Below are 1,017,621 nucleotides of genomic sequence, written 5' to 3' on the forward strand. Positions count from 1 at the left end.
GAGTGAGATCCTGTTTCAAAAGAAAGAAAGAAAAAAAAAATGAGTTCTGTGAAAGTTTTGATAGATCAAATAAAAGCATTTGTATCAATCTGCATCCTATTTTAAAGTTTGTATTCAGGAACCACAAACAAAAATTTCAGAAAGAACCTCCCCAGGAACACAGCTGAAACCTGTATTTTGTTTGTAGGACAAACACTGTACACATGGAGGATGACTTAATAATGTAATTTATTTGAAATACTTCCAGAAAAGTTTAAGGCCATTATACAAAAACATTCATTTCATCAAAACATTCATTGACCGCCTTCCCATAGGCCAACACTTGACAAACCTCTTTTCCCAACACACTGGCTGATGGCTTCTAAAAGTGGCTGATGGCTCCTACAAAGAATCATTCATTCTTTTCTTCACCAATAAAGGCTGTTCTTGGCTTTCCTCTGCTTCTGTCTGCAGCAGGTTCACTTGCTGTATCAATAACGACTTGAGAAAGCAGTTTTAAATAAACTTGTAATAGAAAAAATTCATCATGTTTAAGACCTATAAATACAGAAATATGTTTTACAGGGTAAAATTGATCACAATATCCTTGTTTTCAAAAAATAATAAAGTATATACCTTGTTTGTATATTGATATATCTTGTCACACAGCTTGAATGCACATGATATATGTACATAATAAAATGACATCAATGCATTTACTGCTTTCTTTTCTGTAAACTTGAAAGACAGATTAAAAAAAAACTTTTTGGCAATAATTTAGAATAATTACCACTAGTGCTGGTGTGGGTATAATTTTGCACAGGTCATCCTTAATATTTACACTTGCAGGGAGCTCTTCTAGGTACTTAGCTGTTTTTAAGGTCTGCACTTTACCCTGCACTGTAAATCAAGGCTGGACAAAGAGGTTACTAATCTGGCTAGCTGATCCTAATTAATCAGAGTTAATGAAATTGGCCTCTGGAGAACATAATTACAATTCTGATTATAGCACAGAACCAGAGATGGCAAACTGACGACCCAAAAGCAGAGCAGGAAAGCCCAAAGCTCTGGCCTTTCTCAGAAGGCACTGGACCATGCTTTTCTCTCAATGGCTCCCACAGAAGGTTCTGACGAAGTGCTTTTCATTCCAAATTCTTCCTCTCCTGTGTTTCTATAAACAGTGTCATCGATAGAGTCATGGTCTCTCTTCCTTGTTGCTTCATTCATTCTCTAAAATAATGAGTAGGCCTAGGCAGATGAAACACAATGAATACAGGGCCTTCTTGTTATCCTGGCAGGCTTTCCTAAGCCCTTTGGGTTCTATTTTGATGTTTTAGGCTAGCAACCAACTATGAGAGACACCTCCTGGTGCCATGTGCATTTCAGTTAAAGATTCAGAGCTGGCAGCCGCTTCTGTCCTGGCCCTTTTAAGGTCAGCCTCTATTTTATGTCCTAATACATTCTTGCATCAAACTTGCACTGGATGAAGTTGCAAAGTTCAGACAATGCATCCTCCTTTGCAAAATTAAGCCTTCAGAATCCCCAGGGATGTTTTCAAGCTTTCTAGTTGAGTAAGATCAAACCAAGTTCACTTCATGAGTTGGTCTTTCCTGATTCTCTCTCTAATACCATCCCAATACACAGATGAGTTCCTCATGCCCTATTTACAAGGCCGTCTAAATTCCGTGCCTTTAGCTACCACATCTAAGAGCTGGGAAAGTGGTACAGAAGCACAAGAGGAAGGACTCTTCAAGCAATCTATGTAAAACAGTAGTTTTGAGATTCTTTTTCTATTTTTTTAAAATCCAGCAGGACAACTGAAAGTAACTTGTTTGAGTACCTCTCCATCCATCCAGACACTTGGGAAATACAACACAGGGTAATAGTTGCCACAGATTCCAGCTTACACAGACAGATTGGCAGTTACAGTACTAGGGACAAAGGTACAGATACGAGAGACTGGGCCAACATGTATACTTTCACAAAAGTATGAAAAAGTGCTTCTCCAAACCGTTCCATCTGTGGAATGCAAATACTGTACAGGTAAGATGCAGGCCTGCTTCCCGAAGTGCACATGCTTCTGTCAGACGTTACTTTCACCATGCCTGCTGTTCCCACAGGAAGAGTCTGTCTGTTCCATGCGCTCACAGTCGAGGCTGACCTCACTCGTGTCCATACTACAGTCTGACTCACTGTCCGATTGGTCCATCTGCTCAAGTTTTGTTTCTCCCTGTAGCTCTCTGCTCCCGGTGGTGGGATTTAGGAATGATCCCTCGGAGTCAAGCACCCCAGCTTGCCCGGCAGCACATAAAACTGTTTCTTTGGCTTGACGAATACAGTTAAGCCACTGCTGTTTGTTGAAAGTGTCATTGGCTTGTAGCGAGTGGGTCTGACTTTGGGATCCGTTTTTGAAACTGACTCTGAAGAAGTTTTTAACTAGAAAGGAAAAACACATGAAAAACAAAGTCAATGGACAGATCCTTCCTCAGGCCAAAGAGAACACACGTAGTGACACTAAACCCCAGAATCCATGGCAGGTATTGCTGATAACAAAACGTTTCCCACTGATCTGGGGCATGGCTCAGCTCCACCCTGCAGCCACCATCAGGGAGATGGGATTGACACAGGTCTAGCGTTCAGTTGCCCTCGTCGCTCTCAGAAACCCGCAGGTGGAGATCATCTTGGAACCACAAAGTCAAGTGATTTAGGGGAGCCCAGAGTACTGGTGACCCAATCTGGCTGCATAACAAAATCCCTTGTGGTGAGAGCTTGTTAAAAAGACAGATGCGCTCAGAGGCTGAAGTGGGAGCGCTGCTTGAGTCTAGGATTTTGAGATCAGCCTGAGCAATATAGTGACGCCTTTTCTCAAAAAATAAAAATAAATCAATAAAAATAAATCCCCAGGCCCTTTTTTAGAGATTCTGATTCAGAAGATCTAAAAGTGGTTTCATAATCTGTAATTTCAACAAGTACACCAAGCTGGAGCTTTTTTCAGTTTAAGAGGCTCTTTTTAACATTAAAACATGCCCATGTTTCTCCATATGAGAGTATCTATACACTTAGTATCCAATGATGGAGAAGATATATGTAGACAAATTTGGTTTCATTGTCAAATGAAATTACATTTTAATTACCTCAACAGGAGCCATCTGCATTTTAAAAAAAATGGTAGTCCACAATATGGAAGACATTTTATTTAATCTTTTTTTTTTTTTTTTTTTTTTTTTTGAGACGGAGTCTTGCTCTGGAGTGCAGTGACACAATCTCCGCTCACTGCAACCTCTGCCTCCTGTGTTCAAGCAATTCTCCTGTCTCAGCCTCCTGAGTAGCTGGGATTATAGGCATGCACCACCACGCCTGGCTGATTTTTGTATTTTTTTTAGTAGAGACAGGGTTTTGCCATGTTGGCTAGGCTGATCTCGAACTCCTGACCTCAGGTGATCCACCCACCTCAGCCTCCCAAAAAGATGGGACTCTAGGCGTGAGCCACCGTGCCTGGCCTATTTAATCTAATAACAACAATATAATGGACATTTAAAGGGCCCTGCGTGCCACATGCAATGCTTGGTTCACAGAAGCATCTGCAGTCAGTCCCTTTGCACTAACCCTGCAGCCAGTAGACTGGGAACCACCACCACTTCCAATGGCTTAGAGGCTAAGCAACAGAGGGAAAGGAGGCCAAAATGTTTTACTGCTAGCCATCTTTGGCTAGAAGCTATTCTCTGTCCTTCAAATTTAGGCTCCACCCTTTGATCTTGGGCAAGTACCTTAAATCCTCTGTATCTTAGTTTCTAACTTGTAAAATGGAGAAAACAAGAACCTACTTTATATGGTTGTTATGAGGAATAAATGTAATACATGTAAATGCTTATACAATGCCTGGCACATAGTCAGTACTCAAGAAACATAAGCTCTTATTTCTATTACTCCTACTCCTAGGGTAGAGGGATTGATCAGTAGGGAGAAGGCAGTACATATTAATTACTTTGACAGTATGATGCCTATGTTAACCCAGGAAGCTCAAACGTTACTTTCTCAGAGAAGTGTTCCCTATCTCATTTAAAACAGACCTCCAGGCCGGGCCCGGGGGCCTGTAATCCCAGCACTTTGGGAGGCTGAGGTGGGTGGATTACTTGGGGTCAGGAGTTCCAGACCAGCCTGGCCAACATGGCAAAACCTTGTCTCTACTGAAAATACAAAAATTAGCCAGGTGTGGTGGCCCGCCCCTGTATTCCCAGTTACTTGGAAGGTTGAGGCACGAGAATTGCTTGAACCCAGGAGAAAGAGAGTGCAGTGAGCCGAGATCACGCCACCACACACCAGCCTGGGTAACAGAGTAAGACTCTGTCTCAAAAAAATAAATAAATAAAAATAAAACAGACCTCCTATTGCTATCCCTTCCCATTCCCTTACCGGGTTTTAAGTTTTCTTAACAACACCTAGAGTATTCATTTGTTTATCATCTTTCTCCTCCATCACAATGCAAGCTCCATAGGGGAAGGAAGTTACCTGCTTGTTTCACCGAGTATCATGTTAGATACTCGATAGATATTGCTATCTTGGCTTCTTTTAGTTAATTTGTTTATTAAGTCTTAAATTAGGCCCACTGAGTAATGTTACAGATGAATCCACATTCCAGTTGACCATTCTTATGTCTCTTTAGGGACAAGTTTACCAGTTCAGCTGCAAAACCCACCATAACGCAACTGGTATCCATGTAGGGACTATCTGGTATTAAGCATGTTTTTATCCAATGGAAAAAGACAGAGAAAAGGAACTTAAGGAGCACTAACTATGTGCAGACAGGTTCACTAAGATTATCTTACTAAATCCTTATAACAATCTTATGAAGGAGGTACCTATGCATTTCCATTTTGGAGATGAGAAACTGAGAATCACAGGGACTAAACAAAGTACATAATCAGGAAGTGATGAAATAGCATACAAATGCAGTTTGACTTCAAGACTGTGGCTTTTCTCTTTCCACCAGCTGCCCACTCCCTCCAAACTACCACGGCCAAAAACATTCAACAGGTCAACCCCGACTGCTATCCATACTTCTCTCATTGTTGCTGAATGCCCCTCGCAGGGAGCCACCCAGCCTCACTTCTCCATCCTGGAGGTCTTCCAGCAGGAGGTCTTTCACGGGGATTGGCTGACGGTACAGCTGGTAGCAAAGCTGCTCATTGTGGGTGACGGCTCGAGTGATCACAAGCACTTCTTGGAACAGGAAAACATGCAGTTTCTAGAAGAAAAAAATCCACAAGCTTTCATTAAGCAATAATGTAACGAGTGGTTGATATGTGGACCTCTGTGGATAAAGAGGTCCCCAGGTACCAGGTTCACACTGGATTATGAACTCCTAGGTTCAAATCTACCTCCAGGAGAACCAAAGTTGGGCATGTTGGAGGCACTTCCAGATATGTCCACTGCCCTTCCTGTAGAAGCACCTCCCTAGGGACTCAATGGAGAAAGCCGTTCTGCCTACAGACACCTACAGCCAGGGTTGCCAACTTTGGGGGCCCTATTCACATTGCAATTCACAACTTGTACAGACATACCTGCCCCAGCTCCTATAAGAAAAAAACGAGAAAGGGAAATAGAATCAAGAAGGTGATGAAGGGAAAAAAAAGTTAGCACTCTCTTGACTTTAGTTTATATTACTCAATATAATTCTAAGTAATCAGGCCGGATGTGGTGGCTCACACCTGTAATTCTAGCACTTTGGGAGGCTGAAGTGGGTGGATCACTTGAGGTTAGGAGTTCAAGACCAGGCTGGCCAACATGGTGAAACCCCGTCTCTATTAAAAATACAAAAACTAGGCCGGATGCAGTGACTCACGCCTGTAATCCCAGCACTTTGGGAGGCTGAGGCGGGTGGATCACCAGGTCAGGAGATACAGACCATCCTGGCTAACACAGTGAAACCCTGTCTCTACTAAAAATACAAAAAATTAGCCGGGTGTGGTGGCGGGCACCTGTAGTCCCAGCTACTTGGGAGCCTGAGGCAGGAGAATGACATGAACCCAGGAGGTGGAGCTTGCAGTGAGCTGAGGTCGTGCCACTGCACTCCAGTCTGGGCGACAGTGTGAGACTCCATCTAAAAAAAAAAAAAAAATACAAAAACTAGCCAGGCGAGGTGGGCGGGGCAGGGGGGCACCTGTAATCCCAGCTACTCAGGAGGCTGAGGCAGGAGAATCATTCGAACCCAGGAGGCAGAGGTTGCAGTGAGCCAAGATCACACCACTGCACTTCAGCCTGGGTGACAGAGCGAGACTGTTTAAAAAAAAAAAGAAAAAAATTCTAAAAGATCAAAATTAACAATAGTCTATAAAAAATGAGACTGGTATATCAAAGCTAATATTAATCTTTGCTTCCCAAACCCAAGAAAAACACTTGTTCCTTCAACCACAAAGTCATTATCAGCTTTATTCAGGAACTCCAAGTCAGAACACTGCTCATTCCTGAGGGGACCAGAGTATGCTGCCACAGCCACAAAGAAAGATGATCAGGCTGGGCACAGTGGCTCACGCCTGGAATCCCAGCACTTTGGGAGGCCGAGGTGGGCGGATCACCTGAGGTCAGGAGTTCAAGACCAGCCTGGCCAACATGGTGAAACCCCATCTCTACTAAAAATACAAAAATTAGCGAGGCGCGGTGGCAGGCGCCTATAATCCCAGCTACTCAGGAGGCTGAGGCAGAAGAACTGCTTGAACCCAGGAGGTGGAGGTTGCAGTGAGCTGAGATCGGGCCATTGCACTCCAGTCTGGGCGACAAAAGCAAAATTCTGTCTCAAAAAAAAAAAAAAGATGATCAATATTTTCCTTCTAAGTTAATCAGAACCTTGGTTCTCTGAAGAGGGTTAAAAAGTTGACGACTGATGTGTGTGATGTTGGCAAAAAGAAAATTGCAAAAATGAAGGCTTGTTTCAGGTCCCATTATGAAAGCAGGTGTGCTTGGTGGAGCTGGGGTATATTTGCTCCATTCAGTGCTAAGTGCCAGACTCTTCTCACACTTTGGAAATGCTTAGGAACTGAAGTGAAAATATCCACAACTTTGCAACTAGGTTCTAGCTTTCTGGTGGAAATATTTGGGAATGTCAATCCAGCAGTCTTAAAGGGGAGAGACCAGAAGAGGAGAGGTTTTCACTTGTAAGTGGGAGCTAAATCTTGGGTTCACATGGGCATAAAGATAGGAACAACAGACACTGGGGACTCTAAAAGGCAAGAGGGAGTGAGAGGGGCAAGGGCTGAAAAACTTCTTATCGAGTACTATGTTACTATGTTCACTATCTGGGTGATGAGATCAATAGAAGCCTATTCTCAGCACCATGCAGTATATCCTTGTAACAAACCTGCACATATACCCCCTGAATCTAAAACAAAAATGGGAACTGAATTAAAAACTTCAGATTAGAATTTTGACTTGGGATAGTGGGAGCACATTCAATATTATTAGATCATTTTAAATTTAGGAGAAAAGAAACCCATAGGTCTCCCACCCCTATCCCTACTACCTCCCAAACACACACAAACAGAAACGAAACCCAACCAAATCTTGGCTAGAGGGAATAAAATGTATATTTAAGAAGACTGAAAAACAGGATAAAGCACAAAATAACCAAGTTAAAGGCTTTTTGGTGTGGTAGTTGTGGAAATAACGTGTTAAGAATTTTCTTTTGGGGGCTGTTTTAATGTACAGTATTTGGAATAATCAGATTTTTACACTGTTTCTACTTCAGTCAATCTTCTAGCCAAGGTGGGCTGAGATTGTCTGGGCAACCTTTTAAAAATACAACTCAGCCAGGCACGGTGGCTCACTCCTGTAATCCCAGCACTTTGGGAGGCCGAGGTGGACGGATCACTTGAGGTCAGGAATTCAAGAACAGCCTGGCCAACATGGTGAAACCCCATCTCTACTAAAAATGCAAAAATTAGCCAAGCGTGGTGTTGGGTGCCTGTAATCCCAGCTACTCGGGAGGCTGAGGCAGGAGAATTGCTTGAACCCTGGAGGTGGAGGTTGCAGTGAGCCAAGATCGTGGAGGTTGCAGTGAGCCAAGATCGTGCCACTGCACTCCAGCCTGGGCAACTGAGTGAGACTGTCTCAAAAAACAAACAAACAAACAAACAAAAAACTCATTTATGAATGTTCACTGATAATTTCTCTTATTGGTCTCAGCTCCTTCCTGCCTTCAAACTACTGTGCTTTTTTTCTGACCCAAGACTTTATTCACAATGACTTTTACAACTCTACCGGGGAAAAAAAAACCCCACAAGCCTCCCACCCCAACTATCTTTGTTCTCAAAAATCTATCTGCCTGCAATAAAAACTAGAGTTTATCTTTATGCCTTAGGCACATCTAACCAGAAAGTTCTCAGTCCTTCACTGATGTACAGAAAGATAATAGGCTTACACCCTGTGGAGCACTGCATTTTCCTATTTCTCATTGGGCTTCCTAGAAAGAACGTTCAAGGAGCTTGGTGTAAGATACTAGAAGTCCACAGGTGCTTTCTGAAAATAAGCAAGAAACAGAATGCAGCTTTCTAGCAATCAGTAACTCTCTAGTCCCACAGACACACGTCTTCAAGCAACAGACTTGACAGGTCTCATTACCCCCACTGTACCATCCACTGGATGGATCCACAGCATCCCTGATAATGGGTTATAACATGTACTCACTAATTTCAAGTAATATTTCCATGGCTGCTCAGTCTAGACTAAACGGATGTCCCTTGAATTGTCAAAACTTTATTAAGAACCCTTCAATCTAGTTCTAGCTTTCATTCTAAGGGTTGGCTAGATACTGAAGATGAAATACAATCAAAATGCAGAGTCTCTCTCCCAATGGCTATCTCAACACAGAAATTTAAACACATACACACACACACACACACACACACACACACACATTTCTACTGGCTATACATACAAATAGCTTGGTGAGCTGAATGAATTTTGAACTCTCATATAATTCAAATTCATCTTTCCTTTTAAACAAGCATTCATTCATTGAGTACCCAGTATGTGCCAGGTCCCCATAATAGGTTCTAAGGTTGACAAACCACCAAAACAACATGGTATAATGGAATATACTGACAGACAAATGGAGAATTGCAAATCACTATATTAAGTGCTCCAAGGGAGATATACACAGTTGCTATGATAGCAGAAGAGGAACCATTTCAGTATCTACATGGGAATAAAAGCCAGGAAATGGGTATCTATAGGTCAAAGCTAAATATGCAACCAATAGAAGATAGGTTGTTATTTTTAAAAAATTGGTTTCAAAATGCCAGTCTGTGGATGGGTCCCAATGCACAAGAAAGAAGTTAAATGCATTCAACTGAAGAGCTGTTTCTCTGAGATTAAATCCTTCTAATACCTTATTAAGATCATCCTTTATTTTCTGAAATCAAAGTTACAGATGTTAACTGTTCTGCATTTGTTTCTCAAAGCCAAGATCAGACAAAATAAATAGCTGGCAACCCTATGTTGGTTTCCGAAATTCTTTCTGAATAGGTACTGATCCTTAACATTACAAAATATGAATGAATATATATATACATATACACATATGATCCTGTGATATAAATGACACTGGAAAAGCAATTTTTGTTTGAAAGAACGAAGGACAGGCACGGTGGCTCAAGCCTGTAATTCCAGCACTTTGAGAGGATAAGGCAGGCGGATCACTTGAGCTCAGGAGTTTGAGACCACCCTGGCCAACATGGTGAAACCCTGTCTCTACTAAAAAAAATACAAAAATTAGCTGGGCATGGTGGTGCGTGCCTGCAGTTCCAGCTACTTGGGAGACCGAGGCACAAGAATTGCTTGAACCGGGAAGGCAGAGGTTGCAGTGAGCCAGCCTGGGTGACAAAGCGAGACTCCATCTCAAAAAAGAACATGACCCTAGATAGGGAAGAAATTCTAAGAGGAGGCTCCACACCAAATGAATTAGGGATACGGGAGGCGGATAAGACTGCTTAAAGGGAGTAACTACTTACCACGCCCCGATTGTTCTTCAGTTCACCATGACAACACAAGACTCGAGAGCTGTCGATCAGGGAGTCTTTCTGGCCTTCTTCCAAGTAAAGAAGCCGCTCTTTATAATAGCGGCATTCAGATTCACCAGTCTTGGTGTTGATTTCTGCCACAATTCCCTGAATGATATTTATCTATGAAAACAAAGAGGAAAATTAAGTATGGAGGAAAGCAGCAAACCATTCACACCAAGTCTTAGGGGCTCAGCCTAGAAGGACACCAGGACACACCTGGATCTAACTCTGTTATCTAAGTTGCTACTTTGGGAAAAGAGAGAAAAAAAAAAACATACATACTTTTAGCATACTGCATCTATCTATCCATCTGTACACATACACACACATTTATTTGTATACTTATAAAGATATTTGTATTATATATAAAACTAATATTGATGAATAATTTTATCCGGGAGGAAGAATACCTATTGAACTCCAGGCTGCATATTTCTTAAAACGTGCTCACAATGTTGAAAATGTAGCCATATAAAAAAATTGGCTAAGGACAGAAAACAAAGCCGAATGTAAGAGTCCAAAAGAGGGACTGTCTTTGAGGATGTGACACAATTAATAGCTTCAACGTCTCTCTATATGTACTCAATCTAATGTATGAACAATATTTGCAAATTGGGTTTGAACAAACGGTTTGAATATCTTTTTTTTTTTGATATGGAGTTTCCCTCTTGTTGCCCAGGCTGGAGTGAGATGGCACAATCTCGGCTCACTGCAACCACTGCCTCCCAGGTTCAAGCGATTCTTCTGCCTCAGCCTCCCAAGTAGCTGGGATTACAGGTGTCTGCCATAATGCCCAGCTAATTTTTGTATTTTTTGTTTGTTTGTTTTGAGACGGAGTCTCACTCTGTCACTAGGCTGGAGTGCAGTGGCGCGATCTCAGCTCACTGCAACCTCCACCTCCTGGGTTCAAGTGATTCTACTGCCTCAGCCTCCTGAGTAGCTGGGACTACAGGCACCACCACGCCCAGCTAATTTTTTGTATTTTTAGTAGAACAGGGTTTCACCATGTTGGCCAGGGTGGTCTCGATCTCTTGACCTTGTGATCCCCCTGCCTCAGCCTCCCAAAGTGCTGGGATTACAAGTGTGAGCCACTGTGCCTGGCCAATTTTTGTATTTTTGGTAGAGACGGGTTTCACCATGTTGCCCAGGCTGGTCTTGAACTCCTCAGCTCAAGTGATCCACCCACCTCTGCCTTCCAAAGTGCTGGGATTACAAGCGTGAGCCACCACGCCTGGCCTGGATATCTTTTTCAGTGATATAATATAAATGTTTATAAAGAACAGAGAAAAAATAATGGGAAAAAAGACACCAGTATAATGCTGGGGATGGTCTGTATAAATACACTCACACCCAGGATCTAGAGCACATGTGAGTGACTAAGTTTGGGCAGAAGATTCCGAAGTGATGGTGGATGCAGTGTTGTCAATATAAAAACAAGAGTACTGCCTGAGATGTAGTCAGTGGATATTTATTCTGATGTGTTGGTCATTCTGTCATATGAATATATTTAAATGTTACAAAATGCTAGCAAACAAAGGGATGAGAAATTAGTTGAGGAAAACTCAATGACACCAGGCCAGGCACGGTGGCTCATGCCTGTGATCCCAGCACTTTGGGAAGCCAAGGAAGGCATATCACTTGAGGTCAGGAGTTCCAGACCAGCCTGGCCAACATGGTGAACGCTGTCTCTACTAAAAATATAAAAAAAAAATTAGCCAGGCGAGGTGGTGCCCACCTATCATTCCAGCTGCTTGGGAGGCTGAGGTGGGAAAATCGCTTGAACCTGGGAGGCAGAGGTTGCAGTGAGCCGAGATCACGCCACCGCACTTCAGCCTGGGCGACAGAGCAAGACTCCGTCTCAAAAAATTAAAAAACTCCATGACACCAATCAGAGGCAAAATAATGATTTCCTTAGCAGGATTCTCTGTCCCCTAAAAGTGAAAAGACCAACAGTCCCATTGTTCTTGTGGTGGTAACTGAAAAGTACTTAACAGATGGCAAATGTTGATAAGGCCTCTTCTTCGTCACATTTACTTAAAAGAAAAGCCAATCTCTGAAAAGCAAGGTTCCAAAAGAGTCTTTGCGCAGTCAGAAGTTATCATGTCTTAAAATAATAATAATAATAATAAATTGTATCTAGGATTGTTAAGTAATTATTTTTCTTTTTTTTTTTTTTTTCAGTTGAGACAGGGTCTCATTCTGTTGCCCAGGCTGGAGTGCAGTGGCGCCATCTTGGCTCACTGCAACCCCTGCCTCTTGGGCTCAAGTGATCCTCCCACCTCAGCCTCCTGATAGCTGGGACCACAGGCGTGCGCCACCACACCTGGCTAATTTTTGTATTTTTCATGGAGATGGGTTTTTGCTCTGTTGCCTAGGCTGGTCTCTGACTCCTAGACTCAAGCGATCTGCCTGCCTCGGCCTCCCAACATGCTAGGATTACAGGTGTGAGCCACTGTGTCTGGCCAAGTGATTATTTTTTCATATGCCACTAAAATGATATTGTCTGCCAAAAGCAACTGGGTAAAAACTGTTACTCAGTTATAACTTTTGTACTTCCACACAAGTTTGACAGAAGATGTTACAGCTTTGAGCTGAAGTTTGGTGAATGTATCCTACGGAGAGATGCACAATCTGTACATTTTTGTAGCTATTAAGAGTTTCAAAGATTTTTTTTTTTTTTTTTTGAGACGGAGTCTTGTTCTTGTCACCCAGGCTGGAGTGCAATGGCACTATCTTGGCTCACTGCAACCTCCGCCTCCTGGATTCAAGCGATTCTCCTGCCTCAGCCTCCTGAGTAGCTGGGATTACAGGCACCTGCCACCATGCCCAGCTAATTTTTGTATTTTTAGTAGAGACAGGCTTTCTCCATGTTGGCCAGGCTGGTCTCAAACTCCTGACCGCATGATCTGCCTGCCTTGGCCTCCCTAAGTGCTGGGATTACAGGCATGAGCCACCATGCCTGGCCAAAAGTTTCAGATATTTCTTTATTCTTTTCTCTATTTCTCAAATGATGGTGGTAGCACTCACTACTTTGATTAAAAAAAAACAACCCTTATTTTAAAAAATATAGGCTCTTTAGTGTTATAGAAGAAGCTTTTTGGCCTTTGATGTCAACCTAATATTAAATGTAAATCCTGTAAAAGTAATTTGAGTTTTATTAACATAAAACAATAAATAGCAGAACACTTTGGTATACTTTCTTAGTTTCTTTTTTCCTTTCTTGGTTTTCAAAAATGAATGATTATTCACTGTTACTTTCAAGACAAAATAATTTCACAAAATATACTAAAGCCATGACTCATCCTTCAAATTACTTTAACTGTTTATTGAGAACCTGTTCCATGTTAGACGAAGTGGTAGCATTCAAAGAAATGAGAGGATTCCTGCCTTCAAGAAGCTTAAAACAAATGGGAGGTATCTGAGCAACTGTGTTATGTCTACTTTATCCTTTTACCTTTCCATATTTTTAATATATAGTGAAATCCATGCTTTTTCCTTACTCTTAAAGACCTCAGCATTAGTGGCTGTGACTTCTCAGTTAACTGTTACCAGGTGTACCTGGACAGCCGGAATTAATCAGCGCTTGAGTCAATTTTCTGAGTTGCCTGCAAATATCCAGGAAACCAGAAAGAAGATGCGCTATAGTCATAAATATGTGTTCATTTCCTAATTTAACTCAGGAACTGAACAACTGGCATATCACATGAAGATTAATAAACTCAAATGCCATGGCAGTTCCTTATGCAGCTAAGATTAGTTTCAAATACTGCTTCTTTTGCTGGTGTTTGAAAGACAGAGACAAAACAATGGAAACAATCAGTGTTCTCATTCCATGTTCTATGTATATACATTTATAATAGTAACTCTGGGTCTGCTTTCATTTATTAAGAATAATGTTTTGTCTTTCTATCTACCTGAATATCATGAGAGTCTTATCTCTCTGCTTTGGTTCTTTTTTTTTTTTTTGGAGACTGAGTTTCGCTCTTGTTGCCCAGGCTGGAGTGCAATGGCGCAATCTCGGCTCACTGCAACCTCCGCCTCCCGGGTTCAAGTGATTCGCTTGCCTCAGCCTCCCGTGTAGCTGGGATTACAGGCATGCACCACCATGCCCGGCTAATTTTGTATTTTTAGTAGAGATGGGATTTTCCATGTTGGTCAGGCTGGTCTCGAACTCCTGACCTCAGGTGATCCGCCTGCCTTGGCCTCCCAAAGTGCTGGGATTACAGGCATGAGCCACTGCTCCTGGCCTCTGCATTGGTTCTTTTTTTTTTTTTTTGAGATGGAGTCTTGCCCTGTCGCCCAGGCTGGAGAGCAGTGGCAATCTCGGCTCACTGCAAGCTCCACCTCCCAGGTTCACACCATTCTCCTGCCTCAGCCTCCCAAGTAGCTGGGACTACAGGCGCCTGCCACCACGCCCAGCTAATTTTTTGTATTTTTAGTAGAGACGGGGTTTCACTGTGTTAGCCAAGATGGTCTCGATCTCCTGACCTCTTGATCTGCCCGCCTTGGCCTCCCAAGGTGCTGGGATTACAGGCGTGAGCCACCGCGCCCAGCTTTGCATTGGTTCTTGAGAGAGATTTATTTTGCAGAATTTCAGGGAGGCATAAAGTTACATACAGTAGGCTGCCAATAGCCAGTCAACAGTCACAGTAGTTGCGCATTTAAATTAAATTTATTGTTGCATCTCTCACTGGGTTCAAACTGAAGGAAGGGACTGGTAAAGGGAGATGATGAGAGATACCTGGTAACAGTACAGAGATTAAGCTCACATGTGCTGGACTCATGATCCTCAAAGTGGACTCTGAAAGCCCTGACTGTCTGGTCCCTTGTGCCATGATACTCACTGGCTCCTGCCATGAACCAAGAATAGCAGTCTTCACGGCTGTTGCATCAAAAGCAGGACTGTTTTTCCCACTGATTTCAGTGATTTTTTTTTTTTTTTTTTAGGAGTTGAGAAATAGTGGTGAGGTGGGGGGAAGGGATGCTCTGCAGGATCATTTTCTGGCCGAAAAATTCTTAGAATTTAAAACACTAAACAACCAAGTTCTCTGGAATATCTGAATATCCAAACTCCTATTTTAAGAAGTTCTCTTTTGGGAAAAATTTTTATCAACCCTCAAAGCATTATTATGAAATTCTAATAAAGATGTGGTAATTTAGGCACTGCATTAAAGGCAAGACCTCTTTTTAGATCTAATCATAGGTATGAATGCAATCAACTCTCTTGGAACGGAAGCAATTTACTTAGCGCTCTCTGATTTTTCCCTTTTCATTGATGGGAAATTTATTCATGGGATATTTGTCAAGCTATATTGGTGCTATGGGTTTTATGTTTATCAAACATTCATAATGCACCCAAGAGTACAGGGCTAAATAATTCTGTTCATGTGGGGTAATGAATGCTATGAGGATTCTGTAAAGGGAAAAAAAAATCCTGCGCGTATACTGTGTAAGTAGGCATTTGGAAGACTTGCTTTGCAGACATTTTCAAATGCAGGTATACCATGTTTCATGCACAGATCTGCCTGAATAACTAGATGCAGAGTGAACTTTTGAAAACAGCTTCATACTTTATGCACTAGGAAAACTGGTTACTGGCACATGATCATTTTGAATTACACACAATCATATTATCTGTTTTTAAATTCAAACTTTAGCTCACTGGGTATTTTTTAAAAGAACAGTATTCTTTCATGCTCCATATTAAAAAGAAATCTTTACAGTAACTCAGAACAGGCTCCCATGCTTCAAAAAAGTCATGACTTTGAGTAGCTCATGCTCCCTGTTGTTTTTATTCCTGCAGACCACACACTTGCTGGGATGAAATATGGAGAGGAGGCAACTCTATCGCACTCTTCCCAGTAATAAAAACAGACATGATGAAGTGAGACGGGCCTCAACCCCAGCGACTGCGTCCCCCATCTGTGCTGGACTGGGGGCCTGATCTCTGTGTTGGGCCTGCCAGATACATTGAATACCTCATGAATCAGAAGAGGGTCCTTTATTCTTCTTTTCTATCCTACTTGGAGGCACCCAGCCCAGTTCTGCACCAGTGAGGCTAGTGACCAGATAGCTCTCCACAATTACAAAGGCAACAGAAACTCAAAGTAGTGGGCAGGCTTTCTGCATCAAGGTATAGAATCATAAAGAAGTTGAAGGGCACAGGATTTGGAGTCTACACTGACAGGGTTTGAACATTAACTGCATCACTTGCTGGCTGTGGACCTGGGCAAGCTATTTAACCCCTCTAAGCCTCATCTGGAAAATGGTCCTAATAAGAACAGCTATCTCCTAGGCTGTTGTGATGGTTAAATGAGATACATAACCTATGAGGCAAATTACATAAAGTTGATTTACTAGATACTCAATGCCAGCAATTATTACCATGATTGTTGTTACTACTACTTATTATTAAACCCCTATCTGGGAGGAAATAGGCAGTTTGCTCAGCAGGTTCAAGGTTTCTGATTTTCAAATTACCTATGCATATCCTCCTTCTATTATTGTCCCAGATTAAATCAGAAAATGAGCCCTTTGAATGGTCTGCTAGCCTCTATCCCCACTGCCACCTCCTTGATCAGGTTTTCACACCTGGACAGCATCCTCCCAACTTGCATCCCTATCACCAGTCTCTTCCTCCTCAGTCCCTTGTTCTACCAAGAGTATGTGTCCAAGGTTACAGAGCTTGTAAATGATGGAGCTGGGATTTGAATCCTGAATCCCAGCTACTTAGAAACCAACCAACAAACAAAAAAAAACTTCAATTAATTGCACGACAAAGGAAAAAATCTCTTAAATTGATATTTAAAAACCTCTATAACCAGATCTGAACCCACATCCTCTGTCTTCTCTCCTGCTGCTTTCTCAGAGGACCCCTAACCCCAGGCCAACTGATCCATGATATTCCCCAGGCACGACCTGTCCTGTTATTTCCTTATACCTTTGCTCAGGCCACCCGCTCCCCGTGGCCTGCCATCTGCCATCTCTACTATGCAGAGTACCTCAACCAGAACGGTGCTCTCTGGGTGGAATGCTCACAGTTTACAATATTCTCATGATGTGCACCCCATTTTTCCTCGTCTTCTATTGCTGCTAGGGAAAAATATATATTTCCCAGATTACCCAGCCCACACTCAATAAACCTTTTTTTTTTTTTTTTTTTTGAGACAGAGTCTCACTCTGTTGCCCAGGCTGGAGTTGCAGTGGCATGATCTCAGCTCACTGCAACCTCCACTTCCCGGGCTCAAGCGATTCTTGTGCCTCACCCTCCTGAGTAGCTGGGATTATAGGCATATGCCACCTCGCCCAGCTAATTTTTTTTTTTGTATTTTTAGTAGAGATAGGGTTTTGCTTTTTTGGCCAGGCTGGTCTTGAACTCCTGGCTTCAAGTGATCTGCCCACCTCGGCCTCCCAAAGTACTGGGATTACAGGCATGAGCCATCGTGCCCGGCCCACACTCAACAAACATTTGCTGAGTGAGGATCCCACTAGTGAGCAGGAGGTTTGACAAGGCAAGCCACTGTAATCGGGGGCTAAATGGAGCTAGATTTTAAATGGATGTCCACTTCACAAATGAGTTTTGGGGCTAGGCTAAAAGGCAACTTATTATTTTCTAACTAAACAAAATTTAAAATACACACAAAGATTTTGTCCCTCACAGACAGCAACTGTAACACCAGATTAGAGTCACCTGTATAAAATTAAGAATTTTACTGTCTAAGGGACCTTACAGCGTGTTTCATGTAAGCACTGCATTTTACAGTTTAGGAAACTGAGGCAGAAAGATGAGAAGTGACTTGCAAAATCAAAACATGGTTGATGGCAGTGCCAGGCCTGGAACCCAAGATTCCTGAGGACTAAGTACCCAGGGACTCTTCCATTCACCCACTGACCCAATCCACCAGCCATTATGGTGGAAATAACAAGAAGAGAGAGAAGGAAACAGACAAACTTACAGCTTCTTCCAAGTGCTGCTGATCTGGATTATCATTTGGTGTGTGCCTCAAGATTTCTCGGAGAAGCAGAGGGTATTTTACCAGGCGGCTTCTTGGAATATCGAGGAAATTCCAGAGATCTAGTTTGCGGCTAAAGGGGGATTCTAAACATCGCTGTAGGAAATCCTGGACTCGGTGATCTTGCTTTTTGTGGTCCAGCAGAGCTTTGGCGGCTACTTGATTGCTGCAGTAGCTGTCATAGGAGCTGAGGCAAGGGAGCTAAGAAGGAAACAGAAAGAGAAGGTTGGAATGTCAAAATAATTGAGCTCTGAGGCTACGGTGGCGTCATTTATTGGGACTGAACAAACACCTAACTTGTCTCTGGGTCTGGCTGACATTCCTTTATCTGCATGGCTGGAGGAAACTAGTGGAATCTTCAACATGGCAGGCAGTGGACAATTTTCTTAGGCTCTGGCTTGCTTTCACAAAGTAATTTTTTTTTTTTTCTTGAGACGGAGTCTCGCTCTGTCACCCAGGCTGGTGTGCAATGGCACTATCTCGGCTCACTGCAAGCTCCACCTCCCGGGTTCACGCCATTCTCCTGCCTCAGCCTCCTGAGTAGCTGGGACTACAGGCGCCCGCCACCATGCCCGGATAATTTTTTGTATTTTTAGTAGAGATGGGGTTTCAACGTGTTAGCCAGCATAGTCTCCATCTCCTGACCTCGTGATCCGCCCGCCTCGGCCTCCCAAAGTGCTGAGATTACAGGCGTGAGCCTGTACAATACTATGTAACGAACAATTTAAGCTTAAAGACTTTGGAACATTTAACCTTCACTGCCTTCATTCTAGCAAAATGCTAATTTCTCTGACACATCCCATCAGTCACACTGTGCAAACACCATGTCAGAGATTCAACGGAAAAGGTTCTCATCCACTTTTTCTGCCTTGGTGTTCTAATCTAAGAGCTATCAGCCTCCAGAAAGTTACCAGAAGCAATCAAATGCAGCCAATGGCCTAACTGCTTTTGTTTCTTTCTCTTGTACTAGGAAGCCCTAGTCCCTTGTAACACCTGCTCTTCAGAGGGATTCAGTGCAAGACACTGGCAAAGGAGTGTCTTTCATTTCTGTATCCTCACTACTTTGCATTGGGCCTACTATATGGCAGACACTCTGTGTTCTGAATGAACAAATAAATGCATGTTTAATGGATTACAAGATTAGGTAATATTTGATGGTTTGTGAACCTTGCTTAAAAATAAAGTATGGCGGCCAGGCGCAGTGGCTTGTGCCTGTAATCCCAGCACACTGGGAAGCCGGGGCAGGCGGATCACAGGTCAGGAGTTTAAGACCAGCCTGGCCAGCATGGTGAAACCCCGTCTCTACTAAAAATACAAAAATTAGCCAGGCATGGTGGCACACACCTGTAATCCCAGCTACTCAGGAGGCTGAGGCAGGAGACTCTCTTGAACCCGGGAGGCAGAGGTTGCAGTGAGCCGAGATCATGCCACTGCTCTCCGGCCTTGGCGACAGAGTGAGACTCTGTCTCAAAAAAAATAAATAAATACATAAAAATAAATAAAGTATGGCAGCATCTGAAACTTTAAATACTCTGCTGCTGCTTTTACACCTCTTATTGAAATTATTTCCTCAGTGAATGAAACCATAAAAAGGATACCAGGAAAGTAATATTTTACAAGCTTACTATTGAGCTTAACATTCCTTTGAAATGTCTACCTTCCTTACATGTTATTAAAAATCTCTACTTGTGTTAAAGAGTTGCAGATATTTTTTCCCTCAACCTTACATTTGTGTAAGTACTAGCTATTATTATTTGAAAGTAATGATAATTGGTACTTATACATGCGCGCGCACACACACACACACACACACAGAGAGAGAGAGAGAGAGAACCCAAACGTGGTACTGTGGCTTGTAATTTAGACTTTCAGAGTTAATTAAAAAGGGCCTCAGGCCCTCTTCATTTAATTTCCACTTCCTCACCTTTTAAAAAGATCTGGAAATGCCCAATGTTTTCATTAGGAAGAAACAAATCAGCAGTAACCATTGGATGTAAACTAGCGAGGAACCTCGACCACACTGCTGCTCACTGTCCAATGGGCCACTGCTCCCTGTGATCCTGCTGCCCTGCTACCATGGCAACCAAATGGGGCTCTGGTCCTGTGCTCTCACCTGACAGGGTGCTCATTTCCTGGGCATGACCTGAAAGGCTATCTGGTTCAGTCACCGGCTAGGAGAGGCCCCAAGTGATCTTTAACTACACAGGGTGAATAATGTACAAGATCTGGTTCTCAAATACAGACACTCCCTTATTCAGAATGAGAGGTGAAAATGCAGTTAAAGAGACTAGGCCGGGTGCAGTGGTTCACGCCTGTAATCATATTACTTTGGGAGGCACTTGAGGTCAGGAGTTTGAGACCAGCCTGGGCAACGTGGCAAAATCCCGTCTTTACTAAAATATATAAAAATTAGCCAGGCATAGTGGTGCACGCCTGTAATCCCAGCTTCTTGGGAGGCTGAGTCACAAGAATCGCTTGAACCCAGAAGCCAAAGGTTGCAATGAACTGAGATCACATCACTGCACTCCAGCCTTGGCGACAGAGTGAGACTGCCTCGGAAAAAAGGACAGACTCAGAAATAGGGAGAATCAGGTTCAAAGCCTAACTCACACAGCTGTCAGTGACTCTTCCAAGCCTCAGTGTCTCCACCTACAAAATGTATATACTAATGTCCCCCTCTCCCTTAATGAGGTAAAGCATACAAAATGTGTAGCATGGAGCTTGGCTTCTGATTAAGAGTCAGTAAGTACTAGCTATTATTACTTGTCCCAAGAAGTTCTTTGTTTTCGAGATAGGGTCTCCCTTTGTTGCTCAGGTGGAGAGCAGTGGCATGATCATGGCTCACTGCAGCCTCTTCTTCCCAGGCTCAAACAATTCTCCCTCCTCAGCCTCTCAAATAGCTAGGGCTACAGGCATGCACCACCATGCCAGCTAATATTTTCTTTGTAGAGACAGGGTTTCGCCATGTTGCCCAGGCTGGTCTCCAACTCCTGGGCTCAAGAGATCCACCCGCCTCAGGCTCCCAAAGTGCTGGGATTACAGACGTGAGCCACTGTGCTTGGGCCCTAGAATATTTTTATTGAAGAAACTGTTGTTTAGAGAACCAAAGCTACTTGCTCAGCTGGAGACAAAACGAGAGTCTGAAGCTTGTTCTTGCTTCCCCTTTACCCTCAGAGTTCTGAACTATTCACCATCTCTTTATTAAATAGACTATCAAGAATTTATAAGGGAAACTCACTTTTTAAAGAAGTTCTTTTATCCCCCTAATATTGTGAAAAAATCTATTTTTTTTTTTTTTTTTTTTGCTTCCATGTACTCTGGCTCTTTCTTGGGAATTAAAATTTAGTGAGACAACAAATTAACATGAGAACTTTCTGCCTTGGAGAGCTTATAAAGTATTTCATCATTGAAAAAACATTGGCACAGAGATAAGTCACTTGGGAAGTTGTTTCTTTATGCTAGGGAAGGCTTACTCAAACAGGCTGACCCATTAGGGAGCGGGGACACTGATTCTCAGTAACCGGGGTAGTTCCCTGAAAAAAAGCAACCACTCTGTTTAAGGTCTTCAAAGTAAAAGTAATTGATTCATTCTAAGGTCAAAAGGACTGGCCAGGGCTGTCCCACTTGGAAGGCTCACTTGTTTAAAAGTGTTCTCCCCCCACCCCCCTTTTTTCCTTTGCGGAGAAAATAAATCAATTTTTCATGGGTCGAATGGGACTCTTCTCATCCAAAGTCCACTAAGATGTTTATTTTGTTCTGTTAAAAATACAAGAACTCAAACATATGTACCCCTAGGTTTACTGTTCCCACTCAGACGGACACATCTGCAGTTAAAAGAGGAAAAACATTTAACAGCTCGTCAGGCCTGATAAATAAGGGCCATTTCTCACGAAGTCTGGCAACAACGGACCAGTTGTTTAATTTTAGGCTGCTCTTCAAGATCCAAGTCCTCATTTGATGTCTGAAGCATCCAGATAGCAATGGGCCAGCATGGTCACACTTCCTTTGGGTATGTACAGAAAATGACTGCAAAGCTGCTCCCAGATCAAACCAATTTTCTAATAAACGTGACAAATGTTTATTTCAGCAAAAAGTTACTAACAAGGCAAATTCCTACAATTTTGCTTCTGGCATAAACTGACAATTTGCATATGATGCTTAAGGAAACCAGGTAGTCCTGTACTGCTGTCTCATCAAAAGCAGAGGAGTTATCCTACAAATTCTGGAGTGTGGCCTAACTGCTCCATTTACCCCCATATCAAAGCAGTCCACAGACTCAGGAAGTTTAAGAGACATTGAGGCACTCTCTACTCATTATACCTTCTTTGTCTCTGTCTGTCTCCGGTTGGCTGGCTCTCTTTGGAGAAATTTCTTTGTGGGCTAAAGAAGTTAAAACATCTACGATGGCTCATAATAAAATGAAAGTCAAAAATATAAGATGAATGATCTCTCTTGAAATATTAAGGCATATTTTCTAAATTATTCATCTTAGAACATTACTTGCCTTTTGGATACCCTTGGGATATTTCAGCCTTGGTGCTAAAATTGACTCCTGAACTAAAGCTATTTACGTCATGAAACTCTCATCAAGTATCTTGATCAAGGCAGTCATTGAGAAACATAAGTTAAAAGATCAATGTTAAAACTTTCTGCACATCTATGTGTTATCAAGGCATGTTAACTGAAAGGTTTTAGGAAGATTAAAATGCAGATGTAACGGAATAAAGAGAACTCACATAGCAACAGTAGGATTTATAACCTTCACAACACTCTCCAAACAGTGAAATAATCTCTAATATTAGCTGTTGTGGTACTTCCTGCCTATTTTTCTGGAATACTGTGTGCAACAGAGTGATGAGAGACCTAATCTTGCCTGGAATAAGTCAGCAAAGTAATCTCCTCTCATTATCTGCTTTATAACAAATGAAAAACACCTGGAACTGGGGTGGACCATTCAAGCACTCACAGAAGGAAACATAAATGTGTAGAATAGGGAGCGGTGGGGACTGAGGCAAAATAAGAGCACACGCCTTGTCTAGCGTAAGTGAAACAAACAAACAACTTTAAGTACACAATAAAACTCAAATCCAGCCCCAGGATCATAAATTTAGGACTCCTAATCTAAGATCACAGCTTATTTCTTTTTATTTAATTAGGAAAAGGAATGGATTATATTAGGATGAAGGTCACCATATACCCAGCTCTCCTATAAATTACTTAGCATGGTATATATGCTAAACATTAGCAACCTTTACTTATTATCTTGTTTATAAAACTACATTTTGACCATGAGATTTTTTTTATGGCCTATACAGTTTTTTTTTAATATGCTAAACATTAGCAACCTTTACTTATGATCTTGTTTATAAAACTACATTTTGACCAAGAGAATTTTTTTTTAATAGCATGACAAGTTTTTTTTTTTTTTTTTGGTAGTGGATATATGTCAATAAATTTTTATTGGAGTATATTATATTAGCGATTGGCCTGATGGAATATTAACTAGTTTTATTTTGATATGAAACTAGTAATAGTTTCATGTGTACCTTTACTTATTTTGTTGCAAAAGGCCCTGTTACTTTTAAATGCAATAAATTTGTAATAAGAAAAAAACTATTTTCATGCTTTAAAGATACAAAACTTAAATTTAATTAAAATTTTACTAGGATTTTTTTTTTCTGATGTGAAACCAATATTTGTAAAAAAATAAAAATAAAAATAAAAAAAGTCTAGCTAAAATGAAACTCCCATCTATATTACTGAAATTTATCTTCAATAAAGACCAGAGAACTTTCTTACCCAGCCCACGAGGATGGGACCAACATGTTCAGTCGAGCCATCAGGCTTCCTAACATCTCGAAGCTGACTAAGGAGCTCTGGCAAAAAACAAACAGATGCTTATTTGTTAGGCATTCAAATATGAACAGGGCTGGAAGTAGGTTCTGGGTTATTCACATTGCAGGCAATTAATAATCACTCACTCATTATAAGACAACTCAGTTAACGCTACAAGTCACGACTCATCCTGGGAACAAAATTATACCTTCATGTAGAGGAATTAGAGAGTCCAGTGTTCCAAAAATTTGATTCAACTCTTGTTCTGTCATTATGGAGAGTTTCAGCATGGGGTCATGATAGGCCTGCACAAAAACGGCAAGAGATGGAAGCACATGTTTAAAATCAGAGGAAGTACATTGTTCATGTAAGTGGCTCCTGAGAGGTCCTATCCAATAACAAAACTTCTGGCTCTCTAACAACTTCTCCCATAAAGCTGCAGAAACAGCAGAGAGGTGTGGCTGGAGGAGAGGAGAAACCAGCACTGCCTTAAGCCTTTGTGGTTGATAAACCAAAGCAGATTTTTCAAAAGCTTTTTTATTCTAGTATGTCATATATCTAGGAAAGAGCACAAATCCTAGGTATAGAACAGATTTGACTGTTAAAATGTTTTCAAAATCAAGATCCTGCCTCTTAAAAAAAATCCCACTTTATTCAAAACTAGCTACCAGCAGATTCTTTTTTCAATTAGTACGTATTTAAAATAAAGAAAAAGAGGAAAGAAACAGTGATTGGTATCCTTTACTACTGATTTGAACAGAGAGCAAAGGTGATAATCCTATCACCTCTTACTAGAGAAAATTAAACAACAAGAATACACAGTTATACCCAGGGCACTAAAATAGAACACAAAGACTTAAAAGTCTCCTACCTTCAAGGAATTTTATAAAGCTAATGGGGAAGATAAGAAAAACTAAAATATTTTCTAGTTTATATTTTAGTTTCTGATCTCATGGAAAACTAAATCTATGTTTAAAAAATATTTTTTTCTTTTTTTTTTTGTACTTTTTAGTAGAGACAGGGTTTCACCATGTTGGCCAGGATGGTCTTGATCTCTTGACCTCGTGATCTGCCCGCCCCGGCCTCCCAAAGTGCTGGGATTACAGGTGTGAGCCACAGCACCCAGCCTAAGTTTTGTATTTTTTAGTAGAGACAGGGTTTCACCATGTTGGCCAGGCTGGTCTTGAACTCCTGACCTCAAGTGATCCTCCTGCCTCAGCTTCCCAAAGTGTTGGGATTACAGGTGTGAGCCACCGGACCCGGCTTATGTTTAAAAATTAAAGATTAAAAACCAGACTGATGTCACATGACAGCAAAAAGCCATCAAATCAAAACTGCTCTAGAAGGTCAGAGAATTAAAGCTGGAGTGGCCAAGGGAAGTTTTGAAGATAAGCTGCTTGGTACAGAGAAGGAGGCAATAAATGTTATGTAAGAATAAACTGAGATTTGAGCTGGTTCCTGAAGGATGGGTGGATATGAATGGTTGAAACGAAAGAGAAAAGTTTCTAGGAAGGTAGGGCCACCATGAGCAAAAGGATGGCTGGGAAACACCTGAAGGTGCTTGAGTTTGGCAAATCTTGATGCAGGAAAGGGGAGTTAGACACCAGCATGATAACTCTCAGAGTGAAATAACTTCTTTGTCCTCTCTGATCTCCTCCTCCTCCAGCTCTGCCTAAAACTCAGTTTCTTGGCTGTGTCCAAGCAAAGCTTGGGTGGCCATCTCTCAGGAATGCTAGAGGTGGAATTTCATCTTAGCAGAAAGACTAAAAACCCTTAAAAGAAGGGATGTAGCCTTCCAACCCTGTGATTCTTCGAGGAGGCTGTGAATATCAGATGAAGGAGTCTGGATTTTAGCCTCCAAGCCATGGAGTTGGGGGGCTGTGCCACTGGAACGAAAATGTTTTTGAGGAAGGTTTGTTGTCCTCCTCCTCCCCACACAAAATGTTGATTAGAAAACAAATTCCTATATAAAAGACCCCAACTTATATGATAGTATGCAATTGCCTCATTTCACTTTATTCACTTTTGAGATTCAAATGGCTTTATTTCTAAGACTCAGTTCAAGTTTCAGACATGCACACATTCTCTCCTATGGGCAAAGAGTCCTACATATGAGACTTCTAGGACAATGAAATATACATAAGGCGAGGCCTCCATGGACACTTTCTGATTTAAGCTGAAGTATTCTTTGACATGCATTAGAGACATACAGAGGTAAACCCCTAAAGGTGCCAGGTCTGGAGAGCTATTCTGCCCTCTTGTTTTGAAACACTTTCCCCACTGCTTGGTGTGTGGTAGCAGACCAGTCTTAGTCATAAAGACAGTTCTCATGAAGCACCACTTTAGGGTTGTGAAATTACTCAAGAAAAAAAATGTGACTTGACTCAAATGACTGCTAGATTTAAATTTACCTTTTTTGCTAATTTCAAGTCTTCTATCAAGTCTTCTTCTCCTTGGGAAAGCTCAAAGATCGCCTGCAAGGAAAGATAAACATATTCACTGAATTCTCCCTTCATTTACAAGACCATATTCAAATAGTGCTGGCTCCACCACTCAAAACCCCAAATTTACATATTTAAGTATTTTAAGTTACGTTAACCTGAAGCAAATGCATCTATGCTTAAACCTGCAATGAAAAGATATTGCAAAACTGCTGCATATTGTGCTTCTCTGTTTGTGGGAGAAAGTTTCTACACATTTCTAGTCCAAAAAGTCATGTTTCATGTTACAGAACTTTGATGCAGCTGAACAAGTGGGAACTATTTTAGGTAAAATAATTACAGTGTGAGCCATGGATTTGGTACCCTTGTTGTGAGAGGCCATCATAAGAAGTGATTCAGAGGCTCTTCTAGATAATGGATGTGGCAGTATTATTAACTGGGCCATCCCCACTTTTTCTTTTACTCGACAGAAGGCGAATCTCAGCAGAAAGTTTTATTTGTATTATCCACTGCCTTGAGGCTGAGATTGTAGGAAGAATCCAACATTTTATCACTCCAAATACAACCTGGTGAAGTTAATTCATTCTAAACCACTTCTCAGCCCCACAGGTACAACAAATAAAATTATAGGAGCTGGCTGTGTGGAAGAGTACGTAAATGGACCGTTTCTAATTTGGCTCTATTAAGCCATCATGCTAAAGAGCTATGATGCACAGAACACTCTTTCACTTCCATCTGGGAAGTCAAACTGTCAGCAAACATTACATTATTAAAGGAGTACAAGTTTGTAACGATATTTCAGGGTCTACTGTGTTTCAGGATATAGGGAAACAGCGGTCAGGCTTTGAAAGCTCCCTCCACCTGGGACTGCTTGGTAAACTGAGGACAAAGCAGGTGGAGGCACAACCCTGAGCTGGATACTCCAAGGATCTCATCAGATGATGCACACATGAAGTGCTCAGCACAGCCTGGCACAAGCACTTAAACAAGCTCTTCTATACAGGGTAATATTATCAGAGTCATTTAGGGCAATTGATACAGAAAACTCACCGGGAATGAAATTAACTGGATTCTATAGAAAGGAAGTTTTCCACGAAGCTGAATCAAAGTTATGTAAAATGAATATTTTAAAATAGTCTATAAGTTGCTAACAAAATATAACTAAAATGATTATTTTTGTGAACTTCAGAATCCTAAATAGACACTTGGTTTCATCTTCTTGTAAATTCATATTTTCACATCAGTTTCTTTTTAAAGTGGGGGCCACACCCTCCCAGCTGGTTTCTGGTTTCTCAGTTCCTTCCCCAAGGTCAGACACTCTTGTTTGTCCTTCTGCAAACGCAATGAAGAATTCATTTGGAGACTAAGGCACAAACTCCAGCATGGCTGACGCTGCAATGCACCTTTGTTCCAGACACACAGCCAGCTCCATGGGCCCCGAGCCTACCTCCTGACGTTTGATTTCCTTGGATGTAAGCATCTGATTGACGCACACATCGAAGGTCTCACTCCACAGCTTGCTATCTCTCCGTTTCGTGCTCGAGGGGGCGGCATTTCTGGACCAGGGTCGGGGGGCGAGGATGTCAGGGCGGCTCTCACTGCGGAAGCTAATGGAGCGCTAAACAATGAGAAAAACAAACCATCACGGGGGCAGCGGCAGGACTGGGTGGATCTTTGAGCAGTTTCCTGTCGTTGACGGAACATAAATCATATATGTGAAAGAAAAAGAGGACATTGCCACAAGGCCTTTGGGAAGTGGGGCATTGTCTTGAGCCTACGTGCTAAGGAAAATTGGACAGGGGGCTGCTTTGGAACATGTGCTGGGAGTATCCGTTCTGTGTGACCTGGATACCAAGTGGACTATAGTGCAAGCACATATCAGGCCAAACTCACGCATGAAGGCAGTTCTTGGATACGTGATGAGCTCTACTTTTTTCCAGTGGACAGACATCTCCCCACTTTAAAAGAACAAGAGATAACAATAGTGGATGGCCTTTATTTATTTAAACATTTGGCCAGTACTCCTACTCTCCTCCTTCTATAAATAGAATCCCACTAACTTTGGGTATCCTATTACATACAGTTTTGGTGGGCACCCCCAGACCTGACCAATAGAGTATTCCACCATCCTAGTTCAGGGATGAGCATGTGATTCCCTGAAATTTGTCACATGAGTTACGGGAGAAAGGAAGAAAGAGTATTCCTTTGGGATTGTGAGTTCAAGAGAGAACACAAGCAGGGCCTTCCAGCAGCAACTCTCCCTAGTTACACAGAAGCATCTGTCTGCTACAGGAGAGAATAAAGAGACCCAGAATGAAGGATGGAGTGACCAATGGAGGCAGGAAGGGAGCAAGCTTTACCAATACTGCTTGAGCCTCTGGATCCTACTGTGCCTGAAACCAGAAAGAACCACCCTTAGACATTTTCATTACATATAGAAAGACATTTCCCTTTCTATTATCTCAGTTGGGGTTCTGTCAACTTGAAAAGTCCTGACTAATACACATACTAAATACCATCTTTGCAGCACATGATTCCTGTCCCTGAGGTATTTTCCTATTTCCCAAAGAGGCCGCAGTAGACTCTGGGGCAGTCTAACCATCCGAAGTCCACCTGTGTGACTTAAACATGCTACCAAAATGCTTTTCATGACAAATACAAATGATCCAGAAGAAACCTGAGTGCATCATTTTCAGTCTTCATCCTAGAAGATTTCATCACACTTATTGGAGACTTTGCCAAAGCAATGAGGTTGCTGTGCTCCAAAACCACATTGTTATTTAGGAAGTGTTCCCTGCCATGGCTCTCTGTGGCCTTCAGCAGGAAGTTTCAACTCCTCAGCTTGGCACAGGAAGTCTCTTGTAATCTGACCACAGTCTCCATATTTAGGATCCCATCCTGCCACTCATCCATGAGCCTCCATTTCTCCAACCATACTAGGCTATCTGTCATTCCCTAAATATGTCATGCTTTGCCATCCCTCTGTACTCCCTTCAAACAATCTTCTCTTCCTGGAATGTTTCCATCACTTCATAGCTGGCTTTTTTTTTTTTTTTTTGAGACAGAGTCTCGCTCTCTCGCCCAGGCTGGAGTACAGTGGTGCGATCTCGGCTCACTGCAAGCTCCGCCTCCTGGGTTCACGCCACTCTCTTGCTTCAGCCTCCTGAGTAGCTGGGCCTACAGGCGCCCGCCACCACGCCCGGCTAATTTTTTGTATTTTCAGTAGAGACAGGGTTTCACCATGTTAGCCAGGATGGTCTTGATTTCCTGACCTCGTGATCCGCCCGCCTCGGCCTCCCAAAGTGCTGGGATTACAGGCATGAGCCACTGTGTCCGGCCATAGCTGGCTAACTCTTAACTGCCCTCGGGATGTAACTCAAACAGCACCTCCTCTAAGAAGTCTTCACCAACATTCTCCCATCCTCCTCCCCCAGAGCAATTCAGACATACTTCTGATATAGCAATGATCATACTTGATTATAATTATTGGTCACCTGCTCTTAACTAGAAACTTCCTGAGGTCAGGAATTGAATTTGCTTATGACATATGAGCCTTCATCACAAAGGCATTCTAAGGTAGTTCCCAGTTATTCTGAGATTCAACAATAAAATTCCAGAAAGTAAAGAAAAATTAAAAAAAAAACTATTCAACATAAGGGCATTGTTAAATAAGTTATAAGTGGCTGGGCACAGTGGCTCACGCCTGTAATCCCAGCACTTTGGGAAGCCGAGGTGGGTGGGTCACCTGAGGTCAGCAGTTTGACACCAGCCTGGCCAACATGGTGAAACCCTGTATCTACTAAAAGTACAAAAATTAGCCGGGGCGTGGTGGCATGTGCCTGTAATCCCAGCTACTCAGGAGGCTGAGGCAGGAGAATCGCTTGAACCCGGGAGGCGGAGATTGCAGTGAGCCAAGATCGTGCCACTGCACTCCAGTCTGGGTGACAAGAGTGAGACTCCGTCTCAGAAAAAAAAAAAGTTATAATTACCTGCTGGATGGAATATTATCTAGACAATTCAGAGATAATTTAAAATGTAAACACCCCTTCTATGTAGCCTAAAATAAAATCAGGATTAAAAATCTATATGTGAACATTTTATAGTTATGCAAAAAATGCACATGAGCAAAGATATAAAGGGAACATCACAAAATTCTAGTGTTGTTTCATGTTGACATTATGAGTGATTTCTGTCCTCCTTTATACATTTTTAGCTTTTTTTTTTTTGTTTTGAGATGGAGTCTTGCTCTGTCGCCCAGGCTGGAGTGCAGTGGCGCGATCTCAGCTCACTGCAAGCTCCGCCTCCCGGGTTCACACCATTCTCCTGCCTCAGCCTCCCAAGTAGCTGGGACTACAGGCACCTGCCACCACGCCCGGCTAATTTTTTGTATTTTTAGTAGAGACGGGGTTTCACTGTGTTAGCCAGGGTGGTCTCCATCTCCTGACCTCGTGATCCGCCCGCCTCGGCCTCCCAAAGTGTCTAAAATGGCCGGGCGTGGTGGCTCACGCCTGTAATCCCAGCACTTTGGGAGGCTGAGGCAGGAGGATCACCTGAGGTCAGGAGTTCAAGACCAGCCTGAACAACATGGTGAAACCCTGTCTTTATTAAAAATACAAAAAAATATTAGCTGGACGTGATGGTAGGTGCCTGTAATCCCAGCTACTTGGGAAGCTGAGGCAGAAGAATTGCTTGAACCCGTGAGGTGGAGATTGTAGTAAGCTGAGATTGCGCCACTGTACTCCAGCCTGGGCGACAGAGCAAGACTCCCTCTAAAGGAAAAAAAAAAAAAGAAAATGAGGCGGGGCTTGGTGGCTCATGTCTGTAATCCCAGTTCTTCGGGAAGCCAAGGCAGGCGGATGGCTTGAGCTGAGGAGTTCGAGACCACTCTGGGCAACATAGCAAGACCTCATTTCAGTTCTAAATTAAAAATATATATATATAGATATATATGTAAGAATAAATGAAAAATGTAAAAAGAAACTTCCAAAGAGCTTCAGGGTATTACCACAACCTTCTGGAAGCAGGACACTCACTCTGCAAGTAGCAACACAAGCCCCTTAGGCTGGCACAAGTAGTGGGGGTGCTCCTGGGCTCACTAATGAGCTCATGATGGCTGGACCAGCCCTATGCAGGTCAAGAAAGTACTTGCACCAAATACACAGTTCACTAATGGTATCTTACAAATCCTTGTGATCTCTTAAAAACAGTCCCTTGTAAACAGTAACCAGGAACTAAATGCACACAGATCCCCAGCACTCGGAATCAATTAGCCACAAGCATTAAAAGGTCAAAACAAGTGCAGTGAGTCATTAAGTAACTTGCTCAACCCAGTTTGCAGTTCTGATGGCAGCTGAGTTAAGAATTAAAGAGCAGAAAGAAAGGAAACACACACAGAAACTTCAAAATGAAAGTTTCCACTTTCACTTGAGAGAATCAGCCTCCTATCCTGTTATATTTTCAGTCCTTGGCTAACTTTAAACTCCCCCTACCAGTTTGAAAATAATGTATGCTAACTTTAAATTCTCATACATTACAAAAGTATATAAAATTAAGTACAAATGCCCTCATTTCCCCAAGTCTATCTCCTAGAAGGAACAACTGTTAAGTTTGTTCTAGCTCTTTTCAAACTTTTTCCATGCATTTGTTAACATTCATAGAAAACTGAATTTTTTTTTTTTTTTTTTTTTTTTTTTTGAGATGGAGTCTCGGTCTGTCGCTCAGGCTGGAGTGAAGTGGCACGATCTCGGCTCACTGCAAGCTCTGCCTCCTGGGTTCACGCCATTCTCCTGCCTCAGCCTCCCAAGTAGCTGGGACTACAGGTGCCCGCCACCAGGCCCAGCTAATTTTTTTGTATTTTTAGTAGAGATGGGGTTTCACCATGTTGGTCTCGATCTCCTGACCTCGTGATCCGCCTGCCTTGGCCTCCCGAAGTGCTGGGATTACAGGCGTGAGCCTCCGCGCCTGGCCGAGAATGTTTTCTCTTTCTACTTGACAGTATCTTGAGGTGAAATTTACATAACTCAATTACTTTTTTGTTGTTGTTTTTTTGGAGATGGGTCTTGCTCTGTTGCCCATACTGGAGTGCAGTGGTGCAACCATATCTCACTGTAACCTCAAACTCATGGGCTCAAGTGATGCTTCCACCTCAATCTCTTGAGCAGCTGAGATTATAGATGAGTGCCACCGCTAAGCGAGTGCCTGGCTAACTTTTGTATTTTTGATTTAGTAGACATGGGGTCTTGCTGTGTTGCCCACGTTGGTCTTGAACTTCTGGCCTCAAGATATCCTCCTGCCTCAGCCTCCCAAACTGCTGGGATTACAGGCATGAGCCACTGTGCCCAGCCTACAATTAACCATTTTTTAGTGAACAATTCAGTGCTATTTAGTATATTCACAAGGTTGTACAACTACCATCTCTATTTAGTTCCAAAACATTTCCATTACCTCAAATTCACGTATTCTTTTTAATGGCTGCAGAATTAGTATCCCTCCCATAGTCTGGACAGATCTATTGATTTAATCAATCCACAACTGATGGACATTAAAATTGTTTCCAGTGTCTGGCTATTACAAAAAGTGCCTCAGTGAACATGCGTTGTGTATTTCTGCTGATACTTCTAAAAGGCAGGAATTCCTTAAGTGGAATTCCTTGGTCTAAGAAGTATGAACATTTTAATGTTTGAGATGTACCACTAAGTTGACCTCCAAATAGGCTATTCAACTTTATATTCCTCAGATAGGTACATAATAGTACACTTTGCTCACACTCTCATCAACAAGGTATTATTATCAATCTGATAGGTTAAACAACTATACCTTAATTTCAGTTTTGTGTTTTGAAGGTAAGATTGAGCATATTTTAATTAATTTATTTAAAAATTTCCCAGAGAGTTGGAGATTGTCTTCTGCTGCGGCATGGGAAAAAAGAGAGCAGTAAGCTGTACTAGGTGAGCTCTACCACTATGAATTTCTTGCTTTGCGTTTCCCTAGTGATTGCTGGGCTCAGGGTACTATGGGGGATATCACAGAGGGTCTTTTATGTGCTTTGCCTACACTTAGCACTTCTGATATATTCTCTCTGATTCTCACAACCACCCTGCAAGTTGGGGGTTTATTCCCATTCTACTGAGGAGGAAACTGAGGTTGAGGGAGGCTAAGATTCAAAACCAGATCTGGTTCCAACAGAGCCTGAGCTCTTTCTACTATGGGGACTGCATCTACTGTTTACATGCAAGACATGCATTTTGGGGAGGTTTCAATGAGATGGGATCCAGCTCCTGCCTTCTAGGAATATAAATCTAGTTAAGGAAAGAGAGAGAATGCATTTGCTCAGTTTTAGGAATAATGGCTGATATCTGACCAATCAAATTTCAAATTTACACCTTTAATTAGGCTGGATTAAAAGAATCATTTTTTCTTACTCCACTCAGAAGGGACTGGATATTGAAAGAATCCCAAGGGAGGAATAAAGAATGCCAACCATTTGTCCAGGTGAGGTTACTGACACCTGTAAGTCTAGCAATTTGACAGGCCGAGATGGGAGGATTACCTGAGGCCAGGAGTTTGATACCAGCCTGGGCAATGTAGCAAGACCCTGTCTCTATAAAAAAGAATAATAATAAAAGAATACCAAACCAGTGAGTGGTCAGCAGCCGGCTGGCCCCGGGGAAAAGGGGCAGCAGCTGGTCTGGTCTGGGGACAGCACATGGGTGATGGGCAGGTGTTCATAACAGCACTGACCACATACCATGAGCTACCCCTGAACCCATCATCAGTACCACTGGGAAAAACTACATGAGAGAACTAGAGTTGAGGGAGGAACAGGCAACTACTACTAGAAGAAAAAAACTCCAAGAGGATGCCTCTTTAGAGAGAAGAACAGCCACATCCCTATCAGCATCCCTGCCACTGTCCATCTACACACCCTCTGCCCTTCTCTTTTTTTTTTATATTCAACATGTGCTGTATTTATAGGTTTGTTTGTTTCTTTCATGTCTATTTCCTTCCAATAGAAGGTAAACTCCTTGAAGGCAGGCATATCTACCTCCTCTATTCACTGATGGATTCATCAGCAACTGATATAGTAAGACCTCAACAACTTTTGCTTAATGATTAAATGTTATGCTTGCTATGTGCTGGGCACTGTGAGGGCAGCTTTAGAGCCCTGCTTATCTGAGAGGTAATGATTCTGTCCTCTTTACAGACAAGGAAACTTGAGGCTCAGAGAAGGTGACACTTTGCTGAAGGTCACACAGCTAATGAATGGTGCTTTATTATTTAAAACCTGTCAGAATGACAATCCAAGTCTGGTCTATTTCAGGCCAACCTCCCTGCCCCAATATTTAACCAATATCCTACCCTAATTGCCCTAGGATAAGATTCATAGTGTAGCGGGGTACATGTGCCCAAATAAATGAACTGTAGTTTACTTCTTGGCCTGTAGAAAGTTTCTCAACTTGGCCACCACAACATTTTGGACTAGAGATTCTTTATTGTGGGAGGCTCTCCTGTGCATTGTAGGGTATTTTGCATCATCTTTGGCCTCTAACCACCAGATGCCAGCAGCACAGCCAGCCCAGTTATGACAACCAAAACACCTCCAGACATTGCCAAATGTTCCTGGGGTGAGAAACGCCAGTCCACGGTAACTAGGAGAGGCCCACCTCAAAGTGAGGGACCTGGCCTTGGGCAGGACCACATAAAAACAGAAGCACATACATAGATCTCCCTGGGTGTGGGGATGCTGGGACTGGAGTGAAAAATATTCCAGGACAAGCAAGAGTTTCCATGAGGGAATCTGGCTTAGCAAATGAGTCAAAAACTGCAATCTCATAATTGCTGGCAGCTAAAACAACAATGACCATAAAACAGAGATAATGCAGATTGAGGAAATGGTGCTCAAGTTTATGCCCAAGCTGGATGTGTGGAAAAGATGCTGCAGATGCAAAACAGACTGTCTGCCGGGGGTTGGGGGAGGGGGGTGGCATGTGCGCTTTACACGTGTCAGAGGAAATGTAAACCCAGCAGGTAGACATGATGGGACAGATCTGATTTGTTAATGCTGCCTGTTCAGTGGAGTCCTCCCTTGCCCTTTTCCAAAAACCGTTTTCCACAGCCACAGATAACATGCTCCAATAAAGTATTCAAGCCAAGGAAATTCTCCACACTTACCATCCTAACCATATTGCTATTTTGTAGCAGATGGTTTATTATCAGGGATTGGAGGTTGGGGTGGGACTGTAAGAGGAAAACACTTTCCTATGTTGCCACTGAGGTGGGTTAAACCAAAATGTACAGCAATAATGGCCAGGACAGGAAAATGTTAACCAACAGCATCCTGGAGGAATCTCCTATGAGGCTCCATTACAGAAATTAATGTTAAGTGAGAAGTAACACTTCCCAGCTGTGTGGTCTCTGTCACATTTGACCCTCATGCTAATCCTAGGAGAGGCATTGGGCAGGTTCTTGTATTTTCCCCCTTTTAATAGGTGAGAAATTTGAGTAGCAGAGTGGTAAGTGAGTGGCACAAGTTAAGTGTTGGAATAGGAACTGAGTGCAATTGTTTGACTCCAAAACATGGATTTGGGTGAAGAACATAGGCTTTGGAGTAAAACAGGCATGGCTTCAAGTTGATTCAATGGCTGAGAGACCTTTCATCTCTCTGGGTCTCAGTTTCCTCATCTCTAAAAGGTGCATAATAATAAGTACCTCACAAAGTTGTAGTGAGGATTGGATAAGATAAAGTACACAAGAGGCTTGGCCAAGTCCCTGGCACTTGGTCAGCAGGAATGGTAGTTACCTATCATTGTCATACCACAGACCACACTGCCACTATTGTGCTTGTTTATATGTGCTTTCATTCATTAGCAAACAGCAGACACATCTTTCTGAACTACCTGGGCCAAATGGCTCCTAGAGGGACTTCCATTAGGATAACTCCTAGGGAAAGAAAAGCCCTCAGCAGGACACTGTTGTTTATAAAAGATCTGGAAACAGCCTAAAATGTTCTACAATAGGGATTAAACAAATTACTCTGCAACAATAAAAGGGAACCTTAAACAGTTGTTAAGAAACATTCTTTTTGAGAAAAGCTTAATGATAAGGAGAGAGCCTCACATGCAGAGTTAAGTGAGAGAAGAAAGATCCCAATTTGAAATACAACAAAATGTTAACAGGGGTTACACCCCTGGATGGTGGGACTACGGATAATTTTTGTTTTCTTTTTAAATTTTTATTTATTTTTAATTTTTTGATTTTATTTTGTTTTTTTTTTGTAGAGACAGGGCCTTACTATATTGCCCAGGCTAGTCTTGAACTCCTGGCCTCAAGCAATCCTCTTGTTTCAGCCTCACAAAGTGATGGAATTACAGGTGTGAGCCATTGCACCTGGCTGATTTTTATTTTCATCTTTTAATTCTCTACATTTATTTTCCAGACTTTCTTTAATGAAGAAATATTAACTAAGAAGAAACACAGTCAGTTGACGAACATGAAAGACAATGAACACTGAGTTAGAAATGGTGCAATAAACATAAAACCACATATTTACAATCTGATTCAGATTGATGCACATTAAAACCATGGTAAAAGGGCACCCAATTAATTCATAATCAATAAATGTCAAACCTCAAAGACCCAGTACAACAAGAAACCCTTCTGTAGCTTGGAGATATTCTGAGTAGAATGAATGAAAAGCTGAAGAAAATATTTGGCTTAGGTGTGGAGAAAATATTATACAATTTGCATAGTGCAAGTCCAAAATTAGGAAGGCTTCCAGAGGCTTGGGGCAGTAGCTCAACCATCTTCATTGGGCACCATAAAATGGCTTTTGCATGAGAATGTTAATGACAAGATATTCCACAAGCTGAAATGGAAATGATGACTCTCCCTGCCACAGAAGGTGAACAGCAGTGAGGTGGGATGCTCCAACTCAAAAGTCTGGTGACTATTTTTAAATCCTGACAAACTTCAGGCTTTATTATGACCAAACTTTGACTTTTTGTGATAAGCCTAGGCAGGAGAGGCACTCTGAACACCCTACGGAATCCCAGCTCTGGCACTTACCAGCTGTGTGACCTTGGGTACAATTTTAAACCTTCAGATCTCTCCCTATAAGTGGTGATGAATCCTGTCTTGCAGAGTTTTGGAGAAGATGATATGAGGCCATGAACATAAGGTACTTTGTGCAGAACCTGGTTCATCATAGATACTACACTAATGAGTGTTATTACTAAATAAAAAATGACAAGCTTTAAATTACAACAGTCAACAAATTTTTTTTTTTTTTTTTTTTTTTTTTTTGAGACAGAGTTTCGCTTTGTTGCCCAGGCTGGAATGAAGTGGCATGATCTCAGCTCACTGCAGCCTCCGCCTCCCGGGTTCGAGCAATTCTCATGCCTCAGCCTCCTTAGTAGCTGGGATTATAGGCGCCTGCCACCAAGCCTAGCTGATATTTTGTATTTTAGTAGAGACAGGGTTTCACCATCTTGCCCAGACTGGTCTTGAACTCCTGAGCTCAGGCAATCTGCCTGTCTCGGCCTCCCAAAGTGCTAGGATTACAGGCATGAGCCACCGCACCCGGCCCAATATCAACTATTTACAGTGGCTTCCAGGAACAGTAAACAGTAATATTCTACTACTCCAGGAATAGTAAAGAACAGCAGAGAATCAGGAGTTCCTCTTGAGATGGACTACAGATAACTTGTCAGCTATACTCTCCAAGCTTGTCCAACTTGCCTTATTTTGTTGTTGTTCTGTTTGTTTTGTTTTAAGCTTTTAGCAGCCTGAAGCCATGGTTTTTAGTTTCTGTTTCCAGTGATAAGCGGAAAAGAGGGATAAGGAAGGGGCTTTACTGGCCCAACCAGAAAGAGAAACTAAGAACCCATGATTGTATCCTCTCCCTTGGATACCCATTACAAGACAGTCTGGTTTCTGGTTGCTTTCCCTAACACACATGTGCCTTCCACCCCCAAGCTCATCTCCATGTCAGCCAAATAAGTTAGTTATAGAAAATTTATGACCTTGGACCAAGGGACAAAGTTTGAGGTCCTTGGAGACGGAAATCATGGTTGCCAGACATGGAAATCAGCACATATGCTTGGGTAATTTCTTACTTATTATTTCTTACATCTAGATGGCATCAGCCATCCCATATTCCCTTCTGAAGCCTGAAACGCTTCCTCCCTTTCATCCTTATCATCTGTGAGCCATTCCAGGCCCAACCCAAATCCCTCCACCCTTGCTAAGCAGCCTTCCTTGACGACCCCTCAGGTCATTGCTAAACTCTCTCTGTAGTGTATTTTATCATAGAAGATTTTCTAATCTTATTCATTTTTATTTGGTTGCAAAGGTAATACATATTAAAAAATTCAAGTATAACAGAAATATATAATGAAAAACATCAATAGTTCCATCTCATTTATTTTCTATTCATTTGTAATTCTTACATACTGGGGAAACAAGGAGGAGAACACAAAATAAACAAAAGAACTGCAAAAGTATAATTGTATTCCCAAGAGACAACAGAAAAAAAAAAAAAGAATTTGACGTTCCTGGGTTTTTTTTCCTATCCATATACTAATATGGGTGTATATTATCAATTGGGACAGTGGTTTTGAACTTTCCCCCAATTTTCTTCCTCTACTTGCTAATATACCTTAGACAACTTTTATCAAGTAGAACTTTTACAATCTCTAGAGCAGGACTACCTACCTTTCTGTATTGACTCTCTCCCCATTAAGTCTAGGCAGAATAAATAACACAGTAGATCCAAATAACATTAATGGAGACCACTAATTTATCATATGTTCATGCTGCATCTGGGTTGAATAAAATAACTCCCTGATCTAAGGGCCAGAGGATGGAGCAATGAGAGGCAGTGGTTGCTAGAAACCCTTCTTTGCCATAGCAATACTTCCTGGAGGGGCTACAACTCGGGGAGGGGACACATATTCTCCTTCAGCCCAGTTGAAGAAGATGGGCAGGGCCCCATCACTAGGCTGGCAGCCACTGCCAGGCTCTGGAGAGAGCTTAGGAGCAGCAATGGCTGCCTTTTCTAGTCATAACAGTGATAATAATAGCAAGTACTAATTTTTGAGCACATCCTAAGTAATGTGTAGTATTAGGCACTGTGGATACAGAGATAAGTAAGACACCACCTTGGCTTGCATGGAAAACCCAAGGGACCCCTGGGAAGAGCTATCTTGAAGGATATCACAGCAAAGAGAAAAACTGTAGCAAAAGAGAAGGAGAAATGTAAGAAGTCTAGATTTAGATGTGAAAACAGAGAAGCAATTCTATCCAAAACTGACACACATCAAGAACAGAAGCCTTGCTGTATCAATGGCCTTTAGTATTCACACCCTTTGACCAGAATTCCATTTCTAGGAGTATAATCAAAGGAAAGAAAGAAATACAGACATACACATGATCAGGATGTTGAAAGCACTGTTATCTATAATGATGAAAAAACAGAAACAAATGTTCAACAACAGGAGAGTGATTAACTAAACTGTACATTCTTTTGATGAAATGCTTTATGAGTCCATTAAGAATCAGGTCTGTGGCGAGGTGTGGTAGCTCATGCCTATAATCCCAGCACTTTGGGAGGCCAGGGTGGTAGGACTGCTTGAGGCCAGGAGTTTGAGACCAGTCTGGGCAACATAGTGAGATTTTTGTCTCTATTAAAAAAAAAAAAAAATCAAGTCTTTGAAAACTACTTAACAACATGAAAAATACTCTTCTATTGTAGAGTTATTTTATACCGTTAAGACCAAAGGGAGTAAAAAAATAGCGTATACAGTGTGATAGTCATTTTGTTTTAAAAAATGCACATGCGGCCGGGCGCGGTGGCTCACGCCTGTAATCCCAGCACTTTGGGAGGCTGAGGCGGGCGGATCATGAGGTCAGGAGATTGAGGCCATCCTGGCTAACATGGTGAAACCCCGTCTCTACTAAAAAATATTAAAAAATTAGCCGGGCGTGGTGGCAGGCACCTATAGTCCCAGCTACTGGGGAGGCCGAGACAGGAGAATGGCGTGAACCCGGGAGGCAGAGCTTGCGGTGAGCTGAGATTGCGCCACTGCACTCCAGCCTGGGCGACAAAGCGAGACTCCGTCTCCAAAAAAAAAAAAAAAAAAAAAAAAATGCACATGGCAAGTATAGTAAAAGGTAAGATTGCCTGAGTATGTACCAAAATATTAATGGAAGTTTTTTGGTGATGGGAAGTAGGATTACAAGTGACTTTTATTCTCTTTTATGTGCTTCACTATATTTTTCAATATTTATTTATTTATTTTGAGACAGTCTCACTCTGTTGCCTAGGCTGGAGTGCAGTGGCATGATCTCAGCTCACTGCAACCTCCACCTCCTGGGTTCAAGTGATCCTCCCACCTCAGCCTCCCAAGTAGCTGGGACAACAGGTATGCACCACTACGCCCAGCTAATTTTCGTGTTTTTTGGTAGAGACGGGGTTTCACCATGTTGGCCAGGCTGGTCTCAAACTCCTGACCTCAAGCGATCCACCTGTCTCGGCTTCCCAAAGTGCTGGGATTACATGCGTGAGCCACCACGCCCAGCCCCAGCCTCAATATATATATATTTTTTGAGACATAGTCTCACTCTGTCACCCAGGCTGGAGTACAGTGGCGCAATCTCTGCTCGCTGTGACCTCTGCCTTCTGGGTTCAAGCAATTCTACCTGCCTGCCTCAGCCTCCAGAGTAGCTAGGATTACAGGCGTGTGCCACCATGCCTGGCTAATTTTTTGTATTTTTAGTAGAGACAGGGTTTCGCCATGTTGGCCAGGTTGGTCTCGAACTCCTGACCTCTGGTGATCCACCCGCTTCAGCCTCTCAAAGTGCTGAGATTACAGGTGTGAGCCACTACACCCGGCCTCAATATTTAAATGATGTTATATTATCAGAAAACAAAGCACAATAGAAGGTAATTTTAAAAAAAAGGACAAATGCATTAAAAAAATTCAACAGAGTTATTTAATATAAAAATATTCACAGCCTAAATATGTGTTAATAGTAGACTGGTTATGTAGAATAATATATACTCAGCCCATAAAGATAATATTTTCCAAGAATAACTGTGACATAATACTCCCCCCTAAGCTAGATAAAAACTCCTTGCCCAGCCAAATAACAAAGGGAGGAGGAAAACAGAGATGGAATAAAACACACTAAGCAAAATGCAAAAAAAAAAAAAAAAAAAAAAGAAGATGACGACAAAATCCAAGGCAAAAAGCGTTAAAGGAAATAAACAAGAATATTTAATCCTAATAAAAGGTGCAACTCCCCCAGGAGGCTGTAATGGTGACAAATATGAACATTTGTGCACCTAACTGCATAGCTTGGAAATGTGTGAGGCTGAGACTGACAGAGATGCAACAGAAACTGATCATCCACAGTCACTGCGGGAGGCTTTAACCTAAAAGTGAGCAGATCACCCAGACAGAGATAAGGCTGAATAGACTGTGAGGAACCCAAAACTAGGCTCAGAGTACGTGAGCTCTGCACCTATGCCTAGAATAGTGCTAGAGGGAAACTGGTAAACTATTAATGGATTGTTTTGGAGTTGGAAGACTATACGTGTTCTTTTTCTCTTTCTCCTTTTCTGCATTTTTCCATAACGAACATTCACTTTTATAATGGAAAAGGAAAAAGTGCAAGTCCAAAGAGAATGAGGGGCTACATCACAACATCATGAACACAACATTCCATAGCATGTGCTGAACTCAGCTCAAATGAGGTCAGCAGCCGTGCACAGCTGTGGACAGGGAGAGGCAGGGCTCAGGGAGCGACTGGCCAAAGGCGAGCTCGCCTTCCTCACTCCACACCAGAGGAGCGCATGAGGTCCCCTTTCAGAGCTGGGCCAGATTTTCCTCTCAGGCAGGCCAGGGAGGGGATTTATAGGCTCAGAGGGATCCAGACATCTGTGCTTGAGTCTACCGGCAGTGCTAACCTTCCTGGTGAGAAGCAGATAGAGAGCCATGCAGTCAGGCTGTCCCTCCCCAGCGTCCACAAATGCTGCCTTTGTGTTGAGGTGCAAGCCCCCAGCCCATATGGGCACAGGAAGCAAGAGAGAACAAATCCTGCAGTGTCTTGCTGAACTGTGGCTGCAAGGACCACTCACATGTGTGACTGGGCTTTTAACATTTTTGGAAGTGGCTGCCAGCCCAGAGCTCTCCTGATATCCTCCTGGGCTAACTTGTGGTCTCCTGAGGAACCAGAGGAAGGTCTGCTAAGTGTTCCAGCACTGATTAGAGCACCTTATTTGGGCTTAAGTCATCTCTTCTATAATTAAAAGAATCCAACCTGAGAGACATAATTGAATATCCAAAGGGATATATATGTCTCTAAGGTGTCAGAAGCCAGGGAAAAGGAATACTGCAACAGAGAACCAAGCTGCTCAATTACAGCCTTGAGTCATTTTTGGAATAGAAAAGGCATAAATAATACACACATATGGGTAATGGATGGCTGCTGAGAGGTTTGGGGCAGCTGATACACTCTTTGTTCTCTGTTTCTCCCTTATTGGAAAGGGAACCAAGACTTAGACAAAATCGGAGAGGATGTGAAGTGAGCCCACTGAGCACCCCTATGGGGCCAGCTCTTCCCCCTCATCCTTACTGCTCCCAGGCCACATTAAATTAGCATCCAGCCAGGCGCAGTGGCTCATGTCTGTAATCCCAGCACTTTGGGAGGCTGAGCTGGCGGATTACCTAAGGTCAGGAGTCTGAGACCAGCCTGGCCAACATGGCGAAACCGTCTCTACTAAAAACACAAAAATTAGCCAGGTGTGATGGTGGGCACCTGTAATCCCAGCTACTCGGGAGGCTGAGGCAGGAGAATCACTTGAACCCAGGAAGCGCAGGTGGAGGTGAGCCACGATCACGCCACTGCACTCCAGCCTGGGTGACAGAGCAAGACTCTGTCTCGAAAATAAAATAAAATAAAATAAAATTAAAATAAAATGAAATAATAAAATAAAATATAAATTGGCACCTTCTCTCAGTCTAGCTGGTGAGGGAAACTATTATTGAGATGCTAGGGCTGGAAATAATGCCATAGAAGTTGCACCGTGTGCACCAAGGTGAGTTACAAGAAGACATGTGGGGACAAGCTGGTATTCTCCATGCTTTGCAGATCATTCTGCAAACATGGCTGCTAACTCTGCATACAACTTGAGGGGTGTATTTCCATTCACTGTCCCCCCAAGGACACACTCAAACATAAGCACATCGCTCAATTCTCTCCCTATCTATGTACATTACCATTGTGAATAACTCTTCTGTTTCTGCTGGCTTGTTTCTGGCCAATATATAAAGCTTAGAGTAAGCTATTTATCACGATATTTGAAAAAATTAAATTAAAAACTTATTTTGCACTTTGGGAGGCTGAGGCAGGTGGATCACTTTAGGTCAGGAGTTTGAGACCAGTCTGACCAACATGGAGAAACACCATCTCTACTAAAAATGCAAAAAATTAGCCAGGCGTGGTGGCAGGTGACTGTAATCCCAGCTATTTGAGAGGCTGAGGCAGGAGAATCGCTTGAACCCGAGAGGTGGAGGTTGCGGTGAGCTGAGATCGCGCCACTGGACTCCAGCCCAGGCAACAAGGGTGAAACTCCATCTCAAAAAAAAAAAAAAAAAAAAAAAAATATTATTTTGCCAAAAAAATCTTTGAGGTTTTAAAAACCAATTTCCACATGTCAGATCCTCCTTTGGGTCTGGCTTTCTCATCCTTGCTTGGCCTCAGTCTGCTAGATTTCAGACATGGCTTGATTTCTTTCTGTTCCAGTTCTCTAGGTCAATGCAAATTTCTGAGGTGAGCAAATGTTTCCTGCACTGTTACCTGTGAAGGAACCCCAGAAACAGAAGAAAGAAATTTTGCCTGAGAAGCCAAAAGAAAGATTTTGAAGGTATGGTAACAGATCTTAAAGCAGCCAGGGCTGGGCTGAAGTGGGAGGCACAGATTGTGCTCTTCCTAGGCCCAGGAGCACAAACACAAAAAGCCTACCAACTAGGCAAGGCAATGACAGAGAGTAAAGGGCCAGGTGTTAGAAGGGCAATTGGGAGAGATGGGGGCAATTGGGAGAGATGGGGACATTTGTAGGTGATGGTTGGCTGGCTGCCTAGGTCTAGCTCATTACTGCCATGTGGGAACACAGCACTGCAGCAAACCTACCAAAAGGCAATTCTGTTATATCTGGAACATAGCAATATGAGGGCAAGAAGAGCCTAATGCCTGATGAGGGTTCACTCAACACTGATTGAATGAATGAGGGCCTTCCTGGGCAGAGGGTGGACTGTCCTGGGAGCAATAATGGGAAGAGATGGCTGGTAATTTGGAGGTCTGACAATCAAGGAAGGAAATAATTGCAGAGTGAACTTGAGCCACAGCCACTGGGATGGAGAGGAAAGGGTGAAATGCAGTAGACATTCTGAAGAATTTTCAAAAAGCAGTAACTCAGTGAAAGACCAGATGTGCAGGACTAGGGCGGTGATGAATCTTCCAGGGGATGCCTGCGATGAACTTGTCGAGAGGGCTGAAGAACTGGTCACAAGGGAGAAAAGGTAAATACATTCTTCTTCACTAGTTTCAAAGCCCTTCATCTTGCTCTCCCAAATGACCTTATTTTCTCTTTCCTCCATTCTCCCACAAAAGGGATCAGGGGATTAACCAGGGATCCAGAGGCCCAAGTGCTGAGAGAAACAGACCCAAACCTATAGCTAATTACGTGAGGTATTCATTCAGGAGAAACTGCAACAGAGTTAACAGAGGAACGGGCAGGGCAGGGGAAAAGCAATGGAGAGGAAGGGCATCTATGGGAAAGTAGCAAGAACCACTTGGGCTATGTGGAGTCATGACATATTGGCTGTATGGTAGGCAGGCAAGGACAGAAAGGGCTGAGGGAGAACCTCAAACAGTTCCCAAGTCATGGATTTTCACAGCATGAGGCATGCCTTGGGTTCTGGTCCCCAGTTTTCTTAAAGACTCAGAAAGCAGAGATACAAAATATTGCCAAGCAAAAGCATTCAGGACAAATACATGGCAGACTCAAGACTGCTGCTCAGCTAAACCAGGTGAGCCTTTTCATGGCATATTTTTTGTGGGCTTCAATCTAAAAGAAAATTTGTATAATTATCAAATTGGGTCCAAGGGCTTGGATAAATCTCAACGTTCACTTTAAAAGATACAATTCATCAACAGTTTAAGAACAACTATTACTACTTGTTAACTAAAAAACTATCATAGTAGCTAATATTTACTACTTAGTTAACGAATTTGAAGATTAATGATCGCTAACTAAGGGCCAAGGTGTTATGCTATGCCCTTTAAATGCACTGTCTTGTAAATCTTTACAATGATTCCATGAACGTTTGGTGGCATCATGGCAAATTTACTCATATGGAATAGAAGCAAGACCTATCTGTAGGATGAAGTATGGAAAAAACTTTTTTTAATAAAAAATAAAAGCAAGACCTAGAGATGTTAAGTCACCTGCCCAAGGTGAGCCGAGGTTAGAACCCAAGGTACTTCCACTCCGAGGTCCTTAGGTCCTCATTCTAAGCCAAGGGTCAGCAAACATTTTATGTAAAGGGCCAGATGGTAAATATTTTTGGCTTTGTGGGCAATATGGTCTCTGTCACAACTACTCAATTATGCCATAGTACAAAGCAGCCATGGACAATAAACAGATGGGCATGGCTATGTTCCAACAAAACTTTATTTATGGATACTGAAATTTGAATTTCATGTCGTTTTCATGTGTCACGAAACAGCACCATTCTTTTGACTTTCCCCCAAGAATTTTAAAAAGTAAAAATCAGGCTTAGCTTGTGAGCCATAAAAAAACAGGTGGTGAACTGGATTTTCTCCACCCAATGCAGTTTGCCGACCCCGGTTGAAGCTACTAGGCTCTGTTGCCCTCCAGCTAACATCATGTGCTGGTTTCCTCAGGAGGCCCATAGATATTTTAGGAAAAAAATCGCGTGAGAGTATGTCTGGATGGGGCACATAACTCTGAAATACAATTGTGGGGAAAGGCCCAACTACAACAGCTCTGGCTCTGCATGACCTTTGACTGCAACTTGAAAAACATCTTTCTTCCTCCAAGTCCCCTCACTTGCACTCTTCTATTGAAATAAGCATTGATTCAGGTCACTTTGAAACCAGGGGAAATTCTAGGTAGGATGGGGATGTTCCTTCCCGTACACCATGATTTTCTGCAACCACAGGCCCTGTGTGCCCTTCTTACCTGCAGGGTTTGACTGAAGCGCTTTAATGGCGTGGCCTTCACGGGCGGGATGAGGTTTGCTAGCGACGTGACTCGGGAAAGGGGTTTGACCCGTTTATTACTAGGCTCCTATAGAGTTAAAAAAAAAAAAAAGTAAAATGTCAAGGTCAATTGCAAAGACAACATAACTCCATCATACAACTGTGTTCCACTCCACGAGGTACTGGTTGTACACTGATCTATGGAATATAAAGTGTCACGTCTCACTCTGGCTGTATGGAGATGACCTGGCTTAGGAGGCAGGGAAGGAGAAATGGCAGGCAGGGGATGTCAACAGAGGCAGTATCTGGGAAGACAGAAAAGGGGCAGGGATCTGCTCCTTATCCCTCACCCCCAGCATCTGCCACCTTTTAATTCAGAAGCTTCCACTTAGTAGAACCAGTCTCCCCACCCCTTCTGTAGAGAAAAGCAGCGTCTGATTTCTCACCCAATGACCTTGTCTTTTGTTGCTTCTGGTTTCATCTTTTTAAAAACCTTTTCCCCATCTTGCCTAAAGCCACTCTTATGCAATGGCTTTCCTAAAGCACCAAGATTGTTTTCTTACTTCATTAAATTAAAAAAAATTTTTTTTAAAAAGAAGTTCTATTACTGGGCTCTTAAGAAAGCATCTTTGTATCTACGGCATATTTGAAATGCACATATTAATATTTATAAATTATAACCAGATAGCAAAAGAAAATGTATAGAGAAAAAGCCCTACCACGGACATTGGTTTCTATACTATATATAGCCATAAGTTTTGAAAATCACCTCCACATAAAACATTATTTGCAAATCTGCAAGTTACTTCAAACCAGGCTGATAGGTGGGAGGGAGCCTACCCATTCCAAAGACTTTGCAGACAAGAATTACATAAATAAAAACAACAGCCTGGCCAGGCGCAGTGGCTCATGCCTGTAATCAAAGCACTTTGGGAGGGCGAAGCGGGTGGATCACGAGGTCAGGAGTTCAAGACCAGCCTGGCCAAGATGGTGAAACTCCGTCTCTACTAAAAATACAAAAATTAGCCTGGCGTGGTGGCAGGTGCCTGTAATCCCAGCTACTCGGGAGGTGTGGGATTGCTTGAACCCGGGAGGTGGAGGTTCCAGTGAGCCGAGATTGCGCCACTGCACTCCAGCCTGGTTGACAGAGACTCTGTGTCAAAAAAACAAAAAACAAACAAACAAACAACAACAACAACAACAACAACAAAAACAGGCTATGGGGAAGAGAATGATGATAGACAAAACATTTTACAAAGACAAAGAGAAGAGTTACCCTTGTCCTCCTAAGCTCCATCTGACCTGTAGTAGACAGCACATGAAGATACCAAATTTTGATGGGCAAAGCCAAAGTAGCCAATTGTGGTGGCAAACCTCAATCATTTCCAGAGGGAGCCTCTAGGTATTCATCTTTCCTTTTCAGCCATTGCTTTCAAAGTTTCGAGGGTTAAGGCAGAACTTCAGATTCTCCAGGACATTTCTGCATCCCCGTTCTGAACATAGTAGGTGCCTGGAAAAATCTTTCGTGAATTTGGAATCCTGCTGAGACACTCTCCTGTCATTTTATGCCCCTGCCAGTCTCAGAAATCAACAGCCTTCTTTGAAATAGACTGTCTCCAAGCTTTCCAGCATTTGCATATAAAAATTTAAAAACTTAAAAAGAAAATTCAATACAATCTCACAATGTGGCCAGAAACGATTCCATGATTTCTCAAAGCAGTTAAATACTTTTCCAAGACGGAGAATGCAACCAGGCTGCTGGGTACCTCTCCAGCTTCTTAGCGTGCTAAGCTGAACAGACAGCAGAAAACTCTCAGAACACTAGGAAGGCTCAGTTCCAAAATGCAGAGGATGAATCTCCCAAGATGAGAGCCATTGCGTGACAATGATTTAAGTGCTGAAGGGAAAGATCTGACAGCTCTTCTGCTTCAGGTGACAATGCCCTTCAGGATGCTCCCTGTCCAGTGCCAGGCTCTTGAGCATTTGTGCTCAGAGGAGGGTTTAAAACATTTTTTTACGTCAGAGCTGCACCACTAGCGTACTGAATACACACACACACACACGCGCAAGCACACACACACACACACACACACTGCCTCTTAAGCAACCCCTGAATTTGTCTAAATGGCTCCTGCTTTGGGCTGAAAATGCCAGGTTGGTGGCACAAACTGCATTACAGCAAGTGAGGTGACAAAGATTCCCTGAGGGAGCAGGACCTGGTCTCAGAGAATCCTGCCCGCTGACTCTGAGTCTTTCTCTTTCTCTCTCTCTTTTTTATGGTTAAAGCTGCTGGGTCACAGATTTTTATATCAGAATGGGGAAGCTGAAAGGCAAATGCCAACTGGGTTCCCTTGTTTTAAAAAGGGGCCAGAGAGCACTGCACGCTTGACAGGACGGGGGATGATCCAGCTGTGTTCCACTTGCTGTGTCATCTTTTCTAAGGTTCTGCTGACTTTGCTGTCCATTTTGCATGACCCAGTCGGACAGGCATTTTCTGCACAGCTATAAGATGTAGGTTCAACACAAATCCCAGCCTCTCTGAAGGTTGAGTGCAGTGCTGCTACGTGAGATTGTAATTAAAACTGATTTCCTAAGGCATTGCCGATTTGGATGTAAACATCAGGCTGCTCTCTGGCAATCTGACATTCCCAAGTAATGAACAATTGAACCAGAAGCCGTTGCTGTGTGATTTAGTGCTATGATCCAGCAATGTAAGCAGGTGCAATTTCAAAACCAGAACACTTACAGGTTATTGGATCTATGGGGGAGGCTTTATGCCTAACCCACAAGAGTAAAATATGAATTATGGTGTTCTCCTTGAGGGCTTCTGTGAGAATAGAAGATTAAAAAAATTCCTGGCCTCATTAGATTTTTCTTTTCCATTTACTCAGTATGTCTCCAGCTACATTTTACTGCTGTCTAAAGAGAGCCCTCAGGGAAAATGTTTCCAGATTCTTGTTAAATAGCTCTACTGAGAACTAGCAAATGCAATCGCAGGGATGCTTTCAGGCTTTACAGAGAGGTAACAGAACACAACCTGCAGGGACGCTTCCTAGTCCAACAACTCAGCTGCCAGACCAAGCTGGGCAAGGTCAATGCTAAACCCAGGAACCAAGTGTCCTGTTTCAAGTGCAGACACCACCCCCCACCACGTGATTTTAAGATAGGGCAGAAGGGTATCTCACTAAAGTTTAAAAAAAAGAAAAGAAAAAAAGACACTGAGCATTCTGTATAGACAGTATTTTGTGAATAACAGTTTGTTTCATCTTTTCCAGGCCTTATAACATTTTTGTTTCTCTTGTCTTATTGCACTGGCTAGAACCACCTGTATATTGTTGATTACAAGCCAAGACAGTGGGTATACTAGTTTAATTCTTGGTTCTACAGTGATTATTAATAAGATTTCACCATTAAATATTCGCTGAGAGCATGGGAGAGGCACCCTTTAACACGTAGAGAAAGTTCTTTTCTGTACCAACTTTGCTGTGAATTTTTATCATGAATTGGCAGTGGCTTTTATCAAATGTTTGTTCTTCATTTAGTCAGAGGACAAGGAAAGAAAAAAAGGAAGAGAAGAAAAGAAGCGAGGGGTGGGAAGAAGGAAAGGAGAGAATAAAGAAAGGCATACGGGTCATATTTTTTCATAAAGAAACTGATTTGACAATTTAAAATATCTTGTGTTTAATTATGAACAAAGGAGAATAAAACACTCTATGCAATTTTATTCTTAGTATGAGTTTTTTTATTAAATGGATTTTGATATTCCTTCTCTAGGGGATACAATGATTTTTATCCTCTCCTCATTCTTCCCCTCAACAGGTAAAAGCCAAAGCAGACTATATGCAATGTAAGAAAATGCCTATCGTACCAATATAATCTAGCATACTTTTTTATTCCTCCAAAAATAGTTCCATTGAAACAGACTGGCATACAGGAACTCCCCACTCATTTTCCCTGCACTTCCTTTTTGCAGCCAGAGTGGGGTGAGGAATAGTAGGAATATCATCTATGTCATGTCTGCAGCTGCCCTAAGACTCTACCCCTATTGAGCCTCAAACACCATCCAGGAGAGGCTGGAAATGTAGCCACTGGCATAAGGACTCAGGCTGCTGCATTGCAGGGCAGTGTGGCTCTCAGCTGCTTTACATCTGGCCAGGAGCAAGAAGAGGTGAGAATTGATTGTGCTAGCAGATACTCTTGCCCATGAGTTGATGGAGCCAAATAAAAAAAGTCTTTCAAATGTTTGGAAATTCCAGGAAAGCCTTTTCAGGGTTCTATCTGTGTGCCAGGTGGTGTGTGGAAACTGTACTCCCAAGGGTCATGTTTAATCCACCCAGGAACCTTCTAGGTGGCTTTCATTGTCCTCATGTTAAATAGGAAATTACAATCTTACAGTGACTGAGAAACTCTAGCATAAACAAATAATAATAATGAGCTAATACTGGTAGCAGGAACTCAGCTCAGTGCTTTACATATAGTTGCATATTTATTCCTACTAACAACCTCACAAGGTAACTACTATCACAATCCCTATTTTAAAGATGGAGAAACTAAGGCATGTAGTGAGCAATTTGCTTAAAGCCATTCAGCTAAAACAAGGTGACCAGGATGTAAACCCAGTCAGGCTGACTCCAGAGCCCATGCCCTACCCCAGGGCCTGGCTAACTTTTTCTGTAAGGGGCTACCCAGCCTCTGTCATGACTACTCATCTCTGCTTTCGGACACAAACAATCTGTAAATAAATAAGTGTGGCTATATCATATTAAACATTTATTTATGAACACTAAAATTCAAATTTCATAGTTTTCATGTCACAAAATATTCTTTGAGACAGGGTCTTGCTCTGTCACTCAGGCTGCTGTGCAGTGGCACGATCACGACTCACGGCAGCCTCAACCTCCCGGGCTCAAGCAGATCTTCCCACCTCAGCCTCTCAAGAAACTGGGACTACAGGTGCTCACCACCATGCCTGGCTAAATTTTAAAAAATTTTTTAGAGAAGGGGTCTTGCCATGTTTCCCAGACTGGTCTCAAATTCCTGGGGTCAAGCAATTCTCCCGCCTCGGCTTCCCAAAGTGCTGGGGATTACAGGGTTGAGCCACTATGCCCCGCTTACAAAATATTATTCTTCTGAAATTTTTCAATCATTATAACATCTAGACATTATTCTTAGCTTGAGGCCCATAGGAAGTCAGCTGTATTCGGTCTTCAGGCCATAGTTTGCTGACTGTTGTTTGCTGACCAGTCATGTCCTGGTCAGTGGTCCTCAGCCTCAGCTTTTTTACTGTAACATACCCAAGGACAACACTCCCAGGCACTGCACTCTCCCACAGGCACACCTAGTCATCGTCAGGCTCCAGTAGATGGCATAAGCTTGATTTGCATATTCTCCCTGCAGCTGGACATGCAGGGTCCTCCCCTGATAAACAGGGGAAACATTTGACTTACTTTTTATGTGAGTAAACCCTATTTTATTGCATTTTATTCTCTTAACTTTCTAAACACAATGTCAACTTTCCTTGACCATTTTAATATATATATGAACAAAGGACATAAAAAGTGATATAATGCCTGGGATCTACTTCAAAATAATGACAGTGGAGAAAGCGGATGGAAAAAGAGGAAAACAGGACTGGTCACAGGTTGGTAGTTGTCAAAGCTAGGTGCAGGGCACAGGTACGTGACAAAATACATGTCAAATGGTACATGTATTTGGTACATGCCTGCCTATGGTACATGTCAAAATAAAAAGGGTTTTTTTGTTTTTTTTGTTTGTTTGTTTTTTTGAGACAGAGTCTCGCTCTGTCGCCCAGGTTGGAGTGCAGTGGCGCCATCTTGGCTCACTGCAAGCTCCGCCTCCCGGGTTCACGCCATGGACAATTCTTTAATTCCTGCTTCTGCCTCTTCCCAGCTATAAGCTTTACTTCAAATGGCCCCACTCCACCCAGCATGGGGGCACTTGACAGCTTGCTTTGTACCTTTTCTTTCAACGAATTCCTACAGATTTTCCCTCTTGTGTTAATGTTTTTCTAACAAAATGGTTGAGAATGAGCCATATTTTTATAGATTTATCTATTTTAGTCTGGCTCTCATATTCACTAATCTTGTCTTAAGCAAGTTACTTACTCAGTTTCTTCAACTGAAAAATGGGGAAATAACCTCGTAATACAGCAGTGAGAATTCTGTGGGTAGGAGCTATGCTTTACAGGGAACTTACAATCTGTGCAGGTGCTGGGCGAAGAGCTTTATAAGGATTTGCTCTTGGCATCTTCAGAACATCTTATGAGAAAGCTAGTATCATTATCCCCATTTTATAAGTGAGCAAGCCAAGGTTTAAGGAGCACAAATACACAAGATCACGTATTTCAGGTAGAGGCAAAATGTGGACCATGTACTGGACTATACGCCTCTGCTTCATTATTCTGCCCAAAAACAGACAGATAATGACGATGAGCACATAGCACAGTACTTTGTGAATAGCAAGATAATTATCAGAGCCTAGAATAGGGCTCACAAATTGGTATGTTTTTGCTAAAGATTATTCCCCCTGCCATCTTTGCCTCTAAGAACAGGTGAGCTTATCTTTTCCCTTAATATGAGCATACTCTTTTTCAAAAAATTGATTTTGAAATAATCTTAGATTTACAGAAGAGTTGCAAAATTAGTAGAGTGTTCCCATACATCCTTTACACCACTACCTCTATGTTAACATTTTACATAACCACAGTACATTTATCAAAACTAAGAAATTAACATTGGGGCAATACTATTAACTAAACTATTAACAGAGTTATTGGGATTCCACCAGTTTCTGTTTTCCCACTAGTGTCCTTTTTCTGTTCCAGGATCTAATCTAGAATCCAAAGTTATATTTCTGTCCCATCTGTGATATAGTTCCTCTGTCTTGTTGTCTTTCATGATCTTATAGCAAAATACTAGAGCTCTCTAATTGACACTTGTGAAGAGTACTGGTTGGTTGTTTTATAGAATGTCTCTCACTTTAGATTAATCTTATATTCTCTCACGATTAAGTTCAGGTTATGCATTTTTGGCAAGAAAAACACAAAGATGTACCCTTCCTGGTATATCATATAGGTGGTACACCATGTTGCTAAGTCTTATTACTGGTGATGTTAACTTGGACTACGTAGTTAAGATGGTCTTATGGATTGAATTATGCCCCCACTGAAAGATAAGTGTAAGTTCTTACTCCAGATACCTGTGAATGTGACCTTATTTGGAAATAGGATCTTTGTAGATAAAATCAAGTTAAGAAGAGTCACACTAGTTTAGAGTAGGCCCTAAATCTAATCACTGGTGTCCTTATAAGAAGAGGGAAATTTAGAGACACACATGGAGAAGATGGCCATGTGACAACAGAGAGGTGGAGACTGGAGTGATGTATCTACAAGCCAAAGAACATGAAGGATTGCCAGCAAACACCAGGAACTCGGAAGAAGAAAGGATTCCTCTGCAGGTTTCAGAGGGAGCATGGCTCTGCTGACATTCTCTTTTCTCTTTTTTTTTTCTTTTTTTGAGACAGTCTCGTTCTGTCACTGGGACTAGAGTGCAGTGGCACAATCTCAGCTCACCGCAACCTCCACCTCTGGGTTCAAGCGATTCTCCTGCCTCAGCCTCCCGAGTAGCTGGGACTACAGGAGTACACCACCATACCCGGCTAATTTTTGTATTTTTAGTAAAGACAGGGTTTCACCATGTTGGCCAGGCTGGTCTCAACTCCTGACCTCAGGTGATCCACCTGCCTTGGCCTGCCAAAGTGCTGGGATTACAGGTGTGAGCCACCACACCCGGCCTCTGCTGACATTTTCATTTCAGACTTAGCCTCCAGAATAAGACAAAAATTTTTTGTTGTTTTAAGCCACCTAGCTTATGGTACTTTGTTATAGCAGTCATAAGAAACTAACACAGGTGGTGTCTGCTGGATTTCTCCACTGTAAAGTTAATATTACTCTCTTTGTAACTAATACATAGTTTGGAGGACTTTGTGACTTTGTGCATTCTTCTTAGCCCAATTTAGGGAGTGTTTACTCAGTATGTGCAAAGTGGCCTTAATTGAAGTATACAGGTGTCACTGTTGTGGGGAATGTCTCCCAGCTGAATAGGGAGAATCAGAAGGTTGAGCCACAAAGAGTCAAGAGAGTCAGTGTCAGGTGGAGCTGGCAAGGAAGGAGCAGGTGGGGTGGCTGGAAGGCAGGGCATGGTGCAGTGGACAATACAGGAACGTAGGGCACATATGCAGCACTGAGGAGGCCTTCATAGAGCTGCCTGAGCAAAGGAGGAGTAAGACTGTGGGTACAGAAAGGGGAGCTGCCTTGGAGCTTGCAAATGACTCTTCATCTTATTTTTTTGGAAATAGAAAAAGATAATAATAATGAAATAATTGTTCCTAATTCTAAAATTTCCATTGAAATATTTTTTCTGTTCTTTTTTTCCCCTGGCACAGAGCTAACTGACCTGGTGTCATCTGTTCCCAGAAGATGAAAGACAAATAATGAGGCCCAAATCCCAACGGAAACCTGACTTCATTGATTAGGCCAAATGTGTTTCAGAATTATTGGTTTTTAACCCCCAAGGTGAGAAAAGGTCTTCAAACTCAGAACTATAATTTTCCTCTTGTATGCTTATCAGTGATTTCAACAAAGGGACTGCAAGCTTTGTGGACTTTGACAAACCACCAGGAACTGTTCCGGGAGGCATCCCTGCTATCTTTGTCTTGGCTAATCTCAAAACATGGAAGCCACATTCTTGTGTTTGTTTTCTCCGGCCGTGAGTTTGGTTGCCAGTTGCCTCACATTAGGCATCCAAGGGGGATTTGATTTCCTTTTTGATAAAATGGCTCAACTCTTTCCTCCATATTAAGATAAGGTGCTATGAGGAAAAGATCCCAATTTCCTTTTTTTAAAAAAAAAAAAGCTGGGTTTTGTTTTGTTTTGTTTTTGTTAATGAGGGAACAGGGACAGCCTGGATAACTAAAATCCACAAAACACCCTGAGTTAGTTCAGTCTCAAACCCAAGCTGCAGACAGGCTTTCGGGCTGCTGGATTGAGACTCCAACAATCTCTTGCCCCGTCTCATGGAAGTGCTAAAGAGCAGATGATGAGAGAAGTCGCAAGAGAGTCTGGGCAAACCCACAAATTAAACCATCAACTCTCAGGTGCATAAAACTGAACATATTAATGTTAGAGGGATGACGTTTATTCTCTGTATATCAAGCTCTGTCTGCCTGAGCCAGTCAGCACCAAAAGCAGATTCAGCACCTATGGCTTCTTGGCCAAAGTCTCCCTGTGAGGTGGTTGCTTTCGGGGGAGCCTTGAATAAGGGAGAGATATAAGGAGGACAGTTGGCAGTTGGCTGAGCTCACACAATGCTGGCAGGAGCCTCTGAAACCATGCTCAGAGGCCCTGCCCAAACCAGCTTCCTATAAAACGCAAATTAAAAAAACAGGGGTAGAAAGAAATCACACTTTATGACAATTTCTGTAGTCCTCCTAGCTTCATTTCCTCCTGGCCTCCCCTGTTTCCTTCAAGTCCAAAACACATGGTAGCAAAATACTATATAGCTCTCTAGTGTTTGTAATAAACTGAATGGCAAAATGAAGGAAAGGTGGGGGTAGGCGGCAAGCGAGATGGATTTCTTCCGGTACACCCGGGAGAAGCAATTAATTTTACTACAGATTTGGAGAGGGCGAATGTTCACGGCATACCATTTTGTTTCTGAGAGAAGGCTCAAGCAAGTCATTACCTTTATTCTTCTTGGTACCACTGAGTTTTTGCCCCCACATTGGAAAAGTAACCTCTCCTACTTGCCTGCCATGGGGAAATTCATTTTTGCTGAGTGAAGGTTTATGGGCTGAAAAAAAGAACCTTGGGAAATAATTCAGTAAAATACAGGACTCTGAGAGGTGAAGCAGGCAGCAGCCTAGGTTACAAACATAATCTCTAAGCAGAGCCAGTAAAATAAAACAAAACCACTGTTTCAGACACTGTATTTCTGGCTAAGGTTTCACTCTGCAATAACTTTCAAAGTTACTCGTTTTAGTCAACATTATAAGGGTAAGTCAACATTTGTCCTGGCAGCAAGCCCAAATCTGTTATTTTATTAGTCTGCTACTGGTTAAATTGGCCCAAGATTAAACACATCTAATAAACAGCCCTAAAATATTGAAGTTTAGCAGAAAACCACATTCAATTCTCTTTACACAGGATGTTACTATTACTTAACCTTGGGCAGAGGGAGAACTGCACACCCACACCCCTGTTAAGTTCCTTTTAGCAAACACCAGCCCCCACTGCCTGAAACTCATCTTGGTCATGCCCAGACATGATGCTACAGACCTTCAGAGAAAGAGGAAGCCAAATATTTAGCTCTCTCTGCGGTCCCTGGCTCCACATCTGCCTTCTGAGGCAGAAAGGGCCAGATGCTCAGAGCTGGAGAACTTTAAAGAGTTCAACCTCCTTAAAAATTAGGAGAGTTGCCAGCAGCATCAAGTCTCTGTGGCCCTTATGGGAAGGCCAGCCATGGGCCCAGAGGATGTTTTCTCACATCAGGTTATGCATTTTTGGCAAGAATGCCACAGAAATAACGTGCCTATAATGCCACACCCATCCCCTGGTCTGGAAAATGGGGCTGGACATCCCTGGTTAGATGATGCCAACAAGGCACCCAGAGGTAGAAAAGGTCTCCTGGTCACAGCCACGGGGTCCAGAGGATAGTCTCTGTGACTTTGGGGTTCTGGAGTCAGTCATTTCCTACTGACTTCTTGGAAACCTTTGGGTGGAATATATGTTCTGCATTTGTTTATCGCTGTAAAAGGGATTCCCTGGCTTCCCCTTGGGTGGGGTTGGAGAAGGGGGAAAAGGATGCCACTGGGAGTTCCATTCCTGCTTCTTTAAGGACATTTTCTGGGCTCTCTCAGAGCTTAGGAATAATCTGAATGCCTCTGCAGCAAGTGACAAAGTTCTTATCACTCTGGCCCAAAGAGTGCATTGATTCTTTGCAAAGGATCTAAGGATAAAATATGAGCCAACCTGTCTGGTCAGAGTGCAATACCCTACGACCTTGGGCCCAAAATATAACCTCTATAAGCTAGTTTCCTCTACTGTGAAGTGAAGATGCCTCTCCTACCTCCTCACAGAGTTGTTGGGAAGATCACAGGAGACTAGGTGTATAATACGCTTGGCAGACACCCGCCTGTTAGTCCTCAGTAAATATCAGAGTATTGTCCTTATTTCTGTTGTCCTGGGAAAGGCATGGTCTCTCTGCCAGCCTGCGCCCCTGCCCTCTTCTATTCCCTGCAGCACTGGATTTTGCCTTGATCCTTCCAGGGACAAAGCTGGAGTTCCATGTCACCTGCCAGAATCATACCAATAACTGCTCTGGCCACTGAGGCTGCTACGAGACCATGTATTTTGATGCCATATTCCTGCCTTCCTTTTCTTCCTGTGGTTTTATCATCTGTTTAGTCAAGCTCTGGCTGGATACAGCAAAACTAGCGGTGGTCTGGCAGGATTCAAGGCTATATTGGAAGAAAGGAAAGCAGTAAAATCTCAAGATAAGGACCCAAGTCCTAATCTTGGGTCCTTATAGATGGGTCTTGAGGTTTGCATTATCCTCCCACCCGCCCACTGCCACCAACACTGCTGAATTATGGGCTAGAAGAGCTGGTCTCCAGTCTTGCCAGATCCCAATACTGTCTGGAATCAGGCAATGAGAGGAATTCTGGTCATTCAACCCATGTCGGATGTGCAAGGTGAAACTTCACAAAAATAATGTGTAACCAAGAAAGGACCACACAGAACCACAGAAAAGTCCTCTCTCTTTCTCATCCATCTGTTGTTCTTTGAAGCTCAGCATTATCTTGCTTCCCAGAAGAGGAAAAAGAAGTAGGGAGATGAAAAAGGGTGCGCAGATCTTAATCTCAGTGTCCCAAAGGAAGGACAGACTGTTCCAACTGAATCTGGGATGATCAAACACATCTCAGGCAAGCAAAGCTGACAGTCAGGTCTGTCATCTGACTGAAAACTAGACAGGGACCAGGGATCCTAACTGGTTGCTGGGTAAAAACTACAGGGACGTCTGACCAAGGGCACTGGGTCTGCAGAAGAAAATGGATCCTGATGTCTAGTTGGTTTCTGTTTTTGACAAGAACAACGGTTTTGAGCAGACAGGCCTTGCAGAGATGTGACCTCCAGAAAGAAACACAAAATATGTTCAAGGTGCTCTCTGGTTAACTCCCAGCTGTCCCTTCCAGCACAAATTATCCCTTCAAATGTTTGGTCCATGTGTGTCCTCAGGAGAACATGTCCACACTTAGAACCAGGGGACACAGCACCCGGGTGTTTTAGAGCACTCTGCTCCCAGCTGAGAACAGAATACATTGAAATCTGATTATTCAGAATGGAAAAAGCTACTAGTCAAACAACTACATGGGATTGATTAAATTGGAAATAAATTTTTCAAAATCTTAAACTTTCCTGTTTTTGGCTTTCAGCTGACATCTTCCCACCCACTGAGCAATGGTATGCAGATAAATAAGATACAAAGCATGCTGTTCAGGAAACTGTGAGGTAAGTAATCTATAATGGATTCATCTGGCATTTCTGTTGCCCCCACACACTCCAAATGAGCAGATGAATAGCTTCAAAATGTTATTCTTTGGGAGGGGTGTATGTGCATGTGTGCACAACACAAAACTGATTTCATTTGTTGAGACACTTTCCATCCTGTAGTGCATTTTTAATGACAAGAATTTAAAAATACCCAGTAACAACGGATTTTTCCAAAGGTTCATAACAAACACTGGCTCTCAGTGCTGTACATTTGCAACCTTGAAACATAGTGATTACGTGTTATTTTGAACTCTCAGCAATTAATATGCAACCAGATGTATCATTATCTACAGTTTATTAAAATGCAGAAGCCTGTGAATATAAAAAAATGATGCAGCACACAACAAAGAAGGCAAGGAGCTCAGAGACTCAGCTCTGCTCCCAGCATCACTCTCAGCTAGTTTCAATTCCAAAGAGATAATGGGGAAAATGGGTAGACAGTGGCAACTGACTTAAAATGAAAGAATAAATACAAACCTGTGATTTGGTTGTTGGGTTAAAAAAAAAAAAAAAGTTGGCTAGCCATTGTAGAGTCAGTGGTAAGGGATGTCAATAAAAGTTTCCAGAAAAGACAAGGACATTCTGGTGGTAAAATAAAAATGGTATTTATTCCTGAGGCAAAGGATGCCTGCAGCAGAGAGCAGCAAGGTTCTCAAGTGTTTTCCAATATGGGCCATCTACAGAGGGGAGGATTCCTTTGAAGACTGCTGGGAGTCTAAACTGGCAAAATAATTTCCTTGGTAAAGGTTTCCCAAGCACTGCCAGGTTGGGAAGGGCACAAGGATGGAGTGGAAGGTTCTTCTTTTACATGCCAGGCCCTCCTTCCCTCTGCCCCAACATTTGAGAGTCAAGCGAGGGGCGCCCCTGAGTTTGCAAAGCAGGACTGTGCAGAGGGCCACTTGACCCTGCAAAGCTTCGATCAATTGCGATTAAATAAATTATACCCTGCCAAGGCACTTGCCTACTCATAGACTCTAGCAATTTTCTAGAAACAGAGCAGTCATCCTACTACACCTGACGCAGGTGTGACTCTTGTGACTCTGAAGCACTATATAAACAATGAGGGAAGCCTAGGAAAGGAAAGGAGGAGGCACCAAGAGCCATGGAGTCACACACGCTCTCATCTATGCCATACAGCAACCCCGTTATCCTGTTTCATAGAGGAGGAAGCAGGTGTTCAGAGAAGTGAGATGACTTCCTGCAAGTCATACCCAGTAATTAACTGGCAGTGGTGAAATCTGAATTCAAATCTACCTGCCTTGAAAACTTTCCCCGCCACCCCCACACTGGCTTCCCAGGATATACAACTTCCTCTGATAATAATAATAATAATATAATAGCAATATACAGGAGGACTTTGTGCTAGGCTGTGCCAAAGTGCTTTCTGTGCATTATTTCCTTGACTTCTCTTAAGTTAGTGCTATTAATATACCCATTTCACAGTGTAGGCAACTGAGACTCAGAGGGGTTAAGGGCCTCGCCTGAAGTCACACAGTCCAAATTGAGCCCAAGGCTATTAACTCAGCAAGGCCTGGGTTCTTAATTAACCACAGCATTGTTAGTTTCCTAAACCAGGGAGGAACCCTGAAACGAATAGGCTGTAGAGGCAGAAAGGAAGTAGACACTGACGCAGGGTGTGGAGGAGGACAGAATGTTCATTTGGCATTCAAGCCCTATCACTCTGGAATCAGCAGCTCCTCTTGACTCCTCCCTCAGAATCTTAGTGAGCCCAGGTTCAAAGGTGTCCCGCTCATGTGCCCCCAGAAGATGCTGCCCTCTGCTAAGGGCACACCTGAGGACTGGGGGGTGGCAGGCATCCAGCATCAGGGAGCCTATTGGATGACCACTTCTCAGTATTCCCCCTCCACAGTCTGCCAAGCTCCCCAATGAAACTGCCTGCTTCTCCCCCTCCTCGTGGTTGACAGTCACTACCCGTATTGTTGTGTTGTTAATGACTTGGTCAAACTGAAGTAGAAGTTCCTTGAGGACAGAAAGCATGGCTTTTCTAAACCAGGGGGAACATGATACACAGAGCCAGGTCTCAATAAATATTTATGGACAATTAAAGAGCATTAGGGGTCATTTTTTAGTTGTCTAGCTCTTTACCAGCTCGTATCCATCACACTATGGAGTTTCCCTACATTTCCAACAAAGGATCTATTTATAATTAAAGCACCCTGCAAATGAATAGGGCATGAAGAGCTCAAAGCAACCTAATCCACCCTCATCTGCTTGCCTTGGGTCTGTGTCCGTGGTTGGCATTTGGCTAGGATTCTCAGATGATGCATGTCAGGTGGGAGCCGGCCTCAGGACAACTTGCTCCCTACTCCTCTGGCCAGGGTGCCTCTCTACCCAGAGCTCACACACCAATCCCTGTCTGAAAGTCATTCTGGGAACAACCAAAAAGCCACACTAGATTTTTTTGTTATTCTACCTGGCAGAAATGAATGTGAAGCTTGCCAGTATGCTTGGAACATCTTTTGTTTTAAAAATAATAATGCCCAATGCTAACTCTGATCTCTTTATTTCCTACAAAGGAAGGAGCTACCTCCTAGCAGATGTCTTGCTAAGTATAACCACCTATAGCTTCTACTCAACTGATCTACGTTCAAGATAGATGCTGCTGCTGCTGCTGCTGCTGCTGCTGCTGCTGCTGCTGCTGCTGCTGCTGCTAATGACCTATTAAGTACTTGTTTGGTGGAAGCCCTTTATATGCCTATTTCATCTTCACAATTCCCTTGCAAATTCCCAATTTTCAGATGAGGAAACTAGGGCTTAGAAGATGAGACACAAGTCCAAGATCTCTCAGCTCACAGGTGGCCAAGTGCGGATTCAAACTCAGTTCAGGCTGACTTCCAAATCCAAATTCTTAACCAGTACATTCTAGGGCTGACTCCAATTAAAGTGTAATCTCACCCAATCCTTCCCACCAGAGTGAAGGGAAAAAGGAACAGGATGGTTTGAATCATTTTAGCTGGAACTTTGGCATGTTCTTTGAAGCTTTGAAAGGAAAAAGATTTATGTTCTGAGAACAGAAATCTACTTTTATTTTTTAAGTTGGCTAACATGTAGCACAGATTCATTTCCTATAACACATTAAAGCCAATTTTTATCTACTTAGTATCTGAAATTTGGGTCCTATGCTAAATGTCCAAATTTCAAGTTTAGTTTGCAAGTGACTGTGTCAAACTTGGGAACTTATTGTAGAATTCTAATCCTAGAAAGCCCCTCAGAACATGCCTTGTTCACTGTTTCCAAACTCTCTGTATTGCCATGATAATTTTTTGCCATATGTACATATCACCTGAGCTATTATGTACTATTTCCTTAATTAGTCATTTTTTACTTAAAAACTTATTGTAAAAATAAACTCTATCACTGCCTTAAATGGAAAATCACTATCACCTGCCATAAACAGAAACTAACTTTAAAAAATGAACCCTGAGGCCTACACTTAGTTACACAGGGAAATTATCAAGTGATGGGGAGGTGTTAAAGACACACTAATTCCAAGTGGAAACTTGAAATAATCAGAAGGATCAGATAATTTAAAAGGGAAAGTGATTAAATTATTTTGTGATTTGTCTTTATAAGATTTGAGCTGCCCAAGTGGTATGAAACCCACCTTCTGGGAAACAATGAACTAATCCAGTCCTCTCATTCCAGAAACAGACTCTGAAATACCAAGAAGCTAAGCCTACCTTTGCCCTGTCCCCAGCTACTTGGGAAGCTCTTATAAGAACCAGCTTAGAAATAAATGCTGCATTTAAGAGACTTCCAAAGCAAGCTCCTGTTCCTTGATGTTGGTGCCAGAATCAAGCTCACTCTTCTAGGCCCTTGGAACCTGGGCATAAAGCATTCAGAGACTAATAAGAGAATGCAACATGTCTTTTCTGATGCTCTCTCCTTCAAAGCTCTCAGATAAGTCACCACCAAACATCTGAGGAGGAAGGAGGTGGAGGTGACAGTTCATCATGCATCTGTGGCTTACACACAAGAAACCATCAGTTTTCCCTCTTCTAACAGCTTATTTCCTTCTTTACAGTGGTTTCTGACTCCTTCTGCAAGATCACACCCAGACATCCCCAACACAATTACCAGGATGGCTGAGAAAATGAACCAAGACTGCCAAAACCTAACATGATATTGATGAGCCACTTCCACCCCTCCCCAACCTGTGTGAAGTCAAAAATTAAAAATAGTCTTCCCCAGTGACCTTTAGTTATCTTCTCTGTATTTGCCTGGGGTCGTTCTTGAAATGCCTGCGTCACTTGCGATTATGAAATGTTAGTATGCCAACATAAGATAGCACACTTGAAATGGGAGCTTGCCCTGGCCTTGGGTTCAGAAAGCACCCACAGGGAAGACTTACCATTTTGCCCCCCTCGGCCATCTGGCCCAACTCCATCTCTTTCTGCCACTAGCTTGTTTCCTTTTTCTTTCTGTAGCGTCTTCCTCTAGGAAGACTCCACATTTCCAAATCTGACAGCCCATGGCAAGTCCAAAACATTTACCTTTCTTTTTTCCTTTTCACATTTTTTTTTCAAGGTTCCGACATAGGCTATCAGCTTTATTTAATTCAATCAGGTTGCCAACTTCTAATGCTAATGGTATCTACAGAAAGAGTGCCCTCAGGAAATGCTGTATTTCTTCTTACTATTTATCACCTCTGCTGCAAACATTAGGTCTGCAGAGTTCAGAAAGACATCATTTTAAGATATGTCGTGGCCAGAAGTGGTGGCTTATGCCTGTAATCCCAGCACCTTGGGAGGCTGAGGTGGGAGGATTACTTGAACCCAGGAGTTCGAGACCAGTCTGGGCAACATAATGAGACCCTGACTCTAGAAAAATAAAACAATTGAAAGAAAATTAGCCAGGTATGGTGGCACACGCCTGTAGTCCTAGCTGTAGTCCTAGGACTACAGCTGTAGCTACTCTGGAGGCTGAGGTGGGTGGGAGGATCGCTTGAACCTGAGAGGTTAAGGCTGCAGTGAGCCATGATTGTGCCACTGCACTCCAGCCTAGGCAACAGAACAAGACCCTATTTCTAACACAAACCAACAAACAAAATACATCACCTATGTTTACAGAAGTTTGTATCTATCCATTCCTTGTGGCCTTTTCGTTTTAACAGTGATCTCACATCAAATTTAAAGTAGGGCCTTGCAGTTGGAGATTACTCTGCACAGTGTTCTGGCTAACTTTAACGGGGTTCACTTAGAACACCCCCAGAGAGACAGTGCTGCTTATCACCTACCCAGAACCATGACTGGCTTAAGCCAACATTGTGGCATGCCAAGAGGTCAAGGCTGGGCAAGGAGGGACCAACATTTGGGCCCTGCCTCCTAATTTCTCTGAATCTCTTTTTCCTCAGTTGACAAACAAAAAGGACAGCTCCAGAAAAAAAGAAAAATGAAGAAAAAATGAAAAACTAAAAAAAGAAAACCTAAAAACAAACAAAATAGCAAAATTAAAAAAAAAAAAGGACAATCCTTGCCTTGTCCAGCTCCCTCAGCTAATGCAAGGCTCAAAGGAGATAATGCATGGAAAATAAGTGACTGCTGGCTGGGTGCGGTGGCTCACGCCTGTAATCCCAGCTACTTGGGAGGCTGAGGCAGGAGAATCGCTTGAACCCAGGAGGCAGAGGTTGCAGTGAGCCAAGATCTTGCTGCTACACTCCAGACTGGACAAGAGTGAGACTCTGTCTCAAAAAAAAAAAAAAAAAAAAAAAAAAAGAAAAGAAAAGAACTGATTACTATCTGAACAAAGGGTGGCATTGCTCTAGATTTATTGAGCACAATGAAAAAGGAGGAAGGTGTCTTGATTGCAACATGCCTGTCTCTTCTCTACATCCCATATGCACACATATAGGTTTAAATTGGTTATAATGAGTATATAATCATGCTCAACTTTTTTTCCTCTTTATTTGTTCCAGGAACACTAGGGTATTTCTGTTTGCTAGTGAGTAATGGCTGCAAATGATGTCACTGACCCCTGTGCCAGAGGCCATAGTCATGGAGCTATTGCTCTATTGTAGGACAGAGAGGTTGTTGGCTTTTCTGGCCAGTTAAATAGGAAAGGATGCTAGACTGGAACCAAACCATCAGACTTCAAGCTCCAGCTAGGCCATTCCCAGCTGTGTGATCTTGGGCAAATCATTGGACCTCTCTGACCCTTGGTATCTCGTCTTTAAAATGAGGACAATTATATACTCAGGTAAGTCAAAGAATATGAAAGTGCTTGAAACTGTAAAATGCACGAATACAAAGCATGGCTATTATTGCAAATAATGTCATTATGAACAACTTTGGAAACACAGCCTTTTCTCCACAAGAGCTAGAATACTACGTCCAAAGATCTGAACAATTTTTGTCTTTTAGTATGCACAGAAAGTGTGTTATTTTCTTTTTCTTAATTTTTTTTTTTAAATAGAGACAAGGTCTTGCTATGTTGCGCAGGCTGGTCCCAAACTCCTGGGCTCAAGCAATCTGCCTGCCTCAGCCTCCCAAAGTGCTATGATTACAGGCATGAGACACTGTGCCCCACCAATAAGTGTATTATTTTCCTGCAACATTCACGACATTGGGTTTTTGTTTTTTTTTTATTTTTATTTTTTTGAGACAGAGTTGCACTCTGTTGCCCAGGCGGCAGTGCGGTAGTGCGATCTCAGCTCACTGCTACCTCCGCCTCCCGAGTTCAAGCAATTCTCCTGCCTCAGTCTCCCAAGTAGCTGGGATTACAGGCTCCCGCCACCAGGCCCAGATAATTTTTGTTTTGTTTTGTTTTGTTTTGTTTTGTTTTGTTTTTGAGAATGGAGTCTTGCTCTGTCGCCCAGGCTGGAGTGCAGTGGCGCAATCTCGGCTCACTGCAAGCTCCGCCTCCCGGGTTCACGCCATTCTCCTGCCTCAGCCTCCCGAGTAGCTGGGGCTACAGCTGCCCGCCACCGCGCCCGGCTAATTTTTTGTATTTTTAGTAGAAACGGGGTTTCACCGCGTTAGCCAGGATGGTCTCGATCTCCTGACCTCATGATCCGCTCGCCTCGGCCTCCCAAAGTGCTGGGATTACAGGCGTGAGCCACCGTGCCCGGCAATTTTTGTATTTTTAGTAGAGACTGGGTTTTACCATGTTGGCCAGGCTGGTCTTGAACTCCTAAGCTCAGGTGATCCGCCCGCCTCGGCTTCCCAAAGTGCTGGGATTACAGATGTGAGTCACCACGCCCAGCTTGGTTTTATTATGTCTTAAAAATAGTTGCAATATCAGTTAGGTATAAAATAGCACCTTATTATTGCCTTTTTCATTTCTATAATTCCTACTAGAGTGAACATTTTAAATCTTTACTGTTCCTTGTGTATGAACTACCTTCTAGTATCTTTGGCTTATTTGTCAATGAATATCTTAAGGTATTTTTTAAATATCTGTATAAATTATTTATATGACAAAGATGTTAATCTTTAGTCTGTCATTTTTATTTCAAAAATCTTTTTCAATATATTAGTGTACTTCTCTTGTCTAAAGAAGCATATTAAGCCTAAAAGAAATCCTGTTTGTTGACATAGTATCATACAGTATCTTTGCACTTATTAATACTCAAGTTTTTCAGGCACACTAAAGATGTCCAGAAGAAATAAGCAAGGACAGGAAAGAGATAGGACAGTATGTCACATTTGGAAAAGTTAAGGGAACCAGGAGTACCAGGCCAGGAGAAAGAAAACATCTGAGGGGAGAGAGGGAGAGGAGAGAATGCACATGTGTGTGGAGTGGGAGAGGTGCACAGAGAGAGTGGTTTTCAAATACTTACAGGGATAACACATAAGAAAGTATTACTGGGCCAGGCATGGTGGCTCACGCCTGTAATCCTATCACTTTGGGAGGCCGAGGGGGGTGGATTATCTCAGGTCAGGAGTTTGAGACCAGCCTGGCCAACATGGTGAAACCCTGTTTCTACCAAAAATACAAAAATTAGCAGGGCTTGGTGGCATGTGCCTGTAATCCCAGCTACTTGGGAGGCTGAGACAGGAGAATAGCTTGAACCCGGGAGGCAGAGGTTGCACTAAGCTGAGATTGCACCACTGCACTGTAGCCTGGGCAACGAGAGCGAGACTCTATCTCAAAAAAAAAAAAAAAAAAAAAAAAAAGAAAGTATTACTGAACATTGCTGCAGGAAGCAATGTTACAACTAAGAAAGGATTTTCTCATCATCTATACTGAACACAGACGGAGTACAGTCATCCTTCAGTATCCAAGGGTGATTGGTTCCAGAACCCTCTCAGATACCAAAATCTAAGGATGCTCAAGTCCATGATATAAAATGGCATACTGTTTGCCTGTATCCTACACACATCCTCTTACACTTTAAATCATTTGTAGATTACTTAGAATATCCAATACAATGTAAGTGATAATCGTTGTTATCCTGTATTGTTTTTTATTTGTATTATTTAAATTGTTGTATTGTTATTTTTTATTGTTTTATTCCCTAATATTTTCTTTTTTTTTTTCTGAGACAGGGTCTCCCTATTTCACCCAGGCTAGGGTTGCAGTGGCACAATCTCAGCTCATTGCAGCCTCAAACTCCCTGGCTCCAGCAATTCTCCCACCTCAGCCTCCCAAGTAACTGGGACTACAGGTGTGTGTTACCACGCTTGGTGAATTCTTTGATTTTTTTTTTTTTTAGAGATGGGGTCTCGCTGTGTTGCCCAGAATGGTCTCAAACTCTTGGGCTCAAGCAATCCTGCTGCCTCTGCTTCCCAAAGTCCTGGGATCCAAATATTTTTGACCAATGGTTGGTTGAATCCGTGGATGTGGAACGAGTGGATACAGAGGGCCAACTGTATACAACCTGAAATGTTGTCCCTGGAGGTGTTAAGCAGAGATTGAATGGATCTGGCAGCAGATAAGAACTGGGCTACATGTTCTCAACAGGACTTTCCCACTCTGAAGTTCTCTGATGCAATGACCCTGGGTCATTTCCTGGAGGCTGGATTTGTTTGCTTCATAAATCCTCAGAAAAAAAGAGCCTGTTTTGCTACTCCTTTCCTCCTCATCTTAAGAGCCAGAAAGAAGAAAAAAGTCTAGTGAACTTACCGTTAAGGTTTCTCATTCAGCTTCAATTAACTGAAATTTACTAACAATCGGGCTACCTTCTCTCAAAAGGACACAATGGTCCAAACAGAAAGTCCGGGCACAAGTGTTTCTAGACTTAAAAAGAACCACTCCTTTCCCAGCCAGTAGAAGGTTTGGAAACCTTTCCTGATTAACTTGTGACACAGTCTCTCTCTCTTTTTTTTTTTTTTTTTTTTTTTTGAAGATGGACTCTTGCTCTGTTGCTCAGACTGGAGTGGCGCTCGGCTCACTGCAATCTCTGCCTGCCAGGTTCAAGCGATTCTCCTGCCTCACCCTCCTGAGTAGCTGGGATTACAGGTGTGTGCCACCATGCCTGGCTAATTTTTGAATTTTTAGTAGAGACGGGGTTTCACCGTTGGTCAGGCTGGTCTTGAACTCCTGACCTTGTCATCTGCCCACCTCAGCCTCCAAGTGCTAGGACTACAGGCGTGAGCCACCACACTGGGCATGACACAGCCTCTTCTAAACTAGTTATTGGTGTCAACTAATTAAAAAAAAAAAAAAAGGAAGGCAATAGAAACCACTGGCTTTCACTCCTGACAGTCCATGAGCCAACATAAGAATAAATGGCAATGCAGTCACGGCAATTTCCTCATTTTGTGTGACTTCTACCCATTATCAAGGCTGACAAATTATGGAAGGCAACTGCACACATACATCACAAAGTAGCCCTTCCAGATACACACATCATCAATAACAATTACATTTACACAGGGCTTTGCAAAATTAGGTTGTGATCAGTAATTTATTTTCTTTCAGTAGTTATGAAAACAGTGGCATCTGTCCAGGATTTTTACGGGCAATCACAGGGTGTCTCGAGAAAATGACACAATTTGCAAATATCCAGATGGTATTTGGGCCTTCCAGTGATTGGTTTACACAGAAGGCTTGTGGTTAATATAGATAAGCAAAATGACTAACAGAACTAACGGTGGCACCTCCACACAGCTAAGCATGCAGAATTCTGCCAAAGACCAGCTCCTTGGTCTTGAGAAACACAAAATGAAAATTACTAAAACCCTCCCAAATGGGGGCTTGCAAACCCCACTCCCGTGGGTTGCAGCCGTTCTATGAAGTGGGCTGCCAGAAGTATTGACTAATGGTGGGGTTTCCTACCCAGACACTCAGGAAAAAAATGGGCCTTTGAGCATCAGGCAATTTTTTGGGCAGGTGGGTTCATCCTTCACGTGTTATGAGGTGAGAAGACCAATGATTTAGTCACTTAGAGGCAATGTGATGTGGTTGGAAAAGTACAGACTTCAAGGTCAACTGGGATTTTAGTCTCATCTCCTTGACCCAGCATTAAAGCCATCCTGGGAAAGCCACTACCCTGTTCTGAGCCTCTCTCTTCTTCTACAAAAGAGGGCATTAATACCAACCTCATAGGATTACTGTGATGATGAAAGGACTTATGGTAAAGCCCCTAATGCACTGCTGTGTGTAAAACAACATTCAGGAAATTAGGCTGGTGAACATCATGTTTCTTAAAACCATTTTAAGAATCTTTTTTTTTGAAATGTAAAGGTCTTAATAATAATGACATTTTTTGAGCACTTACGACATGCTAGGCACTATGGTTAGCGCTGTATATGAAACATCTCGTTTGACCCTCACTATGGTCCTAGGAGTTAGAGCTCTCATCATCTCCATTTTACCATTGAGGAAACAGGTTTGGAGAGGCACAGTAGCTTGTCCAAGGTCACATCAACTAGCAGGTGGTGGAGACAGCATTGAGACTCAGGCAGTCTTATTCTAATCAATGCCCTTGAACAGCATTAAATGTACACATGTAAAGTCAACATATTTTCCTCTTCTGTTGCTAGTTCATGTGCATTCTTAAGGACCAAGATTCCCAAAATAATTTTCCAACTGAACAGCCTCGGAACGATGGCTCAATGACCATAACCAGATCCTATAGCAAGTGATGGCCTTTTTCTGGGTAGCTCCGTGTGGCTTCCCATCCAGCAAGATCTCTGAGGTCATATGATTCCTGGAGTCTATTTAATCATCTGAAGAAATTACAGGATTCTAACTGCAATAACTCCTTATGACTAGTTTCATGTGTGTTCAGGTATACTATCAGTTCAATACAATAAGATACAGATTCCAAGAAATGTATAGATTACTAGAAACCAGTAACCCTCTGGCTTTTCAGCTGGCATTCAAGAAGTACAGCCCGAGGTGCATACAATTTTAAAATGCACATGTTGACTGATAGAGGCATAAATCGTGGCAGGAGCATAGGGTTCACCTTGCCCTTTAGAAGTGGGCCTTAAAGGATACCTTCTCAGTTATGTAAGGTGCTCAAGGTTATACTTAAAAGATAATATTTTAAAGTATTTTGCATGTCTGTTAAGTTTTGTACTACCACCCCACCTTTTATCCCACAGAGGTAAACACCCTTAGGTGCTACAAGGGATGCTGATATTAAATTCTGGACGGAATCCATCAGGAAATTTGACATTGGATCTTGGCTTAGCTGCTGATTTTCTTTGCAGCTTTCTGCAAATCGCTTTCCCTCAGTGTCCTTATTCATAAAGTGGAGAGAACAGTACAAGCTTTATGTTAACCTTATTACAAGTGTGGGGTCTCAAGTGAGACACTAGACATAGTAGACATAGAAAAGGAGCAGAGCTCTGTCATTTCTAGGTGCATGTCATTATTCTCAGGGTCATGCAAGGCTACTGGCTAAGTCAAAATAAGAACCTATACTTTGGAGACCCAGGGCAGTATTCAGCTATTCATGAGATAGGCCTATGGTCTATGGCACTACAAATTTTTAAAACTGCTGAGAGTCAAAAGCAATGGCTACAAATACCATTAACTAAATCAGGCCTAATCTGACCAATATCTAAGATGATAAATTTTAAAACTGAAAGTAAGTTGTCCACCAAGTTGTCAGATATATTCTTACAAAATAACAGAAACACCTCTTTGTATTTTGATTAAAAATGAACTGGACCTAAAACTCTTAAAAGCTTCTCACAAGGCTCTAGCTTCCTTAGCCAGTGTGTCCACTCTACCTGAGCTTGCTTCCTTTTACTTCGTTTTTTTTTTTTAAGCCTTCTTTTTAAAAAGCAAACCTCACTACGGGGAAATATTGATTTTTAACTTACAATCAGGATAATTCATTAGAGGTAACACATTTTCTTTTAGTGATTTGATCAGGTGTTTAGGGCAGCTATGTAGACCAGTCCCTTTTGGCATGGGAAGTAGATGACCAATAAATACAAAAACAGATAAACTGAACAAAGCTGCATCAAAGATCAGAAGAAATAAACGTAATGCTTGTATCATATCACATTTTTCTGTGAAATTCTGGAGCCATGAACTAAGCTCCTTAGATTTCACAATTAATGATTACAGCCAGCAGGATCTCATTGATTATGGATATTAAAATTAAACATTTGCCACCCAACTCAAACCCCCATGTCATAAGAAATAGCAGATTAAGAGGCAGTATTATACTAACAGACATGCAATATTATAATCCCTGTAGAATATTTTCAAAAGCTTAAAATAGATCTTTTAAAGAAAATAAAAATACATTTTAAAAATATCATTTTTTGCTTTCACTGGAAACTACCACAAATAAAAAATTACAAATCACTTAAATCTTGAGTAGAAATTTTATTTGCTTTTAAAAGAATGCTTATTTTTGCATATTTTTTTACTCAGTGTACGGTATCAAATGCACATCAATGCCACTTGCCTGTTCCCCAGGAGCCTTTTCCTAAGTGATTTTCCCCAGTACACTTGCTGCAAGGATAGGAGTGAATGCTAGAAGGCACTTCCCAGTGCCATGCTGTGTGCACTGTCCTACCCAAGGCAAATTCGGAAGAAACAGCCATTACACACGGCCATTAAATGTTTAAAGGGCACAGGTGCTCTGTTGCAACGGCCTTTGAAGGTCAACAAGTCCTGTTTTCCTAGAAAGGCCTCTGGATAGATCTATTTTTCTTTTTATTATAACCACATTCTTTCTACAAAGAAAACAATCACTCTTAAAAAAATACTTTCAGAGGAATTAACAGTCAATGCCTAGTTTATAAACAATTATATAATCATGTTTTTCAAAAGGCTGACAAGCGAATGCTATTTTTTAATTTATGAATACTGACGACACCTACTGGTGGAAAATATATTTTAGTTAACTGCTTATGGAGAAGCTAGGCCTACAAGGGTTGGCTGCCTTTTGCACTGATAAGGAAACCAGAAAACTACCCACTAAACTCACTTAGGTTTCTTTTTCCAATTTTGCCAATTTCCATTATCAGGAAGTGATATGCTCATCGATGAAGCTAAAAGATATCTCTGCCTCAAAGTGTATAAAGCATACTTGATTTAGTGTTTAAATCAAACACTAAAAAACAAACAAAAACCCCAATAGTGATATCTGAAAAATATTTACCAACTATTTCCAAAACTATTCCAACCCCTTCCTTATTTCTCACACCAGGATATCCCCATACGAGGAAAATAAGTCATATTTTATAGTCTAGATCCAGCTACCAATGAAGAAAATTAATATTTGACATGTGATAAGTTTCATATTTGTGATATATAGACATATCTATATTCTACGTACAAGAATAAAATGAAATTAAGCAGGCAAGTTTTACCTAAGCCTTTAGCTAAACTACTCAAAAACACAGGACTAAGTGATAGTAGGAAGGGACTGGTTAGAGTCCTCAGCTATCCTCACTATTCTTTTCTTTGGCCCACTTCAATTTATTAATTTATTGGTTATGCCTTTCTTCCTTACAAGTGGAGTTTGAGCGGGCACCAATTGCGCTGCTCCTATGTTGATTAAATTAGGAAGTTCCCACTGAAAAAATATTACATCCATTCCAGGCCTGACCAACCTGAATTCTATGCAAATGCCACTAGGGCCATCACACTTTCACAGCTGCTGGCAACAAAAACTCTTTGTGATAATATTCGACTGAGCTGGAGTGTAGGGTTGGGTTTGAGTGAGGGAGAAGTTAGTTTGTGCTCAGCGTATAGAAAGCTGAATACAACCAGAGACTGCTTGGAGTCCTGTCAGCTTGAAGCAGCTCTTGCTAGAGGAAATGAATCTTTGATGGTGTGCTCCCGAATATACATGATTCAGTGAGCCAAGTGCATACAGCTGAGCAGACCCAAGGAAGGCGAGTGGGTGGAACCTCAAGAATGCTGTGACAAGGCCGGATGCACACCTGCCTTCAGCCTTTCCCCAGTGGTGGTGGTGATGTTTGATGTTCGCAGAGTGAGGTGTGGGAGAGTGGAAAGCTCCCAGATACACGCATGAGCGGCAATGACTAGCTGGGTCCTGTGGGTTCCACCGCAGCTTGACCACAGCAAAGCTGTAATCTAGCGAAAGCGACTGTATTCCCTAAGACCCTCAAAGAGAGGGATGCTTTCTCCTCTAGCTGAACCCAACCTTTAAGGCCAGTGAGCTATGTGCCAGAGAAATAACACGCAAGAGGAAAAGGCACACTAAACATAACCTGGGAGCACTCCTTCACATCGCCCGCAAGGCACAGGAAAGTTCCCAGAAAGAGAAATGTTTCCAATGTTCCAAGGCAGCTTTCCATTGACCCTAAGGACTTTAATTCATTTTCAAGATCCATGTGGGAGACACTCCAATTTACTCATTTAGCCCCAGCCCCCCAGCTGAATGACCCTCACTGGCCACAGGTGATAGGCCGAGGTGCTGTGTCCTGTTTTTGCTGCCAAAGGGCTGCAAGGCCAAGTCTGACAGGTGAGAGGGCTGGTACGTCCCTCTGCTCTCACAACCCAGGCAAAAAAAACTCGCTTAAAGGGTAGCGACACTGGGGCTTGCTGACACTTCCCTGACACTGGGGCTTGCTGACAGTAGGAGAAAGTCCCTCTGAGAGTCCAGACAGAAGATGGACAGTCTGAGAGCCCTGCAAAGGCAAGGAGGCGGTTGCTCCCAGACCGGCAGGTAGAGGGACAGGGAGAGAGGAGGCAGCTAGTGCTTGGTCCACAGAGAAAAAGCGAGAGAAAAGGAGACAGGGTGAGAGATGGCGACGGGGAGACACAAAGACGACTGTGGGAGAGATGTAGAGAGAGAAAGTGGCACACACGGAGAGTGAGAGATGGAAACAGAGACAGTGACACTGGACGGGCGCCGAGAATGGGAGATGGAGGCAGACGAGACAGGCAGATGACCCATAGAGGTCCAGGTGCAGGGCGCGGCCCTACCTCAGCGTCCTTGGCCGGACCGCTGGCCGGGGGTAGCTCCAGGCTGCAGTTCGCTCTCTTGACCGTGAGGTAGAAGGGGTAATCCTTGGCCACCATGGCGGCTGCCGGGCCTGCCCTTTGGGATGTCACCGCTGACCCTAGGCGACTACAAAACTCCCAGGCAAAAGGGGGCCCCAGCTCCACGATGCCGGGCGGCGGCGGCGACACGGAGACCGACAGCCGGCTTCTAGCCGGGCGGGACTCGACTGGGCTCCGGAGCCGAGTGGGCGGGACCGTGCCAGCCACGCCTTGATGGGTGGGGAGGGGGCGGGCCGCCGGCTCGGCACCGCCCCACGCTGCCGGGAGGGCCCACGTGCCGCCGCGCGGACACCTCCTGGGGCTGCGAGGGGCGTGGGGCGGTCCCGCGGGTGGAGAGGGACCTCTCTTTCCCCGCTGGTATTCGACTCCGGGCGCCCCCGCGGAGCGTGGGCCGCGATTGCGGGGCAGGCAGACCCCATGATAGCTCCTTTCGGGCTCTTTGGCACTCTCCGGGTGAAAGAGGCTGCTGGTAGAAAGGAGGCTGGGGCGAAACCGGGCGACGGGGAGAAAGGAGGCTGTAGTGACACCTGGAGGCAGGAAGGAGCCTGGGGGGAAAAGCGAGCGTTTTAAAAGCCCACATTAGAAAGGGGTGGTGTTCTCTCTTACCCTGTTCCCAGGCCACTGCACGTTTTTTTTTTTGTTTTGTTTTGTTTTGTTTTTGTTTGTTTTTTTTAATGAATGTCAGTGGAATATAATCTACAAATGGCAAAATGCACCCATTTTAAGAGTACCGTTTGTTGAGTTCTGACAAATGTAAACACCCGTATAACCACCTCCACAGTCGGTATACGAAACATTTCCACCACCCCTGGAAAATTCCCTCGAGACCTTTCCCCTTTGCACCCACTTTTAAATTTGACTAGCATATTCAGAGGCTGCCTGACACTCGAGGGCAATCTGACAGAGTGTCCTTCAAGTATAAAGCTGTGCATGGATGACCCGGCACTACCACACCTTTCTGGATCCTTTTTGGAGAAACAATGACATTATAAATGCCCAAGAAGGCGATTGATCATAAGGTTGTTTGCAGCAGCCCTGTCTGGGGCAGTAAAAAATAAAAAATAACTGGAAACAATGGTAATATATCCATCAATAGGGAGTGCTTAAATAAACTTTCTTCACTGTGTAATACCGCTTAGCAGCAGTGAAAAAGGAGATGGGTCTATGGGTGTGGCATGGAAAGATCTCCAATGTATTAGACTCAATTTAAAAATAATTGCAGACTAAGCATAATACAATACCATTTGTGTTAAAAAAAAATACAAGTTTACCAAAGAATATCATATATTTTCTATAAAGACATATTTGTGGGTAAATAGCATTGAACACTGTCTACAAGAATCCACAGCAAGCTTTTACCAGTTCCCCTGTGGCTGAAGGGAGGCACCTGGGTTTAAAGAATTAAAGATAGTGAACAAAAGGGACTTAAGCTTATAGCTCATGTTTTAAAATTTTTATAAGAAAAATACAGCCTGGGCAGCAGTGAAACCCTGTGTCCACAAAAAAATACAAAAAATTAGCCAGGGATGGTGGTGCACACCTGTAATCCCAACTACTCCAGAGGCTGAGGTGGGAGGATCACTTGATCCTGGGAGGCAGAAGTTGCAGTGAGCCAAGATCATACCACTGCACTCCAGCCTGGGTGACAGAGACCCTGAAAAAAAATAAAAAAGAGAAGAAAAAAAGAAAGAAATAGAGGAAGGAAGGAAGGAAAAAGAAAAGAAAAAAGAAAAGATGGCTAGGTAGAGTGGCTCACACCTGTAATCCCAACACTTTGGAAGGCCAAAGCAGCAGTGTGGCTTGAGGCCAACAGTTCAAGACCAGCCTAAGCAACATAGCAAGACCCTGCCTCTACAAAAAAATTTAAAAATTAGCCAGGTATGGTAGTGCATGCCTGTAGTCTCAGCTAATCCCGAGGTTGAGGTGGGAGGATTCCTGAGCCCAAGAGTTCAAGGCTGTGGTGAGCTATGATTGCACCACTGCACTCTAGCCTGGTGGCAGAGTGAGACCCTGTCTCAAGAGAAAAAAAGAAAAATACCTTCATTCACGGCACTTCTTGGGAAATTATAGTTTTTTAAAATATTATAATTATCATATTTTTTCTTTTTCTTTTTTTTTTTTTTTTTTTTGAGATAGGGTCTTGCTTTGTTGCCCAGGCTGGAGTGTAGTGGCATGATCTTGGCTCACTGCAACCTCCTCCTCCTGGGCTCAAGTGATCTTTCCACCTCAGCCTCCCAAGTAGCTGGGACTAAAGGCCTGGACCAGTGTGCCCGGCTAATTTTTGTATTTTTGTAGAGACAGGGTTTTGCCATGTTTGCCCAGGCTGGTCTCCAACCCCTGAGCTCAAGCAATCCACCTGCCTCAACCACCCAAAGTGCTGGGATTACAGGTGTGAGCCACCATGCCCAGCCCTAAAATGATCATCTCTCAAAAGTTATTTTGTAGACTGTACTGTTGAATCTTTTTCCTCCTCATGTGGAAAGTCATGACTACATCAGGTGGTGATCTACGGAGACACTGTCTTTTGTTTTTACTTCCTGGGGATGCAGGGGATAGTGGGAATGGTGATATCCAGTCCCTGTTTGCGTGCTCTTTGCTTCTAGCTGAGGTCAGAACCCAGCAGTTCCTACTTCTCGGGCAGGACACCTCATAATACATAGCTCTTCATCCCAGGTATCAAATCCACACCCTCACACTAAATCCACTTACTTTCCTACCCAGCTAGTGCAGACAAACTGCCTTTGGAGGCAGAAAGAATTGGGCCCTGTGTAACCAGCCTGTTATTACCACACATGTAAATGAAGCTCCTGAATGGGTGGAGGTTCCAACTGAAATTAAAGAGAGCACCTGAGTTTTTTTCCCTTGATAGACAACCTGAAGCAATAGGAAGAAAACTGTCTCAGAAGAGGTATGGGGCAGGAAAGAGCACCTCAGAACCACTGATTTTTCCTATTTGTATTCCTGAACACAACTTTATCCTTTTAGCCTGAGCTGTGCTGATGGGGAGCTCACACAAGTGCTCCAAAAGCTTAGCCAAGCTTGGTGGGGGTGTGAGAGTAACCTCATCTCCAAGTAGCCCCTGATTAACTATGCAGCCAAAGGCAGGGCCAGAGGCAGTGACATGCCTCACTCAGGGCTTGTCTGGCCACCAAGAACCTGTGCCCAAGTACCCGAGCCACTTCTTATTCCTCTTTCTCTGCCTGCTCTTCTGGCCCTCACAGTCCACTATCTCAACTAGAAGACACTTGCCATCAAAGCCACTGGCTTTGACTCCCAGAAGAGCTTGCTGGGCCGTGTTCTCAAGTTGGAAAATATACTTACAGCACTTGGTGAAGAAAATAGTCACCCTGGCGACGTCTGATAGCCCTGGGACTGGGTTGCTCATTGCAGTATCCTTAGGGCCGAGCAGGGAGTCTGACATACCATAAATCCAGTGTAACAGTAAAAAAACCCTGAGAAATATGTTTATTGTATTTTTTTGAGACAGGGTCTCACTTTGTTGCCCAGGCTGGAGTGCAGTGGCACAATCTTGGCTCACTGCAGCCTCAACCTCCTGGTCTCAAGCAATTCTCCCACCTCAGCCCCTCAAGTAGCTGGGACTACAGGCACACACCACCACGCCCAGCTAATTTTTATATTTTTTGTAGTGATGGGGTTTCACCATGTTGCTCAGGCTGGTCTTGAATTCCTGAGCTCAAGTGATCCACCCACCTCGGCCTCCCAAAGCGCTAGGATTACAAGCATAAGCCACTGTGCCTGGCCTCCGAAGAAATGTTAAAGTGCAACTTAGGTTGAAGCACAACTATTGCAGAGCAATGAACAGTCATATTGATTGATGAGAAGGCTGCTGTATCCATCTTCTCTTAAAACATTTCTTTGCTTTCCTTAAAATATACTGGAGCCATAAAAATCAATAAATACACAGGGCTACACAACATATATATGGCAAACATACCTCTTTTCCACTATACATGCTAGGCAAAGAGAGACAGACAGAGGCAGAGAGATTGCTAATGGCCTGTAACAATTTAAATAGTGCTGTAAAAAAGCATAAGCTACAAAAGGAAAGATGAGAATCTGGAATTCTCTTGGGTGGTCTGATTCTTCCAAGCTTCTTATAGCATGAATGTCTCACCATCCAGAATCGGATTCTGGTGTTTAAATACAGATATTTTTGGTACAACAAAGCCTATAAACTCAAGCCAGCAATTTGGGATGCATACAAGCCATGTATATGGTCCTTGAGGCATTTAACGAATTTTTCAGGAGTATTTTTTTTTTAACTTCCATCAGTATATAGGTTAAGGTCAGGATTAGCTATTTCAGGAGTATTTCTGACCTCATGCAATTTCCACCGTGGTCCCTGACTTCAGCACCTTCCCCACATGTAATGCACTGCTCCACCATTGACAGATTTGGGTTTTATGCAATCTGCCTGAGACTCTATCTGGGGGTGTCCGTGAACAAAGACTGTCAGAAAACAGGCAGCCCTGCAGGAGGGCCTCCAAGCATATCCCTAAGGTTAGTGTCACAGTTGAGGGAAGCTGGTCTAGTCCTGCAATGCCGCCAAGCTAAGTGGCCCCAGGAGCCCAGAGCTCCCCATTCTGCCTGTGTGTGTGTTTATGGGCTTAGGAACAACACTGCTCTAACAGGCAGCTTCACTCAAAGAAACGGCACAAAGTGTCTTTCAGAACTTGCCTTCGGCACAGCCCATTATAATCCTATAAAATGCTTCACAGCCGGGCAGTGTTCCTTGCCAGCCAGAAGCCCGGAGACTGAAATAAAGAGGGCTGTTCTGCATTTGCAGGAACTGTGCCAAGCACAGGGCCTGTGGTCTTGCCTGTGTTGAGCGGGGGTCATTTGGGCTGCTGGTGGAATGGTAGGCCTGAATACAGAAGCCCACCACTGGTTATTAGCTCCTTTTAGACTTGCAGACAACCAGGCATGGCTTGGAGACCATCTGTCAACTCCTTAAATCCCAGTCCCATGATTGGGAGCAGAGCAGGCCTAGCCTGAGGATAAAACCAGAAGCTAACATGGCTGTGACAACCTTCTCAGCCAACAGGACAATGCTTTGTCCTTTTAGCGTTATATTTTAACATGAGGAATAGCGAGTTCCTTTTTTCTTTTTTGAGACACAGTCTTGCTCTGTTGCCTAGGATGGAGTACAGTGGTGTGATCTTGCTCACTGCAACCTCCGCCTCCTGGCCTCAAGCAATTTTCCCACCTCAGAATCCTGAGTAGCTGGGATTACAGGTACACACCACCACGCCCGGCTAATTTTTTGTATTTTTAGTAGAGACGGGGTTTCACCATGTTGGCCAGGCTGGTCTCGAACTCCTGACCTCAAGTGATCTGCCCGCCTTGCCCTCCCAAAGTGCTGGGATTACAGGTGTGAGCCACTGTGCCCAGCCCAGAGATACATTTTTGTAAATCTAGACTGATTTACAAAAGCCTTTTTCTTTAAAGGCTTGTTCATCCATCCATTCATTCATTTATCAAATAATTAATGAATGCTTATTACAGTCAGGTGTTCAATTAGATACATTTCTCCCCTCCTCTTCTCCACCCATTCCTGAACTTCTATGCCAGGCAGATGTTTAATACATACTTGCTCAAAGAATAAGGCCAATTTTAAAATGTGGCCTTTCAATTGTAACCTATGTGTTTACATTTGAATAAGGAGCTCAAGGAACAGTAGCTGATCCCCGAAAGCCTGGGCCTCCAATATGTGTACCTCTATTTGCTTTCCCTGGTATCTGAAGTCATCTCTTCTACCTGCTAAAGTGGCATGGATGTGTAGGTATATGTTGGGCACATGAGTGTTGCAACACCTTTCCCCTCCTCTTCCACTTGGGTGACATTTCCAGTTAATGACCAAGCCCCCCTCTCCTCTCTCTAATTTCAGTTTTGATGGGGAGGGAACCTAAAGAAGTTCTGGCAGTGAATTCTGACAGATCAGGACTGTGATTTACTGCTAGACAGGTAAAAATGGCACAAATGAAGCAACCATCATCTCTAAACTCATACCAGTATTACCATTCTCCCTTTGCCTGAGGAGCTGTCCACTGACTCCAGTCTAGATTTACAAAAATGTATCTCTGGGCTGGGCACAGTGGCTCATGCCTGTAATCCCAGCACTTTGGGAGGCCAAGGCGGGTGGATCACCTGAGGTCAGGAGTTCAAGACCAGCCTGACCAACATGGTGAAACCCCGTCTCTACTAAAAATACGAAAATTAGCCAGGCATGGTGGCGGGTGCCTGTAGTCCTAGATACTCAGGAGGCTGAGGCAGGAGAATCACTTGAACCTGGGAGGCAGAGGTTGCAGTGAGCCGAGATCGTGCCACTGCACTCTAGCCTGGGTGACAAAGTTAGACTCTGTCTCAAAAAAAAAAAAAAAAAAGTATCCCCGGATAGTCTAAAGCTGGAAGGCTTAATTCTTGCATTTTCTTTAAGGTCTCATTTTCTGAAAAACTGGTTAAAGGAGAGTATCTCTCTCTCCCAGCTGAGCTAATCCTGTGGATTATCAGCTATAAAGCAAAAAAAATAGTAATAATAAATTAGCCAGTCACAGTGGCTCGCGCCTGTAATCCCAGCACTTTGGGATGACGAAGCAGGGGGGTTGCTTGAGCGCAGGAGTTCGAGACCAGCCTGAACAACATAATGAGATCCCCATCTCTACAAAAAAAGAAATATCCAAAAAGTAGCTGGGCGTAGTAGCATGTGCCTATGGTCCCAGCTACTTAGGAGGCTGAGGTGGGAGGATCCCTTGAGCTCAGGAGGTCGAGGTTGCAGTGAGCCATAATCATGCCAGTGCACTCCAGCCTAGGCAACAGAGTGAGAACCTGTCTCAAAATAATTAATTAATTAAAATAAAAATAAAAAATTAGCTATGAAATTAGCAAAATTTTTTTTTTCAAAAAAATAATAATATTGAAGTGTTTTACCCTGAAACATCATAAACATTTGCTAGCCTCTGGTTCATAAGAGCAATACTTCTCAACCAATGGTGATTTTACCTCCCAGCAGATATTTGGCACTCTCTGGATGTATTTTTGATTGATTGTCAGTGGACAAGGCCAGGGTGCCATTGGCATCTAATAGGTAAAGGCCAGGGATGCTGTTAACACTTATGATACACAGAACAGCTTCCCATAACAAAGAATTAGCAGGTCCAAAATGCCAATAGTGCCACTATTGAGAAACGCTGTGGTAAAGAGAGAGTGGTACTGAAATATGGTATTGGAGCCAAGGGAATCTGTGGGTATTGACCTCAAGGTATTTTCACTTCAGACTTTGATCATTGATTAGTATCAAATATCAGCTTAGGCTTGGTGGGGCAAAGAAGAAATGCTTGAGTGCCAAGAAACCCCAGAACAGGGCAATGAATCAAGTCTTCCCTGATGCCCAAACCTGACCGTTGGCTGAATAACAAATTCCATAAAACACAAGACAGACAAAAGAATAAAGAGGAATATAGGAGTAAGGGAGTGAGGGGACAGAAAACTGTCTTAAACTGCTTCAGGTACACAAATATACTTTAAAACACCAGTGAAAATTAAAATTTCAATGAAATATAATAAAGAAGAAACCAGGGAAGAGGGAATTTTTTTCAAGTCTTATTCTTCCCCAGGACAACCTTTGCCACTATATTTGTTTTGGGGGGCAGAAATGCAAACTCAGTGATTAAATGAAAACCCTAAGGGGTTTAATTTACTGTTTTCTTGATATATGGTGTTTCTGGATGCACGGTTTGTATAAACAAAAACCTGTCTCACTCAAGATTTTGCAGTAAGAAACCTGACCTTCTCCAATTTGAACTTATAACTATCAGCAGGCTTGTTCTGCCCACAGAAGTAATAAAACATTTTCTGTGTACTACTAGAGTGTCTTTGAATTTTCTGGAGAGTCTGCCTTTGAGAGTATTTCATATTTGGGGGTTAAGGATTCAATAAATATGTTATATTTAATTTTTAAAATATTTTTTACTTTACTTTTTTTTTTTCCTTTGTGACAGAGTCTCACTTTGTCACCCAGGCTGGAGTGCAGTGGTGCAATCTCGGTTCAATGCAACCTCCACCTCCCAGGTTCAAGCGATTCTCCTGCCTCAGACTCCTGAGTAGCTGGGATTACAGATGTGCACCACCATGCCTGGCTAATTTTTGTATTTTTAGGAAAGACTGGGTTTCACCATGTGGGTCAGGCTGGTCTCGAACTCCTGGCCTCATGTCATCCACCTGCCTCGACCTCCCAAAGGGATTACAGACGTCAGCCACCGTGCCTGGCCATATATTTATTTAGTTATTTATTCCCCTCAGACTACAACTAAGGTATTCCTTTATGTGGGTTTCGTATAGTAACCATTATTCAGAGAAATTAGAACCTAAAATGTATACATTCCAGCTTTGGATGTTAGAGGTGTTTTCTCCTCCATCAACTACAAACTCAGTAATCAAAGTACCGTATTTTGTCGAACCTAAGACTGCAATATGTGCTATTATTTTATGTACTCTCTAAAATAGGCTGGGTGTGGTGGCTTACCCCTGTCATCTCAGCACTTTGGGAAGCTGAGGCGGGCAGATCATTTGAGCCCAGGAGTTAGAGACCAGCCTGGGCAACATGCTGAAACCCTGTCGCTACAAGAAATAGACAAAGTAACTGGCATGGTGGCACACATCTGTAGTCCCAGCTACTCGGGAGGCTTGAACCCAGGAAGCAGAGGTTGCAGTGAGCTTGAGACTATACCACTGCACTTCGGCCTGGGTGACAGAGAGACACTCAGTCTCAAAAACAAAAAGAAAAGAAAAGAAAAGAAAAGAAAAGAAAAGAAAAATATTGTCAATTAAATTATATGATCAATTGTAAGACCCTTGGCAATTCAAGAGAAGTTAACATGTGGAGGAAAATGTGTAAAATAGCAAAATACGGCAGTATTCATATCATCTGGCCTGAATTTGAAAACCCATACATTTATAGAGAAATGACTTCTGAGGAGTCAGGGACACTCCCAGAGACCACCTGCTGTGAAATTGACTAAGAAGCTTATCAAATCCATATATATCCCTAAGGCCCACTTTGGGTCCAATGAATTGGAATCTTTGGCAGCAGACCCAGAAATCTGTAAAATACCCTCAAAAAGCACTGTTTGAGTAACATACATAGTGTTATGAATCAGAATGATCAGCAAGCCCAATAATGATCCCCCAGCCACAGGCTAGAAATGCTCTGACCACAAATCTTCAGTCCTGAGGTGCACAGGGCGTAATTAGCCCAATGGCTGTAGCATCAAAACCCAGAATGGGAATAAGCAGCCTCTTAATTTGTTCATCCAAACAAACGTGCACTGAGGAACTATTGTGTGCCACACCATGCTATATACAGATGGGTGCCTCAAGGATACGATGAAAAATTGACAAATCTATACTCCGAGTAAACTACCAAGTAAGCCACCCACTAGGAGATGTGTTCTGGCTCTTGGGACTTGATTTACAATCTGGTATCCAAGGTTCCAATTTAAAACATGCTTATCTTCATAGCCAGAGGGCATGACAGCATTTACGTTTTTTAAAAATTAGCTGTAGAGCAGAGAATGGGAGGAGGGCACTTGGCTTGAGATGTTTACTTGAAAAAAGACCTAGGGCTGGGGCTGGGGCAGATGGTGGGGGTGGGGGCGTGGGCAGAAGACTTTAATTACAGAACAAGTTCAACTAGTAGAAACAGGTTCGGGGACTCCTGGCAAATATGTGTCTCATCTGGTGGGAGTGGAAACTGGCTGGCGTATGCTAGAAGCAGCATATTAGCTGAAAGTGTTCTGCGTGCTGTGGGTATTAGACACGCTTCACAAAGGGGCTAGTTGGTGTGGGTTAACTGAATGCTTTGGTTAAGTGGGAGCTGAATTAAGACAGTTTCTGCTTTACTTGAATTTTTTTCCATCTCAGAGCCAAAACCAAGCTCAGCAAACATAGTTCGCATGTGCCCACAATTCTGATTAAACCAAAAGCCTTGGCAATAGAGGACTGAACAGAAGCACTTAGTCACTAGTTCCCCAGATTTTATCATTGCACTATCATTTGATTCTTCAACTCTAGCATTAATAAGTACAACCAACTGATAGCTGTGCCTAGCTAATTCCTCTCATTCAAGGTTGTCTGTGACCCCCAGGCAAGGGTAATCCTTGTTTTGTGCCCTCAAGGTGCCAAGTACCTCTTCTTCCCCAGTAGTCAGCCTGCTCATATTGACTGATTTTATGTCTGTCTCCGCTGCCCGGCTGCAAGCTACAAGGGGACAGGGACCATATCTATCTTGCTCATCACAGTAGCCCCAGCTCCTCCTATTACGCTGGCACATAGCAGACTCTCAGCTCATATTTGTTGAAATGAAAATTAAATTGAAATGGGGCTAATCAAAGAACACGTCACAGAGGAAGCAAATCCAGAGAAGATTTTTGCAAGGAGGAATACACCATATTTAAAACTTCTGAGATGGGACCAAAAAATAATATGCAGAATACTATAGTGGGCTGTTTGAAATTTTGAAAGGTAATTCAAATAGGCCCCTAATTTTAATGTTTAGCTTCTTGAAGAGTCCAAACCACTTTGAGAAACGGCTCCTACAGTGTTAGACTGTGGGGGCCTCTCAGATATGATAGAGCTTTCAGTTCCTTCCAGCTGTTTACACACTAATTCCTGAACAAGGTGGACTTGCCAGGAGGGCTGAAACTAGTGACGAAGGGACATCAAATAGCTTATTTTCAAAGACACTGTGCAACATGCTCATCTGCCCTTTTCCTTCCCTTTAAAGGTTATTTCTTTCATTCCCTTCCCTAGGTTTTTGATTCCAGGTTAAACTCTACAAAAATGTTTTTTTCCTCTTAACTTGCCATGCTCACACCTAATGCCATTTGTATCAAAACTCTGTTTTCTTGAGGTGGGCCCCAAGGGGCTGACTTTTAAGGGAGGGGGCAGATTTTGCCTGATGTTTCTGCAAGATTAAACATGGTGCTTATCTGAAGTTCAAGGCTGATGATAAATTATAGACTCAAGAACTTTTTATTCAAAGAAGCCAAAGGAAGAAGGAAACTTCTCTGCTAGCTGCTCCACCAAAGGGGAGTCATGTTCTCCCCTCCTAGAGCCTTACAAGAGATAATTTTGAGAGCTCATTCTGGTTTAGAGACAATACATGGTGAACAAAGCTCATCTGTCACTGAGTGGGAGGTAGGGAGGAAAGAAGGTAAGAGAGAATTAAAATTGTAAAGCCAACATCATGTGGATTCCTCCTTGAACTTTAATAACCCAGTGCTGCCTGCAGGCTCAGAAAAACCAAATGCAATGGGTAGGTACAAGGATTGCTCTGGTGCCAGGAAAATGCAATAAGACATAACTTTTATAAGGTAGGCAATGAAAGAGTGCCCTGCAGGAACAAAACAGGCTTTTAACATCTCCAAAGTTGGCAGCCAGATGCCTGAAATGTTGGTTTAGTGCATCCAAAACACACAGCAGATAGAACCACTTTCTTTAAGATGAAGTCATCTTCCAGGAGAAACAATAGCTGGGAAGGCTGGGTTTTTATGATTCATGGGAGGAGGAGAATTTGATCTGTATTTTCTTTGCCACAGCCTATCCCATTTTAATGCATGTTAGAGGTTTTCCACATGTTAGGCAAATTTTCTAGAATGTTTTGAAAGGGAAAAAATTCTGCAGACTGCCTCAGTTACTGAAAGAGTTCTCTTTCTCCCCTGGCTGGGGAGGGATCCAGTTCTGTCTCACTGTGTTATCGAAAAGATCTGAAACTACAACTCTTCATTTGGATTCTGCTGTTATGAAATGCAGTTTGGAGTATCTTGTTACACTTTACTCCCAGAAGTGTTAAAGGAAGTGCCTGTCATCAAAATTCAAAAATAAATATAAAAATGATGCTGGCAGAGCTCAAAAACTAAAAGGATCAGCATTTTGCTTCAGTTTCCTGTTCATAAAACTTTATAAAAACAACCCACCCATTTTAAAAAAACCTGTAACAATAGTTCACTATTCTTTTCCTAAATGCTTGCCTCATGCCACTCTGAAATTAGGTGCCATCACATTTCCTGAGTTATGGGCCCCAAACACCACATCCTTTTCCTCCCTCCCACACCCCCACCCCACCTGGCATCATTCCTGAATTTAGATGCTTCTCCAGTTTATGAGCTCAGTAGAGAGATGCCAACATTCTCCCTCCTACCTGTCCTGAAGTGGCCAAGCATCTGTACCAGCTGGAAGCAGGAATAATTGAGGCTTCCTTCCCCCAAATTAATTCTCACTTCCTAGAGAAGCTTTTAATATGGAAGGTTAAATTATAAAGTGAAGAGCTAGTAAACTGAAAAAGAATAAGATATTTCCCTCCCACTCTGCCTTTACAGCAAAATTTTCTTTGTGGAATACTCAACACTCTGTCCTTCTTTCTGGAAGAACATAGAATACAAGCTCTAGAACAAGCTTTTCCAACCCATGGCCCACAGGCTGCATGCATCCCAGGATGGCTTTGAATGTGGCCCAACATAAATTTGTAAACTTTCTTAAAACGTTATGAGACTTTTTTTTGCGATTTTTTTTTAAGCTCATCAGCTATTGTTAGTGTTAGTGTATTTTATGTGTGGCCCAAGACAATTCTTCTTCCACTGTGGCCCACGGAAGCCAAAAGATTGGACACCTCTGCTTTAGAATGAGAAGCCTGGGTTCAAATACCAAGTTTTCTCTTGCCAACTATATGACTTTGGACAGTTTACTTAATGATGACAAACATCAGTTTAAGCATCTATAAAATGGGGATATGAGAGTTTCAAGGTTTTAATGAGTTAAAAACACATGAATAATCCAATAAGATAATATGTATGTCAGATTTCTAAGCATACAGTTAGCACGTCATGCTATTATTAACCCTTCCGGTAAATAAATCATCCTTCTCCCCTTTTTTTTAAATGAATTAAGGAAAAAAGATGGAATTTGGAGAACTTTTCCAACACTCCTTGCTTCCAAAGAGATTAATTCTTTGATTTAATCTTATAATTTCAAAAAAGGATATGACTGTTGCACATATATAAAAGAAGCAGCACAGTGAAGAGTGAACTGACCTAAATTAGAAGACATGGGCCAGGTGCAGTGGCTTACACCTATAATCCCAACACTTTGGGAGGCCAAGGTGGGAGGATCACTAGAGCCCAGGAGTTTGAGACTAGCCTGGGCCACAAAGTAAGACCTCATCTCTACAATAATAATAACAATTATTATTATAACAATTAGCCAGGCACAGTGGCATATGCCTATGGTGCCAGCTACTCAGGAGGCTGAGGCAGGGTGATTGCTTGAGCCTAAGAGTTTGAGGCTGCAGTGAGCTATGATCATGCCACTGCATTCCAGCCTGGGCAACAGAGCGAGACCCCACCTCTAAAAAAATTAAAAAAAAAAAAAAAAAAAAAGAAGACATGGTATACAATCTGGCCCTACCATTAAGTCTGTGGTCTTGGGCAAGTCAAGTGATCTCTCTGAGACATAGATTCTTGAACCATATAACAAGGTGATTTAAACATAAATGTGTATGCTTCTGTGATTCTATTAAACAGCAAAGACTGAAGTGTATACGGAGTATTATCTTGATTTTATGCTATTTAATTTCAGGAAAGCTTTCAAATAAAAATTCATATCTTATGTACTGATGAAAGCACCCTGTCTAAAATTAGCATGTTTGGTATAGGCAGCCCACATTTTGGGTTGGTTCAGCGTGGTAATATTTTATGAAGGCTCGTCAGAAAATTAAGCTCAATGTACTCATTTGTCAAGAAATGCATATGCATATAGATTCTTTTAATATCAAATGGCAAAGCAAACCAGAGGTTGAAACAGAGGAAAGATCAACTAAGAGAAAAGAATTACTGAGGGAAAATGGAGATGGACTACAAATGGGATAGAACTGGCCTAAAATATACCACTGTCACTTAAAAATAGGTACTCGGTTACATAGTGCCTGTGTTATCTTTACAACAGCATTTGGTTCCTACACTGTCTTCTTCCTACAGGCCTGTTATGACTATGAGAGCTATCTGTTCCTTCAGTGGACCAAGTCTTGCTGCCTTGTGGATTCTGCCCAGTCACAGCTTCCCTTCTGCCCTTCAAGGGTGGGCTGCTTGCATCTAAGTAGTAGGGCCATACCTAATTCTGTTCTGGATATAACACAGATGACTGACTGGGCTTGGTGGCTGATGTCTATAATCCCAGTACTTTGAGAAGCTGAGGCAAGAGGATCACTTGAGGCCAGAAACTCAAGACCAGGCTGACCAACATAGTGAGATCCTGTCTGTAAACAAAATGTAAAAATTTAGGAGGGCATGATGGTGCATTCCTATAGTCCTAACTACTTTAGAAGCTGAGGCAAGAGGATGGCTTGAGCCCAGGAGTTGGAGGTTACAGTGAGCTATGATTGTACCACTACACTCCAGCCTGAGTGACAGAGCAAGACTCTGTCTCTAAAAAACAAAACAAAAATACACACCTAGATGGTTGCTGGCATGAGATGCTAAACCACAGGCTTCTCAAAGCTGAGGGTTCTGTGCAACCCTGGCCAAACTTCTTACCCAAAATACTTACATTAATGTTGTCCATTTATAAGAATTAGAACTAAAAACAAAGATACCTTGCAGCAACTTCTAAATTGTGCCCCATAAATAACAAATAGCACTAGAATTACTTAATAAATCATAATCTTCATTATTCTCTAGCATCTGTTTCCCCTACTAGATTGTACGCTCCACAAGAATCATGAATCTCTTGTACAAGGCTACATCCCCATTGCCAAGAGATGCCTGGCAAGTGATGAGAGCTCAGTAAATGATGCTGAGAGCCGAAGAGGTGTTTGCTCTCTGCCAGGCACTGTGCTTTGACTTTAATGAAGTATCTCAAGTAATCCTTACAACAATCCTATGAAATGAGTACTTCTACAGTAGGAGAAACTGAGGCACAGAGAGTTCAAGCAACTTGCCCAAAGTCACACAGCTAGTAAGCAGCAGAGCTGGAGTTCAAATGCAAGCACTTTGCTTCTAGAACCTCAAGTTCCAATTCTGAAGCGGAACGTTAATTCACAGGCCAGTCACAAACCAGGGAGTCCTGAGGCCAGAGCCTACGATGCAAGGGTCAAGGATTTGAGCCTATATGATATGACTGAAAGAACACTGAATGAGAAGCAGCGCTGACTTGGGTCCAGTCCTGTGACCTCTTTGCTCACCAGCTTCCCCTACTGATCAATCAGGGGGTTGGATGCTCACTCAAGTCCTTGTCAGGTGTCAACCCCAAGTGCTAGAGTCACCCTAGACATAATCTCACATCCAAAAAACTACAGAGCACAGTATGCTCTTCCACCTTCCACGAGGGACAACCACCAAAATATCTTCAACCATCAAGCAAGTTACTCAGTCTCTCAGAACCTCAGTTTCCTCATCTGCAATCAGGACCAAATAGCACCTACTTCAAAGGGTGGAGGTGAAGATTAGAGAGAAACCTGGTTAAGGGGCTACCACATAGTAATAATTTCATAAACAGTAGCTAGGTTTATTATGGTCCCAAACAGAGCGAGGAGATAAGTCTGGAGGAGGAACGAATCTCTTCAAAACCCAGGAACCAACCAACCAGTTGGAAAGACAGCTCTGAAACTCAGATTTTTAAACAATTTCTAACAGTAGACTACATGTGTGGCACATCATCCAAGCAAAAAGTTCCATATCAGATTCTCTTTCAACAAATGGAGTAATAAAGACAGGTTTGAGTTAACTTCAGATGGAACAGAAAGAACCATTATGACTTGGGAAGTTCACACCTGAGTGCTGAAAAGCTAGAAAATAATGTTAGGTGCCATTTGCCTTATGCCAGACCTGTGACAAGCATGTGACATATATTACCTTACTGAATCCTCACAACTTGCTGAAGAGGGTACTGCCCTGTTGTATAAATGAGGGCATGGAGGCTCAGAGAAGATAAGTAACTTGCTCAAGATCACACAGCTACTAAATAGCCATGCCAGAACTTACTTAGTCTGCCAGAACATTGGTGGTCTTAACCACAAAGCTACACCCTTCCCCAAAGATAGCGTGTCATTGGCCCCAGCGTGCCCCGTACCCACAGGGCAATCATGTCCACACCATGGGCAAGTGGCTTTATAGGAAGGCCACGCATGGGGGATCAAGTGGCCTTGGGTTTTGGTCCCTGTTTACCCACAGACTGTGGCAGCTATGGACAAGTCATTTAACTTTCCTGGACCCTGTTTTGATCAAACAGAATGTACTGGATTAAAGTTTTTCAATCCAAGTCTTGTGGAACATTAATCACTTACATTTTATACCCGAGAGGTTAGGGATAAAAGAGGAGCCAAAGACATTATGAGCTAACCCTCTGTCCTGGGACTCTGGCTAGGGGAAGAAGTGGAACACATTTGTTACCAAACAGAACTGGGTGACCCTCAGTTCCCTTCTATCTTGAAAATTCTGAAACTCTACTGAAAATTCTGAAATTCTCCTGAAAATTCTGAATTTTATGTGACAGGAGAGGACAAAGAAGAAAGGGACTTCAGGGGGTCATGTGGGAGGTGGCAGGGTGGCCATCTCAAAGCTATGTTTGCACAGCAACTACAGTGCACATGCTTAGCTGGTAAGCTTATTTGAGGTGCTTCTGGAGTGAGGGGGCTGGTGGAGATAATGGGAAAGGAAGCTAAATTCCTCCTCTTGAAATGACTAGTATTGCATACAGCAAGCACTCAATAGATGCTGATAGAACGGAATTCAAAGGAAAAAAGACCTGGATCAAACTGATAGAAGTTGAGCTGCTGCTCAAGATGTATGAATACGTCAAAAATGCTAACAATTGCTTTTGTTCTCAGCCACCCACCCTGCCATAAGCCATTTTCAGTCTCAAGATCAATTCTTTTTCGTGAGAATGAGCATACCTCTTTCAGCAGGATAACCACAGGTAAACCTCCCCCTGCACCCCCTGCTGCCATCCTACGCGCTTGGAATATGAACAAAGGTGAACTGTCTGGCTGCTAAAGAATTCTGCTTGTTTTCATTTGTATCTTTGCCCAGGGTCGTGGCAAATATTGTTTCATGGCTTTCCAGCTTTGTTTTTGGAGCTCAAAGGATAAAGTGCTCCCACAAGAAAGAATAAAGAGAGAGGAAAGAAGGTAACGAAAAGAACTATTTCATTCAAACAGCAGAAGTCCTTTCTTCCCAGGAAAGATGACATTATGCTACATCCTCTGTCTGAGCTGCCAAAGTCTCCATCTAGAGATACTGACAGCAACAATAACCTTAAAGAATTTTTTTATACTTGTATTCTAAAAACAGGACTTAAGAGAAGACTAAAGTCTTCTGATTCCCAGCTGATGTTTTTACCATAAAACTAGGCTGCCTCATGAACATATTCCCCGGGCCACAAAAAGGTTGACTCATAATAGGCACTCAATAAATATTTGTTGAATGAATTAAAGAACAAAAGAAAGGAAAAGGCACAGAAGGTATGTATCAAGGGCTGTCAACATAAGAGGACCAATTGGTTGACATTTAAAAAGCTTTGTGTATCTTTGAACTCAGGTCCAGAATAGTCCCTCCCTCATCCTTCTCCATGTTTTAAAATACCATTCATTATTCAAGTCTCAGACCAAGTTTTTCTTCTGAGAAGCTTTCCCAGGTCAACCCAGCCCTGTGGAGCTAGTTTATTCTTTTGAGTTCTAACAATTCTTATTACTACCACTTAATTAACCATGTTCTACCAGGTGGCAGTTTTTTTTTTTTTTTTTTTTTTTTTTAAAGACAGAGTCTAGCTCTGTCTCCCAAGCTGGAGTGCAGTGGTGCAATCGTGGCTCACTGCAGCCTTGATCTCCTGGGCTCAAGTGATCCTCCCATCTCAGCCTCCTGAGTAGCTGGGACTACAGGTGCACCACCATGCCTGTCTAATTTTTATTTATTTATTTATTTATTTGTAGAAATGGGGGTCTTACTACGTTGCCTAGGCTGGTCTTGAACTCCTGGGCTCAAACAATCCTCCTGCCTTAGCCTCCCAGAGTGCTGGGATTATAGGCATGAGCCACTGCACCTGGTGCAACTTTTTTTTTTTTTTCTCATTTTGTCATCCAGGCTGGAGGTCAGTGGCACAATTGTGGCTCACTACAGCCTTGACCTCCTGGGCTCAAGCATTCCTTCCACCTCAGCTTCCCAAGTAGCTGGGACTACAGGCGTGCACCACCATACCCAGCTAATTTTTTTTGTTTTTGTAGAGATGGGGTTTCACTATGTTGCCCAGGTTGGTCTCAAACTCCTGGGTTCAAGTGATCCTCTCCCCTTGACCTCCCAAAATGTTGGGATTACAGGGGTGAGCCACTGCACTCAGCCTAAGCTAATGTCATCATTTATTCCTACATTCAACTTTTATTGACCTACCAGTTTAATGGTCAATTGAATTTTTGTGCTGTTATACTACTGCCAGGGGAGGCCAGTAACAACTGGTATCTGCTCAGCTGTATAAGACTCTACCCAGGGAGGTACTGTGAGGATGTGCTGTGCCCTCAAAACAACTTCATGCTAAAATTAAGGAAGATGCTTATCAAACCTCCAGATCTACTCACCAGTTTACAGAAAAGGGGGATAGAGGAAAACGTTAAAACACATGATGAGAAAGCACACCTGAATCCTGGCTAGAAAATATTCTGCCAGAAAAATGACCTGGTTTCCTCAGCAAGAGGGTAAAAAAAAGGGGGGGACAGTGAGATTTTTCACAATAACAATGATAAGAAATGGGTGGACCAGTCAGGCACAGTGGTATATGCCTGTAGTCCCAGCTACTTGGAAAGCTGAGGCAAGAGATCACTTGAGCATAGGAGTTTGAGACCAGCCTGGGCAACATAGTAAAGACCTTATCTCTTAAAAAAGAAGGAAACAAAGGAATGAGTGGACCATGTTGGGATACTGATTCAAACAAATTAACTGTACAAGGACGTCTTTGAGACAAATTAACAAGAATTCTTCAGTATCACCAAATGTGCAGTCCGAAGTAAAATTTGAATATGAGGACATGCAACTTTGGACTGAATATTAGATAACATTGAGGAATTATTGTTAATCTTGTCAGATGGGATAAGGGATGGTGACTTATGAAAAAAAAGTGGTGGTTCATGCCTGTAATCCCAGCACTTTGGGAGGCCAAGGTGGGTGAATCACTTGAGCCCCAGGAGTTTGAGACTAGCCTGGGCAGCATGGTGAAACTCCACCTCTACAAAAAAAAAAAAACAAAAAAAAAACAAAACATTAGCCAGGTTTAGTAGGTGCATGCCTGTAATCCCAGCTACCTGGGAGGCACCTGAGCGTAGGAGACAGAGGCTGCAGTGAATGCAGTGAGCAGTGATCGGGCCACTGCACTCCAGCCTGGGCAACAGAGTGAGAAACCCTGTCTCAAAAAATAAATAAATAAATAAATAAAATAGGGTCCTTATCAGGTAGAGAGGTATAGCAGAGTACTGATGAGTAAAGTGATATATGGCCAAGGTTTGCTTAAAATACTCCTAAAAACACAGTGTAGTGAGACTGGGAAGAAGTTAGTAATTGTTGAAGCTGGATGATGGTGACCAGGTGCTAATTATATTATCCTCTCTACTTTTCCAATATAAGCAGATCACAAGGTATCATGATTAACAAACTAAGTTATTCAACTTAGAAAGTTATAATTTCTTGTTATATGCTGGTGAGGGTACAGTTTCTCCAGATATCATATTTAACACTAAATTATCCAACTTAAAAATTATCATTTTTGGTTGGTCAATGCCATTGAGGTTATAAGTGAAAATGGCATGTGTAGAACCATTGATGACAGTAAAAACTACTGTGATATCTAGAGATGTCAATACCTACCAAGAGCAATACAAATATGCAAATATCTTAGCCCAATATCCCTACATGTGTGACTTTACCAAAATAAAATAATCCAATGGCTGGGCTCACACCTGTAATCCCAGCACTTTGGGAGGCCGAGGTGGGTGGATCACCTGAGGTCAGAAGTTTGAGACCAGCCTGGCCAACATTGTGAAACCTTGTCTGTACTGAAAATACAAAAATTAGCCGGGCATGGTGGGGCAAGCCTGTAGTACTAGGTACTCGGGAGGCTGAGGCAGGAGAATCGCTGGAACCGGGGAGGTGGAGGTTGCAGTAAGCCAAGTCGCACCACTGCACTCCAGCCTGGACGACAGAGAAAGACTCTGTCTCGAGAAGACAAGAGAAGACAAGAGAAGACAAGAGAAGAGAAGAGAAGAGAGGAAAAGAAAAGAATCTAAAAGAAGAAAAGATTTTCAGTGTAGTGTCATCTAAATAGTGATAATTAGAAATAATAATAGACTAGCTACTAAGTATGAAGAATACACTATGTACCAGGAACTATGTTAAATGCTTTATATACGTTATTCTCCTCTGAACAACCCTTTCAGGAAAGTATTATCATTCCCATGGCACAGATGAAGAAAGCAAGCCCTCAAGATCGCACAGCTAGGAAGTGGCACAGCAGGAAATCTGGGTCAGGCTGGCTCCAGGGCCCACACTTTCCAGTCCTGCACTAATTGCCCTGAAATCCAAATGTCAGGCAATAGGGAATGTTTAATTAGATTATAGGACATCCACTGCATGAACACTGCATAAACAAGTATACTGATGAAGCCAAGCAAAATGGGAACATGCTAAGTTAATGAAAAGCAGGATGAAAACTGTTTATGAGGGCACCTATATGTATATATATATGTGAAATATATATGTGGAAAAGCTTGGCAGGGAAAATACACAAAATAAAAATCACGGTTGTGGCCGGGTGCAGTGATTCACACCTATAATCCTAGCACTTTGGGAGGCCAAGGCAGGTTGATTGCCTGAGCTCAAGACCAGCCTGGGCAACATGGTGAAACCCCATCTGTACTAAAAGTACAAAAATTAGCTGGGTGTGGTGGCAGGCACCTGTAATCCCAGCTACTCCGGAGGCTGAGTCAACGAGAATCACTTGAACCTGGAAGGTGGCGGTTGCAGTGAGCCAAGGTCATGCCACTGCACTCCAGCCAGGGTGACAGAGTAAGACTCTGAAAAAAAAAAAAAAAAATCACGATGTATCAGAAGGAAGGTCTCCCAATGATGGGCCATGTGGTTATGTTATTTTTATTAAAAAGGGGAGAGGTAATGGAACTGAGGTGCACACAGCTGCTGATAGAACCAAGGCATTTTGGTAGTGGTGTTTCCGTAAATATTGTAAACCATCAGTCTCTTCAAATTTGTTTCTTCTTCTTTGGAACACTACCAAAACTAAAAGAAGAAATATTCCACTTTTCCTCCCCATGTATCTTTCCAATGACCTCTGCTAGGAATTCACCTACTTTTGATCAGGAAGCAATCATTATTATCCTATAGTTTCCTCTTGCAGCAGATGCAGAGTAAAATGTTACAATATAAATGGATGTCTTAAATATAAGAGGGAAAAAAAGACAACAGCTCAAATGAATCTATAAAGGCTTGTTTAATGATTGAAGTTCTCTCTGAGTCTTGTGAAATCCTCTCACAGGTCATTTGTTATTAGCATGACTAAAAAAGTCACCAGAAAGCAGGAGTCCCAATTCTCCATCTTGTCATGGTCCAGCCAGGCATATCCTAACTGCATCTACCAGACTGCTAATCACCTCAAAATCCAACCCCACAGCCCAGCCTCCTGTTCTCACTTTTCTCCTCCTGCCCTTCACCTTGCTTGGAAAGACACATCTGACTGGCTCCCAGAATCAAGTTCACTGGGAGATTGTGGACTTGGAAGTGCTTTGGAATCTATGAAATGCTCTACAGATGGGAGGTTATCTTGATTAAAAAGCTGATATGTGCCCTTGTGTGTTTCTTTTGCCATAAATGAATTCCAGAGATGTTCCTTGGGGAGAGAAAGAAAACCCCAAATAACTAGACCCCAGGTTATTTTAACTGCCAGAACCAGGGTTGCAATAAATAATCAACTTTTTATGACAAAGCTTTTGTAACTGCCCAGGGGATAATTATCACCTGAAAAAGGCACTAATCTGTGAGCCAAACCACATGACCATTTGTGAGTCTATGTGGTATTTGTCAGTACCTGTCACCAAGATAACAGCTTAATCTTGAAAAGAGGAGTAAGAATATGTTAGAGGAGACTTTCAAGAGATTCCCCTTTAAAAAACTAAACAAAGAGAAAAGATCTTGAGGAAAGGAAAAAAAAAAAAAAAAAAAAAAAAAAAAAGAACGAGCCAGAGAGCCAGATGGACAAGAAGGCTGTACTAAAACCAATCCTTCAGGGAGTTAGTGCAAACTTTTGTCAAAGATTATGGAAAAGCTACTGTTTCAAAGCCTGTGGACATCAGAGGAAAAAACACAAGAGATAGTGTGCTTAACAGACAGCTTTAAGCAATTCAAGTTCAAACAGAATTCCAGGAATTAAGAAGAGAGGAAATTGCAAGGTGCTTTGCAAACCACTGCAAAGAAAAAGATGTTTACAAAATGTCAGTGATAAAAATGGAGATTTTGTTGTGGTGGTATTTATTTTGGAGGGGGAAGGAGTAAGAATGGGACATAATAATAGTAATAGTAATCATAAATGGTTGCTTTACTAGCAGCCAGGCTTTTTTGATCACAATTAGGGGCAGCATTGTGCTGAGCACTTTGTAAGTATCATCTCCTTTAATCCCCAGGACAACCTTTAGAGCTCAATCCTTCTAATGATTCCCATTATAGATGAGGAAACTGAGATTCGGTCAGGCTCTACTACTTCTTTGAGGTCAGAGTGACAGGATTATGATTCAAACCCAAATTTGCTTAAAAGCCTAGCCTTTGAACCATTTACACACTAGTATATAATTACCAGGACTTACAGCTCAATACTGTTTTTGAAGATTATTGGCAATTATTAAGTTCAGAGCTGATGACCGGCTTGGTCAGCTTTCCACCTGCTTGCCTTCTTTCCTAAAGATAAAATGAGAGGAATGAACTACTATCCAGTCCACTTTAGCAATTGTTTAGGGTGTTTTCTGGAAACTGTGGGAAGGAATGGATTAGAAAAATCTAGGAGTTCATTTATAGCCCATCATTAAGAGCTAATGATATAACAGGATTCTCAGAGTAAAACACTTCAGTGGCATCACTGTTTAAAGATTTTGTTAAACAATGTATACCTGTAAAAAAGAGTGAAGAAACTCTGTGAGGTGACAAGGTCAGGGTGACACAAGCCAGTTAATTATGCAGCACTGCTAGGAACCCATATACTGGAGTGTAGCAGCCCCAGTCTGGATTCTGATTCCACCAGTAATTTGCTCTGAGACCCTGGGTGAGTGAGTAATCTTTCTGAGCCTCAGTTTCCTCGCCTATAAAATGGGGATGAAAGAGTACCTCCCTCATAGGGCTATTTTGAAAACTGCATGAGGTGATGCAGTGAAGGCACAGGGCACAGTGCCAGGCATGGTAAATGTCAGCTAATATTCCTGGCACAGCCAACAAAGTAGCCACGCCCCTCCATTTACAGAGACCCCTGCACTCCACACCACATTCTTCACAAGCTATAGAATATTCAGGTGTGGAATGAGTTCTAAAATGACGTTCACAAAAGCACCAATTTAAGAATCCAGCCCAATTTGAGACCTCATTCTTTTTCCAAACTATAGTCAGCAGTTGGGAAGAGGGAAACAATCCCTCTCTATGTTATTTTCTGCTGGGATTTGGTATTTGACAAATGCCAATTACATGATGATAGCTTTTCTGACAAATTCCATTTAGGATCTCAGAAACCCATCATCAGTAATAGGCAGCAACATTTTCTGTTTGTTTAATTTTATTTTGTAATGCAGTTGAGAATCAACTAAAGTTATTGCTCTTATCACATGACAGCAACTCGGTGAGGCTTCATTTTTATAGGCTTAACAGAGTCCATCTACTCTATTCAAGACTTTCATTGTTTGTGATGCTGGCCACCTGGAGCCAATTATTTAAGAGCTTCGAGAACAAGCAGCTCATACTGCGGTGCATTCTGGGGCTTTGGCTCACTCAGCTTTGGTTCCTCCCTTTTCTGATCATGGCTCTACAACTTTCTTTAGGGAAACTGCCTCTCCCCAATTCTCGGAGCTTATGGTTAAAATGGGACTGAGCCTGCTATCAGTTTCTTTGGGAGTACATGTGACTCAGGACTGACCAATCAGCAACCCTTCCTTCTAGTAACTGGTTCTTCCTTCTAGTAACTGGTTCAGGAAGAGGCATGAGAACCAGGCTTGGGATTTTTGCAAGAGAAACTAGACAAGAAAGGACCCCTAAGTTAGAAGGGGGTAAGCTTGGCACTCATTGTTTGTGGTCATCTTTCTACCAGAAGGGGAGAGCATATCTGAGAATGAAAGCAACAAGGAAAAATGAAAGCTGAGAAGTGAGGAGAAAAAGAGATTCCTAAGCAAAAATAAGCACCTGGATCCAGCCATGCCTGAAGGTTGGACTGTTACATAAGCATGACACCTGGTCTTTTCTGTTACCTAAACATAAATTCTCTATTTGCTTAAAGAAATTTGAGCTATGTTTCTGTCACTTACAACTGGAAGCATTTTGATTCAAATATATACAAAAGAGACTCTACCACATAAATGAGTAGCTGCCTTCTTACTTTTTTGCACTATTCAGGATTTATATTATATATCTAAGTCTTGCTTCCCTCAACAAGATCATAAGCTCTTTGAGACTAGGAGACAAGCATAATAACCTATTGATACAGCCATACACTTTGGCCAAAAACAAACCCATGAGGGCTAAGGAATTATTTCATAATGATATCAAAGAGAAGAAAGTAGGAAAATGTCAAGGATGTTTCACAGGTTAGGTTTTGAAGGCTGATGGCATGGGGAGTCAGGGATCTCATAAGTATCCAAAGCTACCTCCAAAAGCTTCATTTGTTTAGTTGCCCACTCCTGAACCTCACATTTTACACTTTACCAGCTCAGCAGATGGAAAACCCCTACCAAAGTTTCAGACTAAAGGTCTTCTAACTAGAACTGTGAAGAACTCACTGCTTGTCACCCAATGGTACCAATAAATCTGCTTTTTTGCTTAAATGAAAATTCACTACCCCAAATATTCTTCATATGCCAACTCTGACCACATTTGGATAGGATAATTTTATTTGAGTGCTTTAAAAAGTGCTTTTTTATTTTTTAATTTTTTTTCACATTGTATACCAGGATAAGCATCAAATACATCAAAGATGTAAATGTAAATATGAAAACATAAAAGAGAAGAAGATGGGCCTTTCCCTAGTGTAGAAAGACCTTGCTAACTATGACTCAAAGTCCGGAAGCCAGAAAAGATTGATAAAATTTGTATCCTAAAATATAAAAAGATAAAATCACTTTAAACACTTTTACATGGCAAACAAGAACAACAATGAAAATATAAGCAAAGACAAATGACAAACTGGGAAAATATATTTACAACTCGTATCCATTTCAGCACCAATCTCTGTAATATATAAAGACTTCCTAGAAATCAAGAAGCAAAGGACAACCACTGTCTCTGTATGACTCATTCGTGTTACAACATCACAAGGAGCAATGTCAATTATTGGGCATGAACATTTTAAGAGATAGCAGGGTGTTTATGAGTTAAGGGCATGAACTGAGTGGTCCAGGTTTAAATCTCAGCTCTGCCACTTTCCTGCTTGTGACCTGGGCAAGCTGCCTCACCTGCTTAAACCTCATGTGTAATGGGGGATTATAATCTTCACCTTGCATGGCTGTTGTGAGGATTAAATGCACACGAATGCACTCAGTGACAGCCTCACTTAGCAAGTGCTCAGTAAATGTCTGTTGTTGCTAGTAAAGCAGACATTTGAAAATTAAGAGCGTACCCTGGCCAGGTATGGTGACTCACACCCATAATCCTAGCACTTTGGGAGGCCAAGGTGGGCAAATTACTTGAGCCCAAGAGTTCAGAGACCAGCCTGGGCAACGTGGCAAAACCCTGTCTCTACAAAAAAAAAAAAAAAAACAGAAAAGAAAAAAAAAAAAAAAAAAGCCAGGCATGGTGGCACACTCCTGTAGTCCCAGCAACTTTGGAAGCTGAGGCTGAGATAGGAATATCACCTGAGCCTGGGGAGGTCAAGGCTGCACTGAGCCATGATCATGCCACTGCACTCCAGCCTGGGTGACAACATGAGATTCTGTCTCAAAAAAAAAAAAAAAAAAAAAAAAAAAGGCATACCCTAACCTCAAGATCTTGCAGGTACTACTCACAAGCCAAGATATACGTGAAGTACACCAGGAAAAAAAAAAATTCAACATTGCTATAACAGTAAGATTTTTCATTTTACATACATTGTTATATTTACAACCATGAATATAAGTATTGCTATTCCTGTTTTACAGATGAGGAAACTGAGACTCAGAAGGGTTAAGTGACTTGCTTATCGTGGCAGCTACTAAATGGTAAAATTTAGATTTTACTCCATCTATGACTGGCTTTAAAAGTTGGGTGTTCATGGCTGGGCACGGTGGCTCATGCCTGTAATCCCAGTACTTTGGGAGGCCAAGGTGGGTGGATCATGAGGTCAGGAATTCGAGACCAGCCTGGCCAACATGGTGAAACCCCGTCTTTACTAAAAATACAAAAATTGGCCAGGCGCAGTGGCAGGAGCCTGTAATCCCAGCTACTCAGGAGGCTGAGACAGGTGAATCGTTTGAACCTGGGAGGCAGAGTTTGCAGCGGGCCAAGACTGCGCCACTGGACTTTACCCTGGGTGACAGAGTGAGACTCCATCTCAAAAAAACAAAACTAAACTAAACCAAAAAAACCAAGTTGGGTGTTCATTATACTATATCAACCTGTCTCTCCCTCATTTAAAAGCTAGGAAACAATTTGTCCAGCTAAGTAGTAAGAAAAGATACCCAGAGTTGCCATAGTTCTAAAAGTCCCAGCCCTCAGGCATAAGAACTGACTCTGGTCCAGCAGTAAAACCTGCCATCTGTGGGAGCCTGTTTCTCAGTGGAAGGAGAAGATCCATCCTGGGTTACGGCACATCTTTAACCACGTGTTGCTACTGGTCTTCCTTTTTGTTACATAGAAAAGTTAAAGAGATCCCTTGTATGGTTGTGGGTGGAGTGGTACACACACCACTGTTTCTCTGGGACATTTATTTATTAATGTATTCATTTTTATTATTATTATTTTTTTGAGACGGAGTCTCACTCTGTCGCCTAGGCTGGAGGGCAGTGGCGCAATCTTGGCTCACTGCGATCTCTGTCTCCCGGGTTCAAGCGATTCTCCTGCTTAGCCTCCTGAGTAGCTGGGATTACAGGTGCATGCCACCATGCCTGGCTAAGTTTTGTATTTTTAGTAAAGACGGGGTTCCATCATGTTGGCCAGGCTGGTCTCAAACTCCTGACCTCAAGTGATCTTCCCACCTCGGCCTCCCAAAGTGCTGGGATTACAGGCATGAGCCACCACACCCAGCCTGGGACAGACTTTTATATTGTACAATTGCCCTCCATCCAGGGCCTGTGGAAGACATGTCTTTGGCAGTGAACGTGGGCTCTCATGCAAGCTATCTGAGCTCCCGGTGAGTGTACAATTGGAGGGCTTTTCTCACCTCCTGGAAGCTAGTCCCCTGGCTCCAGCAGCCTACCTGTAGAAGGCATGACAGAGACAGCAATGCCCCCACATTTGGCCCAGGTTGTTCAAAGCCCATAGTTGGAATACTCAGGAAGCTCTAGCTACCCCTGCAGCCCTACAGCTGAAACGAGAATCTGCCTACAGTGGAGAAATAAAATGCCCTTGCCAAGCCTCCCTTTAAGAGGTAATAATGCCTCCCGAAGAACATCTGCCAACCCCCACAGACAGAGCTATCTGAAGCAAGCACAGAACCTTGACACTCTTTTCTGTGGAAATTCCAACACATACTTTCTTTGCCTTTAAATCTTTGGAATGCTGATTTAAAATCCTGAAGCTAAAATGTTCTGACAAACAGCAGGCTGTCTTGTCTCTCTGAAACAGTGGTATTTCAGGGGTCAGGGAGAGAGCCCTCACCATCAGCCTCATCAGTCAATGGGTTACATAAGCAGGGATTTGTTTCCAGTCTCTAAGGAGGATATCCACAGAATGTCAGGACTTTAGCAAAGTTCACCAACTCTCTACCAAGCATGGTACCTTATACCAGTCCCCAAATAATAGCAACAGACAGTTTAGGATTTACTATCCGATGATCGTGTTATGGCACTTCACAATGTCCTATAAGGAAAATACTACGATCACCCCATTTTACAGCAGAGGTAACTGAGATACAGAGAGGAGGTGTAATTTGCTCAGGGTCATAGAATTTGTAAGTAGCAGAGCTGGGGTTTCAATACAAGTAGTATAGCTTGAGTATATACTCTTATCCATAATGCTACACTGTCTCTCCCAAGATGATAATGATGGGATGGTGGTAATGACAGTGGTGATGGTGGTGATAACAGTGACGATGATGGCTGGAGTGATGGTGGAGGTGGTGCTGGTGGGGATGGTTGGTGCTAGTGCTGATGATGATAGGGAGGCTGATGATACTATAACCCTGGCCCGTATGCTAAGTATTTCCCACATATTACCACATTTCATGCAATCTTCCAACAGTGTTACCTTATCCATCTACTTCTCTTCACCTTGCCTATCTGCCACTATCCCAGACTAAACTGTCATCATCTCTCACCTGGAGTAGTACAATAAACCTGCTAACTGGTCTCCCTGCTGCAACCAGTGCCTACAGAATGCAATCTCACTGCATTACAGCAGCCAGAAGGATATTCTGAATGGTTAACCTAGATCTTAGCACTGACTCTCTTGCCTGAAACCTCCACTGGCTTCCACTGCACAAATCCCAATTCCTCACCACAACTGGATGAGGCCCTGCGGGATCTGGTGCTGTTCGCCTCTCAGCCCCCCTTTCCTGCTTCTCTCCTCGTCACCCATGATGCTCCAGCACAGTGTCCTTTCCCTCCTGACCATGGCACCTTGTTGCCAGGCCAGGACATTTGTGCCGGCTGTTTCCTCTGCCACCAAATCTCTGCAGGATTGGCTCCTTTTTGTCATGGAGGCATCAGCTCAAATAACCCCTCCTCAGAGTCTTTCCTGACCTCCCAGCTATAGGAGATTCTCAACTTCCATCTTTCTTCTGGTCTCATCTCCCCTGCCACCACCTCCTATTCCCAGCCCCAGTCACAGCCACCTCAAGACTGGACTGTGTCCTTGGTTGATTTGCTGTTATTTACCATCTCCCCACCTAGGCTACAAGCTCTGTGAAGACAGAGATCTTGTCCCTCATGTTTGCTGTTTCATCACCAACACCTCAAACAGTGCCCAGCCCAGAATGGAGTCCAATAAATATTTACTGATGAAGTAACTGGGTTATCTCATTTACTCTTCTCAAGAACACTTTTAGAATTGAGGCAACAGCTATGTTTTAATAACAGACCCAAGGCCGTATGGCGAGTAAATGGCATTTAACTCCAGAGTCTACACCCTTAACCTCCATTCTGTAACTGGCTTTGTCATCTTGACTTTCCATTTCATTTCTCTGCTTCTCAGTTTCATTTTTACTCTAAAATAAGAAGATCTTCCATGCTTATTTACCTTCCAAGGGTATTTGGAGTTAAGAGCCCTTGTTCTTAACCACTATCAGGGTTGGAAAACTTTTCCTGTAAAGGGAAAAATTCTAATTGTTTTAGGTTTTGTGGACTATTCAGTCTCTGTTGCAACTATTCACCTCTGCCAATGCAATATAAAAGCAGCCACTGACAATAAATAAATAACAGTGTGGTTGTGTTACAATAAAACCTTATTTACAAAAGCAGACAGTGGGCCATTCTTGGCTACAGTTTGCTGGCATCTACACTAGACCACTGGAGAAGCAATCTTTGGTTTCCATCTGTCATTCAGTTATTATGAGGCCTGGTAATCAGAGATGATCTCTTCCCAGCACACTGGTGTGTATGTTCAGAAAACATAATCAACATTTTAAGAAAGGTCAAGGTCTTCTGTCCAGTTCCACATCAACCAGTTACCATGTTGACAGAAACAGAAATGGCTCTCTTCCATTTTTTTCTGGACCTAAATATGAGCAATCTTTGGGTGAACTTGGTGGCAGAAGGTTCTCTAACAACAGGCAAGAGGATTTGTGTCTAGACTCAAGGAAGAGTCAGAAGGGCAAAGGTATGATCATGAGTTACTGTGGACTTGAGAACTTTGACGTTCTTCCTAAATCAGGAGTATAATGATGACTTTGGTCGAGAGGGGCCAGTGGAGGCTATACAGAAAGACTGCACAAACTAGAGGGTCCAGGATCCAGTGGGATCTTAGCAGGCAAAGCAGGGGTCTGAGCTGGACAAGAAGGCAGCTCTTTTCAACCTGACCCCATGCCCCTTGGGCCCATTTCAGATGTACCCAGGCCTTTTGTATTTGCTGTGATTTATTTTTCAAAAAAGGTGAAAAATCATAGCAAATGCAATGGGTAATATAATAAATACTGATATTCTTACCATTCAGATTTAACAACTCAACATTTTGTTAAATTTGCTTCCAGGGCTTTAAAAAATATATGTAAGTAGAGGGTTTACTTAGGCCAAGTGTGAGGATTGTAACCAGGAAACACAGATTCAAGTTGCCCTGAATATACACTCTCCCAGGGCTTTTTTAATGGATAAAAGAAATAAAACATTACCAGCATAGCTAACATCTCCTCTTCCCACCACCTCAGTCCCACATTCCACCTTTGGCCACCCCCAGTGACAACTATTATCATGGAATAGATATATATCCTACCAGTCCATTTCATTACAGAAAATTATCATTAGAGAAAATTTTCTATTGAGATAAAATTTATATAACATAAAATTTACCATTTTAACTATTTTAAAGCACACAATTCACTGGTGATTATTATATTCACAATGCTGTACAGCCATCTCTACTATCTAGTTCCAGAACATCTCAGTTATCCAAAAAGAAACCCTGTATCTCCCAAATCTCCCCTCCCCTCAGTCCCTGACAACCACGAATCTACTTTCTGTCTCTATGCACTTGCCTTTGCATTTGCATATGAAATGCCTGGACATTTCATACAAATGGAATCAAATAACATATGACCTTTTGTTTCTCACTTATTTTGCTTGGCATAGCGTGTCTAAGGTTCATCCATGTTGTAGCATGCATCAGTATTCATTCCTTTTTATGGTTGAAGAATATTCCCTTGTTTGGATATACTATTTTGTTTATCCATTCCTCAATTGATGGAATAGTGCTGCTATGAACATCCATGTGCAAATACCTGTTTGAGTACCTGTTTTCAGTTCTTTTGGGTATATACCTATGAGTGGAATAGTTGTGTCATATGGTAACACTATATTTAACTTTTTGAGGTACTGCCAAACTCTTCTCCACAACAGCTGCACCATTTAAATTCCCACCAGCAATGTATAAGGGTTTCAATTTCTCCACATCCTCACCAACACTTCTTCTTTTTTATTTCCCTCCTCTTTTTAAAAATAGCCATCCTAGTGGGTATGAGGGATAATTGTGGTTTTGATTTGTATTTCCCTAAAGCCAACTGCAACTGAGCATCTTTTCATGTTTTTATTGGCCATTTGTATATATTCTTTGGAGACTATCACTTTTTAACTCTATATTTATTCCAGGCATCTACAAATAGTGTGCAGTATTGTTTTCTAAGTGTAAATATAAATATTTTCTCCACTTAGCATTGTTTTTGAGCTCCCTCCATGTTGTTGTATATAGGTCTAATTCAAAGCTGAACTGTATCCAGCCTTCCCTACACCACATTTTATTTATCTGTTCTCTTATTTATGGATATTTACAGATTTTCCTTTCTTCACTGTTACAAAATGTGTCGCACTTCCCTATACACGCCTCCTTCTGCATTCCTGAGATTGGTTCTCTAAGGCTCAAACTTGGATTTATAAGGCAGGATCACAGAATATGCACATTTACAATCTCACCACATGTTCACTTTCTTTTTTAACATATGTTTGGAAAAGCAAATGCAAATTTGGATCACACTTCAGGAGACTCAGCCCCCAGTGCATATCACACTCACACATTCACCAAGCTGGATAACTGTTCAATTTTTCTGGATTTTCAATATTCCAATATTCTTTTTTTTTTCCCCCCAATTTTTACTCTTGTCACCCAGGTTGGAGTGCAATGGTGTGATCTCGGCTCACTGCAGCCTCCACCTCCCAGGTTTAAGTGATTCTCCTGCCTCAGTCTCCTGAGTAGCTGAGACTACAGGTGTGCGCCACCACACCCAGCTAATTTTTGTATTTTTTAGTAGAGACGGGGTTTCACCATATTGGCCAGGCTGGTTCCGAACTCCTGACCTTGTGGTCTGCCCGCCTCACCCTCCCAAAATTCTCGGATTACAAGCGTAAGCCACCACGCCTGGCCTGTGAATGTATTAAATGCCCCAGAGCTATACACATTGAAATAGTTAAAGTTACGTGAATTTTACCTTAATTAAATAAAAAGAGAGCTATTACATGGAAAATGCTTCACATTGGCACTAGGTATGAAGTAGAAAGCAGGTATCATTATTGTAAAAGATGAGGTTCATAGTAAGAAAAACTAGAAGCATACTATATATCTAATAACGGTGGGTTAATTTAATAAAGCTATATCCCAGTTAAACAATCTGATACTATGTATGTATTCAGAATAATAAGGTCGTGGTCGGGCCTGATGGCTCACACCTATAATCCCAGCACTCTGGGAGGCCGAGGTGGGTGGATCACCTGAGATCGGGAGTTTGAGACCATCAAACTTTGTGAAACCCTGTCTCTACTAAAAATATGAAAATTAGCCAGGTGTGGTGGCACATGCCTGTAATCCCAGCTTCTCCTGCGGCAGGAGAGCTGCTTGAACCCGGGAAGCTGTGAGCTGAGATTGTGCCATTGCACTCCAGCCTGGGTGACAGAGTGAGACTCTGACTTACAAAAAAAAAAAAAAAAGAATAACAATATCCAGGTATAAATATGAACAGGAACAATGCTGATGTGTACCAAAATAAGACACGCAAGACACAAAGCAGTATCTGTGCATCATGTGATTCTATTTGTGTGTCCATGTAAACATACATTTGGCAGGGCTATACTCCAAAATATAAAGAGTAGCAAAATGATGATTTAATAGTCTTTCTTTAATTTACCTTTATTTTATAATTTTCTACAACATCCACATACTGCTAGTATAATAAAGAAGTAAAAGTTTGAAACATGTCAAAATAAATGCATTCTGGTACTTTTTACTTAAAGATGAATTGTGATGAATTATTACCTAAAAGTATTCTAAATATAAATTCTCTAAATTATCTTGTTTTGTGTGTTCATAATTTTAACATTAGGCTTTTTTTGTTTTGTTTTGTTTTGTTTGTTTTTTGAGATGAAGTCTTGCTCTTGTCCCCCAGGCTGGAGTGCAATGGTGTGATCTCGGCTCACTGCAACCTCTGTCTCCTGGGTTCAAGCAATTTTCCTGCCTCAGCCTCCTGAGTAGCTGGGATTACAGGCACGTACCACCATGCCTGGCTAATTTTTGTATTTTTAATAGAGATGGGGTTTCACCATGTTGGCCAAGCTGGTCTCGAACTCCTGACTTCAGGTGATCCACCCGCCTCGGCCTCCCAAAGTGCTGGGATTACAGGTGTGAGCCACCATGCCCAGCCTAACATTAGGCTTTTTAAAAGCACGTGTACACCCCTATTTCACGCATTAAAATTAAATAATTATAAGACATGCTAAATAATATGCTGAATTAATGCTAAATAACAGCATTAATTCAGAGTATGATTTAATTGTTTAATTAATTGCTATTTCCACTTCCAAAGGTCTAAGCCACGTGGAAGGACTGAATGGCCTCCTCAGAGTAACTATTTAGCTTTAGCAGAAAGACTTAAAATGCACCACCTCACTCCCCCTTTTCATACGACACAGAACATGACCCATAAAGTCCAACACACCCCAGGCCGGATAGCTAAAATGGGCCTGATAAATAAAGGGCCCTGTGGCTGAGTCACCCATGGTTCACCCCTGACCTCTGGGGAAAAAAGAATACAAAAATTGAATCATGCACCTCCACACAGACTTCCCGTGGAAAAAGGATTTCTCAGAGAGTCAAGAAATGACTTAAGTCTTTGTTTCCTCAGTTTCCCAAAAGGGAGAAAAATCATGTCTCTTAGAAAAACTGTTGGTGTTTAGTATGAGTATTTCTGTGGTAAAAATCACCTTCGTGACACAATTCAGCAGGCCAAGGTATCCCGTTCACATCTGATTAATGCAAGCTGCCTTATCACTCCTGGTCTTTCCTTATCCTTCAGAGATAGCTCCAAATGAGGCTGAGTTACCAATTTTTGGAAAAAACAGACTGAAAAACAGATGTGTATTTTCGATCAATAGTTCATGAAAAACTCCTAATGAATAAAGTTCATCTCTTTCCTTTAGGGAAGAAAGCCAGCATTAGTATAAGTGTTTCAGGATTTCTTCATACTTTCTTTGTGCACAGAAATGCTCTACTAACTTCAATCTATTATTATTCTTTGGGAAATGGGATATAGTTGGGGAAACAATTTAAATTAAAAATTAGTTCTGAAACATTATAAATCTCACCATGAGATTAATTAGTTGCCTCATTCACTCATTCAGAATGTATTTTTTCAGTGACTCATTCACTCATACACCCACAGAGTCCCTACAATCGTATTTGGGATGCCAAAGTGTTTTCAACCCATTCCCTGCCCACCTGGATTTTTTTCTCGTTTTGCCTTATTCTGAATGATACAAACCAGTTCTAAAGATTTTATACAACAATCAGACAAGATAGAAAAAGTCACTGTGGGCCAGGCGCAGTAGCTTACGCCTGTAGTCCCAGCACTTTGGGAGGCTGAGGTAGGAGGATCGTTTGAGCCCAGGAATTTGACACTAGCTTAGGCAATATGGCAAAACCCCATCTCTACAAAAAAATACAAAAATTAGCTGGGTATGGTGGTGCATGCCTGTAGTCTCAGCTACCTAGGAGGCTGAGGTGGGAGTATCACCTGAGCCTGAGAGGTCGAGGCTGCAGTGAGCCGTGATTGTGCCACTGCACTCCAGCCTGGGTAACAGAGTGAGATCCTGTCTCAAAACAAAACAAAAAGTCACTGTGTAAAGGCCAAGGATGATGTGAAAGAATCAGTCTGCATTACGTAATCTTTATTTCACCCTCTTCCAGAAGACCCATTCTCCAAACATGCGGCATGAATTCATGCTTTCAAGGATGCAGAACCTGCAGAAAGCACACTTTATTTGATAATCAAATGGTTTCCTAAAGAAAGTGAAGAGTCAGGATCAGAGTCAGGAGGTTCAGAAAATGTATTTTTAGCTTTTGCAAAGATTGGTGCTGATTAAAAAAATGGTGACTCCTATAACCCAGAAAAGAGTCTAAATAAAAGAGCCTTTACTTAAAAGGACGGGGAGGGAGCAAGCAAAGAGTCCAGACGTTTTTCTACTCTGCTACCATACTCTGAAAAGAGCACGGTTGACCGAGTTCATGTAGGATCAAACCCTTGTCTTGTGGTCCTGCATTAACGCCACAATCCCACCAGCTGAGCTAACTGGAATTGACTGCTCAATGGAATTAGTCTTCCATCTTTAATTGGCTAGAAAACTTGCCAAGAAGCTCTGCCTGACAGTCCATCAGGCAGAAAACATGAGGATAAAAGATGGTCCAATAATTACCAATGGGAATTGAAGAGGACGATTATTCAAGAAATAGACCATTTCATGAAGCTACTAAAAGCTGGAGGGCAAACAATGTTGTATGGAGCAGGGCCTGTGGAAGCTTGCCTCCTTGTAAACCCTCCACTCCAAGGCCATGCCTTCAGCAGATGAGGTCACAATAAACTGCGGCAGGTCCTGACAAACAGTTTCCTCCCAGGAGTCAATAAGTTACCTGAAAATGCTTAGTTCTGACTGTTTGAGTTCACCCTACCATGAATACATGACCAGCGATTCTGGTCAGGTCAGGGCTGTTTCCTTTGCCATCATGCGCACACAGCCACCTGAACAACATGCTAGAACGGCAGGATTACAAGCTTCCTCCAGCAGCCAGAAACTTACATATTTCTAACACACTGCTAAATGTGGAAGTAGCCATGAAGAACCATCAAAGTGATAATTTTTGACTCAATAATTCCACTGCTGGGAATACAGCCCCTTGGATGTGTGCAGAAGAAAACTGTGTGCAAAAGTAAGAATGTTTATCACAGGAAAATACCTATTTTTTAAAAATAAAAACAATGTAAATATCATACTCCATGGGCTAAATACAGCCATAACATATAACATTATGTAGCCTTTAACAATAATGGTATAAAAAACAACTTACCTATATTTCCCAACTTTTCTACAATAAACAGTTTTGTAAAGTATGTAAAAAATACTGTGGGGGGGGAATAATTAAAAATTTTACATAGATCAATGTTTACCAAATTAAATGATAATTTAAATGCATGGAAGAACATAATACTGGGGTGAATGTTTTTTGTACAAATCTCTACATAAGACAGAGATACACTCCCATATTTTTAGCTGTTAAAATATGATTCTATCACTTAAATTATTATTTCACTTTTCATTGGTTTTACCTCAAAATCTGATCCAAAACTGGGAAATAAGATAATAAAAAGGCTTTTTAAAAAGTCATAAAATCCACACAGTAATGGTCTCCATGTGCCTCATTTACAGGTACTTTTCTTTCCATAATTCTAAGAAGCCCCAGTGCATAGTTATATCATCTTAACAGTTAGCAGCTGCAGTTTAGATGTGGGAAGGAGGTCTGCACAGACAAAAACGCTGATAGCAGAGAGAAGCAACAGCTGACAGCTTAGTAATGGGAGGGGAGCTAGAAATACTATGACGAGCTGACCTGAGAACTCAAAAAGCACAAATTCCCGGGACCAAACAGCCCTAAAATACCAAGAGATCAACACACTGTAGCAAAGTACAATGACAGATGGTCATTGTGTGTCATTTAAAAAAGGCAAACGATAATTTGTATAACCTGGCCGGGTGCAGTGGCTCATGCCTCTAATCCCAGCACTTTGGGAGAACAAGGTGGGAGGATCATTTGAGCCCAGGAGTTCGAGACCAGCCTAGGCAACATAGTGAGACCCCTATCTCTACAAAAATAAAAAAAATAAAAATTTACTGGGCGTGGTGGTACACACCTGTAGTCCCAGCTACTCAGGAGGCTGAGGTGGGAAGATCACTTGAGCCTGGGAGTTCAAGGCAGCAGTGAGCTGTGACTGTGCCACTGCATTCCATCCAGGGTGATGGAGTGAGACCTTGTCTCAAAAAAAAAATTTTTTTTTTGTATAACCTGTCTCAAAAGGCAAGAGAACATAATATCCATTTACATAACTAGATACATTTGTGCATTTGCATACACACATTTTAAAGGCTGGATTATATATATATATTCTTGTGTATTAGTATATGAGTATTTGTGATGTGTGTGTGACATTAGTTTTTTTAACATTTTGGGTTTTTTTGAATTTTTTTATTTTCATTTTATTTTATTTTACACTCCAGGTAACTCACAGAACAACATTTTGGTTTTTAAAGAAGACTGTGTGGTGAAGTCCAAATAAAGTCTGTCATTTCCTTAGCAGTACTAAACCAATGTTACTTTCCTGATTTTGACAGATACACTGTGTTATGTAAGATGTTAACATCAGGGGAAGCTGGGAAAGGTACATAAGAACTCTCTGTGTTATCTTTGCAACTTTTCTGTAAATCTAAAATTATTCCAAAATGAAAGCTTATTAAAAATATAAAACAACGAAACGAAGAAGAATGAGGTCTTGGTTGTCTAATCAAATTGTCTACACTCTGCGCCCTATCCCCAAATCTCAAGGGGTCTGGCAGCTGAGCTTTCACTGATTTGGTCTGGTTGCATCAAATCATCATTGCAAGGATGCTTTGACCCTAGAAAGCTACCCTCCTTTAGAACCTGACAGCTCACAACACAGGATCACGTTACCACCTTTTACCCACCTGAGGAAGGGAGGGTCTGGTCCCTAGGTCTGCAAAATCTGGGAAAGAAAGTGGTACAATCCCGAAGGCTCCTGGTGCTCTCGAGCCCGGACACGTTTCATCTGACAGGAATCCTCCTGGGAATGACTTCAACCCCCAGATCCCAGGCATTATCTCATCTTGGCCATGTGTCATCCTCTGCATTTTCCTTCAAGTTACTAAGAGGAAATGGTGGATCAGACGGAGCTCTGGCAGCCCACCTTCTTCTTAGGTGGATATTTTTAGCACTTTGAGACAAATAACTTGCTTTTTAAGACCATCCCAGACATTCTTCAAATGAGAGGTACAAGCTTTCTCTGCTAGACTCAGTGAAAAAGGCATGCAGTGCCTAGGAGAGCCAGCCAACAACAGTCAACAACAGGAAAAAACACCCCCATTTAGGGGACCATAAATATTTACAGCATCCAATGGTGTATTTACTATTCAATGATCATGCAAAACAAATGTTCTAGGACAAGAAGTGGTCTGTATTTCTGCAGGATCCCAGAGTTTCAAAGCTGGAAAGGGAACAGAGATGTGTCCAGTTTCCACACTCTACAGGTAAGAAGGTTGAGGCTCCAAGTATGCTCCCATAAAATGTCTGCTTTTAAAAATATCTCTATTACAACACGCATTCCCTGAGCCACAGTTCATTGTTTACAGACCGTCTCTCACAGAAGTGGGTGTTTGCTGAGGGACTCAGCGCAGTGCCGTGAGTAAGCACCATAAACAATCAATAAAACCTTGTTTGAGACACCAAGATGGAAGCTCATCTCTGCCCTGACTCATGTTTCTGGGGACCTCTTCTCTGAACCTAATTTTAAAACTGAGAAGACAAATCTTATTCCTGAATGGCTGAAAGAGCAACCAGGAGTGCATTTGGAAATTCACCTGCTAACATATTATAACATTAATACTATTTGTTCAAAAATTAAAAAAACAATTTCATTTCCTTCATGAGATGAAGACTAACATTTTTCATTTTCTTTGGTAAGAATTTCTAGAATGCTGCTTTATTAAATTTCATGGTTAGAAAGATTTACTGAGATAGAAAAGGTTTTTTTAAAAACTGTAAGATTAAAACAGCAAAGTTATTAACATACACACAGTTAAGCAGTACCAAAGAAAGCTGTTTGCACCAGAATATGTCACCTGATCCTAAGAATATTTAAATTAGCATTTTGGGATGCAAAAACACGGAAAACCCCTTCTCTTTGCCCCCAGTAGATAAATACTCCTGGCTCCTCATCTATACTGATCAAGTTCAGGTCAAAACGGAATGACGAATTATTGAGACCCCTAGATTTGCCCACTGTGACATCTCAATGCAAGAGTGAGATGAAAAATTAACCTTGGCTGGGATCTTTCCCTAAAGTAGCAATGGCAGGAAAAGCTTGAGTCAACCACCAGCTAGTCAGGCAGAAATTTCAAAGAGGTGGTGAGAAGAACTTGCTGGCTTCTTATTGGGTGGGCTTCCTCAACCAAATCCCCCTTTCAGCTATAGCATGCTCCTGGTTGTTAGTCTTACATGAGATCTTCCATGTCCTCCATTTAGACATAACTTACCCAGTTAGTTGCCATCAGCTCTGCACAGCTCACACTCCCACTTTCTCCATCATGGCAGTCACTTACAAGCTGAGTAGCTGAATAAACTTCACTTTTCTATGCACACAGTTAACCAGAAATTTAAAAATTTTAAGTTTAAACATAAGCACCCACAGTCTGATGTTTCTAAGTCTTTAGTTACATAGTTTCATACTCAGAGACCTCACCCCCACAAAGAGCATTTAATTAGAAAAATTCTTGGGTGTGATTCTATGCATTTCAGAGTAGCTATGTAATCACTGTGATTCCATGCTTTACCTTTTTCAGCCATCAGATTGATTTGAAATAGGTAATTCCATGAATTACAGTCAAAGTATTAATAAAAAGAGGACCAAAAAGTGTGTGTGTGGAGCGCCAAAACCCACATACACATACAAATTCCCGAAACAAGAAGTTGAGCACTGAACCATCCTCAAAAGATGGCATCTTTTGCAGAAGTTATATTTAATCAAGGTCTTGGCATTTGTTTTATTATTTGCAAAAGATCTTTTTTTCTTTTACTAACATTTTGTAGGTACTACACATTATCCTTTATAGACACTAGCTTAAATAATTCTGAAAAATGCCATATGAAGTAGGAACTACTAATAAGTCCACCCTGAGATGAGGAAATGAAGGCTAAGAAGGTTAAGTTCTCAGGTTACCAAGTTAGTTATGGAGGCAAAATTTGAACTCAGTTCCTCCCCAAAGCCCAAGCTAATCACATCTCTTGCAGTGTTTCCCCAAGCATGGCCCATGCATCACCGGTCAAATGTGGGATTGTAAGATGCATGTGTATAAATACATTTTTATTTTAACAGTTATATATGTCTTTATTTTAATGTGGATTAGAAAAAATTGTCCAGCTAGCAGATCTTTCTTGGATCTTATTGCTTGGGACCTAGCTAATTTTGCATCAATTACATGCTTTGCAAGAGCTAGAAAAACAGTTAAGCTCTAATGCCATTTCTTCTAAGAAATAAGTGATTTGACTCACCAAGGAATGGAATCCACACTAGCTTCTATAGACTGCTTCCCAGCTGAATTAATCAGCCTGGATATTAAATGATCCCTAGCAGATGTCTAGAAACCAATGCTTTTAACTTCAAAGAAGAGTTTCTTCTGGTACCCTTCTCTTCTCCATCATTTAACTCCCTCATCTTTTCCCCTGCCCCCTACAATCATGTAGCCCTGGAAGATTACCTAAGCTAAGACAAAATGGTGAAGAGCAGAGATGTCTGGAAGGAAGCAGAGCTGCTCACTCATCCTTCTGTCCCCAAGATGGCTCATCACGGAACTCTCCCTAGGGTGGTCATAGCTGATCCCTGAGCAGGCGCCCCATTCAGATAATGGCCAGACATCAAAGCCCCAGCTGACATAGAAATCTCTGGAGGAAAAAGCTATCTTGGTGACATAGTATTTTTAGTTCATCCTTTTCTTTATTGTCAAAATGACTTACAAATAGCTCCAACTTTTGACCGTGGCTAGTCATGCCACCAGTTGGCTGACTTTGTGTTCAATATTTTACTTAAAAAAACCCTCAAACTTCTAGTTATACAAGTAACACATGAATTATTTCTCCTTGTAAAAACTTTAAATATGAAATGTTAGACTGCCACTGGAGCCACCAGGCCCCCTCCTCAGAGAGAACCAATTTAGGGTTTTAACTCAGAATCAATTTAATGAATTTAGGGTGTTATCCTTTCAGACTGCTTTCTATGCATGGATGTATCTTTGAAAAATAAGCAGAATTGTTCTGTGGTGGCTTAGCTTAGCACACAAATGATATCATACTTAAATTTCTGTAACTCCATTTTTATTTTTTATTTTTCTAAGACAGGGTCTCACTCTGTCTCCCAGGCTAGAGTACAAGGGCATGATCTTGGCTCACTGCAACCTCTGCATCCTGGGCTCAAATGATCCCCCTGCCTCAGCTCCCAAGTAGCTGGGACTACAGGTATGTGCCACCATGCCTGGATGACTTTTGTAATTTTTTTTTTATAGAGAAAGGGTTTCACCATGTGGCCCAGGCTGGTCTCAAACTCCTGGACTCAAGTGATCTACCTGCCTTGGCCTCCCAAAGTGCTAGGATCACAGGTGTGAGCCACCATGCCCAGCCCAAATTTCTGTAACTTGAAAAAAGAAATCTAACAGTATGCCTTGGCAATCTTTTCATCTTTCACCATCTTTCTTTCCTTTTCTTTTTCTTAATGCTGCGTTGTATTCCATGTATTCCATACTGTAGATGTTTTTTATATTGTAAAGTGAAAATATCATGCAATTTGACCTTTGGCTTTTCTATAATACTTTTTCTCAGAGAGCAATGATATATAAGAAGAAGATTCCCTTTACTTTCTGCCCCTTCTGATTTCTAGAAAACTGCCACTAATTTCAGGAAAAGTAATACATGAATGGCAATTTGAGGGAGGGATTGGCATTAGTTCTGTAATTCCCAGTGCAACGGCAGGTTAACAGGACATAAAATCAGGCAGAATTGTGACTCACAACTGTATGGCCTTGGACTCATTAAACATCCATGAATCTCAGACTCATCAATTGCGAAATGAAGAGAATAATATCTACCTTTCCAGGTCACTGGCAAGATTCTGTAAGAAAAGGAAATTAAGAACAAGCAGAGTACCTGGCACTTTAGTGCATGACAAATTATTTAAAGCTGCGTGGCAAAGTTCTGCTTGACAGTGCAGAATAGAAATATGTTTCTATTATGTAGGATTTTCAGTTTATGCTCAAAAATTATTATTTCCCTTTGGAATATCTTGTTAGTATGGATACTGCACCCTGTGGATTTATAGGTAGGGAAATTGAGACAGAAAGATATGCTCAAGGTAAATCCATCATGGTGCCAGGATTAGCTTTTCTAAGAACTGTTAAGCTTCTTTTCTTATGACTTATCGTTAAACTAATAAACAGAATGCTTGAAATTGCTACCTGAAAACTAAGCATATTGTCTGGAATCTTGTCTGCCTCTGTTAATTTTCCTCAAATGACTATTTAGAAACAAATAAAAGATACAAAATCTTTCAGGTAAAGAAGATAATATTTAATAAAATAAAACAAAATTAAAAGGAAAAGGAAAATAACACCAATACCAACTACTGCTGCCACCAGGATTCCAGCCAACAGGTAATTAAACAGGTTTTGCTTCAACCTTATAGCAGGGCTAAAAACAATCAGCCTGAAGGATTAGCGGGGTGGGAAGACTCTGGATCAATTTCCCAGGATTTTGTGGAACAAGGATTACATGTGTGTACAAAAACACAGGGTGGTTTTGTGACAATCCCAATGTTTTCTGGGAGCCTTCACCAAGTCACTAAACATTACACATAGCAGATGGCCTCTTAAGATGTCCCCCATGATCCCTGCCTCCTGGTGTTCACATCCCTGTAGGGCCAGAATAGGCTGGCATACTGATTTTCTTCTAGCCATATAGAACATGGCAAGATGACAGGATGCACATGATTATGTATTATGATTACATTACATAAGATTGGGTTATGTACTCATATTTTGAGGCAACTCTTTCCATTGCTGGAATCAAAGAAGCAAGAGGCCATGTTGAAAGGCCCATGTGGCAAAGGGCTGAAAGTGGCCTCCTGGAGCTGAAGGTGGCCTCCAGCCAACAATAACAAGAAACTGAAGCCCTCAGTCCTTCAACCACAAGAAGCTGAATGCTGCCAACAGTCATGTAAGTTTGGAAACAGACCCTTCCCCAGTCAAACCTCAGATGAGACCATAACCCTGGCCAATGCCTTGATTGCAGCCTTGTCAGACCCTGAAGTAGTAGAAGGCCTAGCTAAGCAATGTTGAACTCCTGACCCACAAAAATTGCACCATAATAAATGTGTGTTGTTTTAAGACTAAATTTGTAGTAATATTGTTATAGATAACTAATACATCACATTTTCCTCCATGTCTCCATCTGAACACAGGGGAGAAATCATATACAGCCTGGTCTCACCAGCAATGAGGGACTGAAAATCTATATTAGAATTGAGCCACACGGTCTATTTGGTGATACCTGAATTGAAATGAGTCCTACAGCATTATTCTAAAAACCAGTGCTATATTTTGTGTTTCTTTGTTGATTTTCCCTTTCCTTTCACAGTGAGAGAGAACAGTATACGTTTTAATATATGATGTTCCTTCATGAGCAAATTATCTCCCTGGGAGATTTCCCTGACTTCCTAATTGATTTACTAGTCAGCAGGCCCTAACTTCACTAAGCCATTCCTTCAGTCCTTGACTTTATTAAAATACCATTCCAATCAGATCATATCCTTCTTCCAAAACCTTCACTGCCTGGAGACTCAAAGCCAAACCCTGTAGGAAGGTCCCAGAGCCAGGTTTGTTGAATGAATAAAGAAATGAATAAAGGTGTCTGGTAGAACACAAACAGACCACACCGAAGTTGTGCTTGCATGTGGCAAAGACTGCATCTCATTCATTTTAATTTCCCCAGTGCCCAGCATAGTGTTTACTCTGTAGCAGCTGTCCCTAGACTTCCACTGTGATAATGAAACAAAAATGCAGCATCACTTGCTCTCTCACTGCTTTAAGGATCTCTGTGTTACCCTTGTGTCCCTGAGTCTGGTAACCCATACTATTGAAAATGAACCCAGACTTTCCAAGGTCATTAATCTGTTTGTTATAGAGTAATGTTTAACATGTAATCTCCTTAACAGTTCTAAAATTCCCATTTGGGTCCATAACAATTCCTTCTTCACTCCAACCTAAGGGAGCTTTATATATGTCTTTAATATTTTTTACTCTACTTCATGCCTCAAAGGAGCACAAGAACACAAACATGGTTGGCCAGAAATGTAGAAATTAGAAAATGGGGCAGGAGGAAATAGGTGTTGAATTGGAACTCCAGATCATGGTCTTATAGCTCAGGGAGAGGTGTAGATCCTGAAAGTGGGCTTCAAGTGCAACGACAAGTAACAGGAATTAATCATTAGAGACGGTGAAAATGACTAGAGAACTTCCAGGACTGGGTGATAAAAAAACTTTTTTTAATAGATGTAGTGGGTACAAGTGCTGTTTTGTCACATGAATATATTGCATAGTGAAGTCTGGGCAAAAGGGGCACATTTGTATAAATTGCTGGGAATGGGCTCAAAGTATGTGTAAGCTGTTTGATTCACTGTATTTGCTGCTTTGAATGGGTTCCTGCACACCCAAAATCATATGGTAGTATTTTAGAACAGGACTTGTATGGACTAACTTCACAACTTTTTTCCCATATAATTACCCCTTCTCAGACCCAGCCATGGACCAAATTTGTCTCTAGTGATCCCAGGGTCTTGTGTCCTCTTCCTTTCCCTGTCAAAGCTCTAAAATGTTAAGAATCACTCACAAGGATAGACTGCTATTCAAAGTGCTCTCCTCCAAAGGTTGCATTTTAACCAGGAAAACATTAATAATTGCATTTTAACAAGGAAAACATCAATAGTTCTTACAGGATTTATTTACAAATTACTTTGACACAAACAATCTTACTTGATGCCCAGTGCCCAGCACTTAGTAGGCACTTAGTAGTATTTACTGAATGGATGGATGAAGAAACAGAGGCTCAGAGAGGTTTAAGTGACCTGCCTAAGGTCACAGTGAATTAGAGTCAGAATAGGGGGTGGAGGGGTTAGAACATAGGTTTTCTGACTCTACCTCCCAAGCTCCCTACATTTTCACCAAATCATAAACTACAGATAGAAAGATTCACAAGAAGAATTGTAACTCAGGGGTAATGTGATCTTCCCAGCTCCTCATAATTCACTCCATGAAAGCAGTTTCTTCTGTCTTGGAGCCAATTCAACCAAATTGAGGCATAATTCTAAGACTCAAATTTGCAAATTCATACCAAATTCAGCCTCATCTTATACCTTCAATTTGGTTTCCCAAGCATGTTTTTGGCCAACTGTGCTGTACGTTTAGTAAGATGCTTTCAAGGTGGAAGCAGCAAGCTGGAGGTGAGGAGGGAGCATTTTATCACCTCTTTCATCAAAGATTCTCTTGTTTTTCTGGCATTATTCGAAAATAGTGAACCCCCAACTTGTAAAAGTTGAGAAGTCTTTAAGAGCATTTATCCTTGATTTTATTTTTTATCTTATTTTAGTTTTGAGACAGAGTCTCAATCTTGTAGCCCAGGCTAGAGTGCAGTGGCATGGTCTCGGCTCACTGCAACCTCCGTCTCCCAGGTTCAAGAGATTCTCCTGCCTCGGCCTCCCGAGTAACTAGGAACACAGGCATCCACCACCATGCCCAGCTAATTTTTGTATTTTTAGTAGAGACAGGGTTTTACCATGCTGGCCAGGCTGTTCTTGAACTCCTGACCTCAGGCAGTCCTCCTGCCTTGGCCTCCCAAAGTGCTGGGATTACAGGTGTGAGCCACCATGCCTGGCCTACCCTTGATTTTGTGAACAGTAGTCAGGCGCTGCTTACTCAGTGTAGAGTGCAGTGCTATGCACTGTGGTTAGGATGTGGGGGAAGGAAGGCACAGCTCCTGCCCTTGAGAAGCCAACACACAGAGATGGAGACATCACGACTACAATAAGCACCATGGACTCGGGAAATGTGCACTGGGGAGCAAAGAAAGGGTTGGGCTGAGTAGAAATAGCTTTAAGAGAGAAATGTTAATGTGACATTTAAGCTACCTTAGGGTTTTATCTGTGGATTAAATGATAGGGTGTCTGGAATTTGCTTTAAAAAAAAGTATGTGGATGAGGGCATAGGTAAAAGAATAATGGTAAACTATGATAACTGTTAGGACTGGGTGAGTGATAAAGGGACTTCACTATACTCATCTCTCGAATTTTGTGCTTGCTTGAAAATGTCTATAATAAACAAAAATAAAATATTTGGGGAATCAACTCTAGGCTATGCCACATGCTAGCTCTGTAGCTTTGGGCAATTCACTTAACTCCTCAGACCCTCAGTCTCCCCAGCTGTACAATGGCTATAATACCCTCTCCCTTAGAGGGCTTTTTGGGACATGTAAATGGTAAAATAATAAAAATATAAGCAAAGGATCTGGTACTATTCCTGAAAAATGTAGGAGCTCAACAAAAGGTAATTTATTGTTGTTATCACATAATAAAAGTCATTTGGTGGGGGGTAGGGCTGCAGAGAACACAGTCTTACATATACACCGTTGAACAACGGCCACGCAACTCTCTCCCACTAAGACTTTATTTGTTTATTTATTTTGAGATGGAGTCTTGCTCTTGTTGCCCAGGCTAGAGCGCAATGGTGTGATCTCGGCTCACTGCAGCCTCTGCTTCCTGAGTTCCAAGCAATTCTCCTGCCTCAGCTTCCCGAGTAGCTGGGATTACAGGTGCCCACCACCACAGCTGGCTAATTTTTTGTATTTTTAGTAGAGACGGAGTATCACCATGTTGGCCAGGCTCGTCTCCAACTCCTGGCCTCAGGTGAGCCACCCCTCTTGGCCTCCCAAACTGCTGAGATTATAGGCGTGAGCCACCGCACCTGGCCCCACTGAGGCATGTTAATACACTTGATGTACCAGCGGCTTTTTAAAGAGGCTGAACTGAACACTAATTATTATCAGCAGGTATCCGCTCTTTATTTAGTAAAACCACTAAAAGAGCTTTATTTTTATCTTAATTTCAGTGAATCAAGCCTCACTCAGCTCCTGCTGACGTGAGAGCAGCCTTTTGTGAGGCTTCTTCATTCTGTATGTTCCTGGGGATTACAAAATAGCACCTAAGTGTCCTGTACCTACAGAATTAGAAGGTCTTTTACCAGGAACTTACATAATTCTTCTTTACAAGTGTGCATGAGAAGCTAAAATTCTGATTTATTTAAAATAAAAATTACACATGTTTGATGAGGTTTTTTCCAGGTAAATATATATACAATCTGTACGTATATTGACACACAGCTTAGTGATAGTCTCTGGATTCATTTTAGCAATGTAAAGATACAGCTTTGATCCACTTTCTTCACCTCTTCCAGCTTCATATTTTTCATCAGTAAAAATGGCAACAGTGATAGTAGCAACTTCCCAGGGTTGTGGAAAGGATTAAAGGAGAAAATACACGCTAAGTCCACAGAGTAAAAGCTAAATGTTAGCTGCTTCCCTCCCACAATGCCCATGTCCTGTTGCCTTAAAGGTGCTGTTATACCAACCCTAGTAGCCCAAAATAGATGGTCCCTCCTCATCTCTGAGTAAAAAAAACCAAGAAATTTAATCACCAGACAAAGAAAACACAGTTTTCTATTTCTAGATATCAATCTTAAAGTAGCACAAAGAGTGGAAAAGTGTCTCTGAAAACACATTTTCATCTAGGTTGGCTGTTTCTAGAATTTAGAGAACAATGCATTCTAAAAATACTATGCCTGCATTCATCCTCCCTTGTTTTCCCGCTCGGAGGGCCACTTTATACTCCTGCCGGGATATGACAGCTGAAAGGGCCTTTTGGAAAACACGCCTTACCAAATGGAGTCCTCGGGCCTTAGATCTTATCAATTTTTGTTCAAGATCCAAAACTAAGTTGTTTTATGCATTTTCTGGGTTTTAAGTATTACCCTTCCCCCGCATCCACCACCCCCTCACCAGTAACACACAGCCCGAGCCTTATCAACACTGTTCCTAAGCCCTATTTGTTTCTTAATTGATGCTTTCCCACATCATCCATCACATGTAGGTACAAGGCACTGCAGTTCCTGGAATTTTTGAAAATATCAGCAGTCCCCATCTGATGAAATAGTTACATACCAGAATTTCTTTATAAACTTGGTTATTTGGGTCTGGACACGGTGGCTCATACCTGTAATCCCAGCACTTTGGGAGGCCAAGGCAGGGGGATCACTTGAGGTCAGGGTTTCGAGACCAGCCTGGCCAACATGGTGAAACCTTGTCTCTACTAAAAATACAAAAATTAGTTGGGCGTGGTGGCACATGCCTGTAGTCCCAGCTACTAGGGAGGCTGAGGCAGGAGAGTCACTTGAACCTGGGGTGCAGAGGTTGCAGTGAGCTGAGATAGCACCACTGTACTGCAGCCTGGGTGACAGAGTAAAACTCTTGTCTAAACAAAACAAAACAAAACAAAACTTGGTTATTTGGAACCTGAAATGAAGTGGGGTCATTTTCCATGAGTAGGAAACAAAGCCCTCTAAGTTCTGTTTAACTCATGGTATAGTCAAAAAATAATTTACAAAATTGAATTGTGTATTCGTTTGACAACTATTTATATGCCTGCCTGGCACTATGTGAGGCTCTTGGAGAGAGGCCAATTAAACATCCATTCCAGGCCTTCAAGGGGCTCACACTCTAGTTTCAATTTTTATCATCAGTCATTTTATGGAGCTTACTACATGCCAGGAGCCATGCTAAATACTTTAAAAATATTAACTAATCTAATCCTATCCTCATAACAACATTATGAGGTAGGCACTATTATTATCTCCAATATATGGATGAGGAAACTGAGGCACAGAAGAGGTCAAGTCACTTGATGAAGTCGTGTAGCTAGTAAGTGGTAGAGTGAAGACTGAATCCCAGATGGTCAGGCTCCTAGCTTTATCTCTTCACCGGTTTACCACCTTGCTTTTTGGTGGAGAATTCCCTCAGATTCCACCTGAGGGCCCTGGTTGTGTACTAAGGGTGGGTACATGTGTCCCCCATATCCTCACTTCCTCTGTGCCTGCAGGGACACCCTCCCTTCTCCCTACCCCATTTCTCCTCCATCCGTCTCAGCTCTAGTTAAGGACAAAAGGCTATTGAGTCCTCATGATCACCTTCCCACCTCCCTCCTAGCACTGTGGATTCAGCTTGAACCTCACCTCTCTCCTGCCCTCCTTCAATACCCGAATCATCCTCACCTGGACTATCTCTATCACCTCCTAATGGGCTTTCGTCTCTCCAGTCTTTCCTTCAATACTATTGTCTTAGTCTATTTTGTGTTGCTGTAACAGAATACCACAGGCTGGGTGGTTTGTAAAGAAAAGAAATTTATTTCTTACAGTTCCGTAGGCTGAAAGAGTTCAAGCAATTCACCCACCTCAGCCTCCCAAGTAGCTGGGACTACAGGTGCACACCACCATGCCCAGCTAATTTTTGTATTTTATGTAGAGAAGGGGTTTTACCATGTCGCCCAAGTTGGTCTTAATCTCCTGGGCTCAAGTGATCCACCCACCTCAGCCTCCCAAAGTGCTAATATTACAGGCATGAGCCACCATGCCTGGCCCTCTTTTCTTTAAAAACAATTTGTTTTTAAACTTGTAAGTAATATATAATCTCTGAAGAAAAATTAGAAGATACAGACAAAGCAAAAAGAAGAAAAAATTAAGTTACTCAGGGCTTTCACAATGTTGCCCAGGCTGGTCTTGAACTCCCAGGCTCAAGTGATCCACCCACCTCAGCCTCCCAAAGGGCTGCAATTACAGGTGCGAGTTACCATGCCTGGTCTTACGAACTTTACTTTTAACAAAGATTCAGTATTAATGTTATGCTAATGGGTCATATCATGTCTGGGTAAGAAAATGTCAGTGGTTACAGGTGGCATCCAGCCTTGTGGATTTGGCCCTTGGAGCCTCTGTTATCTGACCCTTACCCTGGAAGGGGTGGTCACCCCTGAGGACCTGTGAGTCTTCCTCATACATGACTCACTGTGCTTCCACCTTAGTATTTCCCAAACCTGGACCTTCCCTTGGGCAGGGAAAGCCTACTAGACAGCAGAGCTATGGGTCATTCCGGAAAAAATTCCCTAGTGTAGAAGCGAGAATCTTCCTCCTGAGCACCCTCTGTGATGAAGTCTCCAGGGCCCCATGGTGCCCTGCATGTTCGAACGTATTTTCATTTTCCTTCGTTTTCTTGATTTCTTAGGTGATTTCATCTCACAGGAGGCAGAATCTGAGTAAGTGTTCTTTTGTAGTTTCTTTGAATTGAATCAGAGCCCAGAGATGTCAGAGACCAGATAAAAGGGGACTGCTGGACCTACCACACTGACCCTATTGCAGTACCAGTCCCCAGAAGGTACAGCCTGACACACTTACACACACATGCGTGTACACGTGCACACACACATCCAAAGACCAAAACTGCTGTTTTTTCAAATTCTGTAATGCATCAGCAGAAAGCTACAGAGCTATGATCCTTTCTCCTTATCTCTACAGACCAAAATCATAGCTAGTTCTCTTTTGTTTCACGGGATTAAAGAAAAAAAAAACCTACCGAATTGTCACAAGTTGATTCACATGCTGTAAAAAACCCAATTGTATAATATGCCATTCTTAATGGTCAACTTGGAGAAGAAAATGTGAAATATGCAGCTGATAATCTTTTCAGTTTCGGGCTGGGCTGGCTGATTCATCAAACCCTGATCTGACATGTCCCCTCTATCCTCTCAACCATTTCCTTGACTCACTAGAATTATTACTTCCAAAAAGGAACCTTGTCTGCTCAATGGATGTATAGATCATGCATTGCATTTTAGAAACAGTAAAAGTAAGGGCTAAAAATAGCCAGAAAGTGCTTTAGTCAAGAATCTCTAGTTGAAATTCAGGGGCATTTGTGTTCAAGAAAACAAGACCTCCCAAGAACAGCAGATTTTTAAACTTTGAATTTGATCCAAAAATGGAAATCTATATATATGATGAACTGTGTTTCTTATTTCTTTCAATTCAGCACTCTCCTGTAGTACCTGAGCATGGGGTACAGAGGTAACAGAACAGAGGACATGCATTGTTAAAGAAAAATCTGGGGTGGTGACAAGCCAAAAGTCTACCAGCCAAAAGGTCGAGAGATTGTGTAGAAGGAAGCTCACATCTTCCACACTCAAAAATATAACTGAGCTACTTTGCTGCTCAACACTTATTGCTCAATTTTTATTTATTATTATTATTATTATTTTGAGATGGAGTTTAGCTCTTGTCCCCCAGCCTGGAGTGCGATGGCACCATCTCGGCTCACTGCAACCTCTGTCTCCTGGGTTCAAGCGATTCTCCTGCCTCAGCCTCCCAAGTAGCTGGGATTACAGGCATGTGCCACCACGCCTGGCTAATTTTTGTATTTTTAGTAGAGACGGGGTTTCACTGTATTGGCCAGGCTGGTCTCAAACTCCTGACCTGATGATCTGACTGCCTTAGTCTCCCAAAGTGCTGGGATTACAAGTGTGAGTCACCATGCCCGGCTCAATTTTTATTGTAGACTATGTTGCTCAATGTTAAGAACCAAAATTAATGAATGCTTTAAAATTTATCACACCTCTTCCACAAGCCATGGATGCTCATTCCTTCCCTTCCTTTGTTGAGTATTTGTGACGCACATACTACATGCCAAGAGTTATGCCAGGCTTTGCAGGCACTTACACGGCAAGTAAGAACATGGGTTCCTATGGAAGCCTTCGGAGGGGTCACCTCTGTTTGAGGGTCAGGGGAGGGCTCTCAGTAGAAGTTACATAGAAAGACAATTGGCGGGGCGTAGTGGCTCACGCCTGTAATCCCAGCATTTTGGGAGGCCGAGGAGGGTGGATCACGAGGTCAGGAGATTGAGACTCTCCTGGCTAACACGGTGAAACCCCGTCTCTACTAAAAATAGAAAAATCTAGCCGGGTGTGGTGGCAGGCGCCTGCAGTCCCAGCTACTGGGGAGGCTGAGGCAGGAGAATGGCGTGAACCTGAGAGGCAGAGCTTACAGTGAGCCGAGATGGCGCCACTGCACTCCAGCCTGGGTGACAGAGCGAGACTCCATCTAAAAAAACAAAACAAAAAAACAATTAGGCACAAAAAGGGTGAGGACAAAGGAAAGAAAAGAAAGATTCCAGGCAGAAAGACCAGAGGGTAGAAAGGACTATGTCAAGGAAGCCCAGATCTGTTTAGCTGGCATATGGAGAGGGAGCAGTGCAATGGAGAAAGACACAAGCATGAAGGGGCTGGGTCTCAAAGCCACGTTAAGGAGGAGTATTTATCCTCAGGCTTTCTCTGAAGGAAACAGGGAGAAGCAGCAAAGGATGTAAAGTGGTGAAGCGGGAATCCAACTTGTGTTTTAGGAAGATGCCTCGGGTTCAGTGTGGGGAATGGATTTGAGAGACAGAAAGGAGGCAGGCAGATCTCCAAGTTAGCAGCAGGAATGCAGGCCAAAGACTAAGCAGCCTCTGAAAGGGAGAGTCACTGGGCTGAAGAAAACTGGAGGACTCTGGAGATATTTAGAAGGCAGGCAGGTTGAGATTTGGTGGGAAACAAGGTAAAGGAAAGAGGCCATGATGCCACCCCAGCTTCTGGCTTTGGCAACAGATAGGTACTATTTGGGGGGATGCAAATACCTAGAGGGGTGGGGGGGTTGGGGGGCAGGTAGGAAAGGTAAGAAGTTTAGGGGAGAACTTCAAAAGCAGCTATCCCAAAGGCCTCTGTCAGGACCCTGAGGGACACCCCCAATTAAGGGATGGACACAAGAAGGGGTACCTGCAAAGGAATCCAAGATGGAGTGGTCAGAAATGTGAGCAGTAAACAGGAGAGTGTGCAGTCACAGAGAGAAAGTCAACCTTATGTAGCACATGGCAGAGGTCAGAGTGGAAAAAGTCTAGATATGGCCATGGCAAGACCTGGTGGCCAAGGCAGTTGAGTCACTTATTCAACACAATAGTATGGAGTACAATAACAAGGTCAGAGGAGGGGAAAAGGAGGAATCCAGGCTGAGGTGGGTGGAGAGGAGGGAGAGAGGTGAGGGGCAGGAGGGAGGGGTGCCTGCAGTCACCAAAGGGTTTTTATTGAGATAGGAAAGACTGAAGGTTGTCAAGCACTATTTATTGTTGTTCCCATTTTTATCTGGAGGTCTCTTCTCAAGACCACATATCTAAAAAGTGGAAGAGCAGGAATTCAAATACACGTTTGCTAACTCTTTTCAAAACACTCATTTGGCAGCAATAAATGGCCTTTACTGATGCAAAAACAAGTACTCTGGGCTGGGCGTGGTGGTTCCTGCCTGTAATCCTAGCACTTTGGAAGGTTGAGGCAGGCAGATCACTTGAGGTCAGGAGTTCAAGACCAGCCTGGCCAACATGGTAAAACCCCTCTCTACTAAAAATACAAAAATTAGCTGGGCGTGGTGGCATGTGCCTGTAATCCCAGCTATTCGGGAGGCTGAGGCAGGAGAATCGCTTGAACCTGGGGGGCAGAGGTTGCAATGAGCCGAGATTACGCCACTGCACTCCAGCCTGGGCAAGAGTGAGACTGTCTCAAAAAAAAAAAAAAGTACTCTGGGCTGCCTGTCTTCCCTCTTTCTCCACTCTCCTACCCCCTGTAAATGACTGCTACATACAACTACGACACTAAAGTGGAAGGAAAAACTGTCATGCTGAACCACAGCTCTCCCAAATTTGTGACATAGATGTACAGATGATGATGACACAGTTACCGTCAGAAAAGGCATTCCAAATACTTACGCTTAACCCTAAAATGAAAGGAAATTTAACTTCTAAAACAATATCCCAGAAAAGACAAGTGTCATTTTTCAATTCCACTACTTGGCTCAAAGGGCTTCTTTTCTTTTCCTGGTTGTGACATTTCATTGTTTTACTCTCAAAGGAGCAGAGAGCCTGCAGACCAGCAGGGGGCCCTGCTGCAGAGGAGGAAGATGTGGGGCCAGGGGCCTGGCCAGTGGTGGACGAGATGTCTGGTAGGGGTCTGGACAATCTGAGTCCATAACCAGTCAGTCCTGGGGGGGTGTCGCCATCAGAAGATACCAAGCCACATAAAATACACGTAACTCGGGGATAAAAAGGAAGCGGAGGGATAATAAGAGGAACAGGATAAAGAGAAAGAAAATAAGAAAATGATCTATGTCTAGTATCTGTCTGGAAGGACAGTGAGTCAACATTTTTGGAAATCCAGGCTCTTTCTCTAGCATTTTACTCCAGAGCTTTCAAGGGCTGACATGGGATGGAAGGATTCTTATGTCATCAAGTCTAATACTGCAATTTTACTTGTCTATTTATTGCTAATAAATTGACACTGTCTTTCATTTATGTTTTATTACACCGGTAATTCATGAATACAGATCCTCTTTACAGATATGGCTTGATTCTCCTTGGGTCCCCCTCCCCCTTCCCCATCACCCACCATGTCCCAACCCCTCTCCCTGACCTCTGTCTCTGGGGCCCTCCCTCCTCTGCTACAGCCCTTCTATAGCCCTTCATTTGCTTATACCTCTTGTTTTATAATTTTCCTAAAGTGAGCCAAATTCTTTTCCATCTTGAGAGGTTTTTTTTTTTTTTTTTTTTTTTTTTAACTTCATAGCATCCATCAAGATAGTGGCTGACACTTCTGCTGTAATAAAACTGGAATTAAAAAAAAAAATCTAGAGGCTTTCCAGAGCTTGCTTAGAGGCTTTGCTCTGCCTCCCAAGATCAACCAACTTACTCTTCATAATCTAAGTAAGGTCTAAGCAATGTTATTTCTTTGAAAATTTACATTAGAGCTTTTCCAAATCCCTGGCACACACTCTCCATTTAAAACTAACTATGGAGACCAAGGCCTGTTATATAAGCATCCAAGTCTGCAGCCATGGGCCATATTTCTTCAGCTGCCAGATCACATGACTGATAACAAAGCCAAGATAAAGGCAATAATTTTTAAAAATTTTTTTTCTAGAAGAAAAAAAGCCCTACATATTTGAAAAAATAAAAAGATTAGTATCATTCCCATCAGAAGCTATTCTAAGTGGTTATTCCTCAAAATTAAAACAAAAATAAATCTGATTTTAAAACAAGCCACATCTACAGTGGCCACGGTGGGTTGCCTTCCTAACATTGATTTCCCTTTCTCCCTCTTTAAGGAACTCCTATTTTCCGCAACTATTCACCCCGTTCATCCCCAAGGCAGAGTCTGAGTCAATCTTCATGGCATTCCTCCTGGGACTATTATTGACCCAGGGACGAGCATGTGACCTAATGTACCCAATCACACTAAAGGGAAGAACTTATTTGCTGGAAAAGGGAAACATATCACCCCAGTGGCTACTGGCAGCCATCTTGCAACCATGAGGGACACCAGCCTGAAGAGCACAAAGAGTTTAAGGAGATGGAAAGGACTTGTGTGTTTGGTGATAGTTTAGTAAGTGAGTCAGTCAATCAGGGATTGACCTAACTCTGTACTTTTTATTCTGTGACATACAAAGCATCTCTATCTAAGGCTCTGTGAGTCAGGATTCCTGTTGCTTTCTCCAAACGGCTATAACACCAAAGAAGCGGGGAGATGGGGGAATCTGGTGCCATTTCCTTTTCCTTTTCTCTAAAAAGTTTCTTTGCTCTTTGGTTCTTTTTTAGGAAACAGCCTCTTACTATGTTGCCCAGGCTGGAGTGCAGTGGCTATTCACAGGCACAATCGTAGCACACTACAGCCTCAAACTCCTGGGTTCAAGCTATGCCCAGTTATGCCTTAGCCTTTGCATAGCTGGGGCTATAGATGCAAGCCACTGCATCCAGTTCTGGCACCATTTTTCTGACCTACAAATTACATTTTGAAAGGTTTCTTGGTTTAGCAGCTCATGCCTGTAATCGTAGCACTTTGGGAGGCTGAGGTGGCAGACTGCTTGAGCTCAGGAGTTTAAGACTAGCCTAGGCAACATGGTGGAACCCCATCTCTATAAAAAAATACAAAAATTAGCCAGGCATGGTGGTGCATGTCTGTAGTCCCGGCTACTCAGGAGGCTGAGGCAGGAGGATCGCTTGAGCCTGGGAGGTGGAGGCTGCAGTGAGCCATGTTTGCACCACTGCACTCCAGCCTGGGAAACAGAGCAAGACCCTGTCTCAAAAAAAAAAAAAAAAAGGCTTCTTCTTTCCTTCACTGTAATGGTTGCACTATCCATTCACTGTATCTACATGCATATTTATAGCTGAGTACATTTTTCCAGGTTTTGTAGGAATTTTAATGGGTTTAAGCCTAGTAATTAAATATATATTAACTGGCTGCTACCACAGAAAGTTCAAGAGAAGCAAACTCAGCTCTGAGGATACTGAGCCCCTGCCGGTGCCTGCCAAGATGCTAGAGATTATAACAATTGACAATGGTAGTCCCTGTCTGTGCTTGTGGGTTTACCTTCTGGTGAGGGGAGGAAGACAGTCAACAAGAACAACAGATGGTTTAGATAGTAACAACTGCACAGAAAGCACTTGCGGGGAGGGCAAGGCCTGCTTTAAATTGAGTTACCAGGAATGGCCTTTGCAAGGAGGTGACATTGAAAGCTGAGATCAGAACAAGGTGGGAGTCATATCTGGGGGAATAAGAAAGGAAAGAATAAACCTTGAATGTTTCAGTAGCATCAATAAATTCTGGTTTATTAGAAGGTGCCAAGAGATGGAGAGGGTGGAGGGAAATGAGGTTGGCAGGTGGGCAGGAGCCTAGACATTTGGGCCCTATAGGCCAAGGAAAGTGGATCTACATTTTATTTTAAGTCAGGGATTCTTACTTGTTTCTGTGTTATATACTTCCTGGGCAGCCTGCTGAACCCTATGGACCTCTGCTTGCAAAATGTTTTTTAAATGGCGAAGACAAAAACAAAAAAATGTAGGATTACGAAAGACCAAGGATGGGACTGTGGGGGCAGGGAGATTATGGGAGTGATTTATCCTGCCAGGGAAGAGTATTTTTATCATGGACATTGCTTAGAGTTACCAGCTTATAGTGATCATAGAAGAATAGACTTTAAGTTGACTGTATTATTGTTTTGTTTTGTTTTTGAGACGGCTGGAGTGCAGCGGTGTGATCTCGGCTCACTGCAAGCTCTGCCTCCCGGGTTCACGCCAATCTCCTGCCTCAGCCTCCCGAGTAGCTGGGACTACAGGAGCCCACCACCAGGCTCGGCTAATTTTTTGTATTTTTTTAGTAGAGACAGGGTTTCACCGTGTTAGCCAGGATGGTCTCGATCTCCTGACCTCGTGATCCGCCTACCTCGGCCTCCCAAAGTGCTGGGATCACAGGCAGGAGCCACCGTGCTCAGCCTGTATTATTGTTTTTAAATAATAAAAGCACACCACCTTGTTGCCTAAATCCAGGGCAGACTGAGCCCACATCCCTCTTGCCACCCCCTTGGTACACTTTTTTTTTTTTTGAGACAGGGTCTCACTCTGTCACCCAGGCTGGAGTGCAGTGGAGCAGAGATCTTGGCTCCCTGCAACTTTAACCTCCCAGGCTGAAGCGATTCTCCCATCTCAGCCTCCCGAGTAGCTGGGACTACAGGCACAAACCACCATACCAGGCTAATTTTTTTTTTTTTTTAAATTAGAGACAGGTTTTGCCATGTTGGCCAGGCTGGTCTCGAACTCCTGACCTCAAGGGATCTGCCCACCTCGGTCTCCCAAAGTGCTGGGGTTACAGGCATGAGCCACCACACCCAGCCCCCTTGGTACACTTCTGATTAAGAAAACTCATTACATTGAGCTGGGCATGATGGTTCACACACCTGTAATCCCAGCATTTTGGGAGGCTGAGGTGGGTGGATTGCCTGAGCTCAGGAGTTCCAGACCAGCCTGGGTAACATGGCGAAACCCTGTCTCTATTAAAAATACAAAAATTAGCCAGTCTCATAACCTGGTCTCAAGAGAGAGAGAGAGAGAGAGAGAGATAGATAGATAGATAGATAGATAGATAGATCGATAGATAGATAAAAATTAATATAAACAAACAATTTAATTAAAAATAAAATATAATTTGCAACATAAAAATCTAATTTATTAAATAACTTCTTTGTTCATATTTATTTTTTATTTTTATTTTTTAGAGACAGAGTCTCACTCTGTCACCCAGGATGGAGTGTAGTGGTACGATCATGGCTCACTGCAGCCTCAAATTCCTGGGCTCACGTGATCCTCCTGCCTTAGCTTCCTGAGTAGTGTGCTGAGACTACAGGTGTGTGCAACCATACCCAGCTGATTTTATAATTTTTTTGTAGAGATGGGGTCTTACTATGTTGCCCAGGCTGGTCTCTAGCTCCTGGCCTCAAGCAGTCCTTCCACCTCAGCCTCCCAAAGTGTGAGCCACTGTGTCTAGCCTGTTTAAATAACAGATATGGTGGCAGATCTAACCACTACTGTCATTTTACAATCAAATGGGCATACAAAATATTCTGAGATATATGCAACCAGTATAATGTGAAGAGAAAATCACAGTGGGTTCTTTTGGTGACAAAGTCACAAGTAACTGCTGATATTGCTGTGGTTTTTTGTCCTCATTTATAGAAAGGAAATGTAAATTTCAGTTGGAGGTTAGTGAAAATACAGATGTAATTTTTTTTCCAATCCAAGTTTAGAGACCCCATGGAAGCCCCTGGAAGTTACTGGAGAGTTTGACTAAGGAGTGTAATCTGATTTATGTTTCTAAAAAGATCTGCCTAATGGTTGGTGGGGGATGACGTGATTAATACGTGCCAAGTTCATTTCGTGCTCAGAAGCTGGCAATGGTCAGCTGTAAGGAAGAGCGATACCAGGGCTTCTCTTGAATCATGGCTACTAAAGAGCAGAGAAGATCTGCCTTTATGAGTGGTCTCTAGGCCCACAATGAAAAGGCAATGCGGCAGAAATAAAGCACCTCCAGCCCCCTGCTGCAGGGAAAGGAGAGGAGATTCATGGCTAGGAGAGGCCCCTGTGCAAATCTGCAAAGTCTTGGAGAAAAGAAACCATGTCGGCTTTAGCTTCCTGTAAGACAAGTGTGATGATAAGCACCTCTCAGGCTTGTTATGCAGTCAGAGGGGCTGCTGCAGTATGAAGCGCCTGTCACCAGTGAGTGGTGGTCAGTGCCAGGGTGGTATCTTCCCTTTTGGTGCCTTCTGCCTGGGACTTTGGCCATCAACTTCAGAGTGGGGTGGGACATGGAGGAGTCTTAGGGGCCATCTAACTTTGAAGAAGTCAAAGTATGGCCTTAGATTGTCTAGAAAGCTTGGGGCTGGAAGGAACTGGAACCTAATCTGTCATCTAGGTTTGGTAGAAAACCAACACAAGCTCCTCAAATGCTCAAAATTTAAAACCTAGATTGCCCAGGTGAAAGCATGCAAAAGAAACAGTCTTCCTAGCAGGAAAAGCAAGGAAATTTGAGCCCAATGGAGGCTTGGGGGCAGTGGCTAAAGCAGAGGCTTCAAAGTTCCCTGAGCCCGGGATTTTCTCTCTTGATACATTTACAGAAGGGGCTATGGATCTCCCACTTCTTAAATGGAACCTGAGTATAAAATGTACAAGGGCCTGGGGACTGAGGGCTGGGGTCGGAAAGGCCTGGATCTGCTGGGCCCTCAGGAGGCTGTTCAGGGCCTTGCAGGGAGCAAAGAGTAGAGTCTGCCACTGCCAAATCCCAAAGATCCTGCCGGAAGCATCCCCTCTCCCCACAAAGCTATATAGAATGTACCTCAGACTCTTCCTCCTTTCTCTCTTCTAAAAGTGAATGAAGCCTTCTAACCTGTTGGTTTTTTTTTTTTTAACTCTCTCTCTACCAAATGTCTTCAATCTAATAAGCAGCAGCTCTGCTTCCACTGGTCTATAACCTATAATAGTTCCCAAATGATCCCTAAAACCTATACACAGCAACAGGATGCACTAAAATAATGGGGTTATCTCTGGCCAATCTGCTACAAAGGCAAAAACACAGATGCTAATCCACAGCTTAAAATGAAGGAGCAAATGAAAGAGTAAGCCCCTGACCCTCCCCACCCACCCACCTTTTGGGACTTTAAAAGGAATGGTATGGAGGTAAAGGCATGGTGAGGGGAGTGGGAGGGGGAGCAGGGTCAGACTGCCCTTCTGTAAGTGTGAGAGATGCAACAAAAACCTTGCAGATGACCTCAGAACCAGCCAAGAACCTCCCTACTCCACAAATCCCCCTACTCCAATGCCTACTGGTTCAGCAGAACCCAGGTCTGTTGAACAGCCAACACCAAAACACTTTTTAAAAGGGTGGGGAAATACTCTTTCCCTGAATCCCTGCTCTTGTTCCAATGGCTAAACAAAAAGCTTTTATCAGGATTATTTCACTGGGCGACATGGCACAAAGAAAGCAGTCCATTTGCAGTCTGAAGGTCAATAGGGCTGCTCTTGTTTCAATTTGTTGCTCCTCTATGAGGCCAAGGCTGAATCTGGGCCCCCCTCCGCCTGGGAACCCCCATGCCAACGTGCATTCCCTTAAAGTCTCACACAGGACGAGGCTGCTGCAGGCGGCTGACTGAGACTGACCAGCAAATTACACCTCTTGCCTTCCCCTTGACCCTGCCATTAGATTTTTTATTTTTTTAAGGTCAATGAAAATGCTATCAACACTCCTCCATTGGAAAATGTTTGTGGTTGCAGCTGAGCATGCCTGTTACAACTGCTGACAATGGATTCCCAACTTATAGGACGCAAGAGTCAAATGCACCCCCTTAGCAAACCTCCCCTAGCTTTTTCCACTTCATTTAGGCTGTGTACCCTGGGCTGATTCATTAGAATTCTTACATTCACTCCTACTCATTTGAAGAGTTTGGTTTTGTTTTTCTAGTGACTCACATCTGGTGTGCTTTAAAAAGGCAACCTAATTAAAGAACGGTCTTGTTTGCCATAAATGAAATGTAAGTGTATACAGTGGTGCCCCCTAACCATGTCTTCTAACATCCAAGGAGTTAGAAAGAAGGACTTGAAGAAAGATGGTTGTGTAAGCAAACTCAGATACTGATCTCCTATTATTAAACCAACACATTTACCTTTTTCTTTTTTTTTTTGAGACAGAGTCTCACTCTGTTGCCCAGGCTGGAGTGCAGTGGCGTGATCTCGGCACACTATAACCTCCGCCTCCCATGTTGAAGCAGTTCTCATGCCTCAGCCTTCCGAGTAGCTGGGATTCAGGTGTGTGCCACCACACCCAGCTAATTTTTTTTTTTTTTTTGAGACATTGTCTCACTGTGTCGCCCAGGCTGGAGTGCAGTGGTGCAATCTTGGCTCACTGCAACCTCTGCATCCCAGGTTCAAGCGATCCTCTCACCTCAGCCTCCGGAGGAGCTGGGATTACAGGTGTGTGCCACCATGCCCGGCTAATTTTCATATTTTTACTAGAGATGGGGTTTTGCCATGTTGGCCAGGCTGGTCTTGAACTCATGACCTCAAGCAATCCACCCGCCTTGGCCTCCCAAAGCACTGGGATTATAGGTGTGAGCCACCACACCTGGCCATTTTTGTATTTTTTAGTAGAGACAGGGTTTCACCATGTTGGCCAGGCTGGTCTTGAACTCCTGGCCTCAAGTGACCCACCTGCCTCAGCCTCCCAAAGTGCTGGGATTACAGGTGTGAGCCACCACACCCGGCCCACATTTACCTTTTAATCCTCTGCCTGAAAAACCGATAGCACTCAAAACATCATGAACCTAGGGAATTTGGCACTGGAAAGGACACAATTCATCTATATTATTTTATATTTGTGGAAACTGAGACCCAGAGAGGTGAAGCAATACATACAAGGTCTGATAGCTATACAATGACAAAAGGTAAAATAAAACCCACATCTTCTAACGCATGCCAAGAAGGGAAACATTTACTAAGTGCCCACTCAAGACCAGGCAGTAAAGATACAAAGCCATATATGTCTCTCAAACTTGTCTGCCCTACAGACAGCTAAGCCAGGACACCACCATCTCTCATTAGAAAACTAAGGCAGCTTTCTACTCATCATCCACATCTACCCTTGGTTTCATAATCAACCAGAGGAATGAAAGCACAAATGACACCCCTGCCTAACACATCCCCTCCCTAGTGACTCCATACTGTTCTTAGTATAAAGATGCAAATCTTGGGCATAGCCTTTGAAGCTATGTGTGGTCTGGTTCCTGTCAACTACTCCAGTCTCACCATCTACCACCTACCAGCTGCATTTGCCTTCAAAGCAGCATATTCCATCCTGCCACAGGGCCCTTGCACATGCTGTTCCCAAGGTCACAGCTCTTTCACTCTCCTCTTTAACCTAGTTAACACCTTTCCTTCTTTCAGCTTTCACTTCCCCAGAAAAGGCTTCCTTGGCCTTTCATGACTAGGTCAAGCTCCCTGGTTAAATGCCCTAACAGCAACATGTCTCTCTTGCCTTCAAAGCTTTTGTTTTCATTTGTTATTATATTCTTGTTATGGTGATTATTAACATCTGCCTCCATAATTGGACTGTAAGTCACCAGCACCTTGCCTGGTTTGCTCACCATGTTATTCTCTTACCACCAACCAACACAGCGTGACTATAGGAGATGCTCAGTCAATGTGAATATCAATGAAAGAATGAGGAAAGAATAAAAGAATACATGTAAGGTCCTCAAGGACCTTACAGTTTAGAATGATCTTCCAAGTCACCTGTAAATCAGGAAGCTATGCAATGATCAATGCCACTTAACATAGACCTTCCTCAGAGAGTGTCTTGATAGCCCCCTCTTCAGTTATTATATTACGTATAATAAAATTTCAAAGGTTACTCAGCAAATGTCACCCTTTTGTCAAGAACATGAGACCTTCAGTCAAACATAAGCCCCCAAACTAAACAAAGCCTCCAAGGTCCCAAAGGCAATTTTGTTCTTTACTGTGGTTTACTGGGAGCCCATTAATCATTCCCTTTATTATATAAAACACAGCGATAACCCTCCCTTCATACCATCCCTATTTTCAGACACATTCTTCATGAGTTGCCAGAAGCTGGTTCATTTCTCATTTCAGACACTCCTCCACTTCCCTGTGGGGACAGCGAGCACATGGCAGGCCTATTTCCACAACCTGACAATAATTTAAATGAAATCGCAGCCTCAATTTCTGGTTGTATTACAGAGAGGGAACATCATCAAGGCACATAACAAAACTTAAACAGCAACCTAGAAGAGAACATGCTACCACAGTGCACAGATTGGTTAGAAAGGAGAATGATTCCGCTACGGCAAACAGAGCAGAGCAAAACACAGCAAGTTGTCAACAGCTATGAGAAATGCACATCAGAAACGTGCTTATGATGAAACCTTCTTTTCTATGTGAAGGGAAAACCACATGAAATATCAAATGTAAAGGAAGATAATTTTTAATTTTTTAAAGCCAATGTTTTTCAGTTACACATAATATTCAAATTTGTGAAAACTCACTGTATCCAAACCATGTTAAAAAATATGTTTTTAAAAGGTTTTTCTCTCCTCTATGGAAGTTAGTAAATTACTGTGCCTTTAATGACATTTAGGCACGTGGCTAGCGAGGTGTGATCTGTGAGCTTGGACATTGTTATGAACAGAATATTTGTGTCCCCCTGAAATTCATATGTTGAAATTCTACCCTTAATGTAATGGTATTGGGAGGTGGGGCTCTTGGGAAGTGTGTAGGTAATGAGAGCAGCACACTCACTACCCAGAAGAGGGCCCTCACCAGAGCTGGAACCCTAATCTCACACTTCCAGCCTTCAAAACTGTGAGAAATCAATTTCTGTTGTTTATAAGCCACCCAGGCTATGGTATTTTGTTATAGCAGCCCAAAGTAAGACAGACATCCTATTCAAAATGCAATCACCTCTGTTAGCTGTAGGTGAATCATTTGCCTTTTGGGTTATCTGCAAATGAAAAAAAAAAATGAAATAAATTAGCCAAGTGTGGTGGCCTGCACCTGTGGTCCCAGCTACTCAGAAGGCTGAGGCAGGAGGATTGCTTGAGCCCAGAAGGTCAAGGCTGAGGTCAGCTGTGATCATGCCATTGTACTCCAGCCTGTGTGGCAGAGTGAGATCCTGTCTCAAAACACAAAACAAAACAAAACAAACCCCACCTTTCTTTATTAGCATGATTAAGCTGCGTAGATCATCAGGTCCATTTTCAGGTCCATTCAGCACCTCCTGTTTAGTTTTTCCCTGTCTTGGAAGCTTATAATCAATAAAAGGTATTTTCAACCAAAACCTTATTTACCTTTTCCGAGTAAAACAAGCTAAACACACAGGGTAAAAGGGAGACTAAAGATGGTGGGTTAGTATGACCGGTGCCCTGCGTCATGTTCCTAGGGGAGGCTGCTCCACTCACCCCGGACAGAAAGCAGGGAAGCATTCCACCTTGTCCAGCAGGGAGAACCTGGCACATTCCTACCTCCAACAGTGCTGGGTCTCCTCAAAGTGGCTCCTGTATTTTTTTCACAATATTGAGAATGCTCAAGTGGCAAGGCTTACTCATATTTCAATGTAACAGCCAGAACATATTCTGAGTGAGATATAAAAGATGTACTGGTACTCTGCCATTTCTATATCATCTAGAATATACTCCTTTCCACAAGTTTGGATAAACAAGCAATGTATGTTGATTGATAACTCCTTACAAGCATCTTTCATTCTGTAACCACATGGTGGGCACCAGGCATAGTGTTGTGCACTCAATAAACACCCGTTAAGTGGAAAGGAATTGAGACTGCAACAGTGGGATGTTTTTCATTTTAATAGAAAATTTCCATTCCTACCACTATCCTGAGAGATCTTTCCATACCAACTGAGTTAAGTGTAGCACTGGTGTTAACAATTCCACATTCATATGAGATCATGTGTATATTTCACATTCCTTCTATCCTCTTGTCTTTAGCCTGACTTATTTATTAGCTCATAAAAGCCTGGCATTATTTTTACCTATCTTGCTTTGTATATCACAAGGTCTCTTCAGGTAGACCTTGATTTTCCTTTTGTTGTACTGGTTTTCTTTAAAAATGAGGGAAGGCAAATATGTATATAGAGGAAGACATGTTCTTAAAATGTTGCCAAGATAAATCCAGTTCATGTTTACAGTAACCTTCCAAAGACAGCATGTAACATATGAACAACCAAGTAGCCACTCAATCATTTATCCAACAAATGTTTATTGGACACACAATGCCAGACACTGCCCCAGATGTTGATAATATGGCAAAAACAACAAAATAAAAATTACATTCTACTGTGAAGAGACAAATATAATAAATTTAAAAAATACATAATGTGGCAGGTGATGATAAAGGCTATGAAGAAAAAATAAAGTCAGATAAGAAGAGAGGGGAGTGCTGAGGAGTTAAAATGCTATTTTTTTTTTTTTTTTGAGACAAGGTCTTGCTCTGTCACCCAAGCTGGAGTACAGTGGAGAAATCATGGCTCACTGCAGCCTTAACCTCCTGGGCTCAAGCAGTCCTCCTGCTTCAGCCTCCCAAGTAGCCAGGACCACAGGCACACCACCATGCCTGGATAATTTTTATATTTTTCATAGAGACAGGGTTTCGTCGTGTTGCCCAGGTTGGTCTCGAGCTCCTGAGCTCAAGCAATCCTCCCGCCTCAGCCTCCCAAAGTGCTGGAATTACAAGTGTAAGCTACCGCGCCTGGCCTGGAAATGCTATTTCACATAGTGGGACAGAGGAAGTCTAAGAATATTTGAGCAGAGAACTGAAGGAAAATGAGGAAGACCAGGTTGGAGGCCCTAGACATCCAGCCACTCTGGAAATGAAGAGGGCATGACCATCTGGAGGAAGTGATAATGGTGTGATTCTGGCTCTATTTATCAAACCATCACCCTCTTGATCACATCTGCTTGGATATGAATCAAACTTTACAGAATAAAATCAATAGCAAAGGCATTTTGTTAAATACTTCTACTAATAACAATGTACAGAAGTGGCTCATTTAAAACAACCTCGTTCTCCCCAAAATGGAACAGTACCCCACAACCACTCTACATTAACAAAATGAAAGGTCCTCTCTAGATGTAAAAAAACCCTAGTGATGTTTCTTTGAAACTCAATGCTTCTAGATCCTAATGCCTAACTGTAAGGAGAGCACAGATGCAAAGCCCACCATAGAGTATAATTTCTCAAGGTTGGCTTTTACATAAAATAAAGTGAAGCACCTTCCCGACTGAACCTTTGAGTTAACCAGCTAAAAGCAAATAAGTTAATTTCAAGGATATTCTTTTTTTGTTTTTGTTTTTGTTTTTCGAGACAGAGTCTCGCTCTGTCACCCAGGCTGGAGTGCAGTGTGGTGCGATCTTGGCTCACTGCAGCCTCCACCCACCCTGGGTTCAAGCAAGTCTCCTGCCTCATCCTCCCAAGTAGCTGGGAGTACAGGCGTGTGCCACCACATCCGGCTAATTTTTATATTTTTAGTACAGACGGGGTTTCACCATGGTGGCCAGGCTGGTCTCGAACTCCTGGCCTCAGGTGATCTGCCTGCCTCAGCCTCCAAAAGTGCTGGGATTACAGGCATGAGCCACTGCGCCCAGCCAGTTTCAAGGATATTCTAAGAGAGAAAAATATTACCAGAAAAGAATCCATAGTAAAATTTCTTTCAAAACCAACCAAGAGTCAGAATTGATCCTTTGGAAAAAGGAGAAAAACAACCATGGGTACAGCTTAGATGCGCCTTCTCTGTGCTTGGATAACTTGTTTCAGAAGCAAGAGTGCAACCCCCACTTGTCTGCAGATGAATGAGTCTTAAGTTTAGCTTCTTTCAGTGGCCCGGGTATGACGTATGGCAGAGCTCAGTAAATGCCAGTTGATTGAATTAGTGGATGCGCTGAGTGAATGCACTAAAGAATGAACAAATTAACTCATTAATTCTAAAACAATATTTTCTTCAATGGAATTTATATAGAGCTGACCAGCAAAATCGTCCCTTTCCTCTGCCAAATAAAGACAAAGAAGCTCTTTAGATTTATTGATTTTAGTGCTGAGTAGAGGATTCCAGTTTTGGAAATTGATATTTTGAGGTACGTGAGGAGTTAAAAAAAAAAAAGTTCCATTTACAGTATTATAAGGGGAAAAGGTCAGTCTGTTGGGAATAAACCCATTCAGGTTTCCCTGCAGGATTGCTAAGGAGTTAATCCAAACCTGGCATTGTGACCACTGAAGATAAGCCCGTGATTTCGTTTCAAATGTTTCACCTTCAATATCAGTCATGAATGTTATGCTTATAGAGAAACCACCTGCTCATACTGAGTCAGCTCTCTCCGTAAAATGATCAGCACATCGCAGGGTAAGTTAAACAGCAGGGTAGAGGAAGACACACAAACCACGAGAATTCTCCTGGTCACTTCATTCTTTTAACATTTCTCTGAAGTTACCCAAGAATTTCAGTGTCCGTCAAGTAATGTAAAATTCTATGCATGGTAAGATCAAGGGCAAAAGTCAACATATCTCCTTCTCTTCACAGAGAACAGGTATCAGACACAATTGAGAAAAGTAAGAAAAACAGACAAACAGCTTCTGCAATTGAAACCAGGAATATATAACCAGATCAAAGATGAGGCTTGATATAATTACATAAATCATTTAGGGGTAAACTCAATTAGCTGGGCATGGAAGCCCAGATGAAACTTCCTAACCAGTATTATTTACATAATTTTCAGGTGGACAGACCCAGGCTCCAGCCTGGAAAAAAAATCAGAAACAAAAGTATTACTTTCTAGTGACTTCTTACAGCAAAAATCTCAGTCAAAATAGTATTAATGATAAACTGAATACATTTTAAGGCAGTTGAAAGGTAAAACTTGTCAATATAACATTCTTTAAATTCACAACTACAATTTATATATATATATTTTTTAAATTATGCATGACATAGAAGGAATATACTTCTGGATATATAAGTTTAAGAGTTACAAACACTGTTATTTAAATGAAGTGTACCTTACTACTTGCTCTGGGGTGTAGAGATAGTCATTGTTTGTTATTGGGAAGTATTGGACACAACAAAAATGTTTCTCAGTGGAGAACTGCATTAAAAATAAACTATACCCATCTGTTTTATGCAATAATAAGCAGCAGTTTAAAAGAATAAGATACAGCTTACACTAAATTAATGGATAAACAAACTGTGGTACATCTATACAATAAAATATTTTTCAGTGATAAAAAAGTAGTGAATTACCAAGTCATGAAAAGACATGGAAAAACCATAAATGCATATTACTAAGTGAAAGAAGTCAATCTGAAAAGGCTATATACTGTATCCTTCCAACTATATGGCATTCTGAAAAAGGCAAAAGTATGGAGAGAGTAAAGAGATCAGTGATTGCCAGAGGTTAGTGAAGAAGGGGAGATGAATAGGTGGAACAGAGGATTTTCAGGGCAGTGAAAGCATTCTGTATGAAACCATAATGGTGGATATGTGTGATTACACTTTTGTACAAACCCATGGAATGTACAAAACCACAAGTGAACTCTAATGTAAACTATAAACTTTGGTTGAAAGATGATGTGTCAATGGAGGTTCATCAATTGTGAAAAATGTGCCACTCTGATGGAAACTGTTGATAATGGGGGAGACTATGTATACATCGACTTGGGGGCATATGGGAATGCTCTGTACTTTCTGCCTAATTTTGCTGTGAATCTAAAACTGCTCTAAAAAAAAAAGTAAAGTCTACCCTATATAGAAGAAAAACTTAAAGACAAGGCATTCCTCCTTTTGCTTTCGGAGGATGCCCTATTCTGTAACTGAATAGCTTTCAACATACTATCTCTTCTCACAGCAATAAAGAAAGAAAGAAAATCTATTTAAAAGGGAAAAAAGCAAGTTGAAAATTAAAATAAAAACAATGACAACATGTCCTTAAAAAGCCATCACAAACTAATTTTTACATATCTATTTATCTATCTATCTAACTCTATCTAAATATCTGGAAGGAGACAGTACACTGATTATTACACCTAAGGAGGTAAGTGGGACTGGGGCATGGTGGAGCCACTGTTGGCTCTATCTCTGCTGTTTGATTTTTAAATGATGAGAATGTATACAGTGTTACTTGTATAATTAAAAATAAAATTGTTTTTCTCTTTAAAATACTCACTTTATATTTTATGCTAAAGAATTTGACAGTAAATGAAAGATATGACATTTTACCCCTAAACACTTCCATATTCATCTCTAAAAAATAAAATATTTTTCTATCCCCAAATTATTTTTTCAACAGTAGAAGCAGAAAAGACTTTCTACTAAAATACTGAGGTGGCTCAAGTTATCTGTTTCAAAAAGCAATGTGTAGATGGGCAGATGAAGCATTAAAAAACTAAAAACTAAAAACTAAAACAAAAAACAAAGGTTAAAAAAAGCAATGTGAAGGACCAGTAAGCTAAGCTGTTCTCAAGGAAAAATCTAAACACCAAGTGCTGAGAACTGACTTCATGACTATTACATGGTCTTCCTAAAAACAACTTTTATATAATGTTTTACATTCTTACCTTCACTAACACTAATAATCTCATATACCAACAGGTCAAAATCTATTATTCTTACATTTTTTGCAGTCATTTGTATTACAAATGTAATATAATAGAAAAGCTTATCATAACAGATTGAGTGTCTTAAGCAGGGATTCATAATCTAGAATTCTCAGACCCTCAAGAGTTCACTGAATAAAATTCAGGGCATCTTCAAGCTTAGATGGAAAAATGAGATACATCTTTATTTTCACCAATGATTGAAATTTAGTATTTCTTTCCAGTATGAATGGAGGCTACAAATCACAGAAGCGTTCTCAGACCTGTGACTGTCAACACAGAAATCACTATATTTTCAAATGACAGTGTAGTTGGTGTAGGTATTTCAAAATATCATTTATTCTTATTCTTATCATATCACTGAAGGTGTATTAGTTATTAGACTTGTTGCCAGATGTTACTTAATGCATTAAGAAGCACATGCTCTAACCACAAATTTGTTTTTAAATATTTTTATAACTATATTTCAACATAACTGGTTTGCTGTAACCTTGTGAATTTTGCTTTGGGCACATATGAACAGTCTTTGTGGGGAAAGGGGTGTTCATAGGTTTTGCAAAATACCAAAGCTCAGGAATCCTTACAACTTAATCTCCTCATCCCCACAATTCCATTCTCCCAATCTAAGGACTATCCACAATACAGTGTATGCTCTTCCATACTTCTTCCTTTATATAGATAAATGTATATAAACATATAGGAGCATAACGTATATAGCATGTGTTCTGTAACTGCATTTTACACTTATATTCTGAATGCATTTACAAGTCTATATAATTTGGATATTCATGCTGTTTCCAGTTTTAGCTATCATAAACAATGCTGTAATAAAAATCCTTATATACCTCTTTTCATATATATATATATTTTTTTTTTTTGAGATGGAGTCTTGCTGTGTTGCCAGGCTGGAGTGCAGTGGCACGATCTTGGCTCACTGTGACCTCCCACTCCCTGGTTTAAGCGACTCTCCTGCCTCAGCCTCCTGAGTATCTGGGACTGCAGGCATGCACCCCCAAGCCCAGCTAATTTTTGTATTTTTAGTAAAGACAGAGTTTCACCATGTTGGCCAGGCTGGTCTTGAACTCCTGACCTTGTAGTCCACCCGCCTCAGCCTCCTAACGTGTTGGGATTATAGGCATAAGCCACTGTGCCTGGCCTCATATACTGCTTTTTAAAATTTCATGATCAATTCTATTTATGGAATACTTGTATTAATAACAAAGACCCTTGAACTTAACAATAAAGTTGATTTTGTATAATAAAATCAATAGCAACAATAGTTATTTTTTTGTGCTCACGATAGGCCGGGTACTAAGTACTTTACATAAATTAACTTTTTATTTTATTATTTGTTTGTTTTTAAATGAAGACAGGATGTTGCTCTGACACCTAGGCTGGAGTGCAGTGGCATGATCTTAGCTCACTGCAATTTCTGCCTCCTGGGCTCAGGTGATCCTCCCACCTCAGCCTCCCAAGTAACTAGGACTACAGGTGCATGCCACCACACTCAGCTAAGTTTTAAATTTATTATTATTTTTAAAACCTCAAACAAGTTTTACTTTTGTGCTATGTGTTTATTTTTTTTAACTTTTAAGTTCAGGCTTATATGTCAGGTTTGTTGCATAGGTAAACATGTGTCATGGGGGTTTGTTGTAGAGATTATTTCATCACCCAAATATTAAGCCTAGTACCCATTAGTTGTTTTTCCTGATCCTCTCCCTCCTCCCTTCTCCTCAGCTCCACTCTCTGATAGGGCCCAAGTGTGTGTTGTTCCCCTCTATGTGTCCATGTGTTCTCATCATTTGGCTCCCACTTATAAGGGAGAACATATGGTATTTGGTTTTCTGTTCGTGCGTTAGTTTGCTAAAGATAATGGCCCCATCCATGTCCCTGCAAAGGACATGATCTCATTCTTTTTTAATGGCTACATAAATTATTTTGTAGAGACGAGGTCTCACTATATTGCCCAGGCTGTTCTGGAACTCCTGGGCTCAAGCAATCCTCCAGCCTGAGCCTCCCAAAGTTTTCGGATTATAGGTGTCAGCCACCTCACCTGGCATGAATTGACTCATTTTTATCCTTACAACTTTAAGGCAGGGCATTGTTACGATTTCTGTTTTACAGGTGAGGAAACTGAGGTACAGAATGATGTTCACTCTCTAACCTCCTGAAGTTTGTAATTCTGGTGATAAATCCCAACAAACAGGTGTTCTGGGGCACAAGCACCTTCATTTAACAAGGGCCCCATCAAGGTCACTTTGAGGGGGAATGGGAAAAGGTGAATATGCTAACTTACACTTTGTTATATCATTCACATCCGAGAGTGTGTCCTGAAACTCCTTGGAATTTCTTTGTCACTGTGCTTTTCAAGAAGTGTGTCAAAGATAAAAGATCACAGCAACTATTATCTACCACCTAATCTATTAGGCCAAAGGCAAGATGCAATATGTCTATGTGAATGCTCAAAGCACAAGTAAATTTGCCATCAGAGGCGGCAGCGTCAGAACAACCATTGGACCAAACATAGGGTATCTGCTACCTTAGGCCCAAACAATTTCACAGACAGCAAAAATAGACCATAAACCCAAAACAAACAAACAAAAAATGCCAACAGGTTAAATATAAGCATGTGTTAATGAAGACCCAATCTCAGCTAGAGGCCTGGTCTCCTCGGTGATAAGAGCATTATTAACCTCTCCCACATAATTCATCAAGGCCCCATGCTGGCCAGGGCGAGGCTAATCTCCCCAGTTAGCAAGTTCCAGAACAGACCAAGAGAAACAAAACCACAGAAATGGTATCTTTTTTAATTATCTGGACTCTGCTGAGCAGAGATAAAATAAATCTCGCTGCTATTCCGTGCCTGGTTTAACATATCCTGGCAATGAAACACCATTTAGCTTAACTGAGACAGGAAAGCTTTTTTCCCCCTCTTCTATATCAATGCTTGTGCTTTGGGCATGCACATGACAGGATAAATAACTGGAGTGCACAGTTAATGGAAATTTGGGGATGCCTGTCATAAACCTCAGAGCAACTTTGCCAATAAGACCAGCTAAAAGCACTAATCATCCAGCACTGAAAGCCAGGGAGCCAAAAGCTTTCTTCTCCTCTCCTGTCCTGGAGGTGGTGTGGGGAGGCTGTGGAATCGAACCATCCTGGGCTTAAATTTACATACTGTGACTTTGAACTAATTGTTTATCTCTCTGGCTCTCAGTTACCTCATCTGCAAAAAGGGTATGATACATTCCATTGTCACAGGACAGTACCACTGTGAGAATTTAATGAGGTATTTGGAAAGCACAGAGCATATGAATGCTTAATTCATATTAGCCTGCTATAGTATGCTATTTACTAATATAATAACTATAATTAGCACTGTGATTGGGAGGACAGGCCTGCGACTCAGATCCAAAAGCTATGGTATTTGCTAGCTGTAAGGCCTCAGGCAAGTTTATAACTCCTATCCACTCCGTTTGCCTCATCTCTAAAGGGGTAATATGAGGATTAAATAATAAAATGTATAGTAGCACAGTGCCCATCACATAGTAGCACTAAATCAACAGTAGCTGCTCTTGTTGCTATGTATCTAATGAGTCTCTCACAGCCATGCTGCATAAGGAAGGACTCTATAGCAATTTGGTCCCTTCCTCCCTGAAATTCTGATTAATATTAATCCCAGGAAAACCATGCTAGTAAGAATAATACTGAGCATCTCAGAAACACCCATGTAAGTAACTCAATCTGAGACTCATTCATTCATTCATTCACCCATCCTAGACATATTTATGGAGCAACTATGATGGACACTATGTATTTGCTTTGAGGGAATTCACAGGCTATTGGTGAATTTGCAAACAGATCACATCTATACCATATACTATAACAAAAATCAGGAACAGCCTTCTGTACCCGAGTGATTGAAGTCCAAAAGCCTTCCTGGCATCACACATCTGAGATAAATATGTTCATATCATCTTCTGCCTTAAATTTTAAAAATTCTATCCCAAGCCCCCTTTTTTTTGAAATGCTACTGACTTTTTTAACATTTATCTGTCCCTTTCTTTCAATTATTCATACAATAGAAGAAACTTCAAGCATACCTTCGTTCAATATTTATTCAGCACCTGCTACGGACAAGGCCTTGTGCCAGGTGCTAGGGATGTAAAAAGAGTGGAACACAGCCCTCCCTGTGAAGGGCTCACAGCCTGCCTCTGAAGGTGAAATGGAAGCAGGCATCACAATGCTGGGTGATAAAGGCTAGGATGGGGACACAAGCTTGTGAGAGTGGGGTGGTGGTGGTGGTAGGGAATGGCTGGAGGGAGAGGTATAAAGGAATCCTGGGAAGTCTGGGAGCTTCTTAGAGGAGAGCTAGATATGAAGGGTAAGGGGGCATGAGCCAGGTGAAATGCGGGGAGAAGAAACAGCATGCATTCCACAAACGGGAGAATAGCATGTGCAGAGGCCCAGGGACAAGATGGAGCATGAGGAGTTTGAGAAACTGAAAGAAAACCAGCATGGTTGGCCTGCATGTGTAAAAGGTGGAAGGGAGTGGTTCAGGAGGTGGGCAGGGGCCAGACGGTGCAAGGCTTTGGAAGCACAGTCTGGGAACCTGGAGGCAGGCATGACAAGATAAAATTTACACTTGGAAAGATGTCCCTGGCTGATACATGGAGGGCAGACTACAAAGAGGTAGGGAGGCCAGTGAGGAGGCCACAGAGATGCTGAATACTGCTCGGCCTCAATGAGGGTCTTGCAGTCATGTTAGTGAGCTCCAGAAGAGCCTCCTCCACTGTTGGCAGACCATAGCTCAGCTCTTCCTCAACTTAGGAAGAGAGGGAAGGGGTGAGATTCAAACATTTGCCACCTGGATTTCTGTGTAGATTTCTCAAAGGGGACAGAAGAGTGGTTGTAACAACAACAATACATGGATCTCAAAAGCACTGAGAGCTGTGAGCACATTCTTCCCAAGTATTCCTTGCCAGGAGATTAAACGGCTCATCGTGATGGTTGCAAATCAGCAAAAAAAAAAAAAAAAAAAAAAAAAAAAATGCAGGAAGAATGTGAACCCCAATCCTATCCCACCCCAAGTGATGGTCCAGCCATGTGCTCCCATGGGAAAGCCCCACCAGCATAGAAAAGATGCCCCACCACCAGCTCCATCGCCACCAGCTCCATCCCCACCAGTCAAGAGAGGCGTGTGGGCCCTGTCAGGGGCTTTCCTAAAGGGTGGCAGGATGGGCGGAGGGGGGAAGTAAATGTCCCATCTCAAGTCATAGTCTTAGCAAGGGACTGGTCATGCAGTGGGAAGAGAGAAGGGCCAGGGAAAGCTGAAAACAATCTCCCATGCCTGTGAGATTCCACACAAGATACTCAACAGCTCTAAACTTCATTTCCACTTCCCTGCCAGAAGCAGAGGATAAACCTATTCACAGATTGTAAAAATATTCACACTCTTTTAGCCAGGAATTTCATATCTCAAACTTTATCCAACTGATAAAAGAGATTACACAAACATGTTCCTGGATGCCCATCAGCATTACTTATAATAGCGAAATGTTGGAACTTACCTAAATACCCAGTAAAGGGTTGGTGGAATAGATTTAAATGAACACATTTGATAAAGTACTCTATCGTTATTAAAAATAATATTCTTACAGAATATTTCATAATATGATGACACGTTCATAATATAGTAAGTGAAAAATTCATGAATAAATTAATTTGTACTATAATCCTTTTTTTGTTTTTTTTTTTGAGATAGGGTCTTACTCTGTCACCCAGCCTGGAGTGCAGCAGCACAATCACAGCTCACTGCAGCAACCTCCCAGGCTCAATCGATCCTCCCACTTCAGCTTCCCAAGTAGCGGCGACTACAGCCATGCATCACCATACCTGGCTAATTTTTTATTTTTTTTGTAGAAACAGGATCTCCCTGTGTTGCCCAGACTGGTCTCGAACTTCTGGGCTCAAGTGATCCTCTCGCCTCGGCCTCCCAAAGTGCTGGGATTATAGGCCCACTATGCCTGCCCGGTCTCAATTTTTAAAAACTGTGTATGCTTATATAAATGTTAAAAGCTGGTTAAAAATATATATGCTCTTTAGGGATACATGTCCATAGCAAATTTATGGACATGCAAAGCAGAAATAAACATCAAACTCCGCAAAGCAAAGGTTTTTGCAAGGGTCTTTGGCATCACTGTTTAGGGCGTATTTCTTCAGTTGCATTGGTAGCTACGTGGGGTTTTCTATTATCTTTATACCATTTGTATGTCTGAAATATTTCATAATGAAAAAAAATTAAAGGTTTGTATATAATGACAGGAAGGAAATACATCAAAATGTAGCTATGGCTTTGAGGTGGGATTGTCAAACTATTGTTCACATTTTCCAATTTTTCTAGAGAACGTATATTCCTTTTTATTTTTACATTACTTTATCATTGGAGGCTATTTTTATTTCCACCCAGAGCTCATTTGTTTTATGAGAAAGAATGTCTGGTGCTGAGCTTTGCTCTGCAGCAGGAGCTCTGGCACCAAGGGCCTTTCCTGTGGTGACATGAGCTACAGCGTCTCTCGCCCATTAGAATTTAAACTAGAAAAGTGCTGTGGGGGAGGCAAGCTCCCTGAAACCATCCTACTCATATCCTCTGACGTGAGGGGAGATTTGTAGGTGGCTGCTGGGAGCCTTCTCCACTCGGCAGATTGCTCTCAAAAGTGTACGTTGCTTTTTATTTTCCCTCAGAAATAGTTTGTGTTCTAACCCACCAGGAAGTTGGGGGCCCAGTCAGGGGATTGGGTGAGGCGGTGGGAAAAAATAGTGACCGATTATATCATCAACTAGCATTGACTCTCCAGTCAGAATTCATTTTCCACCAAGTGCTGGGAGTGGAGGGTCAGAAAACAATTATTTGGAGATACGTCACCCATCACCGAGCTTTAAGACCCTTCCAGTTTCCTCTGTAAGAGAAACTCTTAACAGGGGTCTTGGCTGGGATCCATAAATCCCCTGAAATCACACATCAATTTTGTAAAATTTCCTGTGCTATCAACAGATTCCGGAAAGAGTTAAGTGATGCATCCCCCCAAACAATCGAGGATCCCTGTTCTGTAAGAATAACGTCAGTCATCCTGAAGGGTGTCTGAGTGATGATAACAAATAAACATTCTATAGGGCCACGGAATCAGGCTGCACAGTAACAGGTGAGTGGCCGGCAGGCAAGCAAAGTTTCATCTGTATTTATAGCCACTCTCCATCTTTCTCATTACCGCCTGAGTTCCACCTCCTGTCAGATCAGCGGTGGAGACTTTAGATTCTCATAGGAGCACACACCCTATTGTGAACTGCGCATGCAAGGGATCTAGGTTTTGGCTCCTTGTGAGATTCTAATGCCTGATGATCTGTCACTATCGTTACCCCCAGATGGGACTGTGTAGTTGCAGGAAGGCAAGCTCAGGACTCCCACTGATTCTACATTATCATGAGTTGTATAATTATTTCATTATGTATTACAATGTAATAATAATAGAAATAAAGTACACAATAAATGTAAAGTGCTTGAATCATCCTGAAACCATCGCCTACCCCACCCGGTCAGTGGAAAACTGTCTTCCACGAAACCGGCCCCTGGTGTCAAAAAGGTTGGGGACCACTGCTATAGGGCACTTACTTTTTAATCAAAGGGGGATATAGTCTGTGTTAATATTTCTCAACTTTAAGTCCCAGATACATTTCTTTAAAAGAGGTATACATTAGGCAAGTTCACTGTTTTGTTTTGTTTTTTAACCCATCAACAATATTTATCAAGAATCTACTGTGTATCTAGCATTGGGCTGGGACTCAATGAAAACTTGAATATGATCCCCAAAGACCTGTCCCCTCATCTAGCAATTTCTTGTTCAAAGCACACATCTGGCGAATGTCTTACAACTTATTAAATGGAATAAAAATTGAGAGTTACTCATATTACTTTCCCAAACCCTCGCATCCTCTGGTATGAGTCATTCATTGGGACCCGCCTTTTTTTTTTTTTTTTTTTAAAGATACTTTCCACTACACATAGAAACAGTCCAAAAACAACTCTTCAGTAATACTGCCAGTTAGCTCAGGGACAGTGACTCTATTAGATATCATCATTTAAATGCACAAAGATAAAGTTCCTTTGAGTAGCCCACAGAGGCCATACACTTATTAGAGCAATTGATTTATTGGATTCGGATATTCATTTCACCATTGTTGCCTTTATGGCAAAACATCTTCTCCTGTGTGGCTCTATCTACCATTTAGTTCCATTCAACTCATCTCTCCTGAGCGCCTACTGGGAGAAAGTTACTTAAATTTAGTCACACTCCCTCCATGGCCACATCTAGATCTGTCACACCCTCTGTCATCTCCATATAACTCTAATGGTCAGTGGAATCTGCAAAACAGCAGTTTTCATGTTCCTCCAACAGCTTCTAGAATTCTTCCAACTTCTGCAATTACTATAATACTATGTGGCAATAAATGGTGGAAACTCAGCCCTGTTTGCCAAGATTCAGGAAAAATGCCAGGTAAATCAGAAATGAGTCTGTCCAAAGCTGAGTCCCTAAGCATAGGGATCGGCCATGTTGGTGGTAATGGGGTAGATTTATCTTCTATACAAGTCTCTTTAATGTGACAAAACATAACATATGAGATGGTTAAGAAAAAAGGAAATATCATCCGTAGCTGCACAAGGAGAAAAGAAGCCAAGTTATCCACAGTCTTGTGACCTTGATGGGAAGTCAAGGCCATTGATGACAATCAAGACAAAAATCAAATCACAATTCATAATTGTAAATAGTCCTTTAATACAATGTTAGTGGTTCTTCGATAGAAAGCATCTAGAGACATGCTTTCCTGAAAAATGGATATCAATATATACTTGGGGAAAAACGTAAGACAAGGCATAATCTTAGAAGTGACCTGGATTGAAGTCTTGCCTGAGTCATTACACCTCCAGGGCTTCCACTTCTTTATTTGCAAAGTGAGGGGACTGGAATACATACATGGTGGCTAAGGGCTCTGTAAATTCTGACAGTCTTTAAATTCTGAAAATCTTTAAATTCTAAAAGTAAACTTCCGTAAAATTAAAAAGATTCAAACACACAAAAAAATCTTGCTGCTGATAAGAGAAATTCCATAGACTTCACTTGTCAATAACAAAATATTCAATGAGTAAAGTAAAACCCAAAGGAACATCATCTTTTTGTCCTGTTCACCATGGCAACTTAGTAAACTGGCCCAACTCCATCAATCTGAGGGTCTAAAGATTGGAACAAACAAACACCACATGGTAAAACAGACACTCAAGTACATTAATTAGAGCCAGTTCAAGCTCGCTCCATCATGGCTGTTTGCATCCCAGAAAACTCTGCAGTAATTAAAAATAGCTAAAAAAAATTGTTCACATTGGTAAATAATGTTATCAGTTGAGTACCTAACAATCTATATCTAATGAGTTTCCTTTTCACAATGGTTTTAGAAGGGCTGATCCCAAACACTTTTTTTTCTTTTTTAACAAAAGAAGAAACAGAGGTTCAGAGAAAGGAAGTGACTCGTCCAAGGTACACTGTTAATTATAGGTAGAGCAAGAACTATGACTCAGTTCTTTATTCCTAGCATGGAAGGCTTCTCATCTCATAAGAGTAGCTTTCATGGTCTCCACAGAGGAGAGCGAGCACGGCCTAATGTTAGACGGATCCACAGAACATAGTGGTTAAACCCCAGGGATGTGCAGATGATGAACTGACAAGGGGAGCCCAGGGAGGGCCTGAATTCCTACTCCACCCCCCAGTCCCAGGATAATGAGGGCATCAGAGGCCAAGGTAGCCTTCCCAATTGCATCAGTGGGGAGACACAGTGGCCACACAAAGAAAGCTATGAAATTAAGTATCCAAGGACATGTTCTGAAACAAAGCCAAGGAAGCTTTTCCACCTTGATCATCACCAATAGTCGACTACCAAGACACTTGAGCATCTTCTACAAACTTCTGATTTAAAAAGAAAAAAAAAAAAATGAGGCAAATATTTGGTGGGTGCCCAGTATGTACAGGCAATGTGTTTAATATTCTCACTTTTATTGTTTTATTTGACCCCCTCCCAAATTTTGTCAGGTTAAGTCTTTTCATTCCTATTTTCCAGATGAGGAAACAGGTAAGGAAAGGTGTCACACAGATGGTAAGTACAGAATCTTGATTCAAACTAAGATCTGCTGATCCAAAGCCACTCACTCCACTATGCTTCTAGAGTCTTATTCTGGCCTTTGGGCCATCCGGCTGCCTGAGCTGGGCCAAGCCACTAACTTTCCCCCAAAGGGGGACAAACATCTGTTCCATCTTCTGGAACCAGCCTCTAAAAGAGCACACTAGTATTTATCCAGATTCTACCCAGATGCACTGAGTTCATAATTCATTTTATGAGAGAAAAGACACAGGCAATAAACAACTTAGCTTGGAAGTTTAAGTTGGCCACACAGTTTTCTCCAGTGAAATAAAATGTTTTTCAGTTAAAAAAAATTTCCCCCAGGTCACAACTTCCATAGTCAGATCCTGGAAGCCCACTTCAAGCACACAGCATATTATTAACAAATAACCTTCGGAGAAGAGAGATGCTCTCGGCGCCAGTGGGGGAAGAAAGGACTATACTTACACTTATGTCGAGACTGCAAAGGCTAACAGCATCTTCATCTTGGGTGCTCTGTTTCCGTTTTCGCTGCAAAACAAACGAAAAAATAAAGTTCAAAGGTAAGTAGGGGTTATGGCTTTGATTAAGGCAAGAAAAAAAGCAATCAAATAGCACATGCAATCCTTATCATTTCTACCATGTTACCCAAAACCTTTAACCAAGCTATGTAAATGAGTAAATGAATACTTCTTTTTTTATTTTTTATTTTTATTTTTTTTGAGACAGAGTCTCACTCTGTCGCCCAGGCTGGGGTGCGGTGCGGTGGTCTGATCTTGGCTCACTGCAACCTCTGCCTCCTGGGTTCAAGCAATTCTCCTGCCTCAGCCTCCTGAGTAGCTGGGATTATAGGCACACGCCACCACGCCTGGCTAATTTTTGTATTTTTAATAGAGACGGGGTTTCACCATGTTGGTCAGGCTGGTCTCAAACTCCTGACCTCGTGATCCGCCCTCCTCAGCCTCCCAAAGTGCTGGGATTACAGGCATGAGCCACTGCGCCCAGCCTATAAATGAACACTTCTAAGAAAGCCTAAGAAGTTATGAGAAACTATTAAGCTCTAGGATAATTGGTTTGTGTTACTATTCTTATGCTTGCTGTCACAGTTTGTTTCTCTTTGAGTTTCATTTTTTTCTAAATGTCTCCATATATCAAGGCCTAGAAATTTAGATACAAAGTTCAGATTCTGACTAACTTGGAAGAGGAGATTAGATTGGAAAGAAAATCTAATTCACTTGAAGATATTCCATTTTTAGAGGTGCTTTGTACTTAAGTAATTTAAACTTGCTCTAAACCTTATCCAGGGTCCTAACGTAATCACAGAACCCTAATGTTGGAAAGAAACTTAGACATCTTCTCCAACTTTCCTGCTTTATAGCCATATGATTTTTAAAAAGTTATTACTTGGACTGAAGATAACTGTATTTGAAATAAATTTGTACATTTATGACCAGGGCAGTCTGCCAAGTTAGATGTGAAAAAGTATGTTTTTCTTTTTTTTTTTTTTTGAGACAGGGTCTCCCTCTGTTGCCTAGGCTGGAGTGCAGTGGTGTGAACACAGCTCACTGCAGCCTTGACCTCTCAGACTCAAGGAATTCTCTTGCCTCAGCCTCCCAAGTAGCTGGGACCACAGGAGCACACCACCACACTGGGCTAATTTTAGTTTTTGTAGAGAGGGGGTCTTGCCATGTTGCCCAGGCTGGTCTCAAACTCCTGGGCTCAAGTGATCCTCCTGCCTTGGCCTCCCAAAATGCTGGGATTACAGGAGAGAACCATTGAGCCTGGCCTTTTTCTTTTCATTAGAAGAAAATAAATGTAATCTATAAGCCACAATAAAGCTCATCAAAGATACATTCACCTCTCTTCTGCACCCCCAGCTCAACCAATCAGTCAAGTGTTTCTTCAGTCCCTAACCTGTGACTTGCTAGGTCTTCTGATGTTACTTGGAAGAAAGCTACCAGAAGACCAGAATCACCAGCATGGGGTTACAGGAGAGTCTGGAGACATCTGTAGTCTTCAGTCCCAAAAGAAGTCAGCCTCCTCCTCTAGTGGAACCCTGAGCTTGAACAAAGGCAGAGACTGGAAAGCAAACAGAACTACTCTTTTTTATATTACTATAATTGTTCTATTATTTTTTTCACTTCAATTTAACAAAGGTTTGTTGAGCATTTACTATGTGCTGGGCCCTGTGTTCACTCCCAGAAATGCAAAGGTCAGCAATTCTCATGGTTAAGGACCTCACACTCATGTAGGACAGACAGGCCTATTATGATGAACTATAATGCAATAAGAGCCAAACATCCTAGAGAAAGTCACTTTGCTTCTCTGAGCCACCTTTTCTCAACTCTAAGGTGTGAGCAGAGGTGGTGGTGATGGCATTAGCTTCTATTCTCAAAGGAAGAGGAGTAAATATAGTAATGCATTTTAGAGCTTAGTAGAGTGCCTAGTACACAGTAGGTGCTCAAAACATGGGTTGGAGGGCTCTGGGAGGACCGTGAGGGAGGTCTTCCCAGAGGAGGAGGCATTTGAATAGGCCTAAAAGATGAATAAGAGTTTGTCAGACAAAGATGGGGAAGATATTGGGGCTCTTTTTGCTAAGCAGCTACCTAGATATTTAAAATCCCAAAGGTCAATATGGTCCTATCCAGAGCAGTGGCGTTCTACATATATACATTTTTCCACTGAAACAGTGGTGCAGCGTGCAGCAGAATCACCTGAGGAATGATTCAGAGATGCTGATGCCAGGAGCCATCCCCAGGAATGCTTAATCAGCCATTTGGGAGGGTGCCCAGGAATCTGGATTAACAAGCTCACTCAGTGACTTTTAGGAAGTCAAATACTCCACTCAGCGTCCTTGAGGGAAGCCTCGAGAAGATGCTGATCACAACTCCGGGCACAGCTGCCGTTTTTGAGGATGCTTCATGTTTGTACAGGGGCCTGATCCTTACTGATTCACCATCCAGGTACAATTAAAAACAGCACTTCAGTGCCAGTGAAACCAATTCACCAGCTTATATTTATATGGTGACTTTTTGAGCCAGATATGGTATGGGATAATTTCCATCCTACAGGTTAATAAACTGAGGTCAGGAGAGAGAAGCAATTTGCTCAAAGTTACATGGTTACAACGTAACACTCTGAATCCAGGATTCTAATTCCTAGGGCAAAGCCTTTTACATACACTGTTCAAAGGTTGGTGGCAAATAGGTTACATCTCACTTGCCATCCAGAATGTCTGGTAGTGTCTGCTTGGAGCACTGTACTGAGAAGGACTGCACAGCATAGCAAGCCAGAGAATGCTGTGATCACAATCAGCAACACGTGCTGGGCAATGAATTGGGGCATGGCAGCATGGGCGTCCTGCTGCCTAGAGTAACCCCATGCCCTTCTTGAGTTCTGCTTCTCCTGCCTTGGGAGGCTACAGTATTATACCTGAGATCTTGGGAGGTATCAGGAGGAGGTTGAGACTCTGGGATGTTATCTGTAGAGTAGAAATAATGCCTTCCAGGTTAGGGTGTTGTGAGGATCATAGATGTTGGGCGACAAGACCTGGCACATAGTAGGTGCACAGTAAGTGGCAGCTCCTGTTATGAATTGCCCAGACCATAGGCTACACCGATACATGCTGCAACCTGGTATTACCAGATTATTGAGTTTTATGGTGCTACAGTTCCATTCCTTGAGCTCAATGATTTTGTCAACCTGACATGTTGACAGTAGCCTAGATGCACATTGATGCAGGAAAGTGAATAATAAGAGAAGCTCCTCTCCTCACAGGCATGCAGCCCTCTCCAGACCAATTCAACACACTACCCAGCTTTGGAGCCAAGCCTCATGAGTTCCCCCAACCCAGTTCCTGCCAGATACTGCCACCTGCTCCAAGTGTCAAATCCAGAAGACAAATGGCCTCCAATGGTCTTTTTAATTCAGCCATAGACAGTCAATCTGGGATAGAATGATCTCCTTAAGGAACCCACATGTTTTATAAAATAAAAACTGCATGAATTATGAAAATGAATTTTCTTTTCAATTTTCTTACATAGGGAGGTGACTGACCACTGCCAGCAACAAAAAAGTAGCCTGAAGTTTAAACTCTGGGCTCAGAACGAAAATTTCACAAACCATCAATTAGTCACTTGTTCATTTGCTCTGTGTTCACTGAGCACTTTTGACACGCAAAACCCCATTCTGGGTCCTTGGATATAGCAGTGAATGAGCCAGGCATGTTCCCTGCCCACTAGTTTGGAGTAAAAATAAAACAAAGTAATTACAGATTGTGATCTCTGTTATGAATGCGTCAGATAAGGTGCTAAGACAGAGGCTAGCAGGGCAGACCCATTTTAGAAAGATAATTTTATTTAATTGTTTTCTGGGTTTTGGTTGACCTTTTCATGAGACATAAGCCCATGAAGGCAGGACTTGGTCAGTCATGCTCACAGTCCCAGAGCCTGGGACAATCCCTGGTACACAGCCAGCTTCCCTTAAAATAGCATTTCTGGATTTTGTTGATCCTCTTGGTCCTCCTCCCTTTGCTTGTCCCCTTCACTAATTGCCCAACTCGAGAGGGCCACAGGAAGAGAGAACAGAAAGGACCTGGTGAAGAAGGGCGTACAGATGGAAACACCACATAAAGACATTTCACGCTCTACCCAGGAACTGGGATTTCTAGAATGTTGGGATGTTGACCTCATGCCAGTGATCTACAGAGTAGCTCATGGAAGAAATCACCAGTTGGAAATAAGCCACGGAAACATAAACAAATGAGCATCTCAGAAAGCAGAGAGTGCAACAGGACACGGCACTCACTTTGAACTTCACTGGAGCTACTACTACTAATAATTCACACTGACAACAATGAAAGCTTTAGCCTATTGAACGGTCACTACATGTCAGGCACAGAGCTAAATCCTTATATGCACGATCTCATTTGATCCTCATAACTACCCCATGAGGTAGGTGGATAATGGTTATCATCTCCATTCTACAGAGTAGGAGATGAAGGCTCAAAAAGGGGCAGGAATTTGTCCAGGGTTTCATGATTAGCAAGTGGCAGAGCCTGGATTCAAATCCAGGTCTTTCCTACTTCAAACTATGTGCTTCCCCACCATGCTGTCCCGTCCCAGAGTCTGGGATGGCACATCAGACCTGCACAGAAGGTCTAGGAAGGTGTTGAGCATGAGGAATATGGCAAGAAAATAACCTTTATTCTACTACAGAGACTGGTCTTCAAGACCACAGCACACACTGTCTAGACCAAATCAATTTTGTGGTCCTTTCTAGTTTTAAGAGCTATCAGTGTCTGCTATCAGGTAGCAGGCATTGGTGGCAAGCACTGGTGGCAAATAGGTTACGTCTCACTTGCCATCCAGAGTGTCTGGTAGTGTTTGTTTGGAGCACTGTATTGAGAAGGACTGCACAGCATAGCAAGCCAGAGAATGCTGTGATCACAATTAGCAACATGTGCTGGGGAACGAATTGGGGCACAGCAGCAAGGGCGTCCCGCTGCCTAGAATAACCCCATTTCCTTCTTGAGTTCTGCTTCTCCTGCCTTGGGAGGCTACAGTATTATACCTGGGATCTTGGGAGGTATCAGGAGGAGGTTGAGACTCTGGGATGTTATCTGTAGAGTAGAAATAATGCCTTCCAGGTTAGGGTGTTGTGAGGATCATAGATGTTGGGTGACAAGACCTGGCACATAGTAAGTGCACAGTAAGTGGCAGCTCCTGTTATGAATTGCCCACAGGAAGTAAAAAATGCCATTTTACTTCCTCTGCATCAAAAACCACTGATCAGTTACCTGGGGGCATTCCCAGGCAGGAAGGGCACTGTGTGTGAACTGTGCATTTGCACACTTGGTCTGACAGGTTCCCAGCCAATTTGAGGAGCCAAGGACCCACCCTGTTATTCTTGTCAAATTTACTGAAGCAAATGCACAGTCCACTTCCCTTTCAACCATGAAAACAAAGCACCTTGGGTGAGCCCAATAATTGTGCTGTAGTCTCTGCACTCTGATTTCAGCACATAACTTTAACCCCTCAGTGCCCTGTGCTGAGCAGTAGGTCAGTGAATAATTTCTAAATGGGTGACTAAAAGAAAGAATGAATAAAGGAGGCCAGTGTTTTTGAGGTGACAGCTTTCCCTTTCATTAACCACCTGGTGGCAAAAGGGCAGCCAAAATTAAATCAAAAACCTCAAAAGTGAAGGTCATTGAAGGCTTAAATTCTTCAACCTCAAATCTCCTTGGAGAAAAAACCTGCCCATTCAAGCTAAGATTCTTGTTTTCAAATAAGAGCTTTTTTTTTTTTTTTTCTTACCAGCAGGGGTATTTATTTTCCTTAAAATGCACAGACATGTTAAAAGAAATTACAGTTGTTTAGACATTGGTCCAAGTGGGACATTGGCCATTTCCACTCCTACGAAAAGGAATGTCAGATCTGTTCAAGGGTGAGGCACATCCCTGACCAACGAATCTATCTATGTACTGCCCTGGGCGACAGTCTGGGGACTCAGTCTCTGTGCTTTAAGAGCAAATAATCCAAGATTGATAACACCTCAGATGAAAAGGAAACATCCAGCTGAACCAAACCCTAAATGAACTTAATGGGCACCTGACCCCTTCGTCTCAATGCCACGTGCCTATATGGGGGTGGGGAGAAAGGCAGTTACAGAGGAGAATTTGTGGGCACAATAGACCTGCATGTAGTCTCTAAGTCCTTAGCCCTGCAGGTTATATATTTGCTATAGACCACTTTCTAGAAGTGCTCAAGTGCTGAAAAAACCCTACCATTGCTTCTTAAAAAAGCAACCAGGGGGCCAGGCATGGTGGCTCACGCCTGTAATTCCAGCACATTGGGAGGCCGAGGCAGTTGGATCACCTGCGGTCAGGAGTTCCAGACCAGCCTGGCCAATATGGTGAAACCCCATCTCTACTAAAAATATAAAAATTAGCCGGGCATGATTGTGTGCGCCTGTAATCTCAGCTACTTGGGAGGCTGAGGCAGGAGAATCGCTTGAACCTGGGAGACGGAGGTTGCGGTGAGCCGAGATCGCACCATTGCACTCCAGCCTGGGCAATAAGAACGAAACTCCATCTCAAAAAAAACAAAAACAAAAACAAAAAACAAAAATGACCAGGGGGTCCCTTTGCTAATTTGCAATAGAGCAAAGTCCTGTGCATATTCCAATGTGAGGTCTCATGGAGATATGGGTATTCCTGGAAGGATCAAGTGAACATTGCCAGAGACTTGTTACTGCCTCTGCTTGAGAGATCCTGCTAGCTTGACCTTCACCTGAACCTTTCGACCCACTTTCACAAACATTATTGTTTCCAGGACACTCTGTGGCTATCTCTTTTTAGGGTTGGCTACCTTCTGATATCACAAGGCAGACATCTGAATCTCATTGGTAAATAACCCATGAACAAACTGGCTTTTCGGTTGTCCTGGGGAAGATTCTCTGTGAAAAGCACTGATTCTATCCTTACCCGACAACAGATTCTCAGAAGAGCTGGCCGTGGTCCAAGCCTGAATAGCGTGTCCTTACCTGGCTTAACTTCCATCCTCTCCAGACCTCCTTTGAGGTTTTGAGAAAATCACCAGGTGCCTTCCAATACAAAAGTGGAGGGAAACAGACGCTGGAATTGGGCACCTACTATGAGCCAAGGACTATGCTCTCAGTTTAATGGATTGTGCCATTTAAGCTTCTCCTCAGCCCGGTTTAAGTAAGCCTTGTGGTGTTCATTTTAACAGAGAGGAACGCTGAAGCTCAGGAAGGCTTTAGTAACTTGCTCAAGGTCACAAAGTGAGTGAGGGCTGGAGAGAGGATTTTCTGGAGGCCACCCTGACTGCCAAACCACTGACCTCTCTGCACATGATGCTATTTCTCTTTGTACATTGTTTAAAAACAATCTGCGTTTCCTTTAAATTAATACATACAAATAAAGTAAAATACATTTAAATATTTGTTTCATGGCTGGGCGCAGTGGCTCATGCTTGTAATCCCAGCACTTTGGGAGGCCGAGATGGGCGGATCACCTGAGGTCAGGAGTTTGAGACCAGCCTGGCCAACATGGTGAAACCTCATCTCTACTAAAAATACAAAAATTAGCTGAGTGTGGTGGCATGCGCCTGTAATCACAGCTATCCAGAAGGCTGAGGCAGGAGAATCGCTGGAACCCAGGAGGCAGAGGCTGCAGTGAGCCAAGATCGCACCACTGCACTCCAGCCTGGGTGACAGAGCAAGACTCCTTCTCAATAAATAAATAAATACATAAATAATTGTTTAAAATCATATGTGTTTTAAAACAATATAAAAATACCCACAAGGCATTTACCTACATACCTCAAAGAAACTAAGAGCATAAATGAGACAGTTCAAAATGCAGCTCCACCTTTGCTACTTGGTGTGACCTTGGGCAAATTACTTCTCTATTCCTTCATTCACTCAACAAATATTTACTGAGCATTTACTATGTGCCAGGCAGGTTCTAGGTGTATGGGATACGTCAGTGTCTATAAAGCAGTTCTATAAGCTTTGGTTTTCTCCATCATGGGGTTATTTCAAGTATTAAAAGAAAATATTTCGAACAGAGCCAGACATATGGCAAGAGATTTGAAAAATGTAATTATTATTGCTACTGCGGTTATTACCGTAATTACTATTACTACTGCTGTCACTGCTGGCATAATTATTTTGTTGTTATTTGATGTTGAAAGTCAGGCAGGGAGGGTATTAGAGATGGCAGGATCCTGCAGAATGATGGGCAGGAGACCTGGTACGCTGCCTGACTCTTTCCAACTACCCAGGTCCCAGAGGACTATCCACAAACACTCTCAGGATACCTTCAGTCACATTTGCACTGTGTCGTTCCCACTTCTTTCACAGAGACAAGGGCTACTGCAAGCCTGACTTAATTTTAAATGGCCAAGATTGAATTGATTAGTGTCAGAACAACCCTGTTATTTAATCACTGGGCTTTTCTATTTAATAACCAGGTGACCAGAGCAGCAAAAACGTACTGATTGAGAGAGTGCAGCTCCTGACTTGGCAGCAAATAGTCCCTGATTAGTCATTTGTAATTATTAAATTCAAACCAGATCTCGAACCTTTTTGATTTATCTCTTTGCTGGCAAACAACTTTGGTGGTTTCAGAGGCTTTGATGCCTTGCCTTTCATCTGCTCTTTCTTTGCGGAAAGATTAGCAGAAGGATTTTGTGTTCTTGTACTTGCCCTTAGCTGGAACTTGACTCGCTAAATTCACGTTTTAGCAGGGAGAGGATCCACATTTTGTTTTTCTCCAGTCTGAAGCTCCAGAAGTGAATGAGAGAATTGAAAGAAGGAGCATCAACTCCATTTTTAAAAAGTAAAAAAAAAAAAAAAATAGAGATGAGATCTCCCTATGTCTTGCAGGCTGGTCTCAAACTTCTGAGCTCAAGCAATCCTCTCGCCTCCACCTCCCAACGTGCTGGGATTACAGGTGTGAGCCACCGTGCCTGGCTCCTACTCCATTTTTAGTACACTGCTTTTTTTTTTTTTTCCTTTTCCTTATTTTTAAAACATCCTCCTTTTTCTAGGATCCAGGAACCCCAGTCCTTTTTTCTAGGCTGTCTTCAATGGGCTGACAGGGTGGAGAAATGGGAAATCATGATGTTTTCAGAGCTATGGGGAACTAAATTTTAACAAATATAACATGCAATTATGTGCTCAGATACCACTAACTATAGGTTGAAGATGTTAGGTAGACTCTAAAGTCAGTGTTTGTGAGTTTACATCTTAGTTAAGCCATTTATTTGTTGTGGAACCTTAAGCACATCATTTTACCTCTCTGCACCTTAGTTTTCTCACCTATATAATGGGGACACGAATAGTACCTCCCTCCTAAGGTTGCTGTGAAAGTTAAATAGATCAGTGTGGGTAAAGAGCTTAGCACAATGCGTGGCCTTCAGCAACTACTCAAATATTAACTATTAATGGTAATAGTAGCAACAGCAGCAGTAACAGCAAGTAAGTACAGGCACCGGGGGGAAAATCATGGGGAAAATACTTAAAATGTCTAAAAGTCTACTCATTAATTTGATGTTGGCAAACTAGGAAAAGCCCCTATTATATGATCTTAGCCATGGAACACCTGGCCCTTAACTTGTTTGGAGGTACAGATGAGACAGTCTTAGCCAAGGAAAGATCCTCTTCTCCCACGGGAGGGAAGACATGTCCAACCAAACAAGTGGGAGGAGGGAGGAGACCTAGCCAGCCTGACAGTGCCACCACCAACCCTGATGGCTAACAAGCAGCAGGATTCACTCTGTCATTCAACAAACATTTACAAACTGCTTTTCCCTCCAAAACACTCAAGGCCAGGGGAGCAGGAGAAAAGACAGAAAACTCATCTATCCAGGACAGAGGGCTGCCAAATATATTTTCCAGAAAAATTGTCCCAGAAAAAAAAAATACGGGCATCGATCTAAGGTGGGAGAAGGAGTCCATATTCACAAGGATTTTCAACAGTGGATGTGATGCAAAGCACAAAATTGCATTAACCAGAGCACTTTTACTAGGCCTTCTAAATTACTGTAATTATTATTTTCTACTGGTTCTCAGGTACACCAAATTGGATTCACTGCAATCCTTGGTTCATAATATGCTATGGTGCTTCCTTGGCCCTCCTTTATATGTTTATTCACTTATTTTTTAAACACTATAACAAAATCCTACTTATTAAAATTCTTCACTGATGCAATGATTTGAAGCCATTATCAACAAAAAATATTATCTATATATATGCAGTTTAGGGAATGTCCAAATCATTGTTTAATTTCTAGAAAACTACTCCATGTAAACAATCAGCTTAGATTGTCCAACTGCATAATTCAAATTCAAAGTGCTCATCATCCACAATAATACTGGGAACCTGAATTTACAAAGACAGTTGTCAGTTTTTCGTTCACTTGGCTCGTGTTCCCGCTTTCTCCTACCTAGAAATGCTCCTGGTTCTGGTAATGTCTTATCAGCCACAACACCCAATGGGTTCATGTACAGTTCCCCAAATGCCAACGGGCAGGCCTTTAACCCTAGGAAGAGCAGGGTGCAAAGCTCCCTTTCAATCATTGGTGTCTGGAACACCTACTCCTTGGGGCAATTTGCCGCACAAAGCAGAGATGAAAAATGGTAGAGAAATGGGCTGCTCTTGTCAAGCTGTCCGCTAAAGGACATTCCTTTAAATAAACAAAAGGTTCCCTTGTACAACCATTTGGTGTTGTCTACCATATAAGAACTCACAACTTCAGTTGCCAAAATTCCATTTCTTTATTGTATATTCTGGCTGCTTAAGGTAGTCCCTTCCCTTTGCTGGGATTTTTTATTTTATTTTATTTTTTTAGAGATAGGGTCTCACTCTGCCACCCAGGCTGAAGTGCAATGACATGATCACAGCTCACTGCAGCCTCGAACTCCTGAGCTCAAGGGATCCTCCCACCTTAGCCTCCCAAGTAGCCAGGATTACAGGCATGTGCCACTGTGTCCAGCTAATTATTTTACTGTTATGTAGAGATAGGATCTGTTTTTGTTGCCTAGGCTAGTCTTGAACTCTTGGGCTCAAGTGATCCTCCTGCCTTGGCCTGCCCAGGTGCTGGGATTACAGGCACGAGCCACCATGCCCAGCCCCTTTGCTGGGATTTATAACAACTGTCTATTAAGAATCCACTGCCAGCATGGCACAGTGGCTCATGCCTGTAATCTCAGCACATTGGGAGTCTGAGACGGGCGGATCACCTGAGGTCAGGAGTTCAAGACCAGCCTGACCAACATGGTGAAACCCTGTCTCTACTAAAAATACAAAAATTAGCCAGGCATGGTGGTGTGCCTGTGTAGACCCAGCTACTCTGGAGGCTGAGGCAGGAGAATCACTTGAGCCTGGGAAGCAGGGGTTGCAGTGAGCCGAGATCGCACCACTGCACTCCAGCCTGGGTGACAGAGCAAGAGCAAGACTCTGTCTCAAAAAAAAAAAAAAAAAAAAAAAATCCACTGCCTTGCTGGGTGCTTTACATGTATTATAACCAATCCTTACAGCTGTACAAAGAAGTTATTACATATAAGGAAACTGAGACTTAAAGAGTTTAAATGACTTGACTAAGGCTGCTCTAGGAGTATCAGAACCGGTCACTCATGTAGCAGATACAGCCGGCTGACAACCCCTGGGCAATCACCATTTCCCTGCACACCGTGTGGAAAGCACACAAACCAGCTTTCCACAGGCCAGAAATGCCGGAGAATTAATGCCACTGGGATCAGCTTTCAATCTATGAGGGACTGGGGCTGGCAGATAAATAATCCAGCTTCTGACAGTTTGGTGGGACAACTCTGAGGTATGAGCTCAGTCTTGTACATTGGAATCACCTGGGTCCGCTCAACTGTGTTCTTTCTGAGAACAGACACTGCATCTCTTTTGTTAACCAATGTATCTACAGCATTTGCACAGTGTCTGACACATGGTAGATGCTTAATAAAATATTGTTGAATGAATGAAACTAAATAGTGAAATTAATTTATCTGAGTATCCTACTGTTCCTGTGTTTCTATTGTCAAAATTCAGAAATATTGTGGGCCCCAGAATAAAAAATGATATTTTATGTACAGTATTTCTTGGCATTTTAGTTCTCCTGAAAAGAAAGTTTAGGCCAGGTTTTGTGGCTCAAGCCTGTAATCTCAGCACTTTGGGAGGCCAAGCAGGGAGGACTGCTTGAACCCAGGATTTTGAGACCAGCCTGGGTGACGTGGCAAGACCCTATCTCTTTCTCTTTTTTTTAATTATAAAAAATTAAAAAAAAAAGAAATTCTATGGATTTGCCATTTTATGGGCAAATGGGTTCATTTGTTCACATACAGCAGTAGTTGAACATTCTCTGTATGCTGGGTTAGGCCTTAGAAATGTCCACGAAAGTCCTAAAAAAGAATTCCACTCTTGGTAAAACACTGATTCCCTGGGAAATGGATTAAATGCTGGATAAACATGCTTTGATTCTGCAAAAGCCAGGTCTCCGTTTCAGACTTCAGGATAAAAGTGATTGGGATGAACTTTGAAGCAAAGACTCCGGATTAGAAAATTTAGCCCAAAGTACTTTCCCCCATCCCTGCAGCCCATTTGTGGCTCACCACAACTTTTGCTTTTTACTCAGAACTTGACAGAACATGACAGTGTCACTAAAGAAGGCGTACCCTGAATACCTGCATGTCCCTGGTGTTTAGGGGCCCTCTACCTCCCTCCCTCCCTCCCTGTAATTTGGGGTTGTGGTGAACCCCTCCTCCACTTTCAAAGACAGCTGCAGGAAGAAAATGTCCCTCTAATCGCAGTTGACTTCTTTCCAGGCGCTGCATCAGAAATGGGAACTGGCTTTCACATTATTGTTCTGACAGATTCTCTACGGACTATCGCCAAGAGCATTATTCCCGAGTTAGTCATGACTACTCTGAAAGACTGGTGGCCTCCCCTGTGCTGAATGAGCTCTAGCTGGGCAGAGAGAGGGGCCTTTGTCATAGAAATGGTCCATGGCTGCTCCTGAGGCTCCAGTTGCCTCCAGTGCGGACATACAGAAAGAGGCTGTGTTGGCATATTCAGGTCCATTGTTCTTATTTTTTTTTTTTTTTTTTGAGATGGAGTCTTGTTCTGCCGCCCAGGTTGGAGTGCAGTGGCGCTATCTTGGCTCACTGCAAGCTCCGCCTCCTGGGTTCACGCCATTCTCCTGGCTCAGCCTCCTGAGCAGGTGGGACTACAGGAGCCCGCCATCACGCCGGGCTAATTTTTTGTATTTTTAGTAGAGATGGGGTTTCACTGTGTTAGCCAGGATGGTCTTGATCTCCTGACCTTGTGATCCACCTGCTTCGGCCTCCCAAAGTGCTGGGATTACAGGCATGAGCCACCGCACCCGGCCATTCAGGTCCATCGTTCTGAGGGAAAGAGTATTCATTATTATGCAGTTATTTTCCTTACAGTTGTTTCTTTCCTACTGAGAGACAGGGGCATCTTTAAGGATAAACACCCAGCCTCTTGGAAGAGTTTCCAGTTTTATTTGGAAGACAGCTATTTTTGATTAAATAATTCTGAAATTATCTTCTTAGGCCTTAGGAATTGTGCCTCAGCATGAGGGCCTGCAGGCAAAGGGGGCTGGCAGATCCTGCAGAGCTGGCGGCAGCACGAATGGCCTGATGCCCTCTGGAGTTGTGTGGTGAGAGTATATTAGATTCCCTGAAGAGGAACAAAGGAACACAGGCCTTTTTCTTGGGGAGGGCAGAGTGTGCAGTTTATTTGAGAATTTATTTTATTTTTGGCAAGTTTATTTTAATATAGTTTCAAACTTATAGAAGGTTTGCAAGTCCAGAATAAGATACTCCTGAAAATCCTTTACTCAGTGTCATGGCTGCCTACAGCTGACCTCATTTGCTCCCTCTCTCTCTCTTTCTATATGTATGAATATAAAATATTTTTCTTCCTAATTATTTGAGAATGAGTTGCAGACATTATGTCCCTTTAGACCCTAAATACTTCAGTGTGTATGTCCTAAGAACAAGGGCATCCTCTTACACAGGATAATTATTATCAAAAGCAGGAAACTTAACATTGACAAAATGTATCAACTCGTTCACCACTTTTTTTAAAAAGGTGCCAACTATCCCAATAAAATATTTCATAGCTATTGGTTTTCCTGGTCCAGAATCCAACTGAAGGCCCTGCATTGATTGCATTTACTGTCACGTGTTCTTGAGTCTCCTTGAATCTGGAACAGTTCCCCAGGCTTTCTTTGTGTTTCTTGATTTTAATGATTTTGAAGAGGACAGGCCAGTTATGTTGTATAATTTCCCTACCTGAGGGTTTACTAGATGTTTTTTCATGATTAGATTCGGGTTGCACATTCTAAAAATGTCTAGAGTAATAAGAGAATATTTTTTTTATGTGGTGTATTTTTCACAGGAATATGACAGAAGTGACAATGTAGAGTCTTTCTTAGCACATCACCTCAGAAGACATGTGGCATTGGTTTGGCCCAATACTGGTGACATTGGCTTAGACTATTTAGTTGAGGTGGCATCTTCTAAATTTCTCTACTGGAAAGTTACTATTTTTCTGTTTTTAAGTAACCAGCAAATTGAAAATATGGAAGTGTCTTCTTCCTCATGAAATGTTAACACACTAGTTTTAGTGTCCACTGACGATTTTTCAACTCTATCATCCCTTCAATGTTTATAAGTTATTCTTCTACTGGAGGGAAGAGCTTTCCATTCCCCACCATTTATTTATTATTTACATCCATGTTGGCTCATGGATTCCAATTTTATTTAGTGAGTTATGATCCGTTACTATCATTTTTCATTTTGATGCTCAGATTGTCCCAGACTTGGCTAGGGAGAGCCCTACAACCTGGTGCCTGTGTCCAGCTTGTTCACATGCCCATCATTCTTAGGGCACTTCATTACTTTTTGATACAAAAAGATGTTCCAAGATCTTCCTATATTCTCCCTGCCCCAGTCCTGGAATCAGCCTTTTCTCCAAGGAACTCTGGTTCCCTTTAGTGGAGGAGTATTTAGAAGCCAAGATCTGGGCACTAGTTATGTTTTTGCTACGGGGGTGCCACTGCTTCTAGGCCCTCTCAGTAGATACAGGGAAAAAACATGCAAGTATATATGTATAACCATGAACTCATTCTGATGCTTTCATTTCCAGTCTATCTATATGTATCTTTTTTTTTTTTTTTTTTTTGAGATGGAGTCTCCCTCTGTCACCAGGCTGGAGTGCAGTGGTGCGATCTCGGCTCACTGCAACCTTCACCTCCTGGGTTCAAGCCATTCTCCTGCCTCAGCCTCAGCCTCCCAAGTAGCTGGGACTACAGGCATGCACCACCATGCCCAGCTAATTTTTGTATTTTTAGTAGAGATGGGTTTTCACCGTGTTAGCCAGGATGGTCTCGATCTCTTGACCTCGTGATCTGCCCACCTCGACCTCCCAAAGTGTTGGGATTACAGGCGTGAGCCACCGCGCCCGGCCCTATTTTTATTTATTTATGTATTTTTTATTTTTGAGACAGGGTCGCAGTTCTGTTGCTCATGCTGGAGTGCAGTGGTGGCATCATAGCTCACTGAAGCCTTGACTTCTGGGTCCAACTGATTCTCCCACCTTGGCCTCCCAAGTAGCTGGGACTACAGGTGCACACCACCATGCCCTGCTAATTTTTGTATTTTTTGTAGAGACGGGGTCTCATTTTGTTGCCCAGGCTCGTCTTGAACTCCTGGGCTCAAGCAATCCTCCTGCCTCAGCCTCAAAGTGTTGGGATTATAGGCATGAGCCACTGCACCTGGCCTGTATCTATTTTAAAAAACATTTTTAGGTATGTCTTATTTATTTATTTATGAGATGGAGTCCCGCTGTGTTGCCCAGACTGGAGTGCAGCGGCATAATCTCAGCTCACTGAAACCTCCACCGCCCAGGTTCAAGCAATTAGCCTGCCTCGGCCTCCTGAGTAGCTGGGATTACAGGCATGTGCCACCACACTGGCTGATTTTTGTATTTTTAGTGGAGAGGGGGTTTCACCATGTTGGCCAGGCTGGTCTCGAACTCCTGACCTCAGGTGATCCACTCGCCTTGGCCTCCTAAAGTGCTGAGATTACAGACATGAGCCACAGCGCCTGGCCAGTCTTCTTTCTTTAATAAGTCTTCTTTCTTTTATGTTTACCTGCTGTTAGTTTGGAGTTCCCCTAAAGCAGATCCTGGAGCAAAGATGTAAGTATCAGCTGTTTTCTTCTGGGGTGATCCCTGGAAGAACTGGTGGGGAGTGGGAAAATGAGACAAAGAAAAGGAGGGAAGCCAATAAAGAGTATGGAGCCATCAGGTTACAGCCGTGGGCAGCCGGCATTCAACCCGCTGGGGACCCCCTGAGAGCATATAAAACACACTTCATGGCCAGGCGCGGTGGCTTACGCCTGTAATCCCAGCACTTTGGAGGCCAAGGCAGGCAGATCACGAGGTCAAGAGATCAAGACCATCCTGGCTAACATGGTGAAACCCCGTCTCTACTAAAAATACAAAAATAGCTGGGTGTGGTGGCGCACGCCTGTAGTCCCAGCTACTCGGGAGGCTGAGGCAGGAGAATGGCATGAACCCAGGAGGTGGAGGTTGCAGTGATCCGAGATTGCACCACTGTACTCCAGCCTGGCGACAGAACGAGACTCCGTCTCAAAAACAAAAAACAACAACAAAAAAACACACTGCATAATTCTCCACTGAGGGGTGAGGAGGTGGGAGTTTCAATCCACCAACTCCTCCCCTCATTGATGGAAAGGGGCTCCTCAGGATGTTAGCTTCCCTGGCTAGAAACCCTGCCAGGTAGAAGGACATAGAAAGTCAAAGATGTGGACAGGAGGCCCTGCAGATGGCATCTGAAGTGGCCTCGGCCATATGGGTGGGGCAGCAGGAGAGTCAGCTTATGTTCTTTACCCAGCAACAGATCACATAACAAGAAAGTTATTACTTTGTCAATTCATTGTCCATCCTAAATCCCTCAAAGAGAAATGCTCAAATTGAGGATACTTCACCTTGAATACTCCCCTAACGTTTACCATGCCCAATCTTTCTCTTCTACGTACAAAGAGGCTCAGACAATAGCACCTAGCTAGAATTTATTTACATTAGTTTGTGCATATTTTATTTTGATACTTATCTATTTATGGCAAGCATACTGGTTTTCTGTTTACCATAGTAATATAAACTTTCCATTAAATATAAATATGAAAGAAAAAATACATTGTTTTACAGAAAATTATGAAGCCTTTTTCAGGTCAAAGGTGATTCACAAATGAGTGGGACTTAGGAAACACTTTGTGGAAGCTCCCTCTCTTAATTGTCACACAAAGTAACTGTCCCATGCATTTTGCTGCTGTGACAAGTACAGAGAAAGCAACTCTCTGTTCCCCTATGCCCTGAGATGACTGAAAAGGGACGCCTCCTTTTCCCCATCCTTTTTGGAGAAGATGTGAACCACTCCTGGCACTGTAACCCTCTGTCTGCCCAGTCATGGATTAAAAATGAAATTCATATCTAATAGGTCTAACTTTAGCCACAGGAAATGGGAGTGCTTGGGCGACCCAAAAGGGTTCGCCATCCTTTGTTTGAAGATGGGCACGTTATCTTTACCTAACCTTCTTCCTTCCCCTTTTTGGGAGGGGAGAGAGTGGAGGCTAGGTTTGGGGAGTGAACGGGAAGTGAAGGCTGATGGATCTGTTTCCTGGCTGGCTTTGTAGCAGAGGCCCCACCTCCCAACTCCCTTTGTTGTCACAGTCCTGGCTTGCAAATGTATATTACATATTGTTAGGACCAAGTGATGCCCACTTTTGGATGTGTTATAACAACAGGTATTTGGATCACGAAAATCACCCAAGTGAGAAATCTAAACACCCTCTATACTGGAACCATCTAGATACCTTGATTGCAGATAAGAAATATTTTTGTAAAAACAAAACAAAACAAAAAAATACAGTTGGCTGGGTGTGGTGGCTCACACCCGTAATCCCAGCACTTTGGGAGGCCAAGGCGGGAGGATTCCTTGAAACCAGCCAGAGTTTAAGACCAGCCTGGGCAACATGGCAGAACCCAATCTCTATATATAAATTAGCCAGGCATGGTGGCGCGCACTGTAGTCCCAGCTACTCTGGAGGCTGAGGCAGGAGGATTGACTGAGCCAAGGAAGTCAAAGCTGCAGTGAGCCATGATCACACCACTGCACTCCAGCCTGGGCGACAGAGCAAGATCCTGTCTCAAAACAACACCACCACCAACAGTTAAACCTAGATATTTTTCTACTTCCATTTATACATTTTCTCCAGCTTTATTACAATGTAGACAATTTATAGAAATCTGTTTTATGCTTTTAATCGGAAGTTACCAGATCACAATTGATGTTATCTTTTTCTTACCTGATACATAAGTAATAAAATAGAGCAACTGGGAACTATTATTACCTGGGTTGTCACCTGCTTTTTTAAGGCCATTGAACTAGCTTTGTGACTCCAGGCATTTCACTTTCCCAGTCTGGATCTCAGTTTCATTATCTGTAAACTGAGGGAGTTGGCCCAGGTGACCTCTAAAGTTTCCTTCTAACATTTTATGCATTTATGACATTATGTGGCCAAAGAAGTTTTTGGGTGGGGGTGGAAAGTGGGTAATGAGAATGGCAGAGATTGGGAAACACTTTCCAGAAATAAGTATGAGACTCTCACTTTGTCTCAAAATCACCAATTATAACAACCCTATGCATAAGCAATGTTTTTGAAACATAAGGTCTGTGTTCAGGTTCCAGCATAGACCAGTGCATGGCAAAAGAAGGTGATCCACAAATGTGTATTAAATACATGGATAAATGAATAAAGGCCCTTTCATTGGTGCCCTTGAGGGTCCAGGGCTAATGTCAGAAGGACCACTGACAAATGAGAGTGAACCAAAAATGCAAGAGATTAGAAGAAAGGGCAAAATGGAGAGTAAACAAGAGAGTGGCAAAGTATGTATATGTATATGTATATGAGTATGTATACGCATATGTACATATACATACATACTGTATATATATATATACAGTTGACTCTCATTATTCATAGTAGTACGTTCTATTAAGTCATTGTGAACACTGAGTTAATGAATACTAAACCATTGCTCCTGGGGGGAATACAGAGCTAAGTTTCTGTGAGCCTCTGGTTGTAATTTTTTTTTTTTTTTGAGACAGGGTCTTACTCTGTTGTCCAAGCTAGAGTGCAGTGGCACAGTCACTGCTCACTGTAGCCTTAATCTCCTGGGCTCATGTGATCCTTCCTCCTCAGCCTCCCGAGTAGCTGGGACTATAGGCACACATCACCATACCCCACTAATTTTTTTATTTTTATTTCTAGTAGAGATGAGGTCTGGCTATGTTGCCCAGGCATGGCTGCAATATTTTTATCAATACATAACCTTGTTTTATGTGTATTTCTGCTTAACGACACCTTATTTAATACATATTGTTGATTCAGTAGCATTGAACTCATGGCCAATGACACCATAACTCAAGCCTGAAAGAAGCTTATCTAACGTGTATTTTCTCCAAAAGGCACATCATAGCCCTCTTGTGCTTAGAAATACTAGACAGCATTTCAGCATTATACTTGAGAACCTTCTTACACACTGAAATTGCCAACAAAAAATACAATGTGAACAACATGGCACTAAACAGACCACAAAAAGGATACTTGCTTAAAGTATGGGAGCTAGAACAAGAAGGCAGTGTATCACCTTGTTCATCTTCTGCTGGCAACGTGCTAAGGGGACTCAAATATTTTGCTGCTCTGCATGTGTCTGTGAATGACTGCACAAGTGCCATGAGTATTAATTCTGGCGTTAGAAATAGATTTTAGAGAGTAAGCAAACTTACAAATATGAAATCATAAGTAATGAGGATCTTGTGTGTGTGCACGTGTGTGTGGATAGATGGATGGAGATAGATAGATTTTTAAAAAAGAAAAGAAATGCATGAAATGAGAAAATGAGTGTTTCATTCAAAAGAGCTTTGCAGCTCACAGTGGGAGGCAGGCCCTGCACAGAGCAGAGAGAACAGGGCCACCCACAGAACTGTACCCCTCTCCCTACATCCTTTTTAGTCTGAGACACAAAGATACTTCAGGCAGGACTAGCTATATAATTTGCAGGACCTGACACAAAATAAAAATGTGGGGCCCTTTGTCCAAAAAGTACTGAGTTTCGAGATGACTATAGTAGAGCACTGAAGCGGGCACATGGCCCTTCTGAATGAGGACCCTGTGTGCCTGCCCAGGTTGCAGGCCGGTGAAGCTGGCCCTGGTTTCAGGCCTGCAAGAAGGCCTGACCCAGGTGAGGACATGTGAGCAGACCAGAGAAGGAGACTTATACTCTCACACTACACTTGTGTGCCCAAAGCCTTAGGTCTCAGCTTAATGCCTCAGACTGGGCCTTACCCCAAACACCAACCCAAGTCAGGCAACAGACAGAGGCCTGCTTTCTCTTCCTTCACTGAGGACCCAAGTAGCCCCAAATGACAGCAAATGCCACAAGAACAGTAACAGCTGACTGGGCAATTTCTGTCTAAAATAAAGAACAGTGTCCCAGTTTTTTCCTCCTTCCTCACCCAGGGAAGCAGAAAACAGAATTTGCTTCTGTGTGTCCCCTCTCTAAACATACATACACACACAGAGAGAGAGAGAGAGAGAGAGAACGAACCCCAAGTTTCCTGGTGACAAAGACTTCTGCTGAATTGCCTACAATTCAGAGTTATGCTCCAAGGTACAGAATGGAGGTAGGGGTCATCGCGGGAGAGGGATTAAAGCAAGATACCATTTCACATTCTGGGATTGGCAAAATTGAAAAGTCTGATAATATGAAGGTTTGGAGACATCAGGGCTCTCATACAAGGCTGGAGGGAGAGTCACAGATTGGATAGCAACTTGACAGCTTCCAGGCATGCTGAAAATGTGAATGTCTTACTGCTCAGTGTTCCACTTTTAGGGAGATACTCTAGAGTATGTCTTGCCCAAGGGCACTTGCAGACATGTCCAGGATGTTTATAACAGCAAAGGACTGGAAATAACAGAAGCATCCACTAGTGGGAAAATGAAATATAGGACATGCACCAACATTCTCATCAGTCAAAACCAATCCATCAACTAAGCTCCTTCTTTAACAGACACCACCCATACCCTACTATGCACTTGGATATGTAAAGTGTACATCAGCTGCAGCCCTGCTAGCTCACCTCCTGCCTGACCCTTGTTTGGATAGCTGCATTTGTTTCCCGGTAGTTTATTTCAATCCAACCAGAATTAAAAACACACAGGGCCTGCCTGCTTCTAGGCCAGTGGTTCCTGAATTTTTTTTTTAATCTCAAGATGCTTTTATACTTTCAAAAATTAGTGAGGGTCCCAATGAGCTTTTGCTTATGTTGGTTGTATCTATCAATATACACAGTATTAGAAAATAAAACTGAGAATTTTTTTGAGACAAGGTCTCACTCACCCAGGCTGGAGTGCAGAGGCATGATCACGGCTCACTGCAGCCTCAACCTCCTTGGCTCAGGCAATCCTCCTGCCTCAGCCTCCCAAGTAGCTGGAAGCAGGTACATGCTACCATGCCTAAATATATATACATATGTATTTTTTGAGACAGGGTCTAGCTCTATTACCCAGGCCTGGGTGCAGTGTTGCAATCTCAGCTCACTGCAACCTCTGCTTCCCCAGCTTAAGCTATCCTCCCACCTCAGCCTCCCAAGTAGCTGGGACTACAGGCACGTGCCACCATGCCCAGCTAACTTTTGTATTTTCTTTGGTAGAGATGAGATTTGCCAGGTGGCCCAGGTTGGTCTCAAACTCCTGGGCTCAGGCAATCCTCCCACTTTGGCCCCCAAAGTGTTGGGATTACAGGCATAAGCCACTGCACCCAGCCTTTTAAAAAATTATTTGTAGAGATGGAGTCTCGCTATGTTGACAGGATGGTCTCAAACTTCTGGGCTCAAGCGATCTTCCCACGTTGGCCTCCCAAAGTGCTGAGATTACAGGCGTAAGCCACCAGGCCCAGCCAAAACTGAGACATTTTTAAAATATTTATTCTTTTAAAAATAAACATATTACTTGTTAATCTAATTACCATATTTTAATAAAAATTAACTATATTTTCAAAAAAACATGAGAGGAGTAACATCGTTCTCTGTTTTGACTACTCTAATGTTTGGCTGCACAGAAGACAGCTGGATTCATACGTCTGCTCCTGCAATCAAGCTGCTATGATTTGTTATTTTGGTCGACACATACAAAGAACATCTGTTTTGTATTTATGTCGTCAGTACCCTCTAGGCCTTGGGGACTCCTAGGGCTCCTCAGATCACACTTTGAGAACCACTCTTTCAGGCCACTCACCACTCCACCAAAGCTGTCATTCATACCAATACAAGCATGTTACTTCCCATTTCCTTCGAACCATTTCTGGCTCCTCTGGTTCAGAGTTAAGTCCAAACTCTACTCATAAAACCTCTCCCATCTAGCTAGTCATGCATGTCAAAACTCCATTACTCTGCTCTTTAATACACCGAATACTCTGCCACTGCTGGGTACATATGGATGACTGAACCCATCCCACTCATTCACGCCTTTGAGCCTCAGCCTTCCTCCTGCCTGAAGGACTCCTATGCATCTTTTACAATCCAGTCCAAAGGTCATTTTCTCTAGGAAGCCTTCTCTGATTCACCTTTCCCTTAGAGTTTTCTCTTTTTATTTTTTAGGTATTCATTTTTTGAATAGGTAATATACAAATGCACAGGATTAAATTCCAAAAGGGTATAGGCACCATATGATGATGTCGACCTCTCTCACATCCCAGCCATCGCTTCCTTCTGCATTCTTCCAGACCAGCCCTAGACATAAATAAGCAAATCATCTATTTTACCCAATGCTAACACACTATAGGTACTGCTCTACACTTGCTTAACACTATATTTGGGAAAGCCTTCCATGCTATGAAATAATCAATTTTTTTCAGTAGTTGCAAATTACATTTTTAAAATGTGCAATAATGTATTTATTTAAGTCCCCATTGACTGAGTATGTATGTAGTTTCCAATCTTCTGCTGCAGCAAATATCCTTCTACATAAACCAGCCTACACGCATAAGAGACTCTGTAGCATTAATATCCAGAAACAGAACTGTTGGGGTCAAGGGAATGTGTATTTGTAAGTTTGCTAAACATTGCCAATTGGCCTCCATAAAGCCTGCTCTAATTTATACTCCTACTGGCCATGTATAAAAGGTTGTTCCCCTCCTCGAACAGCATTATCCAACTTTCTAATTTCTGCCAACATGGTAGGTGATAAATGATACCCTGGTCAAGTTTAAACTGATATTTTTCTAATAACATCAAATCTCTAGAGTTGTGCTGTCCAATACGGGAGCCACTAGGTACATGTGACTGTTTAAATTCACTTCTTTTTTTTGGAGACGGAGTCTCGCTCTGTTGCCAGGCTAGAATGAAGTGGCACGATCTCGGCTCACTGCAACCTCAGCCTCCTGGGTTCAAGCATTTCTTCTGCCTCAGCCTCCCGAGTAGCTGGGATTACAGGCGCCTGCCACCATGCCTGGCTAATTTTTGCATTTTTAGTAGAGATCGGGTTTCATCATGTTGGGCAGGCTGGTCTCAAACTCCTGATCTCGTGCTCTGCCCACCTGGGCCTCCCAAAGTGCTGGGATTACAGGTGTGAGCAACCGCGCCCAGTCCAATATGGGAGCCACCAGGTACATGTGACTGTTTAAATTCACATTTTATCAAAATTAAATAAAATTAAAAATGCAGCTCCTCAGCTGTACTAGTCACATTTCAAGTGCTCAATAGCTACCTGAGGCTAGTGGCCTCCATATGAGACGGAGCAGATAGAAAACATTTCTGTCGTCACAAGAAGCACTTACTGGTGCTCTGTGGATCCGCAGTGTCCGATGGCTACCGTGAGCCACATGTGGTCACTGACATTGAAATGTGGCTAGTCTGAATTGAGATGTGCTCTAAGTATACAATACTCACTGGATACTGAAGACTTGGTACGAAAAAGAGAATGTAAAACATCTTCTTAACAATTTTTATAGCTATTGCAGGTTGAAATGCTAGTATTTGGGCCAGGTGTGGTGGTTCACGCCTATAATCCTAGCACTTCGGGAGGCCGAGGCAAGTGGATCACCTGAGGTCAGGAGTTCGAGACCAGCCTGGCAAACATGGTGAAACCTCGTTCCTACTAAAAATACAAAAATTAGCTGGGCATGGTGGCAGGCCCCTGTAATCCCAGCTACTTGGGAGGCTGAGGTAGGAGAATCACTTGAACCTGCGAGGCAGAGGTTGCAGTGAGCCAAAATCACACTACTGTACTCGAGCCTGGGCGACAGAGCGAGACTCTGTCTCAAAAAAAAAAAAAAAAAGAAAGAAAGAAAGAAAGAAATATACTGAGTTAAAATGTATTGTTAAAATTAATGTTGTCTGCTTCTTTTTACTTATTTTAATGTGGCTACTAAGAAACTTAAAATCGCGATTGTGGCTCACATTCTACTTTTTTTTTTTTTTTTTTTTTTTCCCGAGATGGAGTTTCACTTTTGTTGCCCAGGCTGGAGTGCAATGGCACGATCCCAGCTCACTGCAACCTCTGCCTCCTGGGTTCAAGCGATTCTCCTGCCTCAGCCTCCCAAATAGCTGGGATTACAGGCCTGCATCACCACGCCCAGCTAATTTTGTATTTTCAGTAGAGACAGGGTTTCACCATGTTAGCTAGGCTGGTCTCAATCTCCTGACCTCAGGTGATCCACCCGCCTCAGTCTCTTAAAGTGCTGAGATTACAGGCATGAGCCACGGCGCCTGGCCAACATTCTACTTCTATTGGACAACACGGCTCCAGAGGGCACAACGCTGTGGAGGCCCGATTTTAGCATCTTTCTTTTTACATAGAAATAAATGCAGTTATTTGCTTATACACTGTTGGTGGGAGGGTAAACTAGTTCAACCATTATGGAAATCAGTGTGGCTATTCCTGAAAGACCTAAATAATAATAAAGACCTAAAAACAGAAATATCATTAGACCCAGCAATCCCATTACTGGGTATATACCCAAAGGGATATAAATCATTCTATCATAATGACACATGCACATGTATGTTCGTTGTAGCACTATTCACAATAGCAAAGACATGGAATCAACCTAGATGCCCATCAACGGTAGACTAAATAAAGAAAAAGTTGTACATATACACCATGGAATACTATGCAGCCATAAAAAGAATGAGATCATGTGTTTTGCAGGAACATGGATGAAGCTGGAGGCCATTATCCTTAGCAAACTAATGCAGGAACAGAAAACCAAATACTGTATGTTCTCACCTATAAGTGGGAGCTAAATGATGAGAACACATGGACACACAGAGGGGAACAACACACACTGGGGCCTATCAGAGGGTGGAGGGTGGGAGGACAGGGAGGATCGGGAAAAATAACTAATGGGTACTGGGCTTAATCCTTAGTGATGAAATAATCGATACAACAAACCCCCATGACAGAAGTTTACCTATAAAACAAACCTGCACATGTACCCCTGAACTTAAAAGAACAAAAGAAGTACAGTTATCATTGCTACAAAGAAAAAGAGCCTCCTTACCCTTCCCTGCCCCATGCAGACAGGCTGGGCAACAAAAGGAGAAAGGGCTACAATGATCCTGATGACAAAGGATCAACCCTGCAACAAACCAGTACACTTCCCACCTGGGCGGCCACAGGCAGACACCAGTGACCCCGAGCGGGGACTGATTTCCTGATGGCTGTTAAAACAATGCACCAGAGAACAAAGTGCCTTCAAAACTAAGAATAGAAGAACAGCTCCAAATAAGATTTCCAGGACTCTGCAGGAACAAATTCCTCCCTTGCTCTGTCTGTAATCCACCTTCCACCCACAGCTTGACCAGCCTCAGCACAAATGTCCCCATCTCCGCGTCCGTATACACAGCTCTGGGCAAGAACTGAAGGACAGAGTGGAAAGGGGAGATCCAGAGAAAGAGGTGAGGTGACAAGCACTTTGCCCTAAGGGGCTCACCCAATAATGGTTCTGCAGTTGAGATGTGGAATATGTTTCTCTCATCCATGTCTTTGGCTTCAGATACGAGGGACAAGACAACTCAGTTTTGCAACATGATCCATAAAACTGATACATCAGAATGGACCCTGTATTCTGAAAAGGTACTGAGGGAATGAGATCTAATTGTATCTGCTTGGGGGGAAATGTTAATTATAATCATAATATTATTATTACTAGCTGTATGCCTTTGGGTAAGGTTTATAATCCAGTCTCAGTTTTATAATCCAGAAAATAAAGGGGTTGGATGCTATGTGTGGTGATTTCTGAAAGACCTTAAAACAGAAATATCATTTGACCCAGCAATCCCATTACTGGGTATATACCCAAAGGAATAGAAATCATTCTATCATAATGACACATGCACATGTATGTTCTATCTCATTCAGTTCAAAAATTCCCTGATGCTATGTACATGCAAACAAGGTATCATCAACACTATCATCTTTATTCTCTCACTCAGTTAGAAAACACTCATTGGGCAGCTAATACGAGTCAGACCCTGGACCTGACACTGGCAGACAAATACAGAAAAACACCGCTTCGCTTCTGGAGTAATTTCTTAAGAGAGAGAAAGAAGGAGAAGGGAGAATGGATGGAGTGAAAAATTAGAGCAGAGTTCTTCACCAGGAGCCAGGGGGCCGTACAGACATTTTCACAACTATGTGCAGTTTTCTAAAGAGAATACTCAAAGATACACATGAACTCAGGAAGGCAGAGGGCTAGTGATGTAGTGAAACTATGAGAGGCCAAGTACCATGTTAAATTCTTAGTATGTGTGGGTGCTTGAAGAGTTTGTGCCCAAAACAGTCCACAAAGTGTGCACGGAAATATACACATAAGGGATTTGAACCTGTGCTTGGCTGGTGCAGAGCCTGCCTCTCTCCCCAGCATCAGGGATGGTCTCATGGCATGTGGCCTCTCCCTGCTGCCATACCTCCATCAACTCTCCCTTTCTCATATCAGAAGATCACAAGCATTTAACAGCCTTGCACTTGTCTGACCCGAGCTTGCTGTATCTGCCCAAGAGGGCTGGGAAGATAAGACGAAATAATCCCTGTGAAATACTGATCACTAGTCAGCACTCAAGAGGTACCAGTAGATCATCATTCATCACATATTCATTTAGGACCTAATACATGCTGGGCCTTGGGATAGGCGTTCTCATCACCTTCATCACTTACTGTTACTACGTTTAACACCCCCCACTCCCAGCAACATGCAGAGTGCTTCATACAATACACACTCAGTAAATGTGGGTTCAGTAAGTAAATGGTGATGATCTTGGTGGTAGATCAATTTATTCTTCAGCAAATATTTATGCCTTTCCCTGACATCCATGGCTTGATCCTGTGAGGTGAAAGAGACAGTGTACCAACTCTGAGCCTACATCTTACGAGACATCATGTGTTTCTGCTTGCTCCACAAGAGAAGAATATATACGTGAGTAGCACTGTCCAGAATGAACCCATGTAGGACAGACCACCCCAGCCAACTTGCGCACTTATAAGCATAAAAATAAATGTTTGTTATTGTTTGCCACTGAGTTTCGGGGTAGCTGTTACTCAGCAAAAGCTGACTGAGACGATCTCCTTTACCCAACTCCAGAGGTTTCAGGCAGGGAGAGTGGCCCTGGCTTTTCTTACTTTAAAGATGGAGTTTCAGAAATTAGGTCACTTTGTGTGTGTCCCTCTCTCCCCCATTTTCTCTGGGCTGGTAATGTTCCATTCAAAGAAGATAGTGGGGACTCCAAAGACCCATATTTTGGCCACCTTGGCACCTGGCGCAGAATCCAGCACAAAGATGGTTCTCAGGCAGTGCCTGATTGATGGAAAGATGGGATGAGTACAGTCAAAATCACTAGAGGCAGCAAACTGGACCTCAGATGCTCAGAGCCACTGGTTCTGCAGTCCCCAAAGCATGGAAAGTGGACCCCACTGGTGATATAATATCATCTCAGACCATATGCAATAGACCTGTATATATTTATTATAATATGTTTTAGGAAACACATTTCCAACCTGTGATTTCAGGGCTATTACTGCTTAGGATGTGTCTAAGTCTAAAAAATAAACAAAAACAAACCAAAAAACCCAAACCTAAAAAGCCAAAAACAGAAACGAAAAAGAGATAATTTAAAGAAATACAGTAACTGAAAAATAATAGTACCGGTGGTATGTGGATATGAAAAATGTGAGTGAAATTTGGGAAACACTGATCTATTTCAAGTCTCTTTTTCCTAAAAATCACAATCATAATCATAGTGAGCATTTCTGAGCACTAACAAGATAAGCTGTTTGAAGCGCTTCACAGATATTATCTTATAAATTCCTGATATATGAGGCAGGTACTATCAGCATCTTCATCCTGCAGGTGAAGAAACTGAGGCCCAGAGAGGTAAGGAACTTGAACAAGGTCACAGAGTAAGTGACAGTGAGGATTTGACTTCAGGCTGCAACCTCCAGGATCTCAGTCCTTGATGGCTACGTCTCCACTGGTTCCGCTTGGAGAACCTCGTACTGGGGAAGTTTAGCATTGCCCAGGGTTAACTGCAAAATCCAGAACTTGATCCTCAGATTCCTGACTCCTAGCCCAGTGCTCTCGTCCCTCCACAAGGAATATGGTGGAGAGGACACCTGGGGTTTATGGCAGGGGCTGGGTGGGGTCTGTGAGAGGAAAGGGAGAGAGGTGGTAAGCACTGCAAGGAAGACTTGGAAGGGAGAGATGGGGAAATAAGGAACTGTCATGGGTTATTTCAAAGCTGTCAAGCTGAGGCAGGTGCCCAAAGAATGCAGGGAAGCTAGAATATGGACTGAGATATTCAGAAAAAGAGGGCTGGCAGAGCAAGGGTTGGCACACAGGAGCTGCTTCCCAAGAGAACTGCCCACCCTGGCCAGTATCAGGAATGAGTTTCCCTAAGTGACATCCACTTTGTCTATATTTAGGTCCTAAAGCCAACCATTGTTTCTGTCCCGGTGAACAGCTGGGGTCACCACTCTGACCTTGCCCGCTCCGAGTCACACGTCTGAGTGTTCCATCAAGAGAGGCCTTTTTAGGATCTGGTTTGAATCAACTTCCCCTTCCATGGCTCCTACTTGGCGTCCTGGGCAAGCTGTGAAAACATGGCTAGAATAGTGGCTTTAAAATGCAGTCTCCACCTTGCATCGAATATGCTGCTTCCTTCCCTCCACAAAATCAAACTACGTCCATGTTTACCTCAGGACATAGGTGCTTCAGAGTCCTGTTGTTGCTAAGCCCTTACACACTAAGGTCTGAGCTACTCCAGAGGCCGATGGGGGAGGATCACTTGAGCCCAAAAAGTGAAAGCTGCAGTGAGCTATGATCATGCCACTGCACTCCAGCCTGGGCGACAGAGCAAGACTGTCTCTAAAAGAAAAAAAAAAATTATATATATATATACATATATATGTTCATAAGCAGAATAAAGTAGCTAGTCAGCCAATTACATTTTGAGTTCTAGTTGATATCCTTGGGAAATGTGTACTTAAACACATTCATTAAATCATTCATTAAATCATTTGACTTTGAAGTAGGGCAGATGTGAAAACTATTTTTGACTTTTTGTGCAAGATATTTGCATACTTTAGATTCATATCTGAGCTAAAATGAGTTTAGAGACATCTCTGATTTGACAAGTGGGGAAACTGAGTCCAGAGAAAGTAGTGACTTGTCATAGGTGCCTCTTACTTAGGCACTAACTGGACCACAGCAAACATTCACCAAAATGGGATAACTTACCAAATCACTGGAAAGCAAAGTGTTACTGCAGATGTTGCACATATAGGAGATCTGGGAAGGACCCCACATTAAAGTTATCACATAGCACCTAATGGCTAAAAACATCATTTCTGAATCCATTCTTCCTGGGTTTGAAACCTGATCCACTACTTAACCATGTAGGTGACCTAGACAAATTATTTATCTTCTGTAAATCTCAGTTTTGCCATCTGCAAAACAAGAATAATGATAATAGCCAATCCCTACAGTGTTGTAAGACTTTCATGAGCAAATCTGAGTAAACTGTTTAGATAAGCATCTAATAAATGTAAGTTATTATCGTATTATATTGTTATTAACATTGCATTAACTATCACTGACATGTAATCAATCATTTGAACATTGTCAACTTTCATACTTGAAAGACTCAAAAATTATTCTTTGTCAAGAGAACGAATAGTGAGGTGAGTGAGATGGGGAAAGGCTGAAATTACCCCAGTCACATCAAAGTATTAAAAATATACATCTGGGGGGCATGCAGTGGCCTGCGTCTATAATCCTAGCACTTTGGAAGGCCAAGGTGGGACGATCACTTAAGGCCAGGAGTTCAAGACGAGCCTGGGCAACATTGCAATACCTGGTCTTGACAAAAAAGTTAAAAAATTAGCTGGGTATGGTGGTGCATACCTGTAGTCCCAGCTACTCAGGAGGCTGAGGTGGGAAGACTGCTTGAGCCCAGGAGTTCAAGGCTGCAGTGAGCTATGATTGTGCCACTGCACTCAAGCCTGGGCTCAAGCAAGGCAGAGCAAGACCTTGTCTCCTTAAAAAAAAAAAAAAAAAAAAAAAGTATGTCTAAACAATGTCAACAAAACAAAAAGACAACACAAAGAATGGGATAATATATTTGCATATAATATATCTGAAAAGAGATTAATATTCAGAATATATAGAGAACTCCTAAAACTCAATAACAAAAAAAATAAGCAACCCAATTCGAAAGCGAGCAAAGGACTTGAACAGACATTTCTGCAAAGAAGACATACAAATGGCCAATAATGCACACGAAGAGATGCTCAACATCACTAATAATCAGAGAAATTCAAATCAAAACTACAAGGTGATACCACTTCACACCTATTAGAATGGCTACTATTGAAAAAAAATCAAAATTAGAAGTGTTGGTGAGGATGTGGAGAAACTGGAACCCTTGTGCACTGTAGGTGGGAATATAAAATGGAATAGCCATTGTGGAAAACAGTATGGCGGTTGCTCAAAACATTCAAAATAGAATTACTGTATGTTCTAGCAATTCTACTTCTGGGTATATACTCAAAAAAACTGAAAGCAGGTGGTAGGAATGTAAACTAGTACAATTGCTATGGAAAACAGTGTGGAGATTCCTTAAAGAACTAAAAGTAGATCTACCATTTGATTCAGCAATCCCACTACTGGCTATCTACCCAGAGGAAAAGAAGTCATTATACGAAAAAGATACTTGCACATGCATGTTTATAGCAACACAATTCGCAACTGCAAAATCATGGAACACCCATCAATCAAGGAGTAGATAAATAAACTGTGGTATATTTATACAATGGAATATTACTCAGCCATAAAAAGGAATGAATTAACGGCATTGCAGCAACCTGGATGAGACTGGAGACTATTATTCTAAGTGAAGTAACTCAGGAATGGAAAACCAAACAACGTATGATCTCACTGATATGTGGGAGTTAAGCTATGAGGACGCAAAGGCATAAGAATGATATAATGGACTTTGGGGACTTGAGGGGAAGGGTGAGAGAGGAGTGAGGGATAAAAGACTACAAATAGGTTGCAGTGTATACTGCTTGGATGATGGGTGCAACAAAATTTCACAAATCACTACTAAAGAACTTACTCATGTAACCAAATACTAGCTGTACCCCAATGACTTACGGGAAAAAAATTGAAAGCAGGGTCTTAAGAGATATTTGTACATTCATGTTCATAGCAGCATTATTCACAACGGCTAAAACATGAAAGCAACCCAAGGCCCATCCAAGGATGAATGGATAAGCAAAATGTGGTATGTCACCGTTTAACAATATTAATTGACAAGAAAAACTGTTTAATGTGGGGCATGCAGTAAACAGCTCTCAAATCTTTCAGCCTTGTAATACAGAGGGTAGTTTTCAATCACTATTAGAGGTAATAATGAAATGCAAAATATGTACTACATATAATTATGCAATAGTGTCATATATTCACAGAGAAATTGAGTATTTGTTTCTCTGTTAACCTTCAGAGCTCCATGCAATATTACCACCATGTACAATAATGGAATATTCTTAAAGGAAGGGAATTCTGACACACCTTACAACTTGAATGAACCCAGAGGACATTATGCTAAGTGAAATAAGCCAGTCAAAAAAAGACAAATACTGTTTGACTCTACTTATATGAGATACTTAGAGTAATCAAAATCACAGAGACAGAAAGTAGAATGGTGGTTGCCAGGGGATGGGGGAGGGAAGAATGGAGAGTTATTGTTTAACAAGTACAGAGTTTCAGTTTGCAAGGTTAAAAGAGTTCTGGAGATGGATGGTGGTGATGGTTGCACAACATTATGAATGTATTTAATATCACAAAACTATATACTTAAAATAGTCAAGATGGTAAATTATGTGTTATATGTATTTTACCACAATAAAAAAAATTGAAAAAAATTAGTATGTCTAGAATGGTCATACACAAGAGCTGGAATTAGGGTTACAGAAATCAGTCCCAGGAACATAGTTCTGATGAGAAGAATAGAAAAAGCAATGGGCATTGCCTTTAAAAAACAGTTTTGGCAGGCCAGGTGCAGTGGCTCATGCCTCTAACCCCAGCACTTTGGGAGGCTGAAGCTTGAGCTCAAGGAGGATTGCTTGAGCTCAGAGTTTAAGATGAGCCTGAGCAACATAGTAAGACCCACGTCTCCACAAAAAAAATGAAATAATTAGCAGGGCATGGTGGTGTATGCCTGTAGTCCCAGCTACTCGGGAGGCTGAGGCAAGAGGACTGCTTGAGCCCGGGCGGTCAAGGTTGCAGTGAGCCGTGATTGCGCCACTATATTCCAGCGTGGATGACAGAGCAAGATTCTGTCTCAAAAAACAAAAACAAACAAACAAATAAAGAACAGTTTTGGCTCATCCAAAACTTTAACAACTACCTCCACAAAAAACAAATAAATAAAAGGGATAGGGAATGTAACCTTCAGAGCTCCTAACCATTCTTCAACCTATGGAAACATAACATTTCCAGACACTCTTTCCAAAATAACCCAAACCAAAAAACGATGTTCTTAATGAGAATGGTATCAAGTCTGAGTCTCCACTGATAACATCTGACTTCATTCTCCCAATAATAAACAGACTCAAAACACCAGGATCACTTTAGGGAAATCTACAAAACAGTTGCTCCAACCAGCATGAACTTCTAAAACTGAGTTTAGCCATCTTCCAATCCAAAGAAAAAGAGAAGATCTTGGAAATCCACTTTGTGATTAAATAGCAACAACAAAACAGAAGGCGGATGCATCCTTCTTTTCCCTCTTTTCCTTCCCATTAATTAAAACCATTCTCTTACAAAAATTAAAACAGTAGCATTGCACAGCAGAGCGTGAAAAGCCCTTCCCTTTGTTCCCCTCCAATCACTTATGCTAAAGGAGGCCCTGACAGCTATGCACGCCACTCAGCTCACCCTCGCAACCAAGCAAAGCCATCTGCGGTCTTAAACACAGCCACACAGTGCTCTTCTGATTCATACGAAAGTGAGGCGGGAATCTGGCTCCATCATCCCAGGTGCTTTTAACAGCAGCTCCCTGATCAGTTTCTTGGAAGGTAAAGAGAACACTGCATCCTCCCACACCTCAGATCCTGGCACCACCCCACCCGGCTCGGGTGGGAGTTGAGAGCCGGCCCATCCCAGGCTCAGCAGCAGGGGGCTTACCTGCGAACGGACAAAGAGGCAGCACCACACCATGGGGCGCTCTGACCTCATCCACCCGGACTCACCGGCTCCTAACTGCAGTGGAGCCCTGTGCACAGGATTCTCTGAACAGGGCTGAGCATAGTTTCCCTGAAGGAACTCCTCCCCGCCACTTGGGCTGCATGACAGGAAGTGACAGGGGCCATCAGTTACAAGTGTCAGAGGCTGAGAGCCGCACCAGTCAAGAGCTCCCCACCTCTCCTGCTACTGCTGCTTTTGCAGAGCACTCTTTGGGCATTCAAAGGTACACCAGAAGTTCAGTTTCTGACTGACAATCCCCAGCCTGTAAGAGACAAACAGTGCTCACTGGGTCCCCACCAAAAGCAATGTGAAGCATCCCATCGGCTGCAGCGGCTGTGCTGCCTGGAGCTTTGCAGACCCAAACACCGGGGTGAAATAGAAAATAAAGCATCACTAGGAGAAGGGACACTGGGAGGAGAGCTTTGGGTCTTCAAAGAGGAATCAATGATCTACTTGAACTTTACCCAAGAATCAGTAGCCCTGCCCGGGATACAGAGCCCACACTGAGTCGCGGTTCAAAAGCAACTACACACCCATCCGTTTCTTTTTGTCTTATGCAAACCTGGCATCTTCTCTTCAGAGCCCTTTCAAAATAGCTGCTTCTGGAAATCTCCCTTTCAACTTTTGTCATGGATAACAAGAGGTCTTCCTGCTCAGAGCTATTATGGAAATAATTCATGGCTGACATTTCTTGTTTTATGAAGTGGGGATCTCACCAGAATGAACATCTTGCTCCAGTTCCTTGCCTTACAAAAAACCCAGACCTCTTGGGTGAGGTAGACTGTCTCATAGGAAACTACAAGGTTTCAGATTGAAAACTATGCCTGGCTCACTCCTTCCCCACAAACAAAACAGCACTCTCACCCTCCTTGCACATTGGCAGAGGGTCTCAAACTCAAGGAGACGTAACTCCAGTGTAGTTCTCAATTATTTATTTATTTATTTTAGTTATCTAATGGGGTAGTATTTGACTTGCAAAAATCTTCCTAATTACAAATTTTAGCTGTTAAGATTTAGCCCAGGGTTTCCTGGGGCCTTCTTACAAATGCACGGATTTTTAAGAGTCTTCCTCTGTCTCAAGCCTGAGTAAAGTCTGGGGACCCAGCAAAGACAGCAGGTTCATTTGAACAACAAGCTTCTGGTCTAACAGAAGGAGATTAAATCCAAGACTTTTATGAGAAAGCAGGCTCTTTCCATTCACGTTGCCAGAAATTTGCAAAAAGTGCTGAGGGGTCCAGGAAATAAGTGAGCTTGGCAAATGCATTTTTCATGGGGACAAAGTCTGAGAAGGGTTCTCAGAGCCAGAGACACATGGGCAGCGTTCTGACGGGTGTTCTAGGCAGAAGAACTGGCAAACTCAACAGCAAGGCAGTGCAGAACTACAAGGTATTTTGGAAGACACCAAGTACTTTAATAGGTCTGGAAGCTGAACTGACAGGCTTGGATCTTGCTTCAAAAAGTGTGAGGGAATCACACCTGCTTAGAGAAAGGAGGAAGTGAAATCACTGTAAAAAGCCTTACGCCTTTCAGGCAAGCATCTGGGTCACCATGGAGCTAGCACCTGGAAGCACTCGGTAATGAGTGTCAGATCAAATGACAGTGTCCACTGAGAGGTGGGTTTCAGATTGTCCTTGGGATTCCCTATTTCCTAAAGCCTGACTCCCCACAAAGCAAGCTGGTTAAGTGGTGGCTGGTGGAGGGGTAAGGGCAGGTATTCCTAAGGCGTCTTGTTCCAGCCTCCTACACGGGAAGGGTCCTAAATTTGAACAAGCCTGTAAACAACTTGAGATTAGCTAGCTTTGGGGACAATTCAGCCGATGAAGAAAGACAGTGCCCTGGGAAATGAGGGAGGCTCAATCACCCAGCCATTCCTCTCTTGGAGTATTTTCTGACAAGCCATTTCAAGGAGTCCCAGCAGCCAAGGCCAGCCTCACCCCAGTAAGGATTCACTGGAAATGTGAGATGACCAGGGCATTGTACGTTTTATTTCTCTGGGGAGGAGGAAGGAAACATTCACATGAACAAATCCTAGAATGATTCAACCTAACTTCCGGCTGCTGACTGAATGGGAAAGAAGAACTGAAACCCGTGGGCTGCAGCACTTCGTGCAAGAGGTGAAACTTGAGGGGCTCCAGGGCAGGTAGCAGTGGAGCAGGGAGGGGCAGAGAGAGGGCCAACAGATGCCCTGGCAGGAGAAAGGGATGCAGCCTGCAAAAAGGAAGCAAGAACAGGGCACGGCCGTCTCCTCTGATGCCCTTGCTCTGACCAGAAGCAAGAACTCCCGGATTGAAATGGGTCCATGAAGAAGGCACTTCAAGAGGAGAATTTCAATAGTAAGAGGCTCTGATCCGCAAGGTCCACGTTCATTTTGAGCTTTATAATGGGATATCAAAAGGAACAGGAGTTTTCTCTATGGCATCTAGGATACTACTAAGTATTCAAACGTGTTTATATATTGGTTTTTACATTTTAATAATAACATAGCATCACTGTCACACATTCAAACCACACAGAAGTATACACATTCAAACCACACAGAGGTATATAAAGTAAAAAGTGAGTCTTCCCAAAGGCCCTACTGTTTTTTCTATCCCGATCCCATTTGCTGGATGCACTGGTGTTAAAAAGCCAGACGTAGACAGAGGTTCATAAACCCAGAAGGATTTAGGACCAGGGGTCAGGTACCTGAAAGAAAAGGCCAGGTGGGCACTGGGGCACCACTGAGAGTTTTTGTCTTAGGTCAGTTCCAGCTTTTTCGGGTTCCTAAGGGGTTAATCGTCCAGGGTGAGCAGACATTCTAATTTTTTCAATAGAAGCCTGAAATTCAGGGTTTTATGTAAAATCTCTCAATTTGTAAATGCTGGCAACTATTCATCACCATAAGAAGTACTGTATGGGCCACATAACACAGTTGCTGGCTACATTTGGCCCAGGGGCCACCAGTTTGCACCCTCTGGTGGTAATCCTTCCAGACATTTCCTTCTGTCTAAAAACACGAGTTGCTGGGTGTAACATCTTATTTTTTTCAAAAATAGAATGATAACATTGTTCTACCAATTGCTTCTTTTTTCATTTAACATCCAGGGCATCTTTCCCTGTCACGCACATTTTTGACCTCTTACTGCAGAGCATGCTATGGTATGGAAGGAAATTAACTCATTTAGCCACCTGCCCTATGGACATTTAGCAAATACGAAAGGTACACTTGAAATGTCACTTCTCATTGTCCATTCTTCTTACCTCTGCCAATGTTGATAACTCATGATGAAAGTGCACCTGTGTGTGGATATTAACATATCATACAGCCACAATTACTGAAACCACAGCGACTAAGGATTTTTTATGTTTTAATATGAGCACTTACCATGTATTTTCCCATGTGATCCTCACAACAGTCCCAAAGTAGGCCTTCTTATTATCTTTCTTTTTGCAGATTTAAAAAAACTGAGACTCAAAAAGGTGGTTACGCCTACCCATGGCACGTGGCCTAGAGGTGGTGAGGTTGGTCAGGAGTGGGGCCTAGCAAGCTTGCTTCAGAGCTCCTGCTACAAGCATACAGCCCTCAGAAGAGACAGTGAGAAACCTGCTCTGGGATATTCAAGAATCTGACATATTAGAGCACAAACCACTAGAGAAGGATCGCTAACAATGGGACAATTCACTTGCCTCTTGGAATGAAAAGCCTCATTTTAAAGCCCTTCTTCATACTCATCCAACATAAATTCTACATAGATTGGAGAGAAATGTTAAAAGGGGGGGGAAAACCTACAAAATTCTGGGGGTGTAGGTTCTCAGGGTATGGTATTTTTCTTTCAGTATATAGAGTTGAATCATATATTTATACACAGGAAACTACCTACAGGGTGCCTACGATGTAAAGATGAACCCTGTTTTCCCACAGCTGGTTAAATAACCAAACTGGTAACAACCCCTCTTGTTGGGCTCTAAAGAGATTAGCACCAAAACTGGGACCTAACCAAGATGTCACCAAAAGTGTCATGGTATCACTAGAACCAGAACCATGTTTCCTGTGTTCTTGTTCGATATATCTGAGGGTATTTTCTGTTGAGAAGTTCCAAGCAATTTCCTTACCAAAGGTATTATAAGGAACATACTCATCAGGGTTGTGAGAATTTCATTTACATAAAATAAAATATTTAGATTTTAGCAGAATTACTTCTTCATTAAAAGTTGGCAAGCAACGATGATTCTTTCCATTTGAACTTTATCCTGGTTCCTTAATGTCTTTCTTATTTGTACTTAACAAGCCAGAAATGTCACAAAATCTTACAGTTGGAAAGGGAATTTCAAGGTCTTTAAACATATCCCATTTGATACTTCAAATTTTAAAATTCCACAAACTGAATTTAAAAATAGGTAGTAAAAAAATCTCATGGCCAAGGCCGGGCACAGTGGCTCATGCCTGTAATCCGAGCACTTTGGGAGGCCGAGGCGGGCAGATCACGAGGTCAGGACATCAAGACCATCCTGGCTAACATGGTGAAACCCTGTCTCTACTAAAAATACAAAAAAAAAAATTAGCCAGGTGTGGTGGCAGGCACCTGTAGTCCCAGCTACTCAGGAGGCTGAGGCAGGAGAATGATGTGAACCCAGGAGGTGGAGCTTGCAGTGAGCCGAGATTGCACCACTGCACGCCAGCCTGGGTGACAGAGCGAGACTCCATCTCAAAAAAAAAAAAAAAAAAAAAAAAATCTCATGGGCCAGTGCGGTGGCTCACACCTGTAATCCCAGTGGTTAGGGAGGCAGAGACATGAGGATGGCTTGAGCCCAGGAGTTCAAGACCTGCCTGGACAACATGGTGAGACCCTATTCTCCATAAAAAGAAAAAAAAAAAAGACCAAAAAAAAAAAGGTTGGAAAAAATCTCAAATGGGATGGTAGCCGTGACCAAATTAAAATAATATATTGCACACTGGCTTACCCAAGGTTCCAACATCATAAGATTATTAGTTCTCAGATCTTAGGTTTCTAAGACTGTTGTCAAATTTAGGTAAGACTAAGGAAAAACAAAAATTCAAAAACAAATTCAGGTAACACTAAGGAAAAACAAAATTTGGGTGTTACTAGGTTATCAGGGAGACATAAAGCACAGCAAGCCAGTGAGAAATAAAAAGAACATCAAATTAGAGCCTGAGAGTTGCTCACAGTCATGCACTTTTATTGAATGTCTTTATCTACTCCTCAAAGCTGGAAGGGTGGTTAATCCAAGTAAAACCTGAACAACTCCTCTGCTTGCTTCACCATGAACTCTAGACAAATGGAGCAGCGGTGTCCAGACACTTTCCCAGGCCAAGGCCTATTGGACTCAAGGTGGTTCAACTCAAGAGACTGTGAACATTTGAAAATGTTGATGCTCTTGGAGAGCCCTGCTTAGTATCCCAGCTCAACAAGATTATAAAATGATGAGAAGAATGTGGGAGCAGACCTGGCTGCTCAAGGTCAAGAATGAATAAATAGAAAAGTCTTCATCTATGGTTTCAACACAGGAACTAAAAATAAATGATGCTGGAACATGGAAGTCTCAACGATTGCTAGTCGTGGCTAATCTTGAGTGCTTATCTTACTGGTTTTGTTACGAGCAATCGCCTGAGCTCTGTCTTTATTCTCTCTAAACAAATCTGAACTTTTATAACCAGATTCCTCACATTATTTTGGCAACTGATACATGGGCAGCTATTTTTAAAAGTGAATGCAAAAAAAAAAAAAGGAAAGCTGATGTATGCTGTGAAGCAGCCACCGGCCTGGCCGCTGCGGTTCTGCCTCCCTGACTAACACAAGAAGCAAGGGCCACCTGAAGAATTTCTGCATGAAGCACACAGGTGCCGCTTGCAAATAAGCTCATCCAGTTTATTTCTTAGAAACATGAACACCCTGGGTGCAGCTTTTTCAAGAAACTGTCAAGTCTCCTTCCTTACACTGTCAGTTAAAAGTGAAACTCCTGTCTGTGGGTTACTGACCTCTGCACAATTTTTAGGAAGAAAAAAAAGTTTAAAAACTGATTAGCTGATATCTATCAGCCAAAGGGCTTCCTTACTTGGAAATGAGACTTACTATTTGGCATTGCACTGTCAAAGTTGGTTAGAAGTGGAAAATCTGAATATGGGGGTGGGGGGGCGGGTATTTCTGACACTTACATGAATACTCAGGAGGATTTTTAAAAGTAATCTGCCTAGATCAAAAAACAATGCTTGACACACCGAATTTCCAAGTTAAAAATATATAACAAAAGCAAGAATCATTCTTATTAAAAAGTTTCTCACCATTATTTTGACTTCAGATAACTCTTTAGGGATAATTTCTGGGAACAACCATCTGGCTGGAATAGTTAACAGTAGATTAATATTTGGGCTCTGTGATTTTTGGCTCTGCCATTTACTAGTTGAATGACCTGGTAAGTCACTCTTAATTTCCTTGATCTTTAGTTTCCTTATCTGTAAAACAGGAATGACTCCTTTATCCCTAGCAGGTTGCAGGGAGGATGGTAGGATACTAACTGACATATGTATTTAAAAGCAGAACAGCCTGGGTGCAGTGGCTCACGCCTGTAATCCCAACACTTTGGGAAGCCTAGGTGGAAGGATCAGCTGAGGTCAGGAGTTCAAGACCAGCTTGGCCAAAATGGCAAAACCCCATCTCTACTAAATATATATATATATATATATATATATATTAGTTGGGCATGGTGGCGTGTGCCTATAATACCAGCTACTCGGGAGGCTGGGACAGGAGAATCACTTGAATCCAGGAGGCAGAGGTTGCAGTGAGCCAAGATCGTGCCACTCCAGCCTGGGCAACAGAGCAAGACTCCGTTTCAAAAAAAGAAGCAGAACAATGGATCATGGGGACTTTGGGCCATTATACCATTGTTTCTATTTTTGTATAGGTTTTAATTTTTCCATAATAAAATATTTTTTAAAAGACAAAGGCACAGTAATAATTTATTTTTTTTCAAACAGAAGAGGAAATTTTTTGGTGTAACGATGGAAACTGGTTCAAATTTTCCTCCTAGCAAATTGAAAAGCAGTACCAAATCTGAAATCCAGAGTTTCATTTTTCTATCCTGATTTGACTGTCAACTGGGCATCTAAGAAAAAGGTAATAGAAACTTGCAGTTTCCCATTTCCCTTCTTCCTTCCAATAGAGAAAAAAAATGAGAGCATAGTTAAAACTTAAGTCATATTTATTTTTTTAATCTTACAATGCTGACTTCCCTGAAATCCCTGTATCCATCTAGAAAGTTCAAGACTTTTATGAAAATACCCCCAAGAAACCAAGAGATTTAAAAGCATGTGTGTCCCATGACTCAGAGTGTTCATTCTGCCTAAACACCAGTGAAAGTGGTTTTTTGTTTTGTTATGTTTTGGGTGTGTTCATGTGTACATGAAGAATCAGTATTGCCACTTTTTCTCCCTTAATTCAGAATCAGAAAGGAATCACCAAAACACTGGAAAATAGCAAACCAAATGAGACAGGTGGAAAGGGCTTCCAACTCTCACCCAAGGTAACTGGTCCTGGTTGGAAGCTCAGCACCTCCTCCCAGTTAGGGCTCTGCCCTGGAGGCTGTCCCTTTAAGTCAGACTTCCTGGTAAGGCTGAGAGATTTCCGCATGCAGCTTCCTGGAGACCGTATAAGATAAACAATAAACTTTGCAACAAAATCATGGACAATAAGCCCCACGTGGCTGTAACAAGAAGCAATTATAAGCATTGACAATGGCTAGGGCATTTCCAACAGGAATGCAAGTCTGTGATAAACAGGGGAGAAACATGCTACCCCACACCTGCACAAACTAAATGATGTGTAAAAAATAGTTCCTAGCCTCTCATCACATTGAGAACTAGTTGCTTCCAAATTCAGCACTCTTTTTAAAAAAATCATTGTCTAAGAGGAAAGCAGTCAGGCCTTTCTTAAAGCACCACTACCTATTAGATGAAAGCTGCTGAGGCCCAGCGACACTACGTGTTCCCTACTCCATGAGTCTCTGTGTTACAGGAAAGGGGTCCTGATCCAGACCCCAAGATAGGGTTCTGGGATCTCATGCAAGAAAGAATTCAGGGCAAGTCCAGAGAGTAAAGTGAAAGCAAGTTTATTAGGAAAGTAAAGGAATAAAAGAATGGCTACTCCATAGACGGTTGCCCATTTTTACGGTTATTTCTTGATTATATGTTAAACAAGGGGTGGATGATTCATGCCTCCCCTTTTTAGAACATATAGGGTAACTTCCTGACGTTGCCAAGGCATTTGTAAACTGTCATGGCACTGGTGGGAGTGTAGCAGTGAGAATGACCAGAGGTCACTCTCGTTGCCATCTTGGTTTTGGTGGGATTTAGCCAGATTCTTTACTGCAACCTGTTTTATCAGCAAGGTCTTTATGACCTGTATCTTGTGCTGACCTCCTAGCTCATCTTGTGACTTAGAATGCCTTAACTGTCTGGAAATGCAGCCCAGTAGGTCTCAGCCTCATGCTACCCAGCTCCTATTCAAGATGGAGTTGCTCTTGTTCACATGCCTCTGACATAAGGGTCACCCTTTGAGTCTCCTGCAGCTGAACCCCCTACCTGGCTAGCTTTGGGGAATTCCCCAACTCAGGAACCAGAGCCCACATTCTACCAGAGGAGATGAGAGTGCCATACACTTGCTTCCCAGCCTCCCTTGCAGCCACAGCATGAGAACATGAGCAGACTCAGCCAATCATGTGCTGGGATGCAAAGCGGTAGGGCCGCTGCAGACCCCATTCTGCGAGGGTGGTGGCAGCTTGCAGAGGCAGAGTAAGGGTAGACTGGGTAGCCACAGCCTATAACCAGCATTGGTGGTGCAAGCCATGGCATCTACACCTACCTAGCAGTGGTAGCAATAGTGTCTTTACAATAACTGTTTGGTGGTATAATTTGGAGTTGTCCCTGTTTCCCTGATCCTTCCAAAATTCTCTGAGCTACTCTAGACACTGTAATAAATTCATTTTCTGCTTAACTCAGCTGTGTCATCACTCAAGTTCAGCTCACAGGAGGCTTCCCTGACCAGGCTGTCTATAGGACCATGCCCTATACCCCACCATCGTTATTCTCTATCATGATACCCTATTGATTTCCTTCCCACTACTTATCACATCCTGTAACCAATCCACTTCATTATTAACAACAATACGAACCACCATTGACTGGGGGCTTGCTATGTGTCAGATGGTAGGCTAAGCTAATTTAATTCTATGACCACCCTATGAGATAAGTACTTTTATTATCCCTAGTTTATAGATGAGGAAAGAGGCTCAGAAGGGATAAAAAAAAGTTGTCCAATGTGCCAAGCTTAGCAGTAATGGAATAAGGACCGGAGTCTAGGCCTGCAGCACAGGTTCTTACCACAATACTCATTCAGGCAGTGACTGAATACACACTGGCCACAGTGCAGGCACCAAAGCCACAGGACAGCCTGGCTCTCATGGAGCCTGGAGGCTGGTGGTCCAATCTCCCACCTGGTATTCTACCCATCACCCAAAAACCCTTCTTGGGGAAGAAATGCAGACTGACATGTGTAAAGATGAGACCAGCTTCCTTTGTTCAACAGAAATGTGCCCAGCTCTGTGTTCAAAGCATCAGGCATGCAAAAATACCTCAGAAGCTCACAGGCCAGAGGAGACGCAGACCTGTACACAATGCTCACCGCTCAACCTGCTGGTTCCCACAGCCTCGAAGCACTAGGCTGCAGAGGAAGAAGCCAGGGACCATTCTCAGGGTCTCCCCAATGACAGTGCCATTCCAGCTGGTTGTCAGTGATGTATAGGAGTTGCCAGGCTGAGGAGAGGGGGGTCAGCCCAAAGGTGAGAAGTGGGAACAGCAAAGTTCATTCGGGAGGCGAGGAGACAGTCAAGGGGTCTATGGAAGGGACAGGATGCGAAGGCCAGGGATGAGATGCTTGGAGCCAAGGAAGGAGTTCCAACTCTACCCTGCAGGAAATGGGGAACCAGGGCAAGTCTCTCAGCCAGAACAGCTGCATGACCAGATAGAAATTCTTTTTGTCAAGAACAGTGGCCATGGCCATAGAATACAGTACTAGTCAGATGTTTTTCCTATGTATTTTTAAAGTACACATACATAAATATATTTGCTGAAAGCCAGGAATTGTAATAACAAGAAGTTCCATTTCTATGCTTTCCAACTCCCTCTCCTGGCTGAGTAAGAAGTGAAATAAGTCTGCCCTTCCAACAGAAGGAGTTAAACACAGCCATTCCCTCCTGTAATGTGAAATTACACAGAGCTCTCACATGGATAATTTATGGAGAAAACAAGGAATTCCCCAGCTACTTGATTTTACAACTCCAATCACCCAGATTCCCTCAGTGTGATAACAAGAACCTCACCTCTGGGTTGTGTCATCATTAAAATGAAAAGCTGATTTTTATTTTTTAAAAGAATGTGTGTGGTTGAGCCATAAAGAGCCTCCTGGGTTGGATGAATACCCCGGGAGGGGTGGGAGGAGTCCCCAGAATGACCCTTTGAGGCTGAGAGGTACTCATACTTAGTAACAGGCCCCAGGGAATGCTGTGTTAAGTGTGCAGCCCCAGAGGTCTGGAAATGCCAAGCCAGCCGGGGTGGTGAGGGCATAGCAACCAGAACACAGACCAGAAATAAAGGAAGGCAGTTTAGCACAGAAGTGAGGAATAGGAGTTCTAAGCCAGATAACCTGGGTTCAAATCCCAGTGCTGTCACTTAATGCGTGACCCCTGATCATTTACTTAACTTCCCTGTGCCTCTGTTTCCTCCTCTGGTAAATGGGAACAATAAGAGGACCCACTGCAAAAAGTTCTTGTGAGAATCAAATAAGTCAAATATGTATCATTGAGCATAGTGCCTGGCACATAGTAAGTAACAATTGCAGTTTCCTAGAGACTATAAGATAAACAAGTAATTTTGCAGCAACATGACGGATAATAAGCCCCCATGTGGCACAACAAAAAGCAATTGTAAGTGCTGACAATGGCTAGGGCATTTCCAATAGCAATGCAAATCTGTGTAAATAGCTGTTGCTGATACTACATATAATAATCTTATATAAAAGTATAATATATAACATAAACTTATATTTTAAATATATGATATGTAACATTATATAATATGGTAATAGTGATTTTATTATGATCTGCTTTAACCCAATTTAACAAAGAATTTTTCAACAAAAATGAGGGGTCTGAGGAGGGGAGCCCCAGGATCAGGCACCTAAAGTGTGTTTGTGCAGTATTTCCAACCACCTGGAGGTTCAATGTCAGGGATACCTACCATGGACCACAGAGCCAATCTGCTAGGCCAGAGTCCAGGTGGTACCGCATATGAGCTGCAGAGTTGGGAAAGTCATTTGACCCATAAAAAACAAACAAACAAACAAACAAAAACCTTGATTTTCTCATCGCTGCAAAGGGGATAACAATAGTACTGCCTTCACAGTTTGTGTCAAGCACTGGTGCTCAATTTTACATGTGTTTTTACATAAATATTTCTAACAACCTGTGAATCAAAAATGATTATGATGTCTATTTTATAAATGAGAAAACCTGAGGTTCAGAGACGTTAAGCAATTGCCAGAGAGCACACAGCTAGATTGACATGCAAGAAATCTACCCCAAGCCAGCACTCTAAGCCAGCCCTCAATTCTGCAGACACATGCAGCATGAGAAGGATGCACCAAAGCTCTTCAGAGCAGGAGAGTATTAACGAACATGTGTGCTGGAATCACCCTTTAAGAAGGGCACGTGTTTCCCCACTGCAGACCCCAAAGCTTATGGCACCTGTAGGCAGTGAAAAGAAACTCCCCCTTGTTGAGCACCTACTATATACCAGGCACCATGTTGAGTGTCCTGCCACATCATTGCCACCTTATCACCATAGCAACCCTCTGAAGCAAGGACTAGAAGACATTGAGGCTCAGTGAGGTTGGCTTCCTGGCCCATGGTCACAGAGCTTTTCAGTGGCAGCATCCCTACACACATCTGGGTCCATTCTGCTCCCACTCAGGCTTGCAGACAGGCTCTGAAAACACTCCTTAATGTCCCTTAGGTGCTCCTCTCCCCCTCATTACCTCCCACTTTGAAAGCACAAAGCTGCTTATTTTGCAGCAGGAAAATGACCATGGGGGCTGAGTAGGGCCATGGTGCAAACTATAATTACTGCAGACAACAATTTGCATTCCAGATCTGAAATGTGCTCAGGGCTCCACTTGAGCCCTGTAATCAGCTTAGCCTTTGCCCAAATCTCTCTCGAAATGAAGACATATTAGATGAACTGAGACACAGCAGGGTTTGGAAAATGTGCCTCTGCCCCCCAGTGAACTGCCACCTAAGGAAAAACTGTGCCAAGAAACAGCCAGGGTTGAGTGGGATTTAAGCCCCAGAGAGGTTGAATTCCTCTGCTGCAGAACAAAGAAAACAGCAGCCAGGACAGTGGACAGGCAGGGCCACGTGGGTAAAAAATCAAAGGCAGGAAATGCATTACATAACACACGGGCCTCAGTGAGGAGGTGGAATGGCCACCCTTCCCTCCTTTATCAGAAATTGCTGTCTTGCCTATGAATCACATGTCAGGATATAGCGACCTTGCTGCACAGGACAATAAAGGACACCCACAAGGTCAGCAAAAGGCCTACTATGTGCACACTGTGAGAAAAGGGGCATCCTCTGCATTAAAGAAAGACCTCCAGGAGGGCCTATCTAGGACAAAAAGGCTGCAATTTGGGTCCTCTGGATTGGGGAAGAAGGGTCTAGAAAGGAGAGTGAGAGTGGGGGATACCAGAGTTTTTAACCCTGACTGTGGCCTCTTCTACTCATTCTGAACTACAGAAGGATTTGCACTAATTATTTCAGTCCCAAGTGGCTAGAGTCATGGCTCCTGGTTAACTGAAATTTATCACAGCCCAACTTTCTTTTGCTACAGAAAGAAGGGACGGTTTACATGCCAATTTCCATCACCCCAAATCCTGACTAAAGAGCTTCACATGAAATCTCTACTGAGTCGACAGGATCTGCAACCTGAATCTAGACCACCCTAAAAATCGGAATGTTTCTCAAACTTTAATGTGCCCACACATCACCTGGAGATCTCAATGAAATGCAGCTACTGCTTCAGGTCTTGGGTGGAGCCTGAAATTCTGCATATCTAATAAGCTTCCGGGTTCTGTTGCCACTAATGTCCCATGGACCACACTTTGAGAACCTTACTAGGGGACATGGAGTGACTTAAGCAGAACTCCCCAAAATGTATTTCCTATGTTTCCATAGTCACGGTGACAAGTGGTGACTTCATTCTAAGAGCAAATAAGTAAACTCAAACACTATGTATCTTTAAAATTATTGTTTCCAGGCTCAAAACTTCAGCACTTCTATGTTATTTTATTAGTAGCTAACAGGATGACTGTTCTTGAAGGAAAGCCTTGTGTAGATGCTATTAACTGAGGAAAATCCAGTAGAGCTTCCCTTGGCTGATGTTTCCGGAATAGCCCTAGATCCTCTGAGGTGTAAAAAACCTGAAGCCCGAAAGGACAATGCAACTGACAATGCTTTTGCCAGTGCTCTCCCTCACCGATGACCCTCTCCCACTCTTGGGTGGCCAGCCCATTGCAGTGCAGCCACATTCCTGAGGCTGGGTCAACTACCAGCCCCTCCTCCCACCAGCTGTGGCTGGGATCCTCTTCAGGAGGTCCTCATCAGTCACAGTTGCACCTTCCCAATCTGACAGGTACCTTAATAAAACCATTCATCTAATCCAAAGCATTTTTTTTAATGGCTGGAGTTGGCTGTCCTGTCCCGTTATGCAAACAGTACACAATGAGATGCCGATAGCATCTCTCTACCATTGCCAACACAAACCCTGCCAGGCCAGCAGAAACGAACCCGGTGGCTGTAAGCAACAATAGTTACATGAGTTTGTTTAAACAAACACAACTAACAACAGGTGAAAATGTTTTGAACTCCTCCTATTGCTAAACCAGAGACTTTTAAGGTTGGTTTCTTCTAGAAATAAAACCAGCGTCAAGCGTAAGGAATGAAAGGCAGCTGAAGGGAAACCACCCAGAAAGCAAACTTTGTGTTTCTTCCAGCAACACACACAGAGGCACAGATTTTGGGATAGATTTTTGACGAGAACTACTGACGCTGAATTAATTGAGATACTTGCATTGTCTTTCCCTCAAAGCAAGGATTCTTTCCTAATCTTGTTCACTGCATTTTTTTGACTTTTGCTCTTTGAGTTTGGTAGCGGAAATATTTCTTAATATATTAAAGAAGTTCAGTGCCACTAAATAACATAAAATTACACATAAGAGATAGCAAAAGGAACTTTAGTCTTTAAACCAAAACCCTAAAATATATTTTTTTAAATGCATGTAGTAAGTGAAGGGAAATGGGCATTTATTGAGGTAGGGAGATGATGTTCAATACCACGCTCCATGGAGGGCATTTGACAAAGCACATCAGAATGACTAATGAAACCAGATGGGTAAGTCATTTCCTGAGCAACAGGTATCAGGAGAAAAGAAAGAGCGAATCGAGGACAAGTATTTTAGTGGCACATATGCTGCGCCTCTTAGTCACTCTGGATAATGAGATGAGTATATTTTTAAAAGAAGAAAAAAATGACATGACATCAAGACTGGAAGAATAAGGCAGCGGGAGGCTTTATTATGTTTCAAGAACAGCAAATCCGATCCATTTGTACCAATTCTGTAGGCTTGAAAAACCTATTCCAGTCTAAACCTCAAGGCTTTTCCCTCCTTGAGAAGTTCGAGAAATTGCTGATGAACTTCCTAATGCCTGGCAGAGGTTCTTCTTAAGAAAAAACACATTAGATTATAATTACACAAGTTCCGTGATGGGAAACATACTGTTGGGTGGAAGTTATTTTTTAAAAGCCACATATCTTTTTGGCCAGGTGCAGTGGCTCACGCTTGTAATCCTAGCACTTTGGGAGGCCGAGACAGGCAGATCACTTAAGCCCAAGAGTTCAAGACTGTCTTGGGCAACATGGCAAAACCCTGTCTCTACAGAAAATACAAAGATTAGCCAGGCATGGTGGCATGTGCCTGCAGTCCCAGCTACTCGGGAGGCTGAGGTGGGAGGATCACCTGAGCCCAGGAGGTCAAGGCTGCAGTGAGCCATGATCGTGCTACTGCACTCCAGCCTGGGTGACAGAGTGAGATCCTGTCTCCAAAAAAAAAAAAAAAAAAAAAAAAGCCACATATCTTTTTCCTAAAAAAACCAAATTTGCAATCTGTAGTTATCTGAGTTTCATAATTAAATTAAGGGGAATACACAGGCTGCCATATTAGGTATTTTTCTCTGATTTTTCCAAAGTGATATTCCAAAGTACTGTCCCAAGCAAGCACTCAGAACTCATAAAAATAATGTGCCCAACACAGAGAGGCACCACCATTCAGCTACCTATTAATTCCTTGGAATATGAATCTTTTGGTCCAGGATGATTGCTTTAGAGCCATGATTTTTCTCTTGGCTGAGTACACAGTATCCATTCTTATCAAGGTGCTTTCCTCCCCTCTCAAATATCCAAGTAAGATTTATGAGGTTTTTTTGTTGTTGTTGTTGCTGTTAGAAAAAGAAGACAAAATTCCTCCAAGTTCACTTTTACCAAGTTCTCACATTTGAAACTCCTCCACAAACATATGTGATGCCATATTTTAAAATTCCATCTTAAGTAAGCATGGGATTTAGTCCAATTCATTGCATTTCTGACTTAGATTCATTTCTGTTGCCTGTTGGGGAGGATTTTTATTCTTAAACCTTAAAACCTAAGACTCCACTCAAAATTGCCATTCAAATATCTGTCTTATTACTTCAGCTTTTTGTTCCCTCAAATATAAAAATTAATAATGCACCCCATAGAAACGTACGAAAGTCAAAACAAAACAAAAAAAAGTCATGTATAACCTCACTTCCCAAAAGGAAACCATTATTAATATTTCAGCGTATTTTCTTTTAATCCTCTCAAGTGCTTTTTTGCATAGCCCAAATTGTACTGTATATACAATTTTGTTTCCTGCTTCTTAAAACATACCAATAAACATTTTCCCTGAATTAAAACTCTTCCTCAACCTCCCCTTGTCACTTACAACTCATATGAACAAAACCACACTTTACACCAACTGCCTCACATTAGTGGGCATTCACACTTTTTCCACTTTTTTCTGTCATTATAACTGCTGCAGCACTAAACATTTTCGTGCATAAGTCACATCTCTGGTGACTTCTGTGGGATAGATTCCTAGTCGTGGAATTATTGGGCCAATAAACTTACGTATGTTTATGGTTCGTGACATAAATAAACAAACTGCTTTCCAGAAAGATGACCAAGTAACACTACCACTGAACACCTGTGACAGAGTCCATCCTACAGTACCCTCACCAGCATTTTGAGTTATCACTTAAAATGCTAATTCTGAAGCTTTAAAAAATTTCCAATCCTCAGACTGACCTGCTGAGGTCAATGATTTCAACTGTTACCTCATTATCAAAATAATCTTCTTTTATCCTTCCAAACAAGACGTTAATTTGTACCACATCAAAACTGCAAACATGAGAGGAATGTAGTCATTTGTTGCATATTCTCATTGGGCAACTAAGGTGCCATGATTAAGAAGCCAAGAACAGTTAGTTCAGTACCAGTCTGCAGCAGTACACAGAGATGCATGCAAAATAAAGTCAGAACCGAATCTACTGCCAAGCGTCACAAGATACACAAGATCTGAATTACCATCAGTCAACACCTATCAGAAGGAATACATAGAATGTTCAAGAATATATTCAGACTACATTTAAAATTCATTCAATAGCTTTTTGCACAACAAATTTTCTTTCTTCCCTCTAAATTGGTACATCTCTCCATATGCAGCAGGAATGTCTTTTTTATTTAAGGGCACATTTACACAAAGAGCAAATGGTCCAGACTCAGTCTTCCATAACCTAGAGTCTGAATTGATCACTCTATAAAATGGAAAAATGTTTCTTTTTTTTTTTTTTTTTTTTTTTTTTTACTTTTTTTTAGTTTTTAAACTTTTTTTGAGACAGTGTCTCACTTTGTCAGCCAGGCTAGAGTGCAGTGACACAATCACAGATCACCGCAGCCTTGACCTCCTGGGCTCAGGTGATCTTCCCATTTCAGCCTGCTGAGTAGCTGGGACCACAGGCGTGTGCCATCACACCTGGCTCATTTTTGTGTTTTTTGTAGAGACAGGATTTCACGATGTTACCCAGGCTGGTCTTGAACTCCTGGGCTCAAAAGGGTTCACCCGCCTTGGCCTCCTAAATTGCTAGATTACAGGCTTGAGCCTCCGTGTCCCAATGGAAAAATTATTTTTAAAAAGGAAAGTTTTTCTAGTATGCTAGAAATGTTTGGGGATTGATATGGTCTGACTCTGTGTCCCCACCCAAATCTACTCTCAAATTGTAATCCCCATAATCCCCACATGTACAGAAAGGGTCTGGTGGGAGGTGATTGGATCATGGGGGCAGTTTCCCCAATGCTATTCTCATGACAGTGAGTGAGTTCTCACAAGATCTGATGGTTTTATTAGTGTTTAACAGTTCTTCCTTCACACACTTGCTCTCTTGCCTGCCACCATGTAAGATGTGCCTGCTTTCCCTTCCACTATGATTGTAAGTTTCCTGAGGCCTCCCCAGCAATGCAAAACTGTGAGTCAATTAAATCTCTTTTCTTTATAAACTACCCAGTTTCGGGTATTTCTTTACAGCAGTGTGAAAATGGACTAATACATGGATATAGTCCTCACATTCCCTTCCCAGGATATTTGCCCCACTTCACCAACGTTGTCCACAGCTCCTGCTGAGTGAATATAGCATAATAGTAGTAGTAGCAGGGATGGAGAGAATATTTACTGAGCAGTTACTGAGAGGTGACAGCGTGCTGCCAGTCCTCAGAGCCCTCGCTTGCTCTCGGCACCTCCTCTGCCTGGGCTCCCACTTTGGCAGCATTTGAGGAGCCCTTCAGCCCACCACTGCACTGTGGGAGCCCCTTTCTGGGCTGGCCAAGGCTGAAGCCCACTCCCTCAGCTTGCAGGGAGGTGTGGAGGGAGAGGCGCGAGTGGGAACTGGGGCTGCGTGCGGGGCTGGCGGGCCAGCTGGAGTTCCGGGTGGGTGTGGGCTTGGCGGACCCCGCACTCGGAGCAGCTGCCGGCTCTGCCGGCCCAGGGCAATGAGGGACTTAGCACCCGGGCCAGCGGCTGCGGAGGGTGTACTGGGTCCCCCAGCAGTGCCAGCCCACCAGCGCTGCGCTCGATTTCTCACCGGGCCTTAGTTGCCCTCCCACGGGGCAGGGCTTGGGACCTGCAGCCCGCCATGTCTGAGCCTCCCACCCACTCCATGGGCTCCTGTGCGGCCCCAGCCTCCCCGACGAGCACCACCCCCTGCTCCACTGCACCCAGTCCCATCGACCACCCAAGGGCTGAGGAGCGCGAGCACACGGAGCGAGACTGGCAGGCAGCTCCACCTGCAGCCCCGCTGTGGGATCCACTAGGTGAAGCCAGCTGGGCTCCTGAGTCTGGTGGGGAGGTGGAGAGTCTTTATGTCTAGCTCAGGGGTTGTAAACGCACCAATTAGCACCCTGTGTCTAGCTCAGGGTTTGTGAATGCACCAATCGACACTCTGTATCTAGCTGCTCTGGTGGAGCCTTGGAGAACCTTTATGTCTAGCTCAGGGATTGTAAATACACCAATCGGCACCCTGTATCTAGCTCAAGGTTTGTAAACACACCAGTCAGCACCCTGTGTCTAGCTCAGGGTTTGTGAATGCACCAATCGACACTCTGTATCTAGCTACTCTGGTGGGGCCTTGGAGAACCTTTGTGTCCACACTCTGTATCTAACTAATCTGATGGGGACGTGGAGAACCTTTGTGTCTAGCTCAGGGATTGTAAACGCACCAGTCAGCGCCCTGTCAAAACAGACCACTCGGCTCTACCAATCAGCAGGATGTGGGTGGGGCCAGATAAGAGAATAAAAGCAGGCTGCCCTAGCCAGCAGTGGCAACCCGCTGGGGTCCCCTTCCACAGTGTGGAAGCTTTGTTCTTTCGCTCTTTGCAATAAATCTTGCTACTGCTCACTCTTTGGGTTCACACTGCTTTTATGAGCTGTAACACTCACTGTGAAGATCTGCAGCGTCACTCCTGAGCCCAGCGAGACCACAAGCCCACCAGGAGGAACGAACAACTCCAGACGCTCTGCCTTAAGAGCTGTAACATTCACCACGAAGGTCTGCAGCTTCACTCCTGAGCCAGCGAGACCACGAACCCACCAGAAGGAAGAAACTCCGAACACATCTGAACATCAGAAGGAACAAACTCCAGACGCGCCACCTTAAGAGCTGTAACACTCACCACGAGGGTCTGCGGCTTCATTCTTGAAGTCAGTGAGACCAAGAACCCACCAATTCCAGACACATTACTATGTCACAGACCCAGTGCTAAATACTTGATATGATTATTTAAGTCAATCTTCATAATAACCCTATGAGTTACATATGATTTCAGATGGGGAATCTGAATCTCAGTGAGGCTGATTACTTGCCCAAGCTGGTGAGTGACAGATCCATTTGACCTTGACTCTCTGGCCACAGATGACTGAACCAAGAGGTAGAGAAGCCCTTTTAAGAGCTAGCCAGCTGACTGCCCACCACTTGTGAAGCCCAGTGCAAGAAAGAAAAACTGATCCAATTGAAGTTTTCTTAGGGATTTGGGGATGGGGAACCTGAGACTATGCCATAAGCTGTAGGAGAGCGAGCTGCTGAAAGATCACACTGAGTTGGTCCAGAGCTGGCATCATGACAAGCCCAACAGTGCCACATACAAGGAGGAGACACCGGGAGCAGAACCTATAGGTCAGTAACAAGTGAAGGCAGAGAGAGAAGGGGAGTGAAACTGACCCACAAAGAGAAGTCCTAGGTTCCTGCAACTATATATTCTCTTATTAAAAAGCCATTTTCTTGAGGTAATGGAGCAAGTGCCTATTCTTTGCCAAAAACTCTGTCTAAAATATCCACCAAAATATGACAGCAGAGACACTCCCCACTCAGGGTCTGAGCTCTCATCAGCGTCTACCCTGCATAGCAAATTAGCATCACTAGTAACAACCCAACTGTGTGCCTCTTAATGAGATGCAAGTAACCGGCATCCCTTAGGATGTTTTCCTGCCCAAAAGTGTTTAACCTAAAACAAATTAAGTCTTTAGATCCAAATTACCAGATTACAAGAAATATATAGAGCTGAAGAACAAGTTAAATGACATCATAGGGAAGCAGTCAGATAAACCCAACTGTGAGACACATTCCAAAGTTCCATGGGTTTTTTTGAGACAGGGTCTCACTCCATTGCCCAGGCTGGACTGCAGTCGCACAATCACAGCTCACTGCAGCCTCCAACTCCAGAGCTCAAGTGATCCTCCCACCTCAGCTGCCCAAGTAGCTGAGACTACAGGCATGCACCACCAAGCCTGGCTAATTTTTGTATTTTTTGTACAGATAGGTTTCGCCATGTTGCCCAGGCTGGTCTTGAACTCCTAAGCTCAAGCAATCCACCCGCCTTGACCTCCCAAAGTGCTGGGATTACAGGCATGAGCCACTGTGCCCAGCCTCCAAAGTTTCAAAAGACAAATTGGTCTTTTCAAAAACTGGAGGGATGAGGGGAGTATCTGAGAATCAAAAAGGCTTAAGAAACATAACAAAATGAAATCATGGTCCTTGATTGGATAAAAACAAACAAAAAATAAATCCAGCTAGATGCAGTGCATGATCCTTGAATGATTTGGGGGAAACCAGTTATAAAAGACAACTGAGAAAATATGAATATAGATGGAATATTAGAATGTTGGAGAATTATTGATAACTTAGGTTTGATGATGATACTATGATAATGTAGGAAAATGTCCTTATAATTAGGACATATATACTGAAATATTTAGATGTGAAGAATCATAGTATCTGTAATTGTGTTACTTTGGAATGGTTTAGTAAAATAAAGCCAAACTGTATCAACAACTAGAGACAAATACATAAAGCAAATGTTAGGAACTGTTAATTCTAGATGGTGAGTGTTTGACGCACTTATCTTTTAACTTTTCCATATGTTTGAAATTTTTCATAATAAAAAGTTGAAAAATAGCACACAATAAATAAGAATCATGGAAACCACGTAGGAGACACCACATGAAGGCAGACATCCCTTCTCCCAATAGACCACACTCAATAATGCCTCCTCCCTGCTAGAACAAGTATTGTATATACATCTTCAGTTGAGCCCCAGAGGAAGCTGTTGTTTGTTTTTAGGGGGTAGGCTGCACAAAAAGCCCATGTTAACATCTAGAATCACCATCACTCCAATAGGATAGACAGAGGAAATGACAGAGTCACTCATCTAACTTGTGCTGAGTCATAAGTTTTCTCCCCATCCTCTTTTTAATGAAGTGGTTTAGTTCAACCTTCATAAATTAAATGGACTTCCCTGAAGTCAGAGCTTTACACTTAACACAAATTTTCATCTGTCCATAAAAAAGTAATCAGTCTCATTCCCCCTTTTCTCTAAATGAAATGTTAGGTCGAATCAGCCCTGAGGTACAAAAACACATCATGTAGCAGAATGTCTCCTCTTCCCTGAATGTGTATTAACCAAGGGGTCAGGTGCTGGTGGTCCTTGCTGCTGCTACAGCATCTAATACTGCTGGTTTTATTTCCAGCACCACGTGGGAGTTGGCAGTAACAGTCATGCACAAAAAAGCTTGTCCTGGAGTTGTGTTCATTGAGATTTCCAGGGTTAGATGGCAGAGAGAGCCTGAGTGGAGAATGACAAATGCAGGAGGCCCAAAAATCAAGGAAGAAAAGAATTTTAATCTTCACACTTATATAGGGCAGCCCATTTTAAAATGGGCCCCATGCAATCAAGATTAATGATTATTAGTTTTTAGAGACTACTAATTTCAATTACGGAGGAAGAATAAGTTTGTAAGACTTATTCATCTTCGATAATAGAATATATTTTAAGTGATGTTACTTATAATTAAGTGGTTAGTAAGTCAAATGTGTGCACCTAACATAGACAAGAAGGGATGGAAGGAGCAAAAGATACCTAATATTCATGAGGCATCTGGTTACACTAAATATGCATGAGACTTACAAGGCACTAAATATACAGAGGCACTAAGAACACATGAGCACGTAACATACATGAGGCCTTAGCTCGGCTCCCCGTTGAAGTTAACCTATTCTAGCCTCATGTGTCTTCTGCCCAAGAGATAAAACAGAAATTAGCCAGCTGTTCATCCAGCTAATTGGCAAACTGCAGTACAGACCAGGCGTACTTGTCCCTGAGTTTCTTTGATAAAGCTAGTGTGTGCCATTGGCCCAGGGCGCCTTTGTCTGTGAGTCTCTTGCTTGAAGTTCAACTCCAGTCCTTGTAGATGCATCATCGGTCATGAAAGCTGACACTGTACAGAGAGATAGGACATATGGACATTTGCGAAGCCCAGGACTCAGGTAGTGTGGTCCTTCCATCCTGCCTGCACTCTCTGTGAAATGTGTTAATGGATCCCATCTTTTTCCCCTTGCTTCTAGCTGTGTCTTTCAATTGATTTAATGGGCAGTATGATTTGGGCATTTAAAGGGGGGTGGTATTCGAGCCACAATCCAATCTCGTCCAGTCTATTCAGTGGGCCACACTCACTGTGAAGAGGAAGAAGTTGATGACAGAGAAGAAAATCCAATAACAGGACTTTTACCAACCTCCACGCAAGAGGCTTCAATTCCCATTCCCAGATTCAGACACAGGCAGAAAGAGAAATAAACCTAACACGGAGGAAAGAAAGGGAAGTTTCGGCTTCAGAAAAGGAGGATTTTCTAAATAGGTATGTTCCCTCAGTTCTCGACATCACCATCTCCTCTCACGCTTTCAAATACATAAGGCTCTTTTGGAGGTAGCAAGATCACTAACATGACATTTTTGTGTGTGTAATAAAGGCTACATTTGATTACAATTAAAAATAAAAATTTCAATGAACAGTCATCAATACGACTAACCACAAAACAATACTGAGACTGATTCTTGGACCACCTTCTGTTTAAAACCCCTGACTGAACCCCAATACTTCCCAACAGTCTAGAAATGGCTTAAGAACACAATTTTCTAGGACCTGCTATTATTTTGATTCATCCCGAGGACTATTATGTTTTATGCCTTGCTGAATAGCTTGCCAAACAGGCTGTTCTTGCTCCCAGAAGAGATTGTCCAGGTTGAAAAAAAATCAATAACTAAATGGACTGCTTCTAACCAAAGATGAAAGAAGAGGAGTTAGGAGTTTTGCCCACATGGAGTCAGACAGGAAAAAATGGAATCAGGATGATTACCTTTTATGATAGGAGGAAAGACAGGGAAGAATTTTGTAGGCAGGAATTATTTGTATCTGCTCCAGTGCCTCCTTCTCCTTCTAGAAACTGCCCCTTCTCCCCCATTGTTACTATGGTTACCATAGGAGTCACCATGGTGGTACAGCATAATCCCACTCCCTGGCCACTGCTGATTGGTCCAAGAGTATCCACTTGATCCAAGTCGGACCAATCAGAATCCCTCCCTAGTAATTCTGGCTCTGAGAGAGAGAGAAGGCTGTCTCTCTGTAGATGGCTGCGTTTCAACTGTATTGAGAAATGGAAAAAGTCAGTTGGCCAAGCAAAAGTGCTAACAGCAGAGAGGAGTCAAGAATCCTCATGGGCTTCCAGTGCCTGGTTCAAGGTACTTCTGAGCCTCCACTGCATTCCACGAAATACTTCCCATACCCCTGTATCTTTAAAAACTCTCCTTGCTTAAGCTAATTTGAGTTGAATTCCTGTCACTTGCAACTAGGATTTTGTAATTAACCCAGAAGGCCAAAGTAAAAGCATATTTTACCCTGCATAACTCTGGAACTAAAAAGGGACTAAGCAAGGACTAATCAAAACGATAACTATATAAAATAAACAGGCATCTAGAAACTCAAAAATGCAAATCTGCTCAACTGGCACACAAGCCTACTGTTAACTCCCACAGACCTCACATATGGCCAGAAAAAGAAACGGCTTTGAATCTAAGAATGAGCTCCAATGTTCCTGGCATATTTTTGGTGTCAGCAGGTTGAAGATGACGTGAGCTTTCCCTCACGGGTGTCAGGATCTATACAGCCTGGCTTCTCTACTGCCTGAAGGGAAATGAGACAAGCAGGACTAAGTGGAAACCCAGGTATGGTCGGTTTTGCCTTTATGAGGGGGCAGCTCACATTTTAAAAAAAAAGCATCTGTTAAATACTTATCTTTAGAAAACAGTCATCTCAGGAATAAAGGAACCCTAGTTATATGGAGCTAATATTTTCTGTGCTTACCTACATGAGAGACATTCTTCGGGTCACTTTACACACATAATTACTAAGTCTCTGGTTTTCAGAAAATGGCATTATTTTCCATACCTATTTTGCAGACAAGAGACCTGATGCTCTGAAATGTGTCTGAAGCCCCCAATCTGGCATTCTGACCCCAAAGCATATACCTTTTCACCATCTAAGCATTTGTTATGGCTGCCAAGCACTGTCCACCAAACTCAGACTCTGGGCTGACCAATAAAACTGCTAACCCCAAGGGCGCATGGAAGAAGCCTCTAGACTGACTCTCAGAGAGGTGGGGAGAACTGGGAGAGGAGGTGGGGGCAAACATCTTGAAGCACTGCAGAGCACACCACAGCATGTGCCAGCCCCTTCTGTGTACCCAGATTTCATCAGTCCCCAGAGGCTTAGCCACAGCACATGTTCTGTTTTTGAGGCAGAGTCTCGCTCTATCGCATAGGCTGGAGTGCAGTGGCATGATCTTGGCTCACTGCAACCTCCGCCTCCTGGGTTCAAGCAATTCTCCTGCCTCAGGCTCCCAAGCAGCTGGGGTCCCAGGAGTGTGCCAACACATCTGGCTAATTTTTGTATTTTTAGTAGAGACAGGGTTTTGCCATGTTGGCCAGACTGGTCTCAAATTCCTGATCTCAAGTGATCCACCTGCCTTGGCCTCCCAAAGTGCTGGGATTACAGGCATGAGCCATGATGCCCGGCCCACAGAACATGTTCAATGAAACACCCCGATGTGTTCTAAGACCTGAAACTTTTAATATAAGCCTCCTGTTGCTTGTGGAAGATTGTGATTGTGGAAGGAGTTCTTTTTTAATTATTCTAAGTGTACTATTTTGCTAATTATAAAGGCAATACACACTCTCTTTAAAAAATTCAGACTTTATAAAAAATATGTAACTAACACAACAACAGTTCTCTGGGACTTCATCTACTCCATATTGTTGTTCATCAGTGACGAGACTTCTTTCTATGTATATATTAATATATTTTTTCCCCGTAAGAAGGGATCACTTTAGTTTTTATGGTTTTAATGTGCTTTTCTTTAGTTATGGTTTAAATCCTATAAATATATGCTTTACATTATATGCCTCTGCATCAATTGCACTTGTTACAATCATCACATTGTTGAGAACACAGGCTCTGAAACCAGACTGACTGGGTTCAAAAGCTACATCCACTACTTAATTGCTGTGGGTCTTTGGGGATGATTCTGTTAGAAGTTTTCCCATTTGAAAACTGGGGATAATAATAATATTGACTAAATAGTGCTGTAGGGGAATGTGATTACTTGCAAAGTACTAGGAGCAGTAGCTAGCACATTCCAAAGGCTAACAAATGAAATACATTATTATTGCTATTGTTTTTATTACAAGGATCTCTCATTTTACTGCACTTTGCTTTATTGCACTTTGCAGGTGCCACAAACTGAAGGTTTGTGGTAAACCTGCATTGAGCAAGTCTATCAGTGCCATTTTTTCCAACAGTATGTGCTCAATTTGCATCTCTGCATCACATTTTTGTTCACTCAAAATTCAATAGTTCAAACTTTTTCATTATTACATATCTGTTACGGTGATCTCTGACCAGTCATCTTTGATGTTACTATTGTAATTGTTTTGGGGTGCCACGAACCATCCTCATATAAGATGGTGAGCTTAATCAATAAATGTGTGTGTTCTGACTGCTCTATCAACCAACCATCCCATCTCTCTCCCTCTCCTCAGGCTTCCCTATTCCCTGAGACACACTAATATTGAAATTAGGCCATTCAATAACCCTAGAACGGTCTCTAAGTGTTAAAGTGAAAGGAAGAGTTGCCTATCTCTCACTTTAAGTCAAAAGCTAGAAATGATTAAGCTTAGTGAGGAAGGCATGTCCAAAGTTGAGGCAGGCTGAAAGTTAGGCCTATTGTACCCAACAGCCAAGTTGTAAATGCAAAGGAAAAGTTCTTGAAGGAAATTGAAAGTGCTACTCCAGTGAACACATAAAAAGATAAGAAAGCAAAACAGCCTTATCACTAAAAGGGAGAAAGTTTGAGTGGTGTGGATAAAAGATCAAACCAGCCACAACATTCCTCTAAGCCAAAGCCTAATCCAGAGCAAGGCCCTAACTCTCTTCAATTCTATGAAGGTGAGAGGAAGATGCAGAAGAAAAGTTTGAAGCTAACAGAGGTTGGTTAGTTCATGAGGTTTAAGGAAAGAAGCTGTCTTCATAACATAAAAGTGCAAGATGAAGCAGCAAGTCCTGATGTAGAAGCTGCAGCAAGCTATCCAGAAGATCTGGCTATGATAATCGACAAAGGTGGTGACACTAAACAACAGATTTTCAATGTAGATGAAAAAGCCTTATCTTGGAAGAAGATGCCAGCTAGAGCTTTCCTAGCTAGAGAGAAGTCAATGCTTGGCTTCAAAGCTTCAAAGGACAGAATGACTTTCTTATTAGGAGCTAAGGCAGTTGGTGACTTTAAGTTGAAGCCAATGCTCATTGACCATTCTGAAAATCCCAGGGCTCTTAAGGATGATGCTAAATCTACTTTGCCTGTGCTCTATAAAGGGAACAACAAAGCCTGGATGGCAGCACATCTGTTTGCAGGATGACTTACTGAATATTTTAAGCCCACTCTTGAGACTTACCGCTCAGAAAAAAAGATTCCTTTTAAAATATTACTGCTCACTGACAATGCATCTGGTCACCCAAGAGCTTCGATAGAGCTCTACAAGGAGATTAATGCTGTTTTCATGCCTGCTAACTCAACATCAATTCTGCAGCCCATGGATAGAGGAGTCATTTTGACTTTCAAGTTTGTTATTTAAAAAACACATCTCTTTAGGTCAGGCACGGTGGTTCACGACTGTAATCCCAGCACTTTGGGAGTACAAGGCAGGCGAATCACTTGAGGTCAGGAGTTCAAGACTAGCCTGACCAACATGATAAAACCCCATCTCTACTAAAAATACAAACATTAGCCAGGTGTGTTGGTGGGTGCCTGTAATCCCAGCTACTCGGGAGGCTGAGGCAGGAGAATCACTTGAACCGGGGAGGCGGAGGTGCAGTGAGCCAGGATCGCGCTACTGCACTCCAGCCTGGGCGACAGAGAGAGACTCCGACTCAAAAAAAAAAAAATCTCTTTGGAAGGCTGAGGCAGGTGGATCACTTGAGGTCAGACGTTTGAGACCAGCCTGGCCACATGGTGAAACCCCATCTCTAATAAAAATACTAAAATTAGCCAGGCATGATGGCAGGCGCCTATAATCCCAGCTACTCGGGCGGCTGAGGCAGAATTGCTTGAACCCGAAAGGTGGAGGTTGCAGGGAGCCGAAATCACTCCACTGCACTCCAGCATGGATGACAGAGCGAGATTCCGTCTCAAAACAAAAAACAAAAACAAAAACAAAACAAAACAAAAACATCTCTTAAGGCCATAGCTGCCATAGACAGTGTTTCCTCTGGTGGCTGTGGGCAAAGTAAATTGAAAATCTTCTGTAAAGGATTCACCATTCTAGATGCCATTAAGAACACTCACGATTCATGGACAGAGGTCAAAATTCCAACATTAACAGGACTTTGGAAGAAGCTGATTCCAACCCTCATGGATGACATTGAGGGGTTTAAGACTTCCATGTTGGAAGTCACTGCAGATGTGGTGAAAATAGCAAGAGAACTAGAATTAGAAGTAGAGACTGAAAATGTGACTGAATTGCTGCAGTCTCATGATAAAGCTTGAACAGATGAGGAGTTGCTTCTTACGGATGAGCAAAGAAAGTGGTTTCTTTTCTTTTTTTTTTTTTTTTTGTGAGACAAAGTCTTACTTTTTTGCTCAGGCTGGAATGCAGTGGTGCTATCTCAGGGCACTGCAACCTCTGCCTCCCGGGTACAAGCAATTCTCCTGCCTCAGCCTCCCAAGTAGCTGGGACGACAGGCGCCTGTGCAACCATGTCCAGCTAATTTTCGTATTTTTAATAGAGACGGGGTTTCACCATGCTGGCCAGGTTGGCCTTGAACTCCTGACCTCAAGTGATCCACCCACCTCAGCCTCCCAAAGTGCTGGAATTACAGATGTGAGCCACCGCACTCAGCCAAAAAGTAGTTTCTTGAGATAGAATCTACTTGTGGCAAAGATGCTGTGAACATTCTTGAAATGATAACAAAGGATTTAGGATATTCCATAAACTGAATTGATAAAGCGAGCTGCAGGATCTGAGAGCAATGACTGCAATTTTGGAAGTTCTCCTATGGGTTAAATGCATCATATTCTACAGGAAATCTTTCATGAAAGGAAAGAGTCAATCAATGCAGCAAATGTCATTGTTATCTTATTTTAAGAAATTGCCAGGGGTGGAGCCAAGATGGCTGAATAGGAACAGCTCCAGTCTACAGCTCCCAGCATGAGTGATGCAGAAGACGGGTGATTTCTGCATTTCCAACTGAGGTACTGGGTTCATCTCACTGGGGAGTGTTGGAAAGTGGGTGCAGGACAGTGGATGCAGTTCACCGAGCATGAGCCGAAGCAGGGTGAGGCATTGCCTCACCCGGGAAGTGCAAGGGGTCAGGGAATTCCCTTTCCTAGTAAAAGAAAGGGGTGACAGATGGCACCTGGAAAATTGGGTCACTCCCACCCTAATACTGAGCTTTTCCAACGGTCTTAGCAAATGGCACACCAGGAGATTATATCCCGTGCATGGCTTGGAGGGTCCTACGCCCACAGAGACTCGCTCATTGCTAGCACAGCAGTCTGAGATCAAACTGCAAGGCAGCTGCAAGGCAGCAGCAAGGCTGGAGGAGGGGCACCTGCCATTGCTGATGCTTGAGTAGGTAAACAAAACAGCCAGGAAGCTCGAACTGGGTGGAGCCCACCACAGCTCAAGGACACCTGCCTGCCTCTGTAGACTCCACCTCTAGGGGCAGGGCATAGCCAAATAAAAGGCAGCAGAATCCTCTGCAGACTTAAATGTCCCTGTCTGACAGCTTTGAAGAGAGTAGTGGTTCTCCCAGCACGCAGCTGGAGATCTGAGAATGGACAGACTGCCTCCTCAAGTGGGTCCCTGACCCCCGAGTAGCCTAACTGGGAGGCACCCCCCAGTACGGGCAGACTGACACCTCACACGGCCGGGTACTCCTCTCAGACAAAACTTCCAGAGGAACGATCAGGCAGCAACATTTGCTGTTCACCAATATCTGCTGTTCTGCAGCCTCCACTGCTGATACCCAGGCAAACAGGATCTGGAGTGTACCTACAGCAAACTCCAACAGACCCGCAGCTGAGGGTCCTGACTGTTAGAAGCAAAACTAACGAACAGAAAGGACATCCACACCAAAACCCCATCTGTACGTCACCATCATCAAAGACCAAAGGTAGATAAAACCACAAAGATGGGGAAAAAACAGAGCAGAAAATCTGGAAACTCTAAAAATCAGAGTGCCTCTCCTCCTCCAAAGGAATGCAGCTCCTCACCAGCAATGGAACAAAGCTGGATGGAGAATGACTTTGACGAGTTGAGAGAAGAAGGCTTCAGAAGATCAAACTACTCCAAGCTAAAGGAGGAAGTTCAAACCCATGGCAAAGAAGTTAAAAACCTTGAAAAAAAATTAGACAAATGGCTAACTAGAATAACCAATGTAGAGAAGTCCTTAAAGGACCTGATGGAGCTGAAAACAAAGGCATGAGAACTACGTGATGAATGCACTAGCCTCAGCAGCCAATTCGATAAACTGGAAGAAAGGGTATCAGTGACGGAATATCAAATGAATGAAATGAAGCGAGAAGAAAAGTTTAGAGAAAAAAGAATAAAAAGAAACGAACAAAGCCTCCAAGAAATATGGGACTATGTGAAAAGACCAATTCTACGTCTGGTTGGTGTACCTGAAAATGATGGGGAGAATGGAACCAAGTTGGAAAACACTCTGCAGGATATTATCCAGGAGAACTTCCCCAATCTAGCAAGGCAGGCCAACATTCAAATTCAGGAAACACAGAGAATGTCACAAAGATACTCCTCGAGAAGAGCAACTCCAAGACACATAATTGTCAGATTCACCAAAGTTGAAATGAAGGAAAAAATGTTAAGGGCAGCCAGAGAGAAAGGTCAGGTTACCCACAAAGGGAAGCCCATCAGACTAACAGCTGAGCTCTCCTCAGAAACTCTACAAGCCAGAAGAGAGTGGGGGCCAATATTCGACATTCTTAAAGAAAAGAATTTTCAACCCAGAATTTCATATCCAGCCAAACTAAGCTTCAGAAGTGAAGGAGAAATAAAATCCTTAACAGACAAGCAAATGCTGAGAGATTGTGTCACCACCAGGCCTGCCCTAAAAGAGCTCCTGAAGGAAGCACTAAATATGGAAAGGAATAACCCGTACCAGCCACTGCAAAAACATGCCAAATTGTAAAGACCATCAAGGCTAGGAAGAAACTGCATCAACTAACAAGCAAAATAATCAGCTAACATCATGATGACAGGATCAAATTCACACATAACAATATTAACCTTAAATGTAAATGGGCTAAATGCTCCAATTAAAAGACACAGACTGGCAAATTGGATAAAGAGTCAAGACCCATCAGTGTGCTGTATTCAGGAAACCCATCTCACGTGCAGAGACACATATAGGCTCAAAATAAAGGGATGGAGGAAGATCTACCAAGCAAATGGAAAACAAAAAAAGGCAGGGGTTGCAATCCTAGTCTCTGATAAAAAACACTTTAAATCAACAAAGATCGAAAGAGACAAAGAAGGCCATTACATAATGGTAAAGGGATCAATTCAACAAGAAGAGCTAACTATCCTAAATATATATGCACCCAATACAGGGGCATCCAGATTCATAAAGCAAGTCCTTAGAGACCTAGAAAGAGACTTAGACTCCCACACAATAATAATGGGAGACTTTAACACCCCACTGTCAACATTAGACAGATCAACGAGACAGAAAGTTAACAAGGATACCCAGGAATTGAACTCAGCTCTGCACCAAGCAGACCTAATAGACATCTACAGAACTCTCCACCCCAAATCAACAGAATATACATTATTCTCAGCACCACACCGCACTTATTCCAAAATTGACCACATAGTTGGAAGTAAAGCACTCCTCAGCAAATGTAAAAGAACAGAAGTTATAACAAACTGTCTCTCAGACCACAGTGCAATCAAACTAGAACTCAGGATTAAGAAACTCACTCAAAACTGCTCAACTACATGGAAACTGAACAACCTGCTCCTGAATGACTACTGGGTACATAACGAAATGAAGGCAGAAATTAAGATGTTCTTTGAAACCAACGAGAACAAAGACACAACATACCAGAATCTCTGGGACACATTTAAAGCAGTGTGTAGAGGGAAATTTATAGCACTAAATGCCCACAAGAGAAAGCAGGAAAGATCTAAAATTGACACCCTAACATCACAATTAAAAGAACTAGAGAAGCAAGAGCAAACACATTTAAAAGCTAGCAGAAAGCAAGAAATAACTAAGATCAGAGCAGAACTGAAGGAGATACAGACATAAAAAACCCTTCAAAAAATCAATGAATCCAGGAGCTGGTTTTTTGAAAAGATCAACAAAATTGACAGACCGCTAGCAAGACTAATAAAGAAGAAAAGAGAGAAGAATCAAATAGATGCAATAAAAAATGATAAAGGGGATATCACCACCGATCCCACAGAAATACAAACTACCATCAGAGAATACTATAAACACCTTTACGCAAATAAACTAGAAAATCTAGAAGAAATGGATAAATTCCTCGACACATACACCCTCCCAAGACTAAACCAGGAAGAAGTTGAATCTCTGAATAGACCAATAACAGGCTCTGAAATTGAGGCAATAATTAATAGCTTACCAACCAAAAAAAGTCCAGGACCAGATGGATTCACAGCCGAATTCTACCAGAGGTACAAGGAGGAGCTGGTACCATTCCTTCTGAAACTATTTCAATCAATAGAAAAAGAAGGAATCCTCCCTAACTCATTTTATGAGGCCAGCATCATCCTGATACCAAAGCCTGGCAGAGACACAACAAAAAAAGAGAATTTTAGACCAATATCCCTGATGAACATCGATGCAAAAATCCTCAATAAAATACTGGCAAACTGAATCCAGCAGCACATCAAAAAGCTTATCCACCATGATCAAGTGGGCTTCATCCCTGGGATGCAAGGCTGGTTCAACATATGCAAATCAATAAATGTAATCCAGCATATAAACAGAACCAACAACAAAAACCATATGATTATCTCAATAGATGCAGAAAAGGCCTTTGACAAAATTCAACAGCCCTTCATGCTAAAAACTCTCAGTAAACTAGGTATTGATGGGATGTATCTCAAAATAATAAGAGCTATCTATGACAAACCCACAGCCAATATCATACTGAATGGGCAAAAACTGGAAGCATTCCCTTTGAAAACTGGCACAAGACAGGGATGCCCTCTCTCACCACTCCTATTCAACATAGTGTTAGAAGTTCTGGCCAGGGCAATCAGGCAGGAGAAGGAAATAAAGAGTATTCAATTAGGAAAAGAGGAAGTCAAATTGCCCCTGTTTGCAGATGACATGATTGTATATCTAGAGAACCCCATCATCTCAGCCCAAAATCTCCTTAAGCTGATAGGCAACTTCAGCAAAGTCTCAGGATACAAAATCAATGTGCAAAAATCACAAGCATTCTTATACACCAATAATAGACAAACAGAGAGCCAAATCATGAGTGAACTCCCATTCATAATTGCTTCAAAGAGAATAAAATACCTAGGAATCCAACTTACAAGGGACGTGAAGGACCTCTTCAAGGAGAACTACAAACCACTGCTCAATGAAATAAAAGAGGATACAAACAAATGGAAGAACATTCCATGCTCATGAGTAGGAAGAATCAATATCGTGAAAATGGCCATACTGCCCAAGGTAATTTATAGATTCAATGCCATCCCCATCAAGCTACCAATGATTTTCTTCACAGAATTGGAAAAAACTACTTTAAAGTTCATATGAAACCAAAAAAGAGCCTGCATTGCCAAGTCAATCCTAAGCCAAAAGAACAAAGCTGGAGGCATCACACTACCTGACTTCAAACTATACTACAAGGCTACAGTAACCAAAACAGCATGGTACTGGTACCAAAACAGAGATATAGACCAATGGAACAGAACAGAGCCCTCAGAAATAATGCCGCATATCTACAACCATCTGATCTTTGACAAACCTGACAAAAACAAGAAATGGGGAAACAATTCCCTATTTAATAAATGGTGCTGGGAAAACTGGCTAGCAATATGTAGAAAGCTGAAACTGGATCCCTTCCTTACACTTTATACAAAAATTAATTCAAGATGGATTAAAGACTTAAATGTTAGACCTAAAACTATAAAAACCCTAGAAGAAAACCTAGGCAATACCATTCAGGACATAGGCATCAGCAAGGACTTCATGTCTAAAACACCAAAAGCAATGGCAACAAAAACCAAAACTGACAAATGGGATCTAATTAAACTAAAGAGCTTCTGCACAGCAAAAGAAACTACCATCAGAGTGAATAGGCAACCTACAGAATGGCAGAAAATTTTTGCAATCTACTTATCTGACAAAAGGCTAATATCCAGAATCTACAATGAACTCAAACAAATTTACAAGAAAAAAACAAACAACCCCATCAAAAAGTGGGAAAAGATATGAACAGACACTTCTCAAAAGAAGACATTTATGCAGCCAAAAGACACATGAAAAAATGCTCATCATCACTGGCCATCAGAGAAATGCAAATCAAAACCACAATGAGATACCATCTCACACCAGTTAGAATGGCGATCATTAAAAAGTCACGAAACAGGTGCTGGAGAGGATGTGGAGAAATAGGAACACTTTTACACTGTTGGTGGGACTGTAAACTAGTGCAACCGTTGTGGAAGTCAGTGTGGCGATTCCTCAGGGATCTAGAACTAGAAATACCATTTGACCCAGCCATCCCATTACTGGGTATACACCCAAAGGATTATAAATCATGCTGCTATAAAGACACATGCACACGTATGTTTATTGCGGCACTATTCACAATAGCAAAGACTTGGAACCAACCCAAATGTTCAACAATGATCGACTGGATTAAGAAAATGTGGCACATACACACCATGGAATACTATGCAGCCATAAAAAGTTATGAGTTCACGTCCTTTGTAGGCACATGGATGAAGCTGGAAACCATCATTCTCAGCAAACTGTCGCAAGGACAAAAAACCAAACACCACATGTTCTCACTCATAGGTGGGAATTGAACAATGAGAACACATGGACACAGGAAGGGGAACATCACACACCGGGGCCTGTTGTGCGGTGGGGGGAGGGGGGAGGGATAGCATTAGGAGATATACCTATGTTAAATGACAAGTTAATGGGTGCAGCACACCAACATGACACATGTATACATATGTAACTAACCTGCACGTTGTGCACATGTACCCTAAAACTTGAAGTATAAAAAAAAAAGAAAGGAAAGAAGAAAAAGAAATTGCCACAGCCACCCCAGCCTTCAGTAACCACCACCCTGATCCATCAGCAGCCATCATCATTGAGGCAAGACTCTTCTCTAGCAAAATGATTACAACTCGCTGAAGTCTCAGATGATCATTAGCATTTTTTGCATTGAAGTATTTTTAAATTAAGGTATATATATATATTTTAGACATAACGCTATTACACACTTAATAGACTACAGTATAGTGTAAACATAACTTTTATATGCACTGGGAAACCAAAACATCCATGTAACTCACTTTATTGCACTATTGACTTCATTGTGGTGGTCTGGAACTGAACCAGCAATGTCTCTGAGGTGTGCCTGCACTTTCATAATTTAAAAATATTTGTATATTATTAGTTAGAATGCACAATTTGACTCGGATTACTGGTCATATGTATTTTCTCTTCTATGCTGCCTATTCTGATCCATTAACTGTTTTCCTATTAGATTTTCAAATTTGTGTTACTGTTTTCCAAGAGTCCTCTGTATGTTAGAGAGGTTAGTATGAGGTGAATATTGCAAATATTCTCCCCACTTGCAAATAATTTCATACTAAAGAAAAGTTCCACACAGATGCTGGCCAAGAACATGTGCTTTGGAATGAGGTGAGGTCAGGTTCGAATCCTAGCTTCACCACTTACCTGTTGTGTGACTCTGGGCAAGTTATTCCCTTCTCTAAACCTCTGTGTGGTAGGCAAAATTCTAAGATGGTCCCCAAGATTCCCATCCTCTAGTGTATACACCTTGTATAATCCTCTCCCCTTGGGTGCAATGAGAACCTAGTAATGTCATGGGATATCACCCCCATGATTGGGTAACTAATCATTGGCTTTTAGATCATCAAGAGAGAGATTATCTGAGTGGGCCTAATTTAGTCTGATGAGCCCTTAAAAGGAATTTGGCTCTTCCTCAAGTCAGAGACATCTGAAGCATGAATGGATGTGGTGTGAGGGAGATTCTCCATTGCTGACTTTGAAGATGACATGGCAAGCTCTCTGACAGCGACCCCAAGCTGACAGCCAGCAAGGAAATGAGAACCTCCTGACAACCACAAGGAACTGAATTCTTCCAACAGCCCAAATGAACTTCGAAGAAGACCCCAGGCCTCAGATGAAACTCTAGCCCTGACTGACAGCTTGATTTCAGTCTCACGAGATCTTGGGCAGAGAACTCACTTACACCATGCCCTAACTTCTAATCCACAGAACTCCAAGCTAATGAACGACTGCTGTTTAAGCTGCTAAATTTATAATAATTTGTTACTCAGCAATAGAATATTAAGGTACTGTATTTTCTCATTTATAAAATGAAGATGAGGCTGAAACTATACCCACCTCTTAAGATTTTTCTAGAAGTAATATATGCATAAAGTGCTCAACACAGTGCCAGGTAAAATGTAAGTGAATGCCAGGGGTTAGATACCTGGGATAAATGAAGTTATTGCTATTGTTTTAGTAATTACCATTACAAAATTGGGGTAACAAATCATTTTTTCATACATCTAGTAGGGAAGATTAAAAGGTTTAAAATAAAGTCGAAGAGAGTAGAAGGAAATCAAAAGGGATTCTAGGTGATGAAAAGTTTAAAAAGATCTTTTAAAAAGTTCTTCACATCTAACCTCCTTTGGGGACAAGGTATGTGTCATCAGCCTTGTTTTAAAGAGGTAATATACTCTAACGGCCTGGGAACAGAAAGTCCTGCATTCAAATGCTGACTCTGCCAATTACTACACCTGTACTTTAGGCAAATAGCAGGGGTGGGCCTCAGTTTCCCCATCTTTGGACTGGGGATACATACTATCTACCATGCAGGACTGCCACAGCCTGGCCTGGGGCTGACGTTCAGTCAACAAAAGTAAATGGACAAACTGAGGCTGCAAGAGAAGTGAAAGGCTTGCTGGCTTCTTTTGCAGTGTAGAGATGGTAAAGCCACAATACATACTGACCTGGCCTGGTGTGTTGTGAGCATTAGAGACTCTGTCACTTTACTGAGTTGTGAATTTCAGAGCAACTCTCCATCTGACCTTCAAGAAACATTTGGCTACAATGAGGTTTTGGCAACTTCCTTCTATACACGGAGAATGGAATGGGTCAAGGCAGTGTGGAGAAGGTTCAGGACCTCTTGTCAAAAGACAAGGTTCTAGTCCTGATCTCTTCACTGTGAGTGACCCTCAGGAGTGGGCTCCATTATTTTCTGGCTGTCCAGGAACCAGACTCCCTTTTGGTAACAATACCAAACTTTTACTTTGAGCAGCTGCCCCTTCCCCACCTCAAGTGGCTCCAGTGGAGCTACCAGTTACAGAGCCCTGTCCACCTGGCTGCCTGACTATGGAGGAAGGCACATGACCAAGGCCTAATCATAGTACCCCATCTTCTTGACCATAGCGATTGGCCGAGGCATAGCTATGTGACCCAAGCCCAGATAATCAGAGTCCTACACTGGGATTTCATATGTGGATCCTGGAAGCAAATCTCTCTTGCCTCTGGAAATGTGTGGCCATTTATGGTCACCCTGTTCCTTCAAAAACATCCATCTGCAGTAGGAGAAGACAAACCAAGAGAGTGGCAAAGCTGAGAAAAGGAATACACCTGGAAACAGCTGTGCCTGAAGCTTACCCACCTCAGTTTCCCTCAGTCACATGAGCAACCAATTCCCTTTATACTTGAGCTAGTTTTAACTGAGTTTCTATCACTTATAACCCGGAGTCCTGACTAATATACAAGGTCTCGTTTTCTTTGTCTAAATATTAAAAGGTTGGGGCTACAATGTCCAAAGTTACTTCTAAGCCCCAGAGTCTAGAAAATCTTCTCAAATGGACTAGACAAAAGTAAAGACCAGGCACTGGAGAAGGAGACAAGACAAAAAGGGCTCTGAAATTTGGTCCGTATTTAATTAAAACCTCAGTTCTGGCACCTAAAACAATGCCTTGCTCACAGCAGGTCCTGGTTAAGCATTTCCTAGTTAACTTACAGGCAATGGCAGGAGCTGTGTTCCAGAGACTTTCACAGCTCTAGAGTGTGTGTCTTCCTTGAGCCTCAGTGCCTCCACCCCACCCCAACAGGAGGAGCTGCAGCAAATATTTTCACAAGGAAGGGTGGAAATTCTGGACTCTGAGATCAGCACTGCCCCAACCAGATGGGAGCAGATGTGCAGTGAGTACGTGATGGAGAAGCTGCCTCACAGCAAGACACCCCCCAGGGTTCCTCCTCTCTCAGCCTTCTCATTCCTCCCATTCTGTGATGGTTTTCTCCTACTGTTCCTTCCATGTCCACTCCACCCTAAACCATCCTCTCTGCTTCTCTTGGTGAATGCATCTGCAGCACCTATGGGTCTGGTAAGTGGTGGGCACAGTGCCACACCTTGCTCAGGAGAGTGGGGAAGTCCTGGAGGGTTGGTAACACCCAGGGCCTCTGTCTCCTTAGACAAGCATGGGAACTGAAGGGCAGAATGCACCCTGCAATTAATGAAGATGAAAATCCGGGAAAGGGCTAAACCACTTGGTAAGGAGAGGGGATGTGTAATATGAGTGTCAATAGCCTTTTCTGAGCCTCTCTACAGCCAAACACTCCAGCATAAAAAAGGAAAAACACAAATGCAACTCCTAATGTCTGAGGACTAATGGAGGTCTGCAGGGAATGTTTCCAGGGAAGACAAAGACGGGGGTGCAATACAACTCACTCAGCAAGACTTTCTTTAAAGTTATTTTGAAATCTCTCTTCTCCCAAAAAGTCTGCTCCTCAGCCACCCAGATCTTGCCTACCAGCTTCTCCCACTGTACCTCTCCTCGAGAGCAATGTGGTTCCTTCTTCTCTTGCCTTTTCCAAACCATTTCTCACCATCACCTCGTCCCCCACCCCATCCCCTTAAATTCACAAGTGCCTAGGACATTGGTGAACAAACACTGATCCTTTTTCTTTTTTTTTTTCTTTTCTTTTTTTTTCTTGAGACAAGGTCTCTCTTTGTTGCCCAAGCTGGAGTGCAGAGGTGCAACCATCGCTCCCTGCAGGCTTAAACTCCTGGGCTCAAGTGATCCTCCCACCTCAGCTTCCCTGATAGCTTGGACTACAGGAACAGGTCATCACGCCCAGCTAATTTTGGGGTTTGCTTCTGTTTTCAGAGACAGGGTCGTGCTTTGTTGCCCAGGCTGGTCTTGAACTCCTGGGCTCAAGTAAGTCTCCTGCCTCAGCCTCCCAAAGTGCTGGGATTACAGGCATGAGCCACTGTGCCCGGCCTGGATCCCTTTTCTTTGCAAGCTAAAGAGGAATGAAATTGCAAATGCTTATAATACAACGGCTTTCTCCGACACATATATAAATATGGAAAATTTGCTAGCATAGAGATTCTGAAACCTTCCTTTCTAGATAAAGAAGAAAGCAGAGTGTTCACATAAAGCATACCCTGCCCTAGAACAGCATGCACATTCTGGCCTAACAGACCTGGGAGTCAGATTTCATTACAGAAGATGTGTCAGCTAGATGATGCCTCACATGTCTTCATCCTGACATTCTGCATCCTTCTCGTTCTTCAATTTTAATTACCATAATGACAATTACAAAGTGTGTCCTGGCTGGGAGTGAGGGTGTTTCCACTTGGTTGGGTTCCCTTCCCCAGTCCCCGACCATGTCACTGGATTACACTCTGAGGCAAAGAGAGATCAGTTTTGGCCAAGGAGGAATCTGGCCTTTGGCCAGGCCCTGAACTGTCTCCCTCTGGTATATCTTGATGTCAGTTTGTCTAATTTTACCAATAAGCCTCTGGGCCCAGAAGAAATCAAGGCAAGGACAGGAGATCAAGATAAACATCACAAATGGCCTAATCACCTAACTGACAACTTTTGCTGTTTGGGAAAATCTTGTGAGCTAGCTAAGAACTTGAGGGCTGAACCTGAAGTCAACATTGCATTGAATTCTGAAACCCACTTGGTTGCAATTAGCCAGGGGCAGGGTTGGTGTTTTTTGTTTGTTTGTTTGTTTGTTTTCCTGCAGTGAATTATTACTTTTATTTTATTTTATTTATTTATTGAGACAGAGTCTTGCTGTGTTGCTCAGATTAGACTCAGACTCCTGGGCTCAAGCAATCCTCCTGCCTAATCTTCCTGAGTCCCTAAGATTACAGGTGTGTGCCACAGTGCCCAGCAAATTAATGTGACTGTTTTGTTAGAGAGATTTGGCAAGGATGGGGCAAAGAGAGGGTCACTTAAACCAAGTATGTATCTAACAGGTTCCTTTGAGTAACAAGTTCTATAAACCAGAGTTGTGCTAAAAAATTCACAGAACATTTTTCAAGGGAAAACAGTTGAAGAGGTCTCGTGGCCATAGGTGGGATAATCAATTGTCCCAGTTAGCCTGGTTCCAGGGAATTTCATGATGTGCAGGACTTTCAGTGCTCAACCCAGGACAGTCCCCGGGCAAACCTGGATGGTTGGTCACTCCACGTGTACCCACAAGCCTTGGCTAATGACCACTGTTGGAGCAGAAGGGGAGCAATTCTGAAGGGAGGATGGATAGGGCAAGCACTGAAAACAAAGGCCTTCAAAAAGGCTAACTTGCTCACAAGAGATCTAATTTCTCTATAGTTCAAAATTGACTGTTAATGTCAGCTATTCCAAAGTGCATACAATCTACTTGGTCAACAAGGGATTTCATGATCAATGACTTCGGGAAATGCTATAAACTCCACCAATTCTCCTTATGGAGTCTCCACGTACATCAACACATCAAAGGCTCTGAGAAGCCCTGCAGTAGCGAGCATATTTAGTTTAATACACTCAGTATGTCCCAAATAGATCTGACCACACCAGCCTTTTGTACTTAATGGTTATGATCACACAACTGGATACACTTTGAGAAATGGAGATCCTACCCACAAAACCATAAATGACTTAGGAAGTGCATGACTTGCATTCAGTAAGACATGCACATCTATTTCAGAAGTCAACACATTTCTCTTTGTACTCAATAAAAAGCATATTGTAACCTGAGCTAAAATAGTTCCATGATCTATATTTATTTTTAATAAGACACTTGGAGAAAATGACTGAGATCTATACAAGATTTTAAAGTGTGAATAGAACCAGTCAGAACAGTATTAAAAAGACTAAAGGCCTGAACTTGAAACGCAATCTAAAGGTAACATGTGGATGGATGCAAGAAAAGTATTTGGTATCAGATGGATGTGAGAAAAGTATTCATTCATTCCATTCATTCATCTGACAAATTAATTAAGCATACATGTGCTAGGTACTGTACTAGGCCCAGAGATACAGTAGTGAACAAGAGAGAAAGACAAGGTTGCTACACTCTTCATGCCTGAGTCTTCCAATCTTAAATTTCAGTAAGGACTAAGCACAATAGTAAGAAACTGCAGGGGTACATAGGGGATTCAGGAACTCAGATTCAGGGGGTGGTCATGAGGGCTTCTTCCAAGAGGAGGTGATGTCAAGGCTGAGACCCAGTGGGTGAAGTGGGTAGGCCAGGAGCAGTGTGTGTAGGAGTGTGGTGCTGGGCAAAGAGAGTGCTCTAGGCAGAAGGAACATGTGCAAAGGCCTGGAAGTGAAAAAGAGCTCAGAGCATTCTCTACAGATGCAAGTTTTGCTCCTGAGGTTAGCGCTAGAATTCACTTTAGCACACAGCAGGACCTCCATACACTGTGGCTATTATTATTATTATTATTATCATCACTATTATGCTGAGGAAGACAACCTTGCATCAAGAAGTTCAATCTGACCCTTCCTATACCTCTATATCTCCCAAGCAAGGTTGATTGCTTTGTGCTTGGTCAAATTTTATGATTCCTAAAATCTGTTTAAAGCTTACAGACTTCTCCTTCTGGAAAACAAAGCTCCCTGTGAAGGCATAAATCTACAGATAAATAAACTCTACATTTCTGATTTCTTTTTTCCTTCATTGTACACTGGTTCCCTCCAGGTTCCAAAGAAAACAGCCCCAATGCCTGCCTCAGCAACCCTGACACTTCTTAGCTTCTTCACAAAATGCTTCCTGCAGCCCAAGACCCTCAGGGCAGGTGAATGTCAGCAGAAGCTTACTGGGCCCTTGAATTTTTTTTTTTTTTTTTTAATTTTAGACAGAGTCTCGCTCTGTTGCACAGGCTGGAGTGCAGTGGCATGATCTCAGCTCACCACAACCTCCATCTCCTGGGCTCAAGTGATCCTCCCACCTCAGCCTCCTGAGCAGCTAGAACTACAGGCACATGCCACCGTGCCCAGCTAATTTTCATATTTTTTTTTTGTAGAGTAGCGGCTTCGCCATGTTGCCTAGGCTGGTCTCAAACTCCTAGGCTCAAGCGATCCTCCCACATTGGCCTCCCAAAGTGCTGGGATTACAGACATGAGCCACCACGCCTGGCCACCACTTGGAGTTTTTACTTAACCCACAACCACTGATTCAAGTGTGACTTCCCCAAGTGGTAAAGCACAGATGCGCTCTTGATGGAGACTTTGATTAGTAAAACCAACCCTGACAGTGTCCGTTCTGGAGGCCAAGCATGTATTCATAATAGGACATTTAACAGCCGGGGCTACCCAGGGCAACACTTACCCCTCTGAAATTCCAGGCTTTAGGAGAGGGAAACATGGGAAAGTTGTTTTGCCGCTGCCGTTTAGGCCTAGAAGAGAAAAGACAATGTATTCATTATTCAGTGGTTGGATATTCAGAGGAAGTCACTGCTTTCAAATGCAGGTTTATCAAAAAGAGAGATGCCTCAAGAAATGGCCCAAACAAGGTGGATGGAGTTTTCAACAGCTCTGCAATCTTCAGCAGCCAAATTCACCCCAAACTCCTTCTCAGTTCCCCAGCAGGAAAGTCCCAGAGTCCCTTAAAATAGCCCTTCATCTGTACAAAGTAAAATAAAATCTAACACGCAACCTGGATGCAATAAAAAAGTCAGACCAGACTCACAATCTTTGTCTTGAATTTTCACATGGACGCAATTCCCACATGGACACTATCAGGAGATGTATAGCTTCAGCTCAGCCTGGAGCTCTCCCTTGTCACACAGACATGTTGGGGAGTTCCAGCAAGGGGTACATTTGAGCTCCAGGTTTTTAAAGCAACCATCAACGGGACATTTAGCCCCCGCCTAACAAGCTGAAACTGGTTTCCTCACCTGTTAACCTCTCAACATGAATCAATTTCCTTAGAGGCAGTGGAGGGAGCTTCAAGACAGACCAGCACAAAGAGACTCCAGGCACACCAGAAGCACCTTATTTCTGTCTCCTAATCAAATTTTGTAGCTGCCAATATAACTACAGGAATACCTTTTTCAATATTTTTATGGATAAATTACTCCTCTAAAACATGTGATGTCTGTCAATATGGATATTCAGATTTCATGTTTGCTGAAAAGCATCTCTGAAAAGCATCCACCTTGGACTTTTCCTGGGGCTTTAGTCACTGATGTACCAAAAGGCTGGCCAGGCGCAGTGGCTCACGTCTGTAAACCCAGCACTTTGGGAGGCCGAAAAAGGCAGATCACTTGAGGTCAGGAGTTCAAGACCAGCTTGGCAAACGTGGTGAAACCCCATCTCGACTAAAAATACAGAAATTAGCCAGGCATGCTGGCGGGCACCTGTAATCACAGCTACTCGGGAGGCTGAGGCAGGAGAATCGCTTGAACCCGGGAGGCAGAGGTTGCAGTGAGCCGAGATTGCACCACTGCACTCAGCCTGGGTGACAGAGCGAGACTCCATCTCAGAAACAAACAAACAAACCCCAAAAGGATGGTTACACAATAGTCACTTTTACCTTGACCTCTCTGCTGTAATCAGCAATAATGCAAGGCAGAAAGCATGTAGTGACCAGTGTACAGGCTTTGTGGTATGTTAGAGCTGAGTAAAAATCTTGATTGGCTCTACCATACAAAAGAGATAAAATACAAGGTAATTACAATAATAGCAGCAACTAACCAATAGAGCACTTTAAAAAGCATATGCTAATATTTTACATAGTTAATCCCATGACTCTCACCCTGTGAGTTAGGATGCATTATTGTACCCATTTTATAGATAAGAGCACTGACGCCTAGGGATATTAAGTGCTTTGATTCTGATCACACAGATGAAATCAGGATTCTTTTCTTAGTTGTCTGACCTCAAATACCATGGTGTTTATTAGCGCTGTGACTCTGAACACAAGGCTTAATTTCTTGAGCTTTGGTTTTCTTACATGCAAAACAGGGGAAATAATACCCTCTGTGTTGAGTCAAGATGAGATGAGGACTCTAACTCTGGTTCTGTCATTGCTAAGTTTTTACCAGCTGTCAGTGTGGTGCCCCTGTCCCCCTTTCTCTCTCAACACCTAGCTCCAAGAACAGCATTCAACCCAGGATGCAGGGCTGACACAGAAGAGCCAGGTCAACTCACCAAAACTATGGGAACTCCCACCTGATGTGCCTTTAAACCAGGCCCCCTCCTGCCTCAACCTCCTCTTCACCCACACCTAAGCAATAAAAACCCAGGCTAATAAGATTGCAAGACAGAGAACATGTGGGTGGTTATTTATGTTTCATACCCTTCTCCATTAAGTTACATGTTGGCCTAAGTCCTTCTGAAAATAAATGTCTGTTTTAAAACAAAATTTTTGGATTTCAACAATACTTCTCCCTGGATACCACTCCCTTCCCTCTCAGTCATAACTGGGCTTTGCTTTCCTAACTATTTGATGGAATTCATTGCTTCTAAAGTAACAATATATACCAGAACATTCTGAGTAAATGTGTCTTTGTCTTATATGTTGCAATCCACAGAAGATCACACATAATGTTAATTATCACAATAATTAACACAGATTCAATTACAGATGTGCCCAGGACTAAGCACTTTAGGTACTCTTAAGTCTCACAATAATCTTATAAGGTAGCTTATTATGTTATAATGTAAATACATGACATACAGACAGCATTATAATGGTGTTATATAACATTTTATACACAATATATTATAATGGCATTACATACATTTAAATAAATAATCTTACATCATAATTTTATATAACATTATGTAATATGATATAATGGGAACATTGTCACTACTGCATTTTATAGATGAGATAAACTGAGGCTCAGAGAGGTTAAACCACATGCCAGAAGTCACACAGCTATTTGGTGGCCAATTTGGGATTCAAACCCAGATGTGTCTGACTCCAGATCCAGAGGATGCAGTCCCTCTCACATGAAGAGAAGCCCCCCCAAACAGGGCAAAGCATACCCCTGAAAGAAAGCTGCCTGGGGGTTCCTTGTGGGAGGGCAGCAACTTAGCAGGGCTTCCCACCATCAGGCCTCATAGCCAAAGAAAAAGCATCAGAGCATATCTGTCCATTCGGGACACTGTTGGGCAACTTAAGTGTCCCTGTGTCAGCTGGAGAAGCTGCCAGGAGACCTTCCGAGAGAAGGGCTGTCCCTAATTGTTAGCTCCCACCTTCCTCTCATCCCACCACCATTCAGGCTTCCGGTCATTCACATTAGCTACAGTCTCTCTTAACAATTCTAGGCCAGGCACAAGACTCATGCCTGTAATCCCAGCATTTTGGGAGGCCAAGGTGGGAGGATTGCTTGAAGGCAAGAGTTCAAGACCAGCCTGGGCAACATAGGGAAACACCATCTCTACTAAAAATAAAAAAAAATTAGCTAGACATTGTGGTGCCTGCCTGTAGTCCCAACCACTTGGGAGGCTGAGGTAGGAAGATTGCTTAAGCCCAGAAGTTTGAGGTTGCAATAAGCTATGATCATATTACTGCCCTCCAGCCTGGGTGACAGAGTGAGACCCTGTCTCTAAAAATAATAATAAATGTTTGAAAATTATATCCTGATACCATAATAGCCTCCTGATAGTTTCCTCCTTCTCCCCAGCCAAACACTACCACCCAGGTGGCTTTAATGCACAGATTCAGGGAAGGAGAACCATACTGATGAGAAGGCTTCTTGATGAAGCTGGTGAAGGATCCTAGCAGCATAAAGTGCACCATCACGGAAGCACCAACACCAGGTCCTCACCAAAGGAGGGGCCTCTCAGTCCTGGGTATATTTCTTCTATTGTAGAAGCAGTATTTTGCACAATCAGCAAAAGTCCAAGTGAGAAAATAGCACTTGATGCTGCAGGTTTCCCAGACACAAAGACACTCAGCTGAGCTTCTGAACAAGGCTTGGAGGGCTTGTCTATCGTCTGTGTCCAGCCCTCAGGCTCCTCATGTGAGCAGGCTGTGCATGGTGTACACACATGGTTACAAAGCACAGCCTTCTGTCTAGGCAGCATTTCCCAGTGTCTCACAGATGTCACAAGGATAAGTATGACCACTTCCATAGAGGGATTCACAGGAAAGCCAGGGATGGGTGAGCAGCAAGAGAGAAACTTCCAAGATTGTTGGAGGGGTTGGAGTTGGGGGGCTGCTATCGTGGAGGGAGGTTACAACCCTACAAAAGGTGGGAAAGAAAAGCCACAAGCTCCCCACCCTTGGGAAAGCTCATAATAGAAATTGAGAAATGCCCACAGTAGCAGAGAAAAATCAGCATTCAAGGTTCAGTTAGGGAATGATCTCAAATTCAAGTGTATGTGTCTGGAATCAAACAGAATAAGGTCAGCAGCAATAGGCCTTAGGGTTAGTGCAGAATTTATTTTCCCACCATGTGAAAACAAATGTGACTGTTTCTCGTCACCTTGAGAAGAGGTTTAGCGACCACTTATACAACAGCTTCTTAGTATGGGTTCAGAATTGAACATGTATTTAGACTGCTCCTGCTGTCTGCACACTGTGTGGGGCTCAGAACATGGTGTTTAGGGAAGAGCCAGCTTGGGTTTCTAATAGTGGCTCCCTCCCTTTCTTGGTGGGGGACTTCAAGCAAGTTCCCTACTCTCTACTCCCTCTGAGCCTCCATTTTCTCATCTGTAAAGTGGGGCTAATAATCCCTTTTCACAAAATTGAAGGAATAAATTCATGTACTAAAAAAAATGGCTAGCAGGGAGTCTGGCACTTAGTAGGTACTCAAATTAGCTATTATCATTATGAGAAGACTCCTTCTTTAACCCAGTAAGGGTAAATGTTAGTTACCATTATCATTGGTGAGGCTCATATTGGAGGGCCAATGAAATTTACATCTCACTCTTAAGGACTGGGTAAAATATACACAAAAGAAAACAAAGGCTTCAATGTGTTATGAATATTTGTTTTAGATAACAACATGGCCACAAATCTGGACCTGAGGTAACCATGAAAAGAGACTTCTCTTTAATTTCCTAACTCCACTTTCCCTTCTCAAAGACTACCACCTTTGTCAGCAAGTTGTATATGTTTTAAATATTTTACTGTCTGAATTCTTAATCCAGAACATCTTGCTAACAAAACTTTTTCGTCTTTTCTCATTTTACCTCTCTTTATCCATCAGAACAATTGTAGCATTACTAGAAAAATCAAACAGCTATACTTTTTAAGAGAAATCTGTGCTGAATGTGGTACCACCTGTGCCAGGTATTTTTATTCTGATTGAACCACTTAAGAAGATAATGGCTTCTTTCACTTAAATATCTTTTTAGTTTCTGTTTTTAGGACATAGTTGATGAAAGAATGGCAGGTGTTTAGCCAGGTGAAGACCCAATTCTTTGTGGAGAAGCTCACTGTGAAGAGGTAGTTTGCAGAACAGAAAGCTCATCACTTTGGCCTGTCTCTCTCTTGAACAAAGGGACATCCCAATAACGTTTCTATGGCTCAATGAGTCACACTCAGCTTCATTCTACTCATGCCATGGCTGCAACTCCAACTCTTTATTTCCTCATAAATTACGGGAAAAAAGAATCACAGAGGCTGCATGCGGTGGCTCATGCCTGTAATCCCAGCACTTTGGGAGGCCGAGGCAGGCAGATCACCTGAGGTCAGGAGTTTGAGACCAGTCTGGAAAATATGGTGAAACCCCGTCTCTACTAAAAAAATGCAGAAATTACTGTACATGGTGGTGCATGCCTGTAGTCCCAGCTACTCGGGAGGCTGAGGCATGAGAATCACTTGAACCCGGGAGGCAGAGGTTGCAAGGAGCCGAGATCGTGCCACTGCACTCCAGCCTGGGTGAAAGAGCAAGACTGTCTCAAAAAAAAAAAAAAAAAAAAAAATCACAGAACCTCAGAAATGGTCAGCTGGTACAATTTCTCAGTCACTAGCTGAATCCTCTTTGCAGCAGTCCAGCTGAGAATGGCCCCTTAAAGACAGCCCTCACCTTTGGAGAATGGGTCTGTACTCTACTCGTGGGAGCTCACCCACTAATTTATTCACCAATATTATTGAGCAGCTACTACATGTCAGGCATGGTGCCAGACATTAGAGATCAGCAGTGGACAAGAAATTCAGTTCCTGCTTTCATGTCCTCACAGGGCATTCAGATCCACCCTCTTCCCCTCCAAAAAATTACAACATGGCAAATTGCTTTTTTTTAAGTGGTAGTGAGGAGTGCCGCAGGGTCTTGACCAAAGTTTGAGGAGCCAGAAAGACCTCCCAGAGAAAATGAGGCCTCTCTGAGACCTAACAGAGAAGAAGGACTCAACAGGTGATGAGAAAAGGGAAAAGTAGGCCAAGCCAAAGGAAAACCATGCTAAAAAGGCAGAAGGGAAAAGACAAACAAAATAGACATTAAATAGATAAAACTGGCCAAATTCAAAAAGAGGTGGAAAGGACACTAATAAATACTGTTATGAATAGGGTCACATAACTACAGATTAAATAGCAATTAAAATTTAAAGCTTCTCAGTGCTTTGGGTGGCCAAGGAAGGAAGATCTCTTGAGGCCAGGAGTTCCAGACCAGCTTGGGCAACATAGCAAAACCAACTCTACAAAAAAAAATTTTTTAATTAACCAGGCATGGTAGCATGAGCCTATAATCCCAGCTACTCAGCAGGCTGAGGTGGGAGGACTGCTTGAGCCTAGGAGTTCAAGGCTGCAGTCAGGGATGATAATGTCACTGCACTCTAGTCTGGGCAACCATAAGAAGGCCCCATTTTAACAAATAAATAACGACTACAATAAGAATGTTATCAATAGTTTTATGGCATTAAATTTGAAAACTTAAAGAAAATGCAGAAATCCCTAGGAAAATATAACTTATTAAAACTGTCCCAAGAAGAAATAGAAAGCCTGAATAGCCTTATAATTAATAAAGAAATGAGAGAAAATGTCAGGCCCAGACAGTTTAACTAATGGATTCTATCGAACTTTCCAAAGAAAAAACAAAAACCAGATCATTTCAATCTTATACAAACTTCTATAGAAGATAAAAAGCATCAAGAGTTAAGAGGTAAATAAAGGAGAATATAGCACATGTGAAGAACTGGAAGAAGTATGACAACTTTAATGTTTATTGATAAGGAAGTAGATTAAATGAAACTACAATCTTTTTTTTTTTTTTTTTTGAAACGGAGTCTCGCTCTGTCGCCCAGGCTGGAGTTCAGTGGCACAATCTCGGCTCACTGCAACCTCTGCCTACCGGGTTCACACCATTCTCTTGCCTCAGCCTCCTGAGTAGCTGGGACTATAGGCACCCGCCACCACGCCCAGCTAATTTTTTGTATTTTTATTAGAGATGGGGTTTCACCATGTTAGCCAGGATGGTCTCAATCTCCTGACCTCATGATCCACCTGGCTCGGCCTCCCAAAGTGCTGGGATTACAGGTGCGAGCCACTGTGCCTGGCCACTACATTCATTTTTATAGTGGAAGATCATATAGAACTATATGGTAATAAAAAAGCTCAAAAAAAGAAAAAAATGAAAATCCAAGTTATAGGAGATATACATGATATGATATGATATGATATTATTTAGAAACACACAAAATACTACTCTATTATTTATAGTCATATATATGTAATAAAAATGTAAAAACTCCAGATGTTAAGACTATTTCAACCAGAGAGGAGTGATTACCTCCAGGGAGAGAGGGAAGGTATAGGGCCTGGGATGGAGCACACAAAATTTGAAGCAAATATGGCTAAATGTTGGATGTATAGTGGGTACAGAGATGAATGCTATACAAAGATACAGAATTAGGTCCGCATATGTAGGATGAGGGCCCTGGAAGGGCACAGCCCAACTGTTGACAGTGATTGATTACATAGCTGGGGTGGTATATAGACAGCATAAATGTGGACATTATCCTTTATATTATGTATTTCTTAGTCTTTTACTATGAAAATATATTGTGGATTTATTGCATATAATGAACATAATGCAGATTATAATAACATACATTAGCTGGTGGGGAAGGAGGCAGAAAGGCATGAGATGAGGCTGGACAGGTGGGCAAGCCTGGACAGGGAAGCAGAGTCAGGGATTTGGCCATAGGGTGATGGGGCTCCACTGAAGCATGGAGTGACATGATGAGATTTGCCTTTTAGAAAGATCTCTCTGGCAAGGGAGGGGAAAAGAGAGTCAGGGGTCCAGAGTGAAAGCAGAGATAAGCTGGAGGCTACTGCAGACAATATATATATAAACATTATATTATATATAATATATATACTGGTACTATAATTATATATTATATATACAATTATATATAATATATAATATATTATATTATATATAATATATATTATATATTATATAATATATAATATATTATATATAATATAATATATAATATATTATATATAATATAATATATAATATATTATATAATATACGTTATATATAATATAATATATATTATATTATATTATATTATATATATTATATATAATATATATTATATATTATATAATATATATTATATTATATAATATATAATATATATTATATATAATATATATTATATATAATATAATATATTATATATTATATATTATATATAATATATTATATAATATATAATATATTATATATTATATAATATATTATATATAATATATAATATATTATATATAATATATAATATATTATATATAATATATAATATATTATATATAATATATAATATATTATTTATTATATTATATATAAAATATATTATTTATTATATTATATATAAAATATATTATATATTATATTATATTTATTATTTATTATTATTAATAATATTTATTATATATAAAATATATATTATATATTATATATAAAAATATATATTTTATATATATATATATTTTTTTTGAGACATGGTCTTACTCCATTGCCCAGGCTGGAAATGTAGTGGCGTGATGATGGCTCACTGCAGCCTTGAACTCCCCAGCTCAAGTGATACTCCTGCCTCAGCCTCCTAAGACTACAGGCACACACCAGCACAACTAGCTTTTTTTTTTTTCTGTAGAGATGGGGTCTCCCTATGTTGCCCAGGATGGTCTTGAACTCTTGGTCTCAAGCAATCCTCCTGCCTCAGCCTCCCAAAGTGCTAAGATTACAGGTGTGAGCCACCATACCCAGCCTATTAGTCACATTTTAAAAGTAAAAAGGAATAGATAAGTTTAGTTTTAATAGTATAGTTTATTTAACCCAGTATATCCAGATATTATTGAACACATAATCAATAGGAAAAAAATTGTTAGAGATACTTTATTTTTTTTCACACCAAGCCTTCAAAATCCAATGTGTATTTTACACTTATGACACATCTTCATTGGCACCAGCCATGTTTTAAGTGCTCAGTTGTCACATGTGGCATGTGGCCATCATATTGAACAGCACAGTTATAGAAAAATAAGGCATTCCGTTTCCAATAACCTCTGACTGTGAAAATCCACTGCTCCATGTCTTAGCAGTTGGTGACAACCAAAATACATAAATTGAGAACCCCTGCTAAAAACGATGCATTCTCCAAAAGGATCTTAGTGTCCATCTGAATTCAGAAACGTTAAAAGGACAAAATATTTTACAAAGGCTTTAGAAAGGTAGTACTATATCTGTAAATACCAAATCATCTTTAGGTCACAAATGTATAAAGATCTACTTGAACAAAGCAACAAATGAAATTCTTCCCCTAAATAGGTAATATCCCAAACACATACATGTGCATAGTTTGCAAATAATATAGGACTACCCTATTCAAAACAATTCCAGAATTAACTAGAGATGAGATCGAAATGATTTTTTAAATCCATGAAATTATATTTGTAGTTCCTCTTCTGTAAAACGCTTGTTCAGTTCATTTGCTCATTTATATAAAGAAGTGTTCTTTTTTTCTTATTGATTGATCAATAAGAATTTTTCATATATTCAGGACATAGCATGTAGCAATGTGTCTGGCACATGGCTGGTATTCTAATAACCCTATTGAAAAGGTACATATAAGGGCCGGGCGCGGTGGCTCACGCCTGTAATCCCAGCACCTTGGGAGGTCGAAGTGGGCAGATCACAAGGTCAGAAGATCAAGACCATCCTGGCCAACATGGTGAAATCCCATATCTACTAAAAATACAAAAATTAGCTGAGCATGGTGGCTCATGCCTGTAATTCCAGCTACTTGGGAGGCTGAGGCAGGAGAATTGCTTGAACCAGGGACCGAGATCGCACCACTGCACTCCAGCCTGGGTGACAGAGTGGGACTCCGTATCAAAAAAAAAAGAAAGAAAAAGAAAAGGTACATATGAAACGTTCATCAACTAATGGATAAACAAAATGTGATATATCCATACAACAGAATATTATTCAACCATTAAAAAAAGAATGAAGTACTGATACATGCCATACCATGGAAGAATCTTGAAAACATGCAAAGTGAAAGAAGCCAGACACAAGGGGTACATATTATATGATTCCATTTATGTGAAATGTCCAGAATAGACAAATCCATAGAGTCAGAAAGTAGATTAGCTCCAGAAGCTGGGGGAAGAGGAGGAATGAGGAGTGACTGCTTAATGAGTACACAGATTCCTTTTGGGGTGATGAAAAGGTTCTGGAATTCGATAGTGGTGATGGGTGCACAACCTTGTGAATGTACTTAATGCCATTGAATTATTATACATTTTTAAATAGTTGAAATGGTAAATATGGTAATGGTTTAAATGGTTACAATGGTAATATTTTATGTGTATTCTACTACAATTTTTGAAAAGTGAGGGTGAAATAAAAATATTTTCGGGCAAAATAAAAGAAACATATTTAATGGAAAAAATCCACATGGAATAATGATGTGAAATAAAATCCTATTAACTACTCCAGAAGAGAAAATTCGGTAAATAAGCTGAGAAAGCAAGCATTTTAATGTGGCCTGGGATTTGATGGAAGCGGCTTAGTGGTGGAGTTTTATCAGTACTTGTGAGAAATCAGTCCTACAAGTCCATTTCTGAGACATATATTTACTTGAGTCACTCAACGATGATAAGAACTCCCACACCTTCTGGCTTTCTGCATGTCCTCCCACTCCCACTTCCCCCTCCCACCCCTGCACTGTCTCTGTGCTCAGAGATTCAGCAGCAACAGCTGGTCTGTCTTCTGCTCCCACTTAAGAGCCATTTTGCTGTGTTCCCCTTCTGTATTTTAGCTTCCTGCGAAGCTTGTATCTTTAGAACAACTTTTCATGCGTGCAATCTCCCAGAAGGAGAACTGCAATAGTCACTGTCAGTGCTTCCTGAGTGCTGCCATACAGGGGCGGCTTCGCCCAGTAGTTAAAAGCACAGAAGCTGGAGCCGGCTCTGCAACTCACCACCTGTGTAGCGCTGGACAAGTGACTTAATATCTCTGATCCCTAGTTCCTCCATCTGTAAAATGAAGGTACTAACAAGACCCCCCTCTCACAGGGCTGTTGTGAGGAGCAGAGGAGTTAATATACGTAAAGCTCTTAGTGACTGGAGCACAGAAGGGACCCTGTAAGAGAGCCCTCTTCCAGGGAACCAGCTCTGGAAAGCCAGGGACTATCTGGTTTAGACTCGCTGCTGTCACTGCACTCCTTGCAGCTAATAGGAGCTTAATAAATAATGAGAATGAATTCATGGTGCGGCCCTCAGTAAGTCTGTGGTCACCAATACACAGGGTAGGCTTCCATACACGATGAAAGAACATGAATACAACATACGCACTTCAGAGAGAAACAGAGAAGAACATCCATAGTGGAAGCCATCTCATGGGGTCTTCTAAGCACCCGGCAGGGACCCCGAAGCAAGCCTGACATGGGGCTGTGGATCTGTATTCACCCCAGTCATCTCCTTTTCCCCAGGCCTCTCTCAGGCCGTGCTGGATCCTTTATAAATAAGCACTTTTGGAACAAAAAGGCCCTCAAATGCCAACCAACTTCTCAGTCTGGTCTGGAGCTGTCCAAATGAACAGCATTGAAGAGGATACCGGCCATGAGGGATTTAATGAGAGATGGACAGTCAGGCCCCAACATGACCCTTTCCCAGGGCTTTTAAGAGCACTTTGGGTTAAGGCCGGGCGCGGTGGCTCACGCCTGAAATTCCAGCACTTTGGGAGGCCGAGGTGGGTGGATCATGAGGTCAGGAGATCGAGACCATCCTGACTAACACAGTAAAACCTCATCTCTACTAAAAATACAAAAAAAAAAAATTAGTGGGCATGGTGGCGGGCAACTGTAGTCCCAGCTACTCGGGAGGCTGAGGCAGGAGAATGGCGTGAACCCAGGAGGTGGAGCTTGCAGTGAGCTGAGATCGTGCCACTGAACTCCAGCCTGGGCGACAGAGCGAGACTCCATCTCAAAAAATAAAAAAAAATTTTAAAAAGCACTTTGGGTTATACATGATTTTCATCTTAATAACCCCCCCTGGTGTGGTTCCCTTGTCTCCTCATCCAGGAGAGAGTATCTGCCCCACAGCACATTCATATCCCAGACACTCCTGAGAGACCTTATCTCATCGTAACAAACGCACCAGGACTCCTATCTATTTCCTTATTTCAAGTCCATGGATGGGCCTTGGGTTGCTCATTCACATTTCTGTGTGTTGGTCAGCTATGATAAACACTTCTAGAACCAATTCAGGCCACCACAGGGAGAGAACGGTAACCCAAGGTGGTCAGAAGCATGGGCTCTGCAGTCTCCAAGACCTGGGTTCAAGCCCAAGTCCATCAAATTACTTTGGACAACTTATACAACTTTCCCAGTCTTCAGCTTCCAATTTGAAAATGGATATGATAAGACTTAGACCTCCTAGGGTTGCTTTGAGAAGTAAATAAATAATTCCTATAAAGCACTGCGCCAACTACCTGGTTCACACCAAGTACATAATAAATGTTGGCTTTAAACATTTGCTGAGTGTCTACCATGTGCTAGGCATTATTTTAGGCATAGGGATACAGCAGAGGAAAAAATATAGTTCCTCTTCTCTCAGAGCTTACATTAGAAGGTGATAAATTCTATGGAGAAGGACAAAGCAGGGTAGGGGATCAGGGGTGGTGGGAGTAGCTGATATTTAGTATGGAGTGCCCAGGGCAGGCTTCTCCCTGCAAGAGCTGGAAGCCTGTCTTAGGTGGACAGGATAGCTCATGCAAAGTTCCTGGGGCATGGCTGAGGGGCAGCAAGACCAATATGGCTGGAGTGGGGTAAGCAGTGAGCAAGAGCGGAGAGTCACAGAAGGAGCTGAAACCAGATGGCAAGGGTCTCACAGATTACTGCAAGGTCTCTGGATTTTAGTCCAGGGGAGAGGGGAGGCCACTGGAGGATTCCGAGCAGAAAACAAACCTGACCTAAGTTTTAAAAGGATTGCTGTCAATGTTGTATGGAGACAGAAGCTCCAGGTGGCGAGATGGGGGCAGGGAGGAGGTGAGGAAGTTCCTACAGCAGCCCAGATGAGGGATGGCAGGGACTTGGAACAAGATGGTGGCAGTGGGGGTGGTGAGGAGTAGTGGAATGGTGAACAGTTTTTTTTTTTTTTTTTTTTGAGATGGAGTCTCGCTCTGTCGCCCAGGCTGGAGTGCAGTGGTGCGATTTTGGCTCACTATAAGCTCCACCTCCTGGGTTCACACCATTCTCCTGCCTCAGCCTCCCGAGTAGCTGGGACTACAGGCGCCCGCCACCACGCCTGGCTAATTTTTTTGTATTTTTAGTAGAGATGGGGTTTCACCGTGTTAGCCAGGCTGGTCTCGATCTCCTGACCTCGTGATCCGCGCGCCTCGGCCTCCCAAAGTGCTGGGATTACAGGCGTGAGCCACCGCGCCTGGCATGATGAACATATTTGAAGGCAGGAATAACACTATCTACTGTGGATTAAGTACAGAAGGTGAAATAAGAGCAGTAAAGGATGCTGCTCTAAAGAAGTTTAACCTGAACAATGGGAAGATAGCAAAGGGCTATGGGAAGAGCAGATTTGGGGACAAAAATCAAGAGCAGACATGTAACATTGAAATAGTATGGACCTCCAAATAGAGATGTGGAATTAGCTGCTAAATATAAGGAGACTATTTTCAGAAATCATCAGCTTGCAGACATGAGAAGAGCCCCATGAGGGTAGGAGGAAAACCAAGAGAGGGACAACGCGGAGGCCAAGTGAAGACAGTGCTTCAAAGAGGGAGACTCTACTATTTCACCAAGCAGGAGGATGGAGAGGTGCCCACCAAATTTGGCAAAGCAGAGATCCCTGGTGACTTAACAAGAAAACATTAGTGAAATGGAGAAAGAGAGCTTAGAGATACTTGTCCAAAGATACCTAAGAAGCATTATTCGTATAAAATATAAATTGACAGAGAGCTTAGGTATTGGTCAGTCCACCGAAGTCATTAAAATATGAGCTCCAACCAGACTAGGCAAGATAGCGAAAGCCTGTCTCTACAAAAAATAAAAAAATTAGACAGTTGTGGTGGTGCATACCTGTAGTTCCAGCTACTTGGGAGGCTGAGGTGGGAGAATTGCTTGTGCCCAGGAGGTGGAGGTTGCAGTGAGCTATGATCGCACCACTACACTCCAGCCTGGGCGACAGAGCGAGACTCTGTCTCCAATATATGTATATATTGAGCTCCCTGAGAACAGCCACTTCATTATCTTTTTAACATTTTATCCCCACCCTCTAGACATATGGTAGATGCTCAATAACTATTTGTAAGACTTTTTTGAACTTTCTTGACATTTGCAGCCAAATGGTACAGGCCAATGGGAAATTTCCATCCCTAACAGTATGGTGTGGAAGACAATGAGGAATATAATATACTAGTTATATAAATATCGAATTTTTCATGCTCTTCCCTTAACTAAAGAAACTAAAATTAACACTACTTGGTATTTCTTCAGCATACACACACAAAAAAAGTGTTTCCCAGTGACTACCTCATTTGGCATTCTGATCTGCATCATCAGCGGATAGATGGCAGCACCAAACTTCAAACATCTAAGCTCACTGTCAGCTGGTCTAATTAGCAAAAATTACAGAACATTTTTGAAGGGATGTTTTGTAAGAGGTCTTCTGGAAATCTAATTTAAGAAAATCAGTTTTCCATATTCAAAGTGCTGACCCGCAAATGTTTCTGAAGTGTCCAGAAGTTGCTTTTAAAAGCAAAGGGATCATTCTCCCTCTCCCCTCCCCCTGCCCCCCACATCCATCTGAATCATCGCACGTTTTCAATGGCAAAGGCTTCATTACATCCTAAGGAAATCCACATCCTGCACCTCCAGGTCACAGCCTGGCAGAGAGCAGCCTCACGTCCCTCCGGAAAGGATAATTAGTTTTCTACCCTTTAATCAAGGAGCAGCAGATTGTTATTTTTCTAAAGTTTTGCCTGGGGAGAGCCTGTTCTTTCCCGAGAGTGTATTTTTCTAACCAGGACTCCTTGTTTGTGCTCTGCCTTCCCACGCACCGACACTGAGGGCCCCTCCTCCTTGTTTGAAATAAGACCAAAGCTCTCCACTGATGAGACGGATGTGGGATCAGGTCATGGGCTCCCTAACTCATCAGCACCACTGCCCATTATCATATGGACGGGGGGTACCATCAATCTCTCTGTCATAGAGAATGTTGTCAAGGGTTCACTGTTTAAAAAGAACCAGTTCTGGCCGAGTGCAGTGGCTCACACCTGTAATCCCATCACTCTGGGAGGCCGAGGCAGGCGGATCATTTGAGGTCAGGAGTATGAGATCAGCTTGGCCAACATGGTGAAATTCCGTCTGTACTAAAAATTCAAAAATTAGCCGAGTGTGGTGGTGCTCACCTGTAGTCCCAGCTACTCGGGAGGCTGAGGCAGGGGAATCGCTTGAACCCGGGAGGTTGAGGTTGCAGTGAGCCAAGATTGCACCACAGCACTCCAGCCTGGGCAACAGAGCAAGACTCTGTCTCAAAAAATAATAATAATAATAAATAAAAAATAAAGAACCAGTGCTTACAGAAGGCTCACTGTGTCATAGCCAGACACTGTTCTGAATGCTAAATAAATACTAACTCATTTTGTCCTCAAAAAACTTTTATGAGTAGATATATTTGTTACTCCCACTTTACAGGTGAAAAAACTGAGGCTCAGACAGGTTAAGTGACCTGCCCAAAATCACACAGCTAGTAGGCATCAGAGTGGGATTCAAACCCAGGCAATCTGGCTCTAGAGTTGATGAACAGAGAAACAGATGTTAAAACCATTGCAGAAGCAGCGACAACAGAGGAAAGGAGATGGAAACTCAAACGCTTACTATGTACCAGGCGCAGAGCCAATACTGAGTTGGTTCTCTTTACATGAAGTGTAACAGGACTTTAAAAAAAATAATAAAAACAATAAAGATCAGAGATTAGTCTTATTCACTGGTTTTTCTACATCTGCAAATAAAAATATCCATGGAGATTAATGGTAAACTTTTCTGTGTGCATATTATACTTTTAATAGAAGGGTAATTTCAATTTAAAACATTTAATGGTTCAGTTTTCTTAATATTTTAAAGAGATTTCGATCAAATAATCAACGCTTAGAAGGTGTTTTTTGTTGTTGTTGTTGTTGAGACAGAGTCTTGCTCTGTTGCCCAGGCTGGAGTGCAGTGGCGCAATCTTGGCTCACTGCAACCTCCACCTCCTGCGTTCAAGCAATTCTTCTGTCTCAGCCTCCCGAGTACCTGGGATTACAGGCGACCACCACCACGCCTGGCTAATTTTTGTATTTTTTAGTAGAGACGGGGTTTCGCCATGTTGGCCAAGCTGGTCTTGGACTCCTGACCTCAAGTGATCTGCCGGCCTCGGCCTCCCAAAGTGCTGGGATTACAGGTGTGAGCCACTGCATCCGGTCAATTCATGTTTTTCAAACCCTAGAAAACTCTTTACTCAAAAATTATATCTCTAGATACCATACTTTACTAGTTTCTATCAAACAGGTACTCCATAAGGGCTTCTTGCCCTGGGAGGAGCAGAAGAAAGTCTTTATATTTTATTCAATACTATATTGATCAGAAACTAATAAATCCATATGTAGGTGGCCCAACCCCTCCAAAATGAACATTGCAATCTTAAAAGTGGGTCCTCAGATATGGGCATTTATAATAAATGTTCTGTTGATCCTAACAGTTTAAAATGCCAAAAATTCTTAAATTAGCCAGCATTGCTTAAAGCAGTTTATTGACTCTAATACAGGACCCACCACAGTCTCCAAGGTAATTAGATGCTCCATAAATGCTGTTTTTGGCAGTGACTGGGGCCACACATAAAAACATGTTTATTCCCAAACTGTCAGTGAAATGTGGGAGTGGAACTGCGTCAGGCTTGTTAGAGCTCATGTGGTAGAAAGGAAGGTAATGTCAAGGCCACTGATTTCAGCACTGCACCAAACAGCAAGCCACCATGCTGAATCCTGGCAGACCTCAATGACGGCTAAAAACAGGGAGTGGCGGGTATGAGGTAATTCTGAGTAAAAGAGGGTAATATTAGTACTATTTTCATACCACTACTACTATTCGTACTGTGCTTTTTATGAGGATTAACTCATTTAATCCTCACGGGGGCCCTGTGGAATAAGGGCTGTAACAGATGAGGAAGCTGTGGCACTGAGAGCTTAGATTTAGAAATGCCTCACAGCTACTAAAGGGTAAGGCCAGACAGCCCAATTCCAGGATCCTGCCCCAGAGCTCCACCAAGTTGCATCAAGATTTATCTGGCCACCTAATCCACAAGAGCCACAAACTGGGGCAAGAAAAATGACTATGATTATCAGCTACGTGCTACTTACCAAATATTTCTATCAAACATGGTCCATCTAAAGCACAGGGCAGAGCAAGCCCCATTCTCTTGGGCCCCTCACTAACTCCCAGCTCACCAGATGGGCTCCTGGGAACAGGGCCAGCACTTGCATCAGCGTTGCCATAGCTGCCGCCATGGCAACCACCCTTTATGACCCAGGCAAAGATGCTCTTCTCACTCACTTGGGAGCCCTGATTCTGGGATGCAGCCCTTGGAGAGACATGTCCTTTTACCTGCCCCCAACTTGCTCAAAGTCTTTATAACACTGGGAACCAATGGGAGGTTCCCCAGGTCCCTGGACACATCTGGACCAGGCCAATAAATACACAGGCTGACAGGGAGATGGGGCTCATGGAGAGATGGTGCAGAGAAATGGAGATTTGCAAAGTGAACAGCTAACATCTCCAGGGGACTTGGCGCCTGGCGGGGCTGGAATTGAGTTCCAGCTGGCTATCTTGTGGCCCTAAGCAAATGGGTTCGGCCTCTAGGAATCCATGTCTTAGACTATGAAAAATAGGAATAATATTAGGTTTTACACCTCACAGAGCTGTTGTGAGGTTTAAGTAAACTCAAGCACACAAAGTACATAGAGAGTAGAAACTGGCTGTGACTATCACTAAGGCAATGGTGCTGGGACTGTCAAAAGAGTAGAAGCCCCTCAGCCTCCCGTCACTGCCCTTCCAGCTCAACAGCCTGACAGTAGAGACAAAAAGCAATCCTGTCAACAGACCAGACAAGGCCAACAGATCCATATACACCCTGCTGAGCGCAGGGAGACATGCCAGCATTCAGTGGGGACCCCAGGTGCAGTCACCCCCGCCCCGTACTAGGCTACATGGCTTCTCTGAAAAGATAAATTTATCAAAATAAGCCTACTACCTTTATTTGACAAAGATGTCACTGGACAAAACATCTTTTAACACACGAAAACCATGAATGAACCTTCAGAAGTCTTTAAAGTCAAATGGATAGCACTCAAAAATTTCTAGAAGATTCTGGAATTATCATTCCCATACTGTCAGCAGTGGTGATTTCTCAAGGTTAGGATTGATCCGGGGAACTTGCACGTGCCATGTCACACGTTCCTACACTGTCTAAAATTTTATGACATGTACATTTTTGTAATAAGAAAATTTTAGTTTATTTGAAAAAGAAAACTGAAATGCTTTGCCATAACATAGTTCACAAAATAAAAAACCCAATCAATCAATAAACAAACAAAAAGTACTCACCCTCTCTACTAACTAGCCAAATGGAAATTTAAATAAGTTAACATGTTTATATTTCAAATTAGCAATTTCTATATGGGCATATCAAATGCAAGAAAGAATGTGGAGAAACAGGCACTTTGCTTCACAACTATAAATGTATATATTGACGTGAAATTTCCACAGGGTAATTTGACATCATTTTCCAAGAGCATTAAAATGACCCAAAAGTTCATCCTAACGATAATTAATTGGACAAAATAACCACAAACGTGGGCCTAGCAATAAGGGTACAGCTCCTAACATTGCCAGAGAGGGAGAAGCTAGACAGAGCTCACACAGCCAACAATAGGAACCAGTTATTAAGAAAGCCCCTTGAGGCTGGGTACAGTGGCTCACACCTATAATCCCAGCACTTTGGTAGACTAAGGCTGGAGGATCACCTCTGGCCAGGAGTTCAAGACCAGACTGGACAAGAAAGTGAGCCCTCATCTCTACAAAAAATAAAAAAATTAGCCGGCCGTAGTGGCATGCACCTGTAGTCCCAACTACTTGGAAGACTGAGGTGGGAGGATGGCTTGAGCCCAGAGCCCAGGCTGCAGTGAACTATGATTGCACCATTGTACTCCAGCCTGGGCAACACAGTGAGACCTTACCTCTAAAAGAAAGAAAGCTCCTTGAAAATTTCTACATATCCAATAAGTAAGGTAGCAGCAAAAAGACTTACTTATTCCACATTGTGAAAGTATGGATTATCTGGATTTGGCACCTTTAATTGCATGCTTTCATTCCACACTCATCCCATTTTGCAACTGAGTAAACTGAGACCCAGGTATATTCAACCGTTTGCCCTGCAGTGGTTGGGACAGGTTCACAGTGTTATTTGCCATTGCATCCGTGGTAGGGCCAAGCTGGTTCCTGCTGCCACAGGAGGCCCAAGCCAGGGGCAGAGGCATCTCTTCAAAATCCTCTTCCCCCAAGATGCCACACCTTCCCAAGGGCTCTCAGCCCTGTCCAGCTGCCACAGGCACCTAGAGACAAGGCCCAGGCCCAGGAATAAAGCCGGGGTCTGTGAGCAAGGCCCTCACTAGGAATAAAGTAGGCCCCCTCCAAAGAAGGTCTGGGCCACATCACGACTGCAGGTGGTGCTTATCCTAGATCGCCTCTCAGCCCATGGCAACCCTGGGGCTCAGAGAGGTCAGCTTCCCTGTCTTAAATCTGCCAGCCAACGAGGATGTGAATTCCTTTTCTTAGCCCTTTCTGGGTGACTCAGTTTCCTCATCTAGAAAATGGGGAGAATAATTGTACCAACCTACAAGGGTTTGGTTGTTATGAGAGTTAAAGGACTCAATCCTTAGAAGGTGCTTAGAACATTTCCTGACCTATAGGAAGCATCCTGTGCAGCTCTTATTTCTGCAGTGAGACTACTGAGGGTGGCGGTTAGAAGCAAGGACTCTAGAACCAGCTGCGTGGGTTCTGATCACACATCGACCACTCACTTGCCCTGTGACTCCAGGCAGGTTACCTAACTCTTTGTGCCTCAGATTCCTCATTTGTGAATTGAGAATGATGATGATAACTCACATGCACCTCAACTTACAATGGTAAGTCGAAAATGCACTTAATACCCTTAACCTACCAAACATCACAGCTCAGCTTACCCTACAAATCCAATAAGTAAGGCAGTAGCAAGAAGACTTGCTTATGCCACATTGTGAAAATATAGAATTATCTGGATTTGGCACCTTAATGCATGCTTTTAAAGCCTAGCCCACTTAAACATGCTCAGAACACTCACATTAGCCTACAATTGGGCAAAATTATTTAACGCAAAGCCTGTTTTGTAATACAGTGGTGAATATTTCATGTAATTTACTGAAAACTGTACTGAAAGTGAAAAAAAGAAGAATGGTTGTATGGGGACTCAAAGTACAGTTTCTCCTGGATACGTGTCACTCTCACACCATCAGAAAGGCTAAAAATCATAAGGCGACTCATTGTGGGTTGGGACCATCTATAGTACCTACGTAGGTTAGTGGGAATAATCACGTTATCTACCTTAGCTCTTAGAAGAGCTAAGAACAGTACCCATAATGAGTACAATGGTCCTAACATGTAAAGTGCATGTTAGCTGCTATGAATATTATGCCAGTCTGTCTCCTATTAGCCCATTAGGAATGGCACCACTACCAACAGTAGTCATTATTCTGGCTGACAAGAACCTGAAGTATGTTCTCCTACGAGTGGGTGCCATTATTGTTCAGATTTACAGATGGGAAACTCAGGTGCAGAGAGCTCAAGTAACTTGACTTGGGTCACACAGCCAAGAAGCAGCAATGCTACCAGGCTTCAAGTCAAGTTCATCATCCTCCAAGGCTCTTGCCTAACTGCACTACCCACCTCAATATCCACATGGCCTGTGGCTGCCTACTTGTGCAATTGTATGACTGCCAGCACTTCCTGGAGAGGGTGATGCATGGTTTTCTGGCTTTGAGATGACTCACTCCCAAGCCCTCCACCATTCAACACAAATGCTGGCCCCTGCAGACGTCTGACTAACAGAAAGTCACATCAGCAGAGTCGCCAAGGAGCAATCCCTGTCTTCCCTCCCCATCTTCCTGGGGAAATACATTGGTATGTGTCTGCCAAGATAAGATATAACCATTAAAACAAAATTCTGGACTGAGATATCTGCTTGGTGTCTTGGAAACACATGCCGATGTCCACACAGCTGGTTTTCCCTACAGCTGTTGGTAGTCATGTTTCAACTATGGCCTACTCATAAGTTTGCACTGGAAGATGAGGCCAGGGTAAATCTTTCTTAATGCATCATTCTAGCCTTTAAAGCATGACATCCATGACAGTGAAGCTCACTTTCCATTACCAGACTGAAAAGTTGGCAAAGCTTTGCTGCACACTATAAAGGCAGAGGTGTAGGTAGGTGCCACCAGCAAGGAGCAGCATAGCTTGAGCAGAGGTGGGTCTCATGTCCTTCACGGCTTCCTCAGCAATTCACCAACAGAGCTAGTTGTTGAATAAAAACAAAACAAAAAAAACTTCTACCCAGGATCCATAACCCTGTATTATTTCAAACCTGGTAATTTAATTCAGTCATATCTGTTTTCAGATAATGTATCTAAAACTCAAACAGATCACAAGCTGGAAGGATCCTCAGAGAACCAGCTGACCACCCTCATTTAGGGACTGGAGCACTAAGACCTGGCCAAGCTCACATGGTCTGTTGGTCACAGGCTGGGACCCTTGAAGTTCTCCCTGTTTTCAGGCTGTTTTTTCAGCCCTTCCTGCTTCCTTAATCCAAGTGTTGTCAGAGTGGACATCTGCTGTTCCTCACTGCCCAGCATTTAGTCCCCATTCTTCTGCTAACAGCACCCAGATTTTCTGTTGGGGGATGCCCTCTCCCCTTTGGGACACTGTGATTCAGGAAGGGCCAACTCCAGGCTCCAGAGATGGGCATGTAACCTGGCCTGTTCAGTGGGAGTGGCCCCAAGACTTTGGCTGGCATTAAAGAACAGATATACAGTCCTTCTGGGACAGGCATTGAGCTGATGAGATGCAAACTTGGAGCTGTGCAGGGCATCTTGTGCAGAAAGCTTACCTGAGAAAGAAGCTAACCTGGGGAAAGCAGAGCAAGAGACCAAGAGAGAGAAGGTTCCTAATGACACAGATTAACCACCTGGATCGAGCTATGCCTGAAGGTAGCCTATCACTAGACTTGCCAGTGATAAAAAGTGAGCTCTCTTTAAAAAAAAAAAAAAAGTAAGCAAGCGTACATTGTATTTCTGTCACGTGCAACCAAAAGAACTATGCTTTGTTTCTTTGCAAAAGTTCATTTAAGAAAGCATCAAAATGGGAATGTTCCCAGGGGACCATCCAGAGTACCTAGCACACAGTAAGCACTTAATTCGTGTGTAATGGAGTGAAACCCCTCCTTCAGGGCTCTTCTCAGTGGGACTCTCTCAGACCATCCTGTTGCAAACTGTGGCCCTCCCCAGCCTTCCTATCCACCCCTCTTGCCTGTTTTCAATGGTGTTTAGCACCATCAGACCTACCCTATGTCTTACTTACTGTTTCTTGAATCCCATAAGGGTGGGGATTGTTGTCTACTTTGTTTGCTGCTATAACCCTAAGGCCCAGATCAGGTCTCTGAACAATAAGTACCCAGTATACATCCGGTGAATGAATGAATGAATGAGGAAATGGATGATGGAATGAGTGAGTGCCTAGTGTGCTCCCAGGTCCCCACCTGTCTGCTGCCTTGGTCAGCAGCCCTGGGACCTGGCCTGCAGAACCCCTGGCTGTCCTTCCTCCTCTTTCTGGATATGGGTCCTCTTCCCACCGAGCAAACACTCCAGCAGCCAGCCCCGCAGTCCAGGAAACCTGACCGTCACCCACCTGCCCAGGGACCATCAACAAAAATTAAAGGGTAGGGAGCCCTTTGGGTTATAAAGATGTCTTCCTTCTTTTTTCCTGCTTACAAATAAATATCATATGCTCATTACAAAGGCAAACAAACAAAATTAAAATGTAAACAAGTAAGCAATAAAAAAACATAATAATTTAACTTCTAAGTTAAATTTGAGGTACAAGTCAGAAATGGGAAGACTGCTGGTATATTTTATATGACCCCTAGGGTGTATGTATGTATATATGTATTTATTTTTGAGGTAGCATCCAACATTTAAAAATCTAGATTTCATTTAGAAATCAGGTACAGTCTCTAGCTTCAGTTCAATATTTTAAAAAATCTCATCACTAAGGGCCCCTATTTCCACAAGTGACCATGGTCTGCTAGGGTTGAGTGGTAGCTGCCCCCTTCAGATGGACCATGGGCTCTTGGGGTCTCCATCCCTCCCCACTGTGACCCCTGCCCTTCCCTGGCCACTCATGTAAGGTCCTGCCTGGTCTCTGTCACACTCAGAGTTGGTGATCCCTGGCCTGGTGTATATCCTTTCAGACTCTGCTGCAGACATAAAGCTTTCTAAGAAATCCCTCTAAAAAATCCCCTCGCCTCCAATAGTACCTGTGATGCTACAAATAACTATGCAATTTCTAACACCAGAGAACAATGCATTTACAACACAGCCCCCTTCTGCAGGGTCAGCATGCTGGGTCAGGTTCATGTCTCCTTTTAAAACTGACTATCAGCCGGAAGCAGTGGCTGATGCCTGTAATGCCAGCACTTTGGGAGCCAGAGGCGGGCGGATCATGAGGTCAGGAGATCGAGGCCATCCTGGCCAACATGGTGAAACCCTGTCTCTACTAAAAATACAAAAATTAGCCAGGCGTGGTGGTGCACGCCTGTAGTCCCAGCCACTCGGAAGGCTGAGGCAGGAGAATTGCTTGAACCTTGGGGGCGGAGGTTGCAGTGAGCTGAGATTGTGCCACTGCACTCCAGCCTGGTGACAGAGCGAGACTCCGTCTCGAGAAAAACAAAACAAAACAAAAAAAAGACTGGCTATCCCAGCTCAATAATTGACCCTGCCACACTGTACAGTCCCTCAGTTCACCCCACATAGAAGGACCCCACAGTCCTGAGCACCCATGGGGGCACCTTTTTGTAGGGAAATTCCAGATCTAGTGTTTAAATCCAGCCTCCCATTGTGGATAGCCTCACAGACACACAGCAGCCACAAGAGCTTACACCACCACTGAGCTGCCATCCATGCATGGAAGTCAAAACCACACCGTGGGCTGCAGCCCCCTGTCCACCACCCAGAGACCCCCACAATCTGCCATTTTCCCCTGTGTTTACTTATACACTGGTTCCACTATATAGCAGTAACTCCCCAAGGGCAGGGACCCTGCCTGTCGCATTGATAATTGTTTCTTAGAACCCACCCCTGTTCCTCAGAGAAGAGCCCCTCAATCCATGATGGATGGATGGTTGGTAAGTGGACAAGCACATGATGGGTAGGTGGGTGGGCGAGTATGTTACAAGGCAGGGAGGGAGGTGGACAAGCCCCGCAAACTGTGATGTCTAATTTGCCCATGTCATGAGGCAATGATTATATTAAAATACTGGACGAAAAACTAGAATATAAAGTTACATAAATAAACTCACAGGTTTAAAAAAAAAGATAAGGAAAACACTATAATATTGATCGTGGCATAACTTTTTAAAAAATCACTTTGTGCATTTCCCAAATGGACTGCAAGTCTGTTTTATAAAGTTCATTTTTAACTGCCAACATGAAACTACATCAAGTGAACATTACTCCCTAGAGTTTTCTAGATTATGAAACACCAAGGGCCTACAGAGGAAAGAAAAATATTTGGATTAGTTTGGCTCTTAGAGTGGACTAGAGAGGGGAGGAAAAGAAAACAGGGGAGGGGAGCCCGGCCTTGGACAGTAGAAAAGGATCCTTCCAGGCTCCTTGGTGGCCCCGTAATGACCAACACCTTTGCTACCTGCTATCAGCAAAAGCAACATCAGTTACCCTTCCAGATACTGGAAATCCAAAGTATTATGGGAAGTCATATTTCTTCTGGAGTAAAAGATGGTAGTTTTTTCACCCCTGGCCTATGAATGCTTCTGAAGAAAAGCAAAGAAACACAAGGACATCTTCTAACACAAACACATGATTTGATTTGATTTTTTTGAGACAGAGTCTCACTCTGTCGCCCAGGCGGGGAATGCAATGGTGCAATCCTAGCTCACTGCAACCTCTGCCTCTTGGGTTCAAGTGATTCTCCTGCTTCAGCCTCCCAAGTAGCTGGGACTATAGGCGCCCGCCACCATGACCAGCTAATTTTTGTATTTTTAGCAGAGAGAGGGTTTCACCATGTTGGCCAGGCTGGTCTTGAACTCCTGGCCTCAGGTGATCTGCCCGCCTCGGCCTCCCAAAGTGCTGGGATTGCAGGCGTGAGCCACCACGCCCAGCCTTTAAAACACAGGATTTTAAATTCGAATAGACATTCTCTTTAAAAATCACTGCTGCTCAGACTGTCCTGGCACTGGGGCAGCCAGAATAGCATTGCACTCGCTACAGGGTGACAATGTGACATATTCATTCGCCGCCTCCACCCCTGAACCGGGGCTCTGCCACCTTGGCTGTTCTCCACATGTATTCCACAGACAGGTGGGCAGCAGCGCTCAGGGCCAGCTATTTTGTAAAGACAGATAGGGAAACTGAGGTTCTGAGAGGGGCAGCAGTGCACGGGTCCCTGGGAACAGCATAGCTGAGAGCAGCCTGCGGCCTCGCCCCCTCGATCCCCTCACACACATTCACCATGCCTCCTGGGCACTGGGCCCTGGCCAGAATGAACATGCACACCTGGGTCTTATAAGCAGGTGAGAGGAAGGCACAGACCCTAACAAATGAGGGTGTAAATGGACAACATACCCACAGGTGGGGCTGGGGGTGGGCAAGGGGAATTAGCAGCAAGGGGCAATGTGATGCCGCCTGGCTGGAAGGTCACCAGGGACACTCAGGGAGGTCCCTCTACAACAGGCTGCTGCTGCTGGGCTCCCAGAGAAGGCCCTGTTCAAAGACTCTCAAAGAGCCAGGCCTCAGAAACTTACCAAACATCAATATAGTGCAGTCACAAACACCCCAGCATGCTGCACTCTGCCAGATGCAACTTATTAACATTGTATTTGGGGCTCCGGAGTCTAGGAGGGATGCATGAATCACCAGCAGGGGGAAATTAAATGTAAAAGAAACCACACACCCACAAACTACCAGCAACCTAAAGAGTCCAACAAAGAATCAGGAAGTGCAGGGTCTTTAGGGGTGGACAGATTTGGGGTTTATCCTGCCTCACCTGCAAAGGCTTCCCAGTGCCCTCAGACTGAATTCTCAGTTGCTTAAAAAGGCCTGTTGTCCCTAATCTCTGCCTCTAGTCCCTGAGACTCAAGGCAGCTCATCCCTCACCAGCCTCCAGAAATCTGAGTTTAACACATACAAAGTCTGGGGCCCCTGGGAGCTGTAGACAGAAAGGTTTGGCAACAGTGGGGAACTGGGATTTGCAGCTGAGGTCAAAGCCAATGTCTTGGCATGGCTGGGGTGACCAAAGGCAAGGACCTGCAGTGATAGAAGAGGCCGGAAGCAACAGCCCTGGGGAGGGTGCAGTTGGGAGTAAGGGGTTGGGGGGAAGCCAGCAAATCGAGTGTTCCAGGAGGAGGCGGAGCCAGGACCCAATGCTGTGAAAGGGGAGTCCATGATGAAGACTGCACAAAACCCACCAACAGCTTTGGCTCTCCAGACGGCTGGTCACCTTGAAGGCAGTTTCAGGGTAGTAGTGGGGGTGGAGGTCACTGGGGAGGAGACAGTAGGCAGGAAAGAAGTGGGGGCAGAAAAGAGGATAAACGCATGCGAATTTTGAAAAAAAAAAGATAAAGATAAAAATAGGTCTGGAGTGATGGTCATAATCTTAATAGCAATGATGGTCCATGGATATTGAATCCTTACTGCAGGTGAAGTGATGTTTAAAACACTTTGGAGGCCGGGTGTGGTGGCTCATGCCTGTAATCCCAACACCTTGGGAGGCCATGATGGGAGGATCACATGAGGCCAGGAGTTCGAGACCTGCCTGGGTAAGATGGCAAAACCCCATCTCTACAAAAATTGAAAAAATTAGCTGGGCATGGTGATGCATGCCTGTAGTCCCAGCTACTAGGAAGGCTAAGATGGGAGGATCCTTTGAGCCCAAGAGGTCAAGGCTGCAGTGAGCTGTGATCGTCCCACTACACTCCAGCCTGGGTGATGCAGTGAGACCCTGACTCAGAAAACAAACAAACAAATAACTCTGGGTTGCCAACGCCTCATTATACTCCATACTTTCTGGACAGATTCTGTTAACATCACCATCTTGCAGATGAGGAATCTGGGGCATAATCATGTGCTGGCCACAGGGAGAGCTGAGCTCTGACTTCAGGGCTCCCCCTCTTTGTCTCTCAACTGTTACCAGCACCAGCACTGGGCTGAGCTCTGGGCAATGCAAAGGCTGAGCAGGAGTAGGAGGGAAGTGTTTGGCACAGGAGGCCCCAGGCCCAATCCGCAGGCAGGAGGGAAGGAGCTGCTGGAAAGAGAAACAGAAGATGAAAGGGACTCTGGGGACATGGGGTGATGAACACTCCTGGGCGTGCCCTTAGCTAAGAGCCACTACACTGGGGTTTTGCTGAGAGCTTCTCAGCAGCAGAAACCTTGGGTCAAGCCCAATCCTACATAAACCTGGTAGAAGCAGAGTTGATCTAGAAGGAAGGAAAGGAAGGAGCCAGCCCCACCAACCTCACTCCCCCCACCCTGCACAGCCGATCCTGCAGCCACTAAGAGACCACCTCAGGAACATGGACACCTCAGGGCCTCCACTCACAGCGTATGCTCTCTGAGGGCTGGCTGGCTTTCTCTTCCTTTTCAATTTTCAAGTATTTGATTAACACATTCAAAATTAAAATAATTAAAATTAGCCAGAGATGCACTGTGTCTTATGTGCACACCACTGGCTTACCATCTGATGTCCAGAGCATAAATGGGACTCCACAAATGGGTGACAGACAGGCATGGGCAACAGCTCTGAGGGGTCAACCTGGCTCCTCCTTCACCTGCTAAGTGACCCTCAGCAAGTACCTGACCCTCACAAAACCTCAGAAGTTCCAGCAGTTCCCCACCTCTTGGGACTTTAAGAGGGTTGTTTTGTTTTCTTTGGTTTTGTGTTTTGTTTTTGTTTGTTTGTTTTGAGATGGAGTCTCACTCTGTCGCCCAGACAGGGGAGTGCAGTGGCGCGATCTTGGCTCACTGCAACCTTCGCCTCCCAGGTTCAAGTGATTCTCCTGCCTCAGCCTCCTGAGTAGCTGGGACTACAGACGCACGCCACCATGCCCAGCTAATTTTTTTGTATTTGTAGTGGAGACGGGGTTTCACCATGTTGGTCAGGCTGGTCTTGAACTCCTAATCTCGTGATCCACCCGCTTCGGCCTCCCAAAGTGCTGCGATTACAGGCATGAGCCACCGCACCTGGCCTAAGAGAGTTAAATAAGCTAGTAGTCATAAAAGTGCCCAGCACATGATAAGAGCACAATAAATGTCACCTGTCATTATTATTAATAGCATCAACAAGATTAAAAGTATGTTGGCAGGGAGAGGAAGAATCCACAGGAAAGAATTAAAGTGTCCCCATGGGAAGCACAGTGCCCTGCATGTCCCAGTGTTGTTCCCTACTAGGACTGGCCAGTGAATGCTCTGGTTTTTGCAACTGTCTCTTTAATTTTTGTACCAAAGGGAGGCAGGGCCCAGACCATGGAGGTGTGAAGCTCACGAGTTTGGCAGGCTGGGCTCATCTGGAGCCCAGTATTAATTAATTGGTGTTTATGCAACAGTATGTGCCCATCTGGCCCCGTTTCTGTCTGAATCTTGTGCTCAGAACCTTGGAGAATGCATCTCCCTCATGACTTTTCTAGACTTTGATGCCCAGACAACAGCAGATGCGGGTGTTAAAATAATAGCACCAACACTGCAACTCTAAAAGGGGAAGGTACCCTCTTGAGGACTCAAAGTTAAATTACAAATAGCTGGAAGACCATTTTTTCCAGGGCTCCTGCAGCCACTGAACGTTTCCAAGGAGAAAGACAGCACCGATTGTGAGTGAAGAGTGCCCTCTGCTGGCCGGTATTAGAAAACTTCAGTTGATTACTTCGTCCATGCCTCCCGGAGGGCTCCAGCTCCGCTGCCGGGTGGCAAGTCTCAAGTACCCTATTTAGTTCTTTTTTAAAATCTGAACTGAAAACACAAAGTCTTCTTTTCCTAAAAGGATAAGAGATGAAAGAAAGGACAAGGTCAAGGAGCATTTTATTCCACTCCTCGCTTGCGTTTTTTTTGCTGGTGCACTAGAAATGGCCCTGTGGATGCTGAAGCGTGAGATCTGCCTCAGAGAATACAAGTAACTTGGGGAGAGCAATCAAGTGTCCACAGGTGGCCCACAGCAGTGCCCCATTTCCATTTTAAGAGGCTGTCCTCTTGACTAGACTCCAAAGTGTACAGAGAGACACTCCGAGCCAAAACTGCTGCTTCCTTGCAGAAAACCCCAGCAGGTCTGTGCCCAGGGGGCAGGGGGCTCCTGGTGGCTGAGCAATCACAGTGGCTGAGAGCTGGCGCTGGATGGGTTGCTCTAGAATCATCCAGCCTGTGACACACGCCCAGACTCAAGCCCAGGACAGCACTCATCTGGCCTCTAGTAAGGCTGCTGCCTCCCCACAGCTGGGGCCCTCGTGGATTCCAGCCCCAGCACCACCCCTGCCCCACTCCCTAGGAACAACCCGGACTTCATCAGTGAGTTCTAACTCTCCTGGCTTTCTGCTCACTCAGACTTTACGCACGGGAGCCAACCTGGCTGAGCTTCAAACCCCTTCATCACTTCACAGCTGCAAGATGTCCCCATTGTGAACTTGACTTTCCTCCTCTGGAACAATAATGGGAGCCGCTATTTACCAAAGGTCCACTAACTGCCAGAAACTTCAAAGTAATCCTCATGACCACGCTATGGGACTGTGAGGGAGCTGATCTCCCCGAATCAAGGGCAAGAATTATTTAAAACAATGACGCTACCCAGCTTCGCTACCCAGCTTCCCAGCTTCGCTACCCAGATAAGGAAAGGCTTTGCCCCATCTACCATCTTCTTCCCTCCATTATGCAGTCTGAGTTCATCAGTTTCCATATGCAAAGTGCATTAATCAGAGGGGAGAGAAACAAGGACAGAGAGAGAAAAGAGAATACCAGAGGTGGGGTAGAAGAGGAAAGTCTTCTGGGGCAAAGCAAATGGAAGGAGAACTTTAGCAGAGTCTAGGGAAGGGCAAGAGAGGTTTTAGAACACCTGCAAGGTGGCTGGGCCATGGCTCATGCCTGTAATCCCACGACTTTGGGAGGCCAAGGCAGATGGATCACTTGAGGTCAAGAGTTCAAGACCAGCCTGGCCAATATGGTGAAACTCTGTCTCCACTAAAAATACAAAAATTACTTGGGCGTGGTGACGTGCACGTGTAATCCCAGATACTCGGGAGGCTGAGGCAGGAGAATCACTTGAACCCGGGAGGCAGAGGTTGCAGTGAGCTGAGATCATGCCACTACCCGAGAGTAGTTTCCTGAAAGAGTTGGTATTGGTTATAAAATGGATCCCCCTTGACTATTCTTTGAGAGACACAAGTAAAAAGAACTGCCTTTATTGTTAGCTAATGGATTTCAAATCTCTGAATGTAACCAAAGCCTAAGTCCGGAGGATTGCGGACTTTGCTATTTGCTTAGATTACATTACAATTTTATAGGTAAAAAAACAAGCGGAGACAGCCAGTAACTTGCTAAGTGTCACCCAGCTCATGAATGGCAGAGCCTAAATTCAACATCTCCACAACCCCAGCTCTATCTGTGAGGCTCTCTGCCTCTAAACCAGAGGAACAAGAATGCTGCCTAAAGGGTCAGGTGAGGGGTGAGCGTGAGATGGGCCGTGTACACTCAGCTTTGCACAATGAATTGTACATTGTGGGTGAAGCCAGAAATAACAGTCCCTTTCCTTCCCCTCCCTTTGTCCTAATCACCGAATTCTCCCTTGTTCTTAAGACCCAGTTCCTGCTTGATAACCTAGTTCTCACTGCTAGATTCCTGCCATGTCTTTTATCACCCCAAGCCCTGTTTGGGTAACTGCCCCATTACCCTAGTCCCTCTCAGGCTGCTCACAGCTGGTCTTCCGACCCCAGACTACTCCAGCATGAAGGTTGAGGTTCAACTTCCTAGTGGAAGGCTTTTCCTGTATTAATACCCTGGCCACTCGCATGCCTGAGGATCCAACCTTTCCCCATTTGCTCATTCATTCAAGAAACAGTCACTAGTTCCTCCTTTGTATCAGGTACTATGCTAGCCACTCAAGATAGAATGCTGTTTAAAAAAACAACAACAACAAAAAAAACTGTCCCAAACTTGGAAATAAAGTATAACTTTTCAAAGTCATCTATCTACACCCTGAGTCTGCTTACAGGGAGGTTATTTTTGTTTGATTCACTATTTGCTTTTGATTAGGGCCCAGACTCTGTAAAGTTAAGTTGTTAACTTGTTAAAGATTGATAAATTTGATAAATTGCAAAAAAGAATTCTGTCAGATACAGTCTCAAAGGTTACAGCGTTATTTTCCTATGGGACATTAATCAGTTTTGTTTTGTTTTGTTTTGTTTTTGAGACAGGGTCTCGCTCTGTCGCCCAGGCTGGAGTGCAGTGGCACGATCGCAGTTCACTGAAGGCTCTGCCTCCCAGGTTCAAGCAATTCTCCCACCTCCGCCTCCCAAGTAGCTGGGATTACAGGGGCATGCCACCATGAGCAGCTAACTTTTGAATTTTTAGTAGAGATGGGGTTTCACCATGTTGGCCAGGCTGGTCTCAAACTCCTGACCTCAGGTGATCCACCTGCCTCAGCCTCCCAAAGTGCTGGAATTACAGGCATGAGCCACCGCGCCTGGCCCATTAACCAGTTTTATATCTAAGTTTGCAATCTTATTCCAGCATTTTTTTTCCATAATATTTTTCCATAATTCACTCACTCACTCTCACTCTCTCTCCCCCCTTCTCTCTCTCTCTCTCTCTCTCTCTCTCTCTCTGTGTGTGTGTGTGTGTGTGTGTGTGTTCCTGGATGGTCCTTAGAACCAGCTTTCTCATCCTCATCCTGCTAGTTCGCTCATTAATGAGTTAAATAAATATTTTGTCCAGGCTAAGTATATATTTGTACAAGAGTCAGAGAAAAATGAACCTCTGTATGAGACCTGTGAAATCTGAAGAATGAAGGTGAGGAAAGCATTTCAGGCAGAGGTGGTGACACCATGTACAAAGGTCCTATGGTAGGGAGGATGGCTTTAAAAAAAAAAAAAAACAAAACAAAACAGAAAGAAGGTCATGTGGCCTCCAGCATCTGTCTCAATCAGCCCCAGCTGTACCAACATTATGAACTGACTGTCAACTTGAGTCCCTTCTGTCTGATCCAGACACATGCAGTGGCTAAGAACACAGCATGGGAGAACTATGTTTCCTGGATCGTGCCATCCTTCAGTCATCAGGGGATGAGCCAGGTAAAGGACAGTTGGTGAAGTCCTAAATTCACTGGACTCCACCCCAGGCACCAGCCTCAGCACACAGCACAGAGGACAATTACCCTCTGTGAACATGAGCTGCTCAGTGCCAGGTGCTCTCAACCCCAGCGCAGTCTGTGGCTTGGTCCAGCTTCCCAGTCTGCTTGTTCACTAAGTCAACATGGTTAATACCTGCACCAAGTCAATACCTGCTCAAGGAAGCTTTTTATTTTATTTTTTATTTTTTTGGAGATGGAGACTCACTCTGTCGCCTAGGCTGGAGTGCAGTGGCGCTATCTCGGCTCACTGCAACCTCTGCCGCCTGGGTTCAAGCAATTCTCCTGCCTCAGCCTCCCCAGTAGCTGGGATTACAGCTGCATGCCACCATGCCTGGCTGATTTTTGTATTTTTAGTAGAGATGAGAGTTTCACCATATTGGCCAGTCTGGCCTCGAATTCCTGACCTCAGGCGATCTGTCTGCCTTGGCCTCCCAAAGTGCTGGAATTACAGGTGTGAGCTACCGCGCCTGGCCTCAAGGAAGCTTTTTAAATTCTACAATAGGATGATAATTTCCACTGAAAACATCATTCTACACTCAAGCCTTACTTCATCCTCCTGATTTTGCCTGTCTAAATCAACTCCTAGTTCAAGATTTGAACAGAGGTTTTTGCTCTCTTTCCTGGCATAAAGGACATTAGCAATGGGAGCAGGAAGAAGACCCCAACCAGAGGCTGATCCTTAACTATATAACTTTGTGGGGGTTTTTTGTTGTGTTTTTGTTTTTGTTTCTGAGACGTGGTCTCACTCTGTTGCCCAGGCTGGAGTACAGTAGTGCGATCTTGGCTCACTGCAGCTTCGGCCTCCTGGGCTCAAGCGATCTTCCTACCTCAGCCTCTCAAGTAGCTGGGACTATAGGTGTGTTCCACGATGGCCAGCTAATTTTTTAATTTTTTGTAGAGACGGTGTCTCCCTATGTTGCCCAGGCTGATCTCATACTCCTGGGCTCAAGCAATCCTCCTGTCACAGCCTCCCAAAGTGCTGGGATTACAGGCATGAGCCACCGTGCCCAGCCTAACTTTGGATACATTGCTTAACCTTCCTGAGGTTCAGTTTCCTCATGTGGAAGGAGAAATATTCATATCTCATTAAAAGGCTCAGTGATCATGGATGAAAGCACACTGTAGGCCAGGCGCGGTGGCTCACGCCTGTAATCCCAGCACTTTGGGAGACCAAGGTAGGTGGATGAGATCAGAAGTTCAAGACCAGCCTGGTCAACATGGTGAAACCCCGTCTCTACTAAATATACAAAAAATTAGCCGGGTGTGGTGACGGGTGCCTATAATCCCAGCTACTCAGGAGGCTGAGGCAGGAGAAACGCTTGAACCCGGGAGGCGGAAGTTGCAGTGAGCCGAGATCGCGCCATTGCCCTCCAGCCTGGGCGACAAGAGTGAAACTTCGTCTCAAAAAAAAAAAGCACACTGTATATTATAACACACAATCTAAACATGTGTTATTTTCATAGTTGTTATGATTATCAGATGTATTTTTTGAAATCTCACAAGGCTTTGTTAAGTAAATGATACAACTCTACATGAAACTTGGGCAAAATTTCCCTACACAAATGTAAGCCCAAAACAACTAACAAGCAAAAAGCATGGCAAGGAAGCGAGGTATAACTATAGAAGCTCTAGTACTACAAGGCTGCCAGGTGCCGTTTCTGGAGGGCTCATGTGCATCAGGCACTGTGCTGGGCACTGACCTGAATCATCCTGAGCATTAAAATATAACTTACAGAGAATTTAAGTCTCTTTTTTCAATCTGTTTGGATTTTTCAAAAGAGACTACTTTGTGGATAACATGACTATTTTTCTAAAATTATTCGCCAGAAAGGGAAAAGAGTTTCAACAGCCCTCTTGGAAAAGGAGTTTCCACCACCCTCGCTGAAGAGTTCATATTTTTCCATTACCATATGCCTTAATTGTCTCAAGATACTAGCAACGGTATGGATGGGTAATCTTTTCATGTTTTTCTCATTAAACCTGTAACAAAACACAGTATAACTTCAATACTTCCCACACTCCCCCAAATCCAGGACAATAGAAGAAAATACAAGATGCAGCAGGAATGATGACTGATATGGTTTGGATCTGTGTCTCTGAATCTCATGTGAAACTGTGATCCCCACGTGTCAGGGGAAGGGCCTGGTGAGAGGTGATTGGACCTGGTGGCGGATTTCCCCCTTGCTGTTCTTGTGACAGTGAGTGAGTTCTCTCAGGATCTGATGGTTTAAAAGTGTGGCACGTCCCCCCTCACTCTCATTCTCTCCTGACCCCATGTAAGATGTGCCATGTCTCCTCTTTGCCTTCTGCCATGATTGTAAGTTTCCTGAGGCCTCAGGAGACTGGGCCTCAGTTCTCCTCTGGGGAACTGTTCATCAATTAAATCTCTTTTCTTTATAAATTACCCAGTCTCAGGTAGTTCTTTAATAGCAGTGTGAAAATGGACTAATACAATGGCTGGGGCACAGAGCACCAATTTTCAACTCTTTGTAAAGCAATTTATGCTCAAGGATCATAATTTTCCTCTGTGCTATGAGCTGAGGCCGGCGTCTGGGGGGTGGAGTTCAGTGAAGAGGCATCTTGTCCTTCTCAGGAATTAGGACTCTGACAAATGTCCTTTACCAAGCTCGTCCTCTGATGACTCTGATTTGTTATATCAAAGAGTAATGTGAAATGCTAAAAAAAAGATATAAAATCTTCCAGACAGAATTCATTTTAACTTTGTTTATATGCTTTACTGTTTCTTTAGGAATGGACTGAATGGCCATGATAAGATCAGGCAGTGAGCATCTTTGTGGCACCCAGCAAACAGGAGACATGCAATCACCATTTTTTCAATCAATCCCAAAGTGACTTGGCTCAGAGAGGTATTCAAAAGTCTGACACTAGGGGGCAAAAGAGAGTAAATTTTCCGAGAGAGAGAGAGAGAGAGAGAGAGAGAGAGAGGAATTTTTTTAACCTGGTCTCAATTTGAGACCCAAATAGAGAGAAACCTAAAAAATGTAAGTTCAATAGAGAGGAAACTAAAAAATATAAGTTGAAGCTAAAATTGGACATTTGAAGATTTTCTGGCAAAATTTTGATGACAAATTCAAGGCTGCCCTAAAAGTCTGAGGACTCCTTTAGTCTAGTTAGTGAGAACCTCTGTTTAAAATGGAAATAGGCTACCAGGACCAGATAACATATTAATTCCCATCAACCATTAACTCCCACCTGTGATGAGAAGTAATTCATCAGCTGAGTTATCAAAGAGCAAGGCCCTGGGGGATTGGAACACAAGGTTGGGAGCTTTCAATTGAAAGAAGGAAAAAAACATAGGTGACAGTGCCCTCCAAGCACAGCCCGCATGAGATTGCCTTTAATCCCCATCATCATCCCTTATTCCCATTTTGTAGACCTAGAGACTGGGACTCACCAACTGAAACACAGTCTTAATGACAGGCATCACCATCTGCCCCCATTCCCACTGTGGAACCCAGGGGGTCTGCTGAGCCACCCTCCCTCATTTCTGCATCCACTCTGCTTCAAACCCCCTCCTCTCCTGTCTATTCCCTATCTTAGCTCTCCCTGCACACTGCAAACGAGAAGCTTCTAAATCTCAAATATAGTTATTCCTTCCTCATCCCATTTCAAACCCTTGAAATTGCTATGTCTGAATGTTTGTGTCTCACCAAAATTCATGGGTTGAAACCTAATCCCCAATGTGATGGTATGAGGAGGCAGGGCCTCTGGAAGGTGATTAAATGAATGGGATTAGTGCATTAATAAAAGGCCCCAGAGAGCTGCTTTCCTTTCCATCTCATGAGGACACAGTGAGAAGGCACCATCTATGAACGAGGAAATGGGCCCTCACAAGATGCTGAATCTGCTGGCACCTTGACCTTGGACTTCTCAGCCTCCAGAACTGTGAGAAATCAATAAATTTCTGTTGTTTATAAGCCACTCTCTTTATGATGTATTACTACAGCAGCTCAAATGGACTAAGACAGCAAGGCCCCGTATCTCTTACAGAATAAAATCCAAGATAAAAAAGCACAGCTATGCAGACCCTATAGCCCAAGCTTGTCCAACCTGTGGCCCGCAGGCGGGCCCAGTACAGCTTTGAACGTGGCCCAACACAAATTCGGAAACTTTCTTAAAACATTATTATTATTATTATTATTATTTTTGCAATTTGCTTATTTGCTCATCAGCTGTCATTAGTGTTACTGTATTTTATGTGTGGCCCAAGACAATTATTCTTCTTCCAATGTGGCTCAGGGAAGCCAAAAGATTGAACACCCCTGCTCTAGCCATTACAACCCTCCCCACCTCACCTACCCCTCAACTCATTTCCTGGGATCCCTACCCCAGCATCCCCACACAGGGCCTCCAGTCCTGCAGAAGCACTTGCCACCAAACAGCACTGAGGCCTGCGATGCTTGGTTTCCACTGAGCAGCTCAGCCTCTGATGACCCAGCCCCAGGGCCATCTTCTCTGACAAGTCTTTCTGACCCTCATGACCTCCCTCAGGATGGACCACTCCCCCGGAGCCCCCAACTCTCAATTCAGACTTCTAGCCTGTCCACCCACATGCCCTGTGGGGAGGTCCTGCAGAGCAGGGTCCACATTTGGTCACTTCTGCCCAGTCCATGGCCTGGAAGACAGTCGGGCCCAGGGATCAGGTGGAGGGCTCTTGGTTCTTGGAAGGGGCTGGTATCAAGAGGAAGATGGCTAAGGGTGGGCAGAAAGAGATGCCAAAAGCAAACTCTGCCCCCATAAGAGCTTAGCAGCAGGCTTGCCTGAGCAAGAAGGACTGGGCAAAAGTGGGGTCTGGCAGCCTCTCCATAAACAGGGCTGACTCCGCGCAGATCTACCCCGGGCAGGTTGTCACAGGAACTCAGAGGAGCTGTTTGTGGGGGCTTTTTCACATCCACGTATGCCTTTGCCCTGATCAACAGAGAGACAGCCTGCGAGTACAATGAGAGGCCCCCAGTAGGAGATGACGAAGGGTAAATGATCCAAACACCTGCTCTGCACCCCTTACTTCACTGCCCTGTCATTCCCCTGTATTATCAGGAAAACTGAAAGATTTTCTATTTTCACTCCTCCAGGGCCTCCACATTCCAATTCTAGAATTCCTGGAGGATGCTTCAGCAAGAACTCGTAAAACTTCCACAATTCCAAAGTCACACTTCTCATGAACGTGTGTACAGTTGAAGGCAACGTCACATGCAAGCTCTTCTGGCCTCTGTTTCCTCAACTGCAAAATGAGGCGGACAAGACTTAATTAACTTTGATGTCCTGCAACTACAAGGTATAATGTACAGTTGGGTTTTTAAGGTTCTGAAAGTTATTTATGCAAACACTGAATCAGTAACATCGCAAACTGCTGCTCGCTTCCCAGTGCCAAATTTTTACACTCAGCCAAGGCTTCCTGCATAGAGACAATTGAAAAACAATCACTCTTTTATTCAACCCACACAAACACACAAAAGAAAATGGTCCAAACCCTCTCTGCACACACACAAAAAAACTAACCAGGGAAATCAAACAGAAAGAGGCCCTCCACTCACTCATTTGGCAAAGCTATTACTTGGTATCAGATACTGTTGAATATTTACAAAGATTTACACTCATTAAATAGGACCAGGAAGGTGGCTTGGCTCCTTCTCTTCCCGGTCATCCTTTTTTTTTTTTTTTTTTCCTTCCCTGCAGCCAAGAGCAACACTGGCTGGACCTTGGTTCACTTCCCTACTTTCCTTGCTATGGGGACCCCAGGCACAACGACTGAGTCCAGAAACATGAATGGTGCCATGAGCTCCTTCATGACCTCAGCAGTCATCTGGGGGTGCCACAGCTGAGCCCTCAGCCCGAGCCCTCCTGCCCAGGGACTTCACAGACCACTCCTCAAACTGCCTTCCCAAACACCACAGAAAGCCAAGCGGCCATTTGGGTTTTCTTGGTTTGACTTTTAATGCAAGCTGTCTCAAGAAATGATAGATTCAAACACAGCTGTCCTTCCTCCTTTCCCCCTACCATGGAATTGGCCATTTCAGGATCCAAAGGAAGGTATGTCCACATGTTTATGCCCACAGGCACACAGAGTCCTAACCTCAGCAGATACCCTGAAGCAGATCCCATGTCCGCCTTTAAGCACGTTTTGCTGTTCCTGGGCCCTCACAATGTTTTATGTACACTCCATATGAGAAGAACCCCATTGAACTTTATTATTACCAAGAAGTCATCAGGTTGAAATTCTTGATTATTCATGATGGGAGCTTGGCATTAGTTCAGCCAACAGATAAAGTAGTAAGAATTTTCAAGAGGTTTTTGTTGTTGTTGTTGTTTTGAGATAGAGTCTTGCTCTGTGGCTCACGCTGGAGTGCAGTGGTGTGATCTCGGCTCACTGCAACCTCTGCCTCCCGGGTTCAAGTGATTCTCTTGCCTCTCCTGCCTCAGCCTCCTGAGTAGCTGGGACTACAGGTGCCACGCCCAGCTAATTTTTGTCTTTTTAGTAGAGATGGGTTTCACCATGTTGGCCAGACTGGTCTCGAACTACTTACCTCAAGTGATCCGCCCACCTCGGCCTCCCAAAGTTCTGAGATTACAAGCATGAGCCACCACGCTCGGATGAGCTATTTTTTAATCAAACACTTATCTAAGACATTTAACTTATCACAGATAATTCTTGCCTACTCATCAAATCAATTACTATGAAAAATACTATTAAAGAACACACTGTCTTAATTCCAAATATAACCTTCGTGAAGTGGGAAGAAATAAAACTTTATTTTTTAATATTTTAACAAATATTTTCCAGGCTCACACTGTAATCCCAACAGTTTGGGAGGCCAAGGCAGGAGGATTGCTTGAAGCCAGGAGCTTCAGATCAGCTTGGGCAATATAGCCAGACCCCATCTCTACAAAAATTAGTTAGATGTGATGGTGCACACTTGTAGTTCCAGCTACTTGGGAGGATGAAGCAGCAGGATTGCTTGAGTCCAAGAATTCCAGGCTACACTGAGCTATGATTGCACAACTACACTCCAGCCTTGGAAAAAGAGTGAGACCTCATCCCCAAAACAAGAAAAATTTTCTGCTCATATTGCCCTTCCTCTAGTCAACTAAAAATAAGAGATCTTTACTGAAGAGAACATAGTAGGCATGTAATTATGACAGTGAGAGATCACTATGTAGGGAATGCTTAAACCATAGGAAACAAGTCCTGTTTTGCTCCATATGCTTGAACGCTGACTCTATCATATACTAGCTGTGTGGCCTTGGGCAAATGATTTAACCCCTCTGAGCCTCTGCTTCCTCAGCCATAAAATGAGACTAATAGGCAGCATCTGTATCCTACGCTGACTGTGAGGAATCAATGAGAAAAGCCTGCAAATGCTTGCCCGAGTGCCTGGCATATGGTAAGGGCTCGAAAAATGTTAGCTATTGTCATTGTGAATGTTATTTTCACTTCTCTACAAAGAGCGCCCCATGTATCTTCAGAAATGACTTCTCAGTGCATCACATACACTCTTACAATAACCAGTGAGAGGCAGATTTATTGTAAAGTCCTTTTTTTAAAGAGGGTAACTCCCACACACACACACACACACACACACCCCTTAAGCATCAGGCCCCACAAAACCTGGATCCTTCCCTGATCATAGGTAACAACTGATGCTCACTGTACATCCCTCCCCAGTCAAATTCCTCTCCATGTCCTCCCTTTTGATGTGGTGTCAATCACCCCCATTTGTATTTTTTACCTTTACTACATTATTATTATTATTTGTGTGCATGTGTGTGAGACGGAGTCTCACGCTGTCGCCCAGGCTGAAGTGCAGTGGCGCAATTCGGCTCACTGCAACCTCTGCCTCCCGGGTTCAAGTGATTCTCCTGCCTCAGGCTCCAGAGTAGCTGGGACTACAGGCACACGCCTCCTTGCCTGGCAAATTTTTGTATTTTTAGTAGAGATGGGGTTTCACCATGTTGGCCAGGCTGGTCTCGAACTCCTGACCTCAAGTGATCCACCCGACTCAGCCTCCCAAAGTGCTGGGATTACAGGCATGAGCCACCATGCCCAGCCACTACTACCTTATTATTTAACTGTAAGTAACAGAAGTGTTTTTACATGTAAACTTTATGTAAATGGAATCATACTATATTATACCTATATAACCTTCTGCAATTTTATTTTTTAATTTTTTTTTAGAGACAGGGTCTTGTTTTGTTGCCCAGGCTAGAGTGCAGTGGCACTATCATAAGTCACTGCAGCCTCAAATCCCTGGGCTCAAGCAATCCTCCCATCTGAGCCTCCCAAGTAGCTGGAACTACAGGCATGCACCACAATGCCTGGCTAAATTTTAATTTTTTTGTAGAGATGGAGCCTTGCTATGTTGCCCAGGCTGGTCTTGAACCCCTGGCCTCAAGCAATCCACCTGCTTCAGCCTTTCAAAGGGTTGGGATTATGGGCATGAGCCACTGTGCCAGGTCCTTCTGCAAATTTGTATTTGAAATGTTATACATTTTAGACTTATCCACGTTGATGCATGCAGGTGATAACTGCTCTATAGTACTTGATTATATGGATATAAGCTCAATTAATTTATGCATTCTCCTGTGGATGAACATTTAGGTGTTCAGAGTTTTTTGCCATTTGTACAAACAACGCTTCAATAAGCATGCAGCCATTCTTGTTCTAGGGAATCGTGACAGATGCTGATGCATCCTTTTGTCCTTTTTAACAGAACTCAACATGTTCCCAAGTTGCAATTCAACATTCTTATCTTCCCAGACCCCCTGTAGCTACAGAGCTTCAGTTCTGGCCAAATATGTAAACAGAAATCTGCTGGGATTCCTGAAAGACTTTGTTTTCCTGATACAGTGCAGGCCTTCCCTTCTCCTTCCTTCTTCCTGCTGGAACGTGGACATGAGGGCAGGAGATGAGCAGCCATAGTGCAAACATAAGGCAAAGCCTCACCAAGGGGATGGCGGAGTGAAAAGAAGGCTTGAACTGTAGCCAACTGAATTATTTAGGTGCCGAATTAACCTCCTCCTGCCTTCAACACCATTTATGTATCATTCCACAAAGGAATAGAAGATATTTCCTCACAAAAGATGAGACAGTTTTGTAGTCTCGTCTTAAATCCTAAAACCCAAAGTGAGATAGTTTTTTTTTTTTTGAGACGGAGTCTCACTCTGTTGCCCAGGCTGGAGTGCAGTGGCGTGATCTCGGCTCACCGCAAGCTCCGCTTCCCGGGTTCACGCCATTCTCCTGCCTCAGCCTCCTGAGTAGCTGGGACTACAGGCGCCCACCACCATGCCCAGCTAATTTTTTGTATTTTTAGTAGAGACAGGGTTTCACCATGGTCTCGATCTCCTGACCTCATGATCCGCCTGCCTCAGCCTCCCAAAGTGTTGGGATTACAGGCGTGAGCCACCGCGCCCGGCTGACACAGTTTTTTTAAAAAAACTTTTACTATAAGGATGAAGTATCATTAGTCAGTAGTATCAGTTCTTAAGTATCAGCAGTCAGAAGAACCAAATTGGAAGATGGAATATGCATTCACACAATTTCTGAGTGCTTATTAAGGGTAGAATAATGGTAATAATAAAATATAGTACTCAAAATGCACTTATTATATGCCAGGCACTGTTCTAAGCACTATATATATATATATATATATATATGCCAGGCACTGTTCTAAGCACTTTTTATATATATATATATATATATATATATATATATCTGTTATATATGTATGTTATATGTATGTTATATATGTAATATATGTTATGTTATATATATATGTGTTATATATATGTAATATATATACTTTGAGTTCAGGGGTACATGTGGGGGGTTGTTACATAGGTAAACGTGTGTGTCATGGGGGTTTGTCACACACATTATTTCGTCACCCAGGAATTAAGCCTAGTACCTATTGTTATTTAGCACTTCATATATTATTTCAATTATGCCTTAGAAGAAGAAGTTCTATTTCTTTTCTTTTTTTTTTTTTTTTGAGACAGAGTCTTGCTCTGTCACCAGGCTGGAGTGCAGTGGCGCAATCTTGGCTCACTGCAACCTCCACCTCCTGGGTTCAAGCGATTCTCCTGCCTCAGCTTCCTGAGTAGCTGGGACTACAGGCACACGCCACCACGCCCGGCTAATTTTTTGTATTTTAGTAGAGACGGGGTTTCACCATGTTGGCCAGGATGGTCTCCGTCTCCTGACCTCAGGTGATCCCACCCACCTCGGCCTCCCAAAGTGCTGGGATTACAGGCGGGAGCCACTGTGCCCAGGAAGTTCTATTTCTATCCCCATATTAGATGAGGAAGCTCCTTAAAAAGAAATTAAAGGCCGGGCGCAGTGGCTCACGCTTATAATCCCAGCTCTTTGGGAGGCAGAGGCGGGCGGATCACGAGGTCAAGAGATTGAGACCATCTTGGCCAACATGGTGAAACCCTGTCTCTACTAAAACACAAAAATTACCTGGGTGTGGCGGCGCACTCCTGTAGTCCCAGCTACTCGGGAGGCTAAGGCAGGAGAATCGCTTGAACCCGGGAGGTGGAGGTTGCAGGGAGCTGAGATCGCACCGCTGCTCTCCAGCCTGGCAACAAAGCGAGACGCCGTCTCAAAAAAAAAAAGGTTAAATAACTTGCCAATATCACCAAGCTCATGAGTGACTGAGCTAGGACCTGACCCCAGGCAGGCTGGCACCCAAGGATGTGAGCTTAGCACTACAGGGTATGAGTCCATGTGGTGGGCTGAATAATGGCCCCCAAAAGATGTCCCCATCCTAATTCCCAAAACCTAAGACTTTTTTACCTTACATGGCAGAAGGCATTTTGCAGATCTGATTATGTTAAGGATCTTGAGATGGGGTGTATCGTGGATTCTCCAGGTGGGCCCAATGTGGTCAAAAGGGACCCTCTGACAGGGAAGCAAGAAGGTCCAAGCAGTAGTAGGAGATGTGATCATGGAAGCAGAGGTCAGAGTCATGCCAGGAAGGGGCCAGGAGCCAAGGAATGCAGGCTGCCTCTAGAAGCTGGAAAAGCCAGGAAACCGATCCTTCCCTATGGCCTCCAGAAGGAGCCAAGCCTGCTGGATCTGGACTCCAGCCCAGTGAGACTGCATGGAGACTTCTGATCTCCAGAACTGTAAAATGATCAATGTGTGTTGTTTGAAATTGCCAGATTTGTGGTAATTTGTTACAGCAGCCATAGGAAACTACCACAGTCAATGACCCTGACCCCAGTCCTTGCCCTCAAGGAGCTCATTCATCCAGAGGGAGGCAGAGAAGCTACCACCTGCTCCTAAAGACTGGATGGAATACGGCCCCCAGCCGTGCCCAGTGAGGTGCTGTGCGAACCTGAGGGAAGGTGTTCGGTCCACACACACAGGACCCTGACCTTCCCAGCAGAATGTCCTTGTCAGCCACAACTGGTTACAAAACCCAGGGAGATAATGACAGTCTGGAGCCACTTATTTGCAGATGTTTCAGTGGATTCATTTTCTAATAGATCTGCCCTGATAACGTGTCCACATTTGCAAGAGACAAAAAGCTGGCAAGGGAGACAGCAACACCCTCGGGGCTTCCTTCCTGGAATCCTTCAGTGGCTCGTCTGCATTTACCAGCCAGGTTTTCCTTCTGTTCTCTTCAGACAGCTGATGCCCGACATTTCCTTTCTGTCTGGCCAAGGCCAGGCACATAAGCAGATTATTCTCATGTAAGAGAGGCAGCAGCATCTTCAATCTACAGATCCCCTTTCAAGTAAACTGGCCCCAGCATGCACTGATCTTAAACAACATGTCACAGAGTCTTACCCCAGCCTGTCCAAGCAAACTGAGATTTCATTACATGCCTAGACAATAATAGTTTATGCAGCCGGCGCAGTGGCTCATGCCTGTAATCCAGCACTTTGGAAGGCTGAGGCGGGAGGATCGCTTGAGGCAAGGAGTTCAAGACCAGCCTAGGCAACATAGTGAGACCCTGTCTCCGTTCTAAAAATTAGCCAGGCATGGTGCTATACACCTGTAGTCCCAGCTACTCAGGAGGCTGAGACAGGGGGATCACTTGAGCCCAGGAGTTTGAGGCTACAATGAGCTGAGATTGTGCCACTGCAGTCCAGCCTGAGTGACAGAGCAAGACTCCATTTAAAAAAAAAAAAATATATATATATATATATATATATATATATAGCTCTGTAATCCCTGAAATAAATGGAGGTACAAAAAACGAAAGTCTTCCTCTTTATAGATGTTTTCTTAGAATCTGCAAGGGATCTCAGCCCTTGCTAAAATGTAGACTATAAGGCCAAAATTATAAGCTACAATGATTCTACTAGGCACCTCCTATGTGAACAACAGCTTCAGAATTTGAGAGATTTGAGAGATGGGAATGGGAACATCCAGGAATAGCTAAAAGAAATGACAGCATTTATTGAGTACTTAATCTTATCATAATACTTACCATAATACTACATCCTAGGTACTAACATTTATCCCCTTTTACAGATGAGGAAATTGAGGCACAGAGCATAAAGTAGCTTGCCCACGAACCACAGTTAGTAAGTAGTGGAGCAGAATGAGAGCCCAGGGAGGCAAACTCAACAGTAGAAATGTCTGTGGCAACCCATCTCAGTGCCTCCTGTCCCCACTGCCACACAGTCAAATCAAACAAGGGAGAAAGGAGTGTTGCCAATGAGAACTGGATTTTTTGTGCAACAGGGCAATCTCAACATGAATCACAGACTCACTGGAAGTCCTCTAAACAAGCCTAGCATTTCAGTTGCTGGGACAGCCTGCCCATCCTGCTCCCTATCGGGAGGGGTTCCTGCCATCTCTGTCTATAGACCTCACTCGTCCATGTCTGGCACTGAGGGTCAGGACCTGGAGCTGTAAACTGGGTCCATGAAGGAGTGACGGCATCGCCTCCATAAAGCTCCGTTTTCTAACATGTAAAAGGCAGAGAATAATGTTTGCTGGGCACCCGGCAGAGGGCCTCCCTTCTGTACCATAACTCAGCATAGAAAGGGAAGGTTACATGCCCTGGAACAAAAATACCCCTCAGATTTGCCAAACGCTTTCTAGTGTTCAAAGTTTTTTACATACGCGATCTCCTCTGGGATAAATCAATATTATTTCTTGTTAGGATATGATGAGCACATATTAGAAGTGACAAACGCATATGACAACATACAGCCTTCAAGCCTATAATTAACTTACCTGTAACACTGCACCCACATAAAGCCTGATGACCCCATAACTGTAAATAAAGCTATCCCTAGCACCTGGCACACAGTTGGTGGCTTAATCAATGTTGAATGAATATTGGATAACCAGGAACCACTTTTAATAGGATCTGCCATGTTCCCTGTTCCCTGGAGCCACATAAAGCAAGTGTATATATAGAAAGCATCCCAGTCACGCATTAAAGTAACGTGAGAGCAAATCACTGAGAAGCCAAGTTCTGCCCACACCTGCCAGGGGAGCTCCCAGCTGTCGATGCCAATGACCAGCGTGAGGTATCTGGAGAACCACTACACCGACAAGATAGATTTCAATTGTTTTCAAACAAGCCATCAAAGTGGCTAATGGCTTCCCTCAAAGAAACCCCACACCTTCAGCCAACAGACAAGGAACTCATTAGGCGGAGCTCCCCGCTCCGACCTCCATTGTCCACAAGCTTCGTCCAAGCCGTTAGGAAAACAGCTCCCCAGAGCCCACATGCTGACAGGCAGCATCCGGGGTGATCAGATTTCTATCAGTAAAGACACATGGCATTTCTCTCTGGCTCCAGTTCAGAATCTCACCCCACCCACCCCCAACAGGCAGATCGTAGCTTTTCATAGGTCCTAAATAATCCGGCCTTTAAGAAAATGCTCGTGTATCAGTGACACACACAACATCACCAACACAGTCACTCGTTCAATGTGCTGCCTGCTCTCGACACCCCCCCAAACATGGTCACACTTTCTCATGCCCGCCTGGAAATCCATCTCCATCAAAGCCAATGAACCAGCATCTCCCTTGGGCCCTAAGCGCCACAGGAGTCTCCCTCCTGACATTCAGAGAACAACCCTCCCTGGCTGAGTTTTTCCAAAGCTGGATGGCACAACCCTGCTTAGGGATCTTTAAGCCCAAAACTCCTGACCCAACATCCAGGCGATATTCCACTGACGCACGGTGAGAATTTGGGCTGATGGTTCTGCCCGTGGAGGGGCCACAGGGGGCGCTCCTGGGGCGATGGTCACACTGTGCTCCTCACCCTGGGTGCTGACTGTTAAGGTGTGCTCAGCATGTGAAACCCAGCAAGGTGTACAGTTACTTGTGCACTTTTGTTTTTATGTTATTCATCCATAAAGAATTAATAAATAAGGTGCTGACTCACATGAATTCTCAGTTTGTTCTGGAATCTTAGGAGTCGAAGGTGGGGGGGTCAATAACACCATACTTCAGCCACATAAATCAGACTTTCTCAATAGCCTGAAAAACCAGTTGTTCCTGCCATTGATTGCGCTGGTTCCAGAAACACCTCCAACAGCCCTGAAGGAAAGACAGCCATGAAACAGCCACCACTGCACGTGCCTTCTGCTGAGGCTGAGCTGGAATTGATTTTGTTTATTCCAAAATCAGGCTTGGAAAGTGAGAATTTGGTCTTCCAGGTGAAAACAGGCAGGCATCTTGGTTTTCTGCAGAACCTCCTATTTTTAAAATTGGGTTGCTCACAGGGGATGGATGCTTTGACCCGAACACACAATGTTTTTCAAAAACAGAGGCCATGCCTGCAGTGTTGTGCCCGCCCCTCCACATTTACCACCACACTCAGCCTCTTCCTAGCCGACCAGGGACGGGTGAGTTCCGGGAACTCTGCTGCTCATGAGTCACCCTCCAGGGGCCTGACAACTGCTCCTGGATCCTGATCAGTTTTCTTCAACAGACTGGCTTTGGGGTTTAGGGCTCACGCTGCAATAGCTTGCAAAAATAAAACTTCTCTCCTTATTACGAGCAGAGTGAGCAAGCACATGAGAACACAAGAATCAAACCCTGCCCCTCTCCTCCTGCATAACAGGGAACATTCATTTCTGAGCCCCTAGGTAAGGCTATCATTTGGCAGCTCAACTATTTTAGCAAAGGCAAGTTTCTCATCACCTTTTCCCGGCAGGGCTGCTTAGCTGGGCACCTGGGGTTTGTGCCATGGTCCAGGGGCAGTCTGGACTTTCCTGGCCAAAGGACAAAGCTGGATTGGCCTAACACCACGAGAATTTTTCTAGCCTGCTTTGTGCTCTGCTGAGATCTCCAAAATATATTAACCATATAGATCCTTGGGCAGAAAATTCTCTGTTGAGCCACGCTGCATGTACTTTCCTAGAACAGATCAAACTTCAGCAAAATTAAATCTGTGAGCTTTTCAGTATGATTAATCCCTAGGAGGTGGCCCTGCCAAGAATAGCCTCGTCTGGAAACGTGTGAGCCTTTTTGGCTCAACTGAGAACGAAGACCACGCTCACGCTTCCTGGGGCTCCTGTGGTCACTCAGCTAGCTCCACAGAGCAGTTTGGATGACCCCTTTACCTGCAATAAAACTCCACTTAACAGCCCGCTTGCCAAACAGAAACACACTGTCTGGATGGAATTGGAAGAAATAGATCTGCAGTGGGAGCTCCAGAGAGCTGGATTCCACGGACAAGCCTTTTTTTTTTTTTTTTTTTGAGACAGAGGCTCACTCTGTTACCCAGGCTGGAGCGCAGTAGCGTGATCTCGGCTCACAGCAACTTCTGTCTCCCAGGTTCAAGCAATTCTCCTGCCTCAGCCTCCCAAGTAGCTGGGATTATAGGCAATTACACCCAGCTAATTTTTGTATCTTTAGTAGAGACGGGGTTTCTCCATGTTGGCCAGGCCGGTCTTGAACTCCTGGCCTCATCTGATCCACCCACCTCAGCTTCCCAAAGTGCTGGGATTACAGGCATGAGTCACTGTACCAGGCCCTGTCATTTTTCTCTGGACCTCTGTTTCCGCATCTGTAAACCCTAGGGGCACAAGCACAGCATCTCTCAAGTCCCTTGCAAGCTGGTGGATTTTCAATTCCAGCTCAAAAATATATTTAAAATAATTTTTTTCAATGAATTGCCAACATTTCAAAATCCAGATGGCTCTCATGAGAATTGGGAAGTTTTACATTAAGATTCCAATTTCTAGATGATCTTGGGAAATTGGCAGATCTAGCCCCATGGGCTAGCATTCTCAACAGGAGGCAGGAACCAGGATGGGCCATGAGTTCCTGGGAAACAGAATGCATGGCCCAAGCCATTGCTCTCATTTTCATGATGGGCTGGCCCTGTGAGCCTCAAGTTTGAGGCTCCCATTCTGAGGTCCGGCTCCTCCCCACCCCTGCCCTTTAACATATTGCTTAAACTTTTTCACTTTTCATTTCAGCTGAACGCTCAAGAATGAACTATGAAATCAAAATTTTTTATTTAAAAAAAATAGTACCAAAAAATCTGTTAAGTGGAGATCCATCAACTTGGGGCCTATCCCCCAGCCTGCCTGCAATTCTAACACTGCTCATGCCAGGAACCTAGACCTACTTCTAAAGTTCCCCGGACCCTCTGACCTCTATGGGCTGTCTCGCACAACCCCCCACCCCTTATCCCAGTCCCTCAGCCCCTCAGCTAAGAATCCACGTTTGGGACCCATGACAGTGAGGCCAGAGGTGGGTGGATCTCTGAGCGGGGTGGTAGCTACATCTGCATTTTATCAGCCTGCTGGACAGGCCAGGATGTGAAGGGTGGCTGCAGGCCTGCCAAGTTGCTGGAGGAGATTAAACAAAAAGTGAGCCACACTGCTGCGGGAAACAAATGAGAGTGCGTGGAGAAGACTCCCAGCACACCCAGTGTGTGTCTGTGTGATGGAACGCCAGGGTAAGAAGATGGGACCTTGTTCCACATCTCTTTAAGGGAACCACACAAGCCAAGAGGCACAGGATGGAATCTCAGTTCTCAAACCAGCCCATCTCATTGGAGGTGGTAATAATAATCATGTTATGATTAATTAATAATAATAATAGACAGTGAGCAGCAACACAGCATGACAGCTAACATTTAGTAAGCTCTTACTCTGTGCAAAGCATGGGTATTCTCGTCATACCCATTTTAAAGATGATGAAACAGAGGCACAGCAAGGCCATGAACTCAAACAAAGTCACACCGCAGCAAGTGGTGGAGCAGGAACTGGACCACAGGCAGCTGCCTTCTGAGCCCGGGCTTCTGACCTCAGGGCTTTCTCCTGTCTCTTTTTAACATGCAGGCGCCACAGCACACATACCTTAGATATTCAGAATTCAGGGACACACTTTGTCTTCTATACCCTCTTCCATTATTAAAAACCACAGTGGGCCAGGCGTGGTGGCTCACGCCTGTAATCCCAGCACTTTGGGAGGCCAAGGCGGGCAGATCACGAGGTCAGGAGATACAGACCATCCTGGCTAACATGGTGAAACCCCATCTCTACTAAAAATACAAAAAAAATTAGCCAGGCGTGGTGGCGGGTGCCTGTAGTCCCAGCTACTTGGGAGGCTGAGGCAGGAGAATGGCGTGAACCCAGGAGGCGGAGCTTGCAGTGAGCTGAGATCGCACCACTGCACTCCAGCCTGGGCGACAGAACGAGACTCCATCTCAAAAAAAAAACAAAAAAAAAACACAGTGGAATTTATTTACATGTGCACTCCTCTATATGTGACAACTATGTACATTGACATCTACATACACAGGTTATTTTACAGGGTTGTACATACAAAACTATGCATGGTTTGGAGGATTTATGCATTTTGAAGATTAATTTTGACTATCTACAATCTGTACCTGACATGCCAACTTTAGGTGTGTAAAACTCCACTGTTCACAGTCAAAGTGTCTGCCTCCTCAGAGCCCTGACTCCCAAGGAGCCCACCATGGAGAACCAAGGACCCCAGTGTTCATGGAAAGGCCTGAATCATGGGGAGACTAATCTTGAAAAATAGACTTGGGCTGTTTTACAAAATACACTTTACCCCAAGGAAGAGACATTTGGACCCTTGTTTATCGTCGGCTCACTCCTAATTTACACACACTCCACTAAGCTTAGAAAGAAAGATTAAAAGCAGCAAAATTTGAAGAAAGAAATGAGCCAAACACAAAAGGGTGTTAACAGGTGGCACAGGAATCTCCAGGAGGGAGACCAAAAGGAAATTGCAAAGCAGACCCAAAGTAGACTTTAGTATGAGGGGAAATGCTCCCGCCCGCTTCCATAGTTAGTGGGAGCACCCCTGCGTGTAGGAGCTATGATGAACATGCAGCCGGCGAGGGAAAATCGGAGGGAAGGTGAAACTGGGAACGGAATGCAGCCTAATGAAGAAACAGAAGCACAGTTGATGAAAACAAAGACGTTTTTGGCACAAGGAGGCAAAGTTAAACCGCCTGGAACTTACAGGAACATGATGGTGCTAAGCACATGATCCAAAACAACGATTTCACCTTTTTTCTGCCCTAGCGGTGAACTCCCTAAAGATTTCCCACGGGGCACACTGATGACAGCAATCCAAGTTGGATAGAGTTGCTCTCAATCCCCACTGCCCACATTCAAATATATACGCCTCCTCTTTTGCCTTTCCACAGGACATATGGCAATGTCTGGAGATATTTTCTTTTGTTACAAGGGAGTGGGGTGAGGTGGGTGCTACTGGAATCTAGTGGGGAGAGGCCAGGGATGCTGCTGAACATCCCCCAATGCACAGGACAGCCCCCCACCTTCCCCCGCCACCCACAGCAAAGAATTCTCCAACCCAAGGATTCAATAGTGTCAAGGTTGAGAAATCCTAATCTAAACCAGAGCAAAGGCAGCAGGTATGGATTTGACACCAGAAAGAAAGGTGTCCTAATACTATTACTTATTTACCTGCTGTGTGACCTGAAACTTTGGTCTCCTCATCTGTACAAGAAGATAATCACTCCCAATCCCTTACAGCTATGCTGAGGATTCATGAGACCTGGCTTTTGAAAGTATTTTATCACTGCAGGCCTCACTCCATCTTCACTGCTTCCCAGTGCTCGCAGGGCCTCTGATGTGCACTATGAGGAAGGAAGAAGGAGGTGGTGAGGAGAAGCAGTGGGGTCTGGTTAGGTGGAAGAATGGTCAGCACTGAGTGGCCCTGGGTCCTGGGTGGTCCTTGCTGAGGATTCAGACTCCCTCATAGGATACTCAAGAGGGACATGTGCCTTCTGAGGGAACTTGAGGGGCTGCTCCCAACGAGCTGTGCCAAGAAGACTGAGGTTGAGTATGAAATGGGGTCTACAGGAGATGGCCTCGTGACCTGCCTCAAAACCCAAGAGCTACTACCATTATTACAACAATGCAATCACAATAACAATATTAAGAATGGCCAACATTCATTCAGCACTTAAATCTGTACCCGGTCGTGAACTAAGCCCTCTTTTGTTATTGTTGTTGCTGCTGTTGTTGTTTTGAGACAGGGTCTCTCTCTGTTGCCCAGGCTGGAATGCAGTGGTGTGCTCTTGGCTCACTGCAACCTCCACCTCCCGGGTTTAAGTGATTCTCTTGCCTTAGCCTCCAGAGCAGCTGGGATTACTGGTGCCCACCATGACACCTAGCTAATTTTTGTATTTTTAGTAGCGACGGTGTTTCACAATGTTGGTCAAGTTGGTCTCGAACTGCTGACCTCAAGTGATCTTCCCACCTTGGCCTCCCAAAGTGCTGGGATTACAGGCATGAGCCACTGCACATGGCCACTCTTTGTAGTTTATCAATTTAATCCTCACAACTGACATAGAAGGTGGGTAGAATGATTATCACCATTTGACAAGTGAACTAAAGTCACTTACTCAAGGTCTCACAGTTCAGCCAGAAGTAGGTTTTGCACCCAGGATTCTGATGCCATAGTGAGAGGTGACAGTGTGCTGGAAGCCGTTGCTCGCTCTTGGTGCCTCCTCAGCCTTGGCGCCCACTCTGGCCACACTTGAGGAGCCCTTCAGCCCGCCGCTGCACTGCGGGAACCCATCTCTGGGCTGGCCGAGGTGGAGCCAGCTCCCTCTGCTTGCAGAGAGATGTGGAGGGAGAAGCATGGGCAGGAACCGGGGCTGCACACGGGCTCGCAGGCCAGCGTGAGTTCCGGGTGGGCGCGGGCTTGGCAGGCCCTGTACTCCTGCTGGCCCTGGGCAGTGAGGGGCTTAGCACCCGGGCCAGGCTGCGGAGGGTGCACCGGGTCCCCCAGCACTGCTGGCCGGCCTGCCTGTGCCACACTCGAATTCTCGCCGGGCCTCAGCTGCCTCCCCACCGGGCAGGGCTTGGGACCTCCAGCCCACCATGCCTGAGCCCCCCGCCCCAGCGGTGGGCTCCCGTGTCGCCAGAGCCTCCCCGACAGGCACTGCCCCCTGCTCCATGGTGCCCATCCCATCAACGGCCCAAGGGCTGAGGAGTGCAGGCATGCAGTGTGGGACTGGTAGGCAGCTCGGCCCCTGGCCCTGGCATGGGATCCACTAAGCGAAGCCAGCTGGGCTCCTGAGTCCAGTAGGGGCTTGGAGAACTTTTTATGTCTAGCTGGAGGATTGTATATGCACCAATCAGCACTTTGTGTCTAGCTTGGGGTTTGTGGATGAACCAATCAGCACTCTGTATCTAGCTAATCTGGTGGGGACTTGGAGAACTTTTATGTCTAGCTGGAGGATTGTAAATGCACCAATCAGCACCCTGTGTCTAGCTCAAGGTTTGTAAATGCACCAATCAGTGCTCTGTGTCTAGCTAATCTAGTGGAGACTTGGAGAACTTTTGTATCTAGCTAAAAGATTGTAAATGCACCAATCAGCACTGTGTCTAGCTCAGGGATTGTAAAGGCACCAATCAGCACCCTGTCAAAACGGACCAATCAGCTCTCTGTAAAATGGACGAATCAGCAGGATTGGGGGGGGGGGGGCAGATAAGGGAATAAAAGCAGGCTGCGGGAGCCAGCAGCGGCAACTCTTTGGGTCAATTTACACTCTGTGGAAGTTTTGTTCCTCTGCTCTTTGCAATAAATCTTGCTGCTGCTCACTGTTTGGGTCTGCACTGCCTTTATGAGCTGTAACACTCACCGCGAAGGTCTGCAGCTTCACTCCTAAAGCCAGCGAGACCACGAACCCGCCAGAAGGAACGAAGAACTCCAGACGTGCCGCCTTAAGAGCTGTAACACTCACTGGGAAGGTCTGCAGCTTCACTCTTGAAGCCAGGGAGACCACGAACCCACCAGAAGGAAGAAACTCCGAACACGTCTGAATATCCAAAGGAACAAACTCCGGACACACCATCTTTAAGAACTGTAACACTCACCGTAAGGGTCTGTGGCTTCATTCTTGAAGTCAGTGAGACCAAGAACCCACCAATTCTGGACACAATAGTGCATAGCCTTAACCACTATAGCACCTTCCTTCCAAACCACACCCCTTCCATCACCACCCCTCTTCATCACAACCTGGACTCCCATATTCTAGAAGAAAACAGGAAATCAAGCTGAATACGTGGTATAATTCTATTAAAATATTTACTGTGCATATGCATACCAATGCAAGAAGGAAATTTCTCACAATACTCACTGATTAACAGTATTTAATGATGAGCAGCAGAATTAGAAAACTATATTTCTTCTTTATAGTTTTCTAGACTTTTCATTTTTTTACAATAAACACAAATTAACAGTTAACATAAAAAGTAAAATTACAAAAGTAAATATTTATAAAGCTTGTTAACTTTTTTTTTTTTTTTTGAGACAGAGTCTCGCTGTGTCACCCAGGCTGGAGTGCAGTGGTGTGATGTCAGCTCACCACAAGCTCCACCTCCCAGGTTCAGGCCATTGTCCTGCCTCAGCCTCCCGAGTAGGTGGGACTACAGGCGCCCACCACTGCACTTGGCTAATTTATTTTTTTGTATTCTTACTAGTCACGGGGTTTCACCGTGTTAGCCAGGATGGTCTCGATCTCCTGACCTCGTGATCCTCCCGACTCGGCCTCCCAAAGTGCTGGGATTACAGGCGTGAGCCACCGTGCCCGGCCAAAGCTTGTTAACCTTTTTCATGTACTTCTTTTTTTTTTTTTTTTTTTAGCAAAAGTCTGCCAAACAACCTGAAATTATTAATTGTCTAAACCAGAGGTTGGCAAACTAGGGCCTGAGGGCCAAATCTAGCCGTCTGCCAGTTTACATAACGTTTTACTGGTATACAGCCACGCTCATTCACTTGCGTAAATGACTAGGACTGCTTTTGGCTACAACTGAGTTAAGTAGCCACCTGCAGACACATGGTAACACTATACCCCGTTTCTAATCTGACCTAGAGATAAACTTCTTACTCTCCTACCTCTAAACCTTCCCTCACAACATGTCTCTACTTGTTTTGCTACAGCCCAAAATGGATATTCTAGGAAGCCAATGAAACTGAAGCTTAGGGGCCCCTCACTTCACAGGACCCTCCTTAGAAAGGTGTATGTGTTCTTACGATTTTGTAAAATTCGGAAAGGGATATTTAAAAATTCTTTTTATTTTTTCTCTGTTGCCCAGGCTGGAGTGCAGTTGCATGATCATGGCTCACTGTAACCTCAACATTCTGGGCTCAAGCTATCCTCCCGCCTCAGCCTCCTGGGTAGGTAGGACTGCAGGCGAACACCACCACGCCCTGCTAATTTTTTTTTTTTTTTTTTTTTTTTAGTACAGACGAAGTCTAGTTATGTTGCCCAGGCTGGTCTCAAACGCCTGGGCTCAAGTGATCCTCTTGCCTCTGCCTCTTAAAGTGCTGGGATTATAGGTGTGAGCCACTGCACCTGGCCTTAAAATTCTTTTTCTTGAAAAGGTCCCCCAAATTATATAAGTTTCAGACCCCCAAAATGGATCTGCCTGTATCTAAAGCCCTAGACACTTCGCCACCCTTGTTACATTTTCAAGACCACAGCATGTTCAGTGGTGAGACAAGTCTTGTTCCCACCAATTCCCAAGCAGCACTGGCAATGATGAACTCTTGGATTTCCAATCCCCAGATGGCCGAATCTTGCAGACAGAGACCACAGAGGCAGGGGTCCACCTGGGTGCGTCCTCATATCCACCAGGAAGTTCACAGAGCAGACCATGCCCCTAGAGGACCCTAGTGGCACTCACACCCACACAAGGAAAAGAGGAACATGCACAACTATCACACAACTATCTTTCTGCCATTTGTGACCTCTACTGAAATCCACCTTCCAATCCAATTTATGTATTTTGTGATACAGAGCCTCAGACATCACAGCACATCCAAGTGGTAAGACGCAGGCAGGTGGACTGAAACTGCTTTCTAAAAGGTAATGCTGCTTGCAAGAATGACAAAAACGGCCAGGCGCAGTAATCCCAGCACTTTGGGAGGCCTAGGTGGGAGGATCACGAGGTCAGGGGTTCAATATCAGCCTGGTCAAGATAGTGAAACCCTGTCTCTACTAAAAATACAAAAAAAAAATTAGCTGGGCGTGATGGTGGGCGCCTATAATCCCAGCTACTCGGGAGGCTGAGGCAGAGAATTGCTTAAACCCGGGAGGCGGAGGATCCAGAGAGCTGAGATCGCACCACCGCACTCCAGCCTGGGCAACAGAGTGAAACTCCGTCTCAAAAAGAAAAAAGAATGACAAAAAGGAGATCAAATCACATAATGTCCATGCAAATGTTTTATTATTTTAAAGACTTCTCGAATGTGTGAAGAGTTTTTCAAAATAGCTACCGTTAGGATGGAAAATTTACATCAGGTGGTGCTAAGCACAGTTGTCAATCCAAATGCCCACCCACACCTCTGAGTTGGTAAACAGTGTCCTTCACTCTTTTGCTCTTGGTCCCCCCCAGGTCTATTCTTATCTCCCCTTTTCCCTGGTGTGGGGGAGGGGCCTTCTTTGTGGAGTGCAGCTGGCGGTTATGATAAGCAGGTGTCAGGACTTTGAAAATGACCTTGCCCATCAGCTGGTGGGAACCAAGAAGACAAGGAAGTCACTGTGTCACTGTCTGCTGGGTCTCAGTCCCCGAAACAAGACACAGTGAGGCCTGGTGGGGGAGAGAGAGGAAAGCTTTCTCTCTCTCTCTCTCTCTCTCACACACACACACACACACACACACACACACACGAGTCACCAAACAAAAGGAAATGCACACAATATCACCACTAAAGAGCAAAATAAAAACTCAAAGGTGAGGATTAAGTGTTTCCTAAACAGCACAGGTAAACCAAGGAGACTGAGGCTTAGACAAATCCAGGGAAAGTCTGCATTCTATGCGTGGAGTTGGCAAATTCCATCAGGAGAGAGTCAGCAGAGGTTGGGGGAAGGGTAGGGATGTATATTCACCCAAGGCTGATTCCAGCGCCCAGAAAGCCAGGGCCATGTAAATGGCTGTTACTGTACCAGTCCCTGGAAAGGTTCCAATACCCAGGACATGCTCTGGGAAGAAAGAGACTGTCCACTAACCCAGTTTCTAATTAAATGTGGGTTAACTGGCACTGCTCCCTGCAGCTCAAGGGGCCAATTGAGAGATAAAAGGAGCGTTTTTCAAAATAAAAAGGCCGAGCCCACCAAGCCAGCACTTTGTTTTCTCACATCCTTTCAGTTGCTCAACTTGACCCTCTGCTAGTTGGGTTGACTCCTTGGTCCTTGAAGAAACAAACCCTTCCCTGCCCCCACCAGCTCCACGTCTGCAAGGACAGAGATGCCCCCTTGGCACACGTTGGACTGAACTCTGTTCCTCCTTTCCCATGATGTCGTCACGGCTGCCCAAGGATGAGTCACTGTGAAAGCCACACATTGTCCCCAGTGGACAAAAGGCTGGACCCAGGAGAGTGGCCCATTCACGCTTCTCCAAGAGCTAACCAGCCTCTTTCTACAACATCCAAAGGATGCTGCCTGATGCTGGGGAATGGTTAGTCTTCTCTCCCAGCTCCCAGTGCTAACATGAATAGGAAGAGAAATGAGCTGGAAAAAAACTTTTAGTGAAGTACAAAGAGCACATGCAGTAGTTACGCTGTGAAAACCAAGGCAAAACTTCATTCAAGATGCTTAAAAGCCAGGTGCAGTGGCTCACGCTGTAATCCCAACACTTTGGGAGGCCAAGGCAGGTGGATCACTTGAGGTCAGGAGTTCGAGACCAGCCTGGCCAACATGGTGAAACCCCATTTCTACTAAAAATACAAAAATTAGCTGGGCGTGGTGGCATATGCCTGTAGTCCCAGCTACTCAGCAGTCTGAGGCAGGAGAATCACTTGAACCTGGGAGGCTGAGGCTGCAGTGAGCTGAGATGGCACCACTGCACACCAGCCTGGGTGACAGAGCAAGGCTCTGTCTCAAAAAAAAAAAAAAAAACTTTAAAGGCCAAAAAGGAATATAGATCAATTTGTTAGTAATAATAATGTCACATTTTCTGCACATCAACTAAGGCACTGGGCTAAGGAAGGGTGTTGTTTGCATTATCTCATTTCATCCTCAGAACTACTCTATAAGGTAGGTCCTATAATTAGCCTCATTTTACATGCAAGGAAAGCAGAGCAAAGAGAGCTTAAGTAACTTCCAAAAGGTCACACATCTGGCCAGTGGTACAGTCAGGATTTGAACCAGAGCAGTCTGGCTCCAGAGCTGTGTTCTTAAATATACCATGCTATCATTAATTAATAAACTAATTTATAATGATTAAAGTTATGCTAAAGTGTTCACATTTGGGGGAGGTTGTGATGCTTTATGTTTATGTCGTGTCTCACCTTCCCCACACCAAAAAATCACAACCTGGCTTTTCCCATTTAAAGACAGTATCTGCCAGGTAGTGTGCTGAGCATGTGACATGTATCATCTCATTAATCCCCACAACCAATAATATGAGGTTGGTGCTAATATTATTCCTTTTACAGATGAAGACATCGAGCTTCAGGGAAGTTAACATCCTTGCCCAAGGTCATAAAACAAAGAAGGAATTTGAACCCAAGAATGTCAGATTCCAGCATCTGTATTCTTTTCATTATATATGCCATCTTTTGCAGAATTTCAAGATTTTCCAGAAAAAAAAAATTAACAGTATCATGAAATGAGGGATGAGAATGACCGAGTCCAATGTTAAGCCACCTGGATTCATTGGGTAGCAAGGACCACAGTGGGTAGCTGGCCCATAAACCAGGACCATCCTCCTGGCCTCCAGCCTACATCACTGAATGGGTGACCTGTGACAAATCACTTCTCTTTCTAGACCTTGGTTTCTTTATTTATAAAAGAGGAACAAGAGAGCAAGGGGGACTTCCTGAGTCTCAGGTAGACCAGGGCACTCCCAGAGGGCTCTGTAGGTGGCCATTTCTCCTCCATGGATGGACGCTTCCCACCTCCCTTCCCGGCACAATTCTTCGGGATCAGGTTTCTCATTTTTTCGCTGGACCCAAGTGTGTGCACCCAGGTAGGCAATGGCAAGAAAGTCACAGTCCTTCTCAGCCTCGGTGTGTTCCTAGGGAGGAGATGAGGAGGGGAGGGAAAGAAAGGGGGCTCGAAAGGAGCTGGAATGGGGGCAGAGTGCTTGAACAAGTGCTACACCTGATCCCGGGAGGTGTAAACATATGCAGAAAAGCTTGTCCCTTAAGTTGGCATGTGTGTCAGATATATTTACACCTCAATCAAATTAAAATAAAAAATACTATTTGAAGAGATGCCACATCCGATCAGGCAAGATTTTGTCAAATTAAAACTTTGCTACTATAAAGGCTCTATTTTAAGTATGTAACATCCCATCCAAGACACCTTTTTAAAGGCATCTACCTTCTAAGTTCATTATGAAAAGGGAACAATAAGGAATTGACAAGAAGGATTATTATATGTGGCTGAGAGGCTGGGGGTAAGGGTGAGCTTGGGGAAATCTTTTCTTTAATAATCAACCCTCAAGGTGCACAGATGATGGCCTAACTCTCTATTTCCATCTATTTCCGTGATTGATTGACTGATTGATTGATTGATTTATGAATGAGACAGAGTTTCACTCTTGTTGCCCAGGCTGGAGTGCAATGGTGCAATCTCACTGCAAACTCCACCTCCCAGGTTCAAGTGATTCTCCTGCCTCAGCCTCCCAAGTAGCTGGGACTACAGGCGAGAGCCACCTCGCCCAGCTAATTTTGTATTTTTAGTAGAAATGGAGTTTCACCATGTTAGTCAGGCTGGTCTCAAACTCCTGACCTCAAGTGATCTACCTGCCTTGGCCTCCCCAAGGGCTGGGATTTCAGGTTTCCATGCCTAATTTAGTGGAGCAAATAAAGCCTGAAACTTCAGGTAGGGACTTAAAATCCTGATTCTGTCACTGATTTGCAGGGTCCTGGGGCTGAGTCAGGAATCATGGCTCCCTGCCACCTCCCCTCTCACTTGTGAAAAAGGACAGTGAAGACCACAAAGGGGATCGCTGGCCCAGATGGCATGAACATCTGGGGTGTCTGCCACCCAGCATCCAATTCCCTGTGTGTGGGTGACAGCACCTGGCCTTCCCATTGGGGCACCACCCCTCCCTCACTCTCCATCCATGGGTTCAGATGAGGCTGACTCCATCCTCCACCCCCGAGTTCCAGAGTTCCAGGAGAGAGCACGAAGCCTACGTTGTGAACAAATCTGAGTTCACTTGGGAAGCTCTGCTGGAACAAGTGGGAATAAGCTTTCACTCCATAGCTGGAGTCAAATGCCAGCCTAGAGTTGGCGGTATCACAGGGAGGAAACGTTCCTGAGAATGATTTCAACACAGAAGAAAGCAGAGCCAAGAGAAGGGCAGAGTGACAGCAAGGCCTAATCACACTGAGCCCCTGGATCCCGCCATGCCTGAGGCTATCTACTGTTGGACCTTCCATTCCTGTGAGCCATTACATTCCCTATGCAGCTTGATCCTGAATGAACTGCATTTCTGTCACTTGCAATAACATTTCCTAGCAGAACCACTGCATAGAATCCTAAGTCTCTTAGTTATAAGGGATACTGGTGGCTGTCCACCCAGCAGCATTTTGCAGATAATAAGCATTCAATAAATGTAAGTTGGTCTAATGGATGAATGGTTTGTTCATTTCCTCTAGCTTCAATGCCTCAAACACAAGGAAAGCTATCCTGTCAGTATTACTCTAAGCCACAGGATAAACCAAGTACATCTTCATGGAGTACTAATTTAAATGACAGAAAGTAGCTCCATGCTTGAAAAGCACAGCTGTAACCAAACATAGACACCTGTGGTTCACCCCAGGAATGAAAGGATGGGTCAACATTAGGAAATCTATCAATATAATTCATCTCATTACAGAGTCAAAAGAAAAAACAAAAACAGATGTCTCCTTAGATGCCAATCTTGTTGAATTCCAACATATATTCCTGATTGAAAAAAGAAACCTTTTAACAAAACAAGAATGGAATGAAACTTCCTTAAGAGATATAAAGCTCAAACTGAAAGCCTGCATCACATCTCCTAGGGAAACATTAGCGCACTCCCACTGAAGTGGATACAAAGCAAGAGGAACTCTACATACCACTGCTAGTTAACATTATTCAGGAAGCGGCCAGGCGCGGTGGCTCACACCTGTAATCCTAGCACTTTGGGAGGCTGAGGCAGGCAGATCATGAGGTCAGACTGAGACCGTCTTGGCCAACATGGTGAAACCCCATCTCTACTAAAATACAAAAAATTAGCCGGGCATGGTGGTGCGTGCCTGTAACCCCAGCTACTTGGGAGGCTGAGGCAGGGGAATCACTTGAGCCCGGGAGGCAGAGATTGCAGTGAGCTGAGATCGTGCCACTGCACTCCAGCCTGGCAACAGAGGAAGACGCCATCTCAAAAAAAAAAAAAAATTTATTCAGGAAGCATTTACCAATCCAATTAGAAGACAAAAAAAGTCATACTGACTAGAAAGGAAGGGAAAACAAAATTGTATTAATTTGCAGATGATATAATTGTATGTCTGGAAAAATCCCTCCCTACAAAAATATAGTAATAATAAAATAAGATCTGCAAAACTATTAGAGCAAATAGGAAAACTAGATAATATTAATCAACATGAATAAAAGAAGTTGGCTGGACATGGTGGCTCAAGCCTGCAATCCCAGCACTTTGAGAGGCTGAGACAGGAGGATTGCTTGAGTCTAGGAGTTCAAGATCAGCCTGGGTAACCCAGTGAGACCTTGTTTCTACAAAAAAATTTTAAAAATTTAGCCGGGCACGGTGGCATGTGCCTGTAGTCCTAGCTACTCTAGAGGCTGAGTCAGGGGGATTGCTTGAGCTCAGGAGTTTGAGGCTGCAGTGAGCTATGATCACCTCACTGCACTCCAGCCTGGGTAACAGACACTGCCCTGTCCAGTCACCTGGGGAAGCCCAGGAGGTCCCTGTCTTTGCCAACAAAGGAAGAGAGGACCCATCTTTCAAGACATGACTCGCAATAGCAGGGCTGATCAGACTGATCCACACGTGTGACCATCTCATCACCCACATCTGTACTGATCTGAATGTCATTTTTGTCTCAAAAAAAAAGTTATTAATCAATAGCTTTCCTATATACAAAAAAAAAAAAGAAGCATGAATACATGCTGGTGGTCCAGCTAACATAAATGATTATTCCAGAAAAACATTCCTTCTTGTGCTCTGCCACATTTCCTCTTCTCTACTTGTGTGAATGTTGGTGGCATGCTTGAAACTCACAGCTGTACCCAAACATAGACACTACCAACCAGGCACTTATTTTGCCTAGGCTCAACCATCTCTGTTGACTGGGAACCAATCTCCCGAGACTGCCCTGTCCAGTCACCTGGGGAAGCCTAGGAGGACCCTGTTTTTGCCAACAAAGGAAGAGAGGACCTATCTTTCAAGACATGACTCGCAGTAGCAGGCTGATCAGGCTGATCCGGCTGATCCACACGTATGACCGTCTCATCACCCACATCTGTACTGACCTGAATGCCATTCTTTGTCCAAGCTAAGCCCCTGGGCCTTAGCACATGCTGTCCCTGATGCCCGCCATGATTTTCCTCAAGAAGGCTGCAGGGCTTGCTCTCTCAACATTCAGGTCTATGTTGAATGTTATTCTCTCAAAAAAGCTCTCCCTGTGTCTCTATGTAAAACTCCACCTGCTTATGCTCACCCTATCACATACTCTATCTTTCCTCACAGCATGCACCACCAGCTAATGCCACTTCACACATCTGTTTATGGTCTGTCTCTCTCACCAGAAGGTAAGCTCCATCAGGGCAGGAACCACCACATCCGCTTCATTCACTGCAGTATCCCTATCCTAAACACAGTCCCAGATGCACAGAAGGGGCTCAACAGATGTTAGTTTTATAGGTGGATGGATGGATTTGTTCAGTCCCCAGATCCACTCTCAATTCTACCACCGAATATTTTTCATGAGTTCACCTCTCTCCATTGGTTATCCAAGCTATCCACTCACTTATTCTCAACAGGTATTTATGACCTCCATCATCTCTCTCCTGGATGGCTACAATACCCCCAGCTGGTTACTTAGCCCTGAGTTTTGCTTCCCTCCAAATCTTTTTCCCACTCTAGCCAGAGATCTTTTCTCAAAATGCAGATTTAATCAGATTTAAGAGGCCACTTAAAACACTTCAGTGGCCTCTTGGGACCCTTAGGACAGAGTCTAAGCTCTTTACTACCAAGGCCAAGAGGACCCAGTGTTCCCAGCCCAGAGGACTCCCAGGCCCCTGTCATATGACATGATCCAGTCTCACTGAGATGCTGTCTTTGCTTCCGGCACATCACATCTCTGTGGACTCCGGACCTTGGCACACACTGCCCCTTCCACATGGTTTGCTCTTTACCTGGCTATCCCTCACAGATGCTTCCATTTTCTGTCTGCTACTTCTCACGGGGAATGTTAGGTCCACCCTAAAGGGACTACAGATCCTCTCACTTCCCTGTCACATGCTCACTGCCCTGGGAATGGCTTGTTTAGGTCTGTGTGCTCCTGTACTATAAGATTCACAAGAGTCGGCCTGTGCCATTCACAGCACCCAGAACAACGCCCCCGGCACTGAGTAGACACTCGAGATAGACTTCCTTGACTTTAATTTAAATCATGCCTTCTCCAAATTGGCATGGGGTTGGTTTCTTTGTGTCACATCTGATGCTGCTTTGGGCACCCCAATGCACCCTTCATACTCCCTTGAGAAAACAGCAACACACAGGTACATGCTTACACTGGCATGCACACAGCACTCGGGAACCCACCACTCCCCAAAGTGCCCATTCCACCATGACATTCTAACCTTGCAGAAATCTTGTTTCCTGCCTAATGTTATAAACAGAATATTGAAGCTTCCTACATCAAGAACACTCTACTCCAATTTGACCTGGATCTATCAAAAAGAAGGAAAGATATTTAAAAAAAAAAAAAAAAAGTAGGGGGCTGCCTCTGAAATATCTCCCTTAGCCACCATACCTGGAAGGCCAATAGCAAACAGATTCAATTTTACTTGACAATCTTAAAAAAAAAAAAAATCAGAGCTATACCTGTATATGGCTTATTTCTGTAATAAAACAAACAAAAAAAAATCCACTTTGTGTAGGGTAAGAGCAATTTTGTTTTTTTCTTTTTTTGAGACGGAATCTTGCTCTGTCACCCAGGCTGGAGTGCAGTGGTGCGATCTCGGCTCACTGCAAGCGCTGCCTCCCAGGTTCACGCCATTCTCCTGCCTCAGCCTCCCAAGTAGCTGGGACTACAGGCACCCGCCACCACACCCAGCTAATTTTTTGTATTTTTAGTAGAGATGGGGTTTCACCACGTCAGCCAGGATGGTCTCGATCTCCTGACCTCATGATCTGCCCGCCTCGGCCTCCCAAAGTGCTGGGATTACAGGCGTGAGCCACCGCGCCCGGCCAAGAGCAGTTTTTTATTACAAATGCTTCTCCTTCTTAATAGTTGTTAGAATTATGGTCAATATAATATCTCAATCTGATCTAAAACAAAACAAACGCAGGCTAATGCCTTCACCAGCGTGTCAACTGAGCAACACCAGCATGGGTTATCCTGACGTTGGAGTGATGTCACCCACGAGGGCCTCTCACTGCAAATGCTGCACCTGGACTCCAGCCTTGAGGCTTCACTTGAAGTTCATGGAACTGGAGGACCAAGGTAAATGGCACCGCAAAGACACACCTAGACAAACACAGAACGTGGATCTGACTCTTCAAAACGCTAGTGCCATGGAGGGCAAAAATAAAGGAGGGATCTGTTCTGGATCGAAGGAGACTAAAGAGATGAAATTATCAAGTACAGCGCTTTAGCCAGGAATGGGCCGAGATGAGTAGGGAAAGGAAAAGGGGTTTCGGAGCAATGGAGGGAATCTGGATCCTGAAAAAGAGTCAGGAGACAGTATTAGTCATAAAACTTCAGAGCTGTGAAAAACCATCACCATCTTTACATTGACACAATGCTCCACGATTTACCAAGGAATTTCATGTGACCTAGTCCCACCAGCTCACTTCAGAGATGAGGAAACTGCACTCAGAGGAGTGGCTAGACTCTAGCCCTAATGCAGTGGGTTGCTGAAGTTGGCACACACTGGGAAGAGTGATTGCACACATCTCAGTGACTCTGTGTTAGCATGTTGAAGTTGGCCATGGTGGGAGTATTTACAGAAGTAGGCAAATGCTACAAGTCTGAGCTTTTTCCCCTCAGAAACTCATTTGCCCTAACCCTTACCCTAACCCTGTCCTAAAGCCAGACGTGAACCTAGGCCTCCCTCCAGCCATTCAGGGCTCCTTTCCATCACCCTTGTTTTTGCTCCCTCTTGAGTCCTCTGCCCCTGAAAAACCTATGCCAGACTGCAAAGTCCTCCAGGGCACGGACTCTATTAGATTGTAATCAGGGCCCCTGCCTGTCCTACTCACCAATGTATCCGTGAGCCCAGCACAGTGCCTGGCACACAGCCTCGATAGATACTCATCATTAGAGAAGACGATTCCTCCTACTTGGGCTCTGCACACAGGTGGGACAAAAGCCACCTTCAGCTCAAGCCCCAGAAGCACTCCTGGGGAAAGGCTTAACTCAAGTTCCCATGCTCTTTTCTCACCTAGGGAACAAAATTCTCAAGACTCCTCCCATTCACACCCTAGCGGAATACCCCAGACAAAACCAACACTTAAGGTATCTCAATAACCTGTACCTTATGAGCCTAGTGAGCCCATAAGATACTTTAACAATGATGGAGGCAGGGCGCAGTGGTTCACACCTATAATTCCAGCTCTTTGGGAGGCCAAGGCAGAAGGATCACTTGAGCTCAGGAGTTTGAGACCAGCCTGGACAACATAGTGAGAGTCCATCTATACAAAAAAATTTTTAAATTAGCCAGGTGTGGTGGTGCAAGCCTGTAGTCCCAGCTACTCAGGAGGCTGAGGTAGAAGGATCACTTGAGCCCAAGAGGTTGAGGCTGCAGTGATTCATGATCACACCACTGCACTCCAGCCTGGATGACAGAGTGAGACTCTGTCTCTTAAAATAAAAGAGGTTTGGATGCCTCCCACCCCACGCTTGCACAGTTCTCTAAGCCCAGTGCTTAACTCCTAGGGTTGAAAAAGTTGATTGCCCTCCAGAGAAAGCGTCACACTCTCACCTGGCAGGAATTTTCTATCAGATTTCCCAGGAGGGAGACCGACATGATGTACATGGTCTCCACCCAGTGAGGGTACCACATAAGGACAGCAGCTGTTTTAGGTGCCACCATCTACCCTACCTGGACAGGGCCGGGGGAGCGTCCTCTTCACCAGATGAGTGTGGGCCAGAGGCAAAACCCCTCAGAGACATTCTTTTCCTGCCTGTTGTGCTACATGTTGCCACCTGAGTGCTGTGCCCATCAGAGGCCACCTGGTGTGTGTGTCTCTAAACACTTCTCGATTGTGCACTAGGTGCCAGACACTGCCAGGCCCTTAAGCCTTTATTGTCTCCTATCACTATATTCGTCTCATCTAGACTGTAAGCTGCTTGAAGGCAAGGTCCATGTCTGACTGTAGCCCCCAGCATGCCCGAAAGAGTGATTAGTACATAGTAGGTACTCAAATAACTGCAGAATGCATTTTTTAATGTGATCACCCTATGTTAGAAATTGTCACAGAGAAGTAGAGGGCATGCATTCTGAGACCTCCTCCTTGACTCTGCAGTTGGTGGGAGAATGATTTTTGAACTGATAACAGACTAATGCCACGTGCTAGACATTGGCCAGATGCCCAGTGACGGAGCTAAGCATTTCTTACCACACTGAATCCTTGCGTAACTCTACAAACTAAGTACCACTGTTATCCACCTTTCACAGATGGGCAAACTGAGACTTGGGAAACTTCAACAACTGGGCCAGGGTACTCACTTCCTCCCCTAACACCCTCTTGGCAGTTCCCCTTGTCACTGGCGCCACCCTATGAGAAGGTGACTGCCTGGCATTAGGAACATGCTGATTGGCTCCCAATGCCCACCCTTCCACACCTCAATGGACTGCCTGGGATGAAGCCCACTCCCACCCTTAGAGCAGCCACAGAAATTGCTCCCATTCTGCAGAGGGGCTCTGTGCTCCGGTCTGCAGGGAGCAAGTAAAGGAGGACCCAGACAGACAAGAACAGGTGGGGTGGTGAGAAGGCTGAGGGCTTTCTCTGGGAGCGTCAAAGGTGCAGGTTTAGGCTGGGAACACTGGCTCACACCTGTAATCCCAGCACTTTGGGAGGCTGAGGTGGGTGGATCACGTGAGGCCAGGAGTTCAAGATCAGCCTGGCCAACGTGGTGAAACCCTTTTTCTACTAAAAATACAAAAAAAATTAGCCAGGTGTGGTGACGCACACCTGTAATCCCAGCTACTCAGGAGGCTGAGGCAGGAGAATCACTTGAACCTGGGAGGTGGAGGTTGAAGTGAGCCGAGATCACGCCATTGCACTCCAGCCTGGGCAACAGAGAGAGACTCTGTCTCAAAAAAAAAAAAAAAAAAAAATCAAAGGTACAGGTTTAAGCCTAAGCCCTAGAATTACCTGTGACATTGGAGCAGGTACTTTAGAACTCTTTTTCCTCATCTGTAAAACGGAGGTGAACAATATGTGTTGTTCACTGGGTTGCGACGATGTTTGGAGCCAATGTATATAAAAAGCCCCTCAGGAGGTGCCCCAAATAAGCAGGCATTATAATTTGCTGTGTAGAGGATTAGCCATGCTCAGTGGAGGACCAAGGAGCTTTTTTAGTGACTTTGCAGCAAATCTTCCAAGATGTTTTCCAATCCATGGCTTTGGCCATTACAAGGGCAGATAATGGTGAAAACACACACACACACACACACACACACACACACACACACACCTCCCAAAATAGGACCTGAGGTTTAGGGACCAGATCTGGGGCTTAACTCTTCCACTCATTGGCAACAGGACTGCAGCCAAGCCCTTCACCTCCATAAGCCTCAGTTCCTCATCTGTAAATAACATCTACTTGGGCCGGGCGTGGTGGCTCACGCCTGCAATCCCACCACTTTGGGAGGCCGAGGCAGGCAGATCACCTGAGGTCAGGAGTTTGAGACCAGCCTGACCAAATGGAGAAACCCCGTCTCTACTAAAAATACAAAATTAGCCAGGTGTGGTGGCACATGCCTGTAATCACAGCTACTCAGTAGGCTGAGGCAGGAGAATCACTTGAACCCAGAAGCAGAGGTTGCAGTGAGCAGAGATCATGCCACTGCACTCCAGCTTGGACAACAAGAGCGAAACTCCGTCTCAAAAAAAAAAAAAAAAAATCTACTTACCTCATTGTCCTGATCACATAGTTGAAGGACTGGGTGAAGGCTCAAAGACCCAATCCAGCACATCCCTGGGGTGATCTCCACAGTAGCAGATGTAGGGAGCTGCCCTCCCTTAAGAGACCTCTGCATGCACAGTGACACTTTATAGGCTCTGATGAGGTGTGCAAAAAGGTCCTCATTTAACTGAGGTTAAGCCAGCACTGGCCAAACAAATTTGACAACAAACCCCACTTTTTCCTGCCATACCTAATCATGTAAGGAGGAAACCATATTCTAAGTAGCAGACTGTGGGAATGCTGATGGGATCTCCAAGAAGACACCTTAGAGAGATGTCGCCTTGCCCAGGGTAACAGAGCCCAAGGTCAGAGGAGTTTGCAAACCTCGGGCTCTTGCTCTCCCTTATGTTGGGTTTCTGGCTTCTCAAGGTCAGCAGCTAAACCTCCGGAGGGTGGGGGAAGCAGAGCAGGTCCCAAACAGCCTTTTGGACAGTGAACAAAGCTACTAAAAATCAGTGACCAAAACAGCCCTGGCCTAATGCCAAGATGGGAGCTGATAAGTGGATCAAGGAGAAGAGAGAAGCTAAGAGCAAGCAGCGAAACCACCACGTCTAATGGGGAGGGCTTCGAGCACTATACAAACCAGCCTAACCCTGCAGCATGAAAACTGCCTGCAGCGCTGGGGCAAATTGCAATTCTGGGTCAAGTCCTTCATGTTGCCATCTACAAATCACTCTGTCTTCTGCCCAATTCAGTCCACCAGAGCCACACATGGGGAGGGCCTGGGCCAGATGTCAGGCATCACTGCACCAGACAAGGCCCTTCCCTCCAGGAGAGTAAAGCCTAGCAGAACCGGCAAGGAGGAGGTGCTCAACACATACGGAACAGGTGAGCAAGCCAGGGGAGATTTTTGTTTTGGAAAAAGAGACATATATGTATATAATCCGTGCCTGGAAGACTCTGCAGGGAATGCCTAATCCCTTGTTTGAGCATTTTCCCAAAGTGCTGAGGGCCACTGAGTAATGGGATGTTTGTTGACTGACTGACCAAATGAATGAATGAATAAACGACCTAAATTAAATCTTCCCATTTCTCCAGCATAAGTGAAGTCCTTACTATCCAACCATTTCACCACAGGTCCATTCATAGGAAGAATTTACAAGAAAGACAAGGACTTTTCCCCCTCAAAATTCTCTCCTTTGCACCTGAGGAAACTGTTCAGAAATTCTGCTTCTGTTGCCACACAGCTGAGGAAACTGAGGCATAGAAATGCACTATCTGTCTGCAGTCACTGATGACCACAGAAAACTGCACTCTCCAGGGTATTTATCTTCTAGAAATCCTATACTCTTGGGCCCCTAAAGTGTAAGTTGGCATCCAGAAATAGAAGCAGCAAGAAATTACTGCTTAGTCAATAAATGCTATGCAAATAGTCCTCCTCACAATAAAGTCACTTGGTTAAAAGACAAACTGCCCATAAATCACAGGAACAAAACTGCATCTCACAAAGGGAAGCATGGCCTGTGGGCAGGGATTCCAGGGAGCCCCAGTCCTTGAGGAAGTGGGGTTGGCCCAGGCTGATCTGTGGTCCTTCCAGCTGGTCGGCTTTGTCTCAGCACCTCATCTCAAGGATCCTAGGTCCACCCTATCTTGTTACTCCACCCCTTTTACTCATTGGTCTAGAAGTATTAGTAAGTACCTACTGTGTGCCAAGCACACAGTAATGAGGTAAACTGTGTAATAATGGTGAACACAAGAGGTGAGACCTAGCCCCATGAGGTTTGCAGTCCAATAGGTGAGAGAGACACTAAAAAGATAAATATGTGTAAGATGAGAAATTGTGTTTACTGATTACCATTTCTGAAACATAAGTCTATCATTCTCCTGACAGAAAAGTCTTTCTAGGTTCTTCACTCTATATGCGACTAAAAATAAGCAAACAAAAACAAAAAATGCCGCCTTTACTGGGTACTGACTATATGCCAGGAGCTTTCCAATGATTAACTCAGAACATCCCCAGTGACCCACTGTGGGAGATACTATTATTATCCCCACTGACCAGCGTAGATTCATGGGTTTCCACTTAACCACCGCTCAGATGTGTGCAACTACCTCTCCCCCACAGATGCCAGACTCCGAATTCCCTAAGAATTCATATCTTACCCATCTTTTTGTCACTTGTGCATATAATAGTATTCAATCAATGCCCACTGAATGAACAATCAATTAATCGTTCAATGGGCTAGTTTTCTGCAAGATAGTACCCGCTGAATCAGTACTTTGGGAGGCTGAGGTGGGTGGATCACGTGAGGCAGTTTTGGAAGAAAAGAGGATCAGTCTCCTAATAATTGCACAAGAGGTAGCTGTGATGTTATGGAAAGAGCCAGAGCCAGACCCTGGAGATGTGGGAGCATGAACTTGGCAATCATTTCATCACTCTAGGTCTGTTTGCTTAAACCTGTAATGCAGAGTTAAACACAATGAATCTATGATTTCTTCTGGCTCTAAATTTTTATGTCTCTGAAATATATACTAAAAGATGGGGGCTGAGAAAGGCATTTGAAATTGCACTCTGTCTGCAATTTCTTGATCTTAGAATAAGACCTAAAGTTAAACATTTTAGGGTAAGTTGACTGATTAGGTCTAGGGAGGGCAAGTGAAGTACTTCCTCTCCCTGCACAGCTCAGTTTATGCACTCCTCATAAGCAAGTATACGTACTCCCCATGACAAATATGCTCAACTTGTAAAACCCCTTTGCAGAGAAACATTTTGGATGGGCATGGGTGAGGCTGCCATCCCTAACGGTACCCAAGAACAGTGGTACTGGTGATATGCAGGAGCCCCTGTTCATACGCTGGACAGGGACAAAGCCATCCCTTTCAACTCTGCTCCCCCCTGGAAATACCACAGATTCTGAATAACAACTGAGTATGGTCAAAGCAACTGCAAACATGGGCGTGATGGCCCCAAAGCCATGCTCATTAAACAGAACTCAGCACTCAACAAATGTGGGTCTGTTTGTTACTCCAAGTGAGAGCACTGGGTAGAAACCAGGGATCCATGGTGAGCATGTGAGCAAAGTTTTGCTGGTTTCCTTTTACTCTTTGGGTTGGTTTTGAATACATTTCTGTCTGTTACCTAATGGCCACAAAATGGGGAGAAACAACACAACTTCCTACCTTAGAGGACCACTGTGAGAATTAAATGAGATAAACAGGCCAAGTGATCCACGCAGAGGCTGACATAGTAAATTCTCAAACTGTTGCCAATGCTGATGGCATCAGTGATGGTAGTGGTGGATATAAAAGTAGGGAAATCCAGCTGAGGGCTCTTTGAAGCCCCTAGGGTTAGAAGGAGAAGCAGATGATCCTGGGCTGGACTCTCCTGGGGGAGTATAAGTATACTCCTTGGATGCTTCTCAGAAGAGAAAACAACGTAGCAACCACTCCTGGGAAGGGCCAGGCTCCCCAGATGCCCTGGGGCCCTGGGACTCTGGATAGGTGGATGGGTCCCAGTGGGGACAGAGGCTTATGGCACCATCAGGAGATGAAGCTAGGCAACAGAGTCCTAAGAAGATGAACAACCTCAGAGTTCAGAGGAGGCAGAGGAAACTACAACCACAGAAAGACACAATCATTCACCCAAAAGACTAGCAAAATGAAAAAGCTGAAGATCTGAGGCATGGCAAGACAGTGAGCAAACAGGAGATCTGGTGCCCAGGTGACAAGCAGTGCCCTTTGGAGGATGAATTGGTGATGTTTCAGACCTTACAGGATGACCCAGCAACTCTAATCCGCGGCAACCTCCCTAGAGAATTCTTGCCCATGTGCTCAGGTGGAACATACCAGAAAGCACATCACAGCACTACCATAAGGGCAACAAACAGAACAAAGCTAACCACCACCATCAGAGAAATGGCCCAATAAACAGCTGGATCCTTGTACTGTGGATATACTATTCACTTGGCTGCAGTAAAAAAAAAAAAAAAAAAAAAATGTAGATTCACATATGTCTTGAAAACATTTTAGGACATATTATTGAATTTATAAAAGGGCTACAAAATAGGCTAACAAGCATAGTATGACAGTACATATTTAAAAACAGAAAGAAAAAAAGGAAGAAAGGAAAGAGTGACTTTTGTTCTATGTATCCAGATAACTAACAAAGTTATGGAAGAAAATGTACAAGATAGATCCCAGTGGTTACTTCTGGGAAGGGCAGGGATGAGGTAGGAGCTGGGAATGAAAATGGGAGTCAATGGGGATTTCATTTGTATTTTTAACAAGGAAAATGTATTTATTTATTTATAAATAAAATTAATTTTAGGCTGGGCGCGGTGGCTCACGCCTGTAATCCCAGCACTTTGGGAGGCTGAGGTAGGTAGATCACCTGAGGTCAAGAGTTTGAAACCAGCCTGGCCAACATAGTGAAACTTCATCTCTACTAAAAATACAAAAATTAGCCATGTGTGGTGGTGGACACCTGTAATCCCAGCTACTTAGGAGGCTGATGCAGGAGAATCGTTTGAACCCAAGAGGTGGAGGTTGCAGTGAGCTGAGATTGCACCATTGCACTCTAGACTGGGCAACAGAGCAAAAACTCTGTCTCAAAGAAAAGTAAATAAATAAATTAAATTAAATTAATTTTAATTATTGACATTACATTAAAAGTTTTTAATTATTTATATGTACTTATTTATTTTAGAGATGGAGTCTTGCTGTGTTGCCCAGGCTGGAGTGCAGTGGCTATTCACAAGTGCAATTGTAGTGCACTTCAGCCTTAAACTCCTAGGCTCAGGCAATCCTCTTGCCTCAGCCTCCTGAGGAGCTGGGATTACAGGCACACACTACCACAACGGGCTTAAAAAAAAAAAAAAGGCATAAGAAAGAGAAAGAAATGGTGAGTCAAAGAGAAGACGGAGCTGCCAAGAGCTCAGGGTCTGCCTTTGCCTCCTCTTGGGGGACTGGCCACTCACAAATGCTGGCACAACACATCCGAGCATGGCGCATAGTGTTTTGGAATGAATGTCCATAGTTTGGAATAAAATATTTAATTCTATATCACATTGGTCCTACTTATACCAACTCTTCCTTCTAAGTCTTAGAAAAATCCCTTCATACTGAATGGCATTCCTCCTCTGGCAGAGACATGAAAGAAACATCTCTAGTAAGAAATTAGAGATGTGGAAGAAAATATGTGAAATTTTGCTAACTCTAAATTCTTTTTTTTTTTTTTTTTTTTTTGACAAGGTCTCACTCTGTCACCCAGGCTAGAGTATAATGGTGTGATCATGGCTCACTGCAACCTCAACCAGCTGGACTCAAACAATCCTCCCGCCTCAGCCTCCCAAGTAGCTGGGACTACAGGCACACATCACCATGCCTGGCTAATTTTTTTTAATTTTTAGTAGAGATGAGGTCTCACTATGTTACCCAGGCTGGTCTCGAACTCCTGGACTCAAGTGATCCTCTCTCACCTCAGCCTTGCAAAGTGCTGGGGTTACAGGCATGAGACACCATGCCTAGCACTATCTCCAAATTCTTGATGGCCTCTACTGACTTATGTAGGCTTAAAGGAAGTCCTCCATTGCATTTAATTGTTGCATACAGGAATTTAAAAATTTTTAATTATTTAGGTTATTTGATTATTTTTACCTTTCCTTGTTTCCTTCCATTCCTCTACAGCTGCATTGATTCATTGCTGTGGAACTGTCCATAGACTCAGTATGGCAGGCTCAGGTCTCCTTTTTTAAAAAGCAAAACAACCAACATTTATCATCTAGGTACATTTATGTTATAAACACACAAAGAGCTGCATTAAATACAAGGGGAATATATCAAGGGTTACCCAGTGTCCACCAAAATCCAATATTTCCTTCTTCCATAATTATTCAAGTTTTATCAGGTACAACATTTTCTTTTCTTTTCTTTTTTTGAGACAGAGTCTCGCTCTGTCACCCATGCTGCAGTGCAGTGGCACAATCTCAGCTCACTGCAACTTCCGCCTCCCAGGGTCACACCACTCCTTTGCTCAGCCTCCTGAGTAGCTGAGATTACAGGCACACACCACCACACCCGGCTAATTTTTGTATTTTTAGTAAAGACAGGGTTAGACCATGTTGGCTAGGCTGGTCTTAAACTCCTGACCTCAGGTGAGCCGCCCACCTCAACCTCCCAAAGTGCTGGGATTACAGGTGTAAGCCACTGCGCCCGGCCAGGTACCACATTTTCCAAGCATCCCTGCAGGGAGATATAGCCAAATGTCTGGGTTCCCAGTGGAACGTGAGAAGAAGTGATATGTGCCACTTCTCGGTCTAGGTCTTAGGATATGAGCAACCTTCCCACGGGCTGGAATCCAGCTCTGCCCATGCAGATGATGACAATGCACTTGGAATGACAAAGCAACAAGGTAGAAACCACCTGGGCCTGTGATTGCGTCTAGCACAGCCACCCCTGTCACCTTAGAACTACTACCTTACAGAGAAATTTCTTTGTTCTTTAAGTCATTGTTTTATGGGCCCTGGTTTTATGGGTTGTGAACTGTCATCCCAGCTGGGAATATGATTACATATCCTCACTGGGGCCCTTCTGCAGGTGGGTTTGGTTATTTTGGAGCTTGGCACACACTATGTATGTAGAGACAGGTGAGGCCAAACTCTTTTTGGACATAATTTCAGTGAAACTACATGCAACTTCATGAGGGCCTGGTGCATAGTAAGTATTCAATCAGTACTTAATGAATGAGGGGATGTTAATAAGCAGGTAATATCTTCCAGTGTGAAGACTCTCAAGAGCAGAGCACTGGGCACAGAATGAAGAACACAGAGGGCATCTCCAAGTATGAGCTGTGAGTTCCATGTCACAAAATGACCACCTGGACTGGTAAAATACCATTCGGGTGCATGACGCCCAAGTTTAGGTAAGGATTCAAGTGTGCTTAGGAGCAAGAGGCAAAGAGAAAGGCAAGGGAGAGAGACAGAGACAGTGTGCACAGGAGAAGAATATTCCAGTGGTGTGGAGGATTCCTCCCACTATTTTGCTTCCTGAACATTTGCCCCAGGATGAGTCTGAGCCATAACTCTGGGATCCTTCTTCAGTCTCAGGCACTGAATTCCTCACCACTCTGGGTGTGGTTGAGGATCAAAAGATAGCTTTTTTTGTACCACATGGCCCCAAACACAAACCTGCTACTTCATTTAGTGTCAACCAAAGAAATAGCCATCAGTTTCAACTGTAGAACTGGCTGTGCAGATCATACTGAGGGATAGTGTATTGGTCTCCAGCCTGTCATCGTCCAGGCACGGGGGGTGAGGGTAATTTGGACCACCCATGTTCTTCTAAGCTAGTGCTGGCTGAATGATCCAGCACCGCTGCATCCACTACTTTGATTACTGAGAATCACAGGCCTGCTTGGCCGTATCTCCAGCACAGCCTCCTCCATCTGCCCTGCCACAGGCCTGGCCAGATTAAAGCACCATTTAGATAAATTCTCCAATCTAGGTGAGCAGGACCTACAGGATACCTGGGACCCTTGTACCCCAAGGCGTTAGACAGTCAGTGTAGGGGAGAGTCCCCAGCCACTGCCTCCAGTGCTGGTCTTTAACTTGCAAAAAGCACATCATGAAATATTTTTAGCATCTGGATCCCTGTCAGGGGCCACTGCTCTGGCTTCCATCAGAGCTAACTTCATCAGCTGAGACATGTGCATTATGGAGGGGCCCAGGCTAGGGTGAGAGTGAAAATGTGGATCCCAGAAGAAGAAAAGATGGAAGGGTGGTGGGACTTGAGTTCAGAGTCCCGGAGTTGCCACTGCATCCACAAAGGGTATGAAGAGGAATTGAGTAGCCCATACCTGGGTCACTTCTGCAGCTGTGAACACCTCAACCTACCTCATTTCGGCCTAGAAACCAAGGTTGCTCAGTGTCCCAAGCTCCTCTGCAGCATGTAACTGCTGCAAGGGACTTTACACCCACATTCCAAAATGATGCCAACCACAGGACTCTCCTCAAAGCCATATTTCCCAAGCAGCCATGAGGGATCAGAGCCTGCCTTTGAGGGGCCACTGGCTAGTTCTAGGTCAGAGCTTTAGGTTTTTCCTTTCCCATATTGGCAAAAATATTCTGTAGACAGGCACCAATAAACCATCACCCTTCAGGCTGGGCGCAGTGGCTCACGCCTGTAATCCCAGCACTTTGGGAGGCCGAGGCAGGTGGATCATGAGGTCAGGAGATCGAGACCATCCTGGCTAACACGGTGAAACCTGTCTCTATTAAAAACAAAAAAAAATTAGCCAGGCTTGGTGGCGGGCGCCTGTAGTCCCAGCTACTCGGGAGGCTGAGGCAGGAGAATGGTGTGAACCCGGGAGGCGGAGCTTGCAGTGAGCCAAGATTGTGCCACTGCACTCCAGCCTGGGCGACAGAGCAAGACTCCGTCTCAAAAAACAAAACAAAACAAAACCCATCACCCTTCAGCCTGTGGCTAGGGGCAGGGACTGGGGGCATCGATCTCTGTGCCCTAGCACTGAGGGATGCCCGAGGGCCTGACACGGACACTGACATGGATTGTTGCATCAAATTCTCACACCAGCCCTAGGAGGCAGGGACTGTTACCTTCTCACATGAAGAATCAGAAAACTGGGCACAAAGAAGTTAAGACTTGGCAAAGGCCACACAGGTAGCAAATAATAAAGCTGAGACTGGAACCCCAGGCATTTGGCCTGGGAGTCTGTGTTTCTCCCGACTGTGGCATGACATGCACAGGAAAGCTCGGTGGTGGCTGAATGAATGAACAAATGAATGAATAAACAAAAAATTTCAAAAGCCATTTCAGGAATCGGGTAAGGAATAGTGTCTCAATGAGGCCCCGGGGGTTGTTGGGTTGATCGTGAGCTTAACCTCATCTGCCCTGGATGTCAACCAAGAGGTGATACTCTCAGATCCCTCTCAAGGTTGAGTGTTCAGCCCCAGGAACACTCTAAACCTAGGGGTTTCATACCATTGTTTTGTTTGTTTTTAAGGCAGAGTCTTGCTGTTGCCCAAGCTGGAGTGCAGTGATGTAATCATAGTTCACTACAGCCTCAAACTCCTGGGCTCAAGTGATCCTCCTGCCTTAGCCTCCCATGTTAGCCGGAGCTACAGGTGCACATTACCACACCTGGCTCATTTTTTTTATTTTTTGTAGAGATGGGGTCTTGCTATGTTGCCCAGGCTGGTCTCTAACTCCTGGCCTCAAGCAATTCTTGCACCTCAGCCTACCAAAAAGGTGGGATTACAGGCGTCAGCCACCGCCTCAGACCTATACCATTGTTGGTAATGACCACAGCAACTGCTGACTCAGTGCCTCCTATTTATAGGTGGTAAGTTCAGGGCTCTCACACAGAGGCTCCTCTCATCTGCCAGGGCCCTGCAGAAAAGCCAGGATCATACCCATTTTACAGATGGCAAAACCAGAGATCTGACAGGGTGTGACTTGCTTATAGTCGCAGCACTTAAATGAGGGCTGATGAACAGCGTGGGCTTTTTCCCCACCACATAATACCCACCACATCCCTTGGTTAGTCACAAAGTTACAAAGATGAGATAAGCGCTGTTCTAACTCTTCAGATGGAAAGTTTCGTGTTAATCTAAAGTTCATCAGTATTTCCCATCCCAGTCACCTGCATGGAAGAGGAATTCCAGTTCTGCCCAGCTAAAAACTCTGGCACCACCACTCCCTCGTTCCTCTCCTCAGCTGGTAGGATCAGTACCCATTGGTATTTGCTGATACCTCCTGCATCAACCTCCTGCAAAGCACAACTGCGTCCATTGGACAGAAGGTCCTGCTAATTCTTCATTTAAAAATTTCCCAGGAAGCACCAACTGCTGGTGAGAATGTGAAGCAACCAGCACTCTCATCTACTGCTGTTGCTGGGAACATAAATTGGTCCCACCATCTTGGAAGACCGTGACAATGTCGAGTCAACCTGCATTTGCTCCTAGGTACACACGTGCACCAAGAGACATAGTCTAGAATGTCCTCAGTAGCACCATGCCCAACTCCCCTACATTTGTCTTTCATTGCTGCTGTAACCAATTACCACATGCTTAGTGACTTAAAACAGCACAAATGTATCTCCTCTCATAGCAAAGTAGGTCAGAAATGGGTCTACATGGCCTTGCAGGGCAGCATTCCTCCTGGAGGCTCTAGAGGAGACTCTGTTCTCCTGCCTTTTCCAGCTTCTAAAGGTCACTTTGCATTCCTCGGCTTGTGGCTCCTCCTCTTGTTTTCATTGCCAGCAATGGTATCTTCAAATCTCTGTCTTCTCTTTCCTCTGCTTTAATCACCACGTCTCATTCTCTGAACCAGACCCTCCTATAAGAATCCTTGTGACTACACTGGTCCCTCAAGGATAATCTCCCCATGTCAAGATCCTTAAAGTCATCACATCTGCAAAGTCCCTTTTGCCATGTAAGGTAACACAGTCCCAGGTATTACTGGTGAACGGTACCTGTGACCAGGGATTAGGTCAGAAACATCTTTTGGGAGGGCCATTATGTGACCTACCACAAACCCAAACTGGAAGCTACCCAAATGCTTATCAACAATAGAATGAATGAAATCAATGGTGGTGATTCTCAGCAATGAGAATGGATGACCTGCAACTACATGCGGCAACAAGAAAGACACTCAGAAAACAATGCTGAGCTAAAGATGCCAAACACAAGAGTGTGTGCTATCCAAGTCTGTCTACAGAAAGTACCAAAACAGGGCCAGGCACAGTGGCTCATGCCTGTAATCCCAGCACTTTTGGAGGCCGCGGCGGGTGGATCACGAGGTCAGTACATTGAGACCATCCTGGCTAACATGGTGAAACCCCATCTCTACTAAAAATACAAAAAATTAGCCAGCCGTGGTGGCACACGCCTGTAGTCCCAGCTACTTGGGAGGCTGAGGCAGGAGAATCACTTGAACCCAGGAGGTGGAGGTTGCAGTGAGCTGAGATCACGCCACTGCACTCCAGCCTGGGCGACAGAGCAAGACTCCGTCAAAAAAAAAAAAAAAAAGAAAAGAAAAGAAAAGAAAAGAAAATTCCAAAACAGGTAAAACCATCCCAGGCTATTAGGAGTTAGGATAGCGGTTCTAGTGGGGGAGTGGTGGCTGGAAGAGGAATGATGGGGCTTCTGGGGTGCTGGCAAAGTTCTGTTTCTTAATACAGGTATGATCCATTTGTGAAAACCATCAAGTGATACAGTTATGACCGGTGCCCTTCTCTGTGGGTATGCTGTGCTTCAATAAGATGCTTTAATAAATGGCTCTGCCTGCTTCATCCCATTTCCACTCCACAGGCCTGTGTCCTTTCACCTCTGAATGAAGCAGACCCCAGCTGACCTCCTCAACACCCACACCACCCTGCCAACCGCTGCCCACCAGACTGACCTGGAACTGATCAGCTACTGACACCTGCTGCACAGTGCCCTCCTCTGTCTCTCCTTCACTCCTTTACCTGCCTCTCACATACAGTGACCCCATCTATAACCCCATCTCCTCTCAGGCACTCCCCACTCCCCACCAACTTCTGTAGAACTTGAAATAAAAACCACATCATTTGGACTTCATTATGACTGTCATATACTGATTGCTAATAGGACCAAACACCTACTCTTGTCTCCCCAAACAAACTGCAAGTGTCTCAAGAGCAGAACATCTCAAGGTCTTGCACATTCCATTCTGTTCCTAGTTCTGATTGTATGTGAACTTCCAGTGCTAATTAATAATAACTCCTACTAATAGGAACAGCCTTTACTGAGCACCTCATATGCACCAGACTCAGTGCTCCTCGTGCATTATCTCACTTCCTCTTCTCCCACCCTATGAAGCGGGCACTATCACAATCCCTCTATTGAATAGTAGGAAACTGAGGCACAGAATGGTGAATTAACTTGTTCAATATCCCAAAGTGTATCATGGTAGGGGAGGGACTTGAACACACACCATCTGATTCCAGAGCCCATGCTTCCATAACAACCCCACCCTAATGGGGTGTTAGGCATACAGTTGGTGCTTAGCAAACACTTTCACATACTTAATTACCAAAATGTATATATACTAAGAAAAAAAGTCTTCATAAATACACAAACAACAAAATCAAGACTCCACCAAATAAGATCTTTTCATCTTCAGATCTCAAAAGAGGACATGCCCTCCGGGGAAATTTACAAAAGCTCTGTGTACTCCTTGCTCTGCCTCATGCTTGGCACTCAAAGCTTTATAAACTTTTATCAGCAAACAACAGTCAGAGTTGTCCTCCAGGCTTTTATCTGAGCAGGGAGAGAGCGGGATACATTTTTTCTTGCTGTCTGCCAATCTCAGGGCCAGAGCCAACATCAGAACTAAAGGATGGTTGGATGGCTCAGGCTGGGACCACAAGGTCCCAAGCCACCCGCTCCAGATGACCTCACCTCCCCAGTGGCCAAGAAACATGACCCAGAGCCCTTGGCTAAAAACGAGGCCACCACCCCCGAGGGCTGATGTGGCCACTAAACTGAACCAGAGATAATGACATGAGCAGCCAAGACATTAGGTCAGTTACCAAACAGTGCTTTGGTCAGTGTGGACACAGCAGCGCACCTGGGCCAGCTTGGCATTGTTTCCAAGCATCCACTATCACCCTGAGTCCACCCACGCATGGTCTTGAAGCATCTACATGGATACAAATGAAAAGTTCCTATGCCCCAGGAGGATGGGGACTACTATGAGGAGACATACCCTATGAAAAACAACCAAACTGTCCATCAATAAGGCACTGGAGAAATAATGACTGCTTGGTGTAGAATATGCAACAGCTAAAACAACAAAGCAGATCTAGATGCATTAGCATGGGAAACACAGCTCAACTCAACATTAGAGGGGAAAAAAGCAAGAACAGAACCTAAAGTATAATGATGTTTCTAGCAAAAGAAAAACCCTACATACTTCAAGACTCCAGCTATATGAAGCAGTGGTGGATGAGAGCCAGCACATACTAGTTTGAGAAAGTCAATGGTGCACATCTCTTTCCAACTCTGTTCAGTCATGTCGGGGTTTGTTGGCCATGGTGGGAGTTTTACACCATGGAAATCAGAAAATGCTGCAAATCATGGCTCCCCGCTCTCCAACCTGTCCCCAAGAGCTGATTGTTAAACATGTTAAACATGTTTTTTTTAGACGGAGTCTCGCTCTGTCGCCCAGGCTGGAGTACAGTGGCGTGATCTCAGCTCACTGCAAGCTCTGCCTCCTGGGTTCACACCATTCTCCTGCCTCAGCCTCCCAAGTACCTGGGACTACAGGCGCCCGCCACCATGCTCGGCTAGTTTTTTTGTATTTTCAGTACAGACGAGGTTTCACCATGTTAGCCAGGATGGTCTCGATCTCCTGACCTCGTGATCTGCCCTCCTCAGCCTCCCAAAGTGCTGGGATTACAGGCATGAGCCACTGCGCCCAGCCCATAAATATATTTTTTAAAGTTTAACACAACCTCAAAGTTATTTTTAAGTGGCTGTCTCTGAAGTGGGATATGGGACGGCTGGAGGCTAAGACAGGCTTCAGTTATATCTGTACCACTAACATTTTTTTTTTTAAGACCGAGTCTCACTCTGTTGCCCAGGCTAGAGTGCAGTGGCACGATCTCGGCTCACTACAACCTCCACCTCCTGTGTTCAAGCGATTCTCCTGCCTCAGCCTCCTGAGTAGCTGGGATTACAGGCATGTGCCACCACGCCCGGCTAATTTTTGTATTTTTAGTAGAGATGGGGTTTCACCACGTTGATTAGGCTGGTCTCGAACTCCTGACCTCGTGATCCTCCTGCATTGGCCTCCCAAAGTGCTGGGATTACAGGCATGAGCCACAGCGCCTGGCCGCCACTAGCATTTTACAACACCAACACCAACAAAAATGTTTATATATGTTAGGATTACTAAAATTGTTTCAAAGTTAAAAAAAAAAAAAAGCTCTGACCATTACGGTACAATGTAACAAAGCTGTAATGATGGGATATACAGTTGTAAGAGGAAGAGCATCAAGTCAGCCTGAGCATATCATGGAAGGCTTCTCAGAGGAGGTGATGACTGGGCTGAGTTTTGAAGGGTGAATAAGAGCCTACCAGGTCAACAAGCCAGGGCTTCTCTGGATAAAGAACACAGCATAAGTAATTAACAAGGAGGAAAAAGAGATTACAAGAGTGAGGAGGAGGGTGACAGAAAGTATAAGGAGGGCTGGGGCAGCGCAGTGTGTCATCACAGCAGGTTGTGCACCCTTGCATGACATGAGATCATCCATGTCCAGTGTTTAGCCAAGAAGATGTACTCAATGGTTAGTGTTAACTATTTATATTTGCATTCCTACTCCATCATCCCTGGATGCCAAACACTATGGAGGTTATGGGAGATTGCTGGGGCAAGAATTTGGAAGTGAGGTCCCATGACCATCCTCTGAGAGACATTTTGTCAGCTCCACCACTCACGTCACCCCCTTGGATTTTCCCAGAGTCTCTGAAGATGGGCTCTGGTGCCTCCTTAGTGCTCCTGCCACACTCCTCCTTCACCCAATCACACCAGTGTGTGCACATGTGTCTCCCCAACTGCACCAGGCTGTGTGGCACCCTGAGCACACAGACAAATGCAATACTTGTTGAACAAATGAACACATTCAGTGAACTGTGTACAAATGAACACATTCAGTGAACTGTGTACTCTTCCACTCTAATGAAAGATGATACAAACCTGCTGTGGAATCAGGACACCCACGCCATGGAGGCATCACCACCAGCTGAAGCAATAAAGTGGTCCACATGGGGGGGTTGGCCATTCGAGAATCACAGGAAAAGAAGGCATCAAGAGGCAAAGCTGCACAGTACCCAGCCGAGTCCGTAAGTCACTATCCCTCAAAGGAAGATGCATGCTGGGGACACAAGGACTTGTATTTCTAAACACAGTGTCAAGATACCCCAGTGATGAAATGGATGCAACAGGCTAATGACAGTATCGTACTTGCTCCAACAAGTATTTTGAACTCCACTCCCACCAGGCAGCCTACAGGTTTGGTGCTTGGCCGCCCCTGTGGCTTAATTACATGGATAGACTGAGTACCAGTTCCAGTTTTCACTGCTTATGTACAGGCTGGTACTGTGGGCATGGTCTCCATCACATGTTCATTTGGGGAGGTTTGGGGAGAAGGTTAGTCAGTCCTCAAGGTCGTATCACAAGTCACTAGTCTTCCCAGTGGAAAATCAGATCCCAGATCCCAGGATAGGAGGCTTGGTGGGGATACCACAAGCGGTCAACCCCTGCCTGGTTCCAGGATGCCTGTCTTTAGGCCAAAAGGTATTCCAATTTCGACCAGGGCATCTCATCTTTTATTATGATTTATATGCTAGGGTTCTCGGAGGAGTTCTCATACTGTCAAATGGTTCCAATGGAACAAAAAAGTTTTAAAACCTTGCTTTACATAAAACTATTGGCCGGACATGGTGGCTCACACCTGTAATCCGAGCACTCTGGGAAGCCGAGGCAGATGGATCACCTGAACTCAGGAGTTCAAGACCAGCCTGGCCAACAGGGTGAAACCTCGTCTCTACTAAAAATACAAAAATTAGCTGGGCGTGGTGGCGGGCACCTATAATCCCAGCTACTGGGGAGGCTGAGGCAGAAGAATCGCTTGAACCTAGGAGGCGGAGGTTAAAGTGGGCTGAGATCGCACCACTGCACTCCAGCCTGGGCGATAAGAGTGAAACTCTGTCTCAAAACAAAAAACAAAAAACAAACTACTACTGTCAGCCTGTCTCTCTCTGGTTCTCTTCAGTAATGCCTTTCATGGACACTCAGTATGTTTTTGTTGATGGACAGAGAGCATGCTTATGGATTCATGGAGGACCCAAAGGTAGGAGGGAACAGGACACAGTGGTCAGAGCAGGACTGGGGTCCCCCATTCTGTGCTGCCTACTGTATGATAGGCATGGACCCAGCAACGGGTTGTCTATGTCACATTGTCATCATTGTCCTCCTCCTCACCACAAGCAATGGCAATAGAGGCCTTTTCATATGCCAGACACCCTGCTGAGGGCTTCAAATGCTCAACCCACTCAGCAATGTTGTCAGGAACTCTTATCTCCTCACAGAAGAGGAAACCTAGGCACAGAAAGCACAGATTTGCCCACAGAGCTAGTGACCTTAAGAACCAGGGCAGAAGCACAAAAACCAAGAACATTCTCCCCCAAACAGAGGTCCCAAAGGGAAGTGGCAGGCATGCAAAATGGCTCTAGAAATGGTCTTGTGCCAGTTTTTCTAATTGAGGTTAAAACTGGATCCCTTGGGCAGGGAAAGATTTTCTGACCTGATCCTGCACCAAACAGGGCATTTGTTTAAATGAGCTTCATAGAATCAACACACATCACACTCACTAACTCAGCTCAAAGTCTGGTTTGTCTCGTTATCATTCATTATTTGCAAGGACAAATGCTTAATTAAGTACAGCATACTTCATGCCCAGAGTGCTTCAAAATGCAGAAAGAAATAAGGTGAGCTCTCTTAGAAGCCCAATTCTAAATAATGCTTTATGAAATTATACCTAGCTAGCCACTTAGAGACAATTTACAATTCACTGAAATCTATGAGGCTCTAGTTAAGGGGCACAGATGACCAAGATATATCAAGGACCTGTTCTCTAACTGCAAATTCACACAAGATCCCAGAGATGTGCACATTGTTATCCACATTTTCGAGAACGAAATAAACTACAGCTTTAAGCAACCTGGCCAAGGTCCAGCAGTTGGAACCGGACAATAGGGGTTGAACAGCTGGGTCTGTCTGACTCCCGGGTCCAGACCTCCCAAACTTCCAATATCTCATAGGTTCTGGCACCGGAGTAAATATGCAGCCCAACTCCCCTACAAAACAAAACTCTCTGGCTCAATCTTAGCTCCATCTCTGTGCTCTGACCCAAATGTCAGCTGAGAAAGACCCTGCAAAAGGGAGGACGAAGCTCAGCCTTCTGACACCGGAGGGCGAATTCTAAAGTTAGTGGGAAAATCCTGCAGAATTCAAAATTCCCCTGGAAAACCCCTCAGGAAGATGCATCTTAGTGAGCTGCTCACCCTCTCTGGAGGAACCCAACTCGGTTCTCCTACAGTGCTAGAGCAGGTGACTGTGTGTTCAGCTGCACTGCAGGTAAAGTTGGTGGTCAGAGCCAAAGGAAAACACAGACCTCTAACCCCCAGACTCACACACACAGCTGCCCTGGTTGAAGTGCTCCGAATGTGGGGCCTGTACAGGGAGTCCAGCAGATTCACCACCCCCAATCTCCTGTATCCTTCAGAACATACACTCATTAAGTGGAACAGTGAGATTAAACTGCTGTTTTTCTCTTTTTTTCCTAAGAGATTCTAGTTTCGTTTACATAAACTGAATGCAAGAGAAATGTGATTCCATAATACCATAATTACACAATGACAAGATTTTACATAAGCTATTAAAACATCTATATTGCAAAAACATTTACAACAGAGAAAGTCAATGGAGGCCTGGGGTTCCAAAATTAGACTATTGGGGCCTGGTGTGGTGGCTAACGCCTGTAATCCCAGCACTTTGGGAGCCAAGGTGGGCAGATCACCTGAGGTCAGGAGTTCAAGCCCAGTCTGGCCAACATGGTGAAACCCCGTCTCCACTAAAACTACAAAAATTAGCTGGGCGTGGTAGCATGAGCCTGGAATCCCAGCTACTCAGGAGGCTGAGGCAGGGGAATCACTTGAACCAGGAGGTGGAGGCTGCAGTGAGCCGAGATTTTGCCACTGCACTTCAGCCTGGGTGACAGAATAAGTAAGACTCCATCTCAAACAGAAACAAAAACAAAAACAAACAAAAAAAAAACTTCATCTCAAAAACAACAACAACAACAAAGTGAAACATTGGGACTTAAATTCATTCGACCTCTGCTACTTAGCAGCTATAAGATCTTGGAAAGGACTTCTCTATGCCGCAGTTTCCCCAACTAGAAAGCAGGGGTCGTAATGGTGTCTACCTCATGGGACTATTATGGAGATCCAATGAAGCAGTGTAAGCAAAGAGCCCAGCACAGTGCCATGCAAAGGTCAGTGTCCTTTCCTCCTTTATAAAAACAAACCAAAAAAGATGGGAAAGCAGAGGGTCTCTTGGAGAAGTTAAAAAGCCTGTTGGAGATCCCCCAGTGAGCAAGTTTCAGAGTCAGCGTTGTATTCAATGCTGTCGATTTTGGGAGCTGGATGTAAGAGAGGAGACCTCTGTTGGAATGAAGTGAACCCAGGGCAGCTGGGTTAAAGGAGCAGGAGATAGAATCTGAAGCCTTCCGGAGCTGGGATGCTTGAGCAAACAGGAGGGTGAGAAGAAGTGGGGGAAAGATACATCCAGAGATTACTAAAATACCCATGAGGAAAAATTACAGACCCACCCAGAAGGCAAGACTGTACAGGCATGTGGATCTCCAGAGGCAGTAAAGCTCAGCCACAGTCACAGAGAAAGTGACCTGACTGATAGTAACCCTTGGATGAGCCTTCACGCACTTCAGCCCCTTCCTGCTGGCCCAGACACGCGCAGGCCTTCAGGGGATCCAGGTCTTCCCTCCCACTCCATCCAGCACCACCACCACCCCACCCTAACTCCAGACACCAAGATCTGGATCTGCTTTGCAAGATCCCTCCAGGATTCCAGACCACAATCCTCTTGTCCAAGAGACACACACCCACAGTGCACATGAGAAATGACAATGAGGAATGAGCATTATGGAGCTCAGCCAGTCAAGTCACATGTCCACCATCAATTTCCATTCTGCCAGCTGCTGAACCTTCACTGACTGCTTGGGTGGAGGAGAATTAACTGGGGAGGCACTTCTTCCAGCACGATGAGACCTCTATCACCCAACAGATTTGCACATCAAGAGCAAGACTACAACTTCTACAAAAGCCATCTGGAAATGTGCAGAGAGATCGGGTGAAGGAGGATCCCTCCATTTGGTTATAATCATTCTTCTGTGTCCAAGGAGAGGCAGACAATGGAAATAGGCAGATGCTTCCGGAGGCAAAGCCTGGCACTTGAGCTGTGCTCTCGGGGTAGGAGCAGCTGTGCCCCATGCCCCCCTCCTCCTTAAGGCTGGCTGGGAGAATGAGACCACAAATCAAAGCGAACTGGGGACACAGGCCCCCAAACTGTTAGAATTTCAGCTATGATAAACCTACTTGACCTTGTGTAATTACTGGTGGCAGCAGAGACACACAAGTTCAGAACCCAGACATTTTAACTCCTGCTAATTGCAGGAGGGGAACAGCCATTGCCACTACCCAGAAACCCCACCTGGTGACCTGGCACCAAGAAAACCAACTTCACCCAGCATGGCAGGACATGCCAGGGCCTGTGGCTGAGGACGAGGATGTCAGAGCTAGGAGGACACACAGCGTTAAGAGCCTACAGGTGTTCTGACATGGCTGGGTAGAATCATCCAAGCAGAGAATCATGCTCTGCTCAGCTCAGACCTTCTGAAACAGACTTGCCAAGGCTGGGTCTGGGAATCTGAACTTTAAATATCCCTCCCAGGAGCCGGGCATGGTGGCTTATGCCTGTAATCCCAGCACTTTGGGAAGCTGAGGCAGGAGGATCACTTCAGGCCAGAAGTTCGAGACCAGCCTGAGCAACATAGTGAGACCCCATCTCTACAAAAACTAAAAAATTAGCCAGGTATGGTGATGCATGCCTGTAGTCTCAGCTACTCAGGAGGCTGAGGTGGGAGGACTGCTTGAACCCAGGAGTCCGAGGTTGCCGTAGGCTATGATTGGGCCACTGCACTCCAGCCTGGGCGACAGAGTGAGACCCTGACTCCAATAAATAAACAAATAAGAAAAAAATATAATAAAATTAAAATCCCTCCCAGGTGACTGGGCTGCTCTCGAAACTGGAGCAGTCCAGCCTGCTGGGTTTATCTGTGGGAGATGCGAGGCCATACGGTTGTTAGTGGTTCATTCATTCCAGGGTTGCGTATGTGTCTGGCTCTAAGAAGACACAGCTCCAGCCCTACAGGGATGCAGAATGTTCTAAGCAGCTGAGTTCACCTGGGGAATTGCTCAGAAATGCAGACATCTAGGCTTTACTACCTAGAATTGGAGTTCCAAGGGGCTCAGAATCCAGTAGGGAAACAAAAGCAAAGCCTGACAAGAGGAGAAATCAGAAACTATGATGGCTGGGAAGGCAATTCCAACAGAGAAACTAGCTCTGGGGGAATGCAGGGTGGCTTCTTGGCACAAGAAGGGAAAGATGTGCCCCTGCCCAGCACCCACTAGGTGCAGCCCCCTGACTGCTGTCAGCATCGTCCACATTCGCAGGACCCTGCAAGGGCGCTACATTAATCCCCATCTTACAGATGAGGATAGTGAGGGTCAGGGATTGACAGCAACAACTGCAGGGGCTGGGATGTGAGCCCTGGCAGCCAGAGGACTTGCTCTTTCCACTCTCAGCCCCTCTCCTCCTGAGGCTCAGGCTCAGAACACCCTTATCCACCCAGATTTTGAATCTAGAGACCTGCAAGGTGTCCTCCACCCTTCTCTCATCTTACCCTGTAGGTCCAATCAGCAACTAAGGCCTGACCCTTCTCCTTCCACTCCCTTCTCTCAGTCCCTGCTGCTAACATGTTCTCCATTACCACCTGCAGTATTGAAAATACAAGCCCAATCGACCAAGTCATTCCTTGGCTTAAACCTCTGCAACGGTTTCCCACAACCCTAAAAATACAAATCTTCCTCCCAAGTTTGCCTCAGGGCCTTCCCACAGGTTGTTCCCTCCCCTAAATGCTGTTCTTCTCACTCTCTATTCTCAGGACTATCAAAACTAAATTGGGTTTCCTGCTTCCACCCTGGAAGGCCAAGGCCACAGAGCAGGGCAGCTCTATGCTGCCTATGGCTGAGCCCCAGGGCACACAGTACAGGGGTAGTGGGGAGAAAGATAAAGAAAGAGAGAAAGAGAGAGAACTGGGGGGATGAATTGGGGGGTCAGTTGTTGACTGACTGAGGGACACTACAGGTGGTCTGAGGTCCAAGTATAATGGTGGGGGAAAAGCCACCATGGTTAGAGGCTGGGCAGACAGGCTGGGGCCAGACTGGGAAGGAAAGGCTGTGAACACCACAGAAGGGAGCAAGGATGTAAGCCCCCGGGCCAAGAATAGCTGTGGACAACTATGGACAACTGTGGTCAGCTGTGAAGACTCTTGAAAGCCAGGGAGTAACACGATCAACTTCACACATACAGTATTGATGGAACTGTGCTCATCTCTTTGAAAGGCAATCTATCGATAACCACCAAAGTTTTAAATCTGCATGTCTGTGAACCCAGCAATTCAAGTCTACCAAGGATACTCACTGCAGCATCCTTCCCTATTAGCAAAAGCAAGAAGTGGCCTCAATGGCCATCCAGAGAATGAATTATGGCAGACAAGTCCACAGTCCCTTTTCCAACCCTTGGTGCTGGACATATTTCGGAATTCATAACCTGTTTGCATTTGAGAAAGGTAGTATGGAGTATGTACAGGATGCTATGTCAAACCCCAGCAGGGCCAGGCACAGCACCCCAAAATCCAGTACATAAGTATTTCTACAGCTGAATGTGTAACTACTTCTGGTACATACTATGAGTAATCTCCTATTAACTCAAGCCAGGTTTGGTCATTAAATGAGTTTGCACCAAACTTTTTTTATTTAAAAAAGTGTGGTTTTCTGAGGTAGGCGGATAACCTGAGGTCAGGAGTTCAAGACCAGCCTGACCAACATGGAGAAACCCCATCTCTACTAAAAATACAAAATTATCCAGGTGTGGTGGCGCATGCCTGTAATCCCAGCTACTTGGGAGGCTGAGGCAGGAGAATGGCTTGAACCCGTGAGGTGGAGTTTGAAGTGAGCCAAGATTGCACCACTGCATTCCAGCCTGGGCAACAAGAGTGAAACTCCATCTCAAAAAAAAAAAAAAAAAAAAAAAAGTGTGGTTTTCTTGATTTTGTAATTACAGATAAGGGTTGGATGAAGGAATAATAAAAATAATAACACCAGTGAACATTTACTGAGCCCTCATATGTGCAGGTACTGCTCTTGGTGCTTTGCACAAACTGGCTCACTAGCCCACCACAGGCACTGATGCACTTCATTTTTCTAGCACACCAGGCCAGGCACGGTGGCTCACGCCTGTAATCTTGGCACTTTGGGAGGCCGAGGCGGATGGATCACCTGAGGTCAGGAGTTTGAGACCAGCCTGGCCAACATGGTGAAACCCTGTCTCTATTAAAAATAGAAAAATTAGCCAGGTGTGGTGGCGGGAGCCTGTAATCCCAGCTACTTGGGAGGCTGAGACAGGAGAATCGCTTGAACTGGGGAGGCAAGGTTGCAGTAAGCCAAGATCGTGCCACTGCACTCTAGCCTGGGTGACAGAGTAAGAGTCTGCCTCAAAAAAAAAAAGTACCCTTCATCATTGCCACTACCACCACCATCTACTGAGTATCAACTGTATGCTAGGCACTCTTCTAAGTGCTTTATGGTAATTATCACACTAAAGCCACACAACAACCCAAAGAGTGATACTGTTACTATCCTCGTGTTGTCCAGATTTATCCCTAATTTATTCTTGATCACCTAATAAAGAAACGGAGGCACACCTTGCCCAAGGCCGCCAGCCAGCGTGCTGCTTGTTCTTGTGCCTCTCACCCTCACATCCTGCAGTGCCTGTATATTAGCTGGTCCAACGTCACACCTGAGAACTCAGGCATTCTGGTTCCAGAGCCTACATTCTTTTCTTTTTCAGACGGAGTCTCCTTCTGTCACCCAGGCTGGAGTGCAGTGGTGTGATCTTGGCTCACTGCAACCTCCACCTCCCGGGTTCAAGCAATTCTCCTGCCTCAGCCTCCCGAGTAACTGGGATTACAGGCAACCACCACCATGCCCGGCTAATTTTTGTATTTTTAGTAGAGACAGGGTTTCACCAAGTTGGCCAGGGTGGTCTCGAACTCCTGACCTCAAGTGATCTGCCCACTTCAGCCTCCCAAAGTGCTGGGATTACAGGCGTGAGCCACCCCACTCAGCCAGAGCCTACAATCTTAACCCTTACACTTTCCTCATCTTCTCTAGATAAAGTGGCTTAAAGCTTTTATGGAACACGGCAAGACGCAAAGACATAAATAAATAAAATTCACAGTATGCTTGCATTTAGATCTACAGCCAGAGCACTCGGGCTGTCCCAAGGCAGCCAGCACACAGGCCTGGAATCGAAGTGCGTCCTTCTCCTGTCAGAAGGACACCCAGCAGGAGTACCTAAGCAGAAAGCCAGAGACCATCTAGAGCACAAACCACCCCCAGGGCACCATGGCCCATCCAGCTTGGAGATCTGCCCCAGCAGACTGACAGGGCTGCCCCAGGCCATCAAGAGAAACAGGCTTTAATTTGCTGTGGAGCAGCCCAGGGTGTGGGTGCAGGTGATGTGCCCGGGCAAACAGAAGCAGATTTGCCCTCCTCACTGGGTGCCCTCCACCCTACCCACCACCACCATTTAATCCTCGGCTTCATGCAAAGCTGCCTGCCAGGCAGGTTCCCATATGGGAAATCCAAGGAGTGCAAATTCTGGAAGCACCAGATAAATGCACCCCTTCCTTAAACAGCACCAGAATTAAGAAAGGCCACCCTCCCTCTCAAGCGCCTGCTCTCTTTAGGATAAGGATCGTGCCAGGGACGGGTGATCGTTAGCGAGCGCTCACTGCCAAAGGACACGTGGGTAGGAGAGGGCAGGGAGGGACACACAGGAGCAATCACTGCTGCCCACACCTGGGGCAGGGAGGAGCTCCATGGCAGGAAAAACACCTGCCTCTTCCCAGCCCTCTACCTCACCTTCCCCTCCAGCCTGCCCTGCCTCTGGCTTTGTTTCATCTCCCCAACCTTCTTCCAAGGGCTCTAGAAAAGTTTCTATGTGTTCTTTGTTTCCCCAATATACACACCAATAAAGTAGTTTGCAACATCCATAAAATGCATCAATCTTAAGTATACAACTCAATAACATTTTTAGATATTTATACCCCAATGTGATCACCAACCAAATCAAAACATATAAAACAGTTCCTGTCTCCTAGAAAGAAGGCTTCCTTATGTTCCTTCCCAAGTAATTGCCTACCCCAAAGGTAACTGCTATCTTGACTTCTAGTGGCATGGATTCACTTGCCTGTGTCTGAAATGTACATAAATGGAATCATACAGTATGGACTCCCTGTCCCTGGCTTCTTCCACTCATCACTGTGTTAGAAGTTTTATCCACGTTGTGGCATGCAGCAGTGGTTCCTTCTTTCTCATTGCTGAGTGTATCCCATTGTATGGATATACCAAATTTACTTATACATATGGCTACTGACGGGCATTTGGATTGTTTCCACCTTTTGGTAATTATGGATAAAGTGGCTATGAACATTTGTGTACAAGTCTTTTGGTGCTCAGATGCATTCACTTCTCTTGCGTATATATCTAAAAGTGGAATTGCTGCAGCATAGGTAGGCATCTGTTAAGTTTGGGTAGATGTTATCAAAATGATTTTCCAAAATGGTTGTACCAATTCATACTCCCACTAGCAGTGTGTTTGAGTTCCAGTTGCACCATATCTTCACCAACACTTTGAGTCTTTTTAATTTTAGTCATTCTGGTGGGTATATAGTAGTATCTTTGTGTACTTACATTTTCATTTCTCTGGTGACTCCTGAGGTTAAGCATCTTTCCAAATGTTTTTGTGGTCATTTGGATATTCATTTTGATGATATGCTTGCTCAAGTCTTTTATCCTTTTAAAATTGGGTTGTCAGGTAGGTACGGTGGCTCACACCTGTAATCCCAGCACTTTGGGAGGCCAAGGTGGGCTGATCGCTTGAGCCCAGGAGTTCAAGACCAGCCTAGGCAGCATGGCGAAACCCTATCTCTACAAAAAATACAAAAAAAAAAAAAAAAAGTCGGGCATGGTGGTGCATGCCTGTGGTACCGGCGACTCGGGAGGCTGAGGTGGGAGGATTGCTTGAGCCCAGCAGGGTGGAGGTTGAAGTGAGGCAAGATCACACCACTGCACTCCAGCCTGGGTGACAGAGTGAGACCCCATCTCAAAAATTTTTTTTTTTTTTTTTTTTGAGATGGAGTCTCACTCTGTCACCAGGCTGGAGTGCAGTACTGCAGTGGCGCAATCTCAGCTCACTGCAACCTCCGACTCCCTGGTTCAAGGATTCTCCTGCCTCAGCCTCCTGAGTAGCTGGGATTATAGGCATATGCCACCATGCCTGGCTAATTTTTGTATTTTTAGTAGAGACGGGGTTTCACCATGTTGGCCAGTATGGTCTCAATCTCCTGACCTCATGATCTGCCCACCTTGGCCTCCCAAAATGCTGGGATTACAGGCATGAGCCACCGCACCCAGCCAAAAAAATTTTTTTGTAAATAAAATTGTGTTGTCTATTTCCTATTGATTTGTAGAAGTTCTTTATATATTCTGGATGTAAATCCTTTGTTGAACATATGTATTTTAAATATCTTTTCCCAGACTGCAGCTTGCCTTTTCCCTCTCTTAATGGTGTCTCTTGAAGAAGAGTTATTATTTTTAATGAAATATGATTTATAAGCTTTTCTCTTTATGCTTTTTTTTTTTTTTTTTTGAGACGAAGTCCAACTCTGTCGCCCAGACTGGAGAGCAGTGGCGTGATCTCAGCTCACGGCAACTTCTGCCTCCCAGGTTCAAGCGATTCTCCTGCCTCAGCCTCCTGAGTAGCTGGGACTACAGGCGCACGCCACCAAGCCTGGCTAATTTTTGTATTTTTAGAAGAGACGGGGTTCCACTATGTTGGCCAGGCTGGTCTCAAACTCCTGACCTCAGGTGATCCGCCCGCCTCGGCCTCCCAGAGTGCCAGGATTACAGGCCTGAGTCACCCTGCCTGGCCCCTTTATGCTTTTTGTGACTTATTTAAGAAACCTGTGCCTAGCCTCATCTCATGTAGAAATTCTTCTTTATTATCTTCTAGAAACTCCATTGATTTGCCTTGCACATTTAGGTTCTCAATCCATCTTGAATTATTTTTGTGTATGGTGTGAGGTAGAAGTGAGGTAGGATGTACTTTTAGGGTAAAGTCCTGTCAGCTATGACCACAAACCAGGCACACAAAAAGACCAATCTCTGTTACCTCCAGAGGAAGGTGCAGCTTCCCTGACACCCAATCCTTTATCTGTATCCTCCAGAAGCCTCTGATTCCTCCTCGCCCCTGAAGCCCAACAGAATTCCAATGCACATCCCTACTGTTTGAGAGAATTTTAGGACACAAACTTCCACCTTATATAAAGCTTCCACAACTTTCCATAAGTCCATTTTGACAACTGCACATGAGTCAAAATCCTTCTAAAATGCAAAATGATTAAGTAGGAATGTGAATAGGGAAAAGGTAAGACAGCATCTGGCTGTCAGATCTGCTGGGCACTGTGTGCCTCTACGGGCTAGGAATTAGGGAGGCCACAGAATATGAGCAGACATAGCCCCCTACTGTCACCATGCTCACAGCCTGGAGAAGAGACCAATAAAAAATGGGAGCAGAGGCCGGGTGCAGTGGCTCACACCTGTAATCCTAGAACTTTGGGAGGCTGAGGTGGGCGGATCACGAGATCAGAAGATTGAGACCATCCTGGCTAACATGGTGAAACCCCATCTCTACTAAAAATACAAAAAATTAGCCAGGTGTGATAGCACGCACCTGTAATTCCAGCTACTCGGGAGGCTGAGGCAGGAGAATCTCTTGAACCTGGGAGGCAGAGGTTGCAGTGAGCCAAGATTGTGCCACTGCACTCCAGCCTGGGCGACAGAGCAAGACTCCGTCAAAAAAAAAAAAAAAAAAAAAAAGAAGCAGAGCAAGTATGCAGGGAAAAGTGATCATGGGGAGCCTCCCTGCAATGTTTGAGCCAACCTAGATATGGGAGGGAGCTGGCCCTAAGAGAAGGGGCAAAAGTGTTCTGGACAGGAGGACCAGCAGACTCAGAGGCTGAGCAAGCAAAGGGATTGGGACATAGCTGGAACATCCATGAGACCAGGAGGCATGACGAGAAGTGGAAAGGGCATGTTAGTTAAGGCAAGAAGAGATGTGGATTTTTTTCTAAGCAGAATCGGTTATCGTTTCTTTTTCTTTCTTTTTAGTTTTTTGTAGAGACAGGATGTAGCTATGTTGCCTCATGTTGGGCATGGTCTCAAACTCCCGGTCTCCGTTATCTTGAACATATACCACAAGGTCCTCTATGAGGTTGATGCACCACAAAAGACTATGGGATTGAAGGGCATTCAGTCAACTGGTCCATCCTGAAATCCTTCTATCCCACCATGGTTCAAGCAGGCGACAAAACACAAAGGCTCCTCTTGGCCTTGACCATGCAGGTCTATACACACACACACACCCCACACACCCCTGCCCCCTGCCCCTTTCCATCTTTTCCTTTAGGTCTAAACACAAGCAGGCTGTCACTCCACCTGCCCCCTTGATAGTACCTCCAGCTGAGGACTCTTGGTCCCGTTATGATCCTGGGTAAAATGGGGTCTACACTGCAGGTTTCTGCATTTTTAAATTTTCATTATTATTATTTTTTGAGATGCAGTTTCACTTTGTTGCTCAGGCTGGGGTGCAGCAGCACGATATCGGCTCACTGCAACCTCTGCCTCCTGAGTTCAAGTGATTCTCCTGCCTCAGCCTCCCAAGTAGCTGGGATTACAGGTGCGTGCCACCACACTTGGCTAATTTTTGTATTTTTAGTAGAGAGCGGTTTTGCCATGTTGGCCAGGCTGGTCTCGAACTCCTGACCTCAAGTGATCTGCCTGCCTTGGCCTCCCAAAATGCTGGGATTAGCTGTGAGCCACCGCACCCGTCCAGGTTTCTGCATTTCTGTTCATGATTTCTCAGCACTTATCCCAACTATAATTTTACTTGCATTCATGTGACTATTTGATTAGTATCTGTTTCCTGAGTGAGTCTTGTCTGTTGACTCTGGTAGGGTAGAGTCTGAGCCGGTCTTAGCCACCAAGACTTCCTCAGCACCTAGCACAGGGCCTGGCCCAGGGTAAGTCACACCCACACCCACACCCCCACACAAGCTTTTTTAAAATGTAAAAGTTTAAATACAAACGTAGAAAGAATATAATGTACCCTCTGTGCCACACATCATACAATTTGAGTGGTCAACTCATTCCTAATATTATTTCTTCTACACTCAACCCAGTGAAGCGAACTCCAGCCATCGTACCACTTGATACATACTTGAGTGATATAGAGTAAGTGAATGAACGACTGCCTCCTACTATAACAGACAAACTGGAGGGCTTTATTCTTGCTCTCACTGATTTTACTGTCCATACTAGACAGACAAGGGAGAGTTGAGGAGGGGCCACCTAAATGAGTCAGTCAGTTTTGCCACCAAGTTAGCAACTCTGATAAAATTTCAGATGAAACTAAAACTATTGTCCAAAGTGAATTTCCTTTTCCTCATATTGACTAGGCTTTAACCCTTCAGTCGTGTCCTTGCCATGGCCACATTCACCAAAAGCCGACTGTAAAGGAAGGGAGGGTTACCTATTTCCCACAATCTCTTTCAATTAAAAGTCCTGAAAGAACAAGTTTCTTTCCATAAAATAAGATATGTGGCCTTTTACACAGAAAAATAAGGAATGCCTTGGAAATTAGTATTACCACTTGCTCCCTCAAGGGCCAATCTACATTACACCTATTTTCTCTATTTTCACATTTATGAGAACTTGTTCCAAATCAGTCTGGTCTTTTTGAAATGCCATTACAGTTTTACATACATTGGACAAAACTGTCATAGACTGTGATGCTCTCGGCGTCCAGCAAAATGAGTGATACTTGTACCCAATGGGTTTGTTTCATGTCACCTGCCCTTCAAGGTCCCAAAAGTGTGCATAAAAATAACAACTTGAAATGCTGACATGCCAGGAAACAACAGGTGCTGGAGAGGATGTGGAGAAATAGGAACACTTTTACACTGTTGGTGGGACTGTAAACTAGTTCAACCATTGTGGAAGTCAGTGTAGCGATTCCTCAGGGATCTAGAACTAGAAATACCATTTGACCCAGCCATCCCATTACTGGGTATATACCCAAAGGATTATAAATCATGCTGCTATAAAGACACATGCACACGTATGTTTATTGCGGCACTATTCACAATAGCAAAGACTTGGAACCAACCCAATGTCCAACAATGATAGACTGGATTAAGAAAATGTAGCACATATACACCACGGAATACTATGCAGCCATAAAAAATGATGAGTTCATGTCCTTTGTAGGGACGTGGATGAAGCTGGAAACCATCATTCTCAGCAAACTATCACAAGGACAAGAAACCAAACACCGCATGTTCTCACTCATAGGTGGGAATTGAACAATGAGAACACATGGACATAAGAAGGGAAACATCACGCACCAGGGACTGTTGTGGGGTGGGGGGAGTGGGGAGGGATAGCATTAGGAGATATACCTAATGCTAAATGACGAGTTAATGGGTGCAGCACACCAATATGGCACATGTATACATATGTAACAAACCTGCACGTTGTGCACATGTACCCTAAAACTTAAAGTATAATAATAAAAAAAAGAAATGCTGACATGCAATCATACTTAACTATGCCTTTTTTTACTATAAAATATATTCATTACTTGTATTTTCTAAATTTTTTCATAAGCACAGGGAAAAAATTTTAAGCCTTGTCTTTAAGCCTAGAGCAAGGGTGTCCAATTTTTTGGCTTCTCTGGGACACACTGGAAGAAGAATTGTCTTGGGCCACACATAAAATACACTAACACTAACAATAGCTGATGAACTAAAAAAAAAACTAATAATGTTTTTTAAAAGTTTATGAATTTGTATTGGGCCACATGTTAGACAAGCTTGGCCTAAAGATAAGTCACATTTTGGAGTCTGTTCTTCCCCGTGTGTGTATGAGTTGGGGGTGGGGGGAGGGAGGGTGGTGAGCAGCATGATTACAAGTCCAGGCTCCTTAATCAGTGATAGGTTCAAATCTGGCTCTGCTATCTGCCACCCACATAGCCTCAGGCAAGTTGCTTCCCTCCATAAGCCCATTTCCTCTTCTGTAAAGTAGGACTGAAATGACTGCCTGATGGGGTGACAATGAGGCTTTAAAAAGACGAAGTGGGGCTGGGTATGGTGGCTCACGCCTGTAATCACAGCACTTTGGGAGGCCAAGTTGGGCAGATCACCTAAGGTCCAGAGTTCAAGAACAGCCTGACCAACATGGAGAAACCCCGTCTCTATTAAAAATACAAATGTAGCCAGGCATGGTGGCACATGCCTGTAATCCCAGCTACTTGGGAGGCTGAGGCAGGAGAATCGCTTGAACCTGGGAAGCAGAGGTTGCAGTCAGCGGAGATCATGCCATTGCACTCCAGCCTGGGCAACAAGAGTGAAACTCTATCTCAAAAATAAAAATAAAAATAAATAGATGAAGTGAGGGACAAGGCATGGTGGCTCACACCTGTAATCCCAGCACTTTGGGAGGCCAAGGCGGGAGGATCACTTGAGCCTAGGAGTTCAAGAGCTGACTGGGCAACATAGCGAGACCCCATCTCTATAAAAAATTTTAAAATTAGCTGGGTGTGTGACATGTACCTACAGTCCCTGTGGGAGGATCTCTTGAGCCTGGGAGGTCTCAAAAAAAAAAAAAAAGAACTTAGCCCAGGGCCTGTATGCAGCAAGCACCTAAATGGTATAGCTGCTGCTACTCGGGTTATCAAAAAGGAGCTGCAAAAAACTCCAGGTTCTGCAGGAGAGCCCTCCCAAGAACCTGCCCAGGAAGTGGGTACACCTGTCCCCACCCCCACAGTAGGAGTCAGAATCAGGGACTGGAAGGGATGGGGTTCCTGGAGGAAGCTCACAGCAGCAGCAGCCTCTGAGTCACAACTCAGCCCCTCCCTGGCATATCCCTTTGTTTGCTGGGAGTTGAGCTGTGACTCACAAAGGCTCTGGTCCCGGGCTGGGCCCATGTGACCCAGGGTCCTGACTGCCCTGCCCACAGTCACTGAGAAAATTCTTTGTGCAGGCTCACCTTCCCCTCATCTCCCCCACTCTTCCTGATCCTGCAGCGTCAGATCCCAGCCTGCAGTATCAGACCTCAAAAGGAGCCTCTGGTGTCTTGTGAGTAGTTTACCAGTCGCCCCCCCACCCCCACCCCCGAAACACACACACACATGGGCACACACCACCACCACTTCTTTTTTGGCCTGTGCCTGTTTTTTCACTGTGCTACATTTTGACATAACTTCAATCTATAAAGAAAAAGTCCAGGAGAGTCCAACTCCTCTTATACTCTTTTTTATTGTGGTAAAATATAATATAAAACATACCACTTTAACCATTTTTAAGTGTACAGTTCAGTGACATCTAGCACATTCACCATATTGTACAACTCTTACCATTATCCATTTCCAGAACTTTGTTGTCATTCTAAACAGAAATTGTGTACCCATTCAGCGGTAACTCCTCCTGCACCTGCCCCTCTCCCAGCCCCTACTGTATTAATACTTCTCTCTCTAAACTTGCTATTCCAGGTACCCCCTGTAAGTGTCCTTTTGTGACTGACTTTTCTCATGTAGCATAATACTTTCATGGCTCAGCATGTTGTAGCATGTGTCAAAAATTCCTTATTATTATTATTTTTTGCAATGGGGTCTGGCCCTGTCATCCAGGCAGGAGTACAGTGGCACGATCATAACTCACTGCAGCCTCAAACTCCTGGGCTCAAGAGATCCTCCTATCTTGGCCTCCCAAAGTGCCAGCATTACAGGTGTGAGCCATCTCACTCAACCAGAAATTCCTTCCTTTTTAAGGCTAAATAATATTCCATTGTAAGTACATACCACATTTTGTTTATCCATTCATCTGTCAATAGACATTTGTATTATTTTTACCTTTTGGCTATTGTGAATAACGCTGCTGGGAACATGGGAATGCAAGTATCTGTTTGGATCTCTGCTTTCATTTCTTTGGGTATATACCCAGATTTGGAATTGCTGGACTATATGATACCTCTATGTTTAACTCCTGTTACACTTTTAGGATTCTGGCAGCCACCACAGCTAACTCTCAGTGAGCAGTCTCTCATCCTGTGTTACTCACCACTCTAAGAATTTTTATTAACTCATTTAGTCCTGAGGTGTGGTATAATTATTTTCATCCCCATTTTACAGACAAAGAACCTGAGGTGAGAGAGGTCCTCCTTCTCAGATGGCAGCATCAGCATCTGAGCCCGCACAGGTTCAGATTTAAATTGTTTCTCCGGTTGTGACAAAAACAAGGTGCTGCTCTGCCTACAAGCATTTTCTGCCCTGAATAATGCCTTTGGGAGGGTTTCCACATCTTTTCTTGCTCTGGACTAAGGATCAAGTAAAAAAAGAGAGTGGGGCAGGGATGCTCCACTGGATTGGATCTGTCTAGACTCACTGCTAGCAGTGAGAAATCCAACTCCATCTAGATGGGTGAGAAGGGGGATTTGTAGGAAGATCCCTGGAGCAGCTCAAACAGTCATGTGACTAGATCCAAAGGCAATGTGCCCAACCCTCCCCTCGCAGCTCCACACTCTGGGCCTGTCCTCACTGCTCTAGCGCTGGGTGAGTGCCTTCAAGCACCTTCTCTGCCACTTCTGAGTGGGTTAGGATGACCCTGAGGAAGCCCACAGCCTGGCAAGGGTGGCTTGTGTCTAGCTCCAGACCGGCTACCACAGCCGAGGGGAGGGGAACCATGATAGGCCCAGCCAGGACCACAGCCCCCACTCGGGCTCAGGCTAGGCTCAGGAGCATGGCGGCGGGGGCGGGGGGGGTGCTCAGGAGCATGGGGGAGCCTTTCAGAGAAGAGGGAAGGAAGCAGGGCAAGTGCCCAGCACAGATGCTGCGTAATCTACAATAGCAAAAGATTGGAAGCTGCCCAGTAGTACTGAACAAAACAAGGTCAAATAAAGCTGCTCTAGCCACTCAGCAAAACACTATGTAGCTGTTTAACAAGCAGGAATATCTGGTGGGAATGACAGGACTCGCTGTTTCTCTGTCTACACACATGCACACACACACACACACAACAAACATGCACACACACATACATACACATATGTAATAATTCACAGGTAAGAAAAATATAGGCAAGAATTATATCATAATAGAAGAATCAAATGGCTTTTAATCTGTTTACCAAACTTTTCTTTACGGGTTCAACAAATTATTGTCTGTACCAGGCAAGGCACTGGGGACATGACAGGGAACACAATAGAAGAAAAATCCCTGCCCTCATGGAATTTACATTCTAGTGGGGGAGGCAGATGACAAGATAAATAAGCAAAATACACCTTATATTGGATAACGATAGTGTAAGGAGAAAAAGCAATGAAGGCAAAGGGGAAGTTGGGATGCAGTGGTAACGGTTTAGACACGATGACCAGGGAAGGCTGAAGGAAATGAGGGACCAAGCTCTGCAGATATTGGGAGAGGTGCATTTTGGGCAGTGGGAATAGCAGGTGCAAAGGCCCTGAGGTGCCCACGCAGGGAACAGCATGGAGGTGATGTGGCTAGAGTGCGGTTATGAGGGGGAAGGGCAAACTAAGAGAGGAGTCAGAGAGGAAATGCAGCCAGATCACATGGGGCCTTGCAGCCACCCTAAAGGCTTTGGCTTTATTGCAGTGAAATGAGAGCTATTTGAGGGCTTTGAGCAGAGAAGTAGCCAACCCTTCAGAAGGTTCCCTCTGACTCCGAGTTGAGAACAAGCTGAAAGGAGGTAAAGGCAGAGGCTTGGAGGCCGCAGTCATTCAGGTGAGAGGGGAGAATGACCTGGAGGGTGGTAGGAGCGGGAGGGGAGCAGTGGCCACTCTCCAAGTATATTTTGAAAAAATACACAGTGGGGTCTTTTGACAAGTGAAGAGAAGAGAGATACAAAAGTCAAAGATGACGCCCCAGGCTTTGGGCCTGAGCAACCAGGAGGTTGGGGTGCTCCTTAACAGAGATGTGGGAAGAGGATAAGGAGAGTCAGGCATCCTAGAAGCCAGGTGAGACAAGGCTTCGAGGAAGAGAAGGTGACCAACTCCATCAAACGCTGCTGGTAGTCAGGAAGGATGGCAACAGAGAACAGGCCATTGGGATGAGCAACCAGGCACTCACTGGAGACCTTGGTAAGAGATATCTGGGGAGAGGGGAGTGGAAGCAAAGCCTGCCTGAAATGAGGGGCTCAAAAGAGAATGGGATAGCAGCATCATTCACAATAGCCAAAAGGTGGAAGCAACTCAGTGTCCATGACAGATGAATGGTTGAACAAAATGTGGCAAATGCATAGAATTGAATAATATTCTGCCTTAAAAAGGAGGGAAATTCCATGCCAGCTGTGCTGGCTCACGCCTGTAATCCCAGCACTTTGGGAGGCCCAGGCAGGGGGATTGCCTGAGCTCAGGGGCTCGAGACCAGCCTGGGCAACATGGCAAAACCCTTTCTCTACCAAAAATACAAAAAAATTAATTGGGCATAGTGGTGCATGCCTGTAGTCCCAGCTACCTCGGAAGCTGAGGTCAGAGGATTGCTTGAGCCTGGGGGGTAGAGGTTGCAGTGAGCTGAGATTGTGCCACTGCAGCAATCAGTGACAGAGTGAGGCCCCGTTTCAAAAAACAAAACAGAAAACCAAAAACCAAGAAGGAAATTCTTTCTCTTTTTTTCTTTCTTTTTTTTTCTTTTTTTGGAGACAGGGTTTCCTTCTGTTTCAGGCTGGGATGCAGCGGCAAGATCACGGCTCACTGTAGCCTCAACTTCCCTGACTCAAGTGATCCTCCTATCTCAGCCCCCAAGTAGCTGAGATTACAGGTGCATGCCACCACACCCAGCAAATTGCTGTATTTTTTGTAGACAGGGTATCACCATGTTGCCAAGGCTGGTTTTGAACCCCTGGGCTCAACGTCCGCCTCCTCGGTGCTGGGATTACAGGCATGAGCCACCATGCCCAGCCCAAAGGAAGGAAATTCTGACACATGTTACAACATGGGTGAACCTTGAGCACATTATGCTGAGTGAAATAAGTCAGTCACAAAAGGACAAATACGGCATGATTCCACTTATATGAGGTATCTAGAACAGTCAAATTCAGAGACAGAAAGTAGAATGCTGGTCTCCAGGGACTAGGGGCAGGGGGGAATGGGAGTTACTGTTTAATGGATACAGTGTTTCAGTGTCACAAGATGAAAAGCTCTGCAGATTGGTTGCACAACAATATCACTATACGCAACACTACTGACCTGAAAACTTAAAAATAGTCAACACAGTAAATTTTACGTTATGTGTGTTTTATCACAATTTTTTGAGACACAATAGAAGGCAAAAAATTAGTAAGTCCAGAAAATTATTTCAAAAAGTTTTGCTCTAAACTGAAGAGAAATGGGTGTATAACTGTAGGGAGAAGTAGGGTGGAGAGAGGGTTCTGCTGTTTTTAAGTTGGGAGAAATAACTGCATGTTTATTTGCTGATGGGACCAATCCAGTAGGCCATGCTCTTAAATGTTGAAATTACTTGCAAAAGGCCGGGCGCAGTGGCTCACGCCTCACGCCTGTAATCCCAGCACTTCGGGAGGCCGAGGCGGGCAGATAACTTGAGGTCAGGAGTTCGACACTAGCCTGGCCAACATGGTGAAACCCTATCTCTACGAAAAATACAAAATTAGCCGGGTGTGATGGTGTGCACCTGTAGTCCCAGCTACTAGGGAGGATGAGGCAGGAGAATCACTTGAGCACAGGAGGCAGAGGTTGCAGTAAGCTGAGATTATGTCACTGCACTCCAGCCTGGGCAACAGAGCAGGACTCCATCACAAAACAAAAAAAAAGAAATTACTTGCAAAAGAAAAACTGTATTTTAGGATGATAAATATTCTGGAACTAGTGGTGATATCTGCATTACCGTATGCATGTGCTAAAAAACAGACTGGGTACTTGAAAAGGGTCAATTTTGTGGTATGTTAATTATACCTCAATAAAAATAAAAGCTATAATAAATGTTTAATGTCTTCCGAATACCATGTTCTCATACAGGCTGAGTTCCCACCCAGGCAGCCCCAGATACCTACAGTTTCTGTGGCCAGTGACCCACCACAGCTATGTGGTAGCCTGCGGAACAGGAGAGGCAAGGTCATCCTCATTACGGCTGAGTCACAAATGCTGCATTAGCACACACAGCCCCCTACAGCTAGATCTACGGAGCATGCACCAATTTGTTGCAGATAAATGGCACCTTTTACTTAGGCCCATGAACTCTCAGGTCTTCAGTCTTAAAATGAAATCTAAGAGCTAGGCACAGTAATTCACACCTGTAATCCCAGCTACTCAGGAGGCTGAGGCAGGAGGATCACTTGAGGCCAGGAGGGCAACATAGTGAGACTCTGTCTCCAAAACAAAAAAAAAAAACCCTAAAATGTAAGAAAAAATCCTTTCAATCAGAACAAGAAACTCTGCACCCCCACTGCCAATCTGCCCACCCATCTGGTCCACCTGTAATTGCAAGAGAACAAGGGAGGGACTTATTTTGCAGTCAATCAAAGGGGAGGGAATTCTTTCCGAAATGTTCTCCTATCTGTACCAACAGCACACTTCCACTTCCAACCATTACACTTTTCCTTTCTTTCTTTTTTTTTTTTTCTGAAACAGAGTCTGACTCTGTCACCCAGGTACAGTGGCACGATCTTGGCTCACCGCAACCTCCGCCTCCCAGGTTCAAGCGATTCACCTGCCTCAGCCTCCCAAGTAGCTGGGATTGCAGGCACCCGCCACCATGCCTGGCTTAATTTTTGTATTTTTAGTAGAGACGGGGTTTCACCATGTTGGCTAGGCTGGTCTTGAACTCCTGACCTCAAGTGATCCATCCGCCTCGGCCTCCCAAAGTGCTGGGACTATTGGCGTGAGCCACCGCGCCCAGGCTTTTGCCTTTTTCCTTTCTTCTGAACAACCTCAAACAGTATTTTACCCACTGTGATGATTAATTTTATGTGTCAACTTGGCTAGACCATGGTAACCAGCTATTTGGTCAAACATTCTAGACATTTCTGTGAAGGTATTTTTTAGATGAGATTAACATTTAAATCAGTGGACTTAGAGTAAAGCAGATTATTCTCCATGATGTGGTGGGCTTTATCCAATCAGCTATAAGCCTTAATAGAAAAAGACCCACCTCCCAGAGCAGGAAGAATTCTACCCAGAGAGCCTTTGGGCTCACTGCAACTCTTCCCTGGGTCTCCGGCCTGCCAGTCTACCTTGCTGATTTTTGACTCACCTGGCCTCCACAATCACATGAGCCAATTCCTAAAAATCAACCTCTCAATAGATAGATGAGCGATTGACTGACACACATCCTGTTGGTTCTGTTTCTCTCCAAACCCTAATACACACCCAAAATAAGTGATTTTCCAATAGAAATTGTCTGTAAGGACCTGTACTTGCATGAAATTTCAAGTCACCAGATAAATGAATAAAAATATATTTTTTAAAAACCACAAAATATGGCAACCCAGAAAGAATAACATTTGTCGGCCAGGCGCGGTGGCTCACGCCTGTAATCCCAGTACTTTGGGAGGCCAAGGCGGGTGGATCACAAGGTCAGGAGATCGAGACTATCCTGGCTAACACGGTGAAACCCTGTCTCTTCTAAAAATACAAAAACAAAATTAGCCAGGCGTGGTGGCGGGCAACTGTACTCCCAGTTACTCGAGAGGCTGAGGCGGGAGAATGGCGTGAACCCAGGAGGCAGAGCTTATAGTGAGCCAAGATTGCGCCACTGCACTCCAGCCTGGGTGACAGCAAGACTCTGTCTCAAAATAATAATAATAATAATAATAATAATAATAATATTTGTCTATATACTGATCAAAGCTATCATAGTAGATATATTTGTTTTCAAATGCAACTTTAGGGTGGGTGCAGTGGCTCACACCTGTAATCCCAGCACACTGGGAGGCTGAGGCCAGAAAATCACTTGAGGCCAGGAGTTTGAGACCAGCCTGGGTAATACAGAGAGACCCAGTCTCTACAAAAAATTTAAAAAATTAGGGAGAGAAGGACTGTGTGGTAGATAGAGCTCCCTCTCCCCTCTCCCCTCCCCCCCTCCCCTCTCCCCTCTTTCCACGGTCTCCCTCTGATGCCGAGCCGAAGCTGGACGGTACTGCTGCCATCTCAGCTCACTGCAACCTCCCTGCCCGATTCTCCTGCCTCAGCCTGCCGAGTGCCTGCGATTGCAGGCGTGCGCCGCCACGCCTGACTGGTTTTCGTATTTTTTTGGTGGAGACGGGGTTTCGATGTGTCGGCTGGGCTGGTCTCCAGCTCCTAACCGCGAGTGATCCGCCAGCCTCGGCCTCCCGAGGTGCCGGGATTGCAGACGGAGTCTCGTTAACTCAGTGCTCAATGGCGCCCAGGCTGGAGTGCAGTGGCGTGATCTCGGCTCGCTACAACCACCTCCCAGCCGCCTGCCTTGGCCTCCCTAAGTGCCGAGATTGCAGCCTCTGCCTGGCAGCCACCCCGTCTGGGAAGTGAGGAGCGTCTCCGCCTGACTGCCCATCGTCTGGGATGTGAGGAGCCCCTCTGCCTGGCTGCCCAGTCTGGAAAGTGAGGAGCGTCTCTGCCCGGCCGCCATCCCATCTAGGAAGTGAGGAGCGCCTCTTCCCGGCCGCCATCACATCTGGGAAGTGAGGAGCGTCTCTGCCCGGCCGCCCATCGTCTGAGATGTGGGGAGCACCTCTGCCCTGCCGCCCCGTCTGGGATGTGAGGAGTATCTCTGCCCGGCCGCCCTGTCTGAGAAGTGAGGAGACCCTCTGCCTGGCAACCGCCCCGTCTGAGAAGTGAGGAGCCCCTCCGCCTGGCAGCCACCCTGTCTGAGAAGTGAGGAGCGTCCTCCCTCCTCGTCTGGGAGGGAGGTGGGGGGGTCAGCCCCCCACCCGGCCAGCCGCCCCGTCCGGGAGGTGAGGGGCACCTCTGCCCGGCCGCCCCTACCGGGAAGTGAGGAGCCCCTCTGCCCGGCCAGCCGCCTCGTCCGGGAGGGAGGTGGGGGGGTCAGCCCCCCGCCTGGCCAGCCGCCCCATCCGGGAGGCGAGGGGTGCCTCTGCCCGGCCGCCCCTACTGGGAAGTGAGGAGCCCCTCTGCCCGGCCAGCCGCCCCGTCCGGGAGGGAGGTGGGGGGGTCAGCCCCCCTCCCGGCCAGCCGCCCCATCCGGGAGGGAGGTGGGGGGGTCAGCCCCCCGCCCGGCCAGCCGCCCCGTCCGGGAGGGAGGTGGGGGGATCAGCCCCCCGCCTGGCCAGCCGCCCCGTCCGGGAGGGAGGTGGGGGGATCAGCCCCCTGCCCGGCCAGCCGCCCTGTCCAGGAGGTGGTGGGGGCGCCTCTGCCCGGCCGCCCCTACTGGGAAGTGAGGAGCCCCTCTGCCCGGCCAGCCGCTCTGTCTGGGAGGGAGGTGGGGGGGTCAGCCCCCGGCCTGGCCAGCCGCCCCGTCCGGGAGGGAGGTGGGGGGGTTAGCCCCCCGCCTGGCCAGCCGCCCCATCCGGGAGGTGAGGGGCGCCTCTGCCCGGCCGCCCCTTCTGGGAAGTGAGGAGCCCCTCTGCCCGGCCAGCCGCTCTGTCTGGGAGGGAGGTGGGGGGGTCAGCCCCCGGCCTGGCCAGCCGCCCCGTCCGGGAGGGAGGTGGGGGGGTTAGCCCCCCGCCTGGCCAGCCGCCCCATCCGGGAGGTGAGGGGCGCCTCTGCCCGGCCGCCCCTTCTGGGAAGTGAGGAGCCCCTCTGCCCGGCCAGCCGCTCTGTCTGGGAGGGAGGTGGGGGGGTCAGCCCCCGGCCCGGCCAGCCGCCCCGTCCGGGAGGGAGGTGGGGGGGTTAGCCCCCCGCCTGGCCAGCCGCCCCATCCGGGAGGTGAGGGGCGCCTCTGCCCGGCCGCCCCTTCTGGGAAGTGAGGAGCCCCTCTGCCCAGCCAGCCGCCCTGTCCGGGAGGGAGGTGGGGGGGTCAGCCCCCCGCCCGGCCAGCCGCCCCGTCCGGGAGGGAGGTGGGGGGTCAGCCCCCCGCCCGGCCAGCCGCCCCGTCCGGGAGGGAGGTGGGGGGGGTCAGCCCCCCGCCCGGCCAGCCGCCCCGTCCGGGAGGGAGGTGGGGGGTCAGCCCCCCGCCCGGCCAGCCGCCCCGTCCGGGAGGGAGGTGGGGGGGTCAGCCCCCCGCCCGGCCAGCCGCCCCGTCCGGGAGGGAGGTGGGGGGATCAGCCCCCCGCCCGGCCAGCCGCCCTGTCCGGGAGGTGAGGGGCGCCTCTGCCCGGCCGCCCCTACCGGGAAGTGAGGAGCCCCTCTGCCCGGCCAGCCGCCCCCTCCGGGAGGGAGGTGGGGGGGTCAGCCCCCTGCCAGGCCAGCCGCCCCGTCGGGGAAGTGAGGGGCGCCTCTGCCCAGCCGCCCCTACTGGGAAGTGAGGAGGCCCTCTGCCCGGCCAGCCGCCCTGTCCGGGAGGGAGGTGGGGGGTCAGCCCCCCGCCCGGCCAGCCGCCCCGTCCGGGAGGGAGGTGGGGGGGGTCAGCCCCCCGCCCGGCCAGCCGCCCCGTCCGGGAGGTGAGGGGCGCTTCTGCCCGGCCGCCCCTACTGGGAAGTGAGGAGCTCCTCTGCCCGGCCACCACCCCATCTGGGAGGTGTACTCAACAGCTCATTGAGAACGGGCCATGAAGACAATGGCGGTTTTGTGGAATAGAAAGGGGGGAAAGGTGGGGAAAAGATTGAGAAATCGGATGGTTGCTGTGTCTGTGTAGAAAGAGGTAGACATGGGAGACTTTTCATTTTGTTCTGTACTAAGAAAAATTCTTCTGCCTTGGGATCCTGTTGATCTGTGACCTTACCCCCAACCCTGTGCTCTCTGAAACATGTGCTGTATCCACTCAGGGTTGAATGGATTAAGGGCGGTGCAAGATGTGCTTTGTTAAACAGATGCTTGAAGGCAGCATGTTGAGAGTCATCACCACTCCTTAATCTCAGGTACCCAGGGACACAAACACTGCGGAAGGCCGCAGGGTCCTCTGCCTAGGAAAACCAGAGAACTTTGTTCACTTGTTTATCTGCTGACCTTCCCTCCACTATTGTCCTGTGACCCTGCCAAGTCCCCCTCTGCGAGAAACACCCAAGAATGATCAATAAAAAAGAAAAAAAAAAAAAAAAAAAAAGAAACTCAAAAGAATGCAACTGTTTGTCTCTTTTCTATCTATGACTTGAAGGCCTCTTCCCTGTTTCAAGTTGTCCCACCTTTCTGGGCCAAACCAATGTACATGTTACATGTTTTGATTGATGTCTCATGTCTCCCTAAACTGTATGAAACCAAGCTGTACCCTGACTACCTTAGACACATGTCGTCAGGACCTCCTGAGGCTGTGTCGCAGGCATGTCCTTAACCTTGGCAAAATAAACTTTCTAAATTGGTTGAGAAAAAAAAAAAAAAAAAAAATTTAAAAAATTAGCCGGCGTGAGACCAGGCACGGTGGCTCATGCCTGTAATCCCAGCACTTTGGGAGGCCGAGGCGGGCGGATCATGAGGTCAGGAGATCGTGACCATCTTGGCTAACACGGTGAAACCCCGTCTCTACTAAAAAAAAAAAAAAAAAAAAACAAAAAAATTAGCCGGGCAAAGTGGCGGGCTCCTGTGGTCCCAGCTACTCAGAAGGCTGAGGTAGGAGAATGGCGTGAACCTGGAAGGCAGAGCTTGCAGTGAGCCAAGATCACACCACTGCACTCCAGCCTGGGCAACAGAGCAAGACTCCGTCTCAAAAAAAACAAAAACAAACAAACAACAACAAAAAATTAGCCGGTGTGGTGGCATGCACCTGTAGTCCCAGTTACTCTTGAGGCCAAGGCAAGAGGATCACTTGAGCCCAGAGGACACTAGACACGCATAGGGTAACTATTGTTTCACCAAATAATTCAGATATGCATGCACACACACATACACACACACACACCAGGTTACCAGGTTGCAGTCTATGTTTTACAATAGGTCACAGTCAAAAACATGGGAGAAGCCACCATACTCCACCACACAATAAATGCTTAATAAAATTTGGTAGCATCATCATTCTTATCTCACTCTAAAAGGTAATTCGTTCATTTTCTTCATTAGCATTTATTATCACAATTAAATAGAGCTTCTAACACATTTATCAATGCTGCCACTCACTGCAGTGCTGTTTAAGAGTCATTGCACCTCCCTAAATTAACTTGCCAATTCTCTCGCCTCAAAAGGACTCAGGCAATCATTTAAATAATTTCTGACTCACAAAGCTGGCCAAGGATTAGCGAGGCCCTGCCCAGCCCAGAACACATGAAATGTGAGCGATTTGTTAAGAAAACCATTTGAGTTTGCAAGACTGCACAGGGCTTTTATAAAACTAAAGCCATGCTGGAGAGAAACAGTCCTCCCCACCCCCTTGGGAGATGTGTCATAGAGATAGGTCACACAAGGTCAGCCAAGCTGTACCTTCTGAGACTGGGCAGGAACTGAAGCGCCAAACCTCAACTGTGTAACGTGCTTCCTTGTTTTGGGGTTAGGTTATATCATTGTGTTTTTCCCCTAACTTTCCATGTGCACACACACGCACACACCCCCCTCATTAAAGGATGGAAACAAAATCCCTGTGAACTGCCGGTTCCAACAACTTAAATAAGGGAATCTGCTAAGGCAAAAGATCTGATTTTTTTTTTTTTCTGAGACCGAGTCTCGCTGTATCACCCAAGCTGGAGTGCTATGACGTGATCTGGGCTCACTGTAACCTCTGCCTCCCAGGTTCAAGCAATTCTCTGCCTCAGCCTCTCTCTAGTAACTGGGATTACAGGCACTCACCACCATGTCTGGCTAATTTTTGTATTTTTAGCAGAGACGGGGTTTCACCATCTTGGCCAGGTTGGTCTTGAACTCCTGACCTCGTGATCCACTCGCCTCAGCCTCCCAAAGTGCTAGGATTACAGGCGTGAGCCACCACGCCTGGCCTAGATCTGAGATTTTGAAGACCTCAAAACATATATTCTATTGCATATAACTTTCTCTTCTCCCAGAAACAAACTAAAAACACAGTCCAAATTCATGCTTTTTAAAATTGCTTTTCTGAAACAACTGCAATAAATAACTCTAATATCTGTCTCTCAAACACACACGCACACACACACACACACACACACACACACACACATTGTTTGTTTAAAATGAGAGCTCCTCACCCCAGATGAGTTGAGGTATGAATGGATTTGAAGTTTCAAATGTAGTTTCCCAGGTTGTTCTTTAAGTTTAGAAAACAAGGTTCCAAGTGATACAAATATAGGCACTCCATTTTTTATTATTTCTTTCTTGAAAATAAAATCATGTATTTGTGCTGTGCCAAAGCATTACATCTGGAACACATAAGTACATGTCAGGGTGTAAACTAAGCTTTTTTTTTCTTTTGAGACAGGGTCTTGCTCTGTCGCCAAGCTGGAGTGCATTAGTGTGAGCACAGCTCATTGCAGCGTCAAACAACTGGGCTCAAGCTATCCTCCCACCTTAGCCTTCCAAGTATGTGGGACTACAGACATGTGCCGTCACACCCAACTAATTTTTAATTGTTTTATAGAAATAGAGTCTCACTTTGCTGCCCAGGCGGGTCTCAAACTCCTAGCCTGAGGCAATGCTCCCACTTCAACCTCCCAAAGTGCTGGGATTACAGGCATGAGCCACTGCGCCTGGCCTAAACTAAACTTTTAATATGTGATATTACTCCCTTTTTATTTTTATTCCATTCTTCAAACTATGATGTGAGTGAATTGGGGGTGAGGGGCAAAGATTGTTTTAGCAGCAGAACTCTTTCCTCAAATGAAATTGTACCCCTTTGCCCAACAGATAAAACAAGATAAAATGGAGCCTGGCTTCAATTCTCCTACCACCACCTGGTGCCTCCAGGGCTGTGGGGTCTCCCAGTTCCCACCACACTTCTCCAGGCATGAAGCAAGGGGTTATGGGAGTATCTTAGAGATCTCCATCCCATCCTTAGCATGAAGGAAAGCCAGATCTGTCATATGTGTGTCCAGGTGCCAGATGCACTCCCATTTCACAAATTCAGGAGTTAAATGTCTTACCCAAGCCTTAAATTAGACACTACAGTATACTGTGTTACTTTCTTCAAAAAGGAAAGAGACATTTACATCCCTGGAGTTTTGTCTGTGCAGTTTGATGGATGGGTTCCAGAGTGCCTACTCAGCAGACTCAATGACTAGGGAAGCTGAGTGAGCAGTGCCACCAGCAAAAAGGAATTTAGGTTCCACAGTTAATATTGTTAAGATGGCAAAACTCCCCAAGTGATCTACAGAGTCAATGCAACCCCTATCAAAATCTCAGGTCTCTTTTTGCAGAAACTAACAAGCTGATCCTAAAATTCATAGGGAGATCCAGAACAGCCAAAATAATCTAGAAAAAGAAGGTCAGGCTGGGCACAGTGGCTCACACCTATAATCCCAGCACTTTGGCAGGCCAAGGTGGGAGGATTGCTTGAGCCCAGGAGTTTGAGACCAGCCTGGGTAACACAGCCAGACCCAGTCTCTACCAAAAATAAATAAATAAAAATTAAAAATTAGCTGGGTATGGTTGCACACATCTGTAGTCCCAGCTACTTGGGAGGCTGAGGTGGGAGGATTGCTTGAGCTCAGGAGGTCGAGGCTACAGTGAGCAGTGATCATGCCACTGCACTTCAGCCTGGGTGACAGAGCAAGACTCTTGTCACAAAAAAAAAAAAAAAAAGAAAGAAAGAAGGAAAGAAAAAAGAAAAAGAAGGACAAAGTTGGAGGATTCATACTTCCTGATTTCAAAACTTACTACAAAGCTATAGTAGTCAAGACAGTATAGACAGCAATACTGGCATAAGGATAGACATATAGATGAATGGACTAGAATTGAGAATGCAGAAATAAATGCTTACATTTATAGTAAATTGATTTTTGACAAGAGTGTCAAAACAATTTAATGGGGAAGAAGAGTCTTTTCAACACATGGTTCTGGGACAACAGGATTTCCATATGCAAAAAATGAAGCTAGACCCCTACCTCACACCACATACGAACATCATATCAAAACAGATCAAAGTTCTAAATCTAAGAGCTAAAACTATAAAACTCTTATAAGAATATATAGGCATATGGCCGGGCGTGGTGGCTCATGCCTGTAATCCCAGCACTTTGGGAGGCTAAGGTGGGCAGATCATGAGGTCAGGAGTTCCAGACCAGCCTGGCCAACATGGTGAAACCCCGTCTCTACTAAAAATACAAAAATCAGCTGGGTGTGATGATGCACACCTGTAGTCCCAGCTACTTGAGAGGCTGAGGCAGGAGAATCATTTGAAACCGGAAGGTGGAGGTTGTAGTGAGCCGAGATCATGCCACTATACTCCAGCCTGGGTGAAAGAGCAAAACTCCATCTCAAAAAAAAAAATATATATATATATATGCCTTAGGCATAAGTTTTCATGACCTTGCATCAGGCAAAGGTTTCTTACGTATGACACCAAAAGCACAGGAAACCCAAGAAAAATAGATAAATTGAACTTCACCAAAATTAAAACCTGGCACTTCAAAGAACACCATCAAGAAAGTGAAAAAATAACCCACAGAATGGGCAAAAAATACTTTAAAATCATAGCTGATAAGGAACTGAACTCAGAATATATAAAGAACACTTACAACTCAATAATAAAGAGACATATAATCCAATTTAAAAATGGATAAAAGACCAAATATACATTTCTCCAAAGAAGATACACAAATGGCCAATAAGCACATGAAAGAAGGCACAACATCATTAGCCATCTGGGAAATGCAAATCAAAGTCACAATGATATGCCACTTCATACCCACTTAGGATGGCAATAATCACAAGATGGATAATAACAAGAGTTGATGAAGATGTGGAGAAACTGGAACCCTCATGCACTGCTGGTGGGATTGTAAAACAGTGCAGCCACTTTGGAAACAGTTTGGCAGTTCCTCAAAATGTTAAGAGTTACCATATACCTAGCAATTCCACTGCTAGATATATATTCAAGAGAAATAAAACCATATGTCCACAGAAGTTTGTATATTCTTCCCTGAGGAATGGAAGAGCCAGGGCAGGTAAAAGAGAGGAGAAATGTATACGGTCAAAGAAAACACTCTTGGACATAACTAAATGGGAAAACATTAGTTGTTAGCACTGTCCAGGCCAAATAAAGAATTAAAAAAAAAAAAAAAATAGGCCAGGTGCAGTGGCTCATGTCCGTAATCCCAGCACTTCAGGAGGCCGAGGTGGGAGGATTGCTTGAGCTCAGGGGTTCAAGACCAGCCTGGGCAACATGGCAAAACCCTGTCTCTACTAAAAATACAAAAAATTAGCCAGGCGTGGTGGCACATGCCTGTAGTCCCAGCTACTAGGGAGGCTGAGGCATGAGAATCACGTGAACCCAGGGGGCAGAGGTTGCAGTGAGCTGAGATACCACCCTGGGCAACAGAACGAGACTCTGTCAAAAAAAAATAAAATAAAAAAAATAAAAATAAATAAAAACAAGCCAGGCGTGGTGGCTCACTCCTGTAATCCCAGCACTTTGGGAGGCCAAGGTGGGTGGATCACGAGGTCAGGAGTTCAAGACCAGCCTGGCCAAGATGGTGAAACCCCATCTCTACTAAAAAATACAAAAATTAGCAAGGCGCAGTGGCAGGCGCCTGTAATCCCAGCTACTGGGGAGGCTGAAGCAGGAGAATCACTTGAACCTGGGTGGCACAGGTTGCAGTGAGCCAAGGTCATGCCAGTACACTCCAGCCTGGGTGACAGAGTGAGACTCTGTCTCAAAATAAATAAATAAAAGAAAAAACATCAGTTGGTAAGCAATACATACAAAATGAGCCCATTATGTTCGTTTTCAAAGATACTCACAGGTACCCATGCCTGTGTGAGTAAACAAAAGCAAGAGAAATCTATGCCCAGTTGATCACAAACATTCTCTCTGGAAGCAAGCTTGGGATGGGGAAGGTGGAATTTTATTTTTTACTTTTTTTAAAAAATATCTCAGCATATTATACCTGTAATTACTTTTAACTCTACAACTTCTGATATGTTTACATTTATGTTCAATAAGAATATAATCAGGATTTCTTATTTATGTTTCTAGCCAAAAGGGAAGGAAAGAGAGAGAAAGCCACTGGAGTTGGGCAGCGTGGGAAGCTGTGAAAGTGGGCAAGCGTGAAAGAGCTTCCAAGTAGTGGAAACAGCAGAAGCAAAGATGTGAACATGGGAAAACCTCTGCAGTATCTGGGTGACTGTGGGGTTTGGCTCTGTTTGAGCACCCGGGGATGATTGGTGGTGGGGTGTGGCTGAAGGTGAATTGGAACAGTGCACTCAGAGCCAGGTTGCAAGAGTGCTGCATGCTCCTCAGGGATTGGCTCCGGCCAAGTGCCCCAGCCTCCTTTTCTGGAGAATTCTGTTTTTGACTTGGGCCCCATGTCCAGTTCTGCTCTGACTTGTGGGTCCACCTTAGAAAAGTCAGGAGACACCTGGGAAATGAAGGCACTAGACTCTTCCAGACTCGTTCCATGGCCACCCAGAGGCCTTGGGTCATCCACCCAACATCCCAACAAACCCCACTGTGCACTGGCATCATGCCAGGGTCCAGGTGTTCTGCCAGGAGCAGCCTCTGCCCTCCCAGAGCTGATATTTCAGGGGGATGTGCGCCAAAGTGAGACCTGTCAGAGATATTTACAAACAGCCATCTCTCTTGACATCGCTGTATCCCAAATAAATCTTCTGGGAAGACCCTCTTCACCTCCAGCTCTCCTGATACAGCAAGGCAGTTGTGAGCAAGTTATTCATAACTCTACACCTCAGTTTCTTGGTATGGAAGATGGGGATAATGAGAGGACCACAGGATGGTTGTGGAGACTGTATGAGGATATGGATGCCGAGCCCAGTAGCACAGGGTGCAGCCGTTCAAACCAACTGACATTTATTGAGGGCTGCTTTGTCAGGTCCCTCTCTACAGTATACTCCAACACACACATACACACACATCTGTAATCAATAATAATCCTGCAACATCTGAGAGTCTGGCAGCTGTTTGTCTGGGCCTTTGCACATGCTATGCCCTCCCTTCCATCCCCCACCCCCACCAGGGGTGACTCGTAGCCATCCCTTTCTGCATCTTCTTAGATATCACTTTTTCCAAGAAGCCTCCCTGTCACACTTCCCCAATATCACAGATGAAGAAATCAAGACTCAGAAAGGTTAAGTTACTGGCACAAGGTCACACAATCCAGATCTCATACTCTTAGCCCCCCGGGAACCTTACACTGTATTAAATGACATCAATTGATCAATCAATCGATCAATCAATGAAAGAGTGGGAGGCATGCATCTCCTGATCCCTGATCCTATACATTTTCATCTCTTTATTGTTTCTATCAAAGCCTGCTAAGTAATTACTTTCCCTCTGGGTGAGTGCCACTAGGTGATGAGGTGAGGTAATCAAATGACATAGAAGAGGAAGGAGTCCACTGCCAGGGTAGGTGCAGTGGAGCAAGTCTTACAATGTGCAGGATTATAACTCCAGCAATGACCCCTAGGCTCATGCTCATTCCCCAGGTGGCAGTTTCAGAACACATTGCTCAGGTCTCACCCTGTAAATGTAGGTACCAGCCTTCTAGTTGACCATCAGAACACACAACGCCAAGATCTTACTCCAGCCACCTGCCAGGACCTGGAGGGCAGGAGGAGAGTTCTGCCTACATTGTCTCATTTTCCCTCCCCTTCTGCAGTGAGATAGACCATGTCCAGTGCTCAACAGTTGACTGGCCACACTGGGGAGTTTGACCACAACCTTGGGCTCCATATGCATGGAATGAGGTTGCATGCAATTGTCCATGAGGCTGCTCCCTCATTTGTCTGGGTTTCTGCTCCAATGCTATCTCCTCAGAGAGACCTTCTCTGACTAAAGCCAGCTCTGCCTCCATCCCATCACTCTGGATCTCCTTCCCCAGTTTCATCTCCATTACACTGGCCACTCTCCCTCACATCTTATTACTGATCTAGTTGTCTACTGTCCATCACCACCACTGGGATGTAAACTCCACAAGGGAGGAATGCTGTCAGTTTCTTTGACTGCTGTGTGGTCAGTACCAGGGCAATGCCTGGCACAGAGTAGCCCTCTCTCCCTAAATGTTTTTGAATAAATGAAATAAATGAGCTAAGTGGCTAAGACATGTGTAAATACAACCTCAATTAGGAACAGTCTTGCCAGTCCTCTTTTTTTTTTCTTCTTTTTTTAAGAAAAAAAAATGGGCCCGGCATGGTGGCTCATGCCTGTAATCCCAGCACTTTGGGAGGCCAAGGCAGATGATCACTTGAGCTCAGGTATTCAAGACCAGCCTGGGCAACATGGTGAAACCCCATCTCTACAAAAAATACAAAAATTAGCTAGGCATGGTGGTGCATGCCCATAGTTCCAGTTACTCGGGAGGCTGAGGTGGGAGGATCGCTTGAGCCTGAGAGGCAGATGTTGCAGTGAGCCAAGATCACGCCACTGCATGCCAGCCTGGGCAAGAAAGCAAGACCCTATCTCTAAAAAAGAAAAAAGAAAAAGAAATGTGTACCCATTTTCATAACTGAATAAACAATTTTCATCAAAGTAAAGAAGAAAGCAAAGCTTGTCACCAAACCTCTCCACAGCAGACCTCACACCACCCATCATGCTGATACTATCCCATGAAGAAACTGACTGAATAGATTAGAATTATATATTAAAAAACTTATTTTCAGTTGAGTTTCAACCTGTGCAAGCGAAGTGATATGAATTAAAGAATATTTGTACAAACCATTAAGAAAATGGGTCCAAGGATTAATTTTCTTTTAAATATAGCTAGGGTTGCTTTAATAAATTGATTAAGGAATGATACAGAAAAATCCAGGAAAAGAACAAAAGAGAGAGAGCCCCTACCCACCCCCACCTCCAACCCAATGAGTTACAGGAGCCTGACAATACATAACTTGGCCTTGAAGGGTTACTAAACTATGGCAATGGCCTTTCTGCTTCATGCTTCTTTGCCTCAGACCCCCTCTGGTGAGACATGACTGGGCAGCATACTAAGTTCTGGTCAGGGGCTCAGGGACCTTAGTTATGGCAGAGAAATTTAGAGATGGATATTGATGAATGCAGGATAGTCAGAACACGAAGCAGACCATAAGGACTAGAATGATAGCATGCAGGAGGCCACATCTCGTCCTCATCAGCGTGGTACAGGGACTACATCTGGTTCTCTGCCCCCTCTCCTCCAATGGTTCTCTGTCCCCTCTCCTCCATTGGTTCTCTGTCCCCTCTCCTCCAGTGGAACAGGCTATTGCAGGAGATGACAAGTTCCCTGTGCCTAGAGGATTCAAGCTTAGGTTAAACAGTAACTAGGAAGAGGTGTTGCAGAGGTGATTTAATCTGGAGGTGAAAGTATGCTACATCAATGGTCACTTTCAACCCTGAGCTCCTGACAAGCAACCAGTTCCTTTACATTTCACTACTCTCCAGACTCACCTCACTTCAGTCAATGGGTGTTCATTCACTCAGGACAGTTATTGTGCACCCGCAGTATGCCATGGACCAGGAGTCAGTAGTGAACAGGACAACACACCTCTGCCCTCTTGAATCCTACATTCTCCTGGGTGGATGCACACAATAAACCTATAAATCAATGTATGAATAAGATCATCCCGGGCAAGCTCTATGAATAAAATACAAGAAAGAGTGTGATAGAAACTAATGGGGGAGGGGCTGCTTTGGACAGAGTGGTCAGAAAAACCATCTGTACAGGGGAGACATCTGAGCAAAACGGCAAGAAAGTGCCTGGCATGGAAGAAGTGATGCTAGGTTGAGGGAACAGCGTGTGCAAAGGCCCTGAGAAGTCTTCTGAAAACTTGAACTCAAATGTTCATGAATTGCATCCCAGCCTAAAGGTCTCACCACAGGCCAAAAGTCCCTAACCTCACAGCCTGCCTCTCTTTCCCCTAATTGACCAAGTCAAGGCTGACCTGTATTGCCCACTGAAAAGTGTGTTCTGGGAGGGGGCACAAAGGGCAGCCCCCAGTTTGTAGGGAATTGAGATGTAACAGGGGGCAAGAACCTCCACTTTCCTACCAGAAGTTCAGAGTCCACTTTCCTGGGGCACAGGCCTCATGGAAAATACAATGTAAGGGGAAACCTCTGGAAAAATAACTGTGCTTCAAGTGCCTCGTGTAGATTTCAGGACGTTCCGTGGGGCTCCAGGTTCAGAGCTCTTATCTGTGGAGATTCAGAAGACAGAAACTAAATTGCCAAAAAGAAAGATACCAAATGGGTGCAGCCCAGGAAAACTCTACAGATGGAGGGGGCAATCTGCTAGAAATGAATGAATGTGGGAGAAGGAGACAAGATCAGGTCCCTGGACCCTTAAATAGACTCCCACACTCACAGAGACTAGACAATGTCAGACTGTCAGGAGACCCAAGGCTTAAAAGAATCAAGTGAAATCTATCCACCCTCCCCCCAACCAAGAGGCAAACATTCAATCACACCCCAGAGCTTCCAGAGAAGGTCCAAGACCCCATTTCCCAACAGTGTCCTTGAAAAAGTTCATCTCTAATCCCACATTCTGAGATATACTTTGCACAAGGCTAGTTAGCCATAGGAGGTGTTACAGCAAAGCTCAAATTTCCCAGTGCGGAAGGGAACACCATGGCTACTGTGTAAACACCACCAGCTCCTTACCAGAAGAAGGGGAAGGAGCAACAGCCTGCACACCCACCTCATTGAGAAGCTAGGGCTGTGCACGCGCTGTTAGATGTCAGTGATAATAATCACAAGAGCAGCTAACACAGAGGATTTACCCTGCCCCAGTCAGTATTTTAAGCACTTTATCCCTATACAACTCTTTAAGGTTTGTACTATTATCATCCCCACTTTACAGATGAGAAAACTGAGGCATAGGTAAGTGAAGTAACTTGCCCAGGACTACACAGCTAAGACAAAGACCTAGCAAAGCTCCCCTTCTCCACACCCCAGGGAAGAAAGTGGTTATACCTGGGTAGTGCATGGAACGCTTAAAAATAAGTTTCTACCGGTACATTCAGGGCAACTACTGTCTGGCAGTTCTCGCGTCCTCGCCCAGTGCGGGAAGCAAGCCTGGGCCAGGCAATAAATCCAGCAAGCCGAGTCCTCTAAGAACAAGGCGCTCTGTTTCCGCAACATTCAAGCCCGTGATGGGGCCGCTGATAGTGCAAGAGCAGCTCTCCACCACCGCAAAGCCCAAGGGAACCCGTTTCCACTCGGCTCAATCAGCTTCCAGCCTCAGAAAACGCTCACCCGTCTATGGCTGCGAGGCACCCACGCTGACCTTAACCCCTTGGCGTCCTTCACCCTGGTGTCCTATCTCGGGATTTTCTGGCTGCTCGGTTTACAAGATGCAGACGCCGGGACAAGGGCCTCAGGCAGGCTGGGACGGCGCCCGCCGCCCGGAGCGCCCTGAGCCGGGCTCCCCCGCCGCGAAGTGACCCGCGGCCCTGTGAGCCGCCACCAGCAGCGCCCAACGCGACGCTGACCTGCGGGTGCCCCGCGGGGCTGGAGAAGAAAGTTGAGCGAAAGGGGCGCGTCCCAGGACAGGTGGCGCCTCCCTCCCCGGAAGTGGCTCCGGGAATTTTCGCTCAAGGGGCTACCCGGGGAACAGAGTCAGGGTCCCCAGCAGGAGCGACGGCTAGTCGAGGCTGGCGGTGGCACTGCCCACCTGCGCTGCGCCCAGTGCGCCCCCGTGCGCTGGGCGTACCCCAGACCAGGGAGCGCTCAGGGCCCGCCGGGGACGCCGAGACCTGGCGGGGTAACTCGGAGGTGGGAGTGGGGGTCCAGCTCGGGCACCAGGGCAAAGGAGGGACTAGACCGGAAGAGGGTCTCACTCCGGGACACCTAGCGGGGGTGTCCCGCCAAGGGGGTGTCTAGCCGGGGAGGGTCTAGCGGGGGAGCGGGTTTCCCGACTGCTTCCCGCACTCACCTCGACCCCCGCGCTGGTTCGGCCTCTCCAGGCTGGAAAACTCACCGCGGCTGCGGCGGCTGCGGCGGCGGCTCCCCTGGGCTGGGCGGGGCCGGGGGCGGGGAGGCCGGGCCGGCCACGTGGGCGGGAGGCGGGCCGGGGACCCCCGCGGGCGCCGGAGCCGGGCGACGCAGGACTTGGACGTGGCCACGCCCGGCCACCGCTCGACACCCCAGCTCCCCATGCACGGCCTAGGTCTACAGGGAGGCTAGAAAGAGGAGAGCGGAGACCCCAGGACATCCCTCCCCCGCCGCCACCTAAATCAGACTCAGGCGGAGAGAATTGACCGAGTCGGAGGAGGGGTAAACAGCCCTGCCCCTCGCTCCCACTGTCCCGCCAGAGAACGCGCCGCGGAAATCCCGAGGGCGGGTCGAGGGCCAGGTACCCGAGTGGGAGTGGACTCTCGTGCCGGGGTGGTAGGGGCTACCCTAGCGGTCCAGGGCCAGAGCCTGCACGCGGAGCCCCCACCCCCACCGCTGGGCTGATCTTGGGTGTGTCAGATCTTGCCCAAGCCTCACTTTCCTCCACGGTGGAGGTGAGAATGAGGACGAGCCTGGAGCTGCGTGAACCCCGGCGCCCAGCAAGCTCTCAGGAATCGCCGGCTTGTAGGTGGACGCAGAGCCTGAAAGTGAGGGGCCTGGGTCGTGCATGCGGAAATAAATATGGGACTCTAAATAAAACGAGTTTCTGCAGGCATTCATTCATTCAACAGATGAACGCCTACGGTCCTCACCACCTCTTAAAATCAGAAATAAAGAATGCCCCAGACTGTAGTTACTGGCTGGGCTCAAGAAAGTGTAAACCCTGATGCTAAAAATCAAAAATTCATCAGTTCCCCCCATGTGCCAGCGGTGCATTTTAGGTGCTTGATCGAAGTTAACATTAACGACAGCCTTTAAGGTGGAGGGCCTGTGCGGGCCCGCTTCTCAAATGAAGAAATCGAAGCTTAGCAAGGTGAAGCCAGCCCCCAGAGCCAGAGGATCACAGTCTGGCCCCTGTTTACAGAGGAAAGAGCATCAGCCCAAAGTACTAAGACTCTTGCCCAGGTGCAGGAACGGTGTGAGGGTTGAGAGCTCCCGGGGAGGCCACCTGTAGTGACAGCAGCAGCTTGGATGCAGATCTTCCAGACTTACTTCACAGCAACCTCTGCCTTCTGTTGCAAGTGCTCAGCCTCGCAGTGCTGGGTGGCCTCTTCCTGGCCTGCAGCCCACCTTTTGGACCAGAAACTGGGCATCTTGAGCAAACCAACTTCTGTTCCAACAGCTGCAACTTCATCCCACTACAGCTTCTGGGGGTTCCTTGACCCCAGACTCAATGCGTTATGACCCACCAGTTTCCTGTTCAGGGAACACACTCTCTCCAGTACTCCGTTTCCAAGGACAATTCCTGTGTCCAGACCCCTAGGTCCAGACCCCTAGTCCTCAACCTTTTCCCCAAGAACCCTTTTGTCATTCTCCTTCCTCCCTAAAGCAGAAGATCCCTACGACAACCAGCCGTGTTTATCAAGTAATTACATTTGCTAAGCAAAGGGCTTCTCCTCTCTCTGAAGAGCCTGCTCCCTCATCTGAGCCCAGCAGTCCCTTCAGATCCGCCAGCCAACACCTGGTGTTCTACCCAGGCAAGCTTGTTAAAGAGAAAAGTTCTCTTTGCATGAGATTCAATTTAACAATTATTTGAGCATCTACTACATGCCACACACTGCTAGGCTCTGGGGACAGTAGTGACTGAATACCAAGATAGACACTATCCCTGACCTTACGGAGCTTATGAGCTGATGAGGGAGATAGTCGACTGACCCCTCACCAGGCAGCAAGGGATCAGGATGTGGTGACAGACACCTGGAAGAAGTACTGGCCCAGGCAGAGCACAGGTCACACTGCTGGAAGTCCATGGACGGGGGAGGTAAGGGGAGAGAGGCTGGAGGGGCCTTGATGGCCAAAGTGAGACATTAGACCTTGTCCACCGAAAGGTTCAGACAGAGACATGATGGGATGTGAGCTACAGTTTGAAGACATCACACTGGCTGCTGAGTGAAAGATGATGCGGCAAGTGAGTCTCCTGTACACAGCCAAAGGCAATGTGCCTTTTTATTATTACTAAAGGCAAATGCCTTGACTTCCTCCGTTTTATAATTCAGGGTTTCCGGAAAGCAGGACACATCTGCAAGTAGGATATTTAGATTAGCAACACAGCAATTTAACCCACAAGGTTTCTATGTGCAGCTCTCCCACCCTCTCCTATCCATGCTGTGCTTGGCCCTGAGGTGGGCTTAGGGTTGGGGAGGACTTCGTTCCTAGACTCAGACTGAGAGTCTGTTGGGGGAGAGGTGATACACCCAAAGACAGTCCTTTATGGGGTGAGAGAGAAGATAGGCAGGAAATGTGGATGTCTATCCACAGTTTGGAAACTGGTGAAGACTCCAGAAGCCTCTGATGGTCAGTCATCTCTTCTCCTTGAAATAGTCAGTTTATTCATAAGGGCCCATTCTTAAGTTCAATTCCCTCTCCCCAAACTACAAGACAGGATGAGAAGGCCACGTGCGGTGGCTCACACCTGTAATCCCAGCACTTTGGGAGGCCAAGGTGGGAGGATCACTTGAAGCCAGGAGTTTAAAACCAGCCTGGGCAACAAAGTGAGATCCCTGTCTCTACCAAAAATTTAAAAATTAGCTCGGCGTGGTGGTGTGTTTCTGTAGTCCCAGCTACTCAGGAGGCTGAGGCAGGAGGATTGTTTGAACCCATTTTGGGGTTGCAGTAAGCCATGATCACACCACTGTACTCCAACCCGGGCTAAGAGAGAAACCTTATCTCAAAAAAAAAAAAAAAAAATCAGGCTAGAGTGGGATCAGGGCAGTTACTTCACAAAATCATCAATTGGGGAAGCCAGGGTTTCTGCAAGAAACCCCCACCTGGATGGGCAAAGGATGAGCTATGACTGACACCAGGCAGAAAAGCAATGGAGAGGGGCCAGGGCAAGGGGCTGGGTAGCACCTTCAGGGAAAGCAGCCGCAGGAGAAGGCACAACCAGGGTCAAGGGTGGGACTCTGAGATGACTGGCCCCAGCCACCTAGTAACCACTGGGTACCTTGAACACTTGCTGAGTGTCTGCTGTGTGTAACCTTACATTTAAAACCCTCTGCTTATGTAACACTACTGATTGTAAAGCAATATAGAAAATAGCAGAGGTACAAAGAATAAGAAAACCCACCCACAATCACACCATCCAGCAGTAACCACTGTTAATCTGTGTCCTTTATTTTTCATTTAACATATTGTGAATGCTTTCCTTTGTCATGAAATATTCTCCCACAACATGATTGCTAAAGGCCATTTGGTCCATTGTATGCATGTGCCCTCTTATAATCAATTCCGACTGGTACTTGGTTTGTTCCTCATTTCTCGTTATCAGGATAATGCTTAGTAATGAATTTTTTGTTTGTTTGTTTTTTGAGGCAGAACCTCACTCTGTTGCGCAGGCTGGAATACAGTGATGGGATCTCACTGCAACCTTCACCTCCCAGGTTCAAGTGATTCTCGTGCCTCAGCTTCCCGAGTAGCTGGAATCACAGGCACCCGCCACCATGCCCAGCTAATTTTTTTTTTTTTATTAGAAATGGGGTTTTGCCATGTTGGCCAGGCTGGTCTCAAACTCCTGGCCTCAAGTGATCCACCCACCTTGGCCTCCCAAAGCGGGGATTACAGGTGTGAGCCACCACTTCTGGCCTGAAAATCTTTTTTTTTTTTTTTTTTTTTTTGAGGCAGGGTCTCGGTCTCTTGCCCAGGCTGGAGTGCAGTGGCACAATCTCAGCTCAGTACAACCTTGACCTCCCAGGCTCAAGTGATCCTCTCACCTGAGTCTCCCAAGTAGCTGGGACTACAGGCGTGCACCACCATACCCAGCTAATTTTTGTATTTTTTTGTAGAGACAGGTTCTCACTATGTTGCCAAAGCTGGTCACCAACTCCTAAACTCAAGCAATTCACCCGCCTCAGCCTCCCAAAGTGCTGGGATTATAGGCATGAGCCACCATATCCAGCCTCGAAAATCTTTGCACAACAAATGTAAGCACGCATTTTTAGTTACTTACTAAAGATAAAACCCCAGAAGTGGAATTACTGGAAGAGACATTTAACTCTCTGCCTGTAGCAATGCACTGTACAGATGCTCCCCCTCCCCCACTTTTTGGCATTTGAAAGGTGTGCCGTGTTCAGTTGCGGTCTTCACCCAGGGGATGGTGATGTGTCTAGGTATCGGTCTTTTTTTTTTTTTTTTTGAGACAAGAGTCTCACTGTATCACCCAGGCTGCAGTGCAATGGCGTGATCTCGGCTCACTGCAACCTCTGCCTCCGGGGCTCAAGTGATTCTCATGCCTCAGCCTACTGAGTAGCTGGGATTACAGGCCCACGCCACCACACCCAGCTAATTTTTGTATTTTCAGTAGAGACGGGGTTTCACCATGTTGGTCAGGCTGGTTTCAAACTCCTGACCTCGTGATCCGCCCGCCTCGGCCTTCCAAAGTGCTGGGATTACAGGCGTGAGTCACTGCGCCTGGCCTGGGCGTCAGTCTTATTGTTCAGGCCTAAGCAATGCTCTTCAAGTGCTACTGAAAGGCTTCTTTGGAAGCAAGTCCTTTCTGCTTTCATAATCTGGATTAGAAAACCTGAGGAGCAAGGCCGAGCTGGGGAGTGGAAAGACAGAGAGAGGCTGTGGAGTGGGAAATACCTGAGTTCAAATACAACTTGAGCCCTGTCCTGAGGTGGGACATGGGCTCCAAAGTCCCTTTGGGAGGCTGAGGGGAGCTCAGGCACTATGCAATGCATGGCATAGTAGCAGGCATCCAACACACATTGGTAATTCTGATACGGCTCGTGTCGCTAACCAAACCTGTGTCTATAGCAAGCTATTATCCAGCCTGAGGACAGGAACCACAGGGTGTAAAACCTTGAGATAACAGAGCCTTGTGGGGGAAATACATAAAACAGCCCAGTCGTTCTCCACTCTGGGATCATGGTAAATGGATGGGAGCCATGTTCCAATTTGCAAAGTGAGGCACAGATGCAGTTTTCTCTTCTAGGGAGCCTTTTAAATTTACTAATAACTGTTATTTCTCAGCCGGGCACAGTGGCTCATGCCTGTAATCCTAGCGCTTTGAGAGGCCAAAGCGGGTAGATTGCTTGAGCCCAGGAGTTCAAGACCAGCCTGGGCAACATGGTGAAACCCCATCTCTACAAAAAATACAAAAATCAGCGGGGCATGGTGGCGCAGGCCTATAGTCCTAGCTACTCAGGAGGCTAAAGTGGGAGGATCGCTTGAGCCTGGGAGGTTGAGGCTGTAGTGAGTGGATCTGCAGCTTGGGTGACACAGTGAGACCCTGTTAAATAAATAATAAAAATAATAAAGAAAGAAAGAAAAGGAAAAAAACACTATTATTCCCTATCTTTGATGACAGCTAAAACAGATAGTAATGTTTTTGAGCACTTGTCATGTGCCAGGCACTGAGCGGGCTATCCCCTCCCATCCCCTGCTTTATCCTCACAACAACCCCATGAGGCAGGTACATTTTTTTACCTCCATCTGACTGATGAGGAAACTGAGAACCAGGGAGATGAGGTGACTTGCCCCAGTGACTGCTCAATGGTAGGGTGGGGTGCAAGCTGGTTAAAGCAGTAAAACAAGAGTCCAGTCCAGCTGGAAGGCCTCCGCAAGGGATACGGCCTCCCCTCATGAAGCAGCATTCTAGTGAGCAAGAGGTTCCTGAAGACACATGTCAGGACCTAGACTAGAGATGGACAGTAGACAGGGAAGGTCTCATTGCAAAGGAGGGATGGAGACTGAGAAAGGGTGATTCAGGTAGAAGAAACAGCACATGCAAAAACCCGGGGCAGGAACACAGGAGTGAGGAATTTCAACAGTCTGGTATGATCAGAGAAAGAAGGGACACAGAGAGGAGAAGTCAGCAAGGCATCACACAAGAGATTCGGTATTCACTTCCAGGGCCACTAGTGGTTTTCAGCAGAAAGTGACATCTGATCAAGTACCCATCTCCCTTGAAGACCATTCCCAGCTGCCCTGTGGAACTGAGGCCTCCAGGAGGCAGGGATTCCATTTCAGTTAGCTACGCCATCAGCTACCCAGGCCAGGGCCAAGGGAGACATTCAGGAGAAATCCCATTTCATAACTGTACACCTCCTAACCTGCCCCCATGACTCATCCCTATAGGAACAGGGGCTTTCCGCATGCCATCCTTTGTGCCCAAAATTTCACCCAGCCTCAAAATAGACCCATTAGGTACTGAATTATTAACTGTTTTTTTGTTTTGTTTTGTTGTTTTGAGACAGAGTTTTGCTCTGTCGCCCAGGCTGGAGTGCAGTGGTGCGATCTTGGCTCACTGCAACCTCCACTTCCCAGGCTCAAGTGATCCTCCCACCTCAGCCTCCTGAGTCGCTGAGACTACAGGCACATGCCACCATGCCCAGCTGATTTTTGTATTTTTAGTAGAGACGGGGTTTCAACATGTTGGCCAGGCTGGTCTTGAACTCCTGACCTCAGGTGATCCGCCCACCTCAGCCTCCCAAAGTGCTGGGGTTACAGGTATGAGCCACCGTGCCTGGCCCTATTATTAACTGTTTTCTAGATGGAGAAAATAAGTCCTAAACAGGGCAAGGCACCTGCTTAGGGAAACACAGAAAATGGCAAACTGAGATCTAAGTTCAAGATGCCTCAGACCAAAGCCTGCCTCAACTTTAATCACAATGCTAATTTTCATCTCATGAATAATAACACACAATTATACACAGGTGTGCAAGATACTGAAGCATATCTACCTCCAGAGATACAGAACCAAAGGCAGGACCTGACTGTATTTGCATTCAGCTGCCAGGCATGCTCCTGCCTTTCTTTTCTACAAGTTTCCTCTGGCCTGGCCTTGCCCAACCTGTTAGGAAAAGTCTATGGTTTGTTTTGAGGCTGATGTCTGCCCACTCCCCAGAATGTCTCTGACCAGCAAGAGTGAAAAAGACAAGGCAGAGCCATCTCATTCTGGAAGACTGTTATTTGATCTCCTCCCACCTCCCTCCACTAATTTCTAAAACTTGGGAAATTGCCCTGACCTTGTGCTGATGGTTTGAGAAACAACCCCTGCCTTTGTTCACATTCAGAGTGGAGAGTGGTCATCTGCCTGGCACAGAGACCTTACAGCAGCAAGTCCAGAAAAATGTATCTCTATCAGGATTAAATGGCAACCAGGAAAAAAGGAGTCTGGGGAATGGAACATCAGCAGATCTCAAGGTGCACAGTCAACTGTTACAGGCTATGTGTGGTCAGCTATTGGGAACCCCAGAGCTAATGTCTTAATTTTGCCAAATTAAGTTCCTCTTCAACCCTCACCTCTGCAACAGCCAGGCATGGGCCCACCCTTTTCTTTTAGGGGATAGAAATGATATAACTTATCACCTGACAAAGCACTTGGCCTAAAGTTCCTTGTGGGCATGGAACGGTCTCCCACCCATCCCAATATGGCCCCCAAAAAGCCCAAGACCTGCTCTTCCATTATATAATTAATAGCTACTATTCACCAAGTACCTGGCATTTGCTGAGCACAGCCTTGGGTACTTTATATACTCCATCTCATTTAATCCTCACAATAACCCTTTGTGGTGGGTATTAGGCCCATCTTACAGATGAAGAAACTGAGTTTCAGAACATTTAGATGACTTGCCCTCAACTCTATACATAGGAAGAGGTGGAGTCAGGAGGGCAGGAGTACTGTGTACCATGTCCATCACTATGTCTGTTTCCCAGCACACACTTTGGAATTAACCCTGTTAAGGCAGTTGTAGCATGTATAAATGTGAAAGATGGTGCAAGGTCCCTTCCAGAAAGAGGCCAGGGAGCCAAGCTCACTGATCTTGCATTTCTTTTCTTTAATCCCAAGGGCCCCATTTGAATTTTCTCATTGCAAAAGTTCTTATGCCGTGTTTGTGTCCATCTCTCCCCTTCATTGCATCCTCTAACTTATCCTATTCTTGGGCCTCTTATGATTTCATTCCTTGTGGACAGTGAGGACAGAATATGCTGAGGGAGCAGTGGGAAACACATTTATTGGGGACCCACTGTGCCCAGGACTGCGAAGATAGATTTTATGTCTCCTCCCTCCTCCACCTGCTTAGCTTATCACCTGTAGTTCTTATTCAACTAAAGCAACAATTTTTTTTTTTTTTGTAATTAGAGCCTGTAAGAGGAAGCTGGTCTTTGCTCCTCTAATGCTGGTATTTCTAAAACAAAGCAAAGCCAGTGGCAGGGCCCCACAGATGTTGGGGACTGCAAGAACCCTAGGAAGCTGTAAAAACAGACAGCTTTCTAATATCATGGTAAAAATGAGGGCTTCTCATGCTGTCCCAAGAGAACATTAATAGAAAGTACTAGCTGCAATGTTTTTTTTTTCTTTTTTAACTTTTTAATTTTAACTTAAAAATTTTTGAGACAGGATCTTGCTCTGTTGCCCAGGCTGCAGTGAAGTGGTGTGATCATATAGTTCACTGCAGCCTCAAACTCCTGGGCTCAAGTGATCCTTTCACCTCAGCCTCCTGAATACCTAGGACTACTAGCACACACCACCATGCCCAGCTAATCTTTAAATTTTTTTGTAAAGATGGGGTCTTGCTATGTTGCCCAGGCTGGTCTTAGACTTCTGGTCTGAAGTGATTCTCCTGTCTTGGCCTCCCAAAGTGCTGAGATTACAGGTTTAAGTCACCATGCCTGAACTATTTGTATTTTTTGAGGCCTCAGCCTGCTAAGTAGGTGAGTCTATAGGTGCGCACCGCCAAGCCCAGCTGTAACTTTTATTTCAATGAAAGAAAAGGAAAGAGAAATTCATGTATTGCAGTATCTGCCTAACGAGATCCATTTGCTTCAACTCTGAACCAGATTTACACTCAGAATTTGCAAGAGAAAGGAACCAAGTCACTCAAGATTCTTCCTTCCGCTTAAATTGTTACTGAGGGACAGAGCAGCCTATTGATCAGGAGTGGTGATGCCTCAATCAGAGACTTCAACTTCAGTGCTGCCAATTCCTTGTTTGTGCCCTTGGCAAAGCTATAGAATTTCTAGACATCAGAATCTCAAAATTGAGGCTGCTGATAGTACCCTCCATAGGGGGTCATGGTGAGAAAAAACATGAAGAGCACTAAGAGCAGGAACCAGCCCTACTGACATTCAGAGGTTGGCAATCATCACTTCCTCTCTGCCACTCATTTTATGGGAAAGCTCTCTATTGCCTTTGACCACACATTTTTGAGTCCATCCCTACCTGGCTGGCTTGACCTTTACCAAGGGGATACCTGAGCAGTCTAGGTAGGGTTTGCCTCAGCTCCTATCCTGGCTCTGCCACCAGCCAGCTATGGGATCACAAGTCAGTTATAGCCTCTCTGAGCCTCAGTTTCCTCATCTGTATAATGGGAACAGTACGATTGGCCACCTCACAGAGCAGCCGTGAAGATGAATGAGATGATGCGTGTAAAGCACTTAGCACTCCTGGAGCTAAGAAGAATTGACAGAGTGTGGGGGAAAAGGAAATCAATGGGAGAAATGACAAGGAGCCTCCTGGGTGACTCTACCCAGGAGAAATGAAGGATATGCGAAGGTCAGGAGGCAAGAATGTGTGAGAATTTCCTCCTCTCAGAAACAACAATGCTTCCCTCAGAGCTGTTTTCTTTGAGGGGGTTTTATTTTTTACCACTCCTTCTGTTTTCCTTGGGTTCCCCAAACAGAGTAGGTTGTAGGCCTGAGCACATTAACATCCCGGTGAAGTATGAGAAGGAACAAGTAAATAAGGAAGATCCAATTTTTAAAATCTATTATGGTCCCAAGACCCCAAACTTAGACTATATCCTGCTCGAGCAATGGTCAAAAGCTTGTATTCTATGTCCTTGCTATTTGTTAACCCTCACTGTTCTCCTGTGGACACTGTCATTTACTGAGCATGGACTATGAGCCAGGAATGCACAGATGGCACTTTACATTCACCATGCAGTTTAATTCACTGCCCTCTAAAGTAGGACCTCTTTACGGGTGAGAGGCTGAGGGGCAGAGTCTGACAGTCACTAGGGCACAGCAACAGTAGCAGAGGCCAGGCGTAGTGGCTCACACCTGTAATCCCAGCACTTTGGGAGACTGAGACGGGAGGATCGCCTGAGCTCTGGAGCTGAAGAGCAGCCTGGGCAAATTAGGGAGAGCCTACCTCTTTAAAAAAAAAAAAAAATTTCAGCAGAGCTGGGACCTGACCCTGAAGGTGATGGACACCAAGAAGTTAACTCACAGAGCATGGGGGTCACAGGAGGGGAGAATGTCCATGGAAGACTGAGCAGGCATCTCTTTTTCTGAGTGACAAAAAAAATTTGTGTGCAGCCCCCAAATCTCAGTGGCTTTTTTCAAATTTCTAAAAAGAAAGTCCATTTGTTCTGAGAAGTCAAATTTCTTTCTGACATAAGTAACCCTGTTGCAGCAGGGAAGCCTCCTGATGCCACACCGGTAATGGGCGACTGATTGCCTGTGGAGCCGAGCTGAAGGTCTAGGGCAGCAGGGTCCTGTTCTCTAAAGGGCAAGGAAGACTGGCCACCCCTGGCCTCCTCGTCCTGAGGCAGAGCCCTCTGAAAACTGGGCTGGGAACCCCAGAAACTGGGCTGGTCAGGAAACAAGAAAGATATGCTGAAAAATGAGCCACTACAACCTTAAAACAAAACATTTTATTTAATGCAGAAATTCTAAGGTACAAAAACATTCTGTAAATGTCAGCTGTGATCTACTTTCACCTATTTACAGAGTTATGTACAAATCAAGTCATTAACATTTTCAATGTCAAAAATACAGCACACTGTTAAGAGTTCTGTCAGTGCTCATTATCCCACTAGATCCCACAAAAGGCAAACTCAAAGATGAAACAAAGGCAACGCCATCAATAACCACCATATTCCACAGGCTTTCTCCCCTAGGACGTACTAACAGGGAGTTTCCACAGGGAAAAATTCTCTTTTAAAAAATTAACAGTAAAAATCGAGTTACTTACTATCTAGATGAACACAATTGGTTTTCACAAAAGCTTTTGCTGCTGTCTGGACTCACCATGCTTTTTTCTTGAGAGAAACATACCAAACTTTTTGTTGTTGTTGTTGAGACGGAGTTTCGCTCTTGTTGCCCAGGCTAGAGTGCAATGGCGTGATCTCAGCTCACTGCAACCTCTGCCTCCCGGATTCAAGCGATTCTCCTGCCTCAGCCTCTCGAGTAGCTGGGATTACAGGCACACACAACCACACCTGATTAATTTTGTATTTTTAGTAGAGAGAGGGTTTCACCATGTTGGTCAGGCTGGTCTTGAACTCTGGACCTCAGGTGATCCGCCCACCTTGGCCTCCCAAAATGCTGGGATTACAGGCGTGAGCCACCGTGCCCCGCCTGATACCAAACTTTTAAAACAACAGATGAGCACATTAGTGTAATCCAATGGCAATTTTTTGTCTAACAATTGGAGCAGCTAATTTTGTCTACATCATGTACAAATAGAAGATTGCCTCTGAATCTTCCTGAAATTTTATAGGATATAAACATCAGATATGCAGTCATAACTGTTTGCTTTTGTGAGACTTCTGATTGTGCAAAACGCAGTGCTTGGTCAATTGAGAGCAGAACATAAACAAGATCCTGGAGGTGTCTGTGGTCCAAGCTGAATTTTAAAGAACAAAAGGGCAAGAGGGAAGACAACTGGCCAAAATTCCCCAGACATCTTCACTGGGAGATTCAAATGTCTTTGCAAATTAGCCCTCAAACAGCAATGGGAAGGTGGTACTTAGCAACTACTGCTGTTACCACACCAGTGGTTAAACCGAAGTCTGTACCATTTAATATTGTGAGTCATGAAATAAAGGTGATATCTATAGAGATGTGTAAAAATAGGATCTAAAATTGGGAGGGAGGGGTAGCTGCCACTCAGAAGGTAAGAGCTGGTCTCAGAGTATACATCAGGAATAAGCACCAAGTGTTTGATCTCAGGAGGAAAACAAACACAAGTTATGATAGATGACTATCATCAGGGGAAAAATGTGGTAGTCAAATAATTCTCAATGAATATAGGTGACATATCATTTTGTAAAAGTGCCATTATATTTTTAAGTGGTAAGAGGAGCTGGGTGTGCAAGAATTTCCCCATAATCCCCATCCTGAGCCTGGTCTTCACAAGGCACCAATGTGAGTAAGGCACCAACATTGTTTGGGCAACTAAACTAAGTGTGAAGCTGAGAAACATTACAGCAGTGAAAATTATTAGGCCCCTGGAAAACAAGAGCCATGAAGAATGGTTTAAGTGGGTGGAATTATTTATCGCTGAAATAAGAACACCAGGGGGATGACTTCACTGTGGTTTTCGAATACATGGAAGGTGACCAGCTGTTCTTTCTCCACTACAAGCCGAACAAAAGGAAGCCGGCTTGAATTTCTCTAAGACATACAAAGAACTATCTGATCAGCAGGGTAGGTTACAGAATCTCCTTCTTGTAAAATAAAGAATACCATCTACAGCCATATGTCTGGAATAATTCAGGCACAGCCCTGTCTGACACCAGGGGGAGAATATGCTAGATAATCTAAACTCTCTCCTAGTCCCTAAACTCTGAAACTGGAATCAAAGCCACTGGCTTGCAGTCAGATTTCCTTTTGTCTATTTTCACTCTGAGCCTGGAAAGGAGGTGATATGGCAAAGATGACCCAACACCCCATTTGGACTCCTGATATCTCAGTATCAGGAAAAGCTTTTCTCTGTATACTGTTTCACACCTCCAAAACACAGTCAATTCACAGACCACTTAAAACGGAAGATAATGCAAATACCTGGCTCTAATGAACGCTAGGAGGTTCCTTGCCTTACTCTCTACAAATGCCTGCTTTCCTAATCATGTCTTGGCCTATGCTCAGAATTGCACACCATCTGAAAAAAATTATTATGCCAAGAGCTAAAACTATAAACAAAGCCCTTTAGGTTGTGGAGTTTAAATGAAATTGTTAGGCCGGGCGCAGTGGCTCACGCCTGTAATCCCAGCACTTTGGGAGGCCGAGGCAAGCGGATCACGAGGTCAGGAGATCGAGATCATCCTGGCTAACACAGTGAAACCCCGTCTCTACTAAAAATACAAAAAAATTAGCCAGGCGTGGTGGTGGGCGCCTGTAGTCCCAGCTACTCAGGAGGCTGAGGCAGGAGAATGGCGTGAACCCGGGAGGTGGAGCTTGCAGTGAGCCGAGATCACACCACTGCACTCCAGCCTGGGTGACAGAGCAAGACTCCATCTCAAAAAAAAAAAATGAAATTGTTCCCAGCATTTTTTAAATTGAGAGAGCATAAATCTGATTCTGAAATTAACAACTGGCTTGCCTTTCTTTTAAGACACTATGAAATGTAAAGACGCAATCAAGACATGTCCAATGCATTCAGAATCACGTCAAATTTCTTTGCGGGGGAGACTGGAGAAAGAAGCAATCTAACTACTGGCTGCATTTAGCAAGAGCATTTTCTGGTGGCACCATCTGTAATTACCATGAATGCCTTTCCTTCAAATTTTATAAAGCAGAGGTTAACAAACTGGTAGTCAGTGGACCAAATCAGGTCCATTCATGTCTTCTGCTGGGTCTAAATTCACTTGAATTTTAACATAGTTGCCAATATTTTTTAAAATCAGAATTTTTCATATAAAAATCCAGATTGTCAGCTTTTCTTGAAAAATGGGAAGATCAGGAAATACTTCATGGCCACAGTCGACTGGAAAATTACCCACTGTGGGTGGAACAGGGGCGCTTCAGTTTGCCACAGTCCCCACCATTCCCTATTGCTGACACAGACAAAGTATATTAATTACCATTTATCATCACACCGCTGTTTTCCTTATACCTCACCTGCTATACTGGTGACCACTGAAGGTATAAGATCTGCTAAATAAGAGCAGTAGTAGCCTTCACCAATAGAAAATAAAAAAGACTAGTAACCTTCACATTGGCATTGCCCATTTCTCTTCAATAAAGACAGAAATAATATTTTCTCTCTTCTTCAGGGAGCCAAATTAGTGTTGAAGTTGGGGGGCCAGAGAGTTTTCTTTCTTTTGGGAGAAGGGTGTGTCATTTTTCCTCAAGGAATAAAATTGGTCCTCTTGCCCCTTATTTCTTTTAAAAGAAAAGATGCTCAACTCTGAAAAAAAGGCTCTGAAAATCATGTAACCCCATATTTTTTGAAGGACAGTCTTCCTGCTTATTTGCACTCAAGATACTATTATTTGCTCAAGATACTATTATCTGGCTGGGTCACCATCTGAATACCTGGGCCTGGACTGGAATGACTTCTGATTCTTTCTGGAGATCAATTGCCTCAAAGGCCCAAGACAGCCCTCTGGAGGAGCTTTGGCACCTTGTATGGCTGGGCTGAGTCTGTTGAGGTGGTCTCTGTTGAGGTGGTCTCTGTTGCTTGTAGCCAATCTCTGAGAAGGCACACCTTTACCTGAGCTTTAACCTCCTTGATCACTCTCCTGGCAAAGCTGATGACATCAGATGCTAAGTCCTTTCTGTAGCTCATTGGTAAGTTAAGATGAACAACTAGCACTCTACCTTCAGCTACCCGCAGGCTTCTTGGTTTTCCTGGAAACCTGGACTTATCCCTGGTCTCTTTTCTAGAGGACACTGTCTAACCTATCTACACAAGCCTTTTACTCTCAGGATCAAGGCCTCTCATGGAGATCATCCTGTTTTCCATTTCTTGTTTCCACAATATCTAAAAGCCTGTGACTTGGCAGAACGTTTTTCTGAATTTCATCTTATATCCACCGTCTGGGACAATTTCTGAGTCAAAAAATGCAGCTTTGCTTAAAACAGATGTTTTGCCGTAATCTGCAGGGCAACGATTCCCATTTCTAGCATACTGGGGAGAGTAGAAAAAGTGAAACTAATTAAACAAAACTAGGAAGTTGGACTTCTCAATTTATTCTGAGGCAATCACACTATGGTTTCATTACTCGGTATATTAAGAGTTTGATTTTGTTGATCAGAAACATTAGTATTTCAACATAAGTATCAAAACCCTAAATCCAAACTAAAACATCCCGATTTTTTAACTAGCACTCTCTTTTTCTCTTCCATTTTCTTAAGGAGTGAGTTCACATAGCAAGCTCTCTGCCCACATACCCTTGGAGCTCAGTTAATGCTTCTCCTCCCAGTCCTCCATTCTCTCCCTGGGGCCACTTTCTCAGAGATGCCTTATTTCATGAACAAAGCTGAATACCCTAAAAGCGACTCCTAATGGTTCCTCTGGGACAGGAAACATCTCTTGGCCTCAATAAGAAATCTCTCATCATGTTCCAAGTGAATTTTCGTATGTTAGCAAGTTTGGACTAACCAATCTCCTTCACAGAATGCCTAGGATGAAATGGCGGGGCAGTCATGTGTGGGTAGGAGCTCTGCACTCATTCCGGATTCCATAGGAACAACATGAAATGACTCTTCTCTGAGTTGCCTGTTTTTATGGGGAGGCAGTCTTGCAGCTCACTGTCTCTCCCTCAGAGCAGCTGCAAGAAACTTGATGCCAGAGAACAGACGAGCACGTTCTTTTCCCAAAAAGCTGCCAGCTGCCTTTACAGAGCAGTGAGTATGACATTTGCATCAGAAATATACACAAAGCTTTTCTTTCCAGCAGGAGTGCAAGCCCCCCTTTCCCCACCTGCCATGCATGTGCTTGGAAGGGAAAGTCCTGCCCCATCCCACCTCCCACCTTGCCTCAGGATGTTTCTCAACATACCCCTTCATGTTGGTCTTATCTGACGAAGGAGTGAAAACCACATTCCCTGGGCTGAATGCTGAGAAAACGGGTGCCAAAATCTAACAGCACCCATGAGAAAGGTAGTGAGAGATGTACACACCTGCTCTAAGGCACAGGGAGAAGGGTTTCCACAGGGGAGACCAAGACAGCATTCATTACACACATGCTAATCATCAGATGGGATGTGAACAATTGTTTTTTCTTTAGAAATAGAAACTCTGTAGAAAGTCATTCATAAAAATGGAACATTTACTTTTGTGACTATCACCTCCATTCTACCATCTTAAAAAGAGGTTTGTCATTAGTCAAAACCAGTTCAGCAGATTAACTGGCCATCACCTCCACACACTGCTGTATTTCAGTGAATTCTGATCCCTAATATTCAGGACACAGCTTTAGACCAGAAGGCCAACCAAAGCACGAACTGCAACTTCCAATAATACAGACCAGCTGGGTAGCAGTCTCTTAAGAATAAACTTCCAGACACCAACATCTAGATACAGCACAGTAAATGTAACCCATGGAAACAGCAGGCAGATCTGGCCCCCACATGATGCCTACTCAGACCAAGAGGAGGCTGTGTGTGCTGAGGTCCTGGGGCCTTCTGCACGATGACCAACCTATCTCAAGTGGAACGGTCAAGATGGTCAGCCTGGCCCCGTGAGCTTCACCTCAATCAGTCATGCTACCCAGTAACACAGAGACTCATTTCATAAAAGGTGACTGTATATTCAGTCACTTTCTTGACTTTTGACTCAAAGCTTATTTAACACCCATGGCAATGTAAATTCTACATCAAAAATAAATGAGAACATTATCTGCAATACAACATGGATTCCAGATAGACTGGCACTTGATTTCTGTGGCTATGATGTTAAAAGTGCCTTTTTTCACAAAGCATTTCAAATCAAGGTAGCCAATAGCAAACAGGCAAAGTTTGCAGAGCTCAATGAAGTCTGAATGATTAGTGCAGGTATCTTCCTGTTTTTCTTACATATTTCCTCCCTACCTCCCACAACAGGCTCTGATCCAAGGACTAACCAAATTTGGCAAGCTGTTGTCAGACCTTATGGACATGCCTTTCAGAGCTCCATATCATTTTAGAAAATTGGAGAATTTGTCAAGATATCCGGTAAAGGGTTGGGGCAAGGGAGAACAAGTACTGGCCAGCATTTCACTCCAAATATCCTTGTATGAGACCTCAGCTCCAAGTGGGCCATGCAACCAGGGAGATGAGCTGGGGAATCAGAGGGAGGCAGCAGCTAAAGTGGCAATGCTTAGACTCTTTCGTTTTGTTACAAAGGGGCGACCGCGTGGAGTTCATCAGTGTAGCTGCGGCAACCAAGATCTGCTTTGCATGACCCAGAAGAGAGGAGCTTGGAAGGAAGGGCAGGAGGTTCCTCCTCACCTAAGGAGAGAAGAAAGTACAGAGTCACACTGTCATTGCATTTCACTGGGCTGGGCAGGTGCTCATGGCAGAATGTGACTGGATCTGGGTTTGGACTATGGGCTCTGTATAAACGAGGCAAGAATCCCAACCAACTCAAGATGGGGCACTCTCATCCTCCTAACAGGTTCTAGTTCCCTTAGTTGAGGAAGGAAGAGATCTTTCTTAAAATTCAAGGGTTTAGGCCGGGCGCAGTGGCTCGCGCCTGTAATCCCAGCACTTTGGGAGGCCGAGGTTGAGGGATCACTTGAGGTCAGGAGTTTGAGACCAGCCTGGCCAACATGGTGAAACCCCATCTCTACTAAAGATACAAAAATTTAGCTGGGCATGGTGGCGCATGCTTGTAATCCCAGCTATTTGGGAGGCTGGGCAGAAGAATCGCTTGAACCCAGGAGGCAGAGGTTGCAGTGAGCTGAGATCATGCCACTGCAGCCTGGGCGACAGGGTGAGACTCCATCTCAAAAAAAAAAAAAAAAAAAGTCAAGGGTTTGTATGCATGACTCCAACTAGTTACAGACATGGTAAGGGACAGCCTGAGATGGCATCTACCTGATGCTCCCTGCGGAAGGAGGCCTTCCTAGAGAGCCCTCATACCTGGGACCCTATGCTGAAGGACAGAAAGAATACTGTACCCATGAATCCCAGACTCAATGAATGTAGCTTTAAAGACAATGTGGGGGGGGGGGGGGGTGTGTGTGAACATTACAGGTCTAAAAAAGACGCATCCACAAACTGTTACCCAAGACCCTTGGGGCCCAGTGTGTTTTCGTGTCTGATGTTTTTGGAGTTTAGAAAAGTGATACAGTGCATAGTCTGTATGTGGCACAACATCCCTTGCAGGGTCTGGGCAGCTCACTATAATTTAGCATTAGTATTTCTGCAACTCAAACATGTGAGTACTCCCATCACCTGGTATAAATCAAGACTACCAAACGAGCTGTGTTCTCATCAGGTTTCATTGCCCAATAAGTTGGCACCAAAAGTGGAAAAACGCTTTGACTGATTTCGGAAGCATGGTCAAAGGCTGCGGCCTGTTAGGACCCGGCCCCAAAGGCACCTTACCCAGGCCTGAAGAGGAGGACACGCTCTCCGTCAGGGAAGACGTTTCTGTCTGGTCCGTCGAGAGTCCTTCCATCAGTGGCAGAGATAGCTCGGATGAGGGCACAGACGAGTCATAGATGCCTGAGTCCCGCGGCATGTCCGAGGGGCTGCCGGCTTTCACCGTGTGCAGCAGGGGTTGCAGGGCGGCGCTACCGTCAAGGGCAGGCCGGGCCTCCGCGTCTTGGTCCAGGCCCCCATGCTGACTCTCGTGCTGGGAGTCGGCTGGTCCGGTTGCCCCAAGAACAGCCGCCTCTACCTTTAGGCAGAAGTCACTCTCAGGCCCTGGTTTGCACATGACATCATTTAAAACCAAGCCCGAATCAAATTTCTCCAAGACTGGCTCCCGGTAGCGCAGTGGAGGAGGATGGAAGGGAACGAACTGCTTTTCGAACCAGTCGGGCTCCTCGTCAATAAACTGGTGCATGTTGCAAATGGCGACGTATAGGGACCGGCCTGACTTGCTCCGGAAGTAGTTTCTTCTGCTGCCCTGTCCCGTGTGCTGCCCCGGCTCCTGGAGGCCGTGGTCTCGGGAGTGCAGGTGGGAACAGAGCTGGGGAAGATTGTCCATGAGTTTGTACTTGGTACTCAGGTCTAGGATACCGGGGACGTCTCCCTCGCAGGAATAATCAAAGTAGACGGCGATAAACTTGCTGAGCGCCGCGGACGAACTCTGCTTGGCCTGGCGGAGCTTTTCGGCAATGGCTGACACTGCCACCAGGAAGAGCTCTCCTTTCCCCGAGCCTCGGCCACGTCCTTTGTGTTTGTAGTTCTTCTTGTCCACAAAGTACTTCATACCTTTGGAACAAACCACAATGATGAACTGGGACTCGTGGATCTTCTGGATGACCCATTCTCTCTGCCCTTCTCTACAGAGGCTGAAGTCTTCCCACAGGTCCAGAGCCACCTGGAAAGAGAACAAGGCACCTCACCCATACAGAAGGCTCGGGGAGAGGCTCGGGAAGTGAGTAACAGGAAGGGAAATGTCAGAAGGAGGCCATCTCATCTGCCCCTTAACCCTTATTAGCACAGCTATGTGCAGGCTCCAGGTTACACCATACCAAGGAACAGCTAAAGTTCCGTGGGTGATGGTCACACCCTAGTCCCTCTGCAAAAACTTGCCATCCATCCATTTTTGTATCACATGGAGTCATTACCACTCCTGCCCTACAAGTGAGGGGACAGAAGCGCAGTGCTTTTGGCACCTTGCCCAAGTCACACCTTACATAGATAGGATATCCTCAAGGAAGCAACAGGTGGTAGAGAGCACAGGACAGAGAAACTGAGGTTGGTTGATCTGGTGAGTGAGGTGCCTAGATTGGAGGGGCAGATTCTGGAGAGAAGGCTGGCAGGCTCTGAGAGGAGGATGTGGATGAGTGACTCCAAAGTGAGCTGGGAGATGGGGCTCAGGCCTGGATGCCAGTCACCCACAATTATAGGTGACTCACATCCAGACAGTGACTGACAAAGGGGACCTATCTCGACACTCTCATAGCCTCAGGCTCACCTATGTTGTTTACTAGTTGGTCCATGGCTGGAGAGGAGGCTAGTGAACTGCATTAACATGGTCATTCTGAGTAACTCACTCAGGACTGGCTAGCACCTTCCTCTATAGCTTCACACAGGTATACAAGGCTACATCTCTACAAGGCTGGTAATTGACAAAGCTTTACCCCCAAAGGCGGTCTGGTAGGGAGACTGTGGGCGTGGCTGACAAAGGAGAGAAAAATCAGACATGTGTGGCCCCTTAGAGGACTTCACCTTCTCAGACCACTTTTACCTAATTCTACCAACTCTCTTGGTTATTGTGTTGGTGTCTTTCCTTCTGTAGTTATTAATTCCCAATGGCTATGACGAAACACAGCAGCCACACTATCTTACAGGGAAGGGCATTCTGAAACGACTTTGTTCTCCTCTTCTGCTCTAAGATGTTACCAATGGGGAAAAAGCCCCAACATCCATCCACTTGCTGAAAATAACCCTGAATTGTCTTATACTTTCCTTAATTCTTGCTAACATTACACATGCTAAAAGCTCAGTGGGAGTATATACCAAGCATTTTTTAAATGTTTCTATCTTTGACCCAGCAATTCCATTTCCAGGCATCTTTCTTGGGAAATCATCACAAATGGGACAATATTGAACCACTGAGATGCTTAATATTTGTATTAACTCAGTTATGGCAAATCAATATGGAGGATCATGTAGCTATTTAAAATTGCAGTTGACATATAACTACTAATAGTGTAAAAAATTATTAAGAGACTGCAAAAAATCATTTCAATCAGCCCCAAAGGCAAAACTGTACGTGTGAGTTCACCTATATGGAAAAAGACTGGAAGGAAATAAACCACACATGAAATATGAGTTCCTCTTTCTAAGATTTTCCTTAATCAGTTTGGGATTCCAGACAATGTTTTATTTATCATCCTTTTCTAGTTCCAAATTTTCTACAGTAACTATTACACTAATAACTGGAAGAGCGTTTTCCCCAGAGGCTAAATACTTGTGAAGTAAAGCAAACTTGGTTGCCCGTGGTATCTGAAAACTGTGTGCCATTGGCTAGAGTGCAGTTATTTTTCAGCACGTGCTGATCCACCAACCTCACGCTTTCATGCAGAGGGAAACTAGGCTAGCGTAGTATGTTATGTTGACACTAGGGGGCAGCCTCACCACATGGAGAGATTCTGAAAAACATGCCAATGGGCAGTTTCAAAGCAAAAACAACTTCCAATCACACAGTTATTGTACAGTTCTTGCATTTTCAAGAAACAGGGTATGTCTTGCATGAGAGTTTCAGACTTCACTCTAAAAATGTACATTCTGACATTATAGAAAAGCATATTAATAACATATTAATAACTCAAGAGAACAGCTAAGAAACCAGAGCAGATCATTTCAGTGCTTGACAAAATATTGTTTTCCGGGAGTGCTCCCTTCCTACCTCCCTGTTCTCTCTGGCCAGTGCCGTCTCCTGCATCATGAGTTTCTCCCTGTCTATGATTCCACCAGTCAATGGTCAAACAGCTTCACAGAGCCCTTCGTTTATCCATTCTCCCTGGACCTCAAGATCCCCTCTAATGGCAGCCCCGTCCTTCATTCCCCTTCTCAGCAGAACTCCTCCAAACAATTGTGCGAACTCACTGCTTTACTTGCCACTCTCTCTTTGACTCTCCAAGTGGGGCTTCTGTCCTGAACATGCTCACTAGGATGTCATGAGTGACACCCCTCAACTCCAATTGCATGTTTCCATGGAAGCTACTGGTCTTCTTAATGCTTACAAAACTTCCTGCCAGGTGGGTGCCACTCAAAGCTTTAGAGCAGGAGTTTGTCAGAGTTAGAACTAAGTATTATGAAATATTTAGTGCTGGTGATGGGTAAGACAGACTGAAAAAAGAGTGCGAGACTATCCCCAGTTTGAAAGCTGTGGCACTAGTCAAGGGCAGGTGTCACCACAGGAGGCCCAGAAGAGAGGAGAAGGCAGCGGGGAGAGAGTACAGGGCAAGTGTCCTGGCCAGGGTAGGAGAAGGAACTTTAGATTCCACACCTCACAGCCACAGAAGTCCTGGAGGAAGTAGGCGAAACACTGGACAACATTCATGTGATTCTGGCCATCTTTACTGGAATAGCAGAGAAAGACCTTCGGCCGCGGCCGGAGCCTCTCTCTCGGGAGTGCTGCAGTGTATGTGGAAGACTCAGAGCTCTCTTCATCTAAATGTGAATATATATTTTCTAAATTGGAAAAGAAGATAAGGTTGATACTTGCAAGCAACGCTTTGTTCTATTCCCTAAGAATTGAAACCCAGTGCTATCTTCAAGAAAGAACACGTCTACCTAGAGCAGTCCCATTCCCCAACTCCATCAGCCCCCTCTGATCATCACTTGGAATGGGACAGCTGATTTCCGCAGTGGAGCAACGAATGGTCAAAAATTGTTCTTTACCTGAAATTGATCTTGGATAAACTAAGAAATGCTGCAGGGGTCACCCTGGTTAGCAGAGCGCTACCTTAGTTAGCAGAGTGCCCAGAACTGGCTCTTGCAGCCAAGTGCACCTAGTAGACCAATTAAGCACAGGCAGAGCTGATTTTTTAAAAAACTTTTTATCGATGTAAAATTTACAAAAGTAAAGTACATAAATCTTAAGTGTACATCTCAGTGAATTTTTATGGAAGTATATAACTGTGTAATCCTCACCCAGACCAAGCTATGGATCATTTCCAACTCCTCAGAAGGTTGTCTTATGGTGACTTTTGTAAATGACCAAGCCCTACCTATATCCTTACTTATACTTCAGACTTCCTTTATGACCCTGAATTTACTATCCTATCATTGAAAATAGAATTATGGGCCAGATGCAGTGTCTCATGCCTGTAATCCCAGCACTTTGGGAGGCTGAGGCAGGAGGAATGCTTGAGCTTAGGAGTTCAAGACCAGCCTAGGCAACATAGTGAGACCCCATGACTACAAAAAAAATTTTTTTTTAAATTAGCCAGGCATGGTGGTGCATGCCTGTAGTCCCCAGCTACCTCAGGGGGCTGAAGTGGGAGGATGGCCTAAGCCTGGGAAGTCGAGCCTGCAGTGAGCTATGACTGTGCCACTGCACTCTAGCCTGGGCAACGGAGCGAGACCCTGTCTCAAGAAACAGATATATAATGATACCTGTTTTTTTAGTGGCTCCTGAGGTTAAAAGCCAAATATTTTAATTCTGGGAACTGAATAGTAGGAGCTATGAGGCTTCCCAGGCGCCATCCTGGAGGACCGAGGTACTCCCAGTCTCTCTTTCTCTTGGCAGCAACCCCTGGTCTGCCCCTTGTTGTGGGGAGACACAGCACACAAAGAGATACCTTGTTGCTTCTTGCGGCACATCACAGTGAAGAGCGTCGCGAATGCCGATATGACTACCAGTGGCACTGTGATGGCCACGGCTCTGATGGGCCCGGCCCACGGGGAGTGCACTGGGAAATTTCAAAGGGAAAGTTTTTAAACTTAAGCAGTGTAAAGGTTCAAAGAGAAACAACTTTTTTTCTTTTTAAACATAAGCCGCATAACAGGTTCTAGGACCATGCAACCACCTTTCTCTAGTGTGGTTTGGTGATTAAAAAAGGATTCAAAGGTTCATATTTAAAGAGTTGCAAAGAACAATTCAACAGTTAAGAGTCAGGCTGGGACATAAAATACCTTTGAGTGAGAATTTTGCCTAAGGAAATCTCCCCTCCCACCACTTTTCTTCAGAGGACAATTGACTATTTATCTAGTCCGAGCTACACACACCAAACTGGCTTTAATCTTCCAGGTTATAAACATTAGAATGGAAGAAAAGTCAGATTTGATGGAACATCATTTAAGAGAGAGGAGCCAAATTTTGTTTTGTTTCTGTAAATCATGAAGTACAGAGAGTATCACATACCTTGGTCTATAGTAGTCTAGGGCCAAATTTCAAACAAAAAAGCACCTACCTGGCTTTAAGGCATAATGCATCACTTTTCTTGTTGTGTTAGTGTCATCCACCAGCTGCAAAACAGAGGATGCTGCATTATTTTTTTTAAAGTGATATATACCAGGTAAGTGGAAAAAAATGGTAATTTCATTCATCTTTTCCATCAGTGGGCAGTGAGGGAAGGGGTGGGAAGCAAGTAGTGGAGAATGGCTGAGTTTTGGAAAAGAATGGCTGGAGCCTGTAATCATCTGCCAGACTGAGACTAGGCATCATGTGTACTCAGGTTCATCTCTGCTTTACCAACTCGAAACTCTAAGTTCATCATGTTTTCTTTTATTAATCAAAAGGCTGTGTATTCATTGAAGAAGTCAGCTGGTGAGTCCCACGTTCTAATAATGCTCAATTAAACTGGCATCCTTCCACTGATTTTACTGGGCCTCCATTAATGCTTTAAGAAGGTGTATCAGTCAAAAACCACACACTGCTTCCAAGGAGTGCAAGAACTAGGTGTTTCTACCAAAATGTTAAGACATGTTGGTTGTCTTTGAATGGTGGCACTATGGACAAATTGTTAATTTCCTTTTCTATTTTCCTTATACTCTTATTATTTGTAGTACCAATTTGATACAGGAAAAGGTAATCTTAAAAAGGAAATGAAACATTACTTTTTTTTTTTGAGAGGGAGTTTCACTCTTTCGCCCAGGCTGGAGTGCAGTGGTGCAATTTCGGCTCACTGCAACCTCCACCTTCCAGTTTCAAGTGATGCTCCTGCCTCAGCCTCCCGAGTAGCTGGGATTACAGGCGCCCGCCACCACGCCCAGCTAATTTTTGTATTTTTAGAAGAGACCGGGTTTCACTGAAACATTACATTTACATGTTCTTTGAAGTGGTGTTTAGAATTCATTTATACATACATAGAAGAATAGCAACAGAAACTTAGAGAAGTATAGGCAAAAGTAATGGGCATAACTTATTTTGCTGTTTTCATACCAAAACAAAAAAAATTTAAGCTAAAATCTTAAAAATATATCTTTGTAGTATTAAGGAATACTAGAGATTTTAAACCATGGTTATATATGGACCATATGATTACATAAAAATATTTATTTGAAATATTTAATGAAGAGATCAAAAATCAATTATATATAAACTTTTTTTAAAAGCATGTTAAGAACCATATAAAAATATAACTGTGCACACCTTCAATAGCTTGAAATTTTAGTGTTGTAAACAGTTGGAATTCTATATGAACTGGTTCATTCTATAGCATTAATAGGGCTTTCTTGTGTTATGCATACCTCAATTATATAATCCCCTGGAGAAACATTTTGAAGGAGGCAGCTGGTCGTCTCTGTAGTTTGCTCCTGCAACAGACCAAAGAACACTTTAAAAACTCACTTCTTGGGCAAAGGTCATCAGGACACCTCTTCTCCCCCAGAGCTGAAGGAGACTTGCCACCAGTCTCAACCACAGTTTTCAGAAAATGTGATTAGATCGAAAAGCAACTGTGTTTATCTGCCACATGTTATCTGAACTTCCCTTTGATAAAAGGCCCAGGACAGCCCAGGACCCTTGCCATAGTCTATGCTTAGCTGGTGGCACCCTCAGCAGGAATATTTGATTTGAAGACAAAGAAACTGGTTTGAACAACCTTTACTTAATAAAAGGGTGAGGAAAGAAATTACCAGTCTGTGTTTATACATATTTTATTTGCCATAATTTTAACATGAGCAGGAGGTCAAAGACCTTGATAGAGATGAGAGCCAGCAAGGAGAGCAAACTATGACAGAACCTGACATACACAGGAGCATGTCTAAGGAGGTACTGGGCTTTGCCACCATGACCAAAAACTTTCTTGGTATCCACAGAGGCAATCAGACAGTCCTATGAACATCCATGAAACGGTTTCCACTCTTCTGACCACTCCCAGTTTAAAGGCTGGGTTACTCAGTTTCTATTTAACCTTGGCCTATTTGTAAAATCAGTAGCCACTGAGTTATCAGTGGCTTGGCTCCTAGATCTGATTTTTCCACTTACTAGCTGTGCGGCCTTGAGCAAGCCAGGTGACATCCCTGAGCCTCAGCTTTCTCATCTGTAAAATGGGGATGACAGCAGCCTCTGTTTCATAGAGTGGTATGGATTCAAGCAGCATAAAGCTCAGGGCCTGCCACACAAGAGAGCACATGATGAATGCTGAAAATATAAAAGGACAGGCCAGGTGTGGTGGCTCAGGCCTGTAATCCCAGCACTTTGGGAGGCCAAGGTGGGTAGATCACTTGAGGTCAGGAGTCTAAGACCAGCCTGGGCAACATGGTGAACCCCGTCTCTACTAAAAATACAAAAATTAGTTGGGCGTGGTGGCATGCACCTATAATCCTAGCTACTCCAGAGGCTGAGGCAGGAGAATCGTTTGAACCCAGGAGGCGGAGGCTGCAGTGAGCCAAGATCACACCACTGCACTCCAGCCTAGGCAACAGAGCAAGACTCCATCTCAAAAAAAAAAAAAAAAATATATATATATATATATATATATATATATATATATATTTGTTCATACATATATATGAACAAATGAGAAATACTTCTTGTTTATTCCTTGGCAATACTGTTACCAGGCTATATCACCACCAGGACAGCTGGGTTACAGATAACTAGGGAATGAAGGACAGTGGCAAGATGGCCCTGAGACATGCCCAATGATTACATTCTCAAGTATCTACCAACCACTGAGAGCCAACAAAGCCTAATGCTCACATTGAGCAACCCAAATTCCAGTGGCCTGGGGGTCGCTTTGAAACACGCAGTGTTCCTTTATGTACACCCAGCAGCTCACCTGCTTACAGGTCTTTCGCTTGAAAGGTCCTTCGTGCTTGAGCTTGTAGTGAAGATAGAAGAAACGGAAGCCGAAGTTGTGCGGTGCATGGTCGAAGGACACCTGCATGTCCGAGCCATGCTGGCTGATGTTCAGGTTCCGAGGCTTCCAGACTGGAAGAAGGTAGGACCCAGAGTGAGCAACCAGAGGCTACCCTAACACCATCATAGTGGCGATACTTTGAGACTTGATAGATAAGAACACTATTACTTACAGGGTTTACAAGCTAGATTGTCCGGCTGTAACAACAGGTCACAGGCTATTAAGAGAATAAAGATACATGTTTTTAGTTTTAGGACAGTTAGACATTTTCCTCTCCCAACAACCCAATGAAATATAAAGATACTGTGCCGGGTGATGCTAGAAAAGGTATAAAATACATCAATTCAGTGAGGATTTTCACTACTGTGCAGTTGTATCTTATGAAAATTTAAATGGTATAATATAAAAATATTAATGCAGTTCACTTTATGCCACATAAATGGTAACAGTGTAAAGTCACCCAGATTTTAAAAGCTTGTCAGGCATTACATAATTTCAAGGCTGGTGGCCAAGGGCAGCAGAGCTATGTTCATGCTACAGTCACATGGAGGCTCTGTTTCAGCTGTAAACAGAAATGATGCTGGCCCCTACCCCACTGTGGAGATGTTTAGACACAAGAGAACTTTGGAGTGGTCCTGGTAACTGCTGCAGGATTATTTTAACCTTCACTAGTATTCTAATTTAAGATGCTTTTGATGGTTTCTTGAAATTACATGCAGGCATATAAGTAGTAGTGTCAGCACTGAAAACCAGGTACCAAAGCCAATAGCTTTGAAACAGAATCTAAACGCAATAAAAACACAATGAGAGAGGCCAAACAGCTAGTCCACTGTGCCATGCTGCTTGCTAACCCAGGGAGAGTCTCCATATAATGCCAAGAAAACTGAAGGCAGCATCAAAACCACAGTGCACTGAAATGGTTATAAATGTTTGCATTCCAGGAACACACCCCCTGCCTCCACCTTACCCCCAAAAAGACACATTGATTCTACGCCAACGGGAAAAATTCATCTTAAATTACACTAATTTTGATTTAGGTGAGGCTTTCATAAACACATTCTTTGAATCTTCTATCTGGTTATTATGTGCAAGTCATCTAGAGATGATGTGACATCCACATGGTCTTTGCCCTATGGAATTTTATTTTAAGAATTATGAGGGCCGGGCGCGGTGGCTCACGCCTGTAATCCCAGCACTTTGGGAGGCCGAGGCGGGTGGATCATGAGATCAGGAGATCAAGACCATCCTGGCTAACATGGTGAAACCCCGTTTCTACTAAAAATACAAAAAAATTAGCTGGACATGGTGGCGGGCGCCTGTAGTCCCAGCTACTCAGGAGGCTGAGTCAGGAGAATGGCGTGAACCCCGGAGGCGGAGCTTGCAGTGAGCCGAGATCGTGCCACTGCACTCCAGCCTGGGCGACAGCGAAACTCCATCTCAAAAAAAAAAAAAAAATTATGAAATCAATTGTTAAAATAACTTTGCTGCATAGAAAACAACCACAATAAGAATTCTGCAGAGGGAAACATTGATGTAGGCTGGAGTTGTGAACAGAAACATCACAATGGATGAGGGCTGCAACCAGACCTCACAGGAGGGGATGTTGGACAGGACTGACCATCCAAGGCCTTGAATGACAGAAAGACTGATCAGGAAGGCAAGAAGGAGCTGCTGCCTGTTCCAGGGCGACCAGCCACCAAAGTTTGAAAGCAGCAACTCCGGAAGATTAAAGAGATAACCTGTACAGAACAGAAGGTGAACAGACCCAGCACAGTGGGTGGTTGAGTTCAGAGCATGGATTCCAGAGTCAGACTTCTGGGGTTCAAATCCAACTCCCGGCAAGCCCTTCACCTTCTCTGTGTGGGATTCGGCATCTAGTAAGTGGGGATGGTACGATTAAATTCTTTGTAGGGTTGTCACAGAGGGTATTTGGAGTTAATATTTGGAATGCCTTTAGAACAGGGCCTGGCACATGGACATTAAATAAACAGAACTTTCTAGAAAATAATTTTCTTAATCTAGTCCTGAAAATGACAGGCCACCCTCCTGATAACAGGTAAAAGATGGAATCATTTCATGCTCCTACCTTTACCACAAAATCAACTTACACTTTTTATTCCTTTTTTTTTTTTCTTTTTGAGATGGAGTCTTGCTCTGTGGCCCAGGCTGGAGTGCAGCGGCATGATCTCAGCTCACTGCAACCTCCGCCTCCCGAGTTCAAGTGATTCTCCTGCCTCAGCCTCCTGAGAAGCTGAGATTACAGGCACATGCCACCACACCCGGCTAATTTTTGTATTTTTAGTAGAGACAGGGACCATGTTGACCAGGTTGGTCTCGAACTCCTGACTTCGTGATCTGCCTGCCTCGGCCTCCCAAAGTGCTGGGATTACAAGCATGAGCCACTGCACCAGGCCAGCTGTCTTTTTTAACTAGAAATGGGGTCTTGCTATGTTGCCCAGGCTAGCCTCAAACTCCTAGGCTCAAGCAATCCTCCTGCCTCAGGATTACAGGCATGAGCCACCGAGCCAGGCCAGTTTTTTTTCTTTAATCTAATCATTTTGATACATGGCTGTCTTTTTTTTTTTTTTTTTTTTTTTTAGATGGAGGTTTGCTCTTTCACCCAGGCTGGAGTACAGTGGCTTGATCTCAGCTCACTGCAACCTCCACCTCCTGGGTTCAAGCAATTTTTCCTGTCGCAGCCTCCTGAGTAGCTGGGACTACAGGCGCACACCATGACGCCCGGCTAATTTTTGTATTTTTAGTAGAGACGGGGTTTCACCATATTTCTCAGGCTGGTCTCGAACTACTGACCTCAGGTGATTCACCCATCTTGGCCTCCCAAAGTGTTGGGATTACAGGCATGAGCCACTGCGCCTGGCCAGCTGTCTTTTTTAACTAGAAATGGGGTCTTGCTATGTTGCCCAGGCTAGCCTCAAACTCGTGGGCTCAAGTGATCCTGCTGCCTCAGCATCCCAAATAGCCGAGAGCATAGGCATGTGCTGTGCCTGGTAATGCAGACTGCCTTAGCGGTGGTCACAGCACCCTCAAAAATATCAACTGTCAGGTCTGTTCTATAACAAGCCAGGAGTGGGTATATCCGGTTAGATGAGCAGTGTCTGTACCTAACCTTAATTCTAAAAAGTGTTTTTCTGGATGCTTTTCTCCTTGCCATGCTTGTTTCATACCAGTATTTGGCATGTTTTTTGTTTGTTTGTTTGTTTCCCCCTGAGATGGAATCTTGCTCTATCACTCAGGCTAGAGTGCAGTGGCCCAATCTTGGCTCACTGAAACCTCCGTCTCCCAGGTTCAAGCAATTCTCCTGCCTTAGCCTCCCGAGTAGTGGGATTACAGGCGCCTGCCACCACGCCTGGCTAATTTTTGTATTTTTAGAGAGACAGGGTTTCACCATGTTGGCCAGGCTGGTCTCGAACTCCTGACCTTGTGATCTGCCTGCCTCGGCCTCCCAAAGTGCTGGGATTAGAGGTGTGAGCCACCGCGCCCGGCCTTGGCACGTTCTTGAACACATTTCTGTAGAAAAATCATTAAAAGCGGAGAAAAGTCTTCTCATGGGAACCAGGCAGGAAAGGCCATACTCACCTCGGGTTCTAAAGAAGAAAGGGTGGTAATTGCTTTCATTTTTAATGGAAGGAAAAGGGACAACCTTTACGAAATAATCCGTTTCAAATTTCATATTCAGGAAAGGTTGAGATTCCATTCCCTAAAAGGGAACAAAAACACAGTGACATCATGGAGAAATTACCCACCCCTCCACCTTCATAAGGTCTTCGCTCCTACCCCAACTGCCACCCAGACACAACTCCAGAGCTGCAGGACATGTTCCAGGGAAGCAGGAAGTCAGGTCTAGTTTCTGGACTAACTTGAGATTTGGATCGCTTAACCATGAAGATGGACAATGCAGTCTGTTTTTTGGCAAAGAACCCATGGCTTGTTAATACTGAACCTCAGAGTTGGGGCGCAGGGTGAGCCCACATACACTCTTTGGAGCACAAAGACACCTTCCAGGATCACTGCTCCAGCAGTAACCCGAGAGGCATGTTTACACAGGGAGGTGCTGAAGAATTTCCCTGGGAGCGTGGAGCAGGCTCAAGGTGCTGCTGTACCATTCTTGCCCACCTTGGCGGGTGGGGTGGACCCCATAGCCCCTCCTTCTCCAATTTCAGACTTTGAATACACTATTCAGGACCCTGGAACAATGGCATGTCTTCAGGAGCACATTCCCCAGTGTGACTTACAGTTCTTTTGAAGCTACTGTTGAGCTGCTTCGGATCCTTTAGAATCAGTTGTTGGCACTGTCTTCCCTCCGACTTCAGCTCCTCCAGTATTACCCGAAATCCTTTCAGGAATTCGATGCCTAAGCAAAGCAGAATGCTTTTATTAATAGTGAACCTAATTACTTCTGAACACACTCTTCTTCCTCCAAGATTACCATCTTCTCTACCTACACACCAGAGTTAAAGGAATTCTAACTGTGGCCAGGGTATCTGAGTCTATAGAATGGAAAAAACACATCCCCTGCATTCCTCTGGTAAAGACCAGGTGATTTTCTCCATCCCACCATTACTAATTAATCCCTAATCCAGCCAGCTATTTCATAAATACCTATTGCCTCTCTGGCATTAGGGTTCAAATATTTAGACTCCAGTTACAATTGGTCATAAAAAGTCTGAAGTGGAATATATAATTTCTAGGTCATTACACAGAATACATTTGGCTGATGATAATTCCCAGTGTTGACTAGGGAATCCCCCAAAACCATGTTTCCACTTTAAGTTTTAGCTCTACATTTTTTGGCACATCTCACTGAGCAACATACAAAATTCCCAACAAATTGTGTCTGCACCCAAGGGGTTCTGAGGCTTGAGATTAAATAGCTTAGGGGAATGCCTGTGTGATTTACAAAGCGGTTCTTGCTCTAATCATGCCTGAAAGGCAGACACCCAAGGGTTGCCCAGTGTGTGCTCTTCATACAGCCTCCGAGGCCCCGAGACACCCACAGCGCCGCTGAAAGACACCAGCCCAGCCTCCTGCCACCTGAGCTCCCCCCACTGCACGTCCGACTAGATGCTTTCAAAAGGATTAAGCTCTGACGGTCACAAGCGCCAGCACCGGGTTTGTGTATCCCACGGAGACTGAAGTGGTCCAACTGCAGCTGGAGAGCCCCAAAGCCTGCCGCAATGGCAAGATATCGATTTCACATTCCTTCTGAACATTTTCAACCCTTCCCCTCCCAGGACAAAAGTAATTACACAGGATGCAATTAACCAGGTGGGAAATTTATTGATGATAAAGGCCAGGAAAATCTTTTTCTCTTTCAAATAGGTTCTCCAATCCTATAATTATTTGATGAAGAATACATATTTCTTGGTGAGTAGGGCAGAGGAGCAACAATTAGAGCTTCACATTTTAGGGTTTCAGAGTATTACTGTGCACAGGTATCGACTCTGCCATGCTGTATTTCAATTACAAAGCTTCCTGTGGGGGTGAAAGCCAGCTGAGCAACCACCAGAGATTCAGACAAGGTGATGACAAAGTCATTAGACCAACAACTATTTTAGATCTCGCAGGACTTGCCTTTTGAGATCCAAAAAAACTTTTTAAAACAAATCCTTAGTATTAATACTAAGATTTAATTTATGCAACATTCCCAGAATGACTAGTTAACAAAAGCCAAGTGATTAATACCATTAACAGCCATACATCTCACAATTACATAAAAATTCATCGTTGGGGAAGGGCGCGGTGACTCACGCCTGTAATCCCAGCACTTTGGAAGGCCGAGGCGGGCGAATCACAAGGTCAGGAGATTGAGACCACGGTGAAACCCTGTCTCTGCTAAAAATACAAAAAAAAAATCAGCTGGGCACAGTGGTGGGCGCCTGTAGTCCCAGCTACTCGGAAGGCTGAGTCAGGAGAATGGCGTGAACCTGGGAGGTGGAGCTTGCAGTGAGCCGAGATCATGCCACTGCACTCCAGCCTGGGCGACAGAGTGAGACTCTGTCTCAAAAAAAAAAAAAAAGGAAAGAAAGAAAAAAAAATTCATCAGTTGGGGTGGCAAGCAGTGGTTCTTGTTCTTATTTTTAAAAGATTAGCCTAAAAACCGCTATGCCAAGGTTCTGAGGCCGAGGGAAGAGGCAGCAAACGTAATTCCTTTATCACTGTGACACATTACAGTACTATTAACACCTTGTAGTTATGTAATGATTAGTAATTTTATAGAGCAGCTTCCCAGGAAAGAAATTATTTGCTCTCTCTCCCATCATTTAAACTCATCAAATTCTCCCAACAACCACAGAAGGAAGGTGTTATTATCCCCATTTTACAGATGAGGAAACTGAGGTTTATAGTAGCTACCTGGCTTGCCCAGGGTCACACAGGAATAAAATGACAGAGGTGAGATTCGAACCCAGGAAGTGTCTGGCTCTCAGCCAGCGCTCTTAACTCACATGCTTTTCTACCTTCCAAGAAGTGTCCTTGATAGAACCTAACAGAAACTGTCCAGCCACCCCCACCCATAAATCAGCATCCAGGAAAAGCACAGACTTCTGCCCCCACTGGTCAATGTTCAGTTTTCCTGCCACCAGCTCACATCTCTTACTTTCATTCTAACAAGGGGGCCTGCAATTCATCAGGCCAACCCCTTAACCATTTAAGCCTTACAGGGAATGACCACTTCCTTTTTATCTACAGAAAATGTTTTTAATCTTTAAATGTTAAGATAATATTATTTTTGGAAACCCCAGTAGGTTAAAACCCAGAAGTACTGATGTGGAGAAGTGGTTTGGCCCATGGGTCTGCTTCATCCTCCCTCTCCTGCAATCTGGTTCTTCTGAGATTTATCCTGTTCCGATTAAGAAATTCAGACTTTACTTCTCCCTTGGCCAGGTTTTCACAAACTTGTAACATCAGGTGGCAGTGTCAAAGCGGCAGTCCTGAGAACCAGGTTCTGATCATGGTAATAGCAGCCACTATTCTTTGAGAGTTCTCTCTGAAAATGTACCATGTGTGTCTCTAACCATGAGGCAGTTCTCATCTCCCCTCTACAGATTGGGAAGCTGGGGTTCAGTGAGGTTCAATGCCTCATGTGAAAGATCAATTCTGGGGGTTCAAACCCAGGCCCACCTGAACAAATGGTCCCCTTCCTACGTCTCACACTTGGCTAACCCATTCTTTCCTGTGTATCTTCAATTCATTCAAGAGGACAAGCAGATTTAGCCCCAACCCGAATCTAGCCATATAATACAGGTTTGCTTTTTTCTTTTAGTTTTTTCTTTTGTTTTTTATTTATTTATTTATTTTTGAGACAGAGTTTCGCTCTTGTTGTCCAGGCTGGAGCGCAATGGTGCGATCTCGGCTCACCACAACCTCTGCCTTGTGGGTTCAAGTGATTCTCCTGCCTCAGCCCCCTAAGTAGCTGGGATTACAGGCATGCGACACCACACCCAGCTGATTTTGTATTTTTAGTGGAGACGGGGTTTCACCATGTTGGTCAGGCTGGTCTCAAACTCCTGACCTCAGGTGATCCACCTGCCTCGGCCTCCCTAAGTGCTGGAATTACAGGCATGAGCCACCACGCCCAGCCTGTCTTGTTTTATAAAGAGACAGGGTCTCTCACTCTATAGCTCAGGCTTGAGTGCAGTGGCACGATAATCATAGCTAACTGTAGCATCACACGCTGGGCTCAACTGATCCTCCTGCCTCGGCCTTCCAAGTAGCTAAGACTACAGACTTGTGCCACCATGCCCGGATAATTTTTTAATCTTTTTGTAGAAATGGGAGTCTCACTTTGTTGCCCAGGCTAGTCTCGAACTCCTGGCCTCAAATGATCCTCCCATCTCGGCCTCCCAAAGTGCTGAGATTACAGGTGTAAGCCACCATGCTTGGCCTCCTTTTTTTTGTTCTTTTCCATTTGGTTTTTTTGGCTTATACAGTTTAAATAAAAATTAAAGCTGGGCGCAGTGGCTCACGCCTGTAATCCCAGCACTTTTGGAGGCTGAGGCGGGCGGATCACGAGGTCAGGAGTTTGAGACCAGCCTGGCCAACATGGTGAAACCCCATCTCTACTAAAAATACAAAAATTAGCTGGGTGTGGTGGCGGGCACTTATAATCCCAGCTACTCGGGCAGCTGAGGCAGGAGAATCGCTTGAAACTGGAAGGCGGAAGTTGCAATGAGCCGAGATCGTACCATTGCACTCCAGCCTGGGTGAAAGAGCGAAACTATGTCTCAAAAAAAAAAAAAATTCAATTTGTTGCCAACATTTAAAAATGAATTGATTTCATTGTCTTTCATGAACACTGGGATTTTCCTGAAAAATCACAACATGTGCCAATGCTGGGCTGGCATGTCTCTGTGTCCACGGAGACTGCTAATGCTGGATGGCCATTATGCCCTTGGATGGGCCATGGGCTTTCTTGGCACTGCTGCCCTCCCACCGCTGACTAGGGCTGAGACAGAGGCCAAGACATCAGTGCCATTTATTACTCACACAATATTACTTTTCAAGCCCATGTGAATAACAATAACAGTAGAAGAAACAAAAGACCATAGGGCACAGCCTCAAGCCATGTGTACGCCCAGCAAATATATGCAACAAAGTGTATCTGTGCCCAATCCAACATAAGCCTCACTCACATCAAGACCTGCCTGGTTCCTGGAGACCATCATGTGGGACCTTTGCACTGGGCCCTATCCACCCAGGTTATCACCATGCACTCGATTTTTGACCACTCACCGAGGGCCCCTGGGGACCAAAGAATGGTGACTGCCACTTGGTCATGGCAAGCATACTGGCTGATGGTGATATTCTGGGCGTCAGCAATCACGTGCTTCCCCACTGGATTCAAGTAGGTGGTACAATCTAGAGAGTAGGGAGAATGAGAACAGTTAAATTTAAAATCTCATTTTTATTTTCAGGTTCATCTTATCAAAATAAACAGGGCATGTCTGAAGGTGGCCAAATCCATTCTGTTAAAGATGTGTGCCTCAAAAGCCCAAAAATAAGACATGAGAGGTTGACTACTGCTTGGAAAACTGTAAGATGCTACAGAGGAATGATTTGTAGCACCACCACCACCACCCACTCATCCCATGTTAAATTCCAGGGCAGTGTTGGGAGGATCTTATACAGTGTGGAGTTTGTGTGTGTACCTGGCATTAACTTTTTTTAAACCTAAATCAGTAATTATTTACATCAATTCAACCAATTTTCAGCATTAAAGAGTGATATGAAACAAAACAATCGCTAAATAACTTGGGCATTGTTTGTTTTTAGAAAAAACCTAGAGGGCCAGGTGATTGGGGGAAAGGAACTAACACTCAGGTGTGAATTCATAGGGGAGAGATTCTCAGCAAGATTCTTAACCCAGTTAGCACAGGCTACTAACTCAGTGACAAGTGATAAAGATGTTAACTAGCATTGGTCAAAGGTAAAATTTTTGTTCGTAGACACCACGTGTCATCAAAGACACCAGCAACCCCCAGTAAATCCAAGGCACCCCACATTGCTCAAAAAAACAGAAGCCACACCAATCTTTGATTTTGCCTGAGGAGTTTACTCACTGCCACCTGTCAATGTAGCCATAGCAGCTGCACCACCTGGTCTTGCTAAATACACCTTCAAAATCTGCAAGTTTCCTAAAAAGCTGCCAAAACCTTCCGGCCAGAATCAGGCTGTGACTTCAGAGAATGGCCATGAGCTGTCTGGCCACTCTTGCAGGGAGAACCATTCACCATCCCCAGCAGACACCACTCGTAATTCTTATGCTGCTTCATCCCCATTTCTTTCTCAATGATCAGACTTGAACATCCTCTCTTTTAGTATCTGCTGCAAAAGATCATCAGTTCCATCAAACATCCAAACCTGTCCATTACCCCTCTGAAGCCAGGGTGTTTTTATTTGGGATAAAGCATTCCAGGGGACTTTGTAAGAAGCTCTGTGAGTCTCCCTTTTTCTCCCTGTAGAGTCTCCCTGCACATTTCCCATTTTTATGACTAAAAATGTTCATTGCAGACATTGAAAAACCACAAAAGACTATAAGAAAAATATAAAAGGCATTCATAACCTCTTACCACACAGAGGTGCAATGAACATTCTAATGAATACCCTTCCAAGCCTTGTTTTAACATGCACATAATATTCCTCTTTTTAAATGTATTAAAGCATAACATACACACACTAAAACACACCCCCCATACTTGTAAAACTCCATCCTTCATGCTGCCTGTATTCTGCTTTATTGCCTGACTACATTAGGCACACTCCCTTCCTCCACTCAACTCCGTCAGCTTCAAAAGCAGTCTTATTTACATTTCTTTTTTTATTTTATTTTATTTTATTTTATTTATTTTTTTTTTTGAGACAGAGTTTCGCTCTTGTTGCCCAGGCTGGAGTGCAATGGCGCAATCTCGGCTCATGGCAACCTCTGCCTCCTGAGTTCAAGCGATTCTCCTGCCTCAGCCTCCCGAGTAGCTGGGATTACAGGCATGCGCCACCACACCTGGCTAATTTTTCTATTTTTAGTAGAGACGAGGTTTCTCCATGTTGGTCAGGCTGGTCTCGAACTCCCGACCTCAGGTGATCCACCCACCTTGGCCTCCCAAGGTGCTGAGATTAGAGGTGTGAGCCACCATGCCTGGCCTATATTTACATTTCAATATTACTTCTTTCAAAGGATGTTAATAAAACCAAATTCTACTTCTAGTGAAAATTCACTCTCAAAGCAATCAACATATGTTCTCTGGGTAAAGAAGAGATTTTAGAATAGGAAAAAATTTATAACATCTGGTTTAACATCCTCACTATACAAATGAGGAAACTGCAGCTATGAGAGATCAGCTCTTACCACTTCTATCACAGCACAGAGCTTATTGCTACCAACATGAGTTCTGAATCAGAGGTATTCAGCCTGCAAAAATCCTGGCTGAGACCAGCTTCCCAAAATATTAAAAAAAAAAAAAAAAAAGCAAGATCCTGTCATACTTGTAAAGTTCAAATATTTTGATTTATTGTGGTCCATAATGAAAGAGAATCAAACAGCTCTGAAAAGATGCATGAAAAAGAGCAAATAATGGTTGTTGTTGTCATTGTTTTCTTTGTTCATTCCTAATGCCAAAATTAATACTGTTTGGGTTTCTGTAAATATAGTTATGCAATATAAAGTTTAAGAATTTTTTTTTTTTTTTTTTTTTTTTGAGACAGAGTCTCGCTCTGTCACCAGGCTGGAGTGCAGTGGCATAATCTCAGCTCACTGCAACCTCCGCCTCCTGGGTTCAAGCAATTCTCCTGTCTCAGCCTCCTGAGTAGCTGGGACTACAGGCACATGCCACCATGCCCAGCTAATTTTTGTATTTTTAGTAGAGACAGAGTTTCACCTTATTGGTTAGGTTGGTCTCGAACTCCTGACCTCAGGTGATCCACCCGCTTTGGCCTCCCAAAGTGCTGGGATTACAGGCATGAGCCACTGTGCCCAGCCAATATAAAGTCTAAGAATTAAGAAAATTTAATATAACCTACTTGGGCATACCACCTCAGAATGTAAAGGAAAAAACATGGAATTCAAGGCCAAAGGAGGCAGAGAGACTTATAAAATTTAATTTTGACTTAATGGCAAGACATTTTCTTCCTGTATAACATTAAATGACAAAGGAATAGAAAAATACGATTTTTAGTAATTTTGTTGAAAACCCAGTAATTGTTTCTTAGTTATTTCAAACAAGTTATTTCAGTTGACTAGTAACCAGTCAACTGAGCAGTAACAGGAACTTCCTTGTGGAAGACAGAAATATCTTTTTCAATGGAAAATATGGAATAAGTTTTTCTACACAGCCTGGATCCAATTACTAGCAAGTCCAAAGTTTTGGATTCTGATTACAAAAAATGTATGTCCAAATGACATTTTCCCAAAATGCAACTGAACTTCAAACGTCTCAGGAGTCAATACAAGCTGTGAATTAAATTTTAATTAAATGTTGAAGAATTAAAAAGAAAGTAATGACTAAGAGACAGGCATAGGTATGTGGGCCAAATATTTGGTATTATTAAAAAAACAGCAAGATACTTTAAAATTTTACACGGAGAGATCCTCCTTCACAAACCCCATATTAAATTAGAGATACAAATGTTTGTTTGCAGCTGATGGGAAAATTCTGAACTCTTGAATGTAATACAAGATCTGCTAGGACCAAGAGCACATATTAGAAATTCACTTTGTAACTCAAAGAAAGATCCCTTCCACGTCTTTACTTAGCTGAACCAAGTATCATGGATGTGCAAATCTTTCATTAGCATCTACCCAGCATTTACCCAGAACATATATACACCACCAATGTGAGCTGCCTGAGTTGCACGTGTAAGTCCTCACTGGTTAGCCTAAAATAGCCATGCCAGCAACTGTGGGTGTGAATCTGACACACATATTTGTATCTTAAAATTGTTAGATTGTAACCGCAACTTTCACAATCCTGCTTTAGCAGTGATTATTCCAGAGGCCTCAATGCAACCTAAGCCCTTTACTTACATTGATCCATAACCCTGTCCAAGAGATTAATCAGATGCCAGAAGTCACTAAATATGAGTCAAGTTCCTTCTTGTCATTTTTACTTAAATTATGGATGATAAAGCTAAAATGATCACAATTCTATACAACTACCTTCTTATGAATGAAAGGAACTGCTTAGAAAAAGCACCCCCCACATGCCCTTAGAAAACAGTTCAGTCAGAAAGAGTCACCCTTTTTTGAGAGAAAGGGCAAAAAAGTGGTGCTTGCATTCCAACTCCAGTTGGACTGGCTTCTATATTAATAGATATCAATTTAATGAATGTACATTGCAGTCAGCTCCCAAGTTGAGCAGTTATAAGCATTACCTCATTTAAACCTCAAAATGATGCTAGAAGAAGGAAACTAAGTTTTATTTTAAAAGAGAAAACTGAAGCCTGGAGAAGTCAAATCACTAGCCACAGCTCACAGAACTGATAGGTGGGGCCAGGCGCAGTGGCTCACACCTGTAATCCCAGCACTTTGGGAGGCAGAGGCAGGCAGATAACTTGAAGCCAGGAGTTCAAGACCAGCCTGGCTAACATGGCAAAACCCAGTCTCTACTAAAAATACAAAAACTAACTGGGTGTGTGGCCGGGCACGGTGGCTCACTCCTGTAATCCCAGCACTTTGGGAGGCCGAGGCAGGAGGATAACAAGGTCAGGAGATCAAGATCATCCTGGCTAACACAGTGAAACCCCATCTCTACTAAAAATACAAAAAATTAGCCTGGCGTGGTGGCAGGTGCCTGTAGTCCCAGCTACTCGGGAGGCTGAGGCAGGAGAATGGCATGGACCCAGGAGGCGGAGCTTGCAGTGAGCCAAGATCGCGCCACTGCACTCCAGCCTGGGCGACAGAGCGAGACTCCGTCTCAAAAAAAAACAAAAACAAAAAAAACTAGGTGTGGTGGCATGCACCTGTAATCCCAGCTGCTCAGGAGGCTGAGGCATGAGAATCGCTTGAACCCAGGAGGTGGAGGTTGCAGTGAGCAGAGATCACGCCACTACACTCCAGCCTGGGTGACAGAGTGAGACTCTATCTCAAAAAAAGAAAAAGAAAAGAAAAGAAAAAAGAACTGATAGATGGGGTACTGCGGTTGGTGCCCAGGCCTGGTCAGCAATGGCCAACCAACTGCAGACTGCAGATCCCTGGCCCATCTGGAACCCAGATTCACACAGATTCACCTTGTGTGAATTTCACACAGATTCACTCTGAGTGAAATTTTAAAAATAACTGCCATTATTAAAAAATGTTTACACAAAAAGCACAAATTTCTCACTATTCTTGGAAATCAATTTGCTACCTTCAGTGGGAATTCCTCATGGCCACCATATTTGGAATTAAGGAGTCAAGGCTCCCCTCAGACTAGACATGAGCTATCCAGTTTGCCATACTGTCCACCATTCCCTAGCACCCTGCACTGGGGCAACTTTGTTTATGTGTTCCTTGCTGGGCCATACTGGCAGCTATGTCCTTAACAACACATGCAGATAAACCCCAAGGAACACAGGGAAAGTCTCCTTACACAACTTTTCTGAACACTATGGAAGACACTTGACCTGGTCAAGCTCCCAAATACTTGAGTGGCCTAATTGAGACTGAGCTGCTTTAGCTGTTGACAAACCTGAACAGGTTCAGAAAATTCGTCAACCCCAAGACTGCAGAGTCCTTGATTAAGCATGGCTATGTAATCTCTAGATGACTCAAAGGGCTCCATTCTTCAGCAATAAAGGTGGTTACTTACTGTCATATTTGAAGGTGATGTTGTACAGCCCACTGTTTCTGCTGGCCGGCCCCACTCCCTGTGGGAAAACAAGAGAACATGATGCAGAGTGAAGCCAATTTGCTCTTCCAACACAAAGCCCCATGGAGTCCAAATGCAGGCAGCACTGCTGAGACCCAGGGTCAGGCCAGTCCCCGGACATCATCCACCACTCTTTCTGCCCGCTTCATGGCCCCCCACAGCTGTCAAACTCCCGCCAGCCCAGGAGATTCCTAACTGCCAGGCCATAGGGATCATGAGCACTCACTTCCCCTAAAACAATAAGGGCAGGCTGTTCTATGTTTAGGGGTTAAATAATAATTCGTTAACAGTAAAATTGGGAGAGAGACCAAGAGCTGCCAGCTGGAGCCCTTCCAGTTAGATCCACTTTAAGCACTGATTGGTTATAAAATTCATCTACTCCAGATGCCCTCATCCGCAAGCTCTATTAAGCCACGACAGATAGGCAATTCCTCAACTCTAAGGAAACTGGTTTCTCATTTCAAGACTGGGAATGATTGTGGGAATAAGCTGTTACTTTTAATGAGAAAATTCTTCACTGCATCCATACCTATGCTTGGAATACACAGTGTGGGTCATAAAAGAAAAAGAAAAAAGACTTTAAAAGGCCTAACTCTTAGTCTTGGTGATGTGGCCGTCAGCCATCTGCACTCAATACCAGGGCTAACAACTGTGCCAGACTTCCCACTTTAATTATAGCATCCACAGAGTGAGCCCCGGAATCCTCCCGTTGACCCCGCCTTTTCCACCACTTATGCATCATGAGAAAGAGCAGCTACAGATCTACCAACTCCAATTTAACTGTTTCTGTAATACTCTGCAAATGTGCCGTTCAGCATTAATCACAGAATTCTCCAAAATATGTTAATTCTGAAATGCTAAATGATGGGAAAATATTCCAGCCACACAGCTAAAGTTTCCACTCAACAAGAAGGATGTTGGAGGGAACCATATGCGGGCAGCCTGGCATTTAATGGGTAATTGTTACACCAAAACAAAATGTGGAGAACACTTCTGATGGAGCCCAGGGTTTTCAGCCACAACCACATGACATCCATATGCCACAGGCATATTCACGCTGCTTATCCTGAAGCCAGGCACACCCACTGAAAGTGTATCCCTGAACTCAGATATACATGGGCCTTGGGAAAGCACAATTGGGCAGAGAGGGGCACATGGACACACCACCCACCCCCCACTCTAAGGTGAGGAATAAGTAACAGAAAACCTAAATCCACATGACACACCAGCCCACAATCTACTGAAGCTCCCCTTCTTCATAGTTCACCTTCCTTCTCCAGCTTTCCTCCTTCTAGCCTCTCTTCCCCACATATACAAGATTCCAGAATTCCTCACCTGAACTTAAACACTTTGGAAAGTGTTGTGAACTTATTAAAATCCTAAGAGTGTCTACAACTGCTTAGGGACAAGACCACAGTTTGTGCAACTAAAGGCTGCTCAACCTGCAGATGGCAGACACCAGAGTAACACAACCAGGTAGGAGACCAGGAACGAGACAATCCAATCCCCCAAGATCCCCAAATCACACTGTTCTGTGCTCTTATAAGCCCCCAAGACATAAACTCACTCCCCATCTATTAGGAGCCAGACATTATGCTAGCTATGCTGGCAAACAAAACAGCCACTGTCCCCGCCCTCATGAAATGAATTAACATGGGGTTCATTATTTCAAAGAAGAGTAACTGGGTAGGTAGATTATATCCTAGGCATGCAGATAAATTTCAAATCACACCCTGGCCCTCCAAGAATGCCCAGTTTAGACGGCAAAACAAGGTATATATAGCAAGGGTGAAAGAGCCTGGCATAAGTAAGTACAGTGTATGAAATGCCACAAGACAGCCCTTGAGTAAGGATGAATGAAGGATGGGTAAGATAACAGATTCCAGAAGCTTAACAAGGAGAAGGATAACTGGTCTAGAATGAAGAGGAAAGCAGAGTAACATCATGGGAGGAAAAGAAAACTATAATCTAGAAGCCAAGGTTAGTACCTCAATCCTCCCATCCTCCACCGGATGCCCGATGGCAAACCACTCTACTCTAGGGGTCCCCAACCCCCGGGCCCTGGACTGGTCCTGGTCCATGGCCTGTTAGGAGCCAGGCCGCGCAGCAGGAGGTGGGCAGTGGGAGAGCATTACCACCTGAGCTCCGACTCCTGTCAGATCAGCAGTGGCACTGGATTCTCATAGGAGCACAAACCCTATTGTGAACTGTGCATACGAGGGATCTAGGCTCTGTGCTCCTTATGAGAATCTAACTAATGCCTGATGATCTGAGGTGGAACAGTCTGATCCCGAAACCATCCCCTACTGACCCCCCAGTGCATGGAAAAATTGTCTTCCCCGAAACTAGTCCCTGGTGCTAAAAAGGTTGGGGACCGCTGCTCTACACCACTGGCTCTGGGTCTCCTCAACTGTCTTTTTTTTTTTTTTTTTTTTTTTTTTTAAAGAATTTACATGGCTTTCCTCTAGGAGGTGGTTTTGAGGAAGATCAAATGAAGCCGGGTACAGGAGGGACTTCTCAAAAAGGAAACACATTCCATCTAACACTATGCTCCCTAGTGCATAGGGACCCTGGCGACCAATCACCTTACTTGTCAGATGTAGCTTCTTTTTTGGTTCCAGTTCCCTTATATTTGTTTGTTTGTTTCCTCTTATTCCTATTGCAACATGTTATTTGCAGGTATTTATTGGGCAATGGCCAATGCATTGTGGAAAGGAGCCCAAGACAGTGAAGTGTGCTATGCCGTGCATTCAAGAACCTAAATCCCTCCAAATAAAGTCTCTGTGATGTGTGTGGAACTGTTCAGAGGGGGGTCCAGCGAGGCAGGCCTGGAAGGAAGGTGAAGCTTACCTGTGGCATCCATTCACTCTCTGCTGAGCATTCCACCTTGGCCTAAGACTCACAAGGCTGGGCACTCAGCTATGAAGCAGACCCAGGTCTTGACCTCAAGGGGCTCTGGCCACGTGCATATCTGCCCTCGCTCCCCTGCTTTGAGCCCTTCACTGGCTCCCTGTCCCTCCAGATCATTCCTGATGTGACACCTGCCTACCTTCCCAGTCACTCCCTCTTGCACCTTCTAAACCCTTTGGGCACTGCAGTTCTGCTCGGAAAATGTCCTTGGGCATGCCTGCATTCTCAGAATCCCCTCCTCTTCTCTTCCTATCACCCAGGTCCCTTCCCCTGGTGGGCTGCTTGCCTCATCACACTGTGTTCCTGACACATCGGTCTGACTGCTACTCACTTGAGGGGAACATGGTAATTCATTCCCACAATTTGAGTAGCATGGCACTTTTAGGGATGTAGATGCAAAATGGTAGTTCCAATTCCACAGAAAATCAGAGATCATAAGACCCCGTGGCCATCCACACCTGGTCATGGAGCTCAGAAGCAGGAGAAAACATCCCAGGTATTAGTTCTTACATGCATTTTAAAGACCTTTTGGCTGCGCGTGGTGGCTCACACCTGTAATGTCAGCACTTTGGGAGGCTGAGGAAGGTGGATCACCTGAAGTCAGGAGTTCGAGACCAGCCTGACCAACATGGTGAAACCCCATCTCTACTAAAAATACAAAAAATTAACTGGGTGTAGTGGCGGGCGCCTGTAATCCCAGCTACTTGGGAGGCTGAGGCGGGAGAATCGCTTGAACCTGGGAGGCGGAGGTTGCAGTGAGCCGAGATCGCGCCATCGTACTCCATCCTGGGTGACAAGAACAAAACTCCATCTCAAACAAACAAACAAACAAAAACCTTTCGTTCCTGGAATTCCTCAAGTGCACAGCTTCTCAGCACATGCATCACAGATGCTCTATAAGGCTGTCCTTAGCTCAACGCCCAAATAATACTTCAGCTGCTCTAGAGCCCTCAGAAACCACCTTAGCAATGGTATCCCAGGCTAGCCCATGGTGCACTTCTATTTTCCTTACACCTCAGGATAGATAGAATGATAGCCCCTTAAACGTGTCCACATTCTAGTCCCCAGAACCTGTGACTATGCTATTTTACAGAGCAAAAGGGACTATGGAGATGTAATTAAGTTCAAGTATCCTGAGATGGGGAGAGTATTCTGGGTTATCCAAGTGGGCCCAATAACCACAAGGGTCTTTACAAGAGGAAGACAGAAGGGTCAGAATTAAAGACATGTGACAATGGAATGAGGAGAGAGAGAAAGAGAGATCGATTTTAAGTACTGGTTTTGAGGATGGAGGAAGGAGGAGCTAAGGAGCCACAGAAAGCAGGCGGCCTCTGGAGACTGAAAAAGGCAAGGAATGGATCTTCCCCTACAGCCTCCAGAAGGAGCCAGCGCAGCCAACACTTTGATTTTGGCCACATTAAGATCCATTTTAGAATTCTGACCTCCAGAACTATAATAAGACAATAAAGGTATGTCATTTTAAGCCACTAAGGTTTTGGTAATTTATTATAGAAGCAACTGAAAGCTAATATACACTCATATAATTTCAGCTGCAATATGGATAAAATAGACCTCTATGTCACACACACATGGCATGTGCTGTCATTCCTCCACCCTGCCCCCCAACACCCGGAGCTGATCCCTGTCCTTGTGTTCTCCCCAACGCAAGCTTCAGGCAGGCACAGAACATGGACCCATCAGAGCTGTCGCTTGAGATTCTACTGTCCTAGATGTAGGCTTCTGTGGGCTGACCTGGGGCTGACCCCCAGAAGTAGAGAAGTGGTTAAGACAGTGGGTTTTGGAGTTATGCAGATGTGTGTCTAAACCACCAGCTTTCCAGCTGTGTGACTCTGGGTAAATTTCTGAACCTCCCTGAGCTATAAAGTATATGAATAGGCTGGGTGCAGTGGCTCACACCTGTAATCCCAGCACTTTGGGAGGCCAAGGCGGTCGGATCACCTGAGGTCAGGAGTTTGAGAGTAGCCTGGCCAACATGGTAAAACCCAGTCTCTACTAAAAATACAAAAATTAGCCAGGCGTGGTGGTGGGTGCCTGTAATCCCAGCTACTTGGAAGGCTGAGGCAGGAGAATTGCTTGAATCTGGGAGGTGGAGGTTGCAGTGAGCCAAGATCGCGCCATTTCATTCCAGCCTAGGCAAAAAGAGTGAGGCTCCATCTCAAAAGAAAAAAAAAAGTGTTTGAATAAAACTTTGTGGAAAGCACTGTGTGAGATGACATATATCAAGTGCTCAGCATAGCATCTGACACACAATAAACTCAGAAATGTTTACGTCATCCTTCCCAAGAAGGTTACTGCCTCAATAAGCAGGTGAGAGTTGTACTGCAGGACAAGTTACAAAGAGATAATGAGGAAGATTGGAGAAAGGTCAGAGGTGGTGCATTTCCTAGGTGTGATCTGTCTTCTGCATCCAGAACCTTGGAGGATTGTGGAAGATAAGACAGACAGACAGGTCAGGGCAAGGTATTGGTAGGCACTGATCACCAGACTAAAATGCATTCAACAGATGGTCACGGAGGCCCAGTAACTCCAGTTTTGTTAAGGGCATAGGTTGGATTGGAAAAGGAGAGGCTGAAGACAGAGCCCAGGAGGACAGCCCTCAAAACCCCTGCCTACAGTCCTGGGCCTGACACATAGTCCTTGATAAGTATAAGTTTTCTGCCGGAATAAATGAATGCATTATTAAGATAAGTAATATACCCCATGAACCTAGCTTGGTGTTACACTGATTTATGGGCTTAGAATGGGGGCCCACACTAAGAGAAAACAGATAAGGCAACTCACAAGGCTGTTGACCAGCTTTGTAAACTGTTCTTCAAGAAACAATCCCAAGCTTTTAGCTACTATACCATTTTTGATATTTCATGAGCTGACGATTAAAAATACTTGTTTGTTGCCTGTTACTTGAAAACTATAAATGCCAATGCAGTGGCCTCAGGGTGCCACATTCTTAGTTAATTAAGCACCCCCATTTGCTGCACTAACGGGTAGCTTTTAATTTGTTCCAAAGGGAGCTAAGCAGCAAGCCCCGGCTGCCTGGAGCGCTGCTATGAAATTCCTTTGGTTGGTGCTCTATGGTCAGTAGGGACGGAAGCAGCAAATGGGAACATAATGGAGAAAACATCTTTAACTCAGGAAGGGAGGGGAGGATAACCCTTAAGTGCTCTAAATGAATAAAATTCAAAAGCTAAAAACCCACACCATGCTCCAGCCATATATGGCAAAGAAGCAAAGGCCTGAATACAGACAGGCCAGCAGCAGAGCAGGATCCACAGGCAGCAGCCAGGGCCAGCCATGAAGGTGATCAGACAGCCAACTTCCTGAGGGGCCTTTGGGCATTCTAAGCCATTTGAAGACACTAACTTCCCAGAGCAACATTTCCAATTCACCTCCAGCATAGCTTAACTGCCATTTTGGAAAAATGCATTTCAAGAAGAACTGTGCTAAATATAGCGCCCCTCTTCCAGTGGAAGGCAGGCCAAACTTTCAAATCAAGTAAGGAAGTTTCAGAAAGCCAGTAATGTTTTAGTGAACAGAGTTAGAGTGAAAATTTAAATAAGAGCATTTGCACAAAGACTTGAGAAGACTTTTTTTTTTGAGGCGGAGTCTTGCTTTGTTGCCTAGGCTGGAGTGCAGTGGTGCAATCTCGGCTCACTGCAACCTCCGCCTCCCAGGTTCAAGTGATCCTACCCTCTCAGCCTCCTGAGTAGCTGGGATTACAGGTGCCCACCACCATGCCTGGCTAATTTCTGTATTTGTAGTAGAGACAGGGTTTCGCCATGTTGGCCAGGCTGGTCTCAAACTCCTGACCTCAGGTGATCCACTCGCCTTGGCCTCCCAAAGTGCTGGTATTACAGGCATGAGCCACTGCACCCGGCCGGAAGATGGGTTTTTTAAAGGTACACCTAGTAACTACTTAAAACTAAGGCCAACTCATATATATATATAAATATATATACATATAAATATATATAAATATATAAATATATAAATATACATAAATATATAAAAAAATATATATAAATATATATGTATATAAATATATACATATATATTAATATATATTAATATATAAAGATATAAATATATATTAATATATGAATATATATAAAAATATATAAATATATAAATATATATAAATATATAAAAAATATAAATATATATAAATATATAAATATATAAATATATATAAAAATATATATAATATATATAAATATATAAATATATAAAAATATATATAAATATATAAAAATATATATAAATATACATAAATATATATAAATATATAAATATATATATATATATATATATTTTTTTTTTTTTTTTTTTGAGATAAGAGTCTTGCTTTGTCGCCCAGGCTGGAGTGCAATAGCGTGATCTTGGCTCACTGCAGTCTCCACCTCCTGGGTTCAAGAGATTTTTTTGCCTCAGCTTCCCAAGTAGCTGGGATTACAGGCGCCCACCACCATGTCTGGCTAATTTTTGTATTTTTAGTAGAGACAGGTGTTTCCCCATGTTAGTCAGCCTGGTCTCGAACTCCTGATCTCAAGAGATCTGCCCGCCTTGGCCTCCCAAAGTGCTGGGATTACAGGCGTGAGCCACCAAGCCCAGCCATACTTTCTGTTTTTCTATAAAATTTTCTCCATCTTGGGCTTCCACTGTGTAACAGCAGACAGTGCTGTGAGGCTTAAAATGTACAACGGGACTAACATCTTTGTCTCTGACCAATGGACATGAGAAGGGTGAGACGAAGCAGAATATGGGGCCATTTGACTCCATGCCAGTTCAGATGGTTTCCTAAACAAAGATAGACCCCACTTACTTCAGTTCAAACCTTTAACAACAACAACAAAAAGTCGGCAAAGGCAGAGAAGCCCCAGGTGATGTAAGCTGAAGAGAATGCTGGTGAACGCAAAACGCAGGGAAAATAAATCAAAAGCCAGCCTGGGCCTGGATCTATTCAAGATATTCTCTCCACATTCCCAGGAGCTGTTCTCTCTCTCTCTCAAATTGAGATGCAACCAACTTCAGAAATGAAGGATGCCAGCAGTCTGATTTGGAGGTGAGGTCTTGGATGCGTAGCAAGGAACACACAAGCTCTTGGGGAGTGCTGCTGGGTTCCCACCAGCAATTACCACATTGGCCCAAAAAGACCCGGAGATCTTAAGCTAATTAAAGAGATTTGCTCGGGGAGGTAGGAAATCACTACTCCAGAGCACCGCCTGTGCACCAGACCAAAGCCGTAATCGTGATTCATCTCTGACATGTTGCTAATCAGCACACACATGTTCCTAATTTCACGCTCTCCAAAGGAAAGCTGAAGGGACAATTGTTTCTGAGCTCTAACATGAGGCCGACCCATGCCAAGTTACCATGTGTCCTGCTTATCAAACTGAAAGCTCTAGTTTTCATCCAAATTTCTTTTCACTATCCCACCCCTCCACCCACTTTGCCCCCCGAAATCCATTCACTAAAGATAAAGATATGTTAGGAAATCCATTCACTAAAGATAAAGATATGTTAGGACATTGGTGTGAGTTGTTTCTCCGACAGCAACTTCTCTAAATGATGGTGGCCTGAATGGAACTGCATATATTTTTTAATGTTCTTCCCCACGCCTGACTTTATGATTTTCTTATTGCTTTGCCACTGGAACCAGCCATGCAGCTAAAACCCAGAGATATCAACACAGACACACACACACGCAATGCACACAAGCAAACTTTCTCCCTGGGTTTAAAAACAAGGCAAAACAAAGTTGTGCAGTCTCTTTAGTTCTCACAAAGCAAAAACTCAAGTACTTTTTCCAATTAGTCTGTTAAGGATCTGGGCCGTGTGTTCTCCCATGGCTGATAATCACAAATAGACAGGATTGTTCCATTTTTCCAATTCCGAAAACATTAGAGACACGCTATAAAACATGCCTATGGACACAGAGCCAGACCTTTCCCTCTGCTTCGCACACCACTCCCATCCACTCAAATGAGAACCGCATGTTAGAGAACTGGCATCTTTAAGGTAACAGTCAACCCATCTGTAGTTTAAAAAGCATACACAGACTCAGATTAACTGTGTCTGTGTATGCTTTTTCCATAAATACTGGGTACAAAGAGGAAGCAAACAACCAACCACCCAAATACCCACCCAGCAAATCAGCTACTGACTCACTCTCACTTAGCTGTGAAAGGAACAGTTACAAAGACTTCACTCCAGAAGCCGAAAAAGTCTCTTCCTATGAGGGCAAAATAGTGATTAGACAATAGAGGAAAACTTAAAGCTATAAACATGATTGTTATGCCTAAGCTGAGAGGAAATGTTCAGATCAAAACACAACTACTAATGAAAAGCCTTAGGACCACACAGAGAGGTGCACCGAATTGTGCCGACTTCAAATACCACTGTTTCCGAGGCACAGGGACTGAGTCTCCAAATACTATGTCACATCTGGAATTCTGCTTTTACAGCACAAATGCCTATAGAAATGGGGGATTGTGACGTTGCCATGGGGACCCAGCCTCCTCCACCCCAACAGGTCCCCGGCAAGCCCCATGCACATTTCCTTCAAGGTGGATTTCGCATATTTGGAAATTATGGAAGGCCATCATTTTAGGTTTCAGTGTTAATGGAAACATTACAGGACATGCTAGAAAGCAAGGCAACCCCTTCTGTCAGCCGATTAAGTCTGTCCACATGGTGGTCTCGGACAGAAAAACCTTAAAATAACAGTGGGAAGCAGTAAGTCAGCATTAGGCCCTTTTTCAAAATTTGTGGCTTTCCCCCACTTTCTCTAGGAAGGAGACAGGCTTCAAGCATCCTTTTAAACGCCCCTGTTCTCTAGCTGCAAAAATCCAAGTGAGTCAACCTGTGCTCAAAACTGCCTGCCATTGGTAGCCCACCTCAGGCTCCAGGTAGCCTTACCCTTGCTGAACTGAACCTCTAATCCCACCCTGCAGGGCTACTGGCCAAGGCAGGGTGTATTTGCTTTTAATTACTGATGACCCTGTTTTTGTTAAGAGGAAAAGTTTACTAGAACCTTTGGAGAATCCTGTGAAAAATAATCCTTACCCAATTTCCCCCAGAAACTTTTCATACACAATTTTGGGAGGTTCCCAGAGCTCATGAAGGCCACCCAAGGGCCTCTGAGGGGTTCACAGGCCCCCAGGTCCAAAGCCATGTTTAGACACAAAAAATCCCAAGACCCCACTCAGAAATCAAAGGGTGCATCTTGGCTTTGCCAGTTCCCTGGGATGCAGACCCTCCAACGACCTCTCCAGGTGTGAATTCAAATAGCAATATATAAAATATCCACACATATACCATAACCACCCTTGGGTGACCCCAGCTGGTTCTCTCTGTCCTCCAGGAGTGAATATTCTCCCATTCATTCTGACTAGAATGTTCTAAGCTAAAGCCAGAGTGACCCTTCTAATAAGTATCTGCCTCTCTCTGCAAGGTCTGGCCTTTCCCAGAAGCTTTCTGGGGGAGAGGGAAGTAGTCAGCCCAGAGGTGAAGCCACAGTCACCAAGCTCTGACGGGCAGATGGGAGGAGAAACAGGAGTAAAGCCTCCTGTTTCACGGCCCTGCCCGGCCCAGGGGTGACACTCACGGTGTTACCTCCTGATCAAACCATTTCCATCTAGTCTCTTAGATAGCAAGTCCTGAAACATCCCCCTGAGATGCAGTCAGGGTTTCTGAATGCCTTTCTTTGAGTGTGTGTGTTGTCAGTATGTGTGCCCAGCCACAAAGCCAACAACAACAACAAAAAAGCACCAGGAAGTCAGCAGTGCCGGCTCCAGGTGTTAACACTTAGCGCATCCTGCCCAGCCCCCACCAGCTTGAGGCCAGCCGCCTGGGAGCCGGACACAGCAATTAGACCCTTCCCAGGCCAGGCGCCTTTGTCCCCTCGCTAACATTATTAGTGTCTGACTTCCTGTGCACAACGGGGCCTCCCGGGGGGCAATCACCGGCTGACCGGGGCAAGGCATTAGACTTCCTTTGTCAAAGACCCTTAAATGTTAACAAGCATGTGAACAAGCTTCCCCTCCCCCACCCCCTCCTACCTCAGCTGTTCCTCCAGCCCACCACTCTCAACTGTCTTGATTCTCCCCAAGCTGTGGGAATCCCAGTTACTTGGGAGAAATATCAAGTCTCAATGTTGGGCGAGCAGCACTGCCTTTCTACAGAAAGAGCCTCCAAACCTGATTTCCTAGAACCTTTCAGTATAAGCATGCAACTCACACTCGCTGAGTGCCCACTGGTTACAAAATACCACCGTCCTGCCTTAAGAAGGGTGAAACAAAGAAAGGTGAAAGTATTCAGCCAACAGGAGTCCCAGGCTGTGCCACACCCAGCCCAATGCCCATCAACTACAGGTGCACTCTGTTCATGTGTTCATGGACTGAAGTACAAAGTTTGGCCTCAAGATGCAAGGACTTTGAAGGTTTGAGTGATATCCTGAGGCCTTCAGAAAAACACTGGTGAGATCTGAAAACGGGGTGAGTGTGAGTTGCTATATAGCTGCAATCCTACCGTCATCCCTCTCTTGGCAATACTATCACCACCAAGGCCAAAATCACTTTGCTCTCATTTACCTCTCATTACCGAGACTCACAGCTTTTTATTTGGGGGAGAACTGTGGTGCATGTGTGCACACACATTGGCACATGGTATTTTCAAGAGGCTTCTGGACCCCTGAAGCCCCCAGACCTCTCACCTGCCTTATAGTCCAGCTCCACTCAATAGCTTGATAGCTTAAAGCTACGTCTGTTGAATAATAGAGAGTGGTTTTACTTTGGTGATTAAAAACAAAATTCAGGCCAGCCATGGTGGCTCACACCTGTAATCCCAGCATTTTGGGAGGCGGAGGCCAGCGGATTGCTCGAGCTCAGGAGTTTAAGACCAGCCTGGGCAAAACGGTGAAACCCATTCTAAAAAAAGTACAAAAATATTAGCCAGACATGGTGGTACACACCTGTGGTCCCAGCTACTCGGGAGGCTGAGGCAGGGGGATCGCTTGAGCCAAGGAGGTTGTGACTGTAGTGAGCCGAGATCACACCACCACACTCCAGACTGGGTGACAGAGCAAGACACTGTAAAAGAAGGGGCGGGCGCAGCGGCTCACATTTGTAATCCCAGCATTTTGGGAGGCCGAAGCTGGGGGATCACAAGGTCAGGAGTTCGAGACCAGCCTGGCCAACATGGCTAATAATACAAAAAAAAATTTAGCCAGGCGTGGTGGCACCCGCCTGTAATCCCAGCTACTCGGGAGGCTGAGGCAGGAGAATCGCTGGAACCCAGGAGGCAGAGGTTGCAGTGAGCCGAGATCGCACCACTGCACTCTAGCCTGGGCGACAGAGTAAGACTCTGTCTCAAAAACAACAACAACAACAAAAACAAACAAAAAATTCTAACGGGGGAGGGAAGTGGTTGATGTAAAATCTCCATTTTAAATATAATTATTGGATTAATGCCATCCAACTGTAATCCTTTATAGGCAGTATTTGTTACAACTCAGTAACTAAACACTTTGTCCAAGATGCTGGGACTCATGAACTTTACAAAGTAGAAACATGAAAGGCAACAACTTACACTGTTGAGCACATAAACCCATCAAGACAGCGGTATCTAGCACCTTTCGGATCACAGGTGACAACAGTTATGTCTGCAGCCAAGTCAGTTGCACTGAATCAAGATAAAAAGTGAACTAGGATGTGGCTAATTCTTATTCTTTTTTTTTCATCACTGAGTGTGGAGGAAAATACTCATAGTATCCACTAGATGAAGAAAACAGCTGATTTTCCCACTCCTGCTCAACTGCCTTTGCAGAGTATGGTATTTGCGGTCAACACACAAAACTGAGTTGGGTTTGGGATATATTTTATAGTATCTGTGCATCAGCCACTATGAAGGATAATCTAAAATGCCAACTTTCCAAAATGAATAATCTATGTCTCTGACTCCTACTCCAGCCACAGCAAAACTCATTCAGCTTCAAAATTAAGATGTTGGTATAAAGCAAAGGACACCATCGCTTACATGATGCCAAGTCCCCCACAAGTTTATTTTGATGAATGTTACAAGTTTCAAAGCTTAAAAAATTTCACTGTCAGTTCTGACTTTTACCTTTTGCCAAACTAATTTTAAAATAGCAGGCAATCGGAAGGATATATTCAAACACTAATGATCCCTGTAACTTTACATCGTCCTACTATTTGGATGGAAGCCAGCAGTCTGTTCTTAAACTATAAGCAATAAATCTAGAAGACTCTCTTTCCTAATTTCCCAAAGATACCACATGGAATTTCCATTAAAGCACACACACACACATGCAAACACACATACACACAATGACATACCAATTAAATCATTGTATGACATTTAGGCCAGGAAATAATTATGTTTGCCAAGGAGTATTCAGCTTTGTTTTAATTTCCTTGAACCACTAAAATGTCATTCTGAGAAGGCAAAGAATGATGTAAAAATGAAGTATTGATGTCTTGGTCAATTTTAGATTTTGATAAATGTCTTTTTTGTGGGTGAAGAAGGCAGTGGGGTGTTCCCAGGAATTAAGGTCTCCCTGCACTCCCTCTCCAAGGATTTCTGGCAAGGAGTGGTATAGAGAGGTCAATTATAAAGCAAATCCATTGTGAGGCAGACGCAGCAGATGGAACAGCAGGTAGGAGCATATTTCCACCCCTGATGAAGTGGGCCTGGTGGTGTGTTCCTAGTCCTCTCCTATAGGGCTGAGGCAAGTAAATGGCACATACAACCTTGTCCCTTCACCTGTCAACAGAAAGAAATCAATGTATCTTGCCACTTCATTAAGGCTTCCCATGGAGAAATGTTTACAAAATCAAAGTAATATGGTGAAATTAGATTAGAAACCTGTAACATTTTGTCATGAAGTTAGCATGAAACAGAAGCTAACCAGAAAAGATTAAAAGCAGTGATTAATTCTTTTTTAAAGGAAAGTCCAAAGGTTCTGGCTAAACTGACTTTAAACTAAGAATCGGGGAGCTCATTGCTTTCGCTGCTGCGGCCACAGCCATGAGTATGCTCAGGTTTCAGATGAGGCTCGCCTTTAGTGTCCTCTGCTGTGGCAAGAAGAAGGTCTGGTTGGACCCCAATAAGACCAATGAAATCGCCAATGCCAACTCCCATCAGCAGATCCAGAAGCTGATCAAAGATGGGCTGATCATCTACAAACCTGTGACTTTCCATTCCCGGGCTTGATGCCGGGAAAACACCTTGGCCCGCTGGAAGGGCAGGCACATGGGCATAAGTAAGCGAAAGGGTACAGCCAATGCCCAAATGCCAGGGAACGTAACTTGGATGAGGAGAATGCAGATTCTGTGCCGGCTGCTGAGAAGATACTGTGAATCTAAGAAGATTGATCACCACACATATCACAGCCTGTACCTGAAGGTGAAGGGGAATGTGTTCAAAAACAAGTGGATTCTCATGGAACACATCCTCAAGCTGAAGGCGGACAAGGCCCACAAGAAGCTGCAGGCTGACCAGGCTAAGGCCCGCAGGTCTAAGACCAAGGAAGCACGCAAGCACCATGAAGACTGCCTACAGGCCAAGGAGGAGATCATCAAGACTTTGTCTAAGGAGGAAGAGACCGAGAAGTGAAAGCTCCCCCTTTGTCTGTACATACTGGCCTCAGTGATTAGGTAGATCAACCACTAAAATAAAACAAGACTTTACCTGCCATAAATAAATAAATAAGCTAAGAATGGGGGCTAGGTGTGGTGGCTCAATCCTGCAATCCCAGCACTTTGAGGCAGGGGGATTATTGAGCCCCAGAGTTTCAGACCAGCCTGGACAACATGGTGAAACCCCATCTCTACCAACAAAAACACAAAAATTGGCCAGGTATGGTGGCATGCACCTGTAGTCCCAGCTACTTGGGAGGTTGATATGGAAGGATGGCTTGAGCCCAGGAGATGGAAGTAGCAGTGAGCCATGATCACTCCACTACCCTCCAGCCTGGGCAACAGAGCAAGACCTTGTCTCAAAACAAACAAAAACAAACAAACAAACAAAACACACACACAAAAAAACAAAGAATGGGGAGCTGGGTCAGTGTGAGGCCAAGCTGTCAGGTGAGCAGCACTGCTTCTAGGGACACAGATTCAGGCATTTCCTGGAGCACTGACGAGGTGAAGCCCCAAAGGCACAGCAGGTTCAGAGCAAGGTGGGCAGGAGGCTGGGAGGAGGCAGAAGGCCAGGCCAGGATGTGCCACTTCCTGCCTGCCATTTCCCCAACTGCCTGCGAAGTGGTGGGATGCTCGGTGATTCTCAGAGATTCCCTAAGAGTGGGTTTTCAAGTTTCTAGAACTGTAGGCTTTTCTTTTGAAGACAGCTTTATTATTTTTGTAAAGATAACAAGTTCAAGGTAAAATAAAATTAAGTACAAAGAATATGAAACTTCTCCCATTCCATCATTTTGAAGAAGACTCTTCCAGACGGTCTTTACTGACTGCATCACATGGACTGTGACTTGACATAAATTAGATCCTAATAGATATAACATTTGCTCTCATAAATCTCCACCAGCTATCAGTTAATGCAGTTCCTTCTGGGTGAAATATGTAAGATCTATGGAGGAAATAACAAAAAGAGCCTAATAAAGTGAGTTAGGACCACTGGGCAAAATTCTTTCTAAGGGTCTTATCAACTGTCATCAACCATCATTTTCTACAAAGGGAAAACACCATTAGTAGGAAGTAGTATAGCAGGCCCCGTCACCTGCTCCAGAGCCGGCTGTGTACATGGAAAAGGCAAGAGGACACATGTAGTGACAAAGCTACTTGCACAGTATACACACGTTGATACGTTGGTAGGTTGCCTATTGATGTGGGTATCCTAAACGCTGTTCTGCAGGGTAACCAAATTACTATAATTTATCCTGTATGTTTCTTTAAAATTACATAAATGTAGGGGATTTTATGATTAGATGACTGGTCTCCAGTGAATAACAGAACTGTGTAAAATTAAAAGGGAAACTGGCAAATCCAGGAAGCAGATAACAATGTCTTCCTCTCTCCAGCACAACAATCACATTACAGCCGTGTGGAAACCTAAGACCTCCAACTCTTTCCAGAGAGTCAGGGTGGCTTGATTTTACAGACCAAGCTAAGGAGATAAAAACCACTCACTGGTAAAAAACGGTAAATTCCATTTTGTGATTAGAATCACAACACATATGTAGCCCAGGTGTGGAAGAAGAAAGAATGAGCTCTGCCTCAAAAACAGCCTGGCCAGGGATGGTGGCTCCCACCTGTAATCCCAGCATTTTGGGAGGCCAAGGCAGCAGGAATGCTCGAGACCAGGAATTCAAGACCAGCCTGGACTCCATCTCATAGACCCCGTCTCTATGAAAAATAAGAATAATTAGCTGGTGTGGTGGCATACGCCTGTAGTCCCAGCTGCTGAGGAGGATCTCTTGAGCCCAGGAGGTTGAGGATGCAGTGATTGCACCACTGCACTCCAGCCTGGGCAACAGAGCAAAGCTCTGTCTACCCCTCCCCCGCCCCCAACCCCCACTCAAAAAAAAAAACTTAGCTGATCTAAAAGCAATATTTAACTATACCCTGAGATTCTCTCCTTCTCATTTATCCATGAAAAACCTCTGCAAATGCCCCAGGATTTATCAACCAGATGTCTCAAGAGCTTGAAATATGCTTTTGCACTTGGGAAAGCCATTTTGAGTGAGAATAAGGCTAAACTAGACCCCTGCCTCTAGGTGTTTACAATTAGTTTTGGAAAACAAAGCTAAAAGACACGAAACTACAGTAGATAAGGTTACACTGCCTAGAATGAATGGGCTAAGTTATGCCACTGAGCTCTATGTGTAATAAGATTTCAGACAAGGGGTAATTGAACAGAGGAAGGCTAGCCAGAGAAGTGTCTTCAGAGGAGGCAAGTCAAGCTTTGGGGTTGCAGAGGGGAAGGAAGTTTCTTTCAAGCGAACACAGACCCGGGAGCTTGTGCTACGAACTGTACCACCCAGTGCCCAACACATGGTAAGCATTCAGGAAATGGTTGCTCTTTCTCAGGGATGACACAGAGTCTTCCTGGTCATCCAGAATAAACACTTCCCACATCCCTGGAAGTGACCAACACACCCTCATTGCTTCTGTGTTAGACACCCCCAACTGGCCTGAAAAGATGGGCACCATAGGGCTGAAATAGCCTAGTGGGTTCAGCTTTGCATGTGGTACATCTTGGAGATAGGCAAGATCCAAATACAGTGGTCCTTACAGATGTGAGCACAAGCCTAGATTTGGCAGACAGAAGCACAGGGAAAAGGTCTCTGATACAGGCCAAGGTGGCAATGGGGTAGGTGGGGAGATGAGGAAGGAAGAAAGAGGCAATGAAACAGCAGCTTCAAAGGATGAATCCAAAGGACCCAAGAATTGAACAGATGGGGTGAGTCAAACCCCAGGGCCTGGAGAGCAGAAGTGACACTTATAAAACAGAAGACTGGAGCTGGGGTCTCAAAACACATATCCATTTCAAGATGGAAATTGATTCCCTGCCCCTAATACAGATGGAAGGTATTTAAGAAGGAGGAAGGTGAGTCCTGGTCACCAGCCGCTTCCAATTTTCACTTCTCTTCCCTCCATGACAAAAAACTTTTGGTATTAGGTTAGTGCCACAGAGGCCTAAGTTGGGAGTCTCTAACCTTCCCCTGTTGCTCTTACACGCCTTGACTTTCCTGTCTGTACTCAGAGTAAACCAGTGTCATGCTTCCAAACAGAGCTCACTAAATACTAAAGAGATAAGAAGACTCAAAGCAAAGGCCCTTTGTTAGCTTTTACCAAATCTTCATCAACTTCCCTACAGATCAAGACCACTAAAAACAATCTTTAAAAATTTGACATTGGCACAAAAGGACAGAAAGGACAATACTGTATGACTACATTTATATGCGGTATTTAGAGCAGTCAAATTCATAGAGACATGAATAGAGATAGCCAGGGGCTGCGGGGAGAGGAGAATGGGGAGTTATTGTTTAATGGTTATGGAATTTCCATTTAGGAAGGTGAAAAAGTTCTACAGGTGGATGGTGGTGATGGTTGCAAAACATTGTGAATTTACTTAAAAATCTTTGAACTGTACATTTAAAATGGTTAAAATGGTAAATTTTATGTTATATGTATTTCAACACAATAAAGAAAAAAGTAAAAACAAAACAAACAAACAAAAAACATTAAAGGAAACTGAACCAGGAAAGGAATGATAACAACAAAACAGTGTTAGGGCCACATATGCAGGAAGAACTAGAGACTAGAGGGTGAAAGACTGGAGCGAGGTAGACCAGATAGCCAGCAACTGCAGCAGTCCACATATAACATGACAGGGACAGCAATGTACTGATGAGGATCAAAGGACAGGTCTGAGAGGCATTTTTAAGGAAAAAATACCAGGACTTGGTGACAAATACAATACAGAGGTGATGATGAAATATTCAAAGGTGACCTGCAGGCTCTTATTTGGGGAAGTCGGAAGATAGTGATTTTAAGGCAATAACGAGAATACTGGGGGCCAGGTGCAGTGGCTCACACCTGTAATCCCAGCACTTTGGGATGCCAAGGCAGGCAGATCACCTGAGGTTGGGAGCTCGAGACCAGCCTGACCAACATGAAGAAACCCCACCTCTACTAAAAAAGTACAAAAAATTAGCTGGGCATGGTGGTGCATGCCTGTAATCCCAGCTACTCAGGAGGCTGAGGCAGGAGAATAGCTTCAACCCGGGAGGCAGAGGTTGCAGTGAGCTGAGATTGCACCATTGCACTCCAGCCTGGGCAACAGGAGCAAAACTCCATCTCAAAAAAAAAAAAAAAGAGAACACTGGGGAAAGAGGGTCTTTTTTTTAAAAGTAGGCTGCAGAAAAACAGTGAAAGTGAGGTGCCTACTATCTTTTTACAATATCATATACTTTGGGGGGAGGGGAGAAATGCAGGATTAAAAGGCAGGACGTCATGTATGACGGCATGCCACAGAAACTTAAGGACAGATAGGCTAATTCATAAGAGGTATACAAAATTAACAGAAAGTGTAAAAAAATAACAAAAAGCCAGGAATTGGGCTTTGTGAGACTACCCATAGTTAGGGCACGCATGGAGGAAAAAGAAGATTGAAAAAGTGAGTTTGGCAAAGTAGGAGAATGAAATACAGTCAAAATAAAGAATATTAAACAGGCTACGGGTAAAAGAATGTCAAGATGGATGTTTTCAACATGAAAACCATCTTTTTAAATGCTTTTTAAACTTTTTCCTTTAAATTTTTTATTTTGAATTTTTGTGTAATTTTGAACTGAATGTGAATTTGAGTGTGAATATTATATATACAAATAAGTGTATATTATTTATGGGGTACATGCAATGAAAATTTCCTTTTTTTTTTTTTTTTTTTTGAGACGGGGTCTTGCTCTGTCTCCCAGGCTGTAGTGCAGTGGCACGATCTCAGCTCACTGCAGCCTCTGCCTCCTGGTTCTAGTGATTCTCCTGCCTCAGCCTCCTGGATAGCTGGGAGTACACAGGCACGTGCCACCACGCCCGGCTAATTTTTGTATTTTTAGTAGAGACAGGGTTTCACCATGTTGGCCAGGCTGGCCTTGAACTCCTGACCTCAGGTGATCCGCCCACCTCAGCCTTCCTCCAAAAGTGCTAGGATTACAGGTGTGAGCCAACTCACCTGGCTGAAAACCTTTTTGATTACACAAATCTCTGAGCAAATAATTATACTGCTAGATCATTTAAAATAGCTCCTCCATATTAATTCCTAAGTTTTCTGCTGTTATTCAAACTCAACTCCTGGTTTTACAGGAAAAATAGAAAACATATTATTAGGACCATTTAAATCAAATGTTTTCATATGTTTAAAACTTAAAAAAAAAAATCTGGCCCTGGAAAAAGGTACTGAAAAGACTGCTAGTTCACTGTCAGGCTTCTGCGTAAAGATACCGAGCCGGGCACCTTAGAGGCAAGGCTGTGCTCAGAGCTCACAATTCTGCCAGACAGCCCTCTAATCTCCCACATTATGGAGAAGAACACAGAGAACCCATGTCTTGATGTTCCCCAAGATCTGCTCAGCACTTTACAGTTTGAACCACTGTTAAAATATACCTTTTTGCAGTTTTTGAAACAATGCTACATGGAAAATGTAGAGACTACCAACACTGAACTACGAGCTCTAAATCAGGTCATTTTTTTTAACCAGATACTTCTAACCAACTGGTCTACGAGCTAGCATTTAGAATAACTGGCAATTTCCCAGAACTCAAAGAGAAATAAAAGTTCAAAAGATTGGCTAGAATGGTATCAGTTATCGAATTAGATTTCAATTCAGGCAAACCATTTTTGTTAAAAGCTCACAAAAATGGTGAATCTTTGCATGATGGCACTAATACAAGTATTAATTTTCAGACCATCCTGTTTTGGGCATTATTCAACATTTGCTGCCATTTGACAGATGTACATCCATAGCCCCGAAAGGCTTAGTGGGTCAGTTTTGGCATCATGGCTAACAACTTTCTTTCTCAAAAGTAGTGTAGAAAAGCTGAGGTGTGGTCATCTCTGAAATTTGATTGATCTCTGAGATGAGGTCTACTCTGGGAATATTACACCTCTAGAATTTATTTCCAGACACCCAGAACAGGTCTAGGGAAAGTAATATTCTAGGAAACAGTAACTATTACACTGGTTCAATGCTTATCACTAATGAACATTTATTATGCAGTAGCAGAGCTGTGACTGACCTTCACACTTTTTTTTTTTTAATTGGAGACAAGGTCTCACTCTGTTGCCCAGGCTGGAGTACAGTGGTACAATCATGGCTCACTGCAGCCTCGAACTCCTGGGCTCAAACGATCCTCTGCCTCAGCCTTCTAAGTAGCTAGGAGAACTACAGGCGTGTACCATCATGCCTGGCTAATTTTTAAAAGTTCATTCTTTGTAGAGATGGGGTCTTGCTATGTTGCCCTGGCTGGGCTGAAACTCCTGGGCTCAAGCAATCCTCCTGCCTAAGCCTCCCAATGTGTTGGGATTACAGACGTGAGCCACAGCACCCAGCCGACCCTCGTAACTTAACCACAGTACACTGATGTTTTCCTGACAATGTAACTTTAATTAAAAAACATAATTTTTGAGGGCATAAAAAGGAACTTCTATAACCACCGGTCTGAACAGAACCATGTCATCTTACAAGTTCCCCAAAATAGCAAATGTCTCCGTATTTCATCTTTAAAAGCTTGACACTCAGGAGTTATTTTTCAGGGAATATGTAGCTATTTTTTGTATTGTTAGCAGTTTTCATTTCTGAGGGATGGAATAAACATTAAAATATTCTTTGTTCTCTAATGTATTGTTTGAATTAAAAATACTATATACAATTGAATATAATCCTGAGCAGAACAACTAGTGATTATTAAACATTAATTATTTGTCACTTCAGATTAGAAATTTTTGAAGGTCTATTTTTTGTACATTATCTGTATACACAAACTGCTAAATGTTATTAATATTTGTTATAATAAACATTTCTGGGAGAAAAAAAAAGCTCGACACTCTAAGTTTCTTTTGCAATTCTCCCCATACTAGAACACCATGCCAACATCCTAATAAGACTGGTATTAATGAAAGATCAACCTCATTTTCTTGGCAACAATAGGCTTACAGAAGAATCACCTAAGAAAAAAACAAACACTATCTGATAAGGAAAAGATGGATTCTGTCTTCCACCACAGGCCTTGGGCTCTCAGATCTGGAACACTGTTATCTGATTGTATCTGCATGGTTTTCACCAGAGGGCACTGCATGGTAGAGGAAGCAGAACAGAGGAACAAGGACCAAGAGCAGCCCCTGCCCCATTGCCTGAACGCTCTTATAGCCACAGGAAAAAAAAAAAATTCAAAAAGGGACACACGGAGCCTTCCTAACTCTCCCTTTCCCACTGACACCAAAAATAACCAACCATAAACTTTTAGCACCTCTCAAAGACTTCAAGAGAGGCATAAAGGGCAAAGCTTCGGCCTAGCTAAAGATTTTCAAATCAGTGCAATTCCTTTCTTTACTGTTTTATTAAAATATGCAAGCACAGTACTTATAAACAAAGGAATCATTTCAGTTTTTGCTTGGAAAAATGGGAGCCAATACATTCCTTCTGGGAATTCAGGGTAAAAGTTTTACAAAAACAGTGTCCAGATGTGCTTAAAAATTCACTCTATTCTTTCTTTTGTGGAGAAGTGGAGGGAGAAACAAAGGGTAGGAGAGACATTTTATTAAAAATTGAAACACTTATTGGTTTTTCTTGGCTCACCCACTAACCTGCTCTCCACTGACAAACAACGCGGGAACACCTGAGGCAGAAGCGCGTGGCATCCCTCCCCCTCCAACCGCCCCGTCTGACCTCCCCCACTCCGGCCTCCTGGCAGGGAGACAGGGCCTGGCTGACCGCTGTGTTGGTGTCGCCAACCTGAGCCTCAGGAACTTCTCTAACTTCCAGAACGTCCTCATTGACAAATGGTTCCACCAGGTGGTGATGAAAAGTTGGGCGGGGCAGGGGGGAGGTTGGTGGGAGGGAAGAGGAGACTTTGAAGGCCAAAAATTCTCAACTGAGAATCAAGCATTTCTTTATGAAAACCACCACCCTGGGGATAAAGCTTCATTAAAAAAAAAAAAACTTTAAACTGGAATGTTTTGTCAACATCACATCCCAGTTTTAACCTGGAAGCTTTGCTGAGATTTGAAGCTTCCTCAACCCAATGATTTCATTCCCAGAGTCCTTTTTAACCACAGAGAGATTTAAATAATCTGTTATAAAGTTTCCCTTCATTTTCAGAGGGGTTGATGCTGGCTCTGAGTATTGAAGGTAAGTGAGTGTTTCAAACGGAGCATAAATAAAGTAGACAGAGAATCAGGCATATATTATGAATAAAAAGATAATCCTAATAATAGTTTACATTATCACAAACCAAAGTTTATGTGAGCAGCTAAGCCCCCTTTCAAAGTAGAGAGCAGCTGCTGGTACGGCAGAGGAAAATGGTATGTCAAAAATTTGACCTACCTTAAAGTGTGTTTAACTCCGCTGTCAGCCACTGCTTCCTTCTGCCACCTTACACCAGGATGGAGGCAGGGGCAGTATCCTTTTTGAAGTATTTTGTTTGCACAGGCACAAAACTGTCTCAGTGCTGGAGGGACCTATCTCCACTCTACCTTGACAATCTCAACAAAGGCTACGTCATTCTCATCAGTGATGAGGTAAAAACAGGGACTCCCTCAGAGGAGCCAGTCCTGAAGGTGCCCTGCTACTGCCTCCCTAGAGTGCAAGGAACATCTCCAGGGTCTACAGCCTCAGCCCCTGAAGGCTGCCAGTACCCCTATCAGAAGTAGGCAGGAGGCTGGGGAGCTGTGCTTACACACAAATCTGCCAAGTCACAAATCCCCTAGGCTTCATATGCACCCAAAAATGCTGGCCCCACATAAACCACTTTAATCCAAAGCCCTCAATGTGTGTGACAGGAATATCTGTACTCAATAGGGTAATCCTGCCCTTCTTCATAGAGCTCCCAGGATGTGCAGAGTCCAGGGCCAGGCCCTAGGAAAATGAGTGCAATGTGCCTAGGGCAGTGATGTTCGGGTGGAAGAGACACACCCGGCTTTTCTGAGTGAAGGCGAGGGGGGCACCTTCTGGAAGTGGTCAGCTTCACGTTTCCAAATTAGAACACAGCGTTACAACTCAAGTCAATTATTTGGAGTTAAATATTTCTGTACCTACAGGGGCAAGAGGCATATCAGAACTGTGGAAATAGTCCACACCATTGGTCTCATTTTTCAGTTTCCACAGATATTAGGCCCATTTCAAGATGTTCTCACCAGGAGCCAAGAGCTTTCTGCAAAGGTGGCTGAAGCTTCAATCAGCCCAGGGCAGAATGAGGGCAAAGAGCCCCTAGTAAACTGCTGCAGGTGGAGGCACTGGTTTCAACCACGGTCCCTTCCCAAAACAACTTGTCATCACTTCTGTCTAAGCTCAGTGTGCCTCCAGGGGGTGTGACCCCTGGAGATAAGGTATTTCATCAAGTCAGCCTTGTTGGTGCCCTCATACTCTAGGGCCTGTTATCACACACAGTTGCCCTTTTGGTCTCTGAATGAGTGACCTCTTCCCTAGCCGCTCACCATCTCTTCCTTTCCCTAGCCGCTCACCATCTCTTCCTTTCCCTAGCCGCTCACCATCTCTTCCTTTCCCTAGCCGCTCACCATCTCTTCCTCCTCTGGCTTGTGTCACAGACCCTGTGGAGGAGTCCATCTTCCTGACAGCCTATCAGGCATTCTTGGTTCCTCTCCTGCCCACGACAGGATGCCAGTGCAAGCCATAACCTTATCTTCTTAAAGCTTATCTCTGTTTTTATCTTCTCTGTCTCCCTGGTCCCTTTAAGTCCACCCACCCATGTACTCTAAGTCCAGGATCTTCACTCTGGTGTATTAAGGGTAGTCCCAAACTCACCCTTGTGGAGGGGAAGGAATTGCTTTTACAGGGCTCTTCCAGAAATGTTCTTATCATATCCAGGGATCATCCCAGAGGACCTACTAAAACAATGCCACTTCAACCAGGGCAGGTGGACAATCACTCAGGATAAGTGTTCTTGGACTGAGAGGGAAACCCACAGAACAGCAATGCCTGCATGAGAGGCAAGGACCTGTGGGTGGGGCGGGGCTCAGCCAGGGTCCTTCTCCCCACTCTCTTCAACCAGAGCTGCTGCACTCTTATCTGCTTCATGTTGGGGTTCCCAGGAAGGAGTCATTTTTAAAAACAGGTGAGGAAGGTGTAGGTGTGTGTGTATGTGTGTATCACTATTCTGACTTCCAGCTTTCCTGACAAGAAGACAGCTTGGTGTAAATGGGAGTAAAGAGGGTAAAAAACGAACGACTCAGTTCTGCAATTACCCATATGCAGATCAACTGTCAAACAAACTATTTCTATATCTGTGACTGCCTTTCTTCTGCCCTCGCCAACACCTAGCACAGTACCCAAATCCTCTCCAACCCAGACAGTTGCTGACAGAAAGGCCTCTGGGACTGTCAACACCCCAGTGTGATTCAGAGCTCCCAGGGAGTCTGAGGCAGTCCCCTTGTTTATGGATTCAGTGATTGATTGGGCCCTAAAAGCTCCTGGCCCAGAAGACTAAATGGGTTGTAATCACTCATTAACAATAGTGTTGATGTTAAAAATTGGGAGATGCACCGGGTCTTTGGCCATGTGGATAAGCTGGGTGATCACATGTGAAATTGTGAAGGATGAAGGCAGATGGAGACGTGGGCACCCTCCATGTACGCAAGCAACACAGGCACATCAAAAGTGACCAGCAGAGCCGACAGGCCACATTTTGCAAAAATAAAGCTGTGTCTCAATTTAAAAAATAAAAACTATATGTAGGACAAATGCTTTTCTTGTATTAGAGAAAGATCTGCAACAATGGCCAGAGGTTGGGTGTTCTTTCCCAAGTGAGATGAAAAACAGACACCCAGGTGCAAGGGGCAAGTGTCTAGGTAGCAAAAGAGGTGGGCAACTCAATAAGGACACGGAGTGGGTAGGACAGGACAATTATACCCTCTGAATTAAAGGTTCAAATCACCTCAATAAAAATAATAGTTAAAATCTTGAGAATAATTCTAGTGTAACTGTCCCACTTTACAGGTAGTAAGGAAACTGACAGCCTTATGGGTCACCTGCCCTGTCCATAGTCACAAGCAGTCAGCCTGAGATGCTCTCATCACACATGTCACAGTGACCTCAATGAGACAGCCTAACCAGGGTGGCTTCTAGCCCAAGATCGGGATTTTTTTTAAACTCCAATAAAACAGAATTAATATATATTCTCTTTATGGGTAATGTGCGATCAATCCAAAGACTTTGGGGAAAGCGTGCGCGCACACACACATTCACGCACGCGCGCGCACACACACACTGATGCACGCACGTGCACACACACACAAAGGAACAAAGGTTTGCTGGCTAAATTGGCAGTACAAATAGAATTTCCATGATAATATTCAGATTCAATTATTTTCATAATATGCTGGTAAGTCAGGAAGACTCACTAATCAATAATTCTTAGACTTACTAATCAATAATTATTTTAAATTCTTACTTTAAATTCTTATTTATTCACTTAAAACATCTTCCCTAACACTCTCTACTAAGCGACATTTCGCCCACACCTAGCTTTAATATTTCTAGACTTAAAGGCACTAAAACATACTCAGAAGGTAAATCACCAGGTGAAAGATTTAGTCCTTCTCTAAAAAATCCAAAATCAAACAAGTATAAGCTACCACCAAAATAACAAAGGTAAAGAAAAATTATACTTGGGGCTGGGCGCGGTGGCTCACGCCTGTAATCCCAGCACGTTGGAAGGCCAAGGTGGGCAGATCACCTGTGGTTGGGAGTTCGAGACCAGCCTGATCAACATGGAGAAACCCCGTCTCTACTAAAAATACAAAATTAGCTGAGCGTGATGGTGCATGCCTGTAATCCCAGCTACTCAGGAGGCTGAAGCAGGAGAATCGCTTGAACCCAGGAGGCAGAGGTTGCGGTGAGCCAAGATTATGCCACTGCACTCCAGCCTGGGCAACAGAGTGAGACTGCATCTCAAAAAAAAAAGAAAAAAAAATTATATAAACGTCAATATTTCGTGTGTGTGTGAGAGGTATTCTTTTTTTTTTTTTTTTAGATGGAGTCTCTGTCGCCCAGACTGGAGTGCAATGGCACAATCTTGACTCACTGCAACCTATCAATGCCTCCTGGGTTCAAGCAATTATCCTGCCTCAGCTTCCCGAGCAGCTGGGATTACAGGTGCCCAACAACCATGCCCGGCTAATTTTTTTTTTTTTTTTTTTGTATTTTTAGTAGAGACAGGGTTTCACCACATTGGCCAAGCTGGTCTCAAACTCCTGACCTCAGGTGATTCGTCCACCTTGGCCTCCCAAACTGATGGGATCATAGGCTCAACCCACCTGGCCGATAAATGTCAATATTATTAGGATGGAGAAGAATGAGTACATGTATACTGCTGATAAAAAGACTGCAGCCAGTCACTAAGCAGTTACCATGTGGCCAGGCACAGAGCTGGATGTTTTAAAAACAGTATCTTGCTTACATCTTAAAACAAACAACAACCCTGGGAGATGAACTATTAATAACACATTTTACAGATGAAGAAATAGCCTCAGGGAAAAATTTGCCCAAGGTCTAAATAAATGGTAGCAAATGGTGGAGCTGGGAGGGATTCGTGAAACAAACCTATTCTTTTCTCAAAACACAATTCCTCCCAGTAAACTGGTTCAGTCATTATACAGGACAAGCTGGTAAACACGTATGAAATGAAAGCCACAAATCCTTTGACCCAGTAATTCCACTTTGGGGAATAAATGCCAAGGAAATAAACCAAAACGGCAAGGGAGATGGGCAGGTAACCCATCTGTATGAAGATGTTCATAGCAGCTTTGTAACAGTAATAACTTGGAAACAGCCCAAATGCCTCATCAAATGTGGGGATAGGACTGGCAAAAAGGGGAGGGGAGCTTACTACATGAACATATCATATGGCCACTAAAAGTGACATGTCTGTGCACTACATCAATACATGGAAATATCTTTGGAAAACAAACATAAGTAAAAAATAACCATAAATAAATAAAACACATACAGTGATTATAGCAGCTATGCAACAAGATCTGTTTGTGTGTTCAAGGGTAGAAGAATCAGTATGTAATGGAGCTTAATACTCAGTAAGCTTCATTTTTCTTATAAGGTTGAAGTAACCAATTTGTAAAGGCAACACAAGGAAACTCTCCTTAGAGATGTTATGATCCATCCAGGATGTTCTCTTCCTGATCGAAAGAAGTCAAGTTTTCATATAAAAAATAAAGAATGTCGGGCACGGTGGCTCACACCTGTAATCCCAGCACTTTGGGAGGCCAAGGTGGGGGGGGGGGGCAGATCGCTAGGTCAAGAGTTCAAGACCAGCCTGACCAACACAGTGAAACCCCGTCTCTACTAATACAAAAATTAGCCAGGTGTGGTGGCGCACGCCTGTAATCTCAGCTACTCAGGAGGCTGAGGCAGGAGAATCGCTTGAACCCAGAAGGCAGAGGTTGCAGTGAGCCAAGATGGTGCCACTGCACTCCAGCCTGGGCAACAGAGCGAGACTCTATCTCAAAAAAAAAAAAAAAAAAAGAAAAGAAAAAAGGAAAGAAGACCCACTAATTTTAAAGCTACCTCCCCATTTTTACGCTTTCAAGTCAGTCCTATTTTTAAATCAGATTAACAAAACCTCCAGTTATAAGACCATAGCTCACGAAATTTTTTGTTACCCATTTAGCAAATTTGTTTAAGAACACATATGTTTACAAATTGGAACATTCTTTCTGCCACCATTTGGTTTGTACTAATAAAAGTCCACACTCCCTGAATCTCATTCTTTTATAACACATTTGGAAAAGTAACACTAAGATAACATAAATCAATGGGGGTCGAGGAGGTGGGTTTAGGAGCGTCTGAACACAAGCCAAGGTAAAGGTCATGTGCTCAAAGCATAAAGCAGGAAGTTTATGCCTAATTGCCTTTTTTATATGCTCTCCTTCCCCAAAAAGGAATACAATATGCCCACACAGATTCTTCATCACACTCTGTCTAGGGAGGCAGGTGGGCCTAGTGAAGCCCAGAACATCCCCACCTCTCTGCACTGAGCTCACCTGGCCCCTCTGATGGCTTCCTGTATATCCTATCACTGCAGAAGAATGGGAGCATAATTCAAGAGCATCCCAACTAACCTCTGCACCTTTTAAAATGAACAAGGTTGGAAGGTTGGGGAAGGAAGTGGGCCAAAGATGGTGCTATCTTTGGAGAAGAAAAAGCAGATTCCTGGCCAGGCGTGGTGGCTCACGCCTGTAGTCCTAGCACTTTGGGAGGCCAAGGCGGGCCGATCATCTGAGGTCAGGAGTTCAAGACCAGCCTGGCCAACACGGTGAAAAATACAAAAATTAGCTGGGTGTGGTGGCACTTGTCTGTCATCCCAGCTACATGGGAGGCTGAGGCAGGAGAATCGCTTGAACCCAGGAGGTGGAAGTTGAAGTGAGCTGAAATCACGCCATTACATTCCAGCCTGGGTGACAAGAGCGAAACTCCATCTAAAAAAAAAAAAAAAAAAAAAAAAGCCGATTCCTTCACTCGGCAGAACTGTCCTCTGCCTGGGCAGATCTCAGGTGAGTCTTCATCCCAAGGTTCCTTCTTCTCTGTACTTACCCATATTGGTAAGTCCTGTCCATGTTTCCATTTTACCCAATGTTTGGAATGACTTACTATTGTCCCTCAAGTATAAAGTACCACGGTGTGCATCCTGCACAGAGCCAAAGCTCCATGAGATCACCATGTCTACCTTTGAGGGTAAGCTGTCCAATAGGGTAGCCTCTAGCCATGTGTGATGATTTAAATTTAAATTAAGTTTAAGTAAAATTAAACATTCAGTTCCTTAGTTGTGCTAGCCACATTTCAGGTACTCAGTAGCCAAAAGTGGTTGATGGTTACTGAATTGAACAGTGCTGGGAAGAACATTTTTTGTCACAGGAAGTTCTGTTGGATAGCACTGGGCTAAAGAGTTCAGCACCTGCCCACGCCTGCCTCTGCAATAACAGGTGACACTCTCTCATAGCTGGGCAGCTCTTCCCAGCTGTCACCAGGCACCACAGGCCACCTCAACTGACACCTAGATAACTCAGTTTCACCTGGGCAGCATATTTATTTTTATTTACACAGTACAATGGACAGTTTTTGGTGTATGGGTCCACAAGTTATATGCATATATATGTATGTATCCACTGCTATAATCAGTATACAGAACAGTCCCATCAACCCAAAAAATTCCCTTGTACTGCCCCTTGGTAGTCAAGCCCTCCCTCCATCCCTCCAAAACCCTGGCAATCACTAATCTGGCAGATTTTTTAAAAACTCAGATTCCTGACCTTCCCCTGGAAATCCCACTTAAGCAGGTCTGGGGTGAGGCCCGGAATCTCCCCCCACTCCAAGAATGCTCCTCAGGTGATTCTGGTGTTCAGCCAGGTTTGGGAATCTTTGGGGTAATTGCCTAATCTGAGTTTAATTTAATTATCTCCAAAGTGCTGTCTAGTCTCGCTCTCTTTCCACCCCCCATTAGTTGCTTTGTTGCACATGGCAGCCGTCCATCTGAGACAGGGTGCTTGGAAGGCAGGGCAAGCCCGACTGCTGGGGGCACGGGCAGGGTAAGAACTCTGCAGCTCCGGTTTCTGGCAGAGAGAGGCCTCTCCGAGTCACATGGATTCTCATCTTAATCCCTTCCTGGCTCTTTGTGCCATGGAATCCTCATCTGGAAAAAAGGGAACCACATCAGAAATAATTGTCTACCTCCGAGGCTTGCTGGGAAGTGATGACTTAGGTAACATGTTCAAAGGCTGGGCAGTCAGGACAAAAGGTACACTGTCCCGGATATGTCATCGCCTCACCAGATTTCCTCTGGATGGAACTCTCCTCACCCTATTTACCTGATGGATGTGAGAGATCGGGACTCAAATTACAATAAAATTGCAGACTTTTTGAAAATAAACAAAAACTCAAAATATTTTTTCCTCCTAAATTCATGATCCCAAGGGTGAGGTACCAAATTCCATTTTTAAAGAGGAATTCAGAAGAGTCAGCATCTTCTCAGAAAACCTCCTCCGCTCAGAAAGTAAACAATTACGAAGGGGGCCAAAACTTGAGTTTAGCCATTCTCCTCTGGCTTGCTCCTGCTCTGCTGAGGATTCCTGGAAAACACTTTGAAAAGTTTAAGATGATCAAAGAAAAGGCATGGCCAACACAAGAAATGCTATCATTTAATATCACATGTTTATTTAGCCCCTCCAAGCCAAAGAGGGAAGATTGTTTGAAAGGGAGAGAATGCCTGCTTAATCAACTAAAAATGCATTCATTACTATGCTATTCACTGCGGCTTTCCTGAAATCAGACACTTTTGCCCCTAGACCATAAGATTGAAGCGATTTGAAATGAAAATATTTCCTGTCCACTGCTTGCCAGTTTCTAGCCCCAGAGTGATATAACAGATGACATCCAGTACAATAAATGCTTTTATTAACCATAAATTTGAGACTGCTTTAGGGATTTGAAGTGTTGTGTTTCATGCTGAAAAAATGTAATGTTATCCACAGACCATCAGTGAGTAACAAAAACAGAGGCACAGGTTATGCTACTTTGATCAAATTATGGCAAAAAATTGTCTTTTGCATTTAAAATAGTAGTTGCATTCAGGGCATATCTTCAAGGAGCACCACAATAGTTTAATCATATGTCTTGGAGAGTTTCATGGAAATTCATCCTGAGTGCAAATTTATAGAACCAGCAGCTTCTGTTAAACAGATAGGAAGCTCAAAAGTGTTATGAGGCTAAGAGGGCTGAGAAATCAAAATACTAAGATGGGACCCCTAAATCAGGGTTTCTCAGTCTCAGCGCTATTTACATTTTAGGCCAGGTAATTTTTTGTCATGGAGGACTGACTTGTGCATTTCAAGATGTTTAGCAACATCCCTGAGCCCTTCCCATTGACTGCCAGGAGCAGCCTACCCCAGCTGTGACAACCAAAAATGTCTCCAGAAATTCCCCAAATCAAGGTTAAGGCTGCAGTAAGCTGTGATCACACCACTGCACTCAAGCCTGGTTGATAGAGACCCTGTCTCAAAACAAACAAACAAAAAAGAAATCCCCCAAATTCCCCCAATCAAAAACCACTGCTCTAAATCAAAGTCTAGGCTTGTTTAGCAAATGCTGCCTATGTTTGCTTCATCCGAAGGAAATGTCAGAGCCTGGGGAGCTGCGCAGCCTCAGTACTGTGCCCCCAGTGCCTCCTTCTACACAAAAATGGTTAACCCTGAGTGATTTCTGAAATCAAAAGCACCTTGCACTCCCTCTTCCACAAAACTAAAGGTAGCATAGCCATAGAAACAAGAACTCTCTCGGCTGTGACCAGAGCAAACGAGACCAAGCAAAGGCAAGCTGCCCCCCCGCCCCCCACCAAAGCATACCCTCACCCGACCTTTGTGTCCAGCATGCATTCCAGCCCAGGAGCTCCGGCCCGCTGGGCAGAGGCTGCACACCATTCCTGCCAGCATCTAAATCGCTGCTTTCTGGCCTTTCACTGTCAGGCCACAGAGGGGACTGTGGACTTGGTGCCAGAAAAGAAAATGAAAAGCAAAGTTGAATCTCTGTGGACCATTCTCTGGATGCTGAATGTCCCACTATTACATCTCGGCATGACATTTCATGGCCAGCAGGGGAGGAGGCCCAGTCCTGAAAGCTGAACAAATGCCCGGCACACAGGCCTGCCTGCGCCCTCGTAGTCTCTCTGGACTTATGAATAAAAGATGGAGGTTTTGTCTCTGTTGTTTCCCTGGTACCCTGTAAGAATAACAACTTGTCGCTTTTTGACATTTTAACTTACTTTGAAAAATGACCAATATTAACTTTACATGTCTTGGCCCTTAAATCTGGAGTGGGGTAAAATGAAAGAAACAAAAGCCATGTAATTAGGTAGAAGATAATAATTCAAGTTAAACTAATGAAACTGTCTGTAACGGACTCTAATAAAATAATGTAGGTAACATGCAATCACAGAACTAAAAGGCTAGAAACTGACTTGGAGGATACGTTTTTAGTAAAGTAGCCTTTACTGGAAATAAACTTCAATGTTTTCTTAGCACAAAGGAAAGAAATGGCTGAATTTTGGTGTGAGGAAGCAGTCAACCGTAAACCTGCCCCGGCCAAACACAGGTCTTTAATAGGAACTCATTCCCCGTCTCTGAGGGCGACATCTATAACTGCAACAAGCCCATGTGAATAGCAAAAGCCTTGAGCATTCTTGAGAAATAGCACTCCTCATTTTGAGACAGCGTGGTTGATTTCAAATAATCTTTAAGGAAAAAGTTTATTACAGGATAGCACAAATGACATCCTGCATTTCCTTAGACTCTCAATAAAGTAAAAGGGAAGGCTTAATGTGAAACACTGCATTTTTAAAAAGACAAATAACACAAGACTAAACTGGGTACTACTATTAGCACAGATCTCTAAATACAACAATTTCACACAGAAAAAACAAATTTTTCTTATTGCTAAAACTGCATCTACATTTGTTACCAGTTGATATGTAAAATCCAACAAAGTCACAATATCACCTTTAGAGGGGTCTTGTCAAAATATTTGAACCCATTCATGAGGAAACAATCAAAAATCCAAATTGTGTACACAAGTGGCCTTGACTCTTCAGAATGTGTAGGCTATAAAGGACGGAAAAATAGGTAGAGGAACTGTTCTGTATTAAAGGAGGCTAAAGAGACAGGACATCAAAAAGCAATGAGTGACCCTTCTCTGCCCCCTAGAATGTGATGCAGAAAGAAATTATGAATGACATTAAAAGGACAAGTGAGGTAAGTGGAGCAAAACGTTATGAATTGGTAACTTTAGACAAAGGGGAAATGGGTGTTCATTTTACTGTTTTTTCAATTCTTCTACAGATTCGAAAATTTTCAGAATACAAAGGATGGGAGAAAGAGCACAATAATGGGGAATCCCCATGTGGGGCTGTAAGGGACTCTAATATACAGGTTACTGTATTTTATACATTATATACATACATTTTACACACTATATACATTTATATTTACATTTTATATATTATATATACCTGTATTTTGTACAGGTGACTAGCTGCCTGCTTGAGGGGTTGGGGGGTTGGGATGGCAACAACTTCATCTTCCTGTATCGTTTCAGAAAATGTATGCTCTAGGCAGGGCATGGTGGCTCATGTCTATAATCCCAGCACTTTGCGAGGCCAAGGCAGGAGGACTGCTTGAGGCCAGGAGTTCGAGACTAGCCTGAGTAACACAGTGAAACTCTGTCTTAACAAAAAAAAAGTAAAAAAATAGCCAAGCTTGGCGGCACACGCCTGTGGTCCCAGCTACTCAGGAGACTGGGCCAGGAGGATTGCTGGAGCCCAGGAGTTCAAGGCTGCAACGAGCTATAATTGCATGACTGCACTTCGGCCTGAGTGACAGAGTGAGACCTTGTCTCAAAAAAAAAATTTATATATATATATACACACACACACACACATACATACACGTCATAAATCCATTTAAAATCTCCTATATGCCTTTCCCTAAAACTCTTCTCCAGCAATTTACCATTCTCCCTCTCCTTCTTAGAACTCTTTAAAAGTTCGCTGGCCTGCTGCCCCCATTATCTACCCCCATCCTTTTTTAATGAGATAAAAGCAAGATTACACTAGTCTTGATCAACTCGAAAACTCTGTACTTTTAAAAATGTGTGACCCTTTAAGTAAAATAAGAAAGCTCAGTAGATGGGAAATGTGCTCAAGTGAAAAGATGTGGGAGGTAGAATTTGTCTCTCAATGACTTCAAAACCCAAGGAGGAGAACAATGAGAGGCGGCCTGTCCATAGCAGCACTATAGGGGCCGGTGACAGTCACCTTGGGCATGCCAGCACTGGGAACTCATAGCTCCAGAGGCCCTGAAGCAGTCTTCCGCCAGCACAACCAGATGTTACATTTTTTCTGCTTAATTTTGGTAAAACTCCATGACGTCCTTCTCAAATTAAAAAGGCAATGCCATTTTTTTTTGTAAGCCACAGGAGCTATCTTTAGTGAAGCCTTCTAAGGATTTCATTAATTCATAGCCAGCCAACCAGGACTTTTCCCACAGTCTCCCACAAAAAAGCCCGGGAAGTCACTGATTGCTTGGCTGGATCTGAATATGAGCAGAGGTAAGATCAGAAATATCTAGTTCCTCCCACGGGGAGGCAAGGCATGAAAATCAAAGCCGGGCAAAAACTCATTTCCACAGCTGGCCGGCAAATCCGCAGCCCCGGAAAGAAGGCAAAGAGCACCTCTGATTATGGACAGACCTTCAAGTGGCTTCAGAAAATGAAATGCATTCACTACCAGAGGGGAACGAAGCAAACAAAAACGAGACCTGCATCTCTGTTAAGAAGACAAAGTTTCATACAAACTGAGGGCTGCTGCCAGGGAGTGAGATTTGTTCCGTTCACATCGTTTCAGAAAGTCCAAAACCGGGATGCTTAGTTAGTGCTTAGCAGTAACTTTTCACATTTTTCTCATCCACAGCACAGGGTAAAGTGGAGACAGTCCAAGCAACCCCCTCAAGCAACAGACACTCGGCCAGGTGTGGCTCCCACACAACACCAGCCCACACTCTCCCTGTCATGAGTGGGAACCTGGCTTGAAGCCCAGCCTCTAACCAGTATGTGGCCCCTGGCAGAAGTGCCAATAACTGTGGTGTGAATGAATAAATTAAGCATATTTTTTATGCTACTCTCAGCACTAACTGCCACATGATTAGCCAATGTTAAGAAAGCAATTTCAGAGGAAATTTTTTTGTTTTTTGAGACGGAGTCTCGCTGTGTTGCCCAGGCTGGAGTACAATGGCACGATCTTGGCTCACTGCAACCTCCGCCTCCTGGGTTCAAGTGATTCTCCAGCCTCAGTCTCCTGAGTAGCTAGGATTACATGTGCACATCACCATACCCAGCTAATTTATGTATTTTTAGTAGAGACGGGGTTTCACCATGTTGGCCAGGCTGGTCTTGAACTCCTGACCTCAGGTGATCCGCCCGCCTTGGCCTCCCAAAATGCTGGGATTACAGGTATGAGCCACCACTCCTTGCCCAGAGGAACTTTTTATTACAGTTGCTTGACTGACATGTCACCTCCTCAGAGAGGCCATTGGAGAGTGTCTACTTGCAAACACCCACTGCTCTTATTGCCTCATTTTAATTTCCTGTAGAGGGCTTAGTCATTTAAGAAACATGTATGGAGAACCTACTATGTGCCAGGCACTGTTCTTGTGATGCAGAAGGGAACAAAACAGGTAAAGGCCCCACCCACATGGAGCTGACACTGCAACGGGGAAGAAGGATGGACAAAGAAAATACTATGTATGTCCCAAGGTGAAAAGTTCTGCAGAAAAAAAGTGAAGAAAAGAGGACAGTGAGCAGCAAGTTGCTATTGGAAAGAGCATGGTCAGGTCTGACACTTCATTATCCTATTTGTCTCCCCTACTAAAACCTAAGCTCTGGCCAGGCATGGTGGCTCATGTCTGTAAACCCAAGTGGGCAGATCGCTTGAGGCCAGGAATTCAAGACCAGCCTGGGCAACATAATAAAACCCCATCTCTACAAAAAATGTAAAAAATTAGCCAGGCTTGGTGGCACGTGCCTGTAGTCCCAGCTACTCGGGAGGCTGAGGTAGGAGAATTGCCTAAGCCTAGGAGTTCAAGACTGCAATAAGCTATGATCACGCCACTGCTGCACTCCAGCCTGGGTGACAGAGACCCTGTCTCTGGAAATAAAATAAAATCTAAGCTCTAGAAATCAGACCTAACACACAGAACACACCAATATTCACTCAATGAATGAATGGCCACTGAGTGTCCCTCTTATCAAACCGTTCACCTGTTGGAGAAATCTTCCAAGCCTCACCACTTCTGACAGAACATACACAGGCAAACTTCAAGGTGCCCTGTTATCTAGTACCTATATCTTCAACCTTACCATCCCCCCACCAATGAGCCCCCTTCTCCAGCTTTGCCCACATCTTACTTTCTGCCCAAACTGTCCCCCCAGTGCCTGGGTCCACTCACTGGTCAGGCCCTGCTCAAAGTCCCTTTGGTAAGACCTGTCTTCTTCATCTAAGCCTCCCACGAACCATTGAAATTCAATTTCTTCTTTATAAAAACATCAAATTTGTTTGTTTCTCAATGCATCACTGCAATGTTTGGACACGTTCTCATGAAATCTGGAGGGATGATGGGGTTGGCCAGGCTTTGTGGCACATGGGAAAGCTAGAGAGTGGTATGGAGAAGCCTCACAGAGAAAAGGGGGCCTCCTCCAAAGCAGGGGAAACTGAGGCAGAGCAAGAAGCCAGAGATACTGGGAACCAACTGAGACATGGGCTAAAAAGCCAGAGTTCTAAGGTGGCCTCAAGCAGGGCCTCAGGCAGTTGAATGTCAACAAACTGCTTTTCACGGGGGCAGTTCTAGGATGAGGAGCAGCAGAAGCCCGTTCACGTTTCTCTGGAATGAGTAGGGAAGTGTGGAGAGAGGACGGGGAGTGCTTGGTACTGTGGCCCCAGAATCTCTTCCTGAATTTCCCTGTTGTCCAGGCCCCTACTCCTTTGTCTTGCTCCTGGCCCAGACAGGCAGCCACTGTGGACAGGGGACTGGTCCCACAACTTAACACAGGGTGGCTGCTCAAAAAAAGGGTCTCCTGCCTCCTCACTCCAAATAAGTCTTTTTGAGCTTCAGATACTGAGCAGTTACAATAAATCCTAACCGTGTGAGTGCCTGTGCTCCACCCAGAGCAAATGTGCACACTCCAGAGGAAGGGGCCATAAACCGTCACTCAACAGAGACCACGCTCAGGCGGCGGACTGCTGCTACATTTGGTCCATACTGCACGGCATTTTCCTCAGATAAAAGGGGGCCGTTTTGGGAGAGAAGAAACCAGAAATCACCCGGACAGAATAAAATCACAGGGAAAGGGTTTCTAAACCATATGGCCTATCTCAGGAAAACACACCTCTTCGTTCCAAGGAAGCCCTCCCTTTATCCCATTAACCCTCCCACTCTCAAGTAAAACAGTCCATCGCAGCACAGAAGTCTGGGGACACCGCCAGCATTTTTTAAAGGGTTACTATTCAATGGGGGGAAAAGATCTACAAAAATGACCAAACAGAACACTTGGAAAAACTCCTAGTTTTGAAGGCAATAAAGTACTTTTTACATCTGAAAAAAAGTTGTATTTAAGGCCTAATCCCTCATGATTTCAAAAGGATTCATATGAAGTATTCATTTAATGTGTGAAATGTAAATATCCATCCAAACATTTTAATTAATGCTACCAATTTCCATTCTGTTTTCAAAGTTGATACTTGAATTTTATATGGCTTTTCTGGTACGTTCAAGCATGCTTCCCTACCATGTAGTAGTTTTAATGAAAAGCCTCATGATTAACGTCTATTAGATCAGGTATGGAATGAAGAAAGGTACAATAAAATTACAACTTACTAAGCTTCCAATAATACTTGCCATCTACTGCCCTTTCAAGTCGTAAGGTACCAGCCATATGCAAATAAGACATTTTAGCATTAGTTTTACCATAAAATGAATGCTTCTTAAATAAGCACAGTAGTTTTCATTTACACTATTAAATCAGAAAATTTATGAGCCCATTTCCGTTTTAGAAGAGAATTACATGTGTGTTCACATCACATCTTTATTTTGTCGTCCACCCAGTGATTTGTTGAGGACAGCTGGTACCTATTAAGTCCCCCCTTTAAATGTTGTAGCCTTAATTAGCTACATCCACCTTCCCCCAACATTTCCAAACAAGGAACCAAAGAAAAGGGAATCCATTTTTATCATGGATACTTTGAACAATGGAGTTGCAAACATCAATGTTAACAGTCTCTATTAGAAACTAGTTATTCGTTTTTTAGGCCACTTCACAAAAACATGGTACAAATGGAGTTTCTGTTATGTAGGTAATTTTTTAAATTGTTCAATTTTTAGTTTCCTGCCTGGTGTTATTAATTAAAAGCCTTCTTTTAATATATTGTTTGGGAAAGGATGAAGGAGTCTCCCCAGAGATATTCTTGGTATTATTTAAGCTACAGACTTCTTTCTTATTTGGACTTTTCAGCATATGACTGAACAGGTAGAATCTGCAAATAGAGAAAGCAGCAGGGTGTGGTTTTCTATGAACAGACAACATGCCCTTCCCAGACACCAAAGGGTTTCCAACTCACACAATGAGAAATTGTTGATTGGATTGCTTTAACCTGCCATATATAGATAAAACACACACTGACTTAATTTACAATGTCGATATCTCTTCTTTTTTTTTTTTTTAAAGACACATTTACATTTATGCACTCAGGACTTCAAGTGTGAATTCTGTTCAACAGACTAAATTCTGAGCAAGATAAGGGGCCATCTCAAAGATTCCCCCCTTGGATTTGTTTCTTCAAGACTGGCCCTAGCTTTAATCTGCAGTAAGACTATCTGTTTCAATAGGATGTGATCACTTGAGGGCTTGTGTCTTTTCAATCAGCCGGTGGCCCTGCCGGGTTTAGAGTGGCAGAGGGGAAGTGGCCTGTGGTTAAACAGAGGAAATACCAAGGCATTTTAATAGAGCAAATAGTCTCTTTACTTCCCACCGGGAAGAGCTTCAAAGGCTGTGGGCCCCGGAGGAGACAATGTGTTTCGGAGGCCATCAGTCACCTAATCGTGTGTCAAGCCCATTCAGAACATCCAAGCAGCCAAGACAAACACTGCCCAGGAGGACAATGCCTCCCACTGGCTGGGCAAGTCTGGCTGGCTGGAGATGGGGCCTGTAGCTCCAGCACAGACAGCCCCCCGGCTGACTGAGGGCAGGAGCTCTCCAAATTTGGGGGTAGATGGGAAATGGAAAAGGTCTGGCTGCCAGGGCAGGGTGGCCAGAGAGAGGTCTGCTCTAAGGCCACTGCACCTCTCAACCTGTCAAGCTCCTGGAGATAGCTGAGCCCTCTCCTCACCCCACATTCTTACAAATCAAGGGTGGAGGCTCAAGTTCTAGAAGCCTAAAAACCCATCCATCAGAAGCAGGCTGAAGAGGCAGTGGGGGGCCAGGCACGGTGGCTCACGCCTGTAATCCCAGCACTTTGGGAGGCCAAGGTGGACAGATCATCTGAGATCAGGAGTTCGAGACCAGCCTGGCCAACATGGTAAAACCCTGTCTCTACTAAAAATACAAAAATTAGCTGGGTGTGGTGGTGGACGCCTGTAATCCCAACTACTCGGGAGGCTGAGGCAGGAGAATCGCTTAAACCTGGGAGGCGGAGATTGCAGTGAGCTGAGATCATGCCACTGCACTCCAGCCTGGGCTCCAGGCTTTTTTGAAACTCCGTCTCAAAAAAAGAGGCAGCGGGGAATGAAGGAGGACAATAAAATTGTTGATGGGGTAGCCCCAGCAGGAGCAGACATCTGCTGGGGCACAGTATATAAAAAGTTCAGGGACAGAGGAAGAAAAAGCCTTGAAAGCTTTAAAAAAGAAAAAAAAAACCATGTTTTAGGCCAAATGAAGCATGAAAAATACTTAAAAGCACTAGCAGTTCTTTCCTTTGTTGGGAAGTTGTAAGATTTGAACTGCTGAGAATCTGATTTGGATCCTGTGCTACTCCTTCCTGAGACTGTTTTCAGACAAACCCAGCTGTTCTAGGGAGGAACTCAGGGGAAGTGTCAAGTCCTCTTCACTCCAGGCCTCCTCATCTGCCCCAGGCCAGAGGCACCCATCCAAACTAGCTTCTCCCCCGCCCCGCTTCCCTGTTCCTCCCATCCTCACACTCCCCACCCAGCCTGACCCCTTTTATTGGTCAGGGCTCTGAGAAAGTCTTCACATTCTTCTCTAAGGCCAGTGACATAATTTAAAGCCAAACTCTGATTTTAAATGTTTAGAATGTGTGTTCTCCCCTTCTTTGGATTGTGGGACCCCTGTCCCCTAAAACAATAGGTCTCATCCTGGTTACAGCATGCGTATCCTCAAAAGAATTTATTAAAATGCCAATTCCTGGGCTCCACCTCACTCTCACTCTGATCCCATTAGCTTTCAAACTGCATTTTAACAAGCTCCTGAGGCAATTCTGATACTGGAAGGCCCAGGGTGTCACTTGGAGAAAAAGTTAACTGCTGGTCTCCTGGTCACGGAGCTATATGCCCAAGTTAATAACTAGCACAATGCCCCAGGCACTGCAGGGGCTTGGGGTTGGGTGGATGGGTGGGGTTGGGGAGAGAAGGGAGGGCTGCTCAAGAAAGATGGACATGGGCCAGAAGAGTTCCCAATTAACTAGGCAAAACAGGCTGGAAGAAAGCTTTGCACTGCTTATAAAAACGTCTCTCTAAAAAATGTACCAACCAGGACTGAGTAATTTTTTAACCAAGAATTCTGTAACAGACACAAGAGCATCTGTAACATAGACAACATGGCCATAGGATAGGCAGACCAGATGTGGGCTTAGGAGCCATGAGCTGCAAGTGAATGAAAATGCATCCAATTCAGAATCAAATAAACATGTCTGGGCCCACAGCCAAGGATAATTCTTGGATTGGACTTTTATCAGAAACCTAAATTTTAACCAGCTGGAACTTCTCTTTTCCAAGTACCACCCTATTCCTTCCTACCTTTTGTGATGAAGTATTTGCCTTAAATGGGAAACTTGCATTTCATTGTAAAGATGATGCCAGCATCCTGGCTTCCCGAATTCCTGAAGGAGTAGTGTTTTCTTGCAGGGGGAGTAGGAATTATGTTCCAGGGATAATAGACCAGAGAAGGTGGACCCCATTTAGGTAAGGAGGCAAGAAATGTTCCCTCCTCCCCCACTGCAGGAAAAGCCACTAAATACAAACCTGTGGGAGTAGATTCCTAACTCCTTGTTCTATAAAAAGGCTTCTAGACCAGCAAGACAAGGGGAGGGAGAACTTCAGTATGAGTGACTGACACAGTTAAAGTTATGAACCAAACTTGCTTCTAGTTGCAAACAAAACCATTCCACTCTAGAAGCAAGAGCCAGTGTAAATGAGGATGGTGGTCCCTCTGGAGGTTTTATAAATCATTACTTCTTTGTGAACACAGTATTTATTACTCAAAGAGCAACCTTACCTGGCAAGGACCCTAAGAGAATTTTTTTTAAGTAGTTGAGGAAGTGTGCCCACAACTCATTTCTAAAACACTGACCTGTGTTCAAGATGGTATCAGCCTCTTAATTGCCCCACTAATAATGGGGAGGTTGTGAAACCTGACCACTTAAACCAGGCCAGCCCATGGCTCCTCTGGGAGCAGCCCCGAAGGGTCTGTTAGCAGGGCTGCAGAGGGTTGGCTGGCTGCAGTCACCTTGCAAGTCTTGCAAAAATACACATTCCTGCAAGTGCAAGGGTTCCTGAAACAAATGTTCCCTGGAGATCAAGGGGGTCATTTGCTCAGCTCTGCTCCAGCACCCAAATCCAGTTTCTCAGGACTTGGTGCTGCACCTTGCTGCCCCCTCTCAGGTTCTGAGTATGGCCCAGGCCCACAGAAAGCCTCCTCTGATTTGCATCACATATAGTCGACCCTTATCCTTTTATGTTCCTACAGCCCCACTGTAAGCAACCTTAGAGCTGAGGCCAACATCTATGGACTAAGTACCTCTTATTTGGTAGGGGACCCAAACATGAATCAAATACTCTAGTCACTGTGTACCAGTACTTCCTAGCTGACTCCCTGACAGAGCAACTTCTAGAAGACATGACCTAGGGAGGTGTGGACAGGGACAATTTTTTGCAGAAGTGATGCTAGGGCCGAGAAGGGAAGCTGCAGAGGTGTAAAGGAACACAGGCAGGAACAGCATGTGCAAAGACAATGGACCTTGATGCCCTGATCTTTGCCTCTACTTCTTAAAATCTATCAGGAAATACAGGATTTAGCAGGAAGGCAGCAGGGTCTAATTTGGTTCAGCCAATATTTACAGGGCTCTGATGCCACCAAGATGAGGTTCAGTGCCTGGCTAAAGAAACTAGTCTGAAGACATAGAAGTGAACGAATACTGACAAAGCGGTCTGGTGAGACTAAAGTGCAAGGACCTGCATGAGAAGGTAAAGCAAGGGGCATGGCATTCAGGAGGGCTTCCCTGAGGAGGTACCATCTGAACTGAGTCTTAAGCTAGGCAAGGAATTCTCAAGGGAGGAAAAGGCATCCTGGGAGGAGGGAAAAGCATGTCTTGGAAGCACAGAGGGCATCCATCCGGAGTTAGGAGCAGGATGAGAGGGGTAGGGGGTGAGGCTGGAAAGGGTGGGAATGCAAAGCATGTGGGGAAACTGGGTCCATGAAATCCACCAAGCAGCAAATCCAGGAGACAAGGAACCATGTATCAGCCTGGATGAGCCTGGAATCTGGAACATGGCCCAGAGGCCCCTACGATCGTCCAGGAGGGGAATGAGGATGACCCAAGGAAAGGATTGGTGGGGCCAAGGCAGGAGCAGCTGAGAAAAGTCACCCCCAACTAGGGGCTGTGGTGGAGAAAACGTCAGCATGAGTGTGAGGTGACTGGGACAGAGCCACCATTTTATGAGGGTGCAGGTTTGGGAGAGGAGAACACACTCGCACAGGTAGAAGAAAATCACCAGCCTGGCTCCGTCAGGGCACTACCATACCCCACAGCATGGAAACTTCACGAGTTTTGTACAGTGGCATAAGAAGCCACCTTGGCAACTGCAGCAAAACAGTGAATCGGACTGATTTACCTACGCCATCACATGAACACTCAAAACGCCTGTGATATTGTAGTCATTCAAAAGCCAACAGGAGTCTAAATCCAAAATTCTAGTAGGATCCTTAAGTCAACACGAGATTCTCCTTGAGGAAACTTGCTAGCTACTAAAATTTTTTTAAACAATAAAACAAGAGCAGTAATGTTTTACTGAAATGGAACACAGTAAGAAAATGTGATGTTTTACTCAACTAGGAAGGAATGACAGAGCCTAATGGGGCGGGGGGGGGGTGGCGGGGGCGGGGGGGGTGGCGGGGGGGGTGGCGGGGGCGGGGGGGGGTGGCGGGGGCGGGGGGGGGTGGCGGGGGCGGAGGCAGAGCAGGGGTCATAGCTGTCTCCATAGCTTAGCTACTGAGTCTGAAGACATCCCAGCTGTCTGGCTCACACCTGGTTTTCTGCACCACATTTCTTGGGACTGTGGGGCAAGTGAGCTTGGAGGCACCAGCCTGCGTGCCTAAGGGAGTGTTATGTCCTAGGTTTTGGCTGTGCTGAGGCTGTTTAGAGCCACTCAGAAGAGGCTGAGTCAACGTTCGCCTAAGCAAACCACTCCATACCTATCCCTCAGCCCAGCAATACTAAGGAAATTCTCATTTCATCCCATTTTTCATATGAAGAAATTGAGGCTCATGGCTCCCCAGGAGCAGAGCCAAGGTCATGTCCCTGCTGCCTGAGTGCAAAGCCTGCGTTTTCTCCACAAGCTTAAGGCCGTGAGTGCCCTGACGCCGGGCCCACCCGGGCCTCGGTGGGAGACTCGGGGCAGACGGACATCATCTCCGGGTTCTGGGGCCGCCCAAGGCCAGAAGCTCAGGTAGGGAGCAGGGAAGCTGAGAGGGGAATGGCAATCACCCGCGCCCATCGCCCAGACAGTGTCAAAGGAGCGCTCGGTTCCACGAAGACGGCTCAACGCACACAGCGAAAGTCTGGGCACCTCTCCAGTCTCGTCTCAGGCACCTCACCCAGATGACACCCACGCGGCCCTTTGGCGGAAAAATAACCGCAACTCGAAGCAGGGAAGGAGGATATCAGCCGCGAGACCTTCACAAGACGAAGGGCTGAACCGGGAGGCGAAGTTTCTCAGGAGGTCCCGGAGTCAGAGGAGGGGTAGGAGTGGGGTGACGGCCCCAGGCGAGGAGGAACAAAGCTACTAGGAGAGCGGGGCGCATCCCTCCCCGGTGCTCCAAGTCCCCTCCCCGGCCGCCCGGGCCTTAGCAGGGTTGTGGACTGAAAGTCCGGGAGAATACCCCCTTCCCTCTCCAAAGCGCAACCCGGTCCGGGTGGCTCGGGGGATCCCAGCCCGGGACACGCAGCCCTGGGACGAAGGAGGTCCCGGGCTAAGAACAAAGGGTGGGGCGCCCGGCCCAGCCCCGCCGCCCCTCACGCCCGCCCTCTGAATGGGACCCCGGCCGGCGGCCGCACCTCATTAGCAACACAAAGCCGGGGTCGGGCAGCCGCTTTCATCTCGGCCAGGGCCGGAGGACACGCGCCCGGGGAGGGAAACCAGGAGGATGCGCGGGAGGAGTGAGACCCAGGCCGGCCGCGGACCCCGCGAAGAGCAGACAGGTTGGCGCGGGCTCGCCTCCCCGCGAGCACCTGTGCGCGCTGCGTCCCCCGCGAGTTGGCGACTGCAAGAAACCCGCCGCCCTCGCCTTACCCTCCAGCCACAGGTGTCGGCGCCCCGCGCGCGGCCGGACCCGCCAGCGGCCACAGCCAGCTGCGAGCCGTTGAGGCAGGCGTTGACCGTAAAGAAGACGGAGCAGAGCTGCAGCCACGGGGCCATGGCCGTGCGCTCGCCTAGCCAGGCCGTTCTCTGCGCCCCGGCCGCCCGCCGCTGGCCAGCCCCGAGTGGGCGGTGGCCGCGGCGGCAGCGAAGGGGACCGCACTGGGCATGCGTTGCCAGCCCGGGCCCCGCCCCCACCCTCAGTCCTCGTGTGCTGGCCCCGCCCCCACATCCTGGCCCTCCAGTTGTGGCCCTGCCCCCGTAGACCACGCCCCTCTGGTCACGCCCCCCAAGCCCCCGCTGAGACTCTGGCAGCCGCAGTTTTTTCCCCTCACTTAGTAGATCTTTTTTTAATCCAAAGGATTTGTCCAAGTGATGCTCACTCCATGCAAAACCTGAGGAAAACACAAAGAATGTAATAATAATAATTTTAATAATAATTTAATAAACACCTGCTATGTGCCAGACCCCTTTCTGTATACGCCCAACCACACAGGGAAGTGTATTATTGTAATCCCAGTTTTAGGCGCAGAAAAGTTAGGGGAACGTGACAGAGAAATCCTGGCTCCACATTTACTAGTAGGACTTTGGACAAAAGGCTTGCTGTCTCCACAGTACTTCCTCACCACAACCCCCCGTCCCCCTCACCCTCCTGGAAGCTAGAATAAGTATCCTAGTCTGGGGAGAGTTCTGTTGGTTGAAACATAACAAGTGCTCCATAAAGGCTACAATCTATCATTAACTGACTCTCATAAGGTCACACAGCTGTTACCTGCCAGACCTGAGATCCAATCCAGACCTGACTAAAAACAATACTTTCAGCTACTACACTTGCCAAACATAACCTCATGAAGTGGATATTATTTCTGTTCGGAAGAGGAAACTGAGGCTCAGAGAAGTGGAGTAGCCCAAGCTATCCAGAGTTTCACCGCACTCCTCCCAGCGCTTTGCCTTGTATCTGAGCACCTAAACTCTCCCACTTTGTCCCTCTCCACTACCCCCTTCCTCAAGAACACCACCTCCTCTTCCTAAGGGGTTTTTCTACTTCTGACTTTGTCCCCGTGTCCGATACATTTCTCCAGCCTGGATCCAAAGTTATCTTCCAAAAACACAAATCAGACTACTGACTTATCCCAATTAAAACTCTAGGCTGAGTGCAGTGGCCAATCCTAGAGGATCGCTTGAGTTCAGGAGTTAGAGGCAACAGTGAGCTATGATCCTGCCAACCGCACTGAAGCCTGAGTGACACAGTAAGACCCTGTCTCTAAAAACAAACAAACAAACAAACCTACCACCACCACCAACAACAACAACAAAAAAAACAGTAAAATTATGTGTTCTGTGTTTGGAGGAGGATTAATAAAAATAAAATCAATAAATAAAACTGTTCTATGGTGGCTCTTATGCAAAGGCCATTTAGAATAAAATCCATACTGGCTTTCTCTTCCACTCTGTCTTTACCACCTGGCTCCTGCTGCACAGAACTCCCCCCAGCCCCAGCCTTATCTTGGTCTTTTTGCCTCAGGAAACCTTGGAAATTGTCACCTCCGTCCATTCAACAGGGCAGCCTCCTCTATATGACTCTCCTTCCAGGGCCCAGAATCCCCTCCCTCTCCTTGTCTGGCCTGGCCTAAGCTCAGCCACTGCTAACACAGGATTCCTGCACTTTCTCTTGTGGCTTGTGTCTCCACCACCCTGCCCACACGTCCTTGGAGGGCTTAAGTGGAGGAAGAGAACTCTTCTTGGTAATGCTAGCAGAAGTCTTGGGGATTTGCTTGGAAGTAGCTACATCTAGAACCAAGGAGTAGAGCCAGCCTCACCTGAACTTCAGGGGCTGGAAGTGTGAAACAGTGGTTGCCCAGAGGAACACTGACATTATTGCCAGGGAGAGGGAGAATGGGTGCTGGGTTCCCCAAACAACAGCATCCACCTCAAGACCCAGATGCTGGGCAGAATTTTTTTTTTTTTTACCTCACTGCCTGGAATTCAGGAATTCAGCCAGACCCAGTGCGGTTTACCATACCCTCTTCAGACACCAGAATAGCTAGGATCCACAGAAGGCTGTTCTGGAGTAGCCTTCTGTGAATAGACCTCAGGAAGCACATCACTCCTTTGGAGGAGCTGCTGGTTCAGTGCCTCCCTACCCTCCCTCACATTCTTGGTACTGTCCCTGGGTTGTTCTCAGCCCCCACAGCAGGGATGTCCAGCGTTTGGCCATGAGAGTCAGGGGTGCCAGGGGCTGAGATGAGGCCAGGACCATATGGGTTTTGGTGAAACAGGGAGGAAACAATGAGGCGACCAGCTCCTTAATCTATGTGACATTCCAGCCTATGCATGCTTTATAACTTATTAAACAACCCCATGCTAAGGGACATCTGTTAGAATCAGTGATTCAAAAATACCCTAACACACTTATCTTGACACATTGATTCAATGATTTTTACATTTCTAGAATCAGAAATGTAAATGTGCTGGATTATGCACATTTAAAATTGTCAAACTGTTCATTATGGTATTATCACCATCTTAATTGGCTTCTCTGGTTGCGAATGAGGTAGATCATGTTCCTATGTATTTGTTGGCCATTTGTACTCTTTCTTTTTTTTTTCTTTTTTTTCTTTTTGAGACGAAGTCTCACCCTGTCACCCAGGCTAGAGTGAGTGATGCAATCTTGGCTCACTCAACCTCCGCTTCCCAGGTTCAAGCGATTCTCCTGCCTCAGCCTCCCGAGTAGCTGGGATTACAGGCGCGCAACACTGCACCCAGCTAATTTTTTGTATTTTTAGTAGAGACGTGGTTTCACCATGTTGGTCAGGCTGGTCTCGAACTCCTAACCTCAGGTAATCTGCCTGCCTCAGCCTCACAAAGTGCTAGGATTACAGACGTGAGCCACCACTCCTGGCCCATTTGTCCTCTTTCAGGAATTGGACTCCAGGAAAAGGAGCAGTACTTAGCACTTACAAGAGAAAGAGAACCTCAAGGAGAACATTGGTTAGAGAAAACTGTTTCTCCCTGGGTTTTATTCATGTCACCATATGATTGCATGACAGGGAAGGCAGAGCCCCACTCCTGCTCCCTTTCTGTCTGCACACCCACCCACTATTGAATTCCCTCCCATCCACAGCTCACTGCAGAATCTGGCAACCGACAGCCTCTGAAAACATGCTGCAGGGTTCAGAGAGAGCACAAGCTTTCCTGAAGCCATGTGGAGGGCACAAGAAGGAAAAGCCTTAAGCGTCCAGTCTAAAACATGCCTAGAATGACATCCCTCAGGACCAGGGATGGGGAGGCCCTCCTATTTCCTTTCTAGGAAGGCCACCAGCATGTATGTGAGTGGGAGGAGAGCCACAGACACCAAAGGGTCAAATCTGGTCAGGAAATTAAGGTTGTAAATTGGCATTTGGCAACATTCTCTGTATTCTGGTCTTTCCCATTGATTCTTTCTCCCATCTCCTCCTTTCTGGTTTTTTTGTGTTGTTGTTGTTTTTGTTGTTGTTTGTTTGTTTGTTTGAGACGGAGTTTTGCCCTTGTTGCCCAGGCTGGAGTGCAATGCCATGGTCTCGGCTCATTGCAACCTCTACCTCCCAGGTTCAAGCGATTCTCCTGCTTCAGCTTCCCAAGCAGCTGGGATAACAGGTGCCTGCCACCATGCCTGGCTAATTTTTCATATTTTTAGTAGAGGCGGGGTTTCACCATGTTGGCCAGGCTGGTCTGGAACTCCTGATGCCAGGTGATCCACCCACCTCGGCCTTCCAAAGTGCTGGGATTAAAGGCGTGAGCCGCCGCTCCCAGTCTCCATCTCCTCTTTATATCCCAACCCTTCAGAATAGCTGTAAGGCTGCAGGGAGTGGACCTCTCTGTCCTGGAAGCCGAGCTAAAATGAGGGGACCAGGCCCCACATGCCTTCCATGGATCACAGTTTCCTCCAGGCCACAGTGGAGCTCACCTGTGGAGGTGACCAGAAGATGAGCTAGGGAAACCCTCCCTCAATACAACACTTGGTCTCACCTGCCAAGGCAAGGATTGCCTGTAGTCCAGTCACACTTTCAGCCACTCCTCGTGGTGAGAGGTGGCTGTCGTCTGATTCACCTCTGCCCCCATGCCTAGCACTCTGTCTGGCACGCTTCAGTGGGCAAGAGACTGTCACCACCTCCCCCTCTTTGGAACAAAGCTGAGAATTAAACAGATAAAATCACCTTAAAATAAGCTGTTGATGAAATGTAAATATATTTTCCCACTCTAACTATAACCTAGCCAGATAAGAAAAATCCTTAACGCAAGGATTGGATTTTGTTAGGGGTCAAATTATCCCGTGAAACATAAAAAAAGATAAAGTGATGGTGGAAGTAATTTGTATCATGAATCATTTTGAGCAGGGAATAACTAAATACTAGTTTAATGAACAGTGTTAGAAGCAGTCGGCCCAAATTCTAATTTACTTTGGTATTGTGAGAAATTAGTGTATGTTTTCTGTATTAATAAAGACATTAAAGGTAAAGAATGTCACTGTACCCCTGACCCCAGTCTCCCAGAGGGCTGAGGGTGCAAGGTTTCCCAGGCTTTGGAGGGAGCAGTATGTGGAGAACTGGTACCCACCTGCAAGCCCTTAGTCCCTGAGACCCCACAAGACTGCCTGGATGTCAATCAGGCTACCTGGCAGTCTTGGCTCCAATGGGGTAGGCGTCATCATCCCCACTTCACAGATGGGGAAGCTGATGCTCAGCGAGGGGAAGTCTGCTCGCGGTCACAGAGCTGGGGTTCAAACCGGACCCCGATCGCCTGGCCTGGGACCGCCTTGCCTGGGACGAAAGGCCCCAGACTCAGCTGATTCCTCCAGTCTCTTCCTGTCTAGGACGCCAAAAACATGGCCTTCCTCTCCAGACTCTTCCTGTCTAGGACGCCAAAAACATGGCCTTCCTAAACCCAGCCTTGGCGCCTCCTGCACAGCCCAGAGACCCAGGGCGGCGGACAACAGAAAACCTGGGGCGGCGGACCCAACCCTGCGCCCAGGAATCCCAGGACGCCCACCCCATAGTTCTGGGGCGGTGCGTACCTTGGCCACTACACGGAATTCACCGGTCCACGGCCACTTCCCGTTTCTTTTCCCGGAGGAAAAGAAGAGCGGATGTCTAGTCTCCAAGGTAACCGCGAGGGGGCGCGCGCAGTCCAGGTCGGAGACCGCCGCCCCAGACGACCCTGCACTGCGACCGCACAACAAGTCTTTCTAGATCAAAGCCCCCAGGGCAGGTGCGGGTACTCTGCTGTTACTCAGAGCTGGTGCTAAGCTTTAGGGGAAGTAGAGTCCAGGGGGTCGTAAGAAAACGGATCAAATGGGTCCTTTCAGTAACCATGTGGCTTTGGGCAACTCCATCTCTCTGGATGTCAGTTTTCTCAGATGGCAATACTGGAATGACGGGGATGCAGACCTCGGGGTTTTTTTGTTTGTTTGTTTTTTGTTTTTTTTCCGAACCTGAAGTAAGCAAATGACTTAGAGCCTGTGTGAATGTTACTGCAGGTAGTGGACCAGGAGTTGATGCAGCCAGGGCCAGCTCTTATTTGCAATTCAGTTAAGACCTGGGGAAATGGCCACGTCTAATCTTCAGGAGATAACATCCTGGTTTGGATCCGCACTATACTGGAAGGCTGAGGACCATATCCTGTTTTCCATTAATTAATTAATTCATTCAACAAGTATCGATGGAATCTCTGCACCATATCAGGCATTATGCCAGGAGTGGGGATCAGAGTGAACAACAGGGCACTGTCATAGTTGTCATTAACCTGCAAACAAACATTCCATGGAGGACACTGGCATTACTCAAATAGCCCTATGACTAGGGAGGAATTACTAGTAGATGAGTTGTTTTTGAAGAAGGGATCCCTGAGCTGAGATTCCAAATATAAGAGTTACCTGGGCAAAGGGGAGGGGAGCAGAGAGAGGAGAACTGTTCTGGGCAGAAGGAATAGCATGTGCAAAGGCCCTGGGGCAGTAGGGAATGTGGCAACTTCAAGGAGCTGAAAGAGGCTAATGTGGTTGGAGAGCAGTCAGGTGTGGGGGAATGGTGCAAGGTGAGCTGGTGAGGCCTACAGGGGCAGCCAGGCAGTACTTTATGTCCTGGTTTGAACCTAAAAGTAGCTAACAGCTTCTTAGGATTACTTTAAGGGCAGAAGTGGGGCTATATTTTGAAAAGATTCCTGTATTCCAAGTGCTGAGCACAGGGTATTTCCTGGCATTTAGCCAGCATTTGATAAATACTGTTGAGTGAATGAATGAATGATCACCATCTTTACTGAAATTCTGAGTTTTAATGTCTTGAATGAATCCAAGACTCATTAAAAACCCTAGGAAAACATCCAACCCTACTAAAGCTCCAAATAATGCGAATGAAACAAACTGCAGAAACATTTTCTTGTCATCTTTTGAGGTTATTTTTATTTTGTAAATTTCTGTCTTATTTTTAATAGACTTTTAAAAGAACAATTATAGATTTACAGAAAAACTGAGATGACGGTACAGGAGTTCTTATACAAAAGAAACCAGAGTTTCTTTAGTTATTAACATATTACATTAGTAGGGCACAATTAATGAACTGAGGCTGATACATTATCATTAAAGTCCAAACTTTATTCAAATTTCCTTAGTTTTTACTTAATGTCCTTATTCTATCCAGGATCCCAGCCAGGGTATCATGTTACAGTTAGTTGTCATGTCTCAGGTTCCTCTTGGCTATGACAATTTTTCAGACTTCCATTGTATTTGGTGACCTTGACAGGTTTTTTTTTTTTTTTGGAGACGGAGTCTCACTCTTGTCACCCAGGCTGGAGTGCAATGGTGCGATCTTGGCTCACTGCAATCTCTGCCCCCCGGGTTCAAGCAATTCTCCTGCCTCAGCCTGCCAAATAGCTGAGATTACAGGTGCCCGCCGCCATGCCCAGCTAATTTTTTTTTGTATTTTTAGTAGAGATGCGGTTTCACCATTTTGGCCAGGCTGGTCTTGAACTCCTGGCCTCAGGTGATCTGCCCGCCTTGGCCTCCCAAAGTTCTGGGATTACAGGTGTGAGCCACTGTGCACAACCGAATTCATACCTTCTATGGCTGAGTAGTATTCCATCATATATATATATATATATATATATATATATATATATATATATATACACACCACAGTTTCTTTATCCACTCGTTGATTGATGGGCATTTGGGCTGGTTCTGTATTTTTGCAATTGTAAATTGTGCTGCTATAAACATACATGTTTATATATGTATGTTTACATGTATGTGCAAGTATCTTTTTCGTATAATGACTTCTTTTCCTCTGGGTAGATACACAGTAGTGGGATTGCTGGATCAAATGGTAGTTCTACTTTTAGTTCTTTAAGGAATCTCCACATTATTTTCCATAGTGGTTGTACTAGTTTACATTCCCACCAGCAGTGTAGAAGTATTCCCTTTTCACCACATCCATGCCAACAACTATTATTTTTTGATTATGGCCATTCTTGCAGGAGTGAGGTGGTATCACATTGTGGTTTTGATTTGCATTTCCTTGATTGTTAGTCCCATGCCGGGCTAATTTAAAAAAAAAAATCCATAGACAGGGCTTTTCCATGATGCCCAGGCTGATCTCAAACTCCTGGGCTCAAGCAATCCTCCTGCCTCGGCCTTCTAAAGTGCTGGGATTACAGGCTTGAGCCACTGTGCCTGGCCTATATTTCTTACTATCCAACAGAAGCTCTTTCTTATTTAGTTGTTGTCCCTTTTGCTGAGCATCTTGTTCTTGCTTAAAGAAGTAATTATTTCTCTTATCTCTCTGAGGAAATAGTTTTATTGAAGGTCTCTTCTGTTTCCTCCAAATGCCTTTTTTCTGTTTGTTTGAAATTTTAAAACAGAATCAACTTTTTATGGCTCCTCTAAAAGTGGAAAATAGATATGCTATATTAGCAGGTTAGGACTTAAACTGGGTAATTGACATCCACAAAGATCGAAGATAGGTCACATATATCAAGAGGAAAGAGGTTCCACTGAACCACTCAAATGAGATGTGGTTGATAAACAACCTGGAGCAACCATGGCAACTCTTAGCCATTTTACTCTGTGAATTATCACACCTATAATGTTTAGCTCTCCCTTCACCTAGATGAATTGTTTTTTGTTTTCTCTGATACCATCATGAATCTAAGTGATATGACTTGTGATATAAATGAATGCATAATCATAATGAATAGCGTTTTTATATTCAACTGTTAATCTAGCAAGCATTTATTGAGTGTCTCCTGTATGCCAGGCACTGTGCAAGGCACTGGAAAGGAATATGATCAAGGTCATGATGTCCTTGCCCTCCAGGAACTCACTCTCCAGGGCAGTCCCTTACACTTAGCAGAGTCCAGTGCCAGTGAGACTGAGGGGCAGCCACTTGCAGTTCCATTTAACAGACGTGAAGGATGTGAGGCTCTGGGTGGTTCCCTGGTTTGCCTAATGACACGCAGCTATTTGGAGACTGTGCTGCATCATGAACCCAAATCTTCCTCTCCTACACTCTTTGTTTCAAAAGCTCGGGTATAAATAGAAGCCAGAGAAAATGAACCACAAAAGGAGAGTTCAGAGAGACAGGGGGAGAACTAAGAGGAAACCAAGGGGAAAAAGAGTTTCAAAGTATTTGCTCAGGCCCTAGCCTCCCCAGTTTACATTTTAGCAGGGACTGGCTCAGGGCACTCAGTGGGGGAACAGGGCCTGCAGGAGCACCTAGGAGACAAGGAGAAGTTTCTGGGAAAGAGAGGACAGAGGAGAAGAAAAGACATGCTGTGTTCATTTTACAGTTGCAGGGAATGTTTTCTCTACTCTTTTAGAGTTAAATCCTCGTGGGCAATAATCCTCAAATTGAATAACTTACACACCTAGAAGCAGTGGCTGGCAACTGGGTGGGTCAGAGCCTTCTAGGGTGTCCTCTCCATTGCAGGGGGAAGGCCAATGTCCCTCAGTTGTGAAAATATGCAATGAGCTGTGACTCTGGTCTCTCAGCCAACCCAGTGCCATTGCAAGAAATTGCAAGAAATTCTAAATTTCTGGCCAGGTGCGGTGGCTCATGCCTGTAATGCCAGCACTTTGGGAGTCTGTGGCAGACAGATCACTTGAGATCAGGAGTTCAAGACCAGCCTGGGCAACATGGTGAAACCCTGTCTCTACTAAAAATACAAAAATTAGCTGCACATGGTGGTGCGAGCCTGTGGTCCCAGCTACTCGGGAGGCTGGGGCACGAGAACTGCTTGAACCTGGGAGGTGGAGGTTGCAGTGAGCCGAGATTGCGCCACTGCACTCCAGCCTGGGTGACAGAACGAGACTCTGTCTCAAAAAAAGAAAAGAAAAGAAATTCTAAATTTCTGAATGTAAGCTAAATTTTGCTAGAGGTGGAGCAAGGATTACAGATCTCAAAAACAGCAGCAGAGCAAAACATTGAGCCAAATTCATGAGCAAAAGTCAGCCCCGTGCCAGCAATGAAATCCACCAAGCACCCTCCCTGCCAGGCTGCTTCCTCCTCCCACAGGAGCCACCCAAAGATTCAGGTGGGACAGCAGCTCTGCACCCCTGCCTGGGACAGGTGGAATCCCCTGCAGGTTGGCAAAGGCATGGGTAGGGTGGGGAGGAGTGTGAAGGAAAGTGGTTCACTCCGTCTTTCACTGGAGAGATCAGATGGTAACTTCCATTGGCCTTTCTCAGCTTGACTAAAGATATACATTAAAACCCGAAACCTAAAATAAATTCTTCCATTGCTGCTGGCTGCCATTATGTAATGTCTCACAATGTTTCCCAGGGACCCTCCAGGCAGTCTCATTTACTGCTTTGGGTGCTCTTCCAGCTTTGTTCATGACTTCCAAACTGCTCTCCATAAAAGTGAGCCATACGTGCATTGGCTACTCTCAACATAGTTTATACCTTCAAAAGCATGCATATATCATCATGAGGCCAAGGTTGAGAATGGTATGCAAGGCCATAGATTGGGTTCCTTTTTAAAAAACCTGGCAACATTTCAGGCTAATTTTTTAAAAAGTTTTTGAAATAATTTTAAACTTACGGAAATGTTGCAAAAATAGCTCAGAGTACCCATATGCTCTCCACTCAACTTCCTCTAATGTTAACCTTTTATAGTATAACCATAGCACCATAATCAAAACCAGAAATTTAACACTAAAATACTACTGCGTAATCTACAGACATTACTGGAAATCCACCAGTCTTCCCACTATTTTTTTTTTTTAAGAGATGGAGTCTCTCACTCTGTCACCCTGGATGGAGTGTAATGGCAATATCGCAGTTCACTGCAGCCTCAAACTCCTGGGTTTAAGCAAACCTCCTGCTTCAACCTCCCAAGCAGCTGGGACTACAGGAGTGTGCCACCATGCCCAGCTAATTAAAAAAATTTTTTTTGAGACAGGAATCTCACTAGGTTGTTCAGCCTGGTCTTGAACTCCTGGCCTCAAGCAGTCCTCCCACCTCAACCCCCTGAGTCACTGGAATTACAGGCATGAACCACCACACCCAGCTCTAATGTCTCATTTTTAAAAACAGTTTTTTAAATTTTAGAATGTTTAGATTTGCAGAAAAATTGAAAAGATAGTACAGAATTTCCATACACTCCACAACCAGTTTTCCTTACTATTAACATCTTACATTAGTATGATGTATTTGCTCCAATTAATTAACCAGTATTAATACCTTATTATTAACTAAAACCTATACTTGATTCTCATTTCTTTAGTTTTTAATGTAATGTTCCAGGATCCGATCCAAGATACCACATAATACCTAGTTGTCGTATCTCCTTAGGCTCCCCTTGGCTGTGATAGTTTCTCAGACTTTCCTTGTTTTTTCATGACCTTGACAGTTTTGAAGTATACTAGTCAGATATTTTGTAGGCTACCCCTCAATTGTAATTGGCTGGTGTTTTTCTCATAAGTAGACTAGGCTTGTGGATTTATTTTTATTTAGAGATAGGGTCTTGCTACATTGCCCAGCTGGAATGCAGTGGCTATTCACGGGCACAATCATAGTGGACTGTAGCCTTGAATTGCTGGGTTCAAGGGATCCTCCCACCTCTGCCCCCCTGGTAGCTGGGACTACAGGTGCACCACCATGTCTGGTTCAGGGTTATGGATTTTTAAGACAAGGTCATGGAGGTAAAGTGCCATCTTTATCACATCATATCAAGGGTCCACTGACGTCCTTTTTCTGGTTCAGAATACAATCCAGAATCCTGGACATACACTAATTGCACTTAGTTGTTTTGTCTCCATGGTCTAGTTTAATCTGTGTATATTAGTCCGTTCTCACACTGCTATAAAGAACTACCTGCCCTGCGTGGTGTCTCACGCCTGTAATCCCAGCACTTTGGGAGGCTGAGGCAGGTGGATTGCCTGAGGTCAGGAGTTCAAGACCAGCCTGGCCAACATAGTGAAATCCTGTCGCTAATAAAAATACAAAAAATTAGCTGGGCGTGGTAGCAGGCGCCTGTAATCCCAGCTGCTAGAGAGGCTGAGGTGGAAGAATCACTTGAACCTGGGAGTTGGAGGCTGCAGTGAGCTGGGATTGTGCCATTGCACTCCAGCCTGGGCAACAAGAGGGAAACTCCGTCTCAAACAAACAAACAAACAAAGAACTACCTGAGACTGGGTAATTTATAAAGAAAAGAGGTTTACTTGACTCACAGTTTCACAGGCTTAACAGGAAGCATGACTGGGAGGCCCTCAGGAAACTTACAATCATGGCAGAAGGCAAAGGGGAAACAAAGCATATCTTACAAGGTGGCAGGAGAGAGAGAGTGAGGGGGGATGTGCCACACACTTTCTTTTTGTTTTGTTTTGTTTTGTTTTTTGAGACGGAGTCTCGCTCTGTCGCCCAGGCTGGAGTGCAGTGGTGCGATGTCTGCTCACTGCAACCTCTGTCTCCCGGGTTCACGCCATTCTACTGCCTCCCGAGTAGCTGGGACTACAGGCGCCTGCCACCACGCCCGGCTAATTTTTGTTTGTTTGTTTTTTAGTAGAGACGGGGTTTCACCCTGTTAGCCAGGATGGTCTCGATCTCCTGACCTCGTGATCTGCCCGCTTCAGCCTCCCAAAGTGCTGGGATTACAGGCGTGAGCCACCGCACCCAGCCTGCTTGGTGGAGATATTTTAGATGGTGGAAATATCCTGTTACTCCTCAAACTTTTGTTGTTGATTTTAGCATCCATCAGTGGATCTGGCATTTAATTTTGTTACTGCGGTGTTCTAATAGTGATTTTCAAATTTCTCTTATTCCCTCTTTATTTATTAATTGGAATTCTGTAAGGAGAAGTTTCCTGTCTCTTTTCTACCATTATTTATTCAATTATTTATATAAATATGGACTCATGAATATTTTATTTGGTAGGTTTTATTCCTGTACTATTATAATTTAATTTGGTGCTCAATTTTTTTCAGCTTTGGCTGTTGAGAACACCTTCAGGGTGGTCCTGTGTCCTTTCTGTATGCCCTATCATTTTTTTTTTTTTTTTTTTTAGTATGTCCTTACTTCCTGGTACACGAAAATGTCCCAGGGTCATGTTGTATTTCCTGTGTCCTAGTACTGGAATCAACAATTTCTTTTCTTTTTTTTTGAGACGGAGTCTCACTTTGTCACCCAGGCTGGAATGCAGTGGCGCGATCTTGGCTCACTGCAACCTCCACCTCCTGGGTTCAAGTGATTCTCCTGCCTCACCCTCCGAGTAGCTGGGATTACAGGTGCCCACCATCACGCCCAACTAATTTTTATATTTTTAGTAGAGACAGGGTTTGCCCAGGCTAATCTCAAACTCCTGACCTCAGGTGATCCACCCACCTTGGCCTCCCAAAATGCTGGGATTACAAGTATGTGGAATCAATGATTTCTATAAGGATTTTTGGTTCCTTTTACTGGAGAATGATATTTAGAAATCAAGACCTAAGCACTAGGTGAGCGCATTGCTACTGGGGTATCATTGCTCCTAGTCCCTCCCAGCAGACAGAGCTGGGAAATGTATGTATGTATACTAACACACACATACACACACACATGAAGCCATGAGTTTATACTAATAAATTCAATTCTAATCCAATATTGTAGGTTCAATCCAGCCTTCTCCCTTTCCTTGTCACTTCTTTTTTCCACAGCGAGAAACCTGGCTGTCTTTATTCACAATACATTCTCTTATTTGCTTCTGCCGGCACCGCAATATTGCTGCTGACTCACAGAATACCTTATCCAACATCATCCCCAAATCATTGCATCTGATAAAAAGTGAAATGTCACAGCAAAGAAAGTGTAACAGTGGACTCATGCTCATGAAATTAACTGTTCTTATTACATACCGCATTACCCTGAGGCAGCAGACATAATTAAAAGTTGGCAAAATTTACTGAAGACTTTATTATGGTGCCATTTGGGAAATAATACCCTGACAGGATGGATTCTGTCTTATAGGATGCGGTATATATTTTGAATTAGGGATCATCATATGGTGCTGTCTCCCTCTTAGCCACAATAAATAGCTCCATGATGCAAGGAGTAGAAGTGGAAGTGGCTTCTCTCACTATTACATACTAACCCTCTTGCAAGATTTTTGCTTCCCTTCCCTGCAACTTTGAGCTCTGCTGGTTTAGAGGTCTTAATCCCCAAAGGGAACCCAATAATGGTTCCATTGAATTGAAAGATAGGACTGCCACATGGCCATTTTGGACTCCTTATGCCACTGAAAGGTGTTACTCTACTGGCCAGAGTGACTGATCTCTATTACAAGGGGGAAATTTTTGGATCATTGCTATACAACGGGGACAAGGAAGACTATGTTTGGAACCCAGGGATTCTCCAGGGCACCCCTTAGTACTTCCATGCCCAATAGTAAGGGTTAACGAACAACTAGAGCAACCAGAAAAGGCAAGGCAATTGAGTACTCAGAGTTCTGGGGGACTAAGGTTTGGGTCAGTCCACCAGGTAAAGAACCCTAACTAGCTAAGTTTCTGGCTGAGGTTAGGGAAATATTGAATGGGTAGAGGTAGAAGGAAGTCATGTATATCAATTATGTCTTATGACCAATTAAGGAAAATACATTCTATTTGCTTGTTATATGTGTTTGTCTATATAAATCATTTTCTCCTTCTTTCTCTTCTTGCCATTTTAATTTATATACAAGTTGCTAAAGTTAATGCTACAGTTTAGTCTTTAGGTAACAGAAGATTCCATGGGACTGTGACTGAATATAAGAAATAATTAGTAGAGCCAGGAATGGATGTAATGATTGTTGGGACTGAGTGTCTTCTCATTTGGGGGAGAGCATGAGGACATCTTCATTTCTAAGATGAATAGCTCTATCTTGTTAGGTAGAATTGTAGAGGTGATTTGTTGTATAAAGGTTCAAATGTGTGTAGAAGGGAGCATATGGAAGGTGAACAGCCGAAGAGGAGAACTCTACCAGTTATCAATTTATTGCCTCTCAGAACCAAATTCACCCTTCATTATCTGATGCTAAGCAAAAATGGATCTGGTCCATTTAATTATTTTCATTTGTCAGCTAGCACTATGTTAAACTCTGTCAGTAGAGGGTGATGGAGAGACATTGTAGGAGGAAGGAGGAAAACCTGGTTGCTGTGTTCCTTCCATCAGGCTTCTGCAGTGTGGGCTTCTTCTCCAGCACTCACTCCTGCAGCACTGGTGGCTTTTCTAGCACCTGCATTGCAGGCAGCTTCTCCAGTGTTCAGCTCCTACAAACACAGCCTCCCCAGTGCCATGTTCCTACAGCAGCTGGCTCCTGCAGTGCATGGCAGCCAGAAGTGCCCGTGGCCAGCAGCTTCCCCTGGCACTCCTTTTGAACAGTTTCATAGCAGAGTGCCTCCAGAGAAACACCTTCCCATGAAAGCTTTCCCTGGCACTATACTGGGTGGATTTGTGACAAGTTCTGACACGGAAGCCTCACAGCAACTTCTCTGCCGTTCAGTGAGGTATGGCTGTGTCCCCTCCAGTGGCGTCTGATCTCTGACCTGGGGAGAGGGCCCTTCCTTGCATTGTCTCTCTCAGCCGTAGGCAGTGGCTGCTCCTCCTATATGCTATTGCTACATTCTTTAGCATTCTCTCTACTTCTTACTAGTGAATCCATCACTTCTCCAATCTTTTGTTATAGTTAATAATTCCTTATATTAAACTTTCCCTGTTCAAATTACTATGTAGTTTGTCTACTGACTGGACCCAGACTAGTCTGCACAAAGAATAGTTTCAGAATTGCTAACTCATTAACTCATTCCCCTGTGAGAGCCATAGACAGAAACAAATCTACTAACAAAACTATAATCTTTTTTTTTTTTTTTCTTTTTGAGATGGAATCTCGCTCTGTCACCAGGCTGGAGTGCAGTGGTATGATCTCGGCTCACTGCAACCTCCGCCTCCCAGGTTCAAGTGATTCTCCTACCTCAGCCTCTTGAGTAGCTGGAACTACAGGTGCATGCCACCACGCCCAGCTAATTTTTGTATTTTTTAGTAGAGACTGGGTTTCACCATGTTGGCCAGGATGGTCTCGATCTCTTGATCTCGTGATCCACCCGCCTTGGCCTCCCAAAGTGCTGGGATAACAGGCATGAGCCACTGTGCCCGGCCTAATGAAACTATAATCTGTGTGTACATCTCTTTTCCATCTTTAGTCTTATAGTATCTAGTCAAAACATTGGTTTCCAGAGTTACCCAAGTTAGGTCTTTTCTTAACTATTTCCAGTATGGTTATACTATTCGTTTGGGATATACTGAGGTTCACTGGTGTTGGTGTTCCATTTTGGGTTCTCCTCTTGTCCTGGTTGATTTAAATTAGTTATTTATTTTGGGTGTATGTGAAGCATTACTGTGGTTCTAAGAGTCACAGCAACATAAAAGGATCTACTCAGTCTGTAATTCCAGCACTTTGGCTGGCCAAGGCAGGCGGATCACTTGAGGTCAGGAGTTCGAGACTAGCCTGGACAACATGGTAAAACCCCGACTCTACTAAAAATACAAAATTAGCAGGGCATGGTTGTGCATGCCAATAATCCCAGCTACTTGGTGGCTGAGGCGTGAGAATCACTTGAACCCGCGAAGCGGAGGTTGCAGTGAGCCAAGACTGTGCCATTGCACTCCAGCCTGGGTGACAGAGCTAGACTCTGTTTTATATATATATATATATAAAATATACATATATAATATATAATATATAAACTATATGTTCAGTATATATAGTAAATATATGATATATATTTTATATATATATACTCAGAGAAGTGTTGTGCCCCTGTATTCTCAGCACCCATTCCCATTATTCCCTCCTTCTTTCCATCCCATCCCCATCCACTCACTCTCTATAAGTAATCAGACTTTTTGGCTTCTGGTTCATCTCTACTGGATTTCATTTGCACAAATAAGCAGATGCATGCACATTTTCTTGTATCCCTTTCTTTATATCATAGATACTCTTTCGCAGTTTATTAACCCCATGTTTTAACCAGATGATGTATGGGAGGTCTAAAGATGAGTCTTAAGCCTTCCTAGGGAGTAAAGACATAGGTTCATATTCCTCTTGTTCCCTACTTTGTTTGGAGCCCAGGCTGTGTCCATCCCAAAGTAGATAAGAAATATTTACTGGAGTTGACCACTGAAAGTCACATTGGAAGACTACAGAAATGGCCATTTCTATTAAAATAAAACATATGAATAATCTCTAATTTGTGATGCACAGTGATTCTACTTCTTGATGTTTAACCTCAGAAAAAAAATTCATATCTGTGCACAGGTAGATATATACAAGCTGTTTTTGGTAACTATCTTAATCCATTAAGGCTGCTATAACAAAATACCATAGACTGGGTAGCTTAATAACAACACAATTTTATTGCTTACAATTCTGGAGGTTGGGAAGTCAAAGATTAAGGTGCCAGCAGATTTGGTGTCTAGTTGTTACAGGATCTTCGGGGTGTTGATTTTCTGGCCAGAAACCTCTGTGGCCGCGGCACCTGAGTTCTTGTCCTGCATCCAGGAAGAATGAGGTACACAGACAAGTGAAGGGTGAAGAAAATGAAGATGAACTTTATTGAGTGTTACAACAGCCCAGAGGAGACTTGCAGTGGTTAACTCCTCTCCGTAGGCAGGTCATCCTTCAGTCTTCAGTTCTCAGCAGAGAGGAGGCCCTGGGGATGGTAGCTCCTCTCTGCAACTGGTTGTCCCAATGTCTACAGCTCTCAGCAGAGAGGAGGCCCTGGAGAGGGTGGCTCCTCTCTGCCACTGGTTGTCCCAATGTCTACAGCTCTCAGCAGAGAGGAGGCCCTGGAGAGGGTGGCTCCTCTCTGCCAGCAGGTCATCTCTGCAGCTTTCAGCAGAGCCAGTAGCTCCTCTCTGCTGCTGGTTGTCTTGTCATCTCCAGCTATCAGCAGAGAGGGTAACTCCTCTCTGCAGCTGGTCATTCCTTGTCTCTCTACCCTCTTTGTCCTCTGGCCATCGTCTGCACTGCTCTGGCTAAACTCCGGGCTTTTATGGACCTCAGAGGGGAAGAAACACATGCCAGTTGGTCCATGAGTGGCCATGGGCCGGCCAGAAGAGGTACCATGAGTCCCCACTCCAGTCCAAAGGACTGGCAGACTGGCCCCCAGCCTTCAGGCCCTCCCTGGCCTGAAGGTGGGGTCTTACTGGAAACCTGCCCCCTTCCACCCAGGAATCAATCTGCCTCCTGCTGCTATTCATGGCCCCTGGGGCTTGGCCCAAACCCTGCTCCAAGATTGGAGCAGGCACCAGGAGTGGAGAGAGGCCAGGCAGCAGAAGCAGACACCCCCAAGCCTGCAGGGACTTGTGGGGGAGCGGGGGGTTCTTCCTGGGGTGCAGGAAGGGTGCAGGCTGCAGAGACACCCGGGTCCTGCACCTGGGTTTGGGCAGCTGCAGTGGCACTCGGGGAGCTCCCACTCCAATTCAGAAGGGGTGGGCCTCCCACCGGCTCCATGGAGTGTGCAGCGGAGCGGTGCCTCCCTGTTGCAGCCAGCATGATGGCAGCAGCCACTGCCATCATAGTGAGGACCCATTTCCTGGTTCATAGATGGTTCCTTCTTGCTGTGTCCTCACATGGCAGAAGGGGAAAGGGAGCACTCTCAAGCCTCTTGTATAAGGGCACTGATCTGATTTATGAGGGCGCCACTCTCAAGATCTAATCACTTCTCCAAGGCTTTACCTCCTAATACCATCATTTGGGGGACTGGGATTTCAATATTTGAATTTTCGGAGACAAATATTCAGCCCATAGCAATAGCACTATTTTTAATGGCGGGACAAACAACAACAACAACAGAAACAACCTTAGTGTCTGTCAAGAGAGAAATGGCTGAAAACACACTGTGGAACACCCACCCTGTCACACTACACAGTGCAATAGGTTTGTTTGTTTTAACAAGGTACAGCTACGAGGAGCTTAGAAAAAGCCCTGAGGCATATTGTTGAGTGGAGGAAAAATGCTAATTATAGAATAAGTATGCTAAAATACCATTTATGAAAAATCAACAAATAAATAGAACTACAAAGCAATGCCACATGTTTTATGTGGGTACATACCCTTGTGTAAAAATCCATAAGAAAAAGATTTTGGAAGCAAAGATATCAAACTGAAAAAGGTAGTTTTATTGGAGGGAGGAGACTGGGGGTTTGGGAGGAAGGGTCTCAAAAAGAGCTTCTATCTGTAATGTGTTCACTTTTTCAATCCTAATGTAATTATTATTTGTATAATTAAAAACAAACAAGTACAACAAATAAGCAAAACAGACTACATTAATTAGACCTCAAAACCCTTGAAAAAGTGACTACAATCTATTGCAGAAGCACGCAGACTCACTCAGTATCAGTATCTTCCTCCTACAGAAAATCCTGGAAAATGACAGAGTCTCCCTTTACCCCCATATAATGTGAGAATCCCTTTCTAAAAATTGCCTGCTTAACTAAGGCTTGTTGTCTGCTAATAAAACCAAGCAGTGCAAGCAAAGAAATAATCTAGAATCTAAAATTGCTGTGAACACCATACACCCACCACCTGCATACTATATTTAACGCTGGACTATTCTTGCTTTCTCACATGCAATCATTGACATGTAAAACTCCACTTCTCTCAATATGCATTGTCTGCTTTGATTCTGTTCTTTGCTAAGCTATAAGATATTCCGTGTGAGGAAAACAACTGATGGCTGAGGACGGAGTTCAGGTACTCCAAGTCGTTTGCTTCCTATTTCAACCATTTGATGATGAGGTCAGAGAGGAGAAAACATTCTCACACTGAGGTTATTAAATATATTTCTAAAGATAAAAAGTATATAACATACTTTTCAAGTATGTAGTTAAATTATATTTCCCTTGGGGAAAATGAAAAAGTAAAACTACAGCGTTAGCCTTATTACATTAAAAAAAAAAAAAAAGATTAAGATGATAATGAGCCAGAAAGCTGACTAAGCCACTAATCAAAGACAGAGACACAAATACAATTAGTGTTTCGAGCAAGTTGCTCTGAGGATTCTTGGCTAATCCTGAGACACCTAGAGGCCTCACATGGGGAGCCCCATCCCGCCTTGACATGGGAAGGCACTTCCTGCCATCCGCTCTCTGTTTTTGTGTAGCTCGGGTTAAGACCATGCAAAATAAACAACAGAATTTTGCCCAGGCATCACATTCCCTTCTAGGAGGAAATTACCATACTCATTTTTTAGCTTCTCTATTTGGAGTATATTTTCTGGTATTTTAATTTTTAAATCCCCTAGCCCCTCTCCTGCCTTTTAGGAAAATTACTTGTGTTTTCTGACCTTACAGACTCAAAGCTATTCCTTTTGAAGGTTTCTTTTTGATTCAGGAAATTTGCACAAACAGCAAAGAAAAAATTCTGCTTGTGCAAAACACATCTGTCCTCATGTAGAGAATATCTGGAAGAATGGCAGTATCTCAGGGTAGTAGGATTGCTGGTGATTAATTTATTTTAATTTTCTGTATTGTTTAATTTTGAATATTGAGAATATTTTATTTTTACAATAAAAAGAACATTTTCATTTTGGAACAACAACAAAAAATGTGGGGAGGGAATAAGGGATGAAATAACTGGAACAGAAGAAAATGACAACAGGAACAATAAGATGTGCCAGGACTGAGGTTAGCACTCAAACTCCTCACAGACTCAATAGTTGTCCTGCTCCAAATCCATTCCCCTGCCAGGCCACCTTCCCTTCTGGCCCGCACCTCTAGTGACGTCTCCTGTCTGGTCTTCCTGCCTGCTGTTGCTCCTCAATAATCCATCTCTACAGAACAGCCAGAGTGTTTACTTGAAATGAAAATCTGATCCATTATTCCCTCCATATACGACCTTCAGTGGCTTCCAGTTGCACATGGATAAAAACCCAATCTCCTGCTGGGCACGGTGGCTCATGCCTGTAATCCTAGTACTTTGGGAGGCCGAGGCGGGTGGATCACCTGAGGTCAGGAGTTCAAGACCAGCCTGACCAACATGGAGAAACTCCATCTCTACTAAAAATACAAAATTAGCTGGGCGTGGTGGCACATGCCTGTAATCCCAGCTATTCGGGAGGCTGAGGCGAGAGAATCACTTGAACCCGGGAGGTAGAGGTTGTGGTGAGCTGAGATCTCACCACTGCACTCCAACCTGGGCAACAAGAGGGAAACTCTGTCTCAAAACAAAACAAAACAAAACAAAACAAAACACACAATCTCCTTATCCCACTTAAGGCCCGGCCCCTCCTGCCCTTGCTCCTTCTTCTCCTGCCCATTTTCCTTTTACTCACTTTGTTGATCATTCCTGGAACACTCTTTCCTGCCTCAGGGCCTTTGTACTTGTTGTTTCCTATGCTTTTCCCTCAGCTCCTCACATGTTCAGCCCTGCTCCTCCAGAGTCTCCAGGAATCTGCATTTTAAATATGTATTTCACGTGATGCTCATGCACACTTATATTTCAGAGTTTCTGGATTTGGATGAGTGTTTAAGGGGAAGGGAGTTCAAGAACCAACTTCTGACAGATGCCTAGAGGATAGCTATTCTCTCTCAGCCTTTTGCGAGACAAGGTGGGTCCCCTGGACCACGATGCTCCTCAAGAAGGACCTGGGTATGGTATGTCGGCTCATAGAAGGATGGCATTTTAGGGCTTGAAGTGCTCCCACCAAAGGCCAGAATGTCCGACATTCTAGCTAGGAAGATTTTTATTTTATTTTAAATATATAGAGAGACAGGGTCTCATCACTCTGTCAACCAGGCTGGAGTGCAGGGGCACAATCACGGCTCACTGCAGCCTTGACCTTCCAGCCTCAAGCAATCCTCCCACCTCAGCCTCCCAAGTAGCTGGGACTACAGGTGCATGCCACCATGCCTGGCTAATTTTTGTATTTTCTGTAGAGATAGGGCTTTGTCATGTTGCCCAGTCTGGTCTTGAACTCCTGAGCTCAAGCAATCTGCCTGCCTCAGCCTCCCAAAGTGTTGGGATTACAGGCATGAGTCACCATGCCCGGCCCAGGAAGATTTTTAGTGGTGACAATTATGTATTCATCTATTACTAAGCTATACATAAGGTAACCATAACAAATTTGACCTTCGTTTAAAATGGGGTTTGGGGACTGAGATATATTCAGATATTGACTGCCTAAGAACTAGTCACCCTGAAAGGTTCACAGAGGACAAATTATTGGGTCAAATTAAAATGACCTATTGGAAGGTATTGGAAGCATTAAGCAAACACTGAGCTGACACTACAGGCAAGTTCCTATGCTAGGAGTGTGAGGGGAAGCAAGACGGTGGGCCCAGATCTGCCTAGCCTGCCCACAAGGGCTTACGGCCCCTCAACGGAGCTTGTCATGGGGCAAAGTAGATTGAGTAGTTTTATTTTTTATTGTTTTTGAGGAGTTTTTCTATTCCCACCTAGTAGGCAGGTGGTAAGGGTAAGCAGAAGTGAGAACTTCACAAAGAGGCCATGACAAGGACAAGCAGTAAAGAGCCATGACTTTGTTGTCAACGTCTCCTCTCTGTGAGTTCTTTAAGGAACTCTTTCCTCCCTCCCTGTAGTTCTAGGGGGCTGCCAATCAAGGTGGCCCTGTACCAGCCAACCCTCCCATTAGGAGTGATTCTCCAACCCCAGGAGTTGGGTCCATCAGAGTCCTCCCTGGGACTTCTTCGACAGACTAAGAGTCAGGCTCCCTCTCTTCCTGGCTTCCCAAATTGGCCAGAGATGAGCCTTGTGTTGTCCAATTGCATCACCCGCACCCAGTAGAGAAAGCTGAGAATTGCTGGAACCCGGGAGGCGGAGGTTGCAGTGAGCCAAGATTGCACCACTGCACTCCAGCCTGGGAGACAGAGCGAGACTCTGTCTCAAAAAAAAAAAAAAAAAAAAAAAAAGGAAGCCTACTAACTAGAGTTCAATATTTGCTTATAGTTCTTTATCTTTAGTCTGAGGGTATATAGTTGAAACACAGTATGCAAAAGTCACTTGGGTTGGTTTTCCCGCACTCTGCCCACTTCAGTGTGTTTGCATCATTTTGCATTATTCATTTTATTATTCATTTTAATTAATGTCAAGTTCATTGCTTCTGCTAATATTCAAATTTAAGGGATTTCTTTTCTTTCATACTTGTTGGTTTTAATTTTGAGTATGTGAAACATTAATACACCATTAAAAGTATATGCAGAGGCTGGGGGTGGTGGCTCATGCCTGTAATCCCAGCACTTTGGGAGGTGGGAGGTGGGCAGATCGTTTGAGCTCAGGAGTTTGAGAACATTCTGTGCAACATGGTGAAACCCTGTTACTACAAAAAAATTCAAAAATTAGTCGGATGTGGAGGTTCATACCTGTAGTCCCAGCCACTTGGGAGGCCGAGGTAGGAGGATTGCTTGAGCCCTGGAGGTCGAGGCTGCAATGAGTCACAATTGCACCACTGCACTCCAGCCTGGGTGATAGGGTGAGACCCTATCTCAATAATAATAATAATAATAATAATAATAATAATAATATACGCAGGCAAGTGTAACTCCCCCACCCATCCCTTCCACCTTGTTCCTATGCTCCCATCTCTACCACATATCTCTACTCCCTAAAGTAACCACTCTCGTTTCCTAGTTTATCCTTCCTGCATATCTCTTTTCAAAAATAACCAGATACCTCTAGGTTTTATTTCTCCTTCTTTTCACAATATAGACACTCTCTAGCACTTTTCTTTGCTTGTATGCTGGACATCACTCAACAGTTCATAGAGGCATCTGAGCTTCTGTACAGCTATGCAGTATACCATCATGTGGCTGTACTAGGGTTTACTCAACCACTCTTCTGTGTATGGGCATTTAGGTTGTTTCTAATATTTTGTAATTCCAAATGTGCTTCAGTGAATAATCTTATGCATAAGGAGTTTTGTGTTGTTGGAAATATTTCTTTCTTTCTTTTTTTTTTTTTTTTGAGAAAGAGTCTCACTCTGTCGCACAGGTTGAAGTGCAGTGGTGCAATCTCAGCTCACTGCAACCTCTGCCTCCCAGGTTTAAGTGATTCTCCTGTCTCAGCCTTCTGAGTAGCTTGGATTAGAGGCACCTTCCACCACGCTGGCTAATTTTTGTATTTTTAGTAGAGATGGGGTTTCATCATGTTGGACAGGATGGTCTCGATCTCCTGACCTCGTGATCTGCCCACCTTGGCCTCCCAAAGTGTTGGGATTACAGGCGAGAGCCACCGCGTCGGGCCAGAAATGTTTCTTTAGAGTAAACCCTCAGAAGTTGCATTGCCAGATGAAAAGTTAAACATGTATGTAGTTTTGTTAGATGTTATTAGATTTCCCTTCATATGAGTTCTAGCAATTTGCATACTCACCAGCAACATATGAAAGTGTCTGTTTTCCCACAGACTTGCCAGCTGAATGCTTTGTCAAACTTTAAAATTTTTCCTAATGTGACAGGTAAGAAATGGTATCTCAGCGCAGTTTTTAAAAAATGTATATAGGCCAGGTGTGGTGGCTCACACCTGTAATCCCAGCACTTTGGGAGGCTGAGGTGGGCGGATCACCTCAGGCAGGCTGAGGTCAGGAGTTCAAGACCAGCCTGGCCAACATGGTGTAACCCTGTCTCTACTAAAAATATAAAAATTAGCCAGGTGTGGTGGTGGGCACCTGTAATCCCAGCTACTTGGGAGGCTGAGGCAGGAGAATCACTTGAAACTGGAAGGCAGAGGTTGCAGTGAACCGAGATCGCACCATTACACTCCAGTCTGGGCAACCTTGAGAGACTCCATCTCAAAAAAAAAAATTATAAATATATGTGTATATATATATGTATATGTATATGTGTATATATGTATATATATATGTGTGTATATATATACATATATATATATACACACACAAAAACTATCTTTTGGTGCACAGTTCCAGGAATTTTAACATGTGTATAGATTCAAGTAACCACAGTCAGGACACAGAACAACTACTCCATCCTCCCCCAAAATTCCCTCATGCTGCCGCTTTTGTAGTCAAACACCTCCCCTCTCATGAATCCTGTGTACCACTGATCTGTTCTTCACCCTTATAGCTAGGACTTGTTCAGTGTCATCTACATGTGCGAGTTGTGGACTGCTATAGAATATAACCTTTTGAGACCCGCTTCTTTCACTCAGCATATCTTTGACATTCATCCATGTGTCGTGTGGACCAGTAGTTTTTTTAAAATTTATTTCTGAGTAGCACCTCATTATTTGGATGTATGACGGTTTATAAATGCACTCACCCATTGTTTCCAGTTTTTGCTGATTATGAATGAAACTGCTTATAAACATCTGTGTAGAGTTTTGAAGGTAAATACCTAGAAGTGGGATTACTGAGTCATATGGTAAACATATGTTTAACTTTATAATAAACTGCCAAACTGTCTTCCATAGTGGTTGTGCCATTTTGCATTCCTACCAGCGATAGATGAGAGTTCTGGTTGTTCCACATTCTTGTCTAAACTTGCTACTATCAGCTTTCCCCCCCTTCTCCCTAGCCATTCTCATAGGTATGTGGTGGTATTTCATTGTGATTTAATTTGCATTTCCCTAATAGTTAATGATGTTGAACATCTTTTCATATGCTTATTTGTTATCCGTATATCTTTTTTTTTGAGATGGAGTCTTACTCTGTTGCCCAGGCTGGAGTGCAATGGCACAATCTCAGCTCACTACAACCTCCACCTCCTGGGTTCAAGTGATTCTCCCTGCCTCAGTCTCCCAAGTAGCTGGGATTACAGGTCCCCATCACCACACCCAGCTAATTTTTTTGTATTTTTAGTGGAGACAGGGTTTCGCCATGTTGGCCAGGCTGGTCTCGAATTCCTGATCTCAGGCGATCTGCCTGCCTTGGCCGCCCAAAGTGCTGGGATATCTGTATATCTTTTTAAATAAGGTGTCTGTTTGAACCTTTTGTTCATATTTATTCCGTTTATCTTCTGAACCAAATGTGTGTGTGTGTGGGGGGGGTGCGGTTTGAGACAAGGTCTTGCTTTGTCACCAAGGCTGAAGTGCAGTGGTGCAACCATAACTCACTGCTGCCTCTACCTCCTGGGCTCAAGTGATCCTCCTGCCTCAGCCTCCTTTATAGCTGGGACCACAGGTGTGTGCCACCACACCCAGCTACTTTTAAAATTTTTTGTAGAGACAGGGTCTCACTTTATTGCCCAAGCTTGTCTTGAAGTCCTGGTACAAGAGATCTGCTCTTCTCAACCTCTCAAAGTGTTGGGATTACAGGCATGAGCCACTGTACCCAGCCTATGATTGTGTTCTACACTGTATATATTCTGGATACAAGTCCTTTGTCAGATATGCCATTAGCAAATATTTTCTAGTTTATAGTTTGTTTTTTCATTCTATTAACAGTATCTTCCAAAAAGCAAAAATGTTTCATATTTTAGTGAAATCTATGTTTTTCTTTTACTGCGTTACAGTAAATCTTAAAACCAGGTAGTATGATTGCACCAAATTTTCTGTGATTTTTCAAAACTGTTTTGTCTATTCTAGTTCTTTTGCCTTTCCATATGCTATTATTTTTTAAAAAACAAAAAATTCTGCTGGGATTTTGATGAGAATTGTGTTGAATTTATACATCACTGTGGGGACGATTGACATCTCAACCATGTTGAGTCTTACAATCACTAAATTCAGTATATCTGTCTGTTTATTTAGGTCTTATTTGATTTCTTTCATTAGCTTTTTGTAGTTTTCAGTATACAGATCCTGTACATGCTCTGGAGGGAACTATTTTTTTAAATTTAAGTTTCTAATTGTTAGTTGCTTGTATATAGAAATATGATTGACTTTTGTATGTTGACCTTGCATCCTGCAACCTGGCTAAACTCACTAAATCTCGGCACTTTTTGTAGATACCTTGGAATTTTCTACATAGATAATCATGTTGCTGTGAATAGGGATAGTTTTCTTTCTTTCTTTCCAATCTTTATGCATTTTTTTGCCTTATTGTACTGGCTAGAATTACAAAGGCAACATTGGATAGGAGTGATAAGGTGGATATTGCATTGTTCGCAGTCTTAGGGGGAAAGAATTTAGTATTTCACCATTAAACATCATGTTAGCTTTATGGTTTTTTTGTAGATATTTTGTAGATGTTAAGAAAGTTCCCTTCTATTCCTAGTTTGATGAGAATTTTTATCATAAATGGCTACTGCATTTCAATGGATATTGAATGCTTTTCAATGTCAGTTGGTATAATAATGTGATTTATCATCTTTAGTCTATTAATATGGTAGATAACATTAATTGATTTTCAAATATTAAACCAGGCTTGTCATCCCCTAAGTAAATCCCACTTGGTGATACTGTGTTATTCTTTTTTGTATTGCTGGATTTTATTTACTAATATTTTGTTGAGGATTTTTGCATCTTCGTTAATGAGGGATAGTGAACTTGGGCTTTTTTCTTCCTTTCTTTTACTGTCTTTAATTTAGTATCAGGGTAATATAAGTCTCATAAAATGAGTAGAGAAGTGATCTTCTTCTTGTATCTTCTGGACGAGATTGTGTAGAATTGATGTTACTTCCTCTTTCAATGTTAGATAGAATTTGCCAGTGAAACCATCTGGGCCTGGAGTTTACCTTTTCAGAGGTATAAAATTATTATTTCACATTTCTTTAATAAGTATAGAACTGTTATAGTTATTTGTTTCTTCTTGGGTGGATTTTAGTAGTTTGTAGATTTGATCTATTTCTTCTGAGCTATCAAATGTGTGCAGAGTTGTTCATAGTATTATCTTATTCTTCTTTTAATGTTGATGTGGTCTGTAGTTATAGCCCCTCTTTCATTCCTAATGTCAGTGACTTGTATCTTCTCCTTTTTTTCTTTGTTAGTCTGGCTAAACGTTTATTAATTTTATTAATATTTGTAAAGCATCAGTTTTTGGTTTCATTGACTTTTCTCCATGGTTTTTCTGATCTTTGTCTTCTGATTATTCTGAATTTATTATGCTCTCTTTTTTGTTGTTCTTAAGGTAAAAGGTTAGATAGCTGATTTGAGATCTTTACTAAATTTTTTTTTTTTTTTTTTTGAGAAAGGGTTTCACTCTGTTACCCAGGCTGGAGTGCAGTGGCATGATCATGGCTCACTGCAGCCTCAACCTTTTGAGTTCAAGCAATCCTCCCACCTCAGCTTCCTGAGTAGCTGGGACCGCAGGTGCACATCACCATGCCTAGCTTATTTATTTATTTTTTTGAGACAGAGTCTCGCTCTGTTGCCCAGGCTGGAGTACAGGGGGGTGGTCTTGGGTCACTGCAACCTCTGCCTCATGAGTTCAAGCGATTCTCCTGCCTCAGCCTCCCAAGTAGCTGGGATTACAGGCACCTGCCACCATGCCCAGCTAGTTTTTCTATTTTTAGTAGACACGGGGTTTCACCATGTTGGCCAGGCTGGTCTCAAACTCATGACCTCAAGTGATCTGCCCATCTCAGCCTCCCAAAGTACTGGGATTACAGGTGTGAACCACCGTGGCTGGCTAATTTTTTAATTTTTTGTAGACCTCGGTCTCACTATGTTGCCCAGGCTGATCTTGAACTTCTGGCCTCAAGCGATCATCCTGCCTTGGCCTCCCAAAGTGCTGAGATTACAGGTGTGAGCCACCATGCCTGGCCTCCACAAATTTCTGATGGCAATTTCAGGGAAAAAGGACTTAAATCTAGTGATTGTTGTTACATCTTAATAAGGTTTAAAATACAAAAAAAAAAAAACTTAATGAGGCTTAATATTTATACAGGTAAGGATGTACATATTATCTAGACAAAATACCATTTATATATAGAGAAAATATTATTTCCAAAAAATTATTGGGACTTAAGTAATTATTGATTACTTTAGGTATCAAACACTCAGACTTTTAATCCCATCCCCCTACTCCCACCCAACCCTGCCAAAAAAAAAAAAAAAAAAAAAGTGGAAGGAAGGAAGAAAGGGAGGAAGAAAAGAAAAATGTAGTACATGTTTCTAGCTATTAGCATCACAGCCAGTAACTCCATCTACTGGAATGCTTAAGAGGAAGACGCAACTCTGGAGTCAGGCAGAACTTGGTCTGAATTCTGGCTGAGCTGCTTCAGCTGTGTGGCCATGATCAAGTCATTTAATCTGTGTCCTTCAATCAGCTCATCTGTAAAATGGGGTAATAATAATCATAATAAAGGCCCGGCGTGGTGGCTCATGCCTGTAATCCCAGCACTTTGGTAGGCTGAGGTAGGCAGATCTCTTGAGGTCAGGAGTTTGAGACCAGCTTGGCCAACATGGAGAAACCCTGTCTCTACTAAAACTACAAAAATTAGCTGGGTATGGTAGCGCACGCCTGTAGTTCCAGGTACTTGGGAGGCTGAGGCAGGAGAATCGCTTGAACCCAGGGGGTGGAGGTTGCAGTGAGCCGAGATCATGCCGCTGCACTCCAGCCAGGGCAACAGAGTAAGACTCCATCTCAAAAAAAGAATCATCATCATAATAAAAATATCTGATGCTAGGTTTTCTTATTTGTAAAGTGGATTGCCTATATTCACTTTGCAGAGTGACTGTGAAAATTAAATGGGAATATTCATGTGAAGAACCATATTGTATAGCTCATGGTGGACACTTAGTCCATTTGGGCTTCTATAACAAAAATGCCACAGACTGGGCAGCTTATACACAACAGAAATTTATTTCTCACAATTCTGGAGGCTGTGAAATCCAAGATTAAAGCATGGGCAGAAGAAGTGAGTCTAATGGGGTGTAGAGTGTTGAGAGCCACCAGGAGCTGCCTTGTGCTGTGGACTGATGTTCCAACAGGAGTCAGAACAGTCAAAATGACCATGAAAGGTATCCAAAGACTAATTTTGGAGGGGGTTTTATTCCTATGGGGCTCAGTGAAATGGAGATAGCAAGTCACCCTTTGTCAGAATGTGAGTTGAGTTCCATATTGAGAAAATTGAGCAGTTCCCAGCTCTCTGCTGGGAGGAACAAGAGTGAGGAACAAGGCCCAGGTTGATGCTCTGTGCTGGGTTTGGTAATGGGAGATTTATGCCATTCGTGTGATGTGTGATAAGATGCAGGAGGTGAAAGCGGCTATGAACACTGATTAACTCAAAAGTTGACCACCAGCACACACAGCCATTGTTTCCAGCAGCACTCTTTAGTGATGGGCTTTGTCTGGCTGGCTTCACAAAAGACAAATGCCATTACAGGAAACCAAATAACCTTATTTAGGCAGTTGTCAGATAATAGAGACGCTCCAGGTATTAGCCTGACTGCATTAGCTTGATTTGTTACTACTGTTCACCTTGTCTTGAGCATTAATGGAGACAAAAGGCCTAGAATTACCAGGAACAGAGATAAGCTGTGGATTAGAGCCTACGTGTTTTGAGGGAAAGATAATTCTATCTCGGGTTTTCCTTTCCATTTTCATTTTGCTTGATTTTTCCCGAGTCCAATTTTCCCCCTGAATATCATTATATTCTCTCCAAATTTCTAGCAATTGTAATTCCAAAAATGTTACTGATTCATTATTTCTTTTAACAAGATCAGCCTTTATCTTTAGATTTTTAAAAAAGATTTTAGGGGAAATACACTAGCAATCTTTTCTATTACCCTGCTTCTTGAGTATTCTTATATATTATGAACTTGCTTCACAAAAGTTATAATAGAACTTATATTGTTATTAGTATCAAAAAATATAAAAAAAAGGCATATTACATTTATAGTTATTTCATATTATAAATTCTTGTTTTAATTTTTCTGACATAAATGTTTCAGTTATAAATATATCATTTCTATTATAAATGATTTGTTATACATATGTAGCTTCAGTTATAAATATATAAGTTCAGTTGTAAACACAATTTATTTCAATTATAAATAAAATTGAATTTTAGGGCCACATAAATCAGTTATATAAAATTGTCATTGGAAAATACTGAGACAATGATGGTCTAGGGTTATGATGTTTCTCTCCTCACCAGACTTTTTAGAGGTATGCCAGTTTTTATAACTAAAAAAAAACTTAAGTGCATTCTTAGTTGTCAATCGATATCTGTGATGGTGTTTCATTTTTTTCTAGATTCTATCATTTTGCACAGAATCTTTACATTCCTCAGAGATTTGGGAATTAGGTTTAATTGTAGAAATTCTAGATAAACTATGATTACTCTGAAAAATCTCAATTTATGAAAAGCACTACTTCAAAAATACTTTAATATTAATATTAATAATGTGGAATTTTTTTTATTGTGTATAAGACTTGAAATCTTATCCTAAACCAAGCAGACGTTCAGGAGACAGAGCTATAATTCTGACATGGCAGGATGTCAGAGAGACGCAAAACTGAATATCAAGTGTGATCACATTTTAAAAAATAACAGCAAAAACAACAAATATGTGTGTGTGTACATATATAAAGATGTTTTTGTGATACACAAAAAGATCTTAAAGATGTTTAATGATGGTTATCTCTGAAGGATGAGATTCAAGGGGGATTTTACTCTATTTCTATACTGCTTATATTGTTTGCAGAATACAGAATGACAATAAATTTGGAATTACAATAAAAGATTACCCATCATGTGACACATTCCCCTCCAACCCACTCCCCCAGAGCCTACTCCTGGTAACTTCCAGTCTTTCAATTTAACATAATTTCATAATAACCTAATGGAGAACAAAGAAAACTGTGAATAAATTTGAACTAATACATTTCATAAATAGTGCTTCCAATTTTTATATGAATGGAAGCAGCTCTTTATATTGGAAAAAGTGGCTCAGTCTTTTTTGGAAAACATGTAATGCCTATGTTCTTCCTAACTACCCTGTTGCCCTTCTTTTCCTCCTCCCTCTCCATCTCAGCAACAGTGGAATAGAATAAGCACGCTTATTGTTGACCAATTGTTGGGACACATAGCTCTCTACCTCAAATGTGCTCTCAGTAAATAATTTTAAAAAGCTCTAAAATCTGAGTCATGCTGCTTTTCCTTAGAAATAATATGCAAACTCCCTCTAGTCTTTTATATATAAAAAATAGTGATTATAGATTCAATAATTCAATGAGAACCTTCCACCTTGATCATCACTGGGACATCAGAAAGGACAGAGGACAGAAAGAAAAGAGAAGCAAGGGAGAATTCAATTCAAATGGACAAAGCTGAAATTTGGCTTCCAGTGGACAAAGTCAGAGTCTTAAGCTGACATTTCAAAAAAAAAAAAAAAAAAAAACCCACCCACTGAAGTCTTCCATTAACTGGAAAACAAATGCCCAGATTTCCAGCCGAGAGGGCTCCCTTCTTGTTATATATCTTATCCTATTCTCATCTTTTTTTTTTTTTTTTTTGAGACGGAGTCTCGCTCTGTCGCCCAGGCTGGAGTGCAGTGGCGCGATCTCGGCTCACGGCAAGCTCCGCCTCCCGGGTTCACGCCATTCTCCTGCCTCAGCCTCCGGAGTAGCTGCGACTACAGGCGCCCGCCACCGCGCCCAGCTAATTTTTTGTATTTTTTTAGTAGAGACGGGGTTTCACCGTGTTCTCGATCTCCTGACCTCGTGATACGCCCGCCTCGGCCTCCCAAAGTGTTGGGATTACAGGCGTGAGCCACGGTGCCCAGCCCCCCATCTTTAATTGGCAGGTAAAATGGGAAAATGGGAAAGGAAAACACATAGTTTTTGTTACTTAGAAAGCACCTTGATTATTTCCAGTGACTATGTCAGAGCACTTACAAAATTTGGGTCAGTTATCCTACCTTCTCAACTTAATATTGCAGTTGATTAGAAATCATTTAAACTGGAAATAGATATAAGCTACATGATCACTATCACTAATGAATGAAAGTAAAGTACAAAATTAAACTAGAAAACTATTTAAAATTTTGCATTTATTTGCTGCTTACTTCTTTTGTGCAATTCAATACCAATGGTATAAATATGATAGCTGATGCTTGTATATTTCTACTTTGGCATAATGACTTTGCTTGGAAAAAAAACTTGAAACTAACATGCTGTAAGAATTTGTTCTGATAAATGGTGAGAAATTCTCACTGCTTTATGCTATAAATCAAGAGAAGTTGAAGATTCATGAATAAATCATAATCTATAATATAGTGAAGCATAATTATGTTTCAAAATGTGCATGGAAGAAACTAATGAAAACAACTCACACTTTTGTTCTTCAGATTATTTTACTTGAAATACTTTATAATTAGAATCCAGCTTGTGGAATCACTTAGTCATGAGTCTATTGATTTTAACAAACTAATTTATTAGATTAATTTGGCTTACTTAAAAAATAGCAATCTTTTCTGAAAATGTTTATTAAAATATATAGAAAAGGTCTTTACTATAACTAAAAGTGCCCAAATATGTACCATGCTATAATAGTAATTATTTACAATATATTTTCAGAAAAAATGACAATATTCAGATTAAATGCAGGAAAGAAAACATCACATTTTAACACTTAATATTTCCACTGATTCTTCATGCTCTGCAATTAGAAGATAATTTCACTTGTTTAGTTTTCTATCTATTCCAGCAGATTTGTGTTGAAATTTTTTTTCGCCATTAGAAACTGTGATTCTCTATGGGACCTTTTCAGTTTTGCACGCCGATTTTGAAACCAAATCTAAAGTTAAGGAAAAATAAAATAGGTCTCAGAAACATTATTTTATTATTCTTAACATTTCAACATCATGAATAACAACTAAATTTGAAAATTACCTGGATTCTGTCTTCCTCTAGATTCAATTTTTGAGCTAAGTCTTCTCTAATATCGATACCAGGATAGCAGTTTACTCTAAAGACATTTTCTAACACTTCAATCTAAGAAAAAAAAATGTTGATATTCAGTATGTCACCAAAAATGAGCTTTAATTTCTAGAGTAAAATGACTACAATCTTGGCAATTAATCTGGATGCCTTTTTAAAAATGATTACCTGGAAATTGTTAAAATATGGTAGTCTACTGTTTCATTAATAAGGCTTCTAAACTGAGATACCAAAGTGAGTGGGCTTTTGCTCAACTTGGTGTCAATTAAAGCCTTTATATTATCATTATTGGGTGAAAAAACTTCCCACCTGGTTTTGAGTAAAAGCAGTTCTTGGTCTTCGGCCTCTATACCAACTCAACTCTCTTTTCAAAGACAGTCTTTCTGAGGCTGAAAAGTAATTTTCATATTTCAAAGCTCTTTCTTCTGGCATTGGGTGATCCACCACGCTAGGGAATGAAATCCCACTGGGAGGATTTGGGACATGTAGACATAAGTTACCATCTTTCCCTAAAAACAGAAAAATAAGCCCTGTCTTAGACGGTCAATCTTATGTTCCACAAAGTTCTATAGAGGTAGTTTCAGGAACTCATCTTTCATTTCCTAGTGGAATTCTGGGGTTCACAAGAGAATTGCACCCCGTTAACCAAAAACCAATAAAAAATGAAGATCCTGTCTTGGTAATCCTGCCTCTTTGGTCTCTGAATGTCGTTTATTTTTCAGTGAAAAGAGATTTCAAATATCTGATGTGTCAAACAGGGAGAGATCTTCTGAAGTAAATGCAGGTTCTTGGGATTTCCTGTGAGTGAACTTATCCACTTTGCTCAATCCAAAGCTGATATTCTTTTAATTTCCCATAGGACTCAGTTGGAGGCATTAAAAGTCCTAGACTCTGGCTGGGCATGGTGGGTCATGCCTGTAATCCTAACACTTTGGGAGGCTGAGGCAGGCGGATCACCTGAGGTCAGGAGTTCGAGACTAGCCTGACCAACAGGGTGAAACCCCCCTCTCCTAAAAAATACAAAAATTATCAGGCCATGGTGGTGCATGCCTGTAATCCCAGCTACTTGGTAGGCTGAGGCAGGAGAATCGTTTGAACCCAGGAGGCGGAGGCTGCAGTGAGCCAAGATTATGCCACTGCACTCCAGTCTTGGCAACAAGACCAACACTCTGTCTCAGAAAAAAAAAAAATAAATAATAATAATCAATTAAATTAAAGCCCTAAACTCTAGCTCTATGTAGTATGAAATAAAGGGCAAATTAAACACTGTAAATGAAATAACAAAGAATTGAAACAATTAAGCTGTGGCATACCTGATGAGCTGCAGGTGTCTGCCCAGGGCCTGTGGGGTTTCATTAATGGAACACAGTCTTTGTTCTGGTCCAGTCCTAAGATTCTCTCAATTGAAAAGGAGCAAGTTGAGGGTTTGCTTTCCCCGAGCTGAGCGCCTTCCTGAAGGCTGGGAGACATCCTCTCGTGGTCTGCACAGAGCAACAGCTCTGGCCTCTGCTGGCTCTGCCCCACGTGTATAGGGCTGGGATCTTCCTGCAGTTCACCTTATAGCTCCGCTGACAAGGGGGCTGGATTTAGAACGTCACTAATTAAAATCCTGTCTTAGAAAGTTTTAGCATGTCAATGAACACTTGCCCAGCCAGCAGCTTAAGGAGTTAATTGTTTATTTGTTTGCAAGTAATTAGCAACTAATGGCTACACCAGGGGGGCCACCTACAGGGACAAAAAGTGTTATCTCTCCTAAGCAGAACACAGACTTAACTTTCTCTAAAGAAGTGATGCACAAATGTGGCACTTATCTTTTATTTGAAATCATTAATGTATAAAATCAAGCTTTTTATTCTGAAGTTTATACTTTCATGGGCTCCAGTTACCTAAACATACAGGCAAGATACGAGAGCAGTCGAGTAATAAATAATCTAATTTAAGTAAATTTTCTTCCAAGGAAATGGGAAAAAATAATAATCTCTTAATGCTATTACGGTAATTCTGATGAAAATGCCTGTTTTTCATATGCATATGTAATAGGGAATGTTGTCAATGAAAACACAATAGTATTTGGAGTGCAGCATAGTGGAAAAGGTTGGCAATGTTATTAACATGGAGTGTAATTGTCTTCCAAGTGCCTGGATTAATTCATAGGAACAGTTGCACCAAGTATTTTAAATAATTAATGGGCTAATTCCTTTCCTTCCTCTTTTCTTTTAAATGAGAGAGATACATGTTTATATGAAGGTTCATATGTAATCACCTCCAAGCAACTTAGAAGCATGACTACTTAAAGTGAATAATTTCTCTATCACAGTTATTTCAAAGAAAAGAACATAGTTTGCTTTCTAAAGAAAAATTTCCGTCTGTTGATCTTTTGAGGGATGGGCAGAGGATGGAGTCTTTCAAGATGGTAAGGCTTATGAAAATAACCAAGAACAGAATGTTTTAATTTCATAATCCTAAGAAAACTTGAAATTAAAATTAAAGTATAACTGCTGATTGGGAAGATTTTGAACTGGCTGTTCCCCCCGCAAAGGTATACTTGTAGTTCTTATACTCTGCTCCTCCTCTTCTTCCAGTACCTTCCTGAAGATAAATTTAAGTGCTTAGCTTTATTCATTATTTAAACAACTGCTGGTCTTTCCTTCAGGGAAGGGAAAAACAGTCTCCACTCATAGAGGAAATAGCCTCTATAGGATGGAGCTCATCTTCGTCAGCTTTTATCCTATTATGATCTCACAAATATTGAGCTAAATTCCTCCTGATGAAAGCTCTCGGGTAAATAAAGGATCTCACATGCAAAACATCAACAGGCATATGGATTTATAAATGTACGTGTAAAACCATTCTGCGGATGAATAAACCGGTGAACATTTACACCTCATGGAGATTTTGTATATAGTGCTGAGATGTAGATTGTGCAAAGGTGGGGGGTATCTTAATCTGGGACGACTAGGAGGAAGCGAGAGAATACAGGACCTTTTCAGCTTTCTTTCTCTCCTTTGAGACATTCATTATTTCCTTCCACAATTGGTTGAGCACCTTCTCAGAACCAGAAAAAAACAAAATACTATCCTTGCCTTCATAGAGCTCACAGTGGTGGAGGGTGGGGGGCAGGAAACAAATAATAATTATAGGTAAATTATCTAGTATGTTAGCCAGGGTAAGAATGGGAAAAGGAAACAGGTGAGCCAGGTAAGATGAATTAGTGCAGGAAGTGGAGGGGTAGATGTCAGTGTAGGCCTCACTGAGCCCCTGAGCCCCGCAGATGAGTGCCTAAGAGGCACAAGGCAGAAGGATGCCACAGCGCATGCCAGAGCAACTCCAGTTTTCAACTTCTTCATTAACAAAGATGTTCCAATATTTTTATTCAGCTTAAATTGATTTTCCTTGGATTTACATATATATATCTATATATCTATATCTATCTATCTATCTATCTATCTATCTATCTATCTATCTATCTATCTATATTTTTTGAGACGGAGTCTTGCTCTGTCGCCGAGGCTGGAGTGCAGTGGTGTGATTTCGGCTCACGGCAAGTTCCGCCTCCCGGGTTCGCGCCATTCTCCTGCCTCAGCCTCCTGAGTAGCTGGGACTACAGGCGCCCGCCACCACGCCTGGCTAATTTTTTTGTATTTTTAGTAGAGACAGAGTTTCACCGTGTTAGCCAGGATGGTCTCGATATCCTTACCTCGTGATCCGCCCGCTTCGGCCTCCCAAAGTGCTGGGATTACAGGCTTGAGCCACCACGCCCGGCTGGATTTACACATATCATTTTATATATGGATGAGTAGTTGAAAATAAAAGGCAGGAAAAATTATCTAAAAATGTGAGGGAAGCATTTTCTCATATACTCACTCAACAGATTTTTGTTTGTTTGTTTGCTGGTTTGTTTGAGACGGAATCTCACTGTTACCCAGGCTGGAGTGCGGTGGCGCGATCTCGGCTCACTGCAACCTCCACCTCCTGGGTTCAAGCAATTCTCCTGCCTTAGCCTCCTGAGTAGCTGGGATTACACGTGTGCACCACCAAGCCTGGCTAATTTTTGTATTTTTAGTAGAGATGGGGGTTTCACCATGTTGGCCAGGCTGGTCTCAAACTCTTGACCTCAAGTGATCCACCTGCCTCGGCCTCCTAAAGTGGTGGGATTACAGGTGTGAGCCACCACCATGCTTGGCCTCAACAGACTTTTACAGGGCACTTAATATGTGCCAGACATTATTATAGGTGCTAGAGATCAGTGACGAACAAAACATGCTAATTTCATGGCATGATAAATACATTGAAAGGAGTGAACAAGGTGATGGAGATGCAATATAACGGCAGAGGGTGACTTAAAATACAGAGGTCGATGGTCGATGGTGGAGGAGGGCCTAAGGAAGTGACATTTTCGCTGAAGCTGAGCTAGCATGCCAAGAGCCTGAGAAAAAGCACTGCACTCAGAGACAATGGCAAGTACAAAGGTCTTGCAGTTGAAAATCACTTGGAATGTTTGAGGAGGAAGAAGGCAGTAGTTGGAGTGAAGTCAGTGGTACCAGGTGCATTTGGAGACCCAGGCTAGGCTGGATAATGGATGGCCTTTATAAAGGACATGGTAAGGAGTTCCAGTGCAAAGAGAAGCCAGGGTAGGGTTTTAAGCTGGGACCAAAGTGATAGAATTTGTTTTTAAACCTTATTCTGGCTGCTCTGTGGAAAGGGATTAGAGAGAAGTGAGTGCAACCAGGGAGATCAGTTGGGGAGTTATTTATTCAACACATAATTTGCTAAGCATATACTACTTGCTAGGCATTGTTCTAGGTGTGAGGGATACAGTGGTGAAAACAAAGACAATTGTTTAGCGGCAAAAGATGATGATCCTTTGAAAAAAGCGTGAGGAGAGAGGGTAGATTTGGAGAGAAGTGCAATTCTTTAGAAGGTTATGGGAGATTGAATAATTGAATACTTGGTCCCAATTCTCCAATCCCCATAATATCTTATACAACCATCCCCTTGCTGTGGTTTCATGGTGAATACAGTATACCTCCTACCTCCTGATTTTGGGCTTGTTTGTGGGAAGTGATGTGAGCAGAAGCTCAGTGTGCCCATTTGGGGGTTTTGTTTTTGTTTTTTTTTGAGACAGAGTCTCACTCTGTCACCCAAGCTGGAGTGCAGTGGCGCAACCTCTGCTCACTGCAACCTCTACCACCCAGGTTCAAGTGATTCTCCTGCTTCAGCCTCCCGAGTAGCTGGGACTACAGGTACATGTCATCACACCTGGCTAATTTTTGTATTTTTAGTAGAGATGGGTTTTCACCATGTTGGTCAGGCTGGTCTTGAACTCCTGACCTCAAGTGGTCTGCCTGCCTCAGCCTCCCAAAGTGCTGGGATTCAGGCGTGTAATTTGTATTTTCAGTAGAGACGGGGTTTCACCATGTTGGTCAGGCTGGTCTCAAACTCCTGACCTCAAGTGATCTGCCTGACTCGTCCTCCCAAAGTGCTGGAATTACAGGTGCCCAGTCCCCTCTTGTGCTTTTGACTTCACTGTGAGATCATCCCTGAGATAGCTGCTGCCCTACAGCCTGAGCCCCAGAATGAACACACATGGATCAGATCCTAATCCATCTTGCAGCCTGCAGCCAAGTCAGCCAAGTCCAGCCAATCTCAGCCAAATACCAACTGACCTGCAGTTTTGTGAGAAACATATTCATTGTTTAAGCCACTGAAGTTTTTTCTTTTCTTTTTATTTTATTTTAAGTTTTTTTTAGAGATAGGGTCTCACTATGTTGTCCAGGCTGATCTTGAACTCTGGAGCTCAAGCAATCTTTCTGCCTCAGCCTCCAGAGTAGCTGTTGACAACAGGTGCCAGCCATTACACTGGCTCCACTGAAGTTTTTGAGGTTATTATATACATAGCATTTTAGAGGAAATAGCTCTTTGATTCAGAGGTTAAAGAACATATCTTGCTGATGGATTGGATAGGGAGGTGAGGGAAAGGAAGGCATTAAAGATGACTAGGCTTTTTGGCTTGAGCAAATACAATGCCATTTACTGGGATGTGAAAGCCTGGGCTAGGGAAGGAAAGGTTTGGGGAGTAATGAACACCTCCAGTTTGGATAGCAAGTTGCTATAAGCTCAGTGCTAGAGTGCTAAGTTTATGCATCACCAGCAAAGAGATGGTTTTAGAAGCTATAGGTTTGCATAAGATCATCCAGTGGCTGGGCACAGTGGCTCATGCCTGTAATCCCAGAACTTTGGGAGGCTGAGGTAGGAGGATCCCTTGAGCCCAGGAGGTAGAGGCTATAGTGAGCTGTATTCATGCCACTGCACTTCAGCCTGGATATATGAGTGAAACCTTGTCTCAAAAAAAAATAAAAATTACTTAGTGAATGGTGCTAGATACAAGAAGGGTCTCAGGACTGAGTCTAAGGTTCTCCAACATTTGGAGATTGGGACAGAAGTGGTACTGGAAAAGGAGCAGCTAGCAAGACAGGAGAAAAATCTGGAGATACAAGAATACAGTCAAGAGAGGGAAAAGGGTCAAGGAAAAGAATGGTTACAATAGCATCTCTAGTGGTCCCTGCTTCCACCCTGGACCCACCATGGCTTTCTATGAACACAGCAGCCAGAGGGATCATTTAAAAACGTAAGTCAGTTCATGTCACAACTGTGCTCAAAAAATGGCTCCTGGCTGGGCATGGTGGCTCATGCCTATAATCCCAGCATTTTGGGAGGCCGAGGGCAGAAGATCACTTGGTGCCAGGTGTTCAAGATCAGCCTGGGTAACACAGTGAGACCCCAACTCTACAAAACAATTAAAAAATTAGCCAGGCATGGTTGCCTGCACCCATAGTCCCAGCTATTTGGGAGGCTGAGGTGGGAGGATCGCTTGAGCCCATGAGGTCAAGGCTGCTGTGAACTATACAACTGCACTTCAGCCTAGGACACAGAGCAAGACCCTGTCTCAAACAAACAAACAAACAAACAAACAAACACAAACACAACTCCCCATCTCAAGAAAAGTCAAAGTCTTTACAATGGCCTGCAGGACCCTACATGACCTGCCAGCCTTCCTTACTGATCTCACCTCTTACTCCTCCCTCCCATGTTCACTCTGTTCCAGCCACACTGGACTCTTCCTGAAAATATCTGGTACAGTCTTCCCTCAAGGCATTTACACTGGCTGTTGTCACCATCTGTAATGTTCCTCCTCTATGAATCCCCACAGCTTACCCATTTATCTCTTTCAAGTATTTGCTCAAATATCATCTTCTCAATGAGGCCTACCTTTCTCCCCTTTTAACCTGCAACCTCTCTTCCAGCACTCCTGACATCCCTTGCCCTGTTCCCATTTCTATTCCACAGCACTTAACCACCTTTGGCCATATTACAAAATATAGGTTTATTATGTTTATTGTCTGTTTCCTCTCTATAGGATTTTTTTGTGTCCTGTTCACTCCCTAGCATTCAAAACAGTGCTTGGGCTAGGCGCAGTGGCTCACGCTTGTAATCCCAGCACTTTGGGAGGCCGAGGTGGGCGGGTCACTTGAGGTCAGGAGTTTGAGACCAGCCTGGCCAACATGGTGAAACAGTGTTTCTACTAAAAATAGGAAAATTAGCTGGGTGTGGTGGCACGTGCCTGTAATCCCAGCTACTGGGGCAGCTGAGGCAGGAGAATCACTTGAATCCAGGAGGCAGAGGTGGCAGTGAGCCGAGATCATGCCATTGCACTCCAGCCTGGGTGACAGAGCGAAACAGCTTCTCAAAAAAACAAAAACAAAACAAAACAAAACAAAACAAAACAAAACAGTGCTTAGCTCATACTAGGTGAAAGAATAAATGATGGTCAACTGTGTTAATGCCGCTGAGAAGTTGAGTAACATGAAGACAGAAATATATCCACTAGGTTTGTTAACAAAGAGGTATTGGCAGCTTTGGCAAGCCTAAAAAGTAGAGAAAAAGCCAGACTTGAAAGTAAACTGAAGAGTGAATGGGACATTTTTGGTCTGGCAATATGCTGGGTCATATTCCTTGTAACACCCTTCTATTACAAAACAGCTTGATTATAGATAAAACATACCTTTAAATGCATTGCTGAGATCTCAACAAGTAAGAGAAAATGTGTTTGTTCATCAGACAAAATAAAAACCAAAACCAGTAACCAAGCACTGAAATCAGAACTGCGAGCAGTGATCAGTAACCAAATGGTAAACATGGGGTTGCCTCCAAGGGCAAATAACTTTAGCATCAAAAACCAAGATATTAATCCTCAGACTAGCAGTAAGTGGGGCTGAAGACTCCTCTTGGTTCCAAGAAAAGGCAAACTAAACCCTCTCTGGAGGAAAGCATCCCTAATTTAGGTTCACAAGATTTCCACAGATTAACAGCAAGCAAACATAAGCTCATAATGAAAGATCATCAAGCATCTGAGGCCAGCCACCTCATGAGGGAAAGCCAGCAGAAACGAGATTTATAGATTGTTCCAGAGACTGCTAGTTGTCCACCAATATCCATTCTATCCTTCCTCAGTAGCAGTATAATTTTTTTTTTTTTTTGAGTTTCAGTCTGTCGCCCAGGCTGGAGTGCAGTGGCACGATCTTGGCTCACTGCAACCTGCACCTCCTGGGTTCAAGCAATTCTCTTGCCTCAACCTCCTGAGTAACTGGGATTACAGGTGCGTGCCACCATGCCGGGCTAATTTTTTGTATTTTTAGTAGAGATGTGGTTTCACCATGTTGGCCAGGCTGGTCTTGAACTCCTGACCTCAAGTGATCCAACGCACCTCGGCCTCCCAAAGTGCTAGGATTACAGGCATGAGCCACTATACTGGGCCACAATATAGTTTTTAGGTAAAGGTTAACAATGACATTTCCCAGACTGCCTTGCATATAGGTGTGATCATGTGACTTCTTACCTCTGAGATGTGAGTAGAAACAACATGTCTAACTTTCAGGCCCAGCTATTAAAAGGTGGGGGTGACCCCTCTGTGTTCCCATTTTCTCTTTTCTACTTTCTGGACTGTGGACAAGATGGTGGGAGTTGACGAAATGTTGAGAATAGCAGTGTAATGAGAAGAGGACTTGGAGCCCTGTGGATTGTGGATTGGACTTTCCATATCAGTATTGGACTACCTACTTGGACAAAGAATAAATGTCTGTCTTGTTGTTTGGGGTCTGTAAGTTATAGCAGTCAAGTCTATACCATAACTGATACAGATCTAGAAGAAATTCAGATATGGGAGTTAACAACAACAGATTATAAAATTTCTAACAAGTGAAAGTTTAAAGAACTAAAAGTTAGAATCATCAATAGGGACAAGCAAGAAGAAATTATCAGAAATGACTGGGAAGATTTTAAAAAGAACTAAATGGAATTCATAAAATAAAAAATGCATATAATTATTGAAATATACTCTGGATAAGTTAAAGAGCATTTTGGGTCGTCATGAGAGCGCCCTTCCCCACACCCTTGCCAATACTCACTGTTACAAACATTTTAAATTATTGCCAATCTGACACATAAAATAATTTGTTTCACATTTCTTCAAGTAAGGTTGGGCATTAATTTCTTTACAGGTTTACTGGTCAATGTGTATTTCTTCTTTTGTGAAATAATAGTGTATTCCCTCAGCCCATTTTTCTATTAAAGTGATTGTTTTGTTTGCTTCTTCACTTTCTTCAGAAGGTGGGGGTGATGGCAGGGACTAAATGGGAAGAAAAATGAGGAAACTTTTTGGGGTGATGGGAATGTTCTATATTTTGATAGATTTGGATTACACAGCTGTATGCATTTGTCAGTACTCATTGATTGGTACTCTAAAATTTGTTCACTGTATGCAAAATTTTATCTATAAAAGCATAAACAAGTACTTAACTTGTCAATGTTATATATGCTAAAGAGTTTAAGAGGGAAGTATATTGACGTCTACAACTTGATTGATTGATTGATTGATTGAGATGGAGTCTCGCTCTGTTTCCCAGGCTGTAGTGGTGCGATCTCAACTCACTGCAGCCTCTGCCTCCCGGGTTCAAGCGATTCTCCTGCCTCAGCCTCCCTAGCAGCAGGGATTACAGGCGTGTGCTACCACACCCGGCTAATTTTTGTATTTTTTTTAGTAGAGATGAGGTTTCACCGTATAGGCCAGGCTGGTCTCGAACTCCTGACCTCAAGTGATCCACCCACCTTGGCCTCCCAAAGTGCTGAGATTACAGGCGTGAGCCACGGTGCCCGGACTTGTTTTACACATTTTAAAGTAAGTTGTAGGCCAGGCACGGTGGCTCACGCCTGTAATCTCAGCACTTTGGGAGGCTGAGGCGGGCGGATCACTTGAGGTCAGGAGTTCGAGACCAGCCTGGCCAACACGGTGAAGCCCAGTCTCTACTAAAAATACAAAAATTAGCCGGGCATGGTGGCACATGCCTGTAATCCCAGCTACTTGGGAGGCTAAGGCATGAGAATAGCTTGAACTGGGGAGGCGAAGTTGCAGTGAGCCGATATCATGCCACTGCACTCCAGCCTGTGTGACAGAGTGAGACTGTATCTAAAAAAAAAAGAAAAAAAATGCATAAAACATAAAATGGATGGATGGATAAATATGTGATGCTTTCATTATCACTCTTATTCAACATTATTGTGTAATTCTGGATGATTAGAACTTCTAAACCAATTGAGTTTTCTGGGATGATGAAAATGTTCTTCATCTGAGCTATCCAATATGGTAGCCACTAGCTACATGTGGCTAATGAGCACTTGAAATGTTGCTAGCGCAACTGAGGAACTGAATTTTAAATGTAATTAAGTTTAATTTAATTTAAACTTGGACAGACACACATGGCTAGCGGCTCCAAACAGAATAACACAGACAGAGAACATTTCCATAACTGCAAGAAGTTTTACTGGATAGTGCTGGTCTAGAAGTATAGAACAATACTGAAAATAGTGATGATAGGCCGGGCGCAGTGGCTCATGCCTGTAATCCCAGCACTGTGGGATGTGGAGGCGGGGTGGATCATCTGAAGTTCGAGACCAGCCTGGCCAATATGGTGAAACCCCGTCACTACTAAAAATACAAAAAATTAGCCGGGTGTGGTGGGGCTTGTAGTACCATCTACTTGGGAGGCTGAGGCAGCAGAATTGCTTGAACTCCGGAGGTGGAGGTTGCAGTGAGCTGAGATCACACCATTGCACTCCAACCTGGGAAACAGAGCGAGACTCCATCTCAGTGAGACTTCATCTCAAGAGTAAAGCTCCATCTCAAAAAAAAAAAAAGAAAAGAAAATAGTGATGATAAAAACAAAAAACAAACACCTTTGTTTTGTTCTGACATGAGAACAGTATTTCACCATTAAAATAGTATCTTCTGCTGGTTTCTAATAAATGCTGTTTATTTAGCACAATGTTATAATGAATACAAACACAAAATATCTACAGAGCTTTATTGCTTCTCCAGCATTTTAGCATATTTGTGTTTAATCTTCTCACAAATCTTTTATCATTTGGTAGCTGAGAAAACAGAAATTGAGAGTACAGTTGTAATACCAGAAGTCACTAACTAGGAAGTGGCAGAGCCTTGACTTGTATTTTCTGTCTCCAAATCCTGTTTTATTGACTTCACCTATTAATGGCCACTGTAGCATCTTCACCAATGATCTCATGGTATAAATACCAAAGTGTACTAATCAATTAAGAAAAAAACTGTGAAAACTTTGCATATGATACTCAGTATCTTTCAACACTTACTTTGATATGAGAAAGAAAAGTCTGACATATTGACATTAGAGAGAAGAGATTTTAGGAATAAAATTGGACAGTCTATATTTCAAATATCTATACATACAAGATGAAGTAAAAACTGAGAGGTTTATGTTTTTTCTTGTTTTAGGAACATGTAAATCTATTCATGTTTTGATAAATATTTATTTTTAAATTGTGTATTTCACACACAATTGGATATTCAATTAATATCCAAATCATTAACATCAGGAAAAACGTACTAGGTCTGAGGTGTTTTGGCAGAGATTTCTGTAAACCAGCCATACAATTATTATGCTGTGAGCGTAATAAGAAATGGAATAAGCAAAGCTCCAGTGAACCTTGCCCCTTCCTTACTTTTGCATAGGAATTGCACTGATTTCACACTTTCAGTATTTTTAATGTTAAAATGTGTTTTCTTAAATATAAGTTTATTTTTTACTGCAATGCCTTCAGTGTTTCCTAGAACAATGCCCAAGTAGACATTCAATAAAATTTGTTCAATAAGTGAATTAAATGGATGGATGGACAGATGGGACTAGCAAGATGTGACATTTGAAACCTGACATGCAACTTAAATACTGTACTAGTATTGTTTATTGTTTAAGTTTACTTGAACAGGGTTTAACTATTGTTTTTTAATGTGTAAAGTAATCCCAGTTTTCTCTGAACTACATGTGTATCACTCCAGGGCAATCTACAGAAGAGAAGACATTATGGCATTCTGCAACTAAAATTTAATAAAAATTGAGATAGGGCATTCATTTAAAAATCTGAGTTTAGGCTGGGCGCAGTGGCTCATGCCTATAATCTCAGCACTTTGGGAGGCCGAGGCGGGCAGATTGCCTGAGGTCGGGAGTTTGAGACCAGCCTGACCAATATGGAGAAACCCCATCTCTACTAAAAATACAAAATTAGCCGGGCATGGTGGCACATGCCTGTAATCCCAGCTACTAGGGAGGCTGAGGCAGGCGAATCGCTTGAACCTGGGAGGTGGAGGTTGTGGTGAGCCAAGATTGTGCCATTGCACTCCAGCCTGGGCAACAAGAGTGAAACTCCATCTCAAAAAAAAAAAAAAATCTGAGTCTAGGCCAGGTGCCATGGCTCATGCCTATAATCCAAGCACTTTGGGAAGCCGAGGTGGGAGAATTGCTTAAACCCAGGAGTTCAAGACTTACCTGGGCAATACAGTGGGACCTCGTCTCTTCAAAAATTGAAAAACCTTCAGCCAGGCGTGGTAGCATGCGCCTGTGATCCCAGCTACTCAGGAGGCTCAGGTGGGAGGATCACTTGAGCGTAGGAGGTTGAGGCTGCAATGAACTGTGATCATGCCACTACACTCCATTCTGGGTGACAGAGAGAGACCTTGTCAAAAAAAAAAAAAAAAAAAAAAAAAGGCCAGGCATGGTGGCTCACGCCTGTAATCCCAGCACTTTGGGAGGCCAAGGCAGGTGGATCACAAGACGTCAGGAGTTCAAGACCAGCCTGGCCAACATGGTGAAACCCCGTCCCTACTAAAAATACAAAAATTAGCCGGACGTGGTGGCAAGCACCTATAATCCTAGCTACTGGGGAGGATGAGGTAGGAGAACTGCTTGAACCCAGGAGGTAGACGTTGCAGTGAGGTGAGATCGCGCCACTGCACTCCAGCTTGGACGACAGAGTGAGACGCCATCTCAAAAAAAAAAAAAAAAATCCAAGTTTAAAATCTAAAAATCTCGAGTCATGTTGAACAATTCATATTTGTGGCATTCTGTGGTTTCTATGGCCCTTGTCTGCCATTGTTACTAGAGACACACAGGAGCTTTCCCAGTGATTACAAGGTTCAGGAGAGCAAGATGTGTTTCATACAGTCTTCGATCTCCCCTGCACCCAGCACAGTGCCTGTCACATAGGAAATGTTAAGTAAGTTTATTGAGTACATTTGGTTTATAACAATTAAAAAGCATTTCAGCCTTTGCTCTTCTCAAAAGAGTAAAGTATTATATTTTTCATTTTCAAACGAGTTAAAATTGTTTACAGTATAATGTCTTGTATATATCAAGCCCTTGATTTAAAAAATTTGATATGAAGTCAACCAAAAGACAAATGCATTTTTATTTTTAAAAGATTCATTCTATAGGCTGGGTGTGGTGGCTCACACCTATAATCCCAGCACTTTGGGAGGCCGAGGTGGGTGGATCACGAGGTCAAGAGATCGAGAACAGCCTGGCCAACGTGGTGAAACCCCGTCTCTACTAAAAATACAAAAATTAGCTGGGTGTGGTGGCACGTGCCTGTAGTCCCAACTACTTGGGAGGCTGAGGCAGGAGAATCCCTTGAACCAGGGAGGTAGAGGTTGTAGTGGGCCAAGATCACACTACTGCACTCCAGCCTGGGGACAGAGCAAGACTCTGTCTCAAAAAAAAAAAAAAAAAAAAAAAAGATTCATTCTATGCTGATCCAAGTAGCAAAGAGAAAAAACGTAAATTTTAAAAAAGATTCATTCTATACAACAGTACATGGAGAAAAATATGATAGTCTCCTTTACTTTTACCCCATCTTACCTCCCCAGCTTACTGGCTATCACCACTAACAATGTAGCGTTTCTCCTGCCTGTCTTTCAAAATACTTTGACTTAAATAGGAGGATGCACATATGCACATATTTTTTTTTATTATACTGTAAATTCTAGAGTACATATACACAACGTGCAAGTTTGTTACATAGGTATACATGTGCCATGTTGGTTTGCTGCACCCATCAACTCATCATTTACATTAGGTATTTCTCCTAATGCTATCCCTCCTCCAGCCCCTCACCTCCGACAGGCCTCGGTGTGTGATGTTCCCCACCCTGGCACACATGCACATGGGGTCAAACGTGTACTGTTCTGTAATGTGGTCCACTCTCCCATAGTGTGACACACACACACACACACACACACACACACACACACCACAAAGATGTATAGCTCTGCCTCTCCCTTCAACACCTGCTTGGCACTACAAGTGGATGAACCATAATTTTATCAATCTATACCCCTGATAATGAGGCATATAGGTTGTCTCCAATTTTTTACTATACCATTTTGGCAATGAACATCCTCTACATACATGTTAGCACACATGCAGGGGTGCACGGAAATGCATGGAAATCCATGGAAAACTTTCTTTGAAAAGCATATTATTTTTTAGTGGATGCTGCCATATTTCCTTCTAAGAAATCTTTACCAATGAACACTCTCATCCAGTCGAACCCTTGTTCTTATGTCCTGCCTGGATTGACAGTGGGAACAAGAAAACTCAGGGCTGAGCTAAATTAGACTCAGGTTTTTCTCAGACTCAACATTCAAAGATAAAATGGTTTAGGATTTAAGGCTCCAAAGGGCTCAGGCCTAAACTTTAGTGCTATTTAATCTAATCGCTGTAGATTAAATGGGAGTTGTCAGTTAACCCAAGAACCTGATAGTTATTTATAACATTGTTCCTGGGGGATAAATGTTATGGTTTTAAACAACTTTAACTTTCTGGCCAGGCGCGGTGGCTCACGCCTGTAATCCCAGCACTTTGGGAGGTCGAGGCAGGCGGATCGTGAGGTCAGGAGTTCAAGACCATCCTGGCCAACATGGTGAAACACTATCTCTACTAAAAATACAAAACTTAGCTGCGGTGGCAGGCATCTGTAATCCCAGGTACTAGGGAGGCTGAGTCAGGAGAATTGCTTGAACCCAGGAGGCGGAGGTTGCAGTGAGCCGAGATCGTGCCACTGTACTCCAGCTTGGGCAGCAGAGCAAGACTCCGTCTCAAATAAACGAATAAATAAATAAACTTTTCAATGATAACAAACATTTGTTAAACTCCAACATATATCAGGGAGTGCACTAGAACTCAGAGCATAGAGATGAAATCATTTCTGCCTTCAAGAAACTCATGATTAAGAGGATAGTAATTAATGTTGATTTTATTAGGTATGATAATGTGATTATGGTTACCTAATATGCCCCTTTAAAAGACACTCAAGTATTTACAGGTGAAATTTCATGATGTCTGGGTTTTGCTTTCAAATATTTTAGGAAAACAGAAAACCAAGAAAGAGATAATTGAGGCAGGTATTGCAAAATGTTGATGAGTTGAATTAGAGACCGGTATATGTGGATTCATTATTCTCTCTACTTTTGTAAATATAAATAGTAACATTCTCTTTAGTCTTCTAGGAACACCAGTATGTACATACACAATTACAATATAATAAAATAAAGATACAGGCACAAGTGACTATGGGAACAGAAAATGTCCCAAATCTACTTGAGTGAGATTGAATAGGACCGAGGAAGGGTTAAGAACCAAACTCTGATGTCAGATTATCTGGGTCTAAATTCCAGCTCTTCTTAGCTATGTGACTTTGAGCATATAACTTAGCCTTTTTGAGCCTGTTTCTTCTGCAATAAAATGGGGATTATTATAGTGCCTAATTAAGGATCCAATATATTAATATCTGCAAAGCTCTTGGAATAGAGCCTGACACATAGTAGACATTACATAAACTGCTTACCATTACTTACTTATTGCTGTTATCAATGTTATTATAAGGGCTTTTCAGAGATGTGCTGAGGCAGAGATGTTTCAAGAAAAGGTCAGAGAAAAGCAACATAACATAAGGCCCATCAGAGACAGGGGTGTGTGTGTGCTTGTCTGTTGAGGGGAGGAGGAGAAAGTTAATGTGATTTCAATATTTCTAGCTTAGATGACCAGATGAATGATGGTATCATTAACTAAGAAGGGAATATAGATGAAGGAGGGTTTATCAATCAAAATACAATACAAATTGTATTTCTAATTATATACACAAATGGGCAAGTATTTAGCAAACTGAATTACTTCAGAATTAAGACAAAGTTCCCAGAATGAGATGGTAGAACTCCAGTGAAAATGGACAGAATGTGATAAATGATAAAGATCTAAAAATATTTTAGGGAATAACTTTATCTAGAATAGTAAATATTATTGTCATATATCTCACATATATAACCTAAATAAGTGAGTTCGTTTTAGTACTAGAAGACTGCAAATAACAGTTCAGAAATCTAGCAACTCAGATATTAGAAATAGTTTAAAATAAATACATATTTCTAAAAGGTTGTAATCAAATAAGGCAGCTATCATGGTTACCAATGGATTCTTCTAGGGAGGTACGAGAATTCTCAGTGGTGTCTAGGTTCTCATAAAAGTAGGGATAGAAAAGAGCAAAGATGAACTTTGGAATACTTTACTTTGAGTGCCCAGAGGTCTTACCACTTTCCAGGACCCAAAGTTTCTTCTTTTCTATAGCCAAGACACCTATTTAATAATCTCTCTTTAAAAACAGAAAAATGCTGGCCAGGCACGGTGGCTCACACCTGTAATCCCAGCACTTCTGGAGGCTGAAGCAGGTGGATCACCTGAGGTCAGCAGTTCGAGACCAGCCTGGCCAACATGGTGAAACCTTGTCTCTACTAAAAATACAAAAATTAGCCAGGTGTGGTGGTGGGCGCCTATAATCCCAGCTACTTGGGAGGCTGAGGCAGGAGAATCGCTTGAACCCGGGAGGCAGAGGTTGCAGTGAGCCAAGGTCGTGCCATTGCACTCCAGCCTGGGTGACACAGTGAGACTCCATCTCAAAAAACAAACAAACAAACAAAAAAAACACAGAAAAATGTTAACACAAAAATAAACAATTTAGCAATGTATCATGTTCAACGGTCTATTCACGATTATAGCTATGTACCTGGTTTTAATCTGTAATGTTTTTGACTTAATTTTGAAACAATCTCAAACTTACTTAAAAGTTGCAAGTACAGTACAAAAACCTTTCTCTCCAACCATTTGAGTAGTTGCTGACATGATGCCCCATCAACCCTGAATAGTGTTTTTCCTGCAAACAAGGATTTCCTCCTATATAATCACAATCAAACCATCAAAATCAATAAAGTAACATTGGTTATATCACTACCATGTAATCATCAAACCCCATCAAGTTTCATTCATTGCCCCAAATAACTTCCTTCACAGTAAAATAATCCAGTTCAGAATCACACATTGTCTTCAATTGTGTCTCTTAAGTCTCATTCAATCAGCAACAGATCCTCAGTATTTTCTTGACCTTCATGACCTCGACACTTTTCAAAGATTACAGTCAGCTACTTTGTAGAATGTCCTTCATTTAAGGTTATCTGGGCTGGACACATTGGCTCACACCTGTAATGCTAGCACTTTGGGAGGCTGGAGGCTGAGGCAGGCAGATCACTTGAGCCCAGCAGTTAGAGATCAGCCTGGTAAGGGAGACCTCATCTCTACAAAAGCCACAAAAAATTAGCCAGGCCTGGTGGTGTGCATCTGTAGTCCCAGATACCTAGGAGGCTGAGGTGGGAGGATCACCTGAGCCCAGGAGGTCGAGGCTGCAGTGAGCTATATTGTGCCACTGCACTCCAGGCTAGGTGAGAGTGAGACTGTCTCAAAAAATAAAAAATAAAGTTATATCTGATGTTTCCTCGTGACTAGGTTCAGGTTGAGCATCTTTGGTAGGAATGTCACAGAAGTAATGCTGTGTTCTCATTATTTCCAATCAGGTAGCACATGATTTTGATATGTCCCATTACTGGTGATATTTAATTTTGATTAAGATGGTGTCTGCCAGGTTTCTCCACTGTAAAGTTACTCTTTTCCCCTTTATAATATAGTATTTTGTGTGGAGGAGGTACTTTAACCCTATGTAAATATTGTTTCTCATCAAATTTTTGAATTATTTATATCATTTATTTATATCAGTATGGACTCACAGTTTCCTACTTTAATAGGTTATAATCTCATTATTTATTATGATGTTCAAATTTCCCCAGATTTGGCCAATGGGAGTCCCCTTCAAGTCTGACATCATTTTTGAACACTTTCCACTTTCTGGCACAACAAGATGTCCCAGGTACATCTTGTTCTTTTCTTGTTCCAGGGACTTAGGATAAGCCATTCCTCCAAGGAGCCCTCCAAGCTTCTTTTTAGTGGAGAATGGTGTTTAGAGGGCAAAATCTGGGCTGTATGTGTGTTCGTTGCCATTGGGGGCATCTCTGCTTCCAGGCCCTCTCAGTGGAAGAGCTAGGAAACACATGCATGTGATACATCTACACATTTATATCTACATTTATTTCCATATATTTACTGAAATCTGTGAGTTCACATGGATACTTTAATTCCAATCCAGCACCAGAGGGTTCATTCCAATTTTCTCCCTTTCCATATTTGTAATCCCTTTGATAGTGAGAAACCTGGCTTCCATTATCTTCAATATATTTACTTACTTGATCTGTCCCATGTATATAACCAAACTTTCATTGCCATCACCTCTTACTCACAGAGATGGCTTCCTTACCTCACTTGAGGACCAATCCCCTGTGCTAGTGCTAGGTGCTTCAAAGCCCAAAAAGCCCTTCTCTTCCTACTTGGGCTCTGACACCCCAGACCTAGCCATGCTCCACGTGAATGCTGTTTTCACCTTGCTGTGAGGTATAAGGCTCTGAGACTCTGCCTTAGGCTTCCCTCCTTTATGGGTACTTCCCTCACCCCTTGGGTTCTGAAATCCTGCACCAAACTCCCACCCCACACAAAAGTCCTCCTCATCACGCTTGGGCTCCAAACTGCACTCTCATGCAGGTGCCCTCTTCACCCCACTTTTGTTCCAACATCCGGCCACCAAACACCCTCTTTACCATTTTTGTGCTCTGACAACCCCCTCCACAGATGCCTCCTCATCTTGCACAGGCTCTGAAACCTCACACCAGGCCACTCCTCTGTGGGGATGTCCTCCTCACACAGCTTGGACTCCAACACCCTGTTCTGGGCCCCCATGGCTTCTCCACTTTGTATCTACTCCTACTTTACCTGGCTGCACCTAATGGCTTTAAGGCTGCATTAGTATTCAGACAGGGAAGAGGAAAAACTATAAACCCATTTGTATTTATTTTTTAGTTTTCATTTTTGGTTCAGGGGTACACATGTAGGTTTGTTACATAGTTAAACCTGTGTCATGGGGGTTTCTTGTACATATCATTTCATCTCCCAGGTACTAAGCCTAGTACCCAATAGTTATTTTTTTCTGATCCTCTTCCTCTTTCTAACCTCCACCCTCAAGCAGGCCCCAGTGTCTGTTGTTGCCTCTTTGTGTCTACGTATTCTCATCATTTAGCTCCCATTTCTAAGTGAGAACATGTGGTATTTGGTTTTCTGTTCCTGCATTAGTTTGCTAATGATGACGGCCTACAGCTCTATCCATGTTTGGAAAGGACATGATCTCATTCTTTTTTTTTTTTTTTTTTTTGAGGTGGAGTCTCAGTCTTTTGCTCAGGCTGGAGTGCAGTAGCGTGATCTCAGCTCACTGCAACCTCTGCCTCCCGGGTTCAAGTGATTGTCCTGCCTCAGCCTCCCAAGTAGCTGGGATGACAGGCACCCGCCACCACACCTGGCTAATTTTTGTATTTTTAGTTGAGACGGGTTTTGCCATGTTGGCCAGGCTGGTCTTGAACTCCTGACCTCAGGTGATCCGCCTGTCTTGGCCTCCCAAAGTGCTGGGATTACAAACATGAGCCACCATGCCCAGCCAATCTTACTCTTTTTTATGGCTGCATAGTATTCTGTGGTGTATATGTACCAAATTTTCTTTATCCAGTCTACCATTGATGGACATTTAGGTTGATTCCATGTCTTTGCTATTGTGAATAGTGCTGCAATGACCATTCACATGCATGTACCTTTATGGTAGAATGATTTATATTCCTTTGGGTTTGTACCCAGTAATATGATTGCTGGGTTGAATGGTAGTTCTGTTTTTAGCTCTTTGAGGAATTATCACACTGCTTTCCTCAATGACTGAACTAATTTACACTCCCACCAATAGTGTACAAGTGTTCCCTTTTCTCTGCAATCTCACCAGCATCTGTTATCTTTTTACTTTTTAATAGTAGCTATTCTGACTGTTGTTCCCCTCTTTGTGTCTATGTATGCTCATCATTTAGCTCCGATTTGTAAGTGAGAATATGTGGTATTTGGTTTTCTGTTCCTGTGTTAGTTTGCTAATGATGATGGCCTACAGCTCCCTACAGATCGTATCTCATTGTGGTTTTTATTTGCAGTTCTCTAATGATCAATGATATTGGGTTATTTTTCATATGCTTATAGGCCACATGTATGACATCTTCTGAAAAGTGTCTGTTCATGTCCTTTGCCCACTTTTTCTTTTTTTTTGAGACGGAGTCTCGCTCTGTCGCCCAGGCTGGAGTGCAGTGGCGTGGTCTTGGCTCACTGCAAGCTCTGCCTCCCAGATTCACGCCATTCTCCTGCCTCAGCCTCCCGAGTAGCTGGGACTACAGGTGTATTTTTAGTAGAGATGGGGTTTCACCGTGTCAGCCAGGATGGTCTCGATCTCCTGACCTCGTGATCCACCCACCTCAGCCTCCCAGAGTGCTGGGATTACAGGCGTGAGCCACCGTACCTGGCCTCCTTTGCCCACTTTTTAATGGGGTTGCTTTTCCTTGTAAATTTGTTTGTTTCTTATAGATGCTGAATATTCGACCTTTGTCAGATGCATAGTTTCCAAAATTTTTCTCCCATTCTGTAGGTTGTCTGTTTACTCTGTTGATATTTTCTTTTGCTGTGCAGAAACTCTTAAGTTTAATGAGATCCCATTTGTCAATTTTTGCTTTTGTTGCAATTGCTTTTGGCATTTTCATCATGAAATCTTTGCCTAATCCTATGTCCACAACGGTATTGCCTAGGTTTTCTTCCAGGGTTTTTGTAATTTTGGGTTTTACATTTAAGTCTTCAATCCATCTTTAATTGATTTTTGTATATGGCGTAAAAAAGGGTCCAGTTTCAATCTTCGACATATGGCTTGCCAGATAGTCCAGCACCGTTTATTAAACAGGGAGTCCTTTCCCTATTGCTCGTTTTTGTCAGCTTTGTTGAAGATCAGATGGTTGCAGGTGTGCAGCCTTATTTCTGCGCTCTCTACTCTGTTCCATTGGTCTATGTACCATGTTCCATTGGTCTTTTGTACCAATACCATGCTGTTTTGGTTACTGTAGCCCTGTAGCAGAGCATGAAGTCATTTTTTATGACTTTTTTAAAGCATTGTCTTAAGACATTGCTTTTTGTCCTGTTTATAGTGAATGTGATTTAGCTAAATCACTAATGTAGTCTTTTCCCTTTAAATCAAAGGATCTCGTAAATGATTGAGTTTACTTAAGACAAAGTTAATTTGCCATTTGTTTATTTATTTATTTTTTTTCTGAGACAGATTCTCACTCTGTCGCCCAGGGTGGAGTGCAGCGGTGCGATCTTGGCTCATCGCAACCTCTGCCCCCCAGGCTCAAGTGATTCTCCTGCCTCAGCCTCCCAAGTAGCTGGGATTACAGGCGTGCACCACCACTGCCCATCTAATTTTTGTATTTTTAGTGGAGACAGGGTTTCATCATATTGGCCAGGCTAGTCTTGAACTCCTGACCTCAAATGATCCACCCACCTTGGCCTCCCAAAGTGCTGGGATTACAGGCATGAGCCACCATGCCTGGCCACCCATAATTTATTATATAGTATATCATCAATTCTCCAGTTTCCCCAACACTTGTTTCAAATTGCTGCCTTTATTAAAGGTGTTTTTGTCCAAAATTAGGGTAAGAGCCGAAGTCCTCATAGTGGGCACAAGGCTTTGCCTGATGTGGCCTCCTCTCCCTTCCTTTACACCTCAGGCTTTCCCCTGGCTTGCTCTTCTCCTGTCATCTTGGGCTCTGCGCAATTCTTGAACAAGGCCAGGCCACTCTTACATTAGGGGTGACGGCTTCTGCCCTGATGGTCTCTCCTTCTGGAATGTTTGCTCCCTAGATATCCCCATGGCTCATTCCAGCCACTCCAAGTTTTTGTTCAGATGTTACTTTCTCAATGAAGCCCATTCTGAAGAACCTGTTTAAAATTGCAGCTGCCCCGGCTCTGTTTTCCCTAATTTTTTTTTTTTTTTGAGACAAGGCCTTGCTCTGTCACCCATGCTGGAGTGCAGCCTCTACTCCATGGCTCAATGCAGCCTCCAACTCTCCAGCTCAAGCGATCCTCCCACCTCAGCCTCCCAAGTAGCTAGGACCATAGGTACACACCACCATACCCAGCCAATTAAAAACTTTTTTTTTGTTAAGATGGGTTCTTGTCATGTTGCTCAGGCTGGTCTTGAACTCCTGGGCTCAAGCCATCCTCCCACCTCAGCCTCCCAAAGTGCTGGGATTACAAGCATGAGCTGCTGTGCCTGGCCTTCCCTACTCTATTTTCTATAGCACTTATGACATTCTAACATACTATTCTTTATTTTACTATATAAGATAAGGTTTGCCCAGGCTGGAGTACAGGGGTGCAATCATAGCTCACTACAGCCTTGTAGCTGTAGTATGCTATACTTCTTATATATCTATTTATTTATTTTGAGTTGGAGTCGTGCTCTGTCACCCAGGCTGGAGTGCAGTGGCACAATCTCGGCTCACTGCAAACTCTGCCTCCCGGGTTCAAGCAATTCTCCTGCCTCAGCCTCCCAAGCAGCTGGGACTACAGTCACGTGCCACCATGCCCAGCTAATTTTAGTATTTTTAGTAGAGATGGGGTTTCGCCATATTGTCAAGGCTGGTCTTGAACTCCTGATCTCATGATCCACCCGCCTCGGCCTCCCAAAGTGCTGGGATTATAGGCATGAGCCACTGCTCCCGGCCAATATGCTATACTTCTAATACTACTATGTTTATTTTTTATTGTCTTTCTCCCCACCATATCTACTAACCTGTAGCTCCACAATGACAGATATTTTTGTTTTGTTCATTATTTAATAAATATTTGTTGAATGAAGACAGCTGTTCCCTGAGGTAGTCTGAATTCTAAATAATTGGTGCCATCTAGTGTTCTTGGAAGCACGTGTGAATTATCCCTGAGAGTCTTATTTGTATTAGCCATTGGATAAATAGTACTGGTATAATCAATTCTGCTACTCTGTTTTTCACTGCCCTCTATGGCTCTGAAAATATTAAAATGTTTTCAATGATTAAACAGGCACAGGACATATTAATTTCCCTAAAAGCATTTTTTTGAGACAGGGTCTCGCTATCACCAGGCTGGAGTACAGCGGCAAGATCACGGCTCACTGCAGCCTTGACCTCCTGGGCTTAAGCAATCCTCCCACCTCAGCCTCCCGAGTAACTGGGACTACAGGCATGTGCCACCACACCTGGCTAATTTTTAAATTTTTTGTAGAGACACGGTCTCACTATGTTGCCCAGGTTAGTCTCAAATTCCTGGGCTCAAGCGATCCTCCCACCTCAGCCTCCCAAAATTTTGGGATTACAGCTGTGAGCCACTGCCCCCAGCCTATGAGCAATTTTTTCCCCAGTGATTTGACTGTTCCTTCCAGAATTCCCATGTGGGGTAAGTGTCATGAAAATCTTTTAACTTTGGGGCACCTCTACCCACTCACCACCCGCCAAACAAAAAACAAAACAAAAACTCCTAAAAACCTCAAAATGGCAATAATCTTGGCTATTTTGGTAATTGTTTTGGTACACTTTTCCTCCAGAATTTCAAAGTACATATTTATTGATTTTGAAATTTTGGTTTTGGCCTCAAAAGCCCCCAAATCAAAGTGATAAAACATTAGCAAGAGTAACTAATGTTATTTAAAATAGCATCAGAATTCTCTAAGGTAATGAGCCCAATCTTCTGATTTAAAAAATATTAGTTTTTAAAAAAATATGATAGAGACAAAAAAGCTTCCTTAAATGTATTAAAATATTTTAATATTTAATAGTTGATAATGAAAAAGATAATTAATTTTTACTGAATGCTTATTGCGCTAGGAGCTACTCTAAAAGCTCATTAATCATCTTAACAATACTATTAATGTAAGTTCTCTAGTATTAAGCTCCATTTTTCAGATGGCAGAATGGAGAAACAGAGAAGTTAAATAACCTTACTTAAGTCACAGAGCTACTAAACAGTGGAGCCAAAATTTAAATCACAGCCCAAGCTCATGAGCTCATAACCATGTTCTCATCTACCTCCCCACAGAAGGGCTATGATGCTATTTTGTGTTAAAGTTCTTGGCCTGCTCAGACAAATTAATTAACGTGTTCTTCTAAAAAGGAATCAAGGCAACCATAGATAAACAAAAGCATATACAATTTTCCTAGAAGTTTTTTTTTTTCTTTTTACCATCAAGAAAGTTGAAGCTGCAGAATTGTCCCACATTCTAAGGATGCTGTGGCAATGAGTAAAAGTGACATCAAGGTCAAGGTCAAAGGCAGAAGCTAGTTTGCAGTGGCACAATGAAGAACCAGTTGGTCCTTAGTGCCCTCCCACCTCTTTTTGCAACCCATTCCTCAGAACTTTTTGTTTTACCCTCCAATTGTCCAAAGCTTCCCCCTACTCTGCTACTGGCTCTAATGTTTTAAAATAGATTAAATGACTGAAGTTCCCAAATTATCAATTTTCTTGAAATCTGCTCTTTCCTGAATCTGCTTTATCTCCGCTGGTATTAAGAAAATAATGAATTATCTGTTAAAGTTAGTCCTATTAAGGAGTGATTTACTAGGTAACAACCAGAATTTTTTGCATTATACATTATACTCTTTAAAAGGAGTATGAATTTCCCAGAATTTTAGATTGATGGAGTCTTTTAGAGAATATTTGTGAGTAGGTGGTTTCCAGCTCGTTAGCCTGGAAATCATGTCCTTCTCACCATCCTTAGCTGGAATCTAGGATTCCTTTTCTAAATGTTTGCTTGACTCTTTATTTTTTGTTAATTTTTGTTTTAATTTAGACTGAGTCTCGCTTTGTCACCCAGGTTGGAGTGCAGTGGTGTGATTTCGGCTCACTGCAACCTCTGCCTCCCAAGTTCAAGTGATTCTCCTGCCTCAGCCTCCCGAGTAGCTGGGATAACAGGAACCTGCCACCACATCCAGCTAATTTTTGCAGAGACGGGATTTCACTGTGTTGCCCAGCCTGGTCTTGAACTCTTGACCTCAGGTGATCCACCCGCCTCGGCCTCCCGAAGTGCTGGGATTACAGGCATGAGCCACTGCACCAGGCCAATTTTTTAAACTTTTAATTTAATTTAATTTTTTTTTGTAGAGATGGTGTCTCTGTGTTGCCCAGGCTAGTCTCAAACTCCAGAGCTTAAGCAATCCTTCCACCTTGACCTCCCAAAGTGCTAGGATTACAAGCATGAGCTACTGTGCCCACCTGACTCTTTAAAAATTTTTTTTTAAATACAAAGTGATTTAGGAAAGGGAAATGATCATTCTCCATCTTGGATAGAGTTTTTCCTCATGTGGTTTGTGGATTACCCACTTCAGACTTAACTGGAGAGATTCCCAGCCCTGACTCTGACCTACTACACCAAAATCTTCCAGCAGGGCTCAGGAATCTGTATGCTAACAACCTTCCCAGATAACTTTTATGTGTGCATTAAGTTTGGAAACCACTGACCTAAAGGGATAATTTTTAGAAGTAAAGCACCAGCATCACTTGGGTTATTGGATTCTTTCCTATTACAGATCACAGACCAGAACTTCAAGGAGTATCATGTAAAAACCTAATTATAAGACCAAATATAATTTTAGGAGACTAATAATTAACAACTCTATTTACAAGACTGTACGTCCTTTTGTTGTAAATTATACGTGTGAAATGTCTCAAGGTATATATGTGAAACATCTCAAAGAAATCTTTAGTGGATGTTGTTTAATCCTGACTTGCTTTCCATAAAATTAACCAGTTGCCCAAAGTTTTTACTCTACTACCCACACGAGTCTCCAGTAACCCCTAAGGCATTCTCTGAACAAGCCTCATTTCCTGTATGAAAGAAAACTGGCTTAAAATGAACTGAGTTTGGTTAACTGCACAAAACTTAGGCTGAATAAACTTAAAGTGGTTATCAAAAAGGACTATGAATTTTGCAGCTTTGGAGATGTTTTAACTTAGAAAATACAACCATATTTTTGGATGAGCAGGGTATACAGTGGCCTAAAGCTAGAGAATCCAAATGGAAGGTTAAAACTGGATTCTAGTACAAATAGGTTAAAACTAGATTTGACTAAACCTACCTCTCCATCCAATTGAATGTGAACCTGTTTTTGTTTGTTTTATTTTTTCATTTTTATTTATTTTTTGTTTTTGAGACAGAGTCTCGCTCTGTCGCCCAGGCTGGAGTGCAGTTTCGGCTCACTGCAACCTCCACCTCCCGGGTTCAAGCGATTCTCCTGCCTCAGCTTCCCAAAGAGCTGGAACTACAGGCGTGTGCCACCATGCCCAGCTAATTTTTGTATTTTTGGTAGAGACGGGGTTTCACCAGTTGGCCAGGATGGTCTCCATCTCTTGACCTCTTGATCCGCCTGCCTCAGCCTCCCAAAGTGCTGGGATTACAGGCGTGAGCCCCACCGCGCCCAGCCTGTTTTATTTTTTAACCAGCTGAGTCTGGCAAGAATTCCTTGCCATTCTGCGATAATGTAATGGCCTCTTGAGAGTCCTTTACAGAAACACAGTTTAGATGTACATAACATACTAAGAAGGAAACCATTTAACTTGACAATACCACACCCAGATAATTCAGATAACTAATCGAATTTTTCATCGGAATTATTTGGTTTGGCCAAGTTAATTAGGTAACAAATACTTTTCTTTTCTTTTCTTTTTTTGATACGGAGTCTTGCTCTGTCGCCCAGGCCGGAGCGCAGTGGTATGATCTCAGCTCACTGCACCTGGGCCTCCCGGCTTCAATTGAGTCTCCTGCCTCAGCCGCCTGAGTAGCTGGGACTACAGGCACGCCACCACGCCCGGCTAATTTTTGTATTGTTAGTAGAGACTGGGTTTCGCCATGTTGGGCAGGCTGGTCTTGAACTCCTGACCTCAGGTGATCCACCTGCCACGGCCTCCCAAATTGCTGGGATTACAGGCGTGAGCCACAGCGCCAAGCCTTTTTTTTTCTTTCTTTCTTATACATTGTTTACACTCCTCACTTACTCCTGATTCTTAACAGTTGCCACAACCTTTCTTCTTCATTTAAAATCTAACTCAGTTCAATCAGGAAGGTCACTTACCTTGAAAGTCTTCCTTCTTTAGAGCTGGGGTGCATGGTGTTCTTGTTGGCAGAGTAGAAATGAGATATCAAGGAAAAAGAAACTGTAACACAACTGGGAACCCTTAACTCATTGTAAGAACTGCCTCCAAATCAACTTCCTCAAAAACTAAAGAACTCTTCGAGAGAGACAGACTGGCTGATAAACAATCTAAGGGGAAAACTTTTAAAGATTGTAACACTAAAAATAATTCCGTAAAACTACAATGCAAGTCTACTCAACAAAACTTTAAAAATATAATTTTATCTTTCTTTCAAGAGATCATGGGAAAATCTACTATTTTCGTTTAAAATATATAACTTCTATTTGTTACTATATTTGGATTTGAGCTACTACTATTCTGGATTTGTTCCCATGTATCTGCGGAACCAGGCAGCTAATTAATCTTTACTCAGCATCTCTGGTATTTCTTGAATGAAAATGGAATGGATTGGTGGAATTAATGGCTAGATGTTTAGAAGACACTAGTTACTTTGTTATTTTCTCTGTATAATGATGAAAGCCTACAACTATACAGAGACATAAACGAGCCAGGGTGACAGGTTGGGAAAGATGAAGAGGGAGGAGGAAAGGATAGGCTTGTAGCCCTCATCCGGTCAAATTCCCAACTTTGAGCTTCACTTTATTGTAAAATTAGAGGCTAAAACTATTTAACGCTTCCAAAACTTTTTGATTCAACAAATGCCAATTAGTTACTAACATAATTAATCAGTGTATCCTGACTTTTAAAAGATATTTTCCTTTGTGATTTAAAAGAAACATGGGAGTTGGAGTTGCAGCGTCAGTCCTGAAGGACTGACCTCGGGAGGCCAGGTAGGAACTGATAAACTGGCAACAAAATCACATGTTTTCAACTGAATATACTGATATTCAAGCGTCCAGAAAAACAATTTCGAGCCTACGTTCACAAGTTTGCCAGAAAGCCCTATTATTGACACAGCTGCGGATCTCAGACATCTGAGTTAGTCAGCACCATTCTGCTGGAGGGGATTAAGACTGGACGCTTCCAGCGGAGTTGGGAATGTTATCATCTGAGGAAACTAAAAGGCGCCAGCAGTAGGACTTTCTCCAAGGTCTCTGACAAAATATGTTGCGGGAAAAGTCAACCCGCCCCAAATTCCCCCGTGTGGCCCTAACTCGAGGCTCCGGCTCCTCGCGCCGGCAAGCTGAGGAAGAGACGGTCCCGTGCGATTTAGATACAAACGCGCGCGTGCAGGGAAGGCCATCCCAGGGCAGACACTGCCACCTCCGCCGCTTCCGACGCCCGCGCTCGCGGGAGAGCCTAGCGCCGCACGGGAACCTCCCGACCACCGCCGCAGCGCGGATGGGCGTCCCCGGGAGCCAATGGACGCGCCGGGAGGCGGGGCAGGGAGGCCGAGGGGGCGGGATTTCCCGCACGGCCGCTCGGCGCCTGGAGAAGGCTGTGCGGGCGGGGACGGCTGCAGCCCCTGCCGGAGAGGGCGGGCCGGGGTCAGCTGCGGCGGGCGGGCCGGCGCGGGGAGCTGTGGGCGGTAGCTGCGTCTCCTGCCACCGCCCTCCCTCCGCCACGATGCCGGGGATCGACAAGCTGCCCATCGAGGAGACGCTGGAGGACAGCCCGCAGGTGAGGCGCGGGAGCTGGTGGGCGACAAGGGAGAGCCCAGCGGGCCGACCCCAGGTCTGGCGCCTCCGCGGCTCCCGCAGGTGCCCGCCCCGGCCCAGGTGGGGGCCGCCGCCGCCCTAGGTCACCGCCCGTCGCAGGCCGCGCCCCGAATTGTGGAGGCTGGGCCCGCCGCCCAAGGCCCGCGTGGGCCTGCTCGGCTGGGCCGAGGGCCGCAGGCGGAGACCGAGCCGCTGGTGCTCGTGGGCCGGGCGGTCACGTACGCGCGCGGGTCTCCTTTTTATTTGACGAAAGGCGCCGTTTTTATCGCGGTGATGTGAGGTGCCAAATCTCGATCCTGGAATTTTCTCCCTGAGAACCTCTTCAGAAAAATTGCAGAAGGGAGAGAAACCCCGATAGTCTTATTTAATGATTTCCGAGGCTCAGCAAGCTAGGGAAGGAAATTAATCGTTTTTCTTTGGGAGAGGCTGTAAGGTTGTGTGTGGAGCCCTAATGGCAAAGCCCGTGACGGGTCCCGGAGCCCAAGACCGCTCTCCCCGCCGAGTGTGCCCGTGTCGCGGCCGTGACTGTGGTCGCTGTCACTCGAGCTGTGCACGGCGAGGGATGGACGGTGCCTTCGCCGCTCCGCGACTGCTGCGCTGCTCCCTGCAGACTTGGCCTTAATAAACTCATCAAAATAAAAGCCCTGTGTTCTGTGCGTCGGAATGATGCTGATGTGGTTGCTCTAGCTTAAGACAGTTTTGGAAAATGTAACCATTTAATATGTTTTCAATACTGCAGAATGAAAGCAGCTATATTTTTTAAAATGTTGGCAGGGGCTGTAACTTGCATAGGGAAAACTTCATCTCTAAGCCGTTTTACACGATAATTTAAACGGTTTAAGACGGTGTTGCTGGTTGGACACTATTTAGAATGAAACATTTCTGAATTGTTGCTGATTTAGAAATGCAGTTGCACCATTTCGTGTGTCTTTACAGTTGAACATGGCCCCCAAAGAAGAAAAGCAGAAGAGGTCTAGATCTCCTTTTCCTGGATGGCACTTCTGCCATGGATTTTGTGCCAATGTTAATTGCCAAGTTGAAATGGGGCTCTGATTGTAGAATTGATTTGTTCTTTTTTATTCTGAAAGTTATCTTCACAGGCCAGTTGCCTGCTGCTAATGTACTCTTATGAGCCGATAGTGACAAAAAGAGAAACTCACATTTGGTTTATCTTGACTGCCAGTATACTCGGTTCAATTTTTTTCTTGATGATTTCTCCATATAAAGTTATAAACTGTATTTGTTTCAGATGATTTGCAAAAAGTTTGTGGAATTGGTCAGGTGTACTTTGTCATTTTACTTTTTATTATGTAAGATTCAACAGGTTGCCTTACCTTTCTTCTCTTACTTGGCTTTTTTTTTTTTAATAGCCCATAAAGACTATAAACGGCTCAGAATGGATTGCACACCGCCCTGGAAATGACTTGTGAGGCAGAGATAAACTCTTGACTCATCTAATGTCTTGAGGTTTTTGCCAGATTAGTTTACAACTTAAGAATTGTGTTTTTTTTTTTTTCTTTACAAGCATGCATCATACTAGTGTCCGTTTTACAATATATTTGTTTGTTTTTTGAGATGGGGATCTTGCTATGTTTCCCAGTCTGGAGAGCAATGGCTGTTCACAGACACTATCGTAGTGCACTGTGTCCTGGAACACCTATGCTGAAGTGATCCTCCTGCCTCAGCCTCCCTAGCAGCTGGGAATACAGGCGTGTGCCACTGTGCCAGCTTTTTTTTTTTTTTTTTTTTTTCCCTGAGACAGGGTTTTGCTCTTGTTTCCCAGGCTGGAGTGCAATGTTGCAATCTTGGCTCACTGCAACCTCTGCCTCCCGGGTTCAAGTGATTCTCATGCCTCAGCCTCCTGAGTAGCTGGGATTACAGACGTGTGCCACCACGCCCACCTAGTTTTTGTACTTTTTGTAGAGACGGGGTTTTGCCATGTTGGCCAGGCTGGTCTCGAACTCCTGACCTCAGGTGATCTGCCCGCCTTGGCCTCTCAAAGTGCTGGGATTACAGGTGTGAGCCACCACACCTGGCCTGTGCCAGCTAATTTTTAATGAAGTAGCCACATTGATATCCCTTCAATGTTGAAAGGCAATAAATTTGAACTAGGTAAAATTTACTTGGGAAAATTAATTGGTACAACTGGGATTTAGGAAGTGTACATACTTGGAGGTGATTCTTAGGTCGAACCTGTGGCAGAATGCAAAGCCTTGGATCTAGGGTTGACGAGGTTTTTAGTCATCACTGCCACTTACTACCGTCTGCTTTAGGGCAAATCATTCAACTTCTCTGAACCTCAGCTGTTGTGTCTTAATGACATGTTTTTATTTTTGACCCTGATTAAAAAGAAATAATAGTTGCTTCCTTCAGAAAAATTGGAAGGTCCAGAAAAGAATAACACACAATTACCTGTTGGTTACCCAGCAAAACCTTATTAACAGTTTGCTTTCTTTATTCTACTGTTTTTTTTTCTTCTACATGTTTTAATGGAATGGAGATTATATTGTGCATAATGATCTTTATCCTGATTTTAACTTAACATTATCACTTAAGTATCTTCACATGTTTTTACATTCCAAATAAAAACATTTGAAGACCACACATTTCCTTAACTGATTTCACAACCCTTTGCTGGACTTTTAGAGTTTTCCCAAAGTTTTGCTTTTATAAATAGGGCTGAGATTAATGCTTTGGAGCATAAATTTTCTTCTCAGTTTGAACTATTTTATCTAGAATAGAGTCCAAGAAGCAGAGCAGCAAAGAATATGAAGACTTTTAAAGCTCATGGTAAGTTTTTTGTTTTTTTTTTTGAGACAGAGTCTCACTGTCACGTAGGTTGGATTGCAGTGGCGCAGCCATAACTCAGAAACCTCAAACTCCTGGGCACACGCCACCAAGCTCAGCTAATTTTATTTTATTTTATTTTATTTTTCTGGAGATGGAGTTTCGCTCTTGTCGCCCAGGCTAGAGTGCAGTGGCATGATCTTGGCTCACTGCAACCTCCACCTCCCAGGTTCAAGTGATTCTGCTTCCTCAGCCTCCCAAGTAGCCCAACTAATTTAAAAATTTTTTGTAGAAGACTGGGCGTGGTGGCTCACGCCTGTAATCTCAGCACTTTGGGAGGACGAGGCGGGTGAATCACGAGGTCAGGAGTTTGAGACCGACCTGGCCAACATAGTGAAACCCCGTCTCTCCTAAAAATACAAAAAATTAGCTCGGGCGTGGTGGCGGACATCTGTAATCCCAGCTACTCGGGAAGCTGAGGCAGGAGAATCACTTGAACCCGGGAGGCGGAGGTTGCAGTGAGCCGAAATTGCGCCGTTGCACTCCAGCCCAGGCAACCGTGCGAGACTCCGTCTCAAAAAAAAAAAAAAGAAAATTTTTTTTTGTAAAGACAGGGTTTCACTATGTTGGCCAGGCTAGTCTTGAACTCCTGGCCTTAGTGCTGGGATTACAGATGTGAGCCACTGTACCAGGCCCTAAAAGTTTTTTGTTTGATTAGTTTTTAATTTTTTTTAGATCATTTAGATCTAATCAAAAGTGGCCTGCCAGTTGCTACCTAAAAAAGAGCCTTGGCCTGGCACAGTGGCTCATGCTTGTAAACACTTGAGGGTGGGGGTTCAAGACCACCCTGGGCCAAATAGCAAGACCTCATCTCTACAAAAAATAAAATTAGCTGGGTGTGGTGGCATGCACCTGTAGTCCCAGCTATTCAGGAGGCTAGGGCAGGAGGATGGATTGAGTCCAGGAGTCCGTGGCTGCAGTGAGCTATGATCACACCACTGCACTCCAGCCTGGGTAACAGAACGAGGCTTTGGCTCTTAAAAAAAAAAAAAAAAAAAAAGAGCCTGGGAGTGATGGAAGACTATCCTGAATTACAGTTACCCTTCTTTTAGTTTTGATTTATAGTAACTACGTATTAAATTAGGGAGAATTTGCAAGTCCAAAATCCAGCTGATCAAACAAGCATCTTTTATTCTTAAAGATTCCACTGCCTGGAACCTAGGTGGGGAAAAAGCATGTTTGGAATTATCTTGCCCAAACCAGACAGTTCTGCAAAAGATCATCCATTGAGCCAGAAAATCTTAAGCTTATAGTAGATGCCTTGTCCATATTTATATGTTGTTTTGAAAATCAAAATCAAAATAAACCTTGTTAATTACTAAGAACAGATAATGCTCTTTAAAAAATTAATTGATTTTATATGTAGATATGTATCTTAGTGATTCATCTATGATAGAACAGTGAAGACAAACCCCAGTCCCAAATGGGATCTTCTGTTTTTGCATAATATGAATTAATCATGAGATGTGCCTTTCCTCCCAACATTTTGATGTCTCTGATTGGGATTCCTCTTAGAGTTGATGGTATATTAACAATTGCTATCAGCCAGGTAGCAGTAGTAATGTATTTCACATTGCCTGCAAATGTACATACTTGGTTGTTTCTCCTAGTAGCATACTGGCCAAGTGTAGTCTCTCAGTGTTCAACTAACAAATCAATTTTGCCACCATTTGAGAAAGGAATATCAGTCCTGGTTGTTGTCTGAAAACCTTCCTTTGACACCTGGTGAGATGTCAAATGACATCATCAAAATTTGCTGAATGAGTATCAGTTTCTTGGAAGAAAATATTAGGGACAAAAATGGAGTACTTCTAAGAAATACTTATCTCCTCATGGCACAGAGAATGATAATGTATAGGAAAACATGCATATTGATGACTCTCGAGTTGAAAAGTGGTTCATGGGCCCGGTGCGGTGGCTCACGCCTGTAATCCCAGCACTTTGGGAGGCCGAGGCGGGCGGATCACAAGGTCAGGAGATCGAGACCATCCTGGCTAACATGATAAAACCCCGTTTCTACTAAAAATACAAAAAATTAGCCGGGTGTGGTGGCTGGCACCTGTAGTCCCAGCTACACGGGAGGCTGAGGCAGGAGAATGGCATGAATCCGGGAGGCGGAGCGTGCAGTGAGCCAGGATCACACCACTGCACTCCAGCCTGGGCGACACAGTGAGACTCTGACTCAAAAAAAACCAAAAAACAAAAAAACAAAAAAGAAAAGTGGTTCATAAGATTTGAACTCTGTGAAGTTTTAGAAATAAATTTATGATGCTTATATTTCTTATGTTTACATGAGAGCCGTATATGATAAAATTCTGTGTGAAGGTCTGTTTTCATAAATATAAGGTAAAAAATTCAAGACATAAGAAAACCTTAAATCATAGCTTAATTGCCAGCATTGTTTTGTTTGAGTAGTACAAAAATAAAAATGATGCATCTTACAATGGATACCATCGTAGATTTGATGAAATGGTACCATATTGATTCTATTTTTTAAGCTACTAACTTTAAACAAACAGTAATTATCCAGTGTTGAAGTTGATATTGTTAGCTTAAAATAGGGAATCTGTTTCAACTTGCTTTGCGCTGAGAAGAGCTTTTAAATTTAATTATGCTACAAGTTTTTACATAAATATGTAACTCCTTGAATTGGAATTACCCATTTTTAGAAAAAAAAAAAAAACAAAAAAAACAAAAAAAAAGAAGTGGCAGATTTTCCACAAGATTTCCTGATGCTTTCTTTTTTACATCTTAAAATAGCACTATATGGAATTGTAGTGGAGTGTTTGAAAAATATTCTGTCAAATCTAAATCTCTGAGGCCTGGGGAAGTAGAGGACTGAAAATAGGGACTTACTGGCATCATGATTTTGTGTCTTTTCCCCTTCTTTATACTATGTTGACTTAGCTTCCTCCTCTGAAAATAGGAAGCTAAGGAATAAGTTGATTTAAGAAAAAAAATTTTTGGCCATGTGTGGTGGCTCACACCTGACCTGTAATCCCAGCACTTTGGGAGGCTGAGGTAGGAGAATTGCTTGAGCCCAGGTGTTTGAAACCAGCCTGAGCAGCATAGTGAGACCCTGTCACTACAAAAAATAGAAAAAAAGTAGCCAGACATGGTGGCACATGTCTGTAGTCCCAGCAACCTGGGAGGCTGAGGTGGGAGGATTTTTTGAGCTCAGGAGGTCAAGGCTGCAGTGAGCCGAGATCATGTTACTGCACTCCAGCCTGGGAGAAGAATGAGACCCTATCTCAATCAACAACAGCGACACCCACAACAGTTTCTAAGGCTGAGGCATAAATTATTTTTAGAATAAAAATACATCTTTTAGATTTTAAGCTGCAGTTATCTCCAGTAGTTATTGGTATTTTCATTCTTCCCCTGGGCCTTTGGGATGTAATGTGAGTATGTCTACCTTGCCTTTGATAGTCTTAGTTTCCTTATCTTTGATAAATTTTTATTGACATTCTTTTTTTTTTTTTTTTTTTTGAGACGGAGTCTCCCTCTATTGCCCAAGCTGGAGTGCAGTGGCACGATCTCGGCTCACTGCAAGCTCCGCCTCCCAGGTTCACGCCATTCTCCTGCCTCAGCCTCCCGAGTAGCTGGGACTACAGGGGCCTGCCACCATGCCCGGCTAATTTTTTTGTATTTTTAGTAGAGACGGGGTTTCACCGTGTTAGCCAGGATGGTCTCAATCTCCTGACCTCGTGATCCACCCGCCTTGGCCTCCGAAAGTGCTGGGATTACAGGCGTGAGCTACCGCACCCGGCCTGACATTCTTAACATTTACTTATAAGCTTTCCCCCTTAAAATAAAGATAATTTAAAAATTTTTTTTTATTTTGAGACAGAGTCTTGCTTTGTCGCCCGCCCAGGCTGAAGTGCAGTGGCGTGATCTCGGCTCACTGCAACCTTCACCTCCCAAGTTCAAGCTATTCTCTTGCCTCAGCCTCCTGAGTAGCTGTGACTACAGGCACGTGCCACCACACCCGGCTAATTTTTTGTATTTTTAGTAGAAACGGGGTTTCACTGTGTTAACCAGGATGGTCTCAATCTCCTGACCTCATGATCTGCCTGCCTCGGCCTCCCAAAGTGCTGAGATTACAGGCATGAACTACTGTGCTTGGCCTAAAATGAAGATAATTTTTAAATGTGCATGGTAGAAAAATGACAAAACAAAACAAAAGCCAAACAATATAGACATGTATAAAGAAGAAGAAAGGAAAACCCCCAAATTGTGCATTCAGAAAAACCTAGTTAGCATTTTATATGCTGAAGAGTTGGCCATGTTGGGGAGGGTGTACTGTGGTATTTTTAGATTAGGACAGGAAGGGGTTTGGCCTCTTCTAGCAAAAACTGTAGAAGAAATAATCATACTAAATTATCCTGAAGTAAGACATTTAAAATATTTATACTACATGGAATGCTGTTAATTTAGCTTTGAATGTTTCTGTTGATTTGTTCTTAGTTTATAGAATTTTTAGTTTATGAAAATATACCTCTGTTGTTTCTCCTAAAGTTTGTGTGACATAGTTGGAAAATACCTCTGCTTTGTTGAAGTGAAACTAAGAACAAAAAAAACCAGACTTCTTAACATTACTATCAAAAGAGACAAAATAGATTAAAACTCAGAATTACTAGAACTTTAATATCCTACGATTTTTGCTTCCTTTAGAAAAAATATTTTTCCATCTGATTTGTATAATGATTAACATAAACTTATTGCTATTGTTTTATACAGACAAGGTCTTTACTAGGTGTATTTGAAGAAGATGCCACAGCTATTTCCAACTATATGAACCAGTTGTATCAAGCTATGCATCGGATTTATGATGCACAGGTAAAACACTAAGGACTAACTTGATGCTTTTAAAACACGAATCTTTAAGCCTCATGAGGACAGATAGTGTCTGTCTTGTTTACCACTGCTTTAGCCCTGTGTTAGGCTCATAGTAATAAATATTTGTTGAATGGATTAATGAACATTGAGTGTATTACAGAACTGACATTTCAACTACTAGTGTACAGTTTGTAGTACTACAAAAGTGATAGACGATTGAAGCATCTGCCCATTCTCCCCAAACATGGTTTGGGGGGAACCCCCCATTAAACTCACTGATAGTGATCTTTCCTAAGATTTGAATGAAGACCCCATGTCATCACCGGTATTTTCCCTAATCATGCTTATTACAATCTTATGGAGCACTTCCCCACCCCCACTTTTTTTCTTCTTTTTTTTGAGATGGAGCTTTGCTCTTGTTGCCCAGGCTGGAGTGCAGTAGTGTGATCTTGGGTCACCGCAACCTCCGCCCCCCAGGTTCAAGTGAGTCTCCTGCCTCAGCCTCTCAAGTAGCTGGGATTACAGGCATGCACCAGCACGCCCGGCTAATTTTGTATTTTTAGTAGAGACAGGGTTTCTCCATGTTGGTCAGGCTGGTCTCGAACTCCCGACCTCAGGTGATCCGCCCGCCTTGGCCTCCCAAAGTGCTGAGATTGTACCCGGCCCTTTTTTTTTTTTTTTGGAGATGGAGTTTTGCTAATGTCTCCCAGGCTGGAGTGCAATGGTGCAATCTCAGCTTACTGCACCCTCCACCTCCCAGGTTCAAGCAATTCTTCTGACTCAGCCTCCTGAGTAGCTGGAACTACAGGCATGCACTACTACGCCCAGATAATTTTGTATTTTTAGTAGAGGCAGGGTTTCACCATGTTGGCCAGGCTGGTCTCGAACTCCTGACCTCAGGTGATCTGCCTGCCTCGGCCTCCCAAAGTGCTGGGATTACAGGCGTGAGCCACTGCACCTGGCCAACACTTTCCCTTTTTCAGTGGAGGATTTGAAAGTTGGCTGCCTCTGTCTAGTTAAAAGAAGGCACTAAAAATTAGATGTACCTCTGGAGTACAAGAAGATGAAGGGTATGACTAAGTTTTCTTATTGACCAGCAATAAAATTTGAAGCTATGTTTGGAAAACTTAATTATAAGCTTAAACAGCAACCTAGGTTCTGTAATATACTTTCTTTGGGATTAATTAAGCGTACAAGTTTTATTTTTTTCCCTTCTCATATTGTTTGCTTTCTGGCTTCACATTTTCATTACGTACTTAAGAGTTGCTATGTTGTTGTTTAGTTTTTCCTTGTGATCAGGCTCTGAAGCTTTGCTTTCTGACTACAGAGATATATGATTAATATGTTAAAGAAATGTTCTATTTGTTATATTCACCAAAAAAACTAAATTAAAGTTTTTCATATGGCTGTGTTTCATATGGCTGTGTTGCTATGTTATATGACTGGGTCAGCCACATTTTGGTTGTATGTTATTAAGTGCTTACTGTAGTCTAGTATCAGCATCTACAGAGGGCAATAATCAGTCATCAACGTAGATGCTCTAAAGATTTTGCTAAGGTTATATCAGTTTATTTCTAGGCTTTAAAGTATTTAGTGCTTAGTTTTTATTAGCAAAAAACAAACACCAGGAACACTGCTGAATTCCTTGAGAGTGTCTATTTTATGGTTTGAGTTTTCTTTTAAAGTGCTTTAATGGTAGTACCCCTTTCCAGTGATTTAATGAAGGTTTTAAAAAACATGTACAATATTTATGTTAAGTGATAATAAATAAATTAGGTATTTAATTAGAAAAAACTAAAACTTTTTTCTCAGTAATATGCTAATTTGAATGCTTTTTCCATAGAATGAATTAAGTGCAGCAACACACCTGACCTCAAAACTTTTAAAAGAATATGAAAAACAGGTATTGTATATCAAAGTTTTAAAAGCATAATTTTAAAAGTATAGTATCTGTATAGATAGACTTTCAACAAGAATCCTTAAGTTTTCTTGAATTCACAGAATATGCCATTGAAATTTCATGATAGCACTTATGTTCAGATAATTTTAATGATTTAATATTAAATACAGAGGCTATCTAGTTTACTTGTTTTCTTTTTACAAATGAAGAAGTTGTGACTTGCTGAACATTACAGTGTTATTGGAGGAACTGGAGCTAAATGCTAAATCTTTGAACTTCCAGTACAGTGGGTATTCCAATATGCCATGTCAATTGCTTACTTAATAAACAATTAATGTTTATTATATACATTACACAATTTTAGTTAAATGATATTTTAGAGCTTTTTCAAAATTTTGGAAGTTTTCTGAAGTTATTTAAAAATGTAAATTATAGTAATGTCATTCCCAAAAGACACAGCATTGAAACTTTACCTCATCTGTTTCTTGCTTTTCAGCGTTTTCCATTGGGAGGTGATGATGAAGTTATGAGCTCTACATTGCAACAGTTTTCAAAAGTTATAGATGAGGTAAACGTTTATTTTATTATGCTTGATTAAATGGTCTTATAATTAAGTTACCCAGTTGCTTAGCTTTTATTTTATGAATAAAGCTCTATTAAAGAGATGACTAAAGAGGAACCTTAATTCCACATCCTGGTGGCTGGCTCATCAAAACAATACTTTCTTTACCTGATTAAACATTGTTTTCCAGGAATAAACTTACAGATGTGCTTCTTCTATACGCAGTCCGTGTTAACATTCAGTCTTGACATGTGTCATTTGATGTAGGCAGGGAGAGAAGAGTTAGGTAGTGAACTACATCTGGGTTCTTTGTGGTTGCCCTTTTGCTATTAAGCAACATTTTACTGTTTAGTCTTTATTAATCCTGCTATCCTAAACAGCCAGAATCAACCCTGAATTCCTCAAATCAGTCATCACAACAAATCATTAAAACAAAGACCTAAAAGGTAAGAGGAAAAAAAGGTAGTGAGAGATTATGGAGAATTGTTAACTGTTCTCTACTGTTGCAGTAAAACCTCTTCTTTTCACATGGACCATTCGATAGTCCTGTGTTTTCTAGACTCTTAACTGGAAAAGTAATTTTTTTGAAATATTTTAATAACCCATTATAGCAAAATGTTTTACCGGGAAATCAAGATAAAGAAATAATGTAATTTTTTTCATTTAAAAAAATTGTGGTAAAGTACGCATAGCATAAAATTTGTCATTCATGATATTTAGTGCATTCACAGTGCTATGCAACCATAACCACTGTATGGTTTTTAGGACATTTTCATCATCTCAAAGGAAGCCTTGTGCCTGTTAAGCAGTGTATTAGTCTGTTTTCACACTGCTGATAAAGACATACCTGAGATGAGTAATTTATAAAGAAAAAGAGGTTTAATGGACTCACAGTTCCATGTGGCTGGGGAGGCCTCACAATCATGGCGGAAGGCGAAAGGCACATCTTACATGGCGGCAGATGAGAGAGAATGAAAGACAAGTGAAAGGGGAACCCCTTAGAAAATCATCAGATCTCGTGAAACTTATTCACTACCACGAGAACAGTATAGGGGAAACTGCCCCCATGATTCAGTTATCTCCCATAGGGCCCCTCCCACAACATGTGGGAATTATGGGAGCTACAATTGAAGATGAGATTTGGGTGGGGACACAACCAAACCATATCAAGCAGTCACTTCCACCTCCCTGCTCCCTCAGCCCTTGTCAACCACTAATCTTCTTTCTGCATGGATTTGCCTACTTTTGATATTTCATATAAATGGACTCATAATTTTAGACTTTTTAATGTCTGTTTTCACTTAGCATAATGTGTTCAAGGTTCATTCATGTTGTAATATGCCTCAGTACTTCATTCCTTTTTTGGCTAAATAAAATTTCATTGTTATGGATATACCAAGTTTTGTTTATCTGGTCATCTCTTTATATATCTGTGTATCTGTTTATCTAGTCATTGTTTATTTGTGTTGTTTCTACCTTTTAACTAGTTCAAATAATGTTATTATGAGCATTCATATACAAGATTGTTTTTTTTGTTTTGAACAACAGTTTTCAGTTCTCTTGAGTAGGTACCCAGAAATGGGATTGCTGGATCATTGCATGGTAATTTTATGTTTATTTAAAAGTTAAATAATTTTAGAAAACCACCAAACTGTTTTCTACAGTGCCTGCACCATTTTACATTCCTACCAGCAATGTAGGAGGGTTCCAGTTTTTCCACATCCTCGCCAACAATTATTTTAGTTTGTGTGTATTTAAAATTTTTTAAAAAATTAATGGCCATCTGAGTGAGTGTGAAATGGTATCTCATTGTGGTTTTGATTTGCATTTTCTTAATGTCTAATGATATTGAGCACCTTTTCATGTGCTTATTGGCCATTTGTTTATCTTTGAAGAAATTATACAGATCCTTTGCCCGTTTTTAAATTGGTTGTCTTTTTATTAGTTGTAAAAGTTACCTTTCTAGATACAAGTTATTTATCAGATACATAATTGGCAAATATTTTCTCCCATTCTGAGTTGTTTTTTTTTTTTTTCATTTTCTTGATGGTGCGCTTTCATGCATAGAAGTTTTAAATTTTGATGATGTCCATTATATATTTTCTCTTGTTCCTTGTGCTTTTAGTGTTATATGCAAGAAAGTGTTACCAAATCCAAGGTCATTCTGTGTTTTCTAAGAGTTTAGTAAATGGAATTTTTTGACTATATAGTATTTTGTACTATATCACATAATTTTTAGTGTTTTCCTATATAAAATATATCAGAACCATTTTTACTAGATTATGTTTAATTTACATAACGCTGGTTAAATGTCTGTGTATAGTTATTTGGCCTTTTTGGTCTTTCTTTTTCTAGCTTAGCTCTTGTCATGCAGTGCTTTCAACTCAACTTGCTGATGCCATGATGTTCCCCATTACCCAGTTTAAAGAAAGAGATCTGAAAGGTATTGAAGTCAAGCTTATGTTTACTTTCATTGGCTGTGAGATCAACGCTTGTAAAATGCATATTACTCTGTACTTACACCATTTCTGGATGACAGCCTATGCCACTCTTACTTTGCTCAGTTACCAAACATTTATAGGAGCTCCTGCTAGATGTCAAACTAGATATTGAGAAATACCGATATGGATAAGATATCCCCTCTTTTGAGAAATTCTAGAGAAGGAAGTGGGCACATGCATAATTACAACACTTATGTCTCTTATAATTAGGGAATGAGCAAGGTGCTGGCGGGGCTGTTAGGAGGGGGTCAGCAAGGCTTTACCCAAGGATGTGACATGAGCATTGAACAGTGAAGAGGAATTTGCCAGGAGAACAGTCATTGTTCTGTTAGAGGGACTAGAGTGCACAAGATATGGCTTTTAGAAATACACAGCCTATTTGACAGTAGCAAGAAACTCAGTGTGGCTGCAATGCTGTATGTGTTAGAGTGAGGCAGGAGATGAATCCAGAAATAGAGTAGATGGGAGTAGGTCATGCTAAGAGGCTAGACTTCAGATTATGAGCGAAGGAGAAGCCAATGGGGGTCTTTAAGGAGAGACACAATTCCTTTGGAGGATGGAATAGAGTAGCCTTGTTACGTAGGAGACTAGACTGGGAAGTTGTGGGAGTCCAGTGAGATATGACCAAGGCCTGAGTTAGGATAGTGGCACAGGGTATAGAGGTGTGTGTATGGGCCGAAGTGGCAAGAGGTAGGGGTACTGGCACATCTAACAATCTGCAACCTAGTCGTTTGTGGGTTTTATTTTTACCCACTTAGGATTACTAGGTGATACAATGGGAGTTTTATAGAGTTGGTTTTGCTTTCCCATAACTTGTAATCTCAGCCATACACACTTACTTCCAAAATATGTAGAGAGATTAAAAATATTGAACTAATGTATCAGTGAATGGTAAAGTATTTAAATTATACATGGAATACAGACAAATGCGTATTATACTATTCTACACCTACACCATTTCTGGACTGCAACCCGTGCCACCTTTACTTTACTCAGTCACCAATACATCTAATGTATTTTAAAGATGGAATTACTAATTGTGGTTGTGATCCTCAAGAATGGTCATTTCTAAGGTCTAGAACAAGATCTCTTTTCTTCAGTGTAAGGGGACTGAATGGCATAATCTTAAATGAGATGTTTTGTTTCTCATTTAGCATTTGAATATTTAGATTCATATATCAAAAATGCATGATTCTGGCACTAAATCAGAATATTTGCATATCTTACCATTTACAGTGGGTTTTTAAATTTGTTTTTATGTCATATCACTAATTTGTAGCAAGTAGATTTTCTGGTGGTGTAACTGTTGCTAATGATAGTAAATGTTTCATAGACTAGCTGAAACACAGAGTAGCTTTTTCACCCTGAATGTTGAACTATGAAATATTATTTTGAGTTTTAATTATAGTTTAAGTAGCAGTTATTGTTTTCCAAACAAATGTATTTCATAAATGTGCCAAACTTAAATTATTCTTGAACTTTTTCAGAAATACTAACATTAAAGGAAGTATTTCAGATTGCAAGTAATGGTAAGCCCTATAATTTGCACACTTATTTCTTGCAGTGATGTATTTGTTTATCAGTGCATATCTGTGGCCAGATTCTTTGTAATAATTGAAAAAAAAAACCAATTAAAAATAAGTGAACATTACTTAAATGAGTATTGCTACTTAAATTACACTGTTTATACAGTGTAATTTAAGAAAAATCTTAAGGAAATTAAGTCTTACAGGTTACTATCTTCATAATGCCTAAAGAGGTAGTGTAATATTTTACCCTTCTTGTTCTTTTATATATCCCAATTTTTCTTTAATGAGTGTTTTATATATATATATATATATATATATATAATTTTCTTTTTAAGATACAGGGTCTTGCTCTGTTGCCCAGGTTGGAGTGCAGTGGCTTTTCAAGCCACAATCATAGCATAGTGTAGTGATCCTGCTGCCCCATCCTCCTGAGTAGCTGGGACTATTGGCATATGCCACTGTGTCTAAGCTGCGTTTGCTATTTTTGTACTAGAAAATACTATAAAAAGCTTTAGTGCATTAGTTTCCTTGGAATTAATTTTTTAAAAACCAATTTGAGAAGTAGACACATAATTTAGGGGAAATTTGGCTGTGGGGAAAATTGAGTGCAGTGGTCATGTGGTAGGAAATTCTTGCTTTAGTACGTTTGTGGAAAGGTGCACATGTGAAGACCATTGAAAGCATTTGTAAGTTTTGAAAAGTACTGTTGTATTGTTAACACTCATTTCTTTTTTCCAGATCATGATGCTGCGATTAATAGATATAGCCGTTTATCAAAAAAAAGAGAAAATGACAAGGTGTGGTACATATTTATTCCTTCGGTGTCATAATTAACTATTCATTAGGTGGTTTAGTTTTTCCTCTATCAAAATAGAGCCAGCAGTTACTTTGTATGTTTTGTTATATTACTATTCGTTTATTCTTTCCTTCTAGCTGTTCAAAACCTTTCTGATAATCATTGACCTCTTTAAACAAAATATTTTCTTCTGCCAAAATTTGATGTTATAAGTAAATATAACTATTCTGGAAATTTAACTGATGCCCAGTATATAACATTGCCTTTTGTTGCTTTGTATTTTGATGACATGGCATTGGTTCTGTTTGAATATATAGGTGTGTTCAAAAATGTCTTCTGAGATAGAGTGGTCACACACATAATGAAATTCTGTTATGAGGCCCTCCTTATTTATAGACATATATATCTTTTGATATTTGTTCAAGGAGTGAAATACAGAAATATTACACTATATTTGAGGAGAAATGCATTCAAGTAAAGATGAGAGTACAGAGTATTAACAGGTTCTTTTGGGCGTGCCTTAAGATCATGTCTTTCTCCAGCATCTAGTCCAAGGCTTGATGTGTAGGTCTTTCTAGATGCTTGTGACTGAGGTGATCTCTGTGCCTGGGTGTCGGTGTCTGCAGCCTTGGCTGCAGCTGCTGGTGGAAACACAGTGACTGCTTGTGGGAATCCACAGTTAGGAAGGATTTACTGTGCAACAGCTACTGTGACAAAGGAAATGTTTCTCACACAAAGTTTAGTACAAAGATTGATTTCCTTTTCGTTTCTAATTTTAGCTGCAGACTACTACTTAATGGTGTATTGATAAAATGTATACATTTGAGATCTCTATTAGTCACTTGGCCTTAGAGAAGTAGTTAAAGGCTCTGGGTATAAAATTTGATATATTTTACATTACTTCTGGCTGCTCAAAGTATTTTAAAAAACACTCTGTCACGAACTTCATTTTATTTAAAAATTCATTGAGCACCTAATATACGTCAAGCAGTCTGTTGGGTACCTTGGGGGAACAACATGAATAGGCTTCACCCCTGCCCTCAAAGACTGGATACTCCACATTTATTGAAGGCTACCTGTGTGAAGGCATGCAGATGGACTAGGAACCAGAGTACAAGGATGACAAGAAGGCATGAATTAACTCTGTTATTAGTTAAATACAATTATAGGGGTTTTAATAAAATGCTGAGAGAGCACAGAGAGGGCAGCAGTTCGCTTTGATTGGTGAATTGGGAAAGGTTACACTTTTTTTTTTTTTTTTTGAGACAGGGCCTCATTCTCTCTCCCAGGCAGGAGTGCAGTGGCTCCGTCTCCTGAGTTCAAGTGATTCTCCTGTTTCAGCCTCCCCAGTAACTGGGATTACAGGTGTTAGCCACTATGCTCAGCTAATTTTTGTATTTTTAGTAGAGGTGGGGTTTCACCATGTTGGCCAGGCTGGTCTCGAATTCCTGACTTCAGGTGATCTGCCTGCCTCGGCCTCCCAAAGTGCTGGGATTACAGGCTTGAGCCACCACACATGGCCAGCAAAGGTTACACTTTTAGAAGGTGACATTTACATTAAAGATAAGTGGATAACACCAGTTTGGAATCGGAGAGAGTGCTTTCCTGAAAGAAAAACAGCCTTTCAGAGGCACATGGTGGAGTTGGGAGAGTGTAAAGATTAAGAGTACTCTGTGACAATAAAGGAAATGTTTGGAGATATGGCAGAAAGGGTAAGAAGTATATTAGTACCAGATTACTATATTAATGACCTTGAAATTTGTGTTAGAGGGAGTGGACAGCTGCCAAAGGATTCTAAGTAGGTGAATAACATCATGCAGTTGTGTTATAGAACAAACATACTAATGAAAATGTGAAGAGGACAAGACTAGAGGGTATCCAGTGAAAGGAATTGGAATAGTTTGCAGAGATATAATGAAGGCCTCAGCTAAGGTTGTTACTGAAAGTGGAGAGGAAGGAGTACTTTTGGGAGATATTTTTTTAAGTAGAATTGACAAGACTTGTGGTAATAGGAGGAATAAAAAATGAGTCCTAGATTTCTTGGATGTCTGGATGGATCCTGTAGTAATTAAGAAAGGTAAGAAACAAAGCAGAAGAACAGGTTTTGTGTACAAAACTATCTTTGGTTTTGTGTACAAAACCATCTTCAGTTTTGTACATTTTTAGCACATAAACACACATAAAGAACCCAGCTGGAGATGTGTTTACTCTGTCACTTGGGAAAGTGAGAGGGAGGAGATAAAATTTGTGAGTCATTGAGTCATTGGTGTATTGGAATATTAGAATATTCTTCGTACTTGAGGATTCTAAGGAAAGCAGGAAGGCAGAAGAACCTAATGCCTATTACATAATAGGTATTCAATAAATATTTGTTGTCTGAATAAAAGAACTCTAGGGAGCACACATATTTCAAGTATGGATGAAGGAAGACAAGCAAGTGCAAGAGAGGAAGACTGATAGGGAGAGAACCAGGAGGGGAGAATGGTATGCTGTGAACTGATCAAAGTCAAAGACTAATGACTAAGCTAATAACAAACAATTGTCTGCCCTTCCTCCTTGTCGTAAGCTTTCTCTGCCATGCTTAGTTTAGTTATTGTACCATCCTTAGTTACGTACAGAATTCTGTTTTCAATATGCATTTTTTTTTTTTTTTTGAGACAGTCTCTCTCTGTCACCCAGGCTGGAGTACAGTGGTGTGATCTTGGCTCACTGCAACCTCCCCCTCCCAGGGTGAAGCTATTCTCATGCCTCGGCTTCCCCAGTAGCTGGAATTATAGGTGTGTACCACCGCACCTGGCTAATTTTTTTTTCCATTTTTAATAGAGACGGTTTCACCATGTTGGCCAGGCTGTTCTTAAACTCCTGACCTCAAGTGATCGTCCCGCCTCGGCCTCCCAAAGTGCTGGGATTACAGGCATGAGCCACCACGCCTGGCTTCAATGTGCATTTTGTAAATTATGTGGTTGGAAGTTAAACAGGAAAATTTGCTTAAACAGTATGTTGAAGGATTTCTAAAAGATCAGAAAACAGGAACATTGCTGCTTAATTGCTTGTGATACTCAATTCCTTGGGTAGGCTCTTCTCCATAGCTCCTACTGAAGATAATACAAAATTAAGTAAATAATAGCAGATTATTTACTTAATTATTTAAATCTTTTCATTCAAAGGTGAAGTATGAAGTAACAGAAGATGTGTACACATCCAGAAAGAAACAACACCAGACCATGATGCATTATTTTTGTGCATTAAATACTCTTCAGTACAAGAAGAAAATAGCATTGTTAGAACCTCTACTTGGGTACATGCAAGCTCAGGTAAATACTGTACTGTATTTGGATTATAACTGTCCTAAAAGTTTTATATTAAGCTTGATATTTACATTAAGTATAAGGGTATTATAAACTATTTTCAACATCCTTGTTTATGTCTGTGTTTTAAGAAGTAATTTTTAAAATGTCATCAGACTATTATTTTAAGGAAGTTAGGAAGAATGGTTTTCCTTGCAAATGAAGATTTCAAATATTTTAGGTAAATGAAACCACTTGTTCACCATAGCTGGGGACTGAGAGAACTAAATGAATTTCAGAGTTACACCTATTGCTAGAGCTTCAACTAAACACTTGCTTCATAATAGATCTGAAAGAGAATAAACAAGTTTGAGTTTATCCCATATTCCTTGCATACTTCCTGAGTTAAAAATAATAGATGAACTCCAACGTGCCCAAAGAGTACATCAGGAAGGGGGCTAGAAAATTTGGGTAGTATAAGACAAAGTGTCAGTCTCCTAAAAATCAAGAGTTTAAAGAAAATTGAGGGCAGGCACGGTGCCTTACGCCTATAATCGAGCACTTTGGTAGGCCGAGGTAGGAGGATCATTTGAATCCAGGAGTTTGAGACTAGCCTCGGCAATGTAGGGAGACCCCATCTCTACAAAAAATGAAAAAATTAGCTGGGCTTGGTAGCATGCCTCAGTGATCCCAGCAACTTGGGAGGCTGAAATGGAAGGATCCCTTGAGCCTAGGAGGCTGAGGCTGCAGTGAGGTTTTATTGTGCAGTCTGGATGACAGACGAGACCCTGTCTCAAAAAAAAAAAAAAAAAAAAATTGAATCTATTTAGGTAAAAGAGTACTTTACTGATTATTCCTCAGATAGAAAACTTATCTTTGTAGTAAACATGAAATACTTTATATAATTTATTGGAAATACTTTAAAATTTATTTTCCAATTTTAAAAGATTGTTAACCATATGTATATATTACTTGTTCCAATTCAAAAAATATAAAAGGATATACAGTGGAATTTAAGTCTAACTTCCTTAATGGCTCCCTGTGCAGTAGAAGTCACAAACTACAATGTATTTTTACACAAATGGGAATATTCCTTTGTTTTTTACTTAACCATGTGTCTTAGAGATTGTTTATATGATTTACTTTAAGTATTGCTTAATCTATTTTTGTATTGTTCAATTCCCCCCACTCCCCACTCTCCAGATAAGTTTCTTTAAGATGGGTTCTGAAAATCTTAATGAACAACTGGAAGAATTTTTAGCTAATATTGGAACAAGCGTTCAGAAGTAAGTATTTTTTTCCTTAAAATTGAAAATGAAATGATGTGAATGATAACAGCTCAATGACATAATGTAAAGATATTTATCATTTACTTTCCTGAGGGAATATTTTCCTTGCCATGAGAGTTTCTTATGTGGTTCATGGTTACTTCTTGTTTTTTTTTAACCTCTTTTTTCCATAGATTGTGAACTTTGAATTTCATAATAGTGATAATTTTATTGATTCTACGCTCAGTTTTATGTCTGAATATAACAGACACATAATAGTAACTCCCCATAAGTGAAATTATCTTTAAACTTGAAATTGTGGGAGTTTGATGGGAGATTACTAAATATTGTTTCCAAGCCATGAAAGCTTAGAGAGAAAGCAGTTCTTATCAGGTTCAAAATGCCGAGCAGTGTATGTGGTCAGTCCACGGTATGGAGAGAGATGAAAGTGATTGTTGTTTTAAAGGCACAGGGCAGAACAATTTGAAAATTACGCCAAAATCAGGCATTCGGGGGGCTTCATTTGTTTTTTGAATTTAGTATTGTTTCCAAAATATCTAAGTTTCAAATAAACTGTAAACCTGTTTTAAAATATATTCGTGTTGTTTTAACCACCCATGCCGCTCTTCCTCTAAGAAAACATACCCAAAACAAATATGCAGGTAAACATGATTGGTAAGGAGTTCTTTATTGGTTGTGATTTGTAGCAAATAATCTGTTCTGTGTCAGTGTTCGCAGGGAAATGGACAGTGATATAGAGACCATGCAACAGACAATAGAGGATTTGGAAGTAGCCAGTGATCCCTTATATGTGCCTGACCCAGACCCCACCAAATTTCCTGTTAATCGAAATTTAACCCGAAAGGCTGGATACCTTAATGCTAGGAAGTAAGAAAACTATTGTTATTTTTGTATATTGTGTATCATGTAAGACAATACCAAATGAATATAGTAAATAATTGATGTCTGTCATATTTTGATTTTTATTAAAGGTTGAAACTTTTTAGAGGTGTTAGTATTTATGTGAACTTTTTGACAGATGAAGTACATGAATACTTTTCAGAAGTAAAATCCTACCTAGATATTTATTGAATAATGTAGAATGATAAAAGAAGTGAAACCAGGGCTGGGCATGGTGGCTCACGCCTGTGATCCCAGCACTTTGGGAGGCTGAGGCGGGCGGATCACCTGAGGTCAGGAGTTCGAGACCAGCCTGGCCAACATGGTGAAACCCCACCTCTACTAAAAATACAAAAATTAGCTGAGCATGGTGGCTTACACCTGTAATCCCAGCTACTCAGGAGGCTGAGGCACGAGAATCACTTGAACATGGGAGGCAGAGATTGTGATGAGCCGAGATCCCACCACTGCACTCCAGCCTGAGGGACAGAGTGAGACTCTGTCTCAAAAAAAAAATGAAGTGAAACTAATTTGAGTTTAAATAAATATTCACATATTGTATCATAACATGAGAATGCTGTGAAATATCATTTATCTTACTTTAATATATTTGTAATTATAGCACCAAGTCAAATGTTAGTTTTCACCTGATGATAGGATGAAGCAGGTTAACCCTAGAAATAAAATAAATTCTGTTGTTTTGAATTTACTCCCTTGGAAATTGAACTATAACCTATATTTTATGGATCATTATTATAACAGCCACAGTTTGATAATTTCCAGCCTTGTTTTGGAAACTGTATACACATTCACAAAAGTGAATCAACATACATGAATTTATTTTAGAGACTGAAAGCATATTTATATTTATTTTCTTGGCATCTTGGTGCCTCTTCACAAGCCAGTTCATTGTAACATGCTTTATCTTGTGTCTAGCTGATGATGAGATTTCAGGTATGTTGTTATTAAAGAGTGAATGTGCTTTCTTCATTCAGTAAAACAGGCTTGGTGTCATCTACCTGGGACAGACAGTTTTACTTCACGCAGGGTGGAAATTTAATGAGTCAGGCCCGTGGGGATGTAGCAGGAGGCCTGGCCATGGACATAGACAACTGTTCAGTGATGGCTGTGGACTGTGAAGACAGACGATATTGTTTTCAGATCACGTCTTTCGATGGAAAAAAGTTAGTATTTTTTTTCTACTACTACTAATCTATAGTATTTTAAACTTCTGAAATGTGAGATAATTCCTTTTTGTTTAGAAATTTTATGGACATTTTAGGTTCATTATGTATTAAGATAAATTGCTTTTTAATCTTGTAGAAATATATTGAATTTTTGTCTCTGACTTGGTTAAATGGTTTCTTGATATTTTGAAGTTGTCAAAGCAATGTCATATAGTAAAGACCTGTGATTTCATGTTAGGGAACTGGAACTGAAAATCCTGCATAGTATCAGGGAAGACAGAACAAGTTAATGGAAAGAGTCCTAAACCTGGGGTCAGAAGGATCAAATTCTGGATCCATTACTTACTGTGTGGTCTCAGACAGTACAGTAATGTCTGTAACCCCTCTCCGCTCCATTTTTCTTCATGTAAAATGTGAATGGGGGGGGGGGGGGGGTTGTAATCCCTATCGTAAATTGTTGTGAGGAACAGAAATTCTAACATATGTAATGTGACTGACATATAGTAGGTGCTTAACAGTAGTGTTATTTTAAAATGTTAATCAAGTATTTCTGATCAGATTATTTTTCCATTAATGTTTATAATACCATTTTAAAAATTTCTGTTACCTTTTTTTGAGGCGGGATCTTACTGTGTCTCCCTGGCTGCAGTGCAGTGGTGTAAACATGGCTCACTGTAGCCTCAACCTCCTGGGCTCAAGGGATCCTCCTACCTCAGGATCCCAAGTTGCTAGGATCACAGGTGCATGCCACTGTGCCTGGCAATTAAAAAAATTTTTTTTGTAGAGATGTCTCATCATGTTGCCCAGGCTGGTCTCGAACTCCTGGACTTAAGTGATCTTCCTGCTTTAGCCTCCCAAAGTGCTGGGATTATAGGCATGAGCCAGCATGTCCAGGCTTCTATTACCTTTGCATTAAATGAGAATCTTTAAAGTAGCATTTAAAAGAAATTTTCAAAAAGCATGGAAAATGTAAAAAGGAGTATGAAAAAATCCTACTGTCTTATTAATCAAAAGCGACAATTAACTTTTTTGTCCATTGCCTTCCAATTTTTAACTTAAGTACATTTTTAAAATAGTTGAAGAAATACTATAATTTGGATTTGCAGCCACCTATTAAAAACATGTTATAATGGCTATTCTATAATCTATTTAAGGACATACAGTATAATTTAAACATTTTCCTAATGATAGATGTTTAGACTATCTGCCATTTTTCCCCCACTCAATTAAAATACTGCTTTTGACCTTTGAACTTTCTTAATATTCAGGAGCAGCCTGTGGGTTCCCTGACAGTCATTTTTTCCCCTGTATTTATGCACATTAAGATATTATAAAAATAAATAAATTTGACCTTTACTCCTGAAAAAAAGATACTATAGGCCGGGCTTGGTGGCTCACGCCTGTAATCCCAGCTCTTTGGGAGGCCAAGGCGGGTAGATCACCTGACGTCAGGAGTTTGAGACCAGCCTGGCCAATGTGGTGAAATCCAGTCTCTACTAAAAATACAAAAATTAGCTGGGCGTGGTGGTGGGTGCCTGTAATCCTACCTACTTGGGAGGCTGACACAGGGAGAATTGCTTGAACCCAGGAGGCAGAGGTTGCAGTGAGCCGAGATCGCGCCACTGCACTCCAGCCTGGGTGACAGAGTGAGACTTTGTCTCAAAAAAAAAAAAAAAAGATACTATAGCTCACTATCCTTTATCAAAATGGTTGTTTAATTTCACATTCCTTCTACAAACATATAATGAATGCCAATATTGTGTGGATTTATCACACTAGATGTTGGAATCACTGTATTCATTTATCAAAATTACCAACTTGTTAACATGTTACTTACTATAAGTATTTACTTTTTGCTTAATGCTTACCATGATTTCCCATTTCACATTCCTGGTGTGATGCAAAATTAATAAAAATTATTATTTTCTCAAACTCTAATATCTATAGAAAAGCGAAATAATGATATGTTAGTGATTAACATTGAAATATTTGATTTAATATTAAAGGAGAAATAATGAAGTAAAGTTTTTTCTATTAGGATCATTGATGTATATTTGAAATATATATGAGTTCATAATATATATGAAATATATATGATAAGTTGAAATGCATTGCCTTCACTGAAATGTAACTTTGTCATGGTCTGTCTTCTGAGGATCAGCACCTGTTCCCTTTTTGGTACATCTTGGCATAGATAGTCAAAGTCAGAGCTGTTAAAGTCTGCATCCTGATACCTCTGGTGGTCTCCTTTTCCTAAGATACCGTTGGTTGTGTTTTGTTTTTGTTCTTTTAATATCGATTTTTATATATGCCTTTAACTTTAAAGATTAAAAAGTTATCTCGGATTATGTTGAAAATACTTTTTTAAACAGTTGAGGCTCAAACGTCTCTTCTCTTCCAGATCTTCAATTTTGCAAGCAGAGAGTAAAAAAGATCATGAAGAGGTAAGATTTTACCTAGTTCATTTCTTCATTGACATTTTAAAATATTTTTCTGATGACAAAACATATATTAATGTGTTCATTGTAGAAATTTTGGAAAATCCTAGTTAATTAAAAATCTTTCTTTTTCATTTTTGTAAAAGTCTATTGTCCTCGAGCAATATTCTTAAGTTTCTCACAGAATTTTATAGTGGGAGGGACCTTAGAGATCATCTCTGCTATTTTAAAGGCTCAGATTGAGAAATGACCTTGTGACTGTGCTGTCTGGCAGGCTGTTAGTATCATGAGGTGACAGTTTAATTTATTCCCTTCTCTCACCAATCCTTTGAGACACTTTGCTGCACTAAGAACATAGTGGCAGCAGATGTGACATGGCAGGAAGCAACTAAAGCTGAAAACCTTGGAGAAATGAAAGATAGAAAAACAAAAATTTGGGAGTCTCTGTTCTTCCTCATGAGCCTTTTATTTTTGGCTCCATTTTTACTCCTAGTATATCAGATATGGAAGGTAAGGTATTAGCAATAATTGATGCTTCAAACCTTTATCTTGAGAAACATTCTTCCATGAAAATGTATCTTAGCTTGATTTTTAGCCTTTTAATTTGGCATTATAATTGTGTTGGTAAAAGATAAAAGTTGGAAATGCTATAGAGATCTACCTTTATTTACTTCTTATGGAAAAGAGTAATATTAAAACTTGCTTTTAGTCTCTGAGGAACACAGACAAATGTCTCTGTTCTCTGCATAGTTTGCCAAACAAAATATTTGTTTAGATTAGTGAGGCTTTTTGGGCACTTGAATCCTCGAGAGTGAAGCAGAAGATGTAGAGCAGAGATTGTTTTCTATGCTAATTATTTATAAACTTGACAGAAGGGAGGCATGTAAAATATATTCACCAAGAATATATTTATCTTTTAAATTTTTTTACATTTGTGTTAATTATGATACCCGAGTTCACACTGTCTTGTTTGGTGGGGATTAGGAGGGGAAGTGATATAAAAAGATAAATATAGATTATTAAGTATAATTTAACATGATTGCTATATTTTTTATTTCCTTATATGAATTAAACTTGAGATTCTTACATAAATCTACTAAATGTTTTCATATATTTAAATAATAAAAATGTTGAATGTGCTTTTATATATATTTATATATGTGCACCCTCCTTATGAAATGTTTTCTTATAAGGAAGATAAATATATTACTTCTAATGAAACATCTGTTATGAAATGTTTTCTTGTAAGGAAGATAAATATATTACTTCTAATGAAACATCTGTTGCAGTTGAGTATTGAACATTTGCCTTTACAAGAGAAGCTTTGTAGAAAAAAAAATTATATTTTTCTATTTTTTCCTCTTGCAGTGGATCTGTACAATAAACAACATATCTAAACAAATATACTTAAGTGAAAATCCAGAGGTAATATTTTTATTTTATGTTACCCAGATCTAGCAAAATTGAGTAATTTTGTGGCTTACATGTTTTTATTAATTCATAATTTCTCAGGTTCTGTAATTTTTTAATTTGACCTTGAATGAGTAGCTTTTTTTTTGAGACAGAGTCTCGCCCCGTTGCCCAGGCCGGAGTGCTGTGGCCTGATCTTTGTTCACTACAACCTCCACCTCCCAGGTTCAAGCGATTCTCCTGCTTCAGCCTCACCAGTAGCTGAGATTACAGGCGTGTGCCATGACACCCAGCTAATTTTTGTATTTTTAGTAGAGACAGGATTTGGCCATGTTGGCCAGGCTGGTCTCGAACTCCTGTCCTCAGGTGATCTGGCCATCTCGGCCTCCCAAAGTGCTGGGATTACAGGCGTGAGCCACTGTGCCTGGCCTGAATGAGTAGCTTTAATGTGCCATGAATGTAATGAGTGGTCTTCCTAGAACAATAAATTATTTCAAAAGATACTCAGTCAAACAACAAATATTTATTGGGTGTGGACTATTTAACTCTGCGTTAAGCACCATGAAGAAAGGAAATACAGAAGAAAATTGAGCCATGGCCTCTGCCCTCTAGGAGCCTATCTGTATGGAGAGACAAAACTAAAACTTTAAGTAACATTTCAGATAAAACGGGATGTAACTGAAAGCATATGGCGATGACTAAAGGCTTAGGTTTTGAGAATAGTTTTGAGAATATTAAGATCAGTGTGGACTTTAGAGAAAGCTCTGTGGAGATGGTGGAAACCTGAGTTGGGTAGGATTTGTTTGTTTTGAGGAAAAGAAGACACAGTGCAGATAAGAGAAAAAAAGAATACAAATGCAGAAATGGCAGGTTTATGAAACTAGCAGTGTAATTAAAGATTCTTTTTTTTGAGACAGAGTCTTGCGGTGTTGCCCAGACTGGAGTGCAGTGGTGCTATCTCAGCCCACTGCAGCCTCTGCCTCCCGGGTTCAAGCGATTGTCCTGCCTCAGCCTTTTGAGTAGCTGGGACTACAGGCCTGCGCCACCATGCCCAGCCAATTTTTGTATTTTTAATAGAGACAGGGTTTTGCCATGTTGGCCAGGCTGGTCTCGAACTTCCAACTTCAGGTGATCCACCTGCCTCGGCCTCCCAAAGTGCTGGGATTACAGGCGTGAGCCACCACGCCCAGCCAAGTTAAAGGTTCTTGATAGAGAATACAAAACTGAAATGTGCATACAAGTCACTTAGGGGTCTTGTTAAAATGCATAATATGATTCAGTATGTCTGGGGTGATACAGCGTGAATTCCCAGTTTTGCAAATTATATTTTGTGTGGCAAGGATATCAAACCAGATGAACCCTGAAGTGTAGACACAGCCACAGGTGCAGTCCAAACATACAGGTAGAACCCAGGGGTACAGAGAATTCTGGAAGGAGTCAAGTAGGTACTGCAGTATAGTTGGAAGAGGACTTGACTCTAGGACAGGAGCTGTCTGACCTCTGCCACTCTTAGTGGGCCTGTCTGTGCTATGAGAGTCCAGGCAACTCCTGGCTGATGATTTCAGCTGAGGCTGGGAGGGCTAATTTCTTTGGGAGGCTCTCACTCTTCTAAATTGTAATCTGCTGTTGATGTAATGGTGGATTAGATGGGAGGGCTAGACTAGTTTAGTAACTGATTGATATGAAGGATGAAAGAGATGACTAAGGTAAAGATGACTTCCAGGTTTTAAACCCAAGGGAAGAGAAGAAGAATTTGGGAAAGAAGAATTCTGTTTTTGTCTTAATGGCTTTGAGGTGCCAGCTAAGGAATGCCTAGGAGGAAGTTTTGAACCATAGAAACAAAATCTCATGACCTCCAAAATACTTGTAATTTGTTAGTTTTATAATGTTATTATATTTACATTGTAACATATTTATTACAATTATGTCTAATAAAATAAATTATGAGTTTAATTACGGAAAATCAGTGTTAACTATAGAGAAGGCTTTTGCTTTTAGTAATTTGATCTCCTGCCAATCTAGCTTTTCCTTTTTGTAAGGTTATTTGGGAACAACAAAAAATACCATTAAAATACAAATTAAATAATTTATTTTATCATTTAGGTCATACAGTGTTTGGATTTGAATAGTTTGTAATACTTACAGTCTTTTACTACCAATTATCAGAACTCTAATTTTTAGTTAATATTTCCTAGATTATCCAGAATTATTTTATCTGTATTAGTGAGAATAGGAATTTTGATCAGTTTGTAGCATTGTATTGGTCATTTTGCTAACCATAAGACACAGAAGTGCAAAATTGTTATGTGATTATTTTTTCTAATTTAAAGACCATTTTTATGGAATAGTGCCTGTAGTCTCAACTACTCAGGAGGCTGAGAGGGGAGGATTGTTTGAGCCTAGGAGATCAAGGATGCAGTGAGCCATAATCATGCCATTGCACGCCAGCCTGGGCAATAGAGAACGTATCTCCCAAAAAAAGACCATTTAAAAAATTGTGAAAAAATTTGTAAATTTACCATGTTAACCATTTTTAAGTATACAGAAATGTTAACTATATGTACGTGATTAAAACAGATCTCTAATTTAAATACCATTTTTATTTAGCCAGTATTTTAAATAAAACAGTAAGTCTAAAGTATTTCTTATGGAAAGCTTTCTTATTTTCAATTTTTTGGTCTGAAAATATGACAGCTTTATAAATTAATAAACAGATACTTCTGAGCATAAATATATTCTGGAAAATTGTGAAAACTTTACCAGCATCGTTATAAAATACTCATATTTTGTGAATATTTCCTATTCCTTCTAAATTTCTTTATTCAACAAATGTATCGATTGTCCATTGTGCCAGGCACTGGGCTGCGTGCTAGCAATACAAACTTTAATAAAAAATATCTGGTAGTTAAAAATGTAAAGAAAACAATATTTTCTTTAAAAATTTAAAGTGTGCAACACTTGCAGGGAATTTTAAAAAATTAAAGAAAAAGCAATATCTAATAATTATGTATAAGTAGAAAATCAGATTTTTTTGCTAGATTATAGGAAGTAAGAGGAAATCAGTTATGTACCCTAATATTAAGACAAGGGAATATAGTACTACTTTAGTAGCTCTAATTTATATTTTAAGTGTAACTCAGAAGCATTCTAACAATTCAGAGTTACATTCAAACTTTTGGTTTGCTTACTTTACTAATATTAGTCCTTTTTTAAAAAAATTGAAATAGGAAACTGCTGCACGAGTAAATCAATCAGCTCTGGAAGCTGTCACTCCTTCCCCATCTTTCCAGCAGAGGCACGAGAGCCTGCGGCCAGCAGCAGGGTAAGTTACCACACTGTGAGTTATTTAAAGAAGGAGATGGGCTATTTAAAGTATCTGTGATCTGGGATTATGTTTGTACTGAAACTTAAGACTTCTCATTGACTTATAATATTGTGTTTTCTTTTTTCATAGTTTGTTAAATATTTAATATCCAAAAGGGAAAATTAAATGCAATGCCTTCTTGTTTTATGCTTAGACAATCTCGGCCACCGACAGCTCGAACCAGCAGTTCAGGATCCTTAGGATCTGAGTCTACAAATTTGGCTGCCCTCTCTCTAGATTCTCTTGTTGCCCCAGACACCCCAATACAGTTTGACATAATTTCTCCTGTGTGTGAAGATCAGCCTGGCCAGGCAAAAGCCTTTGGCCAGGGAGGCAGGTGGGTGATAGCATCACAGGTACATTGTGCTGTGGTCTGTAAGGCTTATAATCCCCTGTCTGCATTTCAGAGTCATCTCTTATTTATCATGTATATCAGCTATGTTGTACTTCCTTTGTTTAATTATGTAACATATTGTTAGGGAAGAACCATGCAGGTTTTTTTCTCTATGTCTTCTGCCTCAGTTAAGGAGTTAAGATAATTTAGTTTCCAAATATTTAATTCTGTATTGCTTATTAGGTCTATTTCTTGGATACTTGCTCTTAAAATTGCAGAAGAAAGTTGATAGCTGTCTTTAGGTCGTGACAATTTTTAAAAAATTCTTGAGGGTAATACATGTGATATAGGTTTATTAGAAAATATTATCTTATACCAGAATAAGAAATCTTCAGGAAGTTACTAAAACATTATCACTATTATGAATTATGAATGAGTCATCGTTTAGTTGTATGATGAATATTCTCACCAAAGCAGTTAAAATTTTTCCTTGGCTGTGATTGAAGGAAACATGACTTAAGGCAAATCACTTATTAAGTAGAGTGGACACCTAATAAACTGATAATATATTAATTTGGATATACATGGCTGTGACCCAGAAAAAGTCATTTACATTTGATCACAGAAATACACTTAGCATTTGATGTAATAGGACACATACTAAAGAGATTAATTTCCTGTTATCTTACTGTCAGTGTTTTTTTAGAACCACTTAGCTCTCTGCTTCCAAAACCTACTTTGTTTTGTTTTGAGATGGGGTCTCACTCTGTTGCCCAGGCTGGAGTGCAGCGGCATGATCATAGCTCACTGCAGCTTTGACCTTCTGGGCTCAAGGGATCCACCTGCCTCACCCTCCTGAGTACCTGGGACCACAGGCGTGCGCCACCACACCAGCTAATTTTTAAATTTCTTTGGTAGAGACGGGTTCTTCCTGTGTTGCCCTAGCAGATCTCAAACTCCCAGGGTCAAGCAGTCCTCCTGCCTCGGCCTCCCAAAGTGCTGAGATTACAGGTGTGAGCCACAATGCCCAGCCCTCCAAAACCTACTTTGAGTTGTACTTTTCTTCCTTCACTGTGGTGTGCCACAAGCCATGCACACTAAGGAGGAAGGTAGCTTCCATCTCCAGTTCACTTTTCTTTTTGCATTGTTACTTATGCTTTAAGAAATACAGGTTTAAAACTAGATTATAGGTAACTTGTAACATGTACTTACAGAACCTAAAAAGAAGTTTTTACAATTCCAGGACATTCTTGACATTTTTCTCAAGCAACTAAGATTGCAGTTAAATAAGTGTTCCTCTGTGCTAGCTTATTTAAATTCAAGAACTTTTGCAACATGGTTTATTATGTTGATTTTTTGTTGTGTATGTCTAAACTTCCAATTCATCTGTGTCTTCTAAAGTGCACCAACATTGATCAGTTAGTGTGTGAGGGCAGAGGCCTTCATCATAGTAATTTAGTGATCAATAGTGTTTCTTAATAGGATGGGGCATTTTAGAGCTTTTTTTTTTTAAATGTTAACTGTGGTTTTAATAATTAGATTTCTTCTATGTGGCTCATGGTAACTGACCATGTGTTCATATTTTCTTCTAAACTTTTTAGGCGTACAAATCCATTTGGAGAATCTGGAGGAAGTACAAAATCTGAAACTGAAGGTAAGACAGATGTGCAGCATTCATATATTTTAGAACTGCTTCTCAGCAAACTGTGAATAATTTATTGTTTATATTTGCTCTGCTACTAAGCTCAGTTTTAATGCTATCTTTACTTCAGAATTTCCTCTACTTACTTATAGTACACTTGAAGCAACAGAACTTAATCTGACTTAAGATGTTGTGATTCATACAAAACGATAGACTCTCATACTTTTGACCTTATAGTCAAATTCTCAGTGCCTAAGATACCTTTCAAGCTTTTCCTAACAGCTGATGTTTCTCTTCTGGTACTGGAGCATAAATTTTGTTTTTCCGCCACTAACTATTTATTTGAATTCTAAACTTACAGAAATGCTGTAAGAACCACCAGTTGTTGTGTGTTTGTGTGTGTGTGTGTGTGTGTGTTGAGACAGGGCTCCCTATGTTGCCTAGGCTGGTCTCGAACTCCTGGGCTCAAGAGATCCTCCTGCCTTAGCCTCCCAAAGTGCTAGGATTACAGGTGTGAACCACCACGCCTGGCCTCAGAATCGCCAATTGTTGAAGCATTACTTTTAGCTATTTGAATTTGAAACCCTAATTTTCCTATAACTTGGAATACTGTAGTTAGGAGTTATTTTGAAATGTCTCCCTTAGGTTGTTGAATTTTTCACTAGAAAACCTAAAAGGAGGCAGTGTATTTTATTCTTTTGGAAAAGAAATATGGCGAAAAAAATAAAATTAAATTTATACAGTAAAAAAAAAATATGTAATACACCTTGTTCTATTATAGATTCTATTCTTCATCAGTTATTTATTGTCCGATTCCTTGGTTCAATGGAGGTGAAATCAGATGACCATCCAGATGTTGTTTATGAAACTATGCGCCAAATCTTAGCTGCCCGGGCCATCCATAACATCTTTCGTATGACAGAATCGCATTTATTAGTCACTTGTGACTGTTTAAAGTAAGTAAAACCCTCCCTTAAAAAACTGTAGAAAAAACATTTACATGATTTCAGCCTAATTAAAATTTGTTTTCCAATTTTTAAATTATTATTTTAGGTTAATTGATCCACAGACACAAGTTACAAGGCTCACAGTGAGTTCCGCATGATTTAAGCTTTGTTTTAGGTCCCTTTGTATATATACACATCTTACAACTTGATAATAATCCTGATCCTGTATATTCAAGTGTGATAGTATCAGCTATGATTGGTCTTTGGCTGTTGTAGTTAAGTCTATGGCCATCTCCAAAAAGTTGTCATTGAACATTTTATGTAACTTAAAAGAATTAACACAATTCTTTTTGTAATTTTTTTAACACAGTTCTTTTTGACGTTGTAAAATGTGTTAATGACTAATAAAACAAATGTAATATTCAACAACCTTTTTCTGCTTGTTAATTCAAACCAAATATGACATTACTTGTTTCTGCATTACAAGTCTGTTAAAATAATTGGCTTTAATATATTAAAATATTTATATTTTTAGAACTTAGCATATGAGTTCGTCACAAGTGCTGCTGTAATGACTTGTAAGATCTCATGTTTGCTTCTTATGTTTTCTGTGGCAGTTTCCATTACCTTGTGTAGTTTTGTATGCTACACACCAGGAAAATAAGCGCCTTTTTGGATTTGTTCTTCGGACATCAAGCGGGAGAAGTGAAAGTAATCTGTCATCAGTCTGCTATATATTTGAGTCAAACAATGAGGGGGAAAAGGTACATGGCTTTTCAGAATATCTCTGTCATAACCACTTACTAAGTGATTCTTACTAAGATTTAATAATAATTAAATTCTTACAAATTAAATTACTTAGTAATTACTGATTGAATTCTTTACAATTTATACAAATTTATGAGGCACATGTGAATTTTGTTACATGTATAGAATGTACAGTAAGCAAGTCAGGGTATTTAGGGTGTCCATCATCCAAGTACAATACATTTTTGTGAAGTATAGTCACTCTACTCTGCTGTCAGATATTAAATATATTCTATCATAATTTATGGTTGTACCCTTTAATCAACTTTTCTTCATCCTCCCCCTTTCCTCATCACTCAGCCTTCCCAGTCTCTGTTGTCTATCATTCCACACTCTGCTTCCACGTGATCAATTTTTTGGCTCCCACATACAAGTGAGAACATGTGATATTTGTCTTTTTGTGCCTGGCTTATTTGACGTAAGATAATGACTTCTAGTTCCATCCACATTGTTGCGAATGACATGATTTCATTCTTTTTATGGCTGAATAGTACTCCATTGTGTATATGTACCACATTTTCTTTATTCATTTATCTGTTAATGAACATTTATATTGATTTAATATCTTTGCTATTGTGAATAGTACTACAGTAAACATGTGAGTGCAGGTATCCTTTTGACACAGATTTCTTTAATTTTGGGTAGATACCCAGTAGTGGGATTGTTGGATCGAATGGTAGTTCTATTTTTAGTTTTTGTTGTTGTTGTTGTTTTTGAGACGGAGTTTCACTCTGTCGCCCAGGCTGGAATGCAGTGGTGCGATCTTGGCTCACTGCAACCTCTGCCTCCTGGGTTCACGCCATTCTCCTGCCTCAGCCTCCCGAGTAGCTGGGATTACAGGTGCCTGCCACCATGCCCGGCTAATTTTTTGTATTTTTAGTAGAGACGGGGTTTCACCGTGTTAGCCAGGATAGTCTCGATCTCCTGACCTCGTGATCTGCCTGCCTCAGCCTCCCAAAGTGCTGGGATTACAGGCGTGAGCCACCATACCCGCTCTATTTTTAGTTTTTTGAGAGATCTCCATACTGTTTTCCATAGTGGTTGTACTAGTTTATGTTCCCACCAACAGTGTATGAGTTCCCCTTTTTTTCTGCATTTCACCAACATCTGCTATTTTTTGTCTTTTTAGTGACAGCCATTCTGACTAGGGTAAGAATGGCTCATTGTCATTTTGATTTGCATTTCTCTAATGATTAGTAATGTCGAGCATCTTTTCATATACCTGTTGGCTGTTTTTGTGTCCTTTAAGAAATGCATATTCATATCCTCTGCATACTTTTAAGTGGGATTATTTGATTTTTTCCCTGTTGAGTTCGTTGTATATTCTGGATATTAGTCCCCAGTTGGATGAACAGTTTGCAAATAATTTCTCCCATTCAACAGGTTGTCTGTTTACTCTGTTATTTCTTTGGCTATGCAGACACTTTTTAGTTTAAGTCCCATTTGTTTATTTTTATTGCCTATACTTTTGAGGTCTTAGGCATAAAATCTTTGCCGAGACCAATGTGCAGGAGAGTTTTCCCTTCATTTTCTTCTAGTATTTTTTTTTTCTATGGAAAATAACCTTTTTTTTTTTGAGACAGACTCTTGCTCTGTTGCCCAGGCTGGAGTGCAGTGGCACAATCTTGGCTCACCGTAACCTCCACCTCCTGGATTAAAGTGATTTTCCTGCCTCAGCCTCCCGAGTAGCTGGGACTACAGTTGTGTGCCACCATGCCCGGCTAATTTTTTTAGTAGAGACAGGATTTCACCATGTTGGCCAGGCTGGTCTTGAACTCCTGACCTCAAGTGATCCACCTGCCTTGGCCTCCCAAAGTGCTGGGATTACAGGCATGAGCTGCCACACCCAGCTGGAAAAAGAACCTTTAATAGAACAATTATTGAGAATATCGTACTAACAAAGTTTCTCAAGAGACTAATTAGAGCTAAAATGGTGAAAGTAGGATGATCTTTGTTTTTCGTTTTAATTTTTGTGGGTACAAGGGGTGTGTGTGTGTGTGTGTGTGTGTGTGTGTGTGTGTGTGTATGCATTTTTTTTTTTTTCCAGATGGAGTCTTGCTGTGTCACCTGGGCTGGAGTGCAATGGCGCGATCTTGGCTCATTGCAACCTCCGCCCCCTCGGGTTTAAGCGATTCTCCTGCCTCAGCCTCCTGAGTAGCTGGGTCTATAGGCATGCGCCACCATGCCCAGCTAATTTTGTATTTTTAGTAGAGACAGGGTTTCTCCATGTTGGTCAGGCTGGTCTCAAACTCCCGACCTCAGATGATCCGCCTGCCTCGGCCTCCCAAAGTGTTGGGATTACAGGTGTGAGCCACCTCGCCCGGCCAGGTGTATATATTTATGCAGTACATGAAATATTTTGCTACACTTATGCAATGCGTAATAACCACATCATGGAAAATGGAGTATTCCTTCCCTTAAGCATTTATTCTTTGTATTAGAAACAATCCAATTATACTCTTTTAGTTATTTTTAAATGTACAATTATTATTGACCGTAGTCCCCCTGTTCTATCAAATACCAGGTCTTATTCATTCTATTTTTTTTTTTAATCATTAACCATCCTCCCACCCCCCATCCCCACACTACCCTTCTCAGCCTCTGGTAACCACCCTTCTATTCTCTGGCTCCATGAGTTCAATTGTTTTGACTTTTAGATCCCACAAATAAGTGAAAACATGCAATATTTGTCTTTCTGTGCCTGGCTTATTTTGCTTAACATAATGACCTCCATGTTCCATATATCTTATTGCAAATGACAGAATCTCATTCTTTTTTATGGCTGAATAGTACTCCATTGTATGTAAGTACCACATTTTCTTTATCCATTTTCTTTATCCGTGTATCATCCATTCAAATGACAGAATCTCATTCTTTTTTTCTGGCTGAATAGTACTCCACTGTGTGTGTGTACATTTTCTTTATCCATTCATCTGTTGTTGTTTTTTTTCCATTCATCTGTTGATGGACACTTAGGTGGCTTCCAAGTTTTAACTATTGTGAACCGAGCTGCAGCAAACATGGGAGTGCAGATGTCTCTTCAATATACTGATTTCCTTTTTTTAGGTATATACCCAGCAGTGGGATTGCTGGATCATATGGTAGCTCTATTTTTAGTTTTTTGAGGAACCTCCAGACTTTTCTCCATAGTGGTTATACTAATTTACATTCCCACCAACAGTGTACAAGGGTTCCCTTTTCTCCACATGCTTCCCAGCATTTGTTATTGCCTTTTTGCTATAAGCCATTTTAACTGGGGTGAGATGATACATTGTAGTTTTGATTTGCATTTCTCTGATGATCAGTGATGTTGAGGACCTTTTCATATGCCTGTTTGCCATTTGTATGTCTTCTTTTGAAAAATGTCTATTCAAATATTTTGCCCAGTTTTAAATCAGATTAAGGTTTTTCCTATAGAGTTGTTTGAGCTCTTTGTATATTCTGGTTATTAATCCCTTGTCAGATGAGTAGTTTACAAATATTTTCTCCCATTCTGTGGCTTGTTTCTTCACTTTGTTGATTGTTGCCTTTGCAGTGCAGAAACTTTTTAACTTGATGAGATCCCATTTGTCCATTTTTGCTTTAGTTGCCTGTGCTTGTGGGGTATTACTCAAGAAATTTTTGCCCAGACTGATGTCCTGGAGAGTTTCCCCAATATTTTCTTGTAGTAGTTTCATAGTTCAAGGTCTTAGATTTAAGGCTTTAATCCATTTTGATTAGATTTTTGTATATGGTGAGAGAGAGGGGTCTAGTTTTATTCTTCTGCATATGGATATCCAGTTTTCCCGGCACCATTTATTGAAGGGACTGTCTTTTCCCCAATGTATATTCTTGGCGCCTTTGTCAAAAATGAGTTCACTGTAGTTGCGTGGATTTGTTTCTGGATTCTCTATTCTGTTGCACTGGTCTATGTGTCTTTTTTTTTTTTTTTTTTGCCAGTACCATGCTGTTTTGGTTACTATAGCTCTGTAGCATTGTAATTTGAAGTCAGGTAATGTGATTTCTCTAATTTTGTTATTTTTGCTCAGAATAGCTTTGGCTATTCTGAATCTTTTATGATTCCATATACATTTTCAGATTGTTTTTTCTATTTCTGTGAAGAATGCCATTGGTTTTTTGATAGGGATTGCATTGAATCTATAGATTGCTTTGGGTAGTATGGACATTTTAACAATATTGATTCTTCCAATCCATGAACGTGGAATATGTTTCCATTTTTGGTGTCCTCTTCAATTTCTTTCATCAGTGTTTTATAGTTTTTTGGTTTTTTTGTTTGTTTTTTTGAGACAGAGTCTCATTCTATTGCCCAGGCTGGAGTGCAGTTGCATAATCTCGGCTCACTGCAATGTCTGCCTCCCAGGTTCAAGTAATTCTCATGCCTCAGCCTCCCAAGTACCTGGGATTACAGGTGTGTGCCACCACCACCTGGCTAATTTTTGTATTTTTAGTAGAGATGGGGTTTCGCCATATTGGCCAGGCTGGTCTCAAACTCCTGGCCTCAAGTGATCCACCTGTCTCGGCCTCCCAAAGTGCTGGGATTACAGGCCTGAGCCACTGCGCCCAGCCTGTAGTTTTCATTATAGAGATCTTTCACTTTGGTTAACTCCTAGGTATTTAATTTTATCTGTGGCTATTGTAAGTGAGATTACTTTATTTATTTCTTTTTCAGATTGTTCACTGTTGGCATATAGAAATGCTACTAATTGTTGTATGTTGATTTTGTATCCTGAAACTTTACTGAATTCATCAGTTCTAATAGTTTTTTGGTGGAGTCTAGGTTTTTCTAAATATAAGATCATCATATCATCTGCAAACAAGGATAGTTTGACTTCTTCCTTTACAATTTGGATGCCTTTTTTCCTCTCTTACCTGATTACTCATCTTCCATCTAAAAGGTGGAAAGGCTTTTTGTTTTTCTGCATTCAGTATGATACTAGCTGTGAGTGTCATATATGGCTTTTATTATGTTGAGCTATATTCCTTCTATACCAAGTTTTTTTAAGGGTTTTTAATCATGAAGGGATGTTGAACTTTATCAAATGCATTTTCAGCAGTAATTGAAATGATTAAATAGTTTTTGTCCTTTATTCTGTTGATGTGATGTAGCATATTGATTGATTTGCATATGTTGAACTATCTTTGCATTCCTGGGATAAATCCCACTTGGTCATGATAAATGATCTTTTTAATGTGTTGTTGAATTTGGTTTGCTAGTATTTTGTTGAGGATTTTTGCATCAATATTCATGAGATATATTGGCCTGTAGTTTTCTTTTTTTGATATGTCTTTGTCTGGTTTTGGTATGAGGTAATACTGGCCTCGTAGAATGAGTTTGGAAGTATTCCCTTCTCCTCTATTTTTTGGAACATTTTGGGTAAGATTGGTATTAGTTCTTCTTTAAATGTTTGGTAGAATTCAGCAGGAAAGCCATCAGGTACTGGGCTTTTCTTTACCAGGAGACTTCTTAATATGGTTTGGATCTTGTTACTTGTTATTGGACTGTTCAGGTTTTGGATTTCTTCATGGTTCAATCTTGGTAGGTTGTATTTGTCTAGGAATTTATCCATTTCTTCTTGATTTTCCAATTTACTAGCATGTAGTTGCTCATAGTAGCCACCAATGATCCTTTGAATTTATGCAGTATCAATTGTAATGTCACCTTTTTAATCTCCAATTTTATTTGAGTCTTCTTTTTCTTAGTCTGGCTAAATGTCAGTTTTATCTTTTCAAAGAAACCAACTTTTTGTTATGTTGATCTTTTGTATTGTTTTCTTCATGTCAGATTCATTTATTTCTGCTCTGATCCTTATAATTTCTTGTAGTATTTTTATAGTTTTGGGTCTTATGTTTAAGTCTTTAATGTATTTTGAGTTGATTTTTGTGTATGGTGAGAGGGAGGGGTCTGGTTTCATTCTTCTACATGTGGCTCTCCAATCTTGCCAGAACCATTTATTGAAGAGGATATCCCTTCCCCAGTGAAAGTTCTTTGTCACTTTTGTTAAAGATCAGGCCATGTGTCTTATTTTTATAACAATCCCCTGCTGTTTTGCTTACTATAGCCTTGTAATATATTTTGAAGTTAGGTAATGTGATGCCTCCAGCTTTGTTCTTTTTGTTTAAGATTGCTTTGGCTATTTGCATTGAACCTATAGATTGCTTTGGGCAATATGGTTATTTTAACTATATTATTCTGATCCATGAGCATGGGATGTTCTTTTGTGTCTTCAGTCTCTTTCATCAGTGTTTTGTAGTTTTTTGTGTAAATAAAATTCTTATATAATTCTAAGATTTTTGGAAAAAACTCCCAAATTTTGCCTAGGCTTACTGAGCTGCTTGAGCAAAGCATCTCTGAATAGAGCTAAGCTGATGGTTTGGGCCTTCTGACTCTACAGACCCATGTTTTCCCTGCCACTGATAGCTGGTGCAATCTTTTAGCCTCTCATTTATGTTGGGAACCAAACATTATGTTGGGAACCAAAACCAGCCATTTTCAGATGTCTTCAGCTGAGAATAGCATTAGCAGCTGCATGCTTCTTCCTCGTAGGCCTTACTATGACAGTAATGAATTTGACATAACAAGAAGTGGGGTATATATGAAGGTGAGAGTCAGCAGTGGAATCCTATAGACTTCAAGGAAAACATACAAAGCCTTGGTTTGGGGGCTTGAGCATTCTTAAATATGCTTTTGCTTGAAGCAATGTATTAGGATTAGTTATAAAACTAGTTCCATCAGTTATTTGGATACTTGACATTTTTGCTTTGTTGTGAGAACTGCCTGAATTTTTCATACTTTTTCTCTTTTTAGATATGTGATTCTGTTGGACTGGCAAAACAGATAGCTTTGCATGCTGAACTGGTAAGAATCCAAGATGTGGCTGGGCACAGTGGTTCACACCTATAATCGCAGCACATTGGGAGGCCGAGGCGGGCAGATCACTTGAGGTCAGGAGTTCGAGACTAACCTGGCCAACATGGTGAAACCCCGTTTCTACTAAAAATACAAAAATTAGTTGGGTGTGGTGTCGTGCACCTGTAATCCCAGCTACTGAGGAGGTCTGAGGCACGAGAATGACTTGAATCCGGGAGGCGGAGGTTGCAATGAGCCGAGATCACACCACTGCACTCCAGCCTGGGCAACAGAGTGAGACTGTATCTCAAAAAAAAAAAAAAAAATCCAAGATGCTTGATTTTCCAAGAATGTTAACTAAAATAGTATATTAGTTCTTTCATATTAGCAAGTAAATAAAATGATTTTGCTAAGCAAGGTTAACAGTGATACTATTACCAACATAGCATTTAGAATTTGGATAATTGTTTACCATTGAATATAAACTGTTGATGTGCTTTCTTATGTATAAATGCAAAAAAGTATTGAAAGGTTACACATGTGATATTAACTGAAATGTCTAAAATTTAAAGTTATTTCATATTTAATTCATTAGTTTTATTCATCTGTTCTTTAGGATCGTAGGGCATCAGAAAAACAAAAAGAAATAGAGAGAGTAAAAGAGAAGCAACAGAAAGAACTCAATAAACAAAAACAGATTGAAAAGGTATACAGTCCTAATGTCTGGATCTTTATGTGTTGTTTGTGAAGACTTAATTCAGCACTATGACTTTCAGATTTGAATTTCCAAATGAAGGGCTGTTTCTGCTTGTTCAGCCACTTCATAAACAGATGATTCATACCATAGCAGAAAAGGGTCACATCTGTTGATATGATGTTTACATTATAGTTATGTTGACATGTAATATGACTGTTTCAAAAATATACCAGAACTTTAATATCTCAGAGGAGGTTGTCTCTGTCAAAGCAGTTGAGAGGCTGTGTAGACTTAACTGCCATTGCTGAAAGCCATTTTGCCTTCTATGGGGGGGAAATAAATAAATATATATGTTATATGAAATATATAATGAAATGTATATTTTTAATATTGCCAGGAGTGTCAAATCATTGTCCATCCAACAGGATAATTTTAAAAGACAAATTTCAGAGCAAAACTTGAAGAATGCATTAAATGATCCATGAAATTGTAAGAGCGTGTTATGGGTTGTAGATTGACAGTAGGAATAGAAAAGAGGAGACAGCTGGGATGCTTAGAACAGATCAATAAGCATTGGCTGTGGGCTGGCTCTCTGGACAAAGAAGAGGGAAGTGGCAAAGATGACACTGAAGTGAGGCTTTCTTGATAGGCGAGGCTGAGGGAAGGTGACATCTGATTTAGCAAAGATGAATTGGACAGGGATGGAGAAAAGGGCTGGAGAGGGGAAGGGAAAGGAGTGTGGGGTGATCCCTTTCGAGGGTTTTACTGTAATATATAGTGAGAGATGATGATGGGCTTTATTTGGTTGTTGGTCATAAAAAAAGAAAGATAAAATATTAGATTTTAGTTTGAATGCTGGCTTTTATAGGATGGTGCCAAAATTCATTTTGGTGTTGTATTGTTTGGGTGTAGCTTTTCTTTTTATCAAGTTGTCAGAAGTATGCATACATATTTATGACAGAAGAATTGAAGTGGCTCTCAAGAATGTATCTTAACTGCATAATTTGCCATTTGACTGCAGACAAGTAACTTAGTTTCTTTTTTGTCTTTTCCACTAGGACTTGGAAGAACAAAGTCGGTTGATAGCTGCTTCCAGTAGACCAAACCAAGCCAGTAGTGAGGGGCAGTTTGTTGTCCTTAGCAGTAGCCAGTCAGAAGAGAGTGATTTGGGAGAAGGAGGAAAGAAGAGAGAATCAGAAGCATAAGCTTATACTTTTGGTAGATATTCCCCCTTGGAATTTGACAGTTTCTATGGTGAAATGGCAGAAGGTAACAACTATGTTGAAATATCAAGGAGGAGATTAAGCTTTATATTTGCTTATTTGTTGTAGCTACATTTTAAAAAAAAGATTGAACTTGATGACTTAGGTTTGCATTGATCTTTTTTCCACCTTAAACATAATGTACTATGTATTAATATCTAAAGGAAACCTGCTCATCTCCCTGAAGCAGACTGCTGAGGAATTACATTTGCTCAAGAATTTTTTCCGTCAAATTGTGAACTTTTAATTCTTGCATTGTAATTGGCTGTGTCCGTAAGAAATCATTTATTCTTCAGGCTTAGACATTCATGGATATGCTTTTCTTTCATTAGGAACATTTTGCTGGTGATGAGGAAGCATTTAGCTGAATAAGTTTAAAGCCCTTTATACAGAGAATTCTACAAGTTTGCAAATATTTTAACAATATTAAATGTGCAATAGAACTTTTATAAAATAATTAGAACAGAGATTTTACAGTTAAGGTTTCAAATTGTGGCAGGTGGTACTGTTGATCTCAGGGTACTTTCTGGGATTGCTCACATTTCTCTAATGTACTGCACTTGATGCCAGTAGGAAAGAAGCTTAAGTGTCTTCAGTTCAAGATTGATAGAGCCCTTGGCATTTTATTATCACGTTCTTAGTTCTCAGGTTGGGACTTCAATTACTGCTGCAGAGCAGTAGTGATTAAAAATAAGATATTGGAATTTATTAAAAGATTTTTGTTCAATACATTTTAGATTAGGATTGACAAAGATATTGCTATGGAATGATACATTGTATTTTCTGCATTGTGTGAAATAGTTTTTATTGAAAGTCAAGTGACATTTCAAAAGAAGTTCTATAACAATTATGTTTCATGCTTAAAGTAAAAATTCCCAGAGTTTAGTTTAGAAAATGTAATCTTTTAAATTTCAGACTGATATATTCCCAGTATTTTCATAATGCCATGTTTTGATAAAGTACTGAATCACCACTTTATATCCACAAAGGCAAATAACTAATGTATGAGAATAGAATAATTTGCACTAATTATTGTAAATATGTCTACTCTTCAAATGAGTAAAAGGTCCAATTTTGTGAAAGATTGAAAATGAATTGAATGCCTAGTAGAGTATAGGAGAAGTTGACCAAGGAAGGATTTAACCTGGTGCCAAGGTTAAAATAACATTTCTCTACTGCCTATTGTCTATGTTAAACCTTAATTTTTTTTCTGTAATCACTTTTAACACTGCTAATAGAAATTATGTTTTCATGTGTTTCACATGAAAAAGTATATATATACAAAGTTAATATAGTGGGTAAAATACTTTACATAGTCACACACATTTACAAATTTTTCAAGAGGTTAGCCACTAAGACTTTAATAATTTTACAAGGGAAAAAGCCTTTTTTTTTCTTTGATATAGTTTTTTCTTCTTAGTTCTGCATTAGAAATGGCATCTGTTTTAGGTCTCAAAATATAACTCGGCTGTTTCACACTGTATATGTACATTGTTTTCTGTAGGAATAGGATAATGATATATAGGATCATGATATTCCTTCTATCCATGTGCCAAATGGGTGTAATGTTTATTTACTGATGCTTTATGTTACCAAAACATACAGTAAAAAAGTAGAAATTTATGAAATACTTTTGATAAAAAGTTTGTTTTGTGCTTACCAAAGGGAATGCTTTCACAATAGTGTATCAGTTCTTTTGTTTTGTTAAAGTTGGAATTTATTCTGTTGCCAGCATTTAAGTAGTCATGGCAAGTCCTGTTTTTAAGACCTTTTGGAGACTGGAGCTTTCTGTTCCATTAAGTCTTTTGTTTATACTACAAATTGTCACCTCACTTAGTTCAGATGAAATCTGTTACTCTACAAGGAAGGTGTTCATCATTAGGAGGCAGCTTTACTAAGCTGGTGCTTTGCATGGTAGCAAGTGCTGCCCTTTATCAGCACCCTGGGTCATAGTGTAGGCTAGAGTTAAGGCACTGGCAGACTTAGGGATGCTGGACAGACCTGTAGTTCGTTTTAAGTCATGTTCACAGGAATTTCTACAATAATAAACCCATCATCTCCATAGGTCAGATCGAAGTGCATTCCAATGCTAAATAGAAGTTATGAGTGGGTTTAACAATTTTAGATGATTCAGCTTTTGTTCCATTACTGTTGAACTATATGAACTATTCCATTACTGCAGAGATTTAAGTATCTGTTTTAATAAGCTCTTTTTGTTATTTAAAGGCTGCCCATGGGTTTCTGCCTAGTGGTAAAGCTGATTGTTACCCTCCTTTGAAATCCCTTCTAGTTCTGAGATGCTTTGAGGGTAACTGGATTCGATTTTGGGATATCTTTTCTCACATTCAGACTTAGACTTAATGGTGTTAGAAATCAACAAAACTCCTTTTTAAAAAGAAAAGATATTAAGCCTGCCTACTTCTACAATGCATTCTGTTACCTATTTGAACAGTATGTTTGTAACTATGGCAATGAAGTCAGTAGATAGGAAACCAGTTATTCCTTCTACCTTTAAAAATTTTGAGAACTTGCCAACAAGGGACTAAAGCTATTATCTTGAACAGAGTCCCTAAAGCTAGTCTAGTTTTTGCCACATCTGCAATGATTATTGTTTAATTTCAAAAGAATACTCAGGCTCTACAATCTAGGGGTGGTAAATGTGTTTCCACTATACTTGGGAAAAGGTCAGTAGGATGTGCATCCTAGGGAAGATAAAATCGTATATGGTAAAGGCATCTGAGTTAATTTTGCATTATATCTAGGAACCATATTATTTAAAATTTGAATCCTATTAATGCTGAGAGATCCTAAGAGCTAGTATATTGTAAAACCTGCCACCTGAATAAAATGAAAAAAAAGTTTTTTTTTGAGACAGAGTCTTGCTCTGTTGCCCAGGCTGGAGTGCAGTGGTGTGATCTTGGGTCACTGCAAACTCCACCTCCCAGGTTCGCGCCATTCTCCTGCCTCAGCCTCCCGAGTAGCTGGGACCACAGGGGCCCACCACCGCGCCCGGCTAATTTTTTGTATTTTTAGTAGAGACGGGGTTTCACCGTGTTAGCCAGGATGTTCTCGATCTCCTGACCTCGTGATCCGCCCGCCTCGGCCTCCCAAAGTGCTGGGATTACAGGCCTGAGCCACCGTGCCCGGCCCTAAAATGAAATTATTAATGTTAGTTCTGAAACAACCTCTTAGCATTCAGATTGTATTTTAAATACTTAAACACACCAATTGTAGAAAGCAACCCTTTATTTTTAGCAAGTTTGGTTTACTCTTCTCCCATGAGATTTTGTCTTTCTACATTAACTAGTAATACATAAAGATTTGAAACTGGAACTATATTATACTTTTTAACCAATCTCTGTGGCTTCACTCATGAAATTTACTTCAGTTAATATGAGACTGGGGGTTAAGTTGTAACTAATATGCAAAATTGCTTTGTATATTTGGTGATTTTGTAATGTAAGTGAATTGATTCTTATTTCACTGATACTATTAATCATGCAGTGTACAATTTAAAATCATGCAATGTTTCACTTTAGAATTGGATTTGAAGAACTCGACTTTATGTGATCATGGTATTGGTATACATGTGGGGTGGAGAACTTATTTTTTCATTTCGTCACAATAGGTATATACTGACAAGGCTTCAGGAAAAAAGTTGTTAGAAGATTTTTTAATGTATAATAAAGTCCATGATTTTTGTACAGTGTTTTTTAATGAAATATTTGATACTCTGAACTTTATTTCTCAAAGTAATTTCAGATGTTTGTAAAACAATGGACTTCTTAAGCTGTTATGACATTATAAATTATACAGCTAGCCCAACTATAATTCCACAGCAGCTAAAATGAAAAAAAAAGTCACTTTATTGGGAAAAGTTTGTTATAGAAGCAAACTAATCGATCACTGGTGACTGTTTTTCTTTTAGCAAAGGAAAAAGACTTCATTAATTGACGTATGCTTGCTACTGTTTGGTCCTACTTACAGAAATTCCTCTAATTTACAGGGGCAGGTTATTGTGCATACCACAGTATAGCTTGGATCTATAATTTCAATACTAATGCATATTCATCCCATGTGCTCTTTATAGTTTCTTATGTCAATTAGTTACTTTCTCCTGGGATTTAGTGTTTTGTCTTGGATTTTATAGAAATGTATATACACTTTTAGAAGGTACAGGGAATAGATGAAATTAACTTTAGAATTATATAATTTATCTGATATAAGTGCATGTATAGCCTAAATATATTTCTATATTGAAAGATATAATCTACCACTCACTTATCAGTTTGATTTAAAAAATAACTATTCATGTCAGCTATATAAATTTTTTAATGTAAAAAAAACTATAAAAATAATTTAAAGTCTGTGCTTACTGAAATAAATAGTCTATATAGCCATTAATCCCTACACTAGAAAAAAAATCATATAGCTTCAGTTTCCCTAGAATGGACTATCTAATTCTTTTAAAAAGTACCAAGACTAAACATGTAAACATCAAGGCCGTAGCTGACTGGGCTGTAGTGAAAATGGACGATATCATTCTACCTGTTTTCCCTGTTGATATGGCTTCTAAATGTGACACAAGTATGGTTGAATGAATGTCTTTTTCAGTTACTTTCCTCACTTTCCACACATAGAAATGTATACTTACAGGCCTGGCACACTGGCTCATGCCTGTAATCCCAGCACTTTGGGAGGCCAAGGCAGGCAGATCACTTAAGGTCAGGAGTTCGAGACAGCCTGACCAACATGGTGAAACCCCATCTCATCTCTACTAAAAATACAGAAATTAGCTGGGTGTGGTGGCACACTCTTGTGATTCCAGCTACTCTGGAGGCTGAGACATGAGAATCTCTGGAACCCAGGAGGCAGAGGTTGCAGTGAGCTGAGATTGTACCACCACACTCCAGCCTGGGTGACAGGGCGAGACTCCATCTCAGAAAAAGGAACCTATACTTACATGCAGTTTGAAATATATAGAAATAAAAATTTAACGTAACTGCCATCAGTGAGCCTCTTCATGTCCATTATCAGGCTAGGTTCAATACAGAAACCATAAGCCATCATTCATTTGAAAACACTTGTAATTCCAATTCCAGTGATCACATTAACCGGTAAATGGTCAGCCATAGCCAGGGTTTTGTGGAAAGAAGGGACACACATTTCTCATTAATATTGAAATTTCAATTGAGGGTTCTATTTCAATTAAATGAATTACCCTACCTCTGTACTTGACTCTACAAAGAAACAGTAATAGACACTAAGCTGGTATTGGGACTTTCCCACAAGAACAGCAAACTCCTGAGTCATGTACTGGGGTAAGTATATATTCAGTCCAATCACTGAAATGTACAGTAGGCCCCTTATCCCTGGTTTCCCTTTGTGTGGTTTCAGTTACCTGCGGCCCAAAACTATTAAAAGGAGGCTGGGCACGGTGGCTCATGCCTGTAATCCCAGCATTTTGGGAGGCCAAGGCGGGTGGATCACCTGAGGTCAGGAGTTCAAGACCAGCCTGGCCAACATGATGAAACCCCATTTCTACTAAAAATACAAAAATTAGCCGGGCATGGTGGTGTACACCTGTAATCCCAGCTACTCGGGAGGCTGAGGCACAAGAATCGCTTGAACCTGGGAGGCAGAGGTTGCAGTGAGCTGAGATCATGCCACCGCAGTCCAGTCTGGGTGACAGGACAAGACTGCATCTCAAAAAAAAAAAAAAAGTATTAAGATGAAAATCTCAGAAATACATAATTTATGGGTTTTAAATTGCACACCATTCTGAGTAACATGATGAAGTCTCTCACCATCCTGCCTTGTCCCACCTGGGACCTGAGTCATCCCTCTGTCCAGTGTATCCACACTGTAGGGCATGCATGTACAGTTGTATGTTGCTTAACAACTGGCTTAAAGATGTGGATACCTACTGAGAGATGTGTTGTTAGGTGATTTTGTCATTGTGCAAACATAGAATCACTTATACAAACCTAGATGGGATGGTATACTACACACTAGGCCATGTGTTATATAGCCTGTTGCTCCCGGGCTACAAGCCTGTACAGCATGTTACTGTACTGAATAGGCAATTATATAGTAAATATATATTTAAACATAGAAAAGGTACAGTAAAAATAAGCATTATAATCTTATGGGACCACCATTACATATGTAGTCCAATGATGACTGAAACATTGTATGATACGTAACTGTAGGAAAAAATACAGTATGTTTAGGGTTCTGTACTAACCCCGGTTTCAGGCTTCCACTGAGGGTCTTGGAACGTATCCTCTGAAGATAAGGGAGACTACTGTATTATATATACTTCTCTATAAAAAAGATAACTGCAGTGAGTTATCTTGACTTGTCAGAAGTGGCATCTATTCTTTTGAGCACATAGACATTGGATTTATACACTTAATTAAAACTGGTGTATTTCAGTTAATTGAAATTTTTACTATTTGGGTTTTTTTTTTTTAACTGCCTAGAGAATGCTAGTCATTTATATGTTGAGAGGCTATGTTCAAAGCTACTTAAAAAAATTTTTTTTTTCTTTTAGAGATGGGGTCTTGCTCCGGTCACCTAGGCTGGAGTGCAGTGGCGTGATCACAGCTCACTGCAGCCTTGACCTCCCAAGGTGAAGCAATCCTCCTGCCTCAGCCTCCCAAGCAGAGCTACTTTTTAAAGGACTTAGACTGCATTGAGATTTTAGTTGGTGGGTAAAGCAAAAAATATGAATCATACATAAGTGAAATTTTAAGGAATACAGCTGCAAAATTATACCTTTTCCATTAGAATGGTTTGATTACCAGGTTCCTGTAAAAATTCCTTGTCCATAAAGGTCGTATTCTTTGTAAAGGACATATGCTTTTAGACGATTGGGTAATGGAAGAAATGACATGAAGACAGGGCAGCGCAAATGTAACCGTCCCATGCATTTCCGGATCTTTAGGCGGCACAAATGTTTTAGGGAGCGAGGGTTTGCTAAAAAGAAAAGGCACATTATCCAAAGAGAAAAAGAACTTTTTGTTTAGTAAGGGGTTTTATTAGCAAACGTATTTGATAGCATTTCATTTGCTGTTACTAAATGGCAAAGTCAATAGGGAAACAGTTTTTCAGTTCTTATTGCAATCCTTGTTGTAGATATGGTTCCAGAGCCATGTCAAGTTAGAATCCAAAGACTGGCATCAATCATGGATCTGGCCTGTGAGATCTGAAGTTCTTAAATCTGCATGTGGCCAGGCGGGGTGGCTCATGCCTGTAATCCCAGCACTCTGGGAGGCCGAGGCAGGTGGATCATTTGAAGCCAGGAGTTCGAGACCAGCCTGGCCAACATGGTGAAACCCCGTCTCTATTAAAAATACAAAAATTAGCTGGGCGTGGTGACTGCATGCCTGTAATCTCAGCTACTCGTGAGACTGAGGCAGGAGAATCGCTTGAACCCAGGAGGCAGAGGTTGCAGTGAGCTGTGATTGCACCACTGCACTCCAGCCTGGTTGACACAGTGAGACTCTGTCTCAAAAAAAAAAAAATCAAAAAAAAAAAAAAAATCTGTGTGTTTTAGCCCCCTCAGGGACAGGGTAGAAACTGAAGATTACCACCCAAAGGGAAATAACATGAAATAAATTATTAATTTGTCTTACGTGCTACTTTGAAAGAATTTGCTTTGAAGAAGGTCATTTTGATACCCTCTACAGACATGGCTCTTAGCTTTTTCTCATCCTTGTTTTTATTGCCATATAATATTAGCTTTTCATTCCGGTGTCCATGGTGGTGTTTCCATGATTTAGGTGGATTGGGATGAAAGTATTACCTATCTATATAATAAGTAGTTACCTAACAGATTTTGTCTCCTCGGAAAAGGTAATAAATACAAATTAAGTGTAGTTAGTAACATTTTTTAAGATAGGAATAGTATTTTTCTGGTTTAAGTCAAGCTTTTAACCAGAAGAGAAGGGTGTTCTAATTCTAAAACAACCAAATAAGAATACAATTAGTATTTTTGTAAAAAGTCATTCTATGAGAAGGATACTTACTTAAGATAAAATGTATTTCTGACCAGATCCCCTGTTTTTGGAGCACAGCTTTCAACTTTGAACAGATCCGAACTTGATCAACATAATCAAGCATCACTCGAACAACCTTTCCAGAGAGATGTTGCAGCCATGACAAAGTTATTACTTCACAGAACTGAGGGAAACAAAATCAGAATTAGGAAAGTAAATGAAAAACACAAAGTATCTATGGTTTAGCATAGTAGTCAAAGGAGATGTGGTGTGATGAAAGCCAAGAGAGAAAAATGTCTCAAAAATGGGAAGGGATGGTAGTGGTCAACTGTACTTATTCTGATTCTTTTTTTCATCAGAAATAAGATCAAAATAAATCATTTAATCAGTTGCTTCGTTTATGAAACTTCCTCACACTGCTAGGCAGAGTTAAATCACTTTTACCTCTGTACTGTTTTTGTTCCTGTTGTATCTTTCTACTATTGTGTTTATTTTATCATAATTATTTTATCATATAATTATTATACTAGGATCTCTTCAACCAAGCCTCTGGAGAGAGTGGATGTAATCTATTTATTGCCATAGTTCCAGGGCCACAAATAATGACTGTAAGGGAATACAGCCAATACTGTGGACTTACCTTAGTATCTTTGATAACTGTAGATGTCCAGCCTTCAACAGTATAGGAAGGATGGACTTTGTCTCCATGTGGGCAATCAAAACATCGCTCTGTGTCATACCCATAGTTCAGCAGCATCCTGAGCATGACTTCATCTTTCAGAGTGTATTGCAGTGCTGATGGGAAATGTAAAGGGTTAACTCTGCAGAAGTAATTGACATTGGCCCCATGCCTTAGCAGCAGACTGATCAGCTCATAGTTGCCCATCCTGAGGGCTATCTGGAGGCAGTTAACCGGGTCTTGATTAGGCAGAGCTCCAGCACTCAGAAGCAGCTTGACTGAAGAGAGGTCACTGTTTGATACAGCAAAATACAAAGCTGACTTCCTGTGGTCATCGTAGTGTTTGTTAATTCTCTGATCCAGCATGAAGTTCACATCAAATCCAGCCTGGATGAGGAGTTCCAGGCACTGAGGATGTGCTCCTGCTGCTGCACAGTGAACTGGACTGATCCCACTCTGCTTAATGGCAGCAAGATCCGTAACTGGAATCAGTATCTTTAGAGCTCTGAGAAAGAATTTCAAAATGCATTTCAACATTGTTTTTAAGATGTAGCACTAACTTGTTTATTGTTGTTTTATAGCAATACTAGATAGTATCAATATTCAGGGGGCATTTAGAACCCACAACCAAAAAAAAAAAAGCATAATTCCTTCATCCAGAAGCTCAGATACCAAGTAAAATTGAATGGAATTACCGTCTAAGCTATAAAATTCAGAATTAGCTCAGAGACCTGAGGCTTCCCATATTGTCTAAGTACCTGAGAAAAAAGTTTTATATCTCTTCGGTGGCTTCAGAGGATGCCTGGTTAAACAGCCATTTCTAGTTCTTCCTAGTTGGTCAAGAGTTTTTCTTTTTTTTTTTTTTTTTTTGAGAAGGAGTTTCGTCTTGTTGCCCAAGCTGGAGTGCAATGGCGCGATCTTGGCTCACTGCAACCTCCGCCTCCTGGGTTCAAGCAATTCTCCTAAGAGTTTCTCATCTTTAAAAGGTATGTTTAGGGCTAGGGGTGGTGGCTCAAGCCTGTAATCCCACTTTGGGAGGCCGAGGGCAGATCACGAGGTTAAGAGATTGAGACCATCCTGGCCAACATGGTGAAACCCCATCTCTACTAAAAATACAAAAATTAGCTGGTGTGGTGGTGCCCACCTGTAGTCCCAGCTACTCAGGAGGCTGAGGCAGGAGAATTGCTTGAACCCGGGAGGCGGAGGTTGCGGTCAGCCGAGATCATGCCACTGCACTCCAGCCTGGCTGCAGGAGTTCAGTCAGCGTGGTGGGAAATATTAAAATTATAGAAAGAAGCACACCTTCTTGGAAGGCCGGGAGGTTTTGCAAAAGCTTCAGGAAAGGATTTGGCTGAAGGCAGCTGAATTCTCTCAGAGTAGGTTACAAGGAAGTGTAAGGGAATTGATCTAGATAAGTTAGTTTACTTAGGCCTCAGAACTGGCCTTTAATCATCCACATGTAGGACTGCTCTGGTGGCGGGGGTTGGGGGGGAACCGTGTTAATTACTCACAGGATGTGCTGACTCAAAGCCTTTGTCATTAAATCTGTACTAAATAAATGCCTGAAGCACCAGCTTGTCAGGGCCATGGCTGCTACAACTCTTTCTTTGAGCAGCCTGGTCCCCTAGCCCACTCTTTCACTGGATACCTATGTCTAAGTACTTTCATCTGTCACTTGGCCAGGGTCTATGGTTCAGACCCAGCACCTGGCGACAGAGGGAGATGGCATCTCAAAACAAAACAAAAAACAACAGTATGTTTAGGTTGTGGGATCAGTGATTAAAGATTATAAAGTTCCTAGAAGCAGCACAAAATAAAAGGTAGCTATTACTATTTTTATTATTTATAATAATGTAATTGAACTTAACAGTAAGTGGCCCCTGTCAGCTGCCACATGGATGGGCAGGTGGCCTGAATTCTTAGGGATGTTGGCATCAGCTCCGTACTCCAGCAAGAGAGCCACAGCATCTGGATTTCCTCCACTTGCGGCTTCAAGTAAGATGGAAGAAGAATCAGAGGCCTGACCATGAGCATTAGCTCCTAAAAGGAGAAAGACTCTTGTTAATGCAAAAATTATTTTCCACTGTATTTCTTGAGCAATCTTAAAAATATATCCCCGTCACCAAAAAGCAATTAGTGAGCACGCACTCTAGCAAAGCACCAAGAATCAAAGTAACAGAATATATACCTCCTGCTCTCAAGTAACTTATAAACTAGTTGGGGAAGGAAAAAAATGGCAGTTTCTAAATTATAAGTAGGTTAGTTTTTGAAGTAATTTGATGTCCATTTGTTTGGAACTTGAAAATTCCAGTAGAAATACTGTTATAAAAGTTGCTTTTATTTCTAGACCAGCCTATAAAAGCCCACTTAACTCATAACACACATATAGGATGGTACTAACAAATCTATCAAACTATAATACCATGCCATCTAATGATACTGTTTTGGTGGAAAAGGGCATTTGTTCTGTTTTAGCTTGTTCGTAGGGGACCATAGTAGGAGACACTGTAACTGTTTTTAATTGAGGTTAGGAACTGCCAATAGCCAAAGAGGTAAGTTGTTGTAGTTATTAGTACAGAGTATCCCTTATCCAAAATGCTTGGGACCAGAAGTGTTTCATATTTCAGGGTTTTTAAAAAATATATTTGCACTACACTTACAAGTTGCATTATACTTACAAGTCCCAAATCCTGAAATCCGAAATTTGAAATGCTCCAGTAGGAATTTCTTTTGAGCATCATGTTGATGTTCAAAAAGTTTCAGATTTTGGAAGATTCTGGATTTCAGATTTTCAGATTAAGAATGCTTAACTTACACCCTGTATGTTAAGTGTTATGTGAGTGATGTGAATAATAAGAGTACAGGTACAAGCAAAAGGTCTTCTAGAAGATCTAGGGCTGGGGTTGTAAGGGGAGCTGGGAGGTGAAGGAAGGAGAAAAGAGTTTGGGTCAGTTGTGGAAGTGTTCCCAGTAAAATGGGCTCTGAAGAAAGAGTAGCATTTGAATGGACAAAAGTTACGGAGAGCATTCTGAAGCTCATATAAAAAAGATGTAGTGACTTTAATTTAACACAGACTCCATAAGAGTCATCAGGGTCCAGTGGCTGCCCAAGAACCCCATTCCAAGAATGCCTTAGAAGTCCAATAAGCCTCTGTTTATTGAGTGCCCACTATGTGCTGGTTCCATTATGTGTATAATAATTTTTAAACTTTGTAACAACCCCCAGCAGTAGGTGCTTAACATACTCATTTTAAAGATGAAGAAACTCATTGAGTTTCAGTGACTTCCCCAAAGATGCACACCTAGTAAGCAAGGTAGTCAGGATTCATATACAGTTATTCTAGACCCAGGGCTTATATCTATGATGCCATGTTGCCACTCTAGCAATGCAGGGTGATAATGTGATTTGGAATCAGACAGATGTACCTTGAAATACTGGCTCTGTGATTTACCATCTGTGTCACTTGGTGCAAATTACTTTGTAAGGAGTCACTTAAAGGAAATGCTTACTCACTGAGGTCAACTGATACTGGTTTCTTTGCAGGGTAAAGGATTTAACATCTGTTGCTTCTTTCTCTGTATTTTAATCAATGATCTATACAAAAGGTTACTCTTTCCTCATAGATGAAAGATTCCAATGTTTATTTTTGTTATTCCAGCTAATGACTTTAGACATTTCTTATATTGATCATTTAAAACATCTTACTTAAAATGTCTTATGGCCATTGATTAGAAACTAGCCTCCCCTATATGACAGGAAAGATTTAGATAATGTCTAAAAAGCACAAGGTTGTTTTTAAATATAGGAGTCTCTGCCATCTAGAATACTGGAGACCAGGACTGTGTATTGTTAAAGAACAAAATAATACTTCTAGACAGGGAGGAGAATCAAGATAATTCTATTATTGAGACTTTTAAAAATCTTGGTAAAAATTTGCTTTTTTGAAAAAAAGCTTTAGATTGATCCTACCTTGCTTCATCTAACAGTGTCATCAATGAGCTCTCCTCAAAGACAGTAAAGGCCAAAGTTCTCTGAGCCAAGGGTCCCTGCTAGTTAAGCCAGGATTCAAAATGACCACAGCTTACAGAGCTGGGGATAGGGGAGGGGGCAGGTTTGAAGGGAAGTCCTGCAGCTGGTACCATGGCTGACCCTCACTTTCCTCAAGTATAAAATTAGGATAATACCTACCTCACAGAGTTTTTAAAGGGTTACGAGGCAACATGGGTAGTTTAATGCTTTTGCTTAGACAGTACCCAATAAGTTTAAGTTGCTTTCCCCTTCTCTTGGAGTTTTGGTTATTACTAGAGTGAAAAACTGGGACCCAAAGAGAAGAAATCAGGAATAATTTCCTAACATCTAAAGCCATTTGGTAACAGATTAAACTGCCTCATGATTTGGACTTAGGCAGAGGTAATGTGCAGAGTATGTTGCAGGGTGTTTGATTTTATGATTCTAGAAAAGGACAACACCACAAAAAAGTTAAAAAACCATCATCTTCTTAGCACAGTGAGGGAATGTTAAGTAAACGTAACCTGCATCCTAGTAACTTTAGGGAAATTATGTCAGACCTAATAAAAAATTCAGTCTTTATGTTAGGCTTCTCAGTAATCACTATTAACCCATAATTTTTATCAAACATTTATATTAGGCTTAAATAAAATGTTAACTTTTATTATTTTGAAGCTCTCCATTAAGAGGAGAACCCCTGGATCATGTTACCCTTTGTTAGTGTGCTGACCAAACAGAAGATCTTGCCTTTCCGCAGTAACATTTCCATGATTTCAGTGTGTCCACTTTGGGCAGCAAGAGCAAGAGGAGTGAATCCATACGTGCTCTGTGGGTCAGGGTGTGCCCCAGAAACCAGCATAAGCTTCACCATGTCCTCTCTGCCCAGTTTGGCTGCTTCGTGGAGAGCTGTCCTCTCGTTGGCACAACGCAGATTGACATCTGCTCCATAGTTGATCAGCAAGGCAGCCATGTCATAGCAGTCACGCAGCACAGCTGGGAAATGAGAAGTGTGGTGGGCATGTTCAACCGGAAGTTAAGCCCAAAGTAGCATATCTGCAAGTATCCCTCAGGCTTTCTTAAGGAGTTCTTCCCACCCACTCCCAGACCCGAACATTCTGTGTTTAGGAAACAGATTGTAAAGTAAGGCATGTGTCAAATAATACTTACTGAGAATATTTTACATCAATGGACTATGTTTTTCTGTAAGCCATGAGTAATTCATTGCTTATGTGGTTGAAACACAAATGTAAACTTTTCACTTATCTTTATTCTTCAAGAAAATGGGAACTTAATTATTCAGTACAGTCCTGGAAATGTTTGTAGCTGCTTTAAAATAAGAAAAAAACAAACAAAAGACAGCCCAGACTCTGAAACATGCCAAAAATTAAAACAAAAACAAAAACAAAAACAGAATCTACCCCAGAAAATGAATGACTAAAACACAATTTAAATATGCATATCTGGTGGGAGCGGTTGAGGCCATAGAAAATGATAGTTTTGGCCTATCATTTCTGCATTACCACACTTTGGCAACACACCAAAGTATGTTGTATAGAAAGCCCCTTAAGTTTCTGTAAGGAAATGTAAAGAAAATGATTTTGTAGTTAAAAAAATAATAATAAAAGGCTTGGGAACACTGTGTATGTGTGTGTGTGTGTGTGTATGTGTGTGTGTATGTATGTAAATATATATATTTAGGGTCTCATTCTGTCATCCAGGCTGAAGTGCAGTGGTACGATCATAGCTCCCTGCAGCCTTGAACTCCTGGGCTCAGTCAATCCTCCTGTCTTAGCCTCCCAAGAAGCTGGGTCTACAGGCATATGCCACCATGCCTGGCTAATTTCTTTAAAAATTTCTGTAGAGATGCAGTCTTGGTATGTTGCCCAGGCTGGTCTTAAACCCCTGGGTTCAAGTGATCTTCCTGCCTCAGCCTCCCAAAGGCTGGGATTACCGGCGTGAGCCACTAATCTCAGCCAGCACTGTATATTCTATCACCCTCTTCAAGATTCACTTTGTACATTGGTATATTGAAGTCTCTGAGGAATCTTGCAATGCATTTGCTTAACTTTTTAACCTGGCATTTTCCATGACCTATCAATGGGGACATGCTGTTTAGGTGCCACAGAAATGGAATCATTTGACCTACCAGATAGGCTGAAGTGAAGAGAGGAAAACTAGCTCTACAGTTGTTACAACAGGCTTCACAGCCTCACGGTTTTTACATATGTGATTTTTCTACGCACAAGACAAGTACTATCTTATAGACAAGGAAACAGGTTTAGAGAGGTTAGATCTGACCCAGAGTTCTTTTCACGATACAGTGCTAGGGTGCTTTATGGTTTATGCGTGCTTTCTCAGAGAAGGCTTTTCTGCTCAGTGTTTTCTCTATAAAATGCAAAGCGTTAGCATCTTGGGACAAACCATGAAGGGACCCCAAATCCTAATTTTTGGCAGTACTCTGTTGGTCTCTCTTTAATTTTCAGTGTTGTTTTTTTTTTGAGACAGAGTATTGCTCTGTCACCCAGGCTGGAGTGCAGTGGCGCAATCTTGGCTCACTGCAACCTCGTCTCTCCCTGGTTCAAGCGATTCTCCTGCCTCAGCCTCCCGAGTAGCTGGGATTACAGGTGCCTGCCACCATGCTCTGCTAATTTTTGTATTTTTAGTAGAGACAGGGTTTCACCATGTTGGTCAGGCTGGTCTCAAACTCCTGATCTCAGGTGACCGGCTGGCTTCGGCCCCCCAAAGTGCTGGGATTACAGGTGTGAGCTACCATGCACAGCCTAATTTTCAGCTTTTATTTTGATAAAAGTTATACATGTACAGAACTTAAAGAGCCAATTACTGTGAAGTCCATCACTCTTTCCCTACTATCTTTTTCCTTCTCCAGAGGGATCCTTTAGCTGATTCTTTGCTCTTCATGCCCGTGTCTCTAAGTAACCTGCTTGTATTGATACTTGTTGATTTTTGGTTTTGGTATAATTTAATGACTTCTTACCATAGAAAATGAGGATTTAACTTTTTTTCCTCCTGTCTCCACCACATGTGCACATTTCTTGTCCCACCATCCTAATATTTTTGTAGCATAATTTTTGTTAAATATTTTATATTTACCTTCATGTATGTCATTCAAAGGTAGGCCATATTTACATTTCCTTTTATGCACATCTTTTTGTTTTCCCTGGAGTTAATACTTGTCTTATGTTTCATTTGCTTAGTTTCCAATTTATCATTAATTCCACCCCAAACTCTCTAAACTATCTACATCTCCCTTCAAGATGTCATTCCTAGTCCACCATGGTCTTGAAGAAGCCTCTACCTGGGGCCTCCTGACCTGTTCCAATCTGGACCTCAGTGCCTGGTCATGTTTGGTCATCCTAAGATCGTTATTCCCCTCATCTTAGGGATCTCATTTGCCTCCCACCTGGCTTGGATCTTCTGTTTTCTGGATGCCAAGCTTTTGTTTTTCTGCTTTACTCCGATGTTGGTAGAACATTTGCTCCGTTAGCTTCCTAACAGCAGGGAACAAGAAAGTTTTTGAGATTTCCTATGTCTGAAAATATCTTTTATGTCTTTAATCTACTGTCAGATTTGAGAGTTGGAGCAAATATAGAATTTTAAGTTGGAAGTATTTTTTCCTCAGAATCTGTAAAACTATTATTCACCACCAATTACTTCAAGCTTCTAGTTACCATTGAGATGTCTGAAACCATTCTGATTTTTCATCTTTTGTATATTATGTATTCCTTTTTTTCTCTCAGGAAGTCTGTGGAAACTTCTTTCCACAGTGACTTGTGAGTCTTCCCTAGTGACTTGTCTTTTTTTTTTTTTTTTTAGCTTTTTATGATTTTTTATTATAATTTAAAAGAGGCTATGTAAGTAGAAAAGTTTAATTCCACCTCTGAGATGATCTTTAACATTTTCACATGTATCCTTGAATTATTTATTTCTACATGTTACATTTTAAAGAACTTTTTGTTACACAAAATTCTCTAATAATTGGCTTTTCTGCATTTATAGTGTGAACTCACATTTAGAGAAGAATACTTAGACCCCCAAGATCCTAAAACATCTAACTTTATCCATCTCGCTATTCAATCACTAATTATTGGCATCAAATGTGTACGAGGAGCCTTGCTAGCTGCTGAGGTGCTGAATCAGTATGAATTCTGCTAATAACCATTTATAATTTGCCACAGAAAGTTCTCTCATTGCTCTAAGACTAGAAACAAAGTGCCGAGGGTATTGGGTCTTTTACGGTTCATTGAGCTGGCACTTAGTGTGGCCCTTTATTCTGGAAACACTTGTCCTTCATTTTAGGAAATCATTTTCTTGACTTATTGCATTGGCCATATACCACCTCCATCTTGTCTGTTCTCTCATTCCTCTTATTCACATGTTGCTACTCTTGGATCATCCAACTAATTTTCACTTCTTTCCTATTTTCCATTTCTTATTTTCTTCTTCTGGAAGCTTTCCTGAACTCCATCTTCCAGCATTGTTTTGGTTTTTAAAATATCTGCTCATATTTTTAATTTTCAAGAATATTTTGTTTTCTAATTTTGCTAACATCTTGTTCTTATTAAAATGGTTTCTCTGAGGAAGTTAATGACAATTTCCCTTTAAATTTTAGTTTTCCTAAATAATCTTAAAGTTGCTTAACTCTGTTTGTTGAAGATTTTCCTCAGATAGCCTTTGGCTATTTGCTCATAATTAAAAGTTGGAGACTAAAAAGCTGGTTGGAAATTTTAAGCAGAGAGTGGGGCTTGTGGACTGTAGGTTTAACAATAGGTTGATATGTTTGGGCCACTTATTGGGAAAGCCCCAATGTCACTATCTTTAGCTCTTTCTTCTTGGGCTGGTCAGATTCTTCCAGAGAACCCCCGGCAGCCTGGAGGGTAAGGGCCTGGCTGCCAGCCTTCTAGGAGGAGGGCTGGGCAGTCTCAATTATGTTTGCTTAATTCCTCCAGTGTTTTCAATCTAGTACTCCACCCTCACCTAAAATTCCGTGGTCCAGAGACTCTCTGTTTAAGCTAGGCAGAGAATAAACCTCCAGGATTCTGCTGGGGTTGGGCAGGAATGATCTAGAGATCTGACTATCTGCTTCTTAATAGTTTTCAACCAACTCGTCTGTTTCAGCTGCCTGCCCTTCACCCCTGCTCCATGAGGTAATTCTGCTCCCCTCTGATTTTTTGTATCAGAATTAACTGGCTTGATGAAGGTACCATGCGAAATGAGCTGCTCTTAATTGGGCAGAGGTTTTGCATCAGGCCACCTCACAGGCCAGCCTATGGAAAGCTTCTGGAGGGTCGGTACCCATGTCTGGTCAGTTGGGAACAGAGTGACAGTGCTGCGACTATGCACAAAAAGCTGCCTTTGAAACCTGGGGGCATGAAGGAGACTCAGTGCCACAGACTCTTTTTCAGAAACAAGGTATTCATTTACCTGTAAGAAGAGGAGAATTGCCTTCGAAATTCTTAGCATTTGGATTGCAGCCATTGAGAAGAAGAAAAGTGGCATTTTCTAAGAGGCAACTGCTGACAGCCAAAAAAAGTGGCGTTTCACCATTGTGAGTGGTTTGCTCCCACAGACTGGGGTCTGAAGCTGAAATAAATTCATCATACCACACAAATTAAGATATAGAAATGAATGTTAAATTTATCTCTCAGAAGCATCAAGAAGAATCAAAGGGAATTTACCGCTTAGGGTTATTTCCAAAATTTTCCTATTTAATTGCACTGCAGCCTTATGCAGAGGAATCCGGCCTATCTCATCTGCTTCACCAAATGCGGAATGGTACTTGGTTAAGTGTGACAATGCATCTTCCTTACCTATTAACGAGTCAAATGAGAACAGATTCACATTTGGCACACTTACAAGGAGGCCCATATTGCTTCCTGAATTCTACCACCAAAGTTAATGCATAAGACAACAGAATTCTAGCACCACCTTTTATGAAAGACAAATGGCATATGACAGACAGTAAGGCCGGTCATGTAGCGTTCCACACCTGGGCATGTGAACACCCCCAGCGTCTTGTTACTTACGAAAAAACAGCTCTGTCTAGGAAGGAACCCAGGAGCTCTTTGCTTCATTGAGCTGAAGTATTTTCTCGCAGAAGAGCCTACATCAGACTCTTGACAATCAGCTGTGGACCCCTGTAGTGTTCAGCTCAATGAAGCAAAGAGCTCCTGCTTCTAGGCTTCCTGAGCTTCGAGGGGAAATGCTGCCAGCCGTCACCATCATATCTTTCCTTTTTTTTTTTTTTTGTGAGACGGAGTCTCGCTCTGTTGCCCAGACTGGAGTGCAGTGGCGCAATCTCGGTTTACTGCAACCTCCATCTCCTGGGTTCAAGCAATTCTCCTACCCCACCCTCCCGAGTAGCTGGGATTACAGGCGCCCGCCACCATGCCCGGCTAATTTTTACATTTTTAGTAGAGACAGGGGGTTTCACCATGTTGGCCAGGCTGGTCTCGAACTCCTGACCTCAGGCGATCCACCCGCCTTGGCCTCCCAAAGTACTGGGATTACAGGCGTGAGCCACTGCATCCAGCCAATGTCACCGTCACATCTTACCACAAGTTAAAGGGGATAGAAGAGGAGTACTTAACTTTCTCTATTGTTTCAACTATCTTCTTATAGTCAGCGCTCAAAAAGGAATGGAAACTGCAAAGAAAAAAATACATATGTAATTCCAAAACTGAGGAGAAAAAACTGTTATCTGATATAAATCAAAAGGAAAGGGTAATGGTAGCAGTAGTTAATCTGGGATGAACTTTCATAGGAGGCAATGACTGAGGCGTAATAGAAATACTTCTATTTGTAAAATGTAATGTGGCCCTTAACAAAATTCTAGGGAAGCTCCCTAACTCTGTCTTCCGCATTAGCCTGTTAGCTTCTTTAGGGCAAGGACTCTGTGAACCTGGATTGCAGTAGGCCCTTAATCAGCATTGGCTGAACTGAATCAAGCCTGCCTATGACTGAAATGTCACACTATCTCACGGTAAAATTTGATGGCCATTATAGAATGTCAACGATTCTAGCAGAAACTATTTTAAAAAATAGTAAATAAAAATGGTGTATTAAAAAATATTCACAGAATGTGTGCTCAGAAACACTATTAGCAGTTAAGTAATGTTTTTATTATTTAAGGCTTTAAATCTCAATTTATGAAACTTATTTTAAAACCTAGCAAATAAGGATTGTCACCTTCCATTCTTTTTTTTTTTTTTTTTTTTGAGATGGAGTCTGTCTCTGTCGCCCAGACTGGAGTGCAGTGGTGCGATCTCAGCTCACTGCAGAGTAGCTGGGACTACAGGTGCCCACCATCACGGCCGGCTAATTTTTTGTATTTTTAGTAGAGATGGGGTTTTACTGTGTTAGCCAGGATGATCTCGATCTCCTGACCTCGTGATCTGCTCGCCTCGGCCTCCCAAAGTGCTGGGATTACAGGTGTGAGCCACCACACCCGGCCACCTTCCACTCTTTAATTATTTAACGAACCCAGGTTGAGGAGAATAAATTCCCTCGGACACTCTGTCCTGTTTACAATTTGGTCAATTACATTATCTTAAACATTTAAACCTGCATTCATAGATTTAGTATTGTGTTAGTTTTCTATAGCTGCTGTAAGAAGTGACCACACACTTAGTGGCTTAAAACAACAATAATAAAACAAATTTATTATCTTACAGTTTAGTAGTTCAGAAATCCAAAACAGTCCTCACTGGACTGAAATCAAGATATCAGCAGGGCTCTGTTCCTTCTGGAGGCTCTTGGGGAGACTCTATCTCTGCCTTTTCTAGCTTCTAGAAGCCACCCACATTTCTTGGCTGGTGGACTCTCTGCCTCCATCTTCAAAGCCAGCAATGTTGGGCTTAGTCCTTTTAACACTGCCATCTCCCAAGTTGTCTCTCCTGGCTCCCCCTTTTTCACACTTAAAGATCCTGTGTTACACTGGGACCACCTGGGTAATCCAGAATATACCCCCTATCTAAAAGTCAGCTGATTAGCAGCCATAATTCCATGTGTAGCCTTACTTCTCCTTTGCCATGTAAGGTTTCAGAAATTAGGACATCTTTGGATGGGACCATTACTCCACATGTCACAAGTATGTTCTAGTTTTCTAATTCCTTCAAGTACCTGACTAAATCAGCAAGCCTGCCTAAGTATCATACACTTCCTGCAAATCTAATCAAGTAAATGCATAACCACAGTCAATTTCAGTTTCTCTGAAACATTTCAATACTCTCCTTAGCCCAACTCTCTTATACCTTTCAACCTAAAATTATAAGTTCAAAGTCAGTTACTCAATTATGCAATTTAAGGTTTTAATCATAAGGTTAATATAACAGATAATCTAATAAGGCTAATTTCTTTACAAAACTTTAAATATTTAAAGATTATTTTAAAAACTAATCCTAAATTGAACACAAAAGTATAGGAATAGTGTGTGGCTAAGAGCACAGACTTTAGAATCAGACTGCCTGGCTCTTCACTTACTAGTTCTGTGACCTTGGGTAAGCCACTTAACTTTTCTGTGCCTCACTTTCCTCCTCTCTAAAGTAGGGATAATAATAGGACCTACCTCATAGAGAGGTAATGAGAATTAGAATTTAAAAGTTAGTATTTATGACGTGCTTAAAATAACATGACACATAGTGATCACTCCATGGTTTGTTACATTTTAAAAATACTATATAGGTTTGATGTACTTCATTGTCTCTATTTAGTTATGAAATCTCTTGGTGTTAAAAGACATTTTTCTAGTTTTACATCCAGCAGGATGTAAATAGAGATTACCATCCCAAGTAAACTGGGTTATCACCCCTGAAAAAATGATGGTTACTGCCTCAGGAGACCAAGGTTGCTGATTGGCCAGCGAGCATGTGAGCAGGTGTGCTTGACTGCAGACTGCCCATATCCAGGACGATTCTTCTTACACCCCACACAGGGTCCCACTGGTCCTTTTTCAGTGTTGTCCAACAAAACTCTGAATCTACACTTTCAGAAGCCTTGTTCAAGTTTATGTAATTCCTCCTTTTGGTTTGAGTAGATCAAAGACTGAACCCCATCCCCACCTACCCTACTAAGGTTGAAGATAACTAACTTTCTATGTGTCCCGGTTGGATTTATGCATTTCTTCAATTCCCAAAGACAAGATGTATTAGTTTTTCTCTAGCCCTTCATATCCTCCTTTCTTTCTTCTGATTTCCAGTCTGTATCACCTCACCCAGATTTGCTGCTAACCTCCTTCAGGTATTTTTATTGCCTAATTAAATTCTGAATTATTTCCAGATTATTCCTGTCTAGTTAGGCATAATATCTTACAGATATTTAATTGACAGCTCCTTGGATTCTGACCCTCCTGTTTTTGTAACAACACTAGAGTTAAGCTAATGACAAGTGTCAGCTGTTGAATACAACACTTAATACTATATTGCCAATGAGAAAACCATTACCTCTCATCCTTAGGTGCATGTTGTGCTGTTCCTGGCTTATAAATATCCTGCAAACTCTGTTGAATGATGAGCTGGGTGTCAAAGTCTTCATCTATGTCTTCATCGCTGGTGTAATTATCCATGTGAAACGTGGACAGGTTTACTTTAAAGTCAGAGTGAATTAAAAGTATTTTTCCAGTTGTGAAGAGATCAACTGCTTAAAATTACAAATGAAATTCAGAAATCTAGAAAATTGGTAGGATTAACAAATGAAAAATATACAAAATTTAGGAAACAAAATATTCACTAAAAAATTTCTATAAACTTAAAAAAGCTTTGTGGACTGCCACAGATTCAACAAAAATTAGAAGTTTCCATGAGTAGCCATTGACTTAAAGCTTATTCAGGAAAAACCACCTTTCAAATAAGACTTCGGTTAGTGCCACTCTAACACTGACAACACTCTGATCTGTTCAACTTGGCTGTGAGTCTTTCACAGTGATTGTAGCACTCATCCAAAATAATATCTTTCCTACACACAGTGTGATGCTGAAAATAATATTTTACTTAATATACATTAAAAATAAACATGTTATAGGAACAAATGTATTCTCATAATTACAACATGGATACAGCAGTAGTAAAAACAAATGTATCTTACTAGGCAATATCTAAATGGTTTTAAAAGAAAAATGTCAGTTTTAGCATAGAATACATTTGGTCACATTTCAAAGACTTTTTACCTTTTGTTTTATCCTCTAGGACAGCACTGAAGTTTTCACTGTTAAGGACTAACACATGTAAGCCTCAGAATTGTCATTTATATTTAGGCTCTCCTCTCCCCTGTAGTGACCATTCCATTAATAGCTTTACTATAAATACTTCATCATAAGACAGTCTGGCACATTCTCCTTGTTTTTTACATGTGGTTTAGCTCTTTTTGGAAACATGATCTCTTTTCTTCAATGCTACATTCATCAAATTTAAAGGATTAAATATTTTATTCCTGGAATAAAATGCTTTTGCAGGGGGTTGGCCATGCAAAGAGAATTCATGCACATAGCCACTGCAAACCACAATCAATTTTTCATTTAAGAGAACCCAAACATTTTGCTCTGACCCAATTATCCAAAGTGACTGTCCCAATGTACTAGATTCACTAGGTAGCTGTGACTACATTTTCCTTGGGTTACAGAACTGTGGCCTTCAGTGTCCTTGGAATCCTAAGGGAAGAATTCACTCTACACAAGATAAAATTTTGACCAAAATTCTGTTTTGTTGAAATATTTTTAAATTGTTAATATACACTAAAAAAAGCAAAGGGACCACTTGACATTTCAAATTAAATATGAAGCAAATGCCAAGAAGCACACTGTCACTGCAGGTGTAGAAGTTCGGACTGCACTCAAGCCATCCTACTGCCTTTGCAGGCCAACTTCGCAGCTTTGAGTTTCCTTTCCTAGTCACAAGGATGCAGTGAGAAATGGAACCGATGTCTTAGAGGTAAGAAATAAAGAGGTATAGTTATGTAACTTTTAATATTTTCCATATTTATAATTTCTTAATTTATGTATTTGAAATATTTATGTATAATTAGGTAGGAGAGTGGAAAGTAAACTATACTGAAGCTGAGGGAATGACTTAACATTTGTGAAGGAGATAATTCCTGATATTTGTTAAATGTTATCCATTTAACCCCCAAATCTATTTTTCACATACAATCAAACTTCAAAAAGTTCTCCTCAGAAAGGAGAACAATGCAATGAGTGTTTGCAAAGATCATTTAAAAGAATAACACCAAGACACTTGGTTTTATAATGTATATATTTTAAGTAGGACAGGTTTTTTTTTTTTTTAACTTTTGGATGTTTTATAAATTTGTCCAATTTAGTCATCCAATTGACAAAGCAAAGCAACCCCGCGCTTGATCCAGTGCCGAGTAGGTTGGTCTGTTTTTAACAACATTGCAATGACAAAGTTAGTAGAATGTCCCGTAGTGGAAAGAGTTCCTTTACGTTCACTTGTCTTGTAGAGGGGACAGACATAGGCATCCGACTTTATAATCTGAGATTTTTGAGCTTGAAAAAAAAAAAAGAAATATATTCACTTGATAAAGGGAAAAACAGCCATTGGTACGAAAAGAACTATTTATCTTGTAATAAAATGGCCAGAACTAAATCTAAGATCATAATTGTGATATATGAAGGTTTTACAGCATATGTATTTTTTTACAGTACATACAGTATTACGGTTGTGAAACAAGGCAAGTATTTCTTTTCTTTTCTTTTTTTTTTTTTTTTTTGAGACTGAGTCTCACTCTGTCACCTAGGCTGGAGTACAGTGGCACAATCTCGGCTCACTGCAACCTCTGCCTCCCAGGTTCAAGCGATTCTCTTGTCTCAGCCTCCTGAGTAGGTGGGACTACAGGTGCCTGCCACCATGCCTTGCTAATTTTTGTATTTTTAGTAGAGACGGGGTTTCACTATGTTGGCCAGGCTGGTCTTGAACCCCTGACCTCGTGATCTGCCCGCCTCAGCCTCCCAAAGTGCTGGGATTACAGGCGTGAGCCACCGCGCCCAGCCCAAGGCAAGTATTTCGTATGGTGCATGATTCTAGGTGTGGAAGACAGGAATAGACTTTAAAGTTCTGACCGCTTAGCAGTCATGAGAAAACTCAAGAGGATTTGGGAGGGGAGAATGAAAAGGGAGGGAAGAAGGAATAAAATACAGTATAGGTAGTGGGGGAGACTCAAAAGAAGAAATACAACTGCTTAGAGCTCTAATCCAAGAAACCCACACATTAAAAGAAGCTGACGTTTCTATTTGTTTTTAGCAGGTAAATAATAAGAAAAACATGTCAACTCTTACCAATTCATGAAAAGAAACGATATACAATCCCCAAAAAGCCAGATATAAGATATTAAGAGTCTTTCCAAACTAAGGTCATGTTTCTCATAGTTATAACTGAACCACATTCGTAATGAGAATATTTGATAGGTTGGATGGTGATTCTGCGTGATCAGTATTTTAAGAAATTGTTGTTATTTAAGAATTAAAAAGTTAGGGAAGAGAAAACAAAAGAATGAGACTTTTTTTTCCAGACTTATAGAAAGATGATGATGGCAGAAGCAGGGGAGGAGCAAGCAGTTTCCTAAATGGGGCAAAATTGGCCCCCACCCCATGTGGCTAGCAACATCTATGCCTTGGGGGACCTGGCTGGCTCCTAGGCCTAGCAGTTTCTTATAGCCAGAAAATGCTAGTCACTAGCTGGAGACTGTGTCAAGCTAATTTGTGCCTCTGAGCAATGTGTAAAGGGAATTCAGAATCAAAATATGGATGGGCAGCTGTTCAATCTGTGAACCCCCTTGTAGAAGTGGGGGGAGGGGCTGAAAAGAATGACATATCCCATAGGCTACGATAAAAAAGCAGCATGGTATTCCCAAAATAATATAAATGCCATACACACAAAGAGATAATAATAATTTCTAATGTAAATGTTCTATTAATGTTTATTATAATTGAGCTAGATCCTAAAAGGTTTGAGCAAAAACTTATTTTGGGGAGCAGTGTATAATATCCATCCTTATTCTCCCTAAACTTCAAATAAATTTTGTTGAGAGAATATTTACTTGGTTTTATCCATATGATGGGCATCAGGTCAAACAGAAGTTTGGGATATTGTTCAGCAAGCAATCCACTGTAACGAGAAATTGACAGAAATTATTAGAAATAACATGAAATTCACTTCTGAGAACAGATTGCTACTTAGATATTGGCTTTTACTAAAAGGACTAGAGGCATAGAGAAAAAGAAATGTAAAAAAAGAAAATGAGAAAATGGCAATGAAGAATTGAGAGAAACAAAAGACAATGATGGAAAGGCAAAGGGTAAACAGTGGACACATATGAATGTCTGCCAATTTTTAATGATTGTCCATGTGGCCAGGGCTCCAAGGGAAACTTTGTCTCCTTTTCTCTATCCCATATATTTTAAACAGGAATAGTATTGCTTAATTTCCTGAGTGAAGCAGGAAATTCAGTATTTATTATAAATATTTATTTATTATCTCATCAAAATGCAAGAAAAGGTTTCCCATTCACTAACAGAAAGGTGAACTTCATTATAACTAACTGTAAACCATTTAAAAGTGAGGTGGTCCTACACATTACAAAATAGAAGGAAACTGTTATAAAATGGAATAGGCAGGAAAATAATTTCAGCTAACTTTTCTACTAATAAGACTACTGAAATATTGACTAAAAATTATTCAGGACCTAAAAATAACAACTCATCAGTTGCCCCAGCTTGACTAATAATTTATGTGAGAGTTCTGATGTTATTATTACTTGCCTTAAAAGAGGACTTTTTTTTTAAGCAACAGATTGCTTATCTTATCTATGATTCAGCTACAAATGAAGAGGTCCTGGCAGCTGAATCCACTGACCTTTCTCGGTCCCAGCGTGCGCCATCGAGATACAATCCGTGGATATACACACCATCTTCTGGTGATGTGTCAGATGTATCAGATGGGATAACCTGAAGGGATAGGCACACACTAGCAGTGATCCTCTCCAGACAACTTCATCTCATAAAGAACACATTAGCGAAATATTCAGAACACATTCAGGGAAACTCTATTGTATAATACCTTGTTAAACTATACATTTTTTCAGCCATAGTTTGTAAAAAAGTATAAAAGTACTTCTTTTTGAAGTATTTTATCAGATTGTACTGTACCTCATAATAATTTTTGCTAAAGTAGAAGAACAGCGTTGGATTATTTAAATCAAATATTGCAATATATAAAAGTTCTAAGGGATAGCAAGACAAATATTCTTACAACACAAAGAATGAAGTAAAATTGCTTACAATGGGTTACAATATATAAACTCGGTTTAAATACATGACTTAATGTAATGATATACTGTTGACTTTAAGGAGTTACTATACCTCAAATTCATATCCTAGCAAATCAATAGGGGTGGTATATTTTCTGGCATAATTCTGCATAGCTCCAGTTAAAAAGGCCTGAGTGAAAAAGAAACCTGACAGCCAAAACACACAAGGTTTTCCTGAATTATACCAGTCCTACAAAGGGAAAACAAAACACATTATGTCAGTTTTTAAAGTTATACAAGTGCCACCTGATGTACAATTCCTGATTCTGGTTTTTGCTTATGTTGCCCACATTTTCCATCACGAGGCCCTCTTCCCTGACGTCAAACACACAGACTACCTTGGCCCTCTCACCTCTTTCCCCTTCTACTCTTCTTGGAAAACTCAGAACAATTTGAGCATTAACGTGAATGAAACATAGTTTCAAGAGTCAAATCTTCTGCAAAAGCCAAATGTAAATTATTTGATGCTTTATTATATCATCCCACTCAAAAGCAACCATCGTTAGACATCTTACACATTGTCTAATTATAGACCTCATTTGTTGATTCCAGTTCCTTAACCCTATTTTTTTTTTTTTTTTTTTGAGATGAAATCGCGCACCATTACCCAGGCTGGAGTGCAGTGGCATGATCTTAGCTCACTGCAGCCTCTGCCTCCTGGGTTCGAGTGATTCTCCTGTCTCAGCCTCCTGAGTAGCTGGGATTACAGGTGTGCACCACCATGCCTGGCTAGTTTTTGTATTTCTAGTAGAGATGGGGTTTCAGCATGTTGGCCAGGCTGGTCTGGAACTCCTGACTTCAAGTGATCTGCCTACCTTGGCCTCCCAAAGTCCTGGGATCACAGGTGTGAGCCACCGCGCCCGGCCCCCAGTTCCTTAACCCTCTTAAACCCCTTGTCTCTGTGTCCACTGCCCTCACTCCAGTTCAGCTATTCATGGTCTTCTTTCTGTACCAGTGCATGTTGTCTTCTTGCTTCTTCCCTTTCTGCTCAATCTATCCAGAAGAATTGCCAGAATATAACTCACCGTGCAGAATTTGGATCAGATGTAGCATCTTGCATCAGTGTAGCATCAGGGACCTACCAAATTGTTCAGTGATGCACCAGATTAAAGCTTAAGCCTCTTGGTCTCCTATTCAAGATACTTCACACAAACAAACAAACCAAAAACATAGATACTTCACAATCCATCCCCAATGTATTTTCAGTTCTATTATATCTCTTTTACTTCCTTTCAGGCATCCTGCATTCTAATCTGGACTGGACTAAAGGGACTGGACTATTTGCTGGTCTCTTTGTGCCGGGTGGACATTTGTTGTTTTCCTGCCTATCTTGAAGTGATACCATCCTTCTCAGTCCAAGCTTCTCAGTCCAGGCACCTCTGGTGGTAGAACTCCACCTAGCCATGCAGGGTAGGCTGGTGACTCACACCTGGCCAGTCATACTTCCAGCCTGAGTGACTGATTCAGAAATGGACATGTGACCCAATCAAAGCCAGAGATGCAGAAACTCTTGCTGGGACTTTCGGAGAAAAGACTCACTCTCAACTCCTCAAAGTTGGGTGGATGTGAGGCCACAGTTGCTGTTGCTATCTTGCTACCATCAGATGACAGCCTGAGAATGGAGTTTACCCAAAGGGAATGGAGACAACAGATGAAGTGCAAGAAGCCAGGACAAGATATCCATGTTTGCACCCTGGTCAAATGTTACCTGAAGCCACTTTAGCTCCTGGAGTTTGCAGTTACATGAGGGAACAAACTTCATTTTTGCTTATGTCAGAATTTTTGTTACTTATAATGGAATCAATCCAAAGTGGTACAGTGCTTTTTATCCCATAAGCTACACAGTGATCTCTTTTTCCTTTCTTTGCAGTATCTAAACCATTCATTCTTTAAATCCCACTTAAATGCTACCTCATCCATGAAACAATCTCTGCTTTCTTGTGCCATAAGAACTCTCTCCCTTCTTTGAAATCCCAGAGCATTTTACATGTTGGTCTCTTATGGAACATCCCTTACTATAGTGTACTAATTTTCTTTAGATACATGGCTTGTCTCCCTGTAAGCTCTTGGCAGCTTCAGGGCAGGGCTTTTGTTGTGATTATCTTTTTTATCACAGGACACACAACAAGGTGCTTTGAATAAAATGAGGTCTCAATTCATATTTATGGAATGAACAGATGAATCAATGAAATGGACTTTGTCTCTGAGCAGGCAATACACTCTGGGAAGAAGCCAGTTTTGCTCCCTAGGAGGAAGAGAACAAACTGCTGCTGGAGATGCTGCAACAGTACAAGCTGTCAGGTCAAGAAGAGGCAGAGAAAGAGATGAAGTCTGACAAGGGCAAAACCAGGCAGAGCGAGCACCAAGCACAAGAAGGCTGTAAAGACCCACAAGGCAAGCATTTAGAAAACCCACTCGCCCGTGGCTTCCTTTATCCCAGAGTGTCATTAGTGTCTGTGGTCAGCTACTTGTACTACCTCTGAATTAGCTACCATTTACTAAGTGCTTAGTACATGCCAGGCACTGTGCTAAACATTTCATATGCATTGCCTCATTTACTCTATAAAATAACAGTGAGTTGAATATTATTTCTCTCATTTTACAGATGAAGAAACTGGGGCACAGAAAGATGAGTAACTTGCTAAAAGTCACAAAGATAGTTAAGTGTTAGATCAGGATTTATGCTGGGATTTTAGGCAGTGTGCAAAAAGTTTTTTTTTTAAAAAAAAGGCACAGGAAGGAGAGAATGTGAAGATGCTATGGACTGAATGTTTGTTTTCCTCCAAAATTCATAGATTGAAACCCTCATCTCCAAGGTGATGGTATTTGGAGATGGAGCCTTTGGGAGGTAATTAGGTCATAAGGGTGGAGCCCTCATGATAGGATTAGCACCCTTATAAGAAGAAACAGAAGAGACGTTTTTCTCTGTCTTTTTCTCTCATCGTGAACCAGGAGAGCTGTCACCAATAACCTGACCATGATGGCATCTTGATCTCAGACTTTCCAGCCTCCAGAGCTGTGAGAAATAAATGTCTGTTCTTTAAGTTATCTAGTCTATTTTGCTTTTTTATAGCAGCCTGAACTGACTAAAAAGGAGATCGATAGGGTGAACAGTGAGAGAGAAATGAGGAAAGTGTAGAGTCCTGTAACAATGAGGAAAGGGCCCCACGTGGGGGAGAACAATTGTTCTGAAAAATGTCTAATTACAGACAATCCACTAGCACATCTTGTTTCCAAATACCTTGCTGTGCCTGTAGCCCGAGCAGCACCACCTTGTTCTGCATAGCCCCTCTAGTACCACCCTGCAAAACTTCCCTCCAGCCCCTGGTTTGCAGATAGCCTCTTCTCTGCTGTGCTGCCCACTGCATTCTTGCATGTATTTTCATACTTTCTCTAATAAATCTGCCTTTCTTTACCTACGATTGTCTTGGTAAATTGTTTTACTGACCATGACGCTGGCCCCAGTCAGTTGCACCCAAGACAGAAATAATAGAAAATTCAGATGACTCATTTGCTTAACTTGTTAACTCTAAGAACCATTAGGAGGTAAAGAAGAGTCCAAGAGAAAGAAAGATAATGAGAGAACTATAGCTTCTATAGGGGTAAGAGAACAATGGAGGAAACCCTTTCAATATTCTGTTTTATATTATTCCTTTTGTTAAACATATAATCTACATGAAAAGCTCCTATCAATTAATAAATAATACAAAAGAAAAATGGGCCTAGGATATGAATTGACAGTACACACACACACCCACACACACCACAAATGGAAATCACACATCCTAAAGAAGCATAGGCTCACTAGTCATTAAAGAAAGTCGAATGGAAACAACAAGATATGGTTGACCTATCAGATTGGCAAAAATTTTAAAGCGATATAGGAGAAAGTCTGTCTCTCTACATTCTTACAAGCACTGGTTATTTTATGATTAGCTTATACAGTGAAAGAAAGCTTTTGTGCAATAAAAAGGCAACTGAACACTGAAAGATCATATACCTTTGTGAATTTCCAAAAAAAAAATAGTTTTGGGATTTTCCCCACCCCATACTCCTTCATAAACATCAACCATAGAATGGGGGCAGGCAGTGGAGTTGAGAAGGAAAAGCAGTGTTCTGTCTGATGTTTATGCTGGGGGGAGGGCAGAGGGGGCATTCAAAATACTTATCTTTTCCCTGGTTTTCTGAGATAAGAGGCACTGATTTAAAGACAATGGCCAATTATTGATAAACCCAAGCCTCTGGCCTGTAATCCCAGTGCTTTGGGAGGCCAAGGTGGGAGGATTGCTTGAGGTCAGGAGTGAGGCACCAGCGTGGGGTACTTGGTGAGACTCCATCTCTACAAAAAGTAAAATTAGCCACGTATGGTGGCATATGCCTGTAGTTCCAGTTATTCAAGAGGATCCCAGGATTTTGAGATTACAGTGAGCTAAGATCACACCACTGCACTCCAGCCTGGATGACAGAGCAAGACCCTGTCTCAAAAAAAAAAAAAAAAAAAAAAAAAAAAAAAAAAAAAATCCAAGCCTCAGGATTTTTGACTTACCATCAGTATTAAAATCACAAGACAACTTTAAACTGTGGTCTTACAGGACCACAAACTTAGAATCTTGGTCTCAGAAAACCACAAACTTAGAATTTTGAAAAATATAAATGTCACATATTACATTGGTTTGGCTGAAGTATAATTTTAATTTTCCACTCAGTACTTTGAAATGTGTATATTTTTCAATATTCTAAAATTTTCATCAGACTATCACAAAGCTACTCATCACATTTCATTCAACTCAGAGACACTCAAGTGACCACAGCCAACAACTAATATCTCCCCAGTTAACCCAAAAAATAAAATTTTACATATGTCTGTATATTTTACATATTTATACATGTATTTTACACACACACACACACACACACACACACACACACACACACACACACACTTTTACCTGTAAAAAGTTCAACCGGGCTAGGAAATCTGTGATGTAACTTCCCAGGGGCTTAAGGCTTGGATATGAACGTTTGGCCCATATTTCTGGAACCTTTCCAACAAGTAAGCTGCCGGAGAGTGCCTCCAATGCAGAATCCATCACAACCACGCCCTTAATAGCTTTTTCAAGGTCCCGTAGAGTGTTACGTATAGTTATAATTAAACTGCAATGAAAGAAATTATGTCATCAACATATATGATGATATCAACATACGGTCTTTCCAGAAGAAGAACAGCAGGAATTTCATTCCCAGCTTTATGGGATTGCTTTCCAAAATGTGTCACCTCCCATGTGGTGGTACGTGAGCTAATGTTAAGTGATACATGTATGAACATTTTTCATTTTAATCATTACATACATATTTTAAAATGTAGAAAGTAATACAACTAGCATATCAAAATTTTTGCTTTCTGGCTATTTTTGCTTAGGACCTGGCTAATTTAAGCAGAGAATGATTTAAGGAAAAATATTAGGTAAGTAATATTTCAGGTGACAGGCAAATATGAAAAAGCTGTAATGATGTCATGCAATGGCTGAAACTAAGAAACACTGCATGAAAACATAAATCGTATATTCATTTATACACTTGCAAATACTTTACTTGCACTTAGGCCCAACTTGTTAAGAATACCATAAATATACTTGTAGTGAGAGTTTTTAGGCTAGAAGCCTGAGCAGCTGAGAGATACTGTGTTATTATATATACATAAATATAACTTTTGTATAAGAAATGCTGAATTAACTAAGGCATCAGGTGTTTATATATATATATATATATTTTTTTTTTTTTTTTTTTTTTTTTTGAGACAGAGTTTCACTCTATTGCCCAGGCTGGAGTGCAGCGGCACGATCTCGGCTCACTGCAACCTCCCCCTCCCAGGTTCAAGCAATTCTCCTGCCTCAGCCTCCTGCGTAACTGAGATTGCAGGCATGCACCACCACACCCAGCTAATTTCTGTATTTTTAGTAGAGAAGGGGTTTCACCATGTTGGCCAGGCTGGTCTCGAACTCCTGACCTCAGGTGATTCACCTGCCTCGGCCTCCCAAAGTGCTGGGATTACAGGCGTGAGCCACTGCGCCTGGCCAGGTAGCAGAAGAATGACAAAAGATGTGACTACACATAGGTCTAGCTAATGTTTATTCTGTCTCTAATTCCTAACAAGAATAGTTAACAGATGGATGAGAAGTTATGATTAATGAATATTTTTAACCAGTAATAACAAATTTCTTTTCATCATCATTTTTACATTTTAAAAAATACCCTCTCAACTGGGCGTGGTGGCTCACGCCTGTAATCCCAGCACTTGGAGAGGCCGACGCGGGTGCATTACGAGGTCAGGAGATCGAGACCATCCTGGCTAACATGGTGAAACCCCATCTCTACTAAAAATACAAAAAATTAGCCAGTCGTGGTGGTGGGCGCCTGTAGTCCCAGCTACTCAGGAGGCTGAGTCAGGAGAATGGCGTGAACCCAGGAGGCATAGCTTGCAGTGAGCCCAGATCTTGCCACTGCACTCCAGCCTGGGTGACAGAGCGAAGACGCCAGCTCAAAAAAAAAAAAAAAGATACCCTCTCTTCTGAGACAGAAGATATGGAACTTTTTCTTTCTTTTCTTTTCTTTTTTTTTTCAGACAAGGTCTCACTGTGTAACACAGGCTGGAGTGCAGTGGCACGATCTCTGTTCACTGCAGCCTCCATCTCCCAGGCTCAAGCGATTCTCCCACCTTGGCCTCCCAAGTAGCTGAGACTACAGGTGCCCGCTACCACGCCTGGATAATTTTTAAATTTTTGTTGACGGGGTTTTGCCATGTTTCCGAAGCTGGGATTTCAGGGCTCAAGCGATCCTCCTGCCTCGGCCTCATAAAGTGTTGGGGTTATAGTATGAGTCACTGAGCCTGGCCAGAACTTTTTAAAAGGGGAAAATTCCAATGTAATGACAGGATTTAATAGTCTTTTCAGCTCAATACCATTGTGTGTTTTTATTGACTTTGGATGGTTGCTGTCAGGACTCTGAGCCCAAGCTAAGCCATCATATCCCCTGTGACCTGCACGTATACATCCAGATGGCCTGAAGTAACTGAAGAATCACAAAAGAAGTGAAATTTAAATGGCCTGTTCCTGCCTTAACTGATGCCATTCCACCCCAAAAGAAGTGAAAATGGCTGGTCCATGCCTTAACTGATGACATTACCTTGTGAAATTCCTTTTCCTGGCTCATCCTGGCTCAAAAATCTCCCCCACTGAGCACCTTGTGACCCCCCACTCCTGCCCGCCAGAGAACAACCCCCCTTTGACTGTAATTTTCCTTTACCTACCCAAATCTTATAAAACGGCCCCACCCCATCTCCCTTCACTGACAAAACTTCTCTTTTCGGACTCAGCCTGCATGCACCCAGGTGATTAAAAGCTTTATTGCTCACACAAAGCCTGTTTGGTGGTCTCTCCACGTGGAAGCGAGTGAAATTTGGTGCCATGACTCGGATCGGGGGACCTCCCTTGGGAGATCAGTCCCCTGTCCTCCTGCTCTTTGCTCCGTGAGAAAGATCCACCTACGACCTCGGGTCCTCAGACCGACCAGCCCAAGGAATATCTCACCAATTTTAAATCAGGTAAGCAGCCTTTTTTTTACTCTCTTCTCCAACCTCTCTTACTATCCCTCAACCTCTTTCTCCTTTCAATCTTGGCGCCAAACTTCAATCTCTCTTTTCTCTCAATTTCAGTTCCTTTCCTTTTCTGGTAGAGACAAAGGAGATGCATTTTATCTGTGAACCCAAAACTCTGGCGCTGGTCATGGACTTGGGAAGACAGTCTTCCCTTGGTTTTTAATCACGCAGGGGACACCTGCCTGATTATTCACCCACGTTTCAGAGGTGTCTGACCACACAGGGATGCCTGCCTTGATCCTTCACCCTTAGCAGCAAGTACCGCTTTTCTGGGGGGCAGAACCCCCCGACCCCTTCTCTCCGTGTCTCTACATCTTTTCTGCTTTTCTGGAGGGCAAGAACTCTCTGACCCCTTCTCTCCATGTCTCTACCCCTTCTCCACTTTCCTGGGGGGCAAGCACCCCCCACCCCTTCTCTTCTTGTCTCTACTCTCTTTTCTCTGGGCTTGCCTCCTTCACCATGGGCAGCCTTCCACCGTCCATTCCTCCTTCTTCTCCCTTAGCCTGTGTTCTGAAGAACTTAAAACCTCTTCAACTCACACCTGACCTAAACCTAAATGCCTCATTTTCTTCTGCAATGCCGCTTGACCCCAATACAAACTCGACAGTGGTTCCAAATAGCCAGAAAACGGCACTTTCGATTTTTCCATCCTGCAAGATCTAAATAATTCTTGTTGTAAAATAGGCAAACAGTCTGAGGTGCCTGACGTCCAGGCATTCTTTTACACATTGTTCCCTCCCTAGTCTCTGTTCCCGATGCGACTCATCCCAAACCCTCCTTCTTTCCCTCTCGGCTCTCCCCTCAGTCCCAACCCCAAGCGTCGCTGAGTCTTTCTAATCTTCCTTTTCTACAGACCCATCTGACCTCTCCCCTCCTCCCCAGGCTGCTCCTCGCCAGGCCGAGCTAGGTCCCAATTCTTCCTCAGCCTCCGCTCCTCCACCCTATAATCTTTTTATCACCTCCTCCCCTCCTCACACCCGGTCCAGCTTACAGTTTCATTCCGAGACTAGCCCTCTCCAACCTGCCCAGCAATTTCCTCTTAAAAAGGTGGCTGGAGCTAAAGGCATAGTCAAGGTTAATGCTTTTTCTTTATCCCACTTCTCCCAAATCAGTTAGTGTTTAGGCTCTTTTTCATCAAATATGAAAAACCCAGCCAGTTCATGACTTGTTTGGCGGCAACCCTGAGACGCTTTACAGCCCTAGACCCTAAAAGGTCAAAAGGCCGTCTTATTCTCAATATACATTTTATTACCCAATCCGCTTCTGACTTTAAATAAAGCTCCAAAAATTAAATTCCGGCCCTCAAACACCACAACAGGACTTAATTAACCTTGCCTTCAAGGTGTATGATAATAGAAAAAAGTTGCAATTCCTTGCCTCCACTGTGAGACAAACCCCAGCCACATCTCCAGCACACAAGAACTTCAAAACGCCTGAACCACAGTGGCCAGGCTTTCCTCCAGAACCTCCTCCCCCAGGAGCTTGCTACACGTGCCGGAAATCTGGCCACTGGGCCAAGGAATGCCTGCAGCCCAGGATTCCTCATAAGCCACGTCCCATCTGTGTGGGACCCCACTGAAAATCGGACCGTTCAACTCACCTGGCAGCCACTCCCAGAGCCCCTGGAACTCTGGCCCAAGGCTCTCTGACTGACTCCTTCCCAGATCTTTTCAGCTTAGCGGCTGAAGACTGACACTGCCCGATCGCCTCAGAAGCCCCTAAACCATCACGGATGCCAAGCTTCGGGTAACTCTCACAGTGGAAGGTAAGTCCGTCCCCTTCTTAATCAATACAGAGGCTACCCACTTCACATTACCTTCTTTTCAAGGGCCTGTTTCCCTTGCCTCCATAACTGTTGTGGGTATTGATGGCCAGGCTTCTAAACCTCTTAAAACTCCCCAACTCTGGTGCCAACTTAGACAATACTCTTTAAAGCACTCCTTTTTAGTTATCCCCACCTGCCCAGTTCCCTTATTAGGCTAAGACAGTTTAACTAAATTATCTGCTTCCCTGACTATTCCTGGGCTACAGCCACACCTCATTGCCGCCTTTTCCCCCAGTTCAAAGCCTGCTTCACATCCTCCCCTTGTATCTCCCCACCTTAACCCACAAGTATAGGACACTGCTACTCCCTCCTTAGCGACCGATCATGCACCCCTTACCATCCCATTAAAACCTAATCACCCTTACCCCGCATAATGCCAATATCCCATCCCACAACACACTTTAAGAGGATTAAAGTCTGTTATCACTCGCCTGCCACAGCATGGCCTTTTAAAGCCTATAAACTCCCCTTACAATTCCCCCATTTTACCTGTCCTAAAACCAGACAAGGCTTACAGGTTAGTTCAGGATCTGTGCCTTATCAACCAAATTGTTTTGCCTATCCACCCCGTGGTGCCAAACCCATATACTCGCCTATCCTCAATACCTCCCTACACAACCCATTATTCTGTTCTGGATCTCAAACATGCTTTCTTTACTATTCTTTGCACCCTTCATCCCAGCCTCTCTTCACTTTCACTTGGACTGACCCTGACACCCATCAGGCTCAGCAAATTACCTGGGCTGTACTGCCACAAGGCTTCACAGACAGCCCCCATTTCTTCAGTCACGCCCAAATTTCTTCCTCATCTGTTACCTATCTCGGCATAATTCTCATAAAAACACATGTGCTCTCCCTGCCGATCGTGTCCAACTGATCTCTCAAACCCCAGCACCTACAAAACAACAACTCCTTTCCTTCCTAGGCATGGTTAGATACTTTCGACTTTAGATACCTGGTTTTGCCAAAAAACATTATATAAACTCACAAAAGGAAACCTAGCTGACCCCATAGATCCTAAATCCTTTCCCCATTCCTCTTTCCGTTACTTGAAGACAGCTTTAGAGACTGCCCCCACCCTAGCTCTCCCTGACTCATCCCAACCCTTTTCATTACCCACAGCCCAAATACGGGGCTGTGCAGTCAGAATTCTTATACAAGAACCGCGACTGCGCCCTGTAGCCTTTTTATCCAAACAACTTGACCTTACTGTTTTGCCTAGCCCTCAAGTCTGCGTGCGGCGGCCGCCACCACCCTAATACTTTTAGAGGCCCTTAAAATCACAAACTATGCTCAACTCACTCTCTACAGTTCTCATAATTTCCAAAATCTATTTTCTTCCTCACACCTGACACATATACTTTCTGCTCCCTGGCTCCTTCAGCTGTACTCACTCTTTGTTGAGTCTCCCACAATTACCATTGTTCCTGGCAGGGACTACAATCTGGCCTCCCACATTATTCCTGATACCACACCTGACCCCCATAACTGTATCTCTCTGATCCACCTGACATTCACCCCATTTTCCCATATTTCCTTCTTTCCTGTTCCTCACCCTGATCACACTTGGTTTACTGATGGCAGTTCCACCAGGCCTAATTGCCACACACCAGCAAAGGCAGGCTATGCTATAGTACAAGCCACTAACCTGCCTCTTAGAACCTCTCATTTCCTTTCCATCGTGGAACTCTATCCTCAAGGAAATAACTTCTCAGTGTTCCATCTGCTATTCTACTACTCCTCAGGGATTATTCAGGCCCCCTCCCTTCCCTACACATCAAGCTCAGGGATTTGCCCCCGCCCAGGACTGGCAAATTGGCTTTACTTGACATGCCCTGAGTCAGGAAACTAAAATACCTCTTGGTCTGGGTAGACACTTTCACTGGATAGGTAGAGGCCTTTCCCACAGGGTCTAAGAAGGCCACCATGGTCACTTCTTCCCTTGTGTCAGACATAATTCCTCTGTCTGGCCTTCCCACCTCTATACAGTCCTATAATGGACCGGACTTTATTAGTCAAATCACCCAAGCAGTTCCTCAGGCTCTTAGTATTCAGTGAACTAATGGTCTTTTAAAAACACACCTCACCAAGCTCAGCCACCAACTTAAAAAGGACTGGACAATACTTTTACCACTTGCCCTTCTCAGAATTCAGGCCTGTCCTCAGAATGCTACAAGGTACAGCCCATTTAAGCTCCTGTATAGACACTCCTTTTTATTAGGCCCCAGTCTCATTCCAGACACCAGATCAACTTGGACTGTGCCCCAAAAAACTTGTCATCCCTACTATCTTCTGTCTAGTCATACTCCCATTCACCATTCTCAACTACTCATAAATGCCCTGCTCTTGTTTACACTGCCGGTTTACACTGTTTCTCCAAGCCATCACAGCTGATATCTCCTGGTGCTATCCCCAAACCGCCACTCTTAACTCTTAAAGTAAATAAATAATCTTTGCTGGCAAGGCTACGCTGAACCTCCTCAGGCACTCTCTAATTAGATGTCCTAGGTCCTCCTAATTCTTAGTCCTTTAATACCTGTTTTTCTCCTTCTCTTATTCCATTTAATTTTTTAATTCATACAAAACCGTATCCAGGCCATCACCAATAATTCTGTAAGATAAATGTTTCTTCTAACAACCCTACAATATCACCCCTTACCACAAAATCTTCCTTCAGCTTAATCTGTCCCACTCTAGGTTCCCACACCGCCCCTAATCCCGCTTGAAGCAGCCCTGAGAAACATCGCCCATTATCTCTTCATACCACCCTCAAAATTTTCGCCACCCCAACACTTCAACACTATTTTATTTTTCTTATTAATATAAGAAGACAGTTGCCTTCTGAATCACTGGGGATATAGATCCTTACTTGTTAAATCTTTCCATTTCTTGTACTAACACAGTATTCATGCTTTCTTCATATCTCACAGGATACTTCCGTAGTGCCATTTCAATGTCGAAATCACTAGGGAGCTAAAAGAATAGATTTTGAAGATCACAAATTATTCTCAGAATGGATAATTAGCTTAATTCAGCCATTATATAATAATAGCTAATACTAGGGTGTATATGTACATTAGTTCATAACGTACAGTAATGTATATAAGTCCTATGTACCTTAGCTCATCCACAACCACAGTTACTAAGAACTTACTATATGCCAGGCATTTTATAAGCCACTTTAAATTCATGATGTCTTTAACGTTCTCAAAAAACTTAAAAAAATTGGTAGTATTATCACCATTTAACAGATTTGGAGGCTAATGCTTAGAGAGGCAAAGTTCTTGCTCAAGATCATAATGCTAGTACATGGAGTTTTCAGATGGTCATTTCAGTATCATTTTTATTTATATTATAAGTAAAATATTTTAAGCTGAACATTACCTTGTTGAGGATATCTTTGGTAATTTCTAACAGAATCTGATCAGTACTTCCTGAGGCTCCTGTCTGTTTGGAGCCTCCCTGGGTGAGGAGCAAGGACTCAAAGAGGGTTTTTGTTTGTTGAAGATCCTTGGAGATGTCAACGTTTTCATGTAATCCAAATATCTCAGGGTGTTGAGTAAATGGAAGTTTCTACCAGAAAACAAATTAAGCATGCATCATATTTTCCCTGGATACTGAAAGGGATGATCAGGATACGCTACTCCAAAATATGCTACTTTGGCATAGGGGTTATGTGAGTTGAAGCCAATTAATAATTAACAGATACAGAAAGAGGTCTCTGCCCTCCCCTTATCTGTCTAAAAGTAGGGCATCAAATTCCATTTTTGACTTGTAGCATACATTTCCTCTTTCTTGTACCAGGATGAAGAGAATGACCCTTCTCACTGGAGACAGAACTGGCACTGAGATGAGTCTGTATAAACAGACCTCAGTCAAAATAATCCTTATCTTCCACTAGTTTCCCCCATATATTTCCTAATCAGTTTCTCACAATGTATTGCCCCTAGAACTCTAAACCCCCTTTCCTTTATCTAGTCATGTCTCTACAATTTATCACCCTCTGTTAAAATGGTAAATGCCCAAGTACAACTGCATCGTTTGGTTTTCACTCCTTTTCTGCAAAGCTCATGTGCACAGAAAAATGTTAATATCCATACAAACTATACTGCCTCTTCTCCTGCTAATTTGTTTTTTGTCAGTTTGATTGGCAGGCCCCTGGCACTGAACATAAGAGGGTAAAGTTTTTCCTTTCCTACAATACATGAATTCATAAGGCAGACATGTGCAGACCAAAAAAGGGTTAAAAATCAACATCAAATAATGGAAAACTCAAACTTTTCTAATTTTCAGTAATTACTAGAAAAAGGTTATTAAAAGTTGATTGAAACCATAATATTTGTCTAAACCTATACATTAGAGAAGAACATTTCACCATTTGCTGTTAGAAAAATCACACATTAATCTAACCTTAGTTTTGGTGACATCATTACCTTAATGAATTCAATGTAGTCCTCATAAGTGCCTTTAGGAGGTGCAAAATAGTTTCCACTGGGAGAAAACTTATAATGAGGGTTTTCAACTATGTACAGATTATAAAAGTCAGCCAGCATGGTTAATAGAAGACGTCTGTCCCAATCGTCTGTCACTCTTCCTCCATAATTACACTCCCCAGTCAGGTAAGATATAGCTTCAAATGGAATTGTATCATATTCATTGATAAATAACTGAAGCAAAGGAAAAATGAAACAAGAAAAACCTTAAAGTATTTCACTTCATTTCCATTTTAAGTATGTATCTATCTATCTAGAAAGGGGGTTGAAAGAATTATCATGAGTTGTCTTTCGGTAGCTGAGATTGTTAGGTTTTTTTTGGACAGTCTCGCTCTGTCGCCCAGGCTGGAGTGCAGAGGCATGATTTCAGCTCACTGCAACCTCCGCCTCCCAGGTTCAAGCGATTCTCCTGCCTCAGCCTCCCAGGTAGCTGGGATTACAGGTGTGCGCCACCATGCCCAGCTAATTTTTTGTATTTTTAGTAGAGACAGGGCTTCACCATGTTGGCCAGACTGGTCTTGAACTCCTGACCTCAGGTGATCCACCCAACTCAGCCTCCCAAAGTGCTGGGATTACAGGCGTGAGCCACTGCAGCTGGCTGATAGTATTTTATCTTAAATTGCTTGTCTGTGTCTCTAATTTTTTCTGAAATAAAGACATATTGCTTCTGTAATGAGAAAAACATTTAATAAAAAAAGACGACATGGAAATTACCAAGTATTTTTCATATGAATGTGGATAAACCTTGTTTTATGGCACTAGCTATCAACTGGGGTTAATTTTGTCCCCCAGGTTACATTTGGCAATGTCTGGAGATAACTTAGATGGTCACAACTGTGGTGGGGGCTGGGGTGTTACTGGCATCTATTGGGTAGAAGCCTGGGCTGCTGCTAGACAATACACAGGAGAGCTGCCCACAGCAAAGAACTATCTGGCCCAAAATGCCAATCATGCCAAGGCTGAGAACCAGGTGCCTGGTTTAGGAGACTTTTCACAATGTGATTAAAAACAAAGCAATTTCAAACTTTAGTGCAACAGCATAAATCACACACTATGACACAGTTCCACTGGCAATACATATCATTTCTAGTTTCCTTATTATTGTTGTAATAATAGTAATAAAAACTATCATTTGCATAGTTTTTATATTGTCTTATTCACCTTTCAATAACTCTGCAGAGTAGGAAACAGTCTAGTAAATGTGAAGTAATATGAAGGCCTGAATTTATTTCTTCCAGTTCCAGATCCCATACTTGTTCTAATATACAGGAATTTTTGATAGTATGTGTATTGGGATGGTATAAGTTGTGGGTTGAGAGCTTTTCCTGCCCCTGAAGTTTACTTACTAGTAATTATGCACAGTTGAGAAAAAAATAATTCTAAATTCTCTAGAACCAAGTTGAAAGAAGGCTTAATCCTTTAAGACTCCCACGTTTTGAAGAGGAAGAGAGGCGTCAAGAGATATGAAAGGGGACAGAGAAAGAGGGAAGGTCGTCGTTTTGGGAAATGAATTATTTGCAAGAAGAGTAAAGTTTTTCCATGTCTCTTCTTTGGGGGAGGGGAAGGGTGTGTTCAACTGGGTTCCCTCCCCTCCCAAAGCTGAAGGAAGAGACTTCACGAGAATTTAATGTTAAATTTGTGGCATATGCAAGAAGTGGAGACCAACAGCTCATTCTCTGGCTGTCTTTCCACTTAGCCATCAGTTTTCTGATTTGCCTTTTGGAGAGAGGCAGCCTGCTCATACCAGGTGAAGATGGCTTAAGGATTAATCCTCAATCATCTTTCCAGTTTCTGAAGAAATGAAACACGGATCCAGCCAATGCTGGCAGTTTCCAATGTTGGGGCTAGAAAGGTTGATGACATCAGAAGCTGTAGGCTGGGGCTTGGCCAGAAGATGATTGATTATATGCAGTATGATGGTTTTGGCAAAATGTTCTCCAAGCTTAGGCGGTACCAACTAAATTGGTCTCGAAAACCAATGTTTAAAATCAATGTCATTTCATCATGCAGTTACAATTCCATAGGCACCAATCTCAACAACTGTTACAAGGATTTTCAAATGGACATATTTATTCCAGTTAAGGTTTCTGCCCTGATATTTTTTAAAGACTTGATAAAATATCAACTATTTCTATACAAATTATGTGTTAACAATTTTTATTTTAAAGGTTGGTGTAAATATGATTAAATGCTTATAGCCTTACAAAAACCTAACTGACTGAAATCTAATAGCACCAATTAATTAGACTTTATCAATGCTTCTCTTTTCACTTCATTAGGTCCTATTTCAAAAAGGCCCCTCAGAACAGCAAAAGAGCAGAAAAATATTAATATTCTGTGTTTGTGTGAAAGGCCAGCTACTCACTTTCCCAAGCTCCCTTACAGCTAAAGCCTACGCCTGTGACCTGGGCTTGGCTACTCAGATGCGTCCACCTTAAACTAAGTAGGGGATTAATGTACAGAGAAGCAAGAACAGACCACCTATGGTGGCTCATGCCTGTAACCCAGCTTGAGACCAGGAGTTTGACACCAGCCTGGACAATGTAGCAAGACCCTGTCTCTACAAAATACGTTTTAAAAAAACAACAACAAACTTACAAGGGGCCGGGCATAGTGGCTCACACCTGTAATCTCAGCATTTTGGGAGGTGAGGCAGGTGGATTGCCTGAGCTCAGGAGTTTGAGACAAGCCTGAACAACATGGTAAAACCCCATTTCTAATAAAAAATACAAAAAGTTAGCCAAGCACAGTGGCACACAACTGTAGTCCAAGCTACTTGGGAGGCTGAGGCATAAGAATAGCTTGAACTGGGAGGCACAGCTTGCAGTAAGCAGAGATCATGCCACTGCACTCCAGCCTGGGTGACAGAGTGAAACTCTGTTTCCAAACTTATCTGGGCATGGTGGCATGTGCCTGTAGTCCCAGTTACTCCAGAGGCTGAGGCAGGAGGATTGCTTGAACTCAGGAGTTCAAGGCTGTAGTGAGCTATGATTGCATCACTGCACTCTAGCCTGGGCAACACAGCGAGACCCCATCTCAAAAAAAATTAGTAACAGCAAAGAATCTCTTTGAATGTGGTCACGACAGCAGAGGCCTGCAATAGACTAGAGTCTATGTGGCAGCCATACAAGCTCTGGGGTCTAATATTCAACAAGGGTAGAGATGCTGCCTTATCAGACACAGAGTGATTTTGGATTTGACTCTGGATGCCTCTTCTCTGAGCTTGACTCTCCAGCTGTCTTTGAGCTACCCAATATCCTTTCAATAAATTATTTTTCTGCTGAAAGTAGACAAGCTGTTTCTGTTAATCGATTGATAGAGCTAAGCTGTAGACTTGACCAAGTGGAGGAAAGTAGAGGATAGTGGGGACATATGTTAAGCCAACACTGACGATGACACTGCACAAAGACAAAGAACCAGGGTCCTCGATGACAACACTGTGATGTTGCCGAATCAACCAAACCCAGAGTGTGTCCTTCTGCACCTCTTTATTATGTGAGTAATGAGTTTCATTGTGGTTTAAGCCAGTTTGAATCAGATTTCCCATTACTTGCAGCACAAAGAATCCAGATGGAGATAGTGCTTCATAAGCCATAGTTATTACCATCTACCCACCTGTTAGTGGTGTTGGGAGAAGTGAATCAGCTATTCCAAGCAAAAGACTTGCCTAGGGCCTGATAAATAATGATCCTTCATGAATGTTAATTTCTTGTTAATTTTACCTGCAGTTGTCGGATACTGATGCGCAAGTCAGATTCATTAAATCCATATGGAATATTCCAACCAAGAGGACCAAATTTCTTTCTCTCTTGCACAAGGGCATGAAAAAAACAAACTCCAAACAGTAACTTCTCCCAGGCCTTTAATATAAAAAGTACATAACAAGAAAAAAATTCCGGTCAGATTCCATCAGTAAAATGAGAGGAATAGATAAATGATCTTTCTCACAAGATTCTGTGATCACGTATCTCTACAAACTTCTATTTTAAAAAAATCCTATCTAAAATAATACTTACTATAAATAGTATTCATCTTATGATTTAATTCAAATCTCCAAATCTGGACAAACCATAGTAATATTAAGCCTTGTTAAAATGCAAAAACGTTATCATTTTACCAAAGTATTGACTAATAATACTTTGGTATTACTCGCAGAGATTTACAACTTCAATACTTAAATGTTATTCTGTAAACTTGTTGGCATATGCTTGAGACTCTAAGTGCAGGGGAATGATTAACCATTATGATATGAATAAATCCCAATATGTCATTCATGACTTTGTGACTTTCCATTTGAAAATCAGTTTTGAAACCATTGTTTATTTGATCTGCTTTGTGGCATCCCCGTGTCTGTGATATGCATGTCACATGGGCTTCTCAAGAAATCTGTGTCAGTGTTCCAGAGGATGGTTGCCCAACTCTTTAAGGTCCCCCCAAGTAAATTTCAAGTATGATACACAGCATGTATTTTAATTTAGAATATTTCAAACATAGCTCCAAATCCAGTGAAAATCCATCCAGCTATTTTCATATAATGCAGTAGTAGACATTATTCTTCAATATTAAAATGCAAGTACACTATGCTTTACTGAGTAGATATGTTTTTGAAATGTTCTAAGTACATCAAAGCATATTTTAAACATACTAGATGAATGCTGTGGTGAAACATTTCATAGGGGAAGAACCTTTAGCAATAAGAACAATGATCTAATTTATATATATTTTCTACATATTTTTAAATAGTGGGTTTTCTTAAGGCAGGAACCATCCTTAAAATTCTGGAAAATTGAATGATCACATTTGTTTCTGTCTTTGGACTCTACCTAGACTGGGTTCCTCCAAAAGTAGACCTTGAGAGAAAGATGCGGGTGAAGGTGGGTGTATGGGAGAAGTGATCCCAGGAAGCAGGAAAGGAGTAGGGAAAGGGAGGCAGAGAAAGAGGAAAAGTATCAGGAAGAATTATGGAAGTTGTTGCTGTGATGAGGACTCAGTTCTGCTGGGACAAGTGGTCTCTGAATAGTTGAAGGTTGCCCCTGGGGTTGATAATTTCTCCACATTTTTGGTCTATGCTTGTGTGTCTACAGGCCAAGAAGGCTCCTGTTGCATCAGAGAAATCTCGAGGAAAGAAAACAGAAAGATGCATACCTGAGATAAGGTGCTGTAGCCTATGAAGAGTCTGAACTCACAAAGAACTATCTTCTACAATTGTGGCTGAAATTAGATATGGACCGAAGAGCTGTGACAAAGGACGTCAGAGTAGTTTGCCACAGTCCTGTTATCTAGATATTCTAAAAACTAGATATTCTTTAAAAAACTTTTAAACATTAAAACATACTTTCTTAAAAAATAACCCCTTCCCTTTTTTTTTTTTTTTTTTTGCTTGTTTTTGACTAAGCCAAGGGGGCAGTAGGATGCTGCCTTCTCTGCCTAAAGATGATACCACTGACCTGCCATCAGTGAGGGTATGCATTTTAGTTTGTTTTCTATGACATGATGCTGTTTTGTGTTGACTCATTCAAACTCCTTAGCAAGGCATGTAAAGACTTCCAGTCTTGACCCAATATTCCTTCCCATTCTTATTTCCTACCAGTTTAGCCAAAATGAGGTCCTTATTGCTCTTTCAACAACCTTGTCATAATAGTTGTACATATTAAACATACTTCTTGTGCCTACTTCAAATATCATTTCTTCCATGAAGCTTTTTTTCAACTCAGCCAAACAGAGTTAATCACACACAAATGGAAAGAGTCAGATGTCCTGGGTGCCAAATCCCACCTCCAACACTGGGCTGAGCTGTACGACTGATATCGTTTGGCTCTGTGTCCCCACCTAAATCTCAGCTCAATTTGTAATCCCCGCTTTTCAAGGGAGGGACCTATAATCCCTGTGTGTTGAGGGAGGGAGGTGACTCAATCATGGGGGCAGTTTCCCCCATACTGTTCTTGTGATAGTGAGTTCTCACGAGATCCGATGGTTTTATAAGTGTTTGGAAGTTCTTCCTTTGCTGTTCTCTCTCCTGCTGCCTTGTGAAGAAGGTGCTTGCTTCCCCTTCACCTTCCACCATGATTGTAAGTTTCCCGAGGCTTCCCCAGCCATGTGGAATTGTAAGTCAATTAAACCTCTTTCCTTTATAAATTACCCAGTCTCAGATATTTCTTTATCGCAGTGTAAGAACGGACTAATTCAATGACCTCAATAATTTATTTAATTCATTTGAGCCTCAGTTTCCTTATTTAACAAATAGATGTGTGCAAATGATACCTGTATTAGAGGACTGTTGCAAGGCTTATATATTTAAACTAACTGAAATCTGCTGGTGGTCAATAAATGTTTGCCCCTTTCCTCCCTTCCTTTCTTTGTCCTCCCTTAGTTCATAACACTATCATGGCTGTTGCGTGCAGTGGTTGCTTAGTTGAACATGCAAATTTGTTTGTTTACATCATATATGTTTTAATAATTTTCATTTTATTGTGGTAAAACATTTAACATGAAATCTACCATCTTAAATTTTTAAATGTACAATACAGTATTGTTAACTATAAGGACAATGTTGTACAGCTAATCTCCAGAATTTATTCACCTTGCATAATTGAGACACTATTCCCATTAATAAGCAACTCCCTATTTCCCCCTCCCACAGCCCCAGGTAACCACCTTCTGATTCTATGAGTTTGACTATTTTTGATACCCTATATAAGTGGAATCATACAGCATTTCTCTTTCTGTGACTGGCTTAGTTCACTTAGGATAATGTCTTCAAGTTTTATCCATGTTGTCATATATGGCAGTATTTTCTTCTTTTTAAGGCTGAATAATATTCTACGAATGGGCATTTAGGATGTTTCCACATACTGGCTATTGTGAATGGTGCTGCAGCGAACACTGGCCTGCTAATATCTCTTAGAGATCCTGATTTCAATTTTTTTTGGATACTCAGAAGTGAGACTGCTGGATCATATGTTCTGTTTTTAATTTTTTGAGAGTCTCCATACTGTTTTCCTTAATGGCTGCACCAGTTTGCATTACCACCAACAGTGTACGAGGGCTCCAATTTTGTCCTTGCTAATACATGCTGGTTTTTGTTTTTTTGAAAATAGCCATCCCAGAAGGTGTGAGATGATATCTCATTGTGGTTTTGATTTGCATTTCCCTGCTGACTACTGACATTGAGCATTTTTTCATTTATCTGTTGGCCATTTGTATGTCTTCTTTGGAGAAATGTCATTCAAATCTTTAGCCCATTTTTAATCTGGTTATTCTTTGTTTTCTGTTGTTGTTATTGAGGTGTTCCATATATATTTTGGAAATTAACTCCTTATCTAATATATGGTTTGCAAATAATTTCTCCCATTCCTTAGGTTGGCTTTTCACTTTGTTGATCATTTCCTTTGCTGTGCAGAAGCTTTTTAGTTTGGTTTGATCCCACTTTCTTTTTGTTGCCTGTGTTTTGGTGTCATATCTATGAAATTATTGCTAAGATCAATGTCATGAAGCTTTCCTTCTAAGTGTTCTTCTGTAAGTTTTACAGTTTCAAATCTTACATGTAAGTCTTTAATCCATTTTGAGTTGATTTTTATGTATAGTGTAAGATAAGAGTTAAATTTCATTCTTTTGCATGTGGATATGCAGTTTTCTCAATACCAGTTGTTGAAGAGACTGTACTTCTCCCATTGTATATTCTTGGCACTTTTGTCAAAGATCAGTTGACCTTATATGTGTAGATTGATTTCTGAGCTCTCTATTCTTTTCCTCTGGTCTGTATGTCTGACTTTATGCTAGTACAGGTTGAGCATCCTAAACCCCAAAACCCAAAATCCAAAATGCTCCAAAATCCAAAACTTTTTGAGTACCAACATGATGCTCAAAGGAAATGCTCATTAGAGCATTTCAGGTTTTGTATTTTTGTATTTGGAATGTTAACTGGTAAGTATAATGCAAATATTCCAAAATTAAAAAAAAAACCCAAGCATTCCAGATAAGGAATACTTAACCTGTACCATATTGTTTTAATCACTGTAGCTTTGTATTGTATTTTGAAATCAGGAAGTAGCCTGATTTCAGAGAACAAAGCCTCTAGCTTTGTTTTTTCTCAACATTGGTTTGGCCATTTAAGATCTTTTGTGGTTCTATATGAATTTTAGAGTTTTTAAGATTGGGATTTTGATAGGGATTGCTAAATTAAATCTGTAGATCACTTTGGTTAGTTTGCACATTTTAATAATTTAAGTCTTCCAATCCATGAACATGGGATATTTTTCCATGTTCGTGTCTTCTTTAACTTATTGCATCAATGTTTTGTAGTTTTCAGTGTATATATCTTTCACCTCCTCAGTTGAATTTATTCCTAAGTATTTTATTGTTTTTGGTACTATTATAAATGGGATTGTTTTCCTAATTTCCATTTCAGATAGTTTGTTGTTGGTGTACAGAAATGCAACTAATTTTTATATGTTGATTTTGTACCCTAAACTTTACTGAATTCATTGATTAGCTCTAACAGGTTTTTCTTGTGTGGAGTTTTGTGGTTTTCTATATACATAAGATCACATCATCTGCAAACAAGGACAATTTTACTTCTTCTGGTTTGATTTGGATGCCTCCTGTTTCTTTTTCTTGCCTAATTGTTCAGTCTAGGACTTCCAGTCTATGTTGAACAGAAGTAGAAGGAGTGGGCTTCCATGCCTTCTTTCTGATCTTACAGGAAAAATTTTCAGTTTTTCCATGGTTGAGTATAATATAAGTTGTGGTATTTTCATATTGGCTTTTATTATGTTGAGGTAATTTTCTTCTATTCCTCGTTTGTTAAGAGTTGTTTTTTGGTTTTGTTTTGTTTCTTCCTGAGATAGAGTCTTGCTCTGTTGCCCAGGCTGGAGTGCAGTGGCACGATCTCAGCTCACTGTACCCTCCACCTCACAGGCTCAAGCAATTCTCCTGCCTCTTCCTGAGTAACTGGGATTATAGCCACATGCCACCACACCTTGCTAATTTTTTTTTTTTTTTTTTTGTATTTTTAGTAGAGACAGGTTTCACCATGTTGGCTAGGCTGGTCTCGAACTCCTGACCTCAAGTGATCCTCCTACCTCAGTCTCCCAAAGTGCCAGGATTACAGGCATGAGCCACCATGCCCAGCTGAGAGTTTATATTATTAAAAAGTGTTGAATTTTGTTGGATGCTTTTTCTGCATCTAGTGAGATGATCATGTGATTTTTATCTTTCTTCTGTTAATGTGTATTACATTAATTGATTTTTATAAGTTGAATCATTTTAGCATCCCAGGGGATAAATCCCACTTGGCCACGGTGTATATATATGATATGCTATATTTATGCTTGTTCTTGAGACTTACTTCAAATTTAGTGAATCAGAATTCCAGAAGTAGGGCACTGACATCTGTAGCTTTAACAAGTCCCCCAGGTTTGTGGGGATTATGGTTGAGCTTGCTTTCCACAGGTTTCCTTTGACTAAAATGTCAGCTCCATAAAGATAGGAATTTTTACATGTTTTTATATATGTTCATTGCCATATTACCAGTTCCTATAAGAATGCCTTGCACCTAGTAGGCATTTATATTGATAAATATATTTACTAAATAAACATTTACTAAATAAATAAGTGAAGATACAGAAATGTATCCCTGCCCTTAAGGAGAATAAAGTGAGTACAGCAGACAGATCTATAGACTCACAACGAATGTCTTATCATTGCTAGGTAATTTAAACGCCCAAGATATCAACAACCTGTGACTAAAAAGATCTTATTTACTTTTAATGACCAAATGATGATAGTTCAAATTATTGCTGGCCTAATTGTCAGAAATTAGCCTTATCGAAAGGCATTCCAGCTATTTCTGGAAGCCTCAGTGGAATTTCAATATGTCTACAAACCAGTCACCTGCAGAAACTGGAAGGCAATGGTTTTCAAAGTGTGATTCCAGGACCAGCCACATCAACATCACCAGGGAATTTGTTAGAACTATAAATTCTTAAGCCTCACCCCAGACCCACTGAATTAGAGACTCTAGGGATGGGACCCAGCAAGATGTGTTTGAACAAGCCCTCTAGGAGAATCGGATGCATACTGAGAACCCATGTCACAGGGCATTTACATTCTTTTACTTCTCTTACCCAGCTTTCATTTGTTTGTACTACCAGAGAAGTTGCTTGGTGAAGCCTTACCTATTACCAGTGTTCATCACAAAAATGATGATACATGGCAAGGATACTAACTTCAGATATCCCAACAAATCCCAATACTTACGGTGCCAATGTGGCTTGCTCAATGTTGTAATACCCAAGGAGTGAGAATGCTTCTTCTCTAACTCAGCACCATTTTTATTTGAATAATCTGAGTCCCAAATTAGCTCTGCTTGAGCTTAGAATCTTTCAAAATTTCCCTTCTCTCTTTCTTGCCCTCGCTCTTCTAATTGCAGGAGCTCAAACTCTGGATGAGGATTAGACACCATAGTATCTTCTCCATTCTACTAAGCTCTCTTTCTAAATAAAACCACAAAATATCCTCTCTTGTTCTAAGATTTGCAAACAAAATTATGGTGCAGAACTAGGGTACACAGAAAGTATCATTAAGCAGAGGAAAAATACCTGACTTTCAAAGAATTTAGTTAATTTTACCTTCAATATCATTTTTTCTAGCTCAAACATGCAAATATGATAAATAGTACATGTTGGGGTGAGGGCAGGGGATGATTTCCTCACAGTAATGTTTCATGTGCCCAATTAATAATGTAACACGCTGGACTTTTCTCCATTCTTGTACTCACTTGCTGCAGGAGAGAGGAGTGACCTACCGGACTGGTAAACTTGGGGAAAATAAACCAGATATGCTCAGCCCAGCTTCTCCCTTTTCTTTCTTAGAAGTGAGCTTCTTACAGGGACCTGGGTTTTCCTTTACTCTTCTGGGTGGATAAATTTGCTTAATTTTAGGGCTCAGTAATATGAAACCCATTTGTTCACAGATACAAGCTATATCTTCCAATCTAGCCTATATCAATAATTAAGCCTATAATTTGGTTACCATACATTTATACTTTTCCCTGTTTCTCAATTGGTAAGAATTCAGGCAGGGAAATGAGTACTCTCTACTGGGACCCTGAAAGTCTCCAGTACTGTAAACAAAACTGTTTAAGGTGGATACACGAAAAAGCACTATTAATATGCTTAACATTATTACTAGAATTTAAGTTCCATAAAGGCAGATTTCTTTGTCTGTCTATTTTGTTCTCATTGCTTTATATCTACACTACCTAGGAGAGGGCCTGGCACACATACTTGTTGAAAAAGAATAAACAATGGGAAAATAGATTTCTACTCTCGGGTCCTAATCAAAAACATTACTGGGCTTTGGCTTACAAACTAAGATTCATTCATTCAACAAATATTTATTTCGATGTCTACTGTGTGGGAAGTGGAACACAAACTATACTGAATAAAATGGTGAACAAGATAAGTACAATTTTTGTCTTGTTAGGAAATGCTTAAAGTTTTAAAAACATTAAATAAAAATGTTATAAAAGCATTATTAAACAAAATTTTACACTTCCATATTTGATCACTATAAAACACATTTTAAAAGTTCCAAAAGATGAATATTACCAGTTCCTTTCCACGGCATCCCTTGAAAAACTCAGGATCAGAAACTGGATCAGTGAGATATGACTGAAGGAGATTCAGCCGAAGACCCGTGGGAGGTTCATTAGTCATTTTTACTCCATTCTGTAGAATTGTTACTGGGAACTAAGACAAAATAAATGGAGAGCATTATACAAGATAGCAAGTGGAGGCTCTAAAAGTGCATATACACGTGGATTAAAAAACAGGCATAATGGAGAACTCCAGAAATATTCAAAAAACCTCTTAAGGTTAAGCATCTGAGGCTTGATTAAGATATGCAGACAGCTGGCCAGGCGTGGTGGTGCACGCCTGAAATCCCAGCACTTTGGGAGGCTGAGGCGGGTGGATCACCTGAGGTCAGAAGTTCAAGACCAGGCTGGCTGACATGGTGAAACCCCATTTCTACTAAAAATACAAAAATTAGCCGAGCATGGTGGTATGCGCCTGTAATCCCAGCTACTGGGGAGGCTGAGGCAGGAGAATCGCTTGAACCCGGGAGGCGAAGTTTGCGGTGAGCCGAAATTGCGCCACTGCACTCCAGCCTGGGAGACAGAGTAAGACTCCGTCTCAAAACAAACAAACAAAACAAATAAGATATACAGATAGCTAAGTAAATGTACTGAACTCTATAAGGAAATAAACATACTTTTGAAGATGGATAGCTTGTCAGCCAAAGTCTAAAGGATGAGTTACAGGTTTCAGAGGTAAAATCTTCACATATTTTTTCCAACATGGGCATCCAGGACACTGCAAGATGGCAATTCTGTAGGCACACCCAAGTTCCTTCTTCGATTGCTGCTTTAATCATTTTTGCTGCAATCGGTCCTTGTCCCTGTCCCAGTGAAATAGCTTGAAACTTATTTCCAGACATAGATTTATCATTTGCAAATTTCAGCAGGCCTATAAGAGGCATAAAAAAATGGTCACACTACTTACTCTAAAATTATAAAAAAGTGCCTTATGTATAGGTGTTTTATCATGAAAAATTCTAGTTCCGTTTCTCTGTAAATATCAGATTTACTAACTGATTTATAATCATATAAGGAATCAGTATTGAGCAAGATGTTTTATTTATAATTTCTTAAAAGTTTACAGTATATGCACTTACTGGCCATAGGATCTGCTCCTGGAGATAGAACAAAAATTAAGGGAATGGTGCAATTTGAATCCAAGTAACTCTTTGTCAAATCAAATGGTGGAGGCTCTACAAACTTTTTCCCTAGTTTGTCAGTTACATAGTTTGTTATAGCTGGGGTTATCTGTTGAAGAGAAAAGATATGATCTTTAGAGCAACTTTTATTTCACATAACAGATTTGAATATTATTGAAAAACAACAAAGAATACAATTTGAGCCTAATGGTCAAAAAAAGCATATAGCATCATAGACAAAGCACTAATTTCTCTAATAAATAAAAACTATATACATTTATAGGAGAAGACTATCCAAAAGAAAAATGGGCAAAGGAGACAAACTGCTTAGAGAAAATGAAGTACAAATTGATCCTAAACATATGAGGGATGCTCAATGTCACTCATTATAGCAGAGATTGCATATTGTCCCACTTATTTGTCTCTGTTTGGTATTATAACCCCAAGTTTTCCTGGCATTTCTTGCAGGTAATGTGGCCATGTGACTAAGTTTTGGCCAGAGAGATACAAGTAGAAATTACTTATGGATCTTCCAGATAATATTTTAAGGAAGCTATTTGCCTTCAACACTTTCTTCTCTTTTCGACATAGTGTTCACAAGCCAGCTTCCATTTTGCTGATGAGGACCACACTGTAAGCATGAAAGAACCTGAGTTTCTGGGTGATCTCAGGAGCAAGAGCTTCCCTGTCAGCCCTTCATCATTTGCCTCTGAGCTGTTAGGAGAGAGAGAAATTAACTTCTATTTGATTTAAGCCACTGTACTTTAGGTCCCTTTGTTACAGCAGCTTCATTTATATGCTAATACTCATAATAAGAAAAATACAAATTATAACTATACTTAGATACCATTTTTAACCTATTGAATTGTTATATAAATCAGCCAAAGATGGCCTGGGAGGCCATGATATCTTGATATTTGGTCAAATAGCAGTCTACACATGTTGCTGTGAAGGTATTTTTGGATGAGATTAATATTTAAATTAGTAGATATGGAGTAAGGCAGATTGCCCTCCACAATGTGGTGGGCCTCATACAATCAGTTGAAAGCCTTAAGAAAGAAAAAAGCCTGGGGGGAGGAGCCAAGATGGCCGAATAGGAACAGCTCCGGTCTACAGCTCCCAGCGTGAGCCACGCAGAAGAGGGGTGATTTCTGCATTTCCATCTGACATACTTGGTTCATCTCACTAGGCAGTGCCAGACAGTGGGCGCAGGTCAGTGGGTGCAGCGCACCGTGCACAAGCCAAAGCAGGGCAAGGCATTGCCTCACTCGGGAAGCGCAAGGGGTCAGGGAGTTCCCTTTCCTAGTCAAAGAAAGGGGTGACAGATGGCACCTGGAAAATTGGGTCACTCCCACCCAATACTGCGCTTTTCCGATGGGCTTAAAAAACGGCGCACCGGGAGATTATATCCCCCACCTGGCTCAGAGGGTCCTACACCCACGGAGTCTCGCTGATTGCTAGCACAGCAGTCTGAGATCAAACTGCAAGGCGGCAGCGAGGCTGGGGAAGGGGCGCCCGCCATTGCCCAGGCTTGCTTAGGTAAACAAAGCAGCCGGAAAGCTCCAACTGGGTGGAGCCCACCACAGCTCAAGGAGGCCTGCCTGCCTCTGTAGGCTCCACCTCTGGGGGCAGGGCACAGACAAACAAAAAGACAGCAGTAACCTCTGCAGACTTAAATGTCCCTGTCTGACAGCTTTGAAGAGAGCAGTGGTTCCCCCAGCATGCAGCTAGAGATCTGAGAACGGGCAGACTGCCTCCTCAAGTGGGTCCCTGACCCCTGACCCCTGAGCAGCCTAACTGGGAGGCACCCCCAAGTAGGGGCAAACTGACACCTCACACAGCCGGATATTCCTCTGAGACAAAACTTGCAGAGGAACGATCAGATAGCAGCATTCGCGGTTCACGAAAAACCACTGTTCTGCAGACACCTCTGCTGATACCCAGGCAAACAGGGTCTGGAGTGGACCTCTAGCAAACTCCAACAGACCTGCAGCTGAGGGTCCTGTCTGTTAGAAGGAAAACTAACAAACAGAAAGGACTTCCACACCAAAAACCCATCTGTACATCACCATCATCAAAGACCAAAAGTAGATAAAACCACAAAGATGGGGAAAAAACAGAGCAGAAAAACTGGAAACTCTAAAAATCAGAGCACCTCTCCTCCTCCAAAGGATCGCAGTTCCTCACCAGCAATGGAACAAAGCTGGACGGAGAATGACTTTGACGAGTTGAGAGAAGAAGGCTTCAGATGATCAAACTACGAGCTACAGGAGGAAATTCAAACCAAAGGCAAAGAAGTTAAAAACTTTGAAAACAATTTAGACAAATGTATAACTAGAACAACCAATACAGAGAAATGCTTAAAGGAGCTGATGGAGCTGAAAGCCAAGGCACGAGAACTATGTGTAGAATGCAGAAGCCTCAGAAGCCGATGTGATCAGCTGGAAGAAAGGGTGTCAGCGATGGAAGATGAAATGAATGAAATGAAGCGAGAAGGGAAGTTTAGAGAAAAAAGAATAAAAAGAAATGAACAAAGCCTCCAAGAAATATGGGACTATGGGAAAAGACCAAATCTACGTCTGATTGGTGTACCTGAAAGTGACGGGGAGAATGGAACCAAGTTGGAAAACACTCTGCAGGATATTATCCAGGAGAACTTCCCCAATCTAGCAAGGCAGGCCAACATTCAGATTCAGGAAATACAGAGAATTCAACAAAGATACTCCTCGAGAAGAGCAACTCCAAGACACATAATTGTCAGATTCACCAAAGTTGAAATGAAGGAAAAAATGTTAAGGGCAGCCAGAGAGAAAGGTCGGGTTACCCACAAAGGGAAGCCCATCAGACTAACAGCTGAGCTCTCGGCAGAAACTCTACAAGCCAGAAGAGAGTGGGGGCCAATATTCAACATTCTTAAAGAAAAGAATTTTCAACCCAGAATTTCATATCCAGCCAAACTAAGCTTCAGAAGTGAAGGAGAAATAAAACACTTTACAGACAAACAAATGCTGAGCGATTTTGTCACCACCAGGCCTGCCCTAAAAGAGCTCCTGAAGGAAGCACTAAACATGGAAAGGAACAACTGGTACCAGCCGCTGCAAAATCATGCCAAAATGTAAAGACCATCGAGACTAGGAAGAAACTGCATCAACTAATGAGCAAAATAACCAGCTAACATCATAACGACAGGTTCAAATTCACACATAACAGTATTAACTTTAAATGTAAATGGACTAAAGGCTCCAATTAAAAGACACAGACTGGCAAATTGGATAAAGAGTCAAGACCCATCAGTGTGTTGTATTCAGGAAACCCATCTCACGTGCAGAGACACACATAGGCTCAAAATAAAAGGATGGAGGAAGATCTGCCAAGCAAATGGAAAACAAAAAAAGGCAGGGGTTCCAATCCTAGTCTCTGATAAAACAGACTTTAAACCAACAAAGATCAAAAGAGACAAAGAAGGCCATTACATAATGGTAAAGGGATCAATTCAACAAGAAGAGCTAACTATCCTAAATATATATGCACCCAATACAGGAGCACCCAGATTCATAAAGCAAGTCCTGAGTGACCTACAAAGAGACTTAGACTCCCACACAATAATAATGGGAGACTTTAACACCCCACTGTCAACATTAGACAGATCAACGAGACAGAAAGTCAACAAGGATACCCAGGAGTTGAACTCGGCTCTGCACCAATGGACCTAACAGACATCTACAGAACTCTCCACCCCAAATCAACAGAATATACATTTTTTTCAGCACCACACCACACCTATTCCAAAACTGACCACATAGTTGGAAGCAAAGCTCTCCTCAGCAAATGTAAAAGAACAGAAATTATAACAAACTATCTCTCAGACCACAGTGCAATCAAACTAGAACTCAGGATTCAGAAACTCACTCAAAACCGCTCAACTACATGGAAACTGAACAACCTGCTCCTGAATGACTACTGGGTACATAGCGAACTGAAGGCAGAAATAAAGATGTTCTTTGAAACCAACGAGAACAAAGACACAACATACCAGAATCTCTGGGACACATTCAAAGCAGTGTGTACAGGGAAATTTATAGCACTAAATGCCCACAAGAGCAGGAAAGATCCAAAATTGACACCCTAACATCACAATTAAAAGAACTAGAAAAGCAAGAGCAAACACATTCAAAAGCTAGCAGAAGGCAAGAAATAACTAAAATCAGAGCAGAACTGAAGGAAATAGAGACACAAAAAACCCTTCAAAAAATTAATGAATCCAGGAGTTGGTTTTTTGAAAGGATCAACAAAATTGATAGACCGCTAGCAAGACTAATGAAGAAAAAAAGAAGAATCAAATAGATGCAAAAAAAAATGATAAAGGGGATATCACCACCGATCCCACAGAAATACAAACTACCATCAGAGAATACTACAAACACCTCTACACAAATAAACTAGAAAATCCAGAAGAAATGGATAAATTCCTCGACACATACACTCTCCCAAGACTAAACCAGGAAGAAGTTGAATCTCTGAATAGACCAACAACAGGAGCTGAAATTGTGGCAATAATCAATAGCTTACCAACCAAAAAGAGTCCAGGACCAGATGGATTCACAGCCGAATTCTACCAGAGGTACAAGGAGGAACTGGTACTATTCCTTCTGAAACTATTCCAATCAATAGAAAAAGAGGGAATCCTCCCTAACTCATTTTATGAGGCCAGCATCATCCTGATACTAAAGCCTGGCAGAGACACAACAAAAAAAGAGAATTTAGACCAATATCCTTGATGAACATTGATGCAAAAATCCTCAATAAAATACTGGCAAACTGAATCCAGCAGCACATCAAAAAGCTTATCCACCATGATCAAGTGGGCTTCATCCCTGGGATGCAAGGCTGGTTCAATATACACAAATCAATAAATGTAATCCAGCAAATAAACAGAACCAAAGACAAAAACCACATGATTATCTCAATAGATGCAGAAAAGGCCTTTGACAAAATTCAACAATGCTTCATGCTAAAAACTCTCAATAAATTAGGTATTGATGGGACGTATCTCAAAATAATAACAGCTATCCATGACAAACCCACGGCCAATGTCATACTGAATGGGCAAAAACTGGAAGCATTCCCTTTGAAAACTGGCACAAGACAGGGATACCCTCTCTCACCACTCCTATTCAACATAGTGTTGGAAGTTCTGGCCAGGGCAATTAGGCAGGAGAAGGAAATAAAGGGTATTCAATTAGGAAAACAGGAAGTCAAATTGTCCCTGTTTGCAGACGACATGATTATATATCTAGAAAACCCCACTGTCTCAGCACAAAATCTCCTTAAGCTGATAAGCAACTTCAGCAAAGTCTCAGGATACAAAATCAATGTACAAAAATCACAAGCATTCTTATACACCAATAACAGACAAACAGAGAGCCAAATCATGAGTGAACTCCCATTCACAATTGCTTCCAAGAGAATAAAATACCTAGGAATCCACCTTACAAGGGACATGAAGGACCTCTTCAAGGAGAACTACAAACCACTGCTCAATGAAATTAAAGAGGATACAAACAAATGGAGGAACATTCCATGCTCATGGGTAGGAAGAATCAATATTGTGAAAATGGCCATACTGCCCAAGGTAATTTATAGATTCAATGCCATCCCCATCAAGCTACCAATGCCTTTCTTCACAGAATTGGGAAAAACTACTTTAAAGTTCATATGGAACCAAAAAAGAGCCTGCATTGCCAAGTCAATCCTAAGCCAAAAGAACAAAGCTGGAGGCATCACACTACCTGACTTCAAACTATACTACAAGGCTACAGTAACCAAAACAGCATGGTACTGGTACCAAAACAGAGATATAGATCAATGGAACAGAACAGAGCCCTCAGAAATAACGCCACATATCTACAACTATCTGATCTTTGACAAACCTGAGAAAAACAAGCAATGGGGAAAGGATTCCCTATTTAATAAATGGTGCTGGGAAAACTGGCTAGCCATATGTAGAAAGCTGAAACTGGATCCCTTCCTTACACCTTATACAAAAATCAATTCAAGATGGATTAAAGACTTAAACGTTAGACCTAAAACCATAAAAACCCTAGAAGAAAACCTAGGCATTACCATTCAGGACACAGGCACAGGCAAGGATTTCATGTCTAAAACACCAAAAGCAATGGCAACAAAAGCCAAAATTGACAAATGGGATCTAATTAAACTAAAGAGCTTCTGCACAGCAAAAGAAACTACCATCAGAGTGAACAGGCAACCCACAAAATGGGAGAAAATTTTCGCAACCTACTTATCTGACAAAAGGTTAATATCCAGAATCTACAATGAACTCAAACAAATTTACAAGAAGAAAACAAACAACCCCATCCAAAAGTGGGTGAAGGACATGAACAGACACTTCTCAAAAGAAGACATTTATGCAGCCAAAAAACACATGAAAAAATGCTCACCATCACTGGCCATCAGAGAAATGCAAATCAAAACCACTATGAGATATCATCTCATACCAGTTAGAATGGCAATCATTAAAAAGTCAGGAAACAACAGGTGCTGGAGAGGATGTGGAGAAATAGGAACACTTTTACACTGTTGGTGGGACTGTAAACTAGTTCAACCATTGTGGAAGTCAGTATGGTGATTCCTCAGGGATCTAGAACTAGAAATACCATTTGACCCAGCCATCCTATTACTGGGTATATACCCAAAGGACTATAAATCATGCTGCTATAAAGACACATGCACACGTATGTTTATCGCGGCACTATTCACAATAGCAAAGACTTGGAACCAACCCAAATGTCCAACAATGATAGACTGGATTAAGAAAATGTGGCGCATATACACCATGGAATACTATGCAGCCATAAAAAAGGATGAGTTCATGTCCTTTGTAGGGACATGGATGAAGCTGGAAACCATCATTCTCAGCAAACTATCGCAAGGACAAAAAACCAAACACCGCATATTCTCACTCATAGGTGGGAATTGAACAATGAGAACATATGGACACAGGAAGGGGAACATCACACTCTGGGGACTGTTGTGGGGTGGGGGGAGGGGGGAGGGATAGCATTGGGAGATATACCTAATGCCAGATGATGAGTTAGTGGGTGCAGTGCACCAGCATGTCACATGTATACATATGTAACTAACCTGCACATTGTGCACATGTACCCTAAAACTTAGAGTATAATAATTTAAAAAAAAAAAAAAAGAAAAAAAATGCCTGATTTCCCCTGAGAAAGAGGACCTTTTGCCAGCAAACTGCCTTTGGACTTGAGCTGCAACATCAACTCCTCCTTGAGTTTCCAGCCTGCCAGCTTACCATGCAGATTCACCAGCTTCCACAATCACACCAGCCAATTCCTTTCAGAAAATCAATCAATCAATCAATCAATTCCCCTCCCCTGTTGTTTTATTTCTCTGGAGAACAGAGGGAAACAAGTAGAAGGCCTGAATAATATAGGCTTTAATTCCATTTAGTTTAACTCAATTCAATTCAACTTAATTCATAGACATTTGTTGAGCTTCTACCATCTGTCAGACATTGCTCTAAATCCTGGCGATACAGAGGAAAATAACACATGAATCTTGACCTCAAGAAGCTCACAGTCTAGTGGGAGACCCTAAAAAGTAAGCAGACAATTATTGTACATTCTAATGGGGTAAGTGCTATGGTATATAAGCACAGGCTTCCAAACACGGCAGACGAAGCAAAAACCCTACATGTGGTATTGAAACAATATCTCTACTGCCCATCAGGGGAGCCATTCTGTAAAGTGCAAATAGGCAGGTGTTCCCAGATACATAGCTATTAAGTCTTCGTCATGAACAAGGGAGGCTACTGGTGATAAAATAATGAATAAACCATTATTTAGGGGTTCCAGGGACTTAAAGTGACTCTCTAGTGAGAGTCACTGTGTATGTCTATACACAGACACACATGCACACACAACTATCAGGCAAGAATGAGATGAATATTAACCAAGTACAAAGGTCTTTGGGAATCAGGGTAAGGAGTAAAACATTTATGTAGGCCTCTGTTTAAATCTACCCAGAGATAGAGCATTAGATAATGTTCCTTGTGAGACTTTACTAAAACAGTAAAATTTTTTTCTTTTAAAAAAAGAAGGAAGAAACAAAGGGACTATTGCAATCACTTTCAACACCTTCATATTTTTCATGGTGTAGGTGAAGTGACTTACTGGTAAAGATTCTTTCCTCAAACAAACCTTAGTTAGACAGGCTCCTCTGAACCCCTTTTTCTATGAGGCCTTGTCTTCAAGAGCCCAGTTGTAGCAAGAATCCTGCTAGCCAGTTTAGTGAGAGTCCCCCACCCTCTACATCCAATCGCCCTCCATATCTGATCAAATTCCTCATACCCTGCCATCACCCAGGTGGTATCTCATCACCCTGGCCTGCTTTCAGCAAGAATTTTGTTAGGTCAGGGTAGCAAGAATTCCCCCTACCCTTGGTGTCTCTTCTTAGTAATTTCCCCCCACCCTGCTCCTTGACTATAAATCCCCAACTGTCTCTGCTGTATTTCGAACTAAGCCTGAGCTCTCTTTCCTACTGTGATAGTCTTGAACAAAGTCTTCCTTACTGCTTTAACATTTGTCATGAATAATTTTTTAACATTACTCAAAGTTTAAACTAGATGTATGAACATGGTTTCTTGTTTTCTTTCTATTACAAAATTATCCCTTTGTAATACTATGATCACCTTTCTTAAATTTGTGAAAATTGGTATCAGCCTACTTATCTTACCTTTAGAAAGATTTCTGTGCATGTTTGAACTAATAAAATTGTGACATGTACAAAATTTTCTGCCATCTTCTACTTTTAGCTATGATGTGGTTATAGGGATTGGATTTACCCTACCACCACTAACAATTTAAAAAACAGGCACAATTAATGAAACCACCATTTTTGCACAGGGGGCAATAGGTGGTATAGGACTGTGATCACTGAGAAAAAGAAAACAAACTGAACGCTATTCTCTCAGCTTTCTTCTTGGAGGTATGCTAGACTGTGGAACAGGGAGAGTGATTAAGGCAGAGCAATGCAGTGTCACTGAGTTGCAAAAACAAGAAAAAGACTACAAAGGGGCCAAGGCTGCTGGAAGTTGCAGAGTTCTAATTAGGATAGAACTGTCCAGGCAGAGTTCAGAAATCTGCTCACAGTACCTCTGAATCCTTGCTGAACACTATGGTGTGTATGCATGAGACCAAGAAAAGAGCATCTGAGGTGCTGTAACCAGGAGATCTGGGGAGCTACCACTGTTCATGAAGGCTGGGACTCATTCAGGTTCCCAAAAGCCATAGAGAGTCCTTAGTGATCGCTTGGAGCATTCAGTAAAGGCCCCAGACGGGTGGCACTTTGGTAGAGCTAAATAATGCATTGAATAAAGGCTATTCTAGACTATCCTAACAAATCTTAAACAATATTTGAAAGGAACAATTCAAACTTCAGTAATTTAACTACATAACCACAGAAGTTGATAAACGTTCTGTAGAGGGCCAGATAAGAAATATTTTAGGCTTTGTGGGACATATACAGTTTCTGTTGCATGTTCTTTTTTATTTTATTATTATTTTTTATGAGACAGAGTCTCGCTCTGCCACCCAGGCTGGAGTGCAGTGGTTCGATCTTGGCTCACTGCAACCTCTGCCTCCCAGGTTGAAGTGATTCTCTTGCCTCAGCTTCCCGAGCTCGAACTCCTGACCTAGCGATCCACCCACCTCAGCCTCCCAAAGTACTGGGATTATAGGCATGAGCCACCGTGCCCGGATACATGAGCCACCGTGCCGAGATACATGAGCCACCGTGCCCGGATACATGTTCTTTTTAAGGCAACTTTTTTTTTTTTTTTTAGATGGAGTCTCGCTCTGTCACCCAGGCTGTAGCGCAGAGGTGCGATCTCTGCTCATTGCAACCTCCGCCTCTCCAGTTCAAACTATTCTCCTTCCTCAGCCTCCTGAATAGCTGGGACTACAGGCATGCACCACCATGCCTGGCTAATTTTTGTATTTTTAGTAGTGACAGGGTTTCACCATCTTGGCCAGGCTGGTCTTGAACTCCTGACCTCAAGTGATCTGTCCTCGGCCTCCCAAAGGCCGGGATTACAGGCATGAGCCACTGTGCCCAGTCAAAACTACTCTTTAAAAATATAAAAAACATTCTTAGTTCATGGGATGGACCAAAGACATCGTGGGGCTGGATTTGGCCCACAGGTGTTTGTTGACCCCTGAACTAGCAGGACAGAACTCAACAATCTTTATAGGAAAATGAAATCTAACTCATCAACAATGTGATATTCACAATGTCCAGTATCCAATCAGACATTATTAGACATGCCAAAAAGCAGGAAATTATCATGTATAACTAAAAGTAAAATCAGTCAATAGAAACAGATCCAGAAATGATGGAATTAGTAGTCACTAATTTTAAAACAGTTATTATAACTGTGTTCAACTATTTAAAAGAAAATATTAGCAGATTAAAAAGAGAAATAGGATACACAAAAAGAACCAAACAAATTTTTTAGAGATGAAATACACAATTACTAAAATTAAAATGGGAAAGGGATTTGTAGCAGATTAGACAATACAAAAGAAGAAATCAACAAATGTAAAGATAGCAACAGAAACTACCCAAACTGATGCAAGGAGATACCACGGCTTAAAAAATAATTAACAAAGTATCAATTACATTATATTACATTAGCATCACATTAGGCAATCTAATGTATGTGCAACTGAAATCCTGGGTGGGGTGAAATAATATTTGAAGAAATAATAACCAAAAATATTCCTAAATTGAGGAAAACAGTAAACCCACAGATCTAAATCCAAGGAGCTCAATGAACTGTAAGCTGGATAATCAATCTGAGAGTTAAAGAATCAAATAACAAGAACTTTAAGCCTAGCACTTCATATATGGCAAATTATCTGGGTTCCAAATAGAACACATTGGTCTTTTACCTTATCAGGTCTTAAACACCGAAGAATTATTATTTTCTGTAGTTCATTTAGGTTCTTATCCATTGGTGCTGGAAATTTAGCATTATGTGGCTCTTTACTGTCATAGATTTCTCGCCATTCATATATATGTTCACAAAAATGTTGCCTAATAGAAAAAAGCTTAAGAATTATTCTTTTTATCGGGAAAAACTTAAAAGAGATTGTTGAACAAGGAGTAGAAACCAGACAGCTATAGGACCATTTAAAAATCACTAAATTGAAGAACAAGTTTACATATTGCCATTCAATGATAAATCATCAAATTTAAACAATTACCTGAGTCCTCTGAAGGCAGGAAATTCACTTGCACGACAGATTTCCTCCCAGCTTTTGTCCTGTAGCCAAGTTGGATCAGGATTTTTCTCAGCACTTTTAAGACTTACTCCTCCAGTTAAAAGAAACATCAGTTCCTGGTATTCAATCTCTTTCCTTGCCCTGTGTTCCCAAAATAAGGACTGTTATAAAATTGTTGATTTTAAAATTGAATGATGTCAACTTCCGCTTTTGTAACGTGGATAGAACAACTTAGACTGTACTTACCCACCTGCTGTAAACAACTAGAAAACTGGACAAAATTAATGAAACAACTGTTTTTTTGAAATTGTGCAATAGCCAGTGCAGGACTGTGGCCTCCGAGAGAAGAGAGGTGAATAAGGTGAGCCCCGTTCCTCAGCAGGCTGCCTGGCACTTTCTAGACTACAGAGCAGGGAGGTGTGATCAGAATCAGAGCTCTGCAGTATTGCTGAATTGAAGAAATCAGCATTAAGTTCTCCTCAACAGTATTGCTGAGTTGAGGACATCAGCATTAGGGAAAGCTTAGGTGACTGGAGTTTGTGAGCAGAGGAGGAAGATGAATGGAAAAGGTGAATGTCTTAAAAATCTACAGAGGTGCTCTCTTGGTTCTACTGATAAATACAGCCAGGCATTGCTCATAGAATTCTTAGTCACGCATTCTAAGAAGTGTGTTGTTAGGCGATTTCATCACTGTGTGAACATCATAACGTGTACTTAAACAAATCTAGATGGTGTATATGGTATAGCCTGTCGCTCCTAGGCTATAAATCTGTACAGCATATTACTGTACTGAATACAGTAAGCAGCTTTAACATAATGGCATGTATTTGTGTATCTAAACGTAGAAAAGAACAGTAAAAATATGGTATTATAATCTTATGGCACCGCTGTTGCATATGCAGTTTGTTGCTGACTGAAACATTGTTATGTGGCACATGACTGTACTAAGGCATGCATCAGTAAGGTAAAATTCCAGGAAGCCAGCAAAAGAACATCTAAGGGGCTGTAAACTGAAAGCTCCCAGAGATCACACAAGACTAGGAAATATAAGTTATTGCCAACCAGAGTTGAGTCTTTGTTCAGCACCAGAGGAATTCAGGTCTCCTTAGTAGTGAAGCTAACATAGCCTTAGAGTAAAGGTTACTCTAAAACTACTATAAGAAAGCTTAAACACAAGTCGTCTTCTTTTTTTTAAGAGATGGCATCTTGCTCTGTCATCCAGCCTGGAAGTGCAGTGGCACAATCATAGTTCACTGCAGCCTCAAACTTCTGAGCTTAAGTAATCCTCCTGACTTAGCCTTCTGAGTAGCTGAGATTAGAGGTGTGGGCCACTGCACCTAGAATAAGTCTTGAAAAGATCAAACTAATCCAGTAGCAATTTAACTACCTAAAAAAGTGAAGTCTAAAGCTCTTTAAAGGAATACAAAATGTCCAGCATTTACCAATATAAAATTCACAGCATCCATAACCAGGAAAAAAATTGGTCTTAGATGTAGATGTAGATGTAAAAGAGATAATTTAACTAGCCAATAAGAATGTTAAAATAGTTATCATAAACATGCTGAAGGAGTTAAAGCAAAGCATGAACATAATAGAAGAAATAGGCAATATTAAATAGACCAAACACAACGCCTAAAAATAAAAATACATAATCTGTTATAGGAATAGAAAAAAACCTAAAGATAAAAATATAAAAATTGAGATATTTACTTATTTCTTTTCCAGATGTATAGATATTGAAAAGATTCATTACAAGTAGACCTACACTACAAGATATCTTAGGGGAAGTTTCAGATAATTGGAACTCTGGATCTACACCAAAGAATAAAGAACAATAGAAATGGTAACTTTGTAGGTAAACATAAAAGGTTTTTTAAAAAAATCATTAATATTTAAGTGTCTGTAAAAGATAATGTCAGGAATTTGGAAGTCATCACTCACATCCTCACAATAAGAAAAAAGCTGAACAAGCTGAAAATCAGCAACTTTTCTTAGATGCATCAGAGGACTGAGGTCATATGGCTAACTCACTACCTCCCAACTGGTAAGAGACAGATAAATACACAGAATCCTAAATTACTTGAGCAGAAGCTCAGGTTATTATCAATAATAACCTTGAATGTAAACAAATTAAATTCCCCAATTAAAATATATAAACTGGCTAAATGAATAAAAAACACCCAACTATATGCTACCTACATGAAACTCACCTCACCTGAAAAGACAGAGACTGACAGTAACAGGATGAAAAGAGATATTCCACACCAATGAAAACTAAAAGGAAGTAGGAGTAGCTATATTTACATCAGAAAAAAACAGACTTTAAGTTAAAAAGTACCAAGAGACAAATAATAACATTATATAATAATAAGGGAATCAATTCAGCAAGAGAATATAACAATTATAAAAATACATGCACCTGGCCAGGCACAGTGGCTCACACCTGTAATCCCAGCACTTTAGGAAGCCATAGGCAGGAGGACTGCTTGAGCCCAAGAGCTCCAGACCAGCCTGGGTCACATAGGGAGACTCTATTTTAATAATAAAATTTTTGTAAAAGAGAAAACTTTTCAGCCGGGCACGGTGGCTCACGCCTGTAATCCCAGCACTTTGGGAGGCCAAGGAGGGCAGATCACCTGAGGTCGGGAGTTCAGGACCAGCCTGACCAACATGGAGAAACCCTGTTTCTAATAAAAATAGAAAATTAGCCAGGCATGGTGACGTATGCCTGTAATCCCAGCTACTTGGGAGGCTGAGGCAGGAGAATCACTTGAACCTGGGAGGCGGAGGTTGTGGTGAACCAAGATTGTGCCATTGCACTCCAGCCTGGGCAAGAAGAGTGAAACTCCGTCCCAAAAAATATATATATATGTGTGTATATATATATATATGCATCCAACACCAGAGCACCCAGATATATAAAGCAATTATTATTAGATCTAAAGGTAGCGGTACACCCCAATACAACAACAGTTGGAGACTTCAACACCCTACTCTTAGCATTGGACAGATCATCTAGACAGAAAGTCAACAAAGAAACTGCAAATTTAAACTGTACCATAGACCAAAAAGACCTAAAAGACATTTACAGAACATTTCACAGTACTTGCAGAATACACATTCTCTTCATCAGCACATAAAACATTCTCCAGGATTGGCCATATGTTAGGACACAAAAAAGAAACCTTAAAAAATTGTTTCGCTCTCCCTCTCCCTCTTCTCTCTTTTTCCACGGTCTCCCTCCGTTGCCGAGGCTGGACTGTACTGCCGTGATCTTGGCTCGCTGCAGCCTCCCTGCCTCGGGCTCCCGTGATTCTCCTGCCTCGGCCTGCCCAGTGCCTGGGATTGCAGGCAGGCGCCGCCACGCCTGACTGGTTTTTGTATTTTTGGTGGAGACGGGTTTTGCTGTGTTGGCCAGGCTGGTCTCCAGCTCCTGACCTAGAGTGATCTGCCCGCCTCGGCCTCCCGAGGTGCTGGGATTGCAGACGGACTCTCGGTCACTTAGTGCTCAATGTTGCCCAGGCTGGAGTGCAGTGGCGTGATCTCTGCTCGCTACAACCTCCACCTCTCAGCTGCCTGCCTTGGCCTCCCAAAGTGCTGAGATTACAGCCTCTGCCCGGCCGCCACCCTGTCTAGGAAGTGAGGAGTGTCTCTGCCTGGCCACCCATCGTCTGGGATGTGAGGAGCCCCTCTGCCCGGCCGCCCCGTCTGGGATGTGAGGAGCGCCTCTGCCCAGCCGCCACCCTGTCTAGGAAGTGAGGAGCGTCTCTGCCTGGCCGCCCATCGTCTGGGATGTGGGGAGCGCCTTTGCCCGGCCGACCCGTCTGGGAGGTGAGGAATGCCTCTGCCCGGCCGCCCCATCTGGGAGGTGAGGAGCGTCTCTGCCCGGCCGCCACCTCGTCTAGGAAGTGAGGAGCACCTCTGCCTGGCCACCACCCCGTCTGGGATGTGAGGAGCATCTCTGCCTGGCTGCCCCGTCTAGAAAGTGAGGAGCACCTCTGCCCGGCCACCCCGTCTGGGAAGTGAGGAGCGCCTCTGCCCGGCCGCCCCATCTCGGGGGTGAGGAGCGCCTCTGCCCAGCCACCCATCGTCTGGGATGTGAGGAGCGCCTCTGCCCAGCTACCCCATCTGGGAAGTGAGAAGCGCCTCTGCCTGGCCGCTGTGCAATCTTCCAAGTGTGAAGTGACAGCCTTTCTGCAGGTGTACCCAACAGCTCCGAAGAGACAACGGCCATTGAGAATGGGCCATGATGACGATGGCGGTTTTGTCGAAAAGAAAAGGAGGAAATGTGGGGAAAAGAAAGAGAGATCAGATTGTTACTGTGTCTGTGTAGAAAGAAGTAGACATAGGAGACTCCATTTTGTTCTGTACTTAGAAAAATTCTTCTGCCTTGGGATACTGTTAATCTATAACCTTACCCCCAACCCCGTGCTCTCTGAAACATGTGCTGTGTCAACTCAGGGTTAAATGGATTAAGGGCGGTGCAAGATGTGCTTTGTTAAACAGATGCTTGAAGGCAGCATGCTCGTTAAGAGTCATCACCACTCCCTAATCTCAAGTACCCAGGGACACAAACACTGCAGAAGGCCGCAGGGTCCTCTGCCTAGGGAAACCAGAGACCTTTGTTCACATGTTTATCTGCTGACCTTCTCTCCGCTATTATCCTATGACCCTGCCACATCCCCCTCTCTGAGAAACACCCAAGAATGATCAATAAATACTAAAAAAAAAAAAAAAAAAAAAAAAAGAAAGTTGATCTCATAAGAAAGAGTAGAACAGAGGCTGGGAGGGGTTGGCAGGATAAGGATAAACTTGTTAAAGGATAAAAAAAATTACAGCTAGATAGGAGGAATAAGTTCTACTGTTCTGTAGCACTGTAAGATGACTATAGTTAATAATAATTATATACTTGCAAATAGCTAGAAAAGAGGATTTTGAATATTCCCAACACAAATCATAAAACTTTGAAAAAAAATTGTTTCAATTGAACTAATATTAAGTATCTTATCTGACCACAATGGAATAAAAGTATAAGCCAATAACAAGAGGAACACTCAGAACTATACAAATACGTGAAAACTAAACAACATGCTCCTGAGTGACCAATTGATTAAAAAAAGAAATTAAGAGAGAAAGTAAAAAATACCTCACCCCTGTTATCCTAGAACTTTGGGAGGCTAAGGCAGGCAGATTGCTTGAGTCCAGGGATTCAAGACCAACCTGGGCAACATGGCAAAACCTTGTTTCTACCAAAAACAGAAAAAATTAGCCAAGTGTGGTGGCATATGCCTGCAGTCCCAACTACTCGGGAGGCTGATATGGGAGGATTGCTTGAGCCAGGAGGTTGAAACCACAGTGAGCTGTGATCATGCCACTGCACTCCAGCATGGGGGACAAAGTGACACCCTGTTTCAAAAAAAAAAAAAAATTCCCTGAAGCAAATGAAAATAGAAACACAGCATACCAAAATGTATGGGACACAACAAAAGCCATGTTTATAGCAAGTTTACAGCAAGTATAGCAAGAGGCAAGTTTATAGCAATAAATGCCTACATTAAAAAGCGGAAAGATTTCAAATAAATAAGCTAATGATGCACCTCAAGAAACTAGAAAAGCAAGAACAAACCAAACTCAAAATTAGAAAAAGGAAAAAAAATAAAAAGCAGAAATAAATTACATTGAGACTAAAAAAATAGAAAAGATCAATGAAACAAAAAGTTGGTTTTTCAAAAAATCAACAAAATTGACAGAGCATTAACTAGACTAGGAAAAAAAGAGAAGACCCAAATAAAATCATGAACAAAAGGAGACATTACAGTTGATACTGTGGAAATACAAAAGATCATCAGAGACTATTATAAACAATTATAAACTAATCAATTTGAGAACCTAGAGAAGATGGGTAAATTTGTTGACACATACGACCTATCAAGACTGAACCAAGGAGAAATAGAAAACCTGAACAGATCAATAATGAGTAATGAGATTGAATCACAGTAATGAAAAGGAAATCAAGAAAGAAAAGTCCAGGACCAGATGTCTTCACTGCTGAATTCTACCAAACTTTTAAAGAACTAATATTTTTAAAAATTCTTCTCAAACTATTCCCAAAAATTGAAGGGGAGGGAATTCTTCCAAACCCATTTTACAAGGCCAGCATAACCCTGACGCCAAAACCAGATAAAAACACAACATAAAAAAACTAGACCAATGTCTCTGATGAACATAAATGCAAAAATCTTCAACAAAATCTGAATTCAACAGCACATCAAAAATATCATACACTATAATCAAGTGGATTTATCCTAGGGATGCAAGGATTATTCAACCTACACAAATAATGTGAGACATCACAACAGAATGAAGGACAAAAACAACACGATCATCTCAATAGATCCAGAAAAAGCGTTTGATAAAATTCAGTATCCCTCATAAAACTCTCAATAAATTAGGCATAGAAGGAAGTACCTCAACACAATAAAGGCCATATAAGACAAACCCACAGCTACCATATACTGAACTGGAACAAGACAAGGATACCCACTCTCATCACTCTTATTCAACATATTAATAGTACTGAAAGTCTTAGCCAGAGCAATTAGGCAAGGGGAAAAAAATGAAGGGCATTCAAATTAGAAAGAAGGAAGTCAAATTGTCCCTGTTTGTGGATGACATGATTTTATATATAGAAAAACTTAGACTGTACCCAAAAAACTCTTAAAACTAATAAATTCAGTAAAGTTGCAGGATATAGATATCAACATACAAAAATTGGTGGTGTTTTTATATAAGAACAATTAACTAGCTGGAAAAGAAATCAAGAAAGTAATTCCATCTGCAAAAATTACAAAAAATAAAATACCTAGGAATAAATTTAACCAAGGAGGTGAAGGCTCTCTACAAGGAAAACTTAAAAAACACCAAAAAACAATGATTTTTTGAAAGAAATTGAAGAAGACATCAAAAAATAGAATGACATCCCATCTTCATGGATTAGAAAAATTAATATTGTTAAAATGACTATACTACCCAAGGTGATCAAAAGATTCAATGCACTCTCTATCAATATACCAATGATGTTCTTCACAGAAATAGAAAAAAAAAATCCTAAAATTTGCATGGAACCACGAAAGACCGCAAATAGCCAAAACAATACTAAGCAAAAAGAACAAATCTAGATGCATCACAGTACCAGGCTTCGAAATATACTACAAAGCTCTATTAACGAAAACAGCATGGTACTGGCATACAACCAGACACATAGACCAGTGGAACAGAATAGAGAACCCAGAAATTAATCCACGTATCTACAGCCAACTGACTTTTGACAAAGATGCCAAGAACATTGATTGGGGAAGGACAGTCTCTTCAGCAAATGGTTCTGGGGAAAATTGGATATCCATATGCAGAAGAGCAAAACTAGACTCTCTCCTCTTATTCTACACAAAAATCAACTCAAAATCTCTTAAAGACCTAAATGTAAAACCTGAAGCTATAAAACTACTAGAAGAAAACCTGGGGAAATGCTTCAGGACATTGGTCCTGGAAAAGATTTTATGAATAAGAACTCAAAAGTACAGGCAACAAAAGCAAAATATAAATAAGTGGGATTATATCAAACTAAAAAGCTTCTGCACACCAAAAGACACAACACAATGAAAAGACAACCTACAGAATGGGAGAAAGTATTTGCAAACTGGCCAGACGTGGTGGCTTATGCCTGTAATCCCAGCACTTTGGGAGGCTGAGGCAGGTGGATCACGAGGTCAGGAGTTCGAGACCAGCCTGGCCAACATGGTGAAACCCTATCTCTACTAAAAAAAAAAAAAAAAAAAAAAAAAAAATTAGCCAGGCATGGTGGTGGGCGCCTGTAAACCCAGCTACTGAGGAGGCTGAGGCGGGAGAATCACTTGAACACAGGAGGCAGGGGTTGCAGTGAGCCAAGATCGCGCCACTGCACTCCAGCCTGAGACTCAAAAGAAAAAAAAAAAAAAAAAAGGAAAGAAAAGAAAATATTTGTAAACTATTCATCCACCAAAGAATTAATATCCAGAATATACAAGGAACTCAGACACGTCAACAGAACAAAAAAATCTAATTTTTAAATGGGGAAATGAGGCTAGCATGATGGTTCATGCATGTAATCTCAGCACTTTGGGAGGCCAAGGCAGGTGGATCACTTTAGCCCAGGAGTGCGTGACTGGGCAACACAGCAAAACCCTGTCTCTACAAAAAGAAAAATACAAAAGTTAGCCAAGCATGGTGGCTTGTGCCTGTGTCCCAGCTACTTGGGAAGCTAGGGTGGGAGGATCACCTGAGCCGGGCAGGTGGAGGTTGCAGTGAGCCAAGAAAGTGCCACTGCACTCTAGCCTGGGTGACAGAGTGAGACTCTGTCTCAAAAGAAAAAAAAAATAGGCAAATGATCTGAACAGACAGTTCTCAAAGGACAACACACAAATGGCCAAAAACACATGAAAAAATGTTGGATATCACTAATAATTAGGGAAATTGTGGGGAAAAGAAAGAGAGATCAGACTGTTACTGTGTCTAGATAGAAAGGGAAGACATAAGAGACTCCATTTTGAAAAAGACCTGTACTTTAAACAATTGCTTTGCTGAGATGTTGTTAATTTGTAGCTTTGCCCCAGCCACTTTGACCCAACTACTTTGACCCAACCTGGAGCTCACAAAAACATGTGTTGTATAAAATCAAGGTTTAAGGGATCCAAGGCTGTGCAGGACTTGCCTTGTTAACAAAATGTTTACAAGCAGTATACTTGGTAAAAGTCATCGGCATTCTCTAGTCTCAACAAACCAGGGGCACAATGCACTGCGGAAAGCCGCAGGGGCCTCTGCCCTTGAAAGCTGGGTACTGTCCAAGGTTTCTCCCCATGTGATAGTCTGAAATATGGCCTTGTGGGATGAGAAAGACCTGACCGTCCCCCAGCCCGACACCTGTAAAGGGTCTGTGCTGAGGTGGATTAGTAAAAGAGGAAAGCCTCTTGCAGTTGAGATAGAGGAAGGCCACTGTCTCCTGCCTGCCCCTGGGAACTGAATGTCTCGGTATAAAACCCGATTGTACATTTGTTCAATTCTAAGATAGGAGAAAAACCGCCCTATGGTGAGAGATGAGACATGTTTACAGCAATGCTACCTTGTTATTCTTTACTCTGCTGAGATGTTTGGGTGGAGAAAAACATAAATCTGGCCCACGTACACGTCTAGGCATAGTATCTTCCCTTGAACTTAATTATAACATAGATTCTTTTGCTCACATGTTTTTTTGCTGATCTTCTCCTTATTATCACCCTGTTCTCCTTCTACATTCCTTTTTGCTAAAATAATGAAAGTAATAATCAATAAAAACTGAGGGAACTCAGAGGTCGATGCCGGTGCAGGTCCTTGGTGTGCTGAGTACCGGTCCCCTGGACCCACTGTTGTTTCTCTATACTTTGTCTCTGTGTCTTATTTCTTTTCTCAGTCTCTCGTCCCACCCAACTAGAAATACCCACAGGTGTGGAGGGTCAGGCCACCCCTTCCGGAAATGCAAATCTAAACCACAATGAGATATCATCTCACCCCAGTTAGAATGGCTATCATCAAAAAGCCAAAAAATAGAAATGCTGGTGAGGATGCAGAGAAAAGGGAACTCTTATGCACTGTTGGTAGGAATGTAAACTAGTACAACCATTATGGAGAACAGTATGGAGGTTCCTCAAAAACTACAAATCAACCTACTGTATGATCCAGTGATCCCACAACCAGGCCTTTATCTAAAGGGAAGGAAATCATTATATTGAAGAGATGTCTGCACCCTGATTTTTTTTGGTAGCACTATTCACAATAACCAAGGTATGGAATCAACCTAAGTGTTCAACAACAGATGAAGGGATAAAGACAATGTGGTATACATACACAATGGAATACCATTCAGCCATAAAAAGAATGAAAACTTCTCATTTGTGGCAACAGGAATGAAATTGAATGACATTATGTTCAGTGAAATATGCCAGGAACACAAAGTTAAACACCACATGTTCTCACTTATATGCAGAAGCTAAAATGAAGTTGATTTCATAGAAGTAAAAAGTAGAACAGAGTATACTAGAGGCTGGGAAACAGGGAAAAGCAGGGATTAGGGAGAAATTTGTTAAAGGATACAAAAGAAGTTCTAGTATTCAATAGCACTGTAGGATGAGTGTAGTTAACAATAATATATTACATTTGACTCTTGAACAACCAACACAGGAGTTAAGGTGCTGACCCCCCATGCGGTCAAAATTCATGTATAATTTTTGACTCCCCCAAAACTTAACTACTAGTAGTCTGTTGTTGACTGAAAATGTTACTGATAAACAGTTAATTAGTACATATATGTCATATGCATTATATACTATATTCTTACAATAAAGTACACCAGAAAATGTTATCAAGATAATAGTAAGAAAAATGCATTTACGGTATCTACTGTATTTACCAATACTGTAAATTTACATAATCTGTTTACAAGATGAAATGTCTGTCTGAAATGGTGGGTAACCATGCTGCAGATCTCAATTTATGGTAAATATCAAACAATTCCATTTTTTCTTGTAATGTAATGACTCTTCTCTGTCTTTTGGGAGAACTTCCAGGAAAACTACAAATCAAAATCTCTCATGAAAATAGACACAAAAATTCTCGACAAAATATTAGCAGATCAAATCTAATAATGTATACAAAGAATTATACACTAGTGGCACTTTGTATGGGTCTTATGTTATTCCAAGTTTGTGATATTTTACTAAACACAACGAAAAATACACGAGAACCATGAAGAGATCACTTTTTACTGCCATACCCAATGTACTGAAGAGATGAACTGCTCTTGAGATGATGAGCATCACCTGACATTTTAAGTGGATAATTGTAACACTTAAGCTCATGTCAACAGCAACAGGAGGTGGCTACAAAATTATTACAGTAGTACAGTGTGTGCTACAGTTAATTTTATGCAGTTATGATTTGATGCTGCATCTTTATATTTGTTTACATTTCTTGACTGCAAATGATGCCATGTATGAACTGTGTGAGCTTTGATAAATTTCAACTTTTTATAACAGATTTGTATATATTTTATGATAGTAAATGATAAAAATAGACTACTATCTACATATATTTTATGTATTTATGACATACCTAACCTTTTCTTAATTTTTTGAATATTTCTGGCTAGGCAGTTCATCTGTGAGTCTTTTCAAAGTGTCACAAATCTTCAGAAATTTTTCCAATATATTTATTTTTTAAAAATCTGTGTATAAGTGGACTGCTGCAGTTGAAACCCATGTTGTTCAAGGGTCAATTGTATATATTTTCAAATAGCTAGAAGAGAGAATACTGAATGTTCCTAGCACAAAGAAATGATAAATGTTTGAGATGATGGATATGCTCATTACCCTGATCTGATCACTATAACCTGTATGTTCTGAAATATTACTGTGGAACCAAAAAATACATACAATTATTATGTGTTAATTAAAAGATACAAAAATGAAAATAATGGCTTGTCCAAAATAATAATAGCAACAATGTATTTGGTGACTATAGCTATGGATAAGTGAAATGAATGACCGCAGTGTTATAAGGCATGGGGGAGGGGAAACTGGAAATAGTCTGTTACAAAGTACTTGCAGGAAGTGGTATAGTGTTATTTGAATGAGGACTTAGATAGATTAGTTTTAAATGTACATTGCAAACTCAAGGGCAATAACAAAAAAAAGTTTTTTAAAAAAATAAGTATAATTGATCTGCTAAGAGAAGAGAAAAAATGGAATCATACAAAATAGTTAAAACCAGAGAAGACAGAAAAATAGAAGAGGAAAACAATAACAACAACAACAACAACAGAACAAGGGCAATGAATAGGAAACAGTAACATATATGGTAGATATTAATCCAACTGTATCAGTAATCAGTTTAAATGTCAATGGTCTAAATACATCAATTAAAAGACAGGTTGTCAGAGTGGATCCAAAAGCAAGACCCAACTATATGCTGTCTACAGGAAACCCACTTTAAACATATAAAGACAAAGATACATTAAAAGTAAAGAGATAGAGAAAGATATACCATGCTAACACTAATGAAGGGGAAGTAGGGTAGCTATATTAATTTCAGACTAAGAAGACTTCAGAGCAAGGAAAATTATTGGGAATTAAGAGGAGCATTAGGTAAAGATAAAGAAGTCAGAATCTCCCAAAACTCTCACAAGGGAAAACAGATAATATGAATAGACCTGTATCTATTAATGAAATTGAAACAATAATTAATAACCTTCTAAAACAGAAAGCACCAAGCCCAGATGGGTTCACTGAATAATTCTACTAAACATATAGGAAGAAATTAAACAAATTCCACCATGTCTTCCAGGACATAGTGGAAACTGCTTCTATGAGGCCAGTATTACCTAATACCACAGCCAAGGAAGACATTATAAGAAAGGAAAACTACAATCCAAAATCTCTCATAAAAATAGATGCAAAAATCCTCAACAAAAGGAACAAAATGTTAGCAAATATTAGCAACATAATATAGCAAATCAAATCCAATTATGTATAGAAAGAATTATACACCACGACTAAGTGGGATTTATTATAGGTATGAAAGGCTGATTCAACATTTGAAAATCAATTAATGTAATTCATCATAGCAAGAGAGTAAAGAAGTAAAACCATATGATCCTATCAAAAGATGTAGAAAAAACATTTGACAGCTGGGCACAGGAGCTCACACCTGCAATCCCAGCATTTTGTGAGGCCAAGGCAGGCAGATAACTTGAGGTCAGGAGTTCGTGACCAGCCTGGCCAACATGGTAAAACCCTGTCTCAACGAAAAATACAGAAATTAGCCGGGCTTGGTGGCAGGTGCCTGTAAGCCCAGCTACTAGGGAGGCTGAGGCAGGAGAATCGATTGAACCCAGGAGGCAGAGGTTGCAGTGAGCCAAGACGAGATAGAGCCACTGCCACTCCAGCCTGGGTGACAGATCAAGAATCTGTCTTAAAAAAAAAAAAAAAAAAGCAAAAGACCTGAACAGACATTTCACCAAAGAAGATATATAGTTGGCAAATAAGAATAGGAAAAGATGCTCAACATCACATTTCATTAGGAAATTCCAAATTAAAATGAAATACCACTAAACACTATTAAAATGGCCACTTTCCAAAACAGGCAACATGAACTCTTATTCATTGCTGGTGGAGACGCTAAATGGTACGGCCACTCAGGAAGACAGTTTGGCAGTTTTTTACAAAACTAAACATACTCTTACCATACAATCCAGCTGTTGCACTCCTGGTACTTACCCAAAGGAGTTGAAAACTTATGTTCTCACAAAAACTTACACATGAATATTTGTAGCATATTATTCATAATTGCCAAAACTTAGAAGCAACTAAGATGTCCATCAGTAGGTTAATGAATAAACTGTGGTACATCCAAACAATGGAATATAATTCAGCACTAAAAAGAAATAAGCTATCAAGCCATGAAAAGACATAGAGGAACCTTATTACTAAGAGAAAAAAGCCCATCTGAAAAGGCATACATAGTGCATAATTCCAACTATATAACACTCTGGAAATGACAAAACTAAACCATGGAGATAACAGAAGAATCAGTGATTGGCAGGGTTGAGGGGAGGGAGGGCTGAATAAATAGAACACAGAGGATTTTTAGAGCAGTGAAACTATAATGATAGATATATGACATTACACACTTGCCAAAATTGATAGGTGTATAATACCCAGAGTGAAGCCTGATGTTACCTACGAACTTACTTAGGAGTGATAATGATATGTCAATGCAAGCTCATAGATGCTAACAAATATGTCACTCTGGTAAGGGGTTTTGTTAGGGCAGGAGGTTGTATATAAGAAATCTCTATCTTCTGCTCAGTTTTGCTGTGAATCTAAAATTGCTCTACAAAATAAAGCCTTTTCAAAAAAAGGATGGGCAAGATATAGAAGACTATGAAACATTATAGAGTGAAATGAAAAAGAACTAAGGAAAATCGAGTGACATACGATGTTCTTAGATTGAAACACTCAGTATTGTGAAATTGTTAATTTTCCACAAACTGATTTACAGTTCCAATGCACTCCTCATCAAAACTTCAGTGTATTACTGGGTATCTTTCCACTTTGGACTTGACCAGATGATGCTAATATTTATATGGAAATGCAAAGATACAAGAATAAGAAAGACTCTCTTGTATAGAAGAAGAACAAGCGAATGCAACAAAAACAAAGATAAATAGATGGGACTTAATTAAACTAAAAACCTTCTGCACAGCAAAAGAAATAATCAGCAGAGTTAACAGACAATCCACAGAGTGGGAGAAAATCATCACAATCTATATATCTGGCAAAGGATTAATATCCAGAATCTACAAGGAACTCAAATTAGCAAGAAAAAAAGCCAAACAATCTCATAAAAAAGTGGGCTAAGGACATGAATAGACAATTCTCAAAAGAAGATATACAAATGGCCAACATCACTAATTATCAGGGAATCGCAAATCAAAACCACAACATGGTACCACCTCACTCCCGCAGGAATGGCCACACAAAAAAAATAGATGTTGGCGTGGATGCGGTGAAAAGGGTACACTTTTACACTGTTGGTGAGAATGTAAACTAGTACAACCACTACAGAAAACAGTGTGGAGATTCCTTAAAGAGCTAAAAGTAGATCTACTGTTTGATCCAGCAATCCCACTACTCGGTATCTACCCAGAGGAAAAGAAGTCAGTATATGAAAAAGACACCTGTACACACGTTTATAGCAGCACAATTTGCAATTGCAAAAATATGAAACCAGCCCAAATGCCCATCAATCAACAAGTGGATAAAGAAAATGTGACATATATATACCACAAAATACTACTCAGCCATAAAAAGGAACAAAATAATGGCATTCGCAGCAACCTGGATGGAATGGGAGACTACTACTTTATTTATTTTGAGACGGAGTCTCACTCTGTAGCTCAAGCTGGAATGCAGTGGTGCTATCTTGGCTCACTGCAACCTTTGCCTCCAGGGCTCAACTGATTCTTGCCTCAGCCTCTTGAGTAGCTGGGACTACAGGCATGCGCCACCACGCCTGGCTAATTTTTTTGTATTTTTAGTAGAGACAGGGTTTCACCATGTTGCCCTGGGTGGTCTTGAGCTCCTGAACTCAGGCGATCCACTTGCCTCGGCCCCCCAAAGTGCTGGGATTACAGGCGTGGGACACCACACCCGGACTGGAGACTATTATTCTAAGTGAAGTAACTCGCTTCACTTACTATAATGTAAAAGCAAACTTCGTATGTTCTCACTCATACATGGGAGCTATGCTATGAGGTCATAAAGGCATAAGAACGGTACATTGGACTTTGGGGACTTGGGAGAAAGTGTGGGGGGTGGAGAGGGATAAGAGACTACACATTAGGTACAGTGTACACTGCTCTGGTGATGGGTGCACCAAAATCTCAGAAATCACCACTAAAGAACTTATTCATGTAACCAAACACCACCAGTTCCCCCAAAAACCAGTTGAGATAAATAAAAAATTAAAGAACAAGATGAAACACTATCAGATATCAAGATTAATTACACAATACACATATTAATGGAACTGAAAAGACAGTCCAGAAACAGATCTAGATATATGAATGTATTATTTATGGCAAGGAAGGCACTACAGAGCAGTAGGGAAAAGGCCAAGTCTTTTCAACAAGTGTAGAGCTGCATGGAAAAAATGTAAAATTTGACATTTCCTTAGACCACACACACACATCAGTTGCATGTGGCTTGTACATCTAAATGTGAAACACATAATAAAGCTTCCAGATGGTTATATAGGAGAATACCTTCATAATATTGGGCTGTGAAAAGAGTTTTCACAAAGCAAGAACCATAAATCAGATTATATTAAAATTAAGAACTTGTGTTCAGCAAAAGGCAGCATTAAGAGAAAGAAAAAGCAAACTAGAGAGTGAGTGCCAATTTGTCACATACAATTGTCAAGGGATTTGTGTCTAGAATATATAAAGAACTCACACAAATCACTAAGAAAAACCCAATAGAGAAATGGACAAGTGATGTGAACAAGTACACTAGAAGATTTCCAAGTGGCCTATAAACAAGAACAAGTGTTCAACTTCATTAGTCATCAGAGAAATATAAATTCAAACCATGATGCAATAATATGTATCACATACAAAAACAGATTTTTTAAAAACAACAATATAAAACTTTGGTGGGGGCTGGGTGCAGTGGCTCACGCCTGTAATACCAGCACTTTGGGAGGTCGAGGCAGGCAGATCACGAGGTCAGGAGTTTGAGACCAGCCTGGCCAACATAGTGAAACCCTGTCTCTACTAAAAATACAAAAATTAGCTGGGTATGGTGGTGCACGCCTGTAGTCCCAGCTACTCGGGAGGCTGAGGCAGGAGAATCGCTTGAACCCAGGAGGCGGAGGTTGTGGTGAGCCAAGATCCCACAACCGCACTCCAGCCTGGGCAACAGAGCGAGACTGTCTCAAAACAAACAAACAAACAAACAAAAAGCCAACAAAAATAAAACGTTGGTGGGGATCTGGTGCAATGGAATGCTCAAATTCTGTTAATGGGATATAAACTGGTACAATCATTCTGGAAAACAATTTGTAATCTTCTTTCTGGACATCTTCCCAACAGAAACGTGTGCATATGTGCCCCTACATTTATACACAAGAGTGTTCATAGCACCATTACTTGTAATAGTGCCAAACTGGAAACAACCCATCTGTTCATTGAGTAGAACAGGTAACGTCAATGTATTCTTATAATGGAATACTGTAAAGCAGTCAAAGCAAATGAACTAGCCTCATGCTACCACATGGATGAATCTCAAAAGTAATGTTGAGGAAAAGAAGCCAGATAAAAGAATAAAGAATACATATTACCTGCTTTCATTCATATATGTAATATATATATATGTCAAGCTAATCTGCAGTGTTATAAATGAGTCTATGGTAGTTACCTTTTTGGGGTAGTAAGGAGGTGGTAACTGAAAGGAGTACAAGTGCTTCAAGGATGGTGGGGAAATGTTCTATTTCGTCACCAGATCCTCCCTTTGTAAGAATTTGTTGAACTGTACATTAATACTCTGTGAACTTTTCTGTTACATAAATTTTAAAAATTAAATAAACACCGATACTATCGTAGAAGCCATTGTTATCAGTGAAATGCACAAGTAAAATCATGACTTAAGCGAAGAAAAATATAGACTTCTGTGAGAAGACATATTCACAGATTTGATTTTCCAGGGAGGTTTTAAAAATAAATAAATTATGGTAAAAGCAAGTAACTTACAGAAGAAGATTGGCACATAATAAAAAGGAAAATAACAGCTTGTCCTTCTCAAATAGTGATCGGCATATATTACAATATAAGTTGTATGTGAAGTGGTCATTTAAATATCGTAGGCGCTTTTCCAAAATCTTGGATTTGTTACTAAAAGTTAAAAAGAAGGAAAACGTATTGTCAAACAAAACTAAGAAAATATAAGCAATGTGAATTAACATATACACTTTTTATTTTATGAAATTATCACTATTAAAAACGTATAAAGATACACACACGAGGGCATGTAAAACTGGTGAAATCTGAATAAGCTCTATGGGTTGTAGCAATGTCAGTTTCTCGGTTGTACTATAGGCAAGATGCTAGCACTGGAGAAACAAGATGAAGGGTACATGAAACCTCTCTGCACGTATTTTTCTGTGTGCAACTTCTCGTGAGTCTGTAAGTATTTTAAAATAAAAAGTTTTAAAATGTAGGGTATAATTCTCTGAGAAAGTGAAATATGGTTTACACCATCTCTCTATTTTCCAAATCCTAAATATCTTATTCTGCCCCAAAGTGACTGAAAACAATTAGTTAATTTAAAAAAATGCCTATTAAATCTCTATTAGTGTAAAGCTCTATGCTAGGGAGGGAAATGTAACAGACAAAGCATTATGAAACATTTGCCCGCCCCAGAGAAGCATAAAGTCTAGATAAAAATCTACACATTTTAAAAATGCATGAAAAGGTCAGGCACAGTGTCTCCTGCTTGTAATCCCAGCACTTTAGGAGGCCGAGGTGGGTGGATCATTTGAGGTCAGAAGTTCGAGACCAGCCTGGCCGACATGGTGAAACCTCATCTCTACTAAAAATACAAAAATTAGCCAAGGGTGGTGGTACACGCCTGTAATCCCAGCTACGAGGGAGGCTGAGGCAGGAGAATTGCTTGAACCCGGGAGGTGGAGGTTGCAGTGTGAGATCACGTCACTGCACTCGACCCTGGGTAATGGAATGAGACTCCGTCTCAAAAAGAAAAAAAAATGCATAAAAAGTCAGAAAACATATGGATAAATGTAGTTACTGGGTGGAGTTATGACTCATACTCTTTATACTCTCATATTCCAAAAAATGTTTACAATAAGCATATATGGCTTTCAATTTTTTTCAGTTCAATTTTTAAATGTAATACTTATGGGAATATAAAATGATGTAGCCATTCTAAAAATAGTTTGGCACTTTATTTTTTTTTTTTGAGACAGGGTCTCACCCTGTCACCCAGGCTGGAGTGCAGTGGCATGATCACAGCTCATTGCAACCTCTACCTCCTGGGCTCAAGTAATCTTCCCATCTCAGCCTCCTAAGTAGCTGGGACTACAGGTGCATGGCACCATGCCCAGCTAGTTTTTTTGTATTTTTTGTAGAGACGGGGTTTCACTATGTTGCCCAGGCTGTCACTTTCTTTAAACAATTTTTAAAAACTAAACTAAAAAGCTTCTGCACAGCAAAAGAAACTATCAACAGAGTAAACAGACAGCCCACACAATGGGAGAAAATATTTTCAAACTGTACATCTGACAAAGATCTAATATCCAAAATCTGTAAGGAACTTAAATTAATTAACAAGCATAAAACTAACAACCCCATTAAAAAGTAGGCAAAGGACATAGACACTTTTCAAAAGAAGACATACACATGGCCAAAAAGCATATGAAAAAATGCTTAAAATCATTAAGCATTAGAGAAATGCAAATCAAAACCACAATGAGATACCATCTCACACCAGTCAGAATGGCTATAATTAAAGTCAAAAAAATAACAGAAGCTGGTGAAGTTGTGGAGCAAAGGGAACACTTATACATTGCTGGTGGGAATGTAAATTAGTTCACTGTGGAAAGCAGTTTGGAGATTTCTCAAAGAACTTAAAACAGAACTACCATTTGACCCAGCAATCCATTATTGGGTACATACCCAAAGGAATATAAATTGTTCTACCATAAAGACACGTATGCGTATGTTCATCACAGCACTATTCACAATAGCAAAGACATGGAATCAACCTAGATGCCTGTCAATCGTAGACTAGATAAAACTAATGTGGTACAGATACACCATGGAATACAACACAGCCACCAAAAGGAATGAACTCATGTCCTTTGGAGCTGGAGACCATTATCCTAAGCAAACTAATGCAGGAACAGAAAACCAAATACCACATGTTCTCACTTACAACACTGAGTACACATGGACACAAGGAAGGGAACAATAGACACTGAGGCCTACTCAGAGGTGGAGAGTAGGAGGACGGTGAGGTTCAAAAACCTACCTATTGGGTACCATGCTTATTACCTGGGTGATGAAATAATCTGTATACTAACCCCCTGTGACATGTAGTTTACCTGTATAACAAACCTGCACATGTACCCCTGAACCTAAAAGTTTAAAAAAAGAGTCCTCAATAAACCCTATGTCTTGTTTGCTAAAAAAAAAAAAAGAAAAAAAAAAAAGAAAAAAAATCTAAACAAACAGCTGCTACATAACCCAGCAATTGCACTCTTGGGTATTTATCTCAGAGAAATAAAAATTTCTATTCACAAATACACGTACATGAATGTTTATAGCAGTTTTATTCATAGTAACCCCAAACTGGAAGTAATTCAGAAGTCCTTCAACAGGTAGATGATTAAACAGATTTTAATCTGTGGTAAATTCATGCTATGAATTATTTCTTAGCCATCAAAAAGAGCCAAATATTTATATACACAGCAACTTGAACAAATCCCTGGAGAATTATGCTGAGTAAAAAAAGCCAATCTCAAAACGTTACATGCCATATGATTCTATTTATATAAAATTTTTGAAGTAACAAAAGCACAGAAATGGAGAACAGGTTAGTGGTTGCCAAGGGTTATGGAAGGGGTAAGGATGGGAAGGAAGTGGGTATAGCTATAAAAGGGGAACACAGAGATCCTTGTGGTGGTAGAAATATTCTGTATCTTGACTGTATTAATGTCATTATCATGGTTGTGATATTGTTCTACAGGTTTTCAAAATGTCACCATTGGGGCAACTGGGTAAAAGGTACATGAGATCTTTATTATTTCTCATAACTGCATGTGAATCTACACTTAACTCAAAATTAAAAATTTGATTTTTAAAAAGTAATACATAGGACCATGGGAATGGGATGGAAGGGATGGTGGTATTGACACTTCTCTGAGTAAATCTTTTGGTACAGGATTGAATTTTGGAGTCATTAATGGTTCATGTACTCAAACATATAATAAAATTAAAGTCAACAAAGATGAAGAAAAACCCTAAAATGAAACATAAAAATAAACAAATGAACCTAACTGTATTTCACATGAATAACATCACATGTTGAAGGGGGAAAAACTAACCCAAGTAAGTTGAATATAGCATTTTATGCCTAAGTTTTTTTTTAACTTTAAGTTTTTGTGTGAACATATGCAATCAATTCTTTTGGGTATATACCCAGGAATGGAATTGCTGGGTCATATGGCAAATCTAGGTTTAATATTTTGAAGAACTTACAAAGTGGCCACATTATTTTAAAATCCAACCAGCAGTGTAAGAGGGTTCCAATTACTCCACATCCTCACCAAAACTTGATATTGACATTTTTATGTCAATTCTTTAACTTGAATTTCCTTCATCATATGGGTTGTATAAATTCAAATTCCAAATCCCAACTGAGAAGGGATTTCAATCACTCAGCAGAGGTTATTCTACCAAGAGCCAATGTAGAAACTTCTCACAGCATACATGATTGGCTCAAGTCGTATTTTTATTTTACTTAACAAGTACAGCAGTTAGTAAATACCAGACATTGTTATAAACACTTTACAAAAATTATCTCATTTAATTCTCATAAAAACCCAAAAGGTAGGTATTATTATTATCCCAATTTTATAGATAAGAAAAATTGAGGCAATTACTTCACGTTAACGAATTTGCCTGTAGGCATGCAGCTAGTATGTGGCAGAACTGAGGTGTAATCCCCAACTCCAGTCTGACTCCAAAATTTGCATACATTCATTAAGTGATTAAAGTGCAAATATCTAGAAAACTATTAGAAATGTGGGGCCAGGTGCAGTGGCTCACTCCTGTAATCTCAGCACTTAGGGAGGCTGAGTCGGGCAGATTTCTTGAGTCCAGGAGTTCGAGACCAGCCTGGGCAACATGGTGAAACCCCATCTCTACAAAAAAATTCAAAAATTAGCCAGACATAGTGGTGTGCACCTGTAGTCCCAGCTGCTCTGAAGGCTGAGCTGGGTGGATCACCTGAGCCTGGGAGGTTGAGGCTGCAGTGAGCTGTGATTGTGCCACTGCACCCTAGCCTGGGTGACAGAGTGAGACCTTGTCTCAAAAATAAATAAATAAATAAATAAATAAATAAAATAAAGAAAAAAGAAATGTGGGACTGAAGCCTTTTAGAGACCTCAGTCTTGGAGAAAGATGCGCTAGAGTTGCTAGGAAAAATAAATCATGTGCCTGCCTCATTGAAATATTTAAAAGAGAGAAGAAAAAAACTAAAGTTAATCCTTCCATGCCTAAATCTTGAGTAGGAGTGAAACAACAACTTAAAATAGAAAGGAGGTTTTGATTATCTTTCATATGTCTTTTTTTCTTTCACTTTTCCACTTTTTTATTTGGTATTTTTATTTTTTAAGACAGTCTCACTCTGTTGTGCAGGCTGGTGTGCAGGGGTGCCATCTCGACTCACTGCAACATCCACCTCCTGAGTTCAAGCGATTCTCCTCCTGCCTCAGCCTCCTGAGTAGCTGGGATTACAGGTGCCCGCCACCACGCCTGGCTAATTTTTGTATTTTTAGTAGATATGGGGTTTCATCATGTTGGCCAGGCTGGTCTCGAACTCCTGACCTCAAGTTATCTGCCTGCCTCAGCCTCCCAAAGTGCTGAGATTACAGGTGTGAGCCACCGCACCCGGCCATTTTTCCACATTTTTAATGTTCTGTAATGGATATACATTATATAAGTTTTTTTAAAAAGTTACATTTTTTTAAATGGAAAGGGCTGTGAAAATCCAACCTCGGGAAGATGAATAAAGCGAGAGAATGTTTACCTGTCATGAATAGAGTTGATATAAAGGTTCACAAACCACGTGAGAGAGTACTGATACATGGGATCAATATTAGCCAGGTCTGCAATGCTAAAGAATAACACTGATGAGTGTTTGGCGATGGGTCTATAGCCTTCTCGAGACTCTGCTATTTTGAGTTCTGTTTTTTCTGCAATCTAGGAGAACAGAAAAAGCGAGATTAAGAAATAGGAAGAGTATTTTAGTTATGTACTTTTCATATAATGAAGTATATATATATTTTAAAAATCTCAGTGTAATAACAGTATATGAGTTTAAGTATGGTTTACAAGAGAGGGCTTTATCATACTAAAAGCCAGAAATAAAGAAAACAAAAGGGGATGAAGGAAAGAACTAGGGATGGAGGAAAGGGGAAGGAGACAAAGGAGGAACAAGAGAGAAAAAAAGATAAAACAAGTTTAAACTTTAGATTAACAGTATGATCAGCTACCAACCATCTCCTTCTTGAGACATACCAAATAAGAAAGCTTTGCTTATTCTTTGACTGACTGACCTGTGTCTACTGTAGTCATTCACCTTCTTTTATCTTAACAGGTCAGAGATAAAGAGGGAGAGAGGGATGGAGAGCAAGTGTACATGTGCGTATATTTAAGGTGTTAACTCGTGTACTGGAACCCAGCACAGTCTGGCAAAGTAGGTATTCAAAACTATTTGTTGATTGATGGTTTTACATACAAGAATGCTTTTTCAACTAGCTTCTCACATGTTTAATTTTCTAACTTAACAGGACTGTAGATATTCAACCCCCAAAGAAAAATGTTCTCCAAGATAATAGCTCTTCAACTCAATTGGACAGGTTGATATTCTATAGAAAAAAATGTTTCGAGCACTATTCCAACTCACTCTTCCTTCTTTGGTAATGCTATCCACAGACTCTGATGAATGGTATGCCTATGTAGTCATGTTTATATCAAATCCTGTTTGTTGCTAATTTAATCAAGAGGCAGGGCTAGAACCAGATCCAAGATAAGGTAATCAAAAATTTCCCTGGAGAATTAAAACTTTAAAAGCCTCGGAAACTGAAGTTAGGTGGCATTGGCATTAGGAGTAAAAGGTAGTGGGACTTTTTCTACATGTTGGTTTCTACATGCTAGATGAGTATATAAAGGAAGAGATACAAAAGTCTTAAAAGAAACTGGTCTTCAGATAGAGTAGAGGGAAGCACAGAATGACCACACAGCCCCAGAGGTAGAGGAAGAGACAGAGAGTACTGAAACTTAAGGCCTTCCGTTCATCCTTAAGGTCGGGGTGTATGTCCTATAATTGGGAAAATAAATTATTCCCTTGTATCTTTTTTATTTTAGCTAATTCAAGTGGGTTCCTGTTCCTTGCAAACAAACTTTCCCCAAAATTATACTGTATAACCACAAATGAACTAAAAATAAGTTTGGAATCTCAGTCCTAACTATAAATAAGTAAAACAAAGTTATCGACAATGGGAATTAATGACATCTTACGTAAGAAAGCATAATTTTTGTATTCTCACTTAAACCTTTTGCTATTTAAACTTTGACTTTCAATTCAAATGCCATTTTGCAATTAATAGCAATAGCAAGCAGAAACAAACAGGAAATATAACTTTTATTTTTTTGAAAGGGAGTCTTGCTCTGTCACCCAGGCTGGAGTGCAGCAGCACGATCTCAGCTTACTACAACCTCCACCTCCTGGGTTCAAGCGATTCTCCTGCCTCAGCCTCCCAAGTAGCTGAGATTACAGGCGTCCACCACCACACCTGGCTAATTTTTGTATTTTAGTAGAGATGGGGTTTCACCATGTTGGTCAGGCTAGTCTCGAACGCTTGACCTCAGGTGATCCACCTGCTTTGGCCTCCCAAAGTGCTGGGATTACAGGCATGAGCCACTGCACCCGGCCGTAATTTTTAAACATTAAATAATAACTTAATTAGTATTCCATGGCTTGACCTATGTATACTTACAAACAGTGTTTGCTAAACTTGAATCCTTAGCATGAAATGCTAGGCTTAAGAAATATAAATACATTTTAAAAATCATTTACCATTAGTGTCCTAAAATCAAAGAACAAGATATTTTCTAAGAAATAAATACTATGGGCTGGGCACGGTGGCTCACGCCTGTAATCCCAGCACTTTGGGAGGCTGAGGCGTGTGGATCATCTGAGGTCCGGAGTTCGAGACCAGCCTGACCAATATGGAGAAACCCCGTCTCTACTAAAAATACAAAATTAGCCGGACGTGGTGGCGCATGCCTGTAATCCCAGCTACTCCAGAGGCTGAGGCAGGAGAATGGCTTGAACCCGGGAGGCAGAGGTTGCTGTGAGCCGAGATTGCGCCATTGCACTCCAGCCTGGGCAACAAGAGCGAAACTCCATCTCAAAAAAAAAAAAAAAAAGAAAGAAAGAAAGAAAGAAAGAAATACTGTGAGTATATGTTAAGATGTTAAAAGAGGGCAACTCATTACTTGTAAAACTTTTCTGGTCTGTGATATTTATATATATTATACTTTCCAAAAATAAAAAAGACTAAACTTCAGTCAGGAAACCACTGGAGTAGCAGTAGGGGTAAATTTTGAAATCTCTAGAATAAACTTGTAAAGTTTTGTTTGTTTGTTTAATCTTGTGGGTTCAGGGAAAAGGGAAAAGCAGATTTTGACTATTTTGAAGAGCCTTCCCTGAAGATGTTTTTTCTTAGGTAGGTGGAGAAAGGTAGAATAGAAGTCAGGGTCAGATACAGAGTATGTTTCAGCTCAAACCATATAATGAATTTAAAACTGTGTTTGCAATGATCAGTGGGATCCAGTCAGAAAGGTCCTATCATTTATTATATTTTTCTCACTGTAAGATAAAGCACTTGAACCAATAAATAATTATATCTTCCTTTCTCTTCGAGTCTTAATAGGAAATAAGCCAATAAATGCTCCCTATCTTCTCTCCCCTTTGAAAACTAGTTTGGTGAGGGAACAAGAAGTAGCTTGTTCTGCTCTGATGGACGGGTATTGGGAAAGGAGACACTACAGAATATCTCAGCCATGCTCCCAGACTGGGGGCTGCCACAGAATATTACTCTAAGACCCTACTCCTTTGGCTCCCCCAAGATGAAAAACCCAAAACAAAACAAAGCACCAAATAGTACAAGTGACCAGAAAGCATGATTACCATCACATTCATGCAAAATAAATCTATCCAAAAGGGAAGGGTGCCTAGAGCTTTAGAAAGTCCTCTGTCCAGCCAGGCACAGTGGCTCACGCCTGTAATCCCAGCACTTTGAGAGGCCAAGGCAGGCGGATCACCTGAGGTTGGGAGTTCGAGACCAGCCTGACCAACATGGAGAAACCCCGTCTCTACTAAAAATACAAAATTAGCCGGGTGTGGTGGCTTATGCCTGTAATCCCAGCTACTCAGGAGGCTGAGGCAGAAGAATCGCTTGAACTCGGGAGGCAAAGGTTGCAATGAGCCAAGATGGTGCCATTGTACTATAGCCTGGGCAATAAGAGCGAAACTCTGTAACAACAACAACAACAACAACAACAACAAGTCCTCTGTCCCAGAGCAAGGGTGCATTGTGGGGTGGGGAGCAGTGCAGAGATGCTGAGTAATTAGTGCAATCTCTGTTTCGCTTTCTTTTTATTTTTTAATTACCCTAAAGTGAAGGAGCACATAATTCATTGGGTGGGTCAAGGAAAACCAAAAGGCCTGAAGATCAATAACGTTAGCTTACAGAAGTCATTCTGTAATACCATTTAATTGTATAAACTTGGGCCTCAGCCAACCTTTCTGGGCCCTAGTTTCCTCAACTATGAAGTGCAAAAAATAACTGCTTGCTAACGCCTTTTCTGCTTATAACATTGTATTATTCTATAAAAAGAGAAGTAACATAAAAATATCATTCAGGGCCGGGCACGGTGACTCACACCTGTAATCCCTGCACTTTGGGAGGCTGAGACGGGTAGATCACCTGAGATCAGGAGTTCAAGACCAACCTGGCCAACATGATGAAACCCTGTCTCTACTAAAAATACAAAAAAAATTGGCCCGGTGTGGTGGGCGCCTGTAATCCCAGCTACTCAGGAGTCCTGAGGCAGGAGAATTCCTTGAACCCGGAGGTGGATGTTGGAGTGTGCTGAGATCACGCCACTGCACTCCAGCCTGGACAACAAGAGTAAAACTCTGTCTCAAAAAATATATATACATATATATACACACACATATATATATACACACACACTATATATATACACACACACACACTATACATATATATATACATATATATATCTCATTCAGCTCTGTTAGGTGAATTTGCAATAAATCTATTATTGGCTGTAAACTATTTGCCTCTCTTCCTCTACCTGCCACCCTCAACTCTTATATCTGTCTTCCCGACGAATGACAAGATAATGACGGAATTAATGTCTAAGAATCTCTATTTATTCCTAGAATCCCTAATTGTTCAATCAACTAGCAACTACCTCCACCAAGAACTCCAATCAGAAACAGAGGTAAGACAAGCTCTCAAATTCAATTTTCCAGAGAAGAGTCAATTAAAACCTGAATGAACCCAAGTATCCTGCTTTACCTATCCAATAATAATACCTATCTGATACTTCTAATAATACCTTACCAATCCAATAATAATACCTTACCTGTTCAGTAATAATACCTTTCCAATATTTCTTTTTTTAAAATTATACTTTAAGTTCTAGGGTACATGTGCACAATGTGCAGGTTTGTTACACATGTATACAAGTACCATGTTGGTTTGCTGCACCCATTAACTCGTCATTTACATTAGGTATGCCTCCTAATGCTATCCCTCCCCACTCCCCCCACCCCATGACAGCTCCCAGTGTATGATGTTCCCCACCCTGTGTCCAAGTGTTCTCATTGTTCAATTCCCACCTATGAGTAAGAACATGCAGTGTTTGGTTTTCTGTCCTTGCAATAGTTTGCTCAGAATGATGGTTTCCAGCTTCATCCATGTCCCTGCAAAGAACACGAACTCATCCTTTTTTATGGCTGCATAGTATTCCATGGTCTATATGTGCCACATTTTCTTAATCCAGTCTATCATTGATGGACATTTGGGTTGGTTCCAAGTCTTTGCTATTGTGAGTAGTGCCACAATAAACAAACGTGTGCATGTGTCTTTATAGTAGCGTGATTTATAATCCTTTGGGTATATACCCAGTAATGGGATGGCTGGGTCAAATGGTATTCCTAGTTCTAGATCCTTGACAAAGTGCCACACTGTCTTCCACAATGGTTGAAGTAATTTATACTTCCACCAACAGTGTAAAAGTGTTGCTATTTCTCCACATCCTCTCCAGCACCTGTTGTTTCCTGACTTTTTAATGATCGCCATTCTAACTGGTGTGAGATGGTGTCTCATTGTGGTTTTGATTTGCATTTCTCTGATGGCCAGTGATGATGAGCATTTTTTCATGTGTCTGTTGGCTGCATAAATGTCTTCTTTTGAGTAGTGTCTGTTCATATCCTTTGCCCACTTTTTGATGGGGTTATTTCATTTTTTTCTTGTAAATTTCTTTAAGTTCTTTGTAGATTCTGGATATTAGCCCTTTGCCAGATGGGTAGATTGTAAAAATTTTCTCCCATTCTGTAGGTTGCCTGTTCACTCTGAGGGTAGTTTCCTTTGCTGTGCAGAAGCTCTTTAGTTTAATTAGATCCCATTTGTCTATTTTGGCTTTTGTTGCCATTGCTTTTGGTGTTTTAGTCATGAAGTCCTTGCCCATGCCTATGTCCTGAATGGTATTGCCAAGGTTTTCTTCTAGGGTTTTTACAGTTTTAGGTCTAACATTTAAGTCTTTAATCCATCTTGAATTGATTTTTGTATAAGGTATAAGGGAGGAATCCAGTTTCAACAGAGTTATAGAACAATGGAACAGAACGGAGCCCTCAGAAATAACACCACGCATCTATAACCATCTGATCTTTGACAAACCTGACAAAAACAAGAAATGGGGAAAGGATTCCCTATTTAATAAATGGTGCTGGGGAAACTGGCTAGCCATATGTAGAAAGCTGAAACTGGATACCTATCCAATACTTCTAATAATACCTTACCTATCCAATAATAATACCTATCTGATACTTATAATAATACCTATCCAATAATAATAAATATATTTTAAAACGTTCATACTAAATTTATTTCTTCTGTGTATAGATACCATATAGATCAGACCAGGTTTTAAATAATTTAACAGTAAGATATTCTCTTATGAGTTTAAATTTATGTTTTGGTATTTTATCATTTTCTTTTTCCTTTCCAGCAAGGCTACTCCAGCACCTTCCTTGGGGACTGGAAACAAATCAGGATCTTAAGATTTCTTAAGAATCTTAAGATTTAAATCAAAAGACTTCTAGGATTCTTTTTTCACCTGCTGTTTCTTTGTTATTTCATTGGACATCATTTTGGCAGAGTCTAAGACTTTAATTGCACTTTCATCTTCTAAAATGTTTCCTTCTGATGATGATAATGTTTCTAAAATTTTTTTCTCTATGTCTTTCAGCTGTTTCTTGTTAGCTGCAGACTGAAGAATCAGGGCATTTCGTTCCTCTTCTAATTCTGGTCTAAAAAGATAGAAACATTTAGTCCAAATTTGTAGTATTTTATCTAAATTTATATCTAAGTGTTACATATCACAAATTTGTAGACATCTAACACAAACTAAGGTGGTTAATTGCTTTAAGGGAAGAATACTTTCACACATATAACTATTTGAGAAGTTCAAGCAAAAAAAGCATTAATTGTATACACGTAAAACGTGGCAATAATATGTGCCACAGTAAGTCTAAGAACACATTAGACTTATCCATATGGCATAGCTGGTATGCAAGAGTAAGAACTGGAGAAGAAACTCAAAGTATGAACTTCTTATCTATTTCTTGATTTTGTCATCACTAAGTCTCATTTTCATCATATTTTCTATAGTAGCACACATTGAAAGGATGACTGGTCATAAAGCTGGTTCTTTAAGTGAAAGGCAAAATTGGCACTTATGTCAAAACACTTATATCAAACAAAAATGGGATGAAACTTCAAAATAACACAGTCTACCATGGAATAGAATAAGTTATGACATGGTTCCATATTGGACACTCTACAAGTGGGATTTAAATATTGGAAGAAACACTTCATGGTTACATATTTTCACTTTTAATTCGATTTCATTTATTAGACCACTTGATAATGCTACATTTAGATTCAAGTGAAATCAGATTTCCTTCCAGAAGCAATTCTTTACTAGTAGCCCTCCCAGGTACCATAGTGTTTTTCCTCATTTAAAAAAAAATACATATTTGGGGTTTTACATTTAAGTCTTTAATCCTTATTATAGGCACAGGCAAAGATTTCACGACAAAAACATCAAAAGCAATTGCAACAAAAACACAAATTGAAAAATGGGATCTAATTAAACTAAGGAGCTTCTGCACAGCAAAATAAACTATCAGAATGTACAGACAACCTACAGAATGGGAGAAAATTTTTGCAATCAATCCACCTGACAAAGGTCTAATATCCAGAATCTACAAAGAACTTAAACAAATTTACAAGAAAAGACAAACAACCCCATTAAAAAGTGGGCAAAGGACATAAGGACACTTCTCAAAAGAAGATATTTATGTGGCCAACAAACATATGAAAACAAGCTCAACATCACTGATCATTACAGAAATGTAAATCAAAACCACAATGAGATACCATCTTATGCCAGTCAGAATGACGATTATTAAAAAGTCAAGAAACAGATGCTGGTGAGGCTGCAGAGAAATAGAAACACTTTTACACTGTTGGTGGGAATGTAAATTAGTTTAACCATTGAAGACAGTCTGGTGATTCCTCAAAGACCTAGAACCAGATATACCATTTGACACAGCAATCCCATTACTGGGTATATACCAAAGGAATAGAAAACATTCTATTATAAAGGTACATGCATGTGTATGTTCACTGCAGCACTATTCACAATAGCAAAGACATGGAATCAACCTAAGTGTCCATCAACTATAGACTGGATAAAGAAAATGTGGTACATATACACCATGGAATACTATGCAGCCATAAAAAGGAACAAGATAATGTCCTTTGCAGAGACATGGATGGAGCTGGAAGCCATTATCATCAGCAAACTAACACAAAAACAGAAAACCAAACACCACATGTTCTCACTTATAAGTGGGAGCTGAAAAATATGAACACGTAGACACAGGGTAGGGAACAACACACACTGGGGCCTGTCAGGGTGGGTAGGAGGAGGGAGAGCATCAGGAAAAATAGCTAATGCATGCTGGGCTTAATACCTAGGTGATGGGTTGATAAGCGCAGCAAATCACCATGGCACACGTTTACCTATGTAACAAACCTGCACATCATGCACATGTATCCTGGAACTTAAAATAAAATAAAAATAGTACATATATAAAGTATAAAGAAAACAATAAAACTTACCCATAATCTTACCACCACAGAGATAATTACTTTAACATTGAAGTGTATTCCTTTCCAATCTTTTTTTATTCTTTTTATATATGTAGATAAATATCAATCTTTTTTTAAACAAAATATCACCTATTCTGGATATAGTTTTATATGCTGCTTTTTCCTTCTTTTGCTAAGCATTTTCTTATTAATATCCTGTGTGTGTGTGTGTGTGTGTGTGTGTGTGTGTGTGTGTGTATATATATATATATATATATATGAATGTATTTCTATTTATGGTCATAGCATAGATTCCTAGGGGTGAAATTTCTGTCTCATTCAGATACAAGTCAGAAGTCATGGTGTCAGAGGAATTTGAACCAGAGCAACTCCATCTTGAGCAGGGGGTGGGTAAAATGTGATTAAAACCTACTGGACTGCATTCCCAAACGGTTGGGCATTCTAAGTCACAGGATGAGATAGGATGTCAACACAAGAAACAGATCATAAAGACCTTGCTGATAAAACAGATTACAGTAAAGAAGCTGGCTAAATCCCACCAATACCAAGATGGCCACAAAAGTGACCTCTGGTCCTCCTCACTGCTACACCCCACCAGTGCCCTAACAGTTTACAAATGCTATGACAATGTCAAAAAGTTAACCTCTATGGTCTAAAAAAGGGAAGCATAAATAATCCCTTGTTTGGCATATAATCAAGAAATAACCATGAAAATGGATGACTAGCAGCCCTTGGGGCTGCTCTATGGAGCAGCCATTCTTTTATTCCTTTACTTTCTTAATAAACTTGCTTTCATTATACTCTGTGGACTCGCCCTGAATTCTTTCCTGCACGAGATCCAGCAACCCTTTCGTGGAGTCTGGATCGGGATCCCTTTCCTGTAACAATGGCAGGTAACCTGAACCCAACTGCCCATACTAAAAGCCCAATATAACACGGTTGGCTTATAACTTACTTGTTACAGATGGCTATTTTAGAGGATTATGTGATTATTTATAGTAACAAAGTATAAAATTTGACAAAGTTTTAAAATATTCACAAAACATAAATATTAATGACCTACAAATATTCCTTTTTAAACCATCTAGAAGCATCTAAGAAAATACATACCTCTCCTTTGCAACAACAATACCTAGTAATTGATCTTCAAGTCCTTCTGGAGTTATCATGAAATTGAGCAAAGACACTTTTGTAGCCAGTTCTGGCATATAGTGTGGGTTTCTCAGTTTTGTGGTGATATAAAATTTGAAATCAAAGGAATACTCAATAATGACCTCACCAAGTCTGATGCAATCAATGCCACCTATATTTCAGAAAACAAATGCATAACAAGTGAGCTAGTTACATAGCCCCTCATGCTATGTACTTCTATGGCCTTGCCTAGGTTACAAATAAACGGTCCTAAAGTAATTTAAAATAGAAAACAGGGCCAGGCTCAGTGGCTCACACCTATAATACCAACACTTTGGGAGGCCAAGGCAAGTGGATCACTGGAGGTAAGGAGTTCAACACCAGCCTGGCCAACATGGTGAAACCCCATCTCTACTAAAAATACTAAAAAAATTAGCTGGGTGTCATGGTGGAACACACCTGTAATCCCAGCTACTTTGGAGGCTAAGGAACAAGAATCGCTTGAACCCAGGAGGCAGTGAGCTGAGACTGCACCACTACACTCCAGCCTGAGCATCAGAGCAAGACTCTGTCTCAAAATGATAATAACAACATACAGAAAACAGGAGTGGCAAAAGTCACAGACACAGCAGCAAGTAAGCAATTATACAGCAGGACTCTTTCTGGGTTAATATAGGACATTTTCTCTGGTTGTCATAGAGCTTTGTAAATCAAGATTTATTTTGAGCTTTCTTCCTCCATCAATTTTCAATCATGATTCTAAAATATATGTAAATGACTAAAGCTCTTAAAGGTAATAGCACTTGGCAGAGACAAATTTTTATAAACAGAAAGATATTAGCTGGACAATGTTTACCTAAACTCAACTCAGGCCCACATTCACCATCACTATTCATGGTGGCTAATTCCTGTAATCCCAGCACTTTGGGAGGCTGAGGGAGGAGGATCACTTGAGGCCAGGAGTTTGACACCATCACTATTCATAACAACAGACTTTTTGTGGTCAAGGGTCACAGGATAAAGGAATTTCAAGCTGGCTTCAACTTCTTTATGTTCTCTGACAGTCTAGATAACAGTGGTTAAGGCAATGAAGAGAGGGCAAGGTATTTATCTTAGAATACCTGGCTAAGGTTCATTCCTGATAGCTTGTTCCAAATTTCCTTTCACTCATAACAATGAGCCAGAAGTTCTGCATTATTAACATTATTATTAAATGTATGTAGTAGGCTTCTTTCATGCCTCCAAGATAATTCAATCATCTTTCAGTTCTACAGATTAATAGTAATTGCTTTATACCTTGTTTAAAAGTTTGTCTGAGTAGTAAAGGCTCCAAAGATGGATCCAGTTCTTCACCAACATTTTCTAATAGAAGTGGAGTTCCAAACTGAATACAGTTTTCCAATGTTCTCATATAGTCTGAATCTGATAGCTTAATAACACTAAGCTGATTTTCTTTTTCAGAGTTTTTGATCCACTTATTGGCTTGACCCTGGGGGTCAATCATTAAAGGCCTAGAATATAATAAGAAAAATTCTGAGAGGAAGACATAGACGTTGAGATTTCTTTAAAATTATATAAATAATAAACATCACCATCAATCTGTACAAAGTATTTCACATACATTATCAGCATTACTCTTCACAAAAGTCCTATGAGAAAAAAATGAAAAGGAGTTTTTTTTTTTTTCTTATTTATTTTTCAAATGAAGAAATTCAGTCTCAGGAAGTACTCTGCCCAAGGTCCCAAGGTTCCAAAGCTAGTTCAGTGTTAAAAGTAGTAGGACCTTGTGAATCTATGAGCTCTGCTCTTCCCAATATAATATGCTGTCTTCATGGTAACTTTAATACACGACATCTGTTAACATAATATGAAAAAATACTATAAAATATTTGATAAACATTTAAAACAAGAGATCCACTAGCATAAAAGGGATTTCCTCAGATTATGAGTAGAATTACAAACTGTGTCCAAGTTTAGGGTGGTATATATCTGAGATCTATTTAGGAGTTTCTTCTGAGTTAGTATAGTAAAGACTGTGTTCAAGAACATATGATTCATGGTTCAGATGTGTAATATATGATGTGCTTTTCTCTTCCTCATGGATGATGCTGACTGTCCTAGGTTTCTCTTGTATTCAGTACAGTACATTAAATTTTCTTTTAAAAATATAGCACAGATGCCGGGCACGGTGGCTCAGGCCTATAATGCCAGCGCTTTGGGAGGCCAAGACGGGCAGATCACCCGATGTCAGGAGTTCAAGACCAGCCTGGCCAACATGGTGAAAGCCCGTCTCTACTAAAAAAAAGTAAATAAATACAAAAATTAGCTGGGCGCAGTGGTGGGTGCCTGTAATCCCAGCTACAGGGGAGGCTGAGGCAGGAGAATCGCTTAAACCCAGGAGGTAGAGATTGCAGTGAGCTAAGATTGCACCACTGCACTCCAGCCTGGGCAACAAAGATTGAAACTCCATTAAAAAAAAAAAAAAAAATATATATATATATATATAAAACTGTATTTAATTATATATATAATTTTTACATATAATATAGAATTTTATTTAATTATATATTATAAATTATATATATTTAATATTTATAAATATTTAAATAAATAAATATATATATAAAAATAACAGAAAAGGGAGTTTTTGTCCCATGTCACTTCAGCTTTCCCATTCTCTTTCTATTCCAACAGCTTCTAGGGCTAGGGCTAAAATCCCCTTTCCCTATGAATAAGCTCTTTAATTTATTCTCAAATAACTGTGTTCTTTTAGTTTCTTTCTTTCCCCAAAGACAAAACTAGCTGACTAGATGTTTTCTTTCTTGGCTCTAATTGTGCTGAAATCCCACCTAAAGTACAAAAAGGTCCAGACGGTACTTAAAATCTACTTTTCCTACCACAGCAAGAAAGCAAAGGCGTTCTGCAAACAATAAAGTTATTTTTTCATAGAAGTTACCTAGTAGTTAGACTAGTAAATGCTTTTAGTACCTTTCAAGCCCCTGTTTAAAGAGATATTATTTTCTTCCTTTCATGTCTTTATTATTGGAAAAATACAGTAAGTGTTCATTCCCTCACAAAATGTAACATCTATAAATTAACATTCTAATGTTAATAAATGTCCTTGGTAATGCCTAAATAAATGTTCTTGGTTATCCAATAATTAGAGATTCTTGTCTACTCTGAAAGAAATCTGACTTCTATTTAATATAACCTTATGTGAATACTGGAAAATTGGATTGTTGTGTCCATCATAGAAATAAGGCCAGGCCATGGTATTTGCATTCTAAGTATACCTTACTCTAGGTATGAAAATAATACTAGGCTACATTTGAGATCTTTGAGCAATCTGAAGAAAGCAGCATTATCCATCTATGTTTCTGACAGAGGTGGTAATTTGGAGGAAAATAAGCTTTGCTGTTAAGTAGCCAAAGCAATGTATAAACACTAAAAAAGGAACACACTATTTTGCATTTTATTTGTTTGTCTCCTACCTCCACCTAAGAGACATAGTAAGTGTTTTCATCATGGTTGAAACATAGCAAAATCAGAGCTTAAGATATAGACTAAAATGAGATATTCAAAGTTAATTATAAAAAACTAACATTTCTTGAGCACTTATGTGCTAAGTGCTTTCTCACAACATTTCTATGAAGTAGGAGTTATTTTCATTTACAGATGGGGAAACCAAGGCATTGAGAGGTCAAATACGTTACCAAAATCTCAAGACAGAAAGTGAGGAAGCTTGAACCCAAATGTTCTGACTCCAGAGTCTGAACTGCTCTCAACCATTGCACAATATTATAAACAGACAAACTGTTAGAAACTATAAAGAGCAAGCACAATGATTAATTATAAACTATGGTCACAACAGCATGACTGGCTAAAAATCCTTCTTCCTCCTAGTACTGATGGATAAAATATGACATTATTTTAAATGCATGGGTTAATTGAGGCTTGCATTTAAAAGACACATACATACATTCACACATATCTAATACATAGATACAGAAAAACACAGGTGCCGAAACAGATAAAACTAAAATCCAGAACAGTAAGTTTGTGAGCTAAACTGACACCTGGACTTGGGAAGAGTATCAGTCTGATAACCTAGAGGCTCACTAGGTCCATATGTTGGGGGAGGCTGGAACTGAGACCTTTGCATTAAGCTGAAACTCACAAAAGGCTTAATGAAGTCACTGACAGAAAAATTTCAAGCCTATGCATAAAGAGATAAGAAGGAAATGTTTTGATTCCCATCTCATATCTGGCTAGGAAAAAGTGTCCCCTGAAAATGTGAATGTGTAGCTGTGGGTCTATATCTCATACAGGTTTAGGATATAAATTTATACCACCTGCATGACTGAGGAAACTCCAAGATGGAAAATTAACATGTTTGTGGCCAGCAATACACCAAAGAATCCTGGAAGAAGCAAAGGCAACACACACTGCAGCTGAAAGTAGATTTGAAAGTTTACCCCTACTGCCACTCCAGTGGTTCCCTAACTGAAGTTTAGTTTTTTTTATTCTTGGAAAGCATAATATATATAAATATCAAAGATAAGAAAAATTTTAATGAAATGTCTTCTTTTAACATCTTAACATATACTCACAGTATTCATTTCTTAAAAAATGACTTGTTCTTTGATTTTAGGCTATTAATGGTAAATTACTTTAAAAATGTATTTGTATTTCTTAAGTGTAGCATTTCATACTAAAAATCACCGAATTGTACAATTTAAAAGGGTAAATTTTATGGTACATGAATTATATATCAATACAGCTGTTAAAAATGATGGGAGGTGGGGGCACTACAAATGCCTGTAGTTCCAGCTACATCAGGAGGCTGAGCCCAGGAGGTCAAGGCTGCAGTGGGCCATGATTGCACTACACTCCAGCCTAGGTGACAAACTGAGACCCCCATCTCAAAACACGCACACACACACACACACACACACACACAAACACACGTGCATACACACCTGGACACACCAAACTGCTGAAAACTAAAGACAGAGAAAAATTGGAAAATTTCCAGAGGGAAAAAAAGATACATTACATAAAGAGGAACTAAAGTAAGACTTAGAGTAGACTTCTCATCAGACTATGTAGGTCAGAAGCAATGTAGTGACATCTTGAAAGAAAAAACAAAAAGCCCCAAAACAAAAGCAAAAAGCAAAAAACAACTGTCAACCCAGAATTCTAAACTCAGCAAAAAAAAAAAAAAAAAAAAAAAAAATTCTTTCAAAATGAAGATGAAATAAAGACTTTTTTCAAGGTTGGTTAATAGATACAGAAATATAGTTAAGTAGAAGGCACAAGATCTAGCATTTGATAGTGCAGTAGGGTAACTATAGTTAATAATAGTTTATTGTATAATTCAAAACTGCTAGAAAAGAAGAATTGGAATATTCCCGACATAAAGAAAATATAAATGTTTAAAGTGATGAATACCCCATTATCCTGATTTGATCACTGTACATGGAATGAATGTATTAAAATATCACATATATCCTTGAAATATGTACAACTATTACATATTAATTGTTTTAAAAGATTTTTTTTAGGCCAGAAAAAGAAAAAAGCTGAATTCACTGCCAGTAGACCTGTTCACGTGAAGTGTTAAAGGACATTCTTCAGGCAGAAGAAATGTGAAACCAAACAGAAACTCAAAGAAATTAAGAGTTCCCAAAATGGGAAAAAGATGAAGGTAAACATAAGACTTTTTTTCTTATATTTAATCACTCTAAAAGATAAATTATTGTCTAAAGTAAAAATAAAGAGAATGTATTATAGAATTTATGGCATTTGAAAAAGTGAAATATATAACAGCACAAAAGACAGAAAAGAGAATTATACTGTTGAAAGATATTTACGCTATATATATAATAGCATAAAATTATTTGAAGATATTCAGTAAAGAACTAGAGATGGATGATATTATAAATACCAGCACAAACACTAAAAATAGGGAGTGTTTAACCAATAAGCCAATGTGGACATAAAACGGAATCATAAAAAAAAAATTCAGTTAATCCAAATCCAAGAAGAAAAAGAAGAAAAAAGGAACAAAGGAGACAAATAGAAAAGAACAAGATGGTAGATTTAAACCTAAGTGTATCAATAATTCCACTAAATGTAAATGATCTAAATACTGTGATTAAAAATAGAAAGAAAAAGTCATTTTAAAAGCAATTCACAAGTCCTCACTAAAATTAGAAAGACTAAAGGGACAAAACAGTGAGGAAATAATGGATAACTCAACAAATAGTGCTGGAGTAAATGGCTATCATTATAAAAATAAATAAAATTACCTTTCATCATGTCCAAAAATGCAAAAAGAAGGAAGCAAACACGAGAGTCCTAATTGTAAAAAGTACACTGCTTTTCCAGGTCATGACTCTTTTTCTGAGAACTACACTCCTGGTCTTCAATACTCGTGTTTGTTACTCTGGCTTGGGTCCCGCAGCTGTAAGTTACTAGACCTAAGGTGAATATTTGTCCCAAGCTAGACCAATCAGATGTTTTTCACAGGAATTAGAATTTGGACTCAGTGGTTATAGTTAATCTATATTATTCAACTGATTTTTTTTTTTTTGAGACAGAGTCTCACTTTGTCACCCCAGCTGGAGTGCAGTGGCGCAATCTTGGCTCACTGCAACCTCCGCCTCCCAGGTTCAAGCGATTCTCCTGCCTCAGCCTCCTGAGTAGCTGGATTACAGGCGCACACCACCACACCTGGCTAATTTTTTTTTTTTTTTTGTATTTTCAGTAGAGGTGGGGTTTCACCATATTGACCAGGCTGGTCTTGAACTCCTGACCTTGTGATCTGCCTGCCTCAGCCTCCCAAAGTGCTGGGATTACAGGCGTGAGCCACTGTGCCCAGCCCACAACAGCCATTTTCTAAATTGCAATTTAAACAATCTGAATGGTCACGAAACACATGGAAATGGGTTCTAAAACAGAATTAACCGACTCAAGGGTCTAATATTCTGTTAAACAGAATGATCCCTGCTCTACCACAGAACACATTTTTTATAACCAAAATATATTCTTTTTCAGATTATATTATATTTTGCTTATTGCTTATAAGTTTCAACCTAAGTATCTTTGCTCTCAGGTAAAGTTTTGAGTGCAAACTCAATATGATTATACACATTCTTATTTTATTAAAACAATACTGTCAATATAAACAGGAGTTGTTTTGAAGCTTCCAGAAAGATTTGCAAAGAATATAAAACAAACAATAACTCAAACTTTCAGGATGTTAGATTTCCTTATATCTTTAATTTATCTCATCTAAAAGAAGACTGAAATTTCCATTATGGTTTTAAAGGCAGTGAGTGTGATATCCTATTCTACAATTCACTCCAGCATAGTAATTAAGGGCAAGGATTTGAAAGTCAGATTGCCTGGATTCAAATTCTGACTCTATCACTTATTCACTAAGTTATCTTTACTAATTTAAAATTACTAAATCATTCTGGGCTTCAATTTCCTCATCTATAAAACGGGATAATAATAATACCTAACTCACAGGACGTTGTGAAGATGTAGGGCACTTAGACTAGTATCTGATAAATCTAAGAGCTCCATAGTATCTATCACAGCATATTTGAGACACAGTCCCATGAAAAGACTCTTAAAATTAGATGACAGTGTCACTACATAACCATTATAGAAAACTATTTCTCAAAGGAAAGTAGTTTTCCAAGTTTTTCAAAGTGATATAAATAAAAGGATAACAATAAAGGCCATTTGAAAAGTTTTTATAGTTATCAGACTAACAATGATAGCTAATAAAAAAGGTACCCATGAAATTGCATAAATTATCAAGTTACAGTATCTTGAAGATGGGTAGCAATACCTAGTTAAAACAAGTACATTGTATAGCCAGAAACTAGAAATAGCCCAGAGGTCCATCAGTAGGAGAATACATAAACAGTGATATATTCATAAAATGGAACTCAGCAACAAAAAATAGGAACAGAGTACCAATGCATGCAATAACATGGATAAATCTCAGAAAAAAATATGCCAAAAGAAGCCTTACCCAATAACATATACATTATGATTCCTTTATATGAAATTCTAGAAGTAATCCATACAAAAATAACCTAGGCAAAACTAACCTATGGCGCGAAATAATCAGAACAATTATTTCCTGGGGTGGGATGAGGGTAGGGATTTACTGGAAAGGAACATAAGGAGACTTCCCTGGTGGTAGTCATGTTTTGTATCTTGATAGAGATTTGGGTTACACCAGTGTATATCTTTGTTAGAACTCACTGAATGGTATGGTTTTGTGTATTTCATGTATGTAAATTTTACCTCAAAAGAATAAAACATAAGCAAATATTGAACTTTAGTTGATGATATGCATGCTGAAGTACCTGGAAGGAAGCATACCTATGTCTGCCATTTACAGGGAAATGCATTTTAAAAGATGGGTTGACGGAGTGATAGAGGGAAGGACAGGTACATGATAAAGCAGCAAGAATACTAAAATGTTAATTGCAGAATCTAGGAGATGGTAGTTATATTGGTGCTTATGATAAAATTCTTTCAACGTTTCTATATGTTTGAAAACTTTCAAACAGAACAACAGAAAAAATAAATAGTTTATATTTCTTACCAACGCCTACAGTTGTTAACGATCACTCCGTTATCTATGGAAAATGTATCTGTTGGTAAACCAGCAATATTCCAAGCTCTAATTTTTACTGGATCACCCAGGGTTTTACTCAACAAGAACTCCTCTGAACATGGGATTTTTTTCTTCTGTAAGAAATAAACAAAAATCTATTTTCCTTCACCTTGTTAACTGAAATTTTTTTAAATTAAAATATTGGTTTAATTGTCACTAGGCATTATTTAATAACTCTAAGGAACAGAAAGAAAAGAAATTAAAAGTTGAATAGTGGAAGTATTTAACTGATGAAACAAGAAGCAAAAAAAGAAAGACCCCATGTTTTCAGTTATTTCTTCTCTTCTGCCGTTATTATCATTCTTTCCCCCAAAATATCCCAAAACATACTTTGGATGTTCTAAAACAAGACTTACAAAATATAAAACCACTACCTTGCACAACATGCTCCAATCTTTTGTACATGTTTGTCGAAAGCCAGAAGTGAAAGCACCAAGGTAAGCTATTACTCCTGCTGATACTAAGACATCGCCAGTTAAATTTTCATATGTTATCTGAAGGTCATCTGCAGCTTGGGCCCATCTGTGCCATCAACCAAAGGCAAAACAGATTTACAACAGAGAATGATGGGAGACAGTAATATAAAGGGCAAGGGTTTCCAGTCCAATTCTGTAACAAAAAGCTATAAAATTTGGACACCTGCTTATCTGTAAAATGAGGTTGGAACCCTTCTAGCTCTTATACGCTATAACATGTATCTATATTATGTGAATGACAATCTTCCTTTCATTATTAGAATATTAGACATTTCTTGCAGGACTTGGCCCTTCAGAAAAAGAAAAAAAAAAAACAAAACCCAAACACCAACATTTTGCCTAATAATTTTCTCTTGGATGATTTGGTCTAGTGGCTGTGCTATTTGTTTTAGTATTTATTGTTAGACTGTAAAACATAGGAACATGTGCAATTCATTACCAAAAATTACATTTAAGCTGTATAGAAGCTGACATACTAAGATTGGTATTTTTCCCATTTAATGAAACCCATACAATAAAAAAGTGTATTCCAAAACTATCTAATCTGTACTACAAAGTCTTGTCAAAGACACATTATTACTTTATCATGCTATTCATTCAACGAATAGAATAAATGAAACAGCTGGCTGTCCAATCCAAGTAAATACATTAGAATAAAGCTTACTGGCTTTGTTAGATCAAGCCAGTTATATCTTCCTTAACATAAAATTTAACCAATGAACCATGCATTCACTGATCCCTCCAAACATTACAAAAAATTTTGAACATACATAAAATTGGAAAGAACTGTACAACAAACAACTACATACTTACCACTTGGATTTAAAAAATTGTTACCATTTGCCTTGTTTGCCTCTTTTAAAAGACCATGTGAAAGCAATTTGTAAACACCATCCTCAAGACTGATATCCTTGTTTGGAGAAGCCTGGCCAGGTGTCTTCCAGAATGTCCCACATTCTCAACCAGCCATTGTAAAATCAGTAATCACAATAAATACCCAAAGAAGGTCACATATTCAAGGCTGACATTCCTAAATCTTGCTAAAACAAATAGAAATCTGACCTTGATTTTTCTCCACCCAGTCCTCCAATTAATTGTGAGGCTCTTTCAAGCTTCTTAGCACAGAGTTCCACCTGGTCTTCTAAAGCAGCCTTTTCCTCTGTTTTCTCAAGAAATGTCATTTGTAAATTTTCCAGATGATGTTCTACTTCTGCCAGTTCTGCTCTCTTCTGATTCAAAAGCTCCATTGTCTCAGCTAAAGACTTCTGAGCTTCTGATAAGCGAGCTTTCTTAGGAGCCACTACCTTTTTGGGAAGAATATATGCAGATATGATGTGTACTTTGTAAAACTGATATCTATATAATTCCTCCCTTATAAATATTATGGATTAGAAATGCATTGTAATAAATTATATAAACATTTTGCCTTAAATCTTCTGTTTTTACATACAAAGTAAAATATACCTATATATTTTATAAAATAGATAAATCTGGACTAGCAAATTGTTACCTATAAAATAGATAATTTATACTAGGCTAACAAAATGTCAAAATATGTAGCAAAAATGTCACAAGATGTCTCAAAATAATGAGTAGGTGTCACTTAAACTGTTGTCAAATAACAGAAAAACATATAACATGAAATAATAAGTGTTTGTTTATACACATGAATATGTTTTGGGTGTTTTTTTTTCCTTTCCAAGCTTGTGATTTTCTTCCCAGTCAGACTGAGGCTTACATCTACCTTGCCAGGATTAGAGCTGTGATGGTGGAAATAAAAAGGAAGAAAACCTCGATGCTCAGTTTCACTACCAAAACTGAATTTTCCCCAACAAATATTGAAAAGCCACACTTGACTGAGAGAAAAGGGATTTCCTAAAGTTTTTTTGTTATGCTCATCAGGCTATCAAGAATGCAGTTTGGCCAACTGGATCACCAAGTGTCCTCCAAGCCCTTGGTACAAAGAATGTAGAAGATGACCAGAGAGAGTGTGTGCCTGTTAGAAAGAAGATAGACCTAACTCTTCTGGTAAATTGCTGTGAATGAAGCTGAAGGCAAGGAGGGACAAGAGAGAGAGAGCAGTGTATCAGACACAAAACGCCCTGCTTTCTCTCTGCTGCACTGAAATCATGAAAGAAAATGTGTTAAATAAGTAGACAGAAAGCAGGAAGCTCCCTTTTCTGCTTCTGACTTCAGAGAAGACATTGCTGCATATTTCCCTCCCATGCTTCTGTATCAGCATGGGGCAGCTTGTATCAGAATAAAAATGGCAGTGTGGAGTTATAGAGTGGGAAGGCAGGAAAAAGCCTGAGTGCCTTGGCTTCTCTGCTTTGTAGAAAGGATCCACAAGATTCTACACATCTGTGGAACACGTGGAAATTAGCTGAGCTACCATGAGACTACTGTGTGAAGGGACAAGATGTTTAACGGAAAGACATCCTAGATAAAATTAATTTTATTTCTTTAACAGGTTTATTCAGGTCTGCTCCTTTGAAACTAACAAAGTCTCTATCTCTCTACATGTACATGTACATATATCATTTAGGAAGACCTTCCCTATTATTACAGCTTGATCATTTATTCTATCTTCTGAGCTTGTTTTAAACACAAGCTACCATATATTTTCATCTACCTTTTTATTTATATTTCTTTCTTCCTTAGGTAGAATTCTGCAAGCTGCAAGGGCAAAGCCTTTGTTGCCCTGGTCCTTTGCTAGCCAAATTTAGAAAATGCTCTTAACTATTCTCTGCTCTCCCAGAAATTTGGACCCAGTGGGTATTCCATAAAAGGTTCTATGTCAATGCATGTTCTTGTTTCAGGGGATCTTTCCATGCTCTGCCTCTTAACTCTACTGGATCCTCTTACTTCTGATCCTTTGAATCAACTTTTTAATCTGGCACTTTCCCCTTGATGTTTTAGATTTTTCTTTGCTTCTGCCTCATCAAACCTTAATTCCGTTTTCTCCTGGGTCCTAAAGCTATAAGTAAATCTGACTAATTCTACTCATGATCCCTGCTCCTGCGTCACTACCACCCACACCAGCCCCAACCAGGTTATGTTGTGCACAAATATTCTCCTCGTCTGCTAGGTATGCAATCGATATATGATAATACACTACAGCAGAACAAATTCTCTCTGTGGTCACTTTGAGAAACTTCTTAACCAGTAAATATAAGCACAGATTTTAATTCCTGGGAATATCTTAGTAGAACACAGATGTGCTAATGTTCAAAATACCTTTGCAACTCTGTCGTACACTTCCATGGCCATGATCCACTTACACAGACCCTCAGCTGCAGAAGAAGCTTTAGCAACCTTAGGGGGATCAAATTCAGGGTTCGTTAAGTATTCACTACGAATCTTCTGCATAACAGTCACCTATAAAACAAAGATTTAAATTTTAAATTTTCAATATAGATCACATAATCATCAGATGGAAAAAAATCATATACAATAAAAACATTTGTATAAAAAAGTTAATGTTGGCTTTAAAAGCCAAAATAAGTATTTTGAGATAATTTAAAAATAAGCATAATTGCAGTAGAAGTATGTCATATTTGTGAGCAAAATATGCAAATGTATTACAGATATTAAGGCAAAATGTTTCTTCCAAAAATATTAAAAGACTTACAAGTTTAGGCCGGGTGCAGTGGCTCACACCTGTAATCCCAGCACTTTGGGAGGCCAAGGCTGGCAGATCACTTGAGACCAGGAGTTCGAGGCCAGCCTGGCCAACATGGTAAAACCCTGTCTCTACTAATAGTACAAAAATTAGCTGGGCATAGTGGTGGGTGCCTGTAATCCCAGCTACTCAAGAGGCTGAGGCAGGAGAATTGCTTGAACCTAGGAGGTGGAGGTTGCAGTGAGCCAAGATCCCGCCACTGCACTCCAGCCTGGGTGACAGAATGAGACTCTGTCTCAAAAAACAAAACAAGCATAAGTTGAGAGAACAAATGGAAACAATGGAAAAGAACAATTAAACATTAAGAATAAGAATTTGAATAGAAAATAATATGCTATACTTTTTAAATCTTACATAAATTTGTGTATCAGATTTCTTAATAATTAATTTATCATAACAAGACATTTAGACAACTCTTTCAACTCAATTATACACTAAAAGAGTATCTTCTTAAATAACTTTTTAACTATCTGAGACAGCAATGGTTTTAAACATTATGAAAACTCATAGTATCATTAATAAATGTAATATCTCTTTATTATCTTAATCCTAAAATGGACTATTTCTGTATGTGTTGTAAACTATTGCATAATATTAATGTTCTTAAACATTTTAGCCAAGTCACATTTATAGAAAAAAACCCAATGCAACTCACTGGAATGTTGTCCTTGTCATATTCTTTCAAATCTCTTAAGAAATTCATATCTCCCAGAAGTTTTTTGCTAGGTCCCCAGTAATCTAATATCTACAAATAAAATTTATGGAAATTTGTTAAATTTGCAACTAAAAATGCTAGATGCAAAATTTTTCTTCTTGAAGTTTAAGAGGCATTCTCCAGAGAAACTAATCATATACTTTTTGTTTTGAGATGGAGTCTCGCTCTGTCGCCCAGGCTGGAGTACCGTGGTGCAATATCGGCTCACTGCCTCCCAGGTTCAAGTGATTCTCCCACTTCAGCCTCCCGAGTAGCTGAGACTACATGCATCTGTCACCACACCTGGCTAATTATTGTATTTTTAGTAGAGACGGGGTTTCACCATGTTGGCCAGGCTGGTCTCCAACTCCTGACCTCAAGTGATCCACCTGCCTCAGCCTCCCAAAGTGCTGGGATTACAGACGTGAGCCACCATGCCCAGCTTAATCACATACTTTCAAAATATCAACTTACATCTCCTTGGAAATTAAGACTTTTCTCAAGAACATGTTAAACATAAAATATTTTTAAATATGGAAATGCATTTATAGACTGAATTTGTTTAAAAAAGTAAACACTGAAAGGAAAATAATGTGGTTATTTCTTTTGAAAACTTAAGCTACTTGCATAAATGCCATCACAATTTCATATAAGAAAATAAATTTTTATTACTTCTAAATTTATTTTCCTTTATTCTTTGACTCTTTCAAATAAGAAAAGTAGCAAACTTTTTCTTAAAGACAAATTCCACACTTACCTAGGCTCTCCAAGCGAAATTAAAGGAGAAAGCAGAAGGCCAAAGAGTACACGTTGCTCTGCCAACCACAGGGTAAAAGCACATGCTACTTATACTGGCAAAAGAGCTGAAATAACCAGCTGAAAGTTCTTTTTTTCTACTTCCGGAAGCCTGATAGGGAGGTGTGTGTGTGTGTGTGTGTGTGTGTAAATGAGAATAACTCAATAAGGTAAGAGCCTATTTATTTTCTTTATTATCTCAATGAAGGACAGAATGGCCAAAAAAAAAAAAATCTAATTCTTTAAATTCAGGAATTTAAACCCAGGTATTAAAAAAACCTGAAAATAAAATTAGTCTGTAAATTCAGTTTAGAATGGATACTATGCCTTCCTTTTTAAGGGATGTATCCTTGAATAATAATTGTAATAATAACAGCTAACATTTATTGTGTACTTATTGTTTGTGAGGCTTTATACCTAAGAACTTTATATGTATTAACTAATCTAATTCTCTTATTAGCTTTTTGAGGTAGATACTATGAGTACCATCTTTTTTTAATGGAATTCCACACGTTAAATATCTTAACCAAGGTCACACTGCTAGTGGGGTCCGGATTTCTGAATACAGACATTCTAGCTCCAGGGCACATGCTTTTAACAACTTTGCTATACTGCTTAACTCAGATGTTTTGGGATACCCAGAAAGGATCTTAGCTGGAAAAGTACAGGTATCTCAGTGTTCATTTAGGTCCAAGCCCATGGTAGTGGAGAATTCTGCATAGACAGAAAAGGAGATGGAAGCAACTAGAACCACATTTTTCTTTTTTTTTTTTGAGCTGAAGTCTCACTCTGTCACCCAGGCTGGAGTGCAGTGGCACAATCTTGGCTCACTGCAACCTCTGCCTCCTGGGTTCAAGCAATTCTCCTGTCTCAGCCTCCTGAGTAGCTGGGATGACAGGTGCCCACCACCGCACCTGGCTAATTTACATATTTTTAGTTGAGATGGGGTTCCACCAGGTTAGCCAGACTGGTCTGGAACCACGTTTTTTGACACTACATTGTCTTAGCTTTACCCTAGAATATATACAGACAATAATCTGGAAAACAATGTTTCTTCCCTAATTTGGGTACTGTTGATATTTGATAACAGTTGCTGCTGACAAGTTCTATACATTCATGAATATGATTCAAATCTGTGTCAAGTTATTACCTTGCCTCCAGTCCCTGAAGGATCTGAAATTTTTTCTGGTTTTATATCTTTCATGACACAAACAGCAGCCATAACTAGTTTAACACCAGATGGAGGATTCTTCATTGATTTCACAATCGTAATGTCGGCTGGCTAAAAGAAAAAAACAAAAAACAAACAGGACATCTTCAGAATAGTTTACTTTTAAATAATGAAAAATTTCAAAGTAATGTTGGGGAATAATAAAAGCATCCCTTTTTGTTTGAAATCAAAGTTGTTGTTCTTTTTTTTTTTTACTTCAGGTTATGAAAGAATTAGCAAAAGAGAATTCAGCACAGATTAAGACTAATGGTTTTCAAATGTTGGGAGGGGTCAGTCATAGATGCCTATGAGAATATAATGGCAGCTATAAATCCACCAGAAAATATAATTTTTCACATATACAATCACATACCACACCCATACGTGGAACCTAGGTTAAGAATCCCAATTTAGACAAAGACTTAACTCTATATTTGCTTATATATATTAGTTCTATTGAAGAAGATGAAAGAAGAGGTACGTCCCAATTCCAAACCTATTTTCTAAAAAGGCATATATTGTTATAATAGATAGTATAGATTCACTTACCCACTCCAATATATTTCTGACATTTCTTGCAAGATGCAAATGCTGGAAAGCTAACAACTATCTATCTTAGTTTTTCAAGCAATTAGAGTTCTGGGTGAGAATTAGATTCCAGATCACTTGAGTGATACTAGAATTCAGACAATAAATGCGGAGAGTGGCAGGGTGCAAGACATCCATTGTGACAATATAGATTATAGTGGAGCTTACGTGGCAGTGTAGGAAGCTCTGCAGGCTTCCTACTCAGAGAGACAGCTGCTCTAGTAGACCATTTCTGCAGCGTGGCTTGGTGAGTCATTCCTGGAAGCTCAGCCTGGGATCTGATTCTTTTACCTCTTCCAACAACTCTGTAATCCATTTATAAAATTCCCTGAAGAATCTTTGTCTACTTATACTAAATAGGATCAACTCTCTTCTCTGAAACTGAACTCTAACTCAGGTAATACAGCATTTGATATCAGGAAGGGTATAAGCAACAGACTCTCAATGAAAGGGGAACCTAATATTAATGACCTAAATTGATGAGAGTTTGAAGGCATCAAGAATCCTGTATCAGGGGATGGAGTGCTGCAAGTTCATGGAACATAGGGAGAAGTTACTTAAATTAATGCTCATGGTCACCTAGAATGGAGTGCCTCTTAAAAAAAGGCTTTGTCAAACTAAGTAGCTGCTGTAATAAATCTCTAAGGAGAGAATGCAGAAAGATCACAGGGTAATAAGTGACTCTTAAATGTGCCAGAAATTAGCCAGGCATGGTGTCATGTGACTGTAGTTCCAGCTACTCAGGAAGCTGAGTTGGGGTGGGGGGCTGGGGGGATTACTTTAGCCCAAAAGTTTCAGGTTGTGGTGAGCTATGATCACATCGTTGCACTCCAACCTGGGTGACAGAGTGAGACCCTGTCTTAAAAAAAAAAAAAAAAAGGAGAAAAGAAAAGAAAAAAAGTACTGAGAGCATGAAGAAAGAATATAGTAAGCTCAGAGTTTTAAATTCCTGATTCACAGCACTAGGAAATTTCTATAAATGCCCTAAAACAATCTTGTCTTATAACTACAGGGCCGATGTTACTGAAAAATCAGAGTTTGATCCTGTGAGATGCTGAATTACCCACAGGTTGAGTTTACAGTCTTGTCAGGCCTGTTACATGAAACAGTATTGATTAGGAAAAAAGGCAAAGAATGGGACCTGAATACACTGTTGACTCCCTAGTCAACAGATGCTATCTCTCCTGCTGTGCTTGGCGCAGTTGTTCTGGTCTTGCCTAAAGACCTGTAAAAAGTTACGTACAACATAATGTGGTACAGATAGGTGCCACTCACAGCTGTACTGGAAATGGCCTTTAAGTTTTTCTGTGTATGCAGGTCCAGGAGGCTGCACACTGTACTTAACATATGCCTGCTGGTCCATGTACAGAACCACTTTGGCTTCTTGGAGTCTATTCGTCTCATTCCCACTAGAATATCCTCAATGAAAATTATAAATAATATATAAAAAGCAAAAATAGGCCAGGCATGGAAGCTCATGCCTGTAATCCCAGCACTTTGGGAGGCCAAGGTGGGAGGATCGCTTGAGCCCAGGAATTTGAGACCAACCTGGGCAACATAGGGTGACCCTGTCTCTATAAAAAAAATGTTTAAAAAGATTAGCCAGGCCTAGTGGTGTGTGTCTGTGATCCTAGCTACTGAGGAGGCTAAGGTAGGAGAATCATTTGAGCCCAGGAGATGGAGGCTGCAGTGGGCCATGATTGCACTACTGCACTCCAGCTTGGTCAACAAAGTGAGACTCTGTCTCAAAAAATAAAATAAAATAAAATAAAATAAAAACAACAATATATCAAAGGTAAACTGTTAAGAGCCAAGTTTCATTTGACTGGACAAAAACAATATAATATCACCCACTGAAATACAGCCATTTCTAATAAGCCAAATACCCATATTCAGCTTCCCTTGGTTGATGAAACACAAAGTAGCTAATTCAAACACTTGCCTTAAGTGTATCCAGTGCAGACAGAGCCGCTTCCAAGGCTGGAATCGCCTCAGCTAGGTCACTTTCACACTCATTTTTCAGAGCTTGGGCTTCTTCAGCTTTCCCACTGGCTATCTCTTCATCCAATTTCACAAATTGTCTTTTCGCTTCCACTTGTACAGACTCTATCTCAATAACCTAAAGAGGTGAAAGATGAAGACAATTTCTCAAACACCCTATTGCTTTCTCAATCCTAGACAAAAGAATATTTGAAAATTAGGGAATCTAACATATCATTTTGAAGGATAGAAGGGTCTATAATAAAATGAGGATATACAAATACATGTGAACTAATTTGGAAACGGGCTTCAAAAATTCCTTCAAAAAAGACAGAACCCACGTTAGACCCAGTGAGATAGCCAGTCAATGGAAAAGGGTAAAGTCTCTAAAGTCTAGTAGCAAAACATTAACCCTTATTTTCAAGGCTAATTTTACTTATTTCAATTGTCCTTTGACATCAAAAACATTCAGGATACTCTACCTGCATCATATTTGCATTTTCAATTTTAGCTTCCTCCAATTTGGGCTGTAATTCAACAAGCTCCATTTGCATTTCACCAACCTAAAGAGACAGTTTATAATATGATTAAGTTTCCATTGCTATAATTGCTATTGAAACCAAATGCAGAAAATAGAAATTTAAATGTATCCATAAAAGTATTGGAGCAGAAAATCTTAACTTTTTCTTCTAGTTCTTTGCATGACAAACAAAACTATGAAAGTGTGGGCCAGGGCCAAGCACGGTGGCTCACATCTGTAATCCTAGCACTTTGGGAGGTCAAGGCAGGTGGACTGCCTGAGCTCAGGAGTTTGAGATAAGCCTGAGGAACATGGTGAAATCCCGTCTCTACTAAAAATAAATATATTTGCCAGGCGTGGCAGCATGTGCCTGTAATCCCAGCTACTTGGGAGGGTGAGACAGGAGAATTGCTTGAACCCGGGAGGTGGAGCTGCAGTGAGCCGAGATTGCACCATTGCAATCCAGCCTGGGTGACAGAGTGACACTCCATCTAAAAAAAAAAAGTGTGGGTCAGTTTTCTTCACAAAAGACCTCAGTAGGAGAATGCAGTCACCATGGAAGAAATGTAGATTGAAAACAAAGCAGCATCTCAGAGTATTCCCGATATACTATGTGCATGACATGATACAAAGATCAACCAACCAAACCTCTATTACTTATGTTGAACTAACACTAGTAAGTATTACTAGAACTTGACTCATTAAAAAAACCACAAATCTTATATTTAACCAGCTTTTACAATAAAAAGCGACCTAAACTTATATTCTCTTAAATGGTAAAAAATTAATTAAAAATAAAACATGATATATTTGAGTCTGTGTGATCTAGGCAACTTATTGAACTTCTGTAAAACTTACCGTACTCATTTGTAAAATGAGGATCACAGAAGTGTCCACCTTATAGAGTTGTTATGAAGAATAACTGAAGGAATAGATGTGAAAGACATAACAAAGAGCCTGGCATATCACATATTCTCAATAAATTGTAGCTTGTATTATTATTTCTTATACTTCTCAGTACATATTACCATTTTGAGCAGCTCATCAAATTTACCTGAGACTCAGCAAAAGCTAATTTGTCAAGCCCATTCACGTATCGTTGTTTTGCTTCCATGACAGCTTGTCGCTTCTGTGTCAAAAGCTGTCGAAATGAGCCAATGAGTTCAAGATAAGAAGTAGCAGTAACATAGTTATGTCGTCCTAACTCATGCAAGAACCTAAAAGAGAGGCAGGTAACATAGCTCACTTTAAGTAATGGATTTCACAAAAAGGTAAATTCAACATACCATTAACAGACATTTAATAAAGATTACATTTTATACAGAAGCTACTGAGTACTTGAACATTTTAAGACTAGAATCCTACATATTACCACATTATAATTTCTTGTCTCTAAAATACCAACTAGTGGTGACATATTTAAAAGGCACGAATCCAGTGAGATCCTATCTTTTAAAAAACCACAAATCAACAAATATGTCTAATAAAAGATGAACTACAACAAGAAAGAATCAGACTATTTCACATGTTTCATAAGCCAGGAGGATCTAACTTGGTAAGAGACCCAAGATATCATGTAAACCAGGTTAAGTACAGTAGGAAAGGGGATAGCAGATAAGATAGCAAATACATGTGAATTAATTTGGAAATGGCCTTCACAAATCCCTTCATTGTCATTTTTAAATTCACTAATATTAACCTTTCTGAAAGATCCATAATGGACGTGTGAAAGTGTTTACAGATTGGAACTATCTCTTGTCGTTCAACCTCAGTAAGCTCCAGTGTTTCTAAGAATTTCACAGCTACACGTTCAAGAGCATCTTCAGGCCATGACTAAAAATAAGAAAAAGAAAAACACTTGAAATTTAAGATGAACAGTAGTCTCATTCCAACTCCATAAGTTAATGCATAATAAGTTACATGACTTTCTATGGGAGAATAATTTGGTGTTGAGAAAATCAAAACTTTAATGAAGAAAACAGAATAAGAGGGACTGAGGTCTCTGAAAGACCTAATATTCTTATATATTAAAATGAAAAAAAGGATAATATAAATGAAGGATCAATGAAATTTTAGTTATCAAAGATATATTACACTGTCTTCCCAACTCTTCTACTTGCATGTCTAGTAGGCATCCCAAATTTATCATGACAGTGGCAGAAGCTGCTAGTTGCCCACCCAATATCTACTAGCCCCTTCTTCCTTAGGACTCCAATTTTATTCTAGATAGCAATATACCCAGCTAAAAGACTAAATCTCCTAGACTCCCTTGGAATTCAGAATGGCCAATGACACATAAGCAGTTGTTGGGTGGAGACTTCAGGGAAGACTTTTTAGAGAGTTACATAGAGCTGGGATATCCTTTTTGGCCTACTTTCATTCTTCTACTTCTTGTTTGGAACATGGTTGTGAACAATGGCACTCCAGCAGCCACCTCAGGTCCTAAGTTACTTTGAGAATGGAAATCACATGCTAAGGAGAGTAAAGCACAAATAACTTGGGATCCTCATGACTTTGTTAAGCCACAAAAGCCCCACTCTGCTTACCTTTAGATTTTTTTTTCATATGAGAGTTAAAAAACCCAATGTGTTTAGTTTGGGTTTCTGTTACTGGGAGACCATCACAATTTCTACTATAATGTCCAAAGTTGATTTTTAAATTTTCTTCCCTACAAATTTGCTTCCTAGCCAGTCCTCTCCATCTTAGTGAAATGGTTCCTTCCTTGGCTTTCCTGGAATATGCCAAGCATGCTCCTACCTCTGAGTCTTTGGACGTGCTTTTCCCTCTGACCAGAACCCTCTTCCCTCAGACCTCCATGTGGTTCATGCTCTCACTTCCTTCACATCCAAGCTCATATACTGACTTACCAGAGCACTCTTTATAAAACAGCATTCCTTCCCCCATTACTCTGTCTTTTATACTGAGTTTTCTTCTCAGCACTTACCAATACATGGCATATCATTAATCTTTATTTGTTCACTAGAGTATTTTCCAGATTTCCTTTCATTTAGTTTCAATAATATGCTTATAATTTTTTTCCTTTGTGGCAGACAATATGCATTTTAAGACCATTTTTTTGGTGTCTAGCCTAAGCACATACTGCCAGTGTATGCATTTTTTATTAATAGATTGTTACATTCATGTGATCCAATTGTACCAATATATATTTTAAATCTAAAAAGAGACTTCTAAAGAACTATTAAGATTAGTGAAATTTTATAAAATGCCAGGTTAAATGTCATATAACTTACACATCATTAAAAAACATTACAGAGGCTTAGACTGGATTAAGAAAATGTGGCATATATACACCATGGAATACTATGCAGCCATAAACAAGGATGAGTTCATGTCCTTTGTAGGGACATGGATGAAGCTGGAAACCATCATTCTCAGCAAACTATCACAAGGACAAAAAACCAAACACTGCATGTTCTTACTCATAGGTGGGAATTGAACAATGAGAACACTTGGACACAGGGTGGGGAACGTCACACACCAGGGCCTGTCGTGGGGTGGGGGGAGGGGGGAGGGATAGCATTAGGCTATATACCTAATGTAAATGACGAGTTAATGGGTGCAGCACACCAACATGGCACATGTATACATATGTAACAAACCTGCACGTTGTGCACATGTATCCTAGAACTTAAAGTATAATAAAAAATAAATAAAATAAATTACAACATTCTTTCTCTTCCCCCACCTTTCCCATGCACTTCTTCCTGTTTTAGTCTTCCCTTTAGTGTTTGTCTCCAGTTCATGTATATTTTATCTTGTGTATATTTACTTCTTTATCTTATTTACTCTCTGTCCCCTCCATTAAAAAGCAGGTCCACAGGAAAAAAAAAACATTACAGAGGCTTATATTTATGTTCTGGGTGCTTTATTTTTAATCATCCTGCTAATAATCATGCATATTTAATACTATCTGTAGCAGTTAGAATATTTATGACTGAAGAGGCAGAAAACCAGTCTTACTGTATCTTCAAAAAAAAAGAAGATGCATATTCTTATAGAGTAATACCCAGAAGTAGGGTATTTCCAGGGTTGCTTCATTTAGAAGCTCAACTATATTATCAAGTATTCACGTTCTTTCCGTCTTGTTGTTCCCTTTCTCAGTGCACTTTATTTCATACTTGGGCTTGTCCCATTATGGTGACATGATGACTGCTGCAGCTATGGGCATCACATTCTCAAGCAACAAGATTGAGAGACAAAAAAGGCCCTTTTCTTACCATGTGACTCCTTTTATAGTGAAAATACTTTTTTTCCCCAAAGCTCCCCAGCAGACTTTACCTCAAGACCCATTGGCAAGGAATGGCTCATACATGGGCTCAGGCATAAAACAATCACTAGCAAGAGAAATGAAAGCATACATATATACATATAAATATATATACACGTATGTGTGTGTGTGTGTGTGTGTGTATATATATATATATACTTTTTTTTTTTTTGAAATGGAGTTTCACTCTGTTGCCAGGTTGGAGTGCAGTGGCACAATCTTGGCCCACTGCAACCTCCACCTCCTGGGTTCAAGCAATTCTCCTGCCTCAGCCTCCCGAGTAGCTGGGACTACAGGCGTGCACCACCACACTGAGGTAACTTTTGTATTTTTAGTAGAGATGGGGTTTCACCATGTTGGCCAGGATGGTCTCCATCTCTTGACCTCATGATCCACCCACCTCAGCCTCCCAAAGTGCTGGGATTACAGGCGTGAGCCACCGTGCCCAACTGAGAGCACCAATATTGACTTAGGGCTGGGCACAATGGCTCGTGCCTATAATCCCAGGACTTTGGGAGGCTGAGGTGGGAGACAAGCTTGGGCAACATAGAGAAACCCTGTCTCTATAAAAAATTTAAAAATGAGCTGGGCATGGTGGCATACACCTATAGTCCCAGCTACTCTGGAGGCTGAGGTGGGAGGATTGCTTGAGCCCAGGAGGCAGAGGTTTCAGTGAGCTGTGATTGCACCAGTGCACTCCAGCCTGGGCGACAGAGATCCTGTCTCAAAAAAAAAAAAAAAAAAAAAAAAAAAAAATATATATATATATATATAGACTTAGACCAACCATGATTCAATCCCTCTGATACATAGCTACATGGAGGGTGATTTCCCAAACAAAACCATAATGCAGTTCATAATAAATAGGCAAAGAGAATAAAACAAATCAGTACCAGAAACTATTTTTTTTTTAATTATCCAGGGTCAATGCACAGTCCACATTCTATTGGGCATAAAACAATTAAATAGAAGGTACCATGAGCTACTGTTCTCAAGAGTATGAATACCAAATTGTTTTAAACAGGCAGTGACAGTCTGTCTTAGGTGAGGCAGTGGCCTTCATCATTTGCTTCCAGCACGACTGAAATTGTTGCCCAGTTGGTTTTCCTGTCTCTTGTTTTGCCCTACTCCAATTCACCTACCACACAGCTTCCAACTGCTTTGGTTTTTTTCCTAAATGCAGATTATCTAAAAATATGTTGATGCTACTGTGATATCTCTGGTATAAAATCAAATTCCTGGGAATACCTTGCCAATGTCTTTGTAACCTGGTACCCGCCCAAAGCTCCAACTCAACTGCTGCTGCCCTTAAAATGCCAGCCAGCTATACCAAACAATTTTCAGTGGGGCAGATGAGCCATCCTCTCCCCACCCTCCTCCTTTTCCAAGTACTATTCTCTAATAATGGTTCATTTTATGTGTCAGTCAACTTGACTGGGCTATGAGGTTCCCAGATATTTGGTCAAACATGATTCTGGGTGTTTCTGTGAGGGTGTTTTTACATGAATTCAACATTTAAATCATTATACACTGAGTAAAGCAGAGTGCCCTCCCTAATGTCAGTGGGCTGCATCCAATTGTCCTTGTCCAATTTTGTTCAATCCAATGGAACAAAAATGCTGACCCTCCCCCAAATTCCTCCTGTATGATTGCCTTCAAGCTAAGACATTATTTTTTTTCCTCCCTTCAGACTTGGACTGAATTGGCTCTTTCTGGATCCTGAGCCTGCCGGCCTTCAGACTGGAACTACATCACTGGTTTTCCTGGGCTTTCACCTGCCAACTGCAGATCTTGGGACTTTTTAGGCTTCATAATCATATGAGCCAATTCCTCATAATAAATTTCTTTACATACAAATTTCCTATTGATTCCTAATACACTCCCCTCTCTATGTAACTAACTCATCTTCATGACTCAGAAATTCACTGCCTTCGTATGTATACCCTTTGCACATCAACATTATGGCTCTCTTATATAATCATGATTACTGACTGCTTTTTCTGTCTTCCAGTCTACAGTGTAAGCTCCTTGTGAGGATCATGTAGTCTTATCACTCTCTGGTGCTGAACATTATGCCTGTCATTGCAGTAAGTGATCAAGAAACACTTGCTGAATGTATATTAATAAAGTTTTTCAAATATTTCAGTAAAATTCCAAAAGAGTTAGTTGCCTCCCCCTCCAACCAAGAAAAATTACAAACCTGAAACCAGTCAATGGTACAGCAATTGATGAGGGATGGGAACTGTCTCAAGCGATTTCGAAAGGCATCTCCAATGGGGCTAAAGGCCACCACGACATGAAGATTATCTTTGCAGCGATTCACAAAGAAAGCAAACAGAGCTAAGGGACTGAGTTCATCATGTTTATTGCCAGCCTGAGCTACTGGGCGAACACCCTAGGGAATAACAGAAAATAAAAACCTTGTAAATAAAAATAGATACGCTGGTAATGAGATTGGTGGATATTAGAATATGAAGAAGTTTTATTGCACCCTGTAAATATCTGTAAAATTTTGGTTTTATATCAATAGAATGGCTTTGACATAGTTTGTACTTAGAAAACCTCTTCCAACTCCAAAATTCTATAATTTAAAAACAAGTTATCTGCCAAGAATTTACCTTAAAGATAATCACAAAATTCACCAAGATGTATAGAAATATAATTTTACATTGTTTTTAAGAGAAAAAAATGTAAACAGCTGAAGTATCAATCAGTAAGGAACTAGTTATAAATGTAAAACATCCACATATTAGCATTTTATACAACAGTTAAAAATAATAAATTGGTGTCTCATGCCTGGAATCCTAGCTTCTTGGGAGGCTGAGGTAAGAGCCCAGGAGTTCGAAGCTGCAGTGAGCTATGACTGCACCACTGCACTCCAGCCTGGGCAACAGAGCAGTGAGACTTCATCTCTAGAAAAACAAAAACAAAAACAAACAACAAAAAAACACACACACAGTGTATTTTGTGCTACGGGAAGATAAGCAGGATAAAATAACTAAAAAAAAGTTTTGCGACAGTATATAGAATATGATCCTGTTTAAAAAATAAAGATGTATATAAAATAGCAAATATAAAACAGAAATAGTGAAGCAATGGAAAAGTTTAGTAGCAAAGTGATGGGAAGAAAAGATAGATAATAGCTAAAGCAGCAGGAAAGCCTAGGAAAGCTTAGGAAATTCCATTCCCCAAAGGTGACTATTCCTTGGATGGGCATATGGAGGACGCATTTCTCCTATAAATCAGGAGAGTACCACTAATTTACAGCCTTGGTCACATCTCTGACATATCCCAGATAAAAGCAAAGAACATGGGTTTTTGTTGTTATTGTTGTTTTGTCCTCTTTTATCCCTTCACGCTCCATACCATGAACTGGTAATGCACCATTTACTGAGAGCTCTGTAAGCGCCTGACACTACATAAATGCTTTATTTTGTTTGATTCTCAAACCTCACAACAACCCCATGTAGGAAGAACTCTTATCTGTGCTGCCATTTCATGGAAGAGAAAAGCAGAGTACTTGAAAGTGTGAGTCCTTTTCACTCCAGATGTTATGGCTGGAGGTTGGGAATTAAATATCCAGGTGTGAGTGATATATTTTGTGGGTAAAAGTGATTATGGTAATGAGAAAGTGTGACATTACTTTCATCTTAGAAATGAGGGCTAAAGTGGCCGGGCGAGGTGGCTCATGCCTGTAATCCCAGCACTTTGGGGGGCCGAGGCAGGCGGATCACGAGATCAGAAGATTGAGACCATCCTGGCTAGCACGGTGAAACCTCGTCTCTACTAAAAATACAAAAATTAGCTGGGCCTGGTGGCAGGCGCCTGTGGTTCCAGCTACTTGGGAGGCTGAGGCAGGAGGCTCCGCCCGGGAGGCGGAGGTTGCAGTGAGCCGAGACCACATCACTGCACTCCAGCCTGGGCGACAGAGCAAGACTCTGTCTCAAAAAAAAAAAAAAGAAAGAAAAAGAAAAAGAAATGAGGGTTAAAGTAGGTGATAGTAGCAGACACGTCACCTTGTATTTTTTGTCAACTAAATCACAAACAAGACTTTCAGATGTATCAAACCCATAAGATAGTTTTATTAAAACTTTAAAAAAATTTACTAACCAGTGTAAACCACAAAGACTAATAAAGTAGCATTAAAATCATGTTTTCTTACATCAATGTAACCTTAAGAGATGATTTAAAAATCTCTAATCACTCATAAAACATGCTAAATAACATTAAACAGGTGAAACAAACTGCCATTATGATGAAGATAGGAGTTATAAAAATTATGCCTCATAACTATGGTAGAAGCAATTTAAAATTCACCAAACAATGATGTATTAAACTAATATACTTAAAATTTTTAATTACCCCCAAACTCATATGTACAAACTATATTTATCCTGAAGAGCAGAGAAACGGTTTCAAGAAATAAAGTTTTTGTGCTAGAAGCAGCACTTCCCCAAAAGCATTTACCTCCATCACTTCCTGTTTCTCATCTGCTGCAAAAATGTTAGGCACTTCTCCTGTATTGAGCACACTGTCGATATCCTCTAGAAAAGCTTCCTCTTTAATCTGAGTGTCCGTGATAAGAAAGACGGTCTTCTGGCCCCTCATGCCCACATTCCTTAACAGACCCTTAAAATAAAAATGGACTTGTAAGCAGAATATGGTAGACATCTGTTGGTTTTGATTTCCCTCACTTTCCCTTTCCTTTGATAACAACACTTTGATTTTTAGGGCAGTACCTCTCCCCACTTCTACTGGGGCTGTCAATTGGGACCTCCACTGCCTCCGTCCCCTGGGTGGGAGATCCAAACTGGTCAGAGTTTCCCCAAAACCCTAGACATAATCACTGATTCAGAGGACGGCATATGATTTAAGCAGGGCCCAATCATAGTCTTACTTCAGGGACTGAGATAGACTTGAAACAGAGAGAATCCTGGCTGTTCTGAGATGGAATATATAAAGGCCAGTAACCTAAATTACTTGGAGCTAACTGTTTGCCTCATGGTATGAGCCTGCTGGAGAAGGAAGCCAAATGGAGGAGAGTTGTGTCAGGAGACAGAAAGAGTAATTACTAAGGAAATAATTTAAGACCCCAAATTCAGCTATGTCAAAAGCCTATCTACCTCTAGACGCTTCAGTGTAGACAGGCTGGGGTTTTTATGCAGGGGTCAACTGCAACCCAAATTCCTAATATAAGATATGGGCTCAGTAGTGTGCTGAAGCTGACTTGTATAGGCTTGTTAGAACCGATTGTTAAAATTTCAGGAACTTGTCAGTAGTTTGTAAAACAAAGCCAGGATTTAAAAATTGAATTATATAAACTTGCAATTATATAAAAATATAATTATATTTAAAAGGGAGGTAAATGCGTAAATCTCATCATCTCCTATTTTATTATGTTACTATTATCTATGCTCTGGAAAGTTTTTCAAGTTACTGTATCAATACAGTAAAATACAATGTCATGATGTTCCATGCATATCTCTTTTCAGTTCTATTCTCAGTGACAGCAGGTTGGGAGCTTCAAATCAGCCATGGTGGGAGTTTTTACATCATGGAAATTGGAAAATCTACCATCAGAGGCTCTCTCTCACCCCCGGTCCTGGAAAGCTGGTTGTTAAACATTTGTCAGCATACAAACTGGCTGTAGTTCACAGTGAAAATAGCATTACAACTTCTCTAAGTTATTTTTAAAAATAACCTTCTATATTGTAAAACTATGTATTTTAAATCATTAAATATTAACTAATATTTTCACTCCATAAAATAAATGGTGGATTTTTATATTGTACACAAAAACAACTATGTCCTTTTCCCATTAAAGCCATCTTCCAATATGAAGCCTGTTTTGTTCTTAGAAATAATTTTCTGTCATCAAAACTAGAGAGTCTAGTTTTTAAAGTAATATTGTATCAAATCATGTCAGGTTTATAATTATTAATATTTTATCAAAATAAATTTTAGGCTGGGTGCAGTGGCTCACCCCTATAATCTGAGCACTTTGAGAGGGTGAGGCAGGAGGATTTCTTGAGCCCAGGAGTTTGAGAGCAGCCTGGACAACATAATGAGAGCCCGTCTCTAAAAAAATAAAAAAAATAAAAATTAGCTGGGCATGGTGGTACATGTCTGTAGTCTCACAGGCAGCTACTAGGGAGGGTGAGGTGGGAGGATTGCTTGAGCCTGGGAGGTTGAGGCTGCAGTGAACTATGATCATGCCACTGTATTCCAGCTGGGGTGACAGAGTGAGACATCTCACTCTGTCTTATTTTAAATAAAAAATTTAAAAATTTTAATTTAGGCTGGGTGTGGTGGCTCAGGCCTGTAATCCCAGCAGTTTGGGAGACCGAGGCAGGTGGATCACCTGAGGTTGGGAGTTCGAGACCAGCCTGACCAACATGGAGAAACCCTATCTCTACGAAAAATACAAAATAACCTGGGCATGGTGGCACATGCCTGTAATCCCAGCTACTTGGGAGGCTGAGGCAGGAGAATCGCTTGAACCTGGGAGGCAGAGGTTGCAGTGAGCCAGGATTGTGCCATTGCCCTTTAGCCTAGGCAACAAGGGCAAGACTGCATCTCAAAAAAAAAAAAAAAAAAAAAAAAAGAGAACCATAAACATTTTAATTTAAAATAAAATTTACAATACAATATAAACAAACATATTTAACTTATTGTCATGAGCATCATCGTGATTTTTTTGTTTGTTTTTTGAGACAGTCTTGCTCTGTTGACTGGGCTGGAGTACAGTGGCATGATCTTGGCTCACTGCAACTTCTGCCTCCCAGGTTCTAGCGATTCTCCTGCCTCAGCCTCCCAAGTATCTGAGATTACAGGTGCTTTCCACTACAAGTGATTCTTCTGCCTCAGCCTCCCAAGTATCTGAGATTACAGGTGCATTCCACTACAAGTGATTCTCCTGCTTCAGCCTCCCAAGTATCTGAGATTACAGGTGCATTCCACTACAAGTGATTCTCCTGCCTCAGGCTCCTGAGTAGCTGCAATTACAGGTCTGTTCTACCACACTTGGCTAATTTTTGTATTTTTAGTAGAGACAGAGTTTCATCATGTTGGCCAGGCTGGTCTCAGACCTCTGACCTCAGGTGATCCGAGACCAACCTGGCCAGCATGGTGAAATCCCGTCTCTAGTAAAAATACAGGAAAAAAAGAATTAGCCAGGGATGGTGACGGGCACCTATAATTCCAGCTACTAGGGAGGTTGAGGCAGTAGAATCACTTGAACTCGGCAGGTGGAGGTTGCAGTGAGTGGAGATCGTGCCACTGCACTCCAGCCTGGGTGACATAGTGAGAGTCCATCTCAAAAAAATAGATATTAATTATATGTCAGGAATATTATGAAAATCCTTACATACATTATATAATTTAACCACAATAATCTTTGAAATAGGTGGTATTACCCGAATTTTACAAATGAAAAATCTAGAAAGTGACCATCAGCAAGATAATGGGCTAGGAAGCTCTAGACCCTTGTTCTCCCCTGAAGACATGTATTAGCAATATACAGAACACAATTACCTTTGTGAGAACTTTAGAAACTAGTTAAGTGGCTGCAGCACCCAGAAAAGAGCATGAACAAGAGAAGGGACTGTTCCCAAAAGGGTAAGACAGTACCTCATATTTTTCTCACTCTAGCTCCTCCCCCAGCTGGGCACAGTGTGGGGAGATCTAGAGAATACCATCCAAATCATGGCTCCTTCCTCAGGACAGAAGAAATATAGTTGAACTTGAGCCCAGAATACTGGCTTGTGTGGGGGCTGTTTCACCTGCCTTCAGGTGCTAACAGGAACAATGGCCAATTTTGGACACCAGGTTGGAGGCCACTGAAACATAGGTGAGTTCCCTGGTGGGTTAGAGCAGCAGAAGCTGCAGTTCTACAGGCAGGCACCAGGGAGAGCAAGAGATCAAGGGCAGAGGAATACAACGGAATCAGCAACTGAAAGCTCCTGAGAAGAAACAGGAAATTAAGACAGTCAAAAGCACTCATACATACAACAATAAAAGCACACATACAACCTCAAAGAAGACACGTCCCCAGAAAATGTCTGAAAGGTCCCAGAACCTCTAGCTAGGTTGATTGGTGAAGATCTTCCCTGCATGAGGCCAGTCATAATGATTGGGAGGGGTGGCTGTATTTCAAATGGTCAGCTCTCAAAAAGATCACAAGGGATGCAAAGAATTAAGGAAACGTGGCCCAGTCAAAGAAACAAAATAAAGCTCCAGAAACCAACCATAAGGAAATGCAGATCTATCAACTGACTAGCAAACAATTTAAAATAACTACCTTAAAGATGCTCAATGAGCTGAAAGGAACCCAGAGCTAAATCAGGAAAACAATGCATGAACAAAATGAGAATTAACAAAGATATAGAAACTATAAAATATAAATAGAAATTCTGGACCCAAAACATAAAACTGAACTAAAAAATTATCTACAGGGGTTCAACATTAGACTTGATTGGGCAGAATCAAGAGTCAACCAACTTGAAAACAAGTCGTTGGAAATCACCGGGTTAATGGAGCAAAAACAAAACAAAAACAATAAACGAAGGTGGAGCAAGCCTAAGGGATTTATGGTACACCATCAAGTGGACCAATATATGCATTATGGAAATCCCAGAATGAGAGAGAGAGGAGGAGAGGACAGAGAGCTTTTTCAAGAAATAATGACTGAAAATTTCTCAAATCTCAGGAAAGAAGTGGATATAAAAATTCCATTTTATGGAAGATCAATGAATTCCAACTAGGATGAAGTCAAAGAAATCCACATTAAGAAACAATATAATCAAACTGTCAAAAGTCAGATACAAAGAGAAAATCCTGAAAGCAGCCAGAGAAAAGCAACTTGTCATCTACAAGGGAATTACCTTAAGATTAGCAGTGAATTTCTCAGCACAAATTTTACAGACCAGAAGGAAGTAAGGTGACATATTCTAATTGCAGAAAGATAAAAACCTGTCAACCAAGGACAATGTATCTGGTACAGCTGCCTTACAAAAATGAAGGTGAAATTAAAACCTTTCCAGATGAACAAACACCGAGGGAGTCCTTAGCACTATATCTGCCTGACAAGATATGCTAAAGGGAATCCTTCAAGTTGAAACAAAAGAACCTAGAATGTAACATGAAGCCATACAAAAGTATAAAGTTCTCCAGTCAAAGTAAACATGTGGACAAATAGAGAATCCTGTATTACTGTAATTTTGGTGCATAAATCTACTTTTAATTCTAAAAAACAAAAACATGCCTTATAAATGTATGTTAATTAGTACATAATATATAAAGATACAATTTGTGACATCCAGAACAAAAAATGGGGGAGGAGTGGAGCTATAAAGGGGTAACATTTTTGTATGCAACTGAAGTTAGGTTGTTAGCAGTTTAAAATAATTTGCTATAACTTTAGGTTGTTTTATGTAGTAGTAATGGTTAACTACAAAGAAAACGTAGAATATAAACAAAAGGAAATGAGAAGGGAATAAAGAATGCCCCTACAAAAAAAAATCATCATAACATAAAAGGCAGCAATAAAAGAAGAAATGAGGAAAAAAAGAAGCTACAAGACACACAGAAAACAAATATCAAAATGGCAATAATAAATCCTTCCCTATCAGTAATTACATTAAATTTAATGGATTAAATTCCTCAATCAAAAGACATAGAGCAGCCAAATGGATTAAAAAAAAGATCCATTAATATGCTGCCTACAAGAGATTCATTTTAGATCCAAGGAAATATGTAAGCTAAAGAATGGAAAAAGATATACCAACCAAATGGTAACTAAGAGAGAGCAAGGATAGCTATACTAATATCAGACAAAAATAGACTTTAAGTCAAAAACAACCACAAGAAAGGATATTACATAATGATAAAACGGTCAATTTACCAGGAAGATATAACAATTACAGTTGACCACTGAACAACACAGGTTTGAACTATGTGAGTCCACTTATATGTAGATTTTCCTCTGCTTCTGCCACCCCTGAGACAGCAAGACCAACTCACTCCTCTTCTTCCTCTTCATCCTCAGCCTACCCAACATGAAGATCGTGAGGATGAAGACCTTTGTGATGATCCACTTCCACTTAATGAATAGTCAATATATGTTTCTTCCTTAGGATTTTTTAAGTAACATTTTCTTTTATCTGGCTTACTTTATTATAAGAATACAGTTTAATACATATAACATACAAAATACATGTTAATCAAATGTTTATGTTACCAGTAAGGCTTCTGGTCAACACTAGGCTATTAGTAGTTATGTTTTGGGGGAGTCAAAAGTTATATGTGGGCTAAGCACAGTGGCTCAAGCCTGTATTCCCAGCACTCTGGGAGGCCAAGGCAGGAGGATTGCTTGAGCTTGGGGGTTCAAGACCAGACTGGCCAAATGGCGAAACCCCATCTCTACAAAAAATACAAAAATTAGCTAAGCATGGTGGTGTGCACCTGTAATCCCAGCTACTCAGGAGGCTGAGGCATGAGAATCGCTTGATCTCAGGAGGTGGAGGTTACAGTGAGCTGATATCGTGCCACTGCACTCCAGCCTGGGGCAGAGCGAGACTCTATCTCAAAAAAAAAAAATTATATGTGAATTTTCATCTGTGTTGGGGGTTGGTGTTGTTTAAGGGTCAACTGTATAAATATTTATGCACCAAACCACAGATATCCTAAATATATGAAGCAAACTTTGGCAGAAGTGAAAGAAGAATTGTACAGCAACACAATACAGTAGTCCCCCCTTATCCACGGGGGATACATTCCAAGACCCCCAGTGGATGCCTGAAACAACAGATAGTACTGAATCCTACATATGCTATTTTTTTCCATACATAACTATGATTAGTTTAATTAATAAATTAACAGCCAGACATTAACAACAAATAATAAAGAGAACAATTATTACAACATACTGTAATAAAAGTTATGTGAATGTGGTCCCTTTCACTCTCAAAATATCTTATTGTACTGTGCTTATCTCTTTTTGGACCACAGTTGACTGTGGGTAACTAAAACTGCAATAAGAAAAGCCACAAGTAAGGGGGGACTACCATAATAGTAAGAGACTTGAATACCCCACTTTCAGTAATGGATAGAACACCTGACAGAAGATCAATAAGGAAATAGAGGACTTGAACATTGTAGACCAACTGATCTAACAGATATTTACCAAACACTCCATCCAGCAACAGTAAAACATATATTATTCTCAAGTGCACATGAAACATTCTCTAGGATAGACCACATTAGGCCACAAAACAAGTCTTAACAAATTTTAAAAGACTGAAATCATAGAAAGTATCTTTCCTGATCACAATGGAACAAAACTAGAAATCAATGCCAGAAGGAAAAATTTAAAAATTCACAATATATGAAAATTAAACTGTTAATTTAATTGTTAAACAACCAGTAAGTCAAAGAAGAAATCACAAGGGAAATTAGAAAATATCTTGAGAAAATTAAAACAAAAACAAACAAACCAAAACTTGAGGGATGCAGCAAAAGTATTGCTAAGAGGGAAGTTTGTAGCTGTAAATACATATATTGAAAAAGAAGAGGCCAGACGCGGTGGCTGACATCTGTAATCCTAGCAGTTGGGGAGGTTGAGGCAAGTGGATTGCCTGAGCTCAGGAATTCGAGACCAGCCTGGGCAACACGGTGAAACCCATCTCTACTAAAATACAAAAAAAAAAAAAAAAAAAAAAAATCCGGACATGGCAGTGTGCACCTGCAATCCCAGGTACTTGGGAGGCTGAGACAGGAGAATTGCTTGAACCTGGGAGGCCAAGGTTGCAGTGAGCCGAGATTGCACCACTGCACTCCAGCCTGGGTGACAGAGTGAGACTCCATCTCAAAAAAAAAAAAAAAAAAAGAAGAAGAAGAAGAAGAAGAAGAAGAAGAAGGACATAAAATCAACAACCTAACTAGACACCTCAAGGAACTAGAAAAAGAAGAATAAACCAAACCCAAAGCTAGCAAGGAAGCTAGGAAGGAAATAATAAAGATTAGAGTGGAGATGAATGAAATAGAGAATAGAAGATCAATACAAAAAAAAGAGAGAGAGAAGACTCAAATAACAAAAATCAGAAATGAAAATAGTAGCACACTCTGGTAGCACAACCAATGCCACAGAAATACAAAGAATTATAGGAGAATGATATGAACAATTGTATGCCAATAAATTGGATAACCTAGCAGAAATGGATAAGTCCCTAGAAACTAAAGCACCGATCGATTTATTAATATGCTAAAAATAACATAGCTAACAAATCATGCAAAGCAGGAACTAATACTGTATCTGTCTAATTTCAAAGTCCATGTTCTTGCTACTATGAAGTAGTAAATGAAGTATGCTGATTTCTAAATTTGTAGTTAATTTGGTAGACAATGCATCAAAAGTTTTCCTCTAAAGTGTAAGCAGAAAAAGAAACAATGTAAGTGTAATTTTCCTTTCATGTCTATGTAGATAGATTTCTTTGGTATGAGCTTGGATTCTACCATTTCTGCCTAGAAGTAGCAAAGAAAAATCCATTTCTCTATGCTAAATTTTAGGTTGTAGAAATTGTTTGTGAAAGGTCAGTGAAAGTGAAAGAAGTCCAGCAATTTCTCCCTTCTTTTTTTTTCCACTTTGTATCATCTCTCTGTTGGGGCTACAGACCCCTAGGCATATAAGGACGAAGCCCCAAGTATGCACTCCACTATCCTGTTGGTCACCGGGACAGCAATAAAGCTCTAAAGAAACTATTAAGATTACTACTAAGACAACATTAATGCCATCAACATCATCATCAGGTTCATGGTTAAATCTGCTAGAAACCATTTATTTATCTGAAATAAGTCCTCTCTGAACTGGAATAAATATATAGTCAGTGGCACAAGCCAGGTTCAGAAAGATAAACATCACATGTTCTCACTTATATGTAGGAGCCAAAAAAGTTGACCTCATGGAGGTAGAGAGTAGAAAGACACTTATCAGAGGCCAGAAAGGAGAGGCAGACAGGGGAGGATAAAGAGAAGCAGGTCAATGGGTACGAACATGCAGTTAGAAGAAGTTCCACTGTTCAATAGTACAATAGTGCAACTATATTTAACAATGTATTGCATATTTCAAGATAGAAGATTTGCAACGTTCCCAACACAAAAAGATCGATGTTCTACGTGATAGATATCCTAAATGTGCTGACTCCATAGTTATTCATTTTATGCATGTATCAAAATATCACATGTACCTCATAAATATGTACAAATATTATACATCATTTTTTTTAAAGCAGCAGCCATGGTAATAGTGTAGTGGATAAGACTTGAGTTAGAAAGCCTTGCTCTGTTGTGTGTCACATGTTACTCAGCTTCGGTAAAACACAGAGACAACCCACCTGCTGCATTGCATTGCTGTGCCTATAGAATGAGATCATGTAGGTAAAAGCGGTAAAAGCTAGGTAAAGCACTCAGGACAGAACTCAACACACACAGTAGATGCTCTATGGACAGTATTAGCATCATCATCATCACTGGAGTTCAGTACACAGCTACACAGGCTGGTTCTCTCTTTACGAGTAAAAGAATATACTGTTTTCATTTTAGATACTAGGCTTCTTCATAAATTTACCTTCATATCCTCTCTCCATTCATTCATACCATAGCTCTTAGAAATTTCTGGTTGGAAAATATGCATTTTTGCCATGGATGTAGCCAGACGAGTTAAAGATTGACGACCACTTCCTCCAAGACCAACAAGCAAAGCATTTCCACCAGATTGCTTTAGAACTCGACATATTCTTGATAAATGTTCCAAAACATACCTACCACAAAAGAAAAATTTTATTAATGCATTACAATATAAATGTAAATGTATAGTTACATGTAACTATTGTTTCACTTTCCTAGAAGAATGTGACTCTGCTGTCCCATATGTTACTATCCCAATTTTAAAGAGTTTACTATCAAAAAGTGTGATTTTTCAAAAGCAGTTACAACTGGATCATTTGATGTAGGGGAAAACTAATTAAAAGTTCAAATTCAGGAAATTTGATATACAAGTTATACAAATAAAATGAAATATTAACTGCTAATACTGGCAGTATATTATCACTTTTTTTAAATATGTTTCTTCAGTCTCTTAAGATTTCTATGTGAGAAAAGATCATTACCTATAAAATAACAAATTCAGAAAGGGCACTTAGCTTCACTGGTAATTAGGTTAATTAAAATTAAAATGATAATGAGATACCATTTCACTCTCCTTAGACTAGAAAAACTTACAGTATCTGCCAGTCCTAAGCATCAGCAAAGGTGAAGAACAATGGAAGCTCTCAAAAATAATAATCACTTTAAAAGATGTTTTGGCAAAATTTAGTAAAGTTGAAGATGCTTATATACTATGACATGATAATCCCACTTATAGGAAAATAGCCTAGAGAAATTCTCACACATGTACCCAAGGAGACACGGATGTGAATTTTCAAAGCCTTTTTTATAACAGCAAAAACTAGAAGTCACCTAAAATTTGTCTCAGAAGAATGACTGCATTGTGGTACAATTATATAATAGAACGCAATATAGTGGTAAATATTCATTTTTCTGTGACTCTCACAATATGGAATAAACCAACTAGCAGAAGATTATATCCAGTATTATACCATTTATATGCAGTTTTAAAATATGCAAAATAAGACTACATATATATTTACGAATACATACATGTATAGTAAAAGTTCTAAGAAACAAAAGTTTCGGCTGGGCGTGGTGGCTCACATCTGTAATCCCAGCACTTTGGGAGGCCAAGGCAGGCGGATCACTTGAGGTCAGGAGTTCGAGACCAGCCTGGCCAGTAGGGTGAAACCCCATCTCTACTAAAAATACAAAAAAAAAATTAGCCAAGCATGCCGGCGCATGCCTGTACTCCCAGCTACCTGGGAGGCTGAGGCAGGAGAATGGCTTGAACCCCGGAGGTGGAGGTTGCAGCGAGCTGAGATAGTGCCATTGCACTCCAACCTGGGCAACAGAGCAAGACTCAGTCTCAAAAAAAAGAAAAAGAAAAAAGAAACACAAGTTTCTTTTCACTACTACTCGTATGATACAGGATGCAGTGAGACAGGGTGACTATAACAGGGAATTTCAAATAAATTACTAATATTTTATGTTTTATGCTGGATAATGGGTACAAAGTCATTCACTGTATTTTTCTTTACACCTTTTGGTACATTTCAAACATTTCATAATAACATTTTACAGATAGCAATTTCAAGCATCAACACCATATATAGGTACCTAAAAATGACAAGATTCATTCTTGTTTTGTGTGTTTGATTATACTCATCTAAGCACTGGTCCACAACATCACTAAAATGATGAATATTTGGAATTTCAATATAAACTCTATCATCTCCTTCAAGGTCAGGATTCATATAATCACCAAACATGAGATTTCTTAAGTCTTCTTCAGTTACCTATAGAAAGGAAATCAACAAATTTTTTAAACTTAAAACATTTAAAAATAAATTTAAGAAAACAAAATTTTTGTTTCATCCATGGTATAAAGTAATTAAGTTTTTAAACATTAGGGTAGTAAGTAATGCACTTATAAAATTAATACCTGAAATTATATCCTTAGGATATAAAAAGAAAAGTAAGATTTATATGTTTTGTTGTTGTTAGGCTAGAGAAGTCATTCTGGGCGACTCCCATTGAGTAGTTACTAAGTGATGGTCATCATGTTAAGCACTTTATATCTATTATATCATTTATTCCCTATCACATAAGGTGTTATTCTTTAAATAACTTCTATGTTACATACTTTCCTATGAAGATAAATCTTCTCAAAACAAACACCTATTTACAAGGAATGCTAAAAGAATATGTTCATTAAGAAATGATTTTCAAAAATATAACTTAATTGTAACAATTCATATATGGTACTGCTTTAACTCAATATGTTCTTAATCGCCATACTCACTGGTGCATTTTGTTTCCTCAAATGTGAAAAGATACCGTCAAATGATTCTTTAAAATGGTCCTTTATAACAGTTTTAGTTAACTGGAACAGCCATCTTCGATCATCATCATTAATGAGGCGATCATAAAACACTCGGAGAACCTCATGCACAAACAGACGGATCATAGTGTGTTTGTTCGCCACGGCGTCTCTTTCAATGAGTAAACAGCCCCGGATGACGCGTGAAAAATCACGCAAGTTGAAAGTATAATGGGATTTTGTGGGAGTGGGTAAAAGATTTTCCACAGATTGTTTATATATCTGAATATGAAAAAAGCAACAAAGCAAAAATAAAATGCTTATAATCAGTAAAGTCATGTAACCAGTGGAATGTTATACAAAATATTTTATTTACTCTGTCAGATTATATGGGCTTGGGCTGGGTGCGGTGGCTCACATCTGTAATCGCAGCACTTTTGGAGGCTGAGGTGGGCAGATCACCTAAGGTCAGGAGTTCGAGACAAGCCTGGCCAACATGGCAAAACCCCGTCTCTACTAAAAATACAAAAATTAGCCAGGTGTCATGGCACGTGCCTGTAATCCCAGCTACGCAGGAGGCTGAGGCAGGAGAATGGCTTGAACCCGGGAGGTGGAGGTAGACATTGCAAAGAGCCAAGATCACGCCATTGCACTCCAGCCTGGGCAACGAAGTGAGATTCTGCCTCAAAAAAAAAAAAAAAAGAAAAAAAAGATTATACTGGCTTGGAAAATTGCATAGTACTAAGCTTAGCATGGCATATATGTTTATTTTGGCTTATAGCACTCAACCAGGCATTATTCACTTGAGGGAACTTAATATCCGATTCCATCCAAGCCCAGCCCATCCAAGTGGAAACCTGTCTCTACTTTTATTTCCCAGTTATTATGGTTATACCACTTAAAGGTGAATAATCTGAGGTTAAATAGTGAAAAACAAAATCTTTCAGAGAAAGGGAAATCAGATAACTCATGCTGAATCATTCCAAATGAAGAGGAAGATGAAATAATTTTCTTGTTACTATAATCAACTTCAAAATAAATCAATTTGTTCTCTCTCTTCCCTTCTATCTCTTATTCCCTCACCCCCCTTCTTCCTTATATCTAAACTGGCTATAAGGAAATGAAGTATATTTTTACTATGTACTGAATTCACCAAATGAAGTTTAACGTTCTCTTAAAGGAAGGTGAATTAAGCCTTTTATAATATAGTCAAAAAAGGAAAACAAAAAAACTTTTTTTTTATTTTTGAGATGGAGTCTCATTCTGTCACCCCGCTGGAGTGCAGTGGTGAGGTTTTGGCTCACTGCAACCTCCACCTCCCGGATTCAAGTGATTCTCCTGCCTCAGCCTCCCGAGTAGCTGGGACTACAGGTGCACACCACCACGCCCAGCTAATTTTTGTATTTTTAGTAGAGACAGGGTTTCACCATGTTGGCCAGGATGGTCTCAATCTCTTGACCTTGTGATCCACCCACCTTGGCCTCCCAAAGTGCTAGGATTACAGGCGTGAGTCACTGCGCCCAGCCAACGTTTTTTATTTGTATGTGTTCTGTGATTCATCTCCCTGCTCCAACCTCCACACATGGTAGGTCTATAATGCTTCAAAGACAGAAAAAAAAAAGCCGGGGGTAGGGAGGTGGCAGGGATGCTTTCTGTATCCCCTTCTACCTGACCAACACCTCTGTATTTTCCAGGACATGCCTGAAATAGAAAAATAGAAGCACTTTTCTGTATCAGAACAAATGTACTATCTCTTTGCTCGTAGTAGTTTCTTTACTTGAACAGCACACACTTTCCACTGAAACAAGGGGAGAATTTTAGAAGATAAGATTGATGTTCTTGGAAATGGATGGAAGGATTCTAGGGAGTTTTCTGCTTCCTATTGCAGTGATCACAAAATGAAACTTGCTTTATGAAGCTTCTAGAAAGTGTAGTTTGGTAAGATCAGGACTGACATGCCTTTAAATATATTGTTTCCCATTTACCATTAGAGATGAGGCTGGCTCTAGTCTTTGAACAGAGGCAAATAACACACCCGAAATAAGTTAAAAACTGTTCTTTGGCCATATGGGGAGTCTTGTTGTCTGTTTCTACCCTTGTATTTCTCTTTTATAATTATTTTTTCATTGCTACTTATAAATTATGTGGTCTGACTAAAAGTAATGTATTCATAAGCTGCTTAAATTTCTTTAAGACAAGCATGCAAAATGGGAGGGAAGATAGAAGAAACGACAAGTTCCAGAGTAGGAACCTAATAGAAAAATACCTGTGATGTGGCAGATACTAGTTTTAGATGTTTTCCTTATAACAACCTTGTGAAATAGGTGTTTTATTCCATTTTAGTCATTAAAAAAACAGCCTCTGGAATGTCAAATTACTTGCTCAAAATCATATAGCTAGGAAATAGCAGTCAAGGCTCAACCCAAGTTGGATTCCCTCATTTCAAATCCTGTGATCTTCCTATTCTCTGGTCTTCTAAACAGTTTCTCTGACACCAAAGACCAAAGCAGATAGCATCAAAAAAATAAAATAAGGGCCAATGAGGGAAATATGTAATACTAAAACATTTACATTGTATTATTGACTGACCTCCATAGTCCCATTGACTATCTGGTTCCCAATTACAAAGTACTCTGGAGGAAATTCATGAGTTCTAAGGTAGAATGCTACAATAGATGAGAAGATTCGGACCATAGTTTCATCGCTAAAAGAATTAATACTGCAGATGTTGAAATGTCGAATACAACGGGGAGTAACTGGATTTCTTCCACCACCTGGAGGGCCCATTGCAGCAATCAGCTCTATGTCCACCAGCGTGATTTTACTTGTGTCCTTAAGGTCGTACCTTAGAAAGCACACACAAAAAATTTAGATTATCTGTTATAAAGACAGTAAGATGGGATGAAATATAGATCTCCCAAGAAATTTAATCAGATTTTAGCTTCTCTAAAAGGAATAACTTCAGATAACACTTTGAGTAGGAGAGAAATTTTTTTTAAAGCAGAATTTGGTTTTTCCCCTCAGTGACTGATTCTGCCACCCAGATTTTGGGTATCTGGAATGACCCTTCCTCTTACTTTTCCCTCTCTTTCCTCCTACTCTTCTTTACAGTTTGACTCTCCATTTCTCCTTTCTTATTCCAAATCTAGAAGCATGGATGAGTGATCAATCCTATTTGTAGCTGTTTATAGATAAGGTGACCGTATATCTCATTTTACCTAGGACAATTCTGGCTTGTGCTTGTTGTACCGAAGTAATTATTAATAACACTCCCCTTTTACTCCAGAAATGTCACAGTTTGAACACTAAGTTATATACTAAAACTGGTTATAGCAATGTCCTGATTTTTTCTCATCTCAAACTGTACCTTCAGAGTGGATAAAGATGTCTAAATAGGATCTATACATTTTGTTATAGAAAGGGACCCATTAGGGAAAAATGAAATTTCAAAGAAGTTTTAATCAGAAAGAAATAGGAAATGACACAATTTAGCTGGAACCACTCAGAGTAAAAGGTTGCTATTGTCAATAAGCCATCAAGTCTCTAATACTGAAGTTATTGCACACACACAGACATATACATACAGAGGCTGGGGTAGGAGTCTATCTAGCCAGTCCCTAGACTAAAAGCATGCTAGAAAGTATGAAAATATGGTTTTTGGTAACAACCCTAATAATCAACAATAGAAGACCAGCTAAGTAAATTACGGTGACATCCACATAATATTAAAGCCAATAAAACGAATGAGTAGACAAATATGCACTGATATGGCTATTTGAGATAAATATATAAGTGTAAAATAATTTACAAAATATTACATGTAATATGAGCCTATTTTTACACATAAAAATAGACTTATATAGAAAAAAATCACTGAGGAATAGTGATTATCTCCTGATAATCACTAACTCAGGAGAGTGACTATCTTCTGAGATAATAGTAGTGATTATCTCAACAATGGTTATCTCCTGAAAGCAGAATTCCTAGGGCCTATAGTAATAACAAAAATGCATCTGTAAAATATGACTTAGCTTTGAAATTCATCTACCCTTGTCTTGAGATAAAAATCATGGCATACTGAGGAATAGAAAAGTACATTTAAGAGGAGGAAAGGAAGAATTATTAATCCTAATTAAAAGGTGCTATATCTTGCATGTGAGAAACTAACCATATCACCATAAATTGGTGTGGGGAGAATGGAAGGGTTATCCATGAGATTGCTGTCAAATACAAGCCATCTCAAAGATATGGTAGGTAGTTCCAAGCAGCCACAGAAAACATACAGTTAAAAACATGGTAGATAAATAGGGTGCTGATTATGGTTACTTAGGTTGGGCACTACCCACAAATTCTTGACTTGGGGGAATGGTACTTTGAAGGATGTAACCTGTAAATTATTTTCAATAATTGAAACTAATAGTTGAAAAGTGCAGGCATACCCCATTTTATTTCACTTCATTTCATTAAGCTTTGCAGATACTGTGTTTTTTTACAATCTGAAAAAGTTTCTAGAAACCTGTGTTGAGCAGGTCTATAGGCACCATTTTTCCAACAGCATTTGCTTACTTCTGGTCTCTGTGTCACATTTTGGTAATATTTGCAATATTTCAAACTTTTCCATTTTTTTTATATCTGGTATGGTGATTTGCGATCTTTGATGTTACTATTGTAATTGTTTTGGAGCACCATGAATTGACCTACATAAGAAGAAAACCTTAACTGATAAATATTGTGTGTGTTCTGACTGTTCCACTGACTGGCTGTTCCCCATCTCTCTCCCTCTTCTCAGACCTTCCTATTCCTTGAGATAAACAGTATGGAAGTTAGGCCAATTAATAATCCTCCAGGCCGGGCGTGGTGGCTCATACCTGTAATCCCAGTGCTTTAGGAGGCCAAGGTGGTGGATCACTTGAGGTCAGGAGATTAAGACCAGCCTGGCCAACATGGCAAAACCGTCTCTACTAAAAATACAAAAATTAGCCGGGTGTGGTGGTGTGTACCTGTAGTCCCAGCTACTTGGGAGGCTAGGGCATAAGAATCACTTGAACCTGGGAGGCGGAGGTTGTAGTGAGCCAAGATCACGCTACTACACTCCAGCCTGAGTGACAGAGCAAGACTTTGTCTCAAATAAAGGCAAAAAAAAAAAAGAGCCAAAAACGTCTCAGTAAACTAGGAATAAAGGTAACTTCCTCAACTTGGTAAGGAATATCTACAAAAACCCTACAGCTAACATCATACTTAATGGTGAGAATCTCCAAGCTTTCCCACTAACATCAGGAACAAGATAAAAATGTCCCCTCTCATGACTTCTTTTCAACATCATACTAAGGGCTAGCAATAAGATGAAAAAAACGGTATACCAACTGGGAAGAAAGAAATGAAACTGTCCTTGTTTGCAGATAACATGATGATCTATAAAGAAAATCTGAAAGAACTACAAAAAACTCCTGGAACTAATAAGTGATTATAGCAAGCTTGTAAAGAGTTACCATGTAAAAGTCAATCACCTTTTTACATACCAGTAATAAACAAGTAGAATTTGAAATTAAAAGTACAACACCTGGGCCAGGCACAGTGGCTCATGCCTGTAATCCCAGCATTTTGGGAGGCCGAGGAAGGTGGATCACTTGAGGTCAGGAGTTCAAGACCAGCCTAGCCAACATAGTGAAAACCTGTCTCTACTAAAAACACAAAAATTAGTTGGGCATGGTGGCACATGCCTGTAATCCCAGCTACTTGGGAGGCTGAGGCAGGAGAATCTCTTGAACCCAGAGGCAGAGGTTGTAGTGAGCCGAGATCATGCCACTGCACTCCAGCCTGGGTGACAGAGCGAGACACTGTCTCAAAAAAAAAAAAAAAAAAGAAACAAAGAAAAGTACAACACCATTTACATTAGCACCCACCCCCAATGAAATACTTAGGGATATATCTAACAAAATATATAGAAGATCTATATGAGGAAAACTGTAAAACCCTGAAGAACTAAATCGAAGTACTAAATAAAAAGAGGTATTCCATGTTCATGGATAGGAAAACAATATTATGAAGATGACAGTCCTTCCAAACTTGACATGTAGATTCAATGCAATCCCAATCTAAATCCCAGCAAGTTATTTTTTGGATATTGAGAAACTGATTCTGAAGTTGATATGGAGAGGCCAAAGGCCCAGATTAGTCAACACTATTGAAAGAGAAGAACAAAGTCAGAGGACTGACACTACCCAACTTTAAGGCTTACTATAAAACTACAGTAGTCAAGACAATCTGGTACTGGCAGAACAGACAAATAGGTCAATGGAACAGAATAGAGAGCCCAGAAATAGACCCAATAAATACAGTCACCTGATCTTTGACAAAGGAGCAAAGGCAATATTATGGAGCAAAGATAGTCTTTTCAAGGAATGTTGCTGGGCACAGTGGCTCATACCTATAATCTCAGCTACCTAGGAGGCTGAGGCAGATGGATTGCTTGAAGCTAGAATTTTGAGAACAGCCTTGACAACATAGCAAGATCCCTGTCTTTTAGCAAAAGACAAATATTGTTAAACAACTGGACATACACATGTAAAAAATTGACCTATACACAATTTTACACCCTTTACAACAATTAACTAAAAATGGATCACAGGCCTAAATATTAAATGCAATACTATAAAACTCCTAGGAGATAGCAAAGGAGTAAACCTAGTTGAACTTGGGTATGGCAATGACTTTTCCAGACACAACACCAACAGATTGGTTGAGAAACTGGACTTCATTAAAATTAACAACTTCTGCTCTGCCAAAGACAATGTCAAGAGAATGAGAAGACAGGCCTGACTTGGAGAAAATAATTGCAAATGACACATCTGATAAAGGACTATTATCCAAAATATACAAAGAACTCTTAAAACTAAATGATAAGAAAGCAAACAACCCAATTTAAAAATGGCCAAAGACCCTAACAGACACCTCACCAAGTAAGATACAGAGAGGGCAAATAAACATATTAAAAGATGCTTCTTACCATATGTCATCAGGGAAATGCAAATTAAAACAATGAAATACCACCACACACTCATTAGAATGGCCAAAATCTAGAACACTGACAATACCAAATGCCGGAGAAGACGTGGAGCAACACTAACTCTCATTCATTCCTGATGGGAATGCAAAATGGTACGGTTATTTTGGAAGGTAGTTTGGTGGTTTCTTACAAAACTAAACGTATTCTTACCATATTGTTCAGCAATTGTGTTCCTTGGTATTTACTCAAAGAAGTTGACAACTTATGTCCATGTAAAACCTATGCATAAATGTTTATAGCAACTTTATTCATAATTGTTGAAAACTTGGAAGCAACCAAGATGTCCTTCAGTAGGTTAATGGATTAGTTAATTGTGGTTAACCAGACAACTGAATGTTACTCAGTGCTAAAAAGAAATGAGCTATCAAGCCATGAGAAGATATGAATGAAACTCAAATGCAAATTACTAAATGAAAGAAGCTAATCTGAAAAGGCTATATATTGTATTATTCCAACTATATGACATTCTGAAAATGGCTAAACTATAGAGAGAGTAAGAGATTAATGGATCTCTTACAAAGGGGCTGAAGTTGGGGGAGGAATGAAAAGAGAACACAGAGGATCTTTACAGCAGTGAAAATACTCTGTATGATATTATAATGATGGACACATATCATATACATTTCTCCAAACCCATAGCATGTACAACACATAAAGCAAACCCTAAAGTAAACTATGGACTTTGGGTGATTGTGATATACCAACGTAGGCTTATCAATTGTAACAAATGTGCCAATTTGGTGTGGATGTTGAGATTGAGGAGGCTATGCATGTGTCGGAGGGGGCAAGGAGTATACAGGAAATCTCTGTACCTTCCTCCTAATTTAAAATAGTCTTTTTGAAAGATATTAGAGAGGCTTCATGTATAGGAAAATCTGAGCAACCATTCTTTTCCCTAAATATCTTGAAAAATGTATTATTTTACTTTAAAAACCTAAAATAAAAACTGAGGTATAACTTCAGCATAACTTTTCGAATTAAATAGTTACCAATGTCCACAGTCAAAAAATTGTCGTAATAATTCAATAGGTGGTTGAGCTCCATACTTCTCCAATGCAGGCATATTCATATCATCTATAAAAATTATACACTTCTTTCCCATAGGTGGTCCAAAGACTCCTTTGCGTCTTTTATCCAATCTAGCCATGATAATGTTCTAAAATATAAAGGAAGAATGGTATATTTACCTATAATTGAATTAGGGATTTATCATACTTCTATTAAATCAGTATCAACAAGTAAAACAACCCATTTTGCCAGAATCCATGGGATTTTTACAGTAACAATTACTATTTGCTTAATTTATCAATGATTAACTTAACATAAAATACCATATTTAACACCAGAAAAAAAAAGTTTAAGTTTCTGTAGGGAAATCATACCAAGCAGCATTATGTGTGTGTTTATTTTTATTTATTCATATTTAGGGTGATACTAAACTTCACAATCAACATCATTCAAACATTTGTTGAAATCCTATGCACTCACAATTGTTACACACGTATATTTATGTATTATCTTTGTATAGTATATGCATGTTTCTACATTTCTACAAATGTCACCGAAATTTCTACAATATTTTCCTCACTGGATAACCAACATATTTTTATTTTTTTCTTCACTGAATAATTTTTCTTTCCAACTTTTATTTTAGATTCAGGGAGTACACATGCAGGTTATATGGGTAATTGTGTGTTGTGAGGGTTTGGTGTACAGATTATTTCATCACTCAGGTAATAAGCATAGTACCCAATAGGCAGTTTTTCAATCCTCACCCTCCTCCCCCGCTCCACTCTCAAGGAGGCCCCGATTTCTGTTATTCCCTTCTTTGTGTCCATCTGTACTCAACAATGTATCTATTAATTTTAACTTACTTAATATTTAAATGCATTAATCTTTACATTTGGCAGCTTTTTATAGCTAAAATAAATGTGGATGTTTTCTTATAGTTCTAATACTTTGGGAACTCACTTGTCCATTGGAAAAATAAACCAAAATTATTTTCATTCAAATAAAGCTCCACAGTAAAGGAGTTCTAAATTTGTAAGATTTTGAAGTTCAGTGAAGAACATAGACTTAAAACAAAAGAAATGAGGCCAGGAAAGAATAGATAGGTATAAATTTGGGAATGGATGATAAAAACGGCAATTAGAAACAGTTTCATGAAATGTGTCAAGGTCAGTTTCACCTTGACACATTTGAGGGCAAAGGGTAGGATGCACTCAAGTGGTTCCTGTCACAGGCCCATGGTTTGAAAGGTCCAGGGAGCAGCAAATGCCCCTAACGACCATCCAGGAGGGTCTTGAGAGAACAATTCAAAGTTCTCTCATTTCTCCCTGGGTCTCCCCACCCCTGCCCCACCCTATGTGTGTGTTTGTGTGTGTATGAGTGTGTGTGTGTCTTTTATACTCCCTTTACCAGTTAAGAAATCGTTGCTTCTTCTCAGGCTTAAAAAAAAAACAGGTGACAAAGCTCAATAACCCACTATTAATGTAAAAATGTTCTCTGAAACTTGTATCATTAATTCCAAAAACTTGTAACTCCCCACATTTGAAAGTTTTAAATTCATAGATTTACACAGTTGCTTATTTAATGTACAATTTTAAACACTGAGCAAATAAGACAAAAAAATTAATGATAGACCCCCATTTCTGTCTTTAAACTAACCTGAACCTGATTGGCGCTGGTCCGTGCAGATAAGTTAATATAAAAAGGAAAGTACTGGTCCTTTTCCAAGTGATTCATTAGCTTATCCTTCACATACACAGATTTTCCTGTACCCGTTGGACCCACAAAAAGGAGTGGCCTTAATGAAAACAATGAATATATTATTCAAAATGGAAAAAAAGTCAGAATACATTTCTACTAAAGGAGGCAGTAGTTAAAAGCGTACATAAGAATCAAATCATCTTCATTAAAAACTCATTTTTACCTATAGTTATTTCATGAAAGACAGATAAAAGTAATGATTGGCATATATTTTTGCATAACATTGCAGAGACTTTATTTTGTGTCTTTTTATTTTTTATTCTTTTTTTTTTTTTTTTGAGACAGAGTCTCACTTAGTTCCCCAGGCTGGAGGGCAGTGGCGTGATCTTGGCTCACTGCAACCTCCACCTCCCAGGTTCAAGCAATCCCCCTGCCTCAGCCTCCCAAGTAGCTGGGACTACAGGCGTGCACCACCACACCCGGCTAATTTTTGTATTTTTAGTAGAGACAGGTTTCACCGTGTTGGCCAGGCTGGTCTTGAACTCCTGACCTCAAGTAATCCACCTGCCTCGGCCTCCCAAAGTGCTGGGATTACAGGCATGAGCCACCAAGCCTGATCTACTTTTATTTTTTGAGATAAGGTCTCACTCTGTCACCCAGTCTGGAATGAAGTGGCACAATCATAGCTCACTGCAGCCTTGAACTTCTGGGCTCAAATGATCCTCCTGCCTCAGCTTCCCAAGTAACTAGGACTACAGGTGGCATGCCACCACACCAAGCTAATTTTTTTACTTTTAACATTTTAAAGAGACAGGGCCTGGCTATGTTGCCCATGCTGGTCTCAAACTCTTGGTCTCAAGTGATCCTCTTGTCCCAGCCTCCCAAAGCACTGGGATTACAGACAGGAGCCACTGGGCCCGGCCTTGTAGATACTTTAATAGTAATAAACTATTATTTGAATAGATGTAATATCGCTATATATAAAACACTTATGAAACAAGTAATAATAGGCTTAACTTTTCAGAGCAGAAAGTCAAAGTCTGTCTCCTCAGAAAAGAGCTGTATTTGTACTTTTAGGGTACAGACATGGGGGCAGCATGTGAATAACAAGAGGATGACAATAAGATAGCTAGCTGTAGGCTGTTTCCCAGTGATCTCAATAGCCAAAGGTTTTGTGAGAGATGGAATGACAGTCAATTCTAAAGCTAACAGTTATGTATATGTATACTGTTAATAGCATTTTTAAATCAATTCAATTACTAACTGAAAATATTTGTCTAAAAGCAAACTCTAAGGAATTCCCCATTCAGTGAACGGGGAATTCAAGCAAGGTTTCCCATTCTTAAATGATCATAACTAATTTTAAGGGGAAAAGTAATCATATGAGTTTACGTTCACAAAACTCTGGAGAATCCCTGTTTGAGAAATGCTGCATTAAAAATAAAATACTATCATTTTGAATGATAACTTGTTACTACACAATACATAAAGACAAACACAGGCCGGGCACGGTGGCACACGCCTGTAATCCCAGCACTTTGGGAGGCCGAGGCAGGCGGATTACCTGAGGTCAGGAGTTCGAGACCAGCCTGACCAACATGTAGAAACCCCATCTCTATTAAAAATACAAAATTAACTGGGCATGGTGGCGAATGCCTGTAATCCCAGCTACTTGGGAGGCTAAGGCAGGAGAATCGCTTGAACCCGGGAGGCAGAGGTTGTGGTGAGCTGAGATTGTGCCATTGCACTCCAGCCTAGGCAAGAAGAGTGAAACACCTTCTAAAAAAAAATTTAAAAAAAGACAAACACAAAGGCCAGCACTGAAACTGAGTAATAGCCATATTCAGTTCTAAGGGGTCATCTAAGTGAGCCACACTATGCTAGTATTAATTTTGAAAATCGTTACTGAAATATGAACACAAAATTAAAGTTCTTTTAGAAACAGAGTGACCCCTGAGAATTCATCTACATGTTCCAGTCTGAGTAACACTAGCCCTATGAAAATTTATTTATTAAAATAGTATTAATAAATTTCTGTTCTTAACTTGGGGTCCATGAGCCAACTAAAAACATTCATAGAATTCAGAAAATCTGTGAACTTGAATGACAAAAATATTATACCTTTACTTTTTGCTATCCTCTAAAATGTAGCAATTGTATGAATAGTACCTGTGTCTTTGTCACCAGTAGAAATCATAGCTATTATCCTACACATTACAGTTGTTACAGTATCTCAAAAATATCACTCATGCCCATTCCTTCTTCAAAGGTATTATAGTCATCAGATCCACTGACAGATCTTGTTATTTAATGTGTTAATAAAGAAACATATATATATTACTACTATGGCCCAAATATGTTCAATATTTTCATAAATGTATTTCGATATAAAAAGAAAAAAACAGGCTGGGCACAGTGGCTCAAGCCTGTAATCCCAGCACTTTGGGAGGCCAAGGTGGGTGGATCATTTGAGGCCAGGAGTTCAAGACCAGCCTGGCCAATATGGTGAACCCCCGACTCTACTAAAAATACAAAAAATTAGCCTGGCGTGGTGGCAGGTGCCTGTAATCCCAGCTACTCAGGAGGCTGAGGTAGGAGAAGTGCTTGAACCCAGGAGGCAGAGGTTGCAGTGAGCAGAGATCACGCCACTGCATTCCAGCCTGGGAGACAGAGCGCAAGCGACTTGTCTGAAATAAATAAACAAATAAATAAATATATATATGGTTTACTTTATAATTCTATTTGTACTTATTTAAAAGTATTATTCTGACAAATGGTTCTTGGCACAAAAGAACTGTTATTGCCAGGCACGGTGTAATCCTAGCACTTTGAGAGGCTGAGGCGGGTGGATTGCTTGAGCTCAGGTGTTCAAGATGAGTCTGGGCAACCTGTCTCTACAAAAAAAAAAAAGCCAGGCATAGTGGTGCGTGCTTGTAGTCCCAGCTACTTGAGAGGCTGAGGTGGGAGGATCGCTAGAGCCTGGGAAGTCAAGACTGCAGTGAGCCGTGATTGCACCACTGTAGTCCAGCCTGGGTGACAGAGTGAGACCCTGTCTCAAAAAAAAAAAAAAAAAAAAAAAAAGAACTGCTATACTAGAAATGTCACAGAATTGGCAATTGTCTTCCTTGCTTAGCTTCTAAATGCAAAAATGCAACTACGGACACAAAATAGGGGTAAACTAATTTTCCCTCATAAGCTATTTTTCCTGTTTTTTTGTTTTTTTAAACGAGATAAAATTGGTCACAGAATGCATTCAGGAACAGGTTCTTTATCAAAAAAATGACATTTATGATTATATAAACTTGTCTAGTTTAAATAGTATGAATGGTAAATTATACCTAGTGTTTTAAAAGAAAAATACTATTAAATGTTATTAAGAAAGTTGGTATGGATATGCAAACAGTACACATCTAGGCTTTTGATCAGTTTCATGTGTCTTTACTTTTGATGGACTCTTCTGAGTTTTTAATATTCATCTTAAGTTATGGAATCCAGAACTGGCATAGGACATAGGTGAAAAATGCTAAATGTAATAGGAGAATGTGGATCATGGTTACTTTGATGTCTCAGGAGTATGCTGAATCTTTAATTAGACTGCATACCTTTTTAACAGTAACACAGCAGCAGACTTTCAGTGTGCTGTTACAAATCAAAAATGTAAGGCAACTTATGAGGCAGCAAAGTATGATGGCAAGGGCTTTGGAGTGGGCAATGGGAAATGTGTATTCCAGGTTTGCCAATAGCAACAGATGTCACTTTCAACATGCCAACAAATCCCCCAGGATTTCAGTTATCTGAAAAAGGATGATCTCAAATACTTCAAAAATTGCCATAATCCTATTAAAATGGTACTTTTACATTCAAAATGCTTTTTTATAGCAGAGTTCCTTACTTTGCATAGGTAATACTCAAATCCATTAGAAACGTATATCTAATTGTGTCCATCGTAGGGACTATGATATCTTGAATCTTGATTTGTTTATCTCCTAAATTAGTATTTTTAATTAATTCATTCCAATGGACCCAGCGACCTTTGTTTTTCAACTACAAGAAAATATAAGTTTTAAAATATTAAAACCATGTACTTGCTGTATCTGAAAGGCTCTTTTCAACATGTATACTATTATATTAGCTTTTAAAAACTTTAGTCTTCCCCCTTTTAATGAAATATTACATTCACATAAAAGAACACATATAGCATATTTTAAGTCATAAGCAGATTAATAAAATAAGCATTCATGAAAACACCAATTTAAAAAATATATATTTTTTCAATTTTCCTTTTTAATAACCTGAAAAATATAATGTAACTTTTGTTATCACATATTCAACATATCTAACATTTCAGATACTTTTGCCTTTATGTCTTCTTAACACTCCAATATTCCCCAAATGCCTTCAAGATGTCCCTTTGCATACATTGAGTATTTATTTGAAAGCCACTCTAATGTACTTCAAGTCACAATTTCCTGGGTTTTGGCTTTACTTTTTTATATTTTAAAATAAATGGGCAATAATCTAACTAAAAATAAAATATCACATAAAACCACTATATTTGTTTCTCTAACATTATTCTCTTTGGCATTTTGATCCAGGCTGAAACAACCAGGATATATATCAGCATAGCTGTATTAATTGTTATGATACTGAAATTCTTCTGAATCAGTGGCTAAATAACTGCTGTCCTGACACCCCTGAGTGCCTCCCAATCTTCACTCCACCCCCAACCATTATCTTCTTCTGCAGGTTGTTTTGACCCCTCCCTGGAGACCCCCAGCCCTTCCACTATTAAGTAAAAAAAGTTTTAATACCTGCCAAAGTAGCCCCCTAGGACCCTATTCCAGAGCTGTGGCTGGAATCTCACAATCTTTTCCTATTTTCCAGCAAATTGTACACGTATATGTTACATGTTTGAATTGTGGTAACTTTGTAAGTTTGGGTGAATGTTTCTTTAGTAATTCATATTTGTATTTTTTTAAGTTTTAGCTTTTATTTTTATCAACATTATATATGTACATATTTTACAGTCAAAAGATTTACAAGGTTAAGAAAAACAGCATTTCCCTACTGTCACTTTCCCTTTCCTAGAGACCTTTACCTTCTCTAAGCTGGATAGTTTGGTATTTATTTTCGATTCTTAAAGAATATGCTTGTGGGCCGGGCGCAGTGGCTCACGCCTGTAATACTAGCACTTTGGGAGGCTGAGGCGGGTGGATCACGAGGTCAGGAGACCGAGACCATCCTGGCTAACACGGTGAAACCCCGTCTCTACTAAAAATGCAAAAAATCAGCCAGGCGTGGTGGCGGGCACCTGTAGTCCCAGCTACTCGGGAGGCTGAGGCAGGACAATGACTTGAACCCGGGAGGCGGAGCTTGCAGTGAGCCGAGATTGCGCCACTGCACTCCAGCCTAGACAATAGAGCGAGACTCCGTCTCAAAAAAAAAAAAAAAAAAAAAAAAAGAAAGAAATAAATAAAAGAATATGCTTGTGTTACCACCTCTTTTTTCACTTTTAGAGATTACTTTATTGACTTCCCGCTATGGCTAACGAGGATGAAACTCTCTTTCTGGCCAGATTCTTAAAATTCTGTGTTAGCATGGTTTTGGGGAAAGGGTCCTGCACTGTCAGTCAGGAGAACTTGAGTCAAGTTCTGGCTCTGCTAGCCATTAATCTTTTTAGGTTTACTTCCTTATCATAAAACTTGAGATTTAAGTGAAATTATAACTAATGCTCTATCTAGATCTTATGGGGGATGAAATAAAATTTGTATGAATCAAATAATTATTCAAATACTTGCTGTTTAAAAAATGCTTTGGGGAATTATTTAATAAAATGGAAAAATAAATTTAATTTAAATGTGAAATTATAAAAATATTATTAAAGCAAATTTATTTATACAGCCAATAAGTTATGGGAGGTGAAACTAAAAGAAGGGAGCTTAAAAAGCTCACCGCAGGAGTCAAAATAACTCTAGGATGAAAACCCAGGAGCTTTGTCTGCTGGCCTAAGCCTTTGTGTTTTATCTTACCATAACAAGCTTTTTATGTCATACCTCATACATGTAGTCATAGACCAGGCCTTTTTCATCAAATGGGCATTCCCATTTACCCACAGAATCTGGCACTGGGTTTTCATCATCTTTTCCCAGTATGATTAATCGTATGAAAGTATCAAAAACACGACGGCCATCTGTATCACAACTTCCTCCAATCGACCAAATCAAAGAGAATATAAAGCAAGCCTGTTGGTGGAGAAAAAATTTAACTTATAGCAATTATTTTAAAAGGCATTTTAGGAGAAACATTAACCAAAATTCAATATATTAGGACATGCTCAACTTACTTGAACAAGGTCATAAGTGTAAATAAAGTAGAATGGAGCACTGCTAAGCCACATAGTCATTTCTCTGACAATTTTTATCAAAATGTTTGCATGTCTTTTTTTTTTTTTTTTTTTTTTGAGACAGCACCTCTCTCTGGTTGCCCAGGCTGGAGTACAGTGGTACCATCTCAACTCACTGCAACCTCAACCTCCCCAGTTCAGGTGATTCTTGTGTCTCAGCCTCCCAAGTAGCTGGGACTACCAGGGTACACCACAAAGCCTGACTAATTTTTTGTTTTCGCTTTTTAAGTAGAGACGGGGTTTTGCTATGTTACCCAGGCTGGTCTTGAACTCCTAGACTCAGCAATCTACCTGCCACAGCCTCCTAGAGTGCTAGGATTACAGGCATAAGCTACCATGCCTGGCCCAATATCTATCAAAAAAAATTTTTTTTTTCTTTTTTGAGACAGTCTCACTCTCTCACCCAGGCTGGAGTGCAGTGGTGCAATCTCAGCTCACTGCAACCTCTACTTCCCGGGTTCAAGCTATTCTCCCTCCTCAGCCTCCCGAGTAGCTGGGACTACAGGCACCCACCACCACGGGGTTTCACCATGTTAGCGAGGATGGTCTCAATCTCCTAACCCCATGATCTGCCCGCCTCAGCCTCCCAAAGTGCTGGGATTACAGGCGTGAGACACCGCACCCGGCCTCTAACAAAATTTTAAATACCCATACTGGCTGGGTACAGTGGTTCACACCTGTAATCCCAGAGCTTTGGAAGGCCAAGGAAGAAGGATTGCTTGAGGCCAGGAATTTGAGACCAGCCTGGGCAACATAGTAAGACCCCATCTCTACAAAATATTTTTTAAAACAAAAATAAATAAATAAAATGTCCTTACCAAATAACCTACGAATTTCTCTTGTGGGAGTTTATACTCAAATATATTTCCACCTGTGAAAATGACACATGTACAAGAATATTCACTGCAGCACTATTTGTAATAGCAAAAGATCAAAAGCAACCCAAATTGTTCTTCAGAAATGGTCTGCTTAATTGGATTCTGCTAATACACTGAAATACATGCAGCTGTTAAAAAACAAGGTCACTCTATAAGCACTAATAAGAAAATGACATATTACAATAGAGAAATGATGCAAATCAGTAGACAATGTATGCTAATATATTTTAAAATGTATACATGTAAAAGAGTGTGTGCATAAAATACTTCTAGAATTCTATATAGGGCACCGGCAATATTAGCTGCCTTCAGTGTGGCTGGGGGACTGCTACAGAAAAGTGGGGAAAACCCACTTTTGCCTTTTGAATTTTACTCTAGGTACATGCCTTATCAAGTCCAAAAGTAAATATATATTCAGAGAAAAATTTCACCTAGATATCAATCTGTATAACTCTCTTGAAGTGATTCTGAACCACTTGAAAGGTTTAGGTTTTAGGTTTACCAACAGAATAAAATGTTCAGGAAAAATGAAACTTGAAGGTTATATAGGTAAACTATTCCCATGATACTTTTATAAACAGTAACACTGATAGATATGGAAGAAAGCTAAAACTTAGTTTTGTAAAAGGCGGTTCCAAACCTAGGGAGAAAAAGGAATAAAGAAATTATACTTCAAACATGTCTGTTCAATATCTTCTAAAGCGGAAGGATATAAAGGTGAAAAAGGAGGACAAAAGGAAGGGGTTTGGTTAGCAGGAAACCCTGGAATGTGAGATGTCTGACGCAGCAGATACTTTGGGCAGCAAATGGAAGGAAAAACAATGGGAGGGAACTGCTATGCTGTGAGGGGAGAGGGAGGAGATCAATGCATTTAGGAATAAGGTAGTGCATGGGAAACCAGCATAGACCAGGAAAAAGACACTAAAAACCTCTTTCCTCAGGCTCTTGATAATCTGTTTACTTGTGCCATTCCCTCTGGCCTAGCTAACCAAGACTACTGACTTCTCCCTACCTGAGGCCTCCATGGATTCTGCCTCCAACACTGCACCTAGCTGGCTGGATGCCTATTCCTGGTTTTTTTTTTTTTTTTTTTTGAGACGGAGCAATTCTCCTGCCTCAGCCTCCTGAGTAACTGGGACTACAGGCGCCTGCCACCACGCCTGGCTAATTTTTGTATTTATAGTAGGGATGGGGTTTCACCATGTTGGCCAGGCTGGTCTCGAACTCCTGACCTCAAATGATCTGCCCACCTTGGCCTCCCAAAGTTTTGGGATTACAGGCATGAGCCACGGCACCCAGCCTACTCCTGGTCTTTCATAGCTAGCTTTTATGTTGCCTAAATGCTGGCTTAACATTAATTAATAAAATTAATTCACCTAATGTCCAAATTTGTTTAATATTAAATCACTTTATTGTTGATCAAATTATAATCTTTCATAATAGGATAGTTGACCGGGCGTGGTGGCTCACAACTGTAATCCCAGCACTTTGGGAGACCGAGGTGGGCGGATCACCTGAGGTCAGGAGTTCAAGACCAGCCTGGCCAACATGGTGAAACCCTGCCTTTACTAAAGATAAAAAAAATTAGCTCAGTGTGGTGGTGCGCACCTGTAATCCCAGCTACTCGGGAGGCTGGGGCAGGAGAATCACTTGAACCCAGGAGGCGAGGATGCAGTGAGCTGAGATCGCACCACTGCACTCCAGCCTGGGCAACAGGGCAAGATTCCATCTCAAAAAAAAAAAAAAAAAAAAAAAATTGGATAGTTGCCAGGCGCGGTGGCTCAAGCCAGTAATCCCAGCACTTTGGGAGGCCGATGCGGGTGGATCACGAGGTCAGGAGTTCAAGACCAGCCTGGCCAAGATGGTGAAACTCCATCTCTACTAAAAATACAAAAATTAGCCAGGTGCGGTGGCAGTCACCTGTAATCTCAGCTACTCGGGAGGCTGAGGGAGGAGAATCACTTAAACCTGGGGGAGGTGGGGGGTGGAGGTTGCATTAAGCTGATATCACGTCACTGCACTCCAGCCTGGGTGACAGAGTGAGACTCTGCCCTGTCTCAAAAAAAAAAAAAATAATAAAAAGATAGTTTTGGTTCCTTGTGACATTTTAATTTCTTTAAAGTGTTTTTTATTATCAGAATACCAGGTGTTAGGGCAACTTTAGTGTCTCCAGCTATTCTTTCAATGCTCACCAAAAAATAGCTTTGGATCTTGTCATGTCTTTCTCAATATAAACATCATGTACCAGAAGCATAATTTATTCATAATTAAAAACTACATGAAGTATAAAACCAACCATAATCCAAACACGAATGTGCTTGCTAGTAGGATCATTTTCTACCACATTGCAAAGTAGCACTTCAAAGAGGCGTGTGAGAGATACAACCACGTTGCTATTGCTTGTAGGAATCAGTTCCTGCAAGGTGAAAATAAGATAACTTTCTTAATTTTCATCTTATTTAGAAAATAAGAAAAACACTTTATTTTTAAAAACTGATAAAAGCATACATGGTTTTAATAAGGCCTTTTTTTTTGTTTTTGAGATGGGGTCTCACTCTGTCATCCAGGCTGGAGCCCAGTTGCACAATCATAGCTCACTGCAGCCTCCAACTCCTGGGCTTAAGGGATCCTCCTACCTCAGCCTCTCAAGTAGTTAGGACTATAGGTGAGCACCACCAGGCTATTTTTTTTTTTTTCCCAGATAGGCTCTCACTCTGTCGCCCAGGCTAGAGTGCAGTAGTGTGATCACAGCTCAGTGCAGCCTCAACCTTCTGGACTCAGGCAGTCCTCCTGCCTCAGCCTCCCAAAGTGCTGGGACGACAGGCATGAGCCACCACAACTAGCCTCATAAGGTCTTTATAATATTTAAACTTAAAAACTTTAAGTAGGCATGATAAAACATTTCTCAAATATTTTAGTTTCCCATATTATATTACACAATTATACATAACAATTGTACAATCGCACATAATACATTCTAAATTCTCTGACAAATGAAAACTAGCTACTGCAAGAGAATAAACAGTGTTCTAAGGATAGCAGAAATGAAGTCTCTAAGAGCCATTCATTCATTTATTTATTCAACAAACATTTATGAAAAACATACTATACCTATGTGGCAAGCTAGGAGATACGGAAATAAAAGAATCCCTAAAAATGGATGATATTAAAATAGACAAAATAATATGATGTAATAATGATATGACAGAGAAAGTCTCAGGGTAGGAGGCGGCTACTAGAGTGCTTGGGATAAACAATTGGAGGAGTGCACAAGGAGGAAAATGGGAGAGAGATACACCAAGGAGGGCTTCCTGGAGGAAGTAATAATAGCTGAGCTGAATTTGGAAGGAAAATGTAAGTTTGCCAGGTGAACAAGGGAAGGATATTCAAGGCAGGGGAATGTATACAAAGAAATGGAGATGTGAGCAGACACAGATTATTAAGGGGATTCTGTAGGATATGAAAATAGGGTATGAAGGAGGAATGCCCAAAAATTAGGCTTGAGAAATAGACAAGAATCAGATCCTAAAAGGTTTTTATATGCTGTATTAAGGATTTAATTACAAGAGGAAGAGAGTTCCAAGGGAGGGTTTTAAATAAAGGAATAAACAGAAAGGATTTGTGTTTTGGAAACTTCATTCTGTAGCAGGATACAGACTGGACCAGAGCAGCTGCATGGTATTGATTCAGGTAGGAAGTGATGATGGTCAGAATTGAGATACTATAATGGGAAGGGTGGGGCGAGGAGGTGGCTGCAGAAACAGGGATGGAAAGAAAACAGGTATAAATTTTATCAAGAAGGGAAAATCAATAGATCCTGGGGCCTGGACCAGGTGGCTCATGCCTGTAATCCCAGCACTTTGGGAGGCCGAGGTGGGCAGATTGCTTGAGGCCAAGAGTTCGAGACCAGCCTGGCCAACATAGCAAAACCTCATCTCTACAAAAAAAAAAATATACAAAAATTAGCCAGGTGTTGTGGTGCGCGCCTGTAATTGTGCCTGTAATCCCAGCTACCTGGGAGGCTGAGGCACGAGAATCACTTGAACCTGAAAGGTGGAGTGCCACTGCACTCCAGCCTGGGAGATAAAGAGAGACTGTCTCAGAAAAAAAAAAAAAAAAATCTGGGGACTGACTGGATGAGAAAGAACTATGAGAAGAAAATCCATTACTCATTACGTGGAAAGGTGAAGCCTATTCTGTATTATTTATAATATATAGCGTTAGAGTTTTAAAACTGTAAGGGACTTTGTCTATTTTCTCTATGAAGACACTATACAGAATCTTCATAAAGTGGAATTGCTCATTTTTTTCTTTTAAATGGCACTTTTTTCTATCCCTAGAACAACATTTTAGGATAAAACTGAGTATCTCTTTCCCCTCTGTATATCAATATATTTATTTATATGTAAGAAGCGAATGTGTGTGTGTGTGTGTGTGTGTGTAGGAGATGGTGGAAATGGTTGAACAATGGTCCCCAAAAAGATATTTCCATGTTCTAACCTGAGGAACATATAAGTGTGATCTTATATGGAAAAAGGTCTCAGAAGAAGCAATTAAGTTAAAAATCTCAGGAGGAAGACATCATTCTGGATTATCTAGTGGGTGCTAAATCCAAGTCTTTGTAACTGTCACATGGAGGAGAGACATGTGGAGTAGAAGGCCATGTGAAGATTGGCTGGATGCAGTTGCTCATGCCTGTAATCCCAGAACTTTGGGAGGCCAAGGTGGGTGGATCAACTGAGGTCAGGAGTTCGAGACCAGCCTGGCCAACATGGAGAAACCATGTCTCCACTAAAAATACAAAAAAAATTAGCTGGGTGTGGTGGCATGTGCCTGTAATCCCAGCTACTCGGGAGGCTAAGGCAGGAGAATTGCTCCAACGTGGGAGACAGAGGTTGCGGAGAACCAAGATCGCTCCACTGCGCTCCAGCCTGGGTGACAGAGCAAGACAGAGCAAGACTCCATCTCAAAAATAAAATAAAATAAAAAGAAGGCCATGTGAAGATCGAAGAAGTTGGAGTTATGTAGCCACAAGCCAAGGAACACCTGAGGCTACCAGAATCTGGACAAGGTAAGAAAAGAGTCTCCCTTAGAGCTTCCAAGGAAGTATAGACCTCTACAAACATCCTGATTTTGGACTTCTGGTCTCCAGAACTGTGAGAGAATCAATTTCTGGTTTTTGGGTGTTTTTTGGTTTTGGGGTTTTTTTTTTTCTGAGACAGAGTCTTGCTCTGTTGCCCAGGCCGGAGTGCAGTGGCGTGATCTCGGCTCACTGCAACCTCCATCTCCTGGGTTCCAGTGATTCTCCTGCCTCAGCCTCCCGAGTAGCTGGGATTACAGGCATGTACCACCATGCCCGGCTAATTTTTGTATCTTTAGTAGAGACAGGGTTTCACCATATTGGCCAGACTAGTCTCAAACTCCTGACTTCAAGTGATCCGCCCACCTCAGCTTCCCACAGTGTGCTGGGATTATAGGAGTGAGCCACCGTGGCTGTAGCTTTAGCCATCAAGTTTGTGGCAATTTGTTATGACAGCCCTGGGAAGCTAATACAATAAGTAAAGTTTTCTCATAAAATACTAAATATTAAATAACTCATAAACTCACTAAATATACATTGAGTTTTTAGAGGCACATATTTAAAATAATTTGAAATATGGAAAGTAATTAGAATTTTTAAAATTTTAGACACTATTGTTGTATACAAATAGTTTAGCTGGAATAAATTCAACCCCTGAGTTATGCAGCTATAACTTAAGCAATATAAAACCAACGGTGGATAGTAAATGCATAAGGACAAACTGGTTTTAGTTATTCATTCTACCAACCACTGTGACTTTAGACTTAGTCAAGTTGAATGGAAACAAAGAAACTTGAATAGGTCAGAGAATTATAGGATTACCTTGCATTTTTTCTTACGCTGGTTTAAAGAGGGTGGTATTAACCAGGCAAAAAGTCCTCTCAGAAGAGCTTGATATTCTGGTTCACACAGAGGTCCTTTCAGTGAATTCAACCAAGAAGACACAAGTGGTTCCCATCCTAACTGTGAAGGCTCCAAATAAATCATACCACAACGACTTACAGTGGCAGGCTAGAGAAAAAAGGCAACTTTTTGCACTGTTGCTTTTATACCAGTGGCACCTGGCAATTATCAACTATTTCTTAGGATGACTTATAAGATCCTTTATAATCTAGCTCCCATCTGCTTCACATAGCTTCACACAGTCTAGACATTCCCCATACAGAAAACTATTTGCAGTTCAGTTCCCCAGATATGTAAAGGCTCCATGTCTTTAAACATTATCTCGATCTGGAAACGCCTAGGATTTCCAAATCCAATCTCCCTGGAGAACTCTTACATCTTCCTCAAAATCAGATCAAACACTCAGTTACCTTCCATGGTGCTCCTCTATCCATCCTCCTCACAGATGCTCACTCCTCTCCACACATTTTTTTTTTTTTTTTTGAGACGGAGTTTCACTCGTTGCCCAGGCTGGAGTGCAATGGTACAATCTCGGCTCACTGCAACCTCCACCTCCTGGGTTCAAGCGATTCTCCTGCCTCAGCCTCCCAAGTAGCTGGGATTACAGGCATGCACCACCACGCCTGGCTAATTGTGTATTTTTAGTAGAGATGGGGTTTCTCCATGTTGGTCAGGCTGGTCTTGAACTTCCCACCTCAGGTGATCTGCCCGCCTCAGCCTCCCAAAGTGCTGGAATTACAGGCGTGAGCCACCGTGCCCAGCCATCCTCTTCACACTCTTAAAGCACTAACATGTAGCTGTGTATTGGGATTATTAACATGCTTCTCATCCTCCCTAAACAAGCATACACTGTGTCTTATTCATCTTTATATTCCTAGTGCCTAACCCATTTTCTGACATATAATAAAAAATACTTATTGGCTAAATTAAAGAATGAAGAAATGAACTAACCACCATTGTATTAAATTATGAACTTACGGATGCCTGGGAAAGGTCCATTGTTTCAAAGATGAGGCTCATTTGGGGGGACATCTGAATGATTTCTCCACTCATAAGGCAAAGCTAAAAGCAATTATTTTTCAAATGTTTATTTTTTAAAATCTCAAGTTTCTCAGATAAAAATTTATACTATGTATAAAATAAAGTAGCTCCTGTGATATAATGGAATAAGAATTAGAATGGAAGCCAGAAAATCTTAATTCTAGGTCTAGCCCTGTTAATTATTAAGTATTTAAGCAAATACTTAACATCTCCGAGTCTCAGTCTCTTCATCTATAAAACAGGGATAATAGTGCTCTTGTAGAATTGTAGGAAGGGGGACTATAAGACAAAGTCCAAAACCTATAAAATCCTATACAAATATCGGCTATTAAGAAAATTAAGTGAAATACTCCTGAATTTATAAAGTGACCATAGACCTTTTTATTAAATTAAAAAATAGAAAATAGAAAATAGCATGCGTACTCTTATACCCAGCTCATAGATTTAATCAATGTTAAGATTTTGCCATATTGCCATTACCTTTTTAAAAAAACAGTTTAAAGAGCATTATAGACATCACATCATGGCATTTCACATTTAAATGCCTATGTTTCCAAAAAATAAGTATATTTTCTATGTAATCACAATAACATTATCACACCTAACAAAATGAATAATTATTTATTATCATCTAATACTCAGTCAATACTCCAATTTCCTCAGTTGTACCAGAAATGTCTTTTCAATGGATTTATTTAAAGCAAAATTCAATCAAAGACTATGCATTGAGTTTTTTATGTCTCCTTGGTCTCTTAATCTAAAACATTTCTTCTTTTATCAAATATGTCAAAAACTGAATTTATCAACTGCTTCCTTTCCCTCAAACTTCTGTCTTGTCTATTATTAAAGCCATCCTATCTCCTCAATCTCTTTGGCTTGCAGCTATGGAATTATCATTAACTTTTAATAGTATTAATAATTATTATTAACTTGATACCTAAATTAATTTTATTACTAAGTCTTTTAAATTCTTGTACATTTAGTTTTCAGTGTTTCCTTTCTGCTTTTACAATCATCACTTTAGTTCCAGTTTTTCCCCTATCTAGTCACATGTCAACAATGAGAAATTTAACATTTGTGGATTCCATTTCCTAGCTGTAAAATAAATGAATGATCTAGAGGTGGATTGTCCAATACGGTAGCTGCTAGCCATATGTGGCTATTTATATTTAATTTTAACTAACTAAAACTAAATAAAATTTAAAATTCAGTTCTTCAACTGCACTAAGCCACACTTCAAATGCTCAGTAGCCACATGTGACTAGTAGCTACCTTCTCAGAGAACACAGATAGTTGCAGTATTGTAAAAAGTTCTACTGGACGTGCTGGTCTAGAATACTTTTAATCTTTGACCAGATTATTTCAGCAAACATCCTCCTAACTCTGCACAAATTTGAAAGGTAGGGTCAGCATTCTCCTCACTGCCCTGTGTTGTTTCCCAACTACTTCTATTCCACCCCCAGTGACAACCCCTGTTTTTACCCTGCCACTCAACAGTACTCAGTGATTCCCTCCTCAATAGCTAAAGTCCTTGGGACATGGCCTAATCTCACTCTCTACTATAACTCTGGCCTGATCCAGTGTTTATAAAGACTGAGAATCTCAACACAGCTGCCCATCAGATCCTTGACCACCTTGCTCCACTCCAGCTGTCCACTTTATGTATCTGGGACCTTCTCTCCAGAAATAATACATAATTCTGAAATATTAAATTCAAGTATCTCAGTCTCTGCCCACAGCCTCCAATCCATCCAGTTATTTCATTCATTGTCTCCTACTACACTTGCTCCTCATTTTCACAAGATTTTCACATCCCTGATGTTTTCACTTCTTTCATTAGGCAGCTTTTGTCCTATGGTCTAATTCTTCTACCATTCTCATGTCAATAACTTTAGAGTCTTACTATATTTCCAGGCCTACAATATTACCTACGCCTAAGCTGCTTAGACTGGTAGAGAGTATCTCACAAAGGCAGACCTTGGTACTACTAATGATAATTTATGGTCTTCCAGTCAATCAGGCTCTCAGTGCTACCCAGAAGTGCTTCTGTGTTTTCCTAGGTAGCTCTCTTTCCCATCTTCCACAAAAGCTAATTTAAGTCTCTTCTTTTATCCTCAATTTTGCAAAGAACCAAGGCCCATCACTTCACGAAGAAAAGAGAAATCATCACAAGGATTTGCCTTCAAATTTCCACAGTCAAATCCATACACTCATCTATAGCTGTCTTTTCATAATTCCCTCTCATGCAGTAAGAGACAATCCATCTACTTGGCTCTGAACCCTTAGACTTCACTCTACAATTAGAATAACCTTCCCGCTTCTTCTCTATTTACTTTCTACCCTAAGCTCAACCAATATTACTGAATGAATGAAAGAAGGAATGTGAATGACTAACCACCTATGATAAAGTACTTCAGTATATCTTTTTTTTTTTTTTTCTGAGATGGAGTCTTGCTCTGTCGCCCAGGTTAGAGTGCAGTGGTGTGATCTCGGTTAACTGCAACCTCTGCCTCCTGGGTTCAAATGATTCTTCTGCCTCAGCCTCCTGAGTATCTCCTGCCTCAGCCTCCTGAGTAGCTGGGATTACAGGCGCGCGCCACCACACCCAGCTAATTTTTTTTTTTTTGTATTTTAGTAGAGACAGGGTTTCACCATGTTGCTCAGGCTGGTCTCGAACTCCTGACCTCAAATGATCCACCTGCCTTAGCCTCCCAAAGTGCTGGGATAACAGGCGTGAGCCACCGCGCCCGGCCTTGAGTGTATCTTTAAATGCTAATTAAATGAGTTTGTTTATTTAGTAGGGCAGTCATTTCATGTAAGTATGGAAATAATTTGTGATATATTCACACACTAGGATACTAATATAGACATAAATAAGTTAACAAAACTGAACTACAGTAATATGAACATCACACATATATTGATTTAAAAAAAACACTGAAGAATATGATTCCAATGTATGAAGTTCAACAGCTGGCAAAACTAATTCATCATAGAAGTCAGAAGAGTGATTATCTCTGGAGGAAGATAAACAAACTAGGAAGGAACATGAGTGAATCTTGTAGGGTATAGGAAATTTCATGTGTCATTTTTTAGGTGATGATTATGTGAGTATACAAACACATTTTAAAAATCATAGAATCTACACTTGAAATTGGTATACATTTTATACCTTATATATGTTGTCTCTCAATTAAAATAAATATTAGAATACTTTCACTTTCTAGTTCTTTTGTATATCTCATAGCACCGAAGGTGATATACTGTATGTAAACGCTGAAGCATTCCATGTTTTCAAAAGGAATTAGGCTTTTGTTATTTTATCCTAAAATACTGAAGTTCTATAAGAAACCATAAGACTGAAGTCACTTAACAACTTATTCTCACCCTAGATTACTATGTCTTCTGGCTAACACAGTAATTTTAATACAATATACTTTCATTCTACAAAAAAAAAAAAAAAAATTAACCCAAGGACTTACTATAGCAGTTTTCATTGAAAAGAGAATTTATAAACCTACTCAACTTGCTGCATCCTTTATTTTTGCATCCTTTATTTTAAATAGAGTCCTAGTTTAGTTGTTGAACACATAAAATTGCTTAATCATGGCTGAATCTGCTTCTCTTTTGATCATGATTTACCTTTTTATTATCATCCAATACTGTGTTCATGCTCTCTATCCACAAAGTGTCAATAGGACCATCAAATACAACCCATTTCCGGTCAGGTGTTTCTGATAAGGCAAATTCTCTAAAAGTGTTAGCCACAATACCATCAGTCCACTGAGGAGGAAAAAAAAGAATTAAAAAGCTCTCCTCATAAAATTAGATTTAGGAGTAAAACTATGAAAATACTTCACATTTCTTGTTTTAACAGGCACTTTCCATAAGAGAGTTGGGAATACTTATATTTAGGTTACCTCATGAGACACTGGGTCAAACTGTCCAAAAAGTTGGCCCATAGTAATAGATTTGGGGTTTACAGTTCTATAAATGACCTTTTCTTCCTCTCCATAGCCATGTTCATTCATTAAAGTTAGCGTATCCGCCAGCACATGCAGAACTTTTGTCTTAGCAGCAAAAGGCTCTCCTACTAACATAAAACTATGAAGGAAGAGAAATAATTATACAATAAGAGTCTTTAAAGAGTTAAATAATTTATATCAGTATATAAAACTTTACCCTGTGATAATTACTACTTATAATTTTTGAAATCATATGAATTTTTCTCAGACATGAAGAAAACATATTTAATTTCTGAACTGATTGACTACAAATCAAATTCTTCACTGTAATATTATTTTCTCCAAAAGGGAATATAATAAACAATCTCCAAATGACAATGAAAACTTATTATCTGTGTACTCTTAAAAAAACTAAACCTGAAGCCCACTAAGGAGAGAACTGGGAAAGATTTATATTCCCAAAGTCTTCACTTGCCATAAAACTATTAGTGTTCTTTACCAACTATTTCTGGATCTCCTCCCTCCTGGCACATATAGGATTTCTGGCCCTCTTGTGGAAAGACTAGGTAACTAGTTCTAACCAACGGGTAATAAATGGAAATGATGGGCATTACTTCCAAGCAGGGATAGGTAATTGCCAGCTAGAGACCTCACAGAGCTCTCTTTTCCCTCTAGCATGGCCGTGACCCACAACGTTGAGGTGGTGCTTACTCTAACAGCCTGGGCCCTGAGTGGTCATGATGAGCAGGGCTGCCCTGGTAACCTACCATATATAAATGAGAAATAAATCTTTGTTTTTTAAATCACTAACATTTGGGTGTTGACGGTTCTTACAGAATATCCTAGCCCATCCTTAATAACAGAAGTTGGTACCTAGAAGAGGGGAGGATATTCTTGCCATAATAATAATAATAATAAAAAACCTAATGTGGCATTGGCTTAAAGGCCAGGTTGTGAGTGACAAATTAACTGGTATCAGAAGCTAAAATATGGACAATTATTGTCATGCAATGAATGATGAAACATTTGGTAAATGTATTCCTTGAGATTACCTGGAAGACAGATAATTACCTAAGGAAATGAGAATTTTAGGTGAAAAGGATGGTAAACAGAATGTTATTAGTATATAATGACAGGTACTGGTTTCATTTTAAAAAGAACCATAACAAAGAAATGAGCCCAGAAAAAAACATGGTCAGTTTGCAAGCAGGAATGAAAGAGGGAGTCCAGAAATTCAGGGACTTCTGGAATTGAATGTATCAAGTTATTCTCATTCGTAATTGGTAAAAGATAAAATTAAGAAAACCTTTAAACAAAAATCTATTAAAACTCAGTTTGGCATCAAGTATCAAATCAAGGGTAGGGTCATTGTATCACATTATTAAAACCTATGAAGGATTAATATGGGCCGGGTGGCTCATACCTGTAATCCCAGCACTTTGGGAGGCCAAGGTGGGCAGATCACTTGAGGTCAGGAGTTCAAGACCAGCTTGGCCAACATGGCAAAACCCTGTCTTTACTAAAAATACCAAAATTAGCTGGGCGTGATGGCATGTCCCTGTAGTCCCAGCTACTCAGGAGGCTGAGGCATGAGAATCACTTGAACCCAGGAGGTGGAGGTTGCAGTGAGCCGAGATCTTGCCACTGCATTCCAGCCTGGGTGATAGACCAAGACTCTGTCTCCAAAAAAAAAAAAAAGAATATAATTCCCAGTAATCATTTCAGGAGAATAAAATGATTCATGAAAAACAGACTAAGATTGTGGCTCCCTCCACAAAGCCTGATAAGGTCAAGGATACTTCAAGGAATTTTAAAAGGTATGGCTTATTAAGGACAGTAGTTACGGATATAGGAACATGGAGCTGTCTAGAATCAAATAGATAAAAAGCTGATTGTTTTTGAGGGAGTTTACTGACCAAAAAAACTGTGAGTCTAGTCTAAAACATAAGTGAATGTTCAAGACTTAAATAATCCTTGGGAACTAGGTGTGGTGGTGTGCACCTGTAGTCCCAGCTACTCGGGAAGCTCAGGAGGGAGGATCACTTGAGCCCTGGAGTTTGAGACCAGCCTGGGCGATATCAACAGACTACATCTCAAAAATACATAATAAATAATATTTAAAATAATCCTTGGGTATTGAATGCATAAGGGTTGATTGTACTATTCCCTCTATTTTTGTATATGTTTAAAAATTTACCTAATGTTTTTGTAACCCTACCTTTAGAAAAAATCGTGACCATTGAGATCCCAACTTTCTACAGGCAAGAAGCAGGCTCAAAACATTTCTCAACTCTCCCAAGAACAGTATTTTCTCTATTGCCCACTTCATATGTGCCCAGAGAAGAAAATGGAAATGGAAAGACCTCTCAGAAGGTTAAACTAAGGCCCAAGAAGAAGAATTAAACTGGAAAGCCCCTCTCAGGTAGCAAAAACCAAGCAGAAGTAGATTCAGATTTTAAGAAAGGTGGCTCTCTAAGTAAATATAAATATATATATACACACACATAACTTACTTATATAACATATATATAACTTTTACTTATATAACTATAAATACAAAATGTCCATAGCCACTTTAATGACACCCTGTATAATAAATCACATATACAAAATGCTTATGGCTCCTTAGATGAGGCCCTTCAAGTGAGAGGTCCTGAAGTTTAAACTCTATTAGTTTCACAATCAATCCATCTCTAGAACTGGGGCCCTCACATGACCAGCTGGATTTCAGAATTGTCACATTACAGTGTTGGCTGTGTCTTCTATTCTTCAGTTTCTGAATGGGAGTGTTTGCTCTGGTAACCCTGTTCTGATAAGCCCACTATTGTGCACTGAGTTTGTGGAGAAAAGATAACTTGTCTTTCTAGGTTGTAGGTCTCTGGATCAAGAGGAACAACTTCCAGGTATGATACAAAGGCTATCATGCATCGTCACCTAGGGATCCTGAACTTTGAGTCTGGTTCATTTATTGATTAGAACTTTTAGGTGCCTCCCTGGGAAGGGAAGAGTGTGTTTTTATGCAAATGGTGGTATTTATTAGTACTAGGTCACTGAATGAGCACTTCTTACCAACCCTCGTTGGACATGTAGTATGAGAAATAAACCTTTGCCTTTTAAGCCACTGGGGGGCCAGGGGGTGGGCGGGGGTTGCTCTCAACTCACCTAATCAGTTTGCCAAGTCTTTGGTTCATAGATTTTAGTTGTTTTACCAGCTTAATTAAGAAATAACATCTAACTATATCAATATATAATCTTACCCATGTCTAACAATCATCATTTCATATGTTTGAATTATTTTTTCAAGAAAAAATTTAACAGGCTGAAGATTATGTACATTGCAGGCTTCATGAGCACATTCCAAAAATTCCTGAAATAAAAAAAAGTAATGCATTTCTACAACACAATATTATAAATGTCATATCTGTCTTATAAGTGTAGATTTTAAATTTACTAGTTAAAAAAACCTATCATCATTGTTTATTATTTCTTAAAACTTTATTATCTTTTCAAATCAAGAGGAGAAACATAGACTCAAAATACTTTTAATGTATTAGTCTTCCCTATTGTAAGTTATGAATGATCATAGCATGATAATACTGGGTGTATGCTGCATGAAAATAACTCCTTTTAATAGTGTTTCCCAGAATTTCACTTTTGGTTAGGATATAGAAAGACCTGTCAGACAATCCTGCACACTGTAGTAACCAGAAATAAACAAATAAGTTTTTTAAAATTATAAAAAATTTAAACACATAGAAGTACTTTGGATGCAAATAAATATATAAAAGAACTCAGTTTCAGAAAGGGATGATGAGCCTTTCCTAGGTAAGAACAAAGCAACAGCTGTTTTCACCCTAGGGACATTTTCTAAGTCTGGACTTGGTGGATTATCGGATTGGGCCTGCTATAGACAGAAGGACTTAGCCAAAGTAGGAAGAAACCAATAGAGATTTTAATGGTTGTGTGGGCTTATGTGACAGATTTGAATTTGGAGAAGCCCAAATGCCAAGCTGGTTCTTCCGAACATCCATGCTTTTGCTCAGCATGTAATGACACAAGAGACCAAGGGCTTGGCTGGAAAGACACACAGAGAGATTTCTTTAGTCTCAGAATGCTTAGATCCCAAAATCCTACTACAGGGAAGGGCCAATCATATGGCAGGACAATTCTTACTCAGAAGACATTTGAAGCCAGAAGTAAACTACAGCTCAGTAATGCTGCAACAAAACTCTGACTTAGGTCAACACTCAACTGAATTGATTAGCAATGCAACCTAGCTACCCGAAATAGGGAAAAATCTCATGATTTTTCTGCAGGAAAATAATACCACCTGGCCGGGTGCGGTGGCTCATGCCTGTAATCCCAGCACTTTGGGAGGCCAAGGCGGGTGGATCACCTGAAGTCAGGAGTTCAAGACCAGCCCGCCCAACATGGCAAAATCCTATCTCTACTAAACATACAAAAAATCAGCCAGGCGTGGTGGCGGGCACCTGTAATCCCAGCTACTCAGGAGGCTGAGGCAGGAGAATCACTTGAACCCGGGAGGTGGAGCTTGCAGTGAGCCAAGATCGCACCACTGCACTCCAGCCTGGGCAACAAGAGCGAAACTTCGTCTCAACAACAAAAAACAAACAAACAAAAACAAAACAAAACAAAACATCGTAGCCTGTATAATTATTTTATACCCATTGTTTAACATACAATCAAAACTTAAGGTTGGACGTCCTAGCCAGAACAATCAGGCAAGAGAAAGAAATAAAAGGCATCCAAATAGAAAAAGAAGAAGTCAAACTGTCTTCTCTGACAATATGATTCTACACCTAGAAAACCCTAAAGACTCTGCCAAAAGGCTCCTGAAACTGATAAATGACTATGGTGAAGTTTCAGGAACAAAATCAATGTACAAAAATCAGTAGCATTTCCACACACCAATAACGTTCAAGCTGAAAGTTATATCAAGAATGCAATCCGGCCGGGCGCGGTGGCTCACGTCTGTAATCTCAGCACTTTGGGAGGCCGAGGTGGGTGGATCATTTGAGGTGAGAGGTTCAAGACCAGCCTGGCCAACATGGTGAAACCCCATCTCTACTAAAAATACAAAACTATCTGGGCAGTAGTGGCACGCACCTGTAATCCCAGCTACTTGGGAGGCTGCAGTAAGCAGAGATTGTGCCACTGCACTCCAGTCTGGGCAACAGAGTGAAACTCTCTCAGACAAAAAAAAAAAAAAAACGGAAAGCAACTCCATTTACAATAAACATACACACACACATACACACACACAGTAGGAATATATCTAACCAAAGAGATAAAGATCTCTACAAGGAGAACTACAAAACACTGCTGAAAGAAATCATAGATGACACAAATGGAAAAACATCCCATGCTCACGGATTGGAAGGGAAGAATGAATATTGTTAAAATGGCCATGCTGCTCAATGCAATCTACGGATTCAATGCTATTCCTATCAAGCTACCAAGATTACTTTTCACAGAACTAGAAAAAAATTATTCTAAAATTCAGATGGAACCAAAAAGGAGCCTGAATAGCCAAAGCAATCCTAAGCAAAAAGAACAAAGCCAGAGGAATCACATTACCCAACTTCAAACTATAAGATTACAGTAACCAAAACTGTATGGTACTGGTACAAAAATAGTGACACAGACCAATAGAATGACTAGAAACCCAAAAATAAAGCTGCACACCTACAGCCACCTGATCTTCAACAAAGTGGACAAAAGCGATGGAGAAAAGACTCCCTATTCAATCCATAGTGCTAGGATGGCTTGTTAGCCATATATAGAAGAATTATTGGACCCCTACCTTTCACCATATACAAAAATTAACTCAATATGGACTGAAAAGTTAAGATCTCAAACTGTAAGAATCCTAGAAGAAAACCTAGGAATCACCATTCTGGACACTGGCCTTGGGAAGGAATTTATGACTAAGTCCTCAAAAGCAATCGCTACAAAAACAAAAACTGACAAGTGGGACCTATTTAAACTACAGAGCTTCTGCATGGCAAAAGAAACTATCAACAGAAAAAACAACCGACAGGATGGGAGAAAATATTCACAAATTATGCATCCAGCAAAGGTCTAATATCCAGAATTGATAAGGAACTTAAACAATTGAACAGGAAAAAAAAAATTTAAAAACGGGCAAAGGATATGAACAGATGCTTCTCAAAAGACATGCAAGCAGCCAACAAATATATGAAAAAATGTTCAACATCACTAATCGTCAGAGAAATGCAAATCAAAAATACAATGAGATACCATCTCATACAAGTCAGAATGGCTATTACTAAAAAGTTAAGAACAACAGATGCTGGCAAGCCTGCAGAGAAAAGGGAATACTCATATGCTGTTGGTAGGAATGCAAATTAGTTCAGTCACCGTGGAAAGCAGTTTAGAGATTTCTCAAAAAACTTAAAACAGAACTACCATTTGACCCAGCAATCCCATTACTGGGTATATATCCAAAAGAAAATAAATTGTTCTACCAAAGAGACACATGCATGCATTATGTTTACCACAGCACTATTCACAATAGCAAAGACATGGAATCAACCTAGGTGCCCATCAACAGTAGATTGAATAAAGCAAATGTACATATATACCATGGAATACTATGCAGCCATAAAAAAGAACAAAATCATGTCCTTTGCAGCAACATGGATATAGCTGGAGGCCACTCTCCTAAGCAAATTCACACAGGAACAGGAAACCAAATACTGCATGTTCTCACTTATAAGTGGTAGGCAAACACTGGGTACTCATGAACATAATAATGGCAACAACAGACACTGGGGACTACTAAGGGGAAGAGAGAGGGAGGGGAACAAGGGCTGAAAAACTAACTATTGGGTACTATGCTCAGTACCTGGGTGATGGTATCAATAATACCTCAAACTTCAGCATCATGATTATGCCCATGAAACAAACCTGCACATGTACCCCTTGAATCTAAAAGTTGAAATTCCTTTAAAAATAAGTAAATAGGCCAGGAGTGGTGGCTCATGCCTGTAATCCCAGCACTTTGGGAGGCCAAGGTGAGTGGATGGGTTGAGCCCAGCAGTTCAAGACCAGCCTGAGCAACATAACAAGACCTCCTCTCTACTAAAAATACAAAAAAATTAGCCAGGTGTGGTGGTACATTCCTGTAGTCCCAGCTACTCAGAAGGCTGATGTAGGAGGATTGCTTGAGCCCAGGAGTTGGAGGCTGCAGTGAGCCATGATTGCACTGCTGTACTCCAGCCTGGGTAACAGAGCAAGACCCTAACTCTAAATAGTCACTTCATAACAGAACCAAAAAAATAATGAAGTCATGAGAAATAGCTGATGACCAAGAGAAAAAACAGTAAACAAAACAAACTCATAGATGACCCAGATGTCATAATTAACAGATAAGAACTTGACAATACATTTACAAAGTATAAAAAGAATAGATTATAAGATAGAAAAAATAGAGGAAAAAATATAGAATTTTAGCAGAAAAGAAAACTCTCTAAAAAGAACCAATTGGACACACTAGAACTAAAAAAATCAAAATATGTGAAATTAAGAATTCATTGAATGGGCTTATCAGCAAACTGGACAAAGCCAAAGAAAGAACCACTAACCTTGAAGATAGGTCAATTAGAAAGTATCCAAACTACAGAGAGAAAGTAATGAAAAACAAAAGAGAAAAAAAGAGGCATGAGAGACACATGAAACTATATAGAATGGTCTAATATACATGTCACTGAAGTTCCGGAAGGAGAGAGGAGAAAAAATTAAGGCATAAAAACATATAAAAAGATAATTACTGAATATTTTCTGGCTGTGTACAGTGGCTCATGCCTGTAATCACAGCTCTTTAGGAGGCTGCTTGAGCCCAGAGCTTGATACCAACCTAAGCAACAAAGTAAAACCTTGTCTCTATGAAAAATAAAATAATTAGTTGGGTGTGATGGCACGCGCCCGTAGTCCCAGCTACTTGGGAGGCTGAGATGGGAGGATTGCTTGAGCCCAGGAGGTTGACAATGCAGTGAGCTATGATCACGCCACTGCACTCCAGCCTCGGCAAAAGTGAGACCCTGTCTCTAAAAAAAGAAAAGAAAAAGAAAATTTTCTGGCAAAACACATCAACACACAGATTCAAGCAGCATAGCAAATCCCAGGCAATAAAGTACAAAACAAAACTAGGCACATAGTCAAACTGCTCAAAACCAAAAAAGAAAAAGAAAAAATATTAAAACAGCCAGAGGAGTATAAATAAGAAAAATGCCTGACTTCTACGCACAACACTGAAAGGCAGCAGTCAATGAAATAACATCTTTAAATGCTGGGGGCAGGGTGGGGTGGGGAGGAGACACCTTGCCAATCTAGAATTCTATATCTGTGAAAATATTCTTCAGAAATAAAGATTAAATAAAGACATTTTCAGACAGACAAAAGGTGAGGGAATTTGTTGCCAGAAGACCCATATACACACAAATACTAAAGGAAGTTTTTTAGGTTAAAAATAAAAAATCCCAAATGAAAACATATATCTGCTGGAAAGAATAAAAGCACTAGAAAGGGTAGCGTAAGAGGCTTTTTTTTTTTCAAATACAATACTTAAAGCAGAAAATAATAACAATGTATTGTGGTGTTTACAAAATATATAGAAGTAAAATATATGACAACAATAGCACAATGGGCAGGAGTGAGTGGATAATGAAACTATACCATTTAAGGTGCTTATATTTTTTGTCAACTGGTAAAATACTAACTGTAAAGTTGTAATAAGCCAAGGATATATACTGCAACCTGTGGAGTGACCACTAAGGTAAAACTATAAAGCCAATAGAGAAGATAAAATGGAGTGATTACCATTTTTTGAAATCCAAAAGAAGTCAGTAAAACAAATACAGAACCCATTAAAAAGCAAGATGGCAATTTAGTACTATTTTTCCAACTGGAATCTACGCATTTATTGCTGTATTCATAAGAGTACATAAGAGTTCTTCAAGAAAATATTAAAATTTTGTGTTTTCATTTTGGTGTTTAAAAATCATATTAGCATATTCTGAATCATCTTGATAGTCACCTTAACCTGCCATAAAATGCATATTAGTATTTGAGCATAAGAATTTAAAAAACAGACAAAAAAATAAAGATGCCTTTAAGTTAAGTGATCTCTTAATGATTTGACAGCTCAAACAAAAAGATTTTGCAGTCATATCGTAAAGACATGGAAGAATTGAATCATCACTTGGCAAAAGGTGGTTTATGAACGCTGAACTCAAGAGAATCTTCACTGTACATTTCACAATAGAAATTCCCATAAAGTAACAAGTTACTTTCAGCCACATATTACCTATTAATTGCGTTAAATTGAATTTGAGATTGTTTTGTTTGTAATGTTATTTTATTTATTATTTTTATTTTAAGATGGAGTCTTGCTCTGTCGCACAGGCTGGAGTGCAATGGCGCAATCTCGGCTCACTGCAACCTCCGCCTCCCGGGTTCAAGCAATTCTCCTGTCTCAGCCTTCCAAGAAGCTGGGACTACAGGCGTGCACCACCATGCCCCGCTAATTTTTGTATTTTTAGTAGAGACAGGGTTTCACCATGTTGGCCAGGCTGGTCTCAAACTCCTGATCCCAGGTGATCCACCTGCCTCGGCCTCCCAAAGTGCTGGGATTATAGGTGTGAGCCACCATGCCTGGCTTGTAATTAATTTTAAATTATATTCTGGTTTTCTATAACGGCTATAAGCAGCAGTTAAGTATATACATATTTAAGCTTCATTATAATATGTATAATTTACATGAAGTTGGAAATGCGAGTAGTTTGTGTCTTATTTTTGTTATTTTAAATTTTTAATTGACAAATATTTTTATATATTTAAGGTGCAACATGATGATTTGATAAACATATACATTATATAATGATCACCACAATCTAATTAACATATCCATCACTACCCGTAGTTACCATGTGTGTTTGTGTTAAGGACTGTTTCCTTTAAAAAAAAATAAAAATGAGTCTATTAAGTAAATTTGAGAAACAAAGCCTTATTATGTTACCTATAGGATGTTTTACTACTTTCATTTCTATCTAATAAAATACACAATATAAAAAAATATATATAAAAATATATATATAAAATGAAATACACAATAGTATTTAGTATGCAATACTATATATTACACAATAGTGTAATACACTATTACAGTATGTATACTAATATTATAAATCACAAGATAGAAAATAAAATATTTTTTCTCAGCCAGGCACAGTGGCTCACACCTGTGATCCCAGCACTTTGGGAGGCCAAGTCTGGCAGATCACCTGAGGCTGGGAGTTCAAGACCAGCCTGCCCAACATGGAGAAACCCCATCTCTACTAAAAATACAATTAGCTGGGCGTGGTGGCGCTTGCCTGTAATCCCAGCTACTTGGGAGGCTGAGGCAGGAGACCAGGTTGAACCTGGGAGGCAGAGCTTGCAGTGGGCTGCGATCGCACCATTGCACTCCAGCCTGGGCAACAAGAGCAAAACTCTGTCTCAAAAAATAATAATTATTATAATAAAATAAAATAATAATACTTATTCTCTTACAAAGAACATTACTTCTTTTTTTAATTTTTATTTTTTTTTTGAGACAGAGTCTTGCTCTGTGGACAAGGCTGGAGTGCAGTAGTGGGACACCACCATGCCTGGCTAATTTTTTGTATTTTTAGTGGAGACAGGGTTTCACCATATTGGCCAGGTTGGTCTCAAACTCCTGACCTCAGGTGATCCACCCATCTCAGCCTCCCAGAGTCCAGGATTACAGGTGTGAAACACCGTGCCTGGCCTGTTTAACCTGAATCTTGACAGGTTAACCCTGGTATCATATAATATGAAAGTACCCAAATTTACTTATTGTTATTAACTAAAGTGGACAAAATAGGGGATTTTCCTCAAAACAGAATTTCACACATTAATAAATCTTGGTAAACAATTGAGTCATCGGATGAATTTATTATGCCGAATAAGTCATTCTCATGGGTTTACTTACGTGATAGTCAGCTTCAGGAAGTTTAATACCAGGAAATAAGTCACTAGTTATTCCATTAAATAAAGGTATATCATGTGATAAAAACTTTGGTTCATTTACATCTTTAATTGATCGAAGAAGCTAAAATTACCCAAAAAGTACAATGTAAGTTAGTTGCCAGCAATTGCAACCCTACTTCTCCCTCCCCTCCCAGCCCCGGCCTGCCCCACACCACCCCCTTGGCTAAAAGTCAAAGTTTATTTTACATTGCTGTATGGAATCCCTATAATAAAAAGTCAATGCTATGCTTATCAAACTAAAAAGTCTTTGTATTCATATGAAGTATAACAATATAACCCAAAAAACCATCATTTCAACCTCATATGAAAAGACAAAGCTCAACCCTCTCAAGTGCCTATTTGTAGTTCCTGATTAACCTCACTAAAGAAAATTATCTTTCTACTGAAACTTTCCCAATGTGTATATTTAATACTTACAAGTATATCTTCATTTTCATTTGGGTATTTTAGTTTTAGATTGCCAGCAGCCACTAAAACAGCTTTTACTGCTCGCATTCCATAGTCATAATGAAATTGCGATGAGAGCTGCTCTGAGCAAAGCCTATAGGTCATTACTATTTTCACAGACAGAGGTCTTGCATTCAAAAATCCGTAAGAGTAGAGGGAGATTTCTGCTATAAGCGCATAGTTTGGAACCATCATAGCCACTGTTCTAAAAAGAACCTGAAGTATAAAATAAATGAAATATATTACGTACATAAATGAAGCTGTTTTTAAGCTGAGCATAAGTATTCAAAGGTGTGGTGTTGTCAAGTTTATTCTCCAAATGCAGCACCTTTTTCTAAACTCTAATTTTTTTTCAGTAGTACTTTTAATATTTTTATGCAGTTAGTATTTTTTTGGATGTTTAAAAAAGTTTTGGGAGGGAAATTACAATTTTATGGAAAAAAATTATTTTGAATGGATTATGCTGGGTTTTTTTAATTCACGAACTTACACTCTTAAAAAATATTGGCTGGGTACAGTGGCTCATGCCTGTAATCCCAGCACTTTGGGAGGCTGAGGCGGGCGAATCATGAGGTCAGGAGATCGAGATCATCCTGGCTAACATGGTAAAACCCCGTCTTTACTAAAAATACAAAAAATTAGCCAGGTGTAGTGGCGTGTGCCTCTAGTCCCAGCTACTCGGGAGACTGAGGCAAGAGAATCGCTTGAACCCGGGAGGTGGAGGTTGCAGTGAGCCAAGATCGCGCCACTGCACTCCGGCCTGGGCAATAGAGTGAGACCGTCTCAAAAACATAAAATAAATAAATAAATAAATAATATTACCTTAAGATTGTCCGGCAATTCAGAGCGTCCTGCATAGCCAGGATTCATGGTAATAGCTACAAAACAATTCGGATTGAGCTTAAGTTCTGTCCCTTCAAAAACAAACACAACCAACTTCTGTTGAATAGCTCTCTGAATGCAAAGGATCTGTTGAGCTACCACTGACAACACTTCCAACTCAATTCGATTGAATTCATCAAAGCAAGCCCAAGCACCAGAAGAAGCCAATCCTTTAAAAAACTAAGGACAAAGAAAAAGGAAAGTGATTTTTTTCTCAGGAAAGGATATCATCTCTTAAAACAAATATCTAATATTTTAAGTCAGAATTGAAAGTTAAATTGTAAAAGTTCCAAGGATAAAAACAATGTCTTTACTCCTAAAATGAAAGTCCAAGTAATATTCAAACCACATTCATATGTTTAAACATGAGTTTGCTTCCATTTATCCAATTAGACCTAGCTGTAAGTTTGTAACATTTAATATTATTGATTCAGCAATTTAACTACCTTTCCCATTGCTAGATAATCTAGCCCATCAGAACAGTTGAACACCACACACTGTACAGCAAGAGCTTTAGCCAAGTCCTTGGTGGTTTCGGTTTTTCCTGTGCCTGCTGGCCCCTCTGGAGCACCTCCAAGGTTTAAATAGAAAGCACCTATCTGAAATGAAAAATACATGTGAAAAGAAATCCATGCTTAAATTTAAAAAAACAACAGACACTTGTTTACCAAATGGATTTAGCCTGTTCTGTAGCTTCAGAGAAGCCATTATATAATTACATTGCTTAATTTTTAGCCCAAATTTTTCTAGCTGTATGAAGAGAAAGCATTTTAAAACGTTCAAAAAAGTGAAAATGTATCAAAACTTGTCTTCTGACACTTTCATAGGTATCCCATTTGTTTTTAAAAACAATCTAGCCTTATGGGGGTAAAATTAGTTCAGGAAGGTTTTAATTAGAAGTGTTTGTGGAGATGGTTGTGGAGGACAATAATGACACATTCTAGATGGCTCACTGCAAAGGGGGTAAAACACCAGAAAGTGAGAGCTATAAATGGCACCCATCATTGGGAAAAGAAACAGATGACCTATTATATAATTTTGTCTATGCTTTGCCTGGCTATTGCCTTTTACTCTTGGTATGTTCTCCATTTTCTACATTCCCATAAAACTGCTCTATGCTTCTCTTACCGGTAGTATCACTTTCTACCTTGTATTATACTTAATTACGTACATTCTTTTTTCTCATCAATTAAAGTGCTTAATGACAATATCAGCAGTATTTGAATTATTCCTGGGTCCCCACAATGACTGGAATAGTGGCTGGAAATTTTTAGAAACATAAATTACAGTCAGCTCTAACTATGGAGTCTGTTTCACGGGAGTTTCAATTTTAACTTCTTTTAGAAAAAGTACGGCTAAGTGACCAAGGCTGTGCATGTAAGGGGGGCAGGGGGAATAAGCGAACTCTGCAGTTTGCTCTTAATTTTGCTATGAACCTAAAACTGCTCAAAAAAAGGTCTACCTTTAAAAATAAGTAAACCACAAAATGATAAATATTTTTACTTTATTTTTACTTTATTTTAAAAATCCAAGAGAGACAGCTAGTGTAAAAAATGCAGTATCAGTGATAGTTCACCCATTTTATTTTATTTTTTGAGACCGGGTCTTGCTCTATTACCCAGGCTGGAGCACAGTGGTGAGATCTTGACTAGGTGCCCCTCTGCCTCCTGGGCTCAAGCAACCCTCCCACTTCAGCCTCCCGAGTAGCGAGGACTATAGGTGTATGCCACCACACTCAGTTTATTTTTTGTATTTTTAGTAGAGAAGAGGACTCACTGTGTTGCCCAAGCTGGTCTCAAACTCCTGAGCTCAAGCCATCCTCCTGCCTTAGTCTCCCGAAGTCCTGGGATTATAGGCATGAGCTACCACACCTGGCCAACCTATTTTAAATTTATAATGGATGCCATATTGTTAATGCCCATTAACTTGATTGCTGAAAACCTCGGGCTCTTCCTTTTCAATTTTAAGAAAATGTTCACAAACATGTTCCTTTTAGTATGAATAATAAATATACTATTGTGTCCAGAATTGGTGGGTGCTTGGTCTCACTGACTTCAAGAATGAAGCCGCGGACCCTCGCGGTGAGTCTTACAGCTCTTAAGGTGGCGCATCCAGAGTTTGTTCCTTCTGATGGTCGGATGTGTTCGGAGTTTCTTCCTTCTGGTGGGTTCGTGGTCTCGCTGGCTCAGGAGTGAAGCTGCAGACCTTCACAGTGAGTGTTACAGCTCTTAAGGCAGCAGGTCTGGACTTGTTCGTTCCTCCTGGTGGGCTTGTGCTGTCACTGGCTTCAGGAGAGAAGCTGCAGACCTTTGCGGTGAGTATTAAAGCTCTTAACGCCGCAGCACGTCTGGAGTTGTTCGTTCCTCCCAGGGGGCTCGTGGTCTCGCTGGCTTCAGGAGTGAAGCTGTAGATCTTCGCAGTGAGTGTTACAGCTCAGTGGACCCAAAGAGTGAGCAGTAGCAAGATTTATTGCAAAGAGCCAAAGAACAAAGCTTCCACAGCGTGGAATAGGACCCGAGCAGGTTGCCAATGCTGGCTCGGGCAGCCTGCTTTTATTCTCTTATCTGGCCCCACCCACATCCTGCCGATTGGTAGAGCGAGTGGCCTGTTTTGACAGGGTGCTGATTGGTGCATTTACAATCCCTGAGCTAGATACAAAGGTTCTCCACGTCCCCATCAGATTAGTTAGATACAGAGTATGGACACAAAGGTTCTCCAAGGCCCCACCAGAGTAGCTAGATACAGAGTGTCGACTGGTGCACTCACAAACCTTGAGCTAAACACAGGGTGCTGATTGGTGTGTTTACAAACCTTGAGCTAGATACAGAGTGCCGATTGGTGTATTTACAATCCCTGAGCTAGACATAAAGGTTCTCCAAGGCCCCACCAGAGCAGCTAGATACAGAGTGTCGATTGGTGCACTCACAAACCTTGAGCTAAACACAGGGTGCTGATTGGTGTATTTACCATCCCTGAGCTAGACATAAAGACTCTCCACGTCCCCACCAGACTCAGGAGCCCGGCTGGCTTCACCTAGTGGATCCCACACTGGGGCTGCAGGTGGAGCTGCCTGCCAGTCCCACGCCGTGCACTCGCACTCCTCAGCCCTTGGGTGGTCAATGGGACTGGGCGCCGTGGAGCAGGGGGTGGTGCTCCTCAGGGAGGCTCCGGCCGCACAGGAGCCCATGGAGCAGGTGGGAGGCTCAGGCATGGCAGGCTACAGGTCCCGAGCCATGCCCGGCGGGAAGGCAGCTAAGGCCCGGTGAGAAATCGAGCGCAGCACTGGTGGGCTGCCACTGCTGGGGGACCCAGTACACCCTCCACAGCCACTGGCCCAGGTGCTAAGTCCCTCATTGCCCGGGGCCGGCAGGGCTGGCCGGCTGCTCCGACTGCGGGGCCGCCAAGCCCACGCCCACCCGGAAATCCAGCTGGCCCGCAAGCGCCGCACGCAGCCCCGGTTCCCGCTCGCGCCTCTCCCTCCACACCTCCCTGCAAGCTGAGGGAGTGGGCTCCAGCCTTGGCCAGCCCAGAAAGGGGCTCCCACAGTGCAGCGGCGGGCCGAAGGGCTCCTCAAGTGCCGCCAAAGTGGGAACCCAGGCAGAGGAGGCGCCGAGAGCAAGCGAGGGCTCTGAGGACTGCCAGCACGCTGTCATCTCTCACTAGGAGACTTTTTCTCAGTGTCTAGTGTTATATTCAAGCGTTTAATATGATCCCGGGCGGGCACAGTGGCTCACGCCCATAATCCCAACACTTTGGGAGGCATAGGCAGGTGGATCACTTGAGGTCAGGAGTTCAAGACCAGCCTGGCCAACATGGCGAAACCCTGTCTCTACGAAAAATACAAAAATCAGCCAGGTACAGTGGCACATGCCTGTAATCCCAGCTATTTGGGAGGCTGAGGCAGGAGAATCACTTGAACCTGGGAGGCGGAGGTTGCAGTGAACCAAGATCGCACCACTGCACTCCAGCCTGGGTGACAGAGTGAGACTGTCTCAATCAAAAAAAAAAAAAAAAAAAAAGGTGGCCCAGTGAGGTGGCTCATGCTTGTAATCCCAACACTTTGGGAGGCCGAGGTGGGCAGATCACCTGAGGTAGGGAGTTTGAGACCAGCCTACATAACATGGAGAAACCCTGTCTCTATCAAAAACACAAAATTAGTTGGGCGTGGTGGCACATGCCTGTAATCCCAGCTACTTGGGAAGCTGAGGCAGGAGAATCGCTTGAAGCAGGGAGGCGGAGGTTGTGGTAAGCCGAGATCGCACCATTGCACTCCAGCCTGGGCAACAAGAGTGAAACTCCATCTCAAAAAGTGTTGAATATGATTCTGATTTTTACAACTCAAAGTTGTTAGCCCCCACCTTACAAGCACACCACAGCTTCTGACTTCACAGAGGTAACAGATATGACATCCTATTTTGAAATTCATCTGCTCAACAAATATTTAGGGATAACTGTGTCCTTGTTCAGCACTAGAGTAGAGAACAAGACAGACATAGTTCCTGCCCACAGGCAGCTACCCGAGAAAATAAAGGGTTTGGTGAAATCTTTTCTCCCAGATCCATTGTTGCCCTACCCAGAGCCCCTTTACCCAGCCATTGCATTCATCCCCCATTTGCTGTGTCAGTTGCAAATAGTTCACAGCTGCTCTTTTCTCCTTATCAGCAAGAAAATGCCTGAAAGCTTACTCATATCCCTGCCCCAGGGGTGACCCTTAGTCAATGACATTAAACGGGTACAAAACTCAGACCCTGCTGCTTTGAAGTGGAATAATTCATGCCATTCATGCTTCAGAGTGCCCTGTGAGAGCAGGCTACAACTGTACATCTGTTGAAACCACATCTTTGCTTAACTTTTTACTGTCCCATCCTGCTGTCCTTATTTCCCTACAGGTTTTTACTAAGAACATTACCTAATAAATCCTTTGCACAAGAATTGCCACTTCATTTCTGCTTTAAGATAACTCATTCGAAGACACTTTAATTTCACTTACTCAGCACAGGTAGAGTGGTACTTCTTGATGCTCCTTCTCAATTCCCGTAGGAAGGGTTGCCAGATTTAGCAAATAAAAATACAGAATGCCCAGTTAAATTTTATTTCAGATAACGGCCGGGCCCAGTGGCTCACGTCTGCAATCCCAGCACTTTGGAAGGCTGAGGCAGGCAGATGGCTTGAGCCCAGGAGTTCAAGACCAGCTTGGGCAAGCAACGTGGCTGAAACCCCATCTCTACTAAAAAAATACAAAAATTAGCTGGGTGTGGTGGCATCTGCCTGTAGTCCCAGCTACTTAGGAGGCTGAGGTAGGAGGATCTCCTTGAGCCCAGGTGGCAGAGGTTGCAGTGAGCCATGATGGCGCCACTGCATTCCAGCCTGGGCGGCAGAGCGAGATTCTGTCTCAGAACAAAACAAAACAAACAAAAAATTCTGTTACAGTGGGTAGCTAGTCAGGTATGAGCAGAGCCGGAGAGCGCTCCTGACCCCACACATACCAGGAGTGTCCGGTGACCATCAGGTGATGGTCAGGTGTTGTTAACTGTCTCTCTAAAGTAATAATTGGTCACAGCTGGTACCAGGGATGGGCGTGCTCCTAACAAATAGAAAACACCTGAAACTGGTGATCAGCTGTTTCCCCATAAGATCTCAGGAGTTGGGTGAGTGGGGAGAAGTAATGCAAGACCCAGGAAGTATGTCAATGTATAAAAGTCAAAAGGTCAAGCTGCGTACTTGATCTCTCAAGTCACTCACTTGGGCCTCCTTGAAGTGTACTTTACCCCCTTTCATTCCTGCTCCAACACTTAATGAACTTTCGCTCCTGCTCTAAACCCTGCCTCAGTCTCTTTCTGCCTTATGCCCCTCAGTTGAATTCTTTCTTCTGAGGAGGTAAGAATTGAGGTCGCTGCAGTCTGGTACCGATACAGATATGCTCCACTGGTAACATATTTTGGTGCCATGTGACTTGGGTAATTTCCACTGCTACCCTTCAGATAAACAATGAATAATTTATTAGTGTAAGTATGTCCCATGCAATATTTGGGACATATTTATTTACATTAAAAAATTATTTGTTGTTTGTCTGAAATTCAAATTTACCTGGGAATCCTGTATTTTATCTGGCAACCACATTCCCAGGGTTTTTATAGTTGAACAGCTCTATCCTCCATAGCTTCAGCTCTGGATCTCAGGTCTCAGCACCACCCCCATACATTTCATCTCTCCATCCTATTTAACAGCACTAATTTGGTGTCCTAAGGCCCAAATGTACTTTTCTCATCTTCCTGTCATCTCTCCCAAGACGCCACTGCAAAAACTGATACCATTTTCCAAAGCTCCAGTTTTCTCATTACATTGTCAATACTCTCCTCTTTCTAATTACCCCCCATCGGAGTGACTCACAACTTTCATACGATAAAGTTCAAACACTCTTGTATGCTACAAAAGCACCCAGAAGTAAATATTCACTATTATAATTTTGCATAAAGAGAATTCGGGATTAGAAAGGGATAATTGTATTCAACTACTACAGGTAAGACAAGTGAGAAAAGATGACGCTACAGCAAAAAGTAATTATTAATGTGTGAATTAAGATAATTTAAATGCATACCAATGTTCTGTAACACCTGTCAGTTAGAGGCGTAATGACAAGTCGAGGTGAGTTACCAAGATATTCATAAGCATATTTTACATTGCAATTAATGATACGAACTCGGGCATTCTCATTTTCCCAATAATATCGGAGCTGAGCAAGCCACAGGAAATCTGTATCATGTGAGACACCTAGAAAAAATAAAGTAAAATAAGACACATGATCCTTAAATGGAAATAATTTTAAAAAGAAGTATTTTATCTTTTATAACAGCAAATACTAAAAATAATTCATGTTTGCCAACTTATAAAAAAGATTGTGTTAAAAAAATTCTGTTGAGAGAAGAATGCATATAGTACAAGTCTTTGTTTCCAGATGCTATCAACATTTTATCTTTAAAAATTAAAGAAAAAGTCACATACCCATTTCAATCATGTCCATGACCACATCTCTAGCATGGACATCAATAGTAACCAAAGCCCCCAGAGTGGTCCTGGTCTGCTTAGACAACTTTCCTCTTACCAGCTCTACAATCTCATTTAGTTGGTTCTGAAGTTCCTTATAATACTTCTTTAATCCCTACAAAATAAAAAAAAAGCAATCTAATTGATGTCACATCATACTTAAAACATGTATTTTATATATTTAGTCTTTTATAAAACAATTCTGACTTCTTAATCTATCTCAATATAGAAATGAGTTCAAGCGTGGTGGCTCATGCCTAAAATCCCAGCATCTAGGAGGTTAAGATGGGAGGATCTTCTTTTTTTTCTTTGAGACTGAGTCTCTGTCACCCAGGCTGCAGTGGCGGGATCTCGGCTCACTACAACCTCTGCCTCCTGGGTTCAAGCGATTCTCCTGCCTCGGCCTCCTGAGTAGCTGGGACTACAGGCATGTGCCAGTAGGTCTGGCTAATTTTTTGTGTTTTTAGTAGAGATGAGGTTTTACCATGTTGGCCAGGCTGGTCTCGAACCCCGACCTCAAGTGATCCACCCACCTCGGTCTCCCAAAGTGCTAGGATTACAGGCGTGAGCCATGGCACCAGGCCCAAGGTGGGAAGATCATTTGAGGACATGATTTCAAGACCAGCCTGGCAAAGCAGAGAGACCCCTGTCTCTATAAAAAAAATTTTTAAATTAGCCAGATGTGGTGGTGTGTGCCTGTGGTCCTAGCAATTCAGAGGCTGAGGCAACAGGATAGCTTGAGCCCAGGAGTTTGAGGTTATACTGAGCTATGACTATGCCACTGCACTCCAGCCTGGGTGACAAAGCAAGACCCTGTCTCTAAACACACACACACACATACACACACGGAGAAATGAATTTCGTGAGTGATTTTGTCTAAGCCCAGTAAAATATTAAGAACAAGTTCTCAGGCCAGGTGCAGCAGTTCATGCCTGTAATCCCAGCAATTTGGGAGGCTAAGGTGGGCGAATCTCCTGAGGTCAGGTGTTCAAGACCAGCCTGACCAACATGGATAAACCCCATCTCAACTAAAAATACAAAATTAGCCGGGCGTGGTGGCACATGCCTGTAATTCCAGCTACTCGGAAAGCTGAGGCAGGAGAATCACTTGAACCTGGGAGGCGGAGGTTGCAGTGAGCCGAGATCATGCCTTTGCACTCCAGCCTAGGCAACAAGAGCGTAACTACATCTCAAAAAAAAAAAAAAAAAATGAATAGTTATAATTTTAAGTTTATATATAGAAACTGACAGACGTATTGTCTTTGCAAACAATCGATAAGTTAACTAAGAAACATAGGATGGGGCCAGGCACAGTGGCTCATGCCTCTAATCCTAATACTTTGGGAGGTTGAAGTGGGAGGATTTCTTGAGGCCAGGAGTTCAAGACTAGCCTGGGTAGCATAGCAAGAGCTCATTTCTAAAAATAATAAAATTAAATTTTAAAAAACCTGGAATGAAGGATGTTACTTAAAAGCAAACAATGCTTTACCTCCGTCCCGCCACTTATCACTTCCTGTGTCTCAGATGTCCAGAACATTTGAGAAACACAAAGTACAACTTGGCCAGGCCACTCTCGAACCCAGTCTCTTCTTGCAGATTCTGGATAAGCCTGAACAATTAAAATAAATTTCTAACTTTAAAAGCTTGAATGAGAAAAAATAGCTAAATGTCTAACAATAGAGAAATGTAATATTTGGCACATACATAGGCTAGAATGTCATATAGTCATAAAAAATGTTAAATGACTAAAAGACTCCCTCCAAATTTTATAAATTATTATTATGTTTTTGAAATATTTATTTATAAAAGAATGGAAAGATAAACACCAACATGTTAATAATGGGTAGATTTAACTGTTGATTCTTCTGGAAGTTGATTTCTGTGTGATTTTTATGTTCCTTTGCTGTGGAGAGTTGTCAAGTTTTCTATATAGAATACCTATTACTTCTATCATAATAAAATATAAAAATTTTAGTAAACTTAGAAAAAACTAGTCAAGGCCAGGTGTGGTGACTGACACCTGTAATCCCAGCACTTTGGGAGGCCGAGGCAATGGATCACCTGAGGTCAGGAGTTCGAGACCAGCCTGGCCAATGTGGTGAAACCCCCATCTCTACTAAAAATAAAAATTAAAAAATAGCTGGGCATGGTCGTGGGCACCTGAAATCCCAGTTACTAAAGAGGCTGAGGCAGGAGAATTGCTTCAACCTGGGAGGCAGAGGTTGCAGTGAGCCAAGATCATGCCACTGCACTCCAGCCTGGGCAACAGAGTGAGACTCTGTCTCAAAAACAACAACAACAACAACAAAACTAGTCAAATAGATTATGTATATTGATGCCAAGATTTAATTGAAAAGGAGATTATACAATATAGTTAAAAACTGCACTAATAGCGCCCTTGTATTATTTATCCATAGTTTTTCTGAAAACCTATATGACCAGGGTATACAATTTTACAATTATATATTTGTTCAATTATGTATAATTGAACCATCTATAGTTTTGAATTCAAGGTATACTTTCATTTTTTTCTAACACTTTGATATTCAAAATGCATTTAAATGGATTTATGGAGGGAGAGGTTTAATCTTTTTAAAAATAGCTTTTTCAACAGTAAGTGATTTTAGCAGATCCAAACTATAAATTGAAAACAACTACAGAATGAATTTTGAAGCTGATGCTAATGCAAATTATATTTTCAATAAAATAACATCATCTTAGATATAAGAAAGTTAAAATAGGATATCAGTATTATTTTAAAATGCTTCTTAGCCATATTTAGAAACAAATGCAAACGATAAGCTAACCTAAGCTTCAAAGAAGGATGAATGGTGACTGAGAGCTATTGCTAGGTACATAGAAGGTCAATTTCTATACTGATTAAAGAAATACTTTCATGGACAATGGTGGTTCTTTCCTATGTGTTTTAGTTTGCTTTGAATCATAAATAGTAAAAGAAGAGAAAAAGTCAAGATTTATCTGTAGGAACACTGAAGCTGAACAGAATAGCCACCACAAGAAGATGAGCTCCATAGGGCTCTCGGTCAAAGAAAAAGAACACTCACTCACATACAGTGAGTTGCTGAATATAAAGCTTCGATGCCTTTTAAAACTATTCTACTACTTTACAACTGCTCATTTGTGGTCCTAAAGGCAGAAATATACGTGTTTATCATTCAAGATTAGGTTAATTGGGTTAACATAAGTGAGATACATGTAGTGCCAAGTGTTATCCTTCTTTCAAATTTATGACATATCCCCCTTTAATGTTTGTTCATCTCATTTGAGTTTTTAAGTAGTTGTTTAAGTGTAAAAAGCAGTAAGTGAACTAGGTCATGCATTTACCACTCGTGTCTGAAGAGAACTGTCCTACAGATCCACATGTGCTAATGTGCAGGATTGTTTGCCTATGAAACATATCCACTAGCCTAGCTCATAGCATTTCAATTTTAATATATCTAAAATTGAGCTCTTGATATTCCCCTAAGCCTCCACAAACCTGCTTCTCCTCCAGGAATCACCCAGAGTAAATGCCACCCATATGCTCAAATTAGAAGCCTAAAAGTGATTTTTGAGACCTCCCCCTCCTTACCCTTGTACTCTACAACCAATTCATCATCAAGACCTGTTGAAATTAACTACAAAATTTATTTCTGATATTCTACTTTGCTCCCTATCTTCTGCCATTTGCCTAGTGACAGACCACATCTTTTTTCCTTTATTTTTGGTTTTTATTTTTATTTTTTGAACCTGAATCTCTGGCAAACCAGCCCAAATCATCTTTCATCTGAACTAATCTGAGTCTCCTAATTTGCCTTCCTGTTTTCACACCTCCACTAATCTATTATTTATACCATAGCCATAGTGGTATAAAAATATAAATCAGACTATGTCCCTTCCCTGATTAAAATATTTAGATGGTGTTCCATTGCATTTAAAATAAAATGCAAACTCCTAACTGCCTTCCTTTCCAACCTCATGTCACTTTACTCTCCACTTCGCTTACTCTACTCCAGACATATGTGTCTTCTTTCAGGATCTCCCAAATCCCCAGTTCTCTCTGATCCCAGGGGCTTTACATAGGATACCTAGATGCTCTCTCACTTGCTCTTTACCTGGCTTATTCCTACCTGTCCTTTGTGTCTCAGTTTCAACATCACTTTCTCCAATAGCCTATCACTGGACCTTCCCCCCATTCTAAATTATATACCTCTTATTTTTCTCTCTCATAATACCTTTTCTCTTTTATAACAATCATATACTATTATCAATTCATAGCAATATTGTTATATTAATAATGTTAGAAACAAAGAAGTAAAGAAAATAAATGATTTAAAATAGTAAGAACTTTAAGTGTTAATTTACTGGTTTCCAAAACCTCTTAAACAAAGCATTTGCAGAATATAGGGTATATATCAAATCCTAGGAAACACACCAGCCTGGCTGCAGCGATCACATCGTGAACACTCCGGAGCATTAGGTCTTCCACTTGAATGAGCCACTTTTCCACAGCACCCCGCGCTGCAGACGTGGAAATGAGTGCAATCAGCTCCACTCGCTCGCCCTCAGAGCTATACATGGCTTTAATGTCCAAATTGGGAAGGAACTCCAATTTAGCAATGCCCTCAAAGCATTTTTTTAAATGTGGCTGAACTCTAAGTGGATCTTTGGTCTCTGATAAAATCTCTAACATTTCATCATTAGATAAGAAGAAAAAACTAGGGAAAAACATGCAAATACAAAAGTTTTAGTTATAATTCATCACATATAAGAAAATGTTTTTAATTACAGCACAATTGATTATCTATCATACCGAGGGAAGAAAAGACGTTTCTTTTCAAGATATGCGTTAAGACCTTTCATAATTTTCTCTAAAAGTTCATTGCAGTTCTGTAGTTTTTCCAATAAACCTGTTAAAGAAGTGGCAGCAAGAACCTAAACGAGACACATGCATTCAAGTCAGCACTTTTATGCCAGATATAATTATAAGACTTAAATATCAATCTATACTATATGTTAAAATCTTTTAATGTTAAAAGGTTTATGAAAAATGTCAAAGGTTTATAAAATTTGCAATGAAATTTTTTGTAGTATAAAAACTATTAAAATCAGTAAGTTATAAATACTTATCCAAGGACACTAGTTAAAATGACAAGTTATGATTGTCATGCATATTGTCATTTCTCCTATATTATTTCGAATGATGTGAGAAAAGTCTGTTTGGCTGGTGCTTGATTTAATTCTTACTTTTACTACTGTCAACCATAAATGTAACAATTTACAGCAAGGAGTTGGCAAACTACATCCTGCAGACCAAATCCAGCCTGCTGTCAGTTTTTGTATGAGTTGTAAGCTAAAAATTATTTTCACACTTTTAGAAGTTAAAAATATCAAAAGTAGAATATTTTGTGACATATGAAAATATCAGTGTCCGTAAAATTTTATTGTAGCACAGACACACTCATTCATTTACAGATTATCTCTGGCTGCTTTCTCACTGCAACGACAAAAGGATTGAGTAGCTGCAAGAAAGACCTGTCCTGCAAAGCCTAAAATATTTACTATTTGGCCCTTCGCAGAAAAAAATTGCTGACCTCTGATCTACAAGAAATCATGTTTCACAAAGATTCTGAAGTCAACAGGTAAAGCAAAATCCTTAAAACTCATAAATTTCAGTGTACTACTGACTCTCAGTAAGTCCAGCACAGCTAGTTTTTCATTCAGCGTGGGAATAAATTGTTATTTCTTAAATTGAATACCAGATGAAAAAGTGGATGCATATCTATGGACTATGTTCACTGTGTGTATGAAAAATATATAGTCTGTCTTTCAACATTTACTGGGAGAGACATAAGAACTGAGTGAGACCAATGGAGAGAACAGCAGATTCTTCCCCATCACTCTGAGTATACAGAGTCACTCGTAGAATGTCAGGTGAGTCACCTACATTATTCATTCTCTCTCCCTCTCTCTTGTTCTCACTCTCTCCTCTCTCCATTTGATTTGATTTATCTATTTATTTTATGAGGAGGAGAGCAGTGAGTGTTTATAGTAGAAGGCATGTGAATCAGATGTACATTTGAAGCAGCTCCACCAGGTATACTAAAGAGTTACAAGCAATGTATCTTATGAATTGAAAAGTAAACTTATTTTAATACTTTTATGCTTTCTTATATTTTTCTGAACTTTCCAGTTTGTATACAATGAGCAAGTTTAATTTTTATAATCAGAAAAGAAGTCACATGTTTTACTTAATTTCCAAAAACAAAGTTTCACCTACTGTGAGAGAGAAAACAAACACTTCACCTTTGGATCTTTAGCACAAAACTTCATGATATCTCTCCAGTGTCTGTCTACTGTCTGAAATTGACGCCCTTCTTCTGGCATCTGTTGCATGATATCCTCAGAACAAAAGATGGGCTCTAAGTACAGCCATTGAGCTTGTACTTTTAACCATTCATCAATTGTTTCTTGTATTCGAATCAAGCGGTCCTCCCAGGCCTTAATGAAAAGTATACTGCACTAAATTCTAGTTATTAAAGAAAGGCTATAAATTATAGCAAGGAAAATACATTTTAAATTTACTATTATTTTTAAATAAGTGCAAACATCTCACAGCTTAAGGTTACTTATGTATGTCTCACAAAGGCTTAGAAAAATTCTAAGAGGTCTGAGGTTTTCCATTTAGGAAATCACTGGAACTCACAATTGGAAATGACTGTAACGTTATTTTGACCAGTTTCCTAATTTCTCGGTGAGCCATCTGGAGTCCCAAAACCATCCAAGAATATATCCTTCTCTACCAGCAGTGGTTATCAACCACAGGCAATTTTGCCTCCCACCCCAGGGAACATTTGACAATGTCTGTAGACATTTTTGGTTGTCACAACTGATGGGGGAAGATGCTACTAATGTCTAGTGGGTAGAGGCCAGAGATGCAGTTAAACAACCTATAATGTAGAAGACAGCCCCCATCACAGAGAATTATAGAGCCCAAAATAGCAACAGTGACAGGTTGAGAAATCCTGCTCTACTCTACATCAACACAATTTGGAGAAAAATGAACTGAAATGAAAAATAAAATGAAATAAGCCTCCTTATTCTCAAGATCCCCTAGAAATGACAAGATATTTCATTAGCTGAAGACCATTAATATAATATCTCTCTTTGGTTCTTAAATATGTGCCTAAGTCTCTGTGTCAAGAGATTGTCTCATATCTTCGATTTTTAAAAAATCTCTAAGACAGCTTTTAAATTTGTCTTCTAAATTCCTCTTGCTAGACAAGTAAATTTCTACAAAAAAGTAATATCTTATCAGGAAAGGCTAGGTTAGCCTGCTTCTTGGGATAATGTCCAGCCTTATGTCCTCTTGGAAGAACATTACTCTGTTTTCTCCGAATAATGACAGCCAAAATCTTCTATAAAACACTATGCTCATATTAAAACCAAACTGCCTTGGTTTGAACCCCAGCTCTGTCACTTATTAGCTAGATGATCTTAGAAAAATTGCCTATCCTCCTATACGTTGGTTTCCTTGTCCATGAATACAGATAATAACAGTGCCTACTTTGAAGGTCTGCTGCAGGGATCAAGTGGGTTAATAAGTGCAAAGTTCCAGAGCAGCATCTGAAACATAGTTTCAAAGCAACTGATATCAGGGTAAAAAATCCAGTTGTCTTTCCCCAATTTATATAGTCCCCAGTTAGGATAGTTTTCATATCCAATAAGATATGAAATAATCTTGGAGCCTCAAATACCATTTGTTTTTCTCAAGTGAACAATAATTTATTAATTACTCTAAAAGATCCTCATGCTAGCTGCTTACAACTATAATTAAAGTATGGTTACTACAAGTTACAAGAATGCAACAAAAAACAGGGTCTAGGTTTTCTAAAGTTAGAATAAGTAATACCACCTGTTTTCCTCTCAAGTCTATCACTGCCATTGGAGAAGATTTTAATAAGACATTTTTCTTTTAAAAATCATTTATGTCTCAGATGTATATATTTCTATATTAAATTTTGAATATCATTTTGTATTTTATGAAATAAAATATCAAAGTTATATGTCTATGATTTGAATAAACACTTAAAAAAACCATCCAATAAGCTACTTATTACCATGAAAGCATATATGTAATAGGATTGCAATCCGTATAAATGACCAAGAGCTGATTATCACATTTAACATACCTTGATCTCATGTTCAAATGGTTTGATGAAAGGTGAGCCTCTCATTGTCTGAGTTTTTATAATTTGATCATCAAGGATGGCCTGAATCTCATCCACTGAAGAAAGAATACAGACTCCAGTGTCACGATATAGACTTATATGAAAAGCAGTATCATCCCAAGTTCCTATCATTGTATTCATGGCTTTCTCTAATGAAAATTCCTAAAACGGAGGAATGAAGAAAGAATGGGATGGTGAAGAAAGGATCTTATTTACTATATTGACTTTCCCTAGTGAATTCAGTAAGAATTTGATGTATTACATTATCATTTCCTTAAGATAATCTGTGAGTACAGTATAACTTTTTAAGTTAGAAGGTTTTTCAACAATTTAAAAATTCCTAAGAAGAACGATTATGTAGTTTTAAAGAATTCACTTGCTATGAAAACTACTGCTGTCAATATTAAAAATGGACAAGAGAATAAAATACCTGTAGGACTTTCTCTGAAGTGGCCTTTCTACGGCAGCCCATAGTCTGAAGATGTTTTCTGTGTACTTCAAGAACCCATTCTTTAGGGCCATACTTACCCTGGTAGAACACATACATATCACATGCCACATATACAAGAGTACTCTTAATGAAAAAATTATGTACCAACACTAGCACATCATCCAATGATGTTGGAATGTGGCAGAATTAAGAGGAGATCAAAGGAGTCATTTCTCGTCTGGATTCAGGACAAGTAAGTACACACTTTGTGGGGGGGGAGTGTTTTGTTTTGTTTTGTTTTTGAGACAGAGTTTCGCTCTTGTCACCCAGGCTGGAGTGCAGAGGTGTGATCTCAGCTCACTGCAACCTCCACCTCCCGGGTTCAAGCGATTCTCCTGCCTCAGCCTCCTGAGTAGCTGGGATTACAGGCACCCACCGACATGCCCAGGTAATTTTTGTATTTTTAGGAGAGATGGGGTCTCACCATGTTGGCCAGGCTGGTCTCAAACTCCTGACCTCAGGTGATCCACATGTCTTGGCCTCCCACAGTGCTAGGATTATAGGTGTGAGCTACTGCACCCGGCCTGAGAGTGGTCTTCTATCACTCTCCCCAACCACCTCCCGTGCTATCCAGTACTATACACATTCAACCCCAACAAAAACTATGATTACTTGATTAACGAAGTCATCATGTAAAGTATTTCAGTTGATCTTTATGTTTACCTTGCTTGCACCTGCACTTATCACTTCAAATTGTTCCAAGTATGGGGTAAGGTTTAATTTTAAAACTTTTCTCAGTGTAGTTCCAGAGTCTGGAGTCAAGTCATAGCCTACAATTTCTGATATCTGTTTCCAATGACGAGCTCTCATTCCTGGATTGCACAGAATGGAGACAGTAGGAATATATTCCTAATGGCAAAAATATAAACAATTATGAGTCACTCATTTGACTTCCACACACATAGATTCCATAGATGAAGGCTTGATGATATAAGGGTTACATTTCTTCAATTTATTTAATATATTTCTCTCAGTACAATCAAAACCTCAATTAGATTAGGAAGGAGAGAGATACTAAGAAAATGAACCTAAAGTTCACCTGCAAAAATAAGCATATAAAAATAGCCAGGAAAATTATAAGAGTGAAAAAGAAGAATGAAGGGCCAGGCGCAATGGTTCATGCCTGTAATCCCAGCACTTTGGGAGGCTGGGGTGGGAGGATTGCTTGAGCCCAGGAATTTGAGGTTACAGTGAGCTAAGATTGCAATACTGCACTCCAGCCTGGGTGACAGAGTGAGGCCTTGTCTCTATTAACAGAGAGAAAAAAAAAGTATTATTTTAGAAATTCAAATTCGTTATATATACTATTTGCAGAAATATATAATATATAGTTATAAACACACATACATAGCATGAATGGGGAAAATATGTGTGCCCAAATCCCAAAATGTAACAATGTTTTATCTCTGCTGAGTGAAGCCTGCCTTGGCCTCCCAAAGTGCTGGGATTACAGGTATGAGCCACCATGCCTGGCCCCCTATTTTATTTTTATATGAGTCATGTTTTAACTTTGTGTAAGTAATAACTTAATATTGTAAATTTTTTTAATTGGAGGACCATAAACTAGCACACTTTTTGTTTTGCTTAGTTAAGGACTTCGTTTTAACCTTCCATTGGTTATCACCATCATGTTTTTGCTTATCATCACATATTCCCTAGAATTCATCAGAACATAATATAACAGGCACTCAGTAAGTATTTTTTAAATAAATGAAGTTTTAACATCTAAAAGGTAGAAAGGACATACTCTTTATTTATTTATTTAGACAGAATCTTGCTCCATCCCCCAGGCTGGAGTGCAGTGATGCGATCTCGGCTCACTGCAACCTCCGCCTTCTGGATTCAAGAGATTCTCCTGCCTCAGCCTCCCAAGTAACTGGGATTACAGCCTCCTGAGTAGCCTCATGAGTAGCTGGGCCACACAAAAGTGAAAAAACTCCAAGCAGATGAGCAGACAGTAAGAGAATCGGACTTCCACATCTGCATTGCCCCTCCCTCTATTCTGTCTGGTACCAAGAGGGCAGAAAATTTCCCCCCAACTCACTGTTTCTACCCTGATAAGAGCAAGGTCAAAGTGGACAACCAGCTACCCCACCACCCTGGGTTCCCTAGCAGGAGACCTGCCCTGCCTTAACCCACAGGAAGCAACGCCAGTGCCTGAAGGGATAAATAATTCCTGTGGACAAGCAGAGACAAAGGGAGGAAGTGGGACTACCATCCCCAGCCCTGGAAATGTTACTCTGTAAGCCACAGAAGATGCCAAATCAGAGTGGCTATTCTGCAGCACCACACTGTAGGAGGTTTGTCCCACAGGTCTCCTGGGCACAAACTCCTAGCCAGCTTCCCACATTGCCAGAATATACCCTGTGGGACTGTCCACATTCAGTAAGGGCAGCGCTCCCATCAGGTACTAGAGCCAAGCCAAACCTGGGCTTAAGGTGCCGCTTGTAGCTGAAAAGGAAGCAGTGACCTAGCGGTAAAGAAACTCTAAGCAAATATATCCAATATAAACCAAAACAAGCCAGACAAAAAACACTGGAATAAATAATACTTCAATGCAAAGACAGATGTACATCCAGCAAAAACAACAGCAAACAGGGAACCATGATCTCCACAAACAGAAGAAGCAAAGAACCAGTAACTGACTCTAACCAGACAGGGATACGTGAGCTCTCTGACCAACAATAAACAACTAAATTCCTAACTAGACTGATCAACAAAAAGGAGAGAAAATTAAAATAATCCATATTTAGAATTAAAAAGGAGTTAGCACTATAGATTCCACAGACATTTAAAAGATAATAAAGAAATGTTATTAGCAACTTTATGGCGACAAAATCAATGACTTAGAAGAAATGGACAAATTCCTTAAAAATACAATCTACCAAAATTAAACACAAAATCTGAATAGCCCCTATATCTATTAAAGAAATTCTCTTTTCCGTCCCCTAGAGGGGGAATTGGCACAGGACTTGCTTCAGCCAATGTAATATGGGTGGATATGAAGTATGTCACAGCTGAGTGGAAGATCTAAACTCAGGTACATGGTTCAGCTCAGCCCTTGCTCTTTCTCTCTAACGCGAGATTGGCCCACATTAGCTCAGGACATAGCCTGTGTCCTGGTAGTTAGAAAACTCAGGAGCAGAACAAGACTGCAACTGGGAGCAGAGACTTAGCTAACCCGTAGTCCTCATGGAATATGAAGAAGAAATAAATAAGTACTTGAAAAATATATATAGAGAGAGAGTCTGTTTTCAAAACCTTTCCTACAAACAAAACGTCAGGCTAAATGGTTTCATGAGTGAATGTTTCTCTAAAATAAGAAAGAAATAATATCAATTTATAAAAAAACTCTTTCAGAAATAGAGAAAATAAAACTTCCCAATTTGTTTTATAAGGCCAACATAACCCTGATACCAAAATCTGACAAAGACATTACAAGAAAACTAAGACCAAGATCCTTCCTGAACATAACCTCAAATATCCTGAATGAAATATGAACAAATAACAAACTATTAGAGTATTAGAAAAAAATATTTTGACATGGGGAAGGCATTTTAAACTACAGTTCAGAACCCAAGAGCCATAAAGGAAAAGAATAAAAATAATTACATAAAAATAAAAAGGTTCTGCAAGGCAAAAGCTATCATAAGCAAGGTCAAAAGGCAAATAATAAATATTCACATCACAGACAAAGCCTAATCTCCTATATATACAAGAAAAGAAATCAATAAGAAAAAGGTCAATAATTCAACAGAAAAATAGGCAGAGGTAAGTTAAAACAGTTTACAGGAAAAGAAATATAAAACACTCTTAAATATATGAAATATATGAAAATATGCTTAAAATTTTACTTGCAGTAAGAGAAATGAAAATTCTCCTAGTAGAGTAGCAAAAACCTAAAGTTTGATGATATTTTGTTATGAAGGTTGATGAGAGTATATATTGGTATAACTTCTATGGAGGGTAATTCAACTGTAGATTTTAACCTGGCATTTACTCTTCCACAATTTACCCTGCAGTCACACCTTCAAACACATGCAATTCACACACACACACACACACACACACCAGATTAGTCATACATTATATAGGTGTGAAAAAAATGAAGAAGCTCCCTATATACAAGAAGAAAAGGTCTCCAAGATAAATTAAGCAAAACAAAGAAAGAAAATAATATACATTGTATGCTACACTTCATGTAAAAAGATAGAAGGATAAGAATATATACTCACATTGTTATATATGTAATAAAACTCTGGAACTATACACAAGAAGGTAATAACATTGATCACCTGAGTTATACAGGTGAGAACCATGAGGAGACTTTTCAGATATCTCTTTTTATATTTTTTAGACCACGCAAATGTATTCAACATTCAAAATAATTTTTAAGTTAAAAAAAATCAGACAGCCATGGAATCTCTGAGATGAATAGACATAGACAGGAACAATGCTTGAATCCAATCACAGAGTTTGCACTCTGGGCATGCTGACAGTGGAAATTTAAGGATGTATTACTGACTGTCAAAAAAACTGTTCTTATTCTCTCTTTATAAATGAGAGGACCGAGGCACAAGTGGCTAAACATCTTGCTCAAGGTATGCCACTGCCAAGTGGAGAACTGTGCTATAACTAAGCAGTGTGGTTCCAAATCCTTCCCAGTAAACTGTTACCTTGTGTTGCTGCACTTAGTATAGGCTAAGTGGTCTGCCCTAGTAAATTTATGCCCTTATTTTTTTCTGAGACAGGGTCTTACTCTGTTGTGCCCAGGAGTGCGGCAGTATAATCATAGCTCACTGCAACCTCAAACTCCTCGGCTTAAGTGATCCTCCCACCTCAGCCTCCCGAGTAGCTGGGACTTCAGGTGTAGCTGAATTTTTTTTTTACCGTGCCTGGCTAATTTTTTATTTTTTGTAGAGGTAGGGTCTCACTATGTCACCCAGGCTGGTCTTGAACTTCTGGCCTCAAATGATCCTCCTGCCTTGGCCTCCCAAAACACTGGGATTACAGGTTACAGGTGTCATCCGCTATACCCAGCCTGCTTCCAAACCTTTCTATTTCTCTCCATTAACACTTGATGATGAGAATAGCTCTATCAAGGCTTTTTTGAGTAATTTTGGAGTCTCGCTCTATTGCCCAGACTGGGCATGCAGAGGCATGATCTCGGCTCACTGCAACCTCTGCCTCCCGGGTTCAAATGATTCTCCTCCCTCAGCCTCCCAAGTAGCTGGGATTACAGGTATGCACCACCATGCTCAACTAATTTTTTGTATTTTTAGTAGAGAGATTTCACCATATTGGCCAGGCTGGTCTCGAACTCCTGACCTCAGATCAGGTGATCTGCCTGCCTCAGCCTCCCAAAGTGCTGGAATTACAGGCATAAGCCACCATGCCTGGCCTTGAGTAATTCTTAAGATTCAGAATCCATAGGTCAACAATTTCTCTGGACTCAAAAGCCTTCATCTAAGCATTTTGCAAATGCTAAAATTTTTAAATGTATTCATTTAGAAAAAATAGTTATAACCTCACTTCAAAGTCTGGATTATGCTGAATTAATGGTAGGCTATTTTATTATGTTTGTTTAGTCTTATTATAGTAAATTATAAACAATGGTATACTCTTCCTATGTTTTCCATAGGAAAATGACTTAGTGTCATTTTCAGGAAGTATGCAATCTGCCCTAATAGGTCTGAGCAATCTTCTACTGCCTTTCTTGGGCCAGAGGAATTCTTTGCCCCAGTTTTGCCAGATCTGGCTTTATATGTGTATTCTCCTTGATCTGCCCCAAATATGGCTGCCACTCACCACCTAACCAGCCTTTCCTACACTCCACAGTGGTGCTTCATTATGAGGAGCTAAAGTTGTGGGAATGAGACACCAAAACATCAAAGATGCAAACAGATGTAATTCAAAAGATGAGAGGAATAAAGTGCCCTCTCTTGCCCTTACCACTTCCTCCCAAAACCAATCACTCAGCTCTGTCACAAGTACCCATGCCTAGAACAGAGGTGGGAGTGAATACATTAAAAAATTTTAGCATTTTCAAAATGCTTAGATGAAGGCTTTTGAGTCCAGAGCTTGACCAAGAGGCTGAGGCATAGCAGAGGAATTTAAAATCTTATTTTTTTCTGATTGTTTCTCCTCAGTACCTTCATTTGGCCATACTCCTTTGATTACAAGTGACAGAGACCCAATTCATTAGCCAAAGGGGAAGAAATAGTGTCTTATTCTTGAGCCTAGGAGTCTGAGGCTGCAGTGAGCTATGACTATGCCACTGCACAGTCAACAGAGTGAGACCCTATCTAAAAAGTAATAATAGGCCAGGTGTGGTGGCTCATGCCTGTAATCCCAGCACTTTGGGAGGCCAAGGTGGACAGACTGCTTGAGCACAGGAGTTTGAGACCAGCCTGGGCAACAGAGCAAAACCCCATCTCTTCAAAAAATTAGCCAGGCATGGTGGTACACACCTGTAGCACCAGCTACTCAGGAGGCTGAGGTGGGAGGATCGCTTGAGCCCAGGAGGTGGCAGTGGCAGTGAGTCACCACTACACTGCAGCCTGGGCAATAGAGCAAGACCCTGTCTCTAAAATTATTAATAATAATAAATAATAAACATGTAAAACCAGAAGATAGGCTTTATAATTTATATATTATGTAACAGAAAAGTTGAGAAGATAGCTATAATATTAAAATGTTATTATATATATTTATACCTTAAAAGCTTTTATCTGTTCCATGACTGTACTGCACATAGTAATAGCAGCATTCTCTTTTGGTTCTTCTTCAATTTTCTCTTCTTCCAAAGACCGTTTTCTTGCTGCCTTTCTTTTTTCTTGTAATTCTTTCTTTAGCTTCGTTTGGAAAAATTTTAGTGTCTTAAAAATTTCTCGGGAAAACTCTTCCACATCAGCCTCCATGCTTTCCCCATTGAGGTCCAAAAACCCTCCATCCATCCACCTGAATTGAAAGAAAAAATATTATTAAACTCAGACTTTTGAAGTTTGAAGGGGCCTTAGAGATCCTTTAGGCTAGACCCCTTGTTTTTTAAGAGAGAAAAATGAGGGCAAGAGCTGTTAACAGTTTTTCTCAGGCACACAAGTAGAGCTGATGGTAGAAAGACAGAGCTAAAATAATCATTTTGACTATGCTGCATGTGGTAAAATATGTATCAGATTATAAATGGATGATTAACAGTACCCAAATAAAATGCAGTTTCACATTAGAGAAATGCAAATCAAACCACAATGAGAGACCATCTCCCATCAGCCAGAATGGCTATTATTAAAAAGTAAAACAAAAAAACAAAAAACAGATGCTGTGGAGAAAAGGGAATGCTTATACACTGTTGCACTACTGATGGGACTGTAAATTAGCTGAGCCACTGTGGAGAGTAGTTTGGAGATTTTTCAAAGAATTTAAAACAGAACTACCATTTGACCCAGCAATCCCATTACTGGGTATATACCCAAAGGAAAATAATCATTCTGCCAAAAAGACACATGTACTTGTCTGTTCATCACAGCACTATTCACAATAGCAAAGACATGGAGTCAACCTAGGTGCCCATCAACAGTGGATTGAATAAAAAAAATTTGGTACATATACACCATGGAATACAATGCAACCTTAAAAAAGAATGAAATCATGCCCTTTGCAGCAACATGGATGCAGCTGAAGGCCATTATCCTAAGCAAATTGATGCAGGAACAGAAAACCAAATACCTCATGTTCTCACTTTGAAGTGGGAGCTAAGCCCTGGGTATACATGAACATAGAGATGGGAACAACAGACACTGGGAACTACTAGAGGTGGGAGAGAGGGAGAGGAGCAAGGGCTGAGAAACTACCTATTAGGTGCTGTGCTCACTACCTGGGAGATAGGATCGTTTGTACCCCAAATATCAGTGTCATGCAATATACCCATGAAACAAATCTGCACATGTTTCCGAATCTAAAATAAAAGTTGAAATTATAAAACAAAAATAAAAATAAAATGCAATTTGACTCCATACTTCTAATTTTGGGGGTAAACATTAGTGAAATTAATCTATTGTATTAAAAACGGAATTGACTCTCAGAAACCAAAAAGACAACTCATATATTATATATAATTTTTTCATGTCAGAAGGGTAATGTGCCGACATTGTAACAATGTTTGAGGGAGGCATATCTCTCACACATGAGCATGAAAATCCAATCATTATGCTCATAAACCAGAAAAGGATCTGAGATATTGTATTAGTAAGGTTAGTGGGACCTTAGCAGCACTGGATGCTTCTCCTACATGGTACCTGGTTCTCTTTCAAATGGGCATATAAATCCTACTTTTAAACACTTAACCAAAAAATAATCAATTTATATTTTACAAATTATTTTCTATCATTTGCTTGATTTTTATTACATTACCAGCAATTACCGTTTTTCTGATCGTTGCCACTTCAAAACAAAATTAAAAAACTTCTGATAGGGCTCAATGTTAACTTTTAATTTATCCAGTTCAGGATATTTTGTCAATTCCCACTTGAAAAGTTCCTCTTCTTTATTAATAAACTGCACTGCTTCTTCAGATTCCTGAATACGTTTTTGTAGTTGTCTTACATCTGTCACATACTGAAAGCAAATAAGTTTTTTGTCTTAAAAAATATTCAAGTAATGTTATAAAAATAAAATCCTATGATACTGTGTACAATATGTCCTTGTATTTATACAACAAGTTTATTTTTAGGCTGGAGTGCAGTGGCGTGATCTGGGCTCACTGCAACCTCTGCCCCGCTGGTTCAAGTGATCCTCCCACCTCAGCCTACCGAGTAGCTGGGACTACAGATGCGGACCACCACACCCAGCTAATTTTTGTATTTTTAGTAGAGACGGGGTTTTGCCATGTTGGCTAGGCTGGTCTCGAACTCCTGACCTCAGGTGATCTGCCCACCTCAGACTCCCAAAGTGCTAGGATTACAGGAGTGAGCCACTGCGCCCGGCCTATACAGCAACTTTAAATATTAACTTCACAACATAACTATGATTGAGAGCAAAAGGTACAATTATGTCTACTCTACAAAGAGAACTGAGTCACAAGAAAGATAACATAGTTCCAGTTTTGGGCCTAAGAGTCAGGTCTTTGTTTGCCAGCCTGGGCAACATGGCAAAACCCCATCTCTACAAGAAAATACAAAAAATTAGCCGGGCATGGTGGCACATGCCTGTTAGTCCCAGCTACTCAGGAGGCTGAGACTACATATAAAGTATTTAAATACATATTTATGTATTTTACTATATATTATAGTATTAGATAAATATATATGTATATATGTAATATATAGAAAAATATAGAGTAAACATAAAAAAATAGTAAACATATTTTTCTATATTTTTAAATTTATGTTAACATGTCCTATATGACTCTATGGGCTGGCCATAGCTATTGTCTCATATATTTATCAGACCTGTTGCATACGCTCCAGCTCTGCAAATTCTGTAAACTCCTCCATGCGGCGTGATTCTTTTTCTATTTCCAAAATAAGTTTCTCTCTCTTGGCCATTAGTTCATTTTCTTTTTTATGTTTAGCATTCTCAATTAGCTTTTTAAAAGACAATTTGATCATGTTAGTTAATCTGTAACAAAGAATTATCAAGTCAGAAATCCAAATACTGTGTATAATAATAAAAACCATCAGAGAAGTAAAAATGAGTACAAAAATAAAACAATGCCTATAATTACTAATATAAAAATGCAAAGAATAATAAACCACACAGAAAAACATTCCTAGATCTCCAAAGTGACTTTAACAACTCGTATTCATTAATTAAATACTTTATTTAACAGATTCTAGGATAATAATAAAATTACCATTTATTGAGCATGTGCCATGTATCAAGAACTATTAAATACCTTACCTATATTATTACTGGTATTATTATTCTCATTTCAGAGAAAAGAAATTGAATCTTATGGAAGTCACGTTCATGTTCACAAAATCATAAAAATCAAAATCTGGATTAGAATCTTGGTTTATCTGATTGAAGGCCATGCTTTTTATTACAATACCATCTTACCTCCCAATTCAGGTTAAACTGATTTACATTAGGACTTTTTCAATATCTGAAATATATTCAGTCTGATATAAAATTGTAAATTTTATCACTGTGATATTGAACTATTTAATTTCTCTGAGTCTCATATTTCTCATCTATAAAATGGAAGAAATGGGAGCATGTGGGATTTTTATGAGAGTTAAATAATTGAATAAATGGAAAGCACTTTCTCAGTTAAGTGCTTCTATTATTAATTTATATAATAGTTCTGACTTTCTAAATGTCAGCCCCACTACTTACCAGACCTTGTGAGTTAAGCCTAACAGCTTGTCTTAAGCCTAGAGGGCCATAAGTGTGGCCAGTCTCAAACTCATATTGACACACAAAATTACTTTTAAAGTTAGATGGCCAGGAGATATGAAAATTAAATGTGAATGATGTGCTTGAAATGTCAGATTACAAAAATACATACTGAAAAATATATTTACCTCATCATTTTCATCAAAGATGGGATTAATTTTCCTAGGCCACATGAGGATAGTTGCATTTAAAGCTAAGTCTTCTTGAGGAAATAGGAAAACATCTAAAAAGTAATTCATTTGGCGTTTAGATTCCTACAAAAGAAACTCTGGATATAATATGTCATATAGAAAATCTACATCATTATGAAAAAGAGAAGAACCAACAACAATCTCTAATACCCTTTCAGATTTCAATTTGACTCAGATTATTAACTGATATTTTATATATCACCCAAACCAGATGGGTATTTCAATAGCTGCAGTATTATTTATCTTGCTTCGTGCCACATAATTGTATACTTTTATGCTAGAAATAAGGCTTTTAAAAAGTTTTCACTTACAGTTGATTTAGCATAAAGGAACTTTTGGTCCTCCCTTGTTTATGACTGAAAAACATAATTAAATCTTCAGAAGTCCTTTAATCTTGATTTTAAAGGATTTTAAATTATTTTATTCTTATAAATTTTTTAATTTTTGAATCTTTGATGACAAAGATTTTAGTATCTTTTCTTTTCTTTTGTATCTTCACTGACATCACCACCTTTTTGGCCTACTTCACATGTTACTGTATGCAATAGTCTAGAATATTGCGGTATGTAATAGTTCAGAAAGAGTTGAAGGTGAGTTGGCCAGGTACGGTAGCTCACACCTGTAATCCCAACACATTGGGAAGCTGAGGCGGGTGGATCACCTGAGGTCAGGAGTTAGAGACCAGCCTGGCCAACGTGACGAACCCCCATCTCTACTAAAAATACAAAAATTAGCTGGGCTTGGTGACGCACGCCTGTAGTCCCAGCTACTTGGAGGCTGAGGCAGGAGAATTGCTTGAACCCAGGAGGCGGAGGTTGCAGTGGGCCGAGATTGTGCCACTGCACTCCAGCCTGGGCGACAGAGTGAGACTCCGTCTCAAAAAAAAAAAAAGTTGGAGGTGAGTTGCAAAGAAAAAAAACTCTTAAAACAATAGATTATCTGAGTAGACAGGTTGAATATTTTTACCCTCTATATCTTTCATTGCTCTATAAGCTGTACTGTAGTACTAATTTTTAAGAATTGAAATACAGATTCAAAGGCAAATTTAAGGTTTTTGATTTTATATTATATATATGTATACGTATATATACATACATCTATATATACAATATAGATATAAAATTATGTATTGAAAATAACATTAAATATGTATTTTGTACATTCTATATATTATGTATATACAATACACATAGAAATAAAACTTTAAAATAAAAAGCAATCCGTGTAATTCGTTATATTAATAGATTAAAGAGAAAAAGCATATGATCAACACAGTAGATGCAAAAAAGCATGTAGTGAAATTCAAAGTCCACTCATACTAATTTTTCTTTTCAAAAAACCTAGTAGCACATCAGCAATAGAAGGGAATTCACTAATCTGGCAAAAGTACCTGTATAAAACCTACGACAAATGTCATACTTAATAGTGAAATCTTGAAAGCTTTCCCCTTAAGGTTGGGATAAAGATGGGAAACCTGCCATCCACTGCTATTCAACATTGTACTAGAGTCCCAGACAGTCCATTGTTGCAAAGAAAGTAAAGTTTTGCAAATGTGTAACATTTGATCAGGAAAAACAAAACTGTCATTATTTGCAAGTTATATAATGGTATATGCAGACATTCCAAAATAATCTTCAGATAAACTATTAAAATTAAGAAGAGAAATTTAAAATATATAAAAATATTAAAGTTTAAAAATTTTTTTTGAGACAGAGTTTCACTCTTGTTGCCCAGGCTGGAGTGCAATGGCGCAATTTCGGCTCACTGCAACCTCCGCCTCCCAGGTTCAAGCGATTCTCTTGCCTCAGCCTCCCAAGTAGCTGGGATTACAGGCATGTGCCACCACGCCCAGCTAACTTTTTGTGTTTAGCAGAGACGGGATTTCACCATGTTGGTCAGGCTGGTCTCAAACTCCTGACCTCAGGTGATCCACCCACGTCGGCCTCCCACAGTGCTGGGATTTTAGGCATGAGCCACTGTGCAGGGCCTAAAGTTCAAATTTTTAAATAGAAAATTTTAAAAGAAAAATTGAGCGATGGGTATTAAATTAGTATATAAAAATAAATTTTGGCGGAGCATGGTAGCTCATGCCTGTAATCCCAACACTTTGGGAGGCCAAGTCGGGCAGATCATGAGGTCAAGAGATGGAGACCATCCTGGCCAACATGGTGAAACCCCGTCTCTACTAAAAATACAAAAATTAGCTGGGTGTGGTGGTGCTAGCTGGGTGTGGTGGCGCGTGCCTGTAGTCCCAGCTACTCAGGAGGCTGAGACAGGAGAATCTCTTGAACCCGGGAGGCAGAGGTTGCAGTGAGCTGGGATCACGCCATTGCACTCCAGCCTAGCGACAGAGCGAGACTCTTTCTCAAAAAAAAAACGCCAATGGAACAGAACAAGCTGCCTCAAAACAGATCTACACATATACGGACACAGTGGGGATGGTCTCTTCAATAAATATGTATTTGCTCATCTATATGGGAAAATATTTAAATTGGACCTCACATTATTTACAGAAATACATTTTCAGGATTGAAACCTAAATCTCAAAAGCAAAAGTAAACAGCTTCTAGAAAAGGGTGGAAGAAAAATATCTTTGAACCAAGGTAGGAGAGGATTTCTTAAATAAAACACAGAAAGCACTAGGTATAAAATAAAATACTGCTCCATTTAACTGCACTAAAATTAAGGCAACATGGCAAGGCCTTGTCTCCAACAGGAAGAAAGAAAGAGAGAAAGAGAGAGAGAGAGAAAGAGAGAGAGAAAGAAAGAAAGAAAGAAAGAAAGAAAGAAAGAAAGAAAGAAAGAAAGAAAGATTGCTCCATTTATTATAAAATAAAAGATTGCTCCATTTAACTGCATTAAAATTAAGGACTTCTGTTCATCAAAAACACCATTAAAAAGTTAAATTACAGAGTGAATAAAAAGATACCTAATAATATATTAAAAATTACTACATTGAACTGTATACTTTTAAAATGGTAAATTTTGTGTTATGTTCATTTTACCACTTCTTTAACTGCTACAAATCAATAAGGAAAAGGTACATAACCCAAAAAAATAAATGAGCAAAATGTATGTACTATCATTTCACAAAAGAGGCACTCCAAATAGCCAATAAGCATATGAAAAGTGTTCAAATTCATTTCTTTTTAGGAAAATGCAAATTGAAAATACCATAACTTTCACCCAATAGACTGGCAAAATTTAATCCATCTCACAATTGCAAGTAAGAATGTTAAAATAATAGACACTTTGTGCACTGCTAATAGGAGTCTAAAACTGGAACTACTTAGAAAAGAATTTTGCCTTAATTAGTAAAGGTGAATAAAAGCATATCTTATAACACCTGGAAGAAATGAATGAATATGTGCACTGGGATACATGTGTTAAAATGTTCACAGAAGCATTGCCAGTAATATCAAAAGCAGAAACAACCAAATATCCAGAACAGTAAAATTTTTAAAATACATTATTGTATACAATGTGGAATGGATACAATATGGAGTGGAATGCTAGACTGCAATGAAAATCAGCTAAAGTTTAGGAACAATGACATTACTAACATAACATTGACGAGAGGCAAAAGAATATAAATGGTATGATTCCCTTTATATAAAGACCAAAATCAGAAGAAATTAACTATATTGATTAGAAATGCAAGTTTAAGTTGTATAACTATTAAAAAAAACAAGGAAGTAATCACTATAAACATCAGAATAGGCCAGGCGCAGTGGCTCATGCCTGTAATCCTAGCACTTTGGGAGGCTGAGGCGGGCAGATCATAAAGTCAGGAGTTTGAGACCAGCCTGGCCAATATGGTGAAGCCCCGTCTCTACTAAAAATACAAAAATTAGCCAGGCGTGGTGGCGGGTGCCTGTAGTCCCAGCTACTCAGGAGGCTGAGGCAGGAGAATCACTTGAACCCAGGAGGCAGAGGTTGCAGTGAGCCAAAACCTCACCACTGCACTCCAGCCTGGGTGACAGAGCGAGACTCCGTCTCAAAAAAATAAAAAATAAAAAATAAAAAAAATCAGAATAGCACTAACATCCAGAAGACAAGGGATTATGATGGGCTTCTAGAGCGTTGGCAAGGTTCTATTTATTTTCCTAGGTGGTAATTACTGGCTGTTTACTTTAGAACATTCCAAATTGTACAATTCATGTTTTATGTAATTTTGGTATATGTGTTGTTTAACATTTTTAAAAGTTTTTTAAACAAAGAATAAGAGTAAAATATACGTAAATAGGTACATAATCTTGTGCTGGAAAAGGTAAAAACATACTATTAAATGCAGAAACTATAAAAGAAAAAATATTTTTAAAAATCTATATTGTTTAAGGACATACACACAATTAGTGAAACTAAAGAAATTCAAAGCTAAGGGGGTGGAGCCAAGATGGCCAAATGGGAACAGCTCCAGTCTACAGCTCCCAGTGTGAACGACGCAGAAGATGGGTGATTTCTGCATTTCCAACTGAGGTACCAGTTTCATCTCACTGGGGAGTGTCGGAAAGTAGGTGCAGGTCAGTGGGTGCAGCGCACTGAGCATGAGCCAAAGCAGGGTGAGGCATCGCCTCACCTGGGGAGCGCAAGGGGTCAGGGAATTCCTTTTCCCAGTCAAAGAAAGGGGTGACAGACGGCACCTGGAAAATCAGGTCACTCACACCCTAATAGTACGCTTTTCCAACGGGCTTAGCAAACGGCACACCAGGAGATTATATCCTGTGCCTGGCTCGGAGGGTCCTACACCCACAGAGCCTCGCTCATTGCTAGCACAGCAGTCTGATATCAAACTGCAAGGCAGCAGAGAGGCTGGGGGAGGGGCGCCCGCAATTGCCGAGGCTTGACTAGGTAAACGAAGTGGCCGGGAAGCTCGAACTGGGTGGAGTGCCTCTGCGCCTCTGTGCCTGCTCCACCTCCAGGGGCAGGGCACAGACAAACAAAAGGCAGCAGAATCCTCTGCAGACTTAAATGTCCCTGTCTGACAACTTTGAAGAGAATAGTGGTTCTCCCAGCATGCAGCTGGAGATCTGAGAATGGATAGACTGCCTCCTCAAGTGGGTCCCTGACCCCCGAGTAGCCTAACTGGGAGGCACCCCCCAGTAGGGGCAGACTGACACCTCACACGGCCGGGTACTCTTCTGAGACAAAACTTCCAGAGGAACGATCAGGCAGCAACATTTGCTGTTCACCAATATCCGCCATTCTGCAGCCACTGCTGCTGATACCCAGGCAAACAGAGTCTGGAGTGGACCTCCAGCAAACTCCAACAGACCTGCAGCTAAGGGTCCTGACTGTTAGAAGGAAAACTAACAAACAGAAAGGACATCTACACCAAAACCCCATATGTACGTCACCATCATCAAAGACCAAAGGTAGATAAAACCACAAAGATGGGGGAAAAACAGAGCAGAAAAACTGTAAACTCTAAAAATCAGAGCGCCTCTCCTTCTCCAAAGGAATGCAGCTCCTCACCAGCAATGGAACAAAGCTGGACGGAGAGTGACTTTGACGAGTTGAGAGAAGAAGGCTTCAGATGATCAAACTACTTTGAGCTAAAGGAGGAAGTTCGAACCCATGGCAAAGAAGTTAAAGACCTTGAAAAAAAATTAGACGAATGGCTAACTAGAATAACCATTGCAGAGAAGTCCTTAAAGGACCTGATGGAGCTGAAAACCAAGGCACAAGAACTACGTGACGAATCCACAAGCCTCAGTAGCTGATTCGATCAACTGGAAGAAAGGGTATCAGTGATGGAAGATGAAATGAATGAAATGAAGCTAGAAGAGAAGTTTAGAGAAAAAAGAATACAAAGAAATAAACAAAGTCTCCAAGAAATATGGGACTATGTGAAAAGACCATATCTACGTCTGATTGGTGTACCTGAAAGTGACGGGGAGAATGGAACCAAGTTGGAAAACACTCTGCAGGATATTATCCAGGAGAACTTCCCCAATCTAGCAAGGCAGGCCAACATTCACATTCAGGAAGTACACAGAATTCCACCAAGATACTCCTGGAGAAGAGCAACTCCAAGAAACGTAATTGTCAGATTCACCAAAGTTGAAATGAAGGAAAAAATGTTAAGGGCAGCCAGAGAGAAAGGTCGGGTTACCAACAAAGGGAAGCCCATCAGACTAAGAGCTGAGCTCTCGGCAGAAACTCTATAAGCCAGAAGAGAGTGGGGGCCAATATTCAACATTCTTACAGAAAAGAATTTTCAACCCAGAATTTCATATCCAGCCAAACTAAGCTTCAGAAGTGAAGGAGAAATAAAATCCTTTACAGACAAGCAAATGCTGAGAGATTTTGTCACCACCAGGCGTGCCTTACAAGAGCTCCTGAAGGAAGCACTAAACATGGAAAGGAACAACCAGTACCAGCCACTGCAAAAATGTGCCAAATTGTAAAGACCATCGAGGCTAGGAAGAAACTGCATCAAGTAACGAGCAAAATAACCAGCTAACATCTTAATGACAGGAACAAATTCACACATAACAATATTAACCTTAAATATAAATGGGCTAAATGCTCCAATTAAAAGACACAGACTGGCAAATTGGATAGAGTCAAGACCCATCAGTGTGCTGTATTCAGGAAACCCATCTCATGTGCAGAGACACACTAGGCTCAAAATAAAGGGATGGAGGAAGATCTACCAAGCAAATGGAAAACAAAAAAAGGCAGGGGTTGCAATCCTAGTCTCTGATAAAACAGACTTTAAACCAACAAAGATCAAAAGAGACAAAGAAGGCCATTACATAATGGTAAAGGGATCAATTCAACAAGAAGAGCTAACTATCCTAAATATATATGCACCCAATACAGGAGCACCCAGATTCACAAAGCAAGTCCTTAGAGACCTAGAAAGAGACCTAGACTCCCACACAATAATAATGGGAGACTTTAAAACCCCACTGTCAACATTAGACAGATCAATGAGACAGAAAGTTAACAAGGATATCCAGAAATTGAACTCAACTCTGCACCAAGCGGACCTAATAGGCATCTACAGAACTCTCCACCCCAAATCAACAGAATATACATTCTTCTCAGCACCACACAGCACTTATTCCAAAATTGACCACATAGTTGGAAGTAAAGCACTCCTCAGCAAATGTAAAAGAACAGAAATTATAATAAACTGTGTCTCAGACCACAGTGCAATCAAACTAGAACTCAGGATTAAGAAACTCACTCAAAACCGCTCAACTACATGGAAACTGAAAAACCTACTCCTGCATGACTACTGGTACATAACGAAATGAAGGCAGAAATAAAGATGTTCTTTGAAACCAACGAGAACAAAGACACAACATACCAGAACCTCTGGGATACATTCAAAGCAGTGTGTAGAGGGAAATTTATAGCACTAAATGCCCACAAGAGAAAGCAGGAAAGGTCCAAAATTGACACCCTAACATCACAATGAAAAGAACTAGAGAAGCAAGAGCAAACACGTTCAAAAGCTAGCAGAAGGCAAGAAACAACCAAGATCAGAGCAGAACTGAAGGAAATAGAGACATAAAAAACCCTTCAAAAAATCAATGAATCCAGGAACTGGTTTTTTGAAAAGATCAACAAAATTGATAGACCGCTAGCAAGACTAATAAAGAAGAAAAGAGAGAAGAATCAAATAGATGCAATAAAAAATGATAAAGGGGATGTCACCACCGATCCCACAGAAATACAGACTACCATCAGAGAATATTATAAACACCTCTACGCAAATAAACTAGAAAATCTAGAAGAAATGGATAAATTGCTCGACACATACACCCTCCCAAGACTAAACCAGGAAGAAGTTGAATCTCTGAATAGACCAATAACAGGCTCTGAAATTGAGGCAATAATTAATAGCTTACCAACCAAAAAAAGTCCAGGACCAGATGGATTCACAGCCGAATTCTACCAGAGGTACAAGGAGGAGCTGGTACTATTCCTTCTGAAACTATTCCAATCAATAGAAAAAGAGGGAATCCTCCCTAACTCATTTTATGAGGCCAGCATCATCCTGATACCAAAGCCGGGCAGAGACACAACAAAAGAAGAATTTTAGACCAATATCCCTGATGAACACCGATGCAAAAATCCTCAATAAAATACTGGCAAACTGAATCCAGCAGCACATCAAAAAGCTTATCCACCATGATCAAGTGGGTTTCATCCCTAGGATGCAAGGCTGGTTCAACATACGCAAATCAATAAATGTCATCCAGCATATAAACAGAACCAAAGACAAAAACCATATGATTATCTCAATAGATGCGGAAAAGGCCTTCAACAAAATTCAACAGCGCTTCATGCTAAAAACTCTCAATAAATTAGGTATTGATGGGACGTATCTCAAAATAGTAAGAGCTATCTATGACAAACCCACAGCCAATATCATACTGAATGGGCAAAAACTGGAAGCATTCCCTTTGAAAACTGGCACAAGACAGGGATGCCCTCTTTCACCACTCCTATTCAACAAAGTGTTAGAAGTTCTGGCCAGGGCAATCAGGCAGGGGAGGGAAATAAAGGGTATTCAGTTAGGAAAAGAGGAAGTCAAATTGTCCCTGTTTGCAGATGACATGATTGTATATCTAGAAAACCCCATTGTCTCAGCCCAAAATCTCCTTAAGCTGATAGGCAACTTCAGCAAAGTCTCAGGATACAAAATCAATGTGCAAAAATCACAAGGACTCTTATACACCAATAACAGACAAACAGAGAGCCAAATCACGAGTGAACTCCCATTCACAATTGCTTCAAAGAGAATAAAACACCTAGGAATCCAACTTACAAGGGACATGAAGGACCTCTTCAAGTAGAACTACAAACCACTGCTCAACAAAATAAAAGAGGATACAAACAAATGGAAGAACATTCCATGCTCACGGGTAGGAAGAATCAATATCGTGAAAATGGCCATACTGCCCAAGGTAATTTATAGATTCAATGCCATCCCCATCAAGCTACCAATGACTTTCTTCACAGAATTGGAAAAAACTACTTTGAAGTTCATATGGAACCAAAAAAGAGCCTGCATTGCCAAGTCAATTCTAAGCCAAAAGAACAAAGCTGGAGGCATCACGCTACCTGACTTCAAACTGTACTACAAGGCTACAGTAACCAAAACAGCATGGTACTGGTACCAAAACAGAGATATAGACCAATGGAACAGAACAGAGCCCTCAGAAATAATGCCGCATATCTACAACCATCTGATCTTTGACAAACCTGACAAAAACAAGAAATGGGGAAACGATTCCCTATTTAATAAATGGTGCTGGGAAAACTGGCTAGCCATATGTAGAAAGCTGAAACTGGATCCCTTCCTTACACCTTATACAAAAACTAATTCAAGATGGATTAAAGACTTAAATGTTAGACCTAAAACCATAAAAACCCTAGAAGAAAACCTAGGCAATACCATTCAGGACATAGGCATGGGCAAGGACTTCAAGCCTAAAACACCAAAAGCAATGGCAACAAAAGCCAAAATTGACAAATGGGATCTAATTAAACTAAAGAGCTTCTGCACAGCAAAAGAAACTACCATCAGAGTGAACAGGCAACCTACAGAATGGCAGAAAATTTTTGCAATCTACCCATCTGACAAAAGGCTAATATCCAGAATCTACAATGAACTCAAACAAATTTACAAGAAAAAAACAAACAACCCCATCAAAAAGTGGGCAAAGGACATGAACAGACACTTCTCAAAAGAAGACATTTTTGCAGCCAAAAGACACATGAAAAAATGCTCATCATCACTGGCCATCAAAGAAATGCAAATCAAAACCACAATGAGATACCATCTCACACCAGTTAGAATGGCGATCATTAAAAAGTCAGGAAACAACAGGTGCTGGAGAGGATGTGGAGAAATAGGAGCACTTTTACACTGTTGGTGGGACTGTAAACTAGTTCAACCATTGTGGAAGTCAGTGTGGCAATTCCTCAGGGATCTAGAACTAGAAATACCATTTGACCCAGCAATCCCATTACTGGGTATATACCCAAAGGATTATAAATCATGTTGCTATAAAGACACATGCACACGTATGTTTATTGCAGCACTATTCACAATAGCAAAGACCTGGAACCAACCCAAATGTCCAACAATGATAGACTGGATTAAGAAAATGTGGTACATATACACCATGGAATACTATGCAGCCATAAAAAAGGATGAGTTCATGTCCTTTTTAGGGACATGGATGAAGGTGGAAACCATCATTCTCAGCAAACTATTGCAAGGACAAAAAACCAAACACCGCATGTTCTCACTCATAGGTGGGAATTGAACAATGAGAACACACGGACACAGGAAGGGGAACATCACACACCGGGGACTGTTGTGGGGTGGGGGGAGTGGGGAGGATAGCATTAGGAGATATACCTATGTTAAATGACGAGTTAATGGGTGCAGCACACCAACATGACACATGTATACATATGTAACTAACTTGCACGTTGTGCACATGTACCCTAAAACTTAAAGTATAATAATAAAAAAACAAAGCTGTGCAACATTGAAAAAAAAAAATTCAAAGCTAAAATTACTGTAAAAATCAACTGGAAACCTCTAGAGGAGGACAGGGGAGAAGGAGAGGCATGGCGATCAGAAAGTTATATGCAGAGTCCTGGGGTGCTGACAATATCCTATTTCTTGGCCTAGGTGGTGGCAATATAACCGCTCAATTTACAACTATTTGTGTAACTATATATTTTATACATCTTCACCATGAAAATCATATTTCACAATGAAAACAAACCAAAATATGCAAATTAAAATTTCTTACCTGGATCCTTAAAATCAGCTCTTCGATTCCTACAGTCCGGGCTTTTTCTACATAAGATATCAGATCCATCATCTCTTCTGTTGTTTCAGGGACTTTTAATGCATGTTCTTTAATTGCTTCAAATTCACTGCAAATACTGACATAATACTCTGCTTTAATAGACTTATGGTAATTAATGTTATATCATATGCAATAAATGTGTGTTATGACGATTACTATAAAATAAGAACTACGATATCCTAAAAATAATTGCTTGATTCACTAAGGTATCTTAAAAATATTTAAGCTTGGCCAGGCACAGTGGCTCATACCTGTAATCATAGCACTTTGAGAGGCCAAGGCAGGCAGATCACTTGAGCTCAGGAGTTCAAAACCAGCCTGTGCAAAGTGGTGAAACCCTGTCTCTACAAAAAAAAAAAATACAAAAATTAGCTGGGCATGGTGGCACATGCCTGTAGTCCCAGCTACTTGGGAAGCTGAGGCAGGAGGATCACTTGAGCTTGGGAGGTTGAGCTACAGTGAGCCATGATTGCACCGTTGCACTCCAGTCTGGGTGACAGAGTGAGACCCTGTCTCAAAAAAAAAAAAAAAAAAAAAGCTTATCTGCTATAATTCAGTATATACTATACATCAACAAAATCTACAAAATTAAGGTAATATTTACATGCAAAATTATGGCATATTAGAAAAAAATTTTAGCGACCTCTTCAACTCTCTTAAATACCCAGGTAACACTCATCTGTCTGGATTGTTGTAATACAACAATGAATGCAAAGGGTCTAGCACATAGTACACTCTATTTACTGATAACTATAATCATTAGTATAATTATTAGTTTTATTATTATTACTGCCTCTTGTGAAACATGACAGTACAGCAAGTAAACAGATCAAACCCTCAAACCCTTATACATAGTTTCTTTAATTAACAGTTCTCTTAGAATATCCCATGTAGGATATGAACCTAGATATCCTACAGCATTATTCAACTAAAGTTACATTTCATGGAATTTTTTCCTGTGCTTTAAAATATCTGGGCCAAACTAATCTTTGATAAAGCATACAAAAACATAAATTGGGGAAAGGACACCCTATTCAATAAATAGTGCTGGGAAACCTGAACAGCCACAGGATCTCCATCTCTCACCTTATACAAAAATCTCCTCAAGACGGATCAAAGACTTAAATCCGAGACCTGAAACTATAAAAATTCTAGAAAATAACATCAGAAAAAAGCTTCTGGACATTGGCCTAGGCAAAGAATCCATGACTAAGACCTCAAAAGCAAACACAACAAAAACAAAAATAAATAAATGGGACCTAATTAAACCAAAAAGCTTCTGCACAGCAAAAGAAATAATCAGCAGGGTAAACAGACAAGCCACAGAGTGGGAGAAAATATTTGCAAACTCTGCCTCCAACAAAAGACTAGTATCCAGAATCTACAATGAACTCAATCAAATCAGCAAGGAAAAAACAAATAATCTCATCAAAAAGTAGGCAAAGGACATGAATAGGCATTTCTTAAAAGAAGACAGCCAAAAAAACCTATGAAAAAATGCTCAACATAACTAATCATCAGGGAAATGCAAATTAAAACCGCAATGAGATACCACCTCACTCCTACAGGAATGGCCATAATTTAAAAGTCAAAAAACAATAGATGTTGGCATGGATGTGGTGAAAAGGGAACACTTAAACTGCTTGTGAGAATGTAAATTAGCACAACCACAATGGAAAACAGTATTGAGGTTCCTTAAAGAACTAAAAATAGAACTACCATTCAATCAAGCAATCCCACTACTAGGTATCTACCCAAAGGAAAAGAAGTCATGAAAAAGACATCCGCACAAGCATGTTTATTAGCAGCACAGTTCACAATTGCAAAGATATGGAACCAACCTAAGTGCCCATCGACCAATGAGTGGATAAAGAAAATGTGGTATATAGACACCATGGAATACTACTTAGCCATAAAAAGGAATGAAATAATGTCCTTTGCTGTAACTTGGATGGAGCTGGAGGCCATTATTCTTTTTTTTTCTTTTCTTTTCTGAGACAGAGTCTCACTCTGTTGCCCAGGCTAGAGTGTAGTGGTGCAATACACCACAACCTCCACCTCCAGGTTCAAGCCATTCTCCTGCCTCAGCCTCCCGAGTAGCTGGGATTACAGGCGCGTGCCACCACGCCTGGCTAATTTTTGAGTAGAGATGGGGTTTCACCATGTTGGCCAGGCTGGTCTTGAACTCCTGACCTCGTGATCCACCTGCTTCAGCCTCCCAAAGTGCTGGAATTACAGGCATGAGCCCCCGCACCCGGCTGGAGGCCATTATTCTAAGTGAAGTAACTCAGGAATGGAAAACCAAATATCGTATATTCTCACTTATAAGTGGGAGCTAGGCTATGAGGATGCAAAAGAGTAATATAATGGACTTCAGGGACTCGGTGTGGGGAAGGCTGAGAGGCAGGTGAGGGGTAAAAGACTACATATTGGTACAGTGTACACTACTTGAGTGATGGGTACACTAAAATCTCAGAAATCACCGCTAAATAACTTAACTGCTAGGCGTGGTGGCTCATGCCTGTAATCTCAGCACTTTGGGAGGTCCAGGAGGGTAGATCACTTGAGGTCAGAAGTTCAAGACCAGCCTGACCAACATGATGAAACCCCATCTCTACTAAAAACACAAATTAGCCAGGCATGGTGGCACATGCCTGCAGCCCCAGCTACCTGGGGGGCTGAGGAGATTCCAGGAGAATAGCTTGAACCTGGGAGGCAGAGGTTGCAGTGAGACTCCATCTCAAAAAAAAAAAAAGAATTTACCCATGTAACAAAACCACTTATACCCCCCAAAACTATTGAAATTTTAAAAATTAAAATTAATTTTTTCTTTAAAAAAAATATCTAGCCCAGGCACAGAGGCTCACGCTTGTAAACCCAGTACTTTGGGAGGCTGAGGTAGGAGGATCTCTTGAGCCCAGGAGGTTGAAATCAGCCTACGCAACATGGCAAAACCATGTCTCTATTAAATTTTTTTTAACTTTAAGTAAGAAATAGAAATCTGTATTGTCATTCTATTGCTAGAAATATCAGGAAAAAACCATGTAAAAACGAAGTGTAAAAGAGGTAAATGATTTTTTTAGTTCATGCAGGAATTTGGAGAAATATGTGGGAAATTATACTTGCTCATTCACTCATTTAATAAATAGCTGAGTACCTACAATATGCTAAGGAAAATTCTATATATAGCAGCAAATGAGACCCTGCCCTCATAAAGCTTGTATTGAAGCTGAGGAAAGAGACAAAAGCACACAAATATGTACACTGTTAGGTAGCAAAAAAAATGCTGAGGATCCCTTGAGCCCAGGAGTTCGAGGTGGAAGTGAGCTATAATTGTGCTACTGCACTTCGGTCTGGGCAACATAGTAGGACCCTGTCTCTAAAGGAAAAAAAAAAAGCTATGAAGAAAAATAAAGCAACATAAAAGGAAAAAGAATGATGGAGTGTCAAGAAGAAGCCACTATTTTATACAGAGGGGCCAGAGAAGGCCTTTCTAGGGAGGTAATATTCAAGGTGAGGGGAAAAAACAAATGAGTTGTTCAAATACCAGGAAAAGAGATTCCAGGAAGAAAAACCAGCAAGGACAACGGCCATAAAGTGGTAATAAGCTTGGCATACTTTAGGAATGGCAAACGAAGTTGAAGTGGTGAGCAGGAATCAGATCATGTAGGACTTTACAGTTAATTATTGAATATCAGAAATACAGGAGGAATGTGGCCAGGCACAGTGGCCCACACCTGTAATCCCAACACTTTGGGAGGCTGAGGAGGGAGGATCACTTGAGTCCAGGAGTTTGAGACCAGCCTAGGCAACATGGCAAGACCTTGTCTCTAATAGAAAAGAAGGAAGAAAGGAAGGCAGGAAGGAAGGGAGAGAGAGAGAGAGAGAGAGAGAGGGAGGGAGGGAGGGAGGGAGGGAGGGAGAAAGAGAGAGAGAAAAGAAAGAGAAAGAAAGAAAAAACAGAAAGAGCAAGCATTAATGTGGATAATGCAAAAAGACAGATAATCCTCCTGGGGATCATCTTGCTAGTGCAGAATCTGAGTCCTTTGGGCAGAGATACTTCAGCAAAAGAAAAGGAGGCAAACAAAATGATGAGAGCAAGATGGCCCAAGCAGATGCTAAACCAAACGGTGAAGTAAGCAAATTGCTCTTCAGTGACCTTGTACTTAACCTAGGGGCACACATTTCCTCCTTTTGATGTTATCTAAAGTACAGAATTGAAACAGGAGGAATCAAAGAATAAACTAGGTGAAGGAAACTGGATAAATTTTCAGCTGCTTTTATATCATAGCTTTATAATAAGATAATTATTTTGTGAAAAGTATGGAATTTTCCAGAAAAATCACAGATACTACAAAAATAAATACAAAAAAATTATGTTAAACATAAACTTATAAAGTGTTTTTTTTGTTTTTTGTTTTTTTTTACTAACTATGGCATTGTCATTGTTGTTACTCATCAGGATGGTTACAACTCTCAAGAAAGGGAAAGGTTCTAATACTTTACCCTCTTTGATATCTTCTCGTGTAGTATACTTTTATACAGAATATGCCTGATAAATTTGACTTCTGACTGTCATATATTTGCTTATTCAATTTAAGATATTTATTGGGCTCCTATTCTATGCCAAGCAAGGCACTAGATATTTTACAAATGTTATCTGTGATCCTAATATTAGTCCTGCGAGGAAGGTACTCTTTTTCTTTTTGTTTTTGTTTGTTTGTTTGTTTTTGAGATGGAGTCTCGCACTGTAGCCCGGGCTGGAGTGCAGTGGCGCCATCTCGGCTCACTGCAACCTCCGCCTCCCGGGTTCAAGCGATTCTCCTGCCTCAACCTCCTGAGTAGCTGGGGTTACAGGCACCTGCCACCACACCCAGCTAATTTTTTGTATTTTTAGTAGAGACGGGGTTTCACCATGTTGGCCAGGCTGGTCTCGAACTCCTGACCTCGTGATTCGCCCTCCTCGGCCTCCCAAAGTGCTGGGATTACAGGCGTGAGCCACCGTGCCTGCCTGGAAGGTACTATTTTTCATAGTTGACACAGTAGAAAACTGAGGCTCAGGAAAATTAAGTAGCTTGCCCAGAGTTATGGAACTAGTTAATGGCAATCAGTATTCAAATTCATGTCTTTCTGATTCCAAAGCATGCAATTTTTCCACTTTGCTTCCGGGAAAATAAACATAATAGTTAACATTTATTGAGTACCATGTGCCAGGCAGTGTGCTAGGTGCTATACATACATTAGTTTTCATCTTTACAGAAGTTACAAGCTTTTTTGGGGACACACAGATAACAAATGAGTTCAATAAATTGGATGATGAATTGGTTGAGCACTGGGTGAACAAACCACAGGACATATTCCCTCTCTAAAAGGCAAAGTTGCTTCTTAGCTCCATTTACCACAGCAGGCCCGATGTGGCATGGTCTTCCCACTTTTTCAAGAAGGGTAAGAAATCCAAAGTGTGTGTGTGTGTGTGCAAGTGCGTGTGTGAACTCCTAATTTTAAAATGATGGTAGCAAGTCCAAAATCTGTTTAAACAAAATAAAACACAGTGTGAAACAAGCAAAACACATCTACATGACACACTCAAGTAGCAGGCCACTAGTTTATGAATCCAATTTTATAGCCACCCTGAAAAGTAGGTATTACTGTCTCCATTTTACAGATGAGAAAAATAAGCTCAGTGATACAATAAGTAAATATTGGGGTCAGGGATGATCCCAGATCTGCCCAATATCACCAAAAGTCTACAATCTTATCATTATCATGTAACCTGTACCTGAATCTGGTTTATTTCCATTTCTTTTTTTAAAAAATCCTGGGTTGCATTTAAAAAGGTATCAAACAGTATCAAACAAAAAGAATCCAGCCCAATGGGACTACAAAGGCACCTCTATAGGAGGCAGCTGTGGAGAAAAAGTTGTACGTACTTACATATTTTAAGCTTTTGTTTTTAAACAAGAGTTACTTTAGCAAAATACTTCTTTTAGCCATATAATTCTGAGCTTGGGAATTAATTCTACTTACCATTCATTTTCTTTTCTATATTTTGAAGCTATGTCATTTAATAATATGTTTGCAAAGGCTTTTGCTTTATTTGTCAGGCCTGTCTTCAAATCTTCACAATCCAAACGCACCATAGGGTAATGAATCCACTGAGGCAAAAGCATTATTTCTGAGGCAAGACTGAAAAATTTTTCTATAAACTTGAAAAAAAGTGTTCAAATGAAAAAAAAAATGTTTAGAACTTTCAGTGATTTTATAATATTGTATTGTTATGAAAGTCCTAATTATATAACTACAACTTTATTTCTTTTTTGCTAAGTGACTAAAATTTTTTCCCTTGTTGCATACATATTTTTTTCACCTATTCTTTCATTAAGGAATTTGTCAATATACCAGTAAATATCCAATACGATATCATTCACAGTATCAAAATCTGAACATATCACACGGTAAAATTTCCCTCAATAATTATTTTTTAAAATTATCCCCAGAGTCAACCCATTTCTCTGTTTAGAAACAAACTTATATCATGTAACAATTTGCATAGTGGATAAATATTTGCTTTTGCCATTACTGATAGCTCATTAAAGATTCTATTTTTTTCACTTTACGTCCACATGGTCAAGGATTCTAATTCAACCTTTAGGAAAAATACATATATATAAGGAACTTATTGGTTTTTGTCAAAATACTCCAAGCCAGGCACGATGGTTTGAGCCTATAATCCCAGCTACTATAGGAGGCTGAGGTGGGAGGATTGCTTGAGCCCAGGAGTTTGAGGCTGCAGTCAGCTATGATGGCACCCTGCATTCCAGGCTGGGTGACAGGGTAAGACTCTATCTGTTAAAAATATAATGATAATAATCCAGGAACAGATGCTCTGCAACTACCAAGATCCAAGATATTGGAATGTATGTCAACTTCTTAGTGCCCAAACACTGGGGTAATTTTTTAAAATTAAACAAAGTAGTATCAAGAAAATCTGACAGGATATGTGGTACTTGGTGAAAGTGAAACACACTTACCAACTTTGGATTGGCTTAATTTCACAATCCACCTTTAATGTTTCTATCTGCCTTCCTTCTCACTTGATCTCCACTCTCTACTGAAATGGCCTGTTCCTTTTATTCTTCCTTCAGGAGAACTTTCCTTCATGTTACTCTCTCTCAATGCTGTCCTATTTTTCTAGAGTATCTAGGATGTGGTGAATTGGGTTTAAATTTTTCAGTGTTCAAGGGGGAAGATAATAATTAATTGATTCAAAGACTATCTTAAGCACCTGCCTTGTTCTTGGTTGGATATACACCAAATAGGCCAGGCGCGGTGGCTCACGCCTGTAATCCCAGCACTGTGGGAAGCCAAGGCGGGTGGATCACCTGAGGGCAGGAGTTCAAGACCAGCCTGGCCAACATGGTGAAACCCCGTCTCTACTAAAACTACAAAAATTAGCTGACTGTGGTGGCACATGCCTGTAATGCCAGCTACTCAAGAGGCTGAGAATCGCTTGCACCTGAGAGGTAGAGATTGCAGTGAGCCGAGGTCACACCACTGCACTCCAGCCTGGAAGACAGAGCGAGACTCTATCTCAAAAAAAAAAAAAAAAAAAAAAAAAAAAAACACCAAATAAAGGGTAGACAGAACTCATGGCATTGAAAAAAGATGAATATGGATAAATTTTACCATGATGAAAGAAGAAAAACACAAAAGAATATATACAGTATGATACCTTTCATACAAACTTACCGTGGACAAAACTAAACTATATTATTTAAGTATACACACATAGGTGGTAAAACCATAAAGGAAAGCAAGAAATGTCAGGGTAATAGTTACCAATAAAGACAGAAGAAAGTTATAACTGGGGAGAGGCACGTGGTGGCTTCTGGGTTTTGCAAAGTTCTCTTTCTTAAGCTACATGGTTATTAACACCTAGGTTATAATTACCTATCGGTCTATACATATGTACTATGTATGTTATATTTCACAATTACATTAAATTTTTTCATGGAACATTTTAAACATACAAAAATAGGTAAAATGTACCCATTATCCAGTTTCAACAATTAGCAACTCATGACCAACCTTTTTTAAACTATACTCCTAACTACTCCCCTTCCTGTTTTATTTTTACACAAATCACAAGCATCTTATAAATTCATCTGTATAAGCCAGGCATGATGGCTCATGCCTGTAAACCCCCAGCACTTTGGGAGACTGAGACAGGAGGATTGCTTGAAGCCAGGAGTTCAAGATCAGCCTGAGCAACATAGGGAAACCCCCATCTCTACAAAAAAAAATAATTTTTTTAAAATTAGCCAGCCAGCTTGGGCAACATGGTGAAACCCTATCTCTACAAAAAATACAAAAATTAGCCAGGTGTTGTGGCGTGTGCCTGTAGTCTCAGCTATTCACAAGGCTGAGGTGGGAGGAACACTTGAGCCCAGAAGGCAGAGGCTGTGTTGAGCCGTGATCACACCACTGCACTCCAGCCTGAGTGACTGAGACTCTGTCAAAAAAAAAAAAAAAATTAGACGGGCATGGTGGCACATGCCTTTAATCCTTGCTACTTAGGAGGCTGAGGTGGAAGGATCACTTGAGCCCAGGAACTTGAAGCTGCATTGAGCTATGCTCACATCACTGCACTCCAGCCTGGACAACAGAGACCCTGTCTCTAAAAAAATAAATAAATAATAGGCCGGGAGTGGTGGCTCATGCCTATAATCCCAGCACTTTGGGAGGCTGAGGCGGGCAGAGCACCTGAGGTCAGGAGTTCGAGACCAGCCTGACCAACATGGAGAAACCGTGTCTCTACTAAAAATACAAAATTAGCTGGGCGTGGTGGTGCATACCTGTAATCCCAGCTACTCGGGAGGCTGAGACAGGGGAATTGCTTGAACCCAGGAGGCGGAGGTTGTGGTGAGCCGAGATTGCACCATTGCACTCCAGCCTGGGCAACAAGAGCAAAACTCCAACTCAAATAAATAAATAAATAAATAAATAAATAAATAAATAAATAAGCTCATCTGTACAGATGTTACAGTTCATCATTCTTAAATTTCCCCCAAAATAGGCATACTAACCACAACTATAGTATATCAGAAACTGACAAAGAAATCCAGGAATATGTTACTAAATCTAAAAGTAAATTTTTAAATAGTTATATAAACTATCCCAAAATTATTACAAAATTCTAGAAAATGTCACTACAAAATAATAGACCTAAGGAAATAATCATTTTCAAAGTTAATGAGGCCGGGTGCAGTGGCTCACACCTGTAATCCCAGCATTTTGGGAGGCCGAAGCAGGTGGATCATGATCAGGAGATTGAGACCATCCTGGCCAACATGGTGAAACCCTGTCTCTACTAAAAATACAAAAATTGGCCAGGTGTAGTGGTAGGCACCTGTAGTCTCAGCTACTCAGGAGGCCGAGGCAGGAGAATCGCTTGGGCCCAGGAGGTGGAGCTTGCAGTGAGTGGGGATGGCACCACTGCACTCCAGCCTGGGCGACAGGGCGAAACTCCATCTCAAAACAAACAAACAAACAAAAACAAACAAACAAAACTTTAGTGAAACATATACTTGGTCTTGATATTTAGGACTTATAGACACTATAGGTTATACCCAGACCACAAAAAATTTAGTTGGTAATTCATAGAACATTTATTGTGTCTATTTTCTGCATAGCACTATATTGAGATATACGGTAAAATACAAATTAAAGAGAATACAGTTGGCCCTCTGTATCCATGGGTTCCATATCTGCAGAATCAACTAACGGCAGATTGAAAATATTTGAAAAAAGCCATAAAAATAACAATAAAATAATTCAAATAAAAGACAATACAGTATAACTCTTTATATAGCATTTATATTGCATTAGATATTATAAGTAATCTAGAGATAGTTTAAAGTATACTGGAGGATGTGCAAAAATTATATGCAAATACTATACCATTTTATATGAGACTTGAGCATCTGCAGATTTTGATATCTATACAGGGGTCCTAGAACAAATACCTGCAGCTACCAAAAGACAACTATATACCATCTCTGAATTTGTGAAAGTAATAATGCATTTATGCATTCACAAAATAGTTTCATGAACCCATAAAAACCAAATAAGGTAAAAAGTATGCATATTAGAAAAAAACACATAGTCGTCTCAATAGCTGCCAAAAAAGCATTAAACAAACTGGTGTAAAGGTAGTGAGTTATCTCATTTGATTGTTCACAGTCGATCACAGATCAAACTGCTTGTTCTACTCTTTCCCCTTTCTCATTATTGGGTACTTGACCAGTCAAAAAAGAAAAAAAAAAAAAAGCATTTAACGAAACCCAACACTCTTTCATGGTAAAAACACAAACTAGGAATAGAAGATAACATCCTCAACTTTCATAAGGCATGTCTAGGAAAAACCTACAACTAATATTATACTTAATGATGAAAAAATGAACATTTCCCTCTAAGATCAAGAACAAGATAAGGGTGGTTCGTGCTTGTAATGCCAGAGCTTTGGGAGGCTGAGGCAGGAGGATCACTTGCATCCAGGAGTTTGAGACCAGCCTGAGCAATATAGTGAGACCCCATCTCTACAAAAAATACTAAAATTAGCTGGGTGTGATGGCACACGCCTGTTGTTCCAGCTACTTGAGAGGCTGAGGTGGGAAGATTGCTTGAGCCAGGGAGGTCAAGGCAGCAGTGAGCAGGATTCTACCATTGCACTCCAGTCTGGGTAACAGAGTGAGACCCTGTCTTAAAAACAAAACAAAACAAAACAAAAATGTGTACTACATTGGCTGGGCCCAGTGTCTCACGCCTGTAATCCTGGCACTTTAGGAGGCCGAGGTGCATGGATTATTTGAGCCCAGGAGTTTGAGACCAACCTGGGCAACATAGTGAGACCTTGTCTCTACTAAAAATAAAAAAAATAAAAATTTAGCCAGGCATAGTGGCCTGTGCCTGTAGTCCCAGGTAATTGGGAGGCTGAGGTGGGAGGATCACTGGAGTCTGGGAGGTTGAGGCTACAGTGAGCTGAGATCATACCACTGTACTTTAGCCTGGGCAACAGAGTGAGACCCTGTCTAAAACAAAACAAAACAAAACATTGTACTAAAACAAAACAAAACATTGTACTACAGGTACTAGCCAGTGAAATTAGGCAAGAAAAATAAGTAAAACGAACTCAGATTAGAAAGGAAGTAAGACAATCACTATTACACATGACATGATATTGTATACAGAAGATTCAGGGCCAAGTGTGGTAGCTCTCATCTGTAATCTCAGCAGTTTGGGAGGCTGAGGCAGGCGGATCACTTGAGCTCAGGAGTTTGAGATCAGCCTAGGCAACATGGTGAAACCCCTTCTCTACAAAAAATACAAAAGTTATCCCACCATAGTGGCATATGCCTGTATTCCCAGCTAGTCAGGAGGCTGAGGCAGGAGGATCACTTGAGCCTGAGAGGTTAAGGCTGCAGTGAGCTGTGACAGCACCACTACAATCCAGCCTGGGCAACAAAGCAAGACCCTGTCTCAAAAAAAAAAAAAATGTTACTAGAGATAAACAGAGATATTTTAAAATAATAAAAGGGTCAATCCATCAGAAAGATATGACATTTACACACATATTTGCACTTAATAACAGAGTACCAAAATATGTGAAACAGTAAATGACAGAAATAAATTATACTTTTTCAGTAGATTGATTGTATAATATGTGAATTACTTCTCAATAAAGTTGTTTTGTAAAATAAAAGCTAGAGTATTAGAATCAGTAAAAACTTCAGAATAAGAAATATAATCAGGGGCCAGGCACGGTGGCTCACGCCTGTAATCCTAGCATTTTGGGAGGCCGAAGTGGGCAGATCACCTGAGGTCACGAGTTCGAGACCAGCATGGCCAACAGGTTGAAACCCCATGGCTATTAAAAATACAAAAACATTAGCTGGGCGTGGTCACGGGCACTTGTAATCCCAGCTACTAGGGAGGCTGAGGCAGGAGAATCACTTGAACTCCAGAGGTGGAGGTTTCAGGGAGCTGAGATAATGCCACATTAGGACACAAAAAGTATTAACCTCACTTTAGCCTGGGCGACAAGAGTGAGACTCCATCTCAAAAAATATACATATATTTATATATTTTGTATATATTATATATATTTTTATGTATTTATATAATATATAAATATATGAATATTTCTTTCAAAGTTGTTATACCATTTACAGTCTCACCAGATTATATCTGCTGGTGAGATTATATATAAATATATGAATATTTTTATATATTTATATATTATATATTTTATATATTATTTTACATATTTTTATATATTTATATATTTTAATCCTTGATTTTATATATATTTATATATTTTTTAAATGTATTTATATATTTTATAAATATATATTTTTAAAATATATTTTTATATATAAATTTTATAAATATATTTCTATATTTATATATATTTTATACTATTTTATCTATTTATATATTTTAATCCCTGATTTTATATATATTATATATATATAAGATCAGGGACTTAAAAGGTTATTTTATAATAATAAAGAATGTTCATCAAGAAAACATAACAATCCTAAATATCTATGTATCCAAAACCAGAAATTCAATAGCCTGTGGCAAACCGAATCCTGTCAATGACCACTTGAGTGAACTTGGAATCATTCTGCCCCCAGTCAAACCTTCATGAGAACATAGCCCCAACTGACAGCTTGACTGCAACTTTATGAGAGACCTTGAGCCACAGGGACTCAGCTGATCCAAGGCTGGATTCCTGACCCACAGATAGTATGAGATAATAAAGTCTGGTATTTTAAGGCACTAAATTTTGGGGGTAATTCAAGTTTATCCCAGGAAAACAACATTGGGTTAATATTTGAACATCAATAAATATAATTCAAAATATTAACAGAAAAAAAGAGAAAATCCATATGATCAATTAAATATATGCCAAAAAATACTTGACAAAATTCAGCGCCCTCCCATGATAAAAACTCTTGGCAAACTTGGAATAGAAGGGAATTTCATCCACATGATAAAGGGCATCTACCAAAAACCCTACTCTTAATGTATTTAATGACGAAAATCTGAATATATTTCCCATAAGACCATAAACACAGCAAGGATGCCCTATCTCACTGCTGCTATTCAGCACTGTACTGTAAATAAAAATTGCTATTAAAAATACTATTTATGGCCAGGCACAGTGGCTCATGCCTGTAATCCCAGTACTTTGGGAGGCCAAGGTGAGCGGATCACCTGAGGTCAGGAGTTCAAGACCAGCCTGGCCAACACGGCAAAACCCTGTCTCTACTAAAAATACAAAAATTAGTCGGGTGTGGTGGCACGCTCCTGTAATCCCAGCTACTCAGGAGGCTGAGACAGGAGAATTGCTTGAACTCAGGAGGCAGATGTTGCGGTGAGCCGAGATCTTGCCATTGCACTACAGCCTGGGCAACAAGAGTGAAACTCTGTCTCAAAAAAAAAAAAAAAAAATGCTATTTATAAGAAAATCAAGTAAACCCGAAACATTTTAAGGGACAGATTTAGGAAAATATTTGCAAGAGCTGTACAATGCAAACTATAACTACATTGCTGAGCGAAATTAAAGAAGGTTCAAATAAATTTAAATACACACCATGGTCATGTATTGAAAGCTTCTATTTCAAGACGGCAGTTCTTTCCAAATTGATTCAGAGATTCAATGGAATCCTAACCAAAATCCTAGCTGGCTTCTTTAGGAATTGATAGGTTGATTTTAAAATGTATATGGAAATGCAAAGCACCTAGAACAGTCAAAATAATTTTGGAAAAAGGACAAAGTGGGAGAACTTGCACTACTTGATTTTACAATTTACCATTGAACTACAGAAATCAAGGCAGCATGGTACTGGCATAAGAACAGATACATAAATCAATGGAAAATAGAGAATCCAGAAATAGACCCACATATATAGGGTCAATTGATTTTCAACAAAGATGGCAAGATAATTCAATGAGTACAAGATAGTATTTTTGATATATGATGCTGGGGCAGCTGGATGTCCACATGAAAAACACCTGAACCGTGACCCATATCCCACACCACATACAAAAGTTAACTTAAAATGGGTCATAGACCTAAATGTGAAAGCTACAACTATAAAACTTCTAGACAATCACATGTGTTGTTTAGGAATTCTAAGAAAAGCTTCCAGAGTAAAATGTAGGAACAAATCTTTATGATCATGCAGTAGGAAAGATTTCTTAGGACACAAAACGTATGAACCTCAGAAGAAAAAAATTGATAGACTAGAATTAATTATAATATAAAATGTCTGCTCTTTGAAAGACATTGTTATAAAAACAAAATGTCAAGGCATAAACTATGAGATAATATTTGCAAAACTATTTCAGATACAGGACTTTTACCCAGAATATATAAAGAATTCTTAAAACTCCATAACATTGATTATAACAATATAGTCCAATAAAATACATCCATTATAGCTCAACAATAAAACATAAAAACCCAATTTAAAATGTACAAACAAAAGACACTTTATTTTTATTAGTAAAAAGATACACAGATGGAACATGACATGTTAAAAGATGCTAAACATCATTAGTCATCAGGGAAATGCAAATTAAAACCACAGTGGGATACCAATATACACATGAAATTAAAAAGACTGATAATCTAGATGTGAAAGTGCAGTGGGAAAAAATAAAACAATAGTAAAAAGTAAAAGACTGATAAGCCCAAAGGTTGAAAAGGATGTGGAAGAACTGGAAATCTCATACACTGCTGGTGAGATTGTAAATGGTATAACAACTTTGAAAGAAATTTAAGTTTCTTCTGTTTTTTGAGACAAAGAGTTTTGCTCTGTCACTCAAGTTGGAGTGCAGTGGCATGATCATAACTCACTGCAGACTCGAACTCCTAGGCTCCAGTAATCCTTTCACCTCAGCCTCCTGAGTAGCTGAGACTACAGGTGCAAGCTACTATGCCTGGCTTAACAGTTTCTTAAAAAGTTAAAAATACACTTCCCATACCACCCAGCAATCCAGCTCCTAGAAAGAGAAATGAAAGCATATGTCCGCACAAAGACTTGTGAACAGAAGACCATAGTAACTTTATTCATAATAGCCAAAAACTGGAAACATCTCAAATATCCATCAAAACGTGAATGAATAAAGAAACAATATACCTATACAGTGAAATACTACTAAGCAATAAAAGGAATAAGTTAGGCTGGGCGCAGTGGCTCACACCTGTAATCCCAGCATTTTGGGAGGCCGAGGCGGGCGGATCATGAGGTCAGGAGGTCGAGACCATCCTGGCTAACATGGTGAAACCCCATCTCTACTAAAAACACAAAAAATTAGCTGGCCATGGTGGTGGGTGCCTGTAATCCCAGCTACTCGGGAAGCTGAAGCAGGAGAATGGCTTGAACCTGGGAGGCGGAGGTTGCAGTGAGCCGAGGTTGCACCACTGCACTCCAGCCTGGGCAACAGAGCAAGACTCCGTCTCAAAAACAAAAACAAAAACAAAAACAAAAACACACACACACAAAAACAAAAACAAAAGAGGAATAAACTACTGACACAAAACAAATAAATCTCAAAAACTTTATGCTAATAAAAGAAATCAGATGCAAAAGAGTATGTATATATGATTCTATTTATCTGAAACTTTAGGAAACAAAAACCTAATCTATAGTAACAGAAAGCATGTCAGCAGTTTCCTGAGGTCAGAGTTGGGGAGAATTGACCAGGGTGGGGTATAAGGAAAGTTTCTGAGGTAGGAGAAATGTTCTACATCTTAATTCTGGTGATGGTTACATAAGTGTACACATTTGTCAAAACTCATATAACTGTACAATTAAAATGGGTACATTTTATTGTACGTAAACTAAATGTCAAGTTGATTTTTTAAAGTTAATTTCTCTTGAAATTAATAAAGAATTTTTAAAAGGGATGGAATGACAAATAAATATAGCAAAATCCTAGAATGTAGGTGGTATGCTTTGTAAAATTCCTTCAATTTCTCTGTACAGGCTGGGTGTGGTGGCTCATGCCTACAATCTCAACACTTTGAGAGGCCAAGGTGGGAGGACTGCTTGAGCTTAGAAGTTCAAAACCACCTGGGGAAACATGAGGAGACACCATCTCTACAAAAAAAAAAAAATATATATATATATATATATATATATATATATACTTCTTAAAAAAATTAGCCAGGCATGGAGGTGTACGCTTCCAGTCTCAGCTACTCGGGAGGCTGAAGTGGAGGACTGCTTGAACCCGGGAGGTTAAGGCTGTAGTGAGCCATGAACATGCCACTGCACTCCAGCCTGGGCAATAGAGTGAGACCCTGTCTCAAAAAACAAAACAAAACTCTATATGTTTAAAATTTAAGATGTTAGAAAAATTAAAATGTATAAAGTATACATTAAAAAATCTAAACAGTCAATAGAAAGGGGGAAAATGAAGAAATATGCCAGTTTTAACCAATAGAACAAGGTCCCTTGAGGAGGTAGGAATCTTTTTTCTTTCAATTGCCTTTTCCCCACTACTATCAGAATTACCTTTTTTTTTTTGAGATGGAGCCTTACTCTGTTGCCCAGGCTGGAGTGCAGTGGCATGATCTCCGCTCACTGCAACCTTCGCCTCCCAGGTTCAAGCGATCCTACTCCTCAGCCCCCCTAGTAGCTGGGATTACAGGCATGGACCACCATGCTTGGCTAATTCTTGTATTTTTAGTAGAGATGGGGTTTCGCCATGTTGGCCAGGCTGGTCTCGAACTCCTGACCTCAGGTGATCCACCCGCCTTGGCCTCCTAAAGTGCTGAGATTACAGGTGTGAGCCACTGCACCCAGCCCAGAATTATCTTTCTAAAACTCAGATCCGAATAGATTACTTCCATAGCGAAAAACCTTCAGAACAAAGTACAAACTCTTGAGCAAAGATACTCCAGGATTTTCCCATGTGGCTCCAACTTACATTTCGAACTTCATCATATTCTAAATCTTCCATGTACTGTGTCCCTGTTCCCTATTCTTTAACTATTTTCATTCATTTATATTCTCTGAACACCCTGGTTCATGCTACATCCCCTCCCTTCTCCACCTATAAAATCTATTTCAAAGCCCAACTCACATTTCACTTCTTGCATAATCTCTTCACCAATTTCCCAAAGCAAACAACACTTTGTCCATATCTCTATTCTAGTACTTATCTCTAGAGTTGTTATTTCCGTGTCAGGCTTCCAGGCCAAATATAAGCTCCTGAAGACAGTGCTTATGCATTTTTTTTAAGACAGTGTCTCGCCCTGTTGCCCAGCTGGAGTACAGTGGTGCAATCAGAGCTCACTGCAGCCTCAACCTCCTGGGCTCAAGTGATCCTCTTGCCTCAGCCTCCTGAGTAAGAAGGACTACAGGCATGCACCACCATACCTGGCTAATTTAAAAACAAAAACAAAAACAAAAACAAAAAAACTTTCGTAGAGACACGGTCTCACTATGTTGCCCAGGCTGGTCTCAAATTCCTGGGCTCAAGCAATCCTCTTGCCTTGGCGTCTCAAAGTGCTGGGATTACAGGCATGAGCCACCATTCCCACCCTTTCATTTATTTTTGCATCACCAAATCTTGTTAGGTGTCTGAATGTGATAAGGAAATTTTTATTGAATTAATAAATGACTAAATGAATGACTAAAGAAATTGTAAGGTAAGACAATGAGTTTTACTGAAATGATATTTTAAATAAGAAATTCTATTTAAGCATTTACTTTTTAGAATGGAAAGATCCTAATGTTACAAAAAAATTCAAAACGCATTAATAAAAACAGAATTACCACTTACCTCTGTATATTCATCAAAAGTATGATCTTCTGTCTGAAAAGTCTCTATATTCTCAACTGCAGTCCCATCAAGGAGCCAATTATATTTTTCAACTGAAAATTAATAATCTAATTAAAATCTCAATAATACCCTTTTTAGAAGATAAAACACTTTTTTTATATGATCATGGAATGGGGACCTACTCAATTAAATATTATTATTAATAGAGTATTAACATACATGATTTACTATATTTTAAGAAAATGGGTAGAATAAAAGCAAACCAAGTTAAACAGACATTTTAAAACAAAGGTATTAGAGTATTTGAGGCTTTTAAGAATAACTTAGGGGTACATATACACCAATTAATAGAAGATGTTGGTTAATAGAATGTCAAAGAATAACCATACATCCTGACCTCACACACACTTGAGAAGACTACAGACCAATAAAATTGAGCTACAGGCTCTTTGAAACTATTCTCAGAAACTACCTTGCTTTTACCCTTGAATTATTCCCAACATTTCTTCTCTCTGCCTTTGACTTTATCACCCTGCTCCAGTTCATATGCACCCTTTGGACTGGACAACAAAATGTATTGGGTTTGATTCTTTTTTTTTTTTTTTTGAGACGGAGTCTCGCTCTGTCGCCCAGGCTGGAGTGCAGTGGCGCGATCTCGGCTCACTGCAAGCTCCGCCTCCTGGGTTCACGCCATTCTCCTGCCTCAGCCTCCCGAGTAGCTGGGACTACAGGCGCCCGCCACGACGCCCGGCTAATTTTTTGTATTTTTTAGTAGAGACGGGGTTTCACCGTGTTAGCCAGGATGGTCTCGATCTCCTGACCTTGTGATCCGCCCGCCTCGGCCTCCCTGGGTTGGATTCTTGACTCTGCCAAAGGTACGCCTATGCTCACTTCTGGCTCTCCCTGTTCTTTCATGGCAGCCCCAGACAAACACCTGACCAAATTCTAGCACAAATAAAGTGATGACAAATGGTATAATATTATGTATGTCATACACACCATATGTCTCATAATGCTTTCTTGCACCTTCTAAGTTCCGATGTACTGCTGCCTTCAGTGTATCAACAGCCCAGTGTAACACGTGTTCAGGAAGTTCTGTGTCAAGATTTACTGGTGTTGAAGTTCCTGATAGCCAAGAGGGGATTGTTTGGACATTCTAACACAAATAAAAATAATAACAATGTATACAATAAATATCTAACTGTATAATTAATCTATATGTAGATCTTTTTTTTTTTTCCTTTGGAGACGGAGTCTTGCTCTATCACCCAGGTTGGAGCGCATTGGTGCGATCTCGGCTCACTGCAACCTCCGCCTCCCAGGTTCAAGCGATTCTCCTGCCTCAGCCTCCTGAGTAGCTAGGATTACAGGCACACGCCACCACACCCAGCTAATTTTTGTATTTTTAGAGACGGGGTTTCACCATGTTGGTCAGGCTGGTCTCGAACTCCTGACCTCGTGATCCGCCCACCTCAGCCTCCCAAAGTGCTGGGATTACAGGCGTGAGCCATCATGCCTGGCCTATTTTTTGTATTTTAGTAGAGATGGGGTTTCACCGTGTTGGTAAGGCTGGTCTCGAACTCCTGAGCTCAGGCAATCCGCCCGCCTCGTCCTCCCAAAGTGTTAGGATTACAGGCGTGAGCCATTGCGCCCGGCCTATATGTAGATCTTATACTATATTTTAAAACATTCTTTTCAGATTTCAATGGCCCAAGAAAAAATAACTTGACATAGAATAATAATTTAAAATTGTATAGTTTGTAGTCTAACATAAAACAAGTTGGGCCAGGTGCAGCAGCACATGCCTATTGTCCCAGCTACTTGGGAAGCTGAGGCAAGAAGATCACTTGAGCCCAGGAGTTCGAGGCAGCAGTGTGCTATGATCATGTCTGTGAATAGCCACTGCACTTCAGCTTAGGTAACACAGTGAGACCCTGTCTCAAACAAAACAAAACAAAACAAAGAAAACCTTAAGTTGGGTTAGTTTTCTATCATTCAACAAATATTTATTGACTAATTATTTACTGACAAATAAATATTTGTCAAATATTTATTTATTTATTTATTATTGGGTTTTTTTTTTTTTTTTGAGACGGAGTCTCACTGTGTCACCAGGCTGGAGTGCCGTGGGGTGATCTTGGCTCACTGCAACCTCCGACTCCCTGGTTCAAGGGGTTTTCCTGCCTCAACCTCCTGAGTAGCTGGGATTACAGGCACGCGCCACCATGTCCAGCTAATTTTTGTATTTTTAGCAGAGATGAGGTTTCACCATATTGGCCAGGATGGTCTTGATCTCCTGACCTCGTGTTCCGCCTGCCTCGGCCTCCTAAAGTGCTGGGATTACAGGCGTGAGGCACTGCGCCCGGCTGACAAATATTTATTGACAAAGTAATTATGCCAGAAAGCTCTAGAAAGAACAAATATCAATTAGATCTTGTTCTTAAGAAGCTCACAACTCAGAGGAGATGAGACATGCAAATAAAAAAATCAATTCATAGCTACAAGAAAAGTTCTAAGAAGGAAAATGTCATCTCCAGCCTTCAAGAGACTTTTTCAAAGAGAAAGCAATTTCTAATTTGAAATAATTGGGGGAGGAAAATAACAGAAAGAGTCATAACATTGTATGTACACATACACTGCATAGAGATTCGATTCAAATAATTTAAAATTCTTTCCCGATGGGTAAAGATGTAATACCTGCAGAGCTTCGGCTATTTGTTCTACCAAACTCAAGACATTATCTTCCAAATCTTGAAAGGTAGGATAAAATTCCATTTTGTCGTCATCAAATGTCAATTCTATCTTAAATATTGGCAGCCTTTGTTGATCTTTTGGGTCAAAGAGTTTTACAAATCCTTCTACAGTTCTCCTTAATAGATCCTTTAGCTGCGTGATATAAATCACTGTTACTTTAGAGAGTACAAATTCAACCTTTAACTAAAATCAGTAAACTGATTATAATTGTCTATATCTGATTATAATTGTCTATAATTAAAACATCCTATCAATCCATTTAATTGAAAATTATCTTCATTCAGCATACTATATATATGTGTGTATACATACACACACACACACACACACATATATATATATACATATTTTTTTTTAAGACAGTGTCTCACTCTGTTGCCCAGACTGCAGTGCAGTGGTGCCATCATAGCTCACTGTAACCTTGAACTCCTGGGCTCAGGCAATACTCCTGTTTCAGCCTCCTGAGTAGCTGGGACTACGGCGCGTGCCACCACACCCAGCTAATCAGCATGATATGTTCTTATTAATTTTTAATATTTGTGGGTACATAATAGGTGTATATAAGGGTTACATGAGATATTCTGATACAGGAATGTAATGTGTAATAGTCACATCAGGGTAAATGGGATTTCCATCACTTCAAGTATTTATCCTTTGTGTTACAAACAATCTAATTATACTCTTTTAGTTATTTTTAAAGGGATGATTAAATTATGTTTTGCTGTAGTTACCCAGTTGTGCTAGCAAATACTAGGTCTTATTCATTCATTCTTTTTTCTTTTCTTTTTTTCTCTCTTTTTTTTTCTTTTTTCTTTTTGTTTGTTTTGTTTGCTTTTTGTTTTTGAGACAGCATTGCCCAGGTTGGAGTGCAGTGGCAAGACCTCGATTCACTGCAACCTCTGCCTGCTGGGCTCAGGCCATCCTCCCACCTCAGCCTCCTGAGTAGCTGGAACTACATTCACAAGCTACCATGCCTGGCTAATTTTTGTATTTTTTGTAGAGACAGGGTTTTGTCACGTTGCTCATGGCTGGTCTCAAACTCCTGAGCTCAAGTGACTCGCCTGCTTTGGCCTCTCACAGTGCTGGGATTACAGGCGTGAGCCACCACACTCAGCTTATCCATTCTTTCCAACTTTTTTGTACCCATTAAACATCTCCACTTACCACACCCCCCACCCCCCGCCCACTTCTCCCACTACCTTTCCCAGCCTCTGGTAACCATCCTTCTACTCTTTATCTCCATTAGTTCAACTGTTTTAATTTTTAACTCCCACAAATAAGTGAGAACACACATTAACAAAGGTAACCTAAAACAACAAATAGAACATTATATGCAAACCCTAATTTTGTTTTTGGTTTTGGTTTTTTGGTTTTTGTTTTTGTTTTGAGACAGAGTCTCACTCTGTCGGTCAGGCTGGAGTGCAATGGCACGATCTTGGCTCACTGCAACCTCTGTCTCCCGGGTTCAAGCAATTCTCCTGCCTCAGCCCCCTGAGTAGCTGGGATTACAGGTGCCTGCCACCACGCCTGCCTAATTTTTGTAGTTTTAGTAGAGACAGGGTTTCACCATGTTGGCCAGGCTGGTCTCGAACTCCTGACCTCAGGTAATCCACCCACCTTGGCCTCCCAAAGTGCTGGGATTACAGATGTGAGCCACTGCGCCGAGCCTGTTTTTGTTTTTTAAGACTGGGTCTTGCTCTGTTGCCCAGGCTGGAGTGCAGTGGCACAATCATAGTTCACAGCAGGCTCGAGCTCCTGGGATCCTGGGCTCAAGCAATCCTCCCACCTCAGCCTCCTGAGTAGCTGGGACAATAGGCATGAGCCACCATTCCTGGCTAATTTTTAATTTTTTTCTAGAGACAGTGTCTCACTTTGTTTCCCAAGCTGGTCTTGAACTCCTGGGCTCAAGTGATCCTCCCACCTCAGCCACCCAAAGTGCTGAGATTACAGGCGTGAGCCACCACACCCAGCCAAACCTTAATTTTTTAATAGAATATCAACAATGTTAAAATGGTGACTCAGAACTTTTCACATTCTTTAGTAATTCTGTCCCTGGTACAGAAAATGTTCCAGAAGATCAAACAACATGGTAAAGACTGAAGGGAGGGGAGGTCTGACAGCCAGAGGTAAGTGTGTAATGGGGGGACATGCACATGGAGTGAGGTACAGTGAAATGCTAGAACTAGCTCCTGTTCTCTCAAGAGCCAATTGTTAAATACTCAAGAATTTTGTGAGCCAGTTGCTAAACTCTTAGAAGCTCGAAATTTACCACTGTGGGAATATTTACACCACAGAAGTCGACAAACACTACAAATCAGGGTAATTATCTTTTTCTTTTATTTGTTTGTTTATTTATTTATTTATTTATTTATTTACTTATTTATTTATTGTCTTGAGACAGAGTCTCACTCTGTTGCCCAGGCTGGAATGCAGTGGCACAATCTGGGCTCACCACAACCTCCGCCTCTCGGTCTCAAACTATTCTCGTGCCTCAGCCTCCTGAGTGGCTGAGATTACAAGCATATGCCACCACACCTGGCTAATTTTTGTATTTTTAGTAGAGAGGAGGTTTTGCCATGTTGGCCAGGCTGGTCTTGAACTCCTGAGCTCAAGTGATCCACCTGCCTGGGCCTCCCAAAGTGCTGGTATTAGAGGTGTGAGACACCGTGCCCAGCCTCAGGGTGATTTTCTTTCCTGGAGAGCCATATTTCTAGCACACTACTGGGTGAAGGTAAAGCCACTGGAACTTAGAAACATGCACAAGGAGCTTCTAAAGTACGAATAATGGTTTCTTATAGAGAACCAACTGTTGGGAATTTAGCCCAGCAAACAAACATGGTTCTAAATGATCTTCAAGACATTCCTCATCTCTTTACTTTTATTAAATAATCACAGTCCTCTTAAGAGGGTAAAGGTAGAAAGGAAACCATGTGTAATAGTTACAGCATTACATACTAGATATTAAATATGTATATTATCCTTTTAAATATGCCAGACAAAATTCATGGAATTGTTGGAGGTCTTTACCAAAAGGGAAAGTTTTTCTTCAAAACTATTTTTCTAGAATTGTATATCTTCAACAGTAAAAATTTGAGGAGGCCATAAATATAATTTCATAAAATTAAAAATTCCCTATTTGTCATTTAAAGATGATCAATAACTTTAAAAATTTTTTCCACCAGATACCTCTTATACAATGATCAATAACATTTTAAACCAAGATTTTACTGAGAACAAAATGAGAATCAATCAACTTGGAATCTAATAAATTCAAAAATATGTTACTAGAATAGTTCTTTTGTTAACATACTCCAAATAAAGCTATAATTAACTTATATATCCTTTAGGCATGAGCCAAGTAATTACTCATAATACTAATATATACTTCTAGATTTCCTTTCATTTTAGATAGTTTCAGAAATGCAGTATTTTTCTGCTAAAATTATTTAAATAAAATTACAGTAGAAATATTTTATTTCAAAATAATTACTTAGCACTATGTTTACGTAGAATTCTATTTAAAATATTGAACTAATTTTAATAACATTATCATTTAATATATATAAAGTGTATGTACCTGATTTGACATAAGTGTGGAAACACAGCTATAAAATGCATCCAATTTTTCAGGTTTAACACCTTCTAGTGCCTCCTTCTTGGTAAAGAGATTTATAACCTTTGGATACCATGTATTCATTATCTTCTCTTCTGCGTTTCTAGTTTGTATTGATAGATCAGTTTTCAGTGATTCACAGTCAATTGGACCTTTAGCTCTATTTATGAGAAAAAGAAATGTGATTTGAAGCAAATGATACATATTGGTCTTAAAACACAATTGTTGGGCCGGGCTCGGTGGTTCACACCTGTAATCTCAGCACTTTGGGAGGCTGAGGCAGGCAGATCACGAGGTCAGGAGTTCAAGACCAACCTGGCCAACATGGTAAAACCCCATCTCTACTAAAAATACAAAAATTAGCTGGGTGTGGTGGTGTATGCCTGTAATCCCAGCTACTCGGAAGGCTGAGGCAGGAGAATTGCTTGAACCAGGGAGACAAAGCTTGCAGTGAGCCGAGATCGCACCATTGCACTCCAGCCTGGATGACAGAGCAAGACTCCATCACGGGAAAAAAAAAAAAACAAAAAACCCCCACACAATTGTTGAAACAAACAAGATACATTTTTTTAAACTCTAAAATCTAGAGAAAAGTGTTGAAGATTTAGGATTCCATTTTAAAAATTATACAGTCAAAAATATAGACTCAAGCAAAGAGACATTCAAATTTTAAATTTAACAGGATTTTACCTAATTCCTGTGAAGTCCAACAAAACTGTATCAGCAAATGTTGTATAACCAAGGTCCAGTAACATTTTCATAGTTGGATGAATAATGTGCAAATTAGAGAATATTTGATTTCTTGCCTGCACATAGCTAGAATGCCAAGGATTAGAATAATCTAGGCCTCTGGAAAAGCAAAACACCATATCAAACATAATTAAAATAATACACCCTAAACTTTAGGAAATAATGCTTACAACATGAAATTAGTATTGAAGTGAGAAAACTGGGGCTTGAGAAGAGGGAACTGTGGTCAGCAATGGGAACCTTAAGATATATGCATTTAATAAAAACACATCAAGAACTCAAAACTGCATTATCTTCAGAGAGAACAGAAATAATTTGTGAGTAAGGCAGAGTGATGGGCCAGATCTGAGAGCTCTGCTAACTTCCACTGTGCTTTGGCTCAGTTATCCCGGTAAAAATGAAAGAACACAGTCTTTAGGACTAAAGAAAAGCGCTGGAGAAATCTGTCTGGCATACCCCAAAGCTTCCTCAAGGCTAAGTTAAGCTATGCATTTATAAAGATCTCCCCTGTTATGTATGCAGAACTAAATGAGCATAGTAGAGAGAATACCTCTGAGGTAAAAACAAGAGTACTTTTTTTTTTAGATGTGTTCAAAATACCTTTGAGCATCACAATTGTACACTTGAAGGTAAGATCAGTTTATTTTTTATCTATATCAAAAATTGGATGAAGTACTGTTTTTAAAATAATTTACTCACACAGGAGATTCAGGTAAAGGACCTCCTTCATCTTCAAGCGATTTAACTGGTGGTTTCACAAGAACGCTCTGCACTAAAATACATGGATATATTAATGCTTCTTGAAAATCTCTGCACAATCTATTAATATCAAAGTTTCTAACTTTTGATTTTGGATGGTATAGTTTACTGTGCATTAAAAGGAATGTAAGAAAAAACTCCTTTATTTGAAACAAAATCAAGTTCTTGGTACTATTTTGGCCTTACTTGAGAGTTCAGATAACGAAAAGCTTTAATAAGATCTCGGTTTTTCACATTCCATCTACTCAAAAGTCACTAGCATGGCCACTTAAAAAAATGCATTTCATGGTGGCTACCAGGGGCTGGGAAGATGTTGGTCACAGGCTACAAAATTTCAGTTAGATAGGAGGGAACAAGTTCAAGAGATTATACGACATGGAGGCCGAGCGTGGTGGCTCATGCCTGTAATTCCAGCACTTTGAGAGGCCAAGGAGGGCAGATCACCTGAGGTCAGGAGTTTGAGACCAGGCTAGCCAACATGGTGAAACCCCATCTCTACTAAAAATACAAAAATTAGCTGGGCATGGTGGCAGGCGCCTGTAGTCCCAGCTACTTGGGAGGCTGAGGCAAGAGAATCGCTTGAACCTGGGAGGTGGAGGTTGCAGTGAGCTGAGATTGCACCACTGCACTCTATTCTGGGCGACAGAGTGAGACTCCATCATAAAAAAAAAAAAAAAAAAAAGAAAGCAATTATACAACATAGTGACTAGTTAGTAACAATTTATTGTACCCTTGAAAATTGTCAAGAGTAGATTTTATGTTCCCATCACACACAAAAAATGATAAATATGTGAAAAAAATGCATCAGTTAATTAGCTCAATTTAGCTATTCCACACATATTTCAAAATGTATTGTACATGATAATTATATACAATTTTTATTTGTCAATTTTTAAAAAGGAAAAAAGTTTATTCTAAAAAATAGCAAAGATTATACCCCTAATAAATCTCCCAAAACATATTAGTATTTTCTAGCAAACCTATAAATAGTATAGCTAAAATCATAAAGACAAAGTAAAAAATCAAAGAGATGTTAGCTAATAAAAAAAATACAAAAAGTACCCTTAAATTGTAAGGATTTTGACTTAAGTATAGACTCAAAATAAAAACTTTAAATAAAAATCGTATCTAAGAAATACATATAGTTTAGGCCGGGCTGAGTGGCTCAGCGTGTAATCCCAGCACTTTGGGAGGCTGAGGTGGGTGGATGGCTTGAGCCCAGGAGTTTTAGACCAGCTTGGTCAACATGGTGAAACTACATCTCTACCAAAAAATAAAAAAACTAGCTGGGCATAGTGGTGTGTGCCTGAAGTTCCAGGTACTCGGGAGGCTGAGGTAGGGGAATCGCTTCAACTCAGCAGGCGGAGGCTGCAGTGAGCCGAAATAGCACCACTGCACTCCAGCCTGGGCGACAGAGATCATGTCTCGAAGAAAAAAAATAAAAAGAAAAGAAGAAAAAAAACAGATATAGTTTAAATACATAGTGTTCATTACTCATTTTGCTTATTTCTATTTTTGATTCAGTGGGGACGGGGGGAGGCCAAGGTGAAAGAAGCCTGGTGTGTGTTAGATGCTACTTACCCAAATATCTCTTCATGCTGTTTTCAAAGTCACTTGACACCTCATTTATGAGACTTTCAAGAAGTTCTTCTCTTTCTTTCCCTTCCTTTAAAGACTCAGGTATCAGCCTTAACATGTGATCCAGCCATTCCTGCTGAATAGGTACTAAAGGACTACTTTCTACACATTGCTTCATATAAATATAGTTGAACTGAGAACATAAGAAAAAATTAAATGTTCTGCATGGTTGTATCATTTCAGTGTAACTCCTGAACTCTCTCTTCCTAAGACAACATTTTTTCAGATTAAAAATATTCTGAAAAATAAAATTTTCAGAATAAAAACCATTTAATCCAAAAGTACATCCCACAAAGAAACCATTTTATCTTTTTCTTTATTTATGATGAATTCTTGCCAAATTAATATTCTTAGTATGGTTTTCATTTTCTCAAGGCAAAACAAAGATTCTTTACCTAACTTATTATTCCTTATTATCTAACTTATTATTATAATATATCCACCGATTCAACAAATATTCAGACATTGTTCTAAATGCTGGGTATATAGTAGCTGAACAAAACAGACAAAGCCCATGCTCTCTTGAGATTATATTCCAGTACAATAGTAGTATAATATAATTTCATAAATTCTCCCATAAGAATGAATAGTCTCACTAAAAATAGACACGAATGAATGAAAAGACACTTGATCTTAGTAAAGACATTTTAACGTCATGAAAATTTCACTTTTCCCAAAATTGATTTAACACAATACCAATAAAAATATCTAAATACATTTTTATGGAATTAGATAAGTTGATCCTAAAGTTCATGTGGAAAAATAAACATGCAAGAATAGCCAAGAAAACCCTGAGAAAGAAAATCTGCAATGGAGGGCTAGCCCTAGGAGACATTAGAACATACCAGAAATCCTGGTGTAGCACAGGTGTATGGATAGACAGACCAGTAGAAAACAACAGAAAGTCCAAAAATACACCAGTATATCAGAAAATTTAGCATATGATAAACGTGGCATCTCAAATCACTGGGAAAAATATGAAGGTTTTAATAACTATTTCTGGAACAACTGGTTAGCCATTTGGAAAAAGATAAAATAATTCATACCTTCCACCATACATAAGAACAAACTCCAGGATTTAACTTAAACAATGAAATTATACAAGGATCAGGAAGAAAAACATAGATTAAGTCTTTTATAACTTGAGTATAGGAAAAACCTTCCTAGCTATGATTCAAATACTAGACACAAAAAAGGAAACAAGTAATAGATTAATTTTTACTACATAAAAACATAAATGTTTGCATAACAAAAACAATTTAAAATGTCAAAAGACAATTGACAATCTGGCAGAAAATATTTGCAACATACATCTCAGACAAAGTGTAAAGAATGCTTTAAAATTTAGGGGATGGGTGAACCTTAAGGACATTATGCTAAGTGAAATAAGCCAATCACAAGAAAACAAGTATTGCATTATTCCACTTATATAAAGTAAATAGAGCAGTTAAATTTATAGAAACAGAAAACAAAATAGTAGTTGCCAGGGGCTACAGGGAAGAGGAAATGAGGAGTTGTTATTTAATAAGTATAGAGTTTCAGTTTTGAAGATGAAAATGTTCTGGAGATTCGCTGCACGAGAATGTGAAAATACTACTAAACGGTGCTTGCTTTGGCAGCACATATACTAAAATTGGAATGATACAGAGAAGATCAGCATGGCCCCTGTGCAAGGATGGACACAAATTCGTGAAGCATTCCATATTTTTGAAACAGTAGATGCTGGCGAGGCTGTGGAGAAATAGGAACGCTTTTACGCTGTTGGTGGGAATGTAAATTAGTTCAACCATTGTGGAAGACAGTATGGCGATTCTTCAAGTATCTAGAACCAGAAATACCTTTTGACCCAGCAATCCCATTACTGGGAATACACCCAAGGAAATATAAATTATTCTACTATAAAGACACGTGCACACATATGTTTACTGCAGCACTACTTACAATAGCAAAGTCATGGAACCAACCCAAATGCCCATCAATGATAGACTGGATAAAGAAAATGTGGTACATGGCCAGTCATGGTGGCTCACACCTGTAATCCCAACACTTTGGGAGGCCGAGGCGGGTGGATCATGAAGTCAGGAGTTCAAGACCAGCCTGGTCAAGATGGTGAAACCCCGTCTCTACTAAAAATACAAAAAAATTAGCCAGGCGTGGTGGCAGGCACCTGTAATGCCAGCTACTTGGGAGGCTGAGGCAGAGAATTGCTTGAACCCAGGAAGCGGAGATTGCAGTGAGCCGAGATCGCATCACTGCACTCCAGCCTGGCAACAGAGTGAGACTTCATTTCAAAAAAAAAAAAAAAAGTGGTACATATACACCATGGAATACTACACAGGCATAAAAAGGAATGAGATCATGTCCTTTGCAGGGACATAGATGAAGCTGGAAGCCATCATCCTCAGCAAACTAACATAGGAATGGAAAACCAAACACCGCATGTTCTCACTCATAAGTGGGAGGTGAACAATGAGAACACATGGACACAGGGAAGGGAACAACACAAAACAAAGCCCACTGGGGGATGAAGGGCAAGGAGAGGGATCCTAGAGAATGGGTCAATAGGTGCAGCAAACCACCATGGCACACGTATACCTATGTAACAAACCTGCACGTTCTGCACATGTATCCCGGAACATAAAGTAAAATTTAAAAAATTATAATAAAAAAAGAAAATACTACTAAACTGTACCCTTAAAAATGGTTAAGATGGTTTTATGTTATGTGTATTTTATCACAATTTGTAAACATTTAGGGGGAAATAACATCAAAACTACAACAGAAAAATGGGCAGAAGATATAAACTAACATTTCACAATAAAAATATAATTAAAATGGCACTTAAACCATATTTTAAACGTATAATCTTATTCATAATTACAGAAAGCAAGTTTAAACTACCCTGAGATACCATCTGTCACATATCAGATTGACAAAAATTTTTTTTTTAAATATGACCCCCACATTCTTTTGTGAAACTATGGGGAAGCAAACACTCTCATAAATTGCTAGCACATTTTGGAAAGAAATTTTGCAATATCTAATAAGACTACATATTGAAGTCCCACTTAGAGAAATTAAAACAATACCTCCAGCAGTATGAAAGCATACATATACAAAGTATTCATTGCAGCAAAATACTGGAAACATTTAAGAGTGGCTGATGCATACATTCGTGTTCTGTGCAGCAATAGTGAAAAATGAGAAAGATCTCTAAAAATTGATATGGAGCGATTTCTAGGATACATTATTAAGTTAAAAACAAAATGCGGCCGGGTGCAGTGGCTCACGCCTGTAATCCCAGCACTTTGGGAGGCTGAGGCGGGCGGATCACCTGAGATCAGGAGTTTGAAACCAGCCTGGCCAACATGGTGAAACCCCGTCTCTACTAAAAATACAAAAATTAGCTGGACATGGTGGCGGGCACCTGTAATCCCAGCTACTTGGGAGGCTGAGGCAGGAGAATCGCTTGAACCCGGGAGGCAGAGGTTGCAGTGAGCCGAGATTGTGCCACTGTACTCCAGCCTCGGTGACAGAGTAAGACTCTGTCTCAAAAAAAAAAAAAAAGAAAAATAAATAAACAAACGAAAAAAAGCAAAATGCAAGAGTATCTACAGTATGACGCATTTTGTATAAGAAAACATACCTGTTCATTTTTTAAAAAAATTAAACACAGGAAGGATAAATCAAAAATTAATGAGATTGGTTATATGAAAGAGTAGCTTGGAACAGACAGAAAGTATGGGGGCATGGGAACAGGGTGGAAGGGATGGGAGATGCTTCTCTGAGGTGTACTTTTGGTATAGTTCTGATTTTAAACCTTGCTGTTGTTTTACCTGCTCAAAGTATAAGTAAAAAATATCATCATGAATGAGGGAGAAAAGAAACTCCAAATGAAAACAAACAAACCAATGAACCTACCTGAATTTCAAGTTATTAATAATTACCTAGCTGAAAATGTATTAATAATTACCTATTGAAAAGAAGTGTAGAACTAACCAATACTGAACACAATATTTTAACCATATATCCTTATGCTAAGTACAAAGGACTATAGGTGAATATTAAACTATGGTGAGGTTTGTTTTTCACAGTAGTATGAGTTAGCAATTTTGAAATTATTTATGTATACTCTAGGATTTAACAAAATAAGTAAACCTTGTGGCTAATGGATGAAAGCCAGATTCCTCACTATTAGAGAAGGAAGCTATGCATAGAGAAAGGGGGACAGGCTAGAATAAACCCTGGGATGTTACTGGAATAGGAGGTATCAGTATGAATCCATGGGTTTTGAGAGAGAGAGAGAGAGAAATAATTATTTTCTAGATCTTCTGCTGAGAAAGCCAGGAAGCAATGACACTCAGTATCAAGGAGCACATTTAACACACATATCATGGTTTTTAAATACCATTCTCCACTAAAAGGAGCCAAAAATCCCTGGAGAAATGACTGATTACAGGGCTAGAATGGAAAAAGTATATATAGCATGATCCTGGAACATCTTATTGTGCCAGAAAGTAAGGATGTGCTCAAAGAATGACGGGATATGTAAAAAAAGACGAAAGAGTCAACTTTAAGGGCTCCCACTGGCCAAATGTGGAACAACTGAACTTCAAAATTAATAATAAAGCCAGGCCTTGTGGCTCATGCCTGTAATCCCAGCTACTCAGGAGGCTGGGGTGGGAGGATGGCTTGAGCCCAGGAGTTCAAGGCTGCAGTGAGCCATGATCACAACACTGCTCTCCAGCCTGGGCGACAGAGCAAAACCCCATCTCTACAAAATAATAATTATTATTAATAATAATACATTATAACTTAATAGTTAAAATAAAAATCTATAGTCCACACTGATCTAAATGAACGAATAAGTGAAGAAAAATATTAAAAGTTCTTTCTTACTACAGAATTCCAACAAAAAATATAAAAGAAATGATAGAAAAATTACTATTTGGCAACAACCATAGTAATCATTGTTACAGGCAAAGATGTTAACATTATGGGAACAGATAAAGCATACAGGGGAATTCTTTGTACTCTTTTTTGCAACTTTTCCGTATGTCTAAAATTATTTTGAGATAAAAAGATTTTTTAAATGTGTAGCCTAGATGGACATTTTTTCTTTTGTCTCTTACTTTTATTTTTTTTCAATTAGTTGCTCACTCCAAAATTCTTACAGAAAGACATTTTCTATGTCCACTCCATTAATGTACTGCTTAGTCTTTTTTTTTTTTTTTTTTTTTTAGATGGAGTCTCCCTCCGTCGCCCAGGCTGGAGTGCAATGGCATGATCTTGGCTCACTGCAACCTCCACCTCTTGGGTTCAAGCGATGTTCCTGCCTCAGCCTCCTGAGTAGCTGGGATTACAGGCGTGGGCCACCATGCCCGGCTAATTTTTTTCTTTTTAGTAGAGATGGGGTTTCACCATGTTGGTCAGGCTGGTCTTGAACTCCTGACCTCGTGATCCATCCGACTCGGCCTCCCAAAGTGCTGGGATTACAGGCATGAGCCACCATGCCCGGCCCATGTACTGCTTAATCTTAAAAGTCTTGTGTGATAGTCCCCAGTCCCTCACTATATCAATGGGCTGACCTCTGTCTAGCAATGAAATTGGTCCTCTCCCTACTCCAGCTCTTCCCTCCTCTCTAGATGATCTTAATAATAAGTGTTGCCAATTACCCTGCAAAATCAGACCAAAGCCTAAGAATCATCCTTGGTTCCTCTTTTTCTCACTGCCCACATGCACCCTATCTGCAAGTCCTGTCGCATTTACATCCAAAATATGTCCTGAGTCTAACAATTTCTCTCTAGCTCTATTGCTATCACTCTAGTCTAAACTATTCTCTCTCGCCTAGACTGTTATCTTGTACAACTACCTGGTTCTTCCTTTATACTTTTGCCGTAGCCACAATCCATCTTCTAAAGAATCTAAGTGGCCTTTTTCATATAATTGTCAAAGTGACTTTTTATCATTAAAAGTAAAAAGTTATGTTATCCCCATGGGTAGAATCCTCCAATGACTTCCAATTGCCACTCTGAGTAAAATCCAAGCAACTTACCATAGCCTACAAGGCCCTCATCTCTGGCTCCTGACCCCCTTTTCAAGTTTATTTTATACTTTCCTATGAGCTCAATCAGCAGCTGGTCTTCTTTCAGTTCCTGGAACATACCCAGTTGTTTTCTCCTTCAGGTAACTTAAACTTAGCTGTTCCCTCTGTTGGGAAATTCTTAATCCCAGGTCTTTCCACGGCTGGCTCCTTTCTACCATTCAGGTCACCACCTCAGGGACGCCTTCTCTAACCACATGCCTAATATGGCCCCACTCCCTCACCAGTCACTGTCTACCATATTACCCTGTATTTCCTTCATAGTACTTATCACAATTTTATTTATTAAATGAAATAGAAAAATTTCATTTAATTATTATATGTCTTCCTCATTAAAATATAAGCTTCATAAGGGCTTATATGTCCATCTTGTCCATCAATCTTCAGCATCTAGCACAGGATCAAGTATGCATAGATATTTGTTAAGAATCTCATGAATAAATAAATTATACAGACAAAGATGATATTTTCTCAATACCCCAAACCTATAGCAGTTCTAGAAAGCAGGTCAGGGTCAAGCACTGAAATATTAGATAGAAAACTAAGCTTGAATAAAATTATTATATGACTATATAGTGAAAGGAAATTTATTGAATGTGGTTTTTGTTGCAGAAAAAAAGAAAAAATGAAATTTAAATTCATTATTCTAATTATGTATCTATAACTTATACCTTTCTAAAACCATTTCATCTCCTAAAACAAAAATATGTTGACCCTTAGATTATATATTAAAGTATATAATCTTCCTTAGCAAAACACTATCTAAGTCAAGTGATGTACTTTCAAAATTTTTCTTGAAAACTTCCTGGCCCAGCACGGTGGCTCATGCCTGTAATCCCAGCACTTTGGGAGGTTGAAGCAGGTGGATCCCTTTCAGCTCAGGAGTGAGAGACCAGTCTGGGCAACATGGGGAAACCCCACCTCTACAATAAGTAAATAAATACAAATTATCTGAGCGTGGTGCCTCGCACCTGTAGTCCCAGCTCCTCGGGAGGATGAGGCTAAGAGATCGCTTGAGCCTGGGAAGCAGATGTTGCAGTAAGCCAAGATCACTCCCCTGCACACCAGCCTGGGTGACAGAGTGAGAAACTGTCTCAAAAAACAGAAAAAATTTAAAAAAAACTTTCTATATTGTGCCCTCACTGTAGTCCCTTCACACTTCTATTATAACAGCTGTTATATTTTACTGAACATGTGTTTTTATATTTATTCATTCATCAATCATTCATTAAGTAACTATTTTTGGTGCTCGATATCATAGTAGTTGATTAAGAAGCAATTCCTGGCCGGGCATGGTGGCTCACACCTGTAATCCCAGCACTTTGGGAAGCTGAAGCAGGTGGATCACTTGAGGTCAGGAGTTTGAGACCAGCCTGGCCAACATGGTGAAACCCTGCCTCTACTAAAAATATAAAAAATTAGCCAGGCATGGTGGCATGTGCCTGTAATCCCAGCTATTTGGGAGCCTGAGGCACAAGAATTGCTTGAAGCCGGGAGGTGGAGGTTGCAGTGATCTTAGATTGCCCCACTGGATTCCAGCCTGGGTGACAGAGCAAGACTACTCTGTCTCAAAAAAAAAGAAAAGAAAAGAAAGAAAGAAAAGCTGCTGTTGGCTGCTGTGGTCAAGACAAGAGATGAAGCTCTGATCTAAGTCTAGGACAAGAAAATGACTGTTTTGACAACTATATAGAGCTCTTGGGAACTATGTATATGGAAGGGAGGTAGTTGGGGAGGGGGAAAAAGAAGTTCAGATTCAGATATTTCAAGCATGAGTAACCAGATTGATGGTGATAACAACTAGAATAGAAAATGTGCAAGAGGAGTCTTATGGAGGAAGCTTGTGGTCTCATTTTTTTGACACGTTGAATCTGAGGTATTTGTGCAAAAAAGTCTCTGGGAGTCATCAATATATGAAAGGTAGTTGAAATCAGAAAAGGAGAGAATCATCCATGGCGATTCAAGGAAAGAGAAGAGTGGCTACAGCCAGTCAAGAAAAAGGAACCCGTGGAGATGACAGAGAAATAATAGAGAACCAGATGAATAAACATAAAGGAATGTTAGAAAGGAAATAAATGGTCAGTGTTGTCAAAAGTCAGCTGAAATTCTCACTGTTTTTTATTTCAGCCATTCTAATAGGTATGTAGTGAAAACGAATCAAGGTTTTAATTTGTATTACCATAACGGCTAATGATTTTGAACATCTTTCACGTGCTTATTTGCCATCCATATATCCTCTATGGTAAAATGTCTGTTCATATCTTTCTTTTTGGGAGGAGGGGGTTTAAACTGCACTTTATTTGTTACCATAACATTCTTTTTTAACTGATCAACCGTAAGCATGCAAAAAGTTCTCCTCTGAATGAAACTGATTCCACAGCCTGTTGTACAGAAATGGGTAAATTATAAAGGTGATTCAGTTTGAAGTTCTCTCCTTTTTTATAGCACTCCTAAGCTATGTGTGCGACACATACCACAGAGGTAGAAAGGATCATCTTTAATAAATTATCTTCTTAATTGTAGAGAATTTCTGAAAATAAAACTGACAAAATGCTAAACCAAGCCTTTGATGTGTCCCAAAGGACCACAGATCCATCGACTCCTATTTGAAGAAGTAATCCCCTGGAGTGTTCTAGCCTTTGAAGGGCACTTGATAACAAGATCCACCAAGGCTCTGAACAACTGCACTAAGAAGCCTTCTAACCGCTCTCATTTGACGATTCTTTGGGCCACCCAGTCCTGCTGGCAGAGAGGGCAGTGATTGTTCTGTTTCACCCACAGGGACACGCAGCAGTTGCGGAAGGAATGATTACATTCTCCCAAGACCACAACACGGTCCTCTTGTTTGTTTTCAGCTTGACATCTGAGACAGGCATCCATCACCTGGACTCTGCAGATGGCGCACATATCGCACTCCACGGCCCAGCTCCACATGGCCACCACGTTCCACTTCTTGAGCTAGAACATCTTGTCGCCTCCCGACTTGGAGCCTGCGCTCCTGGAGTGAGAGGTCAGGGCGTAGGGTTCCTCGCCGTCTTCCACGTCTGCCATGGTAGCGCCGCGGAGCCGATGGCCGACGTTGGGTTGGGGAAAGCCGGAGGCTGTGGCGGCTCTGTGGGGCCGCCCGACGGGCTACAGCGTTACCTTATCTTTCTTCTACCTATTTTCTTTTCCTTTCTTTTTTGAGACGGAGTTTCGCTCTTGTCGCCCAGACTGGAGAGCAGTGGCGCAACCTCGGCTCACTGCAACGTCTGCCTCCGGAGTTCAAGCGATCTCCTGCCTCAGCACCCCTAGTAGCTGAGATTACAGGTGTGTGCCACCACACTCAGCTAATTTTGTATTTTTAGTAGCGACGGTTTCACCATGTTGGCCAGGCTAGTCTCGAACCGCCCGCCTCGGCCTCCCAAAGTGCTTGGATTACAGGCATGAGCCACTGCGCCTGACCGTTTTTACCCATTTTCTTTTCCTTTTTATTTTTATTATTTTATTTATTAATATTATTATTATTATTTTTTGAGACGGAGTCTTGCTCTGTCACCCAGGCTGGAGTGCAGTGGCGCGATCTCTGCTCACTGCAAGCTCCGCCTCCCGGGTTCACGCCATTCTCCTGCCTCAGCCTCCGGAGCAGCTGGGACTACAGGCGCCCGCCACCACGCCCAGCTAATTTTTTGTATTTTAGTAGAGACGGGGTTTCACCGTGTTAGCCAGGATGGTCTCGATTTCCTGACCTCATGATCCGCCCGCCCCGGCTTCCCAAAGTGCTGGGATTACAGGTGTGAGCCACAGCGCTCGGCCCGTTTTTACCCATTTTCTAATCAGATTTTTTGCTTTCATACTGTTGAGTTTAAAGAGTTATTTATATATTCTAGATACAAGTCCTTTGTTGGATAGCCGATTCGTGAATATTTTCTCCCAGTGTGTAGCTTGTTTTTTCATCATCTTAACAGGGTCTTTCACTGAGCAATAGCTTTTAACTTTGATGAAGTCTAATTTACTGAGTTTTTAAAAAGTTTCTGCGGGAGGCTGAGGCAGGAGAATTGCTTGATCTGGGAAGGTGGAGGTTGCAGTGAGCCGAGATCGCGCCATTGCACTCCAGCCTGGGCGACAAAGTGAGACTCTGTCTCAAAAAAAAAAAAAATTCTGGATTGTGCTTTCGAGGACATACCTAAGAATTCTTTGCCTAGGCTAGATTTTTCTAAAAGTTTTATAGTTTATGTTTATCCTATGCCTTTTTCTAAATTTTTTTATAGTTTTATGTTTTACATTTACACCTATGATCAATTTTTAGTTAATTTTTGTAGAAGGTGGGAGCTTTATGCTGAGGTTTTTTTTATTTTATGGATATCCAATTGCTTTCTGCCATTCGTTGAAAAGACTATTCTTCCTCCACTGAATGATTTTCGCAACTTAGTCAAAAATCAGGGGGATGGTGGCATGCTCTTGTAGTCCCAGCTACTCAGGAAGCTGAGGCAGGAGGATCACTTGAGCCCAGGAGCTCAAGACCAGCCTGGGCAGCAAAGAGAGACCCCTGTCTCTAAAAAAAAAGAAAAAAGAAAAAATCAGCTGGCTATACTTGTGTGAGCCTATTTCTGGGTCATCTATTCTGTTCCACTAATCAAAGTTTTTTTTTAAAAAGACAGGTAGAGGCTGGGTGCGGTGGCTCCACCTGTAATCCCGGCACTTTGGGAGGCCAAGGTGGGTGGATCACTTGAGGTCAGGAGTTCAAGACCAGCCTGGCCAACATGGTGAAACCCTGTCTCTACTAAAAATACAAAAATTAGCTCGGCGTGGTGGCAGGCGCCTGTAATCTTAGCTACTCAGGAGGCTGAGGCAGAAGAATCGCTTGAACCCGAGAGACAGAGGTAGCAGTAAGCCAAGATCGCACCACTGCACGCCAGCCTAGCTGACAAGAGGGAGACTCTGTCTCAGAAAAGAGACAGGTGGAGGTCCAAGAGAGAGAAGTATAGAAAAAATATCTTTTGGCCAGGCGAGATGTCTCACACCTGTAATCCCATCACTTTGGGAGGCTGAGATGGGTTTATTACCTGAGGTCAGGAGCTCGAGGCCAGCCTGGCCAACATGGTGAAACCCCATCTCTACTAAAAATACAAAATTTAGGTGGGTGTGGTGGCACATGTCTGTAATCCCAGCTACTCAGGAGGTTGAGGCAGGAGAATCACTGGAACTTGGGAGATGGAGGTTGCAGTGAGCCAGGATCACGCCACTGCACTCCAGCCTGGGCAACAGAGTGAGACTCCATTTCAAATAAATAAATAAATAAATAAATAAAAGAAAAAATATCCTTTGAATTTGGCAGTTAGTAGTTACTGATGACATTCATGATGAAGTGATGGAATTCCTAGAAGCCATATTGCCAAGAGCGTGGGCTCAGGAGTGAATGACTGTATGCCTGGCTAGGAACAGTGAGGATACTAAACACATACACACAAATATTAAATACATTTGGCAATTTGTACATTAAATATTTATTAATGTTTTGGGAATGTTGTGTATCAGTAATTATACCTAGTAAAAAGAAAGATCCACATCCAAATTCTCCAGAAACGTTGGGTGGGCAGGTAAGGAGGAAGAAGAGCATTTTAAAAACCAAAACCAAAACAAGGAAAAGCTAAAAAGAGTTTCTTCCAAATATCCTGAATTCGTAGAGGCTGAATTCACATCTTCAGCCTCTATCCCCCAAAGTGAATTTTAAGGGACTTGAGAAGCTTATACCCCATCTGAAAACATGCTGCATGATTTCCTCTTTCATGTCTCCAGCTCCGTACGTTTCTGTTATCCTTTGCTAGTAAAGAAATTTTAGATGTTTTTGTCTTTCCACCAATCATAAGTCCCCTGTTGTCACTCATGCAATCAGTGTCTTTTTTTTTTTTTAATCTCTAGCACCTAGCATGTGGCAAGCACATAACAGATTCTCAATACATATTTGCTGAGTGGCTACTATATCATTATATCAATATTAGAATGCTCAATTATTACCCTAATGAAAAAGAGAGATGGATTTCCTTTATAACTGCCACTTTGAGTTTTTTTCAGTTGTTTAGAATAAGAATGAAAATATTTACGTAATTAATCTGCAAATAGTGAATGCCAACAAAAATGTAATTCTTAAAACCCATATTGGCTGGGCACAGTGGCTCAAACCTGTATTTCTAGCAATTTGACAGGCCAAGGTGGGAGGATCACTTGAGTCCAGGAGTTCAAGACCAGCCTGGGCAATATAGTGAGATCTCATTTCTACAAATAATTTTGAAAATTATCCAAGCATGGTGGCATGTGATTGCAGTCCCAGCTACTCAGGAGGCTGAGGTGGGAGGACTGCTTGAGCCCGAGTGGTGGGGCTGCAGTGACCCGAGATTGCACCACTGCCCTCCAGCCTTGGTGACAGAGCAAGACCCTGTTTAAAACAAACAAACAAAAAAATCTATATTGCCATATTGTTGTTCATGACATGTTTGCTCCCTTGGGAAGAGAAAATAAAAACCTCAGTTTCTAAATTTATTTATTTTCTAGAATGGGACTTAGCAGGTGGTCTTAGAAGAAACTACTTTGCAATAATTTCTTTGAACATTTTCAAACAAGAAATATAAAAACTTGAACTCACTCCTTTTTTTTTCATTTCACTGGTCATCTGTCAAAAACAAACAGGATATAATTAAATCAAGGAGAACATTTTAAAATTAATTTAAATTGTTTAAAAATTAATATATAGTTTAAATATATCTATTATTCCTTTTAAAAACATCAGTTATATTGAGATTGTCTTAACTACAAATAAAAATGATATAAGGATAAACTTTTTAACGAGAAAACATAAACTTACAGTTTGAGGATAATCAGGTGGTGGTAATAGAGGTGTTCTTTTATCCAGTGTTCTGTCTAAATTTCTTTTGGCTCCATCAATTCTGAAATTTATAGTTAGAAATATGACTCTCTTGATAACATTAGCATAAGTTACTAAAACATTACAATTTAAGCATTTTTCCAACTATACTAAGAGATACTCAAGAGTTATCTTACTGAATTTTTTATGAGAAACAAATCCCAATAGACATTATCAATGAGACCTTAATTTTTAAATAATGCATATGTATGTAACAGGGTGAAACTAAAAATCAAAATCAATTTTTTTCAAGTATAACTTACTGACCATTTAAAAATTAATCCCAATGAATAGTGGGCACTTATATGTATTATCTCTGTTCAAATGTCTGCCAGTCTGTCAGAGAAGCCTCCCCGTACCCCCATATGAAGTAGCACCTCCTTCGATATCCATCCTTTTTATCCTCACTTATCTTGCTTCAAAGCACTTACCATCGTTTGATATAGAATATTTTGTAAAGTGTTTTATTCACGGTGGTTATCCTCAGTGCCTAGAACAGTACCTGGCACATAGTAGCTGCTCAAGAAACAGTTTACCTTCAAAACTGTTTATAGATTTTTTTGCATCCATAAGATATAATTTTCTCTTTAAATTAAGTTGTATAATCCTACTGTATAATCCCTTAATCTGTCAATAAATATTTATTGAATGTCTATATTATATAAATCACAATACTAGATCCTATTAAAATATAACAACAAATCTCAAGGACTGATGAACTGATTAAGTGAGAAGAAAAAAACAGAGTGCCATATAGGTACCCTGTGGTTCAGAGAGGGGACAAGTTCACTTTCATCTGTGAAGGCCACATACATGTTACCATTAGCAATGAGCTTTAAATGAAAGAGAGGATTTCAGGTGGAGACATAGTTTTCCTGGGATCTAAAAAAACAAAGACCCCAAGAAACAGGAAGGCAAGGAAAGGATCAAAGGGGAAAAAAGGAAGCAGGTGTCATTCAATCCACCCAAAGGTGACAGTGTCAAGTGGAGATAAGTCTGGAGAAGTAGATTGAAATATCCAGCTAAAGGCCTCAAAAACAAGCTTTTTAATCCAATAGACAATGGGGAGTAATCGAGAGGTTTTGAGCATGGAAACATATTTAGGAAGACAAATCTAATAGTCTATAAGGCTAGATATACTAGAAGAGATGGCCAAAGGAAAAAGCATACAAGGGAAATTAAAAGAGAATTCAGAAAAAATTGGAGGGTGTCAAGTACGACAGGAATGAGGAAAAACAACAATTGAATGAGCAAAGGAGATACCATCAGTTAGGTAAGAGGAGAACCAAAAAAAAAAAAAAAAAAAAGAAAGAAAAAAATCTGAAGGAAAGGGTGTCCACTGGAGCCATAAAACCAAAGACTGGTAAGTAGCATAAAGACAAGGACCATGTCTATTTTGCTCACTGCTCTCCCCACACCACTTAAATAGTATCCACCAAGATGTAGGAACTCAATAAGCATCTGGTGAATGAATGATCAGAATAGCATATTTGGAAATTATCTTGCATATCTAGTTTGGTACCTTACCTAATAGACGAATCCTCTCAGCAATATCAAGCTGTACCCATGGTACTCCAGGGGCACAGCTTGAGAGAACCATGAGAGTACTGTGAGATGGGTGGGGATGTTGGAAGAGAGGTGGCAGTCATCACTTTATTTTTTAAATTTTTGTGGGTACATAGTAGGTGTATGTATTTATGGATTACATGAGATATTTTGATACAGGCATGCTACGCATAATAATCATATCAAGGTAAATAGGGTATCCATCACCTCAAGCATTTATCCTTTGTGTTTCAAACAATTCAATTATACTCTTTTAGTTATTTTAAAATGTACAATTAAATTATTTTTATTATAGTTACCCTGTTATGCTAGCAAATACTATGTCTTACTCTTTTTTTTTTTTTTTTTTTGAGACAGAGTCTCGCTCTGTCCCCCAGGCTGGAATGCAGTGGCATGATCTCGACTCACCAAAACCTCTGCCACCCAGTTCAAGCAATTCTCCTGCCTCAGCCTCCCAAGTAGCTGGGATTATAGGCTCAGGCTACCAGGACTGGCTAATTTTTTGTATTTTTAGTAGACATGGGGTTTCACCATTTTGGCCAGGCTGGTCTCAAACTCTTGACCTCAAGTGATCCACCTGCCTAGGCCTCCCAAAGTGCTGGGATTACAGGTGTGAGCCACTGTGCCTTGCCCTTTTTCTTTTTTTGTACACATTAACCATCCCCAATTCCCTCCTCTCATCTCCCCCACTACCCTTCACAGCCTCTGGTAACCATCCTTCTACAATCTATTTCCATGAATTCAAAGAGTTTAATTTTTAGCACCCACAGATAAGAGAATGACTTTAATTTTTAGTGCCCACAGATAAGTGAAAACATGCAATGTTTGTCTTTCTGTGCCTGCCTTATTTCACTTAACATAATGACCATCCATGTTGTTGCAAATGATAGGTTCTCATTCTTTTTTTTATGGCTGAATGGTACTCGATTATGTATATGTACCACATTTTCTTTATCCATTCATCTGGGTTTTTTGGGGTTTTTTTTGTTTTTTGTTTTTTTTTTACGTAAGTTTATTAGAGAAGTAAAGAAACAAAAGAATGGTTACTCCATAGACAGAGCAGCCCATTCATCTGTTTATGGACACTGAGGTTGCTTCCAAATCTTTTTTTTTTTTTTTTTTTTTTGAGACGGAGTCTGGCTCTGTTGCCAGGCTGGAGTGTGGTGGCGTGATCTCAGCTCACTGCAACCTCTGACTCCCTGGTTCAAGCTATTCTGCCTCAGCCGCCCAAGTAGCTGGGACTACAGGTGCGCACCACCAAGCCCAGCTAATTTTTGTATTTTTAGTAGAGACGGGGTTTCACCCAGTTGGCCAGGATGGTCTTGATTTCCTGACGTTGTGATCTGCCCACCTCGACCTCCCAAAGTGCTGGGATTACAGGTGTGAGCACCGCACCCGGCCTCTTGTTTTTTTGTTTTGAGACAGAGTCTTACTCTGTCACCCAGGTTGGGGTGTGGGTGGCACGATCTCAGCTCACTGCAACCTCGGCCTCCCGGGTTCAAGCAATTCTCCTGCCTCAGCCTCCTGAGTAGCTGGGATTACAGGCACCCACCACCACGCCCAGCTAATTTTTGTATTTTTAGCAGAGACAGGGTTTCACCATGTTGGCCAGGCTCGTCTCGAACTCCTGACCTCAGGTGATCCGCCCCTGTTTGCTATTTTCATGTCTTCTTTTGAGAAATGTCTATTTAGATCTTTTGCCTATTTTTTAATCAGATTATTAGTTTTTCTTTTCCTATAGAGTTTGTATTAGGCCATTCTTGCATTGCTATAAATAACTAAGACAGGTGTGGTGACTCATGCCTGTAATTCCAGTCCTTTGGGAGGCCATGGCAGGAGGATTGCTTGAGCCCAGGAGTTTGAAACTAGACTGGGCAACACAGTGAGACTTTGTTTCCAAAAAAACAAAAACAGAGGAAATTTTTTAAAAAGAGAGAAATATCTGAGACTGGGTAATTTATAAAGAAAAGAGGTTTAATTGGCTCCTGGTTCTGCAGGCTGCACAGGAAGCATAGCAGCATCTGCTGTTGGGGAGGCCTCAGGAAGCGTATAATCATGGTGGAAGGTAAAGGAAGAGTAGGCATGTCACATGGCGAAAGCAGGAGCAAGAGCAGGGGTGGGAGGCACACTTTGAAGCAACCAGATCTCACGAGAACTCACTATCATGAGGACAGCATCAAGGGGATGGTGCTTAACCATTTATGAGACATCTACCCACATGATCCAATCACCTCCCACCAGGCCTCACCTCCAATACTGAGGAATACAATTCAACATGAGATTTCAGTGGGGTCACACATCCAAACTATATTAGAGTTATTAGAGCTCTTTATATATTACGGTTATTAATCCCTTGTCAGATGGGTAGTTTGCAAATATTTTTTCCCATTCTATGGGTTGTCTCATCATGTTGTTATTTCCTTTGCTGTGAGGAAGTTTTTTAACTTGATATGATCCCATTTCTCTATTTTTGCTTTGGCTGCCTGTACTCGTGGGGTATTACTCAAGAAATCTTTGCCTACTCCAATATTCTGGAGAGTTTCACCCAGTGTTTTCTTGTAGTAGTTTCAAAGTCTTAGATTTAAGTCTTTTTTTTAATCGATTTATTTTTTTTGAGACAGAGTTTCACTCTTGTTGCCCAGGCTGGAGGGCAATGGTGCAATCTCGGCTCACTGCAACCCTCGCCTCCTGGGTTCAAGCGATTCTCCTGCCTCAGCCTCTTGAGTAGCTGGGATTACAGGCATGCACCACCATGCCTGGTTAATTTTGTATTTTTAGTAGAGACAGGGTTTCTCCATGTTGGTCAGGCTGGTCTCGAACTCCTGACCTCAGGTGATCCACCCACCTTGGCCTCCCAAAGTGCTAGGATTACAGGCGTGAGCCACTGCACCCGGCCTAGGATTGTTTTTTCTATATCTGTGAAGAATGTCATTGGTATTTTGATAGAGATTGCATTGAATCTGTAGATATTTGGGGGGTAGTACAGACACTTTAACAATATTAATTCTGCTGGGCCAGGCGTGGTGGCTCATGCCTATAATCCCAGCACTTTGGGAGGCCAAGGCGGGCAGATTACCTGAGGTCAGGAGTTTGAGACCAGCCTGACCAACATGGAGAAACCCCATCTCTACTAAAAATACAGAATTAGCCAGGTGTGGTGGCGCATGCCTGTAATCCCAGCTACTCGGGAGGCTGAGGCAGGAGAATCACTTGAACCCGGGAGGTGGAGGTTGCGGTGAGCCGAGATCATGCCATTGCACTCCAGCCTGGGCAACAAGAGCTAAACTCTGTCTCAAAAAAAAAAACAAAACAATATTAATTCTGCCAATAAATGAACATGGAATATCTTTCCATTATTTTCTGGGATTTTCAATTTCTTTTTTTTTGAGACGGAGTTTTGCTCTTTGTTGCCCAGGCTGGAGTGCAGTGGCATGATCTTCACTCACTGTAACGTCTGCCATCTGGGTTCTAAGCAATTCTCCTGTCTTAGCCTCCCGAGTAGCTGGGATTACAGGTTCCCACCACCATACCAGCTAATTTTTGTATTTTTAGTAGAGATGAGGTTTCACCATGTTGGCCAGGCTGGTCTCAAACTCCTGACCACAGGTGATCCACCTGCCTCAGCCTCCCACAGTGCTGGGATTATAGGCGTGAACCATCGTGCCTGGCCGATGAATGACCTTTTTAATGTGTCGTTGAATTTGTTTTGCTAGTATTTTGTTGAGGATTTTTGTATCAATATTCATCTGTGATACTGGCCTGCAGTTTCCTTTTTTTGATGTATCTTTGTCTGGTTTTGGTATCAGGGTAATACTGGCCTCAAAAAATGAGTTTGAAGTATTCCCTCCTCCTCTATTTTTCAGACTAGTTTAAGTAGCATTGGTATTAGTTCCTCTTTAAATGTTTAATAGAATTCAGCAGTGAAGCCATCAGGGCCTGGGCTTTTTTTGCTGGAAGATGTTTTATTATGGCTTCAATCTCATTACGTTATTGGTCTGTTCAGGTTTTGGATTTCTTCATGGTTCAATCTCTGTAGGTTGTATGTGTCTACAAATGTATCCATTTCTTCTAGATATTCGAATTTATTGGCATACAGTTGCTCATCATAGCCACTAATGATCCTTTGAATTTCTGCAGTATCAATTGTAATGTCTTCTTTTTCATCTCTGATTTTATTTATTTGGATCCTCTCTCTTTTTTTCTTAGTCTGGTTAAAGGTTTGTCTATTTTGTTTAACTTTTCAAAAAAATCAACTTTCTGTTTCATTCATCTTTTGTATTGTTTTCTTCATTCCAATGTCATTTATTTGTCCTCTGATCTTTATTATTTCTTTTCTTCAGCTAATTTTGGTTTGGTTTGCTCTTGTTTTTGTCATTTGTTAAGATGCATCACTAGGTTATTTATTTGAAGTTTTTCTTCTTTGTTGATGTAGACACTTATAGCTATAAATTTCTCTTTTAGTACTGCTTTCACTGTATCCCATAGGTTTTCGTATGTTGCATTTCCATTATCATTTGTTTCAAGAAAATTTTCAATTTCCTTCTTAATTTCTTCATTGACTCACTGGTCACTCAAAGGCATATTTTTTAATTTCCATCTGTTTGTATAGTTTCCAAAATTCCTCTTGTTATTGATTTCTAGTTTTATTCCATTGTGGTCAGAGAAGGTGCTTGATATTATTTCAAATTCTTTGAATGTTTTAAGTTCAATTCAAATTTTTTGAATGTTTAAGCTGGACATGAGTCACCATGCCCAGCCAGTAATAAAATTCTACACACCTTGATTTCATCCCCCTGCTTTTTAACTTTTTGTTGTTTCTATTTATATCTTATTATACTTTCTATGTCTTTTTTTTTCTTGTTACAGAACAATAAACACCTTTATTGCATAAGCAAATACAGAAAGGATGAGGATTTATTTGCCTTTCTGGGCCTTGATTTTCCAAAGATAAAACTCCAACTCCCAGGCCTCTAGCACATAGCCATCTGCTGGGCCACACTGTTCTGGCCTTGATGTGATACACGCCAGATGCTTGCCCTGCTGGAACTGCTCCTCCAGAAGACTGCTGATTTTGGCATTCTTTTTCCTTTCATCATATTTCTTCTAAATTTTTTAAGATTGTTTTTTGTTTAAAATCTCTTCCTCCTCAGGAGTCAGCTTGGCCCCCTTCTTGCAGCCCAGGGACAATGCATAGTGGGATTTGCACCGCTGTCAGTAGAGTGTGCTGTCACTGAGCATGATGCAGTTCTTCAATAGCATCTTGGTACGGACCAGTTTGTTATTGGACACATTGTAGACAACATTGATGATCCTTGTTTTGCACCTACATCACTTGGAGCCCCAGGAGAAATTCCCCACATCCAGCCTCAAGGTACAGTATTTCTTGTTACGTCCCTGCACACAGACTGTGTGGACGCAGCGGGAGCCAATCTTGGTGTTGGCAGCAGGGCACTCCAGCTCATACTTCCACTTCTTGTGGGAGGGCTTACTCTTGCCCCTGTCTTGCAGCACTTGTGCCAGTTGTCACGAGAGAAGCCCATTGCTTGACATCTGTACTATGTCTTGAAAAATTGTTATAGTTATTGTTTTGATTGGTTCATCTTTTAGTCTTTCTACTTGAGTAGTTTACACACCACAGTTACAGTGTTATAATATTCTGTGTTTTTCTCTGTATTTAATATTACCCGTGAGTTTTGTACTTTCAGATGATTTCTTGCTGCTCATTAACATCCTTTTCTTTCTGATTGAAGTACCTTCTTTAGCATTTCTTGTAAGACAGGTCTGATGTTGATGAAATCCTTTAGCTTTTGTTTGTCTAGGAAAGTCTTTATTTCTCTTTCATGTTTAAAGCATATTTTTTCCAGATGCAGTAGTCTAAGGTTCCTTCAGCACTTTAAATATCTCATTCCACTTTCTCTTGGCTTGTAAGGTTTCCACTGAAGTCTGCTGCCAGACATACTGGAGTTCCATTGTATGTTATTTGTTTCTTCTGTTGCTTTTAGGATCCTTTCTTTATCTTTGAGCTTTGGGAGTTTGATTATTAAATGCCTTGAGGGGCCAGGCGTGGTGGCTCACGTCTGTAATCCCAGCACTTTAGGAGGCTGAGGGAGGTGGATAACTTGAGGTTAGGAGTTTGAGACCAACCTGGCCAACATGGCAAAACCCCATATCTACTAAAAATACAAAAAAATTATCTGGATGTGGCAGCATGTGCTGTAATCCCAGCTACTCAGGAGGCTGGGGCAGAAGAATCACTTGAACCCAGGAGGCTGAGGTTGCAGTGAGCTGAGATCACAGCACTGTACTCTAGCCTGGGCGACAGAGCAAGACTCCATTCCATCTCAAAAAAAAAAAAAAAAAAAGCCTTGAGGTCATCTTCTTTGGGTTAAATGTTAAATCTGCTTGGTGTTCTATAATCTTCTTGTACTTGAATGTCAATTATCTTTTTCTAGGTTTGGGAAGTTCTCTGATATTATCTCTTGGAATAAACCTTCTATCCTGTCTCTTTCTCTACCTCCTCTTTAAGGCCAATTACTCTTAGATTTGCCCTTTGGAGGCTATTTTCTATATCTTGTAGGCATGTTTCATTCTTTTTTATTCTTTTTTGTCTCCTTTATGTATTTTCAAATAGCCTGTCTTCAGGTTCACTAATTCTTTCTGCTTGATCAATTCTGTAATTAAAACTGCTATTAAAAGAACGCTGATCCATTCTTCAGTATTTCAATTGCATTTTTCAACTCCAGAATTTCTGCTTGATTTTTAATTATTTCAATCTCCTTGTTAAGTTTATCTGATACAGTTCGAAATTCTTTCTCTGTGTTATCTCGAATTTCTTTGAGTCTCCACAAAACCGCTATTTTGAATTCTCTGTCTGAAAGGTCACATATCTTTGTTTCTCCAGGATTAGTTCCTGGTGCCTTATTTAGTTTGGTGAGGTCATGTTTTTCTGGATGGTGTTGATGCTTGTAGAAGTTCTTCAGTGTCTGGGCACTGAAGAGTTAAGTACTTATTGCAGTCTTCGCAGTCTGGGCTTGTTTGTGTCTGTCCTTCTTGGGAAGGCTTTCCAGGTATTTGAAGGAACTTGGGTGTTGTGATCTAAGCCATATCTGCATTAGGGGGCACCCCAAGTCCAGTAACATCATGGTTCTTGCAGACTCATAGAAGTATCACCTTGTGGTCATGGACAAGATCCAGAAGTATTCTCTGGATTACCAGGCAGAAGCTCTTGGTTTTTTTTCCCCTTACTCTCTCCCAAACATTCAGAGCCTCTCTCTGTGTGCTGAGCTGCCTGGAGCTGGAGGTGGGATGACACAAGCACTGCTATGGCCACCACCACTCAACTGTGCTAGGTCAGATCTGAAGCCAGCATAGCACTGGGTCTTGCCCAAGACCCACTGTATCCACTACCTGGCTACCACCTATGTTCACTCAAAGCCGTAGGTCTCTACAATCAGCAGGTGGTGAAGCAAGACAGGCTTCTGTCCCTCCCTTTCATGAGGTGAGTTCCCCAAGCCCCAGGTGGGTCCAGAGATCCCAACTGGGAGCTAGGGACTGGAGTCAAAAACCTTAGAAATCTACCTGGTGTCTTATTATACTGCTGCTAGGCTAGCACTCGAACCATGAGACTCAGTCCTTCCTACTTTTCCCTCCCCTTTCACAGGCAGAGGAGCCTCACCCCACGGCCACCAATGTCACAGGCCCATATGGATCACTGCCAGGCTACTCCCAATGTTCACTTAAGGCCCAAGGGCTCTTCAGTCAGTTTGTGGTGAATGCTGCCTGGCCTGGGACTCACCTTTCAGGGCATTGGGGTCCCCTCTGGCCCAGGGCAGGTCCAGAAATGCCATCCAAGAGCCAAGGCCTAGAATCAGGGACCCCAAGAGCCCGCTTGGTGCTCTACCCCACTGTGCCCTACCTGCTACCTAAGACGCAAAACAAATTTCCCTTTACTTTTTCCTCTGCTTTTTTCAAGCCGATGGCATCTCTCACCATAGCCAACAGGGCTGTGAATGTGCTTGGCCTAACCTGGATAATTTCAGACAAGCCAGCATGCCTCAGAGTCTCACTCAAGGCCCACAGTGTACTACCTGAGTATTGCTGATAGTTATTCAAGGCCCAAGGGCTCTTTAGTCAGTAAGTGATGGGTCCTGCCATGACCGCGTCCTTCCCTTCAAGGCAGCAGGTTCCCTTCTGGCCAACGATGTGTCAATAAATGTAATCCAGAAGCTAGGGCCCAGAATGGGGGCCTCATGACTCTGCCTGGTGCCCTATCCTACTGTGACTGAGCTGGTATCCCAGATGCAAGACAAAATTCTCTTTGCTCTTCCCTTTCCTCTCTTCATGCGGAAGGAAGGGTCTCTTTTGGAGCTGCAAACTGTGCAGCCTGGGGTTAGGGGTTAGGAAAGGAGTGGCACAAGTACTCCCTTAACAGCACCTGCTGGTGTCTCAGTAGGTCATGTGCCCCTGCAGTCCACTGGATCTGAGCTCAGCTCAGCACTAGGACTCACCTAGGAGTTGCAGTCCTTGTGGCCTAGACCGCCTTTCAAGTTTATTTAGGGCCCCAGGGTACTTTAGCACTCCATGATAAGGCTTGCCAGAACTCAAGTTCTGACCACTGGGATGTGCGATTCCCCTCTGGCTGGGGCTGGCCTATATGCTCCCTCTGTGGGCAGGCATCACCTGAGTTCAGCTCAGTTTTGCTTTCCACTGTGACAAGGCAGCCTTGAGTTCACTGCAAAGTCTCACAATCACTGCACTCTCCATCCCCAAGTGCACAGATTCTCTCTTTATGCCATGCAGCCACTGCTGGGATGGGGGGTGATTGGTATCAGCAATTCAAGACTCTTTCCTGCCCTCTTCAGTGCCTTTCAGTAATATGAAGTTAAAACAAGGTATTGTGAGTTCTCATCTGATTTTTTGGTTCTTATGAAGGTGTTTTTTTGTGTGTAGAAAATTGTTAAATTTTGTGTTCCTGTTGAGGGGTATGTTCAGTGGAGCCTTCTATTACACCATCTTGCTCTGTTCCCCCACCCCACCACCATGATCACTTTCTGAGGCAGCCCAATTTATTGTTAGCTAGCTTTTTTTATTTTTATTTTTTGAGACAGAGTCTGGCCCAGTTGCCTGACTGAAGTGCAGTGGTGTGATCTCTAATCACTGCAGCCTCCACCTCCCAGGTTCCAGTGATTCTCCTGCCTTAGCATCCCAAGTAGCTGAGATTACAGGCATATGCCACCATGCCCGGCTAATTTTTGTATTTTTAGTAGAGACGGGGTTTCACCATATTGGATAGTCTGGTCTCGAACTCCTGACCTCTGGTGATCCACCCGCCTTGGCCTCCCAAAGTGCTGGGATTACAGGTGTGAGTCACTATGCCTGGCCAGTTAGCTCATATTCTTAGAAACAAATTTCTTATATTGAGCTGTATGTTTGTAACTTCTAGTCTCTGAAGCTATACAGAAAAAAGTCATATTCTTTGTCCATGTTTACTTATCTGGTTCCTTTAATTATTCCTGTCAATGAATTACTGTTTATTATGAGTTTATTATGTTTTAGGCATAGGCTTAAGATCTTTATATGCATTTAATTCTCACAACATTCCTAAAACATACACACTATTTCTATCTCCATATTACCGATAGGAACATGAAGATAAATTAGGTAACTTGCCAAATTCACATGGCTAATAAGCTGCAGAGATGGTATATGAACTCAGGCCTGATTGATGGCAGAGCCTATAGTCTAATTAAGTGAATCAGCTTCCTTCAAATTTCCTCACTCTCCTCTTGCTATGGTTTAAATGTGTCCCCCAAAAGTTCATGTGTTGGAAACTTAATGCCTCTGTCTTCATGAATGAATTAATGGGTTAATGAGGGCTGTGCCCTCATAATTGGATCAATGTCACTATCAAAGAAGTCAGCTCATTATCATTGGAATGGCTTTGTTATAAAAGCAAGCTCTCTCTGACTGTCTTGCCCTCTCACCATGTGATGCTTTCCACCATGTTATCACTCAGCAAGAAGGCCCTTACAAGATGTCAGCACTATGCTCTTGAACTTCCCAGTCTCTAGAACTGTGAGCTAAATAAACCTCTATTTTTTTTTATATTTTATTTTATTTTATTTTTTATTTTTAAGACAGAGTTTTGCTCTTGTTGCCCAGGCTGGAGTGCAATGGCATGATCTCGGCTCACCACAACCTCCGCCTCCCGGGTTCAAGTGATTCTCCTGCCTCAGCCTCCCGAGTAGCTGGGATTACAGGCATGCGCCACTGCACCTGGCTAATTTTGTATTTTTAGTAGAGATGGGGTTTCTCCATGTTGGTCAGGCTGGTCTCGAACTCCCAACCTCAGGTGATCCTCCTGCCTTGGCCTCCCAAAGTGCTGGGATTACAGGCGTGAGCCACCACACCCCAATTTTTTTTTTTTTTGAGACAGAGTCTAGCTCTATCGCCCAGCTGGAGTGCAGTGGCTCGATCTCAGCTCACTGTAACCTCTGCCTCCCGGGTTCAAGTGATTCTCCTGCCTCAGCCACCTGAGTCGCTGGGATTACAGGCACCCGCCACCATGCTTGGCTAATTTTTGTATTTTTAATAGAGACGGGGTTTCACTGTGTTGGCCAGGCTGGTCTCGAACTCCTGACCTTGTGATCCGCCCACCTTGGCCTCCCAAAGTGCTGGGATTACAAGCATGAGCCACCACGCCTGGCCTAAACCTCTATTCTTTATAAATTATCCAGTCTGTAGTATTCAGTTATAGCAATAAAAAATAGACTAGGATACTTCTGTAGCTATTCTAGTTTATCAATGTCTTATTTTTATTTTATATGGAACACCTCACAAATTTGTATGTCATCTTTGCGCAGACACCTTACTAATCTTCTCTGTATTGTTCCAATTTTTGTGCATGTGCTGCCAAAGTGAGCACTCAAAGTCCCTCTTAAAGTGTGATCCCAGAATTCCGTATGTTTGACCAGTGCAGAGTGAAAATTTTCTCTCCCATTTCCTAGACATGCTACATTTATTAAAGTATCCTAAAACTGAATTAGCCTTTTTGAGCAGCCTCATTTCCCTGTTCAATCTTACTAAGCCTGTACTAAACTAAAACTCCTAAGACTTTCTCACATGAAGTAGAAAATGTGCCTAGATATCCTCCTCCTTTCTTTGTTAATCTTCAAGACATTGGCCAGGCTTCCCTTCATCCATCATTTCTCCCTAAAGAGTCTAGCTCTCAGTGATTGCTACTTCCAAGGAATTTACCTTATACTTTGGTATGCACTAGTTGGCACTAGTCATAGTTAGCCTTGCACTGTAATTATCCCAACATAAATATGCCTGACTTCCTGTTCTTTATATATGAATGCCACCCTTTAACACAGCAACAATTTCTGGAGCATGTTTTCTCCTACTGGCTATAAATAAAAAGAGCTGGGAAGAACATACAAGTGAGCCTTTTCACTACCTGACTGTTTTTGATTTGTATATTAGCGATTATAAACAGGCCGGGTACAGTGGCTCCCAGCACTTTGGGAGGCCAAGGCAGGTAGATCACTTGAGTTCAAGACCAGCCTGGGCAACATGGTGAGACCTCATCTCTACGAAAAAATACAAAAATTAGCCGGGTGTGGTGGCGCACACCTGTAGTCCCAGCTACTCAGGAGGCTGAGGTGGGAGGATTGCTTGAGCCAGGAAGGCTGAGGTTGCAGTGAACAGAGATCGCACCACTGCCCTCCAGCCTGGGCAAAAGAGTGAGACCTTGTCTCAGAAAAAAAAGAGAGGGGGTGGCAAAAACATGAATAATCATAGCTAAACTAAAAAATTTTGTAATAAAATCAAATAAATAAATAAAAACTTGATAATTTCAAATGACTGGGTGAGAAACCACATGCAGTAAAGGAGAGAAACTGGCTTGAATCAAGAGATGAGGTAGTAGCTAAGGAAGAAGGCAGGCTCATTCTTGAGACTCTGAAAAGCTACAAAATGTTACTGGCTCAGCCAAGCATTCCCAGTGACTGGTCCTAGTAGGGGGTCCACTTCTGCCCATGACTCTTTACATCCTACCTCACCCCAGGAACTCCCTCTATCCACAGATTTCACTCCACCTTTGAAAAAGAGAAGTCTGCGCTCCTATCATCTAACAGGTGCAGATAGCAAGGGGATGGAGAATCCCAAAGTCCATGGCCACCCAGAAAGATATGTTTCCAGTTTTTTTTAAAAACCTTTAATTTTATCAGGTATTTTTTTAAAAATGGTTTCTGAAAGTTTTTTTTTTTTTTTTTGAGACAGAGTCTTGCTCTGTCGCCAGGCTGGAGTGCAGTGGCATGATCTTGGCTCACTGCAACCTCCGCCTCCAGGGTTCAAGTGATTCTCCTGCCTCAGCCTCCCGAGTAGCTAGGACTACAGGCATGCACTACCATGCCCAGCTAATTTTTGTATTTTTAGTAGAGACGGTGTTTCACCACGTTGGCCAGGATGGTCTCGATCTCCTGACCTCATGATCCTCCTGCCTTGGCCTCCCAAAGTGCTGGGATTACAGGCGCGAGCCACCACGCCCGGCTGAAAATTTTTGCATTAGACCTTTGGACAGCTAAAAATGAGTTTGAAATCCAAGGAGAATAAACCAAATATACTTAAAGTTTTTGAAAGTAGCGAAAAGAAACACATACAAGATAAAGTTAGTTTTCAAAGAATGAGCTTATTAATAAGGAGAAGGAAAAAAATGAAGTGGAATTCAGTAAGAGGTAAAGTTTAGCACAGTGAGCGCTGATTGAAGTAACATTTTTTTTCTTTTAAATGAACCTAACATTGTGAACATATCCAGGAAAAATAAAACAAAACCAATAATTCAAAATGCATTTTTCCCAAAGAAATGCATAGCAATTCTAATCTCAGTATTAATACAGCACTATACTTCAGGTAATTTTGAGGCAGTGTTTTTAAATTAAGCACCAAAATAAAAGTTGTACTACTTACAGATCTGTATAAAGCACAATAAGGCAAGGTTCTTCCCCAAAAATTCATTCATCCCTTCATTCATTCATCAACAATAACATGCCAAACCCTGTGATTTGTGTTGAGATCCCTCTCCTTAAGCATGTCAAAGTGGAGAAGACAACAAAGAAAATAAAAGTACATTGTGTTATAACATACTCTGTGCTTATGACATCCTGCTCTTCTGCTTTTCCTCCTGCCTTACCAGTTATACTTACACTACCTGCTGGTTGACTTTTCTCCACACATCTAACCTTTTGCGCTAGACCTTTGCCTTTCTCAGTTCACTTGCTCACTTGCGCTCTCTCCTGTGTTCTCTCTTGCCTAACTCTCACTCTTGCTCTCTGTGTGATTCCAACAATTCCCTATAGCTTTAAAAATCATCTACATGCTGGTGACTCCCAAATTTTTACATCTCCAGCCTAGACTTCTTCTCTTATATATCCAACTGCTATTAATGTATTTCCCTTTAAATGTTATATGGCACTTAAGCTCCAAAAGAGAATTATTGCTTTTTACCCCCCACCTCCTGGACTTCCTCAATTCTCTATAAATGGTACTACTATCCACCTGGCTACCAAAGCTAACCCAACAGCCAATCCTACTGATTCTGCCTCTGACACACATCTCTTGTAAACCTACTTTCCTCCTCCACTGTCTCCAGCCTTATCCAAACCACCATAAGTTCTCATCTATGCTACTGTAGTGGCATCCTCCCTGGTCTCTTTGTGTCCCCCTATTCCTGCCCTTTTCCTCTCCACCTCAGTCTATTCTTAATAGCCAGAGTGATATCTTTTAAACGTAAATCAGGTTTCACGTCACTTCCTTGTTTGAAACATTTCAGTAGTTTCCACTGGACTTAAAAATAAAATCTGAATTCTTTGTCATGGCCGACAAGGCCCTACACTATCTGCTCCCACCTCCCTCTCCATCTTCACCTGATACTACCCTTCCCCAGGTTCATGATACTCTAGAGATGTTGGTCTTTGTCAGCTCCTAGAATGTACTGAAAGCATTCATATTTCAGGGATTTCATGCTTGCTATCCCCTTTGCTAGAGAGCTTTTCTCATGTTTACTTAGATGACAGTCTTCTTCTCATTCTCTGGATCTCTCCTTACATATTACCTCCACAGGCCTTTCCTGTGGTGCTCCTGGGAATATCTTCTCTCTATCCCACTGTCTTATTTCTTTCCTTTTCCTTTTTTTTTTTTTTTTTTTTTGAGATGGAGTCTTGCTCTGTCACCCAGGCTGGAGTGCAGTGGCACGATCTTGGCTCACTGCAACCTCCGCCTCCCAGGTTCAAGTGTTTCTCCTGCCTCAGCCTCCCGAGTAGCTGGGACTACAGGTGCCTGCCACCATACCCGGCTAATTTTTTGTATTTTTTTAAGTAGAGACGGGGTTTCACTGTGTTAGCCAGGATGGTCTTGATCTTCTGACCTTGTGATCTGCCCGCCTCAGCCTCCCAAAGTGCTGGGATTACAGGAGTGAGCCACCGTGCCCGGCCCCACTGTCTTATTTCTTCGTAGCATCTATCATCATCTAAAAGGTTAACATGCCTTTTTTGTTTTTTACATGTTTACTATCTGTTTCCTCTCACTAGCATACAAACAACTTAAAGACACAATCCTTTCTGTTGTGTTTTCTTTTTTCTTTTTTTTGAGATGGAGTCTCGCTCTGTTGCCAGGCTGGAGTGCAATGGCTCGCTCTCAGTTCACTGTAACCTCCACCTCCCCGGTTCAAGCTATTCTCATGTCTCAGCCTCCCCAGTAGCTGGGATTACAGACACCCGCCAACATGCCTGGCTAATTTTTGTATTTTTAGTAGAGACAGGGTTTTGCCATGTTGGTCAGGTTGGCCTCGTACTCCTGACCTCAGGTGATTCACCTGCCTCGGCCTCCCAAAGTGCTGGGATTACAGGTGTAAGCCACTGTCTGTTGTGTTTTCTATGGTCTCCTCAGTAACAGGTATCTGTGTAACAGCAGATACTTACTATCTGCTAAGTAAACTGTTGTGAGAGAAATGCGTGCATGAAAGGAATTAGGAGAAGGCTTTCTAGAGGAGGTGATCCATAAACTAAACCTGGAAGAACTAGGATAAGTATTCGGGCAGACAGTGCAGTGAGGGAAATTGCAGAGCATATCTCTAAACTGTGAAAAATAAAGTATATTTGTGAAACTGCAAGCAGTTCAACATGATAATGCAAAATAATGAAAAGTTATGGAGTAAAAACAATCTAGGCCTGATGCAGTGGCTCATGCCTGTAATTCCAGCACTTTGGGAGGCCAAGGCAGATGGATCACTTAAGCCCAGGAATTTGAGACCAGACTGGGCAACATGACGAAACCATGTCTCTTCAAAAATACAAAAAATTAGCCAGGTGTGGTGGTGTACGCGTGTAATCCCAGCCACTTGAGAGGCTAAGATGGGAGGATCACGAGAGTCCAGGAGGTTGAGGCTCCAGTGAGCTGAGATCGTGCCACTATATTCCAGCCTGGGTGACAGAGCAAGACCCTGTCTCAAAAAGAAAAAAAAAAAAGGAACAATGTATAATTCCTAGAGAACTCCCTTCTCTACTCTAAATCTACTGAAACACTGAATAGAATCTTAGGAATGAAGGAGGAATGCATCTCTCCCCCCTCCCCCCCCTTTTTTTTTTTGAGATGGAGTCTCGTTTTGTCAGCCAGGCTGGAGTGCAGTGGTGTGATCTCAGCTCACTGCAACCTCCCCATCCCAGGTTCAAGAGATTCTCCTGCCTCCGCCTCCTGAATAGCTGGGATTACAGGCACCTGCCACCACGCCGAGCTAACTTTTTGTATTTTTAGTAGAGATTGGTTTCACCATGTTGGCCAGGCTGGTCTTGAACTCCTGACCTCAGGTAACCCATCCACCTCAGCCTCCCAAAGTGGTAGGATTACAGGTGTGAGCCACTGCACCCGGCCTCTCTTTTTCTTTTAAGACTATTTTTGTCTGCTTGTTTGAGATAGGGTCTCATTCCATTGCTCATTGCTGGGAGTGCAATGATGCCATCACATCTTGCACACTACAGCTTTGACCTCCTGGGCTCAACCAATACTCCTGCCTCTGCCTCCCGAGTAGTTAGGACCACAGGCATGCCCCACCACACCTGGCTAATTTTTTTTTTTTTTGTAGCGATGAGGATCTCACTACCTTGCTCAGACTCATCTCAAATTCCTGGGCTCAAGCAATCCTCCCACTGTGGCCTCCCAAAATGCTGAGATTACAGGCATGTAATCTTTTTTTTTTTCTGTCTAAGTCTTGAATACTTAAGCATCTCTAATAGTACATATACTGATATTAGTTTATATACCCTATAAATGTATATTCAAATATGAGTAAATTATTGCTGGACTAATACAAACGTAAATCTAAAGAAGTTATATGATTAATAGACCTGTTTAATTGTAAGGAAAGTAAAATTAGCAAAAATTAAAATTATTAAATTGGCAATGATACTTAGCTGCAAAAAAATGTTTTTAAATAAGGCCGACCAAGAAAGGAAAGAGAATGTAGAAAGGGAAACAGAAATCCACCAAAGAGAAAACCTCATTTTATAGTTTAAGTGTTGGCTTGGAATTTTGTAAATGAAATCCATGTATTTTTCTTTTTATTTATCCCTAGAAACCAGCAGAATCGGGTGTCTAGGAAATTCTCAGTAACTGTCTAATTGAACTGAACCAACCTCATCACAGCCTTTGGCAGCAGGTACCCAAATTAGTTTTAATTTCCACTAAATTGGTGGGGGGCGGTGAGTAGGATGTTGAACTCTGTTTCCTTTTGTAGCAAAAAAATTTCAAATATAAGTAGTTTCAAGATATTTTATTAAGTATGTGTTCAAATTGTAGGGGTTCAGTTATTTGATTTTACTTTCAGGGACCAGTATGGTTATAATATATTGAAAGGAGGAATAATGTGGTGCTTAAAGAATGTGAACTTTAGAACCAGACCAACCAGGTCCAAATCCCAGCTGTGCAACCTTAGGCAAGTTACTTAACTTCTCTATACCTCAGTATACTCATCTAAACAATGGAGCTAACAATAGTACCTACCTTATAGGATTGTTGTAAGAAGTATAGGTGATAAGAACAATGTCTGTCAGTGTACAGTGTATAATATTTGCTACCATTACAATTACTTTTCAATTGTTTTTCTAATTAACTTGAAAATAGTATTTTACCCATGAACAACCTCCACAGTTAAAACTTTTTATGAGAATATGAACACTAATCATTTTACTTGAATTCCAAGCAAGAATTATCTACTAATATGCTACTTACACTAACTGATTAATTTTCTGCTGCTGCTCCTTGGATCTTCTGTATTTGAGCAGCTTACTTTGTGTTGGTGTATCAACGCCTATGTTTTCTGGGAGATGGACAATGGGGGGTAACTTCAAGTTCAGAGCTTCCTTTTCTGCTGCAATGGCAGCTTTGTTTGCATCTGACATCTTGATCCCCTAAAGATTAAAATACTCTGTACTCTGAGGAGAAAAAGTCCATAAAGCCATTATTATGTCAGCAAGCCTCGATACATTCATAACATATCTAACATATCAATACCAAAAATAAAATTCTAGACACTTTTGGATCTTCCTCCCAAGTATGGTATTAGTCTAAAGAATGACAGTTGAGGTAAGCTGGCAGGGATTCCTGTTAGAACTCTAAAACTCACTTATGAAGCAATGAGCCAGTCAGTTCCCCTTCAGGGCTTGTTTCCTAATGGATGAAACTAAGGAATTGAATTAGATGCTCTGTAAATATCCCTACAGCTGTAGCATTCTGGGTGCAAAATTTTCCCAAGATGCAAACCACTACCACCACCACCACAACAAATCCAGTTGTTGAGGGATGATCCCCTTCCCAGTAAAAGCTGATATTTAACGTCATTAATGGTTTTTTTTTTGTTGTTGTTGTTGTTGTTTTGAGACAGATTCTTGCTCTGTCGCCCAGGCTGGAGTGCAATGGCGCGATCTTGGCTCACTGCAACCTCCGCCTCCCAGGTTCAAGTGGTTCTCCTGCTTCAGCCTCCCGAGTAGCTAGGACTACAGGTGCGCAACCGCGCCCAGCTACTTTTTTGTGTTTTTAGTAGAGACAGGCTTTCACCATGTTGGCCAGGCTGGTCTCGAACTCCTGACCTCAGATGATTTCCCACCTCGGTCCCCCAAAGTCCTGAGATTACAGGCGTGAGCCACCGCCCCCAGCCAATCATTAATATTTTTAAACATCAGTATGATATCTTAGTCTTGCTGCCTTCCAAGAAAGTGATGCTATGATCAAGCAAAAAATAGGCATACTTGATGCATGGCAAATATAAAATGTCATGTAAATGCTCAAAAATTTTACTGTGAGCCAGGCGCGGTGGCTCACGCCTGTAATCCCAGCACTTTGGGAGGCCGAAGCGGGCGGATCACCTCAGGTCGGGAGTTCGAGCCCAGCCTGGCCAACATGGTGAAACCCCATCTCTACTAAAAATACAAAAATTAGCAGGGCGTGGTGGCAGGCGCCTGTAATCCCAGCTACTCAGGAGGCTGAGGCACAAGAATCGCTTGAACCTGGGAGGCAGAGGTTGCAGTGAGCTGAGATCCCGCTACCGCACTTCAGCCTGGGCGATAAAGCGAGACTCCGTCTCAAAAAAAAATTGTACTGTGATAACAACTATATTTGCCATGAATGCCTACAGGATTTGGAGATTCCTGCCTTGAAAGAGTGTTTAAGTTGGCACCCAAATCGCGATACCTGCCCTGGGAGAGAAAGGAAGAGAAAAGCAGAGAACAAGTACCTGATTGTTTCTCACTACTTCCCCGCTGCGCAGACGCCAGAGAGAGAGAGACAGTCAGAGCCTCTCCTCAGGTGAAAGGCAGGGGGATAACGAGGGAGAAACCTCCGGAACGCCACCGGCTCTCAAACGAGTAGCTGGAGAAGGGCGGTCGCTGACCGGTTGGAAACAACGTCGTCGCCATGGAAACTGTGGCGGCCCCAGCCGGAGGGGCTGGGTGAAGGTTGCCTGGAGAGGCAGTTGCCAAGCTGCAAGGGGTTAGGATTACCTGTCACAACAATAATTCATTACTCAAGTAAATGGGGTGTGAGGTTTTGTTTGTTTGTTTTAACCTAACTGCCTTTCCTGGGAAGGGGACCAGGAAATTAGAATCTTCAAACTGTGGAAAACTGCAAGACTGGAAATTTAGATCTGTTGGAAAATAGATTTATGGAAACACTCTCAGCAAGAGAATCAAGTCTTCAAATGTCCCCTAGTGACACCCTGTAAATATTGTAACTAATCAGCAATATAATTTATCTTGCTTCTAGATTTGCTATTTGTTGACACAGCACTTCCAGGAATTCTTTGGCAAAATCAAACAGGTTAAGGTGTGTGAATTTAGTGGTATGCTGGGAGAAAGATGTGAAATTTTGCTGTTTGAAGCTGCACAATGCATACTACATCTAAATGATAATAGCCTACGAGAATACTATGTGCCAAAATTAAATTAGGGAAGTGAATACTGCCGGTGTGTTAACAGCATATTCATTCAACAAATATTTGAGCACCTTCTATGTGCCAGTTGCTACATAATTTTTTTTTTTTTTTTAATGAGAGTACAGCCTACACTATTGTGTCTGGCACACAGTAGGTGCTCTAAAATGTCATTTAAGCGAGTGAATGAACAAGTAAAACTTCCTGGTAGTTTGTAAAAGCAAATTATCTTTCTGTAGAAAATAAAATACTTGTATAAATAATGTGACTTTTTTTTTTTTTTTTTGAGACAGAGTTTTGATCTTGTTGCCCAGGCTGGAGTGCTCACCACAACCTCCACCTCCCAGGTTCAAGTGATTGTCTTGCCTCAGCCTTCCAAGTAGTTGGGATTACAGGCATGCACCACCAAACCCGACTGATTTTTTTTTCTTTTCTTTTTTTTTTTTTTAGTAGAGACGGGGTTTCTCCATGTTGGTCAGGCTGGTCTTGAACTCCTGACCTCAGGTCATCCGCCCACCTCGGCCTCCCAAAATGCTGGGATTACAGGCGTGAACCACTGCACCATGCCACCTTTTCTCTTTTAAACTCAGTCCTATGACAGATTAGACAGTTTTTTTAATGTCAATTTGTTAGGGTTTATTTTTTAGAGACAGGGCTCTCGCTCTGTCACCCAGGCTGGAGTGCAGCTGGAGTGCAGCGGCACCATCATAGTGAAAGGAGTCAGCTAGATTTTGCCTTAGGTAGATAGCAAGGGAAGGGTCCCCAGAGAACCCCCAGCCCATGGGTCAGTGCCTCATCCCCACATAACATAAAAAGCAGCCTGGGAAAAAATTCAAGCGGCAGGCACCAATAAGGGAACTAGCACAGGGTGTTGTGCCTGGAGACATGCCCACGGCTCCACAGATAGAAAAATCTCCAGCCCATTTGGACAAAAACTTGCACAGACCTCCTCCTCACTCACATAAAGGAACAAAGAAATGCCTTTGTCCTTTGTATAGTCAATGGGCTCCCAGGGAAAAAAAAGTTTATTTTCCTTTTGTGGGTATGGGCACAGTGGGCTCCAGTAGGTTCCGGTGGGCACTCTACTTTCCTTTATTTGGATTGTAAATCCGGCTTCTAGGAATCATCACTTCAGCTCCTGATTTGTCCTGGGCCAAGGTCCAGGGCCAAACTTTCGCTTCAGTTCCTGATAGGTCCCGAGCCAAGCTAAGCAGCATCTATGAATCATCATTTCAGCTCCTGATTAGTACCAGGCCAAGCCCCAGGGTAGCGGGGTGGGGGGACAAAGCACATTCCTTCCCCTTCCCAGTCCATAAAAACCCTGGACCCCAGCCTCATAGGGGGCACCCCATTCAGGTCCCCCTCTCTGCTGGCAGAGAGCTTTCTTCTTTCTCTTATTAAACGTTCGTTCTAAACTAACCTTTGGGTCTGCGCTCCTTAATCATCTTGGAGGTAGGACAAATAACTCCAGGTGTTATCTCAGACAATGAGAAACTGTTACATCTTGGTGCATTGCTGAGACTACAGCAATAGCTCACTGCATCCTCAAACTCCTGGGCTCAAGGGATCCTCCCACCTTAGCCTCCTGAGTAGCTGGGACTACAGGCACACACCACGACATCGGCTAATTTTTAAAAATATTTTGTGGGGACAGTGTCTTACTATGTTGCACAGGTTTGCCTCAAACTAGTGGACTCAAGCAATCCTCCTGCTTCAGCTTCCTAAAAGTGTTGGGATTATAGGCATGAGCCACCATATCTAGCCTGAATGTCAATTTGGTTAGGCTAAATTAGAAGAACTAAAGAGAAGGCAGCAATCTTGTGTATGATATACCCACCTTCTCCCAGTCATTAATCAAACACTAATCTAGGGCTGCTGTGAGGAGATTACAGATCAATTCAAGTCCCTGGTCAATTGACATTGATCTAAGAAGATTATCCTGGGTGAGCCTGACTCAATCAGTAGAAATCCTTTTAAAAAGATTTAGGCCTGGCAAAGTGGATCAACCCTGTAATCCCAGCACCTTAGGAGGCCGAGCCAGGCAGACTTCTTGAGGGAGTTTGAGACCAGCCTGGGCAACATGGTGTAACTCTGTCTCTATTTTAAAAAATTAAAAATTAAAAAAAAATAATAAAGAGATGGGCATGCCCTGAGTCAAACTCCAAACAGCAGCTGGGTCTATAACTGCTCTCCATTTTCTGGTTCTTCCCTTCCTGACAGATAGTCTGCCCTACAGACCATGGACTTGCTTAACCAGCCCCCTCCATTGCATAAGCCAATTCTTTGTTTAAAAAAAAATATATATATGTATAGACATACACACACACATATATAGATATAGATATAGATGATATGTATTATATCTTAGTGGTTCTGCTTCCCACTTTGAACCCTGACTGATACAATGTACGCCCTTTTTTTTTTACTTTAAAAAAAAATTTTATTATAGAGACAAAGTCTCACAATGTTGGCCAGGATGGTCTTGAACTCCTGGCCTCAAGCAATCCTCCTGCCTTGGCCTCTAGATGTGCTAGGATTACAGGTGTGAGCCACCACGCCTGGCCGATGTACATCCTTTTTAATAGCCAATGTTTCCAAAAGTGTGTTCTTTTACAAGAACAGATTCCTCTTGAGCTTATACAAATAAATATATTGCCATAAAACAAGAATACTCATGAATAGTTTCCTAATTCTGGAGATATCAGGTAGAGAGAAAGATAAATATTTCAATTTTACTCACAAAATATACCAAAAAGTTACCAAATTGCTATAAAACTACAGATAATGCAGAGAAAAAAGTTTTCTTAACTCTGAAAGAAAATAATAATAAAAAGCAACGTTTCAAGCAAAAAAGTCATTAAAATCATTTCAGTCCTCATCAGTTCCGTCCCATGTAATTAATTTTTGTTCTACTTGATAAATTAGCAATTTTAAGTCCAGTTTTTACCATTGGAGTTTCTAAAGTTCTTATTCAGTCCAACTTAATAATCAACAGAGGCCTGTATTCCAGAGTATGTATCAGACTTTTTATCCTTTTCATAAACCTCTTTGAAGACACAATGCTTTAGGATTATATTTGCTTGCAAAGATCATTTAGAAAAAACATTAGAATAAAGCAATTTACTACGAACAAGAAGATTTAGAATGGCTATGGTGAAAGACCTGGTAAGAGTTTACAACAATGATGCGATTGACAAGGAAATTTGTTTTTTTCTGTAGTCTATAACAAGTTTACATAGTAGCCATAATTATGACTGATAACATACAAAAAGACACATCAGACTTTTAGGAATCTCATATACTTTTAAAACACATATTAATAACATGTTCATATAAATGTAATGCAAAGGTTTCCTGTATAATTTACATATCAAATAAGCCTAATATGTCTCTCTTAGGCTTCCAGGGGCCATTCTGGGATAACCTAAGGTTAGTTTGAGGCCAAAAAGACTTAATTTAGAATTTGAAATTTGACTTTGGGAAGCCTGTCAAGTATGTCAAAGGATAAAAACACTCAATTAAAATAGAAAAGGCCAGGCTCAGTGGCTCAAACTTGTAATCCCAGCACTTTGGAAGGCTGAGGTGGAAAGATCACTTGAGCCCTGGAGTTTGAGATCAGACTGGGCAACATCAGGGGACTCTGTCTCTACAGAATATTTCTTAGCCAGGCGTTGGTGGTGTGCACTTGTGGGCCCAGCTACTTGGCAGACTGAGGGGGGAGGATCACTTGAGCCTAGGAGGTCGAGGCTGCAGTAAGCCATTACTGCACCACTGCACTCCAGCCTGGGTGACAGAGTGAGACACTGTCTCAAAAAAATTGTTTTTAAATGAAAACAAACGAAAGTTTTAAGACATTTGATCAAAAGAAGATCACAGGTCACTGTAAAATAACAGTTATTCATTTAGCCAAAGTGAAAATTTAAAAGATTTTACAAAGCAGTGCTCATTTCGGCAGCACATAATATTAAAACTGAAATGATACAGAAAAGATTACCATGGTGCCTGCATAAGGATGACACACAAATTTGTGAAGCATTCCATAGTATTTTTTAAAAAAGATTTTATAAAGCAAAATCCTTCACTTTTTCATAGAGAGAAGACTCAGTTTTCCAAATAATGAAAAGATCTAACAAAGAGAGCAGGGCCGGATGCAGTGGCCTGTGCCCATAATCCCAGGTACTCAGGAGGCCGAGGTGGGAGGATCACTTGAGCTCAGGAGTTCAAGGCTGCAGTGAGCTATTATGGCTGCACTTGTGAATAGCCAATGCACTCCAGCCTGGGCAACAGAGTGAGACTATGTTTATAAAAAATATTTTTAACTAAAAAATTTAATCAGGCCAGGTGCAGTGGGCCACAGCTGTAATCCCAGCACTTTAGGAGATTGAGGCAGGCAAATCACTTGAGGTCAGGAGTTTGAGACCAGCCTGGCCAACATGGTGAAACCCTGTCTCTACCAAAAAATACGAAAATTAGCCAGGCACGGTGGTGCGCACCTGTAGTCCCAGCTACTTGGGAGGCTGACATGGGAGAATCGCTTGAACCCAGGAGATGGAGGTTGCAGTGAGCCAAGATCATGCCACTGCACTCCAGCCTGGGCAACAGAGTAAGGCCCAAAAAATTTTTTAAAAAATTGTTTAAAGACAGCATGAGGCACACAATCTGTTTCTCTCTCTCTCTCTTCTTTCTTTTGCAATTTACTCAAAAAGTGAACAAAATCTTTTACTATATTTTATTTTATTTTTTGAGACAGGGTCTGGCTCTGTCACCCAGGCTGGAGGGCAATGGCGCAATCTCAGCTCACTGCAACTTCAGCCTCCCAGGCTCAAATCATCCTCCCACCTCAGCCTCGAGAGTAGCTAGGACTACAGGCATGAACCACCATGCCCAGCTAATTTTTGTATTTTTGGTAGAGACAGGGTTTTGCCATGTTGCCCAGGCTGGTCTCAAACTTCTGGGCTTATGCAATCCTTCTGCCTTGGCCTCCCAAAGTGCTGGGATTACAGGTGTGAGCCACCATACCTGGCTTACTATCTTTTATTAATACCACCAGAAAATCATGTTCAAATGAGAGAACCAAATTTAGTTTTGTATCAGTGTATTACTAAAGCAAATTTCAATAAAACCATAAGGCCAGGCATAGTGGTTCACGCCTGTAATCCCAACACTCTGGGAGGCCAAGGTGGGAAGATCTCTTGAGGCCAGGAGTGCAAGACCAGCCTAGGCAACACAGCTAGCGAGACCCCATCTCTACAAAAAAAAGTTTTTTTAATTAGCCAGGCATGGCTACATACCTGTAGTCCTAACCTCCTGGGAGACTGAGGCAAGAGGATTGCTTGAGCCCAGAAATTTGAGATTACAAATGAACTATGACTACACCACCATACACCAGCCTGGGTCACAGATCAAGACCCTGCTTTTAAAAACAAAACGAAACAAAACAAAACAAAAACAAAACAAACAATGAATAAATATTAATAATAAAACCTTATAAACAAATAGATCCAGTCTCAGTCAACTTTGACCACATAAGAAATCCATAAGCCTTTTATAACCTCTTACAGTTTTTAAATTTTTTCTCCAACTTTTTATATCCATTTATTTTTGTATACATTTTTCCATACATTTATTTTTATTTTTATTTTTTGAGACAGTCTCACTCTGCCACCCAGGCTGGAGTGCAGTGCTGCAATCTTGGCTCACTGCAACTTCCCCCTCCCGGGTTCAAGCGATTCTCCTGCCTCAGCTTCCCAAGCAGCTGGGACTACAGGCACGTACCACGACGCCCAGCTAAATTTTTTTTTTTTTTTTTTTTTTTTAATAGAGATGGGGTTTCACCATGCTAGCCAGGCTAGTCTCAGAGTCCTGACCTCAGATGATCCACCCGCCCTGGCCTCCCAAAGTGCCATACATTTATTCTAAGACAATCTTTAAATAACCTTTAATTAGGCAAAAGTTTTTCATTTTTTTTGTTATTGTTTCAGTGGCTAGAAACAATTTTTTTTTTTTTTTTGAGATGGAGTCTCGCTCTGTCGCTGAGGCTGGAGTGCAGTGGCGCAATCTCGGCTCACTGCAAGCTCCGCTTCCTGGGTTCACACCATTCTCCTGCCTCAGCCTCCCGAGTAGCTGGGACTACATGCCCAGCTAATTTCTTTTGTATTTTTAGTAGAGATGGGGTTTCACCGTGTTAGCCAGGATGGCCTCGATCTCCTGACCTTGTGATCCACCCGCCTCAGTCTCCCAAAGTGCTGGGATTACAGGCGTGAGCCACCGTGCCCAGCCAAAACAAAAATTTTTAAACAAAAGCACATATACTCATGACTTAACTTTTCCTCACTAAAAAGATATGTTGTTTTTATCGTACTCTGTATACAAAATTATTTATTTATTTATTTATTTTTTGAGATGGAGTCTCGCTCTGTCGCCCAGGTTGGAGTGCAGTGGCGCGATCTCGGCTCACTGCAAGCTCCGCCTCCCGGGTTCACACCATTCTCCTGCCTCAGCCTCCCTAGTAGCTGGGACTACAGGCACCCACGACCACGCCCTGCTAATTTTTTGTATTATTAGTAGAGACGGGTTTTCGCCGTGTTAGCCAGGATGGTCTCAATCTCCTGACCTCGTGATCCGCCCGCCTTGGCTCCCAAAGTGCTGGGATTACAGGCATTAGCCACCGCCCCCGGCCACAAAATTATTTCTTACTTTCAGTAGTTTTAATTACATATATTACTTTGAATTTTAACTCTTAGTAACCCTAATTTCTAGTGACAACCCAGGAAGTCAGTAATTTTGAATTGTTTTATATCAGTATTTGCAGACAACAGCCACTTAATAATTTCTAAAAAGATATGTTTTCTCAATGTGTTATTAATGAATCCAAATATATTTAGCTTTCTATATCGTATGAAACAAGACATCAAAAAAATGCAAAAAAAAACAGAACTTGAGAATAAGTGGGAAAAATGAAAAAAGACATCAAAGTATATAAACTTAAGTTTAATAATTAATGTTTCAGTATTTTCACTTAGAAATAACTCAGACATTTTACTTTTTTTTTTTTTAAGAGATGGGGTCTCGGGCCAGGCATGGTGGTTCACGCCTGTAATCCCAGCACTTTGGGAGGCTGAGGTGGGCATATCATGAGGTCAAGAGATCGAGACCACCCTGGCTAACACGGTGAAACCCTGTCTCTACTAAAAAATACAAAAAATTAGCTGGGCATGGTGGCAGGTGCCTGCAGTCCCAGCTACTCAGGAGGCTGAGGCAGGAGAATGGCATGAACCCAAGGAGGCAGAGCTTGCAGTGAGCCGAGATCACGCCACTGCACTCCAGCCTGGGCGACAGAGCAAGACTCCATCTCAAAAAAAAAAAAAAGAGATGGGGTCTCACTATGTTGCCCAGGGCTCAAACAATCCTCCCGTCTCAGCCTCCCAAAGTGCTGGGATTACAGGCATGAGCCATTGTGCTCAGCCAATGCGGACAATTTATAATTATCTATTACTTCATTTAATACAGCATGACTTTAAGATTTTAAATTACTGAAAAAGTTTTTGAAACTATAACAAGTTTATTTGTAGATGCTTATCCCATTCACAGTTATCTAATTTACTTGTTCTTAACAACTGTATTTCATTTGCTTATGGAAAGCAAAACTAGCCATTTATGTTATGTTATTTATTTATTTATTTATTTTCATTAAGCCCCTTCCATTCTAGAAAGTTATTTATTTTGAAAAAACAAAGCCACCAGGTATAGTGTCTCACACTGCTAATCTCAGCCCTTTGGGAGGCTGAGGCAGGTGGATCGCTTGAGCCCAGGAATTTGAGACCAGCTTGGGCAACATAGTGGGATCCCCCATCTCTACAACAAATAAAAAACAATTAGTTGGGTGTAGTGGCGTGTACCTAAAGTAGGAGACCAAGGAGTTCAAGGCTCCAGTGAACTATTATGTTGCCACTGCACTCCAGCCTGGGTGACAGAGTGAGACCCTGTCTTAAAAAAATAAAAAGTGGCTGGGCGTGGTGGCTCATGCCTATAATCCCAGCACTTTGGGAGGCCAAGGTGGGTGGATCACCTGAGGTTGGGAGTTTGAGGCCAGCCTGACCAACATGGAGAAACCCTGTCTCTACTAAAAATACAACATTAGCTGGGTGTAGTGATGCATACCTGTAATCCCCGCTACTCAGGAGGCTGAGGCAGGAGAATCGCTTGAACCCAGGAGGTGGAGGTTTTCACTGAGCCAAGATCATGCCATTGCACTCCAGCCTGGGCAAAAGGAGTGAAACTCCATCTCAAAAAATAAATAAATAAAGAGCAAAGAAAACACAAAACTAACCTAACCCTGCATCAGCCAGTCTCATCTTAACCAAGGCCTTTCAGATATTGGACACAGGCACTTTCCCCAATATCCCTTTGTCCTTCTCCAACCCCAGTCACCCTGTTCCTGAGTATCCATGTGGCATCCAGGACAGCTATGAAGGGCAGAGCCCATCTGTGTCCTGGATTTACATACCAGGTATAGAGCCCAGTACAGAGGATAAAGCTGTGAAGATGATGGTGGAGGTTCCAACCCCTCCCAACATGATAAGGATGCGGAGTTGCGCCAGGGAGGACAGGGCCATACTGCACTCAGCTTTACATGCAGCTGGTAGTCCAGGTGATACAGACACACACGTTTCCAGGCTTCACCATGGCCACCTGTCTAGATCTCAGAATCCAGAGGCCCAAAGCCAAAGACAAAAGCTCATATCAAAATGTGTGCAAGGTTTCAGGGGAGCCCCGCAGCCTGACCTCATAGTTTTAACTTATACACAAATCAAGCAAGTATTAAAAATATCACGGAAGCAACAGTTTTATGACTTTAAAACATCTAGCAAAGAAAGCATAAATCTGTCTGACCAATTGATGCAGGCAAAATGTCTAAATTAAATTCTGAAGATACTTCTTTTTTTTTTTTTTTTTCCGAGACAGAGTCTTGCTGTCTCCCAAGCTGGAGGGCAGTGGCGCGATCTCGGCTCACTGCAACCTCTGCCTCCCAGGTTCAAAAGATTGTCCTGCCTCGGCCTCCTGAGTAGCTGGGATTACAGGCGCCCACCACTGCGCCCGGCTAACTTTTGTATTTTTAGTAGAGACAGGGTTTCACCATGTTTAGTAGAGATGATGAAACCCCGTCTAACTTTTGTATTTTTAGTAGAGACGGCGTTTTAACATATTTAGTAGAGACGGTGAAATTCCATCTCTACTAAAAATACAAAAATTAGCCAGACATGGCAGTGCACACCTGTAATCTCAGCTACTTGGGAGGCTGAGGCATGAGAATCGCTTGAACCCGGGAGGTGGAGGCTGCAGTGAGCCGAGATCACACCACTGCACTCCAGCCTGGGTGACAGAGTGAGGCTCCATCTCAAAAATAAAAAAATAAAAAAATAATTACATGGAGGCCAATGACAATTACAGTATCAAACACCCTTTTTCTTGCAATTAAAACCAAATGTTTTTAGCTTTTCCCCTTTCAAGAAAATGAAAATTAAAGCTTTTCCATAATTGCAAGCAAAACAACTCTAATGGCCCTGTTAGAAGAAATCCAGAACTTCATACTATGGCTTAGAATGCACTACACAGTCTGGTGGATGCATATCTTTCTTATCTGCTACTCTCCCCTGGTCTCACCTTACTCATCACACTGGACCTCTTTCTGGTCTACAGGTAAAGCAATTCATTCGTTCTTCAAGACCTTTTTTTGTTTTGTTTTGAGACGGAGTTTCACTCTTGTTGCCCAGGCTGGAGTGCAATGGCATGATCTCAACTCACTATGACCTCCATCTCCCAGGTTCAAGCGATTCTCCTGCCTCAGCCTCCCTAGTAGCTGGGATTACAGGCGTGCGCCACCATGCCCAGCTAATTTTTTGTATTTTTAGTAGAGACGGGGTTTCACTATGTTGGCCAGGCTGGTCTCGAACTCCTGACCTTAGGCGATCCACCCGCCTCAGCCTCCCAAAGTGCTGGGATTACAGACGTGAGCCACTGGGCCCGGCTTCTTCAAGACCTTTAAAAGAAATAGCAATAAAGTGCACGATTCCTTAGGCCAGGGGAGGTGGTTTTCACTTGTTATCCCAGAATTTTGGGAGGGTAAGGCGGGGGGCTTGCTTGAGGCCAGGAGTTCGAGACCAGCCCAGGCAACATGGTGAAGCCCTTCTCTACTAAAATACAAAAATTAGCTGGGCGTGGTGGTGTGTGCCTGTAGTCCCAGCTACTTGGGAGGCTGAGGCACGAGAATCGCTTGAACTCTGGAAGCCGAAGTTGCAGTAAGCCAAGATCGCACAGCTGCACTCCAGCTTGGGTGAAAGAGCAAGGCCCTACCTAAAAAATAAAAAAAATAAAATAAACAGATAAACAACTATTTCTTAATATATGCCATTATTATTATATATTCTTAATATATGCCATTATTATTCCTTATCTGAAATTGAATTTACTGAGATCCTGTAATTTTATTTGTTAAACGTAGTAACTAAATAGAGTCTTCCTGTTTACTAACTAAAAATAAACACTGGGTGGCTCTTGCCTGTTTGTACTTGAGAGGGTTAGGCGGGAGGATCGCACGAGCCCTGGAGTTCGAGGGGGCAGTGAGCTATGATCAGGCCACTGCACTCCAGCTTGGGCGTCAAAGTGACAACCTGTCTCTAATAAAAAATAACAAACAGCCTTCCACAGTTTGTCAGTACTATTTCTTTCTGCCAATTAATAGTTGTGTGACCCTGAGCAGGTAATATCTCGGGACTCTGCATCTGTAAAGCGATGGATAAAGAGACCTACCTCATAAGAACTATGAGGCTTAAATAAGATAGTGTGTGTAGCGTTTCTCGCATAGTCTGCGCTCACTAAACGGAGTTATTGTATATCGTTCGTTGTTAACTACCACAAAGGCTCTGCTCAGAGGTGCGTAGGCGCTGGCTCAGCCTGGGGTGAACCCACCACGCCACCGAAACGAGCGATCAGTGTCGGCAAAGCTGTGGAGATGAAATGGGCAACACCTTCCACACTGCGAGTAAAGCTCGCAATCCGGGTGGAGGCCTCCACGTCCTAGCGCAGTCCAGCCCCGGGCGCAGGGAGGAGAGCTCGTCAGCCAAGATTCCAAGACAGGTGTCCACCTCCTCCAACGAAGCGGAACACGTGACACCACCCTATCCACTTCCGGCTTGGAGGGCATGCCCTCCCGTCACCAGCATGCACTTTCGACAAAACCATGGAATCTAGTATTTTCCTCTGACACCTTTATATTTTCTTCACTTCCCTATAATTCTGACCTATCTTGTGGGTAAAAATTAATCTTCAGAGTATTACAGACATGCGTGCCCACGCGCTAGGCGAAAGTGCGTGTCGGAAGCACTTCATTCCCTCTCTTCGCTAGCCGGAAGTCGCGAGATCTGAATGAGTCAAAGCCGGCGGCCTCGGCTCCTCAGCTCCACCTGACAGTAGGCCGCTGATCGGCCGCGGGTCTTGTCGACCGCTAGGCCACCAGGTTCATGTGGAGGCTCCCAGGCGCCCGCGCCGCGCTTCGGGTGATCCGGACGGCGGTGGAGAAGCTGAGCCGGGCTGAAGCGGAGAGCCAGACAGCGGCGGGAGCGATGGAGCGCGCTGTAGTGCGCTGTGTACCTTCGGAACCCAAGCTGAGCCTGTCATTCGCTTTGGCTGATGGTAGCCACAAGAACATGCAGCGCGACCAGAGCGAGCCGCTGGGTCGAGTCCTCAGCCGCATCGCTACCAATGCCCTAAAGGGTCACGCTAAGGCGGCCGCCGCCAAGAAGAGTAGGAAGAGCCGGCCGAATGCTAGCGGCGGTGCGGCCTGTTCAGGGCCGGGGCCTGAGCCGGCTGTGGCCTGCGAGCCCGTGGTGAAGCTGTACTACCGGGAAGAGGCAGTGGCTGAGGACGTGCTCAACGTGGATGCCTGGCAAGACGGCGCGGTGCTGCAGATCGGCGATGTTAAGTACAAGGTGGAGCGCAACCCGCCCGCCTTCACCGAACTGCAGTTGCCGCGCTACATCATGGCCGGGTTCCCTGTGTGCCCCAAACTCAGCCTCGAATTTGGGGATCCCGCCAGCTCCCTTTTCCGCTGGTATAAGGAAGCCAAGCCCGGAGCGGCGGAGCCCGAGGTCGGTGTCCCCTCGTCATTGTCTCCCTCCTCACCTTCTTCTTCTTGGACTGAGACTGATGTGGAGGAGCGTGTCTACACCCCGTCCAATGCCGACATCGGGCTAAGGCTCAAGCTTCATTGCACCCCAGGCGATGGGCAGCGCTTTGGGCACAGCCGGGTGTTGGAAAGTGTGTGTGTGGTAGAGGCTGGGCCTGGCACCTGCACTTTTGACCACCGGCATCTCTACACGAAGAAGGTGACTGAGGACGCTCTCATCCGCACTGTCTCTTACAACATCCTGGCAGACACGTACGCGCAGACTGAGTTCTCGCGAACGGTTCTGTACCCATACTGTGCCCCCTACGCCCTGGAGCTCGACTACCGCCAGAACCTTATCCAGAAGGAACTCACCGGCTACAACGCCGATGTCATCTGTTTGCAGGAGGTTGACCGCGCGGTGTTTTCTGACAGCTTGGTACCCGCCCTAGAGGCCTTCGGGCTCGAGGGGGTGTTTCGAATCAAGCAGCACGAAGGCCTGGCCACTTTCTACCGAAAGTCTAAGTTCAGCCTTCTTAGCCAGCATGACATTTCATTCTACGAAGCCCTCGAGTCTGACCCACTTCACAAAGAACTGCTGGAGAAACTAGTTTTGTACCCATCAGCGCAGGAGAAGGTGCTCCAGAGATCTTCTGTTCTTCAGGTAAAGTAGTTCCGCCCGTCTCTTCACATACTGTCCCACTTTTAGGGGCCAGGAAGGCGAGGAATGAGGTGGGGGTTAAAAGTGCGATGAAAGTATCCAGATATTGTTGAAAGGTGTGTTTGCCCTTGTATCTTCAGCACAAAGTTTACTCTTCATTCATTCAGCAGATATTTTTTGAACACCTCTGGTGTGCCTGCCACACTGCAGGTTGCCTTGAACAAGACTAGCAGGGACTTTTACAGTGCTTACAATCTAGCGAGAGGGACACACGCTAAATGCAAGAACAATAGTAGCTAATGTTTTTTACTACTTGCCAAGCACTGTTCTGGCACATTTTAAAGTACTTAAAATTTAAGAGCGTGGTGTGTTTTGAAGTGCTCCATAAATATAAACTAGTTTTTTTTAAATCATAGGCTCATTGAATCTTCACAGTAAGTCCCCTATTCCCATTTTATAGATGTCATTCTTGTGTTAAAGTTTTTAAGTAATTGATTTTGTTCATAATTAGAAGAGCAGCTACCATTTTTTAAGTACCTAAGGTGTTTCATGCACCTTATAAGATCATTTAATTGACTCCACACAACAGCCCATGAGGTGGATGGTATTGTCAGTGACTGCCAGTACGAAACTGTCTAGAAAAGCATCTTTTTGCAGGTCACATTGCTATAAATGGTGAAATGAGTATTCAAACCCAGGTCTGCCTGACTCCAAAGCCTGTGCTTACACTTGAAAACACTTTCTCCAGTCAAAGTGTTGTCATGTAAAATGTATTGTTTATATTACTAGCTTTATATATTGGACTATTATTATTATTATTATTATTATTTTGAGACGGAGTCTCTGTCACCTAGGCTGGAGTACGGTGGCGCGATCTCGGCTCACTGCAACTTCCGCCTCCCGGGTTCAAGCGATTCTCCTGCCTCAGCCTCCCTAGTAGCTGGGACTAGAGGCGCGTGCCACCACGCCCGGCTAATTTTTTTAGTAGAGATGGGGTTTGGGGTTTCACCAAGTTAGCCAGGATGGTCTCGATCTCCTGACCTCATGATCCGCCCGCCTCAGCCTCCCAAAGTGCTGGGATTACAGGTGTGAGCCACCGCGCCCGGCCCATATTGGACTATTATTAAAACATGTTACACTGAACCTAGTCATGTAGATCCTGAAACTTAAGTTGGATTTCATGACTGCAGTCCTAGTTCATCAAGGGAAGGAGATGGAAGAAAACGTTAGTTCGCCATTAGTCTTAGATAAAAAACAGGCCGGGCCTGGTGGCTTATGCCTGTAATCCCAGCACTTTGGGAGGCCGAGGCGGGTGGACCACAAGTCAGGAAATCGAGACCATCCTGGCTAACACGATGAAACCCCGTCTCTACTACAAATACAAAAAAATTAGCCGGGCGTGGTGGCACGCGCCTGTAGTCCCAGCTACTCGGGAGGCTGAGGCAGGGGAATCGCTTGAACCCGGGAGGCGGAGCTTGCAGTGAGCCGAGATCGCGCTACTGCACTCCAGCCTGGTTGACAGAGTGAGACTGTCTCGAAAAAACTCAAACAAACAAACAAACAAACAAACAAAAACATTCAGGAGATTTGCAAATGCCAACTGAACTCTTGGCACTTTCCGTTTATTTTAGGTTTCAGTTCTTCAGTCTACAAAGGACTCTTCTAAAAGGATATGTGTTGCTAATACCCATCTTTACTGGCATCCTAAAGGTAGGTTTTATTTGGTATCACAAGTGACTTAAACACGCTTAAAGTTGTTTAAAGCTGTTTTACACAAATGCATATCTTGAACGTCACCCAGAGACTGTAATTTGTGTAGTTTTTCTTTTTTAACTTAAAGACAACTTTAAAAAATACTTACATTAATGTTTTTTATATTCATAGGTGGGTATATTCGCCTCATTCAAATGGCAGTAGCCTTGGCTCACATTAGACATGTTTCATGTGATCTGTATCCTGGCATACCAGTTATATTTTGTGGGGACTTTAATAGTACACCATCAACAGGAATGTATCATTTTGTCATCAATGGCAGCATTCCAGAGGATCATGAAGACTGGGCTTCCAATGGGGAGGAGGAAAGATGCAATATGTCTCTTACGCATTTCTTCAAGCTGAAAAGTGCTTGTGGTGAACCTGCTTACACAAATTATGTTGGTGGCTTTCATGGATGTCTAGATTACATTTTCATTGACTTAAATACTTTAGAGGTTGAACAGGTGATTCCATTACCTAGTCATGAAGAAGTTACCACCCACCAGGCCTTACCTAGTGTTTCCCATCCCTCTGATCACATAGCACTTGTATGTGATTTAAAATGGAAATAGATGTGTGTTTAATGGAATTGAAGTCTGAAAAGGAAGTAGTTATTTTAGCAGAAAATTTAATATGAATCAAAGCTTATATGTAACCTTCAAGGAGGAATGGTAAAATGTTCAGCCCTCCTAGTTATGTTCCTGATGTCTTCGTTATGAAACTGTTGATGTTTGCATCATACATCTTCTCTTTCCTTGTTTTCCTCTACAATTGGAGGAGAAACAAATATATTTCTTACTAGCAAAATAGAAAATTGAATTATTTTTCTCCAACTTGAGACTCTCAGAAAAGGAAGATTGAATTAGCGTGTTTTTTGTTTGTTTGTTTGTTTTTGTTTTTGTTTTTGTTTTTGAGATGGAGTTTCACTCTTGTTGCCCAGGCTGGAGTGCAATGGCACAATCTCGGCTCACTGCAACCTCCGCCCCCTGGGTTTAAGCGATTCTTCTGCCTCAGCCTCCCGAGTAGCTGGGATTACAGGCGTGCGCCAACATGTCTGGCTAATTTTTGTATTTTTAGTAGAAATGGGGTTTCGCCACGTTGGCCAGGCTGGTCTTGAACTCCTGACCTCAGGTGATCCACCCGCCTCGGCCTCCCAAAGTGTTGGGATTACAGGAGTGAGCCACCGCACCCGGCCCTTGTGTACATTTTTATAAGAGAATTTTTTTAGCTAGGAGTTCAGAATTTTTAAAGTACCATTTGAATGATCTTAATTTTTCTTTCATGACAACACATTCCAAAATGAATCATGCTTATGTACTAAGAGGGAAAATGTATTTAAGTTAAGGGTGAGAGACTTAAGTTATAGGTGACCTTAGAGACCTAAGGTGAGAGACTTGACACATGGAAGGAGTAACATTAGGGTCTACCTCTACCTCAATTTAGTTAGCGATTTACTACAATTTCAGAGCTTTAACGACAGATAAAAATAAATCGTCACCAATTGTTATTGCTTCTCATCTTTCATTTTTCAATGAACAAGTAAGGTATTTTCATTCTTATTTTTAGGATTTTAGTTTTTAGTGTATGGTACAAATGAACACAGTTTGTATTCTAATTCTTACTGCAGCTCATTTTAATTTTTAGGATGCAAGCACAATTTAGTATTCAAAGTGAGTAGCAACATATTCAACTTGATCCCATTGTCTTCAGTTACTCTTGCCCATGAAAAATGTTCATAAATGAACAGGGTATTTGACCATATGATATTAGAAAATACAGCACATTACTTTATGAGAAACTACCTACTGATATGGGCTTGAAATTTTGGATGAATCATTGAGCATTTCTACACTAGAAGTAATTTCAAAATTGTTGGTTTTTATAAACAGGAAAAAGGGTGAGTAGTGGGACTTTTAAGCATCTCTGAAATAAAAAACTATTCTTTTTACAGACAAGCATTATAGTTTGAGTTACAGACAACAGTGTGTATATATGTAATATATATATAGTAAAATGAAATTTAAATATGAAGCCAAACTTTTTAAAATTAGAAACTACAAATGGTTATACTGATTAGTGTCTAGCCTAGAGTGGTAACCATGCTTTACTAATTCAGTTATCAAATACATTATTTATAATGCATTAGCTGTATTAGCTGTTGCTTTTTTGATGTTCAGGATAACTATGTTATCTCATTTCTGCATTTAATTAATAGCTCGAGTATTAAAAGCCCACTCCCTTCAAGAAAAGCTTTGATTTTCCCCAGTCATGAAAGCCCTTGTTTCAAATTCTTTAATCTCTGAACCTAGTATCATAAGAATTTTCCTCTTTTGATAACATCTGTACTTTCATATTCTGCTCACTATCAAATGTATTGTTAACTCTTAGTAAGTTTGAAAATGAAGGGGTTTTATCTGCATTTGACATTGAACCTTGAAGTACTTTAAGTACTCCAAGGGAAAAATTAAAGTGGAAGTTTCTTGGGATCTTGTTTAGAAAAAACTATAAATAAAAAATTGATGCTACCAAATTGTGCCTTCCTAAATAACATTTTTGAGAGCATTTTAACAGCAGTTTACAAATATGCAAATAGTAGATTAAAACCAAAACTTGATTCTCTTGTGAATTTTTTTTTCATTTTAAAAATATGTTTTTGGGCTGTTTTCAAAGAAAGATGTTGATAGAACCCTTAGAGTGACTTGGGAGAAAACAAAGTGTCACATCAAAAAGTTGAGAAACATTTTGAAAGAAAAAATTCAAACATGCTCATGAAAAAAGCATACAGGTTCCACATTAACACTGGCTAGATTAAACTCTAGTCAGAAAAACTCAGCACTTAACAGACATTCCATGTCCTATATCCTTAATTTTGATGTTTTCTGACTAAACAATATACTCAGATTGTATACAGACATTTCAGATTATTAGGACATGGAATGTTATTGTGAAGTGCCATATACTGTGATCAAATCTCCAGTATACAGATACGTTAAAATGATTGGAGTCCAAAGGTAGGGAACACTAAGAAAATGTATACATAGCATACACATTTCTTTGTACTCATGAGTTAGAATGCAGTGTTATTCAGAAATGTCTGTTTAAAGCACCTATGTGATTGCATTTTTCTATTACATTTGGATTTTTTAGTACATTTAATTTTAAGAAAACATGGGAAATCTAGTGACTTTCTATGGTAAACCACATTTTATAATGTCACAAGTTCTTGCTATAGGAATTAACATTCTAAAATTTTATATTGATTATAAAAGAGTATTTCAGAACATATTATTCTGTTAAAATGAACTCTTGCACAGTTGCCGCTACAGCAAATGTGTCTGCCAATAATCAAAATTCATGAGCAAACAATCGTTTCTGGCTGTAATGTATGTTCTTTTTGAAATTCTATATGCTAAAATCAGTTGTTTCAAAATTTCAAGAATTCCACTGAGTAGTGATTTTTCTGAGTACTAAGCTATGATCTCATCAGAATGTGCTGGTTTCAGTCTGGAGACAGATTTCTGAGGAGCCTAATACAAGGGAGAGAATGTCCAAAGAACACTACTGTGGAAAGTTCTTACGATGGAAATTGACATCTTTTGTATCTCATTCTCCAGCCGTGAAATAAAGGCAGAGGTTCCATTTGGTTTGGTTGGAATAAATCCAATATTTATATATAATGAAAAATAAAAGTTTGCATTATTAGTTTATCACAAGACCCATGTGACAACTCAGAAAATATTCTCAGCATAATTTTTTTAAGAGATAGAGTCTCACTGTTACCCAGGCTGGAGTGCAGTGGTGCAGTCATAACTTACTACAGCCTCAAACTGCGGGGCTCACATGATCTTCCTGCCTCAGCCTCCCAAGTAGTTGAGATTACAAGCCCAACCTTCCATAACTGAAAACTAATTTTCTTTTTTTCTTTTTTTATTATTATACTTTAAGTTCTAGTGTACATGTGCCCAACGTGCAGGTTTGTTACATAGGTATACATGTGCCATGTTGGTTGCTGCACCCGTTAACTCGTCATTTACATTAGGTATTTCTCCTAATGCTATCCCTCCCCCTGCCCTGAAAATGAAGTTTTTAAACACAAATAAAAAATATTTCAGTGTTTTGAGAATTTTAATAATTTGCTTAATATAGTACAGGAAGGCAACACTATCTAGAGGGCCAGGCATAGTGGCTCTTGACTGTAATCCCAACATTTTGGGAGGCTGAGGCAGGAGGATCACTTGAGCTGAGGAGTTCAAGACCAGCCTTGGCAACATTGTGAGACCCTATCTCTGCAAAAAATAAAATTAGCCAGGCATAGTGGTGCATGCCTGTAGTCCCAGCTGCTCAGGAGGCTGAGGCCAGAGGATCACTTGAGCCCATGAGGTCAAGCCTGCAGTGAGTTGTGATCAAGGTGTGCTGCACTCCAGCCTGGGTAATAGAGCAAGACCCTGTCTTCAAAAAACCACTCTAGATTTCATGTTGTAGGGGGTAGGGAGGACAATTTTTAACAGCTTTAACTGATATGGGTAATATATAAGTTCTGTGTTCTCACTTTATATGAAAGTACTTTTTTAAATGTTGAAAATACTAGAGCTGTATTAACTTCGTGATTTTTTTTTTCTTCTTAGCACTAACTTCAAAATAACCATACAGTACTGCTTTTAATTTTTGTATTTTTAGTAGAGACAGGGTTTTACCATATTGGCCAGGCTGGTCTTGAACTCCTGAACTCAGGTGATCTGCCTGCCTCAGCCTCTGAAAGTGCTGGGATTACAGGCATGAGCCACGGTACCCGGCCTAAATTTTAGTTTTATATATAAATGGCAAAATAATCTTAAATATAGTAAATCTGTTCACCTATCTGCTATGCTAGCAAATTCTGGATTGTCAAAAATCCATGTTCATACTGTCAGTGTTAGATTTTTACTCAAAATTTAAAATTTCCTTGCAAAATTTCACAGAAAACTGAATTATTCATCTCTATCTTCTGTCCAATTTATGTATTGAATGTATGTCAAAGCATTTATATAACACAGTCCATTTTGCCCAGTAATTCACTTTAATGATGTTATCATGAAGTATTGATGTACTTTTTTTTTAGTGTATTGAAGTATTCCTAGGTTGCATTTGTGCCAGTTTCATACCATTTGTGTTCCTTATATATTGAAGATGGTTCAGTAGGGGAAATGGATAGGCTTTATTTAGTTGGCTTTCTTATACTGAATAATATAAACACTTTTTTTTTCTTTTTTGAGACAGGGTCTGGCTTTGTCACCCAGGCTGGAGGGCACTGGTGCCATCACGGCTCACTGCAACCTCCACCTCCTGGGCTTATGCAATCCTCCCACCACAGCCTCCCCAAATAGCTGGGACTACAGGTGCGCACCACCACACCTGGCTAATTTTTGTATATTTTATAGGCAAAAAAAAAAAAAAAAAAAAATGGTTTCACCATGTTGCCCAGGCTGGTCTTGAACTTCTGAGTTCAAGCAATCCACCTACCTCGGCCTCCCAAAGTGCTGATATTACAGACATGAGCCACCCCACCCAGTCAGCACACACATTTTTTTTTTTTTTTTTTTTTTAAATAAGACAGGGTGTTGCTGTTGCCCAGGCTGGAGCACAGTGGCATGATCATAGCTCACTGCAGCATCAAACTCCAGGGCTTAAGCGATCCTCCCACCTCAGCCTCCTGAGTAGCTGGGACTATAGGTGCATGCCACCATGCCTGGCTAATTTTTTAAATTGTTTGTAGAGATGGGGGTCTCTCTATGTTGCCCAGACTGGTCTTAAACTCCTGGGCTCAAATGACTCTCCCGCTTCAGCCTCCCAAAGTACTGGGATTATAGGTGTGAGCCAGCACACATAGCCCTTTTTTAAAAAAAATTAAAAACAAATTTTTTCTCCAGAAAAAAACATATTTATCAACTTCTAAAAACATTTTATGGGTACATAGTAGGTGTATATATTTATGTGGGACATATTTCTTTTGATAGAGTAAATTGAGTATTCATCACATCAAGCATTCATTTGTGTTACAAACATTCCAATTGTACTTCCTCAGTTATTCTAAAATGTGATATACACACTTTTAAAAGGATTTATTGCGCTGGGCACGGTGGCTCACGCCTGTAATCCCAGCACTCTGGGAGGCTGAGGCGGGTGGATCATGAGGTCAGATCGAGACCATCCTGGCCAACATGGTGAAACCCTGTCTCTACTAAAAATACAAAAATTAGCTGGGCATGGTGGCGCGCACCTGTAGTCTCAGCTGCATGGGGAGGCTGAGGCAGGAGAATCACTTGAACCCGGGAGGCAGAGGTTGCAGTGAGCCGAGATCACGCCACTGCACTCCAGCCTGGCAACAAAGCGGGACTCTGTCTCAAAAATAAAATAAAATAAAATAAAATAAAAAGGATTTATTGCATATAATTCTTATATCCCCTGTGGAATAGTTTGGAGAAATGGTACATCCAAAGATAAAATCAGTTAGAAATAAACAGTGGCCTTCCTCAGAAAAGCTGAGCTATAGTGTTTTGGGTATCTTAAACCAAGAAAGGGTATTTCTATCCCAGCTGTAGAGTTTTTAATAATTCTATTATAAATAATGGAATCAGGCCAGCACAGTGGCTCACGTCACATAGTCCCATTCTCCTTAAGAGCTTTTTTTGTCACTGCATATCAACTCAGTTGACAAGGACTGGCCCCCAAAAGAAGCTGCATACTCACTTGGCAGTCACTCCCCATTCCCCCTAGCTCCTGGCAACAACTTAACCTGTCTCTGTGGATTTGCCTATTCTGGACATTTCATATAAATTGAATCATATAATTTATGTAGTCTTTTGTGACTGGCTTCTTTTACTTAGGATGTTTTTAAGGTTCTTACTGTTGTAGGATGTATCAGGAGTTTGTTTTTATGATGAATGTTCCATCTTATGGACGTACCACATTTGTCCATTCATTAGTTGACAGACATTTGAATTGCTTCCACTTCCTGGCTTCTATGAATAATGCTGCCATAAACATTTGTGTACAAGTTTTTGAGTGAATATTTGTTTTTGTTTCTCTTGGGCACATACAGGGAATGGAATTGTTGGGTGCTGCGATAACCTTTTGAGGAACTGCCAGACTATTACGGAAAGCAGTTGCACTATTTTGCATTCCCACCAGCAATATGAGGGTTCCAGTTTCCCTCCATCCTCATTAACACTTTATTATCTTCTTTATTATAGGCATCCTAGTGTCAAGTGGCATCTTATTGTGGTTTTGATTTGCATTTCCATGATGGTTAACGATGTTAAGCATCTTTTCATGTGCTCGTTGGCCATCTATATATCTCTGGAGAAATGTCTTTTGAAATACTTTGCCCATTTAAAAATGTTATTTGTTGTTTAGCCACCCCTCCTTAAAAAATAAATAATATAATAATCCATCATCCCTTGCCTTTTCAGGACCATCCGGGAGGCAAATCTTTCTTAGTCTGTGCTTCATACATCCCTTTAGTTCCCAGCCTAAAAAAAAGAAACACTGTAACCAAAATCTGGTGAGTTCCCAGAAAGCAAGGATAAGCTGTCCAACACCAAGTACTTACATGCCCAATAAAATTGACAATGTGGTCGGGCACAGTGGCTCATGCCTGTAATCCTAGCACTTTGGGAGGCCAAGGCGGTTGGATCACTTGAGGTCAGGAGTTTGAAACCAGCCTGGCCAACATGGTGAACCTCCGTCTCTACTAAAAATACAAAAAAATTAGCTGGCTGTGGTGGTACACGCCTGTAGTCCCAGCTAATCCGGAGACTGAGGCAGGAGAATCGCTTGAACCCAGGAGGCAGAGGTTGCAGTGAGCTGAGATCATGCCACTGCACTCTAGCCTGGGTGACAGAGCACGACTCCATGTCAAAAAAAAAAAAATTGAAAATGTATCATTTGAACAGTATAGAAAAATGACTGACAAGGTCAGGAAGGAACCTAACTCCACTGCCTCTAACACATGAAGCCATACTGGCAGGCATCCAATAGTACAGCTACCTTAATTATTCTTTGCCTGTGTCTAGATAAGCACTTTTGCTATTCATTTCTCATAATCTTATTAGAATTTAACCATCTAAGATAAAGGGATAGTCCTCTAAAAGTAGCATAGTAAGAAACAACAGCAGCCAAGTAACCTTCCAGTAGTGGCCCATGAATGCAATGTCACATGTATATACTAGTAGAAATATATTTTCCCTATTAGATCCTCAGGTAATGAACTTACAGACTTATTATTCAATCTAGTTTTCATACTAATTCTACCAAAGCTGGTAACCAATATTTACATTATTGAAACATCCAGAAGTACGAGCTACCAGAAGGTACAAGCACTTGTTTTCTCTCCAGTTTCTCCCCATTGAAAAGCACTTGGCCGGATGCAGTGGCTCACACCTGTAATCCCACCTGAGGTCAGGAATTCAAGACTAGCCTGGCCAACATGGTGAAACCCCATCTCTACTAAAAATACCAAAAATTAGCCGGGCATGGTGGTGTTTGCCCGTAATCCCAGCTACTCGGGAGGCTGAGGCAGGAGAATCGCTTGAACCCGGGAGGTGGAGGTTGCAGTGAGCCGAGATCACACCACTGCACTCCAGCCTGGGTGATAAGCGACTCCATCTCAAAAAAAAAAAAAAAAAAGTAAAGCACTTTTTTCAATGACAAGTTAGGAGTCACTTTCAAACCTCCATGACAAAGAACCAGGTATTTCACATTTAATTAAATTTGGGCAAGGCAGAGTGGCTCATACCTGTAATCCCAGCACTTTGGGAGGCCTAGGTGGGTGGATCACTTGAACTCTGGAGTTGAAGACCAGCCTAAGCAACATGGCGAAACCCCATCTCTACAAAAATTAGCCAGGAATGATGGCGTGGGCCTGTAGTCCCAGCTATGTGGGAGGCTGAGGTGGGAGGATCGCTTGAGCTTGGGAGGTTGAGGCTGAAGTGAGCTGTGATCATGCCACTGCACTCCAGCCTGGGCGACAGAGCGAGACCCTGTCTCAAAAAAAAAAAAAGTTTGATCATAGTAAGTGACCTGAAAGTAATTACTACTGCCTGAAAGATAATTCTGTATACTCAAGTAAACTGAAGTGTCTGAATGAGACACCAATACTCTCTACAAAAGATACACTTCTTTTTTTTTTTTTTAATAGAGATGGAGGTCTCACTATATTTACCAGGTTGGTCTCAAACTCCTGGCCTCAAAGGATCCTCCTGCCTCAGCCTCCCAAAGTGCTGGGATTACAAGCATGAGCTACAATGCCTTTTTTATTTTCAATGGAGGGTATATAAGGTAAGTGGAAAATTTCATGGAAATTGAAACTCTTAACAAAATATCAAGATATTACATCACAGAAAAGCAGCTTATGTTAAAGTGAGACAAAAGACAATGGGAAATGTTATGGACAAAAAAAAAAAAATGCTTATTGGACAGGGGAACCAGAGAGCAGATAATCGTACTATCCTCAACTCTGATGCTGCCAAGTGATCCTGTAAGGGAATCACAATTTCTCTTCAGTTTCTCTACTGACATTATTTGACAATTAGTTGACAGAATACTTTTTAATCTAGGGATATAATCAACTGTTCTGTACAATAGGGGCGGTCACAGAGAACTCTTATTGCTTGACCAATGGTAGGTTTAACATTTGAATGAACAGTAAGCATTGAATCTTGATAGCATCAACTATTTCATAATACTTCAATAAATAAGGACAGTGACAGTGATTTTATGTTTGCATAAAACAGGGAAAGGCTAGGGTTTATCTCTCAATACTTTCTCCCAAAACATTTAAACCACTTCTGTTTGGAAAAAGAAAAAAAGGAACTTTAAAAAAAATACAAAGACTGAAGAAAAAATAATTTTTAGGGGTAAATGTGTCAAGTTGCTAATACTTTATTATTATTTTTTTGAGACGGAGTTTCACTCGTTGCCCAGGCTGGAGTGCAATGGTGCGGTCTTGGCTCACTACAACCTCCACCTCCCAGGTTCAAGCAATTCTCCCACTTCAGCCTCTCGAGTAGCTGGGATTACAGGCATGCACCACCATGCATGGCTAGTTTTGTATTTTTAGTAGAGATGGGGTTTCTCCATGTTAGTCAGTCTGGTCTTGAACTCCCAACCTCAGGTGATCCACCCGCCTCGGCTTCCCAAAGTGCCAGGATTACAGATGTGAGCCACCCCACCCAGCCTAATACTTTCTTTAAAAACTATAAAAATTAGCTGGGCATGGTGGCTCATGCCTGTAGTACCAGCTACTTGTGGGGCTGAGATGGGAGGATCACTTGAGCCCAGGAAGTAAAGGTTTTGGTGAGCTAAGATCCTGCCACTGGACTCCAGCCTGGGTGACAGAGTAAAACCATCTCAAAAAAAAAAAAAAAAAAAAAAGTAATTTCCAATGGTACTAAGAGCTGCCTTACATCACGAGTAAGATTACATGGATTCTCTAGTCCCTTTACAGTCCATGTAAACACCTTTGCATAACTAGGTTAAATACCTAGCCCTAACTTATTCACTGATGTTTTATATTTCCTAGTTGATGCCCCGTAAGACTACACACACAACAATTATACTACAGTTCAGTTTTATCCTACAGGAAATGACACCTGTCTTCTTTGGAAGGAAGAAAGGAGAATTCATCCAGTTGGCTAGGGAAATTGCATTTCTAACAAGTAACACAAACTAAACACACACTTTGCCCTACCTAATCATCAACTAATTCTAATTTCCTTTTGGTTAATCCAGTGTTTTTTTTTTTTTTTTTTTTTTTTTTTGGAGACAGAGTCTTGCAGACCGTGTGCAGTGGCGCTATGTTGGCTCACTGCAACCTCTGCCTCCCAGGTTCAAGCGATTCTCTTGCCTCAGCCTCTCAAGTAGCTGGGACCACAGCATGCACCAGCACACCAGACTCTTTTTTTTTTTTTTTTTTCTATTTTTAGTAGAGATGGGGTTTCACCATGTTGCCCAGGCTGGTCTTGAACTCCTGAGCTCAGGCAATCTGCCCACCTTGGCCTCCCAAAGTGCTAGGATTACAGGTGTGAGCCACCACACCCGGCCATTGTTATTTATTTGACAATTCAAAAATATACATTTTTTTTAAAAGTATGCATTTGATTTTGGAATTTTCAATCCATAAATTTAGCTGAATCTTTACAAGCCATTAAGAATGCAACATGAGAATATAGACAGAAACTAAGTTACTCAGTTATCAAGTTGAGCCCTTAAAACTTAATAGATGTAGTTTATGAGGTATACCTTTGTATGAATTATATGCAGCTTTCTGTTAAAGTTCTAAAATTTGCCCTGTTAAAAAGAAAAGTGGTTGTGAAACTTTTTTGTAGGAAAGTAGCATCACTAAGTCTCTATATTGGCCATACAAGTAGCACCTGAATTTTTTTGTTTAATTAACCTTAACTAAAAAACACATACATACATGCTTTTTGGGCAGTTCATTTTATTACAGCCTTTTACTCTCCCTACCCAACTCCGCATGCTGCCCCTCCCCACCCCCCACCTGATTTTTTTGTTTTTAGTTTTTTAAGTAGAGACAGGGGAAACAGGGTCTTACTACGTTGCCAAAGCTGATCTCAAACTCCTGGTCTCAAGTGACCCTCCTGCCTCAACCTCCCAAAGTGCTAGGATTACAGGCGTGAGCCACCATGCCAGGCCCTCCTTTTACCCTTGATCTGACTTTAGAAAAACTACGTTTTTAATAGTGTTCCCCATGCTGTTATACACATGAAAACAATCTAGATCTCCACTTTATACAATTAGTAACCTACCAGTGGGATCTGTGTTACTGTTCACGGTACATAAAATATGCAAGCAAAGTTGGCTACATAAGAAAACACATTTCAAATACCTTCAAAACTCAAAAAGAACACACACAATTACGTATTTTATCATTTTATTAGGAATAATTCCAAATGGGTTATGAAGAAAATGTATTCATCGAATTTGATGAGTTTTCCAAAAACTCTTAATGAAGATATGTCTGCCCAATAAACAAAACATCAGCAGAACTATCATATACTGAGCAAAAAATCAGGCTGATAACAAAAGCAACATGCAACATAAAAAAGACACAATATAAAGGAAGACAATCTGCTGAGTATTAAAAACCATCTAAATAGCAATTCTTTGCAACCAGCACAGAACTAATTGGCTATCAAATCCAAACCCCACCAAGGTTAAGTTTGGCTGATGTAGGCCAGGAGTCAATGTAGGGGGAAAAATTTCCTCAGTGCAAGAGAGCTGAGTAGTGTTTTGGATCTTTCTCTGGCTGGTACAAGCAGTATTAGAAAATCTTTTTGGCAAGGGAGAGAAATAAATACAAATGGAATGCTACATTTTTAAATTAGCAAACTGTCTCAGGAATGATAAAGGTATCAGTAAAGTAGCAAGGGGATAACTTTAAAACATTATTTGTCTGGGGCTCAAAAAACACTCAAAACAATTTATTTAAAGGTTTCACAAGAGCTATGTCCAGGCATTTACACTTATGGGAAGTAAAATTAAAAGAGGATACTTTTTTCCCAAGGAGAATTTCTTTAAAACCAAGCACATTGCTAAATAGCAACATTATACTCGGTAAACAATAATTGGCAACAAAATAAGTTTAATATTCTGCCCAAACCAGTCCCAGATACTGTTTAATAACCAAGATACAAACTAATTTTGTTGTAACAAGCCTAGACCAATTTTATCAAACATGTCCTTGGTTAGATATCCAATTTCATTTAACGTTTTGAAAGCTCATTTGACAGCCAGTCAAGTCCTTCATACAGACCAGTTCCTTGTGTTGCACAAGTGGCTTGAACATACCACTGTAAAGAAAAGACAAGAAAATACTTGATTAACAAAGTTAATATATAACACCAGTGTTTAAACTTTCTTAATCAAACTTAAGAGTCTTTTCACACCTCTTGCATCTCACAAAACTCTCCCATATTTAAAGCTACTTCTGGCTGGGCGTGGTGGCTCACACCTATAAATCCCAGCACTTTGGGAGGCGGAGATGGGAGGATCACTTGAGCTTAGTAGTTCCAGACCAGCCTGGGTAACATGGTGAGACTTTGTCTCTACTTTTTTAGATTAAATTATTTTTTAAAAATAAAGCCACTTCTACCTATTCTGGAGGTTGCAGTGAGCCGAGGCTGTGCCACTGCACTCCAGCCTGGGCGACAGAGTGAGACTCCATCTCAATCAATCAAGCTACTTCTACCTATTCATTATATTTAGACAAGATTTTCCCCCCTCACTCAGCTTTCTTTTCAGTGCTGGTTTTTGGTTCCCTTTTAGTAAACTTTCTACCACTTAATCTGAAAAAAGAAATCATGGGGAAATTAGTAACTAATAAACTACCCATCTGGTTTTTATAACTCTCGTTTCCCATAAAACTAAACTCAAAGTAGAAGAGGCAAATTTTTGAAAGAGTAGGGTTTGTTAGGCCGGGCGTGGTGGCTCACGCCTGTAATCCCAGCACTTTGGGAGGCTGAGGCGGATGGATCATGAGGTCAGGAGATCGAGACCTTCCTGGCTAACGCAGTGAAACCCTGTCTCTACTAAAAATACAAAAAATTAGCCGGGCGTGGTGGTGGGCACCTGTAGTCCCAGCTACTCAGGAGGCTGAGGCAGAAGAATGGCATGAACCCAGAAGGCAGAGCTTGCAGTGAGCCGAGATCGTGCCACAGCACTCCAGCCTGGGCGACAGAGCGAGACTCCATCTCAAAAAAAAAAAAAAGAAAGAAAGAAAGAGTAGGGTTTGTTGATATTTTAAGGGCAAGCTTTTCAGACAATTTCACAATCTTTAGTCTCATGCATTCCAAAAAGTTCTTGCTTTTAAATGGCAACGAATCTTATCTCTAGTAACTGTGTGAAAGTATAAAAAAAAAAAACCTAGAAAACAATTTACATTTAAGGCATAGTTTACTTTTATTAATTTTTTTGACCAGTTTAATGTTGCAAGGCCACTGCAGGTATACCATGTTGCCAATTATTTGAATACCAAATCTCAGTAACCTAGGAGGCTGGGGAAAGGCTCAAATTCATACCTTCACAGCATGGAAAACTTGTATCATTTACAGTTAGTGTTGCTTGCTTATTTATTGATTGATCGACTGATTGTTTTGAGGCAGAGTACTCACTCTGTTGCCCAGACTGGAGTGCAGTGGTGTGATCTCGGCTCACTACAACCTCCACCTCACAGGCTCAAGAGATTCTCATGCCTTCAGCCTCCCAAGTAGCTGGGGTTACACACATGCACCACCACGCCCAGCTAATTTTTGTAATTTTAGTAGAGACAGAGTTTTACCATGTTGCCCAGGCTGGTCTCGAACTCCTGGTCTCAAGTGATCCGCCCACCTTCGCCTCCCAAAGTGCTGAGATTACAGGTGTGAGCCACCACACCTGGCCCAGTTTATGTTCTTCAAATCAGCCCGAGATATCTCAAACAGGCAATAGGTTGTTTTTTTTGTTTGTTTGTTTTTTGTGAGATGGAGTCTCGCTCTGTCACCCAGGCTGGAGTGCAGTGGCGTGATCTCGGCTCACTGCAACCTCTGCTGCCTGGGTTCAAGTGATTCTCCTGCCTCAGCCTCCAGAGTAGCTGGGCTTGCAGGTGCCTGCCACTGCGCCTAATTTTTTTGTAGTTTTTAGTAGAGATGGGGTTTCATCATCTTGGCCATGTTGGTCTTGAATTCCTGACCTCATGATCCACCCGCCTCAGCCTCCTAAAGTGCTGGGATTACAGGCGTGAGCCACTGCACCCGGCCTGCAATAGGTTCTTTGTTGTTTGTTTCATTTTTTACCACAGCCACAGTATTTCCTTTACAGGTTAATGCAAAACTACTGTAAAAAGCCTATGACACTAAGTTTCTGATAATTTATCTCCATCACCGAATCACTGATCAATGATAAGCAATTTTAGAGAAGTACAAATTTTTTTTTTTTTTTTTTTTTAAAGAAACAGTCTTGCTCTGTCACCCAGGCTGGGGTGCAATGGGCACAATCACAGCTCTCTGCAGCCTCCAACTTCTGGGTTCAAACAGTCCTCCCACCTCAGCCTCCCAAGTAGCTGGGACTAAAGGCACATGCCACAACACCCAGCTAATTTTTATTTTTGTAGAGATAGGGTTTCACTTTGTTGCCCGGGCTGGTTTGGAACTCCTGGCCTCAAGCAATCCTCCTGCCTTGGGTTCCCAAAGTGTTGGGATTACGGGTGTGAGCCGTGGTACCTGGTCTCCTCCATAAACTGTTATGTTAACAAGCAAACAAGGCTGGGCACCATGGCTGGAATCCCAGCGCTTTGGTAGGCTGACATAGTGAGAGGATTGCTTGAGTCCAGGAGTTCAAGACCAGCCTAGCAACAAAGCGAGACCCCCATCTCCACTTTTTTTTTGAGACCGAGTTTCGCTCTTGTGGCCCAAGCTGGAGTGCAGTGGCGCGATCGCGACTCACCACAACCTCCACCTCCTGGGTTCAAATGATTCTCCTGCCTCAGCCTTCCTGAGTAGCTGGGATTACAGGCATGCGCAACCACACCTGGCTAATTTTGTATTTTTAGTAGAGACAGGGTTTCTCCCTGGTTGGTCAGGCTGGTCTCAAACTCCCGACCTCAGATGATCTGCTCACCTAGGCCTCCCAAAGTGTTGGGATTACAGGCATGAGCCACCGTGCCCAGCCCCCCATCTCCACTTTTAAAACAAGCAAACAAACATTACTGGACCCTTAATAAGAAAGCCAGATTTCAAAATATTTGCTGTAGGGTTACTTAAAAGATACAACATTAAAATTAAGACTATCAATAATCTTCTTTCCATTCCTTCCACCTCTCCCTTAAAAAAAAAAAAAGAAAAAAGAAACTATCAATAATCTTTAGACCTATTCTACAGTAGTTTTCCGTATCTTTACAAAAATCAAATAAGGTATTTAAAGTTTATTACCATGTTTTAAAATAAATGATGTGCTCATTATTTGTCCAAAGGAGATAATAAATGTTTAAACTGAATACTAGCTTACACAACTATCCTAGGAAGTCTTAATAGTCAAGAGGTTAATATCAACCTCCAAATACTTACTGTTCTGTTACGAAGAGACTGAAGCCCTAGTTTATCTGTCATTTCACTGATGGCCATAGCATTTGGCAAATCCTGTTTGTTTGCAAAAAGTAGCAGCACTGCATCTCTCAACTCATCTACCAGAAGCTGGAAATAAAAGGTAAGGCATTAACAACTACCAACCAGAATCCAATTTTTGAAAATGTCTTCCTATATATACTTTACTCAGCATTAAATACATTATTAAACATTAACCTAATTTCTCGACACAAAGTTCACTCTTACAACTGAAGTCTCATATCCTTCAGTTTTTAAATCCAGAGCAAACAATCATATGCCTTCAAGTAAGACAGAACTGTTTTCCAAGTCAATCATCCTACACCCCATTAAAGCAAATCACTCATCATTCAGCCTTCATAATTACCCATTGTCAGGACTGATAAGGGCAAGAAATACATATGGGAATAAAATGTTTATGGCAGGTTCTTATGGTACTTAGCAGCAGAAGTACTTAGATAGATGATGATTCTTTTCAGACTTCCATCCTTTCCAACAACAGTGGGACAATAACACAATTATCTGGGTGTTGGCAGTATCATGAAAAATACAAAAAAAAAGTACCAAGAACAGAAGTTGTACTGATGCATGATGCAATATAGATGAACCCTGAAAAATTATGCTAAGTGAAAAAATCAGTCACAAAAGAACACATTGTATGTTTTCATAGGTGACTGTATAAAGACAAATTAGTGGCTGTCAGAGGCTGGGAGTGTGGTGTAGGAGAGGAAGGAAATGGGAATGACTGCTAATGGTCCAAGATTTCTTTGAGGGTGATGAAAATTTTCTAGTATTAGATTGTGATGATGGTTGTACAACTATGTATGCTAAAAGCCATTGATATGCACATTTAAAAAGGATGACATTTATAGTGTGTGAAGTATGTCTCAACCAAGCTATTTTTTTTTTTTTTTTTTTGAAGAGGGAAAGCTGGTGACATTTGACTCAGGCAAAAATCCAACAATGACTTAGTTACACATATACTGGCACAATGGTTTTACAAACTGCCCTCTAATCTTAGGAGGAATGAACGAGAATTAAGATTTCATTTCAGTAAATATTTTATGGCTACAAGTTTAAAATCACGACAAGGATTCTCAGCAGTCTTCCTCCATTTAGTACATTTAACAACATGAACACATGAAAACATTAATCCAATCTATGGGAAGGCTGCAAAATGGCACTGTGAACCAAACATTTGTCTCTACTTTCAGAAGGAATTCCTTATCCTTAAATGGTTACTATTAAAAAACATTTCTGAAGTAATTATTGGCACAGCATAGAGAAAATGGAACCGATGACCTTGGGAACAAAACATCTGAACCAAGATTCCTAGGGTCAAAACTGCTACAGCACTATAGATTTGATATCTGTAAAGTAAGGGACTGAGCTAAATCAGATATCCTCAGCCAGAGATAGGCATCAAGATTACCCAGGAGGCATTCTAAAAAAAAAAACAACACTGCTCTGCCTTCCTCCCAACTTACTGAAGTAGATACTCTTCCATGTGTTTTTTAAAACGCTCTATAAGAGATTTTGAAGTACATTATTAAGAACCTGTGGATAATATAGTTTCCTAAGTTTATTTCTAGCCCCCCCAATCCATTTGTGTAATCTAATCATAGTCAAAATGTACTAAAACACCACCAGTTTAATCCAGAAAAGCACACCTTGAAAATGATGAATTTAAAGTATATTTCTTACCATTTTCTGCAGCTCATCTGCTACTTCCTGAATTCTTTCACGATCATTGCTATCTACCACAAAAATAAGACCCTGGGGAAAAATTGTTTCAGTAAATTTTAACAGTTAAACGACACTCTCTATATGAAACAGTGTAGGCAGCAAAATGGTACCAATGGTTAGACATTAGGAAGAAAATGTCTCCTTAAAAGTAAGAACTTAAGGCTGTAATGCTAAAAGCTGATTTGAGAACTATTTGTAAGTTTAATTTATTAGTGCTATTTCAAATCTAAAAAATTTTTATTCTTCACCAATTAACTACTTTTCTCAACTACCCTAAGAATAAATTGTATCTATTCTTCCCCTTCCCTCTGCACTCTCACATTTAAGTGCAGGTACCAAAATAGCCACAAAGTAGGAACAAAAAGAAAAATAACAAATCAAGGATCCTAAAGAATCGTGAATTTGGCTAGGCATGGTGGCTCATCCTGTAATCCCAGCACTTTGGGAGGCTGAGGCAAACGATCAGGCCTGAAATTGCTTGAACTCAGGAGTTTGAGACCAGCCTGGGCAACATGGCGAAAGGTCATCTCTACAAAAAAATACAAAAATTAGCCAGGTGTGGTAGTGCATGCCTTTAGTCCCAGCTACTTGGGAGATGAGGTGGGAGGAATCACGAGCCTGAGACGGAGGTTGCAGGGAGCTGAAATCGCGCCACTGCACTGCAGCCTGGGTGGCAGAGTGAGACCCTATCTCAAAAAACAAACAAAAAAACCCCATGAATTTACTAACTGAATTAGCTTACTGACTCAAAGGCATGTACAGAGTAATAAAAGGGGGGTGGGATAGCGGGAGTGTGTACACTACAGTTTTTATCTGCTTCATCATGGAAGGAAAAAATTAACTTGCTTCAGAATGCTGCCTGCCAACTCTAGATCAGGAAGACATCTTAAGAAAATGATAGCAAGAAAAATCCAAGACTGGGCGCAGTGGCTCACTCCTGTAATCCCAGCACTTTGGGAAGCCAAGGCAGGAGGATCACTGGAGCCCAGCAGTTTGAGACCAGCCAGGACAATATGTCAAAACCCTATCTCTTAAAAAAAAAAAGAAAGAAAAATTCAAGATTTACCTGATCGATTAAGACATTCTTTAAAAAAAGGAAGGTAGTTATCAATTCTTAGAGATACAAATATTAGCTTCTTTTCTCAGACAGGGTCTCAACTCTGTTGCCTAGGAGCACAGTGGCACAATCTTGGCTCACTGCAGCCTTGACCCCCTGGGCTCAAATGATCCTCCCGCCTCAGCCTCCCAAGTAGCTGGGACTACAGGTGCGTGCCACCACACCTAGCTAATTTTTCTATTTTTTGTAGAGATGGGGTTTCACCATGTTGCCCATGTGGTCTCGAACTCCTGGACTCAAGTGATCCACCCATCTTGGCCTCCCAAAGTGTTGGGATTACAGGCATGAGCCATGGCACCTGGCCCATTATTAGAATTCTATACTACAAAATAAATGGAAGGAATTAGGAAGCAATTAGTTGAAGTGTTTTTCTAAGAACTTTCAAATGGGAAAGTATAGAATTTTCAGCTAGAAAAGCGGGGGCAAAAATAAAAATAAAAAGAAAAAATAAATAAACCTTGACTCCTAAAGTATCAATTTTGATCATGTCACTTATAACAGATTGTCTTGCACTACTGATTTATGTAAGTAACTAGGCTGGGTGAGGTGGCTTTCGCCTGTAATCCCAGCATTCTGGGAGGCCGAGGCAGGTGGATCACCTGAGATCAGGAGTTCGAGATCAGCCTGGTGAAACCCCATCTCTACTAAAAATACAAAAATTAGCCGGGCATGGTGGCACACCTGTAATCCCAGCATTCTGGGAGGCCGAGGCAGGTGGATCACCTGAGATCAGGAGTTCGAGATCAGCCTGGTGAAACCCCATCTCTACTAAAAATACAAAAATTAGCCGGGCATGGTGGCACACCTGTAATCCCAGCTATTTGGCAGGCGGAGGCTGCAGTGAGCCGAGATGGCGCCATTGCACTCCAGCCTGGGCGACAAGAGCAAACTACATCTCAAAAAAAGAAAAAAAAAAAAAGGAACTAGATTACATCCACTAAGGGCAAAGGACTATACTACATCTTTTTTTCGCCCAGGCTGGAGTGCAGTGGTGCCATCTCAGCTCACTGCAAACCCCTCCTCCCAGTTTCAAATAATTCTCCTGCCTCAGCCTCCTGAGTAGCTGAGATTACAGGCGCCCACCATTACACCTGGCTAATTTTTGTATTTTTAGTAGAGACGAGATTTTACTATGTTGGCCAGGTTAGTCTTGAACTCCTGACCTCAGGTGATCTGCCTGCTTTGGCCTCCCAAAGTGCTGGGATTACAGGTGTGAGCCACCACGCCCAGCCCCATCCTACATCATTTTCTGTTTACCTCTCAGGATTACCACAGTACTGGGCTCTCCAGGGGCATCTAACACTTATTTTACATCCATTAAATGACAATTTCCTTTGTTTTAGCAAATTATAAGTCCATTTCCTTTATCTCTGTTGGAAACCATAACTTAATTTTTTTATTTTATTTTACACTGCATCTACACCACCTGGAAAACCATCACTTTAAATATCCTATCCTTTGAGAAAACTTTTGGCTGGCATGGCACCTCTAATCCCACCACTTTGGGAGGCTGGGGTGGGAGGATCACATGAAGTCAGGAGTTCAAGATCACCCTGGGCAGAGTAAGACCCTGTCTCTACAAAAAAAATTAAAATTTTAGTAGGGCATGGTGGCACATGTCTATAGTCCTAGCTACTTAGGAAGCTGAGAAGGGAGGATCACATGAGCCCAGGAGGTTGACTGAAGCTGCAGTGAGCCATGATCATGCCACTGCATTCTAGCCTGGGTAACAGAGTGAGACCCCATCTCAAAAACAAAAAATAATGTTTGATGCTTTGGGAGCCAATATAGTGTGGTGGGAAGACAGACTCAAATTCAAATCTTATACTACTTGTTATATATATTACCTAATCCTTGACTATGCCTCATCTAAATAAAATAAAAATACTACTAACTTCATAAGCTTGTTAAAGATTAAATGCAATCACAGAGATATAAAAGATCTATCATTGTTCTTGGCTTATCATGGGCATTTATTTAGCAAATATGTCTCCTCCTTTCCATATTTCAAAAGCCACTCCTTTTTAGAACCAAACCTTCCATTTTTTTGTTTCTTCTTTTTTTCAAAAAAGAGGCAAGGTATCCTTTTGTCCCCCAGGCTGGAGTACAGAGGCGCAACTGTAGCTCACTTCAGCCTCCAACTCCTGTGCTCAGGTAATCCTCCCACCTCAGCCTCTCAAGTAGCTGGGACTACAGGAGTATGCCACCATGCCCAGGTAATTTTTTTTTTTATTTTTTTTTGTAGAGACAGGGTTTCACTCTGTTGCCTGGACTGGTCTTGAACTGCTACTGGCCTCAAGTGATCCTCATATCATGGCCTCCCAAAGTGTTGGTGTTTCAGGCATAAGCCATAGCACCCGGTCCTGAAACCTACCCTTTACAAGAGGTAATGCCCCTAAAAGGGACCTCATTTTATTTTGACTGCTAACTTCCCATTTTTATTCTTTTTTTTTTTTTTTTTAATGTAAAGACAGGGTCTCACTATGTTCCCCAGGCTGGCCTCAAACTCCCGAGCTCAAGCGATCCTCCCACCTCAGCCTCCCAAAGTGCTGAGAGTACAGGCATAAGCCACTGCACCCAGCCTTTGTTTTAAAATGCAAATAATGCTATCAGTCCCAAAGTAACATTATTGAGAAGGAGAATTATTTTAGGTATTAATCCCTAATTATTTTCTTCCTGGAACAGCCTAGAATCAAGAGTGAAGAAAAGCTAGGATTCTACAGATAAGCCCAGCTGCTATGAAATTATTTGAAAAGCCAAATATTTACTTATTTACAATGGCAAATTAGTTGGAATTATAAGAGGAATTTACTACACACTGTGCCATGGTTTGTTAGTATAAGTTAGAAACATGGTTAAAGCTATAGTTTCTTTTAAATTTTATAGCTAGGAGAACTGATCAGTAATGCTGGGAATGCAAGCTAAGAGCTTAGCTTTGATTCTATCAGGTAACACATAAAGCTTTCCCCAGCTAGCATGAACTCCCTAGGAAGCAGTACTTGGACTTTTAATTCTAAGATGGTCCAAAGAGGCCAGAATTGGGTCTAATTTCAAATTAAGAATGCAAAGTAAATTACAAAGCATTCTAAACAAATCTAGGGATAAACCCAGGGTTACCCTTGGTCAAGAATTATTAGGCTTAAGGATTAGCAAGGTTTTACTTCATATCTAACTCTTTCAAAATATATTGGCCAAGCGCAGTAGCTCATGCCTGTAATCCCAGCACTTTGGGAAGCCCAGGCAGGTGGATCACATGACGTCAGGAGATTGAGACCAGCCTGGCCAACATGGTGAAACCCCGTCTCTACTAAAAATACAAAATTAGCCAGGTGTGGTGGCGCATGCCTGAAGTCCCAGCTACTTGGGAGGCTGAGGCAGGAGAATCGCTTGAACCCAGGAGGCAGAGGTTGCAGTGAGCCAAGATTGCGCCATAGCCTGGGTGACAGGACGGGAACTCCATCTCAAAAAAAATAAACAAACTGTCTAGAGGGTAGAGCACATTAGAGATGAGTATGAAACAACACAGCACTGCTTATATCCTAGTAACTGAAGCTGCATAATACATACATGTGAGTTTATTATGCTATTCTATTTGTAGGTGTACAGATTGAGTTTCCTTAATCCAAAAATCCAAATCCAAAACTTCCCGAGCACCAACATAACAAAGGAAAAACTCCCTGGAGTATATCGTATTTTGGATTTCTGGATTTAGGATGCTCAACTGGGTACAAGGCAAATATTCCAAAACCCCCAAAATTCTGAGATCAGAAACAGTGGTTTCTGGTCCCAAGAATTTCGGATAAGGAATGCTCACCTTGTATTTAACATTTTCCATAAGGAAGCTTTTTAAAGCATGTGCCTCTGTATCAAGTATCTTTTCTAGTCACAGCTATATTGATGACCATAAACATTCTACTTTTTTTTTTTTTTTTTTTTTTTGAGACAGAGTCTCGCTTTGTCACCCATGCTGGAGTGCAATGGTGCGATCTCGGCTCATCACAACCTCCACCTCCCGGGTTCAAGTGATTCTCCTGCCTCAGCCTCCTGAGTAGCTGGAATTACAGGTGCGCGCCACCACGCCCGGCTAATTTTTGTATTTTTAGTAAAGACGGGGTTTCACTGTGTTGGCCAGGCTGGTCTTGAACTCCTGACCTCGTGATCCGCCCGCCTCAGCCTCCCAAAGTGCTGGGATCACAGGCATGAGCCACCCTGCCTGGCCTAAACATTCTCGTTTTTAAATAAAAAAGTATACCACTTATTTAATATCACATACTATGTAAACCTGGTTGTCCCAGCCACTCACCTAGGGTATTCACTGCCACCTGAGGGCAATAAACCCCACTTGTATGCAATGTTTTAAGAGGTTGATAACAAGATGACATTGCAAGTCTTAAACATATAAAGTGGCAGTGATATCACACTTAAAAAAAATTATTAACTTAAGTAATAAACAAAAACTGACAAGAAATTCCTTGGGTGGTAGAAAACACAATCGAGGTGGGACCAGGTTAAACAAAGGTAGAGTGAGAACAAACTCTCCCATCTTGGGTAAGTCATTCCAAGTTTCAGTTTCCTCATATGTAAGAGAGTTAGATTAGAACAGTGGTTCTCAGCAGGGAGCAATTTTACCCCCAGGGGATATTTTGCAGGTGTGGAGAGATTTTTGGCTGCTAGTTGAGGGCAGCTGCTATTGCCATCTAGTGGGTAGAGGATAAGGATGCCACTAAACAACCTACAATGCATAGAGAGCCCTCCCCATACCCAACAACAAAGAATAACCCAGCCCAAAATGTCAATAGTGCTGTGCTGTAAGATACCAGACCAGTAGTATCAGCACAACCTGAGAACTTGCTAGAAATACAGAATCTCAGGCCTTAGCTAGGACCTATGGACTCAATGTGTATTTTTAACAAATACCCAGGTGATTGATATGCATATTAAAGTTTAAGAAACACTACTGTACCTGGATTATATCCCCTGAGATTCTGATTCAAGTCGTCTAGGGGATGATACAGGTCTTGGGATTTTCAAAGGTCCCCATGTGATTCTTACGTGCCACCCCCAAATTTGAGAACTCCTGTTCTACAGGATCACTAAAGTCTCTTCCATGCCAGTATTATATATACATACTATGTGGCAATATAAAACTATCTTACAAATCAATGCAGCGAACTGTCTTTACTGTATTTAATAAAGTAAACAAGTAACTGGGCTAAACAAAGGACTATCAATTGTCTTACATTCATCAGAAACTACAATGACAGTTTATACAGACCTTACTTTCTAAACTAAGATGGAAAGCAAAGAACTATGGATAAGAGACCTAATTCATTCTTGTGAACTACACCAGCACCCACCCCATCTTCCAAACACTTACCGCAATTGCTTTACAACTCTTCCACCCTATATAAGTTAGCCTTCAAGGCCTAAGTGAGAGTCCACTGAAGAATGTGGAAGTGGTGATAAGACAAATGCCAACTCATAGTAAACACCAATATCCAAGTAAATACTAGATACTAATATAAACTTTAGAGCATGAAACCCACAAAGAAAAGTTATAAAAACATACAGTATCCCTTACCTGGGTATTCTGGAAGTAATGCTTCCAGAGAGGCCTAATTCTATCTTGACCACCAACATCCCATACTGTGAAACAAATGTTCTTATATTCTACTGTTTCCACATTAAAACCTACAAAGAAAAACAAAAATGACCGCTGTGCAGCGTCATTAAGAAAATAAAACCTTTTATGGTGGAATTTTCTTAGAATAGTGTTTTAAAAGTACTTCTTTTTATTTTTAAAAAATATATTTAAACCTAAACATCAACAGAGACAAGGCCTCATTATGTTATGCAGGCTGGTCTTGAACTCCTGGGCTCAAGCAATCCACCCGCCTCGGCCTCCCAAAGTGCTGGGATTACAGGCATGAGCCACCGCACCCGGCCTGTTTTAAAAGTACTTTTAAGATAATCAACATGCTTAACAAAAAGACAATCTCAAAACTAGACTGTATATATTTCACTTTACAACATATCATGATATAAAGTCATCTGTAAACTTTCTTACCAATGGTAGGAATGGTGGTGACTATCTCCCCTAACTTCAGTTTATACAGAATGGTTGTCTTGCCAGCAGCATCCAATCCAACTAGAAGAAGACATTATAGATTTAAAATCCAGACCAAAAGCACACTCCAAGAAATAATTTTACAATAAATTTATAGTTCAAAAGTAGAAGTTGACTGTTCAAGACAACTTCTAAATGAGTTAGAAATGAAATGACCTTATTTCTGATTCCCAAAGGCAACACTTCCTACAGAAAGCCTTTCCATTCTGCTTTCTAGACCAAGAGAGACAGCATGTACTAGTAAAAGGTAACAAGTATGTAGCTGACTTAGGCTCTAATCTCTAGCTTTGCGACAAACTAGTTGAGTGACTTTAGGACACTGAGACCAGAGAAATTAGCCATAAATAAAGGGACTGGATCAGATCATCTAAGATCTCTTCCAATTAAATTCTATGAACTACCAGCATTTTTTGGGGGGTGGAGGGGCAGGGGAGCGGGGGACGTACTCTCGCTCTGTTGTCCAGGCTGGAGTGAAGTGGCATGATCTCAGCTCACTGTAACCTCCACCTCCCAGGTTCGAGCAATTCTCCTGCCTCAGCCTCCCGAGTAGCTGGGACTACAGGCGCCCACCACCACGCCCGGCTAATTTTTGTATTTTTAGTAGAGACGGGGTTTCACCATGTTGGCCAGGCTGGTCTCAAACTCCTGGCCTCAAGTGATCTGCCAGCCTGGGCCTGCCAATGTGCTGGGATTACAAGCGTGAGCCACCGTGCCCAGCCGTACTACCATTTTTAAAAACACAAATTAGAAGTTGATTCAGACAACATGTAAGTGAATAAAGAATTCTTAAGATTTGTAAAAATATTTTCTCTTATTTACAGAGTAAAATTTGGGTAACAGATTTTGATGCTAAGGGGTAAAAAATACACTGGTGTAAGTATGTCCTAGTGGTATAACTATGTTCTAATGAACTTAATGTAACTATGTCCTAGTGACCTTATAATGATAATAAAGGAAGATGAAGCCAATTTTACCCCTGCTTAAATCCATTTCAACATTAAATGTGCCAAAATGAAAACCAAAGTCTGATTAACCTGTTATAAAAATGGCCCTATCACATTACCTAATGTAAACAACGAGTTAATGGGTGCAGCACACCAACATGGCACATGTATACATATGTAACAAACCTGCACATTGTGCACATGTACCCTAGAACTTAAAGTATAATAATAAAAGACCCTATCACATTCATCTACAATATAAGTAATATCTAAATTCTTTTTTTTTTTTTTTTTTTTTGAGACAGAGTATCACTCTGTCACCCAGGCTGAAGTGCAATGGTGCGATATCAGCTCACTGCAACCTCCATCTCCCAGGTTCAAGCGATTCTCCTACCTCAGCTTCCGGAGTAACTGGGATTACAGGTGCGTGCCACCACACCCCAGCTAATTTGTATTTTTAGTAGAGACGGGGTTTCACCATGTTGGCCAGGCTGGTCTTGAACTCCTGACCTCGGGTGATCTGCCCGCCTCAGCCTCTCAAAGTGCTGTGATTACAGATGTGAACCACTGTGTCCGGCCTAAATTCTTAAAATGATTCAGTTGAGGCAGAAGTACAAGTAGGGAGGAATGTGTTTGCTTGTGAAAAAAAATCCACACTAGAACAAGAGGCTATACCTCCTTTTAGGGTGACAGTGAAGAACAAATTAAATGCTTGTAAGTATGAATCTCTCAAAACCTGAATATTCTGCAGTGTTTGCTAAAGCCCTCATAAATGAAAGATCAACATCTAATAACCTCATTGAATCTATCATTGTTCTTAGGATATCATATCTGGCCGCCTGGGTTTATCTTATCACAGATTTTTGTATCGATTCAATCAAGTATTGATTTAAGCAAGGACACTTTCTTAATATTTAAATCAAAGCATGACTTAGCACATAAAAGCAATGCTAGTAAGTTAAAAAAGAGCTGAAATTATCTCACTTATCTAATTTACATTCCTATGCAAGTAAGTCTATCTTTTATCAGTTAGTCCAAAACAGAAGTGAAGGCTACAGGCAATTCTGATTCCTTCTACCCTCTTAACAACCCTTTCTACTCTGTACCCTACCAAGAATAACTTTAAGTTCTTTTTGGAGACTCAAGCCTTTCATTCCTTTGTCCTGTAAAACCCTGTTCCCCACTTCGTACTCGGATACAGGTTTATTCCTTCCCAAATACTAGTCAGTGTGATCAGCCCACATCAAGCCCTCATTCATGAGCATAATAATAAAAACCAACTGTTATACAAGTGTTTTATTTTTTGAGCATGGAACATTATCAAAAAAATCAGAAAACATAATTCTAAAAAATACATAAAAAGGAGCTACATTAAAGTTTGGCATCTTTAGTAACAAGATATAAAACAAAGGGGGGTGGCAAAAAACAACTGGATCTTTAAATGGTTCAACAAAGCTGTCTCTTGAAAGCATCAGATTTTTAAGTTAACCAAAATTAACCTTTAAGTTCAAATATGATTAAGCCAAGTCAGAATTGAAACTGAGACGCTGATTAAGAAACACACACACGCACACACAAAACTATGGTACCTGCCAGTTATCACCGGAGGTCCAACTGGACCTCAGATTGTCATTTAAAAACAAGGTAAGGCCTGGCGCTGTGGCTCATGCCTGTAATCACAGTACTTTGGAAGGCTGAGGTGGGCGAATCACCTGAGGCCAGGAGTTTGAGACCAGCCTGGCCAACATGGTAAAATCCCGTCTCTACTAAAAATACAAAAACTAGCTGGATATGGTGGCATATGCCTATAATCCCAGCTACTCGGGAGGCTGAGGCAGGAGACTCGCTTGAACCCAGGAGGCGGATGTTGCAGTGAGCCGAGATCGTGCCACTGCACTACAGCCTGGACAACAAGAGCGGAACTCAGTCTCAAAAAAAAAAAAAAAAAGTAAATCCAAAAATACTGACAAAGAAAAGAATGGAAGAAATCCAAGACAAATCATGACTATATCATTTTAAATTATACAAAAGCATGTAGGTAATCCAAGTTTTCTTTTAATAGGTTTTATATGTGCTTGTATGAATATTGTATGAATAATTAGTTTCCTTGCTCCTCTACTGATAGGAATTTTTTTTTACCCAAAAAACATGTATTACTTTTATGAAAAGAGAAAAAAAATTGTCCAAGTAGATTTTTTTTTATTAAAATGTTGGGCTGTTTACGTTTCCTGATGTATCTTTTTGAAGACGACTGCTTGAGGGCTTTAAATATATAATATTTTACATACTCATTTTACTTTTTTAAAAAGGGAAGTGTTTACAAAATCATGCAACCATTTCTAGGTCACCCCAGAATTCAAGGGGGAAAAAATAATGCACCCATAATGACATTTAAGTATCCACAAATTATTTTCTAAATATAAATTACAAGACAACAGTTTAATGGCTCACAGCAACACAGAATGTATCTTATGCAGTTGTATCAAAAATAACAATGCTGTATAAATGCAAATTAAGAGTTTTTTAAAAAGGTATTTATAAGCTTTAATGCACGAATTAAACATATACAGTCATCACTTAAAACTTATAGTTCTTTACTCAAAAACATATTGGTCCAACAATTTTGAGCCACTTCAGTCATTTCTTATGTATTTCCTTAATGTTGCAATATTTGGCAATGAAATTTCTCCACAAAATGAAAACTATTACCAATTTTCAACTAGCCCAGATAAGACTAATCTGTATAGCCCAGCAATGGTCTCCCTCCCCTCCGTGTCCAGAAACAAGCAACTGTATTTAAAGATGTACTGGAATACTTGTTCTCCTTAACTAGACCTGCACTTTGACCAAAGTGTTACTATAGCAGGAAAACTACCTCAGAAATCTTTGCTGGCCAGGCAGTCACTCACACCTGTAATCCTAGCACTTTGGGAGGCTGAGGCGGGCGGATCGCTTGAGCCCAGGAGTTTGAAACCAGCCTGGTCAACATAACAAGATCCATCTTTAAAGAAGAAAAAGTAAATTAGCTGGGAAGCTGTGCATGGTGGCTCACACCTGTAATCCCAGCATGTTGGGAGGCTGAGGCAGGTGGATGACCTGAGCTCAGGAGTTTGTGACCAGCCTGGACAACATGGCAAAACCCTGTCACTACAAAAAATACAAAAATTAGCCAGGTGTGAGTGGGGCACAGTGGCTCACACCTGTAATCCCAGCACTTTGGGAAGCCAAGGCGGGTGGATCACCTGAAGTCAGGAGTTAGAGACCAGCCTGACCAACATGGAGAAAGCCCGTCTCTACTAAAAATACAAAATTAGCTGGGTGTAGTGGCACATGCCTGTAATCCCAGCTACTCGGGAGGCTGAGGCAGGAGAATCACTTGAACCTGAGAGGCGGAGGTCGCAGTGAGCCGAGATCGCGCCATTACACTCCAACCTGGGCAACAGGAGCAAAACTCCGTCTCAAAAAAAAAAAAATTAGCCGGGTGTGATGGCACATGCCTGTAGTACCAGCTACTGGGGGAGGCTGAGATGGGAGGATCACTTGACCCCAGGAGGTCAAGGCTGCAGTGAGCTGTGATCACACCACTGTGCTTCAGCCTGGGCAACAGAATTGAGACCCTGTCTCAAAACAAACAAAAATTAGGCAGGGTGGTGCGCATCTATATTCCCAGCTACGTGGGAGGCTGAGGCAGGAGGATCCCTTGAGCCCAGGGGATCAAGGCTGCAGCGAGCCATGATCACACCACTGCAATTCAGCGTGAGCAACAGAGCAAGATCCTGTCTCAAACAAACAAGGCCGGGCCCCGTGGCTCACGCCTGTAATCCCAGCACTTTGGGAGGATGAAGTGGGCGGATCACGAGGTCAGCAGTTCGCGACCAGCCTGGCCAACGTGGTGAAACCCAGTCTCTACTAAAAATACAAAAATTAGCTAGGCGTGGTGGCTGGCGCCTGTAAACCCAGCTACTTGGGAGGCTGAGGCAGGAGAATCGCTTGAACCCGGGAGGTGGAGGTTACAGTGAGCCCATACCGCACCACGGCACTCCAGCCTGGGCAACAGAGCGAGACTCCATCTCAAAAAAACAAACAAAAAACCCAAAAAAACAAACCTTTGCCCATAATTATGGCAGCAAGAAATACTTACATTTTAAATTTAAAAAGTTAGATCCAGCCGGGCACGGTGGCTCATGCCTGAAATCCCAGCACTTTAGGAGGCCGAGGAGGGTGGATCATGAGGCCAGGAGTTTGAAACCAGCCTGGCCAACATGGTGAAACCCCATCTCTACTAAAAATACAAAAATTAGCCAGGCATGGTGGCGGGCGCCTGTAATCCCAGCTACTCGGGAGGCTGAGGCAGGGGAATCGCTTGAACCCAGGAGGCAGAGGCTGCAGTGAGTCGAGATCATGCCACTGCACTCCAGCCTGGGCAACAGACCAAGACTCTGTTTCAAAAATAAAAATAAAAAATAAATAAATAAAACAAAACAAAAAACAAAAAAAGAACATCTATAAAAAACCTACAGCTAGTATCATAATTAGTGATGAAAAATTGAGGCCAGGTGCGGTGGCTCACGCCTGTAATCCTAGCACTTTGGGAGGCTGAGGTGGATGGATCATGAGGTCAGGAGTTTGAGACCAGCCTGGCCAAGATGGTGAAACCCCATCTCTACTAAAAAATACAAAAATTAGCCGGGCGCAGTGGCGGGTGCCTGTAATCCCAGCTACTTGGGAGGCTGAGGCAGGAGAATCGCTTGAACCCGGGAGGCGGAGTCTGTAGTGAGCCGAGATTGCGCCACTGCACTCTAGCCTAGGCAACAAAGCAAGACTCCGTCTCAAAAAAAAAAAAAAAAAGTTAGATCCAATGATCTCAACTTTGAGGGAGAAAAAAATATTGCAGAAAGGAGTAAGACTGGAAAGACAAGAGTATTTTCAGATGGATAAAAAGATTTTTCATGTTTTCCTTTATCTTTCAAATTATCTACAAGTTTGAAATATACCTTCATAATTATAAGTGTGTGTGTGTACATATATATACATTTTTTTTTTGAGACAGGGTCTCGATCTGTCACCCAGCCTGGAGTGCAGTGGTGCAAACATGGCTCACTGTAGCCTCAAACTCCTGGGCTCCAGCAATCCTCCCACCTCAGCCTCCCCAGTAGCTGGGTCTACAGGGGCACGCCACCATGCCCAGCTAATTTTTAAAATTTTTTTGTAGAGATGAGGTCTTGCCATGGTGCCCAGGCTGCATAATAGTTTAAAATAATAATTTAAAATTGAATATTTACTGCATTCTAAGCATAGTAGGTGATTCTACACATTTTTGGACTTTAATTCTCACAATAACCTTTCATTTTTCAGATGAGACATTTAACGTCCAGAAATGTCCCCCACAGTCACAGAAACAGAAGAACAGATATTTAAAAACCTAAGTCTTGCAGAAAAATTAGAACCCTCATATATTGCTAGTGGGGATGTAAACGAGGATGTAAAATGGAAATGTCTGTCAGGTCCTCAAAATGTTCAAGACGGTCACCATGACACAATTCCGCTCCTAAGTATTTATCAGAGAATTTAAAACACATGCCCACACAAAAACTTGTTCATGAATGTTGAAGAGCTAGAAAGTGGAAACAACCTAATTTTTATCATCTGATGAATGGATAAATAAAATGGTTTATCCATACAATGTAATTACTATTTGGCCATCAAAAGAAATGAGGTGCTTATGTGAATTTAATGAAAAGGAAAAAAAAAAGAAAAGAATGAAGTACTAATATACGCTATAATATGAATGAACTTTTTTCTTCTCTTTTTTTTTTTTTTTTTTTTGAGACAGAGTCTCACTGTCACCTAGGCTGGAGTGCAATGGCACGATCTCAGCTCACTGCAACCTCCACCTCCCGGGTTCAAGGGATTCTTGTGCCTCGGCCTCCTGAGTTGCTGGGACTACAGGTATCTGCCACCACACCCGGCTAATTTTTGTATTTTGAGTATAGATGGGGTTTCACTATGTTGTCCAGGCTGGTCTCGAACTCCTGACCTCGTGATCTGCCCGCCTCAGCCTCCCAAAGTGCTGGGATTACAGGCGTGAGCCACCGCGCCCGGCCATTATGAATGAACTTTGACAACATCATGCCAAGTGAAAAAAGCCAGACAAAGAGGCCATAAATCATGATTCCATTAAATGAAGTGTCCGGAATAGATTAACCCATAGAAACAGAAAACAGATTACGGGCTGGGAAGAAAGGGGAATGGGAATTATTACTAATGGGTATCAGGTTTCTTTGAGGGATGATGAAAAATTCTGGAATTAGACAATGGTGATGGTTACACAACTTTGAATACATATACTAAAACCCACGGAACTGTACACTTCAACAGGGTAAATTTTATGGTCTATGTATTATATCTTGATTTTTTTATTAAAAAATTTTCTAAACAGCCAAAACCAAAAAACCTAGTTCTGATGCCAGAGACCTCAAATACTATTTACATACTGCCATCCTGCCTTTAGGTTTTTCTGGTGGACATACTGTATCTTAATATTTTGGCCGGGCACGGTGACTCATGCCTGTAATCGCAGCACTTTGGGAGAATGAGGCAGGTGGATCACCTGAGGTCAGGAGTTTGAGACCAGCTTGACCAATATGGTGAAACCCTCTCTACTAAAAATATGAAAATTAGCCGGGCATGGTGGGAGGGGGCCTGTAATCCCAGCTACTGGAGAGACTGAGGCAGAAGGATTGCTTGAACCCAGGAGGCGGAGGTTGCAGTGACCCGAGATTGCACCACTGTACTCGAGCCTGGGTGACACAGTGAGACTCCATCTCAAATATTTTTTATCAAATTCATCAGATGCTTGACCAACCACACTGAAACTCAGGCCACCGGGTATACGGAAAAATGTGAACTTAGGTTCTGCTTCTACACACGGATGAGAAACATCTACATTTTTATCAGTTAATTAGCAACAAATTATCAAAGTTTCTGACAGCCTATTGCACTACTATAATAATGCAAAAGGGTGCATCTAAGGATGGCTGTACCTATCAGCCAGTGGCATGAAACAGGATTTTTGCCTTTTCTGTTTCCTATATTCACAAAATCAGAAGAGCCTGTTTTTTTAAAGGCTGGCAGTTATATGTTCAACCAATAACCTGAGAAAATGCTTGTAATAAGCTAAATCAAAAAGAGAGGACACAAAACTAAACATCACAACTACAATTTTAGAGGAACAAAAACTTCCTCTTAAAAGGCTGAGCGTGTACCAGGTGTTGGTGGCTTACACCTGTCATCCCAGCACTTTGGGAGGTCGAGGCAGGAGGACCTCTTGAGCCCAGGAGTTTGAGATCAGCTGGGCAACAGAGCAAGACCCCCATTCTCTACAAAATAATTTAAAAATTAGCCAGGCATAGTGGTGCCTGTAGTCCTAGCTACTCCAGAGCCTAAGGCAGGAGGGATTGCTTGAATCCAGGAGTTCAAGGCTACAGTGAGCTATGATCATGCCACCTGTATGTGCCCCAGAGTATGGGTGACAGAGCAAAACCCTGTCTCAAAAAATAAAAATAAAAATAAGGCTGAGAGTAAATATGACAGAATAGTGGAATTACAGATAGGTAATTATCACTTTATTCTTTTACCTGTTTTCTAAATGTAACAGAAGGAACATATACTACTTTTAGAATCAAGAGGAAAAACATAAAAAAATTACATAAATAGATGGATTTACAAAATATGCTAAGAAACAAATATAAAACACCACTCTTTAGCCTGGTAATATTTTTTAAAGTGACAAATATAGGATCCTTTCTCCTGAACATCTCTAGACCCCCAAAACCACAGTCACATTCAAGACAATACAGAACTACACTGGCATACTACACTACACTGATATCAGCAAACTTTTTAAAAGTAACACTTTTTCAGCTTTTCAACAGGCAAGAACTGGAAAGTTCAAAGTAAAGACATCAGAATTAGTAATTCCTCTGCAGAACACATTAGTATTTTTGGATATATACATAATTTAAGGATTCATTTAACAACATTACATCTTATCATGGATCAAGATACAGAAACCAGACTTAAAATAGGACAATGCAGCCAGGCTCGGTGGCTCGCCCTGTAACCCTAGCACTTTTCGAGGCCGAGGTGGGGGGGATCGCTTCAGCCCAAGAACAGGCAAGATAGTGAGACCTTCTTGCTACAAAAAATGTCAAAAATTAGCCAGGCAGGTCTAATGGCATGTCCTTGTTGTCTCAGCTACTCAAAAGGAAAAAAAAATAATTATTTTAAAAATATATACAAAATACAGAAGCTGGCTGGGTGTGATGGCTCATGCTTGTAATCCTAGCACTTTGGGAGGCCAAGGCAGGTGGATCACCTGAGGTCAGGAGTTCGAGACTAGACTGGCCAACATGGTGAAACCCCGTCTCTACTAAAAATACAAACATTAGCTGGGCTTGGTGGCGGGCGCTTGTAATCCCAGCTACTCAGGAGGCAGAGGTTGCAGTGAGCCTAGATCATGCCATTGCACTCTAGCCTGGGAGACAAGAGTGAAACTCCATCTCAAAAAAAATAAACAAAATAAAATACAGAAGCTATTGCTTTATTTTTATTTTTTTCAAATAGATACGGGGTCTTGCTATGTTGACCAGGCTGGCCTCAATGTGATCCTCCCAACCTGGCCTCCCAAAGTGCTGGGATAATAGGCGTGAGCCACCACATCTGGCCAGAAGCTATTGCTTCCTAACTCGAGCAGTATGGGCAATATCATCACTTGCATAACTTCCCCTTATAACTAGTACATAATTTCTGTCAATCAATAGTTCAGATGATGTTAAATTTGATACACTGTGTTGGTTTTTTAATTACAGTTAACTACAAGCTAACTTCCAATATCTTTTAAAGTTACTTGAACTTTTGAAGAACAGCAGGTGTACGAATTAAATTTAAAACTTCTCCATAGTAGTTTGGCAAACCTGACACATCAGCTAACTGCTATCTCCTTTATACTTTAAAATGGTAAAGTCTGAATAAAACACTGACTCAGGAGGGCATGAATCTTATCTAAGCTTTATAAAGAAAAACGAAGCACACTAATGTAAAACATTAATAATTCCAACAGTTGAATGGGGCAGACACTTTAAAAGTGATCTATTATTTTTGCTGTCAGTCACTCATAAAGCCAGACAGAAAAATGTAAGAATTATCAAACTTCCAAACCACCTTTTTCCCTGTTCATGCACATATCTCCCTCGTACGTTGATACTTCCTTTGATGAGTTACCATAAATGTCGATCTTGTGACTGAAGTGTTTTTTAGTCAAGGAAAACTGATTATCCCAAAATTAAAGTGCAAAACGATAGCATGCCTGAGTAATAAAACATTCAAAAGAAGTAACTCCTAAATCCTCCGCACAAATGCAGAAACTTAAATATTTTTTCTCTCCCATTTTCTTCGAATCATATTTTGGGGTGGAGGGAAATGCCTCCCAATATAGTAAATATATGAAAATGCTGGTAGCATACTTCTATCTTCCTTGCCCCTCTGATACTTTCATCAATCACAAAAGACTAAGGAATTGAAAAATAGCAATTCATTTACAATAAATCTTAAGTAAAAAGACCAATATACTATGTGTTCTGGAACATAACCATATATTGTTAAATCTCTTTAAGGAACAGACTGGAAATTCATTTATCACAGTCCGAAGTCCTCCCATTAACTTCCGATCCTTTTTCAGACTGCCAACTTTCAGCCACTAAAAACTTAAATATGCTTGCCCTCCTAAAATAATTCTGTCCTCTTGACAAAGGAAATCTAAGAAACTTTGAAAGAAAAAATACTTTATGAATGAATCATAAACAATTGATTCACAAAGTGTAAGTACGCTAAGAGGAAAATAAACATGAGCCAATGTATATACTGTTACTCTTTATATACCTTGAAATATTACAGACGCTTGTGTTTGCAAGTTTTGATGGTAGTACAGCTCTAAAATAAAACCTCCGGCCGGGCGCGGTGGCTCACGCCTGTAATCCCAGCACTTTGGGAGGCCTGGGTGGGTGGATCACCTGAGGTCAGGAGTTCGAGACCAGACTGGCCAACGTGGTGAAACCCCCGTCTCTACTAATAATACAAAAAATTAGCCAGGCGTGGTGTTGCATGCCTGTAATCCCAGCTACTCGGGAGGCTGAGGCAGGAGAATCTCTTGAACCCGGGAGGTGGAAGCTGCAGTGAGCAGAGATTGCGCCACTGCACTCCAGCCTGGGTGACAAGAGCAAAACTCCGTCTCCAAAAAAAAAAAAAAAAAAAAGGAAGAGAAAAATAAAACCTCCTCCGGTAGAAAACAACCTAATGAACCAACAAGTTTCAACGTTCAAAGTTAGAGGGGCTTCTTTCAGCGTTATTCTAGTCCATGGAGCTCAGCTGTGATGTAGACTGCTTACAGTAACCGGGAGCGGTTGCTTACTTCAGCCAACTGACAGCCCTTCTCCCTCAGCTGAGCAAAAACACGCCCCCTAAAAAGTAGTTTTTAAAAAGTCAATTTTCTAAAAAGAAATTTTTAAAAAATTGTAGTTACTATTTAACAAGACTACCATAAAATTCAGCGTCATGATGTTCAGTTCAGTTACTTGAAAATTTATCAGGTATTTTTTAAAAATTCGTTTCTAAAATTTTTTTGCATTAGACCTTAGACCGCCTAAAAATAAGCTTGAAAACCTAGGAGAATAAACCAAACACATTTAAAGTTTTTGAAAATAGTCAAAAGAAATAGAAGATAAGCTCAGTTTTCGGAGAATGAGATTAACAAGGAGCGAAAAACTTGAAACGGAATCCAGCGCAAGGCCAAGTTTAGCAAAGTGAGCGCTGAAGGACTCCAGACTCTTCGGAAACCTTGGGTGCTCCCTGGCCACCGCAACTTCCTGCCCCGGGCGGCTCCAGGCTCCGGGTGGCCGCTGGCTTACATACCAATGGAGTGTGCAGGGACTGTACACGAAACGCAGAGTGGGAGGGAAAAGGCTGGAGTTGCTCTGCCTCCCTCCTGACCGCTGTCCACACCCGGGCAAGAAGGTATGCAGATCGCACCCCCAGAAAGGGCCTCGCCAAGTGTTTGCTTCCCAGAGTTGGCTTTCCCCACATCTCTGCCCAATGTTGTCCAGCTTTCAATAAGATCAAGGAGAAAAAGCCGAGTCCAGAAAGAAATCTTGCCCGAAGCCCTGTCCCTGTCTCGTCTGGCGACAGATCGGGGGGCGGGGGGGATCGCTCACCCTCCGCTCCATTGTTCCCCCTTAAGAATTCCTCCGGACCCCCGACCCGGCGCCCCTCCCCCACCACAGCGGGCGGAGGAAAAAACAGGCCCAGAGGCCACCCCAATTGTGGAGACCCTGCCTTTCCCAGGTCCCGCCTGACTCGCAGCCCCTCACTCACCCATCAAAATGCGCATCTGCTTCTTGCCAAATAGTCGGGAGAAGAGGGAGGAGATAGTGAGGCCCATGGCGGTAGTGGCACTTGTGATGGGCAGAAGCAGAAGAGGTTTGGGGCGACCCCGTGCTTTCTCCTTTCAAGCTCCCAGGCAAACTAAACGAGAGGGAAGAGAAAGAGCGGAGGAAGAAAGAGGGAGGCAGAAACGTCTCGGTGGCCCCTGTGCCGATGAAGATCCGGCACAGGAATAAGCCGGTAGAGGACCTGCTAGGCGACTGGCGCGGCAGCTCCGGCTCTAGCCTTTAGGCTCTCGCTGTGCCACGTCACGCGGCGGCCGCGGCGACTCCAGCAGCGGCCCGGCCCCTCCAACGCGGACAGAATCGCGTCACCGCCACCCCATCCCCCTGCGCTTCCGGTGCGCCCGAGCCACTGCGCTTGCGCAAGCAGGGGATTGGCCAGTTTCGCTGACGTGCATCTCTCGACGACGCCACCGCCCGGACGTGGCCCCAGGAGCCGGGAGAGGCCGGCTGAGGCACATGCGTACTGGGAGACGGACAAAGTCCCACAATACCTCGCTTCGTCACTGCCAAATCAGACTCAGGGTGAGACGCTTCCGCCCGGATGAAGGCATTGTCGGGGTGATAGTGCTTGCTTCCGGAAAGGCGAGCTGAGCATTATGGGTTAGGTGAGGAACCTCGCCCTCTTCTATTACGGTACGCGCGGTGGGTATTCCCTGATGCCATGAACTTACACGTTTCACACACGGGACCAGACGCTTGCTTTAGTTAACGCATGAAGACCGGTCCGGCCTTTTGCGGAGAGAAGTGGTTAAAAGCTGACTTGTGGGCCGAGAAACTGTGGCACCCTAATGAGCTAGGGCTAGACGCTTCGACCACCACGCCAAGTGATTCTGAAGATCTCTAATTCTGTCAAGGCGAGAGCGCTCCAACACGTGTTCATCGGCTGTTGCTTTTTAAAGAGAAGGCAACGAGGAAGTCTTGCTTTTCTTGTACTTTTTTTCCTAGAAGCAGCATGAAAGATTTACTCCTTATGTTGAGGAAGCGGAAAGCCTCTTCACTTTAAAAGTGTTTATGATCAGGCCTGGCGCAGTGGCTCACCACGCCCGGCCTGCTACACCTTTTAAAATTCACAACAATGATAAATGTATTAGACTCATTGCCAGGATAAAGATTTAATCTATTTTTCTAGTAGTGCCGTCCTATGTGGTTCTGTAGTTGCTTATTCCAACTGGTATATTTCCATAGGATGGGGTTGAATAAGAAAAACTTGCAAACTTTCAGAAACAGTAAGTTATTTTTATATTTTTGAAGGCTTGCTGAGTAACACTTCTCTTGGTAGCACTACCTTATCTACCCTTCAGAGACTGTTTCTTAGGAGTGGCCCTGGGCAATTAAAAGCAAAAACTTCTGGCCGGGCATAGTGGCTCATGCCTGTAATCCCAGCACTTTGGGAGGCCGAGGCGGGCAGATTACGAAGTCAGGATATCGAGACCATCCTGGCTAACACGGTGAAACCCAGTCTCTACTAAAAATAGAATAAATTAACCGGGCGTGGTGGCGGGTGCCTATACTCCCAGCTACTCCGGAGGCTGAGGCAGAAGAATGGCGTGAACCCGGGAGGCGGAGGTTGCAGTGAGCGGAGATCGCGCCACTGCACTCCAGCCTGGGCGACAGAGCGAGACTCTGTCTTAAAAAAACAAACAACAACAACAAAAAAACCCCAAAAACTTCTTTACTCAGAAGTACCCTCCTTTGCATTGGAGATACATGTAAAGAGTTGCTTAGCAGTTGAATAACTCAAAATTGCATTTTGGAAGCTTGCTAAGTGACAGACCTTCTTGTATCCTTTTGTGAACCCCCAAAATATGAGACAGGCCTCAGTTAATTTAGAAAGTTAATTTTGCCAAAGTTGAGGACACGCGTCCATGACATAGCCTCAGGAGGTCTTGTAGACATGTGCCCAAGGTGATCAGAGCACGGTTTGGTTTTATACATTCTAGGGAGAAATGAGACATCAATCAATATATGTAAGATGAACATTGGTTCATTCTGGAAAGACTGGACAACTCAAAGCAAAGGCAGGAAGACTAAGTGGGGAGGGAGCTTCCAGGGCATAGATAGATAAGAGACAAATGGTTGCATTCCTTTGAGTTTCTGATTAGCCTCTCCAAAGGAGGCAGTCAGATATGCGTTTATCTCAGTGAGCAGAGGGGTGACTTTTTAAAGAATGGGAGGCAGGTTGGCCCTAAGCAGTTCCCAGCTTGACTTTTCTCTTTAGCTTAGTGAGGTGGAGGCCCCAAGATTTATTTTCCTTTCACACTTTAGGCCTTATGTCTGTTTTTAGTTTTATATAGTAGAATTCCTTAAAACAATCTTCAACTAATTCTTAGGGTCTTCTTAAATTCAAAAGACAAACCGTATGAGCCCTCCTCCCTGTAACTTATTCCAAATCTTAATCCATGTTTTCTGTTTAGTTATGCAAAATAAATCGAAGGAATTCTGTTCTCCATCTCTAGCCTCCAAAACCTGAACCAAAACAAAAGTTGTCAAAACAGATTTTTCAGTAAGAATACACTACACATCAAGTGGCTAATGTAAATTACAAAACAGGATGTTAATGGCAGACTATAATATCTCTATTGTACAGATAAAAATAATCAGGGTCAGAGAGATTAAATATTCTGCCCAAGGTCACACAGCTAAAAGCAGTGGAACAGCTATAAGAACCCATTTCTTCTGGTATTAACTGGTATTAACACTTTTTTTTTTTTTAATAAATAAGTGGATTCTGGCTATGTTGCCCAGGCCTGTCTGGAACTCCTGGGCCCAAGCAATCCTTCCACCTCAGCCTCCAAAGTGTTGGGATTACAGGTGTGAGCCAGTGCACCCAGCCATTAACACTCTTAACCACTACACTATACTACCTTCTTACATTTATTTATTTATTTGAGACAGGGTCTCACTTTGTCACCCAAGCTGAAGTACAGTGGCATCATCTCGGCTTACTCAACCTCCTGGGATCAAGTGATCCTCCCACCTCAGCCCCCAAAGTAGCTGGGACTACAGGTACGCCACCACATTGGCTAAGTAGTGTTATTTTTTGTAGAGACAGGGTTTTGCCATGTTGCCAAGGCTGGTCTCAAACTCCTGAGCTCAACCAATCTGTCTGCCTTGGCCTCCCAAAGTACTGGGATTATAGGCCTGAGTCACTGTTCCCGGCCAAATTCTTTTCTTTTCTCTTTTCTTTTTCTTTCTTTCTTTTCTTTCTTTCTCTTTCTTTTCTTTCCTTCATCCTTCCCTCCCCTTCCTTTCCCTTCCCTTTTCCCCTCCCTTCCCCCTTCTGTTCCCTTTTCCCTTCCCTTTTCCCTCCTCTCCCTTCCCCTCCCCTCTCTTTTTCCTCCTGCCTCAGCCTCCCAAGTAGCTGGGACCACAGACATATTCCACCATGCCCAGCTATTTTATGTATTTTTGGTAGAGTTGGCGTTTTGTAGAGACCAGCATGTTGCCCAAGCTGGTATCCAGCTGCTGAGCTCAGGCGATCTACTCGCCTTGACCTCCCAAAGTGTTGGTAGTAGAGGTGTGAGCCACCGTGCCCAGACCCCAAATTTATTTTTATTTTATTTTATTTTTCTAGGTCAGGCATGGTGGCTCACACCTGTAATCCCAGCATGTTGGGAGGCCAAGATGGGAGACTCACTTGAGCCCAGAAGTTCCAGACCAGCCTCGGCAATATAGTGAGATGCCATTTCTATTTTTAAAAATATTTTAAAAATAAAATCTTTTTCTATTCACCTTTCTTTTGTCAATACAAACCCAGAAGAGAATCTTATTTTTAAAAATGAGGAAATTGAGCCCCACAAGAAAAATTGCTATAGTTTATTGATCACTTGCTAAGCCATGTACTTCATTTAATCATCGCTTTTGAACACAGTGTTGTATAAAGTTGCCCAGACTCAAAAGCATGTACTCATAACATACTACACTAGGTATTATGTTTTCCTCATCTCTGATTATTTTCTTTTTTTTTTTTTTTTTTTTTTTTTCTCTGTCGCCTAGGCTGGAGTGCAGTGGGGCGATCTTGGCTCACTGCAGCCTCTGCCTTCTGGGTTCCAGCGATTCTCCTGTATCAGCCTCCGGGGTAGCTGGAATTACAGGCACATGCCACTGCACCCGGCTAATTTTTGTATTTTTAGCAGAGAGGGGGTTTCACCATGTTGGCCAGGCTGGTCTCGAACTCCTGACCTAGGTAGTCCACCCACCTCGGCCTCCCAAAGTGCTGGGATTACAGGTGTGAGCCACCGCGCCCAGCCTCTGACTATTTTTCTTAGTGAGATCTTTTTAGTCACAAATATGTACACAGAATTTACATTCCAGTCCCTTGGGTTTAATAATGTACAGACAGCAGACCCCCTGTATCTTCAGGTTTCAAATCCACAGATTCAGCCAATAGCAGATGTGGAACCTGCAGATGCAGAATGGCAACTGTAAGGGCCTTGAGCATCTGCAGATTTTGGTATCACGGGGATCCTGGAACCAATCTCCCCAAATACCCAGGTACAACTATAATTATTTTTGCTGATTGTTATGTCTCATTAGAATGCAAGCTTATTAAGGAAACCATATCTCTTCCTTTTTTCTTTCCTTTTTTTTTTTTTTTTTTTTTTGGAGACAGTCTCGCTGTGTCACCCAGGCTGGAGTGCAGTGGCGCTATCTCAGCTCACTGCAATCTCTGCCTCCTGGGTTCAGGTGATTCTCCTGCCTCAGCTGCCCAAGTAGCTGGGACTACAGGTGCACACCACCACACCCGGCTAATTTTTTTGTTTTTTTTTTGTATTTTTAGTAGAGATGGGGTTTCACTATGTTGACCAGGCTGGTCTTGAATGCCTGACCTCAAGTGATCTGCCCACCTCGGCCTCCCAGAGTGCTGGGATTACAGGTGTGAGCCACCGTGCGTGGCCTGCCTTTGAATTTTTTAAAGCATTTGAGCAGATATATTCTATAAATAGCGGTACTATTTAATAGCAATAAGTGGTTACTGAGCACTTACAATATGCCATTGTACTTAATGTGCATTATCCCATTTAATCCTCTCAACAGTTTAATCCATGCCACTCACCTTGTTCTCTGCGAGACTGATTCAATTCTGTTGTAGTCCTCTTATTCATTACATGACAGTGTAATTTTTGCCATTTCCTCCTAACCTTTGTAAACTCTACTTTGATCTCATCTGACTGTAATTCACCACTGCTCTTGTTTAAAGTTCACATTCTCTAAACATTGTTATTTATCTGCACAGAAGAAGAATATCTGTGCTTCTACAGAGAGTCTTGTCCACCCACTTTCCCTTCCAGAAGGGGATTGGTATGTGAATTCTGAGTGTTTGGATCGTTTGGCCCACCCTATTACCTCTCAACAACTCAAGCTCTCTGCCATGAAGTTAAAAACCTTCCCTTACTCTCAGTGCCCTTTATTGTCTCCTCTTTTTTTGTTTTTTGAGACAGAGTCTCGCTCTGCTGCCCAGGCTGGAATGCAGTGGCACGATCTTGTCTTCACTGCAACCTCCGTCTCCTGGGTTCAAGCGATTCTCCTGCCTCAGCCTCCCAAGTAGCTGGGACTACAGGCGTGCGCCACTATGCCTGGCTAGTTTTTGTAGTTTTAGTAGAGACGGTGTTTCACCATGTTGGCCAGGCTGGTCTCCAACTCCTGACCTCAGGTAATCTACCCGCCTCGGCCTCCCAGAGGGCTGAGATTACAGGCGTGAGCCACCACGTCCGGCCTACCATTTAGCATTTATAGAAGTTTCCCAGTTAGGCCAGGTGCAGTGGCTCATGCCTGTAATCCCAGCACTTTGGGAGGCCAAGGTGGGTGGATTATCTGAGGTCAGGAGTTTGAGACCAACCCGGCCAACATGGTGAAACCCCATCTCTACTAAAAATACAAAAATTAGCCAGGCATGGTGGCGGGCGCCTGTAATCCCAACTACTCAGCAGGCTGAGGCAGGAGAATTGCTTGAACCCGGGAGGCAGAGGTTGCAGTGAGCCAAGGTCGTGCCACTGCACTCCAGCCTGGGCAACACAGTGAGACTCCGTCTCAAAAAAAAAAAAAAAGTTTCACAGTTAAAGAAATTAGGTAGCTTAAAGCTAAATATCCAAGACTATTTACCAGGTACCACTGCAACATTAATAAGGTTATTTCACAAAATCTCCCTCCCCTTGCCCAAATCTCCATCCTTCCTGACTGTACAAATATTTTCATGTTTATTTTTTATTTTTATTTTTTTTTAAGACAGAGTCTTGTTCTGTCACCAGGCTGGAATGCAGTGGCATGATTTTGGCTCACTACAACCTCTCCTTCCCAGGTTCAAGTGATTCTTGTGCCTCAGCCTCAAGAGTAGCTGGGACTACAGGCATGAGCCACCACGCCTGGCTAATTTTTGTATTTTGAGCAGAGACAGGGTTTCACATGTTGGCTAGGCTGGTCTTGAACTCCTGGCCTCAAGTGATCTGTGCTGGGATTATAAGCATGAGCCACCATGGCCGGCCAGAAATTTTTTTTTTTTTTTTTTTTTTGAGATGAAATTTCGCTCTTATTGCCCAGGCTGGAGTGCAATGGTGCGATCTCAGCTCACCACCACCCCCGCCTCCCGGTTTCAAGTGATTCTCCTGCCTCAGCCTCCCAGGTAGCTGGGATTACAGGCATGCACCACCCTACCCAGCTAATTTTGTATTTTTAGTAGAGATGGGTTTTCTCCATGTTGGTCAGGCTGGCCTCAAACTCCCGACCTCAGGTGATCCGCCCATCTCAGCCTCCCAAAGTGCTGGGATTACAGGCGTGAGCCACTGCACCCAGCCCAGAATTTTTTTTTTTTTTTTTTTGAGATGGAGTCTCACTGTTGCCCAGGCTAGAATGCAGTGGCACGACCTCAGCTTACTGCAGCCTCTGCCTCCCAAGTTCAAGCAGTTCTCTGCCTCAGCCTCCCAAGTAGCTGAGATTACAGGCACCTGCCACCACGCCTGGCTAATTTTTGTATTTTTAGTAGAGACAGGGTTTCACCGTATTGGCCAGGCTGTTCTTGAACTCCTGACCTCGTGATCTACCCACCTTGGCCTCCCAAAGTGCTGGGATACAGGCATGAGCCACCACACCCAGCAGAAATTTTTTTTAATGTATCACAATTACTTAAATATCTTCTAAGCTACAAAACATAGAAACGAGAGAATTAATCTACAAATTTTTTTCCTCTAAAAATTAGATTTACTGATTCATGTAATACTGTCTTCATGGTAAATGGTGGTTGATAGTGTTAACAAAATAATCACCTAATGTTAAATTCATGTATCTATATGGTTCTCAAATTTTAACAGAATTCTCAAACTTAAGCCTGAGGTTTGTTAAAACTGGAATGCTAAAAGCTGGGCATGGTGGCCCACACTTGTAGTCCCAGCTACTTAGGAGGCTCATTGGAGCCTAGGAGTTAGAGTCTAGCCTGGACAACAAAGCAAGACCTCCTGTCTCATGTCTTTCTTTTTCTTTCTTTTTCTTTTTTTTTTTTTTTTGAGACAGAGTCTCACTCTGTTACCCAGGCTGGAATGCAGTGGTATGATCATGGCTCACTGCAACCTCTAGCTCTTGGGCTCAAGTGATCCTCTTCCCTTAGTCTCCTGAGCAGCTTGGACTATAAGCATGTGCCCCCATGCCTGGCTAATTTTTAAAATTTTTTTAGAGATGGGGTCTTGCTTTGTTGCCTAGGCTGGTCTTGAACCCCTGGCTTCAAGCAATCCTCCCACCTCAGCCTCCCGAAGTATTGTGATTAAAGGTGTGAGCCACCATGCCAGCCAAGACTCCATCTTTTAAAACAAAATAACTAACTAAATTGCTGGGACTCTCACTTCTAGCCAAGACCAAGTAACAAAAACCAGATTTACGCACTCACCTAAAATAAACAGAAACAAACTAGGCAGCAAATATGAAATAATGGTTTTTGAAGACACTGGATACCAGGCATCAAAGGACAATGATTCCTAAAAGAGAAGGCACAAATGCAGGGAGCTGGGAGATTGTCCCAGTTTATTGCCTTGGGAATGTGTCCAAGTTGCAGCACAGAAACAGAGAACAGAGTAAACCTGGTGGAGTCTTTGAGCCGAGAGTCTAGGAAAACCAAACCTTAGGACAGAATTCCAGAGAGGAGAGAGCAGCACAGAAAGAGAGAGATCTGCAGAAGTTTCCTTAGAATATTCAGCAGAGTAATTATTAGCACATGAATCTGAGCAAACTACCCAAAACCAAGGGGAAAATCAACAGATAAGGTTAGAGGAAACATTGTCCAGGGTTGGTTGGGAACAATGCCTGGTTCTATCAGCCAGATTGAAAAAAACTCATAACCTGTGGGACAGTGGGTAGAGTACTCAAAAAGGTCTTGCCTCACTGATGAAGAATAATTAATTCTAGATTGAGTACTACTCTGGACCTACCTAAAAAATTATAAAAAACCTGAAAAGATCAAATTATTTCCCAGTCACTTAACTACATCCTAGAACAAACCGCACAAGGATTTAAAGTAAAACGAAAATACACAATATCAAACAAGGTAAAATTCTGGCATCTAATCCAAAATTATTGGGCATGCAAAGAGGAAGGAATACATGACCATCATGAGAGTAATTGATCAATTGAAACCAACACAGAACTGACAGAGATGTTATTTTAAATAAGTAAAGGCATGTAAGATATTTTTAAAAGACTTGAGCATTTAGAAATAAAAACTACAATGTCTGAGATGAAAAGTACACTAGATGGAATTAATAGTAGATTAAACTACACAGAAGAAAAGATTAATAAACTTAAACTCATAGAAATAGGAACTATTCAAAATGAAACAGAAAAGAGTCAAAAAGGAAAAATGTAGAGCATTAGTGAGCTGTGAAATAGCGTCAAGTAGCCTAATACATGGGTAACTGAAGTCCCTAAAAGGGAAGAGGGACAGAAAAAAATATGTTAAGAAATAATGACCAATGACCCACATTTTCCGAAATTTGGTTAAACCACAGGTATAGATGCTTTACTAAGTCCAAGCACAAGAAACATGGAGAAAATTATATCAAAGTGTATTTCTATCAAATAAGTTGAAACCAGTGATAAAGAGGAAATCTTAAAAGCAGTCAGAGAAAAAGAAACTTAGGAACCATATAGGAACAAAAATAAGGGTGACATCATATTTCTCACTGGAAACATTGCAGACAAGAAGTGGAGTAACATCTTAAAATAGTGAAAGTAAAAAAGGTCAGCCTAGAAATCTATGTCCAGCAAAAATATCTTATAAAAAGAAGGAAAAATAAAGATGCTTTCAGACATGCAAAAGTTGAAAGAATTCCTTGACAGTAAACCTATACTACCAGAAATGTTAAAGGCAATTTTTCAGGCAAAAGAAAAATGATACCTTATGGATCTATCCAATGAAATAGCATGGGAAAAGATTAAGTATAATAGTGTATATGTAAACTTTTTAATTTAAAACTTTTTTAAAAAAAGATAACTGTTTAAACAAAAATAACATACTGTGAGATTTATAACATATAAAAGCAAAACTTATGAACAATAATATAAAGACTGGAAGAAAAAAATGGAAACACATTATTGTAAGTTTCCTATTCTATACACGAAGTGGTATAATATCACTGAAGGTAGACTAGTAAATTAAAGATGTATATAATAGCAGGGCAGTTCCAAGATGGCCGAATAGGAACAGCTCCAGTCTACAGCTCCCAGTGTGAGTGACACAGAAGACAGGTGAGTTCTGCATTTCCAACTGAGCTTTGAAGAGAGTAGTGGTTCTCCCAGCATGGAGTTTGAGATCTGAGAGCGGACAGATTGCCTACTCAAGTGGGTCCCTGACCCCCGAGTAGCCTAACTTGGAGGCATCCCCCAGTAGGGGCAGACTGACACCCCACACAGCCGGGTACCCCTCTGAGACGAAGCTTCCAGAGGAACAATCAGGCAACAACATTTGCTGTTTAGCAATATTCATGGTTCTGCAGCCTCCGCTGCTGATACCTAGGCAAACAGCGTCTGGAGTGGACCTCCAGCAAACTCCAACAGACCTGCAGCTGAGGGTCCTGACTGTTAGAAGGAAAACTAACAAACAGGACATTCGCACCAAAACCCCACCTGTACATCACCATCATCAAAGACCAAAGGTAGATAAAACCACAAAGATGGGGAAAAACACAGCAGAAAAGCTGAAAATTCTAAAAATCAGAGTGCCTCTCCCCCTCCGAAGGAACGCAGCTCCTCACCAGCAACAGAACAAAGCTGGGCGGAGAATGACTTTGATGAGTTGGGAGAAGAAGGCTTCAGACGATCAAACTTCTCCGAGCTAAAGGAGGAAGTTCAAACCCACGCAAAGAAGTAAAAAACCTTGAAAAAAGATTAGATGAATGGCTAACTAGAATAACCAGTGTAGAGAAGTCCTTAAGTGACCTGATGGCGCTGAAAACCACAGCAGGAGAACTATGTGATGAATGCACAAGCTTCAGTAGCCGATTCGATCAACTGGAAGAAAGGGTATCAGTAATGGAAGATCACATGAATGAAATGAAGCGAGAAGAGAAGTTTAGAGAAAAGAGTAAAAATAAATGAACAAAGCCTCCAAGAAATATGGGACTATGTGAAAAGACCAAATCTACGTCTGATTGGTGTACCTGAAAGTGATGGGGAGAATGGAATGGAACCAAGTTGGAAAACACTCTAAAGGATATTATCCAGGAGAACTTCCCCAACCTAGCAAGGCAGGCCAACATTCAAATTCAGGAAATACACAGAACGCCACAAAGATACTCCTCAAGAAGAGCAACTCCAAGACACACAATTGTCAGATTCACCAAAGTTGAAATGAAGGAAAAAATATTAAGGGCAGCCAGAGAGAAAGGTCGGGTTACTCACAAAGGGAAGCCCATCAGACTAACAGCTGAGCTCTCGGCAGAAACTCTACAAGCCAGAAGAGAGTGGGGGCCAATATTCAACATTCTCAAAGAGAAGAATTTTCAACCCAGAATTTCATATCCAGCCAAACTAAGCTTCATAAGCAAAGGACAAACAAAATCCTTTACAGACAAGCAAATGCTAAGAGATTTTGTCACCACCAGGCCTGCCCTACAAGAGCTCCTGAAGGAAGCACTAAACATGGAAAGGAACAACCAGTACCAGCCACTGCAAAAACATGCCAAATTGTAAAGGCCATTGATGCTAGGAAGAAACTGCATCAAGTAACGAGCAAAATAACCAGCTAACATCATAATGACAGGTTCAAATTCACACATAACAATATTAACCTTAAATGTAAATGGGCTAAATGCTCCAATTAAAAGACATAGACTGGCAAATTGGATAAAGAGTCAAGACCCATCAGTGTGCTGTATTCAGGAGACCCATCTCATGTGCAGAGACACACATAGGCTCAAAATAAAGGGATGGAGGAAGATCTGCCAAGCAAATGGAAAACAAAAAAAGGCAGGGGTTGCAATCCTAGTCTCTGATAAAACAGACTTTAAACCAACAAAGATCAAAAGAGACAAAGAAGGCCATGACATAATGGTAAAGGGATCAATTCAACAAGAAGAGCTAACTATCCTAAATATATATGCACCCAATACAGGAGCACCCAGATTCATAAAGCAAGTCCTTAGAGACCTAGAAAGAGACTTAGACTCCCACATAATAATAACAGGAGCCTTTAACACCCCACTGTCAACATTAGACAGATCAACGAGACAGGAAGTTAACAAGGATATCCAGGAATTGAACTCAGCTCTGCACCAAGTGGACCTAATAGACATCTACAGAACTGTCCACCCCAAATCAACAAAACATACATTCTTCTCAGCACATCACACTTATTCCAAAATTGACCACATAGTTGGAAGTAAGCACTCCTCAGCAAATGTAAAAGAACAGAAATTATAACAAACTGTCTCTCAGACAACAGTGCAATCAAACTAGAACTCAGGATTAAGAAACTCACTCAAAACCACTCAATTACATGGAAACTGAACAACCTGCTCCTGAATGACTACTGGGTACATAGCAAAATGAAGGCAGAAATAAAGATGTTCTTTGAAACCAACGAGAACAAAGACACAACATACCAGAATCTCTGGGACACATTTAAAGCAGTGTGTAGAGGGAAATTTGTAGCACTAAATGTGCACAAGAGAAAGCAGGAAAGGTCTAAAATTGACACCCTAACATCACAATTGACAGAACTAGAGAAGCAAGAGCAAACACATTCAAAAGCTAGCAGAAGGCAAGAAATAACTAAGATCAGAGCAGAACTGAAGCAGATAGAGACACACAAAAATCCTTCAAAAAAATCAATGAATCCAGGAGCTGGTTTTTTGAAAAGATCAACAAAATTGATAGACTGCTAGCAAGACTAAGAAGAAGAGAGAGAAGAATCAAATAGACGCAATAAAAAATGATAAAGGGGATATCACCACCAATCCCACAGAAAGACAAACTACCATCAGAGAATACTATAAACACCTTTATGAAAATCAACTAGAAAATCTAGAAGAAATGGATACATTCCTGGACACATACACCCTCCCAAGACTAAACCAGGAAGAAGTTCAATCCCTGAATAGACCAATAACAGGCTCTGAAACTGAGGCAATAATTACTAGCCTACCAATCAAAAAAAGCCCAGGACCAGACAGATTCACAGCTGAATTCTACCAGAGGTAGAGGGAGGAGCTGGTACCATTCCTTCTGAAACTATTCCAATCAACAGAAAAAGAAGGAATCCTCCATAACTCATTTTATGAGGCCAGCATCATCCTGATACCAAAGCCTGGCAGAGACACAACAAAAAAAGAGAATTTTAGACCAATATCCCTGATAAACATCGAAGCAAAAATTCTCAATAAAATACTGGCAAACCAAATCCAGCAGCACGCAAAAAAGCTTATCCATCATAATCAAGTAGACTTCATCCCTGGGATGCAAGACTGGTTCAACATACGCAAATCAGTAAATGTAATCCAGCATATAAACAGAACCAAAGAGAAAAACCACATGATTATCTCAATAGATGCAGAAAAGGCCTTTAACAAAATTCAACAATGCTTCATGCTAAAAACTCTTAATAAATTAGGTATTGATGGGACGTATCTCAAAATAATCAGAGCTATTTATGACAAACCCACAGCCAATATCATCCTGAATGGGCAAAAACTGGAAGCATTCCCTTTGAAAACTGGCACAAGACGGGGATGCCCTCTCTCACCCCTCCTATTCAACATAGTGTTGGAAGTTCTGGCCAGGGCAATCAGGCAGGAGAAAGAAATAAAGGGTATTCAGTTAGGAAAAGAGGAAGTCAAATTGTCCCTGTTTGCAGATGACATGACTGTATATTTAGAAAACCCCATCATCTCCGCCCAAAATCTCCTTAACCTGATAGGCAACTTCAGCAAAGTCTCAGGATACAAAATCAGTATGCAAAAATCACAAACATTCTTATACACCAATAACAGACAAACAGAGAGCCAAATCATGAGTGAACTCCCATTCACAATTGCTTCAAAGAGAATAAAATACCTAGGAATCCAACTTACAAGGGATGTGAGGGACCTCTTCAAAGAGAACTACAAACCACTGCTCAAGGAAATAAAAGAGGACACAAACAAATGGAAGAACATTCCATGCTCATGGATAGGAAGAATCAATATCGTGAAAATGGCCATACTGCCCAAGGTAATTTATAGATTCAATGCCATCCCCCATCAAGCTACCAATGACTTTCTTCACAGAATTGGAAAAAACTACTTTAAAGTTCACATGGAACCCAAAAAGAGCCCACATTGCCAAGACAATCCTAAGCCAAAAGAACAAAGCTGGAGGCATCACGCTACGTGACTTCAAACTATACTACAAGGCTACAGTAACCAAAACAGCATGGTACTGGTACCAAAACAGAGATATAGACCAATGGAACAGAACAGAGCCCTCAGAAATAATACACATCTACAACCATCTGATCTTTGACAAACCTGACAAAAACAAGAAATGGAGAAAGGATTCCCTATTTAATAAATGGTGCTGGGAAAACTGGCTAGCCATATGTAGAAAGCTGAAACTGGATCCCTTCCTTACACCTTATACAAAAATTAAGTCAAGATGGATTAAAGATTTAAATGTTAGACCTAAAACCATAAAAACCCTAGAAGAAAACCTAGGCAATACCATTCAGGACATAGGCATGGGCAAGGACTTCATGTCTAAAACACCAAAAGCAATGGCAACAAAAGCCAAAATTGACAAATGGGATCTAATTAAACTAAAGAGCTTCTGCACAGCAAAAGAAACTACCATCTGAGTGAACAGGCAACCTACAGAATGGGAAAAAATTTTTGCAATCTACTCATCTGACAAAGGGCTAATATCTAGAATCTACAAAGAACTTAAACAAACTTACAAGAAAAAAACAACCCCATCAAAAAGTGGGCGAAGGATATGAACAGACACTTCTCAAAAGAAGACATTTATGCAGACAACAGACACATGAAAAAATGCTCATCATCACTGGCCATCAAAGAAATGCAAATCAAAACCACAATGAGATACCATCTCACACCAGTTAGAATGGCGATCATTAAAACGTCAGGAAACAACAGGTGCTGGAGACAATGTGGAGAAATAGGAACACTTTTACACCGTTGCTGGGACTGTAAACTAGTTCAACCATTGTGGAAGATAGTGTGGTGCTTTGTCAAGGATCTAGAACTAGAAATACCATTTGACCCCGCCATCCCATTACTGGGTATATACCCAAAGGATTATAAATCATGCTGCTATAAAGACACATGCCCACGTATGTTTATCGTGGCACTATTCACAATAGCAAAGACTTGGAACCAACCCAAATGTCCATCAATGATAGACTGGATTAAGAAAATGTGGCACATATACACCATGGAATACTATGCAGCCATAAAAAAGGGTGAGTTCACATCCTTTATAGGGGCATGGATGAAGCTGGAAACCATCATTCTCAGTAAACTATCACAAGGACAAAAAACCAAACACCGCATGTTCTCACTCATAGGTGGGAATTGAACAATGAGAACATTTGGACACAGGAAGGGGAACATCACACACCAGGGCCTGTTGTGGGGTGGGGGGAGGGGAGAGGGATAGCATTAGGAGATATACCTAATGTAAATGACAAGTTAATTGGTGCAGTACACCAACATGGCACATGTATACATATGTAACCAACCTGCACGTTGTGCACATGTACCCTAGAACTTAAAGTATAATAATAAAAAAAGATGTATATAATATACCTTAAAGTAACCACTAAAATAATAAAAGAACATATACTTAATAATCACTCAAAAGAGATAAAGTGAAACCATTAAAAATATTCCATTATGGTGGCTCATGCCTGTAATCCCAACACTTTTGGAGGCTGAGGTGGGCAGATCACAAAGCCAGGAGATTGAGACCATCCTGACCAACATGGTGAAACCCCGTGTCTACTAAAAATACAAAAATTAGTTGGGTCTGGTGGTGCACGCCTGTAGTCCCAGTTATTCGGGAGGCTGAGGCAAGAGAATCACTTGAACCGGGGAAGTGGAGGTTGCAGTGAGTTGATATTATGCCACTGCACTTCAGCCTGGTGACAGAGTGAGTCCACCTCAAAAAAAAAAAAAAAAAAAATTCTATTAATTTGAAAGAACCCAGGAAAAAAAGGAAAGAGAACAAAGACCAGATAAGACAAACAGAAAACAAATAGCAAGATAATAGACTGTATCCTAACTCTATAATTACGTTAATGAAATGAAATAAACATACCAATTAAAAAGGCAAACACTGAGTAAAAAAGCAAGAATGAACTATACGCTACATACAAAAACCTTTTTCTTTTTTTGGTGACGGAGTCTCGCTTCGTTACCCAGGCTGGAGTACAGTGGCGTGATCTCGGCTCACTGCAACCTCCACCTCCCGGGTTCAAGCGATTTTCCTGCCTCAGCCTCCCAAGTAGCTGGGACTACAGGCGCCTGCGACCGCGTCTGGCTAATTTTTTGTATTTTAGTAGAGATGGGGTTTCACCATGTTACCCAGGCTGGTCTCAAACTCCTGAGCTCAGGCAATTTGCCTGCCTCGGCCTCCCAAAGTGCTAGGATTACGGGCGTGAGCCGCTGCCTGGCCATAAAAAAAAAAAACAACTTTTTTTTTTTTTTTTTTTTTGAGACAGTCTTACTCTGTCATCCAGGCTAGAGTGCAGTGGTGCGATCTCGGCTCACTGCAACCTCTGCTGCCCGGGTTCAGGTGATTCTCCTGCCTCAGCCTCCCAAGTAGCTGCGATTACAAGCGCCTGCCACCGCACCTGGGTAATTTTTGTATTTTTCGTAGAGACAGGGTTTCACCATCTTGGTCAGGCTGGTCTGGAACTCCTGACCTTGTGATCTGTCCACCTCAGCCTCCCAAAGTGCTGGGATTACAGGTGTGAGCCACCACGCCTGGACTAAAAAACTTTTAAAATATAAAGACATAGGCTGGGCACCTGTGGCTCACGCCTGTAATCCCAGCACTTTTGGAGGCCGAGGAGGGCGGATCACGAGGTCAGGAGATCGAGACCATCCTGGCTAACACGGTGAAACCCCGTCTCTACTAAAAATACAAAAAAATTAGCCGGGGAATGGTGGCAGGCACCTGTAGTCCCAGCTACTTGGGAGGCTGAGGCAGGAGAATGGCGTGAACCCGGGAGGTGGAGCTTGCAGTGAGCCGAGATCACACCACTGCACTCCAGCCTGGATGACAGAGCGAGACTCCATCTCAAAAAAAAAAAAAAAAAAGAAATATGAAGACACAAATAGGTTAAGAGTGTAAGTATGGAAAAGATATACCCTGCTAACTAACACTAGTCAAAAGAAAGCCAGGATAATTCTACTAATATCAGATAAAGTAGATTTTAGAACAAAGAATACATGAATCCACAATTATTATAGTCAAGAGATTTCAATAGCCCTCTCTTATATATACAACAAACAGGCAGAAAATCTGACATGAACAATACTATCAGCCAACTTGACCTAACTGACATTTATAAAACACTCCACCCAACAACAGCAAAATACACATTTTTGTTCTCAAGTGTGTACCCAGAACATTTACCAAGATAAACTATATTCTGGGCCATAAAACAAATCTTAAATCGGAAAGGATTCAAGTCATACAAAGTATGTTCACAGACCACACTGAAATTAAATTAGAAGTCAATAACAAAAAGATATTTGGAAAATCTGCTGCTTTAGTTTGTGTTTTTAGAAAAAAATTTTGAAGGGGATATCTCCAAGTATTTGGAAAGTAACACTCTTCTAAATAACTCCTGGATCAAGAAGTCATTATATAAAAAAGACACCTGCCGGACACGGTGGCTCACGCCTGTAATCCTTTTTTTTTTTTTTTTTTTTTTTGAGGCGAGTCTTGCTCTGTTGCCCAGACTGGAGTGCAGTGGCGCGATCTCGGCTCACTGCAAGCTCCACCTCCTGGGTTCACGCCATTCTCCCGCCTCAGCCTCCCGAGTAGCTGGGACTTACAGGCGCCTGCCAACACGCCCGGCTAAATTTTTTGTATTTTTTAGTAGACGGAGGCCGAGGCGGGTGTAATCATTTTTTTCTAAAAACACAAAGGTTAGGAGTTCAAGACCAGCCTGACCAAGATGATGAAAACCCGTCTCTATGAAAAATACAAAAATTAGTCGGGCGTGGTGGCAGGCGCTTGTCATACCAGCTACTTGGGAGGCTGAGGCAGGAGAATCGCTTGAATCCAGGCGGCAGATGCTGCAGTGAGCCGAGATCGTGCCACTGCATTCTAGCCTGGGTAACAGAGTGAGACTGTGCCTCAAAAAAAAAAAAAAAAGTTTTTTTATGGCTGGGCAGTGGCTCCGCCTGTAATCCTGGGACTACAGGCACCCGCCACTGCACCTGGCTAATTTTTTGTATTTTAGTAGAGACGGGGTTTCACAGTGTTGTCCAGGCTGGTCTCGAACTCCTGAGCTCAGACAGTTCGCCCCCCTCGGCCTCTCAAAGTGCTAGGAAAAAGAACTGGAAGCCATTATCTTAAATGAAATAACTCAAACAGAAAGTTAATACTAATGAGCTCACTTATAAGTAGGAGCTGAACAATATGTACACATGGAAAAAGAAATTATAAGGTATTTTGAATTGAATGAAAATAAATATAGAATATACTATAATTTGTGCGATGACACTAAAGCAGTACTTAGGGGGAAGTTTATAGCACTAAAAGCTTATATTAGAAAAGAAGATGGTCTCATGTCAACAACTTCAACTTCTACCTTGAGTAACTAAAAAAAGAGAGAGAAAATTAAAACCAAAGTAAACAAAAGAAAGACTAAAGCAGAAGTCTGTAAAATTGAAAGAAAAATATAGGCCAGGCATGAGCCAGCACCTTGGGAGGCCGAGGCGGGTGGATCATTTCAGGTCAGGAGTTTGAGACCAGCCTGGCCAACATGGTTAAACCTCGTCTCTACTAAAAACTTAAAGGTTAGCTGGGCATGGTGGCGTGCTCCTGTAATCCCGGCAACCCAGGAGGCTGAGGCAGGAGAATTGCTTGAACCCAGGAGACGGAGGTTGCAGTGACCCAAGATCATGCTACTGTACCCCAGTCTGGATGACAGAGCGAGACTGTATCTCAAGAAAAAAAAAATACAGAAAATCAATAAATACAATAAATATAACCAAAACGTGGTTATTTGAGATCAGTAAAATGGATAAGCCTCTAATATCAGGAATGAGAGGTTACATCACTACAGGGTCTCCAGATATTAAAAGGATAATGAGGGAATAATTTCATGTCCATAAATTTGACAACTTAGATGAAATGGACAAATTTCTTGAAAGACAAACTACCAAAGCTCACTTTAAATAAACAGGCCAGGCGTGCTGCTCATGCCTGTAATCCTAGCACTTTGAGAAGCCAAGGCAAGAGGATCACTTGAGCTCAGTAGTTGGAGAGCAGCCTGGGCAACATGGCAAAACCTCATCTCTACAAAAAATGCAAAAAATTAGCCAGGTGTGGTGGTGTACAGCTGTACTCCCAGCTACACAGGAGGCTGATGTGGCAGAATCACTTGAGCCCAGCAGCGAGAGGCTGCAGTGAGACATGATTGCACCACTGTAGTAGCCTGGGCTACAAAATGATACCTTGTCTCAAAGAAAAAAGAAGGAAGAAGAAGAGGAGGAGGAGGAGGAGGCGGGGGAGGAGGAGAAGGAGAAGAACAAGAGGAGGAAGAGGCGGAGGGAGGAGCAGGAGGAAGAGAAGGAAGATGAAGAGTAGGAGGAGGAGAAGGAAGAAGAAGGAGGAAGAGGAGGAGGAAGAGGAGAAGGAGAAGAAACAGACTACCTTAATAGCCTTGTATCTATTTTAAAAGTTAAAAATATAGTTAAACACCATCCCATAGAAAATTCTACGTCCAAATAGCTTAACTGCTAAATTCTACCAGACTTTTAAGGAAGACATAATACCAATTTGACACAAACTTCCAACTCATTCTGTGAAGCCTGATACCAAAAGCAGACAAAGACATTACCAAAAAAATGACAAACCAGCTGGGTGTGGTGGCTCATGCCTGTAATCCTAGCACTTTGGGAGGCCAAGGCAGGTGGATTGCCTGAGCTCAGGAGTTCAAGACCAGCCTGGGCAACACGGTGAAACTCCGTCTCTACTAAAATACAAAAAATTAGCTGGGCATGGTGGTGCATGCCTGTAGTCCCAGCTACTCAAGAGGCTAAGGCAGGAGAATTGCTTGAACCCGGGAAGCGGAGGTTGCAGTGAGTCAAGATCACACCACTGCACTCCAGCCTGGGTGACAGAGCGAGACTCCATCTCAAAACAAAACAAAACAAGAAAATGACAAACCAGTATGTCTCATGAACATAGATGTAAAAATTCAAAAAAAAATTTAGCAAAGATCATAAAAAATATTCTAGGCCAGGCACAGTGACTCATGTCTGTGATCCTTGCTCTTTGGGAGGCTGAAGCGGGAGGATCATTTGAGCTCAGGAGTTCGAGACCAGCCTGGGCAACACAGTGAGACCTCATCTCTACCAAAAATTTTAAAATTAGCCAGGTGTAGTGACACAAGCCTGTAGTCCCAGTTACTTAGAGGCTGAGGCTAGAGGATTGCTTAAGCCCGGGAGGTCAAGGATGCAGTGAGCTATGATCAAGCCACTGCACTCCAGCCTGGGTGACAAAGCAAGATCCTGTCTAATAAAAAGTAGTAAAAATAGAACTATCATTTGACCTAGCAATCCCATTACAGGGTATATACCCAAAGGAAAATAAATCATTCTACCAAAAAAATACCTGCACTCATGTGTTTATTGCAGCACTATTCACAATAGCAAAGACATGGAATCCACCCAGGTGCCCATCAAGAGTGGATAGGGCCAGGCTCGGTGGCTCACACCTGTAATTCCAGCACTTTGGGAGGCCGAGGTGGGAGGATCACTTGAGCCCAAGAGTTTGAGGCCAGCCTGGGCAGCACTGTGAAAGCTCATCTCTACCAAGAAATTTTTTTTAAATTAGCCAAGTGTAGTGGCACACACCTGTGGTCCCAGCTACCAGGAAGGCTGAGGTGGGGGGACCCCTTGAGCCTGGGAGGTCAAGGCTGCAGTGAGCCGAGATATTGTGCCACCACACTCTAGCCTGGGCAACAGAGTGAGTGAGACTCTGCCTTAAAAAAAAAAAACAAAAAAACCATAGTGGATTGGATAAAGAAAATGTGGTACATATACACCAAGGAATACTATATACCCATAAAAAAGAACAAAATCAAGTCCTTCACAACAAAGTGGATGCAGCTGGAGGCCATTATCCTAAGCAAATTAATGCAGAAACAGAAAACCAAATACTGCAAGTTCTCACCTATAAGTGGGAACTAAACACTGGGTACACACAGACACAAAGATGGGAACAATAAACACTGGAGATTCCAAAAGTGAGGAGGAAGGGAGGGAGGCAACAGTTGAAAAAAATACTTATAAGGTACTATGTCCACTACTTCAGTGATGGGATCCTTAGAAGCCCAAATCTCAGCATCACACAATATATCCATGTAACAAACTTGCACATATCCTCTCTCTGAATCTTAAAGAAATTCTATTGATTTGATAAATGAGGTTAACAGGTTTAACATAAATCAATCATATTTACAAATTAAAAAGGCTATACAGTCATCTCAATAGATGCAGATACAAATGCATTTGTTTTATGGTAGATCTTTTTTGTTTGTTTGTTTTTTGAGACAGGGTCTCACTCTGTTGCCCAGGCTTGAGTGCATGGTACGGTGATGGCTCACTGCAGCCTCAACCTCCCAGGCTCAATCAATCCTCCCATCTCAGTCTCCCAAGTAGCTGGGACTACAGGCATGAACCACCATGATCTGCTTAATTTTAGTTTGTTTTTGTTTTTTTTTTTTGAGACAGAGTTTCGCTCTTGTTGCCTAGGCTGGAGTGCAATGGTGCGATCTCAGCTCACTGCAACCTCCTCCTCCTGGGTTCAAGCGATTCTCCTGCCTCAGCCTCCTGAGTAGCTGGGATTACAGGCGTGCACCACCACATCTGGCTAATTTTGTATTTTTAGTAGAGACAGGGTTTCACCATGTTGCCCAGGCTAGTCTCAAACTCCTGGGCTCAAGTGATCTGCTTGCCTCAGCCTCCCAAAGTGCTGGGATTACAGGTGTAAGCCACTCCACCCGGCCAACAAATGTGTTTGTCAATATATTTGTTAAAGGTATATTAATATACACACTTGTTAAATACATTTAACGAATTAAATTATTTGATAAATACATTTAACAAATTAAATACATTTGTCAAATACTTTATATGTAGCCCATTATTGATAAAAACTCTCAGGCAGGCCGGGTGCGGTGGCTCACGCCTGTAATCCTAGCACTTTGAGAGGCCAAGGTGGGCAGATCACGAGGTCAAGAGATTGAGACCATCTGGCTAACACGGTGAAACCCCGTCTTTACTAAAAATACAAAAAATTAGCCGGGTGTGGTGGCGGGTGCCTGTAGTCCCAGTAGTCCCAGCTACTCGGGAGGCTGAGGCAGGAGAATGGTGTGAACCCAGGAGGCGGAGGTTGCAGTGAGCCGAGATCGTGCCACTGCACTCCAGCCTGGTTGACAGAGCAAGACTCCGTCTCAAAAAGAAAACAAAACAAAAACAACAACAACAAAAAAACACCTCTCAGGCAAACTAGAAACAGAAAGGGACTTCATCAACTTGGTAAAGAATATCTACGTGTTGTATGAAAGGAGAGAAGGTTAGCACTTCCCTTGGCAAGGATGGAAGAGGCCCTCAGGCCTGACAACATGCATATGGTTAAGGCATTGCCACCTACTTTGTGGCGTCTAACCATCGTTATTTTTGCTGGGTGCGGTGGCTCACTCCTGTAATCCCAGCACTTTGGAAGCCAAGGTAGGTAGATCATGAGGTCAGGAGATGGAGACCATCCTAGCAAACATGGTGAAACTCCGTCTCTACTAAAATACAAAAATTAGCCGGGCGTGGTGGTGGGCCTGTAGTCCTAGCTACTCAGGAGGCTGAGGCAGGACAATTGCTGAAACCCGGGAGGCAGAGGTTGCAGTGAGCCAAGATCACACCACTGCACTCCAGCCCGGGCAACAGAGCAAGACTCTGTCTCAAAAAATAAATAAATAAATCAAATAAAAAATAAAAAAAAGAACATCTATAAAAAACCTACAGCTAGTATCATAATTAGTGATGAAAAATTGAGGCCGGGCACGGTGGCTCACGCCTGTAATCCTAGCACTTTGGGAGGCTGAGGCAGATGGATCACGAGGTCAGGAGTTTGAGACCAGCCTGGCCAAGATGGTAAAACCCCATTTCAACTGAAAATACAAAAATTAGCTGGGCGCAGTGGTGGGCGCCTGTAATCCCAGCTACTCGGGAGGCTGAGGCAGGAGAATCACTTGAACCTGGGAGATGGAGGTTGCAGTGAGCTGAGATTGTGCCACTGCACTCCAGCTTGGGTGACAGAGCAGGACTCCATCTCAAGAAAACAGAAAGAAAAATTTAATGCTTTTCTTTTAAGATCAGAAACAAAGAGCTGGACAAAGTGGTACATGTCTGTAATCCCAACTACTCAGGAGGCTGAGGCAGGAGGATCATTTGAGCCCAGGAGTTTGAGAGCACCCTCAGCAACATGGCAGCATCCCCTCTCCACAAAAAAAAAGGTTTTAAAAAAGAAAAATTTTTTAAAAATGAGTATGTCTGCTCTTACCAATGCTATTCAACATTGCATTGGGGATTCTAGCCAGTGCAATCAAAGAAAAATAAATAAAGGTCATCCAGATTGGAAAGAAGAAGTAAAACAGTCTTTATCCACAGATGGCATAGTCTTCTATGTAAAAAATCTGATGGAATCTTCAAAAAAAAGGCTACTAGAATAAATGAGTATAGCAAGATTGTAGGATACAAGATCAATATATAAAAACTATATGGACAGTACTACTATTGTGAACTAAATTTTTGAAAAATTGTAAATTTAAATTTTTAAAAAATATCATTTGCAACATCAAAAATATGATATGCTTAGAGATAAATCTGACAGAAGATATGAAAGACATGTTGATAATTACAAAACATTGCTGAGAGAAATTAAAGAAAACATAACATATATGGAAAACAAACATACATATACTTTGTTCATGGTTCAGAAGACTTGAAATTATTCAATTCTCCCTCAAATTTATCTATAAATTCAATGCAATCCCAATCAAAATCCCAGCAGGAATTTGTGTAGAAATTCATAAGCTGATTTTAGAATTTGTATGGAAATGTAAAGTAATTAAGTAAGCAAAACAGCCTTTAAAAAGGACACAAACTGGAGGGCTAACACCACTCAGTTTCAACAATAAAGCTACAGTAATCAAACAATGTGGTATTGGCATAAAGATAGACATATACACTAGTGGCACAGAATAGGAAGTGTAAAAATAAACCCACATATATATATGGACAACTGAATTCTGACAAAGGTACAACAAAGCCAATGCAACTGATTTTTGGAAATAATAATAATAACCTTTCAACAAGTGGTGCTGGGACAATTGGATATTCATATGCAAAGAACAAAAAATCCTTAAATCCATACTTCACATACACATTAAAACTAATTCCAAATAGTTATAAACCTAAATGCAAAACCTAGAACTGTAAAACTGCTAGAAGAGGCTAAGCACATTGGCTAACGCCTGTAATCCCAGCACTTTTGAGAGGCTGAGGCAGGTGGATCACTTGAGGTCAGGAGTTGGAGACCAGCCTGGCCAATATGGTGAAACCCCATCTCTTCTAAAAATACAAAAATTAGCCAGGCGTGGTGGTGCACGCCTGTAATCCCAGCTACTGGGGAGGGTGAGGCAGGAGAATTGCTTGAACCCGGTTGCAGTGAGCTGAGATTGCACCATTGCACTCCAGCCTGGGTGACAGAGCAAGAGTTTGTCTCAAAAATAAAATAAAATAAAAATAATAGAAGAAAACATAGGTCTTTGTGACCTTGGGTAAGAACACAACACTTAAAAGAACAAATTCATAAGTAGAACTAAATCAAAATTAAAAACCGCTTTTCAAAAGACACTTTAAAAAATGAAAAAAAAAAGTCATAAACTAGGGGTGGGGGGATCTTTGCAATGCATGTATCTGAAAAAGAACTAGTATCAAGAACATATGGAGAGCTCTGGCTGGGCTCAGTGGCTCACGCCTGTAATCCCAGCACTTTGGGAGCCCAAGGTGGGTGGATCACTTAAGGTCAAGAGCCCAAGAGCAGCCTGGCCAACATGGCGAAACCCCATCTCTACTAAAAATACAAAAATTAGCCAGGCATGCTGGCGGGTGTCTGTAATCCTAGCTACTCGGGAGGCTGAAGCAGGAGAATCACTTGAACCCGGGAGGTGGAGGTTGCAGTGAGCCAAGATAGTGCCACTGTATTCTAGCCTGGGCAACAGAGTGAGACTCCGTCTCAAAAACCAAACCAAAACCAAAACAAACAAACAAAAAGAACATTATAGAGAACTCTCAAGGCACAACCGTAGGAAGTTACATAATAAGCAAAAGGTTTGAGCACTTTACCAAGAAGATACAGAGAAGGCTAATAAGCACATGAAAAGATGCTCAGCATCAAAGGTCATTAGCAAAATGTAAATTAAAATCTCAATAAAGTACCAATACAAACCTATTAGAAAGGCTGACATTAAAAAGGCTGACCATACAAAATGTTAGTTGGGACATGGAACAGCTGGAACTTTCATACAATACTTATAGAAAACAAAATAGTACAACCACTTTGGAACAGTTTGGCAATCTCTTAAAAAGTTAAACATTCACCCACCATATGACCCAGACATCCCCCTCATACCACTCCTAGGTATTTACCCAAGAAAAAAGGAAATATATATCCATCCAAGGACTAGTACATGAGTGTTCACAGCAGCTTTATCTGTAATAGCCAAAAACTAGAAACAATCCAAATGTCTATCAACAGGTAAGTGGGTAAAAAATGTGTTATACCCATATAACAAAATACTACTTACCAATAAAAAGAAATGACCTGCTGATACAGGCAACAACCTGAATGAATCTCAAAATCATAATGCTGAGTCAAAGAAGTCAGACTCCTTCCCCCCAAAAAACAGAAAGAGTATATACTGTATGATTCCACTTACATAAAACTCTAGAAAATACAAACTATAGTGACGGAAAACATCTATACTGGTTGTTTGGGGGAGACAGGAGTGCAAATGGGCATAAGGAAATTTTGGGGGTGATGAATATGTTCACTATCTTGGCTGTGATGATGGTTTTATGGGTGTATTCAAATGTAAAAACTTATCAAATTATACACTTTAAATATGTTCAGCTTATTGTATGTCTATTGTACCTCAATAAAGCTGTTTTTAAAAAGTATGATTTGTGGCTGGGAAAGGTGGCTCACGTCTGTAATCCCAGCACTTTGGGAGGTGGAGGCGGGAGGACTGCTTGAGTCCAAGGAGTTTCAGACCAGCCTGGGCAACACCCTGAGAACTCATCTCTACAAAACAACAACAAACAAACAAACAAACAAAAAACTGATTTGTTGAGTTCTACCACCAGAGCCTTTGATTATAAAAATATTTACCCATTTCACTAAATGAATGCAATCATTTCAAGTTTCCTACTGAAGTATAAAAATTCATTCACTTAAGGCTGGGCGCGGTGGCTCACATCTGTAATCCCAGCACTTTGGGAGGCTGAAGCGGGTGGATCACCTAAGGTCAGGAGTTTGAGACCAACCTGACCAACATGGTGAAACCCCATCTCGACTAAAAGTACAAAAATTAGCTGGGTGTAGTGGCGCACGCCTGTAATCCCAGCTACTGGGGAGGCTGAGGCAGGAGAATAGCTTGAACCTGGGAGGTGGAGGTTGCAGTGAGCTGAGATGGCGCCATTGCACTCCAGACTGGGTGACAGAGCAAGACTCCCTCTCAAAAAAATAAAATCACTCACTTAATAAGAAGTGTAACTCTGGAATATAAAGTTACTATTTTCCAAAAATATTTCAGTAAATGTAGAAGCAATTTATACCATAATGTATTCAGACTGGCTGACATGGAAAGGGACAGGCAAAAACATGTAGGATCCATGAAGTCCGGCTTTCTAACGGTTAACACAGAAATAGTATAATGATGACAAGAATGGGGAGGCAAAATAAACAGAACAACACAAGTCTAGTGGTGAAGCTAGTAAAATGGAATGAGGCATGATTATCAAACAACAAAATCTTTAAAAATTTTTTAAAAATATTTTTTCTTTTATAGACAGGGTCTCACTCTGCTGCTCAGGCTGAGTGAAGTGGCATGATCACAGCTCACTGCAGCCTCGAACTCCTGGGCATGCACTATCCTCCCACCTTAGCCTCCCAAGTAGCTGGGACCACAGGCATGTACCACCATGTCTTGACTACTTTTTTTTTTTTTTTTTGAGGCAGAGTCTCGCTCTGTCACCCAGGCTGGAGTGCAGTGGGGCGATCTCGGCTCACTGCAAGCTCCGCCTCCCAGGTTCACACCATTCTCCTGCCTCAGCCTCCCCAGTAGCTAGGAATACAGGCGCCCACCACCATGCCTGGCTAATTTTTTGTATTTTTAGTAGAGACAGGGTTTCACTGTGTTAGCCAGGATGGTCTCGATCTCCTGACCTTGTGATCCACCCATCTCGGCCTCCCAAAGTGCTGGGATTACAGGCGTGAGCCCATGCCCGGCCATCTGACTACTTTTAAAAAACTTTTTTTAGAGATGGGGTCTCAGGTGCAGTGGCTCATGCCTGTAATCCCAGGACTCTGGGAAGCCAAGACAGATCACTTGAGGTCAGGAGTTCGAGACCAGCCTGACCAACATGGTGAAACCCCGTCTCTACTAAAAATACAAAAATTAGCCAGGTGTGGTGGCACATACTTGTAATCCCAGCTACTTGAGAGGCCGAGGCAGGAGGACGGCTTCAACCTGGGAGGTGGAGATTGCAGTGAGCAGAGATCACACCACTGCACTCCAACCTGGGTGACAGTGCGAGACTCCGTCTCAAGAAAAAAAAAAGAATAATATAATGTAGTTGCTACTTTTAAAAAAGAAGAGGAAGAAGTAAAAATAATTGGGAGATTTGGGTTTTTAAAAAGGTAGCAAATGAAGGAGAATCTAGCAATAATTGAGATTATTCAACTAAAATAATTATTTTTTTGAGACAGGTCTTGCTCTGTCACCCAGGCTGGAGTGCAGTGGTGTGATTATGGCTCACTGCAGCCTCAATCTCCTAGGCTGAGGCCATCCCCTCACCCACCTGAGCCACCTGAGTAGCTGGGACTGCAGGCATGTGCCACCATGCTCTGCTAATTTTTTGATTTTTTGTAGAGACGGGGTCTCACTTTGTTGCCAAGGCAGATCTTGAACTCCTGAGCTTAAACGATCCTCCTGCCTCAGACTCCTGAAGTGCTGAGATTATAGGTATGAGCCACCACATACGACCAATATTTTTACCAGAATATTTCATAAAATCAATGCACTGCTAGGAAAGATATGAAGTCACTTAACTGATCTGTCTAAACAGAACTGTTCACCTTTTCATAGTGAAGTACACAGGGTTTTCATTTGAAGTCCTTAAAAAAACAAACAACCTGGCAGGAAACAAAAGGAATCTCATAATGACGAGTTTCATTAACTATGCATTTTCTCCAAGCAGTCCAACCCCATTCAGAAATAACACAAAATATCCAAGTGCTTTAAAATCCAAGGCCTTTAATTTAGTTTTTGGTAATGACCATAAATGCCTTCACAAAACCTCTTTTTCACTGTAAATAGAAGGCACTAGGCATTACATAATACCCTTAAAGAAGTGATTCCTCCTGATGCTGGTAGAGATAAAACATTTAATGTCAGGGTTTACATAGTAACAAATTCTTCTTAAAAAAAAAAAAAGACAAATCTAAAAATCACGCACCAAAAATTATCAGTCAGTCTTTCCCAGGTTCCCAATGCAAATTTACATCATTTTTACAAGTACATAGTTTGAAATTAAGAGATAAACTAGGTATGATATGGTTTTCAACATGTGTTAGGTTTCAGTTAAATACAGTAAAAATGAAGACACCATTATCATGCTAATTGGCATCTTTTGCTACTGTTTAGCTGTGCAAAATAGACTTGAAATGATACATCCTGTAGTGGCGTAATTTAAAAGATCCTTGATATGACACCAACAACTTGCAAATTCTGGTCACAAACTGTATATAAATTGTACAATTATTAAAATATACTTTTTGAAAAATAATAAGATGACCATTTATACCTAAATAAGGTTTCCCAGAAAGTTATGAAATACTTTTAGCATATAAAAGTAGTTGCTCCTTTTCTGAAAAGTCAGCTGTTGTTTCATAAAATAACTCATATGATCCAAGGCAAACGATTTCTTTCAAATGCCATATTCTCTCTATGACTTTGAGGTATGCTTCAAGAGACTGTATCCATAAGAACAGGGCACATTTGGGTATTAGACCACAGTTACAAACGCAAGGAGTCTTTCTTGGGTCAGGAATGCCCTTAAGAGTTATATCGACAGAGAACAAAAGATAGCTTCTGAAGCCATATCCTTTACAAATACATACAACTAAATTTGGTTATTTAGAGGATAATTCAAGACACAGCTATTAACCACATGCTGTGTCATGTGTGCCTATTTTAATTAGTGGCTTCTGGCCAGGCGCGGTGGCTCACACCTGTAATCCCAGCACTTTGGGAGGCCGAGGCGGGCGGATCACCTGAGGTCGGGAGTTTGAGACCAGCCTGACCAACATGGAGAAACCCCATCTCTGCTAAAAATACAAAATTAGCCGGGCGTGGTGGCACATACCTGTAATCCCAGCTACTCAGGAGGCTGAGGCAGGAGAATCACTTGCACCCGGGAGGTGGAGGTTGCAGTCAGCCGAGATTGCGCCATTGCACTCCAGCCTGGGCAACAAGAGCAAAACTCCATTCAAAAAAAAAAAAGTGGCTTCTGTAGGATACTCTTATTCAAACACAAACCAAACAACCTTACTCTACCAAATCACATTCTTCTATTTTTGGCAAGGTAGTATTGTTTAAACAAAACAGAAACAAAAACAACAACAACAAAAGCTAACCATGACAGTGACTCAGGCGAAAGTTCCCATGTCAAACAACAGTAGGAAAAGTGTTCTAAGAAATATTAATGTTGGGAAAAATAAAACGCTACCAAACAAATAATGCCAGAAATCAATCTTATCATCACTCAAATAAGTATCACATAAAAAACTCATGAATGCCTTTGAAATAAGAATAGTTCAGTTTAAAAAAATAGCTGATTATGAGATTTATAATTAAAATGTCTTTGAAAAGCAGCCAAGTTCATTAGTTTAAACATTTAATAATATTTAAATTAGTATTTATTTAATTTTTTATTTTTGTTGAGACGGAGTCTCACTGTGTCACCCAAGCTGGAGTCCAGGGGTGTAATCTCAGCTCACTGCAACCTCCGCCTCCCAGGTTCAAGTGATTCTCACATCTCAGCCTCCCAAGTAGCTGGGATTACAGGCGCGTGCCACCATGCCTGGCTAATTTTTGTATTTTTAGTAGAGACGGGGTTTCACTATGTTGGCCAGGCTGGTCTTGGACTCTCGACCTTAAGTGACCTGTCCGCCTTGGCCTCCCAAAGTGCTAGGATTACAGGCGTGAGCCACTGCACCCGGACTAATGTTTAAATTAGTAAAGGGTAAGAGAAAATAAACTCTTCCATAATTAATACTAGATGCCTTCTTGTCTTTGGAGAAACTGGTAAGATTAAATTTTGAAAATGGAAGGGAAAATAATGAAAATCTATATGACAACTGAAAAAAACCCATCATGTCTATTAATAAACACAATGGGTAGCAAGAAACATATTTTTTAAACAGTGATCACTCAACAGAATACCTTATAAAATTACGTATCATAATGAAGCTAAGGAAAAGCTTCAAGACTAGCAGCTGAACTGTGAAACATGTAGGACAACAGAAGGCACTACATAAGCATCAATTCCTTCTAATCATAGGACAGTTCAGTCTTTCTGTTCTTAAGAAGATAGCCAGTGTGAATGTTATTTTTATATCCCCCTGAGTTTTAACATGATTGGGCAAAGCAGCACCAATTTAAAAAAATATCTGCAATGCCAGCACTGCAGTATGAAATCACTAATACTGATGGCCCACAAGTCTCTCATAAGAGCACTTTAGAACATGATTAAAAATATAGAAATGCCTTTCGGTGTTTCAGAATTAAAGTGGAACCACCACAGATATCCACTTTAAAAAGTAATGCACTAAAAAGGTCTGTTTATACAATACAGTCTTTCTACCCTGTAACTAGCGTTCATGGCAATTTTCCACTCCGCTGCCACTGAGAGATCTCCTTTGTGCGTCTGGTTGAAATGTCAGTATGCTTCATGATGCATAATCCTTTTTGGCTGGAAAATCTTGGCAAATATCATGTCATGCCCGTTTTGAGCAGTATGCCTTGCAAGTCCTCTGGCAATGCTAAGATAATGGCATCTATGTGTGTCCGTAACTTTTCCATAGTGTCAGGTTTCACAGGTAAGTGCTCTCGATCAGCCTGCAACTACATAAGGAACATTTCACAACATTTAAATTATCCTCAGAATCTGTATTAATACATTACATTCTCTAAATAAACCATTTTAAAGGTCTAACAATTAGATACTTTCAGTCTTAGACCAGAAATTACAGAAACTAAAAAAGCAAGGAGCATTCTATTTAAACAATTCGTTATTGAGCTCAATAAAAGGCTTCTATGTAAATTCATAATAATACCTAGAAATATAAGTGACAATGTTTTTATAGAGCTTATTAGATTCTATATACATAACATTAGAATAATATGGCATCATTATGGTCTGTTTCAGTGACCAAGTATTTTCAGCAATATCTACCATCAATTGACCAATTTCAAGCCCTCTCATTTAAAAAGTTACTTCTGCGAACTATCATGGGTTGTCAGCTCACATGAGAGGACAATGTCTTTAGAGAAAAGTCAATTTAATCTTTGGCTGTTTTGGCTACATACCAGCTTATTTTTCAGCTTCAAGACAAGGTCTACTGTTTCTACTTCTGTGTGTTTCTGGATCCAGAGAAGTAAGTCCTAGAATAAATAAAATCCCAAATCAGTAAGTTCTCAAAATAATATTCAAACCTCTCTATTTCAATAGGTAAGGCTACTGTGAAGGAAAGACAAGAAGGAAAAGGAGAACAAAGTATTTAACCCAGATATAGCATTATAGTGCAAGAATAATTCTCATAATATTCTAATAACTGTTAGATAATTTTCTGCATTAGCCAGAATAATTGTCTCATATTTGGAAGTAAAACAAAATGTACTGAGGTGGCTTTTTTAGATCAAGCAAGAAAAACAAAATTGCAGCTCAAACTGTAACAGTAACCCCCACTTCCACTAAGTAGTGACTAATTTATAAGGAACATTAGTTAACAAATCAAGAGAACTGAACATGAATTTACTACTGGATGTAAACTTTGTGTTTTCAGATATGCTCTTCCTGGGCTTATGTTGCAGGTGCATTCATCATATTCCTTTTCTCAAAGCCACAGTGACTGGGAGTTTATGAGTAGAAAGTTAACACTGAGGTTAGCACACCTCACATTTAAAGCTAAATATAAATGAAAGTGAGACTATTCCTTTTATTTTCACAAGTAGTTTAATTTAAAATAGGCTGGTAATACAGAACATAAAAAAAAAAATCAGTCCGCCTTTTTTTTTTTTTTTTTTTTTTTTGAGACGGAGTCTCGCTTTGTTGCCCAGGCTGGAGCACAGTGGCACGATCTCAGCTCACTGCAAGCTCCGCCTCCCAGGTTCACGCCATTCTCCTGCCTCAGCCTCCCGAGTAGCTGGGACTACAGGCGCCCGCCACCACGCCCGGCTAATTTTTTTTTTTTTTTTTTTTGTATTTTCAGTAGAGATGGGGTTTCACCGTGTTAGCCAGGATGGTCTCCATCTCCTGACCTCGTGATCCGCCCGCCTCAGCCTCCCAAAGTGCTGGGATTACAGGCGTGAGCCACTGCGCCTGGCCAGTCCACATTTCTAAAAGTGTTAATACTAACTAAAAAAGGTAAATACGTCATACAGAAAAAGATGTGGAGTTAGGCTTCTTGGATTAGAATCCTTACTCTACCCAGTAATGTGCTGTAAATATTTAACAAGTGGTTCTCCAAAAGAGGTCTCTGGTTTGTAGCATTTGCCAATTTCTGTGGTGTAGTACTCCCACTGTAGGCTATTTCAAGCTGCCAACCTGAGGTCACTGAATACAGAGCTGAGAAGAGATGTGCACAGTTGGCTCTTGTGAGCCAATGCAAGTGGACTCCAGCACACTGTTGGCTCCACTACTTAGCAGGGATGTGATCTGAGGCAAGTCATTTAACTTCTAAGCCAAAAGTTTCCCATGATGCAGTTCATAACACACCTACCTCAAAGAATCATTGTAAAGATTAAAAGAGATTATCTATATAAAGCCCCTATAATGTCCTTGGCACATAGCACATGATCTAGAAAAGTTAGTCATCATTACTATTTATAAAGAGTGGATAATTATCTTTACTTTCAACAGTTGTTAATCATTACACAAACACACAGTTTTCGAACCTCTTCACAAAGAGCTTCTAGATGGAGTGCCTCCAATTTTTGGGTCATTTCCTTCCTCCGGGTCTTAAACCAGCCATCAAAATTTGGAGACTTTAGGAAATGCCTATAAAAATACATTTTAAAAAAGTGAAGTTTGATTATAACTTATTTCCTTTCCTCAATACCTTTCCTAGTCAGAGAACCATGTCAAACTTTAGTAGAATTTTTTAAAAAGAATAAGCTTAAGTTTAGCTTTTTGTTTTGTTTTTAAATAAAGCACGACACATGGGTGTAAAACAGGGAAAAAAGACTAACCGGTAAAGTCCAATCCAATCGCCTTTTATTCTAGAGGTTAGCTGAGGTCCTGTTTTCTCAAGTGTTTTCATAAATTCTTCTGGAAGAAACTGTCTTAATTGAGGTGGACTCTAGAAAACAGGACATATAATATTTAGAAATTAGGAGTGGATATGTTCACAGAAGTTAATTACAGTTAGAGGACCCAAATAGATTTGAATATATTCATACCTTCCATGGGGAAATACTTTTCTGCAAAGGCATCAGGCTTGCCACATATCTTTCCTAAAACCAAGAAAAAAGTTAATAAAAGGACTGTCTTCAAAAATATTTAAACAGACCTACTTAAAAGGAATGGGTCTTTTAAGTTTTTAATCATATGCCCTTTCAATGGACAGCAACAACTCCATCACTCCCCACAAGAGATATAGCTAAATTTAGACTGACTTGGGAAGTCAGATTTCAAATAAAAATTCAACTAAATCTTGGATAAACCAAGGGACTACATTTTTTCTTTTTTGAGACAGAGTCTTGTTCTGTTGCGCAGGCTGGAGTGCAACGGCATGATCTCGGCTCACTACAACCTCTGCCCCCTGGGTTCAAGCGATTCCCCCGCCTCAGTCTCCCAAGCAGCTGGGATTACAGGCGTGCACCACCACGCCTGGCTAATTTTGTATTTTTAGTAGAGATGGGGTTTTACCATGTTGGTCAGGCTGGTCTCGAACTCCTGACCTCATGATCCGCCCGCCTCAGCCTCCCAAAGTGCTGGGGTTACAGGTGTGAGCCACTGTGCCCAGCCCTTTTTTTTTTTTTTTGAGATGCAGTCTCACTCTGTTGCCCAGTGGCACATGGCAGTGGAGTGCAGTGGCGCTATCTCAGCTCACTGCAAACTCCGCCTCCAGGGTTCAAGCAATTATCTGCCTCAGCCTCCCGAGTAGCTGGAATTTCAGGAACCCACCACCACGTCTGGCTAATTTTTATATTTTTAGTTGAGACGGGGTTTCACCATCTTGGCCAGGCTGGTCTTGAACCCCTGACCTCATGATCCACCTGCCTCGGCCTCCCAAAGTGCTGGGATTACAGGCGTGAACTACCGCGCCCGGCAACGCGGTCCATTTTTTAACGATAATAGTTAACCTTACTGAGTAACTATAGGCCAGATAATGCACTCAACATTTTACATGCATGATCTCTTGTAATCCTTGGAATGATCCTATGTGGTAGGTATTATTAGGAAACTGAGGCTTCTTCAAAAGGCTAAATAACCTGACCAAGGTAATACAATTTAGACTTGAAATGAGGTCTACTTGACTTTGGTCTCTGCTCTCTTTTTTTTTTTTTTGAGACGGAGTCTCACTCTTTCGCCCAGGCTGAGTGCAGTGGTGCGATCTCAGCTCACTGCAACCTCCGCCTCCCGGGTTCAAGTGATTCTCCTGCCTCAGCCTCTAGAGCAGCTGGGACTACAGGTGCGTGCCACCATGCCTGGCCAACTTTTTGTATTTTTAGTAGAGACGAGACGGGGTTTCACCGTGTTAGCCAGGATGGTCTCAATCTCCTGACCTTGTGATCTGCCCGCCTCGGTCTCCGAAAGTGCTGGGATTACAGACGTGAGCCACCATGCCCAGTCCATGCTCTTTTTTTTTTTAAGAGAGTCTTGCTGTTGCCCAGGATGGAGTGCAGTCGTGCAATCACAGCCTACTGTAGTCTCAAAGTCCTGGCCTTAAGCAATCCTCTTACCTTCGCCTCCCAAAGTGGCAGGCCTGAGCCACTGTGCCCAGCCTAGTCCATGCTCCTAAGCACTACAGTAAAGTTTATTTATTCAAACAAATAGATTTAATGGAATAAATAACTTGACACCCATAGACCAAGAAATAATATTTCTTTCTAAAATATAGCAGCAAAGATCTCCAGGATGCCCTATATAATATTCATAGATATATTACTTTATATTAATAACTGCAAAAAGTTTCTCTATGATGCAGTTTCCAGAGCAGGGCCACATCATGGTACTCCCTATACTTTAATATGACATCCTTCTGAATTTCTTAGAATAACCACATTGTCTAGTCATTTATTCCATAAATATTTGAGTGCTACCATATGCCAGTCTGACGAATTAATAACAAGCAAGACAGATATAGTCCCTGTTATCATAGAGCTACAGCCTCATAGACATTATATCAAATTGTATTCAAGATAAGTATCAGAGAAGGAAGCTCTAATATAATCTTCTTTTAAGGTGAAAAATGTAGTAACTACATAACATTTCATATAAAGTATATCATTTAAGATTCACAACAATCTTGAAAAGGTACTTAGGAAAGTGGAATCAGTCACATTTCACAGGTGAGAAAATTGAGGGTCAGAGAGAGGGAGTGACTTACCAAAGTTGAACAGTTAACACTAGAACAAATAATCCAGGTCTCTTGCAAAGGGGTTTATTTTTAATCACTAAATATACCAGGCTGGCAAAACACACAACTTAAGATATGGTTTTGGAGGGCGGGAAAAACATTTATATACCCTTCACCAAATCATTAAATTATGCAAAAATGTATTTATTAACTTACTAACGGAATGATGAAACTTTGTGTCAGTTCCAAAAAATAGCGTCGAAGAATAACACTTTGAGCCTCAGAAGGACGTTTCTGTTGTACACCCTTAAAAGAGGAAATAATGAGAATCTGTATTCTAGTGTTGGAATATAAAACAATGGATAACTATCAGATTCAATTGCTATGTAAATATACATTTATACTTGATATTTAAAAAACTAGAACTTCACCTTGAAGTAATTTAATGTGAAGTTCATTGTGCAATATCCTGTGAAAATAATCTTTACCGGAGCAAAACATAAGAGTTCTTAGCTTAGGGAATACTGTTCATCCCATACTGTGAAAATGTGAGTTCACGGCTGGGCACCGTAGCTCACGTCTGTAATCCCAACACTTTGGGAAGGTGAGGTGGGTGGATTACCTGAGGTCAGGGGCTCAGGACCAGCCTGGCCATCATGGTGAAACCCCGTCTCTACTAAAAAATACAAAAATTAGCTGGGTGTGGTGGCGGGCACCTGTAATCCCAGCTACTTGGAAGGCTGAGACAGAAGAATTGCTTGAACCCGGGGAGGTGGAGGCTGCAGTGAGCTGAGATCGTGCTATTGCACTCCAGCCTGGGCAACAAGAGCGAAACTCCATCTCAAAAAAAAAAAAAAAAAAGTGAGTTCACAATAAAGACAATCTTTATTTTATATTTGCTATACTATACTATTTACATTTTAAAAAAATGATAACAGTCCCCTACTGTTAGATGCTATCATGGTAGAATCTATGGCTTTTTCACTATAATTTCCAAGTTTCTTGAAAGACTGACACTCATGTGTAGCTACAGCCCCAAATTCATGCCCATACTGTTGCTAACTTAGTCTCCTGATTTTCATAAAACTTTGAATCAAAAAAGAGACCCCAGCAGGGCACGGTGGCTGACGCCTGTAATCCCAGGACTTTGGGAGACAGAGGTGGGCGTATCACTTAAGGCCAGGAGTTCGAGACCAGCCTGGCCAACATGGTGAAACCCCGTCTCTACTAAAAACACAGAAATTAGCCAGGCATGATGGTGCACACCTGCAATTCCAGCTGCTCAGGAGGCTGAGGCATGAGAATCACTTGAACCCGGGAGGTGGAGGTTGCAGTGAGCTGAGATCACATCACTGCACTCCAGCCTGGGTGACAGAGTGAGACTCTGTCTCCCAAAAAAAAAAAAAAAAGGAGAGATCCTATTTCACATTAGTATACATAAAGGACATATTGCGTAACTGGATATTACATACCTGAACAAGGAAATTTAAATTAATAATATGAGCAACTAATTACCTTCTGTAATTGTTTTATGATCTCTTCATCTCTATTTAAATATGGCTTATATGAAGTATAAACTCCTAAGAGCAAAGAAAAGAAGGTAAACAAAAAAACCCAAGTACCATATAAATATATATTTAAAAATCAATAAAAGTCAATACCAGGTTTGGAATCCAGAGTCTTTAGATTCTTCAGTTTTTTCACTTTAACCTGCTTAGGAATTTCACCTGAAGGAAGCAGCATAAAGATTTTTATAATTATTCTAATCATACATATTACAAAATTGGAACTTTATAAGATTTATAATCTGTTTATTACTTAAGTATGTTATAATGAAAGCATTCTTAACATCTATTAATATGTTAAGGGTTCATTCTTGGTATTTTAAAACTGGATAACAAGAATACTGGATTACTACAACAGTACAGAAATAATTCATGTAAATTATATAAAATGGATATTTGATCTTTCATTAATATCTATCATTACTTAAATTTTTCCCTTTTTGTCACTCAACCTGTAATTTAAAATCTATATGCCAAATACATAAAACTGAAAATTTAGATGCTGAATAGGAATAAAATACCCTTTAAGTATAAATGGAATAGAGAGCAATTCTTAAATGACTATGCAGATGTAGTCTTCAAGGGTTTGTGGGGTTTTTTGTTTTGTTTTGTTTTTGATGGCTCCTCAAATTCAGCTTTTCCATTATAGAAACTTACACTGCCAGCAAGTGGTGATGGTGTGTGCAGCAACCACAGGTCTGAGCCACAGATGGACAGGACTCCTGAGCAGGCTGCTATGTTGAATAGCTTGTGTAGTATATGCAGGCCCTGGTCTTAGGGTCAAAGAAAGCTAACACCTAAACAACCCTTATAACAGGCAGAAAAATGCCTCAAGATACACTTAAAAGTGTCATGAACAAACCTAATTTCAAAGATTTTCTCCACCCTCCCTCTTCTCTGCATAAGGGTTAAAAGAACCTAAGAACTGAAAGACAATCTAGAGATTATATTATTATAGAGATTATAATATAATTGAAGCCTCTAAATTCACAAAATGCCTTTGTTTAAATAGTTACATAGATCAAACTGCTAATTGTGGTATATCTGGGGGTGAGATTTTAAGAACAAGGAACATTTTCCTTTGCAATCTTATATTGCTAAAAAATTTTAAGAGTATGTATTATGATAAAACAGCTATTTCTATAAACTTTTTACTTTGAAGTACAGTTGAACATTGAACAGCATGGGTTTAAACTGTGCATATTCACTTATACATGATTTTTTTTCCTGCCTCTGCCACCCGAGTTAGCAAGACCATTCACTCCTCTTCCTCTTCAACCTACTCAGTGTGAAGGCTATGAGGATGAAGACTTTTATGATGATCCACTTCCACTTAATGAACAGTCAATATATATTTTATCTTCCTCATTATTTTCTTAGTAACATTTTATTTCCCCTAGCTTACTTTATTATAAGGATACAGTATATAATATATAAAACATACAAAATGTGTGTTAATTGACTGTTTATGTTATTGCTAAGGCTCTGATCAACAGTAGGCTGTTAGAACTTAAGTTTTGGAGGAGTTAAAGGTATACACAGATTTTCTACTACACAGGAAGTTGGCATTCCTAATCCCTGTATTGTTCAAGGGTTAATTGTAATTTCAATTTTGCAGAGAAGCTGCCAAGTAATACAGTCTATAAAGGAAAGAGTGAAAGAGATTAAAAGAAAATTAGTCTATACTCCAAATGTGTCAACTGCCCCAGTAATAATTCTAAACAGATACTTGTTAAAAAAGCAGTATCATGGATATACAGACTTATTTTTTCATTGATTCAGTAAATATTAAGTAAATGCAAGATACTGGCAATACAGGAACAAAACAGCTAATTACCCGTATCAATGAGCCACAGTCTAACAGCAAAATATGATACAGAGAAATGACAATACGGAGGGAAACGTGCTGGGATAGAATTATGAACAAGATACTACAGAGACACAGAAGAGTGTCCTGGCCAAAGAACAGTAAGAAAATTATTGAGGATTCCTAAAGGAGGTAACAGTTAAGCCAACTTGTAAGAGAGATAAAAAGTTGGCCGGGCGTGGTGGCTCACGCCTGTAATCTCAGCACTTTGGAAAGCTGAGGCGGGTGGATCACCTGAGGTCAGGAGTTCCAGACCATCCTGGCCAACATGGGGAAACCCTGTCTCCACTAAAAATACAAAAATTAGCTGGGCATGGTGGCACACGCCTGTAGTCCCAGCTACTCGGGAGGCTGACACAGGAGAATCACTTGAACCCAGAAGGCAGAGGCTGCAGTAAGCCGAGATTGTGTCACTACACTCCAGCCTGGGTGACAGAGCGAGACTCTGTCCCAAAAAAAAAAAAAAAAAAGTTATCCATAGGAAGGAGAAAAGGCCTTTTGAGTAAAAAGTTAAATACAGAAGCATGAACATGTTGCTCAAAGAGTTGCAGATAATGGTAAGGACAATAATAGCCACCATTTACTGAAGATGTCCTCCGTGCCAGTCTCTGGTCCAAGAACACTGCACAAATTATCACATTTAATCTTCACAATAAGAGTTTATTTATGATGCCCATTTCACAGATGAAGAAACTAAAGCATAGGCAGAACTTCATATTTACCTGGTATGCACCAGAACCAGTTGGTTACTGCCATCATTCATTCTGATTAATGAGTGCCCTATTAAGACAGGTTGTTAGCTCTGTCATAACTAGACACAGAGGAACATCTTGTCAAGGATGTGGGTGCACTAAAACTAGGTACAATCCAGAAAAAGCAATCCCTTTATATCAGGAGGAATGATCCTTCTGCAAGGTTAACACTAAATATATGTTTCTGGTAAAGTTTCAGGACACAGGAGAGCAAAATCTTAATTCTGCTGTGCCTTCCCTCTTGGTCCTAAAGAAGATGTTTTTTTCTCTAATTTTACTGACCCTGCCAGATTTTTTTTTTCCTTGTAGAACTCACAGTCTATCTCAGGTTTCAAAGCCAGAATCCTGAGCAGGGCTGTGTTGCACAACTTGTGCAGCATTTGCAGTGGGCCTGGGTGTTTTTTAACTCAAAAAGCAGAAAAATACTCCAAGATATAAAGCACTCATAAATTAAAAGATATATGAGATTTCATGACTATGACACCAAATATGCAAGCAATACAAAGAAAAAATAAATAAGACTTCAAAAAAAAAAAAAGCAGAAGAAAAAGAACAGAAGAAAACAAAAAAATAAATAAATAAGACCATTAAATTATAAACTTCTGTGCACAGGCCGGGCGCGGTGGCTCACGCTTGTAACCCCAGCACTTTGGGAGGCTGAGGTGAGTGGATCACGAGGTCAGGAGTTCGAGACCAGCCTGGCCAACATGGTGAAACCCCATCTCTACTTAAAAATACAAAAATCAGCTGAGTGTGGTGGCGCACACCTGTAATCCCAGCTACTGGGGAGGCTGAGACAGGAGAATCACTTGAACCCAGGAGGCGAAGGTTGCAGTGAGCCAAGATCATGCCACCGTACTCCAGCCTGGAAGACAGACCAAGACTCCATCTCAAAAAATAAATAAAATAAACTTCTGTGCATCAAAGGACACCATCAAGTGAGCAAAAAGACAATAAAAAATAGAAGAAAATATTCACAAAGCATATATCTAATAAGGATTACTATTCAGAATATATAAAGAATTCCTATAACTAAAAAAAAAAAAACCCATTCAAACAACTCTATTAAAAGTGGGCAAAGGACTTGAATAGACATTTCTCCAAAGAAAATATATAAATGGCCAATAAACAGGCTGGGTGTGGTGGCTCACGCCTATAATTGCAGCACTTTGGGAGGCCAAGGCGGGTGGATCACCTGAGGTCAGGAGTTCGAGACCAGCCTGGCCAACATGGTGAATCCCTGTCTCTACTAAAAATACAAAAATTAGCTGGGTGTGGTGGTGCATGCCTGTAATCTCAGCGACTCGGGGAGCTAAGGCAGGAGAATTGCTTGAACCCGGGAGGTGGAGGTTGCAGTGAGCCAAGATTGTGCCACTGCACTCCAGCCAGGCAACAGGGTGAGACTCCGTTTCAAAAATAAATAAATAAATAAATAAATAAATAAATAAATAAATAAAATGGCCAATAAACAATGGAAAGATACTCAATATCACCGATCACGAGGGAAATGAAAATGAAACCCACAATAAAATACTAACTCATGCCCATTAGGATGGTTACTATCAAAAAAAAATGAAAAATAACAGGCCAGGTGTGGTGGCTCCCACCTGTAATCCCAACACTTTGGGAGGCCAAGGCAGGAGGACTGCTTGAGCACAAGAGTTTAGGACCAGCAACATTGCAAGATCCTGTCTCTACAGAAAAAATAAAAAATTAGCCAGGTGTGGTGGCGTGCACCTGTACTCCCAGCTACTCAGGAGGCTGAGGCAGAAGGATCACTTGGGCCCAGGAGTTCAAGGTTACAGTGAGCTATGATTGTGCCAATGCACTCCAGCCTGAGCAACAGCATAAGACCCTATCACACACACACACAAAAAGGCAAAATATTTAAATAGACATTTCACCAAAGATATATGAATGAAAGGAAGTAGATGAAAAAGTGCGCTCACCATCATTAGTCATTAGAGAAAAGCAAATTAAAATCACCATTTCAAACATTCTAGAATGGCCATAATGAAAATGACAACATCAAATGTTGGCAGAGATGTTAAGAAATAGGAACCCTCAAACATTGCTGGTAAGAATGTAAACTGATGGGCCACTTTGGCAAACAGTTTGGTGATTTCTTAAACAGATTTATCAATTCATGCTGCTCTACCAATGATTTTGTGCAAAAGTTATCTACCTACATCTAGCAGAGAGACTTCTTCCACTGGAAAGAGAAAACAATCAGTAGTCTACTACATTATAATTAATAGTCTAAATTAGTAGGCCCAAACTATGAAAATGTCAAGATTAAGATTTAAAAAAATTTATCATATCATCTCATATCCAAGACTCTAGCAACTGTTGTTCTCTGTACTATCATTAATACTCAGACAGAACAGTAACAGAATGGCAGGGGACCATGCCATTACAGAGTACCATGCATCAGGCACTGTGTTTAATCAGACAAAAAATTTGAGGCTTAAAGATGCTATTCAGCCTATTAGCACACAGTTCTGATTGCCAAGGTGAAGCCCTTTGCTTTTTCCTCTATTTCATAAGGCTTCTAAAAATTTCAGTAAGACCGAGTCCAGAATTTGTAAACAGTACTATTTAAAATGTTATCCTTGATTCTAATAATTCCATTTAGATATATGTATATACCAGAAGGAAAATCTTGTACAATCAGATTATTAAGTCATGTTTTAAATATATCTATGTATAACAAAAGGAACAAGTTTTAAAAGTAGTGGTTGCTGGCCAGGCGCAGTGGCTCAGCCCGTAATCCCAGCACTTTGGGAAGCCGAGGTGGGCGGTCTGGAGGTCTGGAGTTTAAGACCAAACTGGCCAACATGGTGAAACCCCGTCTCTACTAAAAATACAAAAATTAGCCAGGCGTGGTGGTGGGCGCCTGTAATCCCAGCTCCTTGGGAGGCTGAGGCAGGAGAATCTCCTGAACCCGTGAAGCAGAGGTTGCAGTGAGCCGAGATCATGCCACTGCACTCCAGCCTGGGCAACAGAGTGAGACTCTGTCTCAAAAAAAAAAAACAAAAAACAAAAAAAGTAGTGGCGGGGAGTGGTGGCTCACACCTATAATCCCAGCACTTTGGGAGGCCAAGGTGGGCAGATCACCTGAGCTCAGGAGTTTGAGACCAGCCTTGCCAACATGGCAAAACCCCGTCTCTATTAAAAATACAAAAATTAGCCGGGCAAGGAGGTGGGTGCCTGTAATCCCAGCTACTTGGGAGGCAGAGGCAGGAGAAACACTTGAACCTGGGAGAGCCGAGATAGTGCCACTGTACTCCAGCCTGGGCAACAGAGTGAGACTCTGTCACATAAATAGATAAATGTAGTACATTATAAAGTTATTAGAAAATAACTTTATAATCCCAACTATTTCAGTGGAAAATTCATGAATGTCCATTGTCATGTCGGAGAGATGTCTTCCATTGGAAGGAGAAAATAGTCAGTAGTCCGCTACATTACAATTAATAAAATAGTCTAAATTACTACGCCCAAACCATGAAATAAATGTCAAGATTAAATTAAGATTTAAAAAATTTTCTCATATCTTCTCATACGCAAGACTCATGTCCTTAATTAATGTACCATTTAGTTGTCATCTAGGTTAACAAAACTTCCAACCTCAGAATTCATATACTTAAACATCTGTTAAACTCCTACCATGAACAAGGTACTGTATGTCTTTTCCATATGAAAAGACACTTTGAACTGCTCCCTAAATCAATAACCTGTGCTACAGGGACATATACTTGTTTTGAGACCTAGCTGTGTATTTTGTGATAAGTTGGGAATAATTCTAGTTTTCTATAAGGTTTTACTCAAGCAGTATTGGAAAGTTCTGTTTTATTGGGCTTCTATATATATAGAAAGTTCTGTTTTATTGGGCTTTTAAATATATATATAGTATATTTAAATATATATTTATATATATTTAAATATCTAAGTAATAAAAATATATATTTAAATATTTAAATATATATTATATATTTATATTCAATATATTATATTAAAATATATATTTAAATATTATATATTTAAATATATATTTATATTCAATATATTATATTAAAATATATATTTAAATATATATTTAATATATATAAAGCTAACATTTTTGAGACTTCATTTTACTATAATTCTATAAGTGTTATATTATTATTGTATAATAATATAACACTATAAGTATATTTTTTGGTAGGAGGACATGACAGATTATACATATTATAAGAGCCTGCATATTTTAGTGGGAAATTAGCAGGAAATTATACTCTTCTCCAAAGGCCTTGAAGAAAGCTGCCATCAACATAAAAAATAATCAAGGACGAAAAGAAAGAAACCTGTTCAGCAACACTGCACACTAAAAACAGAACACCAAGTTTATACTTTACCTGTAGGTTTAAGGTCTCCTATTCGAATAATGTGTGGCCAGTGCTGGAGTGTCTTAGCAAAAAAAGGGTTGGTTACTCCTAATATAACTGAGGGCCTATAAAAAACAAAACAAAACAAAACAAAAAAGGTGAGAAAAAGATGAATGCTAAATCAGTGAAGAATAGTTTACTTTTTTTTTCAATGAACAATACACAGATTGCTTTTTCCTTTATTCAACACATTACATATCAACTACATGCCAGGCAACACGTTTTACACTAGACATAAAAAGATGAAAGGACACGGTCCTTCCAGCAGCACACAGGAAGAAAGATATACACACCCAGTTATGATGCCAAAATTAGAAGACGGTGAAGGTGGTTTAAAATGCACAACAATTAGCCGAGCACGGTGACTCACGCCTGTAATCCCAGCACTTTCGGAGGCTGAGGCGGGCAGATCACGAGGTTAGGAGTTCGAGGCCAACCTGGCCAACATGGTGAAACCCCATCTCTACTAAAATTACAAAAAATTAGCTGGGCGTACTGGTGGGCACCTGTAATCCCAGCTACTCAGGAGGCTGAGGCAGGAGAATTGCTTGAAACCAGGAGGCGGAAGTTGCAGTGAGCTGAGATTGCACCACTGCACTCCAGCCTGGGCAGCAGAGTGAGACTCTGTCTCAAAAAAAAAAAAAAAAAAAGCATAATAATCACAAAGGAGAACCTATGTCTACCAGGGGATTAAAGGACAGCCTCACCAGGGAGATAATATTTACAGGAAGACATGAAAGATGAGTAGGCGTTTTTTGCCAAGTGGATGAGAGAGGGAAGAGTGATGCAGAACAAACTATGTGCAAAGCAATGAAGTGACATTATGGCCTGTCTGTAGAACTACACAGAGTTTAGCATTCCTGGAGCAAAAGCAGAAAGGATGAATAGTCAGAAATGAGAATATTGTTGCCCGATCATTAGTACCATGTTAGTATGCTAAGAAGTTTAGATGTTATCTTACGGGCAAAGGGAAACTACTAGATAACCAAGTGGAGGAATGCCGCATGAAAGAAAAAGTGCTTATTAGAAAGATCAATCGGCCAGGCGCGGTGGCTCACGCCTGTAATCCCAGCCCTTTGGGAAGGCCAAGGTGGGCAGATCACCTGAGGTCAGGAGTTCGAGACCAACCTGGCCAACACAGTGAAACCCCATCTCTACTAAAAATACAAAAATTAGCCAGGTGTGGTGGCAGGCGCCTGTAATCCCAGCTACTGGGGAGGCTGAGGCAGGAGAATCACTTGAACCCAGGAGGTGGAGGTTGCAGTGAGCCAAGATCGCGCCATCACACTCCAACTTGGGGGACAAGAGCGAGACTTCATCTCAAAAAAAAAAAAAAAAAAAAAAAAAGATCACTCTGGAAGAAATTTGGAAGTTATCTTATGAGGAGAGAAGGGGTTGAGGGAAAAGCAAATTTGGATATGCAAAACATGAGAGGCAGTAAGACTGGAAAGGGAGCAATAGAAAGAAGATAAGAAATGTAATCAGAGATATTTTAGGATATCAAACTGACAGAATTTGGTAAAATTTAATGTGGGGCATGTTACAAAGGAGAAATTTATGACAAGGTTTTGAGAACTAAATGAAAACTAATGCCATCTATGAAAAGAAAGAAGAGGTATGAGATTAGGGGAGAAAAGAGGGAGACAAAAATAATTCAGTTTGCACATGTTTAGTTTCAGATGCCATTAAGACTTCTATCTTCTATGGGGCAATGTGCTTAAAACATCCCCCTCCTCCCACAACACACACACACGCCTGGTTATATAGGTCTGGACCTCACAGAGATATTGGCTAGAAAGATATATTTCAGTCATTAACATGGGGTATTAACAGAAGCCATGGGTACAGATAAGACTGTACAGAAAGGGCCAGGCACGGTGGCTCACGTCTGTAATCCCAGCACTTTGGGAGGCTGAGGCGGGTGGATCACTTGAGGTCAGGAGTTCGAGCCAGTCTGGCCAACATGATGAAACCCCATCTCCACTAAAAATACAAAAATTAGCTGGGTGTGGTGGTGCATGCCTGTAATCCCAGCTACTTGGGAGGCTGAGGTAGGAGAATCACTTGAACCCAGGAGGTGAAGTTTGCAGTGAGCTGAGGTCATGCCACTGCACTCCAGCCTAGGCAACAGAGCGAGACTCTGTCTCAAAAAAAAAAAAAAAAACAACTGTACAGAAATAATTATCAGTCTGGGCCAGGCGTGGTGGCTCACGCCTGTAATCCCAACACTTTTGGGAAGCCAAGGTGGGCAGATCACGAGGTCAGGAGTTCAAGACCAGTCTGGCCAATATAGTGAAACCCTGTCTCTACTAAAAATACAAAAAATTAGCTGGGTGTGATAGTGTGCACCTGTAATCCCAGCTACTTGGGAGGCTAAAGCAGGAGAATCTCGTGAACCCGGGAGGCGGAGGTTGCAGTAAACCAAGATGGCGCCATTGCACTCCCTCCTGGATGACAGTGCCAGACTCCGTCTCAAAAAAAAAAAACCAACTATCAGTCTGAAATCAGAACTCAGAACACAATACCTAGCGAACACCAACATTTAAGGGATTCGTAGAGAAAAGAAGTCTGCAAAGAAGATTGGGATGCACCACAAGACAACCCAGGAGAGAACAGTATTAGAGATTTACAAAAAAATTTTTTTTGAGACAGGGTCTCACTCTGTTCCCCAGGGCTGGAGTCCAGTGGCACGATCTGAGTTCACTGCAACCTCTGCCTCCTAGGCTCAAGCCATCCTCCCACCTCAGCCTCATGAGTAGCTGGGACTACAGATGCATGCCACCACATCCAGCTAATTTTTGTATTTTTTTTGTGGAGACAGGGTTTTGCCACGTTGCCCAGGCTGGTCTCTAACTCCTGGACTTAAGTGATCTGCCCGCCTCGGCCTACCAAAGTGCTGGGATTACAGGCATGGGCCATCAAGACCAGCTGGTGATTAAAATATTTTTAAGGTTAAAAGTGTAAATGTTACAAGAAAGAAGAGGTGGCAGACCAGCCTGGGCAACAGGGAAGGGAGGGGAGGGGAGGGGAGGGGAGGGGAGGGGAGAGGAGGGGAGAGGAGGGGAAGGGAGGGGAGGGGTGGGGAGGGGAGGGGAGGGGGAAAGACAGAAAGAAAAGGAAAAACAGGGCAATGATATGCCCACTGGGTGAAACAGTGAGAAGGGTCTTGATGATTTGGCAAGAACAAATTCAATGAATATGAAGAAGTCAATCCGCAGTTGACTAGAAGCAACCAGAAAATCAGGAAGTGGAGATAGTACATGCAGATTTTTGTTGTTGCTTTAGAAATCTAGCTGTAAAAAGAAGGTGAGCGATAGAGCAAGAGCTAAAAAGGAAAGGGTAAGATTATTTTTTCTTTTTACAGATTGAAAAGATTTTTCATAAAGAAGTACAACTGAAAGTACAACCCAGTGGCTATTAATGACAATATAGCTTCCATTAATAAATAAAATCACGTGGGCCGGGTGTGGTGGCTCACACCTGTAATCCCAGCACTTTGTGAGGCTGAGGCAGGCAGATCACAAGGTCAGGAATTCGAGATCAGCCTGATCAACATGGTGAAACCCCGTCTCTACTAAAAATACAAAAATTAGCCGGGCGTGGTGACGCATGCCTGTAATCCCAGCTACTCAGGAGGCTGAGGCAGGAGACTCTCTTGAACCCAGGAGGCAGAGGTTGCAGTGAGCCGAGATCATGCCACTGCACTCCAGCCTGGGCAACAAAGCAAACCTCTGTCTCAAAAATAAATAAATAAATAAAAATACATAAAATCGCTCAAATAAGGTACTAACTCTTAAAATCTAAAATTATTTCCAGCAGCTCCTCAAACTTTCCTTTTATAAGATCAATCTGCCTATAAGCTTTTATTACCAAAAATAATTCTACACAATTTTGGTTATAAAGGTAATACCTGGTCAATAGAAGTTATTTTGTTTACTTACGGAGCTTGGGTACGGGTAGTATATTCTTTGAATTCACTATCATGAATAGTGAAATAAGGTCGGAAATCACTGAAGTACTTTAATGGAGAAATACAGCTGTGGAGCAGGAAGAACATGTAAAATAAAGGACACAGAAATTAAAGGTCCTAATCTATAACTAGAAAACATCTATACAAACGGTATACACACAAAGGGATACTTTGTTTATTTTAATAAATGGTAAACTCATTTCACAGAATTAGAAAGACAGATATATGTAATGCGAAATGGCATACTGAAAGAACACACTGGGTTTGGGGCAGAAGATGCGGTGAAATTCTGGCTCTACTGTTCACTAGCTATGTGCCTTTGACTCTACACTGATCATTCACACAAGTAATATTTATCAAGGAACAACTTCATGTAATGAATCAATGTGCCTGCCACTCAGAACAACAAAGGCATGGTTCCAGCCCTCAGGGAGCCTGAATCAATTTTCTCATCCATAAAATGGTGCTATAATAAGCATTACCTTCTGATAGGGGTTTTTGCATGGATCAATGCAATAATGGGTGGGGAAAAATACGACAGGTGGGAAGTGCTGCAAATATCACCAACCGGTTAAGTACTGCAGCATCCAAAAAAAAAAACCCAGAAATAGTAACCAAATAGACTCACTTAACAAGTGCCAATACAGTCTCTGATGATTCCGATGGTGATGGCGCCATAACCACAAGGGGCTCCCCCAACAGCACCAGCTCCCAGAGCATCTGACTATGAAGGAAAACTGGGCAGAAACACCTGAAAGGTGATGCACAGTAGAAATATTTTTTAATGTAGCCAATCCTGTTTTTAAAATTCCTACATAATCTTTCTAAAAACTCCACATTGATATAAATTCTTCCTGCTATTTGTATCTTGATCTGATACACAAATTCATTTAGAATATGGTGATGTATAGAGACATAAGTCCCTTTTATCCACATAAAAATATCTATCAATTTGAGTCATCCTAATTTTTACAAAATTAAATGTAATATATTGACACACAGAATAACTGACAATAAAAGCATATAATTCTCAAATTGTTGTACCATATGATAGATCTATTTTATCAATATTGCTTTGATACTTTGAATTTCAATCCTAAATATTTTTAAGGAAATAAGAAAAATTACTTTTCCAAGGGCACTTATTGGATATACTTAACTTAAAACCCAATACTTCTGACATTAAAGAATGATGACAAATCACAAGGGGGAGTGCTAATGCTGAACAAGAGCGAAACTCCTGGGCAGATACTCCCTCTACAGAAGTGCTGAGTATTTTTACAGCAGCCCTGGAATTGGGTGGAGGCCTGTTGGGACATAACTCTGCTAGTATGTTACCAGGCCTAAGACACTTGGTAACTTTCACTTATTTAGGAATTTCCTCCTGGCTTGGTAAAAATTTTTCCTAGTAGATTAGGGGGGAAAATCTTATCTATTTATGAAAATCACAACCAATCCACTCAGTTGAAAAGACACACATGCAAATAAAAAGAAAAGAAAAATCAAACAACAATTAAGTGCAAAAATATGCAACAAATTATGAGATGGAAATTAGGGGAGTTAATTTTAACTATTCAAAAACAAGATAAGTGCCACAAAAGAAACAAACAACAACAAAAGAACAGCTCATGGGTAAGGCAAAGGAGCTCTTCCTCTTCCCTTCCTAAACAACTCAGTCCTAAAGCAGAACATGGTAGGTATCTCTGCCATGAGGGAAAGAGAGCCGTATTGACCAGGGAGGCGTGTCAGAGCTTATGTAAGGTAAGGTGGACATCTACATGCAGATAGTGGCCTACTGTGGAACTGCTGGAGCCCAAATGTGGTGAGCAATGTATACATGTGTGGGGATTATTTGGTTTCAGTTCACAGAGCCCAGGAAGCACAGACAGGTAGCCTGATGAGTAGCATCAAAGACAGAATGAGTTGAGGAGGTTGTCACAATGTGGGACCACCTGGCATAAGGTGTCAGAGCAGAGAAATGAGGGTATCTCCATGGAGAAGTACCCTGGAGTAGGGTAAGCACACAAGCAGGGTAAGGAGAGCACTCATGTGAGGCTTGACCTGGTGTTGAGAGTCAGAGCCCAAAAAGGGGAAGATGGCACCCACCTGGAGATGTGGTCTAGTGAGACAGAGTAACCTGAATGAGACAGGAGGGTATCCATGGGGGTGGGGGTGGGGGGTCAATCCAACAAGAAGAATCAGAGAGTGAGCAGGGTAAGGAGGGTATCCATGCAGAAGGGAAGCCAGGTGTAGAATGTCAGGGCCCAGTGGGGATGAGAAAAGTATTAGCTTGGGGGACAAAGTTGCAGCAGAGTCCTACCCAGAGCAATCAGAGAAGAGAAAGAAATAAAGAGCATGCAAATTGGTAATGAGGAATTTAAACTGTCACTGTTTGCTGATGACATCATATACCTAGAAAACCCTAAAAACTCATCCAAAAACCTCCTAGAACTGGTAAATGAATTCAGCAAAGTTTCCGAATACAAAATTAATGTACACAAATCAGTAGCTCTCCTATACACCAACAGCAACCAAGCTGAGAATCAAATCAACCCCTTTTACAATAGCTGCAATACATAAAATAAAATACTAAGGAATATACTTACTCAAGGAGGTGAAAGATCTCTACAAGGAAAATGACAAAACACTGCTGAAAAAAATCACAGACGACACAAACAAATGGAAACACATCCTATGCTCATGGATGGGTAGAGTCAATATTGTGAAAATGACCATACTGCCAAAAGCAATCTACAAATTCAACGCAATTCCCATCAATGCCCTCCTTACACTGCTTGTTCCCATCATTCTTCACAGAACTAGAAAAAACAATCCTAAAATTCATATGGAACCAAAAAAGAGCCTGCATAGCTAAAGTAAGACTAAGCAAAAAGAACAAATCTGGAAGCAATACATTATCTGCCTTCAAACTACACTGTAAAGCCATAGTCATCAAAACAGCATGGTACTGGTATAAAAATAGGCATATAGACCAATGGAACAGAACAGAGAACCCAGAGATAAAGCCAAATGCTTACAGTCAACTGATCTTCAACAAAGCAAACAAAAACATAAAGTGGGGAAAAGACACCCTATTTAACAAATGGTGCTGAGATAATTGGCAAGCCACATGTAGAAGAATGAAACTGGATCCTCATCTCTCATCCTTTACAAAAACAAACCCAAGATTAATCAAAGACTTAAATCTAAGACCTGAAATCATAAAATTTCTAGAAGATAACATTGGAAAAAACCCATCCAGGCATAAACCTAGGCAAAGACTTCATGACCAAGAACCCAAAAGCAAATGCAACAAAACAAAGATAAATAGATGGGACTTATTTTGCTTCTGTACAGCAAAAGAAATAATCAGCAGAGTAAACAGACAACTCACAGAATAGGAGAAAATCTTCACAATCTATACATCCAAACAAAGGACAAATATCCAGAATCTATAAGGAACTTAAATCAGCAAGAACAAAATAAACAATCCCATCAAAAAGTGGGCTAAGGACATGAATAGACAATTCTCAAAAGAAGATATACAAATTGCCAACAAACATTAAAAAAATGCTTAACATCACTAATTATCAGGGAAATGCAAATCAAACCCAAAATGCACTAGTACCTCACTCCTGCAAGAATAGCCATAATCAAAAAATCAAAAAATAATAAATGTTGGTGTGGATGTGGTGAAAAGGGAATACTTTTACACTGTTGGTAGAAATGTAAACTAGTACAACCACTATGGAAAACCGTATGGAGATTCCTTAAAGAACTAAAAGTAGATCTACCATTTGATCCAGCAATCCCACTACTGGGTATCTACCCAGAGGAAAGGAAGTCATAAAAAAAAAAAAAAAAGATTCTTGCACATGCATGTTTATAGCAGCACAATGCACAATTGCAAAAATATGGAACAAGCCCAAATGTCCATCAATCAATGAGTGAAAAAAAATATATATATATATATATATATATATAGTTGTATGTATGTATATATATATTTGTCCCCCGTGCTAATACTTTTCTCATCCCCCCTGGGCCCTGACATTCTACACCTGGCTTCCCTTCTGCATGGATACCCTCCTTACCCTGCTCACTCTCTGATTCTCCTTGTTGGATTGACCCTCCACCCCCACCCCCATGGATACCCTCCTGTCTCATTCAGGTTACTCTATCCCACTAGACCACGTCTCCAAGTGGGTGCCATCTTCCCCTTTTTGGGCTCTGACTCTCTGTGTATATATATATACATACACACACACACACACACACACACACACACACACACACACCATGGAATACTACTCAGCCATAAAAAGGAATGAAATAAAGGCATTCAGAGCACCCTAGATGGAACTGGAGACCATTATTCTAAAGTATCTTAGGAATGGAAAACCAAACATCATATGTTCTCACTCATAAGTGGGAGCTAAGCTATGAGGATGCAAAGACATAAGAATGATACAGTGAACTTTGGGAACTCAGTGGGGAAAGGGAGGGAGGGGGTGAGGGATAAAAAGACTACATATTGGGTACAGTGTACATTCCTCGTGTGATGGGTATATCAAAATCTCAGAAATCATCACTAAAGAACTTATTCATGCAACCAAACACCACCTATTCCCCAAAAACCTTTTGAAATAAACAAAAAACCTAAAAAAAAAAAGTTGTAGCAGAGATGCAGCATTGATTGCTAACAGAGGTATTGATTAAATCAGTTAATAAAAAATAATTTAATATATATGAGTGTGTATATATACATGCATTTACATACACACACACACACACATATACATACACACACACACATCCTAGCTTTGTCCACTTGAGAGGGTCTAAAAGCAATGATATCTCAATATCAATAAGCACACCAAATGCCCAGATTTTGTCTTCTAAATCTTATTCTCTGCTAAAAAGAACCAAGGCTTTTTAGAGAAATGGCTGGTTCTAGGGCTTGGGAAGAGAAAATACAAGATGATCTGGAACCCAAGAGAATGGAAAACATGTCCACACAAAGATGTATACACAAATGTGGACAGTAGCATTATTGATAATAACCAAAAGTGTAAACCATCCAAACCTGCATCAAAAGGTGAATGGATAGACAAAATGTAGTATATCCACATGGAATTTTTTTTTTTTTTTTTTGAGATGGAGTTTTGCTCTTGTTGCCCAGACTGGAGTGCAATGGGGCGATCTTGGCTCACCACAACCTCCGCCTCCCAGATTCAAGCGATTCTCCTGCCTCAGCATCCAGAGTAGCTGGGATTACAGGCATGTGCCACCACACCCGGCTAGTTTTGTATTTTTAGTAGAGATGGGGTTTCTCCATGCCAGTCAGACTGGTCTCGAACTCCCGATCTCAGATGATCTGACCACCTTGGCCTCCCAAAGTGCTTGGATTACAGGCGTGAGCCACCGCACCTGGCCCATCCACATGGAATATTATTCAACCATTAAAAAAATGAAGTACAGAGAGTCCCCATGTTACAATGGTTCAACTTACAACTTTTAACTTTATGATGTTGCAAAAGCAGTACGCATTCAGTATGCTTCTCAACATATGACAGACTTACCTCCAGATAAGCCCATTGTAAACTGAAAATATCAAAAACGCACTTTCAACTTACAATTTGCAAACTTACAATGGGTTTAACAGGACATAACCCCCTTGTAAGTCTAGGAGCATCTGTACTGATTCATGATACTGCACAGATGAACCTTATAAACATTATTCTGGGTGAAGGAAGACAGACACAAAAGGTCACATTTTGTATGATTCTAGTTAAATGTAATGTCCAAAACAGGCAAGTCCATAGAGACAGAAAGTAAGTTAGTAATGGCAAGGGGCTGGGAAGAAGAGGGAATGGGAACTGCTAATAGGTACAGGGTTATGTTTTGAGGTGATGAAAATGTTCTGGAATTAGCAGTGATGGTTGCACAACTTTGTGAATATATTAAAAAACTAGTGAATTGTACTTTAAAAGGTTGAATATTGTATGATATGATAATTACAAACCAGTTTATTTAATTACCAAAAAAAAAAAAAAAAGATAAACCCGGAATATCTCACACCAGAAAGCAAGACAGTGTTCAAAGAATGACAGAGATATGGCAAAAGAACATAGAAGCCACCCTGTACTAAGTTCTCACTGGCTAAACTGGGACAATTTGAATATCAAAATAGGTAATAATGGATTAGAATCCATTGAATAAAACAAGAAATGAGAGTCCAAACAGATATATAAAAATAGTGTGGTGATTCAAAATATGTCCAGGCTGTGCATGGTGGCTCACTCCTGTAACCCCAACACCTAGGTGGGAGGATCACTTGAGGCAAGAGTTTAAGACCGGCCTGGGTAACATAGCAAGACACCCTCTCTACAAAAATAATAAAATAAAAATAAAAATAAATAAATAAATAAATAACATCTGTCCACAAATTCTTTGACAGTCCTTTCAAAACATGGAGCCTAATTCTCCCGTTCTTGAGCGCGGACTGGATTACTGGTTTGATTGTAATTAACAGAATACGGTAGAAATGACAATGTACAACTTTGAAGGCTGAGTCATACAGGACACTGTGGCTTCAGCCTTCTCTCAGTAGCTTGCTCTGGGAAAAGTTAGCTGCCATGTTGTGAGAACATTAGGCAGCCCTATGGAGAAGTCCATAAGGCTAGGGCTGAGACCTCCTAACAACAGCCACAGAGAACTGCGATCTCCAGCCAAGCTGTGCGAGTAAGCCTTGTAGGGAAGCAGACTCTCCAGACTCCTATGTCCAACTGACTGAAACCACAGATAACAACTTGACTGCAACCACATAAAAAAACTCTGAGCCAGAACTACCCACCTAAGCAGCTCCCAGATTTCCAGCCCTCAGAAACTGTGTGAAATAATGTTTGTTCTTTTAAGCCTAAGTATTGGGATAATTTGTTACACATCAATAAATAACATATATAGTTTCAAATATCTCCCCCGAAAATACCTAATTACAAAAGAAAAAACAACTTATCAGTGGAGAAGCTTGGAGGATACCACATTAATCAAGTTATCAAACTGAACATCATCAATAACAAGTCAAGCTCAACTTATGTGCCACCTCCTGACAGATGCAGAGCCTCAATCTAATCAGGAGTAAATACCAGACAATCCTAAACTGAGGAGTTTCTGCAAAATAACTGTCCTGTAATCTGCAAAATACCAGGATCATGAAAGTCAGAGACTAAAGAACTATTCTAGACTGAAGATGACTAATGAGATGTGACAGCTACATGCAACAGATGATTCTCAACTAGACATTATTGTAACAACTGGTAACATTTGAACTGGTCTTAGTATTAGATGATATTAACTTATCAATGTTGATTTTACCAATTTTGATGGTTGCGTTGTATACTTGTTTGTAGGAAATAGACTCTAAAGTATTAAGGGATGACAGGGCACCAAGTCGCCAGCTTACTACCAAATGGTTTGGGAAAAAAGTCTTCTGTATTGTACTTACTACTTTTCTGTTGGTTTGTAAAAATAAGCAAAGGAAAAATGAAAAAGGCCTACATGAAAACATCTCACCAACTGACTTTAATAGTGGGATTCCTTTAAGGCACCAAGTTGCAAATTATTGTCTTTCAAGTATATTAATATATTATTAGCAAAGGGCACACATAGAAGATAGGAAGTATAGTTACAAGATAAATCATTCTTTGAAAGCTTTGTATTATACTGATAATATGTTATCAAAGTTGTTTTTTTGGGTGGGAGGTAAGTTTTTAATATTCAGGAAAGGAAACTTCTCTCGAACTAAAAAATATTAGTAGTAGGCCGGGCGCGGTAGCTCACGCCTGTAATCTCAGCACTTTGGGAGGCTGAGGCAGGTAGATCGTGAGGTCAGGAGATCGAGACCATCCTGGCTAACAACGGTGAAACCCCGTCTCTACTAAAAATAAAAAAAATTAGCCGGATGTAGTGGCACAAGCCTGTAGTCCCAGCTACTCGGGAGGCTGAGGCAGGAGAAATGCTTGAACCCAGGAGGCGGAGGTTGCAGTGAGCCAAGATCGCACCACTGCACTCCAGCCTGGGCAACAGAGCAAGACTCCGTCTAAAAAAAAAAAAAAAAAAGGTAGTGTGCACCAAATTAACTGCAGTATAGGATTACTGAAATGAAGGTCTATAAGGAAATCACTGGGTCTTTTCTTTTAGTACCACATTTATATTCCCATTCTGGCGTATCATGCCTTTATGCTAAGCTCCCACCACCAAAACAGCCATGCCTTGGGAAAATAATTAGAAATTCACTTCTCTTTTTTTTTTTTTTTTTTTTTTTTTGAGACGGAGTCTTGCTCTGTCGCCCAGGCTGGAGTGCAGTGGCACGATCTCAGCTCACTGCAAGCTCCACCTCCCGGGTTCACACCATTCTCTTGCCTCAGCCTCCCAAGTAGCTGGGACCACAGGTGCCCGCCACCATGCCCGGCTAATTTTTTTTTTTTTTTGTATTTTTAGTAGAGATGGGGTTTCACCGTGTTAGCCAGGATGGTCTCGATCTCCTGACCTCGTGATCCACCTGCCTTGGCCTCCCAAAGTGCTGGGATTACAGGTGTGAGCCACCGTGCCCAGCCAGAAATTCACTTCTAAGAAATAAACAGTGGTTTCAACCTTTTGAGAAAGATATAGTATGTTATTATAATCTGAAACCTAAACCCAAAGGAAATCAACATGTGTCAGATAGCATCAGATACATTTTATGTGGTGACAGGCTTTCTCAATCTCTGAAACATAGAAACAGCTATAACTGTTGTCTACTCAGCCAATGCGGTAGAAAGCCAAAATAACTTGTTTCTCAAGTCACAATAGGGAACAGGGGAGAGAAGCAGGTGGCAGGAGGTGATAACTGATGTGTTTCTCATTGTACTAGGAACAAATAGCAAATATTATCAGGTAAAATGTCCCTGACTCTAAGGCAAGAAAATGTCTATTTCTTTCAACAGGAAACTGCCCTTCAATTCTAATCTCACCTCAAAAATAGAATGAGGAAACTATTTCTATGATCAAGAAAGCTGAAACCAAAGGCGTGGTCCATGGAATAGACCTTGACCTAGTGAAAGGAGCGCCTACACTCAACTGTATCTCTGCTACTCAAATTCAAATGCCTTTCTAGGTCTCTTTACTTTGCTTTCAAGCTCAGTCTTGGTGTAAATCTATCACCTTCAATATAACTGGATAAATATGTAAACTTTCATTCACACGAATAAACGTCAAATGTAAGCTCTACAGAAACAAAAAGCACAGTCACAAATAAAGCATTAATCTAATCATTAGATATTAAATGCTTGATATAATACTATCACTGTGTGAGATTATTTTTCAAAATTTGGTTTTCTCATCTCTTGGAAAACAAGAATTTTTTTTTTTTTTTGAGATGGAGTCTCACTCTGTTGCCCAGGCTGGAGTGCAGTGGCACGATCTCAGCTCACTGCAACCTCCATCTCCTGGGTTCAAGCAATTCTCCTGCCTCAGCCTCCTGAGTAGCTGAGATTACAGGCGCCCGCCACCATGACGAGCTAGTTTTTGTATTTTTAGTAGAGACAGGGTTTCACCATGTTGGTCAGGCTGGTCTCAAAATCCTGACCTCATGATCCGCCCGCCTCGGCCTCCCAAAGTGCTGGGATTACAGGCGTGAGCCACTGCATCTGGCGGGAAACAAGAATTTAAAAACAACAAACTTACTTGCCCCACTCTTAAAACAATATTATGTAATTCATATCCAGGAGACAAGACATGTGCTAATCAAAGGTGTTAGTGATGGGGGTAATTAACTAAGGGTTGAGCATCCCTAATGTGAAAATCTACATTACAAAATGTTCCCAAACCCAAAAGGTTTTGAGCATTGACAAGATGCCACAAGTGGAAAATTCTACTCATGACCTCAAGATAAGTCAAAGTCAAAATGCAATCAAAATTTAGTTGCATGCACAAAATCATTAAAAATATTTTTTAAAATTACGTTCAGGCTATGTGTATAAGGTGTATATGAAGCATAAGTGACCCTTGTGTTTAAACTTGGGCCCATCCCCAAGATATCTCATTATGTATATGCAAAAATCCCCAAATGCAAAAAAGTCCAAAATTCAAAACACTTCTGATTCTGACCATTTCAGATATGGGATATGCAAGATTACCACAAAAGCTAAGATAATCAGTAACAAACAATAAAGCGTAAGACTCATACCCAGAAGTTCAAAAGAAAAAATGTCCAATAATTGAACTCTATATTTATGCCAATTCTGCAAATTATTCCTTAATGAGTCAAGTATCAAAACGAGAAATGTACACATTCTTCTTAGTATATTTTGCCTGTAATATTTATTCATTTTGGGGACACTCCCTCTTTTCATCCTAATAATGCCATAACATGTAATTTTTAAGAAAATTAATTTATTTTAAAAGTCACATTTATAATTTATATGCAGTAAAATTTACCCTTACCAAAGATCTAGAATAGTTCCATCACCTCACGAAATGCCCGCAGCCCTTATGTAGTAGATTTCCTCCCCCAGCCCCAGGTAACCACTGATCTGATTTCTGTCCCTATAGTTTTATCTTTTCCAGAACATCATATAAATGGAATCATTCAGTATCTTTAAATTATCTGGAAACTTTCACTTAGCATAATGCTTTTGGAAGTCTTTCACATTGTTGCATGTATCAACTGTTCCTTCTTTTTTTTAACTGCGGAATAGTATTCCATGTGCATTCATGTATTACATTTTGTTTGTCCATTTAGCAGTTGATGGATACTTCGGTTGTGTATAGTTTTATACTGTTATGAATAAAGCTACTATATAGACATTTGCATACAGGTCTTCATGTAGACACATTTTCATTTTTATTGAATAAATACCTAGAAATAGGATGACTGTACTGTGCTAGAGCAACATATAAAGCTAACCAATCTTTTTTTTTTTTAAACTAACCAATCTTTTGAAGCAGTATTCCATGTAGTTTACAAGTCATAAAAAACAAACAAAAAGGTCAGCCAGGCGCAGTGGCTCACACCTGTGTAATCCCAGCACTCTGGGAGGGCAAGGCAGGTGGATCACTTGAGGTCAGGAGTTCGAGACCAGCCTGGACAACATGGTGAAACCCCATCTCTACTAAAAATACAAAAATGTAGCCAGACATGGTGGTGTGCACCTGTAGTCCCAGCTACTTGGGTGGCTGAGGCAGGAGAATTGCTTGAACCTGGGAGGTGGAGGCTGCTGTGAGCCAAGACTGCAGCAGTGCACTCCAGCCTAGGCAATAGAGTGAGACTCTGTCTCAAAAATAAAAGAAAAAAGATCCCACCAAAAAAATCCATTTTAAGTCTTTCATGACTTTTTGAGCATTTCGTAACTGCTCATTTACAGCAGTGGTTTTTCAAGCTGGCCTATACATCAGAACTACCTGGGGAACTAGAACTTGGGTACCAATCCAAAGATTTAGCTGCTCTGGGTAAAGGCACAAACATTACTTTTTATTTTTCCTCTATTTCTTTTCTAAGTGCTAACAGTATCTCTTTTTTGTTTTTTCATTTTCCATGTTGACATTTTTCAAACATACAGAAAAATAAAAACAACAGTGTGAGAAACATCATGTACATATCACTCAGATTTAATGATTAATATTTGCCATTTTTCACGTCATCTATTTTTTCTTACTGAAGTATTTTAAAATAGAACACAAACATCATGACATTTCACTCCCAAATAAAATGCATCTTTTTTTAAAAAGCATGTTTTCTAACATCATTACAATATAATTCTCACACTAAACCAAACAAAAATATTTTTACATATAATACATATTCTATATTTAAATTTCCCTAATTGTCAAAGCTTATAACATGTACTCAGGGATGAACCATTGATTTATAACATGTAAAACATAACTATTTTCTTCCAATTTTTTCCACATCCTATATAATATTCATTTTTCAAATAAATTAACACCACCACCACAAAGCAAAAGAAAGTCAGTTAACAAAATTTTTTATTCTTTACCTGAAAATATCCACCTCATGAACAGTAGGTAAAATAACAGATATATTTGTGTCCACCTGAGCGATAGAAAAGAAAAAGAAGAGAAGGTATCACCAAAATTTATGGAAAATTTTAAAATATATCTATCTCATGATCAATAAGCCATGCTGCCCTGTCTAACTTTTAAGATTCTCTTCCTTTAGGAACAGCCAGAGAGGGAATGGGTCTTACCAATATTCCCTAATATAGCAGAAAATAAAAAATAATGCAGATATCATGGATAAAGAATTAATCCCGGCCAGGCATGATAGCTCATGCCTGTAATCCCAGCACTTTGGTAGGACAAGGCGGGCAGATCACAAGGTCAGGATATCAAGACCATCCTGGCTAACACGGTGAAACCCCATCTCTACTAAAAATACAAAAAATTAGCCAGGCATGGGGGCAGGCGCCTGTAGTCCCAGCTACTCGGGAGGCTGAGGCAGGAGAATGGCGTGAACCCGGGAGGTGAAGCTTGCAGTGAGCCGAGATCGCACCACTGCACTGCAGCCTAGGTGACAGAGTGAGACTCCATCTCAAAAAAAAAAAAAAGAATTAATCCCAAGCTCATGCCTGTAATCCTAGCACTTTGGGAATCCAGGAAGGAAGATCACTTGATGCCAGGAGTTCAAGACCAGCCTGGGTAACAGAGTGAAATCCCATCCCTACAAAAAATATTAAAAATCAGCCAGGCATGGTGGCATGCACTGTAGTCCTAGCTACTTAGGAGGCTGAGGTGGGAGAATCACTTCAGCCCAGGAATTGGAGGCTGCACGAACTACGATCGTGCCACTGTACTCCAGCCTGGGTGACAGAGGGAGACCCTGTCCTTGTTTAAGAAAAAATTAATCCAATAGTAAATCAGATTAATTTGCAACTGTATGAAATACTCCCATTAATACTGGTTGATATGTAACAGAAATACTAGTTTTCCTACTGCTATCTGTTTTTTATTCAATTCAAAGAACAAAGTACAACAAAAAAATGTACACCAGTTAAAACATTTCAAATGAAAACTTCAACCCCACCCATGAACAGATGGTGCTTTTGGAAAAATAAAGGGCAATTGTAACTACAGAATCCTTTTAACTGAGTTTCCTAAAATCAGAAGTCTGCTGGTCACTCTCCTAAGAGGTTCTGCCAGAATCAAAGCTTATTGAAAAAAATTCACTTTCCCCTTTTCCTCACAATTAAAATATAAATTCTGAGTTCTCCAGTCTCTACTGGAGAAATAACAAGAAAAAAGACCCTAAGAAACATTAGAAAATATATTACCAATTCATTAAAAATTATTTAATGGGACATTTCAGTAATATTCAGAAATATGTAATAAACTCAAGAAACTCTGCATTTGCTAGTTTAAAAATTCTGTTAAAGAGACTATATATGTGCTGGATCATTCTACCATAGTACCATACTACCTGCTGAGTTAACTGCACTATTTGAGTTGTCCCAGGCTTGTCATGACATGTGGGAATCCGTACCTAAAAGAAAGACAGGAAATTATTTTTGGCTATAAAAGAATGGAGGATGAGAAGTGCTGTATCCTGCTGCTAAAAAGGTATGGTCAGTAATGCCAAAAAAGCTACAAAAACAAAATTATCTATGTCAGAGTTAAAAACTAAGGTCATATTTATTTTTAGTCACAGCAGAAAGTAAGTAAATCAAGGTCTTCATACCCACACACACACAGTAATCACTAACTCCCTGAGAAGCAAGTATGTTGAAAAACAAAATGGACATCAGCTTCATACTGCTTCCTGTTTATTGTTCAAATCTTTGCTTCATTAATATACACACACCCAAACACACCCTCTCAAGCTTGCCAAATTTTTGGATAAATCTCACAGGAAACAATGAGAACACTCAATCCAGAACTATCAGTATTACTTTTGATGATTTCCCAAGGAAAAACACAATACAGATCCTACAAAAATGGCCAAATGCAGAGAGAGAACATTGTCAAAAATAAGTCCTACTCGACAGTGACTTGCAAAGCACTTAGGGTACAACCTATTCAAAGTCTGAGAGCAAAATGCTAATTCATTTAAAAGAAAAATCTAACAGAGAACAAAACCCTGGGATGAACATGTGTGGTCTGACATCACGTGTTAAGAACATCACTTAGGACTAAGAACCAATGGCTTTCCCAATTTCTCTTAATTTTTATTAATTCATACTCCATTCTACCAAGTAATCTGTTTCTGCATATCACTCATCTCTGGAGGCACTGGCAGGGCCATGGAATTGCAGAACTCCAGGAGGTAGCATTTACATATACATGTATTACATACAATGTATTGCATGTATTACATACAATGTATTGCATGTATTACATACAATGTATTGCATGTATTACATACAATGTATTGCATGTATTACATACAATGTATTGCATGTATTACATACAATGTATTGCATGTATTACATACAATGTATTGCATGTATTACATACAATGTATTGCATGTAATACATACAATGTATTGCATGTATTACATACAATGTATTGCATGTATTACATACAATGTATTGCATGTATTACATACAATGTATTGCATGTATTACATACAATGTATTGCATGTATTACATACAATGTATTGCATGTATTACATACAATGTATTGCATGTATTACATACAATGTATTGCATGTATTACATACAATGTATTGCATGTATTACATACAATGTATTGCATGTATTACATACAATGTATTGCATGTATTACATACAATGTATTGCATGTATTACATACAATGTATTGCATGTATTACATACAATGTATTGCATGTATTACATACAATGTATTGCATGTATTACATACAATGTATTGCATGTATTACATACAATGTATTGCATGTATTACATACAATGTATTGCATGTATTACACTCTTCTGCAAACTCTACAGGATGCCATGAGATCAGAGGTGCCTGAAGTTGTGTGACTAATGGTTCTAGGAAGCAAAATGTATTGCAATATCTCTATAATGCCTCACATCAATGACAAACAAGGGAAAGCAATAACATGATTAATATTAATAGAAGGTTAAAAAAGCAAAGCCCATGTGTGAGCTTCCTACAAAGTTCTTTTTTTTTTTTGAGACAGGGTCTCGCTTTTGTCCTGCAGGCTGGAATGCAGTGATGCAAACCTGGCTCACTGCAGTCTCAACTTCCCAGGCTCATGCAATATCCCAAGTACCTAGGACTACAGGTGTGCACCACCACACCCCGTTAATTTTTTTATTTTTTGTAGAGACAAGGTTTCACCATGTTGCCCAGGGTGGTCTTGAACTCTTGGGCTCAAGGGATCCACCCGCCTCGGCCTCCCAAAGTGCTCACAGGTGTGATCACAGGTGTGAGCCACCACGCCTGTCCAAAAGTTCTTTAAAAAGATCACAATTAGCCTAGGAAACGTGGCAAGATTCTGTCTACAAAAAGTTTAAAAATTAGCCAGGTGTGGTGGTGCATGCCTGTGGTCCTGGCTACTTGTGGGGCTGAAGTGGGAGGATTGCTTGAGCCCGGAAAGTTGAGGCTGCAGTGAGCTGTGATCATGCCACTGTACTCCAGCCTGGGTGACAGCACAAGACCCTGTCTCAAAAAAATAAAAATAAAAATAAAAAGGAGACAATTGAGATATAAGATATTACCTTCATTACCACCCCCATGATTGGCAGGTGTAAAGTTTTCCCTGGCACTGGGGCAGGCCATCGATCAACATCATTACAAGCTGAAAAATATAATAAAATATTTTCTTAGAATAAGTGAAAATATCAAAGTATTAAAAATGAGGCATTAGAAATAAGAACACTACTTTCCATAGAGCAGAAAAAATATACCTGGAAGAATGAGAGATAAAAGGCAAAAGAAAAGTCAAAAGTGATGAAAACATTTTATATTTCACTCAGAAATACACATGTTCTAGGATATAAATTGGTTAATTTATATCCTAAGTATTAAAGGGAGTTTTTGTATTCATTTATTACTACTAATTAGCTACAAAAGCACATCAACTGGCAAAGGCCTTCCATCTGTAGCAAGTGACATAAGGATTTTTCAATAGTACTCTGAGTATTAGAACTGTCAACTCGATATTCATTTATTATTATTCTAATAATAATAGGCATCATCAAAGTAGTTAAAGGAGATAACAAAAGACAGTTTTGGATATCTGTAGGTACAGATGCCAGAAAAATAGTTTTATACCTTTCTCCTATCATATATTCCTTAAGTTCCTACCTGAATTTTTATAAATTGTTATAAATCAACTTCATTTTTATCACTTATTTCCAGTAAAAATTTTAAAACTCCTGCATAAAGGTACTCAACTCATACGATGTTAAACTTACCTGCTTCCAAATAAGGTTCATTCTTTTCAAAATACTCTGGTGCTATCTGTTTGAGCACAGTGTGAAAAAAATGAATATAAGGTAGTTTGCTGATCAAAACCAAGGACTGAGGAAAAAACAAAAACAATGTTTTAAAAATTGCTTTGTCATTCATTTCTTGCATAATCAATTACTAACAAGCTAAATTCGGCAAAAAGTGTGGATTTTAAAATAAAAAGGCTTTTACAGTGGATAGTTAAAAGGAAACAAAACCATAGCTGCAGAACACAAAAAGTTTAACCTTATTGCTACACTTTAAGAGCATAATGGCATGTAACAGATTTTCCTGCTCTTCAAAAAAAGAATTTCCTATCAACAAACTAATGTCATGAGTAACTTCAAAAGTCTAGCTCCTGTTATCCTTACAATAGCAATATCAGGAATTAGCCATATGAACTTTTCCTATTAAAGAAAGAGTAAATTTTGATACTTTTCCAAAAGACTTATGAGCTATATTTTACAGTTCAACTGTCATAGCCACATAGTTGGAAATTGTAACCTTATGGTTTGATCATTTCAGATACAAATTATCCCAATTTTTAAACTTTTTTTTTTTTTCTTAAAAACCACTTTTTATCTTTCTAACACCAATTAGCAGTCAGGGCAAATTCTGAGTACAAAAGGGAAAAGTATGTCTTGCTAGCTGGGATTAAATAGGAAAGATTATTTTCTTTATTTTTGTTTCTTTCTTGTCTTTTTTTTTTTTTTTTGAGACAAGGTCTCACTCTGTCACCCAGGCTGCAGTGCAATGGTGTGATCATGGCTCACTGCTGCCTCAACCTCATGGGCTCAGGTGATCCTCCCACCTCAGCCTCCTGAGTAGCTGGGACTACAGGTGTATGCCATCAAGTCTGGCTATTTTTTGAGGGGCAGGGTGGATTTTTGGTAGAGATAGCATTTTGCCATGTTGCCCAGGCTGGTCTGAAACTCCTAGACTTAAGCAATCTGCCCACCTTGTCCTCCTGAAGTGTTGGGATTACAAGTGTAAGCCACTGTGACCTACCTGATTCTTTTTAAGAAACAAAAAGAATTGTACATTTGGAATAGAAACAATAATGGCTAAGATGTTGCTAAAGTTTATTTACTGGCTCTTAAAAAAATATAATAGTTCAGGCATTTATTAGTTGCAACAATATTACAATGTTTATTCTAAAATGTATTTATTTTAGAATTTATTCTAAAATTACATTTATTCTAAAATGTAAAACTTAAGTGGACTCCTCTGGCTTTTGACAGAATCCTGTGCAATAACTGTAACTTACTGTCAGGAATCTAGCACAGAGAGCAAAAATTCAATAGAGGTTAAACATATAGAGACAGGTGTCTATAATATAATAATAATAAAAAAAAAAGATAAAATATAAACCCAAGGCCAGGCACGGTGGCTCATGCCTGTAATCCCAGCACTTTGGGAAGTCGAGGTGGGTGGATCACCTGAAGTCAGGAGTTCGAGACCAGCCTGGCCAACACGGTGAGACCCCGTCTCTATTAAAAATACAAAAATTAGCTGGGCATGGTGGTGCACACCTGTAATGCCAGCTACTTGGGAGGTGCCTGTAATCCCAGCTAATCGGGAATACAGTACCTGTACTCCCAGCTACTTGAACCTGGGAGGCAGAAGTTGCAGTGAGCCGAGATCACACCACTGAACTCCAGCCTGGGTGACAAGAGCAAAACTCCATCTCAAAAAAAAAAAAAAAAAAAAAAAAAAAAAAAAAATATATATATATATATATATATATATATATATATATATATATATAGGCCGGGTGCAGTAGCTCACACCTGTAATCCCAGAACTCTGGGAGGCTGAGGCATGTGGATCACAAGGTCAAGAGTTCAAGACCAGCCTGGCCAAGATGGTGAAACTCCGTCTCTACTAAAAATACAAAAAATTAGCCAGGCGTCGGGCGGGCACCTGTAATCCCAGCTACTTGGGAGACGGAGGCACAGAATTGCTTGAACCCAGGAAGCAGAGGTTGCAGTCAGCCAAGATCGTGCCTCTGCACTCCAGCCTGGGCGACAGAGCGAGACTCCACCTCAAAAAAAAAAAAAAAAAAAATAGATATATATATATATATATACACACACACACACACACACACACACATATATATAGCATGTTTAAAGATAAAATACCAAAGACTTTAAAGACTCTTAAATCTAACACTTTCTATTTTTCTAATCACAAAATAAAAAATACTTTTTTTATTAGTGTGTATGACAATTACCTTCTGAAAGTAGCCTCTTTTTAGAGTTTTATCTCGAACTTGTCGGAAATACACATATCCATAAAAATAAGCAGGATCCTTCTAAGAAGAAAGTGACAAGTAAGTGTGTGTGGGGGGGTACATATATATGTAGCTATATCTATATCCATATCTATATCTTTTAATATTAACATCAGGCTCCTTTATAAACCCAAATCAAGACATGAGATATACACGAAGAGCTAGTTACGCTTTTCCAGCAACAAACAATAATCATGACAGCAACAGCCAGATCAGAACCTTCTAACTCTTGACATGGTCCATATGATGTGTGTAAAAGCTTAAAATTAAAACAAAAAAACCCTCCTAACTTGCCCAAAGATGGCAAAGTACTAATTACAATCTAAGTACTAAAGTCAAATTTTCCCCCTATAACTTACTCAGCTTACATTCTTTATTCGTATCTATACTAGGTGACTGAAGTTAAAAAAAAAATCAAATTCTGTTTTCTCCAATGTTTTATTTAGTTTCTACAAAATTCTACCTACAATTTTGAGATTGTCAAGGATAAGGGATCAATCTTAAAACAAAATGAGGTATCCTAACATACAATTTCAAGAGAGAAAATAAAAGGAGTTAAATGACAATGTGAATCTTATATAGTCAGTTACACGTTAACCCAATAATAATGAAGCATAACAATGTTTATCAACATACAATCTGAAAGGTAATTGCATTCCAAAAAATTTAAGAAGCATTTACATCTTAAAGGAGTAAACTTTGGCTCGGTTCCTTATTTGATTATTATTCCTTAAACAAATATATATTGACCACCTACTTTGAACAGGGTAATGTGTTAGAGAAGATAAAAAGATGCATAAGACACAGTTCTTCCTCAAGGATATCATGATTTAGGAGGGATAAGAAAAGTAGAAAAATGAGGCCAGGTGCAGTGGCTCATGCCTGTAATCCCAGCAGTTTGGGAGGCCAAGGTGGGCGGATCATGAGGTCAGGAGATCAAGACCATCCTGGCCAACATGGTGAATCCCTGTCTCTACTAAAAATACAAAAATTAGCTGGGTGCAGTGGCACGTGCCTGTAATCCCAACTACTCAGGAGGCTGAGGCAGGAGAATCGCTTGAACCCAGGAGGCAGAGGTTGCAGTGAGCTGAGATCGCGCCACTGCACTCCAGCCTGGTGACAGAGCAAGACTCCGTCTCAGAAAAAAGAAGTAGAAAAATGAATATTATTGTAATAGGAGGATGGGTACCATGAAAAAACACAAAGTGTTACAGGAAAGCCAAGGGGAAAAAGTAAAGATTTCATGGAGGCAGCTGTTTTTGAATTGGGAATTGAAGGATGAATATGACTTAAACAAAGACAAAGGCATTCCAAGTTGAAAGGGCTAGGAGTTTCAGTAAAAACACAAAAGACAGAAAAATACATGCTATCTCAGGAAAAAGCACATAGTTCAGTTTGATTAAAATACGGCACATATATGGCACACATAGAAAGGAGATGAGGGTGAAATTTTGATGATAAAGTTCTTATTTTGGAAGGTCCAAAAAGTGAGGACAAGGAAGTAGTACTATACCTCTTTACTCGTTAAACAATTTGTAGTCATTTTAGATCTTACTTATATAATATATATGTACACTTTAGCTGGCAACACTGTATAACATATATTGTGCTGGAATAAAACAAGAGGTGGGATGACCTTGGGTAAGTTTCTTATCCTCAATAGCCCTCAATTCCCTCATCTACAAAAGGATCTCTCTTGGAGCACTGTAGGGAGGATTAATTAGATGATATATGCTTATTAATACAGTATCTAGAACATACAAAGCCCTAACAAATAACAGCTATTATTATCATTGGTTGGAAGAATATATTAGTAGTGACAGCAAGGAGGAGATGGCTCTAAGAGACATTTCACAGGTAGTATCTCTGCCATTAGTGGAACCAGGGAGGTAAACTGTAAAAACTGTTATCAGGCAAATTATGTCAAAGTCACACTGGATGTGCTGATAGGGCATCCAGATGAAAACGTTCCTCATGTACTTAAAAAAAAATCTAGGCTGTAAGGTCATCTGAATTATTAAAATGTTTTAAATAAATAATAACTAAAACAAGGCTCATTCAAAAATCAAAAAGAGACAACTATGTTATCAAGTATGACTACCTCAACTCTAGATGGTATTTACTGTACAGTACAACTCCACTCCCACATCTAATTCAAGAATTTATTAACAAATGAAAGAAAATTACCTCAACATTCTAATCCATTTTTATAAATCACAGTGACATTATGTTTCAAACACAGTAACTGTATAAAGTCCCTTTCATTCAGATGCTGAATCCTTATGAATAAGACTCACTTTGGAAATTCAGCTATATAATATAGTAGCAAAACAAAAGCAAAATATTTCTGAATGGTGTCAGCGGTAACTGAATAAATGAGTTCTAAAGTTTCCTCTCACATGGACATTTTCCCATGACTACTTTTCCAACCTTTAAGTAAACTGGTAAATCTTTGTCAAATTGATCCAGGAGACAATGCAGCGACACCCTCCTCCCAGAAGACTGTCGAAATCTAAAACAAAACTGGGTATCTCCAAGACAACCTAATGAAAATAAAAATGAAATAAATTAAGGATAGCTTAGTATAACATTTATCCAGTTTCATCAATTTTAGAGCTGAAAAAAATCCTATCAATCATTTTAACCCATTCTGTCATGTTTTGGAGGAAAAAAAGGAAATCCTAAGAGTTCCAGTTACTTGCTCAAAGCCATCCTTGCTGGTTAGAGGCAAAGCCAGAAGTAAAACATGCATCTTAACTCCTAAGTCTCTTTACTATTTTTCCTATTCCATATCCCTCATGTAATTAAACATTTTTGGAATATATCTGCATATAATGTTGACTCACAAACATAATAATGAGCAAAAGATGCCAAACACAAAATAACACATATTGTTCAAATCCACTTTTATAAAATGTTTTGAAAGCAGGCAAAACTAAACTGTCGTGCTTAGGGATGCATGGCTGGATGATAAAAGTATAAAAAAAAGAAAAGTATTGTTATAAGAAAGGATAGTGGTTACATTTGGAGGAAAGATTCACCTCAATTTCCTTGTCAACAAAATCAAGAAGTACTATTAGATAATCTCTAAAGTCACTTCCAGCAGTAACACGCAAAGACACTAAAATAAAATTCCCCAACTTGACCTATAACTGTACTGAATTCCAAGCATCTTACCCAATACGATCACTAAGAAAACTAAAGATCTACAAGATCCAAAAAGATATAAAAGTTATGCTATGAGCACCATAGCTTTCTGATGATTCACTGAAAAATAGAAAAATCTTAATGGAAATTGACTTTTTCTTTTACAAACGTAGTTATAAGAATTAACTTACATAATTTTATTTTTTTGAGACAGAGTCTCGCTCTGTTGCCCAGGCTGGAGTGCAGTGGCGGGATCTAGGCTCACTGTAACCTTCACTGCTCGGGTTCAAGAGATTCTCCTGCCTCAGCCTCCTCAGTAGCTGGGATTACAGGTGCGTGCCACCACGCCTGGCCAATTTTTTGTATTTTTAGTAGAGATGGGGTTTCACCATGTTGGCCAGGTTGGTCTCACACTCCTGATCTCAGGTGATCTGCCTCCCAAAGTGCTAGGATTACAGGCGTAAGCCACTGTGCCTGGCCTTTTTAAAAAAAAAATTTCACTAGAGATGGGGTCTTGCTATGTTGCCCAGGCTGGTCTTGAACTCCTGGGCTCAAGTGATCCTCCCACGTTAGCCTCCCAAAGTGCTGGGATTACAGGCGAGAGCCACCACACCTGGCCTTAAAATGTTATTTTTATATTTGTACAAACATAGCTACAGAGTGGATCAAAATGTCTAAGACTAAGACAAAACGTGAAGCTTCAAGAGCCAGCCCCCTCCCTTGACCCTCAGCTTATATAGTCACTCTCTCTGTGATTAGGGTGGTTAAGCTAGGTTGCTGAGAAACAGTATTTTAGACCAGAGCTTCTCACAATTTCTTCCATAGACTGATGCCAGTCCATAAACTCTTGTTACTGTTCCATAACCAAATAAATATGCAAGTTGAGAATACACATTTAGAAACTTTCATAGCAACTTGATATTACTGTAATAAATTTGGACTTTTAGACCAGACACAGTGGCTCACGCCCGTAATCCCAGCACTTCAGGAGGCCAAGGCGGGTGGATCTCCTGAGGTCAGGAGTTTGAGACCAGCCTGGCCAACACGGTGAAACCCCATCTCTACTAAAAATATAAAAATTAGCCGGATGCGGTGGCAGGCACCTGTAATCCCAGCTACTCAGGAGGCTGAGGCAGGAGAATTGCTTGAATACAGTAGGCAGAGGTTGCAGTGAGCCGAGATCACACCACTACCTCCAGCCTGGGCAACAGAGCAAGACCCTATCTCAAAAAAAAAAAATTAGACTTTTATTTTACATTTCTTTTTTTTCCTCATTTCATTTTATTTTTCTAACAATTCAATTAAATTGTTTTTCAAAAATATTGGTCCATAACTGACTGGAAATATTAAAAACCCCAACTGGCCCTTCAACACGGTATGAGAAGTGCTGCTTTAGCAACTGGGAAGTGTAAAGCACATGATGATGTCCCTGCTGTCTGCAAAGAAGAAATGTGTTGAGACGAATATTGTCTGCATGTCAAGTCCATCCAGAACAAGAAGGATTAATGTTTCCCTCAGATTCATCATTGCTTCAAACTCTCTCTACTAATGCTGAGTTTTTTTCTCTGGACATGTTTAAAATACAGTGACTTCTGTCCTTGGGCACTCGTCACAGCTTAAGCCTCAGGAACACCTACATCCAGATGGTGTTAATGGTAAATGATAAGGAAAAAAACACTGGACAAATATTTATCAGAGGGAAGGCCCTCTTTAAACTTAGGCTCCTAAAGATAAAAGCCATTCAAATGAAACAAAAAACTGAAACCTAAAAAACCAACCAAACAAAGCTTTTTTAAAGTTAGGAGAATCTAAGGTGGCGGAGGGGCGGGGAAGGGCAAACGATTCCAATCTCAAAAGCATTTTTATCTGTGTCATTTTTTCATCTAGTCTAACATGCTGTTTTACTTTAAGTGGGTATACAATGGAAATAAAGGCTTGATTTATGTCTCTTTCCTAAAGACTGCTCTACTGTCTGGACTTTCTTCTACAGCAATTAAAGGTTATCCTGGGAAATAATAAATTCATTTCAAAGTTGGTACAGTAATCCTTTTTTTTCTTGAGATGGAGTCTCACTCTGTCGCCCAGCCTGGAGTGCAGTGGCACAATCTCGGCTCACTGCAACCTCAGCATCCCTGATTCAAGAGATTCTCCTGCCTCAGCCTCCTGAGTAGCTGGGACTACGGGCACACACCACCACGCCCAGCTAATTTTGTATATTCAGTAGAGATGGGGTTTCACCGTGTTGGCCAGGCTGGTCTCGAATTCCTGACCTCAAGTTTTCTGTCCGCCTCAGCCTCCCAAAGTCCTGAGATTACAGGTGTGAGCAACTGCACCCGGCCTCCAACTTTCATTTAATAAACACATAAAAAAACCAAACTGTATGGATAACTACAACTGAAAATAGCAATTTCAAATATTTACAAAACATATAGTCTCTTGCTACCTAGGATAATGATGATCTGTTAAGACAGCAAAGTGCCTGCTTTCAGGTCTTTTGTAGATTTTCCTTGTACCAACCATACTTCAAGTCACAAGAACCACACTTCATTTGATGTGCAGCACATAAAAAAAGCATTAAATAATATCTATGAGAAAAAAATCAGTCGGGCGTGGTAGCTCACACCTCTAATCTCAGCACTTTGGGAGGCGGAGGTGAGCGGATCACAAGGTCAGGAGATCGAGACCATCCTGGCTAACACAGTGAAACCCCATCTCTACTAAAAATGCAAAAAATTAGCCAGGCGTGGTGGTGGGCACCTGTAGTCCCAGCTACTCGGGAGGCTGAGGCAGGAGAATGGCGTGAACCCGGGAGGCAGAGCTTGCAGTGAGTGGAGATCGCGCCACTGCGCTCCAGCCTGGGCAACAGAGCGAGACTCCATCTCAAAAAAAAAAGAAAAGAAAAAAAATCAGCCGGGTGCGGTGGTTCACGCCTGTAATCCCAGCACTTTGGGAGCCTGAGGCGGGCGAATCACTTGAGGTCGGGAGTTCATGACCAGCCTGGCCAACACAGTGAAACCCCATCTCTACTAAACATACAAAAATTAGCCAGGCATGGTGGCAGGCAAAGGGAGTCCCAGCTACTTGGGAGGCTGAGACAGGAGAATCACTTGAACCGGGAGGCGGAGGTTGCAGTGAGCTGCGATCGTGTCACTGCACTCCAGCCTGGGTGACAGAGCAAAACTCCATCTCAAAAAAAAAAAAAAAGAAAAAAGAAAAAAAAAATCCGTAGGTCATTCATAAGCCAAAAGTACTTAAAAATTTTTTTGATAATGACACATGCAGAGGCTATAAAACTAGATATAGGCTATCTAAACACCACAGAATTAACTTCTCAGCCTTGATGTATGCGTGCGGGGGACTTTTCCTCTACCATCTTAGGTTCACTAACTGGGGCCTGTGAAATAAACAGACAACAGATTAACGAGAAAAGATTTAGTTCGAATGCATACAAAGGCTTCAGAGAAAAAAAGTAAAAACCCAAAGAGGTGGTTAAACTTGGGAGCTTAGATACCATTTTAACAAAAGAAACTAAAATGCAGACAAAGGAAAAAGGATTTGGACTTCTAGGGGTGGTAATCTGTGGGAAGGTAAACATATGGGTAAAACTAATGAAAGATAAGGGTTATTTTAGCAAGGCTTATTTATGCAGAATTAAGCTGGTACCAACTCCAGTGATAAGAGTTTTCTCTGGTGATTCAGAATCTTTCTCCTCTTCCTGGTATGGGAAAGGGAAGGGGTGACACCTTCACAAAAGGAAATGTATGTCCTGCTTTTAGGCATATAGGGGGAGGGTAAAGGGCTCTTTTTGCATCTGCTGTTTCTCAGTTGCCTTCAATTCAAAATAATTCTTAAGCCAAAGTGGTATATTTGGGGGTGGTATATTCTGATCCCCTTCATGCTCATATAGAGAAGTGAAAAAGAGAGAGGAGCCATGACAACCAGCTATGATCTGAAAGAGAAGAGCATCCAGCATAATTCACTGGGATTCCATGCAGAAAGTCAGTTCATTCTGCAATCCATACAACTCAGCTTACTCTGAGACCTGGAAATCTATCCCATCACAGTATATAAGAAGTGTATGTACAGATTTTATAAGAAAAATGTTAACTGAAATGAAGATACATTCCTACAAGACCTCTGCATCATTATTTCATAAATGGGCCAAAAACACCAAAATAATTCCAGGTCAGAAAAAACCCCTTACTGGGATCTCTAAAAGGCAGTATCTAATTTACCAAGATATCACTTTTCTTTCATATAGTTCACCAAAGCTGAGTTCCAAATGGATAGGAAAAAAATTCTGGAAGCATTTATACAGAAAGGAGAAAATGCTAAAAAAAATTTTTTTTAACTGTCAAATCTCTCGAATCAGATTAAATGAACTAACTAGCACAATATTAGAAGTAACCGGCCGGGTGTGGTGGCTCACGCCTGTAATCCCAGGACTTTGGGAGGCCGAGGTGGGCAGATCACGAGGTCAGGAGATCGAGACCATCCTGGCTAACATGGTGAAACCCCGTCTCTACTAAAAATACAAAAACAAAAAATTAGCCGGGCGTGGTGGCAGGCGCCTGTGGTCCCAGCTACTCGGGAGGCTGAGGTGAGAGAATGGTGTGAACCCGGGAGGCGGAGCTTGCAGTGAGCTGAGATCGCGTCACTGCACTCCAGCCTGGGTGACAGAGCGAGACTCCATCTCAAAAAAAAAAAGGAAGTAACCACAAAGGGAAAGAAAACTAGACTGTCTCTGCTATAGGGTTATAACTGTGTGTGGCCTGAGAAGCTAAATGTTTTGGTCACTATAAGCCAAGAAAAGCTAGTTTGAAAGTGAAACACAAGAGGTAACCTGAAGGATGTCAATGATTAGGACCACACAAAACGAAGAGCTTGAAAGAGACTAACAAAACCAAGCTCAACAATAAACAGACCCTCGTATGTTTTTTTCTATACACCAAGCACTATGCCAAGGCTTTACCTATATTAACCCATATAAACTACTGCACGTAACTTATGGCCTTGCTTCCTAACCAAATTTATCCTGGCTTTTTTTAGGTTCACGGCTTTTACAGAGTTCCTGGTAAGCTCCCAGATTCTGAACTGAAAGTAAACTACATACTATATAAACTATTTAATACATACTCCATGAATCCCAAATATACCAATGTCGCTGATTTTCAACCTCTTCGCTATTTTAAGAGTTTATTGTTCCTTGATGGTTTACCTCATCACACCATAACAGTTATTTTAAGAGTTGAAGCTACTAAAATCAACAATGACATGACTAGGCATCATTAAAATAGGAATAAAAATCATTGATCTGTTTGCAATCTAATATGCTATTTCAATCAATTTTCATACATTAACAGTATAACCAGTATTCTTAGTATAAAATTAAACAGAAACACTGTATGAAAAACAGTTACCTGAATTTGAATCTGGAAAAGACAAATAGCAAATATTGGTTTTCTGAAAAAGAAAACAAAAGTGATGTATGCTGACACATACATAATCAATAAAAACAAACAGAAATATAACAGTAAACTATACAGAGCAGTATTTTTACTTACTTCTCTGTCAGTAAGTTTGGAATGCTGAGGATAAATTACCTGGAAGAAAAGAGTTAAATTTTGTTAAACATATTATAAACATTAGTTATAAACATATTATAGGCCAGGCGCAGTGGCTCACGCTGGTAATCCCAGCACTTTGGGAGCCCAAGGCAGGCGGATCACTTGAGGTCAGGTGTTTAAGACCAACCTGGCCAACATGCCAAAACCCCGTCTCTACTAAAATTACAAAAATTAGCCAGGTGTGGTGGCATGCACCTGTAGTCCCACCTACTCGGCAGGCTGAGGCAGGAGGATCACTTGAACCCGGGAGACAGAGATCGTAGTAAGCCGAGATCACGCCACTGCACTCCAGCCTGGGTGACAGAGCAAGACCCCGTCTCAAAACAAACAAACAAAAATATATATATAACATTAGTCTAAAATAGTAGTTGGTTATGGTCAAATCACTTTCAGAAATAGTTCACAGATGCACGGATAAAGAAAATGCAGTACATATACATAATGGGATATTATTCAGCCATTAAAAAAATGAAATCCAGGCCAGGCATATTGGCTCACACCTGTAATCTCAGCACTTTGGGAGGCTGAGACGTGCAGAGTTCAATACCAGCCTGGTCAACATGATGAAACCCCATCTCTACTAAAATACAAAAATTAGCTGGGTGTGGTGGCTCATGCTTGTAATCCCAGCTACTCGGGAGCCTGAGACATGAGAATCACTTGAACCCAGGAGACGGAGGTTGCAGTGAGCTGAGATTACGCCACTGCACTCCAGCCTGGGCGACAGAATGACATTCCGTCTCAAAAAAAAAAAAAAAAAAGAAAGAAAAAGAAAAAGAAAAAAAATAATGAAATCCTGTCATTTGCAACAGCATGGGTAGAACCGTTAAGTGAAATAAGCCAGGCACAGAAAGACAAATATCACATGTTCTCACTCATATGTAAGGGCTAAAAAGAGGAACTCACAGAGATAGAAAATAGAATAATGATGGTAAGTTACCAGAGGCTGGGAAGAGTAGTAAGGGTTTGAGAGGGGGGAATAAAGAAAGAATGGTTAAGGGCTACAAAAATACAATTAGATAGAAGGAATAAGATCTAGTGTTTGGTAGCACAATAGGACAACCACAGTTAAAAATAATTTATTGTGTATTTCAAAATCACTAAAGAGTAGAACTGGAATGTTCCCAACACAAAGAAATGATAAATGCTTGAAGTGATGGATATCCCAATAACTCTATTTGATCATTATACATTGCATGTCTGCATCAAAATATCACATGTACCCCATATATATGTGCAACTATTATATATCCACAATAATGAAGATTTTTTTTTTGCTTTTTTTGTTTTTGTTTTTGAGAAGGAGTTTCACTCTTGTTGCCCAGGCTTGAGTGCAATGGTGCGATCTTGGCTTACTGTAACCTCCACCTCCCAGGTTCAAGTGATTCTTCCCCTCCCGGGTTCAAGCAAATCTCCTGCCTCAGCCTCCTGAGTAGCTGGAATTACAGGCATGTGCCACCACACCCAGCCAATTTTGTATTTTTAGTAGAGATGGGGATTTCACCATGTTGGTCAGGGTGGTCTTGAACTCCTGACCTCAGGTGATCCACCTGCCTTGGCCTCCCAAATTGCTGGGATTTCAGGCGTGAGCCACCGTGCCCAGTCAAGAATATTTTTTTAAAAATACTGGGAAGCCGGCCGGGTGCAGTGGCTCACGCCTATAATCCCAGCACTTTGGGAGGCTGAGGTGGGAGGCTCACGAGGGCAGGAGATCGAGACCATACGGTGAAACCCCGTCTCTACTAAAAATACAAAAAAATTAGCTGGGCGTGGTGGCGTGTGCCTGTAGTCCCAGCTGCTGGGGAAGCTGAGGCAGGAGAATGGCGTGAACCTGGGAGGTGGAGGTTGCAGCGAGCCAAGATCGCGCCACTGCACTCCAGCCTGGGTGACAGAGCAAGACCCCGTCTCAAAAAAAAAAAAGAAATCGGGAGGCCGAGGCAGGTGGATCACGAGGTCAGGAGTTCAAGACCAGCCTGGCCAACAAGGTAAAACCCCATCTCTACTAAAAATACAAAAATTAGCTGAACATGGTAGTACATGCCTGTAATCCCAGCTACTCCAGAGGCTGAAGCAGGAGAATTGCTTGAACCTGGACCTGGGAGGTGGAGGTAGCAGTGGGCCCAAGATCATGCCACTGCACTCCAGCCTGGGCTACAGAGCAAGACTCTTATCTCAAAAAATAAATAAATAAGATAAAATAAATAAATAACTAGTTCTGCAGCACTATTCACAATAGCAAAGACATTAAATCAAACTAAATGCCCATCAATGACAGACTGGATAAAGAAAATGTGGTACATATATACCACGAAATACTATGCAGCCATAAAAAAAGAATGGGATCGTGTCTTTTATGGGAACGTGGATGAAGCTGGAGGCTATTATCCTCAGCTAACTAATGCAGGAACTGAAAACCAAATACTGCATATTGTCTCTTATAAGTGGGAGGAGCTAAATAATGAGACCTTATGAACACAAAGAAGGAAACAACAGACACTGGGGTCTACTTGAGGGTGGAGGGTGGGAGGAGGGAGAGGAACAGAAAAGATAACTATTGGGTACTGGGCTTAACACCTGGGTGATGAAATAATCTGCACAACAAACCCCTGAGACATGAGTTTATGTACGTAACAAACTTTTACATGTACCCAGAAACCTAAAATAAAAGTTAAAAGACAAAAAGCAAAACAAAAAGAAACAGTTCACAAACTTTAATAATGAAACAAGGGGGAAAGCTGGGAGCATTGAGTAATATTTACATTAGGTAAAAAAAGTTTTTGGTTTAAAGTTATCTCCAAAAGATTGGTAAAATCATTAAGTTATCAAGAACCATTTACCAATTGACTAATAACTCAAAGCTTACTGAGTCTTCTTTGGTAGCCTATAATCTAAAGAGAACATAATTTTCAGCTGGCGTCTACTTCAGTAAATAATATTTTTCAACTGACTCCAACAAGTAATACACATCCTAACTACTTAGTTATTAGTAAAAGAAAAATGAAAAGGAAAAATAATTATCTGCAGTTTAAGAAACCTCAAGGACCATCTCCACAATAAAGGCTATCCTAATTCTCTCTGGTCCCTTTAAAGGATCATTATGCATTTTCTTAGGTTATTTTAGTGTCTGCAGTGACCACAGCCACCTTCTGATGAAACTCCTGCCCCACAGCCCCTGCAAGGAAGCAGGGCTAGGTCAGATCAGCTACCACCAGAACAAACAATAGTAAACAACACACCCAAGGGCACACACTCTACAAGCCAACCAAACTCTATGTTATAACCAACCTGACCTCCTTAGGAGATGGACATAACATTTATCAAAGTGACAAAAATTACACACTCAGTGCTTGACTAGTCAACTGGCACTATACATTAGTCACAGAAGGCATCTTGTATGCATTGGTAGTAATGCCTGTCTCATGCCACCAATTATCAAAGGCCAGTGATTTTCAAACATTATACCGGACGTGCCTTAAAGGCCACCTGCTGGTACTAATGGCTGTCTTAGGAGAGTCAGGCCCCCCAAGCACATAGAGGCTGCAGCGAGCCAAGATCATGCCACTCCACTCCAGCCTGGGTGACAGGGTGAGACCCTCTCTCTCAAAAAAAAAAAGTCCTTCTTGGCCAGGTGCCATGGCTCATACCTGTAATCCTAACACTTTGGGAGGCCGGGGTGGGCAGGTCACTTGAGGCCAGGAGTTCGAGATCAGCCTGGCTAACATGGCGAAACCATGTCTCTACTAAAAATACAAAAAACTTAGCCGGGCATGGTGGTGGGCACTTGTAATCCCAGCTACTCAGGAGGCTGAGGCACAAGAATGGCTTGAACCTGGGAGGCAGAGGTTGCAGTGAGCTGAAATCACACCACTGCCTTTCAGCCTGGCAAAAGAATAAGATTATTTAAAAAAAAAAAAAAAAAAAAGGCCTTCTCTTGCTGTTACAAGATGTCTTAGAAAAAATCCTTCTCTAATCTTTTAACAGTTAAATCCTTGTTTCCAAAAGCATGGCACACATGCCAGTGGAGATGTTATATGGCGCACAGCCCTTCTAAAATTTTAATAGTTATATGTACTGTACTTAATTTAATGTGTATTAGGAAAAAAGACCTGACACTCAAAATCAATATATCATGGATACAAATGCTTAAGATATAGCTAAGTAAAAAAAAGGGGCAGAGGGATGTGAAGAATCCAGTTAAAGAAAAATATTAATAGTACAAATAATATGACAAGGAATGACTGAAACTTAGAAAACAATGAATTAAGTTTTTGTAGATTTTCTTCTAACATTTTATGGGCTTTTTCTTTAATTCTGAGCTATAGCTCAAACTGCTATTTTTTATTTTTATTTATTTTTAATTTTTTTGAGACAGAGTCTCGCTCTGTCACCCAGGCTGGAGTGCAATGGTGTGATCTCAGCTCACTGCAACCTCCACCTCCCAGGTTCAAGCGATTCTTGTGCCTCAGCCACCCAAGTAGCTGGGATTACAGGTGTGCACCACCATGCCCAGTTAATTCTTGTATTTTTAGTAGAGACAGGGTTCACCATGTTGGCTAGGCTGGTCTTGAATGCCTGACCTCAAGTGATCCACCCGCCTTGGCCTCCCAAAGTGTTAGAATTACAGGCATGAGCCACCGTGCCCAGCCTCAAACTGTTATTTTTTAAATCGTCAACTTTCCCAACACTATTTGCTCCAAACAAACAAAAAACTATTTCCCATTGATATGTAAGGCTCTAATGGTACCTTCTAATAAATTCCACCTGCTATTCCTATGGCCTATCATTTTAATCAATTCTCTACAGTGAAAGACAGCAGGAAGATGGACAGAAACCAAGTCCTTACATTATTTCAACTATAAATTCAATTGTGCCTTGAGTCAGGCTTACCTGTGAACTTTGCAATAACATGAATCAATAAACTTTGTTTTCTTATGCCAGTTTGGGCTAACTTTGTTGTCCTTTTTTTTTTTTTTTTTTTTTTTTTGAGACAGAGTCTCCAGAGTCTTGTTCTATCACCAAGGCTAGAGTGCAGTGGCACAACTGTGGCTCACCCCAGCCTCGACTTCCAGGGCTCAAGCGATCCTCCCACCTTAGCCTCCTCAGTAGCTGGGACTACAGACATGCACCACCACACCTGGCTAATTTTCAAATTTTCTGTAGATATGGAGTCTTGCCATGTTGCCCAGGCTGGTCTCAAACTCCTGGCCTCAAATGATCCTCCTGCCTCCCACCTCCCAAATTGCTGGGAGGCCACTACATCCGGCCTTCCTGTCACTTTTAACAGAAAGAATCGTGGTTGCTTTTTTTCCTTGATGGCAGAAAGCACTACTGTATCTTAATTCATTAGATCTCAACATTCTTCCTGGCTTTGTATCAGACTGCATTTATGGGAAGTTTGACTCTTTCCCCTATCAGCTGGGATTAATATAATCCTTCTCAGTTCCTAAATAGAAGCACTTGGTAAGGGTTAATTATATCCCATTCTTTGTAAGTTGTTATATCATCTTTAATATCCAACCATCTAAATGCTGAACTACTCAGCCATTTTTGTCAAAATCACTAACTCATCACAATATCTCTTTAAACCAGTCCAACACATCTCATTTAGCCATTCCTAAAGGAAATGACTCTTTTAAAAAAAAGAACTTTCTGTTATAATCCACTTAGACTAAATACCAAATTCTTTTGGCATTCACAGGATAATTTCTCCTGATACTTTTTCCAGGATAAATATAGATTTATAGAATATAGATGTTTAAATTTTAACAAAGATATCTCTACAGCTTATCAGAAATCAACAGGAGATTCTCCCAGCACATAAATGCCTTGATAAACAGCTACTATTTTCTTCTGAGAAACACGTTCTTCAAGACCCATAAAGAGTACCTCACACACTGAACTGCCCTCAGAGGGGGCATAAAATGGTGGTTGGTTTCTACAAAGAGAACAAAAATAGTTTAAGATGAGATTTTTTTTTCCAGGCAATTGGGGAGATAAGAAATACGTTGGGGCTCAAATCCAGAGATATCTAGTCCAGTTAGATGGTGCTATGGACTGAATCCCCCAAAAATTCACGTTAAAGCTCTAACCTCCAATCATATTTAGAGACAGGGCCTTTGGGAGGTAATTAGGTCATGAGTGTAGAGCTCACATGATGGCACTTGTGCCCTTATAAGAGGAAACACAAGAGATCTCTCTCTCTTTCTCTCTGCCATGTGAGGACATAGCAAGAACACAGCCATCTGCAAGCCAGGAAGAGGACCCTCACCAGGAACAAAATTGGTAAGCAACTTGATTTTAAACTTTCCCCAGCCTCCAGAACCAAGAGAAATAGACATTTGTTATTTAAGACATGCAGGCCAGGTGCGATGGCTTTTGCCAGTAATCCCAGCACTTTGGGAGACCAAGGCAGGTAGATTACTTGAGGCCAGGAGTGACCAGTCTGGCCAACATGGCAAAACCCTGTCTCTGCTAAAATTACAAAAATTAGCTGGGCATGGTGGCACACACCTGTAATTACAGCTACTCAGGAAGCTGAGGCACAAGTATGGCTTGAATCCAGAAGGTGGAGGTTGCAGTGAGCCCAGATGGTGCCACCGCACTCCACCCTGGACGACAGAGTGAGACCCTGTCTCACAACAAAAACAAAACAAAACAAAAAGATACTCAGTCTTTTGGTATTTTGTTATAGTAGCCATAGCAGACTAATACAGATGGTTTGTGGGAAGACAAGACAAATATTTGAAAATAGGATGCACTGGTATGGTTACCATATGCACAGATCCTATTCTTTTATCTTTCTAGCTTTTAGGAAACACAGTTAACTAGATATTCCCACCTGCCCTCACAGAAGGCAACAGACAAAATATTAGCATTTTGCCTTCTTTCTTTTTCACTGTTGTTGTTACTTCTTATTCCACCATCCTAAGCCAAATCTTCAGCTTCTTCCTATCATCTCTTCTTCACTTCAATTTTTTCTTTAAAGCCCAAATTTTCTTTAAAGTTCACATTTACTCACCTTGACTTTGGGCAAAAATAAATGAATACAGCTCTGCATCTTCAAACTCTTAAGAGGCAGTGGGGAAGGATGGAAAGTACAGTACTGGTACCAAAACCATGTTTTGGTCCTAATTAGATGTGTCCTTGTGGGAAATCATTAGCCAGTCTATGCCTCAGTTTCTGCTTCCATAACATGAGGGTGTACCTTCCACATCAATGGTCCATTGTTGCTCACTGATGAAGTGGGGCAAGGTGAGCCTGAAGAAGTAAGGAGAGAGAAGACTATGTAGGGGATTGTGGGCTACATTAAAGAAGCTGCTGGAGAATTTTTAACCTTGAATGAGTCAAAAATACAGGCTGGGAAGGCGGGAGCTCAGCCACTACTGGTGAGGAACTATAGGAATTACAAATGCAACAGACAGCCTAACAGCAGCTCGGGAGGAAAAGCGAGATATAGAGATGGTACAGGGTGCTGAGCAGGATTATGGACAGAAATTTGTGAGAAACTAGAACTGTTAAAAGAGCAGCAGCAGCAGTGGGAACAATGGACTGTATGTTCTTTGAAGCACAAAAGTTAACTTCAGGTGGAGTAAGTTACTTTTATAACTCTTACCTAATCTCAAAATAAAGTTTAAAAAAATAACAGCTCTAATTCACAGCATATACAATAGTCAATTCAAAGTGGATCAAAGGCCTAAATGTAAGAGCTAAATCTATATAACTCTTGGAAGAAAACAGTAATACATCTTCACAACCTTGAATTAGGCAATGTTTTCTTAGACATGACACCAAAAGCACAAACAACAAAAGGAAACATAAATAAATTGGATATCATCAAAATTTAAAACCTTGCTTCAATAACAACAAAAACCCCAAGGTGATAGCGGTATTAGGAGGTGAAACCTTTGGGAGGCGATCAAGTCGTGAGGGCAGAGCCCTCATGATTGAGATTAGTGCTCTTATCAAAGAGACCCGAGAGCTAGCTCTCCACCATGCAAAGACACTGCCAGAAGGTGCCATCTATGAATCAGAAAGAGTACCCTCACCAAACCCCACATCAGCCAGTACCTTGATCTTGGACTTCTGAGCCTCCAGAGCTATGAGAAATAAACAGATATTGTTTATAAGCTGCCCAGTTTGTGGTATTTTGTGAGAAGCCTGAACAGGCTAAGACACAATTAATATAACTAATAAGGGTCTAGTATATAGAATACATAAAGAACTCTTAAAATATAACAATAAAAAGACAAATAACCCAATTTTCAAATGGGCACAAATGTTAATAGATACTTCTCCAAAAAATAAAAATGAAAATGGCCAATAAGCACATGAAAAAACACTGTTTAGCATTAGTTATTAGGGAAATGCAAATAAAATCACAATAAGACACGGCTCATACCTACTAGGACAGCTGTAATCAAAAGGACAGACAATAACAAGAGTTGATAAGGATGCAGAGAAATTAGAACCCTTAGAACCCTCATATATCAGTAGTGGAAAACAGTTATGGAAGTTTCTCAAGAAGTTACAACATAGAGTTACAGTATAGCCCTGCAATTTCAATGCTAGGTATATACCCAAGAAAAGTAAAAACACATGTTCACACAAAAACTCGTACACAAATTTTCATATTAGCATTATTCATAATAGCCAAAAAGTAAAAACAAGCCTGGACAACATAGTGAGACTCTGTCTCCTCAAAAAAGTTTAAAAATTAGCCAGGCCACGGTGGCTCACACCTGTAATCCCAGCACTTTGGGAGGCTAAGGCAGGCAGATCACGAGGTCAGGAGATCGACACCATCCTGGCTAACACAGTGAAACCCTGTCTCTACTAAAAATATAAAAATTAGCCAGGTGTGGTGGCGGGCACCTGTAGTCCCAGCTACTAGGGAGGCTAAGGCAGGAGAATGGCATGAACCCAGGAGGCAGAGCTTGCAGTGAGCCGAGATCACGCCACTGCACTCCAGCCTGGGTGACAGAGCAAGACTCTGCCTCAAAAAAAAAAATTAGCCAGGCATAGTGGCAGGCACTTGTAGTCCCAGCTACTCAGGAGGCTGAGGCAGGAGGGTTGCTTGAGCCCAGGAGGTCAGTGCTGCAGTGAGCTATGATCATGCCATTGTGCTCCAGCCTGGGCAACAGAGCAAGACCCTGTTAAAAAAAAAAAAAAAAAAGAAAGAAAGAAAGAAAAAAGAAAGAAACAATCCAAATTTTCATTAAATAATGAATAAACAAAATGTGATATATCCATACAATGGTATATTATTCAACCATAAAGAGGAATAAAGTACATATACATACTATGACATGGATGAACGTATATGATCCCACTCCCATGGAAAGCATACAGACAGAAGCTTATTAGTGGCTGCTAGATGCCAGGGAAAAAGTGGAATGGGTATGTGGTTTCTTTTTGGGGTGAAGAAAATGTCCTGCAATTAGATAGAGGTGTTAGTTGCACATCCTGTGAAAACCTCAAAACCAGTGAATTATACACTTTAGAAGTGTGAATTTTATATGTGAATACCTGAATTTTTAAAAATGGAAACATAGACACAATAATTCAAACCATAATAAGGCATAAAATCATAGTCTCTCTCCCATTGAGCTTGAGGTTTTCTTCCTTCAATAACCATTGTTAAACAATTTCCTATGTATCTTTCAAAGAAAAATTATGTATGTACTTTTTCTTAACATAAATCATATTCTGCGGGAAGCTGAAGCAGGAGAATCGCTTGAACCCGGCAGGCGGAGGTTTTGGTGAGCCAAGATTGCACCATTGCACTCCAGCCTGGGCAACAAGAGTGAGACTCCGTCTCAAAAAAAATATATATATATATATATATATTACATTCTGTTCTGTTCTCACAGCTTTACACACTGCTTTTTTCCTTAAGATCTTGAAGATCATAGTATTTCAGTACATGATCTATTCATTAATTCTAAAGATGCTTTGAACTTTCCTGCTTCTTCCCTTGCTCATGCTTAAGAACTGATTCACCATTTATGCGCCTATCAAATTCCATCCAGCAGGGGAAATAAGTGATTTCTATTGCCTCTTTTTGTAATTTTTCCTCAATAAATATTATGTATAATTTTTTAATTATATAAGCTGAAATTTTAAATTACGCAACCCTTAAGGTTCAAATCAATTTTCACCTTCCACCAGAAATTTTCACTTAGTCTCTGGACCACTGACTACATGGTTTTTTTTGTTTTGTTTTGTTTTTGAGACGGAGTCTGGCTTTGTCACCCAGGCTGGAAAGCAGTGGCATGATCTCAGCTCACTGCAACCTCCAACTCCCAAGTTCAAGCGATTCTGCTGCCTCAGCCACTCAAGTAACTGGGATTACAGGTGTGCAACATCCCGCCTGGCTAATTTTTTTGTATTTTTAGTAGAGACGGAGTTTCGCCATGTTGGCCAGGCTGGTCTCGGACTCCTGACCTCAAGTGATCCACCCACCTCAGCCTCCCAAAGTGCTGGGACTACAGGCATGAGCCAGCACACCTGGCCGACTATATGCTCTTACTTGTCTCTTCAGTTAAATTCTGGAGAGCAGGGATTCTCATGTCTTCATCTACTGATTAACATAATAGAATCCTTTGTGCATGTTAGGTACTTATTATGGTCTATGCAAATGGTCCCAGTGCTCCTATTATAATAGGTACCAACAAAAATTTAATGATGCTACCCTCATACTGATCCTGTATTACTTACAAAGGACTCTTAAGGTTAGGTAGGAATTCACTAAATGAGTAATACAGATAGAATTCAAATAAACTAGACCAAAAGAGTAATTATTTCATTATTTCAGAAAAACTCAATAAATAATTACAATTGCTAACTTTATCAAGTGTTTTCCTTGTGCCAGGCACTGTGTTGTATCAATTAATCCTCACAATACACTAGAAATGAGTACTATTAATATTATCATCTCACTTCATCTGCCCATGGTTATAAACTATTATCAGTTAGAAACCCTACATTCAGGAAATCCAACTTTATGTCATTGACATAGGTCACACTGGTCTTTTGTCCAAACAGAAGCAAGTATCTACTGTGCATTCCACAGGACGGTAAAGCATTTTGCCAACTAAAGGATCACAAAAATGCTAAAAGCAGTTCATACAACTCAGAAAATAGCCCTGGGTACTATTATTACACTGAGTATTAGCATGTAAACAGGAACACTTTGAGAAATGAGGTAAACTATTACTACCAAGAATTTAAGAATTTTAGTTCAAGCTACCGCTAGCATTTCACGTCTTCTTTGCTTCAGTTTCCCTAAATAGTAAACAAAAGTCGCTTAATTTTGTACCCAGAATAACACAGTATAGTGGGGGGAAATTAGGCTTCAGAATCAAAAGGACCAGGGTTCAAATCCTGGCTTATTAAGCAAGTGATATGGGGCAAGTTACCTCTTTAAGTTCCAGTTCCCTTATTTAAAAAGTGTTTAGCTCATGCCTGTAATTTCAGCACTTTGGGAGGCCACAGCGGGTGGATCACGAGGTCAGGAGTTCAAGACCAGTCTAGCCAAGATGGTGAAACCCCATCTCTACTAAAAATACAAAAATTAGCCGGGTGTGGTGGTGGGCACCTGTAATCCCAGCTACTCAGGAGGCTGAGGCAGAGAATTGCTTGAACCCAGAAGGTGGAGGTTGCAGTGAGCCAAGATTGTGCCACTGCACTCCAGCCTGGGTGACAGAGTGAGACTCCGTCTCAAAAAAAAAAAAAAAAAAAAAAGAGTTTATGGGCCAGGCACGGTGGCCCATGCCTGTAATCCCAGCACCTTGGGAGGCCAAGGTGGGCAGATCACGAGGTCAGGAGTTTGAGACCGGCCTGACCAACATGGTGAAACCCCGTCGTCTCTACTAAAAATACAAAAATTAGCTGGGTGCGGTGGCACGTGCCTGTAATCCCAGCTACTCAGGAGGCTGAGGCAGGAGAATCGCTGGAACTTGGGAATCAGAGGTTGCGGTGAGCTGAGATCGTGCCACTGCACTCTAGCCTGGGTGACAAAGCGAGACTCTGTTTCAAGAAAAGAATCTAAAGCCAGGCATGGTGGCTCATGCCTATAATCGTAGCACTTTGGGAGGCTAAGGCAGGTGGACTGTGGGAGGCTGAGGCAGGCAGATCACTTGAGGCCAGGAGTTCAAGACCAGTCTGGGCAACACAGCAAAACCCTGTTTCTACAAAAAAACAAAAAAGTAGCCAGGCATGGTGGTACACACCTGTAGTCCAGCTACTTGACAGGCTGAGGTGAGAGAATTGCTTGAGCCTGGGAGGTCCAGGCTGCAGTGCACTGTAGCCTGGTGACACAGCATGACCCTGTCTCAAATAAATAAATAAAGTCCAAATATTACTTAATAATTAGTGACGGAAAGGAATAAATGAGGCTAGGTACAATGGCTCATGCCTGGGATCTCAACACTTTGGGAGGTGGAGGCAGGAGGTTCCCTTGAGTCCAGGAGTTCAAGATCACACTGGGCAACACAAAAATAAAACAATTTAATCAGGCATGGTGGCACACACCTGGAGTGCAATGGCACAGTTTCGGCTCACTGCAACCTCCGCCTCCCTGGTTCAAGTGATCCTCCTGCCTCAGCCTCCAGAGTAGCTGGGATTACAGGTATGCGCCACCATGCCTGGCTAATTTTTTTTTTTTTTTTTTTGTATTTTTAGTAGAGATGGGTTTCACCATGTTGGCCAAGCTAGTCTCGAACTCCTGACCTCAGGAGATCTGCCTGCCTCTGCCTCCCAAAGTGCTGGGATTACAGACGTGAGCCACCACGTCCAGCCTAGAATTCTTGTTTATATGAGTTATATCTATCAACATTCACCACTGTAGAAACTAAAAGTATCATTAAAAAAACTGTTAATTTATTTTAAAATAATAACCTATTACTCATTAACATATTCAATTTTTATGAAAAGTAACTATATTCAGGTTGAGTATTCCTTATCCAAAATGCTTAGTGGGATCAGAAGTGTTTTGGATTTCAGATCTTTTCAGATTCTAGAATATTTGAATTATACTTACTCAGTTGGACATCCCAAATCCAAAAACCTGAAATCCAAAATGCTCCAATGAGCATTTCCTTTAAAAAGCATCATGTCAGTACTCAGAAAGTTTCAGGTTTTGGAGCGTTTCAGATTCTGAATGTTTAGATTAGGAACACACAACCTGTATTCCTAAACAAAACAAAAACCTTACTAAGATGGCATTGTTTACATGTTTGCAAATATCTTTAATGTCTGATTTAACAGAAATAACTAGATTCTCATATCTGCTTCAGCATTCATTCTTTTTTTTAAAAAAAATTGTTTTTCTTTAATGTTTGCTCTTGGCAGAATCATTCTATGTTCATTCTATTGCAATATGCTGTTCTGGTTGAAGAACATGAAGAAAAGCCATACATAGTTTGAAAACATCCTATAAATCCCCTGAAACTGTCTCAGAGATGCCCAGAAGTCCTCAGACCACATTTTGACAACAGCTGGTTTACAAGAAAAACAGAAAAGTTTATATAAAGAGAAAATTAAAAAACATACTCCAAACATGCCTACACATAATGATCATCTGGAACTGATTCTGATTAAGCAGATGGGTGAGCCCCAGAATCCTCATATGTAACAAATGCCCCAGATGATTCTTATGATAAGAAGAACAAAATAACTCAAATAGAATCCCAATGATACAAAAATAGCCTAAATTTACCAAGATATAAATGTTTAGCCTCATTTTCAATAAGCATTAACAGACATTTCCATATCCCAGGTAAAACAGAACATAATCCTTTATTTCAAAGTTACATAATGGTGTAGAATTTTCAGGCACATATACCCTTGGCTCTCAAACGGCTCAAAGTTACTAAAGTTTATATCATAAAACCCAAGCTTAGAAATCTTTCAAAATAAATCTTTGATTACATAAGATTATAACTGCTCTCAGGTAAGGCAGTAAACGCTTGTCGCCTTCCAATACCATCCTTCCTTCTCCTTTTATTAATATAGGCATACCTTGTTTTATTGTGCATCATTTTATTGTGCTTTGCAGTTACCAGTTTCTACAAATTACAGGTTTGTGGCAAGCCTACATTAAGCAAGTCTATCAGCATCATTTTTCCAACAATGTGTTCACTTTGTGTCTCTGTGTTACACTTCGGTAATTCTCACAATATTTCAAACTTTTTTGTTACTATTGTATCTGTTACAGTGGTCTGTGATAAGTTATCTTTGATGTTACTATTGTAATTGTTTGGGGGCACCACAAACCATGCCCATATAAGATGGCAAATTTAATCAATAAATACATGTGTTCTGACAGCTCCACTGACCAGCCATTACCCCATCTCTCTCCCTCTCCTCAGGCCTCCCTATTCCGTAAGACACAACAATATTTGCAACTGGGGCAATGAATAACTCTATAATGGCCTCTAAGTGTTCAAGTAAAAGGAAGAGTCACACATCTCTCACTTTAAATCAAAAGCTAGAAATGATTTAAGTTTAATGAGGAAAGCATGTCAAAAGCTGAGACAGGCCAAAAGCTAGGCCTCTTGGACCAAACAGCCAACTTGTGAATGCAAAGGAAAAGTTCTTTTTTTCTTTCTTTTTTTCTATGCAACAGGGTCTCACCACGTTGCCCAGTCTGGTCTCGAACTCCTGGGCTCAAGGAATCCTCCTGCCTCAGCCTCCCAAAGCGCTGAGATTACAGGTCTGAGCCACCACACCCAGCCAAAGGAAAAGTTCTTGAAGGAAATTAAAAATGCTACTCCAGTGAACACATCAATGATAAGAAAGTGAAACAGCCTTACTGCTAATGTGGAGAAAGTCTGAGTGGTCTGGATAGAAGACCAAACCAGCTAGAACATTCCCTAGGCCAAAGCCTAATTCAGAGCAAGAGCGCAACTCTTTTCAATTCTGTTACGGCTGAGAGAGGTGATGAATCCACAGAAGAAAAGTTGGAAGCTAGCAGAAGCTGGTTCATGAGGTTTAAGGAAAGAAGCTGTCTCCATAACATAAAAGTGCAAGGTGAAGCAGCAAGGACTGATAAAGAGCTGCAGCAAGTTATCCAGAAAATCTAAGAGAAAAGATGAAGGTGGCTACACTAAATAACGGATTTTCATTGTAGATGAAACAGCCTTCTGTTGGAAGACTATGCCCTCTAAGACTTTCATAGCTAGAGAAAAGTCAATACCTGGCTTCAAAGTTTCAAAGGATAGGCTGACAGCCAGGTGTGGTCGCTCATGCCTGTAATCCTAGCACTTTAGGAGGTGGAGGCAGGAGGATCCCTTGAAGCCAGGAATTTGAGACCAGCCTGGACAACAAAGCAAGACCCCATCTCTACAAAACATTTAAAAATTAGCCTGGTGCATAAGCATATGCCTGCAGTATCAGCTACCGGGGAAACTGAGACAGAAGGATCACCTGAGCCGAGAGTTCAAGGCTTCAGTAAGCCATGATTGCATCACTGCACTCCAGCCTGGGTGACAGAGTAAGACCACCTCAAAAAAAAAAAAAAAAAAGAAAAGAACATCTGCTTTGTAAAATTATATTTATGAAGAGTTTTTTGTTTTTTGGGTTTGTTTTTTTTTTTGAGACAAAGTCTTACTCTGTTGCCCAGGCAGGACTACAGTGGTATGATCTCAGTTCACTGCAACCTCTGCCTCCCGGGTTCAAGCGATTCTCCTGCCTCAGCCTCCCGAGTAGCTGGGATTACAGGAATGTGCCACCAAGCTGCCTATTTTTGTATTTTTTTATTAGAGACAGGGTTTTACCATGTTGGCTACGGCGGTCTTGAACTCCTGACCTCAAGTGATCCACGCGCCTCAGCCTCCCAAAGTGCTGGGATTACAGGCATGAGCCACCACACTCGGCTTATTAAGAGTCTAATCATTTTACAAACTGTTTATGAGAATATTTATGAATAAAAGCAGACTCATAGTAGACATGTTTAGGAGACTGCCGCCCAGACTATGCTTTGGAAGTGTCCCTCCTATTGCAGGGGTGAGCCTAAGTGACTGCTACTGCTAGCGAAACCTTGTCTCCTAACCACAAGTGAACAAAATGGGACACCTATCCCATGCTGAGCCAATCAGATACTCCAGTATTAAGCTTCAGCCTCATTCCAGAAAAAGAGTTTGGCTAAAATCAGTACCATGGAAACCCAAAGTCAAGCAGAGTAACGGGGGAGCAGAAACTGAGGCCACTGCAGCACAAACCAGCTTCAGCATGGAGAAAAGAACAGACATGCAAAGACCAAAGACAAAAAAAAAAACACACAGCTCCAGAGACAAAGGCCTGGGGCTTTCCAAATCCCACAGGTTCATCCCTGCTTCCCACACACTTGGATTCCAAAAGACTGCCTGGAATCCTTACAATCACTGTCCCTTTACTTAAGTTTATTTGAGGTTTCTGTTCCTAACAATCAAGTTAATCCTTGACAGATACAAAATTATATAAAGAAAAAAAGTATTAACAAAAATGCCGAATATTAATAGCAGTTGCCTCTTAGTAGAATTAAGAGTGATATTTTCTAGTGTTTATAATTTCTTTTCTTTTTTTTGAGACAAAGTCTTGCTGTGTCACCAGGCTGGAGTGCAGTGGCCCGATCTTACTGCAACCTCCACCTCCCAGGTTCAAGCGATTCTCCTGCCTCACCCTCCCGAGTAGCTGGGACTACAGGCGTATGCCACTGCGCCCAGCTGATTTTTGTATTTTTAGTAGAGACGGGGTTTCACCGTGTTGGCCAGGGTGGTCTCGATCTCTTGACCTCGTGATCTGCCCGCCTCGGCCTCCCAAAGTGCTGGAATTACAGGCATGAGCCGCCATGCCCGGCCTAGTGTTTATGATTTCTTTACTTGCCAAGTTTTCAGCAATGAGTATGTTATTATTCACTCAGAAAAAAAAAAAAAAAAAAGAACTTGAATAAATAAGGTAATTCTGTATTCAGATAATTAAGGCTTTACTAAATAATTGGTAATTTCAAAGCTAAAAGTGAGGCACAGTATATCAAACCCAGGAGGTTTCAAACCTTGTTCCAGAGGACACTTTGATTCTGTGGTAATGCTTCCAGAGCCACTTCAGGGGAAAAGAAGCTCAGCACATCCCCTGCAGTCAACACCTTGTTCAGTTTCTTCCTAGCTCAAAGACCTCCTTAACCCCCTTCACTTAGGACAGGGCCTTAAAAGACATTTTATGCAAGGTGAACCACTCCCCCTTCTACTCAGGGCTTTAGCCAATTGTATCAGAGTAGGAACCTGCCCCAAACCAGGCCAGATTATCTTCCTCTGGCTTTGGAAGTGAGTTAAAGATTCACTCTTTTTCACTGAAGTGGCTAAAAACGTTAGCTTCTCACCTTAAAGATCAGAGAAGGGCTGGGCATGGTGGCTCAACACCTATAATCCCAGCACTTTGGAAGGCAGAGGCAGCAGGACAGTTTGAGGCTACAAGTTTGAGACCAGCCTGGGCAACATAGCAAGACGTTGTCCCCACAAAAAAAATTAAAAATAGCCGGGTGTAGTGGTGCATGTCTGTATTCATAGATACTCAGGAGGATCCCTCGAGTTTAGGAGTTCGAGGTTGTAGTGAGTTATGATCATGCCACTGCACTCCAATCTGAGGCAGACCATGTCTCTAAGGAAAAAAAAAAAAAAAAAAAAAAAGCCAGGTGCGGTGGCTCACGCCTGTAATCCCAGCACTTTGGGAGGCTGAGGCAGGTGTATCACTTGAGGTCAGGAGTTCAAGACCAGCCTGGCCAACATGGTGAAAACCTGTCTCTACTAAAAAAAACAAAAAAACAAAAAAAAAACAAAATTAGCTGGGCAGGCCAGGCGTGGTGGCTCACGCCTGTAATCCCAGCACTTTGGGAGGCTGAGGTGGGCAGATCACACTGGCAGGAGATCGAGACCATCCTGGCTAACACGGTGAAACCCCGTCTCTATTAAAAATACAAAAAATTAGCCGGGCGTGGTGCGGGTGCCTGTACTCCCAGCAACTTGGGAGGCTGAGGCAGGAGAATGGCGTGAACCTGGGAGGCGGAGCTTGCAGGGAGACGGAGCTTGCAGGGAGCCGAGATTGCCCCACTGCACTCCAGCCTGGGCAATAGAGCAAGACTCTCTCTCTCAAAAAACAAAAATTAGCTGGGCATGGTGACATGCACCTGTAGTCCCAGCTACTTGGCAGGCTGAGGCAGGAGAATCACTTGAACCTGGGAGGTGGAGGTTGCAGTGAGCCGAAATTACACCACTGCACTCCGGCCTGGCTGACAAAGTTAGACTCTGTCTTTAAAGAAAAAAAAAAAAAAATCAGAGAAGGGGAAGAAGGCAGTTTGCAGGGAGCATGAAATATAAACAAGATCTGCACACAAAAAAAGAGCAAAACCAAGAGGTTTCCCTGGTTCTGAACTCTAGCCATTTTCTGAAGCCCTACTAGGTTTATGTCTTAAATAGCTGGAAACCACATACATGGAACCACATACATGATTTCATCTTACTCAGCCTTTTCCTAGTGGAAAATTCACAATGTTCATATTTTTAAAAGATCCAGGAAGCAAAAGGTTAAGAACTCCTGACCTAGAAAAAACTCTATACAGTGGTATACACTATGGAAAATGAAATTCAAAATAAGTCCTTTAATAATTCACATTTTTGCAGCATCTCAAATATATTTTCTGCTTATTTGGTCAAAAAACATATTCACGTTATAAAGAATGTCCCAAATAATGAGAATCCAAAAGAATCTCCTTTAGCTATTTAAATACACAATCAACTACAACAACCCATTCTTATGCTTTCTGGTTAAATTGTATCTTGCTGTACATATAACTTCAGGTTAACATGGCAAGGTGAATAATAAATGGCTTATAAATCTCTTACTCAAAATCTCTGGGAACTGTTTTTCTTACTTTAATAAGATAAAGAATTGCTCACATATTCACCCATTCTATCAAAAGTATTTATAGAATGCCACTAGGTGCCAGGCACTGCATTTGGCCTTATCAGCTACTATGATTAATTCTTGGTTCTCCTCTAAATTATTGCCTCAATCTACAAATACAGATTAGAGCACATCCTATTTGTATGCTCCGCAACTAACATAATGCCTGGTTCTTAGTGGAAACTTAATGTCGCTGAACTGTGTTACAATAAAACATCCAGAAGGCAGGCTGAATACGAAAGCAGTAGCTTCGCATTAAGAAAACTACTCCTAGCTAATTTTCTTAGTCAACCAGGCCACTACAGTATTAATGAAATCGAAATCTGTCACCAATACCAAAAAAAAAAAAAAAAAAAACCAAAACAAAAACGTCTAAACAAACGCCCTTCTGATAACAATTTCCTTGGACACATGAAAACAAGCAATTCCTTATGCTAAAAAGACCTTCAACAACGTCAAGAATAGATGTTTCTAAAGCCTTTCGGTAAGGGGCCATACATAAGAATGGAAAAGTTGACTGATTGACAAGCAAATGATGTTCCCTACATTCATCTTGACAGTAGTTTCACACCAACTGTTCCAGAGGCAACATAAAAAAAATAACAGAAATGAGGCCGGGCACGGTGGCTCACGCCTGTAATCCCACCACTTTGGAAGGCCTAGGCGGGCAGACCACCTGAGTCGGGAGTTCGAGACCAGCCTTACCAAAATGGAGAAACCCCGTCTCTATTAAAAATACAAAATTAGCCGGGCATGGTCGCATGCCTGTAACCCCAGCAACTCGGGAGGCTGAGGCAGGAGAATTGCCTGAATCCGGGAGGCAGAGGTTGCAGTGAGCCAAGATCGCGCCATTGCACTCCAGCCTGAGCAACAAGAGCAAAAACTCCGTCTTAAAAAAAAAAAAAAAAGAAAAAGAAACAGAAATGAGGCACAAAAGGAGGAAAGGGAGAAAATGCGTGCTGAGATAAGCATTTCGACTCAGGCTGAGGGAAACGCTCAAACAGTTACTGCAAATGACTAAAACAATCTGAGCCTTAAAAGTTGGTTGTGCAAGTTCGGCTACTAGAGTTCATCATCTGTTATGGGCATTGTTCTTGAAAAAGTACCAAACAAACATCCTGCCTGCGGGCTTCTCCGGGTGGGTGCTACTAACCCTTTTAGTTAATTCTGTGACTCTGCGTTTAAAAGAAATAAAGAAAGAGTAGGATGAACATCAACAAGTATTTAGGAGGGGCCTAGAGAGAACTTTTCACCCCTAGCCGCAGCCCAAGATCCTCCCACGGGAAGTGCCGTAGGACCGCAGCCCGAAAGAGCGCGGGAGGGGAGACTGGCCACGCCCGGATGCGCCGCCGACAGGGTCCTGGCCGGTCAGCCCGCGGGCCGCTGGCTTTGCTGCAGCCGCCCCGGCGCAGGGGAGGAGCGCGGAGAAAGGGCGGGGCCGGGCCTCACCTCCACGGCCTGGCCCAGCTCCAGGTCGAAGCCCACCACACACACGCAGTGCAGCCAGGCGGAGAAGCCGTCCCAGCGCAGCAGGCCCCGGCCACGGCCATCGTCCTCTTCATCGTCCTCTGGCGCGCCTCCCGCCGCCACAAGGGCCGGCGCCTCGCGCCCCTCGGCCCCTGCCACCGCTTCGTCCAACGGCCTTCGAGAGCCGGGCCCCAAGCCCGCAGGGCCCCTCAAAGCCATCCGCCGCCCCCTGACTGTTCGCGCCGCCTCCACAGCGGACCGCGCCGCAGAGCGCGCTTGCCTCCGCGCAGGCGCAGACGCTGCTGTCGCAGCCGCTGGGGACCCGCTCAGTCCGGGAGGGGCTGCGGGTCACGTGACCCTGGGAGCGGACGTGGGGACGTCACGCTGCCGCTTGTCTCGGATTGTGAAGCCGGTCCTGGCTTCCTTGTCTGAAAGCTCTTTGGGACTGAAATGGCTGTTTATGAATCCTTGTCAACCTCGTTCTCAGTCAACGACCAGGGAATAAATTATTCGTGGAATGACACCGTTCATAATTATTATAAGGTATTATTAAATTATGAAAGCGTAGGCCGGGCGCGGTGGCTCACGCCTGTAATCACAGCATTTGGGGAGGCCGATGCGGGCGGATCATCAGGTCAGGAGTTCGAGACCAGCCTGACCAACATGGTGAAACCCCGTCTCTACTAAAAATACAAAAAAATTAACCAGGGGTGGTGGAGCGCGCCTGTGATCCCAGCTACTCAGGAGGCTGAGGCAGGAGAATCGCTTGAACCCAGGAGGCAGAGGTTACAGTTAGCTGAGATTGCGCCACTGTATTCTGTCTACCCTGGGCGACAGAGCGAGATTCCGTCTCAAAAAAAAAAAAAATAAAATATATGAACGCATAATGGTGACGGTGGCTAACATTGAACGCTTACTTTGTGCCAGTTGATATGCCAAGTACAAGTGCGAATACTTACAAATATTACCTTATTGAATCTTCACATAATCGCTAATAAGTAGACTATTTCTTTTTACAGATAAGGAAATGGAGGTCCTGGAGGTTACATGACTAGCCCAACAAGTATGACAACTCCGATATCGGCTTGCGGTTCACTCATTCAGTTTGCTGATTCAGAGATCTGTGCATTCACTCACCTGTTCCTTCTCCAGAAAGGCCTCCCCACCCTACCACCTCCTCCTTTCTTAGTTTGGCTGTCTGTGACTCACTCAACACACATCCCCAGACCTTTCTGGAACTCCAGGTTGGGCAGATTGGCCTCCACAGCAACCTGTGGATCTCTGAACACTGGGGCAAGGGCCTGGTCTCAAGCAGCTTCGTATTCTGAGATCAGTTTTTACTGATTATTGGACCAGCCAGGATACTAACTAGTATTTATTCAGCACCTACTATGTTGAGTATAAATAGCATAGTAAAAGTAGGAAACACACAATAATACCTCAACAGAAAAATGAGTAAACCAGCGAGGTGTCACGCCTGTAGTCCCAGCTTCTTGGGAAGCTGAGGCCGGCTAAGTTCAAGGAGGATCGCTTGAGCAGGAGTTCCAGGCTGCAGCGCGCTATGATCACGCCTGCGAACAGCCATTGCACTCCAGCCTGGGCAACAGAGCGCGACTGTGTCTCTAAAAAACAACGCAAAACAAAAAAACACTGCAGAACTTAAGCATTTTGCTGCACTGCCCAGTGAAATCCATTCCATTTGACAAATACTGCCCTCTTAACATTCTTAGAATTTTTTTTTGGAGCAAGTATTAGCGTCCCTGTTTTCAAGGAGGTGGTCAAGTATGCACAGACATCAGTAGTGACGTTTGCTGGAGACTTCCTTTAGACAAAAATGAACTTAGGGACAGCACTTAAGTTAGAGGCCAAGTCTTTGGCCAAAGTAGCCTGCCATCCTACTCCAGAGAACTGCTGTGGTTAAAAGAGGAAAAACTGTATTCTGCGATCAAGTAAGGCTCTAAACCCAGTATTAGGAAAGAACAGTAGCCTTTTGTATTAGAAAGAACACTGGCGTGGAAGTCAAAAGTTCTGGATTCTAGTGCCAGCTAGAATCTACCACGATCGTGGTAGGCAAGCTGCTCCAAAACCCAGTTTCTGGTAAATGAGAGTGATGATTACTAACTCACCTCACTGACTGTTGGGAAAAGCTAAGCTATCTAATGTACACATTTTACCAGATGCTACTTCATTATTAATTATTAATGGTCTCAAAACACCAGTTGTGGCCAAGCACAGTGGGTCACACCTGTAATCCCAGCACGTTGGGAGGCTGAGGCGGTAGAATCACGTGAGTCCAGGAGTTTGAGACCAGCCTGGGCAACATAGGGAGGCCCCGTCTCTTAAAAAAAAATTAAAAATTAGCTGGGCATGGTGGCACACACCTATAATTCCAGCTACTTGAGAGGCTGAGATGGGAGAATCACTGGAACCCAGAAGGTTAAGGCTGCAATGAGCCATCACTGTGCTACTCTACTCCAGCCTGGGCAACACAGCAAGACCCTGTGTCAAAAACCAGCACCAAAAAAGAACATAAGTTGTTCCACAGGGCTGGTTATTCGACGCATAGACACAAACTGCGATTCTGTGAAGTGTTGCTTTATAATATTGGGTTAAGGAGAAGGTCAAGCCTGCAATGAGCCATCACTGTGCCACTCTACTCCAGCCTGGGCAACACAGCAAGACCCTGTGTCAAAAACCAGCACTAAAAAAGAACATAAGTTGTTCCACAGGGCTGGTTCTTCGACGCATAGACACAAACTGCGATTCTGTGAAGTGTTGCTTTATAATATTGGGTTAAGGATGATCTTGTCAAAATACAGTACCCTGAAAACAACATATTAGGAGAGCCAGAAGTTTCCAAAGAAAGAAAGCACACCAAAGCTCTAGAGAATTTTAAAAGTAAAAAACTTGTTTGGGGAGAAAAAAAACAAAAACAAAAAAAAGCATTACTTAAATCTTTGTACACAGAAACAGAGTAACCACTAGGGTAAACAAAGCAGCTATGGCTTTATTTCCCTCTACCTTCGTAACTTTGACATTCTGCCTTACAGTCTATTTTCACACAGTTTCTGTTGTTAATGGGAGCTGAGGAACAAGGTACTGACACCTTCTTATGGTTCATCAAAAGAACCTTTGACTCTGAAAGGATCTTGGATAGGATCATCTCTCCAAACTTCCTATTCATGGATCTTCTGACATTCAGTTAGCCAGCCTCTTTTCTAACACTCTCTATTAAAGTTAAGTCACTAGCCTGTAATCCCAGCACTTTGGGAGGCCGAGGCCGGTGGATCACCTGAGGTCAGGAGTTCCAGACCAGCCTGGCCATCATGGTGAAATCCTGTCTCTAGTGAAAATACAAAAATTAGCCAGTTGTGGTGGTGCACACCTGTAATCCCAGCTACTTGGGAGGCTGAGGTGGGAGGATCCCCTGATCTGGGGAGGCAGAGGTGACAGTGAGCTGAGATCACACCACTGCACTCCAGCCTGTGCGACAGAGGGAGACTCCGTCTCAATAAATAAATAAATAAATAGCTGGGCGTGGTGGCTCACGCCTGTAATCTCAGCACTTTGGGAGGCTGAGGCAGGTGGATCACTTGAGGTCAGGAGCTTGAAACCAGCCTGGCCAACGTGGTGAGACCCTGTCTCTACTAAAAATACAAAAAATTAGCCAGGTTTGTTGGCGTGCTCCTGTAATGCCAGCTACTTGGGAGGCTAAAGTGGGAGAATCACTTAAACCCGGGAGGTGAAGGATGCAGTGAGCCAAGATAGCACCACTGCACTTTAGCCTGGGCGACAAGAGCAAGACTCCATCTCAAAAATAATAAATAAATAAATAAATACAGTTAAGTAACTACCTTTCAGAGCTACTATTTTCTGGGTGTTCATAAGGGCTAGAAAGTTCTTCCCTTTACAGAGACAAAATCAGCTACTTTGTAATACACACCCATTGGTCTAAGTTGTGCTTGCTGAGATTACATAGAAGAGTCCAACTCTTCTACATGATAACCCCGCGAACGTTTGAAAATAGTTATCCTACACCCACATGCCTTCTAGTTTTCAGGGTAACTACCCCACATCCTCCAACCGTTCCTCAAAAGATGTAGTTTCTAGGCCATTCATCATCCTGTTGCCCAACTTGGGCATACTCCAACTTGTCAACATCACTCTTACAGCCTGGGAGGAAACACCGTCCTCCAGGTATGATCTTAACATTGCAGAATGTACTCTGGGACTATTACTTTCCTTGTCCCAGCCACCAGGCTTCTTTTAATGCCAGTTCATATCACATTTACTTGTTTTGGCAGCCAGGTCACATCACTGGCTCAGGTTGTATTTACTGTCAACTAAAGCCCTGGATCTCTTTTCATGTGAGGAGCACTTAAGTCAGGGTAGACTGTGTTAGCCAAGAGCATGACTAGATTCATGGCTCTGCTGCTCTTCTAATATTACCAAGAACATGGAACACAGGATTAAAAACATTCCAAACTTCTCTACTCACCCCTAACCAAAATCCTGGCATTTCAATAGTTTGAACAGAAGAAAGAAAAAATTAAAGGTTGAGCATTAGACAATGGTGTGAATTGTGAAATGCATTATCAGGTCTCTGAGCTTAGTTTTACCAAAAGGACCCACAGGGAGTCCAAATGTCCTAGATATTTACCTAGATGGGCAGCCAGGGGACTTCCCTCTTGCACTTAAGGTAAATGCTGCCAGGGCTGCTGGGACATAACTATACTTGCGGTGGTGAAAAAAATACATGGAAATATACACAGAGGCCCAATACCAATGTGTTATCAATAGAACACTAAGTTTACTGCTGTACTTCTCTGGAAGACAAAGATGCTCAAATACAGATTTTGAAGGGAGGATCCAGCCAAAGAAAACTATAAAATGCACGATCAGGGCCAGACGCCGTGGCTCATGCCTTTAACCCCAGCACTTTGGGAGGCCAAGGCAGGCGGATCACTTGAGGTCAGGAGTTCGAGACCAGCCTGGCCAACATGGTGAAACCCCATCTCTACTAAAAATATAAAAATTAGCTGGGCATAGTGGCATCCGCCTGTAATCCCAGCTGCTCAGGAGGCTAAGGCAGGAGAATCACTTGAACCTGGAAGGCAGAGGTTGCAGCAAGCCAAGATTTCACCACTACACTCCAGCCGGGGAAACAGAGCAAGACTCCATCTAAAAAAAAAAAAAATAAAATAAAATAAAAAATAAAATGCACTATGAAGTTTTCCCAGGTTGTGACAGCTTTAAAAAATGGTGGTTAGGCCGGGCGCGGTGGCTCACGCCTGTAATCCCAGCACTTTGGGAGGCCGAGGCGGGCGGATCACGAGGTCAGGAGATCGAGACCATCCTGGCTAACACGGTGAAACCCCGTCTCTACTAAAAATACAAAAAATTAGCCGGGCGTGGTAGCGGGCGCCTGTAGTCCCAGCTACTCGGGAGGCTGAGGCAGGAGAATGGCGTGAAACCCGGGGGGCGGAGCCTGCAGTGAGCCGAGATCGCGCCACTGCACTCCAGCCTGGGCGACAGAGCGAGACTCCGTCTCAAAAAAAAAAAAAAAAAAAAAAATGGTGGTTGGGTGTGGTGGTGGCTCAGACCTCTAATCCCAGCACTTTGGGAGGCCAAGGCAAGAGGATTCTTTAAAGCCAGAATTATGACAGCACACACCTGTAGTCCTAGCTACTTAGGAGGCTGAGGCTGGAGGATCACATGAGCCCAGGAGGCCAAAGCAGCAGTGAGCTGTGATTGCACCACTGCACAGCCTGGGCAACAGAGTGAGATGCTGTCCCCTTGACCGTTCCAAAAAAAAAAGAAAGAAAGAAAAAATAATGAAGAGCTGTTTTTTTGTTTTCGTTTTTACATTCTTATTATTGATACAATGCCTGGCATGTGGCAGGCACTCAGTAAATATTTAATGAATGAATGAATGCACTTTATTTTATTATTATTTTTTGAGACGGAGTCTCCCTCCGTCACCCAGGTTGGAGTGCAGTGGCACGATCTCGGCTCACTGCAAGCTCTGCCTCCCAGGTTCACGCCATTCTCCTACCTCAGCCTCCTGAGTAGCTGGGACTACAGGCGCCCGCCACCACGCCTGGCTAATTTTTTTTATTTTTAGTAGAGACGGGATTTCAACGTGTTATCCAGGATGGTCTCAATCTCCTGACCTCGTGATCTGCCCGCCTCGGCCTCCCAAAGTGCTGGGATTACAGGGGTGACCCACTGCGCCCAGCCATGAATGCACTTTAAAAAAGCATCTTGACTTTGGGAGGCCAAGGTGGGCGGATCACAAGGTCAAGAGATCGAGACCATCATGGACAACATGGTGAAACCCTGTCTCTACTAAAAATACAAAAATCAGCCGGGCGTGGTGGCACATGTCTGTAGTCCCAGCTACTTGGGAGGCTGAGGCAGGAGAATCACCTGAACCCAAGAGGCAGAGGTTGCAGTGAGCCAAGATCACGCCACTGCACTCCAGCCTGGCGACAGAGCGAGACTCTGTCTCAAAAACAAAAACAAAAAACAAAACAAAAGCATCTTGAACTGCTCTTTCCTTATTTTACAGAATTTTCCTTTCACTGTCACTTGTATGAATACATGAAAAGTTAACATTAAAATGTTTCTTAAGTGTAATGCACTCTTAGCTTAAGAAAGTAAAGATAACACCCCACTTATTTAAAGGTTACTTTTTGGCTAGGTGCAGTGGCTCACACCTGTACTCCCAATATTTTGGGAGGCCAAACTGTGGGAGGAGTTAGAGACCAGACTGGGCAACATAGGGAGACTCCATCTCTACAAAAAAATTTAAAACATTAGCTGGGCATGGTAGCCAACACCTATAGCCCCAGCTACTTGGGAAGCTGAAGCAGGAGGATCTCTTGAGCCCTGGAGTTTAAGGCTGCAGTGAGCTATGATCACGCTACTGCACTACAGCCTGGGCAACAGAGCAAGATCCTGTCTCTATTAAAAAAATAAGTAAAATAAAAATAAAGGTTACTTTTCCAACTGTCTGATGCAGTTAGCACTAGGAAGTGGGTTTAATAGGCTCAATATAAGCCAAAATGCAAAACGGAGACTATAATCAAATGCATACTCTTCAATCAAAGAGATGTGAGGTCTTCACTCATAAGTTATTTTGTCTAGGTTTAGACATAATTCTGGCTGGTCCAAGTGCAGTGGTGTTTACAACTAACTGAAACTAATTGAACACTACCAATTAGAGATTTCTTCTTTTTTTTTTTTTTTTGAGACCAAGTCTTGCTCCGTCACCCAGGCTGGAGTGCAGTGGCGCAACCAATTAGAGATTTCTTTGTTCCTTTTCTACTCCCACTGCTTTGACTAGCCTTAAAAATAATAATAAATTTACACATAATTTTAATAGATTTACTTGTCTGGTTTCCCAGACTAAGAAGCAAATAAGAAGAACAAAGAGGTTGCTTGAGGCAGAGCATGACAAGAGCAGAAAACAAAACACCATAGGTTAATAGAATAGAAGGAAAAGATAAAAAGGAGTCAGAAAACAAAACTTTAGATGATGCACAGTAAATTAATAGTCTTTCCTTATGAGGCATAGAAGTGCCAGGAAATAGGCCAGGCGCAGTGGTTCACACCTGTAATCCCAGCACTTTGGGACACTGAGGCAGGCGGATCACCTGAGGTTGGCAGTTCGAGACCAGCCTAACCAACATGGAGGAACCCCGTCTCTACTAAAAATACAAAATTAGCCAGCCATGGTGGCACATGCCTGTAATTCCAGGTACTCAAGAGGCTGAAGCAGGAGAATTGCTTGAACCCAGGGGGCTGAGGTTGCAGTGAGCCGAGATCATGCCATTGCACTCCAGCCTGGGCAACAAGAGCCAAACTCTGTCTTAATAATAATAATAATAATACATTAATTCCTTTGAACTGGAGCTGCAAGGTAAAAGAAAGAATAAAAATATAAAAATGTTTTTAAAATTCTTAAGTTTCAAATTATGTACCATTGTGAGTAGCATAATGAAATCCCAGGGTGGTCCATCTTGCCCAGGAAGTGAATCATCCCTTTGTCCACGGTATCCATGTTGTATATGTCCCCAACATTTTTCCACAGACCAGAATGGGGGGATGGTTTTCATATGATTCAAGTGCATTACATTTATGGTGCACTTTCTTTCTATTATTATTGCATTGTAACATATAATGAAATAATTATACAACTCACCATAATGTAGAATCAGCAAGAGCCCTGAGCTTGTTTTCCTGCAACTAGACGGTCCCATCTGGGGGTGATGGAAGACAGGGACAGATATCAGGCATTAGATTCTCCTAAGGAGCAGGTAGCCTAGATCCCTTGCATGCGCAGTTCACGATAGGGCTCGCATTCCTATGAGAATCTAATGCCGCTGCTGATCTGACAGGAGGCAGAACCCATGCGGTAATGCCAGCGATGGGGAGCGGCTGTAAATACAGATGAAGTTCGCTCACTGGCCCGCCGCTCACCTCCTGCTGTGTGGCCCAGTTCCTAAGAGGCCATGGAGTCCAGTACCAGTCCCTTGCCCGGGGGATTGGGGACCCCTGTTATATGCAACTCTACTGTCAGTCACTTAGTAGTTGTCTGCATTATCAGATCAACTGTTAACAGTATCGCAGTGCTTGTATTCAAGTGACCCTTATTTTACTTAAAAATGAATGGCCTCAAACTGCAAGAGCAGTGATGCTGGCAATTAGGATATACCAAAGAGAAACCATAAAGTGTTTCTTTTAAGTGAAAAGGTAAACGTTCTTTTTTTTTTTTTTTTGAGACAGGGTCTTGCCAGGCTGGAGTGCAGTGGCGCTATCATGGCTCACTGCAGCCTCCCAGGTTCAAGCGATCCTCCCAGCTCAGCCTACCAAGTATCTGAGACTACAAGCATAGGCCACCACACCCAGTTAATGCTTGCATTTCTTTTGTAGAGATGAGGTCTCCCCATGTTGCCCCGACTGGTCTCAAACTCCTGGCCTCAAGTAATCTTCCTGCCTTGGCCTCCCAAACTGGTGGGATTACAGGTGTGAGCCACGGTGCCTGGCCAAAAGTTCTTGACTTAATAAGCAAAGAAAAAACTCATATGCTGAGGTTGTTAAGATCTACAGTAAGAACAAATCTATCCGTGAAATTGTGAACAGTATTGTTATACTTGTTACATTTGTTATCAGTTATTAATCTATTACTGTGCCTAATTTATAAGCTAAACTTTATCATTATGATGTTTTATATATAGGGAAAAACTTAGTGTATATATGGTTTGGTACTATCTGCAGCTTTAAGCATCTACTGGGGGGCCTTGGAACATATTCCCTATGGAAAAGGGGAAACTACTGTATCTATTCTATGCCTGTGTGACCATTGTATTTTGGAAGCACATAGTTATCTGATTCAGAAGATCGTAGCTGGAGAGGAATTTTGTCTTAGGTTGACTCTGCCTCAAGTGTCACTCATATCTGATTTAGACGGTATTTAAATAAGTGTTTCAACTTCAGGTAGAGTTGGTGGTGGAACAAGATAAGACTTTTTGAGTTATTGGGATGGAATGGATTTTTTTTTTTTTTTTGAGACGGAGTCTCCCTCTGTCACCCAGGCTGGAGTGCAGTGGTGTGATCTCCGCTCAAGGCAACCTCCGCCTCCTGGGTTCAAGCGATTCTCCTGCCTCAGCCTCCTGAGTAGCTGGGATTACAGGCACGTACCACCACGCCTGGCTATTTTTTGTATTTTTAGTAGAGATGGGGTTTCACCATGTTGGTCAGGCTGGTCTCGAACTCCTGACCTCATGATCCACCCGCCTCGGCCTCCCAAAGTGCTGGGATTACAGGCCTGAGCCACTGCACCTGGGGGAATGGATGTATTTTTGCATGAGAGAAGGACATGAATTTTGGGGGGCAGGAGTAAAATGTTATGAACTGAATGTTTATGTTCCCCGAAAATTCATACATTGAAGCCCTAACCCGCAATGTGATGGTATTTGGAAGTGAGGTCTCTTGGAGGTCATTAGGTTTAGATAAGTTCATGAGGGTGGGGGTCCCCCCATGATGAGATTAGTGTACTTACTAGAAGAGGAATAGAGACTAGAGCTTGCTGTCTCTCCACCATGTGAGGACACAGTGAAGAGGCTACCATTTTCAAGCCAGGAAAACAGGCCTCACCAAGAATCGAATTGCCTGGCACTTTATCTTGAACTTCCCAGCCTCCAGAGCTGTGAGAAATAAATACATGCTGTTTAAGCAACCTAGTCTGTGGAATTTTGTTAGGGCAGCAGAGCTGACCAAGACAGCCATTATCCATTATTCCCTTTCTCCTTAGTAATGCAGGCTGGCCAGGCACAGTGGCTCATGCCTGTAATCCCAGTACTTTGGGAGACTGAAGTGGGAAGATCACTGGAGCCCAGGAGTTCGAGACCAGCCTTGGCAACATACTGAGACCCTGTCTCTAAAAAAAAAAAAAAAATATATATATATATATATATATATGTATGTATATATGTATATATACACACACATATATACATACTCATACATACACATATATATACACACACAGATACACATCACACACACACACACAAATATGTATGTAATACAGGCTGGTTAAATCTGGGGTGGCACTGATCCCAAGTAAAATACTGTATTTCTCAGACTCCATTGAAGATATATGTAACCATATGAAAAATAAGTGCTGATCGGAATACCTGGTTATATCCTTTAAGAAGCAAGCAGAAAAAAATAAATAAAGCAAGTACTTGTTGCCCTTTTGGAGTTTTCTGTTTTTGGGGTTTTGTTTGTTTGTTTGTTTGTTTGAGACAAGGTCTCACTTGTTGCTCAGGCTGGAGTGCAATGGTGCTATCTCAGCTCACTGCAGTTTCTGCCCTGTGGGTTCAATTGATCTACCTCAGCCTCCCAAGTAGCTGGGACTATGAGTATGCACCACGACACCCAGCTAATTTTTGTATTTTTGCAGAGATGAGGTTTTACCATGTTCCCCATGTTGGTCTTGAACCCCTGGACTCAAGAGGTCTGTCCGCCTTGGCCTGCCAAAGTGCTGGAAATAGAAGCATGAGCCACCTCGCCCATGCTTGTTGCCCTTTTACCCCTTTGCTTCCTCCTACTGCCATCCTGGACATGAAGGCCAAAATTTCAGCAGCCATTTTGGGACTATAAAGAAAATATCAAGAGAGTCACATCCATAAGGTGCCAAACCAATGCCAGCAACAGTCTGCCTCTGAACCTCTCTTCACACAAGAAAAACTAACTTATCTGTTTAAGGCACTGTTACTTAGATCTGTCACTGGCAGCCAAATGCAATTTGTAACTGACATAAGTCAGCTTTTTCATTAGAACTTTTACCATGTGCAAAACTACATCAGAAAGTTCAAATAGTATGTAGAAGTTAGAAACAAATTTGTGTTTAGAGTTGACTTCTTAATTACTTTTATATAAAAACAGACTTGAAAATAGGTTTGTTCTTTTGAAGAAAGACTAGTAGTACTCAGCATTCACTTTGTTCAAATTCTCTCAGTATTCCAAATAACTTTGATGTGGGAAGAGAAGAGGAACCTTACTTGACTTTTGGTGATTGACACTTAATATGTAATGTTGGATTTTTTTATTTAGCAGGGAGAGTTGGTGAAGTTAATGATGTACTATTTTTGGAAGATAAGTATGAAAAGGGCTTGAAAATCTTATGCTTGGGCACTTTGGACTTCTTTTTAAACTTGCTCTTTGGAGTAAATCAGAGAGAAACAGAAAAGTCTGCTGTTCCTGAATTAAAGGCTTTTGAATTATCTGGGAAATGGTTAAAATGCAAATTCTCATGTGTCATCCCAGAACCACAACTTAAGAAACAGTAAAAAAATTAAAAAAAAAAAAAAATAGACTGCTCAGTTGACCAGATGCCCATTGAATTTTTTTTTTTTTTTTTTTGAGAGACAGAGTCTTGCTCTGTCACCCAGACTGTAGCACAGTGGTGTGATCATAGTTTACTTACTGCAGCCTCAATATCCTGGCTCAAGCAGTCCTCCCACCTCAGCCTCCCAAGTAGCTAGGACTATAGGTACATGCCACCACACCCAGCTAATTTAAAAAAAATTTTGTAGAGATGGGGGTCTCACTATATTGCTCAGGCTGGTCTTGAACTCCGACCTCAACTGATTCTTCTGCCTTGGCTTCCCAAAGTGGTGAGATTACAGGCGTGAGCCATGGTGCTTGGCCCCTGTTGAAATTTATAAGAAATCACAGAAGACACTGAATAAGGGCAGGTCTATGAAGACAGTGTGATCCTTTGACCTGGGAGGCAGAGACCCTTTCAGAGTGCCCATGAGGTCAAAATTTGTCGTAATGGCCAGGCACAGTAGCTCATACCTCATGCTGTAATCCTAGCACTTTGGAAGTCTGAGGCAGGAGAACTGCTTGAGGACAGGAGTTTGAGACCAGCCTGGGCAACATAGTGAGACCACATCTTTAAAGGAAAAAGAAGAAAAAAATTGTCGTAACGACGTTAAGATACTATTTGGTACAAAAAGTAGCCAGGTGTGGTGGTGTGCGTCTGTAATCCCAGCTACTTGGGAGGCTGAGGCAGGAGAATCATTTGAACCTGGGTGGCAAAGGTTGCATGAGATAAGATCACATCACTGCACTCCAGCCTGGACAACAGAGCAATATTCTATCTCAAAAAAAGATATTATTTGGCCTTTTTCACAATTCTCAAGTAAATAGTGGAGTTTCCAAGTGACTACATGACAGGTACACAATGGAATTAATGGAACGCAGAAGTACATAAGAACCTAGATCTCTTTTATTAAAGAGATCATGACACTTTTAATTAATACAAGTATTGATAATCCATATAACAAAACTTTTTTCATGTCCAGTTTTTCTGACAACCAAAAAATTGCCTAATTAGCAAATTAAACTGGTGTATTTATGAATTAAAGTAAAGATTACTATTTTTTCTTAAATATTTTTGTTTTGGCCAGGAGCAGTGGCTCACACCTATAATCTCAGCACTGTGGGAGGCTGAGGCGGACTGATTGCTTGAGGCCAGGTATGTTCAAGACCAGCCTGGGCAATGTGGTGAAACCCTGTCTCCACTAAAAATACAAAAAAGTAACCAGGTATGGTGGCATGCACCTGTAGTCTCAGCTACTCAGGAAGCTGAGGTGGGAGGATTGCTTGAGCCTGGGAGGTCAAGGCTGCAGTGAGCCAAGATCGTCCCACTGCATTCCAGCCTGGGCAATGGGAGTGAGACCCTGTCTCAAACAACAACACAAAGTTCTGTTTTGCAAAACTAGGATTTTGTTGTTGTTGTTGTTAGTTTAGTTATGGAGTCCCACTGCCTTTACTTGCCCATCATCCATTGTACCTTCTTCTGCTTAAGAGTACCCAGTTTTCGACCAGGCACAGTGGCTCACACCTGTAATCCCAGCACTTTGGGAGGCCAAGGTGGGAGGATCCTCTGAGATCAGGAGCTCGAGACCAGCCTAGCCAACATGCTGAAACTCCATCTCTATTAAAAATACAAAAATTAGGCAGGAGTGGTGGTGTGCGCCTGTAATCCCAGCTACTCGGGAGACTGAGGCAGGAGAATCACTTGAACCCAGGAGGCGAGACTGCAATGAACCGAGATCCTGCCACTGCAAGCCAGCCTGGGAGATAGAGGGAAACTCCGTCTCAAAAAAATAAATAAATAAATAAATAAGTCCCCAATTTTCTAATGGGGAGACACCTCCCCAGTGATCTCAGTCCATGAGGTTCAAGAGGAGGTAAGCACTACTCCTGGATTCCAGCATGCGCATGTAATCCAGGCCTAGACAATCAGTGTATTCTATATACCTAGAACAATGATGGGTGCAGGCATATCCCCATGCATGACCCGATCAAACAATGCAACTCAACTCTGGGAGTCATTAGAACTGTTCTGAAAGAGGCACTGTCCTGACACTGGGATTGCTGAAAGGATAGAATATAAGCTTGGAGCCTTATCACTCTAAAGGAATAGCATACCCAACAAAGAAAACGCCAAGAAATAGAAAGAGGAAGACAAAGTCCAAATGACATCATTCAACCCTGGATTCAGCCAAGGCTGAACTTTTCACATACATGAGTCAATAAATTTTCCTTTTAGATTGAAGCCAGCTTGAGCTAGGTCTTCTGACATGTGCAACTGTAAGAGTCCTGACTAATATGATTACACATGGTTAATAGTCCTGATTCATTACATTAGTCTTTCAAGTCCTGATTCATTACATTAGTCTTTTACCATGCCAAGTGCTTATATAAAATCTTCCCGGCAGGGCGCGGTGGCTCACACCTGTAATCCCAGCACTTTGAGAGGCCGAAGTGGGCGAATTGTCTGAGGTTGGGAGTTTGAGACCAGCCTGGCCAATATGGTGAAACCGGGTCTCTATTAAAAATACAAAAAATTTGAGGCTGGGTGCGGTGGCTCTTGTCTGTAATCCCAGCACTTTGGGAGGCTGAGGTGGGCGGATCACGAGGTCAGGAGATTGAGACCATCCTGGCTAACACAGTGAAACCCCATCTCTACTAAAAATACAAAAAATTAGCCGGACATGGTGGCGGGCGCCTGTAGTCCCAGCTAGTTGAGAGGCTGAGGCAGGAGAATGGCCTGAACCTGGGAGGCGGAGCTTGCAGTGAGTGGAGATCATGCCACTGCACTCCAGCCTACGCGACAGAGTGAGCTCTGTCTCAAAAAATAAAATAAAATAAATTTAAAAATAAATAAATAAAATAAAATTAGCCCGGCTTGGTGGTGCACGCTTGTAATCCCAACTATTCAGGAAACTGAGACAGGAGAATCGCTTGAGCCCGGGAGGCGGAGGTTGCAGTGAGCCAAGATCGCGCCACTGCGTGCCAGCCTGGGCAACAGAGTAAGACTCTCTATCAGAAAAAGATAAAAATAAAAAAGAAATCTTCCCTTAGAGTTTATTTGCCCCCAAAAAAGCCATATGATACAATACTTACCTAATGAATTGTTTCTAGATTTTTATATCCTAAAATAATCTACAAAAACAACCTAAGGGTCCATCAGCAGATGAATGGATAAATAAAATATGGTACAGATACAATGGAGTACAATTCAGCCATAAAAAGGAATGAGATCCTGTCATTTGCAACAATATGGATGGAACTGGAGGTCATTATGTTAAGTGAAATAAGCCAGACACCGAAAGACAAACCACATGCTCTCACTTATTTGTGGGAGCTAAAAATTAAAACAGTTGAACTCATGGAGACAGAGAGTAGAAGGATGGTTACCAGAGGCTGGGGAAGGTAGTGGAGGCATAGGGGGAAGTGGGGATGGTTAATGGGTATGGAAAGTAGATGGGGATGGATACCCCCATTTACCATGATGTGATTATTATGCATTGCATGCCTATATCAAAATATCTCATGTACCCTATAAGTATATATACCTACTGTGTACCTACAAAAATTTTAAAATAAAATAATCTACATTTTTTTTTTTTTGAGACAGAGTCTCACTCTGTTGCCCAGGCTGGAGTGCAGTGGCGCCATCTCAGCTCACTGCAATCTCTGCCTCCTGGGTTCAAGCGATCATTCTGCCTCAGTCGAGTAGCTGGGACTACAGGCAGGTACCACCATCCTTGGCTAATTTTTTTCTTTTTTTTGAGATGGAGTTTCGCTCTTGTTGCCAAGGCTGGAGTGCAATGGTGCAATCTCAGCTCACTGCAACCTCTGCCTCCCAGATTCAAGCGATTCTCCTGCCTCAGCCTCCTGAGTAGCTGGGATAACAGGCATGCGCCACCACGCCCGGCTAATTTTGTGTTTTTAGTAGAGACGGGGTTTCTCCGTGTTGGTTAGGCTGGTCTCAAACTCCTGACCTCAGGCGATGTGCCCACCTCGGCCTCCCAAAGTGCTGGGGATTACAGGTGTGAGCCACCATGCCCGGCCAACAAATTATTTTTAATAGGATAAAATAGGGGAAATATCATTACTATAATATAATCATTATCACCTAGTAAAGGATATTTATCTCACCAAAAAATAAACAATTCTCATGAAAAATAATCTTCAAAACAAAAAGAGACAGCAGTTGGGCGTGATGGCTCACGCCTGTAATCCCAGGCTGGTGGATCACCTGAGGTCTGGAAGGAGGCAGAGGCTGGTGGATCACCTGAGGCTGGAGTTTGAGACCAGCATGGCCAACATGGTGTAACCTAGTCTCTACTAAAAATACAAAAATTAGCTGGCTGTGGTGGCACATGCCAGTAATCCCAGCTACTCAGGAGGCTGAGGAAGGAGAATCACTTGAACTGGGGGGGCAGAGGTTGCAGTGAGCTGAGCTCACACCACTGCACTCCAGCCTAGGCGACAGAGGGAACTCCGTCTCAAACAAAAACAAACAAACAAAAAACAACAAAAACCAAAAAGAGATAGCTCAATTCATTCTCCCCTCCTTCAAATATTTGTTTCATTTGTGAAAAATGCAATGCTAAACTCTGAGGGAGAGCAAACTGGGTAAGATTTTTTTAGGACTTTATAATTTAGCAGGACAGATAAAATATGTATGCAAATAAGTTATTCAGTGTTCCCTGAGAATTACAGAATAAAAATAAATAATATCTAGAGGAGGTTTAAAAAATCTGTAATATTATTAAAGCTGTAAGAGTTTTTGGAGATGTGACAATTCTGTCAACACGTGTGGAGGAAATTACAGTTCAGCGAGCCAGTGACTTAGTTCCCATAGCAAGTCAGTGGCAAAATCCCACTAGAAACCAGACCTCTTAGACACAGGCCAACATTCTTTCTTATTACCCCACCCTACCTCTGTTAGAAGAGAAACAAAATACCAAGAAGTTTCTTGAACTATAATTTTTCTTCAGCACAACCTGAAATGGAGAGAGAATCTCCAAGACCACACTAAAATAAGTGTGATTCTCTCTCTCTCTCTCTCTTTTAAAAAATCATTTATAGAGGTACAACAGCCAAGACTCTGCCTCAGTTCTCAGAGTTTGGCTTCAACTTTCTGTCATGGTTTTTCTCTCATTGACTTTTGTTTTTTATTAGTCTAACCTTGAATGTGCAACGACTTTGCCTGAGCAAAATCCCAAACAGCTTGTTTTGAACATGTTTGTTCTCTTCTCTCTTCTGGGCAAACTAATGGAGTCTGGGAGTGCAAACTTTAGTTACCTAAGTTAAACTTAATCCAGGAAGTCTTCTTTGGCCGATTTCCCAGTTTGGCAGTGCCAGCCTGAACAAAAGACTTAAACACTGCAAATTCTAATTCTCTTGTGAGTAAGAGCTTTGTCTACAGGAAGTAAAGAAAATACAAATATTCAAAACTAGCAGTGTTATTCCTAGACATCTTCTTGTCAAGAGCTTACAAAGAGGACTTGTTCTCATTAGAAATAATTGCTGTGAAGTACAATTTTTACGGTGTTACTGAGATGGCAACTCCCTACAAATAATTTGAGAGAGTGGATTAAAAATTTGGTTTTAAAGAACAAAGTAGAGGTCTCATACTCCCTGTTTTCGAAACTTACTACAAAGCTACAGCAATCAAAACAGTGTGGTACTGGCATAAAGACAGACCAATAGAGTACCATACAGAGCCCGGAAACAAACCATTGCATAGTCAAATGATTTTTGACTACAGTGCTGAGACCATTCAATGGGGAAAGGACAGTCTTCAAGAGCAAAGGTACTGGAAAACTGTATACCCACATGCAAAAGGATGAAGTTGCACCCTTACCTTTTACCATATATGAAAAACAATTCAAAGCCAGGCATGGTGGCCCACGGCTGTAGTCTCAGCTACTGGGAAGGCTGAGGCAGGAGGATCACTTGAGTTCAGGAGTTCAAGGCTGCAGTGAGTTATGATCATGCCACTGCATGCCAGTCTTGGTGACAGAGTAAGACCATTACCCCCTACTGCCCTGAATCCTCAAAATGGATCAAAGACATAAACATAAGAGCTAAAATTGTAAAGCTCTTAGAAGAAAACATAGGAGAAAAGCTTCACGATACTGGATTTGGCAATGATTTATTGATATGATGCCAAAAGAACAGGCAACAAAAGAAAAAAGAGATAAATTGGATTTCATCAAAATTAAACACTTTTATATATCAAAGGATACCACCAACAGAGTAAAAAGGCAACCCACAGAATGGGAGAAAATATTTGCAAATCCTTTATCTGATAAGGAATTAATATCCAGAATATATAAAGAACTCCTATAACTCAACAACATAAAAACCAACAACCCAATTCAAAAATGGGCAAAGGACTTGAACAGACATTTCTCCAAAAAAGACATACAGATGGCCAATAAACACTTGAAAAGACGTTCAGCATCACTAATCATTAGGAAAATGCAAGCCAAAGCCACAATGAGATACCACTTCGCATCCATTAGGATAGCAAAAGAAAGAGAGAGAGAAAGGAAGGAAGGAAGGAAGGGAGGGAGGGAGGAAGGGAAGAAGGGAGGAAGAGAGGGAGGGAGGGAATATTAAATTCTGGCAAGGATGTGGAGAAATTGGAACACTTGTTTGTTGTCAGGGGAATGTAAAATGGTGCAGCCTCTGTGGAAAATACTATGGAGTTTCCTCAAAAAAAAAATTTTTTTTTTTTGAGATGGAGTCTAACTTTGTCACCCAGGCTGGAGTGTAGTGGCGTGATCTCGGCTCACTGCAACCTCCACCTCTCAGGCTCAAGTGATTCTCCTGCCTCAGCCTCCCGAGTAGCTGGGATTACTCAGCCTCCCAAGTGGCGGGGATTACTGCCACGCCCAGCTAATTTTTGTATTTTTAGTAGAGACGGGGTTTCACCATGTTTGTCGGGCTGGCTTCGAACTCCTGACCTCAAGTGATCCACCTGCCTTGGCCTCCCAAAGTGCTGGGATTACAGGCATGAGCCACCGTGCCTGGCAAAAAATTAAACATATTCATAAATTTAGCTACGATGCAGCTTGCATGCTTTCTCCTTTTCCTTAATTACGTGAAACTGAAGAGTTGCTTGTCTTGTTTTCCTTTACAGAACTTTGTTTTTTCTTTTTCTTTTTTTTTTTTTTTCTGAGACAGGATCTGGCTCTGTTGCCCAGGCTGGAGTGCAGTGGCACAATCTTAGCTCACTGCAACCCCCACTTCCTGGGCTCAAGCCATCCTCCCACCTCAGCCTCCTGAGTAGCTGGGACTACAGGGGCACAGCATCACACCTGGCTAATTTTTGTATTTTTTGTAGAGATGAGGTTTTGCCATGTTGCCCAGACTGATCTTGAACTCCTGAGCTCAAGTGATCTGCCCATCTTGGCTTCCCAAAGTGCTGGGATTACAGGTGTGAGCCACCATGCCCATTCAGAAGTTTTTTTCTTAATGTGAAAGTAATTTGACCAAGTTTTTTTTTCTTTTTTTTTTCTTTTTTTTGTTCATTTTGAGATGGAGTCTCACTCTGTCACCCAGGCTGGAGTGCAGTGGCGCAACTGCAACCATTGCTTCCTGGGTTCAAGCTATTCTCCTGCCTCAGTCTCCCGAGTAGCTGGGACTACAGGCACTTGCCACTACACCCAACTAATTTTTGTATTTTAGTAGAGATGGGGTTTCACCATGTTGGCCAGGCTGGTCTCGAACTCCTGACCTCAAGTGATCCACCCACTTTGGCCTCCCTAAGTGCTGCAATTACAGGCGTGAGCCACCGTGCCCGGCCTTGACCGAGTTATGATGCATTATTCTCTTTTTTAAAAAATCCCCTCCTTAAACAGAGCTATAAAGTGGCCAAATCTGAGAACAATCACATTCATTTTAGTTATAATAAATTTAATATTTGTAAATATAAAAAAGTTTAAACACAAAATTACAATATGATCCAGCAATTCCACTTCTAGGTATATACTTGAAGTGAAAGCAGGGACTCAGACAGATATTTGCATACCAGTGTTCATAGCAGCTTCATTTACAATTGCCAAAAAGTGGAAACAACCCAAATGTCCATCTGAAAATGAATAGACTTTTTGCTGTTGTAGAGACAGGAGTCTACCTATGTTACCAAGCTGGTCTCAAACTCCTGGCCTCAAGTTTTAAAGCAGAGTTTATTAAAAAGCTTTAGAGCAGGAACAAAAGGAAGTACACTTGCAAGAGGTTTCAAGTGGGCAACCTGAGAGATCAAGCACACAGTTTGACTTTTGACTTGGAGTTTTGATTTTTTTTTTTTTTTTGAGATGGTATATGGGATCTTGCTCTGTTGCTCAGGCTGGTCTTGAACTCCTGGGCTCAAGCAATGCTCCCACCTAAGTCTCCCCAAGTGCTAGGATCGCAGGTGTGAGCCACCACACCAAGTCTGACTTGGAGTTTTATGCATTGGCATGCTTCTGGAGGGTTGTGTCCCTTCTGCCCTGATTCTTCCCTTTTAGGGTAGGCTGTCAGCATGCAAAGCGGCCTGCCAGCACTTGAGAAGGGCCACATGCGCAGTGTGTTTACTGAAGTTGTATGCATGCTCAGTTGAGGCATTTTTCCCTTACCAGTTGTGTGTTTATACTCCGCCATTTTGCCTCTTAGTGACTTGAGGCATTTTCCCCTTACCAGTCAAGTGTTCCTAAGGAAGGTCACATACCAGTTAAACTCTGCCATTTTGCCTCTTAGTGCACATGCTTGAGCCTACTCACTCAACTCCTGAGATGTTTTATTTTATTTTATTTTATTTTATTTTTTGAGACGGAGTTTCACTCTTGTTGTCCAGCTGGAGTGCAGTGGCGTGATCTCAGCTCACTGCAACCTCCGCCTCCCTGCAACCTCCGCCTCCCAGGTTCAAGCGATTCTCCTGCCTCAGCCTCCTGAGTAGCCCCCACCACCACATCTGGCTAATTTTTGTATTTTTAGTAGAGACGGTGTTTCACCATGTTGGCCCAGCTGGTCTCGAACTCCTGACCTCAGGTGATCTGCCCACCTCGGCAGATGCTGAGATTACAGGCCTGAGCCACCACACCCGGCCAACTAATTATTATTTCAGAGAGGCAGTTTAACAAGCGCCTGACCATTAGGCGCAGTTTAACAAGTGCCTGATGGTTGCGACGTTCCTGGATGTTGGGGGCTCTCTCCTTCCCTGCTCATGTCTAACTAACTACCAACTGTAACAACTGGAAAAGACAAATATTGTATTCCACTTATATGGGGTACCTAGAGCAAACAAACTCATAGAGACAAAGTAGAATGGTGTCTGCCCGGGGCTAGAGGGAGGAGGGGATGGGACGTTGTTATCTAATGGACGTACGTTTCAGTTAGGGATGATGAAAAGTTTTGGAGATGAGTAGTGGTGATAGCTACACAATAACAGGAATGTACCTAATGCCACCGAACTGTACATTTTAAAATGGTAAATGTGATGTTATATATATATTTCAAAAAAAAAGAAAAATGTTGACCAGGCACAGTAGCTCATACCTGTAATCCCAGCACTTTCGGAAGACAAGGCAGGAAGATCATTTGAGCCCAGAATTCGAAACCAGCCTGGGCAAACAGTAGGACCTTGTCACTACAAAATAAAAAAATAGCCGGTGTGGTGGATGGAGTGCACCTGTAGTCCCAGCTACTCGGGAGGCTGAGGTGGGAGGATTGCTTGAGCCCAGGAAGTCGAGGCTACAGCAAGCCATGATCCCACCACTGCACTCCAGCCTGAGCAACAGAGTGCAACCCTGCCTCGAAAAAAATTTTTTTTTGTTTTAGGCACATATTTATTGAGAATAATTTTCAAGAATCAAGGTTGTTTATCTGTAGGGCTTTTTCCCCCGCAGGTTAATATGCACTTTGAAGTTTCATTCATTCATTGCTGAATGTGTGCTTTGAAGTTCAATTCACAAATGTTCATTGACAACTTGCCGAAGTTGCAACAGTGAGCAAAACAGACATAGCTGCAGCCACAACAGAGCTTACTATTTATTGGGGGAAATAGGTAAAAAGAAGTCAAATAAATAGGTTGGGTGTGGTGGCTAATGCCTGTAATCCCAGCACTTTGAAAGGCCAACGTAGGCAGATCACTTGAGGCCAGATGTTCCAGACCAGCCTGGCCAACATGATGAAAACCCATCTCTATTAAAAATACAAAAAATTAGCCAGGCATGGTGGCACATGCCTGTAGTCCCGGCTACTCGGGAGGCTGAGGCAAGAGAATTGCTTGAACTTGGGAGACAGAGGTTGCAGTGAGCCGAGATCACATCACTGCACTCCAGCCTGCGCGACAGGATGAAACTCTGTCTCAAAAAAAAAAAAAAAAAAAGAACTTAAACAAACATATAAAATAATGAATTATAAATGTGAAGAAGTAAACGTTGTGCTAAGATACAGATTAATGGGGGGGGGGGAAGACCTACTTTAGATGGATCTGATAGTTGCTTTATTGTATGCTAGAGCTGAGAGATATAATAAAAATAAATATTTGGTCTATGACCTCGGTTCCCAGCACACAGCTCTTAAAACCCTTGGAATCTCTGGAGAGATAAGAATGTTTTGTGTATGCTAAAAGACGACTGGTGGGTGGGTGTCCCTAGATAGCTTCAGGATTGGGGCTAGTTTCCAGAAAGACCAAGGCATGATTAGAGGCTTGGAACTTTTAGCCCCACTGCCTGATCTGTGGGGAGGGAAGAAGAACCAGAGATCCAATTAATCACCAATGCCAGTGATTTAATCATTCATGCCTACACAATGAAACATCCATAAAAACCCTAAAGAACAAGGTTCAGAGAGATTCCCGGGTTGGTGAACACATCAAGATGCTTGGAGGGTGGCACTCCCAGGGAAGGCATGGAAGCCCTCCCTACAACCCGTACCTTGCCTTATTCATCTCTTCCATTTGACTGTTTCTGAGTTATATCTTTTATATCTAAAAAAAATATTAATAGGGCTGGGCGCAGTGGCCCACGCCTATAATCCCAGCACTTTGGGAGGCCGAGGTGAGTGGATCATCTGAGGTCAGGAGTTCAAGACCAGCCTGGCCAACATGGCAAAACCCCGTGTCTACTAAAAATACAAAAATTAGCCAGGCGTGGTGGTGGGTGCCTGTAATCCCAGCTACTCGGGAGGCTGAGGCAGGAGAATCATCTGAACCCAGGAGGCGGAGGTTGCAGTGAGCTGAGATCGTGCCACTGCACTCCAGCCTAGGCAACAGAGCAAGACTCCGTCTCAAAAAATAAAATAAAATAAAACAAACCATTAATAGTAAATAAAGCATTTTCCTGAGTTATGTGAGCCATTCTAGCAAATCATGAAACATAATGAGGGAGTAATGGGAGCCTCCAGTTTATAGCTGGTTGGTCAAAAGTACAGGTGGCAAGCTGGGACTTACAACTGACATCTGAAGGGGGAGCAGTCTTGTGGGACTGAGCCTATAACTTGTGTGATCTCATGCTCACTCCAGGGAGAGTGTCAGAATTGAACTGAATTGTTGGACACTCAGTTGGTATCTGGAGAGCTGGAGAATTGGTTGGCATGAGAAAAAAACCCACACATGTGGCATCAGAGATATTGTGAGTGAAAATAGTTCAGAGGCTGCCATAACAACATACTATGAACTGGGTGGCTTAAACAACCAAAATTTGTTTTCTCACAGTTCTAGAGGTTAGAAGTCCAAGATCAAGGTGCTATCAGAGTTAGATTTCTGGTGAGGCCTTTTTCCCTGGCTTATAGACAGCTGCCTTCTTGCTATGTCCTTATGTGGCTTTTCTTCTGTATACACACACACACACACACACACACACACACACACACACAGAGATTCTCTGTTGTCTCTCTTTTTTTCATTCAATTTTATTTATTTTTAATTTTTAAAATTTGAGACAGGGTCTTGATCTGTCCCCCAGGCTGGACTGCAGTGGCGCGATCTCAGCTTGCTGCAGCCTTGACCTCCAGGACTCAGGTGATCCCCCACCTCAGCCTCCTGAGCAGCAGCGACTACCGACACACTCTACACACTCAGCTATTTTTTTTTTTTTTTTTTTAGAGACAGAGTATTACTATGTTGCCCAGGTCTCAAACTTCCAGGCTCAATCAATCCTCCCACCTTGGCCTCCCAAAGTGTTGGAATTATAGGCATGAGCCACTTTACTTGGCTTCTGTTGTCTCTTCCTCTTCTTTTTTTTTTTTCTTTTGAGATGGAGTTTTGCTCTTGTTGCCCAGGCTGGAGTGCAGTGGAGTAATCTCGGCTCACTGCAACCTCCACCTCCCAGGTTCAAGCAATTCTCCTGCCTCAGCCTCCCGAGTAGCTGGGATAACAGGTGCCTGCCACCATGCCTGGCTAATTTTTTTTGTATTTTTTAGTAGAGACAGAGTTTCACCATGTTGGCCAGGCTGGTCTCAAACTCCTGACTTCAGATGATCCACCCGCCTCAGCCTCCCAAAGTGCTGGGATTACAGGCGTGAGTCAATGTGCCCAGCCTGTCTCTTCCTCTTCTTATAAGGACAAAAATCCTATTGGATTAAGGCTCCACCCTTATGACCTCATTTAACCTTAATTACCTCACTGAAGGCCCTATCTCCAAATACAGTCACATTGGGGGTTAGAATTTCAACATGAGAATTTGGGATGAGGGACCTAATTCAATCCATAACAGATAGTTAATGGGGGGAAGGCCTCTCAGAGGAGGTGACATTTCCACTGAGACTGAAAACACCTACAGGAACTTGTTAAGATAGGAGCCAGAGGAAGGTCACTACAGAGCAGAAATGTGTGCAGAAGCGAAATGTACATTTGTTATACTGTTTGAGAATACTGAGTTATGCTGCAGGAAAAAATAGAAAACAAATGGGATAGAGGAAACTCCTAAGATGAGTTAAATATAGATAAGTAATTAGTGGATAGAGCATGTGTGTTTTAAATGTAGACAAAAAGAAATGAAAGAACCAAAAATAATATTCATGAGGCATAAATATGCATGAGGGACCTAGACGCTAAATATTCATGACAAGTTAAATATATACAAGACATTTAACATTCAGGATACACTAAATATACATGAACACTTAATATTTATGAAGTCTTAATTCAACTACTCATTGGTAATAACTATTCTGGTGCATGTGTCCTCTGCCCAAAAAACACAAACTCATAACCTGAGTAAAACCCATAGTTGTTCGGCAAGTTAATTGGCAAGCGACTGCTGTAGGCCAGGTGTACGTGTTCCTCCTGAGTCCTTCTGGTAGAACAAGTGTATGCCACTGACTCAGGGCACCTTCTGTCTGTGGGCACCTTTGCTTAAACGTCAACTTTGGTCCATCAACAGAGAAGGTTGATGCCAACAGAGAAGAGTCATACCAACATTGCATAACCCAGGATTTATGTAGTGTGAACCTTCTATGTTGTTTGCACCCTTCCCTAACTGTGTGTTAACTTACCCCATTTCTTTCCTTTTGCTTTTTGCTGTATGTTTTAAGTTGTTTTTTTGTTTTTGTTTTTGTTTTTTTTTGAGATGGAGTCTCGCTCTGTCACCTAGGCTGGAATGCAGTGGCACCATCTCAGGTCACTGCCATCTCTGCCTCCCAGGTTCAAGTGATTCTCCTGCCTCAGCCTCCCTAGTAGTTGGGATTACAGGCATGTGCCACCATGCCTGGCTAATTTTTTTTCTGTATTTTTAGTAGAAATGGGGTTTCGCCATGTTGACCAGGCTAGTCTTGAACTCCTGACTTCAAGTGATTCACCCACCTTGGCCCTCCAAAGTGTTGGGATTACAGGCGTAAGCCATCATGCCTGGACTGAGTTGATTTAATAAACTGTATGTGATTCAAGAATTTTAATTTGGTCTGTAAGACCTTGTGTCCTTTGATCTTTGGGATAGCCTGCCTGATAGTGTAATTGAAGTTTACCATTGCATCAGGGTAATTTCCCACACAACAAAAGGCCTTAAAATAGGAAAAGCTCAATAATATGTTCTAGAACTGCAGTAGAATAGCCATTAGCCACATTTGGCTATTTAAATTTATGTTGATTAAAATTAAGAAAAAAATTAAAAATTCATTTTCTCAGGTGCACTAGCCACATTTCAAGTGGTCAATAATTATGTATGGTTGGCGAACACCAACAGACAACTGAACAGTGCAGAAGAACATTCCTATCATCACATAAAGTTCTATATTTTTAGTAGAGATGGGGTTTCACTGTATTAGCCAGGATGGTCTCGATCTCCTGACCTCGTGATCCGCCTGCCTCGGCCTTCCAAAGTGCTGGGATTATAGGTGAATCACATAAAGTTCTATTGGACAATAATGTTCTAGAAACTTAGAGGCCAGTGTGGCTAGAGGGTGATACTGAGGACAGTTGGCAAGAGATGGGTTTGGAGAGGAATGCAATGTCAATGTCATGCAGGGAATTGTGCCCCATGGTAAGAGTTTGAATTTTAGTCTAACATATATAATCTGGTTTATATCTTAAGAAGATTCGCTCTAGTTATTGGCTGAATAATAGGTTGGAAGGTGTGCAGAATATGGTTAATAGTAGGTCCAATAGCAATCCTTTGAAAATCTAGCTAGGCTGGGCGTGGTGGCTTGTGTCTGTAATCCCAGCACTTTGGGAGGCCGAGGCGGGTAGATCACCTGAGGTCAGGAGTTCAAGACCAGCCTGGCCAACATGGTGAAATTCCGTTTCTACTAAAAATACAAAAATTGGCCAGGCGCGGTGCCTCATGCCTATAATCCCAGCACTTTGGGAGGCCGAAGTGGGCGAATCAGGAGGTCAAGGGTTCGAGAACAGCCTGGCCAACATGGTGAAACCACGTTTCTGCCAAAAATACAAAAAATTAGCTAGGCATGGTGGTGGGGGCCAAAACAAACAAAAATTATTAGCTGGGTGTGGTGGCATGCGCCTATAATCCCAGCTGCTTGGGAGGCTGAGGCAGGAGAATTGCTTGAACTCAGGAGAGGCAAAGGCTGCAGTGAGCTGAGATTGTGCCACTGCACTCCAGCCTGGGCAACAGAGCAAGACTCCATCTCAAAAAAAAAAAAAAAAGAAAGAAAGAAAGAAAAAGAAAATCCAGCTTAGCTGGAGGCAGTGGCTCACACCTGTAATCCCAGCACTTTGGGAGGCTGAGGTGGGAGGATTGCTTGAGTCCAGAAGTTCGAGACCAGCCTAGACAACATGATGAAACCACATCTCTACAAAAAATTTGCCAGGGCTGTGTGTGGTGGCTCATACCTGTAATCCCAGCACTTTCGGAGGCTGAGGCGGGTGGATCACTTGAAGTCAGGAGTTCAAGACAAGCCTGGCCAACATGGTGAAACCCCATCTCTACTAAAAATACAAAAAATAGTTGGGTGTGGTGGCACACACTTGTAATCCCAGTTGCTCAGGAAGCTGAGGTAGGAGAATTGCTTGAACCCAGGAGATGGAAGTTGCAGTGAGCCGAGATTGTGCCACTGCACTCCAGCCTGGGCAACAGAGCAAGACTCTGTTTCAGAAAAAAAAAAAAAATTACCCAGGAGTGATAGTGCATGCCTGTAGTCCCAGCTACTCAGGAGGCTGAGGTGGGAGGATTGCTTGAGCCCAGGAGCTCAAGGCAGCTGTGAGCTATGATCATGTCACTGCATTTCAGCCTAGGCAACAGAGTGAGACCGTATCTCAAAACAAAACAAAACAAAAAAACAGAAAGAAAGTCCAACTTACAAGGGTGGTCCTTGGCTGGAACTTGGATCTTGGGAGGGTTTACACCACCCAACTGACAAGAATGGCTCATTGTGTCTAAATTGTATGAATGCTGTGCTTTATGCTTATCTTAGTCTATATGCAGGCTGATAAAACAAAATAGCATAAACCGTTTCTGTTCTTATAAACAACAGAAATTTATTTCTCACAGCTATGGAGGCTGGGATGTCCAAGATCAAGGCACTGGTAGATTCAGTGACTGGTGAGGGTCTAGTTCATAGAAGGTACCTTCTTACTGAGTCCTCACATGGTAGAAAGATGAGGAGTCTCTCTCAGGCCTCTTTTATTAGGGGACTAATCCCACTCTGCTCCCATGACCTAATCACATCCCACAGATCCCACCTCCTAATAACATCACCTTGTGTGTGAAGTTTTCAACATATGAATTTTGGAAGGATGTAAGTATTCAGACCACAGTAATGCTGAACACCTGCTTTCCTTTGCGGAATCAGGGATTTTGGTACATGTGAGGAATCAGGAATTTTGGTACATTTTGCATAGGCAGCGGGTGCCTATGCAACTAGCTCCCATAAAATCCTGGGGTGTGGCCAGGCGCAGTGGCTCACACCTGTAATCCCAGCACTTTGGGAGGCTGAGACAGGCGGATCACGAGGTCAGAAGATCGAGACCGTCCTGGCTAATACGGTGAAACCCCGTCTCTACTAAAAATACAAAAATTAGCCAGGCGTGGTGGCAGGCACCTGTAATCCCAGCTACTCAGGAGGCTGAGGCAGGGGAATCGCTTGAACCCGGGAGGTGGAGGTTGCAGTGAGCTGAGATCGTACCACTGTGCCACTGCACTCCAGCCTGGGTGACAGAGTGAGACTCTGTCTCAAGAAAAAAAAAAAATCCTGGGGTTCTGGGTCTTTAACAAACTTACCTGGTTGGCAACATTTCACTTGTATTGTCACAACCCATTCCTGGGAGAATTTTTTTTTTTTTTGAGACAGCCATTTCCCAGGCTGGAGTGCAATGGCGTGATCTTGGCTCACTGCCACCTCTGCCTCCCGGGTTCCAGTGATTCTCCTGTCTCAGCCTCCCAAGTAGCTAGGACTATAGGTGCCTGCCACCACACCCGGCTAATTTATGTATTTTTAGTAGAGACGGGGTTTCGCCATGTCGGCCAGGCTGATTTTGAACTCCTGACCTCAGGTGATCCCCCTGCCTCAGCCTCCCAAAGTGCTGGGATTACAGGTGTGAGCCACTGCTCCCGGCCGCTGGGAGAATTAAGCATGTCCCGTGTGATACCAGTGGAAGAGAACCTTTGGAAGCTTGGGCCTCGTTTCCTCTGAACTTTGCCCCATATGAGTTTTTCTTTTGCTGATTTTGCTTTGAATCTTTTTGCTGTAATAAATCACAGGTGTGAGTATGACTATATTCTGAGTCCTGTGAATCTCCTTAGTAAGTAATTGAAACTGGGGGTGGTCTTGGGGACCCTGATACAGAGGAGGAGAAAATAACAATGAAGTGGGAAGACTTTGAGAGGCAATTTCAATAATTCAGATGAGAGACAATGATGGCTTGGACTAGAATGGTGACAAGATGAAGAGAAGCATAAAGATTTTCAAATATTATCATTGTTGTAGAAATACAGGCATAGAAAGGAAATCCTCAGCTGATATAGTGATGGGAAATTTGGTTCTTTGTCTCCAATTCCCCACTCCTTTTTGGGTTTTAACTTTGATTCAATTTACTAAGTATTTACATGCCTGCCTGTAATGTTCAAAGGATGAAACCACCCACATGTAGCTCATCTTCTTCACTTTCCATATCCACAAAATGTGTAAGTTTTTCCCTTGAACAGCTCTCATTTCTATTCCTTCTGTCTCTTCTCCATTGCTGGTCCCACCATTGTATCTCTTGAGGTTCAAATTAATGCATCAATTCAGAAACTCAGTCTTCCTAATATCAGGTTCTCACATCCTTAGCCACATCATACATGTTCTAATTTTCCTTAATTACCAATCCATTCCCATTGCCATCACATGAAATTCCTTTTCCCCAGTTTCAAGGCTCTCCATAATCTAGTTCCATCCTATCTGGCTTAACTTCCCATCCTAGCCTTCCCTGATACTTTTCCTCCTCTCCCCGGGGCTCCACTGACCCAGTGTGATCCTTCCTACCCCAGGGCTTTAGTCATTCACTTTTATTCTTATTTTTTAGTAGAGATGAGATCTCGCTTTGTTGCCCAGGCTGGTCTCAAACTTCTGGGCTCAAGTGATCCTCTTGCCTCGGCCTCCCAAAGTGCGGGATTATGGGTTTGATCCACCCTACCTGGCCTCATTTACTTCTTACACTTTTCTCTCTCCTTATCTCTCTGATTCATGCAAGCCCCATTTTATTCATAAAGCCTTTCTTTTCTTTCTTTTTTACTTTTTTGTGTTAAGGTCTCACTCCATCACCCAGGCTGGAGTGCAGTCATGACTCACTGCAGCCTCGACCTCCTGGGCTTAAGTGATCCTCCTGCCTCAGCCTCCCAAGTAGCTGGAACCATAGCCATGTGCCATCACACCCATCTAAATTAATTTTTTTTTGTAGAGATGGGAGTCTCCCTATGTTGACCAGGGTGGTCTCAAATTCCTGGGCTCAAGCAATCCTCCTGCCTCGGCCTCCCAAAGTGCTGGGATTACAGGCACAAGCCCCCATGCCCAGCTTCCATCTTTACTTTGAGTTTCCTAAATCAAATTAAATTTGGCATTGGCTTCATTTGCCTGTCTCATGTAATGACCAATATTCTCGTGTCCCTCCCTCCTTGAAGTATACATAAATCCTGGAAATTATGGACTCCATGAAAATTGAATGAAGAAGCATGGCCTCTGGTTTATTATTTTATGGCTTGGAGATATTCACTGGCCTCATTTTCTGTTTGAATATAAGCAGCTCTTTTGGGGGCATCTACTTCCTTTAGATCACTGGGACTTTAACTGCAGGTTCTATGGCCACTTTTCTTAGAGTTGAGGGCCCAGGCACCCACACACAACTTCAGTGGTTTTGTACCCACCAGGACAGAACTGTATTGGATCAAGACTAGTATCTCTGGACTGGCGCAGTGGCTCACACCTGTAATCCCAGCACTTTGGGAGGCAGAGGCGGGCAGATCACCTGAGGTCAGGAGTTTGAGACCAGCCTCAACATGGAGAAACCTCGTCTCTACTAAAAACACAAAATTAGCCGGGCATAGTGGCACATGCCTGTAATCCCAGCTACTCAGGAGGCTGAGGCAGGAGAATTGCTTGCACCTGGGAGGTGGAGGTTGCGGTGAGCCGAGATCACGCCATTGCACTCCAGCCTGGGCAACAAAAGCAAAACTCTGTCTCAAAAAAAAAAAAAAGACTAATATCTCCATTAGTCATAGACGTATATGCAATCTCATATTAGCTTCTTTTATATGGGTAAGATTTTTCTTTCAAGTTAAATTGTTTTGTAATTTATGCTTTTGTATGCCTTACTGTGCTGAACATGGTAAATCCAATAAATACTTGTCGATAGGCACAAAGAAGAGAATGCACAGTTTCTGCTTAAGGGAATTTACAACTGGCCAAGGAAATACAACCAAGAAGGGGAGGCTCAGATATGACCACAAATTAAGGAATTGTAAGATAACTAAAATGAGAATTTAAAAGGAAAGAAGTATTATAGAGGATCTAAAAAGACAAGATTGGCCGGGTGCAGTGGCTCAAACCTGTAATCCCAGAACTTTGGGAGGCCAAGGCGGGCGGATCACGAGGTCAAGAGATTGAGACCATCCTGGCCAACATGGTGAAACCCTGCCTCTACCAAAAAAACACAAAAAAATTAGCTTGGCATGGTGGCACGCGCCTGTAGTCCCAGCTACTTGGGAGACTGAGGCAGAACTGCTTGAACCCGGGAGGTGGAGGTTGCAGTGAGTCGAGACGGCGCCACTGCACTCCAGCCTGGAGACAGAGCAAGACTTCGTCTCAAAAAAAAAAAAAAAAGACAAGTTTATATCTTGCTGGGGGTTCAGAAAGGATACATGGAGAGGGACACATTAAAGAATGCTTTTGAAGCCTTGAGTCTCTTTGAGAGAGAAAAGAAGATGTGTTTTTTACTTTCTAATTTTTTGAGATAAGTTTTTTTAAGACAAAGTCTCACTCTGTCGCCCAGGCTGGAGTGCAGTGGCGCCATCTCAGCTCACTGAAACCTCTGCCTCCCAGGTTCAAGCAATTCTCTTGCCTTAGCCTCCAGAGTAGCTGGGATTACAGGCGCCCCCCCAAGTCATGCCTGGCTAACGTTTTGTATTTTTAGTAGAGATGGTATTTTGCCATGTTGGCTGGTCTCGAACTCCTGACCTCAGGTGATCTGTCCGCCTCAGCCTCCCAAAGTGCTGGGATCACAGGCGTGAGCCACTGAACCCAGCTGTACTTTTTAATTTAAAACAACACTCTTGGGGGTGGATGCAGAAATCTGGACGCATTCTATTCTGTCTCCCTTTTGATCCCTCTTCATTAAGATTAGAACTTCATTCAAATTTAATTTGCAAGATATGTCATTTTATTACTTTAACATTTAATATCTATTAATGTGGCTTCAAACAGTGTAATTTAATTTCTTAACTAATAGCTACATGAGAAGCTTTCAGCCATTCTCCTCGACTTTTGTGTCAGCAGTGGAAGTCCTTGATGTAGTCACTAGTAATAAAAAGGCTGGGCTGGGAGCGGTAGCTCACGGCTGTAATCCCAGCACTTTGGGAGGCTGAGGGGGTGCGAATCACCTGAGGACAAGAGTTCAAGACCAGCCTGACCAACATGGTGAAACCCCGTCTCTCCTAAATATACAAAAAAATTAGCTGGGCGTGGTGGCACACGCCCGTAATCCCAGATACTCAGGAGGCTGAGGCAGGAGAACAGACTGAACTTGGGAGGCGGAGGTTGCAGTGACCTGAGATTGCACCATTGCACTCCAAACTGGGCAACAAGAGCAAAACTCTGTGTCTCAAAAAAAAAAAAAAGGCTGACTTTTAGCCAGGCATGGCGGCAGGCACGTGTAGTCCCAGCTACTTGGGAGGCTGAGGCAGGAGAATCACTTGAACCTGGGAGGCTGAGGTTGCAGTGAGCCAAGATCGTGCCATTGCACTGCAGCTTGAGTAACAAGAGGGAAACTCCATCTCAAAAAAAAGAAAAAAATGCTGACCAGTAAACTGCAGGCACCAACCACCTGTTTCAGCACTTGTCACTGCCCCATCCTCACCTCCCAGGCCCAGAAGAATGGTATAATAAGGTCAAATTTAGCTATATAATATCACAAACTAACAAATAATACATCTGCCATTCCCCCTCCCCCTTCCCAGGTACCTTTCCAATAGGATTGACGACAAAACTGGCTGGCCTGATACAAGATACAGATGAAGGAGAACATGATGACGTAAAAAAAAGCATTAAACACAAGAAAAACATTATCTTTCATTTCATAATAAAATACTAAAAAGCAGAGAGATAAATGTTTTATTGTTAGATAGGAATTTGTATGAATATTAGTGACTGATAACTAACAAAAAATGAAATTCTAGAATCCTGTTTGCATATATTTGAAAAAGAGATGTGAGAACCACATTTGTGTGGGATCTTTCACAAAAAGCACTAACAATACGGTCATAGTTAAATTACTGTATTTCAAACAGCAGAATGCAGGTCAGGATGAGGGAGCAGGGTTAGAGCTGGAAAGAAAATTCAGTACTGAGGATAGGTAGGTAATAAGGTCAGGGACTGCATTTGTTTCTGCAGCCAGAATTTTTCTGATGATTCTTTGATGGCTGATATATATCAGATGTTAGTTTAAAAAGTGGTTTGCAGGGCCCTTCAAAAGAGTCATATTCAGCAGATGTAAGGTGGGTCTAGGAATCCGCACTCTTTTAATACACCCTCTAAGTTATTCGAATGCAAGTGATCTGGAGATTGTACCTTGAGAAACATCTAGAGCAATTGCTGCTTCAATTTTTCTATACATTTATTTATTTGATTTGAGATGGAGTTTCTCTCTTGTTGCCCAAAGTGGAGTGCAATGGCACGATCTTGGCTCACTGCAACCTCCTCCTCCCGGGTTCAAGAGATTCTCCTGCCTCAGCCTCCCTAGGAGCTGGGATTACAGGCGAGCACCACCCCACCCAGCTAATTTTGTGTTGTTAGTAGAGATGGGGTTTCACTATGTTAGTCAGGCTGGTCTCAAACTCCTGACCTCAGGTGATCCACCCACCTTGGCCTCCTAAAGTGCTGGGATTACAGGTATGAGCCACCATGCTCAGCCCAAATTTTCTATCCAAAAAGTAGAGTGTAGAAAACTTTCTAGTTGGAGAGAGTGGCTAAGGAACTTGTTCAGAAAGTTTATTTAGAATATTAGAGGTGCTAAGGGGCTCTTGAGGGAGACTGGAGGAGCCATGGGTTAAGAGATGCTTAAGAGGAGTGCTTCTTAAACCTCAAGTGCACACACATCACCAGGGATCTTGTTAAATGCATTTGCTAATTCAGTGGGACTGAGTGAGTCCTGAGAATTATGTATTTTCAACAAGCTCCCAAGTGATGATAATGCAGCTGGTCCTGGCCAGGCATGATGGCTCACACCTGTAATCCCAGCACTTTGGGAGGCTGAGGCAGGTGGATCACCTGAGGTTAGGAGTTCATGACCAGCCTGACCAATATGGTGAAACCCCATACCTACTAAAAATACAAAAATTAGCTGGGTGTGGTGGTGTGTGCCTGTAATCTCAGCTACTTGGGAGGCTGAGAGAGGAGAATTGCTTGAATCTGGGAGGCGGAGGTTGCAGTGAGCCAAGATCACGCCACTGCACAGCCAAAATGACTAAATTACAGAGTGAGACTCCATCTCAAAAAAAAAAAAAGGTAATGCAGCTGATCCCAGGACCACACTTTAAATAGCAAGACTTTATACTGAAAATGGGGTATATAATGGAGAGAGATATGTTTAGACATTGTATATGAAATGGAAAACCAAAGCATAAAACACCATCAAGTTTTGAAATAAATTTAATCCAAAAGTTAAGCAAACGTGAATCTTGAAAGAGGAAATAACTGAATTAGAACCCCAGGCAGTGCAGATTGTCTAAAAGTGAATCACAAGGCTCTGACTCTCAGGTTTTCCCAGGCTCCACCCGCCCCCACGGAGCATGTTTGATGCTTACACGAAAAGAAGGGTTATAGATAAGGTCATAGGCAAGGTCCCATCAGCTTCTATTCAAAATAGTCCATCAAAGTTTCTTAAAGAAGCTGGGTGTGGTGACGCATGTCTTTAGTCCCAGCTACTCGGGAGGCTGAGGTGGGAGAATCACTTGAGGCCAGGAAGTCAACACTGCAGTGTGCCATGATGGCGCCACTGTACTCCAGCCTGGGTGACAAGAGTGAGGCCTTGTCTCAAAAAACAAACAAACAAACAAAAACAAACAAACCCAAAACAAAAACAAACATTTCTTAAACTCATTGTTTTCTCTGATTAACAAATCCACTCCCTACAAGCTAGAAAAAGCAACTTTGCAACACAGGATAATCAATTATCAAACCAAGATCTGGCTGGCGCAGTGGCTCACGCCTGTAATCCCAACACTTTGGGAGGCCGAGGCAGGCGGATCACTTGAGGTCAGGAGTTCGGGACCAGCCTGGCCAACATGGTGAAACCCTGTCTCTACTAAAAATACAAAAATTAGTTGGGTGTGGTGGCGGGCACCTGTAATCCCACCTACTCGGGAGGCTGAGGCAGGAGAATTGCTTAAGCCTGAGAGGTGGAGGTTGCAGTATGCCAAGATTGCGCCACTGCATTCCAGCCTGGGTGACAGAATAAGACTCCATCTTAAACAAACAAAAAACCCAATATCTTTTGTTTTGAGATGGAGTCTCGCTCTGTCGCCCAGGCTAGAGTGCAGTGGCACAAAACCCAATATCTTATCATAGCTTTCTCTGCTGAAAATCCCAGATGGTCCCCCTACTGTTAGGGACAAAAACCTAAATTTCTGAGCTTTTAATTCAATTTCCTCCACATTCTTCTCTGTCACTCTATTTCCAGCCCTATCTCTTGCCAATAACCAGTTTTCTCACACATTCTTAATGCAGTTCACACCCACCTACAGGGTACTTCCTACTTCTAGGCTTCTGCTCCAGTCAGTCTCTTTGCTGGAATGCCCTTTTCAAAAATATATTCTTCAAAGCCTAGCTTAAACATAATAATAATCATATGCAATAGTAATCTGTGTTTACATAGTCCTTACTATTTGCTAGGCACTACATTATCTCAATGAATCCTCACCCCAACTCTGAAAGACAGGGATTATCATTTTCCATTCATTCATTCAGGAAATATTTATTGAGCCCCTAATGCGTGCCAGGCACTGCTTATGGCACAAGTCTCTTCCTTCAACAGGCTTACATTCCAGCTTTAAGAGACAAATAATAAGGCCAGGTACGGTGGCTCACACCTGTAATCCCAGCACTTTGGGAGGCTGGAGCAGGTGGATCACTTGAGGTCAGGAGTTCGAGACCAGCCTGGCCAACATGGTGAAGGCCAACATGGTGAAACCCCGTCTCTACTAAAAATACAAAAATTAACCGGGTCTGGTGGTGCATGCCTGTAATCCCAGCTACTCGGGAGGCTGAGACATGAGAATAGCTTGAATCTGAGAGGTGGAGTTTGCAGTAAACCGAGATAGCACCACTGCACTCCTGCCTGGGTGACAGAGCAAGACTCTGTCTCAAAAAAAAAAAAAAAAAAAAGGAAATAATAAAAAAAAAAAGTAAACATACAGTGTGCCAATGAAAAGCGCTGTGGAGAAAAATGAAGCAGGGTATGGGGATACTGATAAAGGGAATGGTTTGAGCTAATGGTTTGAGCTAATGGTTGGAGACAACTGACAACCATTAGCCTTGAAAATAGCTAGTGGCCAAGAAAACAGCAAGGGCAAGGAGCATGCTTGACAGGTTTGGCAAGGGTAGACGACTGAAGAGGAGGATGGTTGGGGCTAAGGTGAGAGAAGTGGGGCTAATTCACATAGAAGGGCTTTCTAGGCTAGTCTAAGAATTTTGCTTTTTTCTCCAAGTTAGATGTAAAGCCATCATGCATTTTAAAAAGTCACGGGCTATTGCCTTGAAAAGTGATCACAAGGAGACCTGTTAGGAGGCTACTGCAAAAGCCCAGGTAAGACATGATGGACCAAGCTGCAAACAGTGGATGTGGGGAGAAAAAGTCAGATTCTGGATCTCTTTGAAGTTTCAACAGGCAGAATGTGATGACTTGCAGCTGAGAGAATGAGAGACATTCTTTACTTAGGCCAAGCAACTAAGTTTTTTGGCCTCTACAGCTGGCAGGATAGAGTTGCTATTTGTTGCTATCTTATAAAGAATTTGAGGTTTAAGGAGGTTACATAACACCCCCAAAGTCAACTGTCTAGTTCTCTGTTACAGGTTTATCTGGAAAGATTGAGCAGCAGTTCCCCTTCTTCCCATCTCCTAAGAAACTAGCCTGGGCTAGAGTTTTACCTTTCCCTTGACCTAAAGAATTAATAGGCCTTTGTTTTCCAAGAACTTTTTGCCAACGTAAAGAAAGGATGAATCGCACTGAGTCTGGGGAAGGGTTGTGGGATTTTTTTTTTTTTTTTTTGAGATGGAGTCTTACTCTGTCACCCAGGCTGGGGTGCAGTGGCGCAATCACGACTAACTGCAACTTCTGCCTCCCAGGTTCAAGCAATTCTCCTGCTCCAGGTTCCCGAGTTGCTGGGATTAAAGGCGCACACCACCATGCCCAGCGAATTTTTTGTATCTTTAGTAGAGATGGGGTTTCACCATGTTGGCCAGGCTGGTCTAAAACTCCTGACCTCGTGATCCGAACGCTTCGGCCTCCCAAAGTGCTGGGATTACAGGCGTGAGCCACTGCACCCGGCCGAGATTTTGTTTGTTTGTTTGTTTGTTTGTTTGTTTGTTTTGAGACAGGGTCTCACTCTGTCACTCAAGCTGGCATGCAGCGGCCCAAACTCGGCTCACTACAACCTCCGCCCTACCAGGTTCAAGCCATTCTCGTGCCTCAGCCTCCAAAGTAGTTGGGATTACAGGTGTGCACCACCATGCCTGGCTAATTTTTTGTATTTTTAGTAGAGACCGGGTTTTGCCATGTTGGCCAGGCTGGTCTCAAACTCCTGACCTCAGGTGATCCACCTGCCTTGACTTCCCAAAATGCTGGGATTACAGGCATGAGCCACCACTCCCGGCCTGGGATTTTTAGGATTTCCAAATGCCTTCTTCTCCTGAAGTTTGCAACAGAAGACAGGACTCAAGCAGGGATGGCTGCAGGATGCCTGGGAGACAGGTCACTAAGCACTGAGACCCTGGAAGGAGCAGTAAGAGTGCTGGTGACAGCTTTCTGGTCAGACGAAGGTAAATCAACAGCATCACCCCGTTTCAGTGACCCAGGACCACTCGACCACCCAAACCCTAGAGGTCTTGTATACTTCACTGCAGTACAGAAAGAAATCCCAGAAATAATTCTTATCCATCTTCAGAGTGAGGGCTCTAAGCCATATTTTATTTGAATAAATAAATTAAAAGAAGAAAAGAAATGGGACAGGGATGTTCACCATGTCTATTTATATAGAGTGTGATACTATGCATCCGTTTAGAAAGCTAGAATAGATTTATATTTATAGATGTGGAAAAATGTCCACAATGTGTTGCAAAATTAAAAGATCAGTTTACAGAACAGTATGTAGAATATGAATCCGTGTAAGTCAAATCCTGTGCATACATATGCCTACACAAATATATGGATGAAGAGACAGCTGGGAGCAAGTTCACAAAGTGCTAACAACACTTATCTGTGGCTAGTGAGGTTTATGTAATTTATTTCCTGCTTTTATGTATTAACTGAATTTTTAAAAAATAAGCATGCCTCAATTATGTAATCGAAAAAAAGTTTTCTTCTTAGAAAAAAACTACTACCTTGGATTTTGCACTTTTACCTTTAATTATGCCATAAAACTGTTTCATCTAAAGATACATTTAAAATATTCATTAGACATTTTGCACCCTAGAAACTTTTTGTTAAGCCTCCATTTTTGTCAATTAAATGCTGAAAAAGTTAAGTACATTAATCAGTGTCATTTATGCTTGAATTCTTCCCACTAAGCACTCTGGTAAAAATACTCAGCTCCATTTTACTCATTTTTAACATTACTTTTCTTGGGCTTTTGTGATGACAAAAATTAAGTGGTTACTTTTTAAAAACCACAGTTACTTCCACAAATAAAATGACATGAATTTCACTGATACTAATTTTTTACTGAGGCACAAATAGTTTTAAAACAACCACAGGAAAAAAAACATGCTGTTCAAAGTCTGGCATTTTAGTACATTTACTGCAATGATTCTTCTTCCCCACTTGATTGCAAAATTATATGACTTGCATGTTGTTACTTTTTCTTTAATTCTTGAAATACTAATGCTATGGACACTGCACTCATCTAAGTGGTATTTCTAAATACATAGTTCCTGGATAAGAAAATCAGCTCAAATCAGGTGAATTGCCTGAATTCGAACTCTTAGAGTGTTGGGTACTAGGTCATAATTAGGTGTTAGGGATGAAAATCACTCTATTAGTTGAAAAACAATTTCAAAGAAGTAGATGGCTATTGACAATTAAATCAAGAACTGTGCCATGCCTGTGCAATACTCAATAGAGGAAATTAAGAACTCTGCCACACTTGTTAAATACTTAATAAAAGGAAAGGTTTTGTTCACAAACAGCAGGAAGAGGAAAAAGGAAAATGAAGGTGGAAGTTCTCAGATAATGAAATGGATACAAATTTACTGGAAAATAGGTGAAGTAAAGAGGAGCAAAATTTAATTCAAAAAAAATTTAATTGGTGAATAGAAATGGTAGTTACATCTTAAGAAATTCAAGAAATGCGGGGCAAGGTGGCTCACACCTGTAATCCTACCACTTGGGGAGGCCAAGGTGGGTGGATCACCTGAGGTCAGGAGACCAGCCTGGCCAACATGGTGAAACCCCATCTCTACTAAGGATACAAAAAGTTAGCCGGGCGTGGTGGCACACGCCTGTAATCCCAGTTACTCGGGAGGCTGAGGCAGGAGAATCGCTTGAACCCAGGAGGCGGAGGTTGCAGGGAGCTGAGATTGCGCCATTGCACTCTAGCCTGGGCGACAGAGCGAGACTCCGTTTCAAAAAAAAAAAAGAAAAAGAAAACTTTTGGGGAAGAGGGAAGTCGTTTTTTAGACTTGTCTCTTTCCTTCAATCTCTACATTTAATTAGTCACCAGCTTCTGGGGCAGGTTGAATCCTCAGCAGAAGTGGAAAATCTTAAAAGGTAGTCTTCAAGGCCAGTCACAGTGGCTCACGCCTGTAATACCAGCACTTTGGGAGGCCAAGGCGGGCAGATCACCTGAGGTTGGGAGTTTGAGACCAGCCAGACCAACATGGAGAAACCCCATCTCTAGTAAAAATACAAAATTGGCCGGGTGTGGTGGCACATGGCTGTAATCCCAGCTACTTGGGAGGCTGAGGCAGGAGAATTGCTTGAACCCGGGAGGCGGAGGTTGCGATGAGCCGAGATCGCGCCATTACACTCCAGCCTGGGCAAGAAGAGCGAAACTCCGTTTCAAAAAAAAAGGTTGTCTTCAAATTACTCTCACTGCTTCTACCTGGTTGTAACCTCATTCCTCCAATCCACCTTTCATTTGGCCATCATTCTAAAATGTACAATTGATTATGTCAGCTGTTTGCTTTAAAATTCTTCAATGGGCCTGGTGCGGTGGTTCACGCCTGTAATCCCAGCGCTTTGGGAGGTCAAGGTGTGTGGATCACTTGAGGTCAGGAGTTCAAGACCAGCCTGGCCAACACAGTGAAACCCCCGTCTCTCCTAAAAATACAAAAATTAGCTGGGCATGGTGGCGGGCGCCTGTAATTCCAGCTACTGGGGAGCCTGAGGCAGGAGAATCGCTTGAACTCAGGAGGTGGGGGTTGCAGTGAGCTGAGATCAAGCTACTGCACTCCAGCCTGGGCAACAGAGCAAGACTCTGTCTCAAAAAAATATAACATAAAATAAAATAAAAATAAAATAAAATAAAATAAAATAAAATAAAATACTTCAGTGGCTCCTCATTGCCTTCAGGATAAAACAACAAACATGGCCGGGCACGGTGGCTCATGCCTGTACCCCTGGAACTTTGTGTGGCCAAGGTGGGTGGATCACAAGGTCAGGAGTTGGAGACTGGCCTGGCCAACTTGGTGAAACCCCCTCTCTACTAAAAATACAAAAATTGGCCGGGTGCAGTGGCTCACGCCTGTAATCCCAGCACTTAGGGAGGCCGAAACTGGTGGATCACGAGGTCAGGAGTTCAAGACCAGCCTGGCCAAGATGCTGAAACCCTGTCTCTACTAAAAATACAAAAAAATTAGCCGGGCGAGGTGGTGTGTGCCTGTAATCCCAGCTACTCAGCTACTTGGGAGGCTGAAGCAGGAGAATTGCTTGAACCCAGGCGGCAGAGGTTGTAGTGAGCCGAGATCGCGCCACTGCACTCCAGCCCGGGCGACAGAGCAAGACTCCATCCCAAAATAATAATAATACAAAAATTAGCTGGGTATGGTGGTGTGCGCCTGTAACCCCAGCTACTCGAGAGGCTGAGGCAGAATTGCTTGAACCTGGGAGGCAGAAGTTGCTTTGTACTCCGGCCTGGGCAACAGAGCAAGACTGTCTCAAAAAAACAAACAAACAAAAACACATGGGCATGGCATATAAGGTCCTTTGTTAGCTGACTCCTGTCTGATCTTCTAATCTCTACTTCATTCTTTAAACACACTGCATCCGAGTCATGCTGAACTAATTGCTGTTTTTCAAATAGGCCATGCCCTCTTACTGTGGTCAAGCTGTTCCTTCAGCCTGAAATGACTTCCTTTTCTCCACCCTAATTCCATACCTGCAAGCCTCTAGTCATCCCTGAAGACTCAACTCATGTCCTCTTTTTTTACTGAAGACCTTCCTGGCCTCTTTAGGCAGTGTTTTGTTTTTGTTTTTGTTGGTTTTTTTTTTTTTTTTTTTTTTGATGTTGCCCAGGTTGGAGTGCAATGGCACGATCTCGGCTCACTGACACCTCCGCCTCCTAGGTTCAAGCGATTCTCCTGCCTCAGCCTTCCGAGTAGCTGGGATTACAAGCGTGCGCCACCATGCCCAGCTAATTTTTGTATTTTTAGTAGAGATGGGGTTTCACCACGTTGGCCAGGCTGGTCTCAAACTCCTGACCTCAGGTGATCCGCCCACCTCGGCCTCCCAAAGGCAGTTTTATATAGACATTTATTCTGTAGAATCTATAGTATAGTGTTTTAATTATCTATTGCTGCATAACACATTATCCCCAAACTTAGTGGCTTAACTTAAATATAAACATTTATTATCTGTCACAGTTTCTACAGGTCAGGAATTTGGGAGCCACTTGACTGGGCAGTTCTAGTTAGGGGTTTTTCGTGGGGTTCAGTCAGATGTTAACCAAGTCTGCAGTCATTTGAAGACTTGAATGGGGCTGGAAGATCCACTTCCAATGGCTTACTCACACAGCTGGTAAGTCTGTGCACGATACTGGTGGAAGCCGCAGTTCGTCCCCTAGTGGGCCCCTCTACAAAGTTGTTGGAGAGTCCTCATGAGATGATTGCTGGCCTCCCCCAGAGTAAGCAATCCAAGAGACTAAAGTGGGAGTAGCAAGTCCTTTACAGTCTACCCTTGGAAGTCACCCCCTGTAACCTCAGCCATGCTCTTGTTCACATAGACTAGCCCTAATTCATTGTGGAAGAAGACAACATAAGGACATTAATACTAGAAAGTGAGAATCATTGAGAGTCATCTTAGAGACTGGCTCTCATATACAGTGACTCAATTATACATCATATCTCACTAGCCAGTGACTACAAAATAAGATTAGACCTTTTTTTTTTTTTTTTTTTTGAGACAGAGTCTCACTCTGTCACCCAGGCTGGAGTGCAGTGGCACGAACATGGCTCACTGCAGCCTCAGCTTTCTGGGCACAAGTGATCCTCCCACCTCATCCTCCTGAGTAGCTGGGACTACAGGCATGCACCACCAGGCCTGGCTAAATTTTTTATTTTTCATAGACATGAGGTGGTCTCAAACTCCTGGGCTCAAGTGATCCACCTGCCTCTGCCTCCCAAAGTGCTGGGGTAACAGGTGTGAGCCACTGCTCCCAGCCTTAATTTTTTAAAAATTTTAGTTGACAAATAATAATTATAAATATTTGTGGGGTACGATGTGATGTATGCATTATCAAATGATTAAATCAAGCTAATTAACACATCTATCGCCTCACATTTTCATCATTTTTTGTGGTGTGAACATTTAAAATTTACTCTCAGCAATTTTGAAATATACATTACATTACTATTAATTATAGTCACCATGTTGTGCAATAGATCCTAAAAACTTATTCCTCCTGTCTAGCCAAAACGTTCTACCCTTTGACCAACATCTCCCTTTTCCCTCTCCCTGCAACCAACCCTCAGTTAACCACCATGCTATTGTCTGTCTGCTACTGTGAGTTAACCACCATCCTACTGTCTGTCTGCTACTGTGAGTTAACCACCATTCTACTGTCTACTGCTATGTGATTCCACATAAAAGTCAGATCATGCAGTACTTGCCTTTCTGTGCCTGGCTTATTTCACTTAAAATAATGTCCTCTAGGTTCATCCATGTTGTGGCAAATGGCAGTATTTCTTTTTAAAGGCCATTGTGTATACATAGCACATTTTCTTTATCCATTCATCCATTGATGGACAAGATTGATTCTCTATCTTTGTTATTGTGAATAATGCTGAATAATTCAGTACAATTATTGTGAATAATGTGAGTAATGAGGATGGGAGTGCAGATATCTCTTTCACAAACTGGTTTCAATTCCTTTGGATATATTTCCAGAAGTAGGATTGCTTGATCATATGGTAGTTATATTTTTAGTTCTTCAAGGAAACTTCTTACTCTTTTCCATAATGGCTACACTAATTTGCATTCCCACTAACAGTATACAAGGGTACCCTTTTCTCCACATCCTCTCTAACACTTGTAACCTTTCATCTTTTTGTTGACAGCCATTCTAACAGGTGGGAGACGATATCTCCTTGTGGTTTTAATTGGCATTCTTCTGATGATTAGTGATGCTGAACATTTTTTCATGTACCTATTGACCATTTGTATGTCTTCTTCTGAGAAATATCTATTTAGGTCCTTTGACATTTTTTAATTAGATTGTTTTCTTGCTATTAAGTTGTTTGAGTTCCTTATATATTTTGGATATTAAAATCCTACTTTTTTTTTTTTTTTTTGAGACAGAGTTTCGCCCTTGTTGCCCAGGCTGGAGTGCAATGGCGTGATCTCGGCTCACTGCAACCTCCGCCTCCCGGGTTCAAGCAATTCTCCTGTCTCAGCCTCCTGAGTAGCTGGGATTACAGGCATGTGCCACCACGCCTGGCTAATTTTGTATTTTTAGTAGAGACGAGGTTTCTCCATGTTAGTCTGGCTGGTCTCGAACTCCCGACCTTAGGTGATCCAGCCACCTTGGCCTCCCAAAGTGCTGGGATTATAGGTGTGAGCCACCACTCCCAGTCTAAAATCATACTTTTAATGTTCAAATTATGATGACTTAAGCCCTCATGGCACATTTCCTAGAGAAAACAATCTCTTCCTCCTCCCGTATTTCTGATACAGCTCTCCTGTTTTCAGGAACAGTTCTTGTTCTATCACAACCTTCTGGATCTGCCGGAGTGCTGCTCTCTCATCCTAATCAGAATGTAGCTCCAGTGAGCACCATTCTCCTGCACTGATGACTGTCACCATTGCTTCCACCACTGAATTTGGGAAGTATTTGATATTCTTCCAAGAAAGTGAAATAAGCCCAAGAACACAACCGAGGCCAAGCTGTGATTGTTAACAGGTTTTGACTTTTGTTTACAGAAAGTGTAATAGACAGGGTAACCTATACTGCTGTTAGCAGTGGCTGCTCTGAAAGGTCCACAGTCTAAACTCGCTATCAGAATGGCAGAAACGCAGGACTTCTGGAAACTCTACCATCATCAGAGGCTGTCCTCTTGTCCTATGCCCTACAAAAGACATAATACAACACAGTCTGTCATCAGTCCAATTCCTGAGGTCTGGGATTTTCAGTCTTTAACACCACAGGTGGAACTCAACAATCCATGTCATAAAGTGCTGGGCCAAGTGCCCTCCATTTCTTGTTCACAGTTTCTCCTCCAGCATTGGCTGAAGAAAACAAGCCTGCACACTCTCTCAGCATTCCTCTCCATCCCACTTCCATGACCCTCATAAATAAGTGTCTAAAGAACAGGCCTCTCAGCTCTGTAAAGATATCCAGTAATGAGCCAGGCACAGTGGCTCATGCCTGTAATCCCAGCACTTTGGGAGGCCGAGGCAGGAGGATCACCTGAGGTCAGGAGTTCAAGACCACCCTGGCCAACATGGTGAAACTCCATCTCTAATAAAAACAAAAATTATCCGGATGTGGTGGTGTGTGCATGTAATCCCAGCTACTTGGGAGCCTGAGGCAGGAGAATTGCTTGAACCCAGGAGGTTGCAGTGAGCCGAGATTGCATCACTGCACTCCAGCCTGGGTGACAGAGTGAGACTGTGTTTCAAAAAAAAAAAAAAAAGATATCCAGTAGTGCACAAGCATAGGACAATCTAGATCCATACTTACGGAGAAACATTTCTTTATAGAAATCAATATATAGAGGCAGACAACTACTAAAAGATACCTTATTAGCAGCCTGAAGCATCTTCATTTGTTTGTTTTGAGATGGAGTCTTGCTCTGTCATCCAGGCTGGAATGCAGTGGTGCAATCTTGGCTCACTGCAACCTCCACCTCCCAGGTTCAAGTGATCCTCTTGCCTCAGTCTCCCAGAGAGCTGGGACTACAGGCATGCACAACTATGCCCGGCTAATTTTGCGGGGGGGTGGGGGCGGGTATTTTTATTAGAGATGGGGTTTTGCCATGTTGGCCAGGCAGGTCTCGAGCTCCTGGCCTCAGCTGATCCACCTGCCTCAGCCTTCCAAAGTGCTGGGATTACAGGCCTGAGCCACCATGTCCGGCCTTCATTTGTTTTACCTCAGTTATTTCAGGCCTTCACCTACAACTGGACGTTGGTGATGGCTTTGCAATTACAAAACCCAAGAGGCAGCTTCAGGGTATCTCCCAGGACAAGGGAGGAATCGGTACTAAAAGGAAATTATAGCCTTTGCTTTTAAATGTAGTGTTTCCAGCTGGTTCACTCATCAAGGTTAAACAATAAAATCCTGGCTTCAGCCAGCTTGTTTATAATATCACTTGCCGTGATTACTTGTTGGAAAGCATGTCTCTGTTTCATTAGAGAACCTGGAGGTCAGATAGCAAAAATAGAAGCTGGAAGAGATATTAAAGGAATAAGTTGTGCCTAGGGATAGAAAATAACATCAAGCAGATTGTTTGTCACGCGGTAACAGTGGGCTGTAGTGAAATGATGAGAGGTTTTGGAGCCAAACAGATGTAGGTCCACACGATGATGGGACTCTTCCTGCAAAGTGGGATGACTGGGACTTCACTTCTCTGGGCCTTAGTTTCTTCAAATGTAAAATGATGGTAACAAGTTTACTTCACAGAGTTGAGGATTAAATGAGAAAATATATAATCAAGCACTGGCAGGAGGCAGGCTATGCTTCAGGTATAGCACTTGGTGCTGGGAATAAAGGAGTGAAGGGATGAAAATGAGTCACTGTCTTCACTGAGATTTCAATCTAGAAGGGAAGGCAGGAATTAAAGAACTACCTAACTTCAATTGTGATGAATGCTATCACGAAGCCTAGGGTACCATAAAAAGAGACCTGACCTCATTTAGGGTGTCAGGGAATGTGGCTTTGAGGAAGTGATGCAAAAGCTGGGGAGTCTGGGTTAGGGGAGAGCATGTCATCTTTCAGTTGAGGCATTCTAGGCTCATGGAAGGTGCTCAATAAATGGGAGCTGCTATTATTATTATTTATTCAGTAAACATTTATTGAGTGCCTACTAAGTATACTGTGCTACCATGCATACTGAGGGTATAATAAATGTGTGAAGTTGAAAAGTAGCTTAACTTCTTTGAGCCTCAATATGTTCAGCTGTAAAATGGGAATATTAATATTACCTACCCCTTTAGTCTTTCTTTGAAGATTCAATGAGATTATGAATGCAAAATGTTTAACATAGTGCCTGGCATAGGGAGAACATAATATATATTAGTAATATTTTTATTCACTAATCAAGACTGGCTACATAATTTACAGGGCCCAGAGCAAAATAAAAATGCAGGGCTTCTTGTTAAAAGATTATTAAGAATTTCAAGCCAGGCGCGGTGGCTCATGCCTGTAATCCCAGCACCTTGGGAGGCTGAGGCAGACGAATCACAGTGTCAGGAGTTTGAGACCCTGGCCAACATGGCAAAACCCCGTGTTTACTAAAAATACAAAAATTAGCCAGGCGTGGTGGCGGGCCCCCATAGTCCCAGCTACTCAGGAGGCTCAGAAAGGAGAATCGCTTGAACCTGGGAGGCGGAGGTTGCAGTGAGCCGAGATCGGGCCACTGCACTATATCCTGGGCGACAGAGTGAGACTCTGTCTCCAAAAAAAAAAAAAAAAAAAAAACTTTGGCTGGGCACGGTGGCTCACACCCGTAATCCCAGCACTTTGGGAGGCTGAGGCGGGTGGATCACCTGAGGTTGGGAGTTCAAGACCCGCCTGACCAATGTGGAGAAACCCCATCTCTACTAAAAATACAAAATTAGTCGGGTGTGGTGGCGCATGCCTGTAATCCCAGCTGCTCAGGAGGCTGAGGCAGGAGAATCGCTTGAATCCGGGAGGTGGAGGTTGCAGTGAGCTGAGATCGTGCCATTGCACTCTAGCCTGGGCAACAAGAGCAAAACTCCATCTCAAAAAAAAAAAAAAAAAAAAAAAATCAAAACAGTAAAGTATTAAACCAAGGGAGGGCCCTGTGTAACTGCACAGTTCGCATGCTTACAAAGACAGCCCTTTCACTAGTTATGTTATATGTACATATGTGCTTTTGCATAGCTTACCTATGTAAACAGGCTGAATCTTTCTTGGGAGCAACTTTCAAAATTCAGTATGTGGAATTTAGTGTATAAGGATAAAATATGTATACATGCAGTATATCAATAGATGATTGAGACATATTTTTCTCAACATGTTGTTATGAAAATTTTAAAACAAAAATTATAAGAATTTCTTAGCGAGCACATGTATACAAACCACCTAGATTCTATTATTAACATTTTATTATATTTGCTTTATTTTATATGTATATACATATGTATTTTTCAAGAGATGGGGTCTTGCTCTGTTGCCCAGGCTGGTCTTGAACTCCTGGGCTCAAGCAGTACACCTGCCTCGGCCTCCCAAAGCGCTGGGGTTATAGGCATGAGCCCCCACACCTGCCTCCCTTATTATATATCTATCCATTTATTAATCAATCTGTCTTATTTTTGGTGCATTTCAAAGTAAATTCCAGATATCAATATCACTAACTAAAGCCAAATTTGTTTGATTCTTTCTCCTTTTGATGTAAATTGATATACAGAAGAATGCACAAATCTTAACAGTAACTATTTGCTGGCTGGGCAAGGTGTCTCACGCCTGTTATCCCAGCATTCTGGGAGGCCAAGGTGGGTGGATCACTTGAGGCCAGGAACCCGAGACCAGCCTGGCTAACACAGTGAAACTAGTGAAACCCTGTCTCTACTGTAAATATAAAAATTAGCCGGTCATGGTGGCACATGCCTGTACTCCCTGCTACTCAGGAGGCGGGAGAATTGTTTGAACCCAGGAGGCGAAGTTTGCAGTGAGCTGAGATCACGCCACTGCACTCCAGCCTGGGCAACAGAGTGAGACCCTGTCTCAAAAACAAAACAAAATGAAACAAAACAAAACAAAAAAATACAAGAGTAAATTTGGTAAATTTGCTGAGTTTTGACAAATGCATTGTCCTCTATAACCCAAACCTCTATAAAGATACAGAACATTACCATCATCCTAAAAAGTTCCTTCATACTCCTTCCCTGTCAGTCACCACTCCTACCCTTTCCAGAGACAACTACTGTTCTGATTTTTTTTTTTTCTGGTGCTTAAATTTTTCAAAAGGAGCCTTGATAAGTATAAGTACTTAGCTTCAGTGCTTTCTCCTATTATGCACAGAAAATCTTGCAGTCTTTAAAACAGGAGAGGTAATTCTAGGATAGTTGGTGCAATCAACAATAAATATTTGTTGAGACAAAGAGTAACTAAATAAATCACTTGAATGCTTTTTTCAATAGTTTTTGGGTAAAAGTGATACAATGAACACTCCAGAAAAAGTGTAAATAATTGAAAAAATTTATAGAGAGGAAATTAAAAATCACCTCACATGAAGAGATGAACACTTAAAATATTTTGGGCTGGGCATGGTGGCTGATGCCTGTAATCCCAACACTTTGGGAGGCTGAAGTGGGAGGAGGATAGCTTGAGGCCAGGAGTTTGAAATCAGCCTGGGTAACATAGACCCTATTTCTACAAAAGAAAAAATTAAAAATTAGCCAGACTTAGTGGCATGCTCCTATAGTCCCAGCCAGTGGGGAGGCTGAGGCAGGAGGCTCACTTGAGCCCAGGAGTTCGAGGCTGCTGGTAGCTGTGATTGCTCTATTGTGCTCCAGCCTGGGCAACAGAGTGAGACCCTGTCTCAAAAATACATATATAAATAAAATAGTGGGTGCGGTGGCTCACGCCTGTCATCCCAACACTTTTGGAGGCCTAGTCGGGTGGATCACTTGAGGTCAGGAGTTCAAGATCAGCCAGGCCAACATGGTGAAACCCTGTCTCTACTAAAAATACAAAAATAAAATAAATAAATAAAAAAAAATATTTTGATGAAATTTCTCCCTGATGCCTATGTGTACATATATATAGTGATCTCTGTATAAAACCTGATATAAATGGGATCATACACATGCTACTATGTAACCTGTTTTTGTCACTTAACAATAGCCCATAGATATTTTTCCTCATCATAAATATAAGGTAGAAATATAAATCATCATTTCTAATGGGCACACTCAATGGACATATAATTCTTTAATTAACAAGTTACCAGCTGGGCATGGTGGCTCATGCCTGTAATCCCAGCATTTTGGGAGGCCAAGGTGGGCGGATCACCTGAGGTCAGGAGTTCAAGAACAGCCTGGCCAACATGGTGAAACCCTGTCTCTACTAAAAATACAAAAATTAGCTACGCATGGTGGCACGTGCCTGTAACCCCAGGTACTCAGGAAGCTGAGACAGGAGAATCTCTTGAACCTGGGAGGTGGAGGTTGCAGTGAGTA

At 41.7% G+C, this 1,017,621-nt stretch overlaps 11 protein-coding genes, 3 long non-coding RNA genes, 5 other non-coding genes and 3 pseudogenes across 71 annotated transcripts; 10 read left to right on the forward strand and 12 right to left on the reverse strand.

Moving 5' to 3' along the window:
* Window positions 1–211: 211 nt before the first annotated feature.
* Window positions 212–353,560, reverse strand: ARHGEF3 (Rho guanine nucleotide exchange factor 3). 11 transcript variants are annotated; one of them, XM_063805891.1, is made up of 14 exons: window positions 353,453–353,560; window positions 305,989–306,077; window positions 278,945–279,099; window positions 231,733–231,799; window positions 155,248–155,310; window positions 46,589–46,696; window positions 27,770–27,940; window positions 26,293–26,355; window positions 24,090–24,186; window positions 23,846–23,922; window positions 17,990–18,247; window positions 9,984–10,154; window positions 5,038–5,224; window positions 212–2,415 (listed from the first exon to the last, which is right to left on the reverse strand). In XM_063805891.1, coding segments are annotated over exons 3-14 (1,617 nt in total). In that variant the 5' UTR covers window positions 278,947–279,099; window positions 305,989–306,077; window positions 353,453–353,560; the 3' UTR covers window positions 212–2,062. The 11 variants fall into 11 exon arrangements, with proteins under 11 accessions (XP_063661961.1, XP_001173627.1, XP_009443956.1 ...); XM_001173627.8 differs by lacking the exon at window positions 278,945–279,099 and having other exon boundaries at window positions 353,453–353,535; XM_009445681.5 differs by lacking the exons at window positions 278,945–279,099; window positions 305,989–306,077 and having other exon boundaries at window positions 353,453–353,539.
* On the forward strand, window positions 331,285–348,492 carry SPATA12 (spermatogenesis associated 12). 2 transcript variants are annotated; one of them, XR_008547270.2, is made up of 4 exons: window positions 331,285–331,555; window positions 332,608–332,715; window positions 334,087–334,215; window positions 347,569–348,492. XR_008547270.2 is itself a non-coding variant. In XM_003309839.4 (2 exons), the coding sequence occupies exon 2, from the start codon at window positions 347,898–347,900 to the stop codon at window positions 348,468–348,470; it is 573 nt and encodes a 190-aa protein (XP_003309887.1). In that variant the 5' UTR covers window positions 331,433–331,555; window positions 347,569–347,897; the 3' UTR covers window positions 348,471–348,492. The 2 variants fall into 2 exon arrangements, 1 of the variants encoding a protein (XP_003309887.1); XM_003309839.4 differs by lacking the exons at window positions 332,608–332,715; window positions 334,087–334,215 and having other exon boundaries at window positions 331,433–331,555.
* Window positions 353,561–364,217: 10,657 nt separating the features above from the next.
* Window positions 364,218–439,869, reverse strand: IL17RD (interleukin 17 receptor D). Of its 2 annotated transcripts, none has more exons than XM_016941355.4 (13): window positions 439,623–439,869; window positions 394,522–394,579; window positions 388,976–389,101; window positions 384,478–384,596; window positions 383,822–383,942; window positions 380,397–380,441; window positions 380,144–380,295; window positions 378,609–378,674; window positions 377,330–377,384; window positions 376,718–376,828; window positions 375,421–375,605; window positions 371,838–372,780; window positions 364,218–370,736 (listed from the first exon to the last, which is right to left on the reverse strand). In XM_016941355.4, exons 1-13 carry the CDS (start codon window positions 439,746–439,748, stop codon window positions 370,624–370,626), a joined length of 2,220 nt encoding a protein of 739 aa, XP_016796844.2. In that variant the 5' UTR covers window positions 439,749–439,869; the 3' UTR covers window positions 364,218–370,623. The 2 variants fall into 2 exon arrangements, with proteins under 2 accessions (XP_016796844.2, XP_024211286.2); XM_024355518.3 differs by lacking the exon at window positions 439,623–439,869 and adding an exon at window positions 426,638–426,728 and having other exon boundaries at window positions 369,560–370,736.
* Window positions 381,863–389,490, forward strand: LOC101059338 (uncharacterized). The gene is given in 3 exon segments (NM_001279844.1): window positions 381,863–382,101; window positions 383,922–385,510; window positions 389,158–389,490. A coding segment is annotated over 1 exon segment (351 nt). The 5' UTR covers window positions 381,863–382,101; window positions 383,922–384,137; the 3' UTR covers window positions 384,489–385,510; window positions 389,158–389,490.
* On the forward strand, window positions 408,547–409,143 carry LOC129143625 (large ribosomal subunit protein eL19-like; annotated as a pseudogene).
* Window positions 439,870–440,013: 144 nt separating the features above from the next.
* LOC107970661 (uncharacterized) lies at window positions 440,014–444,825 on the reverse strand. The gene is made up of 3 exons (XR_001713375.3): window positions 444,742–444,825; window positions 443,697–443,859; window positions 440,014–440,083 (listed from the first exon to the last, which is right to left on the reverse strand). It is a non-coding gene; the product is annotated as an uncharacterized LOC107970661 (long non-coding RNA).
* Window positions 444,826–472,362: 27,537 nt separating this feature from the next.
* On the reverse strand, window positions 472,363–502,182 carry HESX1 (HESX homeobox 1). Of its 6 annotated transcripts, none has more exons than XM_054680324.2 (7): window positions 502,063–502,153; window positions 500,824–500,864; window positions 485,879–486,046; window positions 474,281–474,547; window positions 473,277–473,476; window positions 472,920–473,021; window positions 472,363–472,824 (listed from the first exon to the last, which is right to left on the reverse strand). In XM_054680324.2, the coding sequence occupies exons 4-7, from the start codon at window positions 474,435–474,437 to the stop codon at window positions 472,726–472,728; spliced, it is 558 nt and encodes a 185-aa protein (XP_054536299.1). In that variant the 5' UTR covers window positions 474,438–474,547; window positions 485,879–486,046; window positions 500,824–500,864; window positions 502,063–502,153; the 3' UTR covers window positions 472,363–472,725. The 6 variants fall into 6 exon arrangements, with proteins under 6 accessions (XP_054536299.1, XP_063661359.1, XP_009443737.1 ...); XM_063805289.1 differs by having other exon boundaries at window positions 502,000–502,145; XM_009445462.5 differs by lacking the exon at window positions 485,879–486,046 and having other exon boundaries at window positions 502,063–502,182.
* A 58-nt stretch (window positions 502,183–502,240) lies between these two features.
* APPL1 (adaptor protein, phosphotyrosine interacting with PH domain and leucine zipper 1) lies at window positions 502,241–552,261 on the forward strand. Of its 11 annotated transcripts, none has more exons than XR_010155238.1 (24): window positions 502,241–502,465; window positions 510,091–510,189; window positions 512,033–512,092; window positions 512,586–512,657; window positions 515,007–515,094; window positions 516,640–516,681; window positions 517,420–517,478; window positions 520,645–520,791; window positions 521,968–522,050; window positions 522,762–522,920; window positions 523,928–524,116; window positions 526,521–526,563; window positions 527,926–527,982; window positions 531,195–531,289; window positions 531,486–531,668; window positions 533,267–533,319; window positions 534,089–534,263; window positions 534,361–534,397; window positions 534,872–535,018; window positions 541,867–541,917; window positions 542,525–542,614; window positions 543,664–543,823; window positions 550,424–550,579; window positions 551,927–552,261. XR_010155238.1 is itself a non-coding variant. In XM_063805896.1 (24 exons), the coding sequence occupies exons 2-23, from the start codon at window positions 505,291–505,293 to the stop codon at window positions 543,808–543,810; spliced, it is 2,079 nt and encodes a 692-aa protein (XP_063661966.1). In that variant the 5' UTR covers window positions 502,265–502,465; window positions 505,240–505,290; the 3' UTR covers window positions 543,811–543,823; window positions 551,927–552,261. The 11 variants fall into 11 exon arrangements, 10 of the variants coding, with proteins under 10 accessions (XP_063661964.1, XP_001173707.1, XP_054537988.1 ...); XM_063805896.1 differs by lacking the exon at window positions 550,424–550,579 and adding an exon at window positions 505,240–505,293 and having other exon boundaries at window positions 502,265–502,465; XM_063805894.1 differs by lacking the exon at window positions 550,424–550,579.
* Window positions 550,571–566,812, reverse strand: ASB14 (ankyrin repeat and SOCS box containing 14). 2 transcript variants are annotated; one of them, XM_054682018.2, is made up of 10 exons: window positions 566,738–566,812; window positions 566,016–566,157; window positions 563,165–563,220; window positions 562,254–562,385; window positions 562,000–562,158; window positions 557,305–557,550; window positions 554,418–554,589; window positions 552,511–553,054; window positions 551,901–552,054; window positions 550,571–550,848 (listed from the first exon to the last, which is right to left on the reverse strand). In XM_054682018.2, the coding sequence occupies exons 2-10, from the start codon at window positions 566,135–566,137 to the stop codon at window positions 550,670–550,672; spliced, it is 1,764 nt and encodes a 587-aa protein (XP_054537993.1). In that variant the 5' UTR covers window positions 566,138–566,157; window positions 566,738–566,812; the 3' UTR covers window positions 550,571–550,669. The 2 variants fall into 2 exon arrangements, with proteins under 2 accessions (XP_054537993.1, XP_054537992.1); XM_054682017.1 differs by having other exon boundaries at window positions 566,016–566,211; window positions 566,738–566,795.
* Window positions 566,208–574,311, forward strand: LOC107970663 (uncharacterized). The gene is made up of 2 exons (XR_001713376.3): window positions 566,208–567,497; window positions 572,128–574,311. It is a non-coding gene; the product is annotated as an uncharacterized LOC107970663 (long non-coding RNA).
* Window positions 567,805–830,218, reverse strand: DNAH12 (dynein axonemal heavy chain 12). Its single transcript, XM_054682010.2, has 76 exons — window positions 829,849–830,218; window positions 827,200–827,298; window positions 818,347–818,611; window positions 816,846–817,048; window positions 797,937–798,018; window positions 797,718–797,744; window positions 784,939–785,128; window positions 783,298–783,370; window positions 782,539–782,697; window positions 781,813–782,008; window positions 778,179–778,367; window positions 776,481–776,637; window positions 775,482–775,573; window positions 763,644–763,822; window positions 757,557–757,692; window positions 746,701–746,826; window positions 745,624–745,758; window positions 744,597–744,790; window positions 742,894–743,137; window positions 736,841–737,026; window positions 735,649–735,849; window positions 733,763–733,957; window positions 732,270–732,391; window positions 731,892–732,174; window positions 728,946–729,065; window positions 727,415–727,571; window positions 727,011–727,183; window positions 720,859–721,011; window positions 720,353–720,592; window positions 719,501–719,746; window positions 719,025–719,144; window positions 711,247–711,356; window positions 707,945–708,128; window positions 707,667–707,807; window positions 703,962–704,045; window positions 702,903–703,091; window positions 699,297–699,416; window positions 695,773–695,961; window positions 693,612–693,763; window positions 689,678–689,816; window positions 688,000–688,166; window positions 682,534–682,789; window positions 679,927–680,226; window positions 679,242–679,420; window positions 677,581–677,773; window positions 668,427–668,588; window positions 666,160–666,354; window positions 661,371–661,504; window positions 660,726–660,888; window positions 659,634–659,714; window positions 659,110–659,290; window positions 656,524–656,651; window positions 654,540–654,629; window positions 653,440–653,580; window positions 651,265–651,506; window positions 650,101–650,248; window positions 649,655–649,800; window positions 642,319–642,533; window positions 641,002–641,194; window positions 637,829–638,021; window positions 631,419–631,591; window positions 626,342–626,482; window positions 608,950–609,108; window positions 608,635–608,779; window positions 597,599–597,749; window positions 597,137–597,390; window positions 596,473–596,613; window positions 588,586–588,723; window positions 584,804–585,037; window positions 583,755–583,943; window positions 583,240–583,343; window positions 575,841–576,045; window positions 570,944–571,081; window positions 570,438–570,529; window positions 569,623–569,690; window positions 567,805–568,072 (listed from the first exon to the last, which is right to left on the reverse strand). Exons 4-76 carry the CDS (start codon window positions 817,013–817,015, stop codon window positions 567,882–567,884), a joined length of 11,883 nt encoding a protein of 3,960 aa, XP_054537985.1. The 5' UTR covers window positions 817,016–817,048; window positions 818,347–818,611; window positions 827,200–827,298; window positions 829,849–830,218; the 3' UTR covers window positions 567,805–567,881.
* LOC112208854 (small nucleolar RNA U13) lies at window positions 744,300–744,405 on the reverse strand. The gene has a single exon (XR_002943406.1). It is a non-coding gene; the product is annotated as a small nucleolar RNA U13 (small nucleolar RNA).
* LOC112208714 (U6 spliceosomal RNA) lies at window positions 786,599–786,704 on the forward strand. The gene has a single exon (XR_002943292.1). It is a non-coding gene; the product is annotated as a U6 spliceosomal RNA (small nuclear RNA).
* On the reverse strand, window positions 791,884–794,553 carry LOC107970662 (RING-box protein 2-like; annotated as a pseudogene).
* On the reverse strand, window positions 804,410–805,192 carry LOC747340 (small ribosomal subunit protein eS8-like; annotated as a pseudogene).
* On the reverse strand, window positions 810,380–810,486 carry LOC112208748 (U6 spliceosomal RNA). The gene has a single exon (XR_002943323.1). It is a non-coding gene; the product is annotated as a U6 spliceosomal RNA (small nuclear RNA).
* On the forward strand, window positions 822,979–823,086 carry LOC112208743 (U6 spliceosomal RNA). Its single transcript, XR_002943319.1, has one exon. It is a non-coding gene; the product is annotated as a U6 spliceosomal RNA (small nuclear RNA).
* On the forward strand, window positions 830,192–874,917 carry PDE12 (phosphodiesterase 12). 3 transcript variants are annotated; one of them, XM_054682014.2, is made up of 3 exons: window positions 830,192–831,866; window positions 833,495–833,573; window positions 842,794–843,470. In XM_054682014.2, the coding sequence occupies exons 1-3, from the start codon at window positions 830,559–830,561 to the stop codon at window positions 842,958–842,960; spliced, it is 1,554 nt and encodes a 517-aa protein (XP_054537989.1). In that variant the 5' UTR covers window positions 830,192–830,558; the 3' UTR covers window positions 842,961–843,470. The 3 variants fall into 3 exon arrangements, with proteins under 3 accessions (XP_054537989.1, XP_016796851.2, XP_063661970.1); XM_016941362.4 differs by lacking the exon at window positions 842,794–843,470 and adding an exon at window positions 833,748–836,148 and having other exon boundaries at window positions 830,223–831,866; XM_063805900.1 differs by lacking the exon at window positions 842,794–843,470 and adding an exon at window positions 874,761–874,917 and having other exon boundaries at window positions 830,439–831,866.
* ARF4 (ADP ribosylation factor 4) lies at window positions 845,531–872,127 on the reverse strand. 2 transcript variants are annotated; one of them, XM_001173799.8, is made up of 6 exons: window positions 871,113–872,127; window positions 858,682–858,762; window positions 858,196–858,305; window positions 851,456–851,527; window positions 849,716–849,841; window positions 845,531–846,466 (listed from the first exon to the last, which is right to left on the reverse strand). In XM_001173799.8, exons 1-6 carry the CDS (start codon window positions 871,177–871,179, stop codon window positions 846,380–846,382), a joined length of 543 nt encoding a protein of 180 aa, XP_001173799.1. In that variant the 5' UTR covers window positions 871,180–872,127; the 3' UTR covers window positions 845,531–846,379. The 2 variants fall into 2 exon arrangements, with proteins under 2 accessions (XP_001173799.1, XP_016796857.1); XM_016941368.4 differs by lacking the exon at window positions 858,682–858,762 and having other exon boundaries at window positions 871,113–871,426.
* Window positions 871,762–874,176, forward strand: LOC134809448 (uncharacterized). Its single transcript, XR_010155252.1, has 2 exons — window positions 871,762–871,828; window positions 874,082–874,176. It is a non-coding gene; the product is annotated as an uncharacterized LOC134809448 (long non-coding RNA).
* Window positions 874,918–893,457: 18,540 nt separating the features above from the next.
* LOC112208837 (U6atac minor spliceosomal RNA) lies at window positions 893,458–893,583 on the forward strand. The gene has a single exon (XR_002943391.1). It is a non-coding gene; the product is annotated as a U6atac minor spliceosomal RNA (small nuclear RNA).
* A 5,895-nt stretch (window positions 893,584–899,478) lies between these two features.
* Window positions 899,479–967,865, reverse strand: DENND6A (DENN domain containing 6A). Of its 22 annotated transcripts, none has more exons than XR_008547272.2 (22): window positions 967,521–967,842; window positions 954,154–954,392; window positions 947,073–947,111; window positions 946,929–946,971; window positions 940,792–940,904; window positions 938,302–938,382; window positions 936,032–936,137; window positions 935,333–935,412; window positions 933,107–933,169; window positions 931,668–931,723; window positions 920,258–920,380; window positions 919,601–919,696; window positions 915,630–915,724; window positions 908,710–908,775; window positions 908,564–908,628; window positions 907,265–907,354; window positions 904,926–904,979; window positions 904,716–904,825; window positions 904,422–904,524; window positions 902,835–902,909; window positions 902,110–902,369; window positions 899,479–900,707 (listed from the first exon to the last, which is right to left on the reverse strand). XR_008547272.2 is itself a non-coding variant. In XM_063805902.1 (21 exons), the coding sequence occupies exons 2-21, from the start codon at window positions 954,190–954,192 to the stop codon at window positions 902,238–902,240; spliced, it is 1,626 nt and encodes a 541-aa protein (XP_063661972.1). In that variant the 5' UTR covers window positions 954,193–954,392; window positions 967,521–967,842; the 3' UTR covers window positions 899,479–902,237. The 22 variants fall into 22 exon arrangements, 7 of the variants coding, with proteins under 7 accessions (XP_063661972.1, XP_516553.3, XP_063661974.1 ...); XR_010155248.1 differs by having other exon boundaries at window positions 899,479–900,475; window positions 901,462–902,369; XR_010155244.1 differs by lacking the exon at window positions 954,154–954,392 and having other exon boundaries at window positions 938,302–938,379; window positions 967,521–967,865.
* Between the last annotated feature and the right edge of the window lie 49,756 nt (window positions 967,866–1,017,621).

This window comes from Pan troglodytes, chromosome 2 (genome assembly GCF_028858775.2).
Source record: "Pan troglodytes isolate AG18354 chromosome 2, NHGRI_mPanTro3-v2.0_pri, whole genome shotgun sequence".
Lineage (NCBI taxonomy): Eukaryota > Metazoa > Chordata > Mammalia > Primates > Hominidae > Pan > Pan troglodytes.

Coding starts and splice junctions, on each gene's coding strand:
- ARHGEF3 (XM_001173627.8), bottom strand. CDS start 306,050: ATGGACAGTTCCACAGCAATGAATCAATGCAGCTGTAGAGGAATGGAA. Junction 24,187..26,292: donor ACTTGAAATTAGCAAAAAAG/GTAAATTTAAAT, acceptor GTTTTTGTGCAG/GCCTATCATGACCCCATGCT. Junction 23,923..24,089: donor TCTAATTCCTCTACATGAAG/GTATAATTTTGT, acceptor GTTTTTTGCCAG/AGCTCCTTAGTCAGCTTCGA.
- SPATA12 (XM_003309839.4), top strand. CDS start 347,898: ATGTCCAGTTCTGCTCTGACTTGTGGGTCCACCTTAGAAAAGTCAGGA.
- IL17RD (XM_016941355.4), bottom strand. CDS start 439,748: ATGGCCCCGTGGCTGCAGCTCTGCTCCGTCTTCTTTACGGTCAACGCC. Junction 394,580..439,622: donor CCGACACCTGTGGCTGGAGG/GTAAGGCGAGGG, acceptor GTTTTCCCACAG/GGAGTGGGGCCGGCCAGCAG. Junction 376,829..377,329: donor GCATTATGCCTTAAAGCCAG/GTAGGTGCTTTT, acceptor GAAATTTCCCAG/TGCACTCCCCGTGGGCCGGG.
- HESX1 (XM_009445462.5), bottom strand. CDS start 474,437: ATGTCTCCCAGCCTTCAGGAAGGCGCTCAGCTCGGGGAAAGCAAACCC. Junction 473,477..474,280: donor AGACACCTGCAGCTCATCAG/GTATGCCACAGC, acceptor TTCTGTTTTTAG/GGAAAGATGGTAACTTATGT. Junction 473,022..473,276: donor CTGCTTTTACTCAAAACCAG/GTGGGAAGTTTT, acceptor TTTTTTTCTTAG/ATTGAAGTGTTAGAAAATGT.
- APPL1 (XM_063805894.1), top strand. CDS start 502,412: ATGCCGGGGATCGACAAGCTGCCCATCGAGGAGACGCTGGAGGACAGC. Junction 512,658..515,006: donor TTTCAAAAGTTATAGATGAG/GTAAACGTTTAT, acceptor TTCTTTTTCTAG/CTTAGCTCTTGTCATGCAGT. Junction 531,290..531,485: donor AGCCTGCGGCCAGCAGCAGG/GTAAGTTACCAC, acceptor TTTTATGCTTAG/ACAATCTCGGCCACCGACAG.
- ASB14 (XM_054682018.2), bottom strand. CDS start 566,137: ATGGATAATTACACCAGCGATGAAGACATAGATGAAGACTTTGACACC. Junction 563,221..566,015: donor CATGCACCTAAGGATGAGAG/GTAATGGTTTTC, acceptor TTTTCTTTGCAG/TTTCCATTCCTTTTTGAGCG. Junction 562,386..563,164: donor AGTTGAAACAATAGAGAAAG/TTAAGTACTCCT, acceptor ACTCGTTAATAG/GTAAGGAAGATGCATTGTCA.
- DNAH12 (XM_054682010.2), bottom strand. CDS start 817,015: ATGTCAGATGCAAACAAAGCTGCCATTGCAGCAGAAAAGGAAGCTCTG. Junction 689,817..693,611: donor TTGAGTATTACCTATGCAAA/GTAAGGAACTCT, acceptor GTTTTCATTAAG/GCCACTCCTTTTTGTGGGTC. Junction 660,889..661,370: donor ATTATGGATCTTTCAGAAAG/GTTAATATTAGT, acceptor CCTCTCTTTTAG/GTTCTTGCATGAGTTAGGAC.
- PDE12 (XM_016941362.4), top strand. CDS start 830,559: ATGTGGAGGCTCCCAGGCGCCCGCGCCGCGCTTCGGGTGATCCGGACG. Junction 831,867..833,494: donor AGAGATCTTCTGTTCTTCAG/GTAAAGTAGTTC, acceptor CGTTTATTTTAG/GTTTCAGTTCTTCAGTCTAC. Junction 833,574..833,747: donor TCTTTACTGGCATCCTAAAG/GTAGGTTTTATT, acceptor TTATATTCATAG/GTGGGTATATTCGCCTCATT.
- ARF4 (XM_001173799.8), bottom strand. CDS start 871,179: ATGGGCCTCACTATCTCCTCCCTCTTCTCCCGACTATTTGGCAAGAAG. Junction 858,306..858,681: donor CACCACCATTCCTACCATTG/GTAAGAAAGTTT, acceptor TTTTCTTTGTAG/GTTTTAATGTGGAAACAGTA. Junction 846,467..849,715: donor AGTCTCTTCGTAACAGAACA/GTAAGTATTTGG, acceptor TTTTCTTTACAG/TGGTATGTTCAAGCCACTTG.
- DENND6A (XM_516553.7), bottom strand. CDS start 967,757: ATGGCTTTGAGGGGCCCTGCGGGCTTGGGGCCCGGCTCTCGAAGGCCG. Junction 907,355..908,563: donor TCATAAAACAATTACAGAAG/GTAATTAGTTGC, acceptor TCCTCTTTTAAG/GGTGTACAACAGAAACGTCC. Junction 904,525..904,715: donor GATTGGATTGGACTTTACCG/GTTAGTCTTTTT, acceptor GTATTTTTATAG/GCATTTCCTAAAGTCTCCAA.